General features: G+C 41.0%; 13 protein-coding genes, 6 non-coding genes and 1 pseudogene across 24 annotated transcripts; 10 read left to right on the forward strand and 10 right to left on the reverse strand.

Moving 5' to 3' along the window:
- Positions 1–311,697: 311,697 nt before the first annotated feature.
- Positions 311,698–786,495, forward strand: LOC115790204 (leucine-rich repeat and fibronectin type III domain-containing protein 1-like protein). The gene is made up of 16 exons (XM_030743914.1): positions 311,698–313,074; positions 418,727–418,766; positions 502,115–502,237; positions 558,931–559,120; positions 629,103–629,186; positions 702,526–702,793; positions 705,593–705,793; positions 709,215–709,381; positions 718,425–718,665; positions 722,629–722,841; positions 726,904–727,214; positions 764,312–764,495; positions 766,864–767,083; positions 767,158–767,423; positions 781,439–781,488; positions 785,337–786,495. Exons 6-14 carry the CDS (start codon positions 702,539–702,541, stop codon positions 767,280–767,282), a joined length of 1,917 nt encoding a protein of 638 aa, XP_030599774.1. The 5' UTR covers positions 311,698–313,074; positions 418,727–418,766; positions 502,115–502,237; positions 558,931–559,120; positions 629,103–629,186; positions 702,526–702,538; the 3' UTR covers positions 767,283–767,423; positions 781,439–781,488; positions 785,337–786,495.
- A 13,226-nt stretch (positions 786,496–799,721) lies between these two features.
- Positions 799,722–803,041, reverse strand: LOC115790238 (ras-related protein Rab-1B-like). The gene is made up of 6 exons (XM_030743995.1): positions 803,028–803,041; positions 801,629–801,701; positions 801,452–801,547; positions 801,236–801,331; positions 801,005–801,136; positions 799,722–799,955 (listed from the first exon to the last, which is right to left on the reverse strand). Exons 1-6 carry the CDS (start codon positions 803,039–803,041, stop codon positions 799,722–799,724), a joined length of 645 nt encoding a protein of 214 aa, XP_030599855.1.
- Positions 803,042–828,169: 25,128 nt separating this feature from the next.
- LOC115789975 (mRNA decay activator protein ZFP36L1) lies at positions 828,170–832,319 on the forward strand. The gene is made up of 2 exons (XM_030743586.1): positions 828,170–828,567; positions 829,271–832,319. The coding sequence occupies exons 1-2, from the start codon at positions 828,514–828,516 to the stop codon at positions 830,480–830,482; spliced, it is 1,266 nt and encodes a 421-aa protein (XP_030599446.1). The 5' UTR covers positions 828,170–828,513; the 3' UTR covers positions 830,483–832,319.
- Positions 832,320–917,021: 84,702 nt separating this feature from the next.
- rps3 (ribosomal protein S3) lies at positions 917,022–922,081 on the reverse strand. Its single transcript, XM_030744534.1, has 7 exons — positions 921,924–922,081; positions 920,800–920,930; positions 920,097–920,190; positions 919,695–919,789; positions 918,209–918,396; positions 917,902–918,105; positions 917,022–917,102 (listed from the first exon to the last, which is right to left on the reverse strand). The coding sequence occupies exons 1-6, from the start codon at positions 921,951–921,953 to the stop codon at positions 917,906–917,908; spliced, it is 738 nt and encodes a 245-aa protein (XP_030600394.1). The 5' UTR covers positions 921,954–922,081; the 3' UTR covers positions 917,022–917,102; positions 917,902–917,905.
- Positions 917,245–917,394, reverse strand: LOC115791357 (small nucleolar RNA SNORD15). Its single transcript, XR_004020900.1, has one exon. It is a non-coding gene; the product is annotated as a small nucleolar RNA SNORD15 (small nucleolar RNA).
- On the reverse strand, positions 919,104–919,251 carry LOC115791356 (small nucleolar RNA SNORD15). Its single transcript, XR_004020899.1, has one exon. It is a non-coding gene; the product is annotated as a small nucleolar RNA SNORD15 (small nucleolar RNA).
- A 4,489-nt stretch (positions 922,082–926,570) lies between the features above and the next one.
- LOC115790082 (zinc finger MYM-type protein 1-like) lies at positions 926,571–995,126 on the reverse strand (annotated as a pseudogene).
- LOC115789990 (zinc finger BED domain-containing protein 4-like) lies at positions 929,393–934,424 on the forward strand. Of its 2 annotated transcripts, none has more exons than XM_030743620.1 (3): positions 929,393–929,473; positions 931,233–932,620; positions 933,191–934,424. In XM_030743620.1, the coding sequence occupies exons 1-3, from the start codon at positions 929,457–929,459 to the stop codon at positions 933,616–933,618; spliced, it is 1,833 nt and encodes a 610-aa protein (XP_030599480.1). In that variant the 5' UTR covers positions 929,393–929,456; the 3' UTR covers positions 933,619–934,424. The 2 variants fall into 2 exon arrangements, with proteins under 2 accessions (XP_030599480.1, XP_030599481.1); XM_030743621.1 differs by having other exon boundaries at positions 929,403–929,574.
- Positions 946,960–947,114, forward strand: LOC115791358 (small nucleolar RNA SNORD15). The gene has a single exon (XR_004020901.1). It is a non-coding gene; the product is annotated as a small nucleolar RNA SNORD15 (small nucleolar RNA).
- Positions 956,112–959,775, reverse strand: LOC115790019 (nodal homolog 4-A-like). Of its 3 annotated transcripts, none has more exons than XM_030743659.1 (6): positions 959,551–959,775; positions 958,946–959,103; positions 958,743–958,835; positions 958,527–958,657; positions 957,444–957,623; positions 956,112–957,391 (listed from the first exon to the last, which is right to left on the reverse strand). In XM_030743659.1, the coding sequence occupies exons 1-5, from the start codon at positions 959,670–959,672 to the stop codon at positions 957,474–957,476; spliced, it is 654 nt and encodes a 217-aa protein (XP_030599519.1). In that variant the 5' UTR covers positions 959,673–959,775; the 3' UTR covers positions 956,112–957,391; positions 957,444–957,473. The 3 variants fall into 3 exon arrangements, with proteins under 3 accessions (XP_030599519.1, XP_030599520.1, XP_030599518.1); XM_030743660.1 differs by having other exon boundaries at positions 956,112–957,405; XM_030743658.1 differs by lacking the exon at positions 956,112–957,391 and having other exon boundaries at positions 957,405–957,623.
- LOC115790018 (nodal homolog 4-A-like) lies at positions 968,013–971,638 on the forward strand. Its single transcript, XM_030743657.1, has 5 exons — positions 968,013–968,270; positions 968,718–968,875; positions 968,986–969,078; positions 969,164–969,294; positions 970,199–971,638. Exons 1-5 carry the CDS (start codon positions 968,149–968,151, stop codon positions 970,346–970,348), a joined length of 654 nt encoding a protein of 217 aa, XP_030599517.1. The 5' UTR covers positions 968,013–968,148; the 3' UTR covers positions 970,349–971,638.
- Positions 980,638–980,792, reverse strand: LOC115791359 (small nucleolar RNA SNORD15). Its single transcript, XR_004020902.1, has one exon. It is a non-coding gene; the product is annotated as a small nucleolar RNA SNORD15 (small nucleolar RNA).
- An 866-nt stretch (positions 995,127–995,992) lies between the features above and the next one.
- On the forward strand, positions 995,993–1,000,419 carry kctd14 (potassium channel tetramerization domain containing 14). 2 transcript variants are annotated; one of them, XM_030745175.1, is made up of 4 exons: positions 995,993–996,037; positions 998,213–998,437; positions 998,824–998,958; positions 999,356–1,000,419. In XM_030745175.1, the coding sequence occupies exons 1-4, from the start codon at positions 996,035–996,037 to the stop codon at positions 999,665–999,667; spliced, it is 675 nt and encodes a 224-aa protein (XP_030601035.1). In that variant the 5' UTR covers positions 995,993–996,034; the 3' UTR covers positions 999,668–1,000,419. The 2 variants fall into 2 exon arrangements, with proteins under 2 accessions (XP_030601035.1, XP_030601034.1); XM_030745174.1 differs by lacking the exon at positions 995,993–996,037 and adding an exon at positions 996,910–997,046.
- A 4,055-nt stretch (positions 1,000,420–1,004,474) lies between these two features.
- On the forward strand, positions 1,004,475–1,010,886 carry LOC115791004 (uncharacterized). Its single transcript, XM_030745063.1, has 3 exons — positions 1,004,475–1,004,523; positions 1,005,246–1,005,723; positions 1,010,186–1,010,886. Exons 1-3 carry the CDS (start codon positions 1,004,484–1,004,486, stop codon positions 1,010,526–1,010,528), a joined length of 861 nt encoding a protein of 286 aa, XP_030600923.1. The 5' UTR covers positions 1,004,475–1,004,483; the 3' UTR covers positions 1,010,529–1,010,886.
- A 2,604-nt stretch (positions 1,010,887–1,013,490) lies between these two features.
- Positions 1,013,491–1,025,894, forward strand: ints4 (integrator complex subunit 4). The gene is made up of 24 exons (XM_030744392.1): positions 1,013,491–1,013,611; positions 1,014,376–1,014,570; positions 1,014,752–1,014,869; positions 1,014,967–1,015,073; positions 1,015,188–1,015,302; positions 1,015,749–1,015,834; positions 1,015,933–1,015,983; positions 1,016,072–1,016,160; positions 1,016,799–1,016,919; positions 1,017,899–1,017,970; positions 1,018,062–1,018,236; positions 1,019,050–1,019,255; positions 1,019,351–1,019,493; positions 1,019,591–1,019,706; positions 1,020,357–1,020,490; positions 1,021,843–1,022,009; positions 1,022,258–1,022,351; positions 1,022,432–1,022,512; positions 1,022,598–1,022,728; positions 1,022,821–1,022,880; positions 1,023,415–1,023,574; positions 1,024,209–1,024,352; positions 1,025,048–1,025,168; positions 1,025,459–1,025,894. Exons 1-24 carry the CDS (start codon positions 1,013,558–1,013,560, stop codon positions 1,025,647–1,025,649), a joined length of 2,931 nt encoding a protein of 976 aa, XP_030600252.1. The 5' UTR covers positions 1,013,491–1,013,557; the 3' UTR covers positions 1,025,650–1,025,894.
- A 1,069-nt stretch (positions 1,025,895–1,026,963) lies between these two features.
- Positions 1,026,964–1,031,156, reverse strand: aamdc (adipogenesis associated, Mth938 domain containing). Its single transcript, XM_030744472.1, has 5 exons — positions 1,031,000–1,031,156; positions 1,029,251–1,029,298; positions 1,028,594–1,028,741; positions 1,028,428–1,028,523; positions 1,026,964–1,027,919 (listed from the first exon to the last, which is right to left on the reverse strand). The coding sequence occupies exons 3-5, from the start codon at positions 1,028,723–1,028,725 to the stop codon at positions 1,027,779–1,027,781; spliced, it is 369 nt and encodes a 122-aa protein (XP_030600332.1). The 5' UTR covers positions 1,028,726–1,028,741; positions 1,029,251–1,029,298; positions 1,031,000–1,031,156; the 3' UTR covers positions 1,026,964–1,027,778.
- LOC115791377 (U2 spliceosomal RNA) lies at positions 1,030,514–1,030,704 on the reverse strand. The gene has a single exon (XR_004020919.1). It is a non-coding gene; the product is annotated as a U2 spliceosomal RNA (small nuclear RNA).
- A 2,108-nt stretch (positions 1,031,157–1,033,264) lies between the features above and the next one.
- LOC115790610 (mth938 domain-containing protein) lies at positions 1,033,265–1,037,473 on the forward strand. The gene is made up of 5 exons (XM_030744447.1): positions 1,033,265–1,033,419; positions 1,035,122–1,035,169; positions 1,035,695–1,035,842; positions 1,035,913–1,036,008; positions 1,036,518–1,037,473. The coding sequence occupies exons 3-5, from the start codon at positions 1,035,711–1,035,713 to the stop codon at positions 1,036,656–1,036,658; spliced, it is 369 nt and encodes a 122-aa protein (XP_030600307.1). The 5' UTR covers positions 1,033,265–1,033,419; positions 1,035,122–1,035,169; positions 1,035,695–1,035,710; the 3' UTR covers positions 1,036,659–1,037,473.
- On the forward strand, positions 1,033,717–1,033,907 carry LOC115791373 (U2 spliceosomal RNA). Its single transcript, XR_004020915.1, has one exon. It is a non-coding gene; the product is annotated as a U2 spliceosomal RNA (small nuclear RNA).
- Positions 1,037,474–1,043,139: 5,666 nt separating the features above from the next.
- Positions 1,043,140–1,047,631, reverse strand: LOC115791163 (uncharacterized protein K02A2.6-like). 2 transcript variants are annotated; one of them, XM_030745290.1, is made up of 2 exons: positions 1,044,175–1,047,631; positions 1,043,927–1,044,089 (listed from the first exon to the last, which is right to left on the reverse strand). In XM_030745290.1, exons 1-2 carry the CDS (start codon positions 1,047,343–1,047,345, stop codon positions 1,044,066–1,044,068), a joined length of 3,195 nt encoding a protein of 1,064 aa, XP_030601150.1. In that variant the 5' UTR covers positions 1,047,346–1,047,631; the 3' UTR covers positions 1,043,927–1,044,065. The 2 variants fall into 2 exon arrangements, with proteins under 2 accessions (XP_030601149.1, XP_030601150.1); XM_030745289.1 differs by having other exon boundaries at positions 1,043,140–1,047,631.
- Between the last annotated feature and the right edge of the window lie 6,136 nt (positions 1,047,632–1,053,767).

Below are 1,053,767 nucleotides of genomic sequence, written 5' to 3' on the forward strand. Positions count from 1 at the left end.
GTTTTAATAGGACTTTTAATTAGGATAGAGTGAAACATCTCCACAGAGGTATCTGTTTTTGACTATGAACAGATTAAGCTGTTTCAGCCTGTACCCACTGTTTTTGCTGAGATTTGTCTGAAGGTTGATAAGCTACGATTATCATAATATTTTATCCCAACTGTCACAGAGCAGAGGACTGAAACCTTTTTTTTTTAAATCATACTGTGTGATTACAGACACAATGTGAAGTTCATTATTCTCTTAAATAAAACTTTAATGACAAAGGTGAACAGCTGTGCTTCTTTCCTGACTCAGGAGGTAGAGCAGGTCATCTACTAATCAGAAGGTTGGTGGTTTGATTCCTGGCTGCTCCAGTCTACATGCCAAAGTATCCTTGGGCAAGATACTGAACCCCAAGTTGCTCTCTGATGCAACTGTCGGCGTATGAATGTTAGATAGAAAGCACTTTGATATAAAAATCAGTGCTTGTATGAATGTGTGAATGGGTAAATGCAAACTTGCTGTGTAAGCACTCTGAGTGCTCAGCTAGAGCAGAAAAGCACTATATAAGAACTAGTCCACTTACCATTTCTAAGACATGACAGTATTTGTCTTAATAAAGGTGGGCTGATGATTTATGTTAGTGTATGTTAATATTTATTACAGCGCAGGCTGAAAGTGTAACGGTGAACCTGAGAGAAAGTAAACATATATTACAACAACATTCAGGTGATGCCTTTACCCTGTGAAATGTGTGGAGACTGCGCACACACATTCACACAAAGCTACGTAATGGACTCTGTCGCTATGGTTACATCGTATCGTACATTAGTAAACAAGTTCCAAAGATACCGCCACAGCCCTGCGCCTCCTTTCAAATCGTTACATATCTTTGTTTGTTACAAAGACTGAAGATGTTTCTAAAAAGTATCGCCAGGCCGTTGCTATGGTGGTTGCTATGGATGCCTGAGTGGCGCGTCCGGTTCCTGCTGTCAGCTGTCTGCTGCAGGAGGGCTGCCTTCCGTTTCACAGCGCCGCCGCTCTGCTGTAACTCCAGTTCAAACGCCTCTTTGAGCCCTTACCTCACCATCATAATTCAATTTCATTAAAACCTCTAAGTATCTGGTATAAAAAGGGAAATGAAGCGGGCAGAGATTTGATGATGAAGACTGAGGGGTCTGCCGCTGACGTTTTACAGTCCTGAATGACTCCCTGTGCATTCACATAATTCATGAAAGCAGAGCTTAGACTGCACATTAATTCACTCTTACTGTTTCATTTTTGATCTTGGTGCCTTTGCATATGTCATGAATGAGTCTGACCTGCTGGAGGTTTAATAGGGCAGGTGGAGGGTACAGACATGAATGTTCACATCCATCTTTTCCTTTTCATGCAAGAAGCCTGGTTTGATTTTAGTTTGCTTTTATATTTTTGACCTAAATGTTGAATATGACTATGATGGACTGGAGACCTGCCCAGGGTGCACCCTGACTTCACCCAAGTATCCCAGGATAGAGCCAAGACCCTGGGATGGATAATAAGTGTCATGGTCCTGGGCTGGTGACCCGGTGTGTTTAGTTCCTTTTTGTGTAGTTAAGTTTTTTGTTTGATTTCTGGTTGTGTTTACTGGTTTTTCTTATAGTTTAGCTTCTCGGTTTGTTATGGTTTTGTATTCTATTTTTGGTTTAGTTTTTTGTATTTCATTCTGGTTTTCCCTTTGTCCTTGTCATCCTGTGTCTCTGTGTTCCTGTGTCTGCTTTTCTCAGTGTGTCTGTCTCCCTGTGTTTTAGCCCTTTTGTATTTAGTTTCCTTGTGTGGCGTTTAGGTTCCCCTTTCCTTTGTGTTTTGGTGTCTCTTGTGTCTGTTCCCCAGTAGATGTTATTCCTCGTGTTCTGTTACGTCTGCGTGTGCGTCATGGTTGGCCACTTCCTGTTTTAGTTTGACAGTCTTGTGTTCCCTGTGCTTTGTGTTTGATTTTGCTTCCTTTGTGTTATTAGTTCATTTGATTCACCTGTTGCTCCCTGCTGTGTCCACGCATCCTAATTACCTTGTGTGTATTTAAGCCCTCAGTTTTCTTCTGTTCATGGTTGCATTGTAGTCTGTGATATCTACTTCAGTTTGTAGTGAAAGGGACACAACTAAAAGTCAGCTCTGTCTCATGTGACCTGCTATTGGGTCCACCCCTGCTAGGCACACAGCCTCACCGTGACAATAAGTGGTTATGAAATGAAGACTGATATTGAATGTAAATGTTAAATAAAAATCCACTTAGTATGTAATTCCCTAGGTATTTGTAAGATTCAACAAGAATAATATGGATGACATTTACAGTGTGAATTACTAACCCTAACTGTAACCTGAGCTCCAACAGTAATGCCCAAGATTTATGGATATTTTATTAATATCATATTGTGTCAGCCCTACTGCAAATATGACTCTTCATAGCTCCTGCTTTATACAGTCACTTTGTATGAAACTTGACCCCATGTGTGTTAGAAAGGTAATAATTCAGTGATAAAAAAGGTATCCTTTAAATATAGTCAGGATAATTATGACTATAATCACTGTTTAAAAATGAATTTCCTTTCCCAAATGTGCTGTAAATAACTGCTGCTCACAACAGCTGAAAACATGAGCACAGCTCACTGAGTTATTGAATAAAAACATCTGTAACTGCAACGCTCAAAGGAAGAAGACCCAATGCAGGACCCACAGAGACTGGGTAACAGTGAGAAACCCAAAGCTTTAGTTACAAACAGGGTCACACATACAGAGATCACAATGCAGTAAAATATAACTGCAGTCTGTAGAGACAGAGAGAGACTGATGCTGTGAAGTTTCATCTTTAGCTCTACTTTCATAATGTGCACTATGAAAAAAGTCAGCCTTCCCTTTTTCCTTGCTGTGTATTCTGTAGGTGGAGGTTATTGTGGTGCCCTCCGCTCCTCTCAGCTCCTCCCCTCACACTGCGCCTGCACTGTCGGCACTCCTCGGAGCATCATTAACACAGAGCAAAGTTTCTTGCAGGTAAGAAGTTCTGAAAAAAATAAAAATAAATCGTCGCTATATGTAACACGTGTAATGATATTTTTCCAAGACAGAAAAATAGAAAGACAAGCATTTCAAGTGGTCAGTTTATGATTTGTATCTTTTTTAAGCGATAACTTGTTACATCATTTAGACATTTTAGAACATGTTTTTGTTGTTGTTGTTTCGTGTCAGTTTTTGAGTTGAAGCTTTTGAGTTTGAGTCAAAAGTTTAAGGTTTAGGGTTTAATCTGAGAACCACTTAAACCCGAGAGCTTCATCTTTAAAAATGTGACCCTCCGCCGTTTTCAGTAAAAACGCGTGTCCCCGGTGGTTAAGTTGAGGTGAGGGTAACTTAAGACAATAGGTGTATGGGCTGCCTGCTTGTTATACGGGGAGGTGGTTGTGATGGTGGCTTGCTAATTGTTACTAGCAAACAGTTCCGGTTAGGAAGCCATTCTGTTACGACAATAGCTTCCCCAATGACTCTTAAAAACAAGCTATCAGGCCACAGCCAGCACCTTCACAAATGTGATGACTAGATAATGACAAATGTTTTCAATGACTGACCCCTGCTGTGCATTATTTTACATACCTTCTAATCGATCCAGTCCTTTTTTTTTTTTTTCTTCAATATCTGCTGCCCTCTTAGCCAGATCTGGGAAAAAAAAGACATTTTAATGTCATTCAACATTAATTTGGACAAAAAAAGTTGAAAATTAGATTTGAGATATTTAGCTGAGAATCTGTTTTTTAATTGCATAGAAACCAATTTTTTTCATGAACTGGTAATTAAATGTTGATTGTAGCATTTTTTAAATTTCATAAATTATAATAAATTAAACAAAAGGCATAAATCCAAAAAAAAGGGGACAGCTGTAAAATAGCTGGAGTATTTATTTATTTTTTTGTTGAAATCTTCCATTCAGTAATAGGTAAAGCTGTATCTTGCATATACTAACAAAGCATATTACTTTCCATTAGTTTCTGATAGTATGTCGAAGTGGACAAAAGTGTCCTGAATTTCAAGACAGCAAAGTAAGGCATAATTTTAGATCCAGTCATATGCGGCCTTGAGATCAATAAAGGCTATGAAAAGTGGGTTTCTTGATTTTCTCGAGAGTTCCAGTGTCTGGTGTAGAGTAAATGTGGCAGCACTTGTTGATCTATTTTGCTCGAAACCAAATTGAGTAGACAAAAGAAGTTGTCCATATGCTTCTCTGAACCTGGCTGTAATGACCCCAGATACTTTGGAAATCGTTGCAATTATGCTGAGACCTTTATAGTTTTCAGCAGAGGTTTTACTCCTCTCTTGTGGTGACAGGCAATGGATGAGCACTAGAAGCACAATAGAGTTGATCCTCTGATCTTGTGTATTTCAGCTGTTCTGAGTACACTTTGCCTCAGCCTTCACATCTGCCGGTATTCAGCCTTTTGATACTAGTTTCCTCTTAACAATACGAGACATGGTCAAGTGTCTTTTCATGTAAGGAGTGATTCCTTGATTTGCAAATATGGAGAATCACTATATGCAAAACACAGTCAAGTTGAAGTCAAGGCACCAGTACATCGCACAAAGGACAAGGAAGCTTAGCTGATTAATGTTGACTGCAAAAAATGGACAAGACAGTCAGAAATCTTCAAGATTTGTGTACCCCATCACAATTTAAATTTATTGACGTTGCCAAGTGTGAGAGTTTAGTCCAGGCAAAAATGCATATGGGAAACCCACAACAGCAGTGAAACTTGGGTTTTGCCTTAAAGGAGCAGTCAAGGTCCTGATTGCTACCTGGATATTTAAGGTGTGCGATTGTGCACCATAACACGCCTAAACCTTTGTTGACAAGAGTGAGAAATTTTGCACGCAGATCACTGTGTACAGCGGACCTGGCAGTAACCTTTATGAATGGGAAATCCCCACCAGCAATCAGCTGATCATGCCAAATGAGCATGTGAATTTATGTCCCTAGAGGAAAGTTGTTGTGTTTAAAGATTTGGCCATGTGCTCTGGTGTAGTAGCACGCTTTGTAAAAGGTGATGCGTGATTGGCTGTTCTGTGACATAGTTTCCTGGTTGAACCATTCAGTCCCAGCCTATCGCACAATCTGGCATTTAAATGACAATTTAAAATGGATCCTGTGGATAAGCGGGTGAAACATGATACAGCCAGGTGCGACACATTTTTGACCTGGAAGGTGGACAACAGTCAGCTCTCAAAGCATGAGAGCATGAAAGAGCTTGCTACCGAGGTGAGTAGTCAGCCTCAGCCTAGGCAGCCGCCAGCCCCTCAGCCTTCACCACGTGTTACACACCTGGATGCTGGGAAAATTCACACTCCTCACCTAAAGCTCAAGAATTTTCACACACCTGTAAAAATCCAGGACTATGATTGGACAAACTCTTATGAAGACTGCGGGGCAGAGAAGAAGGCAATGAAATTCTTTGGAGTAAAAATGTCGGAAGGGGAAGCGTTGTAAAGGGGAAGCATCATGTTTGACTTTTGAGACCTATAAGAATGCAAGCAGAAATCCCATCAATGGGGACATTTATGACTCCTTGTCACCATTGGAAAAGTAGCTATGCAAGTTATTAACCCATATAGAAATCAGGGGGAACAGAGGCAGAAAAGTACCAGTTTGTTTTTATTTTTTGACAGAATGAAGGTGTCAGTTGACTTGTTTGGTGAAAAGGCTTTTGTATCTGCTGAAAATTCTTACCATTTTGCATTTTTGGGTGGAATAAACGATACGCAGTTGTGGCTCTCAACAAAAAATATGTAGATGAAAGCAAAACAGAAAACCCTGAGTTTCTGTGGGCAGTTAAATTTAAGAAAACAGGTTGCCACACCACGTTGCCAACTTCTGGACCTTAGTAAACAAGAGCTGGAGCAAGTTGCAAGGTTCATGTGGCATGGCATCAGAGTTCACCAGGACTTTAACAGACAGACAAAACATTTCAGACTGACAAGATAGGCAGGCTGCTGTTTGCAATAAAGCAGGGCACCGGTACCTTAAAGGAGAAGAACCTCAACACCACTGATCGTTCTGTCGCTGATATGCATGTATCATCATGTGTCTTCTATTTGTTCTATCCTGTTTTACAGACTGTGCAATGATATTGTGTGCCATTCATTTTTACATGTGACTAGTGCTTGCAAGTGCCACTGTTTTTTTTTTTTTTGGGGGGGGGGGGGGGGGGGGGGTATGCAAAGTCTACTGTAGCTGTAATGTTGTTCAGATAGTGGTTAACACTCTTCCGTCTCTGCACAAAGGTGTGAAGCCTCACTGTGTGGGTTTCCTCCCACCTCTCCTGCAAAATCAGCTGAGAGAGGCTGCTTTGACTTTTGGACTACCAAGCACTAATATGATTATATTTTATAGCTGACCTCCTATCAAGGTGTCAGCATGTACCAGAGAGCCAGAACATTCAAGGCACTAACGCTGATGAAATTGTTTCGATATAAAAAGAAAGTTGTTGAAAGTTAACTTTTTTTGCAGCCCTAGTCTGCATACCTGTACAATCTACTGATGTCCAATACCAGAGTCATGCCATAACATCTACAATTCAATTTTTGCATTTTTTTTTTATTAGAAATGGCCAGAAATTCATCAGCTCACTTCAGATTTATAACCGAGGCCAGAACAAAAATTCTCTTATTTTTCCTTCTGTACAGTACAACAATGGGACAACGGTCTTTTTGATTAAAAAATTAAACAAAAAATGTTTTCATGCACATAGTTTTATTACACCTTTAATGTGTGACATCATCATCACAAGCAGTATATCATGGTATATGACTGAGCAAAAATAATTTGGACTGAAAGCCAGGATCATATCAGTGCTAGAAGACCTTAAAACAGGATCCAGACTACATCCAGTTTTCATAACTTTAAATGGAAACTGATTTCAAAATAAGATCAGTCTCCCAGTCAAGATGTGCTTGTTTTTCTGGTGCATTGTTAGTATTGTTAGTGTATTTAAAAGGTTCCTCTTGAAGGATAACCACATTTCCAATGTACTGCTTTGCATAAATGTATTGTAAATCACTCCTAGAAACAAACAAAGAAAGCATGGACACTGCGCAGATCAGTGATGCTTCGGACCTTTCTCACAAAAATTCTCAAAGTGAAAGTCACTCACGAGTCAGTTGATTTAACGGACGATGAACTAGAAAATCGCGAAGCTCCATCTGCCTCCTTCACCACCGTTCTCTCTCCTCCCTCATCTTCACCTCATCCTCTTCCCCGTCACCTCAAGTCTCATCTCCTGAACTGAAGTCAGGGCTCTGACATGCCAAAACATGCATAAAGATACTTATGTATTCCAGATATTGTTGCAGTTACTGATTTTCAGCAGATCAGACATGCAACCCTGCCGTCTATGGACAGCTGACAAGAACTGGCTAAACAACAACAGCTGGTTGTAAGCTAACGGTACACCAGATAATGTTAGGCTCAAGTGTCCTAAAAAAAAAATCACACTTTCCCTCTGATAAACAGCTTGATTACGTTCTCACATCATATGAGAGTCTGACAACATTAGACAAATTTCAGAAAGTTTCAGCGACACCAGCTAACAGTGGCCAAAACAGCAGTGCCTACTATAATGCATGTAAAAGTTCAGCATGTCCCCAACAGCACACTTCGGTATCACTGTCATTGGACAGAAATGAGCTTCACTGACTCATCGACTCATTGCACTCCTTTCACAAAGTGTTACAGCCTCCTCCACTGTTAAGTTATATAAAAATTCATTCAGGTGCTCGAGCATGTGATCATTTTTTGTGTTATTAGTTTATAGTTTGGCTGGACTGTATGAGGTTGAAGGCCTTAGACCTTAGGCCTAGGCAGAGGAGGAGGGAGTTTCTTTGTCTAGTCCTCATGGCAGAAACAGGAGAGAGCTTCAATGTTTCAATGTTCTAGGAGACCCAGAGATGCCACTGGTTTCAACCTACTCCATTATCTTCCTTTAATTGTTGAAACACATTTTTGGAATGAATAAAGAAAGTGTAGGCAAGCTGAGTTGGTCAGCATCCTCTCAGCAATCCAGATTTATGGCTGGCACTGAAGCAGGAAAAAATAGTTTAAAAAACTTAGCATTAAATAGTTGGATGCTTCACACCTGGCACTATGAGGTAAACAGTTATCTGACAGCCTGCATTCACTAGATAAATACCGGCCAGAGTGTTTGACAGGACTGATGAGTGAAAATATCGCCAAATAATTCACACTTTTTACTATTCCTGATTTATTGCTAAGTGTTTATTATTACAAAAATGTTGAAATGCAGTGTGTACAAAGATGTTTTTATACACAAACAGAATTTGAAACACGCTGGTCGGCCGTGGCCATTATGAGGTAGCCCTTAAGATCCACTTATCTTTTTTCTGTTTCTCTTGGCTGCTGTACTTCTTATTTTAGGCGTGGAGCTGACTTGCTGGCTCTGGAGAGTTAATGTCCCATGCACCATTATTTTTTGGCATCTGTTCCGGGTTTGTACGAGCTTTTTCAACCAGCCTTCAGCGAGTGGTTTTGTAGCAGCCTCCAGGTTTCTTGCATGTAAATATTGTATGTGCTGCGGGTTTGATACTGAAGGCGCATCAAAATGTGGAGTGCAAAACCTTGAAATTCCTGGCTTATACATAAAATCATCCCGGGCACGTTTCACTTGGGTCGCACCAAATCTGACGTCACTCCGGTGACCCATCTGGATTTGGGAACTCAAATATTCCAATATTCTCCTTTAACTTGGATTGATTGCAGTTCCAATCGGCACAACAGGTCCACCTGTCTTTCTTTGGTCACTTGAACATCTTCCAGCAAAAAAAAAAAAAATACAGGAAACTTCGAACACTGACAAATGCTTAAAATGTACACAAACAACACTGAACAAGATGGCGGCTTCTGTCGGAGATGCATGGTGATACATCAACATGCAGTGGGATTTTTATATTTTTGTGGCACACGACTGATCAGAGAAACAAAATTGCTTGTAAAAAAATATAAAATGAGACAAGCATGGCTAAAATAAACTTTAAAGAGCTTTATCGAAATAGTTCACAATCTGATCAAGTCTAAAGCCAGGACAAATCCATGGCATTCTCATCCTTAAAGGAAAGGGCTTGGAAATTAGGTTATCAATTCTTAAGTGGCATTTCATGCTACAAACTTGTCTCTTTCAAAAATAAAACAAAATTGCTTTTAGAGCCCTGTTAGAGTTTAGTGCTCTGTAATCCTCACATGGCATCATGCACGCTTACTCTGCCTTTGGCACTGTTTAGTACAGTTGAAATGAAAACAAGGGCAACAAGAACATGAAATTGGAAAAAGTACATCTCAGAGGCTGTGTAAAAGTACCCAATTAGTGTCAAAGGTCACAGAATAAGCTGTGTAATAGCATGATCTTGAAGAATCATAGTGGGCATTTGGGTGATTGTATAGTTTCATCTACAGTTAGCTGTGAATGAGGTTACTCCTTCAGAAATATAGTTTTACATGGTGAAGTTGAAAAAATTTCTATAGTCTACTGTAGGCTTAATTTTTTTGTCAGTATTTAACAGTATTGTTTACATTTAAATTTTTATTTTATTCATTTTTTTTTTGGACTGATCACTAATAATTCAGAACTGGTATGAGTTGTAGGTGAAAGAGCCAATGTCGAGTACTCAGACTGTCCCACCGAGAGATGAGAAACAAGAAATGGATGAAGGCAAGTTTTGAAAACAAAGATGCTTATAAATTTTTTTTTTATTTTATAAATTCTGTGTTATTAGAAACATTTTCAGAGTGTAGTTCATTACAAAAACTCAAATGAGTTAGAACAATGTCACTTGTCGTCTCCCCCTACCCCCAGATGGAGCTTCTGGACTCAATGACTGCAGTCAGCAGGAGAGTTCTGATGCAGATGGTGAGTTTTAGTGTTTCTCACACGAAGGCCTGATTTAGACTTCTTTGAATTTCTGTAGAGCTTCAACATAACCTACAGAAGTGGTCAGTGTTGTTGCCAGTATTTATGCTTGTGCTGGTGCATTATGTGTTAATTACTGTGTTGTATATGCGGTGCCAGCTGATGGAAGCAAATGAAATGCTGGGACTTTTTGTCCCTCATTGGTCCTTGCTCTTTGTTATGGTCCAGCTTTTATCAGGGGCAAACTGATTTTTCCACTTCTTTGTACATTCTCTCACATCAAGTCCAATAATTAAGTAATCTCTCTGCTTTATCTCAGCAAAATCTGATCTGTACAGTAACAGCTACTAATGTTTGTCACTTGCTGTTTCAGAAAAGAGCAAGGGACCAAGACTGGCTAAGAAGAAAAGAGGAAAAGCCAAAGCAAAGGGTAAGATATTTTAAGCTTTTAAACTATTTGGTGCTTTCAGAAAACACTAGTTTGAAGTCCATATGTTGCACGGTTACTGAGATACTGAAAACGTGATGGACAAAAGGGAAAGTGTCCGCTAAGTGTCTCCCTGTCCCTCGACAGGTGACACAATAAAACTGTTAATATTGATCATGAATTATTTTGTTCATTAGATATGCATTAATTGAATGTAATCTATATATTGCTTCATATTCATTGTTACTATTTATGATTTGTGGGTAAAAGGGCTAGTATAACCTGTACAAGTTCACAATCTGCAAGAACACTACCAGAATACTGATGGTAGGGTTCTGCTGGACATTAAATATTGTGAAATTAACATGAAGGAAAATGTGGTCTCTAAATGCCTTACGTATTTTAAAATCTGTGTGTATTAAAGGTCCCATGATTTACCACTTAGAGACCATCATTTTTAGAGTTAGTGGGCTTAAAAAATAGGACGGAAATCGAAATGCACATTTCAGTTTCTGTAAAGCTTTAAATTTAACTCTGACAACCTCTGCCCCCTCCTCTTCAAGTGAGGATTGGCCAATAGAAGCAGCACAACTCAACACACTGCAACACGTCAACACACTGCAACACCTTCTCTTCTTGTACATAAAAACAAAGCAGTTGGTTGCTAATTCACTTTTTCTTGTTCACAATAATTGTGGGACACAAATATTTTGAAACAAAATACCACTGTTTCTCTTGGTATTCCATAAAAATTCCCAAAATTATCCACTCAGTCCTGTATTATTCACAGTGTGCTTAGAACTCAAGCCGTGCTGCTCCACTGTGTTCCAACTGTGACTGGCGACTCTCGTTAAGCCCATTAATCATTATTTATTGACAGTGGCCTGTAGGGACATGAATGTAAGTCTGTGTTTCCAACAAGAGTTAAAGTAGAAAGTAGAACAAAAAAAAATCTTTGTAAACAATATGTATCAGTATATATAATATATGTATAATGGAGGACAGTATGACAAATTATGTTATAATCCACAGTATGGTTGTTTATCAAACTAATGCATAATTTTGAATAGGCCTGCTTGAATATGGAAAAATCATAATCAGGATTATTTTAATGAATATTGAAATCTTGATTGTTTCACACGATTACTCACAGATTTTGTAAACAAAGGATTTTTTGCACTTAAATAGTGAATACTTTGAAATCTAGTGCATTTCTACAATCGCTTGAAAATAAATACTAAATTTAAAATAAAATACAGAATATATGAATAAAATATAAAAATGAATACAATATAAAATATATAAATAAATACATTATAAATTAAACAAATAACAAATAAGTAGAAAGGTAATGGCAGTTATCACGACTAATAATATTAGTAAGAAATAGGACCAAGTTATTTAGATTAAATAAATTTGCTCATATTTTAGTGTCACAACATGCTGACAGAACCTGTACATGGATTCAGAAGGTTTGGTATTAACATCGGCAGGGACATGAGTACAATTGCTTGCCGGGGGGTGGGACAATTACACCCGCGGAGCGAATATTAGTAGGGACATCTCCCTGCCGTTCGTTGCTAATCATGCCCTGTGATTGGTAGGGACATAATGGACGTTATTTGGTATTTTTCGGAAGGTCCAGGTCAGGTTATGGCGTAGATTTCCCACTTGATAATCAACAAATAATGCACCTGCATGAGCGTATGTGCCAACAATGTTGCTGGCAACTTATGTAGGTTATGTTGTAGGGCCCGCAAAGACACAAGGCTGCAGAATAAATCAAGGCTAGGAGTATACAGAGCATAATGTGACAAAATAATTTCAATGATAATCGTTTTTTTTTTGTCAGTTACACTGTTGTTGTGATCGTTTACAGCCAAAATCGAAACTGAAATCAAATTTAGATTAATTGCACAGCCCCAATTTTGACAGTTTTCAAACTTTTATTTTCTAAAGCCTTAAACTGTGTTCAAAAGCATTTTCAGATTTTGAAAATCTCAGAAACACTGAGATGGTTATGGTGTAGATTTGCTTTGGTATGTTTCAGTATGTTCAACTCACATTCTATCCCAGCAAATTCTGGTCTGTACAGTAACAGCTACTAATGTTTGTCTCTTTCTGTTGCAGAAAAGAGCAAGAGAGCAAAACTGGCCAAGAAGAAAAAAGGAAAAGGCAAAGTAAAGGGTAAGATATTTCAGACAGCATTACTGTATTTCTAAATAATTTTTATTGGAAACATTGTGCTATCTGTGGCAAACTATACACATGCACAAATACAGGCGTGTTCCAAAGAACATGTGTCACCTGCTCAAAGATTTATCAGAAACTATATTCACTTCTATTTTCTAAAGCCTTAAATTGTGTTCAAAAGCATCTTTAGATTTTGAAAATCTCTGAAACACTAGACGGTGTAGATTTACTTTGGTATGTTTCAAATCAATTCAGTTCATCCATCCATCCATCCATCTTCTTCCGCTTATCCGGGGCCAGGCCACGGGGCAGCAGCCTAGGCAGAGAAGCCCAGAACCCCCTCTCCCCAGCCACCACCTCTAGCTCATCTGGGGGGACCCCAAGGTATTCCCAGGCCAGCCCAGAGATGTAATCTCTCCAGCGTGTCCTGGGTCTGCCCCGGAGCCTGTTCCCAGTAGGACATGCCCGGAACACTTTCACCCAAGAGGCACCCTGGAGGCGTCCTAGTCAAATGCGTGAGCCACCTCAACTGGCTCCTCTCGATGTGGAGAAGTGGCTCTACTCTGAGCCCCTCCCGAATGGCCGCATTTCTTACCCTATCTCTAAGGGAGAGACTGTCCACCAGCTTGTATTCACAATCTCATTCTTTCGGTCACTACCCAAAGCTCATGACCATAAGTGAGGGTAGGGCCGTAGATCGACCGGTAAATTGAAAGCTTCGCTTTCATGCTCAGCTCCCTCTTCACGGCGACAGACCGGTGCAGTGTCCGCATCACTGCAGACGCAGCCCCGATTTGTCCGTCGGTCTTCCATTCCATTCCAGTCTGACTATTGCCACAGTTGAAGTCAGCAGTGCCCCACCCACCCTATAGACCGTGTGAGCAGAGCACTGCTTTCCCCTCCTGAGCCGCCTGTATAGTAACAGCTACTAATGTTTGTCTCTTTCTGTTTCAGAAAAGAGCAAGGGAGCAAGACTGGCTAAGAAGAAAAGAAGAAAAGCCAAAGAGGTCAAAGGAAAGGGTAAGATATTTTAAGCTTTTAAACTACAGTAGAAACTGCCTAAGTCAAAGTCAGACAAATTGGATTTTTGCTCTAGTTTGATGGCTTCCGCAGGTCCCGATTGTTCCTAACATTGATTCCAATAAAAATCATCACCTAAATCAGATCATACAAGACAGAATTTGCCTACCTCGGATGAAAAATCTGACCCCATCGTAGCGCATTTACAATTAAATGTGATCGCAGAAGTCGGATGAGTTTAACGCTAAAGCCCTCCTCAACTCCTGCCATGCCTACACACACTAACAATTCCTGGAGATTGCTTGAGTGTCTGTACAGTCATGTGATGTCTGGATTGGCTGCACTGGGCAAATCAGTTCATTTCACCGGAGACAATCATGGCAAATGCAGGGGTCAAGCATAAGCTACAAACTCGCACTTAGGAGCAACAATACGAGATTATAAAATTTGCGTGAGCAAATCCAGCACTGAAGCAGAAAGCCATTGCTGCAGAATTTGATATTACACCCCAAACTGCCTGATATTTTGAAGAATTCTGAAAAATGGGATTTTATCTGACTTGAATATAGATTTTATTTATTTATTTATTTTTTTACAAGTTGGGTAAAATTCCATGGGCCATTTGAATCCTACTTAGGCAATTTCTGCTGTATTTGGCACTTTCAGACAACACTATTGTATTTCTAACTAATTTTTATAGGTGAAATTGGGCCATCTGTGGCAAACTACTGTATACACATGCACAAATACAAGAGTGTTCCAAAGAACATGTGTCACCTGCTCAAAGACTTATAAGAAAGTGATTAAGTGATTAAGTGTTGAGCTCAGCAGTTAATATTTACAAATAGATTTTTACAGTAAATGTTTTTCATTGGGTACTGCATAGAACTGCCTATATTTTACACATAAACTTTATTTCATTCAAGTATGAGCCCATATGTTGAGATACTGAAAGTGTGACGGATGACGGGAAAGTGATCCCTAAGTGTCTCCATGTTTCTCAGCAGGCGACACAAAACTGTTTCTATTGATCATGAATTATTTTGTTCATTAGATATGCATTAATTGAATGTAATCTATATATTGCTTCATATTCATTGTTACTATTTATGATTTGTGGGTAAAGGGCTAGGATAACCTGCGGTGTAGTACAAGTTCACAATCCGCAAGAACACTACCACAATACTGATGGTAGGGTTCTGCTGGACATTAAAATTTTTGAAATTAACATGAAGTAAAATGTGGTCTCTAAACGCCTTACGTATTTTAAAATCATCATTATTAGCGTTAGTGGGCTGAAAATGAGGACGGAAATTGAAATGCACATTTCAGTCTCTGTAAAGTTTTAAATTTAATTATAACAACCTCTGCCCCCTCCTCTTCAAGAAGAGATATGAGTGACAGTGAGGAATGCAACACAACTCAACACACTGCACAGCTACAGTGCAATAGGTGTATCTTGCATAGTAATGTTACTGTTTTCACTAGAGTGTGGTCTTTTCATGTGACCAAGAGTGGCTTCAGTTTCTCATCATGAAGAGCTGTCTGTCAGCTGCATAAATCCAGGAAACACTAAATACAGGTCACAGTAAAACTGGACTTTGTAGACTTTGTGAGACTTAAGATTTTCACAGCTCATACCTTAGATGTCAAAGTTGATAAAAATCTTCTAATGCTATAAATCAAGGATCCTCAAATCCAGGCCTTGAGAGCCAGTGTCCTGCAGGTTTTAGATGTGTCCCTGATCCAACACACCTGAATCAAATGACTGAATGACCTCCTCAGTATGCAGTCAAGTTCTCCAGAGTCCTGCTAATCACTTCTATATTTGACTCAGGTGTGTTGAATCAGAGACACATCTAAAACCTGCAGGATGCTGGACCTTGAAGCCTGGATTTGAGGAACCATGCTATAAATATTTAAGTGGACACATGATTATATTCCACATGATGCACACCTTCGCTTCTTGTACATAAAAACAAAACAGTTGGTTGCTAATCCACTTTTTCTTGTTCACAATAATTGTGGGACACAAATATTTTGAAACAAAATACCACTGTTTCTCTTGGTATTCCATAAAAATTCCCAAAATTATCCACTCAGTCCTGTATTATTCACGCTGTGCTTAGAACTCAAGCCGTGCTGCTCCACTGTGTTCCAGCTGTGACTGGCGACTCTCGTTAAGCCCATTAATCATTATTTATTGACAGTGGCCTGTAGGGACATGAATGTAAGTCTGTGTTTCCAGCAAAAGTTCTGATTGTAGAGTAGCAAAATAATTTTTTTTTTAAAATGATAAGAAATCCCTTTATTAGTTCCACAATGGGGAAAATTTAGTATAACAGAGCAGCAGAGGTGTAGTACAGAGCATAAACAATAACTAAGATACAATAAAAATAAAAATAGAAAGTATAGGAGTTAAGGTGGAATGATAGAAAATCTTTATAAACAATATCTATCAGTATAAATAGTATGTGTCTGTATATATAATATGTACATTATATGGCAGATTATATTATGATCCACAGTATGGTTTTTATCAAATTAATGCATAATTTTGACAGTATTCAAACTTATTTTCTATTATTTTCTAAAGCATTTTCAGATTTTGAAAATCTCACACACTGACATGCTTATGGTGTAGAATTACTTTGGTATGTTTCAGTGTGTTCAACTCACATTCTAACCCAGCAAAATCTGGTCTGTACAGTAACAGCTACTAATGTTTGTCTCTTTCTGTTTCAGAAAAGAGCAAGAGAGCAAAACTGGCCAAGAAGAAAAGAGGAAAAGGCAAAGTTGTCAAAGCAAAGGGTAACATACAGTGGGGAAAAATAAGTGTTTGATACACTGCCGATTTTGCAAGTTGTATTTATTATTCATCCATCCACTTATCCTGTTTAGGGTCGCGGGGGGGCTGGAGCCTATCCCAGCTGACATAGGGCGAGAGGCAGGGTACATCCTGTACAGGTCGCCAGCCTGTCATAGGGCCAACACAGAGAGACAGACAACATCCACACTTACATTCACACTTATGGGCAATTTAGAGTTTCCAATTAACCTAACCCCAGTAAGTGCATGTCTTTGGACTGTGGGAGGAAACCGGAGTACCCGGAGGAAACCCACGCAGGCACGGGGAGAACATGCAAACTTTATACAAAAAAGCCCCAGCTGACCAGAAGTTGCAGACTAGGAACTTTCTTGCTGTGAGGTAATAGCATCACAATACTGCCTAAATTATGAGTGTATTTAAGTCCCGTGTTTTCTCTGCCTGTTGGCGCGTCGTCGTCATTCGCTCCCCTGCTGTGTCCCTTCTGTTTCTCTGTAGTTCTTGGATTTCAGTTCTGGTTATCTTCCTGTTTTGCTGCATTTGCCCCTGTTTCTGTTGTGCACTCACCCAAAAAAGACCTAATCTTCATCTTACCTCGTCTGCGTTGGGGTCCATTTCCTGCCTGACACACAGCCGTTCCATGACATGTACAAATACAAGAGTGTTTCAAAGAACATGTCACCTGCTCAAAGACTTATCAGAAACTATATTCATATTTATGAAAGTAAGTAATTAAGTGTTGAGCTTAGCAGTTAATATTTACAAATAGATTTTTACTGTAAATAATTATTCTTTAGCAATACTTTGTAGAACTTTATTTCAGTTTATTTCATTCAAGTTTGAAGTCCATATGTTGTACAGTTACTGAAATACTGAAAGTGTGACCGATGATGATCCCTAAGTGTCTTCCTGTCTCTCAGCAGGCGACACAATAAAACTGTTTATATTTATCATAAATTATTTCATTCATTAGATATGCATTAATTGAATTGAATTGATGTCAGTATAAATAATATGGTAATATGTTAATGACAATATATTATGACAGATTATGTTTTCAGCTCCAAAAGTAAAATCAGGTTTCTAATAATAGTTTAATAAGGTATATGAGGTAGGATAAGTTAAAGATGTGTCTAAACTGTTAAATACAAAGAGAGATTCTGTCTGTAAAGAATAATTGCACTGTTCAAATATTTGTTTAGTTAATGTGTTTATAAACTTAAATGCATCATTTTGACAGTATTCTAACTTTAATTTTTTAAAGCCTTAAATTGTGCTCAAAAGCATTTTTAGAATTTGAAAATCTCAGAAACACTGAAATGGTAATTTGAAAATGCTGTAACATGGTGCACATGACATTGTTTTTGTACTAATTTCTGTTGTATGAAAAACCTCTTCAGAGTGTAGTTCATTAGAAAAATGTAAATGAATTAGGGAGCTGAGGTGTCATTTGAAATTGGTCTTGTTTTGCAGATGGAAGTTCTGGCCTAGAGAGACTTGAGGACTCCAGAGAGGATGGTGAGTTTTAGTGTTTCTACTAAATTTATTGTCCTGTGGATCTTTTGCTGGCACACAAATCAGAGTGACGATCAAACATGTTTGAAGTGTCGCTAATGGTTACCGATTTTTGTCTGGTGCTGTTTTAGAAGAGCGCAATGCAGCAAGTCTGGCTAAGAAGAAAAGGGGCAAAAGCAAAGTTGTGAAAAAAGGGGGTAGGTTCTCTGTTTTTTGGGTTTTTTGCCAGAAAATAACTAAATAAATAAGTAATTACATTTGTAATGTCACTTTTACAAGAAACAAACAGCGTGCAATGTAATGAGCTAAAAAAAATCAATAAAAGGAAGCTACACCAGTTTGGCCAGGGACCCATGGAGTGTGGTGCTCACCTGCCTATTCAATGTTGACAGCAGTTACTAATGGAGACAAAGCTAGCACTGCTTCGTACCAGTACAAAGATCAGTGTACAATTGGCTGATTGGTTAAACTGACAAGCTGTCAGCTGTCACAAGTGTTAACCCACAATTCATTGGTAGGATGGAACTCGGTGCTTCTGTATTTATTTTGTGAGCCAGTGGGGAAACCTAAACACAGCACAGCAACAAAAAAGGTTTGTTTTTACCCCGTCAGTATTGTTGTCATCCTGCCCGGCAGATGGCCAACTTACAACTTTGTCAATGCAATAACTCGAATGATGTGACCTAAGTTAATTAAATTCACACCTTAGATGCATCTACCAAAAATCTTGGACAAGTTTAAATCTCAGCTTGACCTCAAAGTAAAGGTCAAAGGTCAAGTTTTCTGAAACTCTTGTGAACACAATAACTGGAGAAAGATGTCACCTAGAATATTCATATTGAGGCTCATACTGTATTAACCCAACTGAGATCTACTGAGACCTGGTGATTATGTGTTCTTCTGCCAGGAGGCTGAGGGGGAGCGCTGGTAGATCTGAATCAGCAGTTGGCTTAAGCAGTTGCAGCTAGTTGACTTGTTGCATCATCACAGAAATTGACGACCATATTTAAGAATAAAAATTGATATGTGAGACAAGTGGTGTAAAACAGTCTACAGTGATTTTTATTGCTGCTCTTTCCAGTCACTGACAGACTTTCAGTAACTGCTGCAGCATCAGCCCATTAGCACAACTAAATTATGTGACTACTGCTAAAAGTATTCAATTTGTCTGCAGTCTCTCACATGGAGGGATTCATTTCCCACATTAAACTTGCCAAGTTGGGTGAATCCATCATAGGGCCAAGAGTCAACAGACCTTGCTTCTTAGCTAAGGCTGTTAAAATGTGTTACATTGTGACTAAATTGCATAGTCTACAGTTAAGCACTTACTAGAACTATAAGCACGAAGAACTAAGTTCAAGACTCTACAGTTATGTCTGTTTTAAAGAGTCCACTTTGTCTTCTGTGTTTGTAGAGACACCCTGTGTGGAGGTTGAGAGACGCTGGAATAAACTGGAGAAAGCAGCGGTGCAAAGGCAATTCGGAAGTTTTGTCACACAATGCAAAATTCCGAGGAAAGAGCACTGCATTAAGTGCGTAAGAGAGGAAAAAAACCTGAGTGATTGTTCATGGAAAGATGTTAGGAACTTAGTGCACAAAGCAATCATTGTGCTGAATCACAGCTCTGCTGCTAGAAAACTTAGTTTCACGACCAAAGACTCAGACCTCTGTTAGTTTAGTATTAGTTCAGTTTGACAGTGTAGACAGTATTTTATATTGAAATGTTTATTCTGTCTTCTCTTATTTCATATTAGATTTTTTCAATTATTGGCTGCTGATTTTTTTCTGATTATTTCAACTGATTATTTGCCAAATTAGAGATTGAAGGAATCCGTTTTTGTTCGTTTTACTCTTGAATAAGTACAGACTGCATTTAGTCAATCAGTTCCTCAGCACCTTCACTTTTCACCTTTTCAGCTGGAAAATTATGCTGTTTTTTCTTTCTTTTTTTGTTTGACACATTTTAGACTAAGCCTTATTTTTAAAAGCCATTCTCTGGCTGTTTCCTTATCTTTCCCTTTGACTTTAAAGTCTCTTTACCAGGGTCTGTGACCTTGAACAGTGCCAGTAACAACCCTTTGAAACTAAAACTGGAAAGATCACACATTCCTGGCATCACTCTCTCATCCTGTGCCTCCCTCTCTTTATGCCCCTACTGCTGCACCAACACTCCCCTTTCATTGGCTCAGCTGTCAGTCAGCAACCAAAGAGGCAGCTGCCTTCAGCTTCACTACATTTATAGATCTGCTGCTCACACATGCACAGTCTTGCAAAGTGTCTCAAGTTGTGTGACATTTGACAAAGAATTGTGACCTTCACTTCAAGACAAAAACCTTTTGTAGTTACTGCTCAGAGCTGTGTGTTAGGTTGTTGAGTCAATGCAAAATTCATCAGCAAGCAAGAATCCTCAGGTATGAGAGACTGTGACCTTAAAATCTATTCATGGTTTACAGACTTGGAAAAGCTGCAAACTGGTCAGAACAAGTTAGTCAGTGTTGTGCTGCGTTAAACCCAGGAATGTGTTGTTGTGGCTTAGATGGTTAACCTTAAAGTATTAAAGTCTGAAAAGATTACTTCCATCAATCACTGTGTATTAAAGATGGATGTACTCACCATGATGCTGTCTATTGTTTTGTTTGTTTGTTTGTTTGAGTTCTATCATCTTAAGCTGAACATTTTGGTTTTTAAATTATGTGACATGAGTAAGGGGTGCAGTAAGACTGGAGCCTCATATAGTAGCTGCATGTCAGTCACAAGTTTGGCCTGTCCTAAAGCACGCACTGCTGTTGACTATATGAATCCAAATGGAACTATAATTTGAAAAATGAATATCATGATGTATTCTGTAATGCTTGAAATTAATGACTGAGACCACAAACCATAAACTAAATGCTCACTAAGGTCAGAGATCAGCTAAGACGTTGGCCTGTTTCCCTGTAGACTTCTATACAACCAGACTTTTCTTTCCAACCAGAATTTCTTTTTCATGCTGGCCATGCAAAAGAAAGCAAATTCAAAGTACTTCCTTCTCCTTCTTTCTGTGTTTTGTAGTGACACAAACAAGGTTCCTTAAAACAACAGGAAACCAGCACAGTTTTCAGAAGTGACAGACAGCATGAAATGGTCCATTACAGAGGAGCTACTGTCCACTACTGGGAATGCTCTGTTTGGCTCAGACACGGGAGCTTCCAGGGTTAACTATGCAGAAGACGGCACAGGTTACACCAGTTCACTAGCAGAAAAAGCAGCAGACAGTTGCAGAAAAGTTTTTTTTTCTTTTTTGCACATCGGCACAATCTGAAAACAACACAAACTTAGTACCAGCAGGTCAGAGATCAGCTAATGGCCGATCCAACTGTATCTGACTTCCGTTCTCACATGCACCTCTGTCAGGTAAATTCGAGAAAGATTGGTAGTGCATGTGTGAACGTCGCCTCTTGCTTTGACAAATACAAATCATGTAAAATAACCATAATGGCTCATACTTTGGCAGACAATATTGTCTCTTTTGTAGATTGCCTTTGTTTATATAAGAAGGCTGAGTGAGAAATCATCTTCATATCCTTGGATAAACTGTAAAAAGCCGTATTGTTTTGGATTGCTTTGATCATCAATCCCTTGTTCGTGGCTGTGCCATATTATCTGTTTGCTCAGTTTTCTTTTGATGCCGTTTTATTATTTGTGGTTAACACTGTTTAGTCTTTTGAACCATGACGTTCTGTTACTGCTGCCTGTGTTCATAGTTTTCCAACAAAGAAATGTTCATTTCACATTAATTAGCTACAGGTTAGGAGTCTTCACCAGCATCATAGCAAGTAAAGATAGAAAGAAACCGAACAGATTTTTAAAAAATATAAATAGAAGCACTTTTCTCACAGTCTTTTATCCTTTTTATCAGTCATGGTTGCAGAGCCATGTTCTTCCATCTGTCAGTTCACAGAGCTGCTGTGCAGTTCCAGTAAACTTTAAGTCATTCTCTACTCACAGAACAGTTACAAGTGAATGAATATCTTCTGGACTAGACTATGCTGTCAGAGCAGAAACACAGAAGCAGGAAAACCTTCTGCTGCTTTAATAGTGGAGTTATCTAAGAGTTCAAGTTTATGTCAGGTTTATCAGTCACATAGGTTTTTCCACACATCCTGCTCAGAAGATGAAGATTCAATTTGTCAGTGTATGTATTCATGTTACAGGATGGATTAAGTGAGAATAGAGTAACCGTGGTGCCATGTCTCAGACCTGCCACGTCAATTTTTAAAAAGGGTGGTTAACACTGAGAAAAAATAAAAGAATATGAAAAAGTCGGGCACAATCCTGAGGCTTCTCTGTGGTGTAAAGGCTCAGTTCAGTCATTTTTAAGGTTTTCATTCCGTACAGTTTGTGAGTTGCTGTGCTTTGATGTTGCTGTTGTTGTGGTTTCATAACACTTCCTCGAGGTCCGACCAACTTTGACTCCCTTCAGCTAATGGGACTAAACTTTGTGAAGATGACTCAGCGTACTCTTTCATTTATAACAGCAGCCATCTGAGTCGGTCAAGTTCTTTAGCAGTTTGCTCCCTCATGCTGCAAACCACTTCAGGAAACACCACCTGTGTAACTGTGAGACCTGCTGCTCAGTGCTGCTCTGTTGATACTTGCACTTTTAATTGATTTTACTTCATCATACATGCGTCACATCAATGCCCCGAACCTTCCCTGCAGCAGCTCTGTTTGCATCAATCCTTTTGTTCTATTTTAAAGCATTTTTAATTCTAATGTTTGAATGTTTAAGGGTCACAATGGATCAGCATTAAAAAAAAAAAAACTCAGGCAACTTGATTCCTTGTAACTGGGGCCTATGATACAATACAATACAAATTAAGTAATAACATCATTTGTCATTAAAGCAGAGACTCTATTAGCTCCTTCATGCAGCATCATACTGTGGCAGATCTAATCTTTTACAGGAAAAAGTATGTGAATTTCCAGATTTAAAGGTGAATTTGGAATCATTGATTTACAGTCAATAAGACTGGGCAGTTTATTAGTATTTACAGAAAATATGTCTGTTAAAGTCCCATTTTTGAGAGGGTCAATCATGGCACAAACAAATGACATTTGAGGATTTCAGAGAAAAGAGTTTTTGATCATACTGGACAACTACAGCTGAAAAAATTGACAACCATAATAGTGTGGCATAGAATCATCTGGGAGACCAAAAATGAAGCCTTAAACTTAAAATCCAGTGTCAAAGTGGTTAATGGTCATATTCATCTTCTGTTAAAGCAATGTCTTATAGAGGGATGAAAAAAAATGGAGCTTTTTGGTGTAAATGAGATGCATTTGGTTCTGCATTTGAGGATGAGACATTTACTCCATTAGTGAAACATGGTGGACCAGGATGGCTTGCCATCACTGATGAATTGATGAATTCTGATTTGTACCAGTAACTGTTGATTGATGTCCTGACAAACAGGTTCTACCAATGTTTCTGATATTTTACAATGGCCCAGTTACATCTTAACCACTGATGACCCATCTAGGGTTAGGGTTGGGTTTTGCTTTAGCCACATGCAGATTACAGTTGTGGTCAGAAGTTTAGAGATGCTGATCATGGGCATGAATGTTATAATAATTTTGGGCTTTTAATGATTTCTTTGATTTTTTTTCCTCCAGTGTGGAATGATTGTACAGCATGCATCCTTTAAAAAACAAAAACTTTGAATTTACTTTGGATTTTCTCTAATCTTTGGGGCTTTGGGGAGGCCATTCCAGAGGCTTAACCATAGTCTGCTTTATCCATTCCGAAACCATTTTTGATGTGTGTTTTGGATCATTGTTCTGTTGGAACACCTAATTGTGTCCAAGCTTCAACCATTTAGCTGCTGATTTGAGGTTAAGCTGAAGAATTTGGCAGATAGTCCTCCTTCTTCATTATTCTCTTTATTATACAATGTACCACTGGCAGCAAAGCAGCCAGAGAGCATGATGCCACCACCACACCATGCTTGACAAAACCAAAACCCAGGCCTTAAATGTCTCCAGTGAAGTTGTTTGAAATTTCTCCAAGCTGGTGGGCAAGAGTGATCAATGTTTACTTGAAATGTGATGGCTGCACAAGGACATCACACCAGATGCTAAAAGCAAACATTCACATACTTAACAGATACATAATATTGGATCATTTTCTTCAAGAAGTAAGTGACCGAGTCTGATATGTGTTTTGTTTATTTTGTTTTTCTACTTTTATGATCTTAGTAATATTCTGATGTAAACATCAGACTGTGGTCCATGGGACTGTGTGAGGTTGTATCATTGTGATCACCACAATTTATGTAATGAAAGCAGGGACACTGTGCATTACGTGTCATGTGGCTGTAAGTGTAGGCATTCATTTTAAACATTTATTTATTATAATTTAGTTTAATGGCTACATATTATTTAGCATATTATTAAGCTGGATTGCAGTTTTGTTCATTCAACCTGCAGTAATGTGACTTCTCTTCCTATAAACGCTACATTGACTACAGCCTTTGAACACAATAGTCACAGTGGTCCTAAAAGGATTTAGTTTCAGCAGACATGTTGCATCATTTCACCGGCACCTGCACATTTCTGACAGACTGCTGGCATGTTAGGCAATTTGTTATGCTAAATATTGAAAATCAAATCAACATAGTCTTTTTTTTTTTTTTTTTTGAAAAGGGGAGACAGCCCTTCATTTTTTAGTGTGACTGCATTATGATAAGGGAAATATTAATCCCCAAGGGCAGAGTTTCATGACTGGAGCATGCAGTGGATTTATATAAAGGGCTGAATGTTGCAGAGCAATAGCAGCAGAAAGGCAATAAACAACTGAAGCTGAGATAAACTTAGCAGCTTATTTACTGCTAATTTATTCAGCGTTATGAAAGGAATACATTTCTGCTTTTAACTGACAGACTTTTGACCTTCTCCTACAAACCCATCACTCCAGCATGTATGAAGGTCAAATATTATTGGCATCAGAATTAATTCTTAAATGAAATTGCCTTGATTGGTGGATTTTCATTCACCAGTGAGGTGAAGACAAAATACCAACCATTTCAAAAGGTAATCATCTGTTGGTCAGTAAAATAAATTGGAGCAAGTAGAATGTGTTGTAAAGCCTTGTTCACGCTTTAATTTTTGACAATATCAAGAGAGTCAGGGTGAGACACCCTTGCCCCTGCTCACATGTAACCCACAGGGTAGCTCTCAAGATGTCAAGTCACATCAGGTTTATTTCTATAGCACATTTAAAATAACAGCAGTTGACCAAAGTGTTGTACATCTAAAATAATCAAATAACATAAAATATAAGATAAAATGACATTTAAGACATGAAATATAAAATAATAAAACCCTGAGTAAAAACAGCACAAAAAATTTACCCGGAACTCAGTCTGATTTAACTGCCAAAGAATAAAAATTGGTTTTCAAACGGGTTTTCAAAGTGTCTACTGTTGGAGCGGTTCAGAGGTGAAGCCGCAGTTTGTTCTCCAGTTTCGGAGCAACAACTGCAATGGCCCGATCTCCTCTGTGCTTGCTTTAATCTGGACCTCGGGACGCTTAGGACCATTTGCTCAGCAGGCCTCAGTGATCTAGTGGGAATGTGAAAACTTAAAAGATCAGAGAGTTAAGAAGGCACTAACTCATGCAATGCACTAAAAACAAGTAATAAATCCTTGAAGTCAATTCAAAAACTGATTAGCAGCCAGTCTAGGGATGCTAATATGAGGGATATGTGGTCTCACTTACGAGTGCAAGTTAGTAACCGTGCTGTAGCTTTTTGGACCAGCTGCAGTCAGCAAAGTAACGACAGACTGACACCTGAATAAAGACTATTGCAGTAGTCTCATCAAGACGAAATGAAGGCATGGACAGCCCTCTCAAAGTCTCTGAAACAGAGAAATGGTTTCACCTTTGTGAGTAGCTGGAGATGAAAGAAACTAGATTTAATGACAGCATTAACATTCTGGCAGCAGGTTGTGGTTTGGGGCATGGCTGCAGACTGTGGGTGAAATGGGGTAGTGTGTGTCTTTTCAGTTCAATTCAATTTGGGATGTGGCACCATGCAGGGGCATGAGGCACGACAGGGCCTCCTGGAGCGTGCATCTGCATTTTGGTATCACACTCCACCAGCTTCTCTAACCAGCGGGCCAGCTGGCCCTCTGGCTCCCTTAGCCTGGTTAACCAGCGGAGGCTGCTATGGTCAGTACAAACGGTGAAAGGCCTACCCAGCAAATAATGTCTGAAATGGGAACTGAATTCCACAACTGCAAGGAGCTCTCGTCTGGCTGTGCGGTAGTTCTGTTCAGTAGCTTATAGCCACTTGCTCCCATAAGTCAGAACCCACTCCTTGCCTCCTTGTACTGCTCCGATTCCACAGTTGCTGGCATCAGTATCAAGGAAAAACTTGTCCTGGTCCGAGATGGCTTACAGGTGCTGCTGTAAGCCATCCTTTTAATTCTGCAATGATGTCACCGAGGAATACCAGGCACATTTCCCACTGTAGCCCAACCAGGACTCAATGCATTAATCTCTGGAATGTGGCTGGTGCATTGCAGAGTCCAAAAGGCATCACATTCCACTCAAATAGTCCCTTCTTGGTACAAAAGGCAGCTGCTTTACGGGCTCTGGGGGTCATTTCTACTTGCCAGTATCCTGATGTCAAGTCTAGCGTACTGAAGTACTTGGCAGTGGACAGCGTCTCCAGGGTGTCATGGATGCGTGGCAGGGGATGAGTGTCTTTAATGATGCGCTCATTTAGGGGCCAATAATCCACACACAGTTGTGGACTCTGGTCCTTCTTTCTCACCATCACAATTGGTGCAGCCCAACTGCTGTTGCTAGGCTGAGCTAACCCAGTCTCCAGAGTCTGTTGTACCTGTTGGTCAGCCGCTGTCTGCTTGTCCCCTGCCAGCCTGCATGGTGGGTGCTTCACAGGTGGCCCTGGTGCGGTCAGGATGTCATGCTGTACAATGTTGGTGCGGCCAAGGTTGTTGAGACCAGTCAAAATGACATCACCGCAGGACTGCAGCAGGCCTGCCAGCCTCCGGCAGGCATCCTGCGTCAAGCTGGAGCAGCTCTCGGCATACAGGGCCTGCAGATGGCTTGGCACAGAAACAGGGTTAGAGCTACTAAATTTAGGGGCTGCTGGGAGACTTAGCAGATGAGGCTCCATCCCTCCCAAGACACTCGCCAACTGGAGAACCCCAGCCACAGCACCCTTCTTAAGGTAACAGGCGCAGCCCCGGGGTTGAAGACTCAGACAGGGATGCTGGAGGATTTCCGAGGCTGCACAACTGCATGGGCCACCAGTGCCCGGTGCTTTGCCACAAAGCCCTTAGTGGGGCTTTGTGGCATCAGGTCTCCATGAGCGATGTGATGACAATGGGAAAACCCCGGGACCACATATTCACAGCCCGGCGCCAACACTGTGGTGCTTGCCATCCCGACAACATGTACCTGGGTTCAGTGGTGTGAGTTAAAGAGAGGCACTTTTTCGTCAAAGAGGGTTACCTCACTGTGGTCATAATCATGCTTGTTGCAGGAAAGGGTGCCACTGAATAACTTCCATGCTCTCAGCCATGTCAGCCAGGATGAAATTCACATTTGTAACCCTGCACCCGACATGCACAGGCCACATCAGCTGTGTGACTGTCCTGGCAGCGCTCTTGGTTGTCTCAAATCAGTGGGCAATTCTGTATGCTCTTGGCAGGGTGCGTGGCTATTCCTCCAGTAATTTCTGGACCATTTCAGCATCTGCCAAAGCAGTGATAAAAAATTCCACACCAATGCAGTCCTGCTCCTTCTCAGAACGATCAGCATACACAATAGAAACTTTTTCGTATGTCATCTCTGAGGATGTGCAAAGTTTCCCAGGTTTCCTGATTCTCCTGAGTCTTAATTTGATGCCAATGGCTGCTGCATGTTCTGAACATGGCTCATAGGCAACCTCTACTCCCTCCACAATCCTCTTGTAGTTCCAACAAGTGGTTTTGGGGTTTTTGTGGATTATGGCACCAACCATGCCCATCAAGCTGAATCTGAGTTGGACAGCCATGGTCCTCTATATCCAGCAATTAGCCTTTGGACAAGTTTCAAACTGATAAAGAACGTCTTTCCATGAACCTGATCCATCAAAGTGACCTGGATGCAGTACAGGGATTTTCTCTTTGCCTCTGTAATGTTCATTATCGCTACTGTCTACAGAGTCACTATCATGTGCTGCACTAGAAAGGTAGTAATGTGGCACTGGCCTGACTGGCTTTGGGCTGTGTTGGCCATGTTTACAAAGTCCATGCTCCCCAACAGGTGCCAATGCTGCAACATGAGGTGTGGGGGTGCAACAGCCCTGAGCTAGCACTTTAACCCTTTAATACTGAACCTGTCGCCAGTGACAGAATGTGCTTCAAAAGTGCCGCTGTTCGCGGACTTTTGGTAAAAATTATCATAATAACCCTATGTTGTATGCAAGGCACAATTTCTCAGCTTTTAGAAACTGAATTTTTCTGATAGGCAAAACGGTCGCGTAATTACGGTAACTCAAACTAAGTTTGATCTGACATCTCAGTGGTGATGCGCTCTGTGTTGACCAGCTGTTCGCAGCAAGTAAGGGCAGGTAACGCGTGCTTCAGCGGCGATCGCCCGGTGTTAGAGGGTTAAGTCCAAATTGAGCAGGCTAGGATGTACGTGGCATGATACATGGATCTGCAGGTTCAGTGAACTGGGCTTGTACAGGAGCAGAACAGTTTGGGGGGTCTAGCCTGGGGGCCCTTACTGGATGCACATCTTGGCTGGGATTTGAACCCCTGACCTCAACTGGGCTCAGTCCTTGGACCTGGTTGTTCAGTTTAATTTTTTAGGGGTTGCTGTGGCTCGGTTGGTAGAGCAGGTCACCTACTAATTGGAAGGTTGGTGGTTCAATTCCCGGCTGCTCCAAGCTGGGTGCCAAAGTGTCCTTGGGCAAGATACTGAACCCCAAGTTGCTCTCTGACACAAGCGTTGGAGCATGAATGTGTGTGAATGCTAGATAATAATCACTTAGCTTAGTTACATATGGAAGTGCTTGTATGAATGGCTGAATGCAAAACATGTTGTATAAGCGCTTTGAGTGCTCAATTAGAGTAGAAAAGCGCTATATAAGAACTAGTCCGTTTACCATTAATTTTTCTGTTGTCCCTTGGCCATGCAATCCATCAAGTGTAAATCCTACGAAATGTTTAATACTATACAATTTCTATTAAATAAAAAAAGAACTCAGCTAGTTGATGTAAGCATATGGCTTTAATATGTCAAGTGGGTGTGGGTGCCTATGGGTCCCGGGGTGCATGGCCGGATGTCTCGGCGTGGTTTTTGACCTGCTCGCTTGGCGGCTGTGGCCTGGGGGTGGCTTGGGCCTCTTTGGCGTGTGGGGGGGCTCTGCCGGGTGTCGGGCTGCTCTTGGGCGCTTGGGGCCTCGGGGGCCACTTGCTCGACTCGTGCTGGGGGTGCCGGCCTGCCGGGGGAGGGGGGCTCTCTGGACTTTTGCCCTTTGACCGTGGAGGCTCCGTCTGTGGTCTCCCTCCTTCCTCCTTGCCCTCATTATTGAGTACATTGCATGACAGAAACGCATACACACACATTACTGCAAACAATAAAATTGTGTGTGTGTGTGTGTGTGTGTGTGTGTGTGTGTGTGTGTGTGTGTGTGTGTGTGTGTGTGTGTGCATGTGTGTGTGTATGGATGTATGAGTGTGTGTGTGTGTGTGTGTATCTACTTCAATTTTTTTTTCTTTTTTTTCCTTTCTTCTTTTTGCCCCCCCCCCCCCCCCCCCCCCCCCCCCCACACACACACACACACCTCTTGTTCTTGCCCCTTCCTTGTTGCCTGTCAGACTTGGCATAAACAACCAAATAAAAAGATAAATAAATAAAAATACAAACATTAACAAGAATAGCCTATAGAAAACTTATAGATCTGTTCTTGTGAAAGCAAATATGTTTGGTACAACAGTGCGTTTGGATCATCATTGCGATTGTGAAAAATGCCAGACATGACAGGCTTTTTTTTTTTTTTTTTTAAAGAGTCAAGTGACCCAATGCTTGTCAAACTTTGTCTAAACCTGTGTTTGATTCAAATACATTATTTGCTGCTGGTGAGGTAAATAAAAGCCCTGGCCACTTTTTGAGGGAGCAGAGTAATTACAGCAATCTCTTCTCATTTTAAGCCTCATTATTATTATTATAGGAGGCTTTGATATATTTATAGTCCATTTCAATGTTATACATACTTAAAAATCCATCCTTCAATTTCCTCAACTGCTTAATTTAGGGTTGTAGAGGGGGCTGGAGGCTATCCCAGCTGTCACAGGGCAAGAGGCACTTAAATATCCTTCCATTAAAGATGCACAAAATGTCATGCACTTTATAGCAATAACATGTATTGTAATTCTGCAAGTTTGCTGTATTTTGTGAGATAACTCCTGTAGTTTTACAGTATTTTTATGGGATGCACAGCTACTGAAATATTAGTTTTCAAAATATATTTTTTTTCCTTTTTACAATGTAGAAGGTTAATATGATGATTTGTCAGAGCATGCCTGCTGTTAAGTGTATGTCACAGAGAAACAATCACATGTTGTGTGTTTGTCTCTGTATTATCGTGTGTGTGTGTGTGTGTGTGTGTGTGTGTGTGTGTGTGTGTGTGTGTGTGTGTGTGTGTGTGTGTGTGTGTGTGTGTGTGTGTGTGTGAACTGTCATAGACATTTCTAAGTGTGTTGCAGATATGCAGGAATTTATGTGATAATAAGGACAGCTCTTGAGAAGCTTGTTTTAGACTAACAAGAGCTGCAGTCACTATGACTTCAAATCAGCTTTTTATCCTGGCAGGATGGAGCCTCATCAAACTGCTTTAAAGCGGTAATTCAAAACCACTGTCAGCCACCATATCATGAAAAGATGCTCCCAGACGTGCTGATGAAGGCTTCACACAAGTCCCACTTTTACGTTCCTGGATTGTATGCTTCAGTACATAAAGACTGCCAAAACATAAGCTGTTTGTGGAAACCTTCCAAGCTCCCTGCAGTATACACTTCCAGCATGTGCAGCCCATGTAAGACCTTAATCTGCAAGCTTTCATTTTCTGTTCTGTTTTGTCTTCACGTGCTTTATAGTTTCTGCAAGTTAGCATGAGTTAAGCACCGTGGGTGGCAGCTGACTGATGTTATCTTCTGAACGATGTTTGAAATTCTGTAGGTGTCACTCTTTGTGGTTTGGTCTCTCATCATATTGACTGCTCGGTTCTTCTTCAGAGATGTGAGCATGCCCTTAATAAGCGTGCATCACAGGGTTCATTTTTCTTTATTCAAATATTCAATCAAATACAGGGTTCAGAAATCTCTTGTGGACACAAAGAAAAAAAAATTAATTTAGAAAGTTCAGGCAAAGCATTAGCATCAGTTGTTTCACTCATGCTCCCAAACTTCAAAAGCTGGCTCTTTATTCTGCTATTAGATGATGGAGATATATATATATATATATATATATATATATATATATATATATATATATATATATATATATATATATATATATATATATATACACACACACACACACAAATTTTTTTTTTTGGACCTTCCTCAGAAAGCTACAGTGCTTTGCTGTCACTAAATTTAACCGTATATTTACATGGCTTTTTGCTTGCTTCTTTTGAAGTCTCCACTTTAGCTGTATGAACCATTGCTTTTTTGATTCATAGAGGCACAAGTGACCATATTTGAACATGAGGCGACAGGATGCATCCACAGACTGTTTCAGTGCATCTCACAGAAAATCGTATTCGTTTCTCTGATAACTGCATTCCAAATCTGAAAAAGCAGCATCACCAGAAACATGGCTGAGAGGTCTGCAGACGAGCCCGGATGCCTGTCATTCAGAGTCACAATGGTCATGACTATTCTCAGTCAGAAACTAGCTGTTCATATAAAATATTGTTTGTTTTTTCCCCTCTACTTTTCAGTTGCCTTTTAATGAGAAACACACAAACCCAGGTGTGGATAAGCTGCTTCAGACTTTGTGATTAATGGTGGAGAAAAGGAACATGTTACCATGGTTACCAAATTTCATGCAAGATGGATTGCACATACAGATTGCTTCTTTGACAGTTTACATGATCATCAGATGTGTGAATTATTAGCTTGTCATTTGAATTCATGTTAACATCATTTATCTGCTATCTCCAAACCCTGCAGCTAATCTGTTTGCTTTCACAGTGCAAATGAATCCACACGAGATCTGATCAGAACTGGTGTAAAAGCCACTTTTTAAAGGGATTTTTTCAATTAATTACTTAGCTTGTACAAGAATTTGAAAGCGGGACAGGATGGACATATTGTCTGTTTTTGCTGCCCAGTTGCTGCCCAGCCAGAGCACATAATTTAATGACAAAAAAATTGGGTCAGCAAATATATTGTTTCCACTCTCAAATACTGAGAAGCAAGCACAGAGAAACTCTGACCCAGGCTAGGGTCTATGCCTTTGTAACGTTTACAGTTTGAATTTGAATTTCTCTCTTTCCTCATGCATTCACAAATCTTTAAGCCACATCTAAGCTGCATTTGCTGCATGTGCAATTCCTTCTGCGGAGCAACTGCTGGCAATAGGCAGTGTGTGATTTTAACTATGGAATATCTGAAATGTTTCCAATGGTTTTTTGGGGTTTTTTTTTTTTTTTTTTAACCATTTATCTGGAAAATGAAAAATCCCCCCACAGCTCGATGAGAAGGGTTATCTAAACAACATCAAAAGTCAAGCAAGCTGTCTTTTGTTGTTTATTTTGTCGTGACTGTGTATAATGTTCTTGTTCTTTGCAGTTTATTAATCGCTTATCTTCAGGCCAGTGTCTCCTAACTGGCCAGATAAATAAAGCAAACTGGCCTGAACACACTGCAGACTATTCATCCATAGCAGCAGAAGTTGTGACCTTTTCTGTTGAGTCTCTCCTCACAGTGCTGGGGCCCTGGCTCTTTAAGCTGGGTAATGATCCATAGAGGAGCCCTGTGGCTCAACCTCTGTAATTATACTCTCTTTCCCCCTCTCCCTGTTTTTCAAGCCCACCCTATCACTCTCTGTCAGCCTTTGCTTTTCATGCCTCTTTTCTCATTTTCTTATTACTCTCTCTGATCCAGTACTTTCTTTTATTCATCTGTTTGTCTTTGTTTTCCACATTTTCACCCTATTTTCCTCTTTCCCTCTCTCCATTTCCCTTCAATCCTCATCCCTCTGTCTCCAACAGATTAATTACGCTCTAATATATGCACAGCTCTCCTCCCAGGGAACCCTCCTCCACAGCTACCACCCCTACTCTTGGGCCGAACAATGGAGCCGCTCCAATCTCAGCATGGGGCAGCCCACATGGGTGGAGCAGCAGTGTCAAAGGATGCCTGCAAGAATAGATGACACTCTGTCAAGTTGGGGATTTGGACACAGAATTTTAATTTTATTATTTTTCCTCTTTTGGCAGAAATAAAACTGTCCTCTTTTTGTTGCTTGTGTAACACATAAGACAACACAGCACCAGAAGTGATTGTGAATCATTACCATGTTTATCTGGAGGAAATGCCACAGCATTGCTACAGAACACAAAATAATCATTGCAACTTCTGCAAATTTGCCCCTAATGTGTCCTAATATGCGTTCACTGGCAACTTTATTGGATGCAAGTTGCTACTACCAGGCTGGACCCCAAATCTTTGCCAGACCCCCATTCTGGCAGAGATGCCCAGTGGTGGTAGGAAGGGACCAAAGTGTACGAGGAAAATATCCTGTCTATGCTTTCATGTTGTTTATGTCAAATTCTGACCATCCCATCCGAATGCTCATCAGACCAGATGTTTGTCCAGTCTTCTATTGTCACTTGTCAATTGACAGCTTTGACAATCGTGTGATTTGTAGCTTCAGTTTCCTGTTCTTAGCTGTCAGGAGTGGCATCTGATGTGGTCCTCTGCTACTGTACCTTGGTTGTAATGAGCTCAAAGCAGTCTGGCCATTCTCCTCTGACCTCTGGCAGCAACAAGACATTTTGAGCCAACGACCTACAGCTCACTGGATTGTTTTCCTTTTTCGAACCAGCTATCGAGATGATTGTGTGGGGAAAATCCCAGTAGATCAGCAGTTTCTGAAATATTTAGCCCATCTGGCACCAACAAACACGCCGCATTCAAAGTTGCTTAAATCAAGTTTCTTCTGAACAGGTGTACCTAACATAGTGGCTACATTATATTGTGTCTCAGTTGTCAAATGATGGTCCAGCTGAAAAAAATTATGTAATTAACACACTCGGAGGACATTCAGCACTGATATGACACAAACTATTTTCTTTACATACCTTCAACACAAACAGCAACACAACACTACAAAACATAACATTTAAATATTATAGTTAAAGCAATTTGTAGTTGAAGTGTTGCTCGGTGAAAGGCATATGCGCTTACCACATACAATACCACAGCCATGTTTGGTAGTTGGCAGTCATGTAATCACCTCTTTTGTCTATCTGTATCAACCTATATACAAGCTCACGTAGCACACCTGTTACATGTGTGTTAACAGTAGTGAAGAAAACATCCCTTACATAATAACAAAACCATAGACTATATAAGCTGTCTTTTGAAAAAAGGGGTTTCTACAGAAATTTAGTTTTCATGAACGTGTTTAAAGTTCTTTTTGTGTTACCTCTAAACACATGAGACCGAGGATCAGACAGACAGCAGCTTCAAAGCTGAGAATGCAAATCACACATTATTATTCACCTGTCTGGATTTCTTTCTTATTCTGTTCTGAACAAGGTTTGTGCCCTCAACTGAACTGCATACCAACACCTGCCCCCACACCCCCACACCCCACACCACACACACACTCCCTTCAGCACCTATAGCATCTCCACCTGCACCCAAAGGTGTAACCGTGCTTCTTTGTGCCAAACACCATCAGTAATGGCAGCCTAAGCCAGGGCCTGTTTTTAATGACAGCCAGACACCTTGTTGCTCCCTGCTTTCACAGTTTTCCTTCTCCACGTGTTATTTAAAGAGGTAGTACACTGGGATTTGAATTTGTACATAGCAGTTACATTGTCTTAAGTTTTTTTGTGTGATTACTGCTACTACTAATAATTATTATGCCTGATTACATGCGAGGACTGTAAAGGACAGATTTTGGCATTTTCTTCACTCATCATTTCTACCTTTTGTTTCTCTGTTTCCCTGATTGAGCTCTCATTGCCACATAAAATCTGTGCTCAATACTGAAGTATTAGAGCTTAGAGGGTGTTTTTAAGAGCAAAAATTCACCTGAATTTTCAAAAACAATTAGTTGTCTATAAATATTTCCCATGATTAGACAAATGGAGACATGTGTCCAAAACCCAAGTATTAAAACAACAAAAGCAAGTATAATCAATTGGCCACGGCTAATGCTGGACTTGGGCCTAACTCCGTGTTGGTTCTTCTAAAATGCAGGAGCCACTCACACATCTTTTGCCAGATTTGACTCCCTGAATCCTCAACCTTCAGCACTGACCTCAAACTGGGAAATCTCTTGATTGTACGCTTTGACAATGAGACGCTTTCAACACTTGGAATCAACTGTTCATCTTTTATCTGTTTTATTTGTCGTGGAATAATGAGGAGACAGGGCTCTTAAAATGGGGGACTATATAAAAATATTTCTTATTCCTAAACAGTTAATGCAATAATTTTTAAACCACTTGAATTCAAGCTGACAGTCTTCACATCTCATCACTTTGATTTAAAATCCACTGTGGGCAGAGGCAAAATGAATATAATTGTCACTGTATGCATCAGTTTTGTTTTGTGCGAGCTTTCTCGCAGACGTACCAGTTTTCTAGCCAAAAGACATATTTTCAGTAAATGTATTAAATATGCACATGTAAATCAAGATTATTTTATATGTACTGCTGTGATTTAAATCATTTTGGAGATAAGCCGATTTAGTTAGCACATGTACTGATGTAAACATTTCCAGTGCTTCTGTTTTTTTTATGTTATTACCATCTGAAAAGGAATAAATAGCTGCTGAGCTAGCTACTGAAGTGTAATAGCTTGAATGTGTCTCCAAACTCTTCCCCTGTGTAAATATCTGTGGTGGCAATCCATCTCTTTTCAGTGATTATAAGCTTACACACCTACGATTTGCTAGACATGTCATTTTTTACAGTGTGCACACCGCCGCCGCCGCCGCCATGGAAATGAGCTGAGGGCAAAGACAAACAACTGGCAGAGCCAAGTTAGTGTTGTGTTCGCCTGTTTTGCTGATGAAGTTGGACAAGTGCTGATTTATGCTCAGCTGAGAATTCAATGTGTCTGCTAGTGCCTGGAGCACTTAAGGGAGGGGCTGTGTAATATATCCCACATGCAGTTTATCTGAGAGGAAGAAGTTACATGGAGAGACAAACTTAATGATAACCCTATTATAATTTATTTTACACTGTCTTTTTTTAAACAGCATCTCGTTCATTTTTGCTTCTTATTGTTCACCTAAATGGAATATATGCCTTTCATAATTTAAGACTTGGTTCTGGCAGTGGCTGTAGTTTGTATCTTAACTATTGTGCTAATATCTAGAATTATTTAAAGCACTTGAAAGCATATGTGAATTATATATGCTAAAAAGAAGCTCTCTGTTGCTGAGAGAAACCTTTATTGTATGCAGAAAATGAGGCACTCTTCTGATTGTGATCAATGATCTGTGATGTGCTTGGAGAGAAAAAAGAACTTGTATTATAGATCGAGTGATTTCATGGCTGTTTCTCTGATCTTTTCTGGACTGGATTGTCTTGTTTTGTATTGGAAATGTCTGCATACATAAACTACTGAATGTAAATGTATGGGCATTACCTAAGCGCACAAAGACACAAGACTATAAGGCACAATTTTTGATTACAATTTTGGTTGTTGATGATTTGGTGTGAGGATATTTGAAGGGGATATTGGATTGCTTGTCACAGCTACACATCCATAAAGTCAAAGCTATTTAGGAGCAGGTTTATTCAGTGTAAACACGATTAGATTACAGACCTGATTAGTGTTGCCAAAGCATTGCTGTGGCATTTGTGTGTGAGGAAGCGACTGTAAATGATGCACTGATGTTAAGAGCATTTCAAGTGGAAAAAATATTGCAATACAGTATTAACAAGCTAGTAGATGCATTGACTCTGATTAGCACCCATATCAGGGGAAAAAATGTGGGATTTTTACCACTGTCCATAAATAATTTTGAACAAAATGCATTGGAGCTATTTTGATGTGTGCAGTGAGCTTTAGGAGAAATAATGTATAATTTTTACGTTTAGTGCTTAATGTGTGGAGATAGTGTGTAGGCACGGTCTCTGTTCTTTCTGTTATTAATTCCCAAATCACTTACTTCCACACGTGCTATTTTAAATAAGTGCAGTCGTACTAACGTGTACCTGGATGGTGTAGGGTTAGTGATCAAAATGTTGAGTGTTGACCGGCAATGAAAACGTTAGCAGCAGTGGCAGTTTTGTCTCTTTTTTGGAAGGGTCTTGTGCAATTCCAGTCCGGCCCCTACACTCTGGCCCCACCACACTTTCATTCCCTTTCAATAGTCACGTGGAAGCTCCACCATGTGAAGTGCTGCTCCAGACCAAAAAGCCTGAACTGTCAGATTTAGAGTTTGTGCTGCTGCAGGAATCTCAGAAACAACCAAAGTGAAATGGATTTTGTACATTTTTGAAAGTCAGTCTTTATTTTTGCAGTTGCCAATAACAAAGAACAAGAAAGAAGAAAAGATTAACAAGTGCAAGCATTTTGAAAATGTCTTGAACACCTGAAAGAAACTGAAGTAGAATAAATACATTTTGCAATATGTGATGGACATGAGTTGATCGTTGACAGATCTGCCCTGCTGCAGTGACTCTTCATGGTATTACATGCGTCAGTTACCGTCTATTTAGTACAATCAGAAGCTCTGCAAGTTGGAAATGTTAAATAAATAAATAAAACGTCTGCTAGAGCAGAAATTGCAGTCAATTAGTACTTCTGCTAAATGCATAACTTGCCTTGTTCAATTTGAGACAGCACCTGGTAAAATGTGATTAGTGTTACAAACTGTTTACTGCATGAAAGTATTTGAATCGAGGCAGGCTGTAACTCTTCTGTTCTTTCAGACTCCACTATTTTCCCACGATCCGCTCACCTACGTCCTCTTTCCCAAGGAGTCAGTTTCAGTCCCAGTTCTCCACTCAGACTCTGCCAGAAAGTAATATTATTTCAAGTCAGTGCATTACTTTTAGACTTTTATTCATAATTTATGGTACCACAAATGTAATCATTTCTGTATGGATTTCCATAAGAAGAACAATGGAAAGGGTAATCACCCATTGTAACTGTGCTTCTGTGCACTAACAGCACAACAGGACAAGCAAGAGTAACCCACATACTGGTTGTTTTTTTTGTATGTCTTGCGTCTGAGTCCTCTAAACCAAAACCTTTTTACACATAGAACTAGAGTGTGCAGGTTGAGCGAACCGCAGTTGTAATACTTATTTTGTGATCCCCATGTAACTGAATTAAGAAGATGGATCTCTGCACACGTTGTATTCCTCATATCGAGACGTTCCATATAATAGGGGAAAAAACCCTCTTGAGATTGCATTTTCATGTGTGGGTTTTATTACAGATTGGATACACTAACATTAGTGCATGCAGTAATCATGTTATGTAAATGTGTATGTAGAATGAAGCAAGTGCAGCTGTAAGTCATGTGGTAAAACGCACACACACAACACACAACGCACAGTTATTATGTTACAGGATATGGTTCTGTATTTTTGTGAAGGTGAGGAGGCATCCACCAGACAGTATGCCCACACACAGACACAAGCACACACTGCAGCAGACTATACTTTTTAACGAGGTTAAAGGTGTGTGTGTGTGTGTGTGTGTGTGCGCGCGTGTGAGAGTGAGAGAGAGCAAGAGAGAGAGCGAGAGAGAGATTATTGAGCTGAGACACTTCACACTAAACTGAAACTGAGCCACAACAAACAGGTAGCACACACACATTTATCAAACAGCACTATGACACTGTCTCTGTCAGACGCGCACACACACACACAGAGATGCAGTGTAACCTGCTTATGGAAGTGAGCGTGACTGTTGAGGTGGGAGAAAGGGCTGGCCAGCTTCTCTCAAACTTTATTACTCTGCTTTTTCATTCACACTCTATGAGAGGGAGAGGAAAGGAGGAAAGAAACAGATACAAAAAGGAGAGTGAGGAGAGGAGGAGGTGCAGTAAACTGAATAGAAATCCAGCAGAGATAAAGTAAACGGTTTACACAAAAGAAAAGGAAGTGAACAGATGGAAAGAGAGATCTATAAGTAAGAAATTGGAGATAAAAGGCACAAAAAGGAGATGAAAGACTGGAAGTGAAATAGATACAGGCAAGCTTTTTATTATTATTATCTTTTACTACAGCACTTGAGTAAGTGACATCTGAGTATGTTGTCAGATTGTGTGTGTACTGTGGGGCCTCTGTGGATTGGGCCTGCCCTGTGGAGTTTGGCAGCCCAGGTAAAAGGCTTCAACTCTTTGCTGTGTTACTGAAATCCAGACACATTGTATTTCTTCACAGCTTTTGAGGAATGCCATGGCCTAGGTAACTGGATGCTTAGTCTGCAGCATTTTTTAGGTGGGCGGTATGTCATAGTGTCCCCCCCGCCCCCCAGCACCCAAACAACAAAAACTGGATTTTGGTGCAAAACCAGTAAGTGGGGGAGAGCTGAAGACGTTGGTCGGACAGTATGTAGCAGAGGAAATGCTGCCCTTAAACACGGTTGCCTCGCCCTCGTTTCATGGTTGTCATTTTTATGTTGAGGCAGCGGGGGGTGCTGCCGGTGTTGTGCTAAAAAGCAATTTTTGGTGTTTGCCAGAAAGTGATCGCCTGTATTTAAACGTCTGTAAATGACTTGTTGACCTATAATCTGCGAAACACGTGTCAAACAGATCTCTGAATGATATCAGATCATTTTGAGTGAGAAACAGCATTTCGATCACACGATAGAAGCCGCAATCAGTTTTTGGCAAAGTGACTTTTATATATTTGTTTTTTATCAAGGTAAAAACTGTCTGACATTAAAAATGTCTTTTTATATAATGAAGGAACAATAACACAGACTCCTAAAGATTCTTGAAAAACAGGTTATTTCTTCATTTTATATATAAGCCTTTCATAAATCATGCTGACTGCACTCTATTTACCAATATAAGCAAAGACATTACACAGAAAAACACACAGAAACATTTATGGCAGATGATCATGTTTTGGGACAACACTGGCAGCTGCTGAAAGTAACTAATAAAGTAAGTTGTAATCTAACTTCATTACTTCTAAAAGTAAGTAATCAGTAAAGTAACTAAGTTAATTTTTAAATGAGTAATCAGTAATCGGATTACTTTTTCAAGGTAACTATACCATCACTGTTGGTGACGACCCCAAGCCGACCCTAACCTCATACAATCAGTGATGTTTTGGGTTTTTTTTGGCACTTGATGTAATTGCAATGTCTTTGAATCATCATTAGTTTAACTCTACTTGTTACTAAAATCTATTTATCTCAAATGAAATCACCATTCATCTTCTTATGATATGATCCATTCTTAATAAAATGCTGCTTCCTGGAATAAAACAAACTGAAAAATCTCAAATTTATGTGCTCCTGTTTTGCAATTGTTGCACTCTGAAGAGTTATCCTGTGGGCCAGATTGGACCCTTTGGCAGGCTGCTTCCAGCCCCCAGGCATGCCTGCATTCTTGCTGCAGACTCTTGGCCATTTTAGAAATGTCTTACAAACAGTGGGGTTCATTACTGTGAATGCTGTTAAGCATTCACAGTATTGTTCTTGTACTCCAAAAACCTTCGGTCGCTAAAAACTCAAGCAGCGTTTGGGCTACAGACACTGTTCTGGTATCAAAACGTTCAGCCTGTTCTGGAGATTTATGCTATTACTTTTCTTTTTTGTAACCTTTATACTTTTTAAGATATTGAACTTTTTATAATCTTCATTTTTGCCACTCAAAATGAATGGGAAAGTTTCAAATCCTTTTCAAATCCTTTCAGGCTTTAAAAGAATAGAATAGAATAGAATAGAATAGAATAGAATAGAATAGAATGCCTTTTATTGTCATTATACAGGATGTACAATGAGATAGGAGGGCCACTCCTGTTCAGTGCCATGCAATAGAAAATCAAATTCTCTAAAATAAAAAACAAAAATATTATAGTCTAGTATAATCAAGAAATATACAGAAAATAAACAATGTATAAAATATACAAAAAATAGAATGTATAAAAATATATACATACATTGGTGCATCTGTACATTGTAAGAAAAGTAAATAAGTGCATACATATAAAAATGAAGATGATGAATATTGCACTAGTGAATGAATACTGGATATTACACAATATAGGAGTGATAGATATTGTTCAGTATGAATAATCTAATATTGCACAGAGATGTGGGTGTTGCACAGTTACGGTGGGTGAGTGTGTGAGTTCAGGGTGGTGATTGCTCTGGCGAAGAAACTGTTCTTGAGTCTGTTTGTTCTGGCTTTGATGCACCTGTAGTGCCTGCCAGAGGGCAGCAGGTCAAACAGGTCAAAGCCAGGGTGTGAGCTGTCCTTGATGATGTTCCTGGCTCTGCTGATGCAGCGGGAGGTGTAGATGTCCATCAGGGAGGGGAGAGGGCAGCCAACGATTCTTTGTGCTGTCTTGACTACCCTCTGAAGCCTGACCCTGTCTGCCTCAGTGCAGCTGCCGTACCATACTGTGATACAGTACGTCAGCAGGCTCTCAATGGATGAGCGGTAGAAGGTCAGCAGCAGGTTTGAGTCCAAGTTGTTCTTCCTGAGGACTCTCAGGAAGTGAAGTCGCTGCTGAGCCTTCTTGATAACAGCTGTGATGTTATCTGACCAAGAAAGATCAGCAGAGATGAGGACACCAAGAAACCTGAAGGTGTGGACCCTCTCCACACGCTCTTGTGCTTCCTGAAGTCGATGATGATCTCTTTGGTTTTCATAGTGTTCAGTACCAGGTTGTTCTCTGAACACCAGGCTACAAGCTAATAACTTCAGCATACTTTCAGCTAGAAAAACCATTTAAGCTTTCAAATGAAGCCAAGCCTTTCAGCTATTCAGCTATTACTTGGTGTTTCAAAATCTTTTACGGTTTAAGCACAGTGAGCGTTTAGGTTTAAGGTGTTTTTTCAGCCGTTTCAGAGTTTATATTGGTTGTGTATTGCGTTTGCTAGAGTGGGAGCCTGATTAGTAGAGTGGGAGACTTCAAAACTTTCAGGTGTAAAATTTATTTTTAAACTGCCACTGCGTCCACACTCTTTGTGCTACAGCCATCAGTTTATGCTCAAAATGTAGAGCTGCTTCTCTACTTTCAAACAGTGTGTCTCTAAACCCTGTCAAATGTACACCTTTTAAACTGTAAGCATTCAAACAGAGGGAGTACCTTCCAACTCCTTCATTAACCTCCATAGTAATTTCAGAGGTGATTTTCTCCAAAGCAGAAATGAGCACCTTTTTTAAACTGCTCCCACGGCCACACTTTTGAGCCCAGGAAAATATAAATTACACCACTGTTTAGAGCAGGTCCTTGTGACGCTCAGTTCAAAAATGATTTTGATAGGAGCTACGGTTTTTGACTTGGCGCACTTGTCAAATAACTGCTTCTGAGTCAAATTTGACAGAGTGCATGCATCCCAGCAAGTAAGCAGTGCACATGCCAGGTGTTTCCAGTTAGTGCATTTACAAGCATTCAGCTTGGCAGAGCTCTCCAATATGTATGCTTGCAAACCTCAGTCGTGTGGCTGTCCTGTTGGCTGAGTGGTAGAAAACAGGACCATGAGTGCACAAGAAACAGACAGAGCAGGTTCAAGTCCCACTTTACTCCAAACTTTTCCATTGAGCATTCATTCACCAGCTTAAACTCTTTCAGCCGGATTTAAGCTCTTTGAAGCATTTCCTGGCATTTCAGCTAGAGACACCATTTGATGATGATGATGATACTTTATTGATCCCACAATGGGGAAATTACAGTTAACAGAACACCCATCCAAGAGACAAACAGAACAAATATGGGGAGATAGGTGAACTGTGGCCATGCTGCCCCCCCTTCTGGAGGCGCTGCCATTAAAAAGACAGAAACAATAGTGAAAACATATAGGGATGAGTGAGGAAAAAAATCATCATTTAGACTTTAAAATAAAGCCAGTCCAGCTGTTCAGCAGTCCAGCTGTTCAGCTGTGCTTTGAAATGTAATAACTTCAGCATACCTTCAGCTAGAGACACCATTTAAGCTTTAAAATAAAGCCAAGAGTGCATGCACCTTAGCAGTTAAGCAGTGCACCTGGCAGGTGTTTTCAGTTGGCGCATTTACAAGCATTTAGCTTGGCAGAGCTCTCCAATATGTATGCATACAAACCTGTTTGTGTGAGACTCCTGTTGGCTCAGTGGTAGAAACAGGGACCATGAATGCAGACAGAGCAGGTTCAAGTCCTGCTTTTCTCCAGACTTAAAAGATTTTCCATTGAGTTTTGAACTTTAAATCTTTTCATATTCAATGATATTAAACTCATTCTTTCCACAGTTTTCTGCACCTTCTTTCTCCTTCATGTTTAGGACAAAGTTTCAGTGGGTGTTTATTTCTTCAAGCCATTTTTGACCCTTTAAAACTTTTTATATTGACACTTCAGCAAACTTCAGTTGAATAAGAAAAAAATCTTCTTGCTTTTTTTGCTGATACTGCGCTCACCCTAGTGGTTAACCAGAGAAGCAGCAACTTTAATGACACAATGTCAGAACAGCATGCTCAGGAAAAATGGCCCAAGGTCATCTACTGCCATAGCCACTTGACTCATGGTGGTGCCCTTTCAATATCTTTTCTGGTTTTTGTTCAGCTGCAGTTTTAATTTCTTCAGAAATTCCTTTTTTTTTTTTTTTTACAACACTTTATACTGAGTGGTAATTAAACAAACTTGACTTGAAAAAGAAAGAGCTCTTCTTACTCTTTGCCATCCCTGTGCTCACCTACAGGTTGAACATAGGAGCTGCAGTTCAGTTACACAAGCTTAAACAGGAAAAATGGCCCAAGGTCATCAGCTGCCATGGCCATCTCACTCATGGTGGCCCATTTCACCCATTTCAATGTTTTTTTTATGGTTTTTCTTCAGCTACAGCTAAAATTTCTTCAGGCTGTTTTTCTTCCCTTTAAGCATATCAAGTTTAGTTTAGTCTACTTTATTGACAGTTTTGGCTATTTTATATTTCAAATTCATTTTCAGCATTTTTCAGCTGCCTTAACTCTTTGAGCCAATCAGAATTTGGCTCTGAAGCGTTTCCTTGCATTTCAGGTCCAATCATTCAGCTTGCAGCATTCACAGTGCATTTTCTTCAGGAAATGCTTTTTCTAGTTATACCATGCTTTCTTTTCTGTATTCCTGGGCACAGATCTTAAAGGTTCACGTGTATTCTGGCTTTCTGCTTTGTCCTCAACATGTAATCAGCACATAGGTTAACTCAGCGCAGGTGGTAATTTGATAGATGTTGAAGCTTTAGCTATGACCTTTACATCCAAACCTATTGTGGGATCTTAATTTGATTTATTTAATTAATCTCAGAGCACTCGACAAGATAGGCATGTCATTAGCCGTAGACAATGACTAATGATTGTGGTGTCTACTTCTCTCTTTCTCTCTCCACTTGTCTTTGTGTTTCATCATCTGCTGTCTCTCTCCTCCATCATACTTTATCTCTGTTTGTCTGTCTTGTCTTCTGCCTTTTATCTTTCTGTCCATCAGAATAATCAGATGACCATATCACCTCATTTCTTGTGTCAATATTTTATCTCAAGCACCCACTTTGCATACTCACAGCCACATCGCTGAAATACGGCAGCTGCGGGTGTCTCTGTGTGTGTTTGCACAGAACTGTATTCACAGCTGTAAAAGCCAGCAGTAGGCTTGTTCATTGACCTCCTCCGGTGTCTGTGTGCGTTGTTATTAGCTAGTGATCGCTGTTTCAAGGGCAGATAAGACCATCGACCGTCTCGGTGTGTTTGTGAGTGACTGTGTTAGTGAATGTGTTACCTTTCATTAATTTTAGTTTCATCTTTCCCTTTAACTTCAATGTGATACAGTGTTTCACATACAGCTGCTACATGAGAAACATTTAAATAAATAAATAGGAACAGGATGCTATTGTTATGCTTATATGGACAGATTTTTATGTAACTTGAGAGAGAGGCTGGTGAGAGCAAAGAAAATACCTTAAAAATGAACAATGCTCACAGAATCATAAAACCTGGTTCATGTTTTACGTTTGGGATAAATCTAAAACAACAAATCAACACTACACAATAGTTTGTAATATTCTGATGTGCAGTGATTACTAAGGCAACAAGACAATGAGGTGTACAGTAGGAATAAAATATCATTAAATCCATGTTTGCATGTGTTTGATTGGCCAGCATATTGACATCTTATCACATTCGAGCAAAAGCTGAGCTTTGAGTTGACCCTACTTTGGCGTACATGTGTCCACGCCTTTTACGTTAAATAACACATTTAAAAAACAACCTAAAACAAAACAAAGCAAAAAACAGCAACCCTAAATATCTTTCTTTTAGCCTGAAATTTGATTAATTTTCTTAAAATATAAACAAGAGCCTTCCAAAGAACACGTGTGTCACCTGCTCGTATGTTGTTACTGAGATACTGAAAGCGTGACGGACAGACAGACGGATGACGGAAAAGTGATCCATAACTGTCTCCCTGCCTCTCGGCAGACAGCACAACAGTGAAAATGTTTAAACATTTTATACTGTACAGGTGCTACAGTTTGTACACTGATGCTGTTCCTGGTCAGATTTGACCTGTTATCCATTGGGATGGATTTTAAATCCACCACTGTGGGTAAAATCAAAGAAAATGATGACCTTAGGGAATCTTGAAACTGTACATGCCATGTCTGTGCATTTTTAATGGACAGTGGTGACAAAGTTCAAGTGGGACCTTGACACCGTCACAACAACCGTCTGTGTTCCCACCACATTTGCCTAGGTTTCCACAGAGACGGGCGCCTTCTGGTAGGATCGTGAAACAGTGAAATATTAAAACAGCATACAATGCTACAATGGCCTCTCTGTGCTCTGAAACCCGTTAGGTCCTATGGCTTGTGCCATGCAGGAACGCTTTGCTACTGCACTGAGCAAAGAATAATGCTGTCTGGGCAGCACTCACATGTGCCACCTCCATGGTGCACTGTGACATACATGTGAACAACCAATAGAAATGAAGAATTACACTGAGTGGGCACATATAGTACACATGTATCGTGAGCAGCACAAAAAAACAACATGGTGCTGATAGTGCAGCAGCCAGCACAACACATACAGTAGTTTGGGCCACTCAGTCAACCATGTATGCAGCACATACTACCTTCTATGTTGTTGGGGATGTTTATCCCCTTTATACTGATATATATACTGGCACTGTTTATATATATGTAATTAAAAAAAAGCATAATAGTCACACACACTGAGTTAATGCGCACTGTATGATTTTAGATTACTTGGTTATGGGAAAGCCCTGTTATATCTAGCTCTCGTATGCTTTTGTGGCCTTGTTGAGACGCAGGCCTTATCTGCTTCACATGACTTTTGTAACCCCATTACTGTATTTCAGTACAAGTTGGGGGGGGGGGGGGGGGGGGGGGGGGGGGGGCTGCTGGCTGTGTGGGATGGTACTAGGGGTGCTATCTCAGCAGATGCTTAAGGGAAAGAAGACTCATCATTGTGACACCTGTTTAAATTGTCATAAACCAAGAGTTACCCATGTAATGTGTGCGCCTTAAACATGTGACTTTAGAATAGGTGTAATATAGCCAAAAGATGATTGATTGGGTTCAAGTTTCATGGGCTGAGACTTTATGCAAATTTCCCATCCTCCTGTCCTTCCTGTCCTTTACAGTCACTTTATTATGTCACTTTAGCATTCACCTGCTGGTTAATGCTCTGCACTAAATGATTATAACTTATCGTAGTTAATCTCTGTACTGTATATTTTGTATTATTGTGTTATAGTGTTTATACTTTATTTTTATGTAAGCACCAAGTACCACAGCAATTTCCTAATGTTGTGAACCTGTTCACCCATATGGCAATAAAACCTTCTGAATCTGAATCTCTTTTTTCCTTTCCTGTTTCTGCATCTTTCTCTGTCTCTGTGTTTCTCTCTTCTCTTCTCTTCTCTTCTCTTCTCTTCTCTTCTCTTCTCTTCTCTTCTCTTCTCTTCTCTCTCTTCTCTTCTCTTCTCTTCTCTTCTCTTCTCTTCTCTTCTCTTCTCTTCTCTCTTCTTCTCTCTGTCTCTGTGTGTCTTAGTCTTAACTATGTTACTGTCTGTGCTTGGGTCTTTGTCTGTGTTGTGTGTAACTAACAATCAATAGTTTGAATCTTTGGCCAAAAGGAACATGGAGACCCTAAAAAAATGTCACAGACGATGTCACAGGTTCATAAGAGTGATGATAAGAGTGTTAATTAATGTTGAGTTATTACTGTTTATTATTCTTTTTTGTTCATGTAAAATAGGAGATGATATTGTGAGCTAGCAGAAGTTTTCTCCAAAAACCTGAAAAAAAACCACTCTTCCTGCTCTCTGAAACATTTATTAAGGATTAATCATCCATGTATTAATGTTATATAGGCTATCAATATATTCTAAGTAGATATGTAGTTCAAAATTCAGTGTAGACACTTATTATCCTTGGCCCAGGTCAACTTTAACTTGGATCATACTGTGAAGGCATGAAAAATGAACAGTATGTAAGGGTTAAGGGTCAAAACAGTTTACAGTTGAGTGTAGATGTGAAAAAAGAAAAAAGTTTGGGATTCCCATATATGTTAGGTATGAAGGCCTTATGGATAAACTTAGAGGCAGATTTCAGGGAAAGTCGTTGAATTTAATACACTGCCATGACAATATCAAAGTCAATTTTGTACCATACAGAGTCACCAGTGTCAGTTATCAGTTTCATGCTTTTTCATAAATCATGTATCTCTTCATTCATGTACGGTCTAAAAAGCCCGAGTGTACTTAATAAAATGCCAGAGTCATTGTGTGTCTGCTGTTCTGTGCAAGACATTCTAAAGAGATAAGAAAACTGACACAGCCGTTAGGATAAGTCATGCGATCACAGCCATGTAAGAAAATGCTGCTGGAAGAAAATAGTTGAATTCACTAAATTATGAGTCTATCTTAGAACATCTGAAACTGCTTTTTGTCCATGTTCCTCTCTGTGCTTATGCACCTAATGGTTCAGGTTCAAGCTGCAAACTCTGTAAGTTGACCCAAACGAGATTGGCATAACCAGATTACAGGAATCAAAGACTGTCCAAACATCCACGTCTGAAACATGTGAAGGTTTTAATGATGATTAACATATAATTGAGGATCAAAGGCAAACAGTAAGAATACTGTTAAATATGCCAAGATATTCTGTACATTCCTGTATTTTTCTAAGAAAAAAACTTTTCTTAGTATTTTCATTCTTCACAATAAAGTTTTCAACTTGGAACATACTATAATATCATATCTTTGCCATTAAAGTGACTCAGATTCTGATGAATATCTCTAAATATACATGCACATATTCATGTGTACAGGAAGAAACTACAGGATTATATAAAATGCCTTCATTTCTCCTTTTATAGCCTGTCTTTTTTCTGCCCTGTTGTACTGTTGTCTGTCAGCCCCCTCATTTTTACTCTAAGCCCCCCCCCCCCCCCCCCCCTCGCTGGGTTCCCTCCTGTTTTCTGTCCCCCTTTCTTTCATTTATTTAGCCAGCTCTCTCTCCTCATTTTCTTTCCAGCTTCATCCCTTCCTGTCACTCTCATCTTCCCTGATGACTCCTTCTTTCCCTTTATCTCTCTATCTGTCCATCCAGCACCTGTTCACTGAGCCCGTTTCTCCACCTCCCTCCCCCAGGTCTGATATTTCCATCTCTTTCCCATTTCTCCATCCTGTAATTTTCTCCTTTTTCAGTTGTTTACTCTTTTTCTTTTTATTCCTCTTTTTTTTTTCTATTTTTCCCCCTTGCCTTTAATCTCTTCTACATCTTTGTCTATTTTGTTGCCCCTCAGTAGATCTCAGACTTTCTTGTTGTTGTCTTTCATGAAGATGTATATCACAAAATTGCCACTTGCTTCCACAATCTTTAACAGCTTCCAACCATTTACATTAGGCGTTTACATGCAATCTGCTACTCGTTATCTTCTGTATAAAAGCTCAGAGTGTCCACAGAGGAAAATGGGATCAAATCTGTCAGGAAAAAAAACTGGAGGACAATCAGATCTCAGCCAGTGTCAACCAGGTGGAAATACAACTCACATAGTGTGAATAAATGGGGAAATATTCACCCAAGTGGAAGAGACATCATCAGCACCAAGCCACAGCCAGAGACTGCTTTTTGGAGCTGGTCTGATAACCTGCCAAAAGATGACGGGCCCAGTATTATACACCAGAAAAAAAAAAAATTCTCAGCCATATGCCATCATGTACGTATGTGTTTTCTACATTCCCATAATTAAAAAAGCATTTTCTAAAATTGGCATTAGAACCAATTGTTGTTTTCTATAATCTCGAGACAGTCCTGCTTAGAAACTGACTAAATTGTAACACATGTATTTGTCACTGTTGATGCCAATTTGAGTGTAACAGGACTGTGTTTATCAGATCTAGTAATCATTGTGCCAAATATTTGTTTACACCTTACATATAACCATAAATGTCAGCTGTGTCATTTCCCTCCAGTTTCTCCTTCATCCTTTTGTCTCCAAATATTTATGGTGTTAATTTGTGTGCCTCATAGAAGAGTTCAGAGTTAAATTCTTGAGTGTTTGAGTATTTTTAGAGGGGAAAAACTATGACTTAATATTGCAAATAGAATTTTGCATACCAAGGTCTTATGGTGCATTCGCAGCAAAGGCAAAGCGAAGTTTTCATGTGATATGATTACAGTTATGTCTGTAATTTGCTGGCCTTTAATCCAAGTGGTTTATTGCAATAACTGCTTAGGAATTGCAGCCATTTTTATATCCATTTTTCTGAGGCTCAAAACTAATTGGAAAAACTAACAATTTTAAATATATAAATATAGTTTTTAATCCTTTGCAGTCAATGGCTGCATGGAGAATGCATGGACATCACTAAATGCTGTGTTTCCTCCTTTGAGAACACTCTGCCAAGCCTTTACTGCAGCCACCTTCATTTACTGCTTATGTGTGTTTTTCTGCATTGATTTTTGTATTTCATACCTGAAAAGCATGTTGAGATCAAATGACTGACTTGGTCATTCGTATTGAAATATATCCCATTTCTTCACCTGCAGAAAGTCTTGCAGTCGATATCAATCTGCACTGTGAAGCACTATTACTATTGGCTGTATTGGCAACCATACACGACTGTGCCATAACACTGCCCGCACCATGTTAGACAGGTAATGCGGCATGCTTCAGGTCATAAGCTGTTTCTCCTTCTCCATGCTTTTCTCTTCCAGGCGTAGTGGTACAACTCAATCTTGGTTGCATCTGTTGTAAGAATTTTCTGAAGAACCCTGCCAGCCCTTATAGATGTTTTCCATCTAATCTGCCCTTCTTGTTGCTGAGTGTAACCAGTGGTTTGCACCTTGTTGTAAAATCTCTGTATTCCTATTCATGAAGGTGTGTCTCGTCTAGTCTAGTCTTTAAAGTAGAGGGGGTGTTTGTCTTCTGAATCCAAACTGGGAGCTGGTTCCACAGAGGAGGGGCCTGAAAGCTGAAGGCTCTGTCTCCCATTCTACTCTTAAACACCCTAAAAACCACAAGACTGAGAGCAAAGTGCTCTATTGGGGTGATACGGTATTATGAGGTCTTCAAGATGAGATGGGGCCTGATAATTCAAGACCTAGAATGTGAGAAGGATTTTAAATTCAGTTTTGTATTTAACAGGAAGCCAATGAAAAGAAGCCAATATGGGAGAAATCTGCTCTCTCTTTCTAGTCCCTGTCAGTACTCTAGCTGCAGCATTTTGGATCAGCTGAAGGCTTTTCAGGAAGCTTTTAGGACAGCCTGATAGTAGAAGGAATAAATGCAGGAATTAGCTTTTCAGCATCACTCTGTGATAAGGTGTTTCTAATTTTAGAAATATTGCACCAATGCAAGAATGCAGTCCTACATATTTGTTTAATCCACCACCACCACCACTGAAGGACATATCCTGGTCAAAAATGACTCTGAGATTTCTCACAGTGTTAGAGAGTATCTGGTTTGACACGTTTCTAAGATTTGTAGGGCCGAGTACAAGAAGCAGGAAATTAGAGGTCATCCAGGCTTTTATGTCTTTATGAAAGACAGCATTGTGTGCACAGTGTGAGGATTACAGTAGCATCTCTCCAGATTTTGCTTTTAAGTAGTTATATTTCTCTTACGGCTCAACTTTTTTTTTTACCCCAAACTGCCAATCAAGCATTTCATACAGCTGACGGGCACTGCTTGATGTTGGTGTGAACTGCATAAACAGTTTATTTAATGACCTTTAACTTCCCGGGGAAATCTAAAAGAAGGCCATGGACTCCTGAATGGCAGGAGTCCAGTGCAGACGCTGGGATCACAAACAAAAGCGAGAAAAGCGGGGCGGGCTGTGGGCTAAACGAAAATTAAATCCACACTGCAGGTGGAGCCTATTCCATAGGGCAAGAGGCAGGGTACATCCCGTACAGGTTGCAGGGCTACCACAGATAGACAGACAACCATTCACATTCATACCTATGGCCAATTTAGAATCACCAATTACCGTATTTTCCGGAGTATAAGTCGCACTTTTTTTCATAGTTTGGCTGGGGGTGCGACCTATACTCCGGAGCGACGTATATGTGACATTTATAACACATGAACCAAAATACTCCAGCCACTTGACATCTCCGTGAACTGCAGCTTTAAGGCAGTCTTGCGTAACCTGTGGGCGCAGTGGATGATGGATGGAGAGCACAGCTTAACGGCAACTGGGAGAATGCGCCACCCAACTTTCCTGGAAGTCATTGGATGGATCAAGAAAACATGGGCTTCAGTGACAACCAAACCATCCTGTTGGGATTCAGAAAGGCTGGAATAATTGGAACTGCAGCTGACGATGAGTCTGACTAACGCGACACAGAAGAGGAAGCGGCGCTTCGTCTACGGAGTGTATAGAATTGTTTAGAAGTGACACCGAGGATGAAGAATTCAATGGATTGATGGTTTGGTTAACTCGTTAGTATGTTCTTTATGCTATGGTTATCTGAATAACTTAATGTTACGTTAACATACCGAACACGTGTTCGTTGTGCGTCATGTAGCTGAATGTGCTACGTTTGCATAACGTAGGCGTAACCGTGTTCGTCCTGTTCTTTAATCTAGGGCTGCAACGATTCATCGATTAACTCGATTAAATCGATTCTAAAAATTTATCGACACAAATTTACTGTCGATGCTTCGTTTAAACTCTGCAGCGCTCAGCTGTCTCGGTGTAAGCGGCGCTCCTCACTAGCATTAGCAGCATTTGTGCTGACGTTTTTTTGTGGGTTTATTGGGGGCTGGCAAACCAACATAGAACTGCATTACCGCCACCTACTGGACTGGAGTGTGAATCACTCACGTATACACAAGCACACATTCTAAAAAGCTCTCCGTCGCTGCGATTGATTTCCTTTCACACAGAGTGGATCATCACTAGAGTTGCCACCTGTCTCGTAAAATACAGAACCCCGTATGTTACGGGACTCCGTGGAATACGGCTCCGTAACATGCCGTGTTCCGTACTTTACGGGACGGGTGGCAACTGTCGCTGACATGCATTTCCACGCCTCCACTGCTCTCTGTGTGTCTGTGTGTGTTGTGCTCGCTGAGAATTTCAGCTGCTATTTTTGTCTTTACTTCAGCTGTAGCTACCAGAACTGGTTTGCTAGCGAGCGCGGGCCATTAGCACTAGCGATGGTTCGGTACCGGAAGGCCCGCCCCCCAGGACCGAGGGGCTCCTTCAAAATATTTTTTATACTTTAATCCCTTATTAGTGACTAAATATAGACCTGCAGTAGAAACGTATTTTCGAGAATGCTTGTGAATACAAAGCATTACACCATTACTCACACATGCGCCATGGCTCCCGCAGCCACTAGTTTTTCAAAACACTCATAGCAGGCAGCGGTTTTAACTGCGCAAGCGCAAAGAGGCGAAGCTGTGACGGTGAGCTCAATTAGTGAAAAAGGAAACGTTTTTCCAGCGTCCAAAACAGCAGCTTTTTCTTTTAGTAACAGTCATTAAATCTGTGAAACAGCTGGAGGTCCTTCATCAAGCACCTGATCAGCAAGTGTTAAGGTGAAGAAAAGAGAACTTTGTAGCTGCTCCATTCACCGCTGTTTGTTCACAGGCGAAAAACTGCAGTACGGAAGTTAAAATATGCAGATAAACTGTTAATAAAAAAAAGTATTTCTTATCCGATTACTCGATTAATCGCTGGAATAATCGATAGAATACTCGATTATTAAAATAATCGTTTTATGCAGCCCTACTTTAATCCATTATTATTTTAAATTGCTGTTCAAGATGGAATTTCTGCTCTGGGTCTCGGATTCTATCAACCCCCCCCCCCAAAAAAAAGTGCGACTTATAGTCCAGTGCGACCTATATATGTTTTTTTCTTCTTTATTATGCATTTTTTGGCTGGTGCGACCTATACTCCGGAGCGACGTATAGTCCGAAAAATACGGTAACCTGACCCCACTAAAGGCATGTCTTTGAACCTTGGGAGGAAACCCATGGAGACACAGAGAGAACATGCAAACTCCACACAGGCCCGGGCCAGCGTGGATTCAAACCCAGACATTGTTGCTGTGAAGCAACCACCATGCCACCGTTCTGCCCTGCTGCCCTAATATGCCATAAACTTTTACTGTAAACTTCACTGCAACACTATCAACTAACTACCTTCACCTGCACTAAGTTGCCTAGTGTTTTCATGCAACCGTTGAATAGCATGAAGTTAGTACATTTCAATTTATTCTGCTGGATGTTTCACCATAGAAAAAAACAAAACCAACCAAACAAACAGAAACATAACTTCAGCAACGCAGCATGCACAGATCCAATATCTGTTCAAAAAAACTCAAAAACAAATACAAACATTACATGTAAGGCTTTAAATTTTCAGTTTATTGGATGTCATTGAGCAGCCCTTGCCTTTAAATATAACCTCCCTTCTTCCTCTCTCCTCTGTCCTCTTTCTTATATTTTTTCCATCTCTGAGTAAACTTTTCTGTCATTCTTTTCTCTTCCTGTGAAATATATCAGCTGCACTTTTAGCTGGCATATTGTGTGAGAAACTGCACAGAAAAAGTGTGTCTTTGCTGATATTTGTGGAGTTGTTAGAAATGCTACATTTGAAATGACCTGCCCCTTTAAAATATTACCCATTTTATGCTTGCTCCTCTTCTGTAGCAGTAATGTTGATGTAGTGCTTATGTACAACTTATGGACATTTGCTGTTCTGGATTGTTCTGACCCACTTTAATCCATGAGTATAATCTATAAATGATAACATTAAATTTTATGTTTTTTACCTTCTTCATATTGTTGTGAGCTATAAGCCCCAGTGATGGATGCACCAATAGGATTATCTTGAATGTGTTATTATTCTATCTTTTTAGGTTCAAATTGGTTTAATGATTTGTGCAGTGATGGGAAATAATAACTGCCCTCACATGTCTTAAACACAGAGTAATGAGTCTGTTTTAAAAATGTAACAAGGGCCTGCAAACTGGGCTGTCAGTTAACACTCCATGTGGCCACAACATAATCACATTTTAACATTCTCAAATAAAAATTCAGAATTCAGAACAATTACCTCAGAGGAAAGTAATTGTTTTATTCCTATTATGAAGACACTGAGACAAAATTTTGATAGTGATTTCAGAATTCATCACTTTTTCAATAAAGTATGTTAGAGGCTGAAGAAAATCTCAACACATAAATTGTGTCATTTTTTAGAGCGTAGCAGCACGGGCCAGAAAATATTCTAATCTGTGGCACTCAAACCTGGTGTTGATCTAACTCATTACCATCATTATTACCCAGCCTGGGGCCAGAGAGCTGGCACTTCTCCTGTCTTCTCCACCTCTACTTATCCTCCATACTTCCCTTGGTATCCTGTCTTCCTCCCCCACTTCTCACCAGTGTCCCTCTTGGACAATTGGCACCATCATCCTTCTTTTTCTTCCCTCCTGCACACACTCACTATCTTCTCACCATTCCCTCCTAAGTTTCTAGGGAGGGATGGAAAGGTAAGACGAGAGAGCAAATGACTTAGAAGGATGCAAAAAAAAGTGATGCAGAGAAAAAGAGGAAAATAGAGATGTAGCAGATGTCTCTATTCCATTAAGAGTGTAATGAGCAGAGCTAGAAGAAGCCTCAATGCCCACACTAACACACATACACACACACATGGCAGGGATGTGCTGGAGGGTCCAGTTCTACAGAGCAAAGAAACAGCAACATCTGTCTATTTTTCTGTACTACATCACAAATTACTTCTCCCCCTGCTCTCCTTTGATGTCCTCTGCGATTCCCTTCACTTCTTTATTCAGGTTGTTCATCCTTTTTTCCTCATTTGTTCTGATCTGGAGTTTTCTCTCCTCCTCTTTTGAGAAGCAATGTTGATTATTTTTCCTGTTCCATTATTCACATATTTTGCACAGCCTGATGATTACTAAATCAAAACAAAGACAATTCTTAAGAGATGTGAATTGGAATTTTTCCACACACACAAAAAAAAAAGAGGCTCCATAACCTCATCACTCCTTGTTTTAGCATCTTCACCATAGTGCATACTGTGTGGTACCTGCTGAATACAGGTTTTTCTGTCTTTGTACAGCCCTGTTAAGTTCAAATCTGGTAGCTTCTTAAGTCTTCAGAAAACTGTACATTGTCACTATGTGGCTATGGTTAAAGGATAATTAGTTTTAGTACTTATTTCCTTGAATTTGAGCTTTTTTTTTTAAGACGCAGTAACACGCAATGATATCCTCATAATCATCATCATCAAGCTTTATTTATCAAGCACTTTAAAAAGCCACAGCAAATACAAAGTACTGTACACCAAATAAATAAAAATATTAAGAGAAGAAAACAAACAATTAAAAATAAATAATTAAATAATTTAAAAAAAAAAAAGTAAAACATTAAAATAGATAAGATCAATGTCTCATGCTGGGTTGAAGGCCAGAGAGTATAAATAAGTTTTAAGATGAGTTTTAAAAATAGACAGTCACCCTGACCCTAGACTGCATAGAAAAGTGGACTCTGCTTCAACTGGAGTGCTAGTTTTTGAAGCCAAAAGTGACCATACTTGGAAGACAGCGTGCTAAATCTCCAGCTAACATTAGCAAGCATGTTTAGCAAGTTGCATCCATGCATATGGATATACCTCCTAATTTGTGCTAACAGACTAATAAAACACTTTAATTACAGTCATGAAAACTGGAAAACAAATTTCTTGGCTTCTCCTCATATTGAGAAACGGTGTTTGTGAGCCATTTTCATAAAAATGTTCCAAACAATAGAAAAAACATGGTCAAGTACGGTAGTCCCTTTGGGGGACTCAAAAAATAAAACAATAAAAAAATGTCCAATGCTGCAAAAGACATTTTTTTGTGCCAAGTTGTAAACATTGCTTTTTAATACAGTGGGGCTGTCATAGTGGATGGTAAAGCTGAGGACCCAAAATGTAATTTTTTTTTAACTGAATTGAATAAACTTTATTGTCCCACAAGGTGAATCTGTCTTGGATTGCAGATGCAGAAAACGGACTAATTCCAACAAAGGTGAGAGTTTTATTGGGCTGTTTGCAGAGAATCAAAAGGCAAAACTATAAACTGATCCCCATGTCACACACACACACACACACAAATATGACAAATATACAATATCCAAACAACACAGAAAGGCACAAAGGCAAGACTAAGAAAATGACAAGAGATGAAACAGAATAAACCCTAAGCCAGAAACTGATGGCAAAAACAATAACTGAAATATAGAACTAAAGAACCAGAAAAAACAAACAAAAAAACAGGGAGCACGGGGGCCCCACAAGGCTGTGTTCTGGGCCAATTTCTGTACTCTCTACACAGCCTCCCACAGAAATAAAAACATCATCATTAAGTTTGCAGATGACACAACAGTCCTAGGGCTCATTACTGAAGGAGATGAGGGAGGGTACAGACAGAAAGTACAGAAAACAGCCTGCTCTTAAGCAAACATGACAAGAGAACTGATCATTGACTCCAAGAAGAGGTAGGACCATCTCCCTCTGCAGATAAATAATCAAAAAGTGCATGACCTCCATTCCTGTTAATTCCTTGGCACACCAATCACACCAGACCTCTCGTGAACATTGGTCAACTGGACAAGAAGGCATGCCAGTGTCTCTACTTCCTGTGAAGCCTCAGGAAGGTCAACTTGTCACAGCAGATACTTGTGTCTTTTTACCACTTCTCCGTAGAAAGCTTCTTGACACACAGCATCCCAATGTGGTTTGGGAACAGAAGTTGCTGGTGGCTACTTGGCAGGGCGTGCAGTCTCCTTGGGCTCAGCTGGCTCTGGGAGTTCCATAGGACTCTGGATGCTCAGGTGGCCTGGCTCAGGATAATCAGGGAGCACAGGATACACAGATGACTCGGCTGGGCTGCACAGGGTTGGAAATCCTCCGCTGTCGCCGTGGTTTGTGTACATACAGCCTTCGTACTGCATCCGTTCATATGCTTTGGCATTGCCCGGACCCCCAAGGGTACCTGGCTGCAGGCAAGAAGGTGCCACCATACCTCAACTCCATAGTGGAAGCTGGTTTGTACCGTAAGTCACTTGACCTTCATAGCGGAAGTGAGTCTTCTTCGTGTGCTTATTCCTCGTGATGCAGCCGGCGAATAGACGCCACATTGAGTGGGTGGGCCAGTTGCTATGATACGTCAGTGCATATGTCTATGGATTTATTGAGCCCCCCCCACCCTCCTCTCCAGACCTCACTTTGACACAGAGGGTATAAAGATAAAGGAGGAGGGTTGAATATAGAGCTAGAGCTAGCAATCGCACCCCACACAAGTGTTTTTGTTAAATTTGATATTCTAACACTAAATAATATGAGGCAAAATTGATTTATGTAATGTGGGTCTAGCCAAAGCATTAAAGTCATGAAGTTGTTTCATAAAGTTCATTTGTAGTTCTAAACATATTCACTGTTTTTTCTTCACTCTTTGTCTCTCCAAAGATGTTATTCCTCTCTCCTACAGCCTCTATTACAATGACATGCAAATGAACAATTATGCAAATTAGGTGAAGGCATTATACAGCAACTTCTAGCGACTTTTAGGACAGCCAATAGCTTCTTTCCTTACTGAGGAGTTGGCAACAGTGACAAAGACTACCAAAGTAAAACAGAAGGTAACTAAACAGAGACAACAGACAACTTGACACAGAAGTGCACAAGGAGAAGACTAAAATAGAGACAAGACAGAATAAACCCTAAGCATGATATTAATGGCAAAAACAACAATTGAAACAAAGAACTACAGTAAGGCTCAGGATACTAAGGGGGTGATCAACAAGTATTAAAAATAACAAACTAAGAATCAAATAGAACATTTAAATAATAAACAAAAATTCAAAGTCCACGAACTGAAAACTCTGCACCCCAAACCCACGACCATGACAGGGGCTCTATGGGGAGTGGCGTGTTTTTGGAACCATCCTGAGGTTTTTGGTTTGCATCCTTTTTCAGCGCCTAAGTTGTGTCTATTAATGTTACAGTAGTATTCATTGCACTCCAGTAAGACCCCACTGAGTCTAACTGTTTTAAAAACTGTGACACTAGCAATACAATTACCAAAACCAGAACAAAAAAGTACCGAGGTCTGAGTCTAGTGATTAAGTATGTGAAAAGAAGGAAGCCTGTGTGTGGTAATAGGTGTAAGAGAAAAACCAGACAGCCATATTGGGCTTCAAGCACCTGCAAGAAGGTGAGAATTAAGGCATGCTTGTATCTCTCTCTCTCTCTCTCTCTCTCTCTCTCTCTCTCTCTCTCTCTCTCTCTCTCTCTCTCTCTCTCTCTCACACACACACTGTTACTGTGTGTGTGTGTGTGTGTGTGTGTGTGTGTGTGTGTGTGTGTGTGTGTGTGTGTGTGTGTGTGTGTGTGTGCTTGTCTGTGAAATATGATTGTACAATCCCAGGTGATTCACCCTCTTTACAATTTATGAATTTCAGCCACAGCCTTGGTTACGATCCTCCCAGATGACAGACACTATCCTATCCAGCCAAATAATCCAATTACTTACACACACACCCTCTCACACACACACACACACACACACACACACACACACACACACACACACACATCAGACACAACAGGACACCATGGGGGGGCATCTAAATCCTTCAGAAATGGAGTGAGCTGCAAAATAGATTCTCCCCAGCCAGGAGATAATACACATAAAAAATGCTCAAAGATGCACACGCACAGCTTTATGTACACAAGTGCACACTGCAGCCATGTAAGCACAAAGTCCTTCACATCCAAACACTTTCTGTTTCTTGTAGCCTACACACACACACACGCACGCTATTCTACCTGTGCACCAATCACTCTCCTCACTGCCCCATCACATTGTCTCTGAAAACGATGCCTCAAACACCTGACACACTGTCAGGAAAACGTTTCCTACACTACTCATAGTGTCAGTGAAGCTGTTCCTATTTTAGGGCTGCCACCTATGAAGGTTAAGGTATGTAAAATGGAGGTGTATGACATCCACACAGAACAAACTGTCAAATTCCTCTGTCAAGAGACAATATCCCTCATGCCCAAGTAGTCTCTGTGCAAAAAGTGAGCTCATCTCTGAGCCCTTGGTATTTCTCGAGCTTCTCGTGTTCTTTCTTCTCGATGTTGCCGTCACTTGGTATTGTAACGTCTTTCACTACGACCTTCTGCCTCTGTTTGTCCACCACTATGATGTCTGGTTGGTTAGCCATCACAAGTTTGTCTGTCTGTATCTGGAAGTCCCACAGAATCTTAGCTCTTTTGTTCTCAACCACCCTTGGGAGCATATCCCATTTTGACCTCGGGACTTCCAGGTCATATTTGGCACAGATGTTCCTGTATACTATGCTGGCCACTTGGTTATGGCGTTGCATGTATGCCCTGCCTGCTAGCATCTTGCACCCTGCTGTTATGTGCTGGATTGTCTCAGGGGCATCTTTGCACAGCCTGCACCTGGGGTAGTGCCTTGTGTGGTAGACCCCAGCCTCTATCGATTTTGTGCTTAGAACTTGTTCATGTGCTGTCATGATTAGTGCCTCTGCACTGTCTCTCAGTCCAGCTTTGTCCAGCCATTGGTAGGATTTTTCTGTCAGCCACCTCTTCAGTCTGCCGGTGGTACATGCCATGCAGAGGCCTGTCCATACATGATGGTTCCTGTTCCTGCTCCTCTTCTTTCTTGGGTATCTGCTGCCTGCGGTACTCACTAAGCACATGATCCTTTGTGGCCATCTTCCTGATGTATTCATGGATCTTCATTGTTTCATCTAGGATAGTGGTTCTGAGACTCACTAGTCCTCGGCCTCCTTCCTTTCGTTCAGCGTACAGTCTCAGGGTGCTGGATTTGGGTTGAAACCCTCTATGCATGGTAAAGAGCTTTCTTGTCTTGACATCAGTGGCTTCTAAGGCTTCCTTTGGCCAGTTTATTATACCAACAGGGTATTTGACAACTGGCAGGGCATACGTGTTGATAGCCGGATCTTGTTCTTCCTGACTCCATAGGACTTGCCTTACTCTTTGCAGAATAAAGAGGTTGCAGCTTTCCTAGCAGCCTCTTCATGGTTCCCATTTGCCTGTGGGATTCCAAGGTACTTGTAGCTGTCCTCAATGTCTGCAGTGTTGCCTTCTGGTAGTGCAATCCCCTCAGTTCTGACTACCTTTCTTCTTTTTGTTAACATTTGACTACACTTCTCCAGTCCGAATGACATTCCAGTATCATTGCGGTAGATTCTAGTGGTGTGGATCAGTGAATCTATATCTTGTTCACTTCTGGCATACAGCTTCATGTCATCCATATACAGGAGGTGGCTGATGGTTGTGCCATTTCATAGACGTATTCGTAGTAAGTCTTGTCAGTGATCTGGCTGGGGGATTCAGGCCTATGGAGAACAGCAGCAGGGACAGAGTATCTCCTTGGTAAATCCCGCACTTGATGTTGACTTGTGTGATTGGCTTGAAGTTAGCCTCTAGTGTTGTTCTCCACATTTCCATTGAGTATAAGCAGTTAGCTCGTGCTCATGCTAGCCGTGCAGTTAGCTTCTTTAGCTAGCAGGTGTGTATCATGTCAGGGGCTGGTGCTGTCCAGCTCTTCATATGTGAGACTCTTTCCTGGATGTCTGCCACTGTGATGGTTACTGGATCCTGTTCAGGGAGGTTGCTGTGGTCTGCTCTTAGATCCACTAGCCACTGAGCTGAGATGTTGTGTGTTTTATTTTTCTCCCATATGTCCTTCTAGTATTGCTCCATTTCCAGCCTTGGTGGAGGTGCTGTTCTCATATTGTTCCCCTGCCACTGAGAGTATACCTTGCATGGTTCGGTGGAGAACATCTGGTTTATTCTCCTTGCTTCCATCTGTCTGGTATACTGCTTCAGGCGGTTAGCCAAAGTTGTGAGTCGTTGATTGGCAGCCTCTAAGGCCTCAGGTATGGACAGCCTGTTGAACTTCTTAGGCACTGCTTTCTTCATCACACCTTTCTGCAACTCTGAGAGCTGGCTAACTTCCCTCCATTCTGCCTTGATCTTTGCCTCTAGTCATTGTTCCATGGAGGGTACTGCTCCTTATTGCTGTTCATCTTATAGCCAAGCATTTCAAGGATCACTGCTGCCGTGGTATACATCAACTGATTGGTTTCAGTGATAGTTGTGGTAGGGATTGTCCATAGTGCTGCATTCACATCCTCTAGTAGACTTTCAGAGGGTACTTCACGTAGTTTTGGTAGTCAGTATTGAGGGGTCCAGTTCTCCTTCTTAGCCATGATCTTATCTTTCAGGTCAGCTGTTCTGGTATTCAGTGTACTGTTTGTTAGTACTGGGGCATGGTACCCAATATCAGAGTGTGGGGATAATGAAATCTCCCCCCCGACCTGTCGTCCTGGCTCCCCCTTGCTGTAGCATTTGTGTTGCACCTCATCAATCTCTAGTTGGGATAGCAGTTGCTTCTTTCAAATGTTGGAACACTGAGCTAGAAGTTGTTTCGTTGTCAGTTTGGATGTTGGGCTTCAAAGACGCCATAGGTCCCACATTCTCTTCATGTAACCACTTTTGCTGGGATTACATGTGTAGTAGCATTCCAACAGTTCTCATCTCGTGTCCATTTATGCCGTATCCTTCTAGTTCCAGTAGCCCACTTATCGTCAGTATGCCCTGGTTCCTCAACACCTGACGTGGACCTTGTTAATCTGGGTGATGTCCAAGTCGTTATGGCTTCAGTCATGTATTTCTCACTCATATTCCGAGGTAGGCTTGGTTAGCATGGGAGGGTCTAGCCTGGAGACTTTTCCTGGATGTCTGCCCTGGCCGGGAGGTTTGTAGGACTGAGAACAATAATACACACGCACCGTGACAGTCTTCCTCTTTGTCAGTTTGTCATTTGTGCCCCACTGAGTTATCACACGTCTTCCATACCTCTTCAGATTTCTGCTTATTGTGCCTTTTGTCCTTGTTTAGCATTTTTAATCATTCAATAAATGGCTTGCTTTTTGTTCATCTTCCCTCATGTACAGATTTTCATCACACCTTGACAGTTTTGTCTTTATATCAAGACATTTTCAATAAATTGCAGTGAATGAATGGTTAAAATGAGCACTTTTTACATGCAGATGCAGTCAATTTACCCTTTGTACATGGTTATGCAGAACAGTTTGCTAATTTACTGGTATTTATTCAACACTACTTTCCTTTTTGACTGTGATGGCCAAACCTATGGCCACACTCCAGCAAAGTCAGTAACTCCCTTATGCACTATTCATACAAATACCATTATTTTAGTTTGCAATAAATTGGTTGGTTTAAATGCATTTGTTCTGTTTGTAAGCGTGCACATTTAGTTCACTTATATTTTTCTCAACCCATGGTTCATTTTTGTTTATGCTCATAATTAGTTTTATTTCTTTACCGGTACTTACCTGCTGTGATCCTTGGGAGTTGCCTGACAAAGATGTTGGCCAGGGCTGACCACACCTGAACACACTGGACAAATTGGACTGCACCACCAGTTTCTGTAGAGGGTAGGGACTTACTTTCTTTAGTTAAATAAAGCTTTTCCATTTAAGTGAATATTTGTATTTGGAAGCTTTAAGATTTTGGGTTTTTTTGGGGTTTTTTGGTGTTTAGTTTACAAACTTAGCTGTATTGTGGTGTTTAGTGTAGTTGGTGTATTCTGTTTAGTTACCCCTATTGTGTGTCAATGGTCTGATCAGCCAGCATATATACCCCTGTGTGTCATTTCTTAGGTGGGTCAGTTATGTTTTGTTTGTGCAGTGAGTTTGTTTGTGCACATTTGTTTGTTTCTTTGACCTCTTTCATGAGCTCAGTATTTTGTATTTTTGATTTTTTGGGTTAAAATAAAAAACCCTATTTTTCTAATATTGACTCGGTCCCCCACATTGACCAAGCTTATAGTTAGGGCTGGACCAGGTGACCCTGAACCACCCCTTAGTTATGCTGCTATAGGCCTAGGCTGCTGGGTCTTCCCATAATGCACAGTTTCTTTTCATTCACTCATTATTTACTTTGTTTATACTCCACTCTGCATTTAATCATTAATCGTTATTAATCTCTGGCTCTCTTCCACAGCATGTCTTTTCTCTCCCCTCAGCCCAAACGGGTCGTGGCAGATGACTGCCCCTCCCTGAGCCTGGTTCTGCTGGAGGTTTCTTCCTGTTAAAAGGGAGTTTTTCCTTCCCACTGTTGCCAAGTGCTGCTCATAGGGCGTCGTTTTGACTGTTGGGTTTTCTCTGTATTATTGTAGGGTCTTTACCCACAAAACAAAGCGCCTTGAGGCGACTGTTTGTTGTGATTTGGTGCTATATAAATAAAATTGAATTGAATTGAATTGAATTGAATAATAGACAGCTGGGAAGTTAAGAAAATCACAACTTCTAAAGTATATTTTTCCAAAAGAGTTATTTACACACATTAGTCAGACCATATACACTTGTTATAAATGTCAGCCACCCTTTGCTTTAATGCCAGATCAGTACAGCACCCCACATTCTTCAGCTAGATGCTCCTGAAAGTGATCAGCAGGGTCCAGAATGATGGTTGTCATGATGTTCAAAGCGGAGAAATCTGATGTTAATCTACTACCTCCGCTGATCAAAGTGATGGTGCAGAGGAAGGCCATTTTGGTACTTGATGAGGGAATGCTAGCAACCCTAATGCACATTAGAGGGAATAAGTCTCACTTGTGTGAGTTTACTTTGAGCAAAAATTGCATGGACTAAAAACAATTAATGTAATGCACCGATTTCACCTTATACTTCTTTAAAGAGTCCATCCATCCATCCATTTTCTTCTGCATATCTCGGTCTGTGGGGGCAGCAGCCTAAGCACAGAAACCCAGACATCCCTCTCCCCAGCGACCTCTTCTAGCTTATCTGGGGGAATGCCAAGGCATTCCCAGTCCAGCCAAGAGATATAATCTCTCCAGCGTATCCTGGGTGTGTCCTGGTGCCCCAACCTGGTTGGACATCCCTGGAACACCTCACCCAGGAGTCACCCAGGAGGCATCTTAGTCAGATGGTCAAACCACTTCAAACTGGCTACTTTCACTGTGGAGGTGTAGCAATTCTATTCTGAGTCCCTCTCGAATGACTGCATTCCTCATCCTATTTCTAAGGGAGAAATCTCAATGCACAGACTGTGCATTGAGGTGAGCTGACTATATCTAGCTGGTATCTCTCAACCTCACGAACTAGCTTAAGCACCTTCCCCTACATGCCTCGATAGCCAGGGATCGGTCTGCCAGGGCCTCTGTCTGACACACATTGCACCCAACCCTATGTCCTCTTCAGGCTGCACCTGGTTGGGCCCATGGGCTGAGCACCCTTGCAAGGCCTGGCTCCAGGGTGGCACCCCGTTAACCCTATCCAGAGGTCTAATTTATGAGGAAAAAGATTAAGATGAATATTTGCTTTGCTTTCCTTCTGAACTCACGTTTGTTATTCACATACTGCATGATGCATAATATCAAAAACTGTTGCATCCAGTTAAAAATATCATATCTTTATCATGTATCTTACTATATTAATGTGTGTTTAAAAAGCATGGAATGACACCGAGCAAAGCCAAGTACAGAGTTCTATGGAGTCAAATTAAATTAGGGATAGCACCAAATGCACCCATTATGTAAGTTATTCTTACAGCCCTAGCTGACCTACTCTGTTTTTTTTCTTTGTTGTGCTGCTCTCATTCTCTCTGTAATAAAGTTTATTTATATACCACTTTTCTTAATAAAATTGCAAAGTATTATATGATAAAATAATGAAAATACAAACATGCATGAGAATATTGCAACGTATCAAACATTTGTGGTATGAGCTCCCAAACTGAATTCAAAACTTGAAAATTCATGGTTAGAAACACAAATCAATAGAAGCCATGACTATATCATGAACTTTTGCAAGACTGTGCTGGTTTACAAGATGTATTGTTACCATACTGTGGACAGAGTTTTACTAAAGCAATCTAAAGGCAGGCAGTACCCTTAATAAAATAAAATATCTTCAGAATGCAGAATATAACTGAAAAAATTAAACCTATTTATTTATTATATAACTCCATTACTGTAAAATAACTTCATATGAAACTTGCAGCTTAGCAATAAAGTTTTAATGGGCCTATTAATTCAAAAATGTATGAGAGGGGAGGTATCAGACTGTCTGCAACCACTGAAGTGTCTGTGCTCATTTACGTACATTGATAAATGTGTATGTATATAATATTTCCTTTCAACACGTTCCAGGATTAACTACAGTACTGAAAGAGATGTTCTTCATCACTACAACACACACTCAAATCCTCCTTAATCATCAGAGCGGACACCGCCTCAGCTCATATGAGTTTCCTTCATATTTATCTTCAAAGTAAATAGCTCTGGAAGAGCTTTTAAAAAAAAAAAAAAAAATTAAAAAATAAATAAACAGAGGCACAGCCAAGACTAAATCCATTTTTAGAAAGCATGCCTTGGGACAAATTACCATAAGTTAGACTTTAAATGTTTTCAATTGCAAATACAGTTGTGTAGTCAGTCCACATTGTTTGGACAGTTTTACTGTCAGAAGCATTTACATAAATTCTGCTGTGTTATGTCCACTGTCTCTGTTAAGTTTCTCCAGATCTGTTTTATTCACAACTTCAGAGTTGCAGATGCATATTGATGAGAACCTGAAACAAAAACAGCCAATTGGAAGATCAATAAAGTAAACAGTAAAATAAATAATCAAAACAGGTATTTATAAATGGAAATGGATTTATGAAATCTCAAGGACACAGCTTTGTTTATGTTGCCAACAGGGGAAAAAAATCAGCACTGACAGGTTTTTGTTATCAGATGAAATTAATCCCCCAAATAAAATGTTTTCAAAGATGTGAATCAGAGGGAAAACTGCTCTGATTTACCTGAAGAGAAAACAAGATTAGATTCCAGGCAGTGATCATGAGGTGGACAATCGCTGCAGGTGGACAACCATCCAATGAGATTTCAGAAGTACAGTCTGAGTGGTTTTGGTCAGGGTTTTGGATTAAAGATACTGATAACACACACACCATCATTTAGAGAGCCGAATATTTATTTAATGAGCAATTTTTCAATTATTAATTTTCATTTGCAAATTTATGACTGTCTTGCTGTTCAAAGAGAAGCAGAACAGTTTGGCATCACTTTACTCTTTCTTGTTTCATGCTGCAAATAAAAATAAACTGCATGTCAGTTAAGGTCACTTCCGTTTTAGTCGTATAGCGCCAGTTCAATGCAACAGTCATCTCAAGGTGTAAACACCATATTAGAGAGCGAACCCCAAAGTTCAGATAATCTCCTATGAGCAGCTTTTCGATAATGTGATTATAATAGGAAAATGGGGACTTAAGTGGACGTGCACTCCAGTTATTGTATTTTTGTAAACCTGCATTTTAATGCTGTAACGTTGTGCCTTTTAACTTGGAACTCTGTGGGCATCGACTCCCTTTTAGACCCAGCATCAAGTGGACATTAGAGGAACTGCAGTTTTTGTCGCTATTCTGTGTGCTTCATTTTTTAGCACCTGTTGAATAACAGTCATCAGTGTTATCGAGTTGTCTAGTTATGAAGATAACTTACCATTACAAAGATTCATAGTTCAGTTCTGTCTGTCTGTGTATAGAGAGAGAGAGAGAGGTATTTTAATGGAGTTCCCAGTGTAATTATCACCTGCTCTATGATACAATAATACAGCAAATGTGAAGTTCAGAAAACAAACAAAAAAAACCCCCACAATTCGATTCATCCATCCATCTATTCACTTCCATTTACCCTGTTCAGGGTCATGGGGGGGCTGGAGCCTATCCTAGCTGAGATTGGGCGAGAGGCAGGGTACACCCTGTACAACCCTGTACAGGTCGCCAGCCTGTCGCAGGGCCAAAAAGGAAAGACAGACAACCGTCCACACTCACATTCATACCTATGGGCAATTTAGAATAGCCAGTTAACCTAACCCCAGTAAGTGCATGTCTTTAGACTGTGGGAGGAAACCCACACAGACATGGGGAGAACATGCAAACTCCACACAGTGAGAGAGGGGCCCGGGCCAAGGTGGAATGGAACCCAGGCCTTCTAGATGGTATTCTAACTGTGAAGCAGCAGTGCTAAGCACCACATCACCATCCATCCATCCATCCATCCATTTTCTTCCGCTTATCCGGGGCCGGGTCGCGGGGGCAGAAGCCTAAGCAGAGAAGCCCAAGCTTCCCTCTCCCCAGCCACCTCCTCCAGCTCATCCGGAGGGACCCCAAGGCGTTCCCAGGCCAGCCGAGATGCATAATCTCTCCAGCGTGTCCTGGGTCTACCACGGGGCCTCTTCCCGGTGGGACATGCCCGGAACACCTCACCCAGGAGGCGGCCAGGAGGCATCCTAATCAGATGCCCGAGCCACCTCAACTGGCTCCTTTCGATGTGGAGGAGCAGCGGCTCTACTCTGAGCCCCTCCCGGATGGCCGCACTCCTCACCTTATCTCTAAGGGAGAGGCCAGCCACCCTTCGAAGGAAACTCATTTCTGCTGCTTGTATTCGCGATCTTATTCTTTCGGTCACTACCCAAAGCTCGTGACCATAGGTGAGGGTAGGAACGTAGATCGACCGGTAAATCGAGAGCTTCGCTTTTACGCTAAGCTCCCTCTTCACCACGACGGACTGGTGCAGCGTCCGCATCACTGCAGAAGCAGCCCCGATCCGCCTGTCGATCTCCCGTTCCCTTCGCCCATCACTCGTGAACAAGACCCCGAGATACTTAAACTCCTCCACTTGAGGCAAGAACTCGTTCCTGAGCCGGAGATGGCACTCCACCCTTTTCCGGCTGAGGACCATGGCCTCAGACTTAGAGGTGCTGATTCTCATGCCAGCCGCTTCACACTCGGCTGCGAACCGTTCCACTGCGAGCTGGAGGCCCCCCCCTGATGAAGCCAACAGAACCGCATCATCTGCAAAAAGCAGAGATGAGACTCTGAGGCCACCAAGGAAGAAGCCTTCCGCCACCTGGCTACGCCTAGAAATTCTGTCCATAAAAATTATGAACAGAATCGGTGACAAAGGGCAGCCCTGACGGAGTCCAACACCCACAGGAAACAAATCCGACTTATTACCGGCTATACGGACCAAGCTCTCACTGTGGTTGTACAAGGACTGAATGGCCCGCAACAATGGGCCCGACACCCCATACTCCCGCAGAACCTCCCAAAGAACACCCCGAGGAACACGGTCGAATGCCTTCTCCAAGTCCACAAAGCACATGTAGACTGGTTGGGCAAACTCCCACGCACACTCGAATATCCTTGAGAGGATAAAGAGCTGGTCCAGCGTTCCACGACCAGGACGAAAACCGCATTGTTCCTCCTGAATCCGAGGTTCGACTAACGGACGCACCCTCCTTTCCAGCACCCTGGCATAGACCTTACCGGGGAGGCTGAGGAGTGTGATCCCCCGAAAGTTGGAGCACACCCTCCGGTCTCCCTTCTTAAAGATGGGGACCACCACCCCGGTCTGCCAATCCAATGGCACTGCCCCAGATCTCCACGCGATGTTGCAGAGGCGTGTCAACCAAGACAGCCCTACAACATCCAGAGCCTTCAGGAACTCAGGGCGAATCTCGTCCACCCCAGGGGCTCTGCCACCAAGGAGTTGTTTAACTACCTCAGTGACCTCACCCCCAGTGATGGTCAAGTCATCCCCCTCATCCCCAGACTCTGTTTCCACTACAGAAGGCGTGTCAGTGGGATTCAGAAGGTCCTCGAAGTATTCCTTCCACCGTCCGACTATAGCCTCAGTTGAAGTCAGCAGCACCCCCCCCGCACTATACACTATATAACAGTGTGAGTGAAGCACTGCTTTCCCCTCCTGAGTCGCCTGACGGTTTGCCAGAATCGCTTCGATGCCGTCCGAAAGTCTTTTTCCATAGCCTCACCAAACTCCTCCCACACCCGAGTTTTTGCTTTGGCCACTACCCGAGCTGCATTCCGCTTGGCCTGTCGATACCTGTCAGCTGCCTCCGGAGTCCCACAGGCTAACCAAGCCCGATAGGACTCCGCACCTCCATTGTTGAGGCCACATCACCATGCTGCCCCAATTCAAGTCAATTCAGTTTTATTTATATAGCACCAAATCACTAAAATCTAGGCCTATTGCAGCATAACTAAGGGATGGTTCAGAGTCCCCTGATCCAGCCCTGACTATAAGCTTTATCAAAAAGGTGAGTTTTAAGCCTAATCTTAAAAATAGAGAGGGTGTCTGTCTCCTGAATCCAAACTGGGAGCTGGTGCCACAGAAGAGGGCTGCAGGCTCTGTCTCCCATTCTACTTTTAAATACTCTAGAACCTGTAAGTAAGCCTGCAGTCTGAGAGAAAAGTGCTCTATTTGGGTCATATGGTACTGTGACGTATTTAAGATAAGATGCGGCCTGATTATTAAAGACATAGTTATCAATTATAATGCTGAAGCAGTCCAGTACTAATGTCAGATATCAAGACGGCTGTATAATTTTTTTTTTTTTTGTGCTACCTGTGCTCACATTTTGAATGCTACTGTAAGTACTCTGATACATGCAGATTTGCACAAAAACTATGTAACTTATAGCTTATAGGTGTCTTTGTAACTGCTACATAGATAATTTAAGATCTGCATCCTGGAGGTTTACTGGAGAAATGAGCATAGAAACCCCACTTTTAAAAGAACGTGAAATACAGATGTATTAATAGGGCTGGATAAGTTAGAGGCACTCAGACTTGCTCCTAGTCATTTTTTTTCATGTATCAGGTGACTTTGGTTTCCACTTCTTCTAAGTACCTACAATATCTTGAAAGCAATTACATCAGTTAGGGAGAAGTGATGCATCTTCTTTACATATGGTCTATGAGTAAGGACTAAGGAGTAAGTAATTTAAGAAAGTTGCTTTGTGGCTTCCTTAAATGTTTCATAATATATAAACATATAAAACTTTAAGCTCCACTGATGATAACTCAGCATGTAGCTCCTTTAAGTATGGCCGACCATTGATTTAAAGTCAGAGGTGGGTGTGTGTGTTCATATGTGAGACAGCATGATTGAGCAGGTGGGGGTGTTCACTGCTTCCTTTCTCTTTCTTTTCTTTGATGGTATCCAGCATTGATGCATGATGTACACAGTCAACCTCATGTAGAAGGCGCAGCACGCTGAGCTGCCATTCAAATTACACCCAGACCAGACAAGTGTTTGCAGAGGAATTCCTGAAGGCGCATTCGTATTAATCATGAGCTGCCTCGTCCACAATTTACTGTTGATGACAGAAAAACCACATTGATGGGTAAAAAAAGCTCATGTTGTAAGGAACAAAATATATTTATCCTTGATCTCCTTCCCAGAACATTGTCACTTTGAAGTTTTTGCTTTCTATCTTCGATAAAGAATGTGAGGGTCTCTAACTTCTTTTTGAAAATCTATTTGATTTTACCACTGACAGCATGTTTCAAGTACAGTGCTACAGTGATTTTCTGTAGTGGAATGAATTGGGTAAAAACCCAGACCAGTGTCAGTGCAAAGTGGGTGAGTAAAAAAGCTGAATGTTGATCCTCAACAAAAAGTTGTATTAAACCAGCCTGCAGTGGATTGGTTGTTCAAACACTGCAGCGCAGGACCATTAATACCTATAGTATGCTCTAATCTCTGTAATAAAATGTTATGGTCAACAGAATCAAAGCTGCACTGAGGTCCAACAGGACAAGCACAGAGATGAGTCCACTGTCAGAGACTGTAAGAAGATCATTTGTAACCTTCACTAATGCTGTTTCTGTACTGTGATGAATTCTGAAACCTGACCGAAACTCTTCAAATAAACCGTTCCTCTGCAGATGATCAGTTAGTTTTACAACTACTCTTTCAAGAATTTTTTTAGATGAAAAGGAAGGTTGAAGATTGGCCTATAATAACTATATAAAACTATAATAATATATAACTAAGACAGCTGGGTCAAGTGATGGCTTTTTAAGTATGGGTTTAATTACAGCCACCTTGAAGGCCTGTGGTACATAGCCAACTAGTAAAAACAGATTGATCATTTTTAAGATAGAAGCATCAATAATTGGAAAGACTTCTTTGAACAGTCTAGTAGGAATGGGATCTAATGGCTGAGGTCAAAAGGAGGACCCAAATGCAAACTTGAACAAGACAGCAGGAGGTAATGTTTATTTACAACTTCAGAAAATGAAGTCACAATGCCAGGTGGGGAAAAATCCCAAGGGAGATTCTGGTAGGGCGTTCGTTCACTGGAAATGAGCATGGAGGGAAGACGCAGGTGGAGATGCAGGTGGAGAGAGGACGCCTCTCTGGATAGAGAGGTTATTGTTTGCCAGAAAGGAGTTAGTGGTTGAAAGATAAACCCAGGATAATTCAGAGGATCTTACCTGTCAACCGGTCTTGTGAAATCCGTGGAATGGATATGGAGTTACTGTGGGAGCCTTGAGGTTGTCCAGGAGGGCAGGCAGGCGAAGGGTAATGATGAGGTAGATCCAGAAGGTAAGGCAGGTGGGAATTAGTGATGGGTCAGTCACGAACGATCAGGCTCTAAGAGCCGGCTATTTGAAGTGAATGACGGGAGCCGACTCCTGATAGTGAGCCGTTTCTTTTTTCTTTTCATTCGTTTCTTTTTTTTTTTTTTTTTGTGGAAGCCGCACGTGATTGGTTAAGATGTGTGGCAGAATCTGTGTGTCTACACGGAGCAACAGGGTGGGGGCAGAGACACACCACACAGTGAGTCCACACAGATCAAACACCAGAAAGAGCAAGAGGAAGTTGTGGAGGAGGCCACGTGCAGGAACGGTGAGGAAAAGTAATTAATTTTACACATTTTTTAAACTACAATCTGAGGAGCCGTTTGGGAGCCGAAAGAGCCGGGTCTTCTTTGGGAGCTGAGCCAAAAGAGCCGGCTCTCTGAAAAGAGCCGAACTTCCCATCACTAGTGGGAATATCCAAAAACACTGGCGAGTGCAGACAGAGTTGAACCTAGTAGCATTGGTGCGAGACAAACACAGAGGCATGAGCAGAAGAGCACAATCCACAAGAAGGCCTGGAGTTCCTACCACACAATCGCAGACACTCTGGCAAAGACTTGGGAATCAGGCTAAGACAAGACTAAGAGGCAGGCTTTCAAAAGAATTAAACTTTGTCTGGGTCTTTGAATAATTAATAAGCTGGAGTGGCAGATTGCTGCTGCTACTCCTCCTCCTCGACCTGTACTTCGAGCATTCTGACAGTTACTGTGACTCGGGGGTGTTGATTCATTTAAACCAACATATTCATCCTGCTGTAACCAGGTTTCTGTAAGGCAGAATAAATCAATACGTTGATCAATTATTAAATAATTTACTAAAAGGGACTTGGAAGAGAGAGACCTAATGTTTAATAATCCACATTTAAGTGTTTTACTCTTTGGTGCCATTGTAGATACTATATTATTTTTTTCTTTTTGAGTTTTAATGCTTAAACAGTTTTTTTGACTGATTTTAGGTTTGCTTTTGGGTGGTCTGGGAGCAGGCACCATCTCTATAGGGATGGGGTTTTGGGGGATGGCTGGAGGAGAGAAGCTGCAGAGAGGCGTGTAAGACTGCAACTCTGCTTCCTGGTCTCAACCCTGGGCAGTCAAGTTTTAGGGGGTTTAATAAATTCAGCCAGATTTCTAGAAACCTAACCTTAATCACTCAGACAGCCAGCGATTAAAGGAGAACATGCAGCTAAAAATGTCACTCCCGGTCTGACTGGGGAGGGGCCCAGAGAAAACTACAGAGTCTGACATTGTTTTTGAAAAGTTACACATCGATTCAATATTAATTTTAGTGACTGGGTGTCATTACTGAATTATGATCTTACCAAATCTATGGTTATCCTTAGCCAGCAGTTTCAAATTTCCTTGAATGTCACCTGCTCTGGCCCCTGGAAGACATTTGGCTATGGTTGCTGGTGCCTTGAGCTTCATGTTACTTAAAACAGGTGTGTCGCAGAGTGGGGAAAAACAGATAGAGACATGAACAGTCTTGGTGGGCTTCTGTTTACATGAAGATTCCACTGAAAGATGTCATTATCCAGATAAATCAAGCTACACAGATTAAACAGCTAATAGATGCAGCAAAACACCACTGTGCTAAGGAACAGGAAGTGATACGATACAGCAGTGAGAGCCAACACCAAGTATAGGCCTATTGTTACACTTTGTTATATATTGTTCCACTTCAGAAATCATAAACTTCAATCTTAAGAATCTTTGCAAATACCCCATCTTCTCTCTGTGTGACTATGTCTAGGATTGATGCTGGCTGGTGCCAGTCAACCTGCCTCTGCACATGTGTGATCAAAAAAAAACTCCCCATATGTCCTGCTCTGAATTTTTGCACTCTGCACTTTGTGATTCAGCACAGACCTTAAACTGAAGCAGAGACCAAACCCTGCACTAAAACCCTTCCAGAGATACTCTGGCTTCTTGCCCTCTCTTCACCATTTCAGTGGATAAACCTTTGCAGTAAAAAGTTCTTAGGCCAGTTTTTTTTTCCTTGTTTGCTTAAATCTGCCTCTGACTTTTATGTCTTAGGATAACAACCCAGCCACTCTTGTGACCCCCTGCTGCTCCATCTCAGGCCAAGATCCATTCCAGAATTCAGCAGAGAAATCAATATTTTATATATTTTATAATTTGTGTCCTGCTTGTGGGTCCCTCAGTCAGTGTGACACAGTGCTTCCTTTATCGATGTGAATAAAGCACTGGAGTGGCTGCTGCTGTGCTCTGTGACTTTATCATCCTAAAGCATTAGTGTGCAGACTACATGAGGTGGAAAATCTTGTAATGCACAAAAAAGGAATAACCTGGAGACAAAAAGGAAAATCTTTTTATTAGTATTAAAGGGATGTTTATTTAAATTCTTTGATCCAAGAAAACTAATTTTAAAAATAACAAATTCTGTTAAGATTATTGTGCAACACAGCATGGAGTGCATTCTAGAGGCATTTTTGCGTACTTTTTGTGCTAATATAAGTTCTTGTAACAAATTATGACAAATTATGATTTACTGCTTGCTGCTGACTTTAGGGTCTGTTTTATTCAAATTCCTCTGGCTCTGAGCTGATACAACTGATTATGATATCCTTATAAACTGCCTTGAATGTTGTGTTGTTATTAAGGACTCTGCTCTTGCCTGGTTTCTTTATCAGACAGAACCTTTTCTGCAGTAATGGGCAAATTCTCCTCATCCTTAGCCTCTCTTTCATGTGGTGTTACCCAGGAGTCAATTCTTGGGTCTATGTTATTCTCTGTCTATGTCTATGCTTCCACTGGATGAGATAATCCAGAAATGCACTGACAATTTCCAGTGGTATTTCATATGTGACTATATGTTCACTAGGTTATATATCATGCCTTCTCTGTCATGTAAGTGAAAAATTAAATATTTAAAGTATCTAAAGCCCAATGAGGGATTTCTGTCATCAGTCACATACATAAATTAACAGTTTAACACATTCAAATGCAGGACACATCAAGAAACTCAGTGGTCTTTAATTCAAATTAAGCAGAATGTTTACACAACATAGTACACGTGAGTATGCAGTGAACACTGGCAAGTAGTTGTGCAACTGATACTTTGGCAGGTAAATATTTAACAGGTACAGTATGCAACTAGTACACCAAAAAAGTAATTGTACTGCAGGCACTGACATCAGGTATGTTATCAGTCTCTGATCTGGGCTCACAGCAGCTTAAGGTCAGTTTCCAGAGGATGCATATTTGACACTTCGTGAGGGGATTCACAGAAGTCTTTCTGTATCTCCTGTGAGAGTGAGCAAAACATGTAAGCAAGGGGGTCTGGCTTTCTAGAAAGGTCTCTGAACAGAGGAGAGGCAAGTAAATTCAACACAGAGTTAACTTGAACAAAGTGATGCATATCACAGGTCTGAGCAACACTACCAAATGAGCAGGTTAACATTCAGGCAAGGAGTAGTGGTGAAGGCCGAGGTTAAATACTGCACTTATTGCAGATGGATGACAGATGTGCCTGCCCAGGCCACGGCCACCACTGCAAGAGAGAGGTTAATAGCCATTCACACACACACACACACACACACACACACACACACACACACACACACACACACACACACACACACACACACACAGGGGACATAAACAGAGTGCAGCAAGAGGGAGAGAGAGAGCGAAAAGGCAGGTGCCACACCTGGAGGATAGGGTACCATGACACAGTTGATTCTGGATATTGGACAGTGAAAATAATAAATTACTAACCAAACCAAGAAAAACAAAACAATACCAATGCACTTCTGCAAAATTAATGATGGGAGTGAGCTTCAACCTTTAGTAAATGCTATTTTGCAGGATAGTACATAATTGATGCTGATCTCAGGGAGGATTTCTTTATGGTTCTTTAAGGTCCTGCAGCTCTGTCAGTCATTTTTATTTATCACTTAGTGCACAGTTGATAAATTCAGATATAGTTTGTATTGAGCAAATGCTAAAGAAAAGCTCCCATAAGCTGCTTTAAAAAGTGGTTCTGAGTGGTAAAGGACTACAGATTTCAAAAATAAAATGAAGTAAAAATAAAGTAAAATATTATAAATATTTGAAAAATTGCAAGATATTTGATAAATATTGATGAAAGTTCTTGCTACTGATCTCCTGGATCACTGTGGCTTTAAGATACATTATTTCTGTGTTTGTGTGTGAAATGTCCAGACGGTGTTACTGTGCCTCTAGGTCTCCTCGCTGACACCCCCCCCCCCCCCCACACACACACACACACACACACACACACACACACTGAACCAGCTGGACATAGACTGAAACTCCTCATGCATACATAGGTGTCCAGGTCTGTGGTTTAATTTGGTTGTTGTTGACAGCAGTGAGCAAGCTGAAGTCCATCTGTCTACATGCATGCCATTGTGTGTGTGTGTGTGTGTGTGTGTTTGTGAGACGGTGTCATAGTGCTGTTTGATAAATGTTATTTCTTACTTTTTTATTCCTGTGTGTGTGACGTAAGTGATGCAAGTGGGCGGCTAGACTGCTGTAAGTCCTGCACCCTGAGGACAGCTTAGATGAACTACAGTGCTTTACCTGCATACCCCCACACACACATGCAGAGACACACTCAGCCACACACAGAGAGAATCAAAATTATTCCATAATGACAATGGTGCATGTTGTTTTTATAGAGTCAAGAGTCAAAAAAAATGAAAGGAACACTTTTTAATCAGCGTATAGCATCAAGTCAGTTATGTAGCAGAGGAGGTTATTAATCAGTTTCAGCTGTTTTGGTGTTAATGAAATTAACAACAGGCGCACTAGAGGGGCAACAATAAGACAACCCCCAAAACAGGAATGGTTTTACAGGTGAAGGCCTCCTCATCTCCTCAGACTGTTTTTTCACTAGTTTTGCATTTGGCTAGGGTCAGTGTTACTACTGGTAGTGTGAGGAGATACCTGGACCCTATAGGTAGTCCAACTCCTCCAGGATGGCACATCAATGTGTACCATTGCCAGAATGTTTGCTGTGTCTCCCAGAACAGTCTCAAGAGTATCAAGGAGATTCCAGGACACATGCAGTTACTCTAGGAGAGCTAGACAGGGCAGTAGAAGGTCCTTAACCCATCAACAGGACTGGTATCTACTCCTTTGTGCAATGAGGAATGGGATGAGCACTGCCAGAGCCCTAAAAAGTGATGGTGTGAATGTCTCTGAACAAACAGTCAGAAACAGAGTTGTGTGCTCACTGCCCAGCACCATTTAGCTGGAGTGGCATTTGCCATAGAATACCAAAATTGCCAGGTCCACCACGGGTGTCCTGTGCTTTTCACAGATGAGAGCAGGTTCACCCTGAGTACATATGAAAAATGTGAAAGGGTCTGGAGAAGCTCTCTACATTATGCTGCCTGTAAAATCATTCAGCATGACCAGTTTGGCATATCCATGGAGGGACGCACCAACCTCTACAGCCTAGGCAATGGCACCCAAACTGCCATTAGGTATCAAGATGAAATCCTTGGACCCACTATCAGACCCTACACTGGTGCAGTGGGTCCTGGGTCCCTCCTGGTGCATGGCCTCAGGCGAGAATATGCCAGCAGTTCCTAGAGGATGAAGGAATCGATGCCATTGACTGGACGCTTGTGTGAAAGTGTCTCATAACGTGATGCAAATTATACTAGCAGAGCTTATTGCAAAGCAAAAAAAAAAAAAAAAAAATTAATTAATTAATTAAATAAGTGTCATGCAATACAGTTACAGAAAGAATATGTAATTACAGGTTATGTAAAGGCTATTTTCTGCACATATGAATATATTTGTCCCTTGAAATTGTGGCACAGAAAGTTTGAAAACTATTCCACACTTCTCATCACAAAGTCCTTTTTCACACATAATCTAAATACTTTGCTCAAACACTACAGACTACACACAGATATGTGAGCACGTGCGCGCACACACACACACAGACTGCTGCTGCTTCTGAGTCAAACACGTGACTTTTTCCTCCTGCAGGGGCGTCCTTATTTCTCACACTACTCTTTCGACTGTTACTTTATGTCAGAGGTCAAAGTCAACTAGCGAACTGTTAAAGATACAAAGCTGTCAGAAGCCAGAGCTATCAAAGAATGTGGCCACAAAGGGGCTTTCATAAGGATCTCGACTTTCTGCTCTATTGTGAAGGGCACCTGTCTGTTCTGAATCAAACTATGCATCATTTAAAATCACAAAACCACACAGTTCACACAGTGGTAACTATTTGAAGACTCCTATATCACAGTAACAATAGCTTCTATCTTTGCAATCAAAGTGGCCACACAGCAAAACCGTATATTAACAATATTTGTTGAATATTATATGCTTGAGGCTTTTTTTCACTGCCTGCGTCAATGCCAAATGCTGCCAAGATTTTCTAGTAAAAAAGCAAACAAACATCTGAACATATCAGCTGTTCATGAATGATTTTTCTGTTAAAATCATAGTGGCAATTTTACTTTGTTGGCATTTGTAAAAATTTAGGTATCCTTTGATCACAACACAAGTCTGAATGCGTGCCATCATCATCATCACAGATAAAAAACAGTGTGTCTTTCAACTGCCTCTTGAGGTGCCCAACAGACTAAGAGGCATATTTTTTTTATGGAGAATGAACAATAATAACATGAAAGAATTAAACCTTTGGCTTGAAACACCAGCTTGAAGCTTTTTTACAATGTCAAAATGTCCACACATTTTTCATGCAAGCCTCAAAGTCCTTTTATGGAATAAATCTAAAAAAAAGATTTGGCTGAACTCCATTTGAAGATCGCACAGCTACCACTCTCAGATTGCTCCAAAGTTGTCCCACTGTACTTCGGCTCCCTTCAACTTCATTTATTTTTCAGTAAAAAAACAAATCGAGTGAGTGGTCTGGTTAGTTGTGTTGGTGGTGTCAAAATACCTGCCGTGTTTTCAGTGTGCTCTATCGCCATCACACACCGGCGTTACAGCCAATTTCCACTGAATATTCTCTCTCAGGAGGTTACAGCAGAACTCTGCCTTGGCAGTCTTAATTGGTGGACATATTCATAGTGCAAAACCCCTTGAATATTGAGGAAACAAAAACAAACAAAAAAAAACATGTTCCTCTTGTTTCTCATTTGACTCATTCTTTCATCCACAGTAACAATCCTACATATAAAAATCCAGATTCATTAGGAACAAGTTGATGTTTAAATCCCATGAATGTCATAGTAATTTGGAGCTTTAATTATTTATTTGAACTGTTCTTTTTCCAGGCTGGAATAGTTGAACAGCATATGTTTGTAATACCTTTAAAAAACAAGAGTTGGGTGCAAAAGTTTACATTTATTTATTTCTCTGATCCTCATAGGGTCAAAAGTATACATACAGGCTCAAATACGCACATACACTCAGATCTTTTAATAAGTGATGGTGAATGTTCTACAGTGTCTTTTAAATTGACAAGGCCAAAACCTATTAACCTCTCTTTAGTGACCATGATTGACTACAACTGGTAGTTTCTTTTTGTCAGCATAGAAATGATTTGTTTAATATCACTCACTGGACTGAACACACTCACAACAGTAGGAAAGTCCATGGAAGATCTAAAAAAGGAAAATCTCCTCAGAAAACAGTCTTAATGTGAATGTTGATGAAGCCTCAAAATACCAGTGCGAAACTGGGTGACACAGGATTTTAAAGAAAAAGTACCAAATACTTCTTCAGTCCAACGTGCACACAGGGTGTTATGTGAAGGAGCTAGTTTGTGCTAAAATCTCCTCTACCTTAAGGGAAAATATGCATTCTAATTTTCATGTTTATTCACACTGAATCAAACAACTATTAATCAGAAAGCAGACATCTAGACCAAGGACAAATGATGACATTAAATAAATTGAACTAGAATTTTAATGGCTGGTATATGAATTTTCAAGGACAGTTTAATGGCAGTGTTAATAACTGTGGTACTGCATGGGGAGGTCAGGAGTGGCAGAGAAGTGTGTGAGGGTGGTACAGGACGAGTATGAGGACAGTGAGATAGTTGTGATTTGTGCGGTAGTGTGAAAGATGGGTTCAAGGTGGGGGTGGGATTACATCGGGGATCTGCTCTGAGCCCCTCCTTGTTGCAGTGGTGATGGACAGGCTGACAGATGAAGTCAGGCAGGCGTCTCTGTGGACTCTGATGTTTGCAGATGACACTGTGATCTGTAGTGAAAGTAGGGAGCTGGTGGAGAGAGTCTGGAGAGGTGAAGGTATGTTCTGGAGAGAAGAGGAATGAAATACAGTAGAAGCAAGACAGAATACATGTGTGTGAATGAGAAGGAGACAGATGGAACGGTGAACATGCAAATAGCAGAGGTAGTAAGGTGGATGACCTGCGGTCAGCCATCCAAAGCAACGGACAGTGTGCAAGAGAGGTGAAGAAGGGCATGCAGGCAGAGTGGAGTGGGTGGACATGAGTGTTAGAGTGATTTGTGACAGCAGGATTGCAGCAAAGTGAAAGGGAAAGTTTACAGGATGTTAGTGAGACTTGCCATGATGTGGCTCAGGTTGAGCAGTTTGGAAACAAAGTTAGAGAGGAAAGGCTGAGATGGCTTGTGTAGAGGATGGATAGTGGACATATTGGACAAAGAGTACTGAATATGGAGCTGCCAGGCAGGAGGAAAAGAGAAACACCATTGAAAAGATTCATGGATGTAGCGAAAGAGGACATGCAGAAGGTTGCTGTGACAGAAGAGGATGCTAGAGACAGGGTGAGATGATCCACTCTGGCAACCCTTAAAGGGAGCAACTGAAAAGAAAAAGAAGACGTTAAAGGCCAGTATGAATGATACATTTGCTCTTTAAGTGACCATAGTAAAAATCAAGGATAGCATTAATTCAGACCACAAATCAAGCTTATGTGCAATCCAACAAATTTATCTTCATATCAGTCAACATCAGCTGATACACTAATGTATCCAATTAACAAATCTCACATAGGGAGTGCTATTTAAGCATCGTCAACCTGCCTTCAGTTTCTGTGCATCTGCAAGCTGTTGTGAAACCCACTCCCCCAATAGCTCCTCTTTTTCTTGTTGTATTTGTCTCAATCACTGTCACATTTCTCTGTAAATATTGTAGGGTCTTTACCTTGCAATGTAATGCACCTTGAGACAACTGTTTGTTTGGCACTTTATGAATTAAATTTAACTGAACTGAATTTAATTCATTGTCATTCATACCTGCTTTGTTTTGTGTTGGGTCCAACTGCTGATCTCCCAGCCTGTCCACATATGGATATAGAAAGGTGACACATTCCATATATGTGTGCAGAATGGTGGAAAGGTCAAAGAACACAGCCAGTAATTTATATTCAGCGGCAATTCTAAATATAAATAACCAAAACGTGGCATTTATATTTAGATGGCCAAAAAGACAGAGTGAAAAGAAGTGAATGAGTGTTTCATGGGTACTCCCCAGCAGCCTTGTGACCTGATCCAGCCCTAACTGTAAGCTTGATCATAAAGGAAAGTTTAAAGCTTCATCTTAAAAATAGAGAGGGTGTCTGTCTCCTGAATCCAAACTGGGATTTGGTTCCACACAAGAGGGGCCTGAAAGCTGAAGGCTTTGCCACTCATTCTACTCTTAAGTATCCTAGGAACCACAAGTAAGCCAGCAGTCTGAGAGCGAAGTGTAATTCTGGTCTTAACAGGGAGCCAATGAAGAGAAGTCAATATGGGAGAAATCTGCTCTCTCTTTCTAGTCCCTGTCAGTACTCTAGCTGCGTCATTTTGGATCAGCTGAAGGCTTTTCAGGGAGCTTTTAGGACAGCCTGATAATAATGAATCACAATAGTCCAGCCTAGAAGTAATAAATTATGAATTAGCTTTTTAGCATCACTCTGAAACAGGATGTTTTTAATGTTAGGTATTGGACAAATGCAAAAAAAAAAGCAGGCATACATATTTGTTTAATATGTGCAATGAAGTACATATCCTGGTCAAACATGACTCCAAGAGTCCTCACAGTGTTGGTGGTGGCCCAGGTAATGTCATCCAGAGTAAATGTGTGGTTAGACACTGTGTTTATAAGATTTGTGGAATTAGAGGTCATCCAGGCCTTTATGTCTTTAAGACATTCCTGCAGTTTAACCAACTGATGTGTGTCATCTGGCTTGATGGCTAGATAAAGCTGGGTATCGTCTGCATAACCATGAAAATCTATGCATCTTCAGGTGAACTTCCTGCAACATCCACTCTTGGGAAAATTGTGGCATTGTGTTAATGCACACACGAATGCTTCAGACCTGCAAAATGTCAAAACTTCAGCTTTTATAGAAGTGGTCATACTAGTTGAGGATAGTTTAAGTGCATTTGATACACAGCACCCCACTGCTACTTGACCCCCTTAAGTTATACTTGTATGCACAGAACACAGTGAAAACTTTCTTTTTCTAATGTGAGATCTCTTTATGGCCAAATAAATGTGACATTTTTACCATGTGTTGGTGTTAATGAACAGGATGATTTTCATCTGACATTCAATTTAAATAAAACAGAATCAAAAGGCACTTTGTTCTGCTTTGTTCTTTTCGTTATTTAAACCATAGATGGTTCAGTAATATGAAAGGAAATGAAAGGCATGGAAATTATGCAAACGCTTCTGGTGTGGGTATTTGAACAATCCCAGGTCATTAGGGGAAAACGGTATCACTGCTTTGCTAGAAGCTGTTGTTGTTCATGTTTTATATTTTCTGTGTGTCATGTTATCCCAGTGAAATGGAAGCTTTCCATGAAGGAACATGAAAATAAACAAACAATTCAAATTCAATTTTGAAGTAACTTGATTGACAAAAAGGCTTGTGTACCAATTATTTCTCTTTTCCTACAGTCCTGAGATGTCACAACTCATCACAGTTCAGATAACATATTATATTTTGGGTCCAACAGCTTTGGGAAAGCAATGTTTGTGCCCTTTTCATCACCTCCAGCCCCTCCCTGTCTGGACTGCTCTCTGTCTTAAAAGCAAGAAAAGAAAAACAAATAAAAAAAAACAACAACAGCAAGGAAACAGAAGTTATGTTGTCCTTTGACACAGGGACCTCCTCTTGATAGATTTCAGTGTGATAATTTGTTATATTTTATGTTTTGTTTTTCCTGTTGGTTTTTGATTTTAATAGTGAAACATTATCATGAAAAAAAAACAGTCTGTAACAGTTACAAATTCATGAGCATTTTGATGAGGGAAATTAGTATTTGATAAGCAATTTGGGTCAAGCATACTATCCAACAAAAGTTTCACTGGCACCAACTTAACCCTTTTTAGTAGTGGTGGGCGGATTGATCCAAAATATCGATAGTATCGATACGACGCTGATATTGGTATCGAACAATATTAGCCTGATAGGATCGATACTTTAGTTTGTTTGTCTCCTGTAAGTTCAGTGCGTTGCTCCTGTTCATCAGGGAGTAGATATGTGTGTGCAAACACAGCTGCTCTCATGCAGGCACTCTTTGCTCCACCCCCTGCACTGCTGTGATTAGTTGTCTGCAGTCACGTGACTCAGCTGCACTGAGCAGTCAGAGTCGGAGACAGAGCCCACTGTCAGTCCTTTCAGAGAGGCTAAGAATTACCAGGTAGCTCATATACTGGTGAAACTGATATTTCAGTCATCACTCATGTCGGTTCTTCAGGATCATCTTAGCTGTTACTTCAGCAGACTGATTTCCTATAGACAATATTCAGGCAGTCAAATATATATTCAGCCCATTAAATTTGAAACTCTGTAACTCATAAACTCTGTTTGATTTAATTGTTTTTAGATTTTATTTTTACTCTCGATCAAGTCTGCAGCGATAGAATAAAAACTCAAACTGAGTTTCACTTTCTAATCAGCTGGAAGCGCCATAATTTCACAGTTTGTTTGTTTTATTTATTTATTTTTTTAAAGCACTTCTAAAGCGCAGTATAGATTCTCTGCTGGGGGAACATGTTTATATGTGCAGCTTGTTAATCCGTACCTACTAAAACCCTGAATGAAGCACAAACTGCGTGTTGTCTTGTCACGGGAATGTGTGTATTAATTTGGTGATTTAGCAAATTTATAAAATGTTGTTCTCCTTGATTCTGATCTGCTGCTGAGCCTGTTTGACACTGATGGAAACACAAACACACACCAAGAACAGCTGTTAATCACAGTAATGTCACTTTCATGACATTAATGATCTTACATTTTCTGTTTGCTATACTTCTGCCTCTCGTTCCTGAAAATTTCATTCAAATATTGATTTAAAGTCAGAGAAATATGCTAACTTTTCTTTAAGATCACAGTTTTCCATTGATTATAATGGTAAAGCAATGCATGCTAACATATTAACATAATAATGAAGTTAATCGGGTGTAACTTCATTATTATTTTTGCTATTGGTATGGTTTTGGTATCGAAACGTAATTTTTTCCATGCTCTTTCTATCTCCATAGGTTTCAGATGTCCCTGCAAAGAATGAAAATTTTTGTAACATACCTATAATTAGTTAATAATCACTTTATCACGGCTGCATTTTTACTGCGAGTGAAACGTAGTTTGTGTAATGGCGGACCTAGCTGCCCTTATAGCGGCATGTGAATATTTGTATGTTTGTCAGTACTCTTATTATAATTCCTGTGTGTCTTTGCTTGTTGTAATGTACAGGGATGACCTTGTTACATCTGTCACAGTTAAATGTATGGAGGCTAAAGATGTTAACTACACTCAAGCAACACTATGCTAACCATGACTAGGCTGGAATTGTGCTACAAGCTAAGTTTGCATGTGTGAGGTTCTGTCTTGTGTTGTGATGAGAACTTATACCAGTCTATGGCTAGTTACGTCTTGTATTTCTGTTTCTTTCAGAACCACACACTCATAAATAGATATATATACTCCACATTATCCCACTGTATCATTCTATCATTCCTACACTAAATCCTCAGTGACAAACCCTCTGGACTGTGCATTCTAATCAATGCCCCTCAGTGGCCACATCTACAGTTGAACTCAGTCAGTTAGTGAATGTCGAACAGAACAACTTTGCTGAATAGCACACCTGGGCCCCTAAACTGTTTACATATTCAACCTCACCGCCAAAGGTCAAAACCAAAGAGCTGTCTAAGAACATCAAGGACAAGATTGCTGACTTGAATGGGCTACAAGATTGTAAGCAAACAGTTTGGTAAGAAAATGTCAACTGTAGGTATGATTATTCACAAATGGAAGACGTAGCTTCACTGATCATAACAACAGTAAGGAATAACCCCAGAACTACATCGAAGGATCTTGTTAATAATTTCAAAGCAGCTGGGACCACAGCCGCCAAGAAAACCATTGGTAACACAGTACACTATTACATTTTGAAATCCTGCTGTGCCCGCAATGTAATGCTCAAGAAGGCCGATGTTCAGGCCTGTCTGATGAGACTTGGGAGAATGTGATTAGGTTAACTGTTAAGCTGTTTGGAATCAAAGAAACAACTTTGTGCATTGAGTGAAAAGAATGTTGATTATGGCTCCAAGAACACTATTCCTACTGTCAAACATGGTGAAGCACGACTTCATCGCATTGACGAAAAGATGGAAATATAGCAAATATTTGGATGAGAACTGCTTTCATTCTTTCAGGGTATTGCAAATGCATCACGGGTTGCTCTTCCAGCAAGGCAATGACCTGAAGCATAGGGTCAAGGCACACATTAAGATGGAGATGCATAGCCAGTCTGTGGACCTTAATCCGACAGAAAATCTATAGAAGGAGGTGAAATTTTGTGTATCCAAGCAGCAATCTAGAAACCTTAAGGATTTGGAGATTGTCTGCAAAGAGGAGTGGTCAGAGGTCACCACTGAGATGTGTACAAACCTGGTGACCAACAACAAGAAACATTAGACAGCTGTGCTTAGCAGCAAATATTACTCCACCAAGTGAAAAACCATATGTTCCAAAGGGATCAAATAGTAATTTCCCCCATTAAATTACACATTAATTTGTAATTCTTGCATAATGTGTATTTTTCTCTTGATTATTTTGTTGATAATTTATCTTCTACTATTAAAATAAAAATGTCATTGAAATTATAGACTACTCAATTCTTTGTAAGTGGCCAAAACTGTCAGTTGAACAGTGAGTGAAATATTCATTTCACCAACTGTATATCCCTTGGCTATCTCCTGCAGTTTCTTCACTTGCTGATTATTTTACTATTTTTCTAGAGGATTCCATTAAGGATGCTGTCCACAGTGCATTTGTTTTTTACTTGAGTCTATCTCAGAGGCACTCAAGTCATCATGTTTTGTCTGATCTGTAGTGAGCACCTACATAATAAGTGGAGAAAAATGAAATTCCTTCAAAAGTTCCTACTCCTCTTCCTCCATCTTTCATCTACCTAGTTTTTCTTTTTTCTTCCTCATGTTCTCCCTCCCATTAACGTCTATGCTTTCTATGCTCATCTCTTTTTCTTTTCATTTTTACTCTTCTTTCCATTGTTTTGCCTTTATTATCACTTCCCGCTTCCCTTTTCTTCTGTCCTGCTTTGGCTCATATTTTCTCACCTCTGGTGCTCATCCTGGGCACTTAACCCCATGCCCACCCCACCCCACCCCCACCCTACCTTAACTATTTACTTAACTATGTATTCATACAATTGAGAGTGGTTTCAAATCAAAATCAAATCAAAGTTTATTTGTCCCATGCATGGTCATACAGGGTACAACTAGCAGTGAAATGCTCTTACACTACAGCACAAGATGAAGATATAAATAGAATGATCAAAATGTGCATTGTGGTAATACTTTCTGTGTATCAGTTATCAGCATTGATGATTTTGCACCTACTGCACTGCTAGCTACAGGCGGCTTCCTACTAGCCACATACATGGTAGTGGGAATGGTGACTGATGAGAGCTGAGCAGATGATATTGGGCAGATAAAACTTAATGTACACTTCATCTGTAAAATATGTAAAACTTCATCTGTTATTCATCTCTTCTTTCATCTCCATTTTCCCCTTCCCCTCTTTCTTTTTCATTTTCTCTGTCTCTCCTTACATTTGATCTGTTCTCATGCCATTCATCGCATTTTGCTTGCACATCATCTTCTTCACCTTCTCCTACGTCTTCTTCACAGTTCACTTTATTTTCTGTGCAGCCATCTCTGTGTTTCTTCCTCTGTTCTCTTCATTATGTGTTTCCTCTTCTTCACCTGTAAAACCCTTTAATGTTTTTGAGGTTGTGTGTGTGTGTGTGTGTGTGTCTGTCTGTGTGTGTGTGTGTGTGTGTGTGTGTGTGTGTGTGTGTGTGTGTGTGTGTGTGTGTGTGTCTGTGTGTCCGTGTGTGTGTGTCTGTCTGTGTGTGTGCGTGCACGCATGGCAGACAGGGGCATGAATATTCACCACAGTGCTTCTCCAGCTTTGATAGCTTACCCCCCTCCTCTTGACTGCCCAGCGGAAGTACGACGTGTGTTTGTGTGTGTGTCAGCAGTAAGGCTCTCAGTCTGCATAGTGGGACATTAGTAGTCATCTGCCATCTTCCATTTCGTCCTTCCTTCTTTACTTTTTCCTCCTTCTCATTTTTTTTTACATTTTTTTCTCATTTTACTCTTAAACATGCAACAGCTCCCCTTTCTCTCTCTCTCTCTCTCTCTCTCTCTCTCACACACACACACACACACACACACACACACACACACCAGGCATCCTCTCACTTTCTGAGTTTCTATTTAAGGACTGAATTGTGTAATATCTCTATCTGCTGCAAATTATCCAATATTAAATGAAACAAGCTGCATAAAACTTTAAGGAGTTGATGCAATTTTCTCCTGTTCTTTAAAAAAATGAAAAAAAAAAAAACTTGAAGCAAAACTTTCTCTTCCAATAACGGATTTACACCAAATGAAAATATTGATTTTATTTATATGGTGCTAATTAATAACAACAGTCGCCTCAATGCGCATATGTAATAGACTTATAATGGGCCATGTAAACTGATTACTGACCTGTAAAACAAGTGAAATACTGCGCACAGGAAACATATTGCTGGTCATCTGGTTGGTCTTGCCAGAATTTGTTTAACAAACACAAGCCAGTGTCTTTCCTATTTCTTTCATTTTTTTAAATTATTAAAATCTCCATTTTCCATCAGATTCATTCAGCAAAAAAAGCACGTTTTAAAACATAAAAAATGCATTTAAAATAAATAAATAAATGAAAACAAAGTAAACTCATTTTTCTGTAAGCAAAAGAATCCACATTATCATGTTGCTAATGAAGGAAGAAACTTTTATCCATGTACACTGATTAGGCATAACATTATGGCCACTGACAGGTGACGTAAATAACACTGATTATCTCTTCAATATGGCACCTTTAATTGGGTCGGCTATATTAGGAAGCAAGTGATTTTGTCCTGTTGATCTGTTAGAGCCAGAAAAAATGGTCAGGTGTAAGGATTTGTGCAAGTTTGACAAGGGCCAAATTGTGATGGCTAGATCTCTTTTGAGGTGTTCCTGGTCTGCAGTGGTCTTCTTTCTTCAGCAGTCCATCGCTGTTGATAATGACTGTTATGCAGAGAGGATTAGGTCCTGCATGACTGCAGGTGGGTTGCAGGTGGGCCAGCACAAACACTGCATGCGTGTTCTGTTGTAGCAAGGGACTGTCTTCTTTTGTGCACTCGCTGATATTCTTACTGACCCTTGTCCTCAATGCTTATGATTGACCCCCATACAGATGCTCTCCAGGTATTTCTGTCAAAGGCAGCTTGCTCCCAAGTATTAGGGTTGATTCCTGTATCCTTCATATGTCTCTTCAGCACATCTTTGAAGCAAAGCTTCTGTCCTCCCAGCCTTCTCCATCCCTGAGTGAGTTCTCTATAGAAGACAGCTCTAGGGAGTCTGGAGTCAGGCAGGTATCAAACATGCCCAGCCTGATTTAGCTGTGAAGTAGTGATGAGTGCACTTGCTATTTTGGCTCTTCTCAGCATCTAATTATCATCTACGCTGTCTTGCCACCGGATCCCCAGAATTTGTCAGATGGTGGAGCTGTGTACTGGTGAGCTTCTTTATGTGCCTTTGACGTCCATCTGCACTCCTCACTGATGCCCAGGGCATTGCTTCTTGGCGTGTAGATGGCCTTCAGTCCACAGAATAGTCCATGCAACTCATTCTTGTCAGCCATCTCTTGCAGTTCTTCTACTTTCTTACTCCACCACTTCTCCTTCATCACTTTAATCTCTCTCTTCAGTTTGGCCTTGAAGCCTGTTTCTGTGGATGCCGAGTTCACTTGGAGATGGTTGCTGTATGCTTTCTGTCTCTCCACAAGTAGAGCCTTTATGGCTTCCTCATTATCTGGAAACCAGTATGGTGTTTTTCTTCTAGAGTGACCAACATTTTTTTTAGCTATAGGGTAGACAGGTTCTTTCTGCCTTTTCCATAGTTCTGCTGTTGACTTCATTTTTATACAGGACAGCTGTGATGGCTGAGGCCATTCTCACCTGTTGTTTTTGACTCTTGAGCTTGCTCATGTAAATTCTCTTGGTCGGTGCATTTGCTGGTTTCTTTTGTCTTAGAAAAAAAACTGCTTGAGTTTGAGTTGTGAGCGCACAATGTAGTGTTCAGTTGAACATTCTGGACCCCTAATGGCTGTTTTTGACAGGACTTCTGGCAAGCTGGTCTTGTGGGCAACAGAGTACTTAAGCAGGTGAGGGTGTCGGCATCTTGGGTGCTTCGATGTGAAGTAGTTCTTTTCTTGTTGGTAGAATAAAGTATTGGTGATATTCAGCACAAGTTGAGTGCTGAAGTTCAGCAGTAGTTCACACTGTTGTAGGGCTGCAACGATTCATCGATTAACTCGATTCTAAAAAATTATTGACACAAATTTACTGTGTCGATGCTTCGTTTAAACTCTGCAGTGCTCAGTTGTCTCCGTGTAAGCGGCACTCCTTAATAGCATTAGTAGCATTAGTGCTCCATCGTCTTTTTGTGAGTTTATTGGTGGCTGGCAAACCAACATAGAACTGCATTACCACCACCTACTGGACTGGAGTGTGTCCAGTCACGCACGCACGCCGCGCACACAGATTCTAAAAAGCTCTCCGTTGCTGCGATGGATTTCCTTTAACACAGAGTGGATCATCGTTAGAGTTGCCACCTGTCTCGTAAAATATGTTATGCGACTCCGTGGAATACGGCTCCGTAACATGCGGGGTTCTGTACTTTACGGGACTGGTGTCAACTATCGCTGACATGCATTTCCATGCCTCCACTGCTCTCTGTGTGTCTGTGTGTTGTGCTTGCTGAGAATTTCAGCTGCTATTTTTGTCTTTACTTCAGCTGTAGCTACAAGAACTGGTTTGCTAGCGAGCGTGGGCCATTAGCACTAGCGATGGTTCGTACCGGAAGGCCTGCTCCCCAGGACTTACTTGTTCTTGTAATTTAATATGACCGCTTTGGTGGGTACTTACACTAGATATTTGCTCTTACTGGTTGTTTCTATTATATTTCACTCTGCACATTAAGAGAATACATGTTAACCTGTCATCACCTGTCAGACATGCACAGGTTTACATGAGATGTGCAGGAAGATGAACTGCAGTGCAGCTAACACTGAGCTTCTGTTTCACCAGAGTGGCATCATCTGTAAATAAAGAAACTAACAGCCCAGAGGAGAGTTCAATTATCACTCACTGTCTGACATGGAGAGGAGGTGAGTGTGTCAGCTGTCTGTCTGGAGCCTGTCAAAACTCACCAACTCTGTGTGTATGTGTGTGTGTGTGTGTGTGTGTGTGTGTGTGTGTGTGTGTGTATGTGAGTGAGCTTGTAAATGCAGTTTCAGATTTCTCTTTGTGTATGGATGTAGTGTCTGCCGGTGTGCAGTTAAGTGTTCAATTATTTGTGCGCGTCTGCCGTTAGTGACCTCATATCTCAATATCAAAGGCTGCAGCCATCTCACTCTGAGCTGTCTGCCAGCATCAGCACTCTGCAGGCCTGACATCTCCTCCTTGTGTGTGTGTGTGAGGATGTGTGTGAGGATGTGTGTATCGATTCTGTTTGGCTTTTTCTGTGAAGGTTTTTCTGGCCTGATGTATGAAACCTTATAGTGCACATACACTAACAGAGAACTATCTGGTAATGTATTTTCTCTTTTTGTTCAACTTTCTATCTTAGTTTTTGGGTCATGACAGCTATTTGTTTCAGCTCTGCTTCAGAATGTGGAATGGCATGGCTCTAAAGCCTGGACAAAAAAGAAGGAATTGTAGGCTGAGGGGAAATAAACACCTAATTTACAGCATATTTTCCATCCATTCTTTTACACTTATACCAAGTTGGGTTGCAATTGCAGCAAACTAAGCAGGATACTGCAGACATCATTTTTTTTCAAAGTTTTCTAGTTCTTTCTAGAAAACCTCACTTTCTTTCACTCTCAGACCAGATGAGATATATAAGCTCACCAGGGAGTTCTGGGTCTACACTGGCATCTCCTCCTAGTTGAGCATTTCTGGAAAAGCTCCAGATTGCAATCCATAAAGCACATTGGCTTGGTGGTTAGCACTGCTGCCTCCCAACAAGCAGGGTCCTTGGCTCAAACATGGGCAGGCTCCTCTGTATTTGCTTTTGCTGAGAGCCCAAGAGTTTCATTTTTGTAGTTAAGTGAAAGTTAAATAATTGTGTACTAGTTATCTATAAGTGATCGGGGGACAAGCGGCGGCGACTCCCATGTTTGGCAGGTGACCGAGGAAGGAGGCGACGGAACACTCCTGGCTTGCCCTGAAGACTCAGGATGTGGCACTGAGGCTCAGGCTGATCTGGACCCCCTGGGAGCTCGGACTGAGCGGGACCTTCAGGCGCCGGGTGCTCAGATGGAGCAGGACCACCGGGACCCCCAGGCGCGGGGTGCTCAGATGGAGCGAGACCATTGGGACCCACAGGCGTTGGGCGCTCGGACTGAGCGGGACCACTGGGACCCTCTGTCTCTGGCTCGTGGTGCTTGGACTGAGCGGGACCACCGGGACCCTCTGGCTCTGGCTTGGGCCGCTTTGATGGAGTGGGACTCTCTGGCTCTGGATTCTGTGGAGGCTCAGGCTAAGCGGGACCTTTGTGACCACCAGAAGATAAAAACCCAGGGGACGCAACAGGTGGCGCAGAAGACGCTGCAGATGCTAAAGGCTGTTGTAGTGTTGCTGCTGGCTTTGACCATCGAAGAGACACTGGAGGATGTGCAGACTGAAGAGAGAGCTGGAGCCTGGCTGTCCTCACCCAAGGAACAGGAACAGGTGCAGAGGGAGCCCTGTCCTTGGCTGCCCCCACTGGCACAAACAGAATGGGTGCAGGAGTGAGCCTGTCCTTAGCCACTCCCACCCACGGAGCAGGTACAGGTGCAGAGGCGAACCCATTCGTGGTTGCCCCCATGGTGGAAAAGAAAATGGGTGTGGGCACTGGGTGCCTTGCAGGAGCATAGTTCACAGTCTCAATAGTGTCTGCAGTCTCTAAAAACAAAGTCTCTTCGCATGCTGATTCATTAGCAGCAGTAACAGTCTTCAAATTAACAGTCATCTAATGAGCTTTAGGGAAAAAGTCAGTTTCAGCACACTCTGTATCAGCATACTCGGTCTCTTTAGTGGCAAAGCCATTAGCAAACAACTCAGTCTTTGTTTCCACACTCTTTTCAGGAGTCTCTGAAGAAGAAACAGGTGCCTTAACGTGAGTTATTTCTATAACAAAGTCCTTAATTAAGGCAGGCAAAGAGTCCAGAAGCCCGGGATGATCTAACACCAGTCTCTGTAGCCGGTGTGCTATGCCATCCCTCAGCCCCTCGCATGGCTGTATAAGCCATAGATCACACAGCCTAATTGTTGTATCCCTAATGTCCTTAAGCTTTGAAGCAGAAACAAATGCCTTGCATGCAGTCTCAGACACCGTTCATGAGGCGTAATATCAACAGTCTTTGAAACAGAAATTTCAGTGGTCTCTTGAAGCAAACAGATTTTTGTGACGAGTCTGTCCTGCTCACCAGAGAAGCGAGATCCGGAAACTCAGAGTCCATAGACACGGGCTGACTGACTGTTTCAGAGAACAGTGGGGAGCACCAACAATGGGAGCTCCACTTCCTCCTTGAAGCAGAAGCAATAGCAGCTGCGGTGGCTAGCTGATCCTCCGCCTGAAATTCTGCTAACATGGAGGCTGGCAAGGAGCTGATTGGCTGCAGTGGCAAGGGGCCATAATATCCTAGGAACCGAGCAAAAGACTCCAGGCGTTAAACTGCAGGACTCCGTGGAAAACTCTCTCCACTGCCGCCGGGAGCTCTTCCTCCTCGGTCGTTGACTGCTGAGGAGAAGAGGGACTGGCAAGTGGAGAGGCAGGTGAGTGAGCGGCCGGAGTGAGGAAGAGTCCCCCCACTATGATCCCCCACAACTCAGGACATGCAGCTGACACGATGAAGCTCGGGCCGGCTGTCGTGGTAAGCGATGTCGCTAGGGACCATTCCACCAGGTGGGTCCCCCCCCCATGGCCAGGCAAGTGCCGCTATTGAGGTTGGAGTCTGTGGAGTCCATTTTATGGTTGCATTCTTCTGTCAAGGCTTCGCTGCGTGGCAGGCAGTGTTTGGACTCCAATGCAGGACTCAGAAACAGATCAAGGACAATCAAAAGCTTTATTGCTGGAATATACTCAAAAAATAATAACAAACTAAAGACAAATAATACACTGCACACGAACGACACACCATGAGGGAGAACACAACAGAGAATGGGAGGAGGATGCTGACACTAAATACACAGCCGGGGAGAACAGGTGAGCTGATACACACTAATGAGACTGAGGGAACAAGGAAAGAGGTGGCACCCCCCAAATAACTCACAAGGTGACAATCCTGGGTCCGAGACCCGGGGACCCTGACATCTATGCCCCCATATTATTATTGATACTGTTGTCTCTGAACTGTCCATCAGAACTGGGAGTTTAGATCTGGAACACCGTGGGATTTCCTTAAGAGTGGGCAGCAGTATGGAAAGAAAGGTCAGGTCACTGTTTTCACCTTTTCAGTCGCTGAAACATCAAAATCAAATGACCAGAGATTGATTTTATTACCAAGACAACCTTAATTTTTAGGAATTTTGCAAAAATATGACCCTTCCTGACTTGCCATGTTTGTGAAAAAAAAAATTGCTCGTGCATTCATTTCTAGCAGACTGGATTACTGAAATGCTTTCTTTGCTGAACTTTGAAAAAAGACCATCAGTATGCTGCAGCTCACTCAGAACTGTGCTGTAAGGCTTTTAACTAGACTGAATAACAAAGAGCACATCAGTCCAGCTTTAGCAGAGCTTCACTGGGAACCAGTACTTAGAAAACTGATTTTAAAATATTCTTGTAAATGAAAACTTAAATGTTCTTGGACCATCTTACATTTCTGACAGGCTGTCACATTACACCAGTTCACACGCTCAGATCTTCCACTGTCAGATGGTTAGACATGAAATACTCCTCATAGAGAAAAATTGCAGCTTTTGTTAATTATGTCCCCAAACTTTGGAACTGCCTACCTTAAAATATGAGCAAATCAAGGTATGTCAGTACTTTCAACAAACTCTTAAAAACACACTTTTTAAGACATCTGGCATTTAACTACTGTTTTCACCAATTATTATGACAGAATCTAATCTGAGAGAGAGCTGTGGTACTTTTCATGTCACCTCTGTACAGCTGTACACACACATTCAGTAAGCAGTTATGTACAGAGCAAGTGCTCAGTTTATTTAGATTGTCAGCCTTCTGCTGCTATCACTTCCAAGTTTGTTTTCTTTGTCTGTTTATCTCTATTTTAATATGTTAGTAACTTTAATAATTGATTTTCCTCTTTGCCTGTTTGATTTTCTTTGATTTTCCTCTTTGCCTGTGAAGTCCTTTGAACCTCTTTATTTTTTGCATAATGCAAAAAATAAAGAGAAGCACAGGATGAGCTCTAAATAAAAGTCTGCTTTATATGCTAACTTCTACAGATCAAGGTGAATAAACTTCAGGCTCAAACAAACAAAATGTAATGGTAAAATATCAGTGACCACAATTATCATTGAAAATATTAAACATGTCGCAAGTTTACCACAACCAGTGTCATTTGAGAGCTGTGCTGGTCTATCTTTAATAATAAAACAAAGTCAAAATTTCCAGTGGAAACTGAATGGTACTTTTATTTTCAACACCCGACCCTATCACGTGACCTATAAAGGTAAAATAAGGTGAGTAGGGGTTGTAACACCTGGAAAGGGATCTCAAAATAGCATTGTACTGTAGGTGGCTGAAAGCTGGTCTTGTAAGTCATCACCTCGGTTCAGCGATGTCGTTCAGAGCAGACCATCTGTCTTCCCAGTCCAGAATGAATATTGGCATCCTCAAAAGACTGTCCTTTGTCCATTAAGGTGCAGAAGTAGAGCTAACTCTTGTTGAGGCAGCTCTTTTATGCTGTGCCTCATGTTTGTGGAGTGGCAGTTTGGTTTCTCCAGGGTAGAGGTCAAAGCACTCACTGCACTGCAAACACTATGTTGCTTTGCTTGTGTTTGATAGTTTTGTCCTTGGAATGAAACAGTTTACATCTTACGGTGTGGCAGGGTCTGAAACACATGTAGGTTATGCTTGGAGAAAATTCTCCTGAGTTTTTCTGACAAACCTGTCACATACAGCAAGGATTGTCAATGTTGGTCCAATTGCCTTAGAGGGAAGGTTTTCTGCCCGGTGTTGCAGGGTCCTGGAAAAAACAGGAAATATATATTGTGATGTATGCTATTTGATGCTGACTGCACACAGACTTTTTTTCAGTTTTCTGTATCCAAAAATTATAAATCTAAGGATCATCTTAAATGGTGAAACTTTGAAGAGAGTAAGAAAAGCACAGGAAGTGCAAAGAATACATTTGACAGCATGACAGCGGTGCATTCACAGTTTTCTGTCTTTGAAAAATAATCTCTTCCTGAGAAAACATTTTCATCTTCCCACCTGAGTAGTTAAACCTGTTATCAGTCAGACTCCACTGAAAGAAAGAAACAAAGAAGCTCTGCTGTTCTCTTCACTATAGTGTGGCCGTCCTGCTAGGATGTAATCAGTGCTGTTGTCATGTGTGTGGGTGAATGAAGACCCACAGGTGGGCAGCTATCAAATAATAACAAACCTTTAAAGTAGGTGATGAAGAAGTACAAAAACACAAAGTACATGAAAATGCCACAGCAAAGTATCCACAAGAAAAATGATAACAACAAGGAGCACATGAGGATGATTAGACAAATAAATAAAAACTCGAAAACAGGCTGGGAATGCAACAGTAGACTATAGTATGACACAACAAAGAACCACACAGACCAACTAAGGGCTAATGGGGAATGAGACACAGCTGGGAACCCAAACACACATAAACTAAATCTGGGTAACAAGACAAGGGAACAAAAAAATAAACAAAATACACAAACAACAAATAGTACCAAAATAAAACAGGAAGTGAGGAGCAATAAGCGGGCCAGAACTAAACATAGGGGAACTGACACACAAGGAAAAGCCAGGATACACAGCGAATACACAAAGGTGAGCAATGAGCAAAATAACAATTAAACTGAAGATATTTAACCAAATTAATTTATTGTACCCTGCTCATATCAATAAAAACAAATAAAGGTGAAAAATGAGCAAAATAAAAAGACAATGAAAATTAAACATATTAATGCCAGTCATGGTGGTTGAGTGGTGAAGTTGTGTTACAGTGTACATGGGTGAGACATGACCTGCGGGCCCCTGGCTAGCCATCTTAATCCTCCTTAAAAGGACAATAAAAAAAAACCCAAAGATCAATAATTATGGGAGAAAAACTGTAGTCAGTTCCATTAGACAAGCGTGTGGAAGTGAACAAATGTTTTCTGTGATGCTACAGATGCTGAGTAATGGCGAAACATCTGTCCACTGTGTTGTGTATTTAAACATTGGGCAGACTTTGATCTTTTCAATTTGTTATTAATTATAAGACATTATTAAGTATTGTTATTAAGTATAAGACAGCTTGTTCATAGACAGTAGATTTTAGCCAAATCTTTTCTTCATTAATGGATGTAGGTCAATATAACAATCATAATCAAGTTACCAACATGAATGGAACAGAAAATGATCTGAATTATTTCACAGACAGAGAGAGACAGTGTGTCTTGTCCAGCATATAGTAGCAGGGACTAACCAGCTGGGACAATGTGCATAACCAACTGGCTGAGACAGTGTACTGGAACATCTGTGCTACATATGGATTAGAAGTCCCCAGGTACCGGTGAAAAGTGAATGAGAGCCACAGGGCTAAGGTGGGGATTATAACATACAGGTAGCCATTCCTGTTATAGTTCTTTGAAGTCTGCTGCAAGCTTGCCAAAAGGGTTAATGTGCAGTTGGTACATTGTAGTGCAGTCCACAGAGAAGTCTGTGAGGTCATAAAAAACTGGAACGCAGATGACTGCACTGAGTTTCACTCAAGGTCTAATAAGACATTTATGTCACCTGGACCCAGATGGACCCTAGAAGAGTTGTGGAAGCTGAAACTATAGCACACCTTCAAAATGTAGTGGTGGTTGATGAGGTAAAGAAGTCAGCAGTTCTGGCAGATGTGTCCAGTGATAACTGGAACACCCAAATTCTAAAAGCTGCAGTAGTAGAGTTCAGGCACAATATCCAAAATCTGGCTCCAGAAGAGTGCAGTCCTAGAGATACAGCACTAAGATACGACACAGAACCCTCAACAGAAGACACTGTTGTTGATGGAGGTTCATTTAAAAGTTTGTAAATCATTTAAGTGGACTGTTTTATGTAAATGTTGCTAATGGTAACCCCGTGTATCAGTAGGTTTTCACTTACATTATCTCAGTCAGCAAATAGATTGTGAGCATTTGTTGACCTTAATTAGCAAACATCCACGTGTGAACAGCTACATCAGCACTCTGCAACCTGCGGATTTGAAACCAAGACCTGTGCATCCCTAAAGAAGGTGAATTAACAGGCTAAAGCAGACCACATGGAAAGATCCTCTCTGATCAAAGAAACATATAGAAAATCCTCAGATATTGAACAGAATCAGAAATTTTAATGTTCTGCAAACAAATCTCCACACGTAGATCATTAAGACTGCTCGGCTCAGTTTTAATTAGAAGCAGTTTTCAAAAGCCTTTTACCAAAAGTTTCTTTTGGTGTTTTCATGTACTATAGAAGCCAGACAGCTCTGACACTGTTTGCTACATTGTAAATGCAAAGTGACGTTAAAAATGTCTAAAAATGAATATTTTTTGCTTCTGCTTTCACAGAACTCACATCTTTCTTTCAATCAACATGTATGAGTCTGACAGCTGAAGCATTTCCCCCTGAATTTATAATGGATCATCATCTTTAAATAGGAACTTTAGAGGAGGTAAGGCACACAAGTGTGTAGGCTTAATTGCCCCGAGTGTCCTTGATTGCACATTGCTGCTTTAATTGCCTTTTTGTGGACTTATTCCCAGAGCTGCTTTAAGTGCCCTTTGTCATTTTTAATGTCCTGTGCTGCCTAAAGTACTCTATGGAATAAGAATGGGCTTTTGTGAATCTCTGAGCAATATTGCATAATAGCAGGAACAGCTAGTGAGGATGTGTGTGTGTGTGTGTGTTAGAAGTGGGGAGGTAGGGGGGATGCAGGTGTCAAGCAATTTTAACTTTGGCTCTTCTGAGTACATCTGTAGACTGCCAGTGTACCCTTGAGCACTCGCTTTTAGTCTAAACTCCACTCAAACCTTTTTTCTCTAGGGTCAAAGAACTTTATAAGCTTGTTTGACTTTTACAGACTTTTAAGTTTTAATGGTATTTCAGGTCAAGAGTGGAGATCCTTGGGCAAATTATTCAACCGAAGAGGAAGAAAGAGTAGAAGAGACACGAACTGAGCCCAGAAGAAGACGAGTGAGCTCTCTCTTTTTTTTTTTTTTTAGATCGCCTGTGGAAAAGGTCATTCATGCCCGTTTAAACTGTGCTCGTGAATTTGCTACTAGTAAACATACTTTAAACTTATGTGTTATGGCACAAACATTGAGCTGGAGACACATTAAAGTATTTAGGTAAATCGGTTTGTTCTTTCACTCTTGAAAGAACCCTAACCCCCTAAATCTGACATTCACAATCTAAAATAAAAATTCAGAATAAAGGGAACAAAAATATATTTATATGCTCGTGAGAGTGAACATTACATTTAAATGAACAAGACCCTCTGCTTTTGCATCTATGAAGAAGACTACAATCCATGCTCTTATTTCTGTATACTCAACATGGCGGGACTAAAGCGAGCTCTCCGTGTGGCTTTTAAACGTTTTCTATCTGTCTGTGTGAGTTTTCTCCAGTTTCCATGGAGAGACTGATGGCATTCATGTTAGGTCAACCCGTGATTTAAACTTGGCCTTGAACGTAAACACTGTGACTAGCTTACCAACCAAGCTTATTAGCATTAGCTAATAACTTAGTACTCCACTTTGTCATCCAAATATGATCTCAAACATAGTAATGAAAAATCCACTGATATTCTGCCACTACAAAGTATTTGTTTACCTTCGTCTGTGTGCATCATCTTTCAGAGCGTTTTCTCTGTCCATCCTCCCCTCTACCTGCTCTGCTTCCTCTTATTAAGATTCATCCATCCATCCTTTATTACTACTTCCTGCTATATATATCTGTCGGTTTACTCCTGTCTGCTTTAGAAAACCTTGTCAATCACAAATGACAGGTGCACACATAAACACCCACCTGTGTCAGTCTCATCATTTGTCGGGTCACTTCCTTCTTCCTTTCTCTTTGTTTTTCCTCTCTCTGCAGGTCTTTGACTTTCGGCCTCACTGCTTCTCTTCTTTCTTCTTTAGGCTTCTTTCTCTCTTTTTCTTTCTGTCATTCTTGGGAAAAAGTCACCTTTCCCGTCAGGAGGCTCTCAGTGTGTGTGTGTGTGTGTGTGTGTGTGTGTGTGTGTGTGTGTGTGTGTGTGTGTGTGTGTGTGTGTGTTTGCAAGCGTGTGCTTGGCTGTGTGTGTGCAATAGCCACACTTCCGTGCTTTAACATTGTTATCAGACTAGTGACAGGTTTGCCCCCACACTCTCCCCCTCCACACACACACACACACACACACACACACACACACACACACACACACACACACACACACACCCCTGTTTCAACACAGAGAACACATCTACGAACTGAAGTGAGACTTGAGAACAATCCATTGCTGTCTCTTTCTATCAAGGCCTCTATCTCTGACTGGGTGGGCAGTAGAGTGTTTGTGTGTATAGATGTATATAAAGTGTGTGTGTGTGTTGTGTGTGTGTGTGTGTGTACGTGTGTGTGTGTGACGTGTGCATAGTTGTGTGTGTTTTCTTGTACAAAGCTTTTAAATTGCTATCTTAAAGGTGACCTCCCCTGCAGACAGGAGATGTAACACTCAGCTATAAACTTCTAACCGGACACGAGAGAATATGGTTGTGTGTGTGTATGTTTGTGTGTGCTTGTGTGAGTCAATGCTTTGCACTTACGATATTGTCAGTTGTGACATTTTTCCAATGGAAATACAATCAATTGTCCCCCAATAATCTGAAAAAAAAGATTTATTCTCTCCATTAAGAATTTTTTACAGATATGTATCCAGGTGAAAAAGCCTTTGAAATTGTTGAATTCATCTTTTCAGGTTTGCTCCACACAGTCTTGCCAGTGTGTTACTGATAACCTCATCCTTGGATCAGCAACACACAGTTGTACATCCAAGAGTAGCATTCATTATCATGCCAAGTCTTTGTTTCTGTTGAAATCTGCAGAAATGGTTTGAGAACTGAAACTCCAATCATGTCACACAATCCAGTTTTAGATTTTGTTTTTAGTTTCTCAGTTCTATTAAATATATCCAGTTTCTCTGGCATTTGCCACTGATGTACCGGACAGAAATAAAATAATCCTGTAATGTGAACAGTGGATGTCAGTTTAAAGTACAACATCATCCTTTTGACCTTTTGAGCAAAAATTAAAAAAGGAAAAAGAAGAACTAAAAAGGAACTGCTGCTGTCAGTTATAGTGCTTGTATGTTTACTTATGCACATTGTACTTTTATGTAAATGTCACATACATTTGTTTCCCAAGATTTACCAATAACAATGAATGTTTGTGACATTAAATTATTCACACAGTTTTGATCAAAGATTTGTGAATTGAATATAAATGTATGTGTGTTGTATTCATATTCCCAAGTGCAGGTCCCCATGAGAACAAATGCGACAAAGTGACTTTCCTATTTGCATATGTGCGAGTCTCTTTCTCTGGATACAAACTGATGCAGAAACACTAATTTTTTTTTCTCTAATCCCTGAGAGCTGCAGCAAAAATCCACAAGTGACAAATTTAACTGAAGTTTTCTTTAGCCAAGCAGGCCAAGATTCTTATCCTGTAACTTTTTAACACTGGCAATGAGAAACAGGAACCTTACTGACAACAATCAGTAATTAGTATTTATTTCCAAATTGACTTGTTCCACACATGCTGGTCCAGTAACTACAGCCAATGATGTAAAACGTGTATGCAGCTGCTCCCAGCACAGCATTTCAGCCCTCATTAGGGCAGTTTTATTCTAATCAGGAATTCATCTTGAAAGTGGAAATGCTTTGCACAGATGGGTGGGTCACCGATGGCATAGTGCTGTCCCAGTGTCATGCCTTGCGTTCAGTGGTGATCCAAATAGCACAAGACCTTGGAGATCACTTTGGTCACAGCCTCAACATCTACCTGGTTACCCAAGCAACCACAACCTGACTTGCTTTGGGTGATGATTAGTGTTTGAATGAGAAAGGGTCTTCACTTTGGGTTCTTGGTATCTCTCCAGAGACTAGAGCAATTTTAATAAAGACAGTAATAGACAGCTCATCACAGGTGTGTGGGTAAGAGAGAGTCAGAGAGAAAGGGAGAGAGAGAGGGAGAGAGTATTAGTTGTTGTCAGGTGTATTGTGTGAAGCCATGGTGATATCTCTTCTCTATTATCTTGTTTTTCTCTTGTCTTTGTCACCCAGCTGTCTGCTGCAGAGCCACTAAAACACTCAACACATATAATGCAGGGCAATCCTTTGATACTATTACACACAAATACACAGTTACACTCAGAGATGTATAGTAACGAAGTAGAACTACTTAAGTACTGTACTTAAGTACTAAAATGCAGTATCTGTACTTTATTGGAGTACATATTTTCCCCCCTACTTTCACTTTTACTCCACTATATATTTTTGATTAATTTAATACTTTTACTCCGATACATTTTTCACGTGCTGAATCATTACTTGTTACTATTATGAAAACGTTATTAATCATCCCCAAGTCATAGTATCAATGCCAGAGCGGTAGATGGCGCTGTCACGGTTTATGAAGCTGGCTCTGTCACGGCTGTGTGCGGGCAAGGCAGGGAGGACCCCAGTGCAGGACACGGCGAGAGCAGGTTCGGAGGGAGGCTTATTTGATAACTCAAACAATTACAAAACAGAAAACTCGAAAGCAGACACTAGGAACTTGAAGACAAAACACACAGGCACAAACTGAGGAGGACCCGAACAAGGAACTAAACAACACTGAGACTTAAATACACAAAGGAAACGAGGGGTGAGGGGAAACAACTGGGAACAACAGGTGAAATGAATGAGACTAATGACAAAGGGGAAGCAAAACTAAACACAAAGCACAAGGAACACGAGACTGTCAAAATAAAACAGGAACTGACTAAACATAACAAATACTAACCTAAACACAGAAAACTTAAGGCAGCATTACAAAACAAAACAACAAAGGAAACCAAACCGCACACTCAAATAACAAACAGAGAAACTAAAAGCAACACTAAGAAAACAACCTGAAAAGTACAACAAAAGAAAGCTACACAAAATAACTCAAAATGCTGGGCCACCGGCCCAGGATCATGACAGTCTCATCATTGGGCGATTTGAGCGATCAAGCCTATAAAAAAAACGCAGGCTTCGTCTCCGCCTTTTGTGCTGTTGCTTGCAAGTATTGAGGACAGAACGCGTCAGCTTACCGTCCGATATCGAGATGGACGACGTATGGCCTTGTATGGCCTTTTATCATTGTACTCCAGCTTCAGCCAAATACATTGTGCCTTTCAAATGTTTGAAATAATATAAACAATGATAATCAAACTTTTGACTGCCTTTCTTTAATATACACAGTACTTGTACTTTTACTTGTACTTGTACTTTCGGTACTTGAGTAGCAATTTTTGAAATACTTCTACTTGCAATACTTAAGTACCAAAAAAATTGAGTACTTCTGTACTTCCACTTGAGTATGGTGTTGAAAGAACACTTCAACTTTTACTCAAGTCAATTTTTTTATATAGTACTTGTACTTCTACTCCACTCCTCTACTCCAGTACTTTATACATCTCTGGTTACACTGCAGGAAGTAGTTTTAGTAGTAAGTAGTAGTAGCTTATTAGCTTCCTTTGTGTAATTGTGTTTCTCTGGGTTAAACTTGGATTTTTTTTCATGTATTTATTAGTAATTCTTCATTTATAATATGAATTAGTTTCTATTGTTATTTATAGTATAATTTTTGGCCTCTTTCCCATCTAGAGTTATCTAGCACTTCCAGCCTTTTATGAAGAAGTCAGTAATAGTCGCAGAAAAGCACGAGTGAAGATGTGACGAGTTTCATATGTTGCGTATTGTCAGAAGAGGTGAAAGAAAAACAATTGTGTATTTGGTAACATCAATGGCCACAAACGCAACAATAATAACCGTAATAGCAGTAATAGTGATATCACAACATAACAAGGTAAACTGTAAATGTTCAAAGTCTGCATTCTGCAGATAAAGAAGAAGAATTAAAAAATATTTCCATAAAAATAAAAGTAAAATAAAAAAGTGAGTAATTGATGTAAATAAATATACGGGATAATCCTAAGAAGGAGAGGAAGAGGGAAAAAAAGGTTCCACAACAAGCCATCAGAGCCAGTGCAGACATAGAACCAGGTCACACTGAAGGGTCCCAACGAAGGTAAGCAGAGTAAGGTTGGCGTGATCAACAGCATTTTTAACTTGTTAGTATTTTTCTTTCTTATTTTCCCCCTTTCTCTTCCCTTCTCCTCTTCCCACATAATCACATACACTTTAGTATTTATGCCCTTCTTCTGCTTTATTCAATGCAGGGTCCCTATCCCAGCTGCCATAGGGCAAGAGCTGTGGTACTATGGACAGATCGCCAGTCTGTTAAAGAGACTTTAATACAGAGTTAAAAGGCAAAATACAGAAATACTCCAAAAAGCAGAACTATGGCAAATGATCCAAAAACCAAGAAATTCCAGGCAAACATGGAACAGACTAACACACAACCAAGAGTGGACAACACGACAAGGAGCAGAGGAAAATGGAGGCAATATATACACACACCAGGTAATTAGGGAGATGGGGACCCCTTCTCAGATGATAAAACATAGGTATGATCCTTCATGTCTTGAGTCTGAAATTTGTCTCTCTTCTTCTACTTCTCCCCCGTCTTTACCATACTATGTATGAGGTTGATCTATAGCCACATACATAAACGCAATTAGATGGAATGGTGATGTCCGTGTCAGTCAGTGTATTCAAATATGGTGGAGCAACTTGGAAGCTCACTGGCGCCCATTCCTATGAATTCTTAATGGATTAATTAGGTTTTTAAGAATGCATTGGTTTTACACAATTACACACTAATCAGTTCAATCACACTATTTGAGTACAATATTCTGTTTTTTTACCTTAAATAAACCAAAAAAAACAAAACAAAACACTGATGATACCTTTAAAACTCAACTGATCATAATAACAGCCTGCACAAACAATGTAATTGTTTTCTGGGGGAGGACATTATTAATATTTGAGAATGATCATGAGGCATCAATCAAAAGATTGATTTGTTAAAATGTAGTGTACAAAATATATTTTGTCATTTCACTGTGTTGACCACTGGTGACAGTGTCAATGTGAACTTTTTAAAATTCTAAGTGTGAAGGTTTAAATCTTAGTCATGTCATGTGGGTAGCTGATCTTTTCCCACAGAAACAATTAAGGTGTGCCACTGCAGACATTGCTCAGTCCGTCATTGTAATTAGTCATTGATTAAATAATTGATCAGTGAGCTCCTCACTTGTCCATTTGTTGCAGTAATTAGGTTAATAGAAACGCTAATGGTGACAGTGTCTTAAGTGTTCTCAGACTAAACACAATGCATTTTCATACAAAGTCACGAGTGCTGTGGATGAGGTTTCTATTTGACAGAACACATCACAAATGAAATTCATATTGAAGACAAGCAGAAACATTATTATTATTATTAGTAGTAGTAGTAGTATGGATTGACTTAACCAGACATATTAAATATGTAAGTGAAGTGAAGAAAAAATTAAATAAATAAATAAAAATGACGCTTTCCCACAAGTGCATGCACACCAATGAATTTCCTCCAAAGGATTTCTGGGCTCAGCTTTGGAGATAGGGTGAGGCGCTCAGTCATTCAGGAGCTGCTAAGAGTACAATGGTTCAGGCATCAGCCTAGGATGCCTCCTGGCTGCCTTTTTGTTGAGGAGACCCAACAAGCATGTCCAACCAGGAGATGACCCCCATGGCACATGTAGGACATACTGAAGAGATTTCTCAGGTGGCTTGGCGAATACCTCTGTGTCCTCCTGGGAAAGCTGAAGAAGATGGCTGGGATAGGAAGGTCTGGGCATCTTATGCATCTGTGCCAAGTGAGCTGAGTCAAGCCGGAAATGTGACGCCAACAGACTGTGTGCCACTAATTGGCCAGGGAATGATATCACTAGACGAGTCATGAGAGTCCTTCACAAGACTCAAACTCACTGTTTTTGAAACCCGGTAATGAAGAAAATGTCAACACACTGACAGACATGGCAGACATGTGATTGTGATTGTGTTGCATATGAAGACTTTCGGGCCGAAGCAGAGTAAAATAAAATCCAGTCAAGTCGAGCCAAGTAGGTAGTAGTGGAAAAGAGGCAGTAGACTGCTGCCCCTGCAATCCCAGCCTTGATAAACCCTGTAAAAACAGGATGGATTGATGGCTGGATCAACAACAGATACAATTAATGGTCACTAGAGGCAGACTAAGCCAATAATCCAGGCTGGGAATTTGACTCAGTCCCATCTCTTCTCATGCAAACCACTAGACTGCAACTTTTCAAGTCTAATCCTGAGAGAGAGAGAGAGAGAGAGAGTCATAGCTGATGTGTGGGATGTAATGGGCAGAGTATCACATTAATAATTTCTATGTTCAGTGGTTGTTTATGGCTAAAAGCTGAGTTTGTGTCATTAAGACCAAAGTGTTATTGCGTTTAACCTTGTGTAATATAAGTTAAATGAAAATGTGCTTTGTTTTCAGTCCGAAGACACCGCTACTGCTCAACTGGTGAAAGAAAACGTGAAATTGGGTTAAAGACATTTATGTGAGTCCCCTATTCAGACAGAAGGAATCTCAGTGTGTATGAAATGTAAGTTAAGACCTGGAATAGCAGTGATGACAGAGGACTGCTGTGGCACGAGTGGAAAGAGACATTTTTATTTAAACCACTGATGATAATTCTCATTTTATCTGTAAGATTTGTCAGGCAGAGACAGAGAAGTATGAGAGTCTTTTTAGTCTTGCGGTCCATCCCTTGTTTGCATTTCAGTCTTCTCAAAATCTGAAGAAGGATGCAGCAGGGAAGCTTCTCACTAGAGAATCAGTGAGAATCCTCCTCGGGACTTTGCCTCTTTGATGGATCTGCTATACTTGATATTTTTTCTTCAACTGTATTGTGTTACGTTAACTGGTTTTACAGTTAAGTTGCAGTATGATTCTTAGCCTCAGTGCATGACCAAACAGTCCTAATAGGCAGCAGTCACTTCAAATATAAACCTGGGAATAAATCAGGAGCAGATGCATTAAGTTCTGGCTTAACATGACCAATGGAGCCGATCACACTCACTCCAGAAAATGCTGACGTTAAAGACCATGAAAAAGACCAGAGGTGGCAAAAGTACAGACATTCTTTTCTGAAGTAGAAGTACAGATGGACCTTGTGGTCAACAGTGACATAAAACCTTTGGATATTGCTCTTCCTTTCTCCCACACTCAGGCTCCACTCCAGCAAGAAAGGTTTCAATACTTGCTCCAATCTATAATAGGATATATAAATATTGAATAAACAAAAATCAAAATGACACAAATATAAATACTGATAACTAACCCACAAAGAGTTGTATAAGCAAGGTAAAACAATACTCATTTAAACCGAAGAGGCTAATTAAACTACAACATATGCTGTGTGACAACTGCACAAAATAAAACCAAATTTCAATATTACATCCTTGCAGATATCTCACAAGGGTGTTTACAGCTTGAAATGAGCTAATCTTTGCACTCTTCTTGTGCCCTTTTGGGGGTCCCAGTCTTGAGACAGTGCAAAAATAAACAAATATTTAGATAACTCAATATATTTAATAGTTTTTACTAAAGAACATGGCAAACTTACCAGATCCATCAAAGTTTTGTGCAGCCAAGAGCAATTCTGTGTGGTCATTAGTGTATAAGTTTTTACGGTCTGCCAGGATCCTGTGTTTGAAGTAAGTGGGCCACTCTGACACAAATCTGTCAGACACATCTTCTCCAAACATAATGACAGTCTTGTTCAGTCTAAAGGGAAATATAGATGTCAGTCTGGTTTACTTGTACAAATTGAGTGTACACATTAATTAACAGTTTATTATTCCCACACCAGTGAATGGTGAAACTGACATGTGACCTCATCTGTTCTTTGACAATCGATCCATCAGTTGAATGATTCATCAATGATACTGCTTCACAGCACTCTTCACCCAGTAGCTGGTGGTCAGTCACAAGAACCTTTCTGTTCCTCTTTGGACTGATTTCAAAGGCAGTGCTTGTTGAAGGCCTCTGGCTGGATGTAATAATAAAAATAATAATACATTTTATTTGCAAGTGCCTTTCAAAATGCCCAAGGACACTTTACAGAGATAAAAAAACAACAATCACATAAAAGCACAGAATAAAAAATTTAATTAAAATGACACAGGAGCTGAAGTGAGTAGGCTATCTTAAACAAGTGAGTTCTGAGTCGTGATTTGAAGACAGGGAGCGAGTCGATATTACGGATGTCAGGTGGGAGAGAGTTCCACAGCTGGGGAGCAGAGCGGGAAAAAGCTCTGTTCCCCATGGTGCTGAGGCGGGCAGGGGGGTGCAGTAAGGCAGATGGAAGAGGAAGAATGAAGGCAGCAGGAGGAGGAGGTGATGAGAAGATCAGATAGACAGGGAGGAGCCAGGTTATGAATGGCCTTGAATGTGTACAAAAGAATTTTGAATTGTATTTGGAATTTAACTGGGAGCCAGTGAAGTGAAGTGGGAGCTATAATGTGCTGACAGGTCTTTATTTGCCAGGACACGTGATCAGATCTACCCCATGAGTCACAGAAGTCTTCCTGTAAAATTCATAAGGAGAAAATGGAGAAACTGTTAACATGCAACTATAAGAAAATAGCAATAGAGACTTAATAATATTTACACATGCATTCTATGAGCATTGATCTCTGAGGCTTGTAAAAAGTGTTATGATGCCAAGAACATATTTGGTCCTCCTTTAAATGGCACAAATATTTGTGTATTAGCTATGCAATAGTAAGCATGGTACTGTTAACTGTTTATGATTCTGATTACAGTAAGCAAGCTGGCACTATAGGCAATCACAATATAGTGGCAGTTTCAAAATTATGATTGATATATTACAGCGATTCTCTGATTATTATATCAACTTCAGAAAATGTTTGACTTTCCATTTTTACCATAAAGGAACGGTAATGGGCCTAAGTCAGCTGTAACAGCAGGTCTGAGTAAGATCTGAATTAGGACTACACCAGGACTAAACCAGGTATAAACTGTGCCAAACCTGGACTAAGCAGTCCCCACAAGTTAAATTCAAGCCCTCTAACAGAGCAGGACTAAAACAAGAACAAAACAGGCTCTAAATTAAACTAGACTTAACTAGAATCAAGACTTGAAGTGCAAAGACTTCTGAAGATTTTGAAAATGTATTGTATCTGTAAAACTATACTATAAAAGCTGATGTCTTACCTTGGATCTCTTCATCTTTTAGTTGCCTGCAGTTGATTCAAAATGCAGCCGCGAGGCTACTTAATAGATCTCCTAAGTGATCTCATGTGACACCTATTTTGTCATCTTTGCACTTTCTCCCCATGAAGTTCAGACTTCAGCTTAAGATCTTGGTGATCATTTTCAGAGCTCTGCATGGTCAAATGTCTGCATACATTAGCGAGCTCTTACACAACGTACAGACCAAAATCTGTTGGTAGCTCCTCGCTCTAAACTGAAAACTAAAGAAGACTGTGCATTTGAGGCTGCAACAGCTAAACTTTGGAATGCACAACCATTATACCTGAGATCTGTGGACTCCACTGAAGCTTTTAAAGAGCAGCTCAAGACTTATTGGTAGCAGTTTGCTTTTAATTAGTGGTTTGTGTGTGTTTTACTGTGTATTACTGTTTTTCCTTTCATTGTTGTCAAGCACTTTGTGATTTTTATCTAGAAAGGTGCTGCTGTATATAAATATATTTTAGTTACTTACTTAACCATGTTCTTCAATGTTAGCCACAAGAAGGTTCACAATTTGTTTTAGTGTTCTATCATTTATTGTCTTTGATTTGTTGTAGTTATCAATGATGTTTTGTCCCCTTTGTTTGGACAGGAGAGCATCTGTCACCATCTAAAAAAAACCCAAAAAACTGCGATCTGTCTCTGACAAGGAATGAGTCATGTCAGTAATTCCTAAAAATGGGAATAGCTTAATATCCATTTTGCAGAGTCCCGTTCAGTGCCATTTCGTTTCCCTCCATTGCTCCTAATTATTACTGTGGTCTGACTCAGAAGAGACTAACAAATATGTGGATGATGTGTCTGGTGACCCAGTGATTGAAACGTCTGACTCAGCTAGATTTGGTGACAGGTTGAGTGCAACTGGAACACAATAAAGTGTATTTATTTCTCTACAGTATTTTGATATATACATATAAACTGGCCTAGGCTCACCCATTGATTTTTCAGTGACTACATTAACAGTAAGGTCACCTCTTTTCAAAATCTCCTCAAACACATCAGCATCCACTTCTGTCCAAATGCAGCTGAGTCTCAAGTGGAAGATCTAGCTTATGTATGACTGAAAAATATTAAGTTAAGATTTTAAGATTTTTCTTACCCACAATCCCAAAAAAAGTGGAAACCAAGTTTTCTGAATAAATGTGTTGAAGTCTTCGTAGCCACCTTCAGTTTTAGCCACAACAACAACATTTCTTGGCATCCCCAAATTTTACAGGTTTAACATCATGTACTGAAAAAATGTAAAACAAAGGGCAAAAAAAAGACACATATCCACAATATTAAACTGCCATTGTATTTTATGTTTATTGCATCAGTACAATATGCATACTGTTATAAGAAGAAATTGATAATATCTCCTAACATATGGCCATGTGTTTATTAAATAATTTATATTTGTTACCTGCGTATTTTGTATAAACATGTACAAAAGATAAGCATAGCTCAGATTATAATATTCAGAGCTACACTTACCTTTTATTTTAAATTGTCTTAGTTAAAATTTTATTATTTGTAGTTTTGGCAGGATGACTGTGAGTGTGGGACCTACTCTTAACAAAGCAAAGTCAGTCTGCCTCTGGGTACAAATACGTGCTCAACAGCTATCGCTAGCATACAAATCTCTCAGACATGCAGTATCACTTTGTCATCTAATATGGTTTTCTACATGTACGTCCAGCACTGCAAGAGGCAAAAGTGCGTGTATTTTGTTAAATCATTTATGATCCGACAAAACAGTGAATGCCTAAAATTAGCCTACAGCTAACGTTAGCCAACTCACCTAACACAAGGCTTACTTTGACATTGTTTCTATTTTTTTTTTTTTTTCAAATTTAGGATATTCAAATTAAATTATACTTTCATTATACAAAACACTATGAGCCAGCCTCGTTGGTGTTTGAATTTTACAGAATGTTATGGTCACCAAGCACATTGACCTAAAAGTCATTTATTCTGTGCTGGTAAACCAAGTAAAAAATACCTTTTACTGTAATTGTCTGCAGAAACTGACTAATATTACTAAGAAATACAGATAGAAATATATTATATCCAAAAGACACATGTACATCGCAGTTGTTTGCATCTCACTGGAGTCAATAGATTTACCTGCGACTGAGGCACGTCCCTCCCCCAGAGACATTGAATGGCTACACTTTAAAAGTGTTTCATTTAAAATTAACATGTTGTGGCCTAACACGGTTAACTAACACTAACTAATTTTAATGATTAACACTGACAGTTAAAATAAATCAAGGAAACATTGAAATATTTCTGGATTTTCTACACTGTGATTTTAACACTTTTGAGTTTGCTGTGAATAAATTCTAATTCTAATGAATGTACTAATATTTAACAAGCTATCTTAGTTTCCATTCCCTACACTGACAGTATGCTGTTTATTGTGTCTTTATACTGACAGAATACAGTTGGTATAAATGCTGAGATGAGAATCAGAAATACTTTATTGATCCCAGAGGGAAATTTCAGTTGTTACAGCTGCAACCATTTATCATATAAAAAGAATAAACACTCTGATAATTGCAAACCAAAAACACTCTAATAATATAAAAACCAAAAAGATAAATTTGTACTATATACACAGAAATTCTTATGAATACAATTAAGGCAGTGGCTGTGTGTGGCTGGTTATCTGATGTCACTGAGCAGTCCTTACCTTTAAATCTAACCTCTTCTTCTTCTTCCTCTCCTGTTCTCTTTCTTACATCTTTCCACATCTCTGAGTGAAGTTATCTCATACTTTTTTCTCTTCCTGGGAAACAGCAGCTGGACCTTTTAGCTAGGAGACACAGTGTGTGACAAACTGCACACAACCAGTTTGTATTTTTTGCTAATATTTAGAAACATACATCCCCCATCTTCTTCTGCTCATACTGTTCAGGGTGGCAGGGGGCTGGAGCCTTTCCTAGGTGTCAAAGGGTGAGAGGCAGGGTACTGCCTCAGACTGACAACCATAAAGCTAAATTAATGAGCCTGTTTTGAAAATGTGAGGAGTAGAAAGTACAGATGTTTGTGTTAAAATGTAGAGAGTAAAAGTAAAAAGTTGTCAGAAAAATAAATACTCAAGTAAAGTATAGATACCTGAAAACTCTACTGAAGTACAGTAACAAAGTATTTATACTTCGATGTTTCTTTTGCAGAGGTAGAAAGTAACAAATAGATTAGGAAGTACATACATAAAATGTGTCGATGCACATGGAAAAGAAAAAATGATTACATTTTGTGACTAACTTCTGAAAAGTACCAGGAGCATGTAACACACCAAAGGACAAAACAGTGTGAGGTGTTCATGCAAAAAGATGGAAATATTGGGTGGATGGATTAAGATTTGGCACCTAAAGTGAAATCATGTACTGCAGGTGAAAAACAGTGTGTGTACGACAGGTGCTGGTCTTCCTCCACCCTCACCTCTCTTTCTCTTTCTCCTCTCTCTGTGGGGTTTAGCTCTCTGATGGGTGACTTCCTGTTTGTGTCTCTGTAGTTTTCTCAACCTGCTGCTTTTGAATCCACAGGTCGCATCCCTCCACAGGGTGGATTACTCTGTAGAGGTGTGTATCTGCGCGTGCGTGCGTGTGTGCGTGCGTGTATGTGTGTGTATTCTTGCTTCTGACATCAAAGGGGCACCACACTGATCCTCCCAACATGACACTAATGCCTCCTTCCTATCTCTCTCTCTATTCTGCTGACTCCTCATTTCCTCTGCCTGCTTCCTCTCAGCTTCACTTCCTCCCTCTTCCTATTTTACTTCTCTCCCTCATCCTTTTCCTCCGTTGGCCTTGTTATGTATGTTTCATTCACTTTCCTTTTGGACTAACGTTTTTGATGTGTCTTTCTCTCAAGTCTCTTCTCATCTTCTCTGTCTTCCAGTTTCCCCTCTTCACATGACCAAAAATGTCTCTTCTTTCTGTCTTCCCCTCACCATACAGTACCATCCCCTTCTCTGTTCTCTCAGACAGAATATGCCGTTTTCTGGAAAAGTGGTGTATGATTCTGAGGACACAGTGGGAACATAATATTTGGAATTAAGAGCAGCTCAAAACCTGTTTCTCAGTGTTTGCCTCCCTTAAAAAGAAAAAAAAAAAAAACGGATACAGCAGGACAGGCAGAATGTGTGTGTCTGTTTACAAGCCTGGGCATGCTTCCTGTAATCCCACAACATCCTTACCACTGAGCTGGTTTGTCTCTGAAGGCAAAAATAAAAGGGATAAAGAATAACAAGTGAATGGTGTATTTAAAAAAAAAAAATCAGTGAATAATGCTCTTCGCTCCCGCATGAAGTCAAGTTGCCCTTGGTCAAATACATTATGCTGCATATTTTGTGATCAAGTGGTCCAATTTACTTTTTAAGTGGACCCACTTTAGGTCTGCATAAAATCAGTTATTGGTTTACTGCCTTTCTTTGGAAAATACCAAAAAGGAGGCATTATCTTATTTTACTGGCATTTGAATTATTGTGGCAATATAGATGGGGAAATCCACCACCTAATCAGGCAAAGTTATATTCAGGCTTTACTGAATTTCAAGCCAGTGGACTGTTGTTTTCTACAGTGACACCATATATGCACCAGAGCTGCTGATTCTAACGTGCTGCTCCTAGACTCTATATCAAAGATAGATGTAACCACCATAGCATTACCCACTGGTTAGTGAGGTCTCACTGTGAAACCTCAAGCTGATCACTGTTTTCTCTTCACTCTCGCCATCTTGGTGTTTTGAAACTGACTGTGACAAGTGAGGGGTGGATCTAGCCAAGAAATCTAGGAACACTTCGTGCTCATAGGCTAGCAACTTGCTAATCACAAATATCTTATACCCTGCTTTACAGTCTTATAATATATACTATATAGTCTACATGGGACGGTCATTTGATGAACTTCATGTTGTATTCAGGAAGTAGTGAGAGAATAAACTCATTAGGAAAGTGTTTACTGATATCAGAGATCAAGTGAGCTGGGAGCTTTCTTCCCATAGAATTCTATGCAATTAGACCTCTTTCTGCAAAAAACAATTCTCAAATGCAGCTCAAGCAAATTTGGTCTGAAAAAAATTAAACAAAGCATTATAAATGTACAAGGCTGTACGTCTGTTAAATATGCAATTTTCTGTGACCTTCAAAAAATTGCCCCAGGTTGCATTTTGATTGGGCCTGGGAATGGTAAGGGTACCTTCAGGGTGGAAAGGGTTTACGTCAAGGACTCAGTGAGCTCAGAGCATCTTATCAGAAGCACTTTTCTCCACTCTGCTATCTCTCTTTCCTCTGGTTTAATAATAATAATAATAAATTTTCTTTGTAAGCACTTTTCATGACACCCAAGAACACTTTAAAGGGGTTAAAACAAAACAAATCACATAAAGCACAAACAGAAACTAAAATGACCAAAGGAAATAAAGCAAGTATGCAATGTTGAACAGGTGATTTGAAAACAGGAAGAGATTCAACATTGCAAATGTCAGGTGGGAGAGAGTTCCACAGCTGAGGAGCAGAGTGGGAGAAAGCGCTGTTCCCCATGGTACTGAGGCAGGCAGAGGGCATAATAAGGCGGATAGAAGAGGAAGACCGGAGGGTGCGGGAGGAGGAGGTGATGTGAAGAAGTTCAGCTAGATAAGGAGGGGCGAGGTTGTGGATGGCCTTGAATGTGTACAGGAGGATTTTGAAATTAATTCTGAACTTAACTGTCAGCCAGTGGAATTGCTGTAGGACTGGGGTGATGTGGTGAAATGAGGGGGTTTTGGTGATAATGCGAGCGGCTGAGTTTTGAACTATTTGAAGCTTCTGGAGGGATTTGTGAGGGAGGCCAAATAAAAGAGAGTTACAGTAATCAATACTTGAGATAACAAGACTATGAACAAGGATGGAGGTGGTATGCAGGGAGAGGGAGGCGCGGATACGATGTCTGTTTTGCAGGTGGAAATATGCAGACTGGGTAATATTATTGATATGGGAGTGGAAGGATAGAGTGCCGTCAAGAATGACACCCAGACTCTTATCCTGAGGGGAGGGGTAAACTGAGGAGCTGCCGATGGTGAGGGAGAAACCGCCAACTTTGGATGAGGTGGATTTTGTTCTGACAAGGAGGAACTCAGTTTTGTCACTGTTTAATTTAAGGAAGTTTGAGGTGAACCAGGATTTGATTTCAGATAAGCAGGTGGTGAGGGAGGAGGGTGGGAGGGAAGAGTTAGGTTTGGTGGCTAAGTAGAGCTGGGTGTCATCCGCGAAGCAAAGGAAATGGATGCGGAATTTGCGTAAGATATTGCCAAGAGGAAGAAGGTAAGTTATGAAAAGGAGGGATCCCAAGACAGAGCCTTGAGGCACACCTGAAGTTATGGGGGGGCGTTAAAGACTTAAGCTAGATGAACTGAGTGCACCCTGTGAGATAAGAACTGAACGAGTCAAGAGGGGTGTGGCTGATGTCAATAGAAGATAGTCTATTGAGGAGGATGTTGTGGGAGACCGTGTCAAAGGCCGCACTCAGATCAAGGAGGATGAGGAGGGAGAGTAGTCTGGAATCAGCTGCCATAAGAAGGTCATTAGTGATTTTTAGTAGAGCAGTTTCTGTGCTATGGTGGGGGCGGAAACCAGACTGGAATTGTCCATACAAACAATTTTAGGTTAAATGGGTGTAAAGCTGAATAGCAACAGTTTTTTTTTTCAAGTATTTTGAAAACGAAAGGTAAATTAGAGATGGGATGAAGATTATTATAGTTGTTTGGATCACAACCAGGATTTTTCAGAATTGGGGTGACAGCTGCAGTTTTGAAGCGAGTGGGAACAATTCCAGTGGTAAGAGATGAGTGAATAATGGCAGATATAAAGAGGAGGAGAGAGGAGAGGCAGGATTTAACAGAACTGTGGGGAGAGGATCAAGTAGACATGTGGAGGGCTTGGATTTCTGGATGAGGTCAGTGATTTCAGGGAGAGTTGGTAGGTGAAAGCTGGAGAGCAGCTGACAGAGGTGGGGAAGTTCAGATGGGGGGAGGGAAGGAGAAACGGGACATAGGTGTTGGTGGATTTTGAAAAACAACATAAAGGAGTTACAGGTTACAATGGAGTAAAAATGAGAAGGAAAACAAGTCAGGGGGGTAGAGAATATTACTTAGCAGTGAAAACAGGGTCTTGGTGTTGTCTTCATTGGCGGAAGTAAGACCAGAGTAGCAGGCAGATTTAGTTTTGGTAATTGAGTCCTTATAATGCAATATGTGAGTTTTGTACATGTCTTTATGGATAGTGAGACCAGTTTTTTTATGGAGACGCTCTAATTGACGTCCTTTGGTTTTCAGTGACCGGAGTCCAGGGGTAAACCAGGGTGCAGGGTGACTGAAGGAAACAGACCTTGTTCTCACTGGGGTGAGAGAATTGAGAATTTCAGTTAAACAAGTGTTATATTGAGGAGCCAAAACATCTGGGGTGGAAGAATGGTCAGGAATCAGAGCTATAGGGTTAGCAGAGAAGACATCTACGTTGATGTCCCTGATGTTCCTGAATGTGATGGGCCGTGGTGTTTTAGTTAGGGAGAGACAGAGTGAAACACTGAATGAGAGCAATAAATGATCTGTAAAAGGAAGTTCATCAGTGCAGCAGTTGGAAGGGGTGAGGCCAGAGCAACAAATTAGGTCCAGAGTATGTCCTTTGGTGTGAGTAGGGAAATTGGTGAAACGATGAAATCCGAAACTTTCAAGGCAGGATGCAAAGTCTTTGGTGAGAAGAAGATTACTACTGTCAGTGTGAATATTGAAGTCCCCCAGTAATATTCCATTTGGTGACAGTGCAGACAGATGAGAGAGAAGAGCAACAAAAATCATCCAGGAAGTCACTGTGCGGCTTCGGGGTGGGGGGGCTGTGGCAAGGATGGTGGGAATGGATCCAGACACTTTACAGACAATACACTCAAATGAGCTGACGGTGGGTATTGACACAGGCAGGACTTTCCACTTCTCGCAATGAATTATCGGGAGACCACCTCTGCGACCTGAGCCACGGGGTTGACAGATGTAAACAAAGCCAGGTGGAGTGGAGTCATTAAGTTGTGAAAAGTCCATGGGTTGTTGCCAGGTTGCCGTCCACCCAACCGGAAGTCATGTGGATCATGTGGTTGGTCTCTTAACCACCTTGCCTAAACTTTTAGTATAGTCCAACACCTACAATGACTTGAAATACAACAAAGTTAGTAAAACTCCAACATAAAAATCCCAGAGTTTCATACATGCACTGGTCTCATATTTCAGTCCTTTCTTCCTCATGTAGTACCACAGTTCCTCTCTTGGTACCCTATCATATGCTTTGTCTAGACCAACAAAGACACAGTGAAGCTCCATCTGAGCTTTTCTATACTTCTCCAACAACACTCTCAAAGTAAACATCACATTGGTAGTGCTCTTTTTCAGCATGAAGCCATGCTGCTGCTCACTGGTTGTAACATCTCTCCTTAACCTAGCTTCAACAGCTATTTCCCATATCTTCATGGTATGGTTCATCAGCTTTATCCCTCTCTAGTTACTATGTATGTGATGCTTTCTAGTAATACTGCCCAAGGGAAGCATGTATAGTGTAAATAGAATTGGTCCTAGTGAAGAACCTTAGTGTATGAAGAAGACTCCCCATTTACATGAACAGATTGGAGTCTATTTACTGCAGCACAGTACCTTTAATACCTATGGCATGCTTTAATCTCCGTAATAAAATATTATGGTCAACAGTATTGAAAGCTACACTGAGGTCTAGCAGGACAAGCACAGATATGAGTCCAGTGTCAGAGGCCATAAGAAGATCATTTGTAACCTTCACTAATGCTGTTTCTGTACTGTGATGAATTCTGAATTCTGACTGAAACTCTTCTAATAAACCTTTCCTCTGCAGATGGTCTGTCAGCTGTTTCACAACTACTCTTTCAAGAATTTCTGCGATAAAAGGAAGGTTGGAGATTGGACTGTAATTAGCTAAAACAGCTGTCTTCTTGTCTAATGTCTTTACTCTTTGACTATCTCACTTTTTCTTTCCTAACCTCTTAGCTTGAATACTTTGCTGTAGTTCCCCATTCCACCACCAAGTCTCCTTGTCTTCTTTCCTCTGTCCAGAGAATACAACAAACACTTTCTTGACTACTTTCCCAGTCAACTTGTAACTCTCCCCTATGACCCAGAGCCTGTCGCAGCCTGTCTTCCTGAAATCTGTGCAGCGTTCTTCCTTCTTCAACTTCCACCTTTGAATCCTTCTCTGATTGCTAAAGTCATCCTACAGACTGCCATCCAGTGCTGCCTAGCTACGTTCTCCCCTAACACTTCCTTACACTCTCCTATCTCTTTCGAATTGCATCTTCTTTGACTCATATGTCACCCTGTGTTCCTCCCTCTTCTTGTATATGCTCACCAAATTCCGCAAAATCCACTACCATGTACACTGGAGATCAAAATTAGAGAATAAGGTATGAACACTTGATTTTTTTAAGAAATAATTTAATCTACATTGATCAACATTTGAAGGATTTTGTGTAAGGGGTACACCATGCCACTAGAACAGTATTTTTCTAAATAACCAAAGTATATCAACATAAAACCTTTATTTTGCAAAAAACATGATGATCATAATTAGAGAACAGCAATGACTGTAACACAGAGTAAGATTACAACTAAATTTTCTAAAGGTTACAACAGTCAGTAATTAGTAGGAAGTGTACAGGCCTTTGCTTTGAATGACTTCAGACATTCTTAAACGTCGAGACACTGTATGACGAGACAGATCCTTACACTGTTCGGTGCTGAACTGGCGAGTAATTCCAGCTGCAGTGTTGAACCGATTACCCATGGAGATTCTATGCATTATCCTGTTCTCATTTGCATTTGTCTTTCGTGGGTGACCAGCCTTCTTGGGGGACTTGGATGAGTTGTAAAGATGTAATATTCTAGAAATCGCAGACCTGGAACGACCAACTTCTCTTGCTATGGCTGATAGGGTCACCCCTTTTTCCTTCATCTGGACAACCTGCTGCAGGAGGGTTTCAGTCACTTTGGAATGGCTCACCTTTTTTGCAAAGTCAGTGAAAACTGGAAAGTTAGGCTGCCAGTTAAATAGGATTTGTCAGATAATTAAGGAAATTGGCACCAGGCGCCAGATTAACACCAATAACTTGCAGGTACCTGAAAGTGTTCCCCAATCTTGATCAGTGTTCTTTTCAATTATATCATTTGAGTTTTTTTATGCTGTGCTTTAGAATATATGCAATTTATGAAATAAGCTTAAAATACTGCTATTTCACTCCTGTTGGGATGATTTCACATAGGACTACACAATGACCTTGACATTTAGGAAATTGTGTGTTGTTTTCTAATTTTGATCTCCAGTGTACATCTGCATTTTCTCTTGAACACCATACTTACCCAACAGTTCATCCAACTTACTCCAGAGTTCCCCTTTCTCTTCTGACTGACATCCAACTTGTGGGGCATGCGCACTGAGGACATTCAGCATCACCCCGTCAGTTTCCAGCTTCAAACACATGATCTTGTCCGATACTCTCTTCACCTTCACAACACTATTCCAACGCTCTTCTTTCAAGATTAACTCTGCTCTATATTGCTTATTATCTACATGGTAGAACAGTCTTAATGCACCACCTGGTCTCTTGCACACACTAAATGTAGAGACTATGACTGGTAAAGGGAGAGAGCTGGTTAATAACCTCCACTCTCCTTGCCTTTCTTTGGGTCTCAATGCCTCTTAACATGCCTTCTTTCTCTCCTCTTTGTTTGTCTTCGGCTAACAGTAGCACACTTTCCACTGGCAACCTGTTAGCTAAAAGCATTAGAGGCACTTCTTGTTAACCCCAGCCCTGACCAAACTGGTATGACAGTTCCATTGTTGATGACCCGGATGTTTGATTTGGCAGATTTTATGTCCGATGCCCTTCCTGATGCAGCCATTCCCATTTATCCGGGCTTGGTACCAGTACTAGAAGTACAGAGAGAGGGGTCAAAATTGACATTTATTTGCCATTATTTAACTACAGCAGTATATAACAAAACCTGCCTAATTACAAGCCAAGGTATTAAAATAGAAAGTTCTCTGGTCTTTGCAGCAGTGGTGGTTTTATTTATTCTACACTAACTGCATAAGCAAAGCACAGCCAGCATTAGCACATAGTGTTTTTAAATATGACTCTTTTAAAAAATTGTATTTTTTGATTTTTAAAAAAAAAATTTTTCTGTCATGTGCTGTTAGCACATCTATGAAAACCTTATTGAAAGTTTCTGTTCTGTTGCTAATGTGTTGCTACCATGTTGCTAATGTGATGTAAGTGCTGAAAACTGCAAACTAGTGAAAAAACGTCCCTGAACAACCAACACTCGACTTTGCCACAAGGAAAAACTTTCTGGGTTAAATCCAGTCCCACTTTTCTCACCAACATTCTGCAAGTCAGAATGGGAGTCCCCAACCATTTCAGCAATTAGCCAACCCACACACTCACAAACGCAGAGACACACACATAAATGTCCATCATGCACAAAGCCACAAATGCATCAGCAGTAAATTGCTGTTGATTCACTCCTGTATACTCTGAGTCACAGCTCCCCCGGGCACCAGGCACGCTGTGATTGGCTAGGAGACTACAGCATTTGTGTGTGTGAGTGGCCTGAAGCACCCTAATAGGTCTTGATAAGAGTCAATCAGAATGGAGAGAGAATGAAAATAAAGACAGATTGACTGCAGAGGGACTGCAGGCGAGAGACAGTCACTGCATGAGGAGAGGCATAAATGTATCACAAGAGAGAGAGCGTGAAAAAGAAGGGCAAGAGACATAGTAAATGACCAGAGGAGAAAGTGAAAGAGGGTTAGAGGGTAAAATTACCGCCAGCTCAAACTCCCAAGAGGAAATAATGAGGAGTGTCCACATCAACAAGACCTGACACTTATTCTCACACACACTTAGAGAAATAGCTTAAAGGGCTACCTGAACACTCTCCTTCTGCTAGATGTGAGCAGTGACAGCAATGATGACTCTTATAGAATTATGAGCCACAACCATGTTCATTAATAATTCTGTTTGCTAAGATGGCTATTACTTGTGACAATAGCAGATCTACGGTGTGCATTTTGCTACCACTTTTCAGAATAATGAAGAGATAGAGGGGAGTGATTTATTTCACACATGAATGAAAACTTCACACACGTGAACTGAGGGTAATGCTTGTAGCAAAATTCAGTAAATTATTTTTAAATATATTTTAAGTTCATTGATGAGATGCCATCTCAAAGAATTTCTTTGGTTCAGGTTCTTAGAGTTTGATGCAGTAGGTCATTTTGTTGTGATTTTAGCAGTGAACATCCAAGATCACAACAAAAATGCTCCACTCCTCAGGAACTGCCTTACTCTTTGCAGGTACTTGGAGGTTGCAGCTTTCCTAGCTCGGAACAGTGACCCCCCAAACTGGGGGAGTGGCTCCAGTAGATTCTTAGAACGACATCCAAGATCTCTGTCCAGAAGAGTGCAATCCCATTTGCCTGTGGGATTCCATGGTACTTGTAGTTGTTCTCAGTGTCTGCAATGTTGCCTTCCGGTAGTACAATCCCCTCAGTTCTAACTACCTTTCCTCTCTTAGTTACCATCCGACTACACTTCTCCAGTCTGAATGACATTCCGATATCATCGCTGTAGAGTCGTGCGGTGTGGATCAGTGAATCGATATCTCATTCATTCTTGATGTCATCCATGTAGAGAAGGTGGCTGATGAGGGGATTCAGGCTTATGCAGAACAGCAGTGTGGACAGAGCATCTTCTTGGTAAATCCTACATTTGATGTTGACTTGTGCAATTGGGTTGAAGTTGGCCTCTAGTGTTGTTCTCCACATCCACATCCAGAGTTCTTGATGAAGGCTCTTAGGGTCCTGTTGATCTTGTATAGTTTTAAGTATTCCAGGATCCATGTTTGCAGCATCAAGTCATAGGCTTTCTTGTAATGAATCCAGGCAGTGCACAGGTTGGTCAGTCTGGTCTTGCAGTCTTTAGTGACTTCTCTATCTACCAGTAGTTGCTGTTTTGCTCCCCTGGTCTCTCTGGCAATTCCTTTCTGGGCCTTGCTCATGTATTGACCCACATGCCTGCTCATCTTAGCTGCTATGATGCCTGACAGGAGCTTCCATGTTGTACTGAGGCAGGTTATGGGCCGGTAGTTGGATAGGACTGGTCCCTTCTGGGGGTCCTTGGGGATCAGTACTGTTCAACCTTCAGTCAGCCATTCTGGGTGCTTCTTAGCCTCTAGCAGCTGGTTCATTTGTTAGCTTCTTTAGCCAGTAGGTGTGTATCATGTCAGGGCCTGGTGCTGTCCAGCTCTTCATATATGTGAGACTCTTTCCTGGATGTCTGCCACTGTGATGGTTACTGGATCCTATTCAGGGAGGTTGCTGTGGTCTGTTCTTAGATCCACTAGCCACTGAGCATTGGTATTGTGTGTTGCATCCTTCTCCCATATGCCCTTCCAGTACTGCGCCATCTCCAGCCTTGGTGGGGGTGCTGTTCTCATATTGTTCCCCTGCCACTGAGAGTATACCTTGGATTGTTCAGTGGAGAACATCTGGTTTATTCTCCTGGCTTCTGTCTCTCTGGTATAGCCAAGGCTGTGAGTCTTTGCTTGGCAGCCTCTAAGGCCTCAGGTATGGACAGCCTGTTGTACTTCTTAGGCACCTTTCTGCAACTCTGAGAACTGGCTAACTTCCCTCCATGCTGCCTTGAGCTTAGCCTCTAGACATCTTTTCCATGGAGGGTACTGCTACTCATTGCTGTTCATTATATAGCCAAGCATCTCAAGGATCACTTCTGCTGTGGTATACAACTGATTGGTTTAGCAATAGTCGTGGTAGGGATAGGGTACTTCACGAAGTCTTGGTAGTCAGTGTCGAGGGTTCCTGGAGCCAGTTCTCCTTCTTAGCCATGATCCTGTGATCCTGTCTTTCTGGTTGTTGTTACTGGGGCTTGGTACCCAATCTCGGAGTGTGGCAATGATGAAATCTCCCCCTGCCCTGTCGTCCTGGCTCCCCCGTGCCGTAGCATTTGTGTTGTACCTTGTCAATCTCTAGTTGCCTCTCTAGTTGACAGCTGGGATAGGATCCAGCCCTCCCCCCACCCTGAACAGGATAAGCGGAAGAAAATGGATGGATGGATGGACTTTGCTTGATAAAAAAAAATCAGGTTATAGAGATCGTACAAACTCGCTATTCTTACAGCTTGAATTACTGAAATTTGCAGACCTAGTAAAATTCCAAACAACACAAATTTTGTTCAGACCAAAAACTACCAGGAAATAGTCAAAGCATTTTTTTACAGAAGGAAGTTATAACCTAAGGGTTTTTTACAGCTTCAAAACTGTGAATGTGCGTACTACCATGAAAAGTTTTTGTGTTTCTGTGTTTGGAGCAAAACTGTGGAACAGTTTTAGTGTGGAATTGGAGTCCAAACATAAAGTATTTCAAAAAGAGGTATAAAGATATGATCTTAATGAGATACAAAGAAGAGGAAGATGTTTAATATCATTAAATGTCTGCTTAATAAGTTGCTACTCTATGCTTATTCAGATTTTTCAGTTAACATTGCAAAAAAGGAGGTACTGTACTTTGATGTGTGGAGGTAATGTTATGGATGTCATGGCCGGGGAGGAAACGGACGAGGAAGGACAAACATGCAGGACTCCGGAGATGGGCATAACTCAAAGGCATTTATTAATGCAGGGAAAAACAATACAAAAACCGTTCAGAAGGGAGACGAAGGGGAACCACAGGGAGCACGGGAACACACGGGCACACAACATCAACGACGCGACAACAGGCATAGAAAACGCAGGACTTAAATACACAGAAGGGCTGATGAGGGAAGAGGAAACAGGTGGGAACACAGGTGACACTGATAACTAAGACGAGACCAGAGGGAAGCAAAACTGAATACAACAGACAGGGGCTGGATGAATATCAAAATAAAACAGGAAGTATGACAAGGGAACAGAGACGCAAACCTGACACAGAATACAGAGAGACACGAGGGACTAGAAATAACTGAGGGCAACTCTAACAGATAACAAAACAACCTGAGAAAACGGAAACCATACCAAGAAAACATAAAACACTGGGCCACCGGCCCAGGACATGACAGTACCCCCCCCTCAAAGGCCGGCTCCTGACGGCCAAAACAAGAAAACAAAACCAGACCAGGGCGGGAGGCGGGGGACCAGGAAGGAGGGCCCGAAACAAAAAAACAAAAACCAGGCGGGGAGCAACAAGGAAGAAGGCCCAGGGACAAAACCAAAACACTGGGGAAGCACAGGGGCAAGACCTAGAACACGAGGGCAAAAAGACAATAAGCAAAAAGAACAGAATAAACAAAAGCAATGGCGCAAGGCTGGAGAGCTCCAAAATCCAATACAAGGGTCAAAGTCCATGAACAGAGCAGGAGCCAAAACAAAACAAAAAACAGCAAACTGCAGGGGAAAAACAGTCCATAGTTCAGGGGAGTGTAGGGGAAGGCCCAAAACAGAAAACACAGTGCAGGAGGCCGCAGAGGCCAAGGGGCCACCAAGCAGAGTCTGGATGAGGGAGGCCGACCGCGCTCCCAGCGGCGGCGGCGACGACGAGGAGGAGTCACTGGAGGCCGACCGCGCTCCCAGCGGCGGCGGCGACGAGGAAGAGTCACTGGAGGCCGACCGTGCTCCCAGTGGCGGCGGCGGCGATGAGGAGGAGTCACTGGAGGCCGACCGCGCTCCCAGCGGCGGCGGCGACAAGGAAGAGTCACTGGAGGCCGACCGTGCTCCCAGCGGCGGCGGCGGCGATGAGGAGGAGGAGGAGTCACTGGAGCCCGACCGCGCTCCCAGTGGCGGCGGCGGCGACGAGGAGGAGGAGGAGTCACTGGAGGCCGACCGCGCTCCCAGCGGCGGCGGCGACGAGGAGCAGGAGTCACTGGAGACCGACCGCGCTCCCAGCGGCGGCGGCGGCGACGAGGAGGAGGAGTGACTGGAGGCCGGCCACGCTCCCAGCGGCGGCGGCGACGAGGAGCAGGCACTGGAGGCCGGCCGCGGGGCATGCGGTGGCGGAGACGGGCGACCTCAGGCTCTGGCGTGGAACCCTCGGGCTCTGGCGCAGGACCCTCGGGACCCTCCGGACGCTCGTGCTGAGCGGAGACCCCCAACGGCTCGGACTGAGCGGAACCCCCTGGCTCCGGCGCAGGACCCTCTGGCTCGGGGCGCTCGGACTGAGCGGGACCCTCGGGCACGGAGTGCTCGGCCTGAGTGGAGACCCCCAACGTCTCGGACAGAGCGGAGACCCCCAACGGCTCGGACAGAGCGGAGACCCCCAACGGCTCGGACAGAGCGGAGACCCCCAACGGCTCGGACTGAGCGGGACCCCCTGGCTCCGGCGCGGGACCCCCTGGCTCCGGGCGCTCGGACCGAGCGGGACCCCCTGGCGGCTCCGACTGAGCGGGATCCTCCGGATGCTCGAACACTGGATGCGCAGGCTGGGGCTGCTTTGCAGGGCATAGGTTAGGTGAGTCTGATGGCGACAGGGGAGCTGACTGGGACTCTGACTCAGAGACCAGGGACTCTACAGCAGTCGACGGGAGAGACTGGGGCTGAGACAGAGACGCTGCTGAGACTGACTGGGTACCTGACTGGAAAGGAACTGGAATCGGGGAAGCTGACACTGGGGAAGCTAAGGGAACCAAAATTACAGAGGGAGCAGGAGCTGAGCGGACTGTAGAGGGCCATGGTGCCGGCTGAGTGGGCGTCATCCTGGGCAGCAGGGGCTGCTCAGGGAACAGTTTGGGTATGTCAGAAGACGGCTGCGTGGAAGCAGGCCGGGAGACGACTGGCTGCGTGGAAGCAGGCCGGGAGACGACTGGCTGCGTGGAAGCAGGCCGGGAGACGACTGGCTGCGTGGAAGCAGGCCGGGAGACGACTGGCTGCGTGGAAGCAGGCCGAGAGCTAGGGAGATCTGGCTGCGTGGAAGCAGGCCGAGAGCTAGGGAGATCTGGCTGCGTGGAAACAGAGAGGTGAGAGCTAGCTGACACTGGGGCCTGAGAGGGAGCTGACTGAGAGGGCACTGAAACAGCTGACACTGGGGACCGAGGGAGAGCGACTGGAGCTAGAGCTGACTGAAGGCGAGGGAGAGCGACTGGAGCTAGAGGTGACTGAAGGCGAGGGAGAGCGACTGGAGCTAGAGCTGACGGAAGGCGAGGGAGAGCGACTGGAGCTAGAGCTGACGGAAGGCGAGGGAGAGCGACTGGAGCTAGAGCTGACGGAAGGCGAGGGAGAGCGACTGGAGCTAGAGCTGACGGAAGGCGAGGGAGAGCGACTGGAGCTAGAGCTGACGGAAGGCGAGGGAGAGCGACTGGAGCTAGAGCTGACGGAAGGCGAGGGAGAGCGACTGGAGCTAGAGCTGACGGAAGGCGAGGGAGAGCGACTGGAGCTAGAGCTGACGGAAGGCGAGGGAGAGCGACTGGAGCTAGAGCTGACTGAAGGCGAGGGAGAGCGACTGGAGCTAGAGCTGACTGAAGGCGAGGGAGAGCGACTGGAGCTAGAGCTGACTGAAGGCGAGGGAGAGCGACTGGAGCTAGAGCTGACTGAAGGCGAGGGAGAGCGACTGAGGCTGACTGAGACCCTGCTGCTGCAGCTAACGCAGAAAACCGATGCGAAGGCTTGGACCTGGCTGCCCCCACCCGCGGAACAGGTACGGGTGCAGAGGTCAGCCCGTCCGTGGCTGCCCCCACCCGCGGAACAGGTACGGGTGCAGAGGTCAGCCCGTCCGTGGCTGCCCCCACCCGCGGAACAGGTACGGGTGCAGGGGAAGCTGGAGCTAAGGGAGCTGGAGCAGGGTGAGCAGAGGGAGCTGGAGCTAACTGAGGGGTCTGGGACTGCGACTGAGGGGGAGCTGGAGCTACAGCTGACTGAGAACACTGCGACTGAGGGGGAGCTGGAGCTACAGCTGACTGGGAACACTGCGACTGAGGGGGAGCTGGAGCTACAGCTGACTGGGAACACTGCGACTGAGGGGGAGCTGGAGCTACAGCTGACTGGGAATACTGGGAAGAAGCTAAGGGAACTGACAGGAGTGGCTGAGAGGCTGCAGCAGTGGTCTGTGGTGCTGGCTGTAGGTGAAGGGTGGTGATTACAAAGTCTTTCACTAACCCGTGCAAGGAGTCCAACAGCCAAGGGAAACTGGCAATCAGGTCTTGAAGCCTGGTGGTGATGACTTCCTGTTCCTCCTTACACGGGTCAGATAACAAGTCCAAGCATAATCGGTCCACTCTTCGAATCAGAATTTTCCTGCTCTCCTCTGAGAGGGAGGAAGCAGCAGAGTACATGACGGGCTGAAGTTGCTCTTTCTGCTGCTGAGAGCTAAACTTCCACGCCACGGAAGCAGGCTGTAGACTCGGCTGTGCAGACGGCTGGGATAGCCGCGGCGTTATACCACGCGGCGCCGGAAAAAACTCCTCCCGCAGCTGCCGGGAATCCCTCCCCCTCCCTTGCTGCTCCGTCTGTGAGAGGGAAGAGGGGCGAGCGAACGGAGAGGCAAGTGAGGGAGCGGCCGGCGCCAAAAACAGTCCGCCCACGCGGCCGACCTGCGGTTTAGGCGGGGGCGGTGAGCGGCGTCGCCGGGAACCGTTCAAAAAAGCTGGTCCCCCCAGCGCCAGGCGAGTGCCGTTGTAGCGGCCGGAGTTTGCAGGGTCTTTAGTATGGTCGCGTCGTTCTGTCATGGCCGGGGAGGAAACGGACGAGGAAGGACAAACATGCAGGACTCCGGAGATGGGCATAACTCAAAGGCATTTATTAATGCAGGGAAAAACAATACAAAAACCGTTCAGAAGGGAGACGAAGGGGAACCACAGGGAGCACGGGAACACACGGGCACACAACATCAACGACGCGACAACAGGCATAGAAAACGCAGGACTTAAATACACAGAAGGGCTGATGAGGGAAGAGGAAACAGGTGGGAACACAGGTGACACTGATAACTAAGACAAGACCAGAGGGAAGCAAAACTGAATACAACAGACAGGGGCTGGATGAATATCAAAATAAAACAGGAAGTATGACAAGGGAACAGAGACGCAAACCTGACACAGAATACAGAGAGACACGAGGGACTAGAAATAACTGAGGGCAACTCTAACAGATAACAAAACAACCTGAGAAAACGGAAACCATACCAAGAAAACATAAAACACTGGGCCACCGGCCCAGGACATGACAATGGAATTGTAAAATATGATGATAATAATGTATATTTGTGTAGTGTATAGATTTTAATAAAAAATTTTAAATATGTCCATTATTGTTATTGAGATTTATATCAATAAGGAAGCTGGATAAATATTATCATATCTATGGAGAAGGGGTGGGATTAAATAAGGGTATACTTCTTTCCACTCCGTTTTGATTTGTAAACTGAATGAGAATAGGGATCGATACTGGAACATATTTTGCTTTATTTAGTATTTTGGTAATTGTTTTTAAGGGAGCAAAGGTCAAAATCAAACTATTGCAGCTGCATGAGGGAAAATGGCTATTTATGCACTCTGTGTCTTAGTGAGTGTGTTTGTTTCCATGTCTTTTCTTGTTGCTCACTTGTGTCTCTGTGTTGACCCTATCTGACATTAGGATTGATAAAGCCATTTTCCTATCTTTCCCAAAGGCAAGCCAGCAAATCTTACATCCTCCACATGCATTTAATCAAACAGCCTTCATCTCCTCATCGCTACTATATGAAAGCTCCAGAGAGAGCAAAAAAAATCAGTCAAACATCACTAAATGAAACACAAGCAAAACTGGTTGGTGGTCCAAACAAATGTTTGGACAGAATTAAAGAACAACGGATGTAACACATCATGTTAAGATGGAATTAAAACAGAGATACATCAAGATGTGTATTTTTTTCTTCGAAAGATTTGGATGTGCTACTTGACAAAAAAAAGAAAGAAAAAAAGAAAAAAACAAATCTGTTACGAAGCAGATGCTCTGAGCATCTGGCACCAAGATATGAAAAAGTACATGGATAAGTGATTATAGTTATTCTATCTTCCATGAGAATGAAGGCATCACAGTTCCAACTGTGTCTCAATAATTGATAACATGTCATCACAGTCTTTAATGTGTGATGTTCTGTTCTTAAGGCAGCCCAATTTTCTATCTGATGATAGCACATAGGCCATGCAGCTTTCAAATCTCCTATTATTGCTGTGCTGATGACACATAGTCGTATCTCTTTTAATCTGAAAACTTTTTGAATTTGTTCACAATTCATAAGTACATAAGTAAGTGTAAAGAAGAAAAATCTTGGGATCAATAATGATAGCATTTAAAATTTTTAGATCCCAGAGAAATTGTTTGCCATAACCTACTTCTATAGTAATGTGTATAGTATAGTAATGTAATGGCTCTTTTATCCTATTAGTACTCTGGTACTTTCTTCATCCTCAAGCTGATCTGACAATTAATCGCTTAAATAAAGAAAAAAGAAAAAAAAAATCTTTGTTTATATGTCTATATTTAGAATTGTTTTTAAATGAAAATGAACTTCTTGAAAATGCAAAGTATTAAGTGGCCAGTCACCTTTGTATATTATATATGTATATTATTTCATATAATATAAACTATTGTCCTCTTTCACCTATGGTGAAATTCTCAAATTATCAGAACTTCTGATTTTAGAAAAAGTACAGATGATGTGTGGATGGTGTGTGTTCCCTGTTCCAGGATAGACTGCAGCAAAAGATCTGACAGGCCAAATTAGAGGATATCTTTAAAGACTGTCTTTAATTAATGTGTTGGTGTTTTCTCATAGATTTTCATATCTTTGCTTTGTCTTCTGCATTTTTTTCTTTCCCTTTACTCTTTTTACTTTATGTTGATTTCTACTAAAGTGGCAGCTGATTGTATACCATCTTTTCTGTTCTTTTCCCATCTGACCTGCAAGCCTATGAGATCCCCATGGAATAACTGATGGAGACTGCTGAAAATTTTAGGCACTCATTCACTGCAAAGATTCTACCTACAAAATAGTATTAATGACAACTTTGTTTTGCCTTTTGGCTTCTTTCTAGTTATTTATGAATGCTTGGTTTTATTTATGCACACAGATTCATAAGCGGGGAATCATGCAGGTAACAAGAACCACAGCGGGGAACAGAGGCTTATAATTATACTAACTAACAGATTTGGGAATGAGGGGTGATTGTGTCAGTGGGTGTGAGAGTCAGGTGTCAGCAGGTGATGGAAGAACACTTAGGTCAGCTTTGGGACAGGCGAGGAAGGACACGAGACATTAGTGAGAGGAAGCTGTGTTTTCCCTGCATTGGCTCAGGTTGGTCAGCATGTCTCCATAGTTGTTTTGATGAATTAATACTTGTTGGGAAACTTTGTTGCTGGCTAAGGAGTTGTCATCAACTTGTATATTCTATCCTCTACTATTGCACCTTGTGCTTTACTCCACTTTTCTCCTCTCACAAACACACAGTGTCAGGAGTTTAGAGAAATCTCTGGAGCTTGAAAAAAGGCGACTGGACTTCTTTTTATTTCTTGAAGACGTTTCACCTCGCATCCGAAAGGCTTCTTCAGTTCTCAACCAAATGGTGGAGAGACCCAGGTATTTAAACCCCTGTGGGCGTAGTCCCTTGGAGGTGGTTATGACCCTCTATTTTTCATGTGCGTAAACACATGTGCCAAGGTGTGAAGGGAGGCATGGGTCATTTCAATCAGTGGTTTCAGTTGAAACCAATATAGGACTTCACATTGTTTCATGTTCCATTCACACCTGGAACAAAGGTGTGAATGGGGGTTGAGACATCTGGGAAGGGAGCTCAGGACAGCACTGTAAGTGGGGGAAAGTTGGTGAAGTAATCCACCTCCTCTGTTCAATGATGGTTGTTCATAGTGGACATAGATAGCTGTCTTTCACTCCTCTTTCAAACCATCTGTCTTCCCTGTCCAAAATGTGAACATTGGCATCCTCAAAAGAGTGCCCTTTCTCCTTCAGATGCAGATGTACAGCTGAGTCTTGTCCTGTCGAGGTGGCTCTTCTATGTTGTGCCATTCGTTTGTGAAGAGGCTGTTTGGTTTCTCCAATGTAGAGGTCTGAGCACTCTTCACTGCACTGGACAGCAGACACTAAATTGCTGATCTTGTGTTTGGGGGGTTTGTCCTTGGGATGAACGAGTTTTTGCCTTAGGGTGACTTGGTTTGAAGTATACTGGGATGTCATGCTTGGAGAAAATTCTTCAGAGTTTCTCTGACAAGCCTGCCACATAAGGGATGACATTGTTCTTCCTCTTGTCCTTATTCTCTGTAGTTTGTGTTTGGCCTTCATTCCTGTGCATCTTGGCTGATTTGATGATAAATACCTGGGTCTCCACCATTTGGTTGAGAACTGAAGAAGCCTTTCGGATGCGAGGTGAAACGTCTTCAAGAAACAAAAAGAAGTCCAGTCGCGTTTTTTCAAGCTCCAGAGAATACTATAACCTGGATGACTGGGAATCTACAGAGACGAGTTTAGAGAAAGAAAAATATTATTATCCGTTTCTCTCATACTACTACTAATAATAATAATAGTAATAATAATAATAATAATAATAATAATTTTTATAGGTGTATTATTGTTATTATTATAATTATTGTTATTGTTATTATTATTGGCAGCACGGTGGCGCGGTGGTTAGCACTGCTGTCTCACAGTTAGAATACCATCTGGAAGGCATCTGGGTTCGATTCCACCTTGGCCCAGGCCCCTCCCTCTCTCTCTGTGTGGAGTTTGTATGTTCTTCCCGTGTCTGTGTGGTTTCTCCGGGTACTCCAGTTTCCTCCCACAGTCCAATGACATGCACTTACTGGGGTTAGGTTAGTGGGTGACTCTAAATTGCCCATATGTGTGAATGAGAGAATGAATGTGAGTGTGGATGTTGTCTGTCTCTCTGTGTTGGCCTTGTGACAGGCTGGCGACCTGTCCAGGGTGTACCCCACCTCTGTCAGCTGGGATAGGCTCCAGCCCCCCTGTGACCCTGAACAGGACAAGCAGAAGTGAATGAATGGATTATTATTATTATTACCCCCTTGGGCTTCTTCAGTGCCCCACAAACAAAAGTGGGGTTGAAGCATTACCCGAGGAATACAAAGAACACTAATGTGCCATGCCACATTTCTGATGCAGTTTTGCAGCTTGGTTATTTGCCATCCCTTTTTTGTAGGCTACTGATCTCCACATCTGCTCTGTGCTGCTTGACATACTTTTAGTCAAAAAATTACTTTTGCCAAGTGGAGAGCTGTTCCTGAAACCAAATTTCAAGGACGTGCATGCATTGTCTTGATTGGCCATGATTAGCTTTGCAGACATGTTGAAAAAGGAACACCAAGTACCACCCTAGTAGGATTCAGCCCTTAGATATAAAATAAATAAGAACCAAATGCACTGGTGGTGAAGGTACCAAGGACAGGATGAAATTCCTTCTATAGTTTGTAATACTTTGTCAAAGGAGTCTGATATGGGTCAATGAGTCATAGAAGCTCATTCTGACCAATGACAGTGATACTGAGGTGAGTTGAACTTTTCTGTCAGTAGTGCTGTTGTTTTTGCTGCTGTTAGCTACTGTTACCTGTGTTACCTTCTGTTGACTGCTTTTAGCTGACGTTAGTTAGACTGTCCTTGAAGTGGATGTATCTTTGTTAGCCTCTGATGCTTGGTGAATAAACTCTCAGAGGATGTAATAATATGATCAAACCATTTAGCAGAAGGAAAGTATGACTGTGACACATGAGCCTAACATTACCTGGCATAATGTTGGCTTTTAACTAGCTCTGGTTGTTCAGCTGGTTCTTTGTCAGCTGTCTGTAGATGGGAGGTTTCCATGTCTGATCTGCTGACAATAAATAATTATGGCAGTATCGAGACTAAATAAACATCTTTATGCACGTTTTCATGTGTTAGAGCCCTGACATCAGTTCAGGAGATAAGGCTTGAGGGGATGAGGAAGAGGATGACATTTTATTAAGATGCCTGTCATGCTGTCTCTTTCCTTTGTATTTTCATGTCTTTGATGAAGGAGACCCCTTCTCAGATGATAAAACATAGGTATGATTCTTCATATCTTGAGTCTGAAAGTGCAGGCATGAATGTAAATGTCCCTCTACAGCAGGTGAACGCCTGTGATTTCTATTCTCTTTCACCTTTGGCGTACTACGTATGTGGCCGGTATTATTTCTGAGATCGTTGCTGCGTAGATGTATTTGAAGGAATCCTCCGCCAACACAGTCTCTTTGAATAATATGATTTACCTTTTAGGGTTGGCTAAAGCCACTCACAGAGGAATGTGACATAGCCTTTGTACATTTATTCTTGCCATTCTAAAACTGGGCCTTTTGACCCTGGAAAGGGCCTTACATCTATTTTCTCTTCTATGGAATTTTAGGCCTCCTCCTCTGACCTTGACGCTCTCTCCTCAGAAAGTTCTTCATATCTCATGTCCCTTGTCAGGAGTTGTAAAAGTCATATGGAACTTCAGGAAATCTAGAACACCAGACACTACACCAGTCTCCAGCCACATGTGTAAAATGAGATTAGTCAGAAGTGAGATGTCCTTCCCAGCCTCTGTATTCAAATATGGTGTGGGGATATGGTGGCTCTCACCAAACCAGCACCAGCCTCTATGTATTCTTAATGGAATAATACTAAGTTCATGAGAATGATCAATTTGCTGGAAGACGTAATTACACACTAATCTGTGTATATCTATGATTCAAGAGTCTTTAAATGGTATTTCACCTGGATCAAAAACGTCACAGTTTGTTTAGTGCTCTTACAGCTTGTGGCAAGAAGCTGTTGAGAAATCTGCTTGACCTACAGCAGACACTCTGCAACCTTTACCCAGATGGTAGCTGGGAGAATATTCTGTGAGATGGGTGGTAAGGGTCTTTTAGGATGTCTGATGCCCTACGGATGCAGCGCATGCTGTGGATGTCCAACACCGTTGAGAGGGGGACAACTATAATCCTTCTGGCCTTTCTCACTAACCTATTCAGCTGATGTCTCTCATAGTTCTCACAGCTACCAAACCAAGAAATGAGACTATAGGTCATGATGCTGTCAATGATGTCCCTGTAGAAAAGGGATCCTCGCAGCCAGGCCTCGAGAGCCGGTGTCCTGCAGGTTTTAGATGTGTTCCTGATCCAACACACCTGAATCAAATGGCTGAATTACCTCCTCAGTATGCAGTCAAGTTCTCCAGAGTCCTGCTAATGACTTCTATATTTGACTCAGGTGTGTTGAAGCAGAGACACAGCTAAAACCTGCAGGACACCAGCTCTCGAGGCCTGGATGTGAGGATCCCTGCTGTAGAAGGTGGTCAGGTGAACAGTAGGTAGACCTGCCTCCCTGAGTCTCCCAAGTGGGTGGAGCTGCTGTTGGGCCTTCTTGACAATGGCTGCAGTATTGTGGTGAAGGCCAAGTCCTGTGTGAGGACCTCTGCTGAGGTGGCCCCACTTGTCTCTTCACTGTTGCATGTTCCTCAATTTTATTTAAACCTTAGACATTAAGGGCTTTTGGGGGAGGATATGGATGGGCACTGTTGATCAGTGCTCATGTTACTGTTATGCCCAGCCTGTTTAGGACATAACAAAGAATAGAGCCACGCAGCAGCAGTTTTAGCAAATCCATTTATTGATCATAACCTAAAGAAAAGGAGCAAAAGGAAACTAAGTGCTAACCTATAACCAACGTGTGTCTTAACTACAACAGCTACAACACAGAAAAACCACAGAACACCTAAGGTGGGTGCCTGCCCAACACCAGCTGCTAGGGGAGCACCACCATCATGGGAAGAAACCAGCTTACATAGGCTCCAAAACAGGTGACGCCACTTCCTAAAAAGATGGGAGGAGCTGTTAATTGGGACCTGAAAAGAAAGAAGAAAAATATGCCCAACTAAAAGTGACAAGACCAGGGCCATCACATCACACATGTCCCATCAATTTTAAAAGCACCGTAGATTTCAAACAGTTGCACACATCCTTTCCACATCAGACACTCACATACACCAGCACATACTTCCAACACATAATCTGGGTCACAACCCCCAAGAGAGTTGTGGCCCAGGGGTGGTCTCTTTAGTGTGGGGCCTGGCTCAGCTGGGTGTTGGGCGGGTCTCGAGTCTGGGTCTGTATTCTTGGCTCATTCTCGGGTGGCCAGCCTTTGGTGGGGTAGGCTGCATGTTGCCTCTGGTTCTCTGGGGCTCTTGCTCTTTGGCCGTGGGGGCTCCGTCTGGGGCACTCCTTTCTTTCTCTTCTGGGTGTGCATGCACTTGTCAGGATGTGGAGCCTCATGTCTTCTGAGCTCCTGGTGGGCTGAAAACAGTCTGGGTCCCTTGGGTCTTTCGCTGTCTGATCGCAGGGGGTAGCATTGTTGTGGCTTCTTGACCTCATTATTGAGAAGGCATGACATCCCACCATCAGCAGCTCTATGTCTAGTGTGCAGACCTTTGAAACCACCCCGGCATCAAGTATCTATATATCTATCTAGACAGCCTGATGCAATCCATTTTTCTATGAGCAGACATTAGCGTGGAGGTTTGTCAGAACTGCCATCTTGTGTAGGTTAGCCATTAGCCAAACGTGTAAGCCTCCGATGTAGCGATCGATGTAGTAGGCTGATCTCCTTCAGTTCACAGAGCATGTTTGGCTGGAGTGCTTCATAGCAACATTTTGTGTTGCACTTATTGTGGACATGTTAAGCACTTACACACTTAGCTTCAGTCGTCACACAGTTTAAACACAGTCACACATACATTCATGCACACACTGCTAAGTTCCTAGGAGAGGTTACTACAAGCACTAGTTGAGCCACCATGTTCCATATCAAGACCGTAAAATATCAGTACAATATAATTTTTCTATTAAATAACCTCAAAATTTACTCACTGTGACATTAAAGAATATATATAAAAATGGTAACACATAACATACTTTTCACGCAATATAGTTGTGAACATCTTTTAATTAAAGCTGAAAGTAAAGTAAAAGCAAAATTTTATTTATATAGCACCTCTCAAGACACAAATCACAAAGTTCTTCAATACAGTAGAACAAAAGTAGAGAGAGAAAAAAAAAAAAAACCGAATCAAACGCAAGCCTAAAAGAATTAGTTTTTAGCTGTTTTTTAAAAGACGCCACTGAATCCACAGCTCTCAAGCACAAAGGGAGAGAGTTCCAGAGTCGGGGAGCTACTGTAGCAAAAGCTCTGTCTCCTTTGGTTTTCAGCCTATTATGTAACTACTGTATAAGTTCAAAGTCAATACATTGAACTTATAGTTACTGTTTTTGATTCAAATGCAGTGTGCTGAAGTACAGAGACAATGATTCTGTGTCAAAAAACACAATGAAAATATTTCTGCCATCTGGTCTGGGCTTTAACAGCAGTTGTTCTAGGCAATCCAAACATATCTCTTTCACTGAGTGCTTACTGGCAGCATCTGTCAGCATGTACATTTATCAATAAAAATATCTTCAGAACTCTTTATTGTTTTTGTTTTTTCTCTCTCTTAACCTGTCCTGTATGGCAGCTTTTGCAATTAGAATCATTATCTGAATGCACTTTTGTGCCAAACACATTTGCTTTTTCAAGATGAGCTTCATTAACTTTCTCTAGGCTCCTCTTGTTAATGTTGTTTTTTCTTTTATTTATTCATTTTTAATTTTTATTTACAGGCATACATGTGCAATACAACAATACTAGAGCTGACAGGTAGGGGGAAAAGACATAAAGTAAGAAAATAAGAGAAAAGATAAATACTGTACATCAAATGGATAATCTCCAACCTTCCTTTTACTGTAAAAGTTCTTGAAAGAGTTACTGTAAATCATCTGATCATATGCAGAGGAACGGTTTATTTGAAGAGTTTCAGTCAGGTTTCAGAATTCATCACAGAACAGAAACAGCATTTTTCTTATGGCCTCTGACAGTGGACTCATCTCTGTGTTTGTCCTGCTAGACGTCAGTGCAGCATTTGATACTGTTGACCATAATATTTTATTACAGATGTTAGAGCATGCCGTAGGTATTAAAGGTACTGCACTGCAGTGGTTTGAATCATATCTATCTAATCTATCCATTTTTTTCACACACTAAGGTTAATTATGGAGTTCCACAGAGTTCTGTGCTAGGACCCATTCTGTTTAACTCATACATGCTTCATTATCCAGTATTATTAGAAGGCATAGCATACATTTCCATTGCTATACAGATGATACTCAGCTTTATCTATCCATAACACCAGATAACACACACCACGTAGTTAAACTGCAGGAATGTCTTAAAGACCTTGATGACCTCTAATTTCCTGCTTCTAAATTCAAATGAAACTGAAGTTACTGTACTCTGCCCCACAAATCTTAGAAACACAGTGTCTAACCAGATACTTACTCTGGATAGCATTGCCTTGGCCTGCAGTAACACTGTGAGGAATCATGGAGTCATTTTTGACCAGAATATGTCCTTCAATGCATGTATTAAACAAATATGTAGTACTGCTTTCTTGCATTTGTGGAATATTTCTAAAATTAAAAAAACACCTTTTCTCAGTGTGATGCTGAAAAGCTAGTTCCAGCATTTATTACTTCTACACTGGACACTGGACTATTGTAATTCATTAATATCAGGGGGCCTACAAATTCCTTAGTTACACTGCAATAGGCCTAGGCTCCTGGGGGTTGCCATGATGCACTTTCATTCTCTACTGTATGTGTTTCTACACCATTCTACATTTAATCATTAGTTATTATTAATCTCTGGTTCTCTTCCATGGTGTGTCTTTTGTCCTATCTCCCTCCCCTCACCCCCAACTGGTCATGGCAGATGGCTGCCCCTCCCTTCTGGAGGTTTCTTCCTGTAAAAAGGAAGGTTTTCCTTCCCACTGTTTCCACGTGTTTGTTCATAGGGTGTGTTTGGATTTTTGGATATTTCTGTATTATTGTAGGGTCTTTTGCTTAAAACATAAAGCACCTTAAGTTGACTATTTATTGTGATTTAGTGTTATATAAATAAAATTGAATTGAAGTGAATTGAATTGAATTGAATTTCTGGTTCGGTCTTCCCAGGTGTAGCAAGCACCTGTTTAAATCAATTCCTCAAAAAAAATAAAGGAAATAAAGGAACACTTTGAAAACAAATCAAATCTCCATCCATCCATCCATTTTCTTCCGCTTATCCGGGGCCGGGTCGCGGGGGCAGAAGCCTAAGCAGAGAAGCCCAAGCTTCCCTCTCCCCAGCCACCTCCTCCAGCCCATCCGGAGGGACCCCAAGGCGTTCCCAGGCCAGCCGAGATACACAATCTCTCCAGCGTGTCCTGGGTCTACCACGGGGCCTCCTCCCGGTGGGACATGCCCGGAACACCTCACCCAGGAGGCGGCCAGGAGGCATCCTAATCAGACGCCCGAGCCACCTCAACTGGCTCCTTTCGATGTGGAGGAGCAGCGGCTCTACTCCGAGCCCCTCCCGGATGGCCGCACTCCTCACCTTATCTCTAAGGGAGAGGCCAGCCACCCTTCGAAGGAAACTCATTTCTGCCGCTTGTATTCGCGATCTTATTCTTTCGGTCACTACCCAAAGCTCGTGACCATAGGTGAGGGTAGGAACGTAGATCGACCGGTAAATCAGGAGCCTCGCTTTTACGCTAAGCTCCCTCTTCACCACGACGGACCGGTGCAGCGTCCGCATCACTGCAGAAGCAGCCCCGATCCGCCTGTCGATCTCCCGTTCCCTTCTCCCATCACTCGTGAACAAGACCCCGAGATACTTAAACTCCTCCACTTGAGGCAAGAACTCGTTCCTGAGCCGGAGATGGCACTCCACCCTTTTCCGGCTGAGGACCATGGCCTCAGACTTAGAGGTGCTGATTCTCATGCCAGCCGCTTCACACTCGGCTGCGAACCGTTCCACTGCGAGCTGGAGGCCCCCCCGTGATGAAGCCAACAGAACCGCATCATCTGCAAAAAGCAGAGATGAGACTCTGAGGCCACCAAGGAAGAAGCCTTCCGCCACCTGGCTACGCCTAGAAATTCTGTCCATAAAATTTATGAACAGAATCGGTGACAAAGGGCAGCCCTGACGGAGTCCAACACCCACAGGAAACAAATCCGACTTATTACCGGCTATACGGACCAAGCTCTCACTGTGGTTGTACAAGGACTGAATGGCCCGCAACAATGGGCCAGACACCCCATACTCCCGCAGAACCTCCCAAAGAACACCCCGAGGAACACGGTCGAATGCCTTCTCCAAGTCCACAAAGCACATGTAGACTGGTTGGGCAAACTCCCACGCACACTCGAATATCCTTGAGAGGATAAAGAGCTGGTCCAGCGTTCCACGACCAGGACGAAAACCGCATTGTTCCTCCTGAATCCGAGGTTCGACTAACGGACGCACCCTCCTTTCCAGCACCCTGGCATAGACCTTACCGGGGAGGCTGAGGAGTGTGATCCCCCGAAAGTTGGAGCACACCCTCCGGTCTCCCTTCTTAAAGATGGGGACCACCACCCCGGTCTGCCAATCCAATGGCACTGCCCCAGATCTCCACGCGATGTTGCAGAGGCGTGTCAACCAAGACAGCCCTACAACATCCAGAGCCTTCAGGAACTCAGGGCGAATCTCGTCCACCCCAGGGGCTCTGCCACCAAGGAGTTGTTTAACTACCTCAGTGACCTCACCCCCAGTGATGGTCAAGTCATCCCCCTCATCCCCAGACTCTGCTTCCACTACAGAAGGCGTGTCAGTGGGATTCAGAAGGTCCTCGAAGTATTCCTTCCACCGTCCGACTATAGCCTCAGTTGAAGTCAGCAGCACCCCCCCCGCACTATAAACAGTGTGAGTGAAGCACTGCTTTCCCCTCCTGAGTCGCCTGACGGTTTGCCAGAATCGCTTCGATGCCGTCCGAAAGTCTTTTTCCATAGCCTCACCGAACTCCTCCCACACCCGAGTTTTTGCTTTGGCCACTACCCGAGCTGCATTCCGCTTGGCCTGTCGATACCTGTCAGCTGCCTCCGGACTCCCACAGGCTAACCAAGCCCGATAGGACTCTTTCTTCAGCTTGATGGCTCCCTTCACCTCCGGTGACCACCATCTGGTTTGGGGGTTACCACCACGACAGGCACCAACCACCTTGCAGCCACAGCTCTGAGCAGCCGCCTCAACAATGGAGGTGCGGAACATGGTCCATTTGGACTCAATGTCCTCAGCCTCCCTCGGAATGCTGTCGAAGTTCTGCCGGAGGTGGGAGTTGAAGATCTCCCGGACTGGGGCTTCTGCCAGGCGTTCCCAGCGCACCCTCACAATACGTTTAGGTGTGCCAGGTCTGTCCAGCATCTTCCCCCGCCACCTGATCCAACTCACCACCAGGTGGTGATCAGTTGACAGCTCAGCTCCTCTCTTCACCCGAGTGTCCAGAACATACGGCCGCAGATCTGATGATACGATTACAAAATCGATCATCGACCTGCGACCTAGGGTGTCCTGGTGCCATGTGCACTTATGGACATCCTTGTGTTCGAACACGGTGTTTGTTATGGACAAACTGTGGTTTGCACAGAAGTCCAATAACAAAACACCATTCGGGTTCAGATCGGGCAGGCCGTTCCTCCCAATCACGCCCCTCCAGGTCTCACTGTCATTGCCCACGTGAGCGTTGAAGTCTCCCAGCAAGACTATGGAGTCACCAGATGGAGCACTCTCCAGCACCCCACCCAGCAACTCCAAAAAGGGTGGGTACCCTGAACTGTCATTCGGCGCATAAGCGCAAACAACAGTCAGGACCCGTTCCCCAGCCCGAAGGCGCAGGGAAACTACCCTCTCGTCCACCGGTGAAAACTCCGACGTACAGGCAGCAAGCCGGGGGGATACAAGAATACCCACCCCAGCTCGCCGCCTCTCACCGAGGGCAACTCCAGACTGGAACAGAGTCCAGCCCTTCTCCAGGAGACTGGTTCCAGAGCCCAGGCCATGCGTTGAGGTGAGCCCAACTATGTCTAGCTGGTATCTCTCAACCTCACGCACTAGCTCAGGCTCCTTCCCCACCAGAGAGGTGACATTCCATGTCCCAACAGCCAGTTTCGATAGCCGGGGATCGGTCCGCCAGGGCCTCCGCCCTCGGCCACCGCCCGACACACATTGCACCCGAACCTTTACGACACCTCCTGCGGGTGGTGGGCCTGCAGGAGGGCGGGCCCATGTAACCTCTTCGGGCTGCGCCCGGCCAAGCACCACGGGCTAATGCCTGGCCACCAGACGCTCTCCCTCGAGCTCCCTCCCCAGGCCTGGCTCCAGGGTGGGGCCCCGGTAACCCTATCCCGGGCAGGGTAAACTGTTCCCTTGTTTTTTCCCTCATAAGGGTCTTCTGAACCGCTCTTTGTCTGGACCCTCACCCAGGACCAGTTTGCCATGGGAGACCCTGCCAGGGGGACAAGCCCCCAGACAACATAGCTCCTGGGATCACTGGGACACACAAACCCCTCCACCACGATAAGGTGGCGATTCACGGAGGAGCAAATCTCAATGGGGAAAAAAGCATGTTGGATATCCATACCAATATGGACTGGGTAATGTGTTAGGAACAAAAGGATATCACATCATTTGATGGAAATGAAAATTATCAACCTACAGAAACCCTGAAAATCCAATTGAAAGAATTATGGAGCAGACTAGTCCAACTCAAAATGGTACTCAGTAGTTTGTATGGGCCCCACATGCTTGTATGCATGCCTCACAATGTTGGAGCATGCTCTTAATGAGATGATGGATTGTGTCCTGGGGGATCTTCTCCCAGATCTGGACCAGGGCATCACTGAGCTCCTGGACAGTCTGCGGTGCAACCTGGTGGTGTCGGATGGAACGAAGCATAATGTCCCAGTGGTGTTCTGTTGGATTTAGGCAAGCGTGGAGGCCAGTCAATAATATCAATTCCTTTATCTGCCAGGAACTGACTGCATACTTTTGCCACATGAGGCCAGGCATTGTCATACACCAAAGGGAACCCAGGACCCAATGCACCAGCATAGGGTCTGACAATGTATCCAAGTATTTAATCCCAATACCTAATGGTAGTCAGGGTGCCGCTGAGGTCTTGTAGGCCTGTAGAAGTCTATGCATCCCTCCATGGATATAGGTCCAGAAACTATCACTGACCCAGTACCAAACCAGTCATGCTGAATGATGTTACAGGCAACATGATATTCTCCATGGCTTCTTCAGTTCTTTCACATCTGTCACAGGGTGAACCTGCTATCATATATGGAAAGCATAGGGCAGCAGTGGTGGACCTGCCAATTCTGGTATTTTATGGCAAATGCCAATTGGGGTCCTCAGTGCTGGGCAGTTTTGTTTTGTTTTTTTTTCAGGAGCTGGTAATAATTGAAGTAGAGCTAAAATAACAGCAAATAGTGAACTTCCCAAGTGAATGTAAATAGCAGCTCCAATGAAATAATCGTGTTATCATGTCTGCTTATGGAACACATCAGAGCTTTGTATGTCCTAGCTTTGCAATTATTTTGTCTGCCTTTATCCACAACTTGGTACACTAAGTGATCGAGGTACATACTACTGGTATAGAAGCCCACGTGAGCCAAATCATCTCCTAATAGCAATCAAGATCAAGAGAGATGGTTGGCTATAAACTATTTTAAATTATGCCATGCTGGAGAATGGGAGCAAGTACTCATAGTTATACACTGAGTCTTATCACCATAGATCTGATAACCTCATCCATATAGCCACCCATTGGTTCGCAAGTGCAGCAGTCTAAGCACCTTTTCCAGCTTGGGGAGAACACCAAGGCATTCCCTTGCCAGCCAAGACCTATAATCTCTTCAGCATATCCTGCTCAGCCCTGAGACCTCCTCCAGGTAGGACACCCCTCAAACACTTCACCTGACCAAGGAGGCATCCAAGAGGCATCCTAGTCAAATGGTCCAGGACTGCCTTGGCGTCCCCCAAAAAGAACTGTCAGATGCCCAAACTACCTCAATAGTCTCCTTTCAATATGGAGGATTAACAGCTCCCTCCTGGATGACCACGCTCCTCAGCCCATCTGTAAGGGGGAGTGCTCAGCCACCCTTTGAAGGAAGCTCTTGCTCTTGTCTACCACAAGGGCTACCACAGGAGATGTTTAACTACATCCGTGGCCTCACTCCCAGTAATGGTAGTGATACCTGCTACTTCCAAAAAGTAGTGCATACTCCACTTCTTTAATGCTGAAATGCCACAAACACAACTTTACATCTAAACCATGAATGCATAAGAGGGATGAGACGGAAAAAAGACAATGTGTAGGTAGTATCATATGGTGACTTAACTGGCTCTGTGGGTTCAGCTGAAATGACCACAACACTGAAATTACTACCAATCAGATTCAATTACTCATTAGAGCACCGCTTCTCCCTCTCAAGTCACCTGATGGTTTGCCAGAACTGTTTCAAGTCTTTTTCCGTGGTCTCACCAAACTCCTCCCACACCTGGGTTTTTGCTTCATCTACTGCAAGAGCTGCACTCCTCTGGAATTCCACAGGCTAGCCAAGCCCTATAGGACTTCTTCAGCTGCTTTCACCTCCAGGGTCCAACATCTGGTTCAGGGATTACTGCCATGACCATGCAGCTGCAGCTCCATACAGTCGCCTGAGCAATGGACAAGTCAGTTTTGGAAGGTGTGCATCAGACTGCCAGGGCCTCTGGCACCTAATCCACAAGGCACTGAAACTCTGTGACTCAAATAAGCAGAAGTGAAGCCTAGCAGACAGTTGAGGGCTACAGCCGCTGGCTACAGATGCCCATGTCAGCAAACGTCTCAATAAAATCAGCAATAGCCCTAACTTTAGATTTCAACAAAATCCAAAGTGGTGAGTTAAAAAAAAACAAAAGGAAACAAGAGTGTCCCAAAGAACACATTACCTGCTCAAAAGCATGTCAGAAAGTATATTCATGTAAATGAAATTAAGTGATTAAGTGCTGAGCTTAGCAGTTAATATTTATAGATTTTTTTTCAGTAAAAAATTGTTCTTCAATGGGAACTGCATTGAGCTGTCTATATTTTATGCATAAATTTTATTTCATTCAATATTGATAAAGATATCTGACATAGGAAATAAAAATAGGACAATAACTCCAGTCTGTTCTTCTCGGGATGGTTGTTTCGAACCTAATTTCGTTATATTGTGACGGAACGTCGTTATATAATTTGTTGTATAATGATTAATTTTGTTGTATGTATAATGACAAATAAAGTTCTATTCTATTCTATTCTATAAGTGCAGGCAGGGATACGGTTTGTGTGCTCTGCAGCTGCACTCTTCAATATGTATCTATCCTCCACGTTTGAAGTCAATATGTTGCACAGCGATGGAGATACTGAAAGCATGATGAACAGACAGATGAACAGACAGACAGACCAACAGAGAGACAGGCAGGTGGACAATGAAAAAGTGATCCCTAAGTGTCTCCCTACCTCGCGGTAGGCAACACAAAGAATCAGCCCCTGGTTTATGTGAAGAGACTAAAAGAGACTAAAACGTTTTGTTTTTGCGTTTTTTTGAACCAGGCTTTAAATATCATAATTCCATTGTGGATGTTGTACATTTTGCCATGGGATTCTGTGAAGATTGACTTACTTTTGGAGGTCAGCCACAAGTAACAAAGATTTGCAGTTTTTGGTTCTCCTCACTCACTTCTGTTTTCAGTAATGAAGGTTGCCACTCATTTCACCTCTCCATTCTCTGTGTTCTCTCAGCAGAGTATGGAGATTCTAGTAGTTGTAGTTCTGGATACCAATAATTAATTGTGCCTCATTTGATCAATACAGATGCTGGACTTCCTGCATACCTCTAATCTTGTATTCAAGAAGTTTATAATACGTCCAGTACAGCATTCTTCATTCACTGACAGTTTTATATATATATATATATATATATATATATATATGAATATATATATATATATATATATATATATATATATATATATATATATATATATATATATATATATATATTCATATATATATATATATATTCATATATATATACGCTGTATCACCCATGAAGGCATAACATATATTATGATGCACCCAACAAATTATTCTTAACCTGGTGGTGAAAGCATATTTTTGCTAAAGCTCTGAATTTTCTATTACAAGAGCTTTTTCAGCTGCTCCCTTATTCATAAGTGGTCACCACCGTAGACGTCTCTGTGGATATGATTTAACAGATTTTTTTTTTTTTTTTTTACACAGGATGCCCTTCCTGGTGCATCCCTCATGTTTGTCCTCATGGTCTTGAACCGGGGATCTTTGACATGTTAGCAAATGTCTAAACATTATGTCAAATGTTCAGAGGTACAGTAAATTACAAATATTACACTTATTTTCCCAATAGAGCACTTCACTCTCAGACTGCAGGCTTATTTGTGGAAGGCAGGGCCTTCAGCTATCAGACACTATGAAGCCACTGAATGAATTTTCTATTAGTATATTACAGAACTGAATGAATTGTGTTGGAGACTGACAAATGGATAATCAATTAAAATATGGTCCTTTCTCGGGCTTGGTACTTGGTGTTTTTAGGTTTCATCCCAACACAGGCACACATACACCAAAAAAGGGCACATCAACCTCAGTTACAAAACAGGTCACACCACTGAGCTGAAAGTGATACGTTCAGCCAGAAAATCACTGCAACCTGGTGCAAAACATTTTTACACCAAACGCCACCTGGGTGAAGTGCAGCGTAACCCTCAGAAGGAAGGGCACTGAAAAATGAACAGCCTAAGCTTTTTTTTTAAAAAAATACACAGCACCACACACACACACACACACACGTACGTAGCCTGATATCTGCAGGTGTGTGTCAACCTACATGTCTACAGGGACTACAGCAGCCTTCAGTGAGACAGGCAACCACACAGATGTATTAGGTCATCACAGTTCAGGATGACAGACACCCTCTCTACTTTAAGAATTATGTCAAATGTTCAGAGGTACAGTAAATTACTAGTACTACACTTATTTTCCCAATAGAGCACTTCACTCTCAGACTGCAGGCTTATTTGTGGGAGGCAGGGCCTTCAGCTATCAGGCTCCTCTCTTGTGGAAACAGGTGAGTTTTGGTTCAGAAGACAGACACTTTAAGATTAGGGTTCACTCCTTTCTGATAAAGCTTACGCCTAGGGCAAGACCAGGTGAGTTTGAACCATCCCTTACTTATGCTGTTACAGTATATACAGAGGCTGCTGGAGGATGTTCTTCTGCACTTTCTTCTTTTGACTCAACTTGTGCTTATGTTCCACTGCATTACATGAGTTTTTGTTCTGTCTTTGTGTTTTTAAGCTTGCACTTTTCTTCCTTTACTTTTCCCTCACCCCCAAACCAGTCACTGTAGATGGCTGCCCCTCCCTAAGCTTGGTTCTGAGGTCTCTTCCTATTAAAGGGACCTCTTCCTCCCTGCCATTGTGAAGTTCTTGTTCATACGGGATTGACTTTGTTGTCTTTCTCACACTCATACAGTTGTGATGTCTAATGCATTGAACTCTCCCAGAAAATTACTGCATAGCTCACCACCTACTGTTACTGGAGTTAAGAGACTTCTAGCAGTCCATTAATAAGTACACAAAAATGGGTTTTGTGCTGTGTTGACACCTGTTATGTAAACTATATGGATGTAGCCACCGTGGTGTCACCCATCAGATATTTAACTGCTGCTGTGAAGCCTCAAGGCTCGTCATCATCGGCATCGTGATATTTTGAAACCAGACGTGAGTGAGGACTTACTCTGAGAACTTGGGGAATGGTGTACATTAATAGGTCTAAAAGCATATGTTCATCATCCTTTTGGACACAAATGGGGACCACACTATAGGTCATAATAAACACCTTGCTGAATTTAATGAATTTAAAGACTTGAAATAAATTATGACTATAAACTTTTCAGGAAAGTGTTTATCGAATCATCTCTTCAAACTTATTTTCACTTCTTTTAAAGTATTATTTAAATTTACTTTACTTTCTGTGTCAAGCAAGAAATAAAAACTGCAATATATAGAATAATCAGTCAAATGTGAAAGGAAGGTACACATCTACCATCATCTTTACCTTGACCAAACAGGGCTCAACAGTGATGCCTGCTTTTCTGAGGACATTTCCTATTCATTCTCTGAACTGATAGTTCAGAAAATCCTTATATAAAGAGTTTTAAGCCTTGAGCAAAGCTAACCAACTATCAAGGTGAGTCATTACCATTTGATTGGGATAAAGAAAAGAAAAGAGAAAAAAAAAACAGGCAAAGGTACAACGCTGTGTACATCCATCCACTTTCTTCTGCTTATCTGTCTGCTGACAGGAGTCAGGAATATTTTGCTGACTCATTTTGGAAATAATTGTAATTTAAGAAGAATAAAAATAAGTAATTCACACTATACACACTATAAATAGAATAATAGAATATTTACATTGTGCAATAATAGTGCAGTTTAGGGCTCAGAGTTGAGCAGACGGATGGCTTGTGGGTAAAAACTCTTCTTCAACCTTTCAATCTTAGTCCTCAGGCAGCGATAACACCGGCCTGATGGGAGCAGGGAGGAGAGTGTGTCTGGGGTTTAAGGATCTTCATAGCCCTTAACCTGCACTGCTTGGTGTAAATGTCCTAAAGGTTGGGCAGGGTGGTTCTGATGGTCCGTTCAGCTGATCGAACCACCCTTTTAAGGGCCATGAAGTCCTGCTTAGTGCAGTTTCCCATCCAGGTGGTGATGCTCCCACGCATGATGCTCTTGATGGAGCTGTTGTAAAAGTTCCTGAGCACCTTGAGTGGGAGCTTGAAGTCTCTCAGCCGCCTGAGGAGGTACAGACGCTGTCTGGCCTTCTTCACAGTGATGTTAATGTGACGTGTTAATGTGTGAAACATGAGATGGTCACTCCCAGGTATTTGAAAGTATCCACTCTTTCCACCTCACGATGAGAGGTGGATGGTAGTCCCTCTGCTGCTTCCTGCTGAAGTCCACGATCAGTTCTTTTGTTTTTGTTTTCTCCCAGCACCAGTTCTCCAGGTGGGAGACCATCCTCCTGTAGGCTGTCCCTTCATTGTCAGAGATCAGTCCCACAACAGCCGTGTTGTCAGTGGGCTAGAAGTGGCCTCACAGTCGTGGGTGTACAGCGAGTACAGCAGAGCGCTGAACACACAGCCCTGGGGGGATCTGGTGTTGAGGGTGAGGGAGGATGAGGTGAGGTGACCCACTCGTACCACCTGTGGTCTGCTGGTCAGGAAACTGTAAACCCAGCTGCACAGGGATGAGCCCAAGCCAAGGTCCAGCAGGTTAGAGACCAGCCTGGAGGGGACTATAGTGTTTAATGCTGAGCTGTAATCTACAAAGAGCACTCTCACATAGTTCCCAGTGTCTACGTGGGAAAGAGTCTTATGGAGGAGGAAGGTTATGGCATCGTCTGTGGATCTGTCTGACTGGTATGTGAACTGTAGTGGGTCGAGGGTGGTGGGCAGTGAGGAGGTGATGAATGTCTTGATGAGTCTCTCAAAACATTTCATCACCAGAGAGGTGAGCGCTATAGGCCTAAAGTCACTGGGGCTGCTGGGGTGTGGTTTCTTTGGGATAGGGACTATTATGGACTTTTAAAAGCAAGTGGGAATCACACACAGTTTCAGTGAGGGGTTGAATATCACTGTAAACACAGGTGCCAGCTGGTCAGTGCAGGTCTTAAGGACAAGTCCACCAATACTGTCTGGTACAGCCGCTTTCCTGGTGTTTACTCTCCTAAACACCCTCCTCACATCACGCTCCGTCACATTGAGTGTCTCCGCCCCTCTGGCTGGGAGCGCACAGTGTTGCCAAGTTAGCGACTTTGTCACTAGATTTAGCAGCTTTTCAGTCCCTTGTAGCAACTTTTTTTCCAAAAAGCAACTAGCAACAAATTTAGTGACTTTTTTGGGGACATCTGTGACTTTTGGAGAGTTTTGGAGATAGACCAGAAACCTGAAATCCTCTGCTGTCGCCATGTTTTGTGTACATAAAGCCTTCGTATACCTTAGTACGCATTGACATCGCCCAGACCTCGTTTCGACCCCACCCTCCAATCCCCGGACCTCCCTTGAAAACCTAGCCCACCCACCCGCTCTTGCTGCGACACAGAGGGGGACCCAACTCCATCCTTGGACCTCGCTTCGGCCTTTATCAACATTGAGACAGTCGACAGCGAGTTTTCTTACACAAGTTGGCAACATTGCCCCGGATAAAGGAGAAGGGTTCAGTGTAGCTACTGTAGCAGTCGCACCCCACATAAGTGTTTTTGTCAAATTTGATATTTTAACATTAAATAATACGGGACAAAATTGATTTATGTAATGTTGGTCTAAGCAAAGCATTAACGTCATGAAGTTATTTTATAAAGTTCATTTGTAGTTCTAAACATATTTAGGGTGTTTTTTTTCTTCACTTTTTGTCTCTCCAAAGATGTTTTTCCTCTCTCCTACAGCCTTGATTGCAACTACATGCAAATGACACATCATGCAAAATAGGTGATGATGTTATATATCAACTTCTAGTGACTTTTAGGACAGCCTGTAGCTACTTTCCTTACTAAGGAGTTGGCAGCAGTGGGAGCGCAGCTAGCTGTCGGCTTCCTTAATCGAAGCGCACAATTAAGTTCATCAGCCAGAGAAGCATCGACACTCACTGGGGGTGTGTGGTGCTTTGTAGTCCGTGATGGACTACAAAGTCCATCATGGACTTTTACAGTTACATTTACTTTAAACTTTAAAGGGTTTCAGGCAGAATTATACTAGCCTCAGTTTCAACCTCAGAACTTTCTGATGGATGCTAACATGCTAATGTTAGCCTCTGTTAGCTAAATAGAATAGAATAGAATGCCTTTATTGTCATTATACAGGATGTACAATGAGATTGGAGGGCCATTCCTGTTCAGTGCCATGTAACAGAAAATCAAACTCTCTAAAATGAAAATAAAAATATTATAAAAATATTATAATCTAGTATAATCAATATGATCAAGACATATACAGAAAATAAACAATGTGTAAAATATACAAAAAATAGAATGTATAAAAATATATACATACATACCTACATTGGTGCATCTGTACATTGTAAGAAAGTAAATGCATGTATACATATAATAATGAAGATGATGAATATTGCACTTGGTGAATGAATATTGCACTAGTGAATGAATACTGAATATTACACAATATAGGAGTGATAGATATTGTTCAGTATGAATAATCTAATATTGCACAGAGATGTGGGTGTTGCACAGTTACGGTGGGTGAGTGTGTGAGTTCAGGGTGGTGATTGCTCTGGCGAAGAAACTGTTCCTGAGTCTGTTTGTTCTGGCTTTGATGCACCTGTAGCGCCTGCCAGAGGGCAGCAGGTCAAACAGGTCAAAGCCAGGGTGTGAGCTGTCCTTGATGATGTTCCTGGCTCTGCTGATGCAGCAGGAGGTGTAGATGTCCATCAGGGAGGGGAGAGGGCAGCCAACGATTCTTTGTGCTGTCTTGACTACCCTCTGAAGCCTGACCCTGTCTGCCTCAGTGCAGCTGCCGTACCATACTGTGATACAGTACGTCAGCAGGCTCTCAATGGATGAGCGGTAGAAGGTCAGCAGCAGGTTTGAGTCCAAGTTGTTCTTCCTGAGGACCCTCAGGAAGTGAAGTCGCTGCTGAGCCTTCTTGATAACAGCTGTGATGTTATCTGACCAAGAGAGATCAGCAGAGATGAGGACACCGAGAAACCTGAAGGTGTGGACCCTCTCCACACGCTCGCCGTTGATGTAGAGGGGATGTAGAAGACTGCTAATTAGCAGACCAGCATAAACCAGTTTGCTGCTTAAGTTCACCTTAGTGGTAAGTTAATTGAAATGTCAGTTTAATTAATGTTGTACTCAGCACTCTTATCATTATGTCTGTGTTGGAGAACATAAAAAGGTTTGGTTAATATTTGCAGACATACCTTTAGACTTTGTGTAACTGCGTCTGACTGTGGTTAAAAATGTGGTTTATGCAATGCTGACCAGGTCATTTCAAAGATGTGGCATATTTTTTGTGACATTGTTGAACTGCTGTGGTTAAATCATAAATATATTGTGATTACAGTATAAGCTCAGTGCTGGTGTGTAGGGACACTAACTTGAGCAGTTATGGGGACTCTGCTAACACATTATAAATAATAATGTCTATATCAAGCTTTTAGCCTAAAATTAAGCAGAGATATTTGTGTTTCCGCAACATTCAGTGGCAGTGGCGCAGTGGGTAGGCGTTCACCGTGTAGCTGGAGGGTTGATGGTTCGAGCCCCTGTCCCTGCGCTGCGTTGTGTCCTTGAGCAAGACACTTAAACCACATTGCCTAACGGTAGCCCTGGTCTCTGGCTTCATGACCGCAGATGCTCGTCTCTGGATGAATGATCTGGAACGATCATTGTCGTTGTGTGCCTTGTGCATTCAGATCCTTAGAGATTATTTGAAAAGTGGATTAACAGCTATCACCAAATGAAACAGTCTAAACCTGCACTGGAATCACACACTTTGGGTTTCCAGTGCAAACAAAGCTGCAGAGGAATGGCCCAGAAAAGGAAAAACGTCACTGACTGAAAGTGGATGAAGACAAAAGTTGGTTGTGATCCAGTGCAGCTGGTCTCAGGAGATGAAGAAAAAGCCTATTCACCTTTTCTACAAAAAACAAGTGAGTTTAATGTTATGATTGATTCAGTTTTTAAGATATATATTTTATTTTAGAGGCCGGCACAGTGGTGCAGTTGACGCACTCTTGCCTTACAGCAAGAAGGTCCTGGGTTCAAATCCAGCATCCAGTAGCAGTTCATGATATGGGTGACATAGGCGGCTTCTCATTTAGGGCGGCATGACAGCTATAACAACTGCATGTATTTAAGTGCTTGTTAAAGATCTTGGTTTGTAGGGGTCTTTTAGGCACATAAAACTCTACTAGGGATGTTCCCGGAGACTAATTTATTAGTTGACTAAACAAGGAAAAAAAATTAGACTAACCGACTAGTCTTAAAACTAAGAAACACTCAGATATCACATTAAATTATATGCCTGTTTAATGAACAATGTCAAAAACTGTCTAAACAAAGGCATCTGAAACCATTAATTGTGTTCTTATATAATAAATCGCACTTTAAATGCTGCTTAACTGTGCGGCACTGGGCATTATGAACACTGCACATTACACTTCAAACAATGAAAAAAAACTTAAAATCTACTGATGTTAAATATATGAAAACGAGTTACTGCAAACGATGTTCACGCATCATTAAATATGAGACAATAACATCCGAAAAAACAAATTGCGACTTAAAAGTGTGGCACATTGTGCCGCGCATTATGAACGATGCTCATTGCGCTACAATTCATGACGCGCATCAAAACAATACAATACAAACATCATCTATTTTCTTCCGCTTATCCAGAGCTGGGCCGCAGGGGTGGCATCCTGAACAGTGGAGCCCAAACCACTCTTTGGGCTCCACTGTTTTACGTGTGTTAATTACATTTTCAATTCATCTCGCACTTTAGTTTGCTCAATATTAAACTTTGGATTTTATTTTTTTCATTTTATTTCATTTGTAGCTTAAAATAAAACATACAAAAAACCCTTTAATTCTCTTTTCTTTTTTTTCTTGGAACAAATCCTGAATAGATACAAAGTCTGTGATGGAGGATCAAACAGCAACACATTCACCCAGACTGCTGAAGTTCCTGTATGAACTGAACTACTCTGAAAATCCAAAGAAAAGCTGAGTTTATTTTCTCCAAGGCTGAACATGCAAACTGAAGGCTGCTTTGTCACACTAGTACATGGAGAGAGGTACCGAGAACACACGTGTACACATCTTGAGCACAGCAGAGAAGAAGGTGAGCACTGAGAGGGGTTTTTGAACCAAGAACTTTAAGTGTTGCCATTGCTGAGGATTTTTAAAGAAAATGGACACAAAATCCCCAACCATGGACACAGATTCCCTCAGCTGCTCTTTCAAGTCTTCATCAGAACACACACTTCTCATCACACACATTGTTTGCTCCTCGTGGTCTTTAAAAAGCAAGAGTTAAAAAAACCAATCCAGTAAATACACTTTTATCTGTTTGTTACATCCCAGCACATTAAATGCTCTTCTGTCAGATGCTGCGGGTGTGTCAGATATGCATAAGATGTTCTTTGGTGTCAAAATCGTGTCAGCCTGAGAGGGCTGTGGATATCCATCTGTCCTGTTCTAATAAACCCAAATTTCAATAACACCTTTAGATCAGTTCATTTTTATTCATATAGCACCAGTTAACAGTCAACAAATCCTGTCTCAACGCAGTGTATATGTCATGGTCCGCTGGGGCTCTGGCTGTCCTGCCCTTTTGGTTATGTTTTCCTTTTCTGCACATATTTTGTGTTTGTGGTTGTGTCATGTGGAGTCGTGTCTGGTGCAGAGGTAGGCTGGCCTTAGGGACTCCACCTATGGGTCTGAGGCTCACCTGTGCCTGAGCTCACTCACCTGCACTTCATGTTCACTGATGGAGTGGAGTTATAAGCCAGTGGAAACTCTCAGTCAATGCCAGATGGTTGCCTCAGCCAGGTATCCAGGCTGGCTTATGTTTGGACTATTCTCTGAGTACTCTGGGATTAATTATTTCTCTTTCTGCACAGACCTTTTCTTTGGGAAATTGTCTTTGGAGTTAGTGAATTAATGCGGGTGTGAGACGCCCACGGGGACCTCACAGCATCAAGTGGCCGCAGACTCCCCGCAGCTCTCTGTGTTTTGTTTTTTACACACATTCTGGAACAAACTGTGTTCAGACTTGATTTCTGTGTCCGGTCCTCACCAGCGAGTCATGACAGTATACTGTAGGTTTAATATAGAACAAATGTTACTTCAGACTCATTGATGAAGTGAATGCAATTTGGTGGTCAAAGGTGAGGTTTTGACCATAACTCATTCTGCATGTATACTGTATTACTGTATTATTTGTCAGGTATCATGTTTGAAGAAAACACGTATGTGAACATATTTACATGAGGAAAAACTGATTTCAGGAAAATAAAAATGCAAATAAATTATAAAGATTGTGAGTTCCTTTATTCATGTATTATTTGTTTAGTCATTTGATTATGAGACAGTACATAAGTCTAGAGATGGATGATGTTATATAAATTCATACAGAATATGAGTTGAAGAAAATAAAGGGATGTTTAACATTAAATATACCAGTTATTAAGTGTACCAGTATTGTTTACTAAGTACAGATAATAACAAAGATGAAAAATGTTTGAACAAATGCTGGATGAGTTGTAATTATCTAGAAATGTATTTTTAAGGATATAAAAAGTACATTTAAATTAAGTTAAAGTGAAAGAAACTGAAATGGTAATATAAACAGTATTTTACATTTTATTATTAACGGGCGTATCTATTAATTTTACAGAAAGTATACTATAAATAAATGGAATTTTAGCATTGAAGGAAATGTCTGTAAAGAGTGCGGAGGATATACTGTAAATCTACAGAATTTTCCATTTTACCATTTTTGGAAAAGTCTGAGAACTTTCCATAGAAAAATGGAAAATGACAGAAAGTTACCAGAACATTTTCTGTTTTTTATGGATTTTTTTTTTTTTCTTCAAAGTTCAGCTTATCCAGTGGAACACTGAGGTGTTTCTAGGACAGCCAAGAGATATAATCTCTCCAGTGTGTCATTGGTCTGTCCTGGGCCTTCCTCCAGGTAGGACATGCCCGGCACACCTCGACCCAGAGGCGCCCAGGAGGCATGCTAGTCTGATGTCCGGACCACCTCCATTGGCTCCTTTTGATGTGTTGGTGTAGCGGTTCTACTCTGAGCCGCTCATGGATGGCTGCACTCCTCACCCTACCTCTAAGGGAGAGGCCTGCCACTCTTTAGAGGACCATCATTTCTGCTGCTTGTATCCACGATCTGGTTTTTCAGTCACTACAGGTGAAGGTAGGGACATAAATTGACCAGTAAATAGATAGTTTTGCTTTTATGCTCAGCTCTCTCTTTACCATGACAGACCAGTGCAGCCGCAGCCCCAATCTGTCTGTCAATATCCTGCTCCCTTCTCCCCTCTGTCATGAACAAGAACTCAGGATACTTAAACTTCTCCACAAGTTGAAGCACACCCTCTGATCCCCCTTCTTAAAGATCACCACCCCAGTCTACCAATCCAGAGGCATCGCCCCAGATCTCCACATGATGTTTTAGAGATGTGTCAACCAAGACAGCCCTACAGCATCCAGAGCCTTCAGGCTGTGTGCATAATTACTTTGAAAGGTGAAGGAACTAAACCCATGAATTTAAGCCTTTCATTATCAGTGTTTATATGGTTAGTAATAGTGTTGGTAACAATAGTTTCTCTTGTTTGTAGTAAAGTATAACCTGTTTATCAATATGGTACAGTGCTTTGTTCTCGACTGCCATCACTGCTCATGAAGTTTCTGAGGATAGTACAGTCGATGCAGTAGTTCTTTTGCCAGAATAAAACACATTTCCTTTAAAACAAGGTCGATATCATACAGACTTGATGTTTCTTCCATCATGTCACAATGTATTAAATGTTCTTGATGTCTGGAAACCAGAACCTACATACAGACCGAGACTGTATATCCGGTTTTTATGTATTTATAGACAGTCAATGGTTAACCAATCAGAAATAAACTGCAAGTGAAAACAAAATGTAAAACTGATCCCACAAAAGTCATGTATCTGTAAGACCCCACTAGCCTATCTAACTCCTAATGTCCTGGACTTTTCTTTTGTTACAAATTCTTCTTGTCTTTTCTTTATTCATTTTTATATTTATTTTTTGCTTAGTGTTTGTTGCGATCTACCATTTGTGAATACATGAAGCTTTTTTTTTTTCTTTCTTTTTGGAAAGCCTTTGTTGTCAGGAAATGTCCCAGCCTATTAAGTTTAAAATCACAGAGTAAATGGTGCCTTAGAGGCTAAAGTCAATCCACGAAGTATATTAACTGACAGCAAATTTTTAGAGGGCTGGAACTACGCTTACATATTATTATAATAATTTAATCGACCCCGTATTTGCTTGAAGTAAAGCAATATTTTTTTCCTTTTTTTCTGCTGGATGCTTTTTGTCATACACTTCTGGATTATCATAAAAATATCATGCCTTTTATTGCATCTTTAAATGTAGCTTTTCACAGATGTGTTTCATCTTCACTGCCTTGCACCCATGCTGCTAAACACTAATAATCATCGATGCAGCTTCCACTGAACTGCATCCTCCTTTCAGAATGCAACCCTTGCAGTGATGTTTGATCGTTTTGGGGCCAAGTGTTAATAGAAATATCAACCTTATAATGTGCTGAATGAACAAAGTTTCAATGCCAATAACGAGACAGGATGTTGCCTTCAGCTGGACGGAGAGAAAATCGATGTGGAAAGCAGTGTGGGCAGCAGTGATGGAAGAATAATCTTGGTCATAATTACAAAATGGAAGCACTTTGCAGAGCAGTGCATGGTGAACGTTTGCCAAAGAGTCAACTGTGTCTTTAACTGCAGCATTTAATGGTGTAAACAAGACTAAAAATATAGCTCAGCAGTGTGTAACAGCATGACTGCCTGTCATCGCTTTTTGTGATATCAGGGAGCGTAATGATCATCCACAGAAAGCCTCTGTGTGTGTTTTTGAATACATGTTCATGTGTGAGCCCTGTCAGCACAAAGTCACCTCTCACCTAAGATGACAGCTTCACAAAACGGGGGATAACAAGCAATTAGAGCCGTCTCTGCTCGTCCAATCAGGTCCTAATTAGCATGAAACACGATTACCAGCTAAAAACTGCAGATAAGGCCCAGATGACTCAAATGAGAAATGATTCAATGGTGTACATGTTTCACATAAATGAATCTTAAAGGTGGCGAACAGCAGTCAGAGCAATTCAGCCAGGCTTCTGGCAAGGCCTTGATTTGTGGGGACGATTTACACAGTAGGATTCGGGGCTGAAATGTTAAATGTGATGCAAATGGGGGGTTATTTTATTCATCTGCTCAGTGGGGAGATAAGACTATATTTTGAGCTTTTGTGTGGCAGACATACTGCACATATAGAGCTTGTATTGAGGAGACATCCAACTGTTGGAATTGTTGGTTTTTGTTATGGTGGCTTCACTGTGGAGTGATTGAAGAAACAAAACAGACAAAGAGAAAAGCTTCCAATCCAATCTGTCATGGTCTCAGGGATATTGAGTTTTGAATTCTTATTTTGTTGAGTTTTTGGTTACTGTTTTGACAATTATTGTAGTCAGTTTTAGTTTTATGCTATTATATTTTGGTTCCAACGCTGAGGCCATGGTTCTCAGTTGGAAAAGGGTGCTGTGCCCACTCTGGGTTGGCAATGAGTTGACCCCAAGATGCTTAAAGCAGAGGACTTAAAGCATCTTGGGGCCTTGTTCATTATTGAAGGAACGACAGGGTGGAAGATTGAGATTAAAAAAGGATTGGTGCAGTGTCTGTCTTAACGCTGTACTGTCTGTAGTGGTGAAGAGAGAACTGAGCTCAAAGAATGAGAACACAGATGCAACGAGTGAAAATTAGCTTCCAGATGGTGCACATGCCCGAAGCACCTCCACTGGCTCCTAGACCTTGGGATGCATCCTAGACTCCTACTAGGTAAGGTGTTTTGAGCATACCATACAGTGAGTCCCAGACAGACCCAGGACACACCGGATTGGGAATGTCCCAGTGTCCTACCGGTAGAGCCTGAGGAGGTGGTTAGAGTGTCTCTGTTTAGATTGATGATGATGGATCAAGTAATGATGTTTTTCTTAACTTAGTTGAGTAGTTCTTGCCATAATATGAATTAGAACATTACTCAAATAGGGCTATCCACTGTATACTAACTCTACCTCTTCACAACACAGCTGATGTTCTCAACCAGATTGAGAGGGCAGAAAATTCAAGAAATTAACTCTTGACAGGCACAGCTGTTAACTGAAAGCCATTCCAGGTGACTACCTCATAAAGCTGACTGAGAAAATGCCAAGATGTGCAAATCTGTCATCTAACCAAGAGGTGCCTACTTTGAAAAATCTAAAATCTAAAACATATTCTAGTTAGTTTAGCGCTATTAAGCTTACTACATGATTCCTTATGTGATGGAATCAAAGTGCACGTATGCACTTTGATTCCATCACATTTTAACATGCTGCCCAGAACTGGAACCATCCAGAGAATTTTTTCTGAGATTCTTCTCCAACTTTTCCTTATAATGACATAAGGCAATTGTGCACTGATGCACGTGCACAGCCGATCTATGTCTGACCCCAGGGGACTGTGGCAGGGACTGTGCAGGAGTCTAAGGACTATGTTGTCCGAGGGCTTTTGCCCCCTGGTAGAGACTCTCAAGGCAAATTGGTCCTGAGCAGTCCTGAGTTGGATCAGACGGTATGGGAGGATGCTGGACAGACCTGGGGTACCTAAAGGTATAGCGAGAGTGCACTGGGAGTGCCTAGCAGAAGCCTCAGTCCGCAAGATCTTCAACTCCCACCTCCAGTGGAACTTCGACAGCATTCCGAGGGAGGTTGAAGACCTTGAGTCCAAATATATCATGTTCTGCACCTCCATTGTTGAGAATGTTGCAAGGAGCTGCAGCTGCAAGGTGGTTGGTGCCTGTCGTGGTGGTAATCCCCAAACCACATGGTGGACACCAGAGATGAAGGGAGCCATTAAGCTGAAGAAGGAGTCCTCTCATGCTTAGTAAGCCTGTGGGACTTCGGAGGCAGCTGATGGGTACCATCTGATTGGTACGGAATGCAGCTCAGGTGATGGCTGACCCAAAAACTCGGGTGTGGAAGAAGTTCAGTGAGGCCATGGAAAAAGAATTTTGAACTGCCTTCTAGTAAACCGTCAGGTGCCTCAAGAGGGGAAAGAGGACACCTGGGTGGCCTCAGAATCTGTGGCAGGGACTACGCACCATCACGGACTACAAAGCACCACACACACACCCGGTGAGTGCCGACGCTTCTCTGGCTGATGAACTCAACATCTTCTTTGCGCGCTTTGAGTCGGGAAGCCGACAGCCCGCTGCGCTCCCGGCCGGAGGGGCGGAGACACTCACTGTGACGGAGCGCGACGTGAGGAGGGCGTTTAGACGTGTAAACACCAGGAAAGCGGCTGGACCAGACGGTATTAGTGGACGTGTCCTTAAGACCTGCGCTGACCAGCTGGCACCTGTGTTTACACTGATATTCAACCGCTCACTGAAACTGTGTGTGATTCCCACCTGCTTTAAAAAGTCCATTATAGTCCCTGTCCCAAAGAAACCACACCCCAGCAGCCCCAATGACTTCAGGCCCATAGCACTCACCTCTGTGGTGATGAAGTGTTTTGAGAGACTCATCAAGACATTCATCACCTCCTCACTGCCCACCACCCTCGACCCACTACAGTTTGCATACCGGCCAGACAGATCCACAGATGACGCCATATCCTTCCACCTCCACAAGACCCTTTCACACATAGACACTGGTAAGGGGAACTATGTGAGAGTGCTGTTTGTAGATTACAGCTCAGCATTCAACACCATAGTTCCCTCCAGGCTGGTCTCTAAGCTGCTGGACCTGGGCCTGGGCCCATCCCTGTGCAGGTGGGTTCACAGCTTCCTGACCAGCAGACCACAGGTGGTACGAGTGGGTCACCTCACCTCATCCTCCCTCACCCTCAACACTGGATCCCCCCAAGGCTGTGTGCTCAGCCCTCTGCTGTACTCACTGTACACCCATGACTGCGAGGCCACGTCAGAGTCCAACGTCATCATCAAGTTTGCTGACGACACTGCTGTTGTGGGACTAATCTCTCACAATGAGGAGACAGCCTACAGGAGAGAGGTCTCCCGCCTGGAGAACTGGTGCCAGGAGAACCACCTCCTGCTCCACGTCAGCAAAACAAAGGAACTGATCGTGGACTTCAGCAGGAAGCAGCAGAGGGACTACCATCCACTTGTCATCAGTGGTGCTGAGGTGGAAAGAGTGGACACTTTCAAATACCTGGGAGTGACCATCTCACAGGACCTGTCCTGGACTCATCACATAAACATCACTGTGAAGAAGGCCAGACAGCGTCTCTACCTCCTCAGGCAGCTGAGAGACTTCAAGCTCCCACTCAAGGTGCTCAGGAACTTTTACACCTGCACCATCGAGAGCATCATGCGTGGGAGCATCACCACCTGGATGGGAAACTGCACCAAGCAGGACTTCATGGCCCTAAAAAGGGTGGTTCGTTCAGCTGAACGGACCATCAGAACCACCCTCCCCAACCTGCAGGACATTTACACCAAGCAGTGCAGGCTGAGGGCCATGAAGATCCTAAAACAGCCCAGCCACCCCGGACACTCTCTCTTCTCCCTGCTCCCATCAGGCCGGCGTTACCGCTGCCTGAGGACTAAGACTGAAAGGTTGAAGAAGAGTTTTTACCCACAAGCCATCCGTCTGCTCAACTCTGAGCCCTAACTGGACCATTATTGCACAATGTAAATATTATAATTTAAAAAGTGTGTATAGTGTATAGTATATAGAGTATAGTGTATAGTGTGAATTACTTTTTTTTATTTTTATTCTTCTTATTTATATGTGTGTGTATAAATGGTTGCAGGTACAAAATACATTTCACTGTGCATTGTACTGTGTATAACTGTGCATGTGACAAATAAACACTATCTTACTTATCTTAAACACTATCTTATGTGGTAGCAGATATATCTACTGGCCATTTTTGCAAAGATATTTACTTATGGTTTTCCTGGCACTCTGTATCCATTACTTAAATTTAATGCGAACACACAGATGCATAATCAAAGTCTAACTTGTGGAAAAAAAATTTAGGGCTGTATTTCAAAAAAAATATTCATTGCAGTCCAAAGTAGTTACATGATGCAATTATGGGTGAAGTGCAAGCACAGACTGCCAGACATTGCCAAGGCTCGTGTTGCCAATGTTGTACTGTTTCATGCTCCACAATAGAAGATAATGTTTTGGATTTAGATTTCTTTTGGTTGGAATGCACTAAATTAAAGTAAATAATAATTAGAAGGTATCAGCAGAGTTGAAATGAAAATGACACACACTGCAGCATAAAAATTTTCTATCAACAGTCATGTCTGACACACTAAACTCAACTCATGGTAACATATACATTTATGAACACCAGTGAATCCAGACAAACGTGCAAAACCAACATTCATATCTTACACATTAGCATGAACCTCAGAGGATTTTTCTGATAATGTTAGCAATAAAAGTGTGTTTGTGTAAATAATTTGCATGGTTTCAAAGACTCAAGGCCAAGAGAGGCTCATTCCTAAAGCTGATAAATTCATGTAACCTCCAGAGGATGAATGCATTCACAACTTTGAAATCTCTGTGCTTTGGTACTTTATCTTTTTCTGGGCATTTAAAAAAAGAATGATTTTGTTTTTAATTTAAGACTTCCTTGGCCTGCTTGTATTATTTTATATTCAGGTCAAAATCTCCATCATGCAAAGGGCAGCTTTCAGTCATGAACATTTCACGTCTAATGCAACATAATCACACTTTTTGTTGTTCATTCCTTTGTCACTCAAGTCGAAGAGCACCTTGCTACTTGTTTTTTTTTTTTTTTCACATTCAAAACACCATTAGCAAAAAGCAGTTTCCATTCATCACTGGCATTTCTTTATTTATTTAATGTCTATGTTTCCTATTTTTTATATTCAGTAGTGATGGTTACTGCATTGGAGACTCCATTATCAAAGAGCACCTTCAAATCAGTAGAAAGACATTTTATTTTCTTAATTGGACATGAACAACTTGATGAGGTTCAGTTCAAGTTTGTTTGAAACCCCAAACATAGTCATCATTTTCTCATTTCACATACAAAAAACTTTATGGAGCAAACAAAGTTTTTAACTTTTCACTGGAGACATGGAGACAGGTTTTATGCAGATTCATTTCTTGTAAATTAGATGATTATCCAGGAAAAGATTTAAGACACCCAGTAAAAACTTGTGGAAAAGATGCTGAAAAGGCATTAAAAAAATTTTTCCAGACATCTAAATAACTTTAAGATTTGAGGTCAAAGTATCATAGTTAATAACCTTAACCCTATATTTTGGAGAAGATCAAAACTGACTTTTTTTTTAAAACAAAAGGGGGGGCGAAGGTGAGTCATCTGTTAAGATTATTGGGAAAAAAATTGTCTAGCGGAAGGCATTCTTCTATATCTCCAATTGTTTAAAAAAAGGTGAAAGGACACACTTTCTCCACAACTCCCACACACACCCATCCATTTAGTTATGTACCATTTCCACATCTGTTATGCTAATCAACAGAACATTGCTCACTGGGTGAATGTAAATTCATTGGTTGAATTAAATTCTTTGGAATTACATGAAAAAGGTAAATTTTCAACTTTCACTTCCAAACAAAACACAGCAATAAATGGCCTGTGGTGTCAACTCAGTATCTGTTTTTAATGAATGAAAAGCAGGATGAGTTTTCTTCATCACACACAAACATGTGACAGTAGAAAATGAGAAATTGAGGGAAATGTCACCAGAAAGAGAAAGGAGCTATAAAATTTAGCAGTGGTTGGAGACCATGCCATGACCAAAATATTGCAACCCTGTGAAAGGAAATTGTGATTTTATTACTTTTGAATGGTTGTTTTAAAGACGGGGACTAGGTATGTAATCATTGCGGTGGAGGAGTATTTGTATCCCTGTGAGTCTAAGGACTACGTTGTCCGAGGGCTTTTGCCCCCTGGTAGAGACTCTCAAGGCAAATTGGTCCTGAGCAGTCCTGAGTTGGATCAGACGGTATGGGAGGATGCTGGACAGACCTGGGGTACCTAAAGGTATAGCGAGAGTGCACTGGGAGTGCCTAGCAGAAGCCCCAGTCCGCAAGATCTTCAACTCCCACCTCCAGTGGAACTTCGACAGCATTCCGAGGGAGGTTGAAGACCTTGAGTCCAAATATATCATGTTCTGCACCTCCATTGTTGAGAATGTTGCAAGGAGCTGCAGCTGCAAGGTGGTTGGTGCCTGTCGTGGTGGTAATCCCCAAACCACATGGTGGACACCAGAGATGAAGGGAGCCATTAAGCTGAAGAAGGAGTCCTCTCATGCTTAGTAAGCCTGTGGGACTTCGGAGGCAGCTGATGGGTACCATCTGATTGGTACGGAATGCAGCTCAGGTGATGGCTGACCCAAAAACCCAAAAAAGAAGTTCAGTGAGGCCATGGAAAAAGAATTTTGAACTGCCTTCTGGTAAACCGTCAAGTGCCTCAAGAGGGGAAAGAGGACACCTGGGTGGCCTCAGAATCTCATCTCTGCTTTTTGCAGATGATGCCGTCCTGTTGAAATCATCAGGTGGAGGCCTCCAGCTCACACTGGAGCGGTTCGCAGCTGAGTATGAAGCGGCGGGTATTAGAATTAGCACTGGTAAGTCTGAGACCATGGACCTCAGCCAGAAAAAAGGTGGAGTGCCCACTCTGGGTCAGGGATGAGTTGCTGCCCCAGTTGGACTTTAAGTATCTTGGGGTCTTGTTCTTAAATAAGGGGAGAGGGGATCAGTAGATTGACAGAAAGACTGGGGCCGCAGCTACAGTGATGGGAACACTGCACTGGTCTGTCATGAAGAAGGAGGATGGTGAGGGAGCGTAAAAGCGAAGCTGTCAATTTACTAGTCGATCTACGTTCATACCTCACCTATGCATGAGCTTTGGATAGTGACCAAAAGACTAAGATCACAAATACAAGCGACAGAAATGAGCTTCCTCCAAAGAGTGGCTGGCCTCTCCCTTAGAGATAGGGTGAAGAGTGCAATCATATTCAGGTCAAAATGTCAGTTGAGGTGGATCGGGCATCTGACTAGGATGCCTCCTGGGCACCTCTTGGGGGAGGTGTTCCAGGAATGTGCTACTGGGAGAAGGCCAGGCGGTAGACACCTGGCCTGGGAATGCCCTGAATGAGATGGAGGAGGTGGCTGGGGAGATGGAGGTCTAGGCTTCTTTGCTTAGGATGGATGGATGGATGGATGGATGGAAAGTTCATGCAACCTGTTTGTGATAATTAACTCTGATGAACTGGTAAAAATCTCACATCTATTGCCATCTGTTGCAAATCTGCTACCGTCTACAAACACATAAATTCACATTAAGCTGAAATTCACATTAAGTACTTACATTGGGAGTTCAGTCAGAACCTCATCAGTTTGCAGCAGTATTCCTCCACAAATACTGACATAATTTCTGCACAATGGCGATTTAATTGCAAAATGAAATAGGTGCTCACTAACTTGCTTTTATATAGGAATACAAGCTGAATACAATGAGTCGGCAACCAGTTGGAGACAGGTCGCCTCTCACTAGACAACTTGAGCAAATGAATTGAGATCGGAGGTGATTACCCAGAGGTTGAGGGTGTTGCACACTCAGTCTCTGGGCAGCCTTGTCTTTGTTTATCACAGTGTTTTCCGTGTGATATTGTAGTGTTCAGTCAAAAGAAGGGGTTAACAGGCTCTAATCACTGTTTTGCACTATTTGCATAAAATATAGCATAACTAACTGTGTAATGAATTACAAACAAAATGGTTAAAAAAAGTCTGGTGTGATAATGATTATACCGTCTGCTTTGGTGCTTCCTTCCACAGCAAGATGCAAATATAGAATGCAACCTAAATTTAGAGTCTTGTGACAAAAACTGTGCAGGTGAATGAACCTGTCCACTGGTTCAACTTACCCCACTCTTCCCTACAGTCTGCAGTCTAAAACACATCACCATATGATATGTCATTTCATGCCTCAGGCACACACAAGCCACTCTTCAGAGCAACACATCAGCCTGCGGTGTTTGTTCAGAATATGAAGTGGCTGCCCTGAATTCAGGAGTCTTTTGTGTGTCATTTCACTTGATTTCTCACCTGGATGAGTCAACATCTTCTGCTCCCGGCTCCTCAGTCATGTTATTTCTAATATTACCCACAGAAAACAAAACTGTGGGTCACAGAGGTCTGGATTTTGTTAAACCTCAGCAATAAGTTTCCCCATGTCCACTGTGACAGTGACAGTACTTCAAGGGAAGGACAAGAGGAATTCTTTAGTTCAAGATGTGACATGGACCCAGAAAGACCTGTCCAATAAAGTGAAATGTTATGAAGTCCTGGTTTAGAAGACTAACAGTAGGTTTGATGAATGAGCTCCGCCTGCAGTTTGTTTTACAGAGGTGATTTTCAATTCCCTTGGCCAAAGGGTGGCAGTCTGTTCTGGCTGAGACATTGTGTAATTTGTTTGGCTGTACCTTGCTCACAGTCCATGGAGGCATACGGCTATACGGTCCCAGATGTACCATTCTATGACAAGAAAACAATCAAGTTTCAGTCACTGGGGAAGGTGATTTGTCGAAGCAAATCTGAATAAAATGGTGTTTGACTGGAGCATCAGTGCTGGAAAAATAGTACTAGGGAGTATTGTATAACACTTAGGACTCCAGTCTTCCCTCATATTAGAGAACTAAGCAATAGGCATTTTTGAGATGAGCTTCTCCACATCTGGAAAATGAGTGAAAGCAGAAGGCAGCAGTATTGGAGGCAGTTTTCACAGTTTTCATCAGCTAATTAAGGAATCACAGCAACATTCACTTCCTGTTAGATCTGACCTCACTTTGATAAAACATTATGAGGCCAGTCTACGAATGTGTATGCAGTCTCCAAGTCTAAATCATGACAGAGCAGCCTAATCAAACAACACATAGGCAAGATATTTATTATATCTGTTGATGGTTTAACATCCATTTTACATTCTCATAAGATGGAATTTTCAACCATATATCTGACCAGACCTCTCACTTTCCAAAAAACATAAATGAACTCAGAACATTAATATTTATACAGTGAGTCACAATCCTTCCATCTTGCTTATCACAAGCTGATTTAAAAAAAAGAAAAGGCTTCAAGAACAATGCGATCTCTTTAATATGTCCCTTTAAAATGTAGGCATCTGCTTTAAGCAGTAAACATCACTATCAATGACAAAACACAACTATAATTAACAAAAAAACAGCTCAAATTTATAAAATGGAATAAAACAAAACAAACATTTCTCAATAAAGCAACTTATTTTTGTCCCAAGTCTAAACCAATTAGCTCAGAACCAGATGTTGCACAGAACTCTAACCAGCTGCACTATGCCATCATCAGCATTGATCAATTCTGTGCATGCCTGGCTCATCTTAAACTCAAATCTAATGATATGACACTTTAGCTATTTTGGATTAATAGAGGGAGTACCACTGTAATGCAGTCTTCTGCAAAGAGTGCTGCATTCTGGGTTGTTTTTAGGCTTAATGCTGCTAGGCTAAGGAAAGCCCATTCTCTGTCAGAGCTGTGCAGACACAGAGGAAACAAACTTACAGCATCTCTTGGCATCATTAATGAAGAATGGAAGCAGAGAGAAAATCTGTCAAACAGCCAAGAATTATGGCTGTCACAGATGATGAGCTCAAAAAGACAGTCTGGAAAATGCTAACTGTCAGAGAAAATTATTTTGGCTGCTTCAGTGATCAAGAGAAGAGGGGGAGAGTCTGTCTGACTCAAATGTGAGCTTTAGTAGTTCATGTTCATTTATATAAGAGAAAAGGCTTCAAGGATGAGAACTTCATTCTCCTTGGCATGTCTGGGAAACTTTCCCAAAAGGTTTCCTATTGTCAAAGTGTTTCCTCAAAAACATATGTTGGAGAATGAATGGGATTTGTCACATAATGAGTTAAATCCAGAGGTGGAAAAGTACAGACATTGTGTACTTATGTAGAAGTACAAGTAATTGTGTTAAAAACTTCTTTACTCAAGTAAAAGTAAAAAGTACAGGCTCTGAAATGTACTCAAAGCAAGAAAGTAAAAGTATCTCTTTGGAGGATGTTTCTACCTGCTATTTTTGTGCCAAGCTAACTGAACCTTGTGCTATATTAATGTAATAATAAAACAAAATTATTACAGTTATTATTAATTATTAGAGTAATTCTAATAATGCACTCAGCTTGAACATTGTTATGTAAAACAGAGGTAGAGAAAAAGAAAAAAAAAATTAAAAAGCTCTATTTGCTGTTACCTGCATTATACAGTTGAACAGTAATTATACAGTGCAGTCAGGGGTCACAGTGGGATTCAGCAGGTTGGGGGAACCCCAAGATCGGTTGTAGTGGTTCAACGTGGGGAAAAGAATCACAGCTCACAATAATTTCTTTTGTGAGCTCCAGTAGATTTTCTTTGTGTGCAGGCTGTGATGAGCTGAGCTGTGTTTGCTGCTCTGTGTGGATTTACACAAGTGAATTCAACAAGTTATTTCACGACCTATCGTCCATCCCCTACACTGAGATTACAGACTTGGTATAAAATTCAGTGAATGAGCTTAAATTCAACCTCATGTCTGCTCTGCACCAGTCCAACACAGAGCTTTACTGTAAATTCACCACAGTACAGCAAGCTAACCTGTTTATCCTGCACTAAACTGCAGTATTTTCATGCTACTTTTGAATAACACAACTCTGTTTTGACTCAGATCAGTTTGATATTTGAAGGCACAGTGACTGTAAATTTATTGGTAATCATATAGTATTGAAATGTTCTGGTGCAGCAAAACCCATGGTTGCAGAATTTTATTTTGAACGGTACAGATTACCATTTGTTTTGTCAGTCTGTGTTTGTAAGAAGGCTGTGTGAGTGAGTTACAGATTTCTTGAAGATGCAAGTGTAGCTGTGTAGCTTCATTTATTGCAAGATTCATTGTAGATATGCACCATTTGCAGTTTTCTTGGCCAAGTATGAGTCTTTTGGTACTCTTTTTTTATGTTTCATGTACCTGCATGTTGGTAAGATGTTAGTATGGTCCTCACAGCTGTAGGAAAACCTGAGCACACACAACTCTACATTGTATTTACACACTGAACAGAAGTCTTTATGGAAAGGAAGGTGTTTCTACTCCAGTAGGTCTGAGAGAGTTTCATCTACATTTCCTCAAACACAAAGTTAGCAGAATTTAAGTAACTCAGATAGAGTGAGAGAGGCTGGACGGAGTGAGAGAAAAGAGAAGAGAACCAATTTCAAGTAGGGTTGAAGGGAATGTGAGGAGGAGATAAAGAGGACAGAAGGAGGGACGAGGTGACAGTTGAAGTGAAAGAGACAAGCAGGAAGGGAGAGGGCAGAGAAGAAGAAGAAGGAAAAAAAAGAGACTGGTCTTGTTAAGTGCATCACACTCTTTTTGTGGAGTTTAGCAACAACTGTTCCACCATCTGCACTCCTGATTCCCTCTTTCTGTTTCCCTGTCATCTTGTATTTTCTTCCTTGCCCCTCTCTGCTTCTTTCTGCTTTCCCCTTGCTGCTCTTGTCTTAACTCTCACCTAAGTCCCTGTCCTTTTTTTGTTTGTTTTCTCTCAGATCTCACCTTGTGTGCACTTGGATTAATGTGCATATTCAAAAATTTTAATTGTCTCTACTTTTCTTCATCACCATGACTCCAAAATATCCAGTCCCTCTCCTTTACACCCTTACAGTATCTCTGTCTCCATTAGTTACAGGAGTAATGATGAGAAGAAGAAAGTTTGAAGAGGCCAGCTGTATTTATTTCATACTTACACACACACTGTGACATGAGCTCTGGCTGAGTGACAGTGTCACTCAGCCAGCTCAGAATTTATATCTTGAGCAGTCAGGATGTCAGTGTTTATAACGGGCACATTTGGTATTCACACACTGGTGTTGGTAATTTACCCCAGCAGTGCAGGTTATTAAACCTTTCTCTGTCCAGGAGCCAAAAGTGTGCATTTATCCTGATCGTCCACTGGGACGAAAGCTCATTAAACCACACTTTAGTCAGGAGAAGAAATAAGGTAGGGACCTAGACCCAATTTACCCCTCGACCCAGGAGAACGAAAGGGTCCACTGGACTAGAGTTTAATATACAAGAGATTATACCAACTTGTGGGTGATTGGCATTTTCATGATTTTTGCAAATTAATAGATTTATTTATTTATTTATTTGTATCTACCTTGAGCAACATAGTTCTATGAGGCCATGGAAAGCTCAGTCAGTAATCCTGAAAGATCAGCTGATTTCACTGCTATCCCATAGCAGATGATAGATCAGCTGATACCCTTCTGTTCATCTTATTGACTGCTTCACCTGCATCTGCAAATTGCTCTGCAACCTACCTCCACCCCATTTTATGCTTTTCATGGTTTTTCTGCATTAATCAATATCACGCCCTTTGCCATTGCTGTCGGCTCTGTTTTGTGACAGGTTCTTGCTGCTGCTGCCCCTGGCTTTTCACTAGTGATCCTAGAACACAGTGCCATAATAAATTACTGTATGCTTCTTTGATTAACATGGTCCTGATAGAACTTCTCATCACACAACCAAAAGCACTACACAAACTGTGCAGTTCCCTTTGCAAATCATTTTAGCAACTTTCAGTTGCCTTTCATATTTATAGACCAGACCAAGACAACACGTGCGTCAAAATAAACTATTTCCAATAATACAAAGTCCTAAGTGTCCCAGGAACTTATATACAGAAAGGCACAAAGTCAAACACTATTTTTCAATAGCACCAGCAGAGCTGTGATAGGCCTTGTGACTGTTCCTGCCTACAATAAGACTAGAGGCACGTTACATGCCTCACACATGAAGGGATGCAGTTTCCACACAGCCTGCACTTACTGCACCCCCATGTGGCATTTCTTGGCCAGATGTCCCCCTTAACAGGAATGGGCAAGCAGAGAAAAATCTACTTTCCTGGAAAATTATGTCACTTCCTGTTGTCGCAACAAGTGGCACACATGAAAGCCACAGAATATTTCATGCTGCCAACGTGAAGATGTATATTCCACTGTAGGAAGTGCTATGAACAGCTGATCAGGTCGATAAAGCTCCTGCATGTGGATTATGATGTTTTTGTTGTGTACACTTTTTACCTGATTTGTGCAAAGCCATTAGTGGAAGGAAACAATGCTCTGGGACACGTTGAATGCGTGATATGTAATCAATCAAAATTTTATTTGTATGCATTTTACATACAATAAAGATGCAATTCAAAGTGCTGTACACATTAAAAACAGAAAATAAAGTAAATAAATAAATCATACACATGCATCCCTTCACTATATACCCTCCCATCACCCGTCTGTCCATACGTAAGTGTAACTCCTCCGGTTTTGTAAGCAAAAAGAATTATTGCTCTATTTTATGTGGTTGCAATTCTATCAGTATTTAAAATAAATGGGCGTATGAGTGCTCCCATTGGTCATAAAGGGTTAATGTTTTGGTTCACTGCTTATCAATCCTATGAAGAGCAGCAGCAGGCTGCTTTCAGCATAACAACTCTGATCGGGGAAGGGTTTTGGCATAGGCCAATTAGGCAGCTGCCCAGGGTGTCACCAGCTGGATGGGCACCAAAGAGGAGAAGGAAATATTTTGTAGTTTCTCCAGATCTAGTCTGACTGACATCCAATGTGACACATACTTGTTAAAATGCTGCTCACATGCAGCATACAACTCATACTGAGAGGAGACTGTCTGAGGAGACTCAACCTGACTTTTCTTTTTTTTTTTTTGGTCCAAAGCCACAATTCATAAGATAAGAAAAACTCTGAGTAGGCAACAGATGTTTGATACAAATATTAAAATATAATCCACAGCATGACGTGATATAATACAGATACTATGTGCACAAGTTTATACTCAACTTTAGTCATTTAGTACTGACTCTGCAGTACATTTAACAATATTATATTGATTTTTTTAGCCTTGACAGTTTATATGCTCAAATTGCCAAAAGAGTGCATCAGCCTTCCTGTAACATGTTGACAAATTTGTGTGCATTTAAGGGCCTGACCCAGGACCCAGGAGCCAGGACCCAAAGATAAAATCAGTAACAGATTAACAGTTATAGCCTCAATCATGATGCTGCTTTTGGTTGGTAATAAATGCCAAACAAACCAATGTAGCAAATAGCTTGTGAAGACGAAGGAATATTTTATAGCCAGATATTTCCTCAGTGACTCACCAGAATAATGCCCAGAAAGTTAAAAAGAGGGTAAACTTTGGGCTTGAATTTCCAACATCACTGGATAATATAAAATGTATAACTCATGCTATTTGACAGTTACACAACCTTTCACAGCTTATTAGACAGCTGACAGGTGGCAAGCAAAAAATAAATAATTAATGCTGCATCGATGTTTGGGAAGTATAACTATTATGGGAATTAAAGTAAAATGATTCATTTAGAAGAGGGGGGGGGGGGGTAATTAAATCACTTATTTTGAAAATCCTTTGTTTGTTTGTTTGTTTGTTTTTTTTTAACTCAGCATCCATCCTAGGATTTCTTGGAGCTATTTCATCGAGCAGGAAACTAAATGGAACCATAGTGAGAATTAAACATGCACCAAGTATGTCATAAAGTATTTTCAAAGGCTATTTCTTTTAACTCATGAGCAATGGTGAGACATTCATCATCCATCCATCCCTCCACCCATCCAAAATTCACAGAACTGGTCCCATTTTAGTGAAACTTGCACATAATAAATGGGTCTTCACCCAAAATGTGCTTAAGTACAAGATCACATTTGTGGTTTTACGGGCACTTTCCCATTTTCACAAGAATCATGATCCCTCCGAGACTTTTGGTCAGATTTTAGTGAAACAGGATGAGTTTCTCTGTGGCAATACAGCCACCCAGTGAAAACAAAACTCAGAATTTTCTTTCTGTAATTCACATATTACAATAACCGGTGAACTGTGATGGATTGTGGATAAAAAGAATAACTCCAGATGTTGCCCCTGAGCTAAAAATAGAGGATTTTACATTTGAAAGATAAGATTTTGAAATTGAAGAAACTTCATTTAACATAAGACTTGCAAAGACCCAGTTCAGCTGCACTCCTATTGTTTAATTCAGGTATCATAATTAAAGGGGAAATGTCTTTGGTAGCCATCAGCAGAGGTGAGTTGCATGTAGGCATGCAGTTTTTTTTTTTTTTAGGTTAATTTTATTCAATGACACGCTTCACCTTCACTTTTGGATCAAATAAAGTTGTGCAGTCTTTGTTTTCTTTGCATCCTTCAAAGCCAGAGAAAGAAGTCTGGTGTATGGGAAAGATTGTTGGGCCCTACAGGGGGAGCAGCCGATCAAAGGCTTTCCTGTCCATTGGCTGTACGCAGGAGAGAAGGAGACATTCGTGTCCTGGTGTCTGGACTCACCAGGATGACCCAGCAGGATGACTCGGCTCAAAGAAAATGGTACATTCAGCTTGTCAGCACTGTGGGTTGTCTTTGTGTTTGGGATTACTGGTTTGATCATGCAGTTTGCTGCTGGTTCTAATGGAAAATTCTACTCCATATTTCCACATTATATGTTGAAAGATATTTATTTATGCAGGCAGTCTGTAAGAAGGGACTGTGTTTGCCTTCTGTCATTATAGTTTATTCAAAGTCTTATTTTCTGGACAGATTTGAATATGTTACACAGACCAAAGGTTTATGACTTTTTTCTCAGTATTTCAGTCCTTTACACTTATGAGCAGCAGTATGTTCTTTGTTAGCATTGTATGGTTATTGTGTTGCATTGTGGGAAAATATCCATCAAAAATGGAAAACTTCTCAATTCCTTGCCAGTGTTGCTTCTGTTAGTTTGTTATTATTTTATTCAAGCTTCAATACGGACGCACTGGATTTCACAGTATTTCTACGATCTGGCAAAGAATAGTCACTTCACTGTGACTTTTATGTGTGTAGAACTTTCCAAAACTGAGTTTACAAAGTGCTTTGACAGACAAGCAAGATAATATTAAGAGGAGTAGGACCCTATAGGACCCTCAAGCTCCTCAGGCTTGGAGGAGAACAAAGACTGCCCACAGGGTGAGTTTGTTTATCCCCTTAACATTATCTATTTATGCCACCACATATCTTAAAATAGCACTTTTTGTCAAATTGTAACTTGTAGCAGTGGGGCCTCTCTACTATCTGGATTTACAGCTCAGAGGATTTTTATTTGCATGCCAAAGTCTCTCTTTAGTCTAGCGATGTGAACTTATCAAATGCCAGAAATTAAAATTCCACATCAGTTTCTGACACTTCACTTAAGTTTTCAATGCTGCCTCGAAATCCCCAGGGACACTCATGAATATGAACCTCCGTGATTTAGATTGCTGTTAATGACAAAAATCACACTTTTTATGCAGTGTAGGTGCCATTTTTAGACACATGTCTGATCATTTTGCTACATTGTCAGAAATGTTACTATTGAGGTCGACTTTTATTTGGAGGTGCTTTTTATCCACAGATGACTCAAGATGTCTCTATTGATACTCTGTCCTGCTTTTGTTATGAGTCTGAGTCCATACAATACACCTTAAAAGCAAAGCTGAGAATCACCCTTTTGCTCTTTCAATTTATGTCCAGTGTGGAGTACAGCGATAAAAGAATGGAAACTGATAGGGTTCACTGACTTTAAATGAGAAACAACATTATGTATAAGTATCACAATGTGCTCCTATAATGTTATGTATTACTGTAATGTGCCATATCAACAGTCTGCACTTCTGGCTGAGTGGCGCTCTGTTGGTGTGGACCATGTCAGTTTGTTACTTTGCTCCCTTAAATACACACAAACACACATGCACATACATGACCGCATAGGGCTTCATACAAACACTCACCTTCTCGGACAGACGCGTGCATGTGTACATGCACATACTCCCTACAGCTTCAATTTGTTCCCATTTGCACTCGGAGATGAGAAGGCGAGCCGAGTGATACGGATGGATGGACAGCGGCATGGACAGAGAGCAAAGATAACAAATGAAGAGAGGGAAGAAACGAGTTGACGGTTAAGTGTATACATTATTCATACAGGAATAAATGCTTGGTTTGTAACTGGTGACATCACCATCAATCAGCCTCACATGCCCTCCTCTTTCCTCTCCTCGCTGGGCTCTGGCACTGCTATGTATCAGTCTCGATCTGCTACTTTCCCACCGCCGAGGTTCCGGAGCCGGAGCAAGTTCCCGTGCCGATCCCAAGGAACCGGCAAAACGATTAAGAACGGTTGTGTATAAGTATGAGTGCTTGTTCTAATTTGGTTACATACATTTTTTTTATTATTTATTTCATTGGATTACTACCGTGACTGTCTTCTTGTTCTGACAAACCAGTGATTGTTACTATTAGGACAAACAAGCTGAACCTGATCATGACACAGGCTCCAAATATCAGATTATTTTTTTTCATTTGCATTGACCACTTTATCCATCACAAGATGACAACTGCTTTCTCTTCTTTCATTAAAAATGCTTTTGCTCTTCATTCGTGACCACTTACTTTTGCTTTCAATGCCACCAGTTTCACTCAACCAGATAACTGAACCGTAGGACAGATGTCCCCGCACCCCCTACACACAGGCTGAAAAATGATTAAATACATTTTTTGAACCTCATAAATCCTGAAAAGGCTTTACAAGGTTCATCATTGCAATTTTATTCCATAACATTTGGAACTATTTGGTTATGTTTAACAAACTATCATATTTGGCTTATTTGGCTTAAAATGCCTGTTCTGAACATTAAAACTTCAGATTGAAAAATGACCCAAAGGGTCCTAACCAAACATCCATATGAGTTGCGAGTGAGAGTGGACTCACTATTACACGCTGTATATACACACTGTGACTGGTGTGCGTTTTGCATGCCTCTGAAACAGCAATAGCTTTGAAGAAATGGCAGAATTTGAAGGGAATGAGACAGAGTTCCATCATCCATGGCTGAAGCTTGGAAAATATCCTGTATGCATAACTGACCAGCTTTCATTACCATTAATAAGGCTCAGTCTTGTATTCAGTTCTCCTTAATATATAATGCTATATATCCAAATTATGTATTTTGGACTTTCTTTCACCTTACTATCCACAGTACCACCTTTAAACACCATTTGTCACCACTCTGACAATCCAGCAATGTTTAATTTTGGTGGTTCTTTCCAGACTGCCTCACTTTTCTAAGCACATTTGTCTTAATAATAATGGTTATACATTTCATTTGTTGTCACCTTTCAAAGCACTCAAGGTCACCTTACAATACAAAATTAACAAGAACAGTATTAAAAGAGATTTGAAATCCAGGAATAATATGAATGTAAAACAAGTTGTTATAGTTGCTAAACTGATGAAAACATGCGTGTTTTAAGCTCTGATTTAAACTGTGCCAAAGAGTCTAGCTGACAAAGTTGAAGAGGTAATAAGTTCCATAGAAAATGTATAGCACAGCTAAAGGCTCTGGCACCCATGGTGTTAAGACTGAAGTGAGAAGAGGAGAGCAGCTGAAGCTGAGTAGAGGGCGTGGGAAGGGATGTAAGGATGACGGAGATCTGAAAGATATGGGAGTGCCAAGTCACTGAGAGCTTTGAAACTGAGAAATAAAATCTTGTATTGGAAACACTGAGGGATGGGGAGGCAGTAGTGAAGCTGGATGAGAATAGGTCTAATTTGGCCAGCAGGCTTGGTGCAGGTGATGACTGCAGAATTCTATACCATTTGCATACCATTAGGGGGCGGGGGGGTTTGCAGAACACTAGACCAGCTCAGGATATTTGAGTGTGCGTGGGAGTTTGCCCATTCAGTCGATGTGTGTTTTGTGGACTCGTTGAAAGCATTCAACTGCATCCTTCGTGTTATCCTGTGGGGGTGCTGCGGGAGTAGGGGGTGTCTGGCCCGTTGTTGCAGGCCTTTCAGTCCCTGTAATTTGGACCCATATTGCCTGCAATGAGTCACACTTGTTTCCTGTGAGTGTTGGACTCCACCAGGGCTGCCCTTTGTCACCAATTCTGTTCATAATTTTTATGGACAGAGTTTCTAGGCGTAGCCAAGTGACGGAAGGCTTCCACCTTGGTGGCCTCAGAATCTCATCGCTGCTTTTTGCGGATGATGCGTTCCTGTTGGCTTCATCAGGTGATTGCCTCCAGCTCGCAGTGGAATGGTTTGCAGCCAAGTGTGAGACTTGGCACCTCTAAGTCTGAGGCCATGGTCCTCAGCCAGAAATGGGTGGAGTGCTTACTCCGGTTCAAGGACAAGTTGCCGCCCCAAGTGGAGGAGTTTTAGCACGGAGGGCAGAGAGGACTATAGACAGATGGATTGGGGCTGCATTTGCAGTGATGCAGTTGCTACAATGGTCTATTGTGGGGAAGACGGAGCTGAGTGTGAAAGTGAAGCTGATGATTTACCGATCAATCTACGTCCCTACCCTCACCTATGGTCACGAGCTTTGGGTAGTGACCGAAACAACGAGATTGCGGGTACAAGCGGCAGAAATGAGCTTCCTCTAAAGGGTGAGGAGTGCAGCCATTCGGGAGGGGCTCAGAGTAGAGTTGCTGTTCCTCCACATCGAAAGGAGTCAGTTGAGGTGGTTCAGGCATCTGACTAGCATGCTTCCTGGGCGCCTGTTGGATGAGGTGTTCCAGGCAGAGGACACTCTGGAGAAGTTATATTTCTTAGCTGGCCTGGGAGGGAGGTCTGGGCTTCTCTGCTTAGGCTGCTGGCTCCTTGACCCCGACTCGGAAAAGCGGAAGACAATGGAATGGAAATGTAGTCCTTTGAGCTAGTAAGGATAACTTCACTTTTATTGCCACTGAGTTTTTTTCTTCAGGATCATTATGATTTTCAGTCTTCCTTCCAATTAGTATACAATGGCAAACACTCCCTCTTTTGATTCCTCAACATATTCCATCTGTTCTTCCACCAAGCCCTTGTAATTTTAATTAAAACTCTGCCATAATGGAGCTTTTTTTTGTTCGAACAACAAAGCTTTTCTCCTGCAATATAACTCACTCTCTCTCTCCATGTGTCATTCTTTCTTTTTGTTAATCCAATCATCACTTCGTCTCATATTTACAACTCTGTTTATCTAGATTTTTTTTAACTGTCTACATCTGCTCCAGCGTGTCGTCATCATATAACTGATAACATCCCAGCAACACCTCCATCCTTCCTCCCTTCTTCCTGACAACTTTCTTTCTCTCCATCTTCCCTCTCACACTAACACCCCTCCTGTATTGCTTCATATAGGATGAATGGCCGCAGCAGTTACCCACCATTTTCACCCACTGGCTGTGAAAGGACGGGTCTTTAATAAATGTTTCATGGCTGTGACATCGTCCGGCTCTACTTTATGGGTGTATTTTTTCCCTCCTCAGGCTATTTCACAGTGAAATGTTGCTCCTGTGTCGTATTGGCAGCAATATTTTCTCTGTATAGATCTTGTGGTATGTGGTGCAGTGTGTTGGAAGCATTGATTTTCTTTCCCAAACCTTCCTACATGTCTTTTTGTAGGGGATGTAACGATGCCTCTGGTTGCGTGGTCGTCGATGGATCACCTTTGAGAAGCACCTGGCTTTATATCCAAGAATATCTGTTCTCTTCGTGGATTATCCTTATCTCATGGTGTACTGTAAGTACTACAGTTTGTACTGGGGTGGGAGAATGAGTGTCTACCTCAAACAGTCAACAGGCAATCATCAATTACAGAGGCAAACTACAGATACAGGCACAGCAGGTTTCACACAGGCTGTGTTCGCTCTCTTCTTCAGAAACTTATGTTCTGTTCAATTCCCAGTTCATGATTCTTCACATCCTGCATCTACACCAAATCCTTCTTCCTTTACTGTAGCTATGAGTCTAGTGATAGATGTAAGTATAAAACATTAAGATGAAGGAAATTGCATGCTTCATTGCTGTGCTTTTGGCCTGTGTGGGTACCCAGACTTCACAGAAAAATCCTCAGATGTGGTCTTAGTCACTATAGTGGTGTACTGTGGGCTTTTCACAGAGCCAAGCACAGACAGTTACTGCATGTGTCTATGAAAAGCAGGTATTTACTCAAAGTCAATATTACTGCAATAAAAGAGGTGCACATCACACACGCATTAGATTTGTCAGTCATGAGCAAGTTTCAATAGCTATTTTATGAATGTAAATACAATTTCAAATTAAATCCATATCCTCAAAGGTGTGATCAAATTGTGGATCGAAATTTCACCACAGATTTCAAACTGGTGCAGAAAGCAAACATTAGTTTGTTTTTCAAACACCCCACTTTTCTTGTGGAAGCTCATTAGTGGAGAAGACAGCTGGGTCTCCAGCTATGACAAACTATTTTCAGCTGAAGAGATGACAGTTTCTAAGCCTGCGTCCAGGAGCATCCTCATGGTTTTTAATTAAACAGTCACGAGGTTGCGCACCAAGAATTCATTCCCATTCAGACTGCGCTGCAGCGCTGGTCTACTGTAACCTCCTGAGGCATCAGATTGGAAACAATCTGTGGAGAGGTGGCACATGCCATCATGAGCTGGCACAGATTCCAAACTTATTTTTCCCACACCAATACAATCTTTGCTCATCACCTTCCCCACTTGAAATTTGCCTCCATGTGAGTTTGTCCACATCCAGAATAACAGAAACTCAAGATGAAGCATTGTTGTTTTGGTACTGGAAGAGATCCAGCATGCATCCCAGATATACCAGATGAAAGTATACAAAATATAATTCTGAATGAATGATCTAAAAATAGCATCCACTTTCCATACATTCACAAGCAGATGATCTTACAGTGGTGACTGGCCAAAGTTAATGCTCAAAGTATTAGAGAAAAGTCTCAAATTCCTATAAATCTAATCTTCAAAATGGCTTAATTTTTTTAATTTGTGTGTAACAAAAGCAGATATTTGTTCAATGCTGCAAGAGAGGTGCACATCACATGATGCAATGAGATCTGACAGCCATGAGTAGTTTTGTAATGCAAGATATTTTTATTAAATCAAAATCTTCTAAAATTTTAATAAAAATTTATACAAGATTTAAAGTGACAAAAAGTAATTTAACAATTTTCTTTTTCTCAAATAGGTTTTGCATATTCAATCAAAATTATATTTTAAGAAGCATCTCAAAGTCCTATCTAACTAAACTTTAAAAGGAACTGAACATAAAGGAATTTTGACATTTAAGATTCAAATATTTTATTTGTTTACATATCTGCACTACTAAGCAGTCAATATCTTGAATTTGGCACGTTTCTAGATGGTTTTAGAAAACAGAGCCATCAGGTGTAGAGAGACTTTTTTGCTCCTGCAACTTTGACCTCACTAAGTTAACTGGGGAGCTCTCATAAACTGGTACAAAAGGGCCAAGAAACCCAGGTGGTCTCATTTAGCAGGATTAACCAGCCACCATTTGTGCCAAAAATATCGAACACTTTACTTGAAGATCAGCTGTGTGTTTGCACAACTACAACAAAAAGGCAACACTGAACCTAGAGGTAGTTAACTTATGGCAGCCTGGATAAAACATGTTTGTTTAAATAATATCCTGTCATTTAGCCCCTGCTATTCCTCACCTGTCCACCTGCTGTCCTCTGTGTGTTTCCTCCTGTAATCCATCATCTGATCAGTCGCTTGTCTACACACCAGTATCTCATTTGTCATTGGTCCCTGAAAATACCTTTACCAATAGCAACAAGCCACCTTCTTTCTAATGTTCTCATCTGGACCCTGTTCCAGGGAGCAGGTTTAACTCTGGGTTTGTTAAACCTAAAATGAGGAAACTGTTCCAGAAAGAGAGCTAAGTTCAGCTCTGAGTCAGTTACCGTGGTAATAGACTCTGTGACCCTAACCTGCTCGTTGGCAGGTTTTATCCAACAAACTCTGAGTGTCTCTCTGACTCCGCCCCTCCTGCTGCACCTGAACCACCTGTCTTACACTCTCATTCATTTCCTCCTTCATAAAGTGGCTGTCAGAGCTTCAGAGGAGCGAATTCATCTTCAGACGTTTATGTTTCTACAAGCACTGAAATCCCAGTTAGACGTTAGTTTGTTATTTTTGTACGTAACATGAAGCTTTTACAGTCGTTCACTCGTCAACAGGCTGTAAGGACGGAGACGGCGATGATGTCACGGATTTATAATGAGGCAGCTGCTGCTGTCAGACTGTCAGTCAGTTCCTCTGAAACATTTACTGTAGTTACTGTAGCATCACTGTTACATCACACTGATCTGGATGAAGCTTTACACACAGAACACACTGATCAGTGATCAATGATCGATCACTGGTCGTGCTGTAAAAGCTCACTGATGGAAAAATGTCTGGATCCTGGAGATGATGGGAATGTTTGAGTGAAGATGAGGCTGAAATGATTTTAAGTCTTGGAAACTGAACTAAATGGATTTAAAGTGACTTAAATGTTGCCAACATTTTGAAATTTATGGTGTCTGAAATTCAGAGTATGAATCTCGACATATTTTCCACTGAAGATCACCTAAATCAGTGATCACAGGCTCTATAATGGATCAGCAAAACGTGTCCGAGTCCACCTGCACAGCAAAAGGATCCAAACGGCCAAATTGTCCCATAATTTTTGGATTCTGACTGAAAAGACAAAAGTGGAGAAAAAAAAGAACAAGGACTAAATCTGCTGCTGTAAATGCCTAGAATATGACTCAGGTTTTAACAGCCTGACCTTCATCCAAAAGGATATTCTCTTATCTCCATTGTTATTGTCCACTGAGACTGAAGACCTACTGAATCAAGACCTTCATCCTACAGAATCCGTTTGAAATCCACTCTTTACTTTCTCTAGAGGCCCCAGTTCTCTGCGTTTCCTCCTGTACCTTTGTTCTTTTCAAGACACATTCTCTTATATAATCTCTACAAATGCAGGAACATTTTTAAGCCATTGTGGCTCTGACATTTTTACTCCTGAGTGTGACTTACAGGATGCTCTGACTTCAACAAAGCCCACACACATACCTAATTTCCATCCCACTCACCTATTGTATAGTTGTCCGTGAATAACTAGAGTACAATGGATGTGCTGAACAGCCCCAAATCTTCTTACACATGTAATGCAAAGCATAGCTATATTCATGCTGAAAATATAGCATCATACATCTGTCTAACATCAGCACCACACAATTGGCAATTCTTCAAAATTCTATTTAAAATGTAATTTCCTTTTTGTCACTGAAGTGATAGCATCTCTTAACACAGCTGACCCAGACTGCTGAGCAGAAGAAAAAAGAATGCTTCTTATCATTTTTTATCTCTCTAGTGTAAAGCTGAATGTTCACACTGATGTATATATATATATATATATATATATATATATATATATATATATATATATATATATATATATATATATATATATATATATATATATATATATACACACACACACAGTTCATACAAAGACAGTATACTGAATTGAATACAAATACTTTAAATATTTGAATGGGTGTTTAATTTGCAATGCGAAATTAACAGTAAATTGTCATCTACACATCATTTCAAAACCATTTTACATCGTTAGCAGATACCACAGACAGTATGATGTCAAGACATGGAAACCAAAGCATCCTGATTGGAAATCTGTGGATTTCCATAATGTCAAAGATGGCTGTTATCTATGGAGAGAAAATTGACTCAAAATATCTGTGTGTCTGTAATGCTGGATTTGTGCGTAACTTGCTGGATTTGTAATTTTTTGTAATACACGAATCACCTGATACACACAAACGAAACTAAAGTTACGCACGAATCTCCTGACACACACGCACAAAACGACGGTTACGAGTGCACAAAGTTTTTGAGACACATTTCACGCTTCTGGAGAGTTCCCAGATTCGTGTGTAACTTGGTGCGTTTAAATACCACTGAACTTATTTCACTCTATACTTGTGCCGAAGTGGCAAAGATGATTTTCTGTGGAAGATGGGATACCTCAGCACCCTTTAGTTATAACACATACACCTACATCTACTTTTTAATATTCTAAGACTATTGATATTTGTGAGCTGTGCAAATGTAATTACTTGGTTAAAAGAAACAACCACTAGGTGGTGCAATGCTTCTCTGGCTGGGAAAACAGCCAGTCAAACTCTGAGAGGCACGAAGGAAGAGTAGGAGATGGTTATGGCGGGTCATCACGGTGGTCTACCCTCAGAAGTCATTTAAAGTTCAAACCTGAACACTTTGCTATCCGATAATAAAAATAATCTAAAAATAGTATTTTTAGATTATTTCAGATTGCGTTTTATGTGTCAAGTAGTCTCTGGAGCTTGAAAAAGGCGACTGGACTTCTTTTTGTTTCTTGAAGACGTTTCACCTCTCATCCGAAAGGCTTCTTCAGTTCTCAACCAAATGGTGGAGAGACCCAGGTATTTAAACCCCTGTGGGCGTAGTCCCCTGGAGGTGGTTATGACCCTCTATTGATCATGTGCTTGAACACATGTGCCCAGGTGTGAAGGGGGCGTGGGTCATATTTAATCAGTGGTTTCAGTTGAAACCAATTTAGGACTCCGCTCCATTGTTTCCTGTGGCCTATTGAGGTCACTGGAACAAAGGTGTGAATGGGGGTTGAGACGTCTGGGAAGGGAGCTCAGGACAGCACTGTAAGCGGGGGAAAGTTGGTGACGTAATCCACCTCCTCTGTTCAATGATGGTTGTTCACAGTGGACATAGATGGCTTCTTTCACTCCTCTTTCAAACCATCTGTTTTCCCTGTCCAAAATGTGGACATTGGCATCCTCAAAAGAGTGCCCTTTTTCCTTCAGATGCAGATGTACTGCTGAATCTTGTCCTGTCGAGGTGGCTCTTCTATGTTGTGCCATTCGTTTGTGAAGAGGCTGTTTGGTTTCACCAACTTTCACCCGCTTACAGTGCTGTCCTGAGCTCCCTTCCCAGACGTCTCAACCCCCATTCACACCTTTGTTCCAGTGACCTCAATAGGCCACAGGAAACAATGGAGCGGAGTCCTAAATTGGTTTCAACTGAAACCACTGATTAAATATGACCCACGCCCCCTTCACACCTGGGCACATGTGTTCAAGCACATGATCAATAGAGGGTCATAACCACCTCCAGGGGACTACGCCCACAGGGGTTTAAATACCTGGGTCTCTCCACCATTTGGTTGAGAACTGAAGAAGCCTTTCGGATGAGAGGTGAAACGTCTTCAAGAAACAAAAAGAAGTCCAGTCGCCTTTTTCAAGCTCCAGAGACTACTATGACCTGGATGACTGAGAATCTACACAGACATATGTGTCAAGTAGTTTGATATAGTTCTCCATGCATTTCTCTGTTAGCTAGAACTCATCTTTATGTGAGCTAAGCTACTTTAGCTGTTGGTAGCTAATACAGTACATTCCAGATCTATGAAAGGTATCTCTAAATTTATCTCCAAGCTCGGATATTTTTATGATGTCGACCAGCATTTAGGCTTGAACCCCATTCACTGATCATTTTTAGGAATCCCCCCATATATATACTGTTAACAAATGTACATGAGGTATCCCATCTTCCACAGAAAATCGTCTTTGCCACTTCGGCACAAGTATAGAGTGAAATAAGTTAAGCGGAAAAAAACACTAGACCCCGAACAAAACTCAGATGACCCAGCTTTGCACCAGCATTTAAACGCACCAAGTTATGCACGAATCTGGGAGCTCTCCGGGAGCGTGAAATGTGTCTCAAAAACTTGCATTCGTAACCGTCGTTTTGTGCATGTGTATCAGGTGATTCGTGCTTAACTTTAGTTTTGTCCGTGTGTATCAGGTGATTCGTGTATTACAAAAAATTACAAATCCAGCAAGTCATGCACAAATCCTGCATTACAGACACACACATATTTTGAGTCAATTTTCTCTCCATAGTTATCCCACCCCTCACCCCAAAGAGCCAATCAGAAGTGGAACCTGGAAACATTGTTGCACTGATATGTGCACACACTTGGATTTCCTGAGTTTCAGCTGCGTGGTAGCAGACACACCTGCTCATTATTGTAGTAAAGATGTAGTTTGTTAACCCAGCTCGCAAAAGGCAAGATGCACTCTGCACAGGCTGCCACTCTATCACAGCACTAACACATAGAGATAGTCAGTCATTCACACACATATTCACACCTATGGCCACTTTAGAATTGCCAACAGAATGAACCCATGCTTGTCTTTGGAAGAAGTCAGAGCACCAGAACCCATGCAGGCATAGGGAAACATACTTACTCCTGGGCTCAAATCTAGTCAACCTGCGGATTCAAGCCCAGAACCTTCTAGCTGTGAGGCAGCAGTGTTAACCACTGTACCACCATGCTGCCTGTGTTTGCCCCCCAATTTATTTTGACCTGCAGAGTCCTGCAGGACTGAAGAAAACAATATTAACATAATTTTTTTTTTTTTTTCAAATTGAGTACAGTTGGGTACATGATTTGTAAAGTTTTGGGGCCTAGCTATGTTTTTTGGACCTGAATGTGACACTGTAAAGAAGACGTATTTCATTACTTGTTAAAAATATGAAATTACAGAGTGATTTGTATTTTGTTTTAGGTATTAGATTTCTGGGCATATTTGCAGTTTAGTTAGCACTCAGCACTTTTTGGCACATTAAGAAACATACATTCACATGAGAACTCCTAATATTTACTGATTATTTATTGAACATTTTAATTATTTGTGAGGTTCTGTTTTTAAGCCACTTGAGCAGCTACTCAGTGTATAGACCCTTTTACTGTTTGTAAACAATGATGACATACGTAGCGATGAGCACGCATTTTGGAAACGGAAGTACGGCGGAGTTCAATAGCGTTTCAATCTATGAGAAGGGATTATCAATGAAAGATCATGAAAACTACCTGCAAAAATTAATTTTGACCACCAGCAACCGACTCCGATCCCTGTGGTACGTTAGCATGTGGCCCAATATCCCTGGGCGGATATTTACGTGTATTTGGTGGAGAAACCCAGCTTATACACCGGAGAGAAGTTGCAGCACATGTAAGTCACTGGATGCTTACAATTATGTTGAGTTTTCCGGCTGCAGATATTATTGATTTACAATGAAAAAAATATATATATACAGTGAGACTGGCTCAACAATTCATATTTGAATCTGCTCAGACTTTTGACTGGCACTGCATTTTGTAATCTATAGTGCGATTAAATATTAATTTAAGAATCAGGACTCTCTGAGTCCAGCAATGCCTCACCTGTAAATAGCCACACTACAGTTTAAAAGCCAAATAGCCTACCAGCTAATGCTGTTTACTTTAGACACCTGACATCCCGGTATAAACAACAGAAGATGAATAACTTAAAATGGGCGCTTCAAACGTGAGCATTTCTGATCCTCTCCTCAGTCCTGATCGTGTCCTCAGTCCAATTTTTATCAATATATTTGATGGCTTGTAACCACAGACGGTACAACTTCAGCCCACTTTTGGTAGCGTACAAAGCCAAACGACATTTTGATCCTGATATTGCTTTTAAATCGTGTTTAAACCTGCACAGTCTCCTAATTCATATTGATTTGAATGGAGTAGCAGTTCACTTCCGTTGCCAAAATGCTCGCGCATCCTTTGATGACGTAGGCTGTAAAAGGGTCTATTGTGGTCAGATGCTGTAAGACAGAGATGGTGTTAGCCACAAATGTAATTCATTAAGATGGCACCTGTGTTTGGCCTTGCCGCTCTTGTCTCTCACTGGTGCAGTCGTACATTGCTGCTAGTCCTTGTTTGCAATGCTATTTTTTCATATATAATGTGTCTGCTGCTCGAATCTATGATTGAGGCACACTGCTATACATTAAGGATTCAACGGAGAGCTGTGACAGCTTCAGGAAAGTTTTTCCACCTCCCCTTAATTACTTTCCCACTGCCAAGGAGCCGGTGCTCGTGCTAAGAATGGGCCCGCGTTTCTGTGAACTGCTCCTTTACGTATGAGTGTGGGCGGGTCCTCGTCTGGACACGGAAGCCGAAGCACACAAACGTGGGAGAACATGCTCCCCTTTCTTGTGCTGCAAATACGTTTTACGGTCCAAACCAAACAACTGCAGCATCTGTGTGCAGCACAGAGGTAAACACAGACAGCGATTAGAGCAAGACGACAAGTACACACTTTGTGTCCTTTTATCTGTGATATGAACTGATACAAAGCAGCAAGTTCAGCCTTAGAGCCCAACCTAATTCACAGCCCTGAAAATGGCTTCGCTTTTCTCATGTAATATGGTAGAAAACTTGATGTTGAGATGGCAGAGTCACGCCCTTCTGCCGCTTTCATCACGCGTTCTTGGTTCAAGACCAGCTAGTTTGCAGGGCAGGTGTTGAACCCGTTTTTCAGCCAAGCACCGAGTGCTTCCGCGGTGGAAAACCCACCTAACGGTTTAAATAAAGGCAACCCTGTTGGTGGGAAAGAGGCTCTTGTGTGTTCCTCACCTGAGTTACCGCTACAGCGTACAACCCACGGGACTCTTAATCCCAAGAAGCGAAAAAGAGGAATCAGGGGTGGCATCCAGGTGAAACAGAGAAAATACCAGAGGCTAGCTTCTTGGCTGTGGAGAGACTCCCGGTACCTGTGACCAGTTCCTCTCTTGTCATTTGGCGTGGAACCTGCCCCGCCGTCTGTGGCCTGGGCTCTGTGGCTCGATGCAGGTCTCGCCTGGTTTGGGATTTACCACCCTGCACGGAGGGCGTACCGGTGTGCACAAAAAAAGAACGGGGAAGGGGGGGGGGTTACATTGATGCAAAAAACTTCATAAATGGTTGCCATTTAGTGTAGAATTTATTCAAATTTCCATTATTTGTATATCTAATTTTCTCCACTTTCAGAAAAGACATGACCTCATTAATCCACTTAGTGCTAGATGGTGCTGCAGCTGATTTCCAGTTGCAAAGGAGGTGATGTTTAGCGGTTACAGAGGTAAAGGCTATTACTTCCAACTCTCTCGCAGAGTATCGACTATATTGCTCCGGAAGACCAAAAATACCAATGTGAGCTGAGGTGTCAATGGTTCTCGCGAGTACAGCAGACCTGGTGTGAAAGTAAATTTGCCAAAAATCTGTCAGAGCGGAACAGGAGAAGAACATATGAGTAAGATTGCAGGGCGAACTTCCACATCGGTCGCAAACATCTACCGTATTTGGGAAGATATGTGCCAGCTTGGTTTTTGAGTAATGACATCTGAAAACTACTTTAAACTGAATCAAACTTAGGTAGGCACATATAGAGGTTTTATGAATGGTTTCAGGGCAGTTTACCACCAGTGTACATCAAAAACCAACCCTAATTCACGCTCCCAAGCTTTCTTGATATTTGTAGTTAAACAATCATCATATGACTGAATCAAGCTATAAATCCTTGATATTAGCGACCTTTGCGAGGGATTCAGTTGTAAAAGTTCGCCCCACGGTTGCTCAGTTGGTAGGTGAGGAAAATTAGGAAATAAGAACTTTGTACATGCCCTTGCCTGGAAGTATCTAAAAAGATGAAAAGGTGGAAGATTGAATTCAGAAGCCAGATCTGTGAAAGAGCAAAATAACCCTTCCTTATAAAGATCCTTAAAACATTTTAGTCCCTTACCATGCCATATGGAGAAAGTGGGGTCGTTAATGGAGGGTGTAAAAGTGGGGCTGTAAATTTAAACTGTTTCCTGAACTGGTACCATATTCTGAGAGTATCTGAAACTACACGGTTACTAGTTAGGCCAGAGGGGTTTTCAGAGGTTGGTCCTGTTAATAAAGCCAGAAGTGAGGCAGAAGCGCATGACTGTGCTTCTAGTTGACACCAAGGTATATTAATTGAATTAGACCAGAAAAGGATTTTAGTTATGTTGGCTGCCCAGTAGTAAAATTGAAAATTAGGTAATCAGAGACCACTGTAGAACTTGCTATTCTGAAGTATTTTCTGCCTAACTCTGAGTGTTTTGCCATTCCACAAAAAATGACAGATAGCTGAATCTAATGATTTGAATAAACTTTTTGGTGAAAAAAACAGGTAGACATTGAAACAGAAACAAAAATTTTGGCAAGATGTTCATCTTAACCGTGTGTATTCTTCCAATCAAGGAGAGAGGGAGGGAACCCCATTTTTGAAAGTCTTTTTTAATGTCAGCAAAAAGTGGGAGAAAGTTATTAGAGTAAAGAGACTTAAAAGATCTAGTTATGTTGACCCCAAGATACCTAAACCCCGAAGGGCACAGCTTAAAGGCAATATCATATTGGGATAGCTGCATAGCTAAGTGGTTAACAGGGTAACATTCGCTCTTGACAACATTATATCCTGAGAACTGGCCAAATCTGTCAAAAAATGAAACAATTGTGGGACAAGTTCCTACCGGATTTGAGACATACAGAAGTAGGTCATCTGCATACAAAGACAGCTTGAGTTCTGTATGAGTCCTGACAATCCCATTAAAAAATAGAAATTCTTAAAAAGATAGACAAAGGTTCTATAGCAAGTGCAAACAAGAGGGGGGACAGGGGACAGCCCTGCCTACAACCTCTATTTAATAAGAAGTATCCAGATTGATTGCTATTAGTTATAATATTGGCACAGGGGGATGTATAAAGAAGAATATGTATAAAGATATAAAATAGTTACCGAAACCAAATTTAGTTAAAACAGCAAACAAGTAGCTCCATTCAACCCGATCAAATGCCTTTTCAGCATGGACTAATATTACAACTTCAGGTGCAGCTGTTGTTTCTTTTGAGAAAATAACATTTAACAAGGTGCGAACATTTTAATAAAGATGGCGCCCTTTTATGAAGCCAGTCTGTTCCTTAGAAATAATTGTTGAGAGGGCTTGATCGAGTTGGTGAGCCAGGGCCTTAGCAAGAATCTTTGTATCTACGTTCATTAAAGAGATTGGTCTGTAGGAGGAACAGAGATCAGGATTCTTACCCTTCTTTAAGAAAACACTGATAGAGGCCTGTCTAAGTGAGGGGGGGGGGGCAAACTAACTGAGAGAGACTCAACATAAACAGAATGAAGTAATGGAATAAGTTTGGCTTGGAATGCTTTTAAAAATTCAACTGGGAACCCATCAGGTCCTGGAGCTTTGTTATTTTGCATACCTTGTAGGGCAGCATTTAACTCTTGGGCAGTTAGTACAGATTCTAATTGATTAGTCAATTCAGAGTTTAAGGAGGGAAACTGAAGTCCATCTAGAAACATATGCATGTCAGCTAAATCAGATGAGAGTTCAGACTTACACAAGGATTCGTAAAAAGATGAAAAAGATCTTCCTGCAGGGTCCCCAATCCATCTTTAATGCGAGGTATTAAACATGACGCTGCTTGACGACTTAACTGGTGAGCTAGTAATCTACTGGGCTTATCGCCATGTTCGTAATACCTAGCTCGCGAATGAAGTAATAGGTGCTCTGCCTCATAAGTTGTGATAATATCCAGCTCAGTTTGTAAGACCACGCGGTGCTTTAAAAGATCGTCAGATGGGGCAATTGCAAGCTGTTGGTCCACCAGATCTAACTCAGAAGAGAGCTTCTGAACGTTTGATATCCTCAATTTTGTCACATGTGTTGAATATGAAATGATCTGACCCCATAGATATGCTTTTAAAGAATCCCATAATAGCGCCCTGGAGATCGGTTCTGAATCAGTGTAATTAAAGGTAATGAAATCCTCTATTGCGTCTGTAATAAATTTGAGAAATTTACCATCCGACAGAAGTGAAGTATTAAATCGCCAATGAGAGGGGTAACGAGGTCCGGGTGAAATTTGAACATCAAGGGAGACAGGAGCATGTTCTGAGATAATAATTGGATGATATGAAACATTTGACACTTTTGAAATGAGTTTGGCATCTACAAAGAAATAGCATCACACTTGAGCATCACTCCAAACAGCTGGTTCGGAATTGGTTTTATCATTTAAAGAATATCTCAAAACTATATTCTTCATCCCGAGCTCTTAGATCATCAGGTCAAAGGTTACTGTTCGTCCCTCGCACTCATTTCAAAACTCGAGGGGATTGGGCTTTTGGGGCTGTGGCACCAAGGTTGTGGAATTCTCTTCCACTGTCTTTATGCTGTACAGACTCCACTGACTGTTTTAAAAAGCAGCTGAAGACATTTTTATACAGACAAGCTTTTAATTAACATGTTATACTGTATTCTGTTGTTTTATATTGTTATACTTTTATTTTTGTTTTTTGTTGTGAAGCACTTTGTGAGTTTTATCTGTGATAAGTGCTATATAAATAAATTTTACTTACTTACTATTATCACGGGGTTAAGAAAAATGTGGGTAATTAACTTATGAAGTTATTGTGAATATGGATGCTGATTTAGTGCATGTGGGTAGTGAATAGTGATGGCAGTCAGACACTGAAGCTTGGATATGTGCTTTGAACCTTGGGCTTACAACTCCATAGAAGCACTGCTTTGAAGCTTGCTTTGGGTTGAAAAAAAATCATCTGACATATGACGTCCGAACCAGCCACAGCTTCATTCCCTGAATGAGTCACCTACAGGTTCGCGGTCCAGGTGGGTGATTCACTGATCGCCACATCTCGTTACGAGCAACAAAGAAACCGAATCAATGCAGAAACAACTGAAAAAATAACATGGTGCAATAAAAATTGTTGAGTGTTCCCCATCCCACAAAATCACCCCCTGCCATAGTTACACATGCACACCTAATTTATGCTATGTTTTCCCAGCACACTCTGCTCAATAGCACAACAATTGCAACCATCCATCTTTATTTGTAAATAGAACATTATATCATGATATTATAACGTGTGTGCCTCAAAGAATGCAAAGCTGCTTCAGAACAAAAGGTATTTTCTGTAATTGAAGTTTCGAGTAATGAACCCAGTTTTGAAATAATTGGCTCAAGTGCTTCAGTGCTTCACAAAAGCTTCATTTGCCAATCACTACAGGTGGGTAGGGATGGGACGCTTGATACCTTTCAAGACTGTGTCAAGCTTTGGAAGCGCAGAGGTTACGAAACACTGCTCCAAAATGCGGTTCAAAACAGCCGCATCACGTGACCGACCCCTGCTGTTTCCAGGCGACCGAGGCGCCAGGATTCCCTTTTTTCGTTTTGTTTTGTTTTGTTTTGTTTTAATGAACCTGTCATTTTGGGCTACAATATAATTAGCTAAGACACCTGGGTCAAGTGATGGATTTTTAATTAATAGTTTAATTATTGCTACCTTAAAAGCATGTGGTACATAACCAACTAATAAAGACAGATCGATCGTATTTAAGATCAAAGCATTAATTAATGGTAGGACTTCTTTGAGCTCCTTTGAGATGGTTAGGAAATGTTTTTTTCTCTAACAGTTAAAATTTTATTTGTGAAGAAATTCATGAAGTCATTTCTAGTTAAATGAATACTCAGCTCAACAGAGCTCTGACTCTTTGTCAGCCAGGCTACAGTGCTGCAAAGAATGAGATGCCATTCCCTCTCCAGCTTACGGGTTATCTGCTTTAAGCTGTGTGTTTGTGAATTATACCACAGAGTCAGGCACTTCTGCTTTGAAGCTTTCCTTTTCAGGGGAGCCACAGTATCCAAAGTCCTTTCAGAAAGACTTCTACTGTAATAAAACCTATTCCCCACTGCTGTGTAATCCATTAAAGTAAATGTAAATGTTACTCAGAAATGATCAGACAGGAGGGGGCTTTCAGGGAATACTGGTAAGTCTTCAGTTTCTATACCATATGTCAGGACAAGATCCAGAGTATGATTGTGGTGGGTGGGCTCCTTTACATTTTGAGAGAAGCCAATTGAATCTAATAATAGATTAAATGCAGTGTTGAGGCTGTCATTTTCAGCATCTACATGGATGTTAAAATCACCCACTATAAATATTTTATCTGAACTGAGCACTAAATCGGATAAAAAGTCTGAGAAATCAGACAGAAACTCTGAGTAAGGACCAGGTGGACGATAGATAATAACAAATAAAACAGGTTTTTGAGTTTCCCAATTAGGATGGACAAGACTAAGAGTCAGGCTTTCAAAATAATTAAAACTTTGTCTGGGTCTCTGATTAATTAATAACCTGGAGTGGAAGATTGCTGCTACTCCTCCTCCTCGACCTGTGCTTCGAGCATTCTGACAGTTACTGTGACTCGGGGTGTTGATTCATTTAAACTAACATATTCATCCTGCTGTAACCAGGTTTCTGTAAGGCAGAAGAAATCAATACATTGATCAATTATTAAATCATTTACTAACAGGGACTTGGAAGAGAGAGACCTAATGTTTAATAATCCACATTTAATTGTTTTATTCTTTGGTGCAGTTGATGAAGCTATATTATTTATTGTTTTTGAATTTTTATGCTTAAATAGCTTTTTGCTGATTTGTTTTTTGGTGGTCTGGGAGCAGGCACCGACTCTATGGGGATGGGGTTTTGGGGGGATGGCAGGAGGAGAGAAGCTGCAGAGAGGCGTGTAAGACTGCAACTCTGCTTCCTGGTCTCAACCCTGGGTAGTCAGGTTTTAGGAGGGTTAATAAATTTGGCCAGATTTCTAGAAATGAGAGCTGCTCCATCCAAAGTGGGATGGATGCCGTCTCTCCTAACAAGACCAGGTTTTCCTCAGAAAAGTTCCCAATTATCTATGAAGCCCACATCATTTTTTGGACACCACTCAGACAGACAGCGATTCAAGGAGAACATGCGGCTAAACATGTCGCTCCTGGTCTGATTGGGGAGGGGCCCAGAGAAAACTACAGAGTCCGACATTGTTTTTGCAAAGTTACACACCGAGTCAATATTAATTTTAGTGACCTCCGATTGGCGTAACCAGATGTCATTACTGATGACGTTAATAACAATCTTACCAAATCTACGATTAGCCTTAGCCAGCAGTTTCAAATTTCCATGAATGTCGCCTGCTCTGGCCCCTGGAAGACATTTGACTATGGTCGCCCGTGTCTCAAGCTTCACGTTTCTCAAAACAGAGACATTATAAATCAATCTCATACATTCTGTATAATGGCATTCTATTCTATTCTAAAGGAGGCAAGCAAATAAAAAAGTATGTTCAAACTGAAACTAGCATATCAAACATTAACTTCATCATTTCTTTTGAATAAATTATACCATAAATAAGGGTAAGCTAATAAGGTGAAATCAGTCTACTTCATTTAAAATAAATGAATAAATTTGCTCTGAATCCAAAACTGAATACTGCTTTGAGGTGTTATTAGAACACCTCAAAGCGGTATTCTTTGAACATAAAGCTGTACATTATGTACAGCTTTGTTATGTTTGTCAAATACCTGGTGAAGCATAAACACATCCTTAAGCACTTAATGCCACATGTAGCATTGAAAAAAGCAGTCAGTTCAAAGTGCTATATATTTATACATTCAAAACAAACTGATAAAGCATAACACATTATGATATTACAAAAATAAATATTAAAATATAACGTGTTTAAAACCAATGGAAATTATGCCATAGTATTATACTGGTGCAGCATGTGTGATAATTTGTTTAGCAGAAATTTACATATTTATTTAAGAAGTGTAACATAAAAATGTTGTGTAGTCAAAGGGTGCAAGGCCTTCTGTTTGACTCAGCAGTAAAAATTACAGCCACACTCACACGTCTGTGTATGTTCTCATCATAATGGAAACAGACATTACATTCATCACAAAGTTCATATAGGGAGTGGAGACACGGCAATAGTGAGAACACTGAAATGAGGCTGAGAGAGGTTTGATGTCTCTGCTCTGAACTGAAGTGTGTCATTTATTCATCTAGAGGAGCCTGTACATCAACAACAAGCTATGGCTCATTCTTAGTGTACACAATGAGTCAGTGTGTGTGAGTGTGTCAAGGGGGATGAAGGGGAGCCCTGTGGGGCACTTCTTGCTGTTCAGTTTAACAAGGTGGCACTGGAGCTGAAAAATCTTATGCATCCTAAAAAAGCATTTTCCCCACAGAAGGTCATTAGACAAAGCATTCCTCTGTAACTGTTCATGAGACAGGTCCAGGAAATACCTTCCATATTAGCAACTTGTCATTTCTTCCTTTGAATTTGTCTTGAATTTTTTAAAGGTTCTAAATATTACTCTGTGCTGTCTCTAATATAATTTTTCATGTATGTGTGTGCATAGATCAATGATTTGTCAGGTATTATATGGCTTGCTTGCTTTCTGTGAACGGCTCCATGCCATCTAATGATAAATTCTCCTCAGATCCTAAAAAAATTATACTTTAAATAACATAATGCCACATATATTACACCTTTATAACAATGCTGAACTAATGTGCTCCATGCTCAGTATTTCATTCCCCATCCCCTCGTGTCCATTTGCTCCTGACTCCTCCTTTCTTTCTAAATCACTGGTTGAACTGGGTAATGTGTTAGGAATGAAAGGATGCCACATCATTTAATGGAAATGAAAGTTATTAACTTACAGAGGGGCTGAATTAAAAGACACCCCAAAAATAAAGTGAAAAAATGCTGCAGCAGGCTAGTCCATTTTGCCAAAATTTCATTGCAGCAATTTAAAATGGTATCTGATATGCTTGTATGCATGTCTGACAACTCTGATTTATGTACTCAGAATTGTCTCAGAGATGTTCTAAAACCACATGTCTTAGCCCAAAACCTGAGCCGTGATTGAATGATATTACTTATGCTGCCAGACAAGAATGCGGGAAAGCAGAACACAAATGGAAGAAGGATAAGCTACAGGTGTCTTATGATGTTGGCATAATTATCAAAGAGCTGTAAAAAGCTGTAAAGGCTGAAAAAACTAAGCATTTTACTGATATTATTTTGAATATTTCTCACAAACATCACGTTCTGTTGAATGTGAAGATGTGTTCTCCAGTACACAACTTCTAATGTTTCTTCAGCCGCTTGCAAAAAATTTCTCCACAATTTTGTGGTTAAGTGTACCACGATCCAAGCAAACGCTGGCCTCTTCTGTTTCAGTTACATGCTCTGCTGTCTTTATTAGATTTAAACCTCTGTCCTTCCTTTTTCTTAAGAAAATCGTTGCTAACCTGAAGCTGTTATCCTGTCCTACCGATATTGTCCCATGTTGCTTATTCAGGGAAGTTTGGGACGCTATCGGGCTCATATTCAATCTATCATAAACAGTAGCCTTGTCTCTGGTGTTGTTCCTTCATATTTTAAGCAAGGAGTGGTGCAGCCTTTGATTAAAAAACTAATTTTGACACCTCAGTCTTCTCCAGTTTTTGCCCAAGCTCTAAAATCCCCTTTTGTTTCAAAGATTTTAGAGAATGTGGTTGTTTTTCAGCTTCAACATTTTTTAGATATGCATGGGATTCTTGAGGTGTTCCAGTCTGGTTTTAAGGCATTTAACAGCACAGAATCGTCTCTCTTAAGAGTTTTTAATGATGTTTGATTAGCTACTGACTCTGGGGATTCTGCTATTTTAATGCTTTTAGATCTAACAGCTGCCTTTGACACTGTCAACCACAGTATTCTTATTTCTTGTCTCAAACACTGTGTGTGGGTAAAAGGAACAGTTTTGGAGTGGTTTAGCTCATACTTGTCAGAGAGAAGTTTTAGAGTCAGTTTTGGAGGCACAACTTCTTCCTCTGCACCGCTCCTATGTGGAGTTACACAGGGTTCTGTTCTGGGGCCAATTCTTTTCTCTTTGTAATTAGTGTTTGGTGGTATATAAGTGGTATATAGACAGCTGACACAATAACAACAGAAAACTCCTGTGGCAGGTAGAGTGGTCTGCATTTGACAGGTAGAAACTCTAGATCCGGTGTGCACTGACGATCTATAGTGGTGGCATTTGTGCACCAGCTGTTATTCACATAAATACAGAAGCCACCACCGAGGCGGTTTATTGGGATCTTTCTGATTTTGAAAAATGAAGCCATTGTCAACCAGGTGCTTTCCAGATGGTATTGCATGGTGGACCAAAATCTGATGGTACTTTTTTGCAGTCATAATTCCATCAATTTTGACAAGGTCTCCAACACCACAACCACTGGCTGAAATGCAGCCCTAAACCATGACAGAGCCTCAAACATGTTTTACCTCCTTTGTACATACTGAGTTATTTGAACCAAAAATTTCACATTTGGATTCATCACGCCATAAGACTCATAGCCACTGATTATCAGTCCAGTTCTTGTGTAATTTGGTATATATAATCCTTTTCTTAGTTTCCCTTTCTTAAGAATGGCTTCTTTACAGCCACCTTGGATAAGCAGAATGCCCAAATGCATCTCTCAGGTCCTGTGTTAGGTCGTTACAATTTTTTTTCCTGTTTCTTAAGAACATGATTTTGGGATATTGTTCATTTACTGTAGAGAGTTTTTTTTTTCCTTTTTTTTTAAGGTCTGACATTTCTTTCTTTGTCCTCCACTTGTCCAGTTTCATCAAGTTTTTAAGGACACACTACACACCAAGGTATGCCACGTTTTCAGTTAATAGTTCTTTGGGAATCACCTTGTTGGTGCAAAAATACCATTTTATGCCTCTCAAACTATCTTATCTTTGGCTTTTTTGTAGATTCAGCTAAAGAAATTGGAATAAATGTGGTTTTGCAGCAGGCTGCTCGCAACAATGTGCCTAAAGATGCAATTTAAAATTGGTGCTTTGCCGAGTTGTCTGTTGGGTGCAGGCACTATACTGGTTTATCCCTTGAGTTAGGTGCCTTTTATATGCTCAAATCATTCATAGGTCAGAGTTAAGTGGCTTAACAAAACATAAGATTCCTCTGAAAACGGTCAGGTACAAGGACTAAACTGAAACTATAAGCAGCCAATGCCCAAAGAAAACTTCGAGAGACCTCCAGAAAGCCTGGAGAACTATTGTGCAAGACCACTTTAATAAAACTGCATGAACGTCTGGCCCCTTGAAAGCAAAATATAAAGAAATGAGGGGTGGCTTGAGACTTTAGCACAGTACTGTAGTTTGAAAAATCAAGCAAAACATGAGGTTGAATAGAGTGTACACAGTATAAAAGTTGGACAACACATGGTCTACTATTCAATATTCTTATGAAAGACTTGATGAGGTCAGAGGCACCATGATCCAGTTTAATTTGCAATAAGTTTCTCAGTGCCTTGTAAAACCTGCTGATGTAATGATGAATTCTGGATAATGTTCTACCATTAAAAAAATCTATTAAGCCTTAATTATGAAATATTTACCTATATTTAAGTCCTAACGTTTACTGTAAAGCACTATCACTCCATAAACTCCACTTATTACCTCGCTTTTATGGGATTTTACATTATGTATATGATTATATAACCATTTGTTTAAAAATGATTGAATAAAGAGGACAAGAGCTAAGTGATGTAAAGTGAATAAAAATGTTTACAAAAGAGGAATGTCTGAAGCCATACAAAGGAGCAAATGAAGCCAGAATGAATTTAAAAGAAAACAGAGGGAGGGGTGGAAAAAAGATGATGATAACAGGGAGGAAGGAGGGGAGTGGCATGCATGAAGGGAAAAGGAGAAAAACGTGGAGGGTGGAGGAGAGAGCGAAAGGGATCAAAGTACACTGGGATGGAGGCAAGGACAGCAGAGAGACTGTTCTCATATGCATTACATCTTTTTTTCATTAGTTCCAAAAAGGTGTAGAGTGTGAGGTGATACGAGGTGGGGTGTGAGTATTGTTTTGAGGAGGATGGATACTGCAAGGAGAGGTAATGTGGAATGAGAGCGGCTGAAGTGGAGGTGTGTTTGTGTTGTTTTGAAAAAGATGAGTGGATGTGGATTGTAACAGGGCCACATGGAGTGTGTGCATGCATGTGTGTGTGTGTGTGTGTATCATCTAAAAAATCATTTTGCAGGTCTTAGCAACATATTTGTATGATACATGTATTTCTGGCTGTTGTGACCATTTGCAGTGTTTCAGGCTTTAGAAAACGTTCCTCCCCTCGATAGTTAGAATTTAGGAAAATAAGTGTAAACCTGCCATCATCTGTAATTACTTAATAATATATTATTGATCAGCCGCAATTATACGGCAGCAGTGCAACACATACAATCTTCACATACACGTTCAGAGCTTTATTAAGTGTTCACAACTAACTTGAAAATAGAGAAAACTGTGTTCTCAGAGACTTGATTGAGGTCTGATTGTTGGCAGCAGAAGGGCTGGTCTGAACATGTCTGAATCTGCTGATCTCCTGGATTTTTATCAAAACAGTCTGTAGTTTGCTGAGAATATTAAAAAACAACAATAACTCTCCAGTGAATGGCAGTGCTGTGGATGGAAATGCCTGGTTGATGATCGAAGTCAGAGCAGAATGAAACACAGTGCTCATCCAAAACAACCGAAAACCATGTTGAGTGTCTTACCTGTCGGCCAATAACAGAAACTTGAGGCTGCATTCAAAACAGGCTCATGAAAACCGGACAGACTGAAAAATGTAGCCTGGTCTGAATCTCCATTTCTGCTGATGCTTCAGGTGGTAGGTACAGAATTTGGCATTAACAACATGAAATTGTGGGACCTATTTTAAATAATCCAATGTAATGCTGTAGGTAATGTTTTTTTTTGTTGTTGTTTTTTGACAGTAAATTAAATTGAGGCAACACCTTTGAATCTTTCTCATTTTATTTCATGAAACAACTTAAAGAGGGACCCACTCGTATAACACTGCTCCATACAGCTACTACAGAACATAAACTTGGGAGTGGATCAGCATTCCTTTGTTATAACCTTGACAACAATAGTGTGAATTTTTCCTTAATTACACCATTAATGTGGTGGTATTTGTGTCCCTAATTATTTATGAAATCTATACGAAAAGTAAGCAACCAACGGCCCATATTGGTTTCTTTTTCTCTGTGTCTTCCTGTTGTTTGCATGGATTGTTCTTTGTGCAGCTTTAAGATAAGTTCTTGTTTTATTTTGAAGGCTAGTTACTCAGGTGTTCGGTGTTTTTGTTACCTTCCTTTTCCCTGCACTCATGAGTTCACCTGGGCCTGATAAGCCCTGTCCCTGAAGTGTGTTCTTTAGTCTGCACATTCCCCTTCAGTCTTTGTCAACACCTTTCTCTGCTGTTCCTGAGTCTCCCTTATTTTCCTTCTCCTCGCTCCCTGCCTTTGGTCGTTCCTATTGCTTTTTGGATTATTATTATTATTATTATTATTATTATTATTATTATTATTATTATTATTATTATTATTATTATATTTTCCTGGCACTCAGTAGAGCACATCTGTAAATTCTGGATTAACAGCTCTTCTTTATCTACCTGCCTGTATTTCTTGTGTCTGCACATTGGGTCCTCTGGTTAACCCTTGAATATTTCCAAGAACCGGTCTGCAGGATTTGCGTAATCTAGAGGCATGTGGGGTTCAGTCGATGCCTTAAACTGTTATGCAAAATGGTTGAAAGGTTTTAAATGTGTGACACGACTGAGCTCACCTCAGCTGTGTCGCAAGTTACATCTGAGCCCCATTTACATTTTGACAAATTGCCACCATGAAATGGATGCTAAATTGGTCTGTTATCATTCCTGTTTGCAGTACTGGAAAAACTAGCACTAGATTGCTCAGCAATCACAATAACCTCAGACAGTGTAAATCACATCAGACAGATCTGAAAAAGATTTCTCACACAAATTAATTGCCACACGCTACATCAGAACTAGTGCTGGAATTCAAACAAAGGGCAAATGGATCCTCAGTCTGAAACAACATGATTTAACTTCCTTCAGGACAACTGTCATCTGACTGTCTGCTTCTCCCAACTAGAAGCTCTGAACAACTGTTGAGCTGTGTGCCTGACATGACCAAACTTGGGATATTCACTCTCATTCATATCATACCGGCCCAAGGATAAAAAAAAAAAAAAAAAAAGACTGATTCTGAAGTTTAAACTTGCATGCACACTGACAGCACTTGTTTAAAATGAACATTAATAAGCAATTGTGTTATGTATAGAACATAACAGAACGCCAATAATCATAACCATAATCATAATCATAAGTAATGCAGACTGTCATGTAAGCACCCTTGTGTGACTAAACTATGTGTGCTCTCTGTATGAGCAGTAAGGTGGGCCTGTGGTCATGATCATTAATCCATCCAAGAAGTGTTAAACATTTTGTGGAGAATTCTTAATGACTTTTTCTTTTATCATAAAAATCTTACATCTTTTTGTGTCCTCATCCCTGCTCTGACTTGAATAAATATTTCAGGTATCCTAACTCTTAAGCATTCACACTGTAGAAAAAAGCCAAGTTTAAATGCAGCGGCTGGGAGATATCAAGTTTAAATGAGTGAATCCCTTCATGGCCCAAATTCTAATGACACTAGAAAGCGTACTGAACCATGATATTCAAATGTTGTGATTTCAGAAAAAAAAAAACAGCCAGTGTGTCGGTGACTTTATTGATTTGTCCACCAAAGACTTGTTTCAGAGAAGAAGAAATAGAGCCAGAGTTAAAGAATACTAGCTGAGAGAAACAGAGCTAGAGAGATGGATAAAGAGAGATTGTTTTTCATTTGTGTTATTGACAAACTAATCATGGTGCCTGGCCTAATCAGAGCATCATTTCAAAGCCTGTTTGTTCTTGCCAGTTAGAAATCGATAGCTCACACTCTGATCTTCTGCCTCTCTCTCTCTCTCTCTCTCTCACATCTATAATAGTGATAATCTAATAATGACTTAGTGTCAGACAGATATCATCATCTGCATTTTTTAATCAGTTGCAGGTTATTAGCTTCTTTTCTTGACCCGTCTTTTATGTCCACTCTGCTGCGGCCTTCTTATTTAGACATCTAACCAGATTAGCAGCATTAGTCCATGCACCACTTCAGTCCAAAGTATTAAAAAAAAAAATCGCCAACTTTTGGTTGGAAACTGTACCATGAAAATTAATAAAGATATTAATGTCCCTATGAGGGCAAATCACAATATATGGACAAAACTACTAGGCCACCTACAGTAAACATTACACCTACAGAAGCTGCTAGGCCATGAAACCCATGCTAAGACGCTCCCAGTGCATTCTTTTTGTGCTGATGTTAATGCCAGAGGAGGTTTGGAACTCTCCAATTATTGAGTCAGCAGAGTTCCAGCAACTGTCGTGCACTTGGCGGCCCTGCTCTGTAAGCTTACGCAGTCTGTGGCTGAATTGCTGTGGTTCCTAAATGCTTCCACTTTGCAATAAAACCAGTTACATTGGCAACTGACTTGTTGCAATGGTGGCATCCTATTACACACTACCAATGCGAAGGCAGACTCCATGGCTAGATGCTTGATTTTATACATCTATGGCAATGAGATTGATCCAAAGATTAAGAAGTGTGGCCCAATACATCTGTCTGTCTGTCTATCTGTCTATATATATATATATATATATATATATATATATATATATATATATATATATATATATATATATATATATATATATATATATATATATATGTGTGTGTGTATATATATATATATATATATATATATATATATATATATATATATATATATATATATATATATATATATATATATATATATATATATATATATATATATATATATATATATATATATATAATATACATAAAATAGTATATAATATAGTGTATAGTGTATATAGTGTATTTGAGATAGCTCTACCAACAAATATATCAAACACATATATCATCATATCAATCATCTATCATATATCTCAATTTCTTATCAATAAGGCATTTATAAATTCAGATACCTTGAAGAAGCAGACTCTTACTTCCATGAATTTAAACCACTCACCTTATTAAACTACTCTTAGTTTTGAAGAAATCTGTGGCTGGTTGATTGATTAATGCAACTGTGAATGATAAACCACCACAACAGATTAGAAATGACAGGAATCATTCATAGCGTAGACTCCCATGTAGGTTTCATTACAAGTGTTAAACATATTGCATTAACTCTTGAGGAATTACAACTATTTTTTATACAGTTCTCCTTTTTGATAGGTTAAAATATTATTGTAACAATTAATAAAATTATAAATAGATATTGTTCATTTGCAATTCTTGGTGAAATCCATGAGTTCCCAGCTTCAGGCAAAGAATGGGTTTTCATTAATGTGATGATTAGCCAGGCATTAAAACACCTGTCTTCAGCTTATTATTTATTTAGCAATAAATGTGTCTTCATCAAGTGAAATGAATGATTGAATTGGCTATTGCAGGATACACCAATTCTTTATCATCAAAACTGCTTACACAATAGGTTTGGGGTAATTATCCAGCTGCTCAGTGAAGTATTATCCCATCAACATTTAAGCACCAGTAACCTAACACCTTGTTTGCCAATAGATCATCAAAGGGTGACTGTAGCTCAGGAGGTAGAGCAGGTCACTATTACTAATTGGAAGGTTAGTGGTTCGATCCCTGGCTGCTCCAGTCTGCATGCCAAAGTGTCCTTGAGCAAGATACTGAACCCCAAGTTGCTCTCCGATGTGTTCATTGGAGTGTGAGTGTGTGTGAATGGTAAATAGAAAAAAAAGTGCTTGTATGAGTGGGTGAATGTGGCATGTTGTATAAAGTGCTTTGAGTGATCAAGAAAAGCACTATATACTGCAACAACCAGTCCATTTACCATAATACTGCCTCTGCATTACTCATATCATGTTTCTCATCACAGCTTCCAAACACAAAAGCCATACACTGAATCACCTCCAGAACTTTTAGCTGCTTAAATTATGAAGAGATATTGATAAAATAACCCACATCTCTCTATAAAATAGCTTTTAAGTGAAGTACTTAATTCCATAGGAAACCCTTATAATAGGCAACTGTGTCTTAAAATGCCTGTAATTCTTAAACAGTTAATACATTTTTTTGTTTAACCTTTTGAATTTAATTAAGCCTGAAAGTCTACTCATTTGCACCATAACTGTGTGCCACCGCAATGGATTTAAAATGAAACAGGGCAAACCTGTGATAATTGTGATCATCTGCTTCATATACTTAGTGATGTGTAATCTGTGGGAAAATTAGGGTTTGTGCTGTTTCAGGGCCTTATGGCAAAAATGAGCCAGCCTCATCATGGCTTCAAGTGTCATGATGCCTTGTAAATTGTCCTGATTGGCTGAAAATTTTATCCCTAATAAGCTTGAGCCAATCAATAGCCTGACTAAGTTAGCTTGAGCCAATAGTCTTGTTCTCGCCTACTTATCACCATGTCATTAATCACACACACACACGCAGCTGATTTGTTTTAATGAGACTTTCTTTATTAAATCAAATAATTCAATAAACGCTGGGGGTACTTGTTTGTTCTGGAAGAAGGAGAGCAAAATGTGCCTTAAAAATACAGCCCCATTTATCATCACGGGAGTGCCGCCTTAAAATTGAGAAACATCCATCAGCTTATCAGGAACTGTCTAATGAGCATCAGGCCACTTCATCAGCTTCAACAAAATCTGCCCTCTCATTCATCTCAGAGCAGGAGGCCTGTCTGTTAACGTTAGCTCTGATACAACACATCTGAACTCACACACACAAATGAGTGGTGGTGGACAAACTGTGCACAAACTTAAACTGGCACATATAAACACAAACTCATGGGCACACCCTCATCAGTGCTGGAGCTGTTCAAGAACTTCAGGAAGAATGTATTTAAGTGAAATCAGTCACTGCCAAAGCTTGAAAATCATGTACACATAAAAGTTTTTGGATATATTAAAATGCAGTGCAAAGAGCAATTATCTGTAACACTGCTGGTTTGGAACAGTAACATTAATCAATTCCTTTACTTGCAGCGAGCCACAACTAAACTATCACCAACTTTTTTGCATCTTTCAAGCATCGAGATGATGCAGCACTCTAAAAACTGTCCTTCACCTCCTGTTTATAGTCCACACAGCAGACACATGATAGCAGAATGGAAGGAGGAATTTTACCTATTGTCTTTTGAGCTAAAAAAAAATAAATCAAGTGATATTATAAAGAGTAGGAACCAATTTATGTTGGTTACTATGCTAACATCAGCTGACATTTCTGTAACATAAAGCACAAATGTTTTTGACACAAGAGAAACTGAAAGTTTATTGACAACTTTCTTGGGGAAATAATTTCATTTTCTCAAGCAAACATGTAACTTCCTCAAAGTTACATGTTTTCAAGTATTTTTCCTCTAAAATGTGGGTGCAAATAAAAGAACTGATAATTGGTCACTAGTGAACTGTCACAGTTGCTCCACTAACAGTACCATCTACTTCATGTAGCTAATGGAGAGATATGAATTGTAGACATATTGTAGACACATTTCATGGCCCCTCCTAGTCTCTTGTTGTGTGTCCCTTATTGATTGCAGTCTTCAGAAAAAACAAATGCTAGTTTTACAGTGTTCAGACAGTAACCAGCATGAAAATGTAACTTGTGATGATAAACCATTGGCAGTGGAACACAGGATCACAGGTCACCAGATGTAAAAATAATAATAATAATAATAATAATAATAAAAGTGTGAACAACAGCTGATTCACAAGAAAACCTCACAGATGAGCATCACTTTTATGGAAAATAAGGTTCCTTTTTTAGTTTAGCCACTGCACCAGGTGTTTGCTGAATCTGAAGACTCTGCAAATGAATCAGTGAAGCTATCAGTGAACAGGTTTCAGGAAACAAACAAGCAAACTATTACTTCCAAAGCATATGTTCTGTGTGTTGTTCAGGTTTGGATATCTCTCAGACAACAAGTCTCCTACAGTGTGCATACAACGTACAAAGACTCTTCATGGGCTGCAAGCACCCAATCTTAATGCACAAACGTTATGGTCCATATATATAGGATCAAATTATTAGCCCATTAATGATCTGAACTGACACACTTGCGATGTAAAGAATGGAATCAAGGACTGGGTACAACAAATCCTTATGCAGTCTTGTGTGTTTCAGTGGAAGACAGGCATGCTGCACAATTTGTAAAAAGAGCATGTCAGAAATGCCTGACTTTTCTTCATGAGTACGACAACGTCTGTGGCAAAGCCCGAAAAACAGAAAACTTTCAGAAAAAAAAAAAATGAATGTAACCAACAGATTTGTGTGTTTGTGATTCTATCATTTTACAGCTGTTTAATAGAATTCATAAATGGGAAAAAAAAAATCGAAATAACTTCACAGTTTAGCACAGTTCATTAGCACTGTTGGCCTGTCTGCCTTCTGTGCCAACTATTGGCAACAATATAAGAATCTATAAATGCCAGAATTGAACACAATGAACATGTTCAAGGCCAAAAGGTCCAAAGGACAAGTAGCTAAATTAGAATTTGAATACTTTATACTCCATCCCCCTCCTCAACAAGAAGTGTGTTTGGTGTGTGTGTTTACACTCACTCATTGCCTGTCCATCACAGGGGAGCCAGACTGAAGAAGTCATCCAGACCACTAAAGAGATTACTCCTCCTCACACCCTTCCTACCATTTCTCATCCCTTTTCCATCTCCACTTCAGCCTCTCAGTTTCTACTTTTTCAGTCTCTGTGTGTAACAGCGCCTCTCTCCTTTTGCTAACTCTCCTAATTATCCATTAACCGCCTCTGAGGGTCTTAAGGATGTTACAGAAGAGGAATTACCCTTGTTGCCAAGTTGCCTGCTAAATGTCATCTGGCATCTCTACTGCTCAGCTGTCCATTACAGATACATGCATGCGTGTCCCCCTGCCTCCCCCAAAGGAATCATTCTTAACAAGACCATCTGGATACTATGGTACCTTTGGGATTTATGGTGTTTGGTGCAGGATCGTAACCTGAGAAAATGATGCAGGAGGTAAAAAGAAAAAGTCTCTTGAACCATGTAAGCTAATAACTGTGTTGGTTTGCCGGCCTGTAATTTCCCTCTTCATTTCTTACCTTGAGGTTCATTGCTGTGAAAAACAAAAAGTTAAATCAAGAAATCACTTAAATAGAACCTGTCTGACAAAGTGAAGTAGGTTAAAAGATCTCAAAAAGCAACACATCATCCCATCATCTAAAGAACCATCCGAGAAACAAAGTCATTGCCGTCTATCAGTACGGAAAGGGTTACAAAGCCATCCCTAAGGCCCTGGGATTCCAGTGAACCACGGTGAGAACCATTATCCACAAATGACCTTAAACAGGCCGTTCATGCTTGAAAACCCTCCAGAGCAGCTGAATTAAAACTATTCTGCAAAGAACAGTGGGCCAAATATTCTCCACAGCAATGTGAAAATCTCATTGCCATTTATCACAAATGCTTGATTGCATTTATTGCAGCCAAGGGTGGCACAACCAGTTATTAGATTTAGGGGGCAAATACTTTTTCACATAGGGCCAGGTAGGTTTGGATGCCCCCCCCAATAATGAAATCATGTCAAAAACACTGTTTTGAATTTACTCAGGTTTTTACCTAATATAAAAATTTGATTAATGATCTGAAACATATTCGTGTGACAAAATGTGGGCCCAAAAGCCCCAAAAGTATTGAGAAAAAAATAAGCTGACTTATTTTCAACCCACCTGTTTATATTTTCAGGGCCTGTAACTACAAAAGAATCAGCTGATTCTAAGAGGGATTACAGGTAATCCCAATTACCCCAATCAAAAGCCTTTTCTGTGTCTAAACATATAAGTACCAATTGATTCTGTTCTTTTATATATAATCAATTAAATGCAGAGTTCAGTGGATACTATCTTGAATTTGCCTATACTTAATAAATCCCATCTGATCCAAGCTAATGACCTGAGTTAAAATGTTCTCAATTCTTTTAGCAATGATATATGTAAATATTTTATAATATTTATTAAACGCGCTGATGGGACAGAAATTCCCACAGTCGAGTTTATCCTTCCCCTCTTAAGCTATTAAAGAAATTATTGCCTCATCCCAAAAAGGTGGAATTTTTCCTGTTTTTAATACATAATTAAAAGTGGTCCTCATAATAGGTATAAGCAAATCTTTCATTTCCTTATACCATTCGGATGGAAACCTGTCTGGCCCTGGAGCTTTATTTGATTTACAATTTTCAATTGCTTTACCGATTTAGAGTTCTGTAATTTCGATTATCAGACATAAATTTAGATTTTCGTTCACTGTTAGCTCAATTACATCCATAGACGTAGGAACCGGGGGGGGACGGGTGGACACGTCCCCCCCAATATTGGAGACAGGTGCACTTGTCCCACCCAAAAATTACACTGCTGAGGAGAAAAATACTTGATTTTGAAATCTTTAACTTGCATGCTTTTATTTTGAAGGTGCAACATAGACATGTCACTGTGCTCCCCCCGCCCCCCTCTGAACAGAGTGTTTGGGAGGCAGGAGACAGCGGCAGGAGTCAGAAACTTTTTTGAATGAGGTAAAACGACCTGTCGGGAATGTTGTCATGAATGTGGCTTGTTTATAACGTCTTGTTGTCAGTTTACTTTCATATATAGGATAAACTTGACTTACTGGACAAGAAATCAATTTGTAAGCAGTTGGTGGCTGCAAATGAGAGGCAGAAAAACATTTTGGCTCTTTTGCCTAGGCCAGTGTTTTTTAACCTTTTGTGGCACCTGCTTGGCCAATTATTAAATGCAGGGCTGTAAAGTGCAACAGCACATTTTTTTCATCAGTGAGGCACACAGCTTGTCTATTAAATGTGAGAAGTATCACTTTTATTTATTTCTGTTGTTAGTATTATTTTTATTAATATTTATTTTTATTTATTTTTTGTTTTTGTTGTCCAAACAAACTGAGTTTCAAACTGCGTAGGCATATTTTAATAGCTGTTTTTTTTGTTTGTTTGTTTGTTTTTTAACTTTAGGTTGATATTAAAAGTGAATAATTTGTTCATTCATGTCAGAACGTTGTTTAATTAAAGAACCAGTTCTGTTGACAGTCAATCTACATAAATACGATTTTGAGCAGTATTAAATGTTTTCGACCAATGAAACATCAAACTTTGCACTTGTATGTGCTACTAAATGATTTTGTGCGACTGAAATATTTAGCTTGTTAATACCAGTGTGGCCACCTGATAAACTAGAATGACATGGTCATTATGCTTGATAAAAGACTCAAGACATTTTGTTTGGTGGTTTGCCCACGTATTAGGATTATAAAACATATACATATGTAAATTATACATGCAATAATATAGGTGTACACAACACTATATTTCCAAGAAACATTTGATAAAGAAGAAAGTAAAAGATCAAATAGCATTTTTTCTGCTTTGCTTAGAGTATTTACAGATCTGTCAGGTTTCCGATATGTTTCCGATATGTTTCTTTTCTTTTTTATACTGGAATCATATCCAGTGAGCTTTCCTCTTATTACAGCTTTCAGTGCATCCCATAAAATGTTGGAGAAACTTTACAAAGTTCTGAGTAAATTCGGATTTCATCTATTATTTATAAAAGTTATAAAAGCAATATATAAGCATCCTAGGGCAAGAATTAAAATTAACGGGGTTCTTTCACATACAACAGAGTTAAAGAGAGGGACTCGTCAGGGATGCCCATTGAGCCCTCTACTCTTTGCCATTTTTATGGTGACCTTGAGCCAGGGGGTGAAGCAGAAGAATGATATTAGAGGAGTGAAGTGGCTAGGGCAAGAACATAAGATTTCTCTCTTTGCATATGATTTTCTCCTTTTTATAACAAACCCAAATTCTTCTCTTCCCAATCTTTTAACATGTTTGGAATCTTTTGGTTTACTTTCTTAAGACCCAAATACTAAGCTTTAACTTCTCTCCCAGTCAAGATTTACAATTAAAAATACAGTTAAATTGGGATATGGTAATGATAAAATATCTGGGAATGTACATCCCGAAAGAGCTTTCAAAAATATATGAAGCAAACTTTAAGCCTTTATTTAAAGAGATATTAAAAGATGGAATTTGATTACAATTTTAAATTTTGAGGCTCGGCTAGAAATTGTTAAAATGAATATTTTGCCAAGGATGCTTTTTTTGTTCCAAATATTACCGATTGAAATACCGGATAAACAATTTCATGAATGGGATAAACTTCTCTCCAGATTGATTTGGCAAGGGAAAAGGCCCAGAACGAGGTACTAAAGGATAAAGGTGGCCTTGCCCTGCCTTACATGAAGGATTGTTATTTATCAGCAAATCTTAGGACCCCGGTGTGTTGGTGTGACACAGAGTATAAACCAAATAGATAGAAATAGAAAGGAACTAACTGAAGAATGTCCACTCCAGGCTATACTTGGAGATAAAAGACTCGTCAGAAAGCATTTAAAACAAGGCAATCAGTGGATTAATTTTCCATTTAAAATATGGCTTAATTTAATAAAAACCAATGACTGGAATCAAGAGGTAAAGAATTTAAGATTGGTCCTATATGATTTGGATTTTATTCCTAATAGCCTGGACGGTGGATTTAAAACATGGACTAAACAAGGCATAACTTCTTATTGTACCATGTTTCACGAACAGACTCTAAAAGATTTCAAATCATTGAAGAGTCACCAACAGCGTAAAAATAACAATTTTTTTTAGATACTTACAAATTAGGCATTATATACAAAGTTCTATATCAAAAGCTAAAAACATGTTGGAAATGCCTGTTTTGAGGATACTTATTAACGCATATAATTCAAAATCAAGTTTTAAAGTAATTTCACAAATTTATAGTGACCTTCAAGAGATTAAAACAATAAACACAAATTATATTGAAGAAAAATGGGAGAAAGAGGCAAGCTCTCTAATACCTAATGATATTTGGATAAAACAATGCGCATTTCAATGGAAAATAAGTTCAAATTCATGGAGATGTTTTGGATGGAAGTCTATGTCTAGATTTTTCATTACACCTAAACAAAGTATATATTATTCAGGTAACTCTGGTTGTTGGAGAAACTGTGGAACACAAGAAGTAAATCATTTTCATTAGTTTTGGGCTTGCACTGTTATTAATAAGTTCTGGAAGTCTGTGTATTCTGAGCTGGAGTCAATCTTTGGAAACCAAGTTTCACTTAATTGGAATTAACTTTTATTTGGTCTCTTGTATATAAATGATATCGATGAAGAGACTAAGCGCTTGTTTGGTATTTTGAGTTTATCAGCCAGAAAAGCTGTTGCAAAGCATAGTTTATGGAATTTTAAATATGTAGTGAATCAGTTTCTCTTGCAGATAGATAAATTTAATAGAGTCTGGGAAAGGTGAAAGAGCTATATATCAGTGAGAAGACCAGAGTTTTTATAATCTAGGGCACTATCTATATCACTGTTGGAATTCCCCTGAAATATTAATTTATTTATTTAATAATTTTTATTTTTTATCTGTTTTTAATTACTTTGATTTTTGGGGGGGGGTCGTTTTTTTTTTTTTTTTTTTTTTTTTTTTTTTTCTTTTTTCATCTCTGGTTAATGTTTATAAGTTTTCTAAAAATGGTAAATTGTTATGTTTGACAATGTAATTAAAAAAATAAATGGTTAAAAAAAAGAATATTGCTTTATAATATTTCATTTAACTTGTAGTACAGAAACGCCTACACTCAGTTTAAGTACAATAATTCTGTGGCATTAACAACATTTTCATATAAATTCCCAAACAGTCACAGCAGATGGCTGCCCTCCTTGACTCTGGGTCTGCTTGAGATTTCTTTCAGTAAAGCAGAAGTGTTTTCTCTTGTTAGTAATTTGCTTTCTCTTTGTAATATTGTAAATTCTTCATCTTACAATATAAAGTGCCTGTAAATGACTTATGTTGTGAACTGGAGTTGTATCAATAGATTTTATTGAATATATCCTATTGAATAAATATCTTCTGTACATACATGTATTATATGTATGCATGATACATACTTGTCTGATGTTTAGTTCTTACAAGATTCACAAGTACAAAATATTAGCAGAAACATCGTGTATTCAGTAATTCTTGTAGTGTCTGGAGCCGTTCCTTTCCCTTTTCACATAACTCCAATAATGTTCATCATTAATACGGGAAAACCTGGATACAGCATTAGAGATGAGACCTGGGGTGAGCAAAAGCCTGCGATACATGATAGTAACTCAAGTTGTATCAGTGCAGATCTTCTCCCATTTGGTTTTTGTTTGCTGGATGAAAGAAGTTTTAAAAATGTAAGCAGAAAAGGGTCGGGGGGGATGTGAACAGGATTTTGAAAGGAAAAAAATGGACATGTCCACCACATCACCAGTAGAAAATTAAATCCTTGTTGACATGATTTAAAACATCTTGTGGTTTGTCTTTTTGTATTTTGACTCATAAACCTCAAAATATGTGGTGGCTGCAGGACAGAGCTTTATTTATTTTTTATTATTGTTTTATAGTTCAAAAGCCCTGATCTCTGCATTAGTGAACCAACATAATAAATTACAGTAGCTCCACAGAGGCTTTTTAACAAAGATAAATGAACTCCCCTAAGGTAAAATGGTATTGTCAGACATGCCCTGCAGCCAGTAAAGTCTGGAGTCTAAACTGGAATCACTTGTGTTTAATTTTTCCGCCTTCCCCAGGGAATGTGCCCAGATGCAATCAAGTGCATGCGAATGATGATGTGTTTCATGGCTGCAGGTTTTTCAAGGCTCCTAAATTTAGCTCATAAGTGCAGCTCTCATAAAGCATCTGTTTCACAGCTGACCGCTAACTTACAGCAAATGATTACCAGCATTTTATAAGAATCAGAGCAGAGACTTTGGTGGGGCTTTATCAGTTTAGGAAGATCATTCATTAATTAGTTAGACTGCTCATTTTAAAAGCACGCCATGTGGGGCATGGGTAAATGGTCGGAACTTGACAAATGTTTTAGGTACTTTAGGTTCTTATCTATTGGGTTAATGCGACTTGCTGGTTTGATCAAAACCAGAGACAGAAATGCCCTCTGGGGTTGTGTCAGGAAGGGCATCTGGTGTAAAACTGAAAAAACAAATCAAACATGTGGATTTTCCTGTGGCGACCCCTTGTGGTAGGGAGTAACCAAAAGCAACTTATTTTTGTTGTACACCTACAGTCTCTGTTAGGAGATAAGAGGGGTGGGGTGGTTTTTCAACCAGAAGATCCTGGCTTGTGACCTGCTGGGGCCTTTGAGTTTTGAAGTTATTGGTTGCCTATTTTTTGTTTTGTTTTGTTTTGCTTTGCTTTGACTCTGACTTTCACTTTTGGTAAGGTTTAGGCACTGACAACTGCTTGGTGAGACTTAGGAAAAGACCATTTTTGGGGGGAGATTGCAACACACCCTTTCACAACAGTCACCCTGCTTATTGACAAGTGAAGAGTTGGGAGTGACAGATCCCCCTTTCTAATGCCATGACCTAATACATCAGAGCACAGACAGCAAAGGACACCTTGTGTGTAAATGAGCCACGTCAGCAGCTTTAACAAAAAGGCACTAACTGGTGCCCGGGCACGAGAACTGTTTTAATCATGGGAGTGAATTGAGTTCTTTGTTTTGCTATTCAGCTAAAACATTTGAAGTATTCAAAATAATAATAACTCAACTGTGCCTGTTGAAAGCATAACTTTTTAAAGCTGCTGCTTTCGTCATGTTGTGACTCACATTCTGTCTTCAAACAAGCAATTAATGTGAGGAGGTGATAACAGCGGAGACAGGGGAAGTGTGGGGGTATGAGAGACTCTCTGCTGCTAATGAGCTGTGACACACTGCAGTCATATGAGGAACTATCTGTGTGAGTGTGTGTCTTCATGTATGTGTCATGTTGTGTGCTGTTACAGTTGACCTATCCTATTTAAAGCCAAAGCAAAGGGACTCCAGATCTCCAGGAAGGACAACAGACCACACACACAGTGTGGCAGTTTGGCAACAGTACACAGAGGTTTGAGGATCAGTGTTTGATCCATGCTGACCTTTAGTTTGGCTCCAAGTAGCCTGTCCTCTCCTGCTAATCCCCCCAAAATCCTTCTCTTCTCTTCTCTTCTCTTCTCTTCTCTTCTCTTCTCTTCTCTTCTCTTCTCTTCTCTTCTCTTCTCTTCTCTTCTCTTCTCTTCTCTTCTCTTCTCTTCTCTTCTCTTCTCTTCTATTTAAGCATGTTTGGTTTTGCCATCTGTCAGGATTTGCCTTGTTGGGGAAGTTACCCTGAATCTTTACAGTTCATCTTTGACTGAGAGTTCTCACCAGTGAAGCTTTTGTTTGTAAAAGTGAAACGCTGAATTTATGCAGCTCGTCTGAATTATTTTAAGTGTATCTAGATCTTCATCCTCTTTGTCATGCTCACACACCCTCCTGTCAGGCTCTTGGAAGCACTTCACCCATTTTTTCCATCTATTTTCAGTTTTTATTCATCCACCTAAGTTTCCTTTCATGTTTGCCATTCTGTGCCTGACATTAGTCTGTCTCTGTTTGCCACCAGACCTTTGAACCTGCGTTGTTTTTTTCTCCCATCATCTCTCTGCTTTCTGCTTTGCTCTTTGCTGTCATAGAACACGATCTGTTGCAATTTTGCCTCTGAGGCTCAGAGTCTCCTGTTACTTTGATTGTGTCAACAATTTGATCCAATTTCAACATGAAAGTCACTCAGGTGTAGTTGCCCAGCTGGTCCATAAACACAAATCACAGGTCAGTGGAATCACTTCTGACTGATGTTTCTCCTTTAAGGTTTTGGTCATGCTTTACAACAGCCAGATTATTTTTTATTTAATTTTTTTAGCACCCTGCAAAGATGACCACATCCAAATGTGGTCTGGCTGATGCAACCACATGATGATCCTCTCCTGCAGGCATCTGCACTTTGTGTTTCCGTCTATGCAGAACGAGCTGTCAGTACACACATTGCGTGTTATATGGGAAACCTTTGTAGTGACAGCAATGCAGCAGTAGTTGTTTTGTTAAATGCTTCAGACAGCAGATGCATAATCCACCTGCATTTGACACGGGACACTGATCCAATGTTATCATTTACCTGTGTTCCAATCCAGGTTTGCGACAGCACTGCTTCATGTGATGTTAGCAAAAGCAGATGTTTGTATCAGCAGTTCATCACAGTTTAAGTGTTGTTGCCAGTTTGTTGTCCTCCTACTGAAAACACACACTAACAAAACAAACAAAATCATGTGAAACTTCAAACTCTGGTTGAGAAGGTTGTGAAAGACAGTCCCAAAAATTTTTTTTTAACTTGCCTCACTCGGTGTAACGGGGAAGAACTGTAAAATGTACTCTGTAGCTAGATATGAGAAAATATGCCCCTTTTTGCAATTTTTCCTACATATAAAATGTTCATCTTGAAATGTTTTTCAAAGGGAGTTTTTTTTTTTTATTTGTTAACATCTCTACTGAAAATGATAAAGGCACATTTGAATGAAAATTTTACCAAAATTGATTAATTGATTAACAAAATTGACTCTTTACCACTGCAACGTTGTAGAAAATTGGAAGATTTGCATCTTTTAATATCAATTTCATATGTATCAAATTGAAAACAAAAATAAAAAAGGGAAACATCATTTAGAGCTTAAGAAAATATCACAAACTAATCTAGATCCTGATTTCTTCAATAATCAGGGGACTTGGAGTGAATATGTAAATGATTAGCATGCTGATGTAAGGTTTTATAAGATCAAGACACCACTTTTTTAAAGCTTTTTAATACAAGTTGTCATGTAAATTATCTTTATCTTTAGAGTATAATTACCGCTCCACCTGATGTTTAATTAATCATGTAAAATCGATCTCCTTATTAGCATAAATTGTAAAAAGGGTCTGTATCACAGAGGGGAATGTCTTCAGCACAAACTGTACATTCTTTCTCTTTGTCATCTGCACGTTTCCTGACAGTGTGGGGAAATGTTTGCAGCCTCTTGGGGGCCTCAGTCTAAGGCCAGAGATCAGCCATCAGCCCCGTTTGTCACACTGCTGCCGGCTTCATCTAATCACTTGAACTCCACTGATTGAGAATCGCCCTGGGCCGTGCTGCATCATTCTGCTCCACTGTCACTGAATTAAGAAGGTTAACTGTGTGTGCATGTGTGTGTGTGTGTGTGTGTGTGTGGGGAGCTTTTGAGTTACTGTGTGTATACAGAAGGACACAATTTATGAAGATTCACCACTGTGGGTGAAGTTTATAGTAAACGGCTACATCATGCAATTTCAAACTGAAAACTTGATTTAAGATGAGGCTAACGTCAGGCTTCTGGTCACAGTAATGTCCTGAAGTAAAGCATCCATGACTGTGAATGTGCATGTTCAATGTTAATGTCATTAAGAGGCAGATAGAGCAACTATTGATTTAGATATCGAATCATCACAGACTTCATGTTGTGTGCTAATAAATGCTCGTTTCCTCACAGCAGCTGGGCTGCACACTACAGCAGCTACAGCAGCAGGACGCGCGGGGGGGCAAAAATTCTTGTGACAAAAGTCTTCATTTGCCTTAAATTCTATTCTTTTACTTGAAAATTGTTAATGCACCACTAACTGTGGTTGGGGGTTCATATTTATAAACTGGTCAGCAATCAAAAAGACTTCAGAATTGACTTGATATGTTAGGAAAAACAGATTAAGATCTTAGCAGCAGATTGGTTTGTGTGACATAAATGTGTTGGTGTGAAATGAAATTGAGACTTGGCATCCCTTCAATTATTTCCCCAGTGATCCACAACACAGAAAGACTGCAGTCTCCAGAATTATTTAAGGTCAATAATTTTAAGTTTGTTTAACTTGGTTTGGCGTGATAGAAGGCTCTAAATACTGCATCATATCAAGGAGAAGGCAGTCAGAGAATGAACAGCTGAATGAAACAGCTGCTGTAAATTCAAAATGCTTAATTGTTGCAGTTAAGAAACAAAACATGGCGCTGTTGTGAAATTTATCTAAACCAGAAAGTGAATTTATTTTCATGCAGATGGTTGTGTCTGAAAAGTATTTGTCACTTCCTCTTGTCATTAACTGAGTACAGCTCATGTTTTGGCATATTTTATCTCTTTCATTTAAAGTGAAAGCGTGGAGGTGGAAGGAAACGAAGGGAGCGATGACGAATGACAACCAGCACACGCTGGGCATGAACCACCAACATTATTAACTTTCAGCCTCTGACCAGTACTATAGGCTAACTTTCTGCTCATATTTTTATGTCTACATTTTTATATTGAATTCTGATCCTAAAATAATGTTGTTGATCTTGTATATTGAAAGTTGCTGCTCGTTGTTTGTGTCTGCAGCTGATTTTATGTAGATGTTAATGCACGGTACGTTCCAAAAACAACATCTACCCTTCAGCTCATCTCCTCTGAAGCAGTTACTGTTACATCCTGCTAAACTGTAACTTTTTAAGCTTTTGACATTCAGCAGGTTTCTAATGACGCGTCTTGGTTTTGGGGAAGGTTAACGTCAAACACTTGTGCCGGAGGATAATGATGAGTCTGAGTGCAAGTGTAATTTTTAAAAAAAAGTTAATTCTCCAGTTATCAAGGTTCATTTTGAATCTAGAACCCCTGCTAAGGACCCCAATGGTGTTTTCAGACCACCTGCTGAACATCCGAGCAGCAGGGAGATGAAGATTAAAGACCGTGGGAGAAGGGAGGAATAGGTGATATGGATGAAAAAGGAAAACAAATAGACTTGAAGACAGATTGACCCCCACCACCAACACCAGATAACCCCTTTTAGCTCAGTTTCGAAGAGGCCAGAGAAGCATGCACATATGTCTGGCCTTTGTCTCTGCCTCTCTTTCACTTTAACCACAAGATGCACAAACACGTACTTGCACACAGATACACAAACATGCATTTAGAAACACGCAGCAGCAGACCCATACACACCTGCATTAGTTCTCAGGGCCTCTGCTCTCTCCATCTGCTCTCAGAGGGTGATAGTTCCATTACAGGCTCATCACTGCAGTCTTGAAGCATATGGATAGTGAGCAGCCAGAGGCCATCCAGCACTCTGTGGTCTGAAAACAGAAAGTGTGGACAAAAAGGGTTATTCTTTGATATTTTTAATGCATCCAAATATAAATTCAAATATAATCTTAATCTGCTGTAGGAAGCTCTCCAGAATTTTTTCATCACTTATTTTCAGATGTTTATTCAAAACAAGTTGCTATAAATTGCACATTGTTTTTGAAGTTGGTATTAAAAAAAATGTAACTTAGCATTTCTCTTAAACAGGAAATAAGATAAAATGTGCACAGACGGACATCCTTCACAGTGGGAACTTTGAAAAGTTAAACAAACTTATAGCAATGTGATGCTTAATTTATTTATTTATCATCACAGGCAAGGCTTGATTACCAACTGGGCTAAGAGGACAGCTGCCCTGGGGGCTAATGCCACCAAAGCTAATTGGTTCTGGTAAATTAATTGGAAATTTTCCTTCCAAAAGTGCAATAAGTAACTGTGTCTTGCATTAGCTTGTGAAAAGCAGCCCTGTGTAAAGATTCAGACAAACTCATTAACACACAGAAAACCAAGTCCATCAGAAGAGGGACAGTTGGTCTCTGGGAGTGTAGGCAAATGACTCTGCTGTCTGCTGTGTGCACTGGATTAATGGAAACTTGAAGGCATGAGCATCACACCAAGCAGCGACCTCTGAGGCTGAAAATAAAGCACAAAAGTGCCAAAGACTGCAGTTCCTCAGATGGTCACTTGAGATTCCAGGAGTGAATCAGTCTTCATAAAAATGCCCAACTGTTCAGAAGATATAAATACGTTTAGGCCCTGGTATAAAAACTGGTTTTGGTATCTTCCTTCCTCCCTTATGACACCTTTATGGGGCTAAATTCTGTTACAACTCATCCATTTCAATTCTATTAAGGTTTACATTTCTACATTATTGACACCATGGATGCTTCAAGAGATGGCACCTGAGCCTCTAGCTCTCTTCTAGGCATCAATTCCTCGAGAACTGGACCTTTCAACTCTCAAATGCTATTTTTAGAGCATTTCTCTAAAATTATTTGACAAATATTTGGGATTATTGTGTGATTAATTGCAATTACAGGCATGAAATGTATTTACAGTTCATGCCCCAGTTTTGCTGACTGGACTTGTGACTTTTGATTTATGTGTGTGTGAATAGTAAGCTGCAGCTTACTATTCAAGCTTACTACTGTTTGTTGATTGCTTTGCACTCCACCCTCTCCTTCTCTCCATCAAATATGGCCACTTCTGGCTCTAAAGCAAAGGACGGACGAATATATATATATATATATATATATATATATATATATATATATATATATATATATATATATATATATATATATGTAGTCACGGCCTCCCTGAAATTTTTCCAGAAAATTATTGCAATCACACATCTTTTGTTATGCACGTGTTTATTTCCTTTTTGTGTATTGGAACAACACAAAAACAGAGGGAAAAAAAGCCAAAATTCATATAATTCTATGCAAAACTCCAAAAATGGGCTGGACAAAATGACTGGCACCCTCAACTTAATATTTGGTTGCACACCCTTTGTAAAAAAAAATAACTGAAATTGCTTCCTATAACCATCTAGAAGCTTCTTACACCTCTCAACTGGAATTTTGGACCACTCTTTAATAGAATAATAGCTAGGACGCCATGGTGGTTGTGATAAAAGAGGGACTGTGCAGGAGATCCTTGGCAGTGAAGGAGACAGGCACACGAGTACGCTCAGTAGCCAGTAACGATCCTTCTACAAGCATTTGCTCAATATCGTTATCTCATTTTTCTGGAGGTGGGGTTTAGCAACTTTTGCATCTGAACTCTTCATATATAAATATACATAAATAAATCACATAAGATGGTAGCTGTGGCTCAGGAGGAAGACTGGGTCATCTACCAATTGATGGTTTGATTCCCGGCTCCCCCAGTCTGCATGTCAAAGTGTCCTTGGGCAAGACATGAATCCTGAGTTGTCCCCAATGCATCCATTGGAATGTGAGTATGTGTATCAGTCCATTTACCGTTTGCATACAGTTCTGTGTGACTGGAGAGTTTAAACATCGATGAAATATCTCTTTTGCAGTGCTCTGTTTGTATTTTATGAGATGTATGTTTTTAATGTTATTTATGAGTTTAAATGTTATCATAACCACTGTGATAAAACACAGTTATTCAAGTATCAATTAGGGACAGACAACTCAAGGGCAGTGGCAGCAGAACAGAGAAGAAATCGATATGAAGGAGAGATGGAAAACAGAAGAGCTTTCCATCTCGCTGCCTCACTCAGTCTCACATATATATCAATAGTTTCTCTCTGAGGTCCCTGCTTTCTGGATGCGAGAGAAATAGGTCTTCACCTATTGACTGATGTCTTTTCAACAATAGAAATGACATGAATTATTGCAGAAAAGTGTCAGCCATCTAAGGTTTCTGGAAAGAAGGATGTTATGTTACAGAAATGGGAGTGTGAACAGCCACTGTAAAAACAAATCCTTTATACAAACAGCAGACTCTTGAGCCAACATCAGATGTATTTTTGTCATTATTAATCTTAAAAAAATTACATATCAGGGACAGCAGTAGGGTTGAAATCTCATGAACCACTGATACTGTAAGAATACTGTAGTGTATGACCTCAAATAGCTCATATTGAGCATTATCTTCTTATTAATTACTGGAAAAACAGTTTGTATATGCATTGATTATTATAACTAGCACAAAACGTATTTTTCTAACATTTACTCTGAAGATTCAAGTGATCTAATACTAGTGGAAATCAACCCAAAACTGAGACACCTTTGAGTTGAGACAAAGATACCCAAAATGATGTCTTTTTATTAGCCTCAGTAACCCTGCTGCACATGTTGAAAAAGATAATATGTCATTATTTCTCTATTACATTGTCAAGTTTTGTCATTGCCTTCAAATTCTCCCCTAAAAAAAAAAAAACAGTGTCAGCAAATGCCTGAAACAACAGGCAAAGCCCTCAAGTAGAAACAGTTGTACAGCTGCTGGTTCTGGTGAATCTGGTAATTTATCTGATAATATAAATATTATGATCTTACTCGAAAGCAATTCCCTCTAGGCCCCTTAGGGGCTACATTTGCTTCTAACAGACAGTGCTGGATCTGAACTTGGTTACGATTTAACTTTTTTAAATTATGAAATAAATGTCTCCTAAGCTTAACAGAGCAGCATGTTTAATCAATTTAAAACATGATCTCAGAAAAAAGAACACTTCTGAGCCATTCTGGAGTGCAATTACAAATGCCTTAATTTGATCATTTATTTACATCTGTTGGTCCCATTTGGTGGCCTCGGGTGGGCTGCAAGCAGACATGAGCAACCTCTCACGAAGATGGCCAATCACTTTCATTCACCTGCTAGAGAGCAGGTTCCCCAGTTGGTTATATCAAGCAAAAGGGCTGCAAAATCATGTCTGTCATGTTCATTTAGAGGCAACAAACCACAAGCAGAAAATATTTGTTGAATTTTAGTTACAGTTGCCTCTGCGGCACATTTAAGTGTGGGCCATGATTGGCTGGTCACATCATGGAGATGCAATGTTAAGGAAGAAAATTATTATTTTACAGCCTCGAGCAGCAGCGCAAATCAAACCAGCTGAGATTCATGAGACATACTTCAAACAGGACCCTGTGCTGCATTCAAGCAATACGTCTCTGCATGCAGGTTACTTCCTAACCAACCCAGAGGGGAAGCTGACAGGAACTGACCTACTGGTTTAACCAAGATGCATCTGAATGTAGTAACACATTGCCTTCAGGATTCAGTGGAATAAAACAGTGACATGTAAACAAAGAGAGAGGTTAGATTAAATGAACTTTTAATCTGTGTTGAGGGAAAACTACGTATAGTGAACATCTATAATACAGAGTTGCCTGTGGCAAAGACAAATAGATACAACAAGACAGAAAGAGCAAGTGATACAGAGGGGGAAGAATAACCTCTGCCTCTTCTGTCTCATCCACTTTACCCTTTTACATTAATCAGGCCTTGTTGGGAGGGGTGGGGTTCACTCTCAGCCCCAAGGCCTGGAGAAGTGGGCTTGTGATTGGAAGGTCACAGTTCAAAGCTCTGATATGGCAGGGGAAATCAGCCAAAGCTGCTCTGTCTCAGTAAATAGTGTTGAAGTGCCCCTGAGCAAGGTGCTTAACCTCTGTCTGCTCCAATGAAGCTGCTCGAAGAGGAGCTGAAAACTGGGGTTGTATGGGGTAGTGTTACCTTTACACCTCCCCCCTACACCTGTTGTATTATACCTGCCAGCCATTTAGTAGATATTGCTGCTCATGACGACTTTCTATGAGTATATTTAGAAAATTTATGACACCAGTGGTAAAATAACTAATGGAAGATTCCTGCAGAACATCAACACACAACTTTTAGCACAAAAGTTTTGCATTTTGATCACCTATTTCAAATTGTATCAGACCATTTAACAGCCATTATCAGTTGTAATCACTTCTATTGATAAAGCTAAAGGGTGCCCTCCTCCAGGTGTTTATGATTAGAGACATGAAAGAGAGCATATAGCAATCAGATAATTGTGAGCACAAATCTAAAGGTTGATTTTAGTAAGTTAAGATGGCTGCTCCCAGCCACCTCATCTCCTCATCTCTTGCAGTAGCCAGTGTTCAGGAAAGACAAATATTCAGGGCTGTATGACCTACAATTATGGCATCATAAAGGAAATGAGGAAAGCATCATTTTATCCAATCTCATTAGTATCCTGTCTCATTGTACATCCTGTATAATGACAATAAAGGCATTGTATTCTATTCTATACTGACTGACTCTTCAGGTAAGAAATCAAAGTTTAAGTAGTGGTGATGCATGTCATTGACCCTTTTGATTCATGATAGGAAAGTACTATCATGACACAGCACTGCAGATTTTTCAATATCAGAAGCTTCTTCTATCTGCCGGAGGTGCAGGGGTCTGTCCCATGATGGTTTCTGTTCTTGCTCCTTGTCTTTTTTGGGGTCTCTGCTGCTTAAGGTATTCACTAAGCACGTGATCAGTTTTTGCCATCTTCCTAATGTATTCATGGATTTTTGTTGTTTCATCTAGGATAGTTGTTCTGACACTCACTAGTCCTTGGCCTCCTTCCTTCCACTCTGCGTACAGTCTCAGGGTGCTGGATTTGGGGTGTCAGTGACTTCTATCACCTCCTTTGTTCAGCCAAAATTCCCAGTAGTGTATCTGATGACCAGTAGATGTTGATTGCCCGGATTTTGTTATTCCTGGTCAGCTGACTCCTCAGGACTTGCCTTAGGCCGTTTCGCAGTATTAGTGCTTATGTGAACTTGTGTACTGTTCCAATTCCAAAGTTTGCATAAAGGCAAGTTCGCTCAAAATGCCTGGATGTTTTCTTGCTCCGCCCCTTATATCAAGGATGCATCAGTGGTGACTTGTGTTGACTTGATGCAGCCAAGTATCCCAGAATGCATTTCAAACAAAACTCAAACCCAGCAATGGTGGAGGAGAGCGGCTAAAACTGAGTACATTTTTAAATATCACTGCTTCTGTGACACAAAACTTTTTCGATGTTTTCAGGCAAGAATGTCGATACGTAAACCTCAAATATCTGCTCAGTTTATCAATATATTGCTTAATTGCAAAAGTACTCGAGTGTTTTTGGAGATGTGCGTTGCCGCTGCTTTAACGGCCAGGCTGTCCGCTCGCTATAACTGGGAAGAACGCCTGACTTCCTCTGTGGAAGTTAAACCCAGATATAATTAATTTAGATGATTGCTAATTGCTGATGTTTGGTTTATTTCTGTGTTTCATTTTGTTATGTCGTGTTTTTTATTTGTGAAGAAAGGCATTTAATCACTTTATTTTAAAATGAAAACATTTAATATATTAAAGAATCAGAAGACATCACATGTACACGGGCACTCTCGGTTCAGGAAATCACAGGCCATCCAAGCAGCTGGCTGTGACTCCCCTCCCAAGAAGAGCAAAGATTCTAGGCTAAACATAACACTTCACACTACCATTATCTACAAGCACAACAGATACTGTGAGCTGCGAATTGGCCTTCATCATTGGTCTGTCCAGTGGCTGGCTCTCTTGGCTCAGATTTCTCCCATCAGCAAAAAAAGCTCTGTAAAAGAAGCACATGCCTTCCTGCTCTCACATGACATGGCAGTTTTATTCTACCTAGCAACAGGGTGCGGTGACCTTTATACACCCTCCTTAGACACAGACATACATGTTTTGGAAAATCCTTCAAGGATAAGATAAGCATATTTTTCTCTGAGACCGGGAAGGCCATAAATAAGACAAACATATCTCCCAAAGGCCGTGAAGGTGGCTACTGGTCCACTATCTGTCTGCTCTCTATCTAATGTATCTATTTAATTATCTATTATTTGCTTCAGTCACTTCTTATTAATTCCCTGCAGTTAACTTTTAAGCATTTGTCATTTTATTCATTGAGTAAAAAATAAAACCCAACAACTCTCACCTTTCACACCTTATCAGGTGTGAACCCAAAAGAAAAAAGAAAAGCTAATTGAATTTGTTCTGTCTTACATCAGCTACTTACAGTCTGCTTTCTATTTAATCTATTTATTTTACATTTTATGTAATACTATTGCTCTTGTTTTGAATATAGACACCGTGTAGTGCAGTGAAGCAACAAAATCAAAAGTAAAGTGAGACCGATGTGATTACTGTACTGTCACAGACCAAATCTTTAAAAAATATTGTGGTGAATTCTAGGGTCAGAGGTCAAACTCACACCATCGTCCCTTGTTGACCTTTTACGTACTTTTACTCAGCCCACTGCAGAATTGTTGTCTGTGGTCGTGTTGTTGAATTCATGGTGTTTCCCTTCTTGGACTTCATGCAACATTATCGGAAAAACAATAATTATTGTTACAAGAAACAAGAAGCACATTGTACCCCTGAGACCACAAAATCCTGGCCACCTGAACAGGTGCCATGGTTGTGGCCTATCCATGATAGATTATCAAAACAGATTATGAGTCAGGCTACTGAAAATACTAAGACTAGAATGGAACTATTGTAATCCGTTGTTTGTTTCTCTGAGAGTTCTTCAACCAATAATGTGTTCTTCACTGGTTTCCTGTGACTGGGCACACCTGTTGTCTATCACCCCCCACGTCGGGGGAGCACACCTGTTGTTGTCACTCCCCCTGGGGCCAGACTTTACACAGAGGTGATAGATTCAGGAACCCACAGTTCACCTGTTATTGCCAGATGTTGGACCTTCTTACAGAGCGTCAGGTGTAACCAGGAACCTTTTGTTGAACCTTTAGAGCTGTCAGCCTGGTCAGGAGAGTTTGGTGTGGCTCTTTTCACTGTGAACTGGACCAGATTTTCTTTATTGATAACTTTGATGAGAGTCCAGTCTCCTGGAGCTATCAGTGATGTTGTTTGATCACACTCCCATGTTGGAATTAGCAGATCTTTGTTAGTTAACAGTTTCATCTCTTAGGTCTTAAATTGCCTTGTGGATCATGTTAAATTTCTTCTATGATAAATCCCTCCTTTTGAGACATAACATTGTTTATGTCTCAATAATTCAGCGTATCTATGGAAAGGCAAACTGACTCTGTATTATTACGTCTCTTGATTTTTTTTTCAAAGTTTGATTTATTATAATAATCTTCAGTTTATTAAAAGTATTTTACTCTGGAAGGAACACGAGAGCCTTTTCACCGGGAACAGGAACATCGCAGCGGCATGTTGATGCTGTTCATGGAGATTGTGAAGACTGATGCCAAGCCTGCTCCAGAAATGATAAAATTATATGCTTTACATATTTATTTGACTCTAAAAATAACATCATTTTAACATCTGACCTGTTTTAGTTCAGTAAGTAGCTGAGCTGTGTATACATGTATAATGTTTTTATTCAGAGAGGAAGTTTTTAAAGCCAAGCAATCAGTAAATTTAAGCTGGAAGCTGATAGAAACACTGGAGCTGAGCTGTGATGTCATCAAGTCCGATGGTGTTCCAGTTGAAAACTAATCCCTCGTACTTGGGGAGTTCAAACTTGACAAGTTTGAATTTGTCAAGTACGCAAACTCGCTTAGTTGAGTATTGAGAAATGGCCTTAGTCTCTGCAGGTAGTTGGCAGATACAGCTTTCCTAGCAGTCCTCTTCATGGTTCCCATTTGCCTGCGGGATTCCAAGGTACTTGGAATGTCTGCAATGTTGCCTTCTGGTAGTGCAATCCCCTTCTGACTACCCTCCCTCTCTTTGTTACCATCCAACTACACTTCTCCAGTCGGAATGACATTCCAGTGTCATTGCTGTAGGTCCTAATGGTGTGGATCAGTGAATTGATGGCATACAGCTTGATGTCATCCATGCAGAGGAGGTGGCTGATGTTTGCTCCATTCTGTAGTTGGTATCTGTAGCCAGACTTGTTAAGGATCTAGATGAGGGGGGTCCATGCCCATGCAGAACAGCATTGGGGACAGAGCATCTCCTTGGTAAATCCTGCACTTGATGGTGACTGGCTTGAAGTTGGCCTCTAGTTTTGTTCTCCACTGAGTTCTTGATGAAGGCTCTTAGGGTCCATTTGATCTTGTATAGTTCTAAGGATTCCAGGATCTATGTGTGAGTCACTGAGTCATAGGCTTTCTTAAAATCAATCCAGGTGGTGCACAGGTTGGTCAGTCTGGTCTTACAGTCTTGAACGACTGCTCTATCTAACAGTAGCTAGTGTTTTGCCCCTCTGGTATTGCTGCCAATTCCTTTCTGGGCCCCGCTCATGTGCTTGCTCATCTTAGCTGCTTTAATGCCTGACAGGAGCTTCAATTTTGTATTGAGGTAGGTTACTCTTTCATATACATCCTCCTCCCAATAGTGTAAAAAAGTTTCATGAAAAAAAAAAAATCAAGTTAGTCCTTTGTGTTATCTTCACAGAAAATATTGAAACTGAGTTGAGTCATAATTTCATCATCCATGTTTAAAATTCAAAGAGCCATGTGAAATGAAAATACAGCCTTGTAAATTGTTTTTTGTCTATATGACAGCATCATGGTTGGTTGAATTTGGTTAAGCTCTGTGTCCAGGAGGAACGTCACAGCTATGGCTGCCTTTTCATATTTTTTTTGAAAGAAAATACCAGCATGTCATCCTTGACCCATGGGAAACACTATATTACAACATCCAAAGACAAATCCTGACTGAACTCAAGCTCAGGAACAGATAACGTGAACACTTGGAAAAAAAAGAACTGAACAAGAAAATTATTTTAGTTATACATTGCATTTTATCTTCTCTTGTAAAATAAAAGAGGCAGTTGGGTTCATGGTCACAGCACCTTCAACCAACAGACTTTAAAGCATCTGTGTTTGTTGTATAGTATTTACGACTTGTGAATGGAGCTTCTTTTATTTTATTTTATTTTTTTTTTTTAAAGGCAAGGATTGGAGAAATGTACCAAGAAAAATTAATATAGGCACTTTAATGTTAAGGGGACTGCAGGTGCATTACTTTCAGGGATCCACATCAAATGAAGAAGATAATGACTGAATGCAAATGAAATGTAGCTACAGTGGGAGTCCACATTTAGAGTTTGTTTTTCAGAGGAAGGAAAAATACTCTTGGGCTTGGGCTGACTAAGAAGACACAAGAGGTAGCATTTACTCAGGGAACAGGACTGGAATAAGAACTGGAGCCTGGTGGCAAACAGTGCATTAAAGAGTTTAATAACAAAACATGGTTATTTATTTAATATTGGTTAAAACCGTGAATGAATGAATTAATGAAAAACCATCAGGTCATGAGGAACACCTTAAATTTGCAGGGAAAGAAGCATGTACATCTTTAAATATGTGTATAAATGCTCAGTTTATGCTCTGTTTGATGTTGTATGCTATTTATAGGCCATGATATCACATCGGGTGCTAAACATACAGTTGATCCAGCATTAAAATGACCCGTGTGTTAGTGGGCTTCCACTTATTCATATCTTCAATAACATTTCTACAGATTTTCTCTGTGTTATTGTAGGCTCTTTACCTTACAATATAAAGCGCCGTGAGGCGACAGTTTGTTCTGATTTGGTGCTATATAAATAAAATTGAATTGAATTTAAAACCTGGTAATAATATGAGAATGCACAAAATTGAGGGTAATACGGAAAACCTACGCCCATATATGAATGATTTTTGTTGAGTAGATTTGTTGGATTTGTGACAGCATAACACTGCGTCTCAACTCAGAAACATGGAATCTAGCATACTTTTATGTTGTGCCGCATGTACACTTTGCAGTTACTTAGTTCATGCGCATTATTTCTACAATAATTGTCTGAAATCAACATGCTCATGAAACATGAAATGATGTTTGCAACATTTGTGATTATCATTACACCTGACGCTCTGTAAGAAGGTCCAACATCTGGCAATAACAGGTGAACTGTGGGTTAGCATTCTGTGAGCATTTGGAAGCTGGTGTGTCTGATATAGTGCTAAATAGTTCTGCAGTGAAGGTTACATTAAACACGCATAAACACTAAACAAGCAAAACATGCAATTTTTGTTTTTTATCGGCATTTCCTGAGAAAAAAAACAAAGGTCGTTGTTAGGTAGCTAGCATTTTCCTTCTGGCTGTACACGTCTTGGACTTTCTAGTGAAAAGAAAGGACAAGACGTGTACAACGTTTAACATTCAGCTTTTCAGTCATCATGATTAAGCCATCTGGATGCCCATATCAGATACCCACATTTAATAGTATAAATGCAGTTATGGACTCAAACTAGCAATTATAAGTTTATAAGCATGCAAACCCATGCACCTACATTTTTCACCTGTTATATCCACACATCAGTTACACTCTGTGAATACACATACTCCTGGCTCATCTGTTTCAGCCACACCTACAAACACCCCTCCACCTAACACCTAATGTTCTCACCACCTCATCCTGCTCTGATAGCATCTTTGTCTCCTGTAGAGGAAATGTCTCCCTCCACTGCTTCCTTATCACAGGAACAATGCGGTGAAATGCAGCAACACTGTCGCCTTATCAGCAGCACAATACACAAAACCCAACACAATGCCACACATCGGTGCACAAACTCGTAATACAGCTCATTCAGCTCCGGTGACTCAAACTGTTTCCACAATGTTGCCTTACAGGAATATATTGATGATTGTATCCAATTTTATTTTGTGTGCTTGTCAATGTGTCTGCCACAGAATGAGGCACTTAACCCTGCCGGTGGTAAACTATAAAGACAACAAAAGCTTTCGAGTGATTTGATTCTACATTCAGTTCTGCCTATTCAAAGTGATGTGTTTAGTGGTAACATTTGTTTTTCTCCCCTGTCTGTCAATGTGCTACTAAGTAAAGAACTTTTAGTCCAGGAGCAACCACAAGCAAAGTTACCCATCTAAAGCCTGCAGTGTGAAGCAGAGTTCAAAAGCTATAAAGACAAAACTCCATCATACAACCCGCAGTGTTAGCTGAAAGAAACACAGACAGGAAAAGAATAAAGTAAACCAACCAGAGTGAAACACAGTTACAAGGAAGGGACTATTTTAAACATTCAATATTCAAATAAAATACCTTCTGATCTTTTTGAGATCTTTCAGTATTTAAGAGAAAGTCTTTTGCATTAAGATAGCATTTATGGCTCGCTGTCATCCTAATGGTGTCTTTGAGCTATGACAAATAGGAGTGTGAAGAAAGGATAAGCTTGTTGTCAGCAAAGGTCATTCTCACTACCTATGAAGGGTTTCTATTACCTAGAGGCACTATCATCAGTGTGAGCAGTACTTCAACAGTTTTAGGCCTGCTACCAGGCACTGATTGCTGTGTAAGCACCAATTAAATAACTTCCTAATTGGTATGCACACAGTTCCCTTTCGAAGCCACAGGATATTAAAGTAGATCACTGAGGATTCTTCTATTGAAATCTGATGTTTAGTCTCTATGTCATTGCCAGAGATCCATCTTTCTTCACGGGTGATGGTCTTCAATATTAAAGTCGAGTGAGTTTGACAGAAGTTTGATGTCCATGTTGAACTGTAGCACTGTTGATATAAGGATTATATAAGGAAAATTTGAAGACTGTTATGGTTTTTGGCTTGTTGGTAGGAACTTGGTCTTCTACGATGGTGTGATGGTCTTCTACCACTGACAGAGGTTCAAATCTGGATGTTGGCTTGCAACCAGTGACAGTCTGGAGGAAAATTTTGACAGTGTCAGAAATTTAAGCTGAGCAGCTCACAGATTGCTGTTAACCAGGTAACAGGAATGCAGCATGATTCCACTGAAAGGTTTGGGATTCCAACAAAAGTGAAAATGTAGCTGAGCTGTGACAGTAGAAACCTTGTTTGTGTGATGTGTTCTCCAGCTGATGACTGCACCAAGGATGTAATGGAAGTGAAAATGGACTGGCATCTCTATAGCATTTTCTAGTTTGTTTCAAGACTATAAATATGCTTACCCATACAATAACATGGCACTTTATTCCATGCTTTTAAAGTACCTTAGCCACCTCCCATTCCATGGTTAATTCAGCATCATCAGTTAACTTAACATGCATGTCTTTGGACTATAGAAAAAGTCCCCAGAGGTATCACAACCTTGTTGTGAAGTTTGTAGGCACCTTAAGGTTATTTTCTTTTGCTTTTTTGTTCTTTTTTTCCACACGTGTGTGACAGCTGTTCCCAACCTAAAGGAAAAAAAAAATCAAAAGTTCTTTTCGTTGTTCTGGTCCATTTTAAGCTAAGTGTATTAAGTGACTGCTATGATACACTATATTGCCAGTATTCACTCACCCATCCAAATCATTGAATTCAGGTGTTCCGGTCACTTCCGTGGCCACAGGTGTATAAATCAAGCACCTTCAGACTGCTTCTACAAACATCTGTGAAAGAATGGGTCGCTCTCAGGAGCTCAGAGAATTGCAGCGTGGTACCGTGATAGGATGCCACCTGTGGAACAAGTCCAGTCATGAAATTTCCTCACTACTAAATATTCCACAGTCATCTGTTAGTGGTATTATAGCAAAGTGGAAGTGACTGGGAATTACAGCAACTCACCCACAAAGTGGTACGACATGTGAACTCATAGAGTGGGGGTTAGCTGATGCTGAGGCGCATAGTACGCAGAGGGTGCCAACTTTCTGCAGAGTCAAGTACTACCGACTTCCAAACTTCATGTGGCCTTCAGATCAGTTTAAGAACAGCTTCATGAAATGGGTTTCCATGGCCAAGCAGCTGCATCCAAGCCTTACATCACCAAACACAATGCAAAGCATCAGATGCAGTGGTGTGAAGCACACCGCCAGTGGACTCGAGAGCAGTGGAGACGTGTTCTCTAGAGTGACGAATCACATTCTCCATTTGGCAATCCAATGGACAAGTCTGGGTTTGGCAGACACCAGGAGAACGGTACTCATGTATTGTGCCAAGTATAAAGTTTGGTGTGTGTGTGTGGGGGGGGGGAGATTATGGTTTTTAGGAGTTGGGCTCAGCCCCTTAGTTCCAGTGAAAGGAACTCTTAATGCTCCCAACAAGAGGTTATCTGTGCTTGTCTTGCTAGACGTCAGTGCAGCATTCAATAATGTTGACCATAATATTTTATTACAGAAATTAGGTATTAAAGGTACAGTACTGCACTGCAGTGGTTTGAATCAAATTTATCTAACAGACTGTCATAGCGTGCTTGGTTGTTGATCCTCCTTCCTCCAAGCATATTGGATTGAGCAAGCCACCATGCCCCTTTGGGGTGGAGTACTTGACTTCAGTTCTTCAGCCAGGCCACCTATGTGTCATTAGCCTGTCACTGTATAAAGAGACCAACTCCTGCACCCACTCTCCACCAGATTGTCTGCCTCCCAAGCATGGTAATCAGGCTCACCCTTGGCTCCTTGTGGTAACTTTGATTCCCAGTGTTAATTGCTATTTCCTGTGTTCTCAGAAATACTTCATTGTCTGAAGAGCTCTTGGCCACTCTCACTAATCTCCGGTCCAGGTGGATCTCCATCTCCGGACCCTTGCTGGAAACCTTTGCATCTCTGCCGCTTGCCTGCTCACCCTCCAATGGTAAATCTCTCCTGGACACAACCTGTGCATTGCTACTTCTCCCCGGATGCCTTTCACTTACCTCTAATTTCCTGCTTCTAAATTCAGATAAAACTAAACTTATTGTACTCGGCCCCACAAATTTTAGAAACATGGTGCCTAACCAGATACTTACTTTGGATGGCATTACCTTGACCTCCAGTAACACTGTGAGAAATCTTGGAGTCCTTTTTGACCAGGATATGTCCTTCAATGCACAAATCATTTTTTCCATTCTAGCAATTTTAGCTGGGAGCGTCATACGGCACCTTACTGTGTGTGTGTGTGTGTGTGTGTGTGTGTGTGTGTGTGTGTGTGTGTGTGTGTGTGTGTGTGTGTGTGTGTGTGTGTGTGTGTGTGTGTGTGTTTGTCTGCTCACCACACCGGACTGCAAAATAATGGCAACAGCAAAGGTTGGGAGAAAGCAGCAGAGTCCCATATGGCATTTTTTTGAGTATGATAGAGAGACAGATAGAAGCAAGTGTCTTTTTATGGACAGTGACAAAGTATGTGAAACACTTCTCAAGGGGAAAAACCACCAACATCAATGTCCACTTGAGAAGAGCACTCTGAACCTATGCGATAACCTGACGCGCACCTCTGGAGAAATGTAATTATACATCAGGTCCACGCAACCTGGAACAATTGTGATTGTGCTGTTCAGAACTGTCCTCCCGTGTATTTTCATTTTTTGAGCATCAATATAAGGACTCATAAATGTCAGCAAATTCCTGGAGGGAGACTGCTGAAACTGCGGCGCAGGTTTGAGTCCTGGCCTGTCGCCGATTTGCCCGTGTATCTTCCCCCGTTTTTTCCCCCCATTTCCTGTCTCTACACTGTCAACAAAAAAGCCACTGTGGACAAAAACAAAACAAAACAAAAAAGACCTCATAGTACCATATCACCTCAACAGAGCACTTCGCTCTCAGACTGCTGGCTTACTTGTGGTTCCTAGGATACTTAAGAGTAGAATGGGAGGCAGAGCCTTTGGCTTTCAGGCCCCTCTTCTGTGGAACCAGCTCCCAGTTTGGATTCAGGAGACAGACACCCTCTCTATTTTTAAGATTAGGCTTAAAACTTTCCTTTATGATAAAGCTTATAGTTAGGGCTGGATCAGGTGACCCTGAACCCTGCCTCAGTTATGCTGCTATAGGCCTAGGCTGCTGGGGGGGTTCCCATGATGCACTGAGTGTTTCTTTTTCACTCACCTCTTTTCACTCTGTTTATACACCACTCTGCATTTAATCATTAGTTATTAATAATCTCTGGCTCTCTTCCACAGTGTGTCTTTTCTCCTGTCTCACTTCCCTCACCCCCAACAAGTCTCTGCAGATGACTGCCCCTCCCTGAGCCTGTTTCTGCCAGAGGTTCCTTCCTGGGAGTTTTTCTTTCCCACTGTCTCCAAGTGCTTGCTCATAGGGGGTCGTTTTGATTGTTGGGTTTTCTCTGTAATTGTTTGTTGCGATTTGACACTATATGAATAAATCTGAAATAAATAAAATAAAACTGAATTGAATTAATGCTTCAGCATACCAAGACATTTTGGACAATTTCGTGCCCCCAAATTTGTGGGAACAGTTTGGGGATGGCCCCTTCCTGTTCCAACATGACTGCACACCAGTTCACAAAGCAGGTCCGTAAAGACATGGATGAGTGAGTTTGGTGTGGAAGAACTTGACTGGCCTGCACAGAGTCCTGACCTCAACTCGACAGAACACCGTTGGGATAAATTAGAGCAGAGACTGTGAGCCAGGCCTTCTCTCCAACATCAGTGTCTGACCTCACAAATACATTTCTGGAAGAATGTTCAAAAATTCCCATAACCACTTCTAAACCTTGTGGAACATCTTCCCAGAAGAGTTCAAGCTGTAATAGGTGTAAAGGGTGGGCCGACATTATATTAAACCCTATGGATTAAGAATGGGATGTCACTCAAGTTCATATGTATGGAGAGAGACGAGCAAATACATTGAAATCACATAGCAAAATACTTTGACACGTCTGCATTGCTTCCATACTGAGCCAGACAGTTTTCACACTTCTCTAAACCACCTGCGTCACTTATGATTATGAATTCAATTCAGTTAAACTCATATGAACAACTGACTTGACCAGGATCAAACAGGTGAGATGTGAAAACAGCGCGTGGATAAATCCACTTCTGGGTCATTTCAAAATTGAAAATAGATTCACAAAAGCTAATGGAGCCTATTGATGTGTGAGAGTGTGTGTTTTGTGTTTCCTTCTGATCCCAAGGTTAAGCAGTGTATTCAGCTCTGCATTACACCTGATGCACCCCCTGAAATTTCTTCATTTCTGCACAACAGGCGTATGTATGTGCTTCATTCAGTGTGAATGTCTTGGGAGGAAGCTCATGAAAAGATCAATTTCCACTCCTCTGTAAGGGGTGTATGAGGTGACTCTTGCTCTTCCAGTTGTTCACTGCTCTCATTTTCCCTGGAGGAAGCCGTTAGAGCTGAGCAGCTGAAATCCCAGTCGATACCCTTCGCTCCAAACAAAGCCAGAAACTTAAGGGAGAAGATGAGACACAGTGAATGCAGCTCAGAGTGCAACACTTTAAAAACTGTAAACCAACACAAACTACAGACACACAGCAAAGCACATTCATCCATAAACTCTCCAGTACAGAAGAAATGCAGCAGAGCAAGCAACAGCTACTGTAGGATTGTGTGCTCGGATTGACCACAGACACACACACACACACAGACGCATATCTTGTGGGAGGCTACAGTCCATTTATGAAGTAATAAAAACAAGGCTGCCCAATGGTCAATTTATGCAGACAGCTCTGTATCGACAGAAATAAACACAAGCCAATGAAACTGCTGAGCTCTAGCCAAACACTTCAAATGTGCCTGAGTGTCTCGATGTGTGTGCGTGCTGATCCCAGCCTGCTGTTGCAGCAGTTTCAATGTGCAATTACCAGCTAAGATGCTTCTTTGACCGCTGCTGAAAAAAGCTTTTTGATGGTAAAGAAGTGTCGGTCCAGCCGTGAAAAGGTACACCCCATCAGATTGTGCGTTGTCTGTGCGTACTTGTGTGAGTGAGTATGTGTTGGAAGACAAAATTGATGTTTCTCAAGGTAATAGCAGTTTCTCCCTTCTGTGCGGACTTGGTAGAAGGCCAGCTGTGATTGGTTTTTCCTCTACATCCCTTCATCATAATAACAACTTGATTCTGGCGTCTCAAGCTCACACATCCTCTCTTCCTCCAGCCCTCGCTGGATTACTAACTCCTGTTTTATCACTCTTTAAATACACACACACACACACACACTATCCTGCTGCTTCACCACTTATCTGGTCTTTTTGCAATTTTTTCTAGCCCTCATTTTGTGATTTTAATTCCCTCTGTGTCTTCCTCTTCTCTAACTGTCCACATTTTTTCTTTATCTCCACCCATTCCTCTCCTTACTTTCCTTTTTTCTTTACACTTTTCCCCTTCTCTCATTCATTCCCTCTTCTTCTGTATTGTTCTCATCATTTGTTTCTGGTTATTTCTTCCTCTCATCGGCCCCACTTTACCTTTCTTCTCCTAGTTTTTTCTCATCCCTCTCCTCTCTGCTTAACTCCTACCTGAGGCCCTCTACCCCCTACTGATTCATTAAATATCAATACAAGTTATTAGCATATGTGTTCATATGAGCATTAAGGCTTGTTTCTGCTTACTTAAAACATTTGTCTAATGACTTTCTCTCTCCTTTTCATCTCAGTGTTATTTATTATGAGGCTTAATTTCCTCTCCTTTAAGCTCTTTTTGTCGTCATCCTTTACCCATTTTCTGTCTCTCCCACAGTTTACTCTTCTATTTCTAAATATTACTTTTTGTCTTCTTTCCTTCCCATCCTCCTAGTCCTCTCACTTCTTCACTCCCCCTGTGCTGCCTTTGTTTCCTGCAGGTCAAGCCTCCTGCTAGACCTCAAATCACTGTTTCATTGCAAAGTTATTCATTAAAGAGACAATTGTGGTATTAAAGATTGATTGTACTATTAAAGTTTTGTTTACAGTCCAGAGAGCCCCCCGAGAGCATTTATCCATTGACAGCTGCAGCAGTCTGGTAAAAACATAGATTACTTGTGTACAAGCTGGTCATCAGCTTCACTGATCAAAGCTGCCACATGCTCTGCGGGGTGGTGTTAAACGCATGCTTCTATATGTGAATATCCAGCTTGTACACAATTACAGTTTTAGTGTCTTGCCTCAAGGACGATCTGACAAGAGATATAATGCTCGTGATTTGTGATGACAAAAGCTGAATGTGCAAAAAAATAGTCACGATAATTACAGTGCAGTTCATACGTTTATGAACAATGGTATATTTTTTCTCTTTGATCACAGCTGAATCAGTTGCAGTTTTGCCTGCTCATAATTTTTCTACCTTCAGCCATCAGATGTGGGAGCCAGTGATTAGCGAAGCTGAGTCTGCATCCAGTGGCAGGAAATAAGTACAACAAACGCACTGAAATCTGTGAGCGCCTCACCTCTGCTGCAGGTATACACACGTAGATTAACTTTAACTCACTGCATCTTTGTTTTATGCAGGTGATTTAGTTCACTAACCTTCGCTGGCATGTGGCCACCAGCGTTAACTGGCTCTTATGGATGTTCTTACACGAGGCAATCCGTACTGCACCCAAGCACATTTCACCGCCAACATCTGATTAGCTTGACGAGTGCGATCGCTGTGTACCGTGCTGTGTCTGAGCATGGTAACAATGTACTGTGATTGCTAACTGTACTCAAGCATGGGACTAAGATATTTCCCTTGTGAAAAATCAGAGTGTTAGGAGGTAACAAGCTGCTCCAAAAATTGTTCCAATTAAACCACAAGATGCATAAAATTATGAAAATAATTGTGTTGTTCAAGGGCACTTTTTAAGCACTGCCCACTGCTGCCCAAAGCATGAGAAAGCATGTGTGTGAAAGAAAAGAGTTGAGATGCTGAGACAAATAGAAGCGTACGTTATTGGTGAACACAATCATGCTTGGGCACAGTAAGCAACCATGTGAGTTCAGGGTTTAACACCTATGTGTAAATGAATAGAATAAAGAGTAAAGTAATGCTGAAGAAGTCTGACGTTGAATCTTGAACAATCTATGTACTGTACGCACTAACTGAAAAATATTGCCGTGTGCTTTCTGTAATGACAAAACGAATGAAATCAAAGATAAAGCAGCTGCAGCGAGTTAGATTCTTATGCAGACAAGTGATTCTCTTGACTCCCATCACCTTGCAGTTGGGTCTGTTGGCTGTTTGGTGGCAGCTTTACAAAATGTATTTGCAATCAGCATTCAGCCCAGTCCAGTACTGTTACTTCATCTTTTAGGAGTGTGAGGTTTGTTTTTGTTTTTGTTTTTCTCTTTTTGCATGACTGCTGTTGTATTTTGGTAAGTGCGTTGTCTGCTTCCTTTGTAAAAATGTAACCAGTGAAGCAGGTGGTGTCTCCTTTTTTCTGTAATCCTGAAAACAAGTGTGTGTACACCTTGTTGTGGATATGTCAGTAATTGGCAGTTGTTAGAGTGACAGTGGCTGGTTTGGCGCAGCTTCTCAATGACTGCTGCTCCCTGGTGGACATTTCAATTGTGGAACAAACCATTTAATATATTTCGCAAACCATCACGAAATAGTCTTTTCATTCCTGGTCACTTCAATTTTCCTCAAAGTTAAGATTATTTTAGCTAAATACATATGAAAAAAATCTCTGTGACGTTGTCTTGTGTATTTTACTGTATATTTTAACCATTTCTACATACTGCAAATTATGCTTGTATTTGATTGATTCTGCATTTTTAGCAGTTTTTTTCTTATTTATTTTTCTATTTTTATTCTTCTACATGTGTTTATGAAGTCTGATTAAAATGTTATGAGCTGAGCATTTTTGCCATTGCCTCCTTATTGTTTTGAAGATTAATGTGACATAAGGAGTGGATCTGAGTGTGAACCTGGATGCTCAGAGACACTTGACACATGGCTGAAAATGACTAAACAGGCTTAATGTTTATTTAGCATTTCTGAGCAGATAAACTCATCCGGAAAGTGTTTACATTGCTAAGATGACCCACGCTGCGCTGCCAGCTTCAGAGATCTTTGCTTTGTGATGTCTGCTCGACAGAAGCTTTACAGAGGAGGCAACTAACACAAAAACATTCCATTATTACAGAACATTCATTACAGGTGGCAGTGGTCTAAATAATTAAAAAGCAGTCTCTTTCCTGACTAAAGCTGAGCAGTGGTTAAAAAGCATGCATAACAAAGAACAAAGAAGTAAAGAACTTGTTTTTTTAGACAAACTCAATAAATATAAATCACACAAAGCATCTATAAGGGATCCCATTATAAGGAAAACATGAATACAGAAAAAAAAGGGAAAGAGAGAGAGGTGCAGTGTTTAATTACTTCACAGGCTTTTTTTCCTTCTTGATGAAAGCAGATGGTCTGCACTTTGATTGGCAGTGAATTGTTGCACTCAGTGAACGATGGTCAAATTAAAAGGCAGAAATCAAAGGCAGAAATCAATGTGCAATCTGTTATACCCAGTGACGTGCAGTCAGGGGAGGCAGGTGAGGCACGGCCTCACCTGTCATCGTGGAAATATAAAATTAAAAAATAAATTAAATGGTTATATTCATTCAGTGATTTGTATTTTAAAGTTCTTTTCCATTTAACTACACCATTTTTAGATTAGTTTTTTCAAAATCGCTGAATTTTCGCATTTGCCGGTCAAATACTAAGAGACGAACGGTGAGGCACCAGCCCGGCGAGCTGCACCACGGATTGCGCAATCCGTGGTGCAGCTCAGTATAGTCATTGCCAATGACTACTAACTGTGCTGGCATGCTATGCAGTGAGACCGGATTACTTTCCCTTTGCATGTGGCTATTAAAATGTTCTAACACTTTTACTATATGAACTAAATTTCTATATTTTAGCTGGTGTATATAATGCACAGTTTTTTTTTTTTTGTTTTTTTCATTAACAACTGTATGTGTGTGTAATGCATTCTTGTGTTGAGCGATCATGAAACTGCTGCGAAGAGACACTGGGTGAGGCACGCAGTTCTCGTGCCTCATGGTAGGGGGCGCTGGTGATCCCAGGGACTCTACAACTCCTCGGCGGCAAGCTACCATAAACAGTTAGCAAGGCCAGTTAGTTTTTCCTGTTGCTTGGCCTTATGTTCAACATGGAAGATTACATAACTCAACTGAAAGAATTTTCTAAACTGGACTTTCAATCGAAGCAGAAGATAATAATTAAAGGAAGACCAACACCAGAGCTAAAAGGTTTGCTTCAGACTATGTTAATGTTAAACAAAACAACTGTTGCCAATCAAATGGTGAATAAGCTATATGTTTGTAAATCTGATGTGATGACGTCAGTGCCTCACCAGTCACGACCCTCACCGCACGTCACTGGTTATACCTTTATGTGTGCTTATATTTAGTGTAAAGTAAAATTTCAATTAGTTAGTTATGGAGTATTTTTTGAAGACCTAATCAGCAAACTCCAGCCATGTAAGATGGTATATTATGGTTTACTTTAGATAAGTCCAAGGAGGTAAAGCTCAGTCACTTGTCTTGCTTTTCTGTGGTGGTAGCATTTGACCTCATGTTAACAAACCTTATTCAGCTATATAAAAGTTGAGGCATCAGTGTCTAATTTAGGGTTAAATAATTAGTCATGATGCTGCTGGCTTTAAAGATCACAAAACTATTAACTGAATGTCCATTTTCTTGCATTGCCATTCTAAATTAAATTCAGCGTATTAAATCAAAGTAGGAAATTTAGCAATCTGCTCAGTCAAAAACTTTCTGGGCACACCACTGATTAACTGCAAATATGAGTTTCATTACTGACTCAAATGAAGGTTACAAGCCTCACTCTGATGGAGAAGGCCTTCTGCAGCACAGCTGAACAATAATCTGTGTGGCAGATGCACCAGAGAAACACGCAAGTCATAAAAAAATAAGGAATCTGCTAGAGGCCTTGTACTGAATCACTGCATGAAATGAGAAATTTATTAATAAACGAGAATTTGCTTGCTAGTGCATTCTGTGCAGATGAACTCAAATGAGATAAATGAGTGGCATCCTATACTTTCTTCAGTGTGCCCTTGGAGTATTATTACTTTGGTATTTAGCTGATAATGTCTTCATCCTGAGAGACTTGTAATGAAGTAACAAGAGAGTAATGAGTGTCTTGCTCAAGGACACTGACAGGCAAGGGTTCCTCAGCAGAAAAATGACAGGATTTGTAGTTTGTTCAAAGGGCTTAAAATGGTCTTTTTACAATAAGTCATCACAACTGAATTACATTATTTATCATCATGTGGTGGGCAACCTGTGGTGCCCAGCCAGGTGCAGCCCAAAGAAGAGACATGGGCCCGCACTCCTCTAGGCCCACCGCCTGTAGGGGTTGGGTGCAATGTTTGTCGGGCGGTGGCCAAGTGCAGAGGCCCTGACGGACCGATCCCCAACTATCGAGGCTGGCTATTGGGACTTGGAACGTCACCTCTCTGATGGGGAAGGAACCTGAGCTAGTGCATGAGGTTGAGTGATACCCGCTAGAATAAGTAGGGTTCACCTCAATGCAGAGCCTGGGCTCTGGAACCAGTCTCCTGGAGAGGGGCTGGACTCTGTTCCAGTCTGGAGATGCCCTCGGTGAGAGGCAGCGAGCTGGGGTGGGTATTCCTGTATCTCCTCGGCTTGCTGCCATGTTTTCACTGGTGGATGAGATCAAGTTGGATTTTTCACCGGTGGATGAGAGGGTTGCTTCCCTGCATCTTCAGTCCGGGGAACGGGTCCTGACTGTTATTTGTGCATATGCACCAAATGACAGTTTAGAGCAGGGCTCTTCAACTCCAGGCCTCAAGAGCCCCTGTCCTGCAGGTTTTAGATGTGTCTCTGCTTCAACACACCTGAGTCAAATATAGAAGTCATTAGCAGGAGAAGTTGACTGCATACTGAGGAGGTCATTCAGCCATTTGATTCAGGTGTTTTGGATCAGGGACACATCTAAAAACTGCAGGACAGGGGCTCTCGAGGCCTGGAGTTGAAGAGCCCTGGTTTAGAGTACCCAGCCTTCTTGGAGTTGCTTGGTGGGGTGCACAAGGGTGCTTCATCCAGTGACTCCATTGTCCTACTGGGAGACTTCAACGCTCATGTGGGCAATAACAGTGAGACCCGGAGTGGCGTGACTGGGAGTAAAAGCCTACCTGATCTGACCCCAAATGGTGTTTTGTTACTGGACTTCTGTGCAAGCCACAGTTTGTCCATAACGAACACCATGTTTGAACATAAGGATGTCCGTAAGTGCACGGGGCACCAGGACACCCAAGGTCGCAGGTCAATGATCGATTTTGTAATCTTATCATCAGATCTACGATCTTATGTTTTGGACACTCGGGTGAAGAGAGGAGCTGAGCCGTCTAATGATTACCACCTGATGGTGAGTTGGATCAGATGACGGGGGTGGATGCTGGGTATTTGAGGGTACGCTGGGAATGCCTGGCAGAGGCCTCACTGTAGCATTTTGGATCAGCTGAAGGCTTTTCAGGGAACTTTTAGTTCAGCCTAAAAGTATTAAACACATGAATTAGCTTTTCAGCATCACTCTGAGAAAGGATGTTTCTGATTTTAGAAATATTGCGCAAATACAAAAAAGCAGTCCTACATATTTGTTTGATATGTGCATTGAAAGACATATCGTGGTCAACAATGACTCCAAGATTTCTTACTGGAGGCCAAAGTAATGCCATCCAGAGTAGGTATCTGGTTAGACACCATGTTTCTAAGGTTTGTAGGGCCGAATACAAGAACCTCAGTTTTTTTCTGAATTTAGATGCAGAAAATTAGAGGTCATCAAGGCCTTAATGTCTTCAAGACAATCCTGCAGTTTAACTAATTGGTATGTGTCATCTGGCTTCATGGATAGATAAAGCTGGGTATCATCTGCATAACAATGAAAATGTGTGCTATGCCTTCTAATAATACTGCCTAAGGGAAGCATGCATAGTGTAAATAGAACTGGTCCTAGCACAGAACCCTGTGGAACTCCAAAATTAATCTTAGTATGTGAAGATGATTTACATGAACAAAATGGAGACTATTAAATAGATATGATTCAAACCTTTAATACCTACCTAATCTCTGTAGTAAATTACTGTGGTCAACAGTATCAAACACTGCAGTTCTTGAGTTTTGCAGGGAATAACTATTTTAGAGTAGTTTTATTGTTCTATAAGCATACAAACATATGACAATAAAACAGCACCCTAGACTCAAACTAAGGTTTTGTTTGATCATAGTTTTAATTATGCTCTTTGCTCGCTCCCTTAAACACTACTGCTGCTGCAGCTGAAATAAGAAAAACTAAAACTGTCTTGTAAACATTAATTTAACAAAGTTCTCTATTATAATCCATCAGATTATCCCATCTCTTAGTTACAGAGCTGTATGATTGATAAGTCTGTTAGTTTACACAGTCAGCATTTCGTTGCCTTTCTTTCCTGGCTTCAAATAAGCTAAACTTTATTAATAACTTTATTATTGTATCAGCTCTTTTCCAGTCTTACTGACCAAAACACTTAAAGTACAGTACTTTTAATGCTACACTACTCAACAGCACTTTTCCTCTCACAAGCACACACACACCACTACTTACAACTTGCTTCTCTGGCTGATGAACTCAACATCTTCTTTGCGCGCTTTGAGTCGGGAAGCCGACAGCCCGCTGCGCTCCCGGCCGGAGGGGCGGAGACACTCACTGTGACGGAGCGCGACGTGAGGAGGGCGTTTAGACGTGTAAACACCAGGAAAGCGGCTGGACCAGACGGTATTAGTGGACGTGTCCTTAAGACCTGCGCTGACCAGCTGGCACCTGTGTTTACACTGATATTCAACCTCTCACTGAAACTGTGTGTGATTCCCACCTGCTTTAAAAAGTCCATTATAGTCCCTGTCCCAAAGAAACCACACCCCAGCAGCCCCAATGACTTCAGGCCCATAGCACTCACCTCTGTGGTGATGAAGTGTTTTGAGAGACTCATCAAGACATTCATCACCTCCTCACTGCCCACCTCCCTCGACCCACTACAGTTTGCATACCGGCCAGACAGATCCACAGATGACGCCATATCCTTCCTCCTCCACAAGACCCTTTCACACATAGACACTGGTAAGGGGAACTATGTGAGAGTGCTGTTTGTAGATTACAGCTCAGCATTCAACACCATAGTTCCCTCCAGGCTGGTCTCTAAGCTGCTGGACCTGGGCCTGGGCCCATCCCTGTGCAGGTGGGTTCACAGCTTCCTGACCAGCAGACCACAGGTGGTACGAGTGGGTCACCTCACCTCATCCTCCCTCACCCTCAACACTGGATCCCCCCAAGGCTGTGTGCTCAGCCCTCTGCTGTACTCACTGTACACCCATGACTGCGAGGCCACGTCAGAGTCCAACGTCATCATCAAGTTTGCTGACGACACTGCTGTTGTGGGACTAATCTCTCACAATGAGGAGACAGCCTACAGGAGAGAGGTCTCCCGCCTGGAGAACTGGTGCCAGGAGAACCACCTCCTGCTCAACGTCAGCAAAACAAAGGAACTGATCGTGGACTTCAGCAGGAAGCAGCAGAGGGACTACCATCCACTTGTCATCAGTGGTGCTGAGGTGGAAAGAGTGGACACCTTCAAATACCTGGGAGTGACCATCTCACAGGACCTGTCCTGGACTCATCACATAAACATCACTGTGAAGAAGGCCAGACAGCGTCTCTACCTCCTCAGGCGGCTGAGAGACTTCAAGCTCCCACTCAAGGTGCTCAGGAACTTTTACACCTGCACCATCGAGAGCATCATGCGTGGGAGCATCACCACCTGGATGGGAAACTGCACCAAGCAGGACTTCATGGCCCTAAAAAGGGTGGTTCGTTCAGCTGAACGGACCATCAGAACCACCCTCCCCAACCTGCAGGACATTTACACCAAGCAGTGCAGGCTGAGGGCCATGAAGATCCTAAAACAGCCCAGCCACCCCGGACACTCTCTCTTCTCCCTGCTCCCATCAGGCTGGCGTTACCGCTGCCTGAGGACTAAGACTGAAAGGTTGAAGAAGAGTTTTTACCCACAAGCCATCCGTCTGCTCAACTCTGAGCCCTAACTGGACCATTATTGCACAATGTAAATATTATAATTTAAAAAGTGTGTATAGTGTATAGTATATAGAGTATAGTGTATAGTGTGAATTACTTTTTTTTATTTTTATTCTTCTTATTTATATGTGTGTGTATATATGGTTGCAGGTACAAAATACATTTCACTGTGCATTGTACTGTGTATAACTGTGCATGTGACAAATAAACACTATCTTATCTTATCTCTTATCTTATCTTATCTTATTGTGTGTTTAAGCTCTTCTTAGTTTTCTAATATTTTAGTTTGACGTTCCTTTGTAAAATCAGCTGTTCTTTTGTCAGTACACTCATCCATGACTGTAACCAGATGGACCCAGCACCACCCCCTTCATGTGAACAGAAGTGTGAAGCCATGGCTTAACTTAACAAGTTGATGACCAGCTCCGTGTGACCATTTATCCTGAAGCCAGACAATGGAAAGATGCCTGTGTATGTGAAACATGCACATTAGTACATTTGTTTTGTCAGTAAATATTATAGTTTGTTTAGCAAGCTGCGTCTATCTCCTGCATCGGTATCTTATCCTTACACAATGTGACAGTTTTCCACCCCAAACACAGAAAAAAGCTCCCTGTGTAATTCCCATACAGTTATTTGGGATGAAATTGTCTTGACTTCAAATATTAGTTTTTAAAAAGCAGTGCAATATTGTTCAAATTAAAAGCAAAGGAAAAAAAATCCTGTCTCTCAGTGGCATTACAGTTTTTCACCAAGTGGACAATTGTATGTAAATAAATTCTCTCTACATACATAGTCCTTAATGACCAAGTGCCATCATAGTTTAATGACTTCATGGTCTTGTATTTTCCTTATTCCCAGAGATCAGATTTACTTGTTGTTCTGAAACAGCGCCAAACTCAGGATAAAGAGGTGAGTGACTGCATGTGGTAAAACAGTATGATACTGTGTGAGCAATTCATGTTTGTGCATCCTGTCAATAATACAATGTCTGGTGCTGATTGCCTGGTCAAGAGCAATTGGTTTGGTGGTTGGAACATTTTGTGATTATTTCATAAACTGCTTATGTTAGAATGTTGGATGTGGCGGTGCATTAGCCTCTGAAAGGTTAAAAAAACAAGATCAAATAATGCATTCATTTCACATCAGAAGTGCCAGTGAGGGATGAGTACTAAAATTAATAAAATAATGGCAACAGCATTGAATCATAGGTCTTTTTGCAGAGTCCATACCACCCCACCCCACCCCGACTCCACCTCCCCACCCCCCTTCTGATTTGGTTCTTGAATAATTCATGACATTGACTGAAAATTTACTTTCCTCTCATTCCCCATCCATACATTGGTACAGTAGAAAAAGTTAAGCCTGAAAATTCTGTGCTGTTTGTTTTGTTTTGTTTGTTTATAATGTACTTGCTACCCCCTCATTTGCCAATCAACAGTGACCTTCACTCTCTTTGGTAGTTGCTTGAATCACTTACTGCAAAATTAAAAATAATAACAATAATAATAACTCCGGATCCATTCATTTTGCATCATCACCAGTTATTCTGCTGCTTGAAATCTCTTAACCTCGACACATGAATATGTTCAGAGTTCTGTATTATGTGTGTATGCAGACCTGTAGCCAGCAGTAAATATCTCCTTGTATTTGCACAGCAAATAATTCATGAATTAATGACGCAAGAAATTACCACTGAAAGGTATGATCTGCAGTTTAACAGATGATTACATGACACAGACGCAGGATGGCTCCCAAGTCATGAAAAGCAGGTCATTATCAAAATAAATTATAAGTTGATTATTATTGTTTTTTGGAAAGAAAACAGATAATGACATTTATAAAAATAAATAAATAAATATTGTTGAGAGACTGCTAAGATTCAAAGAGATGGGGGTTTTGTAGGTACATTTTATTCTAAATACTTTATCTGCTATTCTCATCTCCAGAAAGCAGCGGGGCAGCAGCAGCAGCACTCAGTGTTAGCATCAAAGTCGGATTTACTTTCTTCACCACTGTGAAGAAAGTAAATCAGCAGAATATGAAAATTCTCCCCTGAAATCCAATTATTTTTTGGATTTTTCATGTGCCTGCTGCATTGTACCTGTAGCAGACTCACTGATTACTGATGCTGCTTCCAGAGACAGCAGGGCAGAATCATTAGGAATAATTTATTCGTTTATGTCATCAGAAAAAACACACTGTACAAAGAACAGTTCACTGTCTGAGCTGATTGTTCTGACAGAAAGACAATGGGCCACCCTTTAGAAATGATTAGACCGCAGCAGCCGCTGAGTTCTGAGTCTGTGTTTCTGTGTGAGCGACAAAAAAGGAGCTCCATTGATTTTTTTTTTGTGCTATGAAGAAAGTGTAAACAAGCTATTTTCAGTCTCCACCTTCCAGATTATGCGTAAGAAACCATGCAAAAAGCCCAGCTGGAGGAAATGCCCTGTACCCCAGCACGACATTCTTTAACTGCTGAGCTGCTGATTTCAGTTGAGTGTTTGCCATTCTGATCATACTTACATACTATGAGTTGTACAGCAGCACTGAAAACTCCAGTCAAGGTTTTTCAGGTAGGTCATTTCACTATATGAAACGACCTGCAGAATAAACCGAGGTATACTAACTTTGTGCTCTTCAAAGGTTGCATGAAAATACTGAAGTGCAGTGCAGGATGAACAGGTTAGTTTGCTGTGCTGTGGGGAATTTACAGTAAAGCTCTGTGTTTGTGCACAGCAGCTGTGGTGTTCATGGTCAGTGTTAGGTTACATCAAGTGTAGCACAGACTAATTTAAATACAATACAGTGTCAGTGTAGGGGATGTGTAGTCAAGATATCTTGTGAAATACTGTGTTACATCTTGCTGAATTCAGTTCATCCACCAAGAGCGGCACCATCAGAGTCAGCCGATCACAGCACAAAGAAAATCTACTGGAGCTCACAATAGAAATTACTGTGATTCTTTTCCCCAGCAGAGCCACTACAACCGATCTTAGAGTTCCCCCACCTGCTGAATCCCATTTTAACCCCTGATTATACTAATGTTTGCCTTCATGTGTGGAGGCAGAGTCACCTTCTACAATTCAATTTCAGATTCAAGCTGAGTCCATTCATTAGAATTTAGGTTGGAATAATGTTTGCACTCTTGTGTAATACGATTTTATTATTACATTAAAATAGCAGGTTTGGTTAGTTTTACACAAAAACAGCTGGTAGAAACATCCTCCAACCTGCTACTTTTACTTTCTTACTTTGAGTACATTTGAGAGCCTGTACTTTTTGGACTTTTTACTTGAGTAAAGAACTTGAATCAGTACTTCAACTTTTATCAGAATTTTTTTAACACAAGTATCTGTACTTCTAAACCTCTGCTGATTACCTACCAAAGCCAGAAACTGAATTGCAGGATTTTCCCTGCAAAAGGCGTTTCTTGAACAGGTCACCAGTTTATCACAGAGCCAAAAGCAGCGGTTTGTTATTGAGCTGTAATTTTAATTAAAAAAAGGAAAAAGTACAATAGAGCTAAGAATAGTTCCCAGTTCTCCTCTTACACTGTCAGTGAAATTCAAATGCATTAAACACAGAAGACCATGCAGCTAAGATTTGTTGTATTTCCCTGCAGGATGTCCTGCTTATCGCTGCTGTCATACCACCGTATTATTGTTCATGCTCGGAGGCAGGAGACCAGAGGTGATGTTTCACACCATCTGCCTCTCAGTAAGGAGGCAAACTGGTTGATTAAAGGGCACAATTAACATAGAACAGGTTCGGCTAAGTCCCCCAGCAGGGATTAAAGGATGCACCCGGTCATTTATACACACTCGCATCAGGGAGCTGCCTCGTACAGTCTGACAGGAGGTCACACAAGCGACAGGTGAAAGATTTCATTTCCTGTAAGCCACAGAGTGAGGAAGACTGTTCAGGTTGACTGCTGTCCTGACTGAATTAGAGTTTTAGGTACTTTGTTCAAAAATGCAGAAACTGCTGAGAAGCATCTCCTGGTGTTGGTCTTACAAAATGCTTCAGGACCAAAAATGAATTAAGACATCGCTGTGTCATTACAACTGATCAGCTGTGTATAGGCCCCTAAATGGAGATTACCTAAATGGATCTGAACGCAGTCAATCATGATGAGCAAGCAAGTATGAGAGCTGCTTTTGTCAAGACTGTTCTGTTTTTTTTTGTTTGTTTTTTTTGTTGGAGGATTAAAAATAAATCCACTAATTCTCTAAATTAAATTACACTAAATTACTTCAAAACCAAGACTTCAGACCTGTGACAACAATCTTGTACAAAACCAAAAAAAAAAAAATACATACAGTGGAACTAAATCAGTCTTTTGCTGTCTTGAGACACTCACACATTAGCATTGGCTGCTGAGAAAGAACGGTCACATTTTAATCAAGTTAGAGACTGACGGGGTGGTGACATAAGATACAGGTTTGCCACTTTGCCTTATTTTGCACTCTCGTTTGCTTTTTTCAAAACTGCTGTTTTAATTGTATTCACCCACTTTTTTTATTTTTGGTATAGGGACAAAAAAAAACACTTGTTTAGGTTAAGAACAAGACTGTGAGTAGAATGCACCAATCCTGCATAGGAAAAAGTTATAAGTTGGAAGTGACAGACCCGTCTCACTAAGGACATAATCCACTGAGTCAAGCTGTGCCACCAAAGAACATCTTGTACAAAAATTGTGCCACACCAGCAGATTTGACAAAACTGCATCAGCTGATGCCTGAATGATAAAAGGCTCCTACTTTTAATTTTTGATCTTACCTGGAACTTGACTTTGAACCTCAGGATACAAGGCTTACTGGGGGGGTGGGGGGGGGGGGGGGGGGGGGGGGGGGGGGGGGGGGGGTCTTTGACACTCCTCTAGATGCAGTAATTTAAACTCAACTCGGGACTTTGTCTTCATTCCATATTTTCCACATTTTACTTTTCTTTTTAGTCAGAAGCAAACAGAATTTATATTTATAGTTTTGGTTTATCAAATTGTCAGAAATCCCAGGAATGTGCAGTGATATCAAATCAGAAAGGATTCACTGATTTCACTGCACATGGACCAGTCATGCTTACTTGAGCTGGGAAAAATCCTGCTTCCTGTCCTGACTCTTGTCTTTACCTTACCTAAACTTGTTCTATTTCTGATGTGTAACCTTTTGTCTTTCCTTCGGGCCATTTGTTCAACAAAGATTTAATGGCTTTTGTCATCAAAAACAAAGATGAAGGTTAAAAAAGACAAAAAAAAAAAAGAACACCTCCTCCTCCCATTAAATGTTTAACAGTCACATGTATATTATTATTTCTGTGTTCTTCTGGATTCATACTAAATAGAAATGGCTGTGAATCTGCTGTAATGGAATGTCTTTGGAAATAATTTTCCCATGACTCATAAAAAAGTTTTAACTTCTTACCTGACACAGTGAAACAGTGCTCCTCTGTACATATAGGATATGTTTGGCTATTTTTAATCCTGACTTGAGACCTTAGATATGATTCATAAACTGCTGCTCTGGTCCTAGAATTGCAAAGCCAATACTTTTGATTTGCTGTGCAATGATTCCTCTGTTTTACTTCACTTTAATAAATCAAAGATGCAGGTGTGTTAATGTAGCAAGACCTAAGAATAGATGCAGGCAGCATTCATTTGTCTGTTCACTGGCTGTGGCCAAGATGTGATTCTCCTGCTCTCTGATTAAAACACCAGCAGAACATCACAGAAACAAGATCTTTACTGGTTATTCTCTCAGGACGCGTTCAGTCAGTCCCACTGGTTGTTCAAAGACTGATTACTGACATTCTCATCGACTTTCTGTCTCTTTGGTTTCATCATCCACTCACCCACTTGTCTGCTTGACCAGTGTATCTAGCATCCTAGATCAAACAGTTTAACTTTGTGCACATGGAAAACGACAGAGAGAAAAGAGTAATCTCTCTCTGCTGTGCTTGTCTGCAACATTATAACATCATACTAGATGGCTAATTGCTCCCATAATTACCATTTCCACCATCTGCCTGGTTGGTGAGAGGATTCTGGAGAGGAAGGCACAGAGGGTACCCTGTGCATGTTCGAGCGCATGTGTGTATGTGAGCGTGTGTCTGGCCTTTGCAAGAGGAAACCATGGCAACATGGTTCATCGTACTCAGCTGCTTGTGTATGTGTGTGGTTTATAACTTTATCCGCTCTTGTTTCTAATAGCAGTGTGTGTGTGTGTGTGTGTGTGTTTATGTGTCACTGTCACTTGCACAGTCGGCTTGGGTGAGAGGTTCTGGTGTGTGTGTGGGTCATTGATAAACTAAACAAAGCCTGTCTCTGTCTTTGTCCTTACTCTTTTCACCTCTCCGTCTCTCTGAGAGCCAACAGAGACAACCTGGGCCTCTGTGATACTGATGCTCACACAAACACACTCTTTCTTTCCCTCTGTTGTCCTCTGTTCCTCCCTAGAACCCGCTTTGAGATAAAAATCCCCTCTTTCACTGCGCTTCACACTTCTTGTCCTCATTTTTTTATGGGGGGGGGGGGGGGGGGCACCACAACAGGAACCCCGACTGTTTTTGTTTATTTCAGATGTTTGTTTGTTTTTAATGTATGGTGAGATGTCTGACCTTGATTCATATTAAATTTGATTAACCTTATACAGTATACTCCACCAAGTATTGATTTGTGTGCTACATTTAAAGTTGTCCTTTTATGCTCATCCTTATTACACAGTGGTGGATGCTTGTATTCAACTTTAAAATAATGAGGTCAGGATGTGTATAATCCCTGTGTACCAAAAACTGGGTTTCAAACAGCTCTAGCTTCAGTTTTTTCTCACTTTGCTGTGTATGCCAAAGCAATAGGGGTTCTCCCTTATATGACTGTTCCAGACACACAGCTCCTGATGTGAGTACATAGGCCCCACCCACCTGCTGTTCAAACTTTGTGGGGGGGGCAAAAGAAGATGAACTGGTTCTGGCCTACTAGAAGATAAATAATAATTAATAATCATAGAAAACAGATCCTAATTTACAAAGTGTCTTCATGGTCAGATACATATGTGTTATTTATGTAAAATATGTTGCCAGTTGTTACAAAGGCAGGTTCAAACATCTATCCAAACATTCAAATTATTAAAAAGGGCTAAACCGTTTCTCCTGTAGATTTGCTGTTCTTTTGTTCTTTTTTAAAGCGATAGCCCTGTTGATTTTTCCTTCACTCAACACTTTGTTTTAAACATAGAGACATCTAATGTGTTCTGTTTGTTCAGGTCAGGTGTGGATTTAGTGGTTTGTAGGTGTTACACAGGGCTTTGCACAGCTACATGTTACAGCAGTGTCAAAAATTCATAAAACATTGTTAATTCATGTTTGTGCTGTGGTGGTCCTTTGACTTAATAACTGCAGTGAAGACAGGAGTCAAAATATGCAAAGAACATTTTTTTTTTTTTTTGCATTTTTTGACTAAAGCAGCTTTTATCAGCAGTGGAGAGAGACAGGAAATGGGGGAAAGATAAAGGGGAAGACACGCAGGTAAGTTGGCAACGGGCTGGGACTCGAACCCGCGCTGCTTGCACCGCAACATGTGGTCGCTGGCTTCACCACTAAGCCACCCGGGCACCACCAAAGAACATATTTGTAGGGGAGTGAAAGCGAATATTAGAATGAAAACTGTCCACTGACTTTTCTTTCTTTAAAGCCAACTTTAAAGGAACCGATCAGAAATCGATCTACACCTGGAGTCCTTCCAGTCAGGCTGTGTTGGCTTTTTTGGAGGAATTCACACTGTTGCCTCTACATGAGCTGAATTCCTGTAATCACTCTTTCAGCACAGCTAGAAATTTGAAGAGAAGTGCAGGAGTGCAAATCTGATATTACATGTTTTTTCCTGAAAAAAACAGGCCTCCATATTTGAAGGCAACTTTCATACTTTATGTGTTAAATTTTAGTTTAACCCTTTTAATGTCCGGGGGGTCATTTTTGACTCCAAATGAAATCTGTTGCCATCAAAATATGTTTTATATTCATCAAATAATCTAAAAATAATAGGGGTTGTTCAATACTATGCTCTTCATGAATAACATTAATTTGAAGTCATTTGATTGAATTATGGGTTTTTATGGAAATTTAATAACATCTGTTGTCCTATTGGGTCAAGAAGACAGTCAAACCATGCAGGGTCATTTTGACCACAGAGGACAAAAGGTGTCCAATCTGGAGGACATGACAAGGGTTCAAAACCTTTACTGACTCACTTTGTGCTGTGCTGTTCCAGTTGAGTTTGCGTAGTATTGTTTTCACTGGCCATGTTAATCAAACTAAAGAGTCACAGCTGCTGAGAGTCCACCTCTTCACTCCTACTCTCACCTTTGTCTTTCCACTCCTCTTCTTCAACTTTCATTATCTGCCCACTCTGCCTCTCTGCATCTCAATTTAAATTTGATTTCAGCTGAATACCTTCAAGTGTTTCAGGGTATCTCAGTGCACACAGCACACTACTTTAACAAATGAATATCCCGATTTTCACCTTTTTCAAGAATGCTATGTTTTGGGAATCAAAACATTAAATACTTATAATGTGATTTCATGTTAAGGAAATGTAAGCAGGCTCAATTCTGTCACTGCATTATGTTATACAGTTTGTGCGTGTGTGTGTGTGTGTGTGTGTGTGTGTGTGTGTGTGTGTGTGTGTGTGTGTGTGTGTGTGTGTGTGTGTGTGTGTGTGTGTGTGTGTGTCAATGATGTGCAGTATGTCTAATTGCAGCAATGAGCAACAGTACTGTGCCCATGTAGCATGTAGAAAATGAAACAAGTGCTTCCTATGCCTGTAGGTTCACATTCATATTCATTCACTCAGCTGAACCATATGGATGCACTCAGCTTCTCTCTATGACAGGAACTTTAAAATAAGAGGCAGAAAATGTTTTGGTGAGCACTAATGAATTTCTATGTCATTGTTTGCAGTTTTCTTGAAGATACTGAAGAGTATCAAAGATGACAGGCTGACACGTGTCAATCTGGTATTCAGAGATGTTGATTATTTGAAAAAAAGAACCTAAAGAATGTTGAAGTACTATGTTGAGTTCTTCTGCCTCTTTCCATGAGCATAAGTTGTGTGTTCAAGTTGTTCACTTAATCACTGCTCCACTGTATAAAGTTTGCTACATACAGTAGTACACTAACTAGGGATACATTTCTGACACCACTTGGATGTATTACTTCAATGTAATTATTCACCAGACACTAGTAATTATTAACTCAACATTGTTATTTTTGCACTATATGCTATAATTGACTTATATCTCCCAGCAATTTATTCAGATACAAAAAATTGTAACACATATCTGAATGTTGAATTTTTAATTGCAACCCTGGGTGTAGTGCTGGCAGAGTGCATCAGAATGGTGCTATAACAATTTTTTGGTTAAAAGTGAGGAAATAAAGTATTCACATTTAGTACAATCAAGCTGAAATGCAATGCTGTCATATTAATATTTAAAGTGTGCTAATTGATTCACAACTTTACTTTAAAAGTTGCTGCCAGCTGCCTCCAAGCACCACAGTGGATTCAGTATTATTTTCTCCTGTCTGTATGTTATAACCACCAGACCACCAAAAAACAAACCTAAAATCAGCAAAAAAAACTATTTAAGCATAAAAATTCAAATAGAAAAAATAATATAGCTTCCTCAACTGCACCAAAGAGTAAAACAATTAAATGTGGATTATTAAACATTAGGTCTCTCTCTTCCAAGTCCCTGCTAGTAAATGATTTAATAATTGATCAACATATTGATTTATTCTGCCTTACAGAAACCTGGTTACAGCAGGATGAATATGTTAGTTTAAATGAATCAACACCCCCGAGTCACAGTAACTGTCAGAATGCTCGAAGCACAGGTCGAGGAGGAGGAGTAGCAGCAATCTTCCACTCCAGCTTATTACTTAATCAAAGACCCAGACAAAGTTTTAATTCATTTGACACTCTGACTCTTAGTCTTGTCCACCATAAGTGGAAAATTCAAAAACCTGTTTTATTTGTTATTATCTATCGTCCACCTGGTCCTTACTCAGAGTTTCTGTCTGATTTCTCAGACTTTTTATCTGATTTAGTGCTCAGGTCAGATAAAATAATTATAGTGGGTGATTTTAACATCCATGTAGATGCTGAAAATGACAGCCTCAACACTGCATTTAATCTATTATTAGATTCAACTGGCTTCTCTCAAAGTGTAAAGGAGCCCACCCACCACTTTAATCATACTCTGGATCTTGTCCTGACATATGGTATAGAAACTGAAGACCTAACAGTATTCCCTGAAAGCCCACTCCTCTGTGATGACTTCTTAATAACATTTACATTTACTTGGATTACACAGCAGTGGGGAATAAGTTTTATTACAGCAGAAGTCTTTCTGAAAGTGCTGTAACTAAGTTTAAGGATCTAATTCCTCCATTATTATGCTCTTCAGTGCCATGTGCCAACACAGTGCAGAGCAGCTACCTAAACTCTGCTCCCAGTGATGTCGATTATTTCGTTAATAGTTTTACATCCTCACTGTGTACGACTTTGGATACTGTGGCTCCTCTGAAAAGGAAAGCTTCAAATCAGAAGTGCCTGACTCCGTGGTATAATTCGCAAATGTGCAGCTTAAAGCAGATAACCCGTATGATGGAGAGGGAATGACGTCTCACTAAATTAGAAGATGCTCATTTAGCCTGGAAAAAGAGTTTGTTGCTCTGTATAAAAGCCCTCCGTAAAGCTAGGACATCTTACTGTTTATCACTGATTGAAGAAAATAAGAACAACCTCAGGTTTAAGCTCTGTAGCCAGGCTGACAAAGAGTCAGAGCTCTGTAGATCTGATCATCTGCAGAGGAACAGTTTATTTGAAGAGTTTCAGTCAGGTTTCAGAATTCATCACAGTACAGAAACAGCATTAGTGAAGGTTACAAATGATCTTCTTATGGCCTCTGACAGTGGACTCATCTCTGTGCTTTCCTGTTACACCTTTATCTATCCATGAAGCCAGATGACACACACCAACTAGTTTAACTGCAGGAATGTCTTAAAGACATTAAGGCCTGGATGTCCTGCTTCTAAATTCACATAAACTGAAGTTCTTATTCTCAGCCCTAAAAATCTTGGAAACATGGTGTCAAGCCAGATACTTACTCTGGATGGCATTAACTTGGCCTCCAGCAACACTGTGAGAAATCTCAGAGTCATTTTTGACCAGGATATGTCCTTCAATGCACAAATTAAACAAATACGTAGGACTGCTTTTTTGCATTTGCGCAATATTTCTAAAATTAGAAACATCCTGTCTCAGAGTGATGCTAATTTGTGTATTTATTAATTCTAGGCTGGACTATTGTAATTCATTATTATCAGGCTGTCCTAAAAGCGCCCTGAAAAGCCTTCAGCTGATCCAAAATGCTGCAGCTAGAGTACTGACAGGGACTAGAAAGAGAGAGCAGATTTCTCCCATATTGGCTTCTCTTCATTGGCTCCCTGTTAAATCTAGAATAGAATTTAAAATACTTCTCCTCCATGAATGACTCAAGAAGGCTTTATTCACAACATGAAAACAAACACACAAATTGACTGCTGAGACTCAAAAAGGGGGGGCTGAATAGAAGAGCTCTGACAGGTCTTGTCACTCATCTAACACTCGATGCAGGGCAGAGGGTTCCGAGGTGAATCTAGGGAAGAGGAGAGGAGCGTTAACAGGTAGTTCCAGAGGCTGGTGATCTGCTACAGACGGGGAAAATGGAGAGCTTACTTGCCAATGCGTACAATTCCTTTCTGGGATGGGGAAGCGAGGCGGCGTGCTGGCGTGAATACAAAGTTCAGGATGACAGGCGGGCAGGCAGATGACAACTGAGAGGAATGAGATGATTCGGTCCTGTATAGAGGTGAGTTACACAAAAACGGGTTACCAGCCGAGAATCAGAAGCTCAATGCAGAAACACCAAAAATCCAAAAAGCACAAAGTGAACTCTAACGTTTGACCACGTTACGGTGAATGGGCAGCTGACTCTCAGGTGAGGAATGAAGGTCTCCCCTGGTCCTCAAATACTGGGTCCTTAATAAGCTGATGGATTCCAGGTGTGACAGAATGCTGTAAGAGAAGAGGCTCTGCCCCAGAGGGACGAGAACCAGACCAACCCTAACCCAGAGCCTCACACCAGCATGAGCCATGACACCCCATCTCATCTTAAAGACCTCATAGTACCATATCACCCCAATAGAGCATTTCACTCTCAGACATCCTGTTTAGAAGAGCATCCAACATAGCCATGTCTCTAAACCATCATATTGTGTCACCTTTTTAAAATCAGTCCCATTACTTGCTTTGCTCACTTGTCACATGAGAATATGATACGTTAATGTTGTTGTGAACTGTCAGTCTTGCTGATGTGGTTGATATCCTCAGATTGATTTGGCTTTGAAACATATACACCACAAATGTATCTTGAACAAAGTTGAGTCCATCCCATCATTTGGATCATTTTTAAGTATTCCCTTCAGTAAATGTAATAACAGGGTCATGAATTCATAATCAGCTTATTTCTTTAACATTTCTTTGCCAGTAAGTGCCACTATAAAATATTCAGGAAGGGGAAATCTTCAAAAGCTAAAATCATACCAGCTATGAGTCTCAGTCCTTTATCACGTCTGTCCATCTGGCACCGTCTAGTTGGAGAGCTAACATCTATATTTGAGTCTGGTATTCACACACTGCCTCCATATTTACTTCCCACATGATGATAATGATGATGATGAGAGTTGTGAAGTCTCCCGCAGGTGGTGAGAGATGTCCCACACTATCTTTGGAAAGCTCTTTTGCATTTAAGGACACCATCTTGGCTCTGCAGTTCACATCTTATTTCCTGTGGAATATATTTAGACAGTGGGGACCAAATGCTTCCACTCAGACAACTGCAGCAACTTTCGCAGATAAAACATAGACACAGGAGTGTGTTGTGTTATATATTGTAATGTTCACAAAGATCAAATCAACAGAAAATGATTAAAAACAAGGAATCGTAACATATCACTGCCACCCAATGTTCCTCACAGAACCGAAGGACCTAAGCATGAAAGATCGTCATTAAAGGTTAATTAGATAGATATCTGGGAACCCACTGGATAGTCTGCTGACTCAGACTCTCTGGGACACTGCCAATATTTGGGGGCTTCATGTCATGGTCCTTGGGTTTGTTTGCTTGGTTGTTTGTAGTTCGTGTTTCCTTTTGGTTTTGGAAATGGTTTATATTTGAGTTTTTCTAATCTTGGTTGGACTTCTTATTCTTTGTTGCCCTCCTTGAATCTGTTTAGTTGTGGTTTAAGTCGTAGTTGTTTCCTCTGGATTTCTGCATAAGTTAGCCAATTGGTCAGTTTTTAGTTTTCTATTAATTAAGTGGTTTTTGTTTTATTCCCTGGTTTTTACAAGTATTCTTTATCATATGTGTTGTTTATCATAGTATTGTGTAGTATTGTTTATCATGTGGTTTGCTTTTTAGCCTTGTAATTGAAGTCTTATGTTACTGGTTATTTTTGACTTTAAGCTGTGATTTACATTCTGTTCCTCTTTGTGTCTCCTCTCTGGTTGTCTTGGTCTTTCAGTGTTTCCTCATCTCCGTTGTCACGTGTAGTCTTCATGCCTAGTCTCCTGGTGTTGTGTTGCTCCTGTCTTTGTTGTGGTCCTGGGCCGTTTGCCCAGTGTTTTGTGTCTTTTTTGCTTGAGGTTCTGGTTTTTTGTCATATTTCTGCTGTAAGTTTGCTTACAGTTCAGATTCTTAGTTTGATATATTTTCTGAATCCTGTTATTACTCGTACTTATTGGTATTGAATTTCTGTTTCCTTTTGTTCTTCTTGTCTTCCCCGCATCTCTGTGTTCCAGTGTCTGTTTTGTCCCTCTGTGTCCTCGTCCCTTGTCTCATGTGCTCTATATTTAGTTGTATTTCTCATGTTCTCATATCAAAACATATCCTGTTTTATTTTGACAGTCTCCTGTTCCCTGTGTGTTCAGTTTTGCTTCCTGTCTTGTTAGTGTCATTCAGTCCACCTGTCCTCCCCAGCTGTTTCCTCTTGTCTCGTTACCTTGTGTGTGTATATATATCGTCTGTGTTTTCCCCTGTCCTCTGTTGTGTTGTCGTCTGTGTCTCCTTCAAGCTGTGTGTCTCTTTTTCTGAGTCCTCCCTTTTGTTAATCAAGGCTTTTGAATATGGGCTTTGTTCCTGTCTCAACTTGGGGATTTTGTACTGTTGTATATTTGAGTAACTTCAGTATTAAAAACTACATTTCAAGTTAATTTTGTTGCCACTGTGTCCTGCATGTGGGTCCAGCTCTGCCAGCCCATTCATGACAGTCTTCTTGTCTGTGTTTGCCTTCCTGAGTTACTTCCTGTCTTTGTCAGGTTCAGTTCTCCTTTACACTGTGAGTAGTTTTAATTCCTGTCACTGCTCTCCCTCATTATGTCCAGCTGAAAAAAGGTTGATTTCACAAGGCTTCATGTGCACACAAACCCCCCCTGCTGGTCAGACCTGAGATTGTGCTTCTGAATATTTGGGTGGTGGCTTCACCTTTTAGTAGACTCCATGACAACAAGCTCCTTGATGTCACAGGCAAATTGGCAAAACTGCAAAACAAACACTAATACATACATTTTGTGGGAATCCATTGAGTTTTACATATGTTCTTAAATCACACCAACACTTGAACCACTTCCTGAACCAGCGAGGCTTCAGATGTCATCAGTGACGTCACTCGCCCTTAAGCCTCAATACACGCTTCATTAAAAAACTCCCTGGATTTCTCGACAGATGCTCCGAAGCCTTGGCACAGTGAGTCCCATCACTACTAATCAGCATTAAATGCTCATTTTGAGTTTGCTTCCTGTCTCCTGCGTTGTCCATTTGGATTCACAATAAACTGCACACACCTGTATAGGACACCTCAAATGGAGCCAGGAAAGCAACTCATCATGTTCCTTCTGCAGGTAATTTTTTAAAACTGCAGATACATTAAAAAAACAAAACAAAAAAACAAAAAAAACAATAAAATGCCAAGTTGTGGTCTGGCGAGAGTCTGAGTCTGCTTCAAAGGGATCAACTACAACTGGACTACAAAGGAAAACCAGAAAGCTTCCAATTCCAAAAATATTGTCCCTTTAATTTATTAGCTATTTGAAGTTGTCTCTGCAGCTCAGTTATTTTTTATGATTTACATCATTTTATCATATGTCCATTTCAAAGAAATATTTACCTTCTATTATGATCTCTTTTCACTCACTGATTAGTTTAATTTTGATACACTGGTGAGGCTTTGTGGTGAGGTTTTGGCACCAAAGGGTACTTGGTATGGGACAATCTTAGGAGCAGAAAAATTGTGCCAGTGTAGAACTGGTAAAAACTGCACTTCCCTTAAATGATGCTTTTCTATTCCCCATAGACTCCAAGGTTAAAATGTAAATTTTACCAAAAAAAAAAAAAAAAAAAAGTTTTGGCCTGTAAAAATAGATTCCCCACATCATATCAGCTTTTCTTTTTCTTTCTTTCTTTCTTTCTTTCTTTATGATGATGATGATGATGATGATGATGATTCATCCACCTGGATAACTGAGTTAGGGTGGCTGCTTTCATTGCCAGGTTTCCCATATATCCATTAAACTGGATCTTTTTACTGTAAATGCTGCTGGTTTCTTGTGGAGCATGTATTATGGCTTTTGGAGATTATCTGTCTAATAACATGGCATGCTGTGTGATACAGACCATCCAAGAAGCTTATTCTTCAGTTTTGGTGCGTGAAATTCCAGCATTTTATTCAGTCCATTACTTGGCACTCACTAGTCAGTTGCTAACCAAGCTTCCTAGTGTTAGCTGATAACATAACACTCCACCAATTCATAAACGATCATTTCTGCCTCCAGTAAACAGCAGGGTAGTGGTCAAAATGCCAACATTGAAGCTAAAGTCAAAAACCAGTAGGTGATGTCATGGTAGCTACATTCATCTTTTATAATGTAGTTGTTCCTTAGCTGTAAGAAAAAGATTGGGATTTGGAATAGTTCACAACATTAACACTGATCAATGGGAAAATATCCTTAAAGCCAATTTGCGCACTGAGAAAAGACAGCAGAATATCAAGCATCTATATGTGACAGGTTGGAAGTGACAAGCATCTCATTAGCCGTAACCCAGTACATTTTGTGCACTGGAAAAGTCCGTGGATTTCACTGGCACTATGTGACGCCCTGGGATTCAGAATGGACTGGAATTTTATCCTCTATTTGACCTAGCAGGCTAACTACACACCCTACTAATTTTGCAAGTGCATACCTCAAAGTACATGGTTGGAGACTTTGGTCCAGTTTACTGGGTTTGAAACAGAGGAGCTCACTGGGAGAGATGCACAACCTGAACAGAGAAAATCTCTGATGCCTCAGTGTTGATTTCTAAGTGTGGAAATATTTTAAGATCTGGACAAAGCTTATTGTTTCAAAATGTGAGGACTGATTAAACGTGATGGCATCTGCCAGTAAAACTTACAACATTTGAAAGTGCAAAAAAAATGAAGTAGATGTTAAAGTGAAATAATCACAAACTGTAGATTCTGAGGAATTTTTTTTTTTGGTGAAATCCATTTTCACTCCATGAACAGCATGTTCCCACTGAGATCGCTGCAGCTTCGCTCACAGTTTGAAATTAAATGACAGCACTGCAGCCTGCGTGAAGGGCCAGCAGAGTTTATTCTTTTGCTTCAGCTCTTTCCCCATCTGTACTCTTGTACTCCATTTGAATGTATTAAGCAGGACTTAAAAGCACAGATACTGAGTAAATTAGAACAGAACAGGTTTAGAGTACTTTAACTGGAGTATTCCCTTTTTTATACTACGCAACAGACCTTCATCATTTTTATTCCATTACGTTCAGTCTGCAGGTCTAAAAAATAAATGTTTACTGAATAAAAATATATCATAGTAAGCAAGTAGCTACATTACTTTATGTGATCATTTATTGTTTGAAATATTATAACAAATGTGATTTAGATAAAACTTTTATTTCTAAATAATTTCTCACAGCATGCACTTTGTATGAACACTATTATCCATTGAAGAGTACTCTTCGTTTTGATTGTGATGCTAAGGATTTCCAGCTGTTGCTCATATTTTTTTTTTTTTTTACTGTGATTATGGGTTCGATTGTACTCATTATCATCATAAAAATGTCCTTACTGTGCATGTTAATTCATCTGCAAACACTTAAAAGATGGAGGGCTTTTGTCAATCCTTGTTTTTGACGAATTAGGAGCGAAATGTACCGACCTTCTGCTTCTCATTCTGTGCTCACCAGTGTGTGACATTTATACTTGACTGGCAAAAAAGCTCTCGCTCCTCGCCTTCTGCCTGTAAGTGAAACACTCGTCTCTTGAAGCAGTAGCTGGTTTCATCTATTCTATTGAACTCTCTGATGCACCGGCACTTTGTTAATCACAGAAGGAAGAAGCTTCTGTTGTATCTGAGGAAACCTCCAACTGCATCTGTGTTGGAAATGTGGGTATAAAATCATGGCTTGGCTAACCAGTTGAAATTATGTTGATGATGAGTTGTCAAATGTATTTATATCACTAGTGCGGTGTCCCTTCAGGAAGATTTTCTCTCTTTTTTTTGTAGCAACAGTTTACAGATGGCGCCCTGCACGAGTCACTTGCATGCTGTCATAAAATTACTGTGCAGAACTTCTCATCCAAACAACGTGAGTGAGCAACTGAAGTCATTAGTCACAGGAAACTATTTCCAAAACTAAATCATCAGAGTGATTATTTAAGTTGAGATTAAATTTAAGGTAAAGCTGAGGGATACATTAACATGTGACTGGTGCATGTGTGCCCCTCCCCCTATGTACAGAGTGGAGCAGGCAGCATTCACTGTAGGGGGAACACTGGAAAGAGAAAATCACTTTTTAGAACTGCTCATCAAAAATGCCTTTAAACGCAGCACTGCACTTTCATACTCGCATTCCTTGCAAAACATCCAGCAAGTTTCATGTGGGTAAAACAAACTGTTGTCAAAGTAGGTTAAGAGATGGACAGACAGGTGGAAATATCTTTAACTATTGGTCGGCATTTTGAAAATGACAAAAGTCCACAGGATATGTAAGAACAGGTTTAATTTATTTTACATTTCTTCCATTTAGTGCATGGAATTGTTAGCTGTCAGTTTCACATGTAATATTTCACATCTATTGGGATCCATCACTTTAAACCTTCCTCTTCGATAAAACTGATACTTATGGCTGGATAAGGTGACCCTGAAAACTCCTTTAGTTACACCTCAATAGGCCTACACTGCTGGGGAGCTTCCCATGATGCAATGATTGAGTGTTTCTTGTTCATTCACCTCTTTTCACTCTCCGTGTTTATACTCTGCATTTAATCATCAGTTATTATTAATGTCTGGCTTTCTTCCACAGTGTGTTTTCTGTCCTGTCTCCCTCCCCTCACCCCCAACTGGTTGCGGCAGATGGCTGCCCCTCCCTGAGCCTGCTTCTGCTCGAGGTTTCTTGCTGTTAAAGGAGTTTTTCCTTCCCACTGTTGCCAAGTGCTGCTCATATGGGGTCATCTGATTGCTGGGGTTTCTCTGTTTTATTGTGGGGTCTGTACCTTACAACATAAAATGTCTTGAGGCAACTTGTTGTGATCTGGTGCTAAATAAATAAAATTGAATTAAATTGAACTATGTTCTAGTTGACAAGTCTGTTTATGAAGGTATAATCAACTGTGTCACATACCTTTGACAAATCAAGAGAAAGAGCAGCACAGTATTTTTTGCAGTCCAATGCATCACTAATGGCATTTAGCACTTTAATAGCAGCAGTTATTGTGCTGTGACACTGTGACTGAGTGACTGTTGGGACAGAATTGAATTTTTGTCCAAATATTATTTTAGTTCACTATTAAGCTTTTTCAGGACTTTTACTAAAACACAATTTAGTTATGAGTCTGTATTTATTGACATGTGCAGGTTTCCATTTGACTGTGATGTTCAAGACAGTAACATTAAAAATAGCAGTTCTCATGTAAAATCTGTACCCAGCCTCAAAAAAATGAGGACCAGGTTGATCTGGACCTGCAGGTTTATTTGGATCCAACAGCTTTAAGGCCCTGCGGATGTCTACGACATTCAGAGGTGACGAGCTGAATGGTTGAAGCACAGCGTGACTGGTTACGGAGCCTTCTGGATGGAAACATTCAAATAAAGACCATGAAAAAAACAAAATGTTCATTAAAACATTGAAAATGTTGCATTTTTCAGTAGTACCCGAGTCTTTTACAATAAAGGGTGGCATCTCTTCAGAAGTAGATTTGTTTTTCCTAAACTTCTTTGGTGAGAGGTAGAACTCACATTTTTTTTTTGATTAAGGAGGTTGTCTGATTTTTGAGCTGTCTAAAAATCAGCCAGGCTGCCTCAGACTTTGCTTTTCTGGTCTGACCCCATGCAGCATCCTTTTCTTTGAGGAGACGGGACAAGTGAGGAGAAAACCAAGAACTGTTTCAGCCTTATACTCTAAATTTGTAGACGGAGGCGTGTTTATCTATAATTTTGATAAAAGCATCATAAAAGTGTTTTCACACTAGACACACAGAAATACTTAAAATCTCATTTAAAAACTATTTGTGGTCTTGATTTTGAGACGTTCAGTTGTCTGACTACAGCTACCCCACACTGCCCACTGATACACCAATTTGGTGTATTCATCCACAGTATTAGTTACAAATAAATCAATAAGTGATGACCTTTCTAGGCATTTAAAATTTGGGATGTGTGAGATTATATGAATCACACTTGAAACTGAGACTTGACACATAAAACTGTCTAAGACAGAAGATAACCAGTCCCATTTAACATCTCCAGCCAGGAAAATGTCATTAAAGTAGATAGTTTGTCACTCAGTGATATTAAAGTCTCACTGCTTGCTGAAGGGTGTCTGTAACAACCTACAATGGTGATAAATGAAGGTGAAGTTTAAGGACAAGAAATGCAAAATCTTTTACCAGCGCATACTGAGCAACACCACCAGCTGTTCTGGGGCGGTCATTTAGCATTATTGTCTACTTTCTCTTGAGATTCAGTTCACAAACTGATGTCTTGACATATTTGCTGTATGTCACTCCACAGGCGGTAACACGCCTTCCTGGCTGAGGTCCAAACCATGACACTGCCACCACCGTGTTTCACAGATGTGAATGCAGGATTTTCCTGCATTCACAAAGTCCTACTTTGGTCTCAACCTTCCATGTGACCTTTAGCAAACTGCAGATGGGCATCGGTGTTCTGCCTGTAAAGCAGAACACCACTGTTGTTCAGTATCACTATGATTGTGGACTCTTTTAACATGTGAGAGAGAACTTCAGATGCTTATAAGTTTACCTGGGTCTGCAGCCTCCCACACGAGGGCACTCCTTCTTCTTAGAGTGATCTATGTTGGTCAACCACATGCGAATTTCCTCCATTTGTACACTTTGATTGGTGAGTTAGGAGTCCGGACTCTTTGGGGATTGTTTTGTAACCTTTTCAAACCTGATGAACATCAATGCCCCCTTTCTGAGGTCCAGAGAAATTTCATTTGTTCGCACCATGATTCCTGATTCCTCAAATTATAAAGTAGAATACTGCGATTTAATTTCTTAAAGTTATGTAAAAAATTAGGTGCTGATTTAACTCATAGCAATGCAGAAATTTAGAATATCAAACTTTTTCCCTTGCACCTGGATTTCAATTACAAATAGCTAGTGTAGACACGTAGAAAATCTGGTCTTTTTATGAGCAGAGCAGTTAGTGGAGCAGCTGAATGTTGTACAGCAGGGGTCTGTGGCTGGCTGGTTGGACTGTGGCAGCTCTTAGGTGTGAATGTGTGGAGCTGTATGAATACAAAGCAGGGGACTGCTGGGAGAGAGCATGCATGCTCAGTCAGAGCTCCACAGATAAATAATGAAAATGCAGAGAGCTGGGAGCGCAGCTCCCTGTATTTGGGCCGTGCACACCAGCTGTTGTAGCTGAATGACCAGAGTGAAAATGTGGTTTTGGAGTCTGGGGAGAGAATGCATGATTTACTGCAGTCAGCATTTTAACTGCTGCAGCTCTTCTCACACTCACACACACAAATTCAACACACGGCAACAAACGCACCCAAGAACCAAAACTCACACATGCTGTGAGACACACTCACAACAACATGCACATGTATCTCTCTCTTACTTTATCTCTGTCACACACACACTCACGTATTTTTACCCCAAGACTTGTGACATATGAGGAAGTTCATAAACACCCAAAACCCTGCTTTGACTCAGAAGTGCGCCACAGCGCTCACTAAGGTTTATGCTGGGTTCTCTTCCAGCATCTGTAAATCCAGTTCATTCTGCTCATGTTTACCATATTCTTATTTTATAATAGAGCTCAAATTAATTTTTTGTTTCTGTCTCTAACATGCTGGGTTATTTTGCTTTCTTTTGATTGGCTGCCTATTACAAACAGAAGATTTGGGTGGATGGTGGGTGGGGCTTCTGTGCTCACAGCCACTTGTGTGTGCCTGAGGAGTCAATGAAAGCATATCTGCTGTCACTGACATCACAGTGGGGAGTGTTTAAAGCGAGCTAACGCCTGAGTTTTTCTTTTCATTGCACATCTGTTAGCCAAGTTATTTGAAGATGTTGCTCTTTTTAATCCAACATCCACCATTTCAACAACATATATACAGCTGTGGCCAAAAGTTTTGGCAGTCTTGGTATTGATTCATTTTTCTGTTTTTTACATGTTTCAAAGACATAGTGACAAAAAATCACAAGGATTTAAAGTTTCAAGTGTTTTTATTGGTAAATTAGTAGAAATTCAGTTTTAGCAGTGATGTCACTGCCAAACTTTGGGCCACGTCTGTCCTTAATTGACAGGTTAAGGACATGGGTGGGCATCTCTGGATCAGCCTTAGATTGGTTCCGCTCTTACCTCTCAGACAGAAGCTTCTCAGTGGCTGCTGATAGTTTTACATCCTCATCTGCTGCTCTGTCCTGTGGTGTGCCCCAAGGCTCTGTGTTGGGTCCTATCTTGTTCACTTTGTATTTACTACCTCTCAGAGACATTTTGGGCGCATTTAAAGAGGTCTCATATCATTGTTACGCTGATGATATTCAGCTGTATATCTCCTTTTCTCCACAGAATGTTAAAAAACTATCTATTCTTCAGAACTGTGTTGAGGCTGTAAGGAACTGGATGGCTGCTAACTACCTTTCACTTAATACCGGGAAAACTGAAGTTCTTGTCTGTGCACCCGATAGCTTTGTTCCCACTGTGATAAACAATCTTGGTTTTTTATCATCAATGGTTCAGTCAAATGTTCGAAACCTAGGAGTTACATTTGACCAAGCTCTTAGCTTTGAGAAACATGTTAATAGCCTTGTGCGATCCTGCTTTTTTCATTTGCGAAATATTGCCCGCCTCAGTCGAATGGTGTCCAAGCCGGAATTGGAAATTATTGTTCATGCTTTTGTCTCCTCTCGGTTGGACTACTGTAATTCTTTATACATTGGTCTCAGCAAATCGTCTTTGAATCGCCTCCAGTTGGTCCAAAATGCTGCTGCCAGGCTACTTAAAGGATCCTCTAAGTGGTCTCATGTGACACCTATCTTGTCATCTCTGCACTGGCTTCCCATAAAGTTCAGATCCCAGTTTAAGATCTTGGTGATGACTTTCAGAGCTCTGCATGGTCAAATGCCTGAATACATTAGTGAGCTCTTACACCCATACATAACGCACAGACTGCTGAGGTCTTCTGACCAAAATCTGTTGGTGGTTCCTCGCTCTAGGCTAAAAACTAAGGGAGACTGTGCTTTCGAGGTTGCAGCTCCTAAATTGTGGAATGCACTACCATCACACCTGAGATCTGTGGACTCTATTGAATCATTTAAAGAACAGCTCAAGACTCATTTGTACAGGCTTGCTTTTAACTAGTGGTTTGTGTGTGTTTTATTGTGTATTATTGTTTTCTTTTAAATGCTGTAAAGCACTTTGTGATTTTATCTAGAAAAGTGCTATATAAATAAAATTTTACTTTACTTTACTTTATAACAGAAAATATAACAGAGAAAAAGGAAAGATTAAAGAGTGTGAGCACACACACACACACACACACACACAGTTGCACTGGACCCCCGAGTCTTGATGACTTCTCTGGCAAATTTCACTTACAAACTGAGTGAGCATTCAGTCACACAGAAACATGTCATTTCACTTTCCAGCCATCCCCTGTCATTAAAACTTGCCCCGAGAGACACCAGAGGTGTGAACCGGCAGGAATAACTAGACAGCCCACAACCCAGAATCTCAATGAAATGATCGTGCTGCAAGTTTCCTCCATCAGATATTTGGTTGCAGCAGAAATTCATGGGTCATGGGGACTGGCAGCCAGTCCGCCCCGAGTGGCGCAGCTGGTCTATTACTAGTTTTGTTCACTGTGCGCTCCGTTATGCTGGCCACAGGCCCCTTTAGTAAAGTAATGATTTCAAATCTAAAAGTCATTAGATGTAAATGTGAGACTAAATAGCTGAGATTATTATTAGGTTTAAGGGTATTTGCTCAAACACTGAGAAAACGTAATTATTTTGATGGTCAAACTTAACAAAGCACCATTTTCTCTTGGGGTGAATCTCTGGACCTATTTTATGACCATCTGTTCAGCAGTTTTTGAGACCTTATGCAAAAGTTATTCTAGTAATGAGAGTGTTGGAAAAGTCAGGGGCACACCCTACTGAACATGCTTCATCCTCAGAGGACTAAGAATGCCTGACACATCCATACAGTAACGACGTCTGTGAACCAAAGTGTGAACCTTTAAAAATATAGATGCATTCTGTCCTGGTCTGTCATGAAGGCATGTTGTCTTGTTTGGGCTGGTTAAAAGTGCTTTTTCAGGCTGAGGTGAGTTGCTTGGTTCTCTTTCATATCAGATGTTTGATTCTTTGGCTGTTAGTCACTCAGAAACTCTACTTCTGATCAGACCACTCACTCACTTAATAGGTTTAACATTAATCTCCATCTTATCGGCAATTTAAACTGAACTAACAGGTAGCTGTCTCACAACCACAATCATAGAAACAACTGCAGGTTACGCACAGCTTCATAAAGATGAAGTCTCTGCAGTGCTGTTCACAAGCAACCAGTTTATATTATATTAAAATATAAAAAAGTCCTCCAACATCAGCAAAAAAAACCCAAAAAATGGAGATAGCCAGTGTGATGTCACTCATTGGTTTCTGGACTTCTGCAATTTTAAGCTTCACCCTAGCTTGATAGCATCTTGAAGCCAGAAATGACCTGATTTGGAGAGGGTGGAGGGCTAAATTACCAGCTAGGTTGGTCATCAGCACACTGTTGATGAGTTAAGGTATGTGTGGTGTGGTTTCAGACTTTTTAGGCTGCCTTTCAGTCTGAAACCATATTTCTACCACAAGCATGAGTACTGGTGGACTCCTTTTATCGGCAGTAAAATAAGTTTATTACCCGAGGCACAGATTCATTATGAGGGAATATTGACGACAGGCCCACAGTTGCTTTAGCAAAACTTAAATCTTATGGTACAGAAGACCAGCACACAAATAAACCAGTGCCAACCAAAAATGATGTTTATGAATACAAAATCTTAAAAGGAAGTGACATAAAAGATATTGTGTCTGAACCACAACCACACCGTGGCCTTCCCCTGGACCCTGCTAATGTTCGGTCATCTATTAGCAGCTGCTCTGCTCTGTATCATCCATGCTGGAGTCCTCACAGACACAGAAACTGTACAGGTATAACACACTGTGCAAAGCATTAAAAAACAGACTCATAAAATACCAGAAATTCACTCGCCCAAACTGAATCATTAAACTTTGTGGACAGCTTGCACCCAATTAGAGGAACTGCAGTTTTCCTGCAGTACATATTCAATTAAATTCATTTAAATTTTATTTTTATATAGCACCAAATTACAACAGTCATTTCAAGGTGCTTTATATTGTAAGACCTTAAAATAACACAGAGAAAACCCCAACAACTGGCTCTTTTGGACAGTGAGAAGGAAAATCTCCTTTTAGCAAGAAGAAACCACTGGCAGGTGTTTGTGTTTTGGATCCTTCTGTGTACCTGTTTCCCCGTGTTGTGTCAAGTCTGCATTTGTGTCACGTTTACCCACTTCCTGTCTTATTTTGACAGTCCCTTGTCTCGTGTGCTTTGTGTTCAGTTTTGCTTCCCTTGTGTCATTAGTCTCATTTGGTTCCCTGCTGTCCCCACTCTCCCTAATTACCTTGTGTGTATTTGAACCCTTAGTTTTCGTCATTCTGTTGTCGTGTCCTCATCTATGATGCCCTCAAGCTGTGTGTATCTGTTTTGTGATTTCCCCGTTTGTCTTCAAGGTGTTGAGTTTGCTGACTCCACCCCCACCTTGGCCTGGGGATTTTGTGTTTTGGAACCTTGTAAAAAGACTCAGCATTAAAGCTGCTTTTTGACTTCAGTTTGTTTTCCTCTGCGTTTTGTATTTACTCTGCCTGCCACACAGCCAGACCATGACATGATTTTATTTTTAAATAAAGCAACAAGTCCGTGTAAGAAGTTTGCAGGTGTGTTTGTGGCCCAAGGATTTTTTACAAAACACCTCAAATTAACAGAATCTTCATTGTTTTGTTTTGTCTTGTTTTTTGTTTTTTTTTTTTGGGGGGGGGGGGGGGGGGGGGGTGCAATTCATAAATACTGCTCATTAATGTGATTATTTTGCTCTCATGATTACTGTCATAAATTGATTTACATTTTACTTATACCTTTACTATAACAGAAATGTACATCAAGGTTATTTCACCAAACCGTCATCCTAACACTCACAGTAACACATAAATCTGCAGCGCCTGCAGTCTAAAAATTGAATTAAACGCACACAGTCAGTCCTTTTTCAATCACTGCACATATCATATCCTACGGCCCCCAAGAGAAAGAGAGAACGGGAAAGACTCGTGAAAAATAAAAGGAGGACGACGTAGATAATGAGAAACTCTGAGAGAAATGGAGAGACAGAAAGAATTAGAGATGAGGAGGGAGGAGAGGCCAGATTAGTGAAGTATATCTCCAGACCAACATAATTACCCATCATCCGCCTCTGTAATACTTCTCTTATCATCAGGCTCTTCAGAGAGAAAAGGTACAGAAACTCCAGAAACTGATTCATGTTCTTTATTTCTCTCTTCTCCACTGCCTGGCTCTTATTGCAGCAGGTCAGAGGAGATGGAAAAAAAAAATCACTGTAGCATTTAAGCAGGAAAAAGAAAGGAGAGGGAATGTGAGGAAGGGATAAAAGAGAGATGTTGGCAAGCAAGACATGACGGGATAATAGGGTAGATGAAATTGCAAGATTAAGGTTTGAATTTGGTCAGGTAAAAAGGTATTAGTCACAAGAAAGCAAGATAATTCTGCTGAAATGTAGTTTAGTGTTTCCAAATTTTAATGTGATCCACGAAGGGGGAAAAGCTGTAGAAGAGCCAAGTCATTAACAAACTCGCAGCAAAGTATAATTTTGGTGCAACGTTTAATCACATTTTGTGCTGTTTCTGGCGACAGCCTGCTGACCCAGGCTGACAGTGCATGATACCCCTGAGCTCTCTGATATTTTTGCCACTTTAATTGGCCTGACTTTGCTTGATCCCAGATTGTTTCTGCCTCACTTTCAGTCTTCCTGATTTCAATCATCAGACAGATCTAAATTAAAAGAAATAATTAGGAAAATGTTCCAAAAACAAAGTAAACATCAATATTATTTTCATAAAGGCCTCAAATTTCCTTGAATTAATGTAGTGTGATGGTGTTGGGTTCTAAGTACTTGAGTACAGATTTGTTTTTCACCATGTCATCTCTGTTTCCTGGTTTATTTTTCCCTCTATTTGTCTTTGTGTGCTCCTCGTGTCCCTACAGGCACTTCCTGCTTTAGTTTTTAATTTCTTATGCTTGTGCATCTTCTATTACATCACTTCCCGTCTTTGCTCATTTCCCACCCTTGTAATTTTTTGCTCTACCCTGATTGTTTTCACTTCATTAGCACAAGTCAAAATTTCTCAGTGTGTTCTCATCATTAGTGCATAATATAGAGGAGCCTTGTCAGATGACACCTATGTCTTATCATTTCCCATAAGGTGTCCTTTGGCATTGGTGCCTTGATTCAATTCAGTTTTATTTATAAAGCACCGGTTCACAACAGCAGTCGCATCAAGGTACTTTAATATTGCAACATCTTTACCTTATGATATATAAAGAGAATCCCAAGAATCAGACTATCCCCGCTGAGCAAGTTCTTGGTGATGGTGGAGAAAAAGAACTGACTTTTAACCAGCGGAGACCTCCAGCAGAACCAGGTTCAGACAGGGGCAAGTATCTGCCATCCCTGATTGTGGGGTGAGGTGAAAGAGAAGAGGAAAAACAGCACAGAAATGACACACAGGACAAAACACAAACTATGAGAGAGAAGAGAAACATTAATGGCATGCAGCAGTATCATCTGCCCAAAAACACAGGGTCACTGGGGAGAGGCAGCTGTCTGCAAAATGATCTGATAAAAACAACTTCGAATGCAAGTTTTTTTTTTTGCTGCAGTAAGTGGTGGAGGAAAATGGTGACACGGGCTACATTTTTAAAGTAGTTTTGCAATTTTTATTTATAATTAGCATTAGTGGTCATCATATCAGTTTTAAATTGCTGTTAAAAAAAATATCATTATCAGTGCAGAAAAGTATTTATTTTTTAGAGAAACTTTAGTGCATAATTAGCTGCTGCTTTGCATTTTCTTCCCATTTTCTGTGACCAGAAGCAAATTCCTGAGCTGTCCTCGCCTCAAGAGAATCTCGTATGCTGCTCAGCACCTTCCTGCAGCAGAAACATTACCTTTTGATATATGAAGTCATAAATTACAGGAGAAAAGCTGAAATTTATGAATTTGCTCCTTCTAGTGGGTCATTATTTTTGTCTAAAAATATATAAAACCTCAAAGAAATGGCTTTAATTTGCTTATGTAAATTATCAGAACAGCCAGAAATAATATCAATCCAGTCAGTGAATTATAATGGGACAATGCTGTTTTAGCATGGTACATCTTCCAAAAATGTATGTATTTTATTTACTCAGTGCTTCTGTACCAAGAAAAAAAATATTTGAGACTGCAAAGGCAAAATAAAAATGGTGAGACAAAAAAGAGAGAGATGTAGTGAGGCAGCAAGAAATGAGTGGGAGAAGGAAAGAAAGGCCCCACTTCCAGTTCGGACTCTACAGCCCTCTGCTCTGTGCTGAGTGTAACCCTGGGAAAACACAGAGTGCATGTCTGAGATATCATGCCTTTTCAAACAGCTCTGCATCGCGAGCATCTCAGAAGCATGGCATTTTGTCCACAGTGGTCTTTTATTCTGCCAATTCTATGTCTGTCGTTTGGCCGTCTTCATCTTTTCTGTGCAGTTGGTGCAGTTCCTGTTTTTAAAAAGGCCTATAATTAGCATGGCACAGTGATGTTACGATGCTTCTGAAATGTGCTGCATCTGATGAAAGAGCAAACATTGTCTAGAGTGGGTGCAATCAGCTCTGAGCTGGAACACAACCAAATCCCATCCAGTCTTACTTAGTATTAACTACGATGTGGAGTAAGACTTGTGGCTCATAAGGGATTTCTTAATTTTAGGAAACAGTGCGGAAATCAGGCAGCAAAATCTTTGGCTGATAAATGTGAGAAATGAGCCAAGAAATGATGCAAACATAGAAATGTCCAAAAACTGCAGTTCCTCTAACGGCAGTTTGAGGCCGGCTCCAAAAGTCAATCAGTTTCATAGACACCCATGTTACAATGTTCGGCTTCACAGCAGAAACACTCATTTATAGCTTGCTAGAAAACCTGATTTGGCTCTTGTGATTTCATCCTTTAATAACATTTTGTTTTTTATAACTCATCCATTAGCGTACTGGTAGGTCTTAAAGTCAGAGCCATGGTGACTTTAATTGACCAGTGCTGACCAGCTGTTGTCACTACCTGTTTTATAGGCTTCACCTCAGCTCATTCAAAGCACAACTCAATTCAAGTGACTGAGGAAGTTTTGTTGAGTGAAATTCTAATATTTTATTAGTCTGTTACATAACTGTAATGTGCCCATTACTTCGGGTGCCCAACACACACAGGATGCAGCATTTTGACTTGCAACCTTTTATTTTACTGTTTGTGGATTACGTCAGCTCCTCTCCTTTTGCCATGCACACCCAGTCCCAGCGCACTACTGCATAAAATGCCAGCTGTGCCAGCCAGCCTCCCCTGGTGCCACCCCCTGAGCCTACTGCGCCACCCCTCTCCTGCAGCTGAGCCGCAGACCACACCTCCCACCACAGTAACATTGATTAGCAGGTACACCTAATGGACAACATCACACGTCTCAAATTTTGTGTTCTTCTGGTGTTTTCAGTCTCATTGCCATAGCAAACTCAGATACCTAGAAATGCAGACTACTTTTACAAACATCTGTGAAAAAGGGTCGCCCTTAAGAACTGACTGAATTTGAGTATGGTACGTAATAGGACATTTGCAACAGGTCAATTTGTGGAATTTTTTTCCCCACTACATGTAGTGGGGACATGTAGTAGCTATTCCACGATTCCACAAAAAGTAACTGGGAAAAAAAGCTGCCAACACTCTGACTCAGTAACTGCAGAGTTCCATGGCATTAACATGAGCACAAAACCCTCTCATCCAAATATGGCCACTTCTGGCTTCAAAAATCAACATGGCGGTGGCCAAAACATTAACACTGAGGGTTTAAAACCAAGGGTCGAGTCACAGTGGCTACTTCCAACTTTTATATCATAGAAATACAGCAACAAACTTTGGGACATCCGCACCCTTTTCTGACAGGAGCTTCAAATCAGCATCTGTGGCCATACAGTGCCACACCGGATGGATGGTTTAAGATCACACCCATTACTTATTGGGAAATGCACATGTTCCATTTAAGTTTCATTCAGCAACAAAATCTTATATCTGTATGAGTTTCTTTTCCTCCATTTCAGTCACAAAACAGATTCCGGTGTGGTTAGTAAGCATGCACTGATGCAGTGTTGGAGGGCTTTATAACCCACAAACACTTTGTGGCAGTTGGTTTGAAACCTGACTTAATGTGGTGAAGTCAAGTGAAATTGGGCCATAGTGTATAGCAGGAGAGACAAATGGAAAGGTGGAGAAGTAAGAAGTGAGAACAGAAAATGCTGAAAAAAGACAGCACAAAAACACCAAGAAAGTGAAAGAGAGAGTGGCGACACTGATTGGAGTGTGGGGGGGTAACAACAGAAGAGTTTGGGGAAATTAAATCTTTCTTTAGCAAATAAGAGGCAAAATATGTGGTTTCTCTCCATCCAGCAATCAAATAGAAAAACAGAGGTGGGTAGCAGCATAAATGGAGGGAAGGTTTGCTGAGAATGAGAGGGCAGAGTGAGAGAAAGGGTTAGAACTGGAGGGGGAGGAGATGGACAAGAGGTGGGAAGAGAAATTAAGGGACGCGAGTGAAAACAGGAAAAGAAATGAAAAAAGAGAGAGGGAAGGAGTGTGATACAAAATGGATGAGGTTACAGTATTACAGCTGTAGCAGTTAGTGTTTTCCATTATTCATGCAGTGGCAGGGTTAGATTCAGATTTTTATTCTCTTCAAGTTGGTTTACAGTAAAATTAATTCCCTGAGCACACCCATTTGACAAAATTGAAGATTTTTTGATTCCAAAATAATGTGCATCCACCTTCTCTTACAGGCCACAGACACCACATTCTCTACCCTCACAGCAAAAGGATGCAGAGTTTATGTTTTACTTTTGCCAAAGATCATTTGAAATTGCCAGAGTGTATGGAAGCACCAAATGATGTGGTTTAAAATTCCAATGGTTTCCTTCTCTTCCATTATTTATGTCAGCAGCTGTTCTAGTGTGCAGCCCAAACTAACAGGAAAACCAGCGCAGCCTCATGTGGTGCCAGTGTTCATTTCCTGTTGCTTCAGTCTTTGGAATGTTTTATTTTCTTTCATCTCACAACACATCAGAAAGTTTTTGAGGATTTTTTTAATCTATGCATAGTCTTCATTCTTTACACATTTATAACTCAAAGACCACTTCTCATTTCTTTAGATTTTACCTCAGATTTTACGTTCTTGTCATTTTTAAAGTGGTGTTGAACAAAAAGTTCTTCAGCTTTCTGATGGTCTTTCAAAGTTTTTCTTTGGACGTTGGCTTTTTCTCATTTTAAATCCATTACATTTATTAGACCCTTTTCAGAGAAATCTTTTAAGCCATTTAACACTGATTCATTCAAGCATAAAGAGGCACCTAGGTCAATGCCAACTATACAGTTTGACAGACATAAAATAGTATTTCTAATGAACTAACTTGGCAGAAATGCCAAGTTAGTGCTAATATTAGAGCTAACTTGGCACAGGTCAGCATGGTGTGCAGTGTGTCCTTACAAACATTTGAGAAAATTGGACGAGTAGAGGACAAAATAAGAAGCAGGCAAAAATTAATCTATCTGAAAGTCGTGTCCTTGAGAAACAGAAAACAAAAGCAACAACAACAAAGATCTGACACATTATCTGAGCGATGTATCTGGCCCTTTATTTGATCCATGTACTGTTCAACAAAGCATCACCAGAAAAGGTCTCAGGGAAAGGGTGGCTGTAACTTGACTGAAAATCAGTGGCACCAGGTCTTACAGATGAATCCAAATTTAAAATCGTTTGGGTTTGCTCTGTAATCATTGTGTGGTCTTTACCTTACCATATAAAGCACCATGAGGTGACTGTTGTGATTTGGTGCAGCTCAGACCATTTGGAGGTGTAAATTTCTTGAACATGTCAGTGGGCTTCATTAGTTCTTCATCTGCAAGGCTTGGTGTTAAATACACGTGTTTTTTTATTTTCTTCAAAACCTGAAACTTTCTTTACTGCTTGGATAACTCTCTGAAAGTTAGCAGGTTTAACAGCCTCTTCTAGGTTACTGAGAAGTCTGTGCGCAGGCATAACAACAAACGCCCTACTTCCCAGAGCTTCTGTCACTCTGTAACTGAACAACAGAGAGGTCATTCTGTACAGCTCAGGCAACCTTATCCTGTTTCATGACAGTTGGGAGTTTCCACTTGAGATCTGCTGACAAATTGCAGAGTTCTGATGTACAGCCAAGCCCAGTACTTTGTGTCTCCCAGGTTCTTTACCCAAATTGTTGCTTTCTGGCTTACAGGGGCATCTGCATGTCTCCAAAGCTCCTTACAAATGTATATTGCTTGACAGAACATACAGTGAATACACTGCCGTTGGTACTTGTAGGCTTTGTTTTTCTCTTCATTTTCAGTCACTCCGTAAAACTGCTGTATTATGTCTGAAAATTTCCTTATTCCTCATTTTCCAGGGAGGGAAAATACATGTAAAATTTAAGCATGTGTCTTGTGTGTTTTCAAGTGGCAAGGAAGTTTACTTTGTGGTTTACCACAAACATAACAGTATTTTTTTTACTCATAGTCAGATGTATTAAATCTTGTTCATGAATCACATCTTCATCCTAGTGTTGTAGTCAAGACCACCTAAACCGAGACCGAGACCGAGACAAGACCAAGACCGATCTCGAGTACTACAACACTACTTCATCCTACTGACAGCAGTATCGGGAAAAATGTGATCTTCCAGATGTGGCCGGTCTTTCGATGTTCTGGGCACAGCTGTGATGCTTGTGTCTGACCCACAAGATATTCTAACATCAGGTATTACTGGTTTGACTTGAATGTGTGCACCTCATCCACAGGACATTCAGAAAACTGTTTCTCTTGAAATAATAAGTATGCAAATTACTTGGTGATGGACACTTTATAGATAGTTCAGATTCAACAGGCCTTAAGGAGATGCTCACTTGTGATGGGCATTGGAGGTCATCACTTGCAGTTTGTCTGGGGCAGGATTTATGCCAGACCCCTGAACAGACTGTAACATATTTTGAGCATATTAACACTACAGGTCTATTTAAATTGCTCATTAGTCATAGGACTAGTGTGATCTGGAATACACAGAACTGTTTGATTCAGTTTTATGTCAAGAGATTCTTAATGTCACGTTTTCACATCACATGATGAATTGAGTAAAACCTCAAGCATGACTATCATTGTCAGTGAGGCAAAATAAAACATTTTTAAGTCATCCTAACTATATGCCACAAAATGAGACAGCAGTGTTTAGTTTGATAAAAACATATTTTTACTCATTTTAAAACTCTCTAATTCTACATTAGACCACAGCACATACAGTATATCCACCTACTTCCTTTTTACACACTACCAGTTCACCAAGTAGCTTTTGTCTTCATTGATATCCAAGCCTGGTTCTCCTGGAGGTTTCTTCCTGTTAAAACAAAGTTTTTCCTTCCCACGGTCACCAAGTGCTTGTTCATAGGGGGTTGTTTTGGCTGTTGGGTTTGCTCTGTAATTATTGCATGTTCTTCACCTTGCAATATAAACCACCTTGAGGCCATTGTTATTCTGATTTGGTGCCATGTAGATTGAATTGAATTGAATAGAAATTAACTGAACTGCAAGTGTAATCAAGGAAAAAACTACTACATAAAAATAATGAAAAACTCAAAACACCATAACTAAAGAAATTCAAACTTGACTAAGAATAAAGCAAAGCCGGTAACTCACAATACTAAGGAGATAAGATGAAAATGTAAACAATAACCTGAGAGCCAACTAGAGAATATTTAAAGAAGGATTCAAAGTCCACAAATTGAAATCCCTGGGTACAAAACCCAGGACCATGACAGAAGCACTATCAGTCACAGTATTGAAGCAGTGTGGGATTATCTTTGGAATGTGCTTCAAGAAGCCTGGAAACCTATTTCTGAAGAGCACTTAAAAGCTACCTACGAGAATAAAAGTGGTCATATTGACTTTCAAGCTCATCCGAGTTGTACAAACTTTGTTTTTGCTTTAATACACCTAATTTTCATGTATTTTTGCATGTTTCAGTAAATTACTGCACCTATTTTCCTTTTTCCTAGCAAAATATGAAGAAATAAGGGGTTGCTCAATGCCTTTGGACTGCGTGCATGTATCTAGCACAAAAAGTAAGGAAATTTGAGTTCGGTCAGTTATTTCTTTTTTTAACAATGCTTCTTGGAAATAAATATATATTAGCCCATTAAGTGTGCTATTGATTCTTGTTTGGTGTTGTTTATTGAATTGGATGATTGATGTCTGAAGAAACAAGACATACTAGCAATATAACAATTTATTGATTTAACAAACGGGGCCTCAGTAGCATGTGGAAGAACCATACACAACAGCCTAGCACCTCCTCCTCATGCTGGTTGCTGGTCACCAGCTTGATCACACACTGCTCTGGGATGGCATCCCATTCTTCAACCAGCTTTTGTCACAAGTCAGCCGATGTGGTTGTGTTGGTCACTCTTGCACAAACAGCATGTCCAAGCTGATCCCATAAGTGTTCAATGGGGTTGAAGTCAGGACTGCTGGCAGGCCATTCCATCCTCTCCACTCCAAAATTTTGGAGGTAGTCCCTGATGAACCCCACTCTGTGGGGGCGAGCGTTGTAATCTCGGTGGATAGAGACTGTGGGGATATGGGATTGCCAGTGGTTGCAGAATCTTATCTTGATATCTTTCTGTATTGAGATTACCTCCAGTGATGACAAACATGATTGTCAGCACCTGGGGTACCAGAAGCTCTAAACAAGAGCCAACCCCAGAATAAACTGTTTGGCATAGACAGAGAAGATTTGGCAAATTTTTCATGGGCACATTCCACATACTCAACTCTGCTGCTCAACTCACAAATGCATTTTCCCTACAAATGTGGTACCATTTAAAGAGAAATAAACAGGCTTTCCAGCGGTATAACATTTATTGCCAAGAAGCATTGTTACAACAAAGGAATAATCAACCAAAAACAAAGTTTCTTAATTTTTGTGCTACACTTTTACTTTGCAAAGTGCTGGCTCAGAATACATTTGGATGTGCTGTTTTGAAAAACTGGCACTAGAATGAATGGACTGATGTTTATGTTTCCATATTGTCTGTGATCTTTTGGACCCATTTAGCAAGTGCTTGACAACAATTCTGCTATGCCTCATATGCTATTTAAAGATCAGCGATAAGGAAGTAAAACAGGATTTCTGTCAGTGAACCTGCAGAAGGATCGTTACTGGCTGCCGAGCGTACTACCCGGCCTGCACGGGGCTCCCATCACACAGTCTGCTCGTAGGGGGACCAGACGGGTAGGTGGCTCGGCACGTACCCACATGTGGTCACAGCCCAAGAATGCGTCCGTCTCTCAGTTGTTTCAAACCCTGTGGCCTACCTACTATTCTGTTATTGTTAAAATAAATGTGGCATTGTGGTTTTACTGTGTGAATCTATGTCGAAATCTCTTTATCATAGTCTGATATTTGCGACTTTTGCCTTCATTCACACTGGGCAGAGCGCGAACTGAAGATTTTGCTGGTTTTACCTCAAAATGTGTTAAAAAGGTAGGTAAATTACTATATTTACATTTTTGAAAAAAAAAAAAAACCATTGCCTGTTAAATTAAATCACTAAAATTTACCATAGGATCCAGATTTTTTTTTTAAAAATGCTCTTTTAAAAGAAAAGTGTCCAGGCAGGTTGAGAGGGTTTTTGCATCTGAACTCTCCATGTTTCTATATTCATTTAAAAAAAAAAAATGTACAACAAAAATGCCTTCTGAAAAGTAGATTGTGCAGAGACAAACTCGTTGCTCTCATGTAACATTTTATTGTTTCCATGCTCGTTATATCTATAATGAGAACAACTGCACAAAATTGCAGTGTCTCCATAACAACCATCAGCATATCAGAGAGGAACATGTATGTGCAAGACATGCACATCACATCATTAAAAATAGTATAAATTTGAAGGAAAATTGATACAAATTATAATATATTACTTAGGATACAATGTTAATTTTATTTTACTTTCCGAGGCCCTCATCTGGCCCTCAAACTGAGAAAAATTCTGGCCCTTGGACAAACGTAGTTAATAACCCCTGCCCTACAGGGTTGAAGCTTCATCCCACAATGGGTGTTATTTTAATTCCACATATGAGCTGCTAAAACCTTCACGATGCCAAAGAAGGTGTAGGATGATAGCAAAATAGTGGAGCAGTTGCAGTCTTGCATTGTATTCCACTTTTCAGGTATTACTGTATCGTCATACAGTCTACATGCATCCAACATGACAAACTATCCAAGTTTATTAGATCCAAGTTTCACATAACAAGATACATACCCAATGTCACTCATTATTCTGCAGTACTTGGGCCATTTTGTAAGTTGTAGAAAGTAATTTAATTCGGTTTACAAATAAATTTATCAATTATGACAAAGATAATAACCATTCTTACAAGAATGCACTGTATCATCCTTTATACAGCTTCAACTTAACAGATTGGAATTGCAAATGCCTCATGAATGTTAATGACTCATTATCTATCAGATATCGTGGATTCGATGCTAACTGAAGTGAAATGTCTGTATATGGCTCATCAATAAGCCGTGTTCATTATTGCTACTTTATGTTAATTGACATGCTTGAAATATGTGAAAAACAAAGCATATCTTGTTGTCTTCCTCAGATAAAGTGAATGGCTGAGTGATGGCTATCAGCAACAATGTAGTATTTCCCTGAACATCAGAATCATGTTGAATAGTTTATGCAGTTGGAGTTTAAACCAAAAACACAAACAAAAAATGTTATTGCATTTTATTTATATAGCACCAAATCACAATAACAGTTGCCTCAACATGCTTTATATTGTAAGTTAAAGACCCTACAATGATAGAAAGAAAACCCAACAATCAGCCGACCCTCTATGAGCAAGCACTGGGCAACAGTGGGAAAGAAAAATTCCCTTTTAACAGCAAGAAACCTCCAGCAACACCAGGCTGAGGGAGACAGGATAAAAGACACAGTGTGGAAGAGAGCCAGAGATTAATAATAACTGATTAAATCCAAAGTGGTGTATTAACACATAAAATGAATAGAAGTTGTAACAACCGGATGGCTGTCCCTTAAATTATTGTTTGTTTTTTACTCACCCACACACCCTCTGGATGCTGACCAATGGGATGACACAGATTTGGTGCTGTAGCGTCCAACGCCGCCCATACTACTTTACTTATGGGCCAGGGCTCAGTGTAGATGGGGGAGAGCATGGAAGACGGATGTGAGTTATCCGCGACCTCGGCCAAACACACGGCAAAGTTAGCCTTCGCTAAGTGGCACCGCGAGTAGCTTAGCCTCGCGACTGGACCTTATCGGTGAGGAACAGCAAAGACTTTGTCTTGTATATTGAACTAAACGAGTACCCGGTTGGAACTGAACTGAACTAAGAGATAAAACCCGGACTGGATTTGTTTTGTTTGGCTCTCTGTTGAAATGGACTGAAAGTCACTGTGGAACTGAAATATATAATGTATATATATATATATATATATATATGTGTGTGTGTGTGTGTGTGTGTGTTGTTTTGTTTCTTTTGAATAAGCTGTTTCCTTTGAATGAGCTAAAGAGCAATGCTGACCTGATTACCTGAACTGTGTTACCTGTGTCAAATGATTATTTTGTGTGGATTTTTCCTGTGCTGAATATATTCATTGTGTGCATAAGCTCCTGCAAATGGGTTTTGTTTTATTCAGTGTTAGAGGGTGTAAAGTCGCTGTGCTTGCATCCTTTGTGAGGGTTAAAGAAAATATCTAACATGTCAGGAGAGATACCTGGCTGGCACCCCTAGACAAATGAAAACCGTCACATAAAAAAGTGGCACCCCAGATGGGACCCTAATAATACTGACTAGCAGAAAACAGACTTTGAGGATAAAACCACATTCATTCTATACAAACACAGGATTCACAATGGCTGCCAACTGTGTGTCACTCCTGGGACTAGAGGAAGTATCAGAAAAATCTACCCCCGTACAGGACTTCCCTCACACAACATATCCTCTTTTGGACCTGGGGCCTACTGGTGTCGCTGACCTTGCTGCTCCACTACCCCCCCTGGAGTTCACAAAGTGAGTTCACAAAGTGAGTGAAGAAGAAACACTCAGTGCATCACAGGCAGCCCCCAAACAAAGAAAGGGAGGGTTCAGGATCACCTGATCCAGCCTTAACTATGAACTTGATTAAAAAGTTTTATAAAATATATATTTTAATATATACTGCCTCAAGTGGGCATTAGCGGAACTACAGTGTTTGTCAATTGGTGTTTGCTTTATTTTTCAGCTACAGAGGTTGCTCCCGTGTCCCACAGTTTTGTACTAGTGCTCCTCTTTAAACACTTTGGCCTGAACCAGTGATGACTCATGGGCTCTTTTTTGGCTGGTTGTTTGGTCATTTTGCAATGGGGAAGACAAGCTATCATTTGCTCCTCTGGCATTAGCCAGGTCATGCAGGGATTCAAATCAGGGGCCTTTCCATCACTGGCCCACCTCTGGCACATCTGGGCTGCTGTCTCACCACTGTCTGTGCCTGCAGAGGGATGACAGCAACATATCACAGCTGGTGGCTTCAAACAAAATTAGAATTCTCCTGTCAGGAAACATCAGATTTGTTCGAGAGTAATTTGGGGGGCTATTTACATATTTTGTCTGACTTTAAGGCATTTCTGCTTCATTAAATGGTTTACTGAAGAAAAGATATGAAAAAGAAAGGAGATGACAGGCTGCACAGATCATGAGTCCAATGAGACAAGATATCCTCTGTGTTGCTAATCAACCTGAGAGCTTGCATGACTAAGATAAAGCTGTTTTTAATTCATTATTAAACATCTTTAGCAATATATGCAAACTTTTTTACATTTATGCTTCCAGTCTGCTTGTAACAAGCAGCCTGAATGCAGTTTGATTATATTTCCATTCAGCTTCTCCTTTATATTCTCTAACCACAATTCTTGTTCTGTGTACTTCTCTAGCACACATAATAGTTTTTTTTGTTTGTTTGTTTCTTCCATAATTCATAAGTTGCTTGAATTACATTGAGGTTTTCATTCATTCTTGAATGAAGCATCTACTAAATTTTTCAGCCCACAGCTCTAACATGAATTATATCATCCTTGCTCTGTCAGCCACAATAAATAGAATTTTGTTCTCTTTTCATTTAATAACTTGACAGAAAATAGGTGCATTTTGGGGGGCTCTACCCATTGTTTTATAAAGAAGAATGGTCCAAAATAACTTCAACCAGAATCCAGACTCTCATTGCTATAGGAAGTATTTAGAGGCTGTTATTTCTGCAAAAGAAGGATCTACTAAATATTGATGGAACTTTTCTGTTGGGGTGTCCAAACTTATGCACCTGCTTAATTTTGTTCAAATAATTATTTTACACTTTCTGTAAATTCTATAAACTTCATTTCACTTCTCAAATATCCCTGTGTTCGTCTGCTATATGATATATTTAACTGAAAGTGCTGATCCGAACAACCAATGATTTATAAAGAAAATCATGAAAATTATCAGGGGTGCCCAAACTTTTGCATACCACTGTAAGGTATTAAACAAAAATCCCTGAACCTAGTGATGAGAGTGTGAAACTGAAACTTCGATACGTGCTTCGAACCCTGGGCTTACAACTCCATAAATCCACTGCTTCAAAGCTTGCTTTGGGGCGAAAAAAATCACGTGACATATGACATCCGAAGCAGTAACTGCTTCATTCCGGAAATGAATGACACCGCCTGATGTTGTTACGAGTAAAGAGTGAAGGAGTGAGAGCGAGACAGTCAGCCAGGTACATACTTGTACAGTGTCAGCATTGTTATGGCCAACAGTAACCGCTGAGTTATGAATTAAAGACAACCTTTGCTGGCAATCCCTTGCCCATCTGTTGTCCCTGGACAACAGATGGAAAAAATAGCCTTTTGGCTAATTCTGGTGCATTTACAGATTGTTCATTAATGTGCATTGTCCCTACCAAATAAATACATTCAAATTCAAATCCTTTCAACATGATGACGGATGCTGTCACATCAAGATTAATGTGGAAACTTATGGCTTTAAATTAAAAATGTTTCTTTTTTTTCTTCAAAATTTTCTTCTCCCCTGTCCCTTGTGGGTCTCTGTGAAAAACAGTTGAACTAAAAATGTACTTCACTGAAAATGCCCCCCCCCGCCATAGTTACACAAGCACACCCAGTTAATGCCATGTTTTCCCAGCACTCTGCTCAGTAACACAACACACATTCGTCCATCTATATTTGTAAACAGAATCTGATATCATGATATTCAGCCATAACATATGTGACAATGTGTCAAGACTGGCGGAGGCTTGGACACAAGCGTGGAGCACAGTGATATGGTTTGAACAAATGTGTATCCTAAAAAGAAGGCTGAGTACTGAGCCGTTTGTGGCATGTGGCACAGGTGTGTGATACGTAGGGTGTAGACCTCCAGCATGCTCCACCTCTGGAACACAACATCCACGCACTCGTCAACACACTGTGTGGACCACAGATTATGACTCAGTGCTCCATGCCATACCGCTAGGTCAATCAAGGTGTGGATGAAGGACCACCAGATCAGACCGGAACCCCACTGAAAACCTCTGGAATGTGAATGTAAGAGGAAGATGGATGACCACAAGCCATCAAACATAGTTGAGTTACTTGAATTTTTACGCCAGGAGTGGCATAAAGTCACCCAACAGCAATGTGAAAGATTGGAGAGCATATGCCAAGAGGCATGACAGTTGTGACTGAAAATCAGGGTTATTCCACCAAATACTGATTTCTGAACTCGAAGTTAAAATATTAGCATTGTGTTGTTTAAAAAAGAGGTCTGAAAACACGGCATCTTTTTTTATGCAACTGAATGCTCTAAATGACAATTTTTTTAATTTAGAATTTGAGAGAAATGTCACTACTTTATACAATAAAAATGTTAATTTTACTCAAACACATGCCTATAAATAGTAAAATCAGAGAAACTGATAATTTTGCAGTAGTCTCTTAATGGCACTTGGATTTGTTTAGTTTTTTGTTTTAGGGTGTTTTTTTTAGGGGGGGGGGTGTTGTATTGTGTTGTTTGTTTGTTTTTACATTTGTTGACTTTTCCAGTTGCTATTCTACAGATGTACAGCTGTGTTAAATCTGCTTTGGCATACTACAAGTGTAAAACTCAACTTTCGATCAAGGGATTAAAAAAAAAAATCCTCAAATGAGAAACTTTTTTCTGAAGTTGTGGCATCCATCTGGGATCTGGAAGGAGGCCTGCATGAGGTTTTTAATAAAGAAGGCAGAGAAACATTGTTTGGATTCAGATGGCATCAGTTTGAGATGATTTCTCAGAGGGCAGCTGGTGAGATGGAAGTTACTTTATCACTTGTTAGCGAAATTAAAAATTTGGTGAAGTGCGTAACTTTGTATTAAGAACTTTTGTAAAAGAAAATAACATTAACTTACTTCATTAGAAATCTGGAGAAAAAGTAATTAAATTATAGTCAATCAATTTTGTTTGCATTGCTTTGTGAATAGAGTTTTCCTGTGTTTGGTCCTCAGTCCAGCTGGATGTTTGGTTGATTTATTTTATGGCAATGATAATGAATATATTGTTATGTTTTTAAAAGGAAGCTTTGTGAATAGTTGAGATTCATTTTTAAGTTATGGACTGTGTTTGATTCCTGAGTCAGGAGAACTGATAAATGAAATTTATGTAATTCATCAACTTGTTTAATTTTAAGAAAATTCTTCACACATGGTAAAACTGTAAAATGAGCATTAAATTTATATCTAAATCACTACCCACATCTTTGTAAAGTGAAATGAGATTGGTAAGTCAGCTCGAAACCTTTATGGAAAATTACTTGTAACTCATATACTGCGCCACAATTAATTTAACACAAGTGTATGCACTTGCACCCCTCCACAAATTACCACTTTATCATGGTGGAGAAGTTTGTGTGTCCCAGTGATCCCGGGGGCTATGTTGTCTGGTACATTTTACCCCCTGTTAGGATCTCTCATGGCAAATTGGTCCTGGGTGAGGGGCCACGCAAAGTGCAATTCAGATGACTCTATGGAAGAATGATCAAGGGAACAGTTTACCCAGCCCAGGATAAGGTTAGTGGGGTCCCACCATGGAGGCAGGCCTGTGGGGCCCAGCTTGGCACAGTCTAAAGAGGAGACATGAGCCCGCCCTCCTGCAGGTAGGATCCAAGATGGCGGCGTGCACAGATGCAGCGGCTCACGGCTCTTCCTTTCGGTGCTCTTTTTTGTACTTTTTGTATTTCTTATTTGTTAGTTTTGGTGCATTTGTCTCCGCAAACAACTGCTACACACACCGGGATCTTGTGGACATTGGCTACCGGCGCAAGATATCAGTATCGAGTGATTTTCACTACACTCATAATATCCCAGACGACATAGCGAGACCGCTGGGTGCTCCATGGATTGTTATCGGGTCTGGAAGGCACCGCTGACGGCGGAGGGATAGGAAGCAGAAGCGGCCTTATGCTGAAGCTAAAATGCCAACCACACAGGCCTCCTCTGCCGAGCCTGTATCTCTCCAACGCCAGATCCATGATGAATAAAATGGACAACCTAGAGCAGGGGTCGGCCATTTCGGCCTGGTTTCAATGGAAAAGAAAACACTGAGAGCCGCAAATACTACCGGAAGCTAGCGGTCGCTACCAGCTTCCGCGAGTATTGAGAGATGAAAAATAAAAAAATAATAATAAAATAATTTTATTTTAATATTTCAAGGTCATAATTTAGAACTACAACAAAAACCAATCTAACAAAATGTGTCCCCGAGTGCTGTTTCCTTCCACTAATGGGTTTGCAGAAATCACGTAAAAAGCATACACACACAAAAAAACATAACTCAGATGTTTCATCAATCAGCTGCTAAAAGCATTTCCTGCATTCGAATATCAGCCACCTGTAGTTTTTTCTTGAAGGCCACTGGTGCTGAAAACTAATGTTTGACTATGGCTTTCTGAATACAAATAGGGCTGCAACTATTGATTATTTTACAATTGGGTATTCTACCAATTATTCTATTAATTAATCAGATAAAAAAGAATTTTTCGTATTAACAATTCATCTGCATTTTTTAACTTCCGTACTGCAGATTTCTCTGTGTGAAACAAGGTAGATGGAGAAGCTACAAAGTTTTCCTCTCTTCATATTGCTGATCAGGTGGTTGATGAAGGACCTCCAGCTGTTTCAGGGTTGCTCCACCTGACCTCACCATCTCAGTAAGGGCTCCGCCTCTTCGCGCTGCAGACATACAGTGAAACAGCTGCTGCTGTTTTTTTGTTGAAAAACTGGGGGCTGCATGAGCTTAACGCTGTAATGCTTTTTACTCACAAGCATTATCCTAAATACGTCTCTATTGCAGGTCAATTTTCATACCTGCCACTTTCATCAACTAATGAAAACGAGACGAAAATGCTTGGTGGGGATGACATCCAATCAGAACTTATTTAATTTTGTGAAAGGCAGGGACAAGTTAGGAAAACATCCAATCAAACGCACAGTTGCACAAACCCGGGAAGACCAAACTAGCCTGTGATTTGTCGTTCTTTCCGATAGAACTAAGTTATGTAAACAATGTCAGCAGGGAGAAAGAGAAGAGCTGATGTATGGACACATTTGTCTTTTGATGCCATGACAAACAAAACGATGTGTAAACCATGTGGGGCGACTATCTTGGGTAAAAACACAACAAATCTTAAATGACATCTGCAAACCAGTCACCCAGATATCCACGCAAAGCTCGTATTATCTCAGTAAAGTGGTGTTAATGATCAGGTGTGTGGGAAGCAGGTGAAATGCTAATGTTAATGTTATTAATAATATTCCATAACTTTTAATAAATGTTTCATTTTGTGTAAGCATGTATAATGACTAATTCAAGGGAACTGAAGAAAAAGCATTTACATTTTACACCTTTTATATTTTAGACTAAATTGACTGTAGATTTAGTCGACTACATTCTTATGATAATTCGTCGACAAAAACTAGACTAAAACTAAAACTATTCAGATATTATGACCAAAAACTAAATTACATTTTCGTCAAAAGACTATGACTAAAACTAAATCAAAATTTGCTGTCAAAATTAACACTGGTGGAGGCCCCAGGGCAGACCCAGGACATCATGGAGAGATAATACTGTATCTCTTGGCTGGCCTGGGAATGGCTCTGTGTTCCCCTTGATTAGCTGGAGGAAGTAGCTTGGGAGAGGGAAGTCTGGGTTTCTCTGCTTAGGTTGCTGCCACTGCAACCAGCCCTAGATAAGCAGAAGAAAATGGATGGATGGATGTTGTATGCAGATATGAAACTGCTACTAACTTTTGCTGTGTATACACTCTAATTTACGTATTGTTGCTATGGTATCATAGAATAATTAACATTTGAATGCAATCTGCTTTCAGATTTTTCATCTTTGACCAAATTCTCAGTAAGATGGGAATGTTTTGTCCGGAAGGGCATCCAATGTAAACTCCATGCTAAATTAAATATGTGGATCTAGCTGATTCAGTTCAATTCAATTCAATTTTATTTATATAGCGCCAAATCAGAACAAACAGTAGCCTCCAGGCGCTTTGAATTGTGGGTAAAGACCCAATAATACACAGAAAACCCAACAGTCAAAAACCCTTGGGAAATAAGGGATCAACTAAAAGGACCTATAATTAATATAGTCTAAAATTAAAAAAAAAAAAAAAGGTCTAGGTCTGTTTTCCTGAACTGACTGAAAGCTTTGTTTATAGAGATAATGGATCCTCACAGTACATCACTGATAAAATGTATGCTCCAAATAAGAACCAGTGCCCTGTCTTTCCATGTACTGAGTGACAAGACTGAGTGCAGCTTTTGATACTGTTTTATTACAGAGATTAGAGCTTGCTATAGGTATTAAAGGTACTGCACTGCAGTGGTTTGAATCATATTTATCTCATAGACTCCAATTTGTTCATGTAAATGGGGAGTCTTCTTCAAACACTAAGGTTAATTATGGAGTTCCACAGGGTTCTGTGCTAGGACCAATTTTATTTACATTATACATGCTTCCCTTAGGCAGTATTATTAGAAAGCACTGCATCAATTTTCATTGTTATGCAGATGATACTCAGCTTTACCTATCAATGAAGCCAGATGACACACATCAATTAGTTAAACTGCAGGAATGTCAGACATTAAGGCCTGGATGACCTCTAATTTCCTGCTTCTAAATTCAGATAAAACTGAAATTCCTGTACTCAGCCCCACAAATCTTAGAAACATGGTGTCTAACCAGATACTTACTCTGGATGGCATTACTTTGGCCTCCAGTAACACTGTGAGAAATCTTGGAGTCATTTTTGACCAGGATATGTCCTTCAATGCACATATTAAACAAATATGTAGGACCGCTTTTTTGCATTTGCGCAATATTTCTAAAATTAGAAACATCCTTTCTCAGAGTGATGCTGAAAAGCTCATTCATGCATTTATTACTTCTAGGGTGGACTATTGTAATTCATTATTATCAGGCTTTCCTAAAAGCTCCCTGAAAAGCCTTCAGCTGATCCAAAATGCTGCAGCTAGATTACTGACAGGGACTAGAAAGAGAGAGCAGATTTCTCCCATATTGGCTTCTCTTCATTGGCTCCCTGTTAAATCTAGAATAGAATTTAAAATTCTTCTCCTCACATACAAGGCCTTGAATAATCAGGCACCATCTTATCTCAAAGACCTCATAGTACCATATCACCCCAATAGAGCACTTCGCTCTCAGACTGCTGGCTTACTTGTGGTTCCTAGGATACTTAAGAGTAGAATGGGAGGCAGAGCCTTCAGTTTTCAGGCCCCTCTTCTGTGGAACCAGCTTCCAGCTTAGATTCGGGAGACAGACACCCTCTCTATTTTTAAGATTAGGCTTAAAACTTTCCTTTATGATAAAGCTTATAGTTTAGGGCTCGATCAGGTGACCCTGAACCATCCCTTAGTTATGCTGCTATAGGCCTAGTCTGCTGGGGGGTTCACATAATGCACTGTTTCTTCTCATTCACCTTATTTACTTTGTTTATACTCCACTCTGCATTTAATCATTAATTGATATTAATCTCTGGCTCTCTTCCACAGCATGTCTTTCTCTCCCCTCAGCCCAACCGGTCGCGGCAGATGACTGCCCCTCCCTGAGCCTGGTTCTGCTGGAGGTTTCTTCCTGTTAAAAGGGAGTTTTTCCTTTCCACTGTCGCCAAGTGCTGCTCATAGGGGGTCGTTTTGACTGTTGGGTTTTCTCTGTATTATTGTAGGGTCTTTACCCACAATACAAAGCGCCTTGAGGCGACAGTTTGTTGTGATTTGGCGCTATATAAATAAAATTGAATTGAATTGAAATGAATTGAATTGAATTGAATTGAATTGAAGAAATGCCAAAGGTTCTTAGTCAGTGGAATACAATTCAGCAAATTTGTAGTTGTTTGGATAGCATGACTTTTAAATTTACTAAGTATTGCATTATTCACATAAAATCGATCACCTTTGTCAAAATAGGGCCCCTTCACGACACAGCCACTGCTTTTTAATTACATTCAATAATACACTACAGTGAATGACTTTGACTCTGTTTAATAGATTCCACTTTAACTGAAAAATTGTCTCTCTTGTACCAGCAGCCTGTGGCTACAGATTATAGAGGTTTGTATCAGCGTGTACACCACAGTGGGTATTTTACCTGTTCAGTTGTTCATTTCATTAGTGTAACCAACTGCTTCAGTTTCTGCATTCTTCTGGGCTTCAGCTGTAAATTATTTCCAGAGGTCAAATGAAAACCAGAAATCTTCTTCTCATATGGGGTTTCCAGGGTTAAACTTTGTGTGTGTGTGTGTGTGTGTGTGTGTGTGTGTGTGTGTGTGTGTGTGTGTGTGTGTGTGTGTGTGTGTGTGTGTGTGTGTGTGTGTGTGTGTGGCATTAACATCCACCATCCTTTTCCTAATATTCTCCATCTTGAGGATTAATCTGCCATTTTAATCTATGCATTGCTGTAATGTGTGCATGTAGGTCAGAGATTATACTGTGTATACAGTTTTAAGAGAGTAAAGGAATGGGATTTGGCATCCCCCTCTCTTTTTGAGGGGGGGGGGGGGGGGGGGGGGGTATTTATTAAATATTGTCTAATCACTGGTTATCAGGATCTTTTAGTCTGTAAAACAACAAGTGAGGAAGGAATAGATATGATCTCTGTCAACCCATTCTTACTTAAAAGTTCACTTTTCTGACTTCTGTCTTAAGTCATCAGCAGTTTATGTGTACAGTATGTCTTTTTGCATGTGTGTGTCAGCGCTCATTCCCAACATTACGGTTTAAGTCACTATTCTTCCATCCTGACTCTTCATTTGTCTTCCAAGGCTGCCCGCCTCACGTTCCCTCAGGTTAACAGTATTGGCATTTACTAGAGATATGCAAAGCACGTTTCCACTTACACCGCGATACAATATTCTGCATTCAGTCCCCGTATAACACTCCCCAGATGCTGCTAATTCTAATTCACAGCCACACTACCAACAGCAGCCACTGCTCATGCCACCTAAACCATTTTTTCCCCACTCACGCTCGTCTTACTTTAGTATCCTTCTTCCGTTCTTTATTTGGTGCATCTGTAAGTCAGTCACAGTAAACAGGAGCAGGCACAGATGTTCTTCCTGGGACATCACTAAAAACAGCACATAATTTTCTGTTAATTGTCCTCCGTTAATTTTTTTTAAAAAGAGAAAGAAATTCAAGAAAAGAAAACAAGAAATCTGACAGCATTGTTTTTTTTTATGCAAAAGAAAAAAGCGTTATCAGCATTAACTGGAGATGATGGTGGAACAGTCTTAAAATCTGAAAGTAAAAAATTCTGTTAAAATGAATAAATAAATAAATCTGACTAAACTGGATAGTTGTGTTAAAATGTCTGTATATAAAAGATGGACGTAGAAACGATGATAATTCACTGACTGGTTTCTGAAGTCTGCATTTTGAATCTTCAGTGTTAGCCTTTTAGCTGCTTTTTTTTTTTTTTTGCCTTTTGCCTGTTACTGCTTGTTATGTATTTAGCAATAGAAATACATTGTTCAGTGGCACTATTTTGTGTTTAAGTAGAACAACACCAAGTGTGGTGTAGGTGCGCACTGATCTCCCTATGTTCTTCTGCAAATGGCTAATAAAAAAAAAGTCACGCTCCACTGAAGGTTCTGTGGTGTCTAAATAGTTATGCCATAAGTATAGGACATAACAAACTGGCGACGAGATTAAAACAGATCCCCGATGTGCATGAGACGACAGAGAGGGGGAAATCACTGTGGAAGTGATGGACAAGACAAGAAAAAGTGAAAAAAAAAGCTAACCCTCCGTGTGGATGCTAATACTCCTGCTAGCGAACTGCATAGACAGTGTGAGTAACATCTATTCTTAAGTGAAGGACACTGATAAAGACACAGAGAAAATGTCAGGAGGTGTTGGACAAATGGACATATTTGATAACGGCACAGAGGATTGGACAACACATGTAGAGTGAGTGGAACAATACTGTGTGGCTAATAAAGTAGAGAATGAGAGGAAAGTTGCTGTGTTACTGAGTGTGATGGGAGCATAAACGTCTAACTTGTTGCGCAGCCTCATCACACCGGCCAAACCAGCAGGCAGAAGATTCAAGGAGATCACGGAGCTGCTTCAAAAACATTTCCAACCGAAACCACTGGTCATAGCTGAGCGATTTCGATTCCATAAACGAAATCAGCTAAAAACATGGTCCACAATCGGAGTACATCGCAGAGCTCCGGCGGCTGTCGGAGCACTGTCAGTTTGGGGAGGGGCTTTCAGGTGCGCTGAGAGACCATTTCGTGTGCGGGCTGCACAACGAAAGCATACAGAAATGACTCCTCACAGAAGATAATCTCACGTTGAACCGTGCATTAGAGATTGCCATATCTATGGAGACAGCAGCAAAAGATGCAGGAGAGCTACAGGGAAAATACACAGAAACGCGTTCTGTACATAAAATGCGTACGCAGAGTAATGATAAGTCACAGACCTGCTACAGATGCGGAAAGAAGTCACATGATGCTGCTAATTGCTGGGTTAAGGATAAAGAATGCATGCAATGCAACAAAAAGTGGCATATACAGAAAATGTGCAAATCAAAGCAGTATGATAAAAAGAAAAACAAAATGCGGAAAAGAGACAGGAAGCTGCATGACGTAAATGAGACAGACTCCAATGATTCTCAAGAGGATTTGGCATGTCTTGAGCTGAACACAATACAGGGGAAAGATAATGATGCAATATGGCTCACACCAAAAATACAAGGTTAAGTTAAAGATGGAGCTGGATACTGGGTCAGCCCTCTCACTAATCTCATATGAAGATTACAGAGATAAATTTCCTAATCTGAAACCAAAACACACCTCAGTGAAACTAAAAACATACACAGGTGAAAGAATAATTCCTTGGGAAAACTGAAAGTGAAAGTGGAATACGAGAAAAATAAGTGCAACCTGGAACTTTATGTTCTGAAAAATGGAGGTGTGCCAAATTTTGGTTGTGACTGGTTGAAACACATCCACCTCAACTGGAAAGGAATAAAGTCCATGAGACTAGCACATGGTCTGAGCGCACATCCTGTGGATGAAAGACTGAAACAGATACTCGAGAAACATGCTCAGGTGTTCAAGGAAGGAATTAGCACTCTGAAAAATATTAAAGCACAGATCATACTGGAGGACAATGCAAAACCCAGATTTCACAAGGCACGTCCTGTACCATATGCTGTACGCCCCAAAGTCGAAGCAGAGCTCCAACGCTCGGAAGAGCAAGGAATGGTCAGACTGGGCTACACCAATAGTATCAGTGAGCAAGAAGGCAAGTGATGGTGTGCGAATCTGTGGTGATTTTAAGGTTTCAGTGAACCCAGTCCTCCGCATTGATCAGTACCCACTCCCACGAATAGAAGACATATTCACAGCAGTGGCAGGTGGCAAACACTTTTCAAAAATCGACTTTGCTCAAGCTTATCTTCAGATGGAAGTAGAAGAGACATCCAAGAAATATCTAGTGATAAACACACATAAAAGCCTATATCAGTACAACAGACAAGTCTTTGGCATTGCCAGTGCCCCAGCAGTATGGCAACGTGCTATGGATCAGGTTCTGCAGGGCATCCCAGGAACACAGTGTTTTCTGGATGACATAATCGTCACAGGTGTCGATGAGGAGACTCATTTGGTTAACCTAGCAGCAGTCCTGGACTGAGAGCAAACAAAAACAAATGTGAGTTCTTCCAGGATGCCATTGAATATTATGGCCATAAGATCTACAGACATGGACTCCACAAAACCAAAGACAAGGTTGAAACACTCCTGAAGGCACCAGAACCTAAAAATGTGAGTCAACCACACTTATTCTTGGGCTTAATTAATTATTATCACAAGTTTCTACCGAACCTGTCGACAGTTCTGCACCCCCCTGAACTCGCTGCTACAACAAAATGTCAAATGGAAATGTACAAAAGAATGTGAAGAGGCATTTAATGGTGCTAAGCAGCTCATTACATCAAAGGAGGTGCTGATGCATTTTGACCCAAACCTACCCCTTCGCCTTGCCTGTGATGCCTCCCCATATGGCATCGGTGCTGTGCTATCTCACAAAATGCCTGATGGATTGGAACGACCAATTGCTTTTGCCTCAAGGTCCCTAAATGCAGCAGAGCGAAACTATGCACAGATCGACAGAGAAGCGCTCAGTCTAGTGTGGGGAGTGAAGAAGTTTAATCAGTATCTATATGGAAGACACACACTGATTACAGACCACCGACCACTGGTGTCCATCTTTAACCCTCAGAATAGCATTCCAACCATGGCTGCAGCACGTTTGCAGCGGTGGGCCTTGTTCCTTGGTGCACACACTTACACCATTGAATTTAAAGGGACATGGGAATGCATGGGAATGCGGATGGACTTTCACGCCTTCCACAAATGTAAACCACTGATCCAGCAACTGTGTTTCACGTGGCAGAGATGGAACCTCTGCCTGTCACTAGTGCTCAGGTGAAAAGAGAAACAAGCCGAGACACAATCTTGTCCAAAGTGTATGATTTTACTGTGAATGGCTGGCCATCCTCCAGTGACACCCAATTATCTGCATACTCTACTCGCAAAGACCAGCTATCTGTTTGCCAAGGTTGTGTCTTGTGGGGAACCCGTGTCATTCTTCCACCCAAACTACGTACAAGGGTACTAGACTCAATACACAATGGACATCTGGGTGTGGTTAAGATGAAGAGTCTTGCTAGGAGCTATGTTTGGTGGCCAGGCATAGACTGTGAAATAGAGAACATGGCTAAATCCTGCACTGGTTGCCAGCAGATACTGCGCCAGCCCCAACCAGCATCTATACATACATGGGAGTGGCCATCCACTCCATGGCAACGTATTCATATAAACTATGCTGGACTATTTATGGACCAAATGTTCCTGATTGTGGTTGATGCTCACTCAAAGTGGTCAGAAAATTTTCCTGTGAAGCAAGCAACAGCTGCCAACACAGTCAGCATCCTTCGATCACTCTTTGCACACACAGGTCTGCCGCAACAGCTTGTAAGTGACAATGGCCCTCAGTTTACTGGAGAGGAGTTTCAGAGTTTTCTCAAGAACAACGGTGTACGACATATCACTTCAGCTCCTCATCATCCAGCAACAAATGGACAAGCTGAACGGTTCATCCAGTCCTTCCAGCGGTCAATGAAAGCCAGCCAATTGGAGGGAAAGCCCATGCAACACAAAATTGACAGCTTCTTATTGGGTTACAGAAACACCGCTCATGCAACTACTGGACACACACCTGCAATGCTTTTCATGGGACGAAATCTGAGATCACGTTTGGATCTGTTAAAACCAGACATCCGCAAGAATGTCCAGGACAAAGAGTCTTCCTTGGTGGAAACAACAAAGAACAAAACCAGATCATTTGACATTGGACAAAAAGTTCTTGCCAGAGACTACAGATCAGAAATGGCAGTCTGGCATGATTCTGTCACAGACTGGCCCTCTGACATACAACATAAATGTTGGAGACAACTTAGTCTGGCGTCGACATGTTGATCAGATTGTAGATGCAGAAACCCACATGGTTCCAAAGCAACCTGAGAGCACATCTACATCTCAGGATTCTGAAGAGTTTATCTTCACAACACCACCTGAGGTTCAGAGTTTAGGTGAAACCACCAATGCCCAAACAGACGAACCTTCCACACAGAGTACTATGGACTCTAGTCATACTGGCAGACGTTACCCTGAGAGAAATCGCAGAGCACCTCAGAGACTGAATTTATAGATTTCCAGATCATTTTATAAGGAAACAGTTAAAATGTTTAGAGTGAACAATCTGCCTCTATGTTGTAGATCTCTGAGTAGTGGTTATATTTCTGTTAAATTCTCTGGAGCCAATTTATTGGGTTACAGCATTTCCTAGAATATATTTTGTTGCTTGATGTTAATTGTGGTTCATCAAAGCTGGATGGGAGGAACTGTTATGTATTTAGCAATAGAAATACATTCTTCAGTGGCACTATTTTGTGTTTAAGTAGAACACCAAGTGTGGTGTAGGTGCGCATTGATCTCCCTTATGTTCTTCTGCAAATGGCTAATAAAAGCAAGTCATGCTCCACTGAAGGTTCCGTGGTGTCTAAATAGTTATGCCATAAATGTAGGACATAACACTGCTAATGCCAGGCAGGGTTGAGAATCCTCTGACAGGTGGGGGGGTTGTGAATTCTTTCTTCCTACCAAGGGTTAGGGTTAGGGTTAGGGTTCTTTCTTCCTACCAAGCTTTTGCACATCTGTTTGTTATTGTAAAACGTTAGATATGCAGACACTTCATCAAGTGAGGAAGCAGCATGGGACCAGGAAACCTATGAGCTGAGCTATTTTTTCCTCCAGTGCATTTGTTTATCAATCTCTGTGAATTTAAGGACCGGCTGAGGCTTCTACTCTTCGCCAGATCATTCCATCCAAAATGGTGATATACTGGTTCTCCTGGTTTGGTCTGTGAACTTGCTAGTGATGGGCAAAGTGAAGCTTTGTGAAACACAGAAATCGCTGAAGCGACTGTGCTGGAATTGTATCGAAGTTTTGAAACAAACTGACACATCTCCACAGTGACACCTATAATGCTATTCTGTGAAACAATGATGCAGACAAATGTTGCATAATTCTGAACAAGGGTACTTATTATAACAGACATTAATTATGAATAACAGGTTTTGGAGAAATCCAACGAAGAGAAGAATCCCAAACATGGAAAGAAAAACACTGAGACTGTTAAAGACAACAAACTGTAGTGAACACTGTGCTTCAGCAAATACTATTCTGTCCTTCTGTTAACATGTGTGTGGCTGTTTCAGTTGCTCAGTAATTCAGTGCACTACACAACAAACCGATTTATAAAATCAAATATACTGATAACAGAGTGCTATGTTTAGTGTGATAACCACATAGGTTCTCAGGTTTTGGACTCAGTCTGCATAATTTTTCTGCCTGCCTTACCCCCAGCCTTGGAAAAAATCCTTCAAATTTTGCATGTGTTTGATTTACTTTTAAGCTATCTGGGAGTTTGTGTCATCAGTTTGTTCTACACACTGGCAAGCAAAGCTAGAAACTGCTGTAATGCTAAGCTTTATTTTCAATTAATTCAAAAATAAGCAAATAGAGAAATGACTAAATGTCTTTTTTTTTTTTTAAAGTAACATTTATTATACTAATTCTGATCAGTGGCAACAGTCCATTTCACACTGACCAATTCATTTTTAAATCTGAGCAAACATGTCATCCTCCACTGAGCAACCTCTGAACCATGAAGACACTTTCCTTAAATTTATTTGTGACTTATCCTGCTATGGACGTCATATCTTGTGACACGGGCATGATGTTGTGCTCTGTCTGGACTTTTGGTTATAGTGAACCTGCATGCCTCTCTCCCGTTGTTTATTGGTTATTTACACCAGAAGCATCAATGGGGAAAAAAAAAAACCTCACTTGTCATGAGAACTGTTAAGAAACAGTTCGCCGTAAATTAATGGATGTGCTTTTTCTTGCTTTTTTTTTTTTTTTTAACAATATGACTACTTGTTATGGCTAAGCAGTGTGTGGGTAACAGGTTAGTGTGAGGATGAAATCACTTGATGCAGCAAATAACATTTCTAAACTACAGAATAGATGGGAGTTATTGAAAGCAGAGGTGATTTTTATTGAGATAATTTAATGAATTTGCAGCATAGTGGACCACTCTCTCTGCTGATATAAGTAAATGGAGCTCACCCAGCAGTCTCTTTCTTCCTTGCATCTATATGAGAGAAATCATTCAAATAAAACAATATTTATTTTAATTTGGATCTTGGTGTTTATTTCTCATTATCTATGCACTTAAAGTATTACTTTCATTAATACTTGTAATAAATAGAAGCGGTAGTATTAAAAACCTAAATTCAGTAATTACAAGGCCCAGTCTAAATGACTTTGGTTCATAAAAAAATAAAAATAAAAAATTAATCCTGGCACCTTGCCTGCCTACAAACAGTGCATAAACCATCTGTCCAAACTAGTATCAACAGCACCCAAACCTCAGTTAGCCACGGTCACGTGATGTGGGTGTTTTGAACCACACTTGGGAACAGCGTTCCAAAACGTTTGCACTTCCAAAGGTACACACAGTGTCAAAATGGCAGTATCGAGCGTCCCAAACCTAGCACTCATTATCCTGCACATAAAGGTTTCTCCTTGCCTGTTTTCCAGTTACATGTCTGAAACCTGTATCCAGGTCCTTGGAGTTCACTCTTGTGTTCCAGTAAGAAGTGTCTAGCTGTCTGGTGCAGCAAAAAGCTGGCACCTGCCAGTAAGAATGGGGATACTGGTGGGTGGTACACTTCCTGAGGGGAAAAAAAAAAAAATTCCCTGCAGGCAACTCCCTGTCATTGTTAGTTATGGTCATGAAAACAGCTCCCTGCAAGACTCCAGTGCAGAACAAAATCTGATAGGTGAACAATTCAGTCAACAACTGGGAACAATAGGAAATCCCTTTACTCCCCCTAAACAATGCTGTAGCAGTTTCAGCTCTAAATGGACAACCACTCCCTACCATAACCTGCCACACAGAACCAGCTCAGTTAATTCTCTCTGGTAACCCAGTGTTTTTCAACCTTTTTTGAGCCAAGGTATATTTTTTTTCATTGAAAAAATCACGAGGCACACCACCAGCCAAAAATGTAAAAAAAAAAATGATACTCTGTAGCTTATATTAATAATATAGTCAATCTTATCAAAGTGTCTTGGATAGGAATCAAATAAACACAAAAAAGAACTTTATCATATAATATATATCTTCTTTCAAATAAAAAGTGCACTTAACATGTTCACTTCAAAAACACAGCTTGAACATAACAAATGCCACAACAATGTGGACTTATAGTAGAAAACTTCAGTGTTTTGCAAACTCTAATTCTGTCCAAAAGCATTCTATTACCAGGAATACAGAAATTTATTCTTATAGAAGTAATAATATTTGGGAAAGATTTCACTGTTCCACACTGAGAAATATGAAGAGTTGCATGTACAAAATGTCAATCTGAGTGTATTTTACTCTCTCAATGTGAAACCTGTGTCTGTTTGGTTGAACACAGAGCTGATATCCTGGCAGGACTTGAAGACGGACACACACGAAGCTTTTCCTCAACAGCTCTCAGTGTCTCTCTGTTTTTAGCTATTACGGTAATTCAAAGTTCCTTCGATGAGCAGCCTCAGGCTCTGTGCTAACCAGCTGTTTGGCTAGTAGGGGCAGGTAACGGTGCTTCACCTGGCAGTATAGGGTTATAATATTTATGCTGTGTGTGTGTTTCAGATGGCTCTCATGTTGCAAAACTACCACTGTAAACTGTCGGTCTGGGCATTCAACCGGTGCTTTGCGTGCTTCCAGTTTCTTGCTGTCGGGTTTTTAAAATGGCACGCTTGATTGTGGTGAAGCAGTCGCTCTCGTGCCTCCGCTAGTGACGACACTCAGTGGCATGCTGTCCTCCGTGTCACATTTTTGTATCGCCTCACTTGGAACCTCAAGTGAGTGAGTACGAAAAACACCGGCAAAGTGTACCTGATTCTAATGGAGATGCCATCAAATCGCGGCGAGTCCTTCCGTATGGAAAAGCGGCTTAATTCTCTTGTCTCCATGTACAATGCAATTCGCTACCTGCTGCTATCTAGTCTGGTGATGTGGAAGAGTATTACATGGTTATGCTCCCAGTCACTACAGCACAGGCACTCATGGCATATTAGGTGAAACTGGATAATTTCCCACGGCACACCTGATGATCTCCCACGGCACACTAGTGTGCCGCGGCACAGTGGTTGAAAAACACTGTGGTAACCACAGCGAACTGTTGCAATGTTTTTGTTTTTCAATCTCCTCACTCAGCTGTGAACTGCTCCAGTGCAAGCTGGAGGCCAGGTCAAATTTGTAAATGAGAACCGGTTCTCAAATATTTTACCTGGTAAAATAAAGGTTGAATTGTTTTTTTTGTTTGTTTTGTTTTGGGGTTTTTGTTTTGTCTTGTTTTAATTAAAAGATTAAATCCAAAAGCAGGATTTAGATTCTGAGGCCACTAAGGTGGAAGCCTTCCACCACTTGATTATATCTAAAAATTCTGTCCATAAAAATTATGAACAGAATTGGTTACAAAGGGTGGCCCTGACAGTGTCCAAGACCCACTGGAAATGAGTCTGAGTTATTGCCAGCAATGTGGACCAAGCTCTCGCTGCTGTTGTGCAGGGACCAAATGTTCCACAGTAATTGCCCATACTCATGCAGCTCCCTCCACAGGATACCCCTAGGGACATAATCAAATGCCTTCTCCAAGTCCACAAAACACATGTAGACTGGATGGACAAACTCCCACGTACATTTGAACATCCTTGAGAGGATAAAGAGCTGGTCTACAGGTGCTGGTCATAAAATTAGAATATGATGAAAAAGTTGATTTATTTCAGCAATTCCATTCAAAAAGTGAAACTTGTATATTATATTAATTCATTACACACAGACTGATATATTTCAAATGTTTGTTTCTTTTAATTTTGATGATTATAACTGACAACTAATGAATGTTAGTTGAACCTCGGATCCAGGAGGAACAATGCGGTTTTCGTCCTGGTCGTGGAACGCTGGACCAACTCTTTATCCTCTCAAGGATATTCGAGTGTGCGTGGGAGTTTGCCCAACCAGTCTACATGTGCTTTGTGGACTTGGAGAAGGCATTCGACCGTGTCCCTCGGGATATCCTTTGGGAGGTCCTGCGGGAGTATGGGGGTGTCTGGCCCGTTGTTGTGGGCCATTCAGTCTCTGTACAACCACAGTGAGAGCTTGGTCCGTATAGCCGGTAATAAGACGGATTCGTTTCCTGTGGGTGTTGGACTCCGCCAGGGCTGCCCTTTGTCACCGATTCTGTTCAGAATTTTTATGAACAGAACTTCTAGGTGTAGCCAGGTGGCGAAAGGCTTCTTCCTTAGTGGCCTCAGAATCTCATCTCTGCTCTTTTTGGATGATGCGTTCCTGTTGGCTTCATCAGGGGGTGACCTCCAGCTCGCAGTGGAACGGTTCGCAGCCGAGTGTGAAGCGGCCGGTATGAGAATCAGCACTTCTAAGTCTGAGGCCTTGGTAATCAGCCGGAAAAGGGTGGAGTGCCCTCTCCGGCTCAGGGACGAGTTCCTGCCCCAAGTGGAGGAGTTCAAGTATCTCAGGGTCTTGTTCACGAGTGACGGGAGAAGGGAGCGGGAGATTGACAGACTGATCGGGGCTGATTCTGCAGTGACGTGGACGCTGCACCGGTCTGTCGTGGTGAAGATGGAGCTTAGTGTAAAAACAAAGCTGTCAATTTACCGGTCGATCTACGTTCCTACTAGGGATCCAATATTCAGTAACGGTTTGATCCTGGCCTAAATTACTAGATCGGATATCGGAAAGAAATAAAAAAATGCAATCCGATCTGACCGACATTAGCTGCATTAAAGTTTTCGGTCATCGTCGTCTTCTTGTGGGTCTGCGGTTGAACAAACCAGCTTAGAGCTGCATTACCGCCACCTACTGGAATGGATTATGGGAACAGGAGTTAGAATAAAACCCTCCTCAGATTCTATAAATTTTTCCGTTGCTGCAACGGATTCCCTTTGACACTGAGCGATCATCGCTGATATGTTTTTCCACGCCTCCACCGCTCTCTGTGTGTTTGTGTGTTGTGCTCGCTGTGCTGAGAATTTCAGCTGTTATTTTTTTCTCTACTTCAGCTCCCAGACATACTGCTAGCGAGCACAGCTATTACCACTGGTGACCGTCTGGTACCGGAAGGTGACCCCTTCACCGTCAAAATATTTTTGATACTTAAATCCCTGATTAGTGACTAAATATAGACCTACAGTAGAAATGTATTTAGGAGAATGCTTGTGAATATAAAGCATTACAAGATTATGCTCACGCAGCCCCCAGTTTTTCAACATAAACACTGATAACACAACAGCAGCAATCAGCTGTTTTACCTGCAGTCTGTCTGCACAAGCGCAAAAAGGCGGAGCCGGTGAGCTCAGATGGCGTGGATGAAATGTTTTTCTAGCGTCCAGATGAAGCTTTTCCCTCTGTAACCTCCATTAAACCTTTACTGGGAAACAGCTGGAGGTCCTTCATCAATCACCTCATCAGTAATTGAAGAAAAGAGATTTTTGTAGCTGCCTCATCCACCCTGTTTGTTTCACACAGGGAAAAACTGCAGTTAAACTATGCAGATGAACTGTTAATACGAAAAAAGTATTTCTTATCCAGTTACTTGGGTAATCGATGGAATAATCGGTAGAATACTCGATTGCTAAAATAATAAATAGTTGCAGCCCTAATGACATTTGCAACATACCATAAGCCAATCCATCACCTTCTCACATAAGAGCAACAGGATTCAGGTGAAAGAGCAATTGTTGTAAGTAAGTAAGTAAAGTTTATTTATATAGTGCTTTACACAGACAAAAAGGCACAAAGTGTTGTACAATAATTAAAACACTATCAAAAAACAAAAAACAGATAAAACACCATGTTAAAACATAACATTACCATATTAAAAGAAAAAGAATAAAAATAAAGTCAACAGAAAGTCTGGTTAAACAGAAAAGTTTTTAGCTGTTTTTTAAAAGATGCCACAGAGTCAGCTAAATGGAGATGGAGTGGTAAACAGTTCCAAAGCTTTGGTGCCACTGCCTGAAAAGCTCTGTCTCCCTGGTCCTTAGTCTTGTATGTGGGACAACTAAAAGATTTCAATTTTGTTGTGTGAGAGACTGTTGACTTATGTAAAATTGATCCAGGCATTTAAAAACAATTTTTAAAAATAATAATATAAAAAAGATCGGATTTGTATCGTATCGGCGATATCCAAATGTAAAATATCGGTATCGATATCGGACGTAAAAAAGTGGTATCGTGCCATCCCTAGTTCCTACCCTCACCTATGGTCACGATCTTTGGGTAGTGACCGAAAGAACAAGATCGCGAATAGAAGCGCAGAAATGAGTTTCCTTCGAAGGGTGGCTGGCCTCTCCCTTAGAGATAAGGTGAGGAGTGCGGCCATCCGGGAGGGGGTCAGAGTAGAGCCACTGCTCCTCATCACTTTCTTTCAGGCAAATCAAATTTATTATTAATATTGTACATCTATGTTGTGTTGAAGTTACAGCTCACACCTCACCACACACCCCCAGCAGCTTGAACCTTGTGTGTTTGTGAATTTTCCTGTTCTTTCTGCCCATTTGATATGCAGAAATTTATTTTATGCTTGAGTAAATACACCACCACTGTAAAAAAAAGTCTGGGTAAAAATATTGTTATGACAATTCCCAAAGATTTACATTCTTTTTGTGGGGTGGGTGGGATCTATATGGACATTACCCTATATAACTCCAAAACATGAATCTTCGACAGCCGGACTGGTTTCCTTAGTTTTGTTTATGTGAGTTGCAAATACTGATTTTGACCTTAATTATATAAAACTGATGTCTGAATGTCTTGAATTATGTTGTGAAAGTTAAAATACTTACAATAGATAAAAAAACTGTTTGTGGCACAGTTTATGAACATTTAATTTTTTGTCATTGTTGAGTATAAATTACACTGATGGACTGTAACAACACCACTTTTTTTAATAGAGGATTTCATTATTTCTGCTTTACTAGATAAAAAAATCCCTTATTAGATTTCCAGAAGAACAAAAAAAAAAAAAAAAAAAAAAAACAACCACTTTCCTTTAATGTTCCCAGTGTAAGTAAGCATTTATAATCTGATCTAATATCAGCCTTCACTGATAGATGATAACTCTCTGACAGCTATGGCAAATTCCTACTTTTATTCTTTCACATTTAACTATGCATGTTTCTACCACTATTTGTGCATAAAAAACATGTTTGTGCACACTACATTTTAACATATTTGAATAATATGGCTGTCAGTTCACTGTTTAACTCAGCTGTCAAACCACTGAGAAGCATCCACAACTCTTTACTCTGGAGGAGGCTGTAAAACTTTGTGGAAGGAGTCCAATATGAGTTGATAAACCAGAGAAGCTCACTTCTGACTCATGAGTGATACTGAGATGAGTTGTTGAGGATATCTTAAACTTTTTTAAGCATTGGTGTTTTTTGCCACTGTTTACATTAGTAAAATTGTCTTTAAAGTGGATCTATCATTCTTGAACTTCAACACTTAACGAATAAACTCTCGTACGATGTGAGAATGTAATCAAACTGTTTATCAGAGGGAATGTGTGATTTTTAGGATACACAAGCCTAACATTAGCTGGCACAATCTTAGCTTATAACCAGCTGCTGTTGTTGCTACAAGCCACATGAATGAGCCAAAAGGGATCAAGGCACTGGAGGTGGGAAATGACCAGATCTGATTCAAATCCGGTCCTGCTCCGTTCCAGATTCATGATCCTTATTCTGTTCTGCCATCCAAGTGGACTCGCCTGGTTTGCAGATCTGTTATGGAGCCTCTGATACATCCAGAGCAGAGCCAGTCCAGTCACTTTGCTATATGGGTCCAGGAATATTTGCTAAATGGGCAGGTTACAAACTGTTGTGTTGGCCCCAAAGTGTTTGTCTTTGACTCTGTTAGTACCTAGATTAATTGGCTAAATGAATTTGCTATTAGTACTGGCTGCTGTCTGTGCCACCTCTAAAAACAAGCCCCACAGCTCCTGTAACTTAAGGAAAATTAGAGCATTAATTCACAGTAAAAATTAATTCATATTAGTGATATGTCTCTTACCAAGCCTCTCATTGTTCTTGCTAATTGATCTCTGATCTAGAACTTTCTAGGAGTGGGTGGGTGAGGGAGAGGTAAAGTTGCTGAGCAGAAATTGAGGGTAGAGGTGGGAAAATTAAAACCTGTGCATTTGGTTTCTATCTGGATCAGGGTTATAATAGTTTTGGATTTTACATTATCGTTTAGTTTTAGTTAGTTTTTACTTTTTTTTCTCTAATTCAGTTAGTTTTAATTCGTTTTCAGAGTGGTTTTGCTCGTTTTTATTAGTTTTTATTTTTGGTTTATTGCTTAGTTTTAGTTTAGTTTCGTTAGTTTCAGTATTAGTTTTAGTTTTTTATACTTTGTCAGGTGCAGGATTCAAGGTACAAGAGTGACTATTGTGTAATTAAAAACTCAACAAAAGATACTATTTAAAGAAATATATTCAACAACCAAGTGTTCACAAGACAGCAGCACTGCGTGCTAAATGTGTGTAATATTAAGGACACACATGAACATCAACAGGGAGAAACAAAGAAAAACATGAACTCCCAAACTCAATAAATTCTACAATAAACTCCCAATAAAGCTCCGCGTCAGTGCAGCAGATTAACAGCTTCTGTTTTGGAGCTAGCTTGGTTATGTGGCCGACCTCATGTCGCATTTCTGCTTGTGTAGCTGGATTTTGTGTGTTCATTACCTTAAGGTTGTGTGCTGGTGTTTTATATGCGGCTGGGACTTCTTTTGGTCCTCGCTCTTTGTGCTCAGTTTTTTGGTTGCAAACATATTTGTCCCTGTTTTTTCACTTTCTTCTTTCCCTCATGTCCATTCCGACAGTTTTAGCAGCTCCCTCCAGGAATTTGCTGACATTTGGGAGTCCTTAGATTGTTATTCTCTCACTGATGAAGTGGCCAGAAACGCACAAAGACGGAACAGGTTCATCACAACGTTCTCCGGAGGTGAACACCAGATTCCGTCGGTTCAGAGCGGTTTCCTTGTGTGCGCTTCTCAGGTGGACTTTGATGTTGGTGTTTTTTCCTCACTGAGATGTGTTCCATACATGTTTCATCATTCACAGCAAGACGCTCTTATCTGTATCTATCTGTATTATCGGACTCAAAGAAACTCCATATGGGACTCTGCCGCTTTCTCGGCAGACTGCTGCCATTACTTTGCGGACCAGCACGGTGAGCACGCACGCGCACAGCTGCCCGACGGCGCTCCCAGCTTAAACTCGGAAAAATGATCAATCCATAAGGCTTTTAAATAAAATGACAAGAAAAGGAAGGTCATTTTATCTATAATTTTAGTCAGTTTTAGTTAGTTTCTTAAACTCACCATACAGTTTTAGTTAGTTATCGTTTTTTCCTTTTAATTTTAGTTTTTATTTATTTAGAAGAATAGAATAGAGTAGGACTTTATTTTAATTATACATACAACGAAATTAATCATTATACAACAAATTATATAACGACATTCCATCATAATATAACGAAATTGCGTTCGGAACAACCATCCAGAGAAGAACAGACAAGACTAACATAGGGGAGATGGGTGTCCGCAGCCACACTGGCGCCGCCACTACAATCAGTCCCCAGAAAAAGGAAACAACACACATCATGGGATAGTTAGGTTAAAAAAAAAAAGTCATCTGGTACGGTGCTCAAGATGAGCACCATACCGGGGTCCAAAAAAACCACCTTAGCAAAGCATATTTGCACATTTAAAGCCAGGATAGCAATATGGTGGGGGAGGAGGGGGGTAGGAGGGGATGCAGATGGAGACGAGAAGGTCAGGGCATTGTGGAGCCAGATGCCAGCTCCTAGCCAAAACAGTTCGCTGATAGTGATGGAAGTTTATCAGCGGCCGTGGTACACCAGATCCAACTTCACAAATCACAGAGAGGGCAGAGGGGAAGAGCGACCGTCACACATTGTCCCGGAGAGATATGATTGCCAACCCAAGGCCGGCTAGGGAGCCAAATTCTTGATAATGCAGATGTTGTTTTGGAACAGGCTGCATGTTTTTTTTCCAACAGCCTTCAGTCTCACTGGGGAACCCATTCAGTAATCCAATATTCCAAATTCATTTGTTACCGTGCTAACCGTGCAGAAACCGAACCTTATCTCCAGATCGAACCGCTCTCGCCTGCAAGCACGTTCTCAGCTGGACTACCTGTCTGCTTTACGGCTCAGGTCCAACAGGCTTTGAGTCTGAGTTTGTACGGCCCTGCACAGCCCATCCACCTGGGTTTGCAGCCTCGGCTGATGTCGAACTGCTGCCCAGATTTTCTTAATTTCCCGGTAAATCAGGTATCCTCCGAGCCCAAACAGAAGAGATACCGCTACCAAATAGCCGAATATGTAGAAGTCTTCAACGTCCTCAATCTCCAGAGCTGAGAGGCACACAGGTCTCCATGAACTCCCAAGAATTGATGACATATCCAACTGGGTCTGTTCTACTTGGACACGCAGGCTCCCCTTTCCTCGATCTCATAGTGGAGAAAATTCGATCAATGGTGTTTAGGGTCCAGTTTGCCAGATCCATGTTGCTCTCAATCTTATTCTTATTTGGACAGTGTGTAAGAGACGCTCTCAGCAAGCAGCAAGCAGGAGAGATAGGGAGGGCAGGGAGAGAGATAGAATGCGACCGTCTCCATCAGAGAGCAGTTAACGACAACGTTTTTTCAATTTCAGTTTTGTTATTTCGTTCGTTTTCGTTAACTATAATAACCCTGATCTGGATGAAAGTAAAACTAGCTAAGCTGAGCTCACTACCATATCTTTGGTGTATTAAAGAGCACAACATCAGTTACATACTGCGGCTTAAGCAAATTCAACCAACACTGGCATGTTACACCAGCTGTTTTTCTCAGAAAGTATACATCACTTACCTTCTATAACAGCCTTCTCTTAAATTGTTCTGAATTTAGGGTGTTTGACCTGCTTTTGGACATGTTGACTTTTTTTTCATCCAAAAGATGTATATTTTTGCATAACTATGCAAATGCACCTAATTACAGACTAGTGAATTATCCATTTGTAATATGTAAATAAGTATTATTCAGCATACAGAATTGCTGAGAATCAGTGGAATAATATTGTAAACAAATGGTCAGCAATTGGGCCCGGTGCTACAACAAGTGTCATATGTTATTACGCTGCTGTACCACAAAATGGCATGTTGGCAGTACCCCAAGAGCACAAAGGCATAAAAGTGAGGTCCACTAGTCTATCCATGCAACCTGACCACAGTGTGAAAACAACAAAACGCTGTCACCACGGGAACAGTGATTAAACCAGAAGGATTAAACCACCACAGCTCACAAATGCAGTTATGTCTGAACATGCATGCATGCATGAATAAAGTCAAGATTTGCCCAGCTAGCATGTCCTGCCCACTGAACCACTACCTGAGTGAGACAACATGACAAAAAAAACAACAAAAAAAAACAGGAGGAAACAGACAGTATATACACAAGAGATAATCAGGGAGAAGGACACACCAGGGAGCGGAGCTGAACAAGATCAGGGGAGTAAAACTGAATACAATGATACAAAGGACTGCCAAAGTAAAACAGGAAGTAGACATGAAAACAAATGCTGACTTGATCCAACACAGGGAAGCAGACACACTGAGGGACTACAAGCCCTACACTAGAGGAACATACCAGGTAACTAGACACAAGAGGAGGACTTAAACTACAGCACAAGAAACTGAGACCAGGACTAAATCCACTTAACAGGAGAGCAAACCAGAAACAATAAAACACCAAACAGAACCGGGTACATGGGAACCCAGAGAACTGAAACAGGATTAAACAGAAAGTGAACAACAGCCAAGAACGGAACTCAGAAACCTAAACTAAGAAGCCCGAGGACATAAACAATGAAACCATGGGTCATAAACCCAGGACCATGACAGTAAGATCCAAGCAAAACGTATATTAACTAGAAACACACTGAGGACGGTGACACAGGCTGACAAGTTGTTTTTCATAGAGATATAGCTGTCACTGTCGGGGCTATGTGCTGGAAAGGGTAGGACCCAAATGCAAGAACGCATGAACTGGAGTTTAACTCTAAACAGCTTTATTTGCTGGAGGCTCACAAATTATAAACAAACAAAACTCGAAGTACAACAAAATCTCAACCAAGGCTGTAAACACAAAACAAGCCTGGGAGAACAAGGGGGGAGATTAAAATGGGAGACATACAACTAGGGGGTAACACTAACGTTAACAATGACAACACCGCAACAATGAACCAAACAAGACTGAGACCTTAAATACCTTAGGGGATAATGAGGGAAAAGGAAACAGGTGAGAACACAGGTGACAACATAACACTAATGAACAGGGAAAGGCAAAACAGAACACAACACACAGAGACCAGAATACTATCAAAATAAAACAGGAAGTCGAACAAAGGAACAGAGATGCAGAACTTACACTGAACACCGGGAAACATAAGCAACTACAAAATCAAACACCAAAACAAAAGAAAAACCCTAAAACAGTCAAAATAAAGCCAAAACAAAACACAGGGTCCAACAGACCCCAGACCATGACAATAGCGACATGATAAATACCATACCTAGCCAGCTGGCGATAGCTAACTACGTTTGGAGCTGGTTACCAACTAAACATCTTGTATTTGCTCATGGAAACATACCGTGGTCTTTTTTCTTTCTCTGATCTTCTCCTTTTCCCTCCTCTCTGCCCCAGAGGGACAGGTCCTTTCTGTCACATTTCTGTTTTGTAGCTTCATCCACAAATGACCATAACTGACGGACCATCAGGTCACAACTGCTGATGCGGATGCCTGGCCAAACTACCTGAATGCATGCTGACACAGGAAGTCAGTGTAGCCTACTCATTAAATTAGTATTGTTACAAGTGTACAAATCTGGACAGTTGGAATAGTCTCTTGTTTCTTTTAGGACACTGGCATATGTAAAAAATAACAAACAAAAAAGTTTCATGACAAATGTGGGTGAGCTTGGGGGCCCCCTGGTGGTCAGGGGGCCCTATGCAGCAGCATATGTCGTCTATGCCTCGGGCCAGCTCTGTGGTGTCCAAGTGAACGAGAGTGGATGCCTCTGGCATTGGCGGTCAGGCGGCAGTGCTCAGTTTACATAGGCTGTGTCCAAATTTAGTGGCCACATCCACAAAAAACAAACACAAAAAGGAGCAAAAGTTCGTCTCCATTTTAACAGCTGCTTTTTCACAGCTGTGCTTTGTATTGTCACGGTTGCAGGGCGACATGAGCCATGCTGAAGTGAGGGCAGGTGATGCTGATATGAAGGTTAGGCCGTCCAATTTCACAGCCGCTCACTTCCGGCCTTTGCGGTCTTCATGGGCTGCGAAGGACCCGGTCTACGTAGGACGGGTCCTTCGAAGGATGCGGCCCCTGAATTTGGACACAGCCACAGTTCTGACTGACATTTTCTAACTATTTGAAAAGTGTACATTGGGTGTAGACCCCCTCCCCCTGGCATACACTTTGCATGCTTTGCAAAATGTTGATAATTGTGAATGATCCCTTAAATCAGTGGTTCTGAAACTTTTTCCATCATGCCCCACGTCAGTGGATAAAATCTTTTGATGCGAAGCGCGGTTCGGGTCCACAGCGTAGACAGCGGACGGTGGAGAGTTTTGCTAGTTGCTGTGCTAACGTACCTACTAACATTTCCTTGTTCCGCCATGAGAATTAATCTAATGTTCAACATTTGTTCCACATGACTTTTCTCCCAGGTCGTTCACGCCCAACCTGTCATGATGCCCCACAGTTTGAGAAACAGGGTCTTAACAGATGAACCAGATGTCTGGTTGTAGGTAAATATTTGACTCAACTTGAATTTATATGTTAATTCATTATCTATCTTGAAAGATTTTAAGAACACAGCATTACTTGTCTCAACGCATTCAGTTATAAAAAGTTAGGCAAACAGTAAGTAAACTACTAATTCAACATTGATCAAGTTGACGTTTTTACAGCGTAGCTGGCTGGATAATATTTTTTATCAGAGCTGACAGTAATTCTTGAGCAAGGTATGTGGTCCAATGAAAATCTTTTTGTTTTAACTTTTTTGTGAAAGTATTACCTTTGGGTCCACTCACCATTTTCAGCGGGCTTAGGTTGCTGACTTGTCAGAAAAATGTAAAATGCTTTACATTTACTTTTATACCTTACTCTATTTCCTTTTTTGTGCACTTTTACTTTAAGTACAGTGAGCATGTATTTTGTTTTCAAATACATTTTTAACATTTTCTAAACAGGTAACCCTTTTGAATTTGACTTAATAAAATATAATAAAACCACCAATAGCCAGTGTTTTTTTTTTTTTTGATCAAGGCTTTTAATTGATGTTGACTGTACATCATTCTTGAATGAGTGAAGAGGTCATACAGATATATTTAAGATCATGATGATAAAAAAACAACCCTTTAAGAATTTTTAAACCTGCCTTGTTGAACAGCATTAAGGTGGGAACCTTACCTTTAGTCATGAGCTGCAAAAATGCACATCTGTTCAATATAGCTGGTCTAGATAGATAGATAGATAGATAGATGGATGCTTTGTGGCTCTATGGGTGTGTCTTTTTGTTTGAGCAGCCTCTCGTGCCCCCCTCCCTCTGCCGTCAGTCATCCTCGCGCGCCTACAGCCGCCTCCGAAGGGCGGGAAGCACGCGCTGGCTTCTGTGGCTGATTTCAAACTTTAACGTCTCCTGAGGAATTAGCCGCAGCAGCAGCTGCCACTGAAGACGGGGTCCGACACAGACGGGGTGTCAGCGGAGGAAATCTGAGCCACAATGTGACGTTTCGGAGCCTGGACAAGGATTATCGCTGTCTCCAACCGTGGGCTGATTTTCCCTCAAAAGAAAAGCGACTTTCGGCACGCAGAGCCTGCTGCGGATCTGCGAGCCTCCACTAACGGGCATCCAGATCGTAGCTGGTTAAAAGTGCAGCTTTAGCTATTGATACAAGATTTCTCTGAAAGTGCATTTCCTCTCTAAAAATGCTTTCAGGGCATTGGATTGGATTATCATAATCAGCTGTGTGATTTATAATTGATAACGGAGGACGGAGCTGCCGGACACCGCCCGGACCGGGATTCCATCTTCTTTGGGGAAAAGAAAAGGACTGCCAGCTTCCAGCAGACAGGCGGAAACGCTCACAGCACCTGGGATGTTTGGAAAGTGAAATTGTTTTAGGTTATCTGTTTAAAAAAAAAAAAAAAAAAAGGCCCTTCCTGGAGGGATACCTGCATGATTCTGGGAGCAGTCCAACCATTCAGAGTCCCTAAAGCGGATGCTTGGATAAGTGAAACCCCGTTTTGTACTCAAGGACACCTTCACTGTCGGTGGGTGTAGTTTCTTACAGTCTGGCAGTATTTGGGTTTTGAAGCACAACCCGGAGTAGGATTTCTACAGGGACTTCAGATTATGGGGAATTAAAGCTGTTTAGCCTCCCAGCACCACTTTTCACTGCTGCGTCTCGCTTTGGGTCCATTTGAGGACTGTGCTCCCGTGAAACGGAACATCTACACGGATAGCTCTTCCGTGCCCATTACCTCTAAATGCGTTATTGGAGTAACGTTACTTGGGCTTTGTGATGCGAATAGGAGTTTTATCAACAGTCGTATGACCTCCCCCCTACCACCCACCCATCCTTCTCTTTCCAGGATCTACGTGTACATGCGTGTTTCTCGTGGCTGTGCACGATAAGACCAGCGGCACCTGTATTCCTGCTTCGCCCGTTTTCTCTTCTCTTCTGTCTGACCGCGCGCGTCTGTTCCGCTGCTTCTGCCGCTGCCCGGTTTCCCTCACACACTCACACTGTTTTATTCAGTTCCACAAAACCTACCGAGATAGCCTGTCTCCGTGTGTGGAGGGGAACGGAGTCGCGCAGGAGAGGAGACCGTGAGTTGGGATAAGGTGCTGAGCCCGACCGGCTGTTCTAAAGCATTTTATTGAAGCGGGAGTTCTCACTGTGATTTCCATTAGTGCACCGACCGGCAAAGAAAGAAAAGAAGGTTTTGGGGGAGAGAAAAGAGACACGTCAAAATGAGAGGAGTTGGTGATCGATGAAGGTAAGGCTAATTGATTGGCTGTTAATAATGCAGTGTGTGTGTGTGTGTGTGTGTGTGTGTGTGTGTGTGTGTGTGTGATGCTCGCAGAGGATGCTCGGTGGGACCGAGTTCTGCTATGCGGTTGATTTTTTTTTTTCTCTCCTGCCACGGGGATGCCTGGCTCATCTTAGTGCCAAACAATAGTTTTATTCTTAGTGCCCAGGAAATGAATCATCGCTGTAATCTGATTAGGCTCTTCCATAACCCCGCTCGATGTGTGACTTCTCTCTTTTACTTCGTGGGGGCACTGTTAGTGGACTCTGCCGTTCTCTCAGGCTACAGACAGTTTATTTAGAGCTCTCCAAAAGCTGCGCTCTCCGCTGGTTCGAAGACAAACAGCTATTTTGGCGCTATGGACATTTTTTGGCACTTGTATTTGTGAGCGGATGCACTGACCAGCCTGGCAGCCCCGCCGTGCCTGTGTATGGGAATGCGTGAGGCCGTGCACGTACGTTAGGTTTCGCGCGCGTGAATGAATGCGTCCGTTCGCGCGCGTGTACGTGCATGTGTGTGGGAGCGCAGTAATAGAAGAACCCATTTTGGGGGAGCTTTCTGCTTCTCTGTCTGTCTCACTCTCCGTTTCTAAAGCTGCCTCATCATGCCGTTCCAGTTGACTGCCGTTACAACCACATCTATAATGCAGGAGGCTAGGAGATGAGAACAAGAGTGGAAGAGAGGGGATGAGAGTGGGGAGGAGAAGGTGACACAGGAAGGGAGGAGGTGGTAAAAAGGATGAGAAGAGCAGAGGAGAAGGTGTACAGAGGGGCAGAGGGGCTGGATAATAATGGGAAAAACAAGAGATATTGTTCCCAGAATGTGTTGGATATAAATCAAAACATAATTATAGTTTTTATTGAGCTTTTAACTTATGTAGCTCCATGCTCAAAGAAGGAGGTGCTCTGGGAACCATCACACCTGGCCATTCATCGTGCAAGCAAAACATCCCAGGGAAACAAAGAACATAAAAACAATCAGGCCAAATGATGTTATATAAAAGCTGGACAATACAAAGAGGAGCACTGCAGAGCAGGGCACAACAGGGCAGGGATTTGGAAACAGAAGTAAAGGAGTCAGGGAGTGTTCAGGAAAAAGGGACAGTTCCACACTGAGAGAGCTTCTGTTCCAGAGAAAGATCTGAAAGGGCCAACCAAAAATATCTCCACATGCATAGCAGCAGTTAAGCTGCCATGTGGAGGATTCAGGACCATGAAGAGCTCCTCAGGGGCTGTCACTGCTGAGTTCTGACGCGTCAATAGCACCACGGAGGGGGCTGATTCCTACACAGGGCAGCAGTGAGCTTTGAAATACAGGTGTTTGGGTGCCCATGGTATGGTGCCAGCATCATGAAGACCTCCAGGGGCTTGTGGTTAGATTGTTAAAATGAATTCAGGACCACAGAGAACTGCTTAGTAGGTCTAAGTTGTTTTCAGCAAAATGGATGGAGCTGATGCAGTTTCAAAACTACTGATGGTTCCCAGGTTCCCAACTCTACCTCAGACAGGAGTTTAGAGCCTTCTTTTTTGGTGTTAGCACCTTGGACACATGGACACCTTCAACACAACTGCTTGTGCTTTGTGGTTAAACATGTGAATTCAGGACCACAGAAAGCTCCTTAGAGGGTCTCGCTGCTGAGGTCTAATACATTTCAGGTAGAACACAGAGAACTGATGTGGTCACAGCGTGGGTATACTGCAGCAGCAAGCTTGACATGCTGTAGTTTGGGTGCACCTTGTTTTTTAGGCTTAGCTTTTTATAGTTTGAATATGTTTAGTTTTAGTTCAGTTTTCACAGAGAAGTGATAGTGGGTATATTGGACAAAAGATGTTGATGATGCCAAGCATGAGGAAAAGAGGAAGATCACAGAGAAGATTCATGGATGTAATGAAGGATACGCAGAGGGTTGGTGTGACAAAGCTTGATTGCCAGGGATATGGTGAGATGGAGGTAAATGATTCTCTGCAGTGACTCCAAAAGGGAAGAACCAAAAATAAGAAGCAGTTCTGTTCTCATTATTTATTTATTTATTTTTTTTAGCATTTTTAAATATTATAATATTGAAGGTATTTTTCATGGGAAAGATTTAAGATGCATGATGCATGTGACCATACTGACAAAGACTAACTATACTTTTTTAAAAAACTATACTTTCATTTTATTTTATTTTTGTTTCCTAAGTACACAGTATTGTTTAGGTTTTCCTTTTTTCAAAAGTCTAGTTTTTATTTTACTTTCAGTTTTCAAAAATGTATCTTCACACCTAGTTTTAGCCTAAATTCAGTTTTTGTTCACTATAGCCTTAGTCAGCACCAAACACAGGTCCTGCACAGCTGCTTGTGCTTTGTAGATTAAATATGTTAATGTGAATTCAGGACAATGACCCCCCCCACCCCCCCAGTGTAGCAGAGGAATATGATGTAGAGCTATCAATGGTTTCAGAACCGTCGATAGCTCTAACATAGGCATAGGCATAGACCGAATTCAGTAACTTGGGTCACTGTGGTTTGGTTTAAGCACCATGGAGAATTCCAACACAGTTCCAAAACCCCTGCCTGCACTTTGTTTTTAGACTTAAACATGGAGACCATGGAGAGATCATCAGAAGTCATGAATAGTGCAGTAGATGCCAACATTTGATGGTATTCAATAGTCCTCAGTACAATGGAGTGAGCTAATCTGGGTTCAGAGTCACTGATACCTCTTTTCCACTAATGTGGCTCCATCGATGACTTTTGAGAGCCAGCCTACATTTTTAACAGGCTTGAGAAATGTTACTATTTAGTGTTACCAGCAGAAAATCACGGCATACAGAATGTGTGGATTGCATCTGCCAATCATTGGTGAATTTCTTACAGTAACCCTATCCATACCCACTAATGCCAAGGGTTACAACACTGGGTACAGCAGTTTTTGGTGCTGTGCTGGTCCAGCTTTCTGGACACCTGCACCATGCCTGTTTAGGTGGAAATGTGTTTAAGTGGTTCTAGATTGGTCATTGGCTCAAAGCCAGTGGAAAAGGGGTAAGAAAGTTCTTCCATACTCACAGTTCCACTGGGTTTGACTTTCACAAGAATGCAGAGCTGTCCCTAAGAGCTCCTACATAATTTCAGCTCCAAGGTAGCTGCATATAGTTACTGCATAGATTATGTTGCGGAAATTGAATGTTTACTATGTACCACTGAGACATAAACTTATCACACACATTAATAAAGTCATTGTAAAAGCAGATGAGCCCCTGAACTCCTCTGCCAGGTGGGCTTTTTGGGATCATATTTATGTTTCTTATCATCCACAGTATGAGTCTGTTTTAAGGGAACAGCTCTGAAGCTGCTCCTACGCTGTTTACTGCTACGTCTTTGTTTTGTCTCCATCTGTGCCCGGGGACTGCACAAGGTCATCCTGTGCAGCCATTATCAGATACATTTCATGTTTCTCTTGCTGTGGCCTAGACTCACTCCTGCTCTGGGCATTTCCATTCTCTTCTAACAATCTGAAGAGAAAAAAACACCATAAACAACAAGCTAGAGAAGCTGTTATTATACATACTCAAATTGTCCCATGAATTAAAATCTGAATTGTCACATGTAAATTTCTGACTAAGCTGCTTATAATTCAGCATTAGAATCAAACAAGTTGGAACTGAGGAGAAGTTATGATTAGCAGTATTCTGTAACAGAACCGGATCTCTGTGTATAGAGAGGAACGACACACTTCATGCAGATCCAACTCCAACACTTTGGACAGCAGCTGGTTACTGTAGTTCTTGTTCTGCTTCACAGCCTATATGAACTTGCCGTAGCAACACATGAACCAGTTCTCCACCTGCCGGAGGTTCTGGTTAAAGTGGCTCTCAAGCTCACAATATAGCTCCTGGGCAGAAAAAAATGGCATCTGCAGGAGGACATGCTTTCTGGAAAAGCCGCTCAATCGTATTGAGGACCACCGCAATAAAAACCTCACTAGTGGTAGGGAAATATGCCATACGAAGATTCTGGGCTATAAAATACTTAGAACATAAGACCGGGGATTGGCTACAAGTGAACTGATTGTAGATGGTGTTGTTTTCTCAGACCAATTAAAAAAATGCTAAAATGAAATGTACTCGGGTGGCCGTTAATACACATGGAAAGCCTGCCCAGGTTTACCCTGTCAGTACTATCACATGTGATGAAATGTACTTATAGAACATTAATGTTCTACAGGTTTAAACATGTCATGCTCTAAAATATAATCAAGGAATCCCTCCCACAATCAGTCAGTTTACTTAAGCTGGTCAGGCTTAGTATATATACCATCTATTACACATATCTAGATTTATGGATAGTTAATTTTTTAGAATTACCTTTGCATATATTACTGCATGCCTCATAATTTTATCCCAGCCTTTTAATCCCAACCTGTCTAACTCCCAACCTAAAGATATACTGTGATGTTTTCTGGAGACATTAAGAAAAAGGTAAACTACATGTGCAGATGTCAGCATTGGCATGAGATGGTTTCAGCACATTAGAGAGTGCACAAGACGTTGCAATCGTTTTAAGATTTTGGAAGGAGCCTGAAAAGCTGAGAAAGCTTCAAGGACAAAGTGAATAGAGTACACATATTGGGGGAAGTAGAGTGTTTTGGTCAGTGAAAAACACCAGCGTGCTAGAAGGAGACAGGTAGATAGACAGGCAAGCAGACTGTTTGGCTTGCAGACTCTTACTCATGCAGTGAGCAAGACACAGACTGGCTTAAAGCAGTAACATGCAAGCAGGTAGGCAGACAGAAGCCAGACATGCAAAAGAGCAGTTGAAGCAGGTGGCTGTGATAATAGACTGAAAAGTGTTAATGTGGCTGCAGTGATGCATTGTTTTGTGGTGACTGTTATCGTATGGAAAGCATTACAATAGGCTTCACATCCCATTAGCAAACAGTGAGAGAGAGCACATCCCCACCTCCACACTTACTCTCGGTACAGCACTTTGATGCGTTTCCCATTTTCTGCTACCTCTGACACATTTGTTGCTTCTTTTGTCAGATGGCACAAAAAAGATTTCTGAAAGCTCTGCAAACAGAAGGCTGAAAATGCGATTCACAACAAAGACTCTGGATGCTAAAGCTGGAGATTACGTCTGTTTGGGTTGCAACTAATGACTGTTTACATTTTGATGATTTTTCACGACCTGAAGTACTTTATGGTACCTTCAGTGGTACAGCAGTTCTAAACTGGGTACAGGGGGTACTTGTGCCTCTTGTTACTGTCTCTTGGTTTGCATCTTAAAATCCAAAAGAATCTGCAAATATGTATTGTTTACTGCTCGTGAACAAATACAGATTGTCTTTGGTCCTAGAGTTTGTGTACTAGATTATACCTGTATGGAGAGAAAATGACTAGTAAATCATATGTAAAGATAGAAATTTTAAACCTTGAATGCCAGCAGAATTTTTTCTTTTATTTAAAGCTACAAAGTCTGGTAGTTCAGTTGGCAGTCTGGCCATTACCTACTGTTTCTATGATTAGACCAATACTTGCTTGGCAGCTCAAAAAAAAAAAAAGTCTGGAACATTTCTAATTTCCTCTGAGGTTTCATTTATCGAAAAAAGTTGGAATTTTTTTTTCTACTTGTGAATTAAATAGTGTTTCTATCTCTAGCAGCTGTCATTTAGGCACCTGCTTTAGTTTTTGGAGGTGCTGTTTCTCATTGTTACCCACAAAGGATTGTTATGTAACAACACCCCCACTCCAGGGACAGATGAGCAGGTAAGAGGCAGTCACAAAAATCCAGATCATAAAGGTTGATTTACATTCCACCAGAAATTCTCCATCCTGCCTGGTTAAAGAATTAATCTGTGGCTTAATCTCCCAGTCTAGAGCTATACCCCCAATCCCTCCGTCTATTCACCCATCTGTTTCCTCGTCCATCTGCCCATCCAACCAGGCAGCCTGTTTTCCCCGCCTGAACTCACTTTGTATTCTTCCTTCCTGCTTTCTTTTCCTTGCTGCAGGTGCTCTGCAGGTGGACTGTTTTCTACTTAAGACATTACATTTAAATGAACAACACCCATCCATACTTCATTCTGCAGCCTGCAGGAGGTCTTTCTTATCAGCAAATTTAATTTCCTTTTCAGTCTCACTTGCTTTGGTGGTGCTTTGCTTTTTTTTTTTTTAAACTTATTCAGCCATGGTGTGCCAACACAGCAGCACTAACAGCACTACTGCTGCAGAAATAGCAACTTAAATTACTGTAATTTAGAGGCATATATTTATCGTAATTCTTCCCCATTTTAGATCTCTTGGTTCAATTATGGTAAAATATTACTGTAATGGGACAAATGCTGGATTCAAAACCAGCGTCAGATTGGCTGTTTCATTTTCTAGTTAATTTTTTTTTACCCAATGTTGGAATGTCCACACCCACACAAACACACCACAAATACTGTAATCATGGTGTTAATTTGTTTCTCCTCCTCCTCTTCTTCACCTCTCCTCCTCATGATTTGTCTCCAGTTTATTTTTGTACATTCTTTTTCTCAAAAGATTGTGTGATGATCTTTCTTTTTTTTTTTTTTTTTTTTTTTTTTCTAAATAGATGACAGAAGTGTGACCCACATTTCTACCTACATTGCTTTGCTTTGTCACACTATTGGAGAAATTAACAGTTGTGTAGAAGTGATTGCCTCTAACCGCACCCCAAACCCAAAGCACCTGTTTTTGTCAAGCTGTCAGTAGCTTAATATAGATGTTTCTAATTTGTCAGAAATGACAGTAACGATGCATGAATTCAGTTTTTTAAAAAAAAGCACACTGGCAATTGAAGCAGTATAACACTTGGGGCTAATGTGTCTGTTAAAAACTGTTGCTAAAAATTGTGTCTTCCTCACATTAAAGCAGTTAAACATTGAATAAATCCATTAAACTAGTTAAAGCCATACATTTAATTTGGAGTTTAACAGTTAAATGAATCAATGGCACAATACAAAGTGGGGTTGCTTCACTACATTTTATTTAAAGAACACACCACCTCGGAATGTGGGAATTGAAAAACATATCTTTCTTGTACCCCATCTGATGCAAAAAATGTCATTGTTTGAAATGACAAACCAGATTCCCTCACAGGACAGTAAAAACCCAGACTCAGTAGAATTAAAGGCTCAGAGCAGATAACTCTGAAGTGTAACAAGGGGGTTGTTTCAGTCCTCCGCCCCGCCACCGGAGTGAGTCTTCATGTGTTATCTGACATCCAAGGGATTAATGAGAAAATGGTAAAACGTGTCAAGTTTAAATTGAATATGAGCTGCTGCCGGTGCAGACCCCCAGAGGACTGTCAGCGTGAGGACACATAACAAGAACAACTCCACTGTAAATTCAATATGGATATCAGTGTGCTAATCTCAGCAGGAATGTGATCTAATGCTCATTACACTCTGTCTTTCTGTTTCCATACCAGTGTCAGTTGCTCCATCGCCCTCTTCCTGTCTTTCTTTGTCTCTCTTTTTCCCTTTATGGCCTTCGTTCTCTTATTTTCTTTATTTTCCTTCCCTTTTTCAAGTTGAAGGTCATATCTGACAGCATGCTGATGGATGATGCAGTACAATTTAGGACACATAAACAGAGTAACAGTGTTTGTGTTGTGGTGGACATGCTCACTAAAAAGAAACCATATTATAAATGGTGAGAAATGATGAATTTCTTTCTAAGAAATGTAGTCGTGACTTTCCTTAAGTGTAATTTCAATGTAAGTAAAAGAATAAAGTGTTGATCATCAATGAACTTGTAATCTGTGCAAATTACAGGCCCTTGTATCAGTCTCAAAGATACTGGAGAGTGAATTTCAGCATATCCCACTGTGGCTCTGTAATTACACCAGTCAGTGACAGTTAGCTGTGTTGCACTTCTTCAAATAATAAAAACTGCGCTGAGCAGATTGTCACAGAATTGGTGTTAATAAATGTTGAACAACAGTTTATTGAACTGAAATTATTGCAATTCAAAAATGAGAAAAAAAAAAACTATAGAACAGATAAAGTCAGATGAAGATCAACCTCTGGAGGTGAATATGAAATATGAATGCAGTTCCTCTAATGGCCTCTTGAGGCTGGCTACAAAAGCCAGTCTCATAGACTCCCATGTTAAAATGTTCAACTTTACAGTATTACAAAAGCAGTGTGGGAGAAAAAATTATTTTGGCCTCTATGGACAGTTTCCTGTAGGATCTCCTCCTAGTTGGACGTATCAAAAGCACACCTCACCTGGGAGGTGTCCAGAAGGCATCCTGCTCAGATGTTGAACCACATCAACTGGCACCTATTGATGTGGAGAAGCAGAAGCTCTACTCTGAGCTCGCTCTGAATGACCCAGCTTCTCATCCTTTCTCTGAGAAGCTCATTTCTGTCTGTTGTATCTGTAATCTCATTTTTTAGGTCTCTACCCACATTGCTTGTGGTCATAGGTGAAGGCAGGAATGGATAACTTTGCTTTATTAAGCAAAAATGTAAAATATTCTCTGCTTCCAGCTTCTCACATGGGAGGATTAAATCTTGGGGTGGTTTTGAAATGTGAAGATGTTTTGAAGCTATGCTTGGAGCTGGTTAGCTGAAGCTAATTAATGTCACACTCACATTTGACAATGAAAACTTGTTTCCAAAATATAGGTAATAATATCACTGTAGCATGTCCCTTATGATGGAGTGGACTGTCAGTGCAGGTCAGTACTGCAAAGCTTCATGTATCCCTATTTATCTGTCATACAGTGTTAAGGCTGTGCTGCTGCTGGCCTGCTTCTCCTCCTGAATCATGTGGCGCCTTTCAAAGGCCAAAGGGTGTCTTTGTGTGTCAGTCCTGTTTGAGATTAAAAGACTCGGGATTTTACAGGCAGAAATACATGACTGCTGTAGAGCTGTGTGTGACAGAGAGTGGGAGAAGCAGATGGAGGTTGCTGTAAGGTGAAGCCTCTGTAGATTTACCCTCCATTTCACTGTCTATCACACACAGTGTGAATGCACACACACACACACACACACACACACACACACACACACACACACACACACACACACACACACACACACACACACACACACACACACACACATATGCACATATATGGCAGGGAGGTAAATCATTACCCTTTGTTCTTGTGAGTCCTGATTGCTCCTGTCTGGTCCTCCTCTCCTCTTAACTCACTCGTATTGCTTTCTTCCCCATTCTCGTTGGAGTTCATATCAGGGATCTTCACGAGTTACAAATCACAGTCTGGATTAGGTGTCTAATTGTTCAGCATGTTAAACTCTAGAACATTTTCTTCTGAGAATTTGCAAAGCCCCTTAACCCTTTCCATCGGATAGGGCTCTGTACTGAGGCCAGGTTTTATATTCTTATTAAAAAAACAACCTATTTTTTGTGAAGGTTGCAGAGCATGACACATTCAGTGAAGAAGGCAGAAGAAGAAAATAGACCAAACACTTTTCTATTGCATTGAATTTTTGTGAAGATGACATTTTAGCTTCTGTTGCATCAGATTTTCAGAAGTTGCCATTTTTAGAACAGATTCAAAAACATTAGCACCTCCAACTCATTGTTGAGATTTTTCCCGTCTCTCTCTGAATTTGCGATGGGAAGAGAAAAGCTTGTGTCTAATGACTCAGGTCAGAATTAACAGCCTTGGCCTCTCTTGATAAGAAGTATTACAGTTATGGAGATGTTACCCACTGACTGGCTGACTCCATGTGTTTTTTATTCTTTGTGGTGGTGAAATTTTCCAGAAATAGCCTGGGGCTTAGGGGGTTAAAATACTTTTAAGAGACCTTGAATCTCAGGGTTTCCCTGTGGATTTTGTTTGGCTGAGGCAGTAAGATGCTGACAAATCTGAGATCAAAAATGATCTGTTTAGTCAGTCGTTATTACTACATGAAAATTAGCAGTTCTGCTGTCTTTAGCCAGGGGTGAAGTGTTCCTTTTTTATTCCTCATGATGTTAGCCATGGTCTCCATTTGAGCTGAGGCCGTACCCAGGTACTGGCATTTGAACCTACTTTGGGCCACTTTTGGCTCAATTATGGCACTATTATATTTTCTGTAGGCTATACATGGTCCAAAAGTCACAACACATCTGATATGTGTCTCACATAAAACCTGTGGCTGAGTTGAGGCAGGAGGACTCACACTGATTTAACAGTGTCAATCAAGGTTAAATGCGGCCCATAGAAAACTGCACATGTTGGACAAATATTGTTTTCCTTCTGGACCATCCTACAGTTTAAATACACAGGGAGACCTTTAACCTCTTTGCTCTGCTTTACATGGCTATGGGTCTTTACAGTTTTTAATCATTGCGTTACGTTAAGTATGGAGGATTTTTTTTTTTTCTGTTTTATCATTATGTCACTGATTTATTATAAGCACAGTAAAAAGCACATGTTCATATGACAATGGTGTTTGTCAAATGTCATTCTCTTAATCCATGAGATGCTGAATCCACCTCTTAACATTGTCTATCACAAATGCAAAAAGGACATGAACCACAAGACAGACACACACACACACACACACACACACACACACACACACACACACACACACACACACACACACACACACACACACACACAAATAATTTTTCTAAAAGTCAGCCTTTGTTTATATTTACTCTCAAACATTATTATTTTTTACATTTGGTTTCTTATAATGTTTAGAACCTGAGTTGACCAGATTCAGTAAATTATTTCTTAATCCTTTAGGTTCCATAAAAAGGCTTGATAATTGTTTTGGTTTTATAAAACTGAACTACTACTACTGAACTCCTTTCCTTTCCTTTCCTTTCCTTTCCTTTCCTTTCCTTTCCTTTCCTTTCCTTTCCTTTCCTTTCCTTTCCTTTCCTTTCCTGCAGAACCCAGCAGGTGTTAAATAACAAGCTTCACAGAAACCTAAAAATACCCCAGAGATCTTTCTGCCCGTCTCTGTCTGTCTACTTCTCTTTGTCTCTGTCTTTCTCCCAAGCACTTCTATCTCTCCGTCCTCCTTATTAGCCTCTCTTCCTCCTACGTCCACTCTTCCTCTCCAGTTCTTGCCTCTCTCCTCTCCTCTCTCTCTCTGGTTTCAGTGTAAACACAGCCTGTGATTCAGCACTGCTGCAGTTCAGCCCTCCTGCTGAGAAAGAAAATGGAAGCTTGGTTTTAGCATTGAACGCTCAACTCGCCAGGGTAACTACAAACTATAGGATGGAGGGGCATCAAAACAGGAATGAGGGAGGGAAGGAAAAGCAGAATTAAAGAGAGATAGACAGTGAAGGGCAGAGAGAGAGGATAGATCGCAGCCAATTACGTGGCTCAGCTTAGTGTGAACAGTGGGACTGGGTGCTGTCAGCAGTGCGATAAAAATAGACTATCTATTTGGATGTGTGTGTGTGTGTGTGTGTGTGTGCGTGTGTGGTGGGTTGGGTGGGTGGGTGGGGGGGGGGGGGGGGGGGGGTGCCTGGATATTTACATTCTTATATCTGTTTGTTTTGTGCATGTGCACAAGTGTTGCGTCTACTAGCATTTAGCTGTTGATTAATTAGGTATCCCATTTGAGCGTACATAACTGTGTGTGTGTGTGTGTGTGTAAGACAGCAAGAGAGAAAGAGAGAGAGAGAGGGGCAATACAGTGCAGAAGGGTGGCAAGGAGTAAACATCATTTGTTTAACTGACTGACTTCCCACTTCTTTTTTAGGAGTGGGAAACCTCCACACATATAAAGTTCAGTCTATAGTGGGTTAATCTTTTGTGTGTGTGTGTGTGTGTGTGTGTGTGTGAGACAGAGAGAGGGCGATATGGTCAGAACTACCATGCCCAATTATAAATTTACCTCTGAAGTAGAAAGAGAATTTGAGGATAGACCTGTGTGTGCTTGTTTGTGTGTGAACTCACACAGTCACACAGACACACACACTGTGTGCTGAATGTCATATTTGATGTAATGAGTTTCATGGGTGAGTGTCTCCATGTAAGGCAATGGTAATGGTGAGATGAGAGCTAATCTGTCACACACTGACAGCAGCGATAGACGAGGAGAGAGAGAGAAAGGAGGAGAAAGAGAGGAGGCCAAGAAGAGAAGGTAACATGAGAGGGAACAGGGTGAAAAGAAGGAGGGAAGATGCAGAGGCTGAGAGAGGTAAAGAAAGGAAAGGAAAGATTGTTTTTTCGCTCTCCTGCTCAAAGTATAAATACATCTGAGGAATCTATTTTCACAATTGCCTGACAAAATATTAAAATTCTGTGGATGAAGACATTTCTTGATGAGTAAAAATAGAGAAACAACTTACCTGCCAGCAGCTCAGACAATCTGACACATGAGATGTGGCAAAGAAATAGTGAGAGGAGATGTTCACCCAATAACTATGGATATCCATGGGAGTGGTTCTCACAGGAATTACGGTGCAGCAAATAAATAAATAGGTAATATTGCATGATAATACTTTTTAATAATATATAACAGTTTCTTGTTTGGTTAGCTCATCTCTGGAAGGACTTAAGGTCCAACATCTTGGACAACAGTTTGCGACAGTAGTCCCTGTTTGCTCTGCAGCCTTGGCAGCATTAATGTAGCGGCACCAGCTCTCCACCTGCTGTGTGTTCTGGTTAGAGCAGCCCTCCAGCTTGCAGTAGAGATCCAGGGCAGATCACAATTATATTGTCACCCACTGCAGTTAGAGACAGTGAAGCTGAATTCTGTCCAACAGCAAGACAAGAAACTCGAGACAGCTGAATGACAAAGATCAAAGACCTCCAGAATAAACTCTAGCCAAACTGGTGCCAAACTGTGGGGTGCAGATGACCTGGGGAGGAGCATGGAACAGGGTTCTAGCCAGCGGTTGATTGCCAAGCGCTGCACCACGCGGAAGTTGTCTTGGGCTGAGAATTTCACTGGTTCACTATTGGAACTCTACGGACTCCACCCTGTTGTTGATACCAGAATGATTCGTTTTCTCTCACTAGATCGTTGCACTACAATATTAATCTCACTGCAATTTGCCATCTACCACTGAGGACAGCCACTTTCATTCACAAAGTGCACGCGTGATCTTGCGACAGCCCTGTTCATGTTTGATTTCATGTGGCAACAGAAAGCAAAATGGCAACCAGCATTAAAGTGATGGGGTTGAAGTGGAAAAGAGGAGCACAAATGACATTTTATAGAACTGTTTTACACTGTCTGTGTAATATGTAATGAATACCAAATAAAAATAAATACCAAATATTAAATAAATATCAAATTGAATGGTTCATTTATAAAAGTCTTAGGGCTTAATAACAAATAAGATGATGCCAATATTTGTCTGTTGTGACACACATTTTGAACTGGCTTTAAAAAAAAAAAAAAGACTCTGAAACATTACTTTGTAAAATGCAAACAGTTCTTTTTTTTAGCACAAAAATAGAAATTCATAAGACATCAGCATCATCTTGTTATTTCAGGCACTGATTTCAGCCGCTGCTCAGGTTTTCACAGTAGGCGCATCCCTAATTAAAAGTATTAATTCATATTTTAGATAGCTTTTGGATTAATTTGCCAGTAATTTAAGCTTTAATCTTTTATAATATTTTATACCAGTCGAAAGTCCACAAAATTGGAAATACTGTATGGTTGTATCTTCACTTTGTAAATAGGGCTGCTCAGTTATGGATAAAATTATAATCACGATTATTTTTGGTCAATATTGAAATCACGATTATTTAACAAAATTACTCAATGACTTTGTAAACACACTGCATTTATTGCACATAAAAAACAGCAAAGACTGAATCTAGTGAATTTCTACAATCTCTTGAAAATAAACACTACGTTTAAAATGAAAAACACAATATATAAATAAAATATAAAAACATAAATACAATATAAAAAAATATAAATAAATTGCAATATAAATTAAACAAAGGCAAAGGCAAAGACTTAAGGCTGCAGAATAAATCAGGGCAAAATAATTTTCATAATACTCGTTTTTGTCAATTACACTGTTTTTTTGTGATTGTTTGGAGTCGAAATTGAAATCAAACTCTTGATTAATTTTGATTAAATGGCTTCAGTTGGTAAACTACTGTAAGTTAGAGTTCTCGTGTTAAAAGAAGTTATGTTTTTCATTTAAACGCCTTGCTTTACTCTGCAGGCATATGGCTCAGTATGCCACAATTTTCCTGCATATGTGGATTTTGATAGTTATGACAAAGGATTCCTTAATAGGCTAAGTGCATTTTCCTATTTTTTGGGGCTTAGTGAACCTCTAAAAACCTTTAAAAAAAAATACATTAACTTGAAAACTTGATCAGGCCTGTTTTCTTATTCCATTTTTTACATAGTTGGAGAAATGTGGTTTTCACTGGACAGCAATGACTATTTAGTGTGTGGAGGAAATTGAATCCTTTGTTCTGTGTATGCTGGAGCTCACTAGCTAAGAGATTACATTTCCACTGGTTCACTTCCCCCTGAAGGCCACCATAAAATGCATGCACTCAGAAGCTGTGAGGGGTTCCAGCTGTAAGCATCCATTGAACACTATGTGAATGCGCTCATATATTAGGTGCCATTACATTGTTTAAAAGAAGAGAGTTTGAGGTGTTTAAGGCTTATTTAGTCACACATTGTTGGCTAAATGACACATCACACGTCATTTGTAGCTGAATGGTGAATATCCCCATTTTTACTGCTGTTGGAAAATGGGCAGCTGTATTTGCATGACAGTGTGCCTTTACGGCTCCACTGAGGACCGGAGTAGAGAGTTTTAATAGCTCTCATCATAATGTCATATTTAATCATTCATGATTCACCTTTCTATATACATTACTGAATATTTTAAAGCCTCCTTTTATTGTCAGGAGACCTGGATCTGTGGAAAATGTGTGTGTGTTCAACTTTTTGAAACTTTTTGGAGTCAAGAAGTTTATAGTTTATGCAGTGCTGTATTCTCAGTGGCTCTTGGCCATACCACGTGATGGAGTCATGAGACGAGCATCTCCTATGTCATGCAAGATGTTGTTAAAAATATTCCATATTTGTTTGAATGAAACAGCTGAGCTGCAGACTGATATGGGTGTAATAATTCTACCAAAGCATGGTTCAGTTTTTCTTCTGAAGAAAGCAATAAATATAAATAACCTTATTACCTCAGACCTGACCACTTGATTGAATTGTGAACAAAAGGGTTCTAGCTAGCAGTTAATGTCATGCCGGGCTGAGAACTTTAGCTGTTTGCTATTGGAACAGATTGCTATCACCACAGTTTGCAAGCAAGCACAGCCATCAATCAGCGCTAGCAAGCGGTCAGTACTGAGGGGACCCACCCAAAAAATGACTGCCAAATTCTGAGTGCCAGGTATTTCAACGAAAAAAGACAAATCTGCACTAACTTTAGCAAGAACATTTTTCAAGTGAAAACAAAGTAGGTTACCAGCCTCTCACTGAAACTCTCAAAAATGGTATTCAGCACTCTCCTACCATTCCAAAAGAACCACTTTTTCATATTAAGGCTATTTAATTTTTGCATATTTTGTGATAAATGAGAAATAGGAGAAGAGTTGAAAAATAATCCCCCATTTAATGGCCTGTCTTATATTGAAATAAATGGGCTGGTTGGCTGTATAAAATAATTGTCTAGAATTAAAAAACAAAGCAAGACAACCCCCCCCCCCCAAAAAAAACAAAAAAACAAAAAAAAAAAACAACTATAAATTAAAAAGTTCGCTATGTCTAATAAATTGTTTGATGCATGTGATTTGTCTTTATCCTCTTTGTTCTGATATTTTTCTCAGGGAAAATATGCAACTTTCACCATTCTGTGCCCAAAAGGAAATAGAACCACTTATTTACCTTGATTGAAAATATGAATTACCCTGATGACAATCATAATTACTCAGGACTTTCTATGCCCTCACAAGGGGGTGTTGACTTTGCAGGCCAAAATGTAAAAAGCCTGTTGAGATGCTAGAATAAAAGGGCATTCAAAGGCAAAAACTCAAACAAAACAACAAAAATCATCTCTTCCTGTAGTTTTTGCGAGCGCAAATATTGGCATTTTGACCTTTGCTCTTGTTCACCTTTCTACACTGTGAAAACAAGGGAGGAAACACTTTTGTGGAGGCGCATTTGCTTATTAATAGCTTTTCAATTGGAGGTTCTTGATAAGAGATGCGTTTGGCCTGTCCACCTCGGCTGCACCCCTGTCTGTCCATACGAAACAGAAAACACTCAAAAAGACACTGATTCTCAAATCTGTTCCTGATCCGCATTCACTGTGCAATTTGGGTCTGTCCTAGACAAAAGCTGAGCAAAGAGAAAGAACTGTGGTGACATCTTTGGTGGTGGTTATACAACAGCAGTGCTACTGCACAGGCAGGGTTCTAGCCAGCGGTTAATTGCCCAGTACTGCACCAGGGACAACCCCCACCTCCACCCATCCGATCCTCCGATACCGCCAGGCTGTGAATTTTTTTTGGCTTGATCCCTGACAAAAATGTTATAACAATCGTTCAACCAATTTAATCTACTGGGTTAGTGTAAGGATTTAAAAACTGTTTGGTCAGGTTTACAACAAAGATCATGGTTTGAGTTAAAATCCAACAGTTACTTTTAAAGCTCAGTTTTCAGATCACATTTTGCTGACAGTGTCAGAAGTTTAGATGACAGTCTCTCAGTGTGACTGACCTGTGTTTAAATAATAGGAATACATCAGTAGTCAACTAACCTGGAAAGGAACCCAGATAGAGCTAAGGGAGGTAAAATATGTAAAGTAACAGAGAATAACATCTAGTGGATTTGTGTCAGCAGAACCTTGATTGTATGGTGATGTGTTTTCTATGACTGCATTACAGTGTGTATAAACCTTCCCAAATCTATTAGATTTATATTGCACAGTCTAACGTGAAATAAACCAGTAGTACAAATGATAAAATACGAGCCTGTAGGCGCCCTTGTCTCTTTTGTTTAGCTTGTTTGTAAAGGCTAAGGAAGCACTTTTGACATTTCTGTGTGGCTCTGATGAACCATTATTTCAATTTTTACATGTAGTCATAACCTGCATAACAGCTTTTGTTCTATGTTCAACCAGCCCTTTTTTTCCCTCTGACCTAATTACTCAGACTCTACCCATAGGGATAAATAAGTGATGTTTGTTTTTATCAAATCTGAACTTGATTTCTTTGTAAATAAATGGTTGGTTTCCTGCCAAAGTGACTATTTGAGCAGAAAATATGATCAACCACCCACAAAATTTACCTGGAGGTAATTTCACGTCTGACTTTAGTGAGGAGCAAACAGCTTTCAAATAAACATTCATTGGCATTTCTGCTTCATTAGTGTCTGCAGAGAAGACAGATTGAAGAGATGGTTTGTACAAACTGAAACACACTATTGATCTAAACTTGTTTCTGTATGTGGGGTTAAAGGAACAATATGTCAAAGCGGAAAAAACAAAAATAGATGATCATATTATACAGACAGTTGTATTCTCTTTATAACTGCTGTGCAAATTTTTGGAGTTTTTGAGCCAAGGCAGGCTGAAAACATCCAGTCTCACAATAAATGCTAAGCCCCTGGGAGCCTCACAGAGCCCTGTCTGAGCATTTTCTCTCACTATGTGGAGTGATCTGTTAGTGTAAAGTTTCAGCTGGTTCTCTAAAGCACTATAGTCCAAAAGACGGTCGGTAAAAAAAACCAAACATCTAAATTAAAACTGTATGACTCAGGTGTTTGGGTGCAACAATTTTACAACTTAATGTGACTCCCTTTCTTATATATTCAGATTCAGATGTAATGCTTGATTTCGTTGGCAAAAACAAAGAGTCATGTTGGTATTTTTATCATTTTATTGATGCCGGGAACATTAAAGCATATATCTAGAAGGCCCATCTGTTATCAAACGGCAGTATGCTGTTTAGCAATATGCAAATGCAAGCATTATTTTGCCTCGGTCAGTTACTTCTACTACACATACTTCTACTTCATATTTCAGACTTGGAGAAAAGGATTTAGAGATGTCTTCCATCCTCAAAGATGGTCCCTTAAGTGTGTGTCAGAATGAGGGAAGAGGTACGTCCCACGGTGATGATTCAAAGCTCTGTTCTATGAGATACCAGCATGCCTACAGCTGGAATCTGGGACATTCAGTAAAAGCAGCACAGGTTCTAACAATAATAATAACATTTTGAATGCTGGGATCAGAATACCTGTCAGCAGCCATGCAGCAATGCGAAATGTATGTTAGAAATCTGGCCAAACATAGATTACAATATTTTTCTGCTACTTTTGTTTTTGTTATTGGGATACAACTTTAAAGATTAGGCTTTAAATTTTCCTATTTGTTAAAGTTACAGTAAGTAGGGCTGGATCAGGTGACCTTTCCCTTTGTTATGCTGCCCTAGGCTGAGGCTGCTGGTGGACTTCCCACGATGCACCGAGCATTAGGGCTGCAACAATTCGTCCACATAATTGATGACATCGACTACAAAAATTGGACGTGGAATTTTAATGTTGACGCGTCATATTCTAAAACCATGCATGTGATTTTTGTAACTGCAGTACATTACAGGAAAATATAGGGGCAGTAATGTTTCCATTGTCTGCCAATAACACCAATACTAACAAAGAAGAAAGTAACATGAACAACATAATGATGGTGGAACAGAGGGTGGAGAAAATGAAAGAAAATTGAGAAAGCTGTCAAAGGTGTGGGAGCATTTATACCACTACCGAGTGTCGCTGACCTTTGTCTCCATTCTCATGTAGACTGTGTTTTGTCCTGGTCAAGTTTCATGGTCTCTTGGTGCTCTCCTTTCTGGTCTTCTTTTTCCTCTCACCCCCTCAACTGGTTGTGGTACAGGACACCATCTGATCCTCTGGTTTTCTCTCTAATATTGTATTGTAGGGTTTTTACCTTACAATATAAGGTGAGGTAAGGTGACTATTGTTATGAATTGGTGCCATATAAATAAAATTGAGTTGAAACATATCATGTTTCACCCTGTATGACCTTTTATAATGCTTTTATAACTCATTTTAAAAATTTAACCCCTCGAAAAGTGATGTGATACAGCAGATTATTTTTTACCCTCTGAGAGCCTCTATCAGTTAACAGACGTGATAATGACCAATACAGATATTTTATAAAGTCTGTGGATATCAGTTACATCAGTGGTGTAGGGTGTGCATGAGTGTCTCTTGTTTTGATTAAAGCAGTCCAAAGAACTATGGGCATGTCTAAACTGGGCAGTGAGCACAGGAGGGTGTTTAACACTCTGCCGTTACTCAACAGTCCAGGGAAAGAGTTTTGTGTCTTTCATTAAGCAGATGGGCGAGGGTAAGCCATGGTTGATTGTTTTTCATGGGTAAAATGTGATTTAATAACACCACAGCATGAAACGGCAAAGTCTCTCCACCCTGTAAAGCAGCTTGCTGATGCAAAACTGAGCAAGCATCGCGCAAACTTTGTACTTTTGGGTTCTTCCAATACAAGACCAGTGGAAATGGTGATGGGCTGAAGACCCTGTTACCCAAGCTTACATCAATGGAAACTCATTCATTGCACTGACTTTTTTTATGGCAGGGTTTGTTTACACATTGCTGCTGACAGGATAACACTTGTCTTTCAACCCAGAAACCGTCGCAAACATTGTGCACCGTTTTCAGGTTTGAAGGTGCACAACATGTGCAATAAGTCCAGGATTCATTTGGAAACAGGGTCTCTCATCCTCAAATCAGCATAGAAAGACACAAAAAGCTAAACACACCGTGAGATGCAAAGGACGTAAGACCTTTCAGGTTACAAATATACTGCACAGCTAATGCAAGATGTGTATTAATACTGTGGGGTCGATATATGTATAGCTCGTGATTAGATAACACCTATCACACGCCCAAGCAACGTGGGAAAACATACCTCAAACCCTGTTGAAGCTTGAAGTATGTGAATGACTATGGCTCACATGTTCAGCCTTGAAACGTTGAACGTGCCCCTGGTGTGTATTGCCCTTAACGCTCACCGGCTGTGTCACAGTGCATCACGTCATTTGACAGCTGTAGCACACATTAGAAGCAGAAAATGCATCTGACGGTGACATGTACAGATTTGGGGAGTGGATATGAAAATTAAAATGGCTAATACTATAGAGAAATTTCCAGCATAACTTCAGCAGCATTCAACATCATCAGAGTTTAATAAATTGGAATATATGAAAATACCTGTGTGAGTGAATTTGGAGCTTTAAAGCTGCCTTTTACAATAAACTCCCAATCTCACCAGGGTGACCCATGCAATACACTCTGTTCAAGTGCCTGCTGCCAGTCTGCCAACCCCTGACAGAACTATTAAAAGTCATCCATTAGCAATGCGACTTCAGTGTGAATCCGAGTAATCCCCAAACATCCTCGCCAAACGCACCAACCAATCCATCAACCCAGCTGTGCATTTCTGGGAGGCTTCCACCACAGGCCATTCAAGATGAGAAAGTAATGACCAAGTTTCTGATGCAAACTACTATACAAAGATCCTCTTAGAGGGAAGGATCTCTCCTGGGTTAATTCAAAGGAGAAAATTTGGATGAATTTAGCTCTCTTATATAGCGTGAGTGGAAAAAAAAATGAGAAATAGACTGAGAAATACCTTTGCACTACTACTAATGCATTGGGGAGAATTTTTAAAAATTAATTTTGCTTCATGTTTTCTTGCTGGTTTGGGTGATTTGTGGGCACTGTGTATAAAATTTGTATGGTGACTGGTTATAACTAAATGATATTCTCACTGTTAATGGGATTTGCCAGCAACCAGTACAAGCTTTGCATGATTCATAGGTTCAAAACACTTCTAATTTATTTTGGACTGGGTCTTAGTACCTCTACTCTTTCTGTGCATGAAAAAGTTGTTTTAGCTCCCTACCACCATTCTTTAACTTTCTTCTGATTGGCTGCCCTTCATAAACAAAAAGGACATGTGGGTGGGTCTTTTGCACTCACAGCCAGAAACATGTGCCTGAGACCCCTTCAATAATAAAAAAAAAAAAAAATGAGTGTTTAGAGCAGTCTGAATTCAGAGCTTTGGCTCACAGGGATTACTTGTTCATATTTTTCTTCTGAACAGAATTATAGGAAAAGATAAAAAAGCATCACAAAAAAAGAATGCAAAAGTTTAGTGATGTCAGTGGGACACAGGCTTGTTGCAGTTATTGCAAGCAAAGGATCTGCAACTAAATATTAAGTCTTATTCACTTTAATCTATTTTAAGTTTATCTGTTCAAGTAATTTTGGAGGAGAATGTACATTACCCTTATTAGAAACTTTGGCTATGTTTCAAATGAGTGTACTGCACTGGACCAGTACAGCAAAAAAAAAAAAAAAATGAAAGTCAGCTTCAATTGACCTTTAGAGTGGGGGCACTCTGTTTAAACTGGTTTCCATTGGTCTTGCTTTGATCAAATGAGCCATGAAATCAGATTCAGGCCAATAACTACACTGACCAAACATCAGGGAGCTCTTGTTGACATTCTAAGTGATGCATAAGTAAAGAAAGGACCCACAACCAGCAGATAATCCTGCAGCATCTGGTCACTCTCGCCAGCTGTTCCAAAGAGGCCCGGAAGCAAACAGGTTAAAGTGACTGAGGGCAGCAGGGTCAGTGTGCCAAGCCAGGCTCGACCAGGCCAAACCAGACAATTACCTTTCCAGCTTAGCTCCTGATCCAACTTTAATGAGCCATACTGGCCTGTTTATCTCTGCCTATCCCTCCATCCTGTCCTCTATCTGTGCTCCAGTTCTCAACATCCTTGCATCCCTCTCATCCTTGAATAAGTCTGCGTATTCCTTAGTTTGCCCTCCCATGCACCTGCTTGCTTGCCCCTCTTTTTTCTTTGTACCCTCTTTTTTTTCTCTTCTATCCATCCATCTTCTCTTCTTCAGCTATTTTTTTGTGCCTTTTTTCTGAGATTTCATTTTTCTTGCATTCTCTTGTAATTTGTTTGGTTTTCTTTGCTTTCCTTGTAATTCCTTTCTATGCTGCCTCACTGTTCTTCACATTACAGGGTTTGTGCAGGTGCTGGAAATCCTTGGATTTTAATATTGTCCTTATAAGGTTTGAAAAGTGCTTGAATTTTGGATATAGTGCTTGAAACTGTAACCTTTGTTTTTTTTAAAATAAAAAAACGACTATCTGATTGAATAGTTTGCTTATGAAATGAAAGAAAATGAGTTGGAAAGTCTAAATGAAAATTTCTCCACCTGGGCCTGGCCTGCACGACTGCATGTGACCTGTCAGTCTGCTTGTGACCCCGCCCCTCCCCCGAAGACCGAGAGTGGCTGTTTGAATGAGTGTTGGCTGGAAAACTGCAATTTCCAATTATGGTTAAGACTAGTATGAACGTATATTTGAGTCAAAAGTCACGCACGAGAAAAAACATAATCCGCGCAAGTAATGTCATTCCGCGGATTTCCAGCAACCGTATGAACCCTGATTTGTAATCTGGTGATCGGCGGCCGACACTGTTGCCAACTTTAGTGTAAGAAAACTTGCTGTCAGTGGTGACTTATGAAGGGCTTATATATAAAATAAAGAAATTACTTGTTTTGCAAATATATTTATGACTCTGCATTATTGTATTTACATTATAATCAATCCAGTCTTTTTTGGCTACTCTTTATAGAACTGTAATATTATATTTGTTGCAATTTCTGCAGCCCTCTTGGCAGATCTCTCAGGAAAAAAGACATTTTTAAAGTCACTAATAGTTTTAATAAAATGTTAAATAAGAATATGTGAAAAGTCACTTTTGATTTCAGCTTCTACCTTCTACTTCTACAAAGTCACTAAGTTGGCAACACTGGCTGCAGCTTCTACCATGTGACATAAATGTTTTTTTATGAGTCAAAATGAGTTGATATCATTCATAAGAGATAATATTTGAGATATGCTTGACAGGTTATAGGTCAAGAAGTAATTTACAACAATATGAATACCAGCAATATTTTTTTTTGGCAAATACTGGAAATCACTTTTTGGCACAAGACTGGCTGTTCAGATGACAAATTGCTCCACTGCCACTGTGTACAGTGTGGCAGCGTGTACATTTTGTGTACATGCAGTGCAGTAAATGTTTTAATGGATAGAAAAGAGTATATTTGATACCAAGATTTTCAGAATTGTTCAACACCAGCATGTGTTTTTAATACTTCCTAAAGAGCCAGGAGAAATTAAATGTTATAGAAAATGATCAACATTTTCTTTATACATTTTTGAAGAGCGGGGTCTGAAAAGAGTACTCTTTGTAACTTGAAACTAGACCTTGAAAGTGCTTCAAAAGTGCTTGAATTTGATCCTCGAAAAGGTGTACCAACCCTGACATTATTTAATTTAGCTCTCCTACTTCTTTCTCACCACCTCCAACTATTCTGCTGCTCTGGCCTAACCCTCCTCCAACCATTCATCACTCCTTCATGTCCACTGCCCTTCATGCAGCTAACCTCTTGACTCCTCGTGCAATTTCTTTTTCCTCCTCATTTGCTCTCCTCCATTCCTTTGCTCATTGATCTTAGCCTCCATCCCTCCCCCTATGCTTCATACCAGTGTCCTCCACCTCACGTTTACCCCTTAAACATCTCCTTCCCTTTCCTCTTTGTCTCACCCTGACCTCTCTATCACCTCCTCCCAGCACCATCTCCTCATCTGCTCTCAACCTGACCTCTTTAGTGTATCATTGCTGCCTCCTCCCTCTTTTCCTGTCCTCTTATCTCTACTTCACTACCATCATGATTGACATTATAGGAGAGGTTAAAGATCCAATCACCGCTGCAGATGTGGTCAGCAAACGTGCTGACACAACCACACACACAGAGAGAAAAACCACACATAAATGTGCTTTGCTTGCATCCTTTCTGTTTGAGTACGATGCTAGTTTCTGCAGGCAGCATTACCCAGAGTGATGTGAATAAGTTGTGTTCATTGACTGTGACTGACTCTGTGTGCTTGTGTTTGTACAAATCCATGTTGTGTTCTTCCGCGTGGTTCCGTGTGGTGGTTGATCCTGATGTAGTCTCAGCAATAATCCCTTACGTGTCGTGGTGTGGGCAGAAATAGCCCGGCTGTTTGGACTGATAGAGTCCACGGTGCTGTCTAGAAATAATTCTCAGATTGTGGAACGAGGTCAGAGGCAGATGACCCCATTAGGAAAAACCTTACAGTTCATCATGGAGGGGCCCACTGCTGATCGACAAGACATGCTCACCTCCGACCGCGTAACACCTCAGGACTGGCAGTCAGCCTGTGGTCCGAGCCGGACCAGCATGAAGACAAAGGGCAGGGCTGCTGAGGAACACAGTTTGGTGGTTTTGTCTTCACATATTCACTATGTTGTAATAAAATTACCACATTCCCACCTGTGTGTGTTTTTTACTGAGTCTGTTTGCAGAGATTTCCAGTTTGCTTTCAGGGTCAGTAATAATCCAGAAATGTACAATTTTTGCTTTGAATTAGAAATAACAGGATACTCTGACTTAGATGGGAAAGAGTAGTGCTTGCAACTACACTTTCATTTTTCACATTTTTATTCCTTTCTAGGATAGTGATAATGACACAGAGAGACAGGAAGATGGGGAGGGGGGGGCTGACATCAGCAAAGGGAGCAGGGTGGAATTAAACTTGTGCCACTGCGGTGAGGGCTTTACCCTGGATGCTCTTTAGTGACTGGCTCATTCACAGCTCATAGCATCCAGTTACATTATTTCACTTGTACTACTGTCATAACATGACACCACCACTGTCGTATTATGTAGTACGTGCTTATGTTTGCTGCTGCACCTCACTCCCCTCAGCCCCCCCCCCCCCCCCCCCCCTTTACTTCGTATTCTGTGTAGTCTTTTAACTGAGATTGAATTTATGCATTTATTTTGGTTGAGAAGTTCTCTTCCATTTCTTAAATACATTTAAATGTATTGAATATTTTTATTAGGTAGCATTGGAAGGTTGTTCAAACTCTTTAGTGACCTGTGGCCTGCTGTTTCTCATAGCCAGTAGGAGGGGTGGAAGTAGCCTGATTTTTCATCATTGTGAAACCTTGCGGGTTTCTCTGGACCTGCCTGTTTTGTTTTCAGCTATCATGACTTTTTGGTTACTTGCCAAAGTGGTTGTTAGAAGGGTGTAACTGGTCTTAATTTCACATTCTGTTTGCAACTCATCTGGGGCCTGTAGCTGCTCAACCATTCACCTCTAACTAATGACTCCCTGAGTAGTGCAGACATCAACGGCAGCTTAATCAAGAAAGGAAATGTTTAATGAGATAATTCAGGGACTCAGAGAGACAAATCTGTTTTAAATGTATTTAAAGTTAAGTTCTATTATCATATCAAGTATCATTATCATGAAATGTGGCTGCATGATTTTGTCTTTAAAGGAAGACTTATTGTAAAAATATTATATCTGTGAAAATGTTAGAGCTGCACATTTAACAACACGTTAAATGCACTACACTGACTACATTCTGGGAGTATTAAAAGTTTAAAATGGGTCCGAGGGTTGTCCAGGAAAACACTTGTCTCAGAGATTTCACCTTTAGAGCCCTAAATTATTACATTACAGCACAGTTTGACTTTATTGGTGCAGCTTGTTGAAAAACAGCAACTGCAATATAATTAAAAAGAAAGGAAGAGAAAAACAAAAAGCATTTGTCCAAAGTTCAACAAAGCCTCTGTAAACTTTTCTTTTTTCATGTGTAATTTTACAATCGCTCCTTTGATTGCAGAAGGACAATAAAATGTAATTTCTGCACTTAACATTTCTCCTTTTATCATTCATTAACATGCCTTTTGTGGAAATAACAGTGACTAATAATTTATAATTACAGTTTGTCCAGCATGCCTTGTTGTGATTGCTTTGTTGTGGTTTCGTGTTTTTACTGTCACTGTCTCATGTGTGTTGCTACAGTGTTCCATCACTTCTTGATGTAATGCATGCATGCGATAATCCATGTATTTTTTTGTTCCCTATTTTTTTCTGGTGATATCAGTGTTTCCCACAGAGGCAAGGCACACACATTTGTGTCTGGACTCTTGCTTTCTTGAATGAGATAACAATATCAAATATATTTTATGATAATAAATAATGGATCACTGATGGACATTTCAAAACAAGAGCAAGTAGTAAATTGATTGCCTGTTTGTATGAGACAAAACATAAACTTCAGGCTGTTTGGGTACGAGTAATGTCAGTGTGTGGGAGACAATATAGTTACTTGAAACCTGGATTTAATTTCATGGAGGAAAACCAGGCAGACATCCATATCAGCTGATAAGAGGTCAAGTCAACAACATTTTCACTCGGGAACTCTCAGAGGTCTGTGTGGGCACTAACAAATCTGTTAACCTTTCTAAACTTCCTGTCACGATCTCTTAAAGTTTTATGTGTTTTTAAACAAATTAAATTTGAATCTTATTTTGAGACGTGATGTGTTTGGAGAAATTAACCTGATGAAATGTAATACATTTCATTCAGTCGGTTCTAATTTTAGCTAGAAGATGCAGAATATTCAGTTTTCTGGAAAATGTATTTTAGTAATGCTCAGCAATAACAGTGGGTCCAGTATGAATATTATATCAAATTACAACAAAATCCTGACTGTCAGACACATGAACACATGGCCATTCACACTCTCAGTGAACTCAAATGTGTAAAAGGAAAATAGGCCTTGTGAAATTTTCACAATCTTTAGCACCATCATCATTAGTTTTTGTGAATATTTAATTTTAAAGTTATTTTGCATTTTAAAGCACCAGCAAATGCATCACTCCTAATATAGCACAACAATAGTGTACACTATGATGATGTACGCTCATCACTGGGCTGTTGATATCACCTGACTGACTCCATCACCACACATTACTCGAATGGGGGCCCTGAATTCTCCATGCTGAAATACAGAGCGAACATCAGTTGGTTGTATTTCCATCCAGGGAGAGTGTTATTGAAGCCGGACGCCTTAACGAGCGTAATATAAGCCAATGTCAGAAATCACGATGACATTTGTGTACTGTGGCTGCACCATAAAAATGCTAATGTTGTTTTTGCTGTCAGTGGAGGAGGCTGCTGGAGGATTAGACAGAGTGCTGCTGACCTTATTAGATAAAACACTGTCATTACACTCATTGGTTGGTAGCTGCAGTGATATGCAGGATTTGCTCATAAAAACACTGGGTTTGGGTTAGCGTTGACAGAATTATGATAACTATGGCCCAAAGTTTGCGGGGGAAATAAGCCATTTTGAAGGTGTTGCTGTTCTGTAGCCGTCTTTAAAGCAGGAAATACAACATTTAGATGCTAACCCTAAGAGTGACTTTTGGGTAATGATGTTTTTTGGTGTTTTTCTTCACAGAAGAGCAGTAAAGTATGTCTTAAAGGCTGCTTTGCTGGAAAAAAAAAGGTTTTATGCAGCTCAAAAGTCCTGGGTGTTTGTGGATTAGAAATGCCTTGTTAATCTTATTAGATTAAGTCCACCACGGTTTAATTCACTTTATACAATCTAGTCAATAAGTGGATAAGGATTTTCTTTAATGTGCTGGAAACCGGATCTTTAGGAAAATCAAGTTTTTATGAATAAATGATTATAAAACAAACTGAACTAGAGACCTAAATACATTTTTTTCTTCCAGCAGGGAAGAATAGTTCTTTTCTTTTTATTAGGAGCACGTGCTCATGTTAAACCAGTAAGTATATTTTCTGTTTTATTGTAACTTTGTAAAAAGGTAAAGAGGAAAAAAAAACAAAACATTTTTCTAGAAAAAAATTTAATAATTTTTTTTAATGTGTCAGTTACAGTGATATTGTCTGTGTTACCTGACTGCCAAGAGTTGGCAGAACAATTTGGGAGGTCAATTGAGATAGCATAGGGTTAGGATTGGGATTGACTGCCTCTCCATGCACTTTCTTATCCTGTGGACAGACTCCAACTCCACTGTCTTCGACTGCAGATGGTAGTCCTTGTTCTTCTCTGCAGCTTCGTCAAGCTCGGCATAGAGCAGAAGAGGGACTTCTGTCACCAGTTTCAGTCCAAGACAGTGAATGATATCGAGGAGCACCACAGCAGTGACCTGGGTAGCCTGTTGGAAGGGAAAATAAACACAGCCAAGGCCGAGGCTACTGTAGGGTGGTTAGTTACTTAACCTTCAAAAGAAGAGCAGGGGGATTATCCATGCGTGGAAACAGAGAATACTAAAATGTGCTGCAAACTACCCAAGTAAAATGTGTGCGTGCATGTGTGTGTGTGTGTGTCTTAACTGCCTTAACCTATTCAAGTAGTTTTTAACCAAGTTCTGCTTCTTAATTAATAGCATACTAGAAAAGAATCCAAATCTGGAGTCTCTGGTGTGAGCGGTGAAACGTGGGATAACAGCAGCAGCTGTTGTGCTTTTGGCCTCAGTGACAAACTTGCATGTTTTGTTGTTTTTTTGTGGCTACTGGATAAAAGACAGTCACTGCCTCATCTCTAGCTTTGAGGGTTTTTTTTCCTTTAGTGATTAAAAGATGATTTTTAAGGTCTAAATAAAGGTCCTGATTCATTCCAGCTCCCCAGATCCGCATTGTGACAGATGAACAGTTGAGTAACAGATGAGCAGCTGAAGCCACTCACCAACAACAACCCCCCTGTTATAGTGGACTTAATACTGAGGTCGTAGCGGAAGAGATTATGATGGTGTTATCATGGGATGTTTGGCATCGTTATACAGAACATTGTTTTACTATAGACAGTGTCTGAAAAGAGTCACAAATGTCACAGTGAGACAGTTAAAGTGAAAGCAACACATACTAATACTTCATACACACTCCTACACTTTCTACACACACAGTTGTTAAAGGCATGACCTTCGCAGCAGGAACACAGAAACACCTACACAGGATCAGAAACTTAAAGCACACATCTTTTTTTACTTAAGTAAACATACTGTACATGCTGAGAGCCCGCCCACACACTCTCTTGATCCCTGTCACCCCCTCCTCTGCCTTGGTTTCCTCTCACTCTGTCTCATGTCTGTCTGTCGTTCCCTCTGTTTTCTTTCCTCTCATCTTCAGTCCCTCTCTCACACAGTGAAGCTGGTTAGTGAAGTGAGAGGAGGAGAAGCTGATAATAAGAGCCCTGCCTCAACTCGGCACTCTTCAAGAGGCCCGGCAGCTTTGACACACTCAATTTTTATTTTTCTATATTCATCTGTCTTCCACTCCGTGTGTGTGTTTGGGAACACAAATCTGCACTATAGTGGCTTCGGAAGTCACCGGGATGTACTGAATTGTGATGTGGGGAGAGGAAGTGATGGTGGTATCTGTGTGCGTGCGACAGCAGCCTACTTACCTCCAATTCAGGTGACTAATGGTATGTTAACCAGCACTGTTGCCTGCTCTACTTTTCCAGTTAGTTAAGTAAGTTTATCCATATTCCATCTACATGTTTTACATCAGCAATAATAGCAAGGAGAAAACTAAAGGAGGAACATGTGGTTACTTCCTTTATATTTTACAGAAATAAAGAAACCTAAAAAAAAAACATGGTTCTAAAACCACAGGGAGGTTCCTAAAATAGTTAAAAGAAATTAGTATTTCAATGGCTTTCAGAGAGTAATAAATGTCTAGAAATACTAGGTCCAAGCAATCTTAATAACTGAGGTCTGTGTTTTAAAATTAAAACTAGCATTTTGACTGACCTTTGTAACAGTAACTGTGATATTTTGCCTGTCCTAAATTTAAACGCACTGGCTGGTTTGTATTTTTATCCTCAGTAAATCATTTCATTGGATTTCACTGGTGCCATTTCTCTGCTTGGGGCATCTGAACGCTTTGCAGCACAACTCTATTTGCTTTTAAATGTTGTCTGCTCCACAGGAGCCTTAAATCTCATATCACCGCTCTTCAATAAATCGCACTGGCAACAGTCAAACCACCTACACTGCACAAAATGACACACTGTTCACTTTATTTAAGACATATGAAATATCTCACCCTTCATATAAATTAATTTGTGACAGACAGCCTTATTAGATTTACAACTATTCACTTGAAAATGGTTCCAGAGAGCTAAAATGAAGTGAAAACACCTAAAATCTAGCTTTAAATTCCATATTTGTATAATACAGCTGTTTGATAATAGTCATTTATATAAAACTTCACTCTCAAGCACTACTCATGCATTAAAATTACAGATTTAATGCTTTACCAATACTGATTTCCTATATTTTAACACATCTTAAACAAAGACATATTTACAATGTGACCTCACAGATCGTAGGTCAAACCTAAGTGTGTTGGATTTTTGCAGTGTAGTCTCTAAAAGCATAGAAGAAACCCTAGGGACAGATTTGGAGGACTTAGAAAACCCGAACAGTATGTGATTTATCGCATAATGCCCCAGTCCCCCGAGCCTCCTCATTACAGAGTAATTATGCCATGAAGCCAGTAGCAAAGTACTTCACTGATTTACTTAAAGAGGAAGGAAGTTTTTTTAAAAACCGTGTTTGTTGACTTTCAGGTCAGATTTTGTAACTCATGTCAGATGTCTGAAGCTTACCTCAACTCATATTAGATGCTTACAAGATGTGCCTGTATAATGAGTTCATCATCCTCCAACCATGCCTCCAAGAAACTGCATTTAAATGGTACAAATTAATTTTTCTAATTACACTGTGATGGGAAATGAAATCGCTGCCGGGGAATGTGTTCACAGGCAATATTTAGTCTCGTGCAGAAAGTGTTACATGTGTATATGTACTGCAGTTCATATCCTGAGACTTGTGTGATGATGCTTTGACAGCAGGAACATTGTGGCCTGAAAAGAGATAATAGGTGCTTATAAAAGTCCTGCACCTTAAAGAAGATAACCCTTAAGCTCACTACTTTCGATGACCTTTGTTTAGGTTGGGTTTAGAGTTTGCTGCTCTATAAATAAGCCCTCTGTAAAGCTAGGACATCTTACTATTTATCACTGATTCAAGAAAACAAGAACAACCCCAGGTTTCTTTTCAGCACCATAGCCAGTCTGACAAAGAGTCAGAGCTCTGTTGAGCCGAGTATTCCTTTAACCTTAACTAGTAATGACTTCATGAATTTCTTCACAAATAAAATTTTAGCAATTAGAGAAAAAATATTCACAGCTGCCCCACAGACGTACCATTATGTATTTTTAAACTTTTAAATCTGTTGATATTTATTTAGACTCTCTCTCTCTCTCTCTCTCCACTTGATCTTTCTGAGGTAACTTCAATAGTTACTTCCTCCAAGCCATCAACATGTCTATTAGACCCCATTCCTTCTAGATTGCTCAACGAAGTCCTTCAATCTGAAATGTGATCAATTTATCTTTATCAATGGACTACAAACCACAGGCTTTCAAACTGTCAGTAATTAAACCATTACTTAAAAAGCCACTTACCACAAATAAAATAAAGGGAAATATGATCCAGGGCTGGACAGTTAGTCATATTTTAACTTCAATTAGATTTTTGTCTTTGAGTGATTATGAAAGCAGTTATCTGGATAAAACAGTTACTTTTAGCACTAAGTTTTGCTATGGAGCTTCTCCCTGAAAGCTCAAACTCACTCATCTCATAATTTACTTTAGCTCAAACCACATGATGATGATGATCATCATGATGATGATGATCATCATCATCATCATGATAATAGCCTTTGGTCAACAAATCTATCTATAAGGACCAAGTTTTAAAGGGGGTAACCTGTCGAAGGACCAAGAAATGGTCTTTTTTTTTTTTTTTGACTGCTTTGGTTCTCCAGCGCTGTCCTTTTGCTGCTCCCCCAAGGTGTGAGCCCAGTGCCACCACAGCCTCTTGTTTCTCTTGTCTGTATTGAGTGTCAGGCCCTTGCGAGATGGGCTTTACGGTAAAAACCCCTCTGGGCTGGGCCGAATTCACAACTGGTTGACCGTAGGTCCTGTGCCACAATCTTTTTCATTTAAATGTTTTTCAGCTGAGTTATATTTAAAGTTCAAGGAACAATTATTACAGTTATAGATGGATATAATTGGGATGTTGTTGCTATAATTTAGCAGCCCTTATTGAACTTGAACATGTTAAAGGAGCCTCTGGTGTTACGTGATTGGCATTAAAGAGAGAAACTGAAAGGATCATGAAGACTGTTGGTAATTAAGTTTCCGTTCCAATCAAAGAAACAGCAGTCTGTTTTATTGAAAGATGGAAATGTGCAAAACCAGACTCAGACTAAGGCTCCTGAGCCTCATGTTTACTGTGAATGCTGTTTTCAAAATGTACAAGAACAACAAATCATCGGCCATGTCTTCCACTGAAGTCACAGAATTGATTTTAGAGGTTACAAATAAGCGGGCATATGAGAGGGAACAATCACAGTAAACATAAGGGTGGAACCAAAGATAATATTCTTTAATTTAATTTTGTTTGGTGAGTTGATTCATATCCAATAAAGACATTTCATGCCTTTCCTTCTCACTCTTGAATGATAAATGAGTGCATCAATATCATCCCATCAACAAGACAAGGCGTACAATCATTAGTCACCTCAGTCTTTACCATGCATAGCATTACCATAATATAGTAGTTAAAGGTGGCTTTAGTGTGGCAAAATGAAATAAGTTCTTTAAATAATAACAATTCTTTGAGGACTAAGGACCATCAACCTCTTTCACTACTTTACTTGAGATACAGACGGTTCCCATCGATATCTGAGAGAGGTCAGAAGTCAGTGCTAGCCTGGAATGATACTCTCAGAGGAAGTGAGTTTCAAGACACTTTGACAGTTTTGTTTAAAATTGTTCATTGAATTCATACCCTCCCTGGTCTTTTCTGGTAGACTGGCAGATTGTCTGTCCTCTGTAATTTAACAAGCAGCAGGTGTCAAGGCAGGAAACCCAACCGACTGTCAGACAAACACTGGTTTCAACTTCTAGCTGACTGGTAAAAATCTTGAAACTGACAGATTAATTTTAGGCAGCTCGTGGTGATTGCAGACAATTCATCACCTCACGGTCGAGAAACCAGTTTCTTTTGTGTTAGCAGTGAGTTTTCTTGTGTCCTAAAATGGATGTAAAACAATTTCATTCCTCACTTAGGTCTACACAGTTTATAATGTTGTGAACCAACAGTGAATTGGCAGATATAGAGGGATGTTAAATCTCTCTAACTGGGGGAGCAATAATACATATTTAATAGTGCTCAGATTATTGATCCACATCTATGCTTTTATTGCACAGTAAGCATAAGAAATTGGTTCTTAAATTCTGCTTTAGTTCTCAGCAACAGTATAGTCTGTGCTGGGGAGTCATGAGTGCTCATCTTTTTTAGCTAATCAATAAAATGACCTTTACATATCTGCTTTTCCTCTGAGGAGGCAGGCCCATCAGTCAGGACAGTGGTGGTAGAAGATTCCTTACAGAATGACATTGTCTGTTTGTTTGAGTTGTTTGTCAGGTTAGTAGATCAATAACACTTTTCTCCACTGGCTAGTGGTCATGTTCATTTCTTTTTCTAAAACTATCAGGGTTAACACTACACCTTAATGTGTTTCCACATTATCCTGAGTCTTTGTGCTGATCTGCAAATGTGTTTGAGATGGAGGCGTGGGAGCTAATATAGAATTCAAATCTTTAATCTGTCTTTTAACGGATAAGAGAAGAGCTCTCACCCACTCTCTTCTCTGGAGTCTTTAAGCAGCTGGCAGCTGTCCAGTGGTCATTTAGTGTATGTGGCTCCCAATATTCAGCTAAACATGCCCTTGAAAACAATAAACAAAATTAAGCCTCCAAGATGCAGGCATTAACAACCACAGTAGTGGAATATTAAATGTTTTTGACCTTTTTAAGTAAGCAGAATGATCTCCAAATCTTGTTTTGGGAAAACATGGGGAGCACAACTTGAATCATAATTTCTAAGTAAAAGAAGCTGTAAGATTCCTTACGTGGTTGGAAGTACCTGGACTGTTGTGTCCTTTTGACCTCATGGTGTTTATTAAAGTTTGCCTTAGCTCCTGCATTTCTAATGAAGGAAAATCTTAATCCTAAAGCATACTGTGACAATGCCTTGTGGTATAATTACAGCAGGGTGGCTGTAGCCAGGAGGTAGTGCAGGCCATCTGCTAACCAGAAGGTTGGTGGTTCAATCACTGGCTGCGTACTCCAGTCTGCTTGCTAAAGTATCCTTGAGTAAGATACTAAACCCCAAGTTGCTCTCTAATGCATCCATCGGAGTGTGAATGTTAGATAGAAAGCACTTAGATGTAGAAAGAAGTGCTTGTATGAATCCAATCCAACTTTATTTATAGAGCACTTTAAAAAAAACATAGGCCTCCTGTAGGCTCACCACCCATAGGAGACATCCTAGGGGTCGGGTGCAATGTGTGTCAGGTGGTGGCCAAGGGCAAAGGCCCTGGCGGACCGATCCCCAACTACTGAGACTGGCTATCGGGACATGGAATGTCTCTGGTGGGGAAGGAGCCTGAGATATAGTTGGGATCACCTCAACGCATGGCCTGTGCTCTGGAACCAGTTCCCTGGAGAGGGGTTGGACTCTGTTGGTCCAGTCTGGAGTTGCGAGTATGCATGGGAGTTTGCCATGGTCCTCAGCTGGAAAAGGGTGGAGTGCCCACTCCGGCTCAGGGATGAGTTGCTGCCCCAGGCAGAGGAGATTAAGTATCTCGGGGTCTTATTCACAAGTGACGGGAGAACGGAGCAGGAGACTGACAGATAGATTGGGGCTGCATCTGCAGTGATGTGACACTGCACTGGTCTGTTGATTTATCAGTCAATCAATGTCCTTACCTATGGTCACTAGCTCTGGGTAGTGACTAAAAGAATGAGATTGTGAACACAAGCTGCAGAAATGAGCTTCCTCCAAAGGGTGGCGGGCCTCTCCCTTAGAGATAGAGTGAGGAGTGCAGCCATTTTTGGGGGGGGGGTCTGGCTCAGTGTAGAGCCGCTATTCCTCCACATCAAAAAGAGCCAGTTGAAGTGGTTCGGACATCTGACCAGATGCCTCCTGGGCATGTCTTGGGTGAGGTGTTCCAGGCATGTCCTACTGGGAGGAGGCCCTGGGGCAGAACCAGGGCATGCTGGAGAGATTATATCTCTTGGCTGGCCTGGGAACATCTTGGGGTCCTCCGGGATGAGCTGGACAAGGTGGCTAGGGAGAGGGATGTCTGGATTTTTCTGCTTAGGCTGCTGCCTCGACAGCCCGGCACCGGATAAGCAGAAGAAAATGGATCGATGGAACATAGTTGACCAAAGTGTTTTCCAGCTAGAAGGCAGCAATAAAATAGAAAATAATAATAAACACAAAGGGAAAATAAATACCAACAGGCGTTAAACGTTAAAATGTACAAAAATAAAATCATTAGAGCCACATTTAATCTGAATAACAATTTTCCCCTGATAAGATAGGTTTACTGACATGTTCAAAATGGCTAAAAACTGCAGGTGGCGTGGTAATAATGCAACAGCCATAAGAAGAAGGTGAAATACAAAAATAGTTCAAATCTTGTAAAACAAATTTAAAAAGCTTCACGTTTCAACAGAAGCTTCAATGCAGTTGGAGTGGGTAGGGTTAAGAACAGAGTTTAAGATACTAAATAGGACACAAGGCTTATGACAGTTGTTGTTAATTACGCTTCCAAAACACAGATTTCTGGTTCTTAACAGTTTTCTGATATAGCTTTTAAGAGATCATAAGATACTTGAAGCTTGTCTTTCTTCTATTTATGTTCTGCTCTTCTGCATTCTTTTTGAGCAACATAAGTGATGTCATTTAGCCAGTGCCCAGACTTGGATTTAGGCCACCTGACCTTCAGGGGAGCAACAGTGTCCAAAACGTTTTGACAAATGGAGAGAAATTCAGCAGTCAGCTCTTCAGTGTCAACACAAGCTGAGAGCTCTGAATCGACCGCAAAGGCATTATTAAAGCCAACAGGAAACTGAGCAGCAGTTGAGGGTTTAAATAAACGAGAAGCAGTATGAGAACCACGCATGGCGATATTACAAGGAAGTCTTAAATAAAACAGACATATGATCAGAAAAGGGAGATGGTAAATGGACTGGTTCTTATTTAGGGCGTTTCTACTAATACTGCTTTGAGCACTTCCCCCTGTGAGGTGGAGCAGGAGTGCAGTGCAGGTACGCTGGTTCTCCAGATAGTAGTGGAGGTAGGAAAGGATCCTGTCACCAGCATTTCTCCTTCTCACTTTCTCTACGGCAAGTCGAATATTTAAGAGAGCTTCAGCATCACAAACCAGTAAAGATTCATTAAGCGTGACAAAAACAGTATAAGCACAACACAGACAGAACTGACAGCCATGGACAACAAACCACACACTGGCGCCATCTTCTAAAGTGTGCCAGCCGTCCGTCATAAAAGTGTGAATATGGGTGAATGAGGCATGGTGTATAAAGCACTTTGAGTGCTTGAAGTAGAGTAGAAAAGCACTATACAAGAAACAGTCCATTAACAGCAGTTTGTGTTTGTCCCTTCCCTGTTTTGGTGCACAAAGCCAGGATCATTAAGAAAGTCAGTGTTAACGTCTGTGATGGAGGAGTGTTTCAGGCCTTGACAAAGGCCTCATGCCACCCTACTCACTTTGGAATGAAATGGAAAACTGATTAACCACCATCAGGGTTGAATCTCACTAATGTTGTTGTGGCTAAATTGGAACATATCCCAGAAGCTTTGAGGCTGGTGTAGCAGCAGATCGATGCCCGTGGTTCTGGATATTACTTATTAAAATGACATACACGGCAGCCCTGAACATTTCTAGACATTTGAGTGACAGCTCAAAAATCATGGTCAGTTCTCCAATATTCAATCTATGTTCTGCTGTGTGCTAGATGTGAAAAAGGAAAACTTTGGACAATGTCCTGATCTGATCCTTTAAACATTTTCAAAATTTTATGTGTAAAAGCAGCTTAAAACCTTTATTTCAATTCTTCTAACAGCACCCTGATGCAAACAGTAAGCTGCCCTTCTCCCTTGGGTATAATCAAGCGCACTGGGCTTGAACACTAGGCTAATGGCTTTAGGGTGTGGTCTGCCCACTGATGTGTCAGTAAGATGGATGGATCAGTTTGCAGTGGCTTAATAAATTAATAGGCTTGAAAACTGATGACTAGTATGTATCTATGGATGGATAGACAAGTGGTAAAGATTCATATAGTGGAACAACAATCAAAGTCCACACATCTAAGAAGCTTCTGAGAAAATTTTATTTACTACCTTGAACAGGAGAGTTACGTTTTGGGCAATCTGCCCTTCCTCAGGCCTAACTCAGACTTTTTTCAAAGATTCATATAGTAACATAAATATCTAACAATTTTAGTGTGGGATTGCTTGATCAAAATGAGTATTTACACTGAGGTAATTTTCGACGGTGTAAGATCAAAAGTAAAATGTAGATTGAATCACTGAATAAACATAACCAATAGTGGCAATGCTCATTCATTCTTCACTTATCTTCATTTGTCTTGATGAATAGATGCATATTTTAGTTTATGAAATTTCAAAAAATGGTGACAAATATCCAAGACAAACTGACTGTCGGAACAGTCCAAAATCAATCAAGTCAATTTGGGACGGGAGAAAAACAACAGAAATGACAAATTTTCCTTTTAAAGAAACTGAAATCAGAGAATAAATTACAATTTTTCTTGACAAATTAGTCAATCACTTGTCAAGGCTTTTCTTTTTGCACTTTTCTTGCCTGTCTTGATCATTCTTTTTTTCTTGTCTAGTACTTTTTGTTTTATTTCTGCCTATCGATGGCTGTCTCTCTTACCTTTCTTTCTCTCGGTGCCACAGTAGTCACTGTTTATCAGTGGCTGCACAGCTCAGGGTAGAAAGATTGTCAGGACTGGAATCAGATGAACATCTCTAGAGCTATTCCCCCTGAAGCTTTTCTATCTGTCTCTGCTGCAGTATTCACTAGGGATCAATCAATCAATCAATCAATCAATTCCTGATTCCTCAGTAAAATTCAGAACAGCATTAATACTGAATGCACATTGACTGACAAATCACCTACACGCTGACTAAATAAAACTGGGTATTACTTTGTTAATGTCATTTCTTTCATTCAAGGGTTTAACGAAAGTGTTTCATGAACTGTTTACAAATTACACCTGTTTTGATACAGATCCCCAAAAACAACAAATGTGTTGTTCATATATTTATGGATCGAACCATAACTAGTCAGTACAAAAACCTTACTTTTATTTTATCAGGAGAAGTACAAGAACAGGGCTGAGTTTAGGGTTCTTAGTATTTCTCTTAAATGCAAAATTGGTCATGATCAGTATTTTTTTTCCAATCTCATTATCCTCATTATAAACAAACACTACTTGTGCTCTGGCCAATTTGAGAAGTTACTGAAAACTCAGTTTGTTTAATCAATGTGCAGTTTATTTCTAGTCAATACACACATTACTTTCCAGTGAATGCAGGCAGGGGGGAAAACCAGCCATTAACTCCTAGTCAAGTCTTTCCACTCCACTGACCCAGACACCATTAAAATTGACTGATGTGACTCAGGGAAGTGGGAGGGAGTGCACAGATGCTTCTCCCACTCACAGACCCATGTCTCTAATTATCCACTGTCCCATATCATGTACTGTGACTCACTATCAGACCCAGGTCACTTAAACTACTCAGCTTATTAGTCAGAAGAACATCTGTTATACTAAAAATGGACAATTCCTGAAAGCATTTACCATAAAGTAAACCGCTATCAGTAAAAACCTGAAGGTATTCATCAGTGTGAGCTGGACAGACTGTAGTCCTCGGTTACAAATAGGCAGTAAAACAAGCAAAAATGATTCTTTGTACAAGTGATTGAGTTTAACTCTTGGCTATGAAAACTAACGCCAGTCTTTGCTAACAGGTTGCGGTGGTTATCAGATTTCATATACCAGTTATACTGTTTTAATACTGTTTTTGTGTGTCGGTCGTAATTTGATCAGACAATAAAAGTGATCAGCCAAACAGAATATAGCAGCAGTGGTCAGTGGTTTAAAGTAGAGCCACACGGCCCAGTGAAAGTGAGAGATAGGGTCCAGATTTTGTGTCACTGTGCCATGAAAGTGTAGGTGGGAATGGAGATTTGATCGAGAAAAAAGAGGCAGAAAAAGGGATGTAATTAAAGGACAGGAGGGATGATGTAGAAAGGAGGAATGAGAGTGGTGATGTTACTTGACACTGAGAGGGAGAGGGAGGAAGAGGAGGAGGAGAAAATTAGATGCTGGATTGAAGTTGATAAATGAAGAGTGGAGAAGAATTAAGAAGGTGGAACCAGACAAAAGAAAAAATAGATTGCCAGGTTAAAGTTTGTCCATCCTTAGCTGGAAGCTCATTTGAGATGAGGTTCACTCGAAGTTAGATATTTAGCAGCTTCAAGATGATACATTTGGTTTCTGCTATACTGGGAAGATGTGTGCAGCCAATAAATGCCCTTGCTTCCCTCACCGGTTGCTACATCCACCACACACTATATGCGTTTGGTTTATTCTGAGATTATTGAGAAAATAACAAAAAAAATCAAAGTTATGTGTTCTCCCTCTGGCCTGTAGTGCTGTTTATCTGTCTATATTATTGTGGTGTCAGTTGCCCGTTATGGAGATGTCTGCTAATTCCTGCTATATACATAGCAGCGATGTCACTTCATGACCTACTTATTCAAAAAAACAAAAACAAATTCACATCTTATTGCCTGCAGTTTTATGTAGGAAATACTTTCTGTGTTAGCAAACTACGTACAGCTGCCAACCAGATCACTCTGTAGAAAAGATCCTTCTGCCTGTGATGTTAATCTGCTCTACCCTAATGTAAGATACTGCAAGCTGGTTGGCAGATCTAGGCAGTAGGAAGTAGTTCCTCTATCAATCTGCTCCCAACAAGCAGATTCATATAATCATGACAGCTGCAAAGATACATTGGTGGTCAGTTTTTCAGATGGATTTTTGCTGCTGTTAGCCTCATAAAGTAAGTGTCTGACATCCAAGAAATCAAACGTCTTTAAAGTACCTCCAAAACAAGGTAACTCACATCAAAACAATCTAAACAGGCAGGGAGCACTACAGACCAGCAAAAAATGATAATTTCATTTTTTGGGTAAGTTTTCCTTTAACTAAAACCAGTGCCAAGTATATTTAATTCAAATATCAGAGGGTGTCATTACAAAGTGAACTGACAATTTAAGAATCAATATTGCATGTCATCAGAGGGGCCTGCTGCTCTCCGTCCTTGATCTATCTGCTGCTATTCACTGATGGTGTATTCCTACCACGTCCATTAGCTTTTACATGAAAGTCACACAGTGAGGTCTTTTTATCAGCTCAGTCGATCTATGGCGCTGACCTGCTCTCTCCACACACCACTAATCACATTTGGCTTTCATGTTACTTTTCCAATTCTCCAATTACACCACTGTAGTGGAAGCAGAGTGGAGTCGGCTGGATTATTACACGCCATGTGAGAGTGAGTGTGTGACTGAGGAAGAGGTAGTGTATGTGAGGAGGAAGAGTTCGGCTGTTTTTGCACTGACTGACTTTTAAAGTGTTTGTCAGCAGGTAAGGTTGTGTGTACAAAGTATAGCAGTGGATAGTAGGAACTGTGGAGAATGCAGTGTTCCATACTTACCTGCAGTAATGGGAGGTTGAGATATTTTTTCTCTCACCTTGCTCTCTTCCTTTTTTCCTCTCCGCCCTGACAAAGCCTCCGACTTTCATCTCTCCTTCTTCCCCCGCTCTTCTGCTTCAGCACTTTGATCGGTATGTCCAGCAGCCTGTTCTCACTTGCCCACCTTCAACTCTTCTTCGTCACACGTCACCTCTCTGTCTCACGTCTTGCTTTCCCAGTTTTCTTTTTATTCCTGACACTGTTTGTCTTGGCTATTTCCTTTCAGACTTTTAACACCAAGCTGGCTAAATATGACAATGAACCTGTGCCAGAACTGAAGGTGTCTGCTGACCCTGAAGGGAAAACAAAGTGATTGAATTTCAGTTGGAAAGTAACAAATCTGTTGCTGACAGCCAAACCTCTGCTGAGCGATGCAACAGATGGACTGATTCTTCTATTTTCTCTTCTCTCATTACAACTCTGTTAAGTCCTGGCCTCTGGGATCACCTTACTGTGTTCTTTTAAATGCCACTTTTTATCCCCCTGAATACTAGTTTTAATACCTTTGGCAAATTTATATTCTAATACCAATCCCACACATAAAAAATCTAAATACAGGTTTGGATAGAATTCAGGTAGGGGGGCCTATTCAGCTCATTTCCAGCTCCATATTTTGTTCTTAGACTCTATTAGAGTAGCTCACTTATCTTATACTGGGCCTTGGTGTAGTCCCTCACTTCATCCTGTGTCTGTTTCCCTTTAAGCCATTTTTCCTTCCAACTGACTGCCTCTCTGAAACACTTCACGTACCAGAGCTGTGTGCCTGAGATGACACATAAGGGACGTCTGAAATAAAAATCTAAAATCTAAAATAGGGATGAACTGATCTGCTGTTTGGAACAGATATCAATCTGGACCTGAAACTTGGATTGGTTATCCGGGACAGTGAGCCAGCCTATGTTGATATATTCATTACATTTGTGTGCTGTTTACTGCACTGTGCATCAGCAGCAGTGCAGGGGTTGTTAGCAGGAGCTAATGTTACATGGAGGAAGCTAACAGCAAAGCCACAGCAGTTTGGAGGGATTTCATTCTGGCTACACCAACAGTTTTTATTTGTATGCTTGCAGTAGTTTTTAATTCAACTGCAAACTGTGGTCAAGTGCGCTGACAAAACTGAAAAACTCAGACAAAAGTGCTGCTGTTTCTGTCACTCACTATGTTTGGTATAAAAGTTGTTTGAAAGCTTTTACTGTACCTACAATTTAGATTAATTCACTTTACCCGTCTCCTGTCAGCTCCACTCCATATGTGGCATGTGTGTGCGCGCGCGTGCGCGCGTGTGTGTGAAAGGTGCGGCAAAAGGAGGTGCACTCAGACTGAAAGGAGGACAATTCGCTCTCATTCTTTTCATCTGAATACCAATTCAGCATATGTATATTCTTGGCTTTATTCACTGGTTACATTTTATTTTATAAAGTTAGGAAACAGTGTTTAGGTGGCGCCTGATGTTGCCTTAAACATAAAAGAATGATTCTTAGTCTCTAAGAAGACTAACAATCATTGTATCAGAATAAGAATAATTCTGATACAGCTCAGACATGGAAAATGGAAGGTTATATGGTTTCTTTTAAGGCCCGCCCTTAGGCCGTAAGTATCCTGTAAGTAAATTTTAGTTATGTGGAATTACGCCTGTTCTTCCGGCGCCGCGCGAGCAGGCAGCCAGTTTCAGCAGCTCCGCACTAATTCCGTGTTTTTTAGTATTAGATGTGTTTTTGTGTTTCTGTATCTTCTGCTCTTTTTCCTCATGATGGAGCAGACTTTTTTCTGGAAAACTTTGTTTTTATTTACCCTTTTTATGGTGTTTATGTTTGGAGACTGCGAGAGTGGCCACGCTCCTATTGTTTACTCTCGGGACCAGCTGATCTCCATCGGGTGCTCCGCTGTGCCTACTCCTGCTGAACGACTCGATATTCCCCGCGAACTGAGAGAAGGAAGAGACGCGGGAGACGTGCGGGCATAGGTCGTCGTTGCCAGGGGAGAAGGTACAGGCCCGTCATCCCGTCCATCATCATGGGAAACGTGAGATCTCTTCCCAACAAAGTGGACGAGCTGGCGGCGCTAACGCGACATCAAAGGAGCTACCGGGAGAGCAGCCTCATGTGCCTGATGGAGACGTGGCTAACCGAGCTAACCCCGGACTCACACATAAACATGGACGGCTTTCATTTGATCCGTGCCGACAGAACCAAGGAGAGTGGTAAGAAGAGGGGCGGGGGTCTGGCTGTGTTTGTAAACGATAGATGGTGCAACTCCAGACATCTAACCATCAAAGAGACGCTCTGCAGTAAGGACATTGAACTGCTCGCTGTTGGTATGAGACCGCACTATCTTCCTCGGGAGTTTTCACATGTTATTGTGATAACTGTGTATGTGCCGCCCTCTGCTAACGCTGCTGCAGCCTGCGATGTCCTCCATGCTACTACCAGCAGACTCCAAACACAGCACCCACAGGCCCTCTTTCTGATCTCAGGGGACTTTAACCACGTCTCCCTGTCCTCCACTCTCCCCACCTTCACCCAGTATGTCACCTGCCACACCAGGAATACCAACACACTGGATCTACTGTATGCCAACATCAAGGAGGCATACAGCTCATCACCTCTGCCTCCCCTGGGGGGCTCAGATCACAACCTGGTTCATCTCCAGCCTGTGTACAAACCCTTGGTACACAGAGAACCAGTTGTGACACACACAGTGAAGAAATGGTCTGAGGAGACTGAAGAAGCTCTGAGAGACTGCTTTAGCTCCACTGTGTGGGAAGAGCTTTGTGCCCCTCATGGGGAGGACATCGACAGCATCACGGACTGCATCACTGATTACATCAATTTCTGCGTGGAAAACACTGTGCCCACCAGGAGGGTACGGTGTTTTTCAAACAACAAACCCTGGATCAACTCTGAAATAAAGGCTCTCCTGAAGGAGAAGAAGAGAGCCTTTAGATCAGGAAATAAGGAGGAGCTGAGAGCCGTGCAGAAGGATCTGAGAAGGAAAATCAGGGATGGAAAAAACATCTACAGGAAGAAGATGGAGGACCAGCTACAGCAGAGCAACATCAGTGGGGTTTGGAGGAGTTTGAACTCAATTTCAGGCCACAAACCAAGCCCTAGGGTTGTGGGAGACTTAGAGTGGGTGAACAACCTGAACCAGTTCTTTAACAGGTTTGACCAGCCACCCACCCCTCCCCCAGCCCAGTCCCCCCTGCTGTCAGCCCCACCATCTTTAATGACTGCCAACCTTTCTTCTTCTTGGGACCTCACACCTCTCAGCTCTCAGCCATCACCCACCCCCTTCACTTCTGAGGACTCCATCTCACAACCCCCATCCCCCACCTCCATCTTGTCCCTCTCAACTCATCATGTGAGGAAGGAACTACGTAAGATCAAGGTGCGAAAGGCTGCTGGTCCAGACGGCATCAGCTCCAGGCTCCTGAGGTGCTGCGCAGATCAGCTGTGTGGCATCATGGGATACATGTTCAACCTGAGCTTGAAGCTGGGGAAAGTACCACAACTGTGGAAGACCTCCTGTGTGGTACCGGTACCAAAGACCAAACATCCAAAGGATCTTAGCAGCTACAGGCCGGTAGCCCTGACATCGCATCTAATGAAGACCCTCGAGAGGCTGGTCCTCAACCATCTACGCCTCATGGTGTCGTCTTCGTTGGACCCGCTGCAGTTCACCTACCGGCCTGGCATCGGGGTGGATGACGCCATCATCTACCTCCTGCACCGAGCTCTGCCCCCCCTGGAGAAGCCTGGAAGCACTGTGAGGATCATGTTCTTTGATTTCTCCAGTGCTTTTAACACCATCCAGCCAGGACTTCTGAGAGACAAGCTGGAACTGTCAGGAGTGGACCACCACATCTCCGAGTGGATACTGGACTACCTCACTGACCGCCCACAGTACGTGAGGACACAGGGCTGTGTCTCTGACAGGCTGGTCTGCAGTACGGGGGCCCCACAGGGAACTGTGCTGGCACCGTTCCTCTTCACCCTCTACACTGCAGACTTCTCCATCAACTCCCCCCGCTGCCATCTGCAGAAGTTCTCTGACGACTCTGCCATAGTTGGCCTCATCACAGGTGAGGATGACTCAGAGTACAGACAGTGGACTCAGGACTTTGTGGACTGGTGCCAGCGGAACCACCTCCTGATCAACGCCGCTAAAACCAAGGAGCTGGTGGTGGATTTCCGCAGGCGCAGACCCACCACACGGACACCGGTGAACATCCAGGGAGTGGACATTGAGATAGTGGACTCTTATAAGTACCTGGGTGTTCACCTAAACAATAAACTGGACTGGACTCATAACACTGATGCGCTCTACAGGAAGGGTCAGAGCAGACTCTACCTGCTGAGAAGGCTGAGGTCTTTTGGAGTGCAGGGGACACTCCTGAAGACCTTCTATGACTCTGTGGTGGCATCAGCCATCTTCTATGCAGCAGTATGTTGGAGCAGCAGCTTGTCTACAGCTGAGAGGAAGAGGATAGACAAGCTCATCAGGAAAGCCAGCTCTGTCCTAGGATGTCCTCTCGACTCAGTGCAGGTGGTGGGAGACAGAAGGACTCTGACCAAAATAACATCACTGATGGACAAGGTCTCCCATCCCATGCATGAAACTGTTGCTGAGCTGGAGAGCTCCTTCAGTGACAGACTGCTGCATCCTAAATGCACAAAGGAGCGTTACCGCAGATCCTTCCTCCCAGCAGCTGTAAGACTTTATAACCATCACTGCTCCCAACAAAAACCACAATAGCCTACACAATGTAGGATAATATATAATATACTGTAAATAGTCCGGCACATCATGCACATTGTATATAGTGTTATTATTATTAGTAGTATTAAGGTTAATATTGTTTGTTGATTTTATATATATTCTTTTCTTAATAGTGTGAATTATTATATCTTTATTTATATTTATAATAACTGCGGCTGCTGTTACACCCAAATTTCCCCTCTGTGGGACAATAAAGGCTGTTTCTTCTTCTTCTTCTTCTTCTTCTTCTTAATTATTTTTAATTCAGCCGTAGTAAAAATAATTACGGTGGAATTAAAAATAATTATGGCGGAATTAAAAAATAATTGCGGCGGAATTAAAAATAATTACGGCGTAATTAAAAATAATTACGACGTAATTAAAAATAATTATGGCGGAATTAAAAATAATTACGGCGGAATTAAAAATAATTACGGCGGAATTAAAAAATAATTGCGGCGGAATTAAAAATAATTCAGCCATAGTAAAAATAATTACGGTGGAATTAAAAATAATTACGGCGGAATTAAAAATAATTCGGCGGAATTCCACATAACTAAAATTTACTTACAGGATAGTTACGGCCTAAGGGCGGGCCTTAAAAGAAAGCGTTACTGGTTATATTTTTAAATATAACTGTCCTTAATTGTCACTGGGTTAATATTTTTCAAAAGTTCAGACTTCTCTTGTAAGACTGACATGTGAAACTGTTTAGTCCCTGTTACCCATACGCTCAGACAAACACAGGGTGGTGGGCCGTAAAGAGAAAAAGTAGATGCTGTTCCTGCTGCTCAAAGCATTGGCCTCGGGTCTGATTAGCTAGTTTTTTCCACACTTCTCTTTTTGTAGTCTTAGAAGCAACGACAGGGTGTTTACGCTCATTATTTTAAATCAGATCTGTTTGTGTGCACTCCATCTCTTCAATCAGACCTTATCTCTGAGTATCATCATTACTATTGAATTATCATCTCCATTTAAAATGTCCACTGATGGAAGGAATGAGAAGATCACATTACACACATGCACACACACACTGCTATAGTCTCTTTGGGCTAATTATAGTCGAGGACTTTAATAGCGTAGCAGTGAAATATGTCCGTTGTAATTAATAAGCAGTCTCATTTTTTTTTTTTCTTCTGGAAGAACCACACAGAAAACTCTGTGCCGGATTACACTGAGGGATGGGACACACACACCCACACACTTTTTGGAGGGACATGATACAGCAGGGGAATACTCTAATTTGTCATTTGATCCATATTGAAAAATGCTACATTTGCTCTTTCATGTCTACTTACAAAGGTTGTTTTTAAAAATGCACTGTGCATAAAAACAACAGATTGTTAGTCATTGTGTTATGAATTAACGGTACACCTGAATGGGTGAGTGCGTCCAAACATTTTTCACTGGTACTGTATAAAAATCTAAAAAATATTTCCAGATACCAAAGTTTAAAGAGTGGATTACTGTTGCTGTGCTGTCATGCATGCCATAAACAGGATGGTAGTTCTACATACTGTAGGTTATATTTCATATTCAGGAATCAGAGCATTTTATTGCAGTTTTATTTTTATTTTATTTTTTTTTCAGGTAATAATATTTCACAGCATTCTGAGGTACTTTGTATGGTAATGTAAATACCCTACAATATTAGAGAGAGAACTCCAACAGTCAGACAATCATCTATGAAAATGAACTTGATGATGGTGGCGAGAAAGAGCACCCTTTGGCATCTACTTCTCTGGCCGAGCACAGAGACCATGAATAGCAAACAGGACAAAACACAAAGTAATATCCATCCATTCTGTTCTACTTATCCATTTAAGGGTTGCGGTTGGGCTGGAACATATCCTAACTATCATAGTCACAATCTATTAAAGCCACTTATACTATGACCACAGTTAGAGTCACCAGTTAACCTAACATGCAGGTCTTTGCACTGTGGGAGGAAGCTGGAGTACCTGGAAATGACCCACACTGACAGAAAACTCCATACAGAAAGGACCCAACAGACCGGTGGATTTGAACGCAAGACCTTCTTGGGGCAAGGTAACATTACTAACCACTACACTACCATGCTGCCTAATGAGCCATAATAGTGGTTTGTAAATGCATGGGGCGTGATAAGAGGGGCATGGAGAAGAAGTGCTGAGTGCATCACTGGAAGTCCTCTAGCAGCCTGAGCAGCATTTCCAAGGCAGGTTTCACATGGATGTGTTCCTTCAGTCCTTCTTAGTAGCTTTGATTTACAGTTAGCATTAACCAGGCTAGCTGTAAGTACCTTTGTTTATATACGACAGGCTGAATACTCACTGCAGTGATCCCCTTCTACCACATTTTGATGCTGAACTGCAAAAGCGGCCACCTCGCTTCTCTGGATATTATCATAATGATTTTATTGGGTAATGGCTCTGCAGGAGCATTCGAATAACCATTTAAATGGTTGGCGCCTGCAAAAGTTAATCCCAGAAAGTTAATTCTGTTCATCTGGATGTACCGTTGACAGTGGGAGAAACATTTCATCACTATCCAAGTGTCTTGCTTAGTCTCACATCTCCCACTGAAAAGGGGGAGAATTCATGAGACTGAAGAAGTCACTTGGATGAGTGACAAAACGTTTGTCCCACTGAAAATGTTACGTTCACATAAACAGAATCAACGTCCCTTACCAGGATGATTGAACGTGCATCAAGTCTGCAAAAGCTAAGTTTCTCTCAACTTTCAGGACAAGCAAAGAGAGGCAGTGGATCCACAATTAAGTCTGACAGTGCGTGGATGTTTGAAGTGAATGAGACACATGAGCATTGAAGCCTGAAATGCATTCATGAGAATCCTGCATAAAGGATTGTTCACCTCAGGGTCACCTGATCCAGGCCTTATCAAAAAGGAAAGTTTTAGGCCTAATCGTAAAAATAGAGAGGATGTCTGTCTACTGAACCCAAACTGGGAGCTGATTCCACAGAACAGCCTGAAAGCTGAAGGCTCTGCCTCCCATTCTGCTTTAGGAAACTCTAGGAAATACAAGCAAACCTGCAGTCTGAGAGAAGTGGTCTGTTGGGATAATAAGATACTATGAGGTCTTTAAAGTATGACGGGATCTGATCATTCAGGATTTGTCTATAATCAAATTCTGTACCAGGAAACCAAAAGACAAACAGTTATTATGGAACTGTTTGTCTTTTGGTGCATACCCTTATATTGAGTTTAAAAAATGTTTTAAGAGTCAATAAACACAGATGCATGTGTCATTTCAGGTCACTGAAAAATAAATGTAATGCACACAAACTAGTGCTCATAATCACACAGGAACAATCTGTAACTCTCTCACACACACACACACACACACACACACACACACACACACACACACACACACACACACACACACACACACACACACAGAGGAATTATTTAGGCCAGTTTTTCTATTAGAGGAGCAGCAGACTAATCCCTGTTTTAGAGGGAGAAGAGAATAATCTGCCTTGGTCTGTTTTTGTCCGTGTGTGTGCTCTCCTTTGTGTTTTTTGTTTGTTTCTGTGTATCTGCTTGTGTTTGCTGTGTGTGTATGTGGGTTTGCAGCAGCAGGGCTAGATATTTGTTACCATGGGAAATACACTGAAAACAGCCCTATTGTCTTGGTCCAATTCAGCCAAAACATTAAACAACACAAAGCACCAGGAAAAGATTAGAGACAGCGGTTAGAGGAAAAAATTCTTTCATCCTAAAATTTAACGGATGAAACACAAACCAATAACCACAACAAACAAATCACTACGAACAAATGAGAAACAAAATACTAATCATATCTACAACTCAGGGAGGGTAGGGAATCCTAAGAAAGCCTAGAAATAATATACATATGGCTGGTACAGTGAGTAATGAAAATTTTGTGGAGGTAACTTATAATAATGTAATTACTTTTCAGTAATAGTAGCACTGTAAGAGCTATTACAGCTGCTGCTTTACAATTACTAATCCAACTAACGGCCATCATGTCAACATTTTGGGAGTATCTTGTTTGGGGACAAAGAGGAGGTTCTTTTTCTTTTTCAGGATACTTCCACACTATTTCAACCTGGGGAATTTCCCTCTTATGTGGCTGTTGTTGCTCCGTGGACCATGCTACTTTTCCTTTTCCACCTATATAGTAGTTTCAGGGGGAATTCTAACGAAGTTTTCAAATTGGGCATTTCAGGCAGTTAATTTCTGTGTTTTCCTTCATGAGATTAAAAAACCATATTTGAGGGGATTCTTATAAAAATCTGTTGGTTTGTATATGAAATAAATGGCAAATAAATAGTGGAGTGTTATGATCAGCTGCATCTCCAGTGAGTTTCTCCAATTGAAGGTGATAGTCCTTTTTGTTTTTCTGTATTAATTTAGCAAATCTCCAGAGCAAAGACTACAGATGCCAGCTGCAGTCCAAATAGTGAAGCTGGATTATGTGCCTTCATACTGCATCCACTAGTATATAGATTGTGGGTGTTGTTCTTACAAATGAATTAAAAAAAAAACAAAAAAAAACATTAAACAGCAGAAATACACAGTATTGACAAAAGTATTCACTTGCCTGCCTTCACACACATATGAACTTGAGTGGCATCCCATTCTTAATCCATAGGGTTTAATATAATGTCAGCCCACCCTTTGCAGCTGTAACACCGTCAACTCTTCTGGAAAAACTTTACACAAGGTTTAGGAGTGTTTATGGGAATTTTTGAGCATTCTTCCAGAAGCACATTTATGAGGTCAGACACTGATGTTGGACAAGAAGTCCTGGCTCACAGTCTCACTCTAATTTATCCCAAAGGTGTTCTACTGGTTTGAGGTCAGGACTCTGTGCAGGCCAGTCAAGTTCTTCCACACCAAACTCAGTCATCCATGTCTTTATGGACCTGCTTTGTGCACTGGTGTGCAGTCATGTTGGAACAGGAGCGGACCATCCCCAAACTGTTCCCACAAAGTTGTGACCATGAAATTGTCCAAAATGTCTCAGTATGCTGAAGCATTAAGAGTTCCCTTCACTGGAGCCTAACTCCTGCAAAACAACCCCACACCATAATCCCCCCTCCACCAAACTTTACACTTGGCACAGTGCAGTCAGACACAAGTACTGTTCTCCTGACAGCTGCCAAACTCAGACTCATCCATCGGATTTTCAAACGGAGAAGTGTAATTCATCACTTAAGAGAACAAGTCTCCACTGGTCTAGAGTCCAGTGGCAGTGTGCTTTACACCACTGCAGCCAACGCTTTGCATTGTGCTTGGTGATGTAAGGCTTGGATGTAGCTGTTCTGCCATGGAAACCCATTAATTAAGCTCTCTATACACTGTTCTTGAAAGAATCTGACAGCCACATGAAGTTTGGAGGTCTATAGTGATTGATTCTGCAGACCTCTGCACACCATGCACCTCAGCATCCGCTGACCCCACTCTGTGATTTTACAGGGCCTACCACTTCATGGCTGAGTTGCTGTCATTTGCAATCACTTCTACTTTGTTATAATCCCACTAACAGCTGACTGTGGAATATTTAGTAGTGAGGAAATTTCACGACTGGACTTGTTGCACAGGTGGCATCCTATCACGGTACCATGCTGGAATTCACTGAGCTCCTGAGAGCGACGCATACTTTCACAAAGGTTTGTAGAAGCAGTCTGCATGCCTAGGTGTTTGGTTTATACACCTGTGGCCATGGAAGTGACTGGAACACCTCAATTCAATGATTTGGATGGGTGAGTGAATACTTCTGGCAATATCGTGTATCTGCATTGGTTTGGCATAGCTGCCTAAGCAATAAATTGTCATTAATTTAGAAGGTTGAACTTTTTCTTTTCAGTGTCATCACTGATAACCAACAGAGAAAGAGAGGCACTGCTGTGTTTTAGCCTTTTGTTCAGCCTATGACTATGATACGGTTATTTTATGGTCTTGCTAACTTGATGGGTATGATCCATGGCCTGAAAGGTCTGTATCAAATATAGTTTATTTTGGATATGTTTGCTTCAAAAACAAAAAGAAATAATAGGTTACCTTAAAAGGTATCTGTGGTCTCTTAAAAAAAAAGATACAATGAAACTTGGCGAGACTTCTGGAGAGTGTACCATCGGTGCGTTTCCTCAGCCAAGGTAACTGTTCTATGTTTGATTGCCAGGAGGTTCACTGATTTTTTTCAGCCACTTGCTGGTACTTTTTAAAATTCAAATCAGATCAGTTTGGGAAACATCAATACATATTGGATTGAAGATGCTGAAACAAATTTAAAAAGATGCCATCTTGGTTTATTGATTGAAGGAGCTTTGTTCACACACCATTCATGTTTGAGTTTGCACTCCTGAATGTCAGTGGTAACTTCCTCAGACATGCATCTGCATAGTCATCACTAATCACCCTGCAATGGTACTGCCACTCGCTGATAAAAACATCTGATAATTGAACCATCCATCCATCCATTTTCTTCCGCTTATCCGGGGCCGGGTCGCGGGGGCAGAAGCCTAAGGAGAGAAGCCCAGGCTTCCCTTTCCCCAGCCACCTCCTACAGCTCATCCGGAGGGACCCCAAGGCGTTCCCAGGCCAGCCGAGATACATAATCTCTCCAGCGTGTCCTGGGTCTACCACGGGGCCTCTTCCCGGTGGGACATGCCCGGAACACCTCACCCAGGAGGCGGCCAGGAGGCATCCTAATCAGATGCCCGAGCCACCTCAACTGGCTCCTTTCGATGTGGAGGAGCAGCGGCTCTACTCTGAGCCCCTCCCGGATGGCCGCACTCCTCACCCTATCTCTAAGGGAGAGGCCAGCCACCCTTCGAAGGAAACTCATTTCTGCCGCTTGTATTCGCGATCTTATTCTTTCGGTCACTACCCAAAGCTCGTGACCATAGGTGAGGGTAGGAACGTAGATCGACCGGTAAATCGAGAGCTTCGCTTTTACGCTAAGCTCCCTCTTCACCACGACGGACCGGTGCAGCGTCCGCATCACTGCAGAAGCAGCCCCGATCCGCCTGTCGATCTCCCGTTCCCTTCTCCCATCACTCGTGAACAAGACCCCGAGATACTTGAACTCCTCCACTTGAGGCAAGAACTCGTTCCTGAGCCAGAGATGGCACTCCACCCTTTTCCGGCTGAGGACCATGGCCTCAGACTTAGAGGTGCTGATTCTCATGCCAGCCGCTTCACACTCGGCTGCGAACCGTTCCACTGCGAGCTGGAGGCCCCCCTCCTGATGAAGCCAACAGAACCGCATCATCTGCAAAAAGCAGAGATGAGATTCTGAGGCCACCAAGGAAGAAGCCTTCCGCCACCTGGCTACGCCTAGAAATTCTGTCCATAAAAATTCTGAACAGAATCGGTGACAAAGGGCAGCCCTGACGGAGTCCAACACCCACAGGAAACGAATCTGACTTATTACCGGCTATACGGACCAAGCTCTCACTGTGGTTGTACAAGGACTGAATGGCACGCAACAATGGGCCAGACACCCCCATACTCCCGCAGAACCTCCCAAAGGACACCCCGAGGGACACGGTCGAATGCCTTCTCCAAGTCCACAAAGCACATGTAGACTGGTTGGGCAAACTCCCACGCACACTCGAATATCCTTGAGAGGATAAAGAGCTGGTCCAGCGTTCCACGACCAGGACGAAAACCGCATTGTTCCTCCTGGATCTGAGGTTCGACTAACGGACGCACCCTCCTTTCCAGCACCCTGGCATAGACCTTACCGGGGAGGCTGAGGAGTGTGATCCCCCGAAAGTTGGAGCACACCCTCCGGTCTCCCTTCTTAAAGATGGGGACCACCACCCCGGTCTGCCAATCCAATGGCACTGCCCCAGATCTCCACGCGATGTTGCAGAGTCGTGTCAACCAAGACAGCCCTACAACATCCAGAGCCTTCAGGAACTCAGGGCGAATCTCGTCCACCCCAGGGGCTCTGCCACCAAGGAGTTGTTTAACTACCTCAGTGACCTCACCCCCAGTGATGGTCAAGTCATCCCCCTCATCCCCAGACTCTGCTTCCACTACAGAAGGCGTGTCAGTGGGATTCAGAAGGTCCTCGAAGTATTCCTTCCACCGTCCGACTATAGCCTCAGTTGAAGTCAGCAGCCCCCCCCCCGCACTATTAACAGTGTGAGTGAAGCACTGCTTTCCCCTCCTGAGTCGCCTGACGGTTTGCCAGAATCGCTTCGATGCCGTCCGAAAGTCTTTTTCCATAGCCTCACCGAACTCCTCCCACACCCGAGTTTTTGCTTTGGCCACTACCCGAGCTGCATTCCGCTTGGCCTGTCGATACCTGTCAGCTGCCTCCGGAGTCCCACAGGCTAACCAAGCCCGATAGGACTCTTTCTTCAGCTTGATGGCTCCCTTCACCTCCAGTGACCACCATCTGGTTCGGGGGTTACCACCACGACAGGCACCAACCACCTTGCAGCCACAGCTCTGAGCAGCAGCCTCAACAATGGAGGTGCGGAACATGGTCCATTCGGACTCAATGTCCTCAGCCTCCCTCGGAATGCTGTCGAAGTTCTGCCGGAGGTGGGAGTTGAAGATCTCCCGGACTGGGGATTCTGCCAGGCGTTCCCAGCACACCCTCACAATACGTTTAGGTGTGCCAGGTCTGTCCAGCATCTTCCCCCGCCACCTGATCCAACTCACCACCAGGTGGTGATCAGTTGACAGCTCAGCTCCTCTCTTCACCCGAGTGTCCAAAACATACGGCCGCAGATCTGATGATACGATTACAAAATCGATCATCGACCTGCGACCTAGGGTGTCCTGGTGCCATGTGCACTTATGGACATCCTTGTGTTCGAACACGGTGTTTGTTATGGACAAACTGTGGTTTGCACAGAAGTCCAATAACAAAACACCATTCGGGTTCAGATTGGGCAGGCCGTTCCTCCCAATCACGCCCCCCCAGGTCTCACTGTCATTGCCCACGTGAGCGTTGAAGTCTCCCAGCAAGACTATGGAGTCACCAGATGGAGCACTCTCCAGCACCCCGCCCAGCAACTCCAAAAAGGGTGGGTACCCTGAACTGTCATTCGGCGCATAAGCGCAAACAACAGTCAGGACCCGTTCCCCAGCCCGAAGGCGCAGGGAAACTACCCTCTCGTCCACCGGTGAAAACTCCGACGTACAGGCAGCAAGCCGGGGGGATACAAGAATACCCACCCCAGCTCACCGCCTCTCACCGAGGGCAACTCCAGACTGGAACAGAGTCCAGCCCTTCTCCAGGAGACTGGTTCCAGAGCCCAGGCCATGCGTTGAGGTGAGCCCAACTATATCTAGCTGGTATCTCTCAACCTCACGCACTAGCTCAGGCTCCTTCCCCACCAGAGAGGTGACATTCCATGTCCCAATAGCCAGTTTCGTTAGCCGGGGATCAGTCCGCCAGGGCCTCCGCCCTCGGCCACCGCCCAACACACACTGCACCCGACCCCTACAGGTATAATTGAACCAAACAACTTTTATTTTAATATGTACACTGGACCTAGTCTTAGCGGCTTAATCACCAAGTCATAGTGCTTTTGTGTTGTAGAAAACCTGATTTTAAAGCTCAAGGGGAAAGTAGCTGTCCACAGGGAGGGCAGAGTTCAGGTGGACACTTAAGTTTCCTTCTTCAGAAAGAAGATGATGATCATCATGAAGGATTTCTTTCAAGAGGGTCTCTCTCTGCTTGGTGAGGTGTGAAAGGTCAGGATTGGTGGAACCTTTAGGTTTGCCACCATGGAGGCCTTGAGCACAGCCTGACTGCATGTCTAGCTGAGGAGATCCTTCCAGCATTTGTATATGAGAGGGAGTATACACAGTAAACCCAGATTTTGATTCGACTTAAAAATATTGGTTTCATATTACTTAAAATTACCTAGAATGGGAACATTACTTGTTAATGCTGAGTAGACTGTACTTTTGGTGGTCTATTTTATTGTAATTATGTGTTTGAGTTCAAACAACTTAATATCATCAGGTTTTGCTCCTGCTAAAAATCTAGTTTATACCGGTTTTAACAGACTGGAGTAATGAGCAGCAGCACGGTGGCATGGTGGTTAGCACTGCTGCCTCACAGCTAGAATAGCTATCTAATAATCTGGGTTTGATTCCACCTTGGCCCGGGCCTCTCTGTGTGGAGTTTGCATGTTCTCCCCGTGTCTGCGTGGGTTTCCTCCCACAGTCCAAAGACATGCAGTTACTGGGGTTAAGTTAATTGGTCACTCTAAATTGCACATAGGTGTGAATGGTTGTCTGTCTCTCTCCGCGTTAGCCCTGCAACAGGCTGGTGACCTGTACAGGGTGTACCCTGGATCTTGTAGCCTTACTGCCTTGTCAGCTGGGACAGGCTCCAGTCCCCACCCCACCCCCCACGACCATGAAAAGGATAGGGGGATTGATTGAGTAAAAGACATTTTAATTTTTCACAAACTATAAGAGATAAGTTTGGTCAATTAGAACATACAATCTAGTTCAGTTGGTAATGGAATAGTGCTTGCTTAACAAGCTGAATTAAATAAATGGATGGTGAATGATTGCTCAAACTAAGTATCTTCAGTTACTGAAACTCTGTTATTAGTACGTTCAACTTAGATCTTTCATTCCATTCCAAAAGGGCCTCAAGTACATTGAACATAGTCCACAAAACTTATTCAACTAATGCTTCATTACTTTAAAAACTTAAGGCAACAAGTTACCTTGTTTTTTTTTTTAAGTAGATTCAACTTATCTGGGTTTACAGTGTAGATGAAGAAGGGGATAAGATCTATGATATCAAGTTATATTTTTTTCTTATCAGTTTTCATTTGCTTCTCCTAAAAGGTTATCTCTGCATGAGGGAAACATAGTCTCACAATATTCCCATAACACTCATGACACTCTCTGGTAGCTCAAACTCTGTATTATAGGTGTTACAAATAGCCACAGTCTAGTATAAAGGTTGTGGTGCTGTGGGAGAACCTAGTCGATGTGACACAGCTGGTAAGATTGCACTCCTGTGGTATTCTGCTTCCTGACAGGTCTAATGATTGATGGAGGCGGCACATGTATCGATATGGGCCTCTTTATGTGAGGGGCTCTTTAACTGGGTCTCTGCATGACTTTCGTACTGTTATTTATGAAACTGAATGTGCATGACACAAATATGCCCATCGTTAGCCTCGTAGGATTGTCCAAGTCATATTTTGGCCAAATTGAGATATCTGCCTCACTCTACTTTACTAACACTGTAGATTGAGGCTGCATTATTGCCTATTATTGCCTAAACATTAGTTAAACAATAATGCTATGATGCTAACGATATGCACATTTTGACTAATGCTCTCTGTATTTTGTACTTATTGAAAATAGTGTGTTAAGACTTCGTCTTTGGGGAAGATCAGCCTTTGCACTGCTCTAGTGCAATGGCAGTTAACTGGAGGCAGTGAAACTCTTGATTATTAAAATGAAACTACTTTTATGCTCATTTTCAACTCCACGCTTTTATTCTGAGCTCTAGAGTAGCTTTGCATGATTCACAGCTCAATATAATCCTGATTTATTTGATTAATATGATGTGCATTTTTTCTGGGGCTTGGTGCAGTAAAAAGCCCTTCTCACTAATCTGTCTTGAAAATGACCCCTGGAAGTCATGCTGTATCAGATTCCTCCTGTAGTATGTGGCTTCACTGTGCCTGGGGTTTGATTAGGTTTAGGCCACTACTTGGTTATAGTCTGAAAAGGATGATTTGTCAAACAGAAGCAGAGATCCAGAATCAGTTGAAAAGATATCAGTTTGTGGTTGTATGAACTGGTGGATAATTCCTTAATATTTTCTGTGCTGTAAAACATCACACACCATCCATGTTCGAAGTTTTTATTTCACTTTCACAGCAAATGATCCCTTCTGTCAATTTGAGACAGTCCCAAAAATTGACAAATATTCTGTAGAAGAGTTGTAAGTTTAGTGATTGATTCTTCATCATCACTCATGGTGACTAGGTGTCAGAAATGCATCTGCAGTTTGAATATCAATCAGCACACACAGATGTCCTGATCATGCACACACTAAGCACTGCATAAACATTCTCTTACCATGCACTTTGGACATCCGATTTACAGAAATACCTAGATTTACACATGACCTTATCTGTTGGTGAATTTAAATGCATAAAAAGAATATTTTATATTGTGTAATTGTTTTGATTTATATTTTCATGTTTTTTTTTGTAGAATTTTTGAGACGTTTCCCTTTTGTAAATGAGACCATGATCTCAATGGGACTTACTGGTAAAATAAAGGTAATAATAATAATAAGAAGAACCTACACAAACCAAAAAAAGAATAAACAAAGCTTCAGTGTATCACCATATGTATGCAGAGTGGCAGTGTTACACACCTCTCTTCAGCGTACCTTCTCCTGTCATCCCCCCAAAACTCGAAGTCCTTAGAGAATATCTGCTCCCAGACCACCTAAAATAAATGGACCAAAAAGAAAAAATAATCATAGAATAAATATATTAATAATAATGCTTTTTCAGCATCACTGAAGAGGAAATTTATTTTGTCCCACAGAAATTTGGTTGCAGCAGAAAGTTTATTTTATTTTAAATAAATCAAATTTCAACTAATTGTCAGAGTTCTCGAAACAGAGGCCAAAGAGGAGGAGTCCTTCACTGTAGCTTACTACTACTACTACTACTACTACTACTACTACTACTACTACTACTCAACCAAAGACCAAGACAGTTTTTTTTTTTTTTTTAATTTGAAAGCCTCTCTCTTAGCCTCGTGCACCCTAACTGGAAAATACAAACACACAGAAAAGTTTTATTTGTTGTTATCATCTGCCTGTCCCTGTCCCAGCACTTTTATCTGATGTAGTGCTCAGTTCAGATTAAATAATTATAGTGGGTGACTTTAACATCATCAACACTGCATTTAATTCATTGTTAGACTCAATAGGCTTATCTGAAAAAGCAAATGAACCCACTAACCATTTTAATCACACTTTCAATCTTGTCTTGACAAAATAGCATAGTAGACTATAGTAGAACAGTATTTTCTGAAAACCCTGTTGTTGTTTTTTTTTTTTTTTATTGTGTAATATAAAGCCCACTGGTGTGTCTGTTGTTGTGGACTTGAGAAGTATCAATAAAACTAAGTTGAATTGAACTGAACTGAATGTATGTACACACAGGCATTAATGCGTTCTGGTAACAGTCGATAGAAGGTGTCGGCGGCAGCTCGGCATGCTGACTGAGACTTCTTTCTTTCCTGTCAATCAGTGAGCTGCATTAAAGACACTGACTGACCTCAGCAGCTTTGAGCTGATCTTGATACCAGCTTGCGGGTGAGCTGGTGACCTCTACGTGATGATAAATACCCACGTCAGCAGGTATCCAGTCTGTTCAAGTAGAGCCCTTCATCTGAACTATGAACCCTGAGTGCCTCTGAGCTGTTACCTTGAGATGCAGAAAATACCCACAGTTTTTTTGGAGTATTTTAAATAATATTTCCCACATGCCTGTTCTTTGATGCCTACACTTTTACAGTAGAGGCAGTTCACAGTTCTTTATTAAGAGATACATTTTTTTAGCGAAAAAAAATTCAGAGGCTAGAAACTCTGCATCAGGTTGGTTTAGTTTGGACTAAAAATAAGACAAAAGCCTGAAAGTTGAGGTATTAAATTATTAACATAGCAAAAACTAAGCTCTTAACACCACCAGGGGAAAAAGCACATTTCTTCAGGGAAAAAGAAAAAACACAATTTTGTCTTAATTAGGTGAGACGGTTCTCAAAGTGACACAAATCAACACTTGAAGCCTGAAGATTCATTTTACAATTTAGCAGTTTATGGGTTTATGTAACTCTGTTAACACAATGAGAAAACATTTATACTAAACAAATCTGGGAGAGTTCACCATCAACATATTTAATTCATGAAGAAAAGCACAATTAATTCATACCCACTGTGTTTTAAGATTCTGTTTAGCTTTGACTTTTTACTGGAAAGGCCATGTTAGCTTGTTAACATCTGTTACCACTTCAGAAGAACACGTCAAGTCAAGTCAGGGTCATGTTGATTGACATATAACATGTTTCCATGTACACTCCTGATCAAAATCTTAAGACCAGTTAAAAAATTGCAAGAATTTGCATTTTGTACTATTGGATCTTAAGAAGGTTCTAAGTAGAGCTTCACAATGCTAAAAGAAGAAATCGGCGCAAGAGACAAAAACTTTTGAGCAGGGAATTTTTTGGAAAACTGCATTTACACTCAAACATGAATTTCTAATTCAAAAAAACGATTATTATTAGTATTATTTTGTCATGTTACACTCTGTATACTCTTAGCCCTGATTCATGCTGCACGTCTGAGTCTTTGCGACCCTACAACATAACCTACGTATGTGGTCAGCAACATTGCTGGCAGTTATGCGTGTGCAGGTCCATTATGGGTTAATTACCGTTAATTATCAAGCAGGAAATCTACGCCTTAACCTGCCCTGCACCTCTCGAGAAATATCAAGTAACATCCGTTATGTCCCTACCAATCACGGAGCATGACTAGCATGGGATGGTAAGGAAATGCTCCACGGGTTTAATTAGCACCGTACTGGACCCTGAAAAATCCTTGAGTTCGGGATTATGCAGGTATCTTAAAGCACTCTGCAGGGTTCTGCAGCACAAGAACATTTGGGTTTGTATCAGTTTCAGGGTCATTACACTCTTGGTTTTTACACAAGCTGGGTTTTAAAGCCCAAAGCAAGACTTTCTAGACATCCAGACATCCAGAGTTATGTGTGCGAATGCACATGTCAGAATCGGTCAGATTCATGTGTCATGCATCGTGCATGCTCTCGCCCCACGGTCTAGACAACCTCATGTTGTGCTCTTCATGTGAAAAAGAGAACCTTGTTGTAATGTATGTGCCTGATTTCTTGACATGTTATGGAGTCCTTGTGTGAAAGTGGCTATTCAAGGACTAGAAAGGAAACTGAGTGCAGTCTGTTGAGCACTATAATCAGCTGCTTCTTCCGTGAGTTCTGATGATGAACAACAATGCCATTTTCTTGGGCTGCAGCTGACAATAGTAGTGCTTGTTCTGCTCTGTAACCTCAGTGAGCCAATCATAGTGGCAATACGGACCACTTCACTGCCTGCTGCAGGTGTGGTTAGAGTCACCAGCACAGCAGAGTGGAAAAAACTTATTATTGCAACTTGGTCAAAGAGACAGCTGGTTGTGAAAAAACACAATGGGCTATGTGCTTAACAGCGACTGAATCTTAGTCTTGGATTCACTAGTAAAACGATCGCAGATGGCGTCTTTCTCTCACAGGAATAAAGATATTAAAAAAGTCTTAAATATACTTGGAAAGTATTGCAAGATCACGCGTGCACATTGTGAATTAAACTGGCTGTCACCGGTGGTAGATGGCAAATTTTGGTGTAATAATATTTTAGCGCAGTGATCTAGCAAGAGAAAACAAATCAGTTCAGTATCAGTGATGGGGCGGCGTGCGCGCCTGCTCGCTAATTGCAGTGATAGCGAAGAGTCTGAAAATTAGCACATACAACCATTTGAGCCATCTTTGTCAAAACTCATGGTTCAAAATTTATTTTAGTTATTTCTGGTTACAATTAAGAACGTCTGGTCTTTGAACTAACCCGTCATGTTGGTCAGGCGGGTTGGACCCAAAATCCAGAGGCGGCAGTTCTTGTAAAACAAAGTTTATTAAAGAAACAGGTTAAAGTAAAACAGGCAGGAGTATACTGGTGGGAGTGTAGAATGTCTGTCTGGCAAACACGGAGAATCAGGGGAGAAGAAAAACAGCATCAGGCAGGAGTAAAATAACAGTATGGTGGTTGTGAGTTAAGGGGACATGAATGTGCTTACGCAGAGAGGCACAGGGGTCAAACTGGTCGGGGTCGTGGCTGGCGGGGAGTTTGCAGGGTCTGAAGGCAGGGGTGAGTGTGGGCTCCTATGATCCGTGGGGCTGGCAGGTGGAAGTGGGAGAGAAAGCTGGCTCCGTGGTGAGGCTGAGCTAATTTGTAAATCCGAGAATATGATGCAGCAAAATGGAGTAGACTGGTGAAGCAGGAGAGGACAGGATTACAGGCAGGCAAACGAGATCAGTGCATGAAAGACTAGTCGGTTTGGTTACCAACACGGAGGCTGAACAATCTGGCAGTAAGTCTGCGTCTCAGACTTGACTGATAACCAGCCACAGGTGTACACCTTGGCACAGCCACGAAGGTGGGAACACAACCGCCCGCCCACCGGTTCACCTGGAAACAGACAGACACACCCACATACCACATAGCCCATGATGTGACCTCGTAGCAAATCATTAAAACTATAGCCAACTAATAAGCATCATTTTCAGTGTTGGTGACCCAAAATTTGACAACAGTTAGCTTGGAAGTATTTTGGCTATAGACCAGCTTTTTCCCAAACCATGTTGTTTTTGGTTTCAGATTCAAACATCACATTTGGTCATTTTCTATGGGGACGTGTGTAAATATTTCTGTCTTTAACTTTTTGAACCTACACAGTTTATTGTGTCTGAACCTTGATAAAGTTGTCATCATTAACTCTGTTATAGCAGCAGTTCTTTGTCTTCAGAAAGTTCTCCAAAGCAATTAGCTGAGAACAAACATACTTTGTTGGAGACCTTGACTCTTTAAGACTTGTACATGTAATTGCTTGATTGGTGTGACTGTGTAAATGCTTGCTGTACTAAGCTCAACCCTGAATAATTATAATATATATAAATAGAATGATTTGGTGTGGTGAGTCTGACTGCTGAATCACACTTTCACATTTCCTGCTGTTCTCATGTACAGATGCAGAAAAGCTCTCGTTCTTATTGACTGTAGAACTTGCCTCACTTGATAATCCTGATTAGGGTCAAAGACACACACTTGTGGAGGCGCAGTTGTTTCTAGACCATGCTGGGGGGTCATGAATGCCAGTCTTGCATGGACAAAGAGAAAACAGATTCTAGAGGATGCTTCCATATCCCAGCTTCATGCAGCATATTGCAACTTTTGTAGACATTACCCCACTAAACTCCAGGTGAAAACACATATATCACAATCACTTGGGTTGGACAATAAACTCTAAAATAAATCCATGTGTGAGTGGACACTTTTTGCCCTCTTCTGGACAATTCCCAGCCCTGATTCTTTCAGATCTTGGGTGAAAATGGCTCTACAGTCATAAGTGAGAAGGTCCACTGATTTGGTCAACAAGAAGGGAAATTCGTTGCAGTCTGTTTACCTTGAAACCCTAACAATGAAGTGTTTGAAATGCCTGTGAGGGTCCTTGATTCATATAAAAAGCTTACCTAAAAAAACAAACAAAAAAAAAAAAAGCTCAAGACATCATGTTTATATGTGATGGTTACTTACAGTCACTAACGGCACTTAATACTGCATTCTTTCTAAAGGCCAGCAGTATTTTATTAAATAGAACATTGAATAGAAAATGATGCTCACTTTGTGAATTATTGTTAAAGAGGGTGAATAGGAGCAAGGTCTCTTTTAGGGCAGGGGTACCTTACAGGCAGGGGTGAAAGTAAGCCGGTACGGTCCGGTACTGCGTACCACTAAAAGATTCTGCGCCGGTACGCAGTACCGGCAAAAGTTGGAGCGGCTGTCTGCTGTAAAGCCGTCATTCAGAACCGGTCACAGCTGCACTTTGGGTCAGAATAAATCCGCTAGCAATAAGCAGTCTAAAACACAACATAATCAGTTAATAAATTGCTTTTTTTTTCTCATTTCAAATTGTTTCTGAACGGTTCGTGCTATGCTGGCGCCTCAAATCTTTAGCTTCTCTCCCCTCAGAGATCGATGACAGCCACAAAAAAATGCACTGCATCCGTTCTGCTTACGGGACGGATGCAGTGCATTTTCTTTGGCAGGCTAGACCCTCCTATTTTGATTGACACCTCGTTCGGCCAATCATGTAATTGGCTGCACCAAAATCAACCAAAATTCTACGTGACACCCCCCTGGTTATTATTGGCTCTGGAAAACCCGCTTCTTAATATGATTGGCCGAATGAGGTGTCATTCAAAATGGGAGGGTCTAGCCTTTCATATAAAATGCACTACATCCCAGAGGACAGGACACTGCCAGTTTCCAGAGCCAGAAATAACCAGAGGGTGAAGTTCTTCTTAGGTTTTTGGTTCGGCCAGTTAACAGGTTAAAACGTTCACCGCTAAGGTTTAATGTCGGTTTGCTTGTTACAAACTATCTAAATCAAAAGCAAATAGAGATGAACTAATTGTGTTTCATGTCATTCTGCTCAATTTCCACAACAGAGCACAGCTCAAAAACACTGCTTATGACCAGAGATTTCATTTACGCTACATGAGAGCGCATTCACCTCCAAAACACAGTGGTCGCCAAGAGGATTGAGGTTTGCAAAAGTTTGGTGGTTATTTCTGTCCAGAAGTTTTGTATTGGTGGACAGAGCCAGAATGCGTGGAGGTGGTCATCAGTTGTGTTAGTGTGCATTGTGTGCAAACATCTCAGTTCCTTATCAACAAAAATATATTCCACATTGTCAACTTCTAATTTCTGCCTTATCCAGGCAGGATATATGAATGAATGAATGAATGAATGAAGTTTTATTGCCATGTGGGTGAACAAGTTCACACATTGGAAATTGCAGCTACAGAACACCATCCAAGAATACACAAACACAACACACATAGGGGGATATGTGTCCTCGGGTCATGCAGCCGACTTGCAGCGCTACCTTTGGCAGGAGGAGAAAACAACACATCATGGGGAAGTTAGGTTAAAAAAAAAAGTCATCTGGTACAGTGCTCAAAAGGAGCACTATACCAGGGTCCAAAAAAAAAACCACCTCAGCAAAGCAATTGCACATGTAAAGCAAGGACAGCGGCGGTAGGTGAGGTCAGGTCAGGAGGGGATGCAGACGGAGATGAGAGGTGGGGGCATTGTGGAGCCAGATGCCAGGATCCAGCCAAAACAGTTCGCTGATAGTGGTGGAATTTCATCAGTGGTCGTGATACACCAGACCCAGCTTCACAAATCACAACGCGGAGTGGGGAAAAGAGCAGCCGCACACAGAGCCCTGGAGAGAGATATGGTTGCCAACCCAAGGCCGGCAGGGGAGCCGAATTCCTGATAACAAATGTTGTTTTGGAACAGGCTGCTTGTTTTTCCAACAGCCTTCAGTCTTACTGGGAAACCATTCGAAAATCCAATATTCCAAATTCGTTGATTGCCGTCCTCACTGTGCAGAACCGAACTATATCTCCTGATCTAACCCCTCTCGCCTGCGAGCTCGCTAATCTTGCTGCTCAGGTCCACCAGGCTTTGAGTCTGAGTTTGTACGGCTCTGCTCAGCCCTTCCACCTGGATCGGCAGCCTCTGCAGATGTCGAACCGCCGTCCAGATTTTCTTAATTTGCCAGTAAAGCAGGTATCCACCGAGCCCAAACAGAGAAGATACCACTACCAAAAGCCGAATATATATGCGTCTTCCACGTCTTCAACTCCAAGGGCTGAGAAGCACACCGGTCTCCACGAGCTCCAAGAGTCGATGACGTATCCAACCGGGTCTGTTCCACTCGGACACGCAGGCTCCCCTGTCCCGGGTCTCATAGTGGAAAAAATTCGATCAATGATGGAGAATGCCCAGTTTGCCAGATCCATGTTTCAATCTTGTTCTTATTCGGACAGTGTGTAAAAGACGCTCTCACAGCAAGCAGCAAGCGGAGAGATGGGGAGGGCAGGGAGAGAGAGATAGTGCGACCGTCTCCGACAAGAGCAGTTAATGTCGATTAATTAATTACGGGGAAAATAACGAATTAAAAATTTTAATGCGTTTTAATCGCACTTTGCACCATGGAACGTTTCTCAGTGCACGAGTTCCAGGCATACAGATTATATCGATGCACGATGTCAAAAATTCAGGGGCCGCATCCTTCGAAGGACCCGGCCCACGTAGACCTTCGCAGCCCACGAAGACCGCAAAGGCCGGAAGCGAGCAGCTAGCCTTCATATCAGCGTCACCCGCCTTCGGCTCTGCATGTCGCCTAGCAACCATGAGTGCGAAGCACAGCTGTGTAAAAGCAGCTGGTTAAACGGAGAATGAACTTTTTCTCCTTTTTGTGGTTTAATTTTAACTCTTTAATTCAAAATAAGCTGTTAAAACAAGCATAACACATTTCAGCATCAAGAAATACAGCTGAGCGAATGATTAATTTCCAACTATATTAAGTGAGACATTAATGTTGAATAAAACTATCCAGTTATGATGCTTAACTTTAATTTCAGGAGTTTGCTTATCACAGGAGCACTTCCGCCCTTTGTTGGTCTGTGTAGTAGACTGGTGGGAAAATAAGCAAAATTTATTCTTAAGTTTAAGCTTATGTATATTGATTCATTCATCAACCAAACTTAAATTAATATTTATCATGTTAAATATTCAAATGCGATTAAAATGTGATTAATTTTGATTAATTAATTACAAAGCTCCTAATTCATTAGATACATTTTTTTAATCGAGTCCCACCCCTAATATATATATATATATATATATATATATATATATATATATATATATATATATGTGTGTGTGTGTGTGTGTGTGTGTGTTTTTGTCATAGTAGCGGCAAGAATTGAAAACTACTTTCACCCCTGCTTACAGGTGACATCATATGAGCTACTGTAGGTCTATGTCAGATCTGCCCAGGCTTGTCTGGTTTTAGAAGACCAAGAGGACTACAGTAAAAAAAAAAAAAAAAGAGGGAGGGGGGGCACAGTGGTGACATTCATTCTTCATATACAGTCTATGATTTTGACTCTGTGAAAGATTTTCAGCTTGCTGCCACTTAAAGTTAAACAGGTTATACAGTACAGAAAGTAATATTACTGCTTGACTGAATATGAGCTCCTCTTCTCGCAGTAGATATCTGATGTCTTGTAGGGATTTAAGTACCAGCATTAACATCATATTTATGCACTCGATAAATCTGAATGTTGCTACATCATGATGTTGTCTGCCTTTGCATCTCTTACTAACACGCTTGGCCGACACGTCTCCGTCTGCACGCATTTCGACTTGCATTTAGTCCGCACGCACACACACGCGCGCACACACACACAGAACTCACCCACACACTCTCAAAAACACAGAGATTCTTTGATGTGAAATGTGACCCAGTACAATGAAATGGAAAAAGGCCTTTAGAGAGAAGTGTAGATGAGGAGCGTATCCTCCACTGTCACCATTTTGTCGATTTGCCACACTCTACTGCTACAGCAGCTCCTTCTCTCTCTTTGCTTTGCGTCCCTCCTCCACCCTCTGTCTCTCTTTCTCTCCCGTCTTCCATTAAAAATTGATTCTGGCCTGGCTGTGATGAGATACACTGCTGGTTTCTGTGGCTACAGCGTGTCAGAAACTCCCACTCAGCCCGTCAGAGGACAGCGGTGACCTGTGTGCCAGGAAGTTAGTTTTGGTCTTTTTCTGTTATCTGCCTCGTTTCATCTTTTGCCACCAACTTGCATTTAAACTTTTTACTCAGAGGATGGAACCATTCAGGTGGCTGAGCAAACATCCTACTCACAAGTAGTGTACATCCCTGCTTCAGCATTCCTGAGGTGTTTTCAGGGATCCAGTAGGACAAATGTGAAGTGAGGAGATGAAGAGGTATCCACATTGTTAGCTTTTTTAATATTTATTTTTAATAATTATAATGTGAAATGTGCTTTGAGTTTTAGAATTATGCCGCACATTGTAAAGGGTGTTTTCCACAAGTACGTATGAACTTGTTCAAATGACAGTTGTGTATCTCTATAATACTGGAAGCTAGGCTTCGGTGGCATTTGTCTTTTACCTTTGTGCCTTCCTGATATTTTACCATGGGGTGGTATATGTTGTTGTTCTGTGTTTAAACCAAAGAAAATTGTCAAAGCTTAGAGAGAAGCATTTCTGTAGCTACGGCTGTGAGGGATTAAACCCTAAGGGACTACCATTACACCATAGCACAAGATGAAGATATAAATAGGATTATTTAAAGAATATAATCAGATATGCTCAGAATGCACATGGAGGTAAAATGAAAGTGGAATAATTAACAAAATATAGTCATAATAAAATATACAGTAAAATGTGACAAATATTTACACTAAAATACAATATATATACAGACAGGGTTTTTTTTTTTTTTATATGTGTGTGTGTGTGTGTGTGTGTGTGTGTGTGTGTGTGTGTGGTGGGGTAATCCATCAGGTGTCCTGATTCGGGGCCTGAATAGCCTGCAGAAAGAAGCTCCTCCTCGGCCTCTCAGTGTTGGCCTTCATGCTTCCCTGACCTCAACAGAGAGAAGAGTCCATAGTTGGGATGGCTGGGGTCTTACACGGTCTTTCTGGCTTTGGTCTGGCACCGCCTGTAGTAAATGGTCTGCAGGTCAGGAAGTTCAGTCGGAACGATGTGTTCTGCTGAATGCACCATTCTATGAAGAGCTTGTCTGTCCTGCTTGGTGCTGTTCCTAAACCTGACTACGATGTTCCCCATGAGGATGCTTTCCATTGTGCAGGTGTAGAAGCTCCTCTGTCCCTTGGAGGGCAGTCTGAAGTCTCTTAGATGTCTGAGGTGGTAGAGACGCTGGAGAGCCTTCTTTGCTGCGGAGCTGCTGTGGCAAGACCACAACAGGTCCAGGATTAACCGACTAAACATTTAAAGTCGGTTACCCTCGGCATCTCGGTATCCACCACCACTACCTGATAGCTTCCCTCCCCCTCTGCTAATGGGTATGATGGACGTCATAAACAAGCAAGGTTAGAAGTGAAGTGTCTTGTCAAATCATCTTGATCCACCAGTATTTTGATCTAAAAAAAACGAGCAGGTGTATCAGAATGAACTGACACGTCTATAACTTCTAAACCAAAAGCAATGCCTGACCACATTTCATAAAAACATGTGAAGTTTAACTTACATGGAAGGAAGTCTGCTGGTGCTAGTACTGCTACTCTTACCATTTTCTTTCTCTTAGATTAGTTGAAATTCATATTTCTGTTCATTTGATAAGGAAATGAGTTGGTAGGAACACTCATGCTGTCTTACATAAATTATTGCTGGAGCACCCAATGCCATGAGCAGGCTGAAATGAGATCCAGATTGAAGTGTAGTTACAGGTTTATTGAAGCAAAGAATCTACTGGACTAAACTTGAAATACTCCAGTTCAAACGCACTTTGTTTCCTTCTAGCAGCAGTCCTGCTTCACAGCTCACTGAGCTGCTGCTTCTGTTCAGTGCACTAAAGGATGTGATCAAAGTAGAGCATTTCTTTATTAGTTTAACAATTTTTTTCCCCCAAATACTCTGATATAAAGTTTCTGACCTCAAAGGGCCCTGAGATGGCATGTTTGGCACTATACTAATAACATTCATTTACATTAAAATTTGGATATTTTAAAAATGATGTTATCCCAGTAAATCATTATTTTACCAATGCTGCATGAGAATTTATTTTGAATGTAAAGAGTTAACTGATTATTAAAACATTCCAGGTTTTCTGAGAGTTTTTCTTGAATATATTGCAAATATTGAGCCTACTAGATCTTTCTCGTAAAACGGAAAATTGAAGTCTTTAAAAAAATAGCTTTTTATTATTATTATTATTATTTTTTCCTTGTTATCTATTATCCTCAGTACTCCATCTCTTACCTCCTTTCTCCTGTTCCCCTCTGTTCTCCTTCATTTGTCTCACCTGTTGTCATCGATCAGCAACAACATTAAAATTACTGACAGGTGAAGTGAATAACATTGATCATTTTGTTCCAGTTCAGCGTTCTGCTGGCGTTCATTCTGACACGTTCACCTAAACGTTGGTGCAGATCAAACACATGGAAAGCCGATGACTCAGCAGGACAGTGTGCCAAAGAATTGACCTTGCCTCCAAACTCCAAACTCTGGATCCCAATCTAATCAAGTATTTGGGTATAACTCTGGATCAAGTCTGAGCCACACAGCCCCCATGCTGCAAGCCACTGGACACAAAGGAGCGGCTGCCCGTAATCAAGTGCCAGACACCACGGGACACCCCAGATGTCTCATGTCGATGTCCAGATAGGTCAAACCTGGTTTAGTTGCACAAGGGGGACCAACACAAATAGTCCTCTGGTTTTAATGTTGTGACTGATTGATGTAAAAATGTATACTACAGTTTCCTTGAGCAGGCTGCCCTGGTGTATTTTGAATTTTATTTTTATTTTTCATCCATCCATCACAGTGGTGCAAACTATCAAAAAATCCCCTCTTGCTTTGAGTCACTACAAACTGGCCATTGTCTATAACAGCAGCTCCACAAAAAGTTGGGCTGTTATGTAAAATATAAACAAAAGCAGAAGGCAATGATTTGCAAATCTCATTATAGTGCTTTTCATTTCATAATGTGCCAGATATTTTTACTTTGTGGTCTAGACTGCAGCACCCAGATTCTTCTACTATGAAGTCATGCTGTTTTAATAGTTGTATCATTGTCTTGTTGAAAAAAGACATCATCTGGATGGTTGCTCAGAAACCTCTGTATACCTTTCAGCATAGATCAGGGGTGTCAAACTCAATCACAGGATGGGCCAAAACTGAAGACACAGCCTGAGTTGCCAAACAGGATTGAAAATAATAATTTTAATCAGAAATATAAATTTGAATGCCAGAAGACATCAACGTTTTTCGCAACACAATAAAAATAATATATAAAATTATATTTTTCTTCAAAAATAACATCACGAAAAATGAATATTTAAAGTTGATAAAAATATGTTACTTTTTCAGGTAAAAACTGAAAACAGTTGGAAAAATGCTGCGTAGTGGATAGCTGCACAGTGTGTCCAGTTTCTCAGCAAAAAGCGCAGGTGCAAACACAGAGGTATTCAAGTAAAAGTAAAAAAGTACAGGCTCTGAAATCTACTCAAAGTAATAAAGTAAAAGTAGCTCCTTGGAGGACGTTTCTACCTCTTTCTTACATCTTTCTCCATCTGAGTGAAGTTATCGCTCATTCTTTGCTCTCCCTTAAAATACAGCAGCTGTTCTTTTAGCTAGCAGACACACTGTGTGACAAACTGCAGACACTTTTTTTTTGTCCTTTACGTTTTCTGTCATTTATTTTCCTCACCATTCCGGCGTACAGCCTCTATGTGAAGCGCAACTTCCTCTGGCTCTTTCCAGTCTCTGAGCGAGCGTTGCAGGAGCCTCTCCCTCTACTGTGTGGGGTGTCTGTTCCCACCCTGTTGTTGCGACTTCCAAGATAAAGCCCGCTCGCAATCAGAAGCCGGCTCCCGCACTGACCGGAAATGCAAACGTTTCTCAGACGCATTAAACCTAAAGTAACGAGCTTGTTTTGAAAATGTAAGAAGTAGAAAGTACAGATACTTGTGTAAAAATGTAGTGAGTAAAAGTAAAAAGTAGTCAGAAAAATAAATACTCAAGTAAAGTACAGATACCTGAAAAATCTGCTTAAGTACAGTAACGAAGTATTTGAACTTCGTTACTGTCCACCACTGCTTTTCATGAACTTGACAGATTTCTTCGGGTAGCTCAGCGTGTCTGTGTGAAAAGGAACGTCACCAAATTGAGAAGCTATTTCTGGCGAAACTGCCAGTGATTTAAACCTTTGCCTCTTATAAAGCTCACTGTCTGTGTTATGGTTCTTATGACTTATCAGGACTTTGCTGCGTAGCATTTCCTGCTGTGATGCAGTGATGCACTGTCAGATCACCTGTGCAGGTCTCTACATCTTCCAACAAAAGCAGGTAAATCATGTTAGATGCTCGTGTTGTGTCTTGAGGACTTTGCTGCGCAGCGTTTCCTGCTGTGTGACGCAGTGATGCCCTGTCAGCTCACCTGTGCAGGTCTCCCTCTGCATCTTCTCCCACATCCGCTCTTTTCCCCGCACATGTCAGGTGAGGAAAAGAGACACACGGTTTACCTCCGGTGTCAGCGATCAGGTCCTTCGCCTCTCCTGTTTTGAAAAATCCATTGTCCACTTTTCATTTGGTCATTTTGGGGGTCAGGCAGCTTAAATTTCACTGTAAAAAGTGATGACTGCTCTTTTTATCCACTGATTGCTGATCAATGTGTCATTAGTGCACAGGTCTTGGCCTGCGCGGCAGCTGTTACAGTGCATTGTTGGATTTGTAGTATACGTGATGGGAGCGCAATTTACCCGCGGGTCCGTGAAGCAGGTCGGACTCAAAACTCTGGAATCTGTTGTGAAAAAGTTCACAAGTTTATTTACTGCACTGATTTTGCAGAACAGTACAAGGGTTTCCAGGTCTGAGGAATTCAGGTATCCAGAAACAGGAAATCCACAGCAGCTCCTCTTTCTCGCTTTACTCACTCCCTCTCTCAGGCATGCGTCTGGGTGTCTGTGCAGGAAAGGGAGATAGGTAAGTGCAAAAATCCTTTTCCAAATTAATTGTGCAGACAAGATACTCAGGAGCTGATAACAGTCCGGCAGCAACTGAAGATCCAAATTCTGCTTAAGAAGCCACAGCTCAAATGGAATGATGACCCAGAGGTGTGATTACAACCTCCAGGTATGTATTCAGAGACCCATAGGAAACCAGTTAAACACCAGGGTGGGGTTACTGCACACAGCCACACTCACACAGACAGCAGAGAGGAGACAAAGAAGGAAAAACCCAAACCCAGTCACAGCGGACTGGCAGTCCCTGACAAAGACTTGTAAATTCCATCTGACCCCAGAACAGTTTTCAGCTTTGCCTCAGTCACTCTCACCCTATGGCAGCTGGGATAAGCTCCAGCATAATTTTCCACCAGCTGTTTATTTTTAGTAGAACTTACTTTTCCAGCCTGTTGTTGCCCAACTTTTTTTGAGGTGTATTGCTGCCATCAAATTTAAAATGAGCTAATATTTTTCATGAAATAGTAAAATGTCTGTTTGTGCATTTGATATGCTTTCTGAACGATGAATGATATGTAAGACACCCCCCCCCCCCCCCCACACACACACACACACACCTGTTCAGTACAGAGAGGCGCCATCAAAATATTGTTTATGCTTTAATCCATGATTAGCAACTAAGAATAAACCTGTAATTGAACTGTATTTTGGAGGCTATGTGTGAATACAAAGCATTACAACATTAAGCTCATGCAGCCTTCAGTTTTTCAACAAAAACACTGATAACACAACAGCAGTTTTACGTGCAGTCTGTCTGCACAGGTGCGGCAAGTGCAAAGAGGCGGAGCTGTTATTGAGATGGTGAGCTCAGGTGGAGCCAAAGCAGCAGCGCTTTTTCCTGTAATCACCATTAAAACCTTTACTGGGAGGTCCTTCTGGAGGTCCTTCATCAACCACCTGATCAGCAGGTGAAGAAAAGAGAACTTTGTAGCTGCTCCATCCACCACTGTTTGTTCCACACAGAGAAAAACTGCAGCAAAGCTACAGAAGTTAAAATATGCAGATGAACTATTAAGACAAAAGTATTTCTTATCCGATTACTCAATTAATTGATAGAATAATCGATAGAATAATCAAAAGAATAATCAATAGAATACTATTGCAGTCCTTTTGCAGTCCTATTTTCCACAGAATCCCAGGTTTTTTGGAATTAGAGTTGTAGTTATATCCCAGGGGCAGGCTGGCCCGGTTGTTGTTGTGGCAGCTCTTGAGCTCATTCAGCTGTCTGTAGTGTCTCCTCCTGTGGTCAAATGTACTCCAAGGTGAACATCTTGAACTACAGCTGGTAATGAGAGACCTTTTGAGTTGGAGGAGCACTCTAACCGGGACCCGCTTTGAGTGGGAAACTAGAATGAGAAAAAACAGCAGCAATCTAGCTGCAAGATGGTGGAGCTGAAGTCCCCAATGGGATAAGGAACTTTGTGACAATAAATAAGCAATAATCGGCTACCCCTCCACTAAGTATGGTATCATTTTCTTTTAAAAACCAGTACCCTGGTAGCTCACATGGTAGAGCATACACCTGGGTTTTTGCCTGCCATGTATCATTCACCCTCTCCATCCTGTCTATAGTCTGCAGCAGACTGTCATGTCTATAAAAGAAAGACCCTCCTATAAAATAGAGGCTTAAAGTGCAAAAAAATAAATCAGCCTTGCTACTGCCACAAATGCAACATCATTCTGTGGGGAAAAAATGGTCTCTATATCTCTCCACACCTCCTCTGCTCTCCCCCTCCGTTTCATGCTATCCTCTGCTGCTCATTTCCACACAAAACATGCCGATGTTTGAACAAGAAAATAACTTAATGGCTTAATGGAATGCAGTGCAAAGGCAGAACACTGTTTAGTGAGTGAGAGTTGATGCAATCATGGACATTTTCTACCTCGCAAATCAATTTGCAGCATTCAGGTGGATGAGTCACTCATGTTTAATGAAAATGTCTGCTGATTCTGGTTGAGGGCCAAACCATTTCTGCCTCTTTACCAGTTCTCTCTCTCGTCTCATTTTCTCTTTAACCTTCCTCACCCCTCATTTACCTCCCGTCCGTCCTCCTCGCTCCACCCCTCTACATCCCCTCTCCAATCTCTAATCATAATCCTCCACTTGTCAGCTTCCTCAGATGATCGTCAGAGGTTTCTGTATCACAGTGTAAAGTGACATTCTGCCTTCTCCTTGTCTTTCATTCTGTCTTGTTCAGTTTCATTGTTCCTGTCATCACCATCAACCCACTCTGTCTCCCCCTGCCTCTCACCCCCACTTCCTCCTCCTTTCTTTCCCCCTGTCTGCTCTGTGTCACTTCCTGTCTGCCAAGGGAAGCAACGCCACAAGGCACCCACAGAGGTGAGCATCAAGCTAGTAAAAGACACTCGACACAGAGTGAAGGCTTGAAATAGAGGAGTGGGGATAAAGTAGTAAAGAGAAGATGAGAACAAAAGGTTGTAGGAAGCCACAAGGGAAGGAAAGAAATATGTGGCTGGATGGGAACAAGAGAGACAACTGTATAAAAAGAGAAAAGAGAGTTAAGGTTGGAAACAGACACCAGAGAAACAGGACAATGAAGGCTAGAGGTGGAAAAAGAAAATGGGACACTTAAGGGATACTGAATCACTAAAAGAATAAAAAATACTACATAACTTCATATGGAACTGAAATTTCAGAAGCCAAAAGTAAATTTAAAATCCAGACATTCATTATGGTTAGTAAAAAGAGTAGGCTATAGTTCTAATAATGGTAAATGAGGGGGTAAAGAGTATTACTAAATATTCAAATCTAACAAAAATCTAACAGACGCTCTAAAAACACCATAATACGATAAAATATTACAATTATAGTAAGCCTGCACTGTTTCCTGTATGGGTTAGGGTTAGGTCAAAGTAAAAGTATAATTCAACTAAATGTAAATATATATTTATTTTGCTTATCACAGTTTTCATAATTGAAATTTTAGAAATTGTTCAAATAACGCTTCTGGTTATCCTACTAGCATCCTACACAGATGATTATTCATAATCCAAAATTTCACCCCCAGAAACCTTTAGAAGCAGCAGAAGCTCAGAGAATGAAGAAGATGATGAAATGAGAGAGAAGATAATGAGGAAGGAGGGAGAGCAGCGGAGGCTAGTAGACAGAACTTCTTCTCTTATGACTTTGTCCCTAAGAAAGTAGGATGGGTGCAGAGAAGAAGAATAGTTGGGATAAAAAACACAAAGAGTGTAAAATAAAAAAATAAAAAAGAGGGAAGAAAGGGGAGGTGAGGGGACAAATGACGGATTTGGCTCAGTGACTAAGGACAGAGGTCTTTGAGGGGCGTGGGGTGTCCCTCGGTAGCATCTGCTTTGTGCAACAGTGCTCATATTACCCAGAGGGCCTCGGGGCTGAACGGAGTAACCAGAACGAGACTCCTCTGTTCTGTTCCATCTTTCATCGTCTATCCTCAGTTCACTCTGTGGCCTGGAAAGACTGGAAACATGTTCTCTGCTGCACTCTTCTTTAGTACAAAGACTCAAATCAGTTCATCGGTAATGTGTGCAGTGTGTGGATGTGTGCTCTGTAAGGAAAGCAAAAACTAAAGCAAACGAAGGTTAAACAAACCCAGATGACCTAATGGAGAGAGGGAAGAGGATGACTGCTGAGACCCAGATCAATCTACAGTTCATCATATACCTTTTTATACATTTCTATATCACAGTTGTATAATGTGAGCTGTCACAAAATCCCACTGTTAGGTACTAACTGCCCTTATATGTGATTTATAGTTCTGTCCATTTTCTTTTTTGCTTTCCTTCTGTTTTCTTTATGCTTCCTTTCTCCTGTCCTCTCCTGTGTAGTCCTCCTCTGCCAGATCCCTTCTTCTTCCTTGTTTCCTTTCCTGTCTTTCCTCTCCTTTTTTTCGTATCTTACCTCCTTTCTCCTCTCCATTTCCATTCTTCCCCTTTGCCTCCTCTCCTTGTTTGCTTCTTTTTCATCGTCATCTCCCCTACTGATTTCCTATGGTTGACTCCCCTCCACTCTCTCCACCTCTCTTCAGTTTCCCTCCTTTCCTCAGAGCAGAATTAAGACTCCAGAAGCCGGTACAAAATGCTGCCTGAGTATCATTTTTTTTTTCCCCCTCTCTCTGCTGTCATCCAAACAAGCTCTGCATCACATCAAAGTGCATATTTGGCAACAGTTACAAAACACACATTTGATATCCTCTGTTTGTATTACTACAGAGTTTGATCTCACATAATATCACAAAGTGCCATGACGTAACTGGCAGAGCAGAACAGTGGATGTGGTAATCCTGTCAGTGCTGTGTGGATGATTGTAATGTTGTCAAACTGTGACCGGGTTTGTCTTTGGGATGATAAAAGTATCGTATGCAAACCAGAGGAAGGAATTTCACACTGGCTGTCGGCCAAATGCTACTCTCTGTTTTGTGTGTGTGTGTGTGTGTGTGTGTGTGTGTGTGTGTGTGTGTGTGTGTGTATATATATATATTTTTTTTTTTCGTTATTTAAAAATTGTCTCCATTGTAGATTAATACTAAAGTCATCCAAACTATGAAGAAATACCTATGGAATTAATTAATAAACAATAAGGTGTTAAATAAACCAGAATATGTTTTATATTTTAGATTCTTTATAGTGGGCAGGTCTTGCTTAGATGACAGATTTGGCATTTTCTCAGTCAGCTTTATGAGGCAGTCACCTGGAATGGCTTTCAGTTAACATCTGTGCCTGTCAAGAGTTAATCTCTTGAATTCCTTCTTAATGAGTTGTATTGTGAAGAGGTAGAGTTGGTATACAGTGGATAACCCTATTTGAGTAGTGTTCTAATCCATATTATGGCAAGAACTACTCAACTAAGAAAAGAAAAACAATAGTCCTCCCTTACTTTAAGAAATGAAGGTCAGTCAATCTGAAAAATTTCAACTTTGAAAGTATCCTCAAGGATACTACTTGCAAAGACCATCAAACATTATGATGAAACTGGCTCTCATCAGGACCGCCGCAGGAAAAGAAGACCAAGAGTTCCCTCTGTTGCACAGTATAAGTTCATCAGAGTTACCAGCCTCAGAAACCGTAAGTTAACAGCACCCCAGATAAGCGCCCACCTAAATGCTTCACAGGGTTCAAGTAGCGCACACATCTCAACATCAGTTGTTCAGAGAAGACTGCGTGAATCTGGACTTTATGGTCGAACTGCTGCAAAGAAGCCACTTCAAAAATGAACATTAGACTAGTGGAAGTCTGTCCTTTGGTCTGATGAGTCGAAATGTGAGATTTTTGGTTTCAAACCGCATGTTTTTATAAGATGGAGAAAAGGTGAGCGGATGGTTCCTACATGTGTGGTTCCCACCATGAAGTATGGAGGAGGAAGTGTGATGTATGGGGGTGCTTTGCTGATAAGATGCTGTTGGTGATTTATTCAAAGTCCAAGGCACACCTAACCAACACGGCTACCACAGCATTCTGCAGTGACATGCCATCCCATCAGGTTTGTGCTTGGTGGGACCATCATTTGTTTTTCAACAGGACAATGACCCCAAACACACCTCCAGGTTATGTAAGGGCTATTAAGAGGGTGATGGAGTGTTGCGTCAGATGACCTGGCCTCCACAACCTCCTGATCTAAACCCAAATAAGATGGTTTGGGATCAGTTGGACTGCGGAGTGAAGGCAAAGCAGCCAACAAGTGCTCAGCACCTCTGGGAACTCCTTCAAGACTGTTGGAAAACCATTTCAGGTGATGACCTCATGAAGCTGATTGAGGGAATGCCAAGAGTGCAAAGCTGTGATCAAAGTAAAAGGTGCCGACTTTGAAGAATCTAAAGCATATTTTGGTTTGTTTACACTTTTAAGTTTACTACATGATTCCTTATGTGTTCCTTCATAGTCTGGATGACTTCAGTATTAATTTACAATGTTAAATGAGCCAAAGCCTAAATCACTAAATATCAAAACTCTAATATTCAAACAATAACTTATAACACTTCATGACATCTGTATAAAAAATGTGAAACATTTATTGGTTCTAACTTTTCAAACATAAATATTGGTCACACTTTAAGAATAAAATAAGTTCATGAGCACATTAATTAATCAGTTAACTGCAGGCAGTTTGATGGAAACTAGAGATTTGTTGTGTTATTAATCCAGGTGTGATTGTTGTGGAAATTTAGATGAGACCAGGTTTAGGAGATGCAGATGAATGTAAACTACAGAAATGTTCTTGAGCAAGGATCTGAATTAGCTCCAGTGGATCTGCCCACAGCTGACACAGCTCATTTTATTCCCCTTATAGAGGAAGGAGAAAACAATAAAACAAACAAACAATCCTGCTTATGTTATTTGTATGCAGCTTGTGCTAACAGATACAGGTAAGAGGGGAGCCAGGGTGGTAGTGGAGGATGTCTTAGTGAGAGTGCAGCGATCTTCCAATAAGCAGACAGATTTAGCTGGTTAAGGCTTTGCTCCTGTACAGATGCCTGCAGGCCTGGATTTGTGTTGAGTTGGGACACAAATAGAATGAACTCGCTGTCACGCTGGGCCTCGGGCTCCTTAAATCATGCTCTCCTGTCAGGTTAGGAGCCCAGAAGAAACAAGAACAATATCCCTGTAATATGACTTCCTTTAGGAGCGCTGATCTGATTACCATCACCTCTGATTCTGCCAGTTTATTTCTTACCAAGGAGCAACTACTGGTCTATTCAAGACAGATGCAAGACAACTGTTAGAAAAAAACTTAAAATGTGTCCCATAACACCATGTTTAAAAAAGGGTATTATTGTAGACTGTGGCTGACAACAATATGTTTGTCAGTAGTTCCTGCCATCTCCTCTCATAACCTGCACAGTATCTTGCAGGGTTTTTTTTTTTCTCTCTCAAATCTCCCTGCTACCTGCACACAACTGCACAATGTCTTTTAAGGAAGCAGCTACAGCTGGAGGGATCATTATCATCACCACAACAAAAGTCCTCCATTCAAATCCCAAGCTTGATCTTTCCAATAATTTAACCAAGTTGTTTCTGTGTCTAAATCTGCTAAGTGAAATAATATACTAATAGCTGATTTTTTTTTCTCATGATGGGAATGATGTAAGCTACTGTGTAGAGTCAACATGATTATTAAGATCTGTTCAAATAAACTAGGATTTGCTCTTTGCCGGTATGCTAGACAAGCGGATGAACCTTCCCTGCAGGTCTCCTCTACTGTAGGTATTGGTTGGACTGCTTTAGTACATTCTTCTGGAGTACAGCGGGGGACACGCAGGGGTCACCTACATTCTCTGCACTTGTTTCCATTTTAAAATTTCATCTTAAATTACGCTTGCATCTGCCAAGCTTCTGTGCTCCTGTTTCCTCTCACGCTTGACTTTGTAATGTGTGGTGAGGACACCAGCACGCAGTTGTGTTTTCTGCACAAAAAGCAGGTCAGCGGTGAAGTGAATGTTGTTGCTTTGATCCTTTCGCTGGTAGATTAGGACACTGTTGCGGCTGAGTCGGCCCTGGAGCTAAACAGGAGAGCCGTGACGTGTGTTAATCGTTCAGCAGCTCAATCAGTAAACAGTAACACCGCCTGTGCTGAAAGTAGACAAGCATCTGGCTGCTGCAGGAAATGGCAAAATAAAATGATAATGATTAATAAAAGGGCAAGCGTTTTAAATTCAGTGAATGGGGAACATTTCAACAACACGGATAACCAATGTATTTCAGTGATCTCAGTATTCATCACAGTGTAATGGAGGAGGAAAAACAGACCACCATATGGCATATTACGCTAAAATATGGGCTGCAAAGCAGTCTTAATGTCTCTGCTTCCTCCCTGAGGCCTTTACCAGTGTGGCCCTGTTTTGGAAACATGTTTTCAATTTAAATCTGACATACACCATTAGCTACCAAGAAAAACACCCGCTTTTGAGTTTTGAATCTTTTTCCCCTCCCCGTCAAACCTGAGGTGTCCTCCTCTGCTGGTAAAATTAAACCATAGAGTTTATTTCCCCGCGGATGCTCAAAGTCCCTCCTTGCCTGCACCTTGTGATTCTCTGAGCAGCAGCAGCAGCTTTTTCAGTCTGATGGTTTTATTCATGCTGCTTCTCTGACCTCGTGACCTCTGAGAGGGTCTGAAAAACCACCAGGACTAAACACCAATAGAGGCTTGGCTCTCCAGGAGGCTTGGCTGTGGGAAAATCCAGTAATGTGGAGGTAATTAGTGGACTCTTGTATTTTTTTTTTCCCATGTCCTGTTTTATCTCTTGATGCAACATTGTGTTTTTCCAGTTCAATTCATAGTTTAGTTATAATCACTGCCTAACAATGTTCCCACTGTTCTCAGCTGAAAGCTGCAGAGCAGAGCGCGTGATTGGCAGTAGGTTGGTGTGCATCAGCTCATCAGGAGAGCCCCCCGTCCTGGGTCTCTCTGGGTCCTCTGGTTTCCTCCCATAAGACCGTTTTTTGCTTGTTGGGTTAACTGGTGAGCTACACCATGGTTGTGACTGTGGGCTTGAATGGTGACCTGACCTTTGGCTTGTCCTGGGGGGGTAGGGGTAGGGGTACCCTGTCTTTCCCCCAGTGAGAGCTGAGATAATCTCCAGGTTTCCTGCAACACTGAATTTGATGAGCAGTTAAGAAAATGAATGCATGACACTCATGAATCTGCATTGCAAGGTTGGCCTTATATTTTATCCAAAGATTTCTAAAAAAAAAGTTTAATTTTTAAAAAAATCTTCATTTTAATTATTTCATTAATTTAACAAATTTATTAGACCACCTGTCATAACAACAAGGAAACAAATATTTTAGAAATCTAACTAAAAATCGTGTTGTTGTTATTTATTAGGCAAATAAATGTGCATCTGTTTTTATACCCACATTTAAGCCGGACTGGACTTCTGTGAGAAGTCATAATGTTAATAACATACATAACTGTAATTTATTTATTTAGACTGGTTAAGATGCAAAACATACACAACTGTAATTTTGCTTCTTAAATAATATAAATAAATAATAAATAAATAAATAATGTACTTTACCCTTTATTCTTTTTGTAAAACTAAATTAGAAAATCCACATATTACAACAATAGCTATATTTTAAAATTAAAAATATAATTTTGAGAGTTTGCACACGCTGGTGGAGGAACCATTACAGGAACACAGAAATGATTTTGGTAATTATCAATACTGCTTATTCAGGGCAGCTGTGGCATAAACCTTACATTGGGTGGTGGTCTAATAAATTTGTTAAGCACTGTACATCCGTTCTCATGCATAACAACTCTTCACACACTTGCACATTAATAAATCACAACCACTGTGACTTGACAGCCTCGTGTCTTTGCACGCTTCGTTCAGCGTGTTTTGGGAGACGTTGTTTCAGGACAAACATCGTGCCAAACTGTCTGACTTTGTTCTGGATGACGATCAGAAGAGTTCCAGCCTTTCAGGCGTAGCACAGGTTGTAAATATATTTTAACTCTGGGAATAATGTTCAGAGCTCTGACTCACTCTACTGAAGGAAGTTTGGTCAGGAACCAGTAACACTCCACTGACCACAGGACAGAAACAGAAGCACATTTGCTGCCATGACAGGGAGCTGCGAGCCACACTGTGATGATGCTTTACCTGTACAGCATGTGCAGTCTACACAGAAATGTCTATTTTACTATAAAACACGAATGTTTGAGGGTGACTTCCCTAACGTCTATTACACTGACAGCTTTTTACCAGGACATAATGAGCATCGAGGTCAGCTGTTTGACCTCGATGCTCATTATGTCCCAGTGAAACGCTGAGCACAGTGTGTTTACTGCTAACTTACAACTTAATTGAGTGCATTTTAACTGCACAGTAACAATAAGAGTGTGACACTTGTTATTGTGGGATAACAGAAGGGAAAAATCACGCGTGTTTTATTTTATTGCTCTGGGTTCCTGCCGTGCTGGCTGAAGTTCAGTTTAGCTTCATTTTGAAAAAGTTCAGACACTCTGAGCTTCTTTCACTCTAAATTCATTGTTGAATTCTCAGCAAAGAGTTTGCTGATAACACGAGATGAAAATATGACACCCATGTTTGAAATTCAAGCCAGGACTATTATTATTTTTATTATTATTTATGGCAATACTGACAATACAGTTTTCTATCTTTTTCTCAGAGACTTCTTCAGTCATTATAACTGAAAACATCTTCATAGTTTTCACTTCACCTTGACCGTGAATGCACCATAAGCCCACGCAGACAGACATAATTTATAACTGAGGGAGTGTCCAAAGCCAGTCCATTTATCATCATTTCTTCAAAAAGGTAGAAATCAACTTTACTTTATTCTGAAAACTGCAAAATGTTTTGCCTACACACTAAGAAATAGAGGGACGAGAATGGACCTAAAAAGGTACGAAGGCTTTGTCGCTCCAGCTGTACCCTAGTGGAGTAAAACATTGTACCTCTAAATGTAGGAACAATTTTGTACCTTATTGTCTGTACCTTTAAAAGAACATTTCTGTACCTCTGGTGACAAATATGTGCCTTTATGTACAGGTACAAAACTGTACCCATTACAAAGGTACAAATTATGTACCCAATGAGGTACAGCTGGAGCGACATGGCTAATGGTACCTTTGAGAGACAAAAACAAACCCTTAGATTCACAAAAATATTCTTTATTTATCAAAATGTATAATTTAAAATCAGTTCATTCAGTTTAAAACAAGAACTGAATAAAAGACAGAAGAATGTAATGTTGAAAACAAAGTATATACTGAAGGCTGTTATAAAGGCTTCACCTAGGCCCGTGCAGTGGCATACATCTACTCTACTTTCACCAGACTGGGCCCGGCACTGGTCATCACCGTCTTCCACTTATTATCTATAAGTTGAATGGTTGGATAGGGTGTAACAGCATCTTTCTATATAAATTACAAAAATAAATAAATAAATAACCAAGCAGCAAAAGACATTGTTCCAATTAATTTATGTAAAATAATTTAAAGACCTTAGTGTTAAGTTACAAGTTTAAAATATTAAGTAATACAACTTTAAATATGTTAAATGGTGATCAAAATATCAATATAGTAAAAATAATTCCTTACTCGAGTAATTTTTCCTTTCCTCTTCACTTATTTGAACACGATCTTACTACAGTTCAGATGCCTACCTGTCCCAAAGTGGTGTAGTGTTCAATCTTTTCTCTGAAGATGGATGGCAGAAGGATGAGTCCAGCCCTTCAGTCGATTACTCAAATGCAAAAAAAGAAAAAGAAAAAAAAGATCATACAGAGTGTAACTACAGCAGATCTACTTTCACATTTATTAGCAAGATGACTGTGACTACCTGGTAGATCTTCAGCCAGGGCATCTTTTCTTGTGTCATAGTACTGTTCTGCCAGCACAGACTTTCCCTGTGCAAGCTTAAGTACATTTGGCAAGACACCAGCAAAGTCATCTTTGAAACAATGACAGACGGCAGATGTTGAAGGGTGAATTCTGTCAACCTCATCAATACACTGTAGAATACACAAACACATTATCAATTATTATTGTTAAAGGCAACAAGTAATTCAAATCTAACCAAAATAACAAAAGCTAGAAATGCAGCTTCTAGTTCAAGTGAATTTGGCTGAGTTTTTTTTTTTTTAGGATAGATGGTGTAGCTGAGCTGAAGGGAGCTTTAAAGGAGACCGCACAGCCCCAAACAAAGTACTTAAACAAAAACAGATGGAATTACTTAGCTCTTGTGACAGTACTTCACTAAAATACTAATATTCTGAAATTGCAGAGAAGTTGGGTAATGCCCTGTGCACATAACATGCTAGGTACTGTTAGCATGTTAGTCTTAAATTTTAAATGAATGGAGACTGAGTTAGACCATGAACATGAATAGGTCAGATTACTTACCACTGAATCTTCTTGCCTCGTCTTCATTCATTTTTATTCCAGCTTTAGATATTTTTTGAATAAGTTCTTCAGTGGACAGGCTGCATAAAACCGGATAGTCTGCCATTTTACATTTCTGGTGCCTTTTTTTGTCGTCTGGGAGGAAACACCCCACCCAACACTGACTTCTACTGGTACACTTTTGTACCATTTGCTCTGACAAGTGATTTTGTACCTCTGATGGTCCACAGTAAATCACCCCAAGGGTCCATCTCTGTACTTAGAGGGAACTTTCCTGATAAAAGTACCTTTTGGGTACAAAAATTTACCTTTATTTTTTTGTGTGTATACTCTGCAAAGTGGAGCTGGGACTGTGCATGTCTCAGACCTGATCCTGCCAGGGCTCTTAATAACACGGTGTTAGTAGGTAACAGAGCACTCATAATTCCTTTTGAATATAATGTGTTAATAAGTCTATATTTGTTTAACCAACTGTCTGTCATTGGTAAACCTCTACTAAGCTTTTTTTTTTTTTTTTTTTTACTTTGTTACAGTTAACACATAATTTCTTATGTGCACTTAATTATTAACACTGAATTATGGACTTATTAAGATCCAGATGTGGCCTCAGTAAACTGCTGATCTGAATGGTATGCTGGCTGAGCAGGTCTTGTTTTTTTGGCTAGTTGAGGGATTTAATGTGGCCTGAACTGTTTGTGAGAATTGTTTTCAGTTGCATCCACAAACTGTACATGTCCTTGATGTGCATTATCAATTCAATGTGGCCCCTCGTGAAACTCGGTTTGACACCCATGATATAAACTAATTAACACTTAGCTACGGTTGACTAACATTTATCACAGGGCCCTTAATAAAAAGTATTCCTCAACTTCTCTTTTTAAATAACTGTTTTGGCTGTGAGGCTTTCCTCTCTATTGCTTCAGAGTAAAACCGACTATTTGAATTTGAAAGCATGTGCTGTTAACACAGTACCCATTAGAGATGGTTTCTCTCCCCTGCACTGTTTTGATTTGCACCTTTACTTTGATATTCGAGGTGTTTGGCCTGTCTGCTTTCGTGTGCCCCTGTTTGTGGTCCCTGACTTCTCCTCAGTGGTTCTCAGCCAGTCGAGTGTGCATTTTGGAGCCGCAATCAGATTAAGGCTGAGCATCTCCTTCTGATCGCTGCTCTCTGCTCTGCACCGCCAACTCAATCTGATCTGGCCACAGCCTCAGGCCACCTCTCAGATCACGCACACACACACACACACACACACACACAGTCACATATAGAATGGAGGTTCACTCACACACGGCACAAACACACAGATCCTCCACAAATACATTCATACATACTCACAGTTTCCTTTTTTGAGTCCTTTGAATCATTCATGAAGAAGAGATGGCAGAAACAGAATCAATCTGGCACACACACACACACACACACACACACACACACACACACACATACGCAAACACAAAGATGCACGCACACAGACTCGTGCATGCATGGGTGCTTTCAAAACACACCTAAGGCATGTGCTGCATTCCCTGAGTCACACACACACACAAGCACGAACACAAAAAAGGTACTCAGGCCAACCAACAAAGACACACAACACTCACCATCTCCCACTCTCTCCCTCTCTCTCTCTCTCACACGCACACACACACACACACACACACACTACACTCACTTTAACCCCTTAACTGGCAGCAAAAAAATCACCTGACAAAAACTACATGTAGCGCTCCCCGTAAATAGAAATATTAATAGGGGTAGGGCTTTTGGGTTCTTATGCTATATTCACTATGTTTTAACCCTGATTAAGTCAGTGTCAATTTAAGCCTTGGATTTGGGTTACACAGTACCAATAAAACATTTCGAAACACACTTTTTAAAACTCACCTTTAAGGGTTTCTGTCTCTCCAAGAGTTTTAATCAAAAAACCTGTAAACACACTTTTCAGATGAAATGGTTTCTATTTATCTATAAGCTATAAACAAACTCACGGCACTCAAGTTTTAAGAAACAATATGAACAGATTTACTTAAAACTATTAGTTTTGATCAAAAGATAGAAAAAACAAATACAATTACATTAAACGGTCTTCAACATTTAACTGACTCGAACCCCTTTGTATAAAGTCACAACCAATATCATATGTGGGCCCACATACACACACACACACACCTAAAGCCGGCAAACTCAAAATTACTTAAAACCAAATAAAACGTTGCAGGCCTGGTTCGTGGCTAGTGTACGTGGAGGCCCAAAACACAATGGCCGTTTCACTCGTTAATGAGCCAAAATAAATGGGTGGTACCTTAGTATTTTGGATGCTGGTCTGTAATCCAACAGTCAGGTAATTGCTCTGAAGCAGATCCTTCTCACCTCACCGGCACAGCAGAGTCCACTGTCTCCTCGCTCACCTCGCTTCCAGAACAGGTACAGATGAGGCTCTGTCAATCCTCGAGCAGGGTATTTACTCCGTTCCCGGGCTGAAAACAGTCTTTCCCCTCTCGCACAGTTCAACTGGGTTAGTCCAACTATACGCAAACAGTCTGTACACTTGTAGTGTGCTGACTCAATGCTATCAAGCTCGTTAGCTTAGCCGTAGCACACGCGCTAACGCTCGGGCTAACATTAGCATACGGGCCACAGTCATACACAGTCTTTGACAGAAGAATTGGCCATCCCTCTCGTCCTCGCAACAGGAAGAACTTGTGCTCTAACGACAGATTGTCGAGCAGACAGTCCCACAAGAAACACAAGAATCCCCGCTTCTGTGTACTTAGCCTTAAAACTCGCTTCCGTCCTGTTCCGACACACTCGTTCTTAGCTCCTCTCCTTCTCTCTCCCTCTCTTACTCTTGACACTCCCTCTGCCCTCTCTTACTCACGCATTAACCCCATAAATGCTGGTTCAAACAGTTCTTTGTCACACTTCACATTTTTAAAAGATAACCAAACAAACAAATTACAGTATTAAATGTATTTAAACCTTTCATTACATAAATAACAGTTTTTAACTGAAACATTTAATATTAACTGGATTTGAACAATCGCTTTTAAACCAAACCAAACACATTTTCTAACCGGGTTACACCCTCCCCCATCTAAATGGTTTTGATGTCCTCATCAAACAAAATGTACTCAACTTTTAAAATAAGCTCGAGGTAAAGGGTGCATTAGCTACATTCAATTAGCTCTGGCCAATCTTAATGATAACACCTCTATGCACTATGGTGATCGGCTTGTCTTTTGACATACCAGGCTCATCATAAGTTAATCTGATGACTGGTTTCACTGTTCTTTTTGGACGAGCTACAGGTTTGCTAACCATTTCTGGGCTAGAAATTTGAGCTTCACTGTGGCAAGGGTTATCAGACTCTGGGTCTCTTTCTTCCTCAGGAACTGAATCTTGATCGCCATCTTCATCCATGCTGTGGGTTTCCTCCTCCCAGCTGTCATCCTGGATGGGGTCAGATGGTCTCGCAGTTTCTCTTTCCTTTTGCAGGATTTCTCTCAGGAGAGTACTGTAATGTTTCTCAGGACCATAATACTCCACATCTGAAGAGGAATCTTCACTCTCCTGCAACTTTTGAAGAATTTCCTGAGCTTCAGGCGAGGCTTTCTTTGATCTCCTGTGTGTCTTAGGTCTTGTCGTTGTTTGGACATGGGAAACATCCTCAGTCTCTCCCATCGGCATTCTCACCCGTTGTCCAATCGGCAAGAGATGATCACGATGTAGGGTCTTGACTGGTCCTCCTCCATCTTCAGGTTTCACTTTATACACTGGTAGGTTGGGCATCTTCCCCATCACTACATATGGTATAGGACTCCATCGACTCTCCAGCTTATGTTTCCCTTTCAATCCTAAATTTCTCAGCAACACACGGTCACCGATATCCAGTGTCTGGAATCCCACTCTTTTATCACACAGCCTTTTGTTCCTTTCATGTGTCTTATAGGCAGCTTCAGAGGCAAGCTTGTAAGCACTCTGCAAGTCATCTTTTAACTTAGCCACGTAGCGTGAATGGCCACCCTCAGCTTTGCCATCGGGAGAGGTTCCAAAGCACAAGTCTACAGGAAGTCTTGCTTCTCTGCCGAACATTAAAAAATAGGGCGAGTAGCCTGTGGCATCACACTTGGTACTATTGTAAGCGTGAACCAAGTACCCAATGTGTTTGCTCCACTGCCGTTTCTTCTCAGAGCCCAGGGTTCCCAGCATGGATAGAAGAGTTCTGTTGAATCTCTCGGGCTGCGGGTCTCCCTGAGGGTGATACGGTGTGGTCCGTGATTTCCGAATTCCCATCATGTTCAAGAGCTCTTTGATTAACTGACTCTCAAAATCTCTTCCCTGATCGGAATGTATTCTTGCTGGTAGGCCATAATGTATGAAGTATTTGTCCACTAGGATCTTCGCCACTGTCTGTGCTTTTTGATTCCTACTTGGAAAAGCTTGAGCATAGCGTGTAAAGTGGTCAGTCACTACTAATACATTGCTTATGCCTGCGGAATCTGGTTCCAAGGACAGGAAGTCAATGCATACCAGGTCCATTGGTCCACTGCTCGTGATATGATGTAATGGTGCTGCTCGATGACTTGGGGTCTTTCGAGTGATGCACTCTCCGCAGTTCTTTATGTACTGTTCAACATCATGTGCTAGTTTAGGCCAGAAAAACCTGGTCCTCAGCAGGTCTGTAGTTCTGTCTATACCAAGGTGTCCAAGATCATCATGAGTGGCCTTCAGCACAACTCCTCTGAACTCCCTTGGTAAAACGAGTTGAATGAGTTCTTCTCCAGAAGATCGTTTACTTAATCGGTGGAGTAACCCATCTTTCATCATCAGTTTCCCCATCTCTTTTTTGAAAAAAGACCGTTCTGGACTGGAGTCATTCTCCTTAGACCATTTGCCACCTTTTACTGCTTGGATGACAGATCTCATGACTTCATCCTCTTCCTGAGCTTTTATCAGCTCCTGCTTTGACATTTGTCCTAGTGATTGCAACTCCAGGTGCATTGGGAAAGCGTATATGTCTGGAACACAATCAGGAGAGGCTCCCAACTGGTCCACATATCTTGTCGGATTGCTGGTAGTCCCATGGATGCAGATTCGTTTGCAGATGGACTTCACACCAGTCTGAGGTATGGTCTCCCAATCCTCAGCACTCTCATCAGGCATGTTCCTTGAGAGCAGATCGGCATCTATGTTGTGTCTGCCTGGTCGGTACTGTACCTCAAAGTCATAGGTGGATAAGGCAGAGAGCCATCTGTGCCCTACCGCACTGAGCTTTGCTGTTGAGAGTATGTACGTGAGGGGGTTGTTGTCTGTACGTACCGTGAACTTGGCCCCATACAAATAATCATGGAATTTATCCACGACAGCCCACTTAAGGGACAGAAACTCCAACTGGTGAATGGGGTAGTTCTTCTCTGATGACGTAAGCTTCCTACTGGCGAAAGCCACAGGCCTCAGACCCTCTCTGTGCTCCTGATAGAGAACTGCTCCAAGCCCTTTTAAGCTGGCATCTACATGCAAGATGTACGGCTTGTTGGGATCTGCAAAAGCCAAGACCGGTGCATGAGTGAGGCAGAAAATAATCTTGTGGAATGCCTCTGTGCAAGACTGATCCCACCTGTCGCCAAATGGCTCAGACGTCTTAAGGTAAGTCTTGGTATGAGCTTTGTCTTGCTTCTTGCCCATCTGGGTTGGGGCATAGCCTTTGGTTAGGTCTGACAACGGCCTGACGATGGCTGCGTAGTTGGCTATGAATCGTCGGTAATAGCCACAGAACCCTAAGAAAGATTGGAGAGCTTTCAGGTGAGTAGGCTGTGGCCAGTTTGTAACTGCTTCTATTTTGGCTGGGTCAGGCGATACACCATCAGCCGATACAATGTGTCCAAGGTATTTTACCTTTGGCTGGCAGAACTGGCATTTGTCGACTGAGATCTTCAGTCCAACTTCTGCCAGACGATCCAGAACTTTCAGGAGTCTCTCCTCATGCTCTTCCAACGTTCTGCCAAATACAATCAGGTCATCAAGGTAGACGAGGACCTCAAGCAGATTCATGTCACCCACCGCCTTTTCCATCAAACGTTGGAAGGTGGCTGGGGCTCCGGTTATCCCTTGTGGCATCCGCTCAAACTGGAAGAACCCCAGTGGGCAGATGAATGCCGTCTTTTCCTTGTCTTCCTCAGCCATTGCTATTTGGTAATAGCCACTCCTTAGATCAAGTACAGAGAACCATTTGCTCCCGTTCATTGAGTCCAGCACATCATCTATGCAAGGTGTTGTGTACTGATCGGGGATGGTTCGGCTGTTCAACAACCGGTAGTCGATACACATCCGTATGGCTCCATTCTTTTTGCGAACAATCACGATCGGAGATGCATAAGGGCTACGGGACTCTTTGATGATGCCAGCACGCAGCAGTTCTCGGAGGTGCTTTCTCACATCTTCTATGTCAGCTGGAGCTAGGCGACGTGAGCGCTCCCTGAACGGCCGTGGATCTGACATCCGGATCGTGTGCTCTACTCCCTTTGCTAGTCCAACATCAAGCTCATTTAGAGAGAACACCTGGGACCTTGTCGATAACTTTTGCCGGAGTCTCTCCTTCCACTCCTCCGACACAGGTGAGTCTCCGAAGTTGATCAGATCAGCGTCAAACTCTGTGGCAGCTGACTTGGAAGGAGTGAGAGAAGTGACTTCATCTGTCAGATACATATGTCCAATGACGGTTCCCACGGGTAGGACGGTCTCAGTCAAGGACTCATTCCGAACCCAGATCCTAAAATGGTTAATGTTCACTTCCTCGCTAGGCACTACCATAGGCTGAAGTAGTACACCGCCTGGGAGTGGCGCTTCAGGAGAGGCGTCAACCATCAGGATTTCATGGTCGATGTGGTGCTTGTACTCGACTTTGCAGACTGCTCTGCAGTCTCCACCAGGGGGCAGAGTCAGTGGGCCAGGGCCTTGCCATGTCACACAGCCAACATCATCCTCCACTTCAAGGGCTGTCGCCATACCAGGAAGTATTAGCTCTGTGTCTTTACAAGATACTTGTATGCCCAATGTCTGGGTGATGTCAATGCCATTGTCCCTGCATTGCTGCACAAGACGTCTGATGTGACTGGCATTGGTCCCCACAATAACAGGAGTCTGATCTGCAGTTCGAGGCTGGGGGCAAATAAGAGCAAGAACTGTAACAGTCTGGTCGGCTCCAGAAATTTTTGCTGGATATTCGAAATCAACCACCACATACCCACGGTAAGGATAGCTGAGTGTTGATTCACTTAGTCCCCACAGGGCTAGACCAGATACTGGGTGAATTGGGACATCAGACAGGTGAGTTTGATACCAAGACTCAAAGATGATGGTGACTTGAGAGCCACTATCTAGCAAGGCATCACAGGAATTTCCATTTACTTTTACAGGCACTATACTGGGTGGGCCAATCAGACCTTCAGGAATGTCCACCTGCTGTAGTGTGGTAACAGCACTTTTCTTTGCCCCACAGTTAACTTCACTAATGGGGATGTTGCCTTTCCCTTTTGTCACCTTTAAAGCATGGATTAGCTTTTTGATGACCTTGGCCTGATTTTCAGGGTTTCGACACTTTGTAGCAAAATGTCCATTTTCTCCACAGCGATAGCAGAAATTATCCTCTGACCTTTTCGACTGTGTTTTCTGAGCATGTGTAGCAGGTCCAGAAATCTCCAGGGCTGAAACTAAAGCAGGATGTTCTGACTTCTTGTTGTTAGCTTTCTGTTTCAATCGTCTCACTTGTTTTTTTAAGGCATTCAGCTCTGCATTGGGCCTGTTCTCTGGACCAAAAGATGTATTTACAGGTGTAGCCTCTGTGTACTCATCTCTGACGTGAACTGGTTTGGTTGCTACTGATGCAAACATTGACTTAAGTTCTTTGATTTCAGCCTTTAATTTCTGAATCTCAGTTTGCTTTGTGTCCACTTCAAGATTAGCCTGTACTTGGTGTACTGAGGTGCTGAGCTTCTTTCTGGATGCTTCGTACTCCTCTTCAGTGCGAATCTCAGTCAGAAGCTGCAGAAAGTTTGGTGGTGCTTTTTTCCTTTCTCTCAATCGCAGCTGGATCAGCATTAAGTCTGAGGCAATAGCACCCCTTAGCAGTTGCTCAAGTCGTGCTTTATCCATGTCGCTAGCAGGGAGGCCTCCTTTTTGAATCACCTTAGCTAGTAGCCGCTCTAAACGTTTGAGGAAATCTGATAATTTCTCTCCTTGTTGCTGTTGCATCAATCGGAAGGCAAAATAGAGATCATCCCCAGACTCCGCACTTCCAAACGCACTTTCAAGGGCATCCAAACACTCTTTTGGGGTGGCATCGGGGTTGGCATGCCGCACTGCTTTTATGATTTCTAGCGCGGGCCCTTTTAGGCTTCCCATCAGCCTGCGTCTTTTCTCCCTGTCAGAGCACTCGGACTCCTCCACCATAATCCATGCTTGCTCTAGCCAATGGTCAAACGGTTCCTCACCTGGCGGGGTTGGCAGAGCTCCTGAGAACATGCGTAGTCGGCAATAGCTCCCACCATCAGCTGGTTTTGTGGTCTTCTCCAACAAATCACCAACAACACGAAGGATAGATTCAGTGGAGCTTGTGGGCGGGGATGCACTAGGGAATAAGGATTTTAGGTCCTCCATTGTTTTTCCTTCAGCCTGCAGCAAGCCCGTTAGTTTACTATTAAACGTATCAGCAGCTGCCTCCACTTCTCTTATGATGATAATAGGCCATGCCTCTCCACCATCACTAGGGACCACTTCAGGAGGAACACTCCCTTCCTTAATAGTCTCTCTACTCTCGCACAAGACCATCCGACAATTTAGTCTAGCACAAAAGTTCCTCCCACGGACACGCACCCGTCCAAGTGACTTGATAGTTTGAAGGGTTTCTTCAATGACACTGATCTCCACTTCTTCTGGGACGAAGGTCATCAGCGCATGAGTCTCATCGACACCCTCACCACGGCACCAGCTCTTTAGCTCTGACACTAATTCAGTTTTATCCATTTTATAAATATCTGTAAGTGAGCTTTGCAATTTAGCTTAGACTTAGTTTAGCTGAGAAATCCAAGACTTATCCCAGCGGTGCCTCCATTTTATGTAGCGCTCCCCGTAAATAGAAATATTAATAGGGGTAGGGCTTTTGGGTTCTTATGCTATATTCACTATGTTTTAACCCTGATTAAGTCAGTGTCAATTTAAGCCTTGGATTTGGGTTACACAGTACCAATAAAACATTTCGAAACACACTTTTTAAAACTCACCTTTAAGGGTTTCTGTCTCTCCAAGAGTTTTAATCAAAAAACCTGTAAACACACTTTTCAGATGAAATGGTTTCTATTTATCTATAAGCTATAAACAAACTCACGGCACTCAAGTTTTAAGAAACAATATGAACAGATTTACTTAAAACTATTAGTTTTGATCAAAAGATAGAAAAAACAAATACAATTACATTAAACGGTCTTCAACATTTAACTGACTCGAACCCCTTTGTATAAAGTCACAACCAATATCATATGTGGGCCCACATACACACACACACACACCTAAAGCCGGCAAACTCAAAATTACTTAAAACCAAATAAAACGTTGCAGGCCTGGTTCGTGGCTAGTGTACGTGGAGGCCCAAAACACAATGGCCGTTTCACTCGTTAATGAGCCAAAATAAATGGGTGGTACCTTAGTATTTTGGATGCTGGTCTGTAATCCAACAGTCAGGTAATTGCTCTGAAGCAGATCCTTCTCACCTCACCGGCACAGCAGAGTCCACTGTCTCCTCGCTCACCTCGCTTCCAGAACAGGTACAGATGAGGCTCTGTCAATCCTCGAGCAGGGTATTTACTCCGTTCCCGGGCTGAAAACAGTCTTTCCCCTCTCGCACAGTTCAACTGGGTTAGTCCAACTATACGCAAACAGTCTGTACACTTGTAGTGTGCTGACTCAATGCTATCAAGCTCGTTAGCTTAGCCGTAGCACACGCGCTAACGCTCGGGCTAACATTAGCATACGGGCCACAGTCATACACAGTCTTTGACAGAAGAATTGGCCATCCCTCTCGTCCTCGCAACAGGAAGAACTTGTGCTCTAACGACAGATTGTCGAGCAGACAGTCCCACAAGAAACACAAGAATCCCCGCTTCTGTGTACTTAGCCTTAAAACTCGCTTCCGTCCTGTTCCGACACACTCGTTCTTAGCTCCTCTCCTTCTCTCTCCCTCTCTTACTCTTGACACTCCCTCTGCCCTCTCTTACTCACGCATTAACCCCATAAATGCTGGTTCAAACAGTTCTTTGTCACACTTCACATTTTTAAAAGATAACCAAACAAACAAATTACAGTATTAAATGTATTTAAACCTTTCATTACATAAATAACAGTTTTTAACTGAAACATTTAATATTAACTGGATTTGAACAATCGCTTTTAAACCAAACCAAACACATTTTCTAACCGGGTTACATACATAACACCCTCTGGTTATTATTGGCTCTGAACAACCCATTTCATAGCCTATTAACTGGCTGCGTCTGGTCCGCCGGCCGAATGAAGTGCATTTATATGGCAGGCTAGACCCGCCCATTTTGACTGACACCTCATTCGGCCAATCATGTTAAGAAATGGGTTTCCCAGAGCCAATAATACTCAGAGGGCGTCACGTAGCTTTGTCAGGTGATTTGGTGCAGCCAGTTACATGATTGGCCGAATGACGTGTCAATAAAAATGGGAGGGTCTAGCCTGCCATATAAAAGGGACTACAAACGGCCCGTCACCGGGCCCTTGCCAGTTAAGGGGTTAACAGGCTGTACCTTTGGTGGTTGAATGCTGCAGCTCATAGTGAGTGTCAGCAGCCTGACTGTCGGGGCGCACAGGGGACGAGACACACTGGGATGGACTTCTTATGCCAGTGAGAGAGAGAGCGTGGGATGGTGTGACATGCAGTGAAAGGGAGTAGATGAAGAGACGCAATCTGCTGTGAGAGATAAAAGGAAGGGGAGAGAGGGCAATGGAGGGTGGTGTTATGTGGACACATGGGTTGAATACACAATCACAACCGTTTCACACTGAAAAAAACAGGGCATGTAAAAGAGGTACAAACTGATCACTTTTGATCATACTGTGTGTATTTTCTGATTTATACAGTATAAAAAATGGATTTATTTGAATTCACTTCATTGCCACTGACTGACTTTATACTTTGAACTATCAGACTTGCTGGAGTGTACAAACAGTTTTTCTGTATAATTAGGAATTATGAAACATTTCAAGTGTGTTCAGCAGCTTAAGCTCTACTTACAAAGGGACTTAAAGTTTTATGAACTTTGCTTCTTCCTGCCTGTAAGCTAACCTATTAGCTAACACCTCTTGACCCTTACAGACTTTGCTGTAGTGCTGTTCACAGCTGTGTTTATAGATGAAGAAAAAAAATATTGTTAAAGTCAAAATTAAATTACTATAGAAATAATCCACTGGAAATGTCTAATAGACTAAAATGATGCATCAAAATTGCACTGCAGTACTGCATTAAAAACTTCATTAAAAGTAGAGAAGACTTACCAGCAAAATGTGCCACTTATTGGTTATTATCAATGATGCAACAGCAACAATGTGTATGTAGATACAGCGATGGACTTGCTGGCCATAGCAGAGATATCCATAGATATATACACATAGCTACAGTATTGATCACTGATGTTTGTTGGAACAATATGTCAATGCAGCTGCTCGCCTGTTCAGAAGAAACCCTGCCTCCTACAGTAACTGATATGTCAGTGGAGACAGAAGATTATATTTCTATATTAATTAAAAGTCATTATAGCGCTTTGAATCTTCAACAAATTTTCAAGAAGCTGAAATGTTGGATATTACGATTCTTCAGGTACTTTTTTTTTTTAATGTTCTGTCTTAAAACCTGACTGTTTAAAACCCCTGATGGGATTACTCCATCATTTAAATGAGTTTACTGTCCGGTCCTCAGTGCTGCCTTCCATCACTGTCTTCTAACTTCATGTTTTGGGAATATATGAACAAAACAAGTCCATGTAAACAATGCTATATATATTTTACTGATAAAATACTTTGAGCCAGTGACTAAGAGACACAGCTGGATTTTAACTGCCTACATCTGAGTGCCAAACCTGCTCCCCCTGCAAACACACCTAACCCTGAGAGTTAAGTACAACAACCAGTCGCACTCATTAAGGGGAGCTGTCCTCATAATGGTCTGTGCACTCTGTGCTGCTTTAGTGGCTAAGATATAAGCCTCAATGATCTGTTAATATTAACTGGATAGAACGACCTGTTAGAACCATTAATATGATATCCCAACTATGCACAAATCACATTTAGATTATGCGAAAAATTCAAGTCAGTATCCACAATTTAGACTTTAAATTTGACACTTGACATTTTAAAAAATTTTAAATCATTAATTTAATTTATCCATAATAACTTAATTTATTTGATTACATTTGACTTTTGCTAGGTCAGAATATATATATATTTTTTTGTGCTGGAGTAGATAGGTGATCTTTTCTTAAGCTTACTCAAGATTTTCTCCACAATCAATAGAAACTTGTAGTAAACACATAATCAGGTCGATTACAGTGTTTACAGTCTGTAATTGGTAGGTTCAGCAGGCAGGTCAGCCACAGCAGGGAACTATAATATTCTGAAACATACCTATAGATAGATGAAAACTGGAGGCACTGTGTCGATGCAATGTGAACAATTTGGATGAAATGAGCATGTAAAAAGAAAAAGAGAGGGGAATGGGTGTGTGAGTGTGTGAGTGTGTGTGTGTGTGTGTGTGTGTGGGGGGGGGGGGTCCCCATTAGGTCCTTCGAGCTCTTTTCACACAACCATGCAGGATTAGTTACACAAACCCAGAGGTAGTCAAACAAAGAAAATAGAAGAGAAGTGCATGTGAGAGGAGAATAGAAGGAAGCTGAAATGTGGAATGATAGAAAGGCTGGATAGATATGTGTATGGAGAGAAAGCCTGTTAGGCATCTATTTCACACAGATGACACAGAGGCCATGAAAACAGACAAGTAAAAGAACACAGTCCAGCCTGTGACATTTTGTAGCTGCATTCATTCAGTGAAACTCGGCCTTCAGGAGGCTGCAGCGCTGCTACTCTGTCATTTGTTCTCAGCTCATAAGTGTGACAGTGGCTCATTGTGAGCCGGTGTGCTCAGACAGGTTCAAAGCTGAAATTCATCATCGTTCTAATGAATGTTTTTATACTCACCTCTGAAACACTAAAATCTGAGCTTTTAATATGGTCGCATTCACCGTGCACCTGTCCTTTCCCACCTGTTCCATTCTCAGTGCCAGTGCTAACTTCATAACTGCAGTGAATGATCGTGCACGCTCATTTTCACTGCAGTACAACAGTAAGTGCCTTTGTTCTAGCACGAGTGTTCCACCCTGAGGTACGTTTACAACTTTGGGTTTTTGGGTCTCTGACAGCTGTTTTTGCTTCTACCTGCACAGTTACTGAACCCATGTCCAAAAAAGATCAGTAAGCAAAAAACATCAAAAATATGAGGTGCTTCTTTAATTTGAACCAAGATGCTTATAACAATATCTTATCCATACTGGAAACAATTACTTGATTAATTATCATAGAAAAAAAGTTGAACATTTAATCAGATAAGATAAGATACACTTTAATTATCCAAAAAGTTGGGAAATCCCTGTTTTACAGGAGCCAAAACAGTAACACAACCAATAACAAAATAAAATAATGGGTTAATAAAGTAAAACAGCTCAGTGGGAAAAGAACATGACAAAACAAAATAGCTCAATAAAAAGAAGTTACAGGAGTAGAAAAGAGCTCAATAAAGCAAAACAGAATGAAAATAAAAATAAAGTAGCTCATTAAAAAAAGAAAGCATGATAAATGTGGGGAGGATCCCATGAAGTGAATTAGCTCAATTAAAAAAAGAAAAAAGAAAAAGGAATAAAAATAGCATACTAAATATAGGAGAAAAAAAGCACAGTAAGTGGCAGATGGCGATAAAGTGGCTCAGTGTACTGAACAGAGCAGGGCTGAAATAAAACTACTGGCATGAGAGTACAGACAAGCTATTTATCATGCAGCTATTCACAGCATCCAGTTTTATGATGTTGCAAATTAGCTACAGTACATGTTTTCACATCACCTTGGACACATTACTGTTTTGCGACATTTTATAGCCTTAATTATGGATCGAACCAATAGATCACGGAGACTTAGTGTACACGAGCTTTCAAGGGTGTTTTAAACAAATCCATGACTATGATCAGTGTTGATGTACTACAGGTTCTTGTTAACAGCTTCATTTGAAGTACTAATCTGTGTGCTTTCTCTGCTTTATCCAAGCACAGATAATCAGCTGTGTGTGTGTGTGTGTGGGGGGGGTGGGGGGGGGTAACGAGCTCCAGCTCTGCAGAGACGGGCTGCTGTGACAGGATGATCAAGTAATGACTCACAGTTGTGGCCCCATGTCATATTATGCAGGTCTTTAAAAAGGATTTATTTACCCGTCTTTGTTTTGAGGGAGAGCTTTCCTGAGAAAGCATGGATGTTTTTTTTTGTTCCCAAATCTCCCTGAAGAACAGAGAACTTTATGTTCTCAAGCCAAATACTTTGAAGCAGTTCCCCATCACTACTGCTACTACAAAAATAGCAGTATTAGAGTTTATTTCCATTAGGCAACATCTGTCAAGGAAAACAGTGGTTGGAGACCCCTGCATGACCCAAATTATTGTGATTGCATGCAATTAACTTGTGATCTCCTCGCCTTCCATATGGTCACTGGCAGTCAGTTACTATACTGTCTTCAGACTGACTTTGGTGCATCGCGACGGTGATAGAACAGCAATGACAGAGTCAGTCTACTATCAGTTTTTGATTGAATTGGGTCCAGTCTGTTTGCGATAGTAGTGCAATTAACTGTAATAAATCTAAATTCTGTGTGCGGTCCTGAGATCTGAGATTTGGGTGGAGCAGAGGACTTATCCATAGTTGCTTTATTACAAACATTTCCTCCATTTAAACCCGAGCATCATGCAGCACATTACAGAGCTGAATCACTGTCATATTTTTTAACTCTCAAACTCCAAAAGTCTGTTGTTGATCTCCACAGTGGTATAAAAGTATCACATACTGCAATCTCAATCCCTTCTTTAAACTGACAGCATTTTGTGCTGTTGCATTTTGACATTTCATAATAGATATTAAACTTACATGGCAATTTTTAAGAATAGTGCAAAGTGGACGGGGGATTTAATCCTGGCATGTTAAACAGTTTGTATTGTTGCGTTTGTTTGCGATTGTCTGAAGAGGAAATCATGAGACTGGTAATATTTTAACATCACCTGAAGTTTGAAATATTTAGCCTTTAAAACAATTTTTTTTCTTTAATGATACATGTCTGAAAACAATGGATGTGGCCGCCATGGGCACCTGTTAGTTCTGGACTCTGCACTTTGGAGATTCAGCATTAGCATTTTGATTGTCACCATGTTGATTTTTTTGATGCCAGAATTGACCTTGTATAGATGACAGGGTGGGGACAAACTTGGTTAGCAAGCTGCATTCATAAATTGCACAGGTTTAAAAAACATACACACACACACAGTGCTAATAGTGCTAAATAGTGCTAAGTAACAGACTAACAATACGGCAGAATTTCGCTCACCTCAACCGGTTTAAAAAAGCATGAACACATTACCCCAGTCCTGTCATCCCTTCACTGGCTCCCTGTCCGTTTTAGAATCGATTTTAAGATTTTATTGCTTACTTTTAAAGCCTTAAACGGACTGGCACCTTTGTATCTGTCTGAGCTGCTTCACTGTCACACCCCTGTAAGAGCTCTGAGGTCATCGAACCAGCTGCTCTTACAGAGGCCTAAAACTAGACTAAAACAGAGAGGTGATCGAGCTTTTGCAGCAGCAGCACCAAAGCTATGGAATGATCTACCTCTCCATATCCGCACAGCTCAGACGATACACACATTTAAATCTCTATTAAAAACACATTTCTTTTCCTTGGCATTTGGCTGCAGTGCTACCTCCTTTTAGATGATTGTTTTATGGTATTTTATGGTACTTGTTTTAAACGTTTTAATTTTTAATTTTCTTATGTTATTTATTGTTCTTAATGTTTTTATTTATTTATTTTTATTTTATTATTTTATTTATTTATTTATATATTTTTATTTTTATTTAGTATAGTCCTTGGGGTTACAGATCTTGTACAGCACTTTGGTCAACGTCGTTGTTTTAAATGTGCTTTATAAATAAACTTGACTTGACTTGACTTGACTTGACTTGAAACATGAACTTCTAGGATGGTCTGTCGCACACAGCAACAGTGAGATTGCTATTTGTGAGGTAATCCATTACAAATGTTCCCAAAGGCATCAACAGCACACACACAGTGAAGAGCTCCAGTTAAACAACTAGAAGTAGTGGAGGACTAGCTTACACCGACTGCCTCCAGCCGCCTGTGCTAAGATACCTTTCAATCATTGAAGATGTGCATCCACATTGATGAGTTAGTTACAAAAAAAATCGACCCCACTCAGAGTTGTTATCCATAGAGGCCCAAACTTTATGGCACTTCTGTGTTGACTATATTTTTCTGCTCTAGAGGTGGCTCCAGGGTCAGAAGACTTATTTTTCCCTGTTTAAAAAAAATAAAATAGTGCTACGAACTAACAAGTGGCAAATCATTGTATTAATTAATAGTGTATTTTCCATTTGATGCCACAACCTCCTGATCTGTTTGAAGCTTTTAATGACAGTCTATGTTACACCCACAGATGAACTCTGGTGTTGGCTTGTGGCATGATTTGAATTAAAAAAAAAGTCATTTTAAGGTTTGCCACAATTCTGTTTGTATTTGTTCTGTTTGTCATTGTATAGTCAGCCTTTAGGGTTTTCATTCATTCAATTTTACATCCAGGCATATGTTTCATTGTATTTAACTTTCCAACCTTTGTAATGAAGTCATATTTTTCACCAGTGGTTATCATTTATTTGAAAACATTATGGTAAGAACACGTTGGAATGAAGTTTGGTGGGCATTTTGCAGCCCATTTTCTGGGCACTTTAGTTACAATACTCACTGTATTGTGTGTGAGATCTACATAATTACCACCTTAATATATTTTAAATGGTATCCAGTAATGGTAGCAGCATTGTATTGTAATTACACTTCTTTTAAACAAGTAATGGGACTAATTACCATATTTTTCGGACTATACGTCGCTCCGGAGTATAGGTCGCACCAGCCAAAAAATGCATAATAAAGAAGAAAAAAACATATATAGGTCACACTGGACTATAGGTCGCACTTTTTTTTGGGGGGGGGGGGGGGGGGGGGGGGGGGGTTGATAGAATCCGAGACCCAGAGCAGAAATACCATCTTGAACGGCAATTTAAAATAATAATGGATTAAAGAACAGGACGAACATGGTTACACCTACGTTATGCTAACGTAGCACATTCAGCTACATGACGCACAACGAACACGTGTTCGGTATGTTAACGTAACATTAAGTTATTCAGATAACCATAGCATAAAGAAATCCATTGAATTCTTCATCCTCGGTGTCACTTCTAAACAATTCCGTACACTCCGTAGACGAAGCGCCGCTTCCTCTTCTGTGTCGCTTTCGTCAGACTCGTCGTCAGCTGCAGTTCCAATTATTCCAGCCTTTCTGAATCCCAACAGGATGGTTTGGTTGTCACTGAAGCCCATGTTTTCTTGATCCATCCAATGACTTCCAGGAAAGTTGGGTGGCGCATTCTCCCAGTTGCCGTTAAGCTGTGCTCTCCATCCATCATCCACTGCGCCCACAGGTTACGCAAGACTGCCTTAAAGCTGCAGTTCACGGAGATGTCAAGTGGCTGGAGTATTTTGGTTCATGTGTTATAAATGTCACATATACGTCGCTCCGGAGTATAGGTCGCACCCCCAGCCAAACTATGAAAAAAAGTGCGACTTATACTCCGGAAAATACGGTAAGTTTTTATACTTAATAAAATCTTTCACAAAATTCAAATGGACTCATGGTGAGTACATTGCCTCGTAATCAGAAGGTCATTGGTTGAATACCCACCTTCTCTAGTCCACATATTGAGGTGTCCTTTGACGAGATACTGAATCTCAGATAGACCCCACTGAGTCCCAACATGTATACATGAACACCTTCATTCAAATGCATGTACCTGTAAAGGTACAAGCTTGATAACATCTAAAAAGTGTTGTTGACTGTGTATGTAGCTATGACGATGATGCATTTGTTGACGATATAAGAGATGAGTGTGTGTGTGTGTGTGTGTGTGTGTGTGTGTGTGTGTGTGTGTGTGTGTGTGTGTGTGCGCGTGTGTGCGTGCATGCTTGGGCCAGCCTGCCTGTCTGTTGGTCCAAATGCTAATACATTCATGCCTCAGCACTTCTCTTGTTTACTTCTTTACTTATACTTGAAACTATACACCATCATCAGCATAAAAACTTTCCCTGCTGCATGCCATTAGCCCAAATAGCAACTTTTATATTTTAAAAGGAAAACCACACAATAATATTCTATTAGCTCTCCCATGAACCCATAATTTCTCCAGCTCAGCTACTTAGCATCAAAGTGTGGTTGAACTTTTCAGAGGCCTTCTTTTTTTTGCCATCATCTTTAAAAAGGCCTCAGCATTAATGACAGCACACACAGACAGAAGATGATTTAATAGAATATTGGTGCACTGCTTGTGTATAAAGTCCACAGATAATTGCATCAGACAACCATAGCCATGCTTCCTCCACAACAATGCACCTGGTGAATAATGCACACCAAGTGTGTTTGTATGGATTCTGGTTATTGGTTTTCAGTATTTTAAGGCACAAGCTATGCTCTCTGGTGGATGATATTAATTTTGTGCAAGACAGTAAAGAGACTTAAGCCTAATCTGGGTTACTTGTGACACTAGTTATGACACTAGGAAATGAGGTGAGCCTACAAGAAGATCTTGTAAAGGCAATTTTTGTTAATGTCTGTATTTTTTATTTTTATTTTATTTATTTATGCCAGGTCTGGCAGGCAGGTAGGGAGGGGCAAGAAGAGAGAGATAGAGAGAGAATTGGGAAAAAAATGAATGAACGAATTGCAGTGGTTAGCACTGCTGCCTCACATTTAGAATAACATCTGGAAGGTCTGGGTTCGATTCCACCTTGGCCCAGGCCTCTCCCTCTCTCTGTGTGGAGTTGGCATGTTCTCCCCATGCTTGCTTGGGTTTCCTCCGGGTACTCCGGTTTCCTCCCACATTCCAAAGACATGCACATACTGAGGTTAGGTTATTTGGCTACTCTAAATTGCCCATAGGTGTGAATGTGAGTGTGAAAGGTTGTTTTTCTCTCTGTGTTGGCCCTACGACAGCCAGCCTGTCGTAGGCCTCTCACAGCTCCTGGGATTTTGTGTTTAATAGGAAGCCTGAAATTGTCATTTGAGCTTCCTTTTTCCTCTTCTTCCCCTTCATGTTCATGCTGGTCAGCATTTTGCTTTCTGTAGACCTGCAAAATCGCATGTGCACATTGTGAATGAAACTGGCTGTGCCCAGTGGTAGATTGCAAATTGCAATCTAGCCAGAGAAAACAAATCAGAGTCTGATATCGGTGACCCGGAAGAGTGTGCGGGGTGTGTGCGCCAATTCTCAGCCTGGTGCAAGATGACTTCAGCATGGCACATTACTGGGCTGTCAACTGCTGGCTAGAACCCTGTAATCAATAAAACAAAAGTAATTCTCTGGGCAAGCAAAGCTGGCAGCACTTGCCCCGTGAAATCTAAAAATATACAGTATCAGTCAAAAGTTTGGACACACTCTCCCATTCATATGAATAGGTACTGGTAACTGTTGACTGGTACTGGTGCCAAAGTGAAAGCTTACATCTCAAACAAGGTTCTGTCCCATAAAAGATCTCATATTGCTTGTTTACACCCATCCTTTGAACTACTGCCATCTTGTGACCGCAATTGGTTATTGTCTCTGGAAACTAGCTTGACTCTGAGCCATTGGAATGTAACGTTTCTGTCATTTTTATGGGCATGGCAGCATTTACTTGTATATAAACTCTGACACTGATCTCAGTGTTAATATAGACATTCTTGTGTGTATACTCATTTAGGTCAAGCCAAAACATTGCAGTTTGTTATGTGTATGTTGGATTGGTTGGCTTGGCTTGGCTGGAGTTCCTTGTATCTTGGTTTAATCTTTAACGGTTTGACATCTTAATGGCAGGTGTATTTTTGTTGTGTTATTCCTCAATGATGAGACAATAAAAATCCACTCTGGCGTGTCATCAGCAAATTGCCTGCTGCTTGTGTTTTCCATCCTAATTAATGGCAGTGGATGTTACCCAAAAATAAGGTTGATTTCTTTCGGCAATCAAACAGCAGAAAGCTTTAGATGCTGAAACACAATCATCTGGTGTTCACACTGATTAAAACAAAACAAAACAAAACAAAAAACTTTCCTCCACTTTGTACCTGAAGGCCCTTCAACCAACTCCATTGCTAATACACCTCTTTGCTAAATGCTTCATCTTTCCTTTGCCAAACTTAATTTAAATCCAAATCCTGGAATAGCTCCATCTCAAACCTTGAGGGTTTTCTGTTCTTGCGAAAAGATCTCTTAAGTACCCAAACACACACACACACACACGTGCAAATGTTGAGCACACTGTGACGTGAGCGATGCTATCTTGAGCTCAAAGTAGCTGGCTGGCTTTTATAACTCAAGTAGTCCAATTTCATTCAGAAGCAGACAGCCTGAGAAGGCTTTTGATAATCTACACTGTCTGATGAGATTTCCATTGAAATAAGTTAGGAAGAGGAAAAGAACGATACGGAGCAGGGAAGTAAATCTGAGAGATGAGGAAATGGGACAATTGAAGGAAGAATGATGGGGAAGTGGGAGAAGAAAGCACGAGAAAGAAGACAAAATGGTGAAAAGAAGAGGAGACAAGAAACTCAGTAGTTAAAGCTGATTGATCAATCTATTTTTGCTCATTTTTTGAATTGCCGCTGTCGCAGCCTCTTTGCTCCATGTCTCGCTAAATCACAATCCATCTCTCATGCCCTCACTTTTCCAGTGTTTATAAGCCATCTATCAGATACGCAGACATGTAGATGGAACAAAACTCGTCCCTGTAATTTATTCTGCTGTTTTTGCCAGCATTCATTCCTTCTCCTGTATGATGACATCCATTTTTCAGCTGCCTTTGCGTCTTTAAAATGAATCCATTTGCCTCTGAGTTGCTCTGTTTCTTTATTGCAAAGAGATGCAGTTTGGCAACAAATGCTCAAAGATGAAATGAGAATTGGTGTCGTGATGACTCGGTGGGTTCAACTATATTCTCGCAACATCAAATCTGACTCATGACTTCCTCTGCATGTCAGCTCCCTCTTCTGCTCTTCCCTCTTGCTAGCTGCCATAATAAAAATATAATAGAAATGGTGGGGGAAACGTCCGGTCGAATTTGTTTAGACCATAGCTTGAGTACTGCTCTTACAGCTGAAAGATCTGGCCATCAGTTCTGATCAGTTGAGAAATTTGTCGACAAAAATGTAAATTCAAGAGAAATCACAGCAAATAATCAAATGTGTTTAAGCCTGATGACATTGTGCATCAATCTAATGATATACTAACAAATATTATGTGAATGTGTAAGCTTGATGGATCTTATTCTTCTGTGTTAGAGCTTGTCCTAAAGATTTATGAAATTGCTTTTGCTACAGGGGCTCAAAGTTTCTGTAACGATTACAGCATTGCTGCAGTATACAATTAAGCAAAAATAAACTAATGCTGAGCTTTTCATTCTTCTTTCAGGTGTCAGAACGGATTGATCTTGCAACCAGATGACAGAAAGGTCAGTCTGAAAACTTTATTTCAAGTACAACTTCTTTTATTAGCCAACACAGGAGAGGGAATTTCTCTCCTTTGGCCTTGTGTCTGGACAGAGCAGTACAGACAGGCTCTGGGTCAGTTAAAATAAAACAAAACAGAGACACAGTAAAAGTATGAAGTGGCAAATTGGAGCTAAAGTGATGGCTGTTTGAGTGGGAAAGAAGGAGAAAGGAAGGACATGTCAAAAAACAGCAATTACTGAGGGGATGGGTGTTAGAGACTGATACAGAAGGAGCACTTTGAGATCAGGCGCAACAGCTACTCATTAAATTTACTATATAGCACACAAAAAAACAGAAGAAGACATCCAGCTATTGCACTTACACTCCCATGCACACATAATGTAATGTAGCAGTCTACATTATGACCATGCTGCCACGTATCCGGTTAGTCAGGCAGTATCTTTCTAAATAATGAGCAACAATGCAACAATCAGATCAGAGTGGACAATATCGGGAAGGTGAACGAGAGATATTCCTCTTTCTGATCACAGTGATCCACCACATTCTGTTATCTATAGGTAAAACTGCATCCATTCTGAGTCATCTGCTGTGGGACTCAATCAGACCAGAGATACAGAGGAGAGAGGACTTCCTCTGTAAACAACTGATGCAGTTTTAATAAAGATGCTGATTAATGTAGCTATAAGCCGCTGAGCCACTGTAGGTCAGATTTATGCTTCACATGACTGATCAGATGATGTTGGAATAATCAGATCTGCATTTTCCAAGAAGATTTTGGTGCCCCCAAAGAGGTTTAACATTAGAAATATTTTACAGTGATGCTTCATTCACAGCATAAAATACACTTTTGTTTATCAAATAACAGGAAAATAACTTCTGTTATGTACAGTAAGGAAACACAGAGTTATTAACTTAACGACATGTGACCAATCAAGCTTCAGTGTGTATCTACACAGATTTTGGTAGGGGCACATTTTTCATATTATTAATAGCATACAAATAAATTGAGGGGCACATTATTTATCATCATTTAACTCACATCCACGCAGAAAACAGTTTAACACAGGAAAAGTTGCTGAGACAGTGCTGATCTGTCTCCTAAAGGTTTGTAATAAATTATTTAATAATAAAAAACTATGCTGAGAGTATTGGCTGTATTTTGGTAACATCTGTAACCATGCTGTTTCTGTACTCTTGACTTTACCTAGAACATTTTTCCCACCTTTAATCTGTGAAGATCTGAGCCTGCTGTTAACCATCTTAACCAGTCAAAGGGAGCGTGGTGGCAGGTCTTTATGGACTGTCCAAACAAAAGGGTGATTGTGGTACAGAGTGAGAACTCTTCTGAGGTATTTTAAATTGATTAAAATGATTTAGGCATCTGATTTATTTTCATGTTTGATCCTATAATCACACTGGGGAACACAGTGGCTGGAGACCATGGCCTGACCAGAGTTATTGTGACTGTATGCAGTGAACTTACAATCTTCTTGACTTTGAAATGTGGCTTTGAAGATGAGGATCAGTTGGCATCTTCAAAGGGGCTTTGGTGTGTCAAGGTGGTGATGAAATGGCAGTAAGAAGGAGTCAGTCTGCTATCAGTTTGTGACTGAATGGGGTCAAATTGGCAATTACATGCAACCATTTCATGATAATATGGCAATTAAGTTAACTACAATGAATTGGTGAAAATCACAAATCTGTTACAGTCTATATGCACAGAAATTCATATTAAATAGAAATTTACATTAACTTTATAGATTCAGAGTCCAGAAAGAACCTCATAGATCTGAAACAGAAATTCAGACACTGAAATTGTTGGTGTGATCGAAACCCACCCAGGGTTCCCCCCCAGTAAAAAAAAAAAAAAATAGACAGTAAAGAAACACAGGGGTCCCATATACTCTGAAGCCTGATAGAACATTCATTATTGCTGTCAGTATAAGTTTAATAGCTTAATTATAAATAATTATAGAGTAATTATGAGCTTAAATATAATCAGAGCTTTTACAAGAATATTATAGTTTATTTGAATTAAATTATTATACACAACATTCTCAGTCTAATGTTTGCCTTTTCAGACACAAGGGATCCAAACAAAAGTAACAATAAACATGGAAAAATGTTTTTTTTTAATAGAGCAAGGGATTTTCAACATAGTATGAGAAATCCATATAGTTTCTTCAGAAAGCATATCTTATTTATATTTGCACACAATAACAGAGATATTTAAAAAAAAAACAAAAATGACCAGGGTCAATCTTATTAGCCCCCTGAAAAACAAACCTGTTTGCGCAGCCTGTAATGTAATGATGTGCTTTAACTTTGTAATACTCAAAGTTTAAGAATCAAGTTAAAACTGAGTTTTAATTTTTTATACTGTGTGAGTACAATTTTCACACAGTATAAAAACTTCAGCAAGTTTGAGCGGTCACGTGAGGAAGCACCGAGTCCAAAACAAAAGAATGGTTGATGCTCACAAAGCAGGAAATGGAGATACAAATATCATTAAGGAGCAAGTATATCATAGCATGACTGAGCTGCATGTTGAATAGTCAAGGGCCTGCTAATTTAGAAGTATTTTTTTTTTCCATTGGTTGAAGCATATTAATGCATTACTAAGCATTTTTTAAACCATCAGCTGCATGATTCACCATGACGTTAAACTTCACATTTCTGGATGTTTGAGCCCTGGAGATTTATCATCTTGTGTCTAAGAGAACAATAACCCTGCACTACCAATAAACAGCCCAAACTAAAACACAGCTATTTTGCCTTTAAATAAAAAGACTGAGGGAGGTGATTAATCATCTCTTTATTGCTGCATCTAAAGTTTTTCTTACCTTCCCCTCTGCTCTTTTCAGTTTTAATAAAATCTTTTTATATCAGGCGCAGTTATTTAAAAGTTTTTTCTCATGCATTTTACTTGCATTTCTTTGCATCCCCTAGTTGGCTGTGTGTAGTCTGTAAGTGTCTATATGCTAAAAATGTTGTATTTGTTTCTACATGGGAAGGGCAGTTAATACTGTGTGTATGCAGGTTAAAGTTAATGAATATTACTATGCCCTTAACACTTAAAATATTTTAATGTGTACTATTTATGTCCACATATGTTTGACCTGGCAACATCATAGGCTGTGGGGTCCCCAGATTTAAGTGCCCAGTTGAATGCTTTTAGAAGGTTTCACCTGTTTATTCATAGTTTTGTATTTGGAACAGTTTTTATTGTCTTGTCCATGGTGAGATTAGACACATAGCAGCAGACAGAAGCAAAAAGAACAGTGGATGTATTTTCCTGCATATCTATCTGTGTGCCATGTGCAGCAAACAGCTCCGACTGTGTGTGTTCGAAACAGTCCTGAAGTTGGGACGTGGATTACTCAGGCCATATTTTCACTGTCTTTATGAGAAGTTTCTTTCTGCAGATAAGAGGTCTGCATTCAGGCTTCAGAAATAATGAAAAACTGTCAGAGTAGGGAGGGCTATGCCTTTAACATTAGTCTACAATTTGGTGTTTGGTCCCTGTTAAAGGCCCCCACAATAATAAAGGCAGCATCGGGGTAAGCATCCTGTTGTTACCAATAGCCGAGTGTAGCTGTGCCAGCTCTTACTTAGCATAGCTTGAGGTGGGATGTACGCCGCTATGATGATAACAACAGAGAACTCCCTTGTCAGATAAAATGGCCTGCATTTAAGCATTATGTATTCCAAGACTGGGGCTCAGTAGCTTTTTATAGCAGTGTGATTTGTGCACCCAGTCATTGTTTCTATATACACAGAGCCTTCCTCCCCTGCTCTTACTGGAGTTCCTTGTGTTGTCGCCTCGATACACTCACTGGCTAGTTAGCTCCACAGCTTCATCCACTCATCACTGCAGCTGCGGCTCCAATCCACCTGTCAATCTCCCCCTGCCCTCTCCCTTCACTCGTGAATAAGACCCTGAGATACTTAGCTCCACAGCTAATCAGCTCTGCATACTATGCCATTGAGCCACAACTCTGTAAAATTCATTATACAACAGTCTCTCATGGATTGTTGTGTGCTGAGCCACAGCATTAATTTGTGCAGTGTTTTGGTAAGTGACTGGACATTTGATAGGAAGATCATTGGTAGTGATGGTTTGTGTGGAGCCTTACGTACGGGCCTGTGCAGCAGCACGTTGACCACACATCTGCTTTCTTTCCCAGTGCTGTCTCCACCACGGCAGGACAGTGATCCAGTGAGCCGCTGGTGTTCGGGCTGTTTCTCTCAGGATACTTCTGAAGTTAAAGCAGTTGTTGGAAAATGTGTTCCCAAATTTCACCGATTTTGAGTAATTCCATGCAGCTGAATTACTTATTCACGCTGGTGTGTAGGAGAATTAAAAGGACAGATGCATAAGAAAAGAAACATCGCATAGGAGAGTGCCGAGCTGGACACACCACCAGCTTGAGAAAAAAAAAAAAAACGCAGAACATTCTAGCTTCATAAAATCAATTTCAAGCATTTCTTTCTTTTTTTTTTTTTTTTTTTGCTAGATCAAGCTGAACATCCTCTGTGCGTTGGGTTTCTCAGATTTTTGTCAGTGGTTGTAAATACACATGATCAGATCAATACGAAAGATAATGGCGAGTTTTTGAACTAACTTGTTTGTTTCTAAATACACATCTTATCTCTCCTCCTCTGCTGGTTACAATAAGATTAATACATTTTGTCTATAAAGAGTTTTAGTAATAGTAAATTTTTTTTGGCAGGATGGAGGCACAGTGGTTAGCACTGCTGCCTCACAGCAAGACGGTCCTGGGTTCAAATCCACTCTTTGGAGTTGATCTGGCCGGGACCATTCTGTGTGGAGTTTGCATAACCTAACCCCACTAACATGCAGTTAGTGGGGTTAGGTTACTGTCAGCTAAAGATGACAACATCAAGGTTGTGCACTCTGTGCTGGCGACAAAGTGCTATCTAGCTTCAAAAACACAGATTTGAAGAAACACCTGGAGTCATGGCGCAGTCACACTTACAGAGCGAGTTCCACCAGGTGGTGAAGCAGAGCTGCGGCTAATGCAGGAGCCCCCCAGCACCCAAACAACAAAATCTGGACTTTGTTACAAGACCGGTAAGTGGGGGAGAGCTGAAGAAGTTGGTCAGACAGTGTGTAGTCGAGGAAATGCTGCCCTTAAACACGGCTGACTCGCCCTCGTTTCATGGTTGTCATTTTTATGTTGAGGCAGCGGGGGGTGCTGCCGGTGTTGTGACAAAAAGTGATTTTTCGGTATTTGCCATAAAGTGATCGCCTGTATTTAAATGGCTGTAAATGATCTGTTGACCGATAATCTGTGAAACATGTGTCAAACATCTCTCTCATGAATGAAATAGTGAGTGAGAAACAGCATTTCTATCACAAGGTAGAAGCTGCAAACAGTTTTTGGCAAAGTGACTTTTATATATTCGTTTTTTTTTATCAATGTAAAAACTGTCATTGACATTAAAAATGTCTTTTTAAACAGAAATCTGGCTCAGAAGGCTTCAGAAATCACAACAAATATAACATCACAGTTATATAAAGATATTTTAAGTGGCCAAAAAGCTCTGGATTGATTATAATGTAGGTACAATAACACAGACTCCTAAAGATTGTTGAAAAACAGGTTATTTCTGCATTTTATATATAAGCCCTTCATAAATCATGCTGACTGCACTCTATTTACCAACATAAGCAAAGACATTACACATAAAAGCAGACAGAAACATCAGGATCACTTTATGGCAGACGATCACTTTTTGGCACAACACCGACAGCTGTTGAATGTAACTAGTAATCTAACTTAGTTACTTCTAAAATTAAGTAATCCGTAGAGTAACTAAGTTACTTTTTAAAGGAGTAGTCTGTAATCAGTAATCGGATTACTTTTTCAAGGTAACTGTACCATCACTGCCTGTCCAGGATGTACCCTGCCTCTCACCTTGTAGCAGCTGGGATAGGCTCCAACCCCCACTCGACCCAGAAATGGATAAATGAAAGAAGATGGATTGATTTTAGATCCTGTGTTTGAGGGGTGGGGGAGCTTTTCACATGCTGCAAACATACAGTAGTAATGATGTTGTAGGCAGTGGAGGTTTTATGTAGAAAAGATACTGGTATAAGCTGCAGCTGAATATGAAACTTGCTTTGCAGGAATGTTATAGTTCTCTTGTGCGAGCTCTGCTGTAATGTTTTGTGCATTTTTTTTTGTTTTATGCTACTAGATTTTTAACTGGCAACATCACTGATATACATAGTTCACAGTTAATGTTCTCTTGTGGTCAATGTTGCAAAACAAGCAAACATTAACTGAAAACAAACCCCAATACATATGCAAGAGTGGAACCCTTTGGACTTTAACATCTTTATTAAAGGTGGAGCGGTGGAGAAAGAGAAACAGTTAATTCACTATTATGTTGCTTAGTGGGACTACAGGGAGAGAGTTAAACAGATGGATTACAAGATGCTTCATTGCCCTAATATGTGAGTACCATATTTAGCTTTGGTGCCTTGGAGAAATTTTTTTATTCATGCAGGCCTTCGTGGAAGTATCTTATAGATAGTAAAAGGAGCATGTTATCCTTTTGAATGGATATGACTTTGGACAGGACAGGGAATTATGGAAACTAAACGGTATTACTTTTGTTTTTTATGAAGAAAATGGTAAGTAAAGATATAAAATTGTAATCAGACATAACTGGTTATAGAAGAGGTAGGCCATCAGGCTGTTACGCTGCATATGTACAAGCTTTATCGAGCATTAACAGGTGTTGCACCCCGTGGGTCTAGGGGACGTAGGAGTAACATATGACTGAGAATGAAAACATAGAAAGAAGGAAAGAAAACAGCCGGGATTGAAAGAAAGGACCGCAAGTCAACGTTAACAGTAATAAATTATGGTATTTATTGTAAAAATGGTTCCCAAGTACTAACTAGAACTCAAAACGATCTCCACCCTGGAGCTGCGACCCTTCCTGTGAGGGGAACAGAAAGATGAAAAGTTAAACAGCCCCAAAAGAAAATCCACAAATGAAACCCACTCCCTCCGAAAACAGGAGCACATCTATTGCCAACCCACAGACACCCTCCTCAATGGGAGTAACACAACATAACACACTTTCCCACATCCACACAGCCCAAAGTACGGCTTCAACTGGCCCAAAAACCCCAGTCCATCAACCCATCTCCTCCTCTTTATACAGGATGAGCTTAATTGGGAATGGGAACACCCACTGTTGGAAAAAGGCTGACAGTTCCTGCAGAGGGGAGAAAGAGAACAGAACACACTCCTGTATAGATGAAATAAAGCAGCGCAATAGCTGTAACACCCCCACCCATTAGAACAACACCAAATCAGGCTCTAGGTGACCATTGAATAACTATGCTCTAGACAGGGCGTCGGCCACGACATTGTTGCACCCTTCTGTGTGCTTTTTTTCAAGGTTGTAATTTTGGCAGATTAGTGCCCATCGCAGTAATCACTGGTTACTGTTGTACAGGCGTGATAGGAATACAGGAGGATTATGGTCAGTATTTTTGTACAGGCTGCGAAGTGGACCCTAAATATACTTCGAACTGCTGCAGTGCAAGTAGCAGTGTTACAGGTTCCTTTTCAGTGGTTGAATAACTTACTTGGTGTTTGTTGAATTTCCGGGAGAAGTATCAAACAGGATGGCTGATTCCTCGAGCATCCTCAACAAGCATCAGATGTCATTTGCTACTGTATGAATGCCTATCCATGCCTATGAGTGGTGGAACAATTACAAAGAAAAAGGGAGTGATAATAACCCAAAAGATTAGCATCAGACTGTGATGGGCAGGTGAAAGCCGAAGCCTGATACAAACCAAACAACCAGAAAAGTATGGTCTTAGTCTGGTTCCAAGCAGACTCAAGCCGGGTTTCTTTGTTGCCTGGAAGCAAGTGACAAAACACAATATTTTGTGATAGTAAATATGTTGTTTTAGCATGAGTCCAAAAGCAAAATGAATAAAATCTAGTGTCATGTCCATGTTCCATGTGCATTTTAAGGTTTCTCTGTGTTATTTTATAGCATTAAATAATAAGGTTAGCATGACTGTTAATTCTCCCAGTGTTTTTAATTGGAACACAAACCTTTTCTCTTAGACCTTTCCCCTGGGATTGCAAAACATCAGAAGACCAGATTTCCATCTGGAGTGTTTTTTTCCCCCTAAAAACTCAAAAGAAAACTTCAAACCTTAAGGATTCTCCTTCCATAAGATTTCTGATTGAGTTCCAGTAAGACAGTCCCAGCACTGTTCTGTTGAATGGATTCCAATGGGTTTAAGTCCTTTAAGTTTGTTGTGTGGTCTTTGAAGTCTGTTCAAACTAAAACCAACCCCCATGCCGTACGGCAGATGGTGTGTGTGCATCCCTGGAGAAGGGAAGTTTTTTTTTTCTTTTTTAAACCAAAGCTACGACTTATGTTTAAAGACTTAAACCGATCATTAAACCTATCAGTGAATTCCCTGTGGACCAACAACAGCTTGGACTGAATTTCATAGTTTTTCACAGATGGTTAAAAAAAAGGAGAATTGTCAACTCGTGGTCATATGCCAACCAGTAAAGGTTACAGTTTACATCCATGTTGGTTCAGACTCATGTTGTGAGAAGACAAATAGGTGGACCAAACATGTGCATCAAAGATCCCACTGACCATCTCAGTAACCAACTAAATGTAAAATATTGCCTTCCCGTCTGTTTCATACTGAACTTGACCTTACTGTATATCATTTTGGATATGTAATTCTGAAATGTGATTTTATCCTCTTAGACATTTTGCCATATTGAGAATATAACTTCTTTAGTTATGTACAAAAGTGTGTTATGCATCTGCATTAATCATTTGCATAATGTTTCTATGGAAGCATAACCACGTCGAGTAAGGTGGTTGTTCTGAATGATGCGGCCAAGTGGAAGCACACAAATAAAACAGAAAGAGTCTAAAGAATGACCTTTGTGGGACACCACAGGTCAAAGGCTGGATTTGAAATCATTGTTCCATACAGCAACAAAATAGTCCCTGTCGCCCCCCCACCACCACCACCACCAAAAAAAAACACCTTTGTTGGTCTCTCTTTGTTCCCAGTGGCAGTGGGCCAGCCTGCCCAGCTCAGTGCTGACGGGCTCTTCAGCTGGACTTTGACACCAATTATCCTGCCAAACTAGCAATACATACTCACACAATGTCTGTTGACGGTGCTGCCGCACCACCTCTGCATTCTTTCTCACTTCTCCCACCCTTATTATATCTCTCTGTCTACCTTTCTTTGGACGTTGTCATTCTGTCTCTGTAGCTGTCAGAGCATTGTGAATTACCAGCACCTTCCCAAGAGGTTCACAGTATTTTCTTTTTTGTCATCATGTCTGTGTTCACATGAAAAAGTCATAAATGTGATAAATGTTCATATCCAAGGCCATTTTCAGACCCACAACACAAGAAATAGTGTCACCATTCCCGGAAGATACCTCGGACCTCTGCAGACAAGTGTGTGTGTGTGTGTGTGTGTGTGTGTGTGTGTGTGTGTGTGTGTGTGTGTGTGTGTGTGTAGCATCTAAAGTCTTTGTGTTTCCCTGATGAGCATCTGTAATAAATATGGATTTTTATGATTTTACAACAATTTTATTGTTCTATAAGCATGTAATGTGATCCTAAAACTGTACTTTCTGACCTCGTATCAAATTTGTACATAAACCTACGTTTGAATTCTGTTTTTATATTTAATCTCAAACCATTAAACAGCACCGAGCCTGCAGCTGAAAGAATAAACACTAAATACAGTCTTTTAAACAATAATTAAGTAAAATAAGTCTCCCATGTCTTAATGACAGAATCATGATATTGATATGATGACATGACATGATATATATATATATATATATATATAAAAGTCTGTTAATTTACACAGTCAGCCTTTTTGCTGCTTTTTGCTCTGTGTGCAGCAGCTGTTTTACCTTCAGCCACTTCATATTTTTTCCCGTAGTCTAGTTTTATCTTCCTTTGTGAAATCCTCATCTATGTTTCTGATTGGTTAGACACCATCAGCACCACCCCTTCCATGTGAAAGCATAAGGGAAACCCTGAGTTGATAACCAGCTTCATGTGACCACTTATCCTGCGGATGTTAGGGTAAGGAAAGATACCCCGGGTATGCTGAACTCACTTTGTAGTACAGGTCGTAGGTGAGAAGAAAAACAAGCGAGCAAAACAGATGTGATTTTCCATTTCTGTAATGTATCGTGGCAGCAGTAAATGGTGCTACGCTCCTAAACAGAGTATGAAAGTACGATGCCTCGGGGAGCTGACCCCTCCGTTTCCTTTTTTTCCACACAAGTGCTTTGAAATTTTAGCACCTTGGCACTCCACAGTAATGCATAGATAACACAGTCATCTAGAATTCACAGAACCACAGCAATTTCTCTGTTTAACCTCTGATATATATTAGCAACATTTTATTGCTTACACTAGCCTCAAGCAGTGCGCAGCACTCTCTTTATGGTCAACACGTGAAGTATTATCCTCCAGTCATCACTAATGGTCACTCCTCTTATTCCATTTTTTGGTTTGCAGTGAAGAATGGAATGACAGAGTTACTGAAGATGGGAAGGAGGATGTGAGGTTTCACCAAACGATGTAGCACTGCCTGGTGAACAAGTAGTAAACTTTGAGATTTCCTAGTAGCAGTCTATCTTGTCTAAATGCTCTTAGACTCTGCTTAAGTGTGCACAGTTTTGATTTGAACTGGAAATGTTTTTTAAAACCTGAACAGCACAGCTGTCTGTCACCTTTACGATGTTTCTGTCACCTCAACCACTTAGTCACTGAGAACTGTGTGCTTGTGGCTTTTCATATCAGATATCATGAGGTCAATTTCAAGGTAGAATCTCATAATTTGCTGCTTTTTGAATTGAGTGTATGTCTGTATGAGCTTCGTATTGTTGCAAGGTTTATGTTTCAGATTATAAAGAAATAATTACTTCTCAAAAGTAAGCAGAGTAGAGGTAGATGTGGCATGAGCAAGAAGGGAGTTACTCACTAATTAAATCCGACTGTCGCCTTTTCTTTGATTGCATTAAGGTGATGGCAGCGTTGCATTTACTCTTTTCAGTGTGTGTCTCCAGTGCCACCGATCTTCCTGATTATTCTCTTGTAGATGAGAAACCACACCATTAATGTCAAATCATGTTTCACTGAACATTAGGATAAGTCAATTTGTGTGTGTGTGTGTGTGTGTGTGTGTGTGTGTGTGTGTGTGTGAGGAACTCAGTGCTGGTTTCTACTGTGTTTGCATTTTGTCCCATTTCTGCAACAATAAGCAATTAACCATTCTGTGCCTGTGTGTGAGGAAATGTGAGGAAAGTTTGTAAAGAATTTTGGAAAAATGTTCTTGTGAGCCATAACACAATGCCTACTTACTTACTAACAACTGACACATGAACAGGGTATAGACAGGTTCACCTACCAGACAAATGAGGGAATAATTCTAAAACAAAACTGGCATAAAACAAAACATATTTTTTATAAGATTACCTTTAAATCATATTTTCGGTAATAAACAAAATTTTTTTGAGTACAAAAAGCCCTTTCACCCAGCTACTGAGTTCTTCAGAGTTCAGGGGAAACAAAAAGTAATATAGTAATAGCAAATCAATGATTACTTAAAGGTTAGTAAGGTAACTTAGGGGAGAGTGGGGTAAGATGACCCACCCCCTGTATATTAGCGACTATGCTTCAAGTCAAGTCAAGTCAAGTCAAGTTTATTTATAAAGCACATTTAAAACAACGACGTTGACCAAAGTGCTGTACAAGATCTGTAACCCCAAGGACTATACTAAATAAAAATAAAAATATATAAATAAATAAATAAAATAATAAAATAAAAATAAATAAATAAAAACATTAAGAACAATAAATAACATAAGAAAATTAAAAATTAAAACGTTTAAAACAAGTACCATAAAATACCATAAAACAATCATCTAAAAGGAGGTAGCACTGCAGCCAAATGCCAAGGAAAAGAAATGTGTTTTTAATAGAGATTTAAATGTGTGTATCGTCTGAGCTGTGCGGATATGGAGAGGTAGATCATTCCATAGCTTTGGTGCTGCTGCTGCAAAAGCTCGATCACCTCTCTGTTTTAGTCTAGTTTTAGGCCTCTGTAAGAGCAGCTGGTTCGATGACCTCAGAGCTCTTACAGGGGTGTGACAGTGAAGCAGCTCAGACAGATACAAAGGTGCCAGTCCGTTTAAGGCTTTAAAAGTAAGCAATAAAATCTTAAAATCGATTCTAAAACGGACAGGGAGCCAGTGAAGGGATGACAGGACTGGGGTAATGTGTTCATGCTTTTTTAAACCGGTTAAAAGACGAGCTGCCGCATTCTGGACTACCTGCAGGCGGCGCACAGATGATTGATCTATGCCAAAGTACAGAGAATTACAGTAGTCCAGGCGGGAAGTAATAAAAGCATGAATAACTTTTTCCAGGTCCTGCTGCGGGAGATAAGGTTTTACCTTGGCAATAACTCTGAGTTGGTAAAAACTGATTTTGGTAACAGCACTTACTTGCTTCTCCATTTTAAAACTACTATCTAAAATGACACCCAGATTTTTCACAGCATCATGACAGTGAGGAGCCAAATGACTCAGAGTGCCAGAGGAGTTGCTTGAGGGGTCAAATTTACCAAAGCATATGACCTCGGTTTTGCTTTCATTAAGATTTAGGAAATTGTTTCTCATCCAGGACTTGATGTCACTTAGACAGTTCAGCAGGGGTTCCCATGGATCTCTGCTGTTCAGTTTGATGGGCATATACACCTGGATGTCGTCAGCAAAACAGTGGAAACAAATATTATGTTTCCTAAAAATCGACCCTAGAGGCAACATATACAATGAGAAAAGAATTGGGCCCAGAATGGACCCCTGAGGCACTCCACAAGAAAGCTTTGCTGTGGTAGAAAAACAGTTTCCTAGATGGACAGAGAAACTTCTATCAGTAAGATAAGATCTGAACCAAGTCAGAACCGTGCCTTTAATGCCAATTTCATGTTCTAGGCGGGATAGAAGGATCTCGTGGTCCACAGTGTCAAAGGCAGCTGACAGGTCTAGAAGTACTAAAACTGCAGGACTACCAGAGTCCACAGTTAAAAGCAGATCGTTAAAAACTCTTAAAAGAGCCGTCTCTGTGCTGTGACGCATTCTAAAACCTGACTGAAACTTTTCCCACATTCCATGTCCACTTAAAAATGCTTGAAGTTGCTTAAAAACAACTTTTTCAAGAACCTTGGATAAAAATGGTAATTTAGAAATTGGTCTGTAATTTGAAAGAACATCAGGGTCAAGGTTCTTCTTCTTGATTAGAGGCTGTACAACTGCATGTTTAAAGGCAGCTGGAACACAACCAGATGCAAGCGCACTGTTAATCAGAGCGAGGATAGTTGGTCCCACTGAATCAAAAGCCTCTTTAAAAAGGCGAGACGGAACACAGTCTGTGGGAGAGTTTACAGGTCTCATATTTTGAATCACCTCCTTTAGTGTGGAGAGTGTGACAGGCTCAAACTGCTCAAAGACAGCTCTGCTGGGAGGAGGTGCAGATGAGTCTGTTTCAGGCTGAGGTGATGAAGGCCTGAGGGCAGAAATTTTTTCCACAAAAAATTTCTTAAAGTTTTCGCACAGTGCAGGACAGACCTTCGCTTGGTTCACATTACAGCGAGGATCAGCGAGTGAATTAAAAACACTAAAAAGAAAATGAGGCCTGTGACTGTTACTTGAAACAATGTTAGAGAAATAAGCAGACTTTGCATATTTTACTGCTTTCTGGTATTTCAATAAACAGTTACGCAGGATCTCTAAGGAGACATGGAGCTTATCCTTTTTCCACCTTCTCTCAGCGCGTCTGCACTCACGTCTGAGAGCGCGGGTTGTCTCATCCAGCCAGGGCTGGGAGGAAGGTTTGGTGCGTTTGGTTGTAAAAGGGGCAATACAGTCCAGTACAGCAGTGCAAGTAGATATAAAAGAGTTAGTGAAGTCCTCGGTATTCAGGCTCAAGCAAAAATCCAAATTGCTTAAGTCAGAGTTTTTAAAAGCAGCTGCAAAATCAGCAGCGCATGAAGAGTTAACCAAGCGCACACGACGTGTAGAGGATACTCTATTTATCCCAGAGCTGGGGAGCGCTGCTGTAAATAAAACAGGAAAATGGTCCGATATACCACAGTCACGTATCTCTGTGATGCAGACTCTAAGTCCATAAGACAACACCAGATCCAGTGTGTGACCTTTTTCATGAGTGGGACCACACACGAGTTGTGTTAAGTTAAAGAGTCAATAAGCGAGGCAAATTCTTTAACCAGTGGACCACTCTCACAACACACATGAATATTAAAGTCGCCAACAATTAAAATACGGTCATATTTTAGTATGAGACCCGTCAGCAAGTCAGCAAAGTCACCGATGAAGTCCTTCGTGCACTTCGGTGGTCGGTAAATCACCGTGCAGAGCACCGAGGGGGAAGAGTTTATCTCCAACAGCTGCAGTTCAAAGCTGGCGTACAGGTCTGCCGAGACCTGACGACAGCGAAAACTGCATTTAAATATTGAAGCAAGTCCTCCACCTTTTCCAGAGATCCGCGGGGAGCTGAAGAAAGAACAGCCGGGAGGTAAAAGTTCGGAAAAAGGTGCAGACTCACCAGCATGAAGCCACGTCTCAGTCACAAACATAAAATCCAACTGCTGTGCGATGAAAAAGTCATTGAGAAGGAAAGTTTTGTTGGCTAACGATCTAGCATTTAGTAGGGCCATTCGGATGTCCAGATCCTTGTTAGCTGAGGCCGGGGCCCGCTTCAACAGGCGAAGGTTAGCATGGTTTACGCCGCCTCCACGATCCCGCATCCTGCGCCAGGACGAGGGACGCCGAGTCTCCAGGATGACAGGTGGGACAATCGGCCTGATCCAGCGACGCCCGAAATCCACAGGCAGCCCAACAGCCTTGAGGCGGCAAAGACCACCATCCAGGGGGTAATGAACAGACAAACCTAGGAGTCTCAGGTAAGTTTTGACCCGCACCGCGATACCTCCCCGCTTTCCGCGTCTCCTCTGGCGTTTGTTGGGGACCGGAGCACTGGGCAGCCGGCGCAAATTCTCAGGTACATCCGATAGGTGTGGAGGAAAAATCGTTGAGTTTTTCTTTACAGTATATGCTGGTACCAAAACAAACTGGAGGTTTAGAAGTGTCTGCCGATCGTAGGTGATCAAAGCGGAGACATCTGGGCAGATGACTACCAGGAACAGAGCGACAGCAAACAATACACAGAACAGCTGACGGCAGCCTTGTCTAGAGTCATGTGACCTTACTTTTAGGTGGCAAACATCATTTCAATCATAGAGAAAAAGGCAGGGGTACATGTGACAAGTGGTATGATTTTTTTTCCAAAAATAACCAATTTTTCCTTGTCAAAGTAAATTTTTAGCATTTCATGTTTAATGAAAATTATATCAAGATGAATTTATTTTATGGTATTATTATCCATGGTATATATTGGTGGATTCCCAAACTATAAATCCATGTCAATCATTTTGTTAAAGATTAGACTTATTAGCTAAACTGGACCTTTTTGTCCAAAATGGCTGCTATGGGGCAAAGTGAGCCAAAGGCCAATAACTGTCAGCCATATTTTTTTCATATTGCAGAAGAGCTATTATGCTAAGAATTCACCACAAAACGAGAAATAAAATTTCCACACTGGATTTTTAAAATCCAGAATTTAATTTTTTTAAGCACTTAAATGATTCCTAAACAAAAATCAATTGGCCGCAAAGTACACAGACCATTTATACCCTCACCTTAAACTTATTGTTTATCAGTGGTAAATAAAAAAAAATCAAACCATACCCAGCTGCTTTTGTGCTGTTTCAGGTAACCTAAATTTAAATGGTTTGTCTGGAATTTATTTTTTTATGTCTGTTTTAATACTGGAAAAATCAACGGGTCACTTTACCCTGCGAACTGGTTCAACTTACCCTGTGCCCGGGGCAAACTGAGCCACTGGAAAACTTTTTTTCGTGATGTCATATTTCCAAAGCTGTTTGTTATAGACTCATTCTTATAATTTCATTTGTTAGACAATAATCCAAATTATAAATGGATGTTTTCATTGTACTCCTGTGTCATTTAGTTTTGTCTGTAGAACCAAAAAAAGTAAAAGGTGGCCCATCTTACCCCACCCTCGCCTATTTTGGTCTTTTGTCTTTTTTTGTTGAGTCTGCGTGGGTTTTCTTTGGTTTCCTTCCACAGTCCACAGACGTGCAGTTAGTGGGGGGGTGAGGTTATTGGTGAGTCTAAATTGCCCATAGGTGTGAATGTGAGTGTGAGTGGTTGTCTATCTCTGTGTTAGCCCTGCGACAGGCCGGTGACCTGTACAGGGTGTACCTTGTGGATGGATGAGAATGGATGGATGGACAGAGAGATAACAGTACACATATTTAACAAGGAAAAAAAATATATAAGCCCCACCTCATTTTTTTTCATATCTCTGTAAATGATTTTATGACCCTTCAGAGTTCTTGGGGCCAGCTTTGGTGTTTGGGAACAACTGCAGGTTTTGCTTCATTTTATTTTGCAATTATTTTTTGTGGAAAATATTTTAACAGCACACTTAGAAGTGCTGTGAGAATACACTTTAATATGATTCATTACTCAGCCTCACAGGAAATACAATTCAAAACATCAGAGCATCAAATAGACTGTTCAGCAAACACATCTTCTAATGGATGTCCCTGCTGCCTGAGAGAAACTGCACTCAAAACCAGTAATTGAGCTCTGTATTAAATTAAATGTGCTCTCGCTGGTTCAAAGTTATTTCTGCAATTCATAAAAAATATATTAAAATGGCAGTTACACTAAATCTATTAGTGATTATAGTAATTGTAACCATCAGTCTGTGTCATTAGAGGTGAGCTTTTTGCCTTGAGTGAGCACCCATTATCCATTTCAGCTCCCCGCGTGCCCACCCATGGCTTCCACTTTACTCACGCACACATACACCCCCACACACACACAGTTAAACTGGGATGCACACTGTAGTCTTGTGTGCACATTTTGGAGCTTGTTTTGCAGATACACACTTAGATAGAACCTGCTTTGTGTTGCTTTCAGACGCTGCCTGCTTAATTCAGCCTTGTTTTTTCTTTGGAACACACAACAGCACCCACAGAGGCACATTCCTGCATACAGATAGTGATCTTCCCTCCGGAAGCTGCTGTGAGTTCTATAGCAGGATCAGCTCTTGTTAGCGTAACATCAGGTACAACGAGGATCCCTGCATGAGCTTTAATTGCATTCCTCTGGGCTCAACTCGCCTCCCCTGGAGAGTCAACAATCTTCTTTGTGCCTTTGATCTTCACGAGACTTATTAACTGCCATGGCAACTGCAGGGGCTTCTGGGACAGCGGTGCTGTTGGGCCGTTTATTATTGGACTGAATTAAAGGGGCTGGCCTGGCACTTACTGCTGCTGCAGGGAGGTTTCGGATTAAGAGGGATTGTGCATCACAATGGGTGCTGTGCTGTTTCAAAATATTATCTCTGAGCTAATTGTAATGAGTCCAGTCGTTCTGCCCCTGCAGAAACAATGGGTTTTTAGCTTTGTGGAAATGATTTGGCAGCAGCCTACTGAATATGAACAAATATTGACTCAAGCTGTTGGGGGAGTTTTAAAGTTTTATAACTATGCTGAGATCCACAGTTCAGTTGTCAGCTTTATTTTGCATTTTTATTTGTATTTATTTAACGAGGGATTTTTTTTTAAAGAGAGACCAGTCCACAAAGGCACACATCACAAAATTACAAATTGTAAAATCATATACAATATGAATATGTGCAAAATGGAGTCAAAGGCAAAATAAATATCCATCCTTTAACCAGACAGCACACAAATCTGGGCTCCTTTTGGTGGGCCTCAGCTTTGCCATCCATCCATTTTCTTCCACTTATCCAATTCATGAGGGGGCTGGAAGCTATCCCAGCTGCCATGGGATGAGAGGCAGGGTACACCTTGGACAGGTCACCAGCCTAAAAGGGAGAGACACACATTCACACAGCAGGCAATTTCTGCTCACCAACCTCACTGCATGTCTTTGGACTGTGGGACAAAGCCAGAGTACCCAGAGAGAACCCATGTGAAAGAACATGCCAACACCACACAAAAGAAACATGGCAAGATGGTGGATTCAAACCCAGGACCTTCTTGCTACGAGGAAGCTGTGCTAACCACCGTGCCACTGTGCTACCCTGGCCTCAGTTATGGCACTAGCTAAGTTTGTGTGGCTCAGAAAGTCACAAAACAGGTTTGACTTGGGTTACGTCAAGTATATGTTGGCCAGGCATGACCCAAATGTCACAACAAGCCTGACATCTGGCTCATGTAAGGTTACCATATAAGGTAAGGCTCTCTAGCTGACTTGAAGCACCAGCACACCCCATCAGTCAACACCAATGTGTCCCAAAGAAAGCTGCAGATGTGGGCTGCACTTGGGCCACATTTATCATTATCTGGGAAAGAAAGAAAAATGCACAGATTTTTCAAATGAATTAACAATCCTCACGAGAGAGGTATAGATAATTATTTTTAGACTAGAGTTTAATTTGTTGGATATCATACAAAAACATTAGTAAATGATAGACTTAAATTAACCCAGGCTTTCAGGTCCAGTTGTCCTCTTAAAAATAAATGAATAAATAATTCTGAACAAATAAAGCAGTTTTTTGTTTTTGTTTTTGTTTTTATTGTTGAATCGGCTAATTAAGCAGTAACAGAAATTTGCAAGATTAATGAATAACAATTATGGCTATTGATGATTTGTTTCCAGCTTGTCTGCATCTTATTGTTGTCAGTGAAATGGCAGTTGGTTGAACTGTTGTAAGGAAAAAATGAGCAATTTAAAAAGTAACATATATATATACCCCGTACCAGTCAAAGGTTTGGACACACTCGAGTGTCTTATACCTGATGTCCTTTGACAGCTCTTTAGTCTTTGGCCCATTGGGGTGGAGAGGTTGAATAGAAGTATCTGTAATTGATTGATTGACTGATTAATTGATTATTATCTGCGAGCCACATGGGCACACAGCCAATCTGTGGGATTCAAAAATCTGGCTGCATTGTAGGGATTCACTCAATGCAATAAGTATTTGAACCTTTAGAACTTTAATGTGTTTTTTTTTCTGGATTTTTGGTTGATACTCTGTCTCTCTCCATTAACATGAAACTACCATAAAAATTAGAGATTGTTCATTTCTTTGTATGTTAGTAAACGCATAAATTCAGCAGTGGATCAAATAATCATTTCCCCCACCTTAATAGTTGTTAAGTTAGTGGAACAATAGCAGCTTGGAACATGACCTACAAACCACTGAGAATAAGAGATTCTGATGTCTTAGCAAAGGTCCAATAATGTGGCGAAGACCTTTAGTGGTCAAAAGAATAATTTTGTCTGTTGAGAACAGAGGGAAAGATATGGTGTTGTTACAGAGCCTCGGAGGAGTAAGGTCAGCAAAGATGTATACCTCAAGAAAATTTTAATGAGGAAACATTTGTCTCTATACTCTGTGTCTTTTTTTTGGAACTATGACCCTGATCCTCTCCTTACCCTCGCTGCGAGGATGAAGAAGACAAAGAGATTCTCTAAGATGAAAGTGCTACATTTTTAGATCAGGAGAGTGAGCTAAAAATGTGACTGTTTGCAGATCATTAGTAGAATAAGGGGCTGCTCAATCACCATTACTGAGTGAAATTTCTAGGTGCATATTAACTGCATTGGAATTCTTTGATTTGTGACAGGATTCCTGACAGTCTACAAAGTTTTTGTTTTTCATCACTGCAGCTAAAAGAAACACAAAGCAACTGTAAAACAAACCCTCTGCCACTAATATGCCACATAATTATGTTGTGCATTTTGTATAATGACAATAAAGATTCTGTTACTGATTTGACCGTTATATTAGCTTTATTAACAATTGATGTAGCAGGTTTTTCATCAAATATATATTTTTTAAAAATCTCCCTCTCACCCTCTGGGGGGGAGGTGGTGCTGTATGTGTGTGTTCCTCAAGCTTGGGTCCTCTACCAGAGGCCTGGGAGTTGTGCGCACCATCTACCTGTTCCCAGGCACTCCTCTGGACAAAGGCCTCTGATGCCTGGAATCTGCTGGAAGCACTCTTCCAGTTTTGGGGTTACAGCCACATTTGGTGGTGTCTCACACTCAGACTTGGGGACTTCTAGAATTTCCTGTACACTTGGTTGTGCCACTCAGTGTACGCGGCCGTGCCACTCGGTCCCAGCTTGCATCTTATATCTGGCTACTATGTGGTGGATAATCTCTGGAGCAGCTTTACACATTCTGCAACTTGGGTCCTGTTGGCAGTGGTAGACACCATGGATGTGGTGCTTAGGGCCTGTTTTTGTGGTGCCACGATCAGAGCCTCTGTGCTGACCTTTAAACCGGCCTTTTCTAGCCACTGGTAGGATTTGTTGATATCAGCCACTTCCTCAGTTGATGGTACGTCCCATGCAGGGGCTTGGTCATCCATGATACTTCCTCTTCCTGTTTCTCATCACCATCTGTCTTCAGCTGCCTGAGGCATTCTTGGAGCAGCTCATCTCGGGGGGCCATCTTTGTGAGGTATTTGTGGATGCTCAGTGTTTCTTCCTGGATTGTGGCTCTGACACTCACTGATCCTTGCCCTCCCTCTTTCCAGCCTCAGGGTGCTGGACTTTGGGAGGAGACCTCTGTACACTGTGAGGAGTTTGTGTCTTGACATCAGTGGCATCTGTCTCTTCCTGTGGCCAGTATGACTGCATTTATTTATCAGATTTTATTCATCTTTGCATATGAGAGCAACTTTCAGTAATCCATTCCTGTCACAATCCTACTCCAGACTTCTTAACATTTTTAAATGTCAGATTTAATTACACGATTACGTCCAGTGCTTTTAATGCGTGATATTTCCTTAGTTTTTGAACTTTGCTTGTTGCGTCTTTGTAGTTGTTTGCCTCTATATTTTTGTCCCACTGAATCTTGAGTCGGTGCTGTGAGTCAGTGAATTACTTACGCTTCCACTTAAGTTGTTAAGATTATGCACATGTTCACGAACACACAGCATGACTGGCAAATGTATGGATAAAAGTATTTTGATAACTGTGTTTTCTATGCTGTGATAACTTTATACACAGTACCAGTCAAACGTTTGGACACACTCGTTTGACTGGCACTGTATACTTTTTCTGACATCTGGAGGTTCTATGAATGCTTTGCTTTGAGATAAAAGTTGAATTTCTTTTGTATGTTTCTAGGAGGTTATAAGCCGAGCAGTGTTTGTAGTCTCATTCTCAAAGGACCACAATAAATTGGCAGCCTTGTGTGACTGAGCAAGTAAATTCCATCCATCCATCCATCCATCCATCCATCCATCCATCCATCCATCCATCCATCCATCCATCCATCCCTGCTTGTTTAAAGATGCTGGTAACACTGGTAAATATATGTCATCCTCAACAGAAATGTTTTCCAGTACCAGTCCACCTGGTACTTTGTAATATATATTTATTAGGTGCACCGGGTAAGAAATGCTCATCCTTTTTTTATACTTAAGTAACCTTTTTTATTTTGTATTTTATAGTTTTTAGTTGGAAAGTCATTCCCTACATTTGTTTTATTAACTGAGTTTTACTGAAAAAAGAGGGAAAGTATGTTGGAAAACTAATGAACCCTTGCCAATTGCTTTTTCACTATATAGGCAGACGGGAAATGGTGATAGTCATGTGAGTGTAACATCAGTCTTGAGAATAAACTGTCTATCTCTGAGGTGAAACCTTTGCTGCACATGCAACCAGTCATTCAGTCACTCAGTGAAACAGTCAGTCCTTCAGTAAATCAGACACTGAGTGGAGGTTAAGATTGAAGGTGGGTGGTAATTGTGGTCTCGCTGCCTGCTGAAAGCTGCTCTCATCAAATCTATCTCGCAGCCTATTTGCACAGCCACGTGTCACATTAAGTTCTGATAGGCTGTAATAGTCTTTGACACACAAACACACTGTTGAGAAATATACTGCAATCTTTAATGGTACGGGTATGAATCGCCATGAATTCATACATAACTTCATGCATGATAAGGCATCAGTCAGTCCATGCAAAACCTTGTGAACATTCAAGAACGTACATGGAATGTGGAATGAATACTTGATGCAGGAAGTTATTAGTTATGTTCATGTCTTCACTGTCAGGCCTACACCTTCTTTAACACTAACTCATACTGAATAATTAATCACAGCATATAATTAAATGTATTCTACAGTAATTAGTTTTTAAACAGCATTTTTGACAGTGCCTTAAAATTTATATTAAGTTTAAAAAAAGAACAGGAAAAAAGAACAAGAAAGCTTTTAGTAGATTATTTACATTTAGTATCATGGCAGTCACGAGCAGTTTCTGTGTGTATTCTGTTGAATTCCAAATGGTTAACTAAGCATAACATGGTCATAACTTCATTATGTTTATTCAGATAAGGCATTATCATCATCATCAAATGTCTTGGTTGTTTCATTATTAATGTGTTGTTTTTTATGACATCATGCATGTTCCTAAAATCTCGCAAGGTTTTAAATGAATTCATAAATTCTCTTTTCACCCACAAAATATAGATTTATGATAAGTTATACTGTTATTATACAGTGTTACCAAAGACCCGATGAAAGTTTTTTATCTCATATGTACTTACACACACTCTCACATTATATATATATAGAACCCAGGCAGTGATCTGTGGAACCATTAGCTTTGTCTGTTGGCTCTCATTTTAAGCTTTTCAGTCACTGAACACTTCATTGCATTCAGCTGTGCGTCAGTTTAGGCTTTTGGAGTGTTGGTCGTTTTAGGACGGGTTACAGACCCAATTACAGCTCATTATTACACACAGGGGGGTGGAAGAAATACAACATATAGCATACAGAGAGGTAGCACGCTGGCTTGATCCAAATCTGTTATGGCAGCAGTACGAATGGTCACATGATCAGACGAACACCACATGTAGCATTACTTCCTTATATGGTTAACTTGGATCGGGCAGTCAGTGTCAGGTTTGACTTTGCTAGAATTGGTTAACAAACCAAACAAAAACAAAAGTAATGACCTTAAACCATCTGTGAGGTTTAAGTCATCAGCACTGATGACCCTGACTGACTCCTATCACAACTTGTAAAAATGTCCTTAAGGTTATCACAGTATCTACAGAAAATTAGAAAAATGAAATTACGGCGCTGCTCCTATCAGTCAAGTTTACCTCATTTTATTGTCATTAATTTTGGTAAATTAAATAAACAAAGCAATACCCATTGGAGAGAGAGTCCCTACAAAAGTACAGGGTATGTGTAGTGTTCAGCTAAGCATGAACACTAATTAATTTCAGACACTTTGGTAAGATGCAGGTAGACATAAGGTCTAGTTTTCCAGTATCATATAGCATACTGTAGCTAATTATGGACAGGACAACTTTCAAACCCATATTTTACATGGAAATTTTTATTTTCCTACAGTTGTAACTTTGGGAGGAGATATCTGTATTTGCTGTACTGTGTAAGAGCTTGTTTAAGCTCTCTAAATATGATGTGAACACTTGGACACTGACAGTTTACACATCCTGCATGCCTTTATTTTCCCTGCTTGCATGTGTCCTCCAAAAATGTGAGTGGGTGATAGTGTGGATGGAAGAGGGCTCATGGAATAAATACACGGCTTTGAGGTTAATCTTGGAACACAGACACTCTGATGAATGAAACCTTGCAGAAGTATTTATTGTTCCACAAGGCAAATATGTTTTCTGTGGGAAAGAAACATGCAAATTTCAATTCTCCTTCAAGTATTTGTCAGAGACGCTTGGGTGGGGGGGGCATAAGAGACAAAAGGATAGAATAGGAACAGTTTAGAGAGAAGCAGCGAGGACTCTGGACAGTGCCAGAGTCGTGACTGTGTCTGTGCCTATTAAAAAAAGAAGGGGAGAAAATGCAGCCTCTGAATAGCTGTAATAGGAGCAGGCAGTCTCTGGACTGCTCCCACAGAACTACAGCCAAGTATTGACCCAGCTGACAGCTAGCTGCCAGCCTGTGCTAGCAAGCTAGCAGCACTGGGTCAAATTTCCTCTGGAGCTCCTTCAACAAATCAAACGAGAGAGATTTCTGTTCCAGTCTGGCTTCCTTGCAGTCTGCGAGGCTCCGTGACTCAACAACTCAATTAGAAGTTGACTTCACACCCAGTTTTTTCACCCAATGGAAGTGTGCTTACCTAAAATGTGGGAGTATCTGCTAATATACTGTATCTGCTGTTTGTCTCATTGATTAACTTTAAGTTTGTTTTCTCTTTAACTTGAAAATCTGATTTTCATAATGCTGGGAATGTGGTGTGAGAAACAGCGTATGATTTTCACCGGTAACACTGGTAATTTCTTGTCTTACATGTCTGGAAACAAAAGCACTTATGTTTCAGTTTTCTCACTGCTATGGATATGTTTGATTAAATATCCATCCATCTAATTAATCCTTCTTTATGCTTACATTTATATGCTTACATAAGATAAGCATTTGTAACAAATCACTTCAACCACTTTGAAATTAGAATGTTATTGTGTATCCACATCTACAGAGGTAGATAAAGGCTCATTCGCTCTGGGTAATATGGTAGTGTGAGAGGAACAGATGTTGGGTCGAATAGGGGCAGTAGAAAAATGAAATCCACAAAATGTTATATTACTAGGGTCCAGAATTGATATAGTTTTCATGAACATGTTGGGCTGAAACAACACTTTATGAACATGTGGTAGTGGGTCACATCACTGGAAGCAACGGTGATGGAGATGAAGACTGAAAGGAGCTGCCTGCAGTTTGAACAGAAGTTCTGCTGCTATTTTGAGCTTTGTGAGTAAAGCTGTTTATAAACCTGCCATGGAGAAGTCAAGGCTTACAAATGTGTGGGTGGACCTGGTTCGATACCATTCAGAGGCAGCGTGAGCACGGGGAAAGAAAAAACCCTGCTGCTTCATCTGCCAACAGACTGGAAATCTGCCTGTGATATCTGCTGTGATTACTCACAAATACAACATATAAAGCTGGAGTAACAGCTAAAACTGTCAGAACATGCTGTTGCTCTTATTTCACATTTACAGTGTGTAATATTGATTAAATTGTTGAAGCTGCCATGTCACATCAAACAGGTCACAGAAAAAGTGAACGACAGAAACCCATCTAAGCACTGAAACTGAGAACTTGGAGAGAGGCTGTAAATCAGTGCAGGCTGCTCAGCGGAGAGACTGTGGCAGGTACAGACAGCATAAAACATGGTCACTGTGACCCCCCAACATTAGCTCCGGACTCTGAATTTTGACCGCCACCATGTTGGTTTTCTGACTTGACCATATTTGGTCATATAAGGGTGGAGTACTAAGTTATCAGCTAGCACTAAAGCAGCTAATGCTAAGTAACTGACTTAAAAACAGAGCTAGAATTTCACTGACCAAAACTGAAGCACAAACCTAACACGAGCTAGATAATAACTAAAAGGCTCCAAAAGCTGCCAACAGTGTAAACACAGCGCACAGGTGCAGTGTAATCCCTCACAGAGGCAAATCTGAGGCCTGAGTTACTTTGAATGGGGAAACTGTTCAAAAGAGCCAAAACATCTGAAGTTCAAGTGTTGATTCTGTGGTAGTTTTGGTGAAGTTTTTATTCCAAAACCAGAGATTTGGTTCACTGATTGTCACGTATACATTCTGAAACCAGATGCTACTTTGTTGATTAATCATTTGCGTCAGTACAGCCGGGCTCTCCATCCATCCATCCATCCATCCATCCATCTACTTCTGCTTGTTTAAAGATGCTGGTAACAGACTAAGAAATATATATATAAAATATATATATATTTATTAGAAGCATTTATTAGAAGAAATGCTCATCCTTTTATATACTTAAGTAACCTTTTTTATTTTCTATTTATATTTTTTTATAGCTTTTCATCTATCAAACTTTTTGGACACATTCAGTTCCATTTTCTTTAATGATTATACAACTAATGGTTAATATATAGTTAACAGGGACCAAGAATTAGGAGATTGTAGTTGTGCTGCATGGAAAAACAAAACATAACTAAAAGGGTACTTGGAGAGCATGCTCTTCATGAAGGCCAATGCCTATTCTTGTTGCTTTAAACACCTAAATTAAATTATTTCTTCTTTCTTGCCAAGTTTGATGAAAGTTGGCCTTTTAGGGCTGGCAGACAAACAAACAGAAAAACAGTGAAATTGTAATCAGCTTATGTCACTGTGAGATGAAAACTGGATCTAAACTAATTATGTATAATATAGTATGTTACTGAATCCTGTCCTTGTCAGAGCTGCTTTTCTGTAACTGAATCTGACCTCTGGGCACAGACATACAGGGAAAAAAAAAAGACAACCTCCCTGCATGGATTAATAGTGTCACTTTTTAAGTTTGTGGGCATGCCAAGCTAACAGCATCACAGATCTGTGTCTCTGGCTGAAAGCTACATACTGTCAGTTTCACTGTTCGTCCAGCTGCTGCCGATCACATCTGTCACTGTTAATAGGCTTTAAACACAAACTGACACATCTGGCATCAGCACACTGACACATGACAACAACAGCGATGAAGTAGCACAAGCTGACAGACATACACCTCTGCAAACTGCAGCTGGCACATGCAGTGCTGCTGTATTAGTCCAATTAAGCCACCATATGCTTTAATATAATCTATTTCTTTGGCTCAATTCTTCTTAATGTTGAGTCAGTAAATATTAACAGGCCAAAGTTTTTTTTTTTGCTTTAAAAATATAAAAAGACAGCTTGATCAGTTTTGAACGATGTACGATGAAATATGTTTTCAGTAAAGTGTTTTTGTAGGTTGCTGATTTGTTTGAAGGCACATTTTAAAGGGACATAACAGCATCTGAATAAATAACATCACTTGTATTTATGTTGTACATGTTCATAAATGAGCTTCAGAAACAAACAGGGATGGCAGTAGCGTGAATTCACCAATATTAAAAAAAATAAAAGGGAGAAAGACAAAGCACCCTTAGCATGAATATAATATTTCTGTGTCCTTAAAAAGAACCAAGCTTATATATATATATATATATATATATATATATATATATATATATATACATGTATATGTATATGTGGACTGTCTGTGTAGCTGGTAAGCTGGTAGAGTAGGACCAAATTCAGGACTCAAACGATGAGGAGAACACTTAAAACTAGCTTTTATTCATTATTCACTCAGCCCTGTGCATATACATATAGATACATCTATAAATATATGCAGGGCTGAACTAGAGGCAGAAATACATTAACCAGGAAACTAGAAAACAACATAGGAAAACACGGAGCTACAGAACACACAGCATGAGAGAAGACAAAGACAAGGACACAACCAAGAACTGACACACACGAGGTCATCAGGGAGAGTGGAGAGAGCAAAACTGAATATAAAGCACACGATACGAGGAACTAGCAAAGTAAAACAGGAAGTAGACATGGACACAGCACAGGGAGGCAGGTACACTAAGAAATACAATAAACACAGCACTCATGAATGAACTTAACCTATCGACTCATGAAGGCAGGGAACAAGATAACTAAAACGGGGAAACTGGACAACCACGAGAGACAAAACAGACACAGGGAGGCAGAGAGGGAGGCAGGAACACCCAGGAACTCAGGAAATATAATCCAACAGCACTCATGAGCAGGAACCAAACCAGAACCAAAACCCAGGAACATAAACATAAAGAAACAAACCAGGAAGTACAGTAAAAAGACATCTCAGAACCCTGGGTCTCACACCCAGGGACCATGACAATATCTTTAATGACAATGCCACGAATCCACAAATAAAGAGCAGAAAAAGGGAAATGTAGGAATGTAGCTTTGGTATTTTCCCATCTTGACAGAGATATCTTGGCTTCTGGCAGAAGCAGACACAGAGCACCGAGCAAATGCTGTCTCAAATTAATTACTAAGCTGCATTCTTCATTTTGAGGAAGAGACCAAATAGCTTTCTTTTTTGTGGAAGTAGTAAAAACCACCTTTAATGTATAAAAACATAGAATTAAATTGAATAGACTGAGCCCATAGATAGCACAATCTGGAGTTCCTACTTTTATGTCGCTAATCAGCTTAGACTTTGTCCATTACATCCAATCATGTAGCCAGCCCACACTGATTTAAAAAGATGATGATGTTTCATAAACGTGGCAGTGATGAATTGAACCTGAGCCGTACTGATAATCAGAGCAGTGCCCGGCTGATGAGCCAGTTGTTTCTTATAATGGGTTTTGTTGACATGGGTGGCTCACTGTGATTACTGTTGTTAATAGACAAACAACTGTCTGGTCTAATATTTGATAAGTATGACAACAGCACTTCAACTGAAGGGATCAAGAGGACAAAGAGACAGTCAGGGTCCAGTGAATCCTTCTGCCCTCTCTGATTCTCTCCAGTTTTCTTGTAATGATGACATAACTGCTAAATATCCGTCTGTTGCATGTTTCAGAGAACACGCCGAGCTTGGTGTCGAAAATCCTCTTAAAGAACAGTTTTAAAACACTCTTTTTCTTTATAGGAAAAAACAAACTGCAATGAAAGAGATATCATTTTTATTTTCTACTATTTTCGACTCCAGCTTGTCGGTCCGGTGAACCACCGGTGCACCTGACTCAAACAGGCCTCATTTATACAAACCAGAACATTACGGCTAACAGGTGGATTTTCCCGTTTCAGTGCAGCTAGCCAACAACTACTGCTTCAGATGCAGAGTGAAAGTCGACAGTATTTCCTTGTTTTTTAACAAAAACTCATTGCTGGTACACTGCTTCATCCCTGTTAGACTGTGTTTAAATTTTATTTTCCTTGTTTTTCCACTGAGTTATTAGTTCTGTCACTAGTTAGCTAACATAAACTAATGTGAGTCTATTAGCGGCAACCAACCCACCCACCCAGTGACGTCACGTTCTGTACTGGCACACGATGGCGCTACACATGCTCTAAAAACCTTCAACACATATTTCTTAAATCCAGCTTCACAGTTAAATCTGTGGCAGTTTTTTGGAGCAGGGCTCCATGGTGTAAATTAGCCTTTAGTAGTGTCCAAAGGTCAGTATTAATCTCTGTTTCTGAGTGTTGTTTTTTCTTGATTGTTATGTTGAGAATTTGTCTTTCACTATTAAAAGCTACTGTTATATAACAGACTGCCCATTTCTTTGTGTTAAATTATGAATTCAGTGGGGAGTCAAATGTGCTCCACTCTAATTGTACCTGTGCAAACAGCGGATGTAATTCAACAGTCTACCTTAATACTTAATGAGGCACTCATCAAAATACTTCAAATTAAAAATTTCAACCCTAGGGTGTTATTGGAGGACACTACGTGACTTAAATAAATAAATAATGAATAGCCAAGCATCCAGTGCATGTTTGTAATGGGAAAGTTATGCTTAACAGTTAGTGATGCATTGCTGTAGAGTCATTGCTAATGCACATAACCCTATGCCTTTGTATTATTAGGACATGCACCGTTGTAGAGTCACCGTGACTGGGACAGCTGACCGCGCATACACCATATAAAAAATACATGCAAAGGAACGGAACAACAGATAATTATACTCAGGTCCCTCTGTTTTTGTTTATTAATATTTATTTTTGTATGTTTCATCCATCTTTGGCTGACTCCGATCCAGTGTGCGCTAAACAAATCGATATTTTAATGGAGAATTCATGGGCTGAAAATGCCTTTAAGAACACCTTCCCCATGCACTTTCATTTGTTCTTCTTCACCATAAACGTGTATGTATACATAAACTACCCATTCCCACAGATATTAATATGCACATGTGGCCGATCTCCACAAGGAGTGAGTTAAAAAATGACCTTAAAACCTTTTGATTCTGTGTAGTGTTCTGTGTGGCTTCAAAAACATCTCTTTTCTCAAAGAAACACAAAGGAGCAGCAATACTTATTAATCAAACTCTTTTTGCAAGAGTTGTCTAGTTACCTCTGACCTCTGGTCACCTTTAGCTACAGTACTGATTATTAGCTGTACTGTTTATTTCCACTGAACTTCATTTTATTTCTCTTTCCTGTTGTATAATTGACCCTGTGCACGTCTCTCCCCATCCTCAAAATGAGTGCGTCTTCTTTTTGGTTTACAGGTCTTGAGCAAGAGATCACAATAACAAAAGTAACCCACGTGTTTAGGTGATGCTAGAGAACACATATCAAGTTATTAACGTCCTGATTTGAAGGCAGTTGGCAGTTTGTCGGGACCAGTTCAGTCAGTTTCAGTGAGATTTAAAAAAGATTATGTTTATCAGTAAAATATTACTATGATTAAAACCTGCATTTGTTGGTGCATTCATGCAGTAGTCAAACAAAAAAACAAATAAACAGAAACATTTGCCTCTCCTCCAATTACATACATTTACTGGCCACTTTATTAGGTACAAATTGCTAGTAGCAGTTGGTGTGCACACACCATGGCACCACTACCAGCAGCCTGAAGAGGCAGGGTGGATCCATGATTCAATGTTTATGCCAAATTCTGAGTCTGTCTTCTGAATCAGTGCTGAAATAAAGACTCATCAGAGCAGGCAGCAGTTTTCCACACTTCTGTTGTTCAGTTTTGGTGAGCCTGTTTGAATTGTAGCCTCAGTTACCTGTGTGGTCCTCTGCTACTGTAGCCCATCTGCTCCATGGTTTGATGTGCATTCAGAGATGCTCTTCTGCATATCCTGGTTGTAATGAGGCATCAACAAGGCTTTTTAACCCAGAGAACTGTCGCTCACTGGATATTCTCTCTTTTTTTTTGGATCATTTTCTGTAAACCTTAGAGATTTCTGAGTGAGATAATTCCAGTAGATCAGAAGTTTTTGAAATAATAAGCCTGTCTGGCACCAACAACCATGTCACGTTCACTGTTCCTCCTCATTCTGATGCTCACATGCTTTGAATTGCTGCTGTGTTATTAGCTGATTAGATATTTGTGTTAAAGACCAGTTGAGCTGCTATATCTAATAAAGTGGCTGGTTAGTGTATAAAGTATCAAACATTTGATTACATATGATCTGTGTCGTGAAGTCAAAACTAAAAAAGAAACGAGTAAAAATTCCTGCCTGGAGCCCAAAATGAAGACGGATAAGAAATGACCAGAGCAAACTGGCCACAGATGGAGGTTGTGACATCAATTGAAGGAGAGGGAATGAGGTGTTGTTGTCATTCCGAGGCAGACCTCTGGCAGATAAATGGCTCTGGTTTCTCTCATCAGCATCAGCGAAGCAACATCTGCTCGCTGGTGTCTCTCTGGTGCTGTACGTCCCTCTCTGGCTGCAGCAGGTCACTACCCTGCTCTTCATGCTCTGCCTGCATGTGTGTATCTGCAGCTGTCAAATGTATCTATTTTAGTAATGTAGGATACCTCATATAGAGTAATCATAAAACCTTACATGTGTGGGTGTGTCACTCCATCTGTCAGTCTGCCTCATCGGCCCAGTCAGCAGTCTGGTCTCATTCGTGTCACTGGACTCTGCAGCGAATCCTTTATGTTTTCAGCCAATTAACTCAAAGCAGGGCAGCAGTGAAGGGAGCCGTTATGTAAACCCCGTCTCTAAATGTCAGTAGCCACAACCAAATGGTGCGGAACAATGAGAGGAAGGTAAGGAAACAAATAACATGCCAGTGCAGTGTACCATAAGACGTCAATGTGTTACTGACTGACATCCCAACGTGGACGCAGCAGCGACACCAGCATTGAGTGGAAAGTCATGTTAAGTTAATTATGGAGTGTTGTACTGTTATTAAATGCTCCCAACAACACAAATGGCAGGATTAACAAGAACTCAGGGACTGCAGTAAGACAGGAAAACCTTTGACTCTAATCAACTGTGGCTCTTTGCTTTACTCCATCAAACTGTAGCTATATTTTTAAAAGGTTGTATTAAAGGAAATACCGCGTACTAACAGCTGACACAAATATCTATTTTTTTTACTGATTTTTTTCAAACCCACAAAGTCTGATTCAGTGAGTCATTTCGCCATTTCTACATATTAATTTAAATCCGTCACAACATTAAGAAAACTGACACTTGTGTTGTCTGTTTGAAGGACTTTTTTACGTGTCTCCCTGTGATGAGGTGGGAGTAATCTATCTTCCTACTGCATAACCCAGTGTGTCAGGTAGCCAGGACACCTTCTGGGTATATGCCGCAGGATTTTAACAAAATAGCCATATCTGCAGCCACATAGTGGGCTCTTAAAACAGTTCCTTTTTGTCTTCTGCCTCCATACTGTAGGCTTAGAGGCGTTTCCTCTGTGCTTGCACATGAAAAAGCCTCTTTCACTGGACACAGCACCCGCTGACATCCACTAACATCTGACTTTTATCTTCAGGATAAATTAGGATAGATTGAAACATCAAATAACCGTGCAGTAGCCATGGGTATTTATTTGGCTCCAACTATCGGCAGCGCGAAGACAAGAATTTCATTTCCTCTTTGGTGAGAAGTCATGAAGTGTGCTTTGAATCGTTGTTATGAGCTGCATTCATCTCCACTGACGCTGGGCTCAAACTCAAGCTGTGTAGAATTTGGAGAGACTAAGCTGAAAGCCATAAAAAGGTCAGGGCCATAACATGGTGACTATCCACTAAGTCTGACTTTGAATATACAGTAAGTAGAAAGAAATATAATATTATTAGATAAGGAGCCCTGTAAACTAGGCAGAATATCTTAGACAGCTCAGTGACATTAAAGCAACAATGAAGCAGCATGAAGTACACCGCCTCCTACACTGCATTTATTATTGTTGCATAAAAGCTGTCAGAGGACTGACAGTGTTCTTTACTGCCAGACAGAGGGAGCTCTGTTCTTGTTGATGGCGTTTAACTTTGTCTTTCTTCATTATTATTGTACCCACAATCACCCTACTAAGTGTCCTTTAGCTAACACTGCTTTAATAAAACTATATAGAGACACTTCTGAGACAGGTATCTTATTCTTTCCTAAATCTAATAATATTACACTTCTCAAAGTTTTAATATCCATTATTCATGTTTCATTTTGATTTGAATGCAGTTAAGGGCTGGATGGCTTTCTCTGGAGACATAAAATGTCAAGATCAGTCTTACACCTGTGAGTAAAATGTGATGAACCAATTATGGGATGAACTGGTATGGGTTCAACTGCAGTGTTGCTGTGAAAATGGACAAAGTTTCACTTTGGAGAGAAGCACAATGAGGACAGTAGAAGATTTTCTTTATGAAAGACAAGTCACAGAGAAGCCAAAGGTTGCTGCTGGATAAGATGGCAAAAGTTAGAAAGTTTGACAGGAATATAAAGAAAATCTGCCAGAACGCATGAACACACTGGGACACCGACTACATCATGAGTTCAGAAGAAGAATTTAGGGGAGTTTACTGTCAGTGAGACACAGTCGATAAATGTCACCTGGATTAAATGCTTTCTCTGACATTTTAAGTGTGGCACAACAATATCCAACCTATTACCTCTGTGATATATGACTGGAAACTTCTCATTAGCATCTCATCCTGATTTACTGTGCGGGACTGGAAAGACAAAAAGGGAAAAAAAAAGTCCATCCAAGAAGCTGAACAAAGATTATCTTATGTGTCATCCTGTTGAAATGAAATTCCCTGGTAAGAAAAATGTAAAATTCAGACAACAATGTTTGTTGTAGGGAAAAAAAGGAACAAAAGAAGAACACAGCATGAGCATGTGATAATAAAGGGTTGAAACAACTCAAATTATGCATCTAAAAATCTCCATCCATCCAATTATCCAGTTCAGGGTCGTTGGGGCTGGAGCCTGTCCCAGCTGCTGTAGTGCAAAAGGCGGGGCACACCCTGTACAGGTTGCCAGTCTGTCACAGGGCCCCAGAAATTAAAATGTATTTTATTCATTTTGACACATTTGATCAGTAAGAGTTTGTGAATTCCACACTTGCAGCCCATTTGAACAACATCCCACCATCATGGAGGATTTTTTGTTTTTCCACGTCTCTTTCTGATATGCAACTATAACACAGCAGCTGAAGCTTCCTAAATAAATGTATTGTATTTATTATTTGGCTCCAGCTGTTTCTGAATTCACCATTATGGATTACTTATTTTGACAAATAAAGTCTAATAATTGGTTCCATAGGCTTCTTGGGTTGCAGTTAAAGAAGAGTAATGATTTTTAATGAGTCAGGCTGTTAAGATGAGACCTTTTTTGTTGTTTTAGTTTACTTTAAATGTCACATTGTTAATGAAGTGTGTGGTCATTTGACCTTCTTGTTTCATTTGCACTCAGCTGTGAAGAAGTAATACTGTACGTTCTAATGAGCTTAAGTCAAGCTTGGGAGTTTGTTACATGTAAAAGGTTGGGGACCCTTGAACTAATGGGGCTGAAAGGTACTGTCAGACCTTTAATGAGCCCCACACTGCTCTGACTTGTGGATTTGATTTGGTTGATCACTGGTTTAACTGTGGATAGAGTGGACGTAGTCCTCTTTTTAGTCAGGTTAGTAGGCCCTTCATTGCCGTCATCATTATTCTTAATAAAGGTGGTCAGTGTAGTGTATATGACTGGCTCTGTACCACGGGTCGGGAATGTTGACTGTGCACACCATCAGCAGTATGCACAAATATTTGCAGCCTTTGCAGGAGTCACATGCTTCCATCGAAACCTCACGGTTTTTGTTATTTCATCTACTCCCCACCATGCTCCAACATGCAGCTCACTGATGTTTGTTTCCTGGATAAAGGAGAGACATTCGGATTTTAATGACCAATGAACTGTTTCACCTGCTGTATATAGAGGCACATTGTAATGTTGGGCCACATGGCCCCAGTGTTTTATTCCACTGTTAATATCTGTCCTTAGCTTATTGTACCCATTATTGGGCCCATCTCATGTTGTTTTCCTTGTATTTCTTGGTCATTGACACCAGAGGTCTTAGAATAGTTTTGATATGAAGATTTTTGTACCCACAAATGTAATAAATCAGTGAAGTACAAGCCCTTCAGATTAGATTTGGCTCACCTTTAAAATCTGTCCGAAAGCTAAAATATTCCTAAATCCCTAATGTCCTCTGTCTAAACCTTTTTAGGCAATAAATATTTAACATTGGTGATTGTATCAGTTTGTTAAAATGGCAGCATTCTGGTGCCTATCCCAGCTGTAATGGGGTGAGAGGCAGGGTACACCCTGTACAGGTCACCAGCCTGTCGCAAGGCTAATGTGGACAGCCACTCACACTCACATTCACACCTTTGGGTAATTTAGAATCACCCATTAACCTAACCCCAGTAACTGCATGTCTTTGGACTGTGGGAGGAAACTGCAGTACCTGCAGAGAACCCATGTAGACACTGGGAGAACATGCAAACGGCACACAGAAAGGCCCGGGCCAAGGTGGATTTGAATCCGGGACCGAACCAGTGCTAACCACAATGCCATCGTGCTGCCCAAGAAATTAATGGATTAAGTAATTAATTAAATGTTCATGGAAGGATCCTGCTCCTGCCTGATAACACAGGTATATAATAAACTCAGAAGAACGACTTATAGAAACAGCCGAAAACAACTAACTTAAAGTCCTGCTAACATTTGCCATCCCTCAGATTACATTCATGTTATTGATGTTTGTGGCATTTTGGAAAAAAAATAAAAAATTATGATGTTAAGCAACTCTTAACGAAAGATGCAGGGAAGACACTTGCACAGTCATCAATATTGTGTACTCTGTATATTCACCATGCTAAAGATGATAGATAAATGTATCCCCTTTGGTCACTTGATCAATTTATTTTTCCAAATGTTGTACGCGCTCAGCTGACCTAACACAGGATGATATGACAGCCATAGTTTCGGCCCCACTCTAAATTCAGACGTATGAATTCTCCACCTTGCTTTTCCTTGGATGACACATGCCATGAATCACTGATTGTCAAATTGTCAAAGATTATCTGTAGAGGTCTCCTGATTAGGTTCCTTTTTAAGGTGAAAGTTTGAAGCTTTTCAGACTTTTCATACTTGTTTCTACAGTCCTGTTTCTCCCTCAGAGGTCAGAAATAAGATGAAACTGGAGGAAAGAAAAGGCTCAGCACCTCCATGTCTCTTTAATGATTCAGAGCCTTTATGTGTTGTAAGAAACGTCAGTGTGTGCACTTCTTCTCTTGTGAGTCATTTTTTTATCTCTCACGCACACCAAAGCAGTGTCTTTGTGAAAGTTTGCCTTTCTGTTGTCTTCATACATCTGTGCAAAGATCTGCTCATGATCAAGCGTGACTGTGTGTAGAGTGTGAGTGTGTATGTGCATTACATAGCTAAAAATAAGTGCTTTGTCTCCGGGAAGAGCTGCAGAGAGGTAGAGCAAGAGGACAGCCTTTATCAGCGCAATCTAACTTTAATAACTTTACAAGAAGTTCACTGACAACAAGAGGAGAGGTGCAGCTCTCCTCCTGAGGAGGAGGGAGGGGCAGAAACGTTACCATAGCCTCAAATACTGAAGTATAACAGAAAAAACACACCAGAATCACTGACTGACAGCACAAAATTACACCAGACACATTAAATATAAAGTCACAGTTATAATTTTCCTCAGTGTTACTGAAGCGTTTGTTTTTCTCTCTCCTGGTTAAAGTTAGGAATTAAGGAATAAAGCATTTATTCTCTTAACTCGTTCACTGAGCTCTAAAACTACCGGAAGACGTTCTGTGATTTGAAATAATTGCAAAAACTGCTGGTGATTTCAACAAATCTCCAGGGTCTGTAATTTGTAAAGTAAAAGTCTAAATTGCCTTTCACACTGTGCTGCAGACAGACCTTCCTGATAGTACTAATCCTGCATGATTCAAGCTCTGCAATTTCAGTTGTAATTTGTTGTTTCTGTGCAATTTCTCTCACTTTCTTCTGCCTATCATTCAAAAAAGTAGTGGGAAATTCTCAAAACTTGAGCCCAATCTTCAGACACAGCTTAACTTTGTTGGACGTGTTTGATGAAATATGAGGTAATGTATGATTTTCACACAATATCCTCACATAAAATTGCTGCTGCTCCATTACAAACATTTCATATCCCTCCTTTTGCATACATTTTTTCTTTTTATGTGACAGGTCAAACACACACTTTTCAAATGTCTACTAAAGATAAATGGTCTAAAAATACATTTAGATTTCAAATGGAGGTCAACTCAGCCTTTTATTTGAAATCGCCTGGCTGCACTGGACTGATACCAGTGTTTAAAATAACAGTCAGGCCATCCGTCCATCCATCCATCCACCCATTTTCACGTTTCTGGATCACGGGGGTAGCAGTCTAAACAGAGATGCTCAGACCTCCCTCTCCCCTGCAACCTCCTCCAGCTGTTTGGGGAGTGGGGGATACTGAGGCATTCCCAAGCTGGCCAAGACATTCCTCTGGCATGTCCTGGGTCTGCCCTGTGGTCTCCTCTTGGTAGCACATACCTGAAACACCTCACCTAGAAGGCACCCAGGAGGCATCAGTCAGCTGCCCGAACCACCTCACCTGGCAGGTTCTGATGTGGAGGAGTAGTTGCTCTGCTGAGTCCCTCCTAAGTGTCAGAACTCCTCACTCGATCTGTAAGGCCGAGCCAACAATTAGGTCAGGTATACTCTCCGATACCCTTCTTTTGTTTCAGGAAAATCTTCATTTTATACACATATTAAGAAGTGAAAGAAAAGGTGATTTTTTTTTTTTTTCCACAGAAAAGTATCTGTGCATTCCTAAAATCAGCAGTAATACGTGTACGGCTATGAGATAGGAACTAATGCACGATGACTTTCTACTCCACAAACAGAAGAAACATAGAAAGCTAAAGACTATTTGAAAGGGCACTGAGAGGTTCAGCGTGGAGCTCTTTCACAAAATAAAGAAAGATTAAGTCTAGTTCAAACTTTGCAAGGCAAAGCTAACAGGGCACAAGTCTGACACAACTACAAACATTTCTCTGAAAGAGGTTTTTGGGTGGCATCAACAGTATTTTTGCTTAAAAGGCACATCTTTACTCTAAAGAGGTTTACTGTATGCTTACTGTTATGTGTAGTCAACCATCAAGGGCTATTTTAATACAGAAAAAAACCCTGGATACTGACTGAGAGACACATCAGTTCTTTGCAATCTCTGAGAATGCTGTTGAGGTTTTTTTCTAATATATATGTGTAATTTCTGAGACCGCCACTCCAGCTGCACAGTGGCTGCTTCATCTCTCTGGTTTACATCAGGTGATTTCTCATCATACTCTCATTCATTTCCTTCTCATCTTGAGGTGGAGGCATTACCACCAGCTCCCAGGCTGTCATAGACATATAAAGTGAGCAGTCCACCGGTCGAACCCCAGGAGTGAAATGGGTTTCACTCTTTGGCATTCCACGATGTTTTGGGAGCAACCTGTCTTCCTTCCTGTCTGTCTCCCCCTCTCAGTTTCTAGTGCTGTTGTGGGTGGAACGATGGATCTGTACAACAGGACAGAGACCAGTGGAAAATATTCACAGCCCCTATCGATCAGCTGCGCTCAACAAACAGTCACTATATAGAGAATTTATAGAGCTCATCTTGGAAAAGCAAATATATTTGGCACAACAGTGCGTTGAAATCATGATTCTGATTTCAAAACCTGCCAGATGAGGCTAAAACAAAGCAAAACAGAAAGCAGTCACAAAGGCAGCGTTGGCCCATGGCATGCTGGGTTATTTTATTATTGGCCCTGAGACAAGACAGGCAGAGGATGAAGGGAAGAGGGAGAAGGGGCTAATGTGGCATGGAAAATAGTCTGTTATGAAGCAATATTAGCCCCCAAGCCTTGAGCTGCGTACACACATTCCTACATCAATGTGCACGCAAACACACACACACACTGTGTCTATCACACACACGTTCTAAGCCACAGCATGGAGGCGCAGGCCCAGCATGCAGAATGTGGCGAATATGAAGCATCAATAGTGTGATGAATTACCTTAATATCAGGATTGACTTGTGTTCAGGCGGTGCCTCTTCATCCTAATAACCCCCTGAAATTGTCCACCTTAAATATACAGGATGGATGACACTGCATGATGACTGAGGGAGGGGGGGGAGAAGAAAGAAAAGTGGTGTAGCCAGATTACCGGGGATGGAGGGACTGAAATACCATTTATCTTAATATTCTTCTGACAAGCAGCAATACTTTAGAATGGTTTGGTAGTTATTGTCATTATTGCACAAACCAACAAAGAAGAGTGAAAGTCTGCTCACATCCAAACTTGATTTAATTTTCTGACAGAAACATTTTTTTCCATGAGTTGCAGGTAAAAATTAAATTGTTTTCATCCATCAAATGCACAAATATTTTGGTTCCATATATGTCATCAGCAACTTTTTATTCTCTTTGCACAATACGTGCATAATAAAGTGCAACACTGAGAATTTTTCATCTGCTGATCTAAACACATCCCAGTCTGGATTCGGGCCTATCCAGCATTCTTCCCGCCACCATATTCTAAATAATGCTGTCAGTGGATGAGAAAAAATAGACTATGCTGCTATTTTTCAGGACTTCCCAATCATGTGACAAAGCTGATCAATATTTATTTTTACCAGATTTAAGCAACTGTCATTTTTAGTTCAAGCATCTGTGTGTGTCTCCAGAATCACCTGAGCTAAACTAACTAAAGAGACTTCCAGAGATCGGGTTTTAGCTCCAGTTCTTTTTATATTGCATACTTCCTCACATGCTCTCATTTTAAATATATTTGTATGCGCAGTCATACCATCATAAAATGAGTTTATGATGGAATTTTTTTTTTTTTTTTTACAGCCCTTTTCCATCAAAATGTGAGATGGTGGCAGTGCTGTCATATTTCCACTGTTCCAGGTTCCAGTAGTGAGAGAGGGGCAGAGTATAAATACCCTGGCATTTGGATAGACCGGGGGTCACAAACCTGCAGCTCCTCTGCTCGTCTCCAGTGGCTCCACGTAGCTTTGACAAAAAACTGGATGAATATGAATGTGTTTTTTTGAGACTTGAATTTGAATTTATCATTCCTGTATGAGATTCTTTATTTGTTGCCAACTGAGGAAAATTACCAGCATAAGGTGCCAGGCGATGCATGTAGACTGCATGAGTTATATTCAAACCTTGTTTTGAAATCCATTTTTACAACCTCCACAGCAGTGGTTCAGAATGGATGTGAAGTAAACATAAATGGTTAGCCCTGATGGATTCAAATCCTCTTTCTTTTGCTATTTTAAAGCTATCAGATGACAGTATGTTTTATTTATTATCAAAGGAGGCTATTTAAATTTGATTCCTTTCCACAGGTAGGACTTAAATTAGCCCGCACAGCCTTATAGCTACTCTGTTTCAAAGTAGGCCTAAATAAATAAGTAAATATAAAAAATCAAATCATAAAGTAAATAATGTATTCCAATAAAAGCATGGTATGATTGTACTGAAAATGCAAAGTACCAAATAATCATCAGTGGCCCACCCAACTGGATGTAAGCCTCATATTTTTAATTCAAGTCATTTAAAGGACCTTGATGGATTGTTGTCACCTTTGAAAGTATTGTTTAAATAAAATCAGTGGCTGTGAGAGGAGAACAAAGACAAAGAGAGAAAGCTGAAGAAAGCCGTTTCTGAATAAGAGAGCAGAGGAACATAGACTGTGAGAGACGGGACTGTGATGTAAGCAGAGACTGAGATAAGTAGCCCTGAAACTCGGATGGAAGCAGACAGCAGAGTGGCAAGAGAAAGATATGAAGTGTTGCAGAGGACGGGGACGAGAGGGAAAAAAAAGGCAGAGGAAGGTGGTTAAAACTGAAGAGCCAGAGAGTAAAGAGAGGCCAGCTCAGTGTAAACACTCCATGCAGTCCGTGTCGTTCTCTTAATGGCTCAGAAGGGTTTTCTTCTCCGTGCCGCGCTCTGTTATGTTGGTGTTGTCATTATGGTGAAATGGAAAATACCGACATGGAAGAGTGAGGAGGAGGAGGACGAGGGCACGGCTACAGACAGTGTACTCCTGATGCAGTGTTGGGTTTTTGCTGCCATGAGTTCTATAAATAAGGTGGAGGCGTTGTGGACGTTCGGAGGCGTATTAAACAGCCTGGCAGGAAATCACAGAGGCACAACTTGAGCACAAACAGTGAATAGTACTCAGTTTATACTACGGCACATTCTGGCTCACTACAGGAGCTCAGACGTCCAGCAGGGATCACCGCATGATATTTGGGCTTCCTTAATGAAGTGTGAACACATATTTGGTTAATGCATGTACTTAGAGTGAGGTGGTACGTACAGTGAGAGTATTTTTCTGTCTACAGTCAGATGTTTTCAGACAGACTTCATATTTCCTTATCCTGATCCATGTGGGTCGCTGTTACATGTATTCATGCATCGGGTGCTTCGCGGTTGCTGTTATAGGCACGATCCTGGAGACTAATTTCTTAGTTGACTTAACAAGGAAAAAATTAGACTAATCGCCTAGTCTGAAACTAAGAAATACTCAGATATCAAGTTCAGTTTTAGGACTGTTTAATGGGCAATGTCAAAAACTGTCTGAACAGAGACATTTGAAACCATTAATCGCACTTTAAATGCTGTTTAACTATGTGGCATCATGAACTCTGCACGTCGTAATCCAGACAACGATGAAAAAACTTCAAATAAATTGATGTTAACTATATGAAAACACATTACTGCAAACGATGTTTACGCATCACTAAAATATGAGAAAATAACATCAGAAAAATGAATAAATTGTCACTTTAAAAGTGTGGCACATTGTGCTATGCATTACGAACGATGCTCGTTGTTCTACAATTCATGACACGCAACTGAGTAAAAGTTCAAATCTAAAATGATGATTAAAACAATGCAAACATCCATCCGTCCATTTTCTTCTGCGTATCCAGGGGCGCGGGGTCGCAGCCTGAGCGGTGCAGCCCACCTTGGTCAGGGCCTGTCTGTGTAGAGTTTGCATGTTCTCCCCGTGTCTGCGTAGGTTTTCTCTGGGTACTCCGGTTACTGGGGTTAGGTTAACTGGTGATTCTAAATTACCCATAGGTGTGAGTGTGGATGGTTGTCTGTCTCTCTATTTTAGCCCTGCGACAGGCTGGCGACCTGTACAGGGTGTACCCTGCCTCTCACCCTGTGACAGCTGGAGTAGGCTCCAGCCTCCCACGACCTCGAAAATGATAAGTGGAAGAGGATGGATGGATGGATGGATGGATGGATGGATGGAATATACCTTAAATCCATGGATGGCTGTAATTTCTTATTTTAAGAAAATAAAATGTGATTTCTGAGGACAAATCCAGCTGTTTAGGGTTGTCTAGATTTACAGAGATGTGTCCTGTTGGTGGAGTATCAGTCGCATTTCCAAAGATAGAAAGGGTTGTCATAAAAAATTGTTGTGGCATTATTATATTATTGGCTTCCTGTCACAATGCACTGTACAGAGTGTGGAGTTGCAGTTCTGACCCATGGCACAGGACATAGGAGGCAGAGTTCACTAAGTTTTCATAGAATCTTAAAGTCCAAAAACAAAATAAGCAGAAGTTCATGGACAAACAGAACTTCATTAAAGGGACCAGGAACCAGAGCAAAGCAGGACCAAGCAGGTGATTTTACAAAGGCAGGACTGGATCCAAAAACCAGGATGGGAATGAGACACAAGTGAATGGGGATTACACACAGGTGAAAACAATCAGGAATATCACAGAGTGGGAAGTAAAACTAACAGAAAGCATGAAGGAAAATGAAGCATCAAAGCAAAACAAGAAATCACCTGGAGACCGGAAGACTCACACAAACAAAGGGAGTGACGGGAAAGCGCTTGAGGACAGATGCAGAGGAAGGAACAGACAGGGAAACACTGAGGGAACTGAACACTAATAACAAACTCAAGATAGAAACGGAAACTAAACACCAATAAAGAATTCAGAAGTACCGCTGGAACAGAAACACGTCCAAAATGCCATAAAGCTCAACATACTAGAGTAACAGTGAAAACAGGAACCAAACACCAAGTCCTATTTTTCACAAAGTGAGCCTTGGCAGTGACGTTCTTCCACAGAGAGATGGAGGTTCATGTTCCATTTGGGAACTTTGTTTTGCTTTGTTTTCACTCACTGATTAGTTGGATTTTAATCGCCCCATGTTTGAATTAAATGCATCTATTTAAATCAATAAATAAAAGCTTTCACTGTGGTGAAGATGACAGGTGATCCAGCTGTGCTACTGTCATCAACGGTGACTCAGATGAGGGGACAGGACAAATCATTAAACACACACACGAGTCATGATTTTTTTTTTTTTTTTTTTTAATGTGGGATGTTGTTTAAAAAAGAAAAAAATTCCAAAACTCACACATACATATACACTGCTCAAAGAAGTTGGTGGGTGAAGGCAGGGGTTTGTTCTTCCTTTAAGGAGGGGTGCAAATGATTCATTTAATCCATCCAGTCCAGGATTTGAACATCATTTCTTTTCCCTTCAGGTTAGTGATGACATAAGAAGTAAATTTATGAATTAAGCCTGAGCTGAGGTGACTGGTAGGCCAGCAGCTTATCTCTTGTTTGTGTGGCTTGAAGCAGCTTAGGCGTACCTGTGCAGCCCCTGGACATGACACCTATTCATCACTGGGGCTCAGCCTTGGTTTATCTATTTATTCCTCGAGGCAGAGCAGAGAGAGTCCCACGCTCTGAAAAAAACTTTACATCTGATGCCTTTATCCAAAAGTCCTGGATAAAAAGAGACATAAAGAAATAAAACTTCTCAATAGAGGATATACAGTATGGTTATTGTGCTTCTGTTGTAGGTCTTTTGGCTTTATTATTCTATCAGAAAATATAAAGTTGAAACATATTGCTGCAGAAACCCACACTGGGTTTGCGGTGACTTTCTCACCGCAAACCCAGTGACCTTATCAAAAACTAAGCTGCAACTGATAGCTCACGTTTAAACCAATCAATTAATTATTTGATATGTTTATGTGAAGCACCTGTGGGCATTTAGAGCTGTTATGGTGCTATTAATAATGTTCCAGCTGTAATCTTCAAATTGGGTGTAGGGAAATGTTTTGCAGTAACAAACTGAAAAACTAAAGTGTCATTGCAACAATATGCAGTGGATGTGCATCGTTGACAGATAAGCTTCTGGTACTGTCATCTCAGGATAAAGGGATGTTCCCCAGCCTTCACCACTACTGGAAATGCAACTTCCTGAGAAGGCGGTGGGGTAAAATGTCAGGACGACGGTGGAGGCAGCTAATAAGTGTGACAGTCACTCGTCTCTGATCGTGGACGGCCGCCGTCTCGGTTTTCTGTCCCAAATATGGAAGCTGCTTTTATGAAAGTGTCTCACCGCTTCATTTGTAATTCGACCGTTCCTTCAAACTGCAGGTAGAGCTTTGTTGTGAGTTATGAGGAGTGTGGGGACAGCAGGCACTGAACCGATAGTATCACTTCAAAGGTGTGTTTTTCAGAGTACGCTAACATCCTTTTTTCCATCACGACTTTCACATACTCTGTCAGGATCCTGGGGTTTCACCCAGCATTTTGTGTTTTGTGCATCATGTGTCTTATCTGAGTGTGTTTGTATTCCTTCTGTGTACCCGCTTCCCCCTGTTGTGTTAGGTTCATGTTTGTGTTAAATTTGGTCTTTCCTGTTTTATTTTGGTAACCCCTCGTTCCGTGTTTATTCTGATCAGTTTTGCTTCCTGTGTTCTCTTTCCAGCTGTTTCCACTTGTCCTTGTTATCTCTTGTCTATATATTGTCTGCATTTTCCTTTCTCCTTTGTTCCCTTTAAGGTGTGTGTGTGTTTTCTTTTGGTCCTGTGAGGGTTTGCATTGTGGACTAATGACTTTCCTTGGAGTTTAGATTTTGTGTTTCTGTTTTCAGAGTATTTGGGTCCAACCCTGCCTGCCACACTTGACATCCTCTCTCTGTACTTCTTTTATTCCTCCCTGTGTGTGTAAGTTGACCTCTTTCTTTCATGTCCAGCAAACACAGCAGAGATTTTTTGACTTGGGGAAAATACTGAGGAAACCAGCATTCAGTTCTCCAGTTCATTTTTGCATAGCTTCATCAGCACCACCAGGCTTACTCGCTTCCACAAAGACTGACATACTGTACATAACTGATGGTTATGGAGCTAAATTGGGGCCATAAAGTTTGTTCGAAAAAAAAAAAAAATTGAAACTGAAAAATTATTTTGAACCCGAAAAAAAAATTTAAACAGGAAAAAAAAAAGTTTTGCAACCAAAAAAAAATAGTTTGAAAATGAAAAAAAGTTTTGCAACTGAAAAAAAAAAGATGTGAAACTAAAAAAATATATTTCAAAACTACATTTCAGATTCAAGATTTTTTTTTTTTTCTTTCAGATTTCTTTTTCGCAGTTTAAATGTTTTTTTCGAGTTCAAACTTTTGGCCCTGTTTTGGCGTGGGGGGCGGAGCCTCAGATGACGGGGGTGTGGAATCATGACTGACAGCTCAACACAGTGGCTGAACAACATGGTCCCAGCTGTTGCATTCAGGGTCTGTGGGCACTGGAAATGTCTTTAATGCAGCATTGATATTCTATATGTATGTGATTGGTTTTGAAAGATAACATGCTTCACCGATACAAGCAGCTTATGTGAATACACGACTCGAATCTCTGAGGAAAAAATATGATCTTGACAGATTTTCACAGCATTTTAAGCCCGTGTTGGAGATTTCCCATGCCCTCAAAGTAAAGCAGAAGCCTCGTCTTCATAGACATATGTTCGTCCTCATCTGCGGGCGCTAGCAGAACAAACTTTATGGCCCCAATTTAGCTCCATAGATGGTAACCTCAGAGGAATGTCTAACGTTATCATCCCACAAAGCTCTTTATTAGACTGTATAAATGATATAAAGTAGGTCGTCAAACAGTGAACATTTACAGTGCAGATCTGAGATCTTTGGGAGGGGAATGACATGAAAAACAGACATGTACTGTATATGCATATACATATATGCATATACATATATGTATGTGCATATATGTATATGCACAGGAAACTGTTACAGAGAAAAGTTGATAACGTGCCAGATTTTATTTACTGGAATTTTTATTGAAAATCCAAATTAAATTCAAACTTGTGCACCCAGTTCTTGTTTCTTTAAATCATTAAAGATGTATGCTGTGCAATCATTTCATCCTGGAAAAAGAACAGTTCAAGGAAATCATCAAAAGCCAAAAAGGATGATGACATTCATGCCTACGATGATGGAAGCGCCCTGAGGCGACAGTTGTTGTGATTTGGTGTTAAAAACAAAATTGAATTGAATTTTATGTGAACTTCTGTCCACAACTGTATATAAAATTTGATGTACCTTCCAGCTTTGACTCTAATGCAGAAGGAAAATAAAGCTGCACTCTTTGCTCCTCGAGTTGTCTCAAGTTCATGGGAACCTGACCTTTGATCTATGACCTCAGTAAATACTTTCCTGATGAGACCTGATGTGTCAGATGTTACTGGATACAACATGATAAAATTTTATGGAAGTCTACGTCCACATTATGAGACTGTTGCGTTGCTCAGTCTTATGTCAGGCTGAGAGGGTTTTTATTTTCTTTCATTCGATGCCAAGGCTTAGCAGGCAGCAGGTATCACTGTTATGGAAACGTGGGTGGTAGTCATGGAGGTAGAGTGGCCAAGATTTTAGGTCAAACTTCAACAACATTATACTGAGGTAGATTTAAAACAGACTGAACAGATTGATTGAAATATCTTTCCAGCAAGAACCCGACAGCAAAGCACTTAAAAATAGCTCTTGAAGAAACACCGGGAGGTTAGAATCAGAGAGGACTACGGGGGATTTTCTTTACAACAAAACAGCTTGTGGGGTATTCCTCAGTGGGGTGACACAGTCCTGCTGAGCAACAGTCACAGCTGGAGAATGAAAATATCGTCAGTGTTGATGCCCCCTCTGGGTTTCTATCTGCGTGTTTCCACATCAACACCGTCCAAGTTAAAGTTAAGACTGACACAACATGATACCACTTGTTCTGCTCTTATGGAAGAATTAATTTGTGCCCCGACTGTCACAGTGGTTTTAGGGATTTCAGGGGTTTCCAGAGAATCCAGTTTCACTCAGTCTGAAGGCAGGTTACAACGAAAGTTATATTTCCTTCATACTTTTTTGTCTTTTTGGTTGTTTGTCAGCACAATATCTAAAAACAAAAGTTTTCGATGCACTTCCTTCAAACTTTCTTTAAATAGTTGACCACACATAAGGAAAAGCAGCATGTGGTTCTAGTCAGTGCTGTCTGCTTCATGACTTATTCATTTCTGCTTTGTCTTTCTTGCTTTTCTCTCTTTTAATTTCAGCTTATATTCCTTCCATCTTGCTGCACTGTGAGAATAGAACATTACAACCTCCACACTGGCTTGTTAGCTACACAGGTGGCAGGTGGAGCGGTAGCAGATCCAGCAAGCATTGTTGTACGGTATGAGAATGTGTGAAGACTTTAGCTGGACTCAGCTGTTTGTGTGAAGTTGGTGAACCATTTTTTTAGCCTCTGGGGAGCTGCTGCGCTGCTGTTGTTTATGCTTCACCTCCCAGCTGCCTTCTTACACAGAGTCACAGAACATCATCTCTTAACCTCCATCTTAGCAGTCTCATTTTGTATGTTGTCCTTCCTTGGAGTTATAATTATAGAAAAAATAAAAACAAACATTATTTCTTCCACATCTGCCTCCTTCTGTTTGTTTTCCCACTTCAGTATCCAATTTATTGTCTATCTTGTGGTGCCCTGTTATCTCAGTTTGTGAGGCTCTCAGTTTGAAATATCATTTCAAATCGCTGTTGGAATTTCATTTAAGATTGATACAAGAATGAAAAGTACTTGATAAAGCAGCTTCTGGGTCTAAAAAGGTATAAAAAGTGAAGCCAATGCTGAAGTGTCTTAAACCTGCATTCTTTCCAACAGCCAGCAGGGGGCAACTCTTCTGGTTGCTACTGTTGGATGGTAGTCGATAAGAAAATGGTTCTGGGTTTCTTTGAGCGATGACCTCAGTAAACACTTTCTTGATGGTCTTAGTTCACCGTCTTACTGAACACAACTTGATGTTCATTTTGCATGTTTAGAGTCAAATAAAAGATAAACTGGGGCATGCTTTAGGACAGCCAACACTAAAAGCACCCTCGAAAATGCAAACCAGGGAGGGGCATCACATTGGCTATGTCAATCTTATCCTATATTATTATTCTTTTAATTTAGTCTACTAACAGAAGCATGAGTAATACGTGGCAGTCACGGACTATAATAATCCATGGAAGGATTTAAAAGCCCTGCTTATATTTAGCCTATTATTCTAAATTGCTTGTTTAATAGATTATTGTCATTCAGCACAGTTTAAAGAAGTTTACAGTTCAACATATAATGTTTCCTGAAGGATCAGGGGTTGGGGATCTCTGGGTCTTAACTTGTTTTCAGGGAGCTCCCTGCAGAGAAATCTCAGAGGAGAGGAACTCTCACCCAAAGGCTGCTGTAGCTGGAAGCAAGTAAATTCTCATCCAGACTCTTGGTTAAGGTTCAGGGATTCCAAGTCCAAATGAACAAATTACCTGAAGCTCAAAGTTTGGCAGGCAGCAAGTGGTACAGACTGATTTAAGTAACTAAAAGCTACACTGCCCAGCCATATAAGATACCCCTAATCTCTGGCTCAGCTCATACATGCAGGTGATGTCAGTGATTCTGATAACAGGATGCTGAAGCAATAAACATTATTGTATGTTTATTGCTTCAGCAGAAATATATGCAGAGTTACTCATTCATGACATTTAATTAAGCCAAGTAGGACTGAACTAACATATACATGTAAACACAGTCTATCAAATCAAATATTACAATCACAAAATATACAAATCTGCTCCCTGCAAATTACTGTTGTCCAGCACACCTTTTGCAAAACAGTGACCTCACCAGAAAAACTGTTATATTGGAATGATTTCAAAGCAAGCATCAACACTCCCGGCCTGAAAAATGAACACAAAAGTCCCAGAAGCTGCAGTTCCTCCAGTGGGCTCTTGAGACTGCCTCTAAAGGCAAGGCAGTCCCAATGGACTGCCATGTTAAAATGTCCATCTTCAGCCATGAACAACCACATTAATAGCCTGGTACAAAGAAAAAAAATGGTCTACAGCCCATCCAAGAAGTCTTTGCTTAAGTTTTGGTGAGTGAAATTCTTCTATTTTATTAGCCTTTTACTTAGAACCATCCATCCATCCATCCATCCATCCATCCATCCATCCATCCATCCACTCTCTTCTGCTTATCTGTTGGGGGTTATGGAGGGGCTGGAGCTTATCCCAGCTGTAATTATATGTTTGTATTTCATCCACACAGTTTATGGATGCAGCCAGCTAACATTAGCCGGTAACTTATCACTCCACCCTCTGGTCCGAATATAGTCACTTCTGACTCCAGAAAAACAAAATTTTACAGACTATCAAAACCTGGCATTAGCCACGATGGTTAAAAATATAATATTGTTATGCTTGTAGGAGGGGGTTGCTGTGGATGGTTTGTAGAGCTCTGTTTGGGACTCTTCTGGGATTAAATCTTCATATCAAATTATAAGCCACGAAATTGGTTCAGCTTTAAACCCGTTAACGCGACAAAGGAGATATTGATGGTGGTTATTACATACTTAGTAACTAAAGAGAGGGATTTTGAAGCCATATAACAATTAACTGATATTTTCAAGAAAGTTCTCCCAATCAAAACCTTTAGTTCTCAAGTCTACAAGTTTGATTTCATGGCATACCAAGTATTTCCCACTGGAGCATCCCCCCCACTACACTGATATCTTCATCCATAACTACAAGGTTTGTATTGTAGTTGTCTGAAGTTAACTGGACCACAACATCACTTGCTCTTCTGAGTTGTTTGGAAGTCAGACGGGTTTTTTTGAGACCAATGAGTGATGAGAATATGACTGTTTTATTAGCTTATATTAGCTGTATAGACTAACAGTAAAGAGAGATCCACAAGTGATCAGTTTGAGTTTAATGAGGCGGATTATAGCATAGCGGTCAGATGCGTTTTGCAAGTGCTGGTGGCAGATAAAAGAAAACAGTCTCACACACAATACCAGCGCTATTTAATGATGCATTCAGATTTAATAGAGTTTATTCAACATTCTGAACAGGGACATTGCCTGCAGCTATAATGACCCTCCACTTGGCTCTATCCTTGCTAATGGACACACAACTTATTCAGACAGGAACTCTTCAGGTCAACTTTATTTGTAAATTCAGCGCTTTAAAAGACATCCCCCAGAACACTTTAATATACTGTGACCTACACTTGTTGGTATATCTGTACTTAATGAATTAGTTGGTTCTCAGGGGATGCTCATAACACTGCAATAGCTTAATAAGGAGATATTTCATATATTAAGATGTCAGAATATGGAGACAGAAACAGAGACATGAAGCAGTCAGACAGAAAATGAGTTATTTTGGCTGAACTTCTGAAAAAATAATATGATAATAAGCTCTGTACTCATTTCTGTGTTATTTTCTTCCATTTTATTTATTCAGAAAAAGTTTAAAAAAGTCAAATACTGTCACAAAAATTCTCCTTGTCAGTAAAATTTGGTTTTACCACTTGATAAATACAGTGATCCCTCACCTATTGCAGGGGTTCCGTTCCAGAGACCCCCACGACAGGTGAAAATCTGCAAAGTAGTGATGTTATATTTATTATGTTATTTATATAGATTTTAAGGCTTTATAAACCCTTCCCCCTCTCTTACCCTTACCCCTCTCTCTTGCTGTGCAGTACTGATGGCGATGAAGGTGAATGTAGAGTACTGCACAGCCAAGAAGAGCATTACAGCTCCTCTGAAGGCACCACTTCATCAGGTGGTGCAGCATCTTCGCCCTCGGCCGTTACTTCTTTTTCAACTAAAGGTGTAACTGATCTCTTCGTCCAAGTGATGAACATAGTTATGGGGAGTTATATAAATACCTATAAACCACATAATCCCTCAATATAGCAAAAACACCACAATACAGACTTAGATTTTTTTTTTTTTTAAAAACTGCGATACATAAGTGAACAGCGACATAGCGAGGGACGACTGTGACTGCACATAACAAAGCTTGAGCTGTTTTGTTGTAAAACTTCAGTTTAGCTTCATTTTAGCCACTGATCATGGCAGAAAGTAATCGTACTCAGTGTGCACTCCTGAGGTTAATGACCTGTCTCTTCAGACCTTTCAGGCTTTGACATGAACACTCTTTCCCAGTACTGTATGTCGTCACCGCTCTGTTCATGCGTGGCACTGGGGCTGGTGTTTGTCACAGTCCTCCTTCAGTTTGGCTTCTGTAGTTTCAGCTTCATGAATGCTATTACAGTTTTCAAAATGGAACAAAAAATTGCCTTTGGAGCAGCAGCAGCCTCTATTGACTCTACTTGTAGTACTTGTAATAATTAGACTATTAATAATAAAATATGAGTTGCTAATTTTTACTAAAGAGATTCTAATGTGGACTGATTGCAAAGATGACAGAGAGAGACAGGCACAATGAGAAGTCTGACTTCAGGTGACGTGTGACTTTGACTTTTAATCCACAATGACACGCCAACTTAAAAGTTATAGATCACTGCGGTGCAATTAATCTTTCTGCAGGCTGCGGGCTTTACTGGCCTCATGAGAACCTGCACTTTGCACCATGTGATTGCTTAAAGAAAAAAAAGTTGTGTGGTTTTGACATTTTATTAAGTGAATCAGAGTATATGCAGACCGCCTTATAGAATAGTAAGAAAGGACGATGAAGAAAGGTACGATCTGCTGCCAGGATGGCTTTAATACTGCTGCTGAATCCCCCCCACCCCCCCCACACACACAGTCAAATCTGATTTAGCTGCTGTTCTGGTGACTGGTGACAGAGTTTGGGGACATTTAATCAATCTGAGACTTGGACCAAAACTCACGCCTGCAAATTAAACATTATTGAACGGAGCTCGACAGCCGGGCGGCACAGCCAGCTCAGAGGACATCCTTCAGCCGGAGGTCCAGGCACGTCCCTGCTGAAGTGTCCCGCAGCAGGATGCTGAACCATGATCTCCGGCCTCCCTTTAGTGATAGAGAGAAAAAAAAAAATTTAGTTAAAATAAATAAATCACTACGGACCTCCCAGCTCACTTGCCCCCAAATGACGAGACTCTTCAGCTGAAAATGGCTCCACGTTAACAACTTTCCTTTAGTTGGAAAGCCAGGAACATTTTGATTAAATGGGTTGTTAAATATTGTTGAATACCACACACACACACGCACGCACGCACGCACGCACAAAATATGCATGAAAGGATTCTTAACTTAGGCCTCAGCAGAATCCTAATTGGCCAGATTTAGTGTTTGTATTGAAAAATGTTTGGCTTATTGAGATGTTAAATGGAATGATTTATAGTGATGAGGCCGGCGTTTTCCTCTGTGATTTTCTGACCTGAGGACATGATTTGCTTGTTTGTTTGCATCCAAATGTGATCTTTCCAAAGCAAATTTCAGTCCTCAAGTGTTTTGTTACAGCTTCACCTTAAAACTTGCTAGTGAACATGAGTGAACATGACATATGAAACTGCAGGTAATTGAAGCAGCGATCTGAATACGGAGTGTTTTGCTCACATGCTCTGACTTTATTTTTTGAACATTTGAGCACGTTTAATCTGAGCATCCACCACTGTAACAGTGCATGTATGACAGAAAAATAATAACAATACCCCTTTAAACCACAGAGGAGAGCAATGAAAAGAGGAATGGCAGCTGGTTGATGGTACAGACTCCACTTCATACACTGTCAAATTTCACAGCATCTCTTTGTGTTGGTGTTTTGGAAAAGTGGTGAATCCTGACTCTGATGCATCCAGTTGGTGCTATGTGAAGCAATTTATTTTTATCCACTTTCTATTGGCACAAACATGGCTAAACATAATACAAATACTGTGAGGTCTTCTTCAGTCCCTCGCTGGTGATTGGAGGGGGAGGTTTTCCTCGCAGCCAGTGCACTGCTGTGGGAGCCACTGGATGTCACATGTTCTTCCACACTTTATGGTCCATACAAATGTCCTTAGTCTGAATGAAGTCAATCACTGAGGCTTCAAGTCATCCTCAGTTGGCTTATGGACTTCTGTGGTGTGTTTGACTGGATTCTCCAGTGTGCAGGTCTCTACTGCCACAGTGGTCGGTGCACCGGTCGGTTTGCACTCATTCTGCAGATGCACCTGAACAATCGTAGCCTCGATTTCTGGACTTGTTCTTCAGTGTTTGTTTGCTGCTGGAATCATTCTCTCTGGGAAGTCTTTATTTTTAAGGGAATAGTGTTGCAGTTTCAGTCCGTTTTCTTAGTTTATTTTTTGTTTTTTAAATACTTTAAGAAGTTTGCAGTGCAGTAAAAATCAGATGTGGGCAGCATGACAGATTAGGCGGCTCCTTCTCTTTGTCCTGACAAACTTTCTTTAAAGATAGAACACATTCTGAGGTCAACTTGAAAGAATTGTAAAATGTGACAGATGTGAAATGTAAAAGTGAGGTCAGAGGTCAAATGTGACATGGTATTTTCATTTCCTAAATGTTGCCAATACAAACAAAGGCAGCAGAATTTTAAAGATAAGAAACATTTTATGAAAGTTTGACCTTACTTCACCTTAAAGAAGAGGTCAGAGGTCCAAATCTCCATATATAGTCATTCCCTATATACCTATATGCTGTCAGTGCAAACAATGGCAGTACAAAGTTTAGATAATTTTATATAGCATTATTATCACTTTGACCTCAAAGCGCCCTGAGGTGACTGTTGTGATTTGGTGCTATATTAATAAAGTTCAGTCAGTCCAACACACCCCAAAAAGGTTTTATCAGAATTCATTCAAAACTTTTCCAGCTATCAGAACACATATGCAGAGGCTACCAAAAACACCCCCTCCTTTTGGGAAGTACTAACAGTATATTGCAGTAAAAATGACCTTTATTTTTTCAGCAGTGTCTTACAATAACTTCATTAGCAATACTTTAAAGGAGGCTGAAGATAAAACAAAACACTGGTTTGTCCCACACTGATTCATCTGACAAATATACAGAAAGCCTCATCTGAAGTAATTTTTAGCATTAGCGTGACTTCATCTCTGTTAAAGAAGGCAGTTGTGGCCACTGATGTATATCACTGTAATTTCCCCATCTTCTGCTCATTGCTTTAAATGCTGCTGCTGTATGCAAACAGAGGAGTCTCATCATTTCTCTGCCTCAAAACCTCCAAGACTGCAGCTCAGTGCATCTAGCAAGTCATTATACAGGATTACAACACTGTTTGCTACCACACACACGCACACATACACAGAGCAAGGAAAGTCATTTGAGGAACTACTGCAGAGGTCCTATGGTGGCTGTTCTTTTGATAGAAGACAAGCAGTGGATGTGTGCAGTTGTGCATCTGTGTTAGAGCCTGTCTGGAAAGCCGCCAGTCAATTCCAGTGCCGACTAACAATCGCAGAGCTAATTAGCTTCTTGAATACAGAGCATGATAAGAAAGACATGCTGACAACAGGATAGCAAGCTGAGAGAGAGTGAGTAAACGAGATGGGGCAAAGAGAAGGTGAGGAGAAATGGCAGAGTAATAGAAACAAAAAAAATCTAGGAGATGAGAGGGGAGGGACAGACACTCGAGACTCTGACGGTTTGAAATTGTGGAATACTGGATACTGGTTCAAGAAAATTCTTGCTTCCTTGAGATGGGCACAGTACTGTTACTGAGCAAATGCAGTAAATGTAAGCAGTTCTGGCCTGTGGCTACAATCCTTTGTCTGTGCTAGAAATGCAGAAATGGCAGCTGACAAAACAGCACACAGCGTGCGCTTGATTCATAAAAGTAACCTCACACAGAGAAAGTTGGACTGACCAGAGAGCAACACACACACGCGCGCACACACACACACACGCACGCACAAACACACACAAACAGTATCTTCATGCAAACTTATGGTGCACCTCATTTTTGTTATTACAGTGGAAATGTATTGACTTTTTATTCAAAATTTTAATTGGCCAATTGTATTAATTCTTTATACATCATAAGAGACCTTGTGGCTGCTGCAGTTGACCAAGAGCCTGAATAATAATTTACATGCTATTTCAAGCTGCAAATACTTCTGTGCACTTCATGATTTAATTTTTCAAAGTTGATTTATTTAAACCAAAGAGAAGTGGAAAAGAGAAAAGAGAAAATTTGAGTCAGTGGCATAACATTATTTACAGAACAAATATAAAAGTAATTTTTAATTCCATTTCAGCAGATCATTTACACTGTCCCGCAATCCTTCCTGTGCCACCATATTTTGTTTTAGATCCTCTTTAATGTTCAGTTTTCATAGATGTCTTGTTTTATTGTTCTTTTTTGGCTTACATTTTTATAAGTGAGTTTTTGTGCCTGCAGTGGACTGGCGATCAGTCCTAGGTGACCTTTGCCCTATGACAGCTGGAACACGCTCCAGCCCTCCAGCAATCCTGAATTTGAAAAGTGGTTAAGAAGTTTTTATGCTTTGCATTGTAATCAGGGAGTCCTTACAAAAAAAAAGGTTCTTATCAATGACCTCAAATTTCACACATTACTGTCTGACCTGGTTTGCTAAGTTCAAAATATGAAAATGAGACAATGATTCAGATTTTTTTTGCTAACTGCTTTAGATTTTAAAATACATTTTTACAGTGCCATAGCTTAATTCTTAGACTCTACTAGAGTAACTTTGCATGATTCACAGTTCAAAATAATCCCTGTTTATCTTCTGCTGGACCTTGGTGCAACACCACAGTTCACCTGCTGTTTGAAACAAACTATTTTAACTTGTGTCTTTCTGGTGACCAACCTTCATAATCCAAGTCTGTCTTCTGATTGGCTGCTCCTCTCAAACAGATGGCTTGAACAGCAGGTAGGTGGGGTTTCTGTGCTCTTTCTGACATCATACAGATCCAGCAGTTAAAAAATTTCAAAAATGTTTGAAACCAAAAATAAAAGATAACAAACAAGAATAACGAAGGTAAATGATCCTGTGTGTAAACAGAAACTGTTCTCATTTCCTCCGACACAAATACAATAGAAAGAATGGACGACCTTCATATTTGATCTTCTCTGAAGAAACACAAGGAGTAAGATAAAACAACCACAAACACTTATTACACACATGAAGACACACACAATCAGCACAACCACATGCACACAATAATACCAGGGGCATAGTGTTGTGGTGTCACGCGAAAGAAAAAACTGTAAAAATTCTTTCAGTGGGAGGTTTCCAGAAAATGTGAGAAAAGTGACAGGTTAAATGGCAATAGTGTGAAAGGAAAAAAATATCACGTCACGTCCGTCATTTAGAAGAGATTGAGAGAAGACATAAAAAAGGTAAGAGCAATAGGCATTTAGTGTTCTGTCAGTGTTTCGATTGGAATGATGTGAACTCCAAATCAGTGCTTTCAAAACACAGCTGACAGCAGAGTTTTTCTTTGCTGTGTGTGTGTTTTTTTTTTTAGGAACATTCTTGCACCCTCTGTCACATTTCACCTTAAATGTGTAGTTTCTACTGACAGCAACAGCCACCAACAGGTACGGTTCCTGCAGAGGATAAATGAATAGAGGAATATAAACCTTTTTTTATTGTCTGTATGAGAACCCCACAGTACAGTACATGTCTGTTGTTCCACCAGAAACCACAGGAATCACCCCACCCCACTTTTTAGATCTGGAATGTAAAGTTTTTATATCAAATCAAAATCTTTAACAGTCAGATGTAAAAGAAACTTTAGTTCTAAATGTTGCTTTGAAGGTTTTGAAGTCTTTAAAAAATGTTTTCAAAGTCTTAGGTTTCTTTAAACTTATTCATAAATGAGCCTTAGAGCAATATAAATACTTTCATTTCATGGCTGCAACTGTACTTTGATCTCATCTTTTCATTTAGTACTATTATTTAAATGTATTCAAAAGGCAGTGCACATGTCAAGTGATTTGCCTGATACCTATAATAATGAATAATGAAATGTACCTGAATGAATATTGATTGGCTGCATCCATGTCCACATTCATGGAGATACAGGGCCCCCCACCCTGATCTTCACAGTGATTACTGTGAAGAGCAAAACTGCAAGTGTCCACGTGACCATGTTAGTGCTCATGGTACTGTCATCTCACTGTGTTTAAAATGTATTCACGGTTTGCTCTTCTGTGTGGAAATATATTAAATGTGTTATTACTTTTCTGTAAAGGCATTTTAATCTCTTAAAAGCTGTGGTTTTAGGATTAGCAGAAATATTACATTCTCATCTGATGGACCTAATGAGTTCTTTGACTAAAGGAAAGAGCTGGGACTAATTAGAATAGACACGCTGATACTGTGACACAAGGAGTAGAGAAAGAAGCTACAATATATCACAGGCAAATTCAGACACAGAATATCGAACATGACATAGAGCAAATAAAAAATAAGACATATATATGTAACTTATCTGGAGAATTAAATCAAGGTGGAGGCTGTGTTAATTTCTAACTGAGGACTATGCACAGTCTCAGAGAACGAGCTAAACATCCACCATTGAGATTTACCAGTGTGCTAATAGTGAAAAATTTAAACGTGTCTAGTGACTGCCTATTGATCATCACTTTAATCAAAGGTCATTAACTAACTCCCAGTGACGGTGTCATTAACAGAAGGTTAGATTATAGACAAACCAATAATGACACAGAACAAATTAAATAAAGCAGAAGGATTAAAAAATATAAAACAATTATAACAGATAACTCTCCAATGCAGATACACTGAAATAACTGAAAAGAAAAAGAAAATCTGGCTTTCATTTCAATTCAGTTTTATTAACATAGCACCAAATAAGAACACCAGCCGCCTCAAAGCATTTTATATTGTAAGGTAAAGACCCTGCAGTAATACAGAGAAAACCCCAACACTCAGATGATTCCCTTTGAGTAAGCACTTGGCGACAGTGGGGAGGAAAACCACCCGTTTAACAGGAAGAAACCTCGGGCAGAACCAGGCTCAGGGGCGGGTAGCCATCTGCTGAGACAAGTTTGGGGTGATGGGAGGGAGACAGGACAAAAGGCACAGTGGAAGAGAGCCAGAGATGAATGATTAAATGCAGAGTGGTGTATAAACACACAGAGAGTGAAAAGAGTTGAGTGAAGAAGAAACACTCAGTACATCACAGGAGCTAGGAAGAGGGGCCTGAAAGCTGAAGGCTCTAACTCCCATTCTACCCTTAAGTATCCTAGGAACCAGCAGTCAGAGAGCGAAGTGCTGTATTGGGATTATACAGTACTATGAGGTATTTAATGTAAGATAGGGCCCGATTATTAGCATTAGCAAGCAGAAGCTAATTAACTTTCTAATGCTAATTAGCTTGCTAATGTTAAATGCTAAATGCCGTGCCTGCTTGCTAATTGCAGTGACGGTGATCAGTTAGATCAATAATTCTTTTTGCATATAAACCAGATCACGTTGTCAGCATGAACTATCATGTTTTTAATCCAAGCCACTAACTACAACAACAGGAGGCATCATCATTTTGCTGGGAACTGTAGTATTTTCTCCAAGGCTTCTCACAGCTCCTGGGCTTTATGTTTAATATGAAGCCCCAAATTGTCCTTTGCCAGAGAGTCAGGGAGAAAAAAAAAAAATCAAACTGGGGCGACGGGGCAGAGTGTGCACCCATTTGCTAATTGCAAATTTTAGCAAAGAGTTCCGATAGCGAACCGGTGAAATTCTTAGCCCAGCGGAAGACGGCCTCAGCATGGTGTAGCGCCGGGCGATCAACCGCTGTTTAGAACCCTGTTCATTTTTATCTGAATTTAGAAGCAGTAAATTAGAGGTCATCCAAGCCTTTATGTCTTTGAGACATTCCTGCAATTTAACTAATTGGTGTGTGTCTTCTGGCTTCATGGACAGATAAAGCTGGGTATCTTCTGCATAGCAATGAAAAAGTACTGTGTTCAGCAACATTGAATTGAAACCATGGAAAGTGTTAGCCACTGTTAGACAAGACTTCCTCTAACATCAGTATAAATTTAGTGCACATCCCTCAAAATTAGTTTCAATATGACTCTGAAATATCGTGTTTCTGTTTTTTTTTTTCCCCTAATCATAAACCATGTCACTGTTTAAAGTTTAGTCCACACAATTAAAGTGACATGAATGAATTTATAACTTTATAACATTCTTCAGTGTCTTTTTCTATTACCTTATTATATTAGCTACTGTAAAGTTTCTGCTATTGATTTCTTACAATTTCAGTGAATGTTAGCTTCAGAATCTGTAAACAGCTGTTAACTTCTGGGAATCAGATCTTTATGACACAACATTAGAACTGTGATATTAGTGTTTTGATACAATAATGATCATTCTGAATTTTAAGAATTTATCATTGCTGACCAAATTAAAGTAATCCTGAAACGGCTTTTGATACTACCCTTATGAGCAACAAATTTTTATTTTAATTGGATTTTGGCTGCGCTGTGTAAGTTTGTGAGTCATTAGTGAGAAAAGCAGTCATTGTGTTAGTTCAGGCAGGCCATGAAATCAGGCTCAGCCACAGCCTACATCATCTGATGGCTTACCTTATGGCTTACCTCTACATGTCCAAATTTTAGCCTTCCCACAGTTGCTGCATATCTGAATGCCACTTTGCAGCCCACCTCCATCAGAGGCCCACCATTCATGCTGTATCTGACTTAATCTATGTCACCAGTTCCTGTACTGTTCTGTGCCACTATTCTCTGCTTCTGCCTCTTCATACATGCACGCTGAAGAACAGGGAGGTGATCCCCACTGAACTGCTTTGTGTGGAACTGAAGGCAGAACACGTACTAGTAGATATTGAGCATCACAGGCATTTTAGTATAGAATATGTTTTGTGTCGTGGGGACACAGAATGTGGATCATTTGGTTAAAAGTCTTTACTCAGTGTAGCTTTCTCTTCCCTGTAGCTAAGGTGTCTGGTAGAACAGTGCTTAACAGTTGAATTGGGGTGTAAAACATGTGTCTCTCTGTCCTGGTGGGCCAGAGTCAACGGGCTTCATCTGAGAGCTGTAGCAAAAAGCTTTGAGCACTCGTGGATCCTCGTGAAAATGGTCCATGTAATGAAACTTGCAGTCTGCAGCACGGCATTGTAGCTGCTGTTGTGTTTGCCTTTCACTGCACTGACAGTCAGTTTGCAAGGTTTTCCAAAAGCCTCCAGCAACAACCACGCAAATGCAGAATATCCATTAAAGTAGACTTCCATCATGCTATACCTCCATCTCCTGCTGTCTTTGACTGTTTTTCTCTGTATTTTGTGTTTTTTCCTGTCTTGCTGTCATTCTGTTGGTTTCTCTCAATCTCCTGTTTGAGTCTGTTCTTGTTTTATCTCTTCATCCGACTCTTTATTTGCTGCATTTCTTCTTCCCCAGCTGTGTTCCTCATGCTTGAAGCTCAAAGCTTTTTGCAATATAGTTTAAAACTGAACATAAAATGCAAAAGAGTACAGACATTTAATAGGAATATATATAAAATATATATTTTTAAAAAAAAAGAAAAAAAGATGGCAGCGCCCTGCTCGGCTGCAGCCGCTACAGCTCATGTTAGTATTGGAGACTTAAAAACGAACAACACAGTGAATCTGCATAGTTTTGCTACAAATCTGCAGCATAGATATCACAAACCTATATATCACTGTCAGGAGCTATTGGATTTAAGAGTTTGGGACTCATAGATGCGTTCACTCTGGAACTTCTATGCAGCTTCAGACTGCTACAGCGGCGGCAACGAATGGCCCGTAGTGCAGCGGTGCCTCACTCCAAGCGGTGTGACAGAAAGCATAAGCAGGGATGTCACGCAGGGCTATCAGCTAAACAAAAGGCTAACCCAGGCAGAACACAGTTTCCCTCTATCCTGCTCGCAAATGTTCAGTCCTTAGAGAACAAATTGGACTATTTGAGGCTGGACTTAACAACAAAATGGGAAGTGAGGGACTGCTGTGCCATAATCTTTACCGAGACATGGCTGAATCCATCTATTTCACCATATTTAGCATGGAGGGGCTAACACTATTCTGGTCAGATAGAAGCAGCTCTCTCCCTGGTAAAACCTGGGCCGGGGTGTATTCACCAACAACAACTGGTGTAATAATGCAGTGAAGATCTCAAGCCACTGCTCCTCTGACGTGGAGCCACTGACTATAAAGTGTAGACCTTTTTATCTGCCTAGAGAATTCACTGTCAACATCATCATCATCATCATCATCATCATCATCATCATCATCATCATCATCATCATCATCATCATCACAGTAGTGTACTGTATATCCCCCCCACCCCCCGCCCCAAAAAGCCCAAAATGGACTCTACCACTCCATCAATGATTTGCAATCTGCACATCTAGAGGGAGTTTTCATTGTAGCTGGAGACTTCAATCAGGCCAGTATGAAAACTGTACTCCCTCACTTCCACCAGTACGTGAAATTTGCAACTAGGGGTAAGAACACACTGGATCAGGCTTACTGCAACATCTAGTTGCATCATGAGTATATAGAGTCTGTGTCTGCATACATCCAGAAGTGCGATGTTAGTGTGACTAAAAACATTGTCCCACGAGCCAATGAGAAACCTTGGATGACCAGTGAGGTACGTGCAATGCTGAAAGCACAGAACAGTGCTTTTAAATCCGGTGACATGGTAGCACTTAGAACTGCTAGAGCCAAGCTGAACCGTGCTATAAGAATTGCAAAACATACTGATGGTCAGAAAGTACAAGGTTTCTTCCAACAACCCACAAACACCAGACGTATGTGGCAAGGCATACAAAGCTACTCCACCCCCCTGTGAGAGCAACTTCAACTTTCTCAATGAACTGAACAACTACTTTGGGAGGTTTGAAGCATTCAATATCACTCTACGAGGAAATTTATTCCTCGCCCCAATGAGAAGACAATCTGTCTAGACACAGCAGATGTTCTACGACATACCAGGACTGGTACAAAAGGAATGTGCTGATCAGCAGGCTGAGGTTCTCACAGATATCTTAAAGATATCCCACAATCTCCTCCCTCAACAACTACCGGCCTGTAGCACTCACCCCAATCATAATGAAGTGCTTTTAGAGGCTGGTAAAGGACCACATTACCTCCAGACTCCCTCCCACATTCGACCCATACAGTTCATCTACCGCTCAAATCACTCTACAGAGGATGCTATCTCCTCTACAATCCACCTGAGCTTAGAGCATCTGGAGAGATATGTGAGAATGCTGTTCCTAGACTTCAGTTCAGCTTTCAGTACCATCATCCCACAGCACCTGGTGAGCAAACTAGCCCCCCTTGGCTTCACTGCGTAACTGGCTGCTGGACTTTCTCACAAATAGACCTCAGTCAGTATGGGTGAGCAACAACATTTCCAGCGTCATCTCCCTGAGCACTGGCTCCCCTCAGGGCTGTGTTCTGAGCCCACTGTTGTTCACCCTGATGACACATGACTGCTCCACCAGGTCCACTACCAATCACATTGTGAAATTTGCAGATGACACAATGGTAGTGGGTCTCATCCACAACGACAATGACATGGACTAGAAAGAGTAGGTGAACCACCTGGTCAACTGGTGTCAAACCAGCAACCTTGCCTTGAATGACAATAAAACCAAGGAGACCATTATCGACTTCAGTAGGAGCCAACCAAGCCATGCACCACTCCTCATCAATCACACTGGAGTCAAAAGAGTTAACACCTGGGGGGTACAGATAAAAGACTGCTTGACCTGGTCCACCCACACTGAAGCTCTGGTCAAAAGAGCTCAGCGACACATGCACTTCCCGCGGCGGTTGAGAAGAGCATGCCTCCCACCTCCGATCCTCACCACCTTCTACAGGGGCACTATAGAGAGCCTACTGACCAGCTGCATCTCTGTCTGGGCAGGTGCCTGCAGCGCCTCACACTGGAAGTCCCTGCAAAGGGTGATGAGGACAGCTGAGAAAATCATTAGGACTCCCCTCCTCCTGTTGGAATTATAGTATAAATTCCATTCTGTTTCTTATGAATTATCATATCTTCTGTTGGTATACTTTTATAAGTTGTTTTATGTACATATTATACTGTCGTTTTCATGTTTGAAATGGAAACACATGGTGACATTTCTTACAAAGGAAGTTGTAGTTACCTGCAGGCTGTTTCAAGCCTACAGAACACATATAGGATACTTGTCTTATGTACGCCATGTTACGTATGCACATTCCACAGTATACTTACTACCATATATGGTAAGGAAGAAGCTGAGAATGTTGTTTATTACATGCTATAAACTGCGTTTGGTGTAACCCACGTGATCTTATTGTGGAAGTCCGAATAAAACGCTGCGCAGGAAGCCGTCACTTCCGCTCAGCCGCGAGCTGAGTTCAAGGAAGGGATCTCCTCCTCGCCGCAAGGAGGATATATATATATATATATATATATATATATATATATATATATATATATATATATATATATATATATATATATATATATATATATACTGTATATATATATATGCACACACGTGTGTGTGGGTGTACATACAGACTTTATTTTTTTTAATCTTTAGTTATTAGGTTCTTGTAGTCTTATTGTACTCTGCATTACACTGTATCATTGCTGCTGTTCCTCTAAATTTAATCTGAGCCTATTCCAATGTAGTTTGGTTCTTATGCGCGCTGTATGGTTTAATTTTGAATGAAAATAACGTCTGTTTATGTTTATGTGTATATGGTACGTTCATGCCAGTGTTTTAACCCTTTTAAACATGTTGATCACTACAGTGGGCAGCTATTGAACAGCTGTTCTTTTGTATATGCATGTGTTTGTTTTAGTTGCACAGTGGGTGCTTGTGCACCATCACAACCACAGCTACCTACTGACCAGTCATGAGAAGTTGTTTTTGTTATTTTTATTTGTTATTTGAATGTAACGGGATCAGGATTAGTCAATAATAGCAGCAGCTAAAGTGAATCTGAAGATGCAGTATCATTTTCTGTCATTGGTTTGTTAAATACATATTTTCTCTGGTTCAAAGGTCAAACACATGGTGTCCAGCTGGGAGGACATGTGTGCAACTCCGTGAAAAATAGGTTCATAAACAAAATTTCAATTGCATTGAGGAATAAAAACACTGACGAAAGCATCCTGACTGAGGTTCTCATGATTCATACATGAAAGGGTTAAAAAAACAAAAAACAGACAAACTACAAATTCGAAGCTAATTTCAGAGGACATTTCATTACCTCATTACAGTACTGAGCTTAATCCTTTACCTAACCTTAGCCTAACTTTTAACTGAGAAATCCAATGACTGGTACTAAAGGAGACTCACTTTAGTTCCCCACATAAACTCTGTCCTGTCTTTAAGTTGTGATTACTTAAAAAAATAATAATTTCCAAGGTATAATCGACAGGATTATTGTTACCAGTCATGTGTGAAGGGATTTTGGTGGGACTTGTGCTTTGTAGCTAGTCACTGATCACTTGTATCACAGGCAGCTGCACAGCAAGATGGGTGCTTTTCTCTGCTCCATATCTTTTTGATGATAATGTGGTTTTAGCTCATTATCTACTTCATTGCAGACATATTGATTTCAAATCAATTCCAACTAGATACATCCCACAGATGCCTTGACTTACCGGAATTTATTTTGATGTGTTTTAAATCAGCTGGGATAGGCTCCAGCCCCCCCGCGACCCTGAGCAGGATAAGCGAAAGTGAATGGATGGATGGATGGATGGATGGTGTTTTAAATCCTGCCGTAACACTCTACAAGAAAAGTGGTGAAGCAAAGACAAAGACCCAAGACTGTGAGAAATTTGATTGTGCATCATTTGGTCTGCCTGGGCTGAGTTTACCTGTGCAGAGCTCTTGACCTGCACAGGTTGTGGTTACAGCTGGTTAAAAGCTATATGGAGTCTGTAGATTGTATGTATGGACTGTATTTCACAGATGATTATTTCTAATAAATTTACAGTTCCCTGGGAGAAAAGCAAAGCCTGTACTTGAATATGGAAGAAAGGCAGGTATTGGTTACAAGTGGTTACTGCAGGCCCAGCTTTTCACCATTTTAACCAGCTGGGATCTAAGCCAAAGGCCTGGGCAAGCTCCAAAATGAGCCATGGACCACTGCAGATAAGGGAAAACATGGTGGGAAGCTCCTCCATCATCCTCCTCCATCTGAGCCTCTCCAACTGAAAACAGATTCTGAACATACAGGATTTCCCCCACTCGCCAGTAAGTTTACCCACCCCTCACTTGTGGGACTGAGCAGCCCGCTGTCACCACCTCCACCCTGTGCTGCTAGGTTTGGCAAGTCCATTATGCATGCATACCTTTGACCCTGTGTGGATTAGAGAAAATCCTAAATTAATTTAAACTTGTGCACCCAATTCTTTTTTAACGTCATAAAGATGCATCCTGTACAGTCCTTCATTCCCCATGTCATCAATTTACCTCTGGGATCAATGAAATTATTCTAAATATGAGACATGGTTTTCTGGATGAAATTGGTGACCTTTTTTTCCAAAATTACAATAATATTTGACCGCATTATTATTTCAGGTGATTTCAGTATTCACACTGAAACAGCAGCAACTCTAACACAAAATAGTCCATCAGTTTATTTGGATGGTTTCATTTTGAACCTCGATGAGTGGGTCAATGAGGTTCAAAATGAAACCATCCAAATAAACTGATGGACAGTTTATTTGACAGTTACAAATATTCTAGATATTGCTGTCTCTGATCATTGTTGCATATTTTTTAGAAGTATTTGGTTCATGCGTCAAAACAAATACAGACAGATTTATCAGCAATGTTTGGCTGGTATGTTTATTTGTGGATTTTCAAAGTATCCATTTGATCATGAAATGATGAACAGTTAATCTGATGCTGTTTCTCAAATTACTGAGCGTATTGCTCCTGTCACAACTGTTACTATAGTAGGTCTGCCTAAAGCACCCTGGAGAGATAGTAAAAAGGTTAAGATGGCAAAAAATAATATAGAAAAAATAAACTATGAATTGACTTTGAAATCTATCTAAAAAATGTTCGTCACTACTGCAACAATGAAATGAAATTAGCCAGACAATTCTACACCTCCCAATGATTAACAGTAATCAGTGTAATTCCACTTCTTTACTCTCATCTAATAATAAACTGTTTAATCCTTCCAAAACCATACTGACTGAATTTCTTTCATAACTAAATGTAATTAATTTTCTACTTTCTTCCAGAATCTATAATATTACAGGTAATCTCTCAGCCTCTTGCAGTAATCACAGTGTCCACATCCTTACTTGTAGATTCCAAAGATCTAGAAGTTATTCATCAATTACTTTTGTACATCATCACATCCCCATCAAACTGTTCACATTTGTAGTTCATTGCTTTATAAATAATTTAGTAAATATCAACAACTCTTTTCAAACTAGCATTTGCTGCTTTCTCCTGCTTAAATAAGTTAGAAGATTGTAATCTTCTAACTTATTTAAGTTAGAAGTTTTAGGATTTACTGGATTTACTGCCAGAGCAGAATTTTGAACATATTACCCCAGTATTGCAGTCACACCGTTGGCTCCCAGTTCAACACAGAATTATCTTTAAAATCCTTTTATTAGTTCATAACGCTCTCAGTGGTTTGCCCCCCCAATCAGTACAGCTATGGCTTGCTCAATGTCTATAACGCAATTAGACCTCTCAGGTCATCAGGTGCAGATCCCAGAATTAGATCTAAGGGGCTCGACACACGGGGAGCGACGTCGCTCGCTCTCCATTCATTTCCTATGGAGCTTGTGCGATGAGGCGACAATCGCTTGCCCTCCTCCAGCTAAGCGACCGGCGACATTCGTGCATGTGAAATTTCGAGCTCGTACACGTAGACGTGCACACGCGACCAGGCGACGCGACACAACAAAGTTGGAAAATGTTCTACTTTTGTCGCTGTCGCGTGGCACTAAACCAATCAGCGAGAGTTTCATTGACTGACAAATGAGCGAAGAGTATGCTACACACTGCAGTCTGCAACCACTTTCAGCAGGAAGGAAAGCATCGTTTTAGCTGTGTTTGACTTTCCTATATTATATGACACTTCACGCAGTGATTATCGAGTTAAACATAAAAGGCAGCCATATGAGAACGTGTTGGTGCAAGACTAACGTTAAACAGACGGATAGAGAGGACTTTTGTGCTAATATAGGATGAACGCGAGGTTGTCTTTTTCTTTTGTAGAGGAGACTTAACAGCAAGATTTCTGTCAGTTCCAATAAAATCTTCAGACTCCTCATCTTTATTGCCGTGTCTGACACGGACTGCTTTTAAAATGTCTAAATCCCTCCAGTTTCATAACCAATCACATTTCTTGGAGACGAGTGACGTAAGAGCGCGATTCGCAAAGCTGCCGTCCCTATCGCGTCCCGTGTGTTCGGTTTCACCCCAGTGGCGATGCGACCCATTCGTCGCTGTCGTTTGTCGCTCCCCGTGTGTCGAGCCCATAAGTGTGCTGAGGGTGCTTTCAGTTACTGTGGTCCTGTTCTTTGGAACATGCTGCCTGCTGACCTGAGATCAGTTATATCTGTAACTATTTTTTATTCTCACAGGCTCACAGTGTGTTAATAACAGTGTGCATGCATGCGTGTGTGTGCGTGCGTGTGTGTATGCCCGTGTGTATCTGTGCGTGTTTACACGCACATGCATGTGTGCTTCCTGTATTTTATTTCTTTGTAAAGTTTGTTTCTTTGAGTGATAGTAGAGCTTAAAAGGTTTTATGTTTTTATCTTTTATATTAAGCACATTGAGTTGCAATGAAAGCTACTGTATAAATCAAATTCACATTGAACTAACAACTCAAAATGTTTAGTTGCTGGTGGAATCACCTGCTGGCCATTAGAAAGAATGCAAGTTTAAGACTCCATATTGGCTTCATATTTCCCCATACTGAGACCAGATGTTTACAGACACACACACACACACACACACACACACACACACACACACACACACACACACACACACACACACTCACACAGACACGTACACACAGTGGATTTGTGCATTTGTGCTGCATGCCTTTCTCAGTGCTTGTGTGTTAGGCAGCAGCTGGATTTAAACGGGCTGGGGGACAAATGGAGATAGATGGTCGCTCTGTGATAGAGTCTGTTGCTGGGTGACAGTTGTGGGGGGTGACTTAGCAACCCACTGCCAAATTACTTTCGAGGAAGAAGAGCAGAGCTTAAGATAACTCCTTACTTATCTGTTATAACTCATGGGGGGAAAGGGAGGGAGGGGAGTGAATAGGAGGATGGGGAGACATTGGTATAGGTGTGAGAGGACAGGAAAGGAAACATGCAGAGAAGGAATGACAGGAGAGAAGGTGAAGTGATAGGAAGGTAGGAATAGATGTTAGCTATGTGGGGAAAATATGGAAGAAGAGAATTAAGGATGCAGAGGAGAAGATGTTAAATATACAGATGATAAATGAATAAGAGACATATGAGTTCAGAGGAAAGAAGGTGTAACAGATAAGTTGGATGAAAAAATGACATTTTGGGAAGAAATCATTTAAGGCGAGATCATGAAAAGAAAGAAGAAACAGGAGGATTCGGTCACTGGTGATACTTATCATGGTCCTGTTGAGGACAGATGTCTCCTTCACGCTGGAGCACAGTCTGGGCCTGCTCAGTCTCCAGCTGCAACTCGGCTCTGAATTCTAGTTATTAGACACACACAGAAGCAGAAAAATGGAGGCTGGCTCTGATAGATTTACCTGCAGCCAGTCTGATGACAGAGAGGACAACACCGCAGGGCAGGTCATAATGTTATTTTGTCAGAGTTGCTGGAATCTTCACAAGCTGTCCTGTAGTGCTGGCGCTGACATGCACCGGGATACGGCACTTCTGAGGTGCTTCTCATTCCCACGTCAGAAATGGAAGCCTGTGAAGGACACCACAAGGACATCTTGGTGTCACATTTCTGTGCAAAGGCATAATTTTTCAGTGTGCAGGATTAATGCTGTGAAGGGGCCTATTTAAACCCAAACCTCAAAAGTCTTTCTGAACCTGAAGACATGAAGCATGATATCCTGCCTGACGAATGTGTAACTCGCTCCATCACCACCCCTCCTCTGAATGCTCTCTAAATTAAGATGGTTACATGTCAGCATGCAGCAGTTGTTGTTCACACAAAAACCCCGTGCACTCACTCACAGCATCCCTCTGAGCCAGACAAACGTGCACACTGATGCTGGTAAATGCCATAAGTATGTATTCACTCACTGTCTGTCTTACACATACTTCTGTGAAGAAGCACACACACAAACACACACTTGGACACCGACTGACGCTGACTAATGGCAGGTTGTTGGTTTGTATGCAGTGACAGAGGCGCCACTCGTGCTGATTCCATGATGAAGGGCGTTTCCCTGTAAAGCAATTTTGTGGCTGAAACTGAGATTGAGTTCCCCCTTCATCTAGGTGACAGATAACAAGACCCTGGAAATCAAACCCGACACTATCAAACACTCAGCTATCAGTCAGTTCAGACAGCTCACTGCAGGTAGACAGATGATCCCTGCAAGGAGACAAGGACGGAGGAGATGGGACCCAAGGAGGAGAAAGTTCTGTAGGTGGTTCTGTAGCTAGAAGAAAATAAATTGTTGGTTGGGATTGGAGGTGAACATTTGTAATTGTGTTGGTGTTTTTATTAATGCAAACTCAACAATGTCCCACTTTATTTGTAGCCTTAATTCACCCTCTGTCACCCTGAGTTTTTCAGATAGTTACCATTTAAAAACAAAACATGAATTCAGAATATATGATCTCTTCATGTTGAGGATCATCGCAGCTGATCAGAGCTGGGTCTCCACCTAAGCCCAGAGAACACACAGCAGTTCACACTGCCCAAGCTTGGAGGTGGTGTTTGTTATATTTGTTTCTGGCATCTATGAGGCTGTGCGTTGGAACTCTGGTTTTCAGTTGTACATCCTGACGTGTCAAAATGTTTGGAGGGAACCGCCTGACCTGCTGTACATACCACTGTGCACCTGTTAAGAGTGCATTAAAAAAATGGGAGTTTTGTGGCCACACCGAAACAATCTTTGCATACCTGCTGCCACTCTCACCACATATGACTCACTGTGACTTTGTCCTCTTCCCTGAAATGCAGTTCAAGCTGAAGAGTTGGTGTTTTGATGCACCGGAGAGATGGTTGCATTTATTTCAGGTATCATTTGTGCTCCTTGTTGGCAGTCATGACACTTTGTGGTTGCACTTTTTACTTGGGTCATGTTGCCATTTGAGTGTTGCAGTGTGTCTTTTTGAATTTTTCTCAACCTCGTCATAGCTTTTTATGCACTTACTGTAAACTCATTCTTATTTCATCTATGACTGTTATTACTGTGTGCTGTCACTCCAGTGACACAGATGAAAATGTGGAGGGATTAATTTGACTAATCTCTCCCCTCTTTCATGACGCTAACCATGTTACAATGCACTGAACCTTGAACCTGTGTATTAAATGGTCAGTGCATTACATGATCAGTCAACAGATTAACACAGGCTTACATGGTGTCTGTCATATCCATGATGGATCTGTGTTAATCTTCTGGATGGCCAAAATCTTCCTTTAAAATGATGAAAAGATAAAGCTATGAACAAGACATCAAAATGAGCATCTTTAGACTTTAGACAGACTTTTATGATCATTCAGTACACAGCAAGTGTACAGGGAGCAACATTTTGTAACAGCTGACTCAACATGGGATGAAAAAAAATCTATGCTAAAATAGATATAATATATAGCAGCAAAAATATTATAAAGTGCAATGGTAAAAGTGACCTGTGGAGTTCAGCAGTCTGATGATGTGGGGGAAAAGCAGAACGTGGTGGTCCTGCACCGAGTGCTGCAGAGCCTCTTTCCAGGGGTGGCTGTAGCTCAGTAGGTAGAGCAGGTCACCTACTGATCGGAAGGTCAGGGGTTCGATTCCTGGCTACTCCAGGCTACATGCCAATGTGTCCTTGGGCAAGATACTTAACCCCAAGTTGCTCTCCGACCGTTCCGTCGGAGTGTGAATGTGTGTGGATGTTATATAATTAAAAAGCACTTAGCTTAGTTAACATGGAAGTGCTTGTATGAATGGGTGTGCATGGGTAAATGTAAAAAACGTGTTGTATAAGCGCTTTGAGTGCTCTGACTGAGTAGAAAAGCGCTATATAAGAACTAGTCCGTTTCCAGGGGCCAGCAGGGAGAACAGTCCATGGTGGGGGTGTGAGGAGTCACTGATGATGGTTCTGGCATGAGATACGCAGCTTTTGGGTGCAATGCACTGAGTGGAAGGGACAGAAGTCCCAATGATTATCTTTGCTGTTCTTACCACTCTCCTCAGAGACTTCCGGTCAGACGCACTGCAGCCTCCACACCCACAGAGATGCAGCTATTCACAGTGCTCTCTATGGTGCTCCTGTGAAATGTAGTGAGGATGGGCAGGGGCAGGTGGGCTCTCCTCATCCTGCAGAGGCTGCAGTGACCTTTTGACCAGTGATGCAGTGTTCACAGACCAGGTGAGATCATCTGTGAGAACTTGGTGCTGCTGACCACCTCCACAGTCGCGTTGTCGATGAGAAGTGGAGCGTGGCTGGGCTGGTTCTTCCTGAAATCAACAATAATTTCCTTAGTTTTGTCCAAGTTCAGGATCAGGTTGTTGATTCTGCACCAGCCCACCAGCTGCTTCACCTCCTGTCTGTAGGTCACCAATGTTGTGTCAGCCACAAACTTCACAGTGTGGTTGCTGTCAGCCCTGATGATGGTGAACAGCAGAGGGCTCAGAACACAGCCCTGAGGGGAGCCTGTGCTGAAGGAGATGACCCTGGAGGTGTTCTCTCCACCCTACACTGGCTGTGGTCTTTCAGTGAGGAAGCCAAGCAGCCAGTTGCACAGTGGGGTGCTGAAGCACAGTTTGTCCACCAGATAGTGCGAAATGGTGTGTTAAACACTGAAGATCAGGAATGGGTGTTCTTCTCCTCCAGGTATGCAAGTAAAGAGTGGAGGAGATGGAGCGGTTTGGACAGTAGGCAAACTGGAAGCGGTCAAACTTGGGAGGGAGTCTGGAGGCCATGTGCTCCTTAATCTCAAAGCACTTCAATGTAATGGGAGTGAGTGCAACAGGCTGGGAGTCACTGAGTGAGGTGATTTGGGGTTTCTTCAGCACAGGGATGAAGGTCCAGAAACATGTTGGAACTTGATCCAGTGAGGTGTTAAAAATGTCCATTAGGATGTAAGCCAGCTGATCTGCACATCCCCCGAGCACCCGCCCAGGTCCTCAGAGTACTCCACAGATCAGCTGTGTCCAGACAGAGTGCTTTTTCGTCCTGGTGGGGGAACAGCTTTTTTTCACAGGAGCACTGTTTAGTGCTTCAAACCACCCAAAGAAGTTACTGAGTCCACATCATTGTTACAGGCAGGAGTTTGTGACACTCTGTATGCCTTGCCAGGTTTCTGGTGCTAGTGGCCTTGTGGAAAGACTTTATTTTCCATATATGTGAGTCTGATGATCTGAAATGTTCATGCAAACAGCTTATGAAATTGTCCACTTAGCTAATTGATCAGGTATATTCAGGGACATATAAATAGCAACAATAAGGCATCTTAATTAATGAGCTTTGTAAAGATTTTGGACAAACCACTTTCCTGATCAATGAGATCTTAGATTTATTGTGATGCTGATATCCAGACTTCCTGATTGGATGAGCAGTTATTCTCTGTTTATGTGCATGTGTTCTCTCAAGAGTCTCTGTACGTGCACATGTGCCCATACGTGCACACTGCCACTATGTGTAAATCAGACAGTTATGAGTTGATCATGTTTCTCAGCATGCCCTGTTCATTAAAGTAGCCGACTCAAAAAAATGTGCTGATTGATGAGCTTCTGAACACCTGATCTGTGCATTGAGGGAGCCCCGGGGAGCGTTAATAAGGCTCTGAGCGCTTTCAGATGTCTGATGGCAAACATCTCTTAAAGAGAACCAACCCGTGTTTCTGCTTTTCATTTCAAATGTTTGCTCCTGATTCTTGTAGCTCAGACTTATAAAAACTTTTGTTTTCACATGTATTTTGTGGTTTAGCAAGCAAAGCTGAAAGTAGATAACAAAGAATCAGCCTGAATGCGCTCAAGTATTCAGGCTGTCTGTCCGCTACAGTCACTTAGTTGAAGACGGTGTAGCTGTTTTATTTTTACAGTGTTTTTTCTCAGTTATCTGAGTTGCAGAGTTAAGACTGGCGATGTTTTGCTTTTCTTTGTATGGAAGCACAGGCACAGCAGCCTTTTTCTGTCCTAAAACAAAGCCTTATTTCATTTTCTAGGTTTGAAAATTGTTCCTGGACTGAGATCATCACCAGAAGCAGATGTTTTAGTGTTTGTTGTCCTTTTCAGCAGCAAACATTCATCCTGCTGGAGATATCTTATCTCTGTGCTCAACTTCACTTCAGTATGAGAGACATGATACATACAGAATCCCGTATGTAAATCTATGGGAGCTGAACTGAGAAACATGTGAGGCAATTACACTGTTACCATTTTTACTGGTTTATCCTGTATCCACAGTGTGAATTACTATGGCATTTGTTCAGTGCTCTGGTTGGATGGGATGGCAATCAAAGCAGCTCTGCATTGAGCTGCTAATGAAGCTGTATTGCTGTGAAACTAAAAAGCTTCTGATGCAAAAAATCTTTACTCCTGCTTACAGGTGACATATTTGCCCACAGAAATCAGTTTATAAAGATTATTATTGAACAAGCACAATGCTCTGAAATCTGCAGTTATACAGGCTGCAATCGTGCACTGAAACACAGATAAACCCTCGGTCTCTGTGTGTCACTATTACTTTCCAGAGTCATGTACACATTCATAACAGAAAATGTCTAGATAAGATATAAATGCACACTGGTGCTTAAGTAATATGAGATTTGTTTTCGCCCAGGATCTCGCAACATGACAGGATCCCTTCTAACACTTGTAAATAATGTGAGTGAATGCACATCTCATTACAATAATGATTCAGTAACATGGACTCAAACAGCCCTACATGACTGCAGTGTATCTGATAGTGCGAGCCTCTGTCAGTCTCTGCGTGCGGACATCTATGTGTATGTACGTTCTCTGAGTTTGCAACTTGGATGCTGAGCTGAAGCGGTTTGCAAGAGAGATGAAGTCAGTGAGCGAGATCAAGGGTGAGATCTCAGGTATCTATGCTGATGATCAGAAGGGGAAAGACTGGCTTGAGTCTAATTGTACCCACCTGTAAACAACTCACCAGTAAATTAAATTATTGCTTTACATTTCCCATTATGATCTATTTAATGCCATTCATTATGTCATGTGGAAAGCCATTTATGCTGACAAAATAAACAGACAGGAATATCCAAACTGCTGATGGTTAGTTCACAGTAATGTTTATTTTCATGTAAATGTCTGCATGTGGACTGTCCAACAACTTTATGATCTTCTCTTGACACCTTCAACCATTAAGGAAACCCTTCGGTCTCATTTTGCAACTATAAATTTTAATGATTAGACTGTTGATCATAAAGAGACTACACTCGTGGAATGTGTGCACACACACGTGCACTTGTATTTTGGATAATCAGCAGTTTACTAAAGGCTTCATCTGGTAAATGTGAGAACGAGGCAACATTAAACGACTGAGTGACCCACGTGCCAGGATTCATTAGACCACAGCAAAGCACCACAATCTGTACCAGAGAGAGCGTTCAGATGGAAGGCAAGCAGGAGAAAATATTACAGAAAGGTGCAGCTCGTGCTTTGTGCTACAGCAGCTGAAATGCTCTTACTAAGGTTTGGGTTTTAAGAATAGCACCTAAAAACATGTTAAAATGATTTTTTAATCAACTGTGTGAATACATACCAGTCAGCCACAACGTGAACGCTGTGGCAGGTGAAGTGAACAACTGATAATCTTGTTACTGTGCGATGTTCTGCTCTCAGGCCTCGGGTCCTGGTGTTAGTGCTAATGAATCATAATCTCATTTGTGCAACACCTTTGACCACATCAAGCTGTACGTTCATGTAACCATGGATCTGCAAGACCAAAATAACACGCTGTAAGCAGCATTAATGGCGGGAATTAAGATTGCTGCTGTGTTACTTTTAAGTTTTTGATGGCAAAAATATCATCTTGCTTCTGATACTTATTTGTGTTAAGTTTAGCCAGTGTAAACTCTTACTGCTTCCATAGCAATTAAGAGGGTAAGTAGCAGCCAGGTGCTGGTAATCAAGTGCACTTCACTTCATTAATTGCTCATAAGCAAGTTTAACCACTTAAAAAATAAATTAATAAAACAAACATTTTGGCAGTTTGCTGGTCTGAAGCATTCAGGTGTGCGTTAACACAATGCTGAAGAGGAAAGACATCAGCAGTGATCTTAAAAAAAGCAATTGTTGCTGCCCATCCTTCTGACAATTTGAAGTCCATCATTCTGCAGTGAGAAAGATTATTTACAAGTGGAAAATATTCAAGACAGCTGCCAATCTTCCCAGGAGTGGATGTCCCAGCAAATTCACCTCAAGGTCAGACCGTGCAATGCTCAGAGAAACTGCAAAAAAAAAAAAAAAATCAAGAGCTCCATCTCAGACTCTACAGGCCTCAGTTAGCATGTTAAATGTTAAAGTTCATAACAGTGCAATAAGAAAAAGACTGTATATGTCTGTGAAGCCCTTTGTGAAACCTCTATATGTGATGTTGGGATATACAAATAAAATTGAAATGAACTGAACAAGTGTAGCTTGTTTGGATGGGTTGCCAGAAGAAAGTCACTTCTCTCTAAAAAAAAAAAATGATGCAAGACTTTTGGACCAATGTCCTTTGGTCAAACAACACCAAAGTAGAGATTTATAATGTTTAATACATCGGCAAGTGTGACCGAAGCAGAAACTTAGCAAAAACCAAACAGTCTATCAGCACAAACACCGAACCCAAACTATCAATCACAGTGGTGGACAGGTAATGATACGGGCTTGATTTGAAGCCATAGGCTTGGGTACCTTGCACCTTGATTCGACCGTGAACTCTTCTGTATACCAAAGTATTCATGAGTCAAATGCGAGGCCATCTGTTCAGCAGGTAAAGCTTGGCCCAAACTGGGTCATGCAACTGGACAATGATTCCAAGGTCGAGGTCTGTGGGAGGACCTTAAAACAGCTGTGCTTAAACAAATTCCTGGAAATCTCAATGAAGTGAAGTAATACTGTAAGGAAGAGCGGGAAAACTGAGACTGATAGTCATACAGAAATTGATTGAATCAAGTTATTGCTGCTAAAAGTGGTTCTACATGCTGTTGATTCATGGAAAATGCTTTATTTTTCACAGCCTGCTTTTGTATTTTGTCTTAGTTTTAACTTAGCTCTCCCGACAATGCTCAACAAGTGTTTGATCTTTACCTACTGTAACAAGAACAAGTGAAACACTCTAATCTCAGATTTGATACAGTTCACATAAAGTTTTTGCATCACTAGCCATAAATTTATAAAGTATATTTAAACAGATCCGTTTTTATCCTCAAACATGCATTTCTACAGTAGTTGTTGCATTATTATTCCTGTTAGTAATTAACTGTGTTTTGGTGGAGCTACAACATGGAGCTGTGCTGTCATTTTCGGTCCCTACATTTCCACAGTTGACATTAAAATCCGATGCCATTTGGTCCTGTAGGCTCTTGATCATCTACAGTGGCTCAGCATGAAGCCACATATACGTAGCTAATCTTTTCTCCTGTAGCTCGGAGCCATGCTTTAGCTAGTGCTAATCTCTTAGCCTGCAGCATTAGCTCGTGCTAAGGCTAATCCCTTTTTGTGTAGCACTGGGCCGTGCTAATCCATGTGCCTGTGTTGTGTGGTCGTGCTAATGCTAATCCAGCTGTCAGTCAGAAGTGCTGACCGGTGTAGGGATGAGAAGACACACGGTGAGACACCTGTGTGCTGCTCACTGCGCTCCAGCTCTCCTCTTTCAGCCTTATCACCTGTTGTGAGGCTTACTCCACTTCCTGCATCACTCCCCCTCTGTCATTTCTGATCATCCCTAGGTCTTTCTGATGTAACCTGTTTGTCTACATGCCTGGTAATCCGTTTACTAATCCAGCCCTCTTTCCAAGAACGTAGCACATAAATGTCGAAATGTAACTTCACATAAACCCTGTTCTTCGAGCCAAAGCTTTACTCTCATTCTTTATATGAAGAGGCATGCTAAAAGACATGCTTCTTAGCTTCCAGAGTGCACCATTGGTGCATATTTCACTGTACTATTATTTTATTAAATGGGGGAGAAGGGTGACATTACAACACTTTGATAACCACATTGTAAATGAGGTTATCAAAGTGGCTTATCATAATGTGGTCATGCAAGAATAACCACATTTAGATCAATTTAACTTAAATCTTTTTCCCAAACCAATGGAAGAAGACAAAGGACCCCTACACCAACACAGTTACAACACCTTTAAAATACATGAACTTTTTTGTCTCAGTAGACAGTAATCTGAAAATCTGTACAGCATACCTGTCAAGTTTTGTATTTAAAAATAAGGGAAATTTTCTGCTGAAAAAGCAGTTGCTGTATGATGTCATCACCTAATTTGCATAATTGGTCATGTGCAGTAGTGAGGCTGTAGGAGAGAGGAATAACATCTACAAATGAACTTTATGAAATAACTTCATAACTTTAATGCTTTGCCTAGACCCACTTTACATAAATCAGTTTTGTCTCGAATTGTTTAATGTTAGAATATCAAATTTAACGAAAACACTTATGTTGGGTGCAAATGTAGCTAGCTACATTCAACCCTCCTCCTTTATCTGGGTCACTGTTGACAACTTGTGTAAGAAAACTCGCTTACAGAGCTATTCTTGGAAAAGCAAATATGTTTGCTACACCAGAGCATTTGGATCATATTCCGATTGCGAAAACTGCCAGACATGACAGGCTTTAAAAAAAAAAAAAAAAAGAACGGTGGCGCAGTGGTTAGCACTGCTGCCTCACAGTTAGAATACCATCTGGAGAGGCCTGGGTTTGATTCCACCTTGGCCCAGGCCTCTCCCTCTCTCTGTCTGGAGTTTGCATGTTCTCCCCGTGCTTGCGTGGGTTTCCTCCCACATTCCAAAGACATGCACTTACTGGGGTTAGGTTAATTGGCTACACTAAATTGTCCATAGGTGTGAATGTGAGCGTGAATGTGAGTGTGAATGGTTGTTTGTCTCTCTGTGTTGGCCCTGTGACAGGCTGGCGACCTGTTCAGGGTGTACCCTGCCTCTCGCCCTATGACAGCTGGGATAGGCTCCAGCCACGCCCCCCCCCCCCCCCCTGAACAGGATGAGCGGAAGTGAATGGATGGATGGATGAAAAGAAAACTCGCTGTTGGCTGTCTCAAAAGTTGATAAATCACCAGGGATGTGAACGGGTAGGCGCTAAACTTGTCGCTAGTCGCTTTTTGGAAAAAAAACAGTCACTGTAGGGTCTGTATTATTGTAGGGTCTTTACTAGGGTTTAATCCCGGGATCCGGGATTCCCGGGAAATGCGATCAGAACCATTTCCCGTTTCCCGGGAAACGTTAGACGGGAAACCGGGAAAAAAGTCGCGCGCGTCGATTTAGAAAGCTTCAGAAAGTTAAATTTAAGGAAATATTGAGAGAAGGGTTCGTTTAATGCGAAAAGCATTACTCTTCATTTCAGGCACGTTCAGCCTCCGTTTAAGGCTTCAGCCTTCATCTCAAGCGTTTTAATAGAGGTATTACACAGTTGTACTTTTTTCCTCTTTAATTTGTTGAAATCGTAGGCAATGTGTTTACCCTAAGGTATTTTGTATTATATAATTCTATATTATTATATATTGTTATATTGCATTATATAGCCTATAAAATATGCCTGCCCTGAACAATAAAGAAATATCTGTTTAACTTCGAGTGTTTCTTTTCCTCGTTTGCAGCCGCTTACTAACAATCATGAATTAGGATACGGGCCTAATGTGTGAAGAAATTATCATGAAATAGATTGCTTTAACATATTTCGCTTTTAAAATGGAGTTGAGGAAAATGTATATTTTTTAGGCTATATGGATTGGCCAGTTTTTCAATAGACGATTCACAGCGAACCTACTTTAACCCTCAGACACGGTGTTATAAATTTGTTGTTGCCAGAATGGCAATGACCAAGTCGTAGTGCATTACTCAAGGCCCTGTGTTATGCCATATTATAGTGTAGTACGGTAGTTAACTTTTCAATGACTATTACAGCGTTCCACTGGTGGAGATATAGCGCAACAGATGTCGCCACGACAGCGTGGCTGAGCCTTTATCAATGCTGTGGAGATGAACCGTATTGTTTTGCACCAGCAGTTGTAAAATAGCTTGGTATAATTCCATGTACAATGGAGGAATATTCGAATTATATTTGTTAAGGGAGTGTTGAGGAACGACACAACACCGCATAGCTCGAGCACTCAAATGCTGAGATGTAGGTTTTATTGTGTTAATCAAGCCGACGTTACCCCCTACTGGGCATAACAGGACATAGCTGGAAAGCTACCTCTACAATATCACAATAGGTTAAGGCCGACACAGGCTACAGAAGGCCTAATTAAAATAAAGAAAAAAAAAAAACTTTTTCCCGGGATTCCCGGGAAATGGCTCGTCATTTCCCGGGATTTGATTCATGTCATTTTCGGGAAAAATATTAAACCCTAGTCTTTACCCACAATATAAAGCGCCTTGAGGCGACTGTTTGTTGTGATTTGGCGCTATATAAATAAAATTGAATTGAATTGAATTGAAAAGCCACTAATTGGCAACGCTGCGCCCAACCAAGGTCCAGTTATTGTCCCGGGAACACTAACCTTGGAAGAACTGCCACCCAGGCTACTGCAGATGGCAGTTCTCGCGAGGCTAGAGACAGAATTCAGTTTGGAGCGGCAGGACGGCGGGACAGAGGGGTAAAATACGGGAGTTTCCCGGCCAAAATGGGAGACTTGACAGGTATGCCGTACAGTTTACCATGGTATTCTAGTATAAACATATGTATAGTAATACTTAATTTAATATTTAATCATTAACACTTATTCACTTATATAATCATTTATCCAGGGGAAAGTCCCATTGAGATCAAAAATCTCTTTTCCAGAGTCCAAAAATGTTTTGGGACTTTATGGATAGCTTGTACCTTATATCAGCTCTGGGTGACTGACAGGTGTGTGCTGACACACACAGCTGTAGCTGCTGGCTGTCTGCTGGCCTGACCTCCACTAATTTGAGTATGTGTTCAGGTTTGTGGTGTTTGGGGCCTTTTGAAGCATTTATAATGGAAATATTTGACAAATAATATGAATTGATGTGAGGTACACGTGTCCCTGAGATTTTTGCTTTTGTTTTGTTAGAGGAATAAGACTTGCTATTTGCAGTCGTCTAAGTAAATAAATTCTCTGAGCCCTAAATGTCAGTTCCGCTAAAACTGTTGGAATTATAGGGTTCAACAAATCCTGCTGAAATGGAGCAAAAACTGCCCTCATTAAATGCTACTTTCAGCATGAATTAAGTCATGTTTGGGATAGCAGGTTTATGTATGTGGGCTGAATTAAATTAAGCGTGTGTGTTCGTGGCAATGATGAAACCACCACCCGGTGCAACCTTGCAGATGTGTTTTAGGGGTTGTTGAACGGAGCTCTTTGGCAGAGCTAATTCACTGAAACTTGTTGATAATATAACAGATAAAATGTCAATGAAATAATTCTTGTTCTTCTTTTATTGACACAAACACTGCTGCATTGTTTTGGGCATGCAACACTGAATCTGAGTTTCCCTGATCTCCTGTTCTCTCCACATATCTGCTGTTTTCTTCAGTGTCTGGTTAGACAGCTTCCTGTCATTGCTGAAATTCACTGCTTTCTAGTGTCTGAACAAAACAGCTCAAAGCTTCCCCCCATGATGAAACACTCAGCCTCTTCCTCCTTCCTCCTCCCACTCGTTTCCACCAACTCCCCCTTGGGACAGTTTTGCTTCATCTCTGTTATTCATGTTCTTTTCTGCTTATTTTTTATGAACGCTGTTGTTTTTCTGCCATCGTCCATCACGCTGTGTTTTAAAGCCATTTGGATTTTGTTATCAAATTCTGTTCTTTTTGTTTTGAAGCCGCCGTTATTACAGCCCGGCTCCTTCTGTCATCTATCACTGCTGCACAAATTGTGTTTCTGCCGCATTCGTCAGTTATGGCTTCATTTTATCACCTTGTTTAATTACCTAACTTCTATCTTTTATTACCATGCAAACTAAATGAACCAAAGTAAACACAAGTATCCACCTGCAGGCCTGGAGACAATTCAAGTTAATGCATTTAGAAAGTGGAGGTTCCTTCACGTAAAAATGTATTGCCTAAGAAAAATGTACTGTATATGTATGGATGCATATGATGTGATGTAACTGTGTCTCTGAAAGGACTAGTCACCTACGCTACACCCACACCACCCTGACATCAAGCTTGGAGAAAAAGTCCACCTTCAGGCACCTTGTTGGCACAACATTATATATCAGTGTGTCATGTTCTGAAAGTTATTGTATGAAGTATTTTACTCTTTTTTGTTTGTTTGTTTGTTTTACCTGAATTCCTTCAGCTTTTCCTCATCAACCCTGCTTAGCACTTTTGTGAATTTCCCAGCATGCCTCAGGAGAAACTTAAAAGAACAATCAGTGGCAGTTTTCGGTGTGTAGGTGGACTCGGTGATGAGGAAAATAAAAGCTGTTTTTGTAGCTGAGAAAAGTGGGAGTCTTGTCTCTTACTGAAAACATTTCTTTTCTTTTGTTAAAGCTGCAGCAATAGTGAAGCTCTATTTTTCTATATACCCTCATAAATGTCTGCAGCATCAGACAGAGCTGTCTCAGTAATCCTGGAAGGACAGATGTAGTGCTACATTGTACTGTATGTCACGCATACATTTTTCACCCTTAAAAATAACAATATGGTAGTGATCCAGACAATAGTCTGTTTTGTTAGTTTAAATGAATAAAAAATGGTTAATTTTATAAATGATGGGCTCATTTAAAGCAGGGCGACCTTGTGAGAGAGCAGAGCTCTCAGTACTTCAGTCAAAAAAGCATATACATAGATTATATGCATGTGTTTGCTGAAGCTGCACTTTCAGGGTGATTAAATAAGTGGGTGGCAGTGGCATTAATTATTTCCTGGACTTCTACTCAGGTGACTGGGGTTTGTGTGCATGTAGGACTTCCATTTTTGAACAGAGTTTTTTTGAGGATTTGTTTTTGGCCATTTTTTAGTGAGGTTTAAGCTCCAAAATCCCCCGGTTCATCGGGAAAGAGACTGCTTTCAGTTTGTCACACAAACACTCAGTTTTTGACGCAAAGGAAAGATCTTACATGGTATCACATGTTGGACATGTTGGACATATCCATCTGAAACACAGTTACTGAAATCATTAAGGTGTCTGAAGATGGATATTTGATGGGATTATAACTTTAAAAGTAGGTTTCACTACTGTGACACATTTGACATTTTTTTCTTGAAACCTGGCACAAATGATTATTACTGATTAAAAAAGTCAGCTGATTACTGTCTGAGTACTGCTTCTGCTTCTTAAATGCAAATATGCCACAAATTACAACTGTTTCAGGTAGAATGCAGGACTTCACATATCCCTTCATGCCCACAGTGTTCTACTTAACAATATTAATGTTTTTTTTTTATAGCTAATAACCTGGAGCACAAAACTTTGATTTGTCAGTATTTTAATTTTCATGCTTAATATTTGCTCCTCTGTAAAACCACCACCCACTCCGCAGCTTCCCTTCACCCTTTCTGTACACCCTGCTGAGGATTTTGGATGAAAGGAAAAGAGGCAAAGCAGCACCGTAGGAAAGGCAAGAGAGGAAGGAGAAATGGATAGAGAGAAAAGGGAGGGGTGGGGAGGGAGGAGAAGTGACAGGAGGGACAGAAAATAGAGGCAAAGAATCTTTAGGAATACTAATGAATTAATGATGCAACATGTTGACATTTTTCTCTTTCTGTCCCTGCGCTCGTTCCTTGTCTCATTTCAACCCCTCTCTTCTCCTCCTGCTCTCCTCTTCCTCTCCCTTCTCTGTTTCTCTGCAGGTAGGAGGGCATCCTTGTTAGCTTGTCATCCTGTTGTAACCCTGGGGCCAGTGATGTGACTGGAATGTGAATGTGAAAAGACCGACTCTACCTGAGGACTTCCTGCTTCCCCAAGAAACTCAGGTAGGTCGTACATAATGGAATATTTAATGTGATATTTCTCTGTGTGGTTTGACGGTACGTGTGGAATAATTACAAGAGGTGAAGAGCAGCTTGGCCATTTCTGAGCTTTTTTGGAAGTCTGGTAGGTACCTCTCCACTAATTCCATTCAGCTGAACAGAGCTGGCACATAAGTGGGGAAAAGTGTGCATACTTAATGAAAGAGGCTGTTCATTTGCTATTATATTATATAAGTATTTGATGGGTAATGTTTTATGAGAATGGCAGAAACAGTGGCGATAGCTTAGGAAGAGCAACATACAGATGCAGTAAATGTGTGACTGATCTGGGTACTGAAATCTGTCACCAGTGCAGAGTGGTTTGCCTGCTTGGTGTGATCAGAGATGCTGATTGAGCAGCATAAGATGCACTATGTTAGCCCGACCTAGACTATGTACGGCACCACTATTGGTTGGGAACAAAAATGGGCTTTAAAGGAGGTTCCTGTGGTGCACTGAGCTTCCACTCCTCCATCACAGTATACAGACTTTGTGTTAAGCTGAGGGCCCAAAATACAGACTTGGAGGGCGGGCTGGTTTTAACAATAAGCGAGCTATTTTATTAGGCTGTTTGCAGAAAATCCAAAACTGGCAAAACACAAAGTCCAAAAAGAGAAGAGAAAACTAACTACTGGGATAAGAGGAACAGGAAACACTAGGTGCACATAAACAGGAGTAAGGGGACAGCACTAAATATACGCACAGAAGGACGATCGGGGAAAGTGGAGACATCTGACACAGCTGGACTGAGACAAAGTGGAGCAAAACTAAAAGCAAGGCGGGGGGTGGGGGTGACTAACTATCAAAATAAAGCAGGAATGAGACATGATAACTAAATGGGGAAACATGGTATGTACACATTTCCGTTTTCACTATGGTCATCGCAACACACAGTTCTCTTTCGGTTTCACCATGTTATGAAGTCCCTTGTTGTTCTCTCCCATGACCATCGGTGTATCAGCTCTGCTGGTTCTCCTCTTTTGCTTGGGCCAGCTCCATTTCCTCAGTCCATTTTCTGGTTTTTCTCTCTATTTCTCTGTGTCCTTTCTGCAACTCCATCTCGCTGCTTCCTCTGCCTGCTACTCCTTCTCTGCTGCTCCTCCAGTCTTTATAAAGATGCCCCAGCAGGTGTTGCCCATTCCCCTAATTGATGTGGCAGGAAGTAACAGACAAACAATAAAAGCATGCAATACAAACATTTAAAAACATGCAAATATAAAACCAAATAAAACCTACAAGACATTAAAATTCTGCCACATCACATATGTTCTCTTTCTCTCTTTTCTATTTCCTCTCACTACCCCAAACTGATCTGGCAGGTGGCTGCCCATCCATGAGCCAGGTTCTGCCAGAAGGCTTTTTGTTAGGAGTTCTTCCTTCCTACAATCACCAAGTGCTTGCTCAAAGTGGATTGTCTTACTGTTGGTGTTATCTCTGTATATATCGTAGAATCTTTATTGTACAAGATACGGTGCGTTAAACCTTTTGTTTGCGACTGGCAGCCCGTCAGAAGGAAACTGGCTGAAAAGGAGCTAAAATGGCTTCTTTCAAATGTAGGATGAACTGAGGGAAACTGGTTCAGTCCTTGTCTGTCTGTTTTTCTCCATGAATGCGTTTACTGTATAGTGGGTGGTGCAGTGGGTAGCACTGTTGCCTCACAGCAAGAAGGTCCTGGGTTCAGAATCGACCACTGGGAACTTTCTGTGTGGAGTGTTCATGTTCTCTCCATGTTTGTGTGGGTTTCCTCCCACGGTCCAAATGCATGCAGTTAGTGGCCCATGGGTGTGAATGTGAGTGTGAATGGTTGTCTGTGTTAGCCCTGTAACAGACTGGTGTCCTGTCCAGGGTGTACCCTGCCTCTCACCCTGTGACAGCTGGGATAGGCTCCAGCTGGATATGTTCATAGTTTCTTTAAAGTGAGTTTCATATTGTGCTGTGTGTGCATAACCAGTAATAGTGTGATACTGTAGTGTTTGTTGTCATAAATGTAAAGGCCATCATGGGCCTTGATTTATGCACCACTAATGCTCCTCTGCTTTATTCCTGCTGTGTGAGCTCAGCTCAGTCACATCATAAGAGACTGGATAAATAATGTCATTACACTTACCACGATGTTAGTGCGTGATACTTTTAAAATGTAATTGACTGCAGACTATTAGTTACCCTATTAAAGATATAAGTAATGTAACTATTTTAATTGCTTAATTCAAATAATATAACTTAATTGTTTTCTCATTTTTTCAGCTACTTTTCTAATAAATATTTGAGCCAGGGGAATAAAACAGGATTGAAAAAAGGCATTTTAATGAAGACAGATCACCAGTGCTGGAAAAGTTCTTGTCGGCCAACATAGCCACCTGTCTCACCATGGTCGACTGGTTGCAGGCACGACAGACTTGGCTTGCTTAAAGGTGGCTCTAGAAATGAAAACAAAAGAACTGAGGTCAAAATTTAAGTGCCTGCTGCACATAAAGGGAGTTTGTCTGGATGCAGAGACAGCTTCTCATAAGCCACTTTACCCTCAGCAGTGTCGCACTGCTAAATGTATTTGCTGAACTGCACCGACCAAAAGAAGCCAACAGAAAGCATCCCTGCACACAATGAACTTACAGGCAATAAAGCAAGGCAGCAATTCTGCAACGTTAACTCTGTGTTCACTAAAGAAATGATCAACTAAGGTTTACATACTAATAAGAGGGTTTTAATCAAAAATAAAATAAACATACTCAGCTTTCATTTTCACGTAGACCACCTTGATACCCAATTATTAATGGCTATTAAAAATGTATTGTTTTGATTTATTTCTTGAGTTTTCAATTGCTCTGTTTATTAGGGTCATATAATTTGATCTGTTTCTACATTATTCCATTAAGATTTATTTGAATTTATCATAGAATTCTTCTTGTTCAAGCAAATATTTATGTCGGACAGACCGTCAATGCAGTTTGTGTCTAAGAATACATTTACCAGTAATATTTACTGTATTCCTGATCAGATCGTATCTCGCTAATAAGAAAACCATATGTGATACGTTTCTCTATAAACAGGTCAAAGAAATTCTTGTGGAAACCGTTACCTATGCTGTAGTAAGTTTCACTTTATGTAATTTATTATTCATTAATTTATTTTATTTGTTTCTTTGAAAATGTAAGTTGCTATTTATTTATTTATTAGATGTTTAATTTTAAAAGCTTGTTATCAAAAGGTAAAATGTTGGACTTTCTAATTACCAACATTTAGGTTGTATGTGGAACTCATACAATCCTTCATTAAGTTAAATTAGTCCGATGCAGACCTCCATCCTCCCTCTTCTCTTCTGTTACTACAGCTTTATTCTGAAAATCTCTGCAGCTTTTTTATATTGAAAAAAAAAAAAAAGTCCTGGTAAAAACTTTCCACTGAGTCATTTAGCCAACTTATCCAGAGTGACTCACAATAGTATAAGCTGCAACAAATCGCAATCCCTGCATCATCCACACAGTGCAAGTGTCCAAGAAGAAAAGCTGTAAGAGGATTGCAAGGGTCAGAGCTGCAGAGCACTTACAAAAATGGTATAAATTTTCCTGTGTCCATAAAAGAGAGCTTGTACTGTATTACTGTAGCTTGAAATATGAGCTGAATGAACAAATTCAGACACAGAGAACGAGTGACACCTCTTCTTCCACAATCTTTATGAAGTACCAGAAGAACCACCAGTGCACCTGACTCCATCAGGCTCTCCTGCACACGGTCCTCATTTCTGAAGCGCTCTACAAACCCGAACTTTACGACTAACAGGTGGACTTTCCTGTTTCAGTGCAGCTAGCCAGCAATGAAGACCCACTTAAGAGACAGAGAGTGAAAGTGGACAGTCCATCCTTGTTTTTAACATAAACTCATTGCTGCAGTACAAAAGTGACCCCCCTTAAGTGGCTTTTTAGGTTTATTTTCCTTGTTTTCCTCCGAGTTATCGGTTCAGTCTCTAGTTAGCAAATATAAACTAATTTAAGTCTGTTAGCGGCAGCCAACTGCCCCACCCACTCAGTGGTGTCAGGTTCTGTACTGGCACAAGAAGAGGCTACACATGCTTTAAACACTTTCCATGCTTATTTCTTAAACCCATCTTCACAGACAGAGTTAAATCTATGACAGTTTTTAGAGCAGGGCTTCATGGTGTAAATTAGCCTTTCTACATGTAGTGTTTCATGTCCACTTTAAAGTCCAATTCTTTCACTCTGTTATCCTGATGTTTGGGAAAACCATTCCAGTGATGGTGTGCACTTGGCTCATGTCAGATAGTCGTCCACATGAATACTCAAACACTGTTTCCCACCACAATACTGCCCAGAGAGTCATACCACTCCACCAGCTTAACTCCCTCACATGGTGCAGCCAACACTTCTGTAATGTAAAAGAACACATGACTCAGCAGATCAGGTGGTCTGTCATTGCTGTACACACTTGTGATGCCGAGCAGGGCTCTCTGACTGGTCTGCAGCAGCACAGCCTTGTACATCATTCACATTTTGTGTCATTTTTGTGTTATAGCAGCCCTTCTCTCACCTCTGACCCGTACTGATAGCCCTTGTTAGGTGCCAAACACCCCTTTTACGGGCCTGCGTTTTGTGTCAGTACACTCGCCACTTACCTTTCTATTACAGAGACTCTCCAGTCCAGCTACCTGTCCATTTCTCTCACATGGACAAAGATATTACTGTTCATGCTTCATCTAATACAGCCCAGATCCTGCAGTGTTTTTATGAGATAATCAGCTTTATTTGCTTTATCTGTGAGTGATCACGGTGTTTCGGATGAGTGCATTTGGTCCTGAAAGAAATGCTGCTTTCAGCGTGAGTGTTCTCAGTCCATCCCACCAGGCTGCTGCCCCTGTGGCTTCATAATGTGTTTAATACGCAGAAACAGGAAGGGGAATGATCTGTGTATGTGGACCGATGAGCATGATGACAGATCAGGATGATGAGATTCCCCAAAGACCTCACTTCATTGCTCTGGCTCTACTTTGTGCAACTGCACATACAGCCTGCCCTTACATTCAGATATATATATACAGATACCCAAGTCTGAAATGTTTCCTTTAAAAATAGACCAGGGCTGTGTGCATGTGTGGCACCACCGTCATCTCCATCTGATTTGTGCAGAGCAGGGAAGATGAAGGGGAAGAGCTTCATTCTCAGCCAATCACAGAGGGAGCGTACAATAAGAAAGAAGACAGCATCCTCTCACAGTCAGTCATTGGATATCTTTGATGTTTTTCAATTTTCTACATCATTTGCTACAGCCATTTATCCAAAGTGCCCAGTGCGCCTCCACATGCACATGTACACACACATACATGGTGTAAACCTCTGCTGATGTTACACACCAACCCCACTTGAAATTAATACTACAACTGAATGGTTTTGACAGTGCTGAGCAACCAGATCATCTATACACAATTTTGGAAGATAACTAGCAGTGATGGAACACAGATAAGGACATTTGTTGTACCAAAGTCTAATTTCAGCTTAAAATTTGCTGTGATTTATTTGGCTCACCAAAATGTCCTTCCTCCCCAGGGCCAAGGTAGCAACAAAAGCAACAAAAATATACAGATAAAACAATTCACTCATCCATGTAGTTCCTAGATTACACTTCCTCCTCTCTAAATTTAAGAGGCTCATGTATTTTAAGTTCTATTATATTCTCTTTCTCTCTCTCTCTTTCCCATTTATATATTAAACTAATGAAATATAAACAATTACCACTGGAACTGGAAGGTGGCGTCTAGTGCAGCTACTGTGATAGCTCTGCTTTGACTCATGTGAAGAAAGGCAGAGTCGGCTATGGAAGTACTTTGCGTTCAAGGGAGTGGTATCCAAAGATGAAGGCTGATTTGCAAAAGGCAAAATGCAAATAATTTTATTGTGGTTTTTTTTTTTGTTTGTTTTTTTTTGGGGGGGGGGGGGGGGGGGGTACTTCCAGTTTAGCAAAGCATCTAAAATAAGTGTTCAAATAATCCAAGAAAGTTTCCAGTCACAATAAAAACATCCAAAGTATTATATTTCTTACGTCATCCTGAAACATCACCAAGATCAACAGCTGGCACGGCTGTTGTGAAATTAACTTTGTTCCATGGGCTAAACTGTTTGAAGTGCTGTAATGTAACAGTGAAATTAGCAGTGAAATTTTAGATGGCCTTGACACGATTCTGGCAAACCATCAGGTGACTCAAGAGGGGAAAGCGGTGCTCTTCTCACACGGTTTATAGTGCGGGTGGGGGACTTCAATTGAGGCTATAGTCGGGTGGTGGAAGAAATACTTCGAGGACCTCCTTAATCCCACTGACATGCCTTCTGTAGTGGAAACAGAGTTTGGGGACGAGGGGGACGACTCGCCCATCACTGGGGGTGAGGTCACTGAAGCAGTTAAACAACTCCTTGATGTCAGGGCCCCTGGGGTGGGTGAGATTCACCCTGAGTTCCTGAAGGCTCTGGATGTTGTCTTGGTTGACACGCCTCTGCAATATCACGAGGAGATCTGGGGCAGTGCCACTAGATTGGCAGACTGGGGTGGTGGTCCCCATCTTTAAGAAGGGTGCTTCAACTATCGGGGGATCATACTCCTCTGCCTCCCCGGTAAGGTCTATGCTAGGGTGCTGGGAAGGAGTGAGAAATGAACTTCCTCCAAAGGGTGGCTGGCCTCTCCCTTACAGATAGGGTGAAGAGTACAGCCATTCGGGAGGGGTCAGAGTAGAGCCCGCTACACCTCCACATCGAAAGGAGCCAGTTGAGGTGGTTTGAGCATCTGGCTAGGATGCCTCCTGGGCGTGTCTTGGGTGAGGTGCTCTAGGCATGTCCTACTGGGAGGAGATCCCGGGGCAGACCCAAGACACTGGAGAGATTACATCTCTCGGCTGACCTGGGAACGCCTAAAGGCTACAAAGAGTAGAATGCACAGGTTTATAGTGTAGTTCATATGCTGAGGAACATTTACTGTGGGTAATATAGAAACCATCCGTTTCTATAAACCTAATCTCTAAAGCTTTGAAATTGACACTCTGACTTTCTTTTTTCATTGCTTCCTTGTAGATGGCTGGAGAATCCTCGACTGACCCTTGAATTTTTAAAGCACCCACAGAAGTAGTTTTTAATTTGTGCTCATAACTTCACACCAAGAGAAACTTCTCTGGGTCTAAAAATAAAATAAATAAAAGCTGTGTCTGTTTCAAAATAATTTGAGACCTGAAATTACACAGCCCAGGATATACAACAAAACAACAATGGCAGTACAAAAGAGCCATTCAGGCTCTTATTCTCCATCTCTGGAGAACACAGGGTGTCACAAAATGGTCCAATGCCATCCTTTTCTTTGGATTTAACATCTAAACTGATTATTTGGGCGGAGAGCTTGGGGCATAAAGGCCCCTATGGAGGGCTGGAAACACTCAACTGATATATTGTTCCTGCACTGGGAGACTGAGGTATTCCTCTGGGCTACATTCACTCTCCACGGAGCAAATCCATCCACAGAACTCTAAAAGTGTCTCTTTACGGTGATTCAGAGCTCTGCATCAGGACCTGTTCATGGCCATTTATCATGTGGACGAAGGGTATCTAATCTTTATCGGAGGTACTGATGTGTTCTAATAGAACAAGAAAGCGGCTACCATTAACCTCCTCTCCATCTCTGACACTCTGGCTTTATTTCTTTCCATATGACCTTTAACTCTTCTTTATGCTCATGAGATTTTGCTGGACTTGAATGAATATGTGCACACAGTTATCCAGCAAGCTGATAAAAATGTTCTCCACTGGAAAAAATCAATTGAATGTGTAAAATGTTATTTGAATGTCACATACCAACTCTATTTAGTTATTTTCACATCTACCAGTTTCTGCCGTCCACAAAGGCTCAGTTAACTTTTGCATAACATGGCAGCCAAATCTTACAGAGCTTCAATTCAAACTTCCACTTGAACATCCAAATAATCAAAATGTATAAGAAGACGTGTACCCTTCAAAACCCCTAAAAAAATAATGAAGCAGAAGAGATGGAGGAAAAGATAAAAATATGAAGCTCGTACCTTTTCTGTTTCATTTAGCTCAACAACAAAACCTAAAGTTAAACATGGATATTTAAATTTTGATGAATGCTTTAAAATCTATTCTGCTGTTTAACCTGAAATGCGTGGCTAGACGCGCATTTCTGCAAATTATTTCCTCTTTGCTGAGATGTTTGTCGAGGATGGAGGGATGTTTGTGAGCTGCAGAGAGCTTTGTGAGCCATTCTCTGCAGGTTTCAAGTTCAAATACTGCCATCTGCCATCTCCGCAGCATTCTCTGTGCCTAACTTCCCTCTCTTTCTTTTCTCTCTCTGCCTTCCAGCTTTTACTTTTAATTCTTTAATCATCTAACTAACCCTCACACCCTCTTCCCACTGCATCATCCGCACGGTCTCTCTCTCTGTTTTACACTTTCTTTACTTTATCTTGCTTCTTTTTTCAGTTTTCCCCCCATCTTTTTGTGTGCCTTTTAAAATATCTCCTCTTTAACTTTATATTGTCTTTCAAGTTATGCACTGATCGTTTTGCATCTCGCTGCCCATACAGCGATAACGTTAGTATCACTGGAGAGTTCCACGATCAAAGAGTCTGTGATGAATAATAATTATGAGGCAATTATTGCTTGGAGAGATATGAGTGCTCTACACCACACAGAACCAGTTCTCCTTTTCAGCGCTGTGTAGCTTTAGCTGAGCAGTCCCCCGTGCAAAAATATGACACATTTAGTTTACACACGTACAGAGACCAGCCAGTAAACATGGAATGTACACACAAAAGAACCTACAATAAAAACTAATATCTCAGCAGGTTTGTGTGAAGGGCACTCTTCCTTCTGCACTCCACAGAGCCGTTATTTATGGTGTTTATCTTTGTGGATACAGAAATACTTTATGGATTTGCTATTCAGAAGTGAATCAATGCCATTGTTTTGGAACTTGCTAGAAGCCCTTGCACGTCCTGGTCAGGGCGTGCATCCAGACACAGTCCCCCAGGCTAGACCCCCCCCCCCCCCCCAGTGTTTCTCAACCATTCCTCAAAATAAGAGCAAGAGAGATATAGCTAAAACCATACCAACTTGGACATCATCATCATCATCTTCAAGATCCACATCAGATGTTTGGGGCACCACGAGATACTAATGAGGTATTTGTCTGCTGGAACAACTGTGTAGTATTACTATTTGTTTTTTCACCTTCAGCTCAGGCATTGCAGATGGTCGGGCATTACTGCTCATATCTTCCTTGGTTTGGATGTTGACAGGCTTTTTGTTCTTGGCTGTTGTGGCTGGACCAGGTTACCTGGACACCTGTGACATGGCTCTTCACTTGTTAAAGTAAAGATCACTACCAATATGTTCACCATGAAAACTGCAAACCTAGTTTTTGAGTCATCCCTTCAAAGGTCCCGTCATTGGTGGTAAATTTGAGGCTTAGTTTCAAGTCCTTCATGTGTTGTTGAACACACAAAACAATCTGTTGTGAAAAAAAGAAGTAAAACCAGAACATGAGATGCTGCATGTGCTCGTGTGTGTTGTATTTGTATAGAGAAGACCAAGACACACATGAATAGAGTTGGAATGAAAAGACCCAAGGCGAACACATACACACACACACATACACACACACACTTTTCTTTGGCTGCCCTGTGATTGACTCACTGAATGTTGTTCTTTCTGATGATCACTTTTATGTCTCTATCTTCAGTTAGATCAGTGTGTGTGTGTGTGTGTGTGTGTGTGTGTGTGTGTGTGTGTGTGTGTGTGTGTGCGTGTCAGCCAGTGAGTCAGCCCCCCACCCACCCCCTCCCTCTTGCTGGAGGATCATCCAGGAATAAACATGCATCTCTCAGGCCTGGTTTCTCTCATCAGTGATCACAGATCCTCCAACTCTCCACTTTACACAGTGAATCACAGCAGAGACGCAGCGCTAGAAAACAAAAGCCTGTCACTAAGAAAGGGCTGAAAATCTATCATCCAAGAGTGGAGATTAACCTGCCTCTGTACTTACTCACAGCTCTTTATTTTTGTGTTTTGTCTTTTGATTTGTAGGTTTCACCTCATGGATTTTCAAAGATTTCATTTCACAGTTTTTCAGTTACTCCTCAGAACAAACGAGCCCAGCACTAAGTTTTGCTACCTGAAATTTATGAATTCACTATAAAGAAACATGAAGTTAACTTTATACTCTCCATCTGTCGAGTACCGCCCTCTTTTGCTTTTCACACACGCACGCACGCACACACACACACACAGAACAGAGACCCCCCACCGATGTACAAACCATATTGAAATATTATTTTTTCTGTTTTAGCTAATTATTCTTCATTATAAGGAAAGCTATAAAAACTAATATACATGACACACAGAATCTGTGCCACTGGCAAAATCTTTGGTCACAACTGTATCGCACAGCAAATGTTCTGATTTGTATTTATTGATGGATTTATTATTAAATGTTGCTATAGTTTTGGGCTTTTTTTGTCTGAACATTAAATATCTTAAACTGTGTTCATGCTTTCTTAGTGGTCACTAGGTTTGCTGAGGAGAAGCTAACCTGCGGTGTGTGTCCATGATTGACATTCTGTGTACTTCAAAGGATCCAGATGCTGCAGTGTCAGTTAATGCAACTCACCCACACCATCCAGGCTACCAAAGCTGCTCAGATGCATTCCTCACTCTCTCTCTCCACCTGGCATCAGCTGTCTTTGGTGTGCGTGTTTTGTTGGTTTATGTTTATTAAATTACCTTTGTGTGGACTTCCTACTTGTCACACACTTGGAGCCAGGTTGTGATATCAGTGGTGCTAATGCACTAATCATCTGCAGTTCTGCTGGAGTGCAGTTGATCCTATATGCAGCACACCTCAATTCCAATTGTTCAAGCGTGACTGAATAATTTTAGGATGTAAATTATCTGCTGGGTTACCGCCACTTTGTGTGATTATCACTCAGTAGCTGTAATACATCGTGTAGTAGCCCCCAGTGAGTTGAAAAAGTTGATGTACTGTGAATTTAAAGCTTGTTGCATTGTGGTCTGCAGTGTGTGGTCTGAATCCTCAGTAGCTTTTGGTTGCTCAAATAGTTTCCAGTAAAAATGATTTTTCTTGATGTGTCCATCCTTTACAATAATTCCTGCCGAGTTGGTGATCGGGCCATCTGATCCAAACTTATTTCAATTCTTCACACCTCACAATTAATCGATTTAATCACTAAGCCTGAGCTCAGTTAACTCTTATTCAGTAATGTTGGTGAAAGGCTGTGTATGTCTTGGTGAATATTTGGAGCTGCATAAATTTGAAGCATCTTGTAATTATAAAAAGATGCAGCTTTCTGTCCCCAGGTGTTAAAATAAAAGCCAATCATACTGTACGTGAGTCAGCAGCATGAAGTGCAAAGGTCAGAGTCGTGGCTCCTGCAAGTGATTCATGTTTCGCTTTCTGCCATGTAAATGACTCACAGTTTAAACCACAAAGGGTCAGATTTAATCTCGGTTGCGTTTGTAGTTTTATCGCCCGAAGACAAACTGATTCCAGCTGCTGATCTCTGTCTCATTACTTTAGAGCAGGTCTTTTCACTTCAGACTTCCTTTCAGCTCTTCTTGTCCGTTCTCCCTATTCCTTCTTATTTTCTTTATTTGGCTTTTATTAGAACCAAGTGGTTCTGCCACCATTCAAAATTTGTCATAGCATTCCACATAAGACGCTCTGCTCTCACTGTTTCCTGAGCACACTCAGTCACTGTGGAGTAAACACACTGGGCTTCATCGTCAGATCACTTACTTGCTGCTTTTGTATATAAATGGATTTTCTGAAGCATAAAGAAAGCAGAGGTGATGTGCTGAGCTAAAAAAGAGAATCAGTTACAGAGTTCAGGGAGGAAACAGAGATGCATTAAAGGAGAGACAGAATGAAGCTCCTTTGTATGCCTGAATAATAAATTTCTTTTACTTTTTTATTGAGATAAAACCTGATGCAATGCATGTAAAATCTGTTTGATGATTCAACCAGGATTTGCTCTTTCTGTGACTCTAACACAGGTACAAACAGTGCATACTGTGGAGGCATCAGATGCTTTCTTCCTTAATGTTTTACCTGATGCCAGAACTAATAAAAATATTTTTAATTTCACAGCAAAACCGCCCTGTCTCAATTATTCCAGCAAAGGAAGATTTTATCACGGTGGATAATATGGCAGTGATTTTAAATATCTGCACTAATCTCCTCATTTCCAACTGTCTGAATTTACTTAGTGGTGGAGCAATATTAATAAGACCCTGTTTTCTTACTGACCCAAACAGAAACGAGCCCAGTGAGGCTTCAGAGTGAAACATACTGTAGTACAAACAAGGCGGGGCGGGGAAGGGGACCGGGGGCGGGGAGGGAAGGGAACGCCAGCAATCAGCCAGCCAGCCAGCCAGCCAGAAGCCAGACACAAGCAAACCAGCCCAGCCAGCCAGCCAGCCAGCCAAACACAGCCAGCCACCAGCCAGCCAGGCCAACCAGCCACCAGCCAGCCAGCCAGCAGCCAGCCATGCCAGCCATCCAGCCATCCATCCAGCCAGCCATCCAACCATCCATCCAGCCAGCATCCATCCATCAGCCAGCCAGCCAGCAGCCACCTAGCAATCCATCCATCCAACCATCCATCCATCCATCCATCCATCCATCCAACCATCCATCCATCCATCAACCATCCATCCATCCAATCCATCCATCCATCCATCCATCCATCCATCCATCCATCCAACCAACCATCCATCCATCCATCCATCCATCCATCCATCCATCCAACCATCCATCCATCCATCCAACCATCCATCCACTTCCGCTTATCCGATTCAAGGTTGTGATGCAGCTGGAGCGTTTCCCTTCATAGGGCAGGGAAAGGTACATCCTGAACAGGTCACCAGGTCACCAGCCTATCACAGGGTTAACACACTTGATCAGATCACAATCATAGTGAAACCTGTGGCCAATTCAGAATCACCAGTTAACCTAAGAAGCATGTATTTGAACTTGGGAGAAAGCCAGATTACCCAGAGAGAACCCAGAGAGAACCTAGAGAGAACCCATGCAGGCAATGGGAGAACATACAAACTGTGTAAACATAGAGGGTTAGCATAGAGACACAAACAGCACACACAACATAAACAAAGAAGACAGCCTCAGTGGAGCTCTGAGACACATAAGCTACATTTAACAACAAAGAGAGTGATCTGAGTCAAGTATATAATAAAGTCTTTGATATAGGCAAGAGCAAGTTTGTTTAAAACTTTATACACAATTAGAAGAACTTTTAATTTAAAAAAATTGCATCCCGCACTTGTGTACATGCACACAGTTTCAGAACAGTGAGGCGCCTCTGCTGCCAGGATGGACACAAAGTGATGAGACTTGCTTCTTGAGGGAGTTTGTTTCCTTTCAGGACTCTGGAGGGAACGGCGGAGTCAGGTGCCACCTCTGTGGGTTTATCACAATAATTCATCACACATCTATTAATAAATGACCTCATAACGTTTGTCATTAACAGCTAAAACCTTTCAGGGCCAATCAGAATCAAAGGTATATGACATAACTGTTGTACAGTATAGAAATAATAATCATATTTTAATGAGGTGCAGTGCTTTATTGCAGTAGTATATGATAGTGTAAGTAATCTGTACTTGTAATTTGCTGCTTATTTGCAGCTTGTTTGTTTGTAGTTCCGCTGTATGTGATTGTACTGCATGTATGTGCAGTAATTACATCTCTTACTGTGTGTTTGCGTATGTGTGTGTGTGTGTGTGTGTGTGTGTGTGTGTGTGTGTGTGTGTGTGTGTGTGTGTGTGTGTGTGTGTGTGTGTGTGTGTGTGTGCGCGCATATAAATGCAGAAGCAGAAAATAGGTCACACCCGGCGATGTTTTCTCTGCTAATATACACGTCCCTGCCAAGAAAGCAATCGATAGCAAGAACAATCTCCTCTCTTTGCATCTTTTCTTCTCTTTCCCTCTCAAACACCGTGGCTTCATTTGCTTTCCACTGGTTCATCTATCTCTCCTGGCATCATTTCTTTTTCTCTGTTTCCATATTCACTTAAGTTCAGTAGGTAGTAATAATAATAATAATAATAATAATAAACGTTATTTCTTTGAAAGGTGCTTTATAGAATTTACAAAGAAATTAGCCTCAACACCTTCCAAAAATACCAAAACAGCCAGTGATTGAGAACCTTTGTCACATACTGATTTACGCAGAGGTGTACAGTTGTGCCTCTGTACACCATTGTGGTGGTGTGCAGAGGCAACTAAAACTGTGGAAGCTTCCACAAAAAAAAACTACAAAAATTGTGTCTTTGTCCCAAACATTATGGAGGGCACTGTATATACACATCTATGGTCCACACTGCAGAAACATCACCCACAAGACAAAAATGGTCACACAATAGAAACTTAATAAACTGTACTTACAGTGATGAACATGTTGTAAGTGAAGTGGCCAGTAAGGTCAATTTTAGTCTCGAAATTTTCAAAATAAAATAATTTTTAAATAAATAGCTCATATGTTGAAACATTTGCTTTATTTATTCATTAATTGTTATTTTTAGATCAGTCTGATAATTGTTAGTTTATTTTTAAATGCGTCAGTCAATTTGATGATCAGCAGTTTAGGCGACAAGTCTTTAAATGATTAAGAGATTTTCACTTTTTAAAGTCCAGAAATCTTCCAGTTCTGACATTTCAGAAGCTTGAACCAGAAAACACTTTCATTTTTTCCTGATGGATTACTTGTATAATTAATTTATTGCTCGGGCTATTTTAGGCTTGAGTGAATAAGCACCTGTTTTAGAAAAATAGATTTCATGTGTATTAGTCAATTTATAATTTTCAATTTTTCTAATTTTCTGTCTTTGTGCCAAAGGGTTAATATATTTATATTTTACATGTCACCTAAATTATTGATGTCTGTTGTTCTTGGAGAGCAGATCAGCGTTGTGTGCTGGATAGCCTCAGGCTCACTGAAAGTCATAAATCTGTCTGGATGAGTTATAGGTGGTGCTGCGGAGGCTTCCACATGTTAAACACAAAGAAATCCAAGGACAAACGTCTTCACTGGAGGCCGATATCAAAGAACTAAAGAAAGGAGTGTCGGAGTGTTGACCTCTGAATGTGCCTGTCCTGCTCCGGCCTTATTTATTTACTTTGTTTACAGTTTACAGCTTTTAATGCGTTACTGATAGTCCCACAGCTTTAGGAAATGTGTCTGAGTTATTCAAAAATGAATCTGACACCATAATTTCTGTATGAGCACAGACATTCTCACAATATTTTGTCCTGTTTTGCCACACTTTCTTTGCAGAATCTGCATGATACGAGCACATAAAGGTTTTAGTTATGAAACTATATTTTTACTTAGAAATTATCACCTCCAAGCTGTGATTTTCCCCCTATGGAACTCCCACCTTCCTCCTCACGCTAATGAAATTAACTTCACACAACAACAGATTCAGGTTCCTCCCTCGGTGTTTTAGCATGCATGGCTGCAATGAAAATGATAAATAAAGCCATTACTGTATCTGATGCTGTTAAATTATGTCAGCAGCACGCGCTCATCATGAGACGGCACAGATTCAGGACCTTATCTCTGCACACATTCATGCAGAGCCATGAGAAAACTCACTGATCGCTGGAAGATGGGGGTTTGCACCTGTGTTGCCTCCAGCCACCTCATAATCTAACCCACCAACCAGCTTTAATGAAGCTGTCAAACATACTGTACCTTGTTTAATTATTTAAAAGCTGGATGCAGACTGTGTAATTATAGATCTGTATATAGGAGCTGCAGCAGCAACAGGAGCCATAAGCCTTAAAGTATTAATGAAGCTGCAGCTCAATTATGGCTGAATTTCAGGATCGTTTGGCAAACCACAGTCAACATTTTCATGTGTATAATCAGGAACTTTGAATGACTGACGCACACACACACACACACACACACACACACACACACACACACACACACACACACACACACACACACACACACACACACACACACACACACAGAGAGTCTTGGCAATCAGGGGAGAGAGTATTTGCTTTTCTCTAAAACACAAGGTTCAGCTTCAGAGAAAGAAAGAAAAACATTAATGTGTGACACAGGGAGGTGTAGAGAGATGTACAAAAGTGTAGACAGGAGACAATGAGTGACTATTTTCAAAGGTAAGGGCTGCAAAGTTAGTGACATTTGATATAGTGGAAATATCTGACATAATGTTCTAATTCATGCGAGCATTTTTAATCAGATATTGGATCTATACGTGATGTGCTGCTGAAGTTGTTTTTTCTTTAAACATCTGGCGATAAACTGGTTAGTTTGCAGTACTGTGGTGAAGTTTACAGTGCCGTACTGAAGCAGAGCAGGCTGTAGTGTTCGTGGCCAATTTAAGGTTACCTCAAGGGTTCAATTTGAATTTAAGCTGATGATGTTGGTTAGATTCACTGAGTGCATGTAATATATGATCATATTTTGTTGAATTAAGTTGAATCCACAAAAAGCAGCAGCAGCAGGACAGCTCAGCTGATCACAGCATGTACTCAAAGAAAACAAATCTACTGGAGCTTGCAATACATAATATATGTCTTATTTCTAAGTGATTCTTTTTCCTCTGAGTCCCATCTTAGGGTTCCCCCACCTGCCAAATCCCACTTTAACACGTGGACATCACAGATGATGATTTAGGCCTCAGGGGTTTAATGTGGAAATCAGCTGGTCTGTGTGCCTTTCATCCTTCTCACTCACAGCAGTGATCATTAAAATATTCTTCACCTCATTGTTGACAAGTTAGCAACTTCTCTGAGCCCTTGAGGGAGGTTGAAAAATCTTGCCACACCTTCATCACCACTTTTCAGCGAGTCTCTGAAAAAAGTAAGACACATTCTGTTGCTTCCAAATTCCTCTCCGAGTGATCCTTTTCTATCCGTTCTGGAAATGCTCCGATGCCCTCGTCTAACCATCACAGTTTAGCCCTTATCAAAGTCTCAAATCCTTTATGCTGCCAGTGCCCGCTTACAATACATGTGCTGACTGTTCACCTGCTGCCTAATGCGTCCCACCCAGAGAAAGGGACCATTGTGGCTAATAGTGATATATCAGGCAAACAAACCACCAGAAACATTATCTTTGTTTGTAGGATGGAACTGTTTTTGCTTTTACAGTTTGGCCCGCAGAATAATTGAGCTGAGTTTGGGATGAACAAGAGACTGTGGGTGGGAGGAAAAACTAAATCTGTTTCCTGTCTTGGACTGTAATGAGAGCACAATGTCCTGTACCCAACTACAGCTCTCTGCGCTGCTCGCAGAGCGGTGATAAACACTCACAACCCATAAATAACATTCTGCTAAACTCTGTACTCAACAGCTGCACATTACCTAAAATATTGCAACGTAACTCATAAGTCATTTGGGAATTACATCTGCATTAAAAGGTCAGATCGGTTCATTTGGTTTAAATATCATTTATGGACAGCCTACATCACCATAAACGCTTCTAAAAGGCTCCTGACAAGTTAAGTTGAAATCATGATGCTCATGATTTTTTTATTGGATATACATTTCCTGTTCCAGTTGTGAGTGTTCAGTGACAGTGAGCTGAGGAGCTGCACCAAGGTCCACCAAAAGATACATAAGAATCATTTTAAGAGTCTAAGTGTAAAAATACACAGGACCCCTTTTAGTGAACAGCTCTCTTACTTGGCATAGTCATGTTTACTCTAATGCTGCCAGATTTATTTTAAAAACTATTTTAAAATACATAAATCACAGAAACATAACATAGCATAACAGAGAAAAATTTTCTGCTCCTTAAAAGTTTCAAAGTGGGACAAAATATGTTTTCCATAGGGAAACGTTCTCAGTGGAGTGGAAGATTCATGTTTCCACATCACAGTCATGCACGCTATTATTTGATTATAATTAGCCTCCAGATTCTGCTACAACAAATTATTTTTCCATAAAGGTGGGTTTGGGTCATTCTGACCCCTTTGCATTTTAGAAGTCATGTAACTCTGTTAAGATAAAACTCCATCAAAAAAAAGTTGATCACTTAGAAACCCAGAGGATGTCATTTTGACCCCATAGAAATGAATGTAAAACAACAATTATGGCATGTTAGATCGCCTAGCAGCACTTATTGTTTACACATATTTTGTTATGAATTCTAATACAACATGAGACGGAGCTAGCTACATCCATCCATCTATCCCTTTTCTTCCACTTATCCGGGGCCGGGTTACAGGAGCAGCAGCCTAAGCAGAGACGCCCAGACCTCCAGAGGGACCCCAAGGCATTCCCAGGCCAGCCGAGAACTATAATCTCTGCAGCGTGTCCTGGGTCTGCCACGGGGGCCTCCTTCCAATAGGACATGCCTGGAAAACTTCACCCAAGAGGCACCCAGGAGGGATCCTAGTCAGTTGCTCGAACCACCTCAACTGGCTCCTTTCAATGTGGAGGAGCAGTGGCTCTACTCTGAGCCCCTCCCGAATGACTGCACTCCTCACCCTATCTCTAAGGGAGAGGCCAGCCATCCTTTGGAGGAAGCTCATTTCTGCCACTTGTACTCACGATCTCATTCTTTCTGTCACCAAAGCTCAAAGCTCGCGATCATAGGTGAGGGACGTAGATCGACTGATAAATCAACAGCTTCACTTTCACGCTTAGCTCCCTCTTCACCATGACAGACAGGTGCAGCGTCTCCTTCACTGCAGATGCAGCCCCGATCCATCTGTTGATCTCTCGTTCCCTTCTCCCGTCACTCATGAACAAGACCCCGAGATACTCAAATTCTTCCACCTGGGCAGCAACTCGTCCCTGAGCCGGAGTGGGCACTCCACCCTTTTTCCGGCTGAGAACCGTGGCCTCGGACTTAGAGGTGCTAATTCTCACTCCAACTGCTTCACACTCGGCTGCGAACCATTCCACTGCGAGCTGGAGGCCACCCTGATGAAGCCAACAGGACCGCATCATCCACAAAGAGCAGAGGTGAGATTCTGAGGCCACCAAGGCGGAAGCCTTCTGCTACATGACTACGCCTAGAAATTCTGTCCATAAAAAATTATGAACAGAATGGGTGACAAAGGGCAGCCCAGGAACACCCACAGGAAACGAGTCTGACCTGTTGCTGGCTATAGGGACTAAGCTCTCGCTCCAGCTGCATAGGGACTGAATGGCCCAGAACAATGGGCCAGACACCCCATACTCCCGTAGGACCTCCGAAAGGATACCCCAAGGGATGCCGTCGAATGCCTTCTCCAAGTCCACAAAGGACATGTAGAGTGGATGGGCAAACTCCCACACACACTCAAAGAGCTGGTCCAGCATTCCGCGACCAGGACAAAAACTGCATCGTTCCTCTTGAGTCTGAGGTTCGACTAACAGACAGACCCTCCTTTCCAGCACCCTGGCATAGACCTTACCGGGGAGGCTGAGGAGTGTGATCCCCTGTTAGCTGGAGCACATCCTCTGGTCTCCCTTCTTAAAGATGGGGACCACCACCCTGGTCTGCCAGTCAAGTGGCGCCGCCACAGATCTCCAGATGCTCTCCCTCGAGCTCCCTCCCCAGGCACTGGTTTCATGGTGGGGCCCCAGTAACCCTATCCCTGGCAGGGTAAACAGTTCCTTTGTTGACGTTTCCATAGGGGTCTTCTGAATCGCTCTTTGTCTGGCCCCTCACCCAGGACCAATTTGCCATGGGAGACCCTACTGGGAGACAAGCCCCCTGGAAAACATAGCTCCTGGGATCACTGGGACACATAGAAACCCCTCCACCACGATAAGGTGACGATTCACAGAGGAGAGCTAGCTATATCTGATTTATAAATAAATGAATAAGTACTGCAAGGCAATATACTTATACATATATATGTGTGTGTGTGTGTGTGTACACGTGGAGATGTGTGTTGAAAAGGAATTGTATTTCTATGCTGATATGTAGGCGTTTTGAGACTGAACATGTGATTAAAGGTTACACGAATGCATTTGATAAACATGCCAAGTTACAAATCGATGCACATGAGGTCACCTTTCACATCCTGCATGCAGCGCTGTGTAACATACAGTGAGTTTGACTTTTCTGCGACTGTGCTGCTTTGTTAGGTTTTAGTTTCTGAAAAATGTCTGTGATACAGTCTCACTTCTGCCTCCACTGTTCTACTCAATTAATCAGCAATGTCACTAAATAGACTCTCTTCCATCTCTGGCCCCAAATTGCTTCTAAGATGAACAGCTAAAAGCAACACTTTGAAATTACTTTTAAAATTAACTACCAAAGTCAGCAGCTCCAAATTGGCTGCAGAATTATCAATTAACAGCAACAGACCTAAATAGCTTTGGAAATGAACGCTGCAAAGTAACAGCCATAAATTATAATGAACAGATGATTTTTTTTCTCCAGTGTGCTGTACGGCATATTGACTTTGGTGAGAAAAAAAGTGAGTTTCACTCGCATTTAGTCCAGTCTGAGAAAGTGGTCACTTTTCTCCTGGCAGCAGTAGATTTGTTGTGGTTTTATGCTTTACTGTGGTCACATTATTTTTGTTGGATTCTTTAACGCCTCATGTTGAACATCCTGTGAGGCACTGATTCACCCTCAGCATGGCCTGTGTGGTTTCTGGAGGGAGGTTTTAGTCCACTGAAGTGGAAAAATTCTGCATTTTTCCCACAAACAACATATGTTTACCGTCACATATGCAGCTTTGCAAAATAACAACAGTGTAAAAAATTAAGTTACGTGTTTGGTCCAACCAAGTGTTGGTTAATAAGGTTGTGTAAGAAGAGAAGAATGAAACTAAAGATAGAAAGATATTCAAAATAGATGCTGAGCTTCCTGTGACGGCTTCTACTCTGGTGTTCAATAGTGTCATTTTGTGGGACACCAAATCAAACAGAATTATTTCAGAATCAGTGTTTGATAATAAAGATGTTATTATGAGTTTCACTTTTCTTGTCATGTCACTCAGTTCACCCCCAAAATCATCTTAGGGTAAAGCTGATCTAGACCTTCTGATTTCTGTATCAAATTACCTGCTTGTAATCCAATTTTATGAATGAGTGCAGCTTTCTGAAAGGAATTAATGATTTTGTTTTAATAAAATCAAACAGAAGAAAGGCGTGTCTGAGGGGAAAATGAAAAATCGTATGACACTGAATTTGGTGACCATGCAGCTGCCAGCATAACTCACCTTCAGCCTGAGTAGACGGATAATCAGCCAGAATAACTGAAAGCAGTTGTGTGACTCTGCAGGTCCTCGCTGTAACTCAGTAGCTCCTGCAGTTGCATTGAAATAAAAAAAAATGGAAGAAATTCTCCTCCTGAACTCCTGAACTGCATAAACAGCAGCAGAAGCAAATTAAAATCACTAACAGGGAGACTCACACCCATGTGTCCTGCCTCAGAGTCATTGCTCTGGACCAAAAAGACCTCAGAGATGACACACAGTTTCTTTGGTTCTTTATTGGCTTTCTTTCTATAAAAATAATAATAAATATAAAAATACTGCTTTTGCTGTCCTACACGTTCATTTGAGCCGTGTTAGTTAAAAAAAAGAAAAGAAAATCTCCGAAATTCCAAGAAAAATTACATTTCCGTGTTTGTGTGGGTTTTCTCCGGGTACTTTAGTTTCCTCCCACAGACATGCAGTTAGTGGGGTTAGGGTAACTGGTGATTCTAACTTCTCCATAGGTGTGAATGTGAGTGTGAATGGTTGTCTGTCTCTCTGTGGTAGCCCTGAGACAGGCTGGGTGCACCCTGCCTCGTGCCCTATGACAGCTGTGATAGGCTCCAACTCCTCCATGACCCTGAAAAGGATAAGTGGAAGAAAATGGATGGATATTTAAAATTATATTTTGTTTTGTCAAAAAATATATATTTTGGTTTGTTAAATAGTCTGAAAAAAAATACTCATCAAATTTGGTTCCAGAGAGTCATCGCCGTTTCTGTACACTGACTCATTGTGCTTACGTGTGTCATCACCCTACCCAAGGCCCAGCGTTCATCTCCAGTGTTACGCGGCTGATATACTCAAGCTCCTTTTATTTTGCCCCAGACCTGACCAGTGACCTGGAGAAAAGAAGAAAGAACTTAGAAATCCTCCAACATTAGGAATTTTGCATACTGGGTTTGACGTACACATCGCTAAGGTCATGCAGTCATGCTTTCTCTAAATAAGAAACATAACAAAAGTTATTATTATTGATTTTATGGACACAGAAAAAGAGCTCCATGCTTTTGGACTATTGTTCCCTTTACTTTGGTCTTAAGTCCATCAAGCAATCAAGCAATTTACTTCCATCCTCTCTACGTTTTTGCCTCGGACCCCCCCTCATCACAGATGATTTAGTCACACCTTACCAAGCCACTGTCTCCATTCCTCAGGCTACACCCTCCTGACTGTTCCCACAGCCCACCTCATCGCATAAGAAAGGAGCTAATACTGCTGTTTGCCAATTGTGACCTTTTCTAAGAGGCTCAACACGAGGACACAAAGCAAAAGCTTTTACTGGCTCCATTCACCACTTCCTGTTGGTGGGATGTCAGAAAATATATTTTCAAAAAAGAAGCGTACATCTGGCTGTAGTATTAGCGCCACCAGCTGTGGACAGACTGTATGACACCAAGTAAATCGTTCTAATTAGGGAGCAGCTGGACAACTGGACAACTCTATTTAGATTTCTGTGTGTACTGATTTGGCAACTCATCACTAACTAATAATCTTGAAAGTGTTTTGAAACAAAAGCATGCTAAGTATCCAGGAGAGTAACCATCTGTTATGGTCCGTGTGAGTCTTCTTGAATGTTTTTTGTGTGTTTGAGTCATCGCCCTTCGGCTGAGCAAGCTGCACAGTTCCAAGAAGAAAGTAGATAATTAAGCTGTTTTGGTTTGACCCAGAACAATCCCAAAGATATCGGTAATAATATTCTTGATGCATTGTGCTGCAAAGCAGGAGGAACTCAACAATCAACTGTCATTGTCTACTCAATGAAAATGAAAATATATATGATTGGGACAAATGGGAACTGTGGTTTTGTGCTGTGTTTTGACAGGTCATCACGTTTTAAAGCCACAGTTTTAACAGGAATGTTTCAAAATTCAGCGTCCTCGCACCAAACAACCATGCCCTTTGTTTCAGAAAGATCCCACCGGCATGTTTCCAGTTTACCAGGACAACAAGGTCTCTGTCAACAGCCATGTGAAGTGGTGGCAGCAGGGAGATACAAAGTACACCTGCAACAAATGTTAGAAAACTGCTTTTTCTGCCAAATTCTTTTCCATCTAAAAACATCAGAAATCATCCTGCATTTATTCAAACGGCCTCTAGAGGGCTCTTAACCTACACTGAAAAACATGTTTGATGTAATGAATCGATTTAAATGAGCTGACTGTTTGTACAATAGAGCTAAATCCACAAATAGTTTTCTAGTCAGCTGTTCCTAACACTTAAATGCAAATGTATTAAACTGGTGTTAAAGTTCAATTACTATGAACAGAATTTTAATAGATTAAATTTTTTTGAACAATTTCATATTACACATTTAAACCTTTTCATTAATCTAAATGTGTAATATGAACAATTTCATATTACACATTTAGATTAATGAAAAGGTTTAATCCCTCCCTCCCACCACCACACACACAAACACACACACACACACACACACACACCACCTTGCCTTGTTGTTTAGCATCTCTCTGTATCGTATGGTACTGCTGATCATTGGGTGTTCCCTGTGCTCACTGGTGTGCTTTCCTCCTTATTTCCTGTTGGTGTCTTTGCTTTGGTTTTGCAACAACATGGTGGCAACTACCCAGAATGCATAGCAATTACAGAGCTCTATTAAAACTTCTCCTGACCACAAACTAACAAGTGAAAAATCTGACAAGACAGAATTCCACTGAAAACAATGTCCAGTTCAGAAACCTGTGATATAAAAACAGGTTTAGTTTCTATTCAGTCTGCACTTTGAAAAACATTTAAACCCGACGCTCACAGCTGAACAAAACATGAACTGCCAAATCTGAACCATCTGAAAGTGAGTGAAAAAAAAATCTTGTTTTCAGACATGTGAAATGAAGCACACAGAGCCCTGTATGGTTTTACAGTTACGCGTCTTTTTCTACTTAAATGAATTGAGAAAAATTAGCTTGTTTTATACTGAGGAAGTACACTTTGGAATTAAATAATTAATTTGACATATCAAACCCTGCTCTACAGCCGGAAGTGGCTCAGCTTTCAGTCATGCTGTACTTTTCTCCCTGCTTACATATGCTAAAACAAGCTTAAACAGCACAGTCAGATAGGTCTGCAGCTGCAGCAGATTAAAGTGCTCGTGCTTGCTGCAAGTGTTTTTGTGCTCAACTCAAAAAAAAGAAGAAGCAACTAAAGTGAGGATTGCATTTAAATTTTGACCTGTTGGTGGTAGTCTAATATATATTTAATACCATTTACTCTTTGGGTTTGGAATTGTTAGTTTCTTTATTAATTTCAGACTGTTTGTGTTTGATGGTTGTTGGGATTAAAAGAAAATCACATAAATCACGTGTGTTCTCACTGCAGTGTGTACAGCTAAGAACAATAAGCATGTTTCCAGCTGTGACAAGCGTCTCCACATTGCTGTCTAAGAGCTCACAGACAGTATACTGCTGTCAGGACGCCTTCAGTCGCCACAGTACGACACAAAACACAATCTTCTTTGAATGGCTGACTTACTCACGTAAAGAAAGATGCAGAGTTGTGCTGGCAGATCATTCCAGCAATAAATGAGCGATATGAGGAATTTAATGGTGAGTTTCCACTCACTACACCTCACCCTCCACCTACCAGTCTTACAGCCTTGTACAGGGAAGGTACAGCACAGTATTTTAACCCACGATCATTTCCTCAACCCGATCAAGTAGTTTTTGTGGCTAAATCAGCAACTTGTTCATGAAAGCATCAGGAAGTCCACGTCACTTCAAGAAAATTAATTAATTAGTTGATTACACCTCTCATTCTTATCACTTATGCTGCAATCTTCTGTCACTGTTAAAAACTGGCTGATGAGACATTCACGAACTTTAATTTTTAAAGATTAGTTTTGATATTTGACACGCTCTCCTGAAAAATGTACAAATACTCATAATATTGACACATCTGCAATGTGATATTGTTAGCATGCAATCGGTGTCTGCAACGATGTGCCGAGTTTCATGTGCTCAGATCTCAAAGCTTTCATTTAGTCACACGTTCCTACATGCAGTGTGAAACGAATTCCTGCTCACACCTGTGTTTCCATCTTTCCATTCATACCAAGTAATGTTAACCATAAACATGGTTCCTTTACCACAGATGGTTATCTGTGAGAAGGAGAGCGAGAATATGAAGATTTGGGATATTTACAGTGGGGGAAAAAAATTATTTGATCCCCAGCTGAACTAATGAACGGTCTCTAATTGTTATGGCAGTTTTATTTTAATGGAGAGAAACAGGATATCAACCAACAAAAAAACCACATTAAATAAAAGTTAGAAATTGATTTGCAGGTCATTGAGTGGAGTAAGTGTTTGATCCCCTACAGCCCGGGCACACTCTGACTCCCACAGATCATAACTCTTTATCTTCTGCTATCAGCAGGCCAAAATGTGAATTTGTCCAACATGTTGGAATATCAGCAAACCTGAGATCAGCCTCAGCTGCTCTTTGTGTTTAGTGCAAATGAGCAGATGACAGAATGCCCCCATGGCCTTTTAGGTCTGCACTGGGATATCAGCTGCTCGGCATATTATGATGATATTTTCACATTAACAATTAACTCAACTAGTGCCGTGCCTATACAAAGCCTCAGAATGCTATGGCATAACCAGCTATAGAAAATGTGTTTGTGCAGGTCTTACAGTCTGTGACGGTAAGCACCTCCATAGATCCTCGGATATGTAAAGTGATAGCCACCATGAATATTTAACAAGCATTAATACCATCAGATATTCGTCCAACCACCCCGCTCCGGAAATCAATACAATCATGGAGAAGTGCTGAGGGTTGCCCTGCTCAATGCATTTTTAATGGACTCCAAATGCATAGTTTCAGAGCTAAAAGGCAGTCCACCTAACAAACACACAAATCCCACACTGTATCTCACACACTGACACTAAGCAGCACTAGTTCAAACTGTGCATGCAGCTTATTTTCCTTCTACATCATAATGCTGTTGATGTAGTAAAAATGACACACCTAGTGAACTGGCCCCGTCACTCATGATGTATTTAGTGTTTGCTAACAGCTCGGAGCAGGAAGTGGTCAAACAAAGGGTGGAAAATGGGGAGCTGTGTTAAATGAGCTACTGACAGCATCGACTGTAGGATGCTTTGATTTTTACATTCAAACAGAGGATTGTGAAATAACCGAGCAAACGAGGAGTTATGATGTAAAGAAAACAAAAACAGGCTATGTTTCCACTAACAACAAAGTCACACGGAAGCCTTCAAGTGCCGAGTCCAGAAACAAATGTGTGACATCACAGTGGGTAGATCCATCTTTCATGTACAGTCTTTATGTTAGAGTTTGTCTGGTTCTGTCTGCAGAGGCAAATATGGTTGTATACAATTCACCAGCCAATGTCACTGATTTTAATAATGAAATGATTACAAAAATACCAATGAAGCAGCACAAGCCAGAGCCTGTGGGGAAATGTGACAGATAATTTTACCCTTTAAATACTTAATTTAAAAAATAATTGGGAAAAATAGCAAGAACTTAATTGACGGTTAAATTAATCACTAGTAATAGCCTCACTGAATTCTAATGTATTACTTAGTTTCTTATTTATTTTATATATGTCTTTATTTAGCTGGAAATATGTGACATGACTGAGAGCACCACCCAAACATCTACTTTCCAGAAGCCACATGGGCCCTAATATTGGAGTGTGACACTGTCCTGTCACTCAGAGCTGTGTGTGTGTGTGAGTGTGTGTGTGTGTGTGTGTGTGTGTGTGTGTGTGTGTGTGTGTGTGTGTGTGTGTGTGTGTGTGTGTGTGTGTGTGTGTGTGTTGGGGGGGTTGAAACAAATAAGAAGCTGTGACGTGACAAACGGCTAATTTTCAGCCTTATCACTACCCTGCAAGAAAAACATTCCCTTATTAATTCGCACGAGAGTCAGACCTCATTTAGCCGAGCACAGACGCCGCTGATGCTGCCGCAGTCTGCCGCCAGTAGGTGTTATTTAATTAATGTTATTGGTTATGTTTTGTGTTATTAAATGCCCACATACTAACTTATTGCATATACTGTTTTTTTTCTGATTTCTGACATAAAAGCTCATTACTGAGTGTCCCCAAACTGACCTTCATTATTGAAAAAGTAAATGAAATCATTTAAATACTGAATATGATAAAAGTGGCATAAACACACTGTATATAGTAAAAGCAATGAGTCTGTGTTCTTTTACACAAATCTATGTATTTTCCTGTTATTTGTTATCATTTAATAACCAAAGATGAAACCAATCAAAAAACAATATTAAAGCCGTGCAGGTGATTGTCTTCTGAAACGTCTTTGTGGGCACTAAAAATTGCTCTTTGCAGGAAAACCACTATTATGGCAGTGTACGGGTGAATGAAGAGTAATCTTCATCTCTTTTTGTGGATCTCTCAGATCAGGTGAGCAGTTTCCACATTTCATCATAAGCATGTCGTGAATTGCCTCAGACTGGTTCAACAGTCCTCAGCGTCTCGACAGGTCAGAGCGTCCGGTTCTCAGCGCACCGTAGTCTCGACTGTAAGCAGAGGGCTTCTGGGTTGTTTGGCAAAACCTTTGCTGAACACCTCAATGCTTGTCATCCAAAAGTGGAAACTTTCTTTGCATGACATAAAAAATATGCAATGAATAAAATACAGAATATCACCAAATAGAGAAAGCCTGACTCACTGGATGGTCTACACTGAAAGCGTTGCCTGCAAAGATGGGACGTGGAAAGGACTGCGTTCTTCTTTGGTTTTGTTCCTGAGCTGTGTTAACACCGAGTTCCACTTCACGTCACTGTGTGGATTAGAGCTGCACACCCTTGAGGTGGAGGAGCTTCGGCTGTTTGAGGCTGTCTGACTGCTGCTGCATTGATCAGTGTGGGCTCTCCAGAGTGCAGCTATTTAATTAAATTTGAATTACCTTCATTTTACAACAAATAATTAGGATTGGTTTGGGCTCCTGGTGTGTGTTTAGTGTGTCGGAGGCTCATGTTGGGATTTCCTATTAAATCTCTTGAGAGAAGTCATAATTTAGTGAAGTCTCTTTTTTTTGTTTTTTTTAGATACGTGTGTGTTATATTGATGAAACCCTCATGGTTCTAATGTTTGCTGTTTCTGAGCTGATGGACTTTACCAATCTGTATTGTGTCCCAGCAGTTAAACACTCACAATTGTCTTCAGTGTCAGACAGTAAATAAGTCGGCCGTCATGTCCACTGTCTGAAGTCTCCTTCCACTTTAGGGCCGTACTCCCTCCCTGTGAGCCAACGTTCTTCAGATTGGTTGCCCCATCCAAAAAGACAGTTATGAGGTATATGAGCAGTTTGCCTGAAACAACCATATTAGGGAACGTCCTTCTCCATCATACGTACAGATCAAAGAGTAGAAAAAAACTGTCTGAAGCCTGAGCTTTGGCGCGCAGTGATTACTCGAACCTGTAACCTCATCATTGACTTCAGTATTTGAGGTCAGTGATGTTCTTTATCCAGGTTTAATATGAACATCTACAGCTGTAAGAGGAGATGTATAGAAGAAAAAAGCTTAACGCACAAAAAATCTACTTGGTTAAACTCGCGGACCTCCACAGAAGGAAATGATCTCGGCAGTTTTCAGAGAAACAGGATGTGAACTGAGGTTTGCTAGCTTTGCTGACTCATCCGCCCACCCCACCCTCCTTCTAAAGTGTTCTGTGGCTCTCTGGGATCATGACCAGCATGACTGCAAATACAGACAGGAAAAACTATGTTATTAGCTTTCTAACCTGCAGTTTTCTCTGTGGTCTTATACAGTGAGGCTGCTGTACTTGATGTAATGAAAAGATCTGTAAGGTGGTTAAAAGACATCTGATGGATGGCACTAGATGGTGAGTGGACACGGTGTCGGCAGCTATCTCTGATGCTGACATTAGCTCTTTGAAACCATCCTGCAGTAGTTCTGAAAAGTTCGCATTCCCATCTTGTTTGCATTTTCTCGGCACTCCAGCTGCTCGTGTACTCTTTGCTCTTTGTGTTGCTGTGTTGTGTCTTACGGGCTGGTTTGTATTGAAGCTCAGTTGTTTCTGCTACAGGGACAGGCTGATGAACCATATAGTGGCATGTTCTGGATTTAACAAACATCATGATGAGGACTGACCCCAAGTCCTCTGTTCTCCTGAAATTGTAAGCTGGTTCTTTAATAGTCTGAAACTCTCAAACTAATTAAGACTTAAATGAAAACTCAAATGATGAAATTACTCATTTAAAGACCTGTTAATGTAATTCTTCTTTCAACATGTAATGACAGGTTCTTCTGTGCTGGTTGTTCTTTCAGGATTATGACAGAGGATAATTACCAGCATAATATCAGTATGATCTACTTTAATAGACCAAAGTCTCCTTTTAAATGTTGTAATATTTCTGTGTGCTCTGGGAAGGTACTGTGAAGAGTGAGATGATCTTACGTCAGCTTAGTTTGGATCAGTCGCTACTTTGCTTAAATACAGGAAAAGGCAGAATTAAGTACACAAATGATGATAAGGATTGTTAATTTTATTATTCTTTGGTGCCTGCATTTTAGGTAAAAGATTGTGAAATGTGATCTAATGATATATCAAACAATTTTGACCAGAGCTGGAGAGGAAGTAGGTGGAGAAGAGCGAGAGGCAGAGACTCGACTATAAATGGGAGTCCTTCACAGTTATAAGCAGAAGTGTTTCCACCTCAACTAACTGGCTCTCAGCCAGCAGTTAAGAACACTACAAAGAGCACTTGTCATGTCATTATCCAAGCAGCAGCCACTTTTACTTTCCATCCATCACTGGGCTCACTTTCTTATGTTCTTCTTCTTTCACTCTTTCATTCTCTCTCTATTTGTGTCGATGCTGCTCCGTATTTATCTCAACATCTCGTCTTTTTTTTTGTGCTCTTCATGTCCTCCCTCTGTAATCTTTAACTGATTAAGGCACGAGAGAGATAACGGAGCTAAAGAGGTCCATCCAGGTCAATCAGCTGTGTGTGTGTGTGTGTGTGTGTGTGTGTGCGCCTGTGCACAGTTTCTCTCTGGCAAAATGAAATATGGATCAATCGACTGATGTGCTTACGAGCTGAGTGACACCTATTGATTTACTGACCAATTATGTTGAATGACTGATTGGATAATCGACTGATTTACTTAAAAAAAAAAAAAAAATCAGTCAAATAATTTCACCGTGCATTTCAACAATCAATCACAATCACGACTGTCGTATGTATCCAAAATTCCATCTATCCATCCATCCATCCCATCCATCCATCCATCCATCCATCCATCCATCCATTCTCTTCCGCTTATCCTGTTCAAGGTCGGGGGGGGGGGGGGGGGGGGGCTGGAGCCTATCCCAGCTGACACAGAGTGAGAGGCAGGTACACCTGTACAGGTCACCAGCCTGTCACAGGGCTAACACAGAGAGACCATTCACACTCACATTCACACCTATGGGCAAATTAGAGTGACCAGTTAACCCACCCCAACTGGATCTGAACTTGCTGTTGTAACTTGTAAACTTCACTTCTAGGTGATTGCAGTCTACCTTAATCTACCTCATTGCAGCATCATTTTTTTCATTATGTAACTTATTACAGCTGCCATTAAGGGTTCAGCTCTTTTTAAACAGGGAACCTTCGAATCGACTGCCTCTTCACGTTAGACACCTTTCTCATGTTATATTGATCTACAAGTGTGTTTGGTGGGTAGGCTTGGATGTTTTGTGCAGTCTGACAATTAAAGGTTAATTGGTTGCACCAGTAGTATATGGCAGGAAACTAGAGACTGCACTTTTATTACAAGCTCAAACCCCTAAGAACAGCTGTCTTGCAGTTACCGCAGACAAATGCAGTGAACATTTAACACAAACAAAGTTGTTTGACTTTTTCAATAAACCCGGTGAAGCAAAGGAGAGGCCTGTGTTTGACAGTGTGTGCATGATCCAGTCTTTCCTTCAGGCTCACAACATTACTGCGTAGCAGCCAGACAGTCTGGTGACAGTAAAATTAGCGGTATTCAGCGTCCATCCGCACTTGCTATGGTTACACTGTTGGGTAATATTTCAGGGTCTAATTTCACTAAACAGCAGACAAACAAATGTAAATGTAAATGACTGCTTTCCGAATGTTCTGTGGGGTAAGACGTTGTAAACTGAGAGGTTTTATTCCAACGAGGCTGCAGCAGAGAAGACTGAGTCTGCCTTCTACTATGCAGATTATACTCATTGACTCATTGGCCATGTTCTCTTATTTAAATTGAGATGTCAAGCATAATTGGTGATCAGAAATATTCTTTTACACAGGAGAGAAAAGACAATTTCCTTCTAAGCCGGTGGCAGAAACACTGCTTTGATGTCGGGCTAACGGTACAAACTGTTACAGCTTTTCTTCTTATATATTTCTTGTTTCTGGCGCAGTGGAGCTCTGTAATGATTACTGGCAACAGGACATTTATTTTGTATGCAGGTACTTCAACATTAAAAGTGTATTTGAAAAGTCTGCTTCAATCCAGATTCATCAATTTTTCTACCTAAGGAAGAAAAAAGTAATCAACTCTCTGTTAAATGAGTTTAACCTGAACAAGTGTCTAACTGTAGCATGTCCCCTCAGCCACCACGGAGATGTGATTCTAGTTTTTCTATACAAAGTTTAGAGGCATTTTTTTTTAAACATAAGAGGTTTATGCTTAATTTGTAATATTTTGTCAACCTTTTATTACATTAGCAGTTATTGGTAAGTAAGTAAATTTCATCTATAAAACACATTTAAAGCCAAAGTGCTTTACAATAACAAGAGAGAGAAAATAGGATTCCCAGACTCCCCGTACACACATTCACATCATGACCAACAACACAGTCCAGAGATCAGTGATCGATAAATGCTTGATGAAAAGGTGTCTTCAGCTTAGATTCAAAATCATTGCTGCTGATGTGCGTCTAAGGCCGCTGCCAGAGTATTGGTGCACTGCTCACACTAGGAAACTAAACTGAGCCTTTGTGTGCTGCAGTCATTTCCAAGATTCAAAGGTAAATACAGCTGTAAGGCAGCAATATTTAAGTTTATAATCGACTAGCTGTGCACATCCTGAGTCTAAACGCAGACACACCCGACACTTTAAAATGTAGTGTCTTAAACCAGTGTGTGACGTCACTGTGGCTGTGCCATTTGTTGCATTTTCACCATTTCATAACCACAAATTCAGATCAAAGTAAGCAGGTTACAAACTGTTCACCCCCTCTGACCTGAGCATGAGTACGCTTTGGTTTGTCTCTGTTTGTCCCGGTATTTTACTCCACTGCTTTATTTCATTTATCCTGAACTGAAAGATAGTTTGTGTTGAAGAAAAGTCGTCTCACGTTGCACGCTGAAGTCCAGTAAAGTACTTTGTGGGACTGAGACACTGCCTTTTGGATTCATTGGTTACTTTGTTTCCAGTTGTGCAGTTGCTCACCGTGTCTGAGTTCACTTCTTCTTCACTTTGGATCTCAAACATGCTCAGGCAAAGTACACATCACTTGGCATGAGTACACACTTAGAAAGCTAGAAAAGTATAAATTTTACATGCAGTTGTGCACCCCCCCCCCCCCCCCCCCCCCACACACACACACACACACACACACACACACACACACACACATTAGAAGTGGTGGAGGGAAGGAGACTTAAAGGGATTGCCCGATTAAAGTGTGCTTTCTGAGTCCGTTACTCTCAGTTACCTCTGTGGCTTGAATGCTCTAATTCAGACTGATTACACTGACATTAATAACCTGAAATATCAACAGTAACTCAATGAAGGCTGCGTTATGATTGTGTCTGGCATCCCAGGCCTTCCTGCACTGGACTCTGTCACTGAAAAACCATCAACGTTAAGGGAAGCAGGAAAAAGTGGCTCCTTAGTAATTTATAAAAGAAATACAAAAAAATCAATATGTTAGCCATGTCCAAAGAAGGCCTTGGTGCAGACAAATTATATAATTCTAAAAACCAATGAAAAGGCAGGAAGGAAAGAATGACACCAAGGTACAAGAATGAGATAAACAAGGAATAAAGAGCCAAAAAATGCATGAGAATTGTAATTAAAGTGATGGTGTAAGGAGATGAAGATAAGGGAAGGTGATGGGGTGAAAGAGACCAGCAAACATCGGAAGAGATGAGATGAGAGATTCTAGAGGAAAGACTGAAAACAACTTTAGAACAACTGTCCTGTCTGATGAAAGAGAGAAAACAAAATGAAACAGAAGAGCCACCAGAAGCATTTTGAGGATGCTGATATGAGTCTCACCCCTGATGAAAGAAAAGTAGAAGGAGGAGGAGGATTAGATGGAGGAGGAGGAAGACATGAGAGGCTGCTGAGGCTTTGAGGAGCCACAGCCTGATCATTATCCTTCGTCTTCCTTTTCTTCTTCACTAAATCAAACGGTTCATCCTCACATTATGTTTAAATGAAGAGTCCTTCACATCCTTCACACTCTGCTCAGCTGAAAACTCTCCAGTACTGTCTTCACTTTATCTCCCAACTATTCTTTCTTTAATTGAGTAATAACTTACATTTTTCCCCTCTGTTGAATTCTCCCTCTTTTTCCCTGCCCTCATCACTCTGGTTTTCTGGCTCTCCTTTGTCTTTCATCATGTTTGCTCACTTTACTGCACGGATCACTCTGAAACTGCCAGCTGGTCACTTGTGGACATGCCAGGCTCCGGTTGCCTAGGTGACCCTGTAACGTGTTTCCTAGCAGGTCATGTGTCAATCAATGTTATTCTTCACTCTCATTGGTGGTCTCTTCAGTCACTTGGCTGCAAGTTTCAGCCTGTCCACCTCATCTACATTTGAGAATGAAATAAAGCGACCTCCAGTGGCCGTGAAAAAATACGTAAATATGGATTTCCTGACATGTTTGAAAACTCTGCGCAGACTAAATGGCATTAGATGCAACAGGAAAAGTTCAAACAATCAATAAACTGTTCTCTATATAACTCTTTAATTTAGTACATGACGCTCAGAGCACTTTATGCAACATTCCTTCGGTATTTTGCCCTCAAGTACTTTGGCATGCAGACTGGAACAGCCTAGGATTGAACCATCAACCTTCTGATTAATAGGTTACTGTTCTACCTCCTGAGCTCCAGCAACATTACCCACGGACGTGACTCAAAGCCACAGGTAGGAGTGCTCATTTTGGTGTAGGGTTAAAGGTGTTCTTGGCCACACTGAAAGGTGGCTCTGAGGTGACACTGATAATAGTTGTACCATCTCAGAACTGATTCAAGCTTTGAAATAGTTTGATCACAACGGTTCGTGACGCTTTGGAGTCGCTTACTCACAGCAAGTTCCCTTTTTGGAACAGCAGGTAAAATGATTAATAATATTCAGCAAATTTGTAATCATGGGAACTTTTTTTTTAGGTGGTCAGTAACTTTGCTCCTGATCTCATCCATAGAAGTGAATTAGTTGGCTTTTGTACTGGTCAGCCCTCCACCTGCTGTAGTTAACGTGATGCGTTTATCATCATCGAAGTTCATCGAAGAACTCAAACTGAACCCATCTGATTAAAACCAGTGAAAAGATGAAATAATTTGAGCTTTCTAATAAATTATGTTAATATGGAAACATCTCCTGGATGAGTAACCAACTGTTTTAATTATGTTATTTGATTTGATTTAGTCTGTTTTATTAAAAGTGACATTTGCGATCTCACCTGTTGCTCTGACTACAGAACCTTTAGCTCACTTTGTAAAAAGTAATATTTATAAAGTGTATTGGTATCAGGCCTAAAAGGGCCAAGATTTAATAATTTTGTTCCATAATGCTCAGCACACTCTAATCTCTGTAATAAAATAGCATTAATAAATTTTACAATCTCATCTGTAAATGGACACCAGCCCCGGTTGGAATCATCAGTCCGTTTTATGGTTTTAGGGTCCTTTTTTGTGTAAGCAGATTAAATAGAATTTTAATAACTGTTCAAGGTGGTCGAGTGACAGACATCAGAAACGTTTTTTATGTAGATTAACCGTGACATGAACGTGCACTGATTCCCCCGCTGCATGTTCGGCCACCGTGTCGGTGAGGAAGCCCCTGCAGCGTGATCCTTCTTTGTGTGGAAGCTTCAGGCAAATAGAAATTGTTCTTTAAAATGAAAAATATGGAAGAACTGGTGCTGCTGAAAATGACAGCCTGCCTGGTTACCTTTTTTTTGGGATGTCATCCTAATCAGAAGAGCAGGGAGCTCAGACCCGAGGATTGCATTTTATACCCCCCCCCCCCCCCCTCTCTTTGATAATGGGGATTTTTGGCTCTGTGACTAAAACGAGTCAAACTTCAAAAGGGGGCTGCTGCAGCTTAGTGGCTGTGTGTGTGTGGCTCGGTGGGCAGGATGGTAGCGTGCGGACGAAAGTCAAGTGTGCTTCAGGTTTTAGTTCAAGTGCTTGATTTGCGTGAGTTGTAAATGTTATAAAGAAAAAGTTATGACAAAAACAAGTTTAAGCAGTGACTGACAAACAACAACAGCAAAAGTGAATTTGTTTCTCATAGTTCTGTCATTCAGTATGTTACATTTTCTTTTTGATTGACACCTGTTTTCTGTCCATAAACATGGCCTTTGAGGTTTGATTTACTTTATACAATGAGTCTTTGATACCTTACTTAACAATAGTTTATTCATGCTCCTTTTATTTCTGAGAAAACAAAAATATGTTACATTAAATAAGCAGGCTGGTGTGTTCTGTGTGATTTCAACACATGCAGTCTCCAAAAAATGGTTTAGGTCATACCTCAAGACTCTTAAAAAACAGATGATCACATGATCATTGGTAAATTAGTTAATAAATGAAAAATAAACGCCATTGGTCAGTCTATACCTGAACCATCCTTGAATATTGTATCTTTCAGCAGACATGAGCTTTTGATCAGGTATTATCCACCACAGTGCCACGTGTGTATACTGTAATGCCCATTACTCAGGTTAATTTAGGGAAAGACTCAACTGTGACCGAAGAGATTTACAACCCCAACTCCAGAAAAGTTTCAGAAAAGAAAAGTAAAAGTAAAAATAGGAAAAAATACAAATGGAATGATTTGTAAATCTCATAAAATCTTCTTGGTAGCAACACATCTCAAAAAAGTTCATACGGGGTCATATTTCCTACTCGGTAGCATCCCTTTTTTTCCCAACAGCAGTACGTAAACATGTGGGAACTGAGGAGAACAAGCTACTGGACTTTTGGGAGAGGAATGTTGTCCCATTCTTGTCTGATAGAGGATTCTAGCTGCTCAACAGTCCTCAGTTGTTGCATTTTCATTTCATGATGCTCCAAATGTTTTCAGTTAATGAAGGTCTGGACTGCAGGCAGGCCGCTTCAGCACCCTGTAGTCTGTCTTTTGTCCCATCTTTCTTCTCTTTCCACTCATCCCCTCGCAACAGGAGCAGGATATGGATATGGAGCAGGTCATGTTCAGAATTTCGGTTTAAAGTAGTAGTAGTAGATTTTCACAGCTTCTTTTAATGGCAGGATGCATTAAGTGTGATTCTCTGATGAAAGAATATGTTTTGTAGTGAAATCATGTGCACTGTATCATCAAGGGAATTTGTATTCATTTAATGCTGCAGAAAATGCTTAAACACTTTTACATTTGCTCCTTTGTCAAGCCAGCTTGATTCATAGTACACCATACTGCTGAGATAAATGTGTAGGATGCCTGTCAGTATATACACAGCAGGTGTACTGAGGACAACACCCTCACTTTAAAGGATGAAAGCAGCTTTTTTCCTCAATGCCGTGTCCCACTGCCTTTTTTGTCTTTCTTCTTCCTCCCTCCATCCTTCCATTTCCTCCGTCTTTAGTTCCGCCTTTAACTCAGTGAAGCAGCAGCAGCTGTTTCTAAATGTTCCAGTTTTTCTTCCTGATACATTTTCAAGGTCATCAAAGCATCGACACAAGTAAACACCCACACACACACACACACACACACACACACACACACACATACAGGTGTGTGAGCACATGTGGCGCCTTTGTGACGAGGCAGCTCTAATTGGATTCCATGGTTGCCACGGCAATGGGAATTGATTGGCAACAGAGAGGGCAGTAGGCCAAAGAGAGGCTGAAAGATGGACACACCGTGGTGTGATGATGGGGTCAGAAGCCTCTTCTTACACACGCATGCACATGCACACACAAAGGCACATCTCGATGCACACAAACACAGACAAACTGACACTCTCACAGGTTACTGGTGCCAGCAGTGTGTTTCCATTACCACCAACTGCAGCCATATGGTTATTACTCATTGTAATCAACTCAATTCACGGTGATGATAAGTGCTTAAGGTCAACTGTGTCCCTGGATATACACACACACACAAACACACAGACATTTGCTCACAGATTATGGTTCCAGTCTTTCGATCAATTTATTTATTTTTCATCCTCTGTGTCCTTTAAATGTGTATTGATTTTCATATCTGCACTGCTGTAATGATGGCAGATGAATGTGTAATGTTAAAGTGGAGTAGTACATCACTTACAGATGTTTATTTTCCTATTAAGAGCCCAATTAAAGCATTGACTTTGTAGTTAGTATAAAATGATTAAGATAATGACCATTTTTGTTCTTTTAATATATATATATATATATAGCCTCAAGGTGCTTTATATTGTAAGGTAAAGATCCAACAATAATACTGAGAAAACCCCATCAATCAGATGGGGTTTTCTTGTGAGCAATCACTTGGTGACAGAGGGAAGGAAAAACTCCCTTTTAACAGGAAAAAAACCTCCAAAAGATCCAGGCTCAGGGAGGGGCAGTCATCTGCCTGGACTGGTTGGGGCAAGCAGAGGGGTACAAGACAAAAGACACACTTTGGAAGAGAGCCAGAGATTAAAAACAAGTAATGATTAAATGCAGAGTGGTTTATAAACACAGAGAGAGTGAAAAGAGGTGAGTGGAGAATAAACACTCAGTGCATCATGGGAACCCCCAGCAGCCTAGGCCTATTGCAGCATAACTAAGGGACGGTTCAGGGTCACCTGATCCAGCCCTAACTATAAGCTTGATCATAAAGGAAAGTTTTAAGCCTAATCTTAAAAACAGAGAGTGTGTCTGTCTCCCGAATCCAAGCTGGGAGCTGGTTCCACAGAAGAGGGGCCTGAAAGCTGAAGGCTCTGCCTCCCATTCTACTCTTAAGTATGCTAGGAACCACAAGTAAGCCAGCAGTCTGAGAGTGAAGTGCTCTGTTGGGGTGATATGGGACTATGAGGTCTTTAAGATAAGACGGGGCCTGATTATTCAAGACCTTGTAGGTGAGGAGAAGGATTTTAAATTTCATTCTAGATTTAACAGGGAGCCAATGAAGAGAAGCCAATATGGGAGAAATCTGCTCTCTCTTTCTGTGATGCCATCCAGAGTAATCCATCCTGGTTGGACACCATGTTTCTAGGATTTGTGGGGCCAAGAACAATAACATGCAGACTTATCTGAATGTAGAAGCAGGACATTACAGGCCATCCAGGTTTTTATTTACTTTAAAAAAAAAAACACCTTACAAAGCACTAGTGTCCTACATTCAGTTTGGATGGGTTTTAAATCATTTTAGTAACATCACAAAGAGAATGTCTAGCACACAATGTTCTTATAGTTCCTTCTTCATTTAGATCACCCAATGCGACAGCATCTTTAAGGCCGTGCTATTTTTGGAACAAGGCAGACTCTCTAAATCAGAAGGCTATACCAGCAAGGGAGTACTGAATTACCATTAACCTTGTTTCCATAAAGTGATACACAGTTTAGCCCGCTATAATTAGTGAACATAAGTGGACATAGATCAAGTGAACAGCTCAATGTAAAAATGCACTTATTCTTTGTAGCTAATGGCTAAAAATCAGGTCAAAAGTATAAAATTCCCCAGTGTTTATGCCCAGTGGGCGCTTGTAACAATCTGGCCGAAACAATGAAAATGACGATGAAGAAAAAGACCTTGCTAGTCAGCCTGCTCATTATCCTTATCACAGTAGTTATAAAAAGCTGTGCTTCAAGGTACATCCATGTGTGTTGTGATGACTATACATTATTGTTGCAGTGTGCAGCTGCACGAAAAATTATGCATTAACTAATTTATTGTATCAGTAATTTGCATGCACTCATTTGCCCTGAAGAATCCTTTAAAACATCCTTTTCAGAGGCACGTCCAACCTGTTTGTGTAACTGCCATCTGCTGCGAATTATGAGAGCTTGACAAATCATAGGCCCTGACTCGTAGTGAGGAGGTTAATGAGGGGACAACATCAATTTCCTATGTGGAGTAAACCGCACTGGCAGCAGACTTGCCAAAAAACTCGGAGGTGTCGTGCTAGGTCAGGATGCCGTAAACTGGCTATAGAGGATGATTCATCTGACAATACAAACCAACAGAAAATGAACAGCATGTCGTGTTTCATGTCAAATGAGGAGGAGACTGTTTTGCTTTGATTTATGGAAATTGCATCTTTTCATTACTAATGGTGGGTGAAACCTGTGCCTGGAAATGCTTACAAAGCAAAGTTGAAGAATGTTCTTTATTCAGTGCAACTAGTTGCTGTCACGTTACCTTACTGTTCATTTTTAACAGATGTATCAGATGCACTCTTTCCATGTAGGTGTGCTTACATGGAAAGAGTGCATTTTATATTTCCATCACAGGTGTGACTTAACTTCCTGTGACCTAACCGCCCTGCTGTTGGCTCGTAATTTTGAGGGTTCCCGAGTTTCCCTCTGGCTGAAATGGAGAGGATTCAATCCTTTATCAATAAATCGCTGAGAAAGAACAGGATCCAGGATGCAGGTCGTTTATTAGACATACAGGTTCAACAAAACACAAACACTCACAAACAGAGACAAGGATACAAACACAAAGAGGAGGAGAAGAAGAAAAAAGGAAAGCAAAGAGAAACAAGGAGACAGATGCAGAGACAGAGAGCCTCCCAGTTCTGCTTCCCGAGGAAACTGAGGACAGGAACTGTGCCCTAACTGTGCCTTTGACCCTTGTCACTTTGCACGCTCTGTTCCTTTTGAAATCTGATCACCAAACTGACCAGCGTCCGGGCACATGGCCAGCTGTGTTTCTGAAGTGTATTAAAATACACACGTGTCCTCAAAGTGACCCTTACGTTATGACAACTCTGACATAATGCGGTCATCTCCAGGTTAAAGACATTTGTCACAATGTCACATTTAGACCCCCCAATCAAATTTATCCCCCTAATATTTTATATTATCCAAACACAGTCAGACTGCTGAATCATATTTAAAAAGGTATACAGGCATAGAGAGAAAATAATATAACAGGATGTAATGTGAATATATGTGTATAAATACATACAAAACCTCATGCATCATATTAATGCACACGTAACAGCCCCCAGTAACATCATTCCAGTGTATATATGACCACTATTACAATAATAAATGATACTATAAATGAATACTTAAGCTCCTCCGTTAACCTGGACACAGGCACAGAACACGTGGTAGGTCAAACAAATCTTTATTAATAAACACAGTCTTTGAGGCTGGGTTTCCACACACTCCTTTCTTTGTTTCTCTGAGACAGCTTCTGGTCCCTTTGCTCCGAGGCGGCTGCTGGAGAGCTGGAGAGAGGAAGGACAGGATGAGTAAAGGTGGAGATAACAAACTAGGCATGCAAGGGTTAGAATGAGGAAGTAAAGCTTTGCGTTACCGCTGGTGAAGAGGCGATCTGCGTCGGCTTGAAGGAAACTTCTATCATTTAAAGCCGACATCTTAATCAGCATAACCGCCAACAGGTGAGTAACAGGAGCGGGGACCACAGGTTCTCAGGTACAGGGGTGGAGACCACGCCTCTGATCCTGCCTCTGGAGAAGCAGCATTGAGCCTATGCACACACACACACACACACACACACACACACCACACACACACACACACACACACACACACACACACACACACAGAGGGTGGAGAGAGAGGGCAATGGAGAGAGAAAGGGCAAGTTGGTCCAGCGAACCATGAACCATGACAATACTATAACTACTACTACTATAACAATAAAAAAATACCCAACACTGCATAGAGGTAAAGTTGTACTGCTAAACACGAGCACACAATCCTTGACGTACTGCTCATCACTATAAAAGTACGGCACTCTTTATGTGCTGAAGCAGCTCGTTATTCTCCAACATGAGTGTCTACCTCATTTTCACGTACTGGGAGCTGCTTTGTGAAAGACAAAACGCTGTACTTGTAAATGATTGGCTGTACTTAAATTTAATTATAAAGTGGGGATGGAGCCTCATAGCTGTAGAGAATCCTGCATTGCTCTGGGTTGCATGTTAGCTGGCTATGTGCTGAAGAAGCTGCTTTTCTACTCAGTTTGGTCTTTGCATGTTTGGAACCTTTTGGGACAGATTTCAGTTTCAGGACAGGTGTGCAGGTTTTTTGGACAGTTGCAGATGAGTGCAAAGCAGCGAGGATGAGAACAGGCACCTCCAAGTCTGAGGCCATAGTTCTGGAAAAGGGCGAAATCCCCCATGATGAGGATAAGTTGTTGCCTCAACTGAATTAGTCCCAGTCTTGTTTATCCAGATTAATTTGGTTATTAAAGAACTAGATTATCTTTTTCAATATTCCTTAAGCACACTAGTAATATTGTTTGGGTGGGTATTTAATTTTGTCCACTAAATTATGTTCAATTTCGTCCACTTTCAGAATCTTTTTCTACTTTTTTAGACTAAACTCGATTTTTTTCACCGTCTCCATAATTTGACATTCACTCACTGGATGACGACAAGCACACAAAGAATCAAATAAAAAGAGAAGTGCAAGAGATTCGTGTTGCCTCACTGCTGTGTTTTATATGTTATAAATAAATGAATACATAAATAAAATGAAATATTTCTCTCACCAAACCTCAGTATCTTCTGAAAGTAGAGGACCATAAAACAAAGCCACGAGTCATCCTCCAGCACCAAGCAAGTTTCAGCTGTTGAATCAGACATGTCAGTGCACAAATTAATATCGTTAAATAGCCAAAAGATTAAATCAATCAGTGATTAAAAAAATAATAATGACTTAAATCCAGCCCATTGCATACCAGCTTCCTGCAGGCAGCCAGGAGGGCCTTTTTCTTGTAGGAACATTACTTTTTGATACCTTTATGAACATTTTAATAAAAAACACTTTGAATGGAAATACAGCCATAACTTTCATATGGCCATACTTCAAAGCTGTTTTATAAATGCAGTTGCTCACTCCATGTCGCTGTATGTTATGATTATATCACAGCTATGGGGGATGTTGCCCCTCAGCTGTGATATAATCACAACACACCTGTCGTGACCTGCTGCTTAGCTAAACCACAGCACTGTCAGCTCAGGAAGGAGCTTTCAGCACTGATAAGAAAGCTGAATTATCAATAAGTAAATCCTCAGAACAAGTCAACAGTAACAGGAACACAGAAACAGAAGAACAGTACAAGATAAAAATGTTGATTAAATACATATGTGACACATGAAAATAAGACAAGTCTGCTGTGGTCCTGGTTTAAAAACACATGTCACAATAAAATGGTTGGTTAGTGATGTTATTCAGTGTGTAAATATAATCACAAAGTTCCCAGGGGACAGTCTGATAATATCACATTATTTAACCCTTACCGTGGCTCCCCATTTTGTTCTGCCTCCATTAAACTGTGGTGCTGACCTCCAGTTACACACACAGTATAAAACACAGCTTCTGCATATTGTGTACATGTTTGTAAGAGTCCCTGTATACACACACGTTTACGTGGGTATACAGTGTGCAGCTAAAGAGGCTGATATGCAGGCTGAACAAAGCTGCATTGATGAGAGGGAGAGAGGAGAGGAGGAGAATGAGCAGAGAGGAGGCAGGGATGAGGAGAGGAGGAGCATGAGGAGAGGAGAGGAGAGAGGAGAGGAGGAGGATGAGCAGAGAGGAGGCAGGGGGATGAGGAGAGAGGAGCATGAGGAGAGGAGGAGGATGAGCAGAGAGGAGGCAGGGGGATGAGGAGAGTTTGTCCTTCTCAGCTTATCTGCCATAGAGCGTTGCACCTGCTGCGGTTGCCAGGTTGCAAGAGAGGTTTACAAGCGGTGCACAGTTGCCATGTTGGAGTGATTTTTAAGCAGAGGAGGTGAGTGGATTTGGAGGGAGCACAGTGGAAAGAATCCCACTGCCATGTCAGGCTCTTCAGAAGTGAAGTGGCTCACTTTGATGCAGGGCAGAAGTTGCCAGGTCGGTTTGTGATTTAAGCTGGTGGAAGTGGGGAGGCATGTGGAGGCAGCTGTTGTCAGGATGGTTAACAGGTACAAAGGTTAATGGAGAACAGGGATAGTTGCCGTGTTGGTCTCATTTTGTTAAGGAGTGAAGTGGACAGGGTAATTTGGAGACATGGAGTTGCTGTGTAGCTTGTTTGAAGCACACTACAGTACGCACTGACAGGATTGTCAGTTTGGAAGGATCCACTGAAATTTTTTAGTCACAAGATTTCATACTAGCAAAGGCAAGTGAAGGGGCTTTGCAGAGGTGGGTATTAGTGCCAGATTGGGGTAGTTTTAATCAGCAGGGGCCTGTGAAAATCTCCTCACTGTCACAGTTGTCAGTTTATTTGGTCTTTCTGACAAGCTGAAAGAGAAGAAGTGTAGAGAATTACTTCCTTGGTCTCATCATGAATTATTGCCAGTATATATGTGTTATATATCTGTTAAAATGTTACTTTTGGCCTTGGGCCCACTTTCCACACTCAGGGAACCATGCTATTGAATAAATCCCTGAGTTGAGTGTTCTGTAGCCAGGCAATAGCCTTGAAAAAAATATGCAGTGTTTTTCTGCTACTTCCCACTGATGTCGATTCTCTTTGGGTTATAGGTGAGAGGTATGCACATTTCTGTAAGTTTATATGCACACACAGATAAAAGGAGGTGCATACACTTTCTTATAAATAATACCATTTATAAATTTCTGCAGAAGGACTTCTGTCACCAACTGCAGGAATGTAGAGTCGAAGTGCGCCCAACTGAAGGAAAGGATTTTTGAATAAGCAGCTACATAATAGTGAGAGCTGCTACAATAGGAACCCAGGCAGTGAACCTGTCAGTAAGGAAAACACAAGACTGGAAGGGACAGGGCTAGCTGCTTAAGGTCTGACTGAACTTTCAAAATAAAAGACATCATCCACTAGTAAATTGATTGCTGAATCTAGGGAAACACTCGTATAATAATCTGCACTGCCAGTGTTTTAGGCCTTTGACAGCTTGGTTGCTCGATTTTAAGGGAGTGAAAGATTTCTTACAGTGCATGAAAAGTTTTGTTGCCTTATGTGCTTTATATATTTTATTTGTGATTTTCTTTTTTCTTTTTTATAACAGCCTGTATTACTGTAGATCACGTGGAAAGATGGTTCAATCAGATAACAAGCTCAGATAGAAGTTGCGATGCCAGAAATCATGCATAAGTATAAGAATCTAGGGCAATATTTTTAGCTATATATATCAATTCCCCAGTTGCCCTACAGGTGGTTTTTGTTTGTCTTCCAAGCTCGGGTCCTCTCCCAGAGGCCTCGGAGCTTGAGGGTCCTGCGCAGTATCTTAGCTGTTCCTAGGACTGCGCTCTTCTGGACAGAGATCTCGGATGTCATTCCAGAAATCTGCTGGAGTCATTCTCCCAGTTTGGGGGTCACTGCCCTGAGTATCCTGATTACCACGGGGACCGCTGTACCTTCACCCTCTCTAGCTCCTCTCTCAGCTCTTGGTATTTATCGAGCTTCTCGTGTTCTTTCTTCTTGATGTTTCCATCACTTCGTATTACTACATCTATCACTATGGCCTTCTTCCTCTGCTTGCCCACCACTACTATGTCCGGTTGGTTAGCCTTGGTCACATGACGCCACTTATGTTCATAGGGATTTATTATCCACTTCTTTGTGTCTTGTGGAATATAGCAAGCAGAGAGATGCCTTCAGTGTATTTTTAAAACATAAGCTCTTCCAGGCTTTTCACAACCTACTCTGTGTCTTATCAGCTAACAAGGGCCACACCAGGGAGGAAAACCAGGGCACTGCTGACATGGATTTGTAACATTATTGAAGATTTTCTTTGCTGAGTAAAACTAAAGAAGTAAAGAAGAAGAGAAAATAAGAAGAGAAGTAGAGCCCTGCCAACTGTTAGACAGAGGTTTGTCATTTCCAGACTAATGTATGATTTTTGGAGTCATCATTATTTTGGGTTTACTAATGTGTAGCGCGCTTGACACTTCAGTACTTGAGGTCAATTTCCAAATCAGCCATAAATTCATAGAAAGTGATTGGGACTGTGCTGTTAGTTTGGCTTAGCTTAATAATTTTATACACAGACAAATGAGAGCGTGTTCTAAGGAAACCGATGAGCACATCTGACTCTTTTCAGCACTAATGACTATTGGATCCAATATCTGTTATATTCATTGGCTTCTCAATTTTACATTAACCTCTTCAAGTGGACCTAGTCTGCTTATTCTTACTTTTTATCCCAAGTTTACATTAGTGAGCGCTAAAACAACCCAAATTGGAATTGTTGTTCAACCCAAGATATTTCATCACTGCATTACATAATATCATCAACACTTCCATGAATCTGAAGAAACTTTGAAGGCCAAAATCAATACTTGATCTTTAGGCCCTCGGCAGCACAGATGTGATTCTGTCTGGAAATCACTGCATGGGCTCAAGAACCCTTTCAGGAATCAGTGTCTGTGAACACAGTTCACTGCGCCATCCAGAAATACAAGTTAGAGCTATATGATGCAAGAAAAAAACATATTTGAATGTGTTCTAGAAATGCTGCTGTCTTCTCTGTTTATTTAAAACGGACTGTGGAAAACTGTTTTATGGTCAGATGAATCAAAATTTGAAATTCTTTTTGGAAAGCATGGACGCTGCATCCTCTGGATTAAAGGGGCTTACTTCAAATGTCTTGCGTGTGTGATGGTATGGGAGCGCATTATCAGCTTACACACCTGGAACATCAGTGCATCAAGTTTTAAAGCAACATCTGCTCCCATCCAGACAATGCCTTTCAGTGAAGGCCTTATGATCAGAATAGGCCCTTTTCAGACTTTTCAGGTCTACTACACTTCTATCTGTGCTGTCAGACTGACCTGCAGCTATGACAGAGAATGGGCCTTTAAGACTTTGGATTGATCTCTGATCATGCGGATGTCAAGTTTTGTTTAGTTTGGGGTTTTTTTCTAGTCAGTGGCAATACTTAGAGGTTTTGCCAAGAAATTGGTAGAAACCATAATATTAAAGAGGACATATTTGAGCAAGGTCACCAAGTTGGAAAACATGTTAATTTCAGACTAAAGAGGGTACAGCCTCAAGGACTGTATTCCTGGTTTGTTGATGCAATGAGAAGTTGCCAGGTTAGATTGATGGAAGTTTTTTAAGCTCAAAGTGAGATGTGGAGACTGGAGGTGGTATCAGACAGACAGGATGGTTATTTGGCTCAGAGAGGCATCTGATGATTCTGTGACAGGGAGAAAGTTCAAACAGAGGACATGTTTTGTCACTCTGACTCGAAGCAGTTCATCAGTGTGTCACAGCAAGTGACACCAGGCGAGCGTGACAGGACTGGTTGCTAAACTTGAAACATAGCTGCAACTGTACATTTAATGTTTAGCAAAAACCATTTTGATTAACTTCTGGATAACATTTTAATGCCACATTTTTGCACTGTATTATTATTTAGTATTTTGGCTATTGAATAATGAAGTCTGTTTCAATCAATTTTAATGTTTCTCATACACAGACTTTACTTGGATTGGCTGCCCTGTGCATGGACAGACCCCTGACTGTTAAATTTCAAGTGTATACACACACACACAACACACACACACACACACACACACACACACACACACACACACACACACACACACACACACACACACACACACACACACACACACAACTGTAACCCCCAAATACCTGCAGAGAGTAAGGCAAGTCCTGAGGAGTCAGCTGATTGGGAAGAACAGGATTTGGGCAATCAACACCTACACCCTGCCGGTTGTCAGATACCCTGCTTGGGGTAATAAGCTGGCCCAAAGGAGGAAATAGAAGCCACTGATGTCAAGACAAGAAAGCTCCTTACCATGCATGGAGGGTTTCACCCCAAACCCAGCACCCTGAGACTGTACGGTAACCAGAAGGAAGGAGGTCGAGGGCTAGTGAGTATCAAAACCACTATCCTGGATGAAACAACAAGATCCATGAGTACATCAGAAGATGGCGACAAGTGATCACATCCATATTGAGTACCTCAGGCAGCAGAAACCCCAAGAACGGAGAGGAGGAAGAACAGGAACCATCATGTATGGACAGGCGTCTGCACGGCATGTACCACGGGCAGGTAGAAGAAGTGGCTGATATTGAAAAATCCTACCAATGGCTGGACAAGCTGGATTGAGAGATAGCTCAGAGGCACTAATCATGGCAGCACAGGAACAAGCTCTAAGCACAAGATCAATCTGGGGTGTACCACACCACACAAGACCCCAGGTGCAGGCTGTGCAGAGATGCCCCTGAGACAATCCAGCACATAACAGCAGGGTGCAAGATGCTAGCAGGCAGGGCATACATGGAACGCCATAACCAAGTGGCTGGGATAGTATACAGGAACATCTGTGCCAAGTATGACCTGGAAGTCCCGAGGTCAAATGGGACACGCCCCCAAGGGTGGTTGAGAATGACAGAGCTAAGATCCTGTGGGACTTCCAGATGGACAAACTGGTGATGGCTAACCAACCAGACATAGTAGTGGTGGACAAAGAAAGGAAAGAAGAGCGCAGTGATAGACGTAGCAATGCCAGGTGACACTAACATCAAGAAGACAGAACACAAGAAGCTCGCTAAATACCAAGTGCTGAGAGAAGAGCTAGAGAGGATGTGGAAGGTGAAGGTAACTATGGTACCTGTTGTAATTGGACCACTCGGGGAATTGACCCCCAAACCAGAAGATTCCAGGAACGACATCCGAGATCTCTGCCCACAAGAGCGCAGTCCTGGGAACAGCTAAGACACTGCGCAGGACCCTCAAGCTCCCATGACTTTGGTAGAGGACCTGAGCTTGGAAGACAAATAAAGACCGCTAATAGGGCCAGTAGGGATTTTTTTTTATAGTATTATTATTAATGAATTTCATTAAAAGTGGAGGGTGAGACTCCATTTACGTACTATATCTATCAGCTTCTCCTCTGACTTAGCATAAAAATTCCCACTAATAATTTCTACCACAGACTTCACAAATATCAATCAACAAGAGCAAGATAAAAGATAAGCCAACCTAATTTAGGTGTGTTTGTGATACTGTGGTCACTATAAATTTTACTGGCATGTCTGATTGATTGGGCTGTAATCAGGACCTTATGTAATGTAAAATGACCTTAAACACTGTTTTTGATGCTTCTCTTGTTTAAAGATTGCATCCTTTGTTTGAAGCCCCCACAAAGGAAGCAAAGAGGTTGTCTGTCTCTCTGCTTTCATACAAACCTCAGAGGGTTTGCATTTTGTTTGTAACAATCAATTTTTGTAGCTTGTGACCCTAAACAATATTTTGAGAAGTGGGTATTAGAGGGACTGAATTGTTGTTCGGCCTGAGACTGAGACAGGTGAGAAAGATTTTTGCTGCCAGATTGACTGCTGTTTCAAGCAGTATTGATGCTATACACTTTAGGTATTGATGATAGCACTGCAAGGACTCTTTTTGATGCACGATGGCAGAGGAGGGGTTTTATTAATGTAGTGTGAAGTTACCAGGTTGGAGAAACAGATGGAGCCATCAGGTAGAGCGGGGGGGGTTTGTTTATTTTGAGACGGCAGAAGAGAGCGTTAAGGTTGTCAGGATAAAGCAAGGTTTGTGAGGTGAAGTAAAAACTGCTCTTTCAGTTTGGCCATTCAGATGCTATCAGAGTCAAAAGGAGGTTGTCTCCTTCAGGAGTGTGATGACAGTTATTTAGACAGCTTGGAGTTGCCCAAGTCAGATTGGTGCAAGTTTGACCCTCAAAGATATTTGGAGCCTTTTCAGGTAAAGGATCATAAAAGAAAGGTTATTTAGAGTGGGAGAGGTTTTCTTATTTCTTTCCATTTATTTTCAGATTGGAGCAGGTTGGGTTGCCAGGTTTTATTGATCTGAATTTATATTAAAGGAAATACAAGTGAATTTGTTTTTAGGAATGCCACAAGGCTGTTTAATTCAGAAGATGAATATTTTGAGCAGAATGAAGGTATCTGCACTGAAAATCAGCATAAGAAAATAGACATGACAGTCACTACATGTCTCTGTATGTCTCTGATCCTACAGAGACATGTTTAAATGATTTTATTGTGTCATTCTGAGATTCATTGGCACGACAAACAGTAAATTAGTCTAAATTCATATTTTGGCCTTTGCCATGAACAGGCTCTAGAAGTGAGCTTTGTGATCAGAGCTCCTCCGGCCTGACAGGGAAATGAAAGTGAACACGAGCAAAAAAGCAATTTCTTTTCACCGGGAAATGGCTGGCTGAGCCAAACACGTGCACAACAACACATGCACTTAAGACTTTCAGGGCAGAATGGACCAGTTGTTCACAGAAGACGGCTCCTATCCCAAATATGTGAAATGCCTGGCTTCAGAACACTTGCCAGAACCAAGCAGTGCATCCCTGAGTGGTGTTGTTGTTTGGTTAAATTCAGATTCAAGATTGATGAAATGAAGAATAGAGAGCCTCAGTGATGAATACCAGTAGATGAGCTGTGTTACCGTGTCCCCAGGAAGGATCCACAATTGAAGGCACGCTTTCTTAGACTCCAAACGTTTTGTGCCGTTCTTGGCAGATTTTACAGGTCGTCCTTGGAATTAAGTTGCGCTGTCACGGTTTATAAATTGGTGCATTGTTTTTAGATCACTTGCATAACTTTCCTCTTCCAGTGGTGCATCTTTATGATTGTGACATGACATACTTTGTAATCAAAATCTAATGTAACTCTAATGTTTACGCAACCTTTGTTCTCTCCCAGTCTAACATCGTCATATCCACCAGGTCACTGGATGATCATCTAGGGTTAGGGTTAAGGTTGGGTCTTGTTTTAGTCACACATTAATTTTTAAATTTGTTGCATATCAAATTAAATCTCGTATATTTTGCCATTAAAGTTTTTCTTTTAAAAGCTTTTGCATTTGGATGTCCAAAACAAGGTGTAAAATTTATATTTAAAAAAAAGTGATGCGTTAACTGACCCCTAACTCTAGCACGGCAGTGACCTGGTGGATGCTAAGAGGTTTAAGGGTAATTGATTTCATTTTCCACAATTAGAGAATTAACACCATGGCAAAGAAAACATTGTTTTTTTCTTCTGCATTGTACAATTGTTTTTGAGGTAAATATTCACCTCTACATCGCACCTTCACTTGGTTTCTTGTCTGTTCAGTTCTGTGAAATGGAGATGAGGCAGGTAACTAACACCAAAATTTGATTTTGTTTTTTTTTGAACACATAATTGTACCTGCAGGAAATGACAGAATGTAGCAGTGTACCCACAGGAAAGACAAAAAACACCAGCGACATTTACACAAATTACCAAACCTATTCTTGTTTTGGCTTTGGGTTTTAGAGGGTAGTTTTCCTTTAATGACCACAAAGTCCTGAGGGTAAGAAAAGGAGGACAGTGGACAAAGTGGAGTAGCTGCCAAGTTGGGCTGATTTGAGTGGGGGGGCAGCAGGAAGAGGGCTGCCAGCATTATTTTTACAGAAACGCTGACGATTCCCAACCAGAAAATGTGCTTAGAAACTCAAACCTTTTCCTGCAGTCACCTATTTAGTCTTTTCCACTTTAGTCTCAACGGTACTTTGTAGAACTGTGGCAACACACTTTAGGAAGTGGGCCAAAGTCATCCCTCATATGTCTCTGTCTGAAACTTAGTGTTGAGTTTCTGAGAGGGGATAAAGAAATGCAGAACTTTCTGAAAGAAAAAGAGCTGCCTTTAGTATACAGGCTACAGACTAGGGCGGGGAATCAAAAAATGGTTCCAGCTGAGAAACAGTTGCAAATTGCCCAATTCACTTGAATTGTATGTCTGCAGTTTGTATGAAATTCTTTTATCAATGCCAACTTCTTTCTGATGTTTTTTTTTCTTTCATCTTTTGTTCTTTTGATATCTAGATCTTAAGTGAACCTCTTTGCTACACTGTGTTACAACTCAAACATTAGGGTAACAGTTTTGACAATGCTGAAAACCAATGGAGCCCTACTTTGTCCACACATTAAATTAATGAGGTATATATAAGGGAATAAATATATAGCACCAAATCATAACAGTCACCTCCAGGCACTTTATATTGTAAGGTAAAGATCCCACAAAAATACAGTGAAAACCCAACAATCAAACAATCCGCTATGAGCAAGTACTTGGCAACAGTGGGAAGGAAAAACTCTGGCTCAGGGTGGGGCAGCCATCTGCCATGACCGGTTGGTGAGGGGAGCCAGAGATTATTAATAACTAATAATTAAATACAGAGTGGTGTATAAACAGAGTGAAAAGAGGTGAGTGAAGAAGAAACACTCATCATGGGAACCCCCCGTCCCAGCAGCCTAGGCCTATTGCACCATAACTAAGGCAGGGTTTACATGATCTGGCCCTAACTATGAGCTTGATCATAAAAGTAAGTCTTAAAAATAGAGAGGGTGTCTGTCTCCTGAATCCAGGCTGGGAGCTGGTTCCACAGAAGAGGGGCCTGAAAGCTGAAGGCTCTGCCTCCCATTCTGCTCTGGCCAGGTCATGTATGTAAACAGTATCAAACATTTTACCTGGTAAAATAAAGGGTTTTTTTTGTGTTTCTTTAAAAAAAAACAAACAAACAAAACACTTAAGTATCCCAGGAACTACAAGTAAGCCAGCAGTCTGAGAGCAAAGTGCTCTATTGGGGTGATACGGTGCTATGAGGTCTTTGAGATAAGATGGGGCCTTGTTTGTGAGGAGAAGGATTTTAAATTCTATTCTAGATTTAACAGGGAGCCAATGAAGAGAAGCCAGTATGGGAGAAATGCTCTTCTTTCTAGTCCCTGTCAGTACTCTAGCTGCAGCATTTTGGATCAGCTGAAGGCTTTTCAGGGAGCTTTTAGGACAGCCTGATATGAATTATAATAGTCCAGCCTAGAAGTAATGAATGCATGAACTAATTTACATCATCAGTCTGAGACAGGATGTTTCTAATTTTAGAAATATTGCACAAATGCAAAAAAGCAGTCCTACATATTTGTTTAATATGTGCATTGAAGGACAAATCCTGCTCAAAAATGACTCCAAGATTTCTCACAGTGTTACTGGAGGCCAAAGTAATGCCATCCAGGAAACATGACATCAATACAGCATCTCTGGTTAATAGACAGAGTATTTTTTTAAATATAGTTTTGAAATCGTACCAGAACTGGTAGATACTTAAGTGTACTTTAATCTTCATACATCATACTTTAACTATCTTTAGTCAGAAGAACAGAGTCCCACCTCTGACATCGTAATTATTGTAGGGTCTTTACCTTACGATATAAAGTGCCTGAGGTGAGTGTAGATTTGAATTGAATCTAAATATTATGATGTTGGTTTGTTACCACATGAACATACTAAGAAAGCCTAAAGCCTCAGAAAACCTGATGCCAACTTTCTTGCTTGAGAGTGCCTGTCTGCAAAGTCTGTGTAACATTTAACTGCACACAGCTGTATATTGAAGTACTGTTTCTCTGAAGTTGTATTTTTCAACTCATATATGACACTTTATATGAGAGTCCAGTCATTCATCAATCCATGGTGTTTTTTTAACTGTGTGACCAATTGAAGGCCATGGTGGGGCTATAAAAGCTGTCATATATAGAGAGGCGGGGTACTGTAAACCCCAGACAGGTCATCAGTCTATCACTGGTAATTGGGAATAAAAATATTTATTCTGGAAAGTATTCACTTTTTGTTTTAGTGCCTGAAATTGTGTGCAGTGTTCTATGCTCAGTGTATAAAACATTTTGAACCAAACTCACTATCATCATTTTGCCTCTAAAACACAGTATTCCTATTAGCAAATGTCTTTCCAGATTTAAGCCTAGAAAGTTTAATCAGACCACTGATTGGTAAAATATGCCTTCCTTCTGTGAAGTTGATTGTGTAAACAATGAAAGTAAATGAGCAGAGCAGAGAGCTTGTTGACAATGTGTTTTTTCTTCTTTGCTTCAGTTTTTTTTTAGGTTCTCGTTAATGTAGTTTGGAGACAATAACTCAGCCAAGAGCTATCTGTTGGTAATTGTGGCTTTGTGTTTCAGAACAACAACATGTGGAACTCAGAATGATTAAAATGAGTATAACTATAGCACAAGGGAACTTAAGAGTCAGGGTGCAAAGGGACTGATCACTTCTCAAATGTAAATATTAATCTGTTGGGTCCAGATAATGGGTCCACATAGGACTGACCAAATATCCAGGTTTCTTAAACTTCGATACAAACAAATTAGCAAAGAGAAGCACTGTAAACACAATAAATGTTAAGTGTTTTTTGTTTTTTGGTTTCTTTTTTCTCAGCTGATGTTGCTTACAGTGGGTAAAAAGTATTTTAGCAGATGGTTGGTCTTTTACTAAAAAAAAAAGAAAAAAATCTATAACCAACAGAAATCTTTGGTTGACTAAAATCATACCCAATCTCTACCCAGTGGATTAGTCATAAAGAGTTATCTCCAGATGAATTAAATCTGGGACAGTGTGTGAAGTGCGCTCTTCCTTCTAGCCTTTTCCCCTTAAATTAATTATAAATCAAAACATATGATACACTAGTACTGTCAGTGTGTCATATCATCTTAACTATGTTACTTTAAACTGAAATCCTAAAGAAGTCTGAGCCACTTTAACATTTATGTGAGACTGGAAGCTTCACATCCAGCTGCTGCTCTTGATGGGCCAGCGAAGCTCTGGTTGGACTCTTGCCTTTGTAAAGCTATTGTGAATATGTGAAACATTTTCAGAGTTGCTTTCCTTGCTACATATTGAGGAGGATCGGCAAGCAGCAGTCCAGCCGAATGAAACAGCCCTTAGGCGTGTCTCAAACTAAATTACAGTCAAACTCCCGCACAGTGGGAGAGTATGCCACTGATACAGATGTAGCAGCTGCTGTAGATAAAAGACAGCCTGCCCTCCTTTGATGCACATAAGTTAGAAAAACAGGTCGCAAAGTACAAGCTCATTAAGCTTCACTGAAAGCAGCCATTGTTGATAGTTTCAAGCAAAGCTCTAACAAGCCAAAAAAGAAAACCAAATCCAAACTCAAGGATCCCCCCCAAGAAATATCCGCTGACCCAAACGAGTCAAGGCTCACAAAGAAGCCCCACCTATGGCACAGTTTCAGATGTGGTGAGGATGGTCATATTGTTCCATCGTGCAGCAATGAAAACTCTGAATTTGTTTAAATGAAGCGTAAAGAGTTGAACCAAAAACTACATGTCTGGGAGGGTCAGAATAAGACCGGTTTAAACTAAACTCAGTTCCTGGGGAGGGACTACCAGGACCTAAAACGAAACATGAATGTCCCAAAACAAAACTTAAGCGTCAGGCATCGATTCATTCCCATGAAACACGACCCCAAAATAGTCTAACTAAAGGACGTGTATGACAGAAATGTACAGCAAATGCTACTGTGTCAACTGGAGTTGTCTCCTCGAGGCCGGATCCCAAGTGATCACAGCGTCTGCTTCTTTCTACAACACCAATCTGCTGAAGGGAGGTTTAACATTTTACTTTGGTGAGTGGAAAGATAACATGACCAAGGGCTAAAGACCTATGCTAATGTTTTTGTCTAACATGACCTGGATTTTGGGCATGTGTCCAAAGTGAAACATCACATAAACCTAAAAGACAAAACACCCTTTAAGCAGAAGTCCCGACCCATCCATCCAAATGATTATGAAGCTGTGAGGAAGCACTTGCAAACACTCCTTGATTCGTGAATCAGTCCCCTTATGCTTCGTCGATTGTAGCAGTTAAAAAGAAGAATGGAGAAGCCCATCTTTGTACTGATTGCAAGCTTAATGCGCTGACAATACAAGATGCATTTGCACTTCCAAACCCTGAAAAGACCTTTTCCACCCTTAAGGCAACTCAAGGGGGTGAGGAAACTGCTGCAAGTGCAGAAACAAACAACTCTATACGTTGAGTGGTTATATGTCAGTTCATTCTGGCAAAGCCTACAAACAACCATATTTTCATTTTCTAGATCTAAAACCACCAAACTGTGCTGATTTTATGAGATGCCTTTGTCTCTTTTAAAGTTTGCTTGCACACAGTAGTTGGACATAAACTTTTTTCATGGGGGGGATTGTTTTTCGGGCTGCAGCTCCATCTAGTGTCAGATGGCTGCATGAAATTTGGGACACATCAATTTACTGGCATTGGGCATCAATCAAAGTGTTAACAGATTAGATTAAACGACTAGTATGTCTGGTGCTGACTAGTGGTAATAGCAATGGTTAGTTGTCTAGTTGACAAATCGTGCACATCCCTTGTCTCTATTAAAACTGATATTGCACTGGTCCTGAGTAGAAGCTATTAGTAGGCCAAATATATAAAAACAGATGCAGATGTTTTCTGCTTGTCCTGGTGCCAAACAATTCAAAGCAGTCCTGACAGACTACCAGTATAACAGCACTGTTGTCGCAACAATGAGAACTTGGATGAATGAGAGTGCAAAGACTAAACAGCCTTAATGATCCAACATATTAGATACATCATATATTAGATACTTGAAACATTCCCAGTTAAACTCTGTTTCATCTGAGTTTAACTGGGAATTCTTAGTTTGAATAGTGATGAAAATAGGTCATAAAATTAAGTATGCCATAGCAGTTATTAGGATTCCCAGCCAACACAAGGTTAAATTTCAATTACTTTTAACTAAAAATATTGAACATTAAATGAAATTATATATAATATGCAGACTAAATGCTGGGGTCAGATTTGGTAATGTTACTGACCCTCAGACATTAGTCCTTCTTGTGGACAGCGAGTTTGACCAGGCCATTGGCCAAAGCTTTAGTAAAGCCAGTCACAGGTAACCTGAGCATGATGCCCCAGCTGGGTTTCATCATTTTTAGAAGCGGGATGATGGGATGTTAGTCTTGACTGGGCTTAGTGAGTTTTTTCATCCTCTTTAATAAAATATGTGACCACATTTTGTAAGAGGTCTGTCACTGATATGGAGAAGAGTAATTTGGCTGCCTGTTCTTCTGCTCTGCATCTGTCCTCTTCCCTCTCAACCTCTTCCTTTTCCCCATCACTCATCCTTTCCTTCTCATCTCTCTGTGCAGGCAAACCTGGCAGACTCTGAAGGACAACTGACTGAGCCAATGATAGACTTACAGGACTTTTAAGGAGCTAGTCCTCCAGTCTAGCTTACGAGGGCGTGTGCACTACACGGACGTGCCCGTGAACCCGGATGAGCGCCATCGCTGCTTTATACCCTGTAAGAAGAGGACGGCCCCCTTCCCTGGTAAAGAGGTAGGCTGCTGCAGTATGACACTGCCAGCGCTGACTGTGGTTGCCTTTAATTTGGTTTTTATAATTAAATTTCACTCTTGACAATTACTCTTCTTCAACATCCAGCAGGAACTGTGCATGAGGCAGATATTGTCTTTGTCACAGTATCATTTTTCTTTCTTTTTCTAATGACATCATATATAATGTTCAGTATGAAAATATGACCTACTGTGTGTGTTTTTAAAATTCAGTATAGTGAGCCATTTCTGGAGGACAAAAAGCCTTCAGATTTTACTTTATCCATAAAAATTTATGTTTCCACTTTTCTTCTCATTGAACCTGCTTTCTGATGTAAAAGTAGGATAGCTTTGTGTTTAGTTCAGTCACAGTTCAGAATCACAGTATTCACCTCCATGAATTCATGCACTCAGAATTTGGAGGATTTTCTAAGGATGATGACACTCTTACAGTCTATGTGCCACTCACTGATGTCCTTGTATTCACAGCTGCAATCATAAAGTTTTGTGCCTCATCCCATAAAGAAAAAAAAAAGGGGGTGTGACCGAGAGGGCCAAAATTGAAAGTACAGTCTATGTCATGGGCCAACCAGGATTAACCTTTATTGAACAGTCTAAAACTGAAATTATCAGCAATATGAATTTGAATGGCCATATTACAGCAACTTTTTCCTCAACACATTAAATAAAATATAATATTTTTTCAAAAATAACATCAGGGAAAATGATAGCATTTCAAGCTGATGAAAATTTGCCAGAAAGTCCAGAAACAAGAAACAACACGCTATTTCTGTTTCTTTCTTACTTTCCATAAACTGACAGATTTTCTCAGGCAGCTCATCGCACCTGTGTGATAAGGCACATTCAGAAGCTATTTCCTCCAGAACAGACTGAAACTGCTGGTGATTTAAACCTTTGCTTCCTATGAGGTTCACTGTCTGTGTTACGCGTGGTGACGCGTGGTGTACCCAAAACACAGCGTCCACGGAAGATTTCAGCTATCCGGGCTATCTCCAAAGTCGCCAAAGTCACTGGAAAAAGTCGATAAATTTGTTACTTGTCACTTTTTGGAAAAAAAATAGTCGTTAGTGGGGTCTGAAAACTCAAGAAGAACTGAACTCCTGGAATTTATGTTTAATAGGAAGCTCAAAATTGTCATTTGTGCTCCCTTTTCCACTTCTTCCCTCCCGCTTTAACGCTGGTTGTCATTTTACTTTCTGTAGCCACGTGAAATCAAATGTGAACAGGACTGTCGTGAGATCACAAGTGCACACTGTGAACGAAACGGGGCCGTCCCAGGTAGTAGATGGCAAGTTGTGGGAAATAATACTAAAGTGCAACAATCTAGCGAGAGAAAACAAATCAGTCTGGTATCAGCAATGGGCCGGAGGGCGCGGGGTGCACGCCGGCTTGCTAATTACAGTGATAGCGCAGAGTTCCGATAGCGAACCAGTGAAATTCTCAGCTCGGTGCAAGACGACCTCAGCATGACGCAACGCCGGGTGATCAACCGCTGGCTAACCCTGGTGTCTGTGAAACATATCAAACTGCACTCACAGTGTTCCTTCTGGGTCGAGCCTGTCCTCCTTTAAAAAGTTACCTCACGTGTTTTTTGCAGGCACAGTTTTTGACCAGTCTCTACATTTCAAAGAAGATTAAGCAACGTCCAGCAGTCGTACATGAAAGCGCATGTGAATAATGCCCTTTTGTGTACGGTATATAATTCAGATAAAACTGAGGTTTTTGTACTCAGCTCCACAAATCTTAAAAACATGGTGTCTAACCACATCCTTACTCTGGATGGCGTTACCTTGGCCTCCAGTAACACTGCGACAGATCTTGTAGTCATTTTTGAGCAGGATATATTCTTCAACACATGTATTAAACAAATATGTAGGACTGCTTTTTGCATTTGCGCAACATCTATATTAAGTTAGAAATCTAAAATATTGTTGTGGGATCCTCAGTGATCCATATTGTATTAGCTGTACTGGAAACCCAAAGTTCTCAAGATGATGACCACGAAACAGAGATTGACTATATTTAGACAATAGATGGCTTTAGAGTTTTAAGGAACCCATAACTTGATGACCACATCTCTATTTAGTTGCTCAGCATTTTGCTTCTTTTGGACATTGCAGACAATCTGTTGGAAATATATGATGATGCTTGACTGTCTAGCATTTGTGGACATATATTTGATGTTAGGAATAGAGTGGCATTTGACCTGGAGCTGCTATAGAACACAGATTACCCCACAGAGAACAATAAAGAATAACCTAACTTATTGTTTGCTGGAGATTTTAACACTGAGACCTTGCTGTGGTATAATGTCTTCTACCCACTGCTGCATTTGCATAGTTCACTTTGTTATATTATCAAACTTAGTGTTTGCAGTGCTCCAGGAGTCACTTGTTCATTTAGTGTGTGCACTCATTTTTGTGTTATTTCTCTCCAAGAGAGATTCATTCTAACTCTAAAATGAAATAATTTGTAACTAAAAAAAGAAAGAACAGGAGTTGCAAAGTCACGCAGTTTGAACAGGATTAAAAGTCGAGTCATCGTCGCCCTTCTTGTCGTTTCATTTTTCACTCATCATATTTGAGCAGCTGTTGAATTTTGGAAATTTCTCTCCACAAGAGAAGGTAAAAATTGATAAAACGCTGCAGACACAAACCTGCTGTATGTTACCTTGACATCAAACATGACATCAAACAGCTTACTCTACTGGGTGAAAAAAGAAGGCAGATAAATGAGTATTATTCACAGGCTGACAGTCTGGCTTTCGTGCAAGATACATTTAAAACAGTTCAAAAGATTAAAAAGAATCCATCATTTATTTTGTTATTTTGTCAAAGGCAGAAAACAAGATTTAAAAGTCGTATTTAAAGGTTAACTCTCATCAGTCTACGGCGGGCTGTGATGGGGTTTGGCAGCCTGAGGGTGACCGCACTGAAGGCATTTACACAAACTCGTAACAGAAGAAAACATTTCAAAGAGTTTGCAATTAAAGGGTGTGTTTGTGAGCCAGAGAGACGGAGAGAAACGGTGACTTAGGGTAATGCAGCCTTAATAGCCACATTAGTTTCTTGCTCCGACTGAATCGTTTGAAGCAACTTGGACAAGCAAATAGGTCCATTAGGTAGCTATAGATCTCATAGCACACGCTGGAATGGGCCCCTGAGTACACAACAAACCTGCATTCACCTGCACACTCCAGTTCTTCCTTTCTCCCAGAACGCAACCTGCACACCAACGTGTGCTTGCAGTTTGTCTCAGATTAATTTATACACACACGTGAACACACACACACACACACACACAGGGATCATATCTTTTCCCACTGGCACTCCGTGTGTATTTGAAGGCTTTTCTATCACTGCTAATTTGCTGCTGCTGCATTCACTGCTGCAGTGACAGGACTTTCCTAATGAGACAGAGTGCTCGCAGTAATGGCAGGTGTGGACCTTGAATCAGAATTACAGTAATGAGATGAGCAGACCTAATGGTCACAAACAGAATAATAAGAAGTACAGAAGCAGGATGAGAGCACCAATAATGAGAGCAGAGGCTGGGAGACGAGTCAGGAAAACAACATATAGTCACAACAGGAGGTGACTGCTGCTGCTGTTGTCTTTGGGGGTTAAGATGTTACACATCTGGAGGTTTTCTTTTCTAAATATTCAACTCTGTTTATTAAGTAAAATGAAAAAAAAAAAGTTTTGAAGTTAAAGTTTAGTCATGAATACATACTCTACATACTAGAGGCTTTCCTCTCCACCTCTCAGTTGTTGTTGAGTTCTGCAGTGTGACAAGATAACGGCCTCATAAATAGTCATCATTAGCAGTGAAGCTTCCATGTTCGAGTTGATTCCTGCAGAGCGGTTTGCCCTCAGTTACCATGTGAATGCAACAGTTTGGCATTTCTGTGACAGCATTTTTTTTTAATGCAAATTTGCCTCAGAGGTGGAATGAGCCACAGAGTGCAGAATCGCTCATTACCTTCAAACATAAGCTAGTCTTATCACGCGATATCGCTCTAAATACAAGCTTGTGTGTGTTGGTGGTTACACATTCTTGAGGTTGTGGTCTTAATGGTCCAACTTGTGGAAATGGGACAGTGGTGCTTAACGCATTTTTTATTCATGGACACATGTAGCCCAGTACAACAGCAAAACCACGGCATTATTGATCCCTAACACTTTTCCCCTTTTGTTAGTGGGAAAAAAAAATAGACATCATCATTTTCAGTCATTTAGTCACTTTGCTGTCATTACAAAGAAAAACTACTGTAGTGGGGCGCCTGGGTGGCTTAGTGGTGAAGCCGGCGACCACATACACACGCCACGTTGCGGCGCGGGTTCGCGTCCCGGCCCGTCACCAATTTGCCCGCGTGTCTTCCCCCGTATCTTTCACCCATTTCCTGTCACTCTCCACTGTAGACAAAAGCTGCTGTGGCCAAAAATGCAAAAAAAAAAAAAAAACTACTGTAGTGAATGGTTCTTGTGTTAACCTTGTCTTACCTTACCTTACAACTTAAAGACTTGCAACAAAATTCATCCTGTTGCAAAATAGAGTGAAAAGTTTGTCCTTTGCTTCAGTTTTCACATTCGTCTATGAGTCCATCACAACAATAAGGAGTGGAACCTATGTTGTCTACAGTATTTTTGTTTTTAAGGGATGTAAAATTGTGACATGCCTTAATTTTTCATGGTGTATTGAAGTGGTGGCAACCTACCAAACCTAAAGGTTTGAAACATGTATTTAGAAATGTTTTACCATGTTTAACCATCTGGTTAACCAAAGAGCCCGTGAAAACAAAAGTTAGTCTAAAAACACAATGTTAAGAATAAAGAGTGAGTGAGAATGAACCAACAACACAGTTTGTCTTAATTTATGCCCCACTGTTCCTCCAAACTCCTTGTGTACTTTTTGGGTTTTCTTTTGTTGTCCAAAATAACAGGAAGTGACTGTTTTATTGTTTTTATTGTGTTGTGGTTTGTCTGACCTCTTTCTACACAAGCATATTTCTGACTGGGCCTTCGGCCTTTTAAATGCTTTTTAACAGTTTTAAAGTGACCCTAGGTTATGAGCTTGGATAGGAGGGTAAGAGAGTGGTACTCAAGAGCTTCAGTGTCACCTGCACAATGCCACAAAGGTTTACACACTGCCTCTATAACTTTATATATTTTTACCTCCCACAAAGAGGTGATTTTTGTTGTTGTTGTTGTTGTTGTGTAGCGTTTGCATGCGTTGTCATTCTGTCTTTGAATTCTGATAAAACTTTGTAGGGGTGTAGAGTGGGGTCATGTTAACGAGCCATTAAAATTTGACCTTTGACCTTTCCTTCACAATCAATAGATGGATCTGAAGGTTTAAAGTGATAATAATGTTACATGGAGCTAATATTTGTCTTACTGCCATCTGATCTCTTCTTCAACATTGAGAAACTTTCATAAAATCTTTAAAACTGCTTAAAATTCTGCTGCCTGTGTTGTATTTGCTGCACTTATTATTACTGTATACGGATATTCTAAATATCACATTATAGTTGCATCCAAATATGATGCATTTGACCTCTGACCTCACTTTTACATCAACCCAGAATGTGTTTTATCTTCAAAGGAAATATTGTCAAATAAAGGAGAATGAGCTGCTAGTTAGAAATATATTGTAGTATAATATTATATAATATTTACAAATCCATACCTCTTATCATTACCTACTCCTACACATGTTTGTGTAATTAAAGTAAACAAATTTCATGCTACTCTTACCTGATTTTTACTGAACTACAAACTTTTTAAAGTATGTTTAAAAAGCACAAAGAAAAGAAAATGAATATATTCAGACTTGAAAATACTGCCCACACGGAGCTGCCTTGGCAGAGGTTTATGCTAAAAATATGACACATCTTGAGTTTTAGCACAAATGAAATAAAGAACTTCACTGTTCCAAGTGGCCCGTGTGCTGTACATTATCCCCCCTGCATTACTACTACACACTGTTATGTAGTATCAGTACACAAAGCATAATGTGTGTGAGTAAATGCTGACACAGAAACATACAGTGAATATAATAGCAGAGCTCTGACATTTCTTCGAGAGCATGAAGCTTTTTGGATGGGCAGTGGTGGTGCAAAGGTCACACAGAGAATTGCACTTGAGACTGGAGGTTGTTAGTTTCTGGTAGTCCCCAGAGAGGCAGCATAAAATATGGAGTTGAAAATGAAAAGCAGCCCTCATTACCATTGCTTAGGTGCCCAAGAGCAACCCTTAACCTGCTCGGTGGCCAGCAGATCGGACTGTGGTTTTAGAGGAAATCTTACAGATATGACTGAGGCTATTGTTCTGCAGGCCAGATTACATCATGGACAGAAAGAAGTAAAGTTGTTGAGATCTGTCCAAGCTAAAGTGTCTCTTGTTGATATGCTGTCTTTTGCCATTAATTAAGCACTGCTGTGATGTGTTGTGTTGTGTTGTCTATATATCCATTTTCCAGCAAAGCCAGGACACTCATTAGGAAACCCAACAATTCTACCTGCATCTCAGACAGAGGTTGTAGTTTGAACAGTCCCAGCAGCAGAAAGGGTAGCTTTGGGAGTTTGTCTTTAATGGGCCTGTAACTAGCAGGGCAACAATTGCAATGATAAAGTGGTCACACTCAAACGTCGAGGCTGCTGCAGTCTCTGTAGAGCTGAAATTACTGAGTAGGTCTGGTTATACAAGATTCATATCCCAATATACTTGGGCTTAATGATGATGCATGATATATATCTTAGTATTATCTGAAAAGAAAAAGGTCAGGAGCTGCTGCATTTCTTAGGAAACATCTTTCTTTCTGTTGTTTAAACTAATTCTAATTTAATAATTATTAGAACTGTTTCACTGGGTAAACTGTTTTCATTCAGTCGGGGATTGTTCAGCTTCTTTGAATTGGATTGTATGAACTTCTGATCAACAGTCATTGTTTTATATACAGTATCATTTTTACACTGCAACCAGCTTACCTATCACATGCACACCAGTGGATGCATCTGAGGCAATTTGAGGTTCAGTTTCTTGCCCAAGGACACTAAGGACACTTTGACATGCTAACTGGAGGAGCCATCTAATGATCTACCAATTAGTAAACAACTTGCTCTGATTGTGTTGTGGACGCAATCAGCAGCCAGATGGATTTCAAGCAACATATCTTCAAAATTGGTTTGTGTCTATGGGATAATTAGAACTTTTTCATTGCTCTGGAAGTGAAGCCTTTACACCCTAGACTCTTTGCTGCAGACGAACTGAGTGAGGGTGGGGTGGGGGGGGGTGGAGGAGTGTCGAAATACAAACACAGCATAAAAAAATTGATATAAATAATATAACTTTTGAAATCATATCAATATTTGTTCTTTTGTTTGTATTGTACAATAGTGCCAATAGTAAACATAAACACTGAAAGAAACAAAATCAAAATGGTTTAATATTAACAACCAGTTATTTAAAATCCCACAGCATGATTTTTATTTGCAGCAATAAGCTTTGTTAGCTTCCCCCTCCTCAGCCTTTCTAATCATTTGCAAAATAATGCAAACTCTTCATCATGCAGAAGCTTTTAGCCCATCATTTGTCCATCAAGTTATCTAAAGTTCGGTGATTCAGATGCTGCAAATATAAACAGGACCGGGAAAAAAGGGCTGTTTGCTCCCTGGAGCTGTTTGGCTACAGATTTGTGAATACTGAGCTTGGCAGTGGTTTTCTCTCGAGAAGAGTTGCTGCCAAATGCCATAAATATACTCATAAATGTAAAAATACTGTTGCTGCTGTTGAACTTTGAAAACTCTTTTGGAAATAGAAAGCTCAGAATGTGTGTGGTGCTCCGTCCCCTTCAGTGCAAACTCAAGGTCAGCAGACATATTACTGTCCTGACAACAGCGGTCGACTCAGCCAACGGACCGAGGCCACATCCGGCTGCTGACAGGCTGCTTGGCCTTACTGGCTCCCTCTCTGTGTCGCTTTATAACTTTATTGATCTGGACAAAGCAGTGGAGCAGACAGGCCTATTACAGTACACCCTGTACACTGCTGTGGTTCCTTTCATGGTCATTCGGTGGAAGAGGCGCAGCACCGCCTCTACAGTGATGCACAAAAGAGAGGCAAAAGAGTTTTCTTCCCAGACAAAATTTAGCAAATATTTTCCAAAGATAAAAAGTAATGCATAAGAAAATCAAATTTAGTTTGAAATCACAAAGCAGAGAAGTAGTAATCATGGAGTTAGACTTCCTGGATTCTGCAGTTTAAGGGCTCAGGGTTAAAAATTTGGACGCCATTGTTAGTGTGTTTAATGTTGTACAAAACACTTTATAAATGCATGTTCATTACTTGTCTTTCATGTCTGATAATTGAATTACTAATCCGACACACTGGCACCTCTAAATGTGAGCACAATTAACATTAAAGGCCGTGCTCTTTTTTGACTTGTCATGTTATTTAATGTCAGCAGCTTCAAGGCTCGCGCTGTGTTTCCTGCTGGCTGTGCATAAAAACTTTGGCTACAAGTTGTCCTGTCAAATAAAGCCACAGTTTGTCAATTATAATGGTGCTTCTTCAGCAATAACACACATCCAGTTTTGATGATAGAGTAGCAAATAAAATGGCTCAAATAAGTTCCACTTCCCCTACACAATCCTCCCCACCACCACCCGCAACCCGAGTGTTGTCCTGTTAGCAGAGAGCAGGCATGCAGGAGGGAAAGAGAGTTTTGGTAATTGCTTGATGGAGCATCTGAACTTTACACCCATGTGATGCTCTTTTGCATCGAGACTGTGAACCCAAAATGGTGAACAAATGATAAAATGATGGAATTTATGTCTGAGGACACAAGGCCCATTGGCGTTATTACTTGATAGTTGCGCTGATTCACCAGTTGTTTTAGTTTTGTTTGGGGAAATCAGGTGAATATGAGAATGCGCTTAATGATGCTGTTGTTATTTTAGCCCCTCAGACCCCCACAAACAATGCAGTGGTTGAAGCTTAGGTACTAGTTTATTCAGCCAGTGTTTTCTTTGGTTCATTGTAGTCCAAACAGTATTCTGACTTGTCATTTCAAACAGAGAGGCATTTATCTTCTTTAACAACAGCGTCTGTTCATCAGGTTTGCGGCAGTCTGCCCCCTGGCATCTGGAGTTTGTGAGATTTGTTCACATTTGGCATGAAAAGGACATCAAACCTGTCAAAATGTACATCCTGCGATAGACTGGCAACCTCTCCAGGTTAGAGAGAATTGGTTAAGTAGTTAAGAAAATGGATGGATGGATGGATGGATGGAAACTACACCTTGTAAATGTAAGAAATCCTGTTAAACTCGCTCTTAAACAGGCTGCAGTATCTGCAGATATATTTCTGTGATTGTGATAGCTGCTGCTGTTTTCTCCTGAGCTGTTTGTTGGTTGTAATTTTTTCTGTTTATTTTATTTTTATTTTTTTAGCTGGTTCTGTTTGAGGTTTGACTCGTAAAACTTTGACTTTGTAGAATTTAACTATCTGGGTGTTTAAGTTGTTGAATTCATTCACACATCAAATTATTCCACTGTTTTTTTCCTCAGATCACTCATCACAGCTCACAAGGCTCTAGTTTATCTCTGTGGCGTTGGGTCGATTTGAGGCCAGTCAAATTCCACACCAAACTGGGAAAAGTGGAATTGGCCTGACTTTGTGCACAGAGGTGTTGCCACAAAACCAGAATGGACAAACACAAACCTCTGACACTTTTCTGTTCAGCTTCAGAGAGCTTGAAGATGTGTGCAGTGAGTTTTTGTGTTTAGTTTTTGTGTAGCCAGCACACACACAGACACACACACACACATGCACACACATATGAATTTGTATTTGTCCTTCCTACACCTATTGTCTCATCTTTTCTTTCTTAAGTAATCTTGCTAGTGTACTGTTGTTGAAATGGCAGCTAATCAAGAACGAGGTGAAAGCAACTTGTTGGCTTTAAATAAACTCTGACCCCCTGCTGGTACTAGCATGCAACTTGCATCTGTGTCCATTTCACATCCAGGACAGGCAAAGCATGACAATTCAATTCAGATTTATATAGCGCCAAATCACAACAAACAGTTGCCTCAAGGCATTTTATATTGTAGGGTCTTTACGCTCTTAAGAGAGCCAGAGATTAATAATAAAATGATAAAATGTGAAGTGGGGTCTAAACAGAATGAAAAGAGGTGTATGATTATTCAAGACCTTGTTTGTGAGAAGAAGGATTTTAACGCTGGACCATCCACACGTTGGTCCAGCGTGTCTATAACAGGCTTTGGCTTGATACATCCAAATGTCCATTTTAGGTTACTGTATTTCTGTGAGATAATTTAAAGCATTTTGACAGTGAACAACTTGTGTTAAAGTGCAGTGAGAACTGTTATTACCCACAGCTTCATTACACACTGTCTCAATACTGCCGCCTTCAGATTGCTCTTTATTTTTAGTCTGGCATCATAAAACACTACAGTTTGGAATTCTTTTATATTTTTAATGTAATTAAAAATCATTCACAATATTTTCTGAGTTAATATTTCATTCACTTTGCGTGATATTATTTTGTCTCACTGCAGCATCACACTTACTATTTCCGAGCATTTCTTCACAGTGGCTGGTTTCCTGTGAAGGTCTCAGAGCTCCTCACACAGCAGATAAGCTGTGTTTAGCTGCTGTTTGGTGCCCACCTCCTCATTGTTTAGTTTGTTGAATGTAATAATGTTTATTTCAACGTTTAATAAGACTGTTCTCAATTAAAAACACTGGCAGCTCTTTTATTAAAAGCCTGAGTTTCTCAGTGTGGCTAATATTTTCTTTATCTTTCATTCAAGGCATTCATTCTCAAATATGAATTTGTGCCAGTAGAGACGATAATTCTAAAAGCACATTTATGGGTGTGTTTACTGTATGTCATTATGTGATGGCATGCCTGTCTTTCACTGATGGAAGAAACACTTCCAAAATTGTTTTCACTGCTATTTCTTTTATCATTTATTTGGCAGCAGTGCATAGTTCCACTGAAGTCAATCGCAGCAGCAGTCAGAATGACAGTTTGTGCCTTTATAATTTTTGTTCGTTTAAGATGCCATAAATAACCAATCAAACTGAGAACTCTTCAAATTCTGCGTTGCCTCAACTGAATGACCGCTAGAGTGACAAATACACAATACACTAATGAAACACTAAAATTACAGAACATACACACACACACGCACATACACATCATTTGTACAATGTACAATTCACAAGATTAATTATTCCAGATTAAAGAGGACAGAGGTCAGATACAGTAGCCTGCATGCACTGGTAACACTGGTAATTCAACCAGATGCTCGCACTGTTGTTTTGGTATTTCTGCTTGTTTGGCCATTTCATGGCAGTTCTAACATCATCGGTGTCACATATGTTTTTACTGATGCCTGCGTGTCTTCTGTGTGCAGGTTATCATGCTGAACTCCCTATCTCCTGATTTTCATGTGTGATTCCTCTGCAGTTATTGTGTGGGCACTTTAAGGAAAATTACAACTTAATTGCATGACTATTGCAGGATGTAAATTCTGGTCTCCTTTCGACTGCGCTCCAGTTGTCTTGCATTAGATAAAAACTTGAGGTTTTGTAGCTACTGTCTCAGGTAATTCATTCAGCAAACTAAAAGCTGTGGTTGGCTCAGCATGCCTGGATCTGTATGCTGCAAAGAAGTCTCAGAAAAACGAGTTCTGATGTGCGATCTCAGTCTTAATCTTCCAAATTAGTGGAAATAACTTAATAATGGCAAAAATCTTAACCCAGTTTTGAGACTGTCTCCCACTGTTTGTCGACTCTGCTGCAGCAGGACGTGTGCTGTAAATGTCAGGGCATTTTTTCATTCTTCATCTGTGCTGAAATGAATTCCTGAGGCCTGACTGTTTGGCAATAACAGCCGCCTGATCTGCTGCTTGGCTTTGCTTTTGTGTGCTAATGCCCCCCTGAGGAGCCCCAGCAGGTCTGTGTGTGGTGGCTCAGTAAATCTGAATGTCATGGTAATGTTACACTTTACCCCTGAAATGATGGAGTTATACGCTTTGACTATCTAGATCTGGTGAGATTTCATCAGACAGCGGTTTGTGGTTGTCTAAAAAAGGTCCAAGTTTCTCCTGCATATTTCTATTTTATGTCCTGACCAGAAGAATGTGTTTTTTTTTTTTCAAAGCCTTATTCAATTTTTCAGTTCTGCTTTCTAAGAGGGGATTTCTATTTCTGTCTCATTTTAAGATGACACTGACGAGTATCCCCCATGGATTATATGGACTTTAGCTTGGTAAAAAGCTTGATATTTTGTGTAGCTTGGATAATTTTACATAAAAAGGTAATAAACATATAATGCAGGCTGTTCTACCCACAGTCGGCAGTGTCATCTTTTAAACCCTAAACCAAGGAGCATCATGTGGAGCAGAGATGTGAAGCCGATGTGGACGTTATAAACTGAAGTTCCTCTGGGTGCCGCCTGAGGCTGGCTTCAAAAGCGAGTCACTCCCCATAGACTCCCCCTGTTAGAAAGGCCAGCTTTAAAGCATTAAAAAGCACATTTATATGTTTTGGTGTATTGATGATCAGACTTTAAATAATGACCCAGTGCAGAACACAGGAGGCAGTGCAAAAGTTCACAATCCAAATCTTCAGTCCAGGTCATACATGGTTATATGATGAAGCCTGTAAACCTGTGGTTTCTTGGATAGACTCTGGAGTCTCCTCTTCCTGACAGTCATTTATTGTCCTGTCTCTCTCCCCTCAGCAGATGACTGCCCCTCCCTGAGCCTGGTTCTGCTGGGGGTTTCTTCCTGTTAAAAGAGAGTTTTTCCTTCCCTCTGTCTCCAAGTGCTGCTCATAGGGGGTCGTTTTGACTGTTGGGTTTTCTCTGTAATGATTGTAGGGTCTTTATCTTACAAAAGAAAGTGCCTTGAGGTGACTGTTGTGATTTGGCGCTATATAAATAAAATTGAATTGAATTGAAAAGAATTATTTACTGCAGTTCCCATTTCGTTGTATTTAGATTGCATTAATTGATATTCCCTGAGTTATCCTGTATCTCAAGTTTCAGAAATATTTGAATTGTACTTGTAGAATAATCTTGCATTACTTTTCTTTATAACTGTAACATTATCCTCATTGTGGTATGCTTATGTACCTGTATTTGTTTCATTATTTTTTATTTTAACAATATTTACAGCTGCGTATATTTACAACTTGCAGAGCCAAATTTTGGTGGTAGCACAGTAACGTGTACACGCAGTATTCTGACACTTCAGTGTGTCCCTGATCCTGAAGTGACCTTCAAAGCTTTGCCATTTATTTTGGCACCTACAGCACAGGTGGGCAGAGGGGCACTGACATGAAGCAGCACAGAGACAGCTGCTGGGGATGTTTTTGTGGAAAACGTGTCTCAGAGTTGTGCTGAGAATAGATGTATGAAAATCACAACTTTCTAGGGCAACACCATCCGGTTGCCAGTTGTAGTGGGTGACACAAACTGTAAAAAAAAAAATATGTGGAAATATTGTAACAAATCTCCAAATGCAAATTCAACACCTTTAAATACGACACCCTCCACATATCTGATGATGACACACCCCCCCCCCCCCCACCCCCCCCCCCCCCGGCTGCCTCTGAAGTTTTATTGAGATCGACATACAAACTTTATATTTGATATGATGACGCTGGATTTTAATAATAATCTTCAACTCTGTTAGGGACACAATTTGTAGTCCTGGTGACCAATTAACACCTCCAATATCCAAGAAAATAAAAGAAAAGGGGCTTTATTGGAAAAAATGATTAGCTGTAATTTGCCAAGAGTTTAGTAAAGATTATTCAAAGCCAATAAGGTTTAGTATGTAGGGTTAGAGTTTTGGTTTAGAGTTGTGGTCATTGAGGCCTGTCGTGGTTAATGTGAGCAGGGCTTGGCTACATGAACAGTGTGTGAGGAGAGCAGAGAGGTTTTTATAAATGTAATCTCAAGACCACCAGCTATCGCCTGCCAATGCTTTAGCTTTTTATTGGCTCGTCCTCATTTATCCATATTCTGGGGATGCCTTGGCACAGATATCAAATGTCTGTTATTGGGATATCTGCAGGTTACACTAGAAACCAAAAAAAAAAAGGTTTGTGTTAATAACCGATGGGTTCCAGATAATTATTAAATTATCTATTACTCACAGCTGCTTTTATACTGATTAATAACTTCTGCTTAAATTGATTAAATCCTGGCAGCCAGACAGCAGAGCAGTCTTCAGTTTCATGCCACTGCCTTTAAGAGCTGCCATTCACTGTTTACTGTCATTAAGTCACCATAAAGCATGCAGGCAGATGCTCTTTGTATCAGTCGTTGTGTTTGCACAGTTGAAATACGCCCCATAGTTCTGTATATTGTTAAATAAAATTTGCTTGTGGGCACAATATTATCACAATTTCCTTTTGCCAGGAGCCACACTTCACCTGTTGGCAGGTGTTTTTTCCTCAGGTGCAGCTGCACACTGTGAGCTTTCAGTGACTCGGAGTGTTTTTAGGCCTTTTGCTTTCAGACCCCGCTGCTACATGCATTTGCTGAAAAGCTCCAGTTGGACGCTCACTTTTGTATTCTGCACTTCACAAAACTTCACTCCTCCTCACTTTGCTCAGTTCACTCTGTGCATCGGTTCTTGATGAATGACTTTCTAACTGTCGTGCTTCAGACCGCTTCACTGTGCGGAGCATTTGTGATATGAGGTTGTGGGTATGCGCTGATGGTGGCTTTACACTTTGCTGGTCATACAGCGACAGGGATAATTGCCATGGCGGGATTTGATTTCCACAGTGATCACAGAAAATATTGTTGGACAGCTTAATTAGTTTCATTCAGCTTCATGCTGTGGACTGATAACATTGCAGAGGTTTGCTGATTCAAATGAGGACAGGGTCAGATTTTCTCATTTTCATTTCTTTGTTCTTTCTTTGTATTAGACCAATGAGGAAAAGGGACAGAGATGAAATGAATGTTTGTGTGTGTGTGTGTGTGTGTGTGTGTGTGTGTGGGGGGGGGGGGGGGGGGGCAAATTACTTTTTACAAGTATATGATGCTCAGTGCAAGAGGGGAATTACATACAGTACACTAAACCACCTTGACAAACAAAAGAAGACAGTATGTTACCCTGGACAGGGTAATACTCTACTGAGCATGTGCAGTAGAGCTATAGGATGTATAACTTTGTCCAAATGAAATGATGCTTGTCAGTATGTAACAGCTGAGACCGTTTAAACGAGTGTAAATGCAGACAAAGGGTTTTATGAGTAGCTCTAAACTGTGGCAGGAACTTGCAGTATCTTTGTATATCCTGAGGAAAAAACCAGCATCTAGAGAAAAATACACACAAAACTATTGACCCATACATTTTTGCACTTTGCAATCATGTTCTAAATATTTAATACTGCGATGCCTTTATTAATTTTTGTCTAACAGACTTATACTACCAATAGCTAGAGGCAAGGACATTAACAGCAACTGTAGAAGATGTGGGCTGTGATAAACAAGTCAAACTACCAACTGCTGGAGCTTCCTCACATTGAGTCTGGCCCTTAATCGTTCATTTATTCATGGACTTTGCAGTTCCATGTAAAGCTTATTTTACAATTGTGCATTTGTGTCAGTTTGTGTAGAATTGCCCACACAGAGCCTGTGCAGAGGGGTCTGCAACCTCAGCCAGCATGCTCACTCGCAGTCCTCCAGAAAACCAACAGCGCGCAGCTCAGCAGCGAGAACGCTGTGGACGGGTCGATGCTGATTGCTTCAGACAACATCAAGTTCACCATGTAATCCAAAAGAGTATGAAAAGTGCAGAAAGTGGCTGCACCTGACATGTTTTACTGACACTTCAGATCTTTGTTGGTGTCTCTTCTTCATGCCTGGCTGAAGGACCAACAACAGCACAAGCAAGAGTCGCCCACAGAGCAGTTGTTTGTGACATTGCCCTCTGGTGACAGTAAACAGCTACAACATGCAGACAGTGGTCTGCACGGGCATCCATAGGCTGTGTGGGAGCAACACAAAAGTATGAAAAAGCCATCAGCTCTCCTGTGTCACCTCACAGTAACCATGTCACCACAGTGATATAATGTGGTCCAAAGGTTTAGTTCAGTTAGTGTTCAGTGATACTGTAAATGTCAAATCGTATATATGACATCATCATGTCAAATTCTCTGCATTTCTCAATGATTACATTCAGTTTGTCCTTTTAACGGGTTGAACCAAAAACCTCTTTGCTTCACTTCTAAGCCTGTCATCCACGATGGTGTCTGTAAAACTGAAGGCTGCCTTTTTTTTTCTTTTTTTTATACCTTTCTGTTCTAACAAATCTTTCAAATAAAAAATTGGCTAATTACCAATTCAGATACTGATCTTTTATTTGTTTATTTTTTAAAATGTGTTTTCTTGTCATGTATTTATCTCTTTACAGCATCATTCCAAAATAAATAAAAGTAACTGACCTGTTTCTTACTCTTCATCACAGTATTTTTTAACCTTTCTCCAGTGCAAAGTTGATTTGATTAATATCAGCCACTGGCAGCTGTAAAGGCCATCTCATTTGCGGGTAATCCATTATTAACCCACAGGGCCGGAATCAGCAGATGCCATTATTTGACAGATATACACTATACTGCCAAAAGTATTCGCTCGTCTGCCTTCACACATATGAACTTGAGTGACATCCCGTTCTTAATCCATAGGGTTTAATATTGACTAAATAAACCTTGACTAATATAGTTAGGGCTCAATCAGGTGACCCTGAACCATCCCTTAGTTACACTGCAAGGTCTAGGCTGCTGGGGGTTCTCATGGTGCACTACGTGTTTCTTTTTCATTCACCTCTTCTCACTCTGTGTTTATGCCCCACTCTGCAGTTAATCATTAGTTATTATTAATCTCTAGTTCTCTTCCACAGTGTGTCTTTTGTCTTGTCTCCCTTCCCTCCCTGAGCCTGGTTCTGCTGGAGGTTTCTTCCTGTTCAAAGGGAGTTTTTCCTCCCCACTGTCTCCAAGTGCTGCTCACAGGGCGTTGTTTTGATTGTTGGGTTTTCTCTGTAATTAGTGTAGGGTCTTTACAATCTAAAGCACCTTGAGGCGACTGTTTGTTGTGATTAGGTGCCATATAACTTGAATTGAATTGAATTGAATTGAATTGAATTGAATTGAATTGAATTGAATTGAATTGAATTGAATTGAATTCAATTGAATTGAATTGAATTGAATTGAATTGAATTGAATTGAATTGAAATGAAATGCAATGCAATGCAATGAAATGCAATGGCAGCCCACCCTTTACATCTATAACAGCTTCAACTCCTCTGGGAAGACTTTCCACAGGTTTAGGAGTGTTTGTGGGAATTTTTGACCATTCTTCCAGAAGTGTATTTATGAGGTCAGACACTGATGTTGGAGAGAAGGCCTGGCTCACAGTCTCCACTCTAATTCATCCCAAATGTGTTCTATCAGGCTGAGGTCAGGACTCTGTGCAGGCCAGTCAAGTTCTTCCTCACCAAATTCACTCATCCATGACTTTATGGAGCTGCTTTGTGCACTGGTGTGCAGTCATGTTGGAACAGGAAGGGACCATCCCCAAACTGTTCCCACAGAGTTGGGAGCATCAAATTGTCTAAAATGTCTAAAGGCAATTGCCCAACTCCTGAAAAACAACCCCCCCACCATAATCCCCCCCCCCCCCCCCCCCCCCCCCCAAACTTTACACTTGGCACAGTGCAGTCAGTCAGAAGTACCATTCCCATGGCAACCACCAAACCCAGACTCATTTATTGGATTGCCACATGGAGACACAAGCTTCATCACTCCAAAGATCACATCTCCACTACTCTAGAGTCCAGTGGCAGCGTGCTTTATACCACTGCAGCCAACGCTTTGCATTGTGCTTGGTGATGTAAGGCTTGGATGCAGCTGCTCAGCCATGGAAACCCATTAATGAAGCTCTCTACACACTGATCTTCAGCTAATCTGAAGGCCACATGAAGTTTGGAGGTCCTGCAGCGACTGACTGCAGAAAATTGGTGACCTCTGCTCAGCATTTGCTGACCCCACTCTGTGATTTTACGTGGCCTACCACTTCATGGCTGAGTTGCTGTTATTGGCAATCACTTCCACTTTGTTATAATAATGCTAACGGATGACTGTGGAATATTTAGTAGTGAGGAAATTTCATGACTGGACTTGTTGCACAGGTATCGTCCTTTCACTGAGCTCCTGAGAGCGAGCCATTCTTTCACAGATGTTTGTAGAAGCAGTGTGCATGCCTAGGTGGCCATGGAAGTGATTGGAACACCTGGATTCAATGATTTGGATGGGTGAGTGAATACTTCTGGCAATATAGTGTACGTAATGATCCCTACAAATACAGCTGCACAATGTGAGAAAACAGGATTTATTAACAATATGAATTAATCATTTAAAAAACAACCATTTCAACAATGGTTAGTGCCACTTCAAGTCATGTGTCATCATGTATACGTTTCTTTTTTCTTTTTTTCCCTTCAAACTCTTCCATTAAGTATTAAGACTTGTATTTTTTTTTTTTTTACCTTTGAATCAAACTCAGATAAAGACCTTTAGTGGAACTGGAACTCTAACCTTGTAGTCTAATTTGCAGAGTCTATTAAATCTGGATCTGAAGTAAATCTGTGTGCGTCTCTCTGCTGCTGACTCAAAAACAGTGAGCTCCTGCTCTCAGCCACAGCTGAGGATGCACAGTCAGCTCTGTGTTGTGTCGCAGTGGATCTTGGGGCAAAGGGATATTGTGCTTTAGTGGACACAAAATGATGGGTAATTTGTTAAAGTTGGAGTCCCAACCTTATCCAGCCACAGGCAACATCCTTAATGTGTACTGCTGAACAGTGTTTTTTGTTGCAGATTCCTCCTGTGATAACACAACAGTCTTGTTTCATGAAATTTCACACGTGATGTAGGTCGCGAACCAGAATGCTGCTTCTTTTGCAGATTTATTGCTGAAACTCACTTTCATAACAAATGAAAGTCCTTATAGGTGACCTGTTATGGATTTCCTTACATTCTTTCATATATACAATATACTGCTGCTGGATGCTGATATCAAATATGGCCAATGAGTTCAATCAATGATGTCAGTGTATGTAAAAGTAATGACTTTGAGCCAAAACACTGGGCTTCAGATTGCTCTGAACAGACTTTTTTTCTGCTACCTGGGCTGTATGATGTCACAGAGTGGATATCCTTATACAGTCATCACAGGCACACAGAAGCTCCATCCAACCTTCTGTGTGTGAGAGGCAACTCATTTGAGGCTAACAAGAGAAAACTGAGTAGTTTCAGATATTTTAATGTGGGTCTATCACCTTTGACCAAATCCTGATTGTTCATATGCATGTCTAAAGAACATGTTCTCTGCATCACTCTTTGGCTTTAAAGTGTCACTGACTTGTAAATCCAAACCCACTGGTGTGATGGCCTTTACGGGCAGTGGCGCACTGGCTCAGACAAGCTCAGACACACACCAGCACTCAGAGTTCTGGATGGATATCCAGGGTTTTGGCATTGAGGCAGACGCTGACATATAGTGAATGGTGAGCTAACTGTGGTGCAGCACTGAGAGGCTGTCTGGATTTCACACTGTCTGGAGTGGAAAGTCTGTTACATGTCTGACTGACAAGGATATATTGCGAAATTTACCAGCCAGATGAAAACCCGGATCAGTCGACGTGAAAGTAAATTTCTATCACAGGTACAAACCCAGAAGCAGCTCATTTTCTTTTTCCCCGTCACCTCTGACTACAACCTGAACACACCTCATTAAAGAGAGGATGTGAGCAGTGCATTTCTTCACAGGGGATGCTCTTGGATCTGCTGCTCCAAGGCTTAATGAACACTTTCAATCTGCTGCATACAGTACCATGCTTTTGCTGGTCTCAGATACAAATAAGTGAAAACGCGGCAAAAAAAAAAAAAATATCTATGTGACTGTAGCTTTAATCTGCAAAGTCATCAGCTTGGCTGCTGAATTTGCAGTGGCAAGTTTTTCAAGGCTTTTGGTGTAGCCAGGATATCCAGTGGGTGGATCTCTGGTATCCAGTTCAAGACTTCTTGTTCCATCTGCTGGTCACTGTTTACAAATGAACTTAAAAAAAATTGTATAGTAAGATGATACGGGTTTCAGGATTGATGATGTATTTCCTCATTTGCTCTTAACATAGACTACTTACATACATGCATATGTACATTAGATACAGTGGATGTTTATCTAGATATTCAGAGTCCTGAGGATTTAGAGTGGCTGGAGTTAGCTCAGTTTGTCACTGCAGATTGATGTCAGTCTATTCAGGCCTTAATTTAAAAGAGGTGCCCTCAGCTTCCAGACAATGGCCAACTTCACCATGAGCTTAGAATAATGGGAAATGAAATAACAGGATGATCAGTGTTGGGCAGACAGGAAATGCACCATTGCATTGGCTGGGTCATAACAGCAGCCAACTGCTTAAGTCTTTTAACATACTCACAGGGAGGCACTGGGAACAGTTTGGGGTTTATCTTTTCCAGACCGGAGGAACTGGGCATCCAACCAACTGACCTTCCCATTATAATTATAATCAGATATTATCACATATCTGATTACTGTAGTTGTATCCTTGTAATGATCAGCTGTTTACTGTCCTAAATATCACTTTTTTTATTAAATGCCAAGGTGCTAATTTGTGCTTGCACTTCTGCACTCTTAGAAGGCGAGTGGTTCTGTCTGCTGATCTGAGTTTAACTTAATGCGTTCGCAGAGACATCAACTTTAGTTTCACAGGGCGTGTGCGTTTGTCGGTGAAAGACTGAGCTGCGTGTGGGAAGGACGCGGTGTAGAAAACATAAAAACAGAGTGTATAAGTTAGTAGAACTATGACCCAAACAAAAAAGAGCAAGACAAGTGTGATGACTTAGTGTAATATGGTTTCTGCAAATCACTGCTGCACAATAGAAGACTTGGACTATAAAGATTGTCCACCTCCAGCGTAAACTGCAGTGTTCAGCTTTACTAAGTTGTGGAAATGTAACTTGAAGAAGCAAAATTTCAAAGGTTTTAATCTGCAAAATGGTGTTTTTCTTATGACTATACAGCCCTTGAATCTTACACACACACTATCTGACCTCTTTTCTGCATTTCTCTCTCCCTGTGAAGCATCAGTGTAAGTGATCTTAAAGTCTCTACTCATGAATTAGCTCAAGTCTTTTATCATGCACTTCAAGAAGCATAACAGCAACGTTTCACTTTATCTTCTTGATATAAATGGGCAACAACAGTCGAGTTTAGACCACTTAATAAGAGCAACGGTGCAAGTCAGTGATAGGCTTCAAACTATAATCTGCCAAATGGCCATCCACAAGCCCCACATGGATGCACGTACCCTCTATTTCACATAATGGGGGCTTTGTTTTCAGTACTGGCATCAAAAGACATGCTGGAGTCTGCCCAGTATGAACTTAATTACCGCTGGACCGAAATTCTAAGTTATTTAATGAATGTGGTGTTACAGAATTTTAAATCTGTTTATTTATTTATTGTAACATTTTGTCTGCTACGTATGCGGCTCTGTCAGTCACTAACTGCAGCTTCTGTTTACATATACAGAAAAAAAGAACATTATTATAATTATATGTAAAGGTTGCTTTAACATGACACTGTGAAAATCACTTGGACAACATTAATGTGAGATAGACTTAATTGTGGCCCCCACACATCGCAGGAGCAAAGCCAGCAGCACCAGGCATGTTTATTAGTTTGTTTATTTATTCTTTGATTCCTCCATATGCCCACTTATTCCATCGTTCTTGATTTCTCTTTCCCATTCTTCACCAATTGCTCTTCTTCCTTCTCACTCATGGAGCTTAAATCAAGCAGCAGGGAGAGAGCAGATAAGGCCTTGTAAGCTTGTATATCACCACAGACAGGCAGGACTGTCTTTATCTTGTGAGGAAACCCAACACCACAAGGCATTGCTCGAGGCTGAAACCAGTAAAGCTTCCCCAGTAGATCCCAGTACACTTCCCAAAGCTTTAGCACAGAGCCAGCTTTATTATCGACTCTTGTTGCCTGGGAAGATGTATGATACTTTAGCACACAAACACACGTACACCCACTTTAGATGCAATAGCAATGCAGTTTTCTCTGCTCCTTCATTATATGTGTGTTTACTCGATCTGAGATAATGGTCCGCGTCTATTGGCTAAACCCTTTGCTGTGTGTAATCCTCAGGGACCTATCAGAGCTCAGCGCTGCCTGGGGAGCGCTGGGCTGAATGTACTCATATGCTGTGGATAGTCCACCGGGAACTTCTTTTTCCTGTACTGGGAACTCAGTGAAAATGAGGTGTGTACACATTGGTGTGTGTGTGTGTGTGTATAAGAGAGAGAGAGAGAGAGCAGGTGTTAAGGCTATAGAGACCAGCAGACATTTTTTGTGTTTTTTCTCTCTGTTTTCTTTCAACTGCTGCTTCACCACAGTGGAGGGTATGTAGGGCAAAAATGTGCCTGATAGCCAGAAGGAAGTGGTTTCTTCTCAGTGTGCTTCTAATACAGGTGGAAATAAGGGTAGGTAAGTATTTAGATCAATGAGTGGGTGAAAAAAGAAGATTGTGTGACTTTAACAAAGAAAGTATGGAGTATCCTGAGTTCATGCACTTGAATGAGGCAAGTAGAGAGTAATATCTGACAGGACTGATGCAGACACTGCTCCAGTCTGTTGTACGAAGCAGAACTGAACATGAAAGCAAAGCTTCTGCAATAGAGGATGGATGATGGATGGATGGATGGATGGATGGATGGAGAGGTAGCCTTGTGCTGTTATAAGCAGTGTTAATTTCATTGACAAAATATTTTTATCATAGTTTTCGCCAACAACCCTTTTTTTCATTAAGAAAACGAGACGATAACTAAATAAAAGCTACCTAAAAGGATTAAAAACGATGATGAAATTATTTGACACTTCATCAACTAATGAAAACGAGACGAAAGTGCTTTGTCGGGGACGACATCCAATCAGAACTGATTTAATTTTGTGACAGGGCGGGACAAGTTAGGAAAACATCCAATCAAACGCACAGTTGCACAAATTTGCTCTAAACCCGGGAAGGACAAACTAGCCTGTGATTTGTCTTTACTTTCGATAGAACTAAGTGATGTAAACAGTGTCAGCAGGGAGAAAGAGAAGAGCCGATGTATGGACACATTTGTCCTTTGACGTCGTGACAGACAAAACGATGTGTAAACCATGTGGGGCGACTATCTTGGGTAAAACACGACAAATCTTAAACGACGTCTGCAAACCAGTCACCCAGATCTCCATGCAAAGGTCAGCATTTTAATGTCATGCAGGGTAAAGTGTTTTTGCCAGTTTAGTGTTTGTGTTTAGAGAAAATCTCCACACCGCAGTGGATTAGGCTTTCCTAATCTTGTACCTGTACCTTTCAGAGCGCGTCCTGCTGTAAAACGCTGTTATTATCTCAGTAAGGTGGTGTTAATGATCAGGTGTGTGGGAAGCAGGTGAAACGCTAATGTTGAAATGTTAATATTATTAATAATATTCCATAACTTTTAAAAATGTTTAATTTTGTGTGTGTATAATGACTAATTCAAGGGAACTGAAGAAAAAATTAACATTTTACACCCTTTATATTTTAGTCGACTAAATCAACTGTAGATTTAGTCGACTATATTCTTACGATAATTTGTCGACTAAAACTAAAACTATTTAGATGACTAAATTATGACTAAAACTAAATCAAAATTTGCTGTCAAAATTAACACTGGCTATGAGTAAGATAAAAATAGCTCCACACGCTTCTTTTATGCTGCATCAAGTCAATTTTGATGAAAAAAACTGTTTGTAAACTTGTTCTTGGCAAATGTAGTGCTCAGCACACAAAACAGAGTTAAACAGAGGAAATGAGACAACCTGCTGCTGGTGCTGTGAAAACACTGCCTGCAGTGTCTACTCAGATTATTGTACGTTTTAAAGATATAATTACTTATGATTTTGAATGTATTGAACTGTTACTAACAGGTTTGGGGGATTATTTAAAGAGTTGCCAGTCACCCTAAAATCATCACATTTTGAATTTGCTACTAGTTGGACTCGGACTCTGTTCGACAGTGAGTTTTATATTCTTAAACAAGAAAAAGGCACCAATATTTTCTCTCAAGACAGAACCAACTGAAAATGATGGAATAACAAATAATAACACTGGAAATCATAGTCATGGTCGCATGAAGGTGGCTATTACCTTGATAAATCAGCCCAGGGTTTCCCCACACTAGTTCTGAGCACATTCACACAGCAAAGGGCGGTTTTGGCAAATGACCAATCACAAACACTGACAGGTCTGCTGGCAGCAGAGTGGCATGTTTTATAAATGAAGAGAAAACTACAGTATTAGAAATCTTCCGGGAACAGTGATGTTAGTTTGCAAAGAACTGATGAGTCAGTAAGACCCCATCACACTGATGCAAAGAATCCTGCGGAGAGCTGCGGACCAGTGACCACAAGAAATCCACAGAAATTCCTGGATGGGAAATGTAAACAATCAATAGTGTGCACAGCGCGACCTGGATGTATGTGGCACTGGGAGAACGTGCAGATTGCAGAAAATGCAATGCGGAGGTGGAAGACGTGTGTGTGCAGATGACAGACAGTTGTGGAGAGTTGACGTGCTGAACACTGTGCGTTGCGGATGGCGGCGGATCCCTGCATTGGTACGATGTACTGATGGCGGACGTGGTGGAGTGAACACGACATCCGCTGCTCGTCCGCACTAACAGTCATCATGGATGGTATTTTTCTGAAGCCTGCATTAACCACCACTTTCAGCCTGACTGCAGAGCACTACGGACTGTTAGCGGAGTGAACACGACAAACACACTCCTATTTTGAAAGATGAAAGGTGTGGTGTTTAGCAGAAGTTACCCTGGTGATGCATACTGCCGAGAAATGAACCAACTTCCATGAAAAGTCCAGGGACGGTCACTCACAGCACTTTAAGAGATTGTCAGCCTGTGATGTTTTAAGGGCGCTCCGTCTGCATCAATGCCTTTCTCTGTGTACACAGCCTTACTTCTTCTTTCAGCTGCTCCCTTTAGGGGTCACCACATCTCACTCTATCCCTAGCATCCTTCTCTGTCACCTCCACCCTCTGCATTTTCTCATACATCTTAACAGCCTTACAGTACACTGTTGGTTAATACATTGGATTATCTTCTTATCTTGAAAGCTGGTGGTTATGAATATTTACATAAAAATGGTCTTACTGGCTTGTAAACCTGTGAAGCCATCAAGCTATCTTAGTCTCACACAAACTCCCATTCAGATTTTTAAAATAAAGGCTGGCAGCACAGCATTGGCATCATGTCACAGAATATGATGACATCTTACCATCTGATATGTTATTTACACATCAGTGTGGTTACAGCAGAAAAGATTCACAGTCTGAATATGGAAATGCGACATGATAAGAGGAGGAGCAGGAGGAGGAAGAGCGGGGCTAACAGCGATCCTGTGTGGGACGTGATGTGTTGGAAATGCTGATTACAGTATCCTGCCACTTCCATCTCTCCAAATTTATCACTACTCAATGACAACCTCCTCACCAGCCACCCCCCCACGTCATCTATCTTTCTCCCATCTGTTTCCCCCACTCTCCATCTTATTTACTTTAGGTGAAGATCCAACATGAAGCGGTGGTGTTGTTGATGTGATCTCTGATTGCAGCATCCCACCACTTCTGTCAGTCACAATTCATCACTTTATCCATTTCTCTCTTGCTCCATCCACCTCTTTCTCTCCCTCTCTTTTCCCTTCTTTGTATTTATTTGTTTATTTACCAAAAGAAAGATTTGATATGAAGCAAAGATGGAGGTGACGGTGCTTTGATGCGATTGCAACATCCCACCATTCCTGTCAGTCATAATTTATCATTTCAGGTTTTTCACCCTCTTTCTTTCTCTCCTTTCCTGCCTTTCTGTCTTCTCCACATCGATTTCGTGTGAGGAGGATGTGATGAGATGAGAATTAGCTCTGCTGACGTGATCTTGTGATGTTGATTGCAGCATCCCACCACTTCTGTCCACCAGAATTTAGTATTAGTTGTTACGCCAGCCCACTCCTCTTCCTTTCTTCCTGTGTCTGAAGAACATTTTCTCCTCAGATTTGTTCAAAATGATAATTATGACAAAATAGTTTTTCCAGGGCCTGTTAGAGAACAGTGTATCAGCACTTTCATTTGAAAGCAGCCTGTACATGTTTCCTTTCTGTCTGCGTGTAAGTCACATGATTATTAAATGTGTTATGGTTTGAACGCTGTTTAAAGAGATATCTTGGGGTTTTGTAAATGCAGCTTTGTAATATATGTTTTACTTTGTAAAAGACTCGGTTTCAACCCGAGCCATGATCTTTTCCTAACCCTAGCTGAGTAGGTTAGTTTGAACCAAGAAGGTTTTTTTTTTTTTTTGCCAAACACAAAGCAAATGAAAACAAAGCAAATGCTAAAACTTGACAGAAATCAAGTTCAAGAGATCTTTCTCAAACCCCTCCTGCCTCTAAATGTGTGTTTTTCTTGCTGTTGTAACCTGGAACCACACCGCTGTTCCATTCACATCGTCACCAGTGGGTAATATCTGTTGGACTGCTGCCAAAACTCAGTGAAGACAGCTGATAACGTTTGATAAGAATGAACAGGACTGTTTTTGGTTTGTTTTTTGTCCCTGGTTGGTTGTCTTGCTCCTGACCAGCGGTGCAGCCAGACTGTGTTGTATGTGCACATCCTGCAGACGCTCAGGTACATCATTTATTTGGTTTTGTGTTCATCCACAACACGTAAACAAACAGACAAATGCTCACTTGGAAACTTGAAAACCAGTGGGTGATGTCACCATTATAGTTCTCCTTGAAATACAACACTTTTAATAAATGTTTAATCATAATGCTTATGCAGTGCACTTAATGCGTGATATCCACAAAACATGCTGCACACGTTAAAGAACCAAGACACAAAGTTCAGTGTGTGCTGCACACATTGTAGCGTTACATGTGATCATATGACTCAGACCTAGTTCTGTATTATTTATATATTTTTTTAATTTTGCGTGTTGCTGTAATTAGAGATTTGAGCAGCCTTTTGTATTTTTTGGAGTGTTGCTGTAAATCTCTAAACTCTCAGCTCTCTGCAGAAAACACTCTGATGAACGTCTTGATGCACCTCAATCATCCAAGTAAAGAAATCCCAGAAAGTTCATCTGGACGTAGTGTTTCCTGTGGGAGAATTGGTTTGTCACTCCTCCAAATGATTGCTCAGTCTGAGAAGAGAGACGGAGGAAGTCACTTGGATGAATGATGTAATGTTTCTCCCACAGGAAACACTACGTCCAGATGAACAGGATGAACTTTCCGGTACTTTAAGGAATGGCATACATATCTCCTCTGTTTTGGGAGTTGCTCAGTTACAATGATGCTCGATTTCACACTGATCCTGTTATTAAAACTCATCCTGTCAACAAGCCGAGAGCAGTTAAAGTAAACATTTAAAGGTGACTAATGATTGTTTGCTCACTTTGGGACACAGCTTTGTTTTACTTTTTATTTAATGTTGTTGCTGAAACAGTCAAGCACTGCTTGAGAAGTGTCTATAAATTTGTTTTTGTTGGCAAAATTACAATGAATGTCACCCTGTGCTGTATTAATGAACAAAAGTCTGTGTGTGAACATAATGACTGTGGGTCAGAATGATTATCTCTTTGTATTGTACTGTTTTTGGGGGGGTTATGTCTCTGGCTAACTAATCAGCACCCTTCATTAGAAAAAGATCCATAATTCCCTCATGCTTTATTAGAGCTCTTGTTCTGTTTCTCACAGTTGAAAGAGAATGTTTCTCACTCCTCTCAATGTTAATGACAGGAAACTTTCCTGTGTTGAATTTTGTTGCTTTTCTGTTGCGTCACCGGTAATCATCAAATACTGATGAAGGAAAAATGAGGAATAATTGTAAATAATAGAAATGAATGGCTCTTTTCCCCTTTGTGTTTTCTGTGTTTCAGTGTGCGATCATATAAGCAATCATTACCTGCTAATGGAGCAAAGAGGTTATGTCATTGATGTAACTGTTATTCTGATGAAAACATAAAATATTGTAGCAGTTTGAAGCACCCATATAGTCAGGCAATCAGAGGAACTCAGTGAAAACATCTCAGAGAGGGAGCTGTTCACAAAGCAAATTTCAGCCAATCAGAAAATAAAGTAAGCTGTTGTACACATAGGAGTACAACTGCTTGTCACTGAGGTGGCACCCTCTGACGTAGTGCTTTTGTACCTTTGAAATGCATGTTTTCAGGCATTTACATTCTATGCAGATGATACCCAGCTTTATCTAGCCATAAATCAATACAGTTTATAACTAAGCCAGATAACACACACCAACTACTTGAACTGCAGGTCTTCAAGACAAAAAGGCCTGGATGACCTCTAATTTCCTTCTTCTAAATTCAGACAAAACTGAAGTTTTTGTACTCTGCTCCACAAATCTTAGAAACATGGTGTATAACCAGATACTTACTCTGGATGGCATTACCTTGGCCTTCAGTAACACTGTGAGAAATCTTGGAGTCATTTTTGACCAGGATATCCTTCAATGCACATATTAAAAACATATTTAAGATTGCTTTCTTACAATACTGCAATATCTCTAAAATTAGAAGCATCCTGTCTCAAAGTGATGCTGAAAAGCTAGTCATTACCTTACATTATAACACCCCTTGAGATGACTGTGATTTGGTGCTGTATAAATAAAGTTGAACTGAATTGAATAATGGAGTTAGGTGCATTTACAATTTACAAAACAATTATTTACAATTTACAGAATTCTACAGAACTTAAAAACACCCCATGTGCACAACATTACTTTTGTAAAATTTTGTAAAAAAGGGGGGGAACTCCCAAGAAGCTGCTTTAGCTTTAGCTTGTATAGCCTCTTTGATTGACTAGTGTCCTGAATCAGGTGGCTGCTTCTACCTCTCTGCTCTCTTCACCCTCATTGCCAACCAGAGTCACTGCACTGGACCTCTCCACCATGTGTCTGTGCATTGCAGTTACAATACAGTTTATGAATATATCAATAAAGTTTATAACCAAGCTGGCTACCATTAGCTGACAATTGAGTATCACCCTCTTGTCTAAATATGACCACTTCTTGCATTTCCATAGCACTTTTCTAGCATTACTGACCACTTGCAAACCATTTAAAATTACCAGTTAATCTAATACTTATGTGTTTGGACAGCTGGAGGAAACAGGAGCACCAAGACAAAGCATGGGCACAGGAAGAACAAAAAAGACATTTAATACAGATACAGAATGAAACTTGGAATATATTAAATGATTTTCATATAAGTTACATAAACAGAGAAACTCATAAAAATAAAATTGCTATTTTTTCTCATTTATTTTGAAGACAGACTGTCTCCTGGTATTGCATCTAATAATATCAACAGAAATGGTGTAATCATGTACCTTTTACTGCACTGGAACATATTTGTACCTTTTTGTCTCTTAAAAAGGTACACGCCTTGAGGTTCAATAATTAGCGTTTGGGACAACATTTGTGTAGGGTCAGAAATGGACTTTTACTGTCTCTGAGTAAACCAAAGTGTGTGTGTGTGTGTGTGTGTGTGTGTGTGTGTGTGTGTGTGTGTGTGTGTGTGTGTATAACATGCATATATTATGCATGCTGTGTGCTTTGTTGTTTTCAAAGCCTTTCTTGCATGTAACTACTGTGAATCAAACACAGATTCTCAAAGATGCCAATAAATGTTCACACATGAGTAAAAATAACATACATGCATGTGCACTTAAACAAGTATATCTGCAAACATGCACACACACACGCACACGCACACACACACACACACACACACACACACACACACACACACACACACACACACACACACACACACACACACACACAGCTGGTGCCATCTGTTGAATCACAGTAGATTAGCCTGTTGGTGGGAGCAGCCTCATCTCCCTCTCTCTCACACACACAAGCTGTGATGTGCCAGTGTCTTGGGGCCGAGTATGACAAGGTGTCAAAGTGTTTTGCTCTGCCTGCCAAGTATCTCTCTCTCTCTCTTCAGCTGTTTTCCCGCCCATTTGTCTTCCCACCTACCTCTCCTCTCATGTTTCCTGTTCAACATTCTCTGATGATTTATAATCCTCCTGTCACGGTCCTGGGCCGGTTTAGCCAGTGTTTTGAGTTTTTTGGACTTTGAGGTTTTGTTAATTCATCAGTTTAATTCCTGGTTTGTTTACAGGTTCACTTCTTGTATTAAGTATATTTTGTTCTATTCCTAGTTCCCGGTTGCTTTCATTTTACCCCTCCCTCTATGTTGCTTACTGCTGTGTCAGGTCTCCTGTGTTAAGTTTCTTTGTGAGTCTGTTTCCTCCCCTGTTCAGTTATCTCTCTCTTCCTGTTTTATTCTTGGAGTTTGTGTCTCTTGTGTGTTGTTTTGAGTTTTGCTTCCTGTGTCTTGTCTCATCTGCTGTGATTAGTTCACCTGTGTCTCATCCTCCCCAGCTGTCTCCACTTCCTTTCCTGTGTATTTATTGTCTCAGTCTCCCCTTGTCCTCCATCGGAGCATCTGCCTTAGTTCTTGTTTATGTCCCTGTGCCTATTCACCTTCCTAGTGTTCCTTAGTTCCAGTACTTCTTAGGTCCGGTGTGTTCTTCTAGTTTTTAGGTTTCAGTAATTTATAGTTTAGTTTCCTTTGTACATTATGTTTCATGTTGCTTTCTACCAGCCATCAGCATGTCAATAAATGGCTCACCTTTTGTTCATCTCAGTCTGCCTCCACAAGCCTGCATTTGGGTCCTGAACACCACATCCAGTCTGCACATTCTGCAGATCATGACACCTCCTTGGTGGTGGTGGTGGTGTTCTTCACAGAGTTGCAGCTATATTTTCTTGTAAAATAAATAGTAAATAAAATTATTATTATTTAGTATCTTACAGCACACTTGAAATTAATGGCAGTATGGGTACAGTAATGGAAGCACACTGATCCAGACAGTTCCACTAAATGTGGATGTGAAACACTACATGTATAAAGGCTAATTTACACCTTTGAGCCCTGCTCTAAAAAATGTTTGCAATTGAAGTTTTTATAGCATGTGTAGTGCCATCTTGTGCCAGTACAGAACATGATGTCACTGGGTTGGTTGATTGGTTGCTGCTAATCGGCTTACATTAGTTTATGTTTGCTAACTAGTGACAGAACTGATAACTCAGTGGAAAACAAGGAAACTAAAGCTTAAAAGCAGCCTAACGGACTCTCTTTTGTGCCACCCCTGGTTTACGTTAAAAACAAGGAAATACGGTCCGCTTTCACTCTGCCACTGAAGTAGTAGTTGTTGGCTAGCTGCACTGAAACGGTTTATAGAGCATTTTATAAATAAGGACTGTGTGGAGGAGAGCCTGATGGAATCAGGTAGGGCTGCAGTGATTCATCAAGTAACTCGAATGATTTGATTATAAAAGATTCTTTACACAAATTTGTTGCTTTGATGCTTCGTTTAAATTCTGCAGCTCTGAGGTGTCACCCTGTAAGCGGCGCGTTTCACCCACATTAGCAACATCAAAGTTCTCCGTTGCTGTGATGGATTTCCATCATTTGGGAAAAAAATGAGCCTTTGACACCAAGTGGCTCATCGCTGACACGTTTTTCCACACCTCCACTGCTCTCTACACTCGTGTGCATGCGTGCGCTTGTGTGTGTTGTGTTCACTGGGCTGAGAATTACAGCTGTAGCTACCGGAATGGATTGCTATCACCACAGTTTGCTAGTGGGCGCCACCATTAGCACTGGTGATTGTTCAGTAACAATGGGAACTCCCCCCCCCCTTTCCGGTCACCCATTTGGTACTGAGTGGCTCTGTCAAAGTATTTTTTATGCTTTAATCCCTGGTGACTAAAAGGGCACATGTGAATACAAAACATTACAACATTAAGCTCATGCAGCCCCCAGTTTTTCAACAAAAACTCTGATAACACAACAGCAGCAGCAGGTTTACGCTCAAAGAGGCGGAGCCGTTATCAAGACGGTGAGCTCAGGTGGAGTGAAAGGAAACGTTTCTCTAGCGTCCAAAGTAGCAGCGCTTGTTCCTGTAACCACCATTAAACCTTTACTAGGAAACAGCTGGAGGTCCTTCATCAACCATCTGATCAGCAACATGAAGAAAAGAGAACTTTGTAGCTGCTCCATCCACCCTGTTTGTTTCACACAGAAAAACTGCAGTAAATCTACGGAAGTTAAAATATGGAGATGAACTGTTAAAAAGAATTAGTATTTCTTATCCGATTACTTAATTAATCGATGGAATAATTGATAGAATACTTGATTACTAAAATAATTGATAGTTGCAGCCCTAGAGTCAGGTGACCCGGTGACTCACGGGACAGAGGAGCTGGAGTCAGACAGTCTGATTATGGAGTGACTCACCATTAGTGATGACTATCTCTGGTTGCTGGTGACTGATCACTGTAAACCATTATCACATGACTGGACTGAAAACATGTCCATCTGTCCTAGGGTAGTGAGTGGGGCATTTGCATCTACTTATCAAGGTCAAGCATTCAATGTCCACTGACAAATTTCCAAAAATGTTAAAGCAAATTAAACTGCAGGTGAGTTATTTTTAACTTGAGGAAGATGTCAGCTTATTATAGTATAGCAAAGCAGGAGCACCACATAATGTTACAAGCTACATGAGCCTTAGCTTAGCTGTGCCCCATACACTGCACACTTACAGGTTTCATTTAAAAAACAATCTGAACTAGAACGGTGACCTGGAGCCATTATTTGCTGCAGAAATCTCTGTCATGGTGGCTCTTATATTGTTCTTGGCCGCATAAACACTTGAAACCACATCACGTATTCACAAGATTCAGCGTCTAAGCACAACATAAAATAAACAATGGCCACACTAATGCTACACTATGCAATCTATTAACACTGCCATTGCACTTTCGCAGAGAGTCAAAGGCAGCTGACATGGAGTCAGAGCAGATTGTCGTGTCCATTGGGAGTTGCATGTTGAGTAGATGTTTACAGTATATTGCATTCAGTCACCCGTGTTATATATGTGGCAACATGACAACACACACAGATGTCTTTTGGGATCTCTGTTAAACTGAAATGTGGTTTCATTAACTGAACTGAATATCTCGCCCAGCGGCCCAGTATACTTTAAGTTAAACTGGTATTAAACACACTCTACAATAGACTGGTGAAACAAACCCTATATTATGAAGCGAGTTAAACATACGCAGGGTATCTTTCCATTATCTGGATTCGCTTTCCTAACGATCATACTTCAGAGATGTCCAATGATTCCAAATAAAAATCTATGAAGACCATAAAACATATACCAGTAAAATGGAACACTGTTGTAAAAAGGACAAGTGATGAATGTTGCAGCAAATCGTTAATCTGGTAATTTAGTGCTCAGAGTGATTCAATAAATATTTTCATTATTTCATCATTATATGTCTGAGTGCACTTTCAGTGCTGCTGTTTATATCTAAGGTGACGGCTGCTCTGAAACTTTTAACTGGATCCATTTAGACATTAAAGGTTATGTCCCACAGCCTGATAAAGGAGACGTGGAAATCGCTTTGTTGCAGGTCAAAATCAAGTTCATTTGATTGATTGAACAGGTATTCTTGGTGTGTGTTCTGCGTTCTAGTAGCTGCAGTTCCAGCAGTGTCAGAGAGACTCGGCAGCAGATTAGAATCAAGTATAATAACATTTTATAGATTTTATAAATCACCAAATTAATACACAGACATTCACGTGACAATGTGACACAAAATTTGCACTTCATTCATTGGTTTTAGGTATAAAAAATATATTATGCTTAAAACAGGGTGTAAATAAAATAAGCAGTCAAAACATGACAAAACTCTGAATATAACCTAAACCCTGGAGAACTGATTGGTCAGTAGGCAGTGATTTTATATCTGTTAATCTGTAATCTGAAAACTAGAGAGCAGGTTAGGTTTGCAGTTTAAGTTACAATGACGATTCATCCTGATGATACATGAACCACACTTTGTACAATGTGACCTTTTGAAGTGTGACCTTTTGTGGTTGGTATGTGGGTGTGTGTGTGAGTGAGTGAGTGTATATATATATATATATATATATATATATATATACACATACACAAAATCCTGCTTCGTAGTGTAGGCCTCTTTCCTGTTGATGCACTGGTACCAGTTGGGAAAGGTTAGAGCCCGCCCACAGCCCTGAAATGGCTAAACAGTTGATAAAATGGATGGATGGATGGATGTTATAATACTCAAAAGTAGCTTTTTCATGCTTTGTCAAAATTTACAAACCCTCGGATCCTTAGTATTTTACACCTAATTATTTATCCATCCATGAGACATGTCTACTTAACACATGTGTGCTTGTGACCTGAAACTGTCTAAATGCAGTAAATTCATCTAAAGTGATGCTACAGTTTTTCCTTCCCCTCTTTTTTTTAATCCACGGCAAAGACAGAAAGCAGTACTAAATCCACTACAGGTTTAAACGCACACACACACACGTCCGCGCGCAGACATTTCCACCCAGGGACTCATTCTCACAAAAACACCCAGAGACATACACTCAAGAAAAAACACACACACACACACACACCCTTGCCGTCCATCTTCTCCTGAATCGTAGCCCAGTTTTCCAGCCAGTCAGTGTGTGTGCGTGTGTATGTTTGCTTGTTTTGGTGAGCACAGCTTGAGTGTATTCATGTGCACGTGTCAGAGACAGAACATGTCTGTGTGTGTGAGTGTGGGTGTAAGAGTGTGTATGAGAGGGTGCCATCTGTTAAAATATTGAGTGGAACAGACCAGTATTATTCCCACAATCCCTCCCCTGCTGTCCCTTCTCTTTGCCATTTTTTACTCTCTCTCTTTCATTACCGTCCTTGCATCTATCCATTTAGTTATCTTCCGTCTTTGCCCTCTCGGTCTCCCTTCATCAGCACCTCCTCTTTTCAGCTCCAGGCTGTTTTTCCTGTAGCACCACCACCGGACTCAAACTCAGCAAAAACTACAGCATCATCAGCATATCATAGCACACAAGACACACATTTACATTTCTGTACTACATGTTATGCAACAGCCCAACGTTACTGGAATTGTTCGGATTAGCTAAGTTCAGTGAAAGTGTATTCGTTCCTGTTTTTCATGCAGCATTGTTTGATTTTTGTTAAATCATTTTTGGCTCACTGCAGTGGAGTTTGTTATTTTTAAACTCCTATTTTCATGTGCACACACTTGATCTTCTTTCTGAAATGCTGCATTATTTTGTCATTTGTGTGCATAGAACCAAGTCCCACAGCACCATTTAACTGAGCATGAAATGCAAATAAGGTGATGTATGCTGAAATGCAATGATGTGTAAGATGTTTGTTTGAACACAAACAGTAACTCAAGCAGCAAAGCAACACATAAGGGAAAGCAACCTTACATCTTGGCAAATCTATATATATATATATATATATATATATATATATATATATATATATATATATATATATATATATATATATATATATATATATATATATTCATTCATATCCTGTTACTAGTTTTACTTCCCCTCTGTGCTGCTTTCCTGATTGGTTTTAACTGTTGATAATTGATTTCACCTGTTTCTCTCCTGTTTGTCAGTCTCCAGATAGATATAAACAACTTTTCAAAGTAAAACAGGAAGCAATCATGAGACAATCATTAAGGACAGAGACAAGATCCACATGAGAGGAACAGACAGGAATAAAAAAAAAAACAAGGCATGAAGCAAAACACATGATTGCAAAACTGAAACTCATCATTGGAATAAGTTCAAAGTAAAAACAGAAAAGACTCAATAATAATATCAAAAGAATGAAACTCATCTGCTAGAATAATAAAGAAATCAAAAAAGAAATGCAAAAGTTAATAAAACAAAATGAAGAACTTCAAACAGTAAAGCAGCAAAAAACTAAACAGAAACCAACATTCGAAAATATTAAATAAGAATCCAAAATATGACCAATCTCAGGGACCACGTGCACTGTTGTTATAACTAAAGCCTCAAGAAAACTCCTGACTGGTGACATTTGGATTCACAGTTGTAGTGTTCCTTTAGTCTCGGGGCATTGTCAGCATCTGTGTGTTTTCAGTCATAGCTGTTACAAATCTCAAACCTGGATAGTTGTGCTGACAGCTCATAGCAGCAGGGTGATGCAGCGAAAAGCCTCCTTAAGCAGGATGATTTGGTGGAACCCACCCAGCTGCATTATCCTTGACTTCAGATTCCAACCTGCTGTTGTATTCTCTGGGTGATCCTGACCTCTGACCTCATTGTGCAATGGAAAGTCAAGTCAGGAATACCTTGTGAGGATCCTTGAAGCATCACGTTATCATTTTAAGTTTGAGCACTAAGGATTTCTAGAAGATTTTCACAGATTAAATACCAGAAAAGATCTTTTTAGTCAGAGCACTTGTCTTCTTTAGTTCAGTTTGTTTTATATGTAATGGCACGTTACAATAACAGTCATCTCGGGATTCTCTTTTTAAACTTTATTTATTATGGTTTTAAATTAAGTCAACACTTTTGCTAGCTTACTGATTGCACCTAAAAAACTAAACTTAAATATACAAAACCCCTCAGTGCTTTGGTCTCGTGCTTTATTATTCTCAAGGAGCAGACAGGTTGTTTACAAGTGTATTAAAAAGGCTGAAAAAAGTTCTAACTTTAACATGGCATGTAAAGCAAGAGTAACAGAAACACAAAATCTTAAGTAGATTGTGTTATTTATTAAATTTTTTTCCCTGTTTTCTGCAAAGAAGATGTTGTGGACACTGGACAGCTTTCCAATTTCAGTTATTTAAATATGAAGATTTAACTCACTCCAATCAATATTACTGCTGACTTACTTCTTAATTAGTTCCACTCATCAATACCAATCAAGAGCACAAATAAAGTTTAAATACAGACATCTGACAAAGCAGAGAGACATCAACCATCTGCTCAAATGGAAGACTTAAATGCTCTGAGCCATTTCTATGAGCAGTGGGTGTTTTTTTTTTTTTTTTTTTTTTTTCCAGATTTTTTGAAGTTGTGATGAGATTGTGGTGAAAGAAAAAAGTGGTGGATTTTGAAGTTCAAACATTTCTGTGCAGACTGAAACATACTCATTAAAAATTTTTTGCAGATTTCAACATGGTCATCACCACAGAAATAAAAATATCAAATAAAAACAAAGGGAGCCTGTCCTTGCATCGCTCTGCCTTTATCTTCCTCCTTCCTCCCTCATTACGGCCTCCATCATTCTCTCCCGTAACACATGTACTTGTCGCCATGCTGTTTTCTATTTCTGAAATGAATGCCCTGAGATTTTCATTCTCTCCTTCTTGTTGCTATCTAATACATGAAAGCAATGGAAAATAGATGTTTTTCTTCACACTGTTTTTTTGCTGTTCTTATATTTTTTGCTAGCAACCCTTTTCATTTCTTCATTTTTTGTCACTTTCTTGAATTCCCTTGGGGGCGCGTTGATCTGAATTTATGGCTCTGTTTGTGATTTTTTTTTCACCTCATTTTCTTTTCCTTTGACCAGGTCTTTATCTGAATATTTTATGGATTTCAAATGTTTGGTGTTTTGGTCGTCTCTGTTGATCTGACTGAAGAATTTTAAGTTTTTTGAGTCACTTTTTTCTGTGTGCAATTCAGTTTTATAAGATGTTTTATAAAAAAGAATATATGTGGCTCTGTAATACTTCATCGACCATTGTTATCACCTGCAGCGGGTGAGCAGATTTATTTTCCTGGTGAATGCCAATGTGAGTTCTGTATTATTGACACAGCTACATCTAATCTAACAGCACCAGACCCCCTCTCCCCACCTGAGGGATAGTGGGTATTTGATTTGGGCTCTGTCTCCATCTGGCCTCCAGCAGAAAAAGAGAATTGCAAAGAAGTAATGCCATGCTGCTTCCAATACCCTCAACATGCTGAGAAGTTCAGGCTTCACTCTGGCTTTTGAGAGATTTAGGTGGTGAGGGGACAAGCGAGGTTGGTCCATCATGTTGAGAACAGATTCAAGCCTCACCAGGACAAAAAAATAAATAAAGAAAAAATACTCCATGTATACCATCCATACTGGAAGAACACAGAAATTGTGAGGCAAAGATTATCATACCAATGCTTGAATAAAGTAAATGTTAGAAAGAGTGCTAATCAGTTGTAGTGCAGGCACTCCAACAGAAATGTGTCTTACACATCACTTACACTGATTTTACTCGACTCCTTGGAACTGCAGATTCCATAATTTGGTCAATTTGAAGAGGTGAAATTGAGAAGGAGAATATGAGCTTCTGTTAGGTAGCTACAACTTCAATCTTGTTTTTAGACATTTGTTTATATTTAGGAGAACTGACGTATATAGAATCTGTCAAAAAAGCTGCAGTGTTCCTATTGAGCTACATACAATTGTCACAGGGCTGCTGTTACAAAGACAGGCCAAAAATGTAAAAAAAAAATATTCTCAAGCATGTTGTGGAATTAATATCCAAAGCTTTGTTTTTATTTTAATACACATTGTATAATGTATTTCATGATGGTTATCCACAGACGAGTCTGTCGATGTGTGCCTGAATGAGTGGCAGCTGCTGTTTCAATGGTTGTTGCCTATTTTAGCAAGTGGGCCAAATAAGTAAACTTCACATTTTTATTGGACTGTTTGGTGATATTTTTTCATTTCTTTGTGCTAAGATAAATCGAAACTTTAGAATTTCAGTTCAGTTATTTTCTGAATTAATTAAGGCTTCTGCTTGACCTACCTAGAAAAACAGAGGACCTTGTGGGGTTACATGGAGGTGGTATAGTGGGCCATCTGCTATTTGGAGGTTTGCTCAATGGAGCAAGATACTGAACTCCAGATTATTCTGAATGCATCTCTCAGTGTGTGTGTGTGTTAGTGTGTGAGGTAGTGCATTGTATGAATGCGTGGGCTGGAATGGTTAATAAGACTAGACACTAAAGAAGTGCTAGTCCGTGTGAAGGGGGAAAAATCAGAAAGACATTGGTTTCATCACTGTGGCCACTTTTTTCTTAATACTATATGGGCAAAAAGATCCTTCAGACACGTGGCCTTTTCCTAGCTCCAACTGCCCTTACTCCTCTGAGTGTCAACCCTGCTCCCTCTGATGAAATGCCTGCCTGAGTAGCCTTGCAGATCAATTAATATTTGTGAGCCACACTCGTTAACAGAAGTTCTCCTCTATGATCATTGCTTTTGGTAATTGGGCAGGTTATGGAAAAAGAAAAGGCCTCCAAGATCTGTTAATTTTAAGGACTAGAGTAACCTGTAAGAACCACTGAAGGAATGTAATACTCCTATACTGTTTCACAAAGAATCAAATAGGGAATGTCCACAGTTTAAACTTTTATAAGCAGGATAGTTTATTTAAGCAGTTTAGCAGGGGAAAAGCAAAAGCTCAATCAGATAATAAAAATCACATAATAACATCACCTAATTTTTCCTTAACCTAACTAATCTACTCTATGCTAAATGCTGATTTCTGATGCTGACCTTGAGATGGATTGAGAGAGATGAGAGGTGTCGCCAGGCCCATGATGTAGTTCCTTTCTGGCCGCAGCTGAAAGAATTCAAGCAGGGAAGTGGTGATCCAGTACAAGATCAACTCCATTCAGGTTAAATCCAACACAGTAAAAATGAGTAGAGAAGAAGCCAAAAAGTATAATTCCAGAGCATCCAGTGTGTTTTGGCAATGGTTAATCCTTCTTGCTGCAATTTATAACTGTGAACTCCAAAGTCCTTTTTCAGATGTTGTTTTCTACTCTGTCCACGGGAAGCAAGAGGAAGAACAGCGAACCTTCCTAAACAGCTCCCTTTTATACTTTTGTCCGTCTGTATCACCTTTCCCTCCCCTCCCGTTTTGTATTTTTAAGTCACATATCTGTCAGCACACGCTCTCACACACATGCACATGTTCACACACAAAAAAGCTGAGTCCCTTACTCCACTCTTAGATAGAGATAAGCCAAGGGATATAACATCCTTTGACAAGTATCTAGTTACATACCATGTTTCTAAGATTTGTAGGGCTGAGTTCAATAACCTCAGTTTTACCTGAATTTCGAAGCAGGAAATTAAAGGTCTCCCAGGCCTTTTTATCATTAAGACATTCCTGCAGTTTAACTAATAGGTGTGTGTCATCTGCATAGCAGTGAAAATGTATGCAATGCCTTCTAATATTACTGGAATAATGTATAATGTAAATAGACTGGGTCCTAGTACAGAAACCTGTGGAACTCCATAATTAGCCTTAGTGGGTGAAGAAGACTCCCCACTTACATGAACAAATTGGAGTCTGTTAGATTGATATGATTCAAATCACTGCAGCACAGTACTTTTAATACCTACAACATGCTCTAATTCCTGTAATAACATGTTATGGTCAACAGTGTCAAACGCTTCACTGAGGTCTAGCAAGACAAGCACAGAGTCCACTGTCAGAGGCTGTAAGAAGATCTTGTAGGAATGGGGTCTCATAGACACATTGATGGTTTGGAGGACGTAACTATTGAAGTTAACTCAGAAAGATCAGCCGGAGAGAAATAAATATCAGTAGTATTAAAAGTAGCTGTACATGATGATACATCTGTGAGATGGTTTTGAATATTTTTTTTTCTTTAATGGCTAAAATCACTAGTTAAGGTTAAAGTAATATTCAGCTGAACAGAGCTCTGACTGTCAGCCTGGCTACAGTGCTGAAAAGAAACTTGGGGCTCTTATTTTCTTCAATCAGTGATGAACAGCAACATGTCCTAGCTTTGTGGAGAGCTTTTGTTAAAATAGAGCAACAAACTCTTTTTCCAGGGTAAATAAAGATCTTCTAAATTAGCTAGACACCGTTTCCTGTCCAGCTTCCGGCTTATCTGCTTTAAGCTGTGCATCTGTGAGTTACACCATGGAGTCAGGCACTTCTGATTTGAGGGTTTCTTTTTCAGAGGAGCCACAGTATCCAGAGTCGTACACAGTGAGAATGTAAAACTACTGATGCGATAATCAACCTCAGTGGAAGAAGAGTCTAGGTAGCTGCTTTGCACTGTGTTGGCACATGGCACTGAAGATAACAGTGGAGGAATTATATCCTCAAACATAGTTACAGTACATTCAGAAACACTTCAAATGTTATTAAATGTATTTCCTGCTTCTGTGTAATCCATTACTGTAAATTTAAATGCTATAAAGATAGAAGACAGAAGGGGGCTTTCAGGGAATACTGTTAAATGTTCAGTTTCTATGCCGTATGTCAGAACAAGATCCAGAGTATGATTAAAGTGGTGGGTGGGCTCATTTACACTTTGAGAGATGCCAATTGTGTCTAATAATAGATTAAATGCAGTGTTGAGACTGTTATTTTCAGCATCTACATGGATGTTAAAATCACCCACTATAATTATTTTATCTGCACTGAGCACTAAATCACATAAAATACCATGATCCTGGGTCCTATTTACAGTATGTTTAGTTGTTGCTTATTGTGGTTTTGCAAATTTGAGTTTTGGTTTCCTTTAAGAGATTCCTTATTGTTACGTTTTCTGGCTTTGCTTTGTTATTACCTCAGTCTTGTGTATGGTTTTGTTATGTTCCATCATGTCTTGTGTTTTCCTGGTTTGTTCTCACTTCCTGTCTTATTTTCCATGCCTGCTTCTCCCTGTGTGTCATGTTCAGTTTTGCTTCCCCCCCACCTCATTAGTGTGATTCTGACCACCTTTTCTCTCCAGCTGTCTCACGTTGGCTTATTTACCCATGTGTATTTATTGTCTGCATTTTGCCTTTGTCCTTCATCACATCCTCCATCTGTGTGCGCTTCAAGTGTCAACTTTCTTAGTTTCAAGTTTTTAGTTTGAATTGCATTCAGCAAATAAAGCTGTATAATCGAAGTTCCACGTCTCCTGAGTCCTGCGTTGGGGTCCAATCCTGCCTGCCATACAGCAGTTACGTGACATGAAAGGTCTGAGAAATCATATAGAAACTCTGAGTAAGGGCCAGGCGGACGATAGCTAACAACAAATAAAAAATGTTTTTTGAGTTTTCCAGTTATGGTGGACAAGGCTAAGAGTCAAGCTTTCAAATTAATTAAAAAAAAAATGTGTCAATAAAGCACGAAAGCTTAAATAGTTGTGTAATTGTTTTTGTAAACTCTTCTTTCTTTCTTATGAATATGATTAATGGTCTCACATTAGCTCATTAACCTCAGTCTCAGTGAAGTATTGATCTTTAAGTTTAAGCAGATGAGAAATCAGAATCAGAAATATGTGATTTACTAGAAAAAAACATGATAAGAAGTTGTAAAAGTTGGTTGGAGAGCACCCATGAAAGAGGAGAAACAATGGCGGATGATGTGTGGACAAAATAAAGGAGATTTGTTTGACAGCTGAAACATGGAAGACAGGAAGAAGGATGACAGAAAAATGTGAGAGAAGGGACCTGCGATCAATAATCTCAGAGAGTCCAATATTGGAAACTTGTCCAGTGATCAGTGGAGTGTGGGAGGACAAAACAAGCACACATCACAGACACACCGCATATACACTTAAACCTGCAGGCTGAAATTCAGATATCTGAATGATCTGTTTCTCACACAAATGTACAATCACTCTCTGATACCAGCCTCCTGCCTCCATGTTTTCACCTTTCATCAGCACAGCAGAGGAGTCAGATCCTGATTACACACCTTCAGCTTCCATCTCTGCTGTACAAGGATTGCTTGTTCCTCTGCCTGCCAGATCTTACTAGAAAAAACCGCAACCTCCCCTCCATGAATGGAGGCATGTTAGTGATTTTGAAACCCGGGTCTAATTTTGTGCTTTTTGACATGATTCCTATTGATTGCATAAACAATACAGAGATAATGACACACATTTATTACATTGTTATTTTGGACAAAGTAACTTCAGAAGACATGCATGGAGCTTTCCAGCAGTCTGGTGTAATGAACTCATTTTGTTGACAGCTCTCTTTTTTAAATGCTATCTTCATAATCACTGAATAGCACTGTTCAGGAATCTGGAGAGACTGGAGTAATATTTTACTTGCACTATGAGAAAAAACAAGAAAAACTGATGATCACTGAGATAAAAGGTGATGCACAGAAGCTAAGGTCCACCCATCCATCCATGTATCTATTTTCTACTGTTTATCCAGGTGCAGGTAAGAGACTCTCTCACCGTGGACTTAAAATTTAAGCATATTTATCTGGGTGTGGCTCACAGGACACCACAGAGGTGGTGTGTGTGTAGATAAGTATAGTACAAATATGTTTTGGTGATACATACGTATTACGGATACAAATAACCACTATGTCATTGGACACACTGTCAGTTCATCCACTGTAGTCCATTTACAGCATCTGAACCTAGCATGACACCTTATCAGAACTCGTCACACACTCCAGGAAACTGCCTCTGATTTCAGATCTAGCATTAGTAGGGTATGTCCCTCACAGAACCATGTTTGACTTCCAAAAGGCCTCTTTAGCTTTCTTAACACTGTGTTAGCATTGTTAGCATCTGTCAACAGATGAGGACTGAGGGCTGTTTGCATCTCCGGTCCTGCTGAATCCTTTTGCTTTTCTGTAGTAGACAGGTAGTAGACAGGTAGTAAGCAGGTAGTAGACAGGTAGTAGGCAGGTAGTAGGCAGGTAGTAGGCAGGTAGTAGACAAGTAGTAGACATGTAGTAGGCAGGTAGTAGACAGGTAGTAGACAGGTAGTAGGCAGTGGTAGTTACATGTTCTTTTGCTTCCCACAAGAAAGTTTCCTGCCTTCCAGTTTTTGTTAACCTCCTTGTTGCCAGACAGGAAAACAGTGACTGCCTCAAATACATCAAGATATCCAGCAACTTTGTGACCAGAAAGGGGTTCCCTTTGATGAATAATACATTAAATTAAAAGTTAATTCAATGCAATTTAATAATAATTACACATGGGCCACACCTCTTAATCTTTGAATTTAGGTGATTTCAGTCCCATCGTGAACCAAAGTGGAAAAACACACACATACGTACATCATTCACATACACAGAAAAATATCTTACATTCAAAAACCCAAGGCTCCTATTCAGTAATAATCGAACCATGTAGGTTTTGTGAATTAATAAGTGGACTGTATTGTATAAATATTGATGAGGGTGTGAGTACACCCATAACCTCTGCTCACAGGGGTAATTTATTTTTCTCATTACTTTCAATTGCCATGTTTTCCCACCAGTGCTGAGTACTGAGAGTATTTTTTTAGCCCTTTGAAAATGGACTGCATTAAGTCCAAAATAATTCTGGAGAGTAGTTTTCTAAAGGGCCTGAATTAAAAAGCATTAGTATTCTAGGAGAGGATGTATCTTTTTAGACCGCAGCTCACTCTGCTGAAGTGTTTCTTCAGACCATCTCTAGCAAAATGGGAACCTCAATAGAATATTTCATGTTTTCATCAGCTAATATCTTCTAGTGTTATACTACAGAAACATGCATCCATTTAAAGGGTATCACTGCCTGAACTCAAACAGTTGTTTGTACTGTTTCTGCATACAGGAACAGTACAAACACAAAGTTTTGTGATTTATGGCACCATCCTGCCACCTCTCATGGGTTTTTGTTCTTGGTGTGCAGCATTGCTGTGGCCAGCTCATCACAGCCCTGACCGTGTAGTTCCTCAAACAACATTATTCGACGGTCTACATGACAGTAGGTTGGGTGTTACAGTAGGAGGTTTTTTTTCACTTCACATATAAGACGAGAATATAATAGTACTGTATCTCAACCTCTTTTGGAGTTTATAATCCTTTAACCAACCAGATAATTAAGTAATGCAGCCTTAACTGAAGAATTATTTAAAATGAGTAGGCGGGATTTGAAAAGATAATCACTGTCAGTGTATTCAAAGTTTCTAAATTTGCTGTCAGAGTGAAAGCTCCATCACCTGGAGAGCTGTGACAGGCTGATATTAAATAAACCTCCATTGTCTGTCTGATGTATTGGCCTAACACCTCTCTCATTATCTCCATGGTGTAAATTTGACAGTAGCGTGCTCTCATCCAGCCCTGTCTTCAATATTACCTGGCTCCATTTTCTCTCATAAAAATGTATCGTGAATTGTGAAAAGACAATCCTTTTGACCTTTTTCTCTCTTAAGCTTTATTACTGCACTTCAGTTTGTAATATTACAAGAATATTTTAGAAGACGTGGCCCTCCTGATCCTCTCTCTCCAGCAGCACAGGCTGCCTGGCACACAGTATTGGTGAATGTCATTTCTTTTCTCTTTTACCTCCATAGTGTGTTTTGGCCTAAGTGGAAAGTTGCTCTGGATTAAATGTCAGACAAATGTCAGTTATGCCTTTAGAAGCATGTTGTATAGGTCCGTGATTCAAATAGCTTTTGTGTTGTTAGTCGTTTGGGTGGATTTGTTTATCCTCTTAAAGCTTTTCAGATAAAGCAACACAGCACAGTGACTTCTGATAAAACCCCACTTATTAACATGGATGAAACTTTTTATGGTCAGGTTTTGTTTCTTTATTATTGAACATCAAATCATGACTTATGTAACTGCTTTCCTGCTCTTTATATATATATATATATATATATATATATATATATATATATATATATATATATATATATATATATATATATATATATATATATATATATATATATATATATATATATATATATTACTTTTGGTCAAGCTCTAATTAAAAGTCGGTTAGAAATCAGTAAGGTTCAGGGGAATCTTCCTGGACAATCAATTTGTGTTACTGATTATCTTTTCAACCTCTTGTAGCATAGATAGAAAATCAGTAGTAATACATCCTCACAGTTAATGTACTCCACAGCCCCTCTGAGGCCTCTGATGCAGCTTCTTTCGCTTTACCAACTTGTTGCTCTGGCTGTTGACCCCAATCTGTTTTTCAAATCAAATGCTCACACTCGTGATTACTGACTCAGAATGTTTTTCAGCCAAGTGCCTACATTTGGTGATCGCTTTCACAAGTCCAGCATGAGATGCAAATAATCACAGTAAAGCTGTTTAATGTGTTCCCAGCAGGATGCTGTAATAGAAAGCAAAACAAAAGAAGCTTTAGACTTAGAGGTACAGTATTGTATTTATTGTGTTGCATAAAAGACTTCAGTTTGTGTTCAGGCTTTAGAAAATCTTGACCATGACAGCCAATCAAAGGCCTTTTCAAACTAGATCAGGTAGATAGGATAAAGAAGTCAAAGCAGTGGTTGGGTGAATAGAGGCCTCTCAGTCAAGAGACTGGAGTTTTATTATTATTATTATTATTATTATTATTATTATTATTATTATTTATTTATTATTATTATTTTTTTACAGCATTTGAAGCACATGCATATAACCATGCTGGTGTGTTGGGATGGCCATTTAAAAAAAAAAAATCATGTTTGGCTTTTCTAAATTTTTAACACGTATAAAAAGGGAAACTGGGATCTCCATCAAGCATCTCTGATGATGACAGCAGAGCTGGCTGCACATTTAAAAACTGTGCTAAGGGGCACACAGTGGATTACAAAGTAAAGCCAGCAGGTCCTGAACAAATGTCATTATGTCACAACTTGAAAGTGAGCACTGGTTGGTTTGGCAATTCACGTTTTAAAAGAAAACAACAAAAACATGGATATTTTGTGCAGTGGGAGTCTGCACCGACTGATAGACTGAGTTACCGCTTTAGTTTGAATTGAATGGGATTGCCATTTTGGTTAAAGCAGTAGAGAAGATGGACGCTTGTTGTCTTTAGTTTTTAATAGCAGCAGGAAATATGTTGAACATATTAGCATCAGAAGAAACAGTGATTTAAGGTGGTTTCAGAATGGATTCACATTTCAAACACTGCTACAGTATTAGAGAAAAGCTTTCCTTCAACATTAGCCTGTGTACTACTTTAGAAAACCACAGTTCGTTTTCTCAGTTTTTTTCACTTTCAGTGTTCCCAAAGTAGACGATGTCATGTGGAAGCTCAGTGTGATTTCCTTCTTGTATTCTTTTTTTCATAAAAGGGTGCTTCAATTTTCAGGGAAACCAATTTTTATGTCCAACAGCTCCACAGACAGAGTAAGAGCAATCTGACATGTTTGCATTGAATATGAAACACTAAAAGTATTAATAAACCAAATTGAAGGGCCGTGTTTGCTTGGAGCTGAATTAGAATGGAGCATTGTTTGTTTCTATGCAGCTGGCCAACAAATTCATATTCATCATGTTTCCCACTGATTCCATCTTTGGTCATTCACAGCAGGCCTGCAAACAGCCAAATACAAACACAACTCCGGTTATTGTGATAATTATTATTATTATGGATGTTATTATTATTATGGGGGATGTCTTTTCCCTGTCAATGCAAATATCTCATTTTCATGATAATGTCCCGCTCGTCTGCCTTGGTGCTGTTGCTGACAGAATCTCTGTCCTCTCTGTTTATTACTGATCCTCATCCCTCAGCAGGAAAACACTCCTCCAGATTCATCCTGACAATCTTCGCTGCTCAAACAGAACTGAGTAAGACGCTTCTCTTTAGATTTTAGCATACATTTTTTTTTCTAGAAGCGTTGCTTTCCTGGATAATTTTTTTTTCTTTTTGATAATGAGATTGGAGCTTAAAAAAAAAAAAAATCTTATTTCAACCCAGGAACCCCACTATTTAAATATGACATTGTAGGATTGTTGGTGATATTTGGGGATGAGAGTTTGTTTAGGCCAAAAACTCTGACCTCAGCCGTTCCATCTTTTCTCTCAGATTTTCAAGACTTTTTATCTTCTACTGTTAAACTGGGCAGATTATCATTCATGCTGATGATTCATCAGAGGGTACTACTAAGGAGTTCCTGTGCATTATGGACTATTTTTAACTTCATTCAACATGCAGCTGGACCTACTCATATTGCAGAACATACTTTGGTCTTCACTTATGTTGTCACAGTCAACCATTTGCTACTTGGATCTCTCACAAGCAATGGTCCTTTATTGTTGTCTATTATTAAGAACTCAAGGTTATGTTGTGTTGAGGTAATTACATTACTTAATAAGCCTAATCTAGATGCCAGTTCTCTGAGCAATTATTTGCCTATTTCAAAATAGCTATTTATTAACAAATTATAAGAAAAAGTTGCTGAAAATCAATTTACATCCTTATTATGCACATTTCAAATTTCTGACCCTTTTCGGTCTGTTTTTCAAAAATGGCACTCGGCTGAAACCGCTCTTTGAAAGGTCTACCATGATCTTTAAATGGCATCTGATACAGGAAATTGTTCTGTACTCATACTGCTTGACCTCAGTGCTGCCACTGAGAAACACTGACCATGATATCTTAATGGGCTTTGGCTGGTATTACTTGAACAGCACGAGACTGGTTTCCCTCCTGTTTGTCTGGAAGGACCTTCTCTGTTAGAGTGAGCAAGCTCTCCTCTTACACTGCCTCTCTAACCTGTGGGGTTGCACAAGGTTCAAACCTTGGTCCATTATTATTTTCTTTTTACATTCTCCCATTTCCTGTCTTTTCTATACCATTAACATTCAGCTGTGCATGTCTTTTAAGCTTCACCACCTGCATAGGCTGTCCACTCTGGATGACTTTTTATCCCAGATTAGTGAGCGGCTCTCAAATAACTGCCTGGTTTCATCTCCAACAAGACTGAGAACGTCTCATTCAAGAATCAGTCAAGTGATTGATTCCTTTTGCTCATCTGTGAATACCAGTGTCATAATCTTGGTGTGATGTTTGATTCCTCTACGGGTTTTGATTCACATACAGAACTTATCTCCATCCTTCCATCCATCCATCCATCCATCCATCCTTCCATCCATCCATCCATCCATCCATCCGTCCATTCTCTCCCACTTACCTTATTCAGGGTTGCAGGGGGGCTGGAGCCCAACCCAAGGTATTTTTTGAATTGGAGAAAATTGTTCATGCTTTTGTGTCGTCATGCCTAGATTATTATGATGCCCTGTTTATCATATTAGATAAATCATGTCAAATGCTGCAGCCAGACTCCTAACGTACTCTAGCAAGCAGGCTCACATTACACTCATTTTATGCTCTTTACATTGGCTCCCAGTTTATTTTAGAATTTGCTTTAAAATTCTCATACTTATGTACAGAGCAATAAATGGACAAACTCCCGACTATGTATCTCAGATTTTTTTGTTAGATACACTGCTGCTCACTGTCTTCACTCACAAGTCTATGACTGTAGTTGTCCCTGATAAAAAACAGAAGACTCGGGGGACAGTTTACCACGCCAGCTCCATTTAGCCCACTCTGTGCACACCCATAAAAAACCATTAAAAACGTTTGTGTTTAATCAGGCTTTCTGTTGACATTCTTTTGTTATTTATGTTTTTATCTATTTTTATTCTGTTTAAATTGTTGTACAGCACTTTGTGACTTTTATATCTGTGAAAAGTGCTACATAAACTTTCATTTACATACTTTAGTGTACTTAACAGTATGCTATAACTTTTACCCACTTGTTATTACACTGGTCCTGTGATTTAAAAAAAAAGTCTTACTTAAGAACAGAACATGCAGAAGAAAACAAAGGTACACTACTTCCATAGTGTGAAATGGTTCTTGGCTTTGATTTAGCACTGCTGACAAGGACCATCTCTGTCTAAGACAACAGAACTACTTTACTGTCCAAGAATAAATAGTATATTTATTCTTGGACATTATTTAGACATTATTTTGGCCTGCATGTACTGTGTTAAATTAGTCAAGTATGGAGATTTACTTTGGCTAATTGGTATTTATCAGATAATCTTATTAGTCTGCCAAGTTGGTGAACGCAGAAGAGCCCCAATAATGCAGCAGAGCTGAAATGTGCTGATTAAAAAATTTAAATAACAAAAACAAAATAAATTTTTTAAATTACAAGATCCTCGAGAGTGATTTTTACATCTAACCTGTATTAGTTCTAAATAGTTATTGTGCATTTAGATTTGGGTTTAACACCAAATTAAACTTCTTGAAAATTGATTCAGAATTCAGAAAGATGTAATAATTTTAATTGTAGACAGACCTCCTGCCTACTTTAAAACCACAGCTGTTAACCCCCCTTCAACCTCCGGTAGGTTAAAATGTTCCCCGACCAATTAGTGAATGGTTGCTGGCTGTCTCCAGGTGAAACTGATTGCTTTGGTTGCTGCAGTCATTCACAGTGAGCATGTAAGATGCTGACTTGTCGTTCACTCTCTGAGGTATAGTGATATGTGAAAAAGTGTGACACAAACAGATAATGTCTGATTCTAACTGTAAATGTTTTTTTAATGACATTTTTTTTTACTATGACGTCAGAATTTTGGGGTGTGTGGACAATTAAATTCCTGCATTAGAAATGAAAAGCTCCCCTGAAAGGATAATTTAGTAATCTTGGTTAAACACATGAATCTCACAGTTAGCACAGGTGTGTTTTATGCTGTGAGCTGTGTCATGCAGCATTTCTCCTTACACCTACTCCATGCAGGGCTGCACAGCTTCCTGTCAGTCACAGCATTTGATTTCCCCGGTGTTTACCTCGTACAAGCCTGATGTGACAAGCTAATTTAAATTCTTCCAATGTCTCCTGTAGGGAAACTTGACCTTGGTCATAATGGGCGATGATGTAACAGTACAATATATGATTGTATCTGGAGCTTGAAACTGAAGAAGCCTTTTGGACGGGAGGTTAAACGACATCAAGAAACTTTAAAGTCCAGTCGCCTTTTTTCAAGCTCCAGAGACTATCGTGACCTGGCTGACTGAGAACCTACACAGACATGCAATATATGATCTGTTCCAAAACTAGAAAAAGATTCATATAATTCTTTCTTCTGCCTCCTACAAGTGCAAATGTCTCCTTTGCCTTTTGTGACACGCTAGTTTTTACATTTAAACTTGTTCTCGAGTCAAACTCCTTTGTAATGTTCGTGTTTGAGATTGATTTCACTTCATGTTTTGCTACAGCAGTTAACAAGACTGTTTTATTACTGAGAAATTGTATCTCGATTTGGTTAAAAATGCCAGCAAAATGTCCACAGTAGGTACTAAATGAAACCGTTTTAGGGCTTAGTTCTGACAAATTAAACTGCAGTGACACTGTGATTTAACTTAACATGAACCTAATGATACAGTCACTATCTATTATATCTTGTTCTCTTTCTTTCTCATCCATCTTCAGACTATTCCTCTTTTGTCATGTCGGAGTTTAACAGTTTGATTTAGAGCCACATATTTCAGAGGAGACCTTCCCCTGTGATTCATCACCCTGCTCTCTCACTCTCCCCTCTGAATCTCTGCCTTTCTCTACTGAGCACGCTCCCCGTAGAGCTGTGGTAGGTAGGTAGGTAATGGATTTCCAAGGAGCAGTTATAAAAACGAACACACTCACAGTGATGACCTGAGATTTATAGTTTGGTCTCTTCTCTTGCTGTAGTAAAAGAAAGGGATAATAGAACGCCGACTTATTTATAGATATCATTGGTGCCTGTTTTAGTCTGTGTCCTTGTGACGCTGTGTTTGTATATACCTGTAGGCCAGTTGAGCTCTCTACACATGTTATGTTGTATTTTGTTTTGGGCTTTTTGTAGTTTTCTTTCAAGGTGTTTCATCAGGATCTAGTTATTATTTTTTTCTTCTTCTTCTTTTTGGTCGAGCAGGGCTGATACATCTATACAATAAAAAGGAAGCAGGTGAGTCGCTGTCTGCGGTGTTTGAGAATTTGCACACAAAAAAATGTAAGTTCCGGATGGAAGCATGCATGGTTATGAGTGTAATGTTCTTTTTGCAAAATATGCTGTGAAAATTGTGATAAAGGGTTATTTTGAAGGGAGAAAAGTTCAAATTGATTCTGTTCATTTGTTGGCAATTTTCCAGAATGGGGAATTTCCCATTGTTGTGATCATTGTGTGCACTCTGGATAAATTCTCCAAGGTGGCCATGAAGACAAGTAGAGAAGGTCTTTCATCATTGCCAGCAGAATTATTGCTGTTGTGTAGATTGAGAAACCAGAGAAGAACAGGTGTTGTTAAAAAAAAAAAAAAAAGGCTAAATGGGTTTTAAATATGATCTTAAACTTTGTCAAAAACTTGGGATTTTCAAGAGTTGATGTTTTGGGTCAGGCACACAGTGGCAGGACATGCTGACAGAAACAAGATATACTGTACAGAAGTGAGCAACCACTCCAAAAAAAGCTAACACACATTCAGTTCAATGCTTTCTAAAACCCACACTCCCTGCACTTAGGGTGTTGTCATAAAGTAGAGCAAAAATAATTCCTGCATCAGCCCAGGAAATTTTGCTCACAAAAATCCCCTTAAAAGAAAAATTCTTCCTGTGGCAGATCTGTCAGTTCCATACTTGCCACCAGCTGGTCTAATATGATCTAAAATAGATGTTTTGCATTTCCTTCCATGAGGAGTCTGTTCAGGATTGTTGATTTATGCTTATGCTGATATATTTATGATTCTGCCCAGTAATCATTCCATCACTATCGGCATCAACTAACAACCATCCACAGGACAGGTACTATGCTAGTTAACATCCATCAGTTTTCTTCCACTTCTCCTTTTCAGGGTCACTGGAGCCTTTCCCAGCTATCACAGGGCAAGAGGCAGGGTACACCCTGGATGGGTCGCCAGCCTGTCGCAGGGCCAACACAGAGAGACAGACAATCATTCACACTTATGGGGAATTCAGAATCACCAGTTAACCTGGCCCCACTAACTGCATGTCTTTGGACTGTGGGAGGAAACCCACACAAACACGGGGAGAACATGCAAACTCCACACAGAAAGGCCCAGGCCAAGGTGGATTCAAACCAGCACCTTCTTGCTGTGAGGCAGCAGTGCTAACCACCACACCACCGTGCTGCTGGTTAACAACAATGTAGAAAACCATTGTTCATTTTCTATCTGTCCTCTGGGTTGAGGTCACAGGGCAGCATTCTAAGCAGTGGTACTCAGGTTTCCTGCTCCCCAGCCACATCTTCCAGTTCTTGTAGTGGGGATGCCGAATTGTTGCCAAGCCAGCTGAGAGAGAAAATCTTTCCCCATTCTTTCCTCTCCTGACTGGACATGTTTGAAAATCCTCGCTTTGATTGAGAAGGTATCTTAATGGAATAGAAAAATAAATACGAAAAATGAGGTATAACAAAAAAGACTTCTAAAACTGTAGAAATCAGTAAAATACTATACAGGAGTAATTTGCACTTTGCACAAATGGTGCTCCATACATTCATTTCTCTGTTACAGAGATTTTTTTTTTTACTATGTACATAATGTGCAGTGGGAGTGATAATATATATACATGTATTTTCTTTTAGCAGATATTTATCCTATGTGCATGTTTTACAGTCTGAATGTTGTCAGGATGAAGGACCTGCCATTGCACTCTGTCCGACAGGCTGTAACAGCCTCTGCTGCAGGAGCTGCTCAGGGCCTCCTCAGTCTCATGCAGCGGGTGAGAGGTGTTCATCAGCTTGGCTAACATCCTCCTCTCACCCACCAACTCTATGGAGTCTAGAGGACTGGCCAGGAATGAGTTGACCCTCTTCACCCACCATTTGCAAGCACAGAAGACAAAGTGGCTGAAACATCCACAACATATCACTGAGATAATATGTAGAAGAAAGAGCCAAAATCTCAGACAACAGAATAAAGTGAAACAAGAGGAAAGGCGTCAAGTAGAAGTAAAGCAAGTGTGACGTGGAATTAAAGGGGAACGTTGACAAAAACAGAAAGTCACAGAGGGCAGACGCGAAGCACAGAGACAGCGCATGGAAGAAAATGTGACATGAGAAAGATTGTGAAAAGGGAAAAAAGCTAGCAGGGGAAAATATAAAAGATGAAGTGACAAAAGCCAGAGACAAGGCCAATTTGATATTCAGCCTGTAAACTAAGGATGGGTTCAGTTTATCACCTCAGGGACGCACACCCACTCAACCAAATCATCCACTTCATCAGTCATTCAAAACACTATCAGTCAACCAGGAAATCACCCATCAAACAGACACAGTCAGCCACAGCAAATAGACTTTTCTGACTGACTGACACATCCCACTGGCACTTCTCTGATTGGTGGATACGAACGTTCAGTCAGCCAAACAACTCTGAGTCGTCACAGCTGAAATTTAGGGTTTGGCTCAATATTTTCAAAGTACTACTTTCATTCAGCTCATAGTTTCTTTAATGTAAAGATGAAAGAATTACTCAAATGGTCGCCATTTCACCCAAATGTTACCCAAATCCAGCCCCTTACATGGCTATCAGCTGCCCAACAATTCTGCTTCTAGTTCTGTTGTATCATCTATGCTGGTCATTGCTAAACATGCTGTTGTATGAATACTGCTGGTGTAGTCCATCCCAGTATTGCACCGAAGTCTGCATAGATGGGGTCACAGAATATTATAATAGTGTCTAGACACTATCCATGAAAACAGAAGTTTAGTCCAATAAATTTAACCCAAACCTGACAAGGACTTTTATATAAGTTCTCCACCTTTTATGATGCCCCTCTGTAACACGATGAGTGGCCTTCCTCATCTTCTGGTGCCTGCCATCTTGATGGCCTCGGTGTCTGTTTCTAACATTTATATGTATTACTTTCACGTGTGTCTGCAGTCACATGAAGGTTGGAAAGTAGCTTCTGGGCAAAATATTAGAAAGTACCTCATTTCATTGAAGGAATGAGCAGAATCTTGAAGTATAAAATTAAGTACAGAAATGCTCACAGTGGGAGGACACTCTCAGAACTGGGGCATTAAAATAACTCATATGGTTTCCCTTGTTCTGCAGTTAGTGTAGTAAATACAGTAAATGGCTCTATAAATTGCTGATAAATTATAATCTCCTGAAGCATTCGTTCTACGCTGAGGAAACCTGACCTCGTAAAAATTTACAAATCAAACCAAATGTTGCCTAGAGGTGAAATTTCAAAGACAAAGCTAAAGAAAAGTCTTTGAAACAGCCAGAACTCTTGTGCTGAAGACTTTTTTCACAGCCACAGATTCATTATATATGTGGGATCCATACAAACACTATTTAACTGCATGATAACACCAAGTAGGAAGTGAAGAAGGTCCCTGACAGGCCAACAGCTGATAGTTCTGATGAAACCCCATGTCCTGTATTATAATGTGCAGATTAACAGTTTGCAAAACAACACAACGCCTACAAAATAGCAATAACAAATATACTGTAGCATCACTGTGTTCCACACTAACTGGAAAATCTATAAAAAGTTATATATTTTGTTAACAGAAGGCTGCAGACACAATGGCAAATGTTTTTTTTGTTGTTTTCTTTCAGGTTCAAACTGATAGTGTAGGAGTAATTGTACCTGTAACAGTGCTGCTGTACTGGACAAATATTTGAAGGAGCTGCAACTCATTTTTCATCTCCTAAAGAGGCGAGATGCACTTCACTGGATGAGAAAAGCAGATGAAAATAGAAAAGCTTTTTGGCTTTTGAAGAAAAATTATGCAGTCACAGACTGTTTTCATCCATCATTCACACTGAATGCACCTTTAATCATTTACACTAAGTTAGTGTTATTGTACCTGCTATCTATACCCTACCAACTGCCTGTGTAGATGAACACGTAGTTTATCTGATCTACAGTATCATAATCATGCAGTATTCTTATTAATAACTGTCCTGTGGGATCAGCTGACCAGTGGGTTATCAGACGTATATTAAAAGGACGTTGCCTTTGATAGAAAAATCTTCTCAGATCTCTGTGGTGTCCCCTTGAAGCCTCCTGTTTTCTCTGTCCTTTCAGTATCAAACACGTCTGATGACACCAGACCCCAGTGTCACAGGCAGAGAGAGATATATAATAACGTGCTTGGAGTCATGCACTGTGGCATTCTGTCCATTCTGAATGTGGAAATAAAATGAACTGAAAAATCTAAATCAGATTGCTTAAAAACAATTGGTTATATTGACATTCGATCATGAAAATTAATATTAAATTTTGGACTTAAAAGCAGTACTACTGAGAGCTCTTTATTCACAAGCAGTAAAGAATGCAGGGAAAAAAACCTGATCCAGAGCTGCTGGAGCCACAATACTGCATAAATGCAGAGGATTTGAAATCAAAGTCAAAATCAATCTGTATTTATCCCAGACTCATAGGCCATAGAAACAAATCACACAACACACAACAAGATAAAGACAAAAAAAATAATACACCCAAATCAACATATTAATAAAACACAGACTTTCAGCTTTAATTGGTGAGGTTTAACAACAATATTGCATTAACTGTTTTTACAAGGTACAGGTGCTGGTCATAAAATTAGAATATCATGAAAATATTGATTTATTTCAGTAATTCCATTCAAAAAGTGAAACGTGTAGATTATAGTCATTCATAACACACAGACTGATATATTTCAAATGTTTTTTTCTTTTAATTTTGATGATTATAACTGACAACTAATGAAAACCCCAAATTCAGTATCTCAGAAAATTAGAATATTACTTAAGACCAATACAAAAAAAGGATTTTTAAAATGTTGGCCAACTAGAAAGTATTACCATGAAAATTATTAGCATGTACTGCACTCAGTACTTAGTTGGGGCTCCTTTTGCCTGGATTACTGCAGCAGTGCAGCGTGGCATGGGGTCGATCAGTCTGTGGCACTGCTCAGGTGTTATGAGAGCCCAGGTTGCTCTGATAGTGGCCTTCAGCTCTTCTGAATTGTTGGGTCTGGCGTATCACATCTTCCCTTTCACAATAGCCCATAGATTTTCTATGGGGTTAAAGGTCAGGCGAGTTTGCTGGCCAATCAAGAACAGGGATACCATGGTCCTTAAAGTAGGTTATGGTAGCTTTGGCACTGTGTGCAGGTGCCAAGTCCTGTTGGAAAATGAAATCTGCAACTCCATAAAGTTGGTCAGCAGCAGGAAGCATGAAGAGCTCTAAAACTTCCTGGTAGACAGCTACGTTGACCTTGGACCTCAGAAAACACAGTGGACCAACACCAGCAGATGGCACCCCAAACCATCACTGACTGTGGAAACTTTACACTGGACCTCAGCCAGCGTAGATTCTGTGCCTCTCCTCTCTTCCTCCAGACTCTGGGACCTTGATTTCCAAAGGAAATGCAACATTGACTTTGATCAGAGAACATAACTTTGGAGCACTCAGCAGCAGTCCAGTCCTTTTTGTCTTCAGCCCAGGCGAGACGCTTGTGACACCGTCTCTTGTTCAAGAGTGGCTTAACACGAGGACTGCGACAGCTGAAACCCATGTCTGCATACGTCTGTGCTTCTTGAAGCACTGACTCCTGCTGCAGTCCACTCTTTGTGAATCTCCCCCCACATTTTTGAATGGCTTTTGTTCCACAATCCTCTCCAGGGTGCAGTTATCCCTGTTGTTGTACACTTTTTTCTACCACATCTTTTCCTTCCCTTCGCCTCTCTATTAATGTGCTTGGACACAGAGCTCTGTGAACAGCAGCCTCTTTAGTAATGACCTTTTGTGTCTTGCCCTCCTTGTGCAAGGTGTCAAAGGTCGTCTTTTGAACAAATGTCAAGTCAGCAGTCTTCCTCATGATTGTGTAGCCTACAGAACTAGACTGAGAGACCATTTAAAGGCCTTTGCAGGTGTTTGGAGTTAATTAGCTGATTAGAGTGTGGCACCACGTGTCTTCAATATTGAACCTTTTCACAATATTCTAAATTTCTGAGACACTGAATTTAATGTTTTCATTAGTTGTCAGTTATAATCATCAAAATTAAAAGAAATAAACATTTGAAATCTATCAGTCTGTGTGCAATGAATGAAAATAATATACAAGTTTCACTTTTTGAGTGGAATTACTGAAATAAATCAACTTTTTCATGATATTCTAATTTCATGACCAGCACCTGTATTTTCAGAGGCTCAAAAGTAATTGGACCAACAAGCAGTTTCATGATCACTGGAACTTTCAGCATGAGGTCAAAGAGATGATGAAGGAGGCCGTCATTGGGCTCAAAAACCAAATCAAGCTGAAAGAGCAAAAACTTTAAAAGAGGCTAAATCAACAATCTGATTTTTAAAAAGAAGGAATACACATGTCAGCTCAGCAACACCAAAAGCTCTCGAAGACCACTAAAGTGGATGATGGCATAATTATTCCCTTGTTTAAGAAACACCCCTTCAAACATCCATCCAAGTCAAGAAGACTCCTGAGGAGGAAGGCGCATCACTGTCACAGGCCACAGTCGAGAGATGCCTTATGAAGGTACATAGAGACAAGCAGCAAACCACTGCTCAATGCCAGCATGGCTAGTTTAGACTAACATCCAGAAGAGCCTACCTCAGCGCTCCATGTCCAGGTAATAGAGTAAAATCAAGGCCTAAAATTAACACAGAGGCAAAACTATAAAAATTGTCCAAATACGTATGGATCTAACTGTAAATGCTCACGTCAGCTGAACAGCTGACGATAAAGTATTAGTGTGAGGTAATGCATTACACTTCCTCTTTTGCATCAGAGCTCGTTTGGGCTTGTGTTTTGATTGAAGTTCATCCAATTCAGTCTTGAAATTGTCATTGACCTTCTTTCCGCCTCCCTGATCGGCCACTGCGAGTGTTGTCGAGGTCATTTAGTCAATAATGGAGCTGTTTGGGCTCAGAGCAGATGAATGTTTATTCATAATTCTATTTTTGTGTCGGGATCACTGGTAAACATCGTTAGAGAATCATCAAACAGTTGTATTTAGTCTGGGTGTTTGTGGCCTTGAGCAGCTACTAATCTTTTTTTCTGTAAATAGGACTACCTTGGATGTGCTGTCTGTTCCTCTTTATGTGCCTGTAACATGAAAAACAACCTAAATGACCTGCAACAAACATCTCACTTTTTAGAAAAAAACAAAAAAAAAAGGAAAAATGTATGTTTTAGTTTTGATAGTTCCAAACAAATTGTAATTCTCTGTGGGTGTAATTCCAATAAAATGTCCCTATAAACAGCTGAATATCCTTGAATGTGACACTTGAGCTCCTTTCACCTCCCGGCTCAGTAGTGAAAATGAAAATCTTAAGTCCGTGTCACGAATCAAATCCCCCAGGAATCAAAGAAAACAGGTTTCCTTTGAAACTGATGCCCATGGATATTTGAAAATGTTTGGCTGCTTTCAGTGCTATGAAACATCCGTACTGTTTAATAGACAGCTTTAACCTTCAATACCTGTTCAATTCAAATGGATAAAAAAAAAAAGCTGCAAACAGTGAGATTTTTATCCAAAAAAGTTCTGCCGGTTCAGCTCCATGCATGCAGGGAGGAGGTGGTGGAGGTCTGTGCCCAGCTGGGGGATGTTCTGGTGGGGCTTAATACTGGCGCAGCGCCCTGGAGGTGGAGCTGTAGGGAGGAAGGGCTGGATGGAGAGAGATGACAGACCCACAGGGGAGAGAGACTCAGCTCTGACCATCTGCCAGCCTCCAGACGCTGCCAGCACACACACACAAATTTACACAAACAAACCTGAATGCACCCTTATTGCCTACATACATTCATTCACAGTAGGTGTCGATACACTGTATATTTTTAGCCAATCAGGAGCATTAATAGCCTGCACGTGTATGTGTGTGTTGGCAGACAGATGCAGGGTCTGCCACTCCTGCTGCTTCCCTGCTGAATTCATACTTCTCTCTGGGGATAAAACAGCCCTCCACCTATTAACTTCTCTATCCTGCCATCCTTGCATCCTATGCCGTCTGTTTCTGCTCCTCCTCTTCCTTTCCTTCTCCTTTCCTTCTCCTTTCCACAAATACTGCCTGAATATTTGTGGATAATAAGTTCATCTCTCTGTCCATTTATCTCTCCAGGAGTACATTTATGCTGTATGCTGGTGCTAAATGTGACTCTCAGGAATGCTGCACTGAAGTGTTTTGCTTGTTCCCAGAGTTACAAATCAGCTACTTGATACTGATGAAAACATGCTAATAAAAATAATATTTTTGGGGTCAGGAAAAGGTTTCTTGGTCAAATGACAGTTTTTTCTTCCATGAATGGTTTTGGTAACTATTTATTAATGAAAAAAACATTTGTTGAGGAGCACAGACCACATGCAGCAGCATTTGGTTGATGTCATATTAAAATGGTACAGCAATTATGATGATGATGATGATGACAACGATGATGAAGATGACGATGATGATGTTTTGAGATTTTTTGATGAGGTTTTTGTAAACTTATTTTGCGTACAAAATAAAACAAAAATCTCAAATTTTGTGCAAGTTGGCACGAAGCTTGAATCCATGAAATTTATGAACAAATTAATTTTGTTACTTTAAAAATTGTACTCGTTGAACCCACAAACTATATAAAAGACAGACATTGCCGCTGTGATGTAACCCATTGGTTTCTGCTTCAACAAGAACTTTAACTTTTTTTTTTTTTTTTTGCCACAGCTGTGTTATTTTTTGGAATCTGAAGTGGCCATATTGGTGATGATGTAGTGGCGTGCTGAATGTACTGATAATGCTAGCTAGCCTGGTGGATCCATAAACTGTACGAGCTCATCATACAGGCACATGATACAGTAATTCGTGCTAAGTCATCTTCTTCTTTTGGCTGCTCCTCTAAGGGTTGTCACTAAGGATCATCTGCCTCCGTCTCACCCTATCCTTTGCATCAACTTCTGTTAAACTAACCGTCTGGACGTCCTCTCTCACTGCATCCATGGACCTTCTCTTTGGTTTTCCTCTTTTCCTGCCTCGCACGACATCCTTAGGCCAATATAGCCGCATTCCCTCCTCTGGGAAAGTGGCTATATAAGTGGATATCTTTAATATACACATTTATAATTCTGTCTGTCCAATAAAATAAACATAATCAACTTTGCCACTCCCAACTCCACCTGTCTGTCAGTGCCACCATCTTCAAACCATACAACAGAGCAGGTTTACCATCTTGTAGGCCTTCCTTCTCACCTTTGCAGGTACCCTTCTGTCAGATATACTGAAGACACAGTGATGTGGGAACAGGAAAATATTTTTCAAAGACACACAGCTACATGCTGCTCCAGGTCAATTGAGCTACTGAAATTATTTCCTGTGCCTCCCCCAACTCTGCCAATAAGAGCTCAAACTGCCCCACTGACATCCTGAAAGCAGCCGTGATGCAGCTTCAACTTTGGGCTCAAACCATGAAACCATGAGAGTTGGCTGAACCCAGAATCTCTGTTTCTTCCTTCTCATCAGGTCCTCATGACAGCATCATTTTCACAGTGTTTTTTATGAGAACAAACTATTCACGTAACGCATCTGGTGTGTCTGTCGGTTACATGACAAGTTCACATCAGCAATATTCAGAATTTCATGTCATTTCGTGTGTAAAGGCCCTTAGTGCTGAGTGACAGCCTAATAACGCACTAGAGTTTCACTCACCCAAACTTCTTAGATGACCTGTACAGCTACTTCAATGCAAGCCCAATTATTTCTCAATAACTGCATCAAAATGCTCCAAAAGGCCCCAGCAGTACAAACATGGTTAAAAGTTCAAGCCCAGTGACTAATAGCAGTCTTGCCCTTAACTTTAGGCCTTACTGTTATCGTTAAGTGGTTAACTTATAAAAAATACTCGTGCCCTGTATGGTTGTTATGAAGGGGGAAATATGCTGTAGGGACCAAAGCAGTTTTTCGTAGCAGGCTGTAAACATGTTTCTGCTGTAAAATTGGACAGTTTAACGCGGGGGGGGGGGGGGGGGGGGGGTCTTTGGGGCCTGACGCTCCTGAGGTGCTTTCACTCTGTAGCTCTGGGTAGAACCTCATAAAAACTAATACAGAGCAAATCTATTAACGTGCCACCTGTTGATAGATACATATCAATATGCAGATGTTTTTGGGATTTTGGATGTTTAGCTTATCATCTATTACACAGCACCATCCGGGAGCATCTAATCCCAGAGACACCCGACAGCATGGTGATGTGCTCAGGTACACAGCTGGGCAATGAGGTACCCTGAAAAACTGTGAGTGTTGAGGCAGCTCATTATTAAAGGGAAGTGACGCAAGAGAATGTTCTGGTTTGTTGATGTTAGACCTGACCTCTGACCTCTGCCTTTGATAAGTTAAGTCCCGTTGTGTCATGCTCTGAACTGGAAATTCATATATCTGGATTATTGTAATTCTTTGTTCCCTTGTCTAAGCAAAAACACCTTGGAATGTCTGCAGTGTGTGTGTGTGTGTGTGTGTGTGTGTGTGTGTGTGTGTGTGTGTGTGTGTGTGTGTGTGTGTGTGTGTGTACAGCTGGGCCTGGGCCTGGATCTGGGGTTGCTGAGCCATGACCCCGATAGGACATGGTTGTAGGGGCTGGGAGGGTCTGCTGTTCCCCGCTGTGGGTGCTTTGTGGTTTTAGAGCACGTGGCCCAATGTTTTGGCATGGTTGGTGACCTGCTCCCTTCGGGGGTCGTGGGCTGGGTGGCACGGGCCTCTTCAGCTCGGGCGGGTGTCGGGGGATTCTTGAGCACTTGGGGCCCTGTTCTTGGCTAGCGCTGGTGGGGTCAGGTGCCCGGTGCCTCTGGTTCTCTAGGGTCCTTCCCCTTTGACCTGTGGTGCTGCGGATTGCCTGGGTCTTCTGGGTCCTTCTCTGTCTGTCTTCGGCTTCTGGGGGGGTGTTGTTGCAGCCACTAACCTTCATTATGAAGTATGTTTCATGACAAACACACAGTACAAAGATACTTGCACTCACACACACACAAACAAATAAACAAACCATGATCATGTGCTAGTATCTGTTTTTGGTTTTGCTGCTTTGTTCTTTTTTGTGTTTTGTTACAGATGCAGCAGTTGGTGACTGATTATTTGCGTCATTGCGTCCTTCATTGTTTCCTTCTTCTATCACTTCTTTCCTGCCTGTCAGTTCCAGCATAGTTAAACTGTTTCATACCAATTTCAATAATTAAATAAATAAAGTAATTTTAAAAAAGACTAACACGAGGAGTATTTTTACAGATCCGCTTGCCAAAGCAAATGTGTCTGGCTCAACACAGTATGCAGACCATAATTTTGATTGCTTAGGCTGCCAAACACAACAGGTTATTAGAAAAAAAAAATGCTGCAGTGAGTCTTCTGACTAAGTCTTCTCAGCACTCACATTTCACACCACTGCTGATCCAGCTGCACTGGCTCCCCATTAAATTCTGAATCCACACAGATTCTGATTTTGACCTTTAGCGCTTTGCGTGGACAAGCACCAGCATACATCAGTGAACTTTTACATCTGTACGTCCCCAGCAGGGCCTCGAGGTCATGTGATCAGGGCCTGCTGGCTGTGCATCGGACGAGGCTGAAAACTAAAGGAGACAGAGCTTTTACAACAGCGGCCCTCAGACTGTTGAAGGCTCTCCCTCTGAGCCTGAGAGCTGTGGACTAGCTTTCAAAAAACAGCTGAAAGCTCATATTTGTGAACTTGGTTAACTTTGGTTTTTATGTTCTAGCATTTTGCTGTGAAGCTCTTTGTGGAGTTTATCATGAAAGGTACTGTATAAATAAAATTCAGCTTCCTTTTAATTAATTACTAGCAAACGTTTTGATTTAGAGTTCATGGAATTGATTCATGAGTTAAAAAATAGTCATGGCGTTGTTTTTGAAGCATCTTCTAAACTTTGGCATAGCACTGTATGCATGGGCTTCTTTCCTGCATTCTGTACTCAGCATGTGTGAAGACTGGGAACAACACATGTAAATTTGTCAGACGTCGTGTGTTTCTGCTGTGTGTGATCCTGCGTTAATCAGTGGAGCTGAGAGCAGAGAGGATTAGTGACTTAATCAGGGTGCTAAATGATGGTTATTAATAGAATTAGACTGAGTTGTCATCGCTGTGACACGAGCACTTTATTCCATAGTTTCTTTCTGTTTATAGTCTTTGTTCCACTTGAGAACACAGCACATGTTTGTTAAACACCAAGAGATATGACAGAGTGGCTGGATCAATCTATTCATCTATTGGCTCCACCCATTAATTAATCCATCAGTCCATGTATCCAGTCAGCTGGCCTTCATCTGTTTGCTCTATTAGGCTGCCCCCAAACCAACACCAGTCAAGTAATAGGTTTTAATTCAAGTGGCCAATTAATAGTCTCTCTCTCTCTCTCTCTCTTACACACACACATACACACACACACACACACACACACACACACACTCTCACTGTTCTGTGTGTCTTTATAGAAGAACAGGGACATGTTGATCAGTGTTGCACCTTCTCAGCCTTTGAACTGAGGTGGGGGTTAAAAGCCTCACTGCCATCACACTTACAGGCATGTGGGTTCAGTTGGCGTCTGTCTGTCCATCATTGGATTTAGATTAATGAACACTTGTTGGAAAGCTTTTGATGCATTTACACTAAGCTAATGAGTTATCAGCTGTAGCTGCTATATTCTCTTTTCCCTGTCTCGCCTCTCTTGCTCTGCATTTCCCACTCGGGGTGACAGCAGAGGAGACAAACTGAGAGAAACTGGAGTGACCATAAATTACTGCAGAGTGCTGGAGAGTCTTTCACACTGCTTTGAAATGAAATGAAGACCCATAAATTTAACACATAAATGAAGCTAATTACATATATACACACAGACACACACACACACACACACACAGAGTATATGCATTTTATATTTTATAGTATGTGCATTTATTTACTTTTTCCTTAGGCTTTCCAAGGCCGTGGTCGTGGAATCACTGTAAGCTGCTGAGCTGCAGCATTTACACCTTGTGGTGTCGTTCTTCACCCTCACAAAATGATCACATGACTTCAAGTCTGAAAAATCTAATAACCGTTGGGATCAGTCCCGTAGTGAATCTGTGTTACCACTTTTAGCGTGCTTTTTATTTTGTGACCAGCCTGGTCCACAGAGACTCTTCTCATTGCTTAACTATTAATTCAGTTCAAATTAATTCACTTTTAGTTATATAGCATTAATTCACAACAACATTTGCCTCACGGCGCTTTATATTATAAAGTAGAGACTGTACAATATTAAAAAGAACAGAAAGAAAATGAAATACTGTAAGATAACGGTACAATAAAAGCATATAAAGGACAATATCACATATAATGACATGACAATAAAGCATAGAATTGGTTTCAGGGTGGTGGTTGATTCCATGAGCCTGTTCTCCTCAGGCTGCGTCACGAGGCAAAAATATGGTCACCTTTAAGGCTTGTAGAGGTGAACTGGCTCATATGGGATCAACATTTCTGCTATGTAGTTTGGGGCCAGTCCCAGATATGCTTTAAAAGTGATCAATGAAATCTTAAAATGTACATGACAAGAAGCCAGAATTGAGCTGATTTGGTGGTGTAACCAGGAAGAAGGCTCACGCTGAAGGAGAGACACATGCTGTTTATACCTGAGAGGAGGCAGGTTCAGCTGCTGGATCGATCTGATACACAGTACCAGTCTAAAGCTTGAGCTGGTACTGTATGTGGCACGACTTTGCGATAGATTTGAAAGTTTACAATGTCTACTGTAATTGCTGAAGGAGTTCTTGTCTCTATGGCTCAGTGCAAAAGATTCCATTGGTTTTATCTCCATGTATTTCTGTGTTGATGACAGATGCGACATGTTTTCTACCCCAGACCTCAGGTTAAAAAAAGCACATTTGAGCTACATGAAAATCCAACAATCTGCATCATACTCTCACTCAGATCCTTCACTTTCAGCCTCGTCTTTATTTGCAGCCCCTCTGTCCCCTGAGAGATTGAAGGACATGGATGGACAGATTGGAAAAAATGAAGAGGAAGGAGAGAGGCGGAAAGTCTTAATGCAGCATAGAGGGAAGGCTTATTGGTCAAAGCCTACAGCCTGAAACCTCTTTGATATAAAAAAAACTGCTCTAAATAAGGACGAAGAGGCACAAGGAGGGATAAAACATGAATCAGAACTTTCATCTTCAAATCTTTCGAGCAATCGTGAATTGTTTTACAGTTTTTACTTTATTATATCTTTATTTAATAATATTCAGTAGCTAAACAATCACAGAGTCCCTATTAATGATGAGTCTTCTGTCTCCCTCTTCTAGTGGTTTTATAATTTTTACTGATGATCAACCAGAACATGAATATCAACATGTTTCCCACAGAGATAACTTTAGAGATAAAAAAAACAAATGGGCTCCTTTCAGAAATTATTTACAAACTACTTTGCAAAACAACATAAGTGGAGCAGATTGCATGTTGAGCAAACACTGTTGATGCTCTGATTCTTTCAAAAACTGTCACTATACCATCAGCGTGCCATGAATCTCCATCTGTTGGACAATAAACCTTCTATAAGTCATGACTGTTGTATAGTTGCTGCCCAAATATATATTTAGAAATGTAGGCAAACTAAACTTATGTGGTTATAAACAACTAATCTTTCAGCCCAGGAACCCACAGGAGAAGTTTTCACTGTCCGGTGAAATATAGAGAAGAAGATGGATGTTTTTTTTTATTGACAGAGAGAAAGAGATCAGTGTTTCATCAGAATACTACAACAAACCCAAATGGAGGTTTAAAAAAAGGAAAAAATAAACATGTATTTCAACAAAGAAGAAATAATTAAGTTTTGGCAGCAGAAGCTTGTTATCTTTCCTCCAGCTGTTATCATGAAAGTCAAGTAGGATGCAGTTTGGGAAGAATCACAGCAGGCTGTGATTCAGTAGGTTTGAAACATATTACAGGTCTACAGTTTACATATTAGGGATAGTCATGATTTTTGAATAACTGAATAGTCATTAAATTATGTTTGCCAATAATCAAGAAATGTATGCAGCTGTTCTGGCATCTGTCTTTGTTTTTAACACCAACAGATGGTGATGCAGCTTCCAGTTCTGAAAAGTGAAACCAATGCATAAGTGCCTTAACTGTATTGTTTCTATTGGCCAGCAGGGGGCAGCCCCTTTGGTCTGATCTCATTGTACCGAAGTCCATAAAAATAAAATATCGTATCTGACTCTTTTACTTATGGTCTCAGTCATTAGTTTCAAGTCTTACTCAGTGAAACATGCTGTTCATGTGGTAAATTATGGTTACTATTAGAGATAAAGGGAAATTTCACCCTGTCCCTACGTCATATCAAACCTGCGTCCATTAGATCCATGCTGCACAGTGATGAAAACCTCACCTTCTGTAGCTACCTCTAGAATAGCTATTGTACACTTCTGGTTATCATTATGAACATGATTATCATCAGCGCACAGTACAAACCTTCATCGTCTCCCACTGTGGACGACTCCTCCCCCCAAAGCATAATTACAGTTGAATGTAGCAGAGTGTCAGCAGAGCAGATTATAGACAGAGGAGGGCTGGACAGTGAACAGAGCCAGACTCACTCTCTCTCATCTACGTATCTCTCCTGTCATCTTAATAAGACCAGAGCAGCAGCAACATTCTTCCCATAAGGCCTCACTGTCCGGGTCTGAGCCACAGTCTCATTAACCAGACAGATTGGCCTCTGCGGTACAAAGGGCCTCCTTTGGAGCTGACGCTCAAGCATCCTGACTTGCTCATTTAAAAGTGAAACGTCGAGATCCTTGCTGTGCCATCATCGATATCAGCACTCAGGGAGAGAGCAAAAGGGGAGGGCGCGCTGCTTTTATTCGCATGCAGCTGCTGGGTGTTGAAGATGAGGGGTGGTGTTTAATTCAGATGTTAGATAGTGAGATTAAGTGAAGAGGATCAGATCTAACGGCCCAATAGATCTCAATCTTTCATGCTCATTTAGATGTTCTTCTGCCTTTTTAATCCAGTCACATTCAGATGAGTTTTTTTCTCTACAATTCAGAGAGGCTGTACTGTATGTATACATCTCATAATCCTGATTCCCAGTCTTTTTTGGACATTTGTACTTAATTGCAGGCTTGGAAGGCAACATGAATTTTCAACTTGTGAAATGTAGATCATACAGAAGCATCGTACTGTGCAGCTTTCAGTTATGTGGCATTACAAATAGCCAAAAGCCTCATTCATACAAATGGAGGGTGCACGTTCATGTGCCAAAAAACTTTTCCAGCCTTCCCCCATTTGTTACAAAGACGTAGCACGGGCTTCCACAGTTTTGGGCCGACAGAGCATGCTCATTAGCTTCCTTCTAAGTGAAACCCGTGGAGATCATGCTAAAGTTACATTTCTTTCCACCAAGCTAGCGGACTTCCTGCTGGCTTTTTGCAAAATCATACAGCTTGTCTACATTTTCCAAATGGCAATGGACCAGATGGAATATATTCTGATGATTAACAGAGTCGCTGTCAAAGTCTTTAGAGCTGCTCCTTCTTTTTGTGTGGAGAAATGTTAATTTTGGTCCCCGTGATTAAATTTTAGTCACATGGTATTTCCATTATGCCAAAAGATAGGGAGGTCTGCAACGTCACCTATTATATCTTAACAGATATACCCTTTATAAAGAAGATGCGCATAGCCACATCATCCTTAAACTCTCCCCAATGCTCAGTGCTTTGGTCACCACCAGTATTTTTTTTTTCTTCTTCTAAATCCAGAGTGGACTGTATGTGGACGAGATGGAGTGATAGCTGCGCTAGCAAACTTGGTTTGTGAACCGTACACATCCAAAAGGCACAAAGCAGCACAACCGCAGTCAAACAGGTTCTCCTTAGTGGCACAAATTAATACAGGTGAGGCCTAGAGACAGGTAGCAGCAACAGCTACAACTGCCAATCAGAGTGGCTACATGCTTAACCAAGTAATCAATCAAGTGTCAGTCACTCACTGTTTTAACAAAGGGGGAAACCACAGAGACCAAAGCAGCTCTGTAGCAGCTGTAAACATGTTTATTTCTGCTGTAAAGACGGTCATTTTAACATTTGAAGCCGTCCTCAAGTGGCCGTTAGAGGAACTGCAGTTTTCACCAGGTTTCCACTTTGTTGCAGCATAAAGGTTTTGCTCAAGAGGTTTCAAATGAAAAAACCCGAATCTTCAAAAAACTGCTTTTATAGTGTGACTGCCTTTGACTGATATCGCTGGGAAGCAGAGGTGTTACATCAAAACTAAAAACAGATTTGCTGTGGAGCTCGCTGGACACGTTTCAGTGGTTTTGCTAATCTGTCTGCAGGTTCTCTGCAAAGAAATGTATTCTTCATCATCATATTTGTTCTGTTTTTCCCCATAACTGCTTCAAATTAGATCATCGTATTGTTTTAAATATTTAATGTGTGCCTGGGTTTCTTTGTTGTTGTTTGTTCTTTGTCTGAGTTTGGATGACATCTGCCATTTGGTGAATGATTCAAACAAACAGCCTCACACTGCTGGACTCTGACCTACATTTGAATCATGTGCGTCCCTGTAGGGAATTGAACCTCTATGCCAGCTATCCTTGCTTTGTATGGTTTCAGCACACTGATGTACAAACTATACCTAAATGTCCCAGATTTTTCCAGGATCACCATTACAGTGTCGGCCTGCTGGGTGCGCTTCTATCAACAATTTTCAAACCAGTCACACGGTGAAAACTAAAAGATAACATTGTAACTGCTTTTAACTTTACTGGTCAAACGGAGGTATTTCCTTTTCTTATGGCTACTTTTAAAATTTAAAGTTTATTCTATTGGTATATCATGTCCAGCCTCAGTATGCTTGACAAAAATCTTCTGAAACCATATGTATTACAAAAATAGAAAAAAATTAAGCTTCTTCCATCTTGTGTTCCCTTAAAAGTAACTGCAGTTTGTCTGGTGTAAATAACTTGAGCCTGAAAACTTGGCAGATGATGACACTGACACACAAGACAAGACATTCTCACAATTCACTAACCAGTAAAATTCTTCTTTTTTCAGGCTGTTCTTCATCAAATCGAGTGGTCACATCACAACCGGACTTGGTCCTGATTGGCTCACCTTGTTGAAGAAATACTGAAGCAGGTAGGTTTGCTTTTTTTTCAGCTGTTTTCTTCCAGTGAGGGTCCAGTATATGACTGCCCTTACTGTGCCTAGTGCTTTTTAAATGCACCACTTGATTTGATTTGGGGGAAAAAAATCGATATAAAACCTACTTAAGCGTAGGAATAATCAGAGGTCTGAGCAGAAGCTTGATGTGGGCCGTACAGAAAGTCCTCTCTCTCTCTCTCTTTCCATTTCTTGTTCATCCTCTGTGGTAATTTCAGGTGCCGCAGTCAGACACCTGCGTCTCTATCTGATAAATATTGAATCTTCCAGAACTGAAATGGATCTTTAACAAGGCTAACACACAGACAAACACAACACATACACCACCCACACGCTCATAATGTCTCTGTCATTCTGAACCTACACACGCACCACAGGTTAGCAGGTTACTGCTGAACTTTGTTGTGCGTCTGCTGGTTTTGTTGCTGTCTGACACACAAACAGGAAGGCAAAATGAAAAGACAACTACGTGTGTATGTGCTGCTAAGATTTGTGTGTTTGTGTTTGCAGTCATACTGACAGAGTGCCCAAAGATTGTGTGATGGGCATGTTGTTGTTCTTCTTTGGACTCAGAGCCTGTGTGTGTGTGTGTGTGTGTGTGTGTGTGTGTGTGTGTGTGTGTGTGTGTGTGTGTGTGTGTGTGTGTGTGTGTGTGTATCTTAATGAAAACTGTGAAATGATGAGTTTTGTAAGTTGTACAAATATGAAACTAGTCTTAAAGCAGGTGTATCGCATTAGCAGTTACTGCAGTTTTGTAAAAGGAAGCATATATAGCATCATGATTTAAAGTCCTCAAGCTAAAAATAGGATTATGAACCCATTATGAAGCTATTATTATCTGGGCCAGTAAGATCTGTGGTCAGCCCAGGTGGAGTTTACAGGGTCTGAATATACACGCCTTCTGCTGTTGAGTGTAAACCCTGTGATTCTTGTGTTTTAGATTATGTGTGAGTAAAACAACAGATTCAGAGCGTTAAGCCTGTGAGTCTGTGTTTATCTCGAGGCCTGCAAACGTTGCACTTCACATTTTGCTTGTGATATAATGAGAGTATTGGCAGAGTGCTTTGTCATGGTGCATTTGACTTCATTTTGAGTAGGCACCACATATTAATGATGTGCAGCGTTTTCATGCCTGTGCAGCAGCCTGAACTTTCCTATAAATTGCCTCACGGAGCGTTATTTGAGTGTGCATATGTTTGACAGAATTGGACATCAAAGTCTTTTTAACCTGCCAGCTACTGAGCGTGAAGTTCATGTAATATCAGACTGTGTGCATCTGAGAACAGCCCAGTTAATAGCTTGGAGTGATTAGCTACCCTGTGTCCTGCACGCTCTATCATATATGAATCTGTGCAGCTCTGGACTCTTCAGGTTTTCCCCCTTTATTAGCAAACTCAGCTCAGCTGCTGAAACTGAGCAGAAACTCAAATGAAAAAACAAAGAAAAACATAGACTGCATGCAAGTCCATAGTACAGGTCTGTAGGTCTCCTCTCTGTCCTGCCTGTGTACTCTTATACTGTATATTATGCTCACACTAAGCAAGGACGCATCTGCCAGCACAAGACAAGCGTATCAAGGACGTGTGCTGCCTCTTAAAGCAGAGGTGAGGACAGTGTGAGCATCTGCAGCAGCAGCTATAAAGCAGAGCAGACCATCAGCTCGGCTTTTCAGCAGTAAAAGATTTTATAGGCAATGAAAACTTATAGTGGATGGCTGCTAATAGTGTTTGGATGAGTCTACCAGAAGCTTATAGCAGTTATGGGATTTTGAACTTGAGTGTAAATGCTTCTCGCCTCATAGGCTGTTGGCTCATTATTTCTTTAAAAAGGGCATAATAATAATAACTTGTAGAAACTTAAAAACATTGAGGGAATGTCTATTATTTTATGAATGTGGTTTGGTTATGGAATAAAGTGATTCAGATTTTGAAATTGCTGTTAAATCCACATACAGTAGCTGCGTGGACAATATTTGACCTTCTTTCTTAAATTTAATCGACCAGTAAATTAGTCAAAAGGGATCATTTCCAGTCCACATGGGTGGGTGGGGGGTGCTGGGGGGGTGCTTCAAGTCAGTACAAAATGATTCTGCTGATACATCCTCAAACATCTCAAACCAACTGAGCACCTGTGGGAGATGCTGGACTGAGAGCATTCTTCACCACCAAGCACTGAAACAGCTGTTGTTGTTGTTTTGCCATTAATTTGTCACCCAGCTGTGTGGTTGTCTGTATCTGGCAGAGGAAAACCATCCTGAGCTTCTAGGAAGGATTGTATGTCACCATCTTTCGTCACATATAATGTATCACAGGGCTCATTTTTTAAAACATGTAATTGCTTTTTAGTTGGTAAATAAATTTAGATGCAAAATGACTGAGTCTACTTCCCCAGAGAGACGCAGCACATTCAGTCAATATCCACAAATGACAATTTGACTGCCAGTAGCTTAGTTCAAAGCACAAAATCAACCTCCTCATTGCTGACTGAATGGGTTTTTCAGCTGCATCCCACAGCAGCTTCCCTTTGTGGGCAAGATCTTTCACGACAGCTTTGACATTATTTAAATTTCCTGGAAGCTTCAAAAATTAAAGGAACATTTTTCCACCATTGTTGTGTCTGTTACGCTAAACCTGACATCCCGTTTGGAGACACCAAACATTTTCAAAGCCAGTGTACTCTGAGTGCCGGTCTCAAGCCCAGATAAATGGGGAGAGTTGCATCAGGAAAGGCATCCGGCATAAAATCTTTTCAAAATCAAACGTGGATCATCAAGAAGGAGATCCATACTAGATAAGTGGGGGCCCGGATTAACAACAACCCCCTCCGGTGCTGTTGAGCAGGAGGGTGCTGGTGGAAACTGTGCTACTGTTAGCCGAAGACAAAAGAAGAGGAAGGGGGGGGAAGACATGCTAGGAGGCAGCGAATGAGAAGGAAGAACAAGAGTGTGAAGGTGAGAGTGGTGACTTTAAGTTCAGGGACTATGACCGGTATAAGGAAAGAGCTGTGAAGGAAGGTAGATATATTGTGTGTGCAGGAGACCAGGTGGAAGGACAGCAAGGTCAGGGGCATTGGAGGTGGATTCAGTGTGTTCTAACACAGTACAGTTAATAAGCAAAATGGAGTATGGATAATACTGATGGAAGAGTATTGTGGAGGTGTCAGAGTGTCAGACAGGATCATGTTTGAATCAGAGGGATAATGTTGGGTGTGAGTGCCCCACAAGTTGGATGTCAGAACAGAAAGAGAGATTCTGAAGTTGGATGAAGTGGTAGAGTGTCCCCAAGGAGAGAGAGAGTGGTGATTGGAGCAGACTTCAGTGGGTAGGTAAAGTGAACAGGGGTAATGAAGAGGTGCTGGGTGGGTATGGCTTTAAGGAGAGGAATGTGGAGGGGCAAAATGGTGAGAAGATTAGAAAGTTGACGAAGGAAGAATGTCACGCAGAATTCAGAGAGGAGTTAGGAAGAGTGACACAAGATGACTGGGAAAGTATAGTTGAAGTGCTGAGGGAAACTGGCAAGAAGGTCTTTGGTGTATCATCTGGACAGAAGACCATGAGATTTGCTGGTGAATGAGGAAGTCCAGGAAAGTATTCAAAGGAAGAGGTTACCAAAGAAAAAGTGGGGTGGTCCAGGAAATGAAGAAATGCTGTCTCATTCACATGAGAGGGAAACAGGTGAAACAACAAAGGAGCACAAGTAGTGAAGGTGGTTGAGTTATACTGGGGTCAACCATGCAAACCTATGGACAGTGCACAAAAGAGATGGCAAAGGGAGTGCAAGCAGGGTGGAGTCGAGTGTCAGGGGTGATTTGTGATACAGGGATAGCAGCAAGAGTCAAACAGAATGTTTATAAGATGGCAGTGAGACCTGCTGTGAAGTGTGGTTTGGAGACAGTGACACTGACAAACGGACAGGAGGAGTTAAAGACAGTAAGATTTTCATTGGAATTGACCAAGAGGGACAGCATTAGAAATGAGTAAATGAGAGGGACAGTTCAGGTCAAGGGTTTTGGAGACAAAGTTAGAAAGGCGAGGTTCAGATGGTTTGGACATGTGCAGAGGAGAAATAGTGGATATATTGGACAAAGAAGGAAAAAGAGGAAGACCACAGAGAAGATTCATGGATGTAGTGAAGGAGGACATGCAGAGGGGTCGGTGTGATGGAAGAGGATGCTAGGGATAAGGTGAGATGGAGACAGATGAAAATCCCTAAAGGGAGCTGACCAGTTTCATTTGAACAGGCTTTGGTTGCATGCAGGTAAACAGTCTGTATGGAGGGACTGCATTTGGCCATACTGAAAACATCAGCGATGCTCTCACACAAAATGAGCTTCTAATTTGTAAACAGATGTTAACTGAAACTGTGAGTGTGAGTCAGCAGGCTGGTGGATGGATTTGCAGATTGGATGAAGCATCATCACTACGCTGGTAATGACGGTGCTCAGTCTGCACTACAGATCCAATGTAAGCAGCATGGTCCTTGTGAAAAAGGGTCCACGTGCCCACTCAGCTAAAATCCACTGACATAGATGTACAAGTATAAGTAAAATCAAATCATATAGTTTAATACTGAAAGTTCAGCATCCCAGCAATAAGTGTTTACAGTAACAGCCAGCTGAGCCTGCTGATTCTGCAATAGTATCTTAGTGCATCACTGGATGGTGTTTAGTCTTTAGCCTGATGAACCTTGAAAAAGAAGTTTTTGCACATGCTCATAAGAGTTGGAGAAGTTTCAGCATCTTTTCTTCACTGTTAACCACGTTGATTAGAGCTGATTTTCACGTTTTCATCTCATTTCCAGAGCTTTGGAGCAGTAACGGGTTTGCTCCAGGAATAACTGTGAATCCCACGGTCTCATATCTCTGTGTGTCATTTTCTGTGTGTGTGTGTGTGTGTGTGTTTGTATTCATTTGTTCTTTGTTCTCGCTTCTCATCATTTTGAATCCATTCAGATCTTTTCTTTCCCACATCATGTAGCCACATTAAAGATGGCTTTTTGCTATTAAACATTAGAGAGTTTTTGGTTGCAGATACGAGCCCCAACGCTGAACAATAGTGATGAGCACGCATGCTGAACAAAAGCATCTCAGTCAGAGAGGCGGATTTTAGTTTGCTGCTAATGGGGACCAACACTAAAGCACACACAAAACCATCATCTCCACTGGCTTAGAACAGAAACCACAGGGGATGAATAAATGAATGAACTGAGGAGAGAAAGCAGGAGAGAAGCGGTACGAAAATAAAGGAGGATTTAATAAACGAAATGGAGGCGATAAATTTGTGAAGACTGTTATTAGAGCTCTTATTGTATTCTCTGGGTTTGGATTTCACAACTCTTGCTTGAGCAGTAGAACAATCAGGCTTTTTATTATCAAGATGTGCTTCCTGCATTGCTCACAGTGTTCTGCGCCTCCACCGCACATTCATCTGTTAAAAACCGCCGTCTGCAGACGATGGAAATGAAGATATCGAGCTGCAGTGATTGGTTTTGCTCTACATTACTAAACATATTCTTATCACAGTTGTTGTGCAGATGTTTTGGAGCTGAATATCTCACAACAAAGCAGATTTAACCAGATGTACTAAAGTTTGCATATGAGCATTTTTGCAGCCTCCACACTGTTATTATTTTATTTTTATTTTTTTGGAAACCATATTGACCATATTTGGACAAGTGCTAAGTTATCAGCTAAAACTATCAGCTGTCATGTTGCTGAGTGATCAGTCATTGAATCCTTTGTGAGATGCCTTTGTCTGGTCACTGGTTGGCACTAGGATGGCAAAATATATTCTTATTATATCATGAAGGGTTTTTAGATAGTAAAATCTTAAAATCAGTTAAAAAACAAAGCCACTGTAGGGTCACTGAAACTGGGGAAACTGCGAGAAAATAAAAGAATGTGGAATAATTTGAGTGTCTCTAAAACTATTTACTTTTGAGTGTAACCCAGATCTATTTCTCAGCTGGTAGAAGCAGGTGAGGCTGCCACTGAACAGCACAGCCAGGCTCCTGGCAGCTGATTAATTAATAACTGCTAAAGAACCTGGAAACATGTGATGACAGGATGCAGTTTATCTGGACCAATAAGAAGTGTCTTCAAACATGTCTCAGTTTTATCTGACTCTAATTTTAGCCAGTGTTCTTGATATCAGAACAATAAATTGCTATAATGCTTAATATATTTGATGTAGCCAAAATATATATGGGGACAGAAGAGGGTGTGTGAAGTGGATTTAGTTTAATGAATTTAACCATAATGGTGGGAGACTGAAACAATGAGTAGAGGTTATATTGAATCAGTCGTATTGATCATTTCTGCACATCTTGAGGAACAGTTTGCTGTGTTGCGTTAATATTGCCTTGTCAGCATTGTTTACTGTTAGTGATATTCAGTGTGATGTTGCTGATGGTGTAAAGTCCTGTGTAGATGATCCCTGGAAATTTATTGTGGAAAATGTTTTCCAAGACACTAAAACTGCATATTTCCCCTGTTAGTTTTCCCTTAAACTGAGGATACAAACATCTGTTTTTGCAGATAGAAGCTAAATGACGTCATCCTGACATTTATTCACACATTTTACCAACAAGTATTTTTAAAGCTCCAGACAATCCACAAAGTTTCAGTTGGGTTCTTGTGATTTTCCAAGTAGGATACTTGTTTTCTGTCTTCTCTGATCCCGTATTACTACCTGTAGGGAAATTCGGTGTTATCGCTACCTTCCCGCAGCTTGGTCAGAGTTAAGCTGCTGAACATAAAGGCTACAGCCTGTGGGGATTCAGCCCTAAATTCAGGAAAGGTGTGCAGAAGAAAGAGCACTCCCTATGCCCCCAGAACAAATAAATCAGAAAGCCGTGCTTTGGAATAACTGCAGGCATTGATGGAAAGCTGCCAGAGTAATGCTGAAAGAACAAAAACTTTAGATGTTTTAATCAGCTGACTCCCAAAAGATATAAATACAGTTTTGCATTTATTAAAATTAGGCCTTGATAAATTGCATCTTCCTGATTTTATCTATTTATTGATTGATTGATTAGATTTTTTTTTCCAGGATAAGTGCGCATATTTATTTCCATGTGAAGACTGCACAACCACACACATTTCTTATACCGTATTAATTTACTTATGTATAAAGTTGTCACACTGTATGCAAAAGAGCTTCTTAGCCAATTGTTTAAAACGAGCCAGTTTTGTACAGTTTGTCCTCCCAAATTCATGAAGCCAATGAGATTTTTTCAGTCTGACAGCCTCACAGAGCAATCCATTTAGGGGATTCTGGGTGACAGTGTTGGTAGAAGATCTTTACTAAGCTTGTTTGCACCTCATTTGCTGTGTTTCTTGTATATAAGCTGCAAATTCTCACTGAAATTAGGCCTTACCTCTAGCAGCTGATTGAGGTGCTGTCACGCTTGTCCCAGAGTTGTGCTGGGTCTTGCTGAAGAGCAGCTGTGTTTGTCACTGAGATTTCAATTCTGTGCTTCTGGCTGAATGACACTCCTTACTGCCCAAAGTGTCACAATAACAACAGCCTCGTAAACAGGCGACAGAGTTTACTCAGAGTTTTCTTTTTGTTGTTTAGTTCCATCCGTCTTCTTTTCTTGTTTCTTGTGTTTATAGCCTTTTCTGCCGATTCACTTCCTGCAAACTTTGTGTATGTTACAGCGACAGAGTCAGGTGTCTCTACAGAGAAACGTCTCGCCGCTCCCTCTCTTTACTTCAGGTTCAGTCGCATATTTTGACACTGCATCTTTTATGAATGGACGGCTTTTTCCAGCACGCCTGTTGTGGCTGACAAATCATCGTTTCCTATTTTGCAAAAGTTCTCTTGATGACATTGTGAGACTCGGAGATCCCAGCACAGCACGCAGTAATGAATGGGGGAAAAGCGAGAGCTTGTCAAGAGTTAGAATACTCTTTGAATTGCACAACTCAGCTGCAACCTGCCCCAGTCTGAGATAGGAGAAGGCGTTAGATGAAAAAAACTATAACGAACCTCAATGTGAGAGGAAAATCCTCCAGCATCAGAGTCATCAAAGAGTACGCTGCTGAGGTGTGAGGCGGCAGGCCAACAGTTCTGAAGATCCTGCCACCAAACAAGCCCAGAGAGGCCAGAAACCAGCAAAGCCCTTAAGGCTGAGAAAAGTCCACTTTCTGAGAGTGGAGAAAGGGATCCATCTTGCTGGTGTTTCTATACAATGATTATCTCTTATGTCTGTGTACAAAATAATGTGAGATTAAAATCCAAAACAGGAAACACTTTAAAGGTGCATAGTAATATTTTTTTTTTCAATATATTAAAAAAATGTATCAGCATTTTTTAAGATTCTGCCAGCTTCACAGCATATTAAGTCAATGTTATTAATAATGATATTTTTACATGAGTGGGCTTTTTTATAGGTTTGCAGTGACTTTCATCTGTCAAAGTATACAACAGTTTAATCTCATAATAAAGAGAAACACACAACTAAAACAATAAATGAGCCGCTCTTCTCAGGTCTGAAATTCAGCTCTGCCCTCTACAGTCAGTCTTTAACAGGCTGCCTGTGATGATTTTAGGTTTAATGTAATGTTGCATCATGCATGCAGTGCAGCAAAAGCTGACTCTGTTTGGATTTAGTCTTGCAAAGATAAAGCTGAAGGTCATCCAGGCCTTTATGTCTCTAAGACATTCCTGCAGTTTAACTAGTTGGTGTGTGTCATCTGGCTTCATGGATAGATAAAGCTGAGTATCATCTACATAGCAATGAAAATATATGCAATGCCTTCTAATAATACTGCCATCTGACACTCCATTCTTCTGTGTACATTTCATGTGCTTCAGTGGCTCCTGGTTTGGACTAGTCCTCTTTAGGACATCATACAATGACATTTTAGTTATTTTTGTGTCAAGGTTTTCAGCCCTTTTCTGCTCAGCGTGCCAGTGTCCCTGTGCACAAAGTGCTGGTTTGTTGTGGTGGAACTTGACAGGCCAGCTGACCTCAGTCCCATTCAAGGAGTGTCTGTGCAAGTGTGTGTGTGTGTGTGTGTGTGTGTGTGTGTGTGTGTGTGTGTGTGTGTGTGTGTGTGTGTGTGTGTGTGTGTGTGCGCATTTCACTTTGCTTTCTGCACCTGTTCACTTGTATTCAGTGTGTGTTTGGTGTAGTGTGAACATGTCAATTGTGTTAATCCATCAGTGGAGAGGTTTCCCCTCTGGGTTTCCTCATTGTTGTTTAACTGAGAGCGTTTCCTATCAGTCAGCACAAACACACAAGTGGAGCGAGAGGGAGGTGCATGCTGTTTGCTCAAGGCCAGTAACAGCACCTGGACTGAAGCATCCAGCTGAATTCACCACACTTCCATAGCTGACAGCTCACTGCACAAACCACTATTTTTATCTCCCCTTCCTCTTCTTTTATCTGTCCATATCGTTCTCTTCCATTCGCTTCTCCACTTTGTTCTTCTCCACCCTTCTCTCTTTGTGCTGTCTTGGTGTCCAAGTCTTTCTTTTGGATATGAACTGTGAGGTGTTGAGCAGGAAGCATTTTTGAAAACTCTTCATTGCTGAGTTCAAAGCTGACATTGACATTTGGTGCTGGTGGAGGAAACAGTCTGAAAATTGATTGATATGCAGGCTGCGTTGGCTTTAAATCAAACTCCAGATTTGGTGCTTCTGTGCAGTGCAGGTTTTCTAACAGGACGTATGGAGTCAGTGTTTACTGTGACCGTTCCAAATACTTAATTTGTAAATTACAAATCAGTCCCTGTGTTCATTTAACCAGCATAAATGTAATCTTTCAAGTTTCTAATTATTTTCCACATTTCCCTGAAGGCCTTCCTCTCATTCAAGGGCACTCATTAATCAAACACACATCTGAACATACACTTCACATATGCAGGCAGAGTGAGCCAAGGGACCAGATACAGGAGGCATACACAGTCTTGTGGAAATACCATGAATGAATACATTAACAAAATAATTATAAATTTACACACAGTATTCCTGCAGAAAACACTGCTGTACATAAAGAAGTACATAAAGTGTTTTGTCTTATTGTTTTTGTGTCTAAGTTCTAGAATGTCAGATTTCAAGCTCAGACTATTCTGCAGCCATCCTTTATTTAATATTTTGTCAGGCTGGTATTCATTCATTCATGTATATATATATTTATTTATTTATTTAGCCTTTACTGCCGAGCACCACAGCCTCTTGAGAGACTACAGTTGCTGCTGTCAGTCATCAGTCACGGTCCTGTTTATGCTGTGTGATCTTTGGTTGTGGCTCAAAAGGTTGTCTAAGTTAAAAGGAGACAAAATATCCTTTTTATTTATATTTTAAACCAGACAATACAAACAACTGAGACACTGAAATGATGCAGTTGGATGAAGGACACCCAGCAGTCCCAAAATGAAAAATGGCATTGACAACTTGCTAGCAGATAATCAGGTGTTCCCCTCTTTTGTTTGGAAACACTGGTTTCTAACCACCAACTTTAGCATTATGCATTATTCTGCCATTAATTGGAAGGGTGAAGTTAGAAGCTAACGATAGCATGCTTGGTTAGCAAGCTGCATCCATGAACTGTCAGGATGCATTGCACTGACACAGACGCTTGATAATTGTTAATGGAGATTAAGATGCCAGAATTAAATCCACCTTCCTCTTAGCACTATTTGGCCAGCTAGGCCATTTAACTTCAATATTTAATATTACATATTAACAAAATGCAGCATGGTGGCGCAGTGGGCAGCACTGCTGCCTCACAGTTAGAATACCATCTGGAAGGCCTGGGTTCGATTCCACTTTGGCCCACTCTGTGTGTGGAGTTTGCATGTTCTCCCTGTGCTTGTGTGGGTTTCCTCCTACACTCCCCACTTACTGGGGTTAGGTTAATTGGCTACACTAAATTGCCCATAGGTGTGATTGTGAGTGTGAAAGGTTGTTTGTCTCTCTGTGTTAGCCCTGCAACAGAGCTCTCAGCGGAGATGGTTGCACTTTTCTTCTCTCCCCTGCTTTGCTGCTTGCTGCTTTAGAGCCTCTCTTCACACAACTTCCGAACTGGAATTTATAATTATGGATCTGGTCAGCTGGTCTCTCAACGCTATTGTTTTGATCAAATGTTTACCATGAGGAGATTGGGGGAAGGAGAACCCCATTCCCTCTTATCAATTGACATTCCAGATGGCTACGTTATGGATTCCTGTGTGGTGTAGAAGATGTCGTGCTTGGCCGTATTGTCAATGGAATACACACACATTTGGCTTATTGACACTGGGGTTTCTCCGAATTGGACCTGGAGATACCTGGCTTGTCTTTGTAATTCAGGAAGTCGAGACAGCTGTCTGGCTGCTTATGACGGGAACGCGGGAAGGGTAAAGACTCAAACTCATTTGAGTCAGCCCCACAGTAGCCCCCCCCCCCCCCCCCCCCCCCCCCCCCCCGCTCGCCTCCGCTGGCTCCCCTGTCCATCCCTCCCCACCCTACTGCTCCCATGCTATATGTTTCTGCTCTGTCGCAGAGGTTTTTGTAACCTTATACTGTGTATGTGTGTATGTATACAAAGCATGAGATTATTTTTTTCCTCACTCATCCCTATATGTTTTCACTATTGTTTCTGTCTTTTTAATGGCAGCGCCTCCAGAAGGGGGGCAGCATGGCCACAGTTCACCTATCTCCCCATGTTTGTTCTGTTTGTCTTCTTGGATGGGTGTTCTGTTAACTGTAATTTCCCCATTGTGGGATAAATAAAGTATCATCATCAACAGGCTGGCGACCTGTTCAGGGTGTACCCTGCCTCTCGCCCTATGACAGCTGGGATAGGCTCCAGCCCCCCGTGACCCTGAACAGGATGAGTGGAAGCGAATGGATGGATGGATGGATGGATATTAACAAAATGCCACAGCAAAAACTGCTGTCAGTTTAAAGCAAGAATTCAATAATATTCCACTATGGAAGATTCCTACATATCAGAAACACTTTGCTGTGATAATGGGTTGTTTTATGGTTTCATGCAGAGTGTTGTTGCCTTCTTTTTTTAAAAAAAAATTATTTAGCAGAGTCAGGGGCACGACCAGAGGAGGGGAATTTCCCCCAGTCCCCAAGCAAATTCCACCGTGGCTGAAACCACGGAGACTGACCTACTTTTATAGCAACTGGCTGAAGGAACTACAGATTGGTTTAATGTTTTTAATCTCAGGCTCTTTTCCACAGTGTGTCCTTTATCCTGTCTCTCTCCCCTCAGCCCCAACCGGTCGTGGCAGATGACTGCCCCTCCCTGAACCTGGTTCTGCTGGAGGTTTCTTCCTGTTAAAAGGGAGTTTTTCCTTCCCACTGTCTCCAAGTGCTGCTCATAGGGGGTCGTTTTGACTGTTGGGTTTTCTCTGTAATTATTGTAGAGTCTTTATCTTACAATACAAAGCGCCTTGAGGCGACTGTTGTGATTGGCGCTATATAAATAAAATTGAATTGAATTGAATTTTTCTTGGCTTGACTGTAAGTCAGGCCAAACAAAAGGAAGCAGCCGCAGCGTATTCAGCCATTGAACTTCAGTAAAGTTTAAACAATTTGTGAAAATTGTTCATGCGTAATCAACATAAAACTACTGTGCAATATCATAAAAAAAAATTATTTTGTTTATGATATCAAAAATTCACAAAAAATAAGTTTGTTTTTTTTGTTTTTTTCTGATGGCTTGGTAGAAAAACAACTTTCTTGTTTTTATTATTTTGTGGGAAATAATGTCACATATAGTGAAGTTTCCTCTCCTTATCCAGCACGAGTTTACTGTGTCATTTGACGGACAAGAAAATAAGCAATTTCAAAAAGTAAGAAACTGTATTTACCTTTGCATCACTCCACATGATTGTTATATATGTTTTGAGAAAGAAACTTCAACTTGTTGTCTCTCTGTCTTTGTGAAAAGTGTCAGGGAATTCTTTTAAATTACAGTCACATGTGCTGCAGCGCTGACAGTACAGTGATTTTATTTTGATGCAGTGGACGGCATGCTTAAAAAATGGATTAACCAGGTTTTGATGTTGGACTAATTGCCGTACTTTTAAATGAGGTCAAAATGAAGAAACATGTTTTCACAGAGCAGGAAGGAAACATATTTTGAAAAATTAAAGCTCTGAAAAATGTTTTGACATTAAGAGGTGCTCACATGCTAAAGTTAGTGTTTAATGTAATTTTAAGAATATTTAGTGTTTTGACACAGTGCTAAGAGTGTTTATGTATTTGACATAATGCTAGAATAATCCAGAGTTGTTTATATTTATATATTAAAGTCCCTGATCCCAACAGTAAAATGCCAAATCTTCCTGCTCTCATTAGCCTAAACCAGAATGACAAACCTTTTGAAGTTCCTTCAATGATTTGTTTTTAATGGAGCGGCCTTTTGTAAATACGCCAAACACACCAGCAGAAAAGCCGCCAAAATTTGTTATGCTCTGTGTATACCTGTCTGTCAGTTTTCCTGCATTTATGTGTTTTTATACATGTGCGTCTGTCTGCATCTTTGTTTCCACGAGGTGATTCTGTCAAGACATGACAGAGTGAAAACAAAAACAAGGTGTGTTACCTGGTACTGTGTGACACCTGTCAGCTACCGTCCAACGTCCAACCTCACAGTCAGACTGACCTTCCCAAAACAGCAACTGTGTGTGTGTGTGTGTGTGTGTGTGTGTGTGTGTGTGTGTGTGTGTGCGTGTGTGTGTGTGTGTGTGTGTGTGTGCTGCTCCTCGAGCGTATGCTCAGCACCCTGCACACAGGTAGACAGATGGACAGGCAGGTAAGAAAACAATGGAAATTTCCATGACACTTTCTTTTATACATGATCTGATGGCCTGGCAGAAAAACAGCTTTCCTTCTTCCTTCTTTTCTCTCATATATATTCTTTGCCAGTGGTGGATGTTCATGTTAAATATGTCCAGACTTATTCATTTATTTATTTTGTGAACAAAGGAGCAGCTGAAAGCAGCTTCTTCTGTATCTTCTTGTGATTCAGGGAAACAAATGACAAATATAACAAGTACCTGAATATTTTTATGGTTTCCCACCTCTTCATTACACCGTTTTTAAATATTTAGCCTGTGCAAAACCAATGTGACATAACAATTATCCATCACTGACATTCGTGCCACCCATATTGTCATATCGATACGTTGTTACTAGTAAACAACGCTGAAATTGGCCAATGCTAATATTTATCCGTGTTTTGTTCCACTCTTGGCTCTGCATCTACGGTATGTCCCTAATGTTCATCTCAGGCACACAACTCTGGCTGTGAGCACAGAAACACCACCCATCTGCTGCTCATACCTTCTGTTTCAAGGCGCCACTGATCACAAGAAGGAGGGTGTCTCTAAAGGGGGAGGAGCTAAAACAGCTTGTTTCAGACAGGGGATGAACTGAGAGACTCCACCAAGATTTATTTTGAAGCGACACTAGTTGATTCCAAAAATAAAATTATGAGCAGAATAGGCCAACTTTGAGCAACAATTTTAAAACCATAGCGGTATATTTACAGTAACACTACAAGAAATGTGTAACCATATTTTGCTATGGCTTTTATTCCCCCTTATTTTATCCACAACACTGACTTCATCATTAACTGCTCCTGATCTACCAAATATGACAACCAACTCATTATCTCCCCACTGGTTTCAGACTCCTTCATATATATATATATATATTAATTAATTAATTAGTTAATTTCGATTAATTAATTACAAAGCTTGTAATTACTTCGATTACTTTTTTTAATCGAGTCCCACCCCTAATATATATATATATATATATATATATATATATATATATATATATATATTAGGGGTGGGACTTTAACGCGTTAATTTCGATTAATTAATTACAAAGCTTGTAATTACTTCGATTACTTTTTTTAATCGAGTCCCACCCCTAATATATATATATATATATATATATATATATATATATATATATATATATATATATATACTGCTGCACTTAATTTAGAACAGACAAATACAGCTCCTAAATTCATTTACTGTGTCATTTTTATGGTTATGCATTAAACATGAGGTCATGCACACACTGGCATTTAATTGGTCTTCACAATGACCTGTGCATATTTACATATCAATCTTATAGTCCATTGAGTTTTATAGAACAGGTTCAAAGTTTTATAAATTGCTTAGTGTATCATATTAATGTATTTTCTTTGCAGGTTTTATTTTAAAAATATTGAAAGAAAAAAACACACACATGCTTACATCAAAAATACAAACACAAATGAAATCAACGTGCATTCTGGATGCTTTGCTTCAACCCGTTCAATTTGTTTCAGTGCATTTCAATTGTATTTACTCTTTTTTTTCATCTTTTTTGTGTCTGCTGATTGAATAGATTTGATTTAGACACAATGGATTTGATTAAGAAGTCATTAAACATTAAGGTGAGCCACTTAAGCTCCTAATTGATGTGAAAAAATAATACATTGGCATAAACAGCTAGTCGGCCCTTGCATAAAAATATGAAAACATGTCTTCAGTATTTGAATAAAAATTAATTCCTAAAGGTACTAAATTCAGTCATTGAACTTAAATCATTAAAATCCATGGACTTATCGTAAGTAATGTCTTTCAGCATTAGTTCAGATTGGTGAGCAAGATTGTCATGTTTTTCTGTTTATCTGATTCTGGTGGCAGCAGCAAACTGAGGTGTCAGTTGGACTGTAAGAATCTAATCACCCGTCACTAATGGTGTTATTTTCTCTTTTTCCACCCAGTGATCTTCATAGTTTGATGTGATGCCTTGTTTGAATGGAGATTCCAGGTTTGGTTGAATGGAGATTCTCAGTGAGGCATAGTGAAGCAGGAAGTAACGCTGGTATTTATTGAGGAGGTATGACATTTATTATGTGTACTGTGGTATGTACATGTCAGATGCTTAAATAGGGGTTGCGGGGCCAGCAGTCTATAGAGATGTTCAGACCTCCTTCTCCTCAGCCACCTCTTACAGCTATTCCATGGGAATACCAACACATTCCTAAGCCAGACAAGAAACATCAACTTTCCAGCATGTCCTGAGTCTGCTCCAGCTGGGCATCCCCGAAACACCTCACCTATGAAGGCATCCTGGTCAGATGCCCGAATCACCATATCTGGCCTCTTTTGATATGGAGGAAGGAGCTCTACTTTGAGCTCCTTCCCAGACACCCACATCTTGTTTTTTCAGTCAACACCCAAATTTATACCTCTCCCTTTACCACAGCTGGCTAGTATATGTATAACCATAGTATCCCTATTACCATACCAGTCTCCTTGTCATTAATCAGTGAGCAAGATATTTAAACTCCTCAACTGGCATGGGCAACTCATATCCAACCAGGAGCATGTAATCCACTCCTTTCTATCTGAAAACATGGCCTCAAACTTGGAGGTCCTAAAGAACATTTTCAGATGAAAACTGCAAAGTTTCGATGCATTTCGACCTCTCGTTTACACAAGAACAGCATGAAAAATGATGCTTTTTGAAAACGGGTTCAAGAGTGGAGCATTTTTGAAGCGCTCCGGTCTCCATTTCTGTTTAAACGGGCAAAAATGCTACTTTTTGAAAATGGGAGTAGTGGCACATGCACACTATGATTGCCACTCCTATATCCACACTGCCAACTTGTGGCCTGGCAACAGGAACTACAGCGTTTTCAACATCTTGTGTTTCCATGTAAGTGGAGATCGTTTTTGAAACGTTTCCATCTGAACGCGTTACTTTTAGAAATCTGTAAAACAACAGTTTCGGGCAACTTGTCCATGGTGGGGTGTCCCAAGGATAATTGGTCTTGGGTATGGGGTCACTCCAAGCACAATTTTAAAGACTATGAAAAAAATTCCACGAAACCAGCAACCTTCCCTATACCATCTAAAATGGGTCCTCACCCTGGAGACAGACCTGAAGGATGGGCTTGCTGGCTTACTCCACGAGGCCTAGCATGGCTCAGAATGATCCACCTGGGTCCACCCTACTGTGGGCCACGGAAGGAGCCACACATGTCTGATGCTTTATTGATCAGCCAATTCAGAAGCTTTGCCAATCTGATCTCTGACCAAACTGAGTTTGGGGAATAAATCTAACGGTGATAAATATCCCAAATACAATAGCAGGTCTTAAGAAAGTCAAATACTGATTAATGGCAATCTAGCTTCTGATAAACTGTGTTTTTTTTTGTTTTTTTTTTAACAATATAACCACTGTTCATTTATCACATGCTCAAGTACCAACAACAGCTTTATGTAAAGCTACATTTATAATTTAAAATCACCTCATGGAGACTGAGCAGTTCAGGTACAAGAGTTTCTCCTGTCATGGCACTTTTTGTCTAATCTTGCTAACAAATATACAGGCAAACAAACTGCTTTCATGACAGAGGAATAAACTTGCCTTTACCCATCAGTGCCATAAAATAATGCTGCAAACATTAAAAACATGCATTTTAACTGTATTTTCCTTTCATTTCAATCACGTCAGTGATTGGCCTTGCTTGTGGCGTGGCTTTAGTGTCTTATTGAGCATGTGTCGACACCTTTGACAAAGAGCCTGGAATGTATTTGTGGTGTTTACATTGCAGCAGCCAGCAGGCATCAGCACCTTTTGAATAACAAGACCCAGTGTGGCCATATCTTTGATGAATAGCCTCGTCCATACCTTTATTAAAAGTCCCGGTGTGTGTGCTCGTCTTAGATTAAGAGCCTCATATTTGCACATATCTGTTGGTTAAAAGGCCCAGTGTGTCCATACCTTTAAATAGTTGTTCGTTTTATGTCTTCTCCTTTGTCAAGTGATCTGCTGTCTGTGTTCTTTTGTGTTTGCAGTATTCTTAAATGTATGGGCACGCTTAGTGAAAAGAATGATTGTGTGTCTAGTCTGTTTTTAGCCTTCTGTGTGAAGCTTAATCTGTTTAGTGATGCCTGTTTCTTTACGTCTTTCTCTTCACTGGCTTGATTTAACCCTATGGGGTCCGGGGTATATTTGGCCGTTTTTGACTACTTTTGTTTTTAGCTTTATAGTTGACCTTAGAAACTGTTTACCTTGCCTTGTTTGGTATCATTTTTTTTAGCACCACCTCATGTGTGTGACTGTACAGTTATGTTTTCATTTTGACATACTGTATTAACACAGTGGGCTTAAAATCACATAAAAACATAAAATCCGAGTACAAAAAAGTTAGATTTTTTTATTGTAAAAATCACAAACATGCTTAATGAATTATTTTTACAACTTAAAATGTAAATAAAAGTTGTAAATTTTCAAAACTTATGTATAAATATAGTAAATAATAAAGTTTTATACAACTATTCAAATTAAATTGCAGGAAAGGTCTCAGGCATTTTTCAGTAGAACTATTTGCATAACTCTGGTTTTACTTGGCCTATCAACACAATTTAAAAACTGGCACGTAGTTTGAAGTCTGCACTTTCGATTCATGTTGAAATGGAGACTCAGCGCAGCAGCGTCCTGGTGCTACGTCATCTCAAATCGGCTATGCCGTTTGGAGGCACCGGTGCGTCCGTGGACCCCAGAGGGTTAAGAAAGATTGCTATATCCATTGAAACATATTTTCTGCTTTGCATGTTACCAAGTCTTTGTAAATCACAAAATAAATGTTTTCTGAATTTGTCACATGAAAGATGCGTTATCGACCACTTAGCCACATTTGAAAGATTAAAAAATATCAGCTGGTACATAAAATGAAGTATTAAAATTCTTTGCTCTGACTTGCTGTGGGCATGTCTGCAAGAGTGTACACTGTGCACAGACGCAATATTTTTGTCACTCTGCGCTTGTTTCTCCCATGTGATTTAAAAAGTTAACCACAATCTGGCTGAAGGGTTCAGCAGTTCTAATGTTGTTAACAACAACAAATCTCTATACACTGTAAGTCCTCATAGCAATATTGATCCACATCAATAACACAAACAACCAAACAAAAAAGAGAAAACTGGACTAATTGACCAACCATGAGTAAACACACAAGAGATTTTAGTCCCATTACAGTGTGTACTGCTCACAAGCTGAGAACAAGATTGTAGCTGATGTTGGTGGGCTGGAAGGAAGCAAGATAGTCAGATCTGCTTCATTTATCAGTAACAGCAGATTTTCAATGAATCCCAGATTACCTGCATGTTGGTGTAGCTCATCACCTCTCCTTCAGTGTATCTCCTCACAAAATCAGCCAAGCCCTTCCACGAATGACCAACACAGAGCAAGCTGCCCCTTTACCTGCAGTAAGAATACGGGATCCATTTTTGATGAGAATTCCCAGTTCTGACAGGTCTAGATTAAGTGTTTTAAGGTTGAAAAGAACATGCGTCACTTAAGGCACCACTTCTTTTGCGCTCAGTAGGTATTTAACAATATGGAAAGGACGTAATGGAAATGAAATGTGAAAAGTTTAAAATGAATCGAGGCGTTACGCAAAATGTTCCTAACAGTCAGATGCTCTCACTGAAGTAGCTAAGTTAGCAGAGTTATGAGCCTGCCTGCTTGATTTCACCAAACTTAATGTGGATGGGAACATTTGACATGGGGCTTTGGTAATCCAGAGATGAAATTTGAGAGAGAGCCATAAAACATGCTTAAACAGTTGCATTTTTGCCACTACAGCTATACATGATCACATAATACTGGAGAGATTAATCTTAGAAAGTTTATCCATTGACTCATTATAAAGTAACATACAATTGCAGTGTGCAGTCCTTCACAGTGTGTCCCTGCAAATCTAAAGTTGTAGGGACAATAAGGACACCACATCCTGTTCTGGCCTCTCGCTCACCCTGCCTGCCAGGCAGCCAGTTCTCCTCAGTGGCCCACTTCATATTTCTAAAGCCTCCAGTCTATTCAGACTGGCAGAGGAACAATGGTTTTAAACAATATGAAAAGGCCATGCTGGTGTGTGTGTGTGTGTGTCTGTGTGTGTAAATGTATTAAAGCAGTCAGTAATTACCACAGTGCATTCACACCCACACACATGCAGGCACCAACATATTAAAATGGGACTTTTGTTTCATTTTATTGTTGTTGTTATTGTATAATTTGCCTTATAACCCACAGTACTGGCTCACTTGTTTCTGATTTTTATTGTCTAGTTCTGTGCACGGCTTCACATGGATTCCTTACAGTCAGCCACACTTTTGAAAGCTTAGTGGACTCCACAAAAACAGTCAAAAGTTAAGCTGAGTTTTAAGAAACTGTGAAATGGAAGAAAAAAAAAAGCAGATTATGAGAATGTTATTGGCGAATAATTACATGATCTTTTATTGGTGCTAACTAGTTTAAGATCTAGTTAAGATCCAAGTGTTCTGGCCTGTCCTGCAGCGTGACTGATCCGGACAGGTATGAGCTGCTGGACTTCTTTCAGACTTTAAAAGGAATCAAAGCAATTCTTGCTGCAGTGTTTGCTCCTAAAACAAACACTTCTGATAGATACGGCCCACCGCAGACTGGGACCACTCCACAGGTTTTGGAGATGCTCTGACCCAATCATCTAGCCATCACATTTTGGACCAAACGGAACCAAACTCATTCAAATCCTTATACTTGCCCAATTTTCCTGCTTCTAACACATCAGCTTTTGAGGACAAAATTTTCGCCTGCTCTCACCCACTAACAGGTGCCATGAAGAGATAAAAGACCATCGTCTGCATGTTTAGCTGTGCGCTGTGTCAAGACCCTCAGGTGGTGCACTGGGTTCTTTGGTGGGCTGCGTGTCTGCACAGGTTGCATATCCAAAATCCATTACATAAACCCAAAACACTAAACTTTCTAAGTCTAGATTACGACATCTAAAGTTACAAAGATGTAGAGACAACTGCTAACTTTGACCTCAAGTAAAATGAAGCTTAACTATTTTTTGCACTTCAGGGAGGAAAGTAAAATATTTTCTAGCCACTATAAAAGAGAAATTATGAACAAAAATAACAACCTTGTGTGCATCTAAATTCATATAAACATTTTCCTCTGTCATGATGACAGATTATTCCAGCTGATTATTTAAAGGTTAGAGGGCCCTCTTTGGTCCACCTCATGAATACAAGCAGAAAACACAAAACTTAAGGTCAATTCATACAAGCAAACACAAAATGTATCTCCGCAAAGTGTTTCAGTGATAGTGCAGCCACACACTCCCTGTTAGCACTCTCTCTCCTGACTGCACCTAGCAATTACAGCTGTGTACTGAACACAATGGGGCTGGCATGATGATGAATGGGCAATAATGGAGTTTATAGGACGTATGCATGTGTGTGAAAGCCTTCCATCTATTCCAGGTGTGCTTTGATTCAGGCCCCTGTGGTATATGATTACATGCCTTTGTCAAGCTCAATCAGACCTTTATCATGGCAGTAAACAGCACACCTATCAAAACACACACATTGTCAAGCAGAACCTCACTCAGGTTTAATGAGTCTTTTCAGTAGGCTGTAATCAACACAGCCACCAGGGATTTCTGCTCTGGTATTAGGGAAATTATGGATTCGTTTTCTCTAATATTTTCTTTCATGTTCCCTCAATTATTTTTCTGTTTTGTGCTATCTCCATGTTTGGGGAAATTAAATGTCCCCTTGCTCGTGGCATAACGATTTAAATGAAGTATGTTTTTGTGCTAGCACATGAAGGAGTCACGTGAAGCCAAAAAAATTATTAGCATGTATTTTAATTTTAGCATTTTGAGACTAAAGGTAAAACACTAGTGTAAAAACAAAGGGGAGAGTTGCTAAAATCATTAACGCAACCTTCAATGGCAATGTTGTGAGGAGTATCGCACAAATGGTTAACAATCACATAACTCCATCAGTCTTATTGCATTCTGTCTCTGCTGCGCTACATGCAGGTGTAACCCGAGCTCCTGTTTCAATTTCTCCTAGATATTTGTGATTAGATGGACCTCATATGTACATAAACTAAGCTTCCTCTTTGAACAGGAAGTTGTATTTTGTTACATGATTGTTACATACTTTTGTGAAAAAAAAAATGTCCTCAGATGTGGACAGTGGGATTATTTTATAGCATAACACAATAAAAACAATATGACTTAACAAAGTGTGAAACACTGTTGAGCAGAATGAAGTTTAAGGTGCAGCAAAGCCAAAATGTAATGTCCCCATATGTGGGCGCAGGGTCTCAGGAGGATAAAATATAAAGAAATAATCAAATAAATATATAATAAATATAATGTCACTACTTTTCACCTATCACGGGGGTCTCTAGAACGTAACCCTCGTGATAGGTGAGGGATCACTGTACAGTAAAAGTGGATTTTTAAATGAACATTACTGTACATCATTGAAAATGTGGACTTATCATCCATTTGCAAAAAAAATAAATTAATTAAAAAATCCAGACAGGAACAGACTGGTTTCACATGCATAAACTGCTCCAAGGCATACAAGAAGGAAGTTTATCTCTTTCCCTTAAAATTTCAACATTCAGAAAAAAGGTTTGCTCAGGCATCTGTACTTCTCCTGCATCTGCAAAATGATTCCTAATTGAGACAAAGAATGAAGATAATTAAAATTAATCAGGTTTTAATTTAGAACAGAAGAAAGACCTGTAGAATCATTTACTGCCAGCCAGATTTAATCACAAACTAATCCAAAAGCCGAGTGTCATCCTTTCAACTGAAAGAGACACAGAGAGAGAGAGAAATGCACTCCAGCTTCTGGCACGAGCCGGCTTCCAGCTAAGAGCTTGAATTGCGATGGCGTGTGACAAACAGTCCAAGCTTCAGGAGATTTTAGGGTGGAAAAAAATTTTCCACCTCTGAAGAGACGCTTTGGTAAAATGCACTTGCTATTCTGTGTCCATTAGCCTGTGGAGTGAGGGGTCAGGTTACAGAGCTCCTCCTGATTCATACAACAACATCCTCTTCTCAGAACCGCCCACCCCACCTTTAACTCTGGCAAACTATTTAGTATTTTTTAGCAATATGTACTTGATAAAGGCTCAGAGCTGAGGGAGAACCACAGACAGGATAAATGTAGCCATCATGACATCATCTGCTGGTTTGTGAAGTCCTGTTATGTAGCCTCAAGCTGAGTATTTTTGCTGTTGGCATCTTTGTGCTTCAAACCAAGATGTGATGAGAGGGGTGGCTCTGACTGTGAAAGTGCTTCCTCACAAGTCGTTAGCCAGTGAGCATGTCCTGGATAATCCTCAGTTCTGTCCCTCAGAATGACCAAAATGGACAAAATGGACAATGTTTTATTTTAAATGACCTGGAACGAATGACTGAGCCATAAATTTAATAAGAAAGTGGTTACTCAGTTGAGGGCTGAAGGAGGCTTTCTCATGGACATCTATGGAACTGGAGGTCTTTTGCAACCATGAGCAGTGTCCCACAGTGGCTGTTAAAGAAGGATGCAGGTTTAAGACACATCTGTGTTGGCTTCGTGTTTCAGACCTGGAAACAGTCTTTATACTGTCTATGGGGAGAACCACAGATACTTTTGGCTCGCTGGACACCATGAGTCAGTATGGCCTAGTGTTCCCAGTGATGTTCTGATAAAAATGCTCACCTTCCTGACAGCAGTGACCTCTCACTTCTGTGTGCAGTGTGTACAGATGCATCAGCGGAAACAGACTGCTTTGTGACTTAAATTAACCTTCAAAAATTAGATTTTACCCGTGTCATCACTATGGCTCAACCTGGGAAATACAAGCACTGCATTGTCCCAGAGTACTTAACTCTGAGAGGTCAGTGAGGTCAGCAAGCCCTCATTAAGAATAACAAGAGTCTTAACAGTGAGTCAGCTCATGGCTCTTTTGAAGGATAGAGCTGCTCTTACAAGAGCTTTGAAAAGGAAGGGGTTAAATCCAGTGAGTGTGTGTGTGTGTGTGTGTGTGTGTGTGTGTGTGTGTGTGTGTGTGTCAAGCTGGACTTGATGAAAAAAGTTATCACCTTTCGATTAATATTGTGAGATTATATGATTAGTTAACAAGACACACAGACATCATTCCATTGGAGTCTGTTCACGCCAGAACTGTGAACAATGAAACTTTAGACCAAGCTGGATTCAGGTGTAGATTTTGTCTGTCCTTCCACACAAGGCTCAGGGAAATGCAAGAAACTAGCCAGCAGTAGGGATGCCATTCAATGACAATGAAAGCTTAATAGGTCAGAAACTTCCAGGAATATTCAACAAGTGTGCTTCTTCATTTGGCCGCTCCCTTTTAGAGGTTGCCACAGTGGCTCATCTCCCTTTCCCTAGCATCCTCCTCTGTCACACCACCGCTCTGCATGTCTTTCTACACTACATCCATGAACTCTGGTCTGTGGTATTCTTCCTCCTGCCTGGCAGCTCCGTCTTTAACATTCTTTCCCCAATACATCCCTCCTCTGCACATGTCCAGATCATCTCAGCCTTGCCTCTCTAACTTTGTCTCCAAACTGCTCAACCTGAGCTGTCCCTCTGATGTACTTGATAGGTTCAGATCATTTTATAAAACATGGAACAAAGCAAGCAACGCTTATTTTTACTTGCAGCAAGGGGAAACCGTCCTCTGAGCTCTCTCGGAACAAAGAGGAAAAGATCTCTGAGGGACGGCCTACTTCGCAGCTGTTTTATTTCACTCACTCACATGATTAAATCACATATGGTTACACATGTATGTGTAAAACAAATTATCAACTTATAAAAACAGAATAATTCATAACAACCAGAATAAAGTTACATACAACAATTCCAGCATACTCATTTCTAATCCTGGTTACTCTCTTGGCCTCCTGTCTTTTTGTCAGTGCCACTTCTCCAAACCTTACAGGTCTCACTACCATCTTGTAAATCGTTCCTTTCACTCTTTCTGCTATTCTCCTTTCACAAATCACCCCTGACACTCGTCTCCTCCCACTCCACCTTTCTTGCAGTCTCTTCTTCACCTCTCTTGTGCACCGTCCTTTGCTTTGAATGGTTGACCCCAGGTATTTAAACTCATCCACCTTCGCTTCGTCTACTCCTTGCAGCTTCATTGTTATATCTGTCTTCCTCTCATTCACACACATGTATTCTGTCTTGCTTCTAGTGACTTTCATTCCTTTTCACTAGAGGGCATACCTCCACATCTCCAGGCTCTCTTCCGCCTGCTCCGTATTCTCTTTACAGATCACAGTGTCGTCTGCAAACATCACAGTCCACGGAGACTCCTGCCTGATCTCATCTGTCAGCCTGTTCATCACCATTGTGAACACAGTGCAACTCCTGATCTCCTCTATACTTCTGCATCAATACTCTCAAAGCAAAGTCACATCTTTAGTGCTCTTTCTCAGCATGAAGCCATACTGCTGCTCACTGACTGTCACCTCGCTCTTTAAACTAGCTTCAAAAGCTCTTTCCCATATCTTCATGGTATGGCTCATGAGCTTTATCCTTCTGTAGTAACTACAGCTCTGCACATCACTCTTGAGAATTGGTACCAGTACACTTCTTCTCCTGTCCTCAGGCATCCTTTCACTTCTTTTGACTAGATTGTTAAACAATCTAGTCAAAAAGTCCACTGCCCTCTCTCCTGGACATCTCCATACCTACACAGGTACAGTAATGTCATCTGGACCAACTCTTTATACACTTCATAGCTGCCCTAACTTCCCCCTTACTAATCCTCTGCACTTTGTGATTCACCAACCGTCCTCCATCTGTCCTCCTCTCTCTCATTTTGTTTATTCATGAGCTTTTCAAAGTATTCCTTCCACCTTATCAGCACACGCTCTTCACTCATCAGTACATTTCCATTTTTCCTTCTAATCACGCTAACCTGCTGCACATCCTTTCGAGGTCAATCTCTCTGCTTAGTCAGTCATTATAAGTCCTTTTCTCCTTCCTACCTGTCCACTCTCACAAACAGCTCATTATAAGTATTTTCCTTTTCCTTTGCCATTTCTCTTACTGTCATACGCCTCACATCTCAGTACTCCTGTCTATGTTCTTCATCTCCCTGACTATCTTACTTTTTTTTTTTTTGCCAACCTCTTCTTTGAAATTCTTTCCTGTACTTCCTCATTCCACCACCAACTTCGTCTGTCCAAAGGATACACCCGTCACCTTGTTGGCAGTTTCCCTGAGCACTTCAGTTGTACTTTCTCAGTCATCTGGCAACTCCTTCCTGAACTTTGTGCAATTTTCTCCCTTCTGCATCTTCCAGCATTTAATCCTTGCCTCTGCTTTTACTCACTTCCTCTTCTTGATGTCCAAAGTCATCCTAGAGACGCCATCCAATGCTGCCGAGCTACATTCTCCCCTGCCACCACTTTCAAGCCTCCTTCTCTTTCAGATGAAACCTTCTCTATGAGACATATTCCAGCTGTGTGCGCCTTCCTCCTCTCTTATATGTCACCCTATGCGCCTCCGTCTTCTTGAAGTATGTGTTCAGGGCAGATGGTAAACATTTCTCTCCTTAACATCACGCCTACTAACACCTCCTTATCACCTCTGTAGCTTTGACCTACATGTCCACTGAGGTCTCCTCCATTCATCATTCTTTCCACCCTCCACTACCTCATCCAACTATTCAACATTGGCAATATTATTTCAATTTCATTTCATTGCTTTGTTTTTCATTCGGCACTTCTATGATGTTTAATATTAGATTCAGGTTTTTCTCAACCACACAGGATGTGTACAGTGTTTTGTGAGTATTATGAGATGGGTATTTCAGTAAAAACTACAGTTTGATATTTCCTGCAAACTAATCCTCCATTCTTTGGAAATCATCCCCACCTGCTCTGAAGTGACTGTGAACAGTTGTGAGCTTTAACTGGCAGCGTTTGCACTGGACCGGATTGTATTTATTTTTTTATTTTCTGGAAGAGTTCCACCTAGTCTGATGGCTGTAGTCGTATTTGAGTTTACATATTTCTCTTGTTTGTACAGTAGCATCTGATGTCCCTACAAACTGTAGTTAGAATCAGCTTTTTCTTCTTTTTTTATTGTTTAATGAAGGCTTACAAACTGAATCTAGGCACATTAGTGCCACCTCCTGGGTGTAGCAGTGCATCATCTCAGGTGCTGCTAAAAACAAGGGAGATTATATACTAAGATTTAAAAAAAAAACTAAAAAAAGAAAAGAAAAAAAGAGGGAAAACAAATATATGTTCATGTAGGTAAAACTGGCAACCCACAAAAAAGTCGGCACACTGTCTAGATGTTCTTCTGGCTACATGTCAAAGTGTTTTTTGCACAGCAGTTACACTGGAAAGATTAAAATTGAATTGGTAGCAAAGCTAAAAGAGAAAATGCAGAAAACACTTGCATGTGATGGTAGAAAAATGGAAGAAAACTACTGGCACAAAATGATAAATATTTGATTTTCATGAGTAGGTGGCTTTCTTTCCACCAGCATCTGCAGCCAGTTCACCCTGCACAGCAGATTTAAGTCTGGTGAGTAGCCTTGCTACCCACATTAACCTGACTTGGAGCTTGTTTTCTTGCACCAGTAGCATGTAATGAGGACAGCCTGTCATCAGCAACCATAAATAAACTTGTAATTCTCCCATTGTCCTGGTGTGGAAAAAATAAGGGTAAGGCAAGTTAAATAAAGTGATTGTGCAAAGGACTTTTTGAGCAATGTTGTGATTAGTTATATGAAAAAGAAAACCAACCATCACTGTCCAAAAGTACAGAGATGTTTTCTACGCTACTTAAGTAGTAAAAGCAGTTAAAGTGTTGAATTTCACAACAAGCATTTTCCTAATCTCTATAACATAACTGAATTAACTGCAGGCTTGATTTTTTTAAAAAGAGTCGTAGAAAATATATCAATTCAATTCAGTTTTATTTATATAGCACCAAATCACAACAAACAGATGCTACAGTCAGATGCTCTATGAGCTGGTATAGGCTCCCCCTGCAACCCTGAACAGGACAAGCAGAAGAGAATGGATGGATGGATGGATGGATGTGATTAGGATGCCTCCTGGGTGCCTCTTAGGTAAGGTGTTCTGGGGATGTCCTACCAGAGGGACCTTCTAGCTGTGAGTCACCAGTGCTAACCACCATGCCACCGTGCTGCCTAATCAGATGCTCTGACCATTTTTGATGTGGAGCAGTAGAGGCTCTACTCTGAGCCCCTGTTGAATGACTGCACTCCTCACCATATATCTAAAGTGAGAGGGCAGCCACCCTTCGGCAGAAGCTCATTTCTGCTGTGTGTATCTGCAGTTTTGTTCTTCCGGTCACTACCCAAAGCTCGTGACCATAGGTGAGCGTGGGACGTAGGTCAACAGCTTCACTTTTAAGATCAGTTCCCTCTTCACCACGACAGACCAGTGCAGTGTCCGCATCGCTGTAGCTGTGGCCCCAATCCATCTAGCAATCTCCCACTCCCCTCACTTGTGAACAAGACCCTGAGATACTCAAATGTCTCCAATTGGGGCAGCAACTCGTCCCTGACCTGGAGTGGGCACTCCACCCTTTTCAAGCTGAGGACCCTGGCCTCAAATTTAGAGGTGCTAATTCTCAAACCTGCAGCTTCACACTTGGCTGCAAATCGCTCCAGTGTGAGCTGGAGGCCAACCAACACACACTGGAAGTAAGTCTTCCGGTGACTTATTGCTGGCAATGTGGACGAAGCTCCTGCTGCAGTTGTATAAGAGACTGAAAGGCCCATAAGAATGGACAAGACACCCTATACTCCAACAGCACCCCGCACAGGATACCTAGAGGGAGCGATCAAATGCCTTCTCAAAGTCCACAAAACACATGTAGACTGGATGGGCAAACAACATGTTCTTATGGATATCCTTATGTTTGAACATGATGTTTGTTATTGACAAACTGTGGTTTGGACAGAAGTCCAATAACAGAACACCACTCAGGTTCAAATCAGGCAGGCTATTCCTCCCACACACACACACCCCTCCAGGTCTTACTGTCCTAACTCGATGTGAGCATTGAAGTCACCCAGTAGGACACGAGTCACCGGATGGAGCACCCTCAAGCACCCCACCCAGTGACTCCAAGAAGGCTGGGTACTCTCAACTGTCATTTGGCTTGTAAGCATAAACAACGGTCAAGAACCGTTCCCTGGCCTGAAGGCGCAGGGAACCGACTCTCTTGTCCAACAGTGAAAACATACAAGCATACCCACCCCAGCCCGCTGTTTCTCATCAAGGTCAACTCCAGACCAGAATAGAGTCCAGCCCCTCTCCAGGAGACTGGTTCCAGAGCCCAGATTGCGTGTTGAGATCGGCCCAAACTACATCTAGCTGGAATCTCTCAACCTCAGGCATTATCTCAGGCTCCTTCGCCACCAGAGAGGTGACGTTCCATGTCCCAAAAGCCAGGGATCAGTCCACCAGGGTCTCCGCCCCGGCCGCCACCCAAAACACATTGCACATAACCCCTTCGACAGCTCCTGCGTGGTGTGTACGAGAGTGTTGGCATCTTTAGGTGATTATCTGTGAAGTTTGGGTCAGTTTAGTTTGTGTGTGAGGGAGGAAGTCGGGGCATACATGGTGAAAAAACAGCATGTGCATGAAGCCAAACTGCTCATTCATGCAAAGCTGCTGAAACAGTTCCTTCATGCAGTTCAAACATTTATTACGCTTGTGTTTGTGTTCTCGCCCGCTCCACAAAATTCCTGTGTGCTCATGAGTCTGGCTTTGCCTGTGCTCAAATCTTGACTGGCTGATTGATTGCTGCTCAAATTTGTTTTGTGCTCATTGAATAGTTTCATGTTGATGATCTCCTTACTGGGTTTGAAACATTAAGCCTCTGTTCTGTTTCATCGTTTGATGTGCTGTTCTGCCTCCTGTTTTTCTTCTGTAATTATGGGGATGCTTTTTTGATTTTATCAACTTATCTTGTGACTCATACACGCAGCAAGAAAACAACTTTGAGGTAATCCTCCTAATGCAGAAATCAGCTATTTAAAAAGATCAGGTTGTTTTTTCGTGTCTGTACTTTTTGCGATCAACACTGGGCAGCAAGCGTCTCATTGTCTCATTTACCATCTCTGTCTTTTATACACACTCTCCATTGTGTTGAGCTTATCACTGGGATGCACCTCTTGCATGTTTAATTTTCTCATGCATGCACACTCATCCACCAGGCATTACAGTTTACCTTTAGGCCTGGTGCCAGTCTGGCCACTATTCACCCACTGGGCAATGCACAGCGCTCTTTCCCCCAAAGAAACAAACACACACAAAATGATTTGTCCATGCAGGCACACATCCTCGGGCATATTTTCAAAACAGGCTGGCTCCCTAAAAAACACAGGCACGCATGAATACATTCACACGCTCCAAATTTAGGCAGATGAAGAAAAGATCACACAGCCACTCAGGCAACCAAATAAGCACACACACACACATATATTAGCACACATGATTTCCACCTTTACTGAAGAAGAAGAAATGTTAAGTTAAGAACAATGAAGAGCTGCTGAAGTAGAAGCGAGAGAAAGAGTAATAATGAAATTAAGAAGTGAGGAAGAGGATGAGAGTATGAGGAGGAACAGGGACAGATCAGTGAGGTGGAAGTCACAGTGTCAGAGAAACGCTGTCAGTCTTCAAACATTTCTTCAAACCCTCAAACAGCTTTCCATGAGCCCTCACCTTAAACAACCCCTGACACTTTGGACATACCTTAAAACTTTATTGAAATAACACTTACCATAGCTCCATAGTATTGGTTAGTGTGTCCTTACTACAGAAAAGCAGCTGTCCAATAAATGCAGCTGCACATTTTAAAACTGTGAAACCATGTCCTGAACTTCGGTCTTGCACATGCATGAATGCTGCAGCGATGAGCAAACAGCATCCAGCAGTTTTTAGTCAACACTTTCATTCTCATGTTGTGTCAGAAAATTATTCAGGCAGGTCCACTCTGCTTTTTTTTTTTTTTTTTTTTTTTTAAAGGGTCACATTACTTCTGACACCTTTCAGATGAAACGACCTCTGGCTGTGCGCTGAAAACTCCATCTGAACTTTTTGAAGCTGGAGATGAAGGAAGTCGTTTCAAATCCTGCCCAAACCCATATGCCACAGCAGATGCACAGTGGCACTTCTCTCTCCACAGAGACGCAGCATTAAGACCACTACCAGGTGAACTGAAGAAAATCAATCTATTTACTATAAAGCAATTTTATGCAGGGAAATCTTGCATTCTGGCATTCATGTGGATGCTTCTTTGGCATATACCACTAACCTAAACATTATAGTCTAATATGCTGGGATATGATCAGGGATCGACAACACAGTAATTAAAGGAATAAAAAGCCATGATGCTCACATCTGCACACTTACTCGGGGTCTCCAGCACACACAGAGGATGCAGCGCTCTGAACTTCTGTGCAGCTGCTTGGTCAGCTCCGGCACACGGCACCAGCTTCCTTTTCAGAGTAACAGTTTGAGTGCAGGGCTTCTTCTTGTAATCGAATGTTTTTTCCAGGGCTGCATAAGATTTTATTAAACAAATCACAAACACCACAGTGAATCCTGTTATAGAGAGTAATCTCTCTGAAGTACTTAAAAAAAAAACACTGAATACATGAGCTCATTAATAAACATGGCACATAAACATATTTGATGTGAGCTGCCAGGGAAAAGATTAATCCAGTCACAATAAGATTTTATCCTGTTCCAAAATGTCTTTTCATGTGAGGTGATTACAGCACAAACTCTTCCTCTCTGTATGTTAATTATCCTATAGTGAGCCTGTATTTATGGAATAATGCTTTGAAAACAGATAAACAACATCCCTACCTCTAATCAGCTACTGAGATAAAAGTCGTGTTTTCAATTCAAGATACACTGATAAGTGCTAATTATCACTAGTTATGTATTCAAAATGTCAAAATAATTGCAAATCAAGGGCATCAGGGGGTTTGAATAGAGGCAACCACCTGCATGCAAATTATCACAAAACTGAATATGAGCATATAAAAGCAGGATTATTGTAATTTGCATTTTCTATCCAGAGCAGATTTATTTCAGTCATTGCAGTTAGTTTTAACTGGTTTCTGTATTTTTTTAACCTATTAGGGGAGAGGGTTACATCAGCTGTCATCAGCTGTCGTAAAACTGGATCAACTCCAAATACATTTTGGGTAAACTGAGGTTAGTGGGATTTCCTGTTGACTACATTGTTGCCATAAAGCTCGTTTTCTTCACACAGACTGAAACAATGTTTGCAGCACTTTGTCTGGGCTGCCTGTCTCTTCAGAGCCCTCGGGCTCACCTCAAACCACCTTAAATACCCAGTAAAGTAGATTCACTCTTAACCTCAAGCTGACTCCATTATCTGCTCTGAAACATGTTTCAAGCGTTGCAGCTTCACCACTGCTTATACATCAAATCTGACCTGATTCTGGATTTAAATCATGGGATACACACACACACACACACACACACACACACAGAGCACTACCAGCTTTTCTAGGATTTTTTTTTCCTTTTCCCTTTGTTTCTTTTATTTTCTTCTCTTTCTTTTTTTTTTTACATAGCCACCAAAGGTAATATCAAACCTCTATATAAATGGTTACCATAGTTCTAAAGAGTTAAAGGTGAAAAAAGGTATTTTATTCATTTCAGAAGGGGCCCTCTTTATTTGGCAATTTAAAAAATCAAACAAAACCCAAATGAAAGGGTCACATTTTTAAAAATCAAGTCAGGCTTACTCTTATCATAGTAATTGAAAGGATTATAATTAGAGTTCCCTCTTTTTTCATTAGTGCTCATAGATGCAGTTTCCATTCAGAAGCTGAATTAAAGCTGCATATCCATTACATTCTATGCATGCACGCATTAGTCACACATGTTAGGCAATAAGAAAGCACAACAATGCACAATGTAATCAGCTGTTCTGCTATTTATAAACATGTAATATGTAGCAGCTTTTTATTTATGGCACAGCATGTATGTTATGTCTTATGCTGTAATTTGGCATGTCCAGTGTAGCCTGTGTCACATAATGCAACAGTGCATTATTTCATGTAAAGCTTTTTTCCCTTTCTTTTCTTTTTTGAATTTCTTAAATAATGTATTTTTTTTTTGTTTTATAACACAAATCAAATAAGTCTGTTGTTATAAAATAAAAAGCAGCATGAAGTGAGCCCACTGTACTTATTCACATTTTCTCACTAATACTGTACTTATGAAACAGTAGTGGATGTTTGTAAATATCAAACAATGACATTACTGTATGTCAAGCAGTTTTGTGAGCCAAAAGCTTCAGACTGCTCTAAGTGTGTGTGTGTGTGTGTGTGTGTGTGTGTGTGTGTGTGTGTGTGTGTGTGTGTGTGTGTGTGTCTGCTCACACCTCTGCAGGCTGAACTCCATCTCGATGCCTTTTCAAAAATCCTGGTAATGTGGCAGCTGATGGGTAAAGCCCCATAAAGTCCTTACAGAGTGAACTGAAACATTAGCACAGAAAGGTTACGGGGTGGTGTGCATGACAGGAATACAGGAGAAGAAGAAGAAGAAATGAAGAGACTAAGAGAGGAGGCTTTCAATTGACACAGAACTCAAGTAGAAGGGAGGAGAATACTGATGAGCGGTCAACACAAACACTTCCAGCCCTGTGAGACCATTACCCAACCACTCTACAATTTCCACGCATCTTCCCCTCCCCTTCTCTTATTCTCTTAGTATCTTGTACACAAACACAAACTCCCTCTGCCTCAGACCTCTTTTCATTTTCTTTACTTTTCCACATTGTCCTTCTGACTGGATTCCATACAAATGAGATAAAAATGGGCTTTTTTGAAATGAAGGCCCTATAATAGATATTATGTTTGAATGGAGCTGGCTGGCAATTAAGCTGGATAAATGGATGGGTGGACGTATTAATAGGTGGACACAAAAACTGAATAGATGACAATTTGGAAGGATGAATTGACAGATCGATATTTCTGAGTGAACTGCTGGATTTACCTCTTTCATCACTGGGCTCAAACACTCCCGCCATATGTCTCTACTACCTTGAAAAAAATGAAGAAGTAAAAAGGCTCAGAACTGTCCAATGAGGTGTAACTGTACCAGATTTATCCAGAAAGATCCGGGCATGCATATTATGACCTGTTGTTTCCACCCTTAAAAGCATTACATCAGGGTTCATCCTGCAGAGAGGAGTTTCTAATGCCCTCCAAACAGGTTGTAGTCAGACCCAAAGAACATCACCAGCACTGGAATAGAAAAAAGTAATGTTTTTAACCTGTGTGGCACAGTGGTGAAGTAGTTAGCACTGCTACCTAACAGTAGGAAGGCCCTGGGTTTGAATGAAGCTGGCTGGGGCCTTTCTGTGTGGAGCTCACATGTTCTCCATGTGCCTGTGTGGGCTGTCTCCAGGTACTTCAGCTTCCTCATACAATCCAGAGACATGCATGTTAGTTTAACAGGTGAATCTAAATTGGCCACAGGTGTAAATGTGAGAGAGAAGGCCCAGGGTGCACCCTGCCTCTTGCCCTACAACAGCTGTGAAAGGCTCCCATCACTGTGGAGATGGGATTCTCTGGGTTGCACGCCACACACAAACAGCATCGCTATGGCTAAAGGACACACCTCCAGCATACATAATCTTTCTCCGGGTCGTCCTCAGCATACTCTAGTCTGGCTTGAAGGTGTTTCTTCTTCCGAAGTGTAATTTTTCTTGGGCTGACCCTCACCGTCCATTCCTGTGCAGGTTTCTAGTGATAGTCTTCTTTGAGCCTGCAAGTCCTTCCCCACCGTCCTGGCAGTTGTTCTGGGATCTACAGGCACGTCTCTCACCAGTTTTCTTTCCAGAGTCTCTGAAATCTTTCATTTCCTACCTCTGCCACGGTTGCTCTGTACTGTGTGGCTCTCTTTGAAACACTGATAACTTTGTGTCTCCATCTCCTGCTTTGTGAGCACCAACAATTCTTTTTCTCAAGTCTAAATAGATTTCTTTTTTTTTTTTGGCATCATGCTTTCTTAATTGACAGCTCAAACCCTTGCTGATGTTTTTGTACTGTGTGGAAATTGGAAGATAATCCTCAGTTTTAACTTGATTTTACAAGCTTTCATGGATTCAGGGATTCTTTATTGTCATTCACATCACATTTCCATGCAGTGGAATGAAATTCTGTCATCAGGGCCCAGTGTTGCCCTTGTAATAGTTATGAAGTTTTCAAGTATATTAAAGAATAATAACTTTGAGCATTACAAAGTTAAAGCATATCATTCCACAATAGTGGTTTGTGCTGTGGCTCAGTAAACAGGTTTGATTTACAGGCTGCTAATAATATTGACCCTGGTCATTTTTGTCTTTTCTGAAATAATTCTGTTATTGTGTGCAAACAGAAATAAATTATGTTTTCTAAAGAAAACCAGTATGTGCAGAAATGCTATGCTGAAAAAACTTTGCAGGGTCTTTAGAATATAAAGCTCCTTGAAGGGACTGTTGTTGCAATTTGGTGCTATATGAATAAAATTGAATTGAATTGTTAAAAAAGCACTTTGGGAATTTTTAAAAAAAACTTTGAATTTCGGGGGGGGGGGGGGGGGGGGGGTGTTCTCATCTGCAAGCTAATGTCAACTTGTTAGCTGTAAGTGGTGAACAGGTTGGTTGATCTTCAGAGTTGGTGTTATATATGGATTATAATGACAGTCCAGCCAGTAAAGGAGCAGATGCTGTGTGTGGTCTAAAGCGCTGGACTGAGCCTTGTTTCTTTAGATCACTGTAAATGTGAGGCAAATGTTTTAAGGGAAATTGTTAATGCTGTGTTGTTCCCATGTTTGACTTTCACTTTGGTATTTCTGAGGTGTTTATTGATGTGCCTTCATCATCAGATCAGGAGTCTTACAGCCCTTTAAAGGGTAGTTTTGTCCCCAGTGATGATTTGTAGCTGCTAGCCAAGACGACAAAGGTTCTTTCTCCATTACTATGCCGTCCTCTGGTAAGTGGTGATGCGCCTGAAGTGGTTCATCTAATGAGGCATCGCTCCCTTAGCTCCTCTTCAGCAGCCAGGGAAGGGTGATGAACTCGCCATCTGCTGCAGGAAAATGAATTGTCAAATTACAATTTTTATGTGCTACATGAAGCCTTAGAAGCACTTGAAATACTTACTGTACATGTGGATGTTTCTAGGCCTTTACATGGTGTACAAGGAGTGTCAAAGGAGCCTGATTGTGCATCTATATGGTCTTTTTTTTTTAAAAAAAAAAGACTCCATGCCTTCAAACCCTTCACCTGTTTTTGGGTTAGTTAAGCTGAGCGTGTAAAAGTTCAGTCAGGATCTATTTCCTTTCTTTGTCTTCACTAAACCAAATGAAAGTATGAGCTGGGGCCAGTGGATGGCAGACTTGGTGTTTTCTGTTGTAACTGTCAGTTTGTTCTGTTTGCCTTCAAATGTTCTTGGTGGGGTCAAAGGTCTCACAGCAGATTTTAAACAGTGATACACTGAAGACTCACAGTTAAAGGTGAAGGCGGTGCAGGCCACTCCACTCTATGTTTTCAGAGGTGCTAGCTTCGCTAAATAAATGGTAGGTGGATAAACTGATTTACTGCTGGGTGTTTTTTATCTCTCCATGTTTCTCACATAATCCCTTTCCTGGTGGAGTAGAAAAGGATTGTAAGAGCATTTACACAATCTGACACTAACTCTCTGAATCGGAACAAACAGAAATGAAATTCCTTGAGCAAGAATGTCAGTTTCTCTTTTTAAACGGCCTCGCCTGTTGAATCTGTGGAAAGGGGAAACAGTGATTTTCCCTAAGGCAATAACACAATTGTTTCTCCATGAAAACTCATTCTCAACTTTATTTGCGCAAAAACAACAAGAATTCTGCTGTAAGCCAATCTTTCGCTCTTGCACAGTGCAAAATGTTGTTTCCACTCAGGACATGTCAGGTAATGCTGCAGCTGTGAGGGCCAAATTTCCTGTGTTTGTTTGTAGTGCTTTCCAAAAACTGATATTCTATTTGTGATGGTTAGGGTGCCTGCATGTCTACATGACACGAGGTCCAAATGCATCACCCCATTTCTTAGTTTAAACATGCAATTTTTTTCAAGTACTTTGTAACAATTAAATAACTGAGCGATATAATCAGATGTGTCTCCACTGAGATTCTTAAGTTTGGTAGTCCTTATTCTCGTCTCCATAGAGCAGAACAAGGATTACCTTAGTGAACTCGGCTTAGCAGCACACTAACCATCTGCAGCAGTTTCCTGCAGATTTCAATCAGGCCTCCAGGGCAAAATAAGGATTTTTGTTGTTAGCTGCAGTCCAAGATGCAGAGTCCAATTATGGCATGAGATTCTCTCCGGAGAAAAAAATTTCAACTACACCATAGCCACCTGACCAGCAAGCCAGACAATATAAAAACTACAAGATGGTGAGGGTCATGGCTAACTGGTCGACATTCCAAATACATTTTTTAAACTCTGCTCAGGCTCCCGTGTGCTGTCTTTGTGTGGGAGAGAATCTTTCAGTTCTTGCTTTATCTTCCACCAGCGCTCTGAAGACACACTTATTCGGTGACCTCAAGTCCACTGGTGTGATGGGGTTTTGTTTTATGACCCATTTCCAAAGCTTTTATTTCAGTCTGTATTATTTACTGTATGTTTGACCCGGACTTTTTGTGAGTTGTGGCTCAAGCATTCCAAAAACATCCATGTATAGTGTGCTGCAGTTGGCCTCGTATGTTGTTGCTCTGCCCATCACAGTCTAAATCAAGTGTTGATAAATCAGTATGCATTTTAAATGTAGCAAAGAAGGCAAAGAGGAGACAAAACCGTAGCCGTAAGTTACATTTGTGTTTTGTTCAAGTGCCATCAAACACTTGCTTGCAATTGCTGAGATTTCGCCCCGACCCATTCTTATTCCCAAATTCAAATAATTTGTCAAAGTCACTGGAATTACTTAGACACTAATAAGATGTTATGTAGTGTGGATGGCATAATGCAAGATTGCAACAAAGTCTGCATAAGGAGGAAACGAGGGTGGCACAAGCCTAGCTCTGCTTGCGATAAAATTTGCCTATACACAGCATGAACTCAGCATGTCAAGAAATGAGGCTAAACCTTGCCCTGTGGCTCAAAATGTTGATACCAAAGGGTTCGTCTGTAACAAGATTAAAGTCAGACTGGGTTTGTCCATTTCAAGCCACTCAAACCCTTTAACTTTTTCTTTAACTTTTTTTCATATTTGAAAACAGAAAAGTCCGTTTTCCCAGCAAGGTCATCAACCTGTGTGGTACAATAAAACACTATCAAACCAGTGCTCTCGTCACTGTCTCAGAGCTTTTGCCATGCAGTTATTCTTTCATACCTATTTCAGTGCCGTTCATTGAAATGAAGGTAAATGTCACCATCACTGGAGTCCAAGGCTTCTAGCACTATAGGAAATGAAACAGCACTGTGAAAATATATGACCTCAACAAAAACGTTTTCTAACTAATAGCTCACAGTAGTTTGATACAAACTGACAAATTAATACTTCAATTTTGCTTTTTCAGTGTATCTTGATATGTTTCTAATAGTAAAAATGTTATTTTTAAAAAAAATAAACTAAACAAAATAATCACAACTTAACAAAAACATTTTTAAAAAGCAATAATATCAAGAGTGCCATAAACTTAGAATAACACTGAACATGGAAAGTTCCCCTGATGCTCCAAACACATGAAGACATTTGGCCACTTGTAGACAGAAAAACTGTTTAAATCCAGTTATCCTCAAGGGAAGGTGGCCAGAAACCATGGCTCTCTCCTTATTTCTTCTGACTTATTTTTCTTGAGGTTTCTTTTTTGTTGTTGTCCTTGTCAGAAGTGGTAGCATGAAACATTATCTGCAGTCCACTCAGGTTGCACAGGCAGTTCAGCTCCGTAAGGATGGCACAGTCATACATTGCAACAAGGTTTGCTGTTCCTCCCAGCACAGTCTCAAGAGGGTGGTAGAGGTACCAGGAGGCTGTTTTATGAATAGAGTGGGACATGGACACAGAGAAGCATCAACCCAGCCACAGGACCATTATCTGCTTCTTTCAGTGAGGAGGAACCGGACTGACAGAGTCCCACAAAATGAAATTCAACAGACTATTCATGCATGTTTCTAACCAGTTTGTTAGAAACAGACTCCATGATGGTTGCATGTGGACTGAGCATCCATTAGTGTGATCACAGCCCAGCACCATACTGATCGATCGGTATTCCCCACACCTGAACTGGCAGGTCCACCACTGGCAGCCCGTTGTCTTCACAGAGGAGAGCAGGTTCACACAATTATTTTCAGGGAAAGGCTGACTTATTTCCAGCCGCTTACTGGAAGTGTTTTTGCTGCCCTGTTTATACTTTGCTGGGATTTATCTTGAAAAGCCATCTGTTGAATTAAATACAAAAAACAATCAGTAATCACTAATTAAATGTGGACTCCACTGTGATATGCTTTTTTATATATTAACAATAAGAGTGGGAAAATAGTGGGAGTTGGCAAAGAGGATGTTTGTGTTATTCCTGTACCAGAGTAGTGTGTATGTCCAAAGAGGTTGCATTAAGTGGTAACTCTAAATAATTAAATTTTTAATAATTGAAGCAATCTATGTATCGATTGTGCATTTTATTGGGTAGCAGGCATTTGCATTTCTGATCTTCTGATTTTTGGGGAACTTAACCAACACACAAACTACCTGTGTTAAGAATAATAGTATACAGCAATAGACGACATCATGTTGCTGCAGATGATGTCACTGTGCATCGTTCAACTATTCAGCGCACTTTGCACAAGGAGAGGCTGTATGGGAGAGTAATGCAGAAGAAGCCTTTTCTGCGCACACACCACAAACAGAGTCGCTAAAGCACATTTGGACAAGCCAGTTTCAATTTGGAATAAGGTACTGTGGACTGATGAAACTAAAATTGAGTTATTTGGACATAACAAGGGGCGGTATGCATCGAACACAGCATTCCAAGACAAACACTTGGTACCACACAGTAAAATTTGGTGATGGTCCCATCATGCTGTGGGGCTGTGTGGCCAGTGCAGGTACTGGGAATCTTGTGAAAGTTGAGGGTCGCATGGATTCCAGTCAATATCAGCAGATTCTTGAGAACAATGTTCAAGAATCAGTGACAAAGTTGAAGTTGAACCGGGGCTGGATACTTCAACAAGACAACGACCCCAAACACTGCTCAGAATCTGCTGAGGCATTCATGCAGAGGAACAAGTAGAACGTTCTGGAACGGCCATCTCAGTCCCAGACCTGAATATTATTGAAACTCTGTGGTGTGATTTAAAGCGGGCTGTCCATGCTCGGAAACCATCAAACCTGACTGAACTGGAGATGTTTTGGAAAGAAGAATGGTCCAAAATACCTTCAACCAGAATCCAGACTCTCATTGGAAGCTATAGGAAGAGTTTAGAGGCTGTTATTTCTGTAGAAGGAGGATCTACTAAATATTGATGTCATTTTTCTGTTGGGGTGTCCAAACTTATGCACCTGCCTAATTTTGTTTAAATAATTATTTTACACTTTCTGTAAATCCTATAAACTTCATTTCACTTCTCAAATATCACCGTGTTCATCTGCTATATGATAGATTTAACTGAAACTGCTGATCCGAACAAGCAATGACTTATAAAGAAAATGATCAGGGGTGCCCAAACTATTGCATATCACTGTATCATGGCCAAAGTTTTATATAATGAGGTCAGTGTATGTTATCCCCATGAGCCAAAATCTTACTGTAGGTTTCAGAGAGTTGCTTTTTTCTGTTCTTGGATTTCTATGTGATGTCAGTGGAAGAGAAAATCGCTGATACGGTGACTTCAGGAAAGAAGTTCCACCCACCTGCTTTTCTAGCCTTTTGTTAATGAGGGGCACCAAATCAGAAGATATTTGGTTTAAAGAGGGATAGAATACTGAATTAAATTAATCTTTCAAGCAAAGTAATTTTGTTTGAAAGATTAATTTTACCATATTTTTTTTACATAAAATAGCACAGACTACAGGCACGCTTTGCTTTGGACTCCTTTCCTTTGTATATCTCAAAATAAACCACCCATTGGGGGGGTTTGCCCCATTTACAGGCTCCTGCTTTCATAATTTCATGTGAAAATAATGTTGCAGTTTAATATAAACACTGGTGATTTTCCTGCTTGGAGCAGATGCAGCATTAGTGAAAAGAAATATTTATTTCTGCAGACAGACACCGTGGGAACAGAGGCAGCAATCTGTCACTGTCAGCGTGGAATTAAAGCAGCTCTGACCGGCCTTCACTTTAGATTATTTTTTTTCTTTTTTATCTTGTAAAATGAACTATTAAAATATATTTTCTACAGGCAAAACTAAAGAACAACAACATTATGATTAACAAAAGCAATTTACAATAATTACTGGGACCTATTAGATCTCCACCATGCACCCACTCCCACATCACCGTGCATAGTTGTGACGTGCTGCCTTTACCTGGTGGACAGCAGTTTAACATTTCAGACTTGATCTTGTGTTGAAACACACTCGGAGTGGGAGGGCTGAGCATTAAGTCTCATTTAGCATGTTAACAACACATACACACAAAGCAGTCCATTATATAAGCTGACATTTGCCTTCACAGTCATTTTAAAACAGGTGTCCACCTACACATACATTTAATAAACCATTTTATCATGTTTATGTAAATATGCAGATAAGTTTTAAAGTGTTTATGTAAAGATGATCCATCTCTTCAGCCACTTATCTTCTCTCTTTACACCTGGAGAAACATTTTAATAAAGCACATACTGTGGATTGAATACAGCACATACAGTTATGAGGTGTGTGCAGACATTGTCATTGCATTATTGTCATACCAGTCAACAGCTGTATGGAAACCTTTCCCACATGCTTCTATTTCTTTCACACAGTTGAGAAGACATGAAATCATTTTTTTACCAATTTGAACAGCCATCACTGCTGAATCATAATATTCTTTCACTAACTGCAGAATTTTTTATATCATAGCACGCAAAGTTTTGGGCGACCAAACTCAAAATTGCTGTTACTGTGAATATATGATAACAAAGAATGAGCTGCTTTAAAGGAGAAAGGATGTCAAAGACACACAATGTATAGATGTAGAACACAGTCCTGTTTCTGAGACCTCAAACTCAGCCTTAAACAGGTGCTTCAAGCGTGCTGTGACTCTGACTGCTCTCCTGTGATGGTCATATTCATGCACTGCTACTCCAAAGCTAATCCTTTATGAAGCCTTTAAGCAGTAAATAGTTTCCTACAACATTATTTCAGCTTTGTATTGTTCCAGTTTTACTGTGTTTATAGTTTTATTTATTTTTTCTTCATATTTTGATGTGCTGTACTTTCAATTTTCGTGTAATGGTTGTTTTTTTTATTCTTCGTAAAACCGTTGATAAAGTTGTTTGGAAACAATGAGGTCTGTGCTCTTAAAGAAGAAAAGAAAATAAGAAGAAAAATTAAAGATACAAAGACAGAAAATAATGAGTTTGTTAGTATGAAACTACAGCAGAAAGTGTTCAATAGACTCCAGGAATTACTAGTTGTAATTAGATTCTTATTCGAGCGCTGCAGTCTGCCAAAACTGAGGATTTGAAAACAAATTATTAGTTAATCAAATAAAATTCAGCATTTTCTGAGGTGAATACATTTTAAATATAAACTGCATATGTGTAGTAATAGCAGTTACTACCAGAATAGAGCTCCAAATCTAATGGACCTTCACAGTCTTGTTCCTAATTAAAGTTTTTGCTCTTGGTTCAGTGTTTGCTTCCTCTAATGGATTTTTGAGCAACATGACCAAATGATGGCTAAAAAATGAATTTCATTTAGTAATAATAGGAAAATAAATAATAATAATAATTAAAATCCCATCAAGGCTATTGTAGGAAAGATATTTCACTTCCTGTTTGTGCCTGAGGGCATGGAGGCACAAAGGAAGCAGCCTCGAAGCCATTTGTCAGTGCTCCACTGCACTTTGACCTCCTGTTCAACTGTGCCGCTGGTTGCTGTGGTTTCTCAACATCCAGAGTGTCACCGTGGAAGGCTCATTTTCTCTCGACAGCTGTCTCGGCCTTCCCTCTTGCACAGACGTTGGCCGAGTGCTGTGGTTGTTCAGGCTGATTAGGGCTGGCAGTGTCGGCCTGGAAGGAACAACAAACCCTCTGAGGCTCTGACCTCGAGCCTCTCTGCAAGGCAGGATGGGAAAATAGTGGTTGTACCACCTCTCTGTGTCTCTGTCCACCTGTTAGCTACTGTCAAACAGTCATCTAGAAATCTCAGCCTTATTTTTCCTCCAGTAGGGTCTCTCTTTATTTTCTTTATTTCTATTTTTCCTACACACACACACACACACACACACACACACACACAAATTAGTTTTTGATTATTTCTTTTACTTAAAACTAAGTTAATTTGACGAGTTTGATAAAATTAATATTTTTACTTTTGTCACCCTTTGTAGAATGATATTAGCCTATAGTCCTGCTGCCACAGGTGGATAAAATATCACTCTTCCTTTCTTGGCAGCAGCTTGGCACTGTTGCCACATTGCAGTAAGTCAGTTTATGAAATTTCCTCCCTCTTGTATATTTATTGATTTACTGCAAAGTGGAAGTGTTTAGCAACCACAGCAAGTTAGGCACGTAGTGTCAGACCACGTAAAGGAGCGGGTCACCTGAGCAAGGCGAGAGTGAGAGGAGTGACAACGGAGAATCCTGTTTGGAAACTGGAACCCCCTCTGGATCTGGAGATTCCCCTGTTCAGTCCCAAAACCCTTATTGGACAATAAACTTGTGAACTTTTCATCGGCATCCTGCGTTTGAGTCCCACCCATTCACTGAACATTATGACACCTCTGGCATTAATATCAGTACAAAAACTGTGCACCTGGAGCTCCATGGCATAGGTTTGCATGGCCAAGCAGCCCCTGTGGGTGACCCCAGTTTGTCCATATAGTGTGCACACTGCAGCACCAAATGTACATTAATCTGCCTCTGAAAATAATCCCAAACAAATGTACTGTTCCCTCCATTTGTTAAAAATGAGTGTATCCAGCTGTTTTAGGCAATGTTTTCAAACTTTTTTTTAAAGCCAGTGGATTTGGGCAAACTGCAGAGCGAGGTTTGAATTATCTTATTACTGGAATTGTTGACATTAAAGTTGACTTATTGGTTTCATGCACAAGCTGGCCGGTGAGTGGGCTGGATGGATAGCAGCTCCACTCACCTGCTGTTTACTTTAAGAATAAAAATATGGAGCTGGAAATGAGCAGAATAGGTCCACCTTAAAAAAAAAAAAATATATATATATATATATATATATTATAGAACACTGCAGGAATGAGTTAACAGTTTTGCACTTGTGATTCTCTCCTATCCAAGTCACTGGACTGAATCGGTTTGTCATTACATGCCTGAAATAAACTAGACAGTTTTGTCATTTATTCTACAGCATGAAATATCTGCGTATCCAGATGTGAATTTTTAAGCTCTTATGTGTCAGAGAAGTATTTGCTAACTAGTGGCTAAATGAAACTACAGAAGTGGTCAGGGGCTGAACACAGGAGGCAGAAGACGAGGAGGGCTCCGGGACTCAACGGCGTTCCCCTCCTGCCTGAGAGTCTGTGCGGACCAGCTGGCACCCATCTTCACCCAGACCTTCACCAGGTCTTTGCAGCTGTGTGAAGTCCCCTCCTGCTTCAAACGCTCTACCACCATCCCAGTCCCTATAAAACCCACCATCAGAGGGGTGAATGAGTACAGACCTATCACCCTGATGTTTGTCTTCATGAACTCCTTCGAGAGACTGATGCTGAATCACCTGAAGCCCACCAGGCAAACTGGTCGGTAGGTGACACAGTCAGCATTGGACTGCACTTCATCCTTCATCACCTCGTTACCCCAGGGACCTATGCCGGGATCCTGTTCGTGGACTTCAGCTCTGTGTTCAATACCATCACCCGAGAAGCCCTCCACCAGAAACTCTCGCAGCTCACAGCACCGGCCTCCACCTCCAGTGGATCTACAAGTTCCTCACTGACAGGAGGCAGCAGGTCAGGCTGGGGAGCATCACCTCCAGCACACCAACAACTGTACCTGCAAGGACCCGTCTGTAAAACTGCTGAAGTTTGCAGATGACACAACAGTCATCAGCATCACCGGGGATGGTGACGAGGCCGCCTGCTGCTGCTGCTGTTACACTCACAGCTGCAAACAGGATTGTACTTTCACCTTATACAAAAAGTGGCATCAATGTGTGAAAATTATCTAGAAAAAAAAAACAAGATAAAACAAAAAACAATCAAGAAACAAATGACTATCTTGAACTTGTGGTTCTTATTTTCTGTGATAATCCAAAAAGCTAAATCCCACTGACTTTTTGTTGAGGGGACCAGAGTGATGCCAACTTCCAGAGTCCAGCCTTCACAAAGCTGGACAAAACACACCCTAAATGTTTTTCAGAAAGATAGCAAAGAAAAACCATCCAAGGATCAACCACACAGATGACTCTTTAGTGAGAAAAATTGTCAGTCAGAATGTTTATTTCTATGGAGGACTCGTGGACACTTTGAACATAAATACATGAATAATTATGAGTAGAACTATTTTAAATCCACAGTTCAGTCTTTCCCCAGTCTGTTTATCTCACAGTCTATCGCTCTGTGTGTCACAGTCTGCCCTTTCTCATCTTCATCTCTCTCTGCGTTGTGCTGAGTATAGGAAGAACTCCCGCAGTACTGAGGTGTCAGCTTTCTTGTTGCCTTTCTCATCTCTCTCTTTCCTCTCTGTCTCAGCGCACTTTTCTTTCCTTTCTCTCTGCTCTCCTTCTCCCTCGTCCCCTCTTAGTCTCATCCTCCCATTTCTCTCTTCTCTCCACCCTGCTCCGCCTCTCTGCAATTTATCTAACCTCCACTGCTCTGTAGTCATCATCTCGATTCTCTCCGGGTGTTCTTTCACCTCCTTCTGCATGTGCAGAAATCACCAGAGAGACGCATGCAAGTAAATATGAACATGCATGTGCACACTTACATCTGCATAATTACTCCCTATGCACACACTGTGAGCCTGAGAGTGTCAATTAGTGCTGCTGTTGATGAAGAGGTTTCAGTGTTGCAGGGAAGAAGAAACCATCGATGAAGTGGCAAATTTCATCTGTGTTCTGTTTCTTGATGCGTGTCAGTGAGAGCTGTAAGGGAAACGTCTGTAGTTTGTAACACGTGACGAGCTGAAAAATTACAGTAAACAACCCGAAGGTCTGAAGGTGAATGAAGTTAATATGTGAGAGCTGGTGAAAGTGATGCATGGATTACGATAATCAGCTTCATGTTTGGTCTGCAGTGTTATTTAATGAGTTCCAGAGTTGCTAATTCTGAAATGAAAATGTTTGATAAACACAGTATTGACAAATTTATTCCACAGCGAATTAGTGTTTGTTCAACAAATATCTTGACATGTAACTGGAATGTAATTTATTGAAAAGTGCTTCCAGTGGTTCCACCTGTAGCTTCAAAGCACAACACGACTCACTGCCGCCAGGAAGTCTCCCAAATGATCCGGCCTGTTCTCATTCCCAGGTGCCAAATACTGGGATTTGTCGAAGCATCTCAAAGACATGCACAAGGTGTTCCTTGGTGTTGGTACCCTGATGCACTGGGTTTATGGCAATAGTGAGACCTGTTTATTATGTACAGTATGAAGCCCTGTAAAGGAACCAAACTTTAACCCCCTTTTACTCATTTCATCTAAGTGGTGAACAGACATATTTGAACCCAAACCACAATCGTTTCCTAAACCTTGGAGCTGAAAAACCAAACCAACACAGAGTGCCAACAACTGCACTTCCTGTCCGTTTAAGGCTGGTGGCAAAAGTCAATTTACCCTCATAGACTCGCATGTTAAAAGTTCTGTAGTTAAACTTTCCAGCATCAAAAGGTATGTTTGGATAGATTTAAATATATTTTAGACCTTACATTTTTTGTTTTTCTTTTGTAACTGCTGCTCAGCATGTAAGCACCTCAACACCTGCTTCTGCTTTTCATGCTATGAAGGGAGAGTGCAAGCAGTCCATCACCGCTAAGTACCAACGCAGCCTTTATCGCTCTTTGAAAGAAGACCGTTAGCGCACCGCTATCTCTTGTCATCCATAAATGCTCCGATCCATCAACATGCTGATGCTAAAGAACACCATGCATATATCTCTGCAGCCCCATCAGAGAGTGACAGAACAGTATCAATGCCCTAGAACAGGGGTAGGGAACTCCAGGCCTCAAGAGCCGGTGTCCTGCAGGTTTTAGATGTGTCACTGATCCAGCACACCTGACTCAAATGACTGAATTACCTCCTCAGTCTGCAGTCAAGTTCTCCAGAGTCCTGCTAATGACTTCTATATGTGATTCAGGTGTGTTGGATCAGGGACACATCTAAAACGTGCAGGACACCGGCTCTCGAGGCCTGGAGTTCCCTACCCCTGCCCTAGAATGAAGGATCATGAATTATCACACAGGTTAATTACCACATCTGCAGAACCCCTCCAGTTAAACATGATCATTATTACCTTAATAACGGGTTTATTTATCGTCAACTGTTTGATTGGACTGATTTAAAGCTCAAGCCTCTTAAAAACTCCCTTTGTTATAAAGAAATTTATCCCAGCATTATTTTTTTTATGTGTGAACGTACACTCCGGTCACTTTTTCTCACAAAGCCAATCTTACTAGCTCAGCTCTGCTAACAGGGATGTATGTGTTTTAACACAGCACAGTTTAAACTGCATGCCACTGCTTAGCTGATAGTTACACACGTTTGGACCGCTGTTAGCTACTCAGTTCACTAAAAATCATGATTGCTTTGAAGAATTCAGTAACATGCTCATAACATTTTATCTTGCCAACTCTGTTTGTAATTTGCAAAAACAATAGCATTCGTGTGTGTGTGTGTGAGGGTCAGCGGCTGCTCTCTCTCACACACCGGAGCAGCGTGCACCATCGTGCTGTAATTAAATGGTGGAGAGGATCAGTGCTTGCACCGCACTGACGTCAGTGTTGACAAGACTCATTGTGGGTTAGCGTTTCTGTCCTCCATCACTGTCACTGTCAGAGGCTGTTCTCCAGCACACTGAGGCCCAACATGTCATTTGTGTTAGCAGCTTGTTATTACCTGCAGTTCCTACTTACAGCTGTAAATACATGCATATAAAACATAAACAAGAAAATAAAGTTTGTAAGATTAGTAATGTGGTAAAATAACCAAAGGGAGGAAGGGTTAGAAAGTAAAAGACTTAAAATGGTGCCACGAGAACTCTGAACTCTGATGTCCTGGTTTAGTTTCATGTGTGTTCATGCCATCACCAGACTGCCATCTAAAGCACAACATGGAATTACACTTTTACTAAAAGAGGTTTGTAACACACAAATGCTTTAAAATAAAACCCAGAGAATGAAGTCACTGATTAGTTAAAGGTGGATTTGGGATTCTTTTCTTTTCATATAGTCGGATTCTTCAGGTTCTGAAAAGACTGACAGAGTCATAGTGTCAACAATCGTAGCAGGACATGAATGGAGTCTTGAGCAGAGCTCATTTGTGTCTTATTAGCTGGTCTGATTTGCAGTTGAGGTCAGCTGACAAAAATACCACTCAGAAATTAGACTTCATTTAGTCTTTTGTGCCCTTTACAGCCTGTGTGAGATTGGGTGTCTCAGAAAGTATTGTGTAATCCTTCTTGAGTCATTGAATCAGAACATAAGTGAGACGGAATGAATCTAAATTCAGAGGTTCATTTTTTTTTCAGGAAGTCTGACACTTGATTCCAGACTGAGAAATAAAGCTGTTACAGCTTTATATGTATTACCTTCATCAAAAGCGGAGGCGGTGAGGAACAGCTGCAGGAGCCTGTGTTCCTGCATCCATCGTGGCAGATTTATTGTCATTTTGATTGTTCCATCACGGTAAAAGTTGCATCTTTGGTGGGCTTTACTGCCATTCTCCAACTGGAAACAGTCATCATGCACTTTGCTGTCTGTATTCTGTCAGAAAAGAAAACAATAATATAACAAATCTTTGGGTGGACTGTTTTAGTGCCTTTGTCTTATTCCCTTCTTTAATCCCATCCTCAATCATTGTACATTGTTTAATAAATGTGACGCTTTGCTGTGCAGAAGTCAAAGCACAAAGGTACAGAAGAGTATGTTTTCAGATTTATTTATTTGTTTGTTTGTTTGTTTGTTTTGTTAAGGTCAGCATTATGTATTTATGTATTTACTTTGGGCACAGTAGCTTTTTTTGTGTGTGATGGTTTCATCTGTTTGTGTGACTACCACCTGGAAATTCCCCAGAGGACCCCAGAGTCAAAACGTCTGCGTGTTTGACATTCGGTCAGGTCAGCGCTAAGACAGATTACCTCTGAGTCAATCCAGCGTGTGCTAACATGCCTTGCATGCATAATCTACCACTTGATTTCAATTAAGTGATACATATTTACATTTAACATGCCAGCTATTTCTCAACATGCTGTAGGCATACTGCATACAGCGAGCCCTACAAGTGAACCATTTTTTAAAGCTCATTATTTTGTCAAATGAACATATTCAAGAAAACACAGTTTATCTTTCTGTGTGCTTATTTCTGCACATCAGCAGGCTGCAGCACCATGCGTCTGCTGTTCTTGAGTGCATAACGACTTTGAGCCGCTGCAGCATCGAGCTTCCCGCCAGCTTATGTAAACGCACGTCCGCTGCCGTCAGCAGCCAATCTGAGGGAGTCTAATGGACAATTCAGCAGCAGCATGACAGTACAACAACCACACGGTTAGCGTTATCTACACAGACCTACAGCCTTTCTTTTCTGTCTCTCACTTGTTCTCTTTGGCGTCCTGTTTTCCTGTCTGTCATCTTCCTCCTCCCCCTCTTCCTCCTCCTGCTCCTCCTTTCTGCTGCTGCTGCTGTTTCTTATTGACATGGTAATCCTCTTGTCACCACAACCGGCCGCCTGTGTTTATAGAAACAGCTATAAGCCTGCTGTTTGTGCGTGAGCAGACATGTTTATCTCCGTCAGGTGTTGGGGCGTGTGTGTCTGTGTGTGTTTAAGGATGTATTATGAGATTATTTATGTGTTACTGTGTTTTCTTTCCAGCATTTCACTAGCAGTTGATTAAAGCCCATCTCTCTGGCCTTGAATACCTTTTCTGTTTCTGACCATACCACACAGCCAGTATTAAATATGTGGTGAACAAAGCAGTCAAATCAGCTTCAGGAGCTGTTCACACGTTTATTCCAGCTGACTCACACAATAGGTACACACAGTCACAAAGTGCAGTAATTACAACCGCTGCAGTCTTTCCTTTCTTTCCACATATTTCTCATGAGTGTGCTGAGATTGTGAAGTGGCAACAGTAACAGCAAAATGTTTATTGTTGTAAATGCCTCACTGGTGTAAATTACACAGTTTTCTATTTAATTAGCCAGAATGCACTTTTGAGGGGCACAAACAAAAAAATGGGACTCATAAATGATTGTGATGCCTTTGGGACAATTATGAACCTGATACATCAGTCTGACCTTAGGGCTTAAAATGAAAAACTATATATAAAAGATAGATGTATCCACCATGACATCATGGATTGGTTGGTGAAGTCCCTTGCAGAGCCTCAAGCTGAGCACTTTCACCATCTTGGTGTTTTGTAACTGGACACGATGAGTGAGGGTCAGATCAACAGCCACTCATACCTGTTTGATCCTCTTTGACTTTAACACCTCGAAGTGACTGTTGTGATTTGGTGCTAAATAAACATAACTGAACTGAGTTAAATTGAAATGTAATTGAATATTACATAAAGTGAACTTTATGTTGTATTAAATAAGACTTCGAACTAGCAATTGAGATTATAAATTAGACTTGAGTGGTTTGTCTGAGTTGACAGAGACAGGAACTAAAAGCTGTACTTGTTTGGCTTGGGAGGAGCAGCAGGTGGGCAGGCTGAGGTCCACGGCAGGCAGAAGTGATTTGGTGGAGAGTGGGCAGGCAGTTGAGGTACAGGTGACCTCCACACTGTGAGAGCAGTGAAGTCTGGTGACCGACAGTGAGCGCTGGACTCCTCGTAGAAAGACTCCACCATGGTGGAATTAATGATCTTGTAGGGAATTGCAGCCACTGCCGGACCATAAATACATATCCATAATGAGAAGACGGGCGCGTGGAACACAGACCGGCCCAACGCTCCACCTGAGAGAGGAGAGAGACAAAGAAAGCAAAGGCTACACCCTGAGCCTGCCCAGACCCTGACATTGTCACTGCAGGCTGCTAACATTTTACTACACTTCAACACTCTCTGCAAAAACATCCCTGACCACCCCTATAATTCACTTTCCTCTGATTGGCTGCTTCTCCCAAAACATGTGAAAAGCAGGTGGGTGGGGCTAACCCTATGACTCTATGACATCATACAGAGGCTAAAGTAGAAAAAACTGGTCTGGTGCCGAGTATTTAGAGCCATAATATCATATTGCACAGTTATATAAGATAAAAATGCTGAAGAAAATGCTTCAAATATTTTATTTTAATAATTTATATATATTTTTTGTTGTTGTTTTAAAAGATCATTTTCCATAAGATGAAAACAAACAGAAAAAGCAGCACAAACTGAAAAAAAAGGATGCTGTGAATCTCAGTCATTAAAATGCAGCGGTGAAAATTTAAACTTGATTTGTGCAGTTATTATGTTGCTGGAATCTTTTATGAACTTTTTATTCTACACACATATTACACAATGCACACACACTTTCCCACTTAACATGTGCCAGCAGAGCACTGATTGGTGTTTCAAATGTCGTCTTCGTTTCCGCTGTAACATCTCTGTTTGTGGATTATGCAAAATTATTCAAGATTGACTCCAAAAACAATCACAGACGCAGTGACACACACACACACACAATCACCTACAAGGAGCAGCAGATTAAACATGGAAAGTTATTTAAATACAGTCTTGACAAACCCCACATGATAGAACTAAGAGTTTATACATGTGGAAACACACACACACACACACACACACACACACACACACACACACACACACACACACACACACCAGTGACATTCAGGAATATAATTAAACAGGCTTGCCACAAAAAAGAAAATTAGTTGCATAATTAGATGCGCTGTGTTTTACACACACACACACACTTAGACACCCTGCTGGGAGCTCACCATCTCCACAACCCCCTCGAGTCACCTCAGCATCAATGTGAAATCTTTCAAATAAGCCTTTCAATTGAATCGTTAGTTTACAAGGAGAACTGAGGGCAGACGAGTGATCCCTGTGGTTAGGAACAGGCTCAGGAGTGTGAAAGTGTGTGTGTGTGTGTGTGTGTGTGTGTCATCCTTCACACCCCTGCTGTACTCCTGAGCCTCTGTTTGATTGGCTCAATGACTGGCAGCAGTAATGGGAGCAGCAGTGTATCCAAAGGTGAACTGGGGATCAGAAATGGGATGAGGATGTCATCGAGGTCCTGGAGCTTGTTGAGACGGAGATCCCGTCTACATCACTGTACAAATGGTACTTGGCACCCCGTGATTTCTGTCCTCTTACATTAAAGACCTCCACCATACTCTTTCGTGTACATGGAAATTCTGCTGCTGAAATATTAAAGCATGCAGTTTTTTTTTTGTTTTTTGCTAACAAAAACAGGTTTTTCTGTCTATCTGTGTTATCCACACCTTGTCCTTCAAAGTGCTGAAAGAAACTTGCCAAGTAAATTCCAGCATCTCGTCCAAGTAAGCCATCATCAGCAGTTTGTTCCAACGATAAAATAAAGCAGTCCGTGCTAGTATTCCTGAAACAAACAGCTTTCAAAGAAAGTGAAGAGGTAGGTGGGTTTGCAGACACACAGACACACCTGCTTGGTTCAGGTGAGGAAAAACAACCATAATTTGGGGTAAAATGCAACCTTTTACAATGAGCACACTTCAGAAAGCTATATATTTAGATTGTTTTAATAGTAATGCATTAAAATAATTTTACATTATTATAAGATTGATGTTAAACTTACATTAAAATGCCTCTCTATAGTTTAATGTCAGGTTTAGGGTTTAATATTTTTCCCGAAAATGACATGAATCAAATCCCGGGAAAAGATGAGCCATTTTTTTTAATTTTTTTTTTTAATTTTAATTAGGCCTTCTGTAGCCTGTGTCGGGCTTAACCTATTGTGATATTGTAGAGGTAGATTTCCAGCTATGTCCTGTTATGCCCAGTAGGGGGCAACGTTGGCTTGATTAATGCACTAAAACCTACATTTCGGCATTCGAGTGCTCGAGTTATGCGCGTCGTATCGTTCCTCAACACTCCCTTAACAAATATAATTCGAATATTCCTGCATTGTACATGGAATTATTATACCAAGCTATTTTACAACTGCTGGTGCAAAACAATACGGTTCATCTCCACACAGCATTGATAAAGGCTCAGCCAATTGCGCTGTCGTGCACATCGTACCGCCAGTGGAACGCTGTAATAGTCATTGAAAAGTTAACTACCGTACTACACTATAATATGACATAACACAGGGCCTTGAGTAATGCACTACGACTTGGTCATTGCCATTCTGGCAACAGCAAATTTATAAGGCCGTGTCTGAGGGTTAAAGTAGGTTCGTTGTGAATCGTCTTTTGAAAAACTGGCCAATCCTTATAGCCTAAAAAATATACATTTTATTATAATATGTTAAAGTAATCTATTTCATGATACTTTCTTCACACATTAGGCCCGTATCCTAATTCATGATTGTTAGTAAGTGGCTGCAAACGAGGAAAAGAAACACTCGGAATTAAACAGATATTTCTTTATTGTTCAGGGCAGGCACATTTTATAGGCTATATCATGCAATATAACAATATATAATAATATAAAATTATATAATACAAAATACGTTAGGCTAAACACATTGCCTACGATTTCAACAAATTAAAGAGGAAAAAAGTACAAGTGTGTAACACCTCTATTGAAACGCTTGAGATGAAGGCTGAAGCCTTAAACGGAGGCTGAACGTGCCTGAAATGAAGAGTGATGCTTTTCGCAATAAACGAACCCTTCTCTCAAAATTTCCCTAAATTTAACATTCTGAAGCTTTCTTTTACTTTCATTTACTCTTTTTTTTTCCATCTTAACGTTGCCCGGGAAACGGGAAATGGTTCTGATCGCATTTCCCGGGAATCCCGGGTCCCGGGATTAAACCCAAGTCAGGTTGATATTTCTGCATAATTGATATTTGTGACTCGGTCCCCACAGGTTCATGCTTGCAGCTCTGCCCTCTTTGAAAAGAATGTTATGAAGAGCGTATTCACTGATCCATCATCATCATCATCATCATCTCAAAGCGAGAGAAATCTGAAGGAGGGTCTTTTACAGATGTTATCTCTTCTCAGCTTTTTGTTTCACTCAGTGTGAGTTTTTGGTGAAATAGGGAACAGTGAAGTGTGAAGGAGAGGCAGGTGAGCCATTTTACACATATAAAAACAGACTGAAGGACTTATCAGGAGACCATGTAGGCCTAAAGAAAAATGCAGGAGGATGTTTTGATTTGCTAAATCATTCAGTAGAGCCTGTGTTAGTTCTCAGCATGCTGAAAGAGGCCAGTGCATTCCTCCGGGTGTCTCTTTTTTTGTATGCAGGGTGGAGAGTGTACCTTAAAGAATGCATGTTTATCATGGTTAGTAATAGACTGGCATAGTGCAAATCTACTAGCAATCTGCAATGCACTAAATTATAAACTAAAATACAGGCAGATATTTTCAATAATGACCAGCATTCTAGGAAGTGCAGCATAAGTTAGCAGGTCAAAAACAAGCAGACCTGATCTCTACTAAATATTATGCAGGTTTTTTTGCATGTTTCCCTCTGGAAACAGAGAAAGGAAACAGCACAGCAAATCAGCTCAGTGAGAGGCAGCTAAAGGAGAATTCATGTTTTTGATCTCCTGCTAGAAATGACTGCGGACCATGTGTGGATGAACGAGTGTGATCTCTATAAACCTGACAGCTCAAGTGTGCAAGATCCATTCAGGTGAAGGCTGATTTATTACAAACTATAACCGACCTGTACAATATTCAACATTCGTGTTAATGACGTTACTGCACCATGTGCATAAATGTGTGCATTCCTCTGTTTTGCTTTACTTTTTCTTTTTTCAGCGGGTTGTGTGAAGCTGCGGGTATTTATTAAAATCAATATGATTCAAACATTAGTACATTTCAGGTCTGTCTGTTCCATTAATGGCTGTGTTTTAATGAACATGTCACTTTGGTTTGTAACAGATGCAACTGAAAAGTGTAAATAAATAAACTTCATCTAAGTTAGTCTTTGCTGAGAAACGCCACACCTCAAACCCATGGCTCACTGTAAAAGTTAACTTGGCCGGGAAACACTTTCAAATACATGTGCATACGCGATACTGCATCTACGCAAGTATTTCAGTAACAAAACTGGCACGGTGCCTCTTTAGTGAACACCAGCTGCAGCTGTGTAGTGCCAGTAGAGGGATTTACACCGTTAGTGAAAGATTTTTCTTTTTGTCTTTTTTTGTTTTTTAGGTAAGAATAGATTTTTGAACTAATTCATGCATGTTAAAAGTTGAAAATGTCTGAAAGCTTTTTTTTTTTCTTTTCATCTATCCATTTAAATTCCTCATTTTCTTCAACTTTTTACATCTCTTTGAGTGAGAACACTTTCAGGACACATGGATGCAAAATTTCACCGTGCCCAACGCTGTTGCTGCTCTTTTCTCTGCAGTGGTGAACTTCATAACACCATCATTCATATTAATGCCACTGCAGCCAATATCAGTCACTGTCCAGCAGCTCTGCTTCAACGATGAAGCGATGAACGAAGGCTCATCAGCAGCGTGGAATTTTCCTCAAAGGCTCCAGAGATCAAAGTCAAACTAAAATCTGGTTCGCCTTTCATAAAAATTCAATTTAATAAGTCTTTGATCATGCACATTGCACTTCTCTAAATCAATGAGCTGTGGATTGTGTTAAGAAAGCTCATTGTGTTTGTTCCCGTTTGATCGCAGGATTGCAGGCAATCAGTGATTTGGTGTGCGTGCCTTGGTTTGAGCAGCAAAAACTGTGGTAGAAGTACAGTGTTTAAAAAAGCCTCCTCATACTCCCTGTGCTCAGCTGCACTGATCAATGCAGATTTTTTTATTCACATTACCAACAAAACCATGAGTTGGCAGGCAGGCTGCCTCTCAGTGCCACCTGACTGACATTAAAATGACACTAAAATGACCAATTTTCAGAGCTCCACTGGTGTCTGGAGATATAATAAAAGGCTGCCAAATGCTGTTTGGCTTGCATTGCAGAGGCCACGTATGTGTCGATTTGCATTTGCAAGTGAAGCCACAGAACTTCTTGCAGATGAGTTTGATATTTAAATGACACAAAGCATTCAAAACCATTAGGAAATATGGAAAATAATAACTATTCAATACATATTCCTCCTCCTCATAATCAGAAGATCCAACTTTTTAGGGGTGTAACAATTCTTCCAACCCACAGTTTTAGTCCATACCTCAGTTTGATCTGTCAATCATAACATAACTACAAAATACAAGAAAAAAATATTTTGCACTAGACCTGGGTCCATATTTCTAAAGCTTATTAATGGTAGCTGATAGTAATGATGTTGTAAGGATAAAAGCATCTTTACCCCTCCTAAGAGGTGAAAAAGGTGTAAGGAGTTTAAGAAAGTGTAAGTGGAGCTTATCTGAACGACACTCTGACACTTTTTTTCTCCTTCCAAGTGAGCAAATAGAATAAATGAATCTTTTTCAGCTTTAGGTGATCCAGTTATGAAGGCATGCGAGAAGATTCAAATGAAAATTTTAAATGGACAAAGCAGTAATATTTAGGGTATGTTAATTCAACAGAAACTCGTGTCAGAGTAACATGCAAGAAAACAAGCTCAGCAGCACTCTGAATTTATTCATTTATTTTTCACAGCCTAGACAGCAGCTGACAGAGACAGGTGGAGACGGAGTTGCTGAACTCTCCGCGCAGTCTAACATACATGTAAACTTGCTATCTTAAAATCAGGGGTTATGTAACTAAGAGGAAGAAACATACCAATCAGTCTGGCGCCACAGAAGTTAGATGTTGCAGGGTGAGCATTTGTACCTCATTACAGATGTGCACACATCTGCCCAATGTGTTCCAATGGGACAAAAAAACTGGAAGAGTGCAGTAGTGATGACTTGGATGAGCGCCGTCTCATATCGTGACGCACTCATTTTCATTTTCATATCTTAGACAGCAAACTAAGAACATGTAAAGTCTGTCACAAAGTCTGGCTTATAATGTGTTCATCAGAGATAAAGTCGTGCTCTCAGGGTTTGGTCATGTTTCTGAGGTTTGTGATATTGTTGCTGAGTCTGTGATGCCTGATTTTAGTTCATGGTTATTCTAATAATAAGTTCCAGTTTCATGATTGTGGTTCATGTCTTGATTGTTATTAGCAGTAATTTCAGTTTCCTCAGTGTTTCCCTGTTTATTCCTCCCTCTGTCTTGTATTTCTGCAGTGGCTGACCCCTGTGTGAGTCTTCATATCTCTGTGGTTAGTATTTGTCTTCTGGTTACTTCTTGTTTTACTTTGAGAGTTAATATTTTTTGTATCCTGCATTAGTTTTACTCTTTGTTTCCCCTTGGCTCCCCATTTGTTCTCACTTGGGTTATTTATTTCTACCTAAACTATGTTGATTTTGGTAAATGGCAGTCTGTCTTCTATTGTGTCATTACGTCAGAGTGTGACACCAGGGTAAAAAATGAAGCATCTCTTATTATAATGATCATAGTGTATGTATGTCTGTTCCCTAACTCCTCTAGGTGTGCTAATCAATCTGGATGAAATTTACTATATAAAATGCCTAGGGTACCAGATTATCAGTATCTATATGGCTTTTGGGAATTATTTTTATATCACTTAAATGCTTACAAATTATGTAATGTATGAACTTTGCACAAAAAGGAAATTTGTGTTTGGTGGATTATTTCTTCATTGTAACAATGCTTCTTGGCAATAAATCTTATACCACTGGAAACCCTGTTTATTTCCTCTTAAAAGAAGCCAAAAATACAAGGAAAATACATTTTTGATTTGAGCAGTAGAGTTGATTATGTGGGTTGCACGAAAAACTTGCCAAACAAGCTTTTCAATAATATAAGATTTATTGTCAAGAAGCATTGTTACAATAAAGAAATTTCCTTACTTTTTGTGACATTTTTATTATGTGTAGCAGCTGATGTCAAAACAAATATCTACATTACATAAATGTACCATTCATCTGTGCTTTGTCCACATGAGAAATCCACCCATCCATCTGACCCCATGGGTTATGGGGGACTCTCCCCAGCCACTTCCTCGATCATTTCCAGGGAGACACTAAGGTCTCCAAGCCAGCCAAGAGATAATCTGTCCAGTCTGTTCTGGCTCTCTCTTGCGGACACCTCTCTGGGCCTTCTCCCAGTGGGAGAAGGGACATGTCCAGAACACCTAGGAGGCACCAAGGAGGTATCCTGGTCAGATGGCCAAACTACCTGGCTCCTTTCGATGTGGAGGAGTGAGTAGTGGCTGTTCTCTGACCCCAGCCAGCCTTGGAGGAAGCTCATTTCCGCTGCGTGTATCCGTGATCTCATTCTTTCAGTCGCCACTCAGAGCTTATGTCCACAGGTGAGGGTAGGAATGTAGATCAACCAGTAAACTGACAGCTTTGCTTTAATGCTCAGCTCTCGCTTCACCACAACAGACTGGCTCAGCATCCACATCACTGCTGATGCCGTAACAGTCCATCTGTCAGTGTCCCACTCCACTCTCCCCCAACTTGTAGAGAATTCTTCATTTAATAAATAATCACTTTTCTCGTTTGTATAGTTTGTAAGAGTTTTCAGACAGATGGAGGGAAAAAAAGATGCTCAAGTGTAGTATTCCTCCCAGCAGTAAGGGAAGCTGTAATCCTGGTCAGTGTCTAATGATAGTGTGTAATCTCAGTAGGCTTTAAGACCCCTCTGGTGACATTATCACACAATTTGCATTTCCCAGTGTCTCCTGAACAAACATGAATACTACCAGTTCACAGTGGCAGCCCTATCAAAGTGAGAGAAAGTCAGAGGAAAGTCAGAGGTGATCATTCAACGATATCAATTAGAGAGCAAAAAACTTGACTCGTTGCTGCAAACTGCTGGCCTGTAGATCATGTCATCTTTAAATTTGCCACTGGTATCCAGAAAAGTAATTGTATCATTTAGTTTTTGGTAAGTGTGCTGCCTCTGATCTGCAGTTTGTTGATTTTACAGTAGTCTCTCTGGTTGAAGCAAGAATGAAAGATTCTGTATAATTACCATAATAGTAAGTCAGTGTGCTAGAGCTGCAAATCTTGATTGTCCTTTAGTGTGTTAATTCCCCTAAAGGGAAGTAAAAAGTACCCAGGTTGACAAAAAGGAGACATGGAGGCAAAACTGTTAAAGTAAAAGATTTTTTATTAATGGTTCAACTAAAAGAGAATTTGCTATCAATTCAAAATGCAAAAGCTTCAGTGGCAGGAGCCCTGAATTGCCCCAAGAAGGAATTAATACGCACCCCGGGATTACTCTGAAAATAAGAAAAGCAAATCAACAAACGAGAGTCCGTCGGAAAAACTTAAAAAGCTCAGCTGGGCATTCACCTGACTTAACTGGAAGGTTGCATCTTCTGCAGGTAACACCACGTCAACCACCCACCAGCAAAATATTATCAAAAAGTCGAATAAGGCTAATGTCAGACTTTTTGTCAGACAAGCCCCCACATTTTACGTTCCCCTAAAGCAGTGGTTCTCAAATCCAGGCCTCGTGGCCCAGTGTCCTGCAGGTTTTAGATGTTTCCCTGATCCACCACACCTGAATCAAATGGCTGAATTATCTTCTCAGTATGCAGTCAAGTTCTCCAGAGTCCTGCTAATGACTTCTATATTTGACTCAGGTGTGTTGAAGCAGAGACACATCTAAAACTTGCAGGACACTGGGCCACGAGGCCTGGATTTGAGAACCACTGCCCTAAAGGGAAGTAACAAAAAGTGCCCAGGTTGACACAAAGGAGACATGGAGGCAATGCTTTTAAAGTAAAAGATTTTTATTAATGGCTCAACTAAAAGAGACAGACAGGCTGCTATCACCTTCAAAAGGAAATAGGTAAAGATTTAAAGTAAGAAATAAATAAAAAAATTCAAAAGTTAGTCACCAAATCAACAGTAAGTCAAACGGCCCCAATCACCAAAACACCCTCCTCTCCACAGAGCAGCAACCACAGCACACCGAGCTCACACACTGCATCACAAAGGCTCTCTGGCCCTGGAGCTCTCTGGCCTTAAGTATATCAGCTTAATTGCTGAGTTGAGTCAGCTGTACAAAAGGGGTGGCACCTAAGGCTGGAGAAAAAGCAAGCCACGCCCAGTAGGTCAAAAGTCACAGCAGGCCCTGCTAGGGCTGTAACAAGTGAGATCACCAATAATCAAGATCAGTAAACTGTCCTCCCTCCATGATGCGTACTCGTTGGCCTAAATACAAAAATGAAATGTTATTGTTTTTGGCAGGTAAAGTGGAGTCATTTAAACTGTATTCATTCTTTGGAATGTCCATATTGCTACTCACTGCGAATGTTCTCATGACATCTCATCAGTTGCTGTCATAAAAAAAATAGAGATGTCTACAATGAACCAAAATTGTGCCTAAAATGCTCAACATAATTTATTTTGCCCAGTTTTGTCCCCTAACCCTTCTAAATATATACTTATAAGCATTAAGCTGCTTGAAAAGCTTGAAACTCTGGAAAACATGCAGGAATACATGTTGCTTTGAGTTATTTTTTATTTAGACTGTGATTTATCTGATTAGAGGTGACTGGCGGGATGGTGGGATTTGCATGGTAATGGTGTTTTTATGGAATCACTTGTGGCCCTGGCATCAAATAAAATATTCCCTAAATAAAACAATAATAAACAGGCCCAGCAGTGGAGACTGGGAATTAGCGAGATAAAGAGGATGTGCATTTTAATATGGAAGCTGCTCTCTGAGTGATATTGATTACAGCTCCCGGTTAAAGCATGAGTCTGTCAGCTTACCCAATGTGGCTTGTAATGAGCATAACAGTGATGACTGTAGAAATGAAATGACATTTAAATATAAATGACAATTTCCACGACACACAGTCTACCAGTGTGTCATGTGTATGCAAAATCCATTAACATATCATTGGTATAAATGACAGTGATTGATGTTAATTGAAATTGAAATTTTTCTGCCTGTTTTCTGTCTCTTGCATTCACACACACACACACACCCACACCCACACGTTCACACAAACACACACACAAAGCATTAAGGGCTTCTTGTAAGCTGTAAACTTGTAGGAACATGTTCTTAGAGTGAGCGTCACCTGTCATCACTCTTAAATGTGCAGCAGCACTGTGACTAAAGGAAAATTTACTCCTATTTCTGAGCTCCAACAGCATTAAAGTCGCAACTTATTTTAATCAGAAAACTGTAATAGTTCAGTGAAATGATGAATTTAAGACTGGAGACTGAAGCTGTGTGGAATAAGTGTGCTTTGCTGGGTGCTTTCTGATTATTTGAAGACAAGCATTTTGCTCGACTGCATCGCTGGTTCTTTCTGTCATTGAGCAGTGGTTCTTGTTGTGGAGCTCCTCCACGTTTGACAGTAGATTTCATTGAAAGCAAGCACACATATTTAGCAGCTCATAAAATCAAAGGTTTTGATTTAATGAACAGCATCTGAAGTCAATTTCTACAACTCCTGAAAACTTTTGTGGGAATTTTTTCTCTTATTTTTTTCTATTGTTTTTTAATCCAGATGTCACAAGTTCTGCATTTATGGTGTCTGTTTGCAGTTGTTTTGTTGGTTTCGTAATGCTGTTGCAGAGCAAATCTTTTCTATACACATACCAGCACCAGCCCCTCACAGTTCTTTCTGACTGCAGTCATGTTCGCTCACTCTGTACTTGGTACCTACCTTATTTTATGAAGGGCTTTTTAAAATCACAGTTCTTGAGTGCAGGCTTTACAGAGGAGATTGGTATTTTGCAGCAGGGTGTCAAATCAGTCTTAGCAGACATATTATAAGTGAAACGCTGTATAAACAGTGATGGTTGTCCCATACCTGCCAGTCAACAGCCAAACTGAGAAACAAATGAGGCAGTCGTGCTGTTGTACTGACCCACAGTTTCAGTTTTTTTGGTGGTGGCCACAGCTGCTCAGCCGGAGTCTATGACCATGTTGGCACTATGGATCGAGCTGTTAATGCTACTGTGCATGTTTAATAGAAGTTTAACTTAAGAAAAGACTGTTTAAAGCCTGTTTTTGCAGCAAAGTCAGCAGTTTTTATCACACTCAATTAGTATATGTGCAGTTTTTAGGTCCCACTGACCTTTAAAATTGAAGTTGCAGCTTTCGTCCCATTAATTTAGAAAAACACTTCAAAATAGCCTGAATGCCTAAATATCTGTCCAGAGCTATACTAAGATGGCAAAGGAGTGGTGACCCTTTTTTCTAGAAAGACTTTATTCAATTAATAGTAGAGCACTTGTGCTTAATGAGCTATTTCCTATGCTATGACTGCTTAAACTAATTTGTTTAAGTTTGTTCATCACTTTGAGGGTTTTCGCATACTTTTTCTATTTTATGTCGTTATCACAAATGTTTTTTGTTCATCTAATCACTCTAAGCTCCTAATTGGGCTCCTATAAATGATAGTGGATTACACATTATGTGCCATAAATTCAATATCCTGCACATTTGCAGTTACAGCTGTGAGTTCAAGGTTTTGGGGGGTTTTTTTTACATCTGCATAGGAAGTTGGCATTGGGACGAATGGTAAAGATTCTGTATTAATATGCATGAATCCAACCCAGACATCTTCCACTAGTGTAGCATCATCATCAATAGCTGGCCCTGTGCACATCAGTTACTATTGATTTTAATCCCATTTCAAATGCATCAATTCAAGGAGCATCAACAGCAAGTTGTCTGTCAGAGCAGCGAGAGATGGACAGACAGATACATAGATGGAGATGATGTGACAGAACTTTTAAAAGCTCAGCTTCTCTCTCCTGCTGGGAGGGGTGTTGTGTTCACTCTGTAAAATGATGTCTGATTTAAGAAGTGTTGCATAAAAAATGTGAAAACTTATTCTCTTCTAAGTGGGGCACGCTGGGATCAGATGACTGTTTTTTTTAAGCAAAAGACTAAGTGACATGGCATTACCAACATGGTGAAACTCGAAGCCTCCATGAAACTTCCCATGTGCTTCATAGATGTGATTTTAATTCAGTTTAGGGCTGCAACTATCGATTATTTTAGTAATCGAGTATTCTATCGATTATTCCATCAATTGTTTCACACAGAGAAAAACTGCAGTAAAGCTACGGAAGTTCAAATATGCAGATGAGCTGTTAATAAGACAAAAGTATTTCTCATCCGATTGCTCGATTAAAGAGCAGTGGATGGAGCAGCTACAAAGTTCTCTTTTCTTCACCTCATCGAGTGGGTGATAAAGGACCTCTAGCTGGTTCCCAGTAAAGGTTTAATGGTAGTTACAGGAAAAAGCGCTGCTGCTTTGGATAAAAAACATTTCCTGTCGCTCCACCTGAGCTCACCGTCTCAGTAACGGCTCCGCCTCTTTGCGCTTGCACAGACAGACTGCACGTAAACCAGCTGCTGCTGCTGTTGTGTTATCAGTGTTTTTGTTGAAAGACTGGAGGCTACATGAGCTTAATGTCACAATGCTTTGTATTCACAAGCATCCTCCTAAATATGTTTCTATTGCAGCTCTTTTTTTTGGTCACTAATCAGGGATTAAAGCATAAAAAATATTTTGATGGAGCCCCTCAGTTCTGAATGGGCGACCAAACAATCGCTAGTGCTAGGAAACTGTGATGATGGCGATGCGTTCTGGTAGCTAACAGCTGAAAATCTCAGAACACAAGCACACACACACATGCTCACATGGAGACACCTGAAATGCAGAGTTTGAACAAAGCAAATTTGTGTTGAGGATTTTTTATAATTGAATTATTCAAGTTACTCGAGGGATCGTGGCAGGCCTAGTCCAGTTTCATTTATATTGTGCTAATTCACAACAACAGTCATCTCAAGGCACTCTTAAAGCTACATTTATTATTTCATTTATTTATGATAAATTCCTTTGCTTATACAGTTGCAAGAAAGTCTTTGTTGATCCTTTGGACTAAAACAGTGACACACAAACATGGCTACATTTCATGTCTTTACTGAGCACAGTACAATCACTACTACAGTAAACATTCAGAGTTCCTGGAAAAAGGTAAATGAGAGTAACTAAAGTTCAGTATTGCAGCCCATTAGAAGAGGAATAAGACTTCTTCACTATTTTACTATTTGTATTTGGCCCAAATAAGATTGGCATATGATGTAGTTGGACAGCATCAACAGTCTGGTGACGCATGTTTAGCTAGAGATATCTGTTAACATTCATTTATTGATTCTGAGTAGTTGTCTGACTGGTTAATATTTAAATGTTGAGACTGCTGTCATTTTTTTCTTCTGAATCAAATAAAATTTTAACTGTATTCTACAGCCATGAAACTCCATTAGAGTCCAACAACACAATGCTGTTTAGGACAAATATCAAATATAGGGCTCAAAGCTGACATCTCTGTGGGCTTGATAGCATTTGTTTCAAATACAGTCACAAAATAGAACAACAAAAATATACAAGTGATGCTTTGCATGATTCACAGTTGGGTGGTTGTATAGTGGTTGTCACATTGTCACAACCCAGCAAGAAGGTTCCTGGTTCAAATTTCTTAATGTTGGCATGTTGTGCCTGTGTGTGTTTCCTCTGGGTGCTTCAGCTTCCTCCCACAGTCCAAAGGCATGCATGTTAGGCTAATTGGTGATTATAAATTGGCCTTGGATGTGAGACATATAATACGCTTGAGATGTATAGAATAAAGCGCGATACGTATGGTTAAAAAGTGACTTGAAGTTTAAGGCACTTTGAGCCATTTTAGTCTCAATCCCTTTCCTTAGTAGAAAATATTTCAACTATTCAGTCTCTTAGACATCACTGTATAGATATGCATAGATAAAAATGGGTATTAAAGTAAATACAAGCAACACAAAATATAATCCAAACCATGAGGACAGACAGCAGATGCTACAGTACGTTATGAGATCTTATGAAACTTCACTCATTTGACAGTCAACACTGCCCTCTACTGGACCCAAGAATCAACTCAAGTGCTGCTCTAACGTGTTTTAACTCTCAGGTATTCTCAGCAGTAAGAGGTATTATTATTATATAAGCCGTGACACTTTCTGATAAATATTGACTCTCTATAATAACAATCAGCTTATTAGCTGGAATGTTGCTATCGCAGTCTTAACTGTATCAAGCATAGCTCGCTAGTCACAACCTGATTAGTTCAGAACAGAAACGATGCTGACAAAGTAAACTTAGTCCGACTGTCTCAAAGTCTGGTGAACGCAGGTGCAGCAGGTAGTCTGTCAGACTGAACTCTGAATTACTGAGGCACGAGTGACTGCTGAGCCTTCTGATTGGCTGCTGGATGCTTTCCTGTTGGTCATGGTGTGAATGGTGATCAGCCCATGCACATAAAGCACGGACTCAAAGGATGGACTTTCTAACAAAGAGCGTAAGATAAAGACAGGAGTCAGGCTTACTGAAACAAAGGAGAATTCAGAAGATTTGCAGTCTGACAAATGTGAAATATCTCTTCCTGCTTCAGTCATCACACCACTTTCCACCTTGAGTGTGTGATTCTCTGTTTTTTCACAGCTTTTGCCTTCATTCTATTCCCGCAGTATACAGATCGTTTTAGCACAGTGGCCTCACTCTCCCTCAACCCTCAACAGTCTGCATGTTTGTGTGTGTGCAGTTGCAGGTGCATGTGTGTTCGTGTGTGCATATTTTTTGAAGCTGTAGCCCAACATCTCCACCAGCTGGTTGGGAAAAGCAACTTCTCCTCTCATCCTCTCATCAAACCCCCACGCACTCATTGACTTTTCTCCATTTCCTTTTTCAACCTGTTTATCCACACCCTATGTGATCCTGATTCTGTACTCCGCCTTCTTCACTTCCTTGTTCATTGAACTGCACTTCCTTCTCTCCGCCAGCTCCTCCATTATGTTGCTAATCTCACACCATAAGCCGACAAGTCAGCCAAAATAATTAGTTGGCACCTCGACTCTCTGTAGGTGTGATTTTATTTCTGCTCATTTTTTGATTCTTTAGGTGCTTCATACGGTATATGACTAAATTTATGTGACAGACAGTGAGGGAGAGAAACAGTGTTAATGAATTATATTTTATATGTCCTTAATTTATTGACTTCAGTCAGATTTTCACGGATTTTACTGAGTTTTCCATTGAAAATTTGTAAATGAATTGCTTCACATGTTCATTGGTCCAAGCAAATGTTAAACATTAATTAGTGTTCAGATGAACTTGATCCTTGTAGCTTCTTCAGGTTCAAACATTGCGCTGTGGTTTGAAATGGTTGAAACTTTTATATGTATTCGGCTCACACATTCATTCATAATCATCATGTAACCATGATGATTCTCCTCACCATAATTTTGTTTTAAATTAGCAAGTGTTCGAATGTCAAGCTAACAGAGTGAACATGGTGAACATAACCTGAAACTCAGCATGCTAGTATCCTGATAGTGAGCATGTTAGTATGTCAAAGTTAGCATGCAGCTCACAGCTACAGCCCGACAAATTGTTTATAAAAGGTGGATGTATTATCGGCCAAAATTTTCTATAAAAAAAAAAAAAACGTAAAAAACAACAGCACAAATGTTGTGGTAAGAACCTATTCAGCGACTCAGATTAGCTATGATGAAATGCAGCCAGACACCTTTTTGTGTATCAGGCTGTAAACATGTTTAATGCTGTTAAATTTGGTTATTTAACATAGCACACACAGAGACTGACTCACGTTTGGAGCCAGCCTCAAGTGGCCAAACCAAGAACTGCAGTTTTTTTTAGCATTTCCACTTAGGCACCATTTTTCAGGCACAGAGTTTGTCACTTGATTTAGCCTCGCAGATCACTAGCATGCTACAAACACATGCAAAAATTCTTGCCAAGCTGTGGTCATAGAAAATGCATCGGTATGGTCCCGTCAGACAAAACAAACTAGAGGAAAATGCTGCTGCTCTCATTAGTGCTGTTTGTTTGAAAGTCACTGTTACTCGGGGCTGAGCCGCAAACCATAAAACTCAATCAACATATAAATGAACATGTCAGCTTCAAATTGCATATTTCATTCTCATCTTATATGTAAAATCAGCACGTCACTCAATGCATGCCTTTAATTTTACAGCCAGCAATTTCCACACATTTAACATGTATTATTTTAACATTCTATTTTTAAATATGAGGAGGAGCATGAAGCAAACGTGATGAAGGAGGGAAAGATGGCTGGAGGGTGACAGTGTGAAAAATACAGAGGTAAGGATAGATGGCTGAAGAAGGACATCATCAAAGACAGCTGAGAGAGATGCACAGAGGGGGAAAGGATGGACATGTAAGTTATTTGGAGAGATGGATGAAATAATGCTCTTCTAGGATGAAAATGGAGAGACAGAAGGATGGATAGAGGCAGTGAGTCAGATGGAGGAAGAGAATGATGATAGGATGGGAGGAAAGAGGAATGAAGGGATGTCTGCAGTGTCAGAAGTGAGAGGTGACAGGAAACAGCTGAAAAGAGCTTGAGCGAGGGATGATGGGATGATGCAGGCAGAAAGATAAGTAGAGGGATGGAAAAAAGGGGGCAACGCAATTGAAATGAGAAACACTTTCAGTCAAGAAGCGAGTGATGAAAAGAGGAGAGAGAGCAACAGAGATTGAGAAGTGCTTGTAGTCTGAAAAAGAACTGTTTTGCATTTTTCTCACGCTAAGCTGGCCTGACTAAACAAATTAAATCTGTTCTCAGAGCAGCCGTGCTCTTCTGAGACTCAGCATCTAACTGCACCTAAAAAACCTGCAAAAGGACTGGTATGAATCAGTATACATTAATGAGGTGTAGACAAATTGGAGCAGTAGAGTTAATTGGTCACCTCTGCCTAACTAGTTTTAATGTGTGACACATATACAGTGCTGTGGCACAGTATTTGTCCCCTCCCTGATTCCTTAGTTTTGTTGCATCACACTTACATGTTTCAGATCATCAAACAAACTTTGAGATTATACAAACATAACCAAAGTAGATACAAAATGCAGTTTTTAAATGCTTATTGAATTTAATTTAGCGTTTAAGAATTAGAAATGCTAACAGAGTATCAGAGGGGCTCAGAGTATGAGCAGGTGACCCTGTGTGGCGGTGCAGGCGGCACAGGTTTGAGTCCCGACCTGTTGCAATTTACTGCATGTCTTCCCTCGTCTGTCCTCCTGCTTTTCTGTAACTGTCAAATAAAGGTAAAAAAAAAATAATTTAAGAAAAGAAGGTTTTTTGGGGGGGGTTTCTATTAATTGATCGGCTGTTGAATGTCTGGTGCTGTTATGAAGAGGAAGAAAAAAAACTTTACAGGTCTTTAAGCTACCATAAGCCTGTAGAGATGGATTGTTCTCAGCCAAAGATCAAGAACCATTCTAAAATCTGTGCAGCATGCAGGCTATCAATGAGCACCCTGAAACCCAAATAACAAAACAAAAAAGGGGCATACAAAAAATAAAATTCAAAATCGAAGCGCAACTGATGGAGCTGTATAGAAGAGTGAGATTTTATTTTGCATATATTATGTTAGATATGAAAAAAAAAGATTCTGTTTTGTGTATTGAACAAAATATAATCCTATTATGTTCAATATGCATTCTCTTATCAGTTTGTTCAGGGTTAAGTAAACCAATAAGTTTTGCAAGAAAATATTTTCTTATTCTGATTTTATCTGTTACAGAGACGCTTGGAGACTTTAGAGTTCTTTTGTTTTAGGACCTTTTTGGTTTGTTTTCTGTTTAAAAAAAAAAAAGCACACAGAGTGAGGACATTCAAGCAAAAATACATTTCTGTTCTGGCAACACTGTCAGCATACATGTTTGATCCAGTCTCCCAAGCACCTCGTACATCATTACAATCACAGGTCACTTACTCAATATTCCATTTATTATAATATAATTTGAGCATGTGCAGGAAACACACCGATATTTGAAGTTGAAACTGATGCTTGATAACATGCAAGCTTCTTTCTCTCACCTATGGAAGTTACAAGGCATGCTCCTCTTTAAGATACCTTTTTCATATGCACATTATGTTACTGTGCAGCGTGGACATGGAATCATTTGCATAAAGAGCTAAACATACAGTACCAGTTAAAAGGTTGGACACAGTCAGCCATTGCTTTGAATGGGTGAGTGTGTCTAAACTTTTGACTGGTACTGTATGTGGCTTAAAGGTACAGTCACTGGTTTGTGGAAGCTGCCATATTCCCCCACCATATTTGAATAGGTCATCTGATTCCAACTGATCGTGTTTTATGGATGTGGCTGGAGATAAGCCATTAATCATTCATCACTTAGTGGTGTGCTCTCTGCTGTATTGTACTACTTCCTGTTCCATCACATAGGGGTGTTTTTGTGTAGCTTAATCTGTGTAGCTTGACTAATTATAAATGTCTAGATAATAATTTATTTCATAGTGTAATCTTCACGTACTTTATCCAAAGGACTCTCTGTTGAATCACCTGTAAATTATATTCACTTATTGTGTTTTTAGGGATTTGCTAGCTTAGTGTAGCTATTAGTTTGGCTCTCTGCTGACCTACTAACAGCATGGTTGCTTCTCCTGTCCTTCCCGCAATTTCCTGCTTGGTGTGTCAGATGTTTAGTTACTCCTCGGCCTCCTTTAACAGTAGCCTGTCTGTAGCCTTGGAGGCCAGGTTCAGTGAATTGGATACATGGCTCTGCACCCTGGAAAATCCTGTAGCTAGGATTTTCTAGACCAAGGTAGCTTAGACACCATTAGCACTCCTCCGGCAGATCCAGGAAATCAGACTGGCTGGGTGACCACGTTTCCAATCATTTTTCCCCACTCTGCAGCACACCCACCGAGGAACAAACTCTGGTCACTGGTGACTCTGTTTTGAGAAATGTGAAGCTAGTAACACCAGCAACCATAGTTGATTGTCCTGCAGCAGCCAGAGCAGCGACATAGAAGAAAATCTGCTGGCTAAGGATAAACACAGATTTGGTAAAATAATAATTCATGTTGGCAATATTGACACCTGGTTACGCCAATCAGAGGTCACTAAAGTTAGTATTGAATCAGTGTGTAATTTTGCCAAATTGATGTTGGTCCAATCAGACCAGGAGTGAAATTCTCCTTAAATTGCTGGCTGTCTGAGTGGTGTCCAAAAAATAATGTGAGCTTTATAGATAACGGAAACTTTATGAGGAAAGCCTGATGTTGTTAGGAGAGATCCATCCCACTTTGGATGGAGCAGCTCTCATTTCTAGAAATCTGAGTTGAGGTGACTGACTGAGACAGAGAGCGGATGTTCAACGCTTCGGAATAAAAAAGCTAGAAGTACTTACTTGATAATCACGTACAGCCCATCTTCTAAACCAACATGGCTGCCAGGTTCTTTGCTAAATTTCATGTGACCATCTTGTGACCATGAGGTCATATTAAGGGCGCATGCGTATTACATAAAATACGAATCCTAATGCACTTTCTGCAGTTAATTGAATGGATTAGCTTAAGTTTTTAATTATTTTTTCAAGTTGAACTTGTAACTCATCTTAGTTGTAATGGACAATGAGTTCACTCAGCATAAATTACATGAGTCAATCTGCTTAAAACCCCAAGTCCCTTTTTACAGTGTAGTAATGACTTCATGAATTTTTTCACAAATAAAATTTTAACCATTAGAGACAAAAATTATTTATAAGCATCTCACAGACATATCATTATGTACAGCTGTTTTTAATACTACTGATATGTATTTAGACTCTTTCTTTCCGACTCAGCTTTCCAAGTTAACTTCAGTAGTTCCTTCCTCCAAGCGATCAATGCATCTATTAGTAATTCATTATTATCAAGTTGTCCTAAAAGCTCCCTGAAAACCCTTCAGCTGATCCAAAATGCTGCAGCTTGAGTACTGACAGGAAAGAGAGCAGATTTCTCCCATTGGCTCCCTGTTAAATCCAGAATTTAATTTAAAATTCTTCTTCTCACATACAAGGTTTTGAACAATCCGGACCCACCTTATCTGAAAGACCTCATCACCCCAACAGAGCACTTTGCTCTCAGACTGCTGGCTTACTTGTGGTTCCTAGGACACTTAAGAGTAGAATGGGAGGCAGAGCCTTCAGCTTTCAGGCCCCTCTTCTGTGGAACCAGCTCCCAGCTTGGATTCGGGAGACAGACACCCTCTCTGTTTTTAAGATTAGGCTTAAAACTTTGAGGTACAGTCTAAATTTAATGTTTTTGATCTCTTTGGCTGACTAAAACATGTTTGTCCTATAGCAGCCACCATAGCTAGGAGGACACACTTGAACTGGGAGCAATAAGAAAATAGAACTCGTCACTGTGATCTACTACAGTGAAACTTTTACACACTGTAACTTTAGGGAGACACATGCTTATCTGTTTTTGTTTTGGATATCGTGTTGTATTGTATTTGTGACATTTTAAAATATTAATGAGTTTGTATGGCTGCTGCCTTTACTAAGTCTCTCTTTTTAAAGAGATGTTATATCAGTGGGGCCTCCTGGTTAAAAAGAAAAAAAGAAAAGCATAATGAGGCATGATAAATGAAAACCTTTTATGATGAGTCACAGATATCATGCACAAAACTTTTTCCATTTACCTTGAGCTTGGCCGAACTTCTGCGAGATTCTCATTCATGTGACAAATTGGTGAATTCCAGTTGCCACTCATTATTGTTTGAATGCTCACATTCCCATCATGTGCAGACTCCTGAATTACCCATTGACATTTGAGTGTAGTCTCAGTTGGGTTTTGAATTCTCTTCATCATTTCCATTGAATTTATCTCATTCCATTACATCTCTCTCATTAGATGCTCACATTTAGCTCCATATCCTGCACTCTACCATGTTATGAGGACACAGACGCTTCCTCTTCTGTATTCTGTGCTGCAGGCTGAGGCACAGTTTGAATATTTCAGCACCGTAAATAAAAGAGTGCGTCTCTTTCCGCTGTTATTTGCAATCGACCTTCCTCCAGTCACTCGGCATCTAACTCAGAAGAACTTTTCAGAGTGTGTGCACATGTGGGAGTCCACACACATGCATGAATGAGCGTGTGCGTTGTCATGATTTTCCTTTGCATATGTCATTCCTCCTTTTGTATGTTTCCCTTTTCCCTTCATATGAATTTATTCAGGGCTCTGCTGAGCTGAACTTACAAACTGAATACAGAGAAATCAATATGAATGTAAATGTATTCCTTTATTGCCATGGCTGGGAAACTTGGTTTGGTCTCATTTTTATGCACAAAAACATCTCTGAAATTTATGAACTAAAACAGACAACTGCACGGAGCATAATTTGTGTTCTTTAATGATCTCTTTAGATTGCAATCATGAAAGTGCACTGAGGTTAATTGATTGTATGTATACTGTTTACTTTCACTTTCCCAGGACAACTTACTCAGCAGAAGAAAAAAAAAAATGGTGCTGCAATAACACCTTCTTAAATTCTTTCATTTACCTCAGTGCTTCCCCTCCTGGTTCCATCTCGTTGTCCATCCTTCTCGTGTCTCCTCTCTCCTGTATTGTGAAACTTTTCTTTTCTGGAATCATCTTGTGGAAAAAGATGCATAAAAGAAATATTGCTGTTTATAAGAAAGAAAAAAGTCCTGTTACACAGCAGGTTTTCTGCAGTGACGAACAATCATTTAGGAGCCTATCCCATCTGCCATAGGGTGAGAAGCGGGGTGCACCCTGGACAGATCACCAGTCTGTCGCACGGCTAACACAGAGAGACAGGCAACCATTCACACTCACATTCACACCTATGAGCAACTTAGAATCACCAATTAACCTAACCCCAGTAACTGCATGTCTTTGGGCTGCAGGAGGAAACTGGAATACACAGAAAAAACCCACGCAGACACGGGGAGAACATGCAAACTCCACACAGAAAGGCCACAGCCAGATGGTCGATTCAAACCAGGACCTTCTTGCTGTGAGGCAACAGTGCTTCCTGGATCAAATGCAGTTTTTAAAATTTGATGCTCTGCATGAACTCTGGACATTATTAAGGTTCCCTGCTGGGTATTTTTAAAGTGCAGCTTGATACTTGAGTATCTGTTACTGATGTGGTCTTAATTTCTCTGTTGCAGCAGGAGAGTAGCCATGGATGTCATCTCCTTGCTGGTCTGCCCTCTCCTCTTCATCCTCCTGTCCTCCCTCCCCTCCTGCTCCTCCTCCATGCTGTGTCCGAAGCGGTGCACGTGCCAGAATCTGCTGCCGTCCTACACGGTGCTTTGTGCCAAGACGGGTCTCCTCTTCGTCCCACCCAACATTGACCGCCAGACGGCCGAGCTCAGGCTAATGGACAACTTCATCACGACACTGAGGCACCGTGACTTCGCCAACATGACCAGCCTGGTCAGATCTCAGTTTTCTAAACACGTCACATTCACAATAGCCCCTTGCTGCCAGGCAGGTTCCACCTGGGCTGTTGTTTAGTTGGACTGATTCCTATGCCTCTCCTGGTAGTTGCCAGAAATCTCTTTTGTTTTTATGTTGTTTTAGTCCTGCATATGTTTTAAAGCACAGCAAAGGGGAAACTAAGTTGTTAGAAACACTTATGCTACTGATGCCCCTCATATTGATTACCTTTACTCATCCATGCTGCCTACAAAGCTCCTCAAATAGACTTTTGTTTACATGAATCACATTAGCTAATTCTAATTCTAAGTATACACTGAGTCAAAAGACATGTTAGTCCATCATGGATGAATCAGGGCCTTTAATTCTTGCAACTTTATTGCAGTAACAGTTCAGATTCATCAATACAAGGTGCTATAAGTTTCTGATAATAATAGTATGCTCGGGAGTTTATTGGGGAAAGTAGGTCCTGTAAGTAGGTCCTGCTTGACTGGATTGCTGAATATGCACAGCAGCAGCCATCCCCAAGTTAAAAGCAACTTTTGAAGCTAGAAGGAATTGAGCTAAAAAGAAGGGGGGGGGGGGGGGGGGGCTTTGATCATCTGTAGGAAGCTTTCTCTCACCTAATTCTGGTTTCAGGCCTCAATCGAGTAATGCTAGCATACAGTGCATTACATTACAATAAAGAGCTGAAGTCCCTTTATAGCCTTCTCAGTTCACCTTCATTTCATGCGCTCCTCTCTGAGTGTGTGTGGTGAAACTGAGAGCACAGGAGAGTAGACAAACTAAGGTGACTATAAATGAAGGCAGAATGAAGTAGAGAAAGAGCAGCAACCTTTTCAAGGGCTGAAAAGTGAAGCCAAGTGGTAATGCCAAAAACTGCAGTTCTTCTAATGGTCTCTTAAGGCTGGCTCCAAAAGTGAATCAGTCCATAGATGCCCATGCTAACATGCCCAAAGTTACATCAGAAATAAACACGTTTACATATTAACATATCATTAAAGTCTTAACAGTCATCCTTGTTTCGCACATAATTTTGCAGTAGCAGAAATGAAGATAGCGTTACTGATTTTTGTGAAACCACAGCAAATGCTTCTCAACAAAAGCGTTAATTTGTTAATTATTTTAAACCTGATGCCAACCGACCCAAACAGTAAGTCTTTGCCAATAAGAGCTCTGCTGCTTTAAATGAAACCAGCCAGAACCAGCAGGCACAAGAGGACAGACTTTAATTCTCACTTGATGTCAAAAGCAGATTTTCTAATGCACAGAATAACACTGTGGAGCTGAGGAGAAAAAAAGAAAAATTGCCTTCTCGGATGGGTCAATTGCATTGCATCTAGCACAGTGCTTTGTCACACTGTTAAATAATATTACACTGACACTTTTAGTTGTGTTGTTTGCATCCTTGTAAGATGGTTTACAAGCTTTTGCCAGAAGCTTTGCTCATCATAAAGCATCCACAGCAGTGGCCATCCAGTAGCAGAAATGCAAACATTGCTCCTAACAGCTCTATTTCTACACTGACTGTGTAAGTCACAGTCTTTTTAAATATTTTATATAGAGAGACTTTTTTCTGGCTGTGATTACTGGGCTGTAATCTCCACTTGTAGTAATTAATAATCCAGGGATGAAGGCAGAAGATAAACAAAGAGTGATCTAGGAAACTAAGGGCAAATGCATTTTAACTACAAGTACCTGAGCAGAAGAGTTAAATTGCCTCACTTGAGTTCAAAATAAATTCCGGAATAAACTGTGCATCATAGGTTAATGGTGTGGTAGTATCTGAGGGGGGTTTTCGAGTATTCATCAGTCAGAATAGAGAAAAATCTTTGGTGTTGTCGGAAGAAAAATCTGAATGTGTAAATGAGGGAAAAGAAGAAATGAGCCAACATCTCATGTTTATTCCACAGAGAACTCAGAAAACATTAGGAACATCTGCCCCTTACAGCACAACATGTTGACTGAGGTGACATTTCTGATATCTTAATGGATTTCACTAATTAATCCCACCGTAATCATAGCAATGGAGGCGACGAGGCTTCACTGCATGCAGCACAAGAAGAAAAACACCAACATCGTGATATTTACCCACCAAATAGACACACTTGTCACAGCTGGAGACTTCCTTAGTGTGTGAAAAATAACTTTTCTCTCTAGTGTGAGCCACAACAGCATGGCTGATGTTTGCTCACACACAAGGAAACATGGGAAATGAGGCTTTAATCGTTTGGTGATGAGCGTGACAGAACGCCACAGATGTCCCCTGTGATCAGGGCTCATTTCCACAGCAGATTTACAAACGTGTGGGAGTTGATTGACCTTTTCTTGAGTGTTAATAGAATATATTTTTACATCTTCGCAGTCATATTTTGTGTACAGCAGAGGTATTTAGCAGATTGAAACACCTGACCTCAGCAATGAACTTGTAATGATAGTTTTATGTATAAATGGATACCAGACTCATTCATTGACCCATTGTAGGATCATATTAATTACTAGTATAATTCATGAAACAGGGTGGCAGGTTAAATGCTAGTTTAATCTCCACATATCTGAGAGTCCAGCCTGCTCAAGCTAAACATTATGTCTGAGCGGTGACTCAAAGGTTAACCCTTTACCTCCCTGCACAGAACAAGAGAAACAGTGACAGTACACAAACCTTATTAAAGTGCTGTTAAACTTTTTTGAGTTTTAAAAGGAAAGAAAAAAGTTCACTGTCAACAAACATTGCCCCAGTAATTTTAAGAGAAATATATTCTTTAATGTAGACCTTGTGTTTCCCTGCATGTCCAGATCCACCTGACACTGAGTCGAAACACCATCAGCCAGATCAGGCCGTACACCTTCGCCGATCTCCAGGACCTCCACGCCCTCCACCTGGATGCCAACCGCCTCACCGTGCTGGATGACTCCCATTTCCAGGGCCTGGTGAACCTGAGGCACCTCATCCTAGCCAACAACCAGCTGCACAGTATATCAGAGGGAGCCTTTCAGGTACAAACAGTGATGGTATAGTTACCTTGAAAAAGTAATCTGATTACTGATTACTCCTTTAAAAAGTAACTTAGTTACTTTACTGATTACCTAATTTTAGAAGTAACTAAGTTAGATCACAAGTTACTTTATTAGTTACATTCAACAGCTGCCAGTCTTGTGCCAAAAAGTGATCGTCTGCCATAAAGTGATCCTGATGTTTCTGTCTGCTTTTATGTGTAATGTCTTTGCTTATATTGGTAAATAGAGTGCAGTCAACATGATTTATGAAGGGCTTATATATAAAATGAAGAAATAACCTGTATTCAAACAATCTTTAGGAGTCTGTGTTATTGTACCTACATTATAATCAAGACAGTGCTTTTTGGACACTTAAAATATAATAAATACAGGCCATCACTTTCTGGCAAACGCCAAAAATCACTTTTTGGCACAACACCGGCAGCACCCCCACCACCATCCCCCTCTGCCTCAACATAAAAATGACAACCACGAAACGAGGGCGAGTCAGCCGTGTTTGAGGGCAGCATTTCCTCTACTACACACTGTCCAACCAACCTCTTCAGCTCTCCCCCACTTACTGGTTTTGGACCGGTCCAGTTTTTGTTGTTTGGGTGCTGGGGGGCCTCCTGCATTATCCGCAACGCCAGATGTTTCTTCAAATCTGACGTTGTGTTTTTGAAGATAGATAGCACTTTGTCGCCAGCACAGAGTGCACAAATAACCTTCATATTGCCATCTTTAGCTGACACAAACTCACAATAGTGCCTGTATTTCAGCTAGAAAACGCGCATCTCTCTCCTCCCTCCCTCCGTTTGAGTCACTGTGGGCTATTATTGTCCTCATGATGAAAACGGGACTTAATTGTCGCATCAGCCAGACGTCACTTCCCGAGACGCAAGAAGAAAGCAAAAATCTATCTTTTTACTGAGGAAAATGACAAAAATTTCCAATATGCAAAACCATTTTACAGTGTAATTAAGAAATTGCTATGAAAATGAACTAAAATCACTCAACTAAAGGATGCAAAAACTCTTTGAAGTGTTTAAAATACTCTTTTTCTGCTCCTCTGGGTAAACTCACACCAACATAATCAAAAGTATTTTAAATCTGCCAAATTTTAATGAGTGCTTTGGACATTCATGAGGATTTGTCGCCCAAGCATTCAGAAAGACATTTGCAAAGATTGTGAGCAGAAAAGTTATTGCAAAGTCATTAATGCTTTTTAAAACAGTTTTGGTGCTGAGGGTCAAGTGTTGTGTGAGAATGATGCAACATTTTTGGCTCTAACTCGAAAGTCCAGCAGAAGCAGCCAGCCTTGCTTGCCTGCTCAGCTGGACACCTTTTTAATAACCCTGTCCTAGAATAAACTCTGTCCCCCATCTTGATGACACTGTCCTTTCTCTGCTCATTAAAAGTCTAAATGTTCCCTCAGGACTGGCTCACAGACCTCTGTAGAAATTTCATGAAGATGCCACTAGAGTGGCATGAACTCTGAACTCACTAATGGATAGGACCCTCTGAGCTTCAGTCCCAGCGTCACTCCTCCTCTCTCACTCGCTGCATCAGAAGAGTTATCTCACTTCACACATAACCCTCTCTCTCTCTCTCTCTCTCCTCGAGTTTCTCACTCATGTCTCTCACATTTTCAGATTCACTGAAAATTTTAAAGATTTTATTGCTTAAGAGTAAAAAATCTCTAACTAAATCAAGATTAAAATAAAATTTAGATTTTACAAACCCAAGTCTAATTCCAGTAAAAAAAAAAAAATCCCAGTAAATTGTTTAATACGCTTTATCTAACAGGAGTAATTTCCCACATTACTGAAAATAGATGAGCATGAAAAAAACATAACATATTTTTTTAACTTCTGTGTATAAAAATATGATCACATGAGTTTTCCTTTTGTATTTTCGTTGACGATATCCAATCATAGTCAGTCACTGTCATGCAGTGTACATAAACATATTCAGTTACTAATAATGCCTTTGTTTGGTGCCTCAGAACTCCAAAATATTTTTCAGCCACCAGATTACCTGGTGGACAGGTGCATAAGTGTGCAAGCACGGACAGTTTGTGCAGGTGTGGTTGGTGCTACAGGTTCTGATTGTGCAGGTTATACCAATATATAACTATGGTGGAATAAATCTAATTTAATAGATTAATAAAATATAATGTAATAATACAAAAATAATAATACAATAATATATTAAAGTTGACCTGTTCTTCCTGTCCCTATTTTCTGTCATCATACACTAATATAGATTTTTTTCAAAATGATGGTCAGAGTAAATATAGCCACACTTAGTTCAGTTTATGTATAAATACCAGTAGTCACCATGAGCCTAACACCGAAGCTGCAGGGAGAAGACTAAAGGGGCAGGAGTTAAAATGGTTTGTTTGCAACAGTGGATGACCTGAGGGGAAAGCAAAGCCACTCTAACAGAGTCCAATAGAGACCCAGAGTAAAAATATGTACTCAGAAATGAGCGTAGAAGGTTTCCTTAAACGGGAAAGCAAGCCAAATACCATCTTTATTTGTAATCTATTTGTTAGCATGTTGAACACGGCTGAGATCATTGTCTGTTGGCTTTATGGCCGCTGTGAAAGCTATTTACTTCAAACACCTACTCATCCACCAGTGAACTGGATGGAAACAGTTATTTTCAGCAGTTTGGACAAAATCACTCATTTTCTTGAGAGGTCAGTCATGAAATTGAGGCAAGTTAGGACTCATTTTCTGCTCTCGCAACTCTTTAAACTCGTCTTCACGGCTCTTAAAGTTTCTTTTGTCAGTGAGAAATGAGATTCCCTTTGGTGAAAAGCAATAAAGCACAGATTACTGTGACGCCAATCACGGCATTGTGACACTCAAACGCTGTCCTGATTGTGTGAATTATGAGAGCAATTATAGCAGCGACAACACTTTAGCTGATCAACATGCTGTTATTGCTCTCCTTCAATCCAGCTTCCTCTTCTCCCCTGTCTTTCTTTCTCTTTGTGTTTTTGAACGGTGATATTTCATCTATGTCCAGATTATGAGAATTATTTAGAGGCAATTAGAGAAAACAGCACGGTTTGGAGTGTACAGCATTGACCGGGGTAATTGAGCTCTCTCTTCACCTCTTTGTTTTTCTTTTTTTCTTAAGTTGTTTTCCTTTACATATTAACCCCACACCTTTATTGGAAATAGTCAATTTGTGCATTTAGTTTTTCTTTTTTTCTGTTGGGCCTTTCTTCTGCTCCCCACCCCAATTTATTTTTATTTATTGTTGTTTTCCCATTTATGCCTTCTTGTCCTTCATTTTTATACTTCAGCACTTAGATAATGTAGCACTTTCAAAGCAATGTTTTTTTCCAATTATACTACATTATGCAGTTAAAGTCACTGATCGCATCCTGCCTCTGTCCCCCTCACAGGACTTCCTCGAGACTCTGGAAGACTTGGATCTGAGCTACAACAACCTGGTGGAGATCCCCTGGGACACCATCGCTCTGCTAGTCAGTGTCAACACCCTCAGCCTGGACCACAACCTCATAGAGAGTGTCCCAGAGGGAATCTTCTCCAACCTGCACAAACTGGCCAGGTCAGTTACCACTTGCCACTACAGGGCACACCAGCCTGTCTGGGTTTGACTGAACGAGGGAGAGGAGAGCTCAATTTCCGTTTTCATTGCACTGCCAAATACAGTTCACTTCACTCTTTATGTGGTCCACCTGATTTCTGTCTGATTTCACAGACTTTTTATCTGATTTAGTGCTCAGTTCAGATAAAATTATTATAGTGGCTGATTTTAACATTTTAACATAACAGACTCAACACTGCATTTAATCTATTATTAAACTCAACTGTCAAATGTAAAGGAGCCCACTTTAATCACACTCTCAATCTTGTCCTGACATTTAACTAAATTCCCTGAAAACTCTCTTCTGTCTGATAATTTCTTATTAACGTTTAAATGTACAATAATGGATTACACAGCAGTGTGGAATAAATTTCATTACAGTAGAGGTCTTTCTCAAAGTACTGTAAACAAGTTTAGGATATAATTCTTCCACTGTTATTTTCAATACCATCTGCCAATGCAGTGCAGAGCAGCTACCTGAACTCTACTCCCACAGAGATCAATTATCTTGTTAATAGCATTACATCCTCACTGTGTACGACTCTATATACTGGCTACTTTCACTAAATAATAATAAAAATAAACCTAATACACCAAAACACAATAAATCTCATGATTGGAAACTTCAAGGCAAAACAGCAAGAGACTCAAGACAAACAGAATTAACACTCAAGTAATAAAGAAGTCAAAAGAAATAATCAGAAAAATACAATAAACACATACAGTACCAGTCAAATGTTTGGACACATTTATAACTGGGTAAGTGTGTCCAAACTTCTAAATGTTACACACAGGAATAAAAGGAGAACCTAAACAGAAACTCAGATTCAGATGTATTAACTAAGTTAACAAGTTTAAGAATCCTGGGCTTACTTTGGACTTAATTTTAAACTAAAAAAAAATCCATCCATCCGTCCATCCAGCCATCCTAGATGCTGGGACAGCAGTCTATGCACAGGAGCTCAGACTGCCCTCACCCTTCCGGGTATTCCAAAGCTTTCCCAGCCAGCTGGCATGTCCTGGATCTGCCCTGATAACCAGCTGGTGAAAACAGTGAAACATGCAGCAGCTAAAGAGCCCAATATGTTGTTAAAACATGAACATTCCTGCTTAAATATGCTAGAGAGAAAAAAAAAACAAGAATTATAAGAACTGTGGAAGAACTTCACAGTATTTAAAACTAAATGGGTTTACAGGAAGATTATTTAAAAGCTGCCACCATTTCAGTGACAAAAATATTTGAATGGATACAGAATCAGAGGCTTATTAAGAGTTATTTCTCTCCTGCCAGAGTACACACTGTATGCAGTGTGTATTTTTATTTGCATTGAGGCTTTAGAATTAAAATAAACCAAGAAAAATTATTTTGTTAATGCCCACTCACACACACACATATAAAGACACACACACATACTCTCTCTCTTTGAGTATCAGTTCACTTTGGAGGAAACCACCTGTTCAGCAGCTCTAAGCTGTCAAAACCAGGACTGTATTACATCTTCACCTGAACAGGTGCAGGTTCAGCATTTTGCCTTCAGGCATGTCGACATTTGAAGATCACAATTGTTACAGCCGTCACTTAATGGAGATTTGAAATTATGACCCGGACAGATCTCAGTTTCTCTGTTCTTAGATGTGGTTACATGTGTTTGCACATTCACACCTAAGACAAACTGAGTCAAATCTGATTGGTGCAGATATGCTGTACATGCAGATCTGAGTGGACTCTGGCTCTGTACTCGCCAATCTCAATCCAAACTGCAGAAAATCATATATTTAACCAATAAATGCCCACATTACATCACATAAACACTCAGATTATATGGGGAGTAAATTTAATTTACAGGCACAAATGGGATTAATTGGAATTATTTTTCATTTAAAATTCTCATTGATGTGTAAAAAGAAAAATAACCAAAAATAAATCATAAGTCACGCTTTAAAAACAAATTAACACTTTTGTGAAAAATGATACAATTCTTTAAAAAAAAAACTGACTAGATTTACATCATAGTTAAGCATGTGATTCCTCATAGTAGACCTGTCTAAAAGCCAATGAATCACTGGTGACACGTCCCCCAATCAAAATGCTGTTTTAAATGTGAAACTGCAGACATTTCCAGTTTAGGCTTTGAAAGGTTTTTTTTTTTGAAAAAAGAAAAAAATGTTCCCATTATGTGTGAGGTAATTTTCCTCAAATGGCATAAAATAACATTTCAAGCTCATTAACAGAAATCAATTTTCATTTAAGTCCCTGATTGATATGTTAAAGGGAAACTCTGGATAAATAGTCATGCATGTTTTTAAAAAGGCAGAATTAGTTATTTTTGCCCTGGAGACGCGGCTCAGCTGGTGTAATCCAGCGTCTGTTGGTGCACAGGTGAGCATTCACATCCATATATATTATACACACACACACACAAACTCACAAATAATACACCACAAAGTTGCTGCACATGAAATAACATAATTGAAATTTGTCAAGTGCAGCATGCTCACTGCTCTCGCAGCTATTAACTTCTTGTTAAGTCATCGTTGTTGGTGAATATTTCTGTAGGGACTTTCTAGAGGGAAATACACTTTCCTGCGTTTGTTGCTGACAGCACTGAATGCTTGACTCTCCTACATTATTACCAGGTCCAATGTTTTGCTGAGGAAAATTACCGTTCAATCCTCAGAGACGACGAATAGCTGATAGAAGAAGGCGCCATGGAATATTTGTGTGTGGTTAGGTCTCTTCTTTCTTGTTTTGTGGTCACAATTCCAGCGAACCTTTAATTTGAGATTTTTATGCATGCTGCTTAGAAAGACTGCAGCTTGCTCTGATGCAGCCGTGATTCTGGCCGTAGGGCAGGACAGAAACTGTTTGCGATTTTTCCGTTCCATGTTTTCTACTGCTTGTACAGGTGTGGACTTTTCAAACACTTCAGACTACAGGCCATATTTAACCATGCGTTCACATCCACTAACAATTTAAAATCACCAATTAACAAAACATGTACATCTTTGTGCTGTGGGAAGAGTCTGAAGTACCCAGAGAAGATTCCTGCAAGCACAGGGAGAACATCCACTCTCCACATGCTGTGAGGCCCTATGCTAGCCAGGGTGTGTGGGAGCAGTCTGAGCTCTCCCTCCCCCTAAGCCAGTGGTTCTCAAATCCAGGCCTCGTGGCCCAGTGTCCTGCAGGTTTTAGATGTGTCTCTGCTTCAACACACCTGAGTCAAATATAGAAGTCATTAGCGGGACTCTGGAGAACTTGACTACATACTGAGAAGGTAATTCAGCCATTTGATTCAGGTGTGTTGGATCAGGGACACATCTAAAATCTGCAGGACACTGGGCCATGAGGCCTGAATTTGAGAACCACTGCCCTAAGCTCACCTTTAGATAGGGCAGTGGCTGAGACTTCTTCCCGGCCACTGCCTCAAGACACCAGCAGAGATACACAATCTCTCCAGAGTGTCCTGGTCTGGACTTGGAACTCCTTCTGATAGGACATGGCCCAAACGCCTAAGAGGTGATCAGGCAGCAGCTCAGTCAGATACCTTCAGATAAAGCCTGTTTCCACAACTTGTTTCCTGAGGTTTATTCTTTCAGTCACTACTCACAGCTTGTAGTCATAGGTGAGGGTATACCTCCCTTACTGACCAGTAACTCGACAAGTTCACTTTCACCTTTCACCTATCCACATTACTGCATATGCCACACAAATCTATTTGTCAGTCTCCTGCTCCACTCTGTCCTCACTCACGATCACTCACGAACAACTCGGAGGTTCTTGAACTTTTCCACTTGGTTCAGTCACTCGTCCACTACCCAGAGCAAATACTCCAAGGAAGAACTGTGGCCTCTGATCCCTTTAGGGATCTCCACCTCATCATGGTGGAGGAATTTACATGCTCAAATGATTCCAAGAGTTATGTAATTGAGGGTAGTTTGCCCCTTTTAGGCTCTCCCCACGTAAATTAGTTTTGGATGATGAATGGCCAGACTAAATGTGATTCAAAAGACCCCAGTGATAGGAATACTGGGCGGGGCACCAGTATGGGCCAACCTTCCTCCTGCAGTGCTGACAGTCTCATCCTTGCTTGTAGAGACATGGAAAGTCACCACTCTGGTGGGAAAGGGACTAATTATTGCATGAGGTTGATAGACACTAGCTAGCTATAGTCTGGCTCATTTCATCTTATGTCAGTGGTTCTGGAACCAATCTCCCGTACAGGGGTTACACCATGTGTGTGTGTTTGAAAGGATAATCTTCTAAAACAGTTAAATTCAAATGTATTTGAATTTAATTCAACCTTACAATTACAACCTTTACCTTCGAAGATTGCTTGATAGGAGCCTGGTAGCTGTGGGCTCCTCTGATTCTCCTTTTACGAATGCTAGGAATCAAAACCCAACACTTTAAGAGCAAAGAGGTCTACTCCTGTAGAGTGTCCTTGGGTGTTTTGAAAGGCACTTGCAAATAAAATGTATTATTATTACTATTATTATTATTGGTAACACAAACTGATCTAAGAAATTCCATTACCTCTCGTCAGTGTTGTTGGGTTTGAGATAATTTTTCCCCAATGCAGCCAGAAGCCTTTTTTTTAAGTGATCTATGAATCAAATGCTCACATTAGTCTTTTATAAAATATGATATGTATATTGCTAATGATGTCCAGTTGTTACTGTTATTTTGTGATAAATATTTCATTACTGATCAGTGAGTCGGTCCTAATTTCCTGGGCAACAAGAGGCTGCTTTTTTTCCCTCCCAGTTTTCACTATTTCCGTTTAGCAAAACTTAATTAACTTTCAATTTACCCTTTTACTGTGAGTCTTTATAAAAATACATACATACAGCTTACATGTTTACATTGCTTAAAAATACTCAGGAATGTTCTCACTCTGTGTACATGAACAGAGGTGGAAAGTAATCAGTCCACTTTTTAAAGGCTGAATTTCCCTTCAGCTGCAGCTAGAGAAAAAAAAGACAAATTTTTCTCAACTTTACCTTTTTTTTATTTCAACAGTGAAATGTGTGGAAACAGTGCTGAGATTTGTAACCTTTTGCAGACATTTATGATTCTTTTAACTCCACTCTCATAAGATGGAAGAGGAGAACTGCTGGCTGCTGAGTATCTACAGCTCCCCTCCCCACACTTTCTCCTTTAATGTTGGCCTTTCTCTTCCCTTTCCCTTCCCTCCCTCTATCTCACCTTTGGACATGTCCACCCACCTGATCGATGAACTACCCATCTCCTCTCCTCCTACTTTATCCACTCAGAACTTTTCCACTAATATGATAAATAGGATTTTGAAGAAATGACTCACAGTTTGTTTTTTTTTCCTTTCTCCCCCTTCTGTTCTTTACAGTCCGGACTTACCCAGCCAGTGATTTTAACCTGTTCTACAGCAGCACTGTACAAGCCATGTACAGTGCTGCTTCCTGTTTTTTTTTTTCTTTCTTTTTACATATTTGTCACACTTAAAATATTCAAATTAACAAACAATTTTTAATATTAGACAAAGATAACCTGAGTAAACACAAAATGCAGTTTTAAAATGATGTCACTGACATCACTGTAGAGAAATTTTGGGTTAATCTTCTTTGCAGAATTGTTTTAATTCAGCTACATTGAAGGGTTTTCCAGCATGAACTGCAAAGCATCTCAATCGGATTTAAGTCCAGACTTTGACTAGGCCACTCCAAAACTTTATTCATTTATTTATTTTTGTGCCATTCAGAGGGGGACTTGCTGGCGTATTTCAGATCATTGACCTGCTGAGGGTGCTTTAGCTTCAGGATATGAGCTGATGGTCGGACAGTCTCCTGGTAGAGAGCAGAATTCATGGTTATGGCAGTTATGGCAAGTCCTCCAGATCCTGAAGCAGGATAGCATCCCTAGATCATCACACTACCACCATGTTTGACTGTTGGTATTGTCGACTGAAGTCATTTGAGGTTGAGATCTTGGTTATTCGATGGTCTATGCCTGGTACTATGTGGACAATCATAATTCTGATTTATAGAAAATTATAAAGTTGATTTATGGAATGTAACAAATAATCTGTATGATTTCTAAGTTGATAAGAATGTGTGTAACACAGAAATGATTTTTAAAGCACAACAAGTTAAGGAAATTGTGAAATCTTGGAGAATCACTGAGCAGGGTAAAATGAGGAACTGAAAGCTGTTGCTAAGGATAAGTAAGAGCAAAGAGAAAAACATGTCCAGACACATATAGAGTGGAAAAGTACCTAAAAACCCAGAGGGGAGAGGGGATGAGGTAATGGCTAAGTCAAATACCATAATTGGAAGCTGGCAGTGGAGTGATAATTTGTCATGATGATGTTTTAAAACTAGGATGTGTCTTAGATTTAAAATATAAAAGGCGATGCACCGAAGCATCGGACGAGAATCTTGGGAGCCCTTCCCAGCAACAGAACTGATCTACAGATTGGACAGAGCCAACCCAGCTGTGGACAGCTAATTGACTTGGAATAGTTCTGAGTGCACTCTCCCCGCCTGTTCAGATGAAGATTGGAAGTACCTAAGCTGTTGGATTTCAAGGAGGATTTCTGCATAACAGTAAGGACTATAAAAGAGGACAGTTAACAGAAGGAAACCAACATCTCTCTTTTTGGACTTCTTTTTCTCCACTTCACTGAGGCAGTAATAGACTGGACATCGGGTGTGGTCGCTTCGGCCGAGTGACTCACTCGAAGCCCTTTCTTCGCAAAAAAGGATTTTAAACATTTGGACATTTTCAAGCCCCTTCCTCAACAACCCAGCTTAAGTATAACATCTTGATTCAGATTTAGTAATTCTGAAAGTTATGCTCTGTGATTGATTAATTTTGACTCTGAAATTTAAATTCTAAGTAGATTGTTGAATTTGAAGAATTAATTAAGAATTGATTTTGAGCTAAATGCAAATTGCTTGAGCTGAAACCTGCATAATAAAATTTGACTCTAAAAAGTCAGTATAATTCTCTTGAGAATTATTTTCCCTATCGACGGTACATCTATGTCCATGCAACAGTAAAACGCTAGGCAAGTTAAGCTCTAACATCTAGGTTCTGTTTTGGACACACTAGTCTTCAGTAGTCCACTTCAACTTTACTTATGTCCCTTGGGCTCACTGTCCGAGCCGATAAAAGAAATCTGGCCAGTAACAAGTGCACTGATCAAGGGGTGGGCCGCTATAACTAATTGGACTATATTTCAGGGTCAGCTGTGTGAGCCTTCCTGACCGGCAGCATCGGAGTATAGAGGAAGCGGGGCAGATGTTTTTTTGACAATTTCAGACTTTTTGGTCAGCATTGTTTTTCTCCTTGGAACTCAACCACGGATGCCATTTTTGCCCAGTCGCTTTCTTATTATTGAATCATGAATGCTGACCTTTACTAAGGTAAGGGAGGCCTGCAGTTCTTTAGATGTTTTTCTGGGTTTGTTTGTGAGCCCTTGATGCACTTTTGGAATAATTTTGGTTGGCTGGTCTGTTCTGCTGTCACAGTTTGACCTGGACACAAATGACAGGTGTATTGTCTTGTTTACTGAGATGTTTCCCTTCAAATGACAATAGAGTGCAAATTATAAAACACAGTTTTCAGATGCTTGGTTCAAACACATCCCAAATATGTAGAACAGAAAAATATGAGCTGCATACAGCACATAAACCAGAGTGCTGCGTAATTAACCCCTTTAAAGTGGAGAAATTCATAAACAAAACATAGCTGCATATTCATTTTAAAGGCAAACCAAGGTGTAAAAGTGTAAATTCCAAAATCACAAAACATTATTATCTAACAATTTCACTAATGTAAACATCATTAACTGTGACCAACTTAAACATCTCTAAACCAAAAATAGTAATAATACCGCTTAAAGGTGTGTTAAACAGTGATATTACTTACAGGCAATGGTCTCCATAAACCTACATGTGTCCTTCTCTTAGTGATGGGTCAGTCACAAACGATCCAGCTCTTTGACATGAACGACGGGAGCCGGCTCCTGATAATGAGCCATTTCTTTTTCCTTTTTTTTTTTTTTTTTTTTTCGTCACGTGAGTTGTTAAAATGGGTGGCAGCGTCTGTGCATCTACACTGAGCAGGAGGGGAGGGGCCACAGACACACCATGCAATGAGTACACAAACACCAGAGATGGAGAGGTTCCTGCAAAGTTTGCTGGGAGACAGAAAACAGCAGAGGAAGCTGGGGTTTACATACTGTAGAGGCTACACACAGGAATGGTGAGGAAAATGACTGACAGAAAATGTAGTAAAGTTTGGACACATTTTAATTTGGCAGAGGAAGAGTGTAGACTGCAAACTTAAAGTTTCATATCGAGCAGGCTCCACAAACAACCTGCACAGCTGTATAAGAACTGTTCATGCATCAGTGCAGTTTGGTTGGTTTTTCTGGGTGCCAATCTTTTGTTTTATAATTTGTATTTGGAGCAGGATATTGTATGTTGAGTATATGAAGAAATATTTGATATAATGTATGTTTTTATATTAGTAATTCATTTTACACATTTTTTTAAGTAATAGCTGAGGAGCCACTTGGGAGCCGAAAGAGCCGGCTCTTCTTTGGGAGCCGAGCCTAAAGAGCCGGCTCTCTGAAAAGAGCCGGAATTCCCATCATTACCTTCTATTCAGCATAACTGAGCATCTAAGATCTACTTCCTCTTTCCTGGCGCACCTACATCATTTTTATTGGCTATTACAACACACATAAAATAAACACCAATACAATAGCACCTCCTGCTGGTGGGAGTTAACATCTGCCAGAACACGATCACTCCTTGGAAAGTTCACTCCTGTTCCAAGTTATCTATTTGTGGCTAATGGCTCTCACTATGGTTTGCTGAAGTCCTAAAGTCTTTGAAATGTACAAATAGCACAAACTTGTCGATGGATTTTTTTTTCTTATAAATGTAATCTATGATTGTTCAAAGCTTCTATCATAGCTCTGATTGAATTATTTGATCTTTATCTATGTTGTGTCACCAGGCTAGACATGACCTCTAACAAACTGAAGAAAATACCTCCAGACCCTCTGTTCCTGCGGATCCCGGTGTACGCCAAAATGAAGGGCTCTCCTCTTACGGCGCTGGTGTTGAGTTTTGGAGGGAACCCTCTGCACTGTAACTGTGAGCTGGTCTGGCTTCGCAGGCTGACCAGAGAGGATGATCTGGAGACCTGCGCGTCACCTAAAGACCTGGCTGGCAAATACTTCTGGACCATAAGAGAGGTTTGTTAAATACACTCATTTTAAAACCTTGTGAATTACCACACTGTGGTACGTTAACTAAAGCAAAAGTTCACCACTATAAAAACTCTCTTTTGATTAAAAAAAATGTAAATCACCTGAGCCAAAGTAGTAAAAACTAAAGTTCAGATATGTAAAATCCTCAGTTTGCCAGGCTCCTGTGACTGCTGATGTAGGTTGTGGTCTTGATGCCAGCCTTTTTGTTGCTACAGCCACCTTGTCAGTAGACAGATGCTATAAAGTTGCCACACCACTGATAATGTAAATCAAAACCATTTTTGTATCAGGCTGTAAGCATATTTATTTCTAAAGCTGGACAGTGGCAGTCAGAGGAACTGCAGCGCTCAAACGCCTGCGCTGGCTTCACCTTTCTGCTCTGAAGAGGTTTCCAGCAAATTCACTACTGTAGCTAATAGTTGTTGGATAATTTACAACTTTATTTATCTTTTTTAATAACATTTAATCTGCAGTGTATACACTTCTCTTTTTTTTTAATGTATTTATCATAGAATTCTGTGTTTCTGGTTGCCATTAAACCATAGAGCAAAGTGTGATTTTCTGCTGCCGTAACTTTAGCCCTCAGGGATACATAATCACACTCTTTCTCAAGGACATATCAGCAGGGCAGATGGTTGGTGTCACAGAGGAGTGAACCTTCTGCTCAAAGTGTGGAGACATGGAGTTTGGTCTGCAAAAATGCATTAGAACCACAGAATATTATTATGTGTTTCTGCCTTATATGGTAGTGTTAGAGGAAAAGTTGTGGCTTATATCTGAGCAACAACCCAGGATATGGTTTATTGAGCCATAGTGATGGAGCACAGAGTAAAATTAAGCCACAAGGGCCAAAACTCAAACAGATGGATCCCAGTATTTGGCTTTTATCCATATACATGTATTGTTATTGGTTTATTTAACAGAAAATACACATTAGATAAACATTACAGTGAATGTGATAATAAAGCTATTTTTCATCACAAGCCCCTGGAGACTTGTTAGAAAGGCAAACCAATATAGTAGAACAAAAGCAATTTTAAAAAATGCAGAGAAAAAAAAGAGCTTAAACCCAACAGTGGCTGCATAACACAAGAATGCGTTCCACATTTTAAATGGGGGAGCTTCATTCAGTACATGTGCAGTCCTGACAGCTTTGTCTCATTCAACAGTGTAAAATACTAAAAGACTGGATTAACTCACTGCAACAGACAGAATGATTTTAAAGGTGAAAATGTAAAGATAATAACTGCTGTATCCACATGCATATATGAGCATTCCTACTAGGTGTGCACGTGTTAATTGTAAGGAAAATGCATTTGTTATTTAATTATTGCACATTTACATACTTCTGCTACAAAAGAGAAATAATGACTCCAATTATCCTTCTAAAATAACCTTTATGGTAGGTGTGTTATTATTGGTGTGACATAACTTACCATCACAGTAATCTTGGTTTAATGTTTCATGCAGAGTGCAGTCCAACCCATTCTCATCTCAGGCTGTCAGTTATTAGTGTTTCAAGTAGTTAGTATTTAAACCCAAATTAGAATAAGCTCCTAAAGCTAAACCAGAAGGTTTTAGTGCCTAAATCTAATCCAGGTAGAATAAATCTAAGCAGTGAAAGTAAAAAGTGAAAGTAAAAAAGTAGAAGACACAATAGTACCACTGTGACATGCACCATGGTCTCCTGGCTGATAACACTGCAAATGATATTTTAACAAGCTCAGACATGGCTTTAGTGTCTGCCACCTGAAACTGCTCCTACACTTTCTTTCTTTTATATGTAATAATAAATGGAGGTGCACTTTAAGGTAAAGATAGGATTAATTGGTATCATCTTAAAGAGGATGCTGTACAGACCTTTGATTCACCTTCGAATAATAGTTGTGTTCCTCCCAGAGAGCGGTGCTGTATGATAACTTTAAGAGGATTAGCCTCGTGAAGGAGTAGTTGCAGAGACCACTATGTCACTAATTTGAACGGGAATATTAATACTCAGAGAGTTAACAGCCTTTTTCCCCATGGCAAGAACAAGGAAGCCTTCACAGCTTCAATCAGAGGTCAGACATTAGCAGTCAGTCAGCAAGGGAATTCCTGCTTTGACATCAGGTAAGCAGCTCTGCTGCTTTTTCCATCTGCTCTGCTTCTTGACTGAAGGCTCAAAATTCTCATAAAACATGAAGAGGAGTTGACGTTGGTCAATAAATCCACCGGTTGGATTTATTGAGACAAATAAGATAATTTATTAATCCAATACTGTAAGGCCATGGACATGGAGTATTCATGCTGCTTTCCATTCTATGCTGTAACTTCACATTCTCCTACTTTCTCACTTTCACACACTCACACTGGGGAGCAACCAGTTCAATCACAGTCTTTTACGCTGAGATTCACGGGAGCAATTGAGGGTCAGAATGTAATACAGCACTGAAAGGCCCTGGTGGTTTATTCGAAGCTCCAGTCCAGTGGTCATTGGGTCAGCAATCATCTCTGCTAGTAACAAGACCCAAGAAAGACCCTGAAAAAGGTTTGGAGACTTGCTGAGCAGCAGAAATGATGAGTAAACCCCAATAAGCCTTGGCTGGCCCTCTTTAGCCTTGTAGTAATACTCCACCAGGGTTTTGGTTGGCTTTACACAGGCTTAGGTGCCAGTGGGTGGGTTCTAAATAATGCAAGGGCTGAGAAACTCTGAGATCTCTTAATCTTAATGTGCAAACAACTGAACTCCTTTTGCAACTCTGCTGCTGCGAGATTTCACTGGTGTTGCCAAGGGCATAGAAAATGTATTGTTTTTCATGAAAAGATTAAGTTTCTTTTTTATTTTTAGAAGTGTTATATTTTCTTTAAACCCACTGGATATTTCACTTGCACCATGTGTTGTTAATTTATTTAGCTGTGTCTGTATTAAAATAGAAAAATTTTTAAAAATCTTTAGGACTCTACTTTTAAGGGTTTTTAATTCTATAGACAATTTTTAGATTTTGGTGACCTTTGAAATTAAAGCTAATTTAGAAAATTCTTCAAAAACCTGCTTAAATATATGCTTAGAGAAATTTCCAAATGTTTGCCAAATAGCGAGATTTGCTTCTGGACCAGAGGTCAAGGAAAGGTGTGAAGAAGAATTAATAAGGACTTAGGAAAAGAGAACCACAATGCACAGAAAATCTGACTGCACTTATAATAGACTCCTTAATAATATAATAGTGGATAAAGCTACAATGTCCAGAAGATGGACCACAAAATGCCCATTAAACGCCAGCCTTTTCATGCTGGCCGTATTCATGAGAACCACCAGTCAAAAATATTATTTAATTACAAAACTTTAATTAAAAAAAGGAACATATATATATATATATATATATATATATATATATATATATATATATATATATATAAGGATTTTCTAAAGTTTGAAAACACAATTTTGGACAGCTAATGAAAAATTAATCGTGGTAAACCTTAAACACATTTTGAGCTTTTTGATACATAAGGCAGTGTTTCTCAAACTGAGGGTCATGACAGACGGGGCTAACTTGCAGGTTTAACATAGGCTGTTCTTGAATGTTCAAAACATATCAGTGGGTTACAGCATGAAATTACGAACCATTAATAAAAATTTACATGATCTGCCACTTTTCAGGTATATTTATTGTTTTTAATAACAGTTGAATAGTACAGTGCCATGAATTATGGGATGGCCTTGTAGTTTTACTCTCATAAAGGATGCTCCAGTGTATCCTGTGCAGAAGGCGGTAATAAATGAAGCACTGAAGCATATTTCCTTGGTATTTGGAGACTTCAACCTGGAGACTTCAGTTTTGTGACTGCCACAAAGATATTTCTGGTTGACTTCAGTCAGTAAGAATGTACCTAAGCAAATCTGAATTCATCCACATCTTGTGTTTGTTTGTTTTTTGTATCAGTGACAGTTTGTGTGTCCCCTGACAGGAGGAGTTTGTTTGTGAGCCACCAATGATCACACGCCACACCTCCAAGATGTTTGTAATGGAGGGTCAGGAAGTCAGCTTGCGATGCAAGTCGATTGGTGACCCTGAGCCTTCGACACATTGGGTCAGTCCTGATGGAAAGCTGATTGGAAACACATCGAGAACCATCTGCTATGAGAATGGTTCCCTTGACATCCTCAAGGCATCCGTCAAGGTAGAGAAGCAGTTTAATTTGTAACTGTACTTCCGGCGCCGCGCGAGCAGGCAGCCAGTTTCAGCAGCTCCGCACTAATTCCGTGTTTTTTCTCATTTTGTTTAGTATTAGATGTGTTTTTGTGTTTCTGTATCTTCTGCTCTTTTTCCTCATGATGGAGCAGACTTTTTTCTGGAAAACTTTGTTTTTATTTACCCTTTTTATGGTGTTTATGTTTGGAGACTGCGAGAGTGGCCATGCTCCTATTGTTTACTCTCGGGACCAGCTGATCTCCATCGGGCGCTCCGCTGTGCCTACTCCTGCTGAACGACTCGATATTCCCCGCGAACTAGAAGGAAGAGACGCGGGAGACGTGCGGGCATAGGTCGTCGTTGCCAGGGGAGAAGGTACAGGCCCGTCATCCCGTCCATCATCATGGGAAACGTGAGATCTCTTCCCAACAAAGTGGACGAGCTGGTGGCGCTAACGCGACATCAAAGGAGCTACCGGGAGAGCAGCCTCATGTGCCTGACGGAGACGTGGCTAACCGAGCTAACCCCGGACTCACACATAAACATGGACGGCTTTCATTTGATCCGTGCCGACAGAACCAAGGAGAGTGGTAAGAAGAGGGGCGGGGGTCTGGCTGTGTTTGTAAACGATAGATGGTGCAACTCCAGACATCTAACCATCAAAGAGACGCTCTGCAGTAAGGACATTGAACTGCTCGCTGTTGGTATGAGACCGCACTATCTTCCTCGGGAGTTTTCACATGTTATTGTGATAACTGTGTATGTGCCGCCCTCTGCTAACGCTGCTGCAGCCTGCGATGTCCTCCATGCTACTACCAGCAGACTCCAAACACAGCACCCACAGGCCCTCTTTCTGATCTCAGGGGACTTTAACCACGTCTCCCTGTCCTCCACTCTCCCCACCTTCACCCAGTATGTCACCTGCCACACCAGGAATACCAACACACTGGATCTACTGTATGCCAACATCAAGGAGGCATACAGCTCATCACCTCTGCCTCCCCTGGGGGGCTCAGATCACAACCTGGTTCATCTCCAGCCTGTGTACAAACCCTTGGTACACAGAGAACCAGTTGTGACACACACAGTGAAGAAATGGTCTGAGGAGACTGAAGAAGCTCTGAGAGACTGCTTTAGCTCCACTGTGTGGGAAGAGCTTTTTGCCCCTCATGGGGAGGACATCGACAGCATCACGGACTGCATCACTGATTACATCAATTTCTGCGTGGAAAACACTGTGCCCACCAGGAGGGTACGGTGTTTTTCAAACAACAAACCCTGGATCAACTCTGAAATAAAGGCTCTCCTGAAGGAGAAGAAGAGAGCCTTTAGATCAGGAAATAAGGAGGAGCTGAGAGCCGTGCAGAAGGATCTGAGAAGGAAAATCAGGGATGGAAAAAACATCTACAGGAAGAAGATGGAGGACCAGCTACAGCAGAGCAACATCAGTGGGGTTTGGAGGAGTTTGAACTCAATTTCAGGCCACAAACCAAGCCCTAGGGTTGTGGGAGACTTAGAGTGGGTTAACAACCTGAACCAGTTCTTTAACAGGTTTGACCAGCCACCCACCCCTCCCCCAGCCCAGTCCCCCCTGCTGTCAGCCCCACCATCTTTAATGACTGCCAACCTTTCTTCTTCTTGGGACCTCACACCTCTCAGCTCTCAGCCATCACCCACCCCCTTCACTTCTGAGGACTCCATCTCACAACCCCCATCCCCCACCTCCATATTGTCCCTCTCAACTCATCATGTGAGGAAGGAGCTACGTAAGATCAAGGTGCGAAAGGCTGCTGGTCCAGACGGCATCAGCTCCAGGCGCCTGAGGTGCTGCGCAGATCAGCTGTGTGGCATCATGGGATACATGTTCAACCTGAGCTTGAAGCTGGGGAAAGTACCACAACTGTGGAAGACCTCCTGTGTGGTACCGGTACCAAAGACCAAACATCCAAAGGATCTTAGCAGCTACAGGCCGGTAGCCCTGACATCGCATCTAATGAAGACCCTCGAGAGGCTGGTCCTCAACCATCTACGCCTCATGGTGTCGTCTTCGTTGGACCCGCTGCAGTTCGCCTACCGGCCTGGCATCGGGGTGGATGACGCCATCATCTACCTCCTGCACCGAGCTCTGACCCACCTGGAGAAGCCTGGAAGCACTGTGAGGATCATGTTCTTTGATTTCTCCAGTGCTTTTAACACCATCCAGCCCGGACTTCTGAGAGACAAGCTGGAACTGTCAGGAGTGGACCACCACATCTCCGAGTGGATACTGGACTACCTCACTGACCGCCCACAGTACGTGAGGACACAGGGCTGTGTCTCTGACAGGCTGGTCTGCAGTACGGGGGCCCCACAGGGAACTGTGCTGGCACCGTTCCTCTTCACCCTCTACACTGCAGACTTCTCCATCAACTCCCCACGCTGCCATCTGCAGAAGTTCTCTGACGACTCTGCCATAGTTGGCCTCATCAGAGGTGAGGATGACTCAGAGTACAGACAGTGGACTCAGGACTTTGTGGACTGGTGCCAGCGGAACCACCTCCTGATCAACGCCGCTAAAACCAAGGAGCTGGTGGTGGATTTCCGCAGGCGCAGACCCACCACACGGACACCGGTGAACATCCAGGGAGTGGACATTGAGATAGTGGACTCTTATAAGTACCTGGGTGTTCACCTAAACAATAAACTGGACTGGACTCATAACACTGATGCGCTCTACAGGAAGGGTCAGAGCAGACTCTACCTGCTGAGAAGGCTGAGGTCTTTTGGAGTGCAGGGGACACTCCTGAAGACCTTCTATGACTCTGTGGTGGCATCAGCCATCTTCTATGCAGCAGTATGTTGGAGCAGCAGCTTGTCTACAGCTGAGAGGAAGAGGATAGACAAGCTCATCAGGAAAGCCAGCTCTGTCCTAGGATGTCCTCTCGACTCAGTGCAGGTGGTGGGAGACAGAAGGACTCTGACCAAAATAACATCACTGATGGACAAGGTCTCCCATCCCATGCATGAAGCTGTTGCCGAGCTGGAGAGCTCCTTCAGTGACAGACTGCTGCATCCTAAATGCACAAAGGAGCGTTACCGCAGATCCTTCCTCCCAGCAGCTGTAAGACTTTATAACCATCACTGCTCCCAACAAAAACCACAATAGCCTACACAATGTAGGATAATATATAATATACTGTAAATAGTCCGGCACATCATGCACATTGTATATAGTGTTATTATTATTAGTAGTATTAAGGTTAATGTTGTTTGTTGATTTTATATATATTCTTTTCTTAATAGTGTGAATTATTATATCTTTATTTATATTTATAATAACTGCGGCTGCTGTTACACCCAAATTTCCCCTCTGTGGGACAATAAAGGATGTTTCTTCTTCTTCTTCTTCTTCTTCTTAATTTTCAAGGAATACAAAAATGTGCAAGATTTATTGTGAAAGTTCAGGATCAATGCAACATCAGGTAGCGTAACTCACTCTGATGCCTTAATTTTGCAGAATATTAACATATTAATAACTGGTTGGCTTCTAGATTGTCATCAAACAATCTACATTTGTCCTTGTGTAAAAAAACAAAACAAATCTCTGTTTGTGCTTTTAAATTTGCATGATGTACATTTTGGTACACATATTTATTCAGACAGCTTTTACTAAAACAACTTATTTTGGGTAATTTAACCCTTTAACACCGGGCGATTGCCGCTGATTCACCTGTTACCCGCCCTTCCTTGCCGTGAACAGCTGGTTAACACTGAGCATATCATTGCTGGAACGTCAGATCAAACGTACTTTGAATTACCGTATTTAAGCAACCGTTTGTCCTATAGGAAAAATTCACAGTTTCTTAGCTTTCTGAAAGCTAAGAAATTGCACTTCCCACCCAATATAGGATTATTACAGTAACTGTTGTGACAACCCGATGCCGACAGGTTCGGTATTAAAGGGTTAATAAAGAAAAAGAATATTAAAACAAAATACACATAAAAATTATTTATGAGTTTAAAAATTTGAATAAATGTTGGGTTTTCTCTTTTCTTTTTCAATGATTTATAGGATTCTGGAAAGTTCACATGCATAGCATCAAATGCCGCTGGGGAGGCCACTGCTCCTGTTGAGTTAGTCGTCAACCCCTCTCCACACTTTGACCCCAAACTGGACCCTGATCCGGGGCCTTCGGATATCCCTACATCCATTAAATCCAATATCAGCGGAGGCCAAGCCCGCTCTGATCAGCATAGGGTCAGCGTGTCAGATTTGACGTCCAGCTCTGCTACCATCAGATGGCCTCCACAGAACCACATACCAGGAGTCCGCATGTACCAGATCCAGTACAACAGTTCCACAGATGATATACTCATATACAGGTAAGAAAGAGAGAATATGTGTGTGGATTTGTGGGTCAGTGTTATTGTATTTATTACGGCCTTGTGCTGAAACTGGGAACTGGGAATTAAAACAGTCCAGTGTAGCAGCCCCAGTGGAGTCTTTTTGTATCCTCTGTTACTACAGCATCAGTTCATTCTGGACTACAGGCTGGTAACAGTGGACATGGAAATGCTTTGGGCTCACTTCAGCTGTTACACTCAATAAATTGACACTATTCCAATAAGTCAAGTGTAAACATCCACACAGTTTTAATAGTGATGTTTCCTCATTCAGCAGCATACATTTCTCAAATGTGGTATTGTTATGTAAGGGTTAAGTCATGATCAATATTACCATATATTACCATATATTGCCTGATATGGTTAGCACTCAAAGGTGACGTTGGGACTCATAAACCTCATAAAATACAAAAATAAAAATGAACAAATAGTAATATTTGAGCACTTTCTTAAGATGAAGAAAACTAGATAACACCATTATCTTGATCTCTAATAATTAATAATACATTTTGAGATTATATTTTGAAATAATAATTCAAATCATCAAAGTGAATGGTAAATCTAGACACATTATTAGTTTAAGTTGTTAGTTATTAGTTTAAAAAGTCTCATGAATACACATTCTTATGCTTGTGTACCCTGCTGTGCCCATTGAGGTTTTCAGTTGTTGCCAAATGGTCCCATTATTCAGGTCAGAGCTGGGAAGGCTTCAGTCCAGTTCTCCTGCTGTCCTTCCTGCAGTCCAGTTCCAAGGAAATGCATGGCTCCTGATTAGTGGTGTGTACTTAGCAAACCAGGAATCTTATCAGCTGAAGGTTTTTCAGTGAGCTGTTAGGACATACTGCTAGTAATGAATTACAATAGTCCAGCCTAGAAGTAATAAATACATGAATAAGCTATTCAGCATCACTCTGTGACAGGATGTTTCAAATTTTAGAAATATTGTGCAAATGCAAGAAAGCAGTCCTACATATTTGTTTAATATGTGCATTGAAGATAATATCCTGGTCAAAAATGACTGTAAGGTGTCTCACAGTGTCACAGGAGGCCAAAGTAATGTCATCCAGAGTAAGGATCTGGTTAGACACCATGTTTCTAAGGTTTGTAGGGCCGAGTACAATTGCTTTTAGAACTTAGAATTTAGAAGCACAAAATTAGAGGTCATCCAGGCCTTTATGTCGTTAAGACATTCCTGCAGTTTAATAAACTGGTGTGTGTCATCTGGCTTCATGGGTAGATAAAGCTGGGTATCAATGAAAATGTTTGTAATGCTTTCTAATAACACTGCCTAGGGGAAGCATGCATTGTGTAAACAGAATTGGTCTTAGCACAGAACCCTGTTGAATGCCATAATTAACCTTAATATATAAAGAACACTCCCCATTTACATGAACAAATTGGAGTCTATTAGATAAATATGAAGTATCAAATGATGCACTGAGGTCTAGCAGGACAAGCACAGAGATGAGTCCACTGTCAGAGGCCATAAGAAAATCATTTGTAACCTTCACTAATGCTGTTTCTGCACTGTGATGAATTCTGAAACCTGACTGAAAGTCTTCAAATAAACCGTTCCTCTGCAGATGATCAGTTAGCTACTCTTTCAAGATGTTCTTTTAGATAACATAACATAATTAGCTAACACAGCTGGGTTAAGTGATGGCTTTTCAAGTAATGTTTAATTACTCCCACCTTGAAGGCCTGTAGTACGTAGCACATTAACAGAGATAGTTTGATCATATTTAAGATCAAAACATTAATTAATGGTAGGACTCATTTGAGCAGACTTGTAGGAATGGAGTCTAATAGACACGTTGATGGTTTGGAGGAAGTAACTATTGAAGTTAAATCAGAAAGACCAATCAGAGAGAAAGAGTTAAAATAATTATCAGTAGTATTGAAAGTAGCTGAACATAATAATTCTTTTTCGATTGTATGTCTTATTTTTCCCATTTACGAAATAGTGCTACATAAGTTAAGACCCATTTTGTCACGCTCTAAACTGGAGACTGTTTTTCATGTACGTATTTCATCACATTTGGATTAATGTACCTCATTGTTCACTTGTCTAAACAAAAACTTCTAGGATTCAGGAATGCCTGCAGGTTGCTCAGAACGCTGCTGCGAGGCTTCATGTACTCTCACGTCACACCATTCCTGATCCAGCTGCACTCGCTTCCCACTAAATTCAGAGTCCATTTTAGGATTCTGGTTTTTACGTTTAGATCTCTTCATGGAGAAGTACCAGCTCACATCAGTGAACTTTTATATCCATACATCCCCATTACGTCCCTGAGGTCATGTGATCAGGGCCTACTGGCATTATGCGGGTGAAAACACGGAGACAGAGCTTTTGCAACAGCTTTTTTTTTTTTTTATGATTTATAGCATTATAGCACTACACTGCACAAAAGACATTTGTGAGCTCTTTCTGCTTCTCTCCACGATTGTTCTGTTTCCACAGAGGTGTAGGACTTTCATATTTCAGAGAAAAATGAGCCCACAGTGAGTGAAAATGTGACAGGAACAAAATAGAGAAGAAAAAATATACTAAAATTTACAGTGGAGAGACAGACATGCTGTACTGATCTGAAAATAATGTTTCTAGTTTATACGAGACACTAATAAATGCAAATTATCTGTAACTAGAGTTTTAAAAGATACCTGCTGTATTTTATCAGTAAACGTACCAGTAAAAAACCTCAAAAACTAATTGTCACAATTATCTTCCCAAAACTGACCCGTTTCAGGCAGTTTTGGACATGATGTAAGTGGTTATGAAAGAAAAGTTACAGGAGAAACTTGTGCTGCGTCTTTCATGGTGTATTTAAGTTACTTCTACAGAGCGTGTTTGGAGAGAGGGTAACCCTGGTTATTTTGTTAAAACTACAATTTACAGAAAAGTTACTGTCTTCAAAAGAGGGCATCTGCACTATATTGCTCATCTGCCTTCACACGCATATGACCTTTAGCGACATCCCATTCTTAATCCAAAGGGTTTAATATGATAATGGCCCACGTTTGCAGCTATAACAGCTTCAAAATGTCTGGGAAGACTTTCCATAAGGTTTAGGAGTGTATTTATAGTAATTTTTGACCATTCTTCCAGGAGCGGCTTCCTGACTCCACCTCCTCACTGACTTGTGGCAACATCAAGTATTTGAACTGCAGAAATATACTGAGGTGTTAACAGGACAAGGTTAGAGTCTGATCTACCCGGGAGGTGTTGTTGGTGGTGGGGGTGCTCTGTATGCATTCTGGGGGTTTGCATATAGAAGGTCCAGAGTTTTAGGCCCGGTTTACACAAGAAGGTTTTCAGATGACAATGGTAAAGTTTTGATGCATTTTTGCCTCCTGTTTACATGAGAATGGCATGAAAACGATACTTTTTTAAAATGAGTTCCAGAGTGGAGCATTTTCAAAATGCTCCAGTTTCCGTTTCCATGTAAACTTTCTGAAAATGGGGGTACTGGCACATACGCACTGTGGTTTCGACCGCCATACTTTTTCTGCACATGTGCAAGTAGATGAACCACAATAGCCCTGGGCAGTGATGGTATGATGAGGCCCTTGGCAGTGATGGTATGATGAGGCCCTGGGCAGTGATGGTATGGTGAGGCCCTGGGCAGTGATGGTATGATGAGGCCTCGTGTATCTCGAATATTTCCGGCCAGCTGATTCACCAAATGTCTGATCACACAAAGCCCGTTTAACAGCTCATTTAGGAGTGCTGACACCTGCTGGGCATTTGATGTACAGCATTCCTACTGTTCTGTTACATGTTGACTGGTGGATCTTTTAGCATAATTGTGCAGTTATTATGTCAACATCTCCATTTGAGGTATTGTAAAACCAGATGAAATAAATCTATGCTGATCGTGGTATATCTAAGTATCAATAGATCAGTTGTGGTATATCAATAAAGTATTGTACTGTATATAGACAGTGTGTGGTGTGTTTGTGGATAAACCGTTACAAGAAATGCTTGGGTGGATGTGGAGGTGCTTTATTGATTTTTATTCATGAATAAAAAACTTTTGACAGTGTTGGGGCTCAGGCGATCCCTTCTTTTTGGTATAACTTCACCCAGACTTAGAAAACACTGTCTTACAGAGGACTGAAGAAGTTCATGCTAGATTATAGGGAAAATCCGCACTCCTCACCTAAAGCTGAGCAGTGTAAATTTTTACAGACCTGCAAAATATATAAATCCATGGCTGCTACCACTTCGTGTCTAAGTTGCTGTTGTTCCCAATTGCTTCCACTTATAATATAGTACCACTGACAGTGTACTGTGGAATATTTAGTAGTGAGCAAATTTCATGACTGGACCTGTTGCACGGGTGACATATCACAGCACCACACTTTAATTCACTGAAGTCCAGAGAGCGACCCATTCTTTCACAAATGTTTGTAGAAGCAGTCTGCATGCCTAGGTGCTTGATTTGATACACTTGTGACCGTGGAAGTGATTGGAACACCTGAATTCAATGATTTGAATGGGTGAGTGAATACTTTTGTCAATATAGTGCATAAAGATACAGTCTCTAAATATGTGTGCGACAATGTCACTTTAAAACCTGGCAGTACAGAAGCAGCAGATTGTGGGTTGCAGCTTCCTTGAGAAGTGGTTATGAGTGACTGAAGTCATATGTTACAAGAAAGCAAAGACAATAAATAGATCAAATAAATGTCCAGTTTTCTTTGTGAGAACCAGTTTGAGTTTCAGACCAAGCTTTTTAGTTTCACTTTTTTTTTAAAGTAAAGCTGCTTTTTCAAGATTACTTTAAAACCTCATTTGGTAGCTAAGGACTAGAAACTTAGCTGTGATGGTATTTAGAGCATTGCATTTTCTTGGGTCCCAAGAAACACAAATTTGTCAAATCTGAAGTTGATCAGTTAAACAGCGCTCGAGATAAGAGGACAATGGATGGACATACAGAGAGTAGCAGTGTGAGTGAAATCTCTGCTCATTCCCACACTGATGGGGCAAGATGCTGCAATGTTTTTACAGCAACCTACAGTTTAAAGCTCTGCATGTTTGGGTGACGCGATTGGCTGTGCAGCCTTTATTTGTAATGACTAACACATAGACAATTGATGTAAACTCAGTCAAGACAACAATGTCTTGACTGAGTTTACCTGTGCCTTGTTATCCCTGGTGTGTTTCTATTTGTCTGCATGTTCTTGCTAAATTATGTTCCTGTGTCTACCTATTTGTTCTCTCCAGTTGGGTTCCTGTTTACTTGGATTTCAGAAATTGTTTAGTGTTTTGGACTCATCTACCTCAACATGTGGCACCTTTTGTTATTTTTAAATTATTAGTAATTACTGGCTAATTAAGTAAAATGCCACTTTTCATTTTCATTCCCCTCACTCCGTCTCCTTTTTTTGACTGCAGCCATATCCACCTTATAAACTTGCAAACTGCAGGTGCCATACACTCCTGCCCTAAAGTCAGTCTCACACATCAAGCAACTTTTCTCATTCGGTAGCTGAAAGTTGGTGGCTGCTGGACTTTCCAGTGTAGTTGCCTAGTAGGTAGTTATTGGTAGTTATTTCACTGTCTACCCCCCCACCCCAAATTCCCTGAATTTCATTGACATTACATGGCCTCTTGTTACCACATTGCTGCTATTCTCTTTCTATGTAGCCATCCCTTAAGGCAGGGAGGCAGGCAGAGTAGCAGCAGCAGGACTCCATACAGTACAGTATAGAGCTGGCATCACTGACTGCAGACATTAGGCTGGAAAGAGCATGAAAAGTTGGAGATGGGTTGCAAAGCAACTTTCAGAGGTAGGAGAAACTGTAGGCCTGCTAAGATAATAGCATGCTGTATGTGAGATTTGCCAGTATTATGCACAAAAAGGTATCGTCTATCAGCTGATGTAGGCTGGCACTGAGTTCAGCAGCTAGAAGTGGTGTGTTAAGTGCTGCAGCCACAATGGAGGTCTCAGGGTTGCAGTAGCTAAAATTGCTTCTGTTGTTCTTCTGTTTGTTTTTTGATGCATAATTTGACTGACAGATGAGTTTGTTCAGTAATTGTCTGTATCTGTACTCTGGCTGGTTAGTTTTGTTTATGTATCTATGTTTGTGCTTGCAAGCTGCAAATAAGGGAGAAAGTGAGAGTGATTTTTCTTCTGTCTGACTGCTCCAAACAAACATCATCCTGACTGGGCAGTGATATCCATGTTCTCTGTCGTGTTGGAGGATGTTTCAGGTTGTGGGGAAGTGAACATCTCAGTGAGAAACAGAGAGGGAGGAAAGCGAGAAACTGATTTGGATTCAGGCGGCAGATATCAGATCAGTTCAGCTCTTTAGTTCCCACAATTTTGTTTGAGAAAACATGGGTGTAATTACATTGTCACCATGAGTGTTATTAATTTGGTGCTTAATCCATTTCCTGGTGGTTTCAAATCCATCCTAAAACACAACAAAGCAACTTCACATATAGCTGACGCTTGACAATTACTGGCTCACTGAGGTACACAGAAAAGAAAAAAAAAACAGCCTAGCGCAAACAGTTGTTAATAAAAACATTCACACAAGGGTCCTTATGGAAAAAGGAGCTCCTCAGCATGATTCAGTGATCAGACAGGTGTAGACAAAGGGGAAAAAAGTGATAATAGAAGATAAGATGAAGTCAGACTGATCCTGTTGGGAAATCAGGAAGCTGCAGCAGCCAACAGAGCTGTAAACCACAGCATGGAAAAAAGAGCTGACAGCAGAAGGTTCAAGAAAATACAACATAAGAAAGAACAGCAAAATTATGAGGACTATCAAGTGAAATAAGACTGAACATTAACATTTATATAATTACTTTGTACTATTTTTATATAAAGAAAAATATCCTTGTGAAAGAGTCAGAACACTCGCCAAATTTTACTTTAATAAAAAATGCAGATGGCTATCTAATAAAAAAATAGTCCTGTTCAAATATATAAATTTTAGCAATGCAAATGAGATGAATAGTAAAACATTAGTAAATTCATCGATGTAATGCATTTTAAACAGTGCACTGTGGAAAAGGCAAATAAGCACTCAAACCTCGCCGATGGAATCTTAATCACCAGATGTGGTTTTTTTAGTGTGTTTTTGGCTTGAGTGTCGGGTCGCTTTAAACCCACAGTTCTGAGTGACCACCGGCTGATCCCATCAGCCTCTCAGCCAGTTCAGTCACCTAGCAACATCATCCAGAATGCATAATTGAGGGTCATTATGAAGCATTTCCAGAGGTAACAGATGACAGTTTGAAATGTGGCCACAGCCTTAATTCTCGTTTTAACCAGAGACCAGTGCCGTGCATGTGACAATTTTCGAGCCTGCAAATGGAGAGAGCATTTTTAGTATCCAAATGTGTGATTTCAGATTGAACTGTGGGGGTGATGTGATCATTTTCCCATGACCAGGACAGCATTGTGCTCACAGCTGAATCTTGAAGCCAGCCAGGTTGATGTCAGCAGGCTAAACGGGATGACACAACCTACTCAAATGATTGATTTCTTTTTATCTCCACACACAAGTGCAAAACGGGACATAATAATGACTTCTAAAAATACGTGACCATTTATTCACTTTGATCACACATGTTCAAGTGTGTTTGTTTTTCTGTTCTGATAGTATTATTTACTAAAGGATATCTTTGTGAGTAACCTTCAAGACTCTTGCTATTATAAAGGTAAAACGCTATAAGGTACAAAAACACTAATTAGATAAAGATCATGGATTGTATTAAAATTAGGGCTGCATTAAACTTCATCATAACCATAACCATTATTACCATAGCCACTAGTGTACACATATCTATGAATGGGTTTTGTCATCTGAATATAATTTTATGTCTCAACTAATGTCATAAACATAGACTGCAAAAATGCACATAGCCAATGCAACATCATCCACTGGGTAGTGAAATTCTGTATTGAGGACTCAAATTTTGTTTTTATTCTTTGTTTGTAACTCATATTTGAAGTAAAGCTAAGGTATCAAGTAACACACTCACATTTGGCTGGCTTTTATCACAATTAACTGCATATCATGAGAATTCAGCTCTGGTACTGTTGTCACGAAAGTGTACATTCGCTCTAGAGACTAACACTGTTATTTGTAGGTGGCTGTAAATATGTTTATTTTTGCTGTACATTTGAGTATTTTTTTCATTTAAGGCTATGACTCCCAAAGTGAGTCATAGCCATACGAGGAACAGCAGTTTTTGGCACTTCTGTGTTGGTTTCATTCTTCAGTTCTACAAGTTGCTGCTTGGCTGAAACCATCCAAGTAGTTTATCATTCAGAATTAGACATAAAACACAAAGCTGTACCCACCAATAGCAAAAGCCTCCAAAGCCTCTATTTCTTCCTTTAAATAATATAAAATTTAAGAGGAAGTGAGTGAAACCAGAGGCAAGGATTGAATGGTGGAAGTTGAAGAAGGAAGAACGTTGCACAGAGTTCAGGGAGCAGTTGAGAAGATGTGAGGCTCTGGGTGGTAGGGAAGAGTTACCAGATGACTGGAAAAGTACAGCTGAATTGGTGACAGAAATGGCCAAGAAGGCATTTGGTGTATCCTCTGGACAGAGAAAAGAAGAGAAGGAGACTTGGTGGTGGAATAAGGAAGTACAAGAAATTATTCAAAGGAAGACCCCAGCAAACAAAAAAGTGAGTGCTGGGAGGCTAGGTGTAGAGCAAAGAAGGAGGTGGAAAAGGCTTATAATGAGGCTGGACATTAAGGAAGAAGAAAAAGACTTGCATTGACTGGCTAGGCAGAGAGATCCAGATGGAAAGAATGTACAGCAGGTGATAATTAAAGATAGAGATGGACATTACAGTAGTAACAAGTGTGTACTTTGAGGAGCTGATAAAGGAAGAAAGTGAGTGGAGGATAGAGCGAGGAAAGTTAATGAATCAAGAAGTTCAGATTATTATTATTATTAGTAGTAGTAGTAGTAGTAGTCAGGGGTGCAGCTATATACTTTCTGAGGTGTATGTGGACACATTTTTAGCCCCCCCCCCCCCCCCCCCCCCCCAACACAGACACACACACACACACACAGGCTTTTTTTATTTATTTTTTCTTTTTCTTGTTATGACCTGTGATATTGTAACTACAGCACACAGTCGCAGAACAGTGACCTGTTATTTTACTACTAGTAACTTTAGCTAACCTGAGTATTTAAAAGCAGTGGTGGTGCCGGGGGGGCTAGGGGGAGCTATAGCTCCCCCTGGAAAAGTCATAGCAGCCCCAAGAAAATAGCTTGTGTCTGTGTGTGGTGAGAACATAACATACCGACTGTCTTTAAACCACTTTGAAAAGCTTTTTTTTCATTTTTATCCTTCTCCCTTTGTCATTTTCTGATTTGTGCCCTTTCTTTTTTGCCTTTCCATCTCTAGCTAGCCGTCCACCTGTTGAATCATCTCTAGGTAGCCAGAGATGATTCAAATGAAATAGTCGTGATCGAGCGCGTTCTCGACAGCGCGTTCTCGACAGCGCGTTCTGGCGTGTGTGTGTGGGGGGAGGGGGCGGCGACATGAGGAGGGGAGGTGAAGGAGCACAGCGGCGCCTAATCCGTGCCTCTGTTATTGATCATATATGCACAGCGGTTAAATACAGAAAATGCCGACTAAAGAAATAATTTGCCCGCATCGCCCCCTTGTGTGACGCCCCTATGCATTGCATATAGTGCATACCCACTTTTTGCACCACTGTCTCCTAGGTTATATCATGATAAAACTTATTCAGCTGGTTTCCCAGTCATGGGTTAAGCATGGTCCTAGACTAAAAGGAAAAAGTCAGTGAAGACCAAAATAGGAAAAAGTATTTAGTCCAGGATTAGACTTAATTGGGCCATTATGAGCAGGATTCTCTCTGATGTCTGAATCTTGATTAGGGTTGCCACCTTTCACAAATGAAAATAAGCAATTAGCCATACATAAAATTAAATACTTTTTTAGCAATGAAGACTTTATTGTGAAAGATTGTTGCATATAAAGTGCTGTTAAATAATGCTACATTACATGCAAATATATAACAAAGTGCAAATAAACACAACTTCTGCACAAGTTATTGCACAATTTACCTAGTAAATGAAATACTGTATGATCTACCACATGACAGTAGCACCTAATCTGATCTGTTTGTGTAGCATTTGCACTAATGAACTAAACAAGTTGAGAACTTAATGTAACTCTTAGAGTTGCAGTATGTAACTTTTATAAAAATATGTTTGCTTTTTACATATTGTCACGACATGGTGACAATTTGGTGGGACATAATTTTTGCCAAAGTCTCAAGAATCAGAGGTTTACTGTTAATCTATTGGCATGATTTGTTCTTTCAGTGGCCATATACATGTATATTAATACTACTGTATATTCAATTAATGATCATTCAGACTCAACATCCTAAACAATCAATCAAACCACGATAGTCTGCCAAAGCACAACAGGAAATGGAATCAATAATAACAATGTTCTGTACCATGTCAGTGTTCGGAGATGACTGCGGTATAAAGAACTGATGCCTGGCTTTTCTGAGCTTTATGTTTCTGCAGTGTTGCTCTCCTGATCCACGCTGCCTGATATCAGACAGCCCTCCGTGCGCACTCAACATACTCGCCGACAAATGTTACAGTCTGCCTTAAACTCATCCCCACTGACGCTGTTCAGCCATGGATGTGCGTCTCCACACTCATGTCTGTATCTCTGCATACGTTCTCGTTTCTGGGGACGTGGTGGAGTGTCGGGTGTAGCAGCGGACATTTTTAAAAGGTGCGGGTGTGTGGCGTCTGTCGCTATAGGAACGGTGACAGCAGTGCCCATAGACATTTGTCTATGGCAGGCTGGGGGTCCTAAGAGGATCCACGACAGTTTTGCTGGCCTTAGTATTTCCTGTATTTTGTTCTGTGCTTAATTGTTACATTTAGTTGTTACATTGTTACATTAAATAAAGGACGATTCAGTAGGTCTGTGGGCATTTTATTTTGAAAGGAATAAAGAATCTTATCAAAGAGATTCTTTATTCCTTACAGTAGGTCTGTGGGCATTTTATTTTGAAAGGAATAAAGAATCTTTATTCTCACAAAGAAACTGAAGGAAACTGAGACTAAGCTAAAAGAACTTCAGACTCATTCCTTTGGCGCCAATAATTCAGATAACACAACCAGTCTGATAACACAACTGGTTGAATCTGAGGAGAAAATAAAGGAGCTCGAAGCCAACAAAACAGTTTTGGAGAATACCATTGATGATTGGAAAGAAGAGCATCATACGATGGCAAAGCAGTTCCACTCAAACAAAATGGTTTCAGAGAGCACCATTAATGACCTGAAGAAACAGCTGGAAGAGGCTCGTTTACCACAAAACCTGCAGGCACAAAGTAGCCAACCTGCTGCAGAACTGAGTGCACAGCCTTCCCGCCAAGCCACGAAGGCTTCACAGACTGACTTCAGATCTGCCAAAGAGGCTGACCTTGAGCTCAAGTGTGGCAAACAACAAGCACAGATCCAACAGCTCCAGCAGCAGCTCCAGGAATCTCAGAGACAACTGGAGGAGCAGGCAGCTCAACACAGACAGGAGCGCGAGAAATTCCAGTCTGAAATGAATGAGGTAAAATCCCTGCTCGCTAACTACAAGAACCTTCATGCTTTCTACACTAAAGTCATGAAAGAGTAGAAGGAAGAAAAGAGCAGCATGGGAACTCGACTGGAAAAAGCAGAGGCAGAGAAGGAATCACTGCCGCAGACTGTGGAGCCTCTGCAGAAAAAGCAAGGCACAGAGCAAGGAGAGGAAGGAAAAGTGGACTTGGTGCCGCAGACTTCCTTGTCTCTGCAGGAGCCTGCTGAAGAGAAGCAAGGGACAGAGCAAGGAAAGGAAGGAAAAGGAGACTCACTGCTGGAAACTGTGAGATCTTTGCAGCAGTCTTTGAAAACAAAACAGGGAAACGAGAACATCCTCATCACCAAGCTGGAGAAGCTTGAGGCACAACCCAAACAGAAGAAGAAGAAGCGTAATTGGCTGCTTAGGCTATTCAACAGAAACAAGTCCTAAAGATCTGATTTTTGTGTCCTAAAAATCACATTTATACACAACTATCCACACTGTTGCCAAAGGCTTGCTCAGAGGGGATCTTCTGATTGTTGGGGGGCTCTTTAAACCAACCACTGATCAGTTCACTGGCATTAAAGTTCAGACTCAGCAAATATGTAAACGAATGACTCCTCACAGTCATGACATTACACTGTCATGATGTCAGGAATCATCCATTTGAAAAATCTTTGCTGAGTCACGTTTGGTTGTTTATAAATATGACTTTTAGGACCCTGAGACCAAATTTAATTAAAAACAAACAAAAAAAAAAAAAAAATCAAAGTATCCATGTGAATGTTTTCATATATACTGTATGGTATGGTATATTTATGGTAAAATATTGGCAGCTGTGGTTGCCAGAACTTCACTGTAAAAAATATGGTTCAACACATAAGAAGTGACAGCTGGCTGGCTTACATTTTACAATCAACAACTGCTTCTGGTTAATTAAGAAGAAAATAACAGATAAAGCCCAGCGCACACAAAGACACACTGTTAAACTTTCAAAAACTTTTTTGTGAAAAAGATTTAACTGATCCAATCACTCGTCCAGTATGAAGGTACGGCAGTGTTGAGACCTTCTTTAAAACAGTTTGTGTCCACATAAATATGAATAAAATCCACAGTGCATTGAACAAACAGGAGTAGCCACTTGCCTGGCTGATCAAGAGTGTCAGAGTCCAGGTATGACTGAAGAGCGTGCTCAGGATGGGATGGAGTCACACATGGACATGATGTTCATGAAGCTGGAACTTAAACCGCGTGTTGTCACCAGTTCAGCTTGCAGACCCATGTTAACCATCAGGTGTTCACTGTGGACGGGCATGATCCTTTCTGCAGCCAGAAAACAAACACAAAACAAAGCTGGATCGATGCAGTGCTGAAGCTTGATGCTGCCACAGATACTCATGTGAAATAAGAAAACGTCCTCTTTCAATTCAAAGGTTTTACATGTCAGGATATTCTAAAAAAAAAAATCAAACAAGAGCAATCCACATGGCCAGGATGAGGAGGAGACAGAGGCAGAAGCAGCAGGGGAGCTATCTGATCAGGCAGAGAGTGCAGGAGAGGGGACTGCAGTGACCCCCAGACGAGGCAAGGCACAGAGGAAGAGTAGTGACCAGATGATGGAGGAGTATTTGAAGAGTCAGGGAGGTAGAGAGAGAGAAGGAGGGAGCCCGGAGGGATGACACAACACACTTCTGGCTCAGATTAGCTCCAGCCACGAGGAGTTTGCTCCACCAAAGCAGTCATGGATGAGAACTAAAATCCAGGAGCTCGTGTATGAGGCAGAGTGTGAGCCATCACAAAATGATCCATTTCTTTAGCTTATTCATTTCCTTATGCATGAGTTTGCTTTTTTTAGGGTTGGTTTAATGAAGGGGTGCTATAGCTCCCCCTGGAAAAGTCATAGCACCCCCAAGAAAATAGTTTGTGTCTGTGTGTGGTGAGAACATAACATACCGACTGTCTTTAAACCACTTTGAAAAGCTTTTTTTCATTTTTATCCTTCTCCCTCTTCCATTTTCTGATTTGTGCCCTTTCTTTTTTGCCTCTCCATCTCTAGGTAGCCAAAGATGATTCAAATAAAATAGTCATCATTCTCGAAAGCGCGTGCTGGCGTGCCTTTTGTGTGTGTGTGTGTGTGTGTGTGTGTGTGTGTGTGTGTGTGTGGTGGTGGGGAGGGGGCGGCGACATGAGGAGGGGAGGTGAAGGAGCACAGCGGCGCCTAATCCATGCCTCTGTTATTGATCATATATGCACAGAGGTTAAATACAGAAAATGCTGACTAGAGAAATAATTTGCCCGCATCGCCCCTTGTGTGGCGCCCCTATGCATTGCATACAGGATAGTGCATGCCCACTTTTTGCACCACTGGTAGTAGTATTATTATTATTAGGATTAGAGGAAGTGAAAGCAGCTATGAAGAGGATGAAGGGTGGAAAGGCAGCTGGTCCAGGTGACATACCTGTGGAGGTACGGTGATGTCTAGGAGAGAGGGCAGTGGACTTTTTAACCAGACTGTTTAACACAATCTTGGAGAGTTACAGGATATCTGAAGAGTGGAGACGTGGACTGGTACTGATTTTCAGGATATGTATGAGGACAGTAAGACAGTGGTGAGGTGTGGTGTAAAGGCGGGGGTGGGATTACATCAGGGATTGGCTCTGAGCCCCTTCTTGTTTGCTAAGGTAATGGACAGGTTTAAAGATCAGGTCAGGCAGGAGTCTCCATGGACTATGATGTTTGCAGACAACACTGTGATCTGTAGTGAGAGTAGGGAGCAGATAGAAGACAGCCTGGGTAGGTGGAGGTATGCTCTGGAGAGAAGAGGAGTGAAAGTTAGTAGCAAAACAGGATACATGTGTGAATGAGAGGAAGACAGGTGTCGCAGTGAAGTTGCAAGGAATGGCAGTAATAGTGAAGGTGGATGACTTTAAATACATCCAAAGTAATAGGCAGTGCACAAGAGAGGTGAAGAAGAGAGCGCAGGCAGGGTGGAGCGAATGGAGATGAGGGCTGGGGTGATTTCTGACAGAAGAATAGCAGCAAGAGTGAAAGGGAAGCTTTAGAAGACGGTAATGAGATCTACTGTGATGTATGGTTTGGAGATGGTGGCACCGACAAAATAACAGGAGGCAGAGCTGGAGGTGGCGGAGCTGAAGATGTTAAGATTTTCACTGGGAGTGACCAGAAAGGACGGTATTAGAAATGTGTCCATCAGAGGGACAGCTTGGCTTGAGCAGTTTGGAGACAAAGTTTGAGAGGCAAGGCTGAGATGGTTTGGACGTGTGCAGAGGAGGGATAGTGGGTACACTGGACAAAGGATTTTAAATATGGAACTGCAAGACCCTGTGCAATGAAAAAGTATTTGCCCCCTTCTTGATTTCTTAGTTTTTGCATATTTGTCACACTTACATAGTAGTTTCAGGTCATCAAACAGATTTGAACAGTAGACAAAGCCAAAAATGCAGTTTCAAGTGATGAATCATTTATTAAAGGAAAAAAAGCTATCCAAACCTACCTGACCCTGTGTGAAAAAGTAAATGCTGTAATTGATGGAGGATGTCCGGCCATCACTACATGCCCTGAAGCTCAAGCTCACTTGGGTTATGGCGCAACAAACCAGCAGGTCCACCTCTGAATGGCTCAAAAACCAGAATGAAGGTTTTGGAGTGACTAGTCAAAGTCTGAGCTTCAAACATTTTGAGATGCTTTGGCATGAGCTTGAACAGCCCATCCCTGCTTGAAAACCCTCCAATATGGCTGAATTAAAACAATTCTTCAGAGAAGAGTGGGCCAAAATTCCTCCACAGCAATGTAAAAAAACTCAATGCCAGTTATCGCAAATGCTTGATTGCAGTTCTTGCTGCCAAGGCTGGCACAACCAGTTATTAGATTTAGGTGGCAGTTAATTTTTCTCACAGGGCCAGGTAGGTTTGGATAACTTTTTTCCCTCAATAAATGAAATCAGCATTTAAAAACTGCATTTTGTATTTACTCTGGTTATCTTTGTCTAATATTAAAATTGGTTTGATGATCTGAAACATGTGTGACAAATTTACAAAAACTCAGAAAGGGGCAAATCATTTTTTTTAACAGCACTGTAGGATGAAAAGTGGAAAACCATAGAGAAGATTTATTCATGTAGTGAAGAAGGACACGTAGAGGGTTGGTGTAATAGAGGAGGATGCTAGGGACAGGGTGAAATGGAGGCAGATGATACAGTGTGACAACCCCTAAAGGGATCAGCCAGATGAAGAAGAAGAATCTAATTCACTAACAAAAGGAAGAAAGAAGGGACTGTTCATCATTACTTCACGTCTGACTTTATTGCACACAGTCATAAAAAGTTACAGATAAGAGTCAATTAGTTCTTTTTTGGATCGGGTTGCCTGCAATGCAGGCAGGTGCCATTTATTTATCTTTTTGTATATTTTCTGAGTTTCTAGTATTCATAGCAGGTATAGCTGGGCCCCACTCCGCTCTTAACATTCCCTCTACTGTGTTAGCCTGAAGGCACGGAGATGCAGCCTTCTTGTGTTTTAAAGGTCAACTGTTTGATTCTCTGGCTCATTGGGGAAAATTGGAGTAGGGAAGTAAAAGAAAATTGCTCTCCTGCTTTTAGGCCAACTGTTGTTTTTCTCTTGAGCTTGGCATTTAGACCCTCCAGTTGTTGAGTGGAGCTGCCAGCAGACTTATCTGAAGGAAGGTACAAAGAAATAAAGAACTTTCTCGGTCCATTTATCATACCAAGAGTTTTTAAAGCAAACAATCATTTACATATGAAAGCTTGTTTCCACCACTAAAACAAAAAAAAAAAAACAGCAGGAAGCTGAAGGTATCAGCTGTCCAACAGATCGACAGGAAAACATTGATTCCTTACCTTTAATGCATTTTGCCCGTTGACGGTCAAAAAGATACCGACAGTTTGTTCACGTTTGCTAGAAACTGCTAGCTCACTGATACTGTCACTACCCCATTTTGAGTGCGCATATAGTTTCTTCACTACTTTGTAAAATCATAGGAAGTAGCTGGAAATGCACAGAAGGAAATGTGTTTCTCAAGAGGTGGCTTACGATGTAAAACTTCAAAAGTAACTAACAATATTAGACCTAATAAAAACATTAGGCCAAGATTAACAGAGTTATGGCATTTTTCTATAACAACGTCGGGGCTGCAGCTCCATCTGGTGGCAGATGGCTGCGTAATATTTAGGACAACAATTTACGGCACCGGGCATCAATTAAAATCTTAATTAGGCTACCATCTGGTACCGACTAGTGACAATGGCAACGATTAGTCATCTAGTCAACTAGTTGTACACATCCCTAATCCTGAGTCTAAAGAAACACATACTACAGCAGAAGCATTTCCAAGACTGGGTACAGTCTACAAAATATACAGTATTATTTGTTGGTTTCATTGGTGATAAGTTTCCCATATTCCATAGTTTATGAAGTCCTTATTCTGAATGTGCTTTGATAAAATATTCCATTATAATTCCCATCTTCCCTCCGCCCTCACAAACTTGAAATGATGATAAGACTTTAAAATAACCATCAATAATGAATGGTAAGTTTAATTTTTTAAACTTTTGGTTAATAATTATTTATTGTTACGAACAATAAACTTCTAATTCTAATTCTGTTTACTTACTGGTAAACAATTGGTTTGCAAAACCAGCTGCATCCTTACAATAACTGTTCAGATAATGTTCACATATGATGTTTGTAACAGTTAGGGTTAAAGGTGAAGCACGTATGAGCGGGCAGACTGAGTAGCTGTAAACATTATAAACATGTCCTGCTTCTCTTACTGGTTACTTTTGTTTTCTTTTTTGAGTTGTTTGATGAGGTTTACTACAAACTTGGTTAGGTTCAGAAAAAGGTTTACAGCTGAAATCTGTCTCGCTACTGACACATGTGCATCATGGGATTGATACCAAAGGACACCGAGGTCCCTGAGATGCCAGCAGTTGTGACATTTATTATACAAACAAATGACATAAACAGAATTTTTAATATTACTGATGATAAATAAATAATTATTATTGTGTCATTTCATTCTTATTACTGACCAAAGTCTCTGCCCTTTTCTGTAAAGTAAAATGTTGTTTCTTTTTTGTTTGTGAGTCATTTAAATGCATCATTAAGGCGTCAGGACAAGTAGTGTAATTAAAATTTCTGCCAACATATTATATTAATTAATAGTATTTTTGTTTCATTTACACCCCAATAAGACAGATATATGCACAATAAAATAATATGATCAATGTTACAATTAAATATAAAATCAGTTTTTCCCTGCGTTTTTCTCCTTTACAGTCAATGACTGAAGTACAGCCACCAATTTCAGCTCACAGTGGCAGTACTTATACTTTTGACTTTGTGTGCAAAACATTTTATAACTCAACTGGAGTTCTCTGGCAGAATTATTGGCCTCTTCACTCCGCACACTGTAATGGGAGAGACTTATGATGCCCACTCTGCCCTTTCTGGCCTGCCTCTGCAGTCTGGCTTCAGTCTTTACAGAGACTCTGCCGGTCAGAGCAGCTACAGTCGCTGTTCATCATCTCACACAGAGCCACTTACTGTGCTCTGCAGAGCCTCAGAGCTGTTGATGTAATTGCTGTCACTCACGGACCCTTATTTGCTGAACACCTGTGAAGCAGTTACAGAATTATTACAAAAATGAGGGTATTGTATAAATGTACAACAAAAGCGGCAATAAACATGCAGAAATCTATTACTGCATCTGCAAATATCAGTGCACACTTGTTTTGTTTTTCAGCTCATGGTAATTTATGTTCAGACACTTAATGTTGATTGCAGTTTGGTAACTCATTAGTGAATTTAAACACAATGGATTTATTTTAGAAAAAGTTATCCCAAACCAACACATCATCCTAACCTTTACCAGAGGGCTTTGTTCAGACCTGCTGCCATGGAGGAACCTTCACTTCTCCCTCACCCTGAATGGCTTTGGCCAATAGTGACTCTCTGTTTTTTTGTTTTGTTTTTTTCTCCATAATGTTGTAGGGGCTGTAGTTCATGCAACATAAAGTGCATTGCTATGACTGCTGTGAATTGGCCCTATTTAAAAAGACTGAATTGTCTTGACCTCTGGGGTCTTGACTTGTATACACATATGATCCAACAGAAAACACGTGCGCTGTCCCTGCAGTATAAAAAATGGCACATTATGTTTAACAAAAGAAGAAATAGCTTATCCTGTTAAAGAAATTAGAAATGAATTAATGATATTTAAGTGGATGTATTCTGCTACTTCCCACCTCCATATTTAGATTTTCTAGTACAGCTTAGCATGATTCAGTTTATAATCTTGTACTGGAGCCCCTAAACTCATCCTCTTTCAGAAACAAGGCATTTAGCTCATCTATCTCCTATTAGCGCTGGTCTGATTAGCCATAAGCTGAAAGTGGATGGAGCTTTTGTGCTAACCTGACCATTTTATCCTGTGCCTGAATAGGAAAACCCATGCTATGCATTATGAATATTTAGTAGTGAGGAAATTTCATGACAGGACCACAAAAGTGGTTTCCTATCACGGTGCCACGCTGGAGTTCACTGAGCTCCTGAGAGCGACCCATTCTTTCACAAACAACTGTAGAAGCAGTCTGCATGCCGAGGTGCTTGGTTTGATACACCTGTGGCACCTGAATTCAATGATTTGGATGGTGAGTGAATACTTTTGTCAATGTAGTGTAGCTATCCCAGATGAGCTGTCTCTCACTCGCCTCTTACAGTGTTTAAAAAGACCCAATGGGCAATATTTTTTCTTCTCCTAATGTCTGCTCCCATCTAATCTTCAAAGTGAGACCACAAAAAAAAAAACAAAGTCAAAGTAGCAACTTCCAAAATGTTCAGCACTGAAATCTAATAGTATCGTATCTATAATATAAGCAAGACAGCAAAGACTGGCTGTCTGAACAGCATGTCCCATTTCTTCCATTATGACCTTCATAAAACAGCCAAAAAGTTTCCCAGAATGACTGTGCAGCGTAGAGCCTTTAAACCCACAGAAGACACTCTTTGTTTCTCTTCTGCACTCTGCATTTTAAACTGACGGAGGCAGAGCAGCTAGGGAGGAATGTAGGGGCATCTTGTCAACAATTATGACAAGCTGTCAGCTGACGGAAGACATTTTGCTCAGTTCCTCGTGTGGACCTCAACTCAAAACTGCAGCATCAGCAGAAGTATTGATTCTGCACACCTGCAATAAGAATACCTGCTCTGCTGAGTTCCATCTCTGCATCCAGTTACGTTCAGTTTTTTTTTTCCTACTTTGTCAAAGCCAGCAGGCCTGATTCAAGGACACCTCTACCTACCGTTTCTGAGTGCTCATTAAAAGCTGCCCTCATAATACTCTAAAAGTCTCTATGCAGCCAGCCGTCCCACAGAGGGCTCACCGAAACGCTGTGTATCCTTTTTCTAACCTTTATCTTTCTAAGGAAAGTCACTGGGAGCATGCCTGCTGTCATTCACTGGTCTGCTTCACATTCACATTTGGGAGCTCTCCAAAACTGCTGAACAGCATTAACTGCAGTCGGCCAGTTGACGAGCAGCAGCTCTGGAGTTCATCGTGGAAGTTGTCGCGCAATGTGGGAGAAAGGAGGGGTTAGTCACTGATTCCAAAGCCGCCAGCTGTTCCCTTTAGGCTACTTCTGCCCTATCATAATGGCATGACAAATGGGCCGATGAAAAATGTAGAAGTTCAATGAAATTCAGTGACCATCATAGCGGTTATCACTGCTGCCAATGGCACAAGGGAACACAGTTCACCCGAACAAATTATGTATTACCAATGAAATGGTCCTGCACCCTTCAGCTTTTCCAGTTTTTCATTTCTACGGTTTTAAAAGGATGTTAAAACTTCACTAGATGTTTTTTCTTTGACATCAGGAACCTATCAATGGATTTTTCCTGTCCCAGGAGCATACCCCCTCATCAACTTCCAGTGCTTTGACTCTGAGGTATATCAACATAGTAATAACACGAGAGGGCCCATATCAGTGTACCTGACTTCAGCCCACACTGCAGTGAAAAAACTGTCTCAAATAAAGCTACACAAAAAAGAGAGACTCAAGGCTTAATGTTAGAAACTCTATTCACAGGAAAATAATTTGGTATAAAATATAACTATAATAGCACACAAACAACAGGTGCCTGCAGAGATTCCTGAAAGAGTGTGAAAATGAATTAAGATGTTTACCTGATCATCATCATGGAGCAAAGGAATCATTTTGCAATAAATTTGTTGTAATCAACTTTCAAGGCACACTATGCTGTCTGTTGTCCCTCACCAAGTAATTACAGTTTCACGGGAAGCAAAAACATTTTATTTATTTTATTTAAATATGTTCACCTTGAGAAAAACAAACTTTTCCTTTCAGATATACTTTCAGTCTATATCAATAAACGAGCTTGTCCTCCTTTAAAAAAATGACCACATAGCTTGTTTTTGCCGACATGTTTTACTCAGATTTTAAAATAAAGTGAAGCGACCTCTAGTGGTCGTACACAAAGGGGTGCATGAATAAAGTGTTCCGCTTTCTCCAGCAAATCCTGAAGAAAGATATAAATGTGAATTTTCTCACTTTTCTGAAAAGTCTATGAGGACTAAAAGGCATTAGATGCAACCGGAAACGTTAAAACAATAAATAGACTTTTCTGCTGTACTTGAGCGACACTTCGGCATTTTGTCCATGGATTCTTTGGCATGCCAACTGGAAAAGCTTAGGGTTAGGGTTAGGGTGAACCCATCCAATTAATGGGTAACCTGCTCTACCTCTGATCTACAGCAACATTATACACATGACCATGACTGACATGACACGCAAAGCCACATGCGCTCATTTTGGAAATGCTCATATAGGTGATTTTGGAAGAAATGACTGATATTGTCATCTGCATTGGAGGACGTGTCACAGAGAGCAAAATTTTTATAAACAGGAACAATAACAATCACATCAATAAAATTCAAAACATAACTGAACCCAGATAAAATAATTCAAGTAAATAATATTAGTTAAGAAAAATGCTTTTTATTAGTTCTATGAAGACATTCATAGCTCTAGTTTTCTCTTTTCACTGATACTCAGTGATCAGCATTCAATCAAAAACCAATTTATAGACTTAATAAAGTATAATAATATTAGACTGCATAAACTGATAGATACAGCTTCCAGGTATGAAAAGTCTGTGCAGAAGTGCCAGTTTAACATCCACACTATTTTGATAATTCTGGCCATCTTTAAAAAAAAAATAAGCCTGTATAGGTATTAAAAATTACATACTTCTAGCCTTAAAGTCACTTACTCTGTATGTGTCTAAAGCTTGTTTTACAATTCTTCTTGTGTGCTATTATGTAATAAAATGTGACTGTTATTGACATTATCACTGTTTCATTTCACACCATACAGAGTGCCTTACTCACGATTCTGATAGCTCTCAGTGATATTTTAAGATTGAGACTCGGTGAGTTAAAGAGCCACACTAAAGCCCTGTTTATACAGGATTAGTATTAACCCGGGGACCTCTGTAATTTAGAAAGGTACCCATGGGTCTGTGTTTTGTGCACAGGATAAGCTGCTTTGCTCACATTAACTGACATCTCTGGTTGCCAGATAAAAGTTCAAATGTTAGTCTGTGCTTCTGTGCAGATCATTCTTCCAGATTTTGTGCTTGTTCTTTCTTTGAATGAGTCTCCATGAATTCGCACCGAGGGGCAGCCTCGGACACGTTGATCTCTGTTGATAATCACACTGTCCTCTCGAATCTGGTCACTTCTGTCTCAAAAAAAGCAAGGTGTTGGCAGCCAAAATGATGTCTTCAAAGCTTTAAAGGCAGAGTTGAGGAGCCAGTGGGTAGGGCATGGTGGCTATGTCCATCTATTTTATACAGTCTAGGATTTACAATTGAAAGAAGCCTTAAATTTGGACCAATTTAATGACTCTAGACAATGTGCTTGGTAAACTATGTTAATTTGTGGTGGAAGGTTTGCTTTTACAAATTATGGGCATGACATATTTGCACAAGATTGTGATCAGCGATGACCACAGCAAGTATTACAAACAGCAAGAGGTCCAGAGTTAATGCATGTGCAGAAAGCACTGAAGTTGAGGTGTATCATACTGGAGTCACTCTGTCAGCTAATCCATGTAAATGACCTCTTTTTGTTGGTTTGCAAACAGCTGTCACACCTCTGTCTGGATTGTGAATTGGAGAAAAGCAAGAAAAGGGAAAGATGGACAAAACTAAAAAGCTGGTTTCAAATCAGTGTGTTAACTATGCTGGCTGCCATCTCTATAGCTCTTCCTCTTCTGACCTGTTTTATTTCATTTTTTTTCTCACTTTTCTCTCACGTAGATTTTCAGTACAGCGTACAGATCTACATTTGCTCTCTGTCCCCTTATCTCGCTATCTCTGCTGGACTCTCAGCAGAGGTGGGTGAGGCAATACTGAGGGAAGGAGAAGGAGGAGAAGGAGGAGGAGGAGGAGGAGGAGGAGGAGGGGAGAGGAAGTTGTATTTTTACAATACTCCCCCCTCCTTTTCAGCTGTACCCAAGGGCAAGAATAACCTGACCAGCTTTCTTCTTCACCTCTTTCACTTAGTGTCTCTGTCTCTCTCTCACACATGCACACACAAACTCAAACACTCATGCACTCGAAGGATTATGGGTCCAGGGAGAGATCAACCTCAGTCAGCACCAGGAAATGAATCTATTGATTCTTCCTCCTTTAATATTCTCTTCTGCTCCTTTTTCTCTTTCTATGCTGCTCCACGAGTGTGTGTTTGTGTGTCTGCATGAAAGGCTGTGTGTGTGTGTGTGTGTGTGTGTGTGTGTGTGTGTGTGTGTGTGTGTGTGTGTGTGTGTGTGTGTGTGTGTGTGTGTGTGTGTGTGCGCACGCGTCCTAATTACCATCCTGCCTGGCTCTCGAAGGAGAGATTAAAGAAGAGAGAGAGAGGTAAAATGGAAAATTAGAAAGCTGGATGGAGGTGGTGATAGGAGAGGCGTAGATTGCTGCAGTGCTGTGAATGAAAAGAGGTTTCTTTGACTCAGCTGATACAGAGATATGTAGATGGAAGTGAGGAAGGAAGGGAGGGAAAAGAAGAGCAAGGTTTGAGGAAATGACAGCTGATCATATTCTGCTGAGATGACGAGGCATCAGTTTTCCTCTCTTACAACTCGCTCCCTTTTCTCATTCTTCTGCCTTCTACTCCCATTTTTCAGTGCACAGACCATTACAAAGTCACTGTAATGTCATCTCCCTTCTCTCCCCCCTCCCTCACTTCATCATATCACCTCTGCATACATCCCTCTGTCCTTCCACATCTTTTCTTTTTCCTTCCTTCGTTCTCCCTCCATCAGCCAAATGTCACATTGTCCCACCGGGTCTCCAGTTAGAAATCATCTAGTATAGAAGATGACAGCAGGGCTTTTAGGCTGAGATCAGATCAGAAAGGTTTTCTCTCCTGCTCACACTCAGAGCTGAGCGTTCAGTGTCACTGCCACAGACAGCAGAGCAACAAACGTATCATCCTTGGTGCTATGTAAAATTTAGAAAGCATCATTTATGTATCTAAGAAGAGCTGGAAGAGGTTCAGAGTGAAACATTATGACAGTGCTGGATAATGATAATCTTTGAGACAGACATTTGTGTTAACCAGATTTTGACTGCAGTTTCCTTTTCATGTAGCATCACCAACATGACAAAGTTGTTCAGCTTGTTTCACAGGGAGCGCTAACCTTGAAATTATCACTGAATACCCGTGAGCCTGCACTGTCAAACTATGAAATGAACTTCACATTTTTTCCATTTTTTAATACACTCTGAAAAATCTAAAATGTTTCAGATGTTTAGCATTAGCATTTCTGAAATACCTTAAAAAAAATAAATCCAGGATTTCTTGCTAGCTGTATCTAATTGGTGCAAGAAACCACAGAAAACAACTGGGGCAACCTGTCTCCATATGATTATATACTGCTCAAAAAAAATTAAAGGTACACTTTTTAATCAGAGTATAGCATCAAGTTCATTAAATTTCTGGGATTTTGATCTGGTCAGTTGTGTAGCAGAAGTGGTTGTTAATCAGTTTCAGCTGCTTTGGTGTTACTGAAATTAACAACAGGTGCACTAGAGGGGCAACAATGAGACAACCCCCCAAAACAGGAATGGTTTTACAGGTGGAGGACACTGACATTTCCCCCTCCTCATCTTTTCTGACTGCTTTTTTACTAGTTCTGCATTTGGCTAGGGTCAGTGTCACTTCTGGTAGCAGGAGGTGATACCTGGACCCTACAGAAGCCGCACAGGTACTCTAACTCCTCCAGGACGGCACATCAATACGTGCCATTGCCAGAAGATTGTCTGTGTCTCCCAGCTACTGTAGGAGAGCTGGACATGGCTGTAGAAGGTCCTTAACCTATCATCAGGTCCGGCATCTGCTCCTCAGAACAGGATAAGCACTGCCAGAGCTACAAAATGACCTCCAGCAAGCCACTGATGCAAATGTCTCTGACCAAACAATCAGAAACAGGCTTCACAAGGGTGGCCTGAGGACCTGACATCCTCTAATGGGCCCTGTGCTCACTGCACTGCATTTCTCATCCAATCACTTCCCCAGGCTTTTTTCTGTCCTTTCCTCCATCTGCACAAAGAAGCTCCTGATGCTCATTCTTCTTGTGTCCCTCATTTCTTCGCTCCAATGACTCACCTGTTTTTTTTCTCTCCTGTGCTCTCTTTTGCCTCATTGATATTTAGAGAATGAAAGGAAACAAAAGTGAGGACATGCAGCGAAATCTTCACTGTGACCTTGTGTGTGTGTGAGGTTCAAAGGGAATAAGCCCTATATAGTGGAGTCAAGTTTTCAGAAATTGAAATAATTTGAAAAGAGATAATTTGATTTGATGTCAGTTGTAAAGTTTGATTTGGTATTTGTAAAGCAGACACATGAACGTGTCCGCTATTTGGTCATCGATTGATTCCCATTTTCCCGGTGTTAGTGGATTATGGGATCATTGTTGAGCCCTGCTGTCTTCTTCCTTCGGCTCAGATCGCTGACAGTCTGCCAGGTGGTTCCCTCAGGTGCAGTGCTAATTGTGTAGCTCTGACTCACTGCTATCAATTACACACTCGGCTTGTTGGCCAGCTCGCACCACATGTAGGCTTTTGTATTTTTACACCTGTACTCAGGAAGCCGTTTTTGGCATGTTCCCCTCATGCTTCTGTGGGTTTATGTGGTGAAAAAGTGCTGGGCATTTCACAGGATGTTGTCTGGATTCCAGTCTCCGAGGAATTTAAACAAAACAGAGTAATATTGTTTTCTGCACCCTCTGATTTTTGGGCCACCAGACATTTATCTTTGGATGCCTGCCTGTTTTGTGCATCCTATCCATGAGTCCAGGCCTGCCTTGAAAATTAGATTTTCAGTGTATTGATTAAAGGACCACATAAACCGTGTATACTTTTATCCCAGCTTGTCCTTGCAAAAGGATTAAAGTTTATACATCTGTTAGCAAACTTTTGGTTGCTAGAGTTCAGCCCTCTTTGCATGTCTGTTTAAAGACAATGATCCTGGGTTATTATAACCATCTGTTTAAGTTTGAACTTTTGAATGAATCAGCATCAGGTTGCCCATTTTTACCATCATCATGATTTTCTTTATATAAATTTATATATGAAGTTACTGAATAAGATGAGGTGTTCCTTTATGATTCTCCATGGAGAGGTTGTAAAGAGGAGATTCATATGAATGTCTATATAAAAAATAAGAAAAAAACATAAAATATGATAAAGAGACAAATCGCTCTGTGTGTGTATTGTCATGTGCAGAGTGCATCTTGTCTAACAGTTTAACTAGAAGTGCAGTTGAGCCAATTCAGGAAACAAACCTGCAACCTTTCCCCAAAAGAAAGTAAAGGATAGATGCAGGTTTAAATACTCTCCATTTAATGCTGGAGCATAAAGTGAGTGGAAGCTTTCAGCAATTTCATGCACATAGAATATAAACAGGAAGCGGTTGGTATAAAATGTAACCCGTGTGATTTGGATTTAGTGTCACAGCTCATAAAAATCCGGAGAAGCTCCATTTAATTATGTTTGTGAAAACTGCATTATTGATAAAGCTTCCATGAACAGACACAGAGGCGACACTTCAGGTGTGCTCATCTCTAAATCGTGAATTCAGCATTATTCATATCATTATTACCATTACATTACTCGAAACCCTAAATGATACGTGTATCCACGAGAGCATATTTACACTCTTATTATCTGGGATCTTTTCTCAGTTTCATTTTGTGGGATTCTAACTTGTTCTCTGCCCAAGGCAAGGGTAAAAGAAAATGTAAAACTCAAACATAAAGGATAACCTTGAGTGGCTGTAAGCTGCAGCAATTCATTTTATTTGAGTTCTTAATACCTCAGCAGACATCTGAATGTATTTATACAAGGACACAAAGTTTCTGTTAGTCCTGTATGAGTCAGGGGACTGTAAATACTTAGAGTCACTTATTATTTGTTTTCATTTCCTGTGTCATTCATTTTCTGAATAAAACATGTAAAAACAAACAAGCAGAATTTTAATTAAAATTTGGCCCTTCAGCTTCATCTCTGAATGATCACCCTGGTCACATTTCCATAAAGGTCACAAAGACAATCTCACCATGCTGAACCTATTTCCAGTGTCAATGCATGATGTCCCATTAAGGACAGGCTTGCACTGTAACTGTGCACATACAGTATGTGTCTTTCCAACATGTCGAGTTGCTCAGCTCACTTGAACACAATTCAGAACAGCATTTAAATGATAAAACAACCTCATGCTGCCCAAACTACTCTCACTAAAGCATCAGCGCTCCTACTAAAGACACAGTGGTATATAAAAGTTTGGGCACCCCTGATCATTTTCATGATTTTCCTTTATAAATAATTGGTTGTTCGGTTCAGCAGTTTCAGTTAAATATATCATATAGCAGACTAACAGTGATATTTGAGAAGTGAAATGAAGTTTATAGAAAGTGTAAAATAATTATTTAAACTCTTCCTATAGCTTCTAATGAGAGTCTGGATTGTGGTTGAAGGTATTTTGGACCATTCTTCTTTCCAAACCATCTCCAGTTCAGTCAGGTCTGATGGTTTCTGAGCATGGACAGCCCGCTTTAAATCCCACCACAGATTTTCAATAATATTCAGGTCTGGGACTGAGATGGCTGTTCCAGAACGTTCTACTTGTTCCTCTGCATGAATGCCTCAGTAGATTCTGAGCAGTGTTTGGGGTCGTTGTCTTGTTGAAGTATCCAGTCCCGGCGCAACTTCAACTTTGTCACTGATTCTTTAACATTGTTCTCAAGAATCTGCTGATACTGACTGGAATCCATGTGACCCTCAACTTTAACAAGATTCCCAGTACCTGCACTGGCCACACAGCCCCACAGCATGATGGAACCATCACCAAATTTTACTGCGGGTACCAAGCATTTGTCTTGGAGTGCTGTGTTCTTTTTCTGCCATGCATACCGCCCCTTGTTATGCCCAAATAACTCAATTTTAGTTTCATCAGTCCACATCACCTTATTCCAAAATGAAGCTGGCTTGTCCAAATGTGCTTTAGCAGACCTCAGTGACTCTGTTTGTGGCGTGTGCGCAGAAAAGGCTTCTTCTGCATTACTCTCCCATACAGCCTCTCCTTGTGCAAAGTGCGCTGAATAGTTGAACGATGCACAGTGACACCATCTGCAGCAACATGATGTTGGAGGTCTTTGGAGCTGCTCTGTGGGTTGACTATGACTGTTCTCACATCCTTCGCCTCTGCCTCTCTGAGGTTTTTCTTGGCCTGCCACTTTGGGCCTGAACTAGAACTGTGTCTGTGGTCTCCCATTTCCTCACAATGTTTCTCACAGTGGAAACTGACAGCTGAAATCTCTGAGAGCTTTTTGGATCCTTCCCCTAAACCAGAATGTTCAACAATCTTTGTTTCCAGCTCATCTGAGAGTTGTTTTGAGGCTCCCATGTTGCCGCTCTGCAGAGAAGATGCAAAGAGGAGAAACACTTACAATTGGCCACTTTAACCCTTTCTCATCATTGGATTCACCTGTATATGTAGGTCAAGGGTCAATGAGCTTACAAAACAAATTTTGTGCTCCAATAATTAGTGCTAAAGGTATTCAAATCAACAAAACGACAAGGGTGCCCAAACTTATGCACCTGCCTAATTTTGTTTAAATAATTATTGCACGCTTTCTGTTAATCCTATAAACTTAATTTCACTTCTCAAATATCTCTGTGTTCATCTGCAATATGATATATTTAACTGAAATTGCTGATCCAAACAACCAATGATTTATAAAGGAAAATCATGAAAATTATCAGGGGTGCCCAAACTTTTGCATACCACTGTACCTGAAATTTAGTTGCGGAAAAGGTGCAGTTCCTTTTGTGTCCACTTGAGGCTGGCTCTATAACTGTGTCAATGAAAGCACACTTGCATGGCACAAAGTTCGGTTTTGGATATAACAACTGTGCAGATGGTGATTTTGTAAATCCCTCAGATGAGTACCGTTTAGTCTTAAAATTACAGCTTTGATGAATGTTTCAATGAAATAATCTGACAAATAATATGACCTGCTGTGAGTTACAGCACATAATTGTCTGAAAGCATCCACAAACATCCCAGAGTGTGCAAAAGATGCTGTTTTTGTGCCACTCTGTTGCAGAGGCGCACACCTCTGCACACACTAAATTTGTATTTTACTCATAACACCAGAGGATGTTTAAAGGTCTTATAAAAAAAGGATTAAAACAATAGTAATGTGAGCTTTAGAAGCAAGTAAAATATTTTACATTTGCTGTGAATGACTCCAAAACCTCAGACTCAGTTTCCTGTAATTACATCGATCTCTCTGCCTGATCATGTTCTCATCTTTCCAATGATCAACGTCAGCACAGTTACATTTGCCAATTAACCCCTGACATGACATCCCCATGACATCATCACTGTAAAATGCTCCACAACAACCAAAGGCATTATACAACTTGATGAGCAAACTGTGCAGGGACCATTTCAAAGATAGCCGGTTCACAGCAGCAGGTGCTTCATGTTGTAGGGTAAAGGGCTCGACATGTTGGGGGCTGAGGGGGGAAAAGAAGACAGGAAAGATTTTGTAGAGATCGCAAACAACAAACAGGACATGATACAAAATACAGCATAGATGAGGCAAACATTCAAACCACGGAGATTAAATAAGCCCCACTTAATATGATACTTTCATGGTGCAAATTTTTTATTGTGTACATTCAGTATGCTCTGCATTTCTCCATTAATATTTTAACGCGTTGTTGGTGTGTCTTTGGGAGCAAGCTATGGGCCTAAATACTCTGCACATCAGTCCCACTGAGGTGTTTACAGTTCGTTGTGTTTTCTTTACTTTCACACTATCAAAGCTGTAATCCGGTGAGTGCTGCTGGCAGCTGGTTACAGAACATCACTGTGGTCGTGCAGATAGGAGAGAGGCTCTGCTCACCGTCTATAAGCAAAATCTTCAGATTCAAACTGTTTTGCTGGTGTTCATCAAGAGAGCAGCGAGAGGTCTGCTGCTCATTGGTCATATCTGGCCTTCACACTGTCCTGTGGTAATTTAAGAGACAAATACAAATTAAACAGAATGTCTTTTGTTTTTCAAAAGTAAGAGAGGTGGTGAAACATCCTGAGCAGGGTTAAGCTGGCTCAGAGGAACCTGAAGAATTTTTGGAACCTGCTTATAGTCGAGAAGTTCAAATACACAAGCTACAAATTATTTATTTATTAATATGAAATGCAAATTGTAAAAATTATTTCTTAAAACGACCTGTACAGAATCTCACAGATGGAGGTTTTTTTCTTCAGTTTCTCAAACTGCTCCTCTTTCCTCTGAGCTACACAGGGAATTGAACTGCCCACCGTTGCACCGCTGCAGTGTAAAATGTATTTCTGGTTCTATTGAAGCCTCAGGTTGAACCTTGACTTCACCTCACAAAAACAAGGCCACAGGCGCTAATAGTAGCCGCACGTTTATTCTTTCTCAGAGAGTGCTTCCGGCACTCATTTAACCATTAGCCTGACCCAGAACGCTGCAGCACTTATAGACCAGATCTCTGTAATATACCAGCTGACACACACACACACACACACACAGTCAGAGCTACAGTCTTTTCCTTTGTATTTTTCCCTCCTTGTTTCTCTCTGAAACACACCTGCCTGCACATTCAGACACAAAAGTGCACTGGCGATGCCCACAGGGTCAGGGTCGCCTTTATAATTCCATTCCTTGTCTCGTCACCTCTGCTCCAGTGTTGATAAATAGGAAGTGCCCTGTACCACCTGACACCTGAATAATGTATGCGGCCCACAGGTACACACAGGCAAAGGCATCTGCAGGAGAGCACACACATTTGCAGGGGTGACAGAAGAATGAGCACAGCTACCGGCTGAAATGAAAACACAAGCTTTTATTTTGGCGCTCTCATTCAGTGCACCTCAGACCATAATAATGGATCATTGTTGAGATTTCCCATCTGCTGTGATTAGGACCTCAAACTTTTTTAGACAGTGTTGCTCCTTATCTCCAGTCTTTTCAGAGTTTAATTGACTTTATCACTATTCCTGCCATACTGATGAGGAGATGCGATGCAAAGGAAGGATGTGACAGCACCTACAGTATTCTCTGTAATTCTACAAAGTGGGCTTATCTGAGGTCATTTGATGGGTGGCTATTGCTGGATTTACTAATGCTTATCAAGAGTGGGCCAGCATAGGTTTTATGAAACACAAGAGTAATGAAATACAGCTGCATCTGCATTAAAAAAGCAGTATTTAAATCTAAGAAGCCATCACCTCCTGCATGGAGGGGTTTGGTCCATCTCTCTGTCTGCAATTATAACGGACCTCCTTTAATCTTTTTCTCCGTGTGTGTGTGTGTGGGGGGGGTATAGTGTTATAGCAGTAATCTGGGTGTTTCAGAGGGTGGCCTAGTTTACAGCTCCCATGTTTCTCCAGTCAGTTATCATTCCACCAATAACATCTCACATCTCTCTGCAGCCACGAACACTTTATCTGTCTTCTTCTCCTTTGTCCTGAGCTCTTTACAAGCTGTTCTCTCATCTCTCCTCATCACTAAATGGGCTCAAATTACACTGTGCAATCAGAACAGGCCGTTGAGGGTGGCAAACATTTAAAATTCTTTACTGCTTGTTTTTATGCCTGAGCATCCACATAAGATTTATTTCTGAAGTTTTGAAAAGTAAAACATCAACTCCCGTCAGAGGGAAACCTTAAATGATGTGCATGTGTTTATAATATATAACCTTCTTGTCACAGAAGAATGCATCTGTTAATCAAATGGAAGTACAAGAGTAGTTTTTTTTGCAAACACGGTGCGCCTGAAGGAGCATGTGGTACAGTGGTGGGGCTGTGGTTTTCTAAAAGCTTATTGAAAATGATGTAGGCCTGTGGTGTAAAGGGGGGAAAGCAATCTTTTTATACACGTACAATTTAATAAACTTTCATTATTGCTTTAGATTATTTGATGTCTTTGTAGGCACAGACTTTTTTATCACCATGTTTCCCAGCACTATGGAAACACTACTGCAATATTTTGTCCTTTCAATTCTAGCTATGATAAATGTCTGCATGCACCATGATTTTGACTTTCTTAGTGTGTGGACTGTATTATTATGATGGTTCTCCTGTAACTAGCAAATAAATCCATAATTCTATCCTGTAGTTTCAGGCCCCATTTGAAAGCTTTGTTCTTTTTAATACTTTGGGTTTTTTTTATTTCCTTTTCACTTGTTGCTTGGGTTGATTTTAAATACCAAAACTACTTTGATTAGGTGATTTGGGTTCAAATACTCCCACAGAGCTTACCTAGAAAGGTCATAAGTGTTCATATGTGACAGGATGGGAATGACAGACGTCTGTAATGTGTGACTGTGAGAGGCATAATGGCAGCATTTAACCCTGGGAATCTCAACAGACTGGTTTTTCTCATCGGTTTTGAGGCTAAGGGAAAAGCAGAATCCAGCAGAGTGGATGCACCATAACATCAGCCAGTGTTTGTGAATTGAAGCAGATCATAACTGATCATAGGCTAGTGATATTACAGTGTAAAACATTCACAGCTTTATCTCATTTCTTTGACTGTAATGGCACAATAATTTATCTGGTACTTTTCAATACTATTTTTCTACACGTCTTTGCGTTGGTTTTAAACTTCTGCAGTTGCCCTCTGCTGGTCAGAAAGTTATTTAAGGCAGTTATGTATTGGTTTCCCTTTTTATAAATGGTCTGTCTGTGCTCTGAATATTCCCCTAAAAAAACGTTAGTGTTTCAGTCAGCTGACATTAGCATTTCTGCAGCTAACTGTGCTATTTGTGGTTCAGCAGCTGCTTCACGTGCTCACTGGTTTGGCTTGAGAACAGCCTAAAAAAGTGTCATTTATTCAGAGAAAATTCACCGTTAATCCTCTTTGAATAAATGTCAGAATGCTCCTGCAGGTTATTACAGTTTTCATCAGCTGTTTTGCAGCAGTTCCTTGTCTGGTTTTCAAATGAACTTAGAGTGCCTGTAAAATAAGATACAAGACATCTTTCTGTTAGCGGTGCAGGTAAAAGGTCAAGCAAATAAACCCTGTGCAACTATCCCTTGGATGTGTTATACCAAAGAAAGAAAGGCCACTCACACAATATATCTTCTTAACACAATAAGAGCGGACTGATTTTGTTGTTGCTGTTTAAGATGAATATACTTCTGTCATCTGTTCAGTGTAACAGCTAACAGAACATAATTCAGCTTCTCAAGTTTTCTGACCCAGAACTGAAGAATGTAAAGCTGTTTGCTATCATCGCTGCACCTTCCTCTGTTCATAATTCTATGTGAATTTATCTTTTTCTATATTTTTTCTTTGTGTTGTCTCCTCCATTGTTCTCTCTCTTCTTGTCTCCTCTTTCATGACTTCTCTTCAGTGTCGTCTTCTGTGTTTTCTCCTTTCCTACAGTCCTCTCCTCACCGCTGTCTTCCTCTCCTCTCCCCCGTCTTTAATCTCATTCTACTTTGTACCCTTTGATTTTCAAGTTGACAATTGAAAAAGCAGCATCCCTCTCTGCTCCCTCTTCTTATCTGTTCCTCTGTGTGTATAGTCTCTCTAGTTCAATTTTCTACTTCAGTTTTAGTTTTTTATTATTGGAAAACACATTTTCTATTCACCTGAACACTGAGTCAGACCTCTACTTCGCGCTCTCTCCAGCAAACCTGGAACAAAAGTCATTACAGCCAGCAAAGCTGCCATACCAGTACGTGGCAACACCGTAATCGACGCTTGTTCGTTCCTGGACACCAACGAGTGTTGATTAGACAGCAAAGAACTGAGATGGAGCGATAAAGGAGAGGTCATCGCTGTGCAGCAGCACTTTTATTTCACTGTTCATCTTTCCAGCCAGAAGGTGTTAAAAAAAAAACACCATCATGACAGAATATGAGAGAGGAAACAAAGATAAACATCAGCAGTAGAGGAGATAAAATAAAACTTGAAATGACAAAACTTAAAATGACAAACTAAGTCAATAACATCAGATACCAGATCAAATCCATTAAAGATGAGATTTGAAATGAAGAAAATTAGGAAGCACATTACATTACTGCTTACTAAGAACATTCTAGTAACAGTTAGGACAGTGGTGGGCCTTGACCATATTTTATATAGCACATATGCAGATTGAAGCCTCAAGAGACCAGCATGGTTGTGTGTTGGTATGTGTAGAGCCTACACAGCTCACCAAGGGGCAGCGACAAAAATATATGGAACCAGTCTGTGGGCTAAAAGAACAAAGGGAGAGAGGACAAAACAGAGTATAGAATAGAGAAGACAAAACTTTATGACATTCAGCAGTGATGTATATGTACCTGGGGAGTGAAACATGATGAATGGAGAAGAAATGCTCAGTATATGACAGGATCCCAGGCAGCCTGAGCCTATAGCAGCATTGTTGCAAAGGGATATTTCAGGGTCGCCTCAGCCAGTGCTGACTGTAAGCTTTATTATGAAAAAAAGAAAGTTTTAAATCTAATTTTAGAGGGTCTCCTGATTCCAAACTGGGAGCTGGGGCCTGATAGCTGAAAGCTCTGCCTGCCTTAGAAATTTTAGGAACCACAAGTAAGTGTGCCATCTGAGAGCAAAGTGCTCTATTGGGGTAATATGGTACGACGAGGTCTTTAAGACATGATTGGCCTGATTACTCAAGACTTTGTGTGCGAGGAGAAGGATTTACAGAGAACCATTGAAGAGAAGCTCATATAGTGGAAATATGATCTCTTTCTTATCCCTGTTAGTACTTTTTGCTGCAGCATTTTGGATTAACTGAAGTTGAATCCTCCTTGAGTTGTGACTTTGTGAGGTGCAACCTGGCAGCATCGGATGGACCGATGAACCCCAGAGGTGTTCTGTTGGATTTAGGTTGTGGCAAATGTAGGGGCCAGTCAATGGTATCATTTTCTTCATCCTTTAGGAACTGCCTGCATACCCTCGCCACATGAGGCCAGGCATCATCATGCACAAGGAGGAACACAGGACCCACTGCACCAGTGTAGGGTCTGACAGTGGGTCCAAGGATTTTATCCTGGGTGCCATTGCCTAGCGTGTAGAGTTCTGTGTATCCCTCCATGGATGTGCCTCCCCAGACCATCACTAACTCACCACCAAACTGGTCATGCTGAATGATGTTACAGGCAGCATAACGTTCTCTACAGCTTCTCCAGACCCTTTCACATCTGTCACATGTGTTCAGGGTGAACCTGCTCTCATCTGTGAGCACCTGCCAATCCTAGTATTTGATGCCAAATGCCAATCGGGCTCCATGGTGCAAAACTAGTGAAAAAACTGTCAGAAAAGATGAAGAAGGGAAAAATGTCAGCAGCCTCCACCTGTAAAATCATTGCTGTTTTACGAGTTGTCTCATTGTTTGTACGTGCTGTTAATTTCACCAAAGCAGCTGAAACTGATTAACAACCCCCTCTGCTACTTAACTGCCCAGATCAATATCCCAGAAGTTTAATTAACTTGATAATACACTCTGATTAAAAAGTGTACCTTTGATTTTTTGAGCAGCATATATAGTTTGTGCATACAGAGGAGATGTTCTTTACCGTAGATGATTATCCGTGATCTAGCTCTTAAAACATGTTGAAGCATCCATCTATTTTCTGTCTCTGGGTCTGAATCAGAGATGCTCAGACGTTCCTCTCTTCACCCACCTCCTCCAGCTCAGATACTGAGGCATTCCTAAGCCAAGCAAGAGACATAATCTGCCCATAGTGTCCATGATCTTCCAAGTTGGACATGCATGAAAAACCTCAGTGACGATGCATCCAGGAGACATTCTAGTCAGATTCCTGAACCACCCCAGCTGTCCTTTCTGATGTGAAGGAGCCATGGCACCAGTCTGAGCTCCTGAATGACTGTTCTGTTCCCACTGGCTCTACCGCTGAGTCCAGACACCTTTCAGAGGACGCTAATTTTTCTTGTATCCAGGATATTATTCTTTCTGTCACTACCCACAGCTTCAGGGTAGAACTGCAGATCAACCAGTGAAGAAACAGCTTTGTCTTAATGCTCAGCCTCTCCACCGTTACAGCCAAATACAGCATTCTTGTCACTGCAGATGCTGCATCAGTTTCCTGCTTTGAAATGCATATCAAAGAGTTATCCAGCCTTTCATCCTCTGAATAAGAATAATTTCTAGAATTAAACTGATCTGGAAAAGAATCTGGAAAAGGTCATTCTTTCAGAGTCAGTAACCTCCTTTAAAAATACTACAAGTTCATGACTTTATGGTTCCCAAAGTTCAGAGTGAACTTCCACTGTAGTGCGGTTGTAACATGGAGGTACTGAGGCCGGAGTCAGGAAGAGTGAGTCCTACTGAGACTGAAAACATTTTCCACTAATTTACAAAAGAGACAAAATGAAAATGGTTTTGTAATATGCAATAAGTTCTACCAAGGTTGACTGGGAATCTGATGAATGTGGAAGAAAAAACCTTTAATATTTTGTGTTGAAGAAAAGATTTGTATCAAACTGTCCATGATAGTGAAAAATGAAAGCAATTTTGCTCCTTTGATGAACTACTTAATCTGACCTCAGTGGTGCTTATGTTGAAACTAGAATGAAGACTTTGGACACGTAAAAACACCAATTTGCCAACATGATCTAGGCTGCACCGTCCTTACAAGCTTTTTTGAAGCTGTTATTGGATGTGAAATTCTTGTTTCATCTTTCAGTCTGACACCAGGTCCCTGACCTTTAAAGCCAACTGACAATGACAAAACATTTCAAGAAATATAAAAAATGCTACAAGAAATGCTGTGATCTCTTTTTCTCCACCAAAGGCAGGTCAAAATAACTCACCATGTTGTTCCCTCCCTCTTTCTGTCTTTCAGGATGATCCCAGCTAACCACAAATACTTCCAACTGAGTGACCTGGCGTCATCGCGAGATTATGAGCTGTGCGTTTTGGCCGTATACGACGATGGCATCACCGCCCTGACGGGCACTAAGCTGGTGGGCTGCGTGTCCTTCACGACAGAGTCAGAATATGGACGCTGCCACTCTATACGAGACCAGGTCAGTGTGTTAAAGTGTAGCAGCTGTCTGATCAACTGTGACTCCAGTTGACAACTGATCAAACTGCAGAATTTATTTTATTGAACATAGCAGTTGCTGGAGTTATCAAGAAATTTGATTTTTATTTGCAGTACTGTGTGTGGGGCAGCAACTGTCATCTCCAGGAATTCTGTATTGGAGTACTGTATTATTTGTTGTATGGATCTGTTCTTGGAAAGCAGCAGCAGCAAGATTCCCAATACAGAACAATGGAGGCACCAGTGATAACAGATATAGAACCGGTTACATCAGACAGCGTGAGAGTGGGAGCTGGGGTTGGCATGTAGATATCTAACAGTCACGAGCAGGCTAAAGTAGCCTCAATAATGGATCATCATGGTGTTGATGGTATCAGGTGACCTTTACTTAATCTTAACCTCATTTTCCAGCCAATGAATTATGAATTTGGCCATGTGCAGAAGATGAACCTGGGCAGCTTTTCTCTTCCAGGTTGACGTTAATGTTGGGAATAAACTTTAAAACTTGAACTAAAAAGATTTCAAAATACTGCCCGTAAGCTGTTGGCTTTCCACATGTGGAGCCCATTCTGCAGTTGTGATCAGTGCATCGATAATAAGAAAGTAGAGAAAATGTGTGATCATCGGGATCCTTTAGTGCAGGGAACGTCAACTAGCGGCCCGCGGGCCACATCCGACCCGCCTGAGCTTTCCATCCGGCCCTCCAAAGAGTACTGTCACAGGTACAATACTCCAATCAATCGTCATAACCCGTTAAATACCTGCATCTGACTAGTCTGAATCATCAAACGCTTCCAACCGTGATTTCCGATTGCCCATAAATATATCCATGTTCCTATAACCAATCAGAATGCAAGATCAGACTTCAAGCATTTTGTTTCTGCACTGAGCAGCTGGCTTGTTGGTAGTGATCAGAGTGTAAACACAGCTGAAGGTGAGTCTAACCTTGTTTTGCGTAGAAAAAATGTTCGGCGATCAAACTTGTCTAACTAAAGGAGGTTTTTCCAGCGGTGAACCTGCGGAACGATTGTAACTGGGCTGCCGAGCGTACTCCGGTCTGCGCGGGTCTCGCTGTGCTTGCGGGGGACCGGACGGGTAGGTGGCTCGGCGCAAGCACAGTGAGACCTGGGCTTTATTCTTTCCCGTAAACATAACTGAGAAGAGCATGTAAGTGCAAGACTTGTGCGTTACATCATTAAAAATAGTATAAATTTGAAAGGAAATTTGATGTATCAAATGATAATATATTACTTAGGATACAATATTCCTTTTTATAGCCCCTTAACTGGCCAGGGCCCAGTGACGGGCCGTTTGTAGTCCCTTTCATATGGCAGGCTAGACCCTCCCATTTTTATTGACACCTCATTCGGCCAATCGTGTAACTGGCTGCACCAAATCATCTGACAAAGCTACGTGACGCCCTCTGAGTATCACTGGCTCTAGCAAACCCATTTCTTAACATGATTGGCCGAATAGGTGTTAATCAAAATGGGAGGGTCTAGCCTGCCATATAAAATGCACTACATTCGGCCGGCGGCCCTCGTAGTGTTTGCCGAAAAAATTCCGGCCCTCTGAGAAATGTAGTTGACCCCTGCTTTAGTGCTTCTTGACTCAGCAGGCTGCTTCAGTCAGGTGGGAATAATTCAAATATGTAATGATTTAGAAGATTAATTTACCTGAAATAAAGTTTCCACTGATGCGTCTGAGGAAGAGGTCCAACTTTCATCACCCTCTAGAAATAGCTGATTAATATTTTCAGTGACAGGAACGGTAATCTGTTCAGTTTCTTCCTATTTCAACTTCTTTCTGTTTGCTATCAAAGGACAGAGAATATTAATTGTTCTTTTAGCCATTAGTTACTAGTTCTGCAGAAAAATCCAACTTACCTTGGTTTGCTCCAAATGTTAAAAAGCCAAAGCCAAAGATTATTATTGCCGTGGTGGTGTGGTGGAATTACTAAAAAAGGACACCTGTCGATTTCTTTTTATTTTATTTTTTGTTCTACTTTATTTTCATTCTTTTCCTTTTTAGTTTTATTTTGTCTGTCACTTGATGGTATTGCTTTGCCTGCCTGTTGACACCTCAGTTTTCTTTTCTTTCTTTCTTTTTTGCTGCTTTTGTGATGTCACCTTTAGTGTGGTTTATCTCAGTAAAATTACTCACAGCCTTCAAGAGTGTGCGATCATGTTGGATGGGGAAACAATCCAGAATCGAATTAACTGACCATGGATCAAGAATCAAGAATCAAGAATCAATCCAGTTCATCATCCAGATCATCCAGTTGATCTTAGGAATTGTAAGAGTTGCACATGTGGTTAAGTTTCTGCTTGATTTTTGCTTTTTTCCTGCAGTTCTTGGGTGGAACTATGATCATCATCATTGGAGGGATCATTGTGGCCTCTGTCCTCGTCTTCATCTTCATTCTCTTGATGAAGTACAAGCTGCATAGTAACCATTACAAGCAGAAAGCTGCCGCACGCCATGCCAACGTCTGTTCCCAGACCAACGGAGGAGGAGGAGGTGGAGCCAATATCCTTGCTCTGCCTCCATCCTCCTCCTCTGCAGGGCAAGGTAAGATGCAGAGAAAAGGGAAGTGACACCACATTGTTATTCAATAATCCGACTCCCATCTTTTTTTTTTCCAGGTGGAGGCATTAATAGAAACTCCCAACCATCATCGTCAACAGAGGGGATGGGAGGAGCTTCTCTTCGAGGGACGACTGTAGTGGACTTAAATCCCGCCCATGACGATGACGCCATTTCCCAATAACACACAAGAAACAGTCAAACCCACAGCCCACCAATCTCTAAGCCCAAACCAATACTCCACCTCCCTCCCCCTCTTTTTTTATTTGTTGCTGGTGCCTGGAGCCAAACTCCAGTTTAAGTCGAGGAGCAGCTCCTTTCATTGGTGAGTAGCTCCAGACAATAACTGACATATAAAAGAGTAGTAGGCAAATCAACCTGTGAAGGGTCACCTAGACTAATGAGGGAAACACATTTAATATCTGACATATAATCTAAAACATACGTTTTGATTCCTTAAACAGTCCAGATATCAGAATAATAAATTAACATGGCTCTCCATGGGCATGAAATTAATGACGACAACAGGGGAGATTTATACACTTGTGGGGGATTCAGGGAGCTGTACTACAAGGCGAGATCAGTATACCCAGAGTATCCTCCCGTCATCTGCATTCATCCATCCTAACATGAGCAGTCAGCAGTCATCTCACTAATGCCGCGCTTCCATTAGTACCTACTCAGCACGGCTCGACTCAACTCAGCACGGTTTGTAGGCATTTCCATTAGCACCTGGTACCAGGTACTTTTTAGTACCCACTCAGCCGGGGTTCCAAGCGATCCGAGGCGATCCGAAAATGTGATGTCGAAGAACAGCATGCCACTGATTGGCCAGGGAGTGTCGTCACTAGTGGAGTCATGAGACTGACTCCTTCACCAGAATCAACCGCGCCAGTTTTAAAACCCGACAGCAAGAAATCGGAGGCACAAACCAACACGTGGTTGAATGCGGAGGTGCAGACATTTCTGTGCTTGGTGGGAGACGAGACGAGAAATGAGAAAGTTAATCATGAGGTCTCCGAGCTAAAGGCTGCTCACGGGTACATCGCACAACACAGCAGTGTAGACAAAAGGTAACACACTTTGAGTCGCATACAAATTACGTCACTACACTTCACCCTGCGTTGCTATATTGACTCCACCCACACTGAGGTGGTACTCAATTGTAATGGAAACAAAATGAAACCATGGTGAGTCAAGATGAGTCGAGTCGACCCGCGCCGAGTACTGTAGGTACTAATGGAAACGTGGCATAAGTTGACCCACAGTTTCCCCTGCATGCTCACACGAAAGGGGTGGAAGCATCTGACCCGTGAGAAACATGCACAGGTCTACTGGCAAATGATTTTGCAAAAGAAGATTAAACTATACTATGGGAATAATATGAAAACTGAAACAGACTACAGATTGAAAGTAAGACTGCTGCTGCAGACAAAGCAGCAGCAGGAGTGTGTGTGAGAGGAAAAGCACTGTGCAGAAATTTTGCATTAAAAATGCCGTATGAATGTGTGCTTTAAGCACTTTAGTCAGTATCACCGGACATGATCTACTATATTAATAAAGTTTAAACTATGTGGAGCCAGTAAAGAAGCTGGCAAAATTCCAGCTGTGTAAGTTAACAGACTTATCAAAATCAAAAGTCAGTCATGGGAGAATCTGATGCATTATAATCAAGTATTCCTTCAAATGCTGAAACTTTTTAGCTTTTATTCTTTCAGCTGCAGCCCCAGTGGTGTTTAACAGTCTGAGAGCAAGTAAAGAATAAATGTAAAAACAGAATTCAAATGTAGGTTTAGTCTACGTGCAAGTCTGATATAAGTACAAAGAAGAACAGAACTTATTCTACTCAGTGTCATAGGAGGGCTGGGGCCCATCCTAGCTGCCATAGGGTGAGGGGTGGGGCACACCAAAGACACACAGCAGACAGCACAGAGAGGAAGACAACACTCACATTCACACCTTACAGCCAGTCCAAACTCATCAATTAACCCAACAAGCCTGTCGTTGGGCTGTGGGAGGAAGCCAGAGTACCTGGAGGGAGCCCATGCAGGCACATGCAAACTCCACACAAAAAAGCCCCAGCCAGCCAGTGGATTTGAACCCAGGACGAGGCAACAGTGCCAACCACTATACATTTGTGCAGCTCTAGCATATGAGAGCAATATGTTTTGACTGGCTGGTACAAAGTGGCTGTCTGATCACCATTTCACAACCAAATAAAATGTCTCTCAGAAAGAACTGCACTTCTACTTTTGAACCAAAATTTGTATTTCTTGATAACTTTCCAATGGTTTGAACAGATGACTAGTCACCTTTTCCTTTTCAAAAGTAGAGAGACGTCTTTTTAAAGGTCGTGGCTGGCCGACCAGATTTACCCCAGAAAACAATGTTCGCCTGGTTCTTGATGGGTACCTGTTGGAAAGAGCCACTGGCAGCAGAAATGCTCAAAAGTATTTTCTTCTGCAAACAGTATGCCCCCGACATCAGGACAGCTGGCGGGACAGGTGCATGCAGACATATAGCAAGGAGCTCAACACATGGGTGTTGCTGCCCTGGTAAGAAAAGAATTCAGTTAAATATGGTGCTACCAGAGAGATTAGGGAAGAGAGAGTTTCATCTGAAGTTCGTTTGAAATTGAAATGTGAAACAGACGGGCGCTGGGAGAAAGTGATGGAGACGACAGGCAGTAAGTTACTTTAATAAACCGTGCGGATAGAGTTCATTTAGCTTGCATGACTGAGCACCGAGCTCTTCCAATGCAAAATGCACTTTAATGAACAGTCAGTCATATGGATGAGGCACACACAAGAGTGCTCACTCAGTGGGGTGCTGCAGTTGGATGATGGTGCTGCAGACCTGTACAAAGTTTCCTTATCAGCAAACAGATGAAGCTTCAACAATCCAACTGGCTTCATGTGGCATCAGTACTGTGACTGTTTGTCTTTCTTGTGTGTTATAACAATACTCATGTAAACTGATAACATGCACATAATGTGGCTGTGTATTGGTTACGTTGTTCACTGGCTTGAAGGTTTTTCAGAACTCTTCATGAAGTAAAAAAAAGGCTTAAACAGTTGGTGCACATCCCTAGATTATTTGATGAAGGGGCTGAACATTTAAAAGCCGTTTGTTTGTTTGTTTGTTTGTTTGTTTGTTTGTTTGTTTGTTTGTTTGTTTGTTTGTTTGTTTGTCTCTTTGTTTCTTTCTTTTTGTGTAATTTTTTTGCTTTGGGAGAAACCTTTGCAAAATCTTGTGAGAGCCAAGGGTGCACTGATTTTAGTTTTGAATGTGCACACATTTTTGAAAATGAGTGGAAATCTTGCTAAACGCATAGGAACTAAAGTCCAGGAGTCGATGAATTAATTAAAATGACATGACAGAATTATAATTTTTAAGGCTCAGAAAATTTGCTTGCTTTAAGCCCTGAGTAAATAATTGGGGATTATTTTTTTCCAGAATGAGTTAATCGCTTCAATTCGAGTTAATTAGTAATGAATCCTTAGGAACGAGACTGTGATATAATACTACAGAAGTACATCTTAGCTGTTCATTTATGAGTTGAGAAGTGGGAGCAGCTGTTGGTGCCTAAAGTATTTTCTCTTTAGCAATAGGTTATTCTCACTGCTAATGTTCATGTCAGAGCTATCACGGTTCATTACTTCAGCTTCACTTCTGAGAAGATGTTGCTCTAAACAAATACCCACAAATTCTTGCAACCTTTACAGTGGAGATGCCAGTCAAATTCAAAAACTCCCTTTTAACAGGAAGAACCCCCCCAGCAGAACCAGGCTCAGGGAGGGGCAGCCATCTGCTGACCTGATGGGGTTTGAGGGGAGAGAGACAAGACAGGTCCTGCTGCTGTATTATTGACAGGGGGCATGTGTTTCCAGCCTTGCAGTTTGAACCTCATAGAGAGCATCCATGTACCTCTGGTGAAAATGTTGTCTCTTAATGTAAAAGCAAAAAAAAAGTTACCTTTTAAAAAAAGTTCAAAATTGGGTCCTCATTCGCCTACCTTGGATGAAAATCTGGTCCCGTTGTAATGCATTTCCAATTAAATGTGATCGCTTAAGTCAAATGAGTATTATATACAGTAAAAGTCGCCTAAGTCAAAGTCGCACAAATCAGATTTTTGCTCTAGCTGGGTGGCTTCTGCAGGTCCTGATTGTTCCTAAAGTTAATTCCAGTAAAAATCATCTCCCAAGTCGGATCGTACATGTCAGACTTTCGCCTACCTCGGATGAAAATCTGGTCCCGTTGGAATGCATTTCCAATTAAATGTGATCGCTTAAGTCAAATGAGTTTAGCACTGAAGCCCTCCCTAGCTCCCGCCATGCCCACTTCCAATATATACAGTCTATGCAAACTCCATACATCGGCTCGTCCATGCATAACTACACACACTAACAACGCCTGAAGATCACTTGAGTGTCCATACAGTCACGTGACGTCCGGATTGGCTGCACTGGGCGAATCGGTTCATTTCACTGGAGACAATCATGGCAAGAGCAGGAGTCAAGCGTAAGCTGCAAACTCGCACTTACGTGCAAAAATATGAAGCTGAAAGACATTGCTGCGAAATTTGATATTAAACCCAAACTGTCTGATACTTTGAAGAATTTTGAAGCATTGGATTTTATCCGACTTACCTATAAGACAGATTTTTTACAGGTCAGATGAAATTCCATGGGCCATCCGACTTAGACAACACATACTGTATTATATGTTTTCTTCATTCACACACTTGCAGATGTCCCAGCATATGCATAACACTCTTCTGTTCTTCCTGACCACCCAATTAACAACTAAACATGCATGTGTTTGGAGTGTGGGAGGGAACTGAAAGAGCTGAATAAAAGCCACCGAGCACAGAGAGAACAAATGCTCCATGGAGGCAACAGTGCTAACCTCTGCACCACTGTGCTGCCTCCGTACACAACAGAATTTAAAATCCACTGAGGTGGTGTATAGAGGGAAGATTTCAATAATGGTGCCACTGCCCAAATACTTATTAACTAACACAAAAATGTTTATATAACTGCATTCAAATTTTGCTCTCAAAGTTATATATATATACTTAGCCTGAGGTCCAATAATTAGCCCTACAGCACATATTTGTGTAGACTGTATGTGAAGAATTGGTCTTTTATTTTATCCCCATTTCTGAGTGTAGTTTCAAAATTATCCCAAAAGGGAAAGAGAATTTAGACGTGCGGCAGTATCAGTTTTAAAACCATGAACCTTATGCTACTGTGTTAAGCGTAAGGTTGCAAAAGTACAGAGGTATGTGCACAACAGTGCCAGATGAGCTTCTTTGATTGTTGCATTTTCTCGAGCGAAGTTTTAGTGGTGTTTGGACTCCATCCATCACTTGGGCAGAAACACAAAAGGCACAATTTGGTTTTCTGTCCCTGCACCGACTCAAGAAGGGCATTTGTTTCATCTCATCAGCTCCCAGTGCTGGATATGAGATGTGATATGAAGAATGTGTTATCATCAGTGTTCTCACCAAGCAATAATGGTAATAGTGCCAAGGAAATTACACATGGGAGCTTTATTGTGGCTGCCAGTGGATGAGTATGATTATTTCATCCAATTTTCTATGCAAATGCCATTGAGTCATATAAGTATTTGTACATTACATACACATATATAGTGTATGTAAATATTATGATTTATGTTTGATATATATAGCATATTAGCATAATGAGACACTCTTGACTTCCTCCTCTTCAGTTTTTCTGCCACTGCAAGCCAAGCAAAGAGTTTCTGTAACACTGGGAATGACCCACAAATGAACTTTTCTCCAATCAAGTTGCTGACAGTCATAACTCCAACTTCATAACTTTTCCTGACTCAGTTTGGCACAAGGAAGAGTTACTGGGCATGTTTAAGTGATCCCTTCAGAATATAAATATTTATGGAGTTTTTATTTGTTGACTAGACAGTTAATGCTGCTCCCCTGACTGAAGTATGGGTCAGTTACAATAATGATTTATGTTTATTGCCGTGTAGCACTGGTTAAGTATTGTGTATTAGATGTTACACAGCCACCCCTCTGCAAGCAAAAGACAGCTGTGTCCCTCTAATTCTCTGAGGAAGTTACAGACAGGCATGAGGGCGAGGCAGAAAGCTCAGAGCCACGTAGGCCGGCACGGGTCTGCAGTGCTTCGATGTAGAAAGTGAATGTTTGTCTCAGTGTACACAACATGTAGCCATTCAGCTAGTGAAATGCTTAAGCACATTCAGCACATGTGTGTGTGTCTGTAACACTGGCCACACTCAGGTGCCGTTTACACGAAGCCGTTTTCACTGGAAACGGTGTCGTTTTGATGCGTTTCAGCCTTTCGTTTACACGATGGCGTTTCAGAAACGATCCGCGTTTACACGAGGACATGTGAAACGATGAAAACGATGTAGTTCCCATGCCAGGCCACAAGTTGGCGTTGGTTTTCTCTTTGCAAAGTTTGTTTACGCAAGACGCGCATGCGTGGAGTGACACAGTAGGTAGTGCGGCAAATTGTTTATTACTTACAAAACGGCCAATGTGAGAGGTTTTGTGTGGACCGATGATGAGGTTGGATCGCTGCTGCACACAACGCTGAATTACAAAACGGTAAAAACACAGGAAAAGCATAAGAAGCACTCGTGAATCCGCGAGTACTGTTTATCAGTTTGCGCGTGCGCGAAAAACTGGCCGTCGCAACCATAGTGCGCATGTGCGAGTCGAGCGTTTTCAAATCACCCCGGTTTCAAGTGTTTACACGAAAACGCAAGCCGGTGCGTTTCTGAAACGCTCCACTCTGGACCCCGTTTCTGAAACACATCGTTTTCACTCTGTTGTCGTGTAAACGCAAGGCCGAAACGCATCAAAACGACACCGTTTCAAAATGAAAACGGTCTCGTGTAAACGGCACCTCAGTCATATGACATTGTGTGTGTGATTCTTTTGATTAGGAGATAACCCACCCTGCCTCCTGAGCCATTGTCCCCTTAGGATGTAAAGCCAATTGTCCACTAATCAGGAGGTCAGTGGTTCAATCCCTGGCTCCTCCAGTCAGTATATCAAAGTGTCCTTGAGCAAGTTACTGAATCTTAGATTTCCCCTGATGTATGTGAACGACAGAAAGTCTTTAAAGGCCCAGAAAAAAGTGCTTTATGATTTAACATGATTGATCAGCAAACAGCATTTTTACCACAAAGTGTTTGTGTATTTGTCCAGTCCTGAGCTGAGCTGAGATCAGTGCAGCTTGATGGTGCAGCAGCCACCACTGGCTCTTCACAACAAAAAGGTTTTGAACCTTGTGGTAACCTGGGGCGTTTTTTGTGTGGAGTTTGATGTTCTCCCACAGCCAGCTGACAGGCTTGTTAGGTGGTGATTGGCCGTTGGTTTTGATGTAAAAGTGAAGGGTTGATTGTTTCTCTGTTTCAGCCCTGTGACTGATCGGTGACCTTGTCCAGTGTCAGTTGGGATGTGTTATAAGTTCAGATGATTTCTCTTATCACAGTACATACAGTGGATTTTTCTTTTGTTACGTCCTGGGTGCAGCTCCCCACTCCAACCTCTCCCAAGAGAAGAGCAGCAGCACAGAACAACTGAAGATGCTAAGCAGCACTTCATTTGCTTCAGAAGCGAGCAGTGCCCAAACAACCAAAGGTTCTAATGTTCCCTGCTCTTCCTTAACCAAAAGAAAAGGCAAGCAAAAGACTAACCGAAGCTCCTAACCCTATTGGTTAGAGAAGAGAAAACAACAAAAATGTCTTCTCACTCCTACTTTCTGCTGCAGTGCTCAGTTTATACAGTGGATAAGTATTTACTATTGTCTATTTAAAAAACAACTTACAATAACAATACCAGGAATACCAGGAATACCATTCACGCCATTCACTTCAGAAGTCTGACACAAACACTCAGGACTACCGAACTCCTGCTTGTTGGGTGTAGAGGACTCAAGGAGAGGGGCGAGGTGGCTGCTGTCCAACAGTGGCATATGATCATGGCTCATCATCTTTTTTTCATAACATAAAGTCATCAGTTACTTCTTCTGATGATGGTGATAGTTCAGTTAGGAAGGTTTTAAATAAAAGGATGTACAAAAAGTCCCTTTAAATACATGCACAGTATCATCCCTCATCATTGTGTGTAGGGGTCATACTGAAAGCCCAGCTGATTGATTGCTTTTTAAAATTTTCACTTTTTGAGAAGAATTCTGAATGCAGATGTTTCTGGCTTTTATCTGACAGTGAAAACAAACCATTTTAGGCTTCATTACTTTCTGTCTCCGTCCTTTGGACAAACACGTTCTGTCTTCTGGTTCCCGATGCCTCTCCCTCCCAGTACAAACAGTTTGGTCTCCTCCTCTGTGTCTCCCTGTGTCCCTCCCCCCTCCCTCCCCATAGTCATTTGTCTGATTTTAATGAGTTGTTTTGTTTTGATGCTTCCTATCTCTTTTCTGCTCCTTTCCTTTCTGAGATCAAGGTCGTTCTGTTTGTGCGCCATCCTTCACCGTAGCTTTTCTCTTTATCTTGTGATATTTCTGCTACCAATTTCACTCCCAAATTGAGATGTATACCTATCCTGAGATATCCTTCAAAGCTCTCAGGGATTCACTCCCGTTCACACAATTTATTAGCTATTTCTTTTCTTTTCATCTCTGTATGAATTGAAAGATTGGTCGTGTGTAGTTGAAGGGATGAAGCGTGACACTAACACTGTCAGGGGTGAGCATCTTCATTCACTGTTAACCCAAACAGGCAGAAGTCGTCGGTGCCTGTGGTTCACATGTGGTCTGATACACACAGACCTTTGCATTTCTGACTCTCTGATAATATTTAACAAGGTAAATTACAGAAACAAAACAGGAGATTTCCTCTTCTGTCTGATTAACATGTTTTCTCATTTCCACTCTTGAGTTTCTTTGACCTTATTCTCTGTGCAGGTCTGTAAAATTAGCCCTGTTTTACTCCCAGATCATTAAATCACATCGCTGGCATCTCAGAGGTATGTGCTGGAGGTTCTTTGGTGTTGGCTGTGACGATCTGCTCTTTAAATGATGACACATGAGCCGTGTTTCTGTTCCCTTTCTTGGAGCCTGAGGTTCTTCAGTTCTTTCAAAGCACTGCTGTGGAGTGATTTCTACCACAGGGCTGCCCACGAGCCTTGAGGCTTACAGTGTCCTTGACTGCACTATTTTAAGGCTTCAGACGTGGGTCACTGTCTCGCCGGTTGCAGGCTTACTTTGAGTCTGGGAAAGAAGAATGTGAGGCAGATCCTTCAGCTTTCAGGCCCCTCTCCTGTGGAACCACCTGCTAGTCTGGGCTCAGGAGGCAGACGCACTCTTTGCTTTCAAGATTTGGCTTCAAACTTTCCTTTTTAAGCTTTGAAAAGCTTTATTGAGTAGAAATGGCAGCACTTCTGTTGTAACTGTGGAACTGTGCTGAGTTTCAAATGTCAGGTAGTCTATCTTTCAGGTCATCGACCTTAATTTACTTCAGTAGTTCCATCTACATTACACTGGCTACATGGCTACACTTCAGTGGTGGTTAAATTTAGCAGATTCAATGTGATTGCTTCAGGACAAAACCATATAGAATCGGTGTGTGCAGTCTGGATGTAAGAAATAGCAGTGTAATAACCCACATTATAAGATGACTCCTTATCTTCTGTATTTGGATCTGGGCTGTCAGAAACTTTAATGGTTTAAATTTGCCGTCCTAAATTCATTTATGGCTGACTCACCCCCAACAGACACACTATAACCAGACTTAAAGAAACTGCAGCCCCATAATGCAACACTGCTGGGCTGAAGGGGCTTTCACACAGGATATGACATTCTGAAACTCATTTGTTCCGATGGATTATGTGGTTCAAACATGGAGGAAGTGGAGGAAAAGCTGATGGTAAGTGCGGATACAGTCAGTCATAGAAAGCAAGTTTGCATTTGTAACGGCCTCGCAGTTTTAAAGGAAACAGGATTGCAGGTGGACATGTCAGGTAGCTGTGTGTATAAACACACCTTAGATTTGTTATGAGCTCCTTCCAGCAGCTACAGCTCAATGTAATGATTCTTTTCTATAGAGTATTTTACTGATGTCCCACCTGAGGTTTTTAAAAGTGGTGAACATAGTGGTGAGCTCAGAGCATGCCACTTCCTGTGTGACAGCCCCATCGCCCTGCACACCAGTTCCTCTGATCAGAGACAAACAGCTGCAGATTTTGTGCCACTGCTGTCCAGGAATACTTGTGCTTATTTTTACCAGCACCTCTCTGTTCTCTCTCCTCCTAACCTCAGTTTTTACATCCATGAGTTATTCTTTCCTCCCTCTTTTATACTGCAATCGTGACCTTTGCTTTCTCTCTCTTCCCTTCTACATCCTCTTCTTTTGCTCAGCCCTCCCTTCTTATTGTCCTCTTATCTTTTCTCCCTTCATTCATCATATCCTCCGTTCTCTCCTCCCTGTAATAATGTTCCTCTAAAAACTCACATTTTCCCATGCACATCCATACACATGCAGAGGCACTCATTCTTTTCCTCATGAAAGTAATCTCAGCTTTCCCCACTGACCCTTAGGCCATTTGTTGTTGGTCCAATATGTACCACATGCATCCACACAGCAGAAACCACACAGAGGTAATCTCAGCACGGTGTACAGACCGAGCGGTGCAATCAGCTGGCTGAGCAGATGTCCACAAGATGTGATCAGCTCTATTTTATGCTATAAAATTGTCTTTTTTCCAAGCACATCCAACCAGTTTACACCGTAACAGGTTACTACAGCATCACACCACAAACATCACTACGTTTCCTATTGAAGCACAATCAGGAATCCTAACATCCATCAGCATGTCTGCAGGGAAATAATCTCTCTCACATTTGGGCTTCACTTTTCCTCACTTCTAGTATGAAGTAATCCACTCATTGAGATCAGGTGACATAAGAATTTCTAAACCAAAACAAAGAAACTTACAAACTTATCTGAGCTGAACTTAAAGAGTCACTTCGGAGGGAGTGAGAGAGCTTGTCAGGTTACTCCCCCTGAGTGTCACCCTGCAGGACTCCACACAGTCCCCAGAAATTTCTAAACAGTTCACCTTTAGATTAAAAACATACTGATTCTCATCAGCTCCTCTCATTTGTTTGAAGTGACCACATGTAAATCCTGCACTTACACTGCATCATTTTTGTCAGTGCATTAATCACTCCCTGGGGCCCACTCTTTTTTTTTACCTGTTAATTTGTGCAGCTCTTGGCAGAATGCTGGTCATTATGAAAATGAACTGGCTGCATCTGTTAATAAATTAGGGTATTGTTAGTTGATCAGCCACAGAATTTTCCTCTCCCATCAGTGCATTTTTGTGATTGCTGCTTCATGCTAATTTGCCGTAATTAGTAAATCTGGCCCAAAGGCTCTTTTCTTTAGTTCAGTACAGACTTTTTTAATAAAACAGCCAACATTAAGCCACCTACCTAAAACTGTGAGGCATAAACACAAGGTGGTTGTGGTTGTCTGTGTTTGTCTTGTGGTGGAGCCATTAGCAGTCTATCCTTTGGGTCTTGTGGGTTGTCAAGGGTTGGGCCTCCACTGATCAGGACCTTTCTGTGTATACCACAGATGCTCTATCACAGGGAGTTTGGAGGCTGGGACAATACCCTGTGTTCTTCGAGCTGTTCCTGAGCAGGTTTTTTTATAGTGTGGTGTTGGGCACTGGTACAGCAGGGCTAGAGAAACCTGTTATGCACAAGGATGGGTACATGCAGCGCCATCATTGGGGCATCACTGTAATAATTTTGATTGGAAGCATTGTGTGTGGATGACAAGGCGAGACAAAGAGCGCAGATAAATGCTGAAACAAAAATGTCCTTTCAGCAAAGCTGACATTTCAGAGATTTCACAAAACAACAGTAAGCATACACCAAGCTATAAAACTGCCCACACTGAACAGAAATACACACAGTAATTCATGCCTGCTGGCTCTCCAATGCAATCCCACCATCCCATCTCACGATTACCTCAAATAGAGAGAGAGCAGAGAGGCAGGCGGACACCGGCAGATATCATCACAGGGTGTTCTGTAAATCCACGAGGCATCAGGGCATCATTCAGTGTGCTTTTATTATCCAAGCCTGGCACTTGAGCAGCATGATGGCACAGTGACTAAACTTCAGCTGCAACGGAGCCCTCGCTGAGGCCAGCAGACAGTGGCCTTCCAAAGAGTCATGGTGACACCTAGTGGTCACAGCACGCAGTGATTTGGATTCCTCTGCTTTTATTTTTACCCTCATGTATCCGGGGAAAACAGAAGGATGCTGTCATTCACATTCGTGCACTCACACATTTTCACACTGGCAACTACCCAGCACTAGTAAAACTAGTAAAACCACTAAGATGTTTATGACCGCATGTCATTTATAAAGAAAATATTCACCTTGGGCAGTTCACAGGAATAGGATAAACACCAAAATATTTACCAAAAGCAAAGAAAGAAATGTGTGTTAAACCACAATTTCAACATTTTTTTTATAGCATAATTAAAAAGTAGTATACAAATAGAAAGTACTCAAAGTCTGTAATTTGCACACTTGGAGATTAAATTTGAAATCAATAAAATTTTGTGCATCACTCTGCACTCAGTAGGCGCTAGTTTTTCACATTTCTGCTAACCGTTTAAAATCAGTAACTGAAATTTCTCATTCATGACTAATTTCTACAGAACCATGAATGAGAAATGTATACATCTAAAAAACAACTACAGATAGTATAATTTAGTCCAAGTTTAACCATTAAGAACTGAAGATAATTTAGAAACTATAATTGTTAGAGGAGAAAATATTTGCTTTTTTGTTCCACTCCTTTTTTTTTTTTTAAACAAAGCTTCTTAAACTGAATAAATTGTGAGACTGTGCATTAACAGAAAGCAGTGAAGTCCCAACTCAGGCTCTGCTGTTCCTTGATATCTATTTTTACAGGGAAGCCTTTGAAATATAATTTGCAGCATAACATTGCCAATGGCTGCATAAACCCTTTGACAAAAAAAGAAATAAAAAATAAAACAAACATTATTTGTTAATCTCCATCTGAAAAGACCTACATAAATGTGGAAAGGAAGTAGAAAGAGACACAGGCACCACACAGACAGATTGTGGGTTTAAATTGTGAAGGAGAGAGACAGAAGGGAGGATTATGGACTTAGTATATTTAGTCCATGAGACAGATGAGGAAAATAAGAAGAGAAAGAAAGCGAAACAGCCAACCAAACTGAGAGAGAAGTGGAGATGAGTCACTGAGCCCCAAGACAGTTATTGACAAGAAAAGATGGCGAGATAAAGAGAGATGGAGAGGAGATGAGGGCTCAGTGATGCGGGGGAGTTGGAGGAGGGATGGAGAGAAGTATTAGGAGGGAAATGGACATCGAGAGGGTGAACAAAACTGCAAACTGAAACTTGGCTGGGCCTAAATCTGAGAAATCAGAGCAAGAATCATTCTATTGATCACTCAGTCTGGGAAACTAGTATGATCGCAATCACCATTTCTTTCTTGGTTGTAGGTTACCTATTTATATGGATGGATGGATGGATGGATGGATGGATGGATGGATGGTCATTTAAAGGCATCAATATGGGCTTTTAAAATATTTTGGGGAATTTAAGAAAGCCTTTATTTCACTTCAACAAGACTGCTAAATGTCATGTATGATAGTCAAAAAATAGAAAACCCTCGTGTTAATTTCACAATTTTGAGAAATTCTCTTCAGACTGCAGAAACACAAACCTACAAAAAGTGTAATTAAAGGGCTCAAAATGTCTTCAGATTTTGGGCTCGGGCTTATGATTGTCACTACCACACCTGCTTTCTCATCCACACTTTTGTTGGTAGCTATATTTCATAATCCATTAAAATGGTATGATGGAGCAGATCAGAAAATGGAGTTAAAGGGGCATACTGTGGTTTAAATACGGGTTCTAACCAAATGTAATGTAATGAGGCGGGAATGATGCGGCCCTGTACCAACTGCCCTAATCCTTGATTGGTGGAAGATGTTGCTGTTCCATTAAGATTATCTGAATGCCATTTTGCAGTACAATTTGATATTCAGCAGTCACTGCGTCCCTCATAAATCCAGAAACCCCCAATATCTCTTTTTCCGTTTTGGCACTGATAATTCAAAAAGGCTTGGGTATATAATGTAGAAAATGATGAGCTTCAGAGGTGCTGGTAGTTGGATTAGGTTTCCTTTGACAGGGCCCGACAGCTGCTTCCCCATTTTCCATCCAGATACATTGATATCTGAACTCTAATCTCATCTTCTTGTTATTTTTTGTTGGCTCTGTGTTTTTTCAGATTTACTTACATTCAGCTTCACAGCACTGGAAGGAGAAGAGGTGGGAGAGGTGAGAGACAGAGCACACACACCACAAACACACCTGCATATGCACACAGGTGAGAGGGTAACCACTCATTGTTCCACCAGAGATGCTCTGACAGAACATCTTGAGGGGAGGGGGGGCTGGAAACATGCCAAGCATGCTTTAACAGAGAGAAAATGGGAGGAAGAATGGAGCAGAATGAGGGAAAGATGAAGAGAGAACATAGCAGTCAGCAGCCATTAGCAGGCCTGCAGTCTGTCTGCCTCTAAGTGCTCTGTAAATATCGCCTTGCCTAAGTAAACAACATTATTCGTCTTTATTGGGCCATTATATAATGGCCTGATCCCCCACAGTATGCAGATTGGTGTCACTCCATTATGTAACATTTCTCTTTCATTATGTAAGCATTCTCCACCTCCCCTCCTCCTTTTCTTCTTCCTCCCTTTACTTCCTACTCATCCATCCTATTAACACATTCTGTCAAGAGGCCATGTTTTCTTATTTTATGTCATCACATATGACTTACTTATCAGTCACTGCATTGATCATAAATTTTTATGGGAAATTCATATTGTCTCATGAGCTGAGTAATGCTACCAAGATGTCTGACCCCAGTGTCTTTTCATAAAAGGCTGCAGTTTACGTAAAGCTCTATAATTTAGCAGACTTCCCTCCACTAAGCAAAGATTTTTACCTTTTAATGAACCAATTAGTAAATTTAACCCTTAAGTTAATGTTGTGTTTTTTTGGGGGGTTTTTTTGGAGCCAGAATTTGCCATGTTCCCGACGACATGCTGGAGTGCTAATTTATCAACTAAGGCTGGCCAGCTTAGCTAGTAAATTGTACAGGCGACACAGATAGCTGCTAGTGAGACTGATAAAAGAAAAGAAAAAGAAATACTATAATTTTACCTTAAAGCACAAACATCTTGGACGGTCTGTATCAGACATCAGGCAGGTTATATTTTTTAAATAAAGGCTTCAAAAGGCAACAGCAGCACAAACACAGTGGAGAGTTCAAGGACTACAATTACAGAGAGGAACGTAGCTGTGGGTCAAAACAGCCACAGACCTGTAACTTTAAGCCTGTCAGTTATGCAGAAATTGACTCCTTGTATAGATGTATGAAGAGGGAAACTGTTGTTGGTTTGGGGGTATTCATGAACATATTTATTTCTGCTCTTACGTTGGTCATTAACTCATGGCCACCAGAGGAACTCCAGTTCTTGGCACAGCATTAGATTCATTTTTCACTCCCACAAAATGAGAGCTTCTCATTGAAAATATTTCCCAATGCAGCAAAATAAAGCTTTACAAGCTGTTTTATTTTTTTATTTTATTTTTCCCCAGACTATAAAAAAAGGGACTGGGATGCCCTGTACTTGCATTTCAAATACAATCAGAAAAGAGTTTGTGGGTGAGAGGGGGATTGATTCCAAAGCAAAGTATAGGCAGGAAAGCATTTCTAAAAACCTCAAATCTCAGCAGCTGGCCAAACAGCCACTGAGAACCAAACAAACCCTGCAGCAGGCACTGTGGGGTTTTTGTTTGTTTGTTTGTTTTGGGGGGGTTACACAAGGTGTGAGAGGATATGTGCATTGTGTTTTTCCCCATAAGTTGGGATGTCTCAAGTGTGTAGGATCAATAATAAAGAACAAGCACACATTCGAGGGACCTGCAGTCTACAGTATAAATGAGCACTCATGAGAAACAATTCACTTAAACTGCAAAAAGACAAACAAAAAGCAAACAGCAGAATAAACAAATACAGAAAGCAGTACAATTTTGAGGACAATGTTTAATTATTTCATCTATTATCTAATCTTAAGAGAGGCATGAGAGTGAATTTCATGTATACACACCTGTTCTCATTCCTGGGTTTCACAGATCACTGTTCTGTCAGGTGACGCCATCTCTTAAAGATACGCATGAGGTTTTCCAAGGCGTCAGTGTGCTGATGCATTATTGAAGCAATATTAGGGATGGTTGGTGGTGAAGTCAGTCACACATTTGTCACACAGGAGACTTTGGTTTGTGTCCTGTTTGAGTGCTTTGTGTGGTGTGCCTTCTTTTCGCTCAGTGGTTTGATTTAGCCGATGAAAAATCAGCCAAACCTCGTGGTTTGGGGTAAAATACCTTTATGACATTAATCCTGCAGATTAAAAAATGACGCCCATTTCTTTATGGCATTTTCATTTAAACATGACACCAGTCGCTTTTCCAGGTGTCCAAAATGAGGAGTTAGGAGTGATAGTCACCGCTTTACCGCATCTTGGCACTGACACCAAAGGAGACCTTGTGTATATATCTGGGAGAGACTCTTGAGATTAAAGACTGTCCTGAGGGTCCTGACCATGTTAGGTAACAGTGCACTCAGCACTGGTTACACACATATACTTGAACACACAGCAAAACGCAAAAAAAGTATACAGAGGTGCATAAGATAAAAGTGAAACACAAAAACAATCACATTATATTAAATATTATTTTAACTACTTAAAAAATATTACATAGATTAAAATTTAAATGACTGACAGGCCAAGCCAGAGGCAGTAATGATGGAGCAGAACACTGAAGTAAGACGAGCTCAAACTTATCTTTTATAGTTCGGACAAATTAAAATATGCCCTTTAATCAACCATCGCATATATATTTCCATCCAACCTCATCCCCTATCCTTTTGGGGGGGCTTATGTCAGCTGAGATGACATAATACAGGTTGCTAGCCTAACACAGAGAGAGACAGCCAACCATTCACACCTTTGGGCCATTTAGAGTGACCAATTAACTGCATGTCTTCAGATCCACACAGACATGGGGAGAGCATGTAAACTCTGCACAGCAAGAGGCCTGGGAGAAGGTGGAATTGGACCCAGATTATTAGATAGCACTGCTGCCTCATGGCTAGAAAAGCTAACCACCACACCACCGTGCTGCCTGTAGCAACAACATTTTTTAGGATTTTGTCTGTCTAAATTTATAAATAAACATGATAAAATTCAGCCCTGCTGAACACTGGTACATTAACATTTACAAATAACATTTGTCCATGGAACAATGAAAAACTGTACAAGTAGAGAACCAGAGGCTGAACAAAAAACAAACAAGAAGATGAAATATCTACTCTTTCAAAATCCACACAGCAAGAGGCTGGGGTCAAGTTGGAATCGAACCCAGTGTCATTTTAGCTAACCACCACGCCACCGTGCAGCTGGACATTAAGCCTGTCTGTTAAAACTGGTATCAACTAGATTTTTAGCGGGTGCAAAACCTGATGATATTAAGTTGTTTGAACTCAAACACATAATTACAATAAAGATAGACCATCAAAAAGTACAGTCTACTCAGCATTAACAAGTAATGTGGCAAAATGACAGATATTTAAGTAATATAAACTCAGTTTATTTCAGTAGGAGCTGTTCATTGGACTTAAAAACACAATTACAATAAAAAAGGACATGAAACAGTTCAGCTTACTCAGCATTAACAAGTAATGTTCACATACTAGGCAATTTTAAGTAATATGAACTCAATATTTTTAAGTCGAATCAAAATCTGGGTTTAGTGTGTGTGTAGGACGGAATCAGACCAAGAGTTGCCATAGAAATAAGAATACAGCTGTGAGTGAGACTGACAAGTAATTATTTGTTGCAACTGCTTTACGTTAAAATTATTTTGCAGATAAACGTCCATATTTCCACTTGTGAAACATTATGAATGTGAGATTCCGTTTTTTTTTCTTTTCTTTTCTTAGAAAGCTTTTTCCATAACAGTCACATAAACAGGGATAAAATCAAATCTAATGCTCCTTTATTCAAATCAAAGAATCACTCAGTGACTGTGAAACTCTCTCCATCTCTTATCTCTTTCAGGTGCCTCGTGGGTTGTCTGTTAACATCCTCGTTGTGAGCCCTGAGTTTGGTGTTTGACCTGCAGAGACACCCTAACCTCTGACACCACGTCATACCAGACCCACACAGCCTGTGACCTTTGGAGCCAGAGAATACAAAGCCTACCTGCTGATATGCAAAAGACCCCACGCTGCTGGGACGGACATGCTGGGTACAGGTCTGAGTCCTGGCTTTGAAGCCTGCTTGTGTTCGGTGCTTAACTGGTTCTTGAAGTTCTGGCTCAGAGGAATCAGAGCAAACACTCTCTGAAGCTCTTTCTCTGCTTTCAAGGATGTAAACAATCCTCTGACGGGGCTCTGAAGGGTTTCCATGTGATCAGGTCTTTTCTGGGAATATACAGGACAGATTTCTGCGGACAACATTTTCCCTGGATGTTCTCGTTGTCAATGGTTGGCGACACCCCTCTTCTCTTTCCCCAGCATATAGTCATATGCCAAAGGATTACAACAGTATTATGACAGCATTATTACAACACTGGGAGGACATGCAGACTTCTGGAAGCACACCTCTTTTAGAAACTCCATGTTGGGCCTTGGATTGAAAATATGAGCACATTGTCCACGTCTTGTCTCAAAGCATCTATAATAATAACAAACTGTCAAACTAAACCGTGAACTCTTCTGGCACTTTACTCATATGTTTTCATCTCATCTCTCTGCCCCTTCTTCTTTCGCTCTCTCTCTCTCTCTCTCTCTCACTCTGTCGCTCCCCTTTTCTCTCTGATGAAAAGCTGACTTGTATATCCTCCAGTATTACCAATCTAACTCTTCTGGCTGTGGATGACTTAGAAAATGTCGAAATAATCGGTATGTTTGCGTCCATTGTGGATCGGTTCTCTGTGTTGGAGTATTAAAAAAATAATAATAAAATTGGTGCCCCGAGGACGGAGCCTTGGGGAGCACCAGCGGGAGGTGATTCAGCACCTGCAGCACGCGTGTGCAGCTCTACATGTGATGGTGAAAATGGTAAAATGTGATAACACTGGAAAGCAACTGTGCACGTACAAAACACTGGTGGACTTGACCATAAGTGTTCCTACCACTAAACGCTGGCACCCGAAATGGTTAAATATACTAAGCGGTTTAAAAATGGCCAGCAGAACTTGCGCTGTCCTGTCCCCCCCCACCCCCACCCCCCCTTCCCTCCCCTTCGCTGCCCCTCTTTGCCGTTTGACAGTGTCTGTGTTTGTATGCGACATACACCTTACAGTCTTCGATGGTTTGATACCCATGATTTACTTTGAATATAACGAAACTAATGACCACAATAAGAAGAAAAAAACACAACAACATGCGAAATGGGGATTTTATGCTTTCATAGATACAATTATGTGGATTTATAATGAAATAAAAAGGTATTTTTCTTGGAAAAAAAAAGTGATTTGTTTTCATTCAAATTTCAAAAGAGCTTTGTGTTACTCTTTTGACAGAAGCACTCTTTTTCTGTAGTTGAGAGGGAGATTTTTTTTTTTTCTTGTCTACATGTAATAATATCACATTCATGCAGGTGAAACTAAGAAGTCATATTCATTCGTTTAAGGATGAGAGGTTGATTGTAATGTATTCCTATAATTACAACTCCAAACAGCAAGTATATATTAGCACTGATGATCTGATGATGGTTTCTTTTTTGGTCCCTGTTTGTGTTAAAGTATGATGAGTGTTTAGAGGTGGTACAAAACAACTCAAATTAAATATTTAACATAAGAATAATGGATTGTCTTGGGCCAAAATAGAGGCGGTAATGATCAGGCAGAACACGCACCCACTGAAATAGCTGCCTCCAGGTCAGACCCATAAATATATTTAGTGAGAACGAGAGCCAAAGATGCTGTTGATTCTGCAGCTGATGTGGGGGTGCAGATTTAAATGCCCCTTTCCAAATTCAACATGGCCTCTAGAGACAGAAGGAATAAGTCTTATCCACAGTCGTCGTAATCACAGAAATGATCATGAGCGCAAAGACCTTTTTTTCTTAATGTGCAAATCCAAATCCCTGCTCAGTGGCTCTGCCACTGACAACATCTTCTGCACTGAAAGGACAATAATGTGACAGCAAAGAGCAAACTGTGCTCAGTCCACAAACAACAATCTACCACTGTGAATTAAAGCACAGCAAGAAGCTGCCAAAGCAACGTGCTGACCTTTATAAACAACCTAACATGCTAAATGCAGTGAGTAGTGTAACAAATTATTTTCCGTTGTATACAAAATGTGAGGTAATGCATTACTTTTTAGAATCTTCTTCAGTAATTTTTATACACTGCCACTCCAATGCAGCAAAAGAGCGCTGGTGGTCCAGGAGCTGGTATGTCTTGTAGTCTTTAGACTGTGATGAATCAATGTCTTCTCATCCCTCGTGTAATATAATGCTGTTTTGTCAGATGCCATCTTTGGTTTCCCCGTCGCTCAAAGGGTAACAGAGCCTTGATGCTCCAGCTGCAGTCATGTTAGCTGCCCAGGCATAACTGTCCCATTTTAGAGAACTACAAAGTCTGTGTTAGGAGACTGGAAGGGTGACAGTGACGTTTGCAGGTTTACTCACCAGGAGACTGTAACAGCAGGCCCTTTGAGATCAGTGTTTTGCTACTTTTTTTTTTTTTTTTTTTTTTTTGGACAACCTTTTTACTTCCACTCATTGATTAAATACAGGCACTGAACTACTTGTTAAAGTTTAGGCACTTAAAAAGGGTAACATATGCCCCTTCAGATGAATAATCCTGCATGTTGAAAACCCATCCCACTAACTCCAAAGAACACCTGCATAAATGACCCACACCAGCAGCTTTGACAAAAAGGCAGATTAGATGAATATTTTCAGATTGCCTGAATTCCTGCTTCTATTTTCCCACCAGAGTCAGCCAGAGCTGTAAATCATCTTCATAACAAAGCGTTTCCAAAACATCAGGCTGACAAGAGTCAGAAAGGCCCTCGTCTACTGTGAATTGAGCAGTTTTGATGGTTTACAAAGGGTTTTTCATATTTGGCTTGGTCCCTGCAGGGTAATAATAGACTTGAAAAACAACATTAGCTGTCAATAAGGCTTTAAATAGTTTATACCTGCCAGCAGCTGTTGCGATATGAGGTTGTAGTGAGGTGCTGACTACACTTCTATCGGGGTCTCAACTGAGCAGACAATGCAGTGACAGCGAAGCTTCTCAGTACACAACACATGCTATAAATGCCACAATGAGGGAGAAAGAAAGAGCTGAGAGCCTGAAGCAGAGGCATTAGCTTAATGCCGTGACAGTAATTGGATGGATTGCTGAGACATTTGATGCTGACATTCATGCACCCAGAGAATGATTTATAATAACTGATTCTATGACCTTTTATCTAGCAGGTTAACAGTTTGCTTTGTATTTAGATTTATGACCCAATACCTGTAAAAGGAAGGAGATTTTCATCAACCTCAGCTGAACTGAAGTGCCACTTAAAAAACTGTAACATGGTAACAAAATAATCTCAGAGTGAAAATGTGCAAAAATATATATACCTGAATTACATTTTGTGAAGACAGAATTCAAAAGGAAGCAACACCGGGAATTAAAGGTGATGGAAGAAAATTGTATTATCTTGGACAACAAAAAATTCCCAAGTTTCTGGGCCAAGGTGGATTTGAGCCCAAACCTTTGAGCTGTGAGGCAACAGTGCCAACCGCCACGCCAGCGTGATACCAATATAATGGGCATATCTTCTTAAAAAGAAAAGACATAAGGGACAAGTAATCGGATAACTATCCAAATATATATGTATACGAATGCCATCTGTGTTTATAACATAAACACATACTTACAGGAAAAAAAGGGAGGAAGGGTTCTATGAATCAGTGACATCTAGAGGTGCCATCTCTTCCACCTGACTCAGAATTGGCTCCCATGTAATGTTAAAGTTGTGTACACAACCTCTACAGTTAAGGGACGTATAAGATCTCTAACTCATGAGGTGAAAGTTGGAGGAAATGTATCTTTCCATTTGAGTAGTATAAGTCTTCTTGCCAAGAGGGGGGGACAAATGCTGTCATAGTTCTGATGTTCACGTTAAGATTGAGCTCTAGTGGTACCGCTCCAAATATTCCTATAACGGCAAAAGGTTCTATAGCTAATTCTAATAGATGAGAAGAAAACTAGAAGATCAATAGCCAGAAATCTCTTAGTTTTGGACAGAGCCAAAACATATGAGAAAGTGTCGCTGATGTTCCACAGCGATCACAGCTGGGGTCAATGTCTGGTGTAAATTTAGCCAGTCTCACTTTGGACCAGTGCAATCTGTGAATAATTTTAAATTGTATAACTTTGTGTTTTAGACAGATTACCTTTTTAACTGCACCAGGAGTTTTGTATTATTATTATAAGAAATGAGCAGAGCATAAATTTTGGCAGTTGATCCTTTAAAATGGGGGGTGAGCTCACGGATAGAGCTGTAAGGCAGATGGAAAGTGAACTGAATGAGAAGAAACAAAACTACAAAGTTGCAGATGCTTAAAGACATGGGAATTACGGATTTTATGTTTTAGTCTAAACTGTTCAAAAGATGCAAAATTTTTTATTGACATACTAATCCAGCCTTGGCCCAGGAGTTAAAAGATGCATCTACAAAGAGGGCCTAAACATCTTATTTTTTTGCTATGGTTGTCAGTGATAAGTCATTTAATGAAAAGGCTTCCTCTGTACTGTGACCACACTTTAAGAGCGTGTCTAACCACTGGGTTTGTTGTTCGTCTGGTTAACAGCTCAGGTGGTGGAAATACAGAGCTAAACAGAGGATGCAATGAAGCAGGTTCACACAATAACATCTCTAATTGCAATCATTTTGGAATATTATTGTTTGGTTTCTTTACCCAGTGTAGTATAGTCTGTATGTTAGCGGCCCAGTAATAGTATTGAAAGTTTGGTAGTGACAGACCTCCATGTTCACATTACTGCAGTAAAATATTTGTACTGTCTCGTGGGAACTTTTTGTTCCAAATGAATGAGGCTATTAACGTATCTATACTCATGAAAAAGGATTTTGTCGGTATATTCAGTTTGATCATATTAATCCTACCTCCTAATGACAAGGGTCGCAGACTCCAGCATTCAAAATCTTGTTTCACAGACTCTATTAGTGGGGAAAGTTAGCTTGGTAGAGATGCTTAATATTATGTGTGATCCGCACTCCCACATATTTAAATTTATCCTTTATGTCTTTAAAGAGGAATCAAGTCAATGTGATATGATTAACTGCTGGTTTGATTGGCATGAGCTCACTTGTTTTATAACCTGGTATTTTACCAAATATATCTAATAACCTTAATACCTGTGGTAGACTGCTGGTTCGGACAGATGAAAATACAAGTGGAAAAAAGGCTGACAGGTTATTATTTGTATGGATTGCTGCTAGGGGAGAATAAAATACATAAATTTAATCTAAACTTTGTACCAAATCCAGATCTTTTCAGGATAAAGAAAAGATCATCCTGATCTGGTTGCATCAATAAATTCCTCTTTTGAGAATTTCTTTTTTTCTATTACTGTGCCAGTGTCTTTATCTATGGTGGGAATATTAAGATTTTTAGAAAAGAGTCCATCACATATTCATTGTGATATCATTTTGAGTAAGATGCTTGAAAACATTGAGTGGGCTCAGCTGATTTTATTCCCTTCTCATTTATAGACTGGTCTGCATTATTTTGGTGTAACTGATGAGACGGGATCTTCCCAGTCTTCTCGCTGTACTCATATTTCTTTTGTCTTGATTTGTTGAGAAGGTTTTCAACATATTTAGTGGTCAGGAGATTAAATTTGGTTTGATAGAGTAAACATGGCTTAAGTAGATTACGTGATGAAGCATTAGCTAGCATTCAAAATATCTTTATAGATCTGTGATGTTATATTTGTTGTGATTTATGAAGCCTTCTGAGCCAGATTTCTGTTTAAAAAGACATTTTTAATGTCAGTGACAGTTTTTACCCTGATAAAAAACGAATATATAAAAGTCACTTTGCCAAAAACTGATTGCAGCTTCTACCTTGTGATAGAAATGCTGTTTTTCACTCAAAATGACTTCATGAGAGATATGTTTGACACATGTTTCTCAGATTATAGGTCAACAAGTCATTTACAGCTGTTTAAATACAGGCGATCATTTTTTGGCAAATATTGGAATCATGTTATGGCAGACGATCACTTTTTGGCACAACACGAGCAGCTGCTGAATGTAACTACTAAAGTAACTTGTAATCCAACTTAGTTACTTGCCGGAACTACACGAGAGGACTCAACTGTGCCAAACAGGCCAATCAGAATCGTTGTGGGCTGCGTGGACCTGACGTGCAGTTACACTTCTCCAGACGTGCACGCCAGGTGAGGTCATAGGTTACTGTGTATGTTCAGAGGGGTTTCTGTCGCCCCCTTGTGCGCTCTCCTCAGTTGATGTTGATGTTGGTGGTTTTTCCCCTTGTGAAGTGTTCCACACATTTCGCCATCATCCACAACAAGACGCTTCTATCTGTCTCACTATCGTACTCAAGGAAATCCCATCTGGGACTCTGCTGCTTTGTCCTAACGTTCGCTGTTGCCATTATTTTGCAGACACACACTCAGTGAGGTGCTCCAGCTAAAACTGCTAGATTTCATATCAGTCCACAAAGCTTTTAAATAAACAGAAAAACGAAGGTCATTTTATCCATAATTTCAGTTTGTTTTAGTTCATTTTGTAAACTTGCAACACAGTTTCAGTTAGTTATTGTTTTTTTCCTTTTAATTATTGTTTTTATTTATTTCAGTTAAAATGTTTTTTCAGTGTCAGTTTTCTTTATTTCCTTCTTTTTCATTAACAATAATAACCTTGTTTCCAGTTCAGTTGTTCTGAAGGATGAATCTATCCATACAGGCCAAAACCTGTTTCCCTTTATTTGTAGCAGGCTTTGAACATGTTTATTTCTGCTGTGAACTTGAACATTTTTACAGGGAGTCTGTGAGGACTGACTTATGCTTGGAGCCAGCCTCAAGTGGACATTAGAGGAGCTATAGAGGTTACCACGTGTTTGACCCCACAGAGAAGCATCATAGATATTTATTTGAAGTCTGTTGTGGTTTTATGGGTAACAGATATGCTGTTGTTCTATCTTAGAGACCTCTGATAAGCCCCCTCTGCACATTCCACCCCAAAAGTATATACTAACTGGGAGAAGGGCTCTTGTTTTCTAACACTTGCAAACATAAAAAATTTAGAAGTCCAGTGTGTACAGCATGCTCCTCTTCCCTGAAGTGACTAAGAAACAACACTGTGGCATGAAAAATCTGGTAACATCACCCCAGCTTTGGCCCTTTGTCGGCGCAGGGTTTATTTGTGAGAGAGTCTGAAGAGTCTGCTTATTGCTCTTCGTTGTCTTGTCAACAGCCAAGTGAGTTTTTCTTGCTCACAAAGTCTTCCAACAATAATCGAGAAGAGGCTGAAGGCAAAACAATCAATCTAGTGAATCCAGTTTCCACTTTTAACCAGTGTTCATCCCTCTGCTGCAATGGGAAAAAAAAAAAAAAACCCACTGTGATAAGAGGAGCAAGACAACACAAGTCCCATTTGTTGTTTGGGGTTTGAGGGTTGAGGGGGTGGACTTCAACACAGAGAGCAAGAACAGGAGTAAAAGATGAATTCAGTGAACATGTAGGATGTGCTGGAAAAACTCGGCTGATCTGTGGGGGCTCCAGCTCACGACTCCCAAAATCTGCTTCTAATGTCTACCTGAGCTACCGCGGAGCTGAGGACTCAGTGTCTCGATCAGATGGACTTCAGGGGCCTTTGGTAAACCTACGCAATATCTGACTTTATTTTTAACAATATTTTCACACAAGGAAATCCAAGTAAAAAAAAATACTCAAAATTCAGATAAAAAAATATTTATTCCAAAAAAAAAAAAAAACACTAAAAAAGAAAATTATTGCCATGAACTCTTCTAGACCCCAAGTTCAAGTACACAAATTTTAAAAAAAAGCCTATATCTATATTTACCTTATCAATATTTATTTTTAATTTCTAAATTTATTGATTTTTTTAAAATATGTCTTCTTTTTTTTTTACCCCTGCCCCTGTATTGGGTGGGGGGGGGGGCTAATGTTTTCTGGTGTGTCTGTGTCTGTTAACAATATTACAGCTACCAGTCCTGTTCATACCAAATTTGCACGTACGATGGCCACTGACAACGAGATCACTTCATTAAATATATTTGCCATAACTGGGTCAAGGTCAGAGGTCAAGATTTTCTAAAAATCTTTTGAACACAATAACTTGAGAATGACGTCACCTCGAATTTTCAGATTCACACTATAGATGCATCTACTAAACATCTCGGACGGCTTAGTTCTCTCCATAATGATGCCAGGCACAGAAAATTCTCAGTGGTTTATATTTATTATGATTTTATAATTTCACACTCCTGGTTCTTACTTAGGCATTTGCAAACCTCTCATATGCACCACATTAAGATCTACTGAGACCTGAACTTAAACTTCTAATCAGCCGGAGCTGAAACAGGAGCGTTTACATACACCGGGGAGAGTGATTCACTGACTGGGAACAGGTGTGTCAGACAAATGGAGGGAAAAACATTTTAAAAAACTTACAGGAATGAAAAAGGAACAAAGATTACTAAATCCAGCAGCAGGTTTTTCTAGACTGCCAGACAAACCAAACAGTGTTATTTTAGCTACATTTAGTAAATATGCTTCTTTGTAATGATTTAATGTGGCAGGAATTAGAAATGTTTGTAATTTTGATGTGCTGATCTGAGGTGTGTGTGCATCTGAGTGCATCAGGATTTCGGCTGAGCTGGGTCGTTTTAGTGTTAGTGGTTTTTCTGCACTGTAACGGTGGTTCACTTCTCACTGAGGAACATCACTGTGGTAGCTCATGCTGTGACCCCTAACCTGCTCCGGAGCTGCTCAGGTTCCAGACGAGAGATCAAAAGGTTTGAAATCACTGCCTCCAGAAAATCGTGTCACAGCTCGTGGCAGATCCCCCGGATGTCTGTGCACTGAGAGGATCTGAAGCTGCTTCCATGATGATCATCGGTAACAGAGAGAGCTTCTTATCTTACTTTGTTTCTTGATTCTTTTTTTTCCTGTTTTAAAAAACAATTTTATAATGATATGATCCTAAAGCAGGACACCTATTTTTATTTGTAGCCTGGTCTAAGCCTATGTTTGAATTCTGCCTTTGGATTTGTTCTCTGCTTGCACTCAGACTGCTAACGCTGGGACTGCAGCTGAGAGAATAAAAACTAAAATTGTCTTTTAAACATTCATTTATTGGAATACTGGATATGCTGAACTTCATATTACAGAGCCAGGTCCTCCATGAACACAGTAATATGAGAGTTTGTGGGATACAGATCTTGACTCTTTGCAAACCTTCAGATGCCCAAAGCTGAAATGTGGCATTTGCTCTTCCTGGTATGAAAAACTAATTTCCCCATATTAGGCTACACTGAGACAAAGCATGTGCTCTTTTAGATGTTTTCTCACATCATGGCAGGTGGTTTAAATGTTATAGCCAACGGGTCTATGTTGGTGAAGAAATATTAAGCACTCTCTGCTATAATTGCAACTTCCCTTTTAATGAATTGGACTGCACAGAACTGTGTTAGCTTTCCTCTCCACAGGCCTCATTAAAATGACCTTTGGCTGTATCCAGTGGGCTTAGTGGCTAAGTTTGACTCTATGGTACTAAAGCAGAATTCAGTGAAAACTCTTCAGGCGTGAATTTGCTACAGCATGACACAAATAAATATGCAGTTTTATGTGACTGAGTGAGCCACCGAGCACCGTGTAGGCTACAGGTCATCTCACACAGAGCTTCCAGCATGCACAGTAAACCCTCTGCAAATGGTCCTAAACAAGGTATGTTTGGTCTCCAGTCAGCCAAAAAATTGTACATGATAGATTTTCACTGCTGTCCACTGGCTCCCTGTTGCTTCTTGCATAAAGTTTCTCCACAGTAAAAAAGGCTGAGAGCACAGAAAACAGAAACTGTAGAAAACAGCATCCAAAATAGCATAAAGCAATCTAATGCTCCTAAACTAACTGGCAGGTGGTTTGGTGCCAGTGTAGCAACAAACAGTAGGCAGCAAAAGCAAGATTATAATGGGGAACTGTGTTCATCTTTACTAAAATGAGCGAACTGTCTGTGAACTGTAAAATAAGACCCTCATCTTCCCTCCAGCCTCTTCCCCCACCAAGAAAATAATCGTTCGTTATGTCATCGTATAAATGAAAAAAGCTCATGTGGTATTGCTCACTTGAGCCTCTCCTGTCATCTGATTGGCTCATTAGACAAATTGCTGTTGACAGAAGAAAACTTGCTGACTTCAGTCTTCTGTGGAAGGTTCAACTAAGCACCTGTGTGCAGGTGATCAGAGCCCCAAAAACTGAATTAGTGGAAAAGAGCAAAACAGTTTTTGGGTTTGACTGTAGGAAACTACACGCAGCCCTGGATGTGTATCAAGCTCGGTCCAGTTGTTTTTGGCTAACGCAGCTTCACTGAGACATCCTGATTAACCACTGTCAAAAGGCTGCTAATGAACTTTGCACTTTGTGTACAGTTGGGTATATAATGAGGACCTAGTTTCATAGTGGCAGATTTTGGCTATGACTAAGAGAAAACAAAAAGTCACGGTTCAGATATTTGTTTAAATAATGGGAAACCCCAGCATGCCTGAAGTTACTGTGACCACGTGAAACAAACTTGTGTTCTCGCTCACTTTGAAACGACTGCTGTCTTCAAAGTAAAGAAGCAATAAAAGTGCAATAAGGTGGAGTCAGTCTGCGGCTCAACGGGAACAAGTTGGTAATTACATGAAATTTGTTAGTAATAAGACAACAATTAAGTGTGACGGATGAAATCGCAAATCTGTTGCTGTCTACACACAAAAATCCACACCAAACAGCCGGAACCTGAAATCTCTGAAACTGAAATTTAGAAAGTCCTCCACAGATGCAAAGAAAAACTAGCTGAACACGGCCCGATCTTTTTTCATTTCTGACATGAGCTAACCTGCGTTAAACTAATCGGAGAACAAAATTTAAGACTGGCCCAAGTAAAGTACTTTGTATGACATTACATGGTAATTTAGTTAAAACACCAAAATCCAGTTATATAAATAGAAAAACATAACATTAATCAAGGTTCAATGTCTAAAACAAAATGATATGGCTAGAATAAAGGTCCATAAACAGGAGCTGGAATTATTTGTGAAGTTAAAAGTAAAGTGAGATTGTTTCTGCTGCCAAATGAGAGGAAGTCAATGCCTCATAACTCTGTTTATTTTTCTCCTAATTATCATCAGTCACCTCATGTTCCAAGCGGTGCTGTCAGGGATCCCCTCGGGCAACTCGGCACAATTAATATGCAGCTCCAGTCATCATTATGTATTTAGTCTATTATTATTATTAATAATAATAATAACAATACTGGCTTGTATTGATCCTGAAGGGATCAGTAATGGATCCTAATAGTGGACGTGTTCCACAGCAGCTGTGCAGAGAAGTATCTCAGGTTAAAAAATAACTATTTGTGTGATACCTGAGACTCAAGGCCAAAGACAGCCAGGTGACCTGCTGATCTTATTTCGTGATACGGGCTCCAGGTGTTACAGCAGACAGTCGAGCTGGGCTGAGAGCAAAGACGAGTACAATATTTTGTGTAGTGGAGGTGCACAACATTACTGGAGTGAGGACAGAGGGTGACCCTTGTTTTTCTTTATTAAAAATTCATTGGGTGTGCTTGTAAATGCAATGGAAATGTAAATCTGTAACTCCCTCTTACAGTGTACAAATTCTCCTTTTCCTAATTTTCTTATTATTTGTATGTTACAGTTGTGGATATTCATATTGGAGTGAAGAAGAACAACAGCAGGGCAAGAGGGAAATAAGCTGGAGCAGGGAAACAAACTGAAGAAAAGAAAATTAAATGGAAAAGCAGCAAGTGTGTGTGAGTGTGTGTGTTTGTGGGGGGGGAGGCAGAGGTTAGACAAGTGGAAGGGAAATATGTGAGGAAGAAAGAGACGCAGAGAGGTGAGGAGAAATGCAGGGGACGAAGGAGAGCAAAAAAACTGAGATCAAAATACATGAATGAGACTGATGCTGTCAGGCAGGAAAAGCTAGAAAAGAAACAGAGCAAGACTGACACCTAAAGGAAGGAAAAGGAACTACTCACCCAGTTTCTGTCCTGCTCCCTCGTCCTGTTTCCTGTCCTGTCTGAGGTGGTGCAGCAGTTCGAGCTTTCCATAAAACAGAGAGGTTTTTTCAGTCCTGGTATTAAGTGCTGCAGACAGTGTTGGAAATCATTGCTGACAGCACTGAAATGTTCAGCCTGACACACATGTGACTGCATATGAAACTGTTCAGAAACTATAGTTTAGCCATTGTTTCATATTTTATCCTCCTGTTCTTCAAAGAGTGTTTGAGTATTTCTGCCTCAGGTTTGTGCAGCTATGAGACTGCATCTGCACAAGACTGCTTCTCATCACTTTAGGCAGTTTGGCCAAATTTCCCACACAGTTCATTTCCACAAACATTTACATTTTTCTTCTTAAATGAACTTAACTTTATGACACTTTGAAAATATTTGTCAGGATATAGATTTGAATCTTTGCTGACATTTTGGAATCTCACATTTGTCTGTCTTATTCGTCCCTCCTCTTCACATCAGCTGTAAGTGATTTTATTGTAAAGTGGAAAAGTTTAGAAACCACAGCAATTCAGCCACAAAGTGGCTGAAAAGAAAAGTGTATTCATAATTTCTAACTTGCAGCTGAGTTTGCTGACATCACACTCTCTCAGCATCAGTTTCTTGTTGCTAAAATAATGTAGCTGATTACAAAGGAAACCATCTGCTGTGAATCACTGTGACACTGTGATAATACCCCACTCAGACGGCTGAAAGGACATTGATTCATGTTTAAATGACATTAATATAACATATTCAAGGTTGTCGGGCCGTTATGAGAAATCACGTCACATCCCAAAGGGATATTTGTCAGGCTAATATCTCCTGAAGATGTAGAAATTTGTCATACTTACAGTGACTGGATAATGAGTTAAAGTCCTTTGAGAGTCTTTTAACTTTTTAAAGGTTTAATAATCTGGAAGCTCTAATGGCAGCACAGCAGCTATTCAAATATTAGAGGTTTTAGAATGTGGAAATCAGTGGTTCCCAGAGCTTTCCTGCAAGTTTGAAAGTCCTGAAACATTTCCAAAGAAAATGAGTGTAAAATGTGATGACTGTGATAAAAATAAAACTTGATGAACTCTATCTTCCTTAGTGCTATTCTGAATTTACAGGCTTTTAGTTATTTCACAGACTTCTGTGTTTGTGTCCATCTGAATTGGTACTTAACAAGCACTTTTGATTTTTAGGTGCAGTGTTTCAAAAACCTGCACCCGACACATCACACAACACAACCTGACAGCGTAACACCATCTGACTTTTAAATGTATGTTAATAATACTTTTTCATGTTCAGTGCTTCATCTCCTCTCTCAAACAAACCCTCAGGATGTTTTTTTCAAACCATGAAAAATCATCGTTTTTTAACTTTAACCAGGCATGAACCCAAAGGACAGCCGAGCAGGAAGGTGCCCGTATATACACCATCTTAAACATTTCAAAATCTCTTAATATTTTCCACAAAAAGACCAACCTCGGATATCTTTATTCACATAAACAAACATCAAGCAAAACACAACATGTACTGGTTAATAGAACTGAGGCAGTTATAGAAACTCATACAGTAAATCTGTTCCTGTCGGACGGCTTGTATCACATTATTTCAGAAAACAAAAACTCTTCCCAGACTGTGTGACTGCTAATTAGTGGGTGGTCCACTGTGTATTTCTAAAACTCCTCCCAACTGTTTTCACCCACATTTAAACAGAAACCATCGTGTTTGTTGATTTGGCTGAGTTATCGGTCTGTTTGCTGCCTGCAGTGTTTGCCCGACTCAACAAATATGTTAAACATGTGGTTAAAGTTCAATATGACGTCTGAAAGTATTTAAAAGACCCAAACTCTTAAGATTATTGAAGATTATTGTTTGCTTTTCTTCTTTCTGTTGATTTTGTCATTGTTGTTCACAATAAATTAACATATTTCTTGAAAAAAAAACTCAACCTAAATTTCCTTCAAAAAAAAAAATGGAAAAATTTTTGTAGTCAAGTTAAAAATGTGTTTCTCTTTCAAAGTCATAAACGTCAAAAATATGCCGACATGTGTGTGTGGAACACACGGTTAATGAGTCCTTAAACTAGACAGATGGACGGGCGACTCATCTGTCTCTTCAGATGGTGAATATTTGTGGTCGGGGTTCCACCTCAGCAGCAGTTACTCGCCTCCTGCGTCTGTTTTTCCCCTCCCAGCCACAGAGGGGCGCTGTTGATCTTAGTGCCCTTGATCCTGGCTTCTGCTGACTCGCCCTCCATGCCCCCTCCTTCACTGGCCAGACGCTTGTGGATCTCAGAGGCCATGGTAAGGAACGCCCTCTCTACGTTATCAGAGCTCTTAGCACTGGTCTCCAGGAAGGGGATCTTCAGGGACGAGGCCAGGTCCTGTGGACGGGGGTGTAATAAAGAACCAGGAGTCTTTTTTGAAAGCGTCCAAGTTTATAAACACCACATTTTAAAAACATTTAATGTAACAACTGTAATTCCAAAATTCTGTTTAAGTAAAATTTTAGCTGTAAAATGTACTAATGGATTAAGAGTGAGCCAAGTAGTCACAGTGAAAGAACCCTAATTGGAGTCTTAAATTATTGATGAGTTAACATTTAAATATTGTAGCTGGTGAAACTGTTTTATATTCTGTTGAGCAGGTTAAAACTGCAGTGATGGATCATAATGTATGATTTTGCATTATGAATGGCATATTAAAAACCCTGCAAAGGAACTCCAGACACCACTTTAAAGTAGCTAAAGTTCCCTCGAACATGTCACAAATCCAAAATAGAGTATTTTTCTTTTGCTGGTGGCATGCTTAGATTAATTAGACAATCTGAGAGCGATTGGAATCAGTCTAAGGTGGACCGCAAATGTATGGAGACAGGTTGCCTCCCACCAAGCAAGGTTGCCTTGCACTGCAATTGAAAGTGGTCTCTCAGAGGTTGAGGGGCAACCAGTTAATTGCAGCAACTGTTTGTAATCGGTTGTGAAAAATTTCAACATAATCACTGGGCAACCACTAATTTTTACTAGTTCACAAGGAGGTTGCCCTCCTTTTTTTTGCTCTAGTGTAGCTGAGCCGTTATGAACACTTGTTGCTCGTTCTCACTGGACTGCTTGCTTCCAGCATCCACTGCTGCCACAGCGTGTGTCCAACCAAAGCCAGAGGACAGTTTATGCATGATGCCAGAAGCCTCTGAAAACATATTTGATGCTATGAGGTCAGAACACATTGGGACATTAGCCCTAATAAGTCAGAACGCCAGTGTGAATGTATTAGCATATTTATGTCTACAATTAAAATTTAGGGAAAAAAACATTTTCAAATAGAAATGTGTTCTTCCCATATTAAGCTGCCACTTAGTTTTACGGTGTTTAAGAAGTTATTGATTAGCATCTAAAGGCAGCAGAGTGCCTCTTTGCTGCACGTAGCCTGTTACCTGAGCAGTGGCAGCATCCACCACTTTCTTACTAACGAGGTCAGACTTATTTCCCACCAGCAGCCTGGAGACGTTTTCACAGGCATAACGATCTATTTCATCCAGCCACTGCTTCACATTGTTAAAAGACTCCTGAGGAGAAAAGGTGAGAGAAAGCAAAGTAGTGTCAGGTCTGGAGTTAACGTTCAAATGCTTTTCTTTTGAGATGATGATAAAAACACGCACGCTTACCTGCTCGGTGACATCATACACGATGATGATGCCGTGAGCTCCTCTGTAGTAGCTGGAGGTAATGGTTCGGAACCTCTCTTGACCTGCTGTGTCCCACTGAAGGTGTACACACATTTATAAAATAGCACTCAGGCTTACATGACACAGTTTTTTTAAAGACTTTTATGCTTTGAAAAACAACATAATGGTGTTTCCTCACAAAAACGATTCCCTTACAATCTGCAGCTTGACAGTTTTCCCGTCCATGTCAATAGTCCTGATCTTGAAATCAACTCCTATGGTGGAGATGTAGCTCTCGGTGTAGGTGTCATCCTGCAGCAACCAGCAAAGTGTTAAAAATGGCAAGCAAGTGTGTCTGTGTGTGCGTGTGTGTGCGTAGTTTCTCTTCCCTACCGCAAAGCGCAGCAGCAGGCACGACTTTCCAACGCCAGAGTCGCCGATGAGAAGAAGTTTGAACAAGTAGTCACTAGAAACAAACACATGCATAAAAATTACATGATATAATAAATGAAATAAATGTCTTATATCTGAATGAACTGCTAGAGATGTACCATCTCAGATGTAAATAATGTCACAAACATCGACAGAATTTTGACCCCGTCAGCATTTGTGCTGTTTGCCTGTAAGATCTGCCCTGACTCTTCAGTTGTGTCTGAAACCTGGTCTGAAATCTCACAGGACAAAAAAAAAAGGTTCGATTGTACGACCAAAACAGGAGGAGGATGGCACTTTTTGATTCACAGCAGCTGAAATTGCAAACAGTGGAACAAAGTAACTGTGGAAACCCTTACAGGCAAAAGAGTCTCGTTATTAGGACACAAAGAAGGCAAAAAGGGCGAGTGACTGAAACCACCAGTGAAATGAAAGTGTGAACTCTGGATGGACAACGACTCATCAGGGGGTGCTTATCACAGACAACAGTTTAAGCTGTTGAAACAATGTTGCAGTGATAATGTGGTCTTGTTAGCAGTAAAATCACAGGTTACAACAGCAGCTGTCAAAGTCTGGAGGCGACATGGCTGTCACTGAGAAGCATCTGCTCCTGTTGTGCTTTCCTTTGTTTTAATATACTGACTTTTAGCCATTAAAGACCTAAAGCTGGACAGTAAGCAAGCTTTCCAATCAACTGTCCACACTTAACAGTTTTCCATCCAGTTTGGTTTTCATTTTGGAGCTATGGTCTTGCCCTCCTGTGACCAGGCTGTATCTATTATTATCTATTAAATGCATGCACATTATTGTGTTGTCTTTCTGGGAGGATTGTAATCAAACCAAACTGGTTTGCTGCTTCATTACACAGTTTACTGACACATCAGTCACAGACTTAGGCTGAAGTAACCTGAGATCAAATGTCTTTCTGTGTAGGCCTTCCTCTGCTTTGTGTGAGAAGTTCCCATTTCTCTTTGTTCTGTGGAGCAACACTGAGAATTAGGATAGCCGTCAGCCTGAGAGGCCCTTACAGTTTACTGAAAATTGAATGCAGACATTAGTACCTACACAAATTATTTGTATTAGTATTAATACTTGGATGCTGATAAGCTCAAAGCAACAGCGCAGCAACAAAAATGGCATGTATATCTCTTTAGAATGATGTATATCCAGAACTGATGTTTATTAATCGTTAGTTAGACAACAAAGATGGCTCAGTCATGAGAAACAAGGGTCCAGGATGTTACACAGCCTTACATTTTTCTCCTAACTTTCCATGTCAGCAGCCACTGTTAAAGAGCAGGTGTCAGTTTCTCGTAGAAGATGAATAATTTCATCACTGCAAAGAGAGAGAAACACTTACTATTCAGGATTCATGGCCAGCGAAGTCGGTCCAGGTGACACAACAAAAACAAAACACCAGAAACTGAATCCTGAACCCAAAAACAGACAGATAATCTCTGATGCTGCGTCTGGATCGGTCTCTGTGGAGGGCAAATGGCAGAATAAGCCAGAGCTACCTTTCTCAAAAGCTGACTGATGAGCTGACTGGTTTGGATGCATTATTTATTAATAAAGCCCAACTCAGGTTACACTGAGGACAGCACCTAGAATCAAGATACACACACACACGCACACACACACACTCCTGTAGGAAATTCATTCTACCTCACTTTTCAGTCTGAAACTTTCAGATGATTTCTTTACTTTTTCCAATGAGTTGATGACTTTGGGTTGCCCTGTTATGGCTGCTGTTGCTGTGGTGAGCAGCAGGACACTCAGAGTGCCTCTGCTCTGCACTCATATCCAATCAAACTGACTCTTGCATGTCAGTGAACCAACTGCAGCTCTGAAACTCCCAAACAAACAAGCAGGAAGAAGTTCTACTGAAACCCGCCAAGAAAAGTCAAATAGCAGCATAGCAGCTGAGATGGTTTAGAACATTCATTTCTTTTAGAGAGTCTATGCTAGTGTAGTACAGCCGTCCATCTTCAGAGTCCGGAGCCTATCTCAGCTGTAACACAGCACACCCTGGTGGACAGGCACCAATCTGCTGCAGAGGTAACACATACAGGTCACACTTACAGCCAGTTTAGAATCACCAGTTAACCAAACCCCATGCATGTCTTTGGACCGTGGGAGGAAACCAGAGTACCCAGGGAGAACATGCAAGCTCCACACAGAAAGGCCCCAGACTGGATTCAAACCCAAGACCTTCTTGCTTTGAGGCAACAGTGCTGACTATGGCATTGTTACACTGTGTGTATGTAGTGAACAACTGCAATGCTTCTGAGCTTAAATCTGTGAGGTGCCCGTGACTCAGGTGATAGAGCAGGAGCCAACCTTGGCAAAACACTGAGCCCTAGAGCTGTTCTTACACACAAAGTCCTGACTGTCATGAGAATAAGGAGAAAATCTAAAAATTCCCTTTCTGACGCATATATGGTGGTAAGAGATGGTCAGCTTCCTCTTTGAGATGTGAGGGATTTAGATTTCATCTTTAATTCTCTCTGAATGAAAAAAGGATGTGTGAGGTGTAACCATTAATCAGGACATTATTTTTCTTTCCTCATGTGACACACAGTGGGATATGGTCCACTTCAGACACATTCTCACTTCTGGAAAGGCAGGTCACATGACACTCACTGTGAATTCAACAACAATTCTCTGCTCTTCTCTTACAAAGACTCAGCTGAGCCCAGGAGCTGGTATTTAATGTCTGATCTGGATCGTGCACGTGGGAAAATAACTAATGCCTTAAACATGGTCGTGTTGGTCCCACGCGGAGGCTTTTTTTTTTTAATCTTTGATTTGTGGTGAATTTTTGTTCCAGCCCACTTTTCAACCAATCAGCATTCAGCCCACACACACAGCATCATCCACTCTGAGCTACATGCTGCGGGTTTAGCACCAGCGTGTGTGCAGTCTCTGCACAGGCAAAGACCTACTCAAACAGACACAGCTCAGTACCATAAACTCAGCGTGATGTTTCTCCCTGTAGATGAGCACCTGATATGGCAGTTCTTCCACATTTGAGTGTGTCATCAGAAATGCATTGTAAAGCACTTTGTAGAACCAGTGATGTTAAAAGCCACAAAACTGTGCGTGCAGACCATTTACCATTTTTAATTCATAAAAGAGGACGAAGGTGAGAGGATCAAACCAATGTTTCTGAAATTAAACTGTTACACAGTGTCTGATGTATCCATAAATGTGACCTCTTTAACCCAAGTAAACAGCTCCTGGTTTCCATTGTCTCTCATTTGTTTTCCATTCTTCTTTGGTCAGTATTTTTCCCTAACCTGTCCCTCACCTCTGTCCTTTTTCTTTCCTGTCTTCTCCACCTTTTTCTTCATGTCCTTTCATGATGTCTGTTCTATGCTTTCATTTGAAACATCTTACCTTTTCTTACACTTTTCTGTTTCTCCACTTTTCTTTCACCTTCTCTGTCTTCATTGTCTTTCATTTCCTCCCTCATCCTTGGCTTTCTCATTTCTTTTTCCTTTGCTTTCATTCGTGGTATGTCCTCTCCTTATTACTTTTCATTTCCTCCCCTTCTGTCTTATACCTTCTCTTCACTCTGTCGTCTCTAATCTTTTTTTTGTTACCAGCAGCTTGGTTTGTCTGCCTGTTTGTGGACAGATGTACTGCATCAACATGATCAACATCACAGGACAGCAGTCATGAAACTTACAATAAAAAAGTTTCAAATAAGAGTGTACACATCAAGTGGTCTCTAGTTTCATTTTCTGCCCCCTCATCTTGCTTCCTCCTCTTCTTTCCTCACCTCTTCTTATCACCACTCTTCATTTAATTTCATATCCTTGCATTATTTCTTCTCTTCCCATCTTTGTTTCTTGCTTTCTTCCTCCTCACACTCAGATTTTTTTTTTAACATTCATCTATTCTTAATCTTGATGCTTCCCTATTTTCCTCCCATCACCTCACCTCACCACATCTCTTCTTGTCCTCTGGTGAGAGTGATGTAGTGTGTGACTCCTGTGTGTGACCCCCTGGTCACGGGAGCAAGCAGGGAGCCAGGGATTGTAGGATATGTGATGGGTGAGCAGCTGTGATGGGGTCAAGGGTCAGCAGCCCTGACGACGGCCTGTTGCCGTGACAGAGGCGGTGGCGCGGTGGTTGCTACGGCACCAACAGGCTTTGTGGTGCTCCCAATGGAGCACAGAGGTGGGAAAACTGGGGGAAGGGTCCAAGAGAAAAAGAAGAAATAAAGAGAGAAAGAAAATAACAAAGAAGGAGGGTTAGAAAGCAAGGGGAAGGGTGGGAACGTGAGACAAGAAAGAAGAAGAAGAAAGGAAAATCTTTGAAGACAAAGTGAAGAACAGGAGAGGCGAGACTCTGTGTGTGTGTGTGGGGGGGGGGGGGGGGGGGGGGTTAAAACAAACTGTATTTACTGATGTTTTTATTCAATGAAAGCTGCGTTTAGATCTCTAAGACAATAAATTATCTTCAGCTGCTCTGCATTCAAACTCACTGTTAACATGAAAAAATATTCATTTATAAAAAGAAATCTCCCAAAGATATTATGCCTGTCTGCACGTGTTAAAAAGTGTGATGATGGAGGGTCCTGATCTTACCGAGCTCAGATTTCAACACAAACAGCAGATGTGAAGAAAGTTCTCCTGACTGACTGAGTCAGTCACACAAACCAAACCAAGATTGAAGCCAAATTTTCGCCACTCCAAGAAGTCAAGAGACCTTCACAATGACTGACTTAATAAAATCCAGCAGATTTTGATTTTGATCTCTCGTATGCATAAAACCCAACATGGCTGAATCATTCCTCGGGTAGTAAATGCTGCTGTTTTGTGAAGGTGTCCTTTAGTGAGACTCTCTTACTTGACTTTTGGCCTTGATTTTCTTCAGTCATGAGCTTTTCCATGTGGGTATCTGTGAAAAAGGTATTAACCTCATTTTAACCTCATTTTAACCAGGTTGGTGGCAACCTGGTGAATTTTAAAAGGTTAAACAAACATTTTTGCAATGTGCAGCGGTAATATTGTCATGAGTCACTTTTTACCCAAACCGTGATCTTCTCGTAAACCTAACCAAGCAAAAGTGAAACTAAAAAGGAACTGAGAAGGAACCAGAGCAGCGAGTAAAAGCACAAAGCTCCCAGACATTTTTTTCTGTTGTGGGCCTCGTGAATGGTGGCGCCAAAAATTATGTCATCACTACTGGTGCATGCCAAGCCTCCCTATTTTTATAACCTGGCATTCTGTGAGTCTGTGAGCAGGCTGGTCTCCACAAGCATCTCTAGAATACTTTAGTGTGGGAGCACAGGGATTCCTGTTGGCACTGAGGGAGATTCCTGCAACTGTTGGAAAAGATGAAGATACAAATACTGGGGGGAAAATCATCTGCAGCCACCGTTTCTTGTTTTGACTTTATCAGTTCCTGTTTCAGACGTGAAATTTTCTATCAATTACAAAACTACTGCATCGAGTCAAGCTTGAGCATAAATCCTCACTCTGAGTGACCGCCTGTGCCAGCCGCAACCATGGCTTAGTGTCGACTCACGGGGGCAATGCAAAATTACTGCCATGAGTCAAAATTTCTGACACCAACAGCTTCTGTGTGTGTGTTTGTCTTCAGTCAGAGTGAAGCGTGTGTGAAGCTGTGTGTGTGTGATGTGTGCAGGTCAGTGGATGGAATTAAACTGATCATTGTTCCCATCAGCGTGTCCCATGAGACCCGAGGCAGCGGGGATAAATAGGTGCTTTTTACCATTCACCCTTATTTTAACCACAGTCCCTGCATGTGTGTGTGTGTGTGTGTGTGTGTGTGTGAGAGAGAGAGAGAGAGAGAGAGAGCCGTGAGGCCAATTAAGCAACAGATAATTAACCTCACTGAACCTGAACAGTGAATCAAGGCCTCATTGTGGTAAGGGAGAGGGAGGAGGGGGGTGTCTTCATGCACTGCTATCTATATACAGTACATAGCTGCATATTTTATGTATATGAACATGATCTAATAAAAGCACTGCTGAAAAAAAATGAATTGATTAAAGTGATTTAATTTGAGGAATTGTAAACTTCACTGTTTCATTACTGTCATCCCATAAAGTCTATAAAATGCTGTTATCATCTGTTGTTTTTCCTGCTGCACAATATTCACTACTTACTGCTTTAAATTACATTTTGCTTCTTCACTTTGCAACTGAAACAGTAAATGAAATAAAAAGCAACACAAAACCAGCTGTAAATGGAAGAAGAGACAGTAATTAAATAAATCAATCTGAAGGTATTTTACATAATTTGATTGTTTAAGCAATGACACAGAATAAGGTGCCCCAATATATAAAAAAGCATACTTTCAGAAGCAATGGCTGCATTAGAGAGGAAATGATGAGGAAATCCTCAAATCACCTCCAGTCATCATTAAATCCAACAGGATAGAGAGCGTGAGCTGTTGTTAAGACTGCTGGTTCTAAGATTGTACCGTTAGATTTCTCTTCGTAGTTTTTCCTCTTTCTCGTTTTATTAGTTTCTTCTTGGGACTTTTATCTTCTGTTTCCTCCTCTCAAATATGTCTGTTGACCTCAGCGTCTGGATATTCATATTTCCTCTGCTCTGCTCCATCACTCTCTTACTCTTCCCCCTCCCCTACTGCTCTCCCTTTCTTTCCCCTCAGTGACAGCTGCTCCTCAGTTTTCCCGCCAACCCACCAGCTGTCCATACAGACTAGAGGTATGTGAGAAGCGTGAGTGCGTAAGTGTGTGTGTGTGTGTGTGTGTGTGTGTGTTTTACATAACAGGCAGTTCCTTTCTGTCTCTGTCTTGCTTTCAAACACACACTTCAGACTGAAAGCAACACGATGCTCAAAGATTCCTGTGTTGAGCTTCTGCTCCTGTGAGAGTTTGACTTGGAGGGTTAAACCGTACCTGCAGCACCTGTTGACTAAAACTCTGACTGGTTGGTTGGTCAAAGATTCAAATACTGAGGACAGTAAACATAATCCCTGTGAGCCAAAAGCTCAGACTGCTCTGAACACTCAGTTTCATGAAATGTTTTCTACTCTTGGATGTGTATGATGTCATAGAATGGGGAAATCCCTAATATGGTCATCTCAGGCTGTGAACACAAAAGCCCCACCCATGTGATGGGGAGCTGAATGGCTTGTTTCAGACAGAGGATGAACTGACAGGCGGCACCAAAACCCAGTGTTGGATAGACGAGTCCAAGAATAAAAACCTGTAGCTAGAAATGAGCAGAATATGTTACCTGTCAGCAAAGACTCTCAGCAGACATCTGCTTTTTAGCACGAGTGAATAAATGAAATAAACACCTGTCTCCTCTTTAACATCAAGTGACTGCAAAAGAACAATAAAAGTCATGTAAACAGGAAGAAGGAGGATTTGCTCTGGAGTATCTAGTGAGGATTTCCGTATCTGTCTTCTACATGGTCTCATCCCGTATCTGTTCTCACTTAGAATAAAATTTATTGCTTCTGTTCACAAGAAGAATTTCGACAAGTTAATGACAGAATCACCAAGATGTTTTTTTTCTGAGATGTTGTGATTTTGGACTGTAGCAGGACTTGGTTAGAGCTCAGCTGCAGAAGGCCACAGAGGGGAAGTCTGATCAGCACAGGTGGTTTGTGATGGCCGATCACTCTCCTATCTGCAGAAGTGTGCTGAACACCAGGCCTAAGGGAATACACACCGAAGGAGAGCAGGAGTGTGGCTTGTGTGCTCAATGTTGTGTGGCCGCATAAGTGAAAGTTGGACTAGAGTAGCGCCATGTGTGCTCCTTCCAGTCAGGCATTTAGAGGAGCGCATGGCTTACTTTAATTTGCTGGTCCTGACATAAACATTGTTCCTCGCGTTCCTCCTGCATACACTCCGTTCCTCCTGCATACACTCCGTTCCTCCTGCATACACTCCGCTCTGTCCTGAGGGGAACTCACAGCTACGAAGCATACTTATACAAAAACTGTTATTACACTGAACCTGGAGGTTTCAAGTTGCATAACTTATTAAACAACAACACTGATCTGTAATGTAGATTGTTGGATTATGTAGCATGTTCACATACAGGAACACACACACACACACACACACTCACACACACACACACAGATAGTCAACAGTAAACCACATCCAGAGTTCCGGCTGTGCACTCTAACTGACGGCAGCTGTGTTCGTTAACCCCTCATCGCTCAAACATTACCACACAGCTAACCACACACACACACACACACACACACACACACACACACACACACACACACATACACACACACACACAAGCACAGTAAGCCTTGTAACACCCGTGTCTCATAAACTGCTCCGATTATGTGATTATCAACGTGAAGCAAGGGATGCAGTCAAAGCAGTTCGCTTGCTTATCAAGACCAAGGGGCTACACACAAACACACACACTCACTGCTTAGCTCCACTGGTTCATGTCAAAGGCAAACACATTAAAATGCATTCACACAGAGCATAAAGACACAGTGTACAAGGTGTCTGTGTCTGTGTGTGTAAGCATGTTTGTTTTTATGTCTGTCATCAAGGGTTGTATGTGTAACAGACCACCTCTAGACACACACACACACACACCTCTGTTGACCCCGCTTCTCTTCCTGTAGTAATTATGTCACGGTGTGTTTGGTCTGCAGTCCTGCTGACAGGAGACATGTGCAGCTGCATGCATGCTTGTGCACACTCAAGGCCACTGTTGCTTGAAAGTTGTGTCCTTTATGTTGTGAGACTCTGTGCAAGACCAAAAGAAGAGAGGTGTGTTTGTGTTCAAGCTTTTTTCTCCCATCATATGATCCTCACACTCCAAGCTTTTCACAAGAAAGAAAGGAATGAAAAAAGACTCAAAAGAGACGCGCCTCCATCTAACACACACTTTACCACAGCTTTACTTTGGCCAGTTTGTCACTGCAGAGAGACAAACACTGCAGTCTAAACTGTGACGCAATTCTTTAAATGACTTTTAAACTGCTTTTCAGAATGATGCTGACAAACATCATCACACTGAAATCTCATCTGCGTTTAACTCACAGTAGCCATCCAAACATCTAATAATATCTTATATGGGGAGCTGGAAAAAATACTAACATGCCAATATGGTTTTTATTTATTTTTTTCATTTGTCTATAAAAAGCACCAAAAATGCTCGAACACTATTTTCATCAACACCTGAGACTGTGACTGAGTCCCCCCGTCTGCAGAGACATTTTCCCAGCAACATGTTTTTGTGGATTAATGGGGTCACTGGAGGAAAACAAACCAGGAACAATAGCAATGAAAAACAGTACAGTTCAGTGGACGGATGCAGTAACTCTGTTGGTGTGTACTGAAAGAAAAGAGGACATGAATTCCAAAGGGAATTAATGTTTGTTATGGTAATAACTCCGTTAGATATGGCTGGATGACTGCATCCATAAATACTCATTTCTCAGGCTAATGAAGCTGTTGATACTCTGAAGTTCAAAGACAGGATGTATTTGGTGTCTTTCACAGCAAGCACATAAGTCTCAGCATCACTTGGACTCCATGAAACATGTTACTCTTAACCATGAACACTATGATGACTCATATTTTGGTGTTTTTTAATACATCATTTGAAAATCTTAAACACAGGAACCATGTACACTAGGCCTGATGTTTCTCTTGTTTTATACCTTGTGCAAATGTATAAAATAAAGTGCAAACTTCAAATTATAATTTTCTTCCTGAAGGTAAAATCTCATCAAAATGAAGCATAACTACAATTCAGCTGTACCTGAACATTCATGTGTTTTCTAACATAAATGTTAGAAAACACAAAGCACCTCTCATGACCCTTTTAACTGTTAGGAAAAAACAAAGGGAATCAAAAATAATGTATTTTTAAATATGCAATGATTTTACGTGGCCTACCACTTCATGGCTGAGTTGCTGTAGTTCCCAATTGCTTCCATCCATCCATCCATCCATCCATCCATTTTCTTCTGCTTATGCGGGGCCGGGTCAGGGAGGTAGCAGCCTAAGAAGAGAAGCCCAGACCTCCCTCTCCCCAGCCACCACCTCCAGGCGTTCCGAGGCCAGCTGAGAGATATAATCTCTCCAGCATCACCTGGGTCTGCCCCGGGGCCTCCTCCCTGTGGGACATGCCCAGAACACCTCGCCAAAGAGGCGCCCAGGAGGCATCCTAGTCAGATGCTCGGACCACCTCAACTGGCTCCTTTCGATGTGGAAGAGCAGCAGCTCTACTCTGAGCCCCTCCCAAATGGCTGCACTCCTCACCTTATCTCTATGGGAGAGGCCAGCCGCCTCGTGATCACGGTCAAAGCTGACGACCATAGGTGAGGACATAGACTGACCGGTAAATCAACAGCTTCACTTTCACGCTCAGCTCCCTCTTTACCACGACAGACCGGTGCAGCGTCCGCATCACTGCAGACGCAGCCCCAATCCGTCTGTCAATGTCCCGTTCCCTTCTCCTGTTACTCGTAAACAAGACCCCAAGTTACTTAAACCTGTGGCCATGGAAGAGATTGGAACACCTGAATTCACTTATTTGGATGGGTGAGTGAATACTTTTGGCAACATAGTGTATGTTTTATTGGCACTGACTGTGGGTAACAGGATTCTATCATCAGTGAATAATAACACTGATTCTGTATTTTTGTCCAGTTTTAAAGTGTTGGCCACCACTAGTAAATGAAGGCAAGTAGAATTTTTATTCTGGGTTCACTTATTCTTTATAGGCACACCATCCATTGTTTCATTCTGAATACCATTATAGGAGCTAAATGGAAGACTGAGTGGACAATGAAGCCATGTCTAAAAATATAAAAGGGAGGACTTTTAACCTCTCTGACCTCACATTAATACTGCCTCATAGCAGACATTCCTGTGATACCAAAGCAAAGTCAACATGAGCAACGAAGCTTAAAGCTCATCTCGCAAAACAGGTTGAGTATCAGTATACATTTCACCTCAATAAGTTTGTTTGTTGTTGTTTTTATTTGTTTGTTTTTAAATATGTGTGATAACCAGAGTTGTTGCTTTTAAATGTCTTTTTGATCTCAGGGACTTCTCAAGGATCCTTTTGCAGAGCTCTTTCTGCCGTCCATCCACAGGACTTGTTGCATCTGGGTCAGGTACAGACCATAATGCACTTTTCCAGCCACAGTTCTAAATACATAAAATGGGCTGTATTGTGTTTAGCATGTAAATCCCATTTCATCTGATCAAATTAAGTGTTCTGTCTCCTGCTCCAGGGAAAGTCCCACAGTGGGGGCTTCCAAGATTGTCTCTAAACAGCATCACATTCACAAGATGATTTACTGTAATTGAAACAGCACAAAGAACAAACTGTGCAACATGTAAGTCACAGAGGTGTATGTCTTTCAAATGTTTCACATATATTTACAGACTGACTGATTACTGATAAATATTTAATGAGTTCACACAGTTGACATGAAGATATTTCTTAGGACTTTAAAGCTGATTTTTTCTTTTATAGTTTACAGGTGTGTTTAAACATTATTAAAGATCCTACTAAACCACTGGAAGATGCTCTCTCTTGTCTGATCCTTCAGCCACAAAGACAAGGGCAAGAGGTGCACGCGCACGCACACACACACACACACACACACACACACGCACATATATATACTATCTCCCGTTAAAATAACATTGCAGCAGCTGCTGAGGAGAATGGTCTCATTTAACATATAAGAACACCTCTTAGACTCAGACCAAGACCCAGTGTGTGTGTGTGTGTGTGTGTGTGTGTGTGTGTGTCTTCACACTGAACAACAGAAGACTGAGGCTGTCTGGAGCAAACAAGGTCCAGTCTGTCTCACATGGTCTCCTTAGCCGGCAGCCACCAGTTGTGGCAGTTGACAGTTTGGCATTGGAGGTGTGTGTGTGCGTGTGTGTGTGTGTGTGTGTGTGTGTGTGTGTGTGTGTGTGTGTGTGTGTGTGTGTGTGTGTGTGTGTGTGTGTGTGTGTGTATCATGGAGGCAGGCATTTGTTCTCAGAGACATTTGTGTTGAACATTTGAGTGTCTGCACATCATCCTGATGTACACGCATTTATTTATTTTTACAAGACATTTATTAACCCTTCAAGGACCTACCATTTGTACATCCACAGTTTACACAATAGCCCAAGGACTGACATGTCACCACTTCCTCCTGTGTTACAGAAGTAACACCAAAACAGCACAGACATGGGTGCTGGTGAGGGCAGATACAGTATCTGGTCTGGCCTCAAGCCTGGTTCCAGTGTGTGAGTAGAAACCAGATAAATGAACATATATATCTGCTAGCTGTTATGCTAGTTAGTAATATAGCTACTTTTTTCCATACTGGTGTGTTTGTCACTGCCTGAACTGTTTGGCTGAAACAGTTCTGGCTGAAGGTCTGTCGCTGGACTTTTAGCTAGCTGCAGAGAAGAGCAGAGTCATAACGTACAAAGAGCTGAAGAGAAACCAAGTGTTAAAAACAATGAAGTGTCCACCGCAGCCACTGGCTTTTTATGCTGTATTTTTTTTTTTATCTTGATTTATTATATTTATTTATTTTTTAAATTTTTTGTGCTTCTCTCATTCCTGGTGAACTCCAGCTCTTCCCTGTTCCAGCCTGCTTGTCAACCAATCAGCATTTGACCAACACACAGTCCCAATTAAGCTTATGCAGTGTTGGGGTTTTGGAGGACTGCATGGGAGCCTTAAATCCATGTTGTATCCAAATAAAAATTCACCAAATAAAAACTGCAATTGACGTAACGTCCTCTTAACAACAGTATTTATGTTTTATAATTGTTTTGTTTGAAAACTCTTTCAAGAAAGACCAGCCAAGAGGGCAGTAGAAATTATAGTACACATGTAGTCTCTGCTCTCTCCTTTAACATGCAGTTAAAAACTTTCAATTGCAGAATTTTTTTTCCACTAAATTATTGATATATAAAAGTCACACTTATATAATGGTGCTAATATGATGACAATATCAAGACTGACCAGTCTTTTACTGCTTGTATTTACCTGAGAACTGCATGTTTCACATGAAAACAAGCAACACTCCAAATCTAGATGAGACACTGCAGTCATGCAGCCTCTGAGGCTGAAGAATGAAGCCATTAAGAAGGTGAGTCCAAACCCACCATCTGTATGGAGTTTGCATGTTCTCCGCATGTCTGATTGGGTTCTCTCCCACAGTTAGTGGGGTTTGGTTAATTATTGATTCTAAATTGCTCATAGCTGTGAATGTGAGTTTGAATGGTTGTCTCGTTTTGTTAGCCCTGCGACCTGTCCAGATTGTACAATGCCTCTTACCCTGTGGCAAATGGTATAGGCTCCAGCCCCTTTGACTTGGATAAGCAGAAGAGGATGGATGGATGGAATTTGCAAATCATACAGAGAGATAGAGATTTAAATGTGTTTTGCACAGGATTTTCTTCCCCCCAAATGCTGACAACTATTAAAGGACTAAACCATGTGTTGAACACTGAGAGTCAGCTTCATTGTAGAAAATAATCTTTTTATTATTGTCACAGGATAAATAGGATTCTGCAGATTCTCTGTCTGCCTGTTTTTTAAAGCGATTTCAAAGCAATGTGCTAAAATAACGTATGGATTATGTTCCCAGGGATTTGATGAAAGGAAGTCTTTATTACCCAGATGCCCCAAAGGCTTGCTGGTCACTCTGTTGTTGCATCATAGTGGGCAGCTGGCACCAAATGGCTCATCAGTTTGTATGTGTGTGCATGTGTGTGCATGTGTGAGACGTTGCCAGATTCCAGGAAACAGGAAAGTGACTGGCGGGAAAATTACAACAGCAGGGGGTCCACTCTTTTGTCAAAGCATAATCCAGTGGACGCTCTTAACACGCTGTTCACTCACCTCCCCCCCTCCAAGCACACTCACTCGCTCTCTTTCTTTGGACATGACATTCTCCAAGGAAGCAGGACCAGCTGCTGCTTCCCTCCTCAAGACTGAGCTATAGAGGGGAAGTTGAGGATTCCTTGTTGGGGGAGAAAAAGAGATTGAGATGAAAGCAGTGCTGTGTGTGTGTGTGTGTGTGTGTGTGTGTGTGTGTGTGTGTGTGTGTGTGTGTGTGTGTGTGTGTGTGTGTGTGTGTGTGTGTGTGTGTGTCAAGTGCAGTTAGTCAATTCAAAGGATTTAAAGGGCCATGTGGCCCAGTGCAGGATCAGAAGGAGGGAAAATGACTGTGGCTGTGGACCTGATGACAATGACAGCATGGAGAAGGAGAACGTGGGGAGCATTCATGAATTGTGCGGCAACAGGGATGAAACAATGAACAGTACTCGATTGGAAATCTATCCCCCTGAGTGCTTGACATTATTTACATGAGTCAAAATAGAATTCAAGAATGACCCAATTTTGCTTCCTTCTAAAATACACACAGAAACTTGTCAGAATAATGTGAAAAACAAAGTTTTCATAGGTCTCTATAGTCCTGTGAAAAACATCACATGATTCAGTAGCTTGTAGAAACACACTGAATTCAATTTCAATTCAACTATGTTGTGACAGGACAAAAAGCATGCTGTAGAAGAGAGCCAGAGATTAATAATAGCTAATGATTAAACGCAGAGTGGTGCATAAACACAGAGAGAGTGAAAAGAGGTGAGTGAAGAAGAAACACTCACACAGGGCATCATGGGAAGCCCCCAGCAGCCTAGGTCTATTGCAGCGTAACTAAGGGAGGGTTCAGGGTCACCTGATCAAGACCAGATAAGCTTTATCAAAAAGGAAATCTGACATTAATGAATTACAATAATCCAACCTAGAAGTAATAAATGCATAAATTAGTTTTTCAGCATCATTCTGAGACAGGATGTTTCTAATTTTAGAAATATTGCGCAAATGCAAAAAAGTGGTCCTACATATTTGTTTAATATGTGCATTGAAGGACATATCCTGGTCAAAAATGACTTGAAGATTCCTCACAGTGTTACTGGAGGCCAAAGTAATGCCATCCAGAGTATCTGGTTTAACAACTGTTTCTAAGATTTGAAGGGCAGAGTACAATAACTTCAGGTTTTTCTGAATTTAGAAGCAGGAAATTAGTGGTCACCCAAGCCTTTATATCTTCAAGACAATACTGCAATTTAACTAATATATGTGTGATCTGGCTTCATGGATAGCTAAAGGTGGGTATCATCTGCAAAGCAATGAAAATGTACGCAATTTTAAGACCGTCTGGAGCGCCAGCATTCCCAATTGCCTAACTGCTTTTAAATATGGTTGAATTGCAACCACATAGGTAGAGCAATAATTCTTTTTACATGTAAAACCAGAGGATCTACACTTGCATATCATGCATTCAAAGTGTCCCAGAGTGCTGTATCCTTCCTCTAATGGGTTTGCAGAAATCGTGTAAAAAGCGCGAACAACAAAACATACTCCATGCACTTTGCCATTTACATTAGCATGTACGACTATGGCATTTCTGTATCTAGCATAATATTTAGATTCAAAAAACATTTTTCACTTTGTGGTAGTGCACTTTTTAGCTGCTTTAGGTAATTACTATGGATTTCCTTCATACATATTATTATAATTAGGGTTATGAAGATTCTATTGCTGCATAGTGAGTTGAAATATTCCACAAGATGTACTACAGCATGCATAAATGTAAAGATATGGTCTGGCTGACTTTTTCTATTAAAGGTCATAAAGGTTTAAGGGACGCATGTATAATAAAATAGAATTGGTCCTAGCACGAAACCTTGTGGAACTCCATAATTAACCTCAGAATGTGACGACTGCCCTTTTAGATGAACAAACTGGAATCTATTAGATAGATTAGATTAGATAGATAAAATGCAGACATCTGTAAAGTTTCTTTCCACAGGCTGTAACTCTGATATAGTGTCTGCACTTAAACATCATACTTGATGCTGAATCAAATCCAGCCAACCAACTCAGTGACTGCAAGGTGCCTAGGTCATGTGGCTGCAAAACAAGCCGAACTTGTCAACCCTTCACCACTGTACTTCACAGCTGGTATGAAGTGTTTGTGCTGTGTTTGGTTTTCGACAAACGTGGCACTGTCCATTCTGGTCAAAATTTTTCAGTTTGGTCTTGTCTGTCCAAAGGAAATCACAGGAAATCTTGTGGGTTATTCAGACACAACTATGCAATCTTCAGCTGTGCTGCCATGTTCTTTTAAGGGTACAGGCTTTCTTATGTCAATCTTTTCAAATGAGTCATTCTTATTTCATCTTTTTTCTAATTGTACTGCCATGAACTTTAAGATTAACCACTGTAACTAAGGACCACAGAGTCTGAGATGCAGCTCTTGAGGTTTTTTTGTTTGTTTTTGCAATTTCGCTGAGCTGTGCATGGTCTGTCCTTGATGTGAATTTGCTGGGACGTCCCCTCCTGGGAAGATTGTGGCATTGTGTGAACACAGGCCTGAATGCTTTGGACCCAAAACTTCTGCTGTTATAGCGGTGTTCACACTTGCTGATGATCAGATAATCAAGTGCATTATTAATTCTTATGGAAGCAATAAGAGTGTACTTCATTGTTCAAGGGACTGCATAGAGTCCAGTTTCTTTTCTACATGACTGCAAATTAACAGCTACAAACGCATGTGGCAAAGCAGACGGATAAAGCAGGTATTTGATGGATTACTGCATCAAGTACAAACTAATAAAGATATATTTAGATTTATTTTAGGCCCCAGCTCTACCATAATCCCTCTTCTTGAGGTTTCTACTTTGTTTCAAGTCAGTTTCTGGAAATATTTGGTTGACATGGAAAATGTAACTGACTCTAACCACCACAAGGATCCAAGGTTTTTGTTTTTTAGAGGGCTGTTTGCATTTTGTCTACAGGAGGGACCCCAGTCTGAGAACTCATTTGGTAGCTTAGCTTTGTGGGCCAATATTTGGGACTTGTGGTGTAGCCACTGGATAACTAGGTGAAGACTTCCTTTACATAACTTATGAATGCAGACGTCATCAGCTGATAGTCACTTATTTCAAACTAGCATTTGGCAGTTTGGCAAATGTGTTGCTTTTTTTTACTTTGCACCAAAACAGTTTACCTGCAACCAAAGCCTGCTTGAATTTGATTTGGTCAGTAATACTTAGACTACAGGCAGACTACGACTGGAAACATAGTGATGGTTAATGAGAGTTCATGTTAGCTTCCACCTTTGCACGGGCTTCTTAAGGTAAGAAGAAGCCCAGTGCAAGAAGCAAGATTCAAGAAATGAAACAGAAGAAAACAAAATATATACATAGATTCATAGAGTATACTTAATAGAGTAATGTAAAAATGGCCTCAGAAATCTGATTATTTATGATAAAAATTGGCACAGCATTCACAACCTTGAACTAAAGTCAGTAATACAAAACTATTCTTCACACTTTCACTCAGTAGATTTAATGAAATGACTCTGTCAAAACACTCACCTGCATTTTTCAACCCTTTTTAAACTATAACTTCTGTAATGAGGCATCTGTTGCATTGGTTAGAAGTGGGTGATCGCTATTATTTTAAATCCCAGCAGCAACATTTACAGCACAGAAATCGATCGATCTCCTTTTCACAGCCATTCTCCAAAGGCTAGGAGCACAATTAGACGTGAGGAAACTTGCCATGTGGATGGAACAAGACCAGAGACAAAGTGAAATATCTTCCTTTAACACCTTATCCTAACACAGTTGTTAGTGTGACCTCACCAGAGTCAGGTCCCAGTACAGTGATTTATCCACCTCTGTATAAAAGCCACCAACAGCTTCGGGTCGCCATTTGTTTCACAGCATCAACGACATGTTCATTTCTCAACTGTAGTCACCATTAATCTCAACAACTTCTCACTTTAATCGGCTGCTTAAAACTGTTTCACTCCTATCAGGGCTAGAAATATTTCCTGGCACCTTAGAAAAGGTCCCATAAATCACCAGCTTAAAAGCAGATACGGCTGCTGTGTGTTTTATTATTGCTGACAGAGTCCTGTTTGTGTTGGGGACTTTTTTCCCTGGGTACAGAAAGAGCAGAAAACACTCACTGTCTGTTTACAGCCTGGCACATAAAACATTTTCTGCCTTTGTAAAACTGTGCAGCTGGTGAATATTTTGCTAAGGCTCAGTGTTAAGTGTCTGGTCATCTGATTAGCTGACACCTGTCTGCTTACCTCCTCTAATTTGCACCACTGAAATGTCCTCGTGAGCATGTTTGTTGCTGTTGCTGCATTTTGGAGCATTTTTAAAAGAGAGATCATCTTCATATAGGATTACATCAGATGCGCCCATCAGCACGTTGATGCACCACAGAGTCCTCATTACAAAGTAGTCATTACTACATTATTACCTGAGTACTCTGCACTCGTGGCTTTGACCACGCCCATCTTTAATGCTCTTCTTGCCCTAAATTTTCATCTCAAATACAAATATGATCTCCTGACTGCATCATGAGTATTTCTGATGCAATTGTTTTTACAAAAATCTGTTCAGATACCTGTCAAAGCATTAAGTGGTAGTTTCAGCTGCAGTAGGTGTCTTTGGGACTACCACAAAAGCACAAAGAGACTCACAAGGTCATCTATGCCATCATGGCCAGTTAAAAGAAGAGACTATATCCTTGTAAAGAAGTTGTGTGGTGGCTATTCAGATCCACCCTGAAATGGAAATGAGCTCATCCATGACAATGGATGGCAATGACAGGGAGGACAGCAGGATGAATGTCAAAACCATGAACTGCTTTTTATTTAGGTAGTAAACAACCCACGGGCTTCGTGTGGAACAGCACTGCACCAAAGAGGATGTGCTCACAGTAATTAAAGAGTAGATTCAAAGACCTCTCTGACAACCAGGGGGTCAAACCTTCAGGGGGCTCAGCCCCCAGTCATAATGTCATGCATCCAGTGGCTTGTAATTGATATTAACAGAATATTTCACATTTGCAAACCTCAGTTCAATTGATCAAATGTTCAAAATCAGCATGATTAGTTGGATGAACTACTACATGAGTCAGAATAAATAATCACAGATTTAAATATCGTCACCCTCTTAAAACGATGGCCTATGTCATTTTTTTCAGGTTTTTCAGAAAAGACAAAAAAAGAAAAGAACCAAATATAGAATATATGATGGTTTTGGCAAGAATAAAATTTTTGTTAAAAAACAAATGACTTAGACCATTATTTTAAGAGGGTGATGGTACAATGGTATAGTGGTTTAAAGGTGGAGTTGTCAAACCTGGAGGAAAGGCTCGATCATGCTGACCAGAAGTCAAAGAACAATTTGCGACAGAGCAGAAACACACAACATTGTTTCAGTCTCTTACCCACATGCAGCAGAGGCAGTCCAGAAATCATCACACAATCAAAGCAGCATTATTCAACAAAGACAGCGCACTGTAAACCCAGATTTTGATTCCACTTAAAAATACTGAGTTCATGTTACTTAAAATGACCTAGAATGTGAACATTACTTTTTAATGCTGAGTAGACTGTACTTTTTGATGGTCTATCTTATTGTAATCATGTGTTTGAGTTCAAACAACTTAATATCATCAAGTTTTGCACCTGCTAAAAATCCAATTTATACCAGTTTAAACAGACGGAATTAATGAGAAGCCGCATGGTGGCATGAAGGTTAGCACTGCCGCCTCACAGGTAGAATAGCTCTCCAATAGCCTGGGTTCGATTCCACCTTGGGCCTCTTGGTGTGTGGAGTTTGTATGTTCTCCCTGTGTCCCACAATCCGAAGGTGTGCAGTTGCTGGGGTTAGGTTAATTGGTCACTGTAAATTGCCCACAGGTGTGAATGGTTGTCTGTGTCAGCCCTGCAACAGGCTGGTGACCTGTATGGGGTGTATCCTGCATCTTACTACCTTGTCAGCTGGGACAGGCTCCAGCCCCAACCCCCCCATGACCATAAAAAGGATAGGGGGATTGATTGATCAAAAGACATTTTATTTTTTCATGAACTATAAAAGATAAGTTTGGTCAATTAGAACATACAATTTAGTTCAATTGGAAATGGAGTAGTGCTTACTTAACAGGCTGAGTTAAATAAATGGGTGGTGATTGCTTAAACTAAGTATCTTCAGTTACTGAAACACTGTTATTAGGACATTCAACTTAGATCTTTCATTCGATTCCAAAATGTCTCGAGTCCACTGAACATAGTCCACTGCACTTATTCAACTGTTTCATTACTTAAAAAGTTTAGGGCAACGAGTTACCTTGGTTTTTTTTTAAGTAGAATCAACTTATCCGGATTTACAGTGCGGAAATCATCCTGCCACTTCAGACACCTGGACAAGAAGCTCACTGGTCAGAGATTTGCTTTTACATTACAGCTTTCAAATTCATACACACCCTCCCTGACTCAGCACAGAGCATAATGTACTCGATTTGTGGTCCGTCACATCAATGCAGCGGCAGCCATCCTGTTCAAGCCTGTTAAATGCTGCATTCATATCTATATGCACACAAAGCATCCATGAAATGCTTTCCCACCAAACTTCACTCACCTGGTTCCTCCTATTCTCTCCTCTCTCTCCATCCTATGCCAGCAGACTAATGGCTTTGAAAGCTAAAATTTGCTAATAATGTCTAGCGCTCTAGCCTTCATTGGTTAATGTTTTCGATGCTATTTACAGAACAAATAAAAATCATTCCCAGCAATGCAGTTTGCACTTTTGCTATATTTCAGGTAAAGTGTGTGAGCTCTTCATCTTCTTTCAGCCGCAGCAATGAAAGTCTTATTTAATAGTGACAAACCTGCTGTTGAAGCAGTGACGCCTCTGTAACATCATGACATGAAGAAGATGGTTAAACCTGTTTTTATTCTATCCTGTGTCCAGTAGACAAGTTGGCAAAAAAAAGACAATGTCAGAAAATGCAATATGATTACATTGATATGAAAATAAACATCACTGCTGAAGGTGGATTTCAGATGGTTAATTGAGTTCTTCTCCATGGAGCTTGGATTGTTTAGATACACTCATAATCTAAACCTGTGGTATTATCAGATGACCAGTTTTTGTCATTAATTGCTTAACCAGTTGCAGTTCACTGCAGTATGGCCACATGAGGTGCCCGATGAACTCTCGTCCTGGATTAAGCCTCGGAGGACAGTTAGATTAGATCCTGTGTGCTGGTATTGTCCACAAAGCTTCACTGAGAGATGAATATGGGAACATATGGGGAAGCATCAGGACAATGGTGCTCTTATTCTGCTGGTTTCAACAATAAGGCCAAGGCAGGCTCAGACAGGAGGCTGAAAACCATGTGCAAAAGAGAGGGGGGGGGGGGGGGGGGGGGGGGGGGGGGGAAGCAAGAGAGAGGGTGAGAGAGAGTGAGAGTGAGAGTGAGAGAGAGAGAGAGTGAGAGAAAGAGAGTGAGACAAAAAGAAAAATGTGACAAAAACAAGTTTTGGTGCAACATATATTTTCAGAGCACACATGAGCGGCCTGTCAAAGTGTCAGCCATGTTGACTGACAGGTGTTACTTCTCGTAGTGTCGGCTGTCAGCATACTGGCAACACTCAGCTTAACCACCCAGCTCTGTTTTATTGTTTTTCCAGCCTCTGCAAACCTGCCCCTCCCTCATCTCCACCCAAACTACTGCTAACTGACATGGCCACAGATACAGTAACCCACCATTAGGACATGATGATCAATATGCAGTCATAAAACTGTTGGAACACGCCCCTGATATTAGTCCCTACCATGTTTATAAACCCATTCAAAGCTCTTTATCAGTTCATAAGGTGATTTTAAGAGGTTTTTTATGCCTCGTGTGTAACTAATTTTCCCATCAACACTCTAACTTAAAATCCCACTACTGCTATAGTTTAAATGGTTCATTCTGAATAAAATTATGCTTCATTTGAAAGCACAAGCCTCCCAATTACAGTGTAAGCCATTATATGATACCAATTTAACAGTAAAAAAAAACCAAAAATGCTGTGCCAAGAGTTTCTTCATTTGTGTGCAGGGTGCACACACACAGCAGAAGAGCAGAATGGTGCTTCTTCCTGACCTTCTCTGTTGTCTAAAGATGACAAAACAATGTGCTGCACACTGTCGTACTGGTCTGAAACTGAATGATGCAGTTGAGCTGCTGTGAAATGGAATTGTATCAAGTATGAAATTCATTTATCAAATTTCAAATCTTATGATTTTTTTACCTCCATCTTAACTGTGGGTTTGAGCTGTCGTGGGCCGTGTGCCCAGTGTTTTGTGTGTAGTTCTTTTAGGCTCTGTTTTCATTGAGTTCTCTGTTATGTTCCCAGTGCGGTTCTGGTTTTGTTCTTAGCTTCCTGTCTTGTTATTAGTTGTAGTTTACATTTTAATTTCCTGGTTCCCTTTGTCCCTGTCTCCCCTGCGTCTGTGTTCTGGTGTCTGCTTTGTCCTTTGTCATGTCCCTGGCCTCATGTGTTTTGGTATTGCATTTTATTTGGTATTCTGCCCCGTGTCTGTGTGTTTCCTGTTTTAGTCTCGTCTGTCTTATATTTATTTTACTTCATGGTCTCGTCCTGTTTGATTATTCCCAGCTGTGTCTCCACCTGTCCCCGATCCTCTCGTTATCCTGTGTGTGTATTTAAGTCCTCAGTCTGTCGGTTCTTTGTCGTGTTGTCGATGTTGTGTCGCCTTGTCCTTTTTTTTGCATTAGTTCTGGCACCTGTCCAAACCTGATCATTATTTCTTGTCTTTTCACAATAAAAAAACCTTTCAGTTCAGTTTGCCTGTGAGTCCTGCATTTTGGGGTCCACCCTTGTTTGCCGCGCAGCACCGTGCCAGTAGCAGTACATCTGTAATACTGCAAAGTAAAGTTACATGTTTTTTAAAGTATCTGTCATCAGTCAGCATCTCAAAAATCCGTCAGAAAGAGTCCCAAAAACAAACTGCACCCAAGCTTTGATTCATTTACTTAATTGATGAGGCGACATGTCAAAATTCACCAAGAGCTCAGTCATATATTTTTACCATATTTACTGATTTGAAGACATTAAACAAGCCCCTCTACTGCTATTTTTAAGCAAACTTTAATGCCTTTTTAAGTGTTTGAAAGATAAAGTAAAAGCTAATTAATCAATTGAAGTATTACAGTATTAACAGAAACAAAGCAAACAATAAACTGTAATGCAGTTAACCCTAAATGCCTGCTGGATGGTGGTGTAGCGTTGGAAGTCCCCTCCTCACACACCTTTTTGGCATCAGGAAGTCTGTGTCGACCATCATCTGCAACCGAAACGGGTAATCCAACTTTCACACCCACTTCACACCGTGAGTGGACAGCTGTGCAGAGCTGAGAGCGTTCTCCTGTTTACTTTAGTGCGTAAAACCCAACACAACACTATCAGTGTCTGCTTGGAGAGACTGAATTTAAATGTGCGCTGTTTTTAGCAGTATTCAGTGTAACGTCTTAGGAACGACTTCTGCCCAGCTCTGACGCTGAGAGCGGATTCGAGCTGAATCACACACTGTCGGTACAATTATTTGCGATGAAGATATTCATCTGTGCACTCGTGTTGTGAATCATTAGTTTAAGCACCATTTTGTAAGTGCAAAAATACACAAGAAAACAGCCACTAAAGCGCACGCGGACACGCACGCAAACATCCCACATCCACAGACAGTTACACTGGTTATGTAAGAATAGATTCAGTTGCTGTGTCACTCAGAAGGCCCGACCACAGCAACGGGGAGTGTGTGTGTGTGTGTGTGTGTGTGTGTCTGTGTGTGTGTGTGTGTGTGGGGGGGGGGTTCTGATTCATTCGCCGGATTGATCAGGAAAAATGGGGGTGGGAGGGCAGGTGGGTAAGAAAAGAAAAGACATAACGAAAGACAGTCTGTTACCAAACCAAATGACCACAGAGAGGAAACCACACTGAATTACAGTTTTTAACCCTGAACACACACACTACACTACACTAACGTACTGTATCAGCGAGGCATGTTTTCTTTACAGTTTGTGCTTGTACTCTCTTTATTATTAACTGTCACTCAGTTCTAACAGCCACAAACAAGCAACCAAGCATGAGATGTTTGACTACACCAGATTTTAACAGCTTTTTTTTCATTTGTTTGCTATTCTCGAGTTTGTGCTTCCAATTCAGTTTGTATTGTGTTATATAAAAATGTTGTCTCAGTCCAGTTTCCATCAGTTCAACATTATTTCAGTTAGTTGTTCCTTCCATCCTCTTCTGCTTATTCTGTTCAGGGTCACAGGGGGGCTGGAGCCTATCCCAGGCTGACAGAGGCCAATCAACCTAACCCCACTGCATGTCTTTGGACTGTGGGAGGAAACCCACGCAAACATGGGGAAAACAAGCACAGAAACTCCACACAGAAAGACCCCAGCCAAGTTGGAATTGAACCTAGGACCTTCTTGCTGTGAGACAGCAGTGCTATCAACCACACCGTGCTGCTCTATCTGTTGATAGATAGATAGATAGATAGATAGATAGATAGATAGATAGATAGATAGATAGATAGATAGATAGATAGATAGATAGATAGATAGATAGATAGATAGATAGATAGATAGATACCAAAGGCAAAAGCTGCATCTGCCAAGTACCTGCAGAGAGTTATATATTTTATATTAGAACTTATTTTATTTTATATTTTTATATAACAACTAACTGAATCAAATGTGTATATAGTCTGGTTTTTATTAATTTTTTTTAGTTTAGTAAAGTGGGTTTTTGTTGAAGTTTAGTTAACTGTAATGATCTTGGACTACACTGTCTAAAACAGCTGGAAACAGTTTTTGATATAACATGAACTGAAAACTGTTCATTTCAGTAAAGAAACTTCGGCACATTTTTACTTTACTCTGCTTCCCCTGAATTATTACTATCATTACTTTTTTCCACACACTGAGTTTGTACAACTAACTGGATTTCACACATGTGACACAGAGCAGTTTACTTCAAACATGTCCACAGTACTGGTTACTTCTCAGCATTGATGAGGACTTTAGGGACCATTATAGTTTATGTTGCACGTAAACAGTGACATCACCACAGCTCCATACCACGTTTACCAGCACAAAGGGCGTGAGTACTCACAAACAAAAGGTGCCAGCACTCAGACAAACCCTCCACACCAGTGCTTTCATGGGAGAAGTCAAAACTGGAAGCAAAAAAAACGAAACTCTTTGTTTAAGCTTGTGTTCATTAAGTATTGTGACCCTCTCTCACTGAAATCCCCCCCTGTTAATGGGTTCATCCATGATTCCCTGGAGCAGTGGTTTGACAATCTGCGTCATTATCAATCAATTGAAATTCTGTCACATCCTTCCTGTGTGGCTTTTAGAGCCCTTGCAGATAGCACAACAACATTAACGCTGCCTGAAGTGTGTACATACACAACTACAATGCAGCAACAGGTCGACAGTATCTGTGAACATGAAAACACTCTTGCTCGAGGAAAAAGCTGGCTCACCGCTGACCCACATGTAAGGACGAGTTCTTATCTCTCATAAATGTGAGGCCACAGACATAACAGTAACTGACAGAGCACATTTTGGCAGTTAAAACTGACAACAACCTTTGGCCTAATTGCTATTATGGCCTCAAGTTCTTTCAGAATTGACTAAGTGGTAACACCTCCGAAATATCTTTGAACAACTTAAACTGTACTCACAAAACTGGGTGGGGTACACAATTGTTTGTTTACCTGACACCTTCAAACTCAGTTTACACCTGGATTTTGGAGCTCCCAGTCAACATACAGTAAATTTAGACTAGAGGACAAATGAAAAGGACATATGGAAGATATCTAGAGTCCACACACAACAACCATAAAGCCAATCTCAGGTCACTCGGACAAGTTTTAGCTGAGTTTTATTTTTAAGAATAAAAAGAAATATAAAAGCCTCGAAGGCTCATAAACAAAGCCTGCTGTAAGTCTCATCCACCAGCTTCACTATTTTTGTGAACTTGGTGAATGGGACATTTTTAATATCCCACTGTGTGCGCTATAAGCAGACTGACTAACCTGCACTCCTGTCAGTGAATGAGGGAGCTGGAGTGAAAGTAACCATGCTTGGTTTCACTCTTACAGTTTCTGAGATGTGACTTTTTAATCTACTGTTAACCTACTTGTGAAATTCCATTAAATCCATGTGAAACAAAACATTAATGTTGCAGCTATTTAATGAGAGTTTAGAGAGAGGAAAACATCTGTGATTAATTATATAATAAACTGTATTGTCAGTTCTCAGAAGCTTGTATGAATAAACAGAAATACTAATTTTATGGCTGATTGATCAGGGTGAAATTAAAAATATACATTTTTCATATTGTTGCCCTTATGACAGTAAATGTTTAGTAACTCCTCAGCTGTATTGATCCCAAACAAAGTGAGAGGACAGTCTGTTTAAAAAAAAAATGCTCCTTTAAGGATTTGGTAATGAATGGGTAGAAAAGTAGCTTCATTCAGCTCCCTCCTCCTCTTTCTGGGCCCACCCTACCCATTACAATCCAGGACCCCCTCCCCCCAGGCACACACACACACACACATTAATGCACATTAACATACACACACACACACACACACCCTTCCCGCCCGCCTCCTGAACCACAGGCAGGGGGTGGGTGGGCTTCCCCAACTATTTAAGCAGATTCCAGCAGATGGTCGGGAAACTTTCCTCCTGGGGACACCTTACTCTTTCCAAACTTCTTGCCTCCTTCACAACAGACCTGGCTACTTTTTAATTCCTTTCTTTTAATTCCCCCAAAACAGCTCTTTACTTCTCCGAGCTTCTTCAAAATTGTCAGTACTCTTCCTTCTCTTTGGGCCCAGAAACTTCTGTCCTCACCAGCCTTCCTCCATTTCCGGACATCAGCTCCTTCACTCAGCGAGGACGGTGGAGCTAACCATGCCCTCCGACTTTCTAACACCTTTTCTGGAACTAGATGAGGAGTTCTGCAAGGTGAGAGAGACCCATGTCAGTTAAAAACCTTCATACATGTGTGCCAGCATGCCTCAAACATCTGTCTCCTGTGATCAGCTTGTGTCTCGACAAGCTGATCACAGGAGACACTAAATTAGAGTAATTTATTAAATATATAAATGTTATTTCTTGTTTGTGGTAAAAAAAAAATTAAGTGATGAAAAGTTACTAATCTAATTTCTAATTTAAAGTTAAATCATTATTCTGGGTGTGTTTTGAACTCTTTCTGGGATTTTAATATGTTCTACAAAGTTTAGTATGAAGAGTGTTAAAAATTATACAGCAGCTTTAAGTAAACCAGAATTGTGCTCTAAAAGGAAGTGTTGGTCTAAGATAACAGCAGTGTTAAATGTTTTCAGAGTTTTTCTTTTGTATTTTGTTATTTTATTTTATGAAACAGAGTTGGGGAAAACAGGGGCTTTTACGGTTTCTTTCATTACCTGTGAATAACCTGAAACATATTTAATTGTGGGGGATGAAGCTGTAATTGAAGGCCTGTTCTTTTTTTTAAAGATAGTACAGCTTCAGAGATGTTTGAACAAATCTAATTCAGCAGCCTTTTTGGCTTTAGCTGCAACTCTGAAATCTCCTTTCAGCTTCACTTGGCCTGCTAGTCCCGCTCCAGCGCTCCAGGAATGCAGAACACTCATCTATTCTTCTCCTCTCTCCTTTTGTGCAACAGAATTTCCGCAGCCTGGAGGCGACAGATGGCTTCTCTACCAGCTCGCAGCAGCAACGGCAGCAGCACAGTCAAAGAGTCCTCGGCTTCCAGCGACGCCATTCTCTCTGCCCTGTGACCCTCCCCAACTCCAAGTTCAATAGCTGCAGTTCTGAGTTGACCGAGGCAGCATGTTGGGGCCTCAATGTGGCCTCCAACCAGCAGTGGAGCAGGGAGGGTCAGCTTCCCCGCTCCTCGCTCAGCCACATACCCTTCAGAGTTGACCGCTCAGTCAGCATGATCGAAGGCAGCAGTTTGGGAGGCAAAGATGACAAAACAGCCAACACGTCCCCACCACTGCTGCTCCCTCCACCTGGCCTTGGTATCAGTAATACCTGCTTCTCCTCCAGTGTTTCCTCCCCTTCTTCCAGACCCCTGGCGCCACCACCACATATCTCCACTCGATACAAGACAGAACTGTGCCGCACATATGAGGAAAGCGGGGCCTGCAAGTATGGTGCCAAGTGCCAGTTTGCTCATGGCATGGATGAGCTGAGAGGCCTCAACAGGCACCCCAAGTACAAGACAGAGCCTTGCCGCACATTCCACACCATAGGCTTCTGCCCATACGGTGCCCGCTGCCACTTCATTCACAACGCTGATGAGGTCAGCACCGGCAGTGCTGCTGCATCTCCACAGAAGCAGAAGCTCAGGCCTCCCCTGCTGCGTCACAGCCTTAGCTTTGCAGGTTTCTCCTCCTCTCCACAGACCTTCCAGCCAGTAAAGGAGTCACAGCCTTCCTCCCTCCTTTTCACCCGGGCCTCTTCTGTCTCCCCTCCTCCGTCCTCCACAGGAAGCCCTGAGCTCCTCTCCCCTCTCTTTCCTGAACCCGGACCACTGAAGCATTACCCCTACCCCTTCTCTGGCATTGGAGACCAGGCAGGCGACAGCAGCGATTCAGCTCTGCGCTTCTACGCCGTGACCGATTCTGTCAGCACCAGGTGTCCCACCACAACTTTTACACCGAAAAACCTCCCCTACCACCTCCCCCAGCAGCCACCAACCTCCCTGAATGCCCGTCCCAGCCTTCTGCGCTGCTCCTCGGCTGACTCCCTCTCTGAGGAAGGCTACACATCCTCCTGCTCCCTCAGCTCTTCCTCCAGTGGCACAGAGTCGCCAAGCTTCGAGGGCCGACGGCTGCCCATCTTTAGCCGCCTTTCTGTTTCAGATGAATAGAGAAGGGTTTTACTGTAGGGCTGAATTTAATCAGGGATATATAGTCTAATAGTTTTAACTCTGTGTGATCAGTATAGGATGTTAATCTCTTCACAAAGAATTAAAACATTAGGTTTTCTGTTCCTTCCTAAATCCAGCAGACCATCTATCTTTGTGCATATTGCATTTTTCATCCAAGCAGGTGTAGCACTGCTCAGTGTTTGTCCAGTTTAAGCTGACTTTCCTTTTTTCTTTTCGTAAGCTTGTTTTTTTTAATGCCAATGTTACTGCTGTATACTGTTGTATACCCATTTTTAAGGACTACTCTGAGGGTTCTTCACTCAGCTCAGTGTTCATCCTTCCTGCTCAGGGGGAGTTCTGTGTGAGAATTCCCCGTACCCTTATTTATGAAGGATTTTAACATTAGTGCTGTTCGCTCTGTGTATGACTGATGTGTCGTCCAACATAGCGGTGTTGGGTTTATTTACAGATCAGTTTCAACAATGCACGCCTGCAGCACTTCTCCAGTCATATTTGGGGTTCTCCAACTGTATTCATCCAACCTCTTGTCCAAGAGGATTGAATAACTGTACGCTGTCACTGATTGATGAATTGATTGTATTTGTCAGTTATTTTGAATGCCTTAGCAAGAAAAACTAGCCCAAGTGTAGGCAGCCCACTGACTAGTTACCAAAGTTAGAGTTTTCCTAACCTACTAGAACTGCTAGCCATGACAAGTAATCTACAGTGTTATAATTATTACTATAGCCTAACACTTTTTTAGCCTTATTTATTCCTTTGTGTGTAATTTGTTGTTCGTGTCATGGTTGCTTTGTGATTGTGTTTATGCATTCTTAATAATGCCAGAGAAATTATGCTTTACTTATGCATTCACCTTGTCCATCTGCTTGGTTTTACACTTTCCAGTAGCTTTAAGAAGGCTTGTGGAGAGGAGAGAGAAGGAGGAAGTGAAACATTTTGGCATTCTACATTCATGTTGCCTTATTGGTTTATAGGCCTGGCAGAAATCAAGACTCACTGCGTTTTTGCATCACAAGCAGTGCAACGCTTTCTCGAGCATCCTCGGCCATGCGCTGCTGGTGTGAGCGCGCAGTGAGTCTACTCTCCTCTCCGTTAAGCCTCACATCTCCTGACTCAAATAATATTTTCTCTAACTCATAAATCCTGTTAAATATAAAGCAAAATGTGACCTTGGTGTGAGCCAGCAGTGGCAAATAAAAATGTTAGTACATTATGATCATCGGCTTGGAGATACAAGACCACCACCACAAAAAGAAAGAAAGCATCTTTTGTAATATGTGAAACGAGTGGTAATATTCCCTCCTGCCTGTCAGGACTGCTGTGTCTTGTGGTTAAAATTGTGTGCTATCTTCTTCTCTTGTGACCTAAATACACAGGTGAAAAGGTGACCTTCGATTTATGGTTGACTTTAATCTACCAGAGTTGGTTTTATGACAATGTGTTTGGTTGACTTCTGTTGCACGCTAGCCGAGTCTCTGAGCGGCAGGTGAAATCATGCAAGTTCAAATAAAATCAGGCAAGATTTTTATTCTTTGTTTTTGTCATGAAAGACTCGACCTGTCCCGACGAGTCCAGGGAGGCTTCTTGTTGCTGTAGCTTGTTGCTGGCTTGACAGCGAGCTGTTTTTTTGTAACTTTTAACTTAAAGTCTTATTTATTTTTGATTTTCAAAGCAAAACCTATATTGTGTTGTCTGATAATGTGTTTTTTTGATTTACATAATTTAAGTGCATCTATTGTTTACATTCCATGAGTTATGTTGATATGCTAGCTCTTTATCTTAATATATATGTCCACCTTTATTTCAAAATAAAAGTCCTTGAAAACTAAGAACTCTGTCTTGAATTTCATTACATTTGTTTGCGTTTATTAGCATGTATCATTAAGACAGGAAAAACTTGTGAAAAATGTCTTGCAGCATCAAAAGAAAAAAAGACTGATTGTCAGCTCACTGACTCTTCTCTTTTTATTCCAATTTACATCACTAACATCTCCACTAGCATTCTGGCATCCGTGCATCAGTCACATCAAAACATTTTATTTGGCTTTTTTATTCCCACTTTTCTTCAAAGGTAAATTTAAAGGTAAAAATGAGACAGATAAAATTGCCCTGTCTTTATATTTGAACAGTTAGAAACAAAGCCAGAAACAGAGGCGAAATATTAGAGAGGAAGTTTAGTGCTTTAGGCTTACACCTGCAGTATTTGTTTTTCTATATAAAATCTGAGCTGCAGACGACATCTTCCTTGTAAGTGAAATAAAACTTGCAACGACAAAAAGAAAAGCACAAGAAATCACAAATGTTCATTTTCGGGTGAAACTTTCCCACGAGCGTCACTTTAAGATGCTGCCACTGTTTTTAGGGCTTTTACGATCATCTGTGTCTCATTCACAAACAAAAGGAACAAAGATTAACTCTTTCTCTTACTTGTGTTTAGGGAATCTCCGAGCCCTCCCCTCTGTGTGCATGTTTATGTGTGGGAGGGTGTTCTGTGGGAAGGGGAGTGAGTTTTGTTGCAACTCGTCTGAACAGACCAATTTAGAGTGAGTGACACTGAGGAGAATGTTTGGGCAACAGATGCTTGAACAAAGACTTCCCAGAACACAATGGGGCGCTGAGATACTTGTGACTGATTTCCATCTATTCACACAAAGTGGAGCAGAAGTTGAGGTCCTCCCCTCTGTGTGTGTGTGTGTGTGTGTGTGTGTGTGTGTGTGTGTGTGTGTGTGTGTGTGTGTGTGTGTGTGTGTGTGTGTGTGTGTGTGTGTGTGTGTGTGTGTGTGTAAAACCTTAAATACTACTATAAGAGAAATTGTCTGCGTTCAAAAAAAGGAAGCCAAGTATATCATATAAACAGCCTGTACAATGCACTTTATTTTATGCTTGTTTTATATTAAAGAGTAATTACTGAAACGTACCAAATACTGAATGAAGCATGAGAGGCCAGTGAGACATTCAAAGGATCCTAAATAGAAATCTATGGGAAAATTGATGGAAGTTGTCTAATCTGCATATTAACCAGTTTAGTTGTTGCCCTGACACATGAACACTCAGCTTTGTTATAGCAATGATGTAGATGCGTGCCACTATCTTATTGTATTCATCAGTGTGAGTTAGTGTGATTTTATTTTGATCGCTCATGGGATAAGCACAGATGGTGATCATAGTGGCTCTATGGACAGAGCTGTTAACAAATCTGTAATGTTGTGAAACTTTGTGCATGTAAGTTAGAAGTATAGCAGTGTTTTTGACAATAGAAATTTATGTTGAGGCTCTTTCTCAGCATTCATTTCGAATAGGCATTCAAAATAACCATTTCAGTGACAGAGTGGAGGCATTATCTAAATTAGATGGTTCCAGAGTGGCGGAACTCACTTCCAGAAGGACTTTGTCCCGGATAAAACTTCACATGTGCACTGCAGCTCCAGCGTTTACTTGAGATTTTTCCAGCTGAGCCATATGTAAGAGTCTAACTGTTCAATTTGTCCAAGTGGACATTCAAAGGGCTTTACCCTTCCAGATCACACAAATTTAGTGTGATGTTAGATTGAGCCCATTTGAGGAAGAAAACGGTCATCATGTGTCCTGCATCCTACAAAAACGTCCAGAAGTGAGAACATTTCTGAGTAGGTCAACTGGAGACATGTCGCAACCTGATTTGTGATTGTGTTCACATGTAGCTCATCAAGAGTCAGGTCTGTCGGTGCCACCTCTGTTCCACATATCTATTCTTTTTTTTTCATTCCTTTCTGTCATTTCACAAAGACTTACATGAGAGGTTTTGGTCACTGGTGGGACAGACTTAGAACCTGCTGCTACTCCCACTACAATTAAATCTGGAAAATTAAGTTGAAAAAAAGTGTTTGTTCTTGCTATTATTCCAACTCACATAATGATATATGTGAATATACCAGGAAATGTATGTTGTAAAAACAATCCTGTCCTGGATATTTGCTGTTGTTTCTGTCCATTAAAATTATATGAGGGATCGTGTGTGCGTGTTGGCATTCAGCTGTGGCCGGGCTAAAGAGTTCCCTCTGGTGAATGAATAACAGTAAAGTGAGGAGCAGGCTCCCACAACCCCCATGGCTACTTACCATTCAATACCCGTGGCTGTGTGTGTGTGTGTGTGTGTGTGTGTGTATCTGTAAGGCCTTAAAAAGGCCAAGGGCCATCCTTGTGCAGCCCCTCAATCCCTCCCTCCTCTCCTCCCTTTGTGTGTCCCTGCTTTCCGTTTTCAGTCTAACATCTGTATGCTAATGCAGCTGAATAGGAATGAACTGGAATCAGCCTGGGAGCGAGGGTGAGGGGTGGCTTCCCTGTGTGTGGATAGAGATGGGTGGATAAAGTGATTTGGGAGAATTCAGCAGCGGGGAAGGGTTTGTGCTGGGCTTAGAGAGAAAAGAAGAATTATTGGTTAACGGGGCAGCTTAGAAGGGAATGGATGGGTGTGAGCTCTTTCTAGGAGGTGTCTTTATAAGTGGATGTGTCTGTGGATGGTCTTCACTAAACGTTAAATATCCTTAAACGCCCACAAAAATGAGACAGCAAAGTTAAACATGTTAGAAGCCTAAATATTTTTCAACCCTGATGCTAAAGTACAACTGTGGCATTTAAACTATGAAGGAACAAAAAAGACACACGGTGAGTCCAGAAGAAGCTGTGGGTCTTACCAAGCAAACAAATGGATCAACACGTTGAAAATCCATGTGGGAGGTAGATTTGCTCAAGTTCTAATGTTTGAGTGTTTACGAGACATAACACTTTGGCACCGTTTACGCACGAATGTTTTCAGTGGAAACGGTGTCGTTTTAACAGTTTCATTTTCAAAAAAGTAACACATTCAGACGGAAACATTCAAACGGAAATGCTGTAGTTCCCAGGCCACAAACTGGCAGTGTGGATAAACCATAGTGCAACCATAGTGCATATGTGGCAGTAACCCCGTTTTTAAAAAGTAGCGTTTTCGCTTAAATACCAATAACTAAGGTGTTTCTGTAATGCAGTTAAACAGAATTTATGTTGAGGCTCTTTCTCGATATTCATTTAGATTAGACATGTAGTAGTGGTTTGTAGTTTGGCAGTGCTTTCCAAACCAAAATCAGGTCCTGCCAAGCTGTGACAAATGTAGTCCTACAGTCCTTCATGATGTGTAAAGTGACTGCAGTTTTACTATCAGAAGCTAGTGACGCATTTTCATTTACTGTGTAAACCAATCCACTATTTATCTTGTAGAAGAGGAATGTTTCTCAGAACTCATAAAATCTGGATTTAATATAACTTCTATATAATAAAAACTAATGTGATATCATTTATTTACATCTTTGTATGTAATATGACATAAAAGTGCATCTTTAAAGAATGTGAGAGCCATTGCCTGTCTCTCCATGGGAAGACTTCCAGGTTTTCCTTTGGGCTTCCTGTCTGGTCTTTTCTTGTTCCAGTGTCGTGTACCTCCTCATCTCCTCTGTGCTCGGTTGTTCTGTCTGTGACCTGGAAATGTATCCCAGGAGAGAGAAGGGTTGCTGGAGGAGCTTCTTTGTTTTAACTGTGATGCATGAAAGATGCATGACACACGTCAAAAACATACAAGCCCTGATGGGAGTTGTTAAATAAGTATTCATGATCAGGCTTTCTGCCCTTTACCATTTATGTGTCATTAATTTAAAAAAAAAAATGCATAAAATCTGTAAATTGTTGTTACTTCATGTTTTGAATTTGATTGAAATTTGGCCTAAATATAAAAGTTAGCATGAACACTGTTGATCCGCAATTACAAGATTCAGCAGCAGTGGACTGTAACAAAACAATGACCACACATCGTATTTCATTAGCATCGCTTTAAGATGCCCCTCGAGTTCCTCTTCCTGTCTTCAGCCTGTTCCTTGACCACACCTGACTCCTACCTGTCCTCTGTAACAAATGTCTCTATATTTCAGTATTTACGATACAAACTGGGTGTTAGCTTTTGAGGAATATTTCTTATGGATTTACATGTTTACATTCTTTAAAGTAGAAGAGATTCTGGTCATGTGAAGCATCCTGTCATTTAATAAACACAAAACAATTAGCAGCAAAAATAATGAACAAGTTTTTTTGTTTTGTTTTGTTTTGCTTTGTTTTGTTTTGTTTTGTTTTGTTTTGTTTTGCTTTGTTTTGTTTTGTTTTGTTTTGTTTTGTTTTGTTTTGCTTTGTTTTGTTTTGTTTTGTTTTGTTTTGTTTTGTTTTGTTTTGTTTTGTTTTGTTTTGGTTTTTTGCAGCACGTTCTACTTTAATTATATCAAATAGAAGTTCAGTTATCGTTTCCAAAAAGTTTTACCACAGCATGCTGAGGTTCTCTGTACTGAAGATAACGAGGCACAAAGGTCACTGCTTTAGTGCCCACACTCCTTTATAACCCCAAGTGTGTCAAAGAAGTTCATAGTCATTTGTTCTCAGCACTCGAGCGGTGAAATCGATACTCTAGTGTTTCTGTTTGTTTGTTTGTTCGTTTGTGTTAAGGCCTCCTCACACATAACCTCCACAGAGAGGCAGGAAAGCTATACTGCTGCTAAGATTATGTTGCTTGCTTGTATGCTGGTCCCCAGGTTATCCATCAGACCTGGTACACTCTAATAGGTCATTTGCTCTGGTTAGTGGGCCAAGAGTTTTAAGTGGTCCCAAGATTCGGATTGGTAAGATTGCACCCTGGAAACTTTGGAACAACTTCCCCCATAACTCATAGTTTATAAGCCCCACAAACAACATCCATATTAGGAGCACATTAGATTTAGCTAGGTCAACCTAATAAAATGATGACAAAGTAATAATTCTCTACTATAGACATAGATTCAACACTGGTATTCATTCAAAACATCTAGCAAGGAGAGTATTTTGTTGGCTCCCTCTGCAGGTCCTCATGGAGCGTGCAGGCATCTCAACTATATCCAACTTTATCGATGTTCTTTCCTCTTCTGTGTCCACATCATTCATAAAGCAATGTTTTCCTGTGAAATATGCTAACATATACATTTTAACACATATACATTTTAACTAATAATTTTAGTCAACCAATGCATCTATAGTCTGGCAAATATAATGAAATTAGGAATTAGGATCAATTTAAGATGCTTCCACTCTAAGCAACAACAGCAATTCATGACACAGAGAGTTAGTAAATTACTGAGGTTCCCACAGTTAAATTTGCTGCCAGCAAACATCATGTTTTCTTTATGAAGACAGGACAGCTGTCAGCACAGAATTTATTTCTAGGTTCAGTTCAATTCCCTTTGATTTACATAGTGCCAAATCACAACAACAGTGGCCTCAAGTCTGCAAATAACAAATGGAGAGCCTTCACGTAGAGAGGGAGAGCCATCTAGTGTGGACTTTAGTGAGGTACAAAAGTGTGTGTGTGTGTGTGTGTGTGTGTGTGTGTGTGTGTGTGTGTGTGTGTGTGTGTGTGTGTGTGTGTGTGTGTGTGTGTGTGTGTGTGTGTGGTCGGGGTCCAAAAATATATTTGAGTCCTCTGTAAATATAAATAAATATTTCTCAGTGAATGAGCAAATATCTTTACCACAGATTCAGGAGCGTGATGGTCATTGCTGTGTAGGTTGCAAATCACTAAAAAAGTCTTAATGACTTTCATACTGGTCGGGGTACAGCCTTATCTTAAAAGTAGAAAGTGTTTCTGTCTTATGGGGAGCTGACGTCACACTTTTCAAAACTCAATTATGGGTCATGATTACTATGACTTTATGTGTAGGAAATGATTTAAAGAAGAAGCTAATATGAGAAAAAAAAACATGACTTTTGTTTCTAGTCCTGTTTGCGCTATCGCTGCAGCATTTTAGATCAGTCAGAGTAAAATGCTTGAGTGATTATTTGCAGATCAAGGAAATTCAAGGAAAATGTATATTGCATAAAAACTTTAGGCTTCAGTTCACAAGATAGAACTGTGACTTAAACATATAGTCAAACTCTTATAATCCATCCACTTCTATCTTAATGCTTAATGTATCCAGTATAATGTAGAAGAGGGGCCCCTTTGATAGTCATTTTGACTGGGCCCTTCCTATTTTCAGGGCCCTGGGCTCTGGCTGCGCAGATTATTGTTATTATTATTATTATTATTATTAATAAACCCTGATCTCCTTCATTTGACCTTTCCACTTGACCAGTTTTTGCTTTATGAGAGTAAACCTACATTGATGTGGCAGCTCTTGACCGTTCCTTGTCTCCAAAGGTGAAACTTCACTGAAGTATTCCTTCTGGGTCCTTTTCAAGGAACCAGGTTTAGCTAACAAATCAGAGTTTGTTATCATGCTTCCTGGAATTAGACCCTGATCGTCAGGAGTTTTATTTTTATTTCTTTTCATTATCTGTGTTTTTGTTTGTTTCGGTAAATTGCAACATCCCAAAGTGAAATCTCTCTTTTGAGGAAAGAGTGCCAAAATGCAGACCGCTCATCAAAGCACACTTTGAGGCATAAAATCCAAGCATTGTGCAAGGCGGGGACCTGGTACAAGAAATTAATTATAGCGCCTCAACAGCAGTCAAGTGGAAGAAACTTGGATCCAGCATCTGTTCTAAACTAAGAAACCCAGCAGGTCTTTGGTAAGCAGGAATCTCAGGAACTGAAAAAAATAAGTAAAAAAACAAAACAAAACAAAAGAAAAAGGTAGTTCATATATATATATATATATATATATATATATATTCTGTGTGTGTTGTCTAAGTCTGTGTTTAGGTTCCCTCTCCCTTAGCTCTGGTTTAGTTCTCCTTGTGTTTCCCTTAGTGTCTCTCCCTTGTTTCATGTCTTGTGTTTAGTTGGATGTCCCAAGGTTTCCCTGTGTTTTAGGTTTCTGTGTTGGCCATGTTCTGATTCCCTCTGTGCGTCAGTCTCCCTGTGTTAAGTCTGCATGTATTTGGTTAGGTCACTTCCTGTTTTACTTCCCCTTGTCTCGTCAATGCATTTTGTTCACCTGTGTTGTCACCTGTTTCCTTTTCCCTTGTTATTCGCTAGTGTATTTAAGGTCTCTGTGTTGTTCAGTTCCTTGTCGCGTCAGCAGTTAATCATCTGTTTTTCCCTGCTGTGTGTGTGTTTATGCTTCAAGTTCCATCAAGCTATGTCCCATGTCAAGCCACGCTTTATAAATAAAGCTTTAAGGAGTTTCAAACTCCTCCTGTGAGTCCTGCATTGCCAGCCACAGCAGCAAACGTGACAGATATATTTTGAATGTTTACTTCTTTTAATTTTGATGATTATAACTGACAACTAAGGAAAACCCCAAATTCAGTATCTCAGAAAATTAGAATATTGTGAAAAGGTTCCATATTGAAGACACCTGGTGCCACACTCTAATCAGCTAATTAACTCCAAACACCTGTGAAGGCCTTTAAATGGTCTCTCAGTCTAGTTCTGTAGGCTACACAATCATGGGGAAGACTGCTGACTTGACAGTTGTTCAAAAGACGACCTTTGACACAAACATTTGAAATCTATCAGTCTGTGTGTAATGAATGAATATAATATACAAGTTTCACTTTTTGAATGGAATTACTGACATAAATCAATTTTTTTCATGATATTCTAATTTTATGACCTGTATGTCCCTACCTCACCTATGGCCACGTTTCCTCTGGAACTTAAACTTGATAGCAACTACACAGCTGTTTGATGGTTGTATCTTGCACAGTTGTACAATGTTGACTATCCCAGTAAAATCTAGACAGACATTCAAACCTATCAAAGTATGTAAACCCACATTGTGGTAGTTGCTGCTATTTTAGGTGTCTCGATTAACGCTGTAACTTCTGATCTCTGTAGGTCTGATAGCACCTTCCAGCTCTGGACCAAGTACTACAGAGGAGTCCCGAGTCTGCCAATCCTACCAACTACATGTGCCCCTCAATAGCACTCCAGGACATGTTGGTAAGCTAACTGTTACTGAATGCTGCTCACTGTTAAACTTTATAGGAACTGTAAAATATCTTTGTCTTGCATCTGTCCTTAATAAATCTCTTCTCTTCCTTCTCACTCAATTCAATTCAATTCAATTTTATTTATATAGCGCCAAATCACAACAAACTGTCGCCTCAAGGCGCTTTGTATTGTGGGTAAAGACCCTACAATAATACAGAGAACTAAATTATTTTTTCATCCTTCTACAGTAATTTTGTTGTTTTTATTTTTGATGTGGGGAATAGCATTAAATTTTGCTGATTTTGAAATACTTCTGTTGTATCAATATATGCTGCTATCAGTAGTACTATCAGTAATAATAATTTTATTTTTATTTATGTCAGTGGTAGCGACTCTTTTCTGAGCCCCTCCTGAATGATTGCACTCCTCACCCTATCTCTAAGGGAGATGACAGCCACCCTGAGGAAGCTCATTTACGCCACTTGAATACACGATCTTGTTCTCTGGGTCACTACCCAAAGCTCCTGACCATGGGTAGGGTAGGGATGTAGATTGACCGGTAAATCGACAGATTTGTTTTCAAGCTCAGCTTTGTCTTCACCTCAACAGACCAATACAGCGTCCGCATCACTGCAGACGCAGCCTCAATCCATCTGTCAATCTCCCACTTCCTTTTCCCGTCACTTGTGAACAAGCGACCTTGAGATACTTAAACTCCTCCAATGGGGGCAGCAACTCATCCTGAGCCGGAGTGGGCACTCCACCCTTTTCCAGCTGAGGACCCTGGGCTCAGACTAATTTTCATGCCAGCTGCTTCTCACTCGACTGCGAACCATTCCACTACGAGCTGGAGGCCCCCATCTGATGAAGCCAACACAGCTGTATCATCCACAAAAACCAGAAATGAGATTCTGAGGCCACCCAGGCGAAAGCCTTCCGCCACTTTGCTATGCCTTGAAATTCTGTCCATAAAAACTATGAATAGAATTGTGACAAAGAGCAGCCCCGATGAAGTCCAACACCCACAGGAAACGAGTCCAACTTATTGTGGGCAATACAGAACAAGCTCCCGCTGCAGTTGTACAGGGACTCGTGGAATAATTTGATTATAAAAATCGTTGACACAAATTTGTTGCTTTGATGCTCCGTTTACACTCTGCAGCGCTCAGGTGTCATGCTTCATCCACGTTAGCAGCATTAAAGTTCTCCGTTGCTGCGATGGATTTATGTTATTTGGAAATAACAACCCTTTAACACCAAGTGGATCATCACAGACACATTTTTCCACACCTCCACTGCTCTGTGTGTGTGTGTGTGTGTGTGTGTGTGTGTGTGTGTGTGTGTGTGTGTGTGTGTGTGTGTGTGTGTGTGTGTGTGTGTGTATGTATAGTTGCATAATTGTCAGGGATTTTAATTATTTGTGTCTCTCCGATGATATATATCCAACAGTGCCTGTACCTGTAACAATGACTTTTGTGTTTCTGTTTTCTGCCTTTGCAGAACTCCCAGACAACCCAAACTGGCAAAAGATATGCACACTGCTGAACTACAGCAACCACTTCATGCCCAGTGTGACCAAAGTGCTGAGAGAGATGCAATTCATACCAGAGGACAGTACACACTAGGCTTGATGCATATACACCACATTGCCAAAAGTATTCACTCATCTGCCTTCACACAAATATAAATTTGAGTGACATCCCATTCTTAATCCATTGGGTCTAATATGATGTCGGCTTACCCTTTGCAGCTATAACAGCTTTAAGTCTTCTGGGAAGACTTTACACAAGGTTTAGGAGTGTTTATGGGAATTTTTGACCATTCTTCCAGAAGCATATTTCTGAAATCACACAATGATCTTAGACGAGAAGGCCTGGCTCACAGTCTCTGCTCTAATTCATCCCAAAGGTGTTCTGTTGGTTTGAGGTCAGGACTCTGTGCAGGCCAGTCAAGTTCTTCCACACCAAACTCACTCATCCATGTTTTTGTGGACCTTGCATTGTGCACTGGTGCAAGGTCATGTTAGAACAGGAAGGGTCCATCCCCAAACTGTTCTCACAAAGTTACGTGAAATTGTCCAAAATGTCTCGGCATGCTGAAGCATTAAGAGTTCCTTTCACTGTAACTAAGGGGCCAAGGCCAACTCCTGAAAAACAACCCCACACCACAATCCATGGAAATGTAGAGATGGGATCGGTTTCCATAAACGAGCAGCTGCATCCAAGCCTTACATTGCCAAGTGGAATGCAATGCATCGGATGCAGTGGCGTAAAGCACACCACCACTGTATTCTAGAGCAGAGGAGGCATGTTCTCTGGAGTGACGAATCACACTTCTCTGTCTGGCAATCTGATGGATGAGTCTGGGTTTGGTGGTTGCCAGAAGAACAGTACTTGTCTGCATTGTGCCAAGTGTAAAGTTTGGTGGAGGGGGGATTATGGCGTGGGGTTGTTTTTCAGGAAGTTGCAAAGGGTGGGCTGGCATCAGATTAAACCCTGTGGATTAAGAACAGGATATCACTCAATTTAATTTGCATGTGAGGCAGATCATCAATACTTTTGGCAATATACTGTATGTGTACAAGTCAATGTGACAAACAGTCTGCCTGCACAAGTATCCTGTCTGCTGAAAAAACAACAAACAACCATAAAAAGATGCATTTTCCTGTTTAAGAAATATTTGTTCAAAACTGCAATGAACAGCTATTTTAGTAACAGAACAGCCTGAGGTGGTGTGATTGAGTTGATGTTCTCAGGAAATTGTTGCAGTGCTGGCAAGATTCACTTTTTAAAAATATTGTTGTAAGTCATTAGTGCTTGTGGGAAATGGGCATTTCCCTTTTGTGGGCTAATTTTATCATATTATAACATTATATTTGCTCAAAGCGACCTCTTGTCCCATTTATTCTGGATTCATTCCTTGAATTAAAGGTTGTACAAGTAGAACAAAGGTCTTAGTGGCTACTGTGTGATTTGTTTGTTTTGTTTTGTTTTTTGTCACTGCATTTTTGTAGTGATCAAAAAAATATGCTGTTGATAAGGATAAGAAAATGTGTATTATTGTCATAAAAAAAGTCATAAAAAAATGAAAGTTTCACTTCTAGTGACCCTGTCAGGTGAGTTTCAGACACATTTTTTAAATTGTAAGTAAAAAGTAAGTATTATAAGTAAAAAAAATAAATAAATAAATAAATTCCTTGCCTGCCAGGTCATTTTATGAAACTTGCTCTAGAGCACATGTGTCAAACTCAAGGCCCGAGAGATAACTTCTTATGGCTGTTATTAATGGCCCACTGGTAAAAAGCGCTCTCATCCCTTATACTAAAATCCCACCATGCACTGCAATAGCGCAACAGACCTGCACTAACCTGTTTTTCGGCGTTGCCAATGACACGTTGACCAGTGGTCAGTGGATAAAAATATCGGTCAGCACTTTTTACAGCATCATTTAAACTAGCCTGACCCCAAAAATGGCCAAATGAAAAGTGAAATTTGAAAACGGGGAAGGCAGAGGACCTGATCATCAGAGGTAAACCATGTGTCTCTTTTCCCCACCTGTGATGTGCAGGAAAAGAGCAGATTGGTGGGACGGATGTGGGAGTAGATGCAGAGGGAGACCTGCACAGGTGAGCTGGCAGTGCGTCACTGCACCAGGAAACACTGCGCAGGAAAGTCCTGAAGACGGAACACGTCATGAGCACCGTAACACAGACTGTGAACTTTATAAGAGGCAAAGGTTTAAATCAATCTTTTCTGGAGGAAAAGGTGACGTGCCTGATCACACAAGCGCGATGCGCTGCCTGAGGAAATCTGTGAGTTCATGGAAGTAATTAAGAAATGGAATAAGAGGGAAAACTCAATAGCTTGTTGTTGTTTCTTGTTTATGGACCTTTTGCTGATATCACATCACAGTTTATCTCTGAAAAATTAGCAAATTTTCATCAGCTTGAAATATTCTCATTTTCCCTGATGGTATTTTTGAAGAAAAATATAATTTTTACATTTTATTTAATGTGTTGAGAAAAAAGTTGCTGTATTATGGCCATTTAAATTCATATTGCTGATCAAAATATTTTCAGTTTTAGACTTTTCAGTAAAGGTTAAACCTGTTTGGCCCATAATATAGACTGTGCTTTCAGTTTGGGCCTGTTGTGTGATTGAGTTTGAAACCCCTGTTCTAAAGAATGCCTTACTTCCTCATTTTTTCTCTGCATGTAGAATCTTAAATGTGCTGCAGCTTCCCGTAACAGTTACTCAGCCAAGAGATACACGAGCACAGCTGTTGCTGAGAGGACAGATAACAGTCAGCACTCGCTTTTGCTTGTCCTGGTTTTTCCATCTGGATTAAGAAGATACATCTGAGCCAAAAACCAGCAGAAGTGACTGAATATTTCTGTGATGGGCCACAATCGTTGCAAGCAGCATGTTGTAAAGAATGGTTCTTGTACATCAGTCTTAATGCCTTCTTCTCTCATCTGTTCTGGACCTGCTGGTGGGTGAAATTACTTGTCTGATTTGCTTGAGTATAATAAGGATTTGAATATTCTGAATTCTGTTTTACCAACTATGGGAACATGCAGCTGAGATACGAAGAGCGTAGTCCTTACTGAAATTACTTTTGTCCCTATAGAAACTGTTAACAGCAAAGAAGAAAAAGCAACATCACTGTGACTTTGTACAGTAACAGCACACAGTATTTTGTGCTGCATTAGATTTGTTTTTTAACCATTAGTGCCTTTTTATATCCATCCATCCATCCATTCTCTTCCACTTATCCGAGGCCGGGTCGCGGGGGCAGCAGCCTAAGCAGAGAAGCCCAGGCTTCCCTCTCCCCAGCCACCTCCACTAGCTCATCCGGAGGGACCCCAAGGCGTTCCCAGGCCAGCTGAGAGATCTCTCCAGGGAGACCTGGGTCTGCCCCGGGGTCTCCTCCCAGTGGGACATGCTCGGAACACCTCACCCAAGAGGCGGACAAGAGGGATCCTAGTCAGATGCCCGAGCCACCTCAACTGGCTCCTCTCGATGTGGAGCAGAAGTGGCTCTACTCTGAGCCCCTCCCAAATGGCCGCACTCCTTTCTAAGGGAGAGGCCAGCCACCCTTCGGAGGAAACTCATTTCTGCCGCTTGTATTTGCGATCTTATTCTTTCGGTCACTACCCAAAGCTCATGACCATAGGTGAGGGTAGGAACGTATATCAATCAGTAAATCAACAGCTTCACTTTTACACTCAGCTCACCCTTCGGCACGACAGACCGGTGCAGCGTCTGCATCACTGCAGACGCAGCCCCAATCCGTCTGTCGATCTCCCGCTCCCTTCTCCCATCACTCGTAAACAAGACCCTGAGATACTTGAACTCCTCCACCTGGGGCAGGAACTCGTCCCTGAGCCAGAGAGGGCACTCCACCCTTTTCCGGCTGAGGACCGTGGCCTCAGACTTAGAGGTGCTGATTCTCATGCCAGCCACTTCACACTCAGCTGCAAACCGTTCCACTGCGAGCTGGAGGCCACCACCTGATGAAGCCAACAGGGCCGCATCATCTGCAAAGAGCAGAGATGAGACTCTGAGGCCACCAAGGAGGAAGCCTTCTGCTACATGGCTATGCCTAGAAATTCTGTCCATAAAAATTATGAACAGAAACAGTGACAAAGGGCAGCCCTGGCAGAGTCCAACACCCACAGGAAATGAGTGCGACTTATTGCCATCTATACGGATCAAGCTCTCACTGTGGTTGGCTGAATGGCCCGCAACAACGGGCCAGACACCCCATACTCCTGCAGGACCTCCCACGGGATACCCCGAGGGATGCGGTTGAATGCCTTCTCCAAGTCCCTTATCATAATATGACATAAATTAATGAAATTTGCAGTAGTGCATTATTTTCTTCTCAGATTTGAGGGCTGCATAAAATATTATAAAGGCTGTCATTTGAGAATCTTGGCCGTATACTTAACGAATGCATTAGCAATGTTAAGTGTTAGAGTTAAAAAAAAATTCCCTCCATAATTTTAAACGTACTTTATATGAATATGCCACCTCTCTCAGATGATTACCTGGATTTTTCTGGAGGTTCTTATGAAAAGCACAAATTTTAGGCAAAAATCACAATTACTTGAAGTATTTTCTGCACTGCGCTGCACTGAGGAGCCGGCTTGTGTTGGTGGCGATCAGCTGTAGGTAAGTCTAGAGTTATTTTGTGAGTAGAAATCAAACTTGATTATTTCAAGGAAGGCAAAGTTGTAACGAGATGCAGGTTCACTGACTATAACGTCAGTGAACCTGTGGAAAGACTATTACAGGCTGCCGAGTGTACTCACCAGCCAGCGCAGAGACAGTGGGGACTGTGTGTCTTTCACACAGTCCCCTTGTGGGGTAACCAGGCAGCGGAACCAGCCGGGTGGGTTGGTGGCTCAGCGAGTACCCACATGCAGATGGAGCCGATCACAGCCCGCTGTTCGCGGTCCTCCATCCTCACGACTACAATAGTAGTATCTACTATTCTGTCATTGTTAAAACAAATATGCTGCCATTCTGTGCTACTGTGGCTGTACTGTGTGAATCTAGGGAGAAATCTTTTTATGATAGTCTAATATTTGGGCCTTTGCCTTCATTCACACTGGTCAGAGGGTGGACTGAAGGGAATAATGTCTTATCCGAAAATGTACAGCACATAGGCATGGATATGGATGAACCTACCCACCCCCTTAATCCTCAGAAATGGTGAATTTCCAATTTATTCTGTGTTCTGTCATCATTTTCAATGTTTCCAGTTCAATCAAAGGTGATTTTGCCACTATGTCTGTGGAAGAAGTGGCTTTAGAGGCGATTTGCAGCGTTGTTAAAAAGTAGGGAATTATTATATTTAAATTTGGGGGGAAAAAAAAGTTAGTCAATAATAACCTCACCATTGCTTGTAAACAGTGATGGTATAGTTACCTTGAAAAAGTAGTCCGACTACTGATTACTTAATTTTTACTTAATTTTAGAAGTAACTAAGTTAGATTACAAGTTACTTTATTAGTTACTTTCAACAGTGCCCGGTCTTGTGCCAAAAAGTGATCATCTGTCATAAAGTGATTCAGATGTTTCTGTGTGTTTTTATGTGTAATGTCTTTGCTTATATTGGTAAACAGAGTGCAGTCAACATGATTTATGAAGGGCTTATATATAAAATGCAGAAATAATCTGTTTTTCAACAATCTTTAGGAGTCTGTGTTATTGTACCTACATTATAATCAATCCAGAGTTTTTTGGCCGCTTTAAATATCTTTATAGATCTGTGATGTTATATTTGTTGTGATTTCTGCAGCCTTCTGAGCCAGATTTCTGTTTAAAAAGACATTTTTAATGTCAGACAGTTTTACCTTGATAAAAAAAATGAATATATAAAAGTGACTTTGCCAAAAACTGAGTGCAGCTTCTACCTTGTGACAGAAACGCTATTTCTCACTCAAAATGACCTGATATCATTCATGAGAGATATGTTTGATATATGCTTCACAGATTATAGGTCAACAAGTCATTTACAGCCGTTTAAATACATCGAATGTTTTTTTTTTGGCAAATACCGAAAATTGCTGTTTGGCAGACGATCACTTTCTGGATTTTCAACTTTTTCAGCTCTCCCTCACTTACTGGTTTGTACTGAAGTCCAGCTTTTGTTGTTTGGGTGCTGGGGGGGCTCCTGCATTAGCCGCAGCTCTGCTTTACTCCACCTGTTGTGACTCGCTCTGTAAGTTTGACTGCGCCGTGACTCCAGATGTTTCCTCATATTTGAGGTAGTGTTTTTGAAGCTAGATAGCACTTTGTGCACAGAGTGCACAACTAACCTTGATATTGTCATCTTTAGCTGACACAAACTCAAAATAGTGCCTGTATTTCCAGCTAGAAAACGCGCATCTCTCTCCTCCCTCCATTGTTTACATTTGTGTCGCTGTGCTGTTATTGTCCTCATGATGAAAACAGACTTCACTCCCCAAGAAGAAAGCAAAAATATATCTTTGTACTGAGGAAAACGACAAAAATAGTAACACACAGTGACTTGGATAAGTAACTTTAATCTGATTAATGGACTGCAAATAGTAACGCATTAGATTACTCGTTACCGAAAAAAAGTAGTCAGATTAGAGTAACGCGTTACTAAGTAGCGCGTTACTGACATCACTGCTTGTAAAATGAAACTACTGAACTTTACCATAAGAGCCAGATTTTTAAAACCTTGTTATTTTAGTGTCCAGGTGGATTTAGAGGGTTTTGCATCTGAACTCTTCACACTCAAATGATTAGATGAGAGCAAAGTGCTGATTACTGCTCAGCAGGTGAGAGGAAAAATCCACCCACAAAGGTGTTTTTATTTTTTATTTAGTGTTTAATGTGTGTGTGTGTGTGTGTGTTTGGGGGGGGGGGGGGGGGGGTGACAGCCACTTGTGTAACACAGAAAATATTTTTGTTCTAACTTTGACATTTAGTGCATCTTAGTACCAGCATATTAGTGAAAAGATGCTCTTATTTTTCACAAATTCATTTGATTTACATTTTCTTATTTAAAAGTGTGTTTTTAAATTAAAATAAATAAATCCTTATAATGCACAAAATCTTTACTATCACCATATACTGTTTCATTTTGAGGATCTTTTAAATTTATCTTACAAATTGTGATGCACTTTAAAGTTGCCACATACTGTTCTGCAGGACATTAATTAATCAGTTACAGGGTTCTATTGTGTTGTGTGTCAGTGATGGCAAACACTATCTTGGCGCACATGTAGACAACTGTGAGAGTGGGTGGTGAGTGGTATTGTGAATGGTGATACACAATTTGCAGTCAAGAGATAAAAGAAACAAAAAACTGGCAAGTACAGAGGGTAACACTTTAAAATTATATCCTTTATTTAAACCGGTTGTCTCATTATACATGTAATAACCATTGTTAAAAAGGTTTTAGAAAGCATTTTTGCTTTAAGTTTTTATTATTAAATCTATTGCATTTGTTATTTTTAGTAGCCATAAATGACATAGCTTAGTTTGGGTCCATATAAATCTTTCTTTTATTGCTGCCGCCAGCTTACCACCTGGCTGGAATTTTCCCCCCACACTAAATCAGATTTGATTCATGGCAAAGAGTAAGTGCTTCAGCAGCAGTTACATTAAGAACCACCAGTGAAAAACTTTAGTTAGCTGGCATGGTAGACAAAGAAAAAGCTTTATCAGAGGAAGCAAAGAAGGCAAAGAGGATGAGCAACAGAAGAAAACTGACAGCCAGCTGCCATCATCACTGCTCAAAGTACCAAACCCTGCCGACTTATTAATCCAACTGTATTTTCATATATCCTTATAATGCTTCTCAGATATTAGTTTAAATTGATATTCTTAGGATTCCTAGGGTTTGTAATTGCTTTGTAGCATGTACCTCAGTAGGATGGCAAACCCAGTCTGCTGCCGTTCTGCCCCCACCACCATGTGGGCCTGAAAATGACGACCACAAAACAGGAAGACGTTTGAAGTGTCGATCACGCTGCAGGAAACGACAGTCAACAGGAAGAGTTTCAACCACTTCATCTTTTCACACAGTTTATAATAAGAAAAGATGTCGTATACATTATATTGCCAAAAGCATTCACTCATCTGCCTTCACATGTACACTGTAAAAAGAATTTGTTGACTCAACTTGACTTAGTCAAGTCATTTTGTTGCTTTGACTGAATTAAGTTTCAATTATGTAAAGCTTCAAGTGAACTACACTTAAATAAATTCGTTGATCCAACATGCAGTTTGTTGACTTCACTTTTTGTATAAACTAATTTGGATTAAAACTGATTAGTTGAACTGAAAGCACGTAATCTGAACTCAGTTTATCACGTTTTTCTAAGCAATATTTTAGTTCATATTAACATACAGATGCAGCCACTTAAACTGCCGCTCCCAGGCTGGAAGTCTGGGTGTATCTACTTCCCAGCATGAGCACACCCTTTCCTTCAATCGCAGAGTGTCACCAAGAGATGGCGCTTTCTTCACAACAACTTTGACTTCTCTGATTCATAAATGTTTTGTTAACATTTCATGCTGAAGTATTTTCACTGGCTAAAACATAGCTACTACAAATGGCGGAGCAAGTTTTGAAAATCTAAAACAAATGATTCCTTGCAAACATTCTTTTATCAATTTATTTCAATGAATCTAATAACTAAGTCAGTATATAAATAGGTTTAAAAAGAAAGTAGCACAGTGCTGAGCAATTCAAGCTTCCTCTCTTTACAGTCTCCTGTTAGAAGTTCCATGAACGCAGCTTTGAGCTGCACTTTTATCAGTTATAAAATTTTTAAAAGCTACCTACTAAAGGTAGCTTATAACATGTCTTTGGCATTAAATTGAACACCCATCGCCAACACGATGTCCTGCTTCTGCTGCCTGGTGACATACTCGGTTAGTGTTTTGTAATAATTCACAAAGAAGTTGAAATACATAAAGATTAGACTTTAGCTCATTTTGCATTCATTATTTAAATTCTATTGTCTCTTATATAATAAACCAGACAGGTTTATCACATAAAGAATAGTTTATCATAGTTATAAAAACCATAATAAACCTTTGTGAGAAAGATAAGACTGCCACAAGGCAAAACCAAGTTTTAAGCCCATCATTGTTGCAGAAGACTCTGCTGCTTACTTTTTGCCCTTGAGCCTCTTTTCATTTCAGCCCAGAACTGACTTTTGTTATTAAAACCACATTCACACAGGCTTAGAGAGAAGTTGAACTCCACAATCCCAAACCCTTGTAACCCGTTGGCCAGTACGTTTCCCTATCAACACCTCTAACACCTCCGTTATGTCCTCAATACGGAAAGTGAAAAATACAAGTTTATTGTAAATCAAGTCATTGATATGAATTTCTGCATATTGTGCATGACAAGTAACTGAAGCTATAAAGTAGCTTCAAATCCCAACAGGCCCATTGCTTCACAGTACGTTACACATGCTAACACAAACACCTTTACCCCCAATTGGCCCTTAAGGCCCTGCTGCTGTTTGTGGTTCCAGGTGTCTGTCTGCAGCTAACCAGATCAGTGGTAGCAGGATGTGAGGCAGGGACTCCAAAAGACACATTAGTGTATGTTTAGTGCTCTCTGGCTCAGCTGGGTGTGTCTTTTCTAATTTTGAATGAGCCAGATGAAATGTCTGCGGGGGTTGATGAGGGGCGGCTGGTGTGGTGGTGAGCTAATTATGAAGTTACAGGGATTGTCTTATGTAGGCGTTTTAGAGTCAAGGACTTTGACAATGTAGAGGAGCAGTTCAAAGATGTTGCAGATAACTATTTGCTACCTTGTAAACTCACTAAAGTTCTCCAAATGATCTGCAGCAAAATGTACTGTCATGGTCCACCAGCCAGCCTGGCTGATGTATTCTTTCTTTTCCTGCTCTTGTTGCTCTCTCTTTCTCTCCTCTCTCTGTGCGTGTGCATGTTGACCACACCTTTTGCCCGTTTCCATAAATGATTACTCAGCACGGGTCGACTCGACTCAACACAACTCACCACAGTCTTGTTTTGTTTCCATTGCAATTGATTACCACCTCAGTGTGGGTGGAGTCGATATAGCAGTGCTGGCAGTAGTCTCTTGACCTAATTTGTATGTGACTCAAAACACAACACAACAATAGATGCGATAGGCAAGCTAACATAGCTAATGCCAGTTTACTATTGTCATCATGCATAAGTCCCCGTACAATGTTTTAATGGATGAAGTTTATCATTAAGTGTTAGCATGTCGTAATCGACCCATTGTACTTCAAAACTGCCGCCATTCGGTACTTCTGTAATAACCCTATGTTGGGTGTGAAGTGCAGTTTCTCAGCTTTCAGAAACTGTTTGAATTTTTCTGATAGAACAAACAGTCTCATAATTACAGTAATTCAAATTTCCTTTGATCAGCCGCCTCAGCGCTCGGTGTTAACCAGCTGTTCACGGCTAGTAGGGGCAGGTAACGTGTGCTTCAGCTGCGATCGCCCAGCAGTATAGGCTTATAATATGAATGCTGTGTGCACGTTTCAGATGGCTCTCCTGTTGCAAAACTACCGCTGCAGACTGTCAATGTGGGCATTCAACCGAGCCTCCCAGTGGTTTCCGTGCCTTCATTTTCTTGCTGTCGGGTTTTAAAAATGGCGTGGTTGATTCTGGTGAAGGAGTCGCTCTCATGACTCAACTACAGATGCAGCCACCTAAAGTTGGCACATCCAGTCAGACTCCGACCAGCTGAAGTCCAGCTGGGGGCTGGACTTCAGCTGGAAGTCCCCCAACTCCTCCTGGGCGTATCTACTTTCCAGCATGAACACACCCCTTTCCCGCAGTTGTGGACTGTCACCAAAAGGTGGCGCCTTCTTAACAAAAACGTTGCGTTCTGTGATTCACAAATGTTTTGGTGAAGTTTTGAAGACCTAAAATAAATGCATAAAATTTTTGTCAGTATGACCTTTCACACATTTCCATTGCGAATCACCAAAAGATTCCTTTGTTTCACTTCATCTTTTAACTAAATAAGTAAATAAATACAGTAGATTAAAAAAGAAGCGGTGCTGCGCTGAGCCAACCCGGTCTCACGGCAGTTCGTGCAGTAGTTTTAATCTATTGATTCGTGCTCATGAACACGAATTCCCTCTTTTTTTCGTGTTACTTGGCACGACTTCTAACCTGCCTGAAATGCAGTGGGATAAAGTTCATGCCTCTGAGCACGGCTTCTAAGCTGCAGTATAAGCCAAATTTTTGGTTTGTTTGTTTGTTTTGGGGGGTTTTTTTTTGCCCCTGTCTCCCTTTTTTCCCCCTTTTCTTTTGAACTGGAAGCTCAGATGCTGAATTATGCCTTTAATTGCGATCCTTAACCGCCACTTTTCCTTTTGACGTGAATTTCTCCTTGTTTCATTTAATCTGGAGTGCTGCTTATGGTTGTAACCACGACATTTGTGGGGCTTTTTTATGGGGCTATTATTGTAGCAAAAGTTCTGTGTGTCCGTAACTGGATCCACGTGTGTGTATCGCGATCTGTCCTTAAATGAATCCACGTGTGTAGAGATTTGTGTGTGCATAAGTGAATCTGTCTGTATCTGGATCCACGTGTGTGTATGCCGATCTGTATTTTGATCTGTGTGTCTGTAATCAGATTTGTAAATGTTCAAAGAAACCTGCAGCGCAGTGACTTGAGAAAAACTTTAAGACTTTTCAGCCATTAATATCTGCACTGCACCTTGGACAGGTCACCAGTGTGTGACAGGGCTGAGAGAGCCCTGGTCCATGTGAACCATTCACACTCACATTCACACCTACAGCCAACTTAGAATCATCATTAACCTGACCCCACTGATGTTTTGGTATATTGGCTTTCTGGGCCAAAGGTAACCACAACTTTTATGCAACTTTCATATTTGTGTGCTAAACATTTAGGCTAATCTTACACAGAGACTGTAAGCAAAAAGAAATAAGTGAACATCCACAAACAGAAGTAATTTTAGATGGCATATGATTGCCTTTTTTATTATTTTCAAATTAATTAAAACAAAAAAAAAAAAAAAAAAAGCGAGGGAGAGAGAAGAGAAAAAAAGAAACCCCCAACAATCCCCTGTGAGCAACCACTCGGCGACGGTGGGGAGGAAAAACTCCCTTTAAGCAGGAAGAAACCTCCTGCAGAACCAGGCTCAGGGAGGGGCAGCCATCTGCCGAGACTGGTTGGGGGGGTGAAAGGAAAAGAATAAGGAAGGAGAGACAAGAAAGGATGGCTGGAGGAAAGAAAGGCACAGAGGAGAGGTCAAGGTCCAGGAGATGGATCGAAGGTGGTGGCAGACGAGGGGAGCTTTGTTTGAGCTGAAACAGCAGCAGCAGAGGCCCTCCGGAGAAACTTGAAGTGCTTTTTCTTTCTGAGGCAGCACTCGTGCAGCTGTTTGTGCTGCAGGATGAGGGTGTGCAGATCACTGAGAGCTTCTGCATTCTCAGCTTCAAGTGTTGTACACTTTTTCTCGAGTTCTTTAACTCGGTCGTGCTTTTCTCCATGCCTTTCTTCCAGAAGGTTCAATTTCTGCTGCGGTATTTTTTCTGCTTCCTGCAGGTCCTCACACTGACTCTGCACTTGTTGAAGTCTGCACTGGATGTCTTTGTTCCTTTCTTCCATCTTCTGGAGCATCTCCCTGTGCTTTGCTTCCTTTTCTTTGAGGACATTTCCATTGTTCTGCTGAGCTTTGTGAAGCAATGCTTGCAGGTTTTGAATTTGTTTCTGCATGTCCTCCAGTTTGGCCTCCACCACCCTGTGCTTCTTTTCACTGTTATCCAGTTTGGATTCGACCTCTGTGTGCTTCATCTTCAGTTCTTTGTTCTCTTTTAGAACTGCTACTTTTTTTTCCAATGTTTGATCAAGCATTTGCTGTAAGCTTTGGTTTGTTTTGCTCATTTCTAGCAGCTTTGTTTCTAGCTTTCTGCATTTTGCATTCTGTTCCTGCTGGATAAGCACCTGTGTGTTTCTTGTGAAACCTTCATTAAGCTTTTCTCGCAAGCCTTTGTTTTCTTTGTTCATGGCTTCGAGCTTCGATTGCAGCTCCGCACGTACTGCATCCTGCTCTACCTTCTCTTTCACCATGGCTCTATTTGTTTCCATGGCTGCATTCAACTTGACTTGCAAGTTTTGCTGTTTTCCCTCCATGTTTTGGAGCTTGGACTGCAGCTCTTGGACTTTTCTCTCCGCCACTCGGAGTTTGCTGCACGTATCATCCGCATAAAATTTCCCCTTCTGCACCCGGTGATGTGATCCACTTCTGTGGGATTTAGGCTCATCATCACCACTGAAGGGCTCGGCGTCAGTGTCAACTGAATCATTTGGCCGAAAACCCCAGTAATGGGTGTCTATTTCAGGGTCAAGGGGGATTTCAGGCAGATCACCCCATTCAAGGGGGACTTCTGAATTATCACCCTGGTCAAACAGGTCGCTTTCTCCTGAGAGTTGAGACATGCTGTTGATCGTTTGACTGCTACGGATTGAAAAGTTTCCAAATGCTCCGTGCTGAAGTTTCAACTGCTGCGAACAGGAATACTGCAAACACGACTGCTGCGAACACGAATGGTGCAAACAGGAATGCTGCAAACAGGAATGCTGCAAACAGGAATGCCGCAAACACGAATGGTGCAAACAGGAATGCCGCAAACACGACTGCTGCGAACAGAAATGCTGCAAACACGACTGCTGTGAACAGAAATGCTGCAAACACGACTGCTGCAAACACCAAATTCTACTCTTCAAAGGCAAACCATAAAAAAACAGACAGATAGAATGTGATGTCATAATGTAACAAATCTAAAGTCAACATTTCATATGCAAATTAGGTTGTCACATGACTTTAAAGATGTCATGTGACACAAGAAGATGGCCTTGTAAGGAACTGCAGGCAAATTTATATGAGGTAAGGCATTTTTTAAATTCATTTTTTTACTTTATGGTTAACATTCTTTGAACTGTTTTGCAATTCTATTTATTTATTCAACATTTGGTTTAAAATGACTGAAAAGTAGAAATTAGATATAGTTATAATATAAATATTTATTTTTTATAAATATAATAGAAAAAAGGCATTTCCTGGAGAAAATGCACTGTGAATGCTTGCTGCTGAATGATTGGAGCTGAAATGCCACGAAATGCTTCAGAGCTTAAATCTGATTGGCTGAAAGACTGAAAGCAGCTGAAAAATGCTGAAAATAAATTTGAAATTCAAAACAGCTGAAATTGTCAACAAAGTAGCAAAATTAAACTCAATTTGCTTAAAGGGCAGAAAAACAGCCTGAAGAAATTTTAACTGCAGCTGAAGAAAAACCCGAAAAGATACTGAAATGGGTAAAACGGCCCACCAGTGTTCATTTTGACAGAAAATTTTGATTTAGTTTTAGTTATAATTTAGTCATCTTTTTAGTTTTAGTCTAGTTTTAGTCGACAAAATTATTGTAAGAATTTAGTCGACTAAATCTGCTGTCCATTTAGTCAACTAAAATATAAAAAAATATAAAAAATGCACAAGTGCCAAAACAAAAATCTGTATTCATTTGCCAGTAGAAATTGTTGAAACTTGTGAAATCCTCCTGATCTTTGCTGTATTGTGGAAACATGTAAAAAATAATGTGAATGAAAACAGAGGCAGCAAAATGCAGGAAAACAATTTAGAGCCATTGCTAAAGGTTTGGATGAGTGTACTTGAGTGGTCAAAGTCTGCTGCTTGTTGCCACAGTACTGCTCATTTTCTCAGCTCTAATTGTTTTGTAAAAACACAGTTTGTAGACTTAAGCCCAAAGAGAAAACCACTGTAAGCATGATACAGCTATGAATAAAGCAATGACTTGCATGATTGATAAAAGATGCAAACATACCAACAGCAGGTAAAATCAGATCTAGAAAAGCTGCACCAAATGCTGTCTGCAGGGACGGTGAACTGGGGAGTGTTCAATGTCACTTACCATTTTTCTCTGCAATAATTATTTTTCTGTTCTGACTAAAGGTTTTTAGGTTCTGTGTTTGAGGATGCTGAGGACAACCAAGAAAGAGATGATGATGATGATGATGTTTTGCCGTGAAGCATAAACATGGAGAACCCATAGATGACCTGGAAGGTCTTGGAGTCATCATCAGAGGTGTGGAAGTGTTTCACAACCTTAGGAGCATTGCATATGATACCTATGCATATGATAGTATCACATTTCCTGTGTAATATAATGAAGGTTTTGGAATGGTTTTAATTTTAGATGATTGATAAAGGGGGAAAAGAACTTGTAAGGAATTCCTGTGTAGTGTATAATGTGTGTTTGGATGGAGCTGGTTTTTCTGTTCATCCTAATTTGAAAATATGTCCCATAAGATGTGTCAGGAACCGCTGCGTGGCAGGCAGGTGAGGACGCCAAAGCAGGGCGCTGGACTCGGAATAACTCAAAAACTCAGCTTTTATTTGCTGGCAAACACGGGGGTGGAACTGGCAGGACCAGCAGCAAACACTTGGAAACAGGAGGGGAAAAAACACACACACGCACACACACACACACACACAGCACTGAGACCAGGGTCCTATTCCAGGAAGCAGGTTCAACAAACTCTGAGTTTAAAAACAGACTCTGAGTTGATCAGCAACTCTGAGTTTCCCGTTCCAGAACAGCTGATCAGAGTTGGTCGATCAGCTCTGAGTATGATCACCCTGAGTTAGCGCGTGCGTGAGTGAGGAAAAAAAAGCCATCATCAATGGAGCGCTGACACCAGGATTCACCATGGCAAAGAGTAAATAAAGGGCGGAGCCTTTTTCTGTTATCATGTCTGCTGTCATCATTTACACAACCTGAATCTCCATCAGATGAAGCCGAATCTTAATTTCACATTTGATTTATAAAATCTAATTATTCAGCCTGACGGACAAACTGCAGGAGACAGAAGGTGAAGATAAAACTGTGGAGAAACAGCTCAGACTGAGTTTACTGACCGACCTGTGTGTGAGAGACTGAGACAGCAGCAGACCCCAGGGGAGCTGACCTCAGGTCAGTTTATTTAATAAAAACTGTTTTTGCTGCAGTTAATGACAGTTCAGTTTATGGTTGTTTGTTTAAATAATTGTACAGTAAAAATGGAATCTATTGATGGAACAGCACCCTCACTTTATTCATTTATTTAATTGAGGATTTCATTATTTCTGCCATTACTGGATAAAAATGAGATTTGCAGAAAAACTGCTTAAATGTTTCCAGTTTAACCATTTTAATCTGATCTAAGATCAGCGGATAGATGACAGCTCTCTGACAGCCACAGCAGAGATGTTTCACTGAGTTGCTGTTAAAGGTCAGAGTTCAGTAATAGTTTCATATTTAGCTGAAAACATTCAGAGCAGCTTTCCAAGTCTGTAATGAATGCAAAGTTTTACCAGTCAAGGCAAACATGCTGTGATAAATGTCTCAGCTTTATAGGTTTTAAAATTCAGTGCATTTTGGGAGGATGAGGCATTTTAATTAAAGAATGCAGATCGTGTCGGGAAGATGAATCCATTATGAACAGATCCAGACTGGATGAGCTGGAAAATAACTGGAGCCTGAACTGGATCTGGGCCTTATCGCGTCTGAATCCGTGATCCTGATCCATTTGGATCCTCCTGCTGCGCAGGCGGACTCGGACACGGTTTGCGGATCCGTTATAGAGCCTATGATCAGCGATTTTGGTGATTTTCAGTTGAAAATATGTGGAAATTCACACTCTGAATTTCATTTTGACTTCTTAATTGAATTCCAGTTGACTGGATACAGTTGGAATTACCAAAAACAGTTACGTTGGTCACACATAAGTCAGTTATTTTCATTTTAATAATATTAGTAAATTACAGTTGTGCTCAAAAGTTTACATACCCCGGCAGAATTTTTGCTTTCTTGCACCTGCCTCCTCCACCTGCACGTTCTGACAGACACCTGCAATCCACAGCTCCACCCACACTTTCTGCAAGCAAAATTTTGGCATTCACCTTGATTTCGTTGCTCTTTCTCAGCTAATACACCCAGAGGACCTGCAGCTGTATCCTACAACTGCCTCTGACAACATCTACCAACACGTTACCAGCCAGCTGCCTCCTCCACCTGCACATTGAGGCACACTACTGCAGAGCAAACCTTCATCCACACGCTCTGCCAGCAGCCTTCACATCTCAACGTACCACCCATGTAGTCTCCAACTAAATCAGCTCTCAAACCTCCTCCTCCTGTACACGGTGCACCTCTTTATGTGATGTCGTGTGTGTTTCTCAGCCCATGTCCCCACCCACACCTGCTCTGTTCATTTCTGATGATGAACATACGGATACTAAGGAAAGTTGATGGTAAGCCTCAAATTAAGGAAGCGACTTGCTTTTACTTGACATTCAGTGGGACACAGCTGATGGACCCACCTCTTCTTTCCTGTCTTTTAACTTCAAGTCATTGTTCTGTGCAAAGAAACAACTGTTACACTCAAGTATTGCTCAAACAAACTCTCTCTTGTGTTGTGCACCATGTCAAACAGACATCAGCGTACCAGCCTTGAGATCGCCAGCTTTAGCTCACACAAAGACGTGCCCTGGGCCGAGCCACCCAGCCCTTTAACATCACGCTACCATTGAGGCTCCTGCCAAATGCTCCATGCTCCATCCAAACTCAACACTTAAGGATCACTGCAGGAACCCTTCAACACAACTCACAAAGCTCACGCTGCTGCTGCTGCTGCTCAGTGTCTCACATATTAAATTCACTCAATAAAGTCAAAATTAGCACTCATACACAAATCTTCCACTAGAATTGACCTTTTTTTGTTGATTCATACTTATTACCTCATGTTCTTAAATGTACTTATCACACTATTCTTATCTCTGACCATGCACTGTTGTCACTTGAATTCAATTTTCATATTCAGGGAGCACAATACAATTGGAAATTTAATCCCTCCTTGAACTTAGACAGCTCCTTCTGTAAATTGGTTTCCAATAAAATACTGGATTTTATGGCTTTTAATGATAATGGGGCTGTCTCAGACTCTACTCTCTGGGAATCTTTCAAGCTTGTAATAAGAGGTCATATTATATCATATCAGTCTAAGGTCAGAAGGACCAGACCTACTCATCTGGCTGAAATTTAGAAGCAATTAATCACCTTAGAAGATGCATTTCTCAGCTCTAACTCTGACCACATATTTGCATCTATTGCAAATTTAAAATACGAATATAACTGTATTTTGGATGATATTCAGAGGCTGCGTCAGAGGTACTTTGAATTGGGGGACAAAGGAGATAAAATACTGTGTAGGCAGCTGAAAGGTTTACATGCAGAGCATGCCATTGATAAGCTACTTTCTCCATCAGGTCAACTGTTAACAGACCATAAGCTTATAAATAAGACCTTTTTCCAGTTTTACAGTAAACTCTATGCCTCCAACACAACTGCATGTCAAGAGAATCTCACAGACTTTCTCCAATCACTGGACATCCCTACTCTCACAGATGCCTCCATGTTGGAATTAGACGCTAGCACGACCCACGCTAAGCGCTTAGCATGACCCACGCTAAGTGCTTAGCTTGGCCGATGCTCTGGCTCGGCTCTACAGCTGCTTTATTAAGGAAAATAACATTGCCTTGTTTGTTCAGCTTTACTTCATTGATTTTATTATTTTGAAGGTAATCTGGTGCTCTTATAATTACTTGATTCCCCGCCATCAACACCTTTGGATAAAACAAGGTAATTGATAATGTCGATGTAGCTGACTTTGGGCTATACTTTCATGTCATTTACACAAGTGACGGGTGAGGCACTGTTACCTCGCTGCTTTTAAAAACATCCTTGCAATGTCTCCACCTCTGATGTGGTACCATTTAGGCCAGGTAAAAGAAACTGCAGTGTCAAAATGTTTCAATGAACAGCAAGTGTGTAAGCCCGCAACCGGAAACAACAGCGCAAACGGAAGTAAAGTACCAGCTTCTGCTATGAATTATGGGTAATGGCGCGAAGTCAGGAATACTGTGGATATTATATGGGTCTAGGCAAAGCATTAAAGTCATTAAGTTATTTCATAAAATTCATTTTTACTTCTAAACATATTTATGGTGTTTTTCTTCACTTTTTGTCTCTCCAAAGATGTTTTTCCTCTCTCCTGTAGCCTCGATTGCAACTACGGTACATCCAAATGTACAATTATGCAAATTAGGCGATGACGTCATATAACTTGGACAAACAGGTCTCAATTTGTCTGGTCTAGAGCGGACCTGTTCTGGTACTGTGGTGGTGTGACACTCAGGAATGTCCTTCCACCCAGATGGTCTGTGCGCTCTGGTCAGACTTTATCACCCTATAACAATAATAACAGCGCTCGAGGCCTCCAACCTAGACAAAACTAGGATTAAAAGAGGTGCTAATTGGGACTTGACAGGTCCCACGTATATAGATGCAGTTGGAATACCTCGAGGTGTCCCAAACAAGTACAAATTGGCAGATCAGATAGCGGGAGGGTTTGAAAATCTCCCTTTAATATCAGCCTTATTTCCTGTCACACCCAACAAAAATGTGGATCGCATAAATTATCTCTATTATAACGTGCAACGTCTATCTAATTTTTCGAGGGATGCAATAGGAGGAGTGGCAGAGCAGCTCTCTGGAACCTCAGAGTACAGACAGTGGACTCAGGACTTTGTGGGCTGGTGCCAGCGGAACCACCTCCTGATCAATGCCGCTAAAACCAAGGAGCTGGTGGTGGATTTCCGCAGGCGCAGACCCACCACACGGACACCGGTGAACATCCAGGGAGTGGACATTGAGATAGTGGACTCTTATAAGTACCTGGGTGTTCACCTGAACAATAAACTGGACTGGACTCACAACAATGATGCACTCTACAGGAAGGGTCAGAGCAGACTCTACCTGCTGAGAAGGCTGAGGTCTTTTGGAGTGCAGGGGGCACTCCTGAAGACCTTCTATGACTCTGTAGTGGCATCAGCCATCTTCTATGCAACAGTATGTTGGAGCAGCAGCTTGTCTACAGCTGAGAGGAAGAGGATAGACAAGCTCATCAGGAAAGCCAGCTCTGTCCTAGGATGTCCTCTCGACTCAGTGCAGGTGGTGGGAGACAGAAGGACTCTAACCAAAATAACATCACTGATGGACAAAGTCTCCCACCCCATGCATGAAACTGTTGCCGAGCTGGAGAGCTCCTTCAGTGACAGACTGCTGCATCCTAAATGCACAAAGGAGCGTTACCGCAGATCCTTCCTCCCAGCAGCTGTAAGACTTTATAACCATCACTGCTCCCAACAAAAACCACAATAACCTACACAATGTAGGATAATATATAATATACTGTAAATAGCCCGGCCTGTTAAGGTTCAACACACAGGCACATCATGTACATTGTATATAGTGTTATTATTAGTATTATTAAGGTTAATCTTGTTTGTTGATTTTATATATATATATATATATATATATATATATATATATTCTCAATAGTGTAAATTATTATATTTATATTTATAATAACTGCGGCTGCTGTTACACCCAAATTTCCCCTCTGTTGGACAATAAAGGATGTTTCTTCTTCTTCTTCTTCTTCTTATGGCAGTCCAGAATAGACTAGCCTTAGATATGATGTTGGCCAAACAAGGGGGCGTCTGCCATATGTTTGGGGATCAATGTTGTACAGTGATTGCTAACAACACTGCACCTGACGGCTCAGTGACTCGCACCCTACAAGGCCTGAAAGCTTTGAGTGACACGATGGCCTCCCACGCTGGAGTTGAAAATCCCCTGGACGACTTATTCAGTGATGGTTTGGTAATTGGAAGGATCTGGCACTCTCCCTCGTCACTTCTCTGGCTATTTCACTAGGTTTCTTGATAGTATGTGGATGTTGTTGTGTGCCCTGTTGGCATGCCCTGTGTGTTCCCTTTATTATTGCTGTTATAGTATGGGGCTATTATTGTAGCAAAAGATCTGTGTGTCCGTAAATGAATCCACGTGTGTGTATCGCGATCTGTCCGTAACTGGATCCACGTGTGTAGAGATTTGTGTGTGCGTAAGTGGATCTGTCTGTATCTGAGCAAAATACAGATCGTGATACACACACGTGGATCCAGATACAGACAGATCCACTTACTCACACACAAATCTCTACACATGGATTCATTTACGGACACACAGAACTTTTGCTACAATAATAGCCCCATATTATAGAAGGACGTGATCCCCAAGGACAGGTTGTCCACCAGATGCCGGTGTTTGGTCAGGAGAAAGGTGACGAGAGTGAGGAGGATGATGACCGTCTGGCCACCGGAAGCACTGGCTTCTAAGGTTGGCCTCAGGGGAAGTTGAAGGAAGTAATTCTATGAAAATCACAAATATAATCATTTTATGCATTTCTGCCTTTGCTGATTTAAATGTATTAAACTGTCTTAGAAGAGAGCAATGAAGATAGTAGTGCTAATCACCAGAGTAGAAGTACATTTTGTTTTTGTTCGGTAGCAAGGACAGCCTAGGCCTTCTGTGTCTCTGTGTCTGTCATAACAGATCCCAGAAAGTGCTGGGAAGCGCGGCAACGGCCGGCTCGATAAGGGGAACATCCAAGGTCCCCAAAACCAACCACGGATGGGAACCAGCCTGAACCATCCTTGCACATTTTTCAGATATTTTAATGATGTAATAGAATGAGATAACAAAAAACTATATGTCTGGGTTTAGCCAGAGAGGGGTTCAGACTTCATGCCCTCAACCAGCTGATTTGTATTAGCTCAGATAGGTTGCAAGTCTCACCCAGACCGGTCTGTAACTTGTGTGATTTTTGGCTGATTAAATTCAACTTATTGATTTTGATTCCGTTGCCGTCTGAGTCCTTTTTGTTTAAAAGAACATGCACATGCACCAGAGATTCACTAAACTACAACACAACCTACCACAAAAACACATCATTTGTTTCCATTTCTTTAGTTTAACCCATGAAAAATGCCAAAGATAACACAGTAACATAGAAGAAAACAGCACTCTTTTCAATAGCATTCATCAACAAAATGATTCCCAAAGAATTATTAGCTGAAAACTTGGCACATCTTAGCATGGTGTGCAGTGTGTCCTTAAAACATTTGAGGAAACTGAACAAGTGGAGAACCAAAGAAATGACAGGCCTTAAAACTATCTACAGCAGATAAAGAGGATCTGAAAGCCATCAAGTCAAGTCAAGTCAAGTTTATTTATAAAGCACATTTAAAACAACGACGTTGACCAAAGTGCTGTACAAGATCTGTAACCCCAAGGACTATACTAAATAAAAATAAAAATATATAAATAAATAAATAAAATAATAAAATAAAAATAAATAAATAAAAACATTAAGAACAATAAATAACATAAGAAAATTAAAAATTAAAACGTTTAAAACAAGTACCATAAAATACCATAAAACAATCATCTAAAAGGAGGTAGCACTGCAGCCAAATGCCAAGGAAAAGAAATGTGTTTTTAATAGAGATTTAAATGTGTGTATCGTCTGAGCTGTGCGAATATGGAGAGGTAGATCGTTCCATAGCTTTGGTGCTGCTGCTGCAAAAGCTCGATCACCTCTCTGTTTTAGTCTGGTTTTAGGCCTCTGTAAGAGCAGCTGGTTCGATGACCTCAGAGCTCTTACAGGGGTGTGACAGTGAAGCAGCTCAGACAGATACAAAGGTGCCAGTCCGTTTAAGGCTTTAAAAGTAAGCAATAAAATCTTAAAATCGATTCTAAAACGGACAGGGAGCCAGTGAAGGGATGACAGGACTGGGGTAATGTGTTCATGCTTTTTTAAACCGGTTAAAAGACGAGCTGCCGCATTCTGGACTACCTGCAGGCGGCGCACAGATGATTGATCTATGCCAAAGTACAGAGAATTACAGTAGTCCAGGCGGGAAGTAATAAAAGCATGAATAACTTTTTCCAGGTCCTGCTGTGGGAGATAAGGTTTTACCTTGGCAATGACTCTGAGTTGGTAAAAACTGATTTTGGTAACAGCACTTACTTGCTTCTCCATTTTAAAACTACTATCTAAAATGACACCCAGATTTTTCACAGCATCACGACAGTGAGGAGCCAAATGACTCGGAGTGCCAGAGGAGTAGCTTGAGGGGTCAAATTTACCAAAGCATATGACCTCGGTTTTGCTTTCATTAAGTTTTAGGAAATTGTTTCTCATCCAGGACTTGATGTCACTTAGACAGTTCAGCAGGGGTTCCCATGGATCTCTGCTGTTCAGTTTGATGGGCATATATACCTGGATGTCGTCAGCAAAACAGTGGAAACAAATATTATGTTTCCTAAAAATCGACCCTAGAGGCAACATATACAATGAGAAAAGAATTGGGCCCAGAATGGACCCCTGAGGCACTCCACAAGAAAGCTTTGCTGTGGTAGAAAAACAGTCTCCTAGATGGACAGAGAAACTTCTATCAGTAAGATAAGATCTGAACCAAGTCAGAACCGTGCCTTTAATGCCAATTTCATGTTCTAGGCGGGATAGAAGGATCTCGTGGTCCACAGTGTCAAAGGCAGCTGACAGGTCTAGAAGTACTAAAACTGCAGGACTACCAGAGTCCACAGTTAAAAGCAGATCGTTAAAAACTCGTAAAAGAGCCGTCTCTGTGCTGTGACGCATTCTAAAACCTGACTGAAACTTTTCCCACATTCCATGTTCACTTAAAAATGCTTGAAGTTGCTTAAAAACAACTTTTTCAAGAACCTTGGATAAAAATGGTAATTTAGAAATTGGTCTGTAATTTGAAAGAACATCAGGGTCAAGGTTCTTCTTCTTGATTAGAGGCTGTACAACTGCATGTTTAAAGGCAGCTGGAACACAACCAGATGCAAGCGCACTGTTAATCAGAGCGAGGATAGTTGGTCCCACTGAATCAAAAGCCTCTTTAAAAAGGCGAGACGGAACACAGTCTGTGGGAGAGTTTACAGGTCTCATATTTTGAATCACCTCCTTTAGTGTGGAGAGTGTGACAGGCTCAAACTGCTCAAAGACAGCTCTGCTGGGAGGAGGTGCAGATGAGTCTGTTTCAGCCTGAGGTGATGAAGGCCTGAGGGCAGAAATTTTTTCCACAAAAAATTTCTTAAAGTTTTCGCACAGTGCAGGACAGACCTTCGCTTGGTTCACATTACAGCGAGGATCAGCGAGTGAATTAAAAACACTAAAAATGTCACAGCCATGTCCTTAAGAAATAGGAAAACAATCCAGCAAAGACCTGACACAGAACCTGAGAGATGCATCTGACCCTTCAGCTGCTCCATCTACTGTTCACTGAAGCCTCATCAGAAATGGTCTCAGTGGAAGCATGGCTGTCAAGAAGGAAGGAAGGGAAACAGGAGGAAAGACTGAGCTTTATGAAATTACACAAGAACTGAACTGAAAATCAGTGGCAGCAAGTCTGATGGAGTGATCAATCCAAATGTGAACCCAGGTCTGTGTAAGGCAGAATAAATGAGCCTACCATAAATTCAACTGAATGTTTGCAATAAAATGCTGTACCAGATCATACAGTAATTACAGTCCTCAGTGCTAAACGGGCTCCTTCTTATATAGCGCTTTTCTAGCTGAGCGCTCAAAGTGCTTTATACACCATGTTTTGCATTCACCCATTCATACAAGCACTTCCTTCTACAGCTCAGTGCTTCCTGTCTTACATCCACACACATTCATACTCTGACGGCTGCAACAGAGCAACGTGGACTTCAGGATCTTGCCCAAGGATAATTTGGCATGCAGACTGAAGCATCCAGGAATCGAACCAGCAACCTCAAGATTAGTAGATGGCCTGCTCTACCACCTGAGACACAGCCACCCCAACTTTTTTAGAGTTTAGGAATGTCATGATTTGTAGTTTCCCGTGTGCTTACTGCATATCATTAATTGTATTTAAAGCAAACATGTCATCCATCTGCCCGTTTGCTTCGACTTTCTTCCAGGGTCGTAGGGCGGCTGGAGCCTATCCCAGCTGCCAGGGCGAGGGGGGGGGGGGGGGGGGGGGGGGGGGGGGGGTGCACCTTGGACAGGTCACCAGTGTGTGACAGGGCTGAGAGAGCCCTGGTCCATGTGAACCATTCACACTCACATTCACACCTACAGCCAACTTAGAATCATCATTAACCTGACCCCACTGATGTTTTGGTAAATTGGCTTTCTGGGCCAAAGGTAACCACAACTTTTATGCAACTTTCATATTTGTGTGCTAAACATTTAGGCTAATCTTGCACAGAGACTGTAAGCAAAAAGAAATAAGTGAACATCCACAAACAGAAGTAATTTTAGATGGCATATGATTGCCTTTTTTATTATTTTCAAATTAATTAAATCAAATTAAAAAAAAACAAAAAGAGAGAGAAGAGAAGAAAAAAAGAAACCCCCAACAATCCCCTGTGAGCAAGCACTCGGCGACGGTGGGGAGGAAAAACTCCCTTTAAGCAGGAAGAAACCTCCGGCAGAACCAGGCTCAGGGAGGGGCAGCCATCTGCCGAGACTGGTTGGGGGGGTGAAAGGAAAAGAAAAAGGAAGGAGAGACAAGAAAGGATGGCTGGAGGAAAGAAAGGCACAGAGGAGAGGTCAAGGTCCAGGAGATGGATCGAAGGTGGTGGCAGACGAGGGGAGCTTTGTTTGAGCTGAAACAGCAGCAGCAGAGGCCCTCCGGAGAAACTTGAAGCGCTTTTTCTTTCTGAGGCAGCACTCGTGCAGCTGTTTGTGCTGCAGGATGAGGGTGTGCAGATCACTGAGAGCTTCTGCATTCTCAGCTTCAAGTGTTGTACACTTTATCTCGAGTTCTTTAACTCGGTCGTGCTTTTCTCCATGCCTTTCTTCCAGAAGGTTCAATTTCTGCTGCTGTATTTTTTCTGCTTCCTGCAGGTCCTCACACTGACTCTGCACTTGTTGAAGTCTGCACTGGATGTCTTTGTTCCTTTCTTCCATCTTCTGGAGCATCTCCCTGTGCTTTGCTTCCTTTTCTTTGAGGACATTTCCATTGTTCTGCTGAGCTTTGTGAAGCAATGCTTGCAGGTTTTGAATTTGTTTCTGCATGTCCTCCAGTTTGGCCTCCACCACCCTGTGCTTCTTTTCACTGTTATCCAGTTTGGATTCGACCTCTGTGTGCTTCATCTTCAGTTCTTTGTTCTCTTTTAGAACTGCTACTTTTTTTTCCAATGTTTGATCAAGCATTTGCTGTAAGCTTTGGTTTGTTTTGCTCATTTCTAGCAGCTTTGTTTCCAGCTTTCTGCATTTTGCATTCTGTTCCTGCTGGATAAGCACCTGTGTGTTTCTTGTGAAACCTTCATTAAGCTTTTCTCGCAAGCCTTGTTTTCTTTGTTCATGGCTTCGAGCTTCGATTGCAGCTCCGCACGTACTGCATCCTGCTCTACCTTCTCTTTCACCATGGCTCTATTTGTTTCCATGGCTGCATTCAACTTGACTTGCAAGTTTTGCTGTTTTCCCTCCATGTTTTGGAGCTTGGACTGCAGCTCTTGGACTTTTCTCTCCGCCACTCGGAGTTTGCTGCACGTATCATCCGCATAAAATTTCCCCTTCTGCACCCGGTGATGTGATCCACTTCTGTGGGATTTAGGCTCATCATCACCACTGAAGGGCTCGGCGTCAGTGTCAACTGAATCATTTGGCCGAAAACCCCAGTAATGGGTGTCTATTTCAGGGTCAAGGGGGATTTCAGGCAGATCACCCCATTCAAGGGGGACTTCTGAATTATCACCCTGGTCAAACAGGTCGCTTTCTCCTGAGAGTTGAGACATGCTGTTGATCGTTTGACTGCTACGGATTGAAAAGTTTCCAAATGCTCCGTGCTGAAGTTTCAACTGCTGCGAACAGGAATACTGCAAACACGACTGCTGCGAACACGAATGGTGCAAACAGGAATGCTGCAAACACGAATGGTGCAAACAGGAATGCTGCAAACACGAATGGTGCAAACAGGAATGCTGCAAACACGACTGCTGTGAACAGAAATGCTGCAAACACGACTGCTGCAAACACTGAATTCTACTCTTCAAAGGCAAACCATAAAAAAACAGACAGATAGAATGTGATGTCATAATGTAACAAATCTAAAGTCAACATTTCATATGCAAATTAGGTAGTCACATGACGTTAAAGATGTCATGTGACACAAGAAGATGGCCTTGTAAGGAACTGCAGGCAAATTTATATGAGGTAAGGCATTTTTTAAATTCATTTTTTTACTTTATGGTTAACATTCTTTGAACTGTTTTGCAATTCTATTTATTTATTCAACATTTGGTTTAAAATGACTGAAAAGTAGAAATTAGATATAGTTATAAATATTTATTTTTTATAATATAATAGAAAAAAGGCATTTCCTGGAGAAAATGCACTGTGAATGCTTGCTGCTGAATGATTGGAGCTGAAATGCCACGAAATGCTTCAGAGCTTAATCTGATTGGCTGAAAGACTGAAAGCAGCTTAAAATGCTGAAAATAAATCTGAAATTCAAAACAGCTGAAATTGTCAACAAAGTAGCAAATTAAACTCAATTTGCTTAAAGGGCAGAAAAACAGCCTGAAGAAATTTTAACTGCAGCTGAAGAAAAACCCGAAAAGATACTGAAATGGGTTAAAACGGCCCACCAGTGTTCATTTTGACAGAAAATTTTGATTTAGTTTTAGTTATAATTTAGTCATCTTTTAGTTTTAGTCTAGTTTTAGTCGACGAAATTATTGTAAGAATTTAGTCGACTAAATCTGCAGTCCATTTAGTCAACTAAAATATAAAAAAATATAAAAAATGCACAAGTGCCAAAACAAAAATCTGTATTCATTTGCCAGTAGAAATTGTTGAAACTTGTGAAATCCTCCTGATCTTTGCTGTATTGTGGAAACATGTAAAAAATAATGTGAATGAAAACAGAGGCAGCAAAATGCAGGAAAACAATTTAGAGCCATTGCTAAAGGTTTGGATGAGTGTACTTGAGTGGTCAAAGTCTGCTGCTTGTTGCCACAGTACTGCTCATTTTCTCAGCTCTAATTGTTTTGTAAAAACACAGTTTGTAGACTTAAGCCCAAAGAGAAAACCACTGTAAGCATGATACAGCTATGAATAAAGCAATGACTTGCATGATTGATAAAAGATGCAAACATACCAACAGCAGGTAAAATCAGATCTAGAAAAGCTGCACCAAATGCTGTCTGCAGGGACGGTGAACTGGGGAGTGTTCAATGTCACTTACCATTTTTCTCTGCAATAATTATTTTTCTGTTCTGACTAAAGGTTTTTAGGTTCTGTGTTTGAGGATGCTGAGGACAACCAAGAAAGAGATGATGATGATGATGATGTTTTGCCATGAAGCATAAACATGGAGAACCCATAGATGACCTGGAAGGTGTTGGAGTCATCATCAGAGGTGTGGAAGTGTTTCACAACCTTAGGAGCATTGCATATGATACCTATGCATATGATAGTATCACATTTCCTGTGTAATATAATGAAGGTTTTGGAATGGTTTTAATTTTAGATGATTGATAAAGGGGGAAAAAGAACTTGTAAGGAATTCCTGTGTAGTGTATAATGTGTGTTTGGATGGAGCTGGTTTTCTGTTCATCCTAATTTGAAAATATGTCCCATAAGATGTGTCAGGAACCGCTGCGTGGCAGGCAGGTGAGGACGCCAAAGCAGGGCGCTGGACTCGGAATAACTCAAAAACTCAGCTTTTATTTGCTGGCAAACACGGGAGTGGAACTGGCAGGACCAGCAGCAAACACTTGGAAACAGGAGGGGAAAAAACACACACACACACACACACACACACACAGCACTGAGACCAGGGTCCTATTCCAGGAAGCAGGTTCAACAAACTCTGAGTTTAAAAACAGACTCTGAGTTGATCGGCAACTCTGAGTTTCCCGTTCCAGAACAGCTGATCAGAGTTGGTCGATCAGCTCTGAGTATGATCACCCTGAGTTAGCGCGTGCGTGAGTGAGGAAAAAAAAAGCCATCATCAATGGAGCGCTGACACCAGGATTCACCATGGCAAAGAGTAAATAAAGGGCGGAGCCTTTTTCTGTTATCATGTCTGCTGTCATCATTTACACAACCTGAATCTCCATCAGATGAAGCCGAATCTTAATTTCACATTTGATTTATAAAATCTAATTATTCAGCCTGACGGACAAACTGCAGGAGACAGAAGGTGAAGATAAAACTGTGGAGAAACAGCTCAGACTGAGTTTACTGACCGACCTGTGTGTGAGAGACAGAGACAGCAGCAGACCCCGGGGGGAGCTGACCTCAGGTCAGTTTATTTAATAAAAACTGTTTTTGCTGCAGTTTATGACAGTTCAGTTTATGGTTATTTGTTTAAATAATTGTACAGTAAAAATGGAATCTATTGATGGAACAGCACCCTCACTTTATTCATTTATTTAATTGAGGATTTCATTATTTCTGCCATTACTGGATAAAAATGAGATTTGCAGAAAAACTGCTTTAATGTTTCCAGTTTAACCATTTTAATCTGATCTAAGATCAGCGGATAGATGACAGCTCTCTGACAGCCACAGCAGAGATGTTTCACTGAGTTGCTGTTAAAGGTCAGAGTTCAGTAATAGTTTCATATTTAGCTGAAAACATTCAGAGCAGCTTTCCAAGTCTGTAATGAATGTAAAGTTTTACCAGTCAAGGCAAACATGCTGTGATAAATGTCTCAGCTTTATAGGTTTTAAAATTCAGTGCATTTTGGGAGGATGAGGCATTTTAATTAAAGAATGCAGATCGTGTCGGGAAGATGAATCCATTATGAACAGATCCAGACTGGATGAGCTGGAAAATAACTGGAGCCTGAACTGGATCTGGGCCTTATCGCGTCTGAATCCGTGATCCTGATCCATTTGGATCCTCCTGCTGCGCAGACGGACTCGGACACGGTTTGCGGATCCGTTATAGAGCCTATGATCAGCGATTTTGGTGATTTTCAGTCGAAAATATGTGGAAATTCACACTCTGAATTTCATTTTGACTTCTTAATTAATTCCAGTTGACTGGATACAGTTGGAATTACCAAAAACAGTTACGTTGGTCACACATGAGTCAGTTATTTTCATTTTAATAATATTAGTAAATTACAGTTGTGCTCAAAAGTTTACATACCCCGGCAGAATTTTTGCTTTCTTGCACCTGCCTCCTCCACCTGCACGTTCTGACAGACACCTGCAATCCACAGCTCCACCCACACTTTCTGCAAGCAAAATTTTGGCATTCACCTTGATTTCGTTGCTCTTTCTCAGCTAATACACCCAGAGGACCTGCAGCTGTATCCTACAACTGCCTCTGACAACATCTACCAACACGTTACCAGCCAGCTGCCTCCTCCACCTGCACATTGAGGCACACTACTGCAGAGCAAACCTTCATCCACACGCTCTGCCAGCAGCCTTCACATCTCAACGTACCACCCATGTAGTCTCCAACTAAATCAGCTCTCAAACCTCCTCCTCCTGTACACGGTGCACCTCTTTATGTGATGTCGTGTGTGTTTCTCAGCCCATGTCCCCACCCACACCTGCTCTGTTCATTTCTGATGATGAACATACGGATACTAAGGAAAGTTGATGGTAAGCCTCAAATTAAGGAAGCGACTTGCTTTTATTTGACATTCAGTGGGACACAGCTGATGGACCCACCTCTTCTTTCCTGTCTTTTAACTTCAAGTCATTGTTCTGTGCAAAGAAACAACTGTTACACTCAAGTATTGCTCAAACAAACTCTCTCTTGTGTTGTGCACCATGTCAAACAGACATCAGCGTACCAGCCTTGAGATCGCCAGCTTTAGCTCACACAAAGACGTGCCCTGGGCCGAGCCACCCAGCCCTTTAACATCACGCTACCATTGAGGCTCCTGCCAAATGCTCCATGCTCCATCCAAACTCAACACTTAAGGATCACTGCAGGAACCCTTCAACACAACTCACAAAGCTCACGCTGCTGCTGCTGCTGCTCAGTGTCTCACATATTAAATTCACTCAATAAAGTCAAAATTAGCACTCATACACAAATCTTCCACTAGACTTGACCTTTTTTGTTGATTCAAACTTATTACCTCGTGTTCTTAAATGTACTTATCACACTATTCTTATCTCTGACCATGCACTGTTGTCACTTGAATTCAATTTTCATATTCAGAGAGCACAATACAATTGGAAATTTAATCCCTCCTTGAACTTAGACAGCTCCTTCTGTAAATTGGTTTCCAATAAAATACTGGATTTTATGGCTTTTAATGATAATGGGGCTGTCTCAGACTCTACTCTCTGGGAATCTTTCAAGCTTGTAATAAGAGGTCATATTATATCATATCAGTCTAAGGTCAGAAGGGCCAGACCTACTCATCTGGCTGAAATTTAGAAGCAATTAATCACCTTAGAAGATGCATTTCTCAACTCTAAGGTGCCGTTTACACGAAGCCGTTTTCACTGGAAACGGTGTCGTTTTGATGCGTTTCAGCCTTTCGTTACACGATGGCGTTTCAGAAACGATCCGCGTTTACACGAGGACATGTGAAACGATGAAAACGATGTAGTTCCCATGCCAGGCCACAAGTTGGCGTGGTGTTCTCTTTGCAAAGTTTGTTTACGCAAGACGCGCATGCGTGGAGTGACACAGTAGGTAGTGCGGCAAATTGTTCATTACTTACAAAACGGCCAATGTGAGAGGTTTTGTGTGGACCGATGATGAGGTTGGATCGCTGCTGCACACAACGCTGAATTACAAAACGGTAAAAACACAGGAAAAGCATAAGAAGCACTCGTGAATCCGCGAGTACTGTTTATCAGTTTGCGCGTGCGCGAAAAACTGGCCGTCGCAACCATAGTGCGCATGTGCGAGTCGAGCTTTTCAAATCACCCCGGTTTCAAGTGTTTACACGAAAACGCAAGCCGGTGCGTTTCTGAAACGCTCCACTCTGGACCCCGTTTCTGAAACACATCGTTTTCACTCTGTTGTCGTGTAACAGAAGGGCGAAACGCATCAAAACGACACCGTTTCAAAATGAAAACGGTCTCGTGTAAACGGCACCTAACTCTGACCACATATTTGCATCTATTGCAAATTTAAAATACGAATATAACTGTATTTTGGATGATATTCAGAGGCTGCGTCAGAGGTACTTTGAATTGGGGGACAAAGGAGATAAAATACTGTCTAGGCAGCTGAAAGGTTTACATGCAGAGCATGCCATTCATAATCTACTTTCTCCATCAGGTCAACTGTTAACAGACCATAAGCTTATAAATAAGACCTTTTTCCAGTTTTACAGTAAACTCTATGCCTCCAACACAACTGCATGTCAAGAGAATCTCACAGCCTTTCTCCAATCACTGGACATCCCTACTCTCACAGATGCCTCCATGTTGAATTAGACGCTAGCACGACCCACGCTAAGCGCTTAGCATGACCCACGCTAAGTGCTTAGCTTGGCCGATGCTCTGGCTCGGCTCTACAGCTGCTTTATTAAGGAAAATAACATTGCCTTGTTTGTTCAGCTTTACTTATTGATTTTATTACTTTGAAGGTAATCTGGTGCTCTTATAATTACTTGATTCCCCGCCATCAACACCTTTGGATAAAACATGGTAATTGATAATGTCGATGTAGCTGACTTTGGGCTATACTTTCATGTCATTTACACAAGTGACGGGTGAGGCACTGTTACCTCGCTGCTTTTAAAATCATCCTTGCAATGTATCCACCTCCGATGTGGTACCATTTAGGCCAGGTAAAAGAAACTGCAGTGTCAAAATGTTTCAATGAACGGCAAGTGTGTAAGCCCACAACCGTAAACAACAGCGCAAACGGAAGTAAAGTACCAGCTTCTGCTATGAATTATGGGTAATGGTGCGAAGTCAGGAATACTGTGGAATATTATATGGGTCTAGGCAAAGCATTAAAGTCATTAAGTTATTTCATAAAGTTCATTTGTACTTCTAAACATATTTATGGTGTTTTCTTCACTTTTTGTCTCTCCAAAGATGTTTTTCCTCTCTCCTGTAGCCTCGATTGCAACTACGGTACATCCAAATGTACAATTATGCAAATTAGGCGATGACGTCATATAACTTGGACAAACAGGTCTCAATTTGTCTGGTCTAGAGCGGACCTGTTCTGGTACTGTGGTGGTGTGACACTCAGGAATGTCCTTCCACCCAGATGGTCTGTGCGCTCTGGTCAGACTTTATCACCCTATAACAATAATAACAGCGCTCGAGGCTCCAACCTAGACAAAACTAGGATTAAAAGAGGTGCTAATTGGGACTTGACAGGTCCCACGTATATAGATGCAATTTCCCCTCTGTTGGACAATAAAGGATTTTTCTTCTTCTTCTCTTCTTCTTCTTCTTATGGCAGTCCAGAATAGACTAGCCTTAGATATGATGTTGGCCAAACAAGGGGGCGTCTGCCATATGTTTGGGGATCAATGTTGTACAGTGATTGCTAACAACACTGCACCTGACGGCTCAGTGACTCGCACCCTACAAGGCCTGAAAGCTTTGAGTGACACGATGGCCTCCCACGCTGGAGTTGAAAATCCCCTGGACGACTTATTCAGTGATGGTTTGGTAATTGGAAGGATCTGGCACTCTCCCTCGTCACTTCTCTGGCTATTTCACTAGGTTTCCTGATAGTATGTGGATGTTGTTGTGTGCCCTGTTGGCATGCCCTGTGTGTTCCCTTTATTATTGCTGTTATAGTATGGGGCTATTATTGTAGCAAAAGATCTGTGTGTCCGTTAAAATGAATCCACGTGTGTGTATTGCAATCTGCCGTGTGTGTATTGCAATCTGTATTTTGATCTGTGTGTCTGTAATCAGATTTGTAAATGTTCAAGAAACCTGCAGTGCAGTGACTTGAGAAAAACTTTAAGACTTTTCAACCATTAATATCTGCACTGCAAATTTCTTTGAACATTTACAATCTGATTACAGACACACAGAGCAAAATACAGATCGCGATACACACACGTGGATCCAGATACAGACAGATCCACTTACGCACACCAAATCTCTACACACATGGATTCATTTACGGACACACAGAACTTTTGCTACAATAATAGCCCCACATTATAGAAGGACGTGATCCCCAAGGACAGGTTGTCCACCAGATGCCGGTGTTTTGGTCAGGAGAAAGGTGACGAGAGTGAGGAGGATGATGACCGTCTGGCCACCGGAAGCACTGGCTTCTAAGGTTGGCCTCAGGGGAAGTTGAAGGAAGTAATTCTATGAAAATCACAAATATAATCATTTTATGCATTTCTGCCTTTGCTGATTTAAATGTATTAAACTGTCTTAGAAGAGAGCAATGAAGATAGTAGTGCTAATCACCAGAGTAGAAGTACATTTTGTTTTTGTTCGGTAGCAAGGACAGCCTAGGCCTTCTGTGTCTCTGTGTCTGTCATAACAGATCCCAGAAAGTGCTGGGAAGCGCGGCAACGGCCGGCTCGATAAGGGGAACATCCAAGGTCCCCAAAACCAACCACGGATGGGAACCAGCCTGAACCATCCTTGCACATTTTTCAGATATTTTAATGATGTAATAGAATGAGATAACAAAAAACTATATGTCTGGGTTTAGCCAGAGAGGGGTTCAGACTTCATGCCCTCAACCAGCTGATTTGTATTAGCTCAGATAGGTTGCAAGTCTCACCCAGACCGGTCTGTAACTTGTGTGATTTTTGGCTGATTAAATTCAAGTTATTGATTTTGATTCCGTTGTCGTCTGAGACCTTTTCGTTTTAAAAGAACACGCACATGCACCAGAGATTCACTAAACTACAACACAACCTACCACAAAAACACATCATTTGTTTCCATTTCTTTAGTTTAACCCATGAAAATGCCAAAGATAACACAGAACATAGAAGAAAACAGCACTCTTTTCAATAGCATTCATCAACAAATGATTCCCAAAGAATTATTAGCTGAAAACTTGGACATCTTAGCATGGTGTGCAGTGTGTCCTTAAAACATTTGAGGAAACTGAACAAGTGGAGAACCAAAGAAATGACAGGCCTTAAAACTATCTACAGCAGATAAAGAGGATCAGAAAGCCATGTCCTTAAGAAATAGGAAAACAATCCAGCAAAGACCTGACACAGAACCTGAGAGATGCATCTGACCCTTCAGCTGGTCCATCTACTGTTCACTGAAGCCTCATCAGAAATGGTCTCAGTGGAAGCATGGCTGTCAAGAAGGAAGGAAGGGAAACAGGAGGAAAGACTGAGCTTTATGAAATTACACAAGAACTGAACTGAAAATCAGTGGCAGCAAGTCTGATGGAGTGATCAATCCAAATGTGAACCCAGGTCTGTGTAAGGCAGAATAAATGAGCCTACCATAAATTCAACTGAATGTTTGCAATTAAATGCTGTACCAGATCATACAGTAATTACAGTCCTCAGTGCTAAACGGGCTCCTTCTTATATAGCGCTTTTCTAGCTGAGCGCTCAAAGTGCTTTATACACCATGTTTTGCATTCACCCATTCATACAAGCACTTCCTTCTACAGCTCAGTGCTTCCTGTCTTACATCCACACACATTCATACTCTGACGGCTGCAACAGAGCAACGTGGACTTCAGGATCTTGCCCAAGGATAATTTGGCATGCAGACTGAAGCATCCAGGAATCGAACCAGCAACCTCAAGATTAGTAGATGGCCTGCTCTACCACCTGAGACACAGCCACCCCAACTTTTTTAGAGTTTAGGAATGTCATTATTTGTAGTTTCCCGTGTGCTTACTGCATATCATTAATTGTATTTAAAGCAAACATGTCATCCATCTGCCCGTTTGCTTCGACTTTCTTCCAGGGTCGTAGGGCGGCTGGAGCCTATCCCAGCTGCCAGGGCGAGAGGGGGGGGGGTGCACCTTGGACAGGTCACCAGTGTGTGACAGGGCTGAGAGAGCCCTGGTCCATGTGAACCATTCACACTCACATTCACACCTACAGCCAACTTAGAATCATCATTAACCTGACCCCACTGATGTTTTGGTATATTGGCTTTCTGGGCCAAAGGTAACCACAACTTTTATGCAACTTTCATATTTGTGTGCTAAACATTTAGGCTAATCCTGCACAGAGACTGTAAGCAAAAAGAAATAAGTGAACATCCACAAACAGAAGTAATTTTAGATGGCATATGATTGCCTTTTTATTATTTTCAAATTAATTAAATCAAATTAAAAAAAAACAAAAAGAGAGAGAAGAGAAGAAAAAAAAGAAACCCCCAACAATCCCCTGTGAGCAAGCACTCGGCGACGGTGGGGAGGAAAAACTCCCTTTAAGCAGGAAGAAACCTCCGGCAGAACCAGGCTCAGGGAGGGGCAGCCATCTGCCGAGACTGGTTGGGGGGGTGAAAGAAAAGAATAAGGAAGGAGAGACAAGAAAGGATGGCTGGAGGAAAGAAAGGCACAGAGGAGAGGTCAAGGTCCATGGAGATGGATCGAAGGTGGTGGCAGACGAGGGGAGCTCTGTTTGAGCTGAAACAGCAGCAGCAGAGGCCCTCCGGAGAACTTGAAGCGCTTTTTCTTTCTGAGGCAGGCACTCGGCAGCTGTTTGTGCTGCAGGATGAGGGTGGCAGATCACTGAGAGCTTCTGCTTCTCAGCTTTCAAGTGTTGTACACTTTATCTCGAGTTCTTTAACCTCGGTCGTGCTTTTCTCCATGCCTTTCTTCCAGAAGGTTCAATTCTGCTGCTGATTTTTTCTGCTTCCTGCAGGTCCTCACACTGACTCTGCACTTGTTGAAGTCTGCACTGGATGTCTTTGTTCCTTTCTTCCATCTTCTGAGGCATCTCCCTGTGCTTTGCTTCCTTTTCTTTGAGGACATTTCCATTGCTCTGCTGGGCTTTGTGAAGCAATGCTTGCAGGTTTGGAATTTGTTTCTGCATGTCCTCCAGTTTGGCCTCCACCACCCTGTGCTTCTTTTCACTGTTATCCAGTTTGGATTTGACCTCTGTGTGCTTCATCTTCAGTTCTTTGTTCTCTTTTAGAACTGCTACTTTTTTTTCCAATGTTTGATCAAGCATTGCTGTAAGCTTTGGTTTGTTTTGCCTCATTTCTAGCAGCTTTGTTTCCAGCTTTCTGCATTTTGCATTCTGTTCCTGCTGGATAAGCACCTGTGTGTTTTCTTGTGAACCTTCATTAAGCTTTTTCTCGCAAGCCTTTGTTCTTTGTTCATGGCTTCGAGCTTCGATTGCAGCTCCGCACGTACTGCATCCTGCTCTACCTTCTCTTTCACCATGGCTCTATTTGTTTCCATGGCTGCATTCAACTTGACTTGCAAGTTTTGCTGTTTTCCCTCCATGTTTTGGAGCTTGGACTGCAGCTCTTGGACTTTTCTCTCCGCCACTCGGAGTTTGCTGCCACGTATCATCGCATAAATTTTCCCCTTCTGCACCCGTGATGTGATCCACTTCTGTGGATTTAGGCTCATCATCACCACTGAAGGGCTCGGCGTCAGTGTCAAACTGAATCATTTGGCCGAAAACCCCAGTAATGGGTGTCTATTTCAGGGTCAAGGGGGATTTCAGGCAGATCACCCCATTCAAGGGGGACTTCTGAATTATCACCCTGGTCAAACAGGTCGCTTTCTCCTGAGAGTTGAGACATGCTGTTGATCGTTTGACTGCTACGGATTGAAAAGTTTCCAAATGCTCCGTGCTGAAGTTTCAACTGCTGCGAACAGGAATACTGCAAACACGACTGCTGCGAACACGAATGGTGCAAACAGGAATGCTGCAAACACGAATGGTGCAAACAGGAATGCCGCAAACAGGAATGGTGCAAACAGGAATGCTGCAAACACGACTGCTGTGAACAGAAATGCTGCAAACACGACTGCTGTGAACAGAAATGCTGCAAACACGACTGCTGCAAACACTGAATTCTACTCTTCAAAGGCAAACCATAAAAAAACAGACAGATAGAATGTTATGTCATAATGTAACAAATCTAAAGTCAACATTTCATATGCAAATTAGGTTGTCACATGACTTTAAAGATGTCATGTGACACAAGAAGATGGCCTTGTAAGGAACTGCAGGCAAATTTATATGAGGTAAGGCATTTTTTAAATTCATTTTTTTACTTTATGGTTAACATTCTTTGAACTGTTTTGCAATTCTATTTATTTATTCAACATTTGGTTTAAAATGACTGAAAAGTAGAAATTAGATATAGTTATAAATATTTATTTTTATAAATATAATAGAAAAAAGGCATTTCCTGGAGGAAAATGCACTGTGAATGCTTGCTGCTGAATGATTGGAGCTGAAATGCCACGAAATGCTTCAGAGCTTAAATCTGATTGGCTGAAAGACTGAAAGCAGCTTAAAAATGCTGAAAATAAATCTGAAATTCAAAACAGCTGAAATTGTCAACAAAGTAGCAAAATTAAACTCAATTTGCTTAAAGGGCAGAAAAACAGCCTGAAGAAATTTTAACTGCAGCTGAAGAAAAACCAGAAAAGATACTGAAATGGGTAAAACGGCCCACCAGTGTTCATTTTGACAGCAAATTTTGATTTAGTTTTAGTTATAATTTAGTCATCTTTTAGTTTTAGTCTAGTTTTAGTCGACGAAATTATCGTAAGAATTTAGTCGACTAAATCTGCAGTCCATTTAGTCAACTAAAATATAAAAAATATAAATAAAATGCACAAGTGCCAAAACAAAAATCTGTATTCATTTGCCAGTAGAAATTGTTGAAACTTGTGAAATCCTCCTGATCTTTGCTGTATTGTGGAAACATGTAAAAAATAATGTGAATGAAAACAGAGGCAGCAAAATGCAGGAAAACAATTTAGAGCCATTGCTAAAGGTTGGATGAGTGTACTTGAGTGGTCAAAGTCTGCTGCTTGTTGCCACAGTACTGCTCATTTTCTCAGCTCTAATTGTTTTGTAAAACACAGTTTGTAGACTTAAGCCCAAAGAGAAAACCACTGTAAGCATGATACAGCTATGAATAAAGCAATGACTTGCATGATTGATAAAAGATGCAAACATACCAACAGCAGGTAAAATCAGATCTAGAAAAGCTGCACCAAATGCTGTCTGCAGGGACGGTGAACTGGGGAGTGTTCAATGTCACTTACCATTTTCTCTGCAATAATTATTTTTCTGTTCTGACTAAAGGTTTTTAGGTTCTGTGTTTGAGGATGCTGAGGACAACCAAGAAAGAGATGATGATGATGATGATGTTTTGCCGTGAAGCATAAACATGGAGAACCCATAGATGACCTGGAAGGTGTTGGAGTCATCATCAGAGGTGTGGAAGTGTTTCACAACCTTAGGAGCATTGCATATGATACCTATGCATATGATAGTATCACATTTCCTGTGTAATATAATGAAGGTTTTGGAATGGTTTTAATTTAGATGATTGATAAAGGGGAAAAGATCTTGTAAGGAATTCCTGTGTAGTGTATAATGTGTGTTTGGATGGAGCTGGTTTTTCTGTTCATCCTAATTTGAAAATATGTCCCATAAGATGTGTCAGGAACCGCTGCGTGGCAGGCAGGTGAGGACGCCAAAGCAGGGCGCTGGACTCGGAATAACTCAAAAACTCAGCTTTTATTTGCTGGCAAACACGGGGGTGGAACTGGCAGGACCAGCAGCAAACACTTGGAAACAGGAGGGGAAAAAACACACACACACACACAGCACTGAGACCAGGGTCCTATTCCAGGAAGCAGGTTCAACAAACTCTGAGTTTAAAAACAGACTCTGAGTTGATCGGCAACTCTGAGTTTCCCGTTCCAGAACAGCTGATCAGAGTTGGTCGATCAGCTCTGAGTATGATCACCCTGAGTTAGCGCTTGCGTGAGTGAGGAAAAAAAAGCCATCATCAATGGAGCGCTGACACCAGGATTCACCATGGCAAAGAGTAAATAAAGGGCGGAGCCTTTTTCTGTTATCATGTCTGCTGTCATCATTTATACAACCTGAATCTCCATCAGATGAAGCCGAATCTTAATTTCACATTTGATTTATAAAATCTAATTATTCAGCCTGACGGACAAACTGCAGGAGACAGAAGGTGAAGATAAAACTGTGGAGAAACAGCTCAGACTGAGTTTACTGACCGACCTGTGTGTGAGAGACTGAGACAGCAGCAGACCCCGGGGGGCCCTGACCTCAGGTCAGTTTATTTAATAAAAACTGTTTTTGCTGCAGTTTATGACAGTTTCAGTTTATGGTTATTTGTTTAAATAATTGTACAGTAAAAATGGAATCTATTGATGGAACAGCACCCCTCACTTTATTCATTTTTTAATTGAGGATTTCATTATTTCTGCCATTACTGGATAAAAATGAGATTTGCAGAAAAACTGCTTTAATGTTTCCAGTTTAACCATTTTAATCTGATCTAAGATCAGCGGATAGATGACAGCTCTCTGACAGCCACAGCAGAGATGTTTCACTGAGTTGCTGTTAAAGGTCAGAGTTCAGTAATAGTTTCATATTTAGCTGAAAACATTCAGAGCAGCTTTCCAAGTCTGTAATGAATGTAAAGTTTTACCAGTCAAGGCAAACATGCTGTGATAAATGTCTCAGCTTTATAGGTTTTAAAATTCAGTGCAATTTGGGAGGATGAGGCATTTTAATTAAAGAATGCAGATCGTGTCGGGAAGATGAATCCATTATGAACAGATCCAGACTGGATGAGCTGGAAAATAACTGGAGCCTGAACTGGATCTGGGCCTTATCGCGTCTGAATCGTGATCCTGATCCATTTGGATCCTCCTGCTGCGCAGGCGGACTCGGACACGGTTTGCGGATCCGTTATAGAGCCTATGATCAGCGATTTTGGTGATTTTTCAGTGGAAAATATGTGGAAATTCACACTCTGAATTTCATTTTGACTTCTTAATTAAATTCCAGTTGACTGGATACAGTTGGAATTACCAAAAACAGTTACGTTGGTCACACATGAGTCAGTTATTTTCATTTTAATAATATTAGTAAATTACAGTTGTGCTCAAAAGTTACATACCCCGGCAGAATTTTTGCTTTCTTGCACCTGCCTCCTCCACCTGCACGTTCTGACAGACACCTGCAATCCACAGCTCCACCCACACTTTCTGCAAGCAAAATTTTGGCATTCACCTTGATTTCGTTGCTCTTTCTCAGCTAATACACCCAGAGGACCTGCAGCTGTATCCTACAACTGCCTCTGACAACATCTACCAACACGTTACCAGCCAGCTGCCTCCTCCACCTGCACATTGTGGCACACTACTGCAGAGCAAACCTTCATCCACACGCTCTGCCAGCAGCCTTCACATCTCAACGTACCACCCATGTAGTCTCCAACTAAATCAGCTCTCAAACCTCCTCCTCCTGTACACGGTGCACCTCTTTATGTGATGTCGTGTGTGTTTCTCAGCCCATGTCCCCCACCCCACACCTGCTCTGTTCATTTCTGATGATGAACATACGGATACTAAGGAAAGTTGATGGTAAGCCTCAAATTAAGGAAGCGACTTGCTTTTACTTGACATTCAGTGGGACACAGCTGATGGACCACCTCTTCTTTCCTGTCTTTTAACTTCAAGTCATTGTTCTGTGCAAAGAAACAACTGTTACACTCAAGTATTGCTCAAACAAACTCTCTCTTGTGTTGTGCACCATGTCAAACAGACATCAGCGTACCAGCCTTGAGATCGCCAGCTTTAGCTCACACAAAGACGTGCCCTGGGCCGAGCCACCCAGCCCTTTAACATCACGCTACCATTGAGGCTCCTGCCAATGCTCCATGCTCCATCCAAACTCAACACTTAAGGATCACTGCAGGAACCCTTCAACACAACTCACAAAGCTCACGCTGCTGCTGCTGCTGCTCAGTGTCTCACATATTAAATTCACTCAATAAAGTCAAAATAGCACTTCATACAAAATCTTCCACTAGACTTGACCTTTTTTTGTTGATTCAAACTTATTACCTCGTGTTCTTAAATGTACTTATCACACTATTCTTATCTCTGACCATGCACTGTTGTCACTTGAATTCAATTTTCATATTCAGAGAGCACAATACAATTGGAAATTTAATCCCCTCCTTGAACTTAGACAGCTCCTTCTGTAAATTGGTTTCCAATAAATACTGGATTTATGGCTTTTAATGATAATGGGGCTGTCTCAGACTCTACTCTCTGGGAATCTTTCAAGCTTGTAATAAGAGGTCATATTATATCATATCAGTCTAAGGTCAGAAGGACCAGACCTACTCATCTGGCTGAAATTTAGAAGCAATTAATCACCTTTAGAAGATGCATTTCTCAGCTCTAACTCTGACCACATATTTGCATCTATTGCAAATTTAAAATACGAATATAACTGTATTTTGGATGATATTCAGAGGCTGCGTCAGAGGTACTTTGAATTGGGGGACAAAGGAGATAAAATACTGTGTAGGCAGCTGAAAGGTTTACATGCAGAGCATGCCATTGATAAGCTACTTTCTCCATCAGGTCAACTGTTAACAGACCATAAGCTTATAAATAAGACCTTTTTCCAGTTTTACAGTAACTCTATGCCTCCAACACAACTGCATGTCAAGAGAATCTCACAGACTTTCTCCAATCACTGGACATCCCTACTCTCACAGATGCCTCCATGTTGGAATTAGACGCTAGCACGACCCACGCTAAGCGCTTAGCATGACCCACGCTAAGTGCTTAGCTTGGCCGATGCTCTGGCTCGGCTCTACAGCTGCTTTATTAAGGAAAATAACATTGCCTTGTTTGTTCAGCTTTACTTCATTGATTTTATCTTTGAAGGTAATCTGGTGCTCTTATAATTACTTGATTCCCCGCCATCAACACCTTTGGATAAAACATGGTAATTGATGTCGATGTAGCTGACTTTGGGCTATACTTTCATGTCATTTACACAAGTGACGGGTGAGGCACTGTTACCTCGCTGCTTTTAAAATCATCCTTGCAATGTCTCCACCTCCGATGTGGTACTATTTAGGCCAGGTAAAAGAAACTGCAGTGTCAAAATGTTTCAATGAACGGCAAGTGTGTAAGCCCGCAACCGGAAACAACAGCGCAAAGGGAAGTAAAGTACCAGCTTCTGCTATGAATTATGGGTAATGGCGCGAAGTCAGGAATACTGTGGATATTATATGGGTCTAGGCAAAGCATTAAAGTCATTAAGTTATTTCATAAAGTTCATTTGTACTTCTAAACATATTTATGGTGTTTTTCTTCACTTTTTGTCTCTCCAAAGATGTTTTTCCTCTCTCCTGTAGCCTCGATTGCAACTACGGTACATCCAAATGTACAATTATGCAAATTAGGCGATGACGTCATATAACTTGGACAAACAGGTCTCAATTTGTCTGGTCTAGAGCGGACCTGTTCTGGTACTGTGGTGGTGTGACACTCAGGAATGTCCTTCCACCCAGATGGTCTGTGCGCTCTGGTCAGACTTTATCACCCTATAACAATAATAACAGCGCTCGAGGCCTCCAACCTAGACAAAACTAGGATTAAAAGAGGTGCTAATTGGGACTTGACAGGTCCCACGTATATAGATGCAGTTGGAATACCTCGAGGTGTCCCAAACAAGTACAAATTGGCAGATCAGATAGCGGGAGGGTTTGAAAATCTCCCTTTAATATCAGCCTTATTTCCTGTCACACCCAACAAAAAGTGGATCGCATAAATTATCTCTATTATAACGTGCAACGTCTATCTAATTTTTCGAGGGATGCAATAGGAGGAGTGGCAGAGCAGCTCTCTGGAACCTCAGAGTACAGACAGTGGACTCAGGACTTTGTGGGCTGGTGCCAGCGGAACCACCTCCTGATCAATGCCGCTAAAACCAAGGAGCTGGTGGTGGATTTCCGCAGGCGCAGACCCACCACACGGACACCGGTGAACATCCAGGGAGTGGACATTGAGATAGTGGACTCTTATAAGTACCTGGGTGTTCACCTGAACAATAAACTGGACTGGACTCACAACACTGATGCGCTCTACAGGAAGGGTCAGAGCAGACTCTACCTGCTGAGAAGGCTGAGGTCTTTTGGAGTGCAGGGGGCACTCCTGAAGACCTTCTATGACTCTGTAGTGGCATCAGCCATCTTCTATGCAACAGTATGTTGGAGCAGCAGCTTGTCTACAGCTGAGAGGAAGAGGATAGACAAGCTCATCAGGAAAGCCAGCTCTGTCCTAGGATGTCCTCTCGACTCAGTGCAGGTGGTGGGAGACAGAATGACTCTAACCAAAATAACTGATGGACAAAGTCTCCCATCCCATGCATGAAGCTGTTGCCGAGCTGGAGAGCTCCTTCAGTGACAGACTGCTGCATCCTAAATGCACAAAGGAGCGTTACCGCAGATCCTTCCTCCCAGCAGCTGTAAGACTTTATAACCATCACTGCTCCCAACAAAACCACAATAACCTACACAATGTAGGATAATTATAATATATGTAAATAGCCCGGCCTGTTAAGGTTCAACACACAGGCACATCATGTACATTGTATATAGTGTTATTATTAGTATTAAGGTTACCGTATTTTCCGGAGTATAAGTCGCACTTTTTTTCATAGTTTGGCTGGGGGTGCGACCTATACTCCGGAGCGACGTATATGTGACATTTATAACACATGAACCAAATACTCCAGCCACTTGACATCTCCGTGAACTGCAGCTTTAAGGCAGTCTTGCGTAACCTGTGGGCGCAGTGGATGATGGATGGAGAGCACAGCTTAACGGCAACTGGAGAATGCGCACCCAACTTTCCGGAAGTCATTGGATGGATCAAGAAAACATGGGCTTCAGTGACAAACCATCCTGTTGGGATTAAGAAAGGCTGAATAATTGGAACTGCAGCTGACGACGAGTCTGACTAACGCGACACAGAAGAGGAAGCGGCGCTTCGTCTACGGAGTGTACGGAATTGTTTAAAGTGACACCGAGGATGAAGAATTCAATGGATTGATGGTTTTGGTTAACTTGTTAGTATGTTCTTTATGCTATGGTTATCTGAATAACTTAATGTTACGTTAACATACCGAACACGTGTTCGTTGTGCGTCATGTAGCTGAATGTGCTACGTTAGCATAACGTAGGCGTAACCGTGTTCGTCCTGTTCTTTAATCCATTATTATTTTAAATTGCCGTTCAAGATGGAATTTCTGCTCTGGGTCTCGGTTCTATCAAACCCCCCCCCCCCCCCCCCCCCCCCCCCCCCCCCCAAAAAGTGCGACTTATAGTCCAGTGCGACCTATATATGTTTTTTTCTTCTTTATTATGCATTTTTTGGCTGGTGCGACCTATACTCCGGAGCGACGTATAGTCCGAAAAATACGGTAATCTTGTTTGTTGATTTATATATATATATAGATATATATATATTATATAATATATTAATAATTATATATATATTTCTCAATAGTGTAAATTATTATATTTATATTTATAATAACCGCTGCTGTTACACCCCAATTCCCCTCTGTTGGACAATAAAGGATGTTTCTTCTTCTTCTTCTTCTTCTTTGGCAGTCCAGAATAGACTAGCCTTAGATATGATGTTGGCCAACAAGGGGCGTCTGCCATATGTTTTGGGGATCAATGTTGTACAGTGATTGCTAACAACACTGCACCTGACGGCTCAGTGACTCGCACCCTACAAGGCCTGAAAGCTTTGAGTGACACGATGGCCTCCCACGCTGGAGTTGAAAATCCCCTGGACGACTTATTCAGTGCATGGTTTGGTAATTGGAAGGATCTGGCACTCTCCCTCGTCACTTCTCTGGCTATTTCACTAGGTTTCCTGATAGTATGTGGATGTTGTTGTGCCCTGTTTGGCATGCCCTGTGTGTTCCCTTTATTATTGCTGTTATAGTATGGGGCTATTATTGTAGCAAAAGCTGTGTGTCCGTAATGAATCCACGTGTGTGTATCGCAATCTGTCCGTAACTGATCCACATGTGTAAATTTGTGTGTGCGTAAGTGGATCTGTCTGTTCTGTCCACGTGTGTGTATCGCGATCTGTATTTTGATCTGTGTGTCTGTAATCAGATTTGTAAATCTGGAGGAGGAGAGAGGAGACTAGCTGTAGTCACGCGAGACTTTGTGAATCTCGGCAGTATCGTTAATGGCGGCGTGACTCTATCAGCAAACATTTGCGTGATTAGCCTTTTTTTTTTCGCCAATTTATAACTAGACATTAAAACCAAAAAATATAGGTAGTTTCTTAGCCTAACTTAAATTATTTTCACAATCACTGAGGACGGTGAGAGGACCTGGATAGTTTGCTGCGGTACATCGACGGGTGTTTTGAGCGAGTTCGTCATGGGGAAAACAGACAAGACGCCGACTCCCTCCCCAGCAAAGCAACGCCGTCCACAAAAGAAGCCGCCCAGAAGATTCCCCAGAGGCAACTTCGCCACCCACCACCAATTGTGGACATTCTGGAGTCCATTAATACAATTGTCCAGCTTTGACGCCCGCTTGGCCCTGGTTGAAATCCTTCACAAGGAGTTTCAGGCCCTGCGGGAGTCAGTCGAGTTCAGCCAGCATCAGGTGGAAACACTGGCTGCTGAAAACGCTGTCCTCAGAGAGTCGGTGAATTCCCTCACCGAGGAAACGACCCGGCTCTCAGAAGAAATAAGAAAATTAAAGAATCGATTATCGAGCTTCAGGGCCCGCAGCATGAGAGAAAATCTTGTTTTTCAGGTATCCCGGAGAAGGCAGAGGAGGACCCGGAGGCTACAGTGAAGGAATTTATCCAAACTCACCTGAAGCTCCCGGAGGACGCCGTGAAGACCATCGCCTTCCATAGAGTCCACCGCCTGGGAGGGAAGCGACCCGGAGCACGCACCCAGACCGATCGTGGCCAAATTCGAACACTTCAAAGAAAAAGAGCTGGTGAAGAGCCGCGGCCGGAGCTGAGAGGGACGGACTTCAGCGTCAACGACCAGTTTCCAAAGGAGATTCTGGAGCGACGCAAGGCTCTATTCCCCATCCGGAAGAAGCTCATGCAGGGAGGCTCCCGGGCTGTCATCGCCGTGGACAAACTGTATGTAAACGGACAGCTTTACCGAGACAAAAACATCACGCCATGGCTCTGCTGATCGATCAGGTGATCTGTGTCCATATTAACGTTCTTTTCTGAGTTTTTTTTTTCAACCATCTAAACAGTACCATTAAATAGTCTAAATCTGTCTAAGTAGTACCATTAACGCCGACGAGTCAGCATAGTACCGTGATCGTTTGTTTTTGTTTGTTTTCTGTTTTGTTTTCCCCTCATCTAATTTCATTCTTATGTCACTTAGGTCACTTTTTACACGTCTTTTTTTCTTCTGCACTCAGCAATATGTTTACGTCACTTACAATGCTACAGTTTACTACCTAACATACAGCGCAGATGCCACACACCAACTACAGCGCACATACACACGCCACACAATATAAGGGCACACGCCAACATCAGAACATATGTACACACACACACATCCTTAGTGAGCACACAACAGTCCATCAGTTAGTTTAAATATGAGCACACTCAGATTGTCTCATGGAATGTGCACGGGGCTGGTTCGAGGAAAAGAGACTAAAAATTTTTAATCGGTTAAAAGACTTAAAAGCAGATGTTGTTTTCTACAGGAGACACATGTGTCCAAAACATCTGTGCTCACTCTTTCCTCTCCACAGTTCCCTCACACGTACTCAGCCTGCTATAACTCCAAACAAAGAGGTGTAGCTATTGATTAACAAGAAGATAAACTTTACATTAGCAACAGTACAATAGACCCTGAAGGTAGATTTTAATACTTAATTTATCTATACAGAATACGATTTATGTTTCTATATATATGGACCAAATGTTGATGACCCCTCCTCTTTCATGCTTTGTTCACTTCACTCTCAGATCACTCTGACACCACACTTGTAATAGGAGGAGACTTCAACCTGGTACTTAATGCAGATATTGACAGGCTCAGTACAGCAGTGAGTCAGAGGAACTGGCAGTCTGCAGACATTCTTAAACAGTACATGAAGGATTTTGGACTTTGCGATGCTTGGCGTTCACATCACCCTACTTTGAGAGATTATGTTATTTCTCACCAGTACACAAATCTCATTCCCGCTTAGATTACTTTTAGTTAGCAGCTCCATGATGATGGATATCACAGACACTCAGATTCACCCTATCACTATTAGCGATCATGCACCGGTGTCTATATCTCTGACACAGAAAAGAGTCACACCACCAATCAGGAACTGGAGATTAATACATTACTTAAAGAAGAATTTTATTAATTATTTCAAAAAGGAATGGTCAGCATACTTAGAATATAATGATATTCCAGGAATATCACCATGTGTTCTTGGGAAGCAGGAAAGGCAGTAATGCGGGGCAAAATAATATCTTACTGCTCCATAGGAAAAATAAAGAAAAGCACTTGTGTTAGAATTAGAACAAAAATTAAATCTTTAGAAACTGCCTATGCCGCTTCACACAAGAACATACAATTATCAGCCTGAGGAAACTGAAACTGGAGCTAAAGAAATAATTGATAAAAGGACACAATTTATGTTGCAGAGGCTGCGTTTGGAAAACTTTGAGCATGGAAATAAATCTGGAAAATTCCTGGCCAAGCAATTAAAACTGAATAAAGAAAAAACTATTTTTTCTATTAAAGACTCGATGGTATTATTACTCATGACCCACACAAATAAATAAACTCTTTCAGAGACTTCTATGAAGCCTATATTCACCACAGATTAACCCATCTGATACTGAAATTGAAGAATTTCTTAATAATATAAATCTACCAAAACTAAATGACAGCCAGGCTGCAGCTCTGGATTTACCTCTTTCATTGTCTGAACTTAGTGAAGCCCTACAGCATCTCCCAAATAATAAAGCCCCAGGCCCAGATGGTTTTCCAGCCGCTTTTATAAAGAATTTTGGTCTGAGCTAGCTCCCATTTTTTCAGAATGGTAACTCAGATTCGAATGACCACATCTCTATCTCCAACCTAAACTCTGCTAACATTAGCCTGCTTCTTAAACCAGGCAAAGACCCCACACTCCATCCAGCTACAGGCCAATCTCTCTCATTAATGTAGATCTTAAAATAATTTGCAAAGCCCTTGCCAAAAGATTAGAAAGTATTACTCCCATTATTGTACATCCAGATCAACAGGCTTTATCAAGGGTCGGCACTCAGCCAATAATACACACGCGACTGATAAATATAATAGACTATTGTTCTATTAACAAATTAGAGACGACAATCGGTCTTTAGATGCAGAGAAGGCATTTGATCGGGTAAATTGGAAATTCTTACTAGCAGTTCTGCAAAAAATTTGGATTCGGTTCATCCTTTATAAACTGGATCAGAACACTACACAGCTCTCCGAATGCACGTGTTAGGACAAATGATCTCATTTCACAAAGTTTCAGTCTGCAGAGGGGCACTAGGCAGGGCTGCCCACCTCTCCCTCTCTTTTGTAATTTTCAATTGAGCCGCTAGCAGCAGCAATCCGTCAAAATGTAATATTAAAGGGATTCAAACTGAAAATATGGACCATAAACTTAGCCTTTATGCTGATGATGTATTACTTTTCCTTGGGAATCACAAGGCTCTCTTTGTGAAACTATCACACTGATAGATAAGTTTCATCTATATCTGATTACTCTATCAATTGGAGTAAATCAACAGTTTTGCCTCTGAATTGTAATTCCAGAGAACCTCTAGGACCCCACTAAAGTCAGGAAATTGATATTAGGCATAAATTTTCCGCCAGGCTCTCAGACTTGGTACGATTAAATCATATCCCCTTATTAAAAACAATAGAGGATGATCTCACACGTTGGAACAGTTTACCTATATCACTCATGGGGAGAGTTGCTGCCATTAAAATGATGGTTTTACCAAAATTAATTATCTATTTCATTGATCCCTAATAAACCTACTCTTCCTTGGTTTAAGTCACTAGATTCAAACATCTCAAAATTTTTATGGAAAAACAAACCGTCAAGAATAAGCTTAAAAACTTTACAAAAGCCAAAACACAGTGGAGGTCTAGAATTACCAAACTTTTATTACTATTTCTTAAGCAGTAGATTGCAGTATATTTCAAAGTGGATCAAATCCAATTCATTAGACAACCCATGGCTGGATCTAGAACAGGCGTTTTGTGGAAAAATAAAAATCTCAGATTTACCTTTCATTAGTTCCAGTATTAAACATCATAACTGCTATAAAGTCCTTAGTATAATACCTCTCTGACAGCCTGGTGGGAATTTTTAAAAATAACTAAGTCTTCACTCATCCCTGTAAACTAACACCCATTTGGAACAATCCAGATATTTGTCAGAAAAAGAAAATGCTGAATTTTCCGTTATGGCGTGATAAGGGTATAAATAACTTAGAACATATTATCCAAGATGGAAATTTTATCACGTTCCAAGAACTTATATCAAAATATAGAATTGGCAACGGTAGATTTCTGGAATATCAACAAGTTAAGTCCGTCCTACAGGGAAGATTTAACCTTAATCAATTGAATCTAGAAATGCCTACTTGGGTAACAGAATTTCTTAACCTCTGTACCCAAAATTGTTATCAAATTATATAAATTATTAATAAAACTGATGATTCAGTTTCCCTCCCAATTACAAAATGGGAGCGTGATCTTTCTTTCAACCTGGATCAAAATTTATGGACAGAAATATGTTTAAATATCTTCAAAATGACTAAAAGACCCAAATACAACTTGTACAATATAAGATTCTCCATAGAACATACTACACTGGACAACGATGTTCCAAATGGGCCTTACACACTCAAACATATGCACCCACTGTACAAGCAATTCAGAGGATAATATCTACACGCTCTGTGGTCTTGTGTACCAGTTCAGAGATTTTGGCAGAGGATTTGTGAAGATCTATCCACATGGTTTAGCTGTCGTATCCCAACTTCCCCCAGACTATGCATCTTAGGTGATGTCAGTGAATTAATTATGGAGTTAAATATATCACACATAGTTCTTACTGCCTTGTGCATCGCTAAGAGATGATCCTCATGAACTGGAAGACAAAAATAAACTATGTATTACTCAGTACAGAAATTTATTAGTAGATCATGTTAGTTTAGAGAGAATGTCTGCGTCTTCTAAAAACAAATTGGAGGAAGTTGACTCTCTTTGGTTCCCACTGCTCAGCTCCATTACTTAGTGGGGGTGGTGGGCTGCGGGCTCTGCTCCTGATGTGCTTTGTGGGGGGTTGGGGGGGACTCCGGGGACCTGGTAGCTGGTAGCCTCCTGAGGCTGGGGTCCTGGGGCGACCTTCTGGTGATGTCTGTGTGCCTGTCCTGGTTGATGGTGGTGGGGGCTTGGATGGTGCTGCCTTCGGTCCTGGGGTGTGGGCGGGGTGCTTGGGGGGGTGGTGCCGGCCCTCGGTCGGTTGGCTGGTCTTCCCTGTATGGCTTGGGGGCTGGGGTCTGGGGCCCCGGCACTGGGGCCGCGCCGGCTCCCGGTGGGCCCCCCCTGGCGCGGGGGGGGGCGCTGCTGTCCCGGCCGCGCCGCCGGGTGGGGTGGGGTGGCCTGACGTCGGGATGTCCGGTCTACGCTTTTGGGGCCCTGGGGTGCCTGCATTGCAGGGGGGTGGGGTGGGGGATGGGGCCGCGGTGGGGTGGTTGGGGGGCTGGGCACAGCATTTCCATGCCCAGGCCAGTATGTCCTGTCGCCGGTTTGTGTCTATTGTTGAGTGAATGGGCATCTAGGAGGAGCGGGCCGCCCTCTGCAGTGGGGCGAGGGCGCCAACCTCGGGGGCGGCAGTGCTCCGGGATGCTGTCACCGCGGCCCCGGGCTCACCTCCCCCTGCCCTGTGCTGGGGTGTGGGAGGTCGGGGTGCCTATTGAGCCAGCGGACAGCTGGCTCTCTTCTTCCAGGATTCTTCCTGGTCATATGCCCCCCCCCCCCCCACCCCCTCCCCCTCCCCATACACAACACACACACACACACAGAATACACATCACTCACAGATGTAGGATGGAGAGGCCACGTGGAGAGCTGCACCACCACTTGCCTCTCCGTTTTAATTGCACTTTAGTCATTATAACTCACAACACATACACTTACAACCTGATACACATAGGACCTTTGGGGCAGGCATGTTACTCAGAGGTTGATGAGATGGCCGCTGAGGTGGCCCCACTCGGCTCCTCGTCACTGTCTGTCTCCAAATTTTATTTGCACTTTAGACATGGAGGGTTTTGGGGGGGCAGTGTGGGCAAGCGCTGACGACCAACAGTTGGCGCTTGTGGCATAACTGTCCCCTCAATTTAACTGCACCCTATACACCTCATTCACTCACAAACATTAACACATAGACCTACAAGTTGGGGAGGAGGAGGGGTGGATGGGTCATCTTACACCCCGATTTCTTGCGTCTCGCCCGGGGTAGGGGTCGGGTGGTTCCTTGGGGACCGGGCTGGTGGCGTCCTGGGGTCGCTGTTGGCCCTGGGGTGGTTTCCACTTGCCCCCCTCAGAGGGTGGGTAGCTATGGATGAATGTGTGCTTTGTGTATTTGTCACCGTCTCCGTGAGTATGGTGGGTGAGTGAATGTGTATGTATGACATATCTGTGTGTGGGTAAGTATGTATGGGCATGTATGAGTATCTGTGTATAAATGTGTACACGGGTGTCTGGGTGTGTTTGTATGTATGGCTGGACCTGGGTCTGGGCCTTGTGCCTTGCCTCCTGGCCGCTCCTTGCTGGTTGCCTCCTCCCCCCTACCCCCTGGGATGGGGGTGCCTCGGGTTCCTGGGTGGGGCTGGGTGTTCTGGCGTGGGTGCTGGCCTGCCCCCCTTGGGGGGGCGGTGCGGGGCTGCGTTGGCTTCTTCGGCGTGGGGGGGGCTCTGTGGAGGGTCGGGCGGTCCTTGGGTGCCGTGGGCCCGGGAGCCCTGCCGCCGGCCAGTGCAGGGGGCTGGCCGCTGGGGGGGGCTGGCTTCTCATCGCCTTGGGTTCCCTGGAGCCCTCGCTCCTCGACTGGGGGGCTCCGTCTGAGACCACCCTCTCCCGTCTGCTGGGGTAGGTGTGCGGTTGTCTTTGGACTGAGTGGCCAGGGTCTTCCTGGCTCTTGGTGGGCTGCTGGTGGCCTGGGGTTCCGGGGGCTTTCCGTACCTGCCTCTGGCTTCTGATGGGTGGAGCTGCAGCGTTTTGCCCTCATTGGTAAGTACGTTCCATGACACAGACAAAATGACACAGACACAAACGCCCACTCAATCACAACTCAACAAAATTGTTGGTGTGCGTAACATGCTTGTTAGTTTTGTTTTTCACACACAAATTTATTTTTGCAAGTATTGATAGTATTTTTTTATATGTTAAAGTGATGAAGTATCTGATTAATAGACTTGTGCTCTTTCCCCTTTTTTTTTTTTTTGCTCCCTTTCTCTCTCCCTTTTTCTTCTCTTTATTTTCCTCTTCTTCAGCCTGTCAGCTCTGGCTGTTACATAGTATGTGGAAAAATAACTCAGATAAATAAAATAAAGGGTTAAAACATCAACAAGAAGAGCCTATTGAGAACCTATAGAGCTCATCTTGAAATAGCAAATATGTTTGGCACAACAACGCATTCAGATCACAGTTCTGCTTGCAAGATCTACCAGACATGACAGGCTTTAAAAAAAAAAAGATTTGTAAATGTTCAAAGAAACCTGCAGTGCAGTGACTTGAGAAAAACTTTAAGACTTTTCAACCATTAATATCTGCACTGCAAATTTCTTTGAACATTTACAATCTGATTACAGACACACAGAGCAAAATACAGATCGCGATACACACACGTGGATCCAGATACAGACAGATCCACTTACGCACACACAAATCTCTACACACGTGGATTCATTTACGGACACACAGAACTTTTGCTACAATAATAGCCCCATATTATAGAAGGACGTGATCCCCAAGGACAGGTTGTCCACCAGATGCTGTTTGGTCAGGAGAAAGGTGACGAGAGTGAGGAGGATGATGACCGTCTGGCCACCGGAAGCACTGGCTTCTAAGGTTGGCCTCAGGGGAAGTTGAAGAAAGTAATTCTATGAAAATCACAAATATAATCATTTTATGCATTTCTGCCTTTGCTGATTTAAATGTATTAAACTGTCTTAGAAGAGAGCAATGAAGATAGTAGTGCTAATCACCAGAGTAGAAGTACATTTTGTTTTTGTTCGGTAGCAAGGACAGCCTAGGCCTTCTGTGTCTCTGTGTCTGTCATAACAGATCCCAGAAAGTGCTGGGAAGCGCGGCAACGGCCGGCTCGATAAGGGGAACATCCAAGGTCCCCAAAACCAACCACGGATGGGAACCAGCCTGAACCATCCTTGCACATTTTTCAGATATTTTAATGATGTAATAGAATGAGATAACAAAAAACTATATGTCTGGGTTTAGCCAGAGAGGGGTTCAGACTTCATGCCCTCAACCAGCTGATTTGTATTAGCTCAGATAGGTTGCAAGTCTCACCCAGACCGGTCTGTAACTTGTGTGATTTTTGGCTGATTAAATTCAAGTTATTGATTTTGATTCCGTTGCCGTCTGAGTCCTTTTCGTTTAAAAGAACACGCACATGCACCAGAGATTCACTAAACTACAACACAACCTACCACAAAAACACATCATTTGTTTCCATTTCTTTAGTTTAACCCATGAAAAATGCCAAAGATAACACAGTAACATAGAAGAAAACAGCACTCTTTTCAATAGCATTCATCAACAAATGATTCCCAAAGAATTATTAGCTGAAAACTTGGCACATCTTAGCATGGTGTGCAGTGTGTCCTTAAAACGTTTGAGGAAACTGAACAAGTGGAGAACCAAAGAAATGACAGGCCTTAAAACTATCTACAGCAGATAAAGAGGATCTAGAAAGCCATGTCCTTAAGACATAGGGAAAACAATCCAGCAAAGACCTGGACACAGAAACCTGAGAGATGCATCTGACCCTTCAGCTGGTCCATATACTGTTCACTGAAGCCTCATCAGAAATGGTCTCAGTGGAAGCATGGCTGTCAAGAAGTAAGGAAGGGAACAGGAGGAAAGACTGAGCTTTATGAAAATTACACAAGAACTGAACTGAAATCAGTGGCAGCAAGTCTGATGGAGTGATCAATCCAAATGTGAACCCAGGTCTGTGTAAGGCAGAATAAATGAGCCTACCATAAATTCAACTGAATGTTTGCCATAACATGCTGTACCAGATCATACAGTAAATTACAGTCCTCAGTGCTAAACGGGCTCCTTCTTATGTAGCCGCTTTCTAGCTGAGCGCTCAAAGTGCTTTATACACCATGTTTGCATTCACCCATTCATACAAGCACTTCCTTCTACAGCTCAGTGCTTCCTGTCTTACATCCACACACATTCATACTCTGACGGCTGCAACAGAGCAACGTGGACTTCAGGATCTTGCCCAAGGATAATTTGGCATGCAGACTGAAGCATCCAGGAATCGAACCAGCAACCTCAAGATTAGTAGATGGCCTGCTCTACCACCTGAGACATAGCCACCCCCAACTTTTTTAGAGTTTAGGAATGTCATGATTGTAGTTTCCGTGTGCTTACTGCATATCATTAATTGTATTTAAGCAAACATGTCATCCATCTGCCCGTTTGCTTCGACTTTCTTCCAGGGTCGTAGGGCGGCTGGAGCCTATCCCAGCTGCCAGGGCGAGAGGGGGGGGGTGCACCTTGGACAGGTCACCAGTGTGTGACAGGGCTGAGAGAGCCCTGGTCCATGTGAACCATTCACACTCACATTCACACCTACAGCCAACTTAGAATCATCATTAACCTGACCCCACTGATGTTTTGGTATATTGGCTTTCTGGGCCAAAGGTACCACAACTTTTATGCAACTTTCATATTTGTGTGCTAAACATTTAGGCTAATCCTGCACAGAGACTGTAAGCAAAAAGAAATAAGTGAACATCCACAAACAGAAGTAATTTTAGATGGCATATGATTGCCTTTTTTATTATTTTCAAATTAATTAAATCAAATTAAAAAAAAACAAAAAGAGAGAGAAGAGAAGAAAAAAAAGAAACCCCCAACAATCCCCTGTGAGCAAGCACTCGGCGACGGTGGGGAGGAAAAACTCCCTTTAAGCAGGAAGAAACCTCCGGCAGAACCAGGCTCAGGGAGGGGCAGCCATCTGCCGAGACTGGTTGGGGGGGTGAAAGGAAAAGAAAAAGGAAGGAGAGACAAGAAAGGATGGCTGGAGGAAAGAAAGGCACAGAGGAGAGGTCAAGGTCCAGGAGATGGATCGAAGGTGGTGGCAGACGAGGGGAGCTTTGTTTGAGCTGAAACAGCAGCAGCAGAGGGCCCTCCGGAGAAACTTGAAGCGCTTTTTCTTTTGAGGCAGCACTCGTGCAGCTGTTTGTGCTGCAGGATGAGGGTGTGCAGATCACTGAGAGCTTCTGCATTCTCAGCTTCAAGTGTTGTACACTTTATCTCGAGTTCTTTAACTCGGTCGTGCTTTTCTCCATGCCTTTCTTCCAGAAGGTTCAATTTCTGCTGCTGTATTTTTTTCTGCTTCCTGCAGGTCCTCACACTGACTCTGCACTTGTTGAAGTCTGCACTGGATGTCTTTGTTCCTTTCTTCCATCTTCTGGAGCATCTCCCTGTGCTTTGCTTCCTTTTCTTTGAGGACATTTCCATTGCTCTGCTGGGCTTTGTGAAGCAATGCTTGCAGGTTTTGAATTTGTTTCTGCATGTCCTCCAGTTTGGCCTCCACCACCCTGTGCTTCTTTCACTGTTATCCAGTTTGGATTCGACCTCTGTGTGCTTCATCTTCAGTTCTTTGTTCTCTTTTAGAACTGCTACTTTTTTTCCAATGTTTGATCAAGCATTTGCTGTAAGCTTTGGTTTGTTTTGCTCATTTCTAGCAGCTTTGTTTCCAGCTTTCTGCATTTTGCATTCTGTTCCTGCTGGATAAGCACCTGTGTGTTTCTTGTGAAACCTTCATTAAGCTTTTCTCGCAAGCCTTGTTTTCTTTGTTCATGGCTTCGAGCTTCGATTGCAGCTCCGCACGTACTGCATCCTGCTCTACCTTCTCTTTCACCATGGCTCTATTTGTTTCCATGGCTGCATTCAACTTGACTTGCAAGTTTTGCTGTTTTCCCTCCATGTTTTGGAGCTTGGACTGCAGCTCTTGGACTTTTCTCTCCGCCACTCGGAGTTTGCTGCACGTATCATCCGCATAAAATTTCCCCTTCTGCACCCGGTGATGTGATCCACTTCTGTGGGATTTAGGCTCATCATCACCACTGAAGGGCTCGGCGTCAGTGTCAACTGAATCATTTGGCCGAAAACCCCAGTAATGGGTGTCTATTTCAGGGTCAAGGGGGATTTCAGGCAGATCACCCCATTCAAGGGGGACTTCTGAATTATCACCCTGGTCAAACAGGTCGCTTTCTCCTGAGAGTTGAGACATGCTGTTGATCGTTTGACTGCTACGGATTGAAAAGTTTCCAAATGCTCCGTCCTGAAGTTTCAACTACTACGAACAGGAATACTGCAAACACGACTGCTGCGAACACGAATGGTGCAAACAGGAATGCTGCAAACAGGAATGCCGCAAACAGGAATGCCGCAAACACGAATGGTGCAAACAGGAATGCTGCAAACACGACTGCTGCGAACAGAAATGCTGCAAACACGACTGCTGTGAACAGAAATGCTGCAAACACGACTGCTGCAAACACTGAATTCTACTCTTCAAAGGCAAACCATAAAAAAACAGACAGATAGAATGTGATGTCATAATGTAACAAATCTAAAGTCAACATTTCATATGCAAATTAGGTTGTCACATGACTTTAAAGATGTCATGTGACACAAGAAGATGGCCTTGTAAGGAACTGCAGGCAAATTTATATGAGGTAAGGCATTTTTTAAATTCATTTTTTACTTTATGGTTAACATTCTTTGAACTGTTTTGCAATTCTATTTATTTATTCAACATTTGGTTTAAAATGACTGAAAAGTAGAAATTAGATATAGTTATAAATATTTATTTTTTATAAATATAATAGAAAAAAGGCATTTCCTGGAGAAAATGCACTGTGAATGCTTGCTGCTGAATGATTGGAGCTGAAATGCCACGAAATGCTTCAGAGCTTAAATCTGATTGGCTGAAAGACTGAAAGCAGCTTAAAAATGCTGAAAATAAATCTGAAATTCAAAACAGCTGAAATTGTCAACAAAGTAGCAAAATTAAACTCAATTTGCTTAAAGGGCAGAAAAACAGCCTGAAGAAATTTTAACTGCAGCTGAAGAAAAACCAGAAAAGATACTGAAATGGGTAAAACGGCCCACCAGTGTTCATTTTGACAGAAAATTTTGATTTAGTTTTAGTTATAATTTAGTCATCTTTTTAGTTTTAGTCTAGTTTTAGTCGACAAAATTATTGTAAGAATTTAGTCGACTAAATCTGCAGTCCATTTAGTCAACTAAAATATAAAAAAATATAAAAAATGCACAAGTGCCAAAACAAAAATCTGTATTCATTTGCCAGTAGAAATTGTTGAAACTTGTGAAATCCTCCTGATCTTTGCTGTATTGTGGAAACATGTAAAAAATAATGTGAATGAAAACAGAGGCAGCAAAATGCAGGAAAACAATTTAGAGCCATTGCTAAAGGTTTGGATGAGTGTACTTGAGTGGTCAAAGTCTGCTGCTTGTTGCCACAGTACTGCTCATTTTCTCAGCTCTAATTGTTTGTAAAAACACAGTTTGTAGACTTAAGCCCAAAGAGAAAACCACTGTAAGCATGATACAGCTATGAATAAAGCAATGACTTGCATGATTGATAAAAGATGCAAACATACCAACAGCAGGTAAAATCAGATCTAGAAAAGCTGCACCAAATGCTGTCTGCAGGGACGGTGAACTGGGGAGTGTTCAATGTCACTTACCATTTTTCTCTGCAATAATTATTTTTCTGTTCTGACTAAAGGTTTTTAGGTTCTGTGTTTGAGGATGCTGAGGACAACCAAGAAAGAGATGATGATGATGATGATGTTTTGCCGTGAAGCATAAACATGGAGAACCCATAGATGACCTGGAAGGTGTTGGAGTCATCATCAGAGGTGTGGAAGTGCTTCACAACCTTAGGAGCATTGCATATGATACCTATGCATATGATAGTATCACATTTCCTGTGTAATATAATGAAGGTTTTGGAATGGTTTTAATTTTAGATGATTAATAAAGGGGGAAAAAGAACTTGTAAGGAATTCCTGTGTAGTGTATAATGTGTGTTTGGATGGAGCTGGTTTTTCTGTTCATCCTAATTTGAAAATATGTCCCATAAGATGTGTCAGGAACCGCTGCGTGGCAGGCAGGTGAGGACGCCAAGCAGGGCGCTGGACTCGGAATAACTCAAAACTCAGCTTTTATTTGCTGGCAAACACGGGGGTGGAACTGGCAGGACCAGCAGCAAACACTTGGAAACAGGAGGGGAAAAAACACACACACACACACAGCACTGAGACCAGGGTCCTATTCCAGGAAGCAGGTTCAACAAACTCTGAGTTTAAAAACAGACTCTGAGTTGATCGGCAACTCTGAGTTTCCCGTTCCAGAACAGCTGATCAGAGTTGGTCGATCAGCTCTGAGTATGATCACCCTGAGTTAGCGCGTGCCTGAGTGAGGAAAAAAAAGCCATCATCAATGGAGCGCTGACACCAGGATTCACCATGGCAAAGAGTAAATAAAGGGCGGAGCCTTTTCTGTTATCATGTCTGCTGTCATCATTTACACAACCTGAATCTCCATCAGATGAAGCCGAATCTTAATTTCACATTTGATTTATAAAATCTAATTATTCAGCCTGATGGACAAACTGCAGGAGACAGAAGGTGAAGATAAAACTGTGGAGAAACAGCTCAGACTGAGTTTACTGACCGACCTGTGTGTGAGAGACTGAGACAGCAGCAGACCCCGGGGGGAGCTGACCTCAGGTCAGTTTATTTAATAAAAACTGTTTTTGCTGCAGTTTATGACAGTTCAGTTTATGGTTATTTGTTTAAATAATTGTACAGTAAAAATGGAATCTATTGATGGAACAGCACCCTCACTTTATTCATTTATTTAATTGAGGATTTCATTATTTCTGCCATTACTGGATAAAAATGAGATTTGCAGAAAAACTGCTTAAATGTTTCCAGTTTAACCATTTTAATCTGATCTAAGATCAGCGGATAGATGACAGCTCTCTGACAGCCACAGCAGAGATGTTTCATTGAGTTGCTGTTAAAGGTCAGAGTTCAGTAATAGTTTCATATTTAGCTGAAAACATTCAGAGCAGCTTTCCAAGTCTGTAATGAATGTAAAGTTTTACCAGTCAAGGCAAACATGCTGTGATAAATGTCTCAGCTTTATAGGTTTTAAAATTCAGTGCATTTTGGGAGGATGAGGCATTTTAATTAAAGAATGCAGATCGTGTCGGGAAGATGAATCCATTATGAACAGATCCAGACTGGATGAGCTGGAAAATAACTGGAGCCTGAACTGGATCTGGGCCTTATCGCATCTGAATCCATGATCCTGATCCATTTGGATCCTCCTGCTGCGCAGGCGGACTCGGACACGGTTTGCGGATCCGTTATAGAGCCTATGATCAGCGATTTTGGTGATTTTCAGTGGAAAATATGTGGAAATTCACACTCTGAATTTCATTTTGACTTCTTAATTAAATTCCAGTTGACTGGATACAGTTGGAATTACCAAAAACAGTTACGTTGGTCACACATGAGTCAGTTATTTTCATTTTAATAATATTAGTAAATTACAGTTGTGCTCAAAAGTTTACATACCCCGGCAGAATTTTTGCTTTCTTGCACCTGCCTCCTCCACCTGCACGTTCTGACAGACACCTGCAATCCACAGCTCCACCCACACTTTCTGCAAGCAAAATTTTGGCATTCACCTTGATTTCGTTGCTCTTTCTCAGCTAATACACCCAGAGGACCTGCAGCTGTATCCTACAACTGCCTCTGACAACATCTACCAACACGTTACCAGCCAGCTGCCTCCTCCACCTGCACATTCTGGCACACTACTGCAGAGCAAACCTTCATCCACACGCTCTGCCAGCAGCCTTCACATCTCAACGTACCACCCATGTAGTCTCCAACTAAATCAGCTCTCAAACCTCCTCCTCCTGTACACGGTGCACCTCTTTATGTGATGTCGTGTGTGTTTCTCAGCCCATGTCCCCACCCACACCTGCTCTGTTCATTTCTGATGATGAACATACGGATACTAAGGAAAGTTGATGGTAAGCCTCAAATTAAGGAAGCGACTTGCTTTTACTTGACATTCAGTGGGACACAGCTGATGGACCCACCTCTTCTTTCCTGTCTTTTAACTTCAAGTCATTGTTCTGTGCAAAGAAACAACTGTTACACTCAAGTATTGCTCAAACAAACTCTCTCTTGTGTTGTGCACCATGTCAAACAGACATCAGCGTACCAGCCTTGAGATCGCCAGCTTTAGCTCACACAAAGACGTGCCCTGGGCCGAGCCACCCAGCCCTTTAACATCACGCTACCATTGAGGCTCCTGCCAAATGCTCCATGCTCCATCCAAACTCAACACTAAAGGATCACTGCAGGAACCCTTCAACACAACTCACAAAGCTCACGCTGCTGCTGCTGCTGCTCAGTGTCTCACATATTAAATTCACTCAATAAAGTCAAAATTAGCACTCATACATAAATCTTCCACTAGAATTGACCTTTTTTTGTTGATTCAAACTTATTACCTCGTGTTCTTAAATGTACTTATCACACTATTCTTATCTCTGACCATGCACTGTTGTCACTTGAATTCAATTTTCATATTCAGAGAGCACAATACAATTGGAAATTTAATCCCTCCTTGAACTTAGACAGCTCCTTCTGTAAATTGGTTTCCAATAAAATACTGGATTTTATGGCTTTTAATGATAATGGGGCTGTCTCAGACTCTACTCTCTGGGAATCTTTCAAGCTTGTAATAAGAGGTCATATTATATCATATCAGTCTAAGGTCAGAAGGACCAGACCTACTCATCTGGCTGAAATTTAGAAGCAATTAATCACCTTAGAAGATGCATTTCTCAGCTCTAACTCTGACCACATATTTGCATCTATTGCAAATTTAAAATACGAATATAACTGTATTTTGGATGATATTCAGAGGCTGCGTCAGAGGTACTTTGAATTGGGGGACAAAGGAGATAAAATACTGTGTAGGCAGCTGAAAGGTTTACATGCAGAGCATGCCATTGATAAGCTACTTTCTCCATCAGGTCAACTGTTAACAGACCATAAGCTTATAAATAAGACCTTTTTCCAGTTTTACAGTAAACTCTATGCCTCCAACACAACTGCATGTCAAGAGAATCTCACAGACTTTCTCCAATCACTGGACATCCCTACTCTCACAGATGTCTCCATGTTGGAATTAGACGCTAGCACGACCCACGCTAAGCGCTTAGCATGACCCACGCTAAGTGCTTAGCTTGGCCGATGCTCTGGCTCGGCTCTACAGCTGCTTTATTAAGGAAAATAACATTGCCTTGTTTGTTCAGCTTTACTTCATTGATTTTATTACTTTGAAGGTAATCTGGTGCTCTTATAATTACTTGATTCCCCGCCATCAACACCTTTGGATAAAACAAGGTAATTGATAATGTCGATGTAGCTGACTTTGGGCTATACTTTCATGTCATTTACACAAGTGACGGGTGAGGCACTGTTACCTCGCTGCTTTTAAAAACATCCTTGCAATGTCTCCACCTCCGATGTGGTACCATTTAGGCCAGGTAAAAGAAACTGCAGTGTCAAAATGTTTCAATGAACGGCAAGTGTGTAAGCCCGCAACCGGAAACAACAGCGCAAACGGAAGTAAAGTACCAGCTTCTGCTATGAATTATGGGTAATGGCGCGAAGTCAGGAATACTGTGGATATTATATGGGTCTAGGCAAAGCATTAAAGTCATTAAGTTATTTCATAAAATTCATTTGTACTTCTAAACATATTTATGGTGTTTTTCTTCACTTTTTGTCTCTCCAAAGATGTTTTTCCTCTCTCCTGTAGCCTCGATTGCAACTACGGTACATCCAAATGTACAATTATGCAAATTAGGCGATGACGTCATATAACTTGGACAAACAGCTCTCAATTTGTCTGGTCTAGAGCGGACCTGTTCTGGTACTGTGGTGGTGTGACACTCAGGAATGTCCTTCCACCCAGATGGTCTGTGCGCTCTGGTCAGACTTTATCACCCTATAACAATAATAACAGCGCTCGAGGCCTCCAACCTAGACAAAACTAGGATTAAAAGAGGTGCTAATTGGGACTTGACAGGTCCCACGTATATAGATGCAGTTGGAATACCTCGAGGTGTCCCAAACAAGTACAAATTGGCAGATCAGATAGCGGGAGGGTTTGAAAATCTCCCTTTAATATCAGCCTTATTTCCTGTCACACCCAACAAAAATGTGGATCGCATAAATTATCTCTATTATAACGTGCAACGTCTATCTAATTTTTCGAGGGATGCAATAGGAGGAGTGGCAGAGCAGCTCTCTGGAACCTCAGAGTACAGACAGTGGACTCAGGACTTTGTGGGCTGGTGCCAGCGGAACCACCTCCTGATCAATGCCGCTAAAACCAAGGAGCTGGTGGTGGATTTCCGCAGGCGCAGACCCACCACACGGACACCGGTGAACATCCAGGGAGTGGACATTGAGATAGTGGACTCTTATAAGTACCTGGGTGTTCACCTGAACAATAAACTGGACTGGACTCACAACAATGATGCGCTCTACAGGAAGGGTCAGAGCAGACTCTACCTGCTGAGAAGGCTGAGGTCTTTTGGAGTGCAGGGGGCACTCCTGAAGACCTTCTATGACTCTGTAGTGGCATCAGCCATCTTCTATGCAACAGTATGTTGGAGCAGCAGCTTGTCTACAGCTGAGAGGAAGAGGATAGACAAGCTCATCAGGAAAGCCAGCTCTGTCCTAGGATGTCCTCTCGACTCAGTGCAGGTGGTGGGAGACAGAAGGACTCTAACCAAAATAACATCACTGATGGACAAAGTCTCCCACCCCATGCATGAAGCTGTTGCCGAGCTGGAGAGCTCCTTCAGTGACAGACTGCTGCATCCTAAATGCACAAAGGAGCGTTACTGCAGATCCTTCCTCCCAGCAGCTGTAAGACTTTATAACCATCACTGCTCCCAACAAAACCACAATAACCTACACAATGTAGGATAATATATAATATACTGTAAATAGCCCGGCCTGTTAAGGTTCAACACACAGGCACATCATGTACATTGTATATAGTGTTATTATTAGTATTATTAAGGTTAATCTTGTTTGTTGATTTTATATATATATATATATATATATATATATATATATATATATATATATATATATATATATATATATATATATATATATATATATATATATATATATATATATATATATATATATTCTCAATAGTGTAAATTATTATATTTATATTTATAATAACTGCGGCTGCTGTTACACCCAAATTTCCCCTCTGTTGGACAATAAAGGATGTTTCTTCTTCTTCTTCTTCTTCTTATGGCAGTCCAGAATAGACTAGCCTTAGATATGATGTTGGCCAAACAAGGGGGCGTCTGCCATATGTTTGGGGATCAATGTTGTACAGTGATTGCTAACAACACTGCACCTGACGGCTCAGTGACTCGCACCCTACAAGGCCTGAAAGCTTTGAGTGACACGATGGCCTCCCACGCTGGAGTTGAAAATCCCCTGGACGACTTATTCAGTGCATGGTTTGGTAATTGGAAGGATCTGGCACTCTCCCTCGTCACTTCTCTGGCTATTTCACTAGGTTTCTTGATAGTATGTGGATGTTGTTGTGTGCCCTGTTGGCATGCCCTGTGTGTTCCCTTTATTATTGCTGTTATAGTATGGGGCTATTATTGTAGCAAAAGATCTGCGTGTCCGTAAATGAATCCACGTGTGTGTATCGCAATCTGTCCGTAACTGGATCCACATGTGTAGAAATTTGTGTGTGCGTAAGTGAATCTGTCTGTATCTGGATCCACGTGTGTGTATGGCGATCTGTATTTTGATCTGTGTGTCTGTAATCAGATTTGTAAATGTTCAAAGAAACCTGCAGTGCAGTGACTTGAGAAAAACTTTAAGACTTTTCAACCATTAATATCTGCACTGCAAATTTCTTTGAACATTTACAATCTGATTACAGACACACAGAGCAAAATACAGATCGCGATACACACACGTGGATCCAGATACAGACAGATCCACTTACGCACACACAAATCTCTACACACGTGGATTCATTTACGGACACACAGAACTTTTGCTACAATAATAGCCCCACATTATAGAAGGACGTGATCCCCAAGGACAGGTTGTCCACCAGATGCCGGTGTTTGGTCAGGAGAAAGGTGACGAGAGTGAGGAGGATGATGACCGTCTGGCCACCGGAAGCACTGGCTTCTAAGGTTGGCCTCAGGGGAAGTTGAAGAAAGTAATTCTATGAAAATCACAAATATAATCATTTTATGCATTTCTGCCTTTGCTGATTTAAATGTATTAAACTGTCTTAGAAGAGAGCAATGAAGATAGTAGTGCTAATCACCAGAGTAGAAGTACATTTTGCTTTTGTTCGGTAGCAAGGACAGCCTAGGCCTTCTGTGTCTCTGTGTCTGTCATAACAGATCCCAGAAAGTGCTGGGAAGCGCGGCAACGGCCGGCTCGATAAGGGGAACATCCAAGGTCCCCAAAACCAACCACGGATGGGAACCAGCCTGAACCATCCTTGCACATTTTTCAGATATTTTAATGATGTAATAGAATGAGATAACAAAAAACTATATGTCTGGGTTTAGCCAGAGAGGGGTTCAGACTTCATGCCCTCAACCAGCTGATTTGTATTAGCTCAGATAGGTTGCAAGTCTCACCCAGACCGGTCTGTAACTTGTGTGATTTTTGGCTGATTAAATTCAAGTTATTGATTTTGATTCCGTTGTCGTCTGAGTCCTTTTCGTTTAAAAGAACATGCACATGCACCAGAGATTCACTAAACTACAACACAACCTACCACAAAAACACATCATTTGTTTCCATTTCTTTAGTTTAACCCATGAAAAATGCCACATAACACAGTAACATAGAAGAAAACAGCACTCTTTTCAATAGCATTCATCAACAAAATGATTCCCAAAGAATTATTAGCTGAAAACTTGGCACATCTTAGCATGGTGTGCAGTGTGTCCTTAAAACATTTGAGGAAACTGAACAAGTGGAGAACCAAAGAAATGACAGGCCTTAAAACTATCTACAGCAGATAAAGAGGATCAGAAAGCCATGTCCTTAAGAAATAGGAAAACAATCCAGCAAAGACCTGACACAGAACCTGAGAGATGCATCTGACCCTTCAGCTGCTCCATCTACTGTTCACTGAAGCCTCATCAGAAATGGTCTCAGTGGAAGCATGGCTGTCAAGAAGGAAGGAAGGGAAACAGGAGGAAAGACTGAGCTTTATGAAATTACACAAGAACTGAACTGAAAATCAGTGGCAGCAAGTCTGATGGAGTGATCAATCCAAATGTGAACCCAGGTCTGTGTAAGGCAGAATAAATGAGCCTACCATAAATTCAACTGAATGTTTGCAATAAAATGCTGTACCAGATCATACAGTAATTACAGTCCTCAGTGCTAAACGGGCTCCTTCTTATGTAGCGCTTTTCTAGCTGAGCGCTCAAAGTGCTTTATACACCATGTTTTGCATTCACCCATTCATACAAGCACTTCCTTCTACAGCTCAGTGCTTCCTGTCTTACATCCACACACATTCATACTCTGACGGCTGCAACAGAGCAACGTGGACTTCAGGATCTTGCCCAAGGATAATTTGGCATGCAGACTGAAGCATCCAGGAATTGAACCAGCAACCTCAAGATTAGTAGATGGCCTGCTCTACCACCTGAGACATAGCCACCCCAACTTTTTTAGAGTTTAGGAATGTCATTATTTGTAGTTTCCCGTGTGCTTACTGCATATCATTAATTGTATTTAAAGCAAACATGTCATCCATCTGCCCGTTTGCTTCGACTTTCTTCCAGGGTCGTAGGGCGGCTGGAGCCTATCCCAGCTGCCAGGGCGAGAGGGGGGGGGGGTGCACCTTGGACAGGTCACCAGTGTGTGACAGGGCTGAGAGAGCCCTGGTCCATGTGAACCATTCACACTCACATTCACACCTACAGCCAACTTAGAATCATCATTAACCTGACCCCACTGATGTTTTGGTAAATTGGCTTTCTGGGCCAAAGGTAACCACAACTTTTATGCAACTTTCATATTTGTGTGCTAAACATTTAGGCTAATCCTGCACAGAGACTGTAAGCAAAAAGAAATAAGTGAACATCCACAAACAGAAGTAATTTTAGATGGCATATGATTGCCTTTTTTATTATTTTCAAAATAATTAAATCAAATAAAAAAAAAACAAAAAGAGAGAGAAGAGAAGAAAAAAAAGAAACCCCCAACAATCCCCTGTGAGCAAGCACTCGGCGACGGTGGGGAGGAAAAACTCCCTTTAAGCAGGAAGAAACCTCCGGCAGAACCAGGCTCAGGGAGGGGCAGCCATCTGCCGAGACTGGTTGGGGGGGTGAAAGGAAAAGAATAAGGAAGGAGAGACAAGAAAGGATGGCTGGAGGAAAGAAAGGCACAGAGGAGAGGTCAAGGTCCAGGAGATGGATCGAAGGTGGTGGCAGACGAGGGGAGCTTTGTTTGAGCTGAAACAGCAGCAGCAGAGGCCCTCCGGAGAAACTTGAAGCGCTTTTTCTTTCTGAGGCAGCACTCGTGCAGCTGTTTGTGCTGCAGGATGAGGGTGTGCAGATCACTGAGAGCTTCTGCATTCTCAGCTTCAAGTGTTGTACACTTTATCTCGAGTTCTTTAACTCGGTCGTGCTTTTCTCCATGCCTTTCTTCCAGAAGGTTCAATTTCTGCTGCTGTATTTTTTCTGCTTCCTGCAGGTCCTCACACTGACTCTGCACTTGTTGAAGTCTGCACTGGATGTCTTTGTTCCTTTCTTCCATCTTCTGGAGCATCTCCCTGTGCTTTGCTTCCTTTTCTTTGAGGACATTTCCATTGCTCTGCTGGGCTTTGTGAAGCAATGCTTGCAGGTTTTGAATTTGTTTCTGCATGTCCTCCAGTTTGGCCTCCACCACCCTGTGCTTCTTTTCACTGTTATCCAGTTTGGATTCGACCTCTGTGTGCTTCATCTTCAGTTCTTTGTTCTCTTTTAGAACTGCTACTTTTTTTTCCAATGTTTGATCAAGCATTTGCTGTAAGCTTTGGTTTGTTTTGCTCATTTCTAGCAGCTTTGTTTCCAGCTTTCTGCATTTTGCATTCTGTTCCTGCTGGATAAGCACCTGTGTGTTTCTTGTGAAAACTTCATTAAGCTTTTCTCGCAAGCCTTTGTTTTCTTTGTTCATGGCTTCGAGCTTCGATTGCAGCTCCGCACGTACTGCATCCTGCTCTACCTTCTCTTTCACCATGGCTCTATTTGTTTCCATGGCTGCATTCAACTTGACTTGCAAGTTTTGCTGTTTTCCCTCCATGTTTTGGAGCTTGGACTGCAGCTCTTGGACTTTTCTCTCCGCCACTCGGAGTTTGCTGCACGTATCATCCGCATAAAATTTCCCCTTCTGCACCCGGTGATGTGATCCACTTCTGTGGGATTTAGGCTCATCATCACCACTGAAGGGCTCGGCGTCAGTGTCAACTGAATCATTTGGCCGAAAACCCCAGTAATGGGTGTCTATTTCAGGGTCAAGGGGGATTTCAGGCAGATCACCCCATTCAAGGGGGACTTCTGAATTATCACCCTGGTCAAACAGGTCGCTTTCTCCTGAGAGTTGAGACATGCTGTTGATCGTTTGACTGCTACGGATTGAAAAGTTTCCAAATGCTCCGTGCTGAAGTTTCAACTGCTGCGAACAGGAATACTGCAAACACGACTGCTGAGAACACGAATGGTGCCAACAGGAATGCTGCAAACACGAATATTGAAAACAGGAATGCCGCAAACAGGAATGATGCAAACAGGAATGCTGCAAACACGACTGCTGCGAACAGAAATGCTGCGAACACGACTGCTGTGAACAGAAATGCTGCAAACACGACTGCTGTGAACACTGAATTCTACTCTTCAAAGGCAAACCATAAAAAAACAGACAGATAGAATGTGATGTCATAATGTAACAAATCTAAAGTCAACATTTCATATGCAAATTAGGTTGTCACATGACTTTAAAGATGTCATGTGACACAAGAAGATGGCCTTGTAAGGAACTGCAGGCAAATTTATATGAGGTAAGGCATTTTTTAAATTCATTTTTTTACTTTATGGTTAACATTCTTTGAACTGTTTTGCAATTCTATTTATTTATTCAACATTTGGTTTAAAATGACTGAAAAGTAGAAATTAGATATAGTTATAAATATTTATTTTTTATAAATATAATAGAAAAAAGGCATTTCCTGGAGAAAATGCACTGTGAATGCTTGCTGCTGAATGATTGGACCTGAAATGCCACGAAATGCTTCAGAGCTTAAATCTGATTGGCTGAAAGACTGAAAGCAGCTTAAAAATGCTGAAAATAAATTTGAAATTCAAAACAGCTGAAATTGTCAACAAAGTAGCAAAATTAAACTCAATTTGCTTAAAGGGCAGAAAAACAGCCTGAAGAAATTTTAACTGCAGCTGAAGAAAAACCAGAAAAGATACTGAAATGGGTAAAACGGCCCACCAGTGTTCATTTTGACAGCAAATTTTGATTTAGTTTTAGTTATAATTTAGTCATCTTTTTAGTTTTAGTCTAGTTTTAGTCGACAAAATTATCGTAAGAATTTAGTCGACTAAATCTGCAGTCCATTTAGTCAACTAAAATATAAAAAAATATAAAAAATGCACAAGTGCCAAAACAAAAATCTGTATTCATTTGCCAGTAGAAATTGTTGAAACTTGTGAAATCCTCCTGATCTTTGCTGTATTGTGGAATGTGTGTGTATTGTGAATGAAAACAGAGGCAGCAAAATGCAGGAAAACAATTTAGAGCCATATATATATATATATATATATATATATATATATATATATATATATATATATATATATATATATATATATATATATATATATATATATATATATATATATATATTAAAATGAGAGTCTGAATATATAGAATGAAACTTGAATATATTGAATGAAAATCTGAATATATACAATGAACTCTGAATATATTGAATGAAAGTATGAATATATAGAATGAAACTTGAATATATTGAATGAAAATCTGAATATATTGAATGAAAATCTGAATATATTGAATGAAAATCTGAATATATAGAATGAAACTTGAATATATTGAATGAAAATCTGAATATACTGAATGAAAATCTGAATATACTGAATGAAAATCTGAATATATAGAATGAAACTTGAATATATTGAATGAAAATCTGAATATATTGAATGAAAATCTGAATATACTGAATGAAAATCTGAATATATTGAATGAAACTTGAATATATTGAATGAAAATCTGAATATATTGAATGAAAATCTGAATATATAGAATGAAACTTGAATATATTGAATGAAAATCTGAATATATTGAATGAAAATCTGAATATACTGAATGAAAATCTGAATATATTGAATGAAAACTGAGGTCACGGAAGCTCTTGCGCCATCTAGTGTTTTCGGTACGTAAAGCACATAATGTCGCTACAAGAAATGACACTATGAGTCAATCTGCAGGGAATTTAGTGGCAGAAATCCTAAATAATGAGTAGCTAATTAACACCCTGGTAAATGCATGAACTGGCCAACATAATGCTAGCAGCAGTGTTCCTAATCATACTACTGATGAAGAGTTTTATTCAGTGAATCTCTCAGGTCAGACAGCTCCTGCGTATCAAGCTAACAATAAGCAGAACATGCCTTCCACATCCACATCTCAGATTCTAGACAGGGCCTGTTGTTGTGGAGGGTGCCTGTGCATGTTCAGCGTAATGTTAGCTTGCATGCAGGAACTGTCTGACCTGAGAGGTTCGCTGCATTTGGTCTTCCACGATGAAACAGTGAAGATGAACTGCAGATTGACTCATTGTGCCGCTTCTTGTAGCGACATTATGCGCTTTCCGTAACGAAAACACTAGATGGCGCAGGAGCTTCCGTGACCTCAGCTTTCATTCAATATATTCAGACCTTTATTTTACCAGGTGAAATGTTTGAGAACCAGTTCTGATTTACAAACATTGCCTGTCCATGTATTTGGTTACAATTTGGAAAATAAAGTTTGCTGAATTAACTTAACAAATTAAATAAACCTGCAAACAAAAGGTTGCTCAGTCTGCAGCAAACACATGTAACTGCAGCATGAGTGCTTCATGCCTCAGAATTCTTCAGCTTTGAAGCTTTTTTCAGGATCAAAGTGAAGCCAGTGATCAATCAGCACATCCACAGGTGCACAGTAGAAATAACAGCTGTAGTTAAACTGGCAAACTTCACTCTGCAATAAACAAATTCTCCAGACAAAAAGTTGCTGATGTGTAGCACAGATCAGCTCTGTCATAGTGATGTTTGATTTATTCATAAAAAGATACAAAGGCAAATATTTTACTTTGAATTCCATTTAAAGCTATAAGAATAAAAATAACTTTATTGATCCCAGATGGAAAGTCATGTCTGACATAGATCATCTATTATTTGCACGAGAATTAAAAATACTGATGGCTGTGAGTACAAATGATTGAGTCTTTCAATACAGATTTTAGTGTGCATTTCTTCACCTCCTCTCCCAGCGTGTCCAGTCTGACTCAGTAATTACAATTACAGAGCCAGCTCTCATCCAATCAGGTGGGAAGACAGAGAAACATGATTGACGTCTCCTGAAATCATGAAAAATGCCTCTGGATGTTTAGTCTCTATCCTAGCAACAGTTTATTGGAGAACTTCCTATGGAACTGTTGCCTTGAGTGGAATGCAGACAAGTATCATGATATGACTGAATTATGTTGGTACCAGTGACGTGCAGTCAGGGGAGGCAGGTGAGGCACGGCCTCACCTGTCATCGTGGAAATATAAAATTAAAAAATAAATTAAATGGTTATATTCATTCAGTGATTTGTATTTTAAAGTTCTTTTCCATTTAACTACACCATTTTTAGATTAGTTTTTTCAAAATCGCTGAATTTTCGCATTTGCCGGTCAAATACTAAGAGACGAATGGTGAGGCACCAGCCCGGCGAGCCGCACCACGGATTGCGCAATCCGTGGTGCGGCTCAGTATAGTCATTGCCAATGACTACTAACTGTGCTGGCATGCTATGCAGTGAGACCGGATTACTTTCCCTTTGCATGTGGCTATTAAAATGTTCTAACACTTTTACTATATGAACTAAATTTCCATATTTTAGCTGGTGTATATAATGCACAGTTTTTTTTGTTTTTTTTTTCATTAACAACTGTATGTGTGTGTAATGCATTCTTGTGTTGAGCGATCATGAAACTGCTGCGAAGAGACACTAGGTGAGGCACGCAGTTCTCGTGCCTCATGGTAGGGGGCGCTGGTGATCCCAGGGACTCTACGACTCCTCGGCGGCAAGCTACCATAAACAGTTAGCAAGGCCAGTTAGTTTTTCCTGTTGCTTGGCCTTATGTTCAACATGGAAGATTACATAACTCAACTGAAAGAATTTTCTAAACTGGACTTTCAATCGAAGCAGAAGATAATAATTAAAGGAAGACCAGCACCGGAGCTAAAAGGTTTGCTTCAGACTATGTTAAAGTTAAACAAAACAACTGTTGCCAATCAAAGGGTGAATAAGCTATATGTTTGTAAATCTGATGTGATGACGTCAGTGCCTCACCAGTCACGACCCTCACCGCACGTCACTGGTTGGTACATAATATGGTTGCATACCAGCTCTTCCCCTTGACAGTGATATATGCAGGATAACACATCTCTGGTTCACAAATAAAGCCAGACCTCCACCTTTTTTCTTGCCACTAGCGTTAGCATCTCAGTGTGAGGGTGAAACCAGGTAGATCCACATTAGAGTCAGAGATGTTCTGATTCAACCATGTTTCAGTAAAACACATGAGACTGCACTCACAGTATACTTTCACTATTACTTATACTTTTCTTCACCAATATCTCCATCTCACCACTTTTGTTGGGCAGAGTTGACATTTCCCACGATGACTCCTGGCAGAAAGGGCTTATCTCCCCACTTCCAAAACACCTCTTTAGCTCAGCTGGAATAGTGGTATGTTCCAGATTTGCTCCAGTTCGATGAAAAAAAAGCTCTTCTTTTGAGTAAACTCTTCTCCCCAGGAAAGAATCCATCAGTACTCAACAACAAAAATAAATAGAAATACAACAAAAATAAAATTGAGTAAAGATCAGAGCCACCAGACTTTGCTGCAACCAGTTGAAGCACATGTTCTAATCCTATTGGTGGTGTACACCATGACTCAGGTTATACATTTTAATACAGAACTTGTACTTTTCCTTCAGTAAAGGTTTGTTTTCACAGAATGTACATATACTGTAGTATTACTATGGTTTATGGAAACAGTGAACAGTAATTTTACTAATAACAGATTTAAGTACCTGCCAGAAACAGCTCTGCTAGTCTCTTTATGAACACTATTAAGATTTGTAAATAAACAAATATATAAATGTAACAAACTAAAATAAAAAAAAAAAAACATTAAAGAAAATTGTACAGAAAATATTGTAGCAGTGATGACAGATGTGTGGCGTTTACCCTGTGATTTGCAGGTCCAGAGCAGAGACTGGAGTGTCTATACTTTCACATAATGTCTGGATTGGCTGCACTGGGTGAATCAGTTCATATCACCGGAGGCAGTCATGGCAAGTGCAGGAGTCAGGCCTAAGCTACAAACTCGCACTTATGAGCAAAAATAAGAGATTATAAAATTTGCAGAATCGATGAAGCAGAAGCAGCAAAATTCGATATTAGACACAAAACTGATATTTTGAAAAAATGGATTTTATCCAACTTACACATTTTTTACAAGTCGGATGAAATACCATGTGAATACAACTGAGGCGATTCCTACTGTATTTGTGTATCTTATTTTGAAGGCACGTTTAAACATTACCGTGGCGACCAGAGAGCGTTGTGGGCAGAGAGGATGTTATTCATGCTGTGGAGTGACGCCACAACAATGCTGCTGAAAGCTGCATGCAAACCCACAGTAGATTCATGTTTATTATGCTACAGTAAATGTTTCAGTCTGACAGCTGCACTGATCATACATCTGTGACATCATTGCTGTCTCCATCCTTACAGCCTAACTGGAGTGTCAGACGGGTGGTCCAGGTGCAGCAGGAGGGGAGGAGTCAGACAAACTCAAGTTTGTTAGCTAAAACCTTCCATCAACCAGGTTAGGTTCACAGTCTGTTACCCCAGTAAATGACTCAGAGTTGAAGTTAGATCTGTTTTTCTAAGTTTCTGCAATTTCAGGTTTATCAAACCCAGTTTTGAGGTAAACCTGCTCCCTAGAACAGGGTCCTGGTATTATCCTTTTATAAGGCCTCGGACAGGTGGCCAACTCTGTCCCAACTGCAGTATAGGTAAATACTGTAGGTACCACCTTCAACACACTAGAGGGCGCCACAGTGTTTCTTATTCTGGTGGTGACTTCTATGGTGCTCTGCTGTGAAATGAACCCAAGGTCAAATGATTTTATTTTTTTTTGGTTTTATTTTATTAAGAATAAAGAGATTCACTCTGAGTACAGTTTGTGACACTTTTAGTCTTGTTGCCTCTTTGTGTTTGTGCATCTATCCTGACATGCTTAGGGATTCATTTTATTTGAGCAAATTGTGAACAAACCCTTTTCTCAGTCTTAAATAAAGTCACACTCAATGTTTTAACTGTATTTTCCAGATTTTATTGTTTTTATACACAAAAATCACAGGATGTCACTTCCATCCAGCATGACTGAAAACCTGTGAAAAGACAAAAAAAGAATTACAGTCAGTTTCAGGCACCTCAGTAACCTGTAAGCTGAAGCTGTTCTTCTGGGTTCCTCAAAAGTTCTGTTTGGTTCTCAAAAAGTAAAAGCACCCCAGTGTGTTTTGGTGCTGAAACCCTTCTCAGACAAATGCCTCGATGTCTTCAACTGGAAAAGACTCCCTGCTCTGAGGAACCGGAGCAGAACCACAGAACGTGAATCTGAACCAGCGACCACCAGAAACAGACTGAGTCCTGTTCCGACTCGTCATCGTATCATCACTGAAGGGAGAGAAACAGCCAGGAGCTGTCTGAGGCTGCATATCACCACACTATGCAGGGCTTAAACCACTGGATCTGGATTAGTTTGTGATATATTCTTGGGACAGTAAGACAGCGTCTCTCCATTTCTCTTTTTTAACAGTTTGATCTGTAATGGGGAAATTATCCTTCCAAGATCTTCTGGACCCAGAACCGAAATGACTAAAAGCTCATTTAAACTCAGCCAAGCCCCACCTGTGCTAACTCTTTAATGGAGATCCAGAATTTTGTCCATTTCTTAACAACCTGAACTAATCCCACCACCTCGTTGGATGCTACTAAAATTCGTCTGCTGTGACTGTACAGAAAAGCTTTAGTCTACTTATCAGAAACAAGAGGAACTTCTGGATTTACTCTGGGAGAATTGAAAACAGGCTTCAGTTCTTTTTATGAGTATTTTCTGCTGATATGCTTAGAGGCAAGACAGCATCTGAAGGCCCTACAGCAGTTAAATGAAGCCCTCCTGTCTCTTACCCTCTTATGCAGTGGGTACAGGTGCTCCCTGAGGCATGACGGGCACCTCTGGCTTGGCCCCCTTCTGCTCAGAGATCGGTGTGGTGGGCAGGTTCTCCTCCTTGGGCTCCACAATGCTGACGTGGTCAGGCAGGGGCTTCTTGGGGCCAATCTTCCCGCTGGGGTCCCAGGGCAGCATGATCTTAACCTTGATGCCCAGCACACCTGAGGGCCATCAAACACATCAGTGCCACCAAACCCCAGCGTAATCACGCAGCGATGCTCAGACCCACTAAATTTCTGGTTCATGATGTCGAGCTGTACTCACCCTGCCTTAGCAACACGTGGCGGACTGCTGTGTCGACATAGTAGTTGACTGGGTCTCCACTGTGGATCATCAGGCCGTCCACAAACTTCATAGACTTGGCCCTCTGACCCCTCAGCTTGCCAGACACCACAACCTCGCAGCCCTTGGCGCCACTCTCCATGATGAACCTCAGTACGCCGTAGCAAGCCCTGAAAATGTGGAGCAGTAAAAACAGTGTCAGCAGTTTCTCAAACGTCATTCTTCTATCCAAAGTGCCTCGAGCGCCTCTCCCAGGAACCATTTTCAGGGAGCTTCAAGGTTCTTTCAGATCATTCTTTGCCCGTTTACACAGTGATGAAAATTTAAATGAGTCCACTGAGGACTTGATAAAAAGTCTGTGTCTAAAAACACTGGATCATGTTACACATCAACTTTCCCAGTCTGCTTTTTTACATTTTCTACTCATTAATTACAAACTGACTTTTACTGGAAGCGTGGGTGAATTTGTTTACTAAATGGTAACCACTGTCAGACACGGACACTGTTAACTGTGTACAGTGTCCATTGCTTTGCAATGTAAAAAAAATACCATTTAAATCCTGTTTAAAATGTTTTGGCATAAATCAGATTCATGTAACTAAACTACCTTAAAAATGTAGCTAATCATTTCTGGCAGACTCTGGCTTTGGTTAGTCTGTTGAACATGAATGTTCCTCGTGGTTTTATTCCACATCAAAAATAGTGACAGAAACTATGGCATGGACACGATATGCCTCTATATGTTAATGTCACAGAGTCTGACCTAGCCTAGCATGCAGAAATGTGTACATGCAGTCAGATTACTGCAGACAATCTGCATCCAGAAAGAGCTGTGTGTTACTTCTGGCTGGTAAATGTGTGTCTACACGGTTTTGACCCTTCTCAGACAAATGCCTCAATGTCTTCAACTGAAAAGGACTCCCTGCTCTGAGGAACTGGAGCAGAATCACAGAACGTGAATCTGAACCAGCGACCACCAGAACCAGACAGTCCTGTTCCGACTCGTCATCGTATCATCACTGAAGGGAAAGAAACTGAAACAGTGAACAAATCCAAAGTTTTTTGCCGCAATGCTTCCTGATCTGCTGCCCACGCTGCTGAACTCACTGCGTTCCCACCAGAAACTTTAAAAGTGAAACTGGTCTGTCTGCACTAAAGACACGGGAGCAGGATTATGTGATCGCCATGACAAAAAAGAACACTTCATCTGTGGGCTTGAAACATTTTTATTAAGCACACAATTTGTGTTGCTGTCAAAGCACGTGTAAAAACAAAGGTTGAAAAATACACGTGCAAATTAACCATTAATGCTCATTTCAAATCATGCTAGTCTAGTGAAAGCTGCTGTTAATCATTCAGTTAAAAAAAAAAAAAAAAAAAAAAAAAAACCCACAGACTTCACAATTTTTGTCCTTAAAAAGAAAAAAGGAAACCCAGGTAAGAACCAAACTGTTACTGCACAGCTTACCTGCGCACAGCCAGACCTCCCAGCAGCTTGTAACGCAGCGACTCTGCCTGAGCGATGGCACACAGACCACGAGTGGCCACCTTCTCAGCATACAGCTGAAAGAAAGGAAGGACATTTCAGTCCAACATATTACACAGAAAACACCACAAACTGTGGTCAAACCTAAAACCAGGGTACTAGTATGCAACGACGGACTGAAAATGCTTCCTCTGTTTCAGTCGCTGTGTCAGTGGCACAGTCCTGATGCCTCTACCCTTCTCAGATGGGTGATCATGTCTTCGTATGGAAAGGACTCCCTGCTCTGAGGTATTGGAGTGAACCCCAACCAGCAGAGCCAGACAGAGTCCTGCCCCAGGACAACAGTGTGCTTAAAACACTAATTATTCCTTTTGGTTTTCTTACCTCCACACTGCCCTCAGGGAAGCCGAACCTCTTCTGGACCACAGCGGTCAGCTCTCTGATCCGGCGACCCTTCTCTCCAAGAACATTTTGGGTCCTAAGGATGAGACGTTTAGGGTTAAACTACATGGAGAAAGAAAAAAACAAACCCAGATCTTTCCACATACCAGCATAGAAACCTGTGCACCCGTGAACCGCGTAGACTTACAGTTTTGTCTGTTTTTATGTCTTATGATAAGCACTGAGTTTACATGTAATCAGACGTGCATATAAATAGAACTGACACTCATGGTTCAGTCCTGTTCTTTGACCACACATGTAACACTAAATTTGGCACCTACCAAAGAATAATAATCAGGACTTTTTTTACCATTTCTTTTATTGTGAGACTTCATTTCCTCAAGCTTAAAACAGATTTGCCTATAAAACAGCCCAGTATAACAAATGCACAAAATTAATAATACGCATTCTTTGCCTTACCCACGTATGGACCAGTAGTGTTTACGTGCATACTCGCCCACCCCAAATGCTCATTCTGAGCCAGAGAAAACCCTGTAATGCCATAACCACCTGACAGACTGATTTTAAGCTTCCATATGCCATAAACTGAGCCACCAGCTGAGTGGTAACCATTTTTAATGCTTATATGCAAACAAATGGTGAAATCTGGTCACCTTCCTGGCAGGTGAACTAGCCAACCGCTCACCTTGTGGCCAAGATGATGATTTCGGTCCTGGTTGGAGTCACGCGCACCTCCACACCGGAGTAGCCATCCTCAGCAAGCTCACGGGTGAGGAACTCGTTCAGCTCGGCCTTGAAGATTCCGTCCGCAACGAACTGCAGAGACAGAACAGGGTCAGCTTTATGCCTGCTATACCACCCACACCATCAAGCATGCAACGGTCTGAATGACGCAGATTTCGCCACTGAGTGCAAGTAGATGCTTGACCAGCATCTAAACACACAGTCCAATTTATTGTACATACATGCTCCAAGTGGTACAAGTACTACACTTTTGTTGTATCTCCTGTGGCTTAAACACCAGGTGAGGATGATAAAGTGGGTCTTCAAAAATGAATGAGTTTGGGAGTTTTAAACAAAGTTGACTCCAAGCTAAAAAAAAAAAAAAATACTGCTCACGTCCTTTGTAAGTGTGTGCACAGGGTACTTAAAAGTCCTGAACTAGTCAGTCAACTTCACACTCAGGTAACACCAGGATGCACCGGCCATAGGGAGGTGCATTTTACTCCTTCAGAGTGCAGTCACATTCAGACCAAGTACTGAGCACAAAACAAGCAGATAATGTTCAAATGGCCTGCATCTGTATTATCTACCTGACTTCATTCCCCAAACACAGGCTCTTACACGGCCCCCCGTTTTAATGTAAAACTCCAGCAGACTCGAGCTTAATTAAAGTCGGACGGTCCTAGCCACGGATTATTCTCATTAATCGCCACATTTCGCAGTGAACTAGCGGCTCTGTGGAGGCAGTTTTCTTCTCTCGCTATCCATTAATACTGCCGTGACTGAAAACGTTTGGCTACAAACCGCCTCTAAGAAGAGCCGAGAAGCACCATTTCACGTGTTCGGCACTAAACCGGTGCTGAAAGCCCGTCTGTTCCCGGCCTCGGCGCTCCGAGCCATGCTAGCGAACCAAATGAGGAGGGTGCAGCGAAGGTAGCATCTGGATTAATCCTCCCCGGTTTGAACCCGGACAAGCACATTCGACACCGGGACGGGTACGAAATATTTGTATCCCATCCAGTGTGACCCCCTTTTTGCAGAAATGCGACGTGTTTGTGAGTAAAATGGGGATAAAACACCGCTCACCTTCCTCTTCTTTGAAATCTGCACCGCCATCTTCTACTAGGCCGTAGACAGGAAAGGACCCGCATAGGACGCGGAAATGTATTTATAGTAAATGGCTGGCTTCCGGTGACGTCGCGTTCCTAGCTGGCTCCGGGAATTGTAGTTTTTTTAGTAGTAGATACCGCAAGGTTACGTTTACGTGGTAGTTAATTATTTTTGCTGTTTATAACCAAAGCATTTCAGCGCTGAATAAACACCAGGGTCCTGCTCCAGGAAGCAGGTTAAAAAAAAAACTTTTAGTTTAAAAACAAACTAAGTTTAAATCAAACGGTCAACTCTGTGTTCCTCACTTTCGCGCGTGCGTGAGTGAGTGAGGAAAGAAAGCCATCATCAATGGATTTCCGAGACCAGGATTCACCACCACAACGGCTAAATAATGAGCAGAGCCTCCGTTTTAGCACAGAGGATGTCACCGTTATCTTAAAAACACACACGAGGAAAGGAAAGAGTCATTTTAATCAGCTCAATCTAAATCCGTTCTGTCATCTCCATTGTCAGAATAAAAGTTTGATATTTAATATATAATTTCCTTTATCATGCCTGCAGTCATTATTTATCTAAGGAAGCTTGTTTCCGCCACAAAAAAATAGATATCCATAACTCAAAATTTTGAAAAGAAAAAAAATAATTAAAAAGTTTGAAAAAATATCACATATAGATATTTTTGACTTAGCTCTGCCAGAATAAATGTCCTGGAGTTGATGGTTTTACTGCAGAATTTTATCAGATCTTTATAGAAAATCTTGCTCCCTTTTTTACATAAGGTGATATTAGAAAGTGTGGAGCAGGGAACCTTACCTCCTGCACTAACACGAGGCCTGACGTTAATCCTAAACCTCAAAAACACCATCTATTTATTGACAACTGGGGACTCATTTCATTACTGAATGCTGATTATAAGGTTTTTGCTACAGTACTTGCTTTAAAATGATTTGATGAGACAATTGGGATTCCTGAGGAAGAGACATGTTTCTAATAATATTCGACTTGTTTCGGACCTGATCGATTACTCATTCCTGTGTCCTGATGACAGTTTTATCTTCTTCCTAGACTTCAATAAGGCATTTGACGTAGTTGAACATAATTTAATTTTTCAAACAATAGAACGATTTGGAGTTGTTGAATTTTTTTGTAAAGCAGTTAGAACCATGCACTCAAAAGGTAAAAACCACATATCTTGGGATCAGCATTGTCAAAAATCTGAAAATCTGAACTTTCTTTATTTGATTATTGATAAGAAAAGGAAAAAGCTTAACCAATGGCTTCAAAGAGATTTATGTCTGAAAGAAAGAGTTCTACTGGCAAAGGCAGAAGGTTTGTCTCGCCTAACATGTGCAGCAGTTCCTCTCTCTGTCCACAAACAGCTCAATGATGCCAGTGATAAGTTATTGTTTATCTTTATTTGGATAAACAAGACACATTATACTATGGAGCCTATCCCAGCTGTCATGGGGTGAGAGGCACCCTGTACAGGTCAGCAGTCTGTCACAGGGCTAACACAGAGAGACAGACAACCATTCACACTCACATTCACACCTATGGGCAGTTTAGAGTGACCAGCTAACCTAACCCCACTAACTGCATGTCTTTGGACTGTGGGGGGAAACCAGAGTACCCCCGAGATAACCCACGCAGACAGGGGGAGAACATGCAAACTCCACACAGAAAGGCCCGGGCCAAGGTGGAATCAAACCCAGACCTTCTAGCTGTTCTTCTAGCGGTGAGGCAGCAGTGCTAACCGCAACAAACACCTCCACGTTCACCTCCTCATAGCAGATGTAATCCCTTATGTTAAAATGAAGATTGACTCAAAATTTTCTTTAGGTTGGAACAATGTGCTGTTTGGTTTCCACAATGTCAAAAGTAAAGAACAAAAAGAATTATATATCATAAATCTGATAATAATTCTAGGGAAAAATAGACAAAGTGAAATTTAGTCACTCAAATCCCTCTTTTTTAGTATTTCCCAAGGAAACTGAATTACATCGAAAGCATTTCTGATTCAGCTAATAAGAAAGCTATTAAAACTTTTTCCTCCTTATTTGATATATTCACTTGCAAATTCCCTGGCTAATGTTGTCTTTTTGCTGTTCAAATGTAATGTAATAACTGTGTATGTTGACTATTTTTCAGTGAAGTCAAACAAGAGGTTTGCTTAATGAGACATCATTTTGGACTTTTTGCATAGGTCAACAGTTTTAATCAATTTTTATTGTAATTTTTCAGATGTGACAGTGTTTTGAAATATAAATTTAGATCTGTACCAAGGTTTTTATTCTTAATGAAAACGAACAAAATAAAAAACTGAAAAAGCATTTCCATTAACTGAAATAAATAAAAGTGGTAATTAAAAGGAAAAAAATAACTAACTGAAGTGAGAGATAAAATGCCCTTCATTCTCATGTTTGTCTATTTATTTAAAAGCATTGTGAACTGATATGAAATCACTTTTTCCGCTCTAGCAGATTTAGCAGGGACCTCACTGTGTGTGTGTGTTCGCACCAGTCCACAAAATAATGGCAACAGCAAAGGAGAAAGTGGTAGAGTCCTATAAAGGTTTTCTTGTGTGTGTGTGTGTGTGTGTGGGGGGGGGGCATCTTTTTAAATAAATTAAAAAAAACCAAAACATTATCTTGCCTTTATTTGAAGATGCACCTATCCTCCCTATGGGGCAGCACTGTCGCAGCACTGCCCCCTATCGGTGCGGCACGGTACTGTCTGCCTCACCCTGTGTGTTTTCACCGTGCGTTTATGACCGATCACAAAGAATAAACATGTCACACACATTCATTCAATATATTAGACAGACTGTGGAACTAATCATGTGCACAGCTGGTAAATGGCAACAGAAAATTCTGACTACAGAAATCATTTCCACACATCGCTTTGGCGTGCCCCCCCCCCCTTGTGTGGCGCCCCTATGCATTGCATATAGTGCAAACCCACTTTTTGCGCCATTGCCTGACGTGCACCTCTGATGGTGTTTCACAGTGAACACAGATGAGCCACTTCAACAGGACAAGACTCAGCTGTACATCTGCATCTGAAGGTCAAAGGTCACTCTCTTAAGGATGCCAGCATTCGCATTTTGGACCAAGACGGTTTGAAAGAGGAGTAAAAGAATCATCTGTGTCCACTGTGAACAACCATCATTGAACAGAGGAGCAAATTATTGTCATAAAAGCTAAACCGTCCTCGTGGCCCCTGCTGAATCCCAGCTGCACGTGCAGCATCGATGTTCTGCTGGCTGCTTATTTCTGTTGGATTCTGGGGCCCGTCCACCTAATAAAGTCTGTGTTCACAGTCACGTCACTTCTTTTGTTTATTTATTTATTTGTTTATTCCTTTCATTTTTTTAAGTATTTAACTTTTTTTAGCCTTTTAATAATCACTCTCCATTTACACTGTTTTTGTCATTGCTCTTCATTTTTCTCCATTTTCTCCACTCACACAGCTAAAACCTGATGTGCAACATTTTATTTATTCAGTTATTAAAATAACACTTGTTGTCTGGTCTACATGTGCAATTTATACTGTGTTCTTTGCAGTGGTGGACAGTAACGAAGTACAAATACTTCGTTACTGTACTTAAGTAGATTATTCAGGTATCTGTATTTTACTTGAGTATTTATTTTTCTGACAACTTTTTACTTTTACTCACTACATTTTTACACAAGTATCTGTACTTTCTACTTCTTACATTTACAAAACAAGCTCGTTACTTTATTTTTAATGCGTCTGAGAAACGTTTGCATTTCCGGTCAGTGCGGGAGCCGGCTTTTGATTGTGAGTGTCTTTTTCTTGGAAATCAGAACAACAGGGCGGGAGGGAGGGAACAGACACCCCACACGGTAGAGGGAGAGGATCCTGCAACGCTCGCTCGGAGACCGGAAAGAGACAGAGGAAGTTGCGCTTTACATAGAGGCTGCACGCCGGAACGGTGAGGACAATAAATGACAGAAAACGTAAAGGACAAAAAAAGTGTGTGCAGTTTGTCACACAGTGTGTCTGCTAGCTAAAAGAACAGCTGCTGTATTTTAAGGGACAGCAAAGAATGAGATAACTTCACTCAGATGGAGAAAGATGTAAGAAAGAGGAAGAAACGTCCTCCAAGGAGCTACTTTTACTTTCTTACTTTGAGTAGATTTCAGAGCCTGTACTTTTTTACTTTTACTTGAGTACAGCAGTTGAAGCAGTACTTCAACTTTTACTAGAGTAGTTTTTAACACAAGTACTTGTACTTCTACTTAAGTACAGAATGTCAGTACTTTGCCCACCACTGGTTCTTTGTAACACTAAGTGTGCAAACACTGCTGTTCAGTATCCATCAACCTTCCATCTTAAGCAACTGTTTTTGTATGTTTGTATATGTGTGCACATACATATATATTTATGTAAATATTTATATATTTTATTCTATACTTTTTATTTTATTATATTGTATTATATTTTATTTTTATTTTCAATTTGTTCTACACTCCTACCCGAAAGCTCTGCACAAGAATTCCTATGTACCCAAACCTTGCGTGTGAGTACAAATGGCAAATAAAGTCTTGAACTTGAACATTTTGTTTATTTCACACAAATGTCCGCTAGATGTCATGATAGCACAGTAAACATGGGGCCGAACGCTGCACATGAACCTCTATCTTCTCTATGACACACTCTAAATACACACATATATGTGTGTGTGTCACAGATTTGTAAGCATCTATAAAAATGCTGCTTTCCAAGCCCATACAACTGACAGAAGGTATTAAAATCACATAGCTCATAACAGTGGCGGCTGGTGCTAAAAAAACTGAGGGGGGCGCACACAAACAAACAAATGAAAAACAAACAAAACAAATCTTAAAAAAATAGCACTATATGAACATGAATTTTGCCCTCCTTTCCTTCTGCCCTGCAAATTTCTCAATTACATTCTTGTTAAAGTCAGTCATCTCTGTGACTAGTCTTTTCTCCATTGACAACATGGCCAATGCATTCAGCCTGTCCTGAGTCATTGAGTTTCTCAGAAAAGTCTTGATTCTTTTCAGAGTTGAAAAGCACCGTTCAGCTTCTGCTGTGGTCATGGGTGTGGTGATGAGGATCTTCAAGAGCGTGACAGTTTCTGAAAAGACTTCTTCTAGATTGTTTTCCATAAACAGCTGGAGTAGGCCCACAGCACCACAACAGGCTTTGAACTCTTCCTTGCTGTAGATGAGAGTAAGCTCTGTCTTCAGCTTACCTCGATTGAGCACTGGATAGGCTTTTAAGGTGTTGCTCAGTGCATCTTCAGGAAATGCTGTGTTGTATTGTTCAAATCTGTCCCCCTGCAGGAGTGTGGCACTAACAAGGTGGTTTGTGAAAGAAAAGCGCTCCCTGGTGTGTCCCAGTATGATATCACAGACCTTGAGAGAAGGACAAACATGAAGATTATGATTTTATAATCACATTTTTCATTCTAAATATGAAATGTTATTTTGTCCTTTCTATTAAGTCATAGAAAGAAGGAACACATTTTATTTATAAACTTACTGATTTAATAACATTTGCTAACATTTTTTAAGGCTGTGTTATGAAATGTGTTACAGCATTTTTGTGGGACAAGATTATACAAAATTCAGTAACCAAATGTTTTATTCCCCATTACCCATAAACTTCAGTACAACTTAAATAATAAAATATCTTGCCGACAAACATTACATCAACATACCTACACAGCATAGACACAACTAAAGGTATTTCTAACTACAACGCACATCTTCCTAATATATTAAATAACACTACTATAAACCAGTGTAACAGTGATTTTCCGACGCTTCTTCACTGGCTGACTACTACCTACACTGCTTTGTCCAACCATGGAGTGGAGAGAATTTCTGCCAAAGAGAAATACTTACAATATTATAATAATGAAGAAGAAGAAGAAAAAGAAAAATCAGCTATTTAAACAATTACCTGATCTTTTGAATGTCCTGCTGGAACTGTTGGATGCTCTCCTGGATACAGACTGAATCTATGACCTTCTTCTGGAGTTTGGCATAGAGAAGGTCCACATGAGGCATGATATGGTGGAAAAGTTGCAGAAAGAACTTAAAATCCTGATCCTCCAGTAGCATGGCAAATGCTCCAGCCTCTCTGACGGTAATGGGGTCAAAGTCACCAGAGTCTTGTATGCTTTGGAAACAGCGGATGAGGTCCTCTTAGTGTTGTAGTACTCGAGATCGGTCTTGGTCTCGAGACCGGTCTCGAGACCGCTTTTTGATGGTCTCGGTCTTGTCATGGACTCGACCGCATTTGGTCTCGGTCTTGTCATGGACTCGGACATTGCGGACTCGGCATTTTATTTCAAGACCAGTCGAGACCGCAGCTGTCGAAATATCACTAATTTGCCAGAATATTCTCAAATTTATTTGTTAACATCCTTGCTTTTATTGAGTGCAAAACGTACTGATTCAAATCCGAGCAATAATGTGACTGATCCTACCGCTGTCACTCCCGCCCCCTTTTCACTTGCACTCCAAGTAAGATGTGGTTGTCTGGGAGCGGGAGGAGATGTCTGCCAAATCGTCAATTATAAAATTCGGCTATATAAATCATAAAGAATATGTTTGTAAAACAACATCGAGAAAAAAACATACTACGACATGTAAATTCTGCCGTGCTTCGCTATCAGAGACGGTGGGGACAACGTCCAACTTTTATCGTCACCTAGAAAGGAAGCACAAAGCAAGGTAAGCTATGTGTAAGTGATGTTAGCAAAGCTAGCTAACTAACGTTAGTAATCTGCCTCTACCGAAATTCTTTACCTGGCCATCACACAAAGACATTTTGTCAATATTAGCTATGCATATTAAGTTAGCTCACACTGTAGAGCATGTATATTTAGGGTGCAATTTTCCGTTTCTTGTCAGCTATTTGCCACCTAGCTTGGCGCACAAGCTAACGTCACCTAATTGTATTTGCGTCAGACATTACTGATTTAAAATCGTCTGACATGTTGACCGACGTGCTTCTCCTCTAACCTTGCCAATATATTGCCATTAAATAAATCTTGAAAATTACAGGGCTGTACAGTGACAAATATGTTGCATTTGCGATGAAAAAAATTGTTTCTACGCTGAATTATTGTGCAGACGTGTTGTTCGACAAGCCTGCAAATACAGTGATGTGACGGCTCTTGACTATGAGCGATAGGACTCGAGTCTCAGTGAAAACCGTCCTTTGTTTTTGTAATGCTCTGCACACTACAGTAGCTATTATTATTCTATTTAATTCAATTCAATTCTATTTTATTTATATAGTGCCAAATCACAACAAACCGTCGCCTCAGGGCGCTTTGAAGGTCCTTTTGAATTAAAAATTACATTTGTTTAATCGGCGAATAAATAAAATGTAAGAACGTAAGAGCACACAGCGCATGCTCATTGCTCTGTTTTCGTCACCTGTCATGGTGGCAGTCATATGTAGCTCTGCGTGGTACCTGGCTGCTACACTGATGCAGGCTTCATGCAGCAGGAGAAAGGGTGAGAACAGTCGCGGTGAACGGATCCCAAAGATTCGGTTCCCTTCAAAAAGAGCCATCACTGCTGCAGTAGTTGTTTTGATCTTGAAGCAGGGACTACAGGTAACTGATTCGAGCTGAATAATTAGGCCCGAGCCTCCCGAAGGGATCGTTTTTGTCTCTCGCCGCAATTTTGTTTGTGCATTCGTTCGCACAATCTTTGGCCGATCAGCCTCAAAATTTAATAACTTGTTTACTGACCCGGCCTGAACCCACAATTAGGGAATCAAGTTTCTAGGTGCAATAGCGCCCCCTACAGAAGCAAACAAAAGTTTGTATGGAGGTCCACAATTTTAGTTTCACTGAAATGCATGAAAATTTGTGTCAACATTCTTGACGTCATCCTCATCAAAAAAGCCAATCACACCCATGCTCTATTTTCTAACACGTTGCCATGGCGGAGCCCGAAATGCCCCATTTTATTCTAATGGGAAAAAGCGAAAAATCCCCCATACTAAAGTTTTTGCTTACTTTGCCCGAAATACATGAAATTTGGTACACAGATTGCTGATGTCAGCCTGATAAAAAAAGTCAATCACACCTATGTCATATTTTGGACGCTGTTCCCATGACGATGCCAAAACTGCCCCATTTTATCCCTATGGGAAAAAATGTGAAATTTCTGCGATGGAAAAATGACCCTTGCTTTCTCAAAAATGCATACAAATGCCTGAAATTTGGTACACGCATTGTCCACATCTCCCTGAACATAAAACCTGCAGGTGAAAATACTGTAATGTGTAAGGCGTTGCCATGGCGATGCCCAGAATATGGCATCTTTTTCTTTGATAAAGTCAATACATCCATTGCAGTTTTTCATATGTGGCAGCAAAAAAAACCCCGCTACAATAGGCACGGCTGGAAAAGCTGGGTTCAAATCGGCACCAGCACCTGGGCGGCGGCCGGCGAGGGCCTATTATCGCCGCTTGCGGCTTTAATTTGGTATTTAAATCCATTTCCATGGTAACAGCTTTCCTCAACAGGCCTCTGTATTTCTATCGGCTGCATGACTTCACATCATGGTATAGTGTGATTGCGCTGCGTCCAAACTGACCAGATTGTGGCGCAGAGGTGGAAGCAAAGCAGAACAAAGAAGGGTTTGAAATGATAATGATATTTATTACTGTGTATCAGACCCCCTTTGTTTAACCCTTATATGAATTTTAATTTACTGTGTCATCATATTTAAAATGAACGGATCTATGTAGAGTAGAATGCTAATGTTCAAGTACAGTGTAAAATGTGCAACTGTTAGAGGCCACTACAATACCCACTATTAAATAGATACAAATCTGCAGCACGCGAGTACATTGTCCTACATATTTAAAAAATGTCCCACCTGATACACTCCCACATCTGCTGTAGCTCAAAAGTTTTTGCAAACACTAATTAATTAACATATTAACAGAAGTAAGCAAATGCAGTGTTTTTAAGTTCCAATTTACAGTTGCAGATCAAATAACTTCTTACTAGTGCGCTTTCTAAGGCTCATACCGTATCAGTCATGTAACTTCCTTGTTTATCGATTTGAAAAATATGATGGCCAAAATACCATTGATTTACATTGTGTTGTTTACCCACACGTGTCATTCTATGCAGTAACAGTATTACACATGTTTGACATACATTTATGAAGTTGCTACATATTTTTAAGATTGTTCTTTTGATGTAATTGATGTACACATGACCAGATATACTGATTCCTCTTTCCTATTTTTTAGGTTCTTGGAGTACAAGTCAAGGCAACAGACTGATGTCACACAGCCAACGATATCATTTACCCAGAAAGTGCAGCTCTACAGCCCACAATCGCCAAGGCAACAAGCCATCAGTGAAGCCATTGTTCAAGATTTGATCATTGGGTGTTGTCTGCCTATCTCACTTGTGGAAAATGGACATTTTAAACACTTTCTTGAGGTCATGGATAGTAAATACAGACCAATCTCTAGAAGAACAGTTTCTGAGAGGCGAATACCAGAGTTGGTAAAGAAGGTCAAGGAAACTGTTTTGGAGAAACTGAAGACCCAGTCGTCTGTGTCATTAACAACTGACCTCTGGTCTGATCGCAGGCTACGCTCCTTCCTTGGAGTGACTGCCCATGTGTGCTACAAATCAAAGGATTCCTATGCACTTGAATCCTACCTGCTGGACTGTAGGCGTTTTACAGGCAGGCATACTGGAGAGCATATTTCATCTGCCTTTGAGGAGATCACAGAGGAATATGGGATTCGTCACAAAATAAGCTATATCATAACAGACAATGCCAGCAATATGAAATGTGCTTTTAAAGTACACATGCCCCAACAGCAATCTGATGACAGTGAGAGTGAGGAGGATAATCTAGATAACGAGCACTTGTGGGAGGACATTAATTTAGCAGAAGACACAGAATTACCCTGGTCATCAGGTGAATGTCTTTCCTGCTTTGCACACTCTCTGCAGTTAGTTGTGAATGATGGCATGAAGGAGGTTAGGACCATTTCCCGCTCCATAGCCAAAACATCACGGTTCACAACTCTATTACATAGCAGCTCACAATTCAAAGACAAGTTTGAGGCTATGTTTGGCACTAATAGGACTGTTCCAGCTGCAAGCATGACTCGTTGGAACAGTACATTTAAACAAGTACAGGCCCTCATAGCTCTGGACCACAAAGCCCTGAACGAAATGTGCACTAAGGATTATGAGGATGTGGTGTTTAGCACCCGTGAGTGGAACCAACTGAAGGAACTGAGTGCAGTTCTTGCTCCATTTTCTGAGGCAACAGACCTGACAGAAGGAGAGAAATCAGTTACCATTAGTATGGTGGTTCCAACTGTCCTGGACTTGAATACACACCTCCTCAAGATGGAGGAGACCCGAATGCAGTGCCGGCCATTAGTTGCAGCCCTCAAGCAGTCTCTGATGAAAAGATTTTCTGGAATCTTTATAAAAATAAACATGGCCAAAGAGAGCGGAAGAGAGCAACCTTTTAACCACAATGTGTACTTTTTTGCTACCATGCTGGATCCGCAGTTTGGCTTAAGCTGGGTGGACTTAGATGTTACCAATGGGGGAAATGCAGCATCAGTGAAGAAGTTCAGAGAAGAACTTAAGAAGACTCTGACAGGTTAGTATACATTTTTCTCTGCTGAAAATAAATGTCTTATTTGCAAAATCATAAATCCTAAAATGTTTTAAATTGGTAGCCCATAAAAGCTTTAACTAGGCTTACAGTGGAATTCACAGTCTTCGTTTCATCTGTTTACTTGTCGTAAAAATTATGTTGTATACTCTATTGAACCTTATACTCTTTAAAGTTACCAGCCTAAATATTAGGCTGGTAACATGCCTATTTTCATAATCCAAACTCTCACTTTATACTAGCCCGTCATACTTACCTGCACCTGTACTCAAAGTACCAAGTGTTTCAAATACTATTAAATAAGTAGGCCAGCAGTTAGATATAGTACAGCAGCATCTTGTAACCTAAAGAAATAACTATTCATAGAATCATTTCATTACTGACCTCTGCACTGGATAAAATAACCTATTGTGTTTTTTTGAACAGCAATAATATAACTTAATGGATAATTTTTTTAAAAAAGGCCCTATATAAGGTTCTAAAAGTGTTTAATTTAACTCTGATACGTGCATATCCCTTTAAATCTAACTCAGTCATTGTGTTTATGTTTTTCAGACACATTGATCTTTGAGGTGGAGAACATGATGGACAGTAAAGATGAAACGGGCTCAGAAGCCAGGAATGTGGATCCAGCCAGTGATTCACCACCAGCTAAATGTCCTCGCCTTCTGTCCCGCTACAAGGCCCACAAGAAACGCAGCTCAGTGCAGGATTCAAGTATTGTAACACAGATAAGCAAATACTTTGATGCCGTCCGTGACTCTGATCCTGACAATGCACTTGTCTTCTGGGCCAAAAACCATGCCAGATTTCCACAACTCCACAATTTGGCATTGAAGGTGCTATCAGTCCCTGCCTCCTCTGCACCAGTGGAGAGGGTTTTCAGTAGAGGAGGCATTATAATGAGACCCCATCGTGCACGTTTAGGTCACAGAATGTTGCAATCTCTCATGTTTTTAAAATGCAACCAAACTTTACTTTAAAGTGATTTCTACTGATTTAACTTTAAAGGTGTGCAACTACTACTTTATTGCAACCACTGTGCAACTATATGGTTATCCTGTCATGTCCTGGGCCTGTGGCCCAGTGTTTTGTTCCTTTTTGTGAAATTCTGTTTTGTTGTATTTTGTAGTTATGTTGTCTTAGATTTCCTTTCAGTTTAGATCCTCAGTTTGTTATTGTTTGGGTATTCTGTTATTAGTTATTTGTATATTATTCTGGTTCCCCTTTGTTCTGGTCTTTCCATGTTTGTATCTGTTTTGTCCCCGTGTCTTGGCTCTTCTCTGTGTTTAGTTCCCTTCCCATTGTTTTCTTGTGTGTGTGGTGTTTAGGTTCCCTCTCCCATAGCTTTAGAGTTTAGTTCTCCCTATGTTTTCCCTTAGTGTCCCATCCTTGTCTTGTCTCTGTCTTCCCCGTGTTGTCAGCCTGTGTTCAAGTAGGTGTCTCTTTAGTCATATGTTTAGATTCTGTCTGTGTCAGGTTTCCGTGCGTTAAGCCTGCATGTCTGTCATGGTTAGTCACTTGCTGTTTTATTTTCACAGTCTCGTGTTCCTTGTGCTTTGTGTTCAGTTTTGGCTCCCCTGTGTAATTATGTTCAGCTGTGCCCCTCACCCATTGTTACACTCCTCATTAGCCCTGGTGTATTTATTGTCTGATTTTGTCTTTGTCAGGTCCTTGTCAGTGTAGCCATCCATGTTGGCTTGCCTGCTGTGTGTTTTCAAAACACTGTTTTGGTTTCTAGTTTCAAGTTTTTTCATGTAGCTGGCCCCTAACCAACCTAGTCTTGTTACATGTGTACAATAAAGTTAAGTAAAAGTACAGGTCTTGTCTTTGTGTCCTGCATTGAGGTCTTTTCAGCCTTGCTGCAGCAGCAGCCATGACACATGCTTGGTCTTGAGTTTGGACTTACAAAGATTATTTTGCCACTGGAGTTTTTTAAGGCTTGGGATATGATGAAACTGCTCCTAATTTAACAGTTGTGTAATTTTATGGTTGAAACACACGTGGTTAGGTTATTGAAATTCTGATTTCTTTATATTCTTATGTAGTTTGAAAACTTATAAAAGCTTACACATTAATTCAAAAGCAAACTTAATGCTGGAGTATGTAACTTTTATAAAAAATGTTTTATAAAAAAAAATATATTACATATTAAAACTCACTGTCATGACAGTGAGTTTTAATATGTAAAACTCACTGTCATGACAGTATAGTATGAGACAGATAATCTGAAAAGATTGAGCTCCTCTGCCTTCTCCCAGTACTCCCAGTAGGAACTGCAGAAATACACAGCTAGGTCAGAAACAACCAATCAGAGCCAGGAGGAGGGTCTTAGCACTGTCAGTCATGCTTGTGTACGTGCTGCTAACACTCTTTATGGAAATGTGGATCTTTAAGCTCAATTTGAGAAATGATTCTGATCATCTTTCACATTTTCTTGTGTCATGTAGCATGGGGCACTGGTCTTGGTCTTGTCTCGGTCTCGGACCCTAAAAGTCTTGGTCTTGTCCCGTCTCGGACCCTAAAAGTCTTGGTCTTGTCTCGGTCTCGGACCCTAAAAGTCTTGGTCTTGTCTCGGTCTCGGACCTTAAAAGTCTTGGTCTTGTCTCGGTCTCGGGTTAGGTGGTCTTGACTACAACACTAGGTCCTCTCTGTGCTCAAACACAGTATTGATGGCACGGCTGTGAAAGTTCCATCTGACATTGCTTGATGCTGGTAGTCTGTGGGCCACAACTTTATCAAGAACGCTTGTGCGCTTGGATGATCTGGAAAAAAAGCTGGAAAATCCACTAAGGTTAGAAAAAAAAATTCTAACTTTGGTTATGTGAGAAGTAGCCTGTTGCATTATTAGATTGAGCTGATGAGCATAGCAGTGGATGTAGTGGGCATTTGGGTACACATCTTGTATCTTCTTCTGAACACCTGCAGTGGCACCTCGCATCACGCTGGCTCCATCATATGCCTGACAGATTAGCTTAGCCTTTTGATCCTCAGGAAGAATAGTTGCAAGACGTTCTTTTAGGGCTGTAGCAATGGAATCAGCTGTAGCCGACTGCAGAGGGATAAACTCAAAAAACCTTTCCTGCACAGTGTTTTTGGCATCGATATAGCGTAGTACAAGCACAAGCTGGCACTGCGTAGCAACATCCACAGTCTCGTCTGCCTGGATTGAAAGAAAATCACTGCTCTGTGCTTCTTTGATTATATGCTCCTTCAGAACAGAAAACATACAGTCCAGTAGCTCATTCTGCACAGTTTTCGAAGTTCCCTTAAACACAGTAGCATTCTCAAGGTGCTCTTTTAGTACTCCATCAAGAGAAGCAACAAAATCAACCAACCCACGAAAGATCCCGGGATTTTCAGAGCTCTTACTTTCGTCATGACCACGCAAGGCCAGCTCAAAGGCTCCACAAAACTTAACACAGTCTATTATTCTAGAAAGGATGTGCCGATTTTCTATCACCTCTTCATTGTGCCTTCTAACAGCAATCCTGTAGCCTTTATCTAGCTGTTGAGCAATGCTAAGTTTCCCCCAAAAACTTAGCTTCATTGCATTGTCTAGGTGGCTGCGGCTGTTTTCGTGCCGTTTGCATTTTTCTGAAAGATGTTTTAAGTCTCTTACCCCAGTTGTTGTCCACATTGCCTCCGTGCCAGAACTTTGAAATAGCAAACACGGAAAGCAGTAAAAGGCATTGCTCACATCACATCCAGCTAGCCAACTCCGCTTGTCATAAGAAGAGCTGGAAAAAGCCCGCGTGTAGGATCGTCCACGATCACTTGCCTGCTGCTGAATTTGTAAATTGGGACGATCCGGTCCAAGCTCCTTTATCCTGTTTTTTTCTTCAAGTGAACGCTTTGTAAAAGCATTTTTTTGTAAAGACAAAACAGAACTTTCTCTCATTTTGAAACTACTCCACTTTGCAAACGTAAACGTGAATGACCTAACGAACTGCAGCTGCGCTAATGAGTCGAATCGGGGATTGTCCAATCACACAATGTTTTAAAAAAAATTAGCCAGTACTGACACTCTACCAGTAATGACACAACAGAATGGGTGTGTCCGGGACGCAGAGCGCTGCGCCCTGTGGAAAACCTTAAATAACCAATTAAAAGTCAGCCTCAGATCACCTGCTTGCCAAAAGTTGATGCGCCTACATACACTCTCATTAGAACGGCGCCCTGCACATAGGATAGGAAGTGTGCACAATGTGAGCAATTAAATAGAATTATGTATTTACTATTTTAATAAATTCTAACATGTCTATTGGACACACAGTATGAATAAATACATTTCTAAGTATTTTGCAGTTCAGAAATCATTTATTATCTAAACAATTTAAAGGGGGCGGCGCCCAAGCGCCCCCTACTGGCCAGCCGCCACTGGCTCATAACCTTTAACCATTTTGCATATGGAGGTAATACCGGAAAATTCCCATTGCACAAACCTACTCCCATATTGCTGGTACAAAGTCAGGGTCATATCCCATCTGAGCTGAAAGTTTTTAAAGAAAGATTAATGCATTGGCTAGATGTATTGGTTGTTTATCACCATAGCTGAGCAAGGATTGTTATGGTTTATCCAATACAGAAAGTTCAACATTGGCCACATATTATTATTGTCAGCTCATACATGAGGTCAGCAGTCCACCACAGGGAAACAAGAACTCTGTAACAGCTTGATCAGTTTCAGTCCAGCACTCAGCACCTCCATCCAAGGTCAGCATGTTTCTCCAACTCCATCAAAACCTTCTGGAGTGCCTTAAATGTGGACCTGCAGTTATCTGGATGCTCAGCGCTGTGAGTGCAGCTCAAACATCACCAAAATTATCTGTGGCAGTCACCCTCAGACATCTGCAACCTGCAAAACAAAAGGAACATCAGCTGATACAGGAACAGTCTGCTCCTCCAGCAGGCCCTCCATCTGATACTCCACAGGAGCCCTCCCCTATGAAGAACACAATGAAAGGTTTGCAAACAGCGTGACACACATTTCAGAGAATATCTCAGAGAATATCACTGAAGTATAAGCTGAACATAATGCAACAAAAAAATAGCAGCATCAGCTAATGTCCAGTTTGTTAATTAAACATCACTGTTAGACAGTTAAAGGGTAAAAACGCTGGTCACATTTTGAGGTTTAAAAATAGCTGCTTATGTCAGACTTAGTAATAAAAGAAGTTCATATTGTCCAGAAATGAGCTCAAACAGTGGTTCTTCATGATTGGCATAGATTCTTAAAGGATGAACCCTGTAGTGTGTCAGATGAGGACGTCTGAGGTCTGCATAAAAACCACACAGAAAATTATGCAGGCATGCTCATTATTCCTGAGTTTTTATAGTAAATTTACATGTGTAGTAATTACCGTTGCTGCTGTAGAAACTACGCTTAATGAGGAGGCCCAACATAAGAAAGTTTAGTAGCTAGTTTTTGTTTTAATTTAGGTTACTCAACTTCTTTAAAACGAATTCTGGGCAAAAACTTTCACAATTTAATTCCACATTAAAGATTTAATTTACAGTAAAAAAAAATCATTCGCATTAGTGATATTTGTCTCTGATCGAGACTCTGAGTATCACACTGCTCTTGCTAAGTTGATTGCTGATCTTGAACTTTCTAGAAGTGTGTGTGAGTGGGTGGGGGAGGGAGGGGCGTTGTTGCTGGGCAGAAATCAAGGTAGAGGTGGGAAAATCAAAGCCTGTACATTTGGTTTCTGTCTGGATGAAAGAACTAGCTAGGCCAAGCTTAACTTTGGTGTACTAAAGAGCGCATCACTTATATACGGTAGCATAAGCAAATTCAAACAGTCACCTCAAGGCATTTTATATTATAAGGTAAAGACCTACAATAATTACAGAGAAATCCCACCAATCAAAATGACCCCCTATGAGCAAGCACTTAGCAACAGTAGGAAGGACAAAATGAAACTGTATACTAAAATTATAGATCCATGTTTTATTGCATAGAGTAAAATTTTATGATAAAAGTAAAAAAAAAGTGCTATTTCCAACTTTTGTAAAGTGCTTTATAAATTAAATTTATTATTATTATTATTATACAAAAACAAGGGGCCAAGAAGTACATATGCAAAAACAGACTCATGAGCAGCAAACAGAAGGTTTGGAAGATCAATCAACTGTGAAATGATGCGAACAACTCCACACAGCACCAGAGTGATGCACCTCTGTGTTTATGCTTGACACGTCCAATATGGTAACAATGTTGACGTACAATTCAGTGCTCAGTGTGGTGTCTATGTATATATATATATATATATGTTTATGGTTGGTGAGAGACAAATATCAATATGTCTATGGGAAGAAACCTTCAGCAGAGGGCAGTCATCTGAGACTGAAAGAGACAGGAAAAAAGGAAGAGATTCAGAGATTAATAATAACTAATGATTAAATGCAGAGTGGGGTATAAACAGAGTGAAAAGAGATGAATGAACAAGAAACACTCAGTGGATCATAGGAACCCCCAGCAGCCTAGGCCTATAGCAGCATAACTAAGGGAGGGTTCAGGGTCACCTGATCCAGCCCTAACTATAAGCTTGATCAAAAAGGAAAGTTTTAAGCCTAATCTTAAAAATAGAGAGGGTGTCTGTCTCCCGAATCCAAACTGGGAGCTGGTTCCACAGAAGAGGGGCCCGAAAGCTGAAGGCTCTGCCTCCCATTCTACTCTTAAGTATCCGAGGAACCACAAGTAAGCCAGCAGTCTGAGAGTGAAGTGCTCTGTTGGGGTGATATGGTACTATGAGGTCTTTGAGATAAGATGGGGCCTGATTATTCAAGACCTTGTATGTGAGGAGAAGAATTTTAAATTCTATTCTAGATTTAACAGGGAGCCAATGAAGAGAAGCCAATATGGGAGAAATCTGCTCTCTCTTTCTAGTCCTTGTCAGTACTCTAGCTGCAGCATTTTGGATCAGCTGAAGGCTTTTCAGGAAGCTTTTAGGACAGCCTGATAATAATGAATTATAATAGTCCAGCCTAGAAGTAATAAATGCATGAATGAGCTTTTCAGCATCAGTCTTAGAAAGGATGTTTCTAATTTTAGAAATATTGCACAAATGCAAAAAAAAGCGGTCCTGCATATTTGTTTAATATGTGCATTGAAGGACAAATCCTGGTCAAAAATGACTCCTCACAGCATTACTGGAGGCCAAAGTAATGCCATCCAGAGTGCATAACAATGAAAATGTATAAAATGCTTTCTAATATTACTGTATATAGGAAGCATGCTCTAATAATCTCTGTAATAAAATATTCTGATCAACAGTATCAAATGCTGCACTGAGGTCTAACAGGACAAACAAAGATATAAGTCCACTGTCAGAGGCTACAAGAAGATTATTTCTAATTATGATTTTTTTTAAAATTATCATTGAAATAATAATTATTATTATTTCAATAATGTGAAAGAATCACACAGTCGTCACAAAACACAGTGCTTACGCTGGTTGAATAATCGATCATGGCCTTCGGCGCTGCCATCAGAAAACACAATGACTGCGGAAGTCTGCGGCTTTGACTGTCCATCGTGAATACTTTAAAGAGCTCCTTCACGCTTACAATGAGGAAGTGAAAGAAGTGGTATCATCTTATTTTAGTAATCTCTTAAATTGTAATAAGAATAATTCCAGGGTCTTGTTTGATACGGTCAACAGCGTTGTTCTATTTTAAATTGTTTTGTCATTTTTTACTAGCTAGGTAGAGTTGTTGCCTCTGCTAGAGAAGTTTGGTGTCAGTAAGTGCTACATGTTTGAGAATAATATGTTCCCGCCTTCCCTCTTCTGGTCTCCCAAGCTCCACCCTCACAGCGCTGCTGGGAGAAAGTGCCTGGTGTGAGTGCCTCTACCATGAACTCAAAGAAACAGAACTGAATCAATTTCAAGATCGTCAACCCCCAAGTAGCACTCTCTGCACTGCTTGGGGGTCCACAGAGCACTGAATTCGCAGCATGGTTGCTCCCACGTTGCCTGGAACATAGTACGGATGTGCCACATCAGATAAAGTGAGGCCTCTTTGTTTCCCAGTCTAATCATATGTGTGATTCTACAGTCTGTGGCTCGTTTGGTAATGAGCCGCTCTGAGAGCATAAATAACTTCCATTATTTCCATTTTATTTATTATCTAAGTCTGAACAATATTTTATTTTGAAAAATGTTCACATTCTCTCTGTTACATCCATTTATGACTCACTTTGATGCATGTCAACACATTTGTCTCAGTCATGTGATACGTTACATCTAAAATTAATCCCACAAGTTTCACCGGTTCTCGTTGATCTTTTGATAGATTTTGTGTGTTTTTGTTAAGATTTCGATAGCTTCTTCCTTCCTGTGTGGGAGCAGATGTAAGTGCTTCATCAATGTAGAAATGTTTTGATACAAACTGTTTTGCACTAGAGCCAAATTCCTTCTCACCCTCAGCTGCAACACATCTCATATGATAACCAACCACAGCTGGTGTGAGTATAGGTGAGAACCAAACTGTTACTGCACAGCTTACCTGCTCACAGCCAGACCTCCCAGCAGCTTGTAGCTCAGAGACTCTGCCTGAGCGATGGCGCACAGACCACGAGTGGAGACCTTCTCAGCAAACAGCTGAAAGAAAGGAAGGACATTTCAGTTCAACATAAAACACCACAAACTGTGGTCAAACCTAAAACCGGGTACTAGCATGTAACGATGGACCGCACATGGGTCCCGTGTTTCAGTCGCTGTATCTACAGGTCAGTCCTGTTGCCTCTACCCTTCTCAAACTCAGGAACCTGTCTTCATGTGAAAGCAATCCTGCTCCATCATGCCACTGTATCATCACTGAAGGGAGAGAAACCAGTCTTGATGCCTCGACCCTTCTAAGGTGGATGAAATCATGTGGAAAGGACTCCCTGGTCTGAGGAACTGGAATAGAACCACAGAACGTGGACCTCAACCAGTGACCAGCAGAGCCAGACTGAGTCCTGCTCCATCTCATTATCATATCGTCACTGAAGGGAGAGAAACTGAGGCAGGAGCTGTTTGATGCTGCATATCACCACACTATGCTATGTGATATATTCCTGGGACAGTAAGACAGCATCTCCCCATTTCTCTTTTGTAACAGTTTGATCTGTAATGGGGAAATTATTCTTCCAAAATCTTCTTGATCCAGATCCTGAATGACTCTAAAAGCTCATCATTCAAACTCAGCCAAGCCCCACCTGTGGTAACTCTTTAATGGAGATCCAGAACTTTGTCCATTTCTTAGCAACCTGAACTAATCCCACCACCTCGTTGGTGGACGCTGCTATAATTCGTCTGCTGTGACTGTAAAGAAAAACTTTTGTCTACTTATCAGAAACAAGAGGAACTTCTGCTTTTACTGGGCAGGGTCTCCTCTTGGGCTCCACAAAGCTGACGTGGTCAGGCAGGGGCTTCTTGGGGTCGATCTTACTGCTGAAGTCCCAGGGCAGCATGATCTTCATCTTGATGGCTCAGCACACCTGAGGGCACATCAACAAACACACATTAGGGCCACCAAAACCCAGCGTGATGCTGCAGCGATGCCCAGACCCACTAAATTTCTGGTTCATGATGTCGAGCTGTAATTACCCTGCTTTAAGAGGACATGAAGTACGGCTGAGTCCACTGAGGACTTCACAAAAACATCTTCTGTGTGGCCCTAAAAACACTGGACCAGGTTACACGTCAGCTTTCACTGTCTCTGTTTTACATTTTCTACTCATTAATTACAAACGGTGGCTTTAGTTGGAAGTGTGGGTCAATTTATTTTTTTAATAAATGGTAACCACTGTTACTGTTACTATCATTGCCATCAGGTTCCCTCTTTAAAGTTAGAGAGCTCACACTATGAACTTTTCCAATAAAAACAAGGCCTAACTTTTCTTGACTTTATTGAAACTTCTCATAAATAATTATCATCTTATTGTAAAAGTGCAAAAAAAAAGCAAAAACATACTGCAAACATCGTATTAACATTATTGTGTCTCCACTTGGTATGAAGCCCAAATAGTTTTCACAGGAATACAAAAGAAATGCAGTCACTCCACACCTAAATAACAGTTATTTGGCTTGAATTATATTTGACCAGACTTCAAATGTATCTCTAATAACTTTTAAAATACAATTCCTAAAAACACTCACGGACAGACAGTTTCCAAGGCATCAATGTCCAAGTTCATCCACAGCAGCACAATTAACAAGCTAGTCACACCATGTGCTCTGACATGCCTGACACTGACTGCACCTTTCTAACGCCAGAAGGTGGCGCTGTGGTTCACAAACCCTCAAACATTGACATGCTCTCACACTGACAGAAGAACACTCCCTGCCTAACACAATATAACTGTGGCACCAAATCATGCTCACATTTAAAACACAACACAGTACTATACATTAAAACATTCATTTCTGCTGTTTTTTCAGTACAAGTACAACCATCTCTGCAATGAGTCCCAAAAAAACTTTTACACTTCCATCTTTCATTGTTTTGAAATCAGCTTTGTGCAGTTTGTTGTTGCTGCTCAGAAATGTCTTAACAATGGATCTGATAGACCAGAGGTCCACAACCCCACTGGTACGCAGGTCATTTGTTACCAAAGCTGCACCACAAACTGTGGTCAAACCTAAAACCAGGGTACTAGTGTGTAACGATGGACTGCACATGGGTCCCGTGTTTCAGTCACCGTGTCTATAGCACAGTCCTGATGCCTCTACCCTTCTCAGAGAGCCATCTATGTTTTCATGTGGAAAGGACCCCCTGCTCTGAGGCACTGGAGCAGAACCACAGAACGTGAATCTGAACCAGCGACCACCAGAAACAGACTGAGTCCTGCTCCATCTCATTATCATATCGTCATTGAAGGGAGAGAAACTGAGGCAGGAGCTGTCTGAGGCTGCATATCACCACACTATGCAGGCTTAAACCACTGGATCAGAATTAGTTTGTGATTTGTTCTTGGGACAGTAAGACAACATCTCCCAGTTTGCACTTAAACAGTGCGCATCTTGAAATCTAGTGCATTTCTACAATCTCTTGAAAAGAAACACTACAATGAAAATAAAACACATTATAAAAAATATATAACTTAATTGTACCCTGCCTCTCACCCTATGACAGCTGGGACAGGCTCCTGCCCCCCACCCACATATAAGCATTACATTACAACATTACAAATTAAACACAAATAATAAATAAACATAAAGGGAATGTCAGCTATCACGACTAATAATACTAAGAAGAAATAAGTTATTTAGACCAATTTAATTCTCATTTTAGTGCCACAACATGCTCGCAGACCCTCTACATCAGCCATCACCAATAGGTGGACCTCGGTCCGGATCCGGACTGCAATGATGTCTCAAGCGGACCCGAACCTGCATTGCATAGAGCCCCCTGACCACCAATTCATTCACTGTGTTGAATTGAATTGAAAATACATTGTTTTTCAGTGGGCTTATGTACATGAGGCTGAAACAGCGATGCAGCCTAAAAAAATTATCAACTTTAACCCTCCAGCATTAATAACGTTCAGGTTCAGGGGACAATGAAGTGGTATGAAGGGGGGCTTTGGCTTCGAGGCTTGGGCCGGCTCTGTTATGTTACATAATTGTAATTTCAATATTGACCAAAATAATCGTGATTATGATTTTTCCTATTATTGAGCAGCTCTAATTGAGGCTTCTTGAAAACAGTTCCTGGGAGAGATGCTCGAGGCACTGTGGATAGAAAAATGACATTTGAGAAATGTTTGTTCAGTGCTTCAGTTTCTTTCCTTTCAATGACGATACGATAATGAGATGGAGCAGGACTCGGTCTGGCTCTGCTGGTCACTGGTTGAGGTCCACTTTCTGTGCTTCTACTCCAGTACCTCAGAGCAGGGAGTCCTTTCCACATGAAGAATTGCGCTCCCTGGTCTTCGTTTCGGCCTTTATCAACCTTTGAGACAGGCGACAGCGAGTTTTCTTACACAAGTTGGCAACAGTGGCCCAGATAAAGGAGGAGGGTTGAATGTATCTAGCAGTCTCACCCCACAGTGTTTTCGTTAAATTTGATATTCTAACACTAAACAATTCGGGACAAAATTGATCTATGTAATGTGGGTCTAGGCAATGCATTAAACTTATTTCATAAAGTTTATTTGTAGTTCTAAACATATTTATGGTGTTTTTTTTTTCCTTCACTTTTTGTCTGTCCATAGATGTTTTTCCTCTTCTGCAGCCTCGATTGCAACTACAGTACAGTACGGAAAATGTCCCGTATTTTTAAATACAAAACTTGACAGGTATGGACTGTGCCTCCACCTAAACACAAACATGAGGATACTCAGGGGTTACAGTGGGATTCAGAAGGTGGAGGAACCCTAAGATCAGCTGTAGTGGCTCTGCATGGGGAGAAGAATCACAACTTTCTATTGTGAGCTCCAGTAAATGATGTTCGTGTGCAGGCTGTGGTCAGCTGACCTGCTGCTGCTCTTTCCTTCCTCTTTCTTACATTTTTCTCCATCTCTGAGTGAAGTTATCGCTCATTCTTTGCTCTCCCTGGAAATACAGCAGCTGTTCCTTTGGCTAGCAGACACACTGTGTGACTAACTGCAAACATTTTGTGTGCTGATATTTGTTGAGCATTTAGAAATGTTGCATTTAAAATTACCTGCCACACGTTACTCTCGTTATGCTCGCTCCTCTTCAGTAGCGCTAGCTAAATGCTGAAGTACTGCGAGCACAACTTACGGACATCAGCCCTCGGTCCGGCCCTCTGTAACCCCTGATTATAGCACTATAAATGATACATTAATTATATGGTTTTGCCTCTTAAATCTATTTGTATGCGATAAGCCCCGCTGATGGAGGATACGCCAGTACGATTATCTCTTATGTGTGATTATTCCTCTGTTTATGCTCAGATTGTTTGATGTTTGATGTCACAGTGACCAGAAATGTAACCTTTTCTCAGACTCGTTAAACCTAAAGTAATGAGCCTGTTTTGAAAATGTAAGAAGTAGAAAGTACAGATATTTGTAAATGTAGGGAGTAAAACCAAAAAGTAGTCAGAAAAATAAATACTCAGGTAAAGTACAGATACCTGAAAAATCTACTTCAGTACACTAATGAAGTATTTGTACTTTCATTACTTATCACCTCTGGTGCTGGAGCACTATTTACCCACAGGCCATTCATAACAGCTAAATGAAATTATCTCGTGGGCCGTATATAATTATATTACAGGCCGGATCTGGCCCGCAGGCCTTGGGTTTGACACACATGCTTTAACTGAACAATTCTCAACAGCTTTCAGCAGACTGACAGGATTTGAAATGGGCATTAAGGACCCGTTTCTCTCCCTTCAGTGACGATACAGTGGCATGATGGAACAGGAATGCTTTCCACATGAAGACATGACTCTTCATCTAAGAAGGGTAGAGGCATCACGACTGATCTGTAGACACAGTGACTGAAACAGAGGAAGCATGTGCAGTCCATCGTTACAGCTAGTACCATAATTTTAGCTTTGACCACAGTTTGTGGTGTTTTCTGTGTAACGTGTTGGACTGAAATGTCCTTCCTTTCTTTCAGCTGTTTGCTGAGAAGGTCTCCACTTATGGTCTGTGTGCCATCGCTCAGGCAGAGTCTCTGAGCTACAAGCTGCTGGGAGGTCTGGCTGTGAGCAGGTAAGCTGTGCAGTAACAGTTTGGTTCTTACCTGGATTTACTTTTTCTTTTCCAGGACAAAAAAATTGTAAATTAATTCCTTTTTGTTGTTTTTTTGTTTCTTTCCTTCAGGGCTGGTTCATGCACAAAATTCAACAATTGTCCAGTTCATCTGAATGATCTCAACAGCTTTCACCAGTCTAGCATGACCTGAAATGAGCATTAAGTAGTGAGTTCAGTGGTGTTGGCAGCAGATCTGGAAGTACTGTGACACAAAACTTTGGATGATGGCATCAGCAGTTCTGCTGGTTTCACAGCCTCGGTGACGTTTAGCATTTTGACAGACATAATTCCCTATCGTAGCTCTTTCCCTTTAAGCTCTCACCCAGCAAGGACTCGAGAATCTTCAGCTGGAGATTCTTGGTGCTGAAATCATGAAGCAAACAGGCTTAATCTGTTTCTGCTCATAGCACCGATTTTACCGTCATGGACCGAACTGGATCTGCAGAGTGTGAAATTAGATTCAGTGTGTAACTCAGATCAGTAAAAAACAAAAAAAAAAGATCACATCAGAAGGGTTCAATCGAATTGATGTGAAAACAACCTATCAAAAAGATCCTCGTGTTTAGTTTGAAGGTGAAGTGTTTTGTCAGAGTCTCGGTTTCTTTCCCTTCAATGATGATACGATGACGAGTCGGAACAGGACTCAGTCTGGTTCTGGTGGTCACTGGTTCAGATTCACATTCTGTGGTTCTGTTCTGGTTCCTCAGAGCAGGGAGTCCTTTTCAGTTGAAGACATCGAGGCATTTGGTTAGTCTGAGAAGGGTCAAAGCCGTGCAGACACACACATTTACCAGCCAGAAGTAACACACAGCTCTTTCTGGATGCAGATTGTCTGCAGTAATCTGACTGCATGTACACATTTCTGCTTCGTGTGTAACTACACATCCCAGGTCCGACTCTGTGACATAGACATATATTTCACTGTTTCAAGGTGAGATGAGTCTGAACTGCAAGCAGTGGCACAAATGGATGCAGCCATCAACAACTAAATGGGTTCAATGCAAAGTGACAGGTCACAGATCTGCCACACGTTGCTATTTAGAGCGTTGTGAGTTGGTGGGTGATGTTGGAAATGATTAAATATCACGTAGTATTTCTGTAGGAAATGCCCATCCCTAATGAGGTTTTAATGAAAGTCATTGGATACAGGAGGCGTGTCCTGCACATGTTGTGGTTCTTTCACTTGAAGCTCCCTGAAAACGGTTCCTGGGAGAGACGCTCGAGGCACTTTGGATAGAAAAATGATGTTTGAGAAACTGCTGACACTGTTTTTACCGCTCCACATTTCAGGCCTTTGCTACGGTGTTCTGAGGTTCATCATGGAGAGCGGTGCCAAGGGCTGTGAGGTTGTGTTGGGCAAGCTGAGGGGTCCGAGGGCCAAGATCACAAAGTTTGTGCACAGCCTGATGATCCACAGCTGAGACCCCGTCAGGTACTACTTTGACACAGCTGTCCACCACGTCCTGCAGAGGCAGGGTGAGTACAGCTCTAAAAACTAGTTTTTAAATCTCCCGCAGTAAAACCTGAATGGGGAGACGCTGTCTTATTGTCCCAAGAATATATCACAAACTAATCCTGATCCAGTGGTTTAAGCCTGCATAGTGTGGTGATATGCAGCCTCAGACAGCTCCTGCCTCAGTTTCTCTCCCTTCAGTGATGATGCGATAATGAGATGGAGCAGGACTCAGTCTGGCTCTGCTGGTCACTGGTTCAGGTCCACTTTCTGTGTTTCTGCTCCGGTTCCTCAGAGCAGGGAGTCCTTTCCACATGATGACATTGTGCCACTTTTAATCTGAGAAGGGTTGAGACATCAGGACTGTGCTGTAGACACTGTGAATGAACAGGTTACTGAGGTGTCTGAGACTGACTTTAATTCTCTTCTTGTCTTTTCACAGGTTTTCACACCGGATGGAAGTGACATCCTGTGAGTTTTGTGAATGAAAACAATAAAATCTGGAAAATACACTCAAAACACTGAGTGTGGTTTTATTTAAGTCTGAGAAAAGGGTTGGTTCACAATTTGCTCAATTAAAATTAAAGCATATCAAAGCATGTCAGGATAGATGGACCAACACAAAATGCAGGCAAACCTGTACTCAGACTGAACCTGCAGTTTGAAATGCATTTGAACTTTATTCTAAAAAAAAAAAGGTCTTATTTTGGGGACAGTGGGTTCATTTAGCAGCAGAACATCAACATGTACAACAGTTTCTGTGGCGCCCTCTGGTGGGTGTAAGCTGGTATCTACAGTATTTATATGGGCTGCCCTGTGACAGACTGGCCACCTGTCCAGGTGTACCCTGCCTGTCCCCCCATACAACCCTGAAAAGGATAACCGTAAGAAAATGGATGATAAGCCACATAAACAATGTGCAACATGTGGACATTATTTCTTCTGATTGTTTTTTAAATAAATTTCAAGCTTTTATTTTGTTTCATTTGGAGTGCACAGTTGGTTCTCAAACTGTGGTGCAGGTCCCGCTGGAGGGACACAGACCACCAGGTGAAATATGTCAAGCAAATGAAGCGGAAACTGATTTTTGTTGTTCACCTTCCAAGTAAATACATTTGGATGTTTTTGTTAATGACTGATTAAAACTGTTTTGTGGTCCTGAAGTGGACCCACCAGAAAAGGTCTGAGAACCTCAGGAGAACACTTTGTTGTCTTCAAAACTGGAGTACAAATCAAACTTCTGCAGACCAGAAATTTGGAAGCCAACGAGCACAAACCTCATTTTAACAGCTTCACAAAGTGCAGTAAGTTGGAAACTATCACAAAAGAATGGTTACATTTCCTTTGTATATGTGTACATGTGTGCTGTATGTGAGTGAGGACTGTGTTCTCATGCTTTGACTTCAGAAGGTAAGATGTTTCACTCTGCTCCATTTTTCTGGTGCCAGGAATGTCAGAATCACCTGTGTGTGGCAGACTGCAGGTAAAACTGTCATAGTAAGTTTTACACAAGTACCAAGTAATACAAATTCATAAATATAGCCACAAGCAGCAATAATAGGCCCTTGCCAGCCGCCTTGCTGGCCAAAGATTGCAGTTGGTTCCCTTTTTCCCATCTAGCCAAATATAAAGAACTGCAGTGCTTTAATTGCCTGCATTGTGAGGAATCCTCATAGTAATAAATGGTAGCTTTTGGTAATCACTGTGGCAACAGCAAGCAAAATATGACATGGGTGTGATTGACTTTTTCCATCAGGTGGACAAAGAGAAAGTTTGTACTAAATTTCATGCTTGTATGTATGAGAAACCAAATGGTAATTTTTACAGAAATGTCAGGATTTCCCATTGGAATAGAATGGGGCCTTTCTGGTATTGCCACGACAACGCCTTTAGGATTACAACATTTTGGTCTTAAGGTTTTTTATTCGGGATGAGCTGAAGAATGTCTGCCTCGATAATATAATTTTTGGTACAACTTCACATGATCTCTGTGTGGCCAAAATTTAGTGGTTCTATGACCAACTTTATTTTTGCCCCTCCCATAGGAAAACAAAATTAAAATTTTCTAGGGGGGTTGTTTTGCCACTTTTTTGAGTTTTTTAATGGCACCATTAAAAAAATATTTTCAACGGACCTGGCTTGTGCACAAAAATCGGTGAATTTTCGCACATGTCAAAATTGTGTTCATTTACTCATAAATAAATAAGGAAACGCAGACAAGGGTGCTTCTACTCAGTACTGAGCAAAGGGTCTGAATACTTATGACCATTTCAGTGATATTTATGTGATATTTCAGTTTTTCTTTTTTAATAAATTTGCAAAAATTTCTACACTTCTGTTTTTTTCCGTCAAGATGGGGTGCTGAGTGTACATTAATGAAAAATAAAATTAAGTTTTTTGATTTTAGCAAATGGCTGCAATGAAACAAAGAGTGAAAAATTTAAGGGGGTCTAAATACTTTCCATACCCACTGTAGATATACGTTTTTGAGAAGTGTTCGACCCGACCTACCTTGTTTAATCTATTGCATTGCTAGCGAATGCAATAGGCTCCTCACCGAACCCTTCAGGAGGCTCGGGCCTAATAACAGTGAACACATCACTGTCACGGTCCTGGGCTTTGACCAGTGTTTAGTGTTTTGATCCTTAAGTTTAGTTATCATTGATTCTGAGTTCCCTATGGGTTTTGAGTTTCAGGTCATTCCTGGTCAGTCCTGTTCTTAGTTATAGTTAGTATTCCTGTTTCCTTAGCTCTCCTTGTTCCCTGCATCCTGCTCTTCCAGTGCCTGTTTATTTCTCCTTCAGTGTGTCTGCCTCCATCTTGTCAAGTCGCCTTTATTTTGGTCATGTCTGTTCCTTCTATGTTTAGTTTGCACTTCCTATTTATTTTCCTAACCTCCTGTTCCCTGTTTGTCATGTTGAGTTTTGCTTCCTGTGTTTTTATTCAAGTGATTCTGTCCACCTGTTCCCTCCAGCTGTCTCCTGTTGTCCCCCGTCATTCCCTCTGTATATATTGTCTCGTTTCCTCAGTTCTCTGTTGTGTTTGTGTCTCCTGCTGTGTGCCCTTATGCTTTTGCTCTCATTTGCGCTCATGTCCAAGTAAAGTTTTCAGTTGAGTTTGTATCCTGTGCTGCTGGCACCTGTCCAGCTTTGATTATGTATTGCATTCAAGTTATAAAAACTAAATCTTGAATTTAGCTTTTATCCAGCAAGACTGCTTTGGGGTCCTCTGCCTTGCCTGCCACAGCGTTACATGACAATCACTAAATCCAGGATCAATATTAAACAACACTGAAATACCACATTACGCTGTATAAAATATACAAATATGGGAGTAAGTAAACTAATAGTCATTGTTGGTGCAGGTATGTTGTTGCTGTTTCAGCATGAAGTTGTAAAATAAGCATAAAAGGTTTGAGAACGTGGAAAGATGCAGAGTGATGATCGCCTCAGCACTAAAGCCGCAGGTCCGGGTTAGGTATGAAATCAAAGTTGCAGAGTGATTCAAAGGTCAGTGCTAAGTGGCTTAAAATACAAAAAACATTCCTCTGAAAATGATCAAAAACTTACAAACTACGGCTCAACAGCTAATTAGAAGGAAGCCTGGCTCTTTGGAAGCACAATATAAAGACACGAGGGGTGGCTTAAGACTTTTGCACAGTTCTGTATAAAGGGAACAAACAAGGTTCTCGTTTTATTTCAAATACCCTTGAAATTAAATAAAACACTGCACTCACTAAAATAGCCAGCATGAGTTTAATTTGGTCATACAACACCATGACAACACAAAGAGACAAAACATTTGTTGCAGTTTCTTTTTGCATCATCTCCAAATGTCACTCATCATCATAACTTCTCAGATATGTTTCTCGAGCTCTATAGTCACTCTATTTGTGATTCTTAAATTTGCCTGCCATGGTTTTCCTTCATGATCCTTTCATATTGGATTCCTGATGCCGACAAACTAAACAGAAACGTGGTGTATGCTGTGCAGTGCAGCGAGGAGTGCTCCGACCTCTAGTGGAGAAACCTAACAGCCTCTTCACAAATGCATGTCACAGCATAGAAGAGCCACCTCGGCAGCACTGGACTCAGAGAGGATGCTAAAGCTCATGTTTACAATAAGAGAAGGAAAAGAGGCCGTCTGTCCACTGTGACTGACCGTCACTGAACAGAGGTGGTGGTTTACCACACCGGCTGTCCCCATTTACAATGCAGTCCTGAGCTCCCTTCACAGGCACTTCAACCCCCCCACTCACGCCTTTCTTCAGGTGACCTCAGTAGGTTAGATGATAGAGTGGGCCGAAGTCTCACAGTGGTTTCACCTGGTTTCTTCAAGAAGTCCAGGTGCCTCCAGAGACTACATTGCGCAGATGACTGAGAACCCACACAGACATTTGTCATTATCAGGTAATGATACACCTGATAATGACAAATGTCATTATCAGGTGTGACGACAGCCACACTGTCCAGCAGGGGGCGCTGTGGGTGTAACATTGTTTCCAAACCTTGACAGGATTCAGACACACCTGCTTCACACGTTTTAGTGTTTCACAAAACCTCACTTTAATTAAACACAAAACTCACAAAACAAACCTATTACCTTATATAGACTATTTTACCTTATATGGAATATAATACTGTGGCCCCGGAAGTGGTTTGACATGAAACTCTGCACACGTGTATATGTACAAGTATATGAGCCAGACGAGCAATATGTTGAGAATTTCATGTCATCTACCAAGGATGATTTTTTAGATCATTTTTTTATATGCTGTTATTCTGTTAAACTTGCACAAATTGAGCAGAACTGTCCTTTAATCTGCCTGCTGCTGGGTTGTTCTACTCTTCTCAGCTTTCCAGGGACCAGCCTCAGTTTTACACACTGAAATTTATCCAAAAAGATCGCTAAATCTTTTAGAAGTGTGAACTGAAAATAAATATGGCAAGAGTCCCATTACTGATTTGTGTCCTTCAGCGCGGTTTGCACAAACGTTTCACAATTCCCCCTGCGTGACACACATGGTACAGCCCCCTGTGTTTATGTTTACATGTTATGATCTTCATCGTAATTTAATGTGGTTGTTGACACCTGAAGGATAGTTATTACATAAAACATTTTATTAACTTAATTACAAATGGAAGTAACAAAAGCCAAAAAGTGGCCACATGCTTTATTTTCTATTTATTGTTTACAATAAGCTACTACTTTATTTTTAGTACTTAAAACACCACAAAAATAATTTTATCTCACTGGTGGCTTATGTGTAACAAAAAACGAGATTTAAGAAATGTAGTGGATTATCTGCTTGGTTTATGTCGCAATATATTTGCATCAGATTTCAAGAATGATTGTATAAGAAAGCAGACAGCATGAAGGCATGTATGACTGTAAATGTGTGATTGTGATCCAGCAGAAAGGCTTTTAAAATGCACACAAAATGCTTTTTTTTCTTTATGTTCTTGTAATTCCTTGTTGGTGGTCTCCTGATACTCACTCTTCACTTTGGTCACACCTTTGGTGACATTCCCATTTTAATCCAGTCTGTCCGGAGTTATAGGACTGTTCTAATTTGTGCATACATGGAAAACTGGAGGTGGGAAACAGCAGCAGGACCTAGCCTTTTGGAACAGACCAGAAAAACTGTCACTACAGCTGAAGTGTTGTAGGCCTACCTGAAGCTGATACAAAGATGTGGACAAGGACATTTGTTAAAAGATGACAATTATACTTAATACTTCATAGAAATTTGGTGTTTCAGTTTTATTCATTTTAGTTTGGGGTTCCATTAGTTTACATCATACCCAGGAGGTGGCACTATGTTTCTTTGCTACAAAAGAGCATTTTATGCATAACAATATCTCCACATGAATAACAAGTGAAGGTGAAAGTGAGTAAATAGAAAAAAAGAGACCTATCTGATCGTAGCTTTCTTAATTAATCAAACTCAATAAAGATGTGACAGTGAAGGGAAAATAAAATCTTTTAATATTACCACACCCATCATAACACAGCATTAACATCATTACATTTTTCATTTAATCGTGAGAATTTACATAACTTGTGCTGCTGCCTTTGAATAATTCAGCAGAGCACCAAGTTTCTTATACTTGACATTTCCAAAATTATTCCCCATCTCCTCCGTTTGGCTACAGTGCCATGAAACACCCTCACCACTAAAGTCATGTAAACCAAATACATATCATGAGAATATTCATGTGGATAATAGAAGTATATGTGCCGTATGATGCTCATAATGCCCTCTAAGTATTGAATATGGTGTGTTTATGATGATCTTTAAAGAATTAGAATAAACAGTCTGTATCTTAAGTTCATTAAATGCGTTTTATCAAAATAGTAGATAAAGTACTATTACTCACACGACTACTTACTTTGCAGAGCCTGCTGTACTGCAGTACTCTCAGTGTTTATTCACTCAGGGACGGGATTTTAATGTAATACACACCAAGAGCACTAGAGAAAAAATTCTAAACTAATTTAAAAAAGTAAAGAAATAAGATTCATTAACCCTTTCTGTCCCAGCACTACCACATGAGAAGCAGCGTCAGTGATAATCCGATTAACCAGCCTGACTGACCCTCAGTAGATTTCCTAAAGTGTTCCAGACTACTTAAGTACAAAATTACAGCTCTTGTTTTTGAGTATTTCCACTTCTAAACACACTTTTTACTTGTTGCTTCCCAAGACAGTGATGAATATTTTACTACATTAATCCAAAAGTTTTACTTACCAGATATTCCAGAAAGTAAGCTTTTAACATACCAAATATGAGAAGGATAAAATAAAATACTCTTAACCAAACAGGTAATACGGCTAATAAGAACTGAACACTTCCAGCTGATCGATTCAAACTGCCTGAACAAAACAAGCTTCGGGACAATTTCATATTAGCCTCTGAGCGTTTGTGGCAGCTTTAAATGAATCAAAAGATGATTCTGCCAATCCTTAAAGAAAAATCATCATCAGTTATTATGTGAATTTTACTGTGACAGTAAAATTTTGCTTAAACAGAAATGGTTCAATAATCACTGGGCACCAGAGGGGCTGGTTTGGTTTTCATTCTGCACTTTTGCATCTATCGTTTCCAATAACATTTCTCAAAGCGGGGTCTTTGGTAGTATTTAGTATCTTTATTTATATTATTTCATAACAGAGCTGTGTACTTCTACCACTGATACTTTATCCATCACCTTGTTGCTGGTGCTGATTTGGACTTCTCTGCCAGAAGGTGACCAGATATGGAGGACATCTAAGAACTGTGTCCCCCAGGGCATCTTCCTGGGTGGCAACCTGGACGCAGAACGACGTCCCGGCATTCTGCGTGCTGAAATGTCGCGTGACCTCGTAACGAAGGCCGCAGCTCTCTGCGATTGTGGTAGGGCTGCTATGGGAGTGCAGTGGGGTGACCGCAGGAGCAGTGGCTTTGACCTCCAACTGATCATGTCCCACTGCAGATATATCCACAGGTAACACCACGTAGGCATGCAAAAAGCTCTCTCCAATGTTGCACTTGAGCTCAGTAGGCCAGCAGTATTCCCCGAGGTCTCCTGGGAAAGGAAACTAGTTTATAAAGGCTGATACACAAAGCGGCTCATTACACGTGCAACCTAAAACAGGTCAATGGAACCGAATCAGGAATTATTTGTAGAGCACAGCCTCAGATTTGATTTTGCAAGAAAGAGTTTGAGGTGTCGCTTTGTGGCTCCTTACCTTCTGTGGAGTCTGATAGCCGGATATTATGATTTTCCTGAAGCTGCAGTTTTTTGATGTACGTCATCCCAGTACACTCCATTAAACACTCACTTGGTTTTTTCCACGTGCTGGGTATAGGCTTGATCAGTCTCTCTTTTTCTAAACATTCAATTGCATCGACAGCCAGCAGCATTGGCAACAATGTGCCAAAAGACACCCACACACCGATATATCCTGGCATTCTGTCCAATACTAGTGATACTAATACTAATACTAACTACAGGCCTGAAGCTTCATAGACTTCAACCTGAGAATCATATGTAAAGATTTCACTGCAGCCAGGAAAGGATTGCATGCAGCTAAAACATTAGCAGAGGCTCCTCAGAGGTACGCAACATGTTGCTCTCCACCACACCAACACAGAGTTTTATGGAGTGCAGTGCCAACTTTTCTTCATCTATTTCCCTCCCACTTGAATTAACAACAGCTCTGTGGCAGGCAGTAACTCATGAAGGGCTGGTATTAAAAATGTTAGTTTAGAGAACAGAATAAGGAATCCGTTCTTATATGTTGTACTTTTATTTCTTGTGTTTTATTGGGAAGCATTTTGCGATTTTTGCAATATAAATACATTTTATTTATTTAATACCAGCTGACAGGAAAAAAAAATCTGTTGATTTCAATCATTTATTATTATAATAAGCAAGAATTTATTGAATGGTATAAATGATCAGGATGGCAAAACATTACTTGAAACATGTGAAGTAACTTTGAGTATATAAAAGAAATCACAACTGAGAACTGTCACCAGCCTGTGGAAATAATCAACAAAGCATAAGAATTAAAAACACGCAAGTTCTTCAGTGTAAATGTGGAAAAAAACACGGATGATATCATATCAAGATATTGTTTTTCAAATCTTCACATAAAAAAATAAATAAATAAAAGCTCAGAACTAAAAATCTGGAGTTTTTTAATTGGCTGAATTTAAATATATCAAAAAAAAAAATCAGATGTGTACAGATGTGTCCTCCTGTGGTAAAGCATGTCAGCCATATAACCAGTAAACTGTTTAATTATCTAATGTTAAAGTCTCTGTTCTGGGGTTACAGTGCAGCATTGTTCTGTTTGTCTTCTGCTTTCAGCTGAAACATGAAAATATAGCATATAACCAATGGAAGGTAATTTTATATCACAGCACAGATCTCCATACTCAGGAGAATTTAAGAAAATTTATCTGGTGAGCATAAAATGATCTCTTTGTGCAATACAACCTCTGTTTATCTGTGAAGATTAAATCTGAATTCTTTTCCACAGACGGAGATGAGGACGGGTCATTTTACACATCAGAGCAGATCCAGATCCTGCTGTCAGAGTGCATCTGGCTCCAGTCTCACATTTCTGGAGGGAACACTCAGTTACAGCTATTAATAGAAGCCTGCCCACATGAGATTTATGTAAAGCTAAACTGTGAGCATTAATCATGCATGTGTCAGCTGGACTCCACTTTGGTGCCCGAGAACTGCAGAAATGCATTCTTTGTCATAACTGGTGAGTTAAACAGACCAAGATATTGTGTGGCATTACAATGCAATATTGTGTAATTAATGTCAAATCAGTTTTATCATTTGATCACAACGGGCCAGCTTTATGATTGGCTGTCTCAAAAAATAAAATAAAATAAGAAGTCTGCTTTGGCTCAGAGGAGCTGCAGAAAAGCAAAGCTGAGACTTTTTTGGATTCCTGCAGCCACTGCTGAATACACACTGTATTTTAAAAGAGAGTGACAGCCTACAAAAGCAGTGTTTCTGTGAGGAGCTGTGTTTTTTGATCCTTTAGGTGTGTGTGTGTGTGTGTGTGTGTGTGTGTGTGTGTGTGTGTGTGTGTGTGTGTGTGTGTGTGTGTGTGTGTGTGTGTGTGTGTGTATTAGCCAGACACTCAAAGCAAACTGCAGCCTACTCCTTGCCGGGCTCTTGGGAGTGGGCCGTTCCACAGCCACAGCTGAGGGTCAGCTGCATGGAGGAAATGACAGCAGTGCCGGTTTCATCCATGTACACAATGGGCACCACTTCCTGAGAGGTTGGCTCACAACATGGCACCTGGTCCTGGGAAAAGATAGAGAGAGCATATTATCATGATTATACTTAAGCATATTTGATTTATTTATTGTTGCCATGCTTTAGTGAAAAATATAATCATTTAGAGTACTGTGATAAAAACATCAGGTGTGTTGGTTCACACCAAAGAAAGCAAGAGCAGCATCAGGACTAACAAAAGTAATTTAAACTAATGCTTAGAAAAATTAAAAGCTAATAAAAAAAACACAAAAGTGAGCTTTAAAAAATACAAGAAAGGTTGTGCATCGAATTTGATGTAAGTATTAACAGATTTAATATTGAATGTAATTTCATGTATAGCTTTTACAAGATGGCATAAACAAACTAACAAACTAGACTAATTCACACTGTTGGTGATGAAGAAAATTTAAATGCATTATTAATTAAACTTCTATGAACTAAGAAAGAAAAATGAACTCCCATCTGCTTTTTCTTTTTCTTTACAATGATTTCTCATCTTGAGAAATAATCCAGCTTTTATTTTCACAGTTATACAACGCTGTGTTTCCATAATGCTCTCCTGCGGTCATGTTTGGTGTGTGCTTGATCAGCATTGTGGAATGCCTTTGATTGTTTTTGGTAAAGTTCATTTATGTTGGCAGGAAGAAGAAGAACACGCGCTTATCTACAGGCAGCTGTTTCACCTCCAGAGCACACCAAGGTGAGACACACGCTGTTCTTTGGCAGCGTGGTAGAAAATAACAAAGCACATTATAAGTCTAAGCACTGCACTATTCACACACACACACCTGTGAGAATTTCCCATGTGACCTTAACTGAGGATTAGTTGTTAGGAATAAAGCACCACATATAAATATCTGTGTGTAAATGTGGGTCAGAAAACTAAATGAGTGAATTATGATGCTGTAGAAATGTCTTGGAGAACTATACCTGTGTGTTGGCACCCCGAGCACTGAACTGGTAGGATGGACACTGTACAGTGTCTGTGGGAGAGTTACAGGGTGCACACTGAACAAAGGTAAGACTCAAAGGATGGATCACCCAGCTGTCCCAGCCCAGATCTGCCAAATAAAACACTGGATTACTGCACTGAAAAATGTCATTATATAAATGTTACACATAAAAATCACACATATTGTTGCATACCCTTCATGAAGATCTCTGAGGCCACGGAACAACACTTCAGGTTTGCACTGTTTCCATTATCAGCTGATGCAGAGTAGCTCGGGACTGCCGGGGCTGGAAGGAGATGTAAAGACACTGGTGTTGACTGCCAGTAAGGGCTAGGTTTAGGCTGGTACAGCTGGATGTATATATAATTTTTTTAATTAATTTATTTTTTTACATACCTGCTGTGTGTCTGGCTGTGTGAGAAAGGATGCTGAAGGTTCGGTTCCATTGCTCTCTGACGCTGTCCACCGCCCCATCAGGCAGCCTCGGCTCAGTCTGCAAGTTCAGAAGTCCGAGGAGGCTCTTCCTGACAGACTGCCATGACTCACTTTGGCACCTGAATCCATGCAATATTATATTGGAAGAAAATCAGGGAAAGATTTCACCATATAAGCAAACTGTATCGTGTTTTCACCACATTCAAGGAGAAAGTAGTTCGCTCCTTCTCTGTTTCAGGAAGGGGCAGATATGGTTTTAACAAAGCTCTTAACACCCTCAGTGAACTGTGGTAGCAGTTTGCAGATGTTTGGCTGAGTGAGAGAAGTGTGATTGATTTCATCACTGAAGCTTGGACAGAACAGTCTGTTTGTCTCTGCGGAGCTTTCCTGAAAACCATTTGAGAAACATGACCCTGAATCACACAATGAAGTTACTATGTAACCCATGTGGCCTCACCACACATGCATCGGTACACATTTCACTCTGATTTCTGAACAATACCGAGAAAGGCTCTACACAGATACATAAAACTGTGCCTGCTTGTTGTGCAGATATTGATACTGACCTGTGGGCTGAGACAGGAGAGTTAGCAGCAGCTGCAGGTTCCTCCCTGGATGGATGCAAGACAAATGCCATCATCATGGAGGAGCCCAGAAGGAATGTCATGACAATGAATGCAAAGGACATGGCGGATGAGCAGAAAGGTCAGCCTATAGAGGAACTGCTTTTCACGTAAGACTGGCTGTTGCGGTTGGTGCCGTACGTCTGCTTGGAGGAGGAGATAGGAGCGACAAAACTGGGATGCTGCCCTAGGTCCGGGTCTGGGAACCACGGTTTTTATCTGCTTGTACCCCAACGTGGCCTTGAGATAGTTAACATTGTTGCGTTGTCCCTTTATCTGTGTGAAAGAAGGAAGGAAAAGGAGGAAGATGAACAGGTGGAGAAAGAAGGAGAGGTCATGAATGCAGGCAAAAAAAAAAAAACAAAAAGAAAACTGAGGACTGAGAGGTGGAAAGCTAAAAGAAAGCATGTAAAGATGCTACAGTGTGTAATGCCTGAGCACAACACTAGTGTGTGAATTTACATTTAAAGTTGGTCTTTCCAATTTTTGTTATTCTCATAGGGGACAGAAAATTAGGAACACCTGGATGTAAAGCAGTCCACCTTATCAGTGAAACACTTAATTTAATAAACAGAACAAATTCCTAAAGGTAGCAAAAATGCAGACCCAGAGCAGGTGTGGTGGTTCCATTAGACCGTGCAGGTGTACCTAATATAATGGATACTGAACTTGTTCCAACTGCTCGTTTTTGCCATACGTCTGACCTTTGGCCATGTTGACCGGGTGACACACCAACAGGCCACAGCCCATAATCATGGGAAACACACAGCTGGCTTTCAATGTCAGACCAACAAACTGTAACAAACTAACATTTATTTCTGCATACGGGTGATTATCAGTTTGTATCACACCTCACATTTTTGGGCATCACATCAAAGTCAGAAATGTGCCCTGATGAACACAACGATATTTTTCCCTGCAGCTGTTTTACAAGGACAGGAAGAGGGAAGAAATGTAACACAAAGCAACAGTGATTGTTGCAGGTGATGTTAATATGTGAAAAAGGAGCTTTCACAGTTCTGTGGGCCATACAAGGTCAGAGACTCGCATGGAATGGTAGCTTCAGCTCCTCAGTCCTTAGCTGACCTAAAAACTAAATTCGTGCCAGCCAAACTTTCTCATGAGGCCCAAAATGGATCTCTTATCTGCAGCCATGGATACCAAACCATAATTCTTCCACGCTTGCCAAAAGAATTCCTGCTGCAAGCTGCGGCTCGCATTGTTTTCTATTGCAGCTGGTGTACCAGGTCTTATATGTGACACAAAGCACTTGGCCTTGAAGCATTTATCAATCAGTGTACGGTTCAATATATTTACGTGTATGTATGCATCTCGTACTGTGTCGCAAAATTAACCTGAAAATAAGAAAGGGCAAATCGATGCCTTTGTGGCAGCTAATTATGCACATTTATTTATGATCTAGCTTTTGCTGTTAGTTTTAGTTTGTCTACTGACAATAAGAATTATTATTTACTTACTTTACAGTCAGTTTGTGCTGGTTTGTGTCGATAAAACTATCGTTTGTGCTGCTTTCGTTTTTGAGTTATTAAAAATTATTTTTTAGGTCATCCAAAGGTCAGCTCTATCAGCTCTGATCTCCATCCCCTACACTGACAGCATACAGGCTGTAGAAATGTTGGATTCAGTGAATGAATCTCAGCATCAGCAGCTTTGATTCAGACTCATCTCTGCTGCACTGATGTAACCTGTAACTCTGACCATGAACACAGCCTCTGTGCAGCAACACAGAGCTTTACTGTAAATACAGTACAACAAGCTAACATGTTTATTATGTACTAAACTGCAGTATTTTCATACAATCTTTGAATTACACAGTTAGCATACTTCAGTTTGTTTTGCAGTCATTTTTTATTCTAACCTCTCTTCTTCCTCTCCTGTCCAGTTTCTCCATCTCTGAGTGAACTTCTCTCTCTTTGCTCTCTCTGAAATACAGCAGCTCTTCTTTTAGCTAGCAGACACACTGTGTGACAAACTGCACACACTTTGTGTGTTTGCAAATATTTGTTGAGCATTTAGAAACGTTGCATTTACCTGACACATGTTACTTACATGTAATTTGGACATATGCCCAATACATCTAATAAATCATACTTCGTGTATTTTACAAATGAGGGAATACGGCTTAGAACATTCTTTTTTAATACTGGCAAAGTTTTTTTATAACACTGAAAAATAATATAATTATATGGCCCACCTTGCCATCATTGACGATGACGAGAAGGAAGTTGATCATGTGGCAGATCCTGACATTGTCCCACCCACCTAAAACCAGCACATCTCAGGCCCAAGTGACATGGGAGCAGTGATGTTGTAATGTTCTAAAATACATGCTTCTTTCACTATATATTTGTTTTTCTTGTATTTTTTTATATATACACTTCTTGGATTTTATTTATTTATTTATTTTTTTAAACCACAGATGGGCAAGGAACCAAATATGGTAGCTTCATCGACTTTGATTTTCTACATGAAAATGAAACATTTTGAAAAAATATCACAACAGTAATTAAGTTTTATTATGTCCCCCAATAACACTGAATGGCTGAAATTCTGAATTTCAAAGTATTAACTGAGTGCCCTATAAAGGGTTATTCATATTCTCTTAACATCATAATTCCTTTCAGCTGATATTAAACGTGGATGCATCCAGTGGAGCTTTGTCTGTAAATTATTCATGCGGCTTTACTTGTACAGGTGTTAAGACTCAAAACAAAATGTCTCTCCAGGTTTGGTGCAGAATAACTTTTCTGACTGCAAAGCTGTTATCTTGTACTGAAGGTTTTACTTCTTATGCTGTATTTTATCGTTTTGGTCATAAAATCACTTATGAGGTGAAGCTGCTTCATGCAGTCCAAACAATGCAGGTCACAATAGGTGTGTGTGTGTGTGTGTGTGTGTGTGTGTGTGTGTGTGTGTGTGTGTGTGTGTGTGTGTGTGTGTGTGTGTGTGTGTGTGTGTGTGTGTGTGATTATCATAATGCACATGGAGTTCAGCCCTCGCTGATCTCTTGTGATCCTGTTAATAAAAAACTGAGTGGAGTCAACTGATCCAAGATTACTGAAAGAATCTGTGAATTAAATAAAAACTTCATATCCTTCAGCATTTGTTGAAATTCTAGTCTGTTTAAGATTTTACTGATACACACCACATATGGGCATCACAATGGCATGGTGGTTAGCACTGCTGCCTCACAGAGAGGTCTGGGTTCGAATCCACCATGGCCGGTGCCTTTCTTTTCCACTGACCGGGTGCCGGTGCTGTGTGGAGTTGAACATGCAAACTGTGTGGTGTTTGCATGGTCTCTCCGTGTCTGTGTGGGTTTTCTCCCACAGTCCAAAGACATGCAGTTAGTGGGGTTAGGTTAAATGGTGATTTTAAGTTGCCCATAGGTGTGAATGTGAGTGTCAATGGTTGTCTGTCTTTCTGTGTTAGCCCTGTGACAGGCTGGCGGCCTGTACATGGTGTATCCTGCCTCCCACTCTATGACAGCTGTGATAAGCTGTTTGTAGCTTTGGAGGCCAGGCTCAGTGAATTGAAACCACTGAAAATCCTGTAGCTAGCCAGGCCCCTGTTGTCAATGTGGACAAAGGTAGCTTAGCCACCGATAGCTCTCATGCAGCAGATTATCTGGAGCACCTTTGAAATCAGGCTGGCTGAGGGACTGTGAGGAGGAAGTGTAGCCCTATACAGAAGCCCCTGGTACACCTCCACCATGTCACTAATTTTTTTCCCCACTCTGCGACACACCCATTGAGGAGCAAACTCAGAAACAAGAAGCTAAAGACACCAGCACCCATAGATGATTGCCTTCCAGGGGGCAGAGGAAGTGACATAGAAGGAAATTTGAATCTCCTGGCTAAGGATACATGTAGATTTGATAAAATAACAATTCATAGGCAGTAAACCTGGTCTTGGAGAGAGGGCATCCATCCCACTTTGGGTGTAGCAGCTCCCATGTCTAGAAATCTGGCCACATTTATTAACAACCCCCCCACAAGAAAATGTGACTACCCATGGTTGAGACCAAAGTTGCAGAGTTTCAGTCTTACACGCCTCTCTGCAGCTTCTCTCCTGCACCGCCCCCAAACCCCATACCCACAGAGACAGTGCCTGCTCCCAAACCACCAAAAAATAAACCAAAATCCAACAAAAAAACTTCTCAAAGAACAATGTAGCATCCTCAACTCCACCAAACAGTAAAACAACTGAATGTTGTTGTTTAATTAATTAATGCTTCTATCTTAAATAGGATCAGTCTATCTTTGTTAGTTGGCTGTGTACCACAGGCCTTTGAGGTGGCTGTAATTAGACCATTACTGAAAAAGCCATCACCTGACCCAGCTGTCTTAGCTAATTATAGGCCAATCTCCAACCTTCCTTTTCTCTCAAAGATTCTTGAAAGAGTAGTTGTAAAACAGCTAACTGATCATCTGCAGAGGAACGGTTTATTTGAAGAGTTTCAGTCAGGTTTCAGAATTCATCACAGTACAGAAACAGCATTAGTGAATGTTACAAATGATCTTCTTATGGCCTCTGACAGTGGACTCATCTCTGTGCTTTCCTGCTAGACCTCAGTGCATCATTTGATACTATTGACCATAACATTTTATTACAGCGATTAGAGCATGCTATAGGTATTATTTGCATGTCTGCAATATTTCTAAAATTAGAAACATCCTTTCTCAGAGTGATGCTGAAAAGCTAATCCATGCATTTATTACTTCTAGGCTGGACTATTGTAATTCATTATTATCAGGCTGTCCTAAAAGCTCAGTGTCAGTGTGTGAGTGAAAGTGTTTGTGTTTTGGGTGTTTATCATGAAACCCCCAGGAGCCTGAGACAGACAGAGAAAGACCCAGGGGACCCGGGCTCGTCCGCAGCCCACTGGGAGCTCAGAAGACCTGTGGCCACACATCACGATGGCATCCGCAGAAGAGGAAGGAGGGAGAGGCCCCAGACAGAGCCCCCCCAGTCAAAGGTCAGAGGGCCTGGCTGCTCTAGTCTGTAAAGTATCCTTGGGTAAGCTGGTCTCCCCCCTCTATTAAGCGCTGTCTGCAGTATGTTTCGCATCTTGTTATTCAGCCTTGCATTTTGAAACATATTGCTTTACTATTATTTGCCCTTGTTAAAGTGCTACCTCTTAAGTTTCCCTTTCTTGCTGCATTAAATGTTGCCACACGCCTCCCGACCCTGTCAAGCCTAATGAAAAATGACCATCTTTCAAAAGCTGGTCATTAAACTCTCCTTATTTTGAATGTGTTGAAATACATTGCAGGAATGTCCTCTTTGATGTCTGCTTCTGAGACAAGATGTCATGCGAGTCATTCATCAGTGTATGAAGTCGTTTTGTGATCCCAGCCAGCAGCACTGACTTTGACTAACAGTTGTACAACAAGGAAGTGGTGGGAGATGTCTGCAACTCAAGGACTCCCCTCATTCATACGTAAGACGTCTCCCACTGTGACTTCTAGTGTGTGTGTGTGTGTGTGTGTGTGTGTGTGAGAGAGAGAGAGAGAGGCTTGTAATATATTGTGAGGACATAAATGTCCATCCATCCAATTTCTTCAGCTTATACAATTCTGGGTTGGGGGGATGGGGGTGGAGCCTATTCCAGCTACCTTAGGGCGAGAGGTGGACAGGTCATCAGTTTATCGCAGGGCTAACACAGAGAGACAAACGCCCATTCACACTCACATTCTCAACTATGGCCAATTTAGAATGAACCTAACCCCACTAACTGCATGTCTTTGGACTGTGGGAGGAAGCCGGAGTACCCGGAGAAAACCCACGCAGACTCCACACAGAAAGGCCCGGACCAGATGGTCATGTTACTGAATGTGGAAATAAATGTAAATATTAAATTTTACCATAAACATCCGGTTTAAGGATAGGATCAGATAAAGTAGGTCTCTAAATCAAACCCCAGTTTAGATACCGTCTGTCCCTTAAACAGACTGCATAAAGACCCTCAGACAGGCTGACGTAAATGAAGGCGTGATGTGGCTGACTCCACTGGTTGCAAAAGAAATGTATACTTGGAAAAAAATTATAAAAAAAACAACTTCATGCAAATATTTTCCTAATGACTTTATGTTTTCAGCTGTCAGTTATAGGTCATATTTAATAGAGCATAATATTAATTTCTTAAATTATGGTCTTTGCAGCACATTGACAATAAAGCAGGGTAACATGTAGGGCAGGGATACCTTATGACCAACAAATGTCCTGATTTTATCTGTCAGGTGCACCGCTCACTTCTCACTTCCAGTTTTAAAAACCAAAGATGGCAACTAATAACCAAATTTGAAACTACAAATCACTGGATGGCTTTATGATATCTCCATCTTTTATATACAGTTCATGTTCCCACACTTTGTCAGCTTGAAACTAAATAAATGAATAAATAAACCTGTATCCAGGTCATTCCTTTGTAATTTTTTTAAAAATTTGTTTTCCCTTCTATTATCACCTCCTGATGCCTCAGAATTATCCGGTGACCCTGTGGTGGGTCTGAACTCTGTGCCAAGAACTGGATTAAACTAAAGTCATTTAAATTTAAAAACTAGCAGAAAAGGGGTGTGTATGTACTTATGTATTTGCAGTCTAGTACAATTTTGTGTTTCCACAGGGCTGGCCAACAATAACACATGTATAGAATAACATCAGAGCTATCTCCTTTTTTTTTTTTTTTTTCCCGTGTTGCCTTTGTTAGATGCAGAGTGAAGAGAGAGATTTAGGTGAAGACACGCAGGAAGATCAGATGTGAGCCAGGACCATCCACAGCACAGGTATGTGGCATACATGGTCACCTGCAAATCCTCTGAGTCAGCCTGGCGCCCACATCAGTTACCTTTTATATGTGTATGTGCATGTGGCAACAATCTGTAAATTATAGCATTCCAGCCCTGAGAAGCTGAGACGTGCTGAAAATTTAAGACCTGATGTCAAGATTGTTGCAGTGTTGTTGAGACCTGTAGAGCATCTTATGCAACACTTTGCCTCATATTTGGGATATATGGGCTTAAAAGGCTCTGAAATTTGTAGCAGTATGAAGCAATTACATTCTCACTGATGTATTCAGGACTTTTACATAAGTAAAGTAAGTAAATAGTAATTCTTATTGTCAGTAGACAAACTAAAACTAACAGCAAAAGCTAGATCATAAATAAATGTGCATAATTAGCTGCCACAAAGGCATCGATTTGCCCTTTCTTATTTTCAGGTTAATTTTGCGACACAGTACGAGATGCATACATACACGTAAATATATTGAACCGTACACTGATTGATAAATGCTTCAAGGCCAAGTGCTTTGTGTCACATATAAGACCTGGTACACCAGCTGCAATAGAAAACAATGCGAGCCGCAGCTTGCAGCAGGAATTCTTTTGGCAAGCGTGGAAGAATTATGGTTTGGTATCCATGGCTGCAGATAAGAGATCCATTTTGGGCCTCATGAGAAAGTTTGGCTGGACCGAATTTAGTTTTTAGGTCAGCTAAGGACTGAGGAGCTGAAGCTACCATTCCATGCGAGTCTCTGACCTTGTATGGCCCACAGAACTGTGAAAGCTCCTTTTTCACATATTAACATCACCTGCAACAATCACTGTTGCTTTGTGTTACATTTCTTCCCTCTTCCTGTCCTTGTAAAACAGCTGCAGGGAAAAATATCGTTGTGTTCATCAGGGCACATTTCTGACTTTGATGTGATGCCCAAAAATGTGAGGTGTGATACAAACTGATAATCACCCGTATGCAGAAATAAATGTTAGTTTGTTACAGTTTGTTGGTCTGACATTGAAAGCCAGCTGTGTGTTTCCCATGATTATGGGCTGTGGCCTGTTGGTGTGTCACCCGGTCAACATGGCCAAAGGTCAGACGTATGGCAAAAACGAGCAGTTGGAACAAGTTCAGTATCCATTATATTAGGTACACCTGCACGGTCTAATGGAACCACCACACCTGCTCTGGGTCTGCATTTTTGCTACCTTTAGGAATTTGTTCTGTTTATTAAATTAAGTGTTTCACTGATAAGGTCATTATTGGACTGCTTTACATCCAGGTGTTCCTAATTTTCTGTCCCCTATGAGAATAACAAAAAATTGGAAAGACCAACTTTAAATGTAAATTCACACACTAGTGTTGTGCTCAGGCATTACACACTGTAGCATCTTTACATGCTTTCTTTTAGCTTTCCACCTCTCAGTCCTCAGTTTTCTTTTTGTTTTTTTTTTTTGCCTGCATTCATGACCTCTCCTTCTTTCTCCACCTGTTCATCTTCCTCCTTTTCCTTCCTTCTTTCACACAGATAAAGGGACAACGCAACAATGTTAACTATCTCAAGGCCACGTTGGGGTACAAGCAGATAAAAACCGTGGTTCCCAGACCCGGACCTAGGGCAGCATCCCAGTTTTTGTCGCTCCTATCTCCTCCTCCAAGCAGACGTACGGCACCAACCGCAACAGCCAGTCTTACGTGAAAAGCAGTTCCTCTATAGGCTGACCTTTCTGCTCATCCGCCATGTCCTTTGCATTCATTGTCATGACATTCCTTCTGGGCTCCTCCATGATGATGGCATTTGTCTTGCATCCATCCAGGGAGGAACCTGTAGCTGCTGCTAACTCTCCTGTCTCAGCCCACAGGTCAGTATCAATATCTGCACAACAAGCAGGCACAGTTTTATGTATCTGTGTAGAGCCTTTCTCGGTATTGTTCAGAAATCAGAGTGAAATGTGTACCGATGCATGTGTGGTGAGGCCACATGGGTTACATAGTAACTTCATTGTGTGATTCAGGGTCATGTTTCTCAAATGGTTTTCAGGAAAGCTCCGCAGAGACAAACAGACTGTTCTGTCCAAGCTTCAGTGATGAAATCAATCACACTTCTCTCACTCAGCCAAACATCTGCAAACTGCTACCACAGTTCACTGAGGGTGTTTAGAGCTTTGTTAAAACCATATCTGCCCCTTCCTGAAACAGAGAAGGAGCGAACTACTTTCTCCTTGAATGTGGTGAAAACACGATACAGTTTGCTTATATGGTGAAATCTTTCCCTGATTTTCTTCCAATATAATATTGCATGGATTCAGGTGCCAAAGTGAGTCATGGCAGTCTGTCAGGAAGAGCCTCCTCGGACTTCTGAACTTGCAGACTGAGCCGAGGCTGCCTGATGGGGCGGTGGACAGCGTCAGAGAGCAATGGAACCGAACCTTCAGCATCCTTTCTCACACAGCCAGACACACAGCAGGTATGTAAAAAAATAAATTAATTAAAAAAATTATATATACATCCAGCTGTACCAGCCTAAACCTAGCCCTTACTGGCAGTCAACACCAGTGTCTTTACATCTCCTTCCAGCCCCGGCAGTCCCGAGCTACTCTGCATCAGCTGATAATGGAAACAGTGCAAGCCTGAAGTGTTGTTCCGTGGCCTCAGAGATCTTCATGAAGGGTATGCAACAATATGTGTGATTTTTATGTGTAACATTTATATAATGACATTTTTCAGTGCAGTAATCCAGTGTTTTATTTGGCAGATCTGGGCTGGGACAGCTGGGTGATCCATCCTTTGAGTCTTACCTTTGTTCAGTGTGCACCCTGTAACTCTCCCACAGACACTGTACAGTGTCCATCCTACCAGTTCAGTGCTCGGGGTGCCAACACACAGGTATAGTTCTCCAAGACATTTCTACAGCATCATAATTCACTCATTTAGTTTTCTGACCCACATTTACACACAGATATTTATATGTGGTGCTTTATTCCTAACAACTAATCCTCAGTTAAGGTCACATGGGAAATTCTCACAGGTGTGTGTGTGTGAATAGTGCAGTGCTTAGACTTATAATGTGCTTTGTTATTTTCTACCACGCTGCCAAAGAACAGCGTGTGTCTCACCTTGGTGTGCTCTGGAGGTGAAACAGCTGCCTGTAGATAAGCGCGTGTTCTTCTTCTTCCTGCCAACATAAATGAACTTTACCAAAAACAATCAAAGGCATTCCACAATGCTGATCAAGCACACACCAAACATGACCGCAGGAGAGCATTATGGAAACACAGCGTTGTATAACTGTGAAAATAAAAGCTGGATTATTTCTCAAGATGAGAAATCATTGTAAAGAAAAAGAAAAAGCAGATGGGAGTTCATTTTTCTTTCTTAGTTCATAGAAGTTTAATTAATAATGCATTTAAATTTTCTTCATCACCAACAGTGTGAATTAGTCTAGTTTGTTAGTTTGTTTATGCCATCTTGTAAAAGCTATACATGAAATTACATTCAATATTAAATCTGTTAATACTTACATCAAATTCGATGCACAACCTTTCTTGTATTTTTTAAAGCTCACTTTTGTGTTTTTTTTTATTAGCTTTTAATTTTTCTAAGCATTAGTTTAAATTACTTTTGTTAGTCCTGATGCTGCTCTTGCTTTCTTTGGTGTGAACCAACACACCTGATGTTTTTATCACAGTACTCTAAATGATTATATTTTTCACTAAAGCATGGCAACAATAAATAAATCAAATATGCTTAAGTATAATCATGATAATATGCTCTCTCTATCTTTTCCCAGGACCAGGTGCCATGTTGTGAGCCAACCTCTCAGGAAGTGGTGCCCATTGTGTACATGGATGAAACCGGCACTGCTGTCATTTCCTCCATGCAGCTGACCCTCAGCTGTGGCTGTGGAACGGCCCACTCCCAAGAGCCCGGCAAGGAGTAGGCTGCAGTTTGCTTTGAGTGTCTGGCTAATACACACACACACACACACACACCTAAAGGATCAAAAAACACAGCTCCTCACAGAAACACTGCTTTTGTAGGCTGTCACTCTCTTTTAAAATACAGTGTGTATTCAGCAGTGGCTGCAGGAACCCAAAAAAGTCTCAGCTTTGCTTTTCTGCAGCTCCTCTGAGCCAAAGCAGACTTCTTATTTTATTTTATTTTTTGAGACAGCCAATCATAAAGCTGGCCCGTTGTGATCAAATGATAAAACTGATTTGACATTAATTACACAATATTGCATTGTAATGCCACACAATATCTTGGTCTGTTTAACTCACCAGTTATGACAAAGAATGCATTTCTGCAGTTCTCGGGCACCAAAGTGGAGTCCAGCTGACACATGCATGATTAATGCTCACAGTTTAGCTTTACATAAATCTCATGTGGGCAGGCTTCTATTAATAGCTGTAACTGAGTGTTCCCTCCAGAAATGTGAGACTGGAGCCAGATGCACTCTGACAGCAGGATCTGGATCTGCTCTGATGTGTAAAATGACCCGTCCTCATCTCCGTCTGTGGAAAAGAATTCAGATTTAATCTTCACAGATAAACAGAGGTTGTATTGCACAAAGAGATCATTTTATGCTCACCAGATAAATTTTCTTAAATTCTCCTGAGTATGGAGATCTGTGCTGTGATATAAAATTACCTTCCATTGGTTATATGCTATATTTTCATGTTTCAGCTGAAAGCAGAAGACAAACAGAACAATGCTGCACTGTAACCCCAGAACAGAGACTTTAACATTAGATAATTAAACAGTTTACTGGTTATATGGCTGACATGCTTTACCACAGGAGGACACATCTGTACACATCTGATTTTTTTTTTTTTTGATATATTTAAATTCAGCCAATTAAAAAACTCCAGATTTTTAGTTCTGAGCTTTTATTTATTTATTTTTTTATGTGAAGATTTGAAAAACAATATCTTGATATGATATCATCCATGTTTTTTTCCACATTTACACTGAAGAACTTGCGTGTTTTTAATTCTTATGCTTTGTTGATTATTTCCACAGGCTGGTGACAGTTCTCAGTTGTGATTTCTTTTATATACTCAAAGTTACTTCACATGTTTCAAGTAATGTTTTGCCATCCTGATCATTTATACCATTCAATAAATTCTTGCTTATTATAATAATAAATGATTGAAATCAACAGATTTTTTTTTCCTGTCAGCTGGTATTAAATAAATAAAATGTATTTATATTGCAAAAATCGCAAAATGCTTCCCAATAAAACACAAGAAATAAAAGTACAACATATAAGAATGTATTCCTTATTCTGTTCTCTAAACTAACATTTTTAATACCAGCCCTTCATGAGTTACTGCCTGCCACAGAGCTGTTGTTAATTCAAGTGGGAGGGAAATAGATGAAGAAAAGTTGGCACTGCACTCCATAAAACTCTGTGTTGGTGTGGTGGAGAGCAACATGTTGCGTACCTCTGAGGAGCCTCTGCTAATGTTTTAGCTGCATGCAATCCTTTCCTGGCTGCAGTGAAATCTTTACATATGATTCTCAGGTTGAAGTCTATGAAGCTTCAGGCCTGTAGTTAGTATTAGTATTAGTATCACTAGTATTGGACAGAATGCCAGGATATATCGGTGTGTGGGTGTCTTTTGGCACATTGTTGCCAATGCTGCTGGCTGTCGATGCAATTGAATGTTTAGAAAAAGAGAGACTGATCAAGCCTATACCCAGCACGTGGAAAAAACCAAGTGAGTGTTTAATGGAGTGTACTGGGATGACGTACATCAAAAAACTGCAGCTTCAGGAAAATCATAATATCCGGCTATCAGACTCCACAGAAGGTAAGGAGCCACAAAGCGACACCTCAAACTCTTTCTTGCAAAATCAAATCTGAGGCTGTGCTCTATAAATAATTCCTGATTCGGTTCCATCGACCTGTTTTAGGTTGCACGTGTAATGAGCCGCTTTGTGTATCAGCCTTTATAAACTAGTTTCCTTTCCCAGGAGACCTCGGGGAATACTGCTGGCCTACTGAGCTCAAGTGCAACATTGGAGAGAGCTTTTTGCATGCCTACGTGGTGTTACCTGTGGATATATCTGCAGTGGGACATGATCAGTTGGAGGTCAAAGCCACTGCTCCTGCGGTCACCCCACTGCACTCCCATAGCAGCCCTACCACAATCGCAGAGAGCTGCGGCCTTCGTTACGAGGTCACGCGACATTTCAGCACGCAGAATGCCGGGACGTCGTTCTGCGTCCAGGTTGCCACCCAGGAAGATGCCCTGGGGGACACAGTTCTTAGATGTCCTCCATATCTGGTCACCTTCTGGCAGAGAAGTCCAAATCAGCACCAGCAACAAGGTGATGGATAAAGTATCAGTGGTAGAAGTACACAGCTCTGTTATGAAATAATATAAATAAAGATACTGTACTAAATACTACCAAAGACCCCGCTTTGAGAAATGTTATTGGAAACGATAGATGCAAAAGTGCAGAATGAAAACCAAACCAGCCCCTCTGGTGCCCAGTGATTATTGAACCATTTCTGTTTAAGCAGAATTTTACTGTCACAGTAAAATTCACATAATAACTGATGATGATTTTTCTTTAAGGATTGGCAGAATCATCTTTTGATTCATTTAAAGCTGCCACAAACGCTCAGAGGCTAATATGAAATTGTCCCGAAGCTTGTTTTGTTCAGGCAGTTTGAATCGATCAGCTGGAAGTGTTCAGTTCTTATTAGCCGTATTACCTGTTTGGTTAAGAGTATTTTATTTTATCCTTCTCATATTTGGTATGTTAAAAGCTTACTTTCTGGAATATCTGGTAAGTAAAACTTTTTGGATTAATGTAGTAAAATATTCATCACTGTCTTGGGAAGCAACAAGTAAAAAGTGTGTTTAGAAGTGGAAATACTCAAAAACAAGAGCTGTAATTTTGTACTTAAGTAGTCTGGAACACTTTAGGAAATCTACTGAGGGTCAGTCAGGCTGGTTAATCAGATTATCACTGACGCTGCTTCTCATGTGGTAGTGCTGGGACAGAAAGGGTTAATGAATCTTATTTCTTTACTTTTTTAAATTAGTTTAGAATTTTTTCTCTAGTGCTCTTGGTGTGTATTACATTAAAATCCCGTCCCTGAGTGAATAAACACTGAGAGTACTGCAGTACAGCAGGCTCTGCAAAGTAAGTAGTCGTGTGAGTAATAGTACTTTATCTACTATTTTGATAAAACGCATTTAATGAACTTAAGATACTGACTGTTTATTCTAATTCTTTAAAGATCATCATAAACACACCATATTCAATACTTAGAGGGCATTATGAGCATCATACGGCACATATACTTCTATTATCCACATGAATATTCTCATGATATGTATTTGGTTTACATGACTTTAGTGGTGAGGGTGTTTCATGGCACTGTAGCCAAACGGAGGAGATGGGGAATAATTTTGGAAATGTCAAGTATAAGAAACTTGGTGCTCTGCTGAATTATTCAAAGGCAGCAGCACAAGTTATGTAAATTCTCACGATTAAATGAAAAATGTAATGATGTTAATGCTGTGTTATGATGGGTGTGGTAATATTAAAAGATTTTATTTTCCCTTCACTGTCACATCTTTATTGAGTTTGATTATTTAAGAAAGCTACGATCAGATAGGTCTCTTTTTTTCTATTTACTCACTTTCACCTTCACTTGTTATTCATGTGGAGATATTGTTATGCATAAAATGCTCTTTTGTAGCAAAGAAATATAGTGCCACCTCCTGGGTATGATGTAAACTAATGGAACCCCAAACTAAAATGAATAAAACTGAAACACCAAATTTCTATGAAGTATTAAGTATAATTGTCATCTTTTAACAAATGTCCTTGTCCACATCTTTGTATCAGCTTCAGGTAGGCCTACAACACTTCAGCTGTAGTGACAGTTTTTCTGGTCTGTTCCAAAAGGCTAGGTCCTGCTGCTGTTTCCCACCTCCAGTTTTCCATGTATGCACAAATTAGAACAGTCCTATAACTCCGGACAGACTGGATTAAAATGGGAATGTCACCAAAGGTGTGACCAAAGTGAAGAGTGAGTATCAGGAGACCACCAACAAGGAATTACAAGAACATAAAGAAAAAAAAGCATTTTGTGTGCATTGTAAAAGACTTTCTGCTGGATCACAATCACACATTTACAGTCATACATGCCTTCATGCTGTCTGCTTTCTTATACAATCATTCTTGAAATCTGATGCAAATATATTGCGACATAAACCAAGCAGATAATCCACTACATTTCTTAAATCTCGTTTTTTGTTACACATAAGCCACCAGTGAGATAAAATTTTTTTTGTGGTGTTTTAAGTACTAAAAATAAAGTAGTAGCTTATTGTAAACAATAAATAGAAAATAAAGCATGTGGCCACCTTTTGGCTTTTGTTACTTCCATTTGTAATTAAGTTAATAAAATCTTTTATGTAATAACTATCCTTCAGGTGTCAACAACCACATTAAATTACGATGAAGATCATAACATGTAAACATAAACACAGGGGGCTGTACCATGTGTGTCACGCAGGGGGAATTGTGAAACGTTTGTGCAAACCGCGCTGAAGGACACAAATCAGTAATGGGACTCTTGCCATATTTATTTTCAGTTCACACTTCTAAAAGATTTAGCGATCTTTTTGGATAAATTTCAGTGTGTAAAACTGAGGCTGGTCCCTGGAAAGCTGAGAAGAGTAGAACAATCCAGCAGCAGGCAGATTAAAGGACAGTTCTGCTCAATTTGTGCAAGTTTAACAGAATAACAGCATATAAAAAAATGATCTAAAAAATCATCCTTGGTAGATGACATGAAATTCTCAACATATTGCTCGTCTGGCTCATATACTTGTACATATACACGTGTGCAGAGTTTCATGTCAAACCACTTCCGGGGCCACAGTATTATATTCCATATAAGGTAAAATAGTCTATATAAGGTAATAGGTTTGTTTTGTGAGTTTTGTGTTTAATTAAAGTGAGGTTTTGTGAAACACTGAAGCGTGTGAAGCAGGTGTGTCTGAATCCTGTCAAGGTTTGGAAACAATGTTACACCCACAGCGCCCCCTGCTGGACAGTGTGGCTGTCGTCACACCTGATAATGACATTTGTCATTATCAGGTGTATCATTACCTGATAATGACAAATGTCTGTGTGGGTTCTCAGTCATCTGCGCAATGTAGTCTCTGGAGGCACCTGGACTTCTTGAAGAAACCAGGTGAAACCACTGTGAGACTTCGCCCCACTCTATCATCTAACCTACTGAGGTCACCTGAAGAAAGGCGTGAGTGGGGAGGTTGAAGTGCCTGTGAAGGGAGCTCAGGACTGCATTGTAAATGGGGACAGCCGGTGTGGTAAACCACCACCTCTGTTCAGTGACGGTCAGTCACAGTGGACAGACGGCCTCTTTTCCTTCTCTTATTGTAAACATGAACTTTAGCATCCTCTCTGAGTCCAGTGCTGCCGAGGTGGCTCTTCTATGCTGTGACATGCATTTGTGAAGAGGCTGTTAGGTTTCTCCACTAGAGGTCGGAGCACTCCTCGCTGCACTGCACAGCATACACCACGTTTCTGTTTAGTTTGTCGGCATCAGGAATCCAATATGAAAGGATCATGAAGGAAAACCATGGCAGGCAAATTTAAGAATGACAAATAGAGTGACTATAGAGCTCGAGAAACATATCTGAGAAGTTATGATGATGAGTGACATTTGGAGATGATGCAAAAAGAAACTGCAACAAATGTTTTGTCTCTTTGTGTTGTCATGGTGTTGTATGACCAAATTAAACTCATGCTGGCTATTTTAGTGAGTGCAGTGTTTTATTTAATTTCAAGGGTATTTGAAATAAAACGAGAACCTTGTTTGTTCCCTTTATACAGAACTGTGCAAAAGTCTTAAGCCACCCCTCGTGTCTTTATATTGTGCTTCCAAAGAGCCAGGCTTCCTTCTAATTAGCTGTTGAGCCGTAGTTTGTAAGTTTTTGATCATTTTCAGAGGAATGTTTTTTGTATTTTAAGCCACTTAGCACTGACCTTTGAATCACTGCGCAACTTTGATTTCATACCTAACCCGGACCTGCGGCTTTAGTGCTGAGGCGATCATCACTCTGCATCTTTCCACGTTCTCAAACCTTTTATGCTTATTTTACAACTTCATGCTGAAACAGCAACAACATACCTGCACCAACAATGACTATTAGTTTACTTACTCCCATATTTGTATATTTTATACAGCGTAATGTGGTATTTCAGTGTTGTTTAATATTGATCCTGGATTTAGTGATTGTCATGTAACGCTGTGGCAGGCAAGGCAGAGGACCCCAAAGCAGTCTTGCTGGATAAAAGCTAAATTCAAGATTTAGTTTTTATAACTTGAATGCAATACATAATCAAAGCTGGACAGGTGCCAGCAGCACAGGATACAAACTCAACTGAAAACTTTACTTGGACATGAGCGCAAATGAGAGCAAAAGCATAAGGGCACACAGCAGGAGACACAAACACAACAGAGAACTGAGGAAACGAGACAATATATACAGAGGGAATGACGGGGGACAACAGGAGACAGCTGGAGGGAACAGGTGGACAGAATCACTTGAATAAAAACACAGGAAGCAAAACTCAACATGACAAACAGGGAACAGGAGGTTAGGAAAATAAATAGGAAGTGCAAACTAAACATAGAAGGAACAGACATGACCAAAATAAAGGCGACTTGACAAGATGGAGGCAGACACACTGAAGGAGAAATAAACAGGCACTGGAAGAGCAGGATGCAGGGAACAAGGAGAGCTAAGGAAACAGGAATACTAACTATAACTAAGAACAGGACTGACCAGGAATGACCTGAAACTCAAAACCCATAGGGAACTCAGAATCAATGATAACTAAACTTAAGGATCAAAACACTAAACACTGGTCAAAGCCCAGGACCGTGACAGTGATGTGTTCACTGTTATTAGGCCCGAGCCTCCTGAAGGGTTCGGTGAGGAGCCTATTGCATTCGCTAGCAATGCAATAGATTAAACAAGGTAGGTCGGGTCGAACGCTTCTCAAAAACGTATATCTACAGTGGGTATGGAAAGTATTTAGACCCCCTTAAATTTTTCACTCTTTGTTTCATTGCAGCCATTTGCTAAAATCAAAAAACTTAATTTTATTTTTCATTAATGTACACTCAGCACCCCATCTTGACGGAAAAAAAACAGAAGTGTAGAAATTTTTGCAAATTTATTAAAAAGAAAAACTGAAATATCACATAAATATCACTGAAATGGTCATAAGTATTCAGACCCTTTGCTCAGTACTGAGTAGAAGCACCCTTGTCTGCGTTTCCTTATTTATTTATGAGTAAATGAACACAATTTTGACATGTGCGAAAATTCACCGATTTTTGTGCACAAGCCAGGTCCGTTGAAAATATTTTTTTTAATGGTGCCATTAAAAAACTCAAAAAAGTGGCAAAACAACCCCCCTAGAAAATTTTAATTTTGTTTTCCTATGGGAGGGGCAAAAATAAAGTTGGTCATAGAACCACTAAATTTTGGCCACACAGAGATCATGTGAAGTTGTACCAAAAATTATATTATCGAGGCAGACATTCTTCAGCTCATCCCGAATAAAAAACCTTAAGACCAAAATGTTGTAATCCTAAAGGCGTTGTCGTGGCAATACCAGAAAGGCCCCATTCTATTCCAATGGGAAATCCTGACATTTCTGTAAAAATTACCATTTGGTTTCTCATACATACAAGCATGAAATTTAGTACAAACTTTCTCTTTGTCCACCTGATGGAAAAAGTCAATCACACCCATGTCATATTTTGCTTGCTGTTGCCACAGTGATTACCAAAAGCTACCATTTATTACTATGAGGATTCCTCACAATGCAGGCAATTAAAGCACTGCAGTTCTTTATATTTGGCTAGATGGGAAAAAGGGAACCAACTGCAATCTTTGGCCAGTGAGGCGGCTGGGAAGGGCCTATTATTGCTGCTTGTGGCTATATTTATGAATTTGTATTACTTGGTACTTGTGTAAAACTTACTATGACAGTTTTACCTGCAGTCTGCCACACACAGGTGATTCTGACATTCCTGGCACCAGAAAAATGGAGCAGAGTGAAACATCTTACCTTCTGAAGTCAAAGCATGAGAACACAGTCCTCACTCACATACAGCACACATGTACACATATACAAAGGAAATGTAACCATTCTTTTGTGATAGTTTCCAACTTACTGCACTTTGTGAAGCTGTTAAAATGAGGTTTGTGCTCGTTGGCTTCCAAATTTCTGGTCTGCAGAAGTTTGATTTGTACTCCAGTTTTGAAGACAACAAAGTGTTCTCCTGAGGTTCTCAGACCTTTTCTGGTGGGTCCACTTCAGGACCACAAAACAGTTTTAATCAGTCATTAACAAAAACATCCAAATGTATTTACTTGGAAGGTGAACAACAAAAATCAGTTTCCGCTTCATTTGCTTGACATATTTCACCTGGTGGTCTGTGTCCCTCCAGCGGGACCTGCACCACAGTTTGAGAACCAACTGTGCACTCCAAATGAAACAAAATAAAAGCTTGAAATTTATTTAAAAAACAATCAGAAGAAATAATGTCCACATGTTGCATATGGTTTATGTGGCTTATCATCCATTTTCTTATGGTTATCCTTTTCAGGGTTGTATGGGGGGACAGGCAGGGTACACCTGGACAGGTGGCCAGTCTGTCACAGGGCAGCCCATATAAATACTGTAGATACCAGCTTACACCCACCAGAGGGCGCCACAGAAACTGTTGTACATTTTGATGTTCTGCTGCTAAATGAACCCACTGTCCCCAAAATAAGACCTTTTTTTTTTAGAATAAAGTTCAAATGCATTTCAAACTGCAGGTTCAGTCTGAGTACAGGTTTGCCTGCATTTTGTGTTGGTCCATCTATCCTGACATGCTTTGATATGCTTTAATTTTAATTGAGCAAATTGTGAACCAACCCTTTTCTCAGACTTAAATAAAACCACACTCAGTGTTTTGAGTGTATTTTCCAGATTTTATTGTTTTCATTCACAAAACTCACAGGATGTCACTTCCATCCGGCGTGAAAACCTGTGAAAAGACAAGAAGAGAATTAAAGTCAGTCTCAGTAACCTGTTCATTCACAGTGTCTACAGCACAGTCCTGATGTCTCAACCCTTCTCAGATTAAAAGTGGCACAATGTCATCATGTGGAAAGGACTCCCTGCTCTGAGGAACCGGAGCAGAAACACAGAAAGTGGACCTGAACCAGTGACCAGCAGAGCCAGACTGAGTCCTGCTCCATCTCATTATCGCATCATCACTGAAGGGAGAGAAACTGAGGCAGGAGCTGTCTGAGGCTGCATATCACCACACTATGCAGGCTTAAACCACTGGGTCAGGATTAGTTTGTGATATAATAAGACAGCGTCTCCCCATTCAGGTTTTACTGCGGGAGATTTAAAAACTAGTTTTTAGAGCTGTACTCACCCTGCCTCTGCAGGACGTGGCGGACAGCTGTGTCAAAGTAGTACCTGACGGGGTCTCAGCTGTGGATCATCAGGCTGTGCACAAACATTGTGATCTTGACCCTCGGACCCCTCAGCTTGCCCAACACAACCTCACAGCCCTTGGCACCGCTCTCCATGATGAACCTCAGAACACCGTAGCAAAGGCCTGAAATGTGGAGCGGTAAAAACAGTGTCAGCAGTTTCTCAAACATCATTTTTCTATCCAAAGTGCCTCGAGCGTCTCTCCCAGGAACCGTTTTCAGGGAGCTTCAAGTGAAAGAACCACAACATGTGCAGGACACGCCTCCTGTATCCAATGACTTTCATTAAAACCTCATTAGGGATGGGCATTTCCTACAGAAATACTACGTGATATTTAATCATTTCCAACATCACCCACCAACTCACAACGCTCTAAATGGCAACGTGTGGCAGACCTGTGACCTGTCACTTTGCATTGAACCCATTTTCATTTAGTTGTTGATGGCTGCATCCATTTGTGCCACTGCTTGCAGTTCAGACTCATCTCACCTTGAAACAGTGAAATATATGTCTATGTCACAGAGTCTGACCTGGGATGTGTAGTTACACACGAAGCAGAAATGTGTACATGCAGTCAGATTACTGCAGACAATCTGCATCCAGAAAGAGCTGTGTGTTACTTCTGGCTGGTAAATGTGTGTGTCTGCACGGCTTGACCCTTCTCAGACTAACCAAATGCCTCGATGTCTTCAACTGAAAAGGACTCCCTGCTCTGAGGAACCAGAACAGAACCACAGAATGTGAATCTGAACCAGTGACCACCAGAACCAGACTGAGTCCTGTTCCGACTCGTCATCGTATCATCATTGAAGGGAAAGAAACCGAGACTCTGACAAAACACTTCACCTTCAAACTAAACACGAGGATCTTTTTGATAGGTTGTTTTCACGTCAATTCGATTGAACCCTTCTGATGTGATCTTTTTTTTTTGTTTTTTACTGATCTGAGTTACACACTGAATCTAATTTCACACTCTGCAGATCCAGTTCGGTCCATGACGGTAAAATCGGTGCTGTGAGCAGAAACAGATTAAGCCTGTTTGCTTCATGATTTCAGCACCAAGAATCTCCAGCTGAGGATTCTCGAGTCCTTGCTGGGTGAGAGCTTAAAGGGAAAGAGCTACGATAGGGAATTATGTCTGTCAAAATACTAAACGTCACCGAGGCTGTGAAACCAGCAGAACTGCTGATGCCATCATCCAAAGTTTTGTGTCACAGTACTTCCAGATCTGCTGCCAACACCACTGAACTCACTACTTAATGCTCATTTCAGGTCATGCTAGACTGGTGAAAGCTGTTGAGGTCATTCAGATGAACTGGACAATTGTTGAATTTTGTGCATGAACCAGCCCTGAAGGAAAGAAACAAAAAAACAACAAAAAGGAATTAATTTACATTTTTTTTGTCCTGAAAAAGAAAAAGTAAATCCAGGTAAGAATCAAACTGTTACTGCACAGCTTACCTGCTCACAGCCAGACCTCCCAGCAGCTTGTAGCTCAGAGACTCTGCCTGAGCGATGGCACACAGACCACAAGTGGAGACCTTCTCAGCAAACAGCTAAAAGAAAGGAAGGACATTTCAGTCCAACATATTACACAGAAAACACCACAAACTGTGGTCAAACCTCAAACCGAGGGACTAGCTATAACGATGGAGAGCACATGCTTCCTTTGTTTTTCTGTTATTCTGTCAGTAGCACAGACCTGATGCCTCTACCCTTCTCAGAGGACGGCAACGTCTTCATGTGGAAAGGACTTCCTGCTCTGAGGAACCGGAGCAGAAACACAGGATGTGAATCTGAACCAGTGACCAGCAGAGCCAGACTGAGTCCTGCTCCATCTCATTATCGTATCATCACTGAAGGGAGAGAAACTGAGGCAGGAGCTGTCTGAGGCTGCATATCACCACACTATGCAGGCTTAAACCACTGGATCAGGATTAGTTTGTGATATATTCTTGGGACAATAAGCCAGCGTCTCCCCATTCAGGTTTTACTGCGGGAGATTTAAAAACTAGTTTTTAGAGCTGTACTCACCCTGCCTCTGCAGGACGTGGCGGACAGCTGTGTCAAAGTAGTACCTGACGGGGTCTCAGCTGTGGATCATCAGGCTGTGCACAAACTTTGTGATCTTGACCCTCGGACCCCTCAGCTTGCCCAACACAACCTCACAGCCCTTGGCACCGCTCTCCATGATGAACCTCAGAACACCGTAGCAAAGGCCTGAAATGTGGAGCGGTAAAAACAGTGTCAGCAGTTTCTCAAACATCATTTTTCTATCCAAAGTGCCTCGAGCGTCTCTCCCAGGAACCGTTTTCAGGGAGCTTCAAGTGAAAGAACCACAACATGTGCAGGACACGCCTCCTGTATCCAATGACTTTCATTAAAACCTCATTAGGGATGGGCATTTCCTACAGAAATACTACGTGATATTTAATCATTTCCAACATCACCCACCAACTCACAACGCTCTAAATGGCAACGTGTGGCAGACCTGTGACCTGTCACTTTGCATTGAACCCATTTTCATTTAGTTGTTGATGGCTGCATCCATTTGTGCCACTGCTTGCAGTTCAGACTCATCTCACCTTGAAACAGTGAAATATATGTCTATGTCACAGAGTCTGACCTGGGATGTGTAGTTACACACGAAGCAGAAATGTGTACATGCAGTCAGATTACTGCAGACAATCTGCATCCAGAAAGAGCTGTGTGTTACTTCTGGCTGGTAAATGTGTGTGTCTGCACGGCTTGACCCTTCTCAGACTAACCAAATGCCTCGATGTCTTCAACTGAAAAGGACTTTTTTACTGATCTGAGTTACACACTGAATCTAATTTCACACTCTGCAGATCCAGTTCGGTCCATGACGGTAAAATCGGTGCTGTGAGCAGAAACAGATTAAGCCTGTTTGCTTCATGATTTCAGCACCAAGAATCTCCAGCTGAGGATTCTCGAGTCCTTGCTGGGTGAGAGCTTAAAGGGAAAGAGCTACGATAGGGAATTATGTCTGTCAAAATGCTAAACGTCACCGAGGCTGTGAAACCAGCAGAACTGCTGATGCCATCATCCAAAGTTTTGTGTCACAGTACTTCCAGATCTGCTGCCAACACCACTGAACTCACTACTTAATGCTCATTTCAGGTCATGCTAGACTGGTGAAAGCTGTTGAGGTCATTCAGATGAACTGGACAATTGTTGAATTTTGTGCATGAACCAGCCCTGAAGGAAAGAAACAAAAAAACAAACAAAGAGAAGAAATTATTACAGTATTTTTGTGCTTAAAAAGAAAAAAATAAATCCAGGTAAGAATCAAACTGTTATTGCGCAGCTTACCTGCTCACAGCCAGACCTCCCAGCAGCTTGTAGCTCAGAGACTCTGCCTGAGCGATGGCACACAGACCACGAGTGGAGACCTTCTCAGCATACAGCTGAAAGAAAGGAAGGACATTTCAGTCCAACATATTACACAGAAAACACCACAAACTGTGGTCAAACCTAAAATTATGGTACTAGCGTGTAACAATGGACTGCACGCTTCCTCTGTTTCAGTCACTGTGTCTACAGATCAGTCCTGATGCCTCTACCCTTCTCAGATTCAGACATACGTTTTCATGTGGAAAAGATTTCCCCTTCCATCATGTCATTGTATCGTCACTGAAGGGAGAGAAACCAGTCCTGATGCCTCTAACCATCTAAGATGGATGAAATCGTGTCTTCATGTGGAAAGGACTCCCTGCTCTGAGGAGCCAGAGCAGAACCACAGAATGTGAATCTGAAGCAGTGACCACCAAAAACAGTCCTGTTCTGTAATGGGGAAATTATTCTCTGTTCCCAGGTTTCACGTCAGCTTTCACTGTCTCCTTTTTACATTTTCTACTCATTAATTACAAACGGTGGCTTTAGTTGGAAGCGTGGGTCAATTTATTTGTTTAATAAATGGTAACCACTGTTACTGTTACTATCATTGTCATCAGTTTCCATCTTCAAAGCTATGAACTATGAACTTTTCCAATATAAACAAGCCTAACTTTTCTTGACTTTATTGACGCTTCTCATAAGTAATTATATTGTTGTAAAACTGCAAAATCATATTGTGAACCTTGTATTAACATTATTGTGTCTCCACTTGGTATAAAGCCCAAACACTTTGGACTGGAATGCAAAAGAAATGCAGTCACTCCACACCTAAATAACAGTTATTTGGCTTGAATTATATTTGACCAGACTTCAAATGTCTCTCTAATAACTTTTAAAATACAATTCCTAAAAACACTCACGGACAGACAGTTTCCAAGGCATCAATGTCCAAGTTCATCCACAGCAGCACAATTAACAAGCTAGTCACACCATGTGCTCTGACATGCCTGACTGCAACTGCCTGCACCTTTCTAACGCCAGAAGGTGGCGCTGTGGTTCACAAACCCTCAAACATTTACATGCTCTCACACTGACAGAAGAACAAATGCAAAACACGGACACTGCTAACTGTGTACAGTGTCCATTGATTTACAATGTAAAAAAATACCAGTTAAATCCTGTTTAAACAGTTTGGGCATAAATCAGATTCATGTAACTAAACTACCTTTAAAATGTAGCTTATCATTTCTGGCAGACTGGCTTTGGTTAGTCTGTTGAACTTTTCCACATGAGCCGTTCATGAGAGTTATTTGGCCATGAAGCTCTTTTCACACATGAGAGACATAAAGCTGCTGGAGTCATCTTTTGAAGAAAGGGAATTGTGTCATTCAGACATAGATTGTCTAAACATGAATGTTCCTCGTGGTTTTATTCCACATCAAAAGCAGTGAAAGAAACACGCCATGTGCAGAACACGCCTCCTACATCCAATGACTTTCATTAAAACCTCATTAGGGATGGGCATTTCCAGCAGAAATACTATATGATATTTAATCATTTCCAACATCACCCACCACCTCACCTCACACTGCTCTACATGGCAACGTGTGACAGACTTGTGACCTGTTGGTTTGCATTGAACCCACTTTCATTTAGTTTTTGAGTTCCACACTTTCAAGACTTTCTGATGGCTGCATTCATTTATGCCACTGCTTGGAATTCAGACTCATTCATCTTGAAACAGTGATATTCAGTTCAATTTTATTGATAAAGCACCAAATCACAACAAACAGTCGCCTCAAGGTGCTTTATATTGTAAGGTAAGCCCTGATTTATGCTGTAGCATTGAATCTTTGCAGGGCCTATGACATAACCTTTCCAAATGGCCAGCAATGTTGCTGGCACTTATGCTCGTGCAGGTGCATTATGTGTTAATTAATGTTAATTATCCAGTGAGAAATCTACAACGTAACCTGCCCTGCACCTCTGGAGAACTGTAGCTACGTGTGTCATGGTCCTGGGCCGTCTGCCCAGCGTTTTGTGTTTTTTAGTTTATTTTCCCTGAGTGTTTAATTCCCAGTGTGTTTTGATCTTGTTCCCTTTGTCTCTGTCTCCCCTGCTCCATGGTCTTGTCTGTTTTGTCCTGATGTCTTGTCCCTGACCTCCTGTGTTTTCATGTTGAGTTATTCCTAGTGTTGTGACTAGTCTGCGTCTCTGCCCCGTGTCTGTGTGCCAGTTCCCCGTATGTAGTCTGCGTGCACCTTGGTTAGTCACTTCCTGTATTATTTTGACAGTCTTGTGTTCCCTGTGCTTTGTGTCTAGTTTTGCTAACCCCTGTTATTAGTTTCATTTGCTTCACCTGTTGCTCCCTGCTGTTTCCTCTTGCCCTGATTACCTGCTGTGTATTTAAGCCCTCAGTGTTCATCTGTTTCTTGTCGCGTCGTCTTCAGTGTTCCCTCGTTGTGTATGTTCCTTCTCTGTAGTTCCTTTAGTTTAGTTTTGGCATCTGTCCAGCCCCTGCCTAGCTGTGTTCTGGTTCCTGTTATGTTTTCCCAATAAATCCTCTAAGTCCTGTTTTTGTGAGTCTGCATCCTGGGGTCCAATCCTGCCTGCCACACACACGCCATGACAGAACGACGCGACCATTTCAAAGACCCCGCGGACTCAGACCTGTGTGAACGGCAGCTAGCTGTGCAAGCTCACCTGCAGGAAGTGGTGAGGAGGAAGCCGTGGCTGGCTCCCGAGTACGAGGGACAGCTCCGCCGCTCTCACCGCGCTTGCGGAGACTCCAGCTGGGTTAAAGGGTCTCCGCGTCAGAGCTTGCCGCTCTCTCCACCTCCGCCGCCACAGCCCTGTTCATCAGCCGCACTGCAGCAACCGCTCGATACCACTGCCCCACCTCTACCCCAGCCTTTAGGGATTAAGCTGGGCGGGTTCTCCCTGGCATCAGATTCGCCTCCACCGGCCTCGTCATGCCCCAGCACACCTCCTTCACGACCCGCTACGCCGGCACGTAAGCGGAATTCTCGGCGCCACAGGAGTAAAGCGAAGCTACCAGATTCTGACTCGTCTCCTGCATCGGCCACTGTGAGTTCTCGGCAGCCTTCTATGGATGAGGGCTGTGTTGACATGAACAGTAATAACTTTGTTTTGACACCGGTCCCCGAAACCTCCACCTTGCACACAGCCACACCTCACCACACAGAATCCATTCTTTCTCCGATTGATCCGGTAGACACCGCTATTTTCATGGACAAGGAGCTCAGACCGGAGGTTCACAGATTTTTCAGAATCTCCTCCCGGATTTACAACTGCTCTGACTCTAAGGCTTTTTCCGTTGGTTTTTCTGCTGTGCTTGGTCTTTTGAATGCTCACCCACGCTTGCTGCTGTCGCCCACTATCGCAGGATGGATGAACTCAGCTGTTCGTGTGGAAGCCCACATCAGAGCACTGAACTCACAATCTTCGCCCGCTACAGCAACCACCAAGCCTCACTCTGCACCCGCTCCTGTTCCGCGGGTGGGAGCACCTCAGCCTCAGCAACCCACGCCGCCTGCAGCAGCTCCTCCCCAGTCACTCCCGTCTCAGTCAGCTGTAGCTCCAGCCACCTCCCAGTCTCAGTTAGCTGTAGTTCCGGCCTCCGCTCAGTCTCAGTCAGCCTCTGCAGCTCTCCCCGCTTCAGCTCCCTCAGCCTCAGCTCTCCCTAGCTCTCAGTCAGCTTCCACGCAGCCAGTCGTCTCCCGGCCTGCTTCCACGCAGCCAGTCGTCTCCCGGCCTGCTTCCACGCAGCCAGTCGTCTCCCGGCCTGCTTCCACGCAGCCAGTCGTCTCCCGGCCTGCTTCCACGCGGCCCCTAGTGCCAGTTCCCTTAGCTTCAGTCCCTTCAGTTTTGGTCCCCTTAGTCTCCCCGGTCCCTCAGGTTCCCTTTGTTCCCTCCTCTGGTCCCTCAGCTCCTTTAGTTGTGGTTCCCCCTGCAGCCTCAGTCCCAGTCTCCTCTGCTCCTGCTCCCCCGACTCCGGTTTCCCCGCAGTTAGCTTCAGTCCCCTTACCTCTTCCGCAGTCAGCTTCCCCAGTGTCAGCTTCCCCGTCCTCAGCTTCCACGCTCTTAGCACCCTCCGTGTCAGCTCCCCCAGTGTCAGCCTTAGTTCCCCCAGCTCCCTTAGTCTCTCAGGTCCCCTTAGTCTCCTTAATTCCCTCCTGTGCTTCCATTCCTGGTCCCTCGTTCCCCCTAGTTCCCTCAGCTTCCCTGCAGTCAGAGTCCATAGCGTCAGCTCCCTCGCCCTCCATAGCGTCAGCTCCCTCGCCCTCCATAGTGTCAGCTTCCACGCACCCACCATCACATGCACCTGGTCCATCCCCCAAGCAGCCCCAGCTGCTCAGTGAAGTAGCTGTGTGCCCTACACCGCAGACCCAGCCTGCACATTCGGAGCCTCACCTTGTAGGCCCCGTTCAGCCCAAGGGTCCGGCTCAGTCGGAGCCGTGTTTGAAGCCCAAGGGTTACGCTCAGTTGGAGCGTCGGGCTCAGATCGAGCCTCCTGCCTCGTCTTGCCGCCGCCACTTGGAGCGCGGTCGGCCCCCAGTCTGGTCTCCTCGTCGCCGCCGCCGCCTGGAGCGCGGTCGGCCCTCAGTCTCGTCTCGCCGCCGCCGCCTGGAGCGCGGTCGGCCCTCAGTCTCGTCTCGCCGCCGCCGCCGCCTGGAGCGCGGTCGGCCCTCAGTCTCGTCTCGCCGCCGCCGCCGCCTGGAGCGCGGTCGGCCCTCAGTCTCGTCTCGCCGCCGCCGCTGGTGCCGCGGTCGGCCCCCTGCCTCGACTCCTCGTCGCCGCCGCTGGTGCCGCGGTCGGCCCCCTGCCTCGACTCCTCGTCGCCGCCGCTGGTGCCGCGGTCGGCCCCCTGCCTCGACTCCTCGTCGCCGCCGCTGGAGCCGCGGTCGCCCGCCTGAGAGGTTTGGACTCTGCTTTTTGGCCCCTTGGCCTGGACGGCCCCCTGAACTATGGACTGTTTGTTCCCCCTGGCCGTTGCTCTTTTTGTTTCTGTTTTTGTCATAGCTCCTGAACTGTTTCTTGTTTTGACCCCCTGTTTTGGACATTGGAGCTCTCCGGCCTTGTGCCGTCGCTTTTTGTTTCATCCAGTTGTTTTTTTTTTTTCTCATCCCTGTGTTTTGTCCTTGTTTTTGGACTTTGTCCCGGCCTTGTGCCCCTGCTGTTTTTGTTCTAACCTTGTGGTTTTGATGTTTTGCTCCCTGCCTTTGTTGCTCCCTGCCTGGTTTTGTTTTTGTTCCGGTCCCTCCGTCCTGGTCCCCCGCCTCCCTCCCTGGTCTAGTTTTGTTTCCTGTTTTGGCCGTTGGGTGCCGGCCTTTGAGGGGGGGGTGCTGTCATGGTCCTGGGCCGTCTGCCCAGCGTTTTGTGTTTTTTAGTTTATTTTCCCTGAGTGTTTAATTCCCAGTGTGTTTTGATCTTGTTCCCTTTGTCTCTGTCTCCCCTGCTCCATGGTCTTGTCTGTTTTGTCCTGATGTCTTGTCCCTGACCTCCTGTGTTTTCATGTTGAGTTATTCCTAGTGTTGTGACTAGTCTGCGTCTCTGCCCCGTGTCTGTGTGCCAGTTCCCCGTATGTAGTCTGCGTGCACCTTGGTTAGTCACTTCCTGTATTATTTTGACAGTCTTGTGTTCCCTGTGCTTTGTGTCTAGTTTTGCTAACCCCTGTTATTAGTTTCATTTGCTTCACCTGTTGCTCCCTGCTGTTTCCTCTTGCCCTGATTACCTGCTGTGTATTTAAGCCCTCAGTGTTCATCTGTTTCTTGTCGCGTCGTCTTCAGTGTTCCCTCGTTGTGTATGTTCCTTCTCTGTAGTTCCTTTAGTTTAGTTTTGGCATCTGTCCAGCCCCTGCCTAGCTGTGTTCTGGTTCCTGTTATGTTTTCCCAATAAATCCTCTAAGTCCTGTTTTTGTGAGTCTGCATCCTGGGGTCCAATCCTGCCTGCCACACACACGCCATGACAACGTGTGGTGGCACGTATCAGTGAAAGTATGACAATCAGCATCTCAATTTAAAGAATAATAATCAATATCAATGTAAGGACTCACAGATGACAGCAAATTCCTGGAGGGGGATTGTTGAAACTGCTGAAATGGACATGAGGGAATGAACAAGTGGAAAAACTAGAGGGACAAATATGTTCACACCTAGAAAAAAATAACTGATCACAAAGAGCGAGGACCCAAGAGGAAAAAAATCAGGGCATTTTATTTGTTTCGGCATCTTCACCATCCAGCAACACGACCAAACTGTTCACACGGCACGGCAGCATTACCAGTATAACCAGAATAACCAGTACTTGCTGTGTCGGCCTGAATAATTCTGATTTATTCTAAAGCTGAACATGTGTTCTGGTTGCTCTGGCTATAATGGGCCAGCCTGACTGCAATCAGAGGTGTAGAATTTGTCCCTACCATTATCAAATAACGTCACGGTGCACGATGAGCAGAACAAACACAGAAGATGTACTACGGCAGCAGGAGCTCCACTCTTCAGCCAATACCTCTCACAAATATCACACAATGCACAGACATCTCACAAGATTTTAAAACACCCTTTTAACTGATTTTACAATAAATGTAAACTATTTATTTATTAACTATGAACTATTTTCTTAACTTATTTATCATCTCCCAGATAAACTCCAGAAAAGCATCAACTCTGCATGAATGAAAATCGATTCTTGCAAATCCTGCAGCATCTCCTTTATGAAAGGCCAACTCACCAACAAGAGGTTCTGAGGAAGTGGCTCAGGCTGCGTAGATGCCTGAGCAGTGTGGGGCTGTATTCAATTCAATTCTATTTTGTTCAATTTTATTTATATAAATTATATAAATCAGAACAAACAGTCTCCTCAAGGCGCTTCATATTATAAGGTAAAGAGAATACAATAATTACAGAGAAAACCCAACAGTCAGAACAACTCCGTATGAACAAGCATTTGGTGACAGTGAGAAGGAAAAACTTCCTTTTAAGAGGAAGAAACCTCCAGCAGGACCAGGCTCAGGGAGGGACATCTGTCTCAACCAGCTGGGGCTGAGGGGAAAGACAGGACAAAAGATATGCTGTGGTAGAGAGACAGAGACTAATAATAACTGATGATTAAGTGCAGAGTGGGGTATGACAGGGTAAAAAGAGGTGAACGAAAAGAAACAGTGCATCATAAGAACCCCCCCAGCAGCCTAGGCCTATAGCAGCATAACTAAGAGATGGTTCAGGGTCACCTGAAGTGGAAGCTACAGGCTGCAGTGTCCAGCAGTATAGTGGGTCATGTCCAACACAGTAGAGGAGGTCTTGGTTTAGGAACAACATCCACATGGTAAACGGCCACAGTGAGACACATGGTGGTGGCAGAGGTATGACACCAGGAAAAAGCAGACAGGTGTGACCAAGCAGTCTCCCAAGCACAGCAAGGCCAGTGGATGAGGTGGGACAGCACTGAGAGAAAGTGAGATGTGGAACATGGAGTCCAGTAGGCTGAGTTTTATCATCAGGGCCACATATGATGTTCTTCCCTCTCCAGCAAACTTACATCTGTGGATTGGAGAGGATCCAGCATGTCCCCTGTGTGCAGCCCCGGCAACCCTCAAACAATTTCTGGGGGGTTGTAAGGTCAGTCTGACTCAGGTAAGGTACACTTGGAAGCACAATCAGGTGCTCAAGTGCCTCTGCTTTGGTGAACAAGAGAACCACCACCACCCAGTCTTTCTTCCACAGACAGCCTTCAACCAGTAAGGGGAGAAGCAGCAGACCAATGCCTTGCCCTCAGACACAGGCCCACTGGATGTAGCTAGGGACTAGGAAAAGCACGTCGACCTAACCCAGCGACTCAGCTTCCCTTCAGAAATTCTCTGGTTCAAATCCTTCCGCCCTGTGGTCATCGTTCAGCTGACGGTCCATTGGGAAGATGCCATCGATGAGGCATATGAAAGGAAAAACCTGTGTTATGCCATCTTGGCAGATGAAGCTGAGGAACAGGGCTGGAATGTGAAAGTGTGCCAACTGGAGGTGGGTTGCAGGGCCTTTATTGGTAGCTCCAAAGCAAGGCTTCTGGAGAAGGTTGGCATCAGGGGGCAGAACCTGAGGAGGACCATTAAAGAACTGTCTACAGTTGCAAAGACAAGCACTGAGTGAGTTGGCTCACCGAGCAAATTATTAATATTTTAAATTTAAAGAAACAGAACCATCAGAAAGATTTAAAATTATGTGTTTTGACATTTTTGCTGCTAACAAGCAAATAAATATTTTCTTAAACTCTGAAACCCATATTAAAATCCTTGCTGCATTTCCTTTTGCTGCCTTTACAGGCAGGACCGCCAACTTTAAAAAAAAAATATTACCACTGAGGACTTATTTCCCACGTTAAAATATTTTAAAGGCGACAGTGTGCTGAAAACACTAATTTTTTTTCTTACCTCCACACTGCCCTCGGTTAAGCCAAACTTCTGGACCACAGGGGTCTGTCGACCCTTCTCTCCGGGAACATTGTGGGTTCTAAGGATGGTGGGACCTTTAGGGTCAAACTGCAGCACATCAGGAAAGAAATCCCGGCGGTCCAGGTGGGAACTAGGAGCTCACTTTTTACATTTCTCAACAGGTAGCAGCCAGGAGGAAAAAACACAGTCCCACCAAATCATTTCATTTCCCGCACGTAAATGTAATAACCCGCACGAGCAGAACTCGGAAGCCCTGCGTACAAAGAAGCCATTTTCTGTATTTAACCGCTGTGCATCTCTAGCTACCTAGAGATGATTCAACAGGTAGATGGCTAGCTAGAGATGGAGAGACAAAAAAGAAAGGGCACAAAACAGAAAATGAACGAAGGAGAAGGATAAAAATGTTGTTGGGATGAAAAAAGCTTTTCAAAGTGGTTTAAAGACAGTCGGTATGTTATGTTCTCACCACACACAGACACAAGCTATTTTCTTGGGGGTGCTATGACTTTTCCAGGGGGAGCTATAGCACCCACCCCCCACCCCCCCGGCGCCACCACTGCTTTTAAATACTCAGGTTAGCTAAAGTTACTAGTAGTAAAATAACAGGTCACTGTTCTGCAACTGTGTGCTGTAGTTACAATATAACAGATCATAACAAGAAAAATAAAATAAATAAAAAAGCCTGTGTGTGTGTGTGTGTGTGTGTGTGTGTGTGTGTGTGTGTGTGTGTGTGTGTGTGTGTGTGTGCGTATGTTTATAATACCTTGTGGGGACAATTTTCCTGACATATACTACGTTGTGGGGACCAATTGCTCCTTGTGGGGACTGGAACCTTGTCCCCACAAGGGGAAACCCTGTTTTTGGGTCAGGGGTCAGAGTTAGGGCTAAGGTATGAATTGAGTTTAGGTTAGGGTTAGGGTTAGGTATGTGATGGTTAGGGTTAGGAAAAGGGTAAAGGTAAGGTTTAGGCTGTAGAAATGAATGGAAGTCAATGGAAATTCCCCACAAAGATAGCAAAACACACTTGTGTGTGTGTGTGTGTGTGTGTGTGTGTGTGTGTGTGTGTGTGTGTGTGTGTGTGTGTGTGTGTGTGGATTTGGATGACTGCAGGGAGGGAGGGGGGGGCGCCTAAAAATGTGTCTACATACACCTCAGAAAGTATATAGCTGCGCTCCTGCATCTAGCTGCCTGGATGACTGAGAATCTTCATTAAACCAACCCTAAGAAAAGCAAACTCATACATAAGGAAATGAATAAGCTAAAGAAATGGATCATTTTGTGATGGCTCACACTCTGCCTCATACACAAGCTCCTGGATTTTAGTTCTCATCCATGACTGCTTTGGTGGAGCAAACTCCTCATGGCTGGAGCTAATCTGAGCATGAAGTGTGTTAAATTGTCACCATGTCACGACATGGTGACAATTTTAACAAATATGTAAAAAGCAAACATATTTTTATAAAAGTTACATACTGCAACTCTAAGAGTTACATTAAGTTCTCAACTTGTTTAGTTCATTAGTGCAAATGCTACACAAACAGATCAGATTAGGTGCTACTGTCATGTGGTAGATCATACAGTATTTCATTTACTAGGTAAATTGTGCAATAACTTGTGCAGAAGTTGTGTTTATTTGCACTTTGTTATCTATTTGCATGTAATGTAGCATTATTTAACAGCACTTTATTGTGAAAGATTGTTGCATATAAAGTCTTCATTGCTAAAAAAGTATTTAATTTTATGTATGGCTAATTGCTTATTTTCATTTGTGAAAGGTGGCAACCTTAATCAAGATTCAGACATCAGAGAGAATCCTGCTCATAATGGCCCAGTTTCCCGTACAGGGATTAAGTCTAATCCTGGACTAAATACTTTTTCCTATTTTGGTCTTCACTGACTTTTTCCTTTTAGTCTAGGACCATGCTTAACCCATGACTGGGAAACCAGCTGAATAAGTTTTATCATGATATAACCTAGGAGACAGTGGTGCAAAAAGTGGGTATGCACTATATGCAATGCATAGGGGCGCCACACAAGGGGGCGATGCGGGCAAATTATTTCTCTAGTCGGCATTTTCTGTATTTAACCGCTGTGCATATATGATCAATGTGATCAATAACAGAGGCACGGATTAGGCGCCGCTGTGCTCCTTCACCTCCCCTCCTCATGCCCCCTCCCCACCACGCACACACACACACGCACAAAAGGCATGCCAGCACGCGCTTTCGAGAACGCACTCGATCACGACTATTTTATTTGAATCATCTATCTATCTATCTATCTATCTATCTATCTATCTATCTATTTATATATCTATCTATCTATATATCTATCTGTCTTATTTGAATCATCTCTGGCTACCTAGAGATGATTCAACAGGTGGATGGCTAGCTAGAGATGGAGAGGCAAAAAAGAAAGGGCACAAATCAGAAAATGGACAAGGGAGAAGGATAAAAATGAAAAAAAAGCTTTTCAAAGTGGTTTAAAGACAGTCGGTATGTTATGTCCGTGTATCAAGAGGAGGCTTTTAAACAGTGGCGGCTCCAGGCTCCAGGTGCTAAGGGGGGGCTAAGCATTTTACTGAGGATGCTATGAAGGATCATTTGTTATTTCAGTTATTTCAAAAGTGTGTCTGCATACACCTCAGAAAGTATATAGCTGCGCCCCTGGACCCATGTGCAGTCCATCGTTACATGCTAGTACCCGGTTTTAGCTTTGACCACAGTTTGTGGTGTTTTATGTTGGACTGAAATGTCCTTCCTTTCTTTCAGCTGTTTGCTGAGCAGGTCTCCACTCGTGGTCTGTGCGCCATCCCTCAGGCAGAGTCTCTGAGCTACAAGCTGCTGGGAGGTCTGGCTGTGAGCAGGTAAGCTGTACAGTAACAGTTTGGTTCTCACCTACTTTTACACCAGCTGTGGTTGGTTATCACATGAGGTGTGTTGCAGCTGAGGGTGAGAAGGAATTTGGCTCTAATGCAAAACAGTTTGTATCAAAACATTTCTACATTGATGAAGCACTTACATCTGCTCCCACACAGGCAGGAAGAACCTTTGGAAATCTTAACAAAAACATACAAAATCTATCAAAAGATCAACGAGAACCAGTGAAGCTTGTGGGTTTAATTTTAGATGTAACGTATCACAAAGTGAGTCATAAATGGATGTAACAGAGAGAATGTGAACATTTTTCAAAATAAAACATTGTTCAGACTTAGATAATAAATAAAATGGAAATAATGGAAGTTATTTATTCTCTCAGAGCGGCTCATTACCAAACGAGCCACAGACCGGTACTGGTCCGTGGACTTCTGGTCTATCAGATCCATTGTCAAGACATGTCTAAGCAACAACAACAAACTGCACAAAGCTGATTTCAAAACAATGAAAGATGGAAGTGTAAACGTTTTTCTGAGACCCATTGCAGAGATGGTTGTACTTGCACTGAAAAAACAGAAAAAATGAATGTTTTAATCCATCAATCTCAACAGCTGTCAAAGGACAAAAATATTAAAATCATTTCTTTTCTTTTTTTTATTTGTTTGTTCTGGTTCCTCAGAGCAGGGAGTCCTTTCAGTTGAAGATATCTTAGCATTTGTCTGAGAAGGGTTTCAGCACCCAAACACACTGTAGTGTTTTTGCTTTTTGAGAACCAAACAGAACCTTTGAGGATCCCGTAAGAACTGATCTCAACAGCTTCAGCTAACAGGTTACTGAGGTGTCTGAAACTGACTTTAATTCTCTTCTTGTCTTTTCACAGGTTTTCACGAAGTGACATCCTGTGAGTTTTGTGAATGAAATCAATAAAATCTGGAAAATACACTTAAAACACTGAGTGTGGTTTTATTTAAGTCTGAGAAAAGGGTTGGTTCACAATTTGCTCAATTAAAATTAAAGCATATCAAAGCATGTCAGGATAAATGTACAAACACAAAATGCAGGCAAACCTGTACTCAGACTGAACCTGCAGTTTGAAATGCATTTGAACTTTATTCTAAAAAAAAAAAAAAGTCTTAATTTGGGGACAGTGGGTTCATTTAGCAGCAGAACATCAAAATGTACAAAAGTTTCTGTGGCGCCCTCTGGTGGGTGTAAGCCGGTATCTACAGTATTTATATGGGCTGCCCTGTGACAGACTGGCCACCTGTCCAGGTGTACCCTGCCTCTCGCCTTATGACAGTTGGGATAGGCTCCACCTCCCTGTACAACCCTGAAAAGGATAACTGTAAGAAAATGGATGGTAAGCCACATAAACCATATGCAACATGTGGACATTATTTATTCTGATTGTTTTTTAAATAAATTTCAAGCTTTTATTTTGTTTCATTTGGAGTGCACAGTTGGTTCTCAAACTGTGGTACAGGTCCCGCTGGAGGGACACAGACCACCAGGTGAAATATGTCAAGCAAATGAAGCGGAAACTGATTTTTGTTGTTCACCTTCCAAGTAAATACATTTGGATGTTTTTGTTGTTAATGACTGATTAAAACTGTTTTATGGTCCTGAAGTGGACCCACCAGAAAAGGTCTGAGAACCTCAGGAGAACACTTTGTTGTCTTCAAAACTGGAGTACAAATCAAACTTCTGCAGACCAGAAATTTGGAAGCCAACGAGCACAAACCTCATTTTAACAGCTTCACAAAGTGCAGTAAGTTGGAAACTATCACAAAAGAATGGTTACATTTCCCCTCACTGGACAAAAGCTCAAAATTGTGTGAATTCTACATTCAAAGAGCATATTTATATATATGTGTGTGCGCGCGCGCTGTATGTGGTCTCATGCTTTTACTGCAGAAGGTAAGATGTTTCACTCGGCTCCATTTTTCCGGTGCCAGAAATGTAAGAAACACCTGTGTGTGGCAGACTGCAGGTGAAACTGTAGTCTGTGGTCCACGTGATAAAAATTCATAACAGTATTAAATGTCACAACATTAAAATACAACATTACACCATCAAATATACAAATATGAGAATAAGTAAACTAATAGTCATCGTCAGCACAGGTATGTTGTTGCTGTTTCGGCATTAAGTTATAAGCATAAAAGTTTGAGAACATGTTGGAAGATCACGCGGAGTGATCATCGTCTCAGCACGAAACCCGCAGGTCCGGGTTAGGCCACGCCCCCTGCCTGCTACCTGTCGAGAAATGTAAAACGTGAGCTGCCAGCTCCCACCTGGACCACCGCCGAGGAAAGATGAGTCTGCAGGACTACAAATCATCAGAAAAGCAGGCTTCAGCCGCGGCCCCGGTAAGACAGCGGCCGCTTTCATGCGATCGTTTGGCTGTTTGGTGGAGCTGAAGGAAATCCGCCACCTGTCCGGGGCCGAACAGGTGGATGCAGGCGCAGCTAGAAAACAAACGTCAACATTTCCAGACATTATCCCGCAGATGTTTTGTGTTTCCATCTCCGGACATTTTAGCGTCTATAGTGTCAGAGGGCCGCGTTAAAGGCCGCCCTGATTCACAGGAATTTAAACTCAAACTTCCAGGAAGTTTTGTCCCAGAATTCCTTCAAGACCGAAGGAAAACTGCCGTCTTAAGATTAATGGGATTCCTTTAACCTGCTTTACATTTAAGGGTACGCATGGGGCCGATAAAATAAGCGGCGCGATTTAAGTAAATTGCTGAAGTACTGCTGAAGTAATTGTATTTTACTTGACTCCCTCACACAAGGAAGTGTGGTTTCTTTAGCAGCTACAGTTGGTTCCTCTGCAGATGAATGAGAGGTTAGTACAGAGACAGCTCCAGCTCGGCCACAATGCTGTTTATATGCCACTAATCATCAAATTATACTCGCAATATTGTTGTGAATACTTCATGAAATGATGTCTGTGTCCTTCGGTTCGTTCTTAATCATAATTTATCATGTTTTCAACCAGTTTACAGGTTTCAATCCAGTTTTTCTCACATAAGAGTACATAGAGTATCAGAGAAGTGTACCTGTTAGCTATTTGGTCATTGTTTGTTGAATAATCATTTTTATAATCTGAAAAAGTCCCATTACAAATATTATATGTAAAATTCTCATCTGAATCAAGTGGAGTAAAATATATATATTTCTCTAAATTCTAGTTGAGTAAAACCTGCAGTATATTTAAATTGCACACTGTTCCCATCAAATGTGATTTTTTTAATGAATATAAATATGAAAATTATGGCTAAACTCCTCATAATGTTGGTGCTGTGACGCTGGTGTGGCAGGCTGTTCGATTCATCACTGATTTTCTGACGCCGCAGAGGCGTGTGGTCTTATTTACCTGTGCAAATCACTAAGCAGGTGACTCATGCTGGTAACCAGTGTGCAGTTTTATTCATCTGTCTCTGAGTGCAGGTCTAAAATAATCACTGTAACTGAATACACTTCAGAAGACAAAAATAAGTTAAAATGCTCATCACAACTATGTCTTTCCTCAGAACTTTCATGTTGTGCAGTTAAATGTCGGGGGCCACCTGTACACCACCGCTCTGAGCACGCTCAGGAAGCACCCCGACTCCAAGCTAGCGGAGCTTTTCAGCGGACAGCCCAAACTACGCAGTGACGCACAAGGACGTTACTTCATCGACCGTGATGGGTCCCACTTTGGAGCCATCCTGGAGTTCCTGAGATCAGAGCAGCTCCCCAAGAAGAACCTCCCAGAGGTCCGAGTTATCACGATGCAGCTTTTAAGAACACCTTCACATTTAGAGCTCCATTTTTATTCTCTGCTTCTACTAAGGTGGCTTTGTGTGATTCACAGTTCAAAATAATCTTTTTTTGTCTTTACTTTGCCTTTGTGAGGCTGAGTGTGTGTGTGTGTATATATATATATATATATATATATATATATATATATATATATATATATATATATATAAAATACAAAAACACAAAAACAGGAAAATCATAGGATCCTTTTGAAGGAGTTCTCATTGATTGTTTTACTGCTATTACAACCCTGAATATTAAGCGAGGAAAATGTCTGTTCCTTCAGAAACAGGTGATTTGTCCTGATGCTGTCTTTAGTTTGTAACACGTGTTTCTGCAGGTTCATAAGGAGGCGCTCCACTATAACATCAAACCGCTGATCAAACGCTTGGAAGAGGCTCCTCAGCTGTTTGGAGAACTGGTGGGAAGACAGCAGTTCCTCTCCAGAGTCCCACACTACAAGGAAAACATCGAGGTCAGCTGCACTCACGCCTGTAATCCATGACTGTTTCCAGAGCACTCATAGCAGCCTGCAGCTTTTAATGCTACAATTCTGCTTAAATTTTAAGAGAGGCCCTGAGTCAGGGGTCCAGCACCACCACTGATCTTCTGTTGTGCTGCTGTAGTATTTTATTTTGGCTGTTATATGTAATCACATTAGATTATTGATTAAATTATCCATTCAACACCAAAAGCAAACTTTAACATGCTCATTATTAATGCTTTATTTGCAGTTGGTATTTTTCATGTATTTTACAAGCCATATTAAAGAAAGACAGTCACATTCCTTCCTGTTGCATCACATTCATATTTGCAGGTTTTTGGGGGGTTTTTTTGATTTTATGAACAGTCTTGTTTCATTTATCCTCCAGGTTCTGATTCGTATTGCCAGAGCTGAGGCCATCGCTGCACGCCACTCCACCATCATCATCTGTGTGCTGAAGACAGAGGAGGATTTGGGCTTCTATGATAATGCCATTAACAGCCTGGAGGCGGATAAGGAGTCAGTGGTGACGTTCGGGCCGTGGAAGGCTGCACCGCTGGTCACAGACCTGCTGGACTGTGTGAAGATGGACATTGAGAGTCAGGGCTACAGGGTGAGCATCCAGCCTCATGTCATGGAGAAGAGCTTCCTGTCCAGGAGCTATGACTACTTCTACGAACTCACATTCACCTGGTGGTGATGGGGCACCTGAACAAAACTCGAAACTGCACAATACTTCTAAAAAAAAACTAACAAACTGCATTTCCAATTTTTTTTTTCAAAAATGTTTCAAGGTGGGTTTTTTTTTATGTATCCGCACTAAAAAGAAAAAATCTTGATTGTGAACATTTTAGACATGAAGGGTCATTAAAGTATCGATTATTCATTTCAAAGGTACTGACTTATTGAAAGATGGAAAAGATAGATATAGCTTCTGCTTCTGAAGCCAAAGTTGAAGCGCATCTTTTCTAGTAGCCAGCAGGGGGCGACTTCTCAGGATTCAGAGGAAGTCTATAGAAGTCTATGGGAAAAGTCCCCTCAGATGTCTTCATCTGTGATGTCAGCAGACACCTTTATAATGAGGTTAGGGTCTCCTGTAGTTTCAGGTCTTACTTAATAGAATAATGATCATTTTTTTGATTTATGTTTTCCATTAGTGTCCAAAAGGTCTTTGGGCCAGGGTTACTTTATGATTTAAAAGTTTCCATCTCCGTTCGTTGGTCAGATCCACCCCTCGCTTTTTTTTTTTTTTTCAATCTTGGTGTTTTTTTAAAATACAAAAATTCTCAGCTCAAGCCTTCACAGCAGGACCCCACTAACCACTCAGCGACAGCGCATCTTTTACATACAGTCTCTGGGATTAAGATAAAGTGACTGCTTTCAAACAAAAATCTGTATCTTCTAATTTTAATTGCTTATGGTCATGAATGTTGTATCCAGTGTAATATTAACACCTAACTATTCTATTATTAAATCTTTATTCCCACTCACAAGTCTAATTAGTAGCTTGTTTAATTAGATAATATTCATGGTCTCTGCAGTCTCCTGTGTGAAAATCGATGCATGTAAAAAAAAAAAAAAAATCACACAAATTTTTATTTGTGTTTTCAGTTTTTCAGACAAAAACATGAACCCAAAAAACATAGAGAACAAGGTTACAAAGAATGACCTTTCATAGTATGATCAAAAAGCAAAACACCAGCTCCATATGAATCATAAATCATAAAATGGCGCATGCCGTAGATCAGACTGAGGAAAGGCTCACTTCAAAGAGAGCGGCCATTTATTTCCATTTTAAATCACTGCAAAACATCCCTAAAATGGACAGAAATTAAAACATAAATCTAAAAGATAACATTTTTTATGGAAATCAAAAACTGATGCCATACAAGAAAGCAAGATTCTTCAGATATGGGGGTATGCAACAATGCAACAATCCCGGTTCCTGGAATCAAACCAGGAGAGCTAGAGCAAGTGCAGGTTTGGACACCTTAGGTAAACATGACCTATTCCCCAAAATGCAAAGTTCAGTTCACACTATGTGAATAACATGCCTTCTACATTTACAGCAAGAATGATCTTCCAATAAACCCGTTTTATGAAGACGAACAGGTGGGGTCAACCAGCCCTTTTACTGGGAGTCCTTATAATATCCGAACTTAAATCCCTTTGTCAGACCAATCTCAGATTTTCAGTTTCCATACAATGTGTGGGAAGCTGAGTAAGCATTCACAGACATCATAAAACAACACTAAAAAGTTTTCTTCTGCCAATAATTGCTTGACTACGATCCTTAAACTACTTTGCATCCATAGAGATCTCTAGAAAGCAGTTTTATCTTCTAGAATAAACTGTGTACCGAGTCCCTGATAAGATTTGAGAGTGCTGTCAGATCAGCCAAAATTCGAATACCCCTCAAAAACCAGGAGTATCAAAAGATAATTGTTTCCCTAATTTAACTGAGAGAAAACTGATGAAACTGAGGCCAGATGAAGATTGGCAGGAACTGATTTGGCCCCCGGGCCTCAGGTTTGACACATAATTTAATACAAATCAGCAGAGTGGTGCTTTCTGAAGGGGTTTTATGTTCAGTGTTTCTTGGCTTTAGCTGTCGAGTCATTCAGTCCCTGTGTTGGACTACGGTGTTTGTTTAGTGTAAATCATACACCGTACCCGAAGAAATTAAGTCAATGACGAAAAAAAGAGCATCACAAACACAACACTGGGTATTTCACAACCCACTTTAAGAGAATTAAAAAGGTCATAAGAAAGCGTCCTGACAGAAAGCACAGAGCAGGGTATACATAGCATCTAACTGCTGCCACACTTTCGCGTCAGACCACATCCTTTGTGATCAGTGTGAACAAACAGCAATAAACAATGGTTACAGAGAAGGGGCTGACTCTGCAGCTTATAGGCCCCACAGACAAGAACAAATTTGGGGTCGTGCCCATGAAAAAAGTGTCACTGATTATCAGGTCAAAGCAAGTTTTCTTTTTCTGTTCAAAGAAAAAGGAGGTGTGGACATGCACCGTACAGTATTTTCACCACAATATGACACAATCGCACTTCCTTGTAAAACCCCCCCCGACAATGAAATGTTGCACAAGGTTTCACACCTTAGGACACATTAGCAGAAAAATGACGCTGCTGAGTGACAACAAAAAAAGAATTGTTAGAAAAGGCCGCAGGATGGATGGTTTTGTTTGTTTTTTAACATGACAACTGCGATTTGCCCAATACCCTTAACACCTTTTTTATTCTTTGTTTTTTCATAAAACAGTGACAACTGCAAACAATATTTTCATGACTCATTTGAATAAAGAACAAGGCTGGTCCTGGAAATTCAGACTGTAGTTAACACGTCCTCTTATCTTGTTTTAAAGAAGCAGGTCAGGTGCCTACAGTGGGCCACAGAGACACTGGAGGCAGTGTGTGGACCACCAGCTGAAATAAACTGAATCTAATCTAATGAATAAACCCCATTTAGTATGAATTATGCTACTGGGATGACATTTATCTGACTGATTTTGGAAGTCTAAAGTGGAGGATACCAAAAAAAGTTTGAGAACCACACTGTAAATAAAAGATGGACATAGCAACCATGATGCCACCCACTGTTTTTGACCTTTGACGCTTCAGTATTAGCATTATGCCTGCTGTTTTTGAAGCCAGAAGTGAATATTACAATGGAACCATGGAGGAAAAAGTTATCAGCTGAGGCTAACAATATTATTAGATTGTTAGACTATATGGTTGCTAATTAGGGCTAAAGGAATGAAATGCTAGATTTTCACCAAAACTGGATCACAAATGCCCGGGATGATTTTTACCTCACAGGCAGATGTGCAGATTTAGAGACCATTCAGTGACCCCCAGTAACCATTTGTTGCGAGGAATGTCGGGGAATGTGTATTACCTGACTGGCTGGTGCATGGTTACTGGAGCGTGCTTGCCTCCTGTATCAAGGTGAACAGAGACCATTCACCTTCAAAGTAAAAGCTGCAGCTTTGGAAACATATTAGTTTTGGCAGTTAGGCACAACTTTTACTTAGAAAGGGAACATTCTCCCAACTTCATTATGGTTTTTCAAGATTAACACTCAGTGGTTTGTTAGTGATGGTAGACAAAACTGTGTCTTCCATGCAAATAGGCAACCTCTGCAATCTGTTAGCAACCAAAGCAATCACAAGGAAGTTTTGGGTTCAGGACCCTCTTTGCGATTGCTTTCACTGAGTGACAGCCAGCAAACTCCAGCAACCACTCACCAGCTGGTTGGAAAATACACATTTTCTCCTAGTTATTGGAGGCATCACCTACCAGTCTCTAGGCTGGTGTCAGCAAAGCTGCATCCACACTGGAAGAAATTCCCTTTAAAGCTGACAGGTGGTCACTAGTGGACTTTCCATGCACCGGTTGCCTAAGCAACCCTCTAATGTATTTAATTCCAGGTCATTTGTCAATCAACAGTATGCTGTGCTGCCATTGGTAGTCGTTTCAAACACTGGACTTGAAGTTGAGAAAGGTTTATGTTGGGACCCACCCACTTTGTGTAGACAGCAGTTTTGCTTCCACCAATTTGCTTGAAACTGCATTGACTTTCTATGTTCTCTGGTTGCCACATCGCTGTGGACACACTTTAAAGTCTTAGAGAAGGTGACAATCAAAGTGGTCATGCCCTCAACTTTAAGCTTCAACAAAATCCAGATAGAGTAAAAAAAAAAATTCACCCACCACATAGTTGCAGACTATAGTGAATATGTTATTTTCATGAAATTGGACATTTTCACATGGGAGTCTGGGGACTGACTCAGTTTTGAAGACAATCTTGAGTTCCTCAAAGAGGAACTGCAATCTGTGGGACTTTGACAGTAACTTTAATTTTTAGCTTTGGCAGTTCCTGCTTGATTAAAAAAAATCTGTGAGTGGGAGGAAACACAGATAAATGTAGGTATCATCAAACGAGAGAGAAAAAAGACAGTTAAGAGATTTATGTTGGAAACAATCCAATGACAACAGTAGAATTTATTCACCTAAAATGTAGGTTTCTGTACAGTTTGGAATCTATAATGGAAACGGTACAGTCCAAATGGGAAGTGATCGCAGTGGCTTTCCTGTGGTTGAAAGAAATGGGAAAAGCTTACAAGTGAACATCCAGCTGACATTATTTTGTATTACTGATTATAAGGACAAGAATGAGCTTTCACATATGAAAAGTAACAGTTTTTGATGAGCCAAACTGTTGCATTCATTTCTGTGCTCTTAGTTTGGTGCTCGAGCGGAATGTGACAGAGCCTTTTCTTTAAAAATGTAATCCCATTCGTTAAATGTGTTTGTGATTACATGTAACACGTTTAACACATCATGTTGAATATCTGTGATCCTCGTGTCAGTTCAGATGAAGGCTGAGCGTCCTGTTCAGTTTGGCGTAACACAGGAAATGAAGGCAGTGGTCTAGAAAGAGCTGAGGCAGCGGTGATGTGAACAAAACCTGCTGTGGTGTTGAAATCACAAACATGATGAGAGTCCTGCTGCTCACCAGTCTTCTCCTAACAGGTACTGTTTGGTTGCTTTTACTCACTCTCTTTCTTTCTTTTTTTTTTTTTTTTTTTGATGGGTCTGCAGTCAGAGATTACTGGTCAGAGAGATTTCTCTATTTTTCGTTTTCACACACTTTATTATGATTTTATTTGGTTAATATGCCTGCAGCAGATTATGTTGTTGATTAACACGAGAAGAAAAGTTCTGCTTCTTTCTTCTTTGTTTCTTTAGGATACGTTTATCCGATCATTAGAACTTATTCAGCAGCGGACAATGAAAATAAACCATGTGATCAGAGGCCTCAAGAAGGCAAAGCTTTTTATCTCCACTGAGGGTGCCATGTGGTCGGTCTGATGGTTCACATGGTATCTTCACAACTACATATGAAATTAAAATAATATTTTGGAGACATCATCTTAATGTTCTCATAAAACACACACACACAAACCTGGATCCAGCTATCCCTCAGCATCCAGGGCCTCACTGCATGCAGGATGCGGAGGGAATTTTCAGCCTTGGTGGAAGTTTGCAGTCGCAGTTTGTAAAAGAGCTGCACGCTTAATCTCAGCAGTGAATTTTATTACAATTATTTATTGTGTTTTCTGCTGGAAAATACCAAATCTATTGCAAAATTGCTGCTTTTAGACCTTAACGTCTGAGCATGTTTTAGTTAAAATGTTGCAGATTTATTTAAATGAACAAATCCAAATGTGTTTGGTGGCTGTCTGTGGTGACAGGTGTGAGGTGCAGAATGGACGTGTTCGTGTACAGCACAGTTGGAGGTGATGCCCTCCTGCCATGCATGGTGTCCTCTGACTGCACCGCCATCTCCTGGACCTTCTTTAACAAAGGCAGGGATGTGCGGTTCACTCATGAGGTCATCAGCGGGAAAGTGAAGGCGGATTCAGAAAAATCCAGTCGCATGACCGTCACATCCAACTGCTCCATCGGCCTCCGTGACCTCAGGGTGCCGGACGCTGGATCCTACGTCTGCCTGAGGAATGGCGAGGCCGTCACTGACGTTTACCTTTCCCTCCTCACGATCACGTCATTCTCCACCATCACTGACCTCCAGCCCGGGGGAAACCTCGTCCTGAGCTGCATCTTCTTCACTTATTATGACGCCGGCAGCTGCAAATCGTACTCCAAGCGTGTGTTCAAGCTGAGCTGGGTGGATGAGGACGGGACCGAGCTGTCCAGCCCCAACCACAGCAGGTAGTCAGTTTTTCCTGTGACTGTTTTGGGGGTCATTTTTATTTATGCCCCTTAATCATAAATATTTTACTGTAATAATAATAATAATATCAATGTTTGTTACATTTTGTACAATAAATGCAAATGGTGTTTTTAATTGTTATAATTTAACAGATCAGTGAAATGATATTAACTGTATCTGACATTTAGATTTTAACTGTTTAAAAACGACTGATACAAGTAAATTAAAAAAAAAAAAAGATTAAAACATTATTTATCCTTTATCTAACCAGGAAAGTATTTTCTCTTCGGACTCCTGGGATTTAAAATCTATTTTCCAAGTGCGTGAAGTCACTGCCTCCGTGGCATTTAAAATGACCTTAAATTCATTTTTTAATCATTACTAGCGAACCACTGTGTTTGTTTGTTTCTAATTTAGCTGACTCCAAACGGAGGGAGCTGCAAATTTGAATGTCCATTTTCGAAATTCAGTGCAAACTTTCAGGACCGATGGAAGTCTTCAAACTGGAGACACAGACTTCAAACTGTTTTCTGACCGATGTAGATCAATAAGTGAGATGGAGCAGTCCGAGAAAACTCTTGTAAACATATCAGTATAATTATACCAGAGTACAAATATACCAGCGGTTGAGTCTGCAAAAATGACAAAGGATCCAGTCTCCTTCCTGTCTCACATGAAATGCAGGACTAAAGCCAACCATCAGTGTTAATTTTGACAGTTTTGTTTATTGGAATTTTGACTTAAAATTTTAAAATTGCTACTTACTTTTTATTATTGTTTTATCTACTGTGACCGTCCGTCAATCCGTTCTCTTCCGCTTATCCTGTTCAGGGTCGCCAATCCAATTTGCCAAAAAAGACTTCAAACGGTTTGATTAATTTGAGTGATTATTAAAAGCACTCTTGGTATTTTTGTTTCAAATTTTCTTTAGATATCACATATTTTTTTAGTCTGCTTTTTGAAAATCATAACTGTCAAGTATGATACTGTGATATGCATCGTCTTAAATTAATCAGTTTTTCTAAAAGGACGAGACTCGTGTTATTCCAGAACTGAGCTGCCAAAGTTTTAGTGTGGCAGCGGCAAATAAGTACAAAGACGTGTTTCTACAGGTTACCATGCAGATCAAACCGAACCGCATGTGGCTCATAAAAAAAAAAAAAAATTATTTTATGGGCACTGCTGGTCAGCAGTTTCCAGTTTCTCTTCTACAACTGGTTCCCACTGAAGGCAAAATCTTAAAATGTTACTTGAAAGCACTTAGTTCAATTTTTAGAGTTTTATATATTTACAAAAAACTAACAATCAAACAAACAAGCACTGGTTCTCCGCCACGGCTGATGGCCAGCAGAGCCTTGGCTGAAGACCTCAGGTTATGGCTGGGATACTTTGGTGCAAGTCCAGGTCTTAAAAGTCAACAATAAGATCTTAAAATCAGTTCTAAAATGAATGTGTAATCACTGAAGGGAAGCTAAAATAGGAGTGATGTGTTCTCTTTTTTTAGTTGTAATCAGGGCTGGACTGGCAATCGGGCGTACCGGGCATTTGCCCGGTGGGCCAACAGTCCTCAGGGGCCGATGATTTTTTTTTTTTCTTCCCTTTTTTTTTTTTCCTAAGACACCGGCCCACAATTTAGAGGGGGCGGCCCATTGGCCCATCTTCAATATAGACAGTGGACAGAACCAATCAGGATATAGGATGAAAGCGGCCCCACCCTTTCTCTGCGTGGTGCAGAACACTGAAACTACTCCCACTAGTAGTTTCAGTGTTGAGCGCGTGTGTTAAAGGAGAGGCAACATGGAGAAACCGAAGAAAGGGGGTGCGGAGAAGTTACATGTGAAGAAATTGAAGAGTGTCACTGTAGATGCTGCAAAATGTGTAAAGATCGCAGACATGTTCGCTGCTGCAGCCTCCACGTCCTCTGTAACAGTAATGCTCCAGCAACATCAGGCTGTAGGCAGAGCCGGCCAGAGGCATAGGCGACATATGCGGCTGCATAGGGCCCCCTGACCACCAGGGGCCCCCCAAGCTCGCCCACATTTGTCATGAAACTTTTTTGGTTTGTTTTAATTTTTTACAAATGCCAATTTCCTAAAAGAAAGAAGAGACTATTCTAACTGTCCAGATTTGTGTTTATGACGCGTTCTGTCTTCAGGACTTGCTGCTGTGTGATGCACTGTCAGCTCACCTGTGCAGGTCTCCCTCTTCATCTTTTCTGTATCTGTCCCACCAATCCGCTCTTTCTCCCGCAGCGCAAGTAAGGAAAAGAGACAGATGGTTTACCTCCGATGTCAGCGTTCAGGTCTTTTGCCTCCCACCTGTTTGGAAAATCCCTGTTTTCCACTTTTCGTTTGGTCATTTTTTGGGGAGTCAGGCAGCTTAAATGTCACTGTAAAAAGTGCTGACTGATGTTTTATCCGCTGATCACTGATCAATTGGCAACAGGGAAAACGGGTTAGCGCACAGTTCTTGGCCTGCCGGCAGCTGCTGCAGTGCATGGAATTTGTAGTATGAGTGGTGGGAGCACATTTACCCGCGGGCTATTAATAATAGCTGTATGAAATCATCTTGCTGGCCATATAAAATTAGATCGTGGGCCGGAAGTGGCCCGCAGGCCTTGAGTCTGACACGTGACATAGAGAAAAACTGCAGTACGGAAGTTAAAATGGGCAGATGAATTGTTAGTACGAAAAATTATTTCTTATCCGATTACTTGATTAATTGATGGAATAATTGATACAATACTCGATTCTGAAAATAATCGATAGCTGTATTCAGAAAGTCAAACATTAGTTTTCAGCACCAGTGGAGCTGTGAAAGGCCTTTAAGAAAAATGACATGCACCTCGAGAAATGTAACTACAGGTTCACAAAGACTGTTATTAGGCTTTAGAGGTGCTTTCTGGTTACATGCGTAGGCCCCTTCACTCAATTAACAAGCGGGAGCCGCTTTTAGCGGTTAGTATTAGCTTGCTAATTAGCATTACCACCCCCGCCCCTGGGGGGCACCTAAAAATGTGTCCGCATACACCTCAGAAAGTATATAGCTGCGCCCCTGCTTGTAACAACACTAATTTAATGAGTAGGCTACACTCTAATATTTCTGTCTCAGACTGATGCTAAAAAGCTAATTCATGCATCTGTTACTTCTATGATGGACTATAGTAATTCATTACTATCAGGCTGTCTTAAAAGCTCCCTGAAAAGCGTTCAGCTGATCCAAAATGCTGCAGCTAGAGTACTGACAGGGACTAGAAAGAGAGAGCAGATTTCTCCCATATTGGCTTCTCTTCATTGGTTCATAGTACCGTATCACCCCAATAGAGCACTTTGCTCTCAGACTGCTGGCTTACTTGTGGTTCCTAGGATACTAAAGCGTAGAATGGGAGGCAGAGACTTCAGCTTTCAGGCCCCTTTTCTGTGGAACCAGCTCCTAGTTTGGATTCAGGAGACAGCCACCCTCTCTATTTTTAGGATTAGGATGAACGATGGGTTTTCTCTGTAATTATTGTGGGTCTTTACCTTACACTATAAAGTGCCTTGAGATGTCTGTCTGTTGTGAGTTGGCACTGTATAAATAAAATGTAATTGAATTGAAAAATTGAATTGAAAAGGCTGAAACTGTAATATATCCTTAAAAAAAAAAAAAAAAAAAAAAAAACTTTAACCCTGCAGCATTAATAACAATTAAGTTCAGGGGACACTGAAGTGGTATGAAGGGGGCCCCAAAACAAATATTGCTTAGGTCCCCTTCAAGGCTTGGGCAGACTCTGCTGTAGGTGAAGACAGCAGCAGTGTGATGAGCAATGGCGATTGTTTAATATCAATATTTATTTACATTTGCATATTTCCCTAAATCTGGCAGCCACAGCACCTTAATCTGATAAAATAGCAAACGCTCAAGGCCGAGAAGTGTTGGATGAGCAGCAAGTGTCCATTTTAGGCTGCATCATAGCATTTTAGATATTTAGGTTAAAGGTGTGCTGAAAGGCTGCACAGTAGTTTGAATTTGTAGCCTCTGTGCTGGTTAAACATGTTTTAAAAAGCCCTCAAGCAGGTGAAATAACAGATATTAAAAAACTAAATGATACGTCAAAGCTTTGCAATTTAAGCATTACTAAAGTAAATTAAAAAAAAAAAAAAAAAAGTATAAAAGTATTATTAGCAAAAGGTATGCCCACACTGAATAAGAGTAAAACAGTGTCAAATGCTTCTAAGACATAGTTGCGGGCCGGTCTAAGCCAAAAATGCCAGGGCCGATTTTTTTTGTCCCAGTCCAGCCCTGGTTGTAATAAAACGCTGCCTGTTGCATTTTGGACCACCTGTAATCTGAATGAACCTCGTTGGCTCAAACAAGAAAATCATGAATTGCAATGATCTAAACTAGAGGAGATGAATGCATGTGTGACTGTCTCTAGAATCTGTTTGGATCAAACTGAGCTGATCTTTCGCCTCCATGCAGGTACAACCTGACCAGCCACACTCGCTGCAACGTCACTCTGTTCACGAAACTGCAGAAGGAGGACAAGTACAGGAAGTGGAGGTGTCGGGTGAACACCACAGAAAGCAGCAGAGCCGTGTTTCTGGACTTCAAGCCTGTCTTCTTGTTACAAAATACTCCAGATGATGACAATCTGAATCCTTCGGTCACCGCGGCATGCCCAGTGAAGCTGCCCATCAGCCGCATTGCGCTCTGTGTGGCCCTGCCGGTCATGGTGTTCATAGTGGGATTCTTCACCTGGAGGTCAGACCGCAAGAGAGCCCAAACATCAGCAGATGTCTTTAAGCTCCAGGAAATGAACTGATCGCTCATCGCCGCAGGATTTTATTCCATTTCAGTCATCACATGAATCCAGTATGGATGGATTACTACGATTATGTTGCATGTTAGAAATCAGATTTTGGCCCACACACCCAAACCTCAGATCTCACACATAAACCAGACACTGTTGCATGTCTGTTATCATTCTGTATAGACTTGCTTGATTATGTTGTACTCAAATCTGTACAAATCAGTTTTTAGTATTTTTAATTAAAATGAGCCATAAACGTAAATACAGGAAACCAACTGCTGCATGCCATCTTTTCTTTACAGCTGCAAAATTTTGTTCAAAGTATTTATGAGGCCAAAATTACAGATATGACATATTTCACGTGAAAGAATCTGGGGAGTATTTTAATTCAAATAAAAGTTTCTTTTTAGTTTGTTTTATGTTTGTTGCATTGAACAGCTTCTTAAAATACATTTGAAGAATGTCTTGACCAAACCAGCTAATTCCTCTGTTTCCTTAGAATCTTAAACACCCACAGCTGCAGGACACGCAGCTGCCTGATAGCCATGTTTCCCACTGTGTCACCTCGTCCTCAGGGCCCACAGATCACAACAGATTTCTCCAGAATCTTTTGATGATACTGTGTTATGTAGATGATGACATTACTCTGAAAAATGTCTAAAATTTGTAGATGCAGTTGTGTTGTGTTTTGTTTTTTGAGATTTGTGACCCTCTGCCCATCTTTACCTCTGAGAAACTCTGCCTGTCTAAGATTCTCTTTTTATACACAGTCCTGTTACTGACCTGTTAATAATTAACGTAATTAGTTGCAAATTTTCCACCAGCTGTTTCTTTTTAGGAGAACTTACTTTTCCAGCCTTTCTTTGAGGTCTGTTGCAGCCATCAAATTCAAAATGAGCTAATATTTTTCATAAATAGTAAAATGTCTGAGTTTAAGCATTTGCTATGCTTTCTATGTTCTGCTGTGGATAAAATGTGGGTTTGATGTGAAAATCATTACATTTGCTTTATTTATATTTTACACAGAATCCCACCTTATTTGGAGTTGAGCTTGTAATTGTCTGTATTTTGAACAAGTGTGCAAAGATGTGCGAAGTCTAAACACTGCTTCACTGTATTATACTAATAGTAAGTGTTATAAAGCTAAAACAAACAACTGTTAGCTGTGATTAATAAATTACTCTGACCTTATTTTATTACTGATTCTTTGCTTGCCCCCACCCCCCAAACCACCAAACAGAACCATCCTCTTATTTTAAAATCACTGCAGATTCAGTATCTTTGGGTTTGGAAGCAACCCTCAGTACTGAGGCCTTGAGGTGTTCCTCATTTCTTTATATTTTGCTACAAAAATGGAAAATATGTGCAGTGATTTATTGAAACAAGCATGCTTATATGGAAATATGGCACAAGGCAAAAATAGAGTTTGTAGACTTCTAAAAGACCTGAAGGTCAATAAAGGTGTGACCTCCTTTATTCTTCAGCCCAGCCTGAACTCTGAAGCAGCTCTGTCATTTCTTTAAGTAGTCTTCATGAACAGTTCTCCAGGCTTCTTGAAGGACAATCAAAGCTCTTCTTTGGATGTTGGCTGTCTTTTGTTCTGTTCTCTGTCAGGATGATGCCACACTGCTTCAACAGTGTTGATGTTTGGACTCTAGGGAAAACAATCCATAACTGATGGTGTTCACCTGTGTTTTTCTATTCAGGTGTGCTTTTACTGCACTGGCAAAGTGTTTGCGATCATTGTCATTGAAAACTGGAGCTGTTGTCAATCAGTCGCTTTCCAGATGGTATTGCATGGTGGATCGAACTGTGATGGTACTTTTCTGTATTCGTATTTCAGTCCATTTTGACAGGATCTCCAACACCACTGGCTGAAATGCCGTGACAGAAAGGAGGAGGGGAGGTGAAGGAGCACAGGGGTGCCTAATCAGCGCTGTACTTCTGTTATTGATCACAGCTGTTAAATACAGCCGACTACAGAAATAATTTTGTCCACTTTGTCCAGTTTCACACATGCACACACACAAGAAAAAAAAAAAAAAAAAAAAAAAAAATATATATATATATATATATATATATATATATTTTTTTTTTTTTTTTCTTGTTTTTTTTCTATATCATAACTGGATAGTTTTATTCAACATTAATGTCTCACTTGTTATAGTTGGAAATTAATCATTCTCTCAGCTGTATTCCTTGATGTTGAAATGTGTTATGCTTGTTTTAACAGCTTATTTTGAATTAAAGACTTAAAATTAAACCACAAAAAGGAGAAAAAGTTCGTTCTCCGTTTAACCAGCTGTTTTTACACAGCTGTGCTTCGCACTCACGGTTGCTAGGCGACATGAGCTACGCAGAGGTGACGGCAGCTGATATGAAGGCTAGCCGCTCACTTCCGGCCTTTGTGGGCTGCGAAAGACGTGGGCCGGGTCCTTCGCAGGATGCAGCCCCTAATTTGGACATTGTGCGTCGATATAATCTGTATGCCTGGAACTCGTGCACTGAGAAACGTTGCACGGTGCAAAGTGCGATTAAAATGCGTTAAAAATTTTAACGCGTTAATTTCCCTGTAATTAATTAATCGAAATTAACGCGTTAAAGTCCCAGCCCATATATATATATATATATATATATATATATATATACATATTAGGGCTGTATATATATATATATATTAGGGCTATATATATATATATATATATATATATATATATATATATATATATATATATATATATATATATATATATAATTTCCTAAACGGCATTCCAAATTATATGTGTATATTATAGAGAGAAAGAGAGAGCGACCTTCTGCCTCAAACCCATCGATATATAAACATAAGCCACATGAAAATCATACAATAATAAAAATCATAAATAATAATGTCTAAATTAAAAATAATAGATTGACGTAGCAGACGTCAAACGTACAGACGTCAGAGGCGTTGACAGTATCCGGAAGCTACGGAAAGAGCGGAGGAACAATTATGTGCAGCTGCTGAAAGGGAGCGCTTAGCTAATTGTGTGTTCATAAACATGGCAGCACATCTGAAAAAGCGGGTTTATGAGGAATTTTCCAAAGTTGTACAAGTGAGTACATTAAATCCGTTCTGTAGCTGCTAGTGTAAAATTCTGTGCAGAATCAGCGCTAACCCTGCGCTGTATCAGGATGACCCGGGTCTCCGCAGAGCTAACAGCCTCTGACAGAAAGCTGCTGTTAGTTTCCGATAACCTACAGTGGAAGGAGAGGTGCCGTTTCTGCTGGTTTGCGGCGTTTTGAGCTCAGTCTGTGTTTACATCGGCTTTAGTGTTGATGTGAGTCATGAAGCCGGTCCCTGAGCCCAGAGGCTGTCCAGGGTCTCCCTGCGCCGCTCGGAGAGGAAGCTGGCGGCACTATAATCGTCTTTAAAAGCAGCGCTGTTTTCTTTAGTTCTTGCGGTGGCTTCACGAAGCGATGACTTCCAGCTTTCAGTGGTTCAGTTTGCTGTGACTGTGATGAGGCCATGGCTCTCGGGTTGACTTGCCTGTGGCGTTACCACTAAAAGAAGTAAAGATGGAGGGGAACAGCATCTGCAGTAATGTCACAATGCAAGGGTCGGTTGTGTTGAAGGGGGGCAGAGTGTGGAAGTGAAAAGGTGGCTGGGGAGAAGAGGTCATAGGGGCATCTCTGCTTAGACTGCTGCCCCTATGACCTGGACCCCCAAAAACCAGTAGAAAATGAATAAATGGACAGTTCCTAGTGTATGTGTTCATACTGAGTCCATTTTTATGAACACAAAAAAACATTAGACCCAGGAGGAGAGAAAATGGACCTGGTACTTTTTGTTGTCATAGTGATGTTTGTATGCTTACAGATTCCACATGAAGAAACTCCGGCGAAGAAGCTGCGTCTGTCCAAACCCAGCAAGTCTGCTGCTCTGCACATTGACCTCTGTAAAGCCACCAACTCCACCGATGCCCTGCAGTACCTGCTGCAGTTTGCACGCAAGCCTGTGGAGGCAGAGAGCGTGGAAGGTGTGATCCGGATCCTGCTGGAGCACTACTACAAGGTAAGGAATTGTGGGTAGCAACCACAAACATAATAATAAAATACAATGCTTGACAGTTTTTAATTAAATGAAAGGGATAAATCTGGACTTTACAGTGTCCTAAAATCATTCTGATTTGAGCTCAAAGTTAAGATGAACACAAAACAGTCTGATGTGTAATGACGGTGATTCTTTGTTCCAGGAGACGGATAACTCGGTGAGGCTGAAGATTGCCTCTCTGCTCGGCCTGCTTTCTAAAACGCAGGGCTTCAGCCCCGACTGCATCGTTGATGATGCCATTAACACACTCAGCAATGAGAGTACGGCACATTTGAGCATATAACCTTCTCCACAACTTAAAAAAAAAAAAAAAAACTTTATAGTAAAACTGTACATTGTATTTCTTTCTGTGTTCAGAGTCACATCAAGTTCTCGCCCAGCTGCTGGACACTCTTCTGGTCATTGGCACACAGCTGCCTGAGAGCAATGCAGTCAGACTGAGGCTCATAGAGGTGGCCTACAAGGTGATACAAACACACTCTTGTCCATGCACAGCACTCGTTATTACGGACTCATCAGGACTTTGTGCACAAAGCAGTACATCTCCTCTTTGTTTCCCTTCTCTTTTCTCATCTTAGCACCTCTCTGATACGTATTTTGGGGTGAGGAATAAGTGCCTGCAGCTCCTGGGATGTCTCGGCATGGTGGATGCTCCTTTAGGAAAAGAAAATGAGGGAGCAGGCACATCCTTAGGTTTGTAGAATCACTTACTGTATTTACTGTGTCTAAATCTTGAAATGTTGAAAGTATGGAGGGGGATATGTAGGTATGCTGTCCAAGCTCGCTGCTGGCTGGTGATGCACATTTGGACACCAATTTGAGGTATATAGATGTGCAATTTAATGTTTTAACTTAAAACTGACTTAGTTTCATGTTTTCTTGATCATAAAGTAGTTTATTAAGGCTGGGACTGCTCCGTTGTCAAAGCTGGATCCCATTGCCTGGCAGCCGAAAGATCGTAAATATTAACTGGCTGTAACTTCATTATTTTGGGGGCTTTTGATGTGGTTTAGGTATCAAAATGTATTCTTTTCCATGATCTTTGAGATCACCTCCTGAAAACTCATGTGTTGTGATTGTGCTTTGAGTTACTGTGTGGTGGTTTTTATGGCACCCTCGTATTTTACATGCTCCTCCAGGAGGGCTGAGGGATGTCCAGAGCATTATCAGCGACTACTTTGGAGACCAGGACCCCAGAGTCCGCACTGCAGCCCTCAAAGCCATGGTAGGAAAACCCTGCAAACCCCCCTCACACTCACCAGAAACAAAGCAGAAACACACGCATAACGCAGCTTGCTCTGTGTGTTGCTGTTTGTCTTCCAGCTGCAGCTGCATGAGAGAGGGATGAAGGTTCATCAGATCATTTATGACCAGGTACAAGCAGAATATGTCCTCACAGTTACTGCACTGTAGCTTTAAATGTTTAAGCCAACCTTCTTTATGTGTTTGTGTGTGTTTGCAGGCCTGCAGGCTGCTCACAGATGATTACGAGCAGGTCCGATCTGCAGCAGTGCAGATGGTTTGGGTGCTCAGCCAGCTGTACCCAGAGAGGTGAGGTGACCCAGATACTCATCCTCAGTTTCAGTCAGCGTAGCTGTTGAGTTTGCTCTGCTCTCCGATGACATTTAAAAAGTCAAATCCTAACCGCTCATGTATGTAAGAACGGTCTCTGCTGAAGTGCTCTTCACAAGCAGAAACCTCCATGTGTGTGCCACATTTCTCTTCTCTTTGCTATAGATCTTGTCCTGGTAACATGTAGACTCGTGGAGATTTTCTTCACAAATATATTTATTTTAAACAGTAATGACAAAGCAAAACAACAAACAAAAGAAAATACAGTTTGACTCCAGTGTATTTAGCTCACAGCAGTGCATATCCTCAAAAGAAGAAGTCCAGAAAGCAGGCAAAACCCGGCAAACAGCTAAAACGTAAAGAAAACAGGACACTGCAGATTATTCCAGCAGAGTCCGCATCAGGTCAAAATCCCTTTTAAAAACCCTGACCATTTATTAACCCCTAAAAAAATCATAACCGGGCCCCTAAATCCTTTCAAATGTCCTTTCTGTGTCCTTCGGTATGTATCTTATTCTTTCCGGTGACTGGTGTGATTATGGCTTATCCAGTGCCAAACATTTAATCCTAGTTTTCTTGTTAGCTTTTCAACACTGATGACACTTCTGTCCAATCAGCATTGTGCCCATCCCATCGTCCAATGAGGAGATCCGGCTGGTTGATGATGCATTCGGTAAGATCAGTCATATGGTCAGCGATGGCTCCTGGATGGTTCGGGTGCAGGCCGCAAAAACACTGGTGAGTGAACAGGCTCAGACTGACGCACACATTCATACCCACACGCTATTTTCATCTCTGTGAATGCAGATTTATTTAGTCTTGGCTTTATAAACGAGGTACATGTTAGCTCCTGTTTGGAAACTGTCTTTGACAGATAAATGCAAACACAAAAGAAAATGTGTCATAACAACAACAACCAACAATTAAATCACAACTAAATACACAGGACACAAACCAGTAAGCAGGCATACTGGAAGGTGTGTATGATCTTTGGGCAGAAATAGTCCCCACATGAAGAACCCAAAGGTGGAACCATGTGTCCTCGTATTACTGTAGAAAGGTTGGGAAAGATCCCTGAGGATCGCTCGAGACTCACAAAGCTGTGTTGTTGATCTGGAAACTTACTCCATGTATTTACAGTCTTAATGAGTTTAATGAGAAAAGAACTAAGCAAAAAAGCACCAAGCTCCTCTGCTGCCTAACGATGGGAAAGAACCAGCACGCGTCTGTCTGCAACTGTCGCAGCTACACCCGCAACATCCCCACTCAGAGTCAAGGAAACTTGTTGCTTCTTCTTCTTCTGTGTACTCAGGATATAATTTTCCTGTCTGGCTTCACTCACCCCAAACTCATCAGTCAGGCTAAGCAGTCCACAGAGGTGTTTATCAGCTCAATAAGTTAACCCAGGCTTTAGCTACAAGTATGTTCATGTGAGAGAGATGGTGCTGGCAGCATCTGACCAATCACAAACACTGACAGGCCAGCAGAGCAGCTGATTTTACATGTTAGAGAAATATATTTAATAATGTACGAGTATTGACTATTAAACAACTCTATCAAGTCAGTAAAGCTGTAATGAACATTCGCACAGCATACAGCTGCATCTGAACAATGATTCTTACTGTAACAGGCAGGTACACCCGGTAATGTGTTGCATTTTATGTGTGTGACAGTTAATTTTAAAGTGGAACTTGTTGTGTGTTTTCTCGTGTGTCAGGGTTCGATACTGCAGGTCAGCCCCCACTTTCTGGAGCAAACTTTGGATAAGAAGCTGATGTCAGACCTCAGGGTGAGTTATTGAAGTCTGACAGTCTGCAAGCAAAACTGTGTTGATCAGCGCAGCTCCGCTCACTTTGCTTTTCTTTCTTTTTTCTGTCCAGAGGAAGCGTACAGCCCATGAACGGGCCAAGGAGCTCTTTGCTTCTGGAGAGTTCTCCTCTGGCAGGAAGTGGGCCGATGATGCACCGAAGGAGAAACTGGACACCAACACGGTGAACCTCATCGCCTCGGGTGCCTGCGGGGCATTCGTCCACGGCCTGGAGGATGAGATGTTTGGTACGGGAAACCCAGCAGATATTTTGGGTCACATGTCACATGATGATGAAGCATTTGGTAAAGGGGAATTGTGCTTCAGTGTGGGCAGCAACGGACGGCCCACCTACCTGCAGAGAGCGTTGTTTCCAGGTGGAGGCAGTGTCCAAAGCATGCAGTACAGCAGGTCTTTGGACCACTCCGGCTCCAAATACAAACATAAACGTGTATACAGACGGTCAATATGCAGGGCCATAAATTATGCTTAATGCTTTTTGTGTCTCATGGAGCCTTTTTAATGGAATTATCTGACACATAATATGACCTGCTGTGAGGTTCACCATCTGAATTTTCTTGTGTTGTTAGGTTATTAGCGCTTTATATCAGGGATCTCTGCATTCATACTCTTTAAAGATGCAGCTTGCTAACCACACTTACTAGCATTAACTCCACCCTCTTGTTGAAATATGGTCACGTTTGCTCCCAAAAAAATATCACGGCTGCTGCCAAAATGATACAATTGAGGCTTCAAAATGCAGAATCCAAAACTGAGTGGTGTCAGGGTGGCTCTTTCTTTCTGTTCGGTCTGTGATGACTTCATGGTGTACATCCGTGGGAATGTGAAAGGGAACACGCCACCTTGGACTTTTCCACTGAAAACTTCTCAGTCGTGTCTGGAGATCGAGTTCTCATCATCTGCGATGTTTACTCACTACATGTTTGAGGTCTGGTTATGTTGCAGAGTCAGTAAATGTTGTTTTCTGACTCTAGCCTCTGCTCAGGATCAATGTTCCCCTTTTTGCTGAGTAGTTTTCCGTGTTTTAAACGTTATTTCAGAGGTCCGTATTGCAGCGGTGGAGGCGTTGTGCCACCTGGCTCGGTCATCCCCGAGCTTTGCTGAGAAGTGTCTCGACTTCCTGGTCGACATGTTCAACGATGAGATCGAGGAAGTGAGGCTGCAGTCCATCCACGTGCTGAGAGAAATCTCCACCCACATAACGCTCAGAGAGGACCAGCTGGACACAGTGCTGGCTGTGCTGGAGGTATGAGAGCAGTCAAACAATCGGGAAGCACAAACCTCGAGTCACGTTTTTGTATCTGCCAGTTTTCACGCTGATAAGTCGCTGTCTGTGCCCAGGACTCTTCTCGAGACATCAGAGAAGCTCTCCATGAATTATTGTGTTACACCAACGTTTCCACTAAAGAGTGCATCCAGCTGGCTCTGCTGGAGCTGCTCAAGAACCTCAACAAGTATCCCACTGACCGCAACTCTGTGTGGAAGTAAGACTCTGTGACCATCTCAGTGGCTCTGCAGCACTGCAACACGCTGAGCTGTTGGTTCATGTTTTTATTTATAATTTTTCTCTTCTACCTTTAGGTGTTTGAAGTTCCTGGGATCCCGCCATCCCACGCTGGTGTTACCGCTGGTTCCTGAACTGCTCAGCACACATCCATATTTCGACACGCCAGAGCCAGACATGGACGATCCAGCCTGTATCCTTCACACACCTGAGTAATGACAGCCACTCGGGCTGTTCACGTCATGCCTTATCATTGACTGGTGCAGCCTTCTGTGGTGTGGCTGCTTTTCTTTCCTTAAGTCCACATTTGTATTTTAAACCTTAGTTAATCATTTTCTTAACGAGCTTCAGCCTGTTTAGAAAGAAAGAAGCAGGTTTCAGTGAAAGGTTTGCTCCTTGTTTAGAGTCATGACCGGGGTTTTTATTACAGTAGAGTTCATTTTTATTTTGTTTTCATTTCAGTTTAGTTTCCTGTTATTCTTAAAAATGTGTTCAGTTTTGTTATTAGTTTCCGTGTATGCGTTTTTATAATTTCATATGGATGCACATGAAATTTCCTTTATATATTTATTTTATTTTAGTTGGTGCACAAAATATTGTCTTAGTTTCTATAATTTTCCTGTTGCCTTAATTTTAGTTTCTATTAAAAATGTTTTAGCTATAAACCTGTTAAACCTGGCAATGCCAGTAAAATCCTGCTTCTTCTGAGCACCGTGTTGAACAAAAATACTGATTTATTAATTTTCTTGTTGGTGAGCAGACAGCTGTGGTTCTCGTTGGAACAGCTGTTCGTTCGCTGCACGCCGAGCTCCGGTTTCTCTTTCTTGACTCTGCTGATGTCAGACATCGCCGTTCTGGTGTTGGTGTTCAATGCTGCCACGTCATGCCCCACCATGCCGGCGCTGTTCTCCGACCACACCTTCAGACACTACGCCTACCTGAGGGACAGCCTGTCCCACCTCGTGCCGCCGCTGAGAGTGAGAACTGAAAGAATGCATCAAAGCGTAATTTAGTGCAGCTCAGTGCAACAATTCAGCTTCAGGTTTTTATGATGCACATTCAGCATTTTGGTAACATAGGAACAATTTTGATCCAGTTTCTGTTAATGTGCTGATTATTTATTTGATATTCAGACTCCATGAACTGAATCCGTTTGGCCCTGTGAGTATCAGTGTGTCTGAGCTTCTCTTCCAGAGTGTAGCTTGATTCAGGCTTTGTCACGATACTTCCTGGGGACCTTTTAAGGCTCAGCTCAGTGCAGCCACTGACGTCCTAAAAGGAAAACTAACAAGAATCTTTACAAAGAAGCAAATAGTTATCTAAGTTCATCAGGCTGCGTGTGCGTGTCAAAGGAGGCACCCCCATTATTTCTTAAACACATGAAAAAAATCATACTAAATATACTTTGTGACATTAGATAATGAAGCAAAAATCAGTGGTCCTCTTGATTCTGCTCTCAACCTCAGTGAGCAGAGCAGGAACAGGTTCTCAGCCAGCTGCTGGTTCTGGATAGAGTTCCTCCAGCTCACAGAGGGTCTTCATAGCAGATTAACAGGTACCATCAGCAGCTGCAGTCCAGGATGCTGGAGTTAGTCTGTTTAACCACAGCACGAGTCTCACAACAGGAGGAAACAGGAAAGGCCGGTGCAAACGTCTGAGCTTCCAAAATAAGAGTGCAGGGCTCACCCAGTAGTAAATGATGGTGGTGTCATCGCAGCTGGATGAATATATATCTGTATACTAGGGAAGCCCGCCCAAATAAATGACAATGCATGAAAAGCACCGTACATACACAGAAATGTGTTCATTAATGATTTAGTGGTGGAAAATTGACAAAAAGCCTTATAACTATGATTCTTACAAGTGTGATGTGTACTGTCAACATATAGAAAGTAACATATAAAGATTTAAAATATCGTGGCACGTTTGACCTCTGACCTCACACTTACGTTTCACATCTGCCTTTCTTTCAAGTTGACCCCAAAATGTGTTCTATCTTCAAAGACAGTATTGATAAGAGAAAGAAAATGAATCCACATAAATAAAAAATAAACTCAAAATTATGTCATGTTAAATGGTTTCAGTGAGGCAAACAGAAGCCTGCACTTTGCACTTGTTTTTACTTAAAGTAGATTTAAGACTACATGAGTATATACAAAGTACAATACTGCTCCCTCTAAAGTAAATACTGCCCAGAGCTGCCTTGGCAGAAGTCTGAGTGCTTCTTGGTGATACTGGTGACAGCGTTTCATATTTTCAAGGCTGAATGATGGTGCACAAAGGTTGGTGCTCGGTGATGCTCACGCTCTCTGTGACTGTTCTGTTTTAGTTGCCCGGCAGGAAGCAGGTCTACGGTCTGGACTCGGTGGACTCGGGTCCGGGTTCTGGCTCCGTGGAATCGGCTCAGCTCTTCCTTCAACAGAGTCTCAACAGAGTCAGCACCATCCAGAACCTGGAGGCACCTGGAGCTCAGGACCTGCTGGACTTCACCATACGGTAAACAGATGCAGGACCTCCTCCTGCATCCATCCATTCCAACCGTCACTTTCTGAACACGTTTTATGATTCCTCTGATAGAAGTTTGCTTCTCTTCCCAGAAAATTATCTTTGTTTTGTGAACATTTAGTGTTTTACTTGCAAATGTTACATCAGATAGACACCATGAATATCCCGACTAATTAGCGTAACTGTGTGAATATGATGGTTATTTATGAATAAATGATTCGTTAACTCGTGTCTGTCAGAGACCTGCAGCGGCTCGGGGAGCTGCAGACGGAGCTCGCCGGAGCTGCTGACTTCTGTGCTACATACCTGCGCTGCCAGCTGCTGCTGATGAAGGTAGGAGTGTGTTTCTGCTGCGGCACTTCAGGAAACACCCCGGTTCTCCAGAATCACCACTCTGTGCCTCATTTCCTCAGGCTCTGCAGGAGAAGCTGTGGAACATGGCTGTCCCTCTCTGCCTCAAACAAAACGTCACAGCCACAGCAGCGGCGCAGCAGGTCAACACACACACGCGCACACAAGTATAACAACAGCTGTGACATCATGTGATGTGTGTTTTGATGCATGTAATCATGATTGTAGATCTTAGAGGAAACCTACAAGCTGGAGTTTCTGTACAGTGGCTTGGAGATCAGACAGGTGGCCATAATACATCATGTTCGACTCCAGGCCAAAGCTCTGCAGGTCATCCTGACTGCTCGCACCAGACAAGGGTAAATATACACACACACACACACACACACACACACACACACACACACACGGATACCCTGTAAGTTTCTCAGTCTGTTTTTTTCCTCCTCAGGTTGGATCCTCTCATCAGTAGCTGTGAGAGGTTTTTGCAGGATGTCGAGTCTTTTCAGAGGTATATTTATTTTTTGATTTGTGTGCATCTGTGCAGCACAGCGATTAACACTGCTGTCTCACAGAAAGAAGGCCTGGGTTCGAATCCACCCTTTCTGTGTGGAGTTTGCATGTTCTCCCCATGTCTGGTACTCCAGCTCATGATTCCAGTTTGCCCACAGGTGTGAATGTGAGCGTGTGTGGTTGTCTGTCTCTCTGTGTTAGCCCTGCGACAGACTGATGACCTGTCTAGGGTGTACCTTGTCTCTGCCCTATGGCAGCTGGGTTAGGCTCCACATACCCCCGCCACCCCACCCCCGAATTGGATAAGTGGAAGAAGATGGATGGATGTGTGCATCTGTTTCAAACTAAAGTGTGAATCAAACTAGGTTCGATCAAAACTAAAGAAACAAACCCCATAAATAGGAACATCATGGAGTCTGACGTATTATTGTCATATTAGTGTGTTATCATTACAAAGGAAAATGCCGGGTAGGTTTGTTGGCCCCCACAGCTGGCCTGGCTAACTGTCACAGTGTCTCTCTCTCTCTCTCAGGCTGTTTCTGACCGAGCTGCCCCACCTCCAGGACAGTTTTGTGGATAAACTTTTGGAGCTGATGCCACGGCTGTCGTCCTGTAAACCAGTGGAGCTGGTGAAGATCCTGCAGACAACCCTGAGACAGAGCGGCCTGCTGCAGCTCAGACTGCCTGAACAGGTGCAGTGAACACACACAGTCAGTGAAGCTGAGCCAAAGTCCTGTGGAGTGGGCGATTTCCAAATGGATCATAGTAACGTTCTTGGTCGATGGTAGTGCTTATTCTGCAGTGAGCATGAAACAGTTACCTGGTGCAGGTTCTGGTTTGTGCTCCTGGTTTGACTCCTGACCTGGAGACTCAGCTCTTACCAGCAGTGATAATCTGTCACAGTTAGATCGGTTTGATCCAGACGTTTATGTTTGCTTTGCTCGTGAAATGGTGAAATTGTAAATGTGCGAGCGGTCAGAACGGGATGATCTAAAAACAGCAGCAGCACTCGAAACTCCAGACGGCACGATACAGTTACAGAGGTCAAATCTTTCAGAGTAAAGGTCGAGGGTGTACTAATACCACACCAGGGCTGGAGCCACTCTGTCACATTTAAATGATGTATTGTGTGAATTTATGTTTATCAGTTTTCTGCCAAATATTTAAAGAAAAAAAAACAAAGCTTTTTATTAAAATTTAAACTCATGAAGGTTTCTGTGTTTTATGGACGGAGTTCCTGAACTTTGATTGAGCCTCATAGACCATGACAGCAGCCATGGTGTTGATTTGAATAACAATTTTTTAAACCTCTTTGCTGGTCATCAGATCCATCGGGCGACGGCCACCATCATAGAGCCGACGGGCGAGTCTGACAACCCGCTGAGGTTCACGTCCGGCCTGGTGGTGGCGTTAGACGTCGACGCAACGCTGGAGCACATCCAGGACCCCCAGAGCACTGTGAAAGTACAGGTCAGTCAAATATGACACTAACCTCAGCTCCTCAGGCGACACAAATAACTGCGTAAACACAAACGTGGGTGCACTTTTTATAGCTGCCTCCTGCAGCCTCCCTTTAAAAACTTCAATTTCTTTTTTCTGTGCGCTCTTCATTTTTCTCCAAAACTGTGTTTATCAGTGGTTAAACATGCAGCTTCTGTGATTTTGCCCCTCTACACCACCACCGTGGATTTTAAGTCAAACTAGATGTGATTGACATGCAGGTTTTAAACTTGAAGTTGAGGCCTTTTAACAGAAGCATTGCATTAACTGTTCATGCACTCCTGTGTTTGCAGTCTTTCAGTTTCCCAAAAATGAATTGCTGTCACACTGCAGGGCTCCAGTTTTCCTGTTTGTTGCACTGGTTTCATTGTTCTGCTCGTTTCCAGCCCAGCGCCTGCTCCTGCAGCTCTTACTGCAGTGGTGGTTAAACATCCTTTTTCCCACCGATTTAAACTGGACCTCAGTTTTATTGGCACAAAGTGTGCAGAACAGAACTTTTTAACACCTGTTAATGAGCTCAGCACAGTTTGAGTACAGAGCACATCAGGATCAGTGAGTGCAGCGTGAATCAGGCCGTTATTATTCAGCCTTAGAAGCACTGATTTGTTTGTAGTTGATGTCCATGTGAAAAATTCAGAGTTGGATGTTTGCTGCTGCCTCTGCAGGTTCTGTATCCAGACGGTCAGAGTCATGTGATCCACCCTAAGCCAGGAGACTTCAGAAAGCCGGGACCCCACCGGCACAGACTCATCACACAGGTTTACCTCTCACACACAGCGTGGACAGGTCAGTATCAAACAGACGCATTTAAAATATTAAACCCAAATTAGATGTTTATTTACCACTCCCAGGCTTCTTTTTTTTTTAACAACTTTATAAACAATAACATACACTCTGACATCATCATGTCTCCACTCTGTCTCTGTGTTTGTAGCTTAAGTCCAGCATAAGCAGATGTCCTTTAGCTGAAAATATAAAATGATCAAATTAAACACACTTTGAATTGTGGCTCCAAACTAGTAAAAACTCTCCCCTCTATCATCACTTTGTCTCTGCCCTCCACGACTTTACCTCAGAGCCATCTCAGATCGAGGTACGTCTCCTGCTGGCCTACAGCTCCTCCTCCACCTCCCTCACCTCCCCTTCCAAGCTGGGATGGAGCGAGAGCTTGGAGAGCCTCCCACCAGCAGAGGCCGCCGTCGAGGGAACGATTCCTCTCAGCAAAGCCGTCAAAGTCTACATCATGCCCAAACCCACCCGCCGCTAGCGAGGTGCTGCATCGCTCTGACATGCAGGACTGAAAGAACTGTTCATTTCTAATTAAAGCTGTACGTGAACGGGATTTTGTTTTCTCCTTGAAAAATGTAAACTGTTCTCCCAGAGTGGTCATTTTGACCATTTTTAAATTTTGCAGAGGAATATCTTTGACATAAACCCCCTGAAAGTGTAGGACCCTGGCTTTTTTAAATCTATGTAAATCGTAACATTTTATTAAAATTACACGACACAAAAGAGGTATGAGTATTTCTACCTAGAACTCCCATAGGTGGTGATTCTGACTGCCACACATTACTTGCATAAATAATAAATGTAATATATAAATGTAGTTTATTAAAAAAAAAAGGCATCTGGGAAGGGAGCTCAGGACTGCACTGTAGGAGGCTGACAGTTGGTGTTGTAAGCCACCACCTCTGCTCAGTGATGGTCGTTCAGTGGACAGACTTCTATTACTCCTCTTTCAAATTATGTCTTCTCGGTCCAAAATATGAACATTGACATCCTCAAAAGACGTGGTTATCCCAGCTGGGCCCTCATCAAATCAGCAAAGATGCACAAAGAAGAAGGTCAGACACCAACAAGGGATTAAGAGAACCAAACACAACAACACTCACCCCTCATGCAGCAGGTTTGTCAGAGAAACTCCAGAGAATTTTCTTTAATCATGACATTCCAGTGTGCTTCAGACCCAGCCACATTCAGACAAAAATTGGCCCCAAGGACAAAACTCCCAAACACAGGCTAAGCAGGGCAGTGCAGCGAGTGCTCGGACCTCGACAGGACAAGACTCAGCTGGACTCCTGCACCTAAAGGAAGAAGGGCACTCTTGAAGATGCCCATGTTCACATTTGGGAAGACAGATGGTTTGAAAGAGGAGTAAAAGAAGTTTGTCCACTGTGAACGACCATCATCGAACAGATGTGGTGGCTTACAACACCCGCTGTCAGCCACACACAATGCAGACTTGAGATCCTTTCCCAGGTGCCTCAACCCTCACTCACACCTTACTTCAGGTTACCTCAATATGTCACATGATTGACTCACACCTTTTTTCACACCTTTTCCCATGTGATGATGCACATGAATAATAGTGGGTCAAAGATCACCTCTAAAGGGGACAACCCCCACTAGGGTTTAAATATCTGGGACTCTCCACCTCTTGGTTTAAGAACTGAAGAAGCCTCGTGGATAAGAGGTGGGCCATCTTCAAAGTGGTGTTACAGGTAAAGCTGGAGGAAGCATAAGTAGCTTTTATGGTGAATATGTTTTGCACTCATTATTTCTTATAAAGACAAACTCGTGATAAAGTTTCATTTTCTGTTTATTTCATGTTGCAAACAAATATGACTGAAGTCAATCTGAGTTCCTCGGTTAAAGGTACAGCTCAGCTTTTCTGTGACTGGAATCAGAAGCAGAAAAGCTGCTCTCAGCGCATCATTTCCCGCCTCTAGTTTCAACAACTTTCTGAGGGTGAGACGAATCAACTGTGGTCTGATTATTCACTTAAAGAAGCAGTTATCGTTAAACATGTCTTATTACAGGGGATTTCATTGAATAGAATTCAAACGGAGAAAAGAAACTAACCACAGTTTGCACGTTCTCCCAGTGTGGGCTCTCTGCATGCACTCTGGCTGATTTTGTAGGTGTGACTGTACCTGTGTCTATGCTGTGATTGGGGTTCACTGGGCAAGTGAGCGAGAGCTGAAGCTGAGGTGGAGCCTGTGGAAGACCCTGAGGTCCTTCCTCAGGTTTACCTACAGAAACACTTTTAATTCTTCCAGGTGGATCTTGATGTCTGAAGGCTCCTTTAGAGCTGTGGGCCTCAATTCATCAGCAGGTGAGTTTGGGCAGAAAGTTGATGTGTGAACAGGGAAGACAAATGAGAGCTTCCAGTGATTGTGTTTCCACAATCACTGGAAGCCAAAAATGCAACTGAGATTCAAATTCAGAGTTCCTTCAGCTGGATTGAAAGCACCGCCTGATATACTCTCTCCACTGACCCCTGCATGTGTTGGAGGACTTTCTACCTAACACTAGTTTGTCTGAAAGTTAATGTGGTGCAAATGACATCAAAGCTTGTAGAATCCGCCTCGGCCGGTCAGTGAGGTGAGGGTGACGTCAGCAGGTGGAGTGGAAGACCCCGCCCACCTTTGCTCCCTGGCTGGCCAGTTTGTTGTATTCAGCGACAGCCTTCTCCGTCTGGAACACTTTGACATCAACACCTTTCTGCTTCACAAAGTCCAGAGTGGAGGAGGGAACCTGAGAGCAGACCACACTGACAGCCATCAGCTGGATGCCTGTGACTACAGTAAATCTCCTTCCTTACAGAAATCAGTACCAGCAGCTCGGTGTGGAGTCTGTTCCATGTTTTAATACAGCCAAGTCACAGATATGAGTGAATTTCAGCATTAACATTTCTCTAACCTGTAAAAAGGTTTGGTATCTTTTCTTAAAAATTATATTTATTCATTTTGGGCTTAAATTTCAGGCCTGTGACAGGCAGGTGTGCTGAATGCTGCAGCAGATCAGCTGTGTTAGTGCGACTGAGCCTTTTGGAGTATTTTAATGCAGTTTTCTGACATATCATAGTGCTGAGTGACAGGCTAATAAAATACATCACACACACACATCAGTGTGTCTGTGTCTGACACTAACACAGTTTATGGATGCAGCTGCTGACCTTCTCTGATAACTCCACCCCCTCAGCCAAATACAGCTTATATACTGCTCTTGTTGTGTTTTAAGCTGATAAATGAATCATTCTTACCTGCAGCGCCTCGCTCATGCCTCTGCCAATTACCAGCAGGTCAATTCCCTTCCTCAGCACCTCCTCCAGGTCAGCAGGTTGCACTCCTGGGTAATGCTGAGGAGGAAAAAGCCCAATCTCACAAATCTGCCTCGGGCTGATTTACAGTCTGTCTGGCTGCACTTACGTCGGTGCCGGTCTCTCTCCAGTCCCAGGCTCGGCTCCCTCCAGGCCAGACCTTACAGTCCTTGTAGCTGGAGGAGCATCCCTTCACCTTCATGTGGCCCCAGGAGAGAGAAGCGATCTCGGGGGAGGACATGTTTCTGCGAGGCCACCTGATGGAAGACAAGATGAAGAGTCTGTGCAGCTTTGAAAGACTGCTCCCAACAAGGCATCAAAATAATCTGAGTGAATCTGACTCCTTAGGATGTTTACACTGATACACTGAGCAGCTGGAGAACATAAACTGACAGCAATAATTTATCACGTAAAACCAACAATCTAAGTGATACATGTACGCTGCCCTGTGCTTCCTCTTTGCACGTGCAGATTACACAGGGTTAAACTCACTCACTCACACACACTCACTCACACACACCCCTCAGCATTCGTCAGCAACTCAATCCAAAACCTTCTCCTGCCACTTGTGCTGTTAATCACAGGACCTGACTGGAGTCCATGTTTAAACAGCTCAGTCTCCTCACTGAACCAATAAAACCTGTCAGTCAAACTCAGTTACTGCATTTATGCAAACTGTAACAGGCAGCAAGTGTTAACAAAAAGAAGCTGTTAGGCTGTAACAGCGAAACATGAAGCTGAAGTGTGTACTGCTGCTGCTGCTTACCCGACCGATGTCAGCACACTGAACACACCCCTGAACTTCTTCCTCCTCCTGTAATTAAAGGGAAAGAAGCGAAACACAGACTTTAGCCTACACGCTGTAACAGCCAGTCTAATGAGTTACACTCGCACTCTGAGGACTCTGCTCTGGGTGTACATGTGTACATACTGGACAGGCTGCCAGTATCAAATATGTCATGAGCCCTTCTTCTGAAGCAGCACATACACTAAAAACTCAGTAAAGTTACTGTATTGATTTCTATTGATGTCTTACGTTCCCAAACCGTTTCAATATTCCTCACCGAGGATGATTCCTGTCCAGATGATACCTTAAATGAGAAAGTGGCAGACATATTCCAGACATCCCAGGAAAGCTGGACACACTGCTTCACAGTAATTTATGCTCTTCATTGGCTCCACAGATATACGCACAAATGTTTTGAAGAGGACACCGTCGTGTTTGTGGGACTGTCATTTTGCTGCCTTTAGAAAACACTTTTCTCATGTTTTAATTCAGTGAACGGCTCAGCTGAGACTTTTAGGTGGATTAAAGCTGAAAATACAAAAAAGCTGCTGGGACGGAAAACCAGATTTGTACTTAACCCCCAAAATAGCATAGACTTGGTACCTTTTATTTATTTGTAGGGATTTCATTATTATTGATCATTACTTCAGAAAGATATCAGACTTATTTAGTACACAGTAAACACAGAAAGTTACACTTACAAGAATAAGTCAATCTCACCAACACACTTTCACTCAATGCAAATCATCATCATTTGTAAAAACGAAATAAAGACAGGAGATGTTCTTTGAGAGCAGGGATCCTCAAATCCAGGCCTCGAGGGCCGCTGTCCTGCAGGTTTTAGATGCGTCTCTGCTTCAACACACCTGAGTCAAATATAGAAGTCATTAGCAGGACTCTGGAGAACTTGACTGCATACTGAGGAGGTCATTCAGTCATTTGATTCAGGTGTGGTGGATCAGGGACACATCTAAAACCTGCAGGACACCGAACCTCGAGGCCTGGACTTGAGGATCCCTGCTCTAAATGATCCAGTTCTGTCAGCTTAATATTTGTCAGTGTGTGTCTGCTGAGTCAGCTACATGACAGCGTGAAGTTCTGTTTGCCCGACACTTTTTAATGAGGCTGAGTAAACTGAGAAGCTGAGCAGCCTGTTAACGTTTTACACTGGAACTGCCTCATTTTTTAACAACATAATTAAGATAATGTTTGTTGTGGAGATTTGATTTTATACATGTTTGGAGGGAGTGCACCGTTCCTGGAAATACTGCAATACCAGGTCGATGCGTGGAGTGGACGGAGCAAGCCCCTATTCCATCTCCCTGTTCCAAAAATCAATTTAATATATGGTCCCCGGGTAGGGGACGTATCAGATATTAAACTGATAAGAACAGATACTACACTTGATCTTAGCCAAAAGGCCGAGAAGCGATACCGACAAACTGTCGGACGAGACCGAGTCACTCCCCGCACAGCCTCTCTCACTCACGGTCCGGATATTGAAAAAAAAAAAAAAATCCTGTAACAACGGCTAACGGACAGCGTGTGAAACACCAACATTAGAGCAAAGTAGAAGAAAAATCTTAGAGTTGCTACAAAAAAGTTATTTAAGAAACAACGGCGCCAGTCCACACTTCCTAGTTACGTAGCCTGCTCTTATCCAATCACAGGCTGCGGCAGCCACAGGGAAGAAAGGCGACAAAACCTCTCATTAAACTCTGATCTTACCGACTTTAACCTCAAACCGTGACAACTGTTACCACCGAGTCCTCCGTGGGTGAGATACACGCACGTGAACAGTTCGTTTTGTCGTTAAAGGCTGCGAGGCGTCAGCGCAGCCGCCATTTTGGTACGGAGAAGCGTCAACAGTCGTGTTCAGTGAGCACTGATGACACACACACACACACACACACACACGGAGCTCTGCCGGACACGACGTGGTCAATCAGCTGCTGCTGGTTTCCATAAAAAAATACATCAATAATCATACAAAACGTGAAGATATCAAGAAAAGAATGACTAATTTGCACTGAAATATTTAAAAATAATTTCATGCGCTAAAGCAGCAAATAAAGCTTTGGAAGCTGGGTCACCTGAAAAGGGGATTTCTGTTTGATATTAAATATGTCAAAATGTTTCGAGATGCCTCCATGGGCCTTGTTTGGTTAGAAAACGTCATCACAAACACTAATCTTGGAAACATTAACTGGATATATATATAAATGAATTAGAGGTTAACCCATTAATTACAATTAATAAACTATACTTAAACTATGATCAAAAATAAGACTGAGAACCAGGGGCACAGCTATATACTTTCTGAGGTGTATCCAGGCACACTTTTAGGCGCGGCAGATGGCTGCCCCTCCCTGAGCCTGGTTCTGCCGGAGGTTTCTTCCTATTAAAGGGAGTTTTTCCTCCCCACTGTCGCCAAAGGCTTGGTCAGAGGGGGGATCTTCTGATTGTTGGGGGGCTCTTTAAACCAACCACTGATCAGTGGTTGGTTTAAAGAGCCAACTGATCAAAGGTTTTACATGTCAGGATATTCTAAAAAAAAAAAAATCCTCTGGTCTTTTTCAGGTTGTAAACTTCTTTAAATCCAAGTTCAAATTAACAGCATGACATTAGACTGTGTCATTATTTAGTAAACAAAGCTAAAATGCAGGGTCATAATAAGTATAATAAGTGACAGCCAGGAGCTGATAGTCAAATACACTTGATGAACTGCTCACCAGAAGTCGTGAGCAGCCCTATGAAAGTAGATGTTTTGGCAGTTAGCTGCTCTGCAGTCTGCAGTCCATCACGCTACAGAGAGAAAGATCATGTCTCCTCCTCATCCTGGCCACACAGAGCAATCCACATGGCCAGGATGAGGAGGAGATAGAGGCAGAAGCAGCAGGGGAGCTATCTGATCAGGCAGAGAGTGCAGGAGAGGGGACTGCAGTGACCCCCAGACGAGGCAAGGCACAGAGGAAGAGTAGTGACCAGATGATGGAGGAGTATTTGAAGAGGAAGGAAGTCAGGGAGGTAGAGAGAGAGAAGGAGGGAGCCCAGAGGGATGACACAACACACTTTGTGCTCAGATTAGCTCCAGCCACGAGGAGTTTGCTCCACCAAAGCAGTCATGGATGAGAACTAAAATCCAGGAGCTCGTGTATGAGGCAGAGTTTGAGCCATCACAAAATGATCCATTTCTTTAGCTTATTCATTTCCTTATGCATGAGTTTGCTTTTCTTAGGGTTGGTTTAATGAAGATTCTCAGTCATCCAGGCAGCTAGATGCAGGAGCGCAGCTATATACTTTCTGAGGTGTATGTAGACACATTTTTTAGCCCCCCCTCCCCCTGCACGCCCCTATGCACTGCATATAGTGCATACCCACTTTTTGCGCCACTGCTGACAACTACTGTGTAAAAAAAAAGAGGCAGCTCAGTGTAAAACGTTAACAGGCTGCTCAGCTTCTCAGTTTACTCAGCCTCATTAAAAAGTGTCGGGCAAACAGAACTTTATGCTGTCATGTAGCTGACTCAGCATACACACAGTGACAAATATTAAGCTGACAGAACTAGATCATTTAGACTTGAGTTTATTTTTGATCATAGTTTAAGTATAGTTTATTAATTGTAATTAATGGGTTAACCTCTAATTCATTTATATATATATCCAGTTAATGTTTCCAAGATTAGTGTTTGTGATGACGTTTTCTAACCAAACAAGGCCCATGGAGGCATCTCGAAACATTTTGACATATTTAATATCAAACAGAAATCCCCTTTTCAGGTGACCCAGCTTCCAAAGCTTTATTTGCTGCTTTAGCGCATGAAATTATTTTTAAATATTTCAGCGCAAATTAGTCATTCTTTTCTTGATATCTTCACGTTTTGTATGATTATTGATGTATTTTTTTATGGAAACCAGCAGCAGCTGATTGACCACGTCGTGTCCGGCAGAGCTCCGTGTGTGTGTGTGTGTGTGTGTGTGTGTGTCATCAGTGCTCACTGAACACGACTGTTGACGCTTCTCCGTACCAAAATGGCGGCTGCGCTGACGCCTCGCAGCCTTTAACGACAAAACGAACTGTTCACGTGCGTGTATCTCACCCACGGAGGACTCGGTGGTAACAGTTGTCACGGTTTGAGGTTAAAGTCGGTAAGATCAGAGTTTAATGAGAGGTTTTGTCGCCTTTCTTCCCTGTGGCTGCCGCAGCCTGTGATTGGATAAGAGCAGGCTACGTAACTAGGAAGTGTGGACTGGCGCCGTTGTTTCTTAAATAACTTTTTTGTAGCAACTCTAAGATTTTTCTTCTACTTTGCTCTAATGTTGGTGTTTCACACGCTGTCCGTTAGCCGTTGTTACAGGATTTTTTTTTTTTTTTTTCAATATCCGGACCGTGAGTGAGAGAGGCTGTGCGGGGAGTGACTCGGTCTCGTCCGACAGTTTGTCGGTATCGCTTCTCGGCCTTTTGGCTAAGATCAAGTGTAGTATCTGTTCTTATCAGTTTAATATCTGATACGTCCCCTACCCGGGGACCATATATTAAATTGATTTTTGGAACAGGGAGATGGAATAGGGGCTTGCTCCGTCCACTCCACGCATCGACCTGGTATTGCAGTATTTCCAGGAACGGTGCACCTTCTCCAAACATGTATAAAAGAAAATCTCCACAACAAACATTATCTTAACTATGTTGTTAAAAAATGAGGCAGTTCCAGTGTAAAACGTTAACAGGCTGCTCAGCTTCTCAGTTTACTCAGCCTCATTAAAAAGTGTCGGGCAAACAGAACTTCACGCTGTCATGTAGCTGACTCAGCAGACACACACTGACAAATATTAAGCTGACAGAACTGGATCATTTAGAGCAGGGATCCTCAAGTCCAGGCCTCGAGGTTCGGTGTCCTGCAGGTTTTAGATGTGTCCCTGATCCACCACACCTGAATCAAATGACTGAATGACCTCCTCAGTATGCAGTCAAGTTCTCCAGAGTCCTGCTAATGACTTCTATATTTGACTCAGGTGTGTTGAAGCAGAGACGCATCTAAAACCTGCAGGACAGCGGCCCTCGAGGCCTGGATTTGAGGATCCCTGCTCTCAAAGAACATCTCCTGTCTTTATTTCGTTTTTACAAATGATGATGATTTGCATTGAGTGAAAGTGTGTTGGTGAGATTGACTTATTCTTGTAAGTGTAACTTTCTGTGTTTACTGTGTACTAAATAAATCTGATATCTTTCTGAAGTAATGATCAATAATAATGAAATCCCTACAAATAAATAAAAGGTACCAAGTCTATGCTATTTTGGGGGTTAAGTACAAATCTGGTTTTCCGTCCCAGCAGCTTTTTTGTATTTTCAGCTTTAATCCACCTAAAAGTCTCAGCTGAGCCGTTCACTGAATTAAAACATGAGAAAAGTGTTTTCTAAAGGCAGCAAAATGACAGTCCCACAAACACGACGGTGTCCTCTTCAAAACATTTGTGCGTATATCTGTGAGCCAATGAAGAGCGTAAATTACTGTGAAGCAGTGTGTCCAGCTTTCCTGGGATGTCTGGAATATGTCTGCCACTTTCTCATTTAAGGTATCATCTGGACAGGAATCATCCTCGGTGAGGAATATTGAAACGGTTTGGGAACGTAAGACATCAATAGAAATCAATACAGTAACTTTACTGAGTTTTTAGTGTATGTGCTGCTTCAGAAGAAGGGCTCATGACATATTTGATACTGGCAGCCTGTCCAGTATGTACACATGTACACCCAGAGCAGAGTCCTCAGAGTGCGAGTGTAACTCATTAGACTGGCTGTTACAGCGTGTAGGCTAAAGTCTGTGTTTCGCTTCTTTCCCTTTAATTACAGGAGGAGGAAGAAGTTCAGGGGTGTGTTCAGTGTGCTGACATCAGTCGGGTAAGCAGCAGCAGCAGTACACACTTCAGCTTCATGTTTCACTGTTACAGCCTAACAGCTTCTTTTTGTTAACACTTGCTGCCTGTTACAGTTTGCATAAATGCAGTAACTGAGTTTGACAGGTTTTATTGGTTCAGTGAGGAGACTGAGCTGTTTAAACATGGACTCCAGTCAGGTCCTGTGATTAACAGCACAAGTGGCAGGAGAAGGTTTTGGATTGAGTTGCTGACGAATGCTGAGGGGTGTGTGTGTGTGTGTGTGAGTGTGTGTGTGTGTGAGTGAGTGAGTGAGTGAGTTTAACCCTGTGTAATCTGCACGTGCAAAGAGGAAGCACAGGGCAGCGTACATGTATCACTTAGATTGTTGGTTTTACGTGATAAATTATTGCTGTCAGTTTATGTTCTCCAGCTGCTCAGTGTATCAGTGTAAATATCCTAAGGAGTCAGATTCACTCAGATTATTTTGATGCCTTGTTGGGAGCAGTCTTTCAAAGCTGCACAGACTCCTCATCTTGTCTTCCATCAGGTGGCCTCGCAGAAACATGTCCTCCCCCGAGATCGCTTCTCTCTCCTGGGGCCACATGAAGGTGAAGGGATGCTCCTCCAGCTACAAGGACTGTAAGGTCTGGCCTGGAGGGAGCCGAGCCTGGGACTGGAGAGAGACCGGCACCGACGTAAGTGCAGCCAGACAGACTGTAAATCAGCCCGAGGCAGATTTGTGAGATTGGGCTTTTTCCTCCTCAGCATTACCCAGGAGTGCAACCTGCTGACCTGGAGGAGGTGCTGAGGAAGGGAATTGACCTGCTGGTAATTGGCAGAGGCATGAGCGAGGCGCTGCAGGTAAGATTGATTCATTTATCAGCTTAAAACACAACAAGAGCAGTATATAAGCTGTATTTGGCTGAGGGGGTGGAGTTATCAGAGAAGGTCAGCAGCTGCATCCATAAACTGTGTTAGTGTCAGGCACAGACACACTGATGTGTGTGTGTGATGTGTGTATTTTATTAGCCTGTCACTCAGCACTATATGTCAGAAAACTGCATTAAAATACTCCAAAAGGCTCAGTCGCACTAACACAGCTGATCTGCTGCAGCATTCAGCACACCTGCCTGTCACAGGCCTGAAATTTAAGCCCAAAATGAATAAATATAATTTTTAAGACAAGATACCAAACCTTTTTACAGGTTAGAGAAATGTTAATGCTGAAATTCACTCATATCTGTGACTTGGCTGTATTAAAACATGGAACAGACTCCACACCGAGCTGCTGGTACTGATTTCTGTAAGGAAGGAGATTTACTGTAGTCACAGGCATCCAGCTGATGGCTGTCAGTGTGGTCTGCTCTCAGGTTCCCTCCTCCACTCTGGACTTTGTGAAGCAGAAAGGTGTTGATGTCAAAGTGTTCCAGACGGAGAAGGCTGTCGCTGAATACAACAAACTGGCCAGCCAGGGAGCAAAGGTGGGCGGGGTCTTCCACTCCACCTGCTGACGTCACCCTCACCTCACTGACCGGCCGAGGCGGATTCTACAAGCTTTGATGTCATTTGCACCACATTAACTTTCAGACAAACTAGTGTTAGGTAGAAAGTCCTCCAACACATGCAGGGGTCAGTGGAGAGAGTATATCAGGCGGTGCTTTCAATCCAGCTGAAGGAACTCTGAATTTGAATCTCAGTTGCATTTTTGGCTTCCAGTGATTGTGGAAACACAATCACTGGAAGCTCTCATTTGTCTTCCCTGTTCACACATCAACTTTCTGCCCAAACTCACCTGCTGATGAATTGAGGCCCACAGCTCTAAAGGAGCCTTCAGACGTCAAGATCCACCTGGAAGAATTAAAAGTGTTTCTGTAGGTAAACCTGAGGAAGGACCTCAGGGTCTTCCACAGGCTCCACCTCAGCTTCAGCTCTCGCTCACTTGCCCAGTGAACCCCAATCACAGCATAGACACAGGTACAGTCACACCTACAAAATCAGCCAGAGTGCATGCAGAGAGCCCACACTGGGAGAACGTGCAAACTGTGGTTAGTTTCTTTTCTCCGTTTGAATTCTATTCAATGAAATCCCCTGTAATAAGACATGTTTAACGATAACTGCTTCTTTAAGTGAATAATCAGACCACAGTTGAGTCGTCTCACCCTCAGAAAGTTGTTGAAACTAGAGGCGGGAAATGATGCGCTGAGAGCAGCTTTTCTGCTTCTGATTCCAGTCACAGAAAAGCTGAGCTGTACCTTTAACCGAGGAACTCAGATTGACTTCAGTCATATTTGTTTGCAACATGAAATAAACAGAAAATGAAACTTTATCACGAGTTTGTCTTTATAAGAAATAATGAGTGCAAAACATATTCACCATAAAAGCTACTTATGCTTCCTCCAGCTTTACCTGTAACACCACTTTGAAGATGGCCCACCTCTTATTCACGAGGCTTCTTCAGTTCTTAAACCAAGAGGTGGAGAGTCCCAGATATTTAAACCCTAGTGGGGGTTGTCCCCTTTAGAGGTGATCTTTGACCCACTATTATTGATGTGCATCATCACATGGGCCAAGGTGTGAAAAAAGGTGTGAGTCAATCATGTGACATATTGAGGTAACCTGAAGTAAGGTGTGAGTGAGGGTTGAGGCACCTGGGAAAGGATCTCAAGTCTGCATTGTGTGGCTGACAGCAGGTGTTGTAAGCCACCACATCTGTTCGGTGATGGTCGTTCACAGTGGACAGTCTAAGGTTGATTAAATCCCAATTTAGAAATGTATTGATTCAACAATTCACTGTTACTGTAACACAGAACACTTCATTAAAGTGCACAAAACAAGAACACATAAAAGCAGCACTGCAGGATAGACAATCAGTGCATATACAAAATAAATGATTTAGAGAATAAAAGTTTTACATCCAGGTCATCTTATTGGAAAAACAAACAAAAGCTTGAAACACTAATTTCTTACATTATACATATACACTGCTCAAAAAATAAAGGGAACACTTAAACAACACAATATAACTCCAAGTAAATCAAACTTCTGTGAAATCAAACTGTCCGCTTAGGAAGCAACACTGATTGACAATCAGTTTCACATGTTGTTGTGCAAATGGAATAGACAACAGGTGGAAATTATTGGCAATTAGCAAGACACACTCAATAAAGGAGTGGTTCTGCAGGTGGGGACCACAGACCACTTCTCAGTACCTATGCTTTCTGGCTGATGTTTTGGTCACTTTTGAATGTTGGTGGTGCTTTCACACTCGTGGTAGCATGAGACGGACTCTACAACCCACACAAGTGGCTCAGGTAGTGCAGCTCATCCAGGATGGCACATCCTGGATGAGCTGTGGCAAGAAAGGTTTGCTGTGTCTGTCAGCGTAGTGTCCAGAGGCTGGAGGCGCTACCAGGAGACAGGCCATTACACCAGGAGACGTGGAGGAGACCGTAGGAGGGCAACAACCCAGCAGCAGGACTGCTACCTCTGCCTTTGAGCAAGGAGGAACAGGAGGAGCACTGCCAGAGCCCTGCAGAATGACCTCCAGCAGGCCACAAATGTGCATCTGTCTGCACAAACGGTTAGAAACCGACTCCATGAGGATGGTATGAGGGCCCAACGTCCACAGATGGGGGTTGTGCTCACAGCCCAACACCGTGCAGGACACTTGGCATTTGCCAGAGAACACCAGGATTAGCAAATTCGCCACTGGCACCCTGTGCTCTTCACAGATGAAAGCAGGTTCACACTGAGCACATGTGACAGTCTCTGGAGACGCCATGGAGAGCGATCTGCTGCCTGCAACATCCTTCAGCATGACCGGTTTGGCAGTGGGTCAGTAATGGTGTGAGGTGGCATTTCTTTGGAGGGCCGCACACATGTGCTCGCCAGAGGTAGCATGACTGCCATTAGGCACTGAGATGAGATCCTCAGACCTCTTGTGAGACCATATGCTGGTGCGGTTGGCCCAGGGTTCCTCCTAATGCAGGACAATGCTAGACCTCATGTGGCTGGAATCTGTCAGCAGTTCCTGCAAGATGAATGCATGGAAGCTATGGAGTGGCCCGCCCGTTCCCCAGACCTGAATCAAATTGAGCACATCTGGGACATCATGTCTCGCTCCATCCACCAACGTCACGTTGCACCACAGACTGTCCAGGAGTTGGCAGATGCTTTAGTCCTGGTCTGGGACTAAAGCTTGTGTTTAAACAGTCGTCATCATGAACCAGGACATTTATTGGTCTAATCGAGGATCAAACACCTGTTGTGAATTTTGCCGTTAAGCTCCTCGTTAGAGAACAGCAACTTGTGCAAAAAGTTCTGAAACATTTAACAGTTGGACATGTGCATTCAAAAGCTTAGGAGGTCACATTAAGTAAAGGTTTGAATGCATTTTAGGCTCGTCCTGCAATTTCACCCAAAAGCCAAATATCCCTAACTTTTTGTGAGTAGTGTATGTCTATGGATTCACAAATCCTGCTGACTGAAGAATGGAAGTTTGTTCATTCAGTCTGTTTACATGTTATCTTACACAGGAGGAAGTACTTTGGTGAAGTGTACTTCACTGCAGACTGGTTTTTTCATGAATCAGCCTTTTTCTATTTTTGCTCTGGATCTTTTGTGTACATTTTAACAGCACGGCTGAGAGTCTTTTGTTATGGAGGAAAAAAATGCATTAATTTATTTGAGGAGCATTATTATTTAAATATGCCAGTGGTTTATTTTTGAGCAATTTCTCATGTACATCTACAGCTGAATGTTAATAAAAGTGTGTGTGACATTTGGGACATGAAGCTTTGACTCAGAGATGCCATTTTGTTTATACATTTCTGAAGAAAAAATATCGATATATTTCGTATATCACCATTCAGGTAAAAATATAGAGATTATTTTGGTCCATATCGCCCAGCCCTAGTAGTTCTAAACATATTTAGGGTGTTTTTCTTCACTTTTTGTCTCTCTAAAGATGTTAATCCTCTCTCCTACATCCCCGGTTGCAACTACATGCAAATAACCAATTCTGCAAATTAGGTGATGATGTCATATAGCAACTTCTAGGACAGCCAATAGCTACTTTCCTTGCTGAGGAGTTGGCAACAGTAATCCACAAACATTTGCCCAAACTTTCTAGATTCGTATTTGTGTTATTTTTTTATACACAGATGCACAAATTCATTCTAGACTCGGCAACTGAGACGAGAGAATGCCCCGCCTGCCCCTTTCCTTCTGTTACAACCTGTCTGTCAGACCATGGCAGAAAGCTACCATATTTTGCAGACCATAAGGCGCACCGCATTACAAGGTGCAATCTCAATGAGTGGGTCTATTTTCATACATAAGGTGCACCGGGTTATAAGGCGCATGATAAAACATATGTAGAGCGAAACAAAAGCGTCAGCCAAGTCTAACTTTATTCAACTTATTCACAATAACTCAGAATATTGTTCAGTTGTAACAAATACACACATTTTAAATCATTCATCTTCCACAAATCCATCAAATTCCTCATATTCAGTGTCTGAGTTGAACAGTTGGGTGATTTCAGCATCAAGCACGCCGGGTTCCCTCTCATCATTATCCAAGTCAGTCTTGTTACTGTTTTGTTTTGGTTGCGGCACACAGCAACCATTTAATTGTTAATAAAAGAGCAACTTTTGCTGGCAATCTCTCACCATCTTCTTCAAAGTCTAAACAGACGCTGCAATATATTCTGTATTAATGAGGGTAAAAACATGTCTTCATTTTATATATAAGCCCTTCACAAATCCTGTGCACCAGTATATTTACTGATATAAGCAAAGAAAAAAAAAAAAAAAAAAAAAAAAAAAAGGGGGAAATCATTTTTTCACACAACACCGGAAACCTGAAAACTCCGCTGTCACCGTCTTTTGTGTACATACAGTGCTCATACTGCGTCCTTTCATGCGCTGTGGCATTGCCTGGACCTCTCTCTGGCAACAAGGGGGACAGCACACGCACACCCCCAGACCTCGATTCGTCCTTTAGCAACTTCTAGCATTTTTTGAGACAGCCCACAGCGAGTTTTGTTACACAAATGTTGGCAACAGTGTCGGCCACCAATTGCCAGATTACGCACAAATATCCGGGCCAGCATAGATGAAAACAGGCCAGGAACATGTAGAATAAAATCCATCAGTTTTCTGTGGTTTACTGCGATGATGTTCAGTTTTATCAATAAGTTTTCCAATCAGCCACTGTAAGGTTAATCAACATTCTTGATTTAATATTATAATTAACCCAATCTAAGTTTTGTTTAATTTTGACCCAACGGCATACAGTGACACAGACTCTGCTGCTGTACCTTAAATTTGTTAAGAACTCCACCAGGAACTCTTAGGCATAAAGAAGCCTTTCAGGCTGTTTTATTACAACTTGGACTAATTCAGACACCATTCCATTTTCCCAAGACTCCCATCCTCCACACACCAGTCCTCTGTTTGGCAAACCAGGGATTTTTTAGTGCCATTTTATACTCCGATAACAGGCCATCACACTGAGATGTTCCCATCCACAGTGTGATGGACAGGTGTTCTAGTCCAAGGCAAAACATTCCCTGTAAAAAGGCACATTTCCTTATCAGCGGGGAGCAGTTACTGGTATCTATAAAAACTAGTCCAGTTGTATTTTATTGTACTGATTTTTCCCTACTGTCTTTAGTTTGAAAAATTGAATCTTGAACTGCAGGCCTTTGGGGTCAATATCTAAATTTGAAAAGAACCTGTGGTCTGATGAGGTCTAACTATTCAACATAATTAAATTTACCCACTAAATATAACACGCTGACTTAAAGATTATCAAATTAAAATCTACACACTACAATTTGCCAAGAGACATATTTAACAGCAGAAGTGTATGTTTGAAAGATCTATTATTCAGTGTCTTCATATTAAAGATCTCTTGATTAGTTTAACCCAGTCTAAATTTTTCTATTCTAGAAATGAATCAATTTATTCAGATAAAAAATAAAAAGAAATTAATGCTCTGAAATTAACACTTAACAGATTTAGGTCAGAAACCAGGAAAAATAAAAATATATGCTAAAGCTCACACAGTTTATGATTAGTTGTCCTAGAATCCTACAGTTTAAATTTGCACATGGGCACATGTGTTATACCTATGGAATAAAATGAAAACAAAACAAGAAACACTAAAGACTGAAGGTAGAAGCAAACATAAGGAAAAACAAACATAGAAAATTGTGATACCAAGATCCAACAGTACCAGGGTTATTATAGTTAACGAAAACGAACGAAATAACGAAAACTGAAATTGAAAAAACATTGTCGTTAACTGAAATAAATAAAAACTATAATTAAAAGGAAAAAACGATAACTAATTAAAACTGAATTGTGAGTTTACAAAACTAACTAAAACTAACTGAAATTATCGATAAACTGACTTTCATTTACTTGTTTTTTGGGGGGGTTTTTTAAGCCTTGTGGATTGATATGAAATCATTGTTTCCGCTCTCCGAGTTTAAGCTGGGAGCGCCACAGGACAACTGTGTGAGTGCGCATGTGCGTGCGCTCGCCGCGCTGGTCCGCAAAGTAGTGGCTGCGGTCTGCCGAGAAAGCGGCAGAGTCCCGTATGGAGGTTCTTTGAGTACAAACACCTGCACACGACCACAAGGTAATTAACACACACAATCCAGCTACACAAGCATAAATGCGGACATGAGGTCGGCAACTTCTGTAGGTTGTGTACAGAGGCCGCAAAGACCCTGCAGGTTTAATTAGCGAGCATCTAACCAAGCTAGCTCCAAAACAGAAGCAGCTTCAGGCGGTGAGAACATCAGGATGCAGATGGATTTGACCTTTGACTCCTTCAAAGAGTTTGTTTTTGTTTAACACCACATGTAGGCGTTATTAATCTGCTGCACTGATGCTGAAGTTTATTGTGGAGTTTATTGTAGAATTTATTGAGTTTGGGAGTGTTTTGTTCATTTCCTCATCTGGAAGAACGAATCATTTATACTTCTGCAACGTGCCTTTATTACTATTACCTCTAGGCAAGCAGATAAACACACAACACGTCTCTAGTTGTTCTCTTACATCCAGCTTAACCTTCTTCTTCTCTTTATCTCCACCTATCAACCTCAGTCTCTAGGAATAGATACTACCACCTTGTGGCACGATATGAAATTGCATCAGTTACAATAACATCTGATCATCACATCCTCCTTTCTTAATTTTTTTTTTTTTTTAACTTCTATAACATTAAACATTTGTGCCTTAAACCATAACTACAAATACTAAACAATAACCTCAGCATTTTCTTTTTTTTTTTTTTTTTTTACAAATCCAGTCTTTGAGGTTTCTTGATCTCTCTTGCAGATCTTCTGAGTGCAGGCTCACTCTCAGTGTTCATTTTGATACAGTCTGTGTCATTTGGAGATATGGTTTCCCTGTCACTTTGAGTGTCAGTGACTTTTGGATCAGGCTCTGATGTTTTCAGAAGACTACGTCGATTCCGACGAACGACTTGTCCGTTTTCAGTCATCACATTAAATGACTTTGGAGCCACTTCCTCCAGAACAATGGCTTTGGTTTTCCATCCATCATGATCCTCAATCCTGACTGTGTCATCAGTCACCAGAGGTGGAAGTTGCTTGGCTGTTCTGTCATAAAACAACTTTTGCTTTACCTTTTGTCGCTGCAGTTTCTGATGTATCTTTGGATACTTTTCAGGCTTGGTATAGCTTGGTAGTGTGGTACGCAGCTTTCTGTTCATCAGTAGCTCAGCAGGTGATAGTCCACACTCAAGCGGTGATGTTCTGTAGCTGAGTAAGGCAAGGTATGGATCTGAGTCACTGTCTGCAGCTTTCTTCAGAAGCTGTTTGAGAATGTGGACACCTTTTTCTGCCTTACCGTTTGACTGTGGGTATAACGGGCTGGATGTCACATGCTTGAAGTCATACTGCTCTGCAAACTTCTGCCATTCTCTGCTACTGAAACATGGTCCATTATCACTCATCACCATGTATGGGATACCATGTCTGGCAAAGATGGATTTTACATGTGTTATGACACATGATGATGATAAGTTTGAGAGCAATGCCATTTCAGGGAAGTTTGAATAGTAGTCAATGACCACTAAGTAGTCTTTGCCTTTGGCATGAAATAGATCCATTCCTACTTTGTGCCATGGTGCTGTTGGTGTTTCTGCTATCACCATAGGCTCTTTGATCTGCCTGTTGCGATACTTTTGACATGTTACACATCTGCTTATCAGACTCTCAATGTCTCTGTTTATACCTGGCCAAAAGACTGTCTCTCTTGCCCTTCTTTTGCATTTTTCAATCCCGAGATGACCTTCATGTACTCTGGTAAGTATCTCTTGTCTCATCTTTTGCGGAATGACGATTTTGTCCTGTTTCAGCAGCAGCCCATTAACCACACTCAGTTCTCCTCTGATGTGGTAGAAGAGTGGACATGAACCAGCGGGCCAGCCATCTGACATGTTTCTGATGACATGTTGCAGTTCTGTGTCTTGTGCAGTCTCATCTACAATTTGCTTGGATTTCATGTCTGACACAGGAAGCAGAGCAGAGACCATGTTTATATGAGTTTGAATGTCGTCTTCTGTTGTACTCACATTTCTCCCTGTGGGTGCTCGTGAGAGTGCATCTGCAATTATCAGGTGTTTTCCTGGTGTATACACCAATTCAAAGTCATATCTCAGCATTCTCATCATTAGACGCTGAATTCTTGGTGACATTTCATTCAGATTCTTCTTGATGATAGAAACTAGTGGGCGATGATCTGTTTCTACAGTGAAGGATGGTAAGCCATATATGTAGCTGTGGAACCTCTCTAAGCCGAAAACTAATCCTAGGCATTCTTTTTCAATTTGAGCATAGCGACGCTCACTTTCTGTCATGGACCTGGATGCGTAGGCTATAGGTTTCCAATGCTCACCTTCAGCTTGCAGGAGTACCGCACCAATTCCATCTTTGGAGGCATCCGTTGACACTTTGATCCCCTTCGTTGAGTCATAAAATGCCAACACAGGTGCAGTTGTCAGCGTTCTTTTGAGATTTTCCCACTCCTCTTCATGCTGTGCTGTCCACTTGAACTTGTGCTCCTTATGCAGGAGCTCACGAATGCAGGATGTTTTTGCAGACAGATTGGGAATGAATTTACTGATGAAATTCACCATTCCCATTATGCGTAGCACTCCTGTCTTGTCTGTGGGCCTTGGCATGTCCTGTATTGCATTGATTTTTTCATGGTCAGGCTGAATACCTTGTGCAGAAAGCTTGTCTCCCAGAAAAACAATTTCTTGTACTCCAAACTGACATTTGCTCTTGTTGAGCTTGAGTCCATACTGTCGTACTCGCTCAAGTACTCTTGTCAGTCTCTCCTTGTGTTCTTGCATTGTAGAGCTCCAGATGATTATGTCGTCCACATAAACTCGGACACCTTCCAGTCCTTCAATTATGTGCTCCATTGCTCTGTGAAATATCTCAGATGCTGAGATTATTCCAAAAGGCATTCTTAGGAAGCAGTACCTGCCAAATGGCGTATTGAAGGTGCAGTACTTGGTGCTGCTTTCATCTAGTTTTAACTGCCAAAAACCTTGTGAAGCATCAAGTTTTGTGAAATATCTGGCACCTGTCATTTCACTGGTTATTTCTTCACGCTTAGGTATTTGGTAGTGTTCACGTTTGATGTTCTCGTTTAGATCTTTTGGGTCCATGCATATTCGCAGTTCACCATTCTTTTTCTTTGCACACACCATGGAGTTTACCCAGTCAGTAGGTTCTTCAACCTTTCTTATCACCCCCAGTGTGGTCATTTTGTCCAGTTCCTTCTTTAGCTTGTCTTTCAGAGGTACAGGTACTCTTCTAGCAGCATGCACTATTGGCTTAGCATTTTCTTTAAGCACAATTTTGTATGTGAAAGGCAAGGTGCCAAGTCCTTTAAACACATCTGCAAAACTGTGAACTATGCTGTCAACAGAGTCATTTGGTGTATTCACTTCTTTGTTGATGAGATACACTCGTCTTACCAGTCCAAGATCTTCACAGGCTTTGTCACCAAGCAGGGATTCACACTCCTCAGCAACAACAGAAAAGAATAAGTGGTGCACTTTGTTTTTCACTCTCACTTTTAGTCTGCATGTGCCAAAACTTTCAATCCTTTGTCCATTGTAGTCTTTTAGAGCAGATTTTGTTCGCTGTATTCTGGGCTTTTCTCTCAGGCCTTTGATGTCAGATAAACTGATCAGATTTGCTTTGGCACCAGTGTCTAGCTTTAATGTGACAAGTGTCCCATTTACTATCAGTGGTACTGTCCATTTGTCTTCTATCATGGTATTTCTGTCTGTGTCTGGCTCATCTTCATGATTAACAAGACCAACAAAAAAAGTTTCACTGAGATCAGTGTCTTCAACTGTGTTTATTGATCGGCTTTTCTTTTCTTTCTCACTTTTTGAGAAGCACTGCCTGGTATAATGGTTCTTCCTCCTGCATAAAGAGCAGGTCTTACCATAAGCTGGACATTGTTTGGGCATGTGCTTTGAGCCACACCGTTTGCAGTCAAAGCTCCTGTTGTCGGACCGCGGCTGTGTGCGCCTCCCGCTCTGGCTGGAAACTGCTCCCACAGTAACGCTGTCACTGACTGCCGTCGCGCCCATCTCACTGAATGTCTTGACATGCTGTTGTGATAACTCACACGCTTGACAGATCCTTATGGCTCCTTCCAACGTCAGCTCAGTTTCCCTCAGAAGCCGTTCTCTGACTTTTTTGTCCACCACGCCAAACACGATCTGGTCACGGATCATGGAGTCACGTAATATAGCAAAGTTGCAAGTCTGTGCTTTGAGCTTCAGGTCTGTCAGAAAGCTGTCAAAAGACTCGCCTCGCTGCTGAATTCGCGAGCGAAAAATGTATCTCTCATACGTCTCATTCTTCTTAGGAGAACAATGGGCATCAAACTTTTCAATAACCGTGTTAAACTTCTCTTTATCACTGGGATCGTCATATACGAACGTGTTGTACACTTCAATAGCTTGAGGCCCTGCTATCGTAAGCAGTAACGCTACCTTTCTTGCATCTGGCTTGGTTTCAAATCCCAGGGCCGCGATATACAGCTGGAATCGTTGCTTGAAGGCACGCCAGTTGCGATCGACGTTTCCCGTTAGCTTCAAACTCTCTGGCGGTTTGATAGAATCCATATCGTTGTCCAGAATGCCCCTCAGGTTAGATTTTTTACTCCTGGTACCATGTTTTGTTCATTTCCTCATCTGGAAGAACGAATCATTTATACTTCTGCAACGTGCCTTTATTACTATTACCTCTAGGCAAGCAGATAAACACACAACACGTCTCTAGTTGTTCTCTTACATCCAGCTTAACCTTCTTCTTCTCTTTATCTCCACCTATCAACCTCAGTCTCTAGGAATAGATACTACCACCTTGTGGCACGATATGAAATTGCATCAGTTACAATAACATCTGATCATCACAGGGAGTTCATGTTTTTCTTTGTTTCTCCCTGTTGATGTTCATGTGTGTCCTTAATATTACACAAATTTAGCATGTCTTGTGAACAGTTGGTTGTTGACTATATTTCTTTAAACTGTATCTTTTGTCAAGTTTTCATTACACAATAGTCACTTTTGCGCCTTGAATCTTGCACCTGATCAGGTATGAAAATACTAAAACTAATACTGAAACTAACTGAAACTAACTAAAACTAAGCATGAAACCAAAAATAAAAACTAATAAAAACGAGCAAAACCTCTCTGAAAACTAATTAAAACTAACTGAATTAGAGAAATAAAAGTAAAAACTAACTAAAACTAAACTATAATGTAAAATCCAAAACTATTATAACCCTGGTCGTACGTGTGAGAGGTAAGCCCATCTGATCCGGTTTCGACTGTAAAATGGTTCGAGCAGCACAAGACTGCAGCACCTCCGTCATGCTGTTTGCCGCTTTCGCCACATCCAAGATGGCGCCGACGTTGACGTACGAGTCAGCGCTCAATGCGGCGTTTACGTATGAATGATAACCCGAACAAAGGTTAAACCTTACCTGTAAAAACAGAACGGTCGGGATTTACCAAAACAGCGCTCTGACTTGATATATATGAAGTTATGTAGGACCAATGAACTTACTGAAAGCCTCCTCCACCCTGCTGATTGATGCGCAAGTGGTGTCACATCAGCTAACCCTGGGTTTGAGCATGCGCAGTGGTCGTGAACGTCAGCTATGAGGACGTCAATTTATCAGATTAATCAGTATATGATTACTGACAGCTGCCTAACTGCTCAGTGAGTCACAGTCTTCATTTCTGTACAGCCTCGTCACCACAGCCACCAGTGCCCTGCTCTGGATTCATAAAATAATCATGATCATATGTGGGAAACCCTGAGCGGTGAGGCCAAAAAACACCAGTGATGGTGAGATGAAGCTTCGTGAAGCATTGAAGCTTTCCATTCAATCTGTGAACCCATCGGTCGAAGCTTCACGGTGCTTCATTTATTCTACTGCGCCATCAAGTGGACAGTCAATGTAAAACAGGCAGACTAATTATAGTCACACCAAGGCTTCGGTGCGTAAAGCTTTGAACAAAATAAATGATTTTTGTGATGGTAATAAATAAATCCTGAACTAACTATATGTTCCAGGAAGCATGTTCAACAAGTTGAATATAAAAACATAATCCGAGTTGATCAACTCTGAGATCAGCAACTCTGAGAACAGCTGATCAGAATCAGTTCAATCAACTCCGATGGATGAAGGATCGCACGTGTCAGTGTGGAGCATGACGAGTCAGTTTAATCAGCCTGACCCACTCTGTCAGCATCATAGACAGGATAAAAGTTTATTTAAAAATGTATCATTTCTGTTATCATGTCTGCTGTCATCATTTACACAACCTGAATCTCCATCAGATGAAGCTGAATCCTAATTTTACATTTGATTTATAAAATCTAATTATTCAGCCTGACGGACAAACTGCAGGAGACAGAAAGTGAAGATAAAACTGTGGAGAAACAGCTCAGAGTTTACTGACCGACCTGTGTGTGAGAGACTGCGACAGCAGCAGACCCCGGGGGCAGAGCTGACCTCAGGTCAGTTTGTTACTTAACAAAAACTGTTTTTGCTGCAGTTTATAACAGTTCAGTTTATGGCCATTTAATTGTTTAGATAACTATTCGGTTTAAAATGGAATCTATTGATGGAATAGCAACTTCACTTTATTCATTGTTTTATTGAGAATTTCATTATTTCTGGCATTACTGGATAAAATGATTTACAGAAAATCTACTGTAATATTTCTGGTTTAAGCATTTCTGATCTGATCTAAAATCAGCTTCTGATAGATGACGACTCTCTGACAGCCACAGCAGAGCTGTTTCCCTGAGTTACTCTCAAAGGTCAGAGGTCAGTCACAGTTTCATATTTAGCTGGAAACATTCAGGGAAGCTTTCCAAGTCTGTAATGAATGTAAAGTTTTACCAATAAAATCAAACACGTTATAATAAATGTCTCAGATTTATAGGTTTGAAATATTTCAGTGCAGTTTTGAGAGGATAAGAAATTTTACATGAAGAATGCTGATCATGTTGGGAAAATGAATCCATTATGAACGTATCCGGACTGGATGAGCTGGAAAATGACTGGAGCCTGAACTGGATCTGGATCCAGTCTGAATCCTTGATCCTGATCCGGTTGGATCCTCGTGCTGTGCAGGTGGACTCGGACACAGCCTGTGGATCTGTTATAGAGCCTATGATCATTGATTTAGGTGATTTTCAGTGGAAAATATGTCGAGATTCATACTCTGAATTTCATACGTGCTGACATTTCAGTCACTTTAAATCCATTTAGTTCAGTTTTGAACTTTTAAAATAATTTCAGCCTCATCTTCACTCAAACATTCCCATCATCTCCAGGATCCAGACATTTTTCCATCAGTGAGCTTTTACAACACGACCAATGATTGATCATTGATCACTGATCAGTGTGTTCTGTGTCAGCAGCTTCATCCAGATCAGTGTGATGTAACAGTGATGCTACAGTAACTACAGTAAATGTTTCAGAGGAACTGACTGACAGTCTGACTGCTGCAGCTGCCTCATTATAAATCCGTGACATCATCGCCGTCTCCGTCCTTACAGCCTGTTGACGAGTGAACAACTGTAAAAGCTTCATGTTACAAAAACAACAAACTAACGTCTAACTGGGATTTCAGTGCTTGTAGAAACATAAACGTCTGCAGATGAATTCGCTCCTCTGACGCTCTGACAGCCACTTTATGAAGGAGGAAATGAATCAGTGTCAGACAGGTGGTTCAGGTGCAGCAGGAGGGGCGGAGTCAGAGAGACACTCAGAGGTTGTTGGATAAAATCTGCCAGGTTAGGTTGACACAGTCTGTTACCATGGTAACTGACTCAGAGTTGGAGTTAGCTCTTTCTGGAACAGTTTCCTCATTTTAGGGTTACAAACCCAGAGCTGTAGCAAAACCTGCTTCCTGGAACAGGTCTTTATGATACAATGTTGGGGTTAGGAGGGAAAGTGGCAATAAAGTGGGGAGCGAGTTGTGATGTGAATGTGATTGTGTTACTTGTTTGTAACTGGGCTCACTAGGGACATTTTATTTATTATTTTTTATTTAGAAATAACAGCTTTGCCACAGGTGGTTTCTTTTGTTTGAAATGATTTCGCCTGCTTTCACAGGGCCAGTGGTGCAAAAAGTGGGTATGCACTATATGGAATGCATCGGGGCACCGCAGAAGAGGGGGGGCACCAAAGTGATGCAGGGAAATTATTTCTGTAGTTGGCATTTTCTGTATTTAACAGCCGTGCAGATCAGCTCAAAATGTTCCCAGACAGGGAAAATGTCCTCTTTCTGCCTGGTTCCATCACCAAAAAAGAAGCAGCTCAAATAGACTGCAAAACACTGCGTAATAGTCCCCAATACCACAAACTGTGAGGGGGGATCCATTGCTTTTCACTGCCCGTTATATTTTGAATCACACACCAAACCTGCGAATCGTTTCCTGAATCAGTCGCGTGGTACGTGGCACAGACACAAGCCTCGCTAAGCGCTTCACAAAAGTCTCCCTCAATTACTCGATACATGCTTCGAAGTATCGACACAGAACGACACAGAACGACACATAACTGTCAAACACTTGGAAAAACGGGTATCTTGATCTGTTATGGGCAGTGATGGCATAGTTCCCTTGAAAAAGTAATTCAATTACTGATTACTCTTTTTAAAAAGTAACTTAGTTACTTAACTAAGTTAGATTACAAGTTACTTTATTAGTTACTTTCAAGAGCTGCTGGTGTTGTGCCAAAAAGTGATCATCTACCATAAAGTGATTCCAATGTTTCTGTGTGCTTTTATATTTAATGTCTTTGCTTATATTGGTAAATAGAGTGTAGTCAGCATGATTAATGAAGGGCTTAGATATAAAATCTTTGGGTGGCTTAGTGGTGAAGCCGGCAACCACATACATATGCCACGTTGCAGTGTGGGCGGTGCAGGTTTGCGTCCCGGCCTGTCACCAATTTGTCTTCCCCTGCATCTTTCCCCCATTTCCTGTCTCTCTCCACTGTCGATAAAAGCCGCTGGGGCAAAAAAATTAAATAAAAGTCTGTGTTATTGTACCTACATTATAATCAATCCAGTGCTTTTGGCCACTTCAAATATTTTTATAGAACTTTTGTTGTGTTTTGTTGTGATTTCTGCAGCCTTCTGAGCCAGAGTTCTGTTTAAAAAGACATTTTTAATGTCAATCACAGTTTTTACCTTGATTAAAAAAAAATCAAAAATATAAAAGTCACTTTGCCAAAAAGTGAGGGCAGCTTCTACCTTGGGATAGAAATGCTGTTTCTCATGCAGAATGATCTGATATCATTCATGAGAGATCTGTTTGAAGCATGTTTCACAGACTATAAGTCAACAAGTCATTTACAGCCGTTTAAATACAGGCAATCATTTTTTGGCAAACACTGAAAATCACTTTTTGGGAATTCCAGCAAAGTCACAGCAAACCCTGCATTTTATTGAATTATTTTTAAGCCTAGTAATTGGCTAAATTAATATCCAGTAAACTGACTTATAGATAGATACATTTGCTTATTTTCTTCCACTTTTTAACAACACAAATTGGACCACATGGAAACACACTGTTTTTTGCTGCTTATCTTTTTATTCTTTTAAATATGCTGACAGCCTCCTGCAGCCTGTTGCGCTCTATATGGACATCTTCACCTTTCTACACTCATTCATGGCTGAAGAACTGTAAAATATTATTACTTGTATATTTACATGAACATCTTCTATTTTACCAAAGATTCTTTACTACTAGCTGGCAATGGGCAGTAGTGCAGGATTCTTTTAGAGCCATTCACTACACAGAAAACTGTATTTTGGCAAATTTTACATAAATTACTAAAACTAAAATGAATGATTCTGCAGAAAAATGTTCCCCATCTGTGTTATGTGGATAAGCATTACTGCTGAAGATGTTTAAGGCTGAGCACATTGCAAACATTTCATCCTCTGTTTAATCTGCAGTAATGCCTCATGTTAAACTACATGTCTGTAGAGACTGTGCTGTGAGGATCACACATCTCTGGAAAACAAAAAAAGCTGGCTGAGCCTGCACCTGTTCAACTCACCTGCTTAAAAACTTCTCCACACTGCACTCCATCTTCTCTACATCACACATGTAGGCGTGGTCAGTAAGTGTCTATTTGCTAATGCTAGCTAGCTCTGGTTCTGCACAGAGCGCGGCTCCTAACTGATCTCAGAGCAGTGAAAGCAGAACTAGTGGCAGCGTGTGTAGCAGCTATCCTCCATCAATCCCTGTCAGAGACTGGAGGTTTAACCAGAAAAGGCTGCTGGCCTCTCAGCTTTTCAAGCTCCAGTCACTGTTTTTCAGGAGCTGGGCTCGGCCCCTTAGTTCCAGTGAAAGGAACTGTTAATGCATCAGCACACCAAGACATTTGGGACAATTTCACGTTCCCATGTTCCAACCTGACTGTGCACCAGTGCACAAAACAAGGACCATAAAGACATGGATGACTGAGTTTGGTGTGGAAGAACTTGATTGGCCTGCAGAGAGTCCTGAACTCAACCTGATAGAACACTCCATCCATCCATGCATCCATCCTCTTCCACTTATCCTGTTCAGGGTCGCTGGGGCCTGTCCCAGTTGTCACAGGGTGAGAGGCAAAGTACACCCTGTACAGGTCACCAGTGTGTCACAGGGCTAACACAGAGAGACAGACATTTGTATTTGCTTGTGGTTTTTATTGGTGTGTTAGAAAAAAAACCTGTAAATTGTATATTATGAATTTCTATCACATTCTAACTTTGAGCATGTACTTTTAAGATTTCCATGTTACTTGTCAGTTCATTACTAAGTAACGCGTTACTGACATCACTGGTTACGGGGGATCTGATCTGTTACACAGGAGAGGTGAAGTGGAGAGTGCAAGCAGGGTGGAGTGGGTGGGGACGGGTGTCAGGGGTGATTTGTGACAGAAGGAGTGAACGGTAAGGTTTACAAGATGGTAGTGAGACCTGCTGTGATTAATGGTCTGGAAAAGGTGGCAGAGCTGAAGATG

Source organism: Archocentrus centrarchus, chromosome 13, assembly GCF_007364275.1.
Source record: "Archocentrus centrarchus isolate MPI-CPG fArcCen1 chromosome 13, fArcCen1, whole genome shotgun sequence".
NCBI lineage: Eukaryota > Metazoa > Chordata > Actinopteri > Cichliformes > Cichlidae > Archocentrus > Archocentrus centrarchus.

Coding starts and splice junctions, on each gene's coding strand:
- LOC115790018 (XM_030743657.1), top strand. CDS start 968,149: ATGTCCTTTGCATTCATTGTCATGACATTCCTTCTGGGCTCCTCCATG. Junction 968,271..968,717: donor TCTCCTGTCTCAGCCCACAG/GTCAGTATCAAT, acceptor GCATGGATTCAG/GTGCCAAAGTGAGTCATGGC. Junction 969,295..970,198: donor CTCGGGGTGCCAACACACAG/GTATAGTTCTCC, acceptor ATCTTTTCCCAG/GACCAGGTGCCATGTTGTGA.
- LOC115791004 (XM_030745063.1), top strand. CDS start 1,004,484: ATGATGAGAGTCCTGCTGCTCACCAGTCTTCTCCTAACAG. Junction 1,004,524..1,005,245: donor CACCAGTCTTCTCCTAACAG/GTACTGTTTGGT, acceptor CTGTGGTGACAG/GTGTGAGGTGCAGAATGGAC. Junction 1,005,724..1,010,185: donor TCCAGCCCCAACCACAGCAG/GTAGTCAGTTTT, acceptor GCCTCCATGCAG/GTACAACCTGACCAGCCACA.
- ints4 (XM_030744392.1), top strand. CDS start 1,013,558: ATGGCAGCACATCTGAAAAAGCGGGTTTATGAGGAATTTTCCAAAGTT. Junction 1,014,571..1,014,751: donor TGCTGGAGCACTACTACAAG/GTAAGGAATTGT, acceptor TCTTTGTTCCAG/GAGACGGATAACTCGGTGAG. Junction 1,015,303..1,015,748: donor GGGAGCAGGCACATCCTTAG/GTTTGTAGAATC, acceptor ATGCTCCTCCAG/GAGGGCTGAGGGATGTCCAG.
- kctd14 (XM_030745174.1), top strand. CDS start 996,993: ATGAGTCTGCAGGACTACAAATCATCAGAAAAGCAGGCTTCAGCCGCG. Junction 997,047..998,212: donor AGGCTTCAGCCGCGGCCCCG/GTAAGACAGCGG, acceptor GTCTTTCCTCAG/AACTTTCATGTTGTGCAGTT. Junction 998,438..998,823: donor CCAAGAAGAACCTCCCAGAG/GTCCGAGTTATC, acceptor GTGTTTCTGCAG/GTTCATAAGGAGGCGCTCCA.
- LOC115789975 (XM_030743586.1), top strand. CDS start 828,514: ATGCCCTCCGACTTTCTAACACCTTTTCTGGAACTAGATGAGGAGTTC. Junction 828,568..829,270: donor TAGATGAGGAGTTCTGCAAG/GTGAGAGAGACC, acceptor TTTGTGCAACAG/AATTTCCGCAGCCTGGAGGC.
- LOC115790204 (XM_030743914.1), top strand. CDS start 702,539: ATGGATGTCATCTCCTTGCTGGTCTGCCCTCTCCTCTTCATCCTCCTG. Junction 705,794..709,214: donor TATCAGAGGGAGCCTTTCAG/GTACAAACAGTG, acceptor TCCCCCTCACAG/GACTTCCTCGAGACTCTGGA. Junction 722,842..726,903: donor TCCTCAAGGCATCCGTCAAG/GTAGAGAAGCAG, acceptor AATGATTTATAG/GATTCTGGAAAGTTCACATG.
- LOC115789990 (XM_030743620.1), top strand. Junction 932,621..933,190: donor ACTTAAGAAGACTCTGACAG/GTTAGTATACAT, acceptor TATGTTTTTCAG/ACACATTGATCTTTGAGGTG.
- LOC115790610 (XM_030744447.1), top strand. CDS start 1,035,711: ATGTCCTCCCCCGAGATCGCTTCTCTCTCCTGGGGCCACATGAAGGTG. Junction 1,035,843..1,035,912: donor GGAGAGAGACCGGCACCGAC/GTAAGTGCAGCC, acceptor TTTCCTCCTCAG/CATTACCCAGGAGTGCAACC. Junction 1,036,009..1,036,517: donor GCATGAGCGAGGCGCTGCAG/GTAAGATTGATT, acceptor GTCTGCTCTCAG/GTTCCCTCCTCCACTCTGGA.
- LOC115791163 (XM_030745289.1), bottom strand. CDS start 1,047,345: ATGGATTCTATCAAACCGCCAGAGAGTTTGAAGCTAACGGGAAACGTC.
- LOC115790019 (XM_030743659.1), bottom strand. CDS start 959,672: ATGTCCTTTGCATTCATTGTCATGACATTCCTTCTGGGCTCCTCCATG. Junction 959,104..959,550: donor TCTCCTGTCTCAGCCCACAG/GTCAGTATCAAT, acceptor GCATGGATTCAG/GTGCCAAAGTGAGTCATGGC. Junction 958,836..958,945: donor CACAGCCAGACACACAGCAG/GTATGTAAAAAA, acceptor ATCTCCTTCCAG/CCCCGGCAGTCCCGAGCTAC.
- rps3 (XM_030744534.1), bottom strand. CDS start 921,953: ATGGCGGTGCAGATTTCAAAGAAGAGGAAG. Junction 920,931..921,923: donor AGATTTCAAAGAAGAGGAAG/GTGAGCGGTGTT, acceptor CTGTCTCTGCAG/TTCGTTGCGGACGGAATCTT. Junction 919,790..920,096: donor TCCCTGAGGGCAGTGTGGAG/GTAAGAAAACCA, acceptor CCTTTCTTTCAG/CTGTATGCTGAGAAGGTGGC.
- LOC115790238 (XM_030743995.1), bottom strand. Junction 801,332..801,451: donor AAACTGTCAAGCTGCAGATT/GTAAGGGAATCG, acceptor GTACACCTTCAG/TGGGACACAGCAGGTCAAGA. Junction 799,956..801,004: donor TGGATGCTGCCACTGCTCAG/GTAACAGGCTAC, acceptor CCCCGTCCACAG/GACCTGGCCTCGTCCCTGAA.
- aamdc (XM_030744472.1), bottom strand. CDS start 1,028,725: ATGTCCTCCCCCGAGATCGCTTCTCTCTCCTGGGGCCACATGAAGGTG. Junction 1,028,524..1,028,593: donor GGAGAGAGACCGGCACCGAC/GTAAGTGCAGCC, acceptor TTTCCTCCTCAG/CATTACCCAGGAGTGCAACC. Junction 1,027,920..1,028,427: donor GCATGAGCGAGGCGCTGCAG/GTAAGAATGATT, acceptor GTCTGCTCTCAG/GTTCCCTCCTCCACTCTGGA.